The 1,153,433-nt window shown below is 42.4% G+C and overlaps 7 protein-coding genes, 1 long non-coding RNA gene, 3 other non-coding genes and 1 pseudogene across 68 annotated transcripts; 2 read left to right on the forward strand and 10 right to left on the reverse strand.

Moving 5' to 3' along the window:
- The first annotated feature begins 214,285 nt into the window (after positions 1-214,285).
- Positions 214,286-232,460, forward strand: PDHA1 (pyruvate dehydrogenase E1 subunit alpha 1). The gene is given in 11 exon segments (NM_001256839.1): positions 214,286-214,451; positions 219,629-219,688; positions 220,229-220,402; positions 221,533-221,659; positions 223,322-223,413; positions 224,730-224,822; positions 225,891-226,046; positions 226,220-226,291; positions 228,440-228,507; positions 229,677-229,785; positions 230,251-232,460. Coding segments are annotated over 11 exon segments (1,173 nt in total). The 5' UTR covers positions 214,286-214,394; the 3' UTR covers positions 230,416-232,460.
- MAP3K15 (mitogen-activated protein kinase kinase kinase 15) lies at positions 230,830-380,483 on the reverse strand. The gene is made up of 29 exons (XM_015127037.3): positions 379,876-380,483; positions 354,708-354,847; positions 352,418-352,441; positions 332,425-332,618; positions 328,542-328,710; positions 325,166-325,272; positions 297,454-297,624; positions 292,331-292,443; positions 291,621-291,780; positions 286,480-286,630; positions 284,655-284,762; positions 281,231-281,280; positions 278,686-278,781; positions 271,779-271,866; positions 269,441-269,574; positions 266,235-266,362; positions 263,530-263,660; positions 263,191-263,296; positions 251,351-251,508; positions 245,741-245,924; positions 244,802-244,961; positions 243,900-244,074; positions 242,583-242,768; positions 242,213-242,318; positions 239,788-239,953; positions 233,515-233,627; positions 232,246-232,346; positions 232,092-232,168; positions 230,830-231,588 (listed from the first exon to the last, which is right to left on the reverse strand). The coding sequence occupies exons 1-29, from the start codon at positions 380,234-380,236 to the stop codon at positions 231,504-231,506; spliced, it is 3,942 nt and encodes a 1,313-aa protein (XP_014982523.2). The 5' UTR covers positions 380,237-380,483; the 3' UTR covers positions 230,830-231,503.
- A 14,788-nt stretch (positions 380,484-395,271) lies between these two features.
- SH3KBP1 (SH3 domain containing kinase binding protein 1) lies at positions 395,272-756,676 on the reverse strand. 17 transcript variants are annotated; one of them, XM_015127038.3, is made up of 20 exons: positions 756,182-756,594; positions 703,579-703,736; positions 615,208-615,331; positions 575,607-575,710; positions 563,444-563,573; positions 562,813-562,869; positions 554,638-554,712; positions 550,868-551,073; positions 511,831-511,906; positions 498,806-498,900; positions 474,635-474,742; positions 459,738-459,789; positions 456,880-456,960; positions 453,496-453,655; positions 434,045-434,130; positions 410,224-410,333; positions 406,136-406,264; positions 401,812-402,080; positions 397,594-397,657; positions 395,272-396,328 (listed from the first exon to the last, which is right to left on the reverse strand). In XM_015127038.3, the coding sequence occupies exons 1-20, from the start codon at positions 756,183-756,185 to the stop codon at positions 396,287-396,289; spliced, it is 2,130 nt and encodes a 709-aa protein (XP_014982524.2). In that variant the 5' UTR covers positions 756,186-756,594; the 3' UTR covers positions 395,272-396,286. The 17 variants fall into 17 exon arrangements, with proteins under 17 accessions (XP_014982524.2, XP_014982531.2, XP_014982530.2 ...); XM_015127045.3 differs by lacking the exons at positions 554,638-554,712; positions 562,813-562,869 and having other exon boundaries at positions 703,605-703,736; positions 756,182-756,676; XM_015127044.3 differs by lacking the exons at positions 554,638-554,712; positions 562,813-562,869 and having other exon boundaries at positions 756,182-756,645.
- Positions 623,792-624,995, forward strand: LOC694887 (prothymosin alpha pseudogene; annotated as a pseudogene). The gene has a single exon (XR_013413222.1). The product of XR_013413222.1 is annotated as a prothymosin alpha pseudogene (transcript).
- MIR7206 (microRNA mir-7206) lies at positions 738,046-738,109 on the reverse strand. The gene is given in 1 exon segment (NR_128396.1): positions 738,046-738,109. It is a non-coding gene; the product is annotated as a microRNA mir-7206 (primary transcript).
- A 28,423-nt stretch (positions 756,677-785,099) lies between the features above and the next one.
- LOC144338838 (uncharacterized) lies at positions 785,100-786,382 on the reverse strand. Its single transcript, XR_013413223.1, has 2 exons — positions 786,212-786,382; positions 785,100-786,129 (listed from the first exon to the last, which is right to left on the reverse strand). It is a non-coding gene; the product is annotated as an uncharacterized LOC144338838 (long non-coding RNA).
- A 1,721-nt stretch (positions 786,383-788,103) lies between these two features.
- Positions 788,104-860,226, reverse strand: BCLAF3 (BCLAF1 and THRAP3 family member 3). 18 transcript variants are annotated; one of them, XM_028842521.2, is made up of 13 exons: positions 860,111-860,226; positions 857,159-857,342; positions 838,759-838,833; positions 834,727-835,296; positions 833,691-834,353; positions 823,979-824,094; positions 822,362-822,476; positions 821,572-821,635; positions 819,056-819,171; positions 811,469-811,496; positions 809,745-809,834; positions 803,406-803,561; positions 788,104-789,185 (listed from the first exon to the last, which is right to left on the reverse strand). In XM_028842521.2, exons 3-13 carry the CDS (start codon positions 838,797-838,799, stop codon positions 789,156-789,158), a joined length of 1,989 nt encoding a protein of 662 aa, XP_028698354.2. In that variant the 5' UTR covers positions 838,800-838,833; positions 857,159-857,342; positions 860,111-860,226; the 3' UTR covers positions 788,104-789,155. The 18 variants fall into 18 exon arrangements, with proteins under 18 accessions (XP_028698354.2, XP_014982536.2, XP_014982537.2 ...); XM_015127050.3 differs by having other exon boundaries at positions 811,382-811,496; XM_015127051.3 differs by having other exon boundaries at positions 823,979-824,154.
- Positions 860,227-874,627: 14,401 nt separating this feature from the next.
- Positions 874,628-986,314, reverse strand: MAP7D2 (MAP7 domain containing 2). Of its 6 annotated transcripts, none has more exons than XM_015127058.3 (17): positions 986,160-986,314; positions 933,187-933,264; positions 931,889-932,052; positions 925,476-925,587; positions 921,615-921,725; positions 919,592-919,714; positions 913,183-913,343; positions 911,323-911,450; positions 894,106-894,377; positions 893,370-893,502; positions 884,516-884,759; positions 883,663-883,767; positions 881,989-882,045; positions 881,471-881,549; positions 880,768-880,954; positions 878,544-878,819; positions 874,628-876,166 (listed from the first exon to the last, which is right to left on the reverse strand). In XM_015127058.3, exons 1-16 carry the CDS (start codon positions 986,284-986,286, stop codon positions 878,570-878,572), a joined length of 2,331 nt encoding a protein of 776 aa, XP_014982544.1. In that variant the 5' UTR covers positions 986,287-986,314; the 3' UTR covers positions 874,628-876,166; positions 878,544-878,569. The 6 variants fall into 6 exon arrangements, with proteins under 6 accessions (XP_014982544.1, XP_028697833.1, XP_014982545.1 ...); XM_028842000.2 differs by having other exon boundaries at positions 884,516-884,774; XM_015127059.3 differs by lacking the exon at positions 919,592-919,714 and adding an exon at positions 924,530-924,628.
- Positions 986,315-993,600: 7,286 nt separating this feature from the next.
- Positions 993,601-1,009,985, reverse strand: EIF1AX (eukaryotic translation initiation factor 1A X-linked). The gene is given in 7 exon segments (NM_001261777.1): positions 993,601-995,264; positions 997,413-997,504; positions 999,008-999,089; positions 1,000,775-1,000,825; positions 1,002,519-1,002,622; positions 1,005,335-1,005,418; positions 1,009,782-1,009,985. Coding segments are annotated over 7 exon segments (435 nt in total). The 5' UTR covers positions 1,009,798-1,009,985; the 3' UTR covers positions 993,601-995,258.
- LOC114675235 (small nucleolar RNA U2-30) lies at positions 1,002,846-1,002,915 on the reverse strand. Its single transcript, XR_003726324.1, has one exon. It is a non-coding gene; the product is annotated as a small nucleolar RNA U2-30 (small nucleolar RNA).
- On the reverse strand, positions 1,003,069-1,003,148 carry LOC114675236 (small nucleolar RNA U2-19). The gene has a single exon (XR_003726325.1). It is a non-coding gene; the product is annotated as a small nucleolar RNA U2-19 (small nucleolar RNA).
- A 12,797-nt stretch (positions 1,009,986-1,022,782) lies between the features above and the next one.
- Positions 1,022,783-1,134,638, reverse strand: RPS6KA3 (ribosomal protein S6 kinase A3). 19 transcript variants are annotated; one of them, XM_015127075.3, is made up of 24 exons: positions 1,133,745-1,134,216; positions 1,108,732-1,108,825; positions 1,107,395-1,107,431; positions 1,101,615-1,101,671; positions 1,076,447-1,076,563; positions 1,071,174-1,071,255; positions 1,063,485-1,063,565; positions 1,062,603-1,062,682; positions 1,061,897-1,062,003; positions 1,056,920-1,056,957; positions 1,056,253-1,056,395; positions 1,054,572-1,054,642; positions 1,044,959-1,045,047; positions 1,044,405-1,044,469; positions 1,044,225-1,044,327; positions 1,043,136-1,043,260; positions 1,040,772-1,040,894; positions 1,037,431-1,037,520; positions 1,035,636-1,035,794; positions 1,032,958-1,033,119; positions 1,031,034-1,031,110; positions 1,029,807-1,029,924; positions 1,024,149-1,024,289; positions 1,022,783-1,023,575 (listed from the first exon to the last, which is right to left on the reverse strand). In XM_015127075.3, the coding sequence occupies exons 4-24, from the start codon at positions 1,101,654-1,101,656 to the stop codon at positions 1,023,453-1,023,455; spliced, it is 2,136 nt and encodes a 711-aa protein (XP_014982561.1). In that variant the 5' UTR covers positions 1,101,657-1,101,671; positions 1,107,395-1,107,431; positions 1,108,732-1,108,825; positions 1,133,745-1,134,216; the 3' UTR covers positions 1,022,783-1,023,452. The 19 variants fall into 19 exon arrangements, with proteins under 19 accessions (XP_014982561.1, XP_014982556.1, XP_077845772.1 ...); XM_015127070.3 differs by having other exon boundaries at positions 1,040,772-1,040,897; XM_077989646.1 differs by having other exon boundaries at positions 1,107,395-1,107,495.
- Positions 1,134,639-1,153,433: the final 18,795 nt, after the last annotated feature.

Genomic DNA, 1,153,433 nt, shown 5'->3' on the forward strand with positions numbered 1-1,153,433 from the left:
CCACCGCAGCCGGGGGCCCCGCGGCGCTCCTGGGCTCCAGGCACTGCGGGACCCTTGGATGCCCGGCGTCCAGCCCAGCGCGCTCCTCCTTGGAGACCCCAACCTCCAGACTCAGCGGCTCACTTTAAGGCTCGCCCCGGTACCGATATGCCCGTTTCAGTGTCACACGCTGTAATGGGTGGGAGCCCCGAGGGCGCCCTTCTGCCAGCATATTCCTGAATCCGGAGATCAGATGTCAGTCCACTTGAGGGGGATTTGGAGAAAGCAGTAAATGAGAAATGTCCCAGTAAAGGATTCAGCTCGATGGTTTCCTGGCGAAGGTCTGGAAATACACCGGGTTCCCAGAAACCGGGATCTCCGGCGCTCTGCCTGCTGGGGGTCGAGGTGGAGGGAGTATATAAAGTGAGTTGTCCCTGGTCCCCTCTACCTTTCTGTCTCAGCATCTCTCCTTCTGCATGGTCATAGAATAAAAACTAGATCTGGATGGGACTTACAGATCCCCTAAGCAATTTGTCAAAATACCCTATTTTACAGATGGGAAAATGGAGGTTCAGTTCTACAATACAAATTAGCTGTAGAGACCAGGGAAAAAATAAGCGCTCTGAATTCCCTCTCCGGCTCATTTTACTGCCCCTCTCCCCTGCCGCCTTTATAGTCGAATAACACCTGTATTTGCAAAATGCTTTATCGTTTTAAAAGCATCGTTCTCTTTTGTTAAACCTGTAGGAGAATATACCGTTTTTTCTTTACAACTAGAACAAAATTCTGGATTCTGAATTGCATTCACAGCCCTGAAGATGCGATGGTTATCAAGTGCAGATCTTCAGGGAACATCCTGGCTGACTCTGCTATTTTAGACACATGATGGGCGAGATGTATATTCTGCTTTGCAGGAGGGGTTGAATTTGTTTTGCAAACACCAATTTATTAACACTCACAACATTCTAACGGAATAAATGAATGGACAGTGTTTTCAGAAAGACTTTTAACTGGTTGGATTAAGGGAGAGTAGAGTCAGGAAGCTTATCCAGGTTACATACATGAATTAAGTTTTGATTAAGGGGGAAATGGTGTATTTAATAAACACACTCAGTATTACTCCAACCGGTTAAATTTGTTCCTTTTGAATGAACTTAACACTTAACTTATATGTATTTTTACTTATAAGTTACATGTAAAAATATATATGTTATTTTTACATATAAGTTATGTATTTTTAACATATGTATATAAATATGAACTTAACTTATATGTATTTTTAACTTACATATAATTTTTTTCATATTAACTTCTTTATTTTTATTTTACATAGACCACATACCTAAAGAATTTTCATACACCGCTAGTGGGAGTGTAAAGTTCTACAAGCATTTTGGAAAACTCTTTGGCAGAATCTATTAAAGCTGAGAGTACAACTACCCTCTGACCAGCAATTCCCCTTCTGGATGTACACACAACCTCAATCAGTGTGTATGTTTACCAAAGGATATGAACTAGAATATCATACCAGTATATTTGCAATAGCCCAGATTGGAAACGACCCAGATGCCCACCAACAGAATGAATCACAGACATTGTAGTGATATAGTCACAAAGCGGAATCCCAGACAGCAATGAGACTGCATGAACCACTGCTATGCTTAATACAGATGAACCTCTGAAACAATGTTGAGTGAAGAAGTCAGGCACAAAAACACAGACACTATGTGATTCTGTTTCTGTAAAGGATAAAACAGACAAAACTAACCTATGCTGTTAGAAGTTAGGATAGCGGTCACTGGAGAGTAAGAAGGGCTTACGGGTAATGTCTGGCTTCTTGATCTGGGTACAGTTTAAACGGATCTATGGGCACTTTTTTGTGTATGTATGTCTCATGTCAATAACAAGTTAAAATATGTCTATCTCATATTAACAGTTGCTTGAATTTCTAAAGTTAAGATTGATACCAGAGTAAGTATGCTTTTCCTTTAAACAAACTTGCTGTTTAAAAAAGAACTTTAAGGCTCTTTGGGAGGCTGGGGTGAGGGGATTGCTTGAGCCCAGGAGTTCAAGACCAGCCTGAGCAACACAGTGAGACTCCATCTCTATTAAAAAAAAAAAAAAGTAGCCAGGCATGGCGGTGCATGTTGATTATTATGAATAAAGGCAATAAATATTCACATACAGCTTTTTGTGTGAATATAAACTTTTATTTCACTTAGGTAAATACCTAGAAGTAAGAGTGCTATGTTGTATGGTAAGTTTAGCTTTATCAAAACCTGGTAGCCAGACACAGTGGCTTGCCCCTGTAATCCCAGCTACGGAGGAGGCTGAGGTGGGAGGATGGCTTGAGCCCAGCAGTTGGAGGCTACCATGAGCTATGATCATGCCCCTGTACTCCAGCCTGGGTGACAGAGTGAGATCCTGTCTCTAAAAAAAAAAAAAAAAAAAAGAAAAAAGAAAAGAAAAAAAAAGAAAAAAAGAAATATGTCTAAAAAATATAAATAAGACAGTTCTTAAAAATTCATATTTTGCTGTACTTTCAGCCAAAGTTTCATTCTTCTTGACACACGCTCTCAGATTCACATAACTTTGACATCAGTACCTATGGAAGAGAAAAGAGGTTGGGATTAAGGAGGGAACCCCGGCCCTCCAGCCACAGGTTTTTCTGCCCTAATCGCATGCCTTCTACATGGGTACTATCTGGAGATATGAAGGAAGGCTATGGCTGCTCGGGATTTGCAGGTAAATATTTATCCAAAGCCTGTGGGCTGATGTCCCAGCAACTGAAGAGTGGGTGGCTTTGGCTGTAGTCCCACAGGGTCTTTGAGCCAGTGATGGAGCTTGATCAGCAGGCGTCAGCCAGGCAGCAAACATGGCAGAGACAGAATAGAGAAGGCAAAATTCTTGTCACCTTGCCCACTTCCCACTGATAGGTCCCTTAATGTAGGCTCTCGGCAAAGGGAGGTGGCAGAGGAGGACAGCTCATCAGTGCTCAGGGCACGGCTCTCCTTAGAACTTCAAATGAATTGACCTGTGGCCAAATCGTCTACAAATAGAGCACATGATGGTCTCAAACAGATTCATTCTTTCCCAAGGGAAACAGAGCACGAAGAGAACATGGGACTCAGGTGCAAATCAAGACAGTGGGCTGGGCTGGGCACGGTGGCTCATGTCTGCAATCCCAGCACTTTGGGAGGCTGAGGCAAGAGGATTGCTTGGGTCCAGGAGTCTCGACCAGCCTGGCCAACATGGTGAAACCTCGTCTATACCCAGGAAAGTACAAAAATCAGCTGGCATGGTGGCGTTGCATATACTCTCGACTACTCAGGAGACTAAGTGGGAGGATCACTTGAACCCAGGAAGTCAAGGCTGCAGTGAGCCAGGATTGCACCACTGTACTCCAGCCTGGGTGACAGAGTGAGACCCTGTCTCAAAAAAAAAAAAAAAAAAAAAAAAAAAGACAGTGGGATGAGGGTTTAGGATAACAGTAACAATCGACTAATACTGCTAGATCTTTACATACTTTATACTTGATTTCACAAAATCCTCGCGGCAACCCACAGAGGACCATACAGCTGAGGAAACCAAGGCACAGATAGGTTATGTGCTTTTCCTAAGGTCCACAGCTAGTAAGTGGCAGAGCCAGGACTGGAATAAGTCAGAGCATGACTCTCAAGCTCCTGCTCCCTTAACACCTGGGTGTGAAAGGTGGAATGGTGTCATAGCAAAAGCATCAGGTAGACAATCAGGAAATGAGGGGCTTGGTGTTTACCAGTGTTGCCACTGACTAATGGGTATTGTCACTTAGACAGTCTGGGTCTCAGTTTCCCCATGTGTAAAATACATAGGAGGTGGCAAGGTCAATTGAAACTTCAGTGATAATGCCAAGGTTTGGTTTGGGAGACTTTAGGCCCCCCATAATCCCCATCAGCACTCCCATAGCCCAAATAAAAGACATGTAATAAAAATAGTGCACTGTGCAAACCAAACAAGAAGAGTCCCCTCGCCAACATGGTCCTCACTTCCCACACACCTGTAATCAGATCACCATGTCTGAATCTCTTCTTTATGGAAAGAAATCCTAGAGCAACTGCTCAGCAGTCTCTTCTGGCTTAAGTCATTCATTCATTCATTCATTCATTCATTCAACAGACATGTATTTTATGCATATGGTATCAGTGAGGGTAGCCTAGGTTATTCTGCAGTAAGAAACAACCCTCAAAATCTCAGTGGTTAGTGTAAACAAAGGCGTTTTGTTTGTTTTTGTTTTGTTTTGTTTGAGATGGAGTCTCACTCTGTCACCTAGGGTGGAGTGCAGTGATGTACTCTGCAACCTCTGCCTCTGGGTTCAACAATTCTCCTCCCTCAGCCTCCCGAGTAGCTGGGATTACAGGTGTGCACCACCACACCTGGCTAATTTTTGTATCTTTAGTAGAGACCGGTTTTCACCCTGTTGGCCAGGCTGGTCTCAAACTCCTGACCTCAAGTGATCTGCCTACCTCGACCTCCCAAAGTGCAGGGATTACAGGCATAAGCCACCACGCCTGGCCACAAAGATTAATTTTTTTACTCACACTACATGTGCATCGTAGGTTAGAAGGGGGTGTCTACCTATTGCAGTCAATCAGGGATCCAAGATGACTGAGTAGCCACCTTCTCAAACATTGCTGCTTGCTGAGCTAGAGGGAAAAGAGAGCTCTGGACCACAAGTATTTAAATGCTGTAGCCTAGAAGTGGTGTACAACGCTTCTGCACTGAACTCATCAGCTGGAACTGTGCACATAGTTGCACCCAGACCTAGAGGGCCAGGAAATGCAGCCCTACAAGGGCCTGGGAAGTGAAGAGTTGGACATACTTGGTGAACAGCACCGATGACTACCACATCTACTACGTGCCAGGCCCGGGGCAGATGAAGATGGGCAAGATACAGTCCCTGCCCTGTAGACCCCCCTCACAATCAAACCAGAGAAGTCTCTGGTGATGCAATTCTACCCCTATGGTGTAGGCGTTGGTGGATCTAGGTGAGAAACCAATCACTGCCAACTTGAGTGAAGTCACAGCATTTTTTTTCTGGAACATTGTGTTAGTTGCAATGGTGGTGAACCTATTGCACAACGGATGAGATAAATAAATCACACACTCTCTCGCGGGAGGCGAAAAGGCCCTCTCTTGGGAAAACACTGAATGAAGACAGTTGGACATGTTGTCATTCTCTTCAATGAAAGTTACAAATGGCAGTTTAATGAAAAATGAAACCAGACCTTGGCCTCAACCAAGATGAGGGTGGTGGGACCAGCCCTTTTTGAGAATGTGTTCCAACTTGGGAAGAGCTGGTGGCCCTGTGCCAACACAAATAACCCGAAAATCCAGAGGAAACTAAAGGCAGCACAGTCAATCTGCACGCTGGGATTAGTTTGTGAAACTCACCACCACCCTGCCTGGCAGTGAGCAAGCCCAGGGCTTGGGGGTTGGAGTAGGGAGTTGAGGGAGGAGGGCAAGCACATGCCGCTCTTTAGTAGTGTGAAGAGACAACTCTCAGGGCCAGGTCACATCCAGCTCAGTCCAAATTTGAACAACAATGGCCCTTTTTGTTTCTTGGAGGAATCCATGAACTCCTGGCCGTGCCATTTTAAACCAAATCTCTTGCTTTTCCTGTCTCTGAAACCACAGGGCACATTTCAGGAGAAAATTCTGGACAGACACATCCCTATAGCACCCTAGTTTGCCTTCTCTATCCATTTTCCCCTTGAGAAAGATACTTTGAGACTATGCAAATATCCTGTTTCTCCTCCAACCTTCTCCCACTAATTTTAGCATCCATCGGTAGATCATGCATGCAACAATTATTCCTGTGGTGTTTAAAGGTGATTTTCTATTTCCCTCATTCATTCTATGTGAATTCATTGGAATTCTTCTATAGGGAAGAATTATCTCCCATTTATTTATTCATTAACTTATTTATGTCAATATGAATTCATGGATAAGGAGTTTAGTCTTTGGGTTAGAATCCAATGTTGTTATTATTGACTTTATTGTCAGTGTCCCAGCTTCAGTCATTGCAAGCTCTTTCAGGCTGGCTCCCATGTCTCCACTCTTTCGTGAGCACTTTCTTACTTTCTGGCACCATAATATGCTCCAGGCTCATTTGTATATTACCCTATTGATTTTTTCATTTCATCTAAGAATATGCCTCATCTTAAGTCCCCTTCCTTTCTTTTTCTTCTTTTAGCCATTTTTCTTTTTTTCTTTCTTTCTTTCTTTTTTTTTTTTTTTTGATGGAGTCTCGCTCTGTCTCCCGGGCTGGAGTGCAATGGCGTGATCTTGGTTCACTGCAACCTCTGCCTTCTGGGTTCAAGTGATTCTCCTGGCTCAGCCTCCTGAGTAGCTGGGACGACAGGCGCATGCCACTACGCCTGGCTAATTTTTGTATTTTCAGTAGAGATGGGGTTTCAGCCTATTGCCCAGGCTGGTCTCAAACTCCTGACCTCAAGTGATCCGCCTGCCTCGGCCACCCAAAATGTTGGGATTACAGGCGGCAGCCACCGCGCCCAGCCCCCATTTGTGTGTTTTTAACCAGTTCTCCAATCAAGGACCCACTGCATAAAGTAATGCTCCATTTTATTTGTACTAAGTTGCTTTTCTCGAGTTGTAACAGTTATGCTACCTGGATCTAGAGTTTCAGAATTTGGGGGGAAATGCCTGTTAACTTAATTACATCCGTCATCATATTAAAATATTTTTGGTATGCCCATTGGCCTCATACTTCCTTAGTCTCATCTGTTGTTACAACATTTTTGGCTATAAGGATCAGAAACCACAAATCCACTGGCTTAAATCATAAGGAAATATATTGTTCAGGGAACAGGAAGGCCAGAGGCATAGTGCAAAGATTCTGGCTCCTTTTTGCTGCGGTCCTTTCAGCTCTGCCCTCGGCCTGGTTTTCCTCATGGTCATATGCTGGCAGTCAGTGGCAAAGAAGGCAACACACTACCTTGGCTGTGTGCATCAAGAGGGGTAGGGGAAGGGGCAGGAGGGGGAAAAAAGAAAACACCTCTCCAACTGCGGAGTAAATAACTTTCCTTTCAGTCTGATTGGACCAAAGTAGGTCACATGACCACCTCTGGACCAATTACAGATGCCAGGGGAAGGCCAGAAATGGATTGGCTTAAGCCTGGGTTCAGGAACCAATAATTATCAAGGGGAATGTGATTACCATGATCCTTGAAGACTGGTGGTTCTCCAACGTCAGGCTGCATCAGAATCACCAGGAGGACTTGTTAAAATACAGATTGCTGGGCCGGCCCCAGCCTCAGAGTTTCTAATTCAGTAGTCTTGGGTGGTGTTTGGGAATTTACATATCTGATTGTACATTTGTTTTCTTTTTTTTCTTTTTCTTTTTTTTTTTTTTTTGAGGCGGAGTTTCGCCTTTGTCACCCAGGCTGGGGTGCAATTGTGTGATCTTGGCTTACTGTAACCTCTGCCTTCCAGGTTCAAGCAATTCTCCTGCCTCAGCCTCCTGAGTAGCTGGAATTACAGGCATGCGCCACCATGCCCAACTAATTTTGTATTTTTAGTAGAGATGGGGCTTCACCACGTTGGCCAGGTTGGTCTCAAACTCCTGACCTCAGGTGATTCGCCCGCCTCGGCCTCCCAAGGTGCTGGGATTACAGGTGTCAGCCACCTCGCCTGGCCTCATTTCTAACAAATTCCCTAGTGATGCTGATGTTGTTAGTCTGGGAACCACCCTTAGAGACTAATTCTTCAGCTGGGGATGGGATCAGTGGACCCTGAGTCACATGGGCTGCCTGGAGGTTGGGTGCAGGGAGGAATGGGTTCAGGGTAGACCACTACTATGGTCTGAATGTTTGTGTCCCATAAAAAATTTTATGTTGAAACCTAATCATCAATGTGATAGTATTAGGGAGTTGGGCCTTTGGGAAGTGATTAGGTCATGCGGCCAGAGCCCTCATGAATGGGATTAGTGCCCATAGAGAAGAGACCCAAGAAAACTAGCCATGTGGGGACACAGCTAGAAGGTGCCATCTATGAACCAGCAGGCCCTCGCTAGACACGGAATCTGCTGACACCTTGATTTTGAATTTCCCAGTCTCCAGAACTGTGAGCAATGAGTTTTTGTTGTTTATAAGTACCCAGTCTAAGGCATTGTGTTATAGCAGCCCCAGTGGACTGAGACAGCCATCCACGGGTGTCCACTGGATTAGCACACGTCAAATCTCAATGTGCACATGAGCCACCTAGGAGTCTTTTTAAGATGCAGATTCTGTCTCAGTAGCCCTGGGGTGGGGCCTGCAATTCTGCATTTCTATTGAGCAATGCTGATGCTGCTGGTCCATGGACCCCACTCTGATGGGAAAGATACTCCACTGCCCTTTCCCTTCTTCAAATCCTCCTCTGCTCTCTCATCTATTGATTCTACAATGATCTGCCAATCCCGGGATGCCAGACAGCATCCTATGTCCTTCCCTCCACTGAATTTCCAAAGCCCTCACCATCTGCATCATTCATTAAGCACAGATGACTCATGACCTTGAATGCTGGATTTAAGTAATAGTTTTCATCTTCAACTAGAATATAAGGGCCTTGAGAGCAAGCTCTTCTGCCTCATTTTTTTCCCCTAAGTCTTCATGCCTGTATCTGGGTAGACTAGATGTATTTGTCAAATAAAGTTAGGCTATGCTGCAGTAACAAACCTAAAATTCAAAGGCTTGATTCCACAAAGGTCAATTTCTCCTTACATAAAGTCTGAAGCAGAACAGGATACCTCTCTCTACCTTAAAGGTAAGGCATCAGGAACATGTGTCCCCAAGTTGGCTGAGGCAGGGAAGAGACAGGTGGGAGAGGCACTGAACTTTTAAATGCCTTGGTCCAGAAGTGACACATATCACTCCTGCTCATGACTGATTGGGCAGTCCTAATTCTGTGGTCCCAACGTAACTGCAAGGGAGGCTGGGAATGTAGGAAAGCATATGGAATATTTGATACCAACTGTACCATAGTAGGTATCAGTAGTTTCTTTTTCCTTTTTTGTTTGAGACAGAGTCTTGCTCTGTTGCCCAGGCTGGAGTGCAGTGGCATCATGGCTTAATGCAGCCTTGACTTCCCAGGCTCAGACAATTCTCCCACCTCAGCCTCCAGAGTAGCTGAGACTACAGGTACAAGCAATCATGCCCAGCTAACTTTTTGTATGTTTTGTAGAGATGGAGTTTCACCATGTTGCCCAAGCTGGTCTTGAACTCTTTTTTTTTTTTTTTTTTTTTCTTTTTTTTGAGACGGAGTCTCACGCTGTTGCCCAGGCTGGAGTGCAGTGGCACGATCTCGGCTCACTGCAAGCTCCGCCTCCCGGGTTCCCGCCATTCTCCTGCCTCAGCCTCCTGAGTAGCTGGGACTACAGGCGCCCGCCACCGCGCCCGGCTAATTTTTTGTATTTTTAGTAGAGACGGGGTTTCACTGTGGTCTCGATCTCCTGACCTTGTGATCCGCCCGCCTCGGCCTCCCAAAGTGCTGGGATTACAGGCTTGAGCCACCGCGCCCGGCCGCTGGTCTTGAGCTCTTAACCTCAAGTGATCCACCCGCCCTCAGCCTCCCAAAGTGCTGGGATTACAGACATGAGTCACCATGCCTGGCCTAGTAGTTACTTCTTGATTGATAATTTGAGTCTCTTTCTCAGGGTCTTTCCTAGTTTCAGTAGATCTTTCTTGAGAGTTCGTGACCAAAACCACACCAGATTCCAGTAATGTCTTCCCTGCCCAATCTATTTATACTTTAAACTCTTTCCCTCACTACTCCTGGCTGAATCACTGTTTCCCTGCTTGGTTTTCTTCCATAGCACTAATCAACAACTAACACACATTACTTCTTTTGTTCATTGTTTGTCTCCCAAAAAGACAAGTCAGGAGGTAAGTTCCATGAGGCAAAGACTGATTTTTCTTTTTTCTTTCTTTCTTTTCTTTTTTTTTTTTTGAGATGGAGTCTCGCTCTGTAGCCCACACTGGAGTGCAGTGGTGCAATCTCAGCTCACTGCAAACTCTGCCTCCTGGGTTCAAGCGATTCTCCTGCCTCAGCCTCCCTAGTAGCTGGGATTACAGGTGCCTGTCACCACGCCCAGCTAATTTTTGTATTTTTAGTAGGGACGAGGTTTCACCATGTTGGCCAGGCTGGTGTTGAACTCCTGGCCTCAAGTGATCCACCCGCCTCAGTCTCCCAAGGTGCTGGGATTACAGGTGTGAACCACCTCGCCTGGCCTCTTTTTTTTTTTTTTTTTTTTTTTAAACTGTTTTTTGTGGCTATTGTGTCCCCAGTCCCTGGATCTGTGCCTGGCACATAGTTGATATTCAATAATTATTAATTAATGAATGTGTGGATCATGGATTTCTGTGAGAGGAGGTCATGCTTTTGTTTTCCTTTGTTTTTTAACCAGTGCCTTCCTGGATGACATTGGCCGTGCTGGAGTAGATGTAGTATATACTGACTATCAAAAGCTTGCACTATCTAATGTTGGCGGTGCCAGCAACTCCTCTTGGTCTTTTGCTCTGCTCCTTCCTTTGCCCATCTGTACACTCAAGAGTAGGAGAAGAAGAGACTAAAGAGAAAGCATCAGAAATATTGGTGCCAAGCCCTTTCCTCTCTTAGGTTTGCCTCTGGATGGACCACGTCCCTGGGGCAGGCTGGGCAGATCATCGGAAAGCAGCTTACTAAATCGAGTTTCCAGGGCCACTCTGGGACACTGCTGCTCTCTCTGTCCACCTGAAAAAGAAAGTTCAAAACCACAAGTTACTCTCCAAGTCACCAGGTTAGGTGCCCAGTTTCCCTCTGAGGAACCGCTGCCCTGGCAAGAACAATCAAATCCCTTTCTTGCAATTGGAGAGGCAAGGCTCTTAGGAATAACTTCAGCCCCATGCCTTTTGTTTCATCCTCCTATTCCTCCACTCCACAAAGTGAAATATGATAGTAGCAGAGTTTCTGTAGCTTTTCTAAGAAATTCCTCTTTGCTGGCACATAAAAAGGACTCTCTTGGATTTCTGCCATTGGCTGTGGAGCTTTAACACATTGTTGTTGGCTCATCTGGGGAGCCAAGATGAGTAAAATATTCTCCAAACTCCTGTGGAAACACATAGCAAGTGTTTCCAACCATACTGTATTATTTGACCCAAAATATTTTCCCCCCTCCTCTTTGCCAATCTATGTGCTACTTCCCTCAAAACTCCAAGTGGCCCTCCTTCCCCAAACCCAACAGCTCTTGGATTACTAAGAGGGTCTGGGGCCACACTAACTCATTTTGTGACCTTCAGCAAGTTAACCCCCTTTTCTGGGCCTCTAGTTTCACATCTCATGGAAAGGGTGTATTAGTACAGTGTTTCTCAAACTTTAGAGCTGATCAAAATCATCTAGAGGGCTTGTTCAAACTCATTGCTGGCCCCACCTCCAGACTTCCTGATTCAGTAGTTTTGGGGAGGGACCCCAGTAGTTACATCTTTAACAAGTTCCCAGGCGAGGCTGACGCTGATGGTTCAGCGACCACACTTTGAGAGCCATTGTATTAGATGAACTCAGAGGTTCTTGTAGCTTGTTCATTCCATGAGTCTAGGATCAGTCTGAGTCAGGGCTCTTTCGGTCTCAAGTGACAGAAACTTGACTCAAACTAGCTTAAGTAAGAAAGGGAATTTGGCTGGGCACCGTGGCTCACACCTGTAATCCCAACACTTTGGGATATCGAGGCAGGAGGATCACTTGATGCCAAGAGCTTGAGGTCAGCCTGGGCAACATAGCAAGACCCTGTCTCTACAAAAAAAAATTAGCTGGGCATGGTGATGTATGCCTGTGGTCTCAGCTACTCAGGAGGCTGAGGCAGAAGGATCACTTGAGTCCAGGAGTTGGAGGCTGCAGTGAGCTATGATCACACCACTGCACTTCAGCCTGGGCAACAGAATGAGACTCTGTCTCAAGAAACAAAGAAAAGAAAAAGAAAGAAAGAGAAAAAAAAGAAAGAAAGAAAGAAAAGAAGAAGAAAGAAAGAAAGGAAAGAGGAAGGAAGGAAGGAAGGAAGGAAGGAAGGAAGGAAGGAAGGAAGGAAGGAAGGAGGGAAGGAAGGAAGGAAGGAAGGACATTTATCAGCTCACATATCCAGGAAGGACAGAAGTGGAGTGGATTCTGGATACAGGAATTCAAAGATTCTGGATACAGGAATTCAAATGATGTCATTGAATTTTTTTTCTTACTTTCTTTTCCTTTCGTCCTCTTCCTCTCCCTTCCCCCTGCCTCCTACCTCTCAGCAGCTGGTCCCCATCTTTCTCCACAAGGGTTTATATTGGCAGTCCTAGAGAAGAAAGAGAACTCTTGATCCCTGGTTCAGTGTATATTCATCCCAGAGACAGACTCTCCTTGGTCTGGCTTGAACCATCATATGGTGAGGAGAATGGAGCATTATGATTGGCTAAACCTAGGTCAGACACCTCCTCTTGAAGTCAAGGACTAGGATATTATGATGGGCAGCTCTCTTTTTATATTATAACCTCTAGATTTGCCTTGTTCATTGCCATATTTTGAGGATCAAGTGCCTAGAGCACAGCAGGTGCTTAACAAATATTTGTCGAATGAATGACTCTATCACTTCGTGAATAGTGTAAACTATTAGTGAGTCCAGCGATCTTCAAAATTGGTGATCCTATGCACTCTGGGGGTAAATGTCCAGTTTATTGAGATTTTCACAACTTCTTTCCTGCATCCAATGAAAGTACAGTTTGTTGTTCTTTTCTTTTCTTTTCTTTTCTTTTCTTTTCTTTTCTTTTCTTTTCCCTCCCAGTGGGGATGAGAGACGTTATGCTAAAGCCCAGCACATCCACCATCCCTTACATCCTTCTGGGTTTCTGAGGTGAATTCTGATCCTGAAAACACAGTCATGTATCTTTTTGCCTCAGAATAATGTAAATTCATTCTAAATTAGATCCTCTTTAGTCTCTTTTAATGAGTATCCTATAGGCTTTTGTGAGTTTATCGCTTAATAAGGTCTATATTTCTACAAAAAGAAACATCTCCTCCCATCCCCAGCCTGTATTACAGTAGCTGCTTTTTAGGATATTGGCTGAGTCTCAGGACCTGGGTTTTTATCACAAACACTGACCCTTTGGAGGCCTCAATTTCCTTATTTGTAAAAGAACAGGGCTGACTTAGGTCAGTGGTACTCAGATTTGGCTACCCATTGGAACCACCTGGAGAGGTTAAACAAATTATTGATGCTCAAATCCCATCCTCAGATAATCAGGTTTATATGGTGGAGGCATCCGTATTTTTTAAAAACTCTCTAGGTGAGTCTAAGGTGCCACCAGAGTTGAGAACCACTAGCTAGATAATTCTAATTTTAAAATGTAGACAAAGTCATAATGCCAGCCTGACTGCTGGGGCAAATTACTTAATCTCCTTAGTGCTTGGTTTTCTTCTCTATAAAATGGAGATATTAATTGTACATAAGGTTATTGTGAGGTTGAAAAGAGATGATCCAACTAGAACCTTGCCATTCAAAGTGTGGTTCGTAAACACAGTGGTATCTGCATAAACTGGGTGCTTGTTAGATATGCAAAATCTGACTGAGCACAGTGGCTTACAACTGTAATCCCAGCACTTTGGGAGGCCGAGGCAGGAGGATCACTTGAGCTCTGGAGTTTGAGACCAGCCTGGGCAACATAGTGAGACCCGCCCCTCCCCGCCCCCTGGATCTCTATGAAAAGAAAAATTTAAAAATTAGCTGGGTATGGGTGTGCACGTCTGTAGTCCCAGCTACTCGAGAGACTGAAGTGGAAGGATCGCTTGAGCCTGAGAGGTGGAGGCTGCAGGGAGCTGTTGTCACGCCACTGCATTCCAGCCTGGACAACAGAGCAAGACTCTGTCAAAAAAAAAAAAAAAAAAAGGCAGAACCCAAACCCAAGACAAGAACTTGACTGAAAGTAGTTATAACTAATGAGTGGATAAACAAAATGAGGTAGATCTATACAATAAAATATTGTTTGGCCATAAAAAGAAATGAAGGGGATTAAAAATATGATCAAAATTGTAAAGCCCCACACAAGGTGCTTCCTTTTAGGTTATTTCTATAGAATAGCAAAACATCTGTCAGTTACCGACCTTGGTCCAATCTAAGAGTCAATAATGGCTGCTGATATCCATACCTCTGAGGACAGGGGCCTCAATATGTGAATGAATGAAGAAGGTCACCAGCGAAGACCCTCCCCACTTCTTTGCCCACCTCTATGAGGGCAGAAGTCCTTTGGGATTTGCCTATGACAGTTAGGGATAGTCCTTGTCTTTAGTGAAGAGGATGATAATGCCTGGCCTTCTGGCTTCTTGCTAGTTTGAGTGTGGTTTTGGAACCAGGATTGACACCATCACCTGGGAGCTTGTTTGAAGTACGGAATATGAGGCCCCCACTCCAGACCTCCTGCATCAGAATTGGGATTTTGATAAGCTTCCCAAGTGATTCATATGCACATTAACATTTAAGAAACACTGTTCTAGATAGTTTTACACAATAGCTTCCTAGTCTATATTTTAAAAAATTGATTTAGGAGAGGAGAATATTGATACCTTCTGAATTTTTCTCCCCTCAAAATGAATTTTTAGAACCTCAAAGCTTGCTTTTTTTTATTATTATACTTTAAGTTCTAGGGTACATGTGCACAACATGCAGGTTTGTTACATATGTAGACATGTGCCATGTTGGTGTGCTGCACCCATTAACTCGTCATTTACATTAGGTATATCTCCTAATGCTATCCCTCCCCTCTCCCCACACCCACCAACAGGCCCCAGTTTGTGATGTTCCCCACCCTGTGTCCAAGTAGAACCTCAAAGCTTCCATGTTTTTCATTTGCCCTCATTTTTGGGAAATGCTTTTCCCTACATTTTCCCCCTTATTTACTCATTTTTAGTCATACATTTTATTCATCATTCCACAAAGTGATTCTTTGAAATAAGAGGACGACGTAAGACTGTTCCTCAGAATCCCCTGGGACTATGCTAAAAACCATCACACCCCTTATGAGACAACTAGCTTCTCATTGTCAGTGTGAAATTGTGTCCTCAAGGATGGCTTTTGCATGAAAAAATATTATTCAGAGGCTAATGTGGTTCTTGGAAATACTGTAATATTCAATTCAAATGCAACTAACAAACTTTAAAACTGAAATCCTTCTTACGTTTTTAAGTTCAACTTAAAAATACTATTGTTTTCTTTATAAATACAATTTCATTTTATCAATAATTTTATAGGCACTTTCATAATTAAGTTCTCTTAAATCATTTATATCAAATTTGTACTTTTAACATATTTTATTTTCTGTGAAGGTACATTGTTTCTTAACAAGTTCCTTAAGAATGTCACTGGCTGGGTGTGGTGGCTCACGCCTGTAATCCCAGCACTTTGGGAGGCCGAGGCGGGCAGACCACCTGAGGTCAGGAGTTCGAGATCAGCCTGACTAACATGGAGAAACCCTGTCTCTACTAAAAATACAAAAATTAGCCAGGCGTGGTGGCGCATGCCTGTAATCCCAGCTACTCAGGAGGCTGAGGCAGGAGAAACACTTGAACCCAGGAGGTGGAGGTTGCGGTGAGTCGAGATTGCGCCATCATACTCCTGCGTGGGCAACAAGAGTGAAACTCCATCTCCAAAAAAGAAAGTCACTGATTCTAATAAATCTAATACATTAAACTTCTAAATAAGTTTTTCCAAATGTCCTAATACTGTTGACAAGCATAATAAACTGGTCATCACATCACATCAATTAATTACTCACATACATATTTTAACTACAAGCACAAGGCTAACCTGTTAGATAATCAAATAGTCAAAATTATCTTGGACATTGCAAGTAAATATACACAGAGAATTCCCACATGTAACACAAAAATATGAAGAGGTTTGGCATATTTATTGATCTCTATAGTTAACTGTAGTTTTTCTTAGGGTTAAGTCAGGGCTTCTCAAGAGAGGGTGATTTTTGCCTTTCAGGGCACATTTAACAATGTCCAGAGACATTTTCGTTTGTTGTCCTATCTTGGGGGCATGAAACACTCCAGTGCCTCCCATCTCCCATTGGATTTTTTTTTTTTTTTTTGAGATGCCGTCCCACTCTGTCATCCAGGCTGGAGTGCAGTGGCACAATCTTGGCTCACTGCAACCTCTGCCTCCCTGGTTCCAGCAGTTCTCTGGCTTCAGCCTCCTGAGTAGCTGGGATTACAGGCGCCCAGCTAATTTTTTTGTATTTTTAGTGGAAATGGGGTTTCGCCATGTTGGCCAGGCTGGTCTCAAATCCCTGACCTCAAGTGATCCGCCTGCCTTGGTCTCCCAAAGTGCTGGGATTACAGGTGTGAGCCACCACACTCAGCCCTCCCACTGGATTCTGATGTTGGTCAGGTTTTCTCTGGCTAGATGGTCAAATTCTAAAGTCATTCTAATGCCAATTATAGTAAGGAACATATATATTTATATAAATAAATTAGTAAAATTATGCTATAGTAAAGTGTTTAATAAAATTATACATTATATATGATATATAGTATATATATATTACACATTAATATATAAATAGTGCCAAGCACTGATGTTTTATTTTACATTTATTAGTGCTCTAGACATGAGAACTATGGCTTAAACTCCTGATAGGCTCTTGCAAATCCCTCTCATTGATCAAGATTGTCTATTCATTCATTTAGCAAGTATTTATTACTTATTAAGTGTCAGATACTGCAGAGGTTCTGGGGATTAAGAGGTAACCAGGATATACACAATCTCCACTCTCAATGACATTACACTCCCACTCTAGGGCTGTTCTTAGGATTAAATTATATATATATATATATATTTTTTTATTTTTATTTTTTTTAAAGACAGAATCTTATTCTGTCACCCAGGCTGGAGTGCAATGGCGCGATCTCGGCTCACTTTAACCTCCGCCTCCCAGGTTCAAGTGATTCTCCTGCCTCAGCCTCTTGAGGAGCTGGGATTACAGGCGCACGCCACCATGTCTGGCTAATTTTTTGTATTTTTAGTAGAGACGGGGTTTCACCATGTTGTCCAGGCTGGTCTTTAACTCTTGACCTCAGGTGATCTGCCTGCCTCAGCCTCCCAAAGTGCTGGGATTACAGGTGTGAGCCACCACACCTGGCTAGCCCTTTATGCTTTGCAAATCACCATACAAATTCTAAAGACTCAGGCACACATAAGCTATTGTGGCTTCAAGTGGGAAGCCTTTGCCTCTCTGGGATGTAGAGCCATCTCAGGGTTAAATTCTATAAAGTTACAATTCTTTTTTCTTTATGACAAATATCACAAAAGAACTTGGTTCCACTGCTCTTGAGTGTGGCTGAATCGGGTAGACAGGGCCAGTAAGAGAGGCTCTGCCGTCTTCAGCCTGTAGTTCTGCAGGTTGCCCTGGGGTCCAATATCCAGTTGTTAGATGGGGGAAAGGGAGAGAAGAATGTGAATGGGTAGTTGTTACGGGTCACACCTGGGTGGTACATGTCATTTTCGCGTGCATTTCATTGGCTAGGCTAGAGCTCAGTCATATATGGCCATACCTAACTGCAGGGAGGCTAGGAAATGCAGTCCGCCTAGGTGCCCAGGAGGAAGAGGATCTAGTTTTAGTGACCAGTTAGCCACTCTTTAATGCACCTGCTCACACATGATTAATTATGGTGGACAGGATTATATGAAAACCCTGGACTATTTATTTTGAATCTTCATAGTTGATTCATTTTATACTCCAAAGATTAAGACTTATATTTAAAGGGAAAGATAAAATGTTTTATTAGTTAATTTTCTAGGGCAACTCTCTTTACCTCTTAGAGCCAGAGTTTTTTTCATCTATAAAAGAGGGTGTTGAAATAACAAAGATTAGAGCATAAAGTAATAAAACAGAAAATATAAAAACGAGAAAAATAAATGAAATCAAATGTTGTCTCTTCAACAAGATCAACAAAGTTCTTTGACAAAGAAGCTATACTGACCAAGAAAAAACGAGGAAAGACTCAAATTACTAAAATCGGAAATGAAATGAAGGGGTCATTATTACAGACTTAAGAAGAAATAAAAAGTGTGAGTAGACCTGTAACAAGTAAAGAGACTGAATAACCAATCAAAAAAACTCCCCTCAAAGAAAAGCCCAGGCCCAGATAGCTTCACTGCTGAATTCTACCAAATATTTAAGGAAGTAATACCAATTCTTCACAAACTCTTCCAAAAAACAAAAGAGGAGGGTACACTTCCCAACTCATTCCATAAGGCTAGTATTACCCTGATAACAAAACTAAACTAAGACATCATAAGGAAAGAAAACCACAGACCAGTATCTCTCCTAAATATAGATGCAAAAATCCACAACAAAATACTAGCAAAACTAATCCAGCAACATATTAAAAGGATTATACATGATTTATCCCAGAAATGTAAAGTTTGTTTAACATGCAAAATAAATTACTGTGATACACTATATTAATAAAATAAAAAGGTCAGGCACAGTGGCTCACGCCTGTAATGCCAGCACTTTGGGAGACCAAGGTGGGCAGATTACCTGAGGTCAGAAGTTCGAGATCAGCCTGGCCAACATGGTGAAACCCCGTCTCTACTAAAAATACAAAAATTAGCCGGGTGTGGTGGCGCATGTCTATAATTCCAGCTACTCAGTAGGCTGAGGCAGGAGGATTGCTTGAACCCAGGAGGCAGAGGTTGTAGTGAGTCGAGATCATGCCACTGCATTCCAGCCTGGGTGACAAAGCAAGACTCTGCTTCAAAAATAAAAAAAAATAAATAAAAAAAGGACAAAAAACACATGATCATCTCAATAAATGCAGAAAACGCATTTGATTAAACGTTTTCATGATAAAAATACTCAAATCCTTTCATGATAAAAAATATTCAACAAATTAGGACTAGAATGGAACTTTCTCAACCTGATTTTTAGAAAAACTATGAAAAACCAACAGATAACATCATACTTAATGGCGAAAGACTGAATGCTTTCCCCTACAATCAGGAATGAGATAAGAATATCTGCTTTTTTTTTTTTTTTTTTTTTGAGACAGGGTCTCACTCTGTCACTCAAGCTGGAGTACAGTGGTGTCACCTCGGCTCACTGCAACCTCCGCCTCCTGGGTTCAAGCGATTCTCCTGCCTCGGCCTCTTGAGTAGCTGGGATTATAGGTGCCTGCTCCCACGCCTGGCTAAATTTTTTTTTTTTTTTTGGTAGAGATGGGGTTTTCACCATGTTGACCAGGCTGGTGTCTGCTCTTGATACTTCAATTCAACATTGCACTGGAGGTTCTAGCCAAGAACATTTAGGCAAGAAAAAGAAATAAAAGGCAGCCAGGTCAGAAAGAAAGAGGCAAAATTATTTCTAATCACAGATAACATGAGTTTGTATATAGAAAATCCCAAAAAATCCACTAAGAAACCCACTAGAACTAATATGCAAGTTCAGAAAAGTTGAGGCTAAAAGATCAATGTACAAAAATCAATTGTATTTCTATATACTTGCAGTGAACCATCAAAAAATGAAATGAGCAAAATAATTCCACTTACTATACCATCAAACAAAACAAAAACACTCAGGAATAAAATTAAAGAAAGAAATGTAAAACTCATAGTCTGAAAACTATAAAACATTGTTGAAAGATCTAAATAAATAGACAGACAACCATGTTCATGGGTTGGGAAAATTAATATTGTTAAGATGGTAATCATCCCCAAGTTGACCTACGGATTCAATACAATCTCTATCATAGTCTAGACTGGCTTTTTAATAAAAATTGACAAGCTAATCTGAAGATTCATATGGGAATGCAAGGGATCCAGAATAGCCAAAACAATCTTGAAAAAGAAGAACAAATTTAGACTCAACTTATCAATTTCAAAACTTACTACAAAGCTATGTTAATCAAGTGTAGTATTAGTATAAGGACAGACTTATAGATCAATGCAGTAGAAGAAAGAGTCCAAAATAAACTCTCATATTTATGGCCAATTGATTTTCAACAAGGGTGCCAAAACAATTCAATAGGGCAAGAATTGTCTAGTTCAACAAATGGTGCCGGGACAACTGGATATCCACATGCAAGGATTAAATTGGATCCCTACTTTATACCATATACAAAAATTAACTCAAAATGGATCAAGGACCTAAATATTAGAGCTAAAATGATAAAACTCTTGGAAGAAAACTTAGGCCTAAACCTTCCTGGACTTGGATTGGGCAATGGTTTCTTGGATATGATATCAAAAGTACAAACAACATAAAAAAAGATACATTGGACTTTATCAAAACTAAAAACTATTGTGCTTCAAAGAGAAGCATCAAGAAAATGAAAAGGCAGCCCAAAAAATGAGAGAAAATATTTGCAAACCATATATCTGGTAAGGGACGTGTGTCTAGAAAAGACAACAAATTCTTACAACTCAATAATAAAAAGACAACCTAATTTTAAAATGGGGAAAGGATCTAACTAGACATCTATCCAAAGAAGAGAATGGACATTAAGCATGTGAAAAGTTACTCATGATCATTAGCCATCAAGGAAATGTAAATCAAAATCACAATGAGATACCACCTCACACCCACTAGGGTGGCTATAGTTAAAAGGAGAGGTAATAACAAGTGGTGGTGAGAATGTGGAGGAACTAAAACCCTCATACACTGCTGGAGGGAATGTAAAATGATGCAGCTGTTTTGGAAAACACTCTAGCAATTCCTCAAAAGGTTACAGATAGAATTACCATGTGATCCAGCAATTCTACTCTTTGGTATATACCCAAGAGAAATGAAAACGTATGTCCACCCAAAAACTTGCACATAAATGTTCATAGCATCATTATTTATAATAGCCAAAAAGTAGAAATGCCCCAAATTTCTATCAAGTAATGAATCAATAAACAAAATATGATATATCCAAGGCCAGGTGCAGTGGCTCACACCTACAATCCCAGCACTTTGGGAGGCCAAGGTGAGAGGATTGCTTGAGCTCAGGAGTTCGAGACTAGCCTGGGCAACATAGTGAGACCTCATCTTTACCAAAATGCAAAAAAAAAAAAATTACCTGACATGGCGGCACATGCCTATAGTCCCAACTACTTGGGAGGCTGAGGTGGGAGGATTGCTTGAACCTGGGAAGTTGAAGCTTTGGTGAGCCCGATCATGTCACTGCACTCCAGCCTGGTTATGGAGTGAGACCCTGTCTCAAAAGAAAAAAAAAAAGATCTATCCATACAATAAATATTTGGCCATAAAGCAAAATGAAGGTGATAAAAATGTGATCAAAAATATGATCAAAATTGTAAAGCCAGAAATGAAGAAAATAAATAAATTCATTTATGCTTTCATTAAAAAAAAAAAAAAGAAATTGTAAAGCCCCACACAAGGTGCTTCATTTTAGGTTATTTCTACAGGATGGCAAAACATCTGTCAGTTGTGTGGTGTATTTATTTATATACAATCTGCATTTAGTCCATATGTTCAAACAATTACACATCAAAACTCCAAAAATCTTGGGACCTTCTGCTTCAAATAATATCCTATTATTGTGATAAATAACTTTCAGATTTGCTTCAGTATTGCAAAAGACCAATGATTTTTGAAGTTTCCATGCCTTCCTGAGGGAAAAAATAAATACTAAAATAGAAGAGAGAATAGGAAAATAAAGAAATAGATGGGGATAGAAATTTTTCCACATTCCATACTTTGGCCTTTTCTTCTCCATTCTTTTGGTACTTTTATAACTAATATTTCTTTTTTTCTTTTCTTTTCTTTTTTTTTTTTTTTGGTGAGATGGAGTCTCACTCTGTAGCCAGGCTGGAGTACAGCGGCATGATCTTGGCTCCCTGCAACCTCCACCTCCCGGGTTCAAGCTATTCTCCTGCCTCAGCCTTCCTAGTAGCTGGGATTACAGGCACGCACCACTATGCCCAGCTAATTTTTGTATTTTTAGTAGAGACAAGGTTTCACCATGTTGGCCAGGCTGTTCTTGATCTCCTGACCTTGTGATCCGCCCTCCTCGGCCTCCCAAAGTGCTGGGATTACAGGTGTGAATCACCGCTCCCCGCCTATAACTAATATTTCTTTTTCACTCCTTTTCTCCTGCTTAAATGCTGCCTTCATCTTTGTTCTCTCTTTTATCAACTATCTTTCCATCAACCTATGTACCAGGATGAATGAAATGTGTTCATTCAGAGATGGGCAGATGGAGTCCATTTGCTGTCTGGCATAGTTGGTGAGGGGAGGGGTTAGGGCCAGCCCCAAACTGTGATATTAACAAAATATTTCTTTGTCTCTTTGAATACTTCCCTATCAAGCTATCCCTCAGGACTTTTGTGCATTGATTCAACATTCACTTACCTACTGGGTACCAGGTACCATACTAGGTTCTGGGAACAAAAATGAGTGAGATTTCTTTCCAGACCTCAAGGAACTCATAGTTTAGTGCAATGTTTCTCAACCTTTTTTCATTATTGCCCCCCTAAGGAGCCTCTTTAGACCTTTTTGTACCCTAATCAAACCCCATGAGCCCATGAAATTTTAAATCCACAGATACACTGCGTATCTGTTTTTATATTTGTGGCCTTTTGGAGGGCCAGCAACCATTGTCATACCTAAGATTTTTGTACCTCCCCTCCCAGGAACCAAGTTTTGCCCTCTTGGGGGCCATATTGATTCCACAAAGCATGCATGATTTAGTGGGGGAGAATGATGTAAACAAAATGACAAAATGATGTAACATCATCAAGGCAGAGCAAAATGTATCAGATCTCAAAGAAAGACTTTACATCCAAAGGTACTTGGATGGCAAGAGCCTGAGCTGGGAGCTTCTAGAAATAGAAAAATCAGTACAACAAGGTCTCTACCTCCAAAGCATTTTCCAAAGAGCAATTCTTCCTTCTTCCTTTGTTCCTTTCTCTATCTCTTCCTCCTTCCCTCCACAAATTCTTGAGTAACTAGTAAGTATCAAACACTGAATCCCTTCTCAAACTTTCCTTCCCTAGTCCAGTTTTGCTCCCTTTTTTTTCCTACTCTTCTCAGATCCCAGTGCTTTTCTACTCTCTTAAAGTAATTTATTCAGGTCCCTTATGTCCACTAATGCATAAATGACTAATGAAAGTTGAAAATGTTACCTTTCTGTGGTCAAGACAATTCATTATCTTACATTCTTAGGTACAGAATCTTAGTTTTATTCCAGAGTGCAATGGAACCAGCGGCAAGACTACATTACCCAATCTACCTTGCAGCTAGGGTTGACGGATGTGGTGTAAAAAGAAGTGGTTGGATGGGATGTTCAGGAAGCTTCTTTAAAAGGGGATAGGAGCTGGCATGTGCCTTTTGCCTTTTCCTCTTAATCTTTTCTGCTGGCCAGAATACATATATGACAGCTTGAGTTCCAGCAGCCATCTTGGACTCCAAGTGGAACTTGGAGGTAGAATGTACATACTTAGAATGATAAAGCAAAAAGACTAAAAGGGCTTGGGCTCTTGATGACCATGGAACTTCCCTCCTAACATTGGATTGCCTGCTTCTGGATTTACTATACATGAGGGAAAAAATCAACTTTTAAGGGTTTAAGCCACTGCTATTTTGGGTTTTCTGTTTCATGCCACCAAATCCAAGACTAATACCTTCCAGTGGTGTTATCTGCATTTCAACAGGCATTGAAAGTTTAACCTAAAAAATGAAACTCTGTCCCCAATTTTCAGGCAGAAACCAGCAGCAGGATTTTGAGATCTTAGATCTTCTTTGAGATTTTGAGATCCTTGCTGGGATGCATCCCTAATATCTATAAAATAAGAGCTGTATTTTGTAATTACCTTCTACCTGAGTAACTCTGCTATGTTATTCAATCTGTAAAATAACATTAAAATGCTACTTTCTTATGGAATTATTCATTTAAGTGTTAATTATTCATTTAAGTGAGTTAAGTGCAAAAAAAAAAAAAAACACAAAAAACAAAAACAAAAAACAAAAAAAAACCCCTTTAAAATAAGTATATAGAGCCAAGCATGGTAACTCATGCCTGTGATCCCAAGTGTTTTGGGAGGCTGAGGCAGGAGGACCACTTGAGCCCAGGAGTTCGAGACCAGCCTGGGCAACATAGCAAGACCTTGTTTCTATAAAAGAAAAAATTTAACTGGTGTGGTGGCATGCGCCTGTAGTCCTAGCTACTTGAGAGGCTGAGGTGGGAGGATCACTTGAGCCCGGGATTTGGAGGCTATCGTGAGCTATGATAGCGCCACTGCACTCCAGCCTGTGCAACAGAGCAAGACCCTGTCTCAAAAAAAAGAGAAACGTATATAAATGTTTAATTACTAAGTTGATTGTTTTTGATGGAAATCAAATACCTCTTCAAAAGCATAATTCAGACTTATGTTTGGGCACTCTTATAACCTGTGGTTTTTGTTTGTTTGTTTCCTGGGCCTGTGATGAGGAAACAAAAATCTAAAATAGGACTTTGATAAGCCACAATTATCTTAACATATACATGCCCATGGTAGAACGTGACTCAGGTGGTGAGTTGGTACCTAGAGCAATGTAACACTAATAAGAAGCTATCTTTGCTTAGTCACACTACAGTTAAAAAAATTCAATCCTATCTACTTGGAAATGGCATGTAAGAATTCCAGTGGCTAAGAAAACATGAATCATGAGGGTTGGGGAAAGAGAAATTGGATTATGCTAATGTAATATTGAAAATCTACTATGTGTGTGCTTGTCTTACACATTATTTGATACCAAGTTGTGTCTAGGGATTTAGATCCCAGGACGAGTATTTAAATGTATTTTTTTATTTAACCTCTAAGAAATTGGGAGCCAGGGCCGGGCGCGGTGGCTCAAGCCTGTAATCCCAGCACTTTGGGAGGCCGAGACGGGCGGATCACAAGGTCAGGAGATCGAGACCATCCTCGCTAACATGGTGAAACCCCGTCTCTACTAAAAAATGCAAAAAAACTAGCCGGGCGGGTTGGCGGGCGCCTGTAGTCCCAGCTACTCGGGAGGCTGAGGTAGGAGAATGGCGTAAACCTGGGAGGCGGAGCTTGCAGTAAGCTGAGATCCGGCCACTGCACCCCAGCCTGGGCGACAGAGCAAGACTCCGTCTCAAAAAAAAAAAAAAAAAAAAAAAAAAAAAGAAATTGGGAGCCAGTGTGAAGCTGCACTTCAAGCCCCTATTTTCTTTCTTTCTTTCTTTCTTTCTTTCTTTCTTTCTTTCTTTCTTTCTTTCTTTCTTTCTTTCTTTCTTTCCTTTTTTTTGAGATAGAGTCTCGTTCTGTTGCCCAGGATGGAGTGCAGCAGTGCCATCTTGGCTCCCTGCAACCTCTGCCTCCCGGGTTGAAGTAATTCTCATGCCTCAGCTTCCCAAATAGCTGGGGTTACAGGGGTACACCACCACACCCAGCTACTTTTTATATTTTTAGTAGAGATGGGGTTTCGCCATGTTGCCCAGGCTGATCTCCAACTCCTGATCTCAAGTGATTCACCCACCTCGGCCTCCCAAAGTGCTGGGATTACAGGTGAGAGCCACTGCACCCAGCCCAAGCCCCTATTTCTGATCTCTGCCCTCATTGCAAACGTGCATTAATTCACCCAAACAGAAAGACACTTATTCATCTATAAAATTATATTATAACATACTCATGCATAAGAAGGAGTAATCCCGTGGAAAGGATCAAAATTCATGAATAAATATGTTCACGAATATGTATACACAACTATAGAAGACAGTTTCTATAGCCAAAGGTCAAAATAATCTGCACCCACCTGGAAAATCAGTAACTTTATGTGTAAAATAGTGATACAGTTTGACTCTGTGTCCCCACCCAAATCTCATCTTGTAGCTCCCATAATTCCCACGAGTTGTGGGATGGACCCAGTGGGAGATGATTGAATTACGGGGGCAGGTCTTTCCCATACTGTTCTCATGATAGTCAATGGGTCTCATGAAATCTGATAGTTTTAAAAATGGGAGTTTCCCTGCACAAGCTCTCTTCTCTTGTCTGCCGCTGTGTGAGACATGCCTTTCACCTTCTGTCATGATTATGAGGTCTCCCCAGCCAAGTGGAACTGTAAGTTCAAGAAACCTCTTTCTTTTATAAATTGCCCAGTCTCGGGTATGTCTTCATCAGTAGCATGAAAACGAACTAATACAATCAGCTCCCCTCAAATAAAGCCAAACTGAAGTTTCAGAACAAATAAACAAAAATATAGCATTTAGAAGAAGGCAGGAAGTATAGAAGTTGAGTGAAAAGGACCCAAAGCAGATTGTTCTGAGGTCAAATACTACTTAATAGTCAGGGTTCCAGCAGGAAACAGAAGGTACACTTAGCTGGGATCTGTGAAGACAGTTTGATGAAGAGAATATTTATGGAGGTGTGGGCAGAGTTAAAGAAACCAAGAGATGTCAGAGCACCCAGAGACTAGCAGCACCTGGAAGCTCTTGCTCCCCCTGGGTTAGAAAAGGGAAGGAGAAGAAATGATGATACCAGCTTCAAGTAGGAGCCAGAGCTATGTAGAGGAGATGACTGACAGAAGCTACAGTTGTACAGGGAGACAGCTGCTGCCATAGCCAGGCAGATGGAGCAGGAAGAGAGCTGGGAAGAAATAGCCCAAGCTCTCTGTCTCCTTCCTCCCACCCTTCAATAACCTGTGGTAGCTCCCATTGATTGAACTCAAACAGAATCCAAGGATAAGGGAGTCCAGGGCACAGAGCAGAGCCCAGATGGGCCCAGGGTGGGTTAAGAAGAGAGATTGAAGGTCAGGCATGGTGGCTCAAGCCTGTAATCCTAGCACTTTGGGAGACCGAGGCAGGCAGATCACCTGAGGTCAGGAGTTCAAGACCAGCCAGGCCAACATGGCAAAAACCTATCTCTACTAAAAATACAAAAATTAGCTGGCCATGGTGGTGGACGCCTGTAATCCTAGCTACTCAGGAGGCTGAGGCAGGAGAATCACTTGAACCCAGGAGGCGGAGGTTGCGGTGAGCTGAGATTGCACCATTCCACTCCGGCCTGGGCAACAAGAGTAAAACTCCGTCTCAAAAAAAAAAAAAAAAAAAAAGATTGAAAAAGAGAATACCAGCATGCTGGAAATATGCAGATGGGGATAAAAAACAGTACCTACAGCCAGGTGCGATGGCTCATGTCTGTAATCCCAGCACTTTGGGAGGCCAGGGTGGGTGAATCACCTGAGGTTGGGAGTTTGAGACCAGCCTGACCAACATGGAGAAACCCCATTTCTACTTAAAAAAAAAAAAAATACAAAATTAGCTGGGTGTGGTGGCACATGCCTGTAATCCCAGCTACTTTGGAGACTGAGGTGGGAGAATCGCTTGAACCCAGGAGGTGGAGGTTGTGATGAGCTGAGATCACGCCATTGCACTCCAGCCTGGGCAACAAGAGCGAAACTCTGTCTCAAAAAAATAAAAATAAAAATGAAACAGTACCTACCTCCAAAATTTGTCTCAAGCATTAAATGAGACAGTGTATGTAGAATACTGAGCACAATGCCAGGCACAAAAGAAGCAGCTAGTTAATGTTAGCTATTGTTTTTTATTGTATGGGCTATTGAAGATTCAGACATGCTTGTTTCAAGTCATGGTCAGTTTATCAATCAGTATTAAGATGTATGACCTCTTAAAGCTGGCTTACACAGATATCTTTCCAAGCTGCCTTTTTTCCATTAAATTGCATGACTTTACACTCCATAACATAACCAGTGATGTATCAGACAGCAGTTTCATCTCCCTGAAGCCTGCACACTCACACCATCTATTAAAATAATAAAACACACACCAAAGAATGTAGAGGAACTTCTCCTTCCCCCTTTGGAAAAAGAATATATTAGTTTTCTTCTCTTTTGATCTGCAGGTGGACTCATAAAACATTCACATTCTAGACTCCTCAGCTCCCAAAAATTCTTCCCCACCTGCCTTTGATGCCTGAAATTCTTCTATAAAGGAATAAAGCTTTTCCTTCTGCGACTGAAGTCAAGACATGAAATGAAAATGGCCCTTGGGAAAAGAGCATATTGGCTAAGAGTTCGGACGCTTCCTAGGCAGCAAGTTTTGATAGAGGCAGAAAGGGTGAGAACAGGCTTCCTTTAACTACCCAGGCCCTGCTGAGACTGACACAGGCGAGAGAAGTAGGCGTGTTCCCCACTGCTGTGCCAGGGAAGGAAGGTCCTGAGGCCTGTGCTGAATTAAAAGGGGTGTGACTCAAAGCATTGCAGCCAGCTGCAGGGGAGAACTGGAACAGTTCTTGATGAGCGCCAAGGTCAGAGCTGGGAAGTCAATTTCATGTGTGCCATCCAAAAGGTGAGGCCAGGACAGAAAAACTAGTATGGAATGTTAGTTGTGCCTGGGGGCAATGGTCAAAATCCATAACAGGTATAGTAATATAGAGATATGGATATAGAAATATAATATATGTAGATAGAGATAAAGACATATTTGGACATATTGGTACATATTACATAATATAGTAAAATGAAAATACATAAAAATTTTTATTCTCTAAATGCTATATGTTTAAATATCATAAAACTGCTTATTACATCATTCATCAAATAGTTCTAATAATTTGTAAATTTTTGTTGATTTTTATTTTTTTTTGAGACAGAGTCTCACTTTGTCACCCAGGCTGGAGTGCAGTGGCACTGTCTCAGCTCACTGCAACCTCCGCCTCCTGGGTTCAGGTGATTCTCCTGCCTCAGCCTCCTGAATAGCTGAGATTACAGGCGTGCACCACCACACATTGGCTGGGCGCAGTGGCTCATGCCTGTAATCCCAGCACTTTGGGAGGCCAAGGTGGGTGGATCATGCGGGCTTAGGAGTTTGAGACCAGCCTGGCCAATATGGCAAAACCCTGTCTCTACTAAAAATACAAAAATTAGGCCAGGCATGGTGGCTCACGCCTGTAATCCCAGCACTTTGGAAGGCTGAGGCAGGAGGATCACCTGAGGTCAGGAGTTTGAGATCAGCCTGGCCAACATGGTGAAACCTCATCTCTGCTAAAAACAAACAAACAAACAAACAAACAAACAAAACCAAAAATTAGTGGTGCCTGGTGGCAGGTATCTGTAATCCCAGCTACTCTGGAGGCTGAGGCACAAGAATTGCTTGAACCCAGGAGGCGGAGGTTGTAGATCTTGCCACTGCACTCCAGCCTGGGCGACAGAGCGAGACTTCATCTCATAAAAAAAAAAAAAAAGTAATAAAACCAAAAAACAAAAAATGCTTCTGTAGCTTGGGCCCTACAGGCTGCCTCAGGAGATTCAAATGTTCTTCCTATTTTCATTACTTTAATTTACAGATGTTCTATTTAATTATTTCAAATTATTATTTTTGTATGGTAGTGCATTACAAAATTTATTGAATTGAATTTATTTAAATCTTTTATGTCAGGGATCATTAAAATTTTTCTGTAATGAGGTGGCAGGTAAATATTTTAGCATTTGCAGGACACACGGTGTCTGTAGCAACTACTCGATTCTGCTGTGGTAGTGAGAAAGCAGTCACAGACGATATAGAAAAGAATGGGTGTGCTGTGTTCCAATAAAACTCCATTTGTGGACACTGGAATTTGAATTTTAGATAATTTTCACTTGTCAACAAATATTTTTCTTCTTTCGTTCACAGGCTGTACAAAATTAGGGAGCAGACTAGATTTGGCTTATGTGCCCAGGGAACAATCTCTGTTTGACCTGATTTATATGTTTAGTGCACCATCCAAAGATAATTGAATGCACTGGCTTATTTTCAATTTAAAATATCCAGAAAGATTTCTAAAATTTTGACTCAAGTTCTTTTTTTTTTTTTTTTTTTTTTTAAGAGACAAGAAGGTCTCACTCTGTTGCCTAGAATGGAGTGCCAGAGTGCAGTGATGCAATCACAGCTCACTGCAGCCTTGACCTCCTAGGCTCAAACGATTCTCCCACCTCAGCTTCCCTACAGGTGTGTACCACCACGCCAGGCTAATTAAAATTTGGTTTTTGTAGAGATGGGGTCTCGCTATGTTCCCCAGGCTTGTCTCGAACTACTGGCCTCAGGCGACCCTCCTGTTTTGGCCTCCCCAAATGTTGGGATTACAGGCGTGAGCCACTGAACCCAGAAGAAGCTCTATTATTTTTATCAGGCAATAAAGTTTTCCTGTAAATATTTGTCATTTCAGTGACTTTTTTCAAGTACCAACAATAGAGTTTAAAATATTATTCCTTTTGCTTCTCTAATATCAACAAAACTTGCTCAACTATGCTCAGAGTCTTGAATTTCACAACTTAGGTAAGTTATTAAAATACTTTTATGTGGCTGGTCGCAGTGGCTCACGCCTATATTCCCAGCACTTTGGGCGACTGAGGCAGGTGGATAGCTTGAGGTCAGGAGTTGGAGACCAGCCTGGCCAATGTGGTGAAATCCCATCTCTACTAAAAATACAAAAATTAGCCAGGTGTGGTGGCGTGTGCCTGTAGTCCTAGCTACACGGGAGGCTGAGGCACGAGAATCGCTTGAACCTGGGAGGCAGAGGCTGCAGTGAGCCGAGATCACACCACTGCACTCCAGCCTGGGCGACAGAGCGAGATTGTGTCTCAAAAATAAAATAAAATAAGATAAAATAAAAATAAATAAAATTTTTTGTGTGAAACAGTTGGAGCACCTTTGATAACTTTTGACATTTTAATCTCTTTGTTTCAGATGCTTTCCTAAAAATTATTTTCTCATTTCACTAGATAAGTTCTGCAATAAGGAGGACGTTAGGTTTGGATTGTGTTCATATCCTCATATCAATATATTATTTTCTTTGAAGTTCTCATAAAAATTTCCCTTTTGAAAAGTTTGATTATTTTTCACTGCCCAGTTGACATGAAAAAGACTAAGAATGAGAAATCGAAGATTAGGAGAGACCCAAGGAGAGGACGGCATTGGGCAAGTGGGGGGCAGAGAGTCGTGGGGAAGAGGCAGGGCCAGCACTGTGGTGTGAACTGGATTTGGCCCTTACTGCTTGTGTGTGAGCAGTTGTAGGGGCTTGCCAGGGGCTGAAGGAAAAGTGCAGTGGTTTGCATAATGAATGGGAAGGGAGAAGCAAAGATCATAATAAAGTGGATGGAAAGGAAAGGAAAAAATTGGCCCTGGCAAGATGGGAGAGGGAGCAAAAAGAGGGTTTGAGGCTGGGCACGGTGGCTCATTCCTGTAATCCCAGCATTTTGGGAGGCCGAGGCGGGTGGATCACTTGAGGTCAGGAGTTTGAGAGCAACCTGGCCAACATGGTGAAATCCCGTCTCTACTAAAGTACAAAAATTAGCCTGGTGTGGTGGCGGGCACTGTAATCCCAAGTACTCAGGAGGCTGAGACATGAGAATCGTTTGAACCCAGAGGTGGAGGTTGCAGTGAGCCGAGATCACGCCACTGCTCTCCAGCCTGGGCAACAGAGAAAATAGGATAGTGTTTCTATCCTAGATGAATAAAAGGCAGAGGAGGGCTGGGGGCTGAAGACGCAGGGGAATCAGGAAATGAGGGGCTGGGAAGGGAAGGGCTGCAAGGCCCAGGAGGATGGGAGGTGGACAGTCCCATCTGAGAGATCATGAGGATAGGAGGCAGAAAGAACCTGTCTGACTGGGGGGTGGTGGGAGCAGGGGACATGAAGGAGAAGTGTGAGGAAGTCACGCAAACTGAAAGGAGAGGACTTTAAGGCGTGTTGTGAAAGTTTGAGATCGTTGCTGTGGACAGCGGGAGAGAGGATGTGATCAGAGGCTGGGACTGTGGAATTGGTTTGAAGATCTTAGTTCTCTCCAATTGCCCTACCCTGGCTTTATGATATTGCCAAGCTGTGAAGTCATCAAATAGGAAATTAAAACTATGTAGCCTATATTTTGTGTCTGGGATTTTCCAGTTCCATTTCCTGCTGCTTCCTACACGTGAAAGACCATTTCACGCTGAGATCCACCTCTCCACAGTAGCTCACAGAATCCTGCCTAGGAATAGGGAGAGAAACAGCTAAGTGGAGCCCGCATCGTCTGTCCAGCTACCTTACCACGTTATGAATCCAGAAACAATTCCACTTGGGCTGTTTGTCAACGGAGCTCACACAGTCGTTAGCAGCCCCTGGAGTCCATTCAGGGTGGCCTCAGACCCTGACTGGATTCTCCAAAGGCCCCCTGTGAGTGGCTCCCTTTGTTACCAAGATATGAAATGCCCTTGGGGTCAGATTTCCAAAGTTACCCATCCAAGGAAGACCCCGTCAAGTGCTCCTCCAGTCTCAACAGGTGTGACCACTCTCTGGCTTGGACACTGCCTGGGCTTTTTCAATCTGCCCATGCCCTTCTCTGCTGCCGAATATACCCCCACCCCCACCACTATATGGGCTCCACCAGGCACGCCACGCCCCCACCCAGCCAGTTCCCTCCATGAAATGCACTCTGACAGGTGCTTCCCTTCAGTGGCAGCTGCTCGGATCTGGGCAGAGCCAGAAGTGGCCTGTGGGGCCCTTCCCCTGTGCTTACATCCCGCAGACAAGCAGACCTCTGCTTGGGTCACCCAGAGTCCCGGGGCTCCAGGGTGGGACCCAGCCCAGCACAGCCAGGTGGTACAGTGTCACACTCCCTGGCCTCCCAGATGCTCCGTGCTCCATCTGCAGGGCATCTGTCCTCTCACTCTGTCTCCAGAGCCTGTGGAGGCAGTTAGACCCATTGCTTAGGTACTCGGCCATGGAATGCCCATTTCTTCTGAGAAGCAGGCCTGCCAAGTTACAGGCTGCAGGCCTTCCAACTGACCAAAGGTCTGCATCTGCGGCATGGAATTGAAAGATGTCCTTCTACCTCCATGGGCCCTATCTGCCAGTCAAGGCAGAGGCTAAATACCACTTCCTCCAGGCAGCCTTCCCTCATGCCTGTGATTAAATGTCATTTTTTTTCCTTCTCTAAACAGCCATAGAGCCTCAACAGGGCTTTAAGTTCATTCATTCATTTGTTCAATAAATATTTATTAAGAATCTTAATGAGGCCGGGTGCAGTGGCTCACGCCTGTAATCCCAACACTTTGGGATGCCAAGGCGGGTGGATCACTTGAGGTCAGGAGTTCCAGACCAGCCTGGACAACATGGTGAAACTCTGTCTGTACTAAAAATACAAAAGTTAGTTGAGTGTGGTGGTGTACACCTTAATCCCAGCTACTCGAGAGGCTGAGGCAGGAGAATTGCTTGAACATGGAGGCAGAGGTTGCAGTGAACCGAGATCATGTCACTGCACTACAGCCTGGGCAACAGAGCAAGACTCTGTCTCAAAAACAAACAAACAAACAAAAAAAGATCTTAATGAATATCCTGAGACCAGACTCTATGTGCCATGTACTAGAACATAAGGATGAAAGTGCAAGTTCTCTACCTCATGGAATTTTCTAAAGTAACTGAGAAACGGCTGGATACATGAACAATCTAATATTAAAAAATTATTGTGTGGTAGGTAGTATAGTGGTTAAGAACGTGGGCTCCAAAGCCAGATTGCTTGGATTTGGATTTGAATCTCGGCTCTACCACTAACTGGCTGTGTGAACTTGGGTAAGTGCCTTAACCTCTCTGTGCCTTAATTTCCACATCTGTAAAATAAGATAGCAATAATACTTATCTCACAGAACCTAGACCACCGAAAGTGTTCTGTAAGTGAGTTCCTAGTATTGTTATTTTTATTTTCTTCTTTTCTTGAGGCAGGGTCTCACTGTGTTGTCCAGGCTGGAGAGCATGAGCAACCTCCTGGGGTCAAGTGATTCTCCCTTCCAAGTAGCTGGGACTACAGGCACGCGCCACCACACCCAGCTGGTTTTTTACTTTTGCAGAGACAGGGGTTCGCCACATTGCTCAGGCAGGTCTTGAACTCCTAGACTCAAGTGATTCTCCCACCTCGGCCTCCGAAGTGCTGGAATTACAGGCGTGTGTCACTGCACCAGGCCGGCATCCTTTTCACAGTTACAAGTATGACAGGAAGTTATAGCATGGCGACAGCACTGCATCCTTGGAACTTTATGTTAGAGTTCTCTATGTCTCACTTCCCCCATCGAATTCTAAGGCCCTTCAGGGCCGACTTACCTTTACCAACAGCAAAGAGCTTGACTCTGTCCCTTGCACTCAGTAGGTGCTCAATGACTATCTACCGGTTTAATGAAAATGAGTTCACCCAGATTTGGGTCAGCCCACAGGCCACTCCAATTGGGTGTGAAAGTAACAGGAGCCGCCCCCTGCCTCCCAGACCAGATCCTGAGGGGCTACGAGGGACTGTGGTCAAAGGAAAGGGACCAATAAAAATGAAGAAAACGCTACCTTGCTAAGAGATGCCACGTTTTCGTTCTGGGCTTTACGTTTATTCCCTCTCATGAAGGCCAGCTGGGGTTTGGCTTTTCTACTTCCATGATGTAAACGTATTTTCAAGCATTGATTACTTGGCTCGGGAGTTCACTGGGTGGACCTCAGCACTGAAAAATCTGTCCTGGGAGCTGTTAGCACTTTCTCACTCCCTTCCCCCTTAATAAACTAACTGCAAGAGAACCAAAAAGGTCAGTTTTAAGGTCCACAAATGCAAGCAACTTACGGTTTCCCTAAGAGAGTCACTTCTCTTGGGGTTAAATCGTCATTGACCTGTTATGGAATTTTCTAGAAATTCCTCAAATTTCTTCAATTTTGAGTTGTGCAGTCCAGAAGAGAAAATACGTCATGCCGGTTTTCATGTTGAATGGCTTCCAACGTGAAGTCTTGGCAAGTTTCTCTTCTCAGTTGAACCCTAGCAGGACTTTGAATTAATTCTAGTAAATGATGGAGATGGATGGCTTGCTCGTTGCCAACTTCACTGGAGTAAGTTATGGCAAGTTGACTTAATATGTTTTTCTTTCCTACCTTGGGTATCACATGCCTGGCTAATACCTTCATTACTGTAATTTCCAGTCTTCTGCAATCTCATTAGATAAGTGTTTTAAAAATATAATTCCATAAAAGGTATGCAGAAATGCTAATTGCAAGTTCCTCAAGGAAATGTGTATTATGGAGTAGAATTAAAAGGGACATGGATTCAAAACTGGGATTAAATACATGCAAGAATGTAATCTGTGCATATAGGGTGGCGTGTTATTGAAGATGAAGGAATCACAGAATTTAGAGAAGAAAGTCAAATCAGAGATCTTTCTGCCCAACTACTCAGAGAGCTAAGTCCCATTTACAAGATCCAGGACTGCCTGAGTATCTCCAGGGAGAAATAGACGTCTGTGTGAGGCCCTGTTTTTGCTCTACCCGGATTCCCTTGACATTCACCTCTCCATTCCCAAGGTTGTTCATTGCAGACACCTGCAACTCTCTTCCCAAGGGCATTTTTGTTGGAGCACATTTGGCCTACATGCAGGGCGAATCTGGAATGCTGGGGGGTGCTTCTGGAAGCAGCTCTCTACCAATGGTTGGTGGGGAATTGATGAATAAATCCCCACCTTCCTTGTCTCTTGCAGGGAGAACTCTGAGGTGCCTTCTAGGTAGTCTCCCAGGGCTCCCCATCAGGATCGAACTCTAATTGCCCACAGCAGTAGCTGACTTGCTAACACCCACTTGCTTTCTTTCCCTCTCACTTCCTCTCTCCCCAACCAGTGTTGATTGGAATCACCTCCCAAAGAAACTACTTGCATACTTTCACCGGAATCCTTTCTCAGGGCCTGCTTCTGGGGGCACCTGAATTAAGATAATTCCTAGTTCTAAAGCCTAGTTCAGGCATTAGGCCATTTTCACACTGCTGATAAAGACATACCCCAGACTGGGTAAATTATAAAGAAAAAGAGGTTTAATGGACTCATGGTTCCACATGGCTGGGGAGGCCTTACAATCATGGTGGAAGGTGGAAGGCACGTCTTACATGGCAACAGGCAAGAGAGAGAATGAGAGCCAAGCAAAAGGGGTTTCTTCTTCTAAAACCATCAGATCTTGTGAGACTTATTCACTACCACGAGAACAGTATGGGGGAAACTGCCCCCATTATTCAATTACCTCCCACCAGTCCCTCCCACAACACGTGGGAATTATGGGAGCTACAATTCAAGATGAGACTTGTGTGGAGTCATAGCCAAACCTTATCACCCGCCCTCTCCTTGATGATTTTACACATTTCCCACCTGGCCTCGCAGCCTGCAGCGTCTTCTCCTTTCCTGTCTCGCCACACATTGCTTCCAACACATCCTGCCTCCTAAAGCATTATTCAGATGTGTCATTCTCCCTGCTCAAAATCCTTTACTATTACCCCACATGCTAGGTAGGAACAAAAGTCCAAACCCTCTCTCACAAATCTAACCCATACCTAGCTTCTGGCTTGCAACAGCCTTGAATGTTTCACATGCTTCTGCTGACCTCCCTATTCACAGCTGCTAAATATTTGCAGAATAAGAAGGTTTCAGGGAGGATGAAAAAAAGTCATCTGGGCATTATATTATAACTTTATCTTCTTCCTACTTAAGAGAACTTCAAAGTACTTCTTTGCTCTTCTGAATATACTATAGATTAGAAGCAACTTTTTCTTCCCCAGTTCTTTCATTCCAGAGATAGGGCTCTTATTAGTCTGATTAGAACAAAATTCTGCATGTGAGTATCCTCCTGTAGTTTCTTAGACTGGAACTTAACTTTAATTCCAGAAGAGAATTAAGCCACTGATTTCCAACTGCTTTTCCATTTTGTTTAAAGCCCAGCCAATAAACGCTGTAATGCTAAACATCTCACACAAGCAGACAGAGGGAAGGAGGTTGTCTCTAAGATCCATTTTAGAGCTAACATGCTACTAATAAGCTCCTGTGAGTTAAAGGTGCGATTGCTAGGAATGAGTAGATGGGTAGATTCAAAGACTCAGAGCTGAATCTAAATGTGTTCATGCATCCCCTGGTTTTAGTTTAGTCAGTCCAAAAAGCCACTTACTGTTTAAGTCCATAAAAATGATCAATGAGTGTTACTCATCAGGCCATGAACGAAAGTCGGCCACAGTCTTTGCTTCCCCCAGAAGCCCCTGCCTCCCCCGCTCTACCAATACTTCGCTGACCTTCGGACTGGATGACTCTAACATGCTTAATCTAGTCCTGGCTTCCTCTTGAGAAAAATAAATATTAAATGTGAAATGAAAACCACACATGTAATAATATTGGGATTAATGAGGTGCTGAATTGTATTCGTACTTTGCTATGGTTGGCAAGTAGGGTATGCAGCTGAATTCAAAACTGTGGAACCATTCGTAAAACAAAAATGTTAGCCCAAAGTCTTGCGTTCACCATGTGGCTTTTATCTTACCCAATCAGCATGGCAGGTCCTTCCACATCTGGGAGGCAGGGTAGGCAGTGGTGTGGCCTGGGGGTTCTGGGGAAGCCCCCATCTTTAGCCTTCATGCTCACTAGTTGAAAGAAAAGAAAAGATTGTTCTCGCTTACCTAGCACTGGTGCAGTTTGCTGGGGGGAATTGTTGTCAGATTGGTCATTAAAATGTAAACTCTTACTAGATTCCAAGAGTAACTAGCTTCCAAGCAGAGCTGAAAGGGGATGTGAGTTAACCTTCACGTGTGCAATTTCTCACGTATTCATTCCAATACCTCTGCTTTGGGAAGGTGTCATTAGTCCCTTTAAACATGAGAAAAAACCAAGTCTTAGAAAAGTAAGTGACCCACCACAGTGACATAGTTGGCAAGCCAGGGTTTGAACTGAGGCTTTCTGGCTGTAACTCCAGGAGTCAGTGCAGGCGCCACTCATTCGCACCCTTAGAAACACAGGAATGCATTCTCAAATGTGCCTTTTCGACTGTCCTGTGTGGCAGGTGAGTGTGACAGTTGGAACCATCTTTGTGAAAAGCAATTTGTACTATGGATCAAGACCCTTTTAAATGTGTATACTTTTTGGCTGCGTAATTCCACCTTTAGGAATCTTCCTGAAAGAAATGACCAGAGATGTGGATGATTACCGGAGATTTATGCAAACAGATGTTGATTACAGTGATATTTATAATAGCGAAATGCTCTATGATTCCCTGACAAGGGGAAGGACTAAGTCACTGTAGCAGAGGTTCCAGTTAGGCCAGAACAGAGACTCAAATATGTTGGGCGTCCCCAGCCTCTGGGTATAGGTTTGAATTAACTGATGCACATGGGCATCAAAGCAGAAGATGCATTGACTCAAGCCCACAGCTGGAGTTTGGATATAGACAGACATGTCAGGTAGAGTTGGTAGGGAGGAAGAGGAGGCCAACAGAAGCCGGCTTGCAAGGAGGGATGGGGGCAGAGGAGAATCTTGAAAAAAGAATTAATCCCAGAAGAGAAGGGTATTTGGTGTGATCAGGTGGATTTGGCAACACAGTTTGAGATTCCAAAAGGAGCAGCGAATGCAGCTGTGACACTGTAGGGGAGGAGTGGTGCGAAGGCTGCCTATGTGAACCAAGGGGGCCCAACACAGAATGTCTCACATGGGAAAAGGCTGCTGGGTAATTAAAGGGTATGAGGATGGAGATCATGAGTGGTCAGACTGAATCTTCCTGAATGTGTCCCTTTATGGGGTAGAGGCTGGTGAAGCAGAGATCCCTTCCAAGGAGGGCACAGATGGCTGAGACAGAATTCAGAGAAGCAGAAGCCGACTGAGCCCTGTGGCTCAGACTGATGGTTGCAAACACATAAAGTGTCTCTACTTTTCCCCGGACACTCAAGAAAGACTTCACAAGGGACTGGGATTTCTGAGTGAGTAAGTGGGGCTGAGAACACATGAGATGCAGGAATTAACAGAAAAGCTATTTCTCTGCACCCGCGGCCTACAAGCCTAGGATTCGGAGTTGATGTGTTATGGCTCATTTTGCCCACCTATTTCGGGTACATTGAATTTCCTGGAACAAACTCTCCCCTCCCCCGCATTCTACCCCACAGCTCATTAAGCAGCAGTTTAGAATCTTCTCTTGGTCTGCTGTCCTGAGGATCACCTTGGCTGGTTTGTGGACTACCCTCTTGGCTTAAGTTTCACCCTAGACTGCCATCTTCCCACTTGCACTGGACACACTTAAAGAACTATCCAGTAACCATGAAAGAATAATGCTTTGAAAGGGATTTAAGTGGAATGCATATAATCATAAGCAAGTAATGCAGGATAAAAAAAACTATATATATAGTATAATTTTCATTATAAGAATGCATTAAGATATTGGAAGGAAATATGCTAAAGCCTTAAAGTGCGTAGTGGAGTTACAGATGGCCTATATTTCATTTTTATTTAACTTATTTTATTTTCCGTGAGCTGGAAGGTATTATTTTATACTTACAAAGGGGAGTATTAAAAATGTGTTCATTTTCTCTCTCCAGAGTCTAACAAATGAAAAAGGCAGGCAGTGCACAAATCTATTAAATTTGGGTTGAAAAATAGATGGAGTTGGCCTGGAAGTTGCTAAGGCAGCCCATCTGGTTTAGCTGTATTGGATGAGAACCAGTTGATTTCTTAATTTAGCATTAGCTTGGGTCACTGGTGCCTTTATGCAACCTCAGAGAGAGAACTGAGCAGTTCCATATCTGGAAAACTGAGATAGTACCATCCTGATACAGGTGGCCCAAGGGAATAATTTTGTAAGATGTGGCAAGTTAATGTTTGCAAAGAAAATGCTGTCTGTTCTTCAAGTGTTATCAAAAATAGCATGTTGAGACTAGACAGCGTCTCCATCCAATTGCAAAAGAACTTCCAGTTCTCATTTACGATAAGTGAACCTTGAGTTAAATATTGATTGGTAAGCCAAATGTGTGCATGAGGATTTTTATCAGATATTCGTATCAGCAAGCACACACATTTATATTTTAAATTCAGAATTTATGATTTGAACCTAACCAACTTCTCTTTTCACTAAGATAGCAGTAATTTATTTGTAGCATGCTTTATACTCCCATTTTTTTCTGGAGCCTGAGAACCTTCCGCGCTTGTGTATTAAGTTTTGCATTGTTGTTTTGCACAACTGGTGTCCCACCAAAATTCATATGTTGAAGTCTCAACCACGAGTACCTCAGAATGTAACCACCTCTTTAAAGAGGTGTTTACGTTAAAATAAGGCCATTAGAGTGGGCCCTGATCCAATATGACTGGAAGAAGAAATACCAGGAGCACTGTTCATGCACAGAGAGACAGCCACATGAAGAAGCAATGAAAGAGTGGCTATCTGTGAGCCAAGGAGAGAGGTCTCAGAAGAACTCAACCTTGCAGGCACCTTGATCTTGGACTTCCAGCCTCCAGAACCGTGAGAAAATGCATTTCTGTTGTTTCAACCATCCAGCCTGTGGTATTTCGTGACAGCAGCCCTAGCAAACTAATCCAGCCTCCAGCCCTGTTTGTTTCTGAAGCCCAGCACTTGCAAGTCACCCCTCTTCCCTCTGATTCTCAAACCCACATGGCTCCTGTACATTTCCTAATCTGGTGTTTGCAGATTGGAACCCAATAGTGGGTCTGGAAGACAATTTAGTGAATCTTGACCAGTATATGGAAAATGAAATAGACTAAAATACAACACAGTGGCACAGAAGAGGATAGAATAAAATACAGACTATCAAAATGCTACATGTAATAAAGGTGAAGTATAGCTCTTGTGAAGTCTTTATTTCCATTATGTATGTTTATATGTGTATACTAGTCCATGCTGTAAGCTGAATTTCATACTGTGGCCATGGTAAAAATAAATGTGGAAGTCACTGACCTAATTGGACTCTGCATTTTGTCTCTCTCCAACTTCCAAAGCACTTTCATTCTGGTTGATCATCAGCAAAATTCACCAGGAACTTAACTTCCTCCAAATGTTCTGTTTAACTGGCTAAAACCAAACAGGTCTCATCAACACAATACATCTGTAGCAAGGATAGATGCTATTATGCTATTAGACATGCTTTAAGCAGGAAACCTGCTTCGTCTTGACCTTTGTTGGATTTATATAGAATAACTGTATATTCATTTTTGAAGGAAAGAACAAAGCTATTTATGAAAGGCTGCAAATATAAAAAATTAAGTCTAACATTAAATTTCATAATTTCTCACTGAACTTCCTCTTTTCTAACACGCCATTAATTGTAAGATGGATCATTAACTTAATAATGGCGTTCCAAGCAAGAAAGAAACCCTACAGAGTTGTGCTGTCCAATATGGTAGCCACTAGCCACAGGTGGCTACTTACATTCAAATTAATTAACATTCAAAATTCAGTTCCTTAGTCTCACTAGCTACATGGCAAGTGCTTGGAGCTCCATGTTCTATTATAGATCATTTCTACTGTCACACAAAGTTCTGCTGGATAGCACTACTGTGGTTTTGATGAACAAGGAGTGAGCAGAAAGGTTTCAGGGTAGCTGCGGTTTGCAAAAGCAGTGGCGAGCAAATTGCTTCGGAGAAAATAAATTGTAACGGATTGTGCATGGGAGTAGTAGCTGGATGTTTATTTCCTCCAAGAGAAGGAAGTAAAAATTAGAATTGCATAAAGAAGGAGCCCTACAACAATAGACATGTCAATATAAAATAGCAATTATAATAATTTTTATTAAGAGCTTGCTGTTGTCAAGCGCTGTGCTAAGTGCTTTTACAGATTATCTGTGATTACAACCCTATGAAGTAAGAACCATTTTTACCGATGAGAAAATAGACAGTCAAAGATTCAAGTTGTTCAAAAACAGACTGAGGAGGTGGCAGCGAGGATTTGAAGCTAGTTTCCAAGCCTCATTCTCCTTCTCTTATACCAGCAGTTCTCAACTGGAGATTGGGAAGGTGAAGGTGGGGGTCAAGAGGTGCTTTCATCATCATCAGGCCTGATTGGGAAACCAGGAACACTCCCTCTTCCCAGGAAGCCTTTTCCCAAAGCCCTTCTTCATCCCACCTCCAGCCTGTCTCCCACAATGCCCTCTGTAGCCATTCTCAGCCTACAACCACAAGGCTGAGGCCAGAGTGGGTGTCAGGCGAAGACTGTTATAGACCCCTAGGGTTAGAAACTCTAAGTGGAATGTAGAGCCAGACAATGTAAAATTACAAACAACTCTCCAGGTGATTCTCATACACATGCTCCAGTTGAAAAAACCAGGCTGGGCACAGTGGAGCAGGCCTGTAATCCTAGTACCTTGGGAGGCCAAGATAGGAGGGTCACTTGAGCCCAGAAGCTCCAGAACAGCCTGGGCAACATGGCAAAACCCCATCTCTACAAAATATACAAAAATCAGCCAGCACACCTGTGGCCCCAGCTACTTGGGAGGCTGAGGTGGGTGGATTGCTTGAGCCCAGGAGTTCAAGGCTACAGTGAACTGTGGCCATGCCACTGTACTCCAGCCTGGGCTACAGAGTGAGATCCTGTCTCAAAAAAAAAAAAAAGAAAGAAAAGAAAAAGAAAAAGAAAAAGAAAAAATCGTGCCACCTGGAAGGCAGTTAAATATTTAGTTGGATGAAAATAGTTGTTGTAAATATGGTTACTGAATCAAATGCAAAATTCAAAACCAAATCTTGAAAAAAATCACGTGAATACAATATAATAATTATCTGGGCTTTACAGCCCCAGATTATGTTATTAAAGACAGGACTTCATACAGGATTAAAAACAAAACAAAATAAACAAAAAAACCCACTCAATTGTTAAATGGCTGCTATAAAAAAATTATGCTTTTTTCATTGAGACTACTAGAGAAATATAGGTTTAGGGCTACATTTAGTAAACTTCAAGGTAACCACATCTTAATAAAAAGTACAATAACTATTCAAATACATTTTAAAAATTAACAAAAATAGTAACCACTACCAGGGTTAAGAACCACCTTCCAAATCATCAATGAAGAAAACAAAAACATGGTGAAAATGACGTAGGCAAGAAAATAGCAAACCTGGCTGGGCACAGTGGCTCACGCCTGTAATCCCAGCACTTATGGAGGCTGAGGTGGGTGGATCACCTGAGGTCAGGAGTTCAAGACCAGCCTGGTCAACATGGTGAAATTCCGTCTCTACTAAAAATTTAAAAATTAGCTGGGCGTGGTGGGGGCACCTGCCTGTAATCCCAGCTACTCGGGAGGCGGAGGCAGGAGAATCACTTGAACCCAGGAGGTGGAGGTTGTAGTGAGCCAAGATCGCGCCATTGCACTGGGCAACAAGAGTGAAACTCTGTCTCAAAAAAAAAAAAAAAAAAAAAAAAAGGAAAGAAAATAGCAAAGCTAAAAGAGAATACAAAAAAGATGCCAGAAATCAGGACATATGTATCAGTTTTTAGGCTAATAGTCAATGTTTGACATTCTGTAATAAAAAGCAGAGATGGGGCTGGGTGCAGTGGCTAATGCCTGTAATCCCAACACTTTGGGAGTCTGAGGCGGGAGGCTCACTTGAGGCCAGGAGTTCAAGACCAGCCTGGGCAACATGGCAAAACCCTGTCTCTACTAAAAATACAAAAATTAGCTGGGCATGGTGGCATGCACCTGTAGTCCTAGCTACTCGGGAGGCTGAGGCAGGAGAATCACTTGAACCCGAGAGGCGGAAGTTGCAGTGAGCCAAGATCGCACCACTGCACTCCAGCCTGGGCGACAGAGAGAGACTCTATCGGGAAAAAAAAAAAAAAAAAAAAAGCAGAGATGCTCACACTGGGCTAAAAAGAAGCAAAACATGATTGTGTGCTGCTTATAAATGACAACCTAAAACAAAATTACACCAAAAGGTTAAAATTAAAAGGACGAATAAAGACACGCTAATCAAAGGTGGGCAAAGGAAAGCAGCTATGGTAGTATTGCTAAAGAAAGGATTCAAGACAAAAATACTATTCGAAATGAATATTTATCAAACACTGAGATCAAGGAGGTCTTGACAAGTTTAAAACAACAAAGAACTTCTCAAAGATCTCTTCACAAAGACAAATTTTGCTAGATTTAATGATATAAAAATTTTAAGCATTTGAATAGCTAAAAGCAACACAATCAGATGGAAAAAGTAAACGAACTGATACAAATGTTTTCAACAACTGTAACACCGGATTATTAGCTTTAATATATAGAGTTTGTGCAAATCCCCATGAAAAATATTAATGCAAAGATAGACAATTCAGAAAGAAGAAAACTGCATCAATATAAATCAGATAAGTTAGACTAGCAATGAGATAACTTGCCTCTCTCAAATTGACCATTTTGTAAAATCCCATTAAGAGCACTGGTGGAAATATAAATTGGTATATTATTATTTGGAGATGATTCTGGCAGTAGCTTTCCAAAGCTTTTAAATAGTGTTCACTCCTTTTGAAACAATAACTCCACTCTGGGAATCAAGCCTATAGACAGAATCAGAACTGTCAGACCAAGATTTATGAACAAAAATGTTCAGGAAACTATTCTTTATGAAAGAATTTTGAGAGAAGCCAGAATGTTAAATAATGGCAGGAGTTTTCAGAAAAGTATGATATATCCGTAAGAGTACTAAGAATCATCCAAATAATATTTAAGAAGTTGTTGTTCCTATAGTCCCAGCTAGTCAGGAGACTGAGGCATGAGAATCCCTTGAACCCACAAGGCGGAGGTTGCAGTGAGCAGAGATCGAGCCATTGCACTCCAACCTGGGCGACAGAGTAAGATCCTGTCTCAAAAAAAAAAAAAAAAAAAGAAGACGTTGTTAAGTAATTTTAAAAAAGAAACCAAAAAATGGAATGCCAAATTCTATATGCTGGATATTGAATTGCATACACAGTATCATCTCAACTAAATTAACAGTGTCTGCCTTTGAGAAATGGGATTATATGGTCTTTTATCTGCTTCTGACTACTTTCTATACATTCTCAATTTTCTTCATTGAGCACAGGTTATTTTCATAATCAGAAAAAAATTGAAGAGAAAAAAATAACTCTCAGCTATTGTCAGATCTTTAGTTCTAGCCCACTTTTTATTAATTGGGATTCTTGGCTGCAGAAACTACTTCTGGCAATCTTGAGCAAAATTTAATTTGTTGCAGGGATTTGGGAGACAAAAAAGAAGGCTTGCGGGAGCCTGATTAGCACTGGACTGTTGCATAAATGACCTCTAACCAGTCTTCATATTACATCACTCAGGCTTCCAAAACCGGGGAGAAGGCATCCCATGGTACCCTAGCATAGATCACCTGCTTGCATCAAGATGAGGAAGCTGGCTCATTAAAATCCACCAGAGGAGATAGACACCACCTCCCTCCAAGACAAGACAGAGTGGGAGAAAGGTGAGCTCCCTCAAACTATTAGGGTGCTATTAGGAAGCGGGGAATGAGATCCTGTTGAAGTGAAATATGGTGTCACCACTGTTTATCTCTTCTGTGGGTCATTTTGCATCTGAAGTGTCTTCTCCACCGTTTACTTCTTATCCATTTAAGAAATCTCCCTGAAATGCAACATCCTTCCCTCTGCACCATTTCGACTTTCTCCCTCAGATTCACCAATCAAACTGACTGTCAGATTCAGGGGATGTTTCTCAGGCTTGATCTTTCTAAATATTCTAGTTTGGGTTTCCTTAAAAGCAGAACCTGAGACAAGAATTTGACTGTAAGTCGTTTATTTGGGAGGTGACCCCAGAAAACACCGGTAAAGGGGTGAAGAAATAGGAAGGAAGGGAAAGGACGTCAACACAGTGTGTTATTAACAAGTTTTATGATGGACAAGCAAGGCTTAATCCTGCGGGGAACCCTGGGAAATGGTGTAGGACACGCATCTCAGAGTTATGTCACCCAAGGGGCAAGGGGGCTGGAGTAGTTATACACCAGCTTCTGTCAAGCATTGGTTGAGGGCTGCTTGGTGGAAGGGGGCATTCCCTGGCATTTTCAGCTTGTCATGCCCATGGACAGAGCAGGCTCTGGAAGCCAAAGAAAGAGAGTTGAAGCGAGGCAGCTTCTAGCAGTTGAAAGTCTGGCAGCAGACACTGGTAAGGGCCGAGGGAATGTGGGTGGGGCACCGGCAGTATTTGCTTTACTAGACATTTCTGTGTGTGGTTTCACATCATGGATGACTCTTCCTGACTCGCTTCCTTTCCATGGATACTAGAACACCCCACCCCACTTGTTTTCTGCCCTCTTCTCTTGCCACTTCTTCCCACTCTTCTTCACAGATTTCCTTGGTTGTTTCCCGCCCCCCTCCACCAACTTAGATGTTGGTAATTAGCTATTGTCTTCTTATCCCACATACTTTCTTTGGCAACCTCAATCACATCTTTGTCACCAAAGCCCATCTATAGCCCAACTGGTCCACACTGAGATTTCTAGCCCTGCTCTCTCTCATGGAGTCTAGACCCAACAGCCTAATGAATGCCTCCACTTGGGTCTCCCATGAGCCCCAATAGGTCTAAAAGTTACCTCTCCACCACTGAGTGCCTTCTCTCAAAATGGCAGCACTAGCCACGCAGGTTCCTAAGCCAGAGACCCGGAGTCATCCTTCCTTCCCTCTCCCCTCTCCTTGCCCATGATGTCTAATTGGCCACAATCCTAACCTCACGCCTTCTCTTTTCAGCCCCCTTGACCTCTAAGGCAGACTATTGTTATGCACCATGGTTAATAGAGTCAAGGTGTAGAAGGTGCTCCTCGCTTTGTCCCCAACATTCTTTTTGCTCTTTTTTGGCTCAGCCCACTTCCTGAACCTTTGTTGACTTCATTCCTGCCCCCTTGGCTTGCCAAGACCTCAGTCTCCCTGGCTCACCTCAGTCTCCCTGGCTTACCTCAGAGTGTTTGCTACAGCCTCAGAGTTGCATTTATTCTTAGGATCCTTCCACTTTTGCTAGGATTCCAAATCAGTTAGGGTCCAGTTCGCTTGTGAATTACACAAATCCAAAATAACTGGGCCTTAAATAAGATAGAAGTATATTCATTTCTTATGGTTAAAAAAATGTCCAAAGGAAGTCAGTTCAGGGCTGGTGTGGTCCCCCGGAGGGACTGTTTCTGCTTCTAACAGAACCCAAACTTGGACGATGGAGTAAAAATACACTTGGGGTATTTGATTCAAAATAAGAATTCCCCTGAGCACAGTTCTCTGACAACTTGGGTAAATGTCAGGTGTCCATAAATTTGTGGAGGGCAGAAGCCCTAGGAAAGTATTCTTTTCTCTCTTTTATTTATTTAGTTTTTTTGAGACAAAGTCTGACTCGGTCACCCAGGCTGGAGCGCTGTGGCACAAATCTTGGCTCACTGCAACCTCCACCTCCTGGGTTGAATTGATTCTCTTGCCTCAGCCTCCCGAGTAGCTGGGATTACAAGCATGCGCCACCATGCCCAGCTAATTTTTTAAAAATTTATTTTTAGTAGAGACAGCGTTTCACCATGTTGGTCAGGCTGGTCTCGAACCCCTGACCTCAGATAAACCCTAGGAAGGTTTTCAAGAAATTACTTCTCCTCCTCCAGATGGAACTATGACATGATGCTGCTGTGCAGCAGTCTAGAAGAAGCTAGAAGAAGCCTAGAGGAAGCTGGGAATCAGAGAATGTGAGGCTGGAGGCCTTTTTCCTCCTGGGGTTTCCTAGGACACTCCTGCCCACATTACCTCCCACCACCATCTGTCTCCCAACTTCTCAGTATCTTTCTTCCCCTCCTCCCTTCAGGCCTACTCACGGTGGGGCTCAGAGACCAGCTCACAGGCTTCCCCACCGTCTTACCCCACCCTGGCTCCTCAAGGTCCCAAACTCACCTACCACCGGAGGGAGGTGTCACTGGGCAGCCAGAGCCCTAAGAGCTAATCTGGAAACACCTGAGGTGTTAAGAGTTGAAACTAGCTTATTGAGTTAACCCCTCCCAGGAGATATTTGCATCTTAACTGGGAACAATCATGAACCACATGGGAACTGGGAACCATTTTAACCACATGGCTCTCGAAGAAAGTGACAATTATCTGAACCCTAGGACACACAGATGAGACCACTCGTGGTTGTAGGCTACTAGTGCAGGATTCTGGCCATTCAGAGCCCCACCCTCTGCCTTAGGTCCCGCTGGTGGCTCCAGGGGCTGAGGGGGTCATTATCTCAGCCACACTTGTAACACTTCCCCCTGTCCGCCCCCCCCCCCGCCCCGCCCCTCAGCATACTGGCAGGAAAACCACCTTCCATTGTTGAGGGAGGGAATGTGTGAATAAGCAGCCCAGAGGGCCGAGGCAAGATTGAGAATCAGTGCCTTGAAACTGAAAAATGTGCTTTTAAAACTTTTTCTTGGGAAAATTTCCAGAACGACACAAAAGTAGAGAAGGCAAGTAACCCCTTCATACCCACCACTCAGATTCAACAGCAACTCATACAGTCATTCTTGTTTTTCTCTGGTATCCATCCCCCAATACAAATCTCAAAATGTCAGTTGTCATGTCATTTCACTGCAATAGGCATCTGAGGGAGGAAGGGAGAGAGGGAGGAAGGGAGAGAGGGAGGGAGGGAGGGAGGAAGGAAGGAAGGAAGAAAAGAAAAAGAGTTTTCTTTGTAACCACAATGCTAGCTTCACAATTAACAAAACTAACAATTTACAAATGTCATCCATCACTCAGTCCATATTTAACTTTCTAGACAATTGGGAACACAGAGGAATACTTTTTAAATGGTGTGATGCTTTTCATGACATCAGAGCAGACATGTGTAGGAATAAATGAGGACTGGAGGGCTTGTACTCAAATCATCTCAGAACATCCAGTTGACCCCAACTAGGATGGAGTCTTGCTAAGCTGAAAAAGCAAATTATCTCCTTATACTTAATCAGTGCAATAAAAAGGAAAAAATGTGCATTTCAGTTTCACCTTGTGCTTGTAATCTCAGGATTTCAAAGGTACTGGAGGGTCATGTTCACCCCCTCCAAAGGGCACATATTGGTCTCCCTGTGAGACAATGTGAAGAAAAGAGTCCCTGTACATTCGAAGGGGGAACATTACAGTGTCCACTTGTCGTTCCTTACATCAAAGGCTCAGAAAAAAAATGATGAGGACTTGTACATTTGCCCATGAGCCAGGAATTGTCCATTAACTTTCTAAATGATTCAGTCACAGTCTACTGAATTTAGAAGAACTGCCAAGGATGAAATAGCTTTTCCTGCTCAACTGGAACTAAGGGAAAGTGGCTTGAGACAGAGAGTGACAAATGAGAGCAAGATCAAAATCACCGCAACGCCTACAGCTTGCTTAGAAGAGACTCGGCTTTCATCTTATCTGGTAGGGCTCCTCTTTGCTTGAAAATGAGTGCATTCTAGTTACAGCTAGCATTTTTGAGCTTTCACTCCAGCCCGGGCACTATTCTCAAGACCCTATATGCCTTAGCTCATTTAATCCACACAACCCTTTGAAGTAGGTATGATTATCGTGGTCACTTTTACAAATGAGGAAACTGAAATGCAGAGACGTTAAGGTATAATTTGTCCAAGATTACAGAGCCAGTAATTGGAAGAGGCAGGGCTTGAACCAAGGGCATCTAGCTGTGGCCTGCACTCATAACCACTGTGTTATACCATGTTGGGAGGAAAGACTCTGATTTTTATATACATAGTCTCATCTGATATTGCCTCCATTGTTTACCTCTATCTCGATGCTTTTGCCACTGTCCTCATTAATCTCTGCTTACCCACCTGTCTTTCTAAATGAAGCTGTGAGCTCCTTGAAAGCAAGGACTGCTATGTCCTCACAGTGCTTAGCAATAGCAGACGTTCATTAGCTGCACATCCAATGTAACAGGTCCAGGACTCAGGTGACACAGGTGAGGCACTGACCTCTGGTGCAACATTGAAGGGGGCTCAAAAATACTTAGTCATCAATATCAATCATATTTTAATGCTTTTTTTTGAGACAGAGTTTCACTCTTGTTGCCCAGGCTGGAGTAAAATGGTGCAATCTCGGCTCTCTGCAACCTCCGCCTCCCGGGTTCAAGCGATTCTCCTGCCTCAGCCTCCTGAGTAGCTGGGATTACAGGCACCCGCCACCACGCCTGGCTACTTTTTTGTATTTTTAGTAGAGACGGGGTTTCACCATGTTGGCCAGGCTGGTCTTGAACTCCTGACATCAGGTAATCCACTTGCCTCAGCAAAGTGCTGGGATTACAGGTGTGAGCCACCGCACCTGGCCTTAATGCAATTTTTAAAAAGTCAAAATCAGGGCCAGTAATAGTGCCATGCATAGCCACATCAGAACCTGAGGTAAAAGGGAAAATCTGCAATCATGATCCTATCTTTATTTAAAATATTGATACTTTAGTTATCATGGATTTTTCTTATCTTTGTTTTTTGGTTTTTTGTTTGTTTGTTTGTTTTCAAAACAGAATCATGCTCTGTTGCCCAGGTAATGCAGTGGCGCCATCTCATCTCACTGCAACCTCCACCTCCTGGGCTGAAGTAATTCTCCCACCTCAGTCCCCCAAGTATCTGGGACTGCAGGTGTGCACCACCACACCCTGCTAATTTTGTATTTTTTTGGTATAGATGGGGTCCCACCATGTTGCCCAGGCTGGTCTGGAACTCCTGGGCTCAAGCAATCCATCCACCTTGGCTTCTCCAAGTGCTGGGATTACAAGTGAGAGCCACAGTGCCCAGACTTGGTTTTTAAAAAAAGTATTGTGTGAAGATGTTCTTTTTCTTGATGACTGAATTTTGTGGCACCCCCTTCAATTTTGCCCCTGAGGCCAGTGCCTCACTTAGCTCACCCTAGTCCAGGCCCTGTGTATAAATGAATCAACGAATTCACATGCCAACATTCACATTTTACAGATGAGAAAACTGAGACAGAGGTGCACAGAAGTGGAAAGTTTACTCAAGGCCCCACAACTCATCAGTGTCAATTCTTCTGGCATTGCAATATAGACTTCATCACTTCTCATTCCCCAAACTGAATATCTTTTTTTTTTTTTTTTTTTTTTGAGACAGGGTCTCACTCTGTTGCCAAGACTGGACTGCAGTGGCACGATCTCGACACACCACAACCTCCGCCTCCCGGGCTCAAGTGATTCTCCTGCCTCCACCTCCCAAGTAGCTGGGATTACAGGTGCACGCCACCACACCCAGCTAATTTTTGTACTTTTAGTAGAGATGGGGTTTCACCATGTTGGCCAGGTTGGTGTCAAACTCCTGACCTCAAATTATCCACCCACCTTGGCCTCCCAAAGTACTGGAATTACAAGCCTGAGCCACCGTGCCCGGCCCAAACTGGGTATCTTAAAAATGGAATTTATGCTTTAGCTAAGAATGTCAAATGGCACAACTAAATGAAATAGGTGGGTAAAAAAATGGGAGTCAATGGCTTTAGAGGTTTCTAACTCACATTATCAGCTGCTTATATAATATTGAAAACTGTGACTTTACTGCCACCATTTTAAAAGTATTCACAACTTATTCAAAAAACATTTAGTCAGTATGGACCATGGAGCCTTTCCCTTTTTAATTTTTTAATAGAACTGCCAAGGGACCATAAAATGACCCCAAAACACTGGTAATCAAGTAATTTATTAGCCAGCAGATAAACCAACATTAAATGAAATGGCTATGTATTTTATTTAAAAAAATCTGAACAAAGCCTAGTCGCTACTCTCAATGATTAATGAAAAAGACAAATAAACCAACACATTCAGTCAACAAACTTTAAAGTTATACGAGACATCAGTTCTAGGAAACTCTTTACGCTGGCCTGAGTCATTTGAGGTTGGTCCTGTTATTTCAAGCAGACTGGTTTTGAGGTGACAGCCATTTACCAACACTCTTGAAAGGCCCTGCTAAGACGATGTCCTGCTAACAATGACTCATTCATTAAACTAACATTCACTGAGCACCTACCATGTACCCATGCTATGAATGGTCAGTGGCCTGAATGTGTCTCCCCAAATTTCAGATGTTGAAATCCTAACCTCCAAGATAATGGTATTAAAAAGTGGGGCCTTTGAGAGGGGATAAGGTCATGAGGGCAGAGGATTCATGAACTGGGATTCTGTCCTTATAAAAGAGACCCCCAGAGAAAACCCTGCCCCTTATGCCATGTGAGGACATGGTAAGAAGGCACCATCTGTGAAGCAGGAGCAGGCCTTTGCCAGACACTGAATCTGCCAGTGCCTTGATCTTAGACTGCCCAGCCTTCAGCACTGTGAGAATTTCTTTTGTGTATAAGCCACCCAGTTAATGATATTTTGTGATAGTGGCCTGAACAGTCTAAGACAGGCAGGTTGTGTGTTAGATGCTGGACACAGAGATGCAGAGGTTAGGTGCACAGAGATGCAAATAGTTAGGGCTCTACTTTTAAGTGGGGTGGGTGTGGGAGAAGGTCTGCAGGAAACAGTTATAAAACATTCAGAGATCTACCAGGAGGAATCCAGGGATGGCTTCTCAGAGGGGCCAGGAGCATGCCAGGTTGAAGTTGTAGTGTTTGAAGGGGCCCAATAGAAAGCCCTTCCCCACTTGAGACCTGAATCATTAATGGACAAAGACAAAGAAGTTGGCAGTTGGAGAACAAAATGTCATATTTATGACTGATAGGACTGGTATTAGAGAATGTGGCTTCCACCTGCCAATGCTGACCCCCCAAATTAGACTGACCACCCACCCAGCATCCTTGAACCAGGGCAGACCTTGCCCACTGCAGGGACAGAGCCTGCCTCTGGAGCAGTGGAGAATGGTGGCTCCTTGGGGGCAGCTTGTACCCAAAAATGACAAGGTGCACAATACATGCCCACATGTTGTCTGTATGGTATGAATATATCGAGGGAACCTGCCCCCGATAGTTAACATGGGTTCTTTTCTATTTCCCTAAGATCTTGGCTGGTTTGAGAAATAAAGGGAAAGAGCACAAAAGAGAGAAATTTTAAAGCTGGGTGTCTAGGGGAGACATCACATGTCAGCAGGTTCCATGATGCTCCCTGAGTCATAAAACCAGCAAGTTTTTATTAGCGATTTTCAAAAAGGGAGGCAGTGCATGAATAGGGTGTGGGTCACAGAGATCACATGCTTCACAGGGTAATAGAATATCACAAAGCAAGTGGAGGCAGGGCGAGATCACAGGACCACAGGATGGGGTGAAATTAAAATTGCTAATGAAGTTTTGGGCACGCATTGCCATTGATAACATCTTATCAGGAGACAGAGTTCGAGAGCAGACAACCTGTCTGACCAAAATTTATTAGGTGGGAGTTTCCTCGTCCTAATAAGCCTGGGAGCGCTACAGGAGACCGGGGCTTATTTCATCCCTTTGGCTTTGACCGTAAAAGATGGCCGCCTCCAAGGGGGCTGTTCATGGACCTACCCTCAGGGCCTTCTCTTTCTCAGGGATGTTCCTTGCTGAGAAAAAGAATTCAGCGATAGTTCTCCTATTTGCTTTTGAAAGAAGAGAAATATGGCTCTGTTCCGTCTGGCTCACTGGCAGTCAGAGTTTAAAGTCTTATCTCCCTTGTTCCCTGAACATTGCTGTTATCCTGTTCTTTTTTCAAGGTGCCCAGATTTCATATTGCTCAAACACACATGCTCTACAAACAATTTGTGCAGTTAACGCAATCATCACAGGGTCCTGAGGCAACATACATCCTCCTCAGTTTACGAGATTAAGAGATTAAAGTAAAGACAGGCATAGGAAATCCCAAGGGTATTGATTGGGGAAGTGATAAGTGTCCATGAAATCTTCACAATTTATGTTCAGAGACTGCGGTAAAGACAGGCATAAGAAATTATAAAAGTATTAATTTGGGGAACTAATAAATGTCCATGAAATCTTCACAATTTATGTTCTTTTGCCATGGCTTCAGCCGGTCCCTCCATTCAGGGTCCCTGACTTCCCGCAACATGAATAGTGTGATATAAATGTGCATGTGTGTATAAGTAAACTTTAATCTAACTCCTAGAGGTAGTTAGAACTTGAAATACCTACTCAGAAATCCATATTCCAGAGATGTTGAAGTGCTGCAAATATTGTTATCTAAATCTATAACCAGAGAATTTATTAATACATATGTTATAAATAATTTTTATTGGTAAATGACTGGTGTTTGATCTATATCTATTTATGTATATGTGTGTGCATATATATATATATCTCAGATATATCAGGCTAGAAAGATTTTGCTGGCCCAACTGCCTTTGCACAAATGAAGTATAAGGATCTGGCAAGCTGAATCATCTAATATCTTTGGAGCAGTAGCCTGGTTTGAAATTCTTATGGGTCCTGTGTCCGCCATGTCATGGAGGACTTGGCTAGAGACTTAACTGTAGGATTGGCCAGTCCCATCATCAGAATTTTGTTGCATCCATCTTGGAGTGAACCCTTCCTGTAAGGTGCTTGTTAGAATGCACAAGGACAGAGTGTGGGACGCCCACGAGTTTATGAGACCATGTTTTTGTGCCTACTTGCTGACAAACAGACATTTGGTAGGATTTGTTCTGAGACTGGGTTTTATTAGAACAGACCACCTAGTAGCTAGGTGGTTGGGTGGGGATGTATACTCCATCCTACTTTTCTCTGCTAGAGCTTACTCAAATGAAATGCAAGAGACTGACCACTGAAGAATGGCCAAACTGGACTGGGTCAACTTGCTGCAGCCTTTCCAAACTCACCAGTCAGGTGAGTCACTTCTCCCTAACCCCAGGGCTGGAGAGGGCAGGTGTGTTACACTCATCGCTGTCCCTTCATGGGAAAGGGGAAATCAGTAGCAGGGAATAAGAGATTCTCACTAACAGTGGATAAGCTAGTGTTCCAGGCAATAGGAACTGCATGTATGAAACCACAGAGGTCTGACGAGCACGTTCAGGAAATCATAAGTCATTCAAGACTCCTGGAGTATGAAGGGCAACAGGGGGAATGGTGGGTGATGAAAGCAGACATGTAGGCAGGGATCTGCCCCAAATCCATACAGATAATTTAAGAACCATGGAGCAATTCTAAGTAGGATGCAAACAGGATGGGATCTGCATATTAAGAACATCACTTTGCTGGCAGGGTGCAGCAAAGAGGGGCAGCAGCAAGACTAGAGGCAGGGATACCAAGAAAGTAAGCAAAAGACAAAAAGAGATGGGGAAACGACCTGAACTGAAAGAGCAGAAGGGAGATGGTGAAGGAGGGAAGAACATGGATGCTATTTATTTATTTATTTATTTTGAGCTAGGGTTTCACTGTCACCCAAGCTGGAGTGCAGTGGATCAATCTCTGCTCACTGCAACCTCTGCCTCCTGGGCTCAAGTGATCCTTGTGCCTCAGCCTCCTGAGTAGCTGGGACTACAGGCGTGCACCACTGTGCCCAGCTAATTTTTGTATTTTTTGTGGAGACGGGGTTTCGCCATGTTGTCCAGGCAGGTCTCAAACTCCTGACCTCAAATGATCCACCTGCTTTTGCCTCCCAAAGTACTGGGATTACAGGTGTGAACCACCATACCTGGCCCATGAATTTAGAAAGGAAAATTGGGAAGATCTAATGATTGAGTAGATATACAGGGTAAGGGAGAAAGGCATGTAGGGTCATCTTCATTTTTAAAGTCCATAAGTAGGCACAAGTCATAGAGAAGCATTCAATCTACACATATGTATTGAACCACTAATGTCTAAATAATAGCAAATTTATAGCAGTAGCTAGAAATTGTAATTTATAAAAATGGTCAAATATATGGAAATAGTAGATTGTATTTCCAAAGATGACTGCCACAAACACAAATTTCCAAGTGTGAAATCCTTCTCTCTGCTGTCTAGAGAGTGCCTAGAAGCTGTGAATCCCTTAATATGTGTTCCTTATGTTCAATAGATGATTAACCTCTGCTTAGGTAGTGCCTGGCATGCAGTAGTCTCTCAATAAATACCTGCCGAATAAATGAGACAATAAATCTAGAAGAAGCATAATGCCCTTGTATGTTAATTATCCGTTGCTGTGTAGCAGATTACCCCAAAACTTAGCATCTTAAAGAATATTGCACATGTACCCTAGAACTTAAAGTATAATAATAAAAAAAAAGAGCGAAGAAAAAAAAGAATATTGATTATCTCACAGTTTCTGTAGGTGAAGAATCAGGGGACAGCTTGGCTGGGTGGTTCTGGCTCAAGATCTCCCCCAAGGCTACCATCAAGGCATCAGCTGGGACTCCAGCCATCTTAGACAGACTTGACGAGGCTAGAGGCTCCCCTTCTAAGCATGCTCATGCAGCTGTTGGCCGAGGCCTCAGTTTCTTGTCTTGTGGGCCTCTCCAAAGGGCTGCTCACCCATGGCAGCTGGCTTGTCCCTGAGCAGATGATGATGATGATGATGATGATGATGATGATGATGAATATGTGTGTGTGAACAAGAGAGAAAGAGAGAGCCGTGCCACCCTGCCTTTTATAATCAATTTTCAAGTCACATGCCATCACTCGTGTCTTCTTCTATTCATTAGAAATGAGTCACTACCAAGGCCAGCCATCACTCTCAGGATAAAGGATCATACAATATCAGGAGGTGGGGATCATTAGGGACCATCCTGGAGGCCACCTACTGCACCTTGTGAATTGTTAATAGGCTACATAAGCAGTGGCCCCCAAATGCTCAGACACATGTGCTGTTTGCTGGTAAAGTGATCATAAATTATTTGTCAACCTTTCTCTCATAGTTTTGCAAACATGGTAACACTATCACCTCTTTGCTCTTCAAATGCAAAAGGCACTCACTCCAGCAGGTAAATGGACGGTAATAACAACTACCTTTGCACTGCAAATAGTCCAGGTAGGTTTGGATGAATTGCTTGGAGGCTGTTTTCGTTTGTGTGTTTTGAAGCACAAGATTGTTCCTTGACTAAAAGGAAAAGTTCGATTTGTTTTCCTCAACCCCATCTTCACCAACCCGGCACAACAAGATACCAGGTCAAGCATAAAAAAAGACCAATGGACTCTGATAGTCCATTTGATTTAAACCTTTGTTCTAAGATGGCCTGTGATAAGACAAGCAAAGTGTCTCTATAATCAGGAATTTTCCCATGAAAGTGGTCAGTGTTTTCCAAAGATCAAAACGCGAATTTGCTTCAGGGAAGGAAAAAAATCAGTTTATTGGTTAAAATGCTCACACATTCTGTCTCATGAAACATTTAAAGGAAAACTGGATGGTTTGTTTGTTAATGAACTTACTAAAAAGTGATTTGGGCTGTTAGCCAGAAGCAAAAACTGGTCTCCTGGGAGTATTTTCTAGTTGGTATGCCTTTATGGTCATTGGACGAGTTAGAGATTGCTGCCTATTTTTAGCCCATTATTTCTGCCGACTCAGCCAGCGCCTGCACGGCTCTTCATTCCATGGGGTGCGTCTCTTCATGCCTGTTCCAGATAAAAACCTCAGGGCAAGCAATTAAACCTTCCCCAGGAGCAAACAAAGAAAAGTGGAGAAAACAATTTTTCGCTCTTACAGGGCATTTGCATAAAGGAATCCCAATAGAGAAATGAAATTTGTCCACTTGGTATCAAATAAACGAAGAAAATTTCCCGAAATTAAGCTGTGGGTGTGAACATTTTCACACTGCCTTTCTTCCCAAACGGTTTTGCATGGTGCTGCCAAAGCTGACCCAGATGTTCGGCATCGGTCTTCCATGATGACGTCTTCGCCTTTCCTGGCAGGAGCTCAGTGTTTGCTCTAGCTGATTTTTCCTAAACTCCGTACCCCCAAGACCAAATGCATCTTAGACCTTTACAGTTTTGTATCACCTTGGCAAACTCTGTGTGACTGGTAACCTTAGCCATAAAAAAGGCTTTTAAAACATTTGTTCCATAAAGCTTTTCCTTTGAAGTGTGCCTCTAGTTGGCATTTTGAATATCACGTAACAAACTCAGACTCAGCTTTTGTGCTCACGTTGGCCACGTGGCCATAGGGCCTATTAAGTTTAGACTCTGAGGCTGATTAATAGCTAGGAGCAAGTTTATCACCACCGATAGATCTTTGAAGAAAGGTAGCATTTCTCCTCTCCTTAAACAGCTACCTTTTCTAGCAAATGTTTAAATAACAATTTCCGTTGGCGTCGACTAGTGCTTCTCCAATAGTAATGTGCAATGAATCCCAGACATCTTTTTAAAATGCAGATTCTGATTTAGTTAGGCCTGAGGTGGACACTGAAATTCTACCTTTCTGATGAGTTCCCAGATTATGCTGATGTTGCTAGTCCCAGACCAGTTTTGAGTTTCAAGGCCCTAGAGCTCACCCAATAGTGATTAGAGGCAAAAATGGATTTGCTTTCACAGAAATTTAGTCCTTGCTCTTAGATGAGCCGTCCTGTGGTTGAGAAACAACAGCTTCTCACCTAAAGAGATTCTGTCTGTCTCAGGGCAAACTCTTGAATATCCCTCTGGCTAATCAGCTCGAGTAAAGAAAATAGCGTTTCAGCCACCGTTAATCTAATAGTTTAGCGTTTAGATCGATAAACACATTGCTTGCTTCTAATAACTTGTAGTAAGTAATGGAAATTGGGTGGACATTCTTAGTGGTTTGTCTTTTCTCTACAAAACGTCAGCACATTAGCTGTGGCTTATTTACTTCGTTTGAAGTGACCTCAAATGCTGCTCAGGAAACACTCTACAAGCTACTTTAAGATAATTAATTACATTGAACTAGTGATTGGTTTTTAAAAGCCTTTCTAATGCCAGTACATTCTCAAGGACTTTTGGTGTCATTCCATCAACCTCCCCCCCTCTCCTTTCTCTCTCAACTGGTTTATGGCCTGCAGACTACAGAAAGCTTCCCAAGCTCATTGACTAATACTAGTAATTGCGAGTAGCAAGATGGAGGAGCCCATTTCTTTAAGGATGCTTCATCTAGCTTCAAGAAGCAAACTGGCTAAAAGAGACTGCCAGTGGGGCAACAGCTGACAGAGAATTAGCAGCAGACTACAGAAAAATCTCCTCTGTTGGTTACTGGACAGCTGTTAGCAAACCTAGAATACTGGCCACATTTAGTTCAACACACACGACTGAATTTAGCAGAACATGTTTGCTTTGGGGTCTTTTTTGTCACTTGGAGAATATGGGGTCTACATGTGATTCACGCTTGGCCTCTCTCTTGGATTGGATTGATTTGCCAAGGTCTTGTCAGAGCAGATACCCAGGACAGAAATAATGCAATTTCACAATTTCTAAGTTACTCCAATGTCTTGGGGGCCCTAGAACCTGTTTGTTTTCTAATAAGGTAGGGAGATTTACCTTAATTTTACGGAAAAAAAGAAGAAGCTACTTTTTGCTACATTACCCTAGATAGAGAAGCCTCAGGAACCACACGGTCTGGGTCCAAATCCTGGCACTGCTTCATTACTAGCCATATGGCCTTCACATAAGGTGACTTAAGTCACGTAACCTCAGTTTCTATATCTGAAAAATGGGGATAATAAAAGTACCTCCTCTATAGAGAGTTTGAAGGAATACCCCCTGGCCCAGAGGAGGTGTCCAATAAAAGCTACCTATTATTTGAATACCATTCAACACAATTAACTGCAAAAGATCCAACATGGAGTATTGCAATATAACCTACTATCAGTTTCTGTCTGGGTAATTCCAAAACAACAGATCCATTGTCTGCACCAAGTCAAGCCAACGGTTTGGTGATGTGATAAGGTAGCTGTACCTGCCCATCATCAGAGGATAGCAGATGTAATTGTTTCTACCCACTCTCCCAACCCATGAGGGCTTGAGTGAGAACATAAGGGATGAAAAATGCTTTGAGAAGTTGAATGTCCCACACCAAAAAACCCCACATACACAGTAGTAATTACTATAAATACACTAACATACTAATAATTACACTAACATACTACAACCCTGAATTTTAGTTTTAGTTTTGATTTTCTAAAAACCCCATGTGGCATAGGTCTACCAATATCCAAGTGTGTATTAGACCTATTGCCCTGAGGCCGGGCGCGGTGGCTCACACCTGTAATCCCAGCACTTTGGGAGGCTGAGGCAAGTGGATTGCCTGAATATAGGAGTTAGAGACCAGCCTGGGCAGCACAGTGAAACCCCGTCTCTACTAAAATACAAAAAAAATTAGCCGAGTGTGGCAGTATGTGCCTATAGTCCCAGCTACTTGGGAGGCTGAGGCAGGAGACTTGCTTGAACCCAGGAGGTGGAGGTTGCAGTGACTGGAGATCACGCCACTGCACTCCAGCCTGGGTGACAGAGTGAGACTCTGAAAAAAAAAAAAAAAAAAAAAAAAGGAAAAAAGAAAAAGATCTACTGCCCTGAATTAGGTGCTATGGGAACTTTAAAGATGATGTAAGACAAAATTTCTGCTCTTGAAGGTTTGGCAATCTATGTTGGAGAGACTAAGTGACTGCAGTTCACTAGGAGGATGGGAGCAGTACAGATTCAGAGAGTCATGGGAGATTTTCTAAATGCCATCATAAGAATAAAATATCAATTGGTTTGTCTCTACCTGAAACTTGGCTTTATATCTTAATGAATTCCAATTCACTCCTACAGTGGCCAAAAATTGTGTGTGTGTGTGTGTGTGTGTGCACAAATTTGCTGCCCTAGTTTAAAGCCACTATTTTTTCATTTGTCATTCATTCAGCAAATATTGATTGAGAGTACATTATGTGTGCCAGGAATTGTGCCCTATTTATTCTAGTTATAATTGTATACACAAGCCTGGAGTCCTTCGGGCAGTCGTCTTTGTTAAAATGAACAAATTAGGGTAAAACCTTTCCACCCTTCAACTAGTGCAAAATATCTATGTAGGCTAATTTTAAGGCGCAGGATTAGTTTTAGAAGCAGTCATTGAGACACTAGTGGAGAAATCCAAAATTTAATTATTCATAGATGTGTACCAAAACCAGAAATGGTTCTCAGTATCTTTACAGTAAAAGCAGAGAGTCTGTCACCTGTCCGAATGTTCCAAAACTGTATTATTATAATGTTAATGGTAACCTGATTGGTTAAAATCAGACCCTTCCTTCAGGAGCCCTGTAATAATATCCCAAGTTGCAGGATGCTGAGGGTAAACAAATTATTGTGCAACTGCACAGATGGAGCCATTTTATGTTCAGCTACAGCACACAACCTTTGACACTAGAATCTTGTCATGGGTAGGGACTATCTGGGGCCGGTAGCCTAGGTGGTAAAGGAATTTACCAAGACAGTAGTAAAGAAAGGCAGATTTATTAGAGAAGATGTGAAAATATGTTGCAAGGTTGCAATGGGCAGCACAGCAGAGAAGGGGCTATCTGAAAAGAGGCAGGGGCTGGAGGGAAGATTTTTTGTTTTGTTTTTTTCGAAACGGAGTCTTCTCTGTAGCCCAGGCTGGAGTGCGGTGGCACGATCGCGGCTCACTGCAAGCTCCGCCTCCCCGGTTCACGCCATTCTCCCGCCTCATCCTCCCAGGTAGCTGGTACTACAGGCGCCCACCACCACGCCCAGCTAATTTTTGTATTTTTTTAGTAGAGACGGGGTTTCACCATGTTAGCCAGGATGGTCTCGATCTCCTGACCTTGTGATCTGCCCGCCTCGGCCTCCCAAAGTTCCGGGATTACAGGTGTGAGCCACCGCGCCCGGCCAGGAAGTTTTATAGGGTCGTGCTGGAGGGGGCTACATGTGGAACAAGGTTGTGCCCACAGGTTGTTTGTGATTAGCCATCTCTCAGAAAAATTATTCATTGTTCTTCCTCACCCGGGGCCCCCTCCACCTGGGGCCTCTTCCTCATTGTTGCTTACTTATCAGGACTCCACAAATCTGTTTATGACTCAAGAAATGTTGTAGCTTAAATCCCAGGGCTCCCCGCCGCCAACAACTCTCTGAAAAATGCTGGAGAATATGTTGAAGCAAACAGGTTAGAAAAGCTCAAAATAGAAACAAATGCTTGATGAGCATATCACAACTGTTGACACTTCAGCCCTGTGATAAGGTAGCTGTACCTGCCCATCATCAGAGGATAGCAGATGTAATTGTTTCTACCCCTCCTCCCAACCCATGAGGGCTTGAGTGAGAATATAAATGATGAAAAATCCTTTGAAAACTTGAATGTCCCACACCAAAAAATCCCACGTATACAGGGAAGATCAGTATCAGGGAAGGGAAGTCAGGGAAGATCTTGCTATTTTTACAGGGAAATCTTTTCTCTTGAAATCACTTCGGAGATAACATGATTTTTTTTTTTTTTGCCATTCGAAAAAAAATCTTTACTTATAAAATAGAGTGAAAAAACTGAGCCCAAACACACAAAAGCCTTAAATTCATGCTTCTTATAATTACTTTTCCTACTGTAGTTCTGCTAGTTCTTAAATTTCATGATGCTCAAATTCCCCTTTTTGCATTTCTTTTCAGGGTTTTCTCCCTCTCTGAGCAACGGTTGCCAGAGTCTTTTAGAATGACTTGTATTTGCTAATTGGATTAAAGGCCCGATAACAGCATAGATTTTTTTTTTTTTTGCAACATCCTGGTTAACATTCCTAACCTGGGAAACAGATGTTCCCACACCTTTTTGCATCTTGTGTTCAGTGATTAAGGTAAGGAGCTATCATAATCTTCTAAATGATTCAAATTCATTTTCCACACAGTTGAAAGTGGCAAGTCATTAAGATAAAGGCTTTGAACCTCAAATGTTATAAAGAGGAGGTGAAAGAAGGTGGAAAAGGGAGGGGAGTCTGTTCTCTTGTTCTTATTGTTTTCTATATTTCTCTCAATTCTCAGAACCATCCTTCCATTTAAATTTATTTATTGAAGCAGTTAATGCCTTTTATTATTCCATGCACATGGATAAAAAATATTAAAATGCACTTACTAAGTGGAAAAGGAGAGATAATTCTAACTTAGGTGGCTACACCACTTTCATTATTGCGAGTTCATGCACCTAAAATACCTTAAAAGGGCAGGAAAAATTTTGTCCCGTCAGAAAAAGAATGTACTAAATTAAATACATAAATAAAACCCCCATTCCTCACAATAATTGTCTCAAATTGCTTTTTTTTCCATTCAGTGTTTATATATGTTTTGTAGGCCATTGGTATTTGAGAAAATGGGAGGAAAATGTTTGCTTATTTATTTATTTATTTAGAGATGGAGTCTTATTCTGTCACCCAGGCTAGAGTGCAGTGGCGCGATCTTGGCTCACTGCAACCTCTGCCTCCCAGGTTCAAGCAATTCTCCTGCTTCAGCTTCCCAAATAGCTGGGACTCCAGCCTCCTGGGTTCAAGTGATTCTCCTGCCTCAGCCTCCCAAGTAACTAGGATTACAGGCACGTGCCACCACGCCCAGCTAATTTTTTGTATTTTTAATAGAGACAGGTTTTGCTATGTTGGCCGGCCTGGTCTTGAACTCCTGACCTCAAGTGATCTACCTGCCTCAGCCTCCCAAAGTGCTGGGATTATAGGTGTGAGCCACCATGCCCAGCCAAAATGATTATTTTAATATCAAAGTAGAGGTCTGAATGAAAAAATATGATTTCTAATGTTCAAGTAGTTTTTTTTTTTTTTTTTTTAAAGCACAAAAGTCTTGTTACAGCAGCACCCCAGTTGGACATGTTAACAAAATTAAGTTTTTCAAAAAAAGTTAAATACTACTAATAATGGGAAAAGTCCTTTGGCTGTGTTTATCAGTGAGACTGATTAATCTGGTATTACAAAAACCTCACCTTTTCCACAACCAATGCTTGGAATCAAAGATGTGTGGGGCTTCTGTCTATGTTGATTTGATACAAAAGCCTTGGTGTGCATAAAGAAATGGAGATTCTTGGGTCCTGCACACAGAGATTCCAATTTAATGCATCTGAAGTTTGCCTGGGAATCTGCGTTTTTAACCAACAGCCCTAGATGATTCCGATGTTGGTAGTTCAGAGACCATTCCTGGAGAAGCCTGATGCTGTAGCTCTACTTAAGATCTGCAACAATGCAACCCAGCCTGACATCCTGCAACAAAGATCCTCAGGGGGGTGACTTGAAAATGGTTTGATATCTTGAAATACATTCAGAATTATCCTCAATTATGACAGTTGTATTTTGCTAAACACCTTTGATCTTGTCACCAAACTCCTCTCGCAATTAGCGTATATGCAGGGACATGTCCGGTAATGCACGTTATGCATTTGGCTAGAACTCTCTGGCTAGATAGTAGAGATGGGTCACCTAACTCACCCAGTTTTGAAATTCAAATAAAGTGTTAGGATTCAAATAAAGGGTTCTTAGCCTACCACCATTACATATCAGAGTACTAATTGTCATTTAGAATAAATATTTAGAATAAATGACGTCTACATATATATTTTTTGAGACAGAGTCTCGCTCTGTTGCCAGGCTGGAATGCAGTGGAGTGATCTCGGCTCACTTCAACCTCCGCCTCCCAGGTTGAAGCAATTCTCCTGCCTCAGCTTCCCGAGTAGCTGGGACTACAGGCGCGTGCCAACATGCCCAGCTAATTTTTGTATTTTTAGTAGAGACGAAGTTTCACCATGCTGGCCAGGATGGTCTTGATCTCTTGACGTCGTGATCTGCCCACCTCAGCCTCCAAAAGTCCTGGGATTACAGGCGTGAGCCACCGTGCCCGGCCAACATCTACATATTAAAAACATGTCAAAAGGCCAAAGGGAGGGGTTGAAGACCCAGTTATTTTGACAATCAGTATATAGTATAGTCTGTTTTGCCTGACTTCACCAGCTATTGCTTCTGTTTCTCTTTCAAAATCAGTTTCGATGTATTCATGCAAGCGAGATTGGAGGCTTCTGGTGAATTCTAGAGTTCTGGATGGCCTCTGAGTCATTTGTCCCTCATCACAAACACTTGGAGGTGGCTGCAAGAGAGAATGGCTTTTCTTCCCCTGCATGAGTGCTAGAGCACCTCTACAAATGAGGCCGAACAAGCTCTCACAAATGAGGCAGACAGCGGAGCTCCTGTGGGAGCCGGCTATTTCCTTCCTCCATACTTACCCCTCTTTTCTGCTCTGTTGCCACCCTGGAGAAAGGAAGGGCAATGTGGCAGGAGACATTATATGCTCACAGTTCTTCCATTTATTCCCTTCACTGTGCCAGGGCTTCACTGGGAGAGCATGCTTCTCTGTCCCATTGACTTTAAGGTTGGCCATATGACTTGCTCTGAAAGTGGGAGGAAATGATAATGAATAAGTTCTGGGTTAAATTGCGTTTGTTTGTTTGTTTGCTTGTTTAGAGGCAAGGTCTTGCTCTGTTACCCGGGCTGGAATGCAGTGGCACGATCATAGCTCTCTGCAGCTTCAAACTCCTGGGCTCAAGCCATCCTCCTGTCTTAGCCTTCTGAGTAGCTGGGACTATAGGCATGTACCACCATGTCTGAATTATTTAAAGAAAAAATTGTTTTTGTAGAGATGGGGTATCACTATGTTGCCCAGGCTGGTCTTGGATTCCTGGCCTCAAGTGGTCCTTCCACCTCGGCCTCCCAAAGTGCTAGGATTACAGGCCTGAGCCACCACACCTGGCCCTGGGCTGAATTGTTAAAAGGCATTAGACATTTCTGCCAGGCCCTTCTTGTAGCCCTGTCATCTACCATGAGTAGAGTATGCCCCAGAGATCTGCTGGCTCCAGAACGAGACACATATACTCAGTCTGACTTGCAGGCAGCATTAAGTAGAGCAGCTATAGCCAATCCACAGACACATGAGTGAGAAAAATAAACATCATTTTGGTAAGCCACTAAGATTTAGGGGATTGTTTGTTATGCAGAAGCAACAAAACATTAGCTGACTGATACAGAAGGGTAATCGCTATTTACCAAGGGGTCATTCCTTGCCAAGCACCATTTACATTAGCTCCTGTAATCTACAAAATTTCCTTCTGAAGTGTGCTGATCCTCCCACCTTTCATAAAGCATAAGCCCAGTTAAGGCAAGGCCCCAAAGATAACTACTCAGTGGCTGAACCAGCAATTCCAACTCACATGTGCTCATGTACAAACATGGTGATTATTCCACAGCCCTCTCCTACCTTCCTGCAGTTTACATCACACACAGTAGCAGCAACAACAACATAAAAAACAATCTCACTCTTTTATAAAGGGCTTTACAGTTCAATGCACTTTCATGTATCTTCTTTCATCAATAAGAAAATGTCCAATTACTAATTTGGGCAATACCTTGTCCTGTTTAGTTCTGTTCTAGATGGAATCATAGTCCATGCAATTTGAAATGGTAAGTCTTTGGCTCAGAAAGTATCGTGTTTTAAAAACCATAGGAAGGCTTAAAATAGACTGGAATATTCGGAGGTGCCAGGTATGAAAGAAAATCCACCAGATAAAAACCAGTTGAGCCAGTGTTTGGAGCTTTAGTTGACCAAAGCAGACAGATGCCATAGAAAGTACTCAGGACCTCACTCTGCTGCCCCACTGGAAGAGATAACCACCCAGAAGACACCAGCAGCATTGTCACTATTGCCACTCAGAAGAAGCAGTCTTTTTTTTTTTTTGTGATGGAGTCTTGCTCTGTTGCCCAGGCTGGAGTACAGTGGCATGATCTTGGCTCACTGCAACATGTCCACATCCTGGGTTCAAGCGATTCTCCTGCCTCAGCCTCCTGAGTAGCTGGGATTACAGGTGTGCACCACCATGCCCTGCTAATTTTTGTACTTTTAGTAGAGATGGGGTTTCACCATGTTGGTCAGGCTGGCCTCGAACTCCTGACCTTGTGATCCACCCGCCTCAGCCTCCCAAAGTGCTGGGATTACAGGTGTGAGCCACCGCACCCAGCCAGGAGCAGCATTTTTCAACTCTGACTGCACACGCAAATCACCTGGAGAACTTAAGAAACAGAAACAGCTGGGCCCTCCTTCCAAGCAAACTGAATCAGAATTTCTGGATTTGAGGCCAGGCACCTGCAGTTGCAAAAGCTCCCCAGGTGATTCTACTATGCAGTCAGGGTTGAGTCCCACTAACCTGAAAGAGACAGGCAATGTATTTGCTGACGTTTACCATTAAAAACCAGTTCCATTCAATGACCTACACCTGGTAATGGTGTGCAGCTCAGCTTTGCGTGCCTTTGAACTTCCTCCCCAATGACTCTCCTATCATCATTTCTTCTCTTCCACTCCCCTTTCTTGCATTGACTGTTGATGAAATTCACATTTATTTATTGAAATCCATATGTATGCCAATTCCTAAAACAGTGTTTGCCAAGGGATAAACTATACAAGTCTATAGGATTTGTAAGGAATTCACTATCACTGAGGTCCTATATATAGTAAGTTAACTTAATATTTGTCACTGGCCTCACTAGCAAATAAATAAAATCGAAGACTGTCGTTTATATTGCTTCTATACAAGGTTCATACTTCGCCATAAATATTGCAAAGCGCTGACATTCTGGTTTAATTTGCACATTCAAATTCCCAAGAATTCGCTTTGATTTGCATAGTCAGAGACTGCATACTGACATGTCCCTCACATAGAGAACCCTTGTGGTGTTCACCTGATTGCCTCCTTGGTTTGTGTGGGAAGCGTTTCATTTCTTTTACAGTAGGATGTGTGGCTCCTTTACTGCACTTGTGGTAGTTAATTTCAATACATTTGGATAAAAATAACATCTAACATTTATGGAGTAGTTTCTATGTGTCAAGTACGGTTTTTGTTGTTGTTGTTGTTGTTGTTTGAGACAGGATCACTCTGTTGCCCAGGCTGCAGTGCAGTGGCATGATCACGGCTCAGTGCAGCGTTTATCTCCAGGGCTCAAGCAATCCTCCCACCTCAGCCTCCTTAGTAGATGGGACTACAGGTGCCCACCACCACGCCTGGCTAATTTTTTAATATTTTGTAGACACAGGGTTTTGCCATGTTGCCCAGGCTGGTCTTGAACTCCTGGGCTCAAATGATCTGCTTGCCCTCAGCCTCTCAAAGTGCTAGGATTACAGGTGTGAGCCACTGTGCCCTGCTAGGCACCATTCTTAATGATCTATATGCATTCGTTCATTTAATTCTTAACCCTATGAAGAAGAAGAAGATGAGTCCCATTTTATAGGTGAAAAAACTGCAGCACAGGGAAGTTAAGTAAGGTCCCCAGGGTCATACATTTATTAAATAATAAAGCTAGAAATGGAACCCAGATCATCTAGTTCTAGAGTCTTGGCTTTTGGCCACTAGCATATACCACATCCCCCAGTAGGTAGGGCACCTGTTTAGGTACATTTTAGGAGAAGGTGTGGAGCCACTGGTACTCTCATCACTGCTGGTGGAAGTGTAAATTGATACAACTACAAACAAATTTTTTGGCAGTAGCTCCTAGAGCTGAACGTGTAATTCCTGACCATATACCCATCAAAAATGTACACTCATGTTGGTGAAAAGACATGAACTTGAACATTTATAGCAGCACTACTCATAACAAGACTGAACTGGAAACTACCTGAATGTCCATAAACAGGAAGATGAGTAAATAAACTCTGGTGTATTTATACCACTATGCAACAATGAGAATGAACAGTCTCCAACTACGTGGGACAAGATGGGTGAAATTCATGAACGTAATGCAGACGGAAAGAAAACAGGAAAAAAGTACATGCTGGATGGGTCTATTTATATGTAGTCCAAAGACAGACAAGAAAGAACCTCTGCCTTTAGGGACCAAGCTATTGGCTACCCTTGGGGGTCAGAGTTGTGACTGGAAGGAGCAATTGGGATAGGGGCTTCTGGGGTGTGGGTAAAGCCCCATTTCATCATCTGGCTACTAGCAGCAGGCGTGTTTCGGTTTTGAAAATTCAGCAAGCTGTAGATTGAGGTCAGATACACTTTTCTGAGTGTATGGTGTATAACACCAAGAAGTTTGAAAGGGTACTATGCTATCTGTGATCAGATGTTATCTTGGTTAGAAGAGTTAGGTAAATATCTTCAAATAAATGTCTATATTTAAGGAAAATTGTCACTGCAGGCAGTTTGCGACATCTGTAGTGTCTTCCCTACTTTTCCACTTCTTATCAAAACGCCTACCTGATAAGTTAATAATTCTAAGAGAAGATGATGGGCTCGCTCAGGCGTTTGGGACAATATAGTGTGTGCTCATGCTCGCCCCCAGACAGGGGCTCAGAGTGACTCATGAGAGTTGTGTGAAGGTGCCGTTGCTAGGAGCCATCAGAACAAAGCGTCCTGGCTTGCTGGCCTCCGCGTCTTCTGGAGCACCCACTTACAGGGGTGTGGAGAGCAAGCAAAAGCAGGGCATAGGTTTCTTTTGTAGAAATCTTCAAGAATGAGGAAATTGAGATCTGGGGTGAGAAGCAACTCTATGTGACATTCTGCTGAAGGGCAGCCCTTCTTAAGAAAGATTCAATGCAAGCAGGTGGGAGCTGCTTCAACTAAGAATTCTCACTACTCTTGCACCTGTGCAATCAACCAATAACCCAGCCTCCTACAGCCCACTCCACAATGCTCCATTTACCCCACTTCTGCCTTTGAGAGAAAGAGAGAAAAATTTCATCAATAAGTCACAAAGGCTAAGCTTTGTCAGGGAAACTGCTAACTTTTATTTGCTTGAGAAACACACCTACAAAAAAAAAAAAACTTTTATTAACCCAGATGCCTTCAGCCAAGTTCTTTCAAGTAAATTATATAGGTAGGGAAGAGCTTTCAAATCCAGATCAGAAATTATAATCAAACAGCCACAAAATTTACCTCTGTATTAGGCAAAACAATGGCTCCCCACCTCGCTCCAGCCCAGGAACCAGACAATGTTACCCGATACACAGAAACCAGGACGTCAAACCTCTGTCTTCCATCTCTTTCTCTGTATGTGACACAGAATTATAGTAATTAAATGAGATAACTTTGACAAAGAGTTTTCTTAGAGTTCTGCTGATTATTCTCAGGGGGAAAATCATATTAAAAGGAACTAGTTGAATTTAATTACTGTGTTCATTCATCATTCATTTTCTGAATTTGCTCCCAGGTATGATTTCCAGTTGAATTTTCAATCTCAAGCTATTTCCAGAATGGGATTTATTCTCACCTCGTTCACTCCATCACCTCTCTTGTCTGTCTTCCCCTCTCTCACCACTACACACCTGAAGTCCCCACAAAAGCTTAGTGGGACTGAAGCTGAGAAGCCCAACATGACTTCAGTGGCAGGAATATTTTCAAAGATTTCCCTGTAGATGGGTCTGGATACTCAACTATTGCAAAAAGGCCTCGGCTTCCTTCTGGGCTACTGCCTGGGGACATTGGTCACCACCTCAGCCCAGCGGCTCAGCGCCCTTGAGTTGGACATGGGAACAATCACCAACTTTCAGACCCTTTTCAATGTCCTTATGACGGCAGAATTGAGGTTCCCAACTTCCACCGCTACTGCAGACTGGAGTCACCGAGGAGCTTTAGAGGGGTCATGAAGGATCCTCATGAAGGAAGGTGTCCCAGCTGAGTTCCGAACCAGGAGGCAGTCTGTCAGCAGAATCACCCAGTTGGGCATTCCTGCAGCCTTGGTCTTGCCTGAGTTGATTTCAGGTGCTTTTCTCTTGAAGGTGAAAAGAGGAGGAAAAATACCTGGAGAGAAGGGAGAGGGGAGATTGATTCTAGGCCTGGTGTCTACCCCATGTCTGATCTGATGAAGGTTCTGAGACTCTAGAAAGAAGTCAGGACCTAACGCTGAGGAACTCCACTCATCAAAGACTCTCTGACATGCTGGGCCCAAGAGGGGTCATGCCCCCCATCCCTACTCTGCCACAGACCACCACATAGCACTGGCACCCTGGGCCTTGGGGTGGCCACTAATAGAGAATGGCAAGAAACAGGTACCTATCCAGCAACTGTCAGGAGCTAGGGAGCCTGACAGCAAAATAGCTCAGAAGAATGTGAGCAAGTCCTTTCTCGAATACCTATAAGACACTTGCCCTGAGAAGTCCCAGGGACATTAGAGGAGGGTTTTTTTGTGTGTGTGTCGGGGGGTGAGGTGCAATGGGCTAGGGGTCCTCATAATTTCGGCATAAATGTGAATGTGCTATCATTATCCCAGACTGCTAACGTTTGGGAATATTTTAATTATTCTAAAAAAGGATGTGCTCCCCAATCTCCTTAAACATTAAACAGATTGTGTTTCATGAAGCTACTTTCAGAATATATTAAAGGTGCGCTATATAAAGAATAGATTGTCAAAATAGTTTGAGAAATACCAGATATATATATATATATAATGTCAAGCAGGTTTCTTTTTTCTTTTTCTTTCAAGACAGAGTCTCGCTTTGTTGTCAAGGCTGGAGTGCAGTGGCACAATCTCGGCTCACTGCAACCTCCACCTCCCGGGTTCAAGTGATTCTCCTGCCTCAGCCTCCCAAATAGCTGGTACTATAGGCGCACGCCACCATGCCCGGCTAAGTTTTGTATTTTTTAGTAGAGACAGGGTTTCACCATGTTGGCCAGGCTGGTCTCGAACTCCTGACCTCAAGTGATTCGTCTGCCTCAGCCTCCTAAAGTGCTGGGATTACAGGCGTGAGCCACTGCGCCCAGCCCAAGCAGGATTCTTTACTGAAAAACTTCTCAGATCCTTGAATGTGCCAGTGGGACGAGTCCCTGTATCAATCAGGATGGGCTGGGTTATGCTGCAATCACAAATGACCCCACAATCTCAGTGGCTTACGTGGACAAAGATTTACTCCTCACTGGTTTTGCTGTACATCACTTTCACTTTGGGACCCAGACTGGAGGAAGAGACTCTAGTGTTGGTTTTTGTTTATTTCTTGTTTTTACATATAATATAATAACAGATCTTATGAATCTGGACAACTGTATGCACCAGTGTAACCACCACCCCAATCAAGATATAAAGTATTTCCATCATCACACAAAGTTCCTGAGTCCCCCTTTCCAGTCAGTTCCTCTCCCGGCCTGGGGCCACCATTGATCTGATTTCTATCACTATAGATCAGTTTTACCTGTTCTAGAACTTTGTGGAAATGAAATGATGTAGTATATATTCTAGTATCTGGTTTTTTAGACTCGAGGTTTTTTTGACAATGATTTATGCTATTGTATGTACTAGTTGTCTATTTCTTTTTCTTGCTGAAGGGTACTCCACAGTACAAATATATCGCAGTTTCTTTATTCACTTGTTGATGGACATTTGAGTTGTTTTCAGTTTGGGTTACTATGAAAAACTGTTACAAACATTCCTCCACCAGTCTTGTAGACATAAATTTACATTCATTTTGGGTAGATACCTAAGAGTGGAATGGCTGGTCACGTGGTTGGTGTATGTTTATTTTTATAAGACAAAGAAATTGACCAACTGTTCTCCAAAGTGGTTGTACCATTTTACATCCCCACCAGCAGCATATCAAAGTTTCCACTGCTTCACATCCTTGCTAACTAGTCAGTCTTTTTACAGTTTAGCCATTCTAGTGGGTGTGAAGTGGTATCTCACTATGGTTTGAATTTGCATTTTCCTGCTGACTGATGTTCAGCATATTTTCATGCACATCCCTTTTCCTTCTTTTGTGAAGCCTCTGAAACAGCCTCTGTCTAGGAAGTTATTGGTCTCCAGGCAAAGGAAAATAAGAGACATCGTGAACCCAGAGCAGATCCTGAAGCTTCTGCTCTGAAATGATATACATTATTTCTGTCTACATGTATTGACTAAAGCAAGATACACAGCCACTCCTGAGTTCCACAGGGCAGGGAAGTCCAACCCTCCCATGAGGAGGGTCACTGGAATGTTTGGCAAAAAGAAATATAATCTACTCCAGTCTGCAAGAAGGATATCCTAGTGGAATTTATTTTCTCAACAGGACCACATAGTGCCTTTTACTCTCCTTCTTCCTAGGTGTACCCAACGTATAATAAATGCCAATCAAGCTTGTCCAGTCTGCTCACACATGTATGAGCAGCCTTGCGCCACCCTCGTCTTTGGGTTTGCTATGTGCCATTGTACTCATTTCAAGAAAAGATGAGGGGCAAGTTGACTGATGCCGGGCAGGCAGGCATCCAGGAATGAGACAAATGAGATCCCAGGTGTTCCTTTTTATAGTTCTATAAAACTGTAAAAAGCATCCCCCATCACCATGAGAAAGACAAGACCACAGTTAGGACCTTGCTTACTTCTTGGAAAGGTCTGTTTGTGCAATGCGGTGGGTCAAGCTAGCCCGAGGAAGTTGGCTTTTATATCTACTGGTCTTATCAGTTGTCTTTATCCCCCTTTTCCCTCTCTAAGGAGCTTGACATGAGTTTTTTTAAAGTTTATCAATCTGTTATTTATTGCAGCTTTATTTGCAATTGCAAAATATTGGAAACAGTATTAATACCCAACCATAGGAGAGTGGCACGTACGCAATGGAATACCATGCAGCTCTGATAAAGGATGCAAAAGATCTCTATGAACTGATACAGAGTGATTTCTGGGAGCTAGTATTGAAAAAAAGAACATGAAAAAGCATATATAGGTTGCTAGTTTTGTGTAAGAAAGAAAACATACATATTTCTGCTTATCTTTACAGAAAGAAACACAAGAGGGATAAATTAGAAAACTTTGCAGTTGGTATCCTGCAAGCAGGAAGTGAGTGGAAGGGATACAGGAGGGAGTGACACTTCTCTGAATGTAGCTTTTGGTGTAGTTTTAGCTTTTGAAAGCAAGCTAATACTCTACATGTTTGACAAATTAAATTAAACCCATAAGAATGGGAAAGGAAAAAAACTAAAATGAAAGCAAATGGAAACAAACTACTGTGTATCAATGAACATCAAATGAACATCATAATCACACTGTATATCAAATGAACATCATAATTGTACAGGAGGGAAATAAAGAAAGCAAAGAGAGCACTAACCCAAGTAATTTAAGAATACAACATTTGACTATAAACTCTCGGTGTCAGACAGGGTAGAGTGAGAGGTGAGGGGAGAATTACAACAAATTCCAAAGTCATTTTGTAGAGCTGTCTGTTGTAGGATGAGTGAAATAATGCTGAAACTATTTTAGAGCTATTACAGGACTGAACAAATGCGTAAATGTGTTGATGTCATTGAGAGCCAGCATTCTCACTGTGGATGAAGGGACATAAAAATATGAAATGGGGGAGGCAAGAAATAATCCTGTGGAGATAAGCTGAAATTGGAGGTATCAGTGCAAACTCATGATTTCTGAAATGTGCACATATATGTCTACATGCATGTTTACATACACACTATATATGTGTACATGTGTAGGCATGTGTGTGTATATATACGTGCATATATCTTTTAACTCTTTCCAATGAAAGGGCCAAGAAGCACCGATAGAATGAATACAAGTAGCATTGAGATCTTGGTATCTAATACCATTCACCATTAAAATGGTGCTCCTAGGAAAAATAGTCGAGCCCAGGGCTGGGATAGGGTAGGTACAAGATAATCCTGGAGTATTCTGTTATGTCAGAAAGTAAGGAAGTGCTCAAAAACATGACGGTGGTCTGTCACAAAGATTCAGGAACCAGCTTGAAGAGGCTACTGCTGGCTAAATCTGGGACAATTCGCGAGTTCATACTAGTCAGATAGACAGACACGTATAGGTGCAGAAATAGGACAGAGGGGAAAAGCTTCTTCTACTTATAGTTGAATGTCAAGAGCCAGAAGGTCAAGGTGTACAGGGTGTTAGAATCAGAAAAATCATCTTTTTTGTTTTTTCTTTGTTTGAGGCAGGGTGTTTCACTCTGTCACCCAAGCTGGAGTGCAGTGGCATGATCACGGCTCACTGCAGCCTTGACCTCCTGAGCTCAGGTGATCCCTCCCACCCTCTCAGCCTCCCAAGTCACTGGGATTATAGGCGTGCACCACCACAAAGTGTTGGGATTACAGGCATGAGCCACCATGCTCGGCCAAAAAAATCATCATTTTGTAAACTTCATGGTAAAAATTGGCTTGAGCAAGAATCATCAATGAACTATAAAGTTAGGACATTTTTATGAAAAGCAGGATATTTGCATGAATTCAAAGTGTCTCCTCACAGAGTGTAAATTAGATGCAAGGAAGAGGGATCCAGTGACATTATAATGGAGAAATTGGACAACACTTTGGGTGATCTCAATTAATCTCCCCCATGAGGAGCAGATGGACATCACATACCTCCAGATATGATACCTTAGAAAAGGCACGCCAGCAGCACAGTTTTCCAGCAAAGAATACACAACCTGAATCTAACCAGGAGGAAGCAAGACAAACTCCAAAGTTCTAGAAAGGAACATGTACCCAACCTGTCCAACCACAAAGCTCGTTTTAATGGATGAGCCATTAAATATGGACTACAGTGTTCTGAGGACTTGATAAAGGAAGTTACGTCCCAGAAAAGAGGACCTAATGTGATCAGAAAGGATTTTTACTGGGGGAGAGGGGCTTGCAGAAGAAAACATCAGTTCCAGGACCAGCTCCTTTCCAGGCTGCAGCAAGGGTGGTTGTGCCTCCTCCTTCTAGGATTTAGACCCTGAAGAAATGTCAGCCAACATCTTCACCTTCTTGCCTGTGCATCTAGGATGGACAGATGGACACATGGATGGGCAGATGAATGAAGCGGTGGATGATAAGGAGCTGCCCGACTCCATGGCTCACCTCTGTAATGTGACAAAGAGCTCCGGACTGGGAGTCAGGTTTTCCAGGTGGCTGCATCTGGGTCACACACACAATGACAGAAAAACATCATATGTGCACATAACCTCCAGAGGCTTTATGACCCCTTCCCATCTGAACCATGATATAAACGAAGGAGGACACCCTGTATACAAGGGAAGTGTTTTAGGGAAACAACTTCTGCGGTAATTTTGCAAAATAGTATCAGGCATCTCATTACCACATTGATGTTAATTAAACAAATAGGAAAATAAGTATAATATTGCTAAACTCAATGACTTACTAGGCAGGAAATGAATTTATTCTGTCCTAACAGTGTATCAAATGCACTTTATGCAATGTGATGTTGGATTTCACAAATGATACAGGTTCTCTTTCTGTCAAGTTCATTGTCTTTGAAAGCTGGGGCAGTGGACCGCCAAGTGCAGACAGAAGAGTCAGCCAGTTGGTAAACAATGTTGGGCTTATTTATTTAATAATTTACTTATCACAGAATTCTATCAGTGCTTTGAAAATGTCTTTAATTGATGACAAAGAGGTGGTGTTAGAGAACTTGTCAGGGGCTCTGGCTGAGACCCAGTTGGTTAAGAGGGAATTTAGTGGATATGGACAGAAGTCAAAGCAGCAGCCTCCAGGGTTCTGGTGCCACCCCTGCCTCACAATACTGGACTGAGAAACCGACAGATGAACTGGAAGCTTTGTGTTGTCAAAACTTTCTATGAACAAATGCAATCAAAGCCCAAAGCTCCCCATTTGAAAGGCCTGTGAAAATGGGTTAATTAGGGTCTAGAAAATCCTGTGTGAAGAGTACTCAAAACATCTAAGAGTTTGTTAGTGGATGATTTCTTCCCTTAAATCTTGCCAGGTTAATAGGGGTTGAGTTTGGGGCTGAAAGTAAGAATTTGGAGCGTGCAGACTTTTAAAATTCTGCTGGTTAGTGTCACCCCTGGAAAGCTTTCTTTGGGAACATTTTTGGAGACTACAGCATGGGCGGCTTCACAGGTGTCTAACCAGTGTAGTGACACAGGGCCCTGTGCTCAGAAAAGCCCTGTCTACAGTTTAATGCTCAATTGTTATTGTATTGAAATTCTTTATTATTTTTTCTTCGCATTTGTGTTTTGTAAGTGAAGCCGCATGGGATGGGACAATGGAGCAAGAGCTGGGGGGAGCTTGGAGCCTGACCCACCTTGGGGTCACCTTCTGCTGCTGCAACCTCTCCCAGTGGGTTCTTGGCCACCCCTTCTCCCCTACCCATTGAAGCCCCAGCCCTACCTGGCTGTCTCCTCTCTGCCCTGTGACTGACCTCTGCCACCATCTACCTGGGGCAGTGTCCAGGTAGCATTGTGGGGAGGGGGTTGAGTGCTGTGGGTAGGGTGGGGTAGGGAGCTGGGGGAAAGAGTTGGAGACCCATGCTGTACCAGGCATAAGTGTCAGGAATGTCAGGGTGCCACCTGGAGCCTCTGGTCAGGCATAGCCACAGCTGTCCCTGCTCTGGGCTGGCAGCACTATGGTGGGCTCTGTGGGCCACTTGGTAGGTGCGAGCCTCTAACCCACCCCAGTTCAGGTACTGAGGTTGCAATTTATTGAGGGTTGGCCACCTGCCATGGGTGGGGGCAGTGGGCCGTAGGAAGGGGGTATTGACTTCCCCTGGGGCCAGGGCACCACATACACACTGGTCCAGTGGCTGGTGGGAGGAGAAACTTGACAGGCAGTGGACCATGTGGACCACATCACAGGATGGGACCCCAAGTGCCTGTGAGGATTTAGTATGACACTAAGTCAGAACTAAATACACCATGACAGAGAGAGAGGGAGAGAGAGAGTGAGCATAGAGGAAAGGAAACATTTGATATTTGAGTACATATTGAGTACATTTAGCAGCATTAAGAGACAGAGTCTTATTATGTTGCCCCGGCTGGAGTGGAGTGGCATGATCATAGCCCACTGCAACCTCTAAGTCCTGGCCTCCAGCAATCCTCCCACCTCAGCCTCACATCTAATCCTGCTTTGTGGACAAGGGGTCCTCCATTTTCATTTTGCACCAGGCCCTGAAAACTATGTAGCCAGCCCAGGTTACAGAATGTATTTTCAATAGTTACAATGAAGGGAAAGGAAGCCATATCCACTGTCTTCCCACGGGCTGATCTGGAGAGTGAGGCCACGCCCTCTAGATAACAGTGAGCATAAAGCGGCCGCTCTCACTCTGCCCTTCTTATATATTTTGGTCCTGTATCCTGTTGGCTATGGCCATATAATGCTGCCTGCTACAAGATCTGGGAGCAAGAGTTTCAAGTTGTATTTGCTGCTGGTCCTGATCTTAAAACTTGACATTCTAAACCTCTTCATTTTGCATTTAAACCATTTTGGGCTCTCTCCAGCTCCCTCTCACCTTCCTGCCTTCAGTGGGTATGTGCCTTGCTTGTCTACCTTGCAGACCAGCTGGAACGTGCTGCTAACACCCAGGCACAGGCAAAACCTTTGCATTTCAAATGGTTTTGCCCCACAAGTGGGTGACAGCAGGACAGACATGTTCCTGAGACTCTCCCGAATAGCCATGCTTGGAGTAGTGTTTGCAGGAGGAGGAAGGGAAGGGCAACCCGTTTGTAAGAAATATACAGTTACTTACCTTTTTTTTCCCTCAGATTTGAAAATGGAAGCCTAGTAATTCGTCTAATAATGAATCAAAACACACACTTCAATGGACAAGCCTAATGAAACCTGATGAAGTCAGGCAGTGGGAGAAAAACTTCCTGCATTGAGAGAATCAGAAGCATTTCCCATTTTGATTTAAAAAAAACAAAACAAAACAACAAACCAATAAACTCCAAGTGAACTCCAGTTTCAGGATTCATAAGTAGTTCAGGAAAGAACTGTTGAGCTATCTCAGCTGTGCTGAATATTTTCTTCGGTTACTCCCATCAGCGGTTGAGATCATCAATATTGGAAGGTATCCTAGTATGTCTCATCAGGCTGTTTGAAACTGTTGATGTCAGAACACATCACTCTTCCGCTTTACTTTTTCATCGATAATTAATGGATGAGAAGTCCACTATCATAGTGTTAGAATCTACGGCCCAGGAAGAAGTTGGTCCTGGACTGCTGCCTGGTTGCATCTGACACCATTGATGCTGCCAATGCCTCGCCACCAGCATGCATTATGAGACAAAGGACAAAAACCCACCGAGGATACATCGGGAGTGCTTGCTAAGTTTAGAGGCATCCATTAGCGGACTCTTGTTGTTAGCAAAATGGAAGTTTGTTATTTAGACATTTTGTCTTGAATTATTAATTTACGTAGAAATAAGAAATGCTCAGGATTTTAAGCCAGATCAGCTTTGATCCACAAAGTCATTCTGACTATTTTAAGATTAGGAAAGGCTGTCTGTCCAGAAGAAAACTGACTAGTTCTTGAGCACCTTATAAAGTAGCAAATGATGGGCCATTTTAAGTGGCTTACATTTAGTGACATCTACAGCCTAGTCAATATTTTAACTCTCTACTTAGAGACTTTGCCTATGATATTGTGAAAAGATCGCCCTAGTGCTGGGTGGCATCTGGCTGCTCCTGGCCTCGACTTAGGACTTTGACCAGTCATAGCTTCCATTTATTCAGTGCTTTCTACAAGCCAGGAATCACATTAAATGCTCTCTATATGTTGTTTTATCTTCACAATCATTTTAAGAGTTAAATAAATCATCTGAAGAGTTATCCCCATTTTACAGATCAGGAAACTACCATTTGACAGGGTTAAGTCACCTACCCCGAGCCTCATAGCCATGAAGGAACAGAGACCTGCTCCTTACCACATCTGCACACTCCTAAATCCAGGGTCTGGGGTTTGAAGAAAAAGGGAAAAGGCCATATAAAAATTACTGAGCTCTAAATTCTCTCCCAAGTGGGAAAACTTAGACAATTGCCATAGAACCAATTACTCTGCAGTATTTCCAAACCTTACAGAATCTACCCTGTTCAGGAGGATGCACACACGCACACACACACACAGACACACACAGACACACACAAAACAGTCCTTGGCCATTCACACCAGGGCCCTCAGCAGACACCCTCATTTTGGGATCTTTTATGCTCAGAGCCAGGTTAAAAGGTAGGCTAAGTGGGTAAGTGCTCTGAGCACCAATCTATAAGGACAACAACATCCCCAGTGGAAATTGGTGTTACCATTTAACTCAGACTCACATGTGACTATTTACATAACCATCAAGACTTAAACTGGTCCCACTCCAGCCAAGTACACAGTAGAATGAAAAAAATGATCTGGGTGCCAGCTCGGGTCCCCAACTAAACAACTGTTGCATCGATGTTGAAAGACTATCATCTGAAGCTCACCAAATGATTAGTTGCCTTGAGCTCCAACATGTTCAGACCCGTTTGTGCCCTGGGTTCCTGCCTGGGCGGTAGATCCCACTTCCAGGCTCCAAGTTCCAGATTATCAAACACTAAGCCTAGTCTTCCATTTCAACTACACGGTCCACTTGCTCTCTCATGTGTGATCCAACGCATGAAGTCCAGTGCTTACCTCTGTACTTGGACTTTCTCTCTGATTCACTATGGAATTTGGGGAGAAGATCTTGATTGCCCTGCTGGCCCTCAAGTCTGTCCTGAGTTTGATTTTATATACTAGATTTTGATTTTGGCTCGGGGCAAACTACTCTGTTTGTTACATGGCCAGCAGGCATGCCCCTGAGTCCATCCAGGCTGGGACTGGCTTGGCCTATTTTTTGGCCACCTGGGACTAGCAGCCTTCTCTTGCTTCCCAGCCATCCTGAGAATGCTCCCAGGATGCCCCTGCTTGCTGCTTGTTCAACATCTGTCCTCTCCTCTGGATGTGAGCTCTTTCTTCACCACTATCCCCAGCACCTAGTATGGTGCCTGTCATGTAAAAGGTGATCAACAAATATTTGTTGAATAAATAAATGGATGGATATTTATTTACTTAGGTGTTACATGGGCACTTTTTTTTTTTTAAAAAAGATGCAGAATCTTGCTCTGTCGGCCAGGTTTGAGTGCAGTGGCACCATCATGACTCACTGCAGCCTCAAACTCCTGGACTCAAGTGGTCCTCCTGTCTCAGCCTCCCAAGTAGCTAGGACTACAGACATGCACCATTATGCCTGGCTATTTTTAAAAAATATTTTGTGGAGATGGGGTCTCGCTATGTTGCCCAGGCTGCTCTCAAATTCCTGGCTTCAAGGGATCCTCCCACCTCAGCCTCCTAAAGGGCTGAGATTATAGGTGTGAGTTACTGCGCCCAGCAAGACTTCTTAATAGGGCATTAGAATTACAATATTTTGATAAATTGGACTTAATCAAATGAAAAACTGTTATTTAAAAGGCAGCTACAAATAGGAAAAGGCAAGCCACAGACTGTGAGAAGATATTTGCAAAACATATACCTGACAATAGACTTACATATAAAACATTTGAAGAACTCTCATAACTTGATAAGAAGACAAGCAATCTAATTTAAAAACTGTCAAAACATTTGAACAGGTACTTTACTCAAGTCGTTGGGATTATAGGTGTGAGCCACCTCACCTGGTAGTTACATGGCACTCAATATGTACCTGACAATGCTGTAAGGATTTTATACATATTAAACTCATTTAAATTATTTTTTGAAACCTGCTCCCCCGGCCCATTGTATTATATGGTTTTGAGGACAGAGATTGTGCTTGCCTCTTGCACGACGTCTGACAATAAATGTAGAGTGACTACATGAAGATACCTATAGTTTTAATGGTTTAAGTCAGATTTCTGAATCTACATCTTTGTATTAGAAGTGACGTGAGAAATCACATCTCTTAGTTAGGGCAGAGTATGGGACCCATGTTAGGAAATTCTCACATTTAAATGGGCTGCATTTTGGGCAAATTATTTCAATACTTGTTTCTCTAGCATAACAATTTCTGCTACTGCTACATTTTCATTCTTTTCTTTCCTTTTCTTGAACTCTCTCTATTTTGACAATATCTTTTGCCTTGGGCCAACAAATGTAAAATAAAGAACATTTTCAGAAGGCACTTCAGCAGCCAATTGTAAATAACGTGGACCATGAGACTTCAAAAGATGCTATATTTTCTCCTGTTTTGCTTCCATGATTGTTATATACAACTTCTAGGCCCCATTGATCTGGAAAATTCTTATTCTTACAGAAAGTTCTCTGCTGGCAACACATAATCTGCTTCATCACAGGTCAGGTATGTTCAAAATGTGTCAAAAATGTAACACTTCAGGTGGGTGGCTCAGTAAAAAGCTAATTTACTTCTCTTGCAACATGTTTTGCTAAGATATTCAAACAACATTTCATTTAGTTGATGTTAGGTGTTCCCTTCTTTCCCCCAAAATATGATTTCGAGTTGTGTATTAGAGAATATGAGGGTGAGTTATTTCATAGTCATTGCTTTGAGACATTGGAAAGAAGGTAAAAATTTGAAATCAAGGACTACGTTTTTGGAAGATCCACTGAAACCTGCCTCTTCTCTTTCTCTTGAGAAAGAAAATTTTGAGAGTATTAAGGGCATTTTATCAGGTGAGGAACCTTTTAGCTTTTGCTAAAAACAAACCTTCTGAGCTTTTTTAAAAGGCCAGAATATTTTTTAAAAACATGATACATACTCTAGTTATCGATTACTGCAAAACAAATTACCCCCAGACTTAGGGGCTTAACATAATCATTTGCTCACCATTTTGTGGGTCAGGAATTCAGGGAAGGCTCAGCTGAACACTCACTGAGGTCTAGTACATGATCGCAGTCAGACGTCTTCCGTACCTACAGTCAGCAGAATCTCAGCTAGGCTGGACATCCACGATGGCTGGCTTGCAAATTGATATGGTTTGTCTGTGTCCCCTCCCAGATCTCATCTTGAATTGTAGCTCCCATAATTCCCATGTGTTGTGGGAGGCACCTGGTGGGAAATAACTGAATCATGGAGGTGATTTCCCCCATACTGTTCTCGTGGTAGTGTATAAGTCTCACGAGATCTGATGGTTTTATAAGGGGAAGCCCCTTTTGCTTAGTTCTTAATTCTCTCTTGTCTGCCACCACATAAGATCATAAGGTGTGCCTTTTGCCTTCTGCCATGATTGTGAGGCCTCCCCAGCCACGTGGAACTGTGAGTCCCTTAAACGTCTTTTTCTTTGTAAATTACCCAGTCTCAGGTATGTCTTTATCAGCTCCATGAAAACAGACTAATACACAAGTCGAGTTGTTGATCCTGGCTGTTGGCTGGGAGTTCAGCTAGGGCTGTCCACTGGGACACCTACACCTGCCTCTCCTTGTGGCCTGGGCTTTTCACAGCCTGGTTGCTAAGTCCCAAGAGGGAGGCAGCTGGAGAGCAATATTCAAAGAGACTTAGGCAGAAGCTTTGAGGGTTTCTTCCCATAAGGTTGTGGAAGTCACATAGCATCACTTCTGCCACATTCTATTGCTTTCAGGTAAGGCTAGCCCAGATTAAAGATGGTGGAAGGGGAGAATTGGATGCTACCACTTTATGAGAGGAATGTCAAGAATTTGTGATTGTCTCTGCAAACTGCCACAAGATTAGCAATGGACACATGAATGAATTAATGATTGAATGAATGATACCTACCTAAGTATACCTGGAAGACATGCCCTCAAAATTCTCTGCTCCTTTAAAAAATTGCATTTCTTCTGTAGCATTCTTAGGTTCAAAACCAAGTGATTTTACCATGAGAAAGAGTTAATTACACTACCTTTTTGGCATACAGGGAAGGAGAGGCAGAGCTGGCATCTACCCACCTTGCAGATATCCCCTTTCAAAAAAAAAAAACAAAACTCCTCTTTTCACCCATTCTCATGCCTGAAATCCTCCCAATAAAGACTTTTCCTTCTATTAGGTCTTGAGAAATTTCTGTCTTTAGAAATCACCCAGTGATACAGATCCTACTTGTGGAAGAATAACATCTTAGTCTTCTCACATCTCAGCTCATGGGGGAGTTAGAGTCAGAGTGAGGGGAAATTGGAAATATTGGATGGTAGGAGTTAGTGAAGGGATCAGAGCTTTTCCCACTTCAGTGGTTGAGAACAAGGACCTCCTTGCCCTGGGAGTGTGATATAGGGTAGGCTAGAAGTAGGAGAATAAAACTTAATGGGGTGATAAAAAGAAACTGAAGGTTAACTTCATGTAACAAAATGACCAGAGCAAGCTTGGTATGGTGCATAGACAGGTTAGCAATAAAGTTTACCCTGATCTATCAGAGAAACTCCTAACAAAGAGCAGGGAGAAAGAAATATACACTACCACCTCCTATGCATCGAGCAACGTGCTGAGTCCTTGACCTACCTTCACAGATGGAATCATTATGGCGACCCTTCACAAGAATATTATCACTGAACCATTTTGCAGATGAGGAGAGCAGAACCTGAATGTGGAAGGCCTCTGGGTCCCTGAAAAACCTTCTAGGAGCCTGTACAACATTAGGCTATGATGTCAGTGATAAACAAATCTACTGAGTATTCAAGGTTTATTTGGTACAGAACCAATGCTACCTTTAGTGAATACAGCCTTGGTTAACTCTGCCTCTCCATCAGTCATATAGACAACATATCCCCGTTGGTAATACTCTCGTTAGATGCAACAATTCTCTAGGTGGAGGGGAGAGAGAGATGGAGAGGAGGTGATGTGCAGAAGGATCTCTCAGGAAAGGTGTATGTATAAAGTCCCCTCAACTCCAATCTGCACCCTGTCTTGTCAACCCCCCTCCCCCTGCCCTGACACCATGTCTTCTACCTACCCTGGGATTCCAGGTCACTGCATTTAAGGTTTTAGAGCAGGAGCACCACACCACTTAGGAAAGGGAATCTGGTGGTGGAATGTTGGATGTATTGGGGTGGTGGGGTGCTGAGTAGAAGCAGAGCAGCAAGAAAGGAGCATTGGGTAACAGTTTGGGTGAAAGGGTTGCAGGCGGATTTGGAGCACCAGGTTGGGGAAAGCTATTGAAGGGCACAGATGCAGTAAAGATCGGGCAGGTGGAAACACACAAGAGGACTGACTGGACAGGGGGTCCAAGGAGAGAAGAGCTTGCGTGCCCTGGGGACTGGGAAAAGTAGTGTAATAAACATTCCAACTGCAGTCAGTCTTGCTCAATAGATTGGTTATATCATATATATGAATGACTTGGGACAAAGATTTTACAAATCATTTGGTTAAAAGGAGGGCAACAGCCAGTCTCTACAACAGCTGAAGGAATCTGTTTAATTCTTTCCACCAGAAACCTGAAAAAGCTGCTCTCTTCCCTCTAGGGGATCCCCCGATGGACAGACCCCAAGATGAGCTACAAGACCCTCACCTGATCCCCGAGGGGCACTCCTATATCCTTTGACTTGACAAAGTCTGGATTTCGAGCCCATTTGACACAGTAGCCCTTTCCTTACCCAGCCCCCAGAGCAATTGATCAACCCTTCCACAGTGTTCTAGATGCCCGGAGCCCCCGCCCTCCACCTCAGCTTCCTTAGGTGTGAGTTAGGCACTGCTTCTCCGCATCTCTGCAGGAAACACTTTCCAGAACTCCCAAGCAGCCTTCCAGAAATCTCCCTCACAGCGCTGAAAGTGAAGGAGGCTGTGGTCCTTCCATCCTTGAAGCACAGCAATAGTTCTTTCCAAAGAAACTCTTCACAGTCCCCTCCCTTCTCCATGCCCTGACCTCTTTTGATGCTTTGATGCCCGGTTGAGAGGCCCAGAGTTGAACGTTTCTCCTGTAATTTCTACCCATTGAAGTTTGTTTGCTTCCTGTTCACTTTGGTGTCTGGTATCTGTGGTATTAACACTTCAGCTGAAACTGAGGCAGAGGAACTTCTGTTCTAACCATCTGTTACATAGATTACACTATTGTATTAAAACTGGCAAAAATTGATTTTTTAAAATCATATTTCCTGCATTTAAAAAAATATCTCAGCCACCATTTTACCAAGTCCAATGTTATTTAAAATTTCTGCTTCTTCAGCTCAGTCCTATCAATATGCTGATGGCCAGTGTAATTTTTCTCCAATCCTTGGCAATTTTTAAGCTAGAGATCACTTTTCACGGTGTAACTGACACAGTCATTTCCAAGCCATCCTTGAGCTTTGCAGAACTAAGTACAGTGACTTACATTTTTGCATTTCTTAATCTAAATGGAAAATAAATCTATTAGGAAACAAGTTTCTGAGGAACAAAAGCAATTTTCAAGTGAACTGTCTCCATTACCTCCGATGCCCAAAACTATTTTGTATAGATTCATTTACCAGGGGAATGTTTAATATAAATTGTGGTATGTTCATAAAAGTCATGCTTAAAGAGATGTTTTAATTCTAGAGAAAAGAATGTGCATATCTGGGTATTTTTCTTTCCTGGTGGTTTTTACATAATCTACTTTTAAAAAGAGAACATATATTATTTTGATAATCAGATTATCTACATGTGTGTATGTTTTCATTTGAAGAAAGAAAGTGGGCTAGAAAACTCAAATGGCCTTTACAATGCTATCCATTAGAAATATGATGCTAACACATTTGTAATTTTAAGTTTTCTAGTAGCCACATTAAAAAAGTAAAAAGAGGCAGGACGTGGTGGCTCACGCCTGTAATCCCAGCACTTTGGGAGGCCAAGGTGGGTGGATCACTTGAGGTCAGGAGTTCGAGACCAGCCTGACCAACATGGTGAAACCCCGTCTCTACTAAAAATCCAAAATTAGAGCTGGGCATGGTGGCACACGCCTGTAGTCCCAGCTACTTGGGAGGCTGAGACAGGAGAATCACTTGAATCCAGGAGGCAGAGGTTGCAGTGAGCCGAGATCGTACTACTGCACTCTAGCCTGGGGGCTGGGTGACAGAGTGAGACTCCATCAAAAGAAAAAAAAAAAGTAAAAAGAAACAAACTTAATTTCAATAATATATTTTATTGAATCTGATGATCCAAAGTATTACCATTTTAACATATGATCAATATTAAAATTACTAATGAAATATTTTACATTTTTCATACTAAATTTTGAAATCTAGCCACATTTCAAGTGCTCAAGAGCCTCAATGATGATTTTCTTGTAAGAGATGAATATTAGAGTTCTTCTTATTAGCCTTTGTTGGTTGAACATGGATTTCTTCTTATGTGCTTGATCAAACTTCTGGGAAAACGCAACATTGCACGAAAAAAAGACCTCAGTTTTTTGAGTAGAGCATTCTTGTATTTGTCACCCTACAAAAGCTATATTTATAAACGGAAACTCCCATTCCCTTTAATGATTTGTTAAATCCCAAAGCAGTGTTGAGACAAGCAATAAATTGCATCTCAAAAGCATGAGTCAACCCTAACGGAGAATAGATTAGTTCACATTATGGAGACCACTGCACTCCAATATTTCTTGGTACTTATCTCTTGAGGTAACACCTTCAAATCAATAGTTCTTTTCTATTTTTAATGTCCTTCTGCCACTAATCTGTTCTTATGTTCATTTTTCTTGCCCAGCTAAGATTTATGCAGGGCTCTGACTGTTTTTCTAGGGGTTTTTCCCCCTTTGTAGGAGCAGATTGTATTTCATCAGGAGTGTATTAAGTCACACCGAGATTTAAAGGTTGGCAATGTACCTCATTTTTAGACTAAAGGAAGATAATTCTCAGGTTTGCTGCATTAAGAATAAAACTTGAGCCTAATGTCTTTTTTAATGTGGTAAGAAAAACACATAACATTAAATTTACCATCTTAACCATTTTTAAGTGTTTGGTTCAGTAGTTTTAATTACATTCAAATTGCTGTGCAGTGTTACATGTTGTTGTATACTTTTTAAAATGCATGTTAAAGAAACAAGTAATCTCTCGCCCTGTGTAGACAGGTTCATTTGTTGTCTCAAGCCTCAGAGATTGTTGGATGAGGAATTTACAACTAGGTGATGGGCCCATAAAGAACCAAGGAGGCTCTGTCTGACAGTGAACTCTGTCTGACACCTTGTGTGATGGAAGCAGACAAGCTGTCCTGTCTTCGTCATTATGAGGTTCCAGGATGTGGTGTTATCTTTACACATCTGCTGGAGTTGCAGCACACTCTATGCAAGGGTCAGGATGGTCACCTGGGCTCCTAATGTTTCTCTTGTGACATGGGCAGCTCATCCCTGCTTGCTTTTAGTCATTAGCAGATATAAGATTCATTCGATGGTGACAAAGACCGTAAAAAGCTCGGATCTTTCAGTTAAATCAAAAGTTCATACCACCTGTTCAGAGTGACCCAATGTACTTTTCTTAGACACTGTTGTTCAGGAATTTGCATCTTAATAGACTCCGATGTTAAACAATGTTTGATTGCAACTCTCCTAAAAAGTGATTTTCACTGCTAGATAATTTACTGGCCAGCAAAGTCATAGCTGTTCTATATTTGACATGCCAGTGATCAAATGACACATATTGAACTGTATGAATTTTAGACTGCAGGTGTTGACGTCAATTTAGCAATCTTGTGAAATTATTTCCTTGCTTTCTAGAGATACTTTACATTTTGTCAACTTTTTATTTTGAAAAATGTTCAACCTAACAGAAAAGTTGCTAGGCTAGCGCCATGAACTCCTGAATGGCCCATACCTTGATCTACCAAATTGCTAACAGTTTGCCACATTTGCTTTCTCTCTCTCACTAGAGATACATTTTTTTAAATTGAAGTGAAATTTACATGATATAAAATGAACCATTTTAAAGTGAACAATTTAGTGTATTTAATACATTTCATAATGTTGTGTAATCACCAACTCTATCTAGTTCCAAAACATTTTCAGGACCCCAAAATGAAGCCTGTATCGATTGAAGCAGTCACTCCACATTTGCCCTCTCCCAGCGCCCGGAAACCACCAATCTGCTTTCTGTGTCTATGAATTTAGTTATTCTGGACATTTCATATAAATAAAATCATCCAATATGTGGCCTTTTGCACCTGACTTCTTAGCATACTGTTCTCAAGGTTCATTCACAATTCAGCATGTTTCAGTAGTTTCATTAAAGACCCTTTTAATTGAGGTTGTAAACTGAGGATGGGGGAGCATTCTGTTACTTATGTTCCCCTGCTCCCACTTCACCCCACAAACAAGCTGGAGAGGGCTGTAATCTCTTAAATTTCACAGTTCCTTTTTAATCTAGCATTTCTTTGGGCAAAGGGTAGTTGTTTATCCAAGTTCACATCCTATAAGCTTATTTAATAGTTTAAAATGGGCAGAAAGAAGAAAATACCCAAAGATAACCACACTAAATAGCTGTATCACCCTGGATACATCACTTAATCTCTCTTGACTCAGTTTCTTTATCTACAGAACGACCAGACTGGCTTCAAGCCCTAAGAGTCATTGTAATGAAAATGGTATGATTTGATTCCCCAGACAATTCATCTTACACTTTTCTGAAATCTGTTACTCCAAAGAGCTACTTTCTTCCTGTGGTTAATGAAAGCAAAATTGATATTGACGAACCAGTGAGTGTGTGACCCTGGAGGTTACAAACTGTAGCTTGGATGAATTTACAATTCAGTTGGCTAAGAGATAGATGAGCATGTGACAACAGGGATATTCATAGCCAGAAGACAAATCTTGTTAGGAGAGATTAAATATTCAACGTTGAACCACACACATGCCCTGTAGGGAAACTGGTATAAATGCCAACAAGAAATATCAGGCCGTCCTCACCTCTTCACGTATCACTGCCCTCTTTGATTTGACCAGTCATCTGTGGGTCAAATGGCTATAGAATGCTCTGGAAAGCAGGGGGCAGTTCAAGATGAAAGGGTATCTAGCTGGTACACCAGACAGGACGTTCTTTGTTGAATTTCTTTTGAGCATTGCATATGTTTTTAATTGTTCCAACATTTGATTATGAAACATTTTAAACATAGCAAATTGAAAGAATTTTACAGTGAACACCTGTATACCGCCTTTTAGATTCTACCATCAACGTGTTACTATACTTGCTTTATCACGTATCTCTCCATCCTTCTATTCATCCATTGGTCCATCTTGTTTTTTAAAGAATTTGAAAGTAAATTACAGACATTGCATACGTATTATTAACTAGAGTTCAACATTTGCTTACTGATTTTTCTTTGGTAAAATTTATGTACAATGCAATACACAAATCTTAAAGTGCACATTCATTGAGTTTTGACAAATGCATACACCTGGGTAATATAAGCTCCTAACAAGGTAGTGAGTATTGCATTTATTTCTTAATTTTTTATATAAATATGTTATTTTAAAAAATAAAAGACTGCAGCTGCCTAACCCTTCCTCCCAATCCTGTTGTTTGCTTCCCCAAAGCCACGTCTTACAAATCTTTTACATGTTTCTCTTGGTAGTCTTTTTTTATATTTCTGTCTAGTATGTTATTCTCGCCATTTCTTAAGTTTTCAATTTTAGAATTAGCTATTGGTTAGCTACCATGGACGAACAGGACTAAGCTATCTCAAATAATTCCCGAAGCATGTCCTTTTTCTTTTTCTACACCCAATATTTATAACACATCTCTTGTTAAATCAAGATCCAATGTTTATATTAATTATATAAATATTGTTCATAGTAGACAGTAAATACTGTTCCATTTTGTATTCTAACTTTGAGTTTTCTGAGAGTTACTAATCACCTGCTTTTTATTTGCTTTTAAAATATATCTCACCAATTCTTTTCTAAATTCTCTAAGAAAATTTTAAAATTCCTTTCAAGGTGGTTTAACCCATTAGATAGTGCATCAGTGCCATTTTCTCTTGGAGGCATCACTCCAATCTGTGTTATTTGCTCACTGGGCCTGCAGCAGGGCTGCCTCCAGGGCTCTACTCTATCTTGATCCTGTTTTGGATTCCCCATTTCTGGATCCTACATTTTCCTGATGAGTTCTCCCCTCCCTTTGCTGGGATACATCTTGCAGTGGTTTCTTGAGCTGGTAAACTTTATGAGATATTGCCTATCTAGAAGTGTGTTTATTCTAACATCACATTCAATTTATCATTTGTCTGGCTGTAGCTTGGATATCACTTTCCCTCAGAAATTGGAACATGATGTCCCACTGTCTTCTGGCTTTCATTTTTGCTATCTGAGGTCATACTGTTTTCTGATAGTTTATATGTACCTTTGGAACATTCTCCGTGTCCTAGTGTTCTGAAATTTTATGTTTGTATGCCTCAGCATGCCCATTCAATCTATTGACATTCTTTATTCCTAAGAGATGTTCTTCTATTATTTCTTTGATGATTCCCTCTGAGAGAATATTTTCTCAGTTCTCTTTTTCTGTAACTCTTATTACTTGAGTGTTTGACTTCTGATTTGAACCTACAAGCTTATCTTTTCTGTCCTATAAAACAAATTTTATTAAATATTGAATAAATTAAAAATTATCTTTATAAAATATGTGTAAATTAAAGGAATAACGATGCAAACAGTGCCACCATCAACTTTAACAAGAGTGACACCAATGAACTTCAAGCTTGCATGTGACCTTCCCAGATCCAATTGCCTTCTTTCCCACCTTAGAGGTAACCACTACCCTGAATTGTGTTTACAGTGCACTTTTCTTTGTAGTTTTATCACATACTTCTGTATCTCTAAAGAACATACTGCTTCGTTTTTAAGGTGTTTCAATTTTATACTAATGGAATCAGACTGTATGATTTCTGAGATTTGCTTTGTCACTTTACGTGAATGCCTGACACTCACCCATGTTGTCATATGAAGCAGCAGTTTGTTAATTTTCACTGTATGCATAAGCCATAATTTATTTATGCATTCTTATGTTAACGGGTATTTGGACGTTTTCCAATTTCTTACTATTAAAAACATTGCTCCTATGATTATTCACCAGCAAATCTCCTAGTTCTAGAATATTTACCTAGGAATGGGATTGCTAGGTAATGGAATGAGTGCATCTTCAACTTTACTGGAAAATACCAAATTGTTTCTCAAACTGGTTATACCAACTTATACTTCTACTGCCATTGTAGAAGAGTTCCAATTGTTTCCCATCTTTGCCAACACTTAATTTCATTATCACTTGAGTTATTGTTAATTAGAGGTATGTGAAGTGATACCATACTGTGGTTTCAAAATGCATTTCTCTGATTAGTTATAAGGTCAAGCAATCTTTTTATGTTTACTGAAAATTTATAAAATTCATATTTCTTTTTCTGTTCAAGTTTTTTTTTTTGTCCACTTAAAAAAAATTATGTTGCTCGTCTTTTTTTTTTTTTTTTTTTTTTTTTTATCTACAGCCAGGAGTTCTTTGTGTATTTTGAATACTAATCTCCTTTCTGTTACTTATGTTGCAAATATCTTCTACCAGTTTGAGGCTTTTTTGTGTTATTTTAAGGTATCTTGTATTGATCTTAATTTTTTTTCTTTTCTTTTTTTTTTTTGAGACAGACTCTCGCTCTGTTGCCCAGGCTGGAGTATAGTGGTATGATCTCGGCTCACTGCAACCTCCAACTCCCAGGTTCAAGCGATTCTCCTGCCTCGGCCTCCTGAGTAGCTGGGATTACAGGGGTCTGCCACCACGCCTGGTTAATTTTTGTATTTTTAGTAGAGACAGGGTTTTACCACTTTGGCCAGGTTGGTCTCGAACTCCTGACCCATGATCCTCCCGCCTCAGCCCCCAAAGTGCTGGGATTACAGGTGTGAGCCACCATGCCTGGCTGAAGAGGATCTTAATATTAATGTAGTTTGGATCTTGTTTAAGGAATCACCACTGTAGGCTGGGCGTGGTGGCTCGCACCTGTAATCCCAGCACTTTGGGAAGCCAAGGTGGGAGGATCGCTTGAGGCTAGGAGTTCAAAATCAGCCTGGGTAACATAGTGAGATCCCGCCTGTAAAAAAATAAAAATAAATAAATAATAAAAAATTAGCTGGGCATGGTAGGTATGCACCTGTAGTCCCAGCTACTATGGAGGCTGAGGCAGGAGGATCACTTGAGCCCAGGAGTTTGAGGTTGCAGTGAGCCATGATCACCCCACTGCATTTTAGCCTGGGTGATAGGGTTAGATCCTGTCTCAAAACAAAAACAAAAACAAAACAAACAAAAACAGAGAAATCTCATCTATTCTGAAGTCATACAGATATTTAGATATCTTCCATATTATCTCCTAAATGTTTTTGGGTATTGCCATTTGCATTCCAGTTCTTTAATCTATCCAGAATTTATTCAAATTTTCCCATATAGAAAACTATCTAGACCTGGTGTGGTTTTTTTGTGGGAAAATTTATCGAATTTAAATTGATCTAATTAAACTGATTTAATAGTTAGAAGGCTATCAGCTTTTCCATATCTTCTTGAATCAGGTTTGGTAAATTACATATTTCTAGGATTTTGTTCTTTTCATCTGTATTTCAAAATATACTACCTTGAAGTAATATATAATATCCTTATATTACTTTTTTTTTTTTTTTGAGATGGAGTCTTGCTCCATCACCCAGGCTGGAGTGCAGTGACGCAATCTTGGCTCACTGCAACCCCCACCTCCTGAGTTCAAGTGATTCTCCTGCCTCAGTCTCCTGAGCAGCTGGGATTACAGGTGCCTGCCACAACGCCTGGCTCATTTTTGTATTTTTAGTAGAGACGGGGTTTCATCATGTTGGCCAGGCTGGTCCTTGTGTTACCTTTTAAAACCCCATAGCATCTATGGTTACATTCTTTTTTTAAAATTTTATATATATATTTTTAATTTTAACATAAGTTATTGGGGTACAGGTGGTATTTGGTTACATAAGTTCTTTAGTGGTGATTTGTAAGATTTGGTGCACCCATCACCCATGTATACACTGCACCATATTTGTAGTCTTTTATCCCCTGCCTGCCTCCCCTTCTTCCCCTCAAGTCCCCAAAGTCCATTGCATCATTCTTATGCCTTTGTGTTCTCATAGCTTAGCTCCCACATATCAGTGAGAACATAAGATGTTTGGTTTTCCATTCCTGAGTTACATCATTTAGAATAATAGTCTCCAATGTCATCCAGGTCACTGCAAATGCTGCTAATTCATTCCTTTTTATGGCTGCATAGTATTCCATTGTATATATATATATATACCACAGTTTCTTTATCCACTCATTGATGGGCATTTGGGTTGGTTCCATGATTTTGCAATTGTGAATTGTGCTGCTATAAATATGCGTGTGCAAGTATCTTTTTTTGAATAATAACTTCTTTTCCTCTGGGTAGATACTCAGTAGTGGGATTGCTGGATCAAATGGTAGTTCTACTTTTAGCTCTTTAAGGAAACTTCATACTGTTTTCCATAGTGGCTATACTAGTTTACATTTCCACCAGCAGTGTAGAAGTGTTCCCTGATCACTGCATCCACGCCAACATCTACTGTTTTTTGATTTTTTGATTATGGCCATTCTTGCAGGAGTAAGGTGGTATTGCATTGTGGTTTTGATTTGCATTTCCCTGATCATTAGTGATGTTGAGCATTTTTTCATATGTCTGTGGCCCATTTGTATATCTTCTTTTGAGAATTGTCTATTCATGTCCTTAGTCCACTTTCTGATGGGATTGTTTGTTTTTTTGTTACTGATTTGTTTGAGTTCATTGTAGATTCTGGATATTAGTCCTTTGTCAGATGTATAGACTGTAAAGATTTTCTCCCACTCTGTGGATTGTCTGTTTACTCTGCTGACTGTTCCTTTTGCCACGCAAAGGCTCTTTAGTTTAATTAGGTCCCAGCTATTTATCTTTGTTTTTATTGCATTTGCTTTTGGATTCTTGGTCATGAAATCCTTGCCTAAGCCAATGTCTAGAAGGGTTTTTCCAATGTTATCTTCTAGAATTTTTATGGTTTCAGGTCTTAAGTTTAAGTCCTTAATCCATCTTGAGTTGATTTTTGTATGAGAGATGAGGATCCAGTTTCATTCTCCTACGTGTGGCTAGCCAATTATCCCAGCACTATTTGTTGAAAAGGGTGTCCTTTCTTCATTTTTTGTTTGTGTTTCCCCCACTTTATGTTTTGTTTGCTTTGTCAAAGATCAGTTGGCTGTAAGTACTTGGGTTTATTTCTGGGTTCTCTATTCTGTTTCATTGGTCTATGTATCTATTTCTATACCAGCACCATGCTGTTTTGGTGACAACGGCCTTATAGTATAGTTTGATATCAGGTAGTGTGATGCCTCCAGATTTGTTCTTTTTGCTTAGTCGTGCTTTGGCTATGCGGACTCTTTTTTGGTTCCATATGAATTATAGAATTGTTTTTTCTAATTCTGTGAAGAATGATGGTGGTATTCTGATGGGAATTGTGTTGAATTTGTAGACTGCTTTTGGCGGTATGGTCATTTTCACAATATTGATTCTACCCATCCATAAGCATGGGAGGGCCAGACAAGCCGGCCTTGAAAATTTGCCCAAGGCTATCTGCCTCCCAGCTTTGAGAGAAAAGGGCCTTAGTTCTTCCCCCACCTGTGAAGTCTGCACTCCGGGTTTGTGTCCTTCCCCAGTTCTGGCCAGGAGGCTTCTCACCCCATTTAAATTGTTACAAAGTTCAGCTAGATAATTCCTTCTCCCTGTGGAGTTTAACCACCTGCTCCTCTGGCCACCCTCCCGATGGATTCCTGTGGTGCCAGGCAGGAATGGGCTGCTTGGGGACCCAGCGAGCTCCCAGGGCTTTTCTGCTGCTTCCTCTACCCCTGTATTTTGCTCCGCTCTCTAACTTGACTCAGCCCCAGGTAAAGTAGGAAACTTCTCCCACAAACAGACCTTCAGCTTCTCCAGTGCGGGGCTGTGTTCGGCAGAGGACAGTCTCCCTTTCCCACTTCCGCCGTTGGGGCACTAACAGTTTTGGGGGGTCTCCCGGGTCCTGCAGGAGCAGTTCGCTTCCTTCAAAGGGTCTGTGGGTCCTCTTGGGATTGCTGGTTCGTTCTTGCAGTCAATCTGGAGCTAAAATTCACAATGCAAGCCTCCACACACTGCTCTGTCTGGAGCTGCAATCTAGTCCTGCCTCCCATCCACCATGATCTGCTGAATCAGTTGTTTATATTTTTAACTACTGATCTATGTCTACATTCTTAATATGGTTCATTCTTGTCACTTTTCTTTCTTTGAATTAATCTTGGTATATGTTTACCTATTTTGGATTTTTTAAGAACTAAATTTTGGCTTTGTCAACATTCCTTATTTTCTGTTTTACATTTCATTATTTTTGTTATGATATTTATAATTTCTTCCTTTTACCTTCTTTGGGTTATCCTGTTCTCTTCTCACTACTGAAGTTGGATACTTAGCTCCTTATTTTATAAATGAATTCTACTAAATAATAAAGGAACTAACAATTCTAATCACATGCAAACTATTCTAGGTTATAGAAATAGAGGGAACACTTGCCAACTCATTTTATGAGGTTAGCATAACCTTGATATTAAAACTTGACAGAGAGGATATGAGAGAACATGGCAAAGGAAAATTACAAGCCTAGTTTTCTCACAGATATGTAGAAGCAAAAATCCTAGACAAAATCTAGCAATATATAAAAATGACAAAAATGGCCACAATGACTTTTCCTCAGCAATTCAGGTTTAATTGATTAGAAAATAAATTAATACGATTCTTCATAGTACCAAAATTAATAAGAAAGGGCATATGGTAATTTCTATAGATGGAGAAAAACATTTTTTGAGGACATTAACCATTAATTATAAAAATTCTTAGCAAGTTAAGAAAGAACTTTCCTTTGCTGGATATAGAATATCTACAAAACTATACAGTCAATATCATAATTAATATTGAAACATTAAAAATATTCCACCCTTAAAATCAGGAACAACAAAAAGTGGCAGCTATAACCACTTCTTTTCTTTTTTGTTTTGAGACTGGGTCTCACTCTGTGGCCCAGGCTCTAGTGCAGTGGTGCAATCACAGCTCACTGCAGCCATGGCCTCCTGGCTCAAGTGATCCTCTCACCTCAGCCTCCTGAGTAGCTGGGACTACCGGTGTGCACCGCCACGCTTGACTAATTTTTAAATTTCGTGTAGAGATGGGGTCTTGCTATATTGTCCAGGCTGAGCCACTTCTTTTCAACATAGGACTGCATATTCTAACCAGTGCAGTAAGAAAAGAGAGAGAAACAAAAGGTATAAGGATTAAAAACAAACAAAAATGTATTGTTCACAGACGACATTATGGTATGCATAGAAAACTAAAAAAAGAAAAACTAGAATTAGTAAGATAATTTAGTAGTTTTGCTGTAGAAAAGAAAAATCAACCTACAAAAAGTAATTGCATTTATTTATTTATTCATTGATTTATTGAGGTGGAGTCTCACTCTGTCACCCAGGCTGGAGTGCAGTGGCGTGATCTCGGCCCACTGAAACCTTCGCCTCCTGTTCAGACAATTCTCCTGCCTCAGCCTCCCAAGTAGCTGGGACTACAGGCATGTGCCATCATGCCCCACTAATTTTTTTTTGTTTTGTTTTGTTTTTTTTTTTTTTTTTGAGACTGAGTCTGGCTCTGTCGCCCAGGCTGGAGTGCAGTGGCCAGATCTCAGCTCACTGCAAGCTCCGCCTCCCGGATTTACGCCATTCTCCTGCCTCAGCCTCCTGAGTAGCTGGGACCACAGGCGCCCGCCACTTCGCCCGGCTAGTTTTTTGTATTTTTTAGTAGAGATGGGGTTTCACTGTGTTAGCCAGGATGGTCTCGATCTCCTGACCTCGTGATCCGCCCATCTCGGCCTCCCAAAGTGCTGGGATTACAGGCTTGAGCCACCGCGCCCGGCCTATTTTTTTTTGTATTTTTAGTAGAGATGGGGTTTCACCATGTTGGCCAGGTTTTGAACTCCTGACCTCAAGTGATCTGCCTGAGTCTGCCTCCCAAAATGCTGGGATTACAGGTGTGAGCCACCGTGCCTGGCCAGCAATTGCATTTATATACAATAACAATCAACAGAGACCGTAAAACAATTATAGCTTCTAAAAGTATAGCATACCATAAAATAAACGTGACAAAAGATGTCAGAATTTTGATGAGAAAGTCACAAATTCTGCATTGTAAATAAGCACAGAAAGTCTAAATAATTTAGAAGAAATAGCATGTTTATGTAAAAGTAAATTCAATATTATGGACATGTTGATATATAGTTTGATACAGTTCCAATGAAAACCTCAAAAGGAATTTTTTGTAAAATTTGAAAAGCTGACTAAAATATTTGTTGATGATTAGAGAAGCAGGAATAGTCAAGATACATCTAATAAAAGAAAACTAAGAGGAGGAACTCATTTTCCCATTATCAATAACTATTTGAAACCTATAGTAATGAAGACAGTGTGATATACAGCAATGGATAAAGAAATCTCTGTGGAGAAACAAATCTCCCAGAAAACAAATTTCTGTGGAGGACCACTCCAAAGACCTTTTCACCTGCCCAGTACTGTCACAGGAGTAAGAGATACATTTCCATTGTGTTTCAGCCATTTTATATTTTTGAATCTCTTTTTTAAAGCATTAACCTCTTCTAGTACAACTTCTGTTGCTTTAGTGGTCATCCTGTAAATTTTGATATGCAAATAGTAACATCAATATTTAAATTAAGATCTTTACCTGTTAAAAAACACGAAAACTTTAGAGAATTTCAACTTTAATCACCATCTGCCTGACTTACTTACTACTGCTATTGGATGTTATGGTTCTATTTTTTTTTAACCCTAAGATCTTTTTGCTTTTGAATTCAGTGATGTTTTAGATTACCCACATATTTACTACTTTATTTGCTCATTTTCTCTTTTTACATCTTGAACCTTCAATCTGAGATCACATCTTTTCTGTCCACAGTACATTCTGTACAAGTTTTTTATGGGGAAGTCTGTTGGTGCCAAATTCTCAGTATAGTAAGTCCTCACTTAATGTCATTGGGAGGTTCTTGGAAACTGTGACTTTAATCAAAATGATGTACAGCAGGTCCTTGAATAATGTCGTTTCTTTCGATGTCATTTTGTTATAACATTGATGATTGATGAGAAAAGAAAATTGGTTTCATTATATGTCATTTCGCTTAAAGTTGCAGTTTTTTGTTGTTGTTGTTTTGTTTTTGTTTTTGTTTTTTGAGACAGAGTCTCACTCTGTCACCCAGGCTGGAGTGCAGTGGGGTGATCTTGGCTCACTGCAACCTGCACCTTCCAGGTTCAAGCGATTCTTCTGCCTCAGCTTCCCAAGTAGCTAGGACTACAGGTGTGCGTCACCACACCTGGCTAATTTTTGTATTTTTAGTAGAGATGGGGTTTCATCATATTGACCAGGCTGGTCTCAAACTCCTGACCTCATGATCCACCCATCTCGGCCTCCCAAAGTGCTGGGATTACAGGTGTGAGCCACTGTGCCCAGCCTAAAGTTGCAGTTTCTAAGAACCTATTGAGAGTGTGAAGTGAGGACTTGCTGTATTTGAAAATATCTTTATTTTGCCTGCAGTCCTGTTTTGGGGGGTGAGGGAGAGTTCAAGTGGCCACAGTTTTAAAAATTCACAGGAAATCAAATGCAACAAAATCAGGATAAAGTGAGAGCTTGATGAATACATCATCCTGGAACAAAGTTCCTACAAGCAAAGAGTGAAGTGGAGGCTTGTCAGAGAGTTATTTTCCTTCACCTCTGCACAAGACAGCCATCAGGTGGGAAGGGGACATGACATTACCCCTCAGATCCCTCCACAACAAGCCAGGGGCCTAATGTAGCTGAGAGCGAGATTGCACTGCGCTGAGTCAGGGGACCAGCTCATCCGGGAGTGGCCAAAACCTGTGGATACCGTGGGTGTGGGCAGACCCCACCGTGCTTCACCTGGAAGGGAAGTGGAGTCTCCTACCAAGCCCTCCATGTAAGGTTCCGGCATTGCATGACTTCTGTGTCTCGAATTCACCTGCTCAGGGGCCCGACTTCCAGGCGCTTACTCAGTGCAGACAAGAGCAAAGTGGGTGAAGTCTGGGGATGTGAGGCATTCTTTTCTATCTCCTGAAACTGGCTTCTTGCCTTGTCATCTTATGCTGTTGCTGCCACCTAGCTTTAACCAGATATCACCCAAAGACAATGTCCTGTTGGCTTGAAGAAAGCTGTTGCAGTGGCGAGAGGTGGCAGGACCACCGAGACCACAGACGACGGTACAAAGCCTCCTTTCTCAGACCCTTTCAGCCTGACTCCCTCCATTTTAAAGAAATATGTATAATCATTCCCATGCCAGGACCAAGTCACTGGCAGGGTTCTTAACAGCAAAGTGGAGAAAAGGGAGGTCTAAGCAGATTGAACCTATTCCAAAAGAATGTCTTCATCCATCTGAGGCCTATGAGTTCTCAATGAAGGCTGTGAGGTTTGCCAAAAGCTATGAGATCTGTTTTGCTTCATTAAAAGATTGTTTTCCAAGTGGAGGTGAGCTCAACTATCACCTGGGACAAGTGTCAAATTATAGATTCTGTCAACTTTAGCATAAATACTGAACTCTTACGTCTGGGGCAGTGTTAGCCAATAGAAATAACATACAAGCCACATATGTGATTTTAAATGTTCTAGTCATCATGCTTATAAAAAAGAGAAATAGGTGATATTCATTTTAATATTTGATATTGTTTAAATAACATATTTATTTAATTTTAATTATATATGTATATATGTATATTTTATATATTTATATATAATATATATATTTATATATATAAATATATATTTATATATAAATAAATGAATATATATTTTTTGAGACAGGGGCTTGCTCTGTCACCAAAGCTGGAGGGCAGTAGCGTGATCACGGCTCACTGCAGCCTTGACCTCCTGGGCTCAAGTGATCCTCCCAGCTCAGCCTCCCAAGTAGCTGGGACTACAGGCGAGCGCCACCACATCAGGCTAATTTTTTTTATTTCTTGTAAAGACGAGGTCTCACTGTGTTGCCCAGGCTGGTCTCAAACTCCTGAGCTCAAGCAGTTTTCCTGCCCTGGCCTCCAAAGTGCCAAGACTACAGGTATGAGCCACTGTGCCCAGCCTTAATAATAGATTTTATTTAAATAGATTTCAATAGATTTGATTTTAATTGATTGTGTTAATCTTAATGATATATTGAATATTTACAATTAAAATGATCTTTTTTTTGTATATCCAAAACATTATCATTCCAACACGTGAGCAATACAAAACTTGTATTAATGAGATGTCTTTAAATTATTTGTGTATTTATACTTACGGCACATCTCAGTTTGAACTAGCCACACTTGCAGTACTTACCGGGCACGTATGGCTGTGGTTGCTTTTTGGATCGTACCACTCTAGGGAAAGACCCTAGAAACCTGTAAGTGTAAAAGGTGATTCTTATCAAGTAAGTCTGGCAAGTGCTTTAAGGAATGGACTCTAAACAATGAGCTTTTGTGCCATTTTGATGGCCTCACGGATACGTATGTAACATTGGAGTGAAAGGGGCCTGACAGGTCACAGTTCCTCCCTTTTACAGATGAGAAAACGGAACTGATTTGCCAAGGTTACATGTCTGCTGGAACTAGAATCCAAGTCGACAGATGTTCCATTTTTTCTTCTTTCCACTGCATTTGTATGTGTTCTTCAGACTCTCTGAATCATGGGAAAAAGCTCTCAGAGTGACATTTTCCCAATCTGGTGAACCTACCCCCGTCTCAATCTGCACTTGATTTTGAGGCAATAAAACACTGAAAACTAAAAACTGCTGCTGACTGGGTGCCTGCTGTGTTCCAGGCACTGTACTGTGTGCTACTTACATACTATATGCGAACTTTCACAATGAACCTGTAAATATTATGCACATTTTGAGGATAAGAAGAGTAAGAACAATTATATAATAAGACGGCTGAATAGGAACAGCTCCAGTCTCCAACTCCCAGCGCGAGCGACACAGAAGACCGGTGATTTCTGCATTTTCAACTGAGGTACTGGGTTCATCTCACTGGGGAGTGCCGGACGATCAGCTGCTGCAGCCCGACCAGCGAGAGCTGAAGCAGGGCGAGGCATTGCCTCACCTGGGAAGCGCAAGGGGGAAGGGAATCCCTTTTCCTAGCCAGGGGAACTGAGACACACAACATCTGGAAAATCGGGTAACTCCCACCCCAATACTGCACTTTAAGCAAACAGGCACACCAGGAGATCATATCCCACACCTGGCCGGGAGGGTCCCACACCCACGGAGCCTCCCTCATTGCTAGCACAGCAGTCTGTGATCTACCGGCAAGGCAGCAGCGAGGCTGGGGGAGGGGCGCCCACCATTGCTGAGGCTTAAGTAGGTAAACAAAGCTGCTGGGAAGCTCGAACTGGGTGGAGCTCACAGCAGCTCAAGGAAACCTGCCTGTCTCTGTAGACTCCACCTCTGGGGACAGGGCAATAACAAACGCAGCCGAAACCTCTGCAGACGCAAATGACTCTGTCTGACAGCTTTGAAGAGAGCAGTGGATCTCCCAACACGGAGGTTGAGATCTGAGAAGGTACAGACTCCCTGCTCAAGTGGGTCCCTGACCCCTGAGTAGCCTAACTGGGAGACATCCCCCACTAGGGGCAGTCTGACACCCCACACCTCACAGGGTGGAGTACACCCCTGAGAGGAAGCTTCCAAAGCAAGAATCAGACAGGTACACTCGCTGTTCAGAAATATTCTATCTTCTGCAGCCTCTGCTGCTGATACCCAGGCAAACAGGGTCTGGAGTGGACCTCAAGCAATCTTCAACAGACCTACAGCTGAGGGTCCTGACTGTTAGAAGGAAAACTATCAAACAGGAAGGACACCTACACCAAAACCCTATCAGTACATCACCATCATCAAAGACCAGAGGCAGATAAAACCACAAAGATGGGGAAAAAGCAGGGCAGAAAAGCTGGAAATTCAAAAAATAAGAGCGCATCTCCCCCGGCAAAGGAGCGCAGCTCATCGCCAGCAACGGATCAAAGCTGGACGGAGAATGACTTTGACGACATGAGAGAAGAAGGCTTCAGTCCATCAAATTTCTCAGAGCTAAAGGAGGAATTACGTACCCAGCGCAAAGAAACTAAAAATCTTGAAAAAAAAAGTGGAAGAATTGATGGCTAGAGTAATTAATGCAGAGAAGGTCATAAACGAAATGAAAGAGATGAAAACCATGACACGAGAAATACGTGACAAATGCACAAGCTTCAGTAACCGACTCGATCAACTGGAAGAAAGAGTATCTGCGATTGAGGATCAAATGAATGAAATGAAGCGAGAAGAGAAACCAAAAGAAAAAAGAAGAAAAAGAAATGAACAAAGCCTGCAAGAAGTATGGGATTATGTAAAAAGACGAAATCTACGTCTGATTGGGGTGCCTGAAAGTGAGGGGGAAAATGGAACCAAGTTGGAAAACACTCTTCAGGATATCATCCAGGAGAACTTCCCCAACCTAGTAGGGCAGGCCAACATTCAAATCCAGGAAATACAGAGAACGCCACAAAGATACTCCTCGAGAAGAGCAACTCCAAGACACATAATTGCCAGATTCACCAAAGTTGAAATGAAGGAAAAAATCTTAAGGGCAGCCAGAGAGAAAGGTCAGGTTACCCACAAAGGGAAGCCCATCAGACTCACAGCAGATCTCTCGGCAGAAACTCTACAAGCCAGAAGAGAGTGGGGGCCAATATTCAACATTCTTAAAGAAAAGAATTTTAAACCCAGAATTTCATATCCAGCCAAACTAAGTTTTATAAGTGAAGGAGAAATAAAATCCTTTACAGATAAGCAAATGCTTAGAGATTTTGTCACCACTAGGCCTGCCTTACAAGAGACCCTGAAGGAAGCACTAAACATGGAAAGGAACAACCGGTACCAGCCATTGCAAAAACATGCCAAAATGTAAAGACCATCAAGGCTAGGAAGAAACTGCATCAACTAACGAGCAAAATAACCAGTTAATATCATAATGGCAGGATCAAGTTCACACATAACAATCTTAACCTTAAATGTAAATGGACTAAATGCTCCAATTAAAAGACACAGACTGGCAAACTGGATAAAGAGTCAAGACCCATCAGTCTGCTGTATTCAGGAGACCCATCTCACACGCAGAGACATACATAGGCTCAAAATAAAGGGATGGAGGAAGATTTACCAAGCAAATGGAGAACAAAAAAAAGCGGGGGTTGCAATACTAGTCTCTGATAAAACAGACTTTAAACCATCAAAGATCAAAAGAGACAAAGAAGGCCATTACATAATGGTAAAGGGATCAATTCAACAGGAAGAGCTAACTATCCTAAATATATATGCACCCAATACAGGAGCACCCAGATTCATAAAGCAAGTCCTTAGAGACTTACAAAGAGACTTAGACTCCCTTACAATAATAATGGGAGACTTCAACACTCCACTGTCAACATTAGACAGATCAACGAGACAGAAAGTTAACAAGGATATCCAGGAATTGAACTCATCTCTGCAGCAAGCAGACCTAATAGACATCTATAGAACTCTCCACCCCAAATCAACAGAATATACATTCTTCTCAGCACCACATCGTACTTACTCCAAAATCGACCACGTAATTGGAAGTAAAGCACTCCTCAGCAAATGTACAAGAACAGAAATTATAACAAACTGTCTCTCAGACCACAGTGCAATCAAACTACAACTCAGGACTAAGAAACTCAATCAAAACCGCTCAACTACATGGAAACTGAACAACCTGCTCCTGAATGACTACTGAGTACATAACGAAATGAAGGCAGAAATAAAGATGTTCCTTGAAACCAATGAGAACAAAGATACAACATACCAGAATCTCTGGGACACATTTAAAGCAGTGTGTAGAGGGAAATTTATAGCACTAAATGCCCACAAGAGAAAGCAGGAAAGATCTAAAATTGACACTCTAACATCGCAATTAAAAGAACTAGAGAAGCAAGAGCAAACACATTCGAAAGCTAGCAGAAGGCAAGAAATAACTAAGATCAGAGCAGAACTGAAGGAGATAGAGACACAAAAAACTCTCCAAAAAATCAATGAATCCAGGAGTTGGTTTTTTGAAAAGATCAACAAAATTGACAGACCACTAGCAAGACTAATAAAGAAGAAAAGAGAGAAGAATCAAATCGACGCAATTAAAAATGATAAAGGGGATATCACCACCGACCCCACAGAAATACAAACTACCATCAGAGAATACTATAAACACCTCTACGCAAATAAACTGGAAAATCTAGAAGAAATGGATAATTTCCTGGACACTTACACTCTTCCAAGACTAAACCAGGAAGAAGTTGAATCCCTGAATAGACCAATAGCAGGCTCTGAAATTGAGGCAATAATTAATAGCCTACCAACCAAAAAAAGTCCAGGACCAGATGGATTCACAGCTGAATTCTACCAGAGGTACAAGGAGGAGTTGGTACCATTCCTTCTGAAACTATTCCAATCAATAGAAAAAGAGGGAATCCTCCCTAACTCATTTTATGAGGCCAACATCATCCTGATACCAAAGCCTGGCAGAGACACAACAAAAAAAGAGAATTTTAGACCAATATCCCTGATGAACATCGATGTAAAAATCCTCAATAAAATACTGGCAAACCGGATTCAGCAACACATCAAAAAGCTTATCCACCATGATCAAGTGGGCTTCATCCCTGGGATGCAAGGCTGGTTCAACATTCGCAAATCAATAAACATAATCCAGCATATAAACAGAACCAAAGACAAGAACCACATGATTATCTCAATAGATGCAGAAAAGGCTTTTGATAAAATTCAACAGCCCTTCATGCTAAAAACGCTCAATAAATTCGGTATTAATGGAACGTACCTCAAAATAATAAGAGCTATTTATGACAAACCCACAGCCAATATCATACTGAATGGGCAAAAACTGGAAAAATTCCCTTTGAAAACTGGCACAAGACAGGGATGCCCTCTCTCACCACTCCTATTCAACATAGTGTTGGAAGTTCTGGCTAGGGCAATTAGGCAAGAGAAAGAAATCAAGGGTATTCAGTTAGGAAAAGAAGAAGTCAAATTGTCCGTTTGCAGATGACATGATTGTATATTTAGAAAACCCCATTGTCTCAGCCCCAAATCTCCTTAAGCTGATAAGCAAATTCAGCAAAGTCTCAGGATACAAAATTAATGTGCAAAAATCACAAGCATTCTTATACACCAGTAACAGACAGAGAGCCAAATCAGGAATGAACTTCCATTCACAATTGCTTCAAAGAGAATAAAATACCTAGGAATCCAACTTACAAGGGATGTAAAGGACCTCTTCAAGGAGAACTACAAACCACTGCTCAGTGAAATCAAAGAGGACACAAACAAATGGAAGAACATACCATGCTCATGGATAGGAAGAATCAATATCGTGAAAATGGCCATACTGCCCAAGGTAATTTATAGATTCAATGCCATCCCCATCAAGCTACCAATGAGTTTCTTCACAGAATTGGAAAAAACTGCTTTAAAGTTCATATGGAACCAAAAAAGAGCCCGCATCTCCAAGACAATCCTAAGTCAAAAGAACAAAGCTGGAGGCATCACGCTACCTGACTTCAAACTATACTACAAGGCTACAGTAACCAAAACAGCATGGTACTGGTACCAAAACAGAGATATAGACCAATGGAACAGAACAGAGTCCTCAGAAATAATACCACACATCTACAGCCATCTGATCTTTGACAAACCTGAGAGAAACAAGAAATGGGGAAAGGATTCCCTATTTAATAAATGGTGCTGGGAAAATTGGCTAGCCATAAGTAGAAAGCTGAAACTGGATCCTTTCCTTACTCCTTATCCGAAAATTAATTCAAGATGGATTAGAGACTTAAATGTTAGACCTAATACCATAAAAATCCTAGAGGAAAACCTAGGTAGTACCATTCAGGACATAGGCATGGGCAAAGACTTCATGTCTAAAACACCAAAAGCAACAGCAGCAAAAGCCAAAATTGACAAATGGGATCTCATTAAACTAAAGAGCTTCTGCACAGCAAAAGAAACTACCATCAGAGTGAACAGGCAACCTACAGAATGGGAGAAAATTTTTGCAATCTACTCATCTGACAAAGGGCTAATATCCAGAACCTACAAAGAACTCAAACAAATTTACAAGAAAAAAACAAACAACCCCATCAAAAAGTGGGCAAAGGATATGAACAGACATTTCTCAAAAGAAGACATTCATACAGCCAAAAGACACATGAAAAAATGCTCATCATCACTGGCCATCAGAGAAATGCAAATCAAAACCACAATGAGATACCATCTCACACCAGTTAGAATGGCGATCATTAAAAAGTCAGGAAACAACAGGTGCTGGAGAAGATGTGGAGATATAGGAACATTTTTACACTGTTGGTGGGATTGTAAACTAGTTCAACCATTATGGAAAACAGTATGGCGATTCCTCAAGGATCTAGAACTAGATGTACCATATGACCCAGCCATCCCATTACTGGGTATATACCCAAAGGATTATAAATCATGCTGCTATAAAGACACATGCACACGTATATTTATTGCAGCACTATTCACAATAGCAAAGACTTGGAATCAACCCAAATGTCCATCAGTGACAGACTGGATTAAGAAAATGTGGCACATATACACCATGGAATACTATGCAGCCATAAAAAACGATGAGTTTGTGTCCTTTGTAGGGACATGGATGCAGCTGGAAACCATCATTCTCAGCAAACTATCACAAGAACAGAAAACCAAACACCGCATGTTCTCACTCATAGGTGGGAACTGAACAATGAGATCACTTGGACTCAGCAAGGGGAACATCACACACCGGGGCCTATCATGGGGAGGGGGGAGGGGGGAGGGATTGCATTGGGAGTTATACCTGATGTAAATGACGAGTTGATGGGTGCAGCACACCAACATGGCACAAGTATACATATGTAACAAACCTGCACGTTATGCACATGTACCCTACAACTTAAAGTATAATAATAATAAATTAATTAAAAAAAAAAAGAGTAAGAACATGTTCAAGTTTGCAAATGGGTCAGTGGCAGGGAGAGTTTGAAGCAGGGTCTGGTGTCTAGGCCACATCCTTCTGCCTATGCATGCTGCTAAGGCACGGGCTGGAGATTCTGAGATGGCACCAAAGGTGGTATAAAGCTCATCCCCTGGCATGTGGCCTAGTCACCACTGCCATGGCCCTTCCCAAGGCTTGGGAGCATTTCTCCAGCACAGCTCACCTCTTTGGAAGGGTTGCTGGTCCCCTTCAACTCTCTGCTATGGGTATGCCCTTTCAGTTCCCCGAGCCATCATAGCAAGGATGGAAAAATTCCTCTACCCTAACCACATCTCCATCCTTAGCTCTGGGACCTGAAGCTCTGGCAGTGGAATTCCCAGGCCCTCAGTTCAAATCGCAGTGGCAGAATCTTCCTCACACACAAATCTGCCATTAATTGGATCTGGAAAGCGCCACAGCTGGGGAAAAATGGTGAGGTAGCCACGCCTTTGTATTTGGTTTGGCAAACAGCTAGGAGACCAAGTGCTTGGGATTGGTATATTTTAGAACCTAGTCCATCAGTTTGGAATCAAGCTTGCACCATCTACACAGAACATAAAGAAATGTGTGTGTGTTGGGGTGGGGTGGTTGGTGAAAGTCTTAAAATTGACACACTGTGTTCAGAATAAGCAAAGTTCTTCTTTCACTCCAAAGAAGGACGGGGAGCTTAGAGCAAAGGCAAGTTTTCTCTGGTCTACTCAGACCCCAGTGTTTTCTAATTGAATCAAGCCAGGTGAAAATCTGCAACAAGCGATCATTGAAGTTAGCCTTACAGGAGAAAGGAAGTAAGAACAGCCAGCAGAGAGGTGGGTACCAAAAGTGGGAGCAACCAAAGGCCTTTGCCTTTGGGACCCTGTGAAGGGGCCACAGGGATAGCTTCAAGGACAGACCAGTGGGAGCAGCATCACTCCACTTGTTAGACATGCAGATTCTTGAACTGCACCCCAGACCTAGCAATTCAGAAACTTAGGTTGCGGTCTCGCAATATGTGGTTTAAACAGAACTTCCAGGTGATTGTGATGCGTGCTTAGGTGCGAGACCCGTTGCTTTTGGACGATACAGTAGTTCTCACTGAGTGGTATATTAGGCTCACATTGTCGCACTGTGGGGGCTTCTTTAGGGGAAAAAAAAAAAAAGTCTGCAAGGGCCCATCTTGGAGACATTCTGATTTAACTGGTCTAGAGCAGGGCCTGGACACATGTACATTTGAAAAGCTCCCCAGGTGTTCTAATGTGCAGCCAAAGTTGAGAACCACTGCTTTAGGGAATGGGGTCCCGGATCCTGGGCCCAGCCCTACCCTCACCGGAGGAGTGACCTCAGAGCCTTCACAGGTCTGCCTCCAGCTCTTTTCTCTCTCAAAAGGCACTGGGAAGTCAGTTGTTGTCAACGACCTCCAGGGCATCTTCCAGCTTTAGCAGGCTTGGGAGCACCAGCTGGTGGTGACTCTAAAGCTTCCTCCTAAGCCCCTGGCTAGTGCTTGTAACTAGGGACTAGTGCCTGTAACGGGTGGAGTGCGAGACAACCCCCTACTCAGCATCCGGGAATAAAAGGGCTGACTGCTGAAAACTGACATCCCCAAGGAGTTGATGTGATCCATTGAGCTTGCAGAGATGACCTTCTGGAAAGCCCTTGGTATGTTATCATCCCAAATGATGAATTACTAGGAGAGATTTCTCCTTATTCTCGTAAAGCTGTTGACAGGCCACTTAGGAAAGGTTTCCAAAAAGAAAAGAAAAAAAAAAAAGTCTTACTATTGCAGGGGAAGGCTTTGCCTTGCTGCTCAGACTGTGGTCTGTGAATGGGCAGCGTCAGCATTACCCGGCTTCCTAGAAATGCAGAATCTCAGGCTCCATCCTTGATCTATGAATCAACATCTGCATTTTTTTAAAATTATACTTTAAGTTCTGGGATACATGTGCAGAATGTGCAGGTTTGTTACATAGGTATACACGTGCCATGGTGGTTTGCTGCACCCATCAACCCGTCATCTACATTAGGTATTTCTCCTAATGCTATCCTTCCCCTAGCCCCCCAGCACCCCTCCCCACCCGACAGGCCCCAGTGTGTGATGTTTCCCACCCTGTGTCCATGTGTTCTCATTATTTGACTCCCACTTATGCGTGAGAACATGGGGTGTTTGGTTTTCTGTTCCTGTGTTAGTTTGCTGAGAATGATGGTTTCCAGCTTCATCCATGTCCCTGCAAAGGACATGAACTCATCCTTTTTTATGGCTGCATAGTATTCCATGGTGTGTATGTGCCACATTTTCTTTATCCAGTCTATCATTGATGGGCATTTGGGTTGGTTCCAAGGTTTGCTATTGTGAATAGTGCTGCAATAAACACACATGTGCATGTGTCTTTATAGTAGCATGATTAATAATCCTTTGGGTATATACCCAGTAATGGGATTGCTGGGTCAAATGGTATTTCTAGTTCTAGATCCGTGAGGAATTGCCGCACTGTCTTCCACAATGGTTGAACTAATTCACACTCCCACCAACAGTGTAAAAGCGTTTCTGTTTCTCCACAGCCTCGCCAGCATCAGTTGTTTCCTGACTTTTTAATGATCGCCATTCTAACTGGCGTGAGAAGGTATCTCATTGTGGTTTTCATTTGCGTTTCTCTAATGACCAGTGATGATGAGCTTTTTTTCATATGTTTATTGGCTGCATAAATGTCCTCTTGAGAAGTGTCTGTTCATATCCTTTGCTCACTTTTTGATGGGGTTGTTTTTTTATGTAAATTTAAGTTCCTTGTAGATTCTGGATATTAGCCCTTTGTCAGATGGATACATTGGAAACTTTTTCTCCCATTCTGTAGGTTGCCTGTTCACTCTGATGATAGTTTCTTTTGCTATGCAGAAGCTCTTTAGTTTAATTAGATCCCATTTGTCTATTTTAGCTTTTGTTGCCATTGCTTTTGGTGTGTTAGTCATGAAGTCTTTGTCCATGCCTATGTGCTGAATGGTATTGCCTAGGTTTTCTCCTAGGGTTTTTATGGTTTTAGGTCTTACGTTTAAGTCTTTAATCCATCTTAATTTTTGTGTAAGGTGTAAGGAAGGGGCCCAGTTTCAGTTTTCTGCATGTGGCTAGCCAGTTTTCCCAACACCACTTATTAAGTAGGGAATCCTTTCCTCATTGCTTGCTTTTGTCAAGTTTGTCAAAGATCAGATGGTTGTACATGTGTGGCGTTATTTCTGAGGCCTCTGTTCTGTTCCATTGGTCTATATATGTTTTGGTACCAATACCATGCTGTTTTGGTTACTGTAGCCTTCTAGTATAAAGTCAGGTAGCATGAGGCCTCCAGCTTTGTTCTCTCAATAAACTAGGTATTGATGGAACATATCTCAAAATAATAAGAACTATTTATGACAAACCCACAGTCAATATCGTACTGAATGGGCAAAAGCTGGAAGCATTTCCTTTGAAAACCATCAAAAGACAAGGATGCCCCCTCTCACCACTCCTATTCAACACGGTATCGGAAATTCTGGCTAGGGCAATCAGGCAAGAGAAAAAAATAAAGGGTATTCAAATAGGAAAAGAGGAAGTCAAATTGTCTCTGTTTGCAGATGACATGATTGTATATTTAGAAAACCACATAGTCTCAGCCCAAAATCTCCTTAAGCTTATAAGCAACTTCAGCAAAGTCTCAGGATACAAAATCAATGTGCAAAAATCACAAGCATTCCTATACACCAATAATAGACAAACAGAGAGTCAAATCATGAGTGAACTCCCATTCACAATTGCTAAAAGAAAATAAAATACCTAAGAATACAACTTACAAGAGATGTGAAGGACCTCTTCAAGGAGAACTACAAACCACTGCTCAAGGAAATAAAAGAGGACACAAACAAATGGAAAAACAATCCATGCTCATGGATAGGAATAATGAGTATCATGAAAATGGCCACACTGCCCAAAGTAATTTGTAGATTCAATGCTATCCCCATCAAGCTACCATTGACTTTCTTTACAGAATTAGAAAAGACTACTTTAAATTTCATATGGAACCAAAAAAGAGCCCATATAGCCAAGACAATCCTAAGCAAAAACATCTGCATTTTATCAGGCCCACCAGGCGATCATATGTACGTTACAGTTTGAGAAGCACCACTTTGAGCATGTAGCTATGAGACTTTTTAGATGGGGGTCTGTTATCGACTGAATTATGTCCCACGCTAAAATTCATATGTTGAAGCCTTAGCCTCCAATACCTCAGAATGTGATTGTATTTGCAGACCGAGCCTTTAGAGAGGTGATTAAGTTTAAATGAGGTCTTTACGGTGGGCCCTAATCCAATTTGACTGGGATCCTAATAAGAAGAGGCAATGGGCATATACCTCGTGAGGGCACGGTGAGAAGACGGGCCTCTGCAAGCCCAGGAGAGAGGCCTCAGGAGAAACCAGCCCTGTGACATCTTGATCTTGGATGTCCAGTCTCCAGAACTGTGAGAAAATAAGTTTCTGCTGTTTAAGCCACACAGTCTGTGGTATTTTGCTATGGCGGCCCTACCAGACTAATATAGGGCCTCTGCTAGGATCTAAGCTCCATGAGACTTCATTCACTGATGTATATCCCCAGTATCTGGTACATAGTAGGCAAGTGATGAATATTTGTTGAGCAAAAAAAAAAAATGTTGGGCCAGGCGCGGTGGCTCACGCCTGTAATCTCAGCACTTTGGGAGGCCGAGGCGGGTGGATCACGAGGTTAGGAGATCGAGACCATCCTGGCAAACACGGTGAAACTCCGTCTCTACTAAAAATACAAAAAAATTAGCTGGGTGTGGTGACGGGCGCCTGTAGTCCCAGCTTCTAGGGAGGCTGAGGCAGGAGAATGGCGTGAACCCCGGAGGCGGAGCTTGCAGTGAGTGGAGATCATGCCACTGCACTCCAGCCTGGGGCAACAGAGCGAGACTCCGTCTCAAAAAAAAAAAAAAAATGTTGATCCCCACTTATTTGGTATCATTAATCCAGGGGCACGTTCATAGTCTACGTCTTTGAGAGGGGGCAGTTATAGGGTGTTCTGCTCATCCTTTTTTAAAAATGCTGTGAAATGCCAAGGCATATTCCTTTTCCAAGTAAGGCCTCTAAGAATTCTGGAAAAACTACATAACATTTCCAGTACTTTTTCTTTTTCCTAACCTCTGTAGCACATTTTGCCATGTGACTGGTGTTCCCTTTAATCTCAGAGAAGACGCTGCATTCCCAGAAAATTTTTCTTATAGGTGGGGTTAATGCCTCCCAGAGAGAAAGGGAGGAATTAGAATTACATGCTCACCAGATGCCAGATTATCTGGAAATACACGGAAAACATCACAGTACATGGAAGCAAATTAAGAGTATTTATGTGCAGCTGAAGCCCACCCAGCTTAAATGTTCTCTTGGTGAAAGGCTGTAAAAGGAAGGGAACCCCACCCCCAACCCAAGTGTAACACTTGTTAAAGAAATTACTTCCCATTCAAAGAACGGAATACTACACAGCTGTGAAAAAGAATGAGGCCACACTATTTCTTAGATGCAACAACTTACTAGACATAGGAGGGGTAAAAGCAAGGTGTTTCTTTTGTTTTTGTTTTTGTTTTGAGACAGGGGCTTGCTCTGTCACCCAAGCTGGAGTGCACTGGTGCAATCTCAGCTCACTGCAACCTCAACCTCCTAGACCCAAGCGATCCTCCCACCTCAGCTTCCTAAGTAGCTGGGACTACAGGAGTGTGCCATCATGCCCAGCTAAGTGGTTTTTTTTTTTGTTTGTTTGTTTGTTTTTTGTTGTTTTTTGTTTTTTGGGTTTTTTTGTAGAGATGGGGTCTCACTGTATTGCTAGGGCTGGCAAGGTGATTTTTGTGTATAAAGGGGGCTATGTGAATTTACATATGCTTGTATATGTATAGAATATTTCTGGAAAGATAAGAGTGGTAACCTCTCAGGAGAGTTTTAGGGATCTAAGAAGGAAGACTTACTTTTCATCATACACTCCTGTGATCTGCTTGCACATGTTACTATGTATATGTATTACATTTTTAATCTAAAATTTGCTTATGTGAAAATAAACAAAAACTTGTTAATCCAGAGCTTGAAGCAAAACACAGTGCCCACCTCTCTAGCTCTCACTGGAACAAAACCATTTTTTTTTCTTATCTCCCAGCTTATTCTCTGTGGCACCTATGTCACTCAAACCCCACAGTCATAATTGGTGCTACAATGGCACCTGGCCACTGCAGCAGCAATTTTCTCCTTTCCATTCAATCGACCTTTGGCCAATATATTTTTTAATGTCCATAGAAATTGGGGCCCCATGATTGGAATCATTAAAAAGAAATCTAAAACTAATCCTTCACCCAATAGTCCTTTCATCCCCACTCTGAGAAACTATTTTATTTTGTTTTCCCTCTCCATGAAATCAGCATGTTTAAGCATTTCCTTTTCCAAAGAGATGTCAAAAGTCCCCATGAGGCTTCAGAGGGCAGACCCTCAGCAGCCACAACCCTCTATAACACAGAGCCCTAAACTTGGAAATAAGCAACTAAAAAAACCCTTTAAATCCCTAAAATAGTGGTTGTCACTGAGTCGGGAGAACAGGGTCTAGAGGCAGGGAACCTAAGGCCGATTCACACTGACTTCCTAGAACTAAATTAAAAGGAAAACCCCAAATTCACATGGCCAAGTAACAAAAGGACCAGAGGCTACTCCCTTTGCAACTCCCCCAACTCCCCTCTTTTCTGTGTGGCAGATGAAAAATTGAAAGTACTCCTGATTGATCCCCTCCGGAAACCAATCAGGCTGGTCGTGGGCCAAGTATAGGAGCATAACATTGTAACTTCAGTCTCTGATTGGTCACTTTCTGCAACCAATCAGACGCTTGCATAGAGGGTAACTAACTTCACTTCAGCCTCAGACTGATCACAAGCCACTACTTCATTTAGATAGGGTGTACACCAAGTAACCAATGGGAAACCTCTAGAGGGTATTTAAACCCCAGAAAATTCTGTAACCCAACCTTTGAGCCATTTGATTGGCGTGCTGCCACCCTGTAGAGTGTGATTTTGTTTTCAGTAAATCTCCGCTTTTGTTGCTTCTTCCCTCGTTTTGTTTGTGCATTTTGTCCAATTATTCGTTCAAAGCAACAAGAACCTGGACACCCTCCACCGGTATATCACCAAGCCCTGTGTTAATGCTCTGGACTTTGTTTCCTAAACCAGTGGTCCTCAAACGAGCATGCATCAGAATCCCTGGGAGGACTTAAGTCACAGATTACTGGGTCCCACCCCCAGAGTTTCTGATTCAGTAGGTCTGGAGCAGGGCCCAAGAATTTTTATTTCTACCAGGTTCTCAAGCGAGGCTGGTGGTCCTGGTCCGGGGACCACACTTAGAATCCAGGACTTCTAAAGAATTACACTAAGGCAGTGACTGTCACTAAAAGCTTGACTAACTCTTTTAAAAGTATACATTCTTAACATTTTTATCACAAAAACTGTGCATATTCATTGAAGGAAATTTTGTTTAAAAATGAAAAGTAGAAAAATGCATCAGCCATAGTGCCAATATCTAGACCCAATCATGCTTTAAAAATTTGTTTTTAAATTTTTTATTTCAGTAGTTTTTGGGGTACAGGTGTTTTTTTGTTCCATGGATAAGTTCTTTAGTGGTGATTTCTGGGATTGGTGCACCCATCACCTGAGCAGTGTACACTCTACCCAATATATAGTCTTTTATCCCTTACCCCTCTCCCACAAGTCCCCAAAGTCCATGATATCATTCTTATGCCTTTGCATACCCATAGCTTAGCTCCCACTTCTAAGAACATACAATATTTGGTTTTCCATTTCTGAGTTACTTTGAATAATGGCCTCCAGCTCCATCCAAGTTGCTGCAAAAGACATTTCGTTCCTTTTTATGGCTGAGTAGTATTCCATGGGGCACATATACCACGTTTTCTTTATCCACTCGTTGGTTGATGGGCACTTAGGTTGGTTCCATATCTTTGCAATTGCAAATTGTGCTGCTATAAATATGCATGATCATGTATCTTTTTCATATAATGACTTCTTTTCCTTTGGGTAGATACCCAGTAGTGGGATTGCTGGATTGAATGGTAGTTCTACTTTTAGTTCTTTAAGTGGAAAAACCACTGTTTTCCATAGTGATTCTACTAGTTTGCATTCTCACCAGCCATGTAAAAGTGTTCCCTTTTCACCACATCCATGCCAACAGTTATGATTTTTTTTACGTTTTAATTTTGGTCATTCTTGCAGAAGTAAGGTGGTATCTCATTGTGGTTTTAATTTGCATTTTCCTGATTAGTGATGTTGAGCATTTTTTTCATATGTTTGATGGCTGTTTGTATATACTCTTTTGAGAATTGCCTGTTCATGTCATTTGCCCAGTTTTCAATGGGATTTTTTTTTTCTTGCCAATCTGTTTGAGTTCCTTGTAGATTCTAGATATTAGTCCTTTGTTGTATGCATAGTTTGCAAATATTTTCTCCCACTCTGTGGGTTGAGACAGGATATCACTCTGTTGCTCAGGCTGGAGTGCAGAGGTGTGATCACAGCTCACTGCAGCCTTGACCTCCCAGGCTCAAGTAATCCTCCTATCCTCCTACCTCAGCCTACTGAGTAGCTGGGACCATAGACTCGCACCAACCACTTCTGGCAATTTTTTTTTTTTTACTTCTTATAGAGATGGGGTTACACTATGTTGCCCAGGCTGGTCTCAAACTTTTAGACTCAAGGGACCTGTCCACATTGGCCTCCCAAAGTGCTGGTATTACAGATGTGAGCCCCATGCCCAGTCTGGACCCAACCACACTTGACATTTTACTGGCTCTATACTTCTGAATAAGCCTGTTTATCCAAGTCCCCAGGCCGCTGCAGATTAAAAGCTGATATCTAGGGTCGGGCATGGTGGCTCACAAGGTCAGGAGATCAGGATCATCCTGGCCAACATGGTGAAACTCCATCTCTACTAAAACAACAAAAAAATTAGCCAGGCATGAAGGCACACACCTGCAGTCCCAGCTACTCAGGAGGTTGAGTCAGGAGAATTGCTTGAACCCAGGAGGCGGAGGCTGCAGTGAGCCAAGATTGTGCCACTGCACTCCAGCCTGGGCGATACCTGGGCAACAGAACGAGACTCTGTCTCAAAAAAAAAAAAAAAAAAAAAAAAAAAAAAAAAAGCTGCTATCCAGAATGTCATGGGAGTTAGGAGGGCAACTAAAAATGTCCCCAAAGATGGCCTTGCTAAGTGGCAGCTGAGAGCGAAAGCAAGGAGAGGAAAATGTGAGTGGATGCCGAACTACTTCACCACATGACAGAATTGAGCCTGTCCTTCACCTTGACCCCGTCATATACACAGGGCATGATGGCACCTCTAAGGAGAGGCATCTGTCTCAGCAAATGAGAATGGCAGAGAAAAACGAGGACCTGAGCCTTAGCTGCTTCCCAAAGGGAAACTTGGAGTTGAGCAGGCAAAGAGTAGGGGAGAAGGCATTCCAGGTCCAGGGGACAGCATTAGCAGAGGCCCAGGGCCTTCCTGCACAGGCACCTAAGTAGAGCCATACTTCCATCAGAGCACCACCAGAGGGGTAGAGAAGACTAGAGGGAAAGCCAGAGAGTTGGAGGCTGTGTCACAGAAGGTGCCCTATTCTCTTTTCCCAAGATTGGACTTTATCCTACAAATAATGGGAAGCCGTTGAACCATTTTCAAACCCCAGTATGATGTAAGCGGGTGTAAACAGCCCATTGGTGAGTGTGAAGAGGGAGATGTGGCTTTTCCAGTAGTCCAGGCAGAGGTGGTGGTGAGCTCCGTGCATGGGGCAGTGGGGCACAGGAGAGGATTTAGGAAATACTCAGAAGGCAAAATCAGCAGGACTTGGGGACTGACTGGGGTGGGCATGACAGAGGCGGAGCCCTGGAGACTGGCTCGTCAAAGGGCTGTGTCACTGGTCTCACCTCCACTCGAGGCAGATGGAGTTTGTTCCTCAGGGAGGAAGATGTGCTCAAGCTGGGCCATGGTGGGTTGGAGGTTTGAGATATTATCCTATTGGATAAGATCATCTTCCATATGCTCTATTAAAGAAAACAGATTGTATACATCACACTTCAAAATGATTTCACCTTTTAAAATATAAGGGTTAAAATGAAAGATTTGGGTACCCAAAGGAACTAGTTTCAATGTTCCAGAAAATTATGAATGCAAATTTCCTCATTCCTAAGTCAGGAATTGCTGTGATGCAAATATGCCTTCGCGTGAAGTGAACTACATTCATCAGGCAGCTTGTCCATCAAGTTTCTAAGAGTCTTTGGGACTCAGGAGTTGCCTATTTCATGCATCTGAATCTCTACAAAACTGTTTGGGAAAAGCTTTGGCCTTAGCTCAGCTTTCCAATGACTTGTCAGGGCAGAGGTGAATGTAATCATCTTCTTAGAACACAAGTAGATTTCCTAGAAAAAGAGCAGCAAGGAACACCATGAACAGAATTGCCTCATGCTCTTGAGACATCTGTTCACCACCCAGGCCACTTGAGAAAAGAAAAGAAATGAAAATCCACATCCAGAAAGCGAAGACTGAAGAAAAGGCACAATTACCAGCGCCTGAAAGTGCTGTCATTGGTGGGGGCCACTTTAAAGTTCACCACAAACCGCGGTCAAAAAGAAAGGGGGCTTGCCTCATTATCATTGCAGTGTTATGGGATGTAGGAAGTCTACATCAACTTCTTTGCATCCTTATCAGTGCTTTCTACATTTGATAACTTTCAGTGAGGTGTCTGAAGAGCCAATCTGCCTGGGAACGGATTCTTTTAAAGTGGGCCTCACCCTGGATACACGTTGGAATCACTTTGGCACACTCTAAAAAGGTCTGATGCCTGGGTGTCATCCCCAGAAAGTCTGCTGTTATTGGTCTGGGGTATAACCTGGGCATCAGGATTTTTAAAAAGTCTCCTCAGGTGATTTTAACATGCAGCCAGGGGTGAGAAGCCATGCATTCAAGCCATATGGCTGACACTGAAAAAAACTTTTCCATAGTAGAAAGTTTTCATGTCTATATAGAAAGTCCGTAACTGAATATGCAAGATCTGAAAATATTTGAGTTAAGGCAAAAGCAAGAAAAATTGGAGGTTTCCCCCAATTTGCTCAGATATTCACAGCTATGCCCAGCCCACTAGCCAATCAGACAGCTGGGCCACTAATGGCCATCATGAACCCTGAAGTCCACGTTAAAAAATGTTCACGGCTGGGCACAGTGTCTCACGCCTGTAATCCCAGCACTTTGGGAGGCCGAGGCGGGCGGATCACGAGGTCAGGAGATCGAGACCATCCTGGCAATAAGGTGAAACCCCATCTCTACTAAAAATACAAAAAATTAGCCTGGCGTGGTGGCGGGTGCCTGTAGTCCCAGCTACTTGGGAGGCTGAGGCATGAGAATGGTGTGAACCCAGGAGGCGGAGCTTGCAGTGAGCCAAGATGATACCACTGCACTCCAACCTGGGCGACAGAGCGAGAGTCTGTCTCAAAAATAAAAAATAAAAAAAGTTCACCAAGTGCATGTAAGCTTAGCTGTTTGTCCATTTCTCTTGGTAGAGCTGAAATTGAACTCAATTTCAAAAAGTAAGATTCCATATAGTTGTCACTAGCAGATAGGGAGAAATGTTTGGCACTATTCTAAATGCTTAACGTTTGCTAATTCATTTAATCTCCCCACTATACACACACAACCCCACGTCACAGATAGGGCATGGAGGCACAGAGAGGGTCAATAAGTTGCCCCAGGTCACAGCCAAGAAGTAGAAGAGTTGAGATTTGAACCCAGGACCCAGGAGCTTACACTTTTAACCCCCACACCATATAGCCGCCACCTTCACAGGAGAACCCCAAATGAGAATGGGGATGGGGGAGAGAATGCCTAACGTTGATCTTGGGGTTCCAGCAGGCACCGTATGGGCATGGTAGGCGATGCAGGGAGGAGCCAGGAGCTCTTACAGAGCTCACCAGCTTGTAAGAAAGGCCAGGGCAAAGACATAAGACGCCACCAAAAAGTAGAGCAAGAGAAGTGTACAAATGAATGTGAATGAGGGCTCAAAGGAAGACAGGTTGCTTTGCTTTTTTTTTTTTTTTCTTTGAGATGGAGTTTCACTCTTGTTGCCCAGGCTGGAGTGCAATGGCGTGATCTTGGCTCACTACAACCTCTTCCTCCCGGGTTCAAGTGATCCTCCTGCCTCAGCCTCCCCAATAGCTGGGATTATAGGCGCCCGCCACCACACCCAGCTAATTTTTTGTATTTTTAGTAGAGACAGTGTTTCACCATGTTGGTCAGGCTGGCCTCGAACTTCTGACCTCAGGTGATCTGCCTGCCTTGGCCTTCCAAAGTGCTGGGATTATAGGCGTGAGCCACCGCACCGGGCGAGAGATTGCTTTTTTAATCAGTAAAAACTCCCCGGAGGAGGCGGTGTTCGAGAATAATGCCTTCTGGCTATAGCACAGGTGAGAGTTATGAAAGTAACGGGAAGAGCAGTGGAAGGAGGCTGGGGCTTTGTTTTAGGGGCAGTTGAGTCACCAGGTGGGGCCCCCCTCCCTTCACTATAGTAGAACCCAGCGTGATCTCGCACACATGGCGAGCCGAGTTGAGCTCTCTGAAGAGAATTTCCAGGTGAAAGTCAGTGAACCCAGTCTCCCAGCCCTGAATTTTGCCTCTCCTTTGCAGTTTTGTCCCATTGATACCTGTTGCTTCCCCATCTGTGCCCCTACCTTCCTCATCCTCCAAAACTCCAGCCAAACATGCAGAAATGCCTCTTTCTTGGCTGCTTTTGGCAAGTTGGGGCATGCTGTTACTTCGAAGAACTTTGATAAATCTTAAGGCAGACTCAAAGGAAAGTGGTGTATTTAAATAATATTATGTGAGGATGGCGATAGTCAAATTTCCAAATACTGGGTTTCTGACTCTATAGCCCAATACAAAGAGCTATATGGCCCACAAAGTCTCTTTATGGTTGGATAATAGCCCACTCTAGACCAAAGGGCTAGTACAATCTTGTCTGTACCATCTCTAGCTTCTTTCTCTTGTGGTTCCCCTACTTGAGTTGCAACAGCAAGGGTTAATTGGCTATGAACCCTTCCTTCCTTCCTTCCCTTACCTACCCACCCATCCTTCCAACATAAATTTATTGAACATCTATGGTGCTAAAAGTTAAATGGTCAATATTTTTCTGTGCCCCTCACCACCAGGAACAATTCTGATTCTACCCCAATGTGTTAGAGTGGATGATTGTTAGCAACTCTTCACTCTTTTTTTCTGCCAGTGACCTTACAGTGCCTCCCAGTAGAACAGAAAAAGTATACTTTCCTGTCACCATTGACTTTGGCTTGGCCATGTGACTTGCTTTGGCCAATGAAATGTTAGCATATGTGACATAAGCAAAGTCTTTCAATGTTCTAGATATTTGGCTTGTGCCCTTGTACTTCTGTTGCCCTTCATGAGAACATACCCCTGGTAGCTGCTGCTCCCAGAATGAGAAGATGTGGGAGTAGGGGTGACTCAGTCTACAATCCAAAGGCAGGTTCTGCTGATTCAAACCAAGCCCAACAAAACCATAGCCAACCAGTAGACCTCTGACCAAGAAAAATCGATGTTTTCATAGTAAAATATTGAGAATCAGGAATTGCTTGTTATGTAGCATTTTTTTTGGCAATAGCTGACTGATACGCCCAGATAAGGACTAGACTGACAAAACAAAACCCTTTCATATACCCCCATGCTGGTTTTTTTTTTCCTTTTTAGCTACAAAAATTCTAAACTTTTTGGGGTGGGTGTCCCAAACCCAGGGTCCTCCTCCCTGTTCCACTTTTAAGTTAGAGAGTTACAGCTGACTGGAAGAGCTCTGGCAGTCAATACCACCAATAGATGGCCAATTCTTTCAAGCCTCAGTGTTTGCTGACCACCAGGAGCATCTCTCTCTATCCTGTGGAGGGGAAATCACCTTACCAAAGTTCATTCAACACTAAGGCTAAAATACACATGAAATCAGTAGAAGTCATGCTGAATGCAACCAGTAAGGCCTTTTGCTTGTGCAAAATAAAAATTTTATACTTAATTTGTCATAAGATTGGGAAAACTTTGAAGGAGTTTGAATAGAACAGGGGGATATGATGGAGTGGTGACATGTGGCTGAGGTACTTGGCAGAAGAATTCAGAAAATGGGCTTTGGAGTCAGAGGGACCTGGATACCTGCCTGACATCTGTCATTTACCAGTTGGGTGACTTGGGGAAGGCTACTAATTGCCCCTGAGTTTGTTTCAGGTGTAAACTAGGGATAACATGCAAGGATTGAATGAGTATTGTGTATAAAGTACCTAGTACAATAGTGTCTGGCTTATGGGAGATTCTTAATACATAGTAGTGGTTATGCAGATGATTTAGGAAGATAATTCTATAGTACCATAGGGGAAAGGCCAAAATTACACATTTATGGAGAGCTTACTGTGTGCTAGGCACTATTTGGAGGACTTTACATTTATTGATTAAGATGAAGTTTCACTCTTGTTGCCAAGGCTGGAGTGCAGTGGTGTGATCTCAGCTCACTGCAATCTCCACCTCCCGGGTTCAAGTGAGCTTCCTGAGTAGCTGGGATTACAGGCACCCACCACCACGCCCGGCTAATTTTTTGTATTTTTAGTAGAGACAGGGTTTCACCATGTTGGCCAGGCTGGTTTTGAACTCCTGACTTTAGGTGATCCACCCTCCTCAGCCTCCCAAAGTGGTGGGATGACAGGTGTGAGCCACCATGCCCAGCCTGATTTTACATTTATTAACAAATCTCACAACAACCATGCAAGGTAGGTACTAATATCCTCATTATATAGGTGAGGAAACTAAGGCACAGAAAGATTCAGCAACTTGTTTGAGGTCACACAGCTAGTAAGCTGTAAATCAAGAATTTGAACACAGGCAGTCTGGCTCCAGAGCCCTTGCTCTTAATCTCCATGTGTACTGCCTCTAAGCAGGCAGGCCTTTTAGAAGGTGGATGGGGAGTTCATATGAGCCAAGAGGCAGACCTAGATTAATCTAGTGGCCAAGAGCATGCAAAAGAGGAAACTAATGAAAGCATCAATGCAGAGGTATAATTGAACAAGCTAACTTAGTAACCAATTGCAAGTAGTGGGTATTGGAGGAAGAGGCAGAGCTCACCCTGCTGCTGTGTGTGAGTTTTGCAAATCATGAAAAGATAAAGATTCTCAATCAGTTGTATGTTCTAAGAAATTACATCATGTCCCAGTAAGTTATGAGATATTTGAGAAACTTGAAGCATCTTTATGGTGGGTGGAGAATCAACCCAATCTTGGACTACCATTATTGAACTATGAGAGGACAAGTGAACTTCCACTTGGCCTTTTTTCCAACCCAGAGATTCCACTTCTTCTATGTTATGCCAAAGCCATCCACATCAGAAGGGCTCTTGTGTCCAAGTCTCAAGTAAATGAAAATTATCAATATGCACATCCAATTCTGATATTGAATGTCTGCCCGAAAGTCAATCATAACTCTCCTTACCTTCCAAAGAATGACTCCCTTGTATGTACCGCCACGCCCCTCCAACACCCACCACTAACTCTATTCCTTCGGCGAGTTCAGTAAACCTCCCTTATATTAAGGATTCAAGCATATTTACTTTAAGATTGTCTATTACATAGAGAAACATGTTTTCACTGTTCAATTGATATATTTTTCTAGATGCAAAAATTGTTTCCATATTGGGTTGGGATGGGATACATCATGATTCTCTCCATTGAAATTAATGGAAACATTTTTTAAAAAATTACTTTTCACTTAGCAGGGCTTTTAGAACAAAAGAAAGTATGGGATATTTTGGCCATGTAGTAGGAATTCAGTACATGTTTGAATGAATAGGATTGCCTGCATTGATGAAAGTCACAGGAGGAGGGAGTTTCAGGATGGAGAAAGAGGGCTGGCGTAAATCCCTATGGCGAGAATACATAAATTATACATTCTTTTCTTTCTACTCACACATTTCAGTCTCAGTAGCTGCTTGGGATGCATTTTCTCATTTGGTTCTTTTAAATCTGAGATTGAGAGAGAGAGAGAGATCAATAGTTTCTTTATTTGGTAGTTTCCTTTTGAAATATTAAAGCAACCAATCTCTTGCAAGTTCTACGAGGTTACCCTCTCCCATAAACCAGGCCAGTCCCCAAGACTGGATTATGTGGTGAAAGGCCTGTATTAAAATGTGGACTTTGCTTTGGAAAGGTAGAAAATAAATCCATTGGAAGCTATTATCAGGTTGGCACAACTTAGTGTCCTAAGGGGTTGGCACTCCTCTGTCACACTGTCCAGAGGTTGAAGCTCAGCCTGGAGAAGTGTACATGGTTGAAAAGAGACACGTGGCAAGATAGGCCATATGTAGGTACTAGATACCTGGGCCTGGGGAATGGGTTGATGGGAGGCCACCCAAACAGACAAATGTACTAAACATAAACAATTGACTTCATTAGTTTTGCTAGAATTGGCCCTTACTGTTGCATCGAATGTTGTTTAGAATGTTTTATCTGTTGGCTATAAATTAGACACGAAGTTATAGAGAATTTTTCATTGCAGTGACATGTAATGAAATTTGAATCCTTTTTTAAAAACCAAGCACTGCCCATATAAATTAGAAGTCCAGTGCTGGACATTGCCTGTGGCAGACACTGTTGGCTACCTATCTAACAGCCCTGTCATGCCCTTTCTCCCTAACAAATAGAACCTTGGTTTTTATTCAAGTGTCAGATAGCTACGTGTTTCAAAGAAGTCCAGGACACTCCCCAGCCCCACAGATTAATTCTTGAGTAGTCAAAGGCAATCGGAGTAATTCTTCTTGGTGGTGATTGGTTTGAGAAAGAACTTGTGACATGCAATTCTGGCCAATGGAGCATGAGGGGGACATCTTCTGGGAAAGGGTTTTCTTTACTCAAAGAGAGACATAGGGGAAAGCTGGCCCTTATGCCTCTATGGCTAAGAGAAGAAGTGATAGTAGGACCTGCTGCAGTCATTTGCAGCCATGAGGGAACAAGCATGAGGACCAATGCCTACATGCTGAGGATGGCAGAGCAGAAAGAAAGATAAACTGGGTTCTTGATATCATTAAACTGTTGAAGGAATTAACTCTAGGTCTTGCTTCCTTTGGACTTGTTACATGAGGTGATAAAGGGTCTGATATGGTTTGGCTCTTTCCCCACCCAAATCTCATCTTGAATTGTAGTCCCACAATTCCCACATGTCATGGGAGGGACCCAGTGGGAGGTAATTGAATCATGGGAGTGTGTCTTTCCCATGCCCTTCCCATGATAGTGAATAAGTCTCATGAGATCCGGTGGTTTTATAAAGGGAAACTTCCCTGCACAAGCTCGCTCTTCTCTTGTCTGCCACCATGTGAGACGTGCCGTTCACCTTCTGCCATGATTATGATGCCTCCCCAGCCACGTAGAACCATGAGTCCATTAAACCTCTTTCTTTTGTAAATTGCCCAGTCTTGGTTATGTCTTTATCAGCAGCATGAAAACGGACTAATAAAGGGTCTTACTGTTTAAGCTGCTGCTACTCAAGGTGCAGCATGATTACCTGTATTGCCAGCATGCTTGGGAGCTTGTTAAAAATGCAGACTCTCAGCCTGCATGAATCAGAATCTGCAGAGCCCCAGGTGATTCCTAACCACATTAAAGTTTGAGAAGTGCTGGTTGAAGCTGTTTTAATTAGGTTTTCTGGTTTTGGGAGCTAGAAAGCAAATTGATACCCTGCCTTAGAAACTGATGGCAAAGATCTTGTTTTTATATCACCACCAAAAAGAGCTTGCAAGGAAAAGACAATAGTGTTGCTACTCATGCAATTATTCAGGACCTATTAGAGAAGTTCCCTGGCTCTTTAAAACTGCTTTATTTCTGAAATCGAGGGGAAGCAACTCGCGATCATATAGTGAATGTACTTTTTTGGCTTCAAAGGTAAAAACAGCTCTTAACAGTTCTTAAGCTCACTAAAAATTCAGGATGAACATATACCTCTTGAGTCATCTCCTCAAAGACTAAAAGGGGCAAGAAATGGAAAGAGACCAAGGCACCAATAGGAAAAAAGCTCTAAACTGTTTACTTGGTTGAGATCAGATTTCCTTATCTCAGATTTACTCATAAATTTAGTTACTCAAAAGTAATTGTGGTTCTTCATCCAGATTGCAAACATGTGAATAACACAAAAGCAGCAACAATTCAGCCTTGTAAGAAAAAAAACAAGATATGGCATTGTTATTCCTAAAAAGACTACTCGAGTTTCTTGAGGTTGCCCAAATGAGACCATTTCATAAGTCATTCTGTGTTTACACTGAGTTTAGGCAACGGTTACAATAGAAGAGGCCACTATGATTACTTAATGGTCTATTGGTGGACTTCTAACCAAACCCAATTTCAACAAACAAAAATTTCTGCAGCTTTTTTTTTTCTTTGAGGAATCATCACTGTTCTGTTTTGATTGTCTTTGACAAGCTATTGAGAAATCATTTAGATTGGTGCTTATTATAAAAACACAGTTATTAAAATTACTTTCTAGCCAGCCTGTATTTCTGAAATCCCATTCATTATACTTGAGAAGTAAATAGTTGAGAAGTAAATAGCTGAGGAAAAATGCTGGGAATTTAAACCAATATATTGTTTAATGATTATCCTTTTTTATTAAAAATGAGGCCTCAGGCTCCCAAATTTCACTGGCATCTTATTCTATAGCAATCTTACAATCTAATTGGGTAATGAAAACTAAGTCACACTGAAGTTCTTGCTTCTTTTCCTTTTACTCTCAAATTTTATAGCTTGGAGAAAGCTTTTGGATTGTTAAGTTTACTTGTCCCCTTCTACAGATAAACTCTTCGGGACTCAATTTTATTGAAAGGCTTACTCAAGGTCTCGCAGATGATAAATGATGGAAATAGCATCTTGGGCTTTTTGGGTTTTAGAGCAGCACCCCCTTTTTGTTCCTCGGTTTCTCTCGGTGAATAATCTTAAAATTCTGTTCTCATGAAGCTTCCAGGATGCCAAAGTCACTTGGCTTTCATCCTCCCTGAGCCAGCTCTTTCTCCACCATCCCTGCTGGTTATTTTTCAATTTGTCAAACAGTAAATGCTGGCGGGCCCCAGGTCTCCATCATCAGACCACCTCTCCATTTAGTCTCCCTCCACTGGTGATCTCATCTCATCCAATTCATAGCTTGAACTCTCATCCATCTCCCTCCCTCTTCATTCCAGGGCTACAGATCCATCTGCCTACTCAACATCTCTTTTGGATGGCACCAGAAATTTAACATGCCCCCAGACTAACTTTTGTTTTTCCCTATCAAACCTGCTCTGCCCAGAATCTTCTCCAGTTCAATAAATGGCAACTCCATTATTCTAATTTTTCTTTTTCTTTTTTTTTTTTTTTTTTTCTGAGACAGAGTCTCGCTCTGTCGCCCAGGCTGGAGTGCAGTGGCCGGATCTCAGCTCACTGCAAGCTCCACCTCCTGGGTTTACGCCATTCTCCTGCCTCAGCCTCCTGAGTAGCTGGGACTACAGGCGCCCGCCACCTCGCCCAGCTAAGTTTTCGTATTTTTTAGTAGAGATGGGGTTTCACCGTGTCAGCCAGGATGGTCTCGATCTCCTGACCTCGTGATCCGCCCGTCTCGGCCTCCCAAAGTGCTGGGATTACAGGCTTGAGCCACCGCGCCCGGCCTATTCTAATTTTTCAAGCTCGGAAGCTTGACTCATTCTATTCTCTTACACCCCACATCCATTGCATCAGCAACTTCTAATGGCTCTACCCTCAAAATACAGCCACAAAATACAGACCACTTCTCACCACTGCTACTGTTATTATCCTGGACCAAGCTACCATCAATTCTTAACTAGATCATTGCAACAGCTTTGAAAGTGGTCTCCCACTTCTACCCTTGATCCCCTAGAGCATATCCTTAACACAGAAGATGGAACAGTCCTATTCAAACAGAAGCCACATTATATCCTTCCTCTAGGTCAGGTACAGTGGCTCATGCCTGTAATCCCAACACTTTGGGAGGCTGAGCTGCGTGGGTCACTCGAGCCCAGGAATTCAAGACCAACCTGGGCAGCATAGCAAGACCCCATCTCTACAAAAAATGCAAAAATTAGCCGAGTGTGGTGGCACATGCCTGTGTTCCTAGCTACTCGGGAGGCTGAGGTGGGAGGATCACCTGAGCCTGGGGAGGTGGGGGCTGCAGTGAGCCGTGTGCCACTGCACTCCAGCCTGGGCAACAGAGCAAGACCCTGTCTCAAGAAATAAACATCCCACCTCTGGCTCAGAGCCCTCCAGTGGCTTTTCTTCCCACTTAGATTAAAAGCCCACAAGGGCCCACCAAAGGCCATATACCATCTACTTGCTTGCCTTCACCCTCCTCCCGTCACCACCTCTGACTTCATCTCCTGCTAGTCTCTCTTTGCTCACTCTACTCCAACACATTGCCCTCCTTGCTGTTCCTGAAATATGCCAGGCATTCTTCTACCTCAGGGCCTTTGTACTTGTCATTCCTTCTGCTGGGCACACCCTCCCCCCCAGATAGCTGTTCTGCTGCATTCCCTTATCTCCTTCACACCTTTTCTCAAAAGGTGTCATCTCAATGAGACCTTCTTTGACTTCCATATTTAAAACTGTAAACACTCCTCCACCATCTTGGCACTCTCTATTCTCTTACACTTTTATTTTTCTCAATCATTTATCCCATCTGACGTGTTTTGCACACTTGCTTATCATATTATGCGGGGTATTGCCAAATGACTATTAAAAACCCTGGAATACCGTGACTTGAAGAAATTACACACTAATAGTCTAGGCCAGTGTGGTGTGTCTGCTCCAGTCATTCAGAGATCTGGGGTTTCCCCATGGTGTTCCTCTGCCGCATCCTAGGACATTGTTCCCATCTGCACAGTTGAAGCTGGGGGACCACCATCTCCGGATTCCTGCTGGCAGAAAAGGGGATATGAATATGGAAGAAGCACAACCAGTGTCTGAAAGCCCAGTCTAGGAAGTAATGCAGGTCACTTCTCGCATTTCAGTAACAAGAGCTTAATCACATGATCACACCTAACTAAGGGTGATGGGAAATATAGTTTAGCCGAACATCTATTTTCTAAGGAAAAGATGGAAAATGAATTTGTAATGGACATCTATCAGCACTTATTATCTACATCCCTTCTCCCCATTAGAATAGGTGCTCCACGAGGGCAGGGATTTTTGTCAGTCATACTCATTTCTGTATTTTGAGCACCCAGGATAGGACCTGGCACATTAAAAGAACTCAATAAATATTTGTTGACTAAAGGAAGGAATTGAGGCTGTGAAGTTAACCCCTCAGGGGGTTGACATTAGCAGACATATCTCTCCCAGGACACCCTGGCATTGACTTTTTTGACCAGATTACCTGAGAGCTCATTAGAATCCCTCATCTGGGGAAATGCAGACTGAGTCTTCTCTTTTACTGCATCTCAGTAATGAAACAGTTGCACATTCTGCCTCTGCTAATGCAACACAAAAACAGCCTCACCAAGGGTCCTCTATATATGGAAAGATCACCTTGTCCACAGGAAGAAGAACATTCTTCTTGGAAGTGGGGAGTACCCTGGTTCAGTAGGGGTCCTAGAACTATGTCCTACAGTGAATCAGGATGGCAGGAGTCAGTAGTAGTTTATTTAATCAATAAAGCACTGTTGGTTGCAATCCTTATCTGTTTCATGTTCCCTAATAAGTTTTTGTTAGGACTTCAGCTCCCTGCCCCTGGTAATTTGCTCTGCTAATTAGCCAAAATTAAAAGCATCCAAAGATCCTGGACAGTGGCCTGAGAAAGACTTGAATGGTCTGTGAACTTGAGTTCCTGTCTCTCTCCCTCCCTTCCCCTGGCAGACAGAACCCTTCACTCTCTTCCCAGATAGAATATACTCACACCACAGTTTTCCTCCAAATGTTCAAAATATAGCTTTTTAAAACTTACTGAGTAATCCAAAACTCCCAGTAACAAGCTTATAGGGCCAGTCGTATTTTACCAAAAGTTTCCTAGTGCAAACAGGCGCCTCTGATGTAAGGGTTGGCTCTGCCGGGCTCCAACAGTGGAAGAAAGGAAATCACCATGAAGCCCAGGAACAGAAAAAAAAAAAAAAAAAAAAAGTTTCCTTCCTTCAGGAGAAAAAAAATATCCCAACACCATTTTCAACTTAAACTAAGCAATGGAACACAACGTTCCATTTTGTGTGAATTTTGTGTCTTAACAGTCTTTATTTATCTAAAGTTTGTATTAACATTCTCAATGGGTGATGGTTTCATGATTAATTCAAAACCCAAAGATTTAAGCTCCAAAGCTGGCTAAGGTCACTTGAAACAAATAATAGTGAGGTGTTTGGGGTTTTTATTTTTGTTTGGCTCTTCACACCTTGAAGTGCAAAGATTGAAACTCTAAACCCTCCAAGTGAGTTTTATAAATGTGGCCACGATGGAGGTATTATCCCATTTCCTTTCCAGAGAATATATTGCTAAGTCACAGTATGTTCATGAGGCTTTGGTGCAGAATCCATTTTAGTTAGAAGACCAATTGTGGCAAAGCCACATTTGTTTTTGGAAATTATGCCGAGATACTTATCTATGCTTCTGAACCTTTTTTTTTTTTTTCTTTTAGGTCTTTTGGAAAATGGTAAATGCCTCAAAACTCTTTAAAGATTTTGACATTTTAATTTGTATGCTTTCCTTGTTGGATATTCTGGGGGTACTGAACAAAAACATTAGGAAAGCAGCAATGGATAAATGGAAAGAGAGTCAAGACGGGGTTTTTAAAAGAAAAGGGAAATTACGCACATCCTCCGCAGCACACCCTTTACCTGTGAGTAATGCTGGCTTCTATCCACTTCCAAAGGATTATCTTTTGGCCTGTTTTTACGTTCAACTTGGTTATCTAATATCATTTTTAATCCATTTCTTAGATTTTTGAGAAGACACATTCATGCATGATAGGATTGTTTCATTAGCCTTCTTATATTCAAATTTCCTTAAATCTCCTGGGTAACACTCCCCAAATTGAAAGAACTGAAGGCAGAGCCTGCTATGTAGACCCAGATCTATGTAAAAGCACTTTACATTGGTTCTTTGTTTAATTAATAGGTTTAATAAGTTAATAAGTTTAAGATTATTCTAAAGAAAAAAAATTTAGCCAATTCTATTGAATTTCTGTTATATTACTCTTCCTTCCTCCAAAACACAATTACCATTTCGGAGTTTCTTTTCACACTGCAGTTTAAATTTTGGGTGGTAAAGGCTGAAGTTAGCCATGAATGGAAAGTTTTAGTCCCTGATTTCCAAAGAGCACCTGAAAGTTGAACCATGGAGGGAAAAATCACCAATCATGAAATGTCTAGAATGGGCAAATCTATAGAAATAAAAGTAGATTCGTGGTTGCCTAGAGCTGGGGGAGAAGGGTGGGGAGTGACTGCTAAAGGGTACGGGGTTTCTTTTGGAGGGATGAAAATGTTATTAGATTGTGGTGATCGTTGCACAACTCTGTGACTATCCTAAAAAACATTGAATTGTGGCTGGGGACAGTGGCTCATGGCTATAATCACAGCACTTTGGGAGGCCGAGGCAGGGTGATCGCTTGAGCCTAGGAGTTTGAGACCAGCCTGGGCAACAACGTGAGACCCTGTCTCTACAACAAATACAAAAATTAGCCAGGTGCGGTGGCATGTACCTGTGGTCCCAGACACTCAGGAGGCTGACATGGGAGGATCAATTGAACCCAGGAGGTTGAGGCTACAATGAGCCATGATTGTTTCGCTGCACTCCAGCCTACGTGACAGAGCGAGACCCTGTCTCAAAACAAACAAAAACACCATTGAATCATATATATTTTAAATGGGTGAATTTTAAGTGAATTGTATGTCAAAGCTGTTTTTTAAAAAAAGGATGAATGTGACTAGCCTAAAGCAAAGCTTCAAACAAGTGTCAGAAACACTCTCCTGTGCTAGCTCTCTCTCTCATACACACACACACTCACACTCACACTCACACACACACACACACACACACACACACACACACACGCCTTTCCTGCTCCCACCCCCCACCATATCAACTCCATCCCCAGCCCCGTAAAAGCAGGACAGACATAGGCTGGCCTGAATGGAAAGAACAGGCTCTCTTCAGCAAGGAGACTGAACACACCAGAAAAGGAAAATTGAGTCATTATTGCTTCCATTTGTGAGAAAATCATTGTTTTCCAGAGTCACCACACACATTTTTCAAACACTGAAAGCAAGTCTGTTACTCCCCTCAGAAACCCAGCGATAGACCAAGTCTCACCTCATACACCCTTGTTCACACCTTTGCTTGAGCAAGTGACAGTGTGTCATTGATCTTTAGGAAGGAACTACCCAAAATGTTGGAAATATGTTTTTAAGTTTTATGAGAAGCGAATGTGTGAGTGGGAGCAATTCTACCAAGACGCCATAAAACCCAGGAGGATATGAGATGAGGAAAGTCAAGAAGGAAGCAAAAGGGATCCTCAATATTTGACCTGCATACAAGAAGGTACAATTGCCACGCCCCCCGACTCCCACCTTCTTTACCCCCGTGAGGCTCCTAATTCAGATGGGTAGTGAGGAAGGTGAGCTGGGTGTTTGGGATACAGGAGGATTTGCAAGAAGCAAAGGAAGGTGTGTGAAGGGGAGACTGGCGTGGAGGATGGTGGGAATGTGTGTGACTTCGATATTTACCACTTTCCTTGTGGGACGCCTTGGGGAGAGAATGAACATCACAAATGACTCAAAATATTTGAGGGCAAGTTAACTTAAAAAATGATGGTGAGGCGCGGTGACTCATGCCTGTAATCCCAGCACTTTGGGAGGCTGAGGCGGGTGGATCACTTGAGGTCAGGAGTTCAAGACCAGCCTGGCCAACATGGTAAAACCCCATCTCTACTAAAAATACAAAAAATTAGCCGGGTATGGTGGCGTACGCCTCTAATCCCAGATACTTGGGAGGCTGAGGCAGGAGAATTGCTTGAACCCAGGAGGTGGAGGTTGCAGTGAGCTGAGATCACGCCACTGTGCTCCAGCCTGGGTGACAGTGAGACCCTGTCTGAAAAAAACAAACAAAACAAAACAAAAGACCAAACAAACCGATTCCCTTGCACACTGACTGACATTTGATAAGGAATTAGTGTTAAGCATTTTAAAGAAGTAATACTGATACTATGATTATCTACTTAGAAAAGAGTCCTTATCTTTTTGAGATACACATTGGAATAACTATGGATGAAACCATGTTACAGTTGAGATTTGCTTCAAAAAAATATAGGCAAAGACAAAGTAGGTGGGTGTAGAGGGTGAAACAAGATTGGCTGTGAGTCGTTAATTGTTGAATTGTATGAAAGATCCAAGGGGGTTTGTTATACTATTCTGTCTACTTTGATAAACGTTTGACTTTTTTTATAATTAAAAGCTTAAACATTTTAAGAAAACAGTTTTAAAAGCATTTAGAACAAAAGTTGGGGCCCATGGCCAAAGATGCTAAAAAGAGGCTTAGTAGAAATGAAACACTCCGAAGTAATATTCTACAATATTAGTAAGGACTAAAGAACTGCCAAGTGTGGATGGAAATGCCACTCTATAATCACGTTGAAGTGGATGACACTATTCCAGCAGTGTCTACTCCTGTCGCCCATTTCAGAAGGGAGTTGACCCAAATAGGAAGTGGCCCAGCTGAGCCTAATTGGGAGTAGCTGGCTGATGCAGGGCCTCTTGGTCTGCACACACTGCCAATCTGAGGAGTTCCCCAGCTGAGAGCAGGAAGGAGGGACTTGAGAGAAGAACGCAAAAACAACCTTTTTTTTTTTTTAAGTTGGAAATTAAAAAATTTAATTGGTTATTTGGTTATTTGTCATTGGTTGGTTATTTTTTTTGAGGGGAGAGATAAGAATTATAACTAACTTGTTACCTACCCCAACAACATAAATATCCTCCATCACATAATTTCTTATTCCTTCACACTCATGCAGTTTGGCCTATCTATAGTATGATACACACTGGAATTTCAAATAACTGGCATGAAACTGATCAGAACCTTTTATTAACCAGGATTTTGCTACACTCTCTGTTCAAGAGAAAATTTAGGCTAACAACAACAACAACAAAAATTAGGAGGATTTGTTTTTCTCAAATTCTGTACATTTTTACATTGAATCTGCATCTGCATCTGTAGAACTGTATTTGTAGCTGAACTCTAGATCATGGTCAGCAAACTGTTTCTGTAAAAACTAGACCAAAATATTTCAGGCTTTGCAGACCCAATGGTCTCAGCTATTGCTATTCAACTCTGCCATTGTAGCAGCCATGCACAATATATATGAACAAATGGGCACGACTGTGTTCCAATAAAACTTTATTTACAAAAACAGGTGGCAGGCCAGATTTGCAGACTATTGTTTGCTGACCCCTGATAGTAAACTATCAATTAAATGCATTGTATTAGTTTCCTATCACTTTTGTTAACAGATTACAACAAATTACCATTTTAGTGGCTTAAAACACACAAATTTAATTATCTTACAGTTCTGAAGGTCAGAGATTTGAACTGGGTCTCTCTGGGTTAAAATTAAGGTGTTGGGAAGGCTGTGTTTCTTCTGGAGGATCCAGGGAAAAATCCCTTTCCTTGATTTTCCAACTGGTATGGGCTGCCAGCATTCCTTGGCTCATGGCTCCTCCCTCCATCCTCAAAGCTGGCTACAGCCATCTGCGTCCTTCTCACATTGCATCACTCTGACCTCCTCTACTGACTCTCTCCACATTTTAGGACCCTTGTGATACCATTGGACCCACCTGGATAATCCAGAATAATCTTCCCATTTTAAAGTCAGCCAATTAGCAACCTTAATTCCCCTTGGCCGTGTAACATAACATATTCACAGATTCCAGGGATGGGAACATGGGCATCTTTGGAGGGGTATTATTCTGTCGATCACAGGGCCTACTAGGAAATAACCCACTCACTAATTACACTGGTAGGTTTTGCTCACTCTCAGGAGTTGGCTCATGTCATTGGCAATGATGAGTGTACATCGACAGCGGAAGAATAACACTTCCAGCTTTAAAAGCAGAACAGTTAGTTCACTGTGATACAGAAGACTGTGTATGCATCAGCATATATCATAACACACTGGGGAGGCAACATGGGACACAAGAGCATGTACTTAGGGGACTTTGAATCAATTACTTTCTTTGTGGCATCAGTTTCTTCATGTATCAAATGGGAATAACAGCACCTACCTTGCAGGGTATTGTACATATTAAATGAGATAATGGGAAGCAACTAACCCAATGCCTAGCTATCATTAATGCTGTTTCTGCAGAACTGTTGGATTCTACTTAGAGTCAAATCATGTCCCTTTTTACACAATAACCACATGGAGAAAGCATGCTATGGCTTCATTTCCCTGTGAGGCAAATTTTGGTTCTACCTCTACTGTAGCGTTATAATTGGGTCCCAATTATCAAGTCTAAAGCAACATTTAGATGGCCTTAAAATAGCACTGTATATGAGCACCTAGTTAATAAAACCCTTCTGGCGATGATAATATCTCAAAATATTTACTCTCAAATTACTCTGGCAGATCATTCACCGAGGACACTGCTGAGGGCTTGCCAAGAACAGTACTTGTCATATGTTAAAAATAGATGTCAGAAAACCATTCAATAAATGCAGTAGCTTTTATAGTCTTAAGAAATTGTATTAGACTGCTTTATCCAGGGTATGGAATAAAGCTTGTTCAAATATAAAAGCAGAATTATGTTTCTCATTTTGAGAGTCAATCATCTGATGTTTTCAATACATGAATTTTCAACTATTTGGGGGCATTGTACATGTTCTTCTGCCAGTAAAGTATTCTTTTTTTTTTTTTTTTTTTTGAGATGGGGTCTCACTCTGTTGCCCAGGCTGGAGTGCAGTGGTGTGATATTGGCTCACTGCAACCTCCACCTCCCGAGTTCAAGCTATCCTTCTGCCTCAGCCTCCCAAGTAGCTGGGACTGCAGGTGCATGCCACCACGCCTGGCTAATTTTTGTATTTTTGGTAGAGATGGGGTTTCACCATATTGGCCAGGCTGGTCTTGAACTCCTGACCTTGTAATTCACCCACCTCGGCCTCCCAAAGTGCTGGGATTATAGGCGTCAACCACCACACCCTGCCAAAGTATTCTTGAATATCTTCTTGGCATTCTTAATTATTTTTATGTTAGCATTTTATAGAAGTTGGGGAAAAGCAAAAATTAGCTGCCCAAGGCCACCAGAGAAGCTAATGACAAACTAGAAAAAGAAATCCTGATTCCTATCTTAATGCCCCAACCACTAACATACCCATATTTAGTGTTAAATGAAAACAAAGCATTCCCTCCTAGAGAACTTCCATAATCTCAGGAGAAATATTGACATATTGCATCTGAGTCATTTTTCTGTGGTCTGTCTGAATATCAAATTCTGAAGCTCTCCAAGCTGTTCCAAATGCACACCTATTTTGTATCTATCTAGCCAGAGCATCTGGGGTGAAAAGAGCATTCTCAAATACATGCTAATTTCAACATTCAGATGGTTTTTCAGGGCAGTTCACGTAGAAAGGAATTATTTTCTTTGAAGAAAATTATTCCAACGACTAATAGCTTTCGCCTTCCTCATCCCTAGGGCTTCCCATGTTTTTTGAATTCTCTACTTCAGAGTAAATCCTTAAAGTGAAGCTGACTCATGTGCCCCATGATTAACCGTAACTTCTTTTCCTTTCCTCTTCCAGATCCTTTCCACAATGTGAATATTTCCTGCGGTGGCTAGCCAAGATTCTTCCGCCAGTCAAAATGGAGCGCAAGATGACCACATTTTTTAGTAAGTGAGAGGTCTTTGAGAGTGGATTCCAGGTCTCCATTGAACTTGGAGACAGGCTACCATCTAATTGTGTTTTTAAAAATCAAATTCTGAGAGCCATAAGATCAGGAAAAGGCACAAAAATGCGTGAAGTCATTGTCAACGACTTTCCCAACCGATTTAGGTTTGTATGGATGGAATTTGATGATTTGTTTATCAAAATAGACCTATAAATATAATCACAAGTTATTTTGCATCTGAGAAACGTATCTAATTTAACCACGAGAAACGTATCTAATTTAACCAGATTCCCAATTTAAGTCCTCGAAAGAACTGGCCACAGGCATAAAAGAATGCAATTGCAATGCCGTGAATACTCAAGAATTTGTTGGGTTTTTTTTTTCATATTTATCACTGTTGTTTCATAACAATATGTTTCTTTTAGCTGACACATGTGTTTAGAAGTATACATCTCAGAAAGGAACTCATATTTTAAAAATAATAATATCCGGTGGTAGTAAGAAGACAAAATGAGCCCCAGATACTTCTGGTGAGAACTGGAATGGCCTTTCTGCTATTTGGCAATAATGTATCAAAAGCCTTGAAAATATGCATCACCTTTAACCCAGAAATCCCACTTCTTGAAATGTATTCTGGTAAAATCATCAGCAAGGCACAGGAAGATATACACTTTTGTGCAGCGTTCTCTATGATATCATCATAGCATTCTCTATGATATCAAAAACTAAAAACCCATCTAAAAATAGAGAATCACTTAAACAAATTCTAAAAGATGTCCATAATATTGGATACATCTAGCTGTTAAAATTATGTTTTAAAAGAATTTGGTGAAAAGATTTAAGATATAGTATTGAGTTAAAAATAAATTATATGCATTTTGTACAGTGTGATTCCAGTATATATGTAACTTTATGTGTAACATGTGGGTGTATAAAAGAGAAAAAAGAATTCAAGGGTGTGTCCCTGATATGCCAAATACAGTGATAGTGATTATCTCTGGTGTTTGTGTACTTTCTGTCCTCTCTACAATGAAGATGTTTTACTTCTTAAGATCATAATATATGTTGGTGTTTTTTATTTCAGAAATGGGCTTTTGCAAGAAACAATCTGTTTCCAGTCTTGTTTCTTTTGTTAGCCATTTATCACCTTAAGTATTTACAGAGTGTCTGGTCCTAAGTGGTTGGACTGGCCAGATGCCAGGTCCCTAATGGTGTTTGAGTATACTGTTGTATCAAGAGACGGGGTCAGCAGCAGCCAAGGGAGGGAATAAAGGGGCAGGGGAGACAGGAGTGAGGAGTAAAAGAGAAGCAGCAGTTTTGATGCAAAGATGGATGGTGTCTTTACTCTGGGCACGGTCACGCATGGCTCAGGGGATGCCTGAAGGCAGGATATGGGAGCTGGTCCAGGGTATCGGGCCAGGCCTGGCTACTGTGTTGTGTCGGGCATTGCCAGGTCAGCCCCAGCTTCAGGGATGGCCTTCTGGTAATGTGGTCAGGAGGCTTAGCCTAGAGTGACAGAGGAACCTAAGTGACAGGCATCTAGCTGGGAGGGGACCCACTCCCTGGGCTGGAGTCAGCCATGGGCCCGAAGGTAGGCTCGCATCTTAGAATGATTGAGATATTATACAAGATGAGGATGTGGAGGCTGAGGATCCAGCCCCCACAACTACCGGGAATGCGCGGGGCCGAGGCACGTTTGGATGCAGGCAAAAGCCCAATTACCAGAACCAGAACCAGGACACAAAGTTGAGGCTAAACTAGCAGCAAGGGTTACTTACGTTAAGTCTCAGAGAGCGGGGCTACATTTGCTGGAATCTCTCCTGCCGGTATGAGAATTGGCAGGGACAAGAAGCTGGTCTATTAAAGAAGGGTCTGTTGGATGCAGTGGCACACAGCTGTAATCCCAGCACTTATAAGACCAGCCTGCGCAACATGGCAAAACCCCGTCTCTACTAAAAATACAAAAATTAGGCCAGACACGGTGGCTCACACCTATAATCCCAGCACTTTGGGAGGCCGAGGCAGGCAGATCACTTGAGGTCAGGAGTTTGAGACCAGCCTGGCCAACATGGTGAAACCCCGTCTCTACTAAACATACAAAAATTAGCTGGAGGTGGTGTTGGGCACCTATAATCCCAGCTACTTGGAAGGCTGAGGCAGGAGAATTGCTTGAACACGGGAGTTGGAGGTTGCAGTGAGCCGAAATCATGCCACTGCACTCCAGCCTGGGTGACAGAGCGAAACACTGTCTTAAAAAAAATAAAAAAAAAATACAATCACAAAAATTAGCCAGATGTGGTGGCATGTGCCTGTAGTCACAGCCACTCGGTAGGCTGAGGTGGGAGGATTGCTTGAGCCCAGGAGGTCAAGGCTGCATTGAGCTGTGATTGTGCCACTGTGCTCCAGCCTGGGTGACAGAGTAAGATCTCTTATGGAAAAAAAAAAAAAAAAAAAAAGGAAGGAAGAAAGGAGGGGCAATTAATTGACCCTACTTGTGGGAAAAATAGGCAGGACATAGCATGTGAGCATTGAAGTGGAGTCAGAGAATTCTGTCAGAATCTCCCTGATGCAGTTTAGTTTATAATCAACAAGACAAGTGAATAGACATCCTCTATGTAGCAAAAACAGGAGGCCCTTGACAATGTGAACCTTAGCCATTCTTGCTCAAACCCCTTTATGATGTCCCTAATAAAGATACAGGCACACATCAATTCAGATTGGTAATGTCAAGAATGTGTCAAAAATAAAAGATTGGTCTACATGCATCGTAGCTTTGTTTTGCCAAATAAAGGAGAAATTTGTATAGGATGGACATTTTAGAATTGCTACACCAATGCCTCCACTAAAAACTCAAGCAGAATTTCTAACTCCGTAGTTGCAATGAAAATGCCATACTATACAAAATATTCTAGCTCATCTGTTGTTTTTATAAAGAGTATTTGGTATTTAAATATTTGGCTGGAATATAAGGTTGAATTTTACAGTATTTCTTTCCTTCAGATCCAAAAGTTGAAGATGTTACTATAACCTTTACTGGAAACAAATGTCTCTTGATGATAGCCCACATTTGATTGGCTTTCCCGAAAGTACAGTTTCTACTCTATAGACCCTTATTTCTGTGGCTTATAGCTAAAGCAGCAATTCTCAATTTTGGCGTTCTATTAGAGTTGCTTGGGAGCTTTTATGATTCCCAGAGCCCACGCAGCAGACAAATGAATCAGAATCTCTGGAGGTAAAACCTAGGCATCAGGATTTTGTAAAGGTCCCCAGATAATTTAAATATGTAGTCAAAGTAGAGATCACTGGATGAGAGTGATCATATTAATTTATTATCCAAACCAGGACACCTTTAAGAGTGAAAGGTGACACTATTACTGATTACTTTGGGGCAGTAGAGTAAGTCAGTTAAGTCCTAGCTATGCCGGGGTATATGGTCACTCTAGTTTTGGCCATCAGCTAATGTCACTCTTGTCCCTTAAAATTTACAAAAGCTCATATGAAAGCTCTGCACCCCTTGGGAAATCCCAGTGTTTCTGGAATCTCTTGAAAATCCTTTTAATTTCCTTTAATTCTAATTTCCACCTTTGGCTGAATTCTCTGCTTAGTCTCTTAGAGCTTTTTTTCCCTCATCTTTACTTTGAGAATGGCCTAAACAGGGGACTCAGGCCCTTCTCCTGGTTCTCCATCCCACGCCCCAGAACAAATATCCTGAGGCACCTGGCTAGATCTAGCTAGAGGTGTTCATATTGAATCACTATATAGGAGATCATTTTAAATGTAATAAATTTCCTTGTGCCTAAAAAGTTCCCTCAGCCATTTCTACTGCCCAGGACTCCAGTCTCTATCATATTTCCTGACTCTTTCTCTTTTATTCTTTTCCATGTCCTCATTACATTCCTGCTTGTCCCTTTCTTATGCAAGGTGATTTACCACCTCTTTTTTATTTTCCCCCCCTGAGGCGGAGTCTTGCTCTGTCGCCAGGCTGGAGTGCAGTGGCGTGATCTCAGTTCATTGCAACTTCCACCTCCCGGGTTCAAGCAATTCTCCTGCCTCAGCCTCCCAAATAGCTGGGACTACAGGCGTGTGCCACCACACTCGGCTAATTTTTTGTATTTTAGTAGAAACAGGGTTTCACCACGTTGGCCAGGATGGTTTCTCTCTGCCCACCATGTGATCCACCCACCTCAACCTCCCAAAGTGCTGGGATTACAGGCGTGAGCCACCACCCCTGGCCTGCTTTACCATCTCTTTAGTGCTTCATTCCAACCTATGGCATAAGGGCTTCCCTGTCTATTCAGGGAATATAGACAGGCTTCCAGGCGTCCCTGTCTATATTTGCATATTAGTTGAAGGGCTTAAATTGGGATTGAAATTCTAAATTTACTTGTGACAATAGGTGTTCCACCAAACAAAGCAGCATAAAGCAGCTTATCAAAGGCCTTTCTCAAAGACAGTTCCCTCTTTTAGAGAAACTCAAGTGCCAGCTGGAAAACATATTTTTGCTTACTCTACTGCACTTTGACTTAGATATCCTTGGTGTCAAGGATATCTAGGAACCCACTAGGAACCCATTCTAGGAACCCACTAGAATGGCTAAAATCAAAACAAGTGACAATGTTGAGTGTTGGCAAGCCCATACAGAAAGTGGAATTCTCATAGCCGCTAGTGGGGGTGTAGAAAGATACAACCACTTTGGAAAACTGTTTTGCACTTTCAATAAAGTTTAAAACGTATCTGTCTTCTGACCCATCAATTCTACTACAAGGTGTTGACTCAAGAGAAACAAAAATATGTCCCCAGAAAGATTTGTGCAAGCATGATCATAGAAGCTTTATTCATACTAGCCCAAAACTGGAAACATCAACTGTCAACAGGAGAATGGATAAACAAATTGACAATCCATACAATTAAATACTACTCTCATCCATAGCATGGATGAATCTTACATTATGCTGAGTAAAAACAAAAAACAAAAAACCTGGACACAAGAATACATATTGTACAATACTATTTATGTGAAATCCTAGAACAGACAAAACCATTCTATGCTGATAGAAGTAAGAAAGATGAGAGAAATTTTCTATATCTTTTTTTTTTTTTGAGATGGAGTTTCACTCTTGTTGCCCAGACTGGAGTGCAGTAGTGCGATCTTGGCTCACTGCAACCTCCACCTCCTGGGTTCGAGTGATTCTCCTGTCTCAGCCTCCTGAGTAGCTGGGATTACAGGTGCCCGCCACCACGCCCAGCTAATTTTTGTATTTTTAGTAGAGATGGGGTTTCGCCATGTTGGCCAGGCTGGTCTAGAACTCCTGACCTCAGGTGATTCACTCGCCTCGGCCTCCCAAAGGGCTGAGATTATAGGCGTGAGCCACCTCACCTGGCCAAAATTTTCTGTATCTTGTGCTGAGTGGTGAATACAATTGTAAAAAAAAAAAAAATCATCTAACTGCATACTTACAAACTATGCATTTTATTATATGTAAGTTATATCTCATTTTTTCAATCAGAAAACAATTACCCCAAATATGACCTGCTATGACACATTTGCACCTTAAAGTGAGTATTTTACACCTGTAGGGGAAAAGGTGGGAATTAATATTTCGGTCCTGCTGTATAACAGGCTCTGTGTGAGACTTAACATGGAAGAATTAGACTTTTCCATAAAATACTAGGTAATCCTAGGAACCAAATGTAATTCTGTGACATTTCTTATCAGGCTCTTTCAAGAGCAACCACTTTGGGTATTTTAATGGCAGATGGAACTTTTAAGGAATTTTCATTTCTAGGTGGACTAATAGTTCACCTTGAAAATGACAGTAATGTGCATCCAGTTTAACATGATAAAGAATTTCTAGATAAATACTTGATGAATTTCATGTCAACAAGATTATATTTGCCAGTGGAAGGGCTTAAATCAGGATTGAAATCCTAAATTTACATGTGACAATGATAAGTGTCCCACCAACTTGAAAGCACACCAAACAAAATCATAAATTCTCCTTGGCGCCACAATGAATCTCTTTAATACATTTTTATTTCAAGAATAAAACAATCCAGGAAAATCCCAGATGTTCATTTTATAAAGCCAAAATGAAGAATAGAACAAGAATAATCTATAAAACAGAACTTGCTCTTTGGAGGAGAAAAATGAAGTGTGCAGGAAAAGAAAAAAAATAAATGTAGGTTTTCTATTATTGTTTTGTACTCTACTTCTCCAGATCTATTTGCTTTATATATTTAGGTGCTCTGATGTTCCATGCATGTATATTTACAACTGTTATATCCTGTTGCTGAATTAACCCCTTCATCATTATATAATGACTTCCTTTGTCTCTTTTTAGTTTTTTACTTAAGATCTATTTTATCTAAGTATAGCTACTCCCATTCTTTTTTGGTTTCCATTTGCATGAAGTATCTTTTTTGTCTATGTGTATCCTTAGAGGTGAAATGAGTTTCTAAAAGAAATTTTTATTTTTTTAATCCATTCAGCTATTTAACCCATTTACATTCAAGGTTATTAGCGCTAGGTAAGGACTTACTATTGCCATTTTGTTTATTTTTTTTTCTAGTTCTTTTGTGGATTCTTTGTTCCTTTCTTCCTTTCTTGCTGTCTTCCTTTGTGATTGTGATTTTTCTCTAGTGGTATGTTTTGATTCCTTGCTTTCTGTTTTTCGTGTATCTACTATAGGTTTTTGGTTTGTGGTTGCCATAAGACTTACAAAAAATGTAGTTATAACAGGTTATTTTAAGCTGATAACAACTTAACTTTGATTGCAAAAGCAAACACCAACTTTATACTTTTATTCCACTCCCACTCCCCTCACCCACATTTTGAATTTTTGATACCACTATTTACAGCTTTCTATATTGCATATCACTTAACAAATTATTATAGTTACTATTTTTAATAGTTTTCCCCTTTAACACTGATACTTAAGCTGTAAGTAATTTATGCACCACTATTACATGATTAAAGTATTCTGAATTTGACTGTGTGCTTACATTTACCAGTGAGTTTTATCTCTTTAAATGTGTTTTGTTTTTTTTTTTGTTTTTTTGTTTTTTTGTTTTTTTGAGATGGAATCTCACTGTCACCCAGGCTGGAGTGCAGTAGCGCGATCTCACCATTCTCCTGCCTCAGCCTCCTGAGTAGCTGGGACCACAGGTGCCCGCCACCACGCCTGGCTAATTTTTTGTATTTTTAGTAGAGATGGGGTTTCACCATGTTAGCCAGGATGGTCTCGATCTCCTGACCTCGTGATCTGCCCACCTTGGCCTCCCAAAGTGCTGGGATTACAGGCGTGAGCCACCGCGCCCGGCCTCTTTTTAAATGTTTTTATGTTACTCACTAACATTCTTATCTTTCAGCTTAATGAACTCCATTTAGCATTTTTTCTTTCTTAAATAAAAAGCATAATTTAATAAGGCAATAAAAATATTTAAAAGCAATGTGATAACAACACTGAATATTTTCTAATTGTTTAAAGACCAATTATTACCAATAAATTATTATAGTGTCACCTGTAGCCATGAGAAACCACCCAGGAATACTTCTATTCTAGAATGGAAAGATATCTTATCACACTCTCATGACTGATTCTGATCAATTTTATTAATATTAAGATCCTGAGCAGGGTACCTATTTAACCAATAACATTTGAGGGGAAACTACCCTTACATGCACTCGTGCCCATTTTGACCTCTTCAAATGACAAAAGCTCAGTATAACTGGTTTCCCTAACCAAGAGAATCCTCTCCAATAAAATTAATGCCCAGGAGACCACATGAGCCACCTTCTTCACAAGTGCCCTTTTAGAGGGCCCAGTCTGAAATTGACCTCTCCAAAGTCCTTTGCTTTTAAAAAAAAAAAAAAAAAGATATATTTTTGTTTCTGGCTGGGCACAGTGGCTCACACCTGCAATCCCAGCACTTTGGGAGGCCAAGGTAGACAGATCACTGGAGGTCAGGAGTTTGAGAGCAGATTGGCCAGAATGGTGAAACCCCATCTCTACTAAAAATACAAAAATTAGCCAGGCATGGTGGTGGGTGCCTGTAATTCCAGCTACTCGGGAGGCTGAGGCACGAGAATCATTTGAACCTGGGAAGCAGAGGTTGCAGTGAGCCAAGATGGTACCACTGCACTCCAGTCTGGGTGATAGAGCTAGACTCTGTCTCAAAGAAAAAAAAAAAAAAAAAAGAAAAAGAAAAAAGATATCTTTTTATTTCAATAGCTTTTGGGAGTACAAGTGGTTTTTGGTTACATGGATAACTTGTATAGGGTGAAGTCTGAGATTTTGTATCCATCATCTGAATAGTGTACATTGTATCCAATATGCAGTTTTTTATCCCTCACCCCCATCCTCCCCATCTGAGTCTCTAAAGTCCATTATATCACTCTATATGCCTTTACAAGTCCATTATATCACTTGACATGCCTTATCCATAAAAGAAAGTCTAAACTTTAAGCCTATTATTTGAAGCTTTGTATAATCTGATTCAAAGTCTTATAACCTTTATCTTCTATGACTTTTCTACATTTGCTCTTTGGTCCAGCTAATCCTGTCTACTTAATGACTTCAGAATGACTTTCCAAATCTCACCTCCAAACTTTGTTCATGTTATGATTCCTAGTAGAGTGGCAAAGTGGAAAAAGCATAAATTAAGTTCATTCTCACTCCCTGTTTGGCCACTTATTAGCTATGTGATCCATTTATTAACCATGTGAGCTTGAGCAGGTCTCTCAATCTTTCTTAATATTGATTTTCCTATCTTTAAAATGAGAATATTAGTACCTGCCTCTATTTTGATAGTTTAGTACTCTATTTTAAGTACTAAATGAGATGGCTGATATGTCTGACACATCATCCAGGATAAATATTACTTTCCTATGAGGTTTTATCTTCAGTTCTGCCTTGAATTTCCCACCATCTCAAAGCCTTCCTAAATCCTATTCTTTCTTCAGAGTCCCACTCAAGTCCTACATCTTGAAACCTTGTTAAACCACCCACTTCACCACTGAATTGGCCATTAATATCATACTGCCTGATGTTGTGATTTAACTTTTACTAGAATATCTTGTCTCCTCAGTGGTCTTGTAAATTCCTCAAGGGGAGGAACTATTTTTGTGTTTATTATACATCAACCACAGTGCAAGTTCATAGTAGATTTTAATACTGTGCTTCTTCATTAGGATGGGGGAACCCAACAAAACTCAATGGCAAGGTCAGCTGCATAGGTATGTGATATGGTTTGGCTCTGTGTCCCCACCCAAATCTCACCTGGAATTGTAATCCCCATAATTCCCATATGTCAAGGGTGGGACCAGGTAGAGGTACTTTGATCATGGGGGCAGTTTCCCCCATGCTGTTCTCGTGATAGTGAGTGAGTTCTCACGAGATTTGATGGTTTTATAAGCATCTGGCATTTCCTCTGCTTGCACTCACTCCATCTGCCACCTCGTGAAAAAAGTGCCTGCTTCTCCTTTGCCTTCCACCGTGATTATAAGTTTTCTGAGGCTTCCTTAGCAACGTGGAACTGTGAATCAAACCTCTTTCCATTATAAATTACCCAGTCTCAGGTATTTCTTCATAGCAGTGTGAGAATGGACTAATACAGTATGCAACCTGTGCAGACACACAGGTTCCTGTGTTCAGAAGGGCCCCAAGCTTGGTTTAATGCTTGGCTGTTACTGTCTTGGAATTCTTAGTAATTTATGAACAAAGGCCTTACATTTTATTTCGCATTAGGCTTTGTAATTATGTAGCCAGTCCTGCGTGACAGTCTCCCTAATTTGAGGAGACAGAATTCAGAATGCAGAGTAGCCAAGGTAGATAGAATAGAAGTAGCATAAAAGAGAAAGCTACATGGAGAGAGGGCTCCAGAGATTTGCAGAGAGTTCCTCTCAAATCTTCAGCTAAGTACTCAGGTGTGCATATGTATAAAGGGACTACCCAAGTCTAGAGAAAGAATCACTGGGCCGGGTGCGGTGGCTGATGCCTATAATCCCAACACTTTGGGAGGCCAAGGCGGGCAGATCACGAGGTCAAGAGATCAAGACCATCCTGGCCAACATGGTGAAACCCCGTCTCTACTAAAAATACAAAAATTAGCTGGATGTGGTGGTGCATGCCTGTAGTCCCAGCTACTCGGGAGGCTGAGGCGGGAGAATGGTGTGAACTGGGGAGGCGGAGGTTGCAGTGAGCCGAGATGGCACCACTGCACTCCAGCCTGGCGACAGAGCGAGACTCCATCTCAAAAAAACAAAACAAAACAAAAAAAGAATCACTGGAAGGGAAAAGGTAGAATAATCACCAAAGTTTCTTTATTAATATCAAAGTTGATTTCAAAGTAACGACCATTCCCAGAGATAGCTTTTTCATAATGATTGAAGATGACATAATCCTAAATATTTATTTAGCGTTATCATGAGGACATAAAAATCCTAGATGTTTATATACCTAATAACAGAATTGCAAAATACTTGAGGTAAAACTTAAAGAACTGGAAAAATAGGAACTTCTACAATTATGATCAGAGATTTCAACATGCCTATCTCAGTAGTTGATAGAACTAGTAGACATATAAAATCAATAAGGATATAGAATTGAACAACACTATCAACCCACTTGACCTAATTGACATTATAAAACATTCTACCCAACAACAGCAGAATACACATTATTTTCAAGTACACATGGAACCTTTTAGCAAGAGGGACCCTATTCTGGGCCTGTTTTAAAATGTAGGTTTAATTATTATTCAAATATGGTGAAGCCAACAGAACAGGAGACAATTACCATTGAAAACAGTTTATTCTACTCACAGATCCCAAGAGGAGGGGGCAATTCATGCCACAGGGGACTACACAGGGAAGTACCAGGGTCAGTCAGAAGGCCCAGGGAGAGGTAGGAACTGTGTACAAGAGCCTTTATTGTGGGTTTCCTTGAGCAGGAATGGTGAGACAGGGCAATCAGGCTTAAAACTGGCTAATTTAAATAGTTTCAGCCTGCTCTGGCCATAGGAGTTGTCTGTCCCTAGTGGTCTGGTACCTGGCCCTGGGATGGTTAGGGCAGATGGGCAGAGTGGCCTGGATTGTAAGAGCTCCATAACGGAGGTGGTTGGGTATGGGCTCTGGATTGGTTGGTTTGCATATGAAAAGTACAGTCCCAGGTGAGTTGTTTGTTATCTCTAGGAACTACCTGGCCCTGGGATTGGCAGCTCCTCTAGGGTCAACAAGGCCCTAAAATGTCAATGCATTGGAAAATACAGAATAGGCTGGGCATGGTGGCTCATGCCTGTAATCCCAGCACTTTGGGAGGCTGCGGCAAGCAGATTGCTTGAGCTCAGGAGTTCGAGACCAGCCTGGTGGGCAACATGGTGAAACCCTGTCTCTACCAAAAAATACAAAAAAAAAAAAAAAAAAAAAAATTACCCGGATGTGGTGGCCTGTGCCTGTAGTACCAGCTACTCATAGGCTGAGGTGGGAGGAGTGGTTGAACCAGGGAGGTCAAGGCTGTAGTGAGCTAGGATCCTGCTACTGTACTCCAGCTTGGGTAACGGAGTGAGATCCTGTCTCAGGAAAAAATATTTATATATATATTTTATATATATATATATATACACACACACACACACAGAATAAAGATACATGATTAATACAGGGCCATAAAACAAGTCTCAATAAAGGGCCATAAAACAAGTCTCAATAAAATTAAAATTATTCTTATCATTCAAAGTATATTCTCTGACTACAATGGAATTAGAAATCTATAGCAGATATGCAGAAAATCTCCAAATATTTAGAAATTAAACAATACACTTTTGTATGGATAATGGCTGAGGGGAAAAAACAAAGGACATTAAAAAGTATTTTGAACTGAATGAAAATGTAAATATATCAAAGTTTATGGCATAAGAGTGAAGCAGTTCTTGGAGGAAAATTTATGAGTTAGCATTGAAGGCTTATATTGGAAAAGAAAGATTTTCCCATAAATGGCTTACGTTTCTACCTTAAGAAATAATAAAGAGCAGAAACTAATGAGACGGAAAACATAAAACAGAAAGATCAATGAAACTAAAAGCTGTTATTTGAAAACAATAAAAAAAAATTGATAAGTCCATCGTTAGGTTGCTCAGGAAGACGGAAAGAAAACAAACTATCAGAACCAGTAATAATAGAGGGAACATCACTATAGAACCAACAGACATTAAATAGTTAGTAATGGAATATCAAAAACAACTTTTTACCAATAAATTAGACAACTAAGATGTAATGGGCAAATTTCTTTACTGAGCCTTGATAGTTTGGTCATTAAAGAAGTAGATAGCCCAAGTTTCCCTATATCTACTAAATAAATTAAATTTGTGGTTAAAACCCTTCCCACAAAGAAAACTCCAGGCCCAGATGCCCTCAATGGGGAATTCTACAACATAATATTCCAGAAAATAAGAAGAAACACCTTTCTTTTTGACGGAGTCTCACTCTCGCTCTGTCACCCAGGCTGGAGTGCAGTGGCACAATCTTGTCTCACTGAAACCTCCGCCTCCCAGGTTGAAGCAATTCTCCTGCCTCAGCCTCCCGAGTGGCTGGGATTAGAGGCGTGTGCCACCATGCCTGGCTAATTTTTTGTATTTTTAGTAGAGACAGGGTTTCACCATATTAGCCAGGATAGTCTCGATCTCCTGACCTAGTGATCCACCCTCCCTGGCCTCCCAAAGTGCTTGAGTTATAGGTGTGAGTTACTGTGCCCAGCCGGAAGAAACACTTTCTAACTCATTCTATGAGGCCAGCATTACCCTGATACCCAAAGCAGACAAAATCATTACGAAAACAAAAACAAAAAAAAACTATAAGCCAATATCTCATATGAATATAGACACAAAACTTAAAATTTGAACAAACTGAATCCAGCAATATGTAAAAAGAATAATACAGCATGACTAAGTGGGATTTATCCCAGGAAAGCACATGTTGGTTTAACATTTGAAAACCAATCAATTGTAATTTACTGTATTAACAGATTGAGAAGAACCATATTATCTCAATAGATGCAAAAAAAAATTTGACAAAATTCAGCATGCATTCATAAAAGCTCTAAGAAAACTAGGAATAGTGTGCAAAATACTAAGCCCAATAAAGGACATCTACAAAAACCTACAATCTTTAACTTTATGGTGAAAGACTGAATGCATTCCCCATAAGATTATAAATAAGGCAAAAATGTCCACTCTTAATACTCCTATTCTACATTGTACTGAATGTCTTAACCCATACTTTAAAGCAATTAAAAGAAATTAAAGGCATACAGATTGGAAACGAAGAAGTAGCATTGTCTTTATCAACGGACAATATAATCGTCTAAATAGGAAATCCTAGGGAATCTACAAAAAAAAAAATCAAACTAGAAATGATTGTCAACTAATTTTATTTCTATGTACTGGCCACAAACCATCAAAAACAAATTTAAAAGATGCCACTTGTAATAGCATCAAAAATATGAAGTACTTAGGGATAAATTTAACAAAATACATGATTTATACAGTAAAAATTATAAAACATTTTTGAGAGAAGTAAGACTTGAATGAATCGAGGAGATATATACTGTGTTTGTGGATTAGAAGGCTCAATATTGTTAAGATGTCACCTGTTCCCAATTTCATTTAGAGATTCAGGACAATCTCAATCAAAATCTCAGCAGGCTTTTTTGAAGAATTTGACAAGCTGATTCTAAAATGCATATGGAAACACAAATGACCTAGAATACCCAAAACAATTTTGAAACAAGAACAAAGCTGGAAGACTTACATTACCTGATTTCAAGACTTATTATAAAGCTAAAGTAAGGAAGACAATGTGGTAAGGTAAATATATACTTTTAGATCAATGGAACCAGAATAGAATCCAGAATAAAGTCACATATAAAACATCAATTGAATTTTTTTTAAAAAAGGTGCCAAGTTAGCTAATAATAATAATATTTTCAACAAATAGTGCTGAAACAATTAGCCATATGTAACAACAACAACAACAAAAACGAACTTGCAACTTTTACCTCATACCATATGTAGAATTTAAGTAAAAAATATAAGGGCTAAAATTGTAATGCTTCTAGAAGAAAATATGGGACAATTGTAGGCAAAGACTTTTTGTTTAAAAAGATTTTTTTTCTCTTTTAAAATTTAAGAGAAGGGACCTTACTATGTTTTGCAGGCTGGACTCAAACTTCTGGGCTCAAGTAATCCTACCACCTCAGCCTCTAAAGTAGCAGAGACTATAGGTACATGCCACCATGCCTGGCTCCAAAGACGTCTTAATGGGATATTAAAAGCACAAAATATTTTGATAAATTGGACTTAATAAAAATGAAAAACTATTCTTTAAAAGTCAGCTGCCGGGCGCAGTGGCTCACGCCTGTGATCCCAGCACTTTGGGAGGCTGAGGGAGGTGGATCACCTGAGGTCAGGAGTTCGAGACCAGCCTGATCAACATGGAGAAACCCCGTCTCTACTAAAAATACAAAATTAGCCGGGCGTGGTGGCACATGTCTGTAATCCCAGCTACTCGGGAGGCTGAGGCAGGAGAATCGCTTGAACCTGGGAGCCGGAGGTTGCGGTGAGACGAGATGGCGCCATTGCCCTCCAGCCTGGGCAACGAGAGTGAAACTCAATCTCAAAAAAAAAAAAAAAAAAAGAAGTCAGCTATGGCCGGGCGCGGTGGCTCACACCTGTAGTCCCAGCACTCTGGGAGGCTGAGGCGAGAGGATCACCTGTGGTTAGGAGTTCGAGACCAGCCTGGCTAACATGGTAAAACCCTGCCACTACTAAAAATGCAAAATATTAGCCAGGCATGGTGGCACATGCCTGTAATCCCAGCTACTCGAGAGGCTGAGGCAGGAGAATCGCTTGAACCCAGGAGGCAGAGGTTGGAGTGGGCCAGGATTGCACCACTGCACTCCAGCCTGGGTGACAGACTGAGACTCTGTCTTAAAAAAAAAAAAAAAAGTCAGCTACAAAGATAAAAAGGCAAGCCAAAGTCTGGGAGAAGATATTTGCAACACATATATCTGACAAAGAACTTGAAGAAACTCTCCTACCTCAATAAGAAGACAAGCAATATAATTTAAAAACTGGCAAAAAATTTGAACAGGTACTTTACCAGAGAAAACATAAAGGTAGCAAATAAGCAATGAAAATATCCTCGGCCGGGTGCGATGACTCAAGCCTGTAATCCCAGCACTTTGGGAGGCTGAGACGGGCAGATCACGAGGTCAGGAGATCGAGACCATCCTGGCTAACCCGGTGAAACCCCGTCTCTACTAAAAAATACAAAAAACTAGCCAGGCGAGGTGGCGGGCGCCTGTAGTCCCAGCTACTCGGGAGGCTGAGGCAGGAGAATGGTGTGAACCGGGGAGGCGGAGCTTGCAGTGAGCTGAGATCCGGCCACTGCACTCCAGCCTGGGCGACAGAGCAAGACTCCGTCTCAAAAAAAAAAAAAGAAAAGAAAAAAAAAAGAAAATATCCTCAATATCAATTATTATGGAAATGTAAATTAAAACTCAATGAGATACTGTATTAATTTGCTAAGGCTGCCATAACAAAATACCACAGACTGGGTGGCTTAAACAACAGAAATTTATTTTCTCATAGTTCTGGAGGCTGGAAGTCCAAGATCAAGGTGTCTGCTGGTTGGTTCCTTCTAAGGGCTGTGAAGAAAGGGTCTGTTCGATGCCTCTCTCCTTGGCTTGTAGATGACCATCTTCTACTTACATCTCTTCAGATCATCTTCCCTCTATGCGTATTTATTTCTGCATCCACATTCCCCACACTTTTTTTTTTTTAAGACAGGGTCTTACTCTGTCACCCATGCTGGAGTGCAGTAGCACAATCAGGGCTCACTGCAGCCTTGACCTCCCAGGCTCAAGCGATCCTCCTGCCTCAGGCCCCAAGTAGCTGGGATTACAGGTATGCACCACCATTTCCCTCCCTTTTTTAAGGACACCAGTCATGTTGGATCAGGGCACACCCTAGTGATCTCATTTTAACTTGATTACATTTGACCTTATCTCCAAGTAAGGTCAAATTCTAATATGCTAGAGGTTAGGCCTTCAACATATGGATTTGTGGGGAGGGGGACACAATTCAGCCTATAACATCACTGCATACATATTAGAATAGTTAAATTTTAAAAGATGTGTTGGCAAGGATGCGGCACACTAGAAACTCTCACACTGCTGCTGGTGGGAATGGAAAATGGTGCAATGACTTTGGAAAAGTTTGGTGGTTTCTTATAAAGTTAAACACATACCAAGAAAGCCACACAGAAATTCCACTCCTAGGTATTTGCCCAAGAGAAATGAAAGCATATGTCTATACAAAGACTTGTACAGTAATATTCATAATAGCTTTATCTGTAATAGCCCTGAACTAGAAACCACTCAAATATCCTACAACAAGTCAATGGATAGGCAAGTTACAGAATATTATTCAGGAACAAAAAAGAATAAACTATTGATACACAGAGTAACTTGGATAAATCCCAAAATAATTGGTCAGTGCAATGACAGAATCCAGACACAAAAGATTTCATTTATATAAAACTCTAGAAAACATAAACTATTAAGTAGTAAAAAGAAACAGATCAGTTATTGGGAATAGACAAAGGGATAGGGGAAGGGAGAAATTACAAAGGATCATGAGGACATACTTGTTATTTCAACTGTGCTGATGGGTTCACATATATATTTATAACATATATATAATATACGTATGAAACCATCAGCATGTGTGTATATATAAATATATATACCTACACAATATGTTAAAATGCATCAAATTATACTTTTGAAATATGTGTAATTTATGTTTATATCAATTATACTTCAATTAAGCTGAAAATAAAGGGACATGATTATACCAACTCTTTTTAAAAAAAAATCTGATAATTCTAATGCTATTCAAATTGCTGTAGACTATAGAAAAATTTTTTAAATGTTTATATATAAAGTTGGACTAAAATCTGATAAATATTGCAAATACACACATACAGTATCACAGTCTAATCTCAATTATGTATTTTGAGGCAAAAATTCTGAATAAAATATGAGCAAAGAATGTAATAGTATATTGATCAAATTAATGACTAAGTACAGTTTACTCAGGATTAAGAAAAATTCAATATTAGTAAATTTTTAAAATATTATTTGTCATAGTAATAGATCTGGTGGGAGATGAAGTGATCCTCTCTCTAGACACTGAAAAGGTATTTGGTAGAAATTAGCCAGTATTTTTTTTGCCACTATTTTTGATAGAAAAAAAAGACACATAAAAAATAGGAAGATATAGACTCTTTAAGATATGCACACACACATAGCTATCTTTGGCCAAAAGCCAGCATATTACTTAAATGGAAAAACGCTAGAGCCTTTCTCATTAAAGTCAAAATCAAGACAAAGAAAACCATTATTTGTCACTGTATTTGAGGTACTACTGAGCACAATTAGATGGGGAAAGAAAACAGAAGTATGAAAATTGGGAAGAGGCAAACTATCAAAAGAATCAACGGAAAAATGATTACAAATACAGAATTTAGTAAAGCAGCAGGGTAAAAATTTCATAAACAGCCATATGTCCAAAGAAAAATGAAAAGACCACGCTTTCAAAAGTAACAAAAATTCTCCATTACCTAGGAATTAAATTCTCAAGAAATATTAATATACAATAGCTATGAAAGCAAAACTTTGAAGGACTATGTATATATATATGTGTATATCCATATATGTGTGTGTCTATATATATGTGTGTGTGTATATATATATCATGTTCTTCATGAAGAATTGCCTTCATAAAGATTTTTTAATAAGAAAAAGACAATTCTTCAAAAATGGGTGAAAGACCCATAGCATTGCACAATATAAAATACAAACACCCAATAAAAGTATGAAAAGATCCTCAATTTCATGACTTATCACAGAAATACAAATTAAAGCCAAAATGAAATACTATGCACCTGCAAGATTGGCAAAAATGACCATCTGACAATATCATGTTCACAAAGATAAAGAATAAGGAGACTCCTCATAACCAAGGGTAGGAGTCTAAATTGCCACAACTGTGGCACTTAGAAAAGTACAGTTTGTCATTGTCTTCTAAAGCTGAAAATTTATATTTTCTCCAGATTATAAACAAACCATTCAGAAACTTGCCCACTTATGTACCAGGACACAAGTAAAAGAATAGCAGCATTGTTTCTGGTAGCCCCAGATTGGAAACAACCCAAATTTCCATCAACAATAAAATGATACATTAAAATGGTATATTCTTACAGTAGAGTACTGCACAGCAATAGAAATGAATGAACTAGAGCTACATGAACAACCTGATGAATAGCACAAAGCAATATTTTGCATTCTCACAAAAGAATATGTACAATATGTTTCCTTTTAGAGAATGTTCTAAAACAGGTCAAACTAAATTACCACATAGATGATGAAATTATATGAAAGTGAGAAAGTGATTATAATAAAAGCCAGGTTCCTTTTAGGGCAAAGGAAAGGAAATAGTAAGGAGGATTTGGATGCTTAAAATGTCCTTTTGTCCTTTTTTTAACCCAAATGATATTTAGACAGGTGTCCACTTTATAATGTTTCATTATGCTTCCTATTTTGTGTGTACTTTTTGCCAAGTTATTTCAGAATTTCAAAGGAAAAAACCCCACTACAATAGTAAGATGTGCTAAGTATATAAAAAGATACCAAGAAAAAAGGAATGGCAGATGGTTCTTAAATATGAGACAAGATGCTCAGCCTCACTTGTGGAGAAAAAACAGATGCAAATTAAAATTATATTCAGATACCACTTTTTGCTTATTAGATTGGCAAAAATCCATAGCATGCCTTGTTAGTGAGGCTGTAGGAAACAGACATCCTCATATATTAAATCTGCATGATCCCTGTGGAGGGTAATTTGGCAATATCTATAAAATTACAGATGTATATTACCATTTCATCCAGTAATCCAATTTTTGGGAATTTCACGTAAAATATACCTCCTTATGTCTAAAATGATTTATGTACAGTATTATTCAAACATTATTTGTAACAGCAAGTAAATGAAAACCACTCAAATGCCCATCAATTGGGAACTGGTTACATAAATTATGGTACAGCTGTACAAGGGAACCCATGCAGCTAGACCAAGGCAATGAGGAGGATCTGTATGTACTGACATGTAAAACTCTCCAGGATGCATTATCAAACAAAGGAAAAGATTCAGAACCTTATATATAGAGGTTACCTTTGTTCGCACGCGTGTAACAACTCTGGAAGGATATACATGATACTGAAAGATGATACCTATAGGAGGGTGGGGAGTGGAAAATAAGTGAGAGATGGAAGTGGGAAGGAGACTTCAGCTATATAACCTTTCTATATAATACATATATATATAATATATACATACAAAATATATAAATTATATAATTTTATATATAAATGTAAAACTATATATAATTATGTATATTCTATATAAAATTATATGATAGATTATATATTTATAATATATTAAATTACATATTTTATATAATATATTTAAATGTTTGAAACACGGGTCCTATTGTGGGGAGGGGGTAGGGGGGAGGGATAGCATTAGGAGATATACCTAATGTAAATGACGAGTTAATGGGTGCAGCACACCAACATGGCACATGTATACATATGTAACAAACCTGCACGTTGTGCACATGTACCCTAGAACTTAAAGTATAATTAAAAAAAAAGTTTGAAACAAGTAGATATAATATCAATTCAAAAAGTTAAATTTTTTGTTTTGAGACAGAGTCTCACTCTGTCTCCCAGGCTAGAGTGCAGTGACACTATCTCAGCTCACTGCAACCTCTGCCTCCTGGGTTCAACTGATTCTTGTGCTTCAGCCTCCTGAGTAGCTGGGATTACAGGCATGTGCTACTACGCCCAGCTAATAAAAAACTTAAATTCTCAAAGGAAAAAATATATATACACAAAAAATGTTTACCAGTGGAACCATAAGTCTGTTGGTGTTTGGGGATGGAGAAGAGACAGATGGCTTCACACTCAGATGAACAGGACCAAATCTGTGAAAATAAAATGACACAACTCTAATAACCAAAAAGTCACTGGAAGGTTCTTGGATAACACTGAAATACCATTAAGAGCCCTTGATACCTTGTGACAAATGGGGAATCAACAGTCATTGGTTGATGAAAGTTACTAGGAAAATTATTTCCTTTTTATACCCCATTAAAGTTGAGACTGTTCACCAACCTTTGCAATTGTGAAGGATATCAAAGGGTACAGAGTTGTGTCTGTATTTCCTGTTTAGTTAAACTTGAAGTTTCATTATTCTTTAATTGAATGATACATCACTAGAGGTTAAGTAATTTCTCTTAGATATCAGTAGAAAGCTTATTTACTGATAGATATTAGCACCTTAGTAACATTTATGATTCATGAGTCAATTCCACTAACATTTTCGTGCTTGGAAAAATTCTATGATTTGGTCCAAGAAATTTCTCAATTTCTACCTCTTTTAATTCTATTATATGTAACATGTCAGGCAATTTTCTTGTGTAGACATTTTTCATTTTAAAACTGCATCATGTCATCTTTTAAAAATTTTCAGTGACAATCATGAAACCAAATTTAAGTTAAAATTCAACCATGTCTGATATTACAAATGCAAACACCACCAACATAACGTTTAAATGGTCAGATCATTTCTGTACATGGCACAGACAATCACAACCACATCACAACTTGCTGCTTTGCCTAAAGGCTGACAAATTTTCTTAAACATGTATTGCCATTTGGGAATTGTTAAAATATTTTATTGCCTCATATTATTGACGAGATATGTTCAAGACTTGTTAAAGTGAATTTACATAATTTTCATCAGTACCTTTAGGATACAGTTTAGGGAATAGGTAGTAAATTTCAAAGCTTGCAGGTGAATTGACTGAATAACATCTTTTAAGATTGTGTTTAGCTGCATATGGCCTAACTGTGGTGACATATCCAAATAGGGGTTTATATTTCTCACATCGGTGGAATTCAGAGGTTAGCAATCTGATCTGCAAGCAATGTCCCAGGATCCTTCCACTTTGAACTCCACCATCCTTAGAGTATGGTTTTCCATACTGTGCTTGTTACCCAATGGATATGTGATGGCGACTCCATCACCAGCCTTATGTCTGCATTCCAGCCAGAAAACATCAACAATACAGGGAGGTGGGGGTAGCATCCATATCAGAATATCAAACGCATTCCCAGAAACCCTTTGTTGACATCTGTTCAGGTCCCATCAGCTACAATGTGTCACCTGGCCTTACTTCGCTGCAAGGGAATCTGAAAGGGTATTTTTAGCTAGGCACTCTGCCTTCCAGAACAGAAGTCTGTGTCATCAAAGAGAAAATGGGCATTGAGTATAGGTGTCTAATAGTATCTTCCCCGTCACCAAGAGGTTAAGACAAGTTAAGGACTTGTCTCCTTACTGTCAGTGAAATGCCCCACGATTCAGACGTGGGGGTGCTGAGGAGAAAAATGAAAAAGAGCATATTCACACAACAATATATTTCATCCAAAAACCCCACTGTTTTTAGAAACAAAATTAGCTCCTGTGTGGTTATTAAAGAAGATTCAGGTTATGTAATCCAGATCCTGTTGTAACCCTGGACCACATGTGATTGTTCGGGATCACCACGAACTAGACCTCACTCCACATGGCTATTCTTGTTTCCAGTCACATTGTCTTCTCATGTTCACCACAGAAATGGATGGCAAGACAGAGCTGGTCATTCACTGCCCCGCAAGAATATTTCTATAAAGGTCTCTAGTGGAGCCCATGAACAATCGTCCTTGGAAGAGAGTCTTGACTGGAAATAGCTGTCATTGGGTCTACCTTGTAAAGAATCAAGGACGCAGAATGGGTCTTTTGGTCCTGTAACTAAACAACACAGACTTTAGCATGGCCTGTATCAGATCAACTGAGTTCAGTTTTCTGGACTCCTCAAAATTATTATTCAAAAAAAATGATTTTATATGTGATTTACAATGATTAGATGAAGAAAGCAGACTGAACCCACATGCCAGCCTTCCCTTCTGCCCTCAAAGCTGTTGAAATGACAGAAAAGATATACACACACAGTTTTGAAAATAATTAATGCATGTCAGTGCTAGAAAATAGGAATCTCTGAAAGAGGGAAAATGTGATCGAATAGAAAGCAAGAATAAATTAGGGATTTTAGAAATTAAAATTTTGATTGTTGACATTTTCTGCCCTGCAACTCCTAGTTATTTATAAGAAGTTTTAAGAGAGGGGCCGGGCACGGTGGCTTACACCTGTAATCCCAGCACTTTGGGAGGCCAAGGTGGGTGGATCACCTGAGTTCAGGAGTTCAAGACCCCAGCCTGGCCAACATGGTGAAAGCCCGTCTCTACTAGAAATACAAAAATTAGCCGGACGTGGTGATGCATGCCTGTAATTCCAGCTACTTGAATGGCTGAGGCAGGAGAATTACTTGAACCGGGGAGGCAGAGGTTGCAGTGAGCCAAGATTATGCCACTGCACTCCAGCCTGGGTGACAGAATAAGACTCTGTCTCAAAAAAATAAAACCCCAAAACAAAACAAAAACAAGTTTTAAGCGAGGAAATAAAGTGTCTTAAGCCCTGTTTTCTAAGCAATTAGCACCTTCCAAATTAGTAGTTTAAAAATCTTAGAGTACAGCTCTTTAAAGATGAAGATAAATCATATTAGGGTAGAATCACTACCAAAGATTTGGATTTGGAAAGGACTTTGGCCATTCTGAAAAAAATGAGGCAAGTCTAACCAATTTGCTAGCCCAGCGTGAAAGACGATGTTGCTTCTGTAGTGTGATATGGTTTGGTTCTGTGTCCCCACCCAAATCTCATCTCGAATTGTAATTCCCATGTGTCAAGGGAGGGACCTGGTGGGAGGTGATTGGATCATGGGGCAGATTCCCCCATGATGTTCTTGGGATAGTGAGGGAATTGATCTCATGGTTTTAAAAGTGGCAGTTTTTTCCTGCACCCTCTTGCTCTTCTGCTGCCCTGTAAGATGTGCCTTGCTTCCTCTTTGCCTTCTGCCATGATTATAAGTTTCCTGAGGCCTCCTCAGTCATTAGGAACTGTGAGTCAATTAAAGACTCACAGTTTTTCTTTATAAATTACCCAGTCTCGGGTATTCTTTATAGCAGCATGACAATGGACTAATACATAGTGCCTGAGTGATTTGCTAGCAATAAAAAAAAATCCATGATATTCCATGTGGTCCAAACAAGGCTTAAGCTGTGACAGGTGCCAAAACTACACTGGAAGCCTTGACAGAACCAGCTGACTCTTCTATACAGTTTCCAGCCTCTAAGCTTTTCAGGTCTTAGCTGGAAATACTAGAAACAGAATTTTTCCCAGTCTTTTGAAGTTTGTCTAGCAAAATCACTTTGTGATTTTGTGCTTAAAAAAAAAAAAGAACACGAATATGATTCTGTAAAACAAATTAGTGTGTAATGAAATGATTTAAAATTTACTACATTCATTATCTGCTCACAGTATCTGGCATGATTACAATAAAACTCCATTAGAGAAATATGGAACGGTCCAGATTCAGAATTGTCTGATTTCTTAATGAAGAACAATAGGGCATTTAGTTGGTTGAGAAACAACGGTTCCTTTGAATTACAAATTAACTCAATATTAGTGCTGTGGTTTTAATGCATTTAATATTTCATCACAGTGGGAAGTCTACTAGGCTTGAGACAGGACATCTGAATTCTAATTCTAGGTCTGTTACTACATGCCTCATGACTTTGAACAAAGCAGTTAACCTCTCTGAGCTTTGGTTTCCTCATCTGGAATATGAAAGGATTGGACTAAAATATTCTCCAAGGTTTTCTTCCTACCTCTGAAATATGGTGGCTCCATTTCTTTTTTCCCCCCAGGGCTCTTTGATTCCCACACCTCCTTCCTCTATTCCAGGCTTCTAGGTTACTCTTGCCTCTGCTTCCCCCACTGCCCAAGGTTATTCTTTGTGACATCTGCCATCCTAGGCAGTAGCACCTATCCCGGGCTTCTTCCTCCTGGACGCCAATGAAAACTTCCTCTCACGTGTCCCATTTCCTCAGAGCCATTCTACACATGGATTTCCTTCTCTGAATAACAGTTCCTTCACCTAAGAGAGTGAAGTGATGCTGAGGATAGGAGCTACTGTGGCTAGGTCAGGGTTGGGGAAAGGTCAAGTTCTGCTGTCTGTTCCATGCTGCTGGGGCCTGTTCTGTGATAATCAAGCCTTGCATGCTTGCCTCTAATGTGGGTCTGTAAGGAGGGTCCTGGGGGGTTGAGAGACTGAGGGAGGGAGATGCTCGCCTGGTTTTGAATAAAAGTAAAGCGGAAAGCCTTTGCCCAACATGCATAAACATCAGCCTATTCAGGTTGGGCATAGTGGCTCATGCCTGTAATCCCAGCACTTTGAGGGGCTGAAGCAGGCAGATCACTTGAGGTCAGGAGTTTGAGAACAGCCTGGACAACATGGTGAAACCCTGTCTCTACCAAAAATACGAAAATTAGCCAGGCAGGTTGGCGCGCACCTGTAATCCTAGCCACTGGGGAGGCTGAGGCACGAGAATCACTTGAACCTGGGAGGCGGAGATTGCAGAGGTTGCACTGAGCCAACATGGCGCCACTGCACTCCAGTCTAGGTAACAGTGCGAGACCCTGTCTCAAAAAAAACAGTCTATTCAGTCATTTAAATTTTAATTTAAACTTATGCAAATGAGGTAGAGTACATGTAATTGCATCTGTGTACATAATAACCATTATGTACAGTATTGTAATAATTTATATCTATACTTAAATATAAGTGGTTTAGTTTTGATTTTTGCCTATGGGAATCTCACCCCAAACCCTTAGATGTTTGTCTAATTCTCTCTCGGGTTTTTTTCTCCCCATCGTGGGTTTTGAAGGAAGTTTTCTGGGCAGTGGAGACACCAAGGCACTAAGCAGCTGGGCGCGGTGGCTCACGCCTGTAATCCCAGCACTTTGGGAGGCCGAGGCGGGCAGATCATGAGGTCATGAGATCAAGACCAACCTGGCCAACATAGTGAAACCCCATCTCTACTAAAAAATACCAAAATTGGCTAGGTGTGGTGGCACGTGCCTGTAGTCCCAGTTACTTGGGAGGCTGAGGTAGGAGAATCGCTTGAACCTGGGAGGCGGAGGTTGCAGTGAGCCCAGATTGTGCCACTGCATTCCAGCCTGGCAACAGAGCAAGACTCTGTCTTTTAAAAAAAAATTACTTCACAATCCCCTATATTGCCTGTCCTCCCAATTCTATGAGTCAGTTTGCATATTTATCTTATAAGCCTGCATGTCACAATACCCAGCCTGCCTGTAACACAAACACAAGGTCACAAAGTGCATGCCCGACATTTACAAGCTCTCCTGAACCCCAAATCTTCTCTCCAAAAACCAAGTTCCCCGGAGCGTCTCCCTTCTGGCTGGATTGGCACGGTTGTAGTGTATATTTATGCATGTGTGTGTTTACCCTACAGGCTAAATGATTGCATCTTTTCTTTTAACGCACTTACATGAGAAATGTCTCCTGTGTGTAGCCTGAAACTTTATTTTTCACTTTAACCAAAACATTATCTCTCACTTATCAATATCTTGGCCCACGTGTTGTTGTGCCACGGCAGAAATACTCAGTATAAGAAAACCGAAAGGCAAGGAAATTCTGTGTCGTCTCCCTTGGTATTCCACCTCCCCACCCCCACCCTCGTGTCTAGACATTGCAGCAGGCTTAACAGTTACCACCCTTTTTTTTTTTTTTTTTCCACATTTCATTAATTGGACAAGTCAAACAATAGCTAATCTGGCAATTCTGTGCAAGTTAAAACACTGGAACATGTTACCCCACATTGCCTGCCAAATCACACTAAAATTTGGATCCACGAAGGTGCTGAAAGACTTTTTCAAAAGTTTGTCCTGCCTGGCTTCCTGCTTTTTCGGCCGACTTTTAAAAGGGATCAGAGGAAGTTGTTCAAGAAGCAAATCAACTACAACAGCATAAATAGCAAAACAGCATAAAAATAACACTTCCTTGTTATTTTTCACAATTAACTGAAATCCAGAGTTTGGTGGCAGGGGAGAAAAAAAGGGAGTGAGACAGAGCGTCCCCACACCCTGAGATAATTGCATCAGGGTGGAAAAAATGAACACCACACCCAGGCAGTCAGATTTCTGGGGTCACTTAATCACGCTCTGCACACCTGTGCTCAGAAGGCAGTGCAGCTGCAGAGACAAATGCTATTAGACGAAGAAGCCAATGATCCTGTTCCTTGCTAGATTTAGCTGCTTCCAAATGTCCAAGATGAGCTCAAACAATCTTTGAAAAGTGAAGTGAAGCAAAAGCACAAAAATGGTCTCCACAGTGTGCTCTGCCAGAGTCAGTCTCGGGGCCAAAAATTCTCTTCCACACTGCTTCAACCTATGCTTGGTCTTCCAACAGGACCTCAGTTTCCCATGGCCATGACGTTCTTCAGATGCTCTGTGCATGGAGTGAGCTGTATAAATGAGGGTCTCCAGCAGACCCCAGAAGCACCTTCAGATTCAGTCCCTCTAAATATCGTCAGCTCTGTCTGTACCTCTTCTTCTTGGGTTTCCTTGCTTATAGTATTCCCAGTAAATATTACTAAGAGGTGAGAATGTGAACACTTGCAGGAAGTAGAACAGCGATTATTCATTCTTTTGTCACAGATTTCCATGGAAATCCAGGAAATGAAACAGAAAGGAAGTTGATCAAAGAACTGCTTTAGGTTTGTAGTCTGATTTTCATGAAAGTTCGGTCAGGAGACCATACTAGACAACCTCAAAGGCCAATTCAGGCCTGAAATGCTGCTTTTTTTTTTTTTTTTTTTTTTTTTTTTTTTTTTTTTTTTTTTTGCCTGCACATTAGGATTTGGGTCTGGATTGGGAACAGGATTTAATATACCAAAGCAGGCCATGAGCCTGGCTGCTGAACTTCCCAAGTTCAAGATATGGTTGGTTGCCACATCCTTCCATGGATTTGGTCTATTTTACAGCTAGAGGCAAGGATCCAGTGTTTGAGAAGAAATCCTGGGATGATTCTGAGATTGCTGTTGATGATCCCCATCCTACCCTGGAAGTCTTCAGAAGGACAAATCTATCCATCTCTCTAGGGCACTTAGAAGAGGACCTGGAGTTGGCCTGGAGCCTCTGAAAGCGATTACCAGCAAAGCCCATTCCCTCGTGGGAATCCACTTCAGTTTTTACACTCATCTAGAGCTAGCAGGATGATAAAGCAGGTTTGCCATCAGTGCCCTGTATCCCCTGTTAGAGCGCACAGGCCCCATATTGTTCTTTCCCTTTCTTCTTCCTGGGTACTTAATGCACTCATGTGGTCCCTGCATGGTCCAGCGTATTCCACCAGCTAGACGAACCCTGGTGCCTCCCAGCCACTGTCACACCTCACTTGGATCTTGCAGCAGTGTCTGGTCTTGAACCTCCTACAATCTGTTTTCTATCCTAGAGCACAAATCTTGTCAGGTTATAGTCTTTCCTAAAACCCTTCCTTGGCTTTCCATTAGCGTTAGGTTGGACAGCACGCTTCTTTCCATGGTGGGCTTGTCATTTAACATCTGGCCTGTGCTGCTCTCTCCAGCCTCATCCCTTGCTACTTTCCTACACACATGCAATGCTCTCTGCAGAATTTTCTTCAGTTCCTTTACTGCACCATGCCTTCCAGCCTTCATACCTGCTATTCCCTTTCCCTCTCCCGGAATACTCTTTCCTTCCTTCTTTTTTTTTTTTTTTTTTTTTTTTTTGAGACGGAGTCTCCCTTTGTCACCCAGGCTGGAGTGCAGTGGCGCGATCTCGGCTCACTGCAAGCTCCGCCTCCCGGGTTCACGCCATTCCCCTGCCTCAGCCTCCGAGTAGCTGGGACTACAGGCACGCACCACCACGCCCGGCTAATTTTTTGTATTTTTAGTAGAGATGGGGTTTCACCGTGTTAGCCAGGATGGTCTCGATCTCCTGACCTCGTGATCCGCCCGCCTCAGCCTCCCAAAGTGCTGGATTACAGGCATGAGCCACTGCGCCCGGCTTTCCTTCCTTCTTTGCACAGGTCATCTTTGACATGAGTTCACTCCTCATCTTTCTCCACCATGAAGCCCCCTAATTTCCCTAGGCTGGTTTCTATTCTCCTATAGCCACCTGTACGTCTCCAGTCACACCTCCTTGTCACTGCTTCGTTGGTTGCCTGTCACCCCTGACTAGACAGAAAGCTCCACGGATGCAGGAACTTTACCTGTTTTGTTTGCCATCAATCCGTCCAGGCACCTGGATGTATTCTTACTGCCATGCTTAGCAGATTTAGCAGAAACTCACCATCACCCTTGGCCTGATGGATCTCAAAAAATAACAATACTACCTAATATTTCCACTTCGGGGTCTACAACATTACTTCCTTTGACACGTCATCTTGAGAGGTAGGCAGATGAGCTCCACCTTGATATACCAGTGTCCTGGGGCTCAGGGCAAAAGCCTCAATCATCATTGTCTATTCACTCAGTGGCTACTTCTGTCTACAATATGAAAGGCCTCATGTTAGTTTCTAAGGATACAAACATGAAAAAAGAATGATCTTTGTACCTGAGAATCTCAAGGTCTAGACAGAAACAAAGTGTGAGAAGTTGTAATGGAGGTATGAACAAAATGTGGTGGAAACAGAAAAGCTACTGACTCGACTTGGGGAAGGTAGAAAGGTCACAGCCAGTTCCTTTTGTCTTCCTGCAAGCTTCTACTGATCCTTTGAGACTAACTTAACCTGTTACCCGATCCTTGCCTTTTCTCCTCTCTATCCCTTTTTGAGGCTCCCTCAGTTCTACATAGAACAAACTGAACCGTGGTCCCATAGCACACTTATTTTATAACACCTATCAAGTTCCTCAAGTCTAGGAAATTTCTGTAAGTCAGGAAAAGTGGAAGTCAGGCCCACCAGATGGCTGCTACATGTGGGCTGAGGAGCCTCCAGAGAGAGAACTTGATCCCAGACACACTGAGCCCAATGGGAAACCTTAGTCATCAGGCAGGAGAGGCAATCTACAAGCTAAAGGATGAGAAGCGATTCTGAGGACAGCAGGATGTCTGCCACTGAGATTTTCATACCTCTAAACCTCCAGTGCAAACTCACAGCTGGAGTGTGAGCTGGAGGGCTGTGAATGAAAGCCGAAAGAGCTGTTTCACTAAAAACCTTTAAGAAATTCAGATATTGGCTGTATGCTTTGGGAGCCCTCTAACAGACTGAGACATAAAGGAGAGATGGGCATCCTCCCCCTTTATCCACTGCAGACCACATCTCTGGTACTACAGGGACCCCAGTGAGCCTGGAATTGCCCCTGGCCAAGCAGCAGTGACACCCAGCCAAGACTTCAATGCCGTAAGTAGAAAGACAAGCACCCAGTGGGACAAGATAGATCCCTAGGGTAGTACTTACCAAATTGTGGGGCTTGATGCATTAGTTAGTGGGTCATGAAAATAAATTGGCGGCTCATGACCAGCAGTTTTTAATAGACTAGAATTGGATTAAAAAATCAGAGAGCCTCAGAAGTAGTGTTTTATGGAAGTAGGCATATATGTATATGCAAGTATGTGTGCATGTGTGAGTATACATGTATAAATGTACTGGGTCATTATGTAAAATATATCCCTTCCTGTGGACCATGGTCAAAATCACAAAGGGATTGCCTGTGGAACAGTAGCATCTGATAGAAATGGTAGTTAACTTAAATCCTGTATTTAAGTTCATAAATATTCCCAGATGTAACCAAGTACGGTTTGCAAGAGCTAGCTGCACGATCCACTATAATAGCCGTTAGCACATGTGGCTATTTAAACTAATTAACTAAAAATAACAATTCCATTCTTTAGTAGTACTGGCCACGTTTCAAATGCTCAAAAGAGACTTCTGGCACAAAAGAGGCTATGCTCAAAAGGGGCTAGTACATTTTTCGCATATACCTTATTGGATAGCACAGATATAGAACATTTCTAACATCCAGAAAGTTCTATTGGACAGCTCTAGGCTACAGGTTCCATATCAGCAGGAGCGGGGAAGAGTCAGTGAACTATAGGCACTGACTGTTCCGGCTTCTGCCTATACCCACAGACAGATGAGCCCTGGGAATCCTAGAGAAATGATGTACTATCTACTTCCCCACAACCTATTCCCAGCCTGTCCAACTGGATTGTGAGGCCCTTGAAGATGGACACTATGTCTTACTCATTTTTGTCTACAAGAAGAAGAGCAAGTTTAGGGAACTGAGAGAACTGAAGCTGAAAAGATTATGAGATATCCAGGAAGAGAGATTTCCAGGATATGGTTCTTAACCCTGCTTCTGTGTCAGAAATTACCTGTGGAGTTTTAAAAACATGCAAATGCTTAGGCCTTGCTCTACATAAATTGGACCAGAAATCCCAGGGATGGGGCATGTACACCTATATATTTTTAAAGTTCTACAGGTGATTGTAAAGTATACTCTGACTCCATCATTGACCCCTATAATTATAGAACTTGAAAAAGAGGTTAAGCTGGACATTAGGTTTAGAAATCATCAACATGTAAACTGTACTTATGCAAGAGGAATGGATGAGTTCACTCATGGAGATTGAAGAACAAGAAGAGAGGATAAAGCACAAAACCTAAGATGGAAAGAGGCAAGACTAACATAGGATCCTGAGAAGTGAAGGTCAAAGAACTAAAAAGGAACATCAGTAAGTGTGCATTTTAGATGCAAGTAACAGAACGTCCTAGCTCACATCAGCTTAAACAATAAGGAAACTTCACACACAAGAAGTTCACTAGCATGGGCTCCAGGCATAGTATATGAGGGCTTCAACTTCACTTCTGTGCAACTTGTCCAGAATAGTGTCGGCTTCCTCCCCAGGCTGGAGGGGAAATGACTGCAAAAGTTCTTAAAGCAATTGTTCATTGTCATGTGGGATAGAACCATCACGATTGACTTAGACTAATCATATTTGGGTTTGAATGAATGTTGAGGTGTCAATCACAGTAAACACGACAGAAGGGAAGCAGAAGAGATGGGTGTCAGAGAAGTCAAAGGAGAAAGTAGATTACCTGCAGAGTCAAATGCTGCATTGAGGTTACGGTGCATACTTTGCACATAGTAGAATTGAATTATTTTTAATAAAACATATTTTCTGGTGGTTGATCATGATAAATTAGCCTTACCTAGCTGGAACCATGATATATAACAGCTCAGAATTCTAGCAGGTCACTCAAAGGCAGAGATCAAGAAACAAAGAGGGTCATAGTAAAACAAAAAGAAAAAAGAATGGAAGGTCAAGAGTAGGGAGAAAAAAAAGAAGTTTTTAAGTTGTCATTAACAGCACAGAAGACATCTTACCATCATATCCAGCCAAGAAAAAAGTGTTAAATCAACCAGAGAACACATATTCCAAAGGTCCAGATTTAAGAGCAGCTGTAACTTGTGACTTATGGTAAATTTAAAGAACTTCAGTGTCTTGTTTTACTTAGTGTTGTCAAGGCAGCCCCATGGCCTCAAAAACTTTGGCAAAGCAATTATTTGGCCAACAGAGAAGCCATCTCTCAGAGGCCTCCGTTGGCCATTACCCACTATGTAGATCAGTTCCTTGATGCTATTTTCAGAACAAATTTTCCAACAGATGATAAGTCCATGAAAACACACTGAGAATTGTAGGATAATTTATTTTCCATCTGTTTTCACCTGTACTCAATTGAGGATACCAGACCATAGCCCAGGCAATATATGACAGAGGCCAAGGGCTACTCCACCCGTATTTTATAAAGTACCCATCGTGCCAATTTTAGCATTGCAGCTGTAAATAACAAGACCCCAGAGTCCCGGGGAGTGATCTCATTCTCAGACGTATATCTGAGCTTAAAGACAACCAGTGTGTTGTTAGGGATCATTGTGTTACTGGGGGTGCTGAGCTCACTAAAGCTTACGTGGCCCAGCTTCATTTCCTAAGGGTTCTTATGTGCATTCTCCCCTCCCTTTTCCATCTGGGAATTGCATAAACCGTTTCCCAGGGACCAAAATATAAGAACCATGCACTGGGAGATTTGGTAAGAAGTAGGGGAGGCACATCATCTCTACTGGCATAGTCTGATAGTTTCATTTTTGTATTACTCAGTGGGGAATTTAACAGCAAAGCACACTGGAGATGTCAATTGAAAACTCGCCTTAAAATCTGTCAGCAGTTTCCCATGGCTTTTGCAATAAAGATCAAATTCCTAATATGGCTTACAAGACCTTGCAGGGTCTGCCAGCCCCTCCAGTATCCACCATGCTGCCCCCTACTTCTCACTGTCCTCTGGTTCCCTGGCAGAGGAGGTCCAGTTCCCTCTATCTGGAACCCACTCTACCTCACACACAGTCTTCGCCTACTTTGTTCTTAATAATCCTAAAAAGTTCAACTCAAAAGTTACTTCCTCAAAGAAGCTTTCCTAGATTATATTAGGATCATCCATTATACCTTTTCCTAACTATCTGAATTTTTTTTCTTCTAGGACATTTATTCAATTGTGTAATTAGTTCTTTAATTTCTGTCTTTCGTGAACACTCTTAAGTATAATATGAGTTTGGTGATCATGTGTATCTTGTTCACTCTCCTCAGCACCCAGCCCAGTGCCTGGCACATTGTAACTCAGTAAGTATCTTGCCTACCAAATGACTGCATGCATGAGTTGCCATTCCTCATCTCCATTTGAGCTAAAGTGGGTGATTCTAAATTCCAGTCTGTTCAATATTGAAATAGCTCAAAAGGTTTTTTCTTATGCTGGTTAGTTAAATTCCATCTGCTTTCTTCTCCCTTTGTTCAAACACTTTTTTTTTTTTTTTTTTTTTTTTTTTTTTGAGACAGTGTCTTTCTCTGTTGCCAGACTGGAGTGCAGTGGCATGATCTCAGCTCACTGCAACCTCCACCTCCCGGGTTCAAGCGATTCTCCTGCCTCAGCCTCCCGAGTAGCTGGGACTATAGGCATGTGCCACCACGCCCAGCTAATTTTTGTATTTTTAGTAGAGATGGAGTTTCACCATGTTGGCCATGATGGTCTTGATTTCCAGACCTCATGATCTGCCCGCCTTGGCCTCCCAAAGTACTGGGATTACAGGTGTGAGCCATCGCGCCTGACCCCTGTTCAAACACTTTTTAAATAACAGTTTCATTGGTATATAATTCACATGCCATATAATTCACCCACTTAAAGTGGATAGTTCAATGATTTTTGGCATATTCACAGTTATGCAGCCATCACCACCAGTAATTTTTGGTATGGTTTGACTTTTTGTCCCCACCCAAATCTCATTTTGAATTGTAATCCCATAATCCCCATGTGTCGTGGAAGGGACCCAGTGGGAAGCAACTGAATCATGGGGGCAGTTTCTCCCCATGCTGTTCTCATGATAGTGAGTGAGTTCTCACGAGATTTGATGGTTTCATAAGCGACTGGCATTTCCCTTGCTAGCACTCATACTTCTCCTTCCTGCTGCCATTTGAAAAAGGACATGTTTGCTTTCCCTTCTGCCATGATTATAAGTTTCCTGAGGCCTCCCCAGCCTGGCGGAACTGTGAGTCAAGTAAACTTTGTTTCTTTATAAATTACCCACTCTCGGGCAGTTCTTTATAGCAGCATGAGAACAGACTAATACAATCTTAGAATCTTCTCATCACCCCAAAAGGAAATCCTGTACCCATTAGACAGGCACTCCTCCATTTTCTCCCAGTCCTAGGCAATCAGTCTACTTTCTGTCTCTGTAGATATGCCTATTTGGGACATTTTATATAAATGGAATCATATAGTATGTGGTATTTTGTGACTGGTTTCTTCACTTAGCGTAATGTATCAAGATTGTAGCATATATCAGCACTTCATTTCATTTTATTGCCAAATAATACTCCATTCCATAAACACTTTATCAGTTGATGGTCACTTGAATTGTTTCTATCTTTTAGGTATTATGAATAATGCTGCTGCTATTTATACATTGATGTGCAAATTTTTGTATGGACATGTATTTTCATTTTTCATGACATATACATAAGAGTAGAATTTCTGAGTCATATGGTAATTCTATGTATAACCTTTTGAGGAACTGCCAAACTGATTTCCAAAGCAGCTGCACCGTTTTACATTCCTACCAGAAGGATATAAGGGTTCTAATTTCTCCACATCTTCACCAACACTTGTTATGGTCCGACATTGTAATTATAGCTATCCTAGTGGGGTATGAAGTAGTTTTTTGTGGGGTTGTTATTGTTGTTGTTGTTGTTGAAATGGAGTCTTGTCCTGTCACCCAGGCTGGACTGCAGAGCCACGATCTCAGCTCACTGCAACTTTTGCCTTTCAGATTCAAACAATTCTCCTGCCTCAGCCTCCTGAGTAGCTGGGACTACAGGCGTGCACCACCACACCCAGCTAATTTTTGTATTTTTACTAGAGATGGAGTTTCACCATGTTGGCCAGGCTGGTTTCAAACTCCTGACCTCAGGAAATCCACCCACCTCGGCCTCCCAAAGTGCTGGGATTACAGGAGTGAGCTACGGTACCCAGCCCACATTGTGGTTTTGATTTGCATTTCCTTGGTAATAAAGGATGTTGAGTATCTTTTCATGTGCTTATTGGTCATTTGTATACCTTCTTTGCAGAGCTGTCTATTCAGAGCCCTTGCCTATTTTATAATTTAGTTGTTTTCATTGTTGAGTTCTTTATATATTCTAGATATGAATTCCTTATCAGACATCTGATTTACAAGAATTTTCTGTCCCTCTGTGGGTTGTCTTTTCACTGTTTTAATAGTGTCCTTTCAGGCACAAAAGTCTTTGATTTTGATGGAATCAAATTTATCTACTTTCTCTTTTGTTGCCTACACCTTGGGTGTCATATCTATGAAACCATTGCCTCATCTGAAGTCATAAAGACTTAGGCCTATTTTTCTTCTGTGAGTTTTTATTTTTGATCTATTTGAGTGAATTTTTGTATGTGATGTGAAGAAGAGTTCCAACTTCATTCTTTTGCATGTGAGTATCCAGTTGTCCAGTACTATTTACTGAAAAAACTCTTCCCCCAATTGAATTATTTTGTTACCTTTGTCAAAAATCAATTAACTGTAAATGTGATTTATTTCTGGACTCACAATTTTATTCCATTGAGCTATAAGTCCAGCCTTATACAAGTACCACACTGTCTTGATTGTTGTAGCTTTGTAGTAAGTTTTGAAATTGGAATATATAAGTCCTCCAGCTTTGTTCTTCTTTTTCAAGATTGTTTGAGCTACTCTGGGTCTCTTGCATTTCCATGTCAATTTTAGGGTCAGTTTGTCTATTTCTGCAAAGAAGCTAGCTGGGGTTTGGATAGGGATTACATGAAACCTGTAGATCAATTTGAAAACTCATCTTAACAATATTAATTCTTCTGGCTTATGAACATGAGATATCTTTCCATTTATTTAGTCCTTCTTTAATTTCTTTCAGTGTTTAGTAGTTTTCAGAGTACATGTTTCATACTCCTTTTGTTAAATTTATTCCTAAGTATTTTATTATTTTTTATACTATTTATAAATGAAATTATTTTCTTAATTTTATCCTTGGATTGTTCATTCCAAGTAGATAGGAATAAAATTGATTTTTGTATATTGATCTTGTGCCCTACAACCTTGTTGTTAAAGGTATCACAACCTGGAATCTGAACTATCAGTTCTCTTTTTTTTTTTGAGATGGAGTCTCACTCTGTCACCCAGGCTGGAGTGCAGTCACATGACCTCAGCTCACTGCAACCTCCACCTCCCAGGTTCAAGCGATTCTTGTGCCTCAGCCTCCTGAGTAGCTGGGACTATAGGTGTGTACCACCCCACCCAGCTAATTTTTGTATTTTTAGTAGAGATGGCGTTTTGTCATGTTGGTCAGGCTGGTCTTGAACTCCTGACGTCAGGTGATCCACTAACCTCGGCTGCCCAAAGTGCTGGGATTACGGGTGTGAGCCACCTTGCCCAATCTATTGCTTCTATTTCATCTAATTAATCACATCTGGGTTGAAATCTTACTGTTCAATGTTACTCTTTATGTGGAGGTCTTATTTTAAATGAATCAATTAAATTGTCATATTTAAAGGATAACCTGGCTGAGTATAAAATGCACAGGCCACACTTTCTTTTGCTAAGAACTCTAAAGCTACTGCCCCATTCCCTTTTGGGCTAGACATGGCTATGGAGAAGAATTAAACCAGTCTGCCTGTATCCCTCTTTTGTGGTTGCCTTCTTTCTGCTTGGATGCTTGATTGAAACTCATTTATTTAATAGTTCTGTATCTTTTTCCTAGAATGGAGGGGTATCCTTTAGATCCACAGCAGAGGTATCAATTTCAGTAAATGTGATATTGGCAATACTTTATCATGCACATTCCAATTTTGTCAATTGACTCAGCAATGTTCTTTATAGCATATTCCCTTGTAATGCAGGATCTTCTGTAAGTTTATGTATTGCATTAAGTTGTCATGTTCTTTAAGCCCCTTTCATATGAATCCATTCATCGATGTTTGTTTCTGATGACATTGACATATTTAAAAAAATACAGATCATTGGCTTTTTTTAAAAATAGAATGTTCCTTAGATTCCAGTTTTATATTCCCAGCCAGAACACCCAGAATACTATATACATGTTGTGTCTTTCTCGGGATCTCACAGCCATCTGATGTCTATCTGACCCTCATTTGTGATGTTAATTCTAATCCCCTCATTGAGTTGTTACCCAATTCTATTTCATTACTAATATTCTAAAATATTAACATTTGTCTTTTTCCTCTGTTCCAGCTGCATAATCTCAAACTTTTTCTCTGTCAATAATTTGATATTATACTTTGTATCCATTCTCCTTGCTGTTTCTAATTAATTCTTTCAACCTCTAGTAGTATTGTTCTGGTCCTCAGTATGTTTCCTTATCTCTGACATCTCCCTTTTTAGCCACACCTGTTGTTTCAGCATTTCATCTTGTTTCTTTGTCTTACTTTTATTTTCTCATTCTCAGTGTTGGCAGCTGTCCAGATCGGTTTTTCCTGACCCCCTTCCAATTTAACTAAAATTTATTTATTTTTATCTTATAGCTCCAACATGAGGTCTAAATCAGGTGGTCTGTACACTGTTCTCTGCCCTGACAGTATGATCATGGGGGTGGAGGCAGAGAGTTCAACTGGAATTGTGTGTCCCCAGTGGACATGGACTGTCTACAGAATTTCTTCCGTGTCCTATGCTAGGAATTCAGACCTCATACTTGGGTACATATCCTATTCCTAGTATGTTGCATCTTTAGGCTTGAAATTTATGCTTCAAATTTTAAATGAATCTATAGTAAATGGCACAATCAGGGGATTTTATTTTTCTGTCTCTAATAAAATACTCAGGGCTTTTCCTTGTTTTTTTCCTAGAGATTGTTACTTTATTTATTTGTTTATTTATTTATTTATTTATTGAGACAGAGTCTTACTATATTGCCAAGGCTGGAGTGCAGTGGTGCAATCTGGGCTCACTGCAACCTCTGCTTCCCGGGTTCAAGCGATTCTCCTGCCTCAGCCTCCCAAGTAGCTGGGACTACAGGCATGCATTACCACACCTGGCTAATTTATATATTTTTAGTAGAGGCGGAGTTTTACCATGTTGGCCAGGCTGATGTTGAACTCCTGACCTCAGGTGATCCTCCCGCATCGGCCTCCCAAAGTGCTGGGATTACAGGCATGAGCCACTGTGCCCAGCAAGAGTTTGTTACTTTTCTTATCAATTCTCTTTTCTCTAAATTGAGAGTTACTGGTAAGAATTTGAATTTTTGTTGACTCACCTTTTTCTCCTCCAGTATGACTTCAGGTGACTGTAGGTAGAGGTAAGGGTGAGTTTAAGAGCAATGGTGTGGGGATAAATGTTTAACAACTGGCTCTCAAAAATACAAATCCATAATGTACAAGGTATGCCAATTTTCATAGTTTAAATACTCCCACCATAGCCAGGTTCAAGCTGCCAACATGACACTACTAAATGCGGAACTGGCACACACATCATCATTATATAGTATTCCTACCACACAGGCAGACTACATGTAAACAGCCTCAGGAGCATAGATAAAACTAGGATGAAATATAACAAATAGGAAGTGATGATTTTTGAGAATTTACTACCTTTGCTTTAAATATAACTTATTAATTATAAATTTATATACTTTAATTCATAATAATTGCTGTGTTTATGAACTGGCTCGAAAGATCTCTGAAAATCGGACTTTGGGCTCTGACAAACCCCAGTATGAAACTGCTCCAACACAGCATTGAGCCCAGAGTAAGAGCCTGAATTATCCATTTCTTCCCCCGGCCACCATTTCTTTATTTTTATTTTTTATTTTTTGGCAGGCACAAGGTTGTACCCCTTTTCTTCTATGGTTGCTGTTATTAAACTTTTGCTATTTTTTTTAAACATTCCTTTTTATTTGTATTAAGGGAAAGAAATTCTATGATTGGCTTCATCCTGCCATCTTTATTTCAAGATCTTACTCTTTTTCTCACTCTACAAGTTTCTCTTGGTCTTTTTAGGTTTTATGTACTGTTTGGAACGGAGAAGAAAGTAATAGCATCTAAAATAGAAATAATAAGTCTTAGCTAAGTATAAACACTAACCAGAGTTGGAAAAATAGTAAGTTAACCACTCAAGTTGGGGAAAGTTAACAAAGAAACAATTGTAGAGCTATGTAAAGATTTCAAACAGACAATATTCAATAATAATAGAGATAATTTACCTTGAAGAAAGAAAGAATCATTTTCCAACACATGGCAGATGACCAGCCCCTTACATGTTACTTTGAAGGGTGAGGTTTAGTGATAGGTGCCTCAGTGTACCCAAGAGCATGTGAGCTGGTCAAATACAGGTAATTTGTTTTATATATATGTTGGCCAAATTTTATATATATGTGTGCATATATATATATATATACACACACACACACACGTACACGCATACATGCAACATATATATAATTTTTTGAAAAAAATTCTATACTGAGAAGAGTGTTTTTAAAGGATTACTTATTAAATGATTCCTCACTGAATCAAATCATAGATTCTAGTCAGTGTTTCCAAAAATACAAGTTATTCCCAGCCCTGGCTGAACATTAAAATCACCTGGGGAGCTTTTAAAAAGCACCAATGCCAGGACCCCACTCCAAAAAATTGTGATTGAATTGGGCTAGGGTGGAGCTGTGCTATTAGTATTTTTGAAAAGCTCCCCAGGTGATTTTCATCAGCAGCCAGGGTTGAGAATCCCTGTCATAATGTAACATTTAGCATTTTATTAATACTCCAGAGAATCTACTAAAGTAAATATATTAGCCCCATAAGACAGTAATGAATAGGAAAAATGGTAAATTTCCTGGAGATATATAAAGAAAAACAAGATAATCACAATGTCATGAAGGTCTGTTTTGGCTGGGCCTCCAAAAATTTTATAATTTTTAAAAAACCTATGCAATGACTTATTGGAGCAAAAGTTTAACCATTATAATAATAGCTTGAAGCTGCATACTAAAAAATAGCATGCTTTCAGTTTTTCTTTTGGAGTTCAGGATTGTCAAGATGGGGACATCAGCATGTACAGTTATTCATTAGGCAGGGAGAGACCCCATGAGCCTTCTACAATAAAATCCTATTGATGTGTTTTAGTTAAAGATGGAGCCAACATTTATCCTTTCTGAGCAAACTGTTCCTCAAGAAGACAAATTAAAATAAGATTTTAAGGGGAGATCTCTAAAATATTTAACCGAATCAGCTTCCCCCAAGGACTTGATTACAAGGGAATTAAGAGACTTCATAGATGCGGTAATTATCTACTCACCAAAACAGGATCCTTGAAGATCTCTTCTACTTTTCAAATTAGATTTAATTATTGAGTGTGTTTAAAATAATGTAGATACATTTCTCTATTAATCAGGACTCTTTCGGTTGCACATAAATCTAATTCATTTAAAGTTAAGAAGAAAAGGAATTTATTGGTCAAATGACTAAAAATTCTAGAGACATATTTCAGGCAAGGCTAGGTCTAGGGTCTCAAACAATGTCATCAGATATCGGTCTTGTCCTTTCCATCTCTCTTCTGTTTTCCCTGCGAGTAGACTCCATTCTTAGGCAGATTGTCTCCTCATGGTAGCAAGATGGCTGCCAGTGGCTCTAGGCTTTTCTACAGCTGTTCAGCAGCCGCAGCAGAACCACTCCATTTCAACGGTGCCAACAAAAATCATAAAATTGAGTCTTACTGGCTCGGATTGGACTGGTTTGGGCCCCTCCTTTAACCAATCTCTGTATGCACTGGGGTGCCATATTCTGATTGCCCAGGATTTTGTCACATGCTTACCCCTGGAACTGGAGTGGGGTCAATTGTACCTGATTTACATGATTGAGGGTGGGGTAGAGGGTGGTTACCCAAAGGGAGATTGCCATCAGAAGACTTGGGGAATAGATGTTGAGTCAAGAAAAACAGGTTCACCGTGATTTAGACAAATTATTTCAAATTAAACTTCCCCAACTCTCTTTACTCCAACTTCCCATACAGCTACAACCACCGAGGCTTTATGGTATCTTAGAAGTTATTTTGTTTCTCAAAATTCAAGTATATTATCCTATATCCCTTTGGTATCATGAATAAATATCTTTGGATAAGATTTAGGTACTTAAACAATAAATGCTGAAGGGGGGTTGTGCTATATCAGGCTACTACTAAAGTTTGATATATTACCTTTTTATTTGCCTCAAGAGAGCTAAAAATTTATTTCGTATGAGAAATGCAACTTTTTGAAGAATAGATTAACATGGCTGAAGACACCGCTCTCTAAACACTCTTTAGTCACAGAGACAAAAAGCCTTATGTCCAAGTTTCCCTCGAACCCAAAGCAGATGTCTTGAGGTTATTTTCAAACTAGAAGGAAGCACACCCTGAATGGGTGAGAATATCAGTATAAACGACCTCAGAAACACCATCAGTTTCCACAGTTCTGAGGTGTACTGTTAGAAGCGAGTTAGGGACCAGTATTGAAAGAGTTTATGGTTTCTGTTTTGTTAGTCCCAGTCGTCATGGCAACCCACGGGTTCTACATAAAGCCTGAAGCCAGCAGACATGTAATGGAATACATTCCTCCGTGTGAGTCAAGCCTTGTTGAAAAGGAAGCAATCACCCTGTTATGGAAATAAATCATAAACTCCTATGAACTGCCCAGCGTTGAAATAAGCAACTTTTTTGGAATCACATTTCCCCCTCCTCCCACATATTTTTGATGATAAGTAAGTTGGCAGCACTTCATTTCTGATGAGACTGTCCGTTCCATCTTTGAGAAGGGGCGTAGTAATCTGTGGCCTGCTGTCTACCTCCCGAGGTTTCAGCGAGGATCAGATGAGAAAGTACGTGAGAGAACTGTGAACAATGCTTTGGGCTACACTAACGTAGCTAGTGCTATTGGTTAGGAGTCCTTAACATTCACAAATGGAAGTTCCAGATACTATTTTCACCCACCCCTGAGCCATTAGAGACGACTTCCTATGACATACATATTAATATTTTGTTCAGTCTAAAAACCCAAGTGACAAAACTTCCGCTGTTCCCCTGGGGCATCCTGTTCCACCACAGAGCCAGCAAGTTCATGCCAGTAGAATATAGTATTTAATAGCTTGGACTTTGGAATCAGACAGACATGGATTCAAATCCCAGCTCTGCTGCTTTGTAGCAATGGGAACTCAGGCGTGTTACTTAACATTTTCGCATTTCAGATTCTTGTTTATAAAATGGAGGTAATGGCACCTACTTCACAGAGCTGTGAGGAAAATTCAATACAATAATGTTAATACAGTAATGTTAATAAAAGCACCTAGCAGTCTCTGGCACATAGGAGCAAATACATGTTAGATATAATTGTTATTAGCTTTATTCTCTTGGGACATGACCATCTTTATTTTCTTGCTAATTCTTATTGGAAGTGTTTCTTACCATATTAAATCCTTTTTTCTTCTTGATTTTCTTTCTTGCTTTCAAGTACCATTTTAGGCCAGATGTGGTGGCTCACGCCTGTAATCCCAACACTTTGGGAGGTAGAGGTGGGAGGATGGCTTGACCCCAGGAGTTCAAGACCAGTCTGGGCAACAGAGGGAGACCCCTATCTCTACAAAAAATGGAAAAAATAGCTGGGCATGGTGGTGGATGCTTATAGTCCCAGCTACTTGGGAGGCTGAGGTGGGAGGATCCCTTGAGCCCAGGAGTTTGAGGTTGCAGTGAGCTGTAATCGCACCACTGCACTCCAGCCTGGGCAACAGAGCAAGATTCCATCTCAAAAAAAAAAAAAGCAAAAACCCAAATCACCAAATGCTATTTTAATACTTTCTGCTATTTTAATCATCACCTTTTGTTATCTCATTGATTAGAATAAACACAAACCATTGATTGGTTTATCCTTGAAAAGTAGATTTCATGACAAAGATTCTTAGCATCTTTAGTTACTTATTGTCCAGTATTATTATTATTGGCTTTACTGCTCTATGCTGACCCCAACTCACCACCATGTTTTCACGGGACCTCCTTGGCTCAGATATGAGGACATTGTTAAAGTGTCAGTGGGCAAACCCACTTCTGACAGGCGGGATAATGGGGGTCAGCAGTGACAGCCATACACTCCCTGATGCCTTCACCAGGCAGGGAGCTGGGCTTGGATGATCCACAAAAGCCACGTTGCACAATTTTGGCAGCAAGTTTCATCCATTATTTATCCATTACATGGACAACCTGGTTAGATGCCTGCAGCTTGGGCCTGAGCTCTTCATCATTCCAGCATTGTCAGCCTGAGTCGACCGATTTCTGCTTCTAGGAAAGTTCCTTTAGAGAGGGGTGGAAATTCCACCAAACTCCAGAATTCTTTCAAACTCCTGAACTGGTGAACCCTTGAGCAGATTCTTCTAATGGACTCAGAAGAACAGGATTTGGAGCTGCACATTTGCATAGGATCAGTTTTTCCAAGAAATATAGCCCTCCCTTTGGATAATTAATTTGGAAACATTGGCGAGTCCTTCTACCTGGCCACATTTGTTTTCCCCATCTTCTTGGAGACTGACCTTAAAATAGTTTCTCTATCTTCATTCTTCCAGCGATTTCATGTATTCTTTTCCAGCATCTTCATTAATTTTCATACTAGGCTGATTTTTCTCTGCTATAAAAGGTTTTTAGGTTCTTTAATGATAGCTCCTTGATTCCTTCTGAACCTGCTTCTCCAGCACAGAGTACAGTTCAACAAAAGGGATTTTTACAGGCACGCCACATCCCTTAGTGACCAACATGTTAAGTAATATATTCTTGGCCTCTCCTTCACCAGCAAGCCTCGATAGTTGGGTTGTGTGGGGAGGGAGGGGGTACAGTAGTCAATTCCCAAAACAGATTTTTTCCTCTTTACTCAAAGACACCTTGAGGACCTCATGTTCAAGTCAGAACTATTTTGGGCGAAAAGGAGACAGGACATTTGAAACCTTTGTGTCTGGTAAAGTCCTCCCCAAATAGCATTAGACTCTCATCTCTTCTTTGCAGTTGCTAATGGGTCGGTCAAATGCTGATTACACCACCCTTGCCTTGGTCTGTACTCTGACCCTAAGACCTCTTCTTTTAGGCTGGTCATTTCTTTAGTTAGAACCACAATCTGAAGGGAAAAATGTGTTTGATTAGAGTCTGAGTCAATTTTTTAAAAAGACTTCATATGCTCCAAAATTATTTTATTCCATCTGACCAAATAGCCTGGTGTCTATTTTTAAAAATATCGATTATGCCCTGCAATGAACTTGCCATTTTCAAAACAACACAAACTCTAAGGCAATAATAGTGATTTGTAGTGATATTGGTAAACCAGGGGTACCTAACTTAATTGGAGTTCAGTTTTTTAAATTGCAAAGTTGTAAATATTATTTACAATTTCTTCACTAATGGAGCTGTAATTTTATGCAGAGAAGGGCTTCTCACCCTCAGCACCATTGACATTTGGGCCGGAGAATTCGTTGTTAGGGAGTAGAGTTTGGGGTCCTATGCATTATGGGATGTTTAGCAGCACCCCTGATCCGTACCCACTAGATGCCAGCAGAATTCTCATTCCAGTTGTGACAACCAAAAATGTCTTCAGACATTGCCAAGCATCCCCTTGGGGACACAGCAGCCCCCTGGTTGAGACACACTGATGTATAGGACCCGGCAACACTGTCTTTGCCTTGCTTGCTTTTCTGGACTATGAAAATCTTAGAGTCTGATGAAAAATAAGAACACTAAGTCCCAGAATGTCCCATTTTGACTCTATTATTATAAAATCCTTTACTTTTCTCATTCAGCATTTTTAGGAAAACAATAACACTTCCAAATATAGTTATGATATATAAACATTGGTCCCTGGCACATCTCACCTCTCTGCTAATGGGTCAACAAGAACAGGACTTTTCATGAAGTTTTCCAAGAGCTTGCAGGCCCCCTCTCTGGCCTAGTTCACTGAGGGCCAGGGTAAAACTACTCATTAGCAAAGTGACTAACCTACAGGCCCATTAGTTGAAATAGTGAGGGGAAAAGGAGCGTAATGTTTCCTGTGTACTGTTTTCTTTTTAAAGTTTAATATGCAGTCGTCTAATGAGTGGCCACATCCAAGTTGATTTTACAAATTGGCAAGTTTGGTCTTTTGCTGTCCAAGTACTTCCAGGCTCATCGGGATTTCCATAGGCCCTGAAGTAAAAGGAAAATGGTGGCATCCCATGCATTCTCTGCTCTAATAACTGCTCCTCTACCCCATCTCCCATTTCCTTCGCCATCCAGCTTCTTCCTGACTTAGACTTTCTTGCTCTTCTGAAGACCGGCTGACGATCCCACCCACTCCCCTAAGCTTGGAAAGAGGCAAAGAAAAGAGCAGTAACCAGAACCTGAAAGAATAGCTGTTGGGGCAACCATCTTGTGGGAGCTGGTTGGTATACCACAAAACCCAGCAAGCCGTGTTGACCCAGCAAGGAGGGGACCTGGAGAATAAATAGCCCAACCTCACTCTCCCTTGCCCTCCAGTTCCTGCCACAACCTTCTATTGGCCAAACCCAACCAGAAAAGGGAGAGCAAGGGAGCCTGATGATGCCATCCATATGGGGTGGCCTTCCTAGGCATACAGCAGAGTGGAGGAGGACAAAGAATGGATCTGGGGAACAAACGGAAGATATCTAGCCCACACTGCAATCCCAAGGAACATCAGAAGCCCTCGGAGTAGGGAAAGATGTCACTTGAAAATTATCCCCTGGTAATTCCCCTGTGTCCTCTGGGTTGAGACAAGCTGCCTTAAAGCATGACGGAATGTTTCAAAGCTCTCTAACCCCCTGCAGAGGGTTCCATTGCTGAACTACCCAGAAATAGACTCAGCTTCTACAATCACCATTCCATTCTATGCCTTTTCCACTTACCCGTTGTTTTTCTGATTTCTGCATGAATCTATCTGCAGGAAGATCATTTGCTAATCTGTTTTCTCCTCACTTTGGTGTTCACAATCACTTCAACTCCATGTAATATTTAATATTAAAAGCAAACTTTTAAAGTCAACTTTATTAAGGTATATTTGACAAATAACAAGCATTTCACCTCACACGGGAGGTCATGAATATTCCTTCATAGAAGAGTGTGGGCATCCCTCGCACGTGGACAAACTGTGTAGGCTTCTGGGGTTTTTGGTTTGTTGGTTTGGGTGGGGAGGGGAGTGTTATTGGGGTTTTTTTCTGAGAAGCACACAAAATCACACTGCTTTCTGAAAAAGGTACCATCCCAAATTAATAGCACTATGAAAAATGTGAAATCCTGATGAACAGCAGAATGACACTGCATATACCCACCTAAATTTGAAGTGTCTCTCAAAGCATCCCCACTACTTAGAAATATCAGTGACAATGTAGTTTCTGATTGACTACTAAGAGAGTTTTACAAGGTATGATTTATAAGCTAATTTAAATATAGCAATCATCATCATCATCATCTTCTTTTTTTTTTTTTCTTTTTTTGAGACAGGATCTCGCTCTGTCACCCAGGCTGGAGTGCAATGGCACCATCATGGCTCACTGCAGCCTCACACTCCTGGCCTAGAGCACTCCTCCCACCTCAGTCTCCTGAATGGCTGGGACTACAGGCACATGCCACCATGCCTGGCTAATTTCTTAAATTTATTATAGAGATGGGGTCTCGGCCGGGCACGGTGGCTCAAGCCTGTAATCCCAGCACTTTGGGAGGCCGAGACGGGTGGATCACGAGGTCAGGAGATCGAGACCATCCTGGCTAACACGGTGAAACCCCGTCTCTACTAAAAAAAAAAATACAAAAAACTAGCCGGGCTAGGTGGCGGGCGCCTGTAGTCCCAGCTACTCGGGAGGCTGAGGCAGGAGAATGGCGTAAACCCGGGAGGCAGAGCTTGCAGTGAGCTGAGATCCGGCTACTGCACTCCAGCCTGGGCGATAGAGCGAGACTCCGTCTCAACAAAAAAAAAAAAAAAAAAGAGATGGGGTCTCGCTCTGTTGCCAAGGTTTGTCCTGAACTCCTGAGCTCAAGTGATCCTCTTGCCTCTGCCTCCCAAAGTGCTGAGATTACAGGCGTGAGACACCACACCCAGTAGCAATCTCCTTGCATAGCAAAATAAGTAAATCTCACAAAGAAAATGAATATGGGAAACTAATGTTAGTATCATCAAAACACAATAGACAAGAATAATGGGGGAAGTTGTAGGAGTTACCCTTCAGTTTACATTTAAATCTACAAACATCATTTTGGGATGGTTACACTTAGATAAGTTATTAGTGTCCATTAATAAGTAAAGCTTTTATTTCAAAAGTATATTTGAATATGTAATATATGTAAAGCAAGAAACCAAGTTTAACCAACTTCAGTGATTTTAATTTTAAAAATTCAGATTAACAAATAATTAGCTTTTACAATTGAAATGTAAGCAGAGATAATCCCTGAATATTGTCATTCTTTCTATCCTTACTGTTAACTTTTTAACTATTACATTTACACTTATGTGTATGTTTGATACACAGAGATACATATATACTGCCGTAGCTTGTGTTTTTGTTTGAGAAACTTAAAATTATGCTCTGACATTATGTCAAAAAAAAAAAAAAAAACCAAAAAACTTGAATTCGCTACCACACCTGAAGTTGACACAAAATCTGCTAATCTACATACTCTTCAGAATCTGCTGTGAATTTCTAATGTCTAGTAGGGTTGAGGAACAAAAGCCATCCATATCCAAGACCAGTTTTACATGTAGGTGAAGTCAGTGGTTTATTATTTCAACAAAAATTAATTGAGCTCCTCCTATATGTGGGGCCCTATGCTAGATTCTAAAAATGTAGTGTAAATGTGACAGGAAATGTTCTGATTATGTTTCAACAGAGGAGACAGACAACAAGTCAACAAATAAGTAGGCAGTATCATCCCACGGGGTGATAAGTCCTCTGATGGTGTGAAAGGATAGGAAGTGGCTACGTGGGTGGCTGTCTTAATAGGATGGTCAGGGAAGCCCTCTCTGAGGAGATGTTTAAGCAAATATCAAAATTGGTGGCTCATGCCTGTAATTCCAACACTTTGGGAGGCCGAGGCAGGAGGATCCCTTGAGTGCAGGAATTCAAAACCAGCCTGACTGATGTGGTGAAACTCCGTCTCTACAAAAAATACAAAAATTAGCTGAACATGGGGGCGTGCACCTCTAGCCCCAGCTACTCACGGGAGGATTGCTTGAGCCTAGGAGGCTGAGGTTGCTGTGAGCCATGATCATACCACCGCACGTCAGCCCAGGTGACAGAGCGAGACCTTGTCTCAAAACAAACAAACAAACAAACAAACAAACAGACAAACCCACGAGTGGAAGAGTGAGCCATGAGAGTATCTGGAGAGTGTTCTCAGCAGAGGGAATGGCAAGCGCAAAGGCCCTGAGGTGAGAATAACCTTGATATATCCCCAAAACAACAAGAAGGTCAATGTGGGAGGTCTGGAATGAGCAAAACATGGGATCAGAGGCAGAATCCATATTGTGCCAGGCTTTCTACACATAGGAAGGCATTGGAGTTTCATTCTAAGCGGGATAAGAAAAACTATGAGAGTATTTTAAGGTGAGGAATGATCTGATTGAACTGGAATGAATCTTTCTGGCAGCTGTGTGGAGAATGGATGAGGAGGGAAGAGAGACTGTGGGATAGTCTAAGCAGGAGATGATGACGGCTTTCTACAAGGTGAAATTGGAAGCATATCAAGATCTTCTTTAGCCAGGCATGGTGGCACATGCCTGTAAGTCCCAGTTACTTGTGAGGCTGAGGTGGGAGGATCACTTGATCCTAGGAGGTCGAGGCTGCAGTGAGCCGAGATCATGCTACTGCACTCCAGCCTGGGCAATAGGGCAAGACCCTGCCTCAAAAATTAAAAAACAAAACAAAACTCAAAAAGACCTTGTCCTAAAATATCTTCCCCACTACCCACCACCCATTCTAGAAATTCCATCGCACATATACTAAAATCGGAAGGATACAAACATGAATAGCGTGGCACCTGTGCGAGGTAGTAGTTCATTTGTTTAAACATGACATTTTTCTGGGTATTCCTTGAAGTTGCAGGCATATAACATCAGTTCACCAGCTGCATGGTGCCAATGAGTTTGTCAGGGCATTTTCCCCTAGGGCAGGCTGAAATGGGCAGCGTGGTGGGGAACCCTAGCCTCAGCAGAAAGAAAGCAGAAAAATGGAAAAAACTTCTTCAGTGGAGGAAGAAGTCTGTAGTAGGCACTGAATAAGTATCTGTTGAAGAAAAGAACCTTTCCCGTCATCACTGTCTTACCCAGAGCTGACCCAGCACGTTGAGTAGGCCACCAAATGGCCCACCGTCATCAACACCGAGGACCAGGAGCCAAACATAGAAGACATGTAGGTGTGGACTCAGCCCCACTAGACCAGACAGGTGGGTGATCAGCTGGCAGAACTCCCCATAGCTGCTCCAGTCCTGCAGCTTGGAAGACAGGCGGGCCTCTGTGAGGAAGCTGCTTGACCTGCCTTCCAAAAGGACTCTGAGGACACAGTCCATGACTGTACACAGCTAGGGATACCCAGTAGCCTCTGAGCCTGTGGCCATGACCCTCTCGAGGTTGTGCAACTGTATACCCCCTGAACTCTGGAAGACAGGCCCGCAGGGCGAGCCAGGGGCCTTGTGGGCATGGACTCTGAGCTAGGACACATCATTGCTTTGCAGAGCAAAGCCCTGCAATCAATAGTATTCACTCCACATGCAAAAGGACTCCCTGCCTGTCTCATGGTTTGTACCCATTTTGTTCTGCTTATGCAAGAGTAGGGTTTAGGGCCGGGTCTTCCCCACCAATGGATCCTGGTGATCATAATCATCAGAGGTAAATATGTGTACCGTCCTGACCTGAATGTTTATATTGGTTCACTCACCAGGTCCCAGCACAGTGGCAAAGAAGGTACTGCTATCTTCATTCTCCAAGGGAGTCTCAGAGAAGTTAAGTCATTCGCCCAAGATCCCAAACCTAGAACCCAAATCTGGGCTTCCTCATGCTAAATTCAAGGCTTTTCTCACAATCCCAGCTCGCAGTATAACAGGTGGATCATAGCAAATCTTAAATTCATGTGTGTTGGAAAGAAGGGAGGGAGACATCAAGTGGGGAGGGGGTGATTATGTCATATCTTTAGAGAACTGATCAAACAATGAATTGAAGCACTTGGATACCAACCAGTTCTCTAAATTCAGTTTCTGAAAATTTTGGCCTCTGATAAAATTATTTCCTGGGTGGAAGATCGTTAGATGTCAGATCAATCATGTTGGCAAGATGGACTTTAGGGAGTTTTAACTCCCTATCCACCCTTTCCCCATCCCTACCTCCCACCCTTTTCAGGGCAGGTTTACATTTAATTCTATATTGATCAGGGAGCCAAAATAAATTTATATTTAACTTTCTTAAAAAAAAAAAAGCTAGATGTTTATCAAACCTCTATTGTGTGTAAAGCAGAAGGCCAAGGGCCGTGGGGAAGCTATGTTCCCTGGAACCTCAGAGTTTAGAATGTAGTGTAGAACTGAGTCTAATTTATTTAACCTCATGAGACCTTAACCTTCTTATCTGTGAATGGAGATGATAGTGCCTACCTCATAGGATTGTTGTGGGAATTAAAGGAGACTGTGCCGTATACACTAGTGCATAATAGATGCTCAAAAACATATAGTAATGACTCCATTCCTGGAAGGGTCAGTATGTTCTTAAGTAACCAAATTGCATTAGTCTGTCCTCACATTGCTAATAAAGACATACCTGAGACTGCGTAATTTATAAAGGAACAGGGTTTAATGGACTCACAGTTCCACATGACTGGAGAGGCCTCACAATCATGGCAGAAGGCAAGGAGCAGCAAGTCATATCTTACATGGATGGTGGCAGGCAAAGAGAGAGAACTTGTGTAGGGGAACACCTCTTTATAAAACCATCAGATTGGCCGGGCGCGGTGGCTCAAGCCTGTAATCCCAGCACTTTGGGAGGCCGAGACGGGCGAATCACGAGTTCAGGAGATCGAGACCATCCTGGCTAACACGGTGAAACCCCGTCTCTACTAAAAATACAAAAAAAAATTAGCCGGGCGAGGTGGCGGGCGCCTGTACTCCCAGCTACTCGGGAGGCTGAGGCAGGAGAATGGCGTGAACCCGGGAGGCGGGGCTTGCAGTGAGCTGAGATCCGGCCACTGCACTCCAGCCTGGGCAACAGAGCCAGACTCCGTCTCAAAAAAAAAATATAATAAAAATAAATAAAACCATCAGATCTCGTGAGACTTATTTATTATCATGAGAATAGCTCAGGAAAGACCCATCCCCATGATTCAATTACCTCCCACTGGGTCCCTCCCAAGTGGGAGGTAATTGTGGGAGCTACAATTTAAGATGGTATTTGGGTGGGAACACAGCCAAACCGTATCACACATCCAGCAAATGGTATTAGAGGTGTGCCAAGAGTTGGCTGATTTAACTTCTCACTAAGATGTAAAGGGCTGGCATTGGACCCCTTCCCTAGTAGGTTTTGATAGGAAGAATGGAAGGGTAGGCTTCTGAGGCAGGGAGTACTGACAAGAAGAGGAAGAACACACAATGGGAAACAAAGTGCCCAAAGGGCTCAAATAAGATGTTTGATTTGAAGGCAGAGGCAGGCAATAAGACACCAAACCATAAACAAAGCTGGTCTGAGTATTTTGTTTTATTTGTTCTGCACCTCCTGGAAGCAAGTGCAGCAGGGAAAGGCCAGGAATTCCGAAAAATAAAAGCTCATGTTAGCATCAGTCCCAACTCACCAAGCCAAGCTGTCCTGGAGATTTTAACTATGCAGCATTCATCCTCATTGCCCTATGGGTTCTGGTCAATGGAAACTGGTTTGCTCTTAGAAGGATTTTGCAAGCTGACTTCAGTCCCTGACAACATCTGTACTCTCTTGCTCCTCTTAGAACTTGAAATAATATTTAGGGACTGTCTTGAAACACTGAGTGCTGTCTGGTTCTTTAGTTAGGTACTTCCTCCATCATCTCATCCTGTCCACTGAAGGCCCCAGCTTCTATGAGACAAGCAGGCTGCAGGCTGCCGTGGTCACCTAGTGCCTGGTTGTGCTACCACTGATCCAGTTCATGCTATCACATTACCACCTAGGCTTCTTGGGATCAGAGCTTGAGGCCCCCATCCAAGATGACAGTACATTAACTTGTGCTGCCCCAGAGAAGGCCCTGCGTAACCTAAGACCCCCATTACTGTGACTGGAATGAATGAAACCAAAACACACACTTCACTGGAAAAACCTTGGTGGAGCTATTTCAAAAGGACTTCAAAATCACACAAATCATGGGAATGTCAATTAGTGCAGCCACTGTGGAAAACAATTTGGTGGTGTCTCAGTCTGTTCTGTGCTGCTATAACAGAATACCTGAGAGTGAGTAATTCGTGATGAATAGATATTTACTGGCTTACAGTTCTGGAGGCTGTGAAGTCCAATATCAAGAAACTGGCATCTGACAAGAGCCTTCTTGCTGTGTCTTCACATGGCAGAAGGTGAGAAGGAGAGATAGAGGACAAGAGGGGGACCAAACTCACCCTTTTATAATGGCACCAGCAACACCCATGAGGGTGGAGCCCTCATGGCATATTACCTCTCAAAGTTCCCATCTCTTGATACTGTTTCAATGGCAATTAAATTTTAACATGCATTTTGGAGGGGACAAACATTTAAACCATAGAAGGTGGTAACTAAACAAGTTAAACATAGACTTGCTATGTTTATACAGTTCCACTCCTGGGTATATACCCAAAAGATTTGAAAACAGGTGTTCGAACCAAAACTTGTACACAAATGTCCATAGCAGCATTATTCGTAAATAGCCAAAAGGTGGAAACAACACAAATGTCTATCAGCTGAGGAATGGATAAACAAAAGTTGGTATATCCATAGAGTGCAATATTATTTAACCATTAAAAGGAATGAAGTACTGATAACGTGCTACAGCATGGATGAACATTGAAAACATTATGCTAAGTGAAAAAAGTCACAAAGAGCCACATATTATATGATTCAATTTATATAAAATGTCCAGAATAGGCAAATCCATGGAGACAAAGTAGTTAGTGGTTGCCAGGGGCTGGGAGGACGGAGGAATGGGAAATGACTGCTTAATGGAAAAGGGGCGATGAAAATGTTTTGGACCTAGATAGCGGTAATGGTTGCATGATGTTGTGAATGTACTAAATGTCACTAAATTATACACTTTAAAATGGTTAAAATGGTAAATGTATGAGTATTTTAGTATAATTTTTAAATTAAATCAAAATTTCAAAAAAAAAAAAACAGTTTTAGGTACTTCTTTCCTCCCCATATTTTTCCTTATTTGAACAACCTTGCAGAAAATGCAGTCAAGAAGTAGTATTTGAATTTTGAAGTCTTAGAAGTTTTTAAAAAACAGCTAATATCAGTTGAATTTTACCTTTTCAACATGTTATTCATTATAAAATATATGGAATTATTTAAATTTATTTTGTTTTTATTTTTCCTGGCTTTATTGCAACATAATTGACAAAAATTGTATATATTTAATGTCTACAACTTGATGTTTTGATCTATGTACACATTGTAAAATGATAACCATAATCAAGCTATTTAACACATTTATGACCTCACAGTTACTTTGTGTGTGTGTGTGTGATGAGAACACTGAAGATCTACTCTCTTAGCAAATTTCAAGTATATGACACAATATTGTTACCTATAGCCATCATGCTATACGTTAGATATCCAGAACTTATTCATTCTGCATAACTGAAACTTTGTACCCCTTGACCAACATTTCCTCATTTCCCTCACTCCCAGTCCCTGGCAACCACCATTCTACTCTATTTTTTCATGAGTTTGATTTTTTTAGATTCCACAAATAAGTGAGATGAGCAGTATTTGTCTTGCTATGTCTGGCTTATTTCATTTAGCATAATGTCCTCCAGCTTCATCCATGGTGTTGCAAATGGCAGAATTTCCTTCTCTTGTGGGCTGAATAATATTCCATCATATATCTATACACCACATTTTCTTTGTCCATTCATCCATTAATGGACGCTTAGGTTGTTTCCATATCTTGGCTATTGTGAATATGCAATGAACATAGGAGTGCAGATATTTCTTCAACATACTGATTTCATTTCTTTCAGGTATATACACTCAGAAGTGGGATTGCTGAATAATATGGCAGTTCGATTTTTAATTTTTTGAGGAACTTCCATACTGCTGGGAATTTTACGAGGTTCCTCTTTTCTCCACATGTTCGCCAACAATTTTCTGTCTTTTTGATAATACTCATCCTAATGGATGTGAGGTGATATCTCATTGTTTTTTTGATTTGCATTTTCCTGATGATTAGTGATGATAAGCACCTTTTCGTGTGGCTAAGGTCTATTTATATGTCTTAATTGAAGAAATGTCTATTCAAGTCCTTTGCTCATTTTTTAGTCACGTTATTCAGGTTTTTTTGCTCTTGAGTTGTTTGAGTTTGCTATTATATAGCAAACTATATAATAGTTTGCTTAGCAACCCCTTATCAAATGTGTGGTTAACAAATATTTTCTTTCATTCTGTAGGTGTCTCTTCACTCTGCTAATTATTTTCTTTGCTGTATGGGAACTTTTTAGTCTCATGAAATCCCATTTGGATTTTTTTGCTTTTGTTACCTGTGTTTCTGGGGTCATATCCAAAAAATTATTGCACAGACCAACATCAAAAATTGTTTTCCCTATGTATTCTAGTAGTTTTACAGTTTGGGTTTTACATGTAAGTCTTTAAGCCATTTTTAGTTGATTTTTGTATATGGTATGAGATAAGGGTACAATTTCATTCTTTGGCATGTGGATATCCAGTTTTCCCAAAACCATTCACTGAAGAGACTATCCTTTCCCCATTGTGTAGTCTTGTTATCCTTGTCAAAGATTAGTTGATCATATTTGCATAAGTTTATTTCTGGACTCTCTATTCTGTTCCATTGGTATATATGTCTTTATGCCAGCACCATACTGTTTTGATTACTGTAGCTTTGTAAAGTATTTTAAAATCAGTGTGTGATGTCTCTAGTTTTGTTCTTCTTTCACAGATTGCTTTGACTATTTGGGGTCTTTTGTGGTTTCATACGAATTTTAGGATTGATTTTTATACTTCTATGAGAAATGCCATTGGAATTTTTACAAGGATTGCATTGAATACATAGATTGCTTTGGGCAATAAGAACATTTTAACAAAATTAATTCTTCCAGTCTGTGAACACAAAATATCTTTCCATTTATTTGAGCCTTCTTTAACTTCTTTCAGTAATGCTTTATAGTTTTGAGCATATAGATCTTTCACCTCCTTGGTTAAATTTATTCCTAAGTATTTTATGTTTTCTGATGTTGTTGTAAATGGAATTTTTTAGAAATTCCTTTTTCATCTAGTTTGCTGTTATTGTATTAAAATGCAACTGATCTTTGTTGATTTTGTATCCAGCAACTTTATTGAATTTGTTTATTAGTTATAACAGTTTTAGTGTCTTTAGGGTTTTTTACATGTAAGATCATGTCATCAGCAAATAAACAATTTTACTTCTTCTTTTCTGATCTGGATTCCTTTTATTTATGTGTTGTTGTTATTTTACCTAATTGCTCTGGCTAGGACTTCCAGTAACATGTTGAATAAAAGTGGTGAGAGTTTGCATCTTTGTGTTGTTCCTGATCTTAGAGTAAAAGCTTTCAACTTTTCACCTTTGAGTTATGATGTTAGTTGTGGGCTTGTCATATATGACCTTTATTATATTGAAGTACATTCTTTCTATACCTAATTTATTGAGAGTCTTTATCGTGAAAGGGTGTTGAATTTTGTCAAATGCTTTTTTCTGCATCTATTTAAATGATCATATATTTATCCTTCATTCTGTTAATTGTGGTGTTTTACATTTATTTATTTGCATATGTTGAAACATTTTTGTATCCCAGGCATAAATCCCACTTGATCATACTGTATGATCCTTTTAATGTGCTGTTAAATTCAGTTTGCTAATATTTTGTTATAGAGTTTTGCACCGATGTTTGTCAGGGATATTGGCCTATTATTTTTTCCTATAATGTCCTTTTCAGCTTTGGTATCAGGGTAATGCCTCATAAAGTGAGTTTGGAAGTGTTCTCTTCTCTTCAGTTTTCTGGAATAATTAGAACAAATTTGTATGAATTCTTCCTTAAATGTTTAGCAGATTTCACCAGTCAAGCCATCTGGTCTTGGGCTTTTCTTTGTTGAGAAGTTTTAGATTACTAATTCAATCTCCTTACCAGTTATTGGTATGTCAGATTTTCTATTTCTTTATGATTCAGTCTGGGTAGATTGTATGTTTCTAGAAATTTATCCATTTCTTTCAGAATATCAAAATTATTGGTGTAGAATTGTATCAGTTATAATGTCTCCTCTCATTTATAATTTTATTTATTTGAGTCTTCTCTTTTTTCTCAGTTAGTCTAGCTAAAGGTTTGTCAATTTTGTTTATCTTTTTAAAAAAACAATCCTTTATTTTTTTTTTAGAGACAGAGTCTGGCTGTGTTGCCCAGGCTGGAGTGCAGTGGCATGATCTCAGCCCACTGCAACCTCCGCCTCCCAGGTTCAAGCAATCCTCCTGCCTCAGCCTCCCAAGTAGCTGGGACTGTAGGCATGCACCACCACACCTGGCTAATACCAATTCTTAATTTTGTTCATCTTTTCTATTGTTTTTCTAATCTGTATTTCATTTATTTCTGCTCTGGTCTTTGTTATTTCCTTCCTTATGCTAACTTTGGGCATAGTCTGTTCTGTTTCTGGTTCCTTGAGATGTAAAATTTGAACAGAGACTCTACGTAGAGAATAATATTGTGTCTACCACTGTTAAATGTCTTGACCTTGATAATTATATTGTTTTTTCGTAAGAGTTTCCTTGTTCATAAGAGACACATGCTGAAGTATTCAGGGTGGGGTGAAAGGTTATCATGTCTACAACTTGTGCTCACATGGTTAATTTAAAGTTATGGAGAGAGAGGGAAAGAGGGAGAGAAAGCAAATGTGGTAAAATGTTAACAATACATAAATCCAGGTGAATGGTATACAAGTATTTGTTGTACTGTTCTTATTGTTACTTTTGTGTAGGTATTAATTTTTCTAAATAAGTTTTAGTTGTCATAGAATATGATGAAATGTTCTATGATAAGGCCCTGAGGGAAGGGGGGACAGCAGCCTCATGATCCCTGCTGCCTTGTCAGTGCCCCAGGAAGGTGGCAAGACCTTGGAGGGTATAGCCATGTGATATGTTAAGGGACACTGAATCCCAGGGATGGGGGCTCAGCAAGTAACTGGTAGAGCAAGGATTTGAACTCAGGCAGCCTGACTTTAGAGTCTAGGCTCTTATCCCCTCTGCCATGCTTTTGGGTGGCTGCCCATCTACCCATAAGGCCAGTTCTCCCTGTACAATTCCCACTTCTAGCTCCCAGCTTGCAAAATAGAACCTGTGATTTATTAGAGGAAGATGCTACTCTGTGGTGTAAGAGAAATGTCAGAAGCCTATTCCAGCTCAACAGAGCACAGGAAAATTATTCATTCCATCCCTCTCAATAGGCAGCCAAACTTTCCATACTGCAGATGACTAAAAGATAGAGCGATTGTGCCCAGGAGGGCAGGACTCTACTGCGAAATGTCCTGGCTGGTGATGCTTTCCCCTCCTGCAAAGAGTGAGGTTCTTCCAAGCAACACTGGTGTTCTCCATCCCCCCACGGGTGTGTGACTTAGGTAAGCCTGCCAAAGTTGCACACTGCACCTTATCTGGGGACTTAAAAGAACTGGTCTTGCACTGACGGCAACTTGTGAAGCATAATGAATTGCAGATTCCTTCTGGAGATGCTTCAGCTCCTTGATGTCTCAGATGTGTGGCCAGCATGGAGCACTCCTTGGCAGTGAGGATCCTTCCGCCTCCAGCTGGAGAGGAGGTCCAGATGACAGAAACCAAGGACATCACTCAGATAGAGCATGGCTTTCCCAAGACTCTGTGGAGCAGGCTCACATGTATGAATGGGGCTTTGGGGAGCCTACCCTTTCAGCAGATCCAAACCACACAGATCACAGAGATCTATGGAAAATAATGTCTTCCTCATGAGTTGACTCAATGTTAGCAATAGTCTTTGGCTTGGCTCAGTGGCACTCTGGGTGGAGAAATGATGCAAAGAGCTTTTTCTCTAAGAAAAGGGGGCAACAAAGTCGGCAAAGGACATGCTCTGCAACCTGAAGAAAGGCCTTCCCAAGATAGCATTTGCTTTCTGCTCAGAGAAGCACCATGGGCTGTGGTTCTGTAACTAGTGCTTCCAGTTATATTTCTTACCTATTATTATCAAACCGTAAAACTAATATGGATATAGCTGCCTGTAAATTTGATTATTCCCCAAACTCTGAGAAGTAACTTTCACATATCCCATTTTACAAATAAGTAACCAAGTTAATATAAACCAAAATGATTTTAATTTTAATCAAGATCAAGTTAGAAGCAGAGTACATTCAACAACATGGACAAATCTCATAGATATTAAGTTAAATGAAAGAAGCCAGGCAAGAAAGAACACATACTATATGATTCCACTTATATGAAGTTCAAAAACAGGCAAAACTAAGCCATGGTAAAAGAAATAAGAACAGTGGTTACTTCTGGGAGGGTGGTGTTGACTGGCGAAAGGCATGAGGGGGCCTTCAGGGATGCTAGAAAGTTCCATATCTTAATTTCGGTGGTAGTTCCACAGGTGTAGACATATACAAAAGTTCATCAAGCTGTACTCTTTAAGATTTATGTACTTTATTTAAATTATCTCTCATAAAAGAGTTCACAATTTTTACAGAAATCTTAAAGAAAATATAAGAAACTGTTTTGAAGATGCAAAGCCCCAAATTAACAATCAGCCTTTATTTAGATGGGTGTGAGCAAATCAGTTTATATCAGTTACCATAAAAATTCAGTTAAGCTTTAGTTGTTCTGTATGTTGACATCATAAAGTTGCCCTTAAAAAGAAAAGAAAACAACAAAAATCCAAACTTGGAGCTATGAACGCTTCTTATAGGAACTTACATTTCTTAGAATGTTTACTTAAAGTTGTGGCCTGTGATTGCTATGAATGGTTGATTTTACTCAACTACCTTTGATTACCTGGATGGCCATGACTGTGATCTAATTCTAAATACAGTCATGTGTGACCTAACAATGGAGAATGTTCTCAGAAATGCCTTGTTAGACAATTTCATCATTGTGCAAACATCACAGAGTATACTTACACAAACCTAGATGGTATAGCCTACCACATACGTAGGCTACGTGGTATAGCCTATTGCTCCTAGGCTATAAACCTGTCCAGCATATGTTACTGTACTGATCGTAGGCAACTGTAACACAGTGTAAGTATTTGTGAGATAGTAATTTTTCAGCTCCATTATAATCTTATGGGACCACTGTACTACATACATTTTCTCATTGACTGAATTGTTATGTGGTGTGTGACTGTAATTCAACCATGTACTTCTGGGAATTAAGAGCATAGTTAAAGGCATTTCTCCTTGAAAGACATTTAGAAGATAAACACCATGACAAAACAGATCAACTTAAAACACAAAAGAGAATCCTGGAGCTGAGGGGTGTGATAACTAGTCGAGTTGCAAGGCTATCAAATGTGAGAAACAGGCTTGGAGTTTAGAGATTTAAGATGTATTAATGTGATTATGGAGGCTGGCAAGTCCAAAACCTGAAGGGTAGACCAATAGGCTGGAGACCCAGGGAAAAGTCAATGTTGAAGTTCAAGTTTGAAGGCAGTATGCTGGCAGAATTCCTTCTTGCTTGAGGAAGGTCAGTCTTTTGTTCTATTCAGGCCTTCAACTGATTGGATGAGCCCCACCCACTTTATGAAGGGCAATGTGCTTTACTCAATCTACCAATCCCAGTGTTAATCTCACTCAAAAACACCCTTATAAAAACACTCAGCATACTGTTTGACCAAATATCTGGGCAAAATGGCTCAGGCAAGTTCACACATAAAATTAAACATCACAAGTCCATCCCTTGTGAACCTGGCATTTATATGCATCTCCTTAAGCCAACTTAATCTCTAAATAGAGATAATAACAAGGTCATAATTCCACCTAACATGATAGAACCATCCTTCATACAACTGAAAAGCCACTAACCCCTTCCCCAGAAGAGAAGGTAAAGTCTTTAATGTTTACCCTTCTCTTTGACGTCCCATAACTTAAATACTATGATGTAAAGTGAATAATACCTAAATACTATGATATAAAATCAACACATCTTATGTTACATAATAAGGGGATAAGAAAGGGAAGAAACCAAAGATATTTCATGCACACAAACATAGTCACAACAAAATAAGAAATACTCATGACAATTACAGTTCTGGTTTCTACACTAGTCACATAGTCATAGCTGATGTTTATAACTACCTTCCTTCACTACTCAATCGATATTTCCTTTGCTCTAAGAATCCTATCATCATACAACAGCGTCCAAAGGCTAGACTTGGGAAGGAAAATACCTCCTTACCTCCAATATTTTATTAAAAGTCAGGAAAACTTTCCCAGAAGTCCCCAGACAGTTCCATCATGTCTCATTAATCACAACTGCCTTCCAGGCCCATTCATAAACCAGTCAATAGCAAGCAGAACAGAATTGCCATGATTGGCTTAAATTAAGATTCTTCCCAAGAATTGGGGCAGGGGGAGGGTGGGGGGAATGAGGGGGATGATGTCTGACACCTGAACAAAATCAAGGCTCTCTTCAAAAGAAGAAACGCAAAATGGCCGAACCAAGAGTCAACCAACAGTATCTGTCATACAAAGTCAGGAACAAGACAAATACAATATTACTACCGTTCAACAATGTCCTAGAATCCTAGACAAGGCATTAGGACAAGAAAAAGAAATGAAATACAAATAAAAGAGGAGAACATTGTCAGACTATATGCTGACAGTATGATTTTCTGGCAAATCAACTGAAAATGAACAGACATGTTAGTGATGAAAATTATAAGTTGTAATAGAAAAAAATCTCATTTTCAATAGCTACAAAAATAATAAAATGCCTTTGAATGTGTCTAAGAAGAAATGCAAAAAATAATAAAAAGCTAAGTAATTGACATGTATTTGCAGTAACAAAGTAAGTACTTAATCCTCTCAAGATTAAATATAATCCTCTCAAGAATCCAAAGAGCTAGCACTCTTATTATCTCCTCTTGCCCTGTGAAGAAGCTAGAACACAGATTAGCTACCTTATTTAAGGTTGCACAGCTAATAAGCATCAGAGCTGGGAACAGAACCCAAGAAGTTGGCTCAGGAGCTGGTGTTTGAACTACTGCATTGTATCAGCTCCTGAAGAGAAATTGATGAAACCTGACTGAACCATTTATTGCAAGAGAATTTTTTTTTTTAGACAGGGTCTCACTCTGATGCCCAGGCTAGAGTACAGTGATGCAGTCATGGCTCACTACAGGATCAACCTCCTGGGCTCAAGCAATCCTCCTGCCTCAGCCTCCCAAGTAGCTGAGACCACATGCATGTGCCATCATGCCCTGCTAATTTTTGTACTTTTTGTAGAGATGGGGTTTCGCCATGTTACCCAGGCTGGTCTCAAAATTCCCAGCTCAAGCGATCCTCCCACCTCCGCCTCCCAAAGTGCTGGGATTACAGGCATGAACCACCGAGCCCAGCACAAGAGGATTTTTCAGACCTTCATAGGATGATTCTAAAATTCACATGGAAATAAGAATGCATTGGAATAGGCATGACATTGTTTAAAAAAACAGCAATAAGGGAATGTCTTCTTCTACCAGATAGAAGAGCATGCTATATAGCTATGATAATTAAAAATAGTACAGTATTTGCACAAAAAATAATAGAGCAATAGAAAGGAATTCAGATCCCCTAACAAAGAGACTCATGTATATTTGGAGATTAAGTACAAGCCTTTCAGTGACTGTATATTTTCATCCCTCTCGAGTAGATACCTAGAAGTCAGACTTGGGGCAGGAACTCTGTTCTGGTCTATGGTTGCAAACATCCTTGGTTCAAATCCTGGGTCAATCACTTGCTAGATGGGCCCACATGTGCCTGTTTCTTCATAAGTAAAGAGGAAATGCTCGGCGTACCCACCTCATAGGATTTCTATGTGAGGATTAAATGAGTTAATATTGATGATGTGCTTTGACTGGTACCCAGCACATAGCAAGTGCAATTGAAGTGTTTGTTAATTAAATAAATAAAAGAAATACAGTTAACCCTTGAACAACGTGAGTTTGAACTATGAGAGTCTACTTGTACACAATTTTTTTTTCAACCAAAGGAAGATCGAAAATACAGTATTCTTGGGGCTGGGTGTGGTGGCTCACACCTATAATCCCAGTACTTTGGGAGGCCAAGGTGGGCGGATCACCTGAGGTCAGGAGTTCAAGACCAGCCTGGCCAACGTGGCAAAACTCTGTCTCTACCAAAAATACAAAAATTAGCCGGGTGTGTTGGTGGGTGCCTGTAATCCCAGCTACTCATGAGGCTGAGGCGGGAGAATTGCTTGAACCCGGAAGGCGGAGGTTGCAGTGAGCCCAGATCGCACCATTGCACTCCAGCCTGGGTGAGAGAGCGAGACTCTGTCTCAAAAAAAAAAAAGTATTTTTGGGATGCAACACCTGCAAATGCGGAAGGCCGACTTAGTCTACGAGGGCTGACTGTGGAACTTAAGTATTTGAGGATTTTGTTATACACAGTTGGGAGGAGGGTGTCCTGGAACCAATCCCTAGCCTATACCAAGGGATGACAGTAGATAACAGCAATGGTAGTTCAAATCAGTGGGGAAAGGATAGTCTATGCAATAAATGGGCTGGCATAATTAGCTATCCATTTGAGGAGAGAAATTGGGATTTCCATATCATGCCATTCAAGCCAACACATATGCACTCACACATTTGCAGACATACATACATTTCAGGTGAGTAAAAGACACAAAAATATAGGAATATTAGAAGAAAATATGGAATCTGTTTATAACCTCAGAGTTAGGAAAGACCTTCTTAAGACCAAGAAAACCCCCCACAAAATCATTAATTATTGACATGATTTGAGATGAAATGATTAATAAGTGTAACTGCATCAAAACTAAAAATAAGGCCCGGCACAGTGGCTCACTCCTATAATCCCAGCACGTTGGGAGGCCGAGGTGGAAGGATTGCTTGAGCCCAAGAGTTCAAGACCAGCTTGGGCTACATAGTGGGATGGCATCTTTACAAAAAAAAAAAATTAATTAGCTGGGCATATGATGCATGCCTGTAGCCCCAGCTACTCAGGAGGCTGAGGCAGGTGGATTTCTTGAACCCAGGAGTGCAAGGCGGCAGTGAGCCATGATCGCACCAATGCACTCCAGCCTGAGCGACAGAGCGAGACCCTGTCTCAGAGAAGACAGAGATTTAAAAAAAATATATCTGTAAAACAAAAAACAACATAGACAAGGCTTAGAGATACAATTGGAATAAAATATATGCAACATATGTGACAGGTAAAAAATATACTGCATATATAAAGAACTCTTAAAAATTCATAAGAAAAAAACAGACACCCAAAAGAAAAATGAGCAAAGGATTTAAGTAGACAATACACAAAAGTTGAAACATAAATGATCAATTACTTAGGAAAAGATGCACAAAATCATTAGGAACGGGGAAATGCAAAGTAAATAACTGTGAGATTACTACTCTTCACCCATCAGACTGACAAAACTTAAGAAGTATGACATCAGGGGCTGTGAAAGGTGCTTTCAGGTACCACGGTTGGGAGTGTAAACTGGGAGGCAGTCCACAGACCCTTATTTGAAATCTGTAGGACCAGCTGTGTTTCAGAGTTCACAACACTTCTAATTCTAGAAAGGCAGTGCAATGTACCCACCATATGTTGCATAACACCCACAACAGGGTCTGTATAGCACCTTTAAAACTCCAATCCAATGAATACTTTCTATAGCAACTCTAAGACTATTAAACACTTTCAATAGGCTCATGTCAGTTCAGGTAAGGTTTTAGAACCAGATGGATTCAGAATAAATTGGATTCTACCACCAAATGAATCAGCAAAATTCTTTAAACTTTCAGAACTTTTTGGATATCAGGATTGGAGTGATTAGATTGTGAGCCTGCACTGCTATTTTGAAGGTAATACAGCAATAGCAATAAAATCCAAAATATGCAAACCCATTGACCCAGCAATTCCACTTGCTGATATAGACCCTAAAGAAACACTCCCAGCCTGGGCAACATAGTGAGACCCCTCTCTACAAAAAAATACAAAAATTAGCCAGGTATGGTAGCTCACACCTGTGGTCCCAGCTATTCGGGAGGCTGAGGTGGGAGGATTGCTTGAGCCTGGGAAGTCGAGGCTCCTATGACCCATAATGGTGCCACTGCACTCCAGCCTGGGTGACAAAGCAAGACCCTGTCTCAAAAAAGAAAAACACTCACATGCATTCTCAAAGAAACATGTGGGAGGATGTTTATTACAGCATTATTTGTAAGGATGAAAATCTAGAAGACAAGGAAATGCTCATTAGTATTAGAATGCTTATCTAAATGAAGATGGCCCCATACTCTGGTATACAATGTAGCATTTAAAAGAATGAGGAAGATGTGTATGTGCTGGCATAGAATGATCTCTAAGAAATATTTGTAAGTGGGAAAAAAAAGTTTGCCAAATAAGAATTGCCATTATCACTTAAGTAGAGAGAAAAAAATAAGATGATGTATTTCCTTACATTCATGGGTGCATTAGAATCAACTGTGGACTTTTTAAAACTCCCAATGTCTGGGCAGGGCCCTGGATAATCTTTCATCAAAGCACTGAGAATAATAGGTAAAACCAGAAAAATGTAAATATCCGATGGTAGGGAGATGATTAAATAATAGCTCATCCATACAACAAAATATGATACAGTCATTCAAAATTATGTAGTAGAATGTTCCTTAATGATATGTACATGGTTCTGCAGCAGAATTTAAAAAGAGTTATAGTGGGTGGGCACAGTGGCTCATGCCTGTAATCCCAGCACTTTGGGAGGCTAAGGCGGGTGGATCACTTGAGGTCAGGCATTTGAGATCAGCCTGGTCAACATGGTGAAACCCCATACCTACTAAAAATACAAAAATTAGCCGGGCGTGGTGGTGGGTGCCTGTAATCCCAGCTACTCAGGAGGCTGAGCCAGGAGAATCGCTTGCACCCTGGAGGCCGAGGTTGCAGTGAGCCGAGATTGTGCCACTGCACTCCAGCCTAGGTGACAGAGTGAGACTCCGTCTCAAAAAAAAAAAAAAGTTACAGACTATTTCTGGCATATATCGTTTTTGTTAATAATATATTTGTATTTAGAAAAAAATACTAGAAAGCTAAAACACCAAAAGTTTGACAGTTGCTTGCAGTTTCTCTTCTCTGGGTTTATCTGTATTTTTCACTTTCTAAAAAGAACGTGCATTTTCTTTTCAGGCAATGCATGATTTATTTTCAGTCTAAGACCATGTTCCTCAACTCCAGCACTGTTGACATTTGGTAACACGTTGTTCTTTGTTGCGGGCTTTCCTGTGCACTGTGAGATGTTTAGCAGTGTCCCTGTCCCACCAGATGCCAGTAGCACCCTCCCCGCAAGCAGTGACAACCAAAAATGTCTCTAGACACTGCCAAATGGCTCCTAGGGACAAAATCAGTCCTGAGATTTTGAGAACCACAGGTCTAAGAGAACCTAAAACCATTAAACGTCTCAATGAATGACCATGAAATGAAATAAGATTATTCAAACTTTGTTTCAGATTTGCATGATTTTTTTTCATTTTGAAGAAACCAGCGTTCTGCCAATATTTAACCTAAAACCATACTTATTCCAGAAGACGAAGCCATGTCCTCAAATGTGTAAAACAGCAGCAAACAAGAAGTGCCAAAATTCAGAAGTCACATTTCCCCTTTTAAACTCATTTGTCCACTTGCTGCAAGGTTGAGACCTCTAGAAGCTGAAGTTGGGCCAGCCTCACGGGGCATCCATTTCCCATGTGTCCTCACACTGGACCAAGAACAGGAGAGAAACAGAACCCTCTGACATGTTCTCTATCCAAGACTTCCTAAGGACCCTCCTTCTTACTGATGGACTGTAGTTTCTTGTACATACACAGATGCAGCTGATGCAAGAGAATTCCCCAAGGGTTTTGTGATACAACATTAGTCTGAGTGGAGAAGATTCCATGAACATGTCGTCTAGTACCATTCTAGGCTCTGAGAGGAGCACCATGTTCAAGATACCTACCCTTGAAGGGTCCTCCCATTCTAGTGAGGAACACCCACGATAAACGCATCAACAAAATCATTCCACGGAATGGAGCAGATGGGTCTAGTCACGTGGAAAAGTCACTTGGCGGCAGCAGGGAGGGGCAGCCTTTATCTGGTGATGCCAGCTGAGCCCTCAAGGCAGAGAAGGGGGCATGTATGCAGAGATCTGGGCGTGAGCTGGTGAAAGCAGACCTCTGAGCCTGGAACAAGTGGGAGTATTGGAGGAACAGAAGGGAGAGACGATGTGGCCAGGCTGCAGCAAACAGAAGGCCAGTGAGGAGGGGAGAAGTCGGGGTCCGATCAGGTCATGCCTTAATAGGTCTCGGTAAGAACTCTGACTCTTACTCTAATTGCAGTGGGAAAGCACCCGTGCGCGTTAAGCGGGGGAGGGACAAGATCTGGCTTATGCTTTTGGAAGACACCCTTGACTGCCACATAGAGAGTGGACAGGAGCAGGACAAGGCTGCTATTTAGCCTCCACAAGAAGCCCAGATGAGAGAGATGGACAAGCGTGGCCCAACTAGGTGCAGAGGTGGAGGCAGCGACAGACGCAGTCCTGTTTAGAAGAAGGCTCTAGATCTGTGTGGGAACGCTCAGGTGCCATGGAGCACAGCTGAGGGGTGGCAGTAGTGTGGCACTCGGGGCTTTGCAAAGCTCTAGGGTGTGAAGCAGTGACTGATGACAGAGACCATGAATGCCAGGGCCTTGGACACCCATTTTGATTTTTAAATAGGCTAATAGGGCATCTTGTAACATCCCTGCGAGTCAAAGCCCGGGACCCCAGGAGCTCCCAGCTGTGTGAGCAATGCAGACCGGGGGCCAAAGCACAGCCCAGTGCCATGAAGAGCCCCAGATTCGTCTTTGACCAATTCCTAATCAGTGGCTGATGCCTAAAACACCACCATTTGAGATTTCTTTGGAGTTTAGGTCTTTAGCTCGGAAGAAAACGCAAATTCCCTTCCCAAAGGCAAAACAGAAGGTGGTGAGGGAGACTGGACCTGAAGTTAGCAGTGTGACCGTGAACTTGAGGGCAGCTGGACGGAGAGGCCGGTCAGGACAGAAGATTCGGATTTCCGATTTAGAAACAGCTTTTGGGCTGTGGAACTGGAAATAATCAGGGGTACATTAGCTGGTGAGCACTGGGAAAGCAGGTTTTGATGGAATGAGGGGACCGGACTCTGTGGCTTCGGGAGATCTCAAAAAGGAGGAGGCAGCAATTAGCACCAGAAAGAGCCGCCAGCTAGCAGGAAGAGAGCTTGGCTGCTTCCCAGGTTTCCTAAGTGAGCTCCGGCCTGGCCTCGAGTGTGTCTGGTCTGCAAATCACCAGGCCCTTGCCTTGTCCTTCTGCAGCTGCTGGTGCAGCCCAGCCTTGGACAGAGTGAGACACTCCCTTCTGGGATGAATCCTGCGGGGACCCTAAAGGCAGCTTTTCCAGGCTCCTCTGGGCCATCAACCCAGTTAATTGGAAAACCATGTTCCTGAATAACTAAGTTACTGAAAAAGCTTCAATAGCTTCTGAAAGCACAATCAAACCTAATTTTCTTACTGAGTTTCTTTTTTTTGAGACAGGGTCTCACTCTGTCGCCTAGGCTGGATGGAGTGCAGTGGTGCAATCTCAGATCACTGCAGCCTGGGTTCAAGTGATCCTCCCACCTCAGCCTCCCAAATAGCTAGGACTACAGGTCTCACTTTTTAAAAATAAACTTAATTTTGCTTATGTTTTAGTTCACTAACTTTTTTAAAAATCTCAACTTGAAGGCATTGAAAAGAACATCGTTATTCTAGTCTTGGAATATAGAAGTCTTGGGAATAGAGCTCAAATGCTCTAGATTTTATTCTATTCATATTTCCTTTCCTCCATTCATTTGATCCTCACTGACCTCTCACTGTTTGTTTGTTTGTTTGTTTGTTTGTTTGTTTGTTTGTTTCAGATGGAGTCTCACTCTGTTACCCAGGCTGGAGTGCAGTGGTGCAATCTTGGTTCACTGCAACCTCCACCTCCCGAGTTCAAGCTATTCTTCTGCCACAGCCTCCCAAGTAGCTGGGACTACAGGCTCGCACCACCACGCCCAACTAGTTTTTGTATTTTTAGTAGAGACGGGGTTTCACCATGTTGGCCAGGCTGGTCTCGAACTCCTGACCTCAGGTGATCCACCACCTCGGCCTCTCAAAGTGCTAAGATTACAGGCATGAGTCACCGTGCCCAGCCTCACGTTTTTCATTCATTCTTCTTTTAACTTGTTTAATAAATACTGAATTCCTATTATGTATCAACTACTGTAGTAGAGGTTGAGGAGACTGAAAAATTCGATTTGATTTCTGCCTCAGAGGATCTACTACTGGTAGGAAGAATGTGCAAACGAGTCATTAAAATGCAAAGATTAAGTCCTATATTAAGATATATTCAAATCATATGTACTAAATTTTAACTTACACTTTAATTTACCAAGTAAATACATTCTGTAAGTTTATCACCGTGTATTAATATGGTTTTTGACTAAATTCCAAGAGAATTCCAGACACATGACAAATTTTCTCATTATGTTAGAACACCACCTGTGGAATTCTTATGTAACTGCAGAGCTGACTTTTTATTTCTTATGTTAGATACGGACTTTTTTACATAATCGCATAACAGTTTTTAATTTGTTGTGTTAGAGTGTCATCATGTGGAATTTTTATGTAATTGCAGAATATATTTTTGTATCTCTTATGTTAGAATGCCCGCTGTGGGGTTGTCATGTAAATTGCGGGATCGTAAGGCAGATTTTTTTTTTTTTTTTTTTTTTTTTTTTTTTTTTGAGTCAGGGTCTCACTCTGTCGCCTGGGCTGGAGTGCAGTGGCGCCATGCACTCGGCTCACTGCAGCCTCCACCTCCCAGGCTCAGGTGATCCTCCCATCAGTCTCCAGAGTAGCTGGGACTACGGGTGCACACCACCACGCCTGGCTAATTTTTTGTACTTTTTTTTTTTTTTTTTTGAGATGGAGTGCAGTGGCGTGATCTCAGCTCACTGCAATCTCCGACTCCCTGATTCAAGTGATTCTCCTGCCTCAGCCTCCCGAGTAGCTGGGATTACAGGCATGCGCCACCATGCCCAGCCAATTTGTGTATTTTTACTAGAGATGGGATTTCGGACGCCTGACCTCGTGATCCGCCCACCTTGGCCTCCCAAAGTGCTGGGATTACAGGTGTGAGCCACTGCGCCGGGACATATTTCGTACTTTTTTTTAATAGAGATGGGGTTTCACCATGTTGGCCAGACTGGTCTCCAACTCCTGGCCTCAAGTGATCCGTGTACCTTGGCCCCCCAAAGTGCTGCGATTACAAGTGTGAGCCACCGTACCCGGTGAGACTTTTTTCTTTTTTCTTTCTTTTTGAAACAGTCCGGCTCTGTTGTCCAGGCTGAAGTGTAGCGGTGTTTTTCTTATTAATGAGGTTCGAGTGCCACCTAGGAAAATTTTCTTGTAATTGCATACAGATATGTTTTTCTTATTACTCTGATTACATCGCCCCCTGATGGAATTTGCCTGCAATTGCATATGAGGGTCTTCCCTATTACTCAGGTTAGAGTGCCACCAGGTAGAATTGTCGCGTAATTGCAGGACAAATATGTTTTTCCCACTATAGTGGTCCCTGCCAACTCTTATCTTCAGGGGATATGTTCCAGGTCCCCCAGTGAATGCCTGAAACTTTGAATAGTACTAAGCTCTCTGTATACTGGCTTTTTCCATCTAATTACCAAGATGGCTAAGTGACGAATGATGGGTAGCATATTCAGTGTGGATACCCTGGACAAAGTGGCGATTCACAGCCTGGGCAGGACAGAGCGGGACGGTGCGAGATTTCATCACACTACTCAGAACAGTATGTAATTTTAAATATGAATCGTTTATTTCTAGAATTTTCTGTTTAATATTTTTGGCGGAGGTTGACCATGGCTAACGAAAACTGCAGAAAGCGAAACCTTGGATAGAGGGGATGGCTGTACGCAGGTTAGTGCGCCACCTGGTGGAATTTTTCTGAAACTGCAGAACAGATGTGTTTGTTATTTCTCTTGTTGGAATGCCACCTGGCGGAATTGTCCTTTGTTAAAAAATACACCTATGGTCCTCAAACTTGGCATCCAAAACACCTGGAGAGCTTGTTATTTTATTTTATTTCTGAGACAGGGTCTTGCTCTAGCACCTAGCTGGAGTGCCGTGGTGTGATCACAGTTCACTGCAGCCTCAACCTCCTGGGCTCAGGCGATTCTCTTGCCTCAGCCTCCCAAGTAGCTGGGACCACAGGTGTGCCACTACGCCCAGCTAATTTTTGTGTTTTTAGTAGCAGTGGTCAGGCTGGTCTCAAACTCCTGACCTCAAGCAGTCCTCCCACCTCAGCCTCCCAAAATGCTGGGGTTAGAGGCGTGAGCCAACATGTCCAGCCTGGAGAGCTTTTTAAATAGAAGATTGCAGGTCTCCACTCCCAGAGTTTCTTATTCGGGAGGTTTGGGATGCAGTCTGGGAACTTGCATTTCTAACAGATTTCCCAGTTTGTGTTGATGCTGCTTGTCTGAGGCTGCACTTTGAGAATTACTAAGTCCTCACTCCTTAAATTTTAGTTGCACACATAAGTGGGTTCTTTCCTATATGATTTTCACAAGTCTTTCATCTTTGAAGAACTGTAGAGATTTGAAATCTTGGCTTTCTGGAGTCTTTCCAAAGAACTCAGGATACTTTTTTTTTTTTTTTTTTTTTGAGTTGGGGTCTCACTATGTTGCCTAGGCTGGTCTCAAACTCTTGGGCTCAAGTGATCCTCCTGACTCCTGAGTAGCCGGGACCACAGGCACGTGCCACTCTGTGCAGCTCGGGATACCTTTTGATTAAATCTACCAGTTGCTTTTGAAACCAGTTTTTACAACCTGATCTAAATCACTTTACAATGTAGGGTTTTGTCTGGTTTTTATAGCCCTACATCCTAAAATAGGCACTCTTGAAATAATCTGTTGGAAGAATGAATGAATGTGGCCCTTTGACACTACGTCACTTGGATAAATAGGGTCGTGTCCCACAATTAAAGCAGGTGAAGCTCTTTGTCTTTTTCCTTCTCTACAACCTCACTATTATGCTACAATAAAAGAAGTCATAGAATTTTATCCAGATCATTTATTTATGCAGGCACAAAATGTGCCATACATCCTGTTCCCTTAAGCTTGGCAAGGGCCTGTTCTCTCCTTCTGGGAACCATGACAAGCTTCTTCATGAAGTGTTGATCCCAGGCAGACCCAAACAGGTGGCTTGTCAGACAGTTAGACTCTATTCACACGAGAGCTGGCGTCCCTGAGAGTCTTTTGAGCCAACTGCATATCTATTTTCTTTTCTTTTTTCTTTTTTTTTTTTTTTTTTTTGAGACGGAGTCTCACTCTGTCACCCAGGCTGGAGTGCAGTGGCGTGATCTCAGCTCACTGCAACCTCTGCCTCCCGGGTTCAAGTGATTCTCCTGACTCAGTGTAACCTGCATGGACCTAGGAGGACTGAACAAAGGGGGCCGAACGTGGGAATAAAAGACAAGAGGCAAAATAGTATATTTGGAATAGTATATTTATGACAACCAGCCCTATGAGATGAATGTTGTCATTATGCTCCATTTAAAGATGAGGAAACCGAAGCACAGAGAGTTTAGGCAAATTGCCCGAGGTCACACAGCTGGTAAGCGGTTGAGCCAGGATTTGAGACCAGGCAGACTGGTGCCAGAGTCCAGATGGTAGGCCGCCTCTCCGTAGGACAGTTCTTAGGTTTCCAAAGGCTGCTTCCATTTGGGGATCAGCCACAGAAAATGATTGATAGTAACTTCAGGCCAGACTCATCAGCGTGTGCCTGAAATCTTCCCTATTAAAATACGTATTTTTCCACATATCTCCATTGGATAATAAAAAGACATGATGGGCCGAGTGCAGTGGCTCCCTGTGATTCCAGCACTTTGTGAGGTTGAGGTGGGAGGATCGCTTGAGCCCAGGAGTTTGAGACTTGCCTGGGCAACATAGCGAGACCCTGTCTCTATTTTAAAAATCATATAGAAAGATATGCTCATACTCACTGTGGTTCACCTATCTTAGATTCAGGAACCCCGTGCTCTCCTGAACGCACTATGGCACCTCCTTCCATTAATTTCCTTTAAGGTCCTGTCATGAGAGGGCACAGCTCATCTTCCATATTTACAAAATGCAAAGCTGATATGAACATCCTTCTTTGGCTTCCCATTATTCTTAGGAAAAGTGTCTAAATCTTTAATGAGGTCTAACAGGACCAGGAAAATCTATTGCCAACCTCGTGCTCAGTGCACAGACCACAGCTAGAAGTTCTTCTCAGTGCTGAGGTCTGAATGTGCCCCCTAAAATTCATCTGCTGAAACTTAACCTCCAATGTGAGGGTACTAGGAAGCAGGGCCTTTGGGAGGTGATTAGATGATGAGGATGGAGCCCTGCCCACCCCTCCTGGGCCCCCTTGAATGGAATTAGCACCCTGATGGAAGAGGTTGAAGGGAGCACCCCAGGCCTTTTTTTGCCCTTCCACTCTTCTGCCATGTGCGGACTCAGCCAGAGGGCCCTCACCAGACACTGAATGCCCTGACCGTGGAGTTCCCAACAGCCAGAACCGTAAGCAATCAATGTCTGGGTTTGTTTGGTTGGTTGGTTTTTATTGTTGTTGTTGTTGTTGTTTTTCGAGACAGGGTCTTGCTTTGCCACACAGGCTGGAGTGCAGTGGCACAACTGTGGCTTACTGCAGCTTCGACCTCCCGGGTTCAAGCCATCCTCCCATCTCAGCCTCCCAAGTAGCTGGGACTACAGGCACCTGCCACTATGCCCGGATAATTTTTGTATTTTTTGTAGAGATGGGGTTTCACCACATTGGCTAGGTTGATCTCAAATTCCTGGGCTCAAGCGATCCACCTGCCTCAGCCTTGGAAAGTGCTAAGATTACAGGTATGAGACATCACGCCCAATCAGTGTTTGTTGTTTATAAGTTACCCAGTCTCAGGTATTTTGTTAAAGCCACTCAAACATTACAAAGTCCCCCAACAGCTTGATCTAGTAATTCCTCAGGGGTTACAACACAAGGATATTAAAATTATATGGTTCCTTTTTTATTTACCGCTGGAAATTGTTCTATAAAGAACTATTCCTCATCAACTATTTGTTGACATTGAAATTCAGTCTATGTAAGAAAGGCAGAATAAGTCCTCGGTTCTTTCCCTTTACCAGATTTCAGAATAATTACTATTGGGCTGGTCTTTGCTTCTAGGTCTTTCCAGTCGACAGAGTTAAGATACACACACACACACACACACACGCACGCACGCACGCACATCATTTCTGCTTTGAGACACAGTCTCATTCTGTTGCTCAGGCTAGAGTGCACTGGCACGATGATGGCTCACTGCAGCCTCCACTTCCCAGGCACAGGTGATTCTCCTACCTTGGCCTCCCTAGTAGCTGGGACTGCTGGTACGCACCACCATGGCCGGCTAATTTTTTATATTGTGTAGAGACAGGGCCTTACCATGTTGCCCAGGCTGGTCTTGAACTCCTGAGCTCAAGTGATCAGCCCACCTTGGCCTCCTAAAGTACTGGGATTACAAGTGTGAGCCACCGTGCCTGGCCAAGATATATATCTTGAAAGGGGGAAATAATCATGAGTTTATACTGGTATTTCCAATTCAAATTCAGGACCACTAGGCTTTGACTTGTTGAATTTTACATTTGTGTCTCTGTCTTTTATACTGAAAATCTTGGTTCCCAGTGGCATTAACATAATTATATATTTACTTTATCAGTGTGGGTATGTGCAGTCAAATAATAATAACACCTGACAAATGAGAACAATTTAAGATTTTTTTCTGTAGAGATGGGGTCTCCCTGTGTTGCCTAGGCTGGTCTAGAACTCCTGGGTTCAAATGATCCTCCCACCTCAGTCTCCCAACGTGCTGGGATTACAGGTGTGAACCTTGCCTTAAGATTTTTTTTCCAGTTCCTTTTGTCTTTAGGCTATACCCCACCAAGTATATGCAGTCACATTGCTGTGGTGTTAAATAACTTAAGATCATTCTCTGCGGGGTTATGCCAACCACTTGATATGTCATTAAATTGATTTGTTGTATTTCATTTCAATATTTATTTCATTGTGTTTTATGGTTGTGTAAAAACATTTATACGGTTCCAAAGTTAAAATCACCCCTAGCCATAATCCCTTCACCAGCTGGTGCTTAGTACATCAAAGACATTCGAAAATATTTGTTGACTTTTATGACATATATATGAGATTGTCCTATTCTAATTCATCTGCTGGGGGATGGGCGTTTCCTACTAGAAAACCAGAGACATGTTAAGGAGCATGATTTGCCTTAAAGCTCAGCTTGATCGAATACTTTTAGGGTGATTTGCTAACGAAAGGTCAAAAGGCATATTACAGGGTCTCTAATCAAAATTGCCCTGCTTCACCCAGATAAGTTTTTTTTGTTTTGTTTTTTAGAGAGATGTGGTCTTGCCCTGTCACCCAGGCTGCAGTGCAGCGGTGCAGCCATAGCTTACTGCTGCCTCAAACTCCTAGGCTCAAGTAATCCTCCCTCCCCAGCATCCCTAGTAGCTGGGACTACAGGCATGCAACACCATACCAGACTAATTATTTTATTTTTTGTAGAGACGGGTATCACTTTGTGGCCCAGGCTGGCCTCAAACTCCTGGCCTCAAGCGATCCTCCTGCCTTGGTCTCCCAAAGTGCTGGGATTACAATTTCCCCCAAGATTAATGAGCCCTCCTTTCTTAAGACTTTCTCTTCCTGCCTTTTGCAACTCTTTCTTTCTCTCCGACCTCCTCTCCTGATACAAGAGTCTTTTGTGAATGTTCTAGCACGTTACTATAGCCTATAGTTACTATAGCCTAGAGTTAATGACTATAACGTTACTATAGCCTATAGTTAATGACTATTAACCACAATCATCACCTGTCACCACTTGACACAGCATCTCAAAGTGTCCCTCACCTTCAAAGTTGCTTCCAACTCCGCTTTGAAATATCTGAAAACAGCTGGGCGTGGTGGCTCACACCTGTAATCCCAGCACTTTGGGAGGCCGAGGTGGGCAGATCACCTGAGGTCAGGAGTTTGAGACCATCCTGGCCAACATGGTGAAACCCCGTCTCTACTAAAAAAAATACAAAATTAGTCGGGCATAGTGGTACTCACCTGTTTTCCCAGCTACTCGGGAGGTTGAGTGAGGAGTATCGCTTGAACCCGGGACTCAGGTGTTGCAGTGAGCCAAGATGTCACCACTGTACTCCATCCTGGGCAACAGAATGAGAATCTGTCAAAAAAAAAAAAAAAAAAAAAAAAGAGGCCAGGCGCGGTGGCTCATACCTGTAATCCCAGCACTTTCAGAGGCCAAGACGGGCAGATCACGAGGTCAGGAGATCAAGACCATACTGTCTAACACGGTGAAACCCCATCTCTACTAAAAATACAAAAAGCCCGGTGTGGTGGCATGCGCCTGTAGTCCCAGCTACTCAGGAGGCTGAGGCAGGAGAATGGTGTGAACCCGGGAGGCAGAGCTTGTAGTGAGCCGAGATTGCGCCACTGCACTCCAGCCTGGGCGACAGAGCGAGACTCTGTCTCAAAATAATAATAATAATAATAAATATATATATATATGGAAAACAAGAAATGCAGAGAAAATATCCTAGTCATTGAAAAATGGGTTGCTTTGTTTCTGCACTGCAAAGTTACTACTTTAAACTTTGTAATGAATCTAATCGAGATCATTTGAGATGATGCAAATGTCCTGTTTCTCATCATACATTTACCCACTAACTTTAGCCTCTATTGATGATAATTCTCACCTGCAACAGTTACTGTGGTCTTTGCCAAATGGTGATTTTCTTTTTCTATTTTCATCATTCCTTCTGTATTAATTAATTGGAATTCTACTGTAAGGAAAAGTTGTTCCTTCAAACCCATTGATTTGTTCAATCATGTATTTCAGTAGGACCTATATTTTATTTGTTCCTTGCTATATCTTCAGTGTGTAGTACAGTGTCTGACACATAATCGGTGCTCAATAATAGGTGTTGGATGAATGAGCGAATGAATGAATGAATTTGTATCCGTATGTGACCTACAGAGTTCCCGGACATGCACAACCAATATCACCACCCCATGGAGATGACTCCCAAATTAATATTTTTAGCATATGTTCCAGACTTACAACTCCAACCTCCCGGGAGACATCTTCAGATAGCTGTGCCACCGCCACCACAAGGTCAACATGTCCCAAACCATTCAGACCAGCTTTTTCTCCTGAGCTGGACATCTGGCCTCCAACCTTTTCATTCTCTTTTACCTTTCATATTCTATCAGCAGCAGCAGCTGCTGAAATCATACCATGCAAGTTTCTCACGTCCATCTCTGCCTTTTAATGGCACCCTCTGACTCTTTTAAGAAGTTTTCTTCCACTACAACATGGTCATCAAGTTGGAAGGACTCAACACGATCTCTCAGTCCAGGGTCTGACCCAGTGCCCAAATTCTTTCTCTAGCTATGCCGAGAGCTGGTCATGCTTTGAACTTCTGCTTTGAATACTTTCAGTGACACTGGGGGAGAATTATCTCATTGGACCATTGTCATTGTTAGAAAATTCATTGTTATGCTGAAATGAAAGGATTTTATTCACACACACACACACACACACACACACACACACAATAGCTCTTCCTCCTGTAACATGACTGGCCTGAAAATGTGTGAAGACATATCCAATCCTCTCTGGTTTTATTGTTCATTCAGTTTTCTGTTCTCCTCCTGGCAGGATTATATTTCACCTTGTGGAACCCAGACATGGTCGGGTAACTAGCTCTGGTCTGTGAAAATTGAGAGGAAGTGACATGTGTCACTTCTGGACAGAAGCTTTGAGAGCCGGTTTAAATGATCCCTTTTGCCTTCATCCATGAGACAAGCTAAGTTCCACAGAGAGGGTGCCACGCTGCGAAGGACCTGTGTTATGAGCACGATGGCTCGTGCCACTTCAAATTCCTCAAGTGACTGAAATTTGGAGGTCAGTTGTTACCACATCATAACCTAGCCAATTCTAGTTAGCCTGTTTTCTTCCTAACTTCTTTAATCGTTCTTCATAAGTCACAATCTCAGCCCCTCACCATTCTGACCACTGTCCCCTGGATTCCACTCAGCTTAGTCATTATCCCCCTTAAAATGTGGAGCCCAAATGTGAACCCCAGGTGCAATCCCACTAGGGCACAACAGAATGGGTTCCTGTGCCCTTTGATCCTCTGAATAGAGCCTCTTGTTGCTTTGGTGTTTGTCTCTGTGTGTGCTTTCATCATTGGCCGAGCCACGCTGTTAACTCGCAGTGAACCAATAACTAGAGAAAAAAGATTTTTCCCATTGACCTCTCGACATATATTGGGAAACAAATTTTTTGATCCGCGTTCAAGTAGACAGGGCAGAATTTTCCAACTGCTACGTGATCTTTTAAAGACAAGTTAGTGGCAGACCATTTACAGAAACCAGGTGTTCTGTCTTTTGGCTCTGAGCATGCTGCTAATCTTCATCATCTCGTGTACTGAGCGAGGGCTGCAGAGCTGCAGCACCGGCAGGACTAGGCGCTCGATAGTACCGGGCGCTGCAGTGCGAAATCTAGGAAGGCGCCTTTCCCGCGGCGCCCTGGAGGCGGGACCCCAGCTTCCCACGCAGGCGCTCTCAGGTCCCGCCTCCTCACCCGCCCGCCGCGTGGCGTCGGAAAGAGCGCTCAGCCCCTCCCTCTCTGGCGCTGATACCCAATGGGCAGCCGCAGGCCTTTAGCGGGGGCGGAGCACCCCCTGGACGCCGTTCTGGTTGGCCTGTGGCCCGGCGCAGTGCATGACGTTATTATGACTCTGTCACGTCGCGCTGCGACTGAGGCGTGGCGTCTGCTGGGGCACCTGAAGGAGACTTTGGGACACCCTCGTCGTGCCTCTTGGGTTGTGAGGAGTCTTCGCTGCCGCCAGTGCCTGTGCTTCATGAGGAAGATGCTCGCCGCCGTCTCCCGCGTGTTGTCTGGCGCTTCTCAGAAGCCGGTGAGACCTCCTGGGCGGCCGGGGTGGGGCGCGAGCGGGGCTGGAGGGCGGGCCGGGCCGGGCCACCCAGAGCTGGGTAGAAGGAGCTAGGGGAGCCGGGGAGCCTTTACTTCGCCCCCACGCCCTGCTTTCCGTTCCTGGCCTCAGCAGAAGCGACGCGGACCGGGATCCTGCCAAGGTCCCTGTGGACTTCCCCCTTCTCTACACCCCGCTGCCGCCGCCGGGCCCAGCTGTGCGCCGGGCGAAGTCAGTGTGCTCAAGAGGTGCCTGTTGGTTTACAGGACTCGGAAAGGGTGGCCTCGGCCTCCTTCGAGTCTCCGATTGACCCTACTCATTTCAGATCTTCCTAACTTAATTTCTCTTGACCGAGAGGCTTTGTAATAGCGTAGAATCTGGAGACGGAGTGGCTCCGTTCAAACAGCACCCTCACCATTGACTAACCCTGTGACCTTGAGCAAGTTTTTAAACTTCCCGGGGACCCGGTTTCCTGAAATGTTTGCGCTAAGTGGAGTTAATCTCTGAATGGAGATAAGAGTTATCTCTGAAATGTTATCGGTTATTAAAATGTTATCAGTTAACTCTAAAATGGAGTTTTAGAGTTGTTTTGGGGTTGTCTTGAGGATTCAACGAGTGACACGTGTGGATACGATTCCAAATAGCACCCGGCACATAATCGATAGCATGTGTGTTGAATAGTGTTATTTATTGAGTGTCCCGTTCGGTATACATTTCTTGAACACCTGTGCTCAGTTCTGAGGCGGGTTCACAGAGGGTCAGCCTCTTCAGAAACAAACTTCCTCCCCTTCCCTCTCCTTCAACATCTGAGCTTTTCTTGGCAGTGAGTTCAGGAGTGCGGAAGCAGAACTCAGAGGACGCTGCCCTCCCCTCCCCTTACCTACACATTCTTGGGGTACAAGTAGCTAAAGCAAACAGCAACGATGCTTGAGGGGCGGGGGGTAGAGTCCAGCACTATTTCATGGCCTCAGCATTTAGAGGTGCCTAACACCTAAGCTTCTAGCATTCTGACCCCTAGGCACAGTGAGGTCGTGTTCATTGGTGTAACTGCAGGCCTCGGGATTCTGGTAATTCCCCCAGGACTTGATACGGCTCTAAGTACAGGCAGAGATTGTCAAAAGGTAAGAGGTATGCCCCTCTAGGAATCCTGTTGCCTAAAATAATGACAGAACTGCCGGGTGCGGTGGCTCAAGCCTGTAATCCCAGCACTTTGGGAGGCTGAGGCGGGTGGATCACCTGAGGTCAGAAGTTGGAGATCAGCCTGGCCAATGTGGTGAAACCCCATCTCTACTAAAAATACACAATTAGCTGGGCATGGTGGCGGGTTCCTGTAATCCCAGCTCCTCTGGAGGCTGAGGCAGGAGAATAGCCTGAGCTCGGGAGGTGGAGTTTGCAGTGAGTGCCATTACGCTACAGCCTGGGCGACAAGAGCAAGACTCCGTGTTTAAAAAAAAAAAAAAGTCATTCCCTTTGGGGATATCTGTGGGTAGAGGGCTGTACCGGTAGTTATGGGCTTAGAAACATCCTTCCTTTAGGCACCCCGATGTAGGTTTATTATTTCTTCTGCAAGTCAGGTTTATCGTTTCCTCTATCAGTTTGCAGGGTCTCCCCCCGCCCCCACCTTACAGTAGGAAGAAAATTGAATTCCAGATATGAAGTCACCTTAGAAAGTGCCCAGGTATCTTTCCACTTAGTGGTGTAAACTCTTCAGATAATTAGGAAGTTTTCTGTGTCACTCAACTTGTCGTGGACTAATTAGGAACAATTCCTGAAGCTTTTAAGGGTAGAACTAAAAGTTTCACCTTTATCTTTTTAAAGGGTGGAATAATTAACGTGTTGACTGTTTTTTGTAATTCTTCATACTTATGGATGTCTTTTTACTTAACTATAAGAAGATAGATCAAGGTTTTAATTTTTTATATTATACATGTAAAAAGACATTTTGTATATAAGCCTTTCACAAAAATCCTGACAGTAAACAATAAGCAGTGGCTCACCCAAATTAGGCAGACTTACTGAACTAGATTCCTACCATCTGTGTGATACTCCATGAAGGGAGGGATAAGTTTAGGCAGCTGGTCTGATGGCTGTGACACAAGTTAATCCCCTTAACCTCCCAAGATGCTGTGCGTTTTTTCCTTTTTCATTTTTTATTCTCCCTGGTATTTTTGTTTTGTTTGAGATAGAGTCTCTTTGTCACCCAGGCTGGAGTGCAGTAGCATGATGACAGCTCACTGTAGCCTCAGCCTGCCGGGCTCGAGCGATCCTCCTACCTTAGCCTCCTGAGTAGCTGGGAACATAGGCGTGCGCCACCATCACACCCAGCCAATTTAAAAAAAATAAATTTTTTTAGTAGAGGCATGGTTTCGCTATGTTGCCCAGTCTGGTCTCCATCTCCAGGCTCAAGCAGTCCTCCCACCTGGGCCTCCCAAAGTGCTGGGATTGCTCTCACTCTCTTAAAACCAGGCAGGTGGGGAGATTCATCTCAGGTTTAAAGATTGCCATTGTCTTATCAAAGAGTGTGTGTTGTGAAACTTTGAAATGAATTTCAAGATTGTGTTTTCATTTTTGAATAAGGTCTATAGTTTTCATAGTTCTTATTTCATGGAAGAAGACAGAATTGCATTTAAAATGTTATTCTTTGTTTTATTGTTTGCATTTCTGTATGACTTTTTGAGATCTTTACTGTGTTTTGGCTTTATAAGTGGTAGGTAAGAGTTTTAATTTACACTGTTAGAATATGGAATTTTTGAAACATTTTTCCTCTTCCACATGAATGATTCCTATGTATTTAGGAAGTTAAAGTTTTACTTTTTTTAAATTAATTTTTTTTTTAGGCTGGACTGCAGTGGCACAATCATAGCTCACTGTAGCCTCAGATGTGCGCCACCACACGTGACTAATTTTTTAATAATTATTTTTGTAGAGATGAGAGTCTCATTATGTTTCCCAGGCTGGCTTTGAACTCGTGGCCTCAAGTGATCCTCCCACCTTGGCCTCCCAAAGTGCTGGGGATTATAGGCATGAGCCACCATGCCCAGCCTAATTATTATTTTTTAAAATTTGAATGGGTTGTTCGTGGTCTCTGTCAGAGAGGAATCCCATTTAACAGAGAATCTTTTTATGACTCTCCAGAGAAAATGAATAGTAAACTTATCTTTTCAACAAGCTCTCAGAAATTATGATACACTCACACTTCTGATAGGACTTTTAGCTTCTTTAACTTTGCTCCTTTCACTCGTATCAGTGGTTCTTATTTTTGAGATACACAATAATGAAGCCAGGGGAGAATGTATCTAAGTAGCTTTCTGGCAGTCCTAATCTTTGCAGGCACAAGATTACGGGTGCGTGCCACAGCACTGGGCCCCTTCTTGCTCTTTATTGTATAGCATTATCCTGCCTCATCGTTTCAACTCTAGGATTGAGAAAGAAGTTACCTTTCCTCTGTTACTGTTTCCTGGCTGATTTGGACTCCTGCCTTCCAAAAACTGCAGTTTCTCTAGTTGTATTTGGAAATTTATTTCGCAATACAGTACATTTCTGGCCCCACAAAATAATTTATTAGTTGCCAAGAATAACACATCTGTTTGATGATTGCCAAATATAACCATTGATTTGCTGTTTCACCCTCTCTCAGCTTTACTTCTTCCTAAATTCCCTTCAGTTTTTCTGAGATACATTAGTGGACTGTCTCTGTCTGTAAGTTAACTGAAACACTGATTCTTAGTATTTCAGTTGTTTTCCTCCAGCACTGTCATTGTCTGTGTTTGTTGGCTTTGTCCTATAATGGTCTATTGAGGGATGAAGAGATATGTAATTAGCTTTCTGCCTATTGGCTTGTACACTCCAGCATATACTTGGCAGATCAGTCTTAACTCTTCTCACCAAGATCCAGTCCACTGCTGGATTACGTAAAGTATGAACACATCAAATGTGCTTTTTATGGAGAAATTATGTTGGTTTACATGTCAGTGTGTGAGAATATGGCAGAAGGGAGTTAAAATAGTACGATAATACTAACTGGATAAATACTGTCATCTAACCAAAACCTTAGCCATTACATAGAATACTTTTGCTGTGAGCAGGTTTGCTCAATTGTAAAACTGGAAAGGAATCATTTCTTGCCTCCTCCCAAGCTTTTTACCTCCAAACAGTGACAGCCACCCAAACGTCAAGAGAACAGTGTTTTAGAGAACGTTTCTTTCTACTGGGGCTTCAGGAGGAGCCTACCCAAGATTTAGGCTGTTCGAATTATAAATTATAAAACAGCTGGCTCAAGCACATTGTGTTTAAGTCAGAGAGTGCTAAGTATCTTTTCTTTTGTCTTGTCTCCCTAATGTATTTATCTCATACTTCAATCAATTTAAAATATTTTTTCTTACAGATACAATTTGATAGAAGAGTCAACTTCCCCTGGAGTGGGGATTAAATCATAGTTTTATTTGAAGTATAATTTTGGCTTGCTCAAAATGAACAGTATCTGGTTATGACTAGAATGGCATGAACAGGTCGGACGCAGTGGCTCACGCCTGCAATTCCAGCACTTTGGGAGGCCAAGGCAGGTGGATCACCAGAGGTCAGGAGTTGGAGACCAGCCTGGCCAACATGGTGAAACCCTGTCTCTACTAAAAATACAAAAATTGGCCGGGCGTGGTTGTGGGTGCCTGTAATCCCAGCTACTCGGGTGACTGAGACAGAAGAATCACTTGAACCCGGGAGGTGGAGGTTGCAGTGAGCCGAGATTGCGCCACTGCACTCCAGCCTGGGTGATAAAAGCAAAACTCTGTCTCAAAACAAACAAACAAAAGAATGGCATAAACAAACACAGCTCACAGATGATCTAGTCTCTTTAGCCACTAATTTCATTATATTCTCAACTATAATTTCTTTGAAAACAAAGGATGGGTTTGGTTTTTGCCCCTCTTTGCACTGCTTGCCTTCAGATGGCGGGATGATCATGTTTCATTGGCCAAAGCATGAATTCATTTTGGAGGCTAAGAAAGATGCAAACACAGTGCACAGGGTGGAAGAGAAGCCTATGAGTACGTTGGGGCTTATTAAATTTCCATAACTTCATCCTGATAACTGATTAATAGTTATACTTTCCAAAATAGCTGACAATTAAAAAGGACTGATTTGTTTGTATATTTTTGTCTTTTAAGGCAAGCAGAGTGCTGGTAGCATCTCGTAATTTTGCAAATGATGCTACATTTGAAATTAAGGTAAGAGGTGTTTTACTTTGTTAATAATTTTTTCACAGGTACACTCTGATATACAGTTTTACTTTTAGAATAGAACATGTTCAGTCATTTTCTTCTAAACGTTCAGGATCAGAGGTTCAGAGAAGCTTCACGAAAACTAGAATTTATTAGCAGCAGCTTGCTGTTGTTCTGTGGGGGGTAGGGGGAGGAGCTAGAAAATAAAAATAAAAGCTTATTCTAAAGTTTAGAAAGTAATTCAGTGAAATATTTGAATAAGAAGAGTCTTAGTTGTTTCTTTGAAGGTTCTTTCAACCTATATCTCAGTTGGCTTCTAGGGGCTTTCAGTGAAAATCATAGAAAGATTTCCTTTCCCCAAACCCCATCTCATTGCACAGTGAGGTTTATGGATTTAAGGAACAGAGGCGATATGAAGCATTACTAATGTGCTCCTTAGCAGTTTTTCAAGTTCAATATTATTTGCAATGGAATTAGATCTTAGAGTGGTCAACAGTGTTTGCAGTGTAGTATGTGGAGGATAATAACTACCTTATTCCATTTCAGAAATGTGACCTTCACCGACTGGAAGAAGGCCCTCCTGTCACAACAGTGCTCACCAGGGAGGATGGGCTCAAATACTACAGGATGATGCAGACTGTGCGCCGAATGGAGTTGAAAGCAGATCAGCTGTATAAACAGAAAATTATTCGTGGTTTCTGTCACTTGTGTGATGGTCAGGTGAGTGGTAGGTTTGTGATAGAACTGTGTTTTTAGGTACTGAAGTATGGCTTGTACTTATTGGGCTTTACCCTGCCTTATGTATCAGAAGAGTTTGAGGCTGGTAATGTAATTTTCTTTTATTTATTTATTTTTTTGAGACAATCTCTCTGTCGCCCAGGTTAGAGTATAGTGGTGTGATCATGGCTCACTGCAGCCTCTGCCCCCTGGGCTCAAGCAGTCCTCCCACCTCAGCCTCCCAAGTAGCTGGGACCACAGGTGCACACCACCAGACCCAGCCAATTTTTGTATTTTTTGGAGAGACGGGGTCTCACTGTGTTGCCCAGGCTGGTCTCAAACTTCTGGGCTCAAGTGGTCTGCCCACCTTAGCCTCCCAAGGTGCTAGGATTATAGGCGTGAGCCACTGTGCCTGGCTGAAGCCAGTATTTTAGAATTAAAAAGTAGAATGCCAAAACCTGCTATGAAGCTTAGGCTAAAGAATTCATTCACACATAACATTGCCAGTTTTCTGTACCTGTTCTCAGAGTTTTACTATTTTAAAACTTTCTGGCACTGTGATCACCTGTACTGTATATAATTTGGAGAGAAAGGATTAGTTTGTTTTTTGTTTTGTGGGCTTATGTCAAGGGTTATAGAATCAAATACCTATAAGGGCCAGCCAGGTAGAATAAATGAGTGAAGAAGGCTAGGTATACAAAACAGAATGGTGACAGGGACTCGTGCTGAACTGGGACCAGCATGCCCTACCCAGAGGAATGCCATGACTTGGTTCCAGCCAGTTGGTGCCATGTGGAAATCAGGGGTAATGCTTCCTGTTTTCCATGTCTCCAAGAGAAGGCGGAAGTCTGGATTTTCATGTGAAATTCCCCAGTGTTTTAATGTTGACATCTGATGTAGGATTTGCTTTTAGGTCATCATACAGGAGAAAGGAAGGAAGTGGCCCATGTGTGGGTTGCCAGTTTATTGCTTCTGGCTTGGGCCGTCCGCTCTGTATTTTGGTGGAAAATAGCTACTTTCTCTGGTTATTAATGACAGGTTCTACTAGCCCAAATATTTCACTACGGTCTAGGAAACGTTTTTATTTAGAAACATGTATCGTATTGCTTCATAGTTTCTCCTTCCTCTAACAGGAAGCTTGCTGTGTGGGCCTGGAAGCCGGCATCAACCCCACAGACCATCTCATAACAGCCTACCGGGCTCATGGCTTTACCTTCACCCGGGGCCTTTCCGTCCGAGAAATTCTCGCAGAGCTTACAGGTTTGCTGTTGATTTACAGAAAGGGGAAATGAGTGGATTAAGTTTTTAAATATCTCTCATTAAGATGCTATTTTATGAGTTAATATTTAAAGTTTTAAGTTTCTTTTTTTAACCCTCTCTCCTTTGGTGCTCTGGTACTTCTGTTGTGCTCTTGAGTTAACTGACCATTTGTGAAGTTCTCTGGCCCCTCAGGTAAAAGTTTAAAACAGGTTAGTGCTATAAAATCACAATAGGTTTGGTTATCATTCAAGCATGCCAGCAGAAGTCTAGCAGTCATAAAAAAGTAAGTTGGGTTGAAGCTTGGTATGCGATGTAAATTCTAGAAATCTTCTTAATATTCCCCTTTTCTTTGTCCCCCTTGACTATTTTTTTGTTTTGGTTTTTTGTTTTGTTTTGTTTTGTTTTTTTTGAGACTATGTCTCACTCTGTTGTCCAGGCTGGAATGCAGTGGTGTGATATCAGCTCACTGCAACTGCCACCTCCCAGGTTCAAGCAATTCTCATGCCTTAGCCTCCCAGGTAGCTGGGACTACAGGCATGCACCACCACACCCGGCTAATTTTTGTATTTTTAGTAGAGATGGGGTTTCACCATGTTGGCCAGGCTGGTCTCCAACTCCTGACCTCAGGTGATCTATCTGCCTCGGCCTCCCAAAGTGTGCTGGGATTACAAGCATGAGCCACCACGCCTGGCCTGTTTTGTGTTTTTGAGACAGTCTTGCTTTGTTGCCCAGGCTAGAGTGCAGTGGCCTGCCTCAGCCTCCCAAAATACTAGGATTACAGGTGTGGGCCACTGTGCCCAGCCCTTCTTCTTCTTTTTTTTTTTTTGTTTTGAAGACAGAGTTTCGTTCTTTTGCCCAGGCTGGAGTGGCTGGAGTGAAGTGGTGTGATTTTGGCTCACTGCAACCTCCATCCCCCAGGTTCAAGCAATTCTCCTGTCTCAGCCTCCCGAGTAGCTAGGATTATAGGTGCCAAACCACCACAGCTGGCTAATTTTTGTATTTTTAGTAGAGACCAGGTTTCAGCATGTTGGCCAGGCTGGTCTCGAACTCTTGACCTCAGGTGATCTACCCACTTCGACCTCCCAAAGTGTTAGGATTACAGGCGTGAGCCACTGCACCCGGCCCTCCTGGACTCTTGAACTATGGTTGTCCCTCCATATATCCAGGGGATTGGTTCTAGGACCCTTGAATATACCAAAATCCTCAAATACTCAAGTCCTGAAGTCAGCCTTCCATATCTTCGGGTTTGCATCCTGAGAATATTGTATTTTCAATCCATGTGTGGCTGAAAAAAAAAAATCTGTATAAGTTTACCCGTGCAGTTCAAACCCTGTTCAAGGATTGAATATATTTAGTGTACTAGTAGAGGAGAGGTCCTAAGATGTTGGTAACTGGTCAAAAAACCAAAAAAGTCTAGGGTACCATCTGGACTTTTGCTAACATCTGAAGGAAACTAAGTGACTGGAGAGTAGGAAAAGCTGGAAAGGTTGAAGCACATGGAACTAGTAAAAGGACAAGCAGAAACGTGTTTGCCTGGAGAGACAGGTACTTAGATGACTGAATTGGCCTCTGCGTTCTAATGGTTGAGCCACTTGGGGTGTGGTTTGGTTTGCTTTGTAGAGTTGGTTTGTGCTGCACATGTGTATGTTCTGCCATTTCCAGGACGAAAAGGAGGTTGTGCTAAAGGGAAAGGAGGATCGATGCACATGTATGCCAAGAACTTCTACGGGGGCAATGGCATCGTGGGAGCGCAGGTAGTCAAGGACGAGGACTGTGTGCTGCTTTAGATTTGGCCCTGGCCTTTGTCTTCAAAAACTTTCCCAGCCCCAGACAACTTTTCGTGAAGTAGTATAGCCATGTGCTGCACAGTGACACTTTGGTCAATGTCGCATATATGATGGTGGACCCATAAACTTATAATAGAGCTGAAAAATTGCTGTCACCTAGTGATGTTGTAGTGGCACAACACATTACCTTTTCTATGTTTAGGTACGCAAATATTTTGCCTACAGGATTCAGTACAGTCACATGCTGTGCAGCGTTGTAGCCTAGGAGCAGTAGGCTCTACCATACAGCCTAGGTGTGCAGTAGGCTGTACCTTCTAGGTTTGTGCATTACAGTATGGTGTTCACACGACAAAATAGCTTAGTGATGCAATTCTGAGAATATATCCCTGTTGTTAAGCGATGCGTGACTGTATTTTGGGGGCTTGGTTTGCTTTTAAAGACCTAGTGCTTCATATCCTACCATTTGAGCGATGAGTTGAGTAGATTTGGATGGTGATTTATAATGTTTCCTTTTAGGTGTCTGCTATTTTATAAGTAAGCAAGAGCCTCTAGCAGTGGAGCCTACCTTCCCCTTCCTATTTGTATTTCAGTACATTGCCTTATCTTGTCAACTTCATTATGGAGTCCTTGTTCTCATCAGTTAGTGGATGATGAAGAATTAACAGCACAAAATTATATCCCAACTGTTTCTCTTCCTAATATATTAAGATTCTATTATGTGTTTTTTTAAAAAACCTACTTTTTTTTTCCCCCTTTTTTCTTTTGAAATGGAGTCTTGCTAAGCCGCCCAGGCTGGAGCAGTGGTGTGATCTCAGCTCACCGCACCTCCACCCCCGGGTTCAAGCAATTCTCCTGCCTCAGCCTCCTAAGTAGCTGGGACTACAGTTAAGCGCCACCGTGCCCAGCCATTTTTTGTATTTTTAGTAGAGGCAGGGTTTCACCATCTTGTCCAGGATGGTCTCGATCTCTTGACCTCGTGATCTGCCCAAAGTGCTGGGATTACAGGCGTGAGCCACCATGCCCGGCCACGTTTTATTTTTTAACTCTTGAATGCAGAAATGTTATTGCTTACTGGTTAAAATAGAACATAGTATTTATATATTCCTTTACTGCTTCATTGAAAGTATCGGGGGTGGGATAAACAGAGAGATGGGGTTGGAAGGAGAGTTTGTAGCAGCAGTGTAATTTCTGTGCCAGATTCTGACCAGGAGTTAAAATGCAGGGCATTGATATCTCCCCTCATGGATTTCTATGGTTCCTTTCTCGGTTGTCCTTAATGTTAGGTGCCCCTGGGCGCTGGGATTGCTCTAGCCTGTAAGTATAATGGAAAAGATGAGGTCTGCCTGACTTTATATGGCGATGGTGCTGCTAACCAGGTAATTATGTCTCTTAACTTTCCAATAACGGTCTTATTTTCAAAGTGTTTAATATTCACAGTTGAATTTCCAAAGAAGCAGCTTATTGCTTATTAGGTGAAATAGTAATTCCTATGGCTAGCTCAAATTTGGTTGACTTATGGCCAGATTAGAGAGTGACCTTTTAGCATTGTTTCACAAAAGACTTAGGGGGGCGCATTCCTGTGAAGGAGCTCACCTTTGCTCTATATCAGTGCTTGATAAAGGACCTCCCCTAACCTATTGCAAAATGATACAGACCCATTCTCTTGGATGTCCGCGCTGGCAGTGTCAAATTCGGGTAATAGCGTCTCAGTCCTAATTCAGTTTTTGTGCTTCTCTTGGTACCGAGTAATACCCAGTCTGTGGCCGGTACTCTGTGAAGCCCTGTTCTAGAGGCTGATTCTTAGGTGCTGGTTCACTCTGACTATCCAGTGGGCCCGATAGATTTCATACTGATCTTTTTTCCAGTGTGTTCCTTACTGCTAGCATGGCCCCAAAGAAACAAGTAGTAGTTGGTTTGTCATCTTTCTTAGTTGCAAGAGTATGATGCCTGCTGCTTCTCATCTGTCACCCACCCCGCTTTCCCTCACCATCCAAAGCTCGGTTTTTTGGTTGTTTTTTTTGTTTTGTTTTTGAGAGAGAGTCTTGCTCTGTTGCCCAGGCTGGAGCGCAGTGGCACGATCTCCGCTCACTGCAAGCTCTGCCTCCCGGGTTCACGCCATTCTCCTGCCTCAGCCTCCCAAGTAGCTGGGACTACAGGCGCCTGCCACCATGCCCGGCTACTTTGTATTTTTAGTAGAGACGGGGTTTCACCGTGTTAGCCAGGACGGTCTTGATCTGCTGACCTCGTGATCCACCCTCCTCGGCCTCCCAAAGTGCTGGGATTACATGCCTGAGCCACCGTGCCCAGCCCAAAGCTCGGTTTTAGAAGAGGAGGCTTTCTGTGCTTTATGAAAGCTTTCTGTGCCAGGCAGAGCAGCAGCTGTTACAGATGATGGATCCTAGAGAAAGAAGCCAAATGAAACCCCTTTTCATAACTACTTCCAGGGCCAGATATTTGAAGCTTACAACATGGCAGCTTTGTGGAAATTACCTTGTATTTTCATCTGTGAGAATAATCGCTATGGAATGGGAACATCTGTTGAGAGAGCAGCAGCCAGCACTGATTACTACAAGAGAGGCGATTTCATTCCTGGGCTGAGAGTAAGGACACCTGTGGTGGGGCCGGGGCCAAGGCCAGGGGTATGTCCTTGTGCAGACCCTTGACAATCTTAGAAACATTGAAGAGTTTCGTTCTCAAACATAAGCAGGTGATGTGAAAGTAAAATGGTTTGGGGCAGCTGGATTCATGCTTCGCCCCTCCCGTTTATTAACAGGTGGATGGAATGGATATCTTGTGCGTCCGAGAGGCGACAAGGTTTGCTGCCGCCTATTGTAGATCTGGGAAGGTAAGACTCTAAAGGCCTCTGGGCTAATGACATTTATCTCTGGAAGTTCAAAGACTGCCTCCCGTGTGCCTGCTGAAGCTGTTAGTGGGTAGCTGCTAATTGAGGTGCACAAGATGGAAGCAGAGTGAAGCAAGCAGGGCTCCTTTGGGTAGCTTGGTCTTGGTAGCTCACCTGCTGGGAAGCCCACATTTCTCTCATTTGGGGGAAGTCTGTCCTGGTGCTTCCTCTGCTTTCGCCTGTCTTCATCATGACAACTACACTGCCTTTTTGTTAGGTTAATTCTGTCCCTCCTCCCCACCCCCCATTAATCATGAGTCCCTTGAAGGAACAGATTGGGGATCCCCGTAGTGTCCAGCATAGAATGTCATGTATACAATAGGCATTTAATATGTGTGTCTTACACAAACAGTATGGTTGAAGCTTGTAATCTTAGTCTTGCTCAGTCCTAAGGATCTTTCCCTTCAGTGTATGGCAGTGAGGGAGATGGTAACAGGGAGACTGGCCTAAAGAGGTTTCAGTTCCTTCAGCACTAGTATAGGCTTAGGAGGTTTAGGTGTTCTCCCTAAATTAGTGTTCCACAGCCCAGACACAAGGTTTCTGAAGTTGTCACTTCAGTGCCATACCATGTATGTTTGGGCAGTGATGCAAATGTCAGAAAGTGGGGAGACAGGGAAGTAAGGGTGGGATGTAGTAACATTAAATAAGAGCTAATGAGTAGAATGAACTAGAGCAGGACCAAGATGACAGCTTGGATACAATGGGCTGAGCAGTCTGTCAGGACCCTAAGGCTGGGAGTGCCAGGCCCTGAGTGATGGATATTGACCCCACCTCTCCCAATTCCTGAAAAGAATACATGGGGGCCAGCCCTGGCTGGAGACATGGTGATTTGTAGAATGTATGACTTCCCAAACACATAACCTTCACAATTCTGAGTTAGGTGTTACTGTTTTGCCCATTTTGCAGACAAGGAAACTGAGCCACAGAGCAGTTAAAGGTACATAGCTACTCTTATCATGGAGCCAGCTCCCCACTCACCCATTTTAACTACTGCACCAAACCAATCAAGGATCCTCAATGTTTCCCCATCCCTCAGTGTTCAGAGCCATCTCCTGGAAGTGGGCTAGTGTAGAATGAGCAAGCCACTTGGTGATAGACCCCAAGTGGTCATACTCCCAGCAGAGCCTCAGGGTTTGGGTAGCAGAGGTTGTTGGTGCCTGTCAACTTTGTTACACACTAGCAGGATCTGTGAAGTAGAAGTGGCTGCCAGCCCCACAACACACTACGAGAAAGGAGCATGAGATGGAAATCTGCCTAGCCAATAGCAGGAGGCTCTAGAACATGCTCAAAGCCTTTTTTTTTTCTTTTTTTGAGACAGAGTCTCGCTCTGTCCCCCAGGCTGGAGTGCAGTGGTGCGATCTCGGCTCACTGCAAGCTCCGCCTCCCGGGTTCATGCCATTCTCCTGCCTCAGCCTCTCGAGTAGCTGGGACTACAGGCGCCCGCCACCGTGCCCGGCTAATTTTTTTTTGTATTTTAAGTAGAGACGGGGTTTCACCGTGTTAGTCAGGATGGTCTTGATCTCCTGACCTTGTGATCCGCCCGCTGCTGGGATTACAGGCGTGAGCCACCGCACCCAGCTGCCTTTTTTTTTTTCACAGGGTCTTGCATGGTGGCACACTCACAGCTCACTGCAGCCTTGACCTTCCAGACTCAGGTGATCCAAGTAGCTGGGACTACAGGTACATGCCACCATGCCTGGCTAATTTTTGTGTTTTTTGTAGAAATGGGGTTTTGCCATGTTGTCCAGGCTGGTCTCGATCTCGAACTCCTGGGCTCAAGTGATCCAACCACCTCAGCCTCCCAAAGTGCTGGGATTACAGGCATGAGCCAACACACCTGGCCTTCAAAGCCTTTTTGATTCAAAACAAGCTGTTGGTAGATTGCCTTATTATAAATGAGAAGACTGAAATATGCAATCAATACATGCTAGAAATGAGAACAGATCAGTCAACCAATAAGAAATCCATGATACCTCAAAAGATCTGGTAAGAATACACTGGATGCTTAATAAAGGGCCTGCGTTTGAGGCCGTGGAGTGTCAGCCTGCTCTTCACGTCATCGTTCCTAACTGCCTACCACTTCTGTTTTAGGGGCCCATCCTGATGGAGCTGCAGACTTATCGTTACCACGGACACAGTATGAGTGATCCTGGAGTCAGGTGTGCTCATGGGCACTGTGGTTTCCAGAGGGGGTGGGCTTTGAATGGTGTTACATGGCAAAAGAAACACATTTCAATATTTGCTTTTGGAGCTAGATACCAGTTCACTTCATGCATGCAGTTGTGTTGGCATCAAGTTACCTGAAAGCAGTGCCTCCTAATAAGAAAGCTTTACTGAAAATGCCTACAATGTATAGTGTGTGTGAGCACGAGCAGTGATTTTTAGAGTGTTATATACCTTAATTGTGCAGGAAAATTGTTACATAAAACAAGACCGATGGTAGTGTAGTATCTTGGGGGCATTTAGCTTTTGTAGGCATTACCCCAAGTCCATGCATGGCATACTCCACCTGAGGAGGATCAGAATTTGGAGATGTTCTTCTGTCTGGTATAGAGCTAAGGGTAACTAGGTGTTCAATCCGTTCAAATACATCAATCAAAAAAGCTAGGTTTCACTAGAAAGGCATGAATTTTACTTTTTTGCTTAGCTCTGGCCTGTAATTCTGGAATCCCAGGGTTGACACAGTTGAATAAATAAGCCTTTGTAGAGTGGATTTCTAAGGGAAAATCATGTAGAGAGCACAGTATATGGAATAGATCCACTTTGTGTAAATCTGTTGTGGAAAATGGTAGAATCCTTTTAGTGTTACTTCAAATGATGTAAGCGTAAGATACATTGGTTTTGCTGGCTATGCTTCTTTAGGGGGGCTTAAGGGAGAAAGGCAAGGCACGTGGATTTCCTGCTTGGTGCTCTTAAAATCTATCACCACACACACCATCTCTGCTGTCCCCTCCCATGTAGTATACAGGAGCCCAAATGGGTGGGATGAGTGACACTTCTTTAGACCCTTATGTCTAAGTCAAAGAAGCAAGCAAAAACTTGGCCCCTGTTGTCAGAATGCCAGGGAAGCCACGTGACTTACCAGCGTACCGTTTTCTAGAAGACAGCAGTAGTTCTTACAGAATGTTAGGCTGTGCTCTGGTATTTTGAAAGTATAACTCTGCCACTCCTATAGTGACATAGCATTGATGTGCCCCTTTGTTTCAGAAACACACTTCTGTATTTCACCTAATTGGGACAATCCAACCCCATGTCATATTTCATCATGCTGTCCTTGCTCTACTGGAACTGTTCTTACTGATCGATTACTACTTTTCCCTCCCCATAGTTACCGTACACGAGAAGAAATTCAGGAAGTAAGAAGTAAGAGTGACCCTATTATGCTTCTCAAGGACAGGATGGTGAACAGCAATCTTGCCAGTGTGGAAGAACTAAAGGTACAGTCACTTGTTTGGTGGTTTGAAGGTTGGCTTTTTTTGCCTCCCACAGAAAAAGTTGCCACCCCCTGGGTGGCCACAGCGTTTGGGTGGGTTCCTCCAAGCCCAGAAAGTGATGTGCCGGGGCATAAATAATTCCGAAGTCCCTCGGGGTGGGGGCTTTTCCTTTAGTTTCCTCTATTCAAAATTGTATTACTCTTTAGATTTTGGTGGACTGTAAACCACCATCACAGTGGCAAAGCCCCCACAGTAGCATAGTAGCATAATTCTTTTTTTCCTAAAAGTATACTGTGGATTTTTAATTCATAAAAAATATACACCCTAGAAATCTGTATTCCAAAATCTTCTGAATTAGCAACTGTTCATACTTAGAGTTACACCAGCAACAGGTCCTCCGTAGAACTCTGGTTGGTACCTAAACTGCTGTTCATTCAAAAACCTTTTACACTGTTACCTAATTTTTAGGAAATTGATGTGGAAGTGAGGAAGGAGATTGAGGATGCTGCCCAGTTTGCCACAGCCGATCCTGAGCCACCTTTGGAGGAGCTGGGCTACCACATCTACTCCAGCGACCCACCTTTCGAAGTTCGTGGTGCCAATCAGTGGATCAAGTTTAAGTCAGTCAGTTAAGGGGACTAGAAGGGGGAGGTTATACCTTCAGGGGGCTACCAGTGTTCTCAACTTGGTTAAGGAGGAAGAAAACGCAGTCAATGAAATTCTTGTAAACTTCCATTAAGACTAAGTGTGTAGATTGAGCAGGTAGTAATTGCATGCACTTTGTACATTGTTGCATTAAAAGATTAATTATTGAGTGCTTAAAGATTATTTTTGACTTAAAATAGTTGAACAAATACTCTAATTATGAAAAGGAAGAACAATACCTTGTGTGCCTGTTTCCCCCACCCCCAGCCACCTTTTTGGGAGGAGACCATTATCAATCACAGGGCCCCTCACAGGCATGCTTGTGGTAACAGCCCACAGTGTTCTGCCATAGCACCCGCTCCGAGCAGTGTTGGTGCTACAGCCTGTTTGCGCTGACCATCATTTCTCTGTAAGACACAATATTTATTATCAGGCAGGAGGACAGTTCCATTTTAAAATAAGACTTTCATAATCATTTCAAAGGCCACATAACTTAGTTTTCTCTACTTACACATTCAGTATAAATATGTAGCTATTTTCTGTTCATATCAAACATTAACTACAAGGCACATTCGTATCAATTTTGTGTTTCTCAAATTTAAGTACCATACCAGTTCTGAAGCAGTGTCCCAGCTTCCATGTTAAACACCCCTTGTTTCACCATTCCAGCAAGTGCTAAAGGGTGTACTTTTTTTTTTTTGAGACAGGGTCTGGCTCTGTTGCCCAGGCTGGAGTGCAGTGGCGTGATCACAGCTCACTGCAGCCTCCATCTCCTGGGCTCAAGCAATCCTCCCACCTCAGCCTCCCTAGTAGCTGGGACTACAGGTGAATTTCCTAATATTCCGGGAGGTCAAAACTAAGGCTCACTGTTTTCACAATACACACAGTTCTATGTTTATAAATAATAGGTTTCAAAAGAAACTCAGGACAGTGTTTAAAACTTAAGTTCTTAAACTATTAATTGAACAATGGCATTTTTAAATACGTAAACAGCAGAATTCGTGTGTACACTAACAGAAGCTTTAACAAAACATGTAGCATGGTGGCACACTCTGCTCCAGCTTAGCTGATTGGTATCAAGCCTCATCTTTGGTTTCTGAGGCCTCCTGAGCCCTTCTGTACTGGGAGACTGCACTCCAGAGCCTGCAGAGGAGACCACCCCTAGGAAACAAACAGAGCTGTCTTCAGAGTCAGAGCTTCAAGCCAACAGAGCTTAAAAATGCAGTCCCCAACTTAAAAACCTAATGAAAATCAAAACATTCTCTTCACATATGGAGGTGACGCTCGTGTCCCAGCAGTGGTAGGACATGGCCTTAGAGGTACGTACCTGCAGAGAGCTGGCTATTTCAAATGACTCAGGAACAAGAAGGCAGGTTGCAGTTTAAAGAAGGGGGTGGGTCCAGCATGTGGGCACGCTTGCTGTGTGCCTTCCCCCACTCCCAGCCAGGCATTAATGGCAGGAAATTGGCCAGCTCTTCTCTGTCACCTTCCTACTTCTGACTTCTGCCTGGCTTTCAGTTTCTGCCATGCCTTGGCTTTTTCCCAGCTTGAACCTAGCAGAACTCCAGAGTTTGGGGGGAGACCCAGCCCTTTGTTTTCTGCTTTAAGCATATTCACACATAAAAAGTCGTGTTCTCTTTTACAAACTGTTGTGAGGCTCTTACCGTAGTCGAAGGTATCTTAGATCTTCCTTAGTGATCTCATTAAGAATATCAGAAAGTGTATAACCCTCTTCAACAATCTGAAACAAAGATCAAATCCTTAAGAGCTGAGCAGCTGTGTAATAACAGCATAAGAATTTCTTTGTTGTAAAGTTACCTTTTCAATTGTCTTTGCATCGGCTCCTTGCAGCCGCAACCAGTCTATAAGCTCTTTATCTGTTCTCTGCCCATAGGGCCCTGCTGGGTTCTCTGTAATACCTGTAACGATTAGCAATTTGTTATCTATTAGTCTAACCATAAAATTCTTCAAAAGTAACCAGGTGGATTAATAAATGATTCCAGAATGTAAATATAATGTGAAAAAGAGATGAATTAGCCCTGTATCACTCAGTCACTATAGTACGTATTACACAATTCATAATTCTGAGATTTCACTTTCTAAAGAGAAGCCTCCTCATCTAGGATACCTTCAGTTAGTTTGGAATTTGACATGTTAGGTCTACCGCTTTAAATGCTTACCCTCACATCTTTCAAATGCCTTTCCTTAGGAATCACATCCCTAACTGCGTTGGAAATCCTACAAAGAAATAGGTTTTAGTGTTGAGGTTTTACATCGGAGCTTATCTAGTCCACATTCCAAGAGGTAGCTCTGGAGCTCATTTCTAAGTGGCCCAAAACGAATGTTGGGTTGACAGAGACATACTTATTTACTTATGCAGTAAACTACCCTTTTTAGGTGTCCAATATGCTATGAAGGTGGCAGCATAGATACAGAAATGATTGTCACTCCCAAAAGTCCTCATGTGCCCTTTTACAATCAGTCCCCTCACCTCCCCATTCTGATTCTGTCCCTGTAGTTCTGCCTTTTCTGGAGGAAAAGGAATCATGGTATGTGAATCTTTTTTTTTTTTTTTTTGAGACAGGGTCTCACTGTCACCCAGGCCAGAGTGCAGTGGCATGACCTCGGCTCATTGCAGCCTCGACCTCCTGGGCTCAGGTGATCCTCCCACCTCAGCCTCCTGAGTAGCTAGGACTACAGGCACCCATCCACCAAGCCCAGCTGGTTTTTTTCTATTTTTTTGTAGGAATGAGGTTTTGCCATGTTGACCAGGCTGGTCTTGAACTCCTGGGCTCCAGTGATCTGCTAGCCTCAGCCTCCCAGAGTGCTGGGATTACAGGCACGAGCCACCATGCTTGGCTGTGAATCTAGCTCTTTCACTTAGCATACTGCATTTATAATGCAGCCATGTTGTTGAATGTATCAGTAGTCCCTTTTTATGATTGAGAAGTAGTCTAGAATCTACTGGAGTCCTGGATTAATAGAAGATAACCTCATTGTTTCTTCAAAGCTAACTAGAATATTAGCTAGATTTTAAAGTTTGTCTCTCCCACAAACACACCTAAGAGCAAGTGGAAAATGACTCACAATTTGATTTTAATTTTAACTGAAGGTGATACAATTCTTGAGTTTTCTGTTCTAGAGTTTGCCGCAGAAGATTCTGGTACTCTCTCTCTTTTTCAACTAGGTGTTCCAAAAGTCTGGTTTTAAAAAAAAAAAAAAAAAAAGCCATTATCCAGAGAGCATTCAACACCATTCAATTTAACTCAAGCATCTGTTGTGCATACATTAGAGATTTAAAAAAATGGAAAATGGGACAAGTCTAAGAGTCAGCCTAGAGAGGGAAGCGCATGTGTTTCTTCAGGTTCTGTGACTCAGACTTCAGTCTGCGGAGGGGAACCTTCCTTGTGTTTTCCTCCCCTTGACAACAAAGGCCAGTGCTCACAGCTTGGGTATATTTTTGCAATGGACTCAATGTGTGCCCCTCACCCGCCCCAAGTTCATACGTTGATATCCTAACCCACAAGGTGATGATGTTAGGAGATGGAGCTTTGAGAGGTGAGGTGAGAGGAGTGTCCTTGTGAAAGGAGACCCCAGAGGCTCCCTCATCCCTTCCACTACGTGAGGACACACAGTGAGAAGATGGCCATCTGTGAATGGGGAAGCAGGCCCTCACTGGCCATGGAATCAGCTGGCACCTCGATCTTGGACTTCCAGTCTCCAGAACTGTGAGAAACACATTTCTGTTGTTGATAAGCTGCCTGGTCTCTGGTGTTTTGTTACAGTAGCCTGAACGCACTCAGGCAGTTTTGTCTCAAAAACATATCATGAACCAAAAGATCCCGATGTTGATCAGAACTCAGCCAGAAGGACGATGTGATTATTTAAACCTGGGATAAGGCCGCTGAAACTAGAACAGAATGGAAAGGTTCTTTCCTCCTCACACGGGACTAAACCATGAGGACAGAAGCCCCTGCTTTTTTTTTTTTTTTTTTTTTTTTTGAGACAGAGTCTCACTCTGTCGCCCAGGCTGGAGTGCAGTGGCACAATCTCGGCTCACTGCAAGCTCCGCCTCCCGGGTTCAGGCGGTTCTTCTGCCTCAGCCTCCTGAGTAGCTGGGACTACAGGCACGTGCCACCATGCCTGGTTAATTTTTGTATTTCTAGTAGAGATGGGGTTTCACCATATTGGCCAGGCTGGTCTCGAACTCCTGACCTCAGATAATCCACCTGCCTCGGCCTCCCAACGTGTTGGGATTACAGGCGTGAGCCACCACACCCAGCCAGAAGCCCCTGCTTTGAATGGGGCAGAGCAGGGACAGTGAGAGATGCTGCTCTGCCGGTGGGGAGGATGGCTCCCGCCAACATCCAGCAAGCACTTCCTACCCAGAATCCAGGACTGTGCCAAACACTGCATGAATTCAGTCACTGAAGCCTTGTGGCACTTCTAGGAAGCACTGGTTGTTCTAAACCCCCGTTTTGAAGCTGAGGTAACTGAGGCAGAGGAGTTAAGTAATGCCCAGAGTCCACAGGCTGGGCTCTTCCCATAGGACCGCCTCCTGAAACCCAGTCTTGCTCATGGGCTCTCTGGGATCAGATAGGACTTGGCACAACTGTGCCTCAAACTTCCGAGTCCCCACATGCCAGCTCAGGCATAGCATGTCTTGGGAGAAAGGGCTGACAGACTGGAACTGTGTCTAGCTTTTGTTGGGGCTCAGTAAACAGTGCCCCCAAATGGCCTCAGCAGCAGCCTCAGATGCAAAAGTTTTCCTCTGACCTTCTCCTGCCTCCCTCTCTCGGTCCATTGTCCTGGAGGCACCATAGAATCCCTCTTCCCCAAAACGGGGCATAGAAACCAGAACTCCTCCCCAAAGCCAGCCACAAAACCTAAAAATATGACTCTAACTTTCCCTCCGCCTTTCTGTGTAAAAATTGGTTATAAAGAAATTCTTGGCTGGAAGTGGTGGCTCACACCTGTAATCCCAGCACTTTGGGAGGCTTGGGCGGGCGGATCACCTGAGGTCGGGAGTTCAAGACCAGCCTAACATGGAGAAACCGTCTCTACTAAAAATACAAAATTAGCCGGGCATAGTGGCGCCCGCTACTCGGGAGGCTGAGGCAGGAGAATCGCTTGAACCTGGGAGGCGGAGGTTCAAGTGAGCCAAGATTGTGCCACTGCATTCCAGCCTGGGCAACAAGAGTGAAACTCCGTCTCAAAAAAAACATATTCTTCAGGCTGGGCGCAGGCTGAGGTGGGAGGATCACCTGAGGTCAGGAGTTTGAGACCAGCCTGGCCAACATGGTAAAATCCCGTCTCTACTAAAAATACAAAAATTAGCCGGGCGTGGTAGTGGGCGCCTGTAATCTCAGCTACTCGGGAGGCTGAGGCAGGAGAATCATTTGAACTCGGGAGGCGGAGGTTGCAGTGATTGTGCCACTGCACTCCAGCCTGGGCAACAGAGCCAGACTCCATCTCAAAAAAAAAAAAAAAAAAGGTTATTCGATCTATTTTGTTTGACTGTAGGTGATAAGACCCCCATTCCAGAGGGTCCTGCTCCACATCCAGGAGAAAGGAATGCTGCTCAGAGAGACCAGGAAGGATCTAGACAGACAGGCCTTGCTGCGTTTCCCCAGTCTATCAGCATTCAATCAGGCCCTTTTTATCCCTGTTTCTCCACAGCTCTCCATACTTTGTTAAGCCCAAGCACGAAATAAAAATGGACAATTTCCCCTGGATCTTTGGGTCTTCATGCTGAAGGCTCCCGTGTATACATGTTAAATACATTTACATGCCTTCTCTCTAATTAATCAGCCTCATGCAGGTGATTTTCAGCAAACCTCCAGGGGCCAAGGGCCTTGCCCCCCACACTTTTGTTGTTTGCTCACATACCTAGTACATGGAATTTGTTTCTTAACTGTGTGTTCCTTTAATTCATTTATATGATCCATGCTGGTGAACTTGGGAATACAGAACTAAGCTTTATTGAAATTACTGAAGGTGGCTGGGTGTGGTGGCTCACACCTGTCATCCCAGAACTTTGGGAGGCCGAGGCAGGCGGATCACCTGAGGTCAGGAGTTTGAGACCAGCCTGGCCAATATGGTGAAATCCCATCTCTACTAAAAATACAAAAATTAGCCGGGTGTGATGGTATGTGCCTGTGGTCCCAGGTACTCAGGAGGCTGAGGCAGGAGAATTGCCTGAACCTAGGAGGCGGAGGTTGCAGTGAGCCAAGATTGCGCCACTGTACTCCAGGCTGGACGACAGAGCAAGACTCCATCTCAATCAATCAATCAATCAATAAAAAGACTTCAGGTAATTATTGAAGTTGCCATGAGAAATCACTGCAACAGTAGAGAGGTTAGAACACAGGAACTCCCGGATTATTTGGTGGCAAAGTGAGGTGGGGAGAGGAGAACACTTCTGCCCCAGCACAACAGCAAAGAGGAAATATTGATGCTCAGCAAATTAGAAGTCCTCTCCAAGCCCTCCCCTGCCTGCTTTCATCCTGGTCTCTCTAGTAGTCCTCCTTTTACGTTAGTGAAGGAAACAACACAAGCTCATGCCTGTATCCACTGAGAAGGGCTCTCAGGACTCATTCATCAGGACACACACATCATCCTTTCCAAGAGGTGTCATCTTCCTTCAGCTCTGCCCAACTGCCACACAGCCAAGGCACTTCATACTACAGTGATATGGTTTGCCTGTGTCCCCACCCAAATCTCATCTTGAATTGTAGCTCCCATAATTCCCTTGTGTTGTGGGAGGGACCCAGTGGGAGATAACTGAATCACGGGGATGGTTTCCCCTATACTGTTCTCATGGTATTGAATAAGTCTCATGAGATCTGATGCTTTTATAAGGGAAAACCCCTTCCACCTGGCTCTCTCATCCTCTCCTGTCTGCTGCCATGTAAGACGTGCCTTTTACCTTCTGCCATGATTATGAGGCCTCCCCTCATTAAACCTCTTTTTCTTATAAATTGCCCAGTTTCGGGTATGTATCAGCAGCTTGAAAACAGACTAACACACACAAGGACAGGCACCTTAGGCAGGAATGTGCAGTTCATGTCAATGCCATTCACAGACTGGCTGCTGTCTAACCAATTCCTCATTCCACTGAGACTGGAAAATAATACAATGACTATCGACAGTGGAGAGGAATAACCTTCAAACCCATATATAATCATTTTATGAATTTGGTGATTATAAATCTTATTGGGTGACCCAGCAACTCCATTACTGGATATATACCCAAAGGAATATAAATAGTTCTATTATAAAGATACATGCACATGTATGTTCGTTGCAGCACTATTCACAATAGCAAAGACATGGAATCATCCTAAATTTCCATCAATAACAAAGAAAATGTGGTACATACACACCATGGAATACTACGCAGCCATAAAAAAGGAACGAGATCATGTCCTTTGCAGGGACATGAATGGAGCTGGAGGCCACTATCCTTAGCAAACAAATGCAGGAACAAAAAACCAAATACCATATGCCGTGGGAGCTAAATGATGAGAACATGTGGACACATAGAGGGGAACAACACACACTGGGGCCTGTCGGAGGGTGGAGGGTAGGAGGAGGGAGAGGATCAGGAAAAGCAACTAATGAGTACTAGGCTTAATACCTGGGTGATGAAACAATCTGTACAACAAACCCCCATGACGCAAGTTTACCTATGTAACAAACCTGCACTTATACTCCTGAACTTAAAAAAAAAAAAAAAATCTTATTGGGAAAAAATATTAAAGAAATGCTAAGTATTATTGCCAACTTTAATATTTGTGATATTTTTAAAACTTTCAAAATGTTGCCACCACTACCATTTAACTAAAACTCTGGGTCTTTTTAAAAAAGAAATGATTAGATGATCTGAGATTGAATTTGAGAGATCCCTGACAGCATATACAACTTTTCATCCAAAATACGTAGCTGCCCCCTTATCTCCCAGTTAAATAGTCATTAGCATTACTCGCCAGTGATCACACAGCAACAAAGCGTCATTTGGAACGAATACCAACTCATTTGCTGTAACTACGGATTACTTTTTTTTTTTTTTTTTTTGAGACGGAGTCTCACTCTGTCACCCAGGCTGGAGTGCAGTGGCATGATCTCGGCTCACTGCAACCTCTGCCACCTGGGTTCAAGTGATTCTCCTGCCTCAGCCTCCTAAGTAGCTGGGATTACAGGCACACGCCACCACGCCTGGCAAATTCTTATATTTTTAGTAGAGACAGGGTTTCACCATACTGGCCAGGCTGGTCTCTAACTCCTGACCTTGTGATCCGCCCGCCTTGGCCTCCCAAAGTGCTGGGATTACAGGCGTGAGCCACCATACCGGGCCAACTATGGATTACTTTTAAAAACCAAATCACGCAGCTGATAATGTGACTTCCCAGAGCAAACAGGAATATTTTTATTCATTTCACAAATATTTCTTCCTTTCTTTTTTTTTTTTTGAGACGGAGTTCCTCTCTTGTTGACCAGCCTGGAGTGCAATGGCACAATCTCAGCTCACTGCAACCCTGCCTCCCAGGTTCAATCGATTCTCCTGCCTCAGCTTCCCAAGCAGCTGAGATTACAGGCGTGCCCCACCATGCCTGCCTAATTTTGTAGTTTTATAGAGACGGGGTTTCACCATGTTGGCCAGGCTGGTCTCAAACTCCTGACCTTAAGTGATCCACTCACGTCGGCCCCTCAAAGTGTTGGGATTACAGGCGTGAGCCACCATGCCCGTCCATTTCACAAATATTTATTAAGCACCTACTATGTGCCAGGAAGTGAACAAAACAGACCAGTGCATTGGAGGAATATGATGCTGATGCCAGGGTTGCCTGGTTGGGAAGGCAGTCCACTAATGCCCGTCTAGGGATCATGACAAATCACATGGAAGAAATGACAACAGGGCAAACTTCCTCAGGGTTGGGATTATGGGATGTGCATCCACTGACGAAGTGCTAACCAACCCCCAAACCCTGCGACTTCTGCAGGGGCAGGCTGCTGAGCCTGCGAGACCCACACACCATGCCAGGCGCCCCGTCTTGGTGAAAAGACACAGAGAAAGAATTCAGAGATGCTGCTGCCTTCAGTATGAGTAATTTCTGTGTGGCCTGGGGCAAGGTACTATACCACTGATTCTGACTTTTTTTTTTTTTTTTTTAAAGGAAGGCATTCCTCTAGTCCCTCAATTAAGGCTGAGAATACACCCTTGCCCAGTTCGTGGATGATGAAGCTGCTTTTTCCTAAGACCTGGGTGAGACACTCAACAACCAAACCAATTCATCAGCATCTTGGTGGCTCAGGCCATTGTCCCAGCCTCTGCTCCCAGAGGGCCCAGAAGCTTCTCACCTGTTGGTCTCCTGCCTGAGCTCACCCAGCTGGAGGCTCAGGTGCTGCTGGTGGGGCTGGGCCTCCTGGCCAGGTCTGGCCGCTGGGGGATAGCCCTCTTCTGCTTCATCCATGTCCTTATCTACCCCTTCAGTCTCACAGGTAGGCTCAAAGTGGGCTTGGAGCTCTGCAAATCACACAAGACATGACCATGGTGAGCAAATCAGGCCAGTAGGGCCTGGGGTCACAGACACCCGGGTCAGCAAACCGGGCTGTTTGGAAGCTGGCCTGGCCCGTGCCATGCTCCATTAGGGGACCGCTGACTTTACAAATGGAGAGGAGACCATTCTATTTGGTTCTCTGCAGCGTAAAGCTGATCACGCCAGTTTCCAGAGGAAGAAATTGAGGCTTAAGGATATAAAGCGAGCCAAGGCCAGCATTTGAAGGGTACAACCAGGCCAGGCGCGGTGGCTTACACCTGCAATCCCAGCACTTTGGGAGGCTGAGGCAGGCAGATCACTTGAGGTCAGGAGTTCGAGACCAGCCTGGTCAACATGGTGAAACCCCATCTCAACTAAAAAATATATACAAAAATTAGCCGGGGCCAGGTGCGGTGGCTCACACCTGTAATCCCAGCACTTTAGGAGGCTGAGGTGGGCAGATCACAAGGTCAAGAGATCAAGACCATCCTGGCCAACATGGTGAAACCCCATCTCTACTAGAAAAATTAGCTGGGTGTGGTGGCGCACACCTGTAGCCCCAGCTACTCGGGAAGCTGAGGCAGGAGAATTGCTTGAACCCGGGAGATCGAGATTGCAGTGAGGCGAGATCACATCACTGCACTCCAGCCTGGTGACAGAGCAAGACTCCGTGTAAAGTAATAATAATAAATAAATTAATAAATTAGCTGGGCGTGGTGGTGCGTACCCCTGTAATCCCAGCTACTCGGAAGGCTGAGGCACGAGAATCACTTGAACCCAGGAGGTGGAGGCTGCAGTGAGCTGAGATTGTGCCACTGCACTCCAGCCTGAGTGATAGAGCAAGACTGTCCCAGAAAAAAAAAAAAAAGAAAAGAAAAAAAGAACTAGGTACAGCCAGACTGCCACCCAAGCCTGTGCCGTTTTTACTACAGAAGATGTCTGCTTGGAGTGGGAGAGGAATTAAGCACTGGGGTTTCCCAGGCCTCTCCTGCAGCCGAGCCTGGGCTACACAGTGCATTCAGGAGGGTGAGCCGGAGCCGATCAGCAGGGGGCTGAAGGAAAGGGGGAAACCGTGATGGCAACAGAATGGGCTGTAAAGCCTCCCTTAGCAGGAAGAAGTTGCCAGAGAAGGAGAATCAACTTTGGTAACGTTTCAAAAAGGAAATTGGGCTGGGCGCGGTGGCTCAAGCCTGTAATCCCAGCACTTTGGGAGGCCGAGACGGGCGGATCACGAGGTCAGGAAATCGAGACCATCCTGGCTAACCCAATGAAACCCCGTCTCTACTAAAAAATACAAAAAAAAAAAAAAAAAAAAAAACTAGCTGGGCGAGGTGGCGGCGCCTGTAGTCCTAGCTACTGGGGAGGCTGAGGCAGGAGAACGGCGTGAACCCAGGAGGCGGAGCTTGCAGTGAGTGGAGATCACGCCACTGGACTCCAGCCTGGGCGAAAGAGCGAGACTCCGTCTCAAAAAACAAAAAAACAAAAAAAAAAAAAACAAAAAGGAAATCGACAAAACCCAAAGATTTCTGTAACTACTATGTGATGATTCGGAGAGAGGAATCTGAGCCACTGTATTGTCAATTACCCAGGAGGCATTCCTCAGTGCACAATGAGGGGGATCCCAGGGGACTGGAGGATCCTTCCTCTCTGGCCCCATGCTCCCTTTTTATTTTATTTTTATTTTATTTTATTTATTTTTATTGAGATGGAATCTCACTCTGTTGCCCAGGCTGGAGTACAGTGGCGTGATCTCGGCTTACTGCAACCTCCACCACCTAGGTTCAAGCGATTTTCCTGTCTCAGCCTCCGAGTAGCTGAGATTACAGGCATGTGCCACCAAGCCTGGCTAATTTTTTGGTATTTTTAGTAGAGACGGGGTTTCACCATGTTGGCCAGGCTGGTCTCGAACTCCTGACCTCAGTTGATCTGCCCACCTCGTCCTCCCAAAGTGCTGGGATTACAGGCGTGAGCCACCGTGCCCAGCCCCATGCTCCCTTTTGAGATCGTGAGTTTAGTCTATGTGCAGTCACCTTCATTATGCTTCAGGGACATGTAAATACAGCACCATGAGATGCTCTCAGAACTGCAGCATCAGCCCTGCAAGAGGTCTATGACAACAGGCATTTAATTGCAAGGAAGTAGATAACCAAGATGGAAAAGAGAAAAGCAACAACTGTTGAATGAAGAGGATACTTCTTATCTTTTCACGGCCTAAAGCTGACCTTGACCACAAAGGGGGCGCTCACCTGGGATGAGAATGGTGACCGCGGCCTGCACCGCTCGGCGGATGATGTTGTCCATTGCGAACATCCAGTGGGGCCTAATTAAGTGGTTCCTCAAAATTTTATTTACCTAAAAAAACAAAGAAAAATCACAAAAATCCAGATTTCTAGTGCATTGCACGGAGAATCATGGCAATCTATACTCATCCTCTTGGGGACCGCATGCAATTGGCCAGTTCACCCAGATGCCACTTCCTGGACTTCACTGTTTAGGAGGAGCTGCTGAAGCTCAGGGTTCGGGTGCACACAGTTAAGAAGAGATGGGGGCTATGGAGGAAATGGTCACTGAATTCCACGATCTGGTGTGTTCCCTAGGGCCAGATGGAGCACTTACGGCATCCTGAAATCCGAACAGCACCAGGTGAATCTGACTGATGGACGAGCTGTCAAAGTCCAGGTCCACCTTGAGCTTTGAGATTGTGGTCGCCATCACCCGGTGCTCTGGGGAGCGGATGAAGTCCCTCAGGATCCCAATGATTTGCTTGATGTGGCCAACTGAGAGATGCAACTCTTCGGAACTCTGACAACACACACGAATAATTTTCACTGAGTGAGTCGGATTGAGAAAGCGAGAATTCAGAACATACTGGGGGAAGCAAGATGGTTCATTTGCTGAGAAACTTGTGGAACTCCCAGGTGAGAAGGGGTCTCTGTTGGTTCCTGGAATTCCCTCCATAACCATCCTGTCAGGGTTCTGGCCTCTTCTCCCTGGTGGGTGCACGGCTAAGCCCCTCTGTGAATGGCCTCCTGTTTAACCCCTTGTAAGAGCCCCCATCAAGGCCATAGACATAGTTCAGAGCGGAGCAGTGGCCTTTTCCTAAAAGGCCCTTTTCCATCCAAAATAAGGGAGGGGGGCCGGGCGTGGTAGCTCACACCTGTAATCCCAGCACTTTGGGAAGTCTAGGCAGGCGGATCTCCTGAGGTCAGGAGTTCGAGACCAGCCTGGCCAATAAGGCGAAACCCCATCTCTACTAAAAATACAGAAATTAGCTGGGTGTGGTGGCAGGCACCGTGTAATCCCAGCTACTCGGAAGGCTGAGGCGGGAGATTCACTTGAACCTAGGAGGTGGAGCTTGCAGTGAGCCAAGACCACACCGCTGCACTCCAGCCTGGGCGACAGTGAGACTGTCTAAAAAAAATAATAAAGATTAAAAAACAATAATAATAAACTGAAATAAGGGAGGGGGATCGGTTTACCAGTCCTGCGCCCTAGTTCAAAGTCAGATATTTTCACCCATAACCACCCTCCCCAAGGTGGCTGTTCTCCCAGCTTCTGAGGGCAGCTCTAGCATGTCCTACAGTTGGGGATTCACTCCAGGACTCAAAAGCGGATCATGCGAGAGGCCAGAGAAAGTGCTTCGGGCTTTCTGCTACAATCTGGCTGGTTTTCACCAGGTGGCAGCACCGCCCCACCAATGCCTAGAATCACTGCGGTATCTGCAAATCCATGTTTCCGCAGAGCTTTTTTCTTTGTATTTTCTTTTGTTTTGTTGGGGAAGGGAAGGACATTAGGGAAACATTTACAGTGATCACTGTTACTATGCAGATGTTCCAGGGCGGCAGGAACCGAGGTCCCTGACTGGACCTGTCTGGGGACTGGGACTTGGGCAGAGGGAGCGGGAAGAGTCGGTGCCCTCCCTCGGGCAAGCACCTGGGCCACGCACTCCTGCAGGTTGGAAACCACCTGGTTCTGCTCCTCCCAGAGGATTTTGTACAGGATGGCGCGGCGCTCACTGTCCTTGCGCAGCAGGAAGAGGCCTGGGTCCCTGTCCTCCGGGGATGAGGCCAAGCCGCGGTCTTCCAAGGCTGAGCTTTCGTCTGGAACACTGTGGACAAACACGTGTGACAATCTCTGTGCGTGCCGGGGCACTGTCCCCGGGAGTGTGTCACATTAGGACGCCCTGGAGGAGGGCTGAGAGGTAACTGCGACGCAGTCCCTGTGCTCAAGAAGATGAAATTGTCAGAGGAACGACAGACATGCAGTGTTCTGTCAACCCCCACAGCAGCGGGGAGAGCAGAAGGAGGGGGAGGCGGGATAAAGGAGCCTCCCAGGAGAGGGGGAGGAGGGAGGGAGGGAAGGGGGCAAGCGCAGAAGGAGAGATGAGGGAGGAAAGGTGAGGGGGACAGGGGGAGGAGGGAGAGAGAGGAAGGAAAAGAAGGACGGGAGGAGGAGGGGCATAGGAGGAGGAAGGAGCCAGAAGATGAAGGGACAGAGGGGGCGAGGGGAGGTGATGGGGCGAGGGGAGGTGATGGGGAGAGAGAAGAGGAAGAGGAAAGAGGGGAAGTATCGAAGGAGAGGGGAGAAAGAAGGGAAGAGGAGAGATGGGTGAGGGCACATGTGGGGAATGAAAGGACAGGGAGGGAGGGGCAGGGACAGCGAGTGAATGAAGCGCCCTCCTTGCCAGGATGGGACCGCCCAGCCGCCGTACTGCCCTGCAGAAGGGAAGCAAAACCCCTCAGCGGCCATCTGCTTGGGCCCAGGGAGGTGCCTTGTGGCAGAGGACTGCCAGCACCTTTTCAGGCCTGCAGCGGAGGGACAGGACGCGGGTGTACCTGAGAAGGTGGCCAAGGTGATGCCTGGGCGCCCGGGTCCTCTCAAAGAGTGCGTCAGGCTGGGCGTCGGAGTCCGGGGAGACGGAGCTGTGCTCACTGCTGCTGGTGGCCATGGGCTCCCCCTGTGTGGGCAGGGCCAGGACGACACCCCGGGGACCTTCTGTAGGGGGACAGCCAGACACCGAATGGGGAGCCTCAGAGAGGGACGGGGTAGGGCTGAGTCCCTGGCAGCCCCTCAGGCCCAGGTGAATTGCCCAGGCACCCAGGATCCTGGAGAAATGTGGGTCGGGCGGGGTATGGGCCCCAGGTGCTGTATTTCTACTCCGATGCATGCAGTCGGGGGTCCCTCATGCAGCAAGTTGCTGAGTCACTCTCTGGTGGCTTCTGACCCTGATCGGTACCAGGGAAAAGAGGATAAACTGCTTCCTTTTCAGGGTCCACTCTTACATCATTGCCAGTTAGGACTTACTGCCCCAGAAGGTGTCACTGGACTTCGGTGGCCTGCAGGACAGCCACCTCAGGCAAACCTCCCTGACACATCCTTTCATCAAGGTCAGGGTTGGCACATGATGACAAGCCAGGCTCCAAAACGGAAGCCCCAGGCTCTGCACGTGGGGAAGACAAAGAACCCCAGCTGGGGTACCTCTAGCCCCCCCACTCTCTTCCCAATCCTGAAGGAACAACTTCCAGCAGAGGGCAGTCCAGCCACCCAGAGACGCCCCGGGCCTCTGTCAGAAGATCCAGGTGCATTTATTAGTTAAATTTTGACAACCTCCAAACCTACTGCATAGGTCCCGTCACTCTTTACAAAAATGGGCATGACGTGAGCAGCCCAGTACTCTGGCCAGCCAGAACTCGCCCTCCTGAGCAGCAGAGAAGCCCAGGGGCCCAGCATTCAGGTGGCCAGGGTGCTGCCCCAGCTGGCCAGGGAGGTCTCACCTGAGGGCTTGAAGGCAATTCGGTTCTTCTTGGCCTTGTTCACCTGCCTTAAGAAACGCTCTCTCAGTAGCTCAGCGGCGGTGGCGCGTTTGTGGGGGTCAGGCTCGAAACAGGATAAAATGAAGGCTCGGGCTTCAGCTGAAAGAGCTTCTGGAATCTCAGGGTGGATCTTAAACATGCCCACCTGTGTTTAAGGGAGAGACAACCGATGTGTCAGTGAGGCCTTGGGTGAATTCGGGTATCCACGTCTCAGTCCAAAGCTCCTGTACACCTGGCACAGGGCGGGCATAACCCATGCCTCCACCCCGAGGTGGAGTCCATTTCCCGCCCTGCCCCCGGCATCTTGTGACTTGACTTTGACCAACAGATGGTGACAGAAGTGACATGGTGAGAGTTTCAGGGCCTGGGCCTTAAGAGGTCTTGTGGCTCCGCTAGTCCCCCTTAAAGCCCCGAGAATACCATGCAGAGAGGAGGCCCAGGAGGCACAACCCCGTGGAGAGGACGCCCCAGCCATCCCAGCTGGAACTGCCACGAGGGAGGGGCCCCTCAGGCCACTCTGCTCCAGCCAAACCACCTTAGCTGCAACCACGTGAGTGAGCCCAGGCGAGACCCACAGAAGAGCCAACAGCTCACGGAGGCATGAGAAAAAGCCATCGCTTTGAGCTTCTGAAATTTTGGGGTGGTTTGGTACATAGCAGTAGAGAACTGAGATGGGACTTGGAACACAGCCTAGGGCGGCATGTCCTCTAAGGATACTGAAAGGCATCTGTTACCTGTTCCCTGACGCACAGGGTCCCCAAGAGATGCCTTTAACACCTCTCAATCCCTCTGCATCCACAGCCCAGATTCCCAGCCTCCAGCTCAAAACCACAAGCAGACAAAACCTTGAGGCTGCCCACGTACAGACAGGTAAGTAATGGCTCTCTGTCCCTGTGACCTGTAGGGAAGCAAGAGTTGGTTCTGAGCTGTCACATCTTGCTGTGACATGGGCATGCTTCCATGACATGTTACATAGCCCCTCATTCATAACTGTTCCCAGTAGGGTGGCCCTCTCATCTTTTTAGGAGTTGTCACCTTCAGTTTCGCAGTCCACCCTGTGTCTTTTCCAAGCCCACCCAACAATCCAGGCGTGGAAGCTGTTTTGTCCTCCAGACCCACACCCATTCCCAGCTCCTCAGAGCTCCTGGGGGCTGGCTTGGCCTCCACGAGCCCCGCCGAGAGAGCTCAGAGTGCTGCAGTGTAGAGGGTAGAGCCTCCCGACTTCATGTCCCCTTGACTTGGCAGCCATGGCCATGTGCTGTTTCCAACGCACCGCTCCTCCTGGCCAGGCTGCCCAGCTCAGGAGTTACGGATTCGAAGAACACTAAATGCTGGGTGAAATCCCCCCACCAGGTCTGCAATGCAGGGCGCCTCACAGGTGGCTCCTCTCACCTGAGCGGTAGGGAGGTTAAGTCGGCAGTGCTCACAGGCGCTAGGATACAAAGACCAACATTCAGGCAAGAACATGAAGAGGAAAGGGTGGCCTCTCCCCTGGCTCTCAGAAGACAGCAAAAGTGGGCAGCACGCTGACACCTGGCTGGGATGTCCTCTTTAAGGGTGCTTTGCTGTGACCCAAAAGGTCCTCATATAGGTCTCCTGGGGCCACTGTAACAAAATACCACAAACTGGGTGGCTGAAACAACAGAAGCTTATTATCTCACAGTCCTGGAGGCCGGAAGTTCAAGATCCAAGTGTTGGCAGGGCCAGGGACTCCTGAAACATGTAGGGAATCCCCCTTTGCCTCTTCTAGCTTCTCGTGGTCTTCAGGTGGTCTCTGGCACTCCTTGGCTCCTAGATGCACCCCCCTCACCCGTCTGCCTCCCCGAGGCATTCCCCTGGGAATCGCACTTTGTCTTCTGAGCATGTGTGTTCAAGTCTCCACCCCCACCCCCCAACTTTTTGAGACAGGGTCTCACTTGTTCGCCCAGGCTGGAATACAGTAGCATGATTATAGCTCACTGCAGCCTCCAACTCCTGGGCCCAAGGGATCCTCCCACCTTAGGTTCCTGAGTAGCTGGGACCACAGGTGTGTGCCACCAAATGGGCTAATTTTTTAATCTTTTGTAGACACAGGGTCTTGCTATGTTGCCCCAGGGGATCTTGAACTCCTGGCCTCAAGTGATCCTCCTGCATCAGCCTCCCAAAGTGCTGGGATTATAGGGGTGAGCCACTGCACCTGGCTCAAATATCCCCCCCTTTTTAAAAGACACCAGGCTGGTCCAAGTGCAGTGGTGTTTGCAGCTAGTTGATGACAAACAGTTACAGATTTCTTTGTTCCTTCTCCACTCCCACTGTTTCATTTGACTAGTTAAAAAAATAAAAAGATTAAAAAAAGAAAAAAAAAGTATAAAGACACCAGTCATACTGGATTAGGGCCCACGTTCCAGACCCCATTTTCATTTGATTTTCTTTGTAAAGACCCTATTTCCAAAGAAGGTCACATTCTGAGGTACTGGGGGTTAGGACTTCATAGATCATTTTTGGGTGACACAGTTAAATCTGCAACACTCCCTTCGGGGGAAAGAGAGTTTCCTTTGTTTCAGATACTGCCCAGAAGTTTCTTGAAATTTTTCTAAAGGATTGAAGGGTACCAGAAATAAGTAACACAGGGGCCATTATTTATTTAATAATAACTTTCTCATTGGCAATGAAAAGTGACTTCATATGCCATCCAAAGAAGTCAATACATTTTCAAACCCTTTGTACAGGCTGGGCACGGTGGCCCTCGCCTGCACTTGGGCGAGGAGCACTTTGGGATGCGGAGGCAGGTGGATCACTGGAGTTGCCAGACCAGCCTGGCCAACATGGTGAAACCTCATCTCTACTAAAAATACAAAATAGCCAGGCATTGTGGCCCACGCCTATAATCCCAGCTACTCGGGAGGCTAAGGCAGGAGAATCCCTTGAACCCGGGAGGCAGAGGCTGCAGTGAGCCAAGATCGCACCACTGCACTCCAGCCTGGGCGACAGAGTAAGATTCTGTCCAAAAAAAAAAAAAAAAAAGGCCTTTGTACAGTGAATTAGCTAAACAAAAACAAGTGGAGGTGGGGAGCCACTCACGCCCTATTGAGCAATCGAGCCAGTCACAGCCTTCAGCCCTCTCCCAGGTTTCCCGGAAGTCAGCTGGTCAGAAAGCAGCCAGTCATGGCTCTCAGGTGGGCCTCATGTTTTTCTCATCACCCGCTGCTGTTTATTCCAACGCTGCTACGGAAGCTGCAGGTTAGATCTACAATGGCCCCAACAGGGTCCACCGCAGATGGTCAAAGTGCTGAGGAAGGTCGTCGCCGTCTTCCAGCTCAGGCACTCAGGGTCCTGTTGGGATTGCAGGTGTCAGAAGACTCTTGTCGACTCGAGGTCTTGGCCTTGGCTCTGAACCCCAGCAGCTGACAGGAGGGCGAGAAGCCCTGAGAACCTTCTTCAGGGGCCTGGCCAGGCTTAAGAGAGCAGCCAAGGCACCCAAACAGGCAGCACTCGGGACCCATTGGACGTGCTGCCCTCACCTCAACCGGCAGAAACCCATACTCACACCTCCAAGTTCCTTCTGCCCAAGAGGCAAGCAGGGAGCCCGGCACGGACGCACGCCATGAAGACACCATGTTTGGCAGAGAAGCCAGGAAGAGGCCTCTGGAATCGCATTCTATCAGGCCCATGTCCACACACTGTGGCCCCATCATCCATAAGCAATGGCCATTCGTCCTTTTGTGAGCCTGCTCTCTCAAGCCAATGCTCCATGGAAGGTCAGTGCTGGAAACGGCATCCGAGGGCCAGAGCCCTGCATTAGTCCGTTCTCATGCTGCTATGAAGAAATACCTGAGACTGGGTAATTTATAAAGAGGTTTCATTGATTCACAGTTCCACATGGCTGGGGAGGCCTCAGGACATTGACATTCACGGCAGAAGGCACCTCTTCACAGGGCGGGAGGAGAGAGAATGAGAACCAGCAAAGGGGGAAGCCCTTATAAAACCATCAGATCTCGTGAGAACTCACTATCACAAGAACTGGATGGGGGAAATCGCCCCCATGATTCAATTATCCTCACTAGGTCCCTCCCACAACACGTGGGGATTATGGGAAGTACAGTTCAAGATGAGATTTGGGTAGGGACACGGCCAAACCATATCAAGCCCCTTCCATGTTTCTAAGTATACACGAGGCCAGAAGCTGCACACCTGACCTTGGGTACACAGGGGTGTCCTGGCATCAGCTTCCCGTGAGGCCACAAGGAAGGACATCCCTTTCCACAATTTTGGCTGCTCAGCCGTAAAAACCCCCACCCACAATGCTCAATCTACACTATGCTGGCCCCAGCACACGGACTGCCCTTCCTGTTAGCTCCGGGAGGGTTGTTGGAATGATAAGGGCTATATTTACCTGATAGCCCAACTCCCACCTCTCCAGAAGCCAGTCAGAAACCTGTCCCCCAAAGGCACAGACCCCACATGGCCTTGGAGTCTTACCCACTGTAAGAGCAAACATGAAGGGAAACTAAGGGCCTGGATTCTCCCTGTTGAAAATAAGGAGAAAGGGCCTTCCCCCACCCCCACCCCACCCAGCTTTCTTAGAGCCTTGACTTTAGAGAACTTATAATTGTAAGGTTCTTTCTGTCTCCAAATTACATGTGAATCTTTTAAACAGCTAAATAAGCCTCTTGCCAGAAATGTCTTTTCCAAGGACCTGGAAGCCATCTCTTTGAAATGTAATCATCAAAGAAGAGAGGGTCTCTATCTCCTAGTTTCCTTTTCTTTTTTTTAAACTTGTCATCTTTTATTAATTTTTTCATAACTCTGCTCTCCCCAGAAATAGGAAGGTAGATTTTTCACTTTGGTGGTGGCTTCACTCCAAAACTACCTACCTACTGTCTTAAAGATACGAGTTTAGTGTTTTCCTTTTTTTTTTTTTTTTTGAGGCGGTGTCTCGCTCTGTCACCCAGGCTGGACTGCAGTGGTACAATCTCGCAATCGGCTCACTGCAACCTCTGCCTCCCGGGTTCAAGCGATTCTCCTATTTCAGCCTCCCAAGTAGCTGGGATTACAGGCGTGTACCACCACGTCCAGCTGATTTTTGTGTTTTGTATTAGAGATTGGGTTTTGCCATGATGCCCAGGCTGGTCTCTAACTCCTGACCTCAGGTGATCTACCCGTCTCGGCCTCCCAAATTGCTGGTATTAACAGGTGTGAGCCACCAGGCCCGGCCTATATTTTCCTTTGGATGAAGCCAAACAGTGAACACAAACGGTTCCCCCAATCACCAGGTGAGTCTGAGATGAGCTCTGTGTGACAAATGGCGCCACCAAGTTGTCTTACTTGAGGGCCGGTTCTGGTTTCTCTTGAGATCCCAGACGTCACGGGTTGTGTCTGCTCGGCTCCATGAAGCGGTGAGATTGCTTTCCGTCCCTGCAGTCTCAGCGGATCGCCTGTGACGCATCTCACACTCTGGTTTAATGCTTATTCAATAAAAAACTGTTTCCTTCTCTCCTACCTTTGTGGAGAGGTTTTCTGCATTGGGAGGAGACTTTGTTTTGAATTCTACTTCCCAACCACGCCCAACCTCAATCACAAAGCATGACTTACTTTGAACATCGCTGCCTGCGGCTCACCGAGCTCATGGAACGGAGGCTTGCTGGTGGCCATCTCGATGATGGTGCAGCCCAGGGACCAGATATCGGCTGGGGCACCATACCCACGAGGCCCTTGGTCAATTATCTCAGGTGCCATGTACTGCAGGGTGCCTATTTGGAAAAAAACAAACAGACTGTGGGTACCATATTGCTCAGAAACTAAGTGGCCTGTAGTCCCAGCTACTCGGGAGGCTGAGGCAGGAGGATCACCTGAGCCCAGGTGTTGGAGACCAGCCTGGGCAATATAGCAAGACCTTGTCTCTAAAACAAAACAAAAAAAACCCACCACTAACTGTGAAATGAATGGCTTCATGAATGGCAGATGGAGTCTTGTCCCATGCATAAATTTTTTTCTTTTTTTTTGAGACACAGTCTCATTCTGTCGCCCAGGCTGGAGTGCAGTGGCGTGATCTCGGCTCACTGCAAACTCTACCTCCCGGGTTCAAGCAATTCTCATGCCACAGCCACCCAAGTAGTTGGGAATAGAGGCACAAACCACCATGCCCGGCTAATTTTTGTATTTTTAGTAGAGACGACGTTTTACCACGTTGGCCAGGCTGGTCTCGAACTCCTGACCTCAGGTGATGTGCCTGCCTCGGCCTCCCAAAGTGCTGGGATTACAGGCGTGAGCCACTGCACCTGGCCTGGTTGCATCTTTCTTTGACCAGAGACATGCAACATGCCTTCCTTTAATACTAACCACGTGGAGAGAGGACTGCCTGGCCCCTCAAAGGACAAATGGCGCAATTCAGTCAGCACATATTAGTACATGCCAAATACGGGGAAGCCAGAACGTGAGAAACATAGCCTGATGGTAGGGAGCTGCCTAGTGGAGGAGATAGACAAAATGCTGGCAGCGGTGGCAGTAATGGCAAAATGTGGTAGGTACTAGGACAGAGAAATACACAGAAGGCTACAAGAACATTAATAAAATAGGGTTTGACTCTCTGCCTGGTTTGGGTCAGGGAAATCTATGGCTGTGTCCATTTGGGTCTCTGAGGAGTAAATGCCAAGATGAGATGAAACATATGAGAGATTTATTGGGGAGGTCGTCTCTGAAGGACAAAGCGGGAGGGACCGGGGCGGGCAGGGCCGGCTACGGACCACACAGCAGGTTCAACACCTGGGAGCGGAGGAGAAGGCAGAATCGGGGACAATCTGGGATGGCAGAGCAGCCCAGAGAGGGCTTCAGCCAGGCCGCTGGGGAGTCTGCAGCCCAAAGTCATCCGCTGGAAGAGTCCCACCTGGGTTCTAGCACCCCTGCCAGGCTCAGGCCTTGGTGGGCAGCAGCCTGGGTAAAGTGTGACTTTGCTGGGTTGGTAGCCAGGGTTGTCAGGGAAGCAGGGTCCTGCTGTGAAGGCCGGAGAGCTGGACAAAGGGGATCATGGGTGTGAGACAGACAGCGGGTCTGGGGAACAAGCCATGTCTGACACAGGGCAGGGTGTGGGAAGAGTTAAGGAGGCAATGGCAAGGGCACAGGCCCAGGGGCAAGCTGGGTGGGCCCAGGGCTCTGGCTTTGGACGTGCTCTTGTGGGTCACAAGCTACCAGAGGTGTGCCACAGGGAAGGTGGTGATCAGCTGTGGCGGTGGGAAGCTGAAGGGTTGTTGAGGGGAGACAGCGCAAGGGGAGGTCAGTAAAGGGCTCTGCGAATAACATCCTTTGTTTTCCTTAAAACTCAGCCTGTGCAAAGGGGACGCGTGTGGAAGTGACAGCAGCTACTGGGGGCTGGCAAAGAAGACAGCAAAGTCAGAGATGACCTTGGCCACGCATGAATAGAACACTGAAACCCAGAGAAATTCAAAGAACTATCTCAGGATTACACAACCAAAGGTTTCCCGAGTTTTAATCAATGAAAGCAGGGACGGGCACGGTGGCTCACACCTGTAATCCCAGCACTTTGGGAGGCCAAGGTGGGCGGATCACCTGAGGTCAGAAGTTCGAGACCAGCCTGGCCAACATGGCGAAACCCCGTCTCTACTAAAAATACAAAAATTAGCCAGGCGTGGTGGTGGGTGCCTGTGATCACAGCTACTCAGGAGGCTGAGACAGGAAAATCCCTTGAACCTGGTTTGCAGTGAGCTGAGAACGCACCACTGCACTCTAGCCTTGGTGACAGAATGAGACTCAGTCTCAAAAAAAAAAAAAAAAAAAAAAAAGAGAAAGAAAGCAAAGGGCGCACTGGCTAAAAAGAAAGTTTGGAGAAGCCACCTACTACGCGCCCCTCTGGAAGATCCCATGTCTTATTAGCATTCTTTCCGTGCCCATTTTAAATACTCTAGGGGCGGCTGTGATGGACAGAATGTCCTGCGATGATGGCAACGTTCTATTCTGTGTGGTTAAATATGGTAGTCACTAGCCTCATATATTTGACTGTTGGGCCCTTGAAATGTAGCTAGTGAGACTGAAGAAACGCATTCTTAAGTTTTAATTTTATTCAATTCCAAGTGACTTAAATATAAATTTAAATATGAATTGGGTTGTATCAGTGAGCACAACAGATCAGTGAGGCACAAATGATGGCTTTGGTCTCCAGAGCTGATGCCCTGGCGGGGAAGTGTTCAGTGAGCTGCAGAGTTGGGCAACATGGTGGCACATTACACTTGATGCCCTGTTGGGAAATCCCAGAGCCCCAAGAAGGGAACGTCCGGTGACATAATATCCCCTATGGGCTCTTGCTGCTGTAACAGATGGAGAGGTCTTGGCAGGGAATGTGCCTTCTAACGAATCTCTAATTGAGGAAGGATCCGACACTGTGCTTCTTATGAAGTTATCCTCTCTCAGCTCTGCTCTGTGAGGCTGAGTCTGGGATTCTGCTTCGCTTACAGCTCCCCATTAGGCTCTGTAAGCAGGTGGCGCTAAAGAGAGACCCTGGAAGGAGGTGGGAGGGAGCGGAGACCTGCTGTGTGCTTGCTGTGGCCCTAAGCTTGACATTGGACCCTCAGTTGGCCCCAGTCTCCAGCTGTGTGTCACCCCATACTTCCAGAACCAGCCTCATCTTGCCCCTCAGAGGTACCTGCTCCAGCCTGGTGACACTCCCTCCCAACAAGTTCTAATCTCACCCTCCCATTTGACCCCCAAGCCCTAGGGGGATAGGCTTCCTGATACCTCAGGGCTTCCCTTTCTGCCTTTTTGGTTTTTGGTACCCAGCAAACAGTTATTTCTATTAAATTCTCTCCGTGGAAATAACTGGGGTTATTTTTGTTTTTCTGCCTGGACCCTAATATAATCACTAAATTTATTTCTTCAAAGAGCAAGAGAATACATTTATAGATGTATCCAGCAGTAGAAAAAAATGCTAAACCAAACATAAACGGCTAATGCTAATTGGCTCTGGTCAAATAACTGTCCATCCTGGTACAATTATTTCATAATTGAAGCCTATTTAGTCTGCTTAATTCTAAATGTGGAGATTTTGCACAGCAAAGGAAACAGTCAGCAAAGTGAAGAGACAACCCACAGAATGGAAGAAAATATTTGCAAACTACCCCTCTGCCAAGGGATTAATCACCAGAACACATAAGGAGCTCACACAACTCTATCGGAAAAAAAATCTAATAATTTGATTTTTTAAAATGGGCAAAAGATCTGAATAGACATTTCTCAAAAGAAGACATACAAATGTCAAACAGGCATATGAAAGGGTGCTCAACATCCCTAATCATCAGAGAAATGCAAATCAAAACCACAGTGAGACAGTATCTCACTGCAGTTAAAATGGCTGATATCCAAAAGACAGGCAAAAACAAATGTGGGCAAGGATGTAGAGAAAAGAGAACCCTCACACACTGTTGGTGGGAATATAAATTAGTACAACCACCATGGAGAACAGTTTGGAGATTCCTCAAAAAACTAAAAAGAAAGTTATCATAGGATCCGGCAATCCCACTCCTAGGTATATACACAAAAGAAAGGAAATCAGTATATCAAAGAGGTATCTGCACTCCCGTGTTTGTTGCAGCACTCTTCACCATAGCTAAGATTTGGAGGCAACCTAAGTGTCCATCACCAGATGAATGGATAAAGAAAATGTGGTACTTATATACAATGGAGTACTATTTAGCCATTAAAAGAATGAGATCCTGTCATCTGCAACAACATGGATGGAACTGGAGGTCATTATATTAAGCGAAATAAGTCAGGCACAGAAAGAGAAACATTACATGCTCTCACTTATTTGTGGGAGCTAAAAATCAAAACAATAGAACTCAGGGACATAGAGAGTAGAAGGATGGTTACCAAAGGCTGGGAAGGGCAGTGGGGGCTGGGGGAAGGTGGGGATGGTTAGTGGGTACAAAAAAAATAGAAAGAATGAATAAGATCTAGTATTTGATAGCACAACAGGGTGACTATAGTCAATACATTTTGGCCGGGCATGGTGGCTCATGCCTACAATCCCAGCACTTTGGGAGGCCGAGGTGGGTGGATCATTTGAGCCCAGGAGTTTGAGACCAGCCTGGGCAACAGAGCGAGACCCCATCTCTACTAAAAATGTACAAAAAATTAGTCAGGGGTGGTGGTGTACACCTGTAGTCCCAGCTACTTGGGAGGCTGAGGTGGGAGGATCACCTGAGCTCAGGAAGTTGGGGCTGCAGTGAACCAAGATCATGCCACTGCACTCCAGCCTGGGCAGATGGGAGTGAGACCTTGTCTCAAAACAAACAAAACAAAAAAACTGTACATTTAAAAAAAATGAAAAGAGCATAATTGGATTGTTTGTAACACAAAGGATAAATGCCTGAGGTAATAAATACCTTATTTACCCTGATGTGATTATTACACATTAGATGCCCGCATCAAAATAGTCTATATACCCCATAAATATATATACCTACTATATACCCACAAAAGTTAAAATTTGCAGATTTTAAAAAATATGGAGCCATGGTGAACAGCACTCTTTCTAAAGGCAAGGACTTAATAATGGCATTCATAGTAGTTATTTACTGCTGTTTAAGAAATGATCCCCCAAATCTATCAACTCAAACAACAGTTAGGTCTTACAGAGTTTCTAAGGGTTGAAATCCAGGAGCAACTAGCTAGCTAGGTGGACCTGGCTCAGGGTCTCCCAGGAAGTTGCAGTCCAGACAGCAGTTGGGGCTACAGTCATCTGAAGGCTGGACTGGGGCTGGAAGATCAGTTTCCAAGCCCACTCACTAAGGATAGAGCTAGTGGAGGGTTTCGGTTTTTCACTACATGGGATCCTCCATAGGACTGGCTTGAGACATGGCTTCCCTCAGAGAGAGTGATCCGAGAGAAAGAGGAATGGCACACTGCCTTTTATGACCTAGTCTCCAGGTCACACACCATCACTCCCACTCCTTCCTATTCATTAGAAGCAAGTCATTAAGTCCAGTCCACATTCATGGTTCAAAGGGAACCATGCAAGGGTGGGACTGTCAGGAGGCAGGGATCATTGGGGGTCATTTTGGAGGCTGCCTGCCACAAATCTGACTTCTGGTGAGCTCTTGATGGCTTACCAATTGTCTCCACGTAGCTTTGTCCATCTGACTCAAACGACTCTGGAAGGTGGGGCAGAGGAAGCACTGTCTACCATTATTCCTGCTTTACACAGGAGGCAACTGAGGTTCAGAGAGGCTAAAGGATTCGCTTAGGCTAGAACCCATGTCTTCTACCTCCAAGTTCAGAACTACACACCATGACATCACTCATCCACATGCTACATCAAGAAGAAGCACTGCTGGAAAAAAAAGCTGCCTGAGTAAGAGCATGTAAGGATTTCCAAAACCATATTGGAGCATCTTTCCATGTCACTGGAAGGTACAGGGCAATAATGGAAAACTGGGTGCTCCATTTTATGCACTACTGTATTCACGGGGTAACCATTCACTCTCAGTACTGCCAACAGAGAGACGGACACACACAACTATTTCAAATACTCAAGGGAACACTCCCTGGTGGGACGCACGCTGGGTGTGTACATCAGCTATCCCAAAGGCTGGATTCTGTCGAGAAAACCAAGTGAAGATGGCATTGTGGGGCATCTGAATCATGCACAACTCCTGGAAAATTGGGTTGCCTTAAATCTGGCTCTCACAGGCCAGGCACAGTGGCTCACACCTGTGATCCCAGCACTTTGGGAGGCCGAAGCAGGCGGATGGCTTGAGGTCAGGAGTTCGAGACCAGCCTGGCCAACATGGTGAAACCCCGTCTCTACTAAAAGAACAAAAATTAGCCGGGCACGGTGGCACGCGCCGGTGGTCCCAGCTACTCGGGAGGCTGAGGCAGGAGAATCGTTTGAACCTGGGTGGCGGAGGTTGTACTGAGCTGAGAACATGCCACTGCACTCCAGCCTGGGCGACACAGTAAGGCTCCATTTCTAAAGAAATAATAATAATAAATAAAAATCTGGTTCTCTTGGGGCCCCATATGCTCCCTAAACTATATTTCCTTCAAGGTATGCCCTAACACACTGGTCACTGGTCACAGCCCACTATGGCTCTTAGGTACCCACACCAGTGCAGTGGTGCAGAGTTCAGAAGAAGGTGACCAAGAGACCCACAGGCACTGACTCAGACCCCCTAGGGCACAAAATCCATTGGAGACTCCTGGAGAATTGTCCAACAGGATTTTAAGATTACCAGCAAAGAAGACACACGACAGAAGACACGAGTTTATAACTGAGGCCCAGGAACCTTCTATTCTGATCAAGGGGCTGAGAGAGTTGACAGAGTAGTGTAGGGGGTGGTGCTGAGGCAGCTTCTTCAGAGAGAGAGATGCTGGGCTGCCTACCCTCTCCCAAGTTACAGGATTTGGGGCAGGACTGTCCCCAAAAGCGTGTGGGCCCAGGGCAATTCAAGCCACTCAATACCAAGTCACGATCAGTACATCTTCCACAGGCCCTTAGAGATACCATTAGAGCCCAAATTTCGAAATTTCATGTTAATCAAGTACAGAAAAGAAAAGTACGGTACAATCTTCCCATGGTCCAGGGGACTACCCTAGTTGACCTGCCCAAGGGATGAGTCTGGTGGGAAGGGGGCGCCACTTGTTCCTAACCCAAAGCCTTTGAAGGGGGCTTCACTGAGCCGACTCAGCTCCGTGTGTATGTGTTCCTGTAGGTAAATTACACAGTGGACTGGCTCCCAAGGGAGCAAAGGTAACTTCCAGCAGCAGACAGGGGGCTGTACGGTCTGGGGATACTGCCACACCCTCTCAACAGTGGGCTGAAGCTTCATGAACCCCGGACACCAGATGGGGGACCTATTACAGAAATACTGGCTTAGGGTTTATCTTTTATTTTTATTATTTATTTGATTGATTGACTGATTGACAGGGTCTCGTTCTGTCGCCCAGGATGGAGTGCAGTGGCACAATCATGGCTCACTGCAGCCTCATTCTTCTGGGCTCAAGTGATCCTCTCACCTCAGCCTCCTGAGTAGCTGGGACTACAAGTGCACACCACACACCCAGTTAATTTTTATATTTTTGGTAGAGACGGGATCTCACTATGTTGGCCAGGCTGGTCTCAAACTCCTGGGCTCAAGCGATCCTCCCACCTCAGCCTCCCAGAGAGCTGGGATTACAGGCATGAGCCACCGTGCCCGGCCTATGGTCTTCCTAAAAGGAATCCTGGGAGTCTCTCTCAGAACCTATTCTGGTTCCAGGAGCTGCCCAATAAAATATTAAAAAGAAAAAAAGAAAAGGAATTCCTGCTCAAACACAGTCCTCCAGGAGCTGAATCCCTCAACAGAAAGAGATGGAGGGAGGATGTGATGTAAGCGGTAAATGACTGGGAGGAGGGGCAGTCAGACAAAGGACAGGCCCCTGCCCACGACACAGGCGTTACATCCAGAGAGAGCCGGCGAGGGAAAATCACTAAACATCAGCCAGGCCCACAGCATGCAAAGCCAGCTTCCAACGGTGCTAGTCAAGTGACAACTTTCCCTGTTCCTGTCCTCTCCTTTCTGCAACTGGTGATTAGAGAGAAGAAGCCAACACCCTGCTCCTGACCACAGCTCGCTGCCTGCAGGGAGAGGGGAGAGCGGTCTGACTTCTGAATGAGGACCAGAGTGTTGATCAGTGTATTAGCCTGAATCCTTCTTTTTTTTTTTTTTTTCTGAGACAGGGTCTAGCTCTGTCGCCCAGGCTGGAGTGCAGTGGTGCAATCTCCGCTCATGCAACCTCCGCCTCCAGGGTTCAAGCAATAAGTCCTTTTTAATTACTGAATTCAGACTGTGTGCGCTCCTTCAAGTGTCGGTATGACTTTCTCTGTTATGTAAGGGTGGCTGGAAAAGTCAAAGGAAAGAAATCCCGCCCCGGGCAGGATGAAAAGTGGGAGAGAAAAATCCAGTGGCTTTTGTGATTATACCCTTTGAGTCCAATGGGTTCAACACATAAGTTACACACCTAAACTCAGTTCTCTTAAAGGCTCCTTCCAGCTCTAATAACCCATGACTTCTAAGTACAAGTGAGTATTTAATTAGCAAACACTTCAATTGCACTTGCTATGTGCCAGGGACCAGTCAAAGCACTTCATCAGTAACTCACTTTACTCTCATAAAAACCCTATGAGTAGGTACGACGAGCATTTCTATTTTACTTATGAAGAAACTGAGGCACATGGAGGTTATGCCCAAGGTCACAGAGCTAGCAAGTGGTTGGGCCAGAATTTGAACCGACGATGTTTGCAGCCAGACAGGAACAGAGCTCCTGTCCTGAGTTCTCCTCCTAGGTATCTACCCCAGAGGGCTGAGAACACATGTTCACACACGCTTTGTATGCGAATGTTCACAGTATCATTATCCACAGTGGCCAAAAAGTAGAAACAATCCCAAATGACTGTTAACTGGTGAATGGATGAACAAAATGTGGTTCTCCACACAATGGAATGCCATTCAGCCATGAAGAACAAGGAAGTACCCATACACACCACTGCATGGAGGAACTGCAAAAACAGGACTCAACGTGAAAGAAGCTACATGCAAAACCCCATATATTGTATTCATTCCATGCATGTGAATATCCACAATGGGCAAAGTCACACAAACACAACAAAGCAGATGAGTGATAAGCTGGGGCTGGAGTGGGAATGGGGACTGAGTACCAAGGGGCATGAGGGCTGCTAGGTTCAGACACTGGATCGTGGTGATGGCTGAGTAACTCAGTAAATTTACTGAAAACCAATGAATTGTGCACTTCTAAGGGGTGCTCTGATGATATGTCAGCTATACCTCGATAACGCTGTTAAAAAAAAGACAAGTGGGGGCTGACCTTGGCTATAACTTCCTCCCGTTCTCACAGGTCCCTATGTGTGGGGCAAACCCTTCAGAGGAACACACTGAGGGAGGGCTCCAGGCCAGGAAGTTGCCTGAAACCCTCTGGCTCTCCTGCCAGGCTGAGCAACCACGGACCCAGAGTTCTGCACCAACCAGCTGAGATTTCCTTACAGAACTGCTCTGTTTTGCAAAGAGCAATTATATGCAGGGGAATTTCCTAACCAAAATGAGACCCCTTCTTTATTATCCCCCAAACACCCCTGCATTCTTTTGCAATGCAAAATCCGTGCCTCCCCAAGCCAATTACTTGGGAAATGTGATATGCAAGGATGAATTATACATGTGTTTTCTTTGTGAGTTTGTTTCCTCCTCAGGGATGCTAATTAGGAGATAAATTGTTGGGGGTTTTATGTCTTGAAATAACTCCTTGTCATATCAGAGCCCCTCTTGCTACGTACTGCCAAGCTAATTGTTGGCTTCCAAAGAGGAAGATACAAGTTATTTTCAATTAGGGTAGTAAAATGCTAAAAGAAAATAAAGTGCTAGTCATACATACATATTCATATACACATATTGATAGATGTATATGTATATTTATACCAGAAACAATGAATGAAAATTCAATGCACTCATTCTTTGGGAGATTCTGATAGTGTCCCTGGTATAATATTTTCCCATTTTCAGGCACACTATCTCCCTTGTGTTACAAGTGAGAAGTCATTTTGTGATGTATTAAACTTCTCTTTAGATGGTGAATGTGTCTCCACTGTGGGTGTCCAGTGGCTGACACACAACAACTCTCTCGTTGACAAAAAGGCTTTCAAAGCTGAGACATTATTCACCAAAAATAAGACCCAAGCTGTCCACTCTACAGCTTTAGTGACTGCAGAGATAGAGAACAGTCACCTGTCTTTTATACCTTATTTCAGAGCTATATTATTTTAAGAGCTGATTTTTTTTTTTTTTTTTTTGAGACACAGTATCGCTCTGCCACCCAAGCTGGAGTGCAGTGGCACCATCACAGCTCACTGCAGCCTCAACCTCCTGGGCTCAAGAGATCCTCCCACCTCAGCCTCACTAGTAGCTGGGACCACAGGTGCACACCACCACACCCAGCCAATAATTGCTATAATTATTATATAATATATAAATATAACATGTAATAATGATTATTTATTTTTTGTAGAGATGAGATTCTCCCTATGCTCCCCAGGCTGGTCTTGAACTCCTGAGCTCAAGTGAGATCCTCCTGCCTCAATCTCCCAAAGTGCCCAGCCTATGAAAGCTGTTTCTTTTTTTTTTTTAAAGAAATGGGGTCTCACTATGTTGACCAGGCTGGTCTTGCACTGCTGGCCTCAAGTGATCCTCCCATCTCGGCCTCTTAAAGTGCTGGGATTACAGGTGTCAGCCACTATGCCAGGCCTCAGCTGCTTCATAATTCTATCAAGCAAGATCTTTGTGATCTTTACATTACTCCTTGGGGGACTACAAACCTTTACTTATTCAAAAATCAGTACTTCTTTCCAACGATCAAAGTTCTTGTTATTAGTCAGGTTTAAGCAGGAATTTCCAATAGCCACAGGTAGCTTTTGACCATCATTCTACTTATTGATCTTGCAACTGTGAAACTAGCTGGTAATTGTATACCACCCTTTGAACCCAGTCCCTCTCAATGCTCGTTATTCCATCACTGACACACGGACAAGAAAATCCAGTTCCTCAAAATCACTTAGAATACCACATTCCCCAGGAAGAATTAGCCTCTCTTGGAAACACAATCATGTCAAAACACAAGGTACCAGAATTCACTACGGTAACAGGTTATTTTTATGACAGACCAATAAAATGTCTTAATCAGTTGTCTGAGGAATATTGTTATTCAGCATTACCTACAATTTCAAATAACGTGCTATTAACTTTAAAGAGATGTGCTGCCATCCTGCTGATTGGTTGAGGGACCTTCAGAAAGCCTGAGCAGAGGCCGGGCACAGTGGCTCACACCTGTAATCTATCCTAGCACTTTGGGAGTCTGAGGTGGGCGAATCACTTGAGGTCAGGAGTTCGAGACCAGCTTGGCCAACATGGTGAAACCTTGTCTCTACTGAAAATACAAAACTTAGTCAGGCGTGGTAGGGGGCGCGCCTATAATCCCAGCTACTTGGGAGGCTGAGACACGAGAATCACTTGAACCCAGGAGGTGGAAGTTGCAGTAAGCCGAGATCGTGCCACTGTACTCCAGCCTGGGCGACAGAGTGAGATCCCGTCTTAAAAAGAAAAAGAAAAACCTCAGCACCTCAGCAGAGCACTCCATCTACCCAACTTCTGGATGACAAAGAAGAAAGTAGGGCAAGCTTGTTGCCACAAGTAGCTGGCTAAGTGCATCACTATGACAAAGTTAAAACAATTTGAAGTTGGGGACAATACACCGTCCACTTCAAGTAAATTGCTCACTCTGCTCCGAGAAGGTGCTCACTGAATAACGGTTGAACAACCACAGCTTGTGCAGAAAGCGTAACTGCGGGATGGGCACCCCACGCCAAGCTCTGGTCCGCTTACCAGTAAAAGTCTCTGTGCAGGGGTTCACACCCGCAAGACGTTTTGAGGTCCCAAAATCGGAGATTTTCACCACTCCACTGTAGGTGTTCACCAGAACATTATCGCCCTTTGGAAAAGAACAACATAAAGTGCTTAAAAGACTGGCTGAAACGAACTCATAGGAAACAGATCTGGACCTTGGGAAACCGTCACAAGTCTCTAGGGAAACTAGACTTTGCATTTTGGGGATGGTTGTGCTAAATCATACCCCTGTCAGCCAGTCACTCAGCAGATACCACCGACAGCTCTCGTGATCTGATACGAGCAAAGGCAACCTCATCAGCTTTAAAAAGCAAGTACCTTTATGTCTCTGTGCACGATCTGGTTTTCATGGAGATACTTAAGGCCCTCCAGGATCTGTTTGGTGTAAAACTTGATCGTCGGTTCCTTCATCGGCCCCCATTTGGATCGCAGAAGAGCCGAAAGGCTTCCTAGAGACAGTCACGGCAAAAAACGTAGCAGGAAGAGAAAGTTTCAATGGTGAGAGTTCAGGGAAATAAAGTGAGGTGAGGTTTCTAACCTAACATAAGCGCTTACACCAACACCATTGGATCTGGGCGAAATGCAACATGTTTCCTCCCCACTATAGCTACAGCCAGAGAACGGACTAGAAGCGAAGCAGCATATGAACCTGACCAGAGGCGGAGGGTGAACACAAACCCCTTGTGCCCCCTGAAATTCAGTGGGGCCAATTGTGGGTTTAGCTCTGTTCAGCTGCATGAAGTTAGGAGGAGAGCGAAATAATTCTCTCTCAACTTGAGGGACATGGCCTGCTGGCCTAGATAACTCAGGTCCCATGACACTTGTTTACAGCAGGTCTGCCTCAGCCATTCTGCTTGGGTCAAAGCCATGTTTTATACCTTTCCTGTAATCAGAAGTGGACAGGTCCAGAGTGAGGGGCCCTTTAGGGTGACAAGGACTAGGACTGGAAGAAGTTGGGTCTCTCTGTCCTCAGTGCGAGAAAGCCACAGTGGCAGGTCACAGGGTAGGACTGTCTTGATCAAGAACCACTTCCCCCAATTACACTATTAAACACTGAACATTTGGGCCAAAAGAAAAGCTCCCTTCAGGACGCTGTGACCACGTCTCAAAGGACATCATGTGAGCTGCAGGATGTCCTGTTCACTGGCAGGAACGGGCCCTCAGACATCAGCTGGTCTCAGCTTCCCACTTACACAGTGTTATGGGACCTTGATCTACCTTGGTCTCCCCATCTGTAAAAGGGGATGAAACATCTGTCTCTGATTCTGTTGATGCCCTTAAACCTAAGACCTGGGATGGGGTTATCAACTAATGTGAAGAGTAATGGGCTGGGCGCAGTGCCTCACGCCTGTAATCCCAGCACTTTGGGAGGCCAAGGTGGGCAGATCACCTGAGGTCAGTTCAAGACCGGCCTCGTTAACATGGCAAAACCCCATTTCTACTAAAAATACAAAAATTAGCCAGGCATGTTGGCGCGCACTTGTAATCCCAGCTACTTGAGAGGCTGAGGCAGGGAGAATTGCTTGAACCCGGGAGGCAGAGGTTGCAGTCAGTGAGCCAAGATCGTACCGCTGCATTCCAGCCTGGGCGACAGACAGAGAGACTACTCTCAAAAAAGAAAAAAGAAAAAAGCAGCAATGGACGAGTTTTCTGACAGACTATGACCAACTTAAGGGGAAAAGAAACTACTTCATTTATCCTAACATAACCCTGAAAATCTAGCCCACTGCCTGGCTCTTTCTTTTCTTTTTGGAGACAGAGTCTCACTGTGTCACCCAGGCTGGAGTGCAGTGGTGTGATCTCGGCTCACTGCAACCTCCGCCTCCCGGGTTCAAGCGATTCTTGTGCCTCAGCCTCCAGAGTAGCTGGGACTACAGGCACACGCCACCACACCTGGCTAATTTTTTGTATTTTTAGTAGAGAGGGGGTTTCTCCATGTTGGCCAGGCTGGTCTTGAACTCCTGGCCCCAAGTGATCCACCCGCCTCGGCCTCCCAAAGTGCTGGAATTACAGGCGTGAGCCACTGTGCCTGGCTGACTGCCTGGCTCTTAATAAATATACTTAAGACTCTTCCTGTAATAGTAGACTCTTAATAACTGTCGGTTGAGTGAATGAATGAAGATTTCTAACTGAGGTTTCAACATCTGTATTCAGATAACTATTATTTTATTGAAGGGTTTGATTTATTATTTCAATGAGCACTTACTGAGCTCTTGTTCTCTGCCAGACAGAATCCACCCAACAGCTCACTGAGACAGTGTTATTGTTATTCCAATAATTATTACTCCAATTATAAGAGTCATTATTACTCCAATTTTACAGTTCATTTATTCAATCAGAAAACTGAGGGCACAGAGAGGGAAAACAATTTGCCTGAAGTCACGCAGCTTGTGGATGGAGGAACTGATTCAAACTAGATGGTCTGGCTCCAGATCCCAGGAACTCCCCACCTGTGCCCTACCTCTTGAATTCAGGGATTTTTGTGGATAAAACACTGGTGCTTGATTTCATCATCAAAATGCTATTTTGCATTGTCACTTTAACACCTATGTTCCCTCTTCTGCACCCTTGTCCAAATCCATCTTTTAACTCCTAGACTGTGAAGGCCTCAAGGCCAAAGACTGTTTTCTCCGTAGACAGTCAATGAATATTTGTGGGTTGAACAAACTGCATCAACAAACCAGAAATAGACTGCTTATATGACATTTGGAAAGTATCCAACTTTCCAACATCTAAAAGGTCTGTTGCTTTTTTTTTTTTTTTTTTTTTTTTTTTTTTTTAAAGAGCGATGGGCTTTGGTTCTGTCGTCAGGCTGGAGTGCAGTGCTGTGATTGTGGCTCACTGCAGCCTTGACCTCATGGGCTCAAGTGATCTTCCCACCTCAGCCTCCCAAGTAACTGGGACTACAGGCGCCCTACAGGCCTGGCTTAGGGGTCTGTCATTTTGTAAATGGCAGGACAACAAATGACATCAATGTTGTAGTGATTTTCAGAATGTGAGACCAGAAGACAGCGACTACTCACCTCCAGGCACCTGCTCCATAAATATCTTAATGTAGCCATTCTCTGAAACAGAGCCCAGGTACTGAACGATATTGCGGTGCTTCAGGTACTTGTGCAGGGCTATCTCCTCATGCAGTGGCTGGGAATACCTATTGGGAAAACAGAGCCAGGGTCACCTGCCAAATCCCAGGGACTCAAGACCCACATCTCACCTCAACAGGACCTGCCCCACTGCTGCCCATCCCTTCTTTCTGGAAACTTGCTCTTCTCTGGCTTCCATGAGACTACTCAACTTCCCATCTGTACAACAGAGGATAAGCCTACAGCCACGCAGGGCTGCCAGGGGCCAAGGCATGTCCATTTCCTTAAGCACTTAGTGGAATAGCTGGTATGTGGTGAGTATTTAGTGAATGACTGCTATTGTTACTACTGTTATTGTTAGGGCCTGAACCCACCAACCCTTCCTTACCTCTCTCAACAGCCCCTCTTCCTCTGCCTCCTCCCATGAAGAGTGGTCATCCTCTGCCTCCCATGAAGGGTGGTGTTCTGGAAGGTTCTGTCCTCAGCTGCCCTCTTGTCTTATTCTACAGAGTCACCCCAGACCACAACAGCAGCCACCTAATGGGCCACCCAGCCCTGGTCTCTGGCCTTTTTAATCCATTCCCCACCCTTGGCCATTATACTACCTCTTCTTAAAACATACACTTTACCGCATCCCTTCCCCACATAAATTCCACATAAAGACCAGGCTATTTAATGTCATATACAAGGACTTTCAAATATCAGTTCAGGCTAAGGCTTTAAAAAATTTTTTTTGGCCTCATTTCAAGAGCATTTCACTGCCCTGTATCCTACATTCAAGTCATATCAGACAATCTGTTGTTCTCTGAATATACTTTGTGTTTTAAGAGCTCTGTTTTTCCATCAGCATAGGCCTCCTTTTCCGCTAAACAAATTCTTACTCATCCCTCAAAGTCCAGCTCAAAGTTTATCTATTTTTTCAAACTTGCCACAACTCACTAAGGAGAGTAATTCATTCCTCTTCTGTGTTCTAAAAACACTCTGTGTACTCCTCTATCATGGCACTTGACACTTTCACTCACAGGCAAAGCATATGCATTTCCCACCAAACCAGCACCATCCTGGGAAAAGGACACTATCCTAGTCACCTTTCAGTCCCCAGTGCCAGCCCAGAGTCTGACACAGAGAAGGTACCGATCATCGTAAGTTCAGCCTATATATTTAGGGTGCTGAACAAAACAGTCTCTAAAAGGTCTCTTCTGGCTCTCATAATCCCAGGAACTACTGATCAGCAACAAAAAGCTAGAACAGCTATTGCTACCAAATGAAGGAGATGGGACATGCCAGCATTTTCCCCGAATATATACAACTGCAACACCTTATCCATCATGAGAAAAGAGACTGGATGCTGGATGAGGAACTCAAGAGACTCGGATCCTAGTCTTGTTTCTAAACATCCTTGGGAAAGTCATTTAATCTTCCTCGGTCTTGATTTTCTTATTGGTGAAATGAAGAAATGGAAATAGTTCATTTCAGGTCCTGTCTCATAATTCACGTATCATAACATGCTATCCCACTGAAAATCAACAAATAGATGAATGGATGAATGAAGGGTCTTAGAGCTGGCAGAAATCCCTTGCAACTCATCCCCAGTATATCAGCAATCACCCGGATAAAAGGGTATTTACACATATTCGTCAGCACTCGGCACTGAAGGCAACCCTACAGCTGTGGTCTGGCACCCCTGTGGACCCTGGGATGATTAATTCCAACTGTGTGTGTAGCTTCTCTACAGAAACACTTGGCAGTCAACACTGCAATGCTCATTTCGCATTCTGTGGCGGTATACATTTAAAAAGAAACCTTTTTTTTTTTTTTTTTTTTTTTTTGAGACAGGGTCTCACTCTGTCACCCAGGCTGGAGTGCAGTGGCACAATCTCGGCTCACTGCAACCTCTGCCTCCCGGGTTCAAGCGATTCTTGTGCCTCAGCCTCCCAAGTAGCTGGGACTACAGGCATGCTCCACCATGCCCACCCATGTAAGTTTTGTATTTTTAATAGAGATGGGGTTTCACCATGTTGCCCAGGCTGGTCTCGAACTCTTGACCTAAAGTGATCTACCCGCCTCAGCCTCCCAAAGTGCTGGGATTACGGGCTTGAGCCACAATGCCCAGCTAGAAACAAACATTTCTTCAAACTAAAAAAAGTCAAAGAAATGAATAAGCAGTACTAATGGTAGAAAAACAGTCCAAAATCCATGGGTGAGGGTGAAGGGTAGGATGTTAAAAAAAATTCTGTACTGCAAAAATCTATATTTTTTTTAACTACATGTAATTTTCCACAATGATGCATCTGAACAAATCATAGCCATTTTCAACTGCTACAATGTGAATTTAAAATAACCCAGTCACATTTAAAAATTATATTTGCACTCAAAAATTAGACAGGCATGGTGACGTGTGTCTGTAGTCCCAGCTCCTCAGGCAGCTGAGGTGGGAAGATCGCTTGAGCCCAGGAGGCAGAGACTGCAGTGAGCCGAGATCTGCCACCGCACTCCTGCCTGAGTGACAGAGTGAGACTTCATCTCAAAAATGTATATATACTTGCAAACAACTACGCAAAAAATGTAAAACTTTAGACCTAGCTGATGTGGAAAAACAACAAACATTTTCTTTTAAAATATGATCCTCTGCAATCCACATGCCTCTGAAGTGAAGTTCTTCCATTTTCTCAATCTATAATACACAAAACAAAAGCAGATCACGCCAGGTGCGGTGGCTTACGTCTGTAATCCCAGCACTTTGACAGGCCAAGGCGGGCAGATCACTTGAGGTCAGGAGTTTGAGACCAACCTGACCAACATGATGAAATCCCGTCTCTACTAAAAATACAAAAAAAAAAAAATCAGCTGGGTGTGGTGTAATCCCAGCTACAGGTTGAGCCACAAGAATCGCTTGAACCTGGGAGGCGGAGGTTGCAGTGAGCCGAGATCATGCCCCTGTACTCCAGCCTGGGCAAGAGAGTGAGACTCCGTTTCCAAAAAAAAAAAAAAAAAAAAAAAGGCAGATCATCCCTATTACAAGAGAATGACAGGTTTTGTGATAACATAATGCTTTCGTCCTTAACTCCTCCACACCATCAGCAGTGGGTATGGGATCTGGGGTGTGGAGATGGCACCCAAAATGTGGAAGGCCCGCCTGGACTTGCCTGCTATCTCTCTCCGGAATTTCTTTGATGGCTATTCGCACTTGATTGCTCAGATCTCGGCCAGCATACACAATCCCATACGTGCCTTTCCCCAAGACAACTCTCTCACCATTTGCATCATGGTCATACTCATACTGAAGAAGGAAAAACACAAGGACAAAAAAGCATACAACTTGTAGCGGACAAGCCCTCTAAGGCCCCAGAGTTGTCTAGCAACTAAAAAAATATAAATAACATTATTTGAGTGCCAGGCAAGTCACAATCTTAGCTTAGGCCCTTTTCATTAAATGACTTGAAAGGGGTAGAATTCCCCATTGTTCACGTGTTGATAGTACGACCTTATGAAATGGAATCCAAGAAAATTAAAAATATGGTTCGCACATAACTGGCTCACCTTTTGGAAATTCCTCCCCATTTTAATGCTGCAATTTAAAACTGCTTCTAAGCATGTTGAATACCCCGACTAGGTGTCTTCCTGCATAATCCCTTATCAACTTGTCAGGAAACAAATATCTTTCAGTAGCCCAGAAAGGAAGTGAAGGTCAATATAATTAACATTATCTTAATAAAAAAGGAAATATGCTGGGGCTTCCCCACTCTTTCAGGCATATGGATCTAGTAGTAAACACCTCGTACAAAAATTTGATTTACAATTAGCATTACTATTTTGTTCCCCCATCTTCCCATTAAAAGCTGTCACATACAGATGCATTTGATTCTTCTCGATGAATAAAACAAATGTGACTGTAGGCTGAGCAACAATTATTTAAAGCAGAGAGGCAGCAATCAATTCTTTCTGTTATTAGGCATGATCCACTGCGTCTACTTACAGAAGTGCAACTTACACACGGAATAGCTGGGGGTATGTGGGTGTCCTTTCCCATCTACTTCTAGGGATGCTCATGACAATTAAGATTACTAAAGGGTTGGCCAGACACGGTGGCTCACGCCTGTAATCCTAACACTTTGGGAGGCCAAGGCAGGAGGATCACCTGAGGTCAGGAGTTCGAGACCAGCCTGGCCACCATGGCGAAACCCCATCTCTACTAAAAATACAAAAATTAGGCCAGGCGTGGTTGTTCATGCCTGTAATCCCAGCACTTTGGGAGGCGGAGGCGAGTAGATCATCTGAAGTCAGGAGTTCGAGGCCAGCCCAGCCAACATGGTGAAACCCCATTTCTACTAAAAATACAAAAAGTTAGCCAGGCGTGTTGGCACATGCCTGTGGTCCCAGCTACTCAGGAGGTTGAGGCAGGAAAATTGCTTGAACCTGGGAGGTGGAGATTGCAGTGAGCCAAGATCACACCACTGTACTCCAGCCTGGGCAATAGAGCAAGACTCTATCTCTAAACAAATAAATAAAATACAAAAATTAGCCAGGCATGGTAGCACATGCCTGTAGTCCCAGCTACATGGGAGGCCGAGGTAGGAGAATCGCTTGAACCCAGGAGGCGGAGGTTGCAGTGAGGCGAGATTGCGCCACTACACTCCACTCCAGCCTGGGCGACAGAATGAGACTCTGTCTCCAAAAAAAAAGATTACTAAAGGATCTCCATCAGTGTCTGATGTAACTAGCAATCAGCCTGCTCCATAGAAGACTTTTACCTCACACCTCCCTCTGTTTCCCATACCTGCTGCCCTCAAAGCACCATTGCTTAGTTCATTTCTACAACAAACTCTGGTCCTGACCTAAGAATTCTAGAAGTTAACTCAATTATTAAAATGAATCCTTTTGATATTTTCTGAAAGAAACCTTAAGGAATTCCTTTCAGTCTAACCTGAGAGTACAGAAAATCTCATTAAATTGTAATCACTGGAAGAACCTGAGTGGCACATCTGAATACCTGTGCAAGATTTAAACACATGTACAATGATTTAGTAACTGTGGACTGTATCGGTGCTGTCCAAAAGAGCTTATGATGAGCCTACTTTTTAAAATGATTTTAAAGTTGTATTTAATATACTACATGCACATAGCTATAACTGAAGTCATTTTAAGCATAAATAAAAAAATCTGCTTCCAGGGGCCAACTAATTCTCTTGTAGTCTCATAAGCATGACTAATTAGCTTAGAGAAAACTTTCATAGGTTGTACACAAAAGGAAATTCTAGTCTAGTCCATGGCCATATTTTTCTTAAGCATTCTGAAAGAATCCCAAAGTAATGAGATTCTTCTACAGAGACACATTAAACATGATCTCTGGGAGCCATGCAGTGATGACTGGCAGGTTCATAAAACATACTCAACAGAGGACTTTTACAGAAAGATGGGACATTTTCTTGAAGCATCAAACACAATCAATAATGTTTTCCATATTCTAGGTCGTCCATGACTCACCTCCAAGGTGTCTCCATCAGTCTCTCCCTCCAGCTCCACTGTACTGCCTGCTGTATTGGTTATCATCTCTTTGACCAAAGAGAAAAATCTAGAACAGCAAATGTCACAAATATGTTGCCAATTCAGAATTGCTCTCATTCCTTGTTTTTAACTTAGCTTTATTAAACTGTACTTAAATATAAACCAAACTTTTACAAGTCATGGAACAATCGATCCCCTCCTTGATTTGACATGGTACTTTAGTGGTTATCAAATGTAGGGCAACTACCAATGTGATACCTGAATCCCCTCTATACAGTATCTCCACCAACTGGTTGGCCAACTGATGCTTGAGTAGCTCCAGCAACAGAAAACTCATTACCTCCCAAAGACAGCTCATTCTTGGAAGATCTTAATGAGAAATGTTTCCCTTTTATTGAACCAAAGACTTCTTTTATGTGGGTTCCATCCGTAGTTTGCTTACAATTAACCACTTTTCTACATGACACCCCATTAGAAATGCACATAATTTTACCATGTCCCTGTAAGTCTTTCCTTTCTGTCCCATCACTGTTTTCCCCAGGACTTGCAAGTTACTCCACTAGCAGGTAATTCTTCAGATGATGTCCCTGTGTTATTATTTATTTATTTATTTTAAAGACAGGGTCTCACTCTGTCACCCAGGCTGGAGTACAGTGATGTGATCATGGCTCACTGCAGCCTCAGCCTCCTGAGCTCAAGCAATCCTCCCACCTCAGCCTCTCAAGCAGCTGAGACTACAGGCACCCATCACCAAGCCTGGCTAATTTTTGTACTTTTTGTACACAGGGTCTCATTATGTTGCCTAGGTTGGTCTCGAACTCCTGGACTCAAATGGTCCTCCCACCTCACGTTGGGAGGCATGAGCCACCATACCCAGCCTCCTGTATTATTCTTGAAGTCTAGCCTCAAGACCAGTGTTCAGAGGGGATCTAATCAATGCTAAGGATAGTGGGACCATAACCTCTCAAAGTATAGACAATCTAGTTCTCAGTAAGATACAGGGTGTTACATAAGGGGAATGGCGAGAAGGAAACGCATAAGGTGGCCACATCATTCTGTTGACATAGAATAAGCTTAATGTTGACCCATAAATCCTTCTCACAAATTCTGCTGGGCCGCATGGGCCACTTCCTAGACTTGTGCAGTTATTTATTTGGATACAAGTCACCTTGACTCATTAGAACATTTTTACTTACAATTCTATCTTAAGATGTCAAGGAGGAATACTGTACATTTCAGGATAATTTCCATAAACCATTAAAATAAAATGCTCTTTTTTCTAACTAACCCATCTCACCTTTTCTTCTTCTAATCTTCGAAAGCTGGGAAACCCAACAGTCAGGCTTCTTAAGAGATATATGGTATGCACTCACAGAAGAACTAAGATTTAAAAGACGGTATCAGCTGGGTGTGGTGGCTCATGCCTGTAATCTCAGCACCTTGGGAGACTAAAGCAGGAAGATCTCTTGAGCCCAGGAGTTCGAGACCAACTTGGGCAATGTGGCTGAAACCTCGTTTCTACAATTTTTTTTTTTTTTTTTAATTAGCCAGGCATGGTGGCACACACCTGTAGTCCCAGCTACTCGGGAGGCTGAGATAGGAAGATTGCTTGAGCCCAGGAGGCAGAGGTTGCAGTGAGCCAAGACTGCACCACTGCACTCCAGCTGGGCAACAGAGCAAGACTCTGTCTCAACAGAATAAAATAAAAGATATCAACTGTTTTTTTTTTTTTTTTTTTTGAGACAGAGTCTCACCCTGTCACCCAGGCTGGAGTGCAGTGGCCGGATCTCAGCTCACTGCAAGCTCCGCCTCCCGGGTTTATGCCATTCTCCTGCTTCAGCCTCCCAAGTAGCTGGGACTACAGGCGCCCACCACCTCGCCTGGCTAGTTTTTTGTATTTTTCAGTAGAGACGGGGTTTCACCGTGTTAGCCAGAATGGTCTCGATCTCCTGACCTCGTGATCCGCCCGTCTCGGCCTCCCAAAGTGCTGGGATTACAGGCTTGAGCCACCGCGCCCGGCCGATAACAACTGTTCTTAAGAATACGGAACAACTGGGACTCTCATACATTGCTAGTGGGAGTGTAAATTGACACGACCACTTTGGAAAACTCTTGGCAGTATCAACAACCGAAGCTGAAGATAAACCTACCCTATAATCCAATAATCCACTCCTAGGCATATACTCCATAGAAATCAACATATATGTTCACCAAAAGGCATATATAAGAATGTTCATAGTCATTTTCTTCATAATAGCCCCCAAACAGAAACAATCCAAGTCTTCATTAATAGAAGAACAGATAAATTGGAACACAATGGAATGCTACACAGAGAAATAACTGATACACACTTCACAGTTGGATCTCATTTTGTTTTTTGTTTTTGAGATGGGGTATCACTCCGTCACCCAGCCTGGAGTGTGGTGACATGATCACGGTTCACTGCAGTCTCGACCTCACAGGCTCAAGCAATCCTCCCACCTCATCCTCCTAAGTAGCTGGGACTAGAGGGCACACCACCACGCCCAGCTAATTTTTTTATTTTTTGTAGAGACGAGGGTCTCTCTATGTTGCCCAGGCTGGTCTTGAACTCCTGGGATCAAGCGATCCTCCCACCTTGGCCTCCCAAAGTGCTGGGATTACAGGTGTGGGCCACCGTGCCCAGCTATGAATATTATTTTAAGGGAAAGAGGTGAGAAACAAGGGTACAAACTACATGATTCTGTTTATTTGTAGGTCAAGAACAGGTGAAACTAACCGTTGGCGGTAAAAATCAAAATAGTTAACACTGGGGGGAGTTTAATGACTGTGAAGGGGCACAAAGCAACTTCTGGGGTGCTGATCTGGGAGGCGGGTACAAGAATGCAGACACATACAAAAATTTATCAAGTGTACATATTAAGCTGTACACTTAAGTGTACATTACAAACTTTACCTGTTTGTATGTTATACATCAATAAAAAAATTAAAATGTATTGCAAAAAAGGCACTGAGTACTGAATGAGGGTCAAAAGGGCACATTCTGTAGTAGCAAAAGGATGTTCTGCTTAATATTAGGTTTTTAATGGCAAAAACTGCAATTATTTTTACACCAATTTATATCTGGCAGCATTTTTTCTACTGTAAATTGAAGGTTATGACCCAATGATTCCCTAGTCTGCTATTTATTCTATTGTTTTTTTGTTTTTGTTTTTGTTTTGACAGAGTCTTGCTCTGTCGCCCATGCTGGAGTGCAGTGGCTTGATCACTGCTCACCGCAGCCTCAACCTCCCAGGCTCAGGTGATCCTCCCACTTCTGCCTCCTGAGTAGCTGGGATTACAGGTGTATGTCACCATGCTGAGCTAATTTTTTTTTTTTCGTACTTTTTGCAGAGATGGGGTTTCACCATGTTGCCCAGGCTGGTCTCGAACTGCCCACTCAAGCAATCCTCCTTCCTCAGCCTCCCAAAGTACTAGGATTACAGGCATCAGCCACCACACCCAGCCTAGCCTAATCTTTAAATATGTTGTGACAATGATTGTCTGAGACACAATGAATTAAGATTTTCTCAAATTACATGATACAAATAAACTATGAATAAAGGGAACTTCCTCAATCTGATAAAGGTTATCTACGAAAAATCTGCTGCTAACATCATACTTAACGATGAAAGACTAACTTCTTTCTTCTTAAAAACAGGAACAAAATAAAGATGTCCACTCTCACCACTTCTATTCCACATTGTGCTGGAGAGTCTAGCTAGGATAATTAGGCAAGGAAAATAAAGGCATGTAGGTTGGAAAGGAAAAACTAAAACTGTATCTGCAGATGACATGATATTATATACAGAAAACCCTAAGGAGTTCACTAAAGCCCATTAGAACTAATACATGAGTTCAGCAAGGTTGTAAGTTATAAAATCAACATTTACAAATCAAGTGTATTTCTATACATTATCAGTGAACAATCCAAAAGTGAAATTAAAAAAACAACTCCAGTATCAAAATAATAAAATCCTTAGGTACGTATTTAATGAAAGTAATACAAAATTTATACACTGAAACTACAAAAATATTGTTGAAAGAAATTCAAGAAAACCTAAGTAAATACAAATCCATCCTGTGTTCATGGATCGGAAGCCAGGATGGTTAATATGGCAACGCTTTCCAAATTGATCTAGATATCCAATGTATTTCCTGTCAAAGTCCTAGCTACCATTTTTTCTACAGAAATTGATAAGCTGATCCTAATATTCACATGGAAATGCAAGCATCCCCAATAACCAAAACAATCTTGAAAAACAAGAAGGAAGTTGGAGGGCTCACATTTTCTGATTTTACAACTTACTACAAAGCTACAGTAATAGAGAAAGCATGGTACTTGCATTAAGAATAGACATACAAAACAATGGAATGGAATTTAGAGTCCAGAAATAAACTACATCTGTGGTCAACTGATTTCCTAAAAGAGTACCAAGACCATTAAATCAGGGAAAGAATAGTCCATTCAACAAATGGTGCTGGGACAACCACATATCCACACGTTAAAGAATAAAGTTGGAACCCCTACCTTACACCATGTCCAAAAATGAATTCAAAATGAGTCAAAAACCTGAACATGAAAGCTAAAACTATAAAACTCTTGGAAGAAAACATAAAAACCATAGGACACCTCAGGTTAGACAAAGCTTCTAAGACAGGAGCCAAAAGCACAAATGACAAAAGAAATAAATAGGTAAGTAGTACTTCGTCCAAATTAAAAACTTTTGTGCTGCAAGTAATACCATCAAGAGAGTGAAAAGACGACTTACAGGATGGGAAAAGCATTTGCAAATCACATCTGATAAGGAACTTGCATGGAGAAAAAAATACATTTTATATACATGTATATATCACTCTTAAAATCAATAATAAAAGGATAAATAACCCAATTACAAGTGGGCAAAGTTTGGAGATAGCTGGCAAACACCACTTTCACCAGATGATCCAAGTTAACATCACCAATAATGACAGACAGATATTGCGTCCCTTGTTATGAGGCACTGAGAAGGACACATCATTTCTGTGATATTCCTGCCAAATACATAACATCAGTGTACTCGTGAGGAAACGATAAACAAATCCAAGTCAAAGGACTACCCAAAATAAACTGTCTGTACTCTTGGAAAGTATTAAGTCAAAAAAGACAAAGAAAGACAGATGATGAACTCTTCCAGGTGAAAGGAGACTATGTGGACATGACAACTAAACGCAACATATGATCCTGGATTGGAACGTGGACCAAAGAAAAACCTTTTGTTTTGCTATAAAAGACATAATTGGGACACTAAGTAATATTTGGATAAATGTTGTAGATTATAGTACTATATATCTTAATTTCCTCATTAGATAACTGTCCTGTAATTACGTGAGTATCCTTGCTTTTACAAAATACACTCAAGTATTCACAGGTAATGGAGCATTATGTCTACAACTTACTTTTAAACAGTTCAGAAAGAATAACCATATGCACAGAGAGAGAATGTAAAACCAATGTGGTAAAGGGTTAATCCTGAGAAATTCTGTGTAAAACATATATGGAAATTCTTTGTATTGTTTTTTGAAACTTTCCTATGGCTCTGAATATTTTCAAAAATAAAAAGTTTAATTTTTTTTAATTGGGCAAAGAATTTGAATAGACATTTCTCCAGAGGTATATAAATGGTCAATAAGCACATGAAATGATGCTCAGTATCATTAGTCATCAGGAAAATGCAAATCAAAACCACAATGAGATTCCACCTCACATCCACTAGGATTATGATACTCAAAAGACAGATAATAACGAGTGTTGGTAAGGACATGGAGAAATTGGAAGCTGCATACATTGCTAATGGGAATATAAAATGGGGAAATGGTCTGGGAGTTCCTCAAAAGGTTAAATGTAGAGTTACCATAAGACTCAGCAATTTGACTCCAAGAGAAATAAAAACATGCCCTCACAAATACTTGCACATGATGCTCAGGGAAGTATAATTCATAATTGTCAAAAAGTACAAACAACCCAAATGCCTACTGGCTGACAGATAAACTGTGGTATAGCCATACAAAAGAATATCATTCAGCCACAAAAAGAAATGAAGTACTGATATGTGTCACACATGGATAAACCTTAAAGAAAATTACGCTAAGTGAAGGAAGCCAGTCACAAGACACCACATACTGTATGATTCCATTTATATGAAATGGCCAGAATAGACAGAGCCATAGAGACACAGAGATTAATGGTTGCCTAGGGCTGGGGCCAGGATAGGGTGAGGTTGAGGAAATGAGGAGTGACTCTATGGATACTGGGTTTCTTGTGGGGTTGATGAAAATATTCTAAAACTGGATTATGGTGTTGATTGGAAAACTATGACTATACTAAAAAACGCTGAATGTTATGTTATTTAGTTTTTTAAATGGAGTTTCACTCTTGTTCCCCAGGCTGGGGTGCAATGGCACAATCTCGGCTCACTGCAACCTCTGCTTCCTGGGTTCAAGTGATTCTCCTGCCTCAGCCTCTCAAGTAGCTGGGATTACCGGCATGAGCCACCACATCCGGCTAATTTTGTATTTTTAGTAGAGACAGGGTTTCACCATGTTGGTCAGGCTGGTCTCCAACTCCTAACCTCAGGTGATCCACCCTCCTCAGCCTCCCAAAGTGCTGAGATTACAGGCGTGAGCCACTGCGCCTGTCCAAGTTGTATATTTTAAATGGCTGAATTGCCTGCTATGTGAATTATAGAAAATTTTAGAGCTTTTTTGAGATGTAAGTTAACATTTCAAGAAAGACAGTAATAGCAAGTAAATATCTTTCAGAACAAAGGCCCTTTAAAAATGATTCGCCATAATCAGATTGCAAATACCTGAATCGGCTATAACTCACCTACTGCACTGCTCTTCGGTGGAAAAGTAGATTTGAAAGTCATCAGAATTATCATGGACATAAAGAAAACAACACCGTTCATCAAACTTTGATAGACTGTAAAATTTCAAAGCATAATGTTTATACATAAGTTATGATACCCATTCTAAATCTGTGACACAATCTTTTCTATTTTATCAATTTCTGAAAGATTCATTAATGTTTTAACAAACACCCCCTAAGTGTGCCTTTTATTTCTCTATGAAATTTAAATACCAGAGACATTTATCTTGCTTATATTTGAGTTGGTATTTATCAATTGACCTTAGTATAAACTTACTCTTAATATAATTCAGTGCTAAGCAAAGCATACGGGCAACAGAAAAGGGAGCAAAATATGGTTCTCTGTCCTCAAGGGGCTTATAATCTCATGAAAAAGAAAGCCAAGGTATTTGTGAAATAATTTATTGCGGTATTAAGGGAATTTCTAGATTCAGAAAATATCAGGATACAGTATTTGTGACCACACAAGGAAAATGGAAATAAATATGGCATTGTAGCTCAAGAAAGGCCTTTAAATGTTTGTTATCTGGTCCATCTCCACCCAGTGTCTGTACCTGACTCTACAGCTCATCCAACAAGCAATATTCAGCTTGCCTGGACATAGCCAATGACAGGAAATCTGCTAGTAGATTGTATGTTAGAGAGTTCTTCACCCACCCTGGGCCAAAGCCTCTGCAGTGGCCTTCATGCCAGGAGGTATTATGGAGAGGAAGACTATATTCTCTTCTATAATTGTCCCTTCAAAAACTGAAGCCACTTTATCTCATCCTTTCTAAGTTATCTCTTCCTGAGATCCAAACTGTCCTAGACCATTCTTTATGTTATAGATTGCATGACAAATACTGGGTTGGAACACCAAGAGTACAGGGGAGATTCAAGAAGAATTAGAACTAGATTATAAGTGAGCAGGTTTTGAAAATCAATCTGTAAAGCAACTACCACAGTTAGTTGGAGAGCCTCTGGAATGCTCAAAGTATACTCTTCAGGTCACATCAGTCCCGGGGAGGGGTGGGACGAGGCTGATACGCCCTCAGGCCCTTTGTAAATTCCCACTGATGGCTGAAATGGCACCTAGAGGTATCTCTATGAGGAGGCACAAACAGAAGGTCCTTGACTACTTCCTCTAACACAGTTACTAAGTAATACACTTTGGAAAATCTTTGCCAGGCACAGTGGCTCACGCCTGTAATCCTAGCATTTTGGGACGCTGAGGCGGGTGGATCACTTGAGGTCAGGAGTTCGAGACCAGCCTGACTAACATGGCAAAACCCTGACTCTACAAAAAATACAAAAATCAGCCAGGCATTGTGCCACACGCCTGTAGTCCCAGCTACTCTGGAAGCTGAGGCAGGAGAATCGCTTGAACCCGGGAGGCAGAGGTTGCAGTGAGCCGAGATCATGCCACTGTACTCCAGCCTAGGTGACAGAGCAAGACTCTATCTGAAAAAAAAAAAAAAAATCATCTACTAGCAGATTTTCTGTCACTAGCTATGTCCAGGCAAGCTGAATATTGCTTGTTGGATGAGCTGTAGAGTCAGGTACAGACGAGGACAGAGACCATATTTTATTCCCTTTTCTGCTGCTTTGTGTATGCTTTGCTTAGTGTATTTCAAATTGCCTTGCATTTCCTGGGCAGTATCACCCCAACGCACTACTTTGTACTTAAATTATTTCCCTCCTTTTAAGTGATACTGACGGTATTCTAATTTCAATACTGATGTTTCCAGGACAGGATCACACTGTGTCTGGAAATAACTGGGGATTCATTCAGTGGCTGAGGTAGCCTCAGAATCAGAGAAAGGAATGTTCTAGTCCAAGCCCTTTATTTGAAGAAAATAGTGAAGAAACTGAGACTTAGAGCAGCTGAGTGACTTTCCTAACATCACACAGCAAAGAGAGATTAGAACTCACATCTACTTCAGAGCCAGTCTCACCCTCGAATGAACTGCCAGGGTGACAAGTGCAGCTGAGATGTTTAGCCCTGCTCGGGTGAGGCCACACAGCTCAGGCCCAAATGGTTACCACTCCTGATCCAAAATGCCAAGAGCTACGCCTCTCCCCAGAATACACCACCTCATGCCCTCCCTGAAAAAAATCTCCCGGCTCCATTAGTCTGTCCACAAGATCCCAACCCAAGTGTCGCTACTAGTCATCTCCTGGCTTCAGTTCTCAGAGTCACTGAGCACTTGAACATCTTTGGCTCAAAAAAGATACATCTTCTCTTCCTACAGATCACTTCTTTTAAAAAAAAAATGACACAAGTGAGTTTAGTCTGCTGAGTATGAGCAAAGCTACTCTATTATAACAATCCAAGAAGTTCTTACCAGGAGTACACTAGTATTAATAACTAGCTCAGGCAGGACAACAAAACAGAAGAGGACATTTTGGATTCCATTAAAAATAACAACATTCCATATTATGAATAAGTGGAAACATTAAAGTGCATAAAACATTATCATCATTTGCATTAAAACAGTAACTCCATTTTCTCCTATGTTCTTACCTTATTCCCTTTATGGAAGAGGCTGTAAAATTCCATTCGTGCATTTGTTTCTGCAAGTTATCAAAGACAGAAGTCAATAGTTTGAGTTTTTTTAAGCAAAAGATTTTTTTTTTGTTTCATTCTATGGTCAATCATTTCTGCTATTTTACCTGCCAGTAGTGATTTTTTTTTACGGGTTAGAGCAATAAACCTTGTATAACTTGGAACACCAGAAACATTTTCTTATGTATTATAAAAATTCGCTTGTATCTCTAATCCAGTTTACATGATGTAAATTTGAAATAATCTAAGTTTCAGATAGAAATAATAAGCATAGAATAAACACACAGTGAGAGGCTTTTCCTCTTCTGTCAACATAGTAGGCAAACTCTAAAACAAGCATGAGAACAGCCCACCTACGTTGAATGACTTGCAAAAATACTGGGAGAGGCAAGACTGTGGCAGATACCTTTCAGCACTCATCAGTCTTCCTCTTCTCCCTGAACAGAAAGCTGAACTACATTTCCCAGCCTCCCTTGCAGCTAGAGAGATATACAGTGGAGTTTTGACCAATGGGATGAGAGCAGGAATGCCGTGCATCGCCTGCAGGCGTGACTCATAAACTCCACAGCAACCCTCTATTTCCTCTTTCCCCATACAGTGCAAGATGGAATGCCCCCCAAATGCCACCCTCTGCAACCTGGATATGATATGAGGCATAGATAAACTTTTATCATGTTAAGATATTGAGATTTGGAGGCTGTTTGTTTTAGAAGCTAGCCTACCATGACTAATAGAAAAACTAACTGGGATTTCAAGCAGCACCAAGTTGCACTTACAAACAAAAACTAACTTGGTCCCCTCCCTTCACTACCATTACACTTTGCACAAAGCTAAGCCTGAGAAGGAACATCTGAAACTCCAGTTTTGGAAAATCCATAGGCAACAACATCAATACATCGCCAACTGCAGAAAATAATTTTAAGTAGGAAAATCCATTTGGGCCAGGTGTGGTGGCTTACACCTGTAATTCCAGTACTCCGGGAGGCCAAGGTGCCGAGTGGGGGGGAGTGGTCACTTGAGGTCAGGAGTTTGAGACCAGCCTGGCTAACATGGTGAAACACCGTCTCTACTAAAAATACAAAAATGAGCTGGGCATGGTGGCACACACCTATAGTCCCAGATACTCAGGAGGCTGAGGTGGGAGAATCAGTTGAACCCAGGAAGTGGAGGTTGCAGTGAGCCAAAATCACTCCACTGCACTCCAGCCTAGGCTGGAGTGGACAGAGTGAGATCCTGTCTCAAAAAAAAAAAAAAAAAAAAAAAAAATCCATTTGGTTGGCCTGAGGAATGTCACAAGTGACCAACTAAGCCACCCAGAGAAGAAAAGTATGAGAACCACGTGACTGAGCACAGCAATGGCAACAGGAACAGACGGGGAAGATGGTTCCCGAAGGGAGAAGTTTTAGTTATATGTGTTGATCAAGCACCTACCATGTATGTGCTAGGCAAAGTACTAATACTGAAGACACAGCAGAGAACCACAAAATTCCTGCCCTCATGGGCCCTACATATGAGTGAAGAGAGATGGACAATAGATTAAATAGTAAAATCATAGCATGGGGGGGCGGTGAAAAGTGTTATGAAGACAAACAAAGCAGGGAAGGGCATTCAGATAGGGCAGGGGGTCACGTTATTCAACAGGATGTTCAGGGAAGGCGTCGCTGATGACTTCTGAACAGAAAGCTAAAGCAGGGGAAGGAGGAAGCCACACGGATGCCTGGGGGAAGACTTCCAGGCAGAGGGAACAGCAAGTGCAAAGGCCCTGAGGCAGGGGTGCGCCTGGCACATTCAGGGACCAACAAACAGGCAAATATGGCTACAGTGGAGTGACTGGGGTGGGAGTGGAAGAAGAGGGTGGAGAGCTCATGGGAAGATCATGCAGGGCCTCTAGGCCACCCTCGGGACATCAGCTTTGACTCTGCATGAGACAGGAAGCCACTGGAGGCTTCTCATAAGAGGGTATGAGACTATGAAAGTCAGCAAATCACATCCAACTGCATAGAAAGGCTAAGTGTATTTCAGAGGAGACATGAGTCCAAAGTCATGCAGAGAGGATAGTGGCAGACAGCAGGAGTCTGCCTTTGCATTCAGACACAGAAATGGGAGCCAGGGCAGACTCGAGAGAGTCTTGTCTGACCCACAGCCACCTGCAGGAGACTGCACATATACAGAAAGCTTAGCCACATGAGTTTCCAAAGTCTTTCCCGATGGCAGGTCTATTCCAGGATGGCTTTAGAGAACTTGATTTGGGAGGAACATTTACTAGTTAAGTAAACAACACATTTTATGTCATAATCAACAGGCATTTGTTCAGGAGTGGGTAACTATTCCGTAGCTCCTACAGCCACAAACATATAGAAGTCATGTATGGGCATTCTTAGGATGGTCTTCTGTGCATGATACAGGCAGTTGGTAGCCTAGAGACACTCTGTGCAAGGAACGAAGGGGCGGTTAAAGATGGCTTTGCAAAAGCTAGGACTTGGATAATCGGAAGAAGGAAATCCCAAAAGGAACAAGGATGGAAATAAAAGGGTAGACAGGAGCTCCAGCAGGAACAGTTCAGGGGCTGGTAAGAAGACAGCCTGACTGGCACTGAGGGCTGGAGAGAAAGAGGAAGGGAGGGGGCAGGATTGTATACAGAGGGACTTGAACACTCAGTAAAAGAGTCTTGAGTTTTATCTAGAAAGCCACAGGATCCAGTAATGGTTGAGATTCATCAAGAAAGCCAGTCTAAGTGCTTCTAAAAATATATTACTATTTTATTTTTCTAGAGACAGGGTCTCACTGTTGCCCAGGCTTGAGTGCAGTGGTGCAATCATAGCTCATTGTGGCCTCGGCCTCCCAGGTTCAAGCGATCCTCCCACTTCAGCCTCCCAAGCAGTTGGGAGATGTGCACCACTATGACCGGCTAGTTTTTTAAATTTATTTTTTGTAGAGATGGGGTTTTGCTGTGTCGCCCAGGCTGGTCTTGAACTCCTGGGCTCAAGCAATCCACCTGCCTTGGCCTCCCAAAGTGTTGGGACTATAGGTGTGAACCAACACACCAGCCTGTATCCTCTACTCACTTCCCTATGGTTTAACTATATAAAAAAAACTAACCAACTTGTATTTAATGTTTTTATACACACACACACACACACACACACACACACACACACATTCCTCCCCCCCACACCTCACCACATGCCCACACACACACATATGCATACACACACACATAATGGAAAAACCTGCTTTCTCTCATCTGTGATCATACTCTCTCATATATTCTCAAAATTCAGGAGTTAAACACGGGTGCCTATTCCTTCAAATACTACCATTTAGACTTCCCTATTTGAAAATTTAATCTTTGATTCAATTGCTTGTGAGTTTTCCTCCTTACCATTTCTGTGGGTGAGACATGCCATAAAGAAACCATTCTCTCCTCGGCTTCATTGTTTATGGAAACGTAAGAAGGCTGGTACACTTTGGTTGGCTCTATCACCAGAACCTGAAACAAGAAGAGATGCCTGTTAACGTACACGGGTAGGAAACACAGCGCACCACAGCGCACCCTGCCCAGCGAGGAGGTGGGGAGGTCCGTACTCAATAAATCCTCACTGAGGGCCAGGCACAGTGGCTCAAGCCTGTAATCCCAGCACTTTGGGAGGTTGAGGTCGGAGGATCACTTGAGCCCAGGAGTTCAAGGGCAACATATTGAGATGCCATCTCTTTGGAGGTGGGGGGAAAGATGCAAGGAGATAAAAAAGGTGATGGCCCATCAGTAAGGTGTTATTTTGTTAAGAGAGAGGAGGAGCAGGGAGAGAGGGAGAAGAGGGTGAGGAGGAGGAGAGTGGGGAGAAAGGGTGGGGAGAAAGGGTGGGGAGAAAGGGTGGGGAGAAAGGGAGCTAGGAGGAGAGGGGAGAAAGGAGAGAGGGGGAAGAAAGAGAAAAGGGGGAAAAGGAGGGAAGAAGGCAGCGAAAGGAAGAAAGTGGGGAGAGAAAGAGGAGGGCACTTTGGGAGGCCAAGGTGGGCAGATCACCTGAGGTGAGGAGTTCGAGACCAGCCTGGCCAACATGGTGAAGCCCGTCTCTACTAAAAATACAACCATTAGATGAGTGTGGTGGTGTGCACCGGTAATCCCAGCTGCTCATGGGGCTGAGGCAGGAGAATCGCTTGAACCCAGGAGGTGGAGGTTGCAGTGAGCCGACATCACACCACTGCATGAGACTCCATCTCAAAAAACAAAAAACAACAACAACAAACAAAAAAAAAAAAAAAAAAAAAAAAAAGGAGGGGAAGAGAAAGAGGAGGGGCGAGATGGGGAGGGAGAGAGGGAATAAATCTCCAAAACAAAGCAACATGTTTAAGATCACTAAACCTGGTTAGAGATTATGCTGTTGTCTGCTCCGTTTTTTTTTTTGTACCTTTCAGTAGGTTTGAAATATTTCGTAACTAAAAAAAGATTTTAAAATGTATTATTAACCAGCAACAAAATAATTATCAATCATTTCAAACAATCTCTTATTAGATGCTTAATGAAATTCTTGGAAATGGGCTGTTCACAAACTCTCAAAGCATAAATATGGAACACAATTATCTGAAGTTCAATTTCCAAGACATTCACATATTTCACTCATGACTCTAAGATGGTCATAACATTAAAACAAAAATTCCATGAAAAGCTAAAAGCAATTTTGCCTTTTTGATACGTTTTAAATATTAATTAGTGGCCTTACAGGCAATCCAAAGCTTAACAGGAAACCATGCTGAATTCCAAGTTTCCACTCGTGGTGCTACATTATTTTAGAGGAAAGTGTGTCCACTTTGGCACTAGTGACATTTTGGGCTGGATAATTCTTTATTGGAGACGGCTGTCCTTTGCATTATGGGATGTTCAACAGCATCCCTGGTCTCTATCCACCAGATGCCAGTAGCGCCACCTTCTCCCCAAGTCATGACCACCAAAAATGTCTCTGGACATTGCCAGAGGTACCTTAGGGGGACAAAGTTGCTTCCAATTGAGAATGACTACTACAGAGGATACGGCCAACGATCTATCAGTGAGCTGATCTATCACTTACTGATTTCACATAAGATTGATGTTTATCCCAACATTTAAAATTACTCTACGGCTTTCTTTAGTTCAGAGTATTCAATAGTTAAATAGGACCATTCCCTAGTTTTTTTCCTAATCTTAAAAAAAAAATGGATTTAGCATATCTTACCGGAAATCTGAGTCCATTAGTGACTTCATTTGTTGCCTCAAAAATTATATCTAACCAGAAGTTCAGCCGCTCTTGCCTGGGTGAGTGTTCAATAATGGGTTTCTTGAAGCGCCGAATTAGTAACAAGTTCTGAACTAATGATCGCAGGTACCTGGAAAAATCACAAACAGCAACATATTGGATTCCTAAAGAAATTGAATTCAAGTCCCTAAAAGAAGCTTTCCAAAAGCTTTTATTCACTTAAGTTCATATTATATCATGAGTGCTTCATAAATGACTGCTCAGCAGCCACAAAACTAATTAAGAAAACCCAAGCAGTAGGCAAAGTAAGTCCATCCAACAAAATAACACAACGTGGCTTTTTACCAACATTGGGCTAAACCTCAATTTTAGTACCTATTGTCTAAAATGGGAGATTGGAAAGCATGTGATAACTGTTTTAAATAACAAAGGCAGGCACAGCTGACTCTTGAACAACACAAGTATGAACTGTGGAGGTCCACTTACACACATATTTTTTTTCCCAATAAATACATTGGAAAATGTTCTGGAGATGTGCGACAATTTGGAAAACTTTGCAGATGAAGTGTGCAGCCTAGAAATATCAAAAAAAAAAAATAGAAAAAGCTAGGTATGCCATGAATGCATAAAATATACGTAGACACTAGTCTATTTTATCATTTACTACCCAAAATATATACAAATCTCTTATAAAAAGTTAAAATGTACCAAAACTTACACACACAAACACTTACAGACTGTATATGGCACCATTCCCAGTCAAGAAAAATATAAACAAACGTAAAGATGCAGTATTAAATCAAGACTGCATAAAATTAACTGTAGTGCATACTGCACCACTGTAAGAATTTTGTAGCCACCTCCTGTTGCTATTGTGGTGAGCTCATGTTATAAGTATCTGCTTAAAACTCCACCATGTGGCCAGGCGCGGTGGCTCACACCTGTAATCCCAGCACTCTGGGAGGCCTAGGCGAGCAGATCACCTGAGGTCAGGAGTTCAAGACCAGCCAGGCCAACATGGCGAAATCCCGTCTCTACTAAAAATACAAAAATTAGCTGGATGCGGTGGCAGGCGTCTATAGTCCCAGCTACTCGGGAGGCTAAGGCAGGAGGATTGCTTGAAGCTGAAAGACAGAGGTTACAGTGAGCCGAGATCACGCCACTGCACTCCAGCATGGGTGAGAGAGCGAGACTCTGTCTCAGACACAAACAACAACAACAAAAAACTCCACCATGTGAGACTGATCATTTTTGCACGAGCAGTTCATCTCTCCAGTAAATTGCAGATCATAGTAAAAAGTGATCACTCACGGTTCTCGTGCATTCTTCATTGTATTTAGTGCAATACCATAAACCTTGAGTAACACCATGGGACCCATACAGAGTGCCACTAGTGATACTGGAAACGCTCCCAAGAAGCAGAGAAAAGTCATGACATTACCAGAAAAAGTTGAATTGCTTGATATGTACTGCAGATTGAGTTCTGCAGTTACAGCTGCGGCCATTTCAAGACAAATGAATCCAGCCTAAAAATCGTTGCAAAAATAGAAAAGGAAATTCATGAAGCCGTCACTGCAGCTATGTCAGCGGTTGCAAAAATCCTGCACTTTTTGCAAAATATAAAATACAAAATATTGTTTATGTTATTGGTAAGGCTTTCAGTCAACAGCAGGCTATTAGTAGTTAAGTTTTTGGTCAATTTTCAACTGAGCCCCTAACCCCCACATTGTTCAATGGTCAGCTGTAGTTCAAAGTTCAAAGCAATTACAAAATGACAAAATTTCAAACTCATTTTCTTTTTAATTAAACATGTTACTTTGAGGTAATTTTACATTTACATGAAGTGCTAAGAAACAATACAGAGAGAACCCATATATCTTTGACCAGGTTTACTCCAATGGTAAGCATCCTACAAAAACTATAGTACAATACCACAACTAGGATGTTGTCACTGATACAAGGCAAGACAGAGAAATTTCCATCCCCACAGGGACCCTTCGTGTTGCCTTCCCACCATCATGCCTACTTCCCTCCCATCCCACCCACTCCCTTACTCCTGGCAATCACTAGTCAAACTCACTGTCTTTTATTTTTTTAAAAATTAGAATCTGACTAGGTAGATTTTGATGTTATGACATCTTGACTCTGACCACACCTTTGTGCTCTTTTCAGGCATATTGAACTTTTTGGAACATAGGTGCCAGGCAGTATTATTATATATCATAGTATTATTTATATCATAGTATTTATATCATATTATTTATATCATATTATTTATATCATAGTATTATTATATATCATAGTATTATTTATATCATAGTATTATATATCATAGTATTATTTTGCTCTTTGAGGATAAAAGCTGGAGCTATCCTGGGAAGATAGGCCAGCTAGACTCCAACTGACTTGCTTGGGTACTCAGCAGGCCTGTGCTGTCCAAACTCTACACATTCAAAAGAAAGATCTGGCCCTGGACTGGCTATTGGGAGATCACCTCTAAGCCCTTGGGATATACTGCCAGCTAAAAGCATCTCTGTTTATCTGGGACCTTGGGCCATCCTAGACAGTTTATGCTAACGATATGATTCACAGTCCGTGTCCTGGGCCACATTGTATCAGTTTGACCTCTGGAGAGGTTGGAGCTGAGGTATTAATATCAGCCACATGAGGACTCCATGCCCACGTGACCCATCCCCAATAAAAACCCTGGACATTAAGGCTCAATGAGCTTTACTGGTTGGCAAGACTTCATGCATGTTGTCACACATTTTTGCTGGGAGAATTAAGCACTGTCCACATGACTCCACCGGGAGAGGACAACTGGAAGCTTGCACCTGGTCTCTCCTGGACTCTACCCTATGTACCTTTCTGCCTTTGCTGATTTTAATCTGTATCCTTTCATTGTAATAAACCATAACTAAGAGTATAACAGCGTTTCTGAGTTCTGTGAGTCCTTCCAGCAAATCATGAACCTAAGAAGGGTCTTGGGGACTCCTAACAACAGGTAATAACAGTGTAAGTCCTATAAGTGAGCCCAGGTGCTGACGTAATGGGATTGTATCCAATCCTGGGGTCTCCACTCCCTGAAGTCGGCTCCATCTTGCCCAGATAACAGCAATGCACTTTAAGATTCGTACTTTTCAAATAGCAGCCACTCCAGGAGGGCTAGAGGCCCAGCCTGGCTCTGTGTCCTCTCAGCCTCAGAGAACTTTCAAGGGGTTCGAGGGCCAAATTTAAGTTCCTTCAGATTGGGAAGAAATAGGATCAAACTAATTATGACTGAAGAGATTCCTACCCCCGGTAATCCGGACTGACCCGCTGAACTAGGATGTAAGGGATGGTCAATGAACACAAATGGTTAAAAGTATGTGGGGTTTTTTTGGGTTTTTTTTTTTTTTTTTTTTTTTTTTTTTTGAGACAGAGTCTTGCTCTGTCGCCCAGGCTGGAGTGCAGTGGCCGGATCTCAGCTCACTGCAAGCTCCGCCTCCCGGGTTCATGCCATTCTCCTGCCTCAGCCTCCCGAGTAGCTGGGACTACAGGCGCCTGCCACCGCGCCCGGCTAGTTTTTTGTATTTTTTTAGTAGAGACGGGATTTCAACGTGTTAGCCAGGATGGTCTCGATCTCCTGACCTCGTGATCCGCCCGTCTCAGCCTCCCAAAGTGCTGGGATTACAGGCTTGAGCCACCGTGCCCGGCCTAAAAGTATGTTTTTTAAAGTTATAAAAATAATCCATATGCATTTAGGAAAAATCAGAAGACAAAGGTAAGAAAAACCAGAAAACAAAGGTAAGAAAAAAAAAAAAAAAAACAGAATAAAAATCCTTATAAGGCTATCTCCCTGACACAACCACTGTCAATATTCTGAAGAAAATCATTCACCATTTATTGATTATACAAGTATCTATTGAGCATTTATTATGAGACTATAGCAATCAATAAGATAACCACGATTCTAACGGAGCTTCATGTCTACGGGGAAATCTGATACCGCCCACCCTACCTGGGCCTTTCCCTACAAGTCACATGCCAAACACATATTTTTAATTAAAACAAGATCATATAGAACAACGGTTCTCAAGGTGTGGTCACCAGAGCAGCAGCAGCAGCTTAGAATTTGTAAGTGCAAATTCTCAGGCTCTACCCCAGACCTACCGAGCCAGAAATCCTGAGAGTGGGCCCAGCAATCTGTGTTTTATTTCTTTATTTTACCTATTTACTTTTGAGAGAGGGTCTCACTCTGTCACCCAGGCTGGACTGCAGTCATGTAATCACAGCTCGCTGCAGCCTTGACCTCCCGGGCTCAAGCGATCCTCCTACCGCAGCCTTCCCGAGTAGCTGGGACCACAGGCGTGTGTCACCATGCCTGGCTATTTTTTTTCTTTGGTAGAGACTGGATCTCACTCTATTAGCCAGACTGGTCTCAAGCTACTGGGCTCAAGCAATCCTCCCACCTCGGCCTCCCAGAGTGCCGGGATTACAGGTATAAGCCACTATGCCCAGTCTGTGTTTCAATCAACATAGGTTGATTCTGACGCACAATACAATTTGAGAACCACTGATACAGGAAAATCTACCCAGGAGCTGGCTTTTCTTATTCTACAACAAACCACGAACACACTTCCACGTCTCCAAACATTATTTCCCGCACATTTAAATGGCTGTGTAAGGCTGTTGCTGTGCCACCATTTTATTTACCACACCCTATTATTGTTCTTTTAGTTCCAGTTTTCATTTGTGATAAACATTTTCTTGGTGTGCTTTTTTCACTTTATTATATGCTTTCTCACAAATGCATAATACATACTAGTAGCCAAGAGTATTTTGCTCTTAAGGACCTAGACAACCTGCAGAAATTATAATAGGATAGAAGGCCTAATCTCAGGGATGGAGCAGGCAGGGATATATTCTGTGTGGATCTGTCTTTCCCTCCCTTCACATAAAAGCAAGGGAATTCTCAGAGCAGTTGTGTCTGTGCTAACTTTGCTTTAATGAAAAGTCAGAAGGAGAAACATAGTGATTATTACTGTTTTTGCACTTCCACGTTTTTTTCCCTGAGGAAGACATTTCAGAACAAGGTCATGTGTTGAGATGGCTGATGACAACACACAGACACAACTCACCAGACTGGAGGTTTCAGTTTGAACAACCTCTCTGCTGCCTGGACGGCTTTCCCGACATCACTGGCCAGCATGCTGACGCTGAAGAACTGACCCACATCCCAGTAATTGTTCATTTTCTCCAAACTCCCTTTTCTTCCCAACAAACTGTTCAGCCGGACACCTTAAGGATTTGAATTTTAGATAGTCAGAAAACTCTTTCTTAGTTTCTGTCATATTGAGGATAAGCAGGTATTTTATTTTGGCTGCTGTCTCAAGTACGCTGTAGGAAAAGTAACTGATTGTTACTTTTGAAATATAATGCTAGTAGGATGGGCACGGTGGCTCACGCCTGTAATCCCAGCACTTTGGGATGCTGAGGCAGGCGGATCACTTGAGGTCCAGAGTTCGAGACCAGCCTGGCCAACATGGTGAAATCCCATCTCTACTAAAAATACAAAAAAAAAAAAAATTAGCTGAGTATGGTGGTGGGCACGCACCTGCAATCCCAGTTACTCGGGAGGCTGAGGCAGGAGAATTGCTTGAACCCAGGAGGTGGAGGTTGCAGTGAGCCAAGACCGCACCACTACACTCCAGCCTGGGCAACTGAGCAAGACTCTGTCTCAAAAAAAGAACAGAAATATAATGACATAATGCTAGTTATTTCAACATAATTTTTAATGCCAAACTTGTATAATCAAAGCATCAACATCTGCAGTAATAAACAGCTTTACCTATTTTCCTTAGTTCCAAGGAAGTTTCAAATTGTTGTCCAGCAACTATCAGCAAAACTGCAAGATTAATTCCCGAATAGAGAGATGACTGGAGTTCAAACCCTTTGCGATACCTATAATTACAGAACCACCAAAGTCTGATTATATTACAACAAAAAATGTTTAAATAATGGTATAAACCAACTTTCTCATGAAAAGTTTTCTTTCTTTAAGTTTGTTGTTGCCTATTCCCCTTGCCTCCCACCACCACCTTCACAAACAGCCACATGCAGCTCTCTAGTAACTTCAAAAATGTCATAATAGGCCAGGCGCCATGGCTCATGCCTGTAATCCCAGCACTCTGGGAGGCCGAGGCACGTGGATCGCTTGAGGCCAGGAGTTTAAGGCCAGCCTGGCCAACATGGTGAAACCCCATCTCTACAAAAAAAAATACAAAAATCAGCTGTGGTGGTGCATGCCTGTAATCCCAGCTACTCGGGAGGCTGAGGCAGGAGAATTCGCTTGAACCTGGGAGGTGGAAGCTGCAGCAAGCCTAGTTCGCACCACTGCACTCCAGCCTGGGTGACAGAGCGAGACTCGGCCTCAAAACAAAAAAAAAAGTCATAATAGCAACACAGTAACTTACACCAGGGAGGTTTTTTTTTTGTTAATAAGATTATTATAAAAGCCTCACTGATTGTATAAAATAGGGAAATCATCACGAAGTACACAAAAGAAATTTAAACTCAATTCTAATCCTACTCCCAGAAGATCACCATGATTTGATGTCCGGAGTGCAGAGGTGTAATCATAGTTCACTGCAGCCTGGAACTCCTGGACCCAAGCAATCCCTCCACCTCAGCCTCCCAAGCAGCTAGGACCACAGGTTTGTGCCATCATGCCCAGTTAATTTTTTTTTTCATTTTTTTTAAACACAGGGTCTCACTCTGTCACCCAGGCTGGAGTGCAGTGGCACGATTATAGCTGCAGCCTTGAACCCCTGGGCTCAAGCGATCCTCCCACCTCAGCATCCCAAGTAGCTGGGATTACAGGCATGAGCCACGCTGCCCACCTAAACCTTGTTTCTAAAGTTGGATTCTAATTATGCATTGAGTATTTTTTTATTACATCGAAATGGCATCAATGGTAGGCCATTTCTCTGCAAGCTGTTTGCTTTTAACAATATGGAGTTGTTTTCTCCTGCAGGAAGCAGTATTGCCAAAATCCAGGATCCCAAATAACTACAGGAGCAGTGGCAAAGTAAGGCCAGTGACAGCGATCTACTCTATCAGGATAAGGAACAGGATACAAAATTGGGAATCGTATTTTTATACCAAAAGGTTAACAGTGACAAGTTCACTCTCTTCTTTACCCTTTTCTATACATAATAAGTTCATTTCTGTTCTATGAACAAGTATGAAAATTATAGGCAGGAAAAAAGAACTCAATTAATGAAGTAACAACACAAGTGTCTTTAAGTGGCACAGTTTATACCAAAGACTTGCTAGTAGTAATTTTGTCACTCATGTGACAGCAAGAGATTTCAACAACAAAATATTAATTCTTCAAAGGAGAAGTTATCATTGAAATCAGTTAAAATATGGCTTTATCAATTCTGAGGCATAATACAAATAGCCTCAGACAGATCAGAGGACACCAAGAAAGTCCTTCCTAGCTTAGTCAACAAAATTCAACCTTTTTTTTTCCTGTGTGTTTTGGGAATTTTAAATTCTACCTCCTTCTAGATGTGACTGTTTTATTTTCTTCTACTATGAAAAGTTATACTGAGAAGAGGGCCGAGAGGGTTGCTTCTCCAGAAGTCAAGCAGGCCCAACTTTGGGGCAGAGAAGAGCTGAACTCCAGGCAGGATTGTAGTCCCAGATTCACCACTAACCAGCCCTGTGATCTTGGACCAGCTCCCCACCTCCCTGAGCCATATGCTCCATGTCCGCACTGGAGAGGGTGGGTTAGATGATATCCAGGATAGATCTTATCCACAGCCACCACGCCCTGAGCAGAAGACGAAGCTTCATTTGCTTCTGCACCTACCGCCACTACCTTCTGAAGCCACTGGAGAAAAACTCCTAGGACTTTCTTGAAGGAGCCAAAGGCAGTGATTTTCTGACCTGGGGACTGAATTCCCAACCACCATAGTGGGAATACAGCTTTCTGTTTTGGCTTTACCAAACATTAACTTCCCTTCGATACCCTGAGTGACTCCTCTCCACCACACGGTGCATTAGGAACTACAGGACATTTTAAAAAAGAAGATGAGGTCATTATGTTCCAAGACACTAGGGTGGAAGGGAATAAGATCTACACATAATTAGTAACAACAGAAGCAAGAATGTGGTATCTTAAAATCACACAAATTCAAGTGTAGAGGAACTCACAAAAGACATATAGGGCCATCTCACCTAGATACTTGAGACATGGCATAAAAATAAAGAGAAATAATAACAGCAGTTTGAGAAGCCAAGGCAGGCGGATTGCCTGAGGTCAGGAGTTCAAGACCAGTCTGGCCAACATGGTGAAACCCGTCTCTATTAAAAATACAAAAAAATTTGCCAGGCGTGGTGGCAATGTGCCTATAATCCCAGCTACTCAGGAGGCTGAGGCAAGGGAATTGCTTGAACCAGGGAGGTGGAGGTTGCAGTGAGCTGAGATCACACCATGGCACTCCAGCCTGGGGGACAGAGCGAGACTCAGTCTCAAAAAAAAAAAAAAAAAAAAAAGGCAAGAGAAATGAAACAGCAGTGATTTGGAAAGGGAACCCTCAGCACAGAAAACAGCAGCAACAGAGACAGTAGTCTGGAAAACTCCTTAGGAACTACAGTTTAGTTGGACACACACCAGGTAGTGGGAAACAGGGCTAGAGGTAGGTTGGAGAAAGTGTTCAAGACACCTAGAATGGTGATCTGAGAGTCTGAATTTTTACATAGTAGGGAGCAGGGAGCCATGGTGGGTTCTTGAGCTTTAGGAAGAATAAGTTACAAATCTGTGAAGGATAGACTGAACAGACAGCAAGCAGGGAGTCTACTTGGGTACTGTTAGAACATTCCTGGCAAGAAAGTTAAAAAAAAATGGCAGTGACTGGGGGCAGTGGTGATGGGAAAGGATTGGCAAGCCGTGAAAGAAGGCTCGCAGAAGCGCTGCAAATGGGGCCTGACTGGATGGGGAGGTAAGTGAGTAAAATGTATCGAACACTGACCAAAAGTTTACACCTAGGAGGGTAGAGAATAGTAGTAAGAAAGCAAGACATTGAAAGCCATACCTTGTGGAGAAGAGTAAATGACTTCAGCCTTCAAAATGTTGAGTCTGAAATACCAGCATCATCTTGAGGTAGAACAGGTGGGCAAAGGGGGGAAGTGTAAGGCCATCACTTAGGATGTTGGGCTGGAGAGTTCCAGCTAAGGGTCCCTAGGTGTGAGAGTGGCTGGGATTGCCAGAGAAGTAAGTGCAGATGGAGAGAAGGTGGGGAGGACAGAGCCTCCTGTGTGTATGAAAGGAAGAGAGAGAGAGAAAGAGAGAGGAAGCAGTTAGAAATGAATGAAAGCAGAACAGCAATGCCAAGAGCTCTTATGATGGAAATGAATGATGTGGGCCTGTTGGTTCCACCTTCAGAATATATCCTGCATCCAACTTCTCAACATTTTTATCCCCACCACCCTGGCTCAAGCCACCACCAGCTCTCCCCTGAATTACTGCTATATTCTCCTGTTCCCTGCTTCTGTCCTTGTCCCTGTGATAGACTGTTTAATGGCCACAAATTCCTCCCATTGCAATATGCATGTACCTCTGCAATGCAACTTTGCTATTCCTCCTAGCCAGAGGTGGAGCATATTCCTCCATCCTTTTGAATGTGGGCGGGCCATGTGATTTGCTTTGACCAATAGCATGTGGCAGAAGTTAACCACGTGTGAGTTCCCAAACCTAAGCCTCTAGAGGCTTTGCTGCTCCCTTGTTCACTCTCTTAGAGTTCTGCATACCAGGTAAGAAAGCTGGTCTACCAGGATTAGAACCACATAGTGGAGAGCTGAGGCACACCATCAGTAGCCAACACCAGTGGCCAAATGTGTACAGGGTCATTTGGATCTTCCAGCCACACCTGACCCTACAGCTGACTTCAGTTTTAGAAGTGAGCCCAGGTGAAGCCAGCAGAAGAAGTGCCTGGCGAAGCCACAGAATCATGAAAAATCATAATCATTGCTGTTCAAAGCTGCTAAGTTTTGGGTTATGCAGCAAGTGACAGCTGATACACCCCCTAAAATATATTCTTTGCATAACAGTGAGTACTCCTGTTAAAATGCATGTCCGATCTTGTCACTCCTCTGCTCAAACCCTCCATTTGATGTTCCTTCTCACTCAGAGCAAGAAGGTCTTGCGCCCTTCCTGTTTCATGTTGCTCTCCACCCATCCCTTGCTTACTGCTGACCATCCTGGAGTGTGCCTGGCATGCTTCATCCTCAGAGTCTCTGCCCTTGCTGTTCCCTCCGCCAAGAACATTTTCTCCAGTTATCTGTGAAGTTCACTCCCTTATCACTTTCCTACCTTTAGGCACCTTCACTGACCACCCTATTTAAAATTGCAGCCCACCCTTCAGAGCCCTCCTTTATCCCCTTCCCTGCTTAACTTTTCCCCATAGCCCTCACATGACATCCTACATGTGTCGCTTTCTTTAACTTCCCTCACCAGCAAGGCAAGGCCCCCAAGGGCAGGATTCATGTCTGTTGTGTCTGTATCCCTACCACCTAGAAAAGTTTCTGGCACACAGTAAGCCATCACTGAACATTGTTAAATAAATGAACAAATAAGTGAATGAATGAACAGATCACTGGGGAAGATGATGCCCTGGTGGTGGGGGACAAGGTTCTGGAAGTGGGAGCTCGGAAGGAGTGTGCGGGGCCTCCTTCTTGGCCCTTAAACAAGTGTACCTGTGGGAAGAGTGTGACCAGTAGAAAACCCTGTTTCTCATGGTTTTCTCTCAAAAAGGGAATCTGGAAATTCCCAGACCACATTTACTACAAATAGTTGCTCACTGCCAGCAGACAGACATATACATAAGGAAGAGATAACATCCTCAGCCTATGTGATTCTGTTCCTTGAAGAGATGCATGTGCTGATAACTCAGGCTGAGGGTTTACCACTCAATGGCGCTGTCTCGGCTGGTGTCATCTTTGCAGTCTGAATCCAAGAAGATGTCCTTGTAGATCCTCCCACACAGGCAGAACATGTCGGGGCCCGGGTGATCACAGCTCTGCAGAACCTGGAGCATGATCTGCAGAGCCTTCTCACGGTCACCTGTGCTGTTTCTCCTGAAAGACAGATGTTATAAGGTCACAAATGAATGAATTAAGACAATGGAATAGAGGCCAGGTGCAGTGGCTCACACCTGTAATCCCAGAACTTTGGGAGACCAAAGTGGGTGGATCATTTGAGGTCAGGAGTTCGACACCAGCCTGGCCAACATGGTGAAAACCTGTCTCTACTAAAAATACAAAAAGTACCCAGGTGGTAGTGGCCCATGCCTGTAATCCCAGCTACTTGGGAGGCTGAGACAGGAGTATCACTTGAACCCAGAAGGCAGAGGTTGCAGTGAACCAAGATCGCGCCACTGTACTCCAGTCTGGGTGACACAGTGAGACCTATTAAAAAAAAAAAAAAGACAGTGGAATATATATGCATTCATCGTGCTGAAAGACAGGTGCAAGGATGCTGTACTTCAGCAGAAAAATCATTTTTTTTCATTTTCCAATGTAGTCACTGCTTAAGATCCACACCGATAAACCTTATACAATTATACTCAGTCTCTACTTGATTCTATCTCAACAACTAAATCATAAGGAAATGAAAAAATAAGCAAAGGGGAAACCTATATAATAAAAAAGACTTAAGAGTCATATCAACTAAATGCAACATGCAGACTTTGTTTGGATTGTGATTCAAACAAATCCACTAAAAAACATATGAGGCTGGGTACAGTGGCTCACACCTGTAATCCCAGCACTTTGGGAGGCTGAGGCGGGTGGATCACTTAAGGTCAGGAGTTCGAGACCAGCCTGGCCAACATGGTGAAACCCTGTCTCTACAAAAATACAAAAATTAGCCAGTTGTGGTGGCAGGTGCCTGTAGTCCCAGGTACTTGGGAGGCTGAGGCAGGAGAATCACTTGAACCTGGGAGGCAGAGGTTGTGCCAGTAAACTCCAGCCTAGGCACCAGAGTGAGACTCTGTCAAAAAAAAAAAAAAAAAAAGAAAGACAATTGGGAAAATTTGGGCACTGACACTGAGAAATTGTTAATTTTTAGGTATGATAATGTAAAACCTAAAAACTGTTCATTTTTAGGTATGATAATGTAACCATGCCTATGTTTTATAAGTGTCTTTAACCTTTTTCTTTTTCTTTTTTTGAGACGGTCTCGCTGTTGCCCAGGCTGGAGTGCAGTGGCATGATCTCAACTCATTGCAACCTCCACCTCCTGGGTTCAAGCAATTCTCGTGCCTCCCTCAGCCTTCCAACATAGCTGGGATTACAGGCATGTGCCACCACACCCAATTAATTTTTGTAATTTTAGTAGAGACAGGGTTTCACCATGTTGGCCAGGCTGGTCTTGAACTCCTAGCCTCAAACGATCCACCTGCCTTGGCCTCCCAAAGTTCTGGGATTACAGGCGTGAGATACCGTGCCCAGCCAAGTGTCCTTAACTTTTAAAGATACACACTGAAATATCTGTGGATAAAATGGTACGTCTTTGCTTTTTAATAAACCCAGCATTGTGGTGTAAAGGAGTGGGTGGGGGCAAAGGAGAACAAAATTGGCCATGCAATGATAATTACCAAAGTGGATATGGGGTAGATGGGGGTTTATTATTCTGATGGTTAATTTTATGTGTCAGCTTGACTGGGCTAAGGAAGGCCAGAAAGATAATAAAACGTTATTTCTGGGTATGTCTGTGAGGGTGTTTCTGGATGAGATTAGCATCTGAATCAACAGTCTGAGTAAAGAAGAACACCCTCACCAATGCAGGTGGCATCATGCAATCCATTGAGGGTACCAAGAGAACAAAAAGGCCAAGGAAGAGTGAATTTTCTTTTTTTGAACTGGGAAATTCATCATCTCCTTGGACATCAGAGTTCCTGGGTCTTGGACCTTCAGGCTTCAGGACTTACCCCAACAGCATCCCTGGTTCTCAGGCCTTTGGACTCAGACCAAATCACACCACAAGCATTCCTGGTTCTCCAGCTTGCATGGGACTTGCCAGTCTCTAGAATCACCTGGGGCAATTCTCATAATCCATCTCTTCCTCTAGATCTCTATACATCCTATTGGTTTGTTTCTTCAGAGAACCCTGCCTAAGACAATTATGCTATTCCCTACTTTTAAATATATTTGTGATTTTACATAAAAACAAAAACAAAAAAGGTACCCATCCTGACCCAATGATTCCACTTCTAGAATCTGTAATATGTACATCTTTTTTTTCAATAATTTTTTGAACAAAGATGTTTGTTATGGCACTGCTTGTAATAGTAAGGAACTGGAGATGACTCAGACATCCATTAACGGAAGAACAGCAAAATATATTTTGCAACAACCAGACTACAGAATAAAGTAATCATTATAAAGGGGCAGATCCATGTGTAATTACCCAGAGGAACATCCGTAACAGTAACATTTCATGGAAAAAACCTGAACTAAATGAAAAGCATGACCCAATTCTTTGAAATAAACACTATTCACATGTTTATGTACATAGACAAAAGTCTGTAAGGATACATATTAATATGTTCAGAAAATCATTGCTGGGATTTATACAAAACTGGGTATGTTTTATTAATAACCATCCTAATAAATGAATAAATTATTCTTTTTAATTTCTTGGTAATAGGTTTTTTTGTTTGTTTGTTTGTTTGTTTTGAGATGGAGTCTCGCTCTGTCACCCAGCCTGGAGTGTGGTGGCACAATCTCAGCTCACTGCAACCTCCGCCTCTCAGGTTCAAGCGATTCCCCCACCTCAGCCTCCGGAGTAGCTGGGATTACAGATGTATACCACCACACCCAGCTAATTTTTGAATTTTTTTTTTTTTTTTTTTTTTTTTAAGGAGAATTGGGGTTTAACTATGTTGGCCAGGATAGTCTCGAACTCATGACCTCAGGTGATCCGCCAGCCTCGGCCTCCCAAAGTGCTGGGATTACAGGTGTGAGCCACTGCGCCCGGCCACAATAGGCTCTTTTATGTTTTCTTTCCTGAGGACATGCACCTCAAAAACTACCGCATCATCCCAGATGTCAAATTAGTACCTAAAACAGCCAGACTTTCTCAACTGGGGTTCCATGACAGAATTAATCCCTGGAAAAAATTATTTGATTATTTGAGTAACTATTTTTTCAGGGCTCCCAAGGATGGTACGTAGCCAGCCTCATTCTGGATGCAGAAGAGAAATTCAATCATTTCATACAATAGATGCCAGCGGGCATTAGGACTTAATTGTCTTGTGGAACCCAACCTGGGTGGAAAAGGGCTAATCTAGACACTTGGCCACCTTCTGGAAACCTGCAATAATTAAGCCTGTATTTTGACTCGGACTTTTTCCATTTTCTACCTTGATCCTGTTCTAACATATTTTATCTTTCCTCTTTTTGTCATATAGAATCTAACTGAACTAACCTGCAAACCGGATCTCTTGTTGCACAGCCATTGTATAATATTCTTTAATTTTTAAGAACCAACACAAACCAACTCAAATTTACTAGAGCATTTAAATAATTTCTAACGTCTGTGGCAAGAATATGAAAGATTGAAACTTTAATGAGGCACAACATTTCCACATCTGTAATTAGCCAACTTTTGAAGTGTGAAATATTCATGATTCTGAAAAGAATGTACTAAACTCAATAAACTCACTTAAATGCCTTTTTTTTTTTTTAAAGACAGGGCTTTGTCGCCCAGGCTGGAGTACAGTGGTACAATCTCAGTTCACTACAGCCTCAACCTCCCAGGTTCAAGCGATCCACCCACCTCAGCCTCCCAAGTAGCTGTGACTACAGGCACGTACTACTACACCTGGCTAATTTGTGTACTTTTTGTAGAGACAGGGTTTCACCATGTTGCCCAAGCTAATGCTTAATTATTGATATGAGCTCAGGTTTGTTTGGATTTTAGCTTTTTGGACCAGTTACATCAAGATTTCCCTTGAATTTTCTCATTAACTTGAAATTTACCCTTGTTACTCGAAACAAAAGGTCTTTTGAGTAAAAACAAAACAAAAATCAAACATTTGAAAAAATTAAAAGCAAAGAGATTTTCAGCTTAAAAGCCACTTTAAGACAGGTGTTAAATAACTAATCCTTTTAGTGGTTAATAATCAGCTTTTGGATCTGCTTATCATTTTCAGATCCCAAGGTATCCAAGAACAAGCCTACAGATAAAAACTCCTATGTTGAATCAGTCAGCAACATCTGTTTCTGGCAATTAAGGCCATTTCACAATTAAGAGAAGGAAACTTTGACAGTGGGTCTGAATCTTGGCTGCATATTAGAATCACCTGGGAGGCTGGGCATGGTGGCTCACACCTGTAATCCCAGCACTTTGGGAGGCCAAGGTGGGCAGATCACCTGAGGTCAGGAGTTCGAGACCAGCCTGGCCAACGTGGTGAAACCCTGTCTCCACTAAAAATACAAACATTGGCTAGGCATGGTGGCAGGCGCCTGTAGTCCCAGCTACTGAGGAGGTTGAGACAGGAGAATCACTTGAACCCCTGAGGCAGAGGTTGCAGTGAGCCGAGATCGCACCATTGTACTCCAGTCTGGGCAACAAGAAGGAAACGCCATCTCAAAAAAAAATAAAAATAATTAAAAAAAAAAAAGTATCACAGGGGAGCTTAAATCTGAAGACCCAGACATCAGTGCTTCTCATGCTTGACTTTCTGAGTCAGTAGGTTGGCATCATTGCTAAATCCACCACTCCCTTCTCACTCCTTGTCCTATCTCACATACATATGCATTTGACAACCGTGTACTCCTTCCTCCTTGGACTACTTTTATCATTTGATTTGCAGGACACCACACTCGCCTACTTTATTTTTTCCTACTTTAGTCCATCTCTCTGATCTTTTCACACTGGAGTGTACCTTGGCAGTACCCTTGGACATTTCAACTTTCTTGGTTACTACCCTAGATCCCTTGATCATCCATTGCTGTGACTTTTCAAACCATCCATATTCTGATGACTTCCAAATTTCTATATCCAGCCCAGGCCTCTCCCCTAAAATCCAGACTCATATATCCAACTGCCTTCTCAGCATCTTGTTTGCATGTTGATACCTCAAACTTAATGTGTCCCAAATCAAACTTTTTTTTTCCCCCTCCCTGAGACAGAGTCTCACTGTCACCCAGGCTGGAATGCAGTAGTGCATTCTCAGCTCACTGCAACCTCTAAGTCACAGGGTGAAGAGACTCTCATGCCTCAGCCTCCCAAGTAGCTGGGATTACAGGCGTGCACCACCATGCCCAGCTAATTTTTGCATTTTTAGTAGAGACAGGGTTTAGCCGTGATGACCAGGGTGGTCTTGAACTCCTGGCCTCAAGTGATCTGCCCACCTTGGCCTCCTAAAGTGCTGGGATTACAGGTGTGTGCCACCACGCCCGGCCCCAAATCAAACCCTTCATTATCCCATCAAACCTGTTCTACAGTCTTCCCCTTCTTGTCAAATGGCCAATCCATTCTTCCTCTTATTCAGGCCAAAAACTTTGCAGTCATGTTTGGTTCCTCTAACACCATTTATTGGACCAGGAGATTCCGCTGGCTTTTATTTCAAACTATATCTGAAATTGACCCACTCCTCATTAAGCCCACCCTTACCACTCTGGTCCAAGCCACGTCATTTCCTGCTTCCACACCTTCTAGTCTCAGCACAAGTCATAGTGATCCTCTACGCTGTAAGGCAGGTCATGTCATCCTTCTACTCAAAACTCACCAGTGGCTCCCATCTTAGAGCAAACACCAATTTTCTTTCAATGGCCTGTAAGGATCTACAAGATGTGTTCCTAGTTATTTCTCCAACCTCATCTCTTACCACTCCTGCGCCCCAATCACCTCCTATGCTCCAGCTACACAAGCTTCCTTGCTATTCCGCAAGTTGATCCCTCTACCTGAAATGATCTTCCCCCACATATCACATGATATGTTCCCTTGCCTCTTTCTGATCTTTTCTCCATGCCACTTTCTAGTAGGTGTGGTCTTCTCTGAGCACTCAACTTAAAACTGCAATCTTCCCATCCTACTTACTGGCCACCCTATCACCCTGAACTGTTTTAATACATTTAGTTTGGTTTTTTTTTTTTTTCATTCTATCTCCCCATTTTAGAATGCATGCTCCAAGAGGGTAGAGATTTTTGGGTCTGATTTGTTAACTACTGTGCTTAGAACTGGATCTGGCACAAAGTAGGTGATCAATAAGCGTCTGTTAAATGAATGACTGAGCAGTTATTGTAGTGACATGGAGAGATCTCTAAGCATTGATTACTAAGTGAAAAAAACAACAGAATACCTCCTGTGTGGTCCTATAGTTTAAAAACTCTACAGTATGACATATTTTCACAGTATGGAAATGCATAGAAAATTGTCTCCAAGAATATACACCAAACTGACAAGAGAGGTTACTTCTGGAATATGGACGGGACAAGAGATTAGAGTTCAGAGGGATAACTGCTTTAAATGGATTGTTTTTCAGTTTTTCACAGTAATATACAAACATATTCATCTACTATTACTTTTGTTTTTTTGAGGCAGGGTCTTGCTCTGTTGCCCAAGTGGAATGTAGTGAGTGGTGTGTTCATGGCTCACTGTAGCCTCAAGCTCCTGTGCTCAAGTGAAACTCCTGCCTCAGAGTGCTGGGAATACAGGCACGCACCACCACACCCAGCTTTTATTTTTTTTTATTTATTTATTTTTGGTAGACACGGGGTCTTTCTATGTGGCCCAGGCTGGTCTCAAACTCCTAGGCTAAAGTGATCCTCTTGCCTCGGCCTCCCAAAGTGCTGAGACTGCAGGCATGAGCCAACACACATGGCTTCACCTATTACTTATGCAATAAAATGCACAGAATAAAAACACAACACTGGATTGGGAATCATATAGAGCTAGATTCTGGTTATTTTCACACCATTGATTACCCAACCCATTTGAATTTTGAGCACGGCACTTAGCCCTTCTGTGCCTCCGTCCTTCACCTGAAGTGTCTGACTTTGCTTACCTCAAAGCATTGCCATGAGCTACGGGTCTGCCAGAGCATCGACTTGCCACCAACCATCCTGTCTCCCTGGCCCTCTTTTCTACACTGTGTGTCTACAAGAGGAAATTCATAGGGCAAGAGACAGAATCCCAGTAAATCCTCCTTCTAAGCCAGCCCTGAGCTTTCACACACAAAAGGTCTTGTTAGATCAGCGTCCTTCCTAGGATATAGTTTGTGTCGGGCCACCTGTCAAAAACCTTACAACAGACTTCTGCTTCCAATCAAGATGTAGAAGAATGTGAAAGGTCTTCACTCCCGTAGTGACAATAAAAACCCAAACAAATATAAAAATCACACCGAGTTCGGGCACAATGGCCCATGCCTGTAATCCTAGCACTTTGGGAGGCCAAGGCAGGTGGATCACTTGAGCTCAGGAGTTTGAGACCAGCCTGGCCAACATGGTGAAACCCTGTCTCTACAAAAATACAAAAATTAGCCAGGTGTGGTGATGGGTGCCTGTAATCCTAGCTAGTCGGGAGGCTGAGGCAGGAGAATTGCTCAAACCCAGAAGGTGAAGGTTGCAGGGAGCAGAGGTCGTGCCACCAGCCCTCACTCTCCCTCTTGCTCCCTCTCACCACATGAGCTGCCTGCTCCGCCTTCACCTCCTGCCATGAATAAGACCTGCCTGAGGCCTCCCTGGAAGCTGGGCAGACACCAATGCCATGCTTGTACAGTCCGCAGAACTCTGAGCCAATTAAACCTGTTTTCTTCATAAATCACCCAGTCTCTGGTATTTCTTTATAGCAATACAAGAACGGCCTAACACAGGGATATAATATTCTATATCTTGATTGTGGTGGTAGTTTCATGGGTGCGTTTATTTGGCCAAAATCATCAAATCGTGCACTTAAAATTTTAGTTTATCGTATGGTGGTGTTTTGAGACAGGATCTCACTCTGTCACCCAGGCTGGAGTACTATGGCATGATCATAGCTCACCGCAGCCTTGAACTCCCAGCCTCAAGCAGTCCTCCCATCTCAGCCTCCTCAACAGCTGGGACTACAGGCATAAACCACCAAGGCAAGCTAATTTTTTCTTTTTTCTTTCTTTTTTTTTTTTATAGACAGGGTCTTACTGTGTTGCCTAGGCTGGTCTCAAACTCCTGGCCTCAAGTGATCCTCCCGCCTTGGCCTCTCAAAGTACTAGGATTAAAGGCATGAGCCACAGTGCCTGGCCTATGGTATGGAAGTTATACCTTATTAAAGCTGACTTTAAAAATACTAGAAAACTAGGCAGTAGTTCTGATAGTGTCCTACTGGGGCAATCACTGGTGTCTGCCCTCAGATGCACTCTTGGCCTTTCTGCACCCCTGCTTTGTGTTACAGGGGAGCTGACTCCTCTAGGTTGCTATGCTCAGCTGACAGCAACCGGTGGGAGGCACTGGGGGCAGAGGGTGAGGCCCTGCAGGATGGGAAGGAAGAAGAAGCCAGCGCAGTTTCTCCCTTTTTCTTGCCACTCCAGCAATAGCCGCATCTCTGTTAGACCCAGCTCCCACCAGGCTGGCTCACAATTGTTCCAGGTGATCCTGGCACCTGGGCTCTGGTAACATCACCTCTTCCCTGGGTCCCTCCAGCCAAGGGGTGATAGCAGCTTCCTGCTGATGCTAACTTCAGGGCTGCCTCATCATTTCCGGTCTGGTTTGTCAGCTCTTCTATCACCTGTGTAACCAATTTCCTACATTGTTTCCTCTATTTTAGTATATATGCTGCCGAAGCAAGCACATAAGTTTCCTCTATTTTAAATACCTAGAGTGGTCTTTGTTTCCTGACTGGACCCTGACAGATACACACCTACCACAAGAAAGCAGGTGCCCTGCTCTGGCCAGATGCCTTGTATTTACGTACACGGAAGGGAACAACTAGAGGCGACCTGTGTCTTAGTGTGAACAATGTTCAGAGCCAAATAAATGCACAAACCCGAATGGTTGTTTTTCTACTCTACAAATAGGACCCAGTTATGTATCAGGCACAACCACCATGAAATCATCCACCCTAGCTGCCATCATCCCAACCTTTCCCAGTCTCCTGGGATCGCAAAGCACCACCTGTGAAGGCCGGGCTCTACAGTGGGCTGACAGGCCCTCTGATGGGGCTGGGCATTGCCCAGGTTGGCTTTCCCATTCACACGAAGGCAGTAGGAGCTGAAGAGTGGCCTTGCCTGAACTCTCTGTTCTGCTCTGTGACATGTCACCAGGAATCTCCACGCTGACAGATCCAGTTAAACTCTACTCCTTATTTGAAATTGTAACAGGGTCACCAAGCCCCATTTCTTTTTGTTTTCCTGGGCACACAGCCAGACCACATTTCCCAACTTCCCTTGAAGTGAGATTAGGACACGAGACTGACTTGTGGCCAATGAAACATGCAAAGAAGTAATAAACATCACTTCCTGAGCAGGCTCCTACAACCCTCTCTAGTATAGTCAAAAGTGCAAACAACTCAAATGCCCATCAACTGATGAATTAATGAAGTGTGGCCCATCTGTACAATGGAATATTAAGCCATAAAAAGGAATGAAGTCCTGACACATGCTACCACATGGATGAACCTTGAAGACAGTATGCTAAGTAAAGGAAGCCAGACACACACAAAATACATACTGTATGATTCCATTTACATGAAATGGCCAGAATAGGCAAAGCCAGAGAGACAGAAAAGAGACCAGTGGTTTCCTCAGGCTAGAGAGTGAGGCAGGAGAAGGGGGGTAACTATTAACAGGTTGCCAAAATGGATCAGTGATTGCTTAGGAATGGGGGAGAAGAATTGAGGGAAGCCAGGAAGTGGGGGTAACTGGTAATGGGTATGGGTTTTTGGTGGCGGGGGGAGGATGATGAAAATATTCTAAAATTGATCGTAGTGATGGTTGTACAACTCTGAATATGGTAAAAAAAAAAAATAAATAAAAGCCACTGACTTGGACACTTTAAATGGGTTGTTCTTTGGGTCTCTGAGACAGGATCTGGGTCCGTCGTCCAGCCTGGAGTGCAGTGGCGCAATCTCACTGCAATCTCCAACTTCAGGGCTCAAGTCCCGAGTAGCTGGGACTACAGGCATGTGCCACCACGCCTGGTTAATTTTTGTATTTTTTGTAGAGACAGGGTTTTGCCATGTTGCTCAAGCTAGTCTCAAACTCCTGAGCTCAAGTGATCCGCCTGCCTTGGCCCCACAAAGTGCTGGGATTACAGGTATGAGCCACTGCATCCGGCCAAAATGGGTTAATTGTATGGTATGTGAATTGTATCTCAGCAAAGCTGTTCCAAACACAGACACAAAACTTCTCTAACAAGTCACCATGCTCTTTTCCTATCATCTGGCTGAAAGGAGATCTGAGGACCCAGGAGAGGGCAGAACTTCAGGATGCAAGGAGACTGAGTTCATCAAGAAATACCTGAAGAAGAGACTGCCCAGCTAGGATACATCCACATTGGAATAGTGCGTGAGTGACAAGAAACTTTGATCATGTTTAGTCACTGAAACTGTGGGGCTGTTTGTTACAACAGTTACACTAGCCTGACTAATACCCAAGTCAACACTACCGAGGCGGCAGGGGTTCCCTCGGTCAGGAAGATCTGTTCCCCTCTGACTTTTCACCACATCCCTTTTTTAGCAGACACCCGGGATCTCACGCTAGGAAGACTTACATCACCACTGACCCTGACCTAGCCCATGCAGACCCCTCTACTTTTCTGCATTCCCTGCTTTGAGCCACACCCTACTTCAGTGGTTATCTTTGGGTAGTGGTATCACCGGTAATTATGTTTTTATATTTTTCTGTATACAATGAGTATGTCTGACTTGGATGTTTTTAAGCACAGACTCACATATAAATAAAGAAAATGCAATATATTTACTTTCTACTACCAAACTTTAAATTAACTGTAGCACCCAGACACTCATTATGTGGCTCTCTTCTAATACTATACCATGGTTGATCATTAGTCACTTCTTCATTCACTTACCCATTAGTCACTTCTTCATTCACTTACCCATTCAACAATTTTTTTTTTTTTTTTTGAGGCAGAGTCTCACTCTGTCACCCAGGCTGGAGTGCAGTGGTGCGATCTCAACTCACTGCAACCTCTACCTCCTGGGTTCAAGTGATTCTCCTGCCTCAGCCTCCCAAGTAGCTGGGACTACAGGTGTGTACTACCACACCTGGCTTTTTTCTGAGACGGAGTCTCACTCTGTTGCCCAGGCTGGAGTGCAGTGACACAATCTCGACTCACTACAACCTCCACTTCCCGGGTTCAGGTGATTCTCCTGCCTCAGCCTCCCGAGGAGCTGGGATTACAGGCATGTACCACCACATGTGGGTTGGGGTTTCACCATGTTGGCCAGGCTGGTTTCAAACTCCTGACCTCAAATGATCCACCTGTCGCAACCTCCTGAAGTGCTGGGATTACGGGCATGAGCCACTGTGCCCAGCCTTTTTTTTTTTTGAGATAGAGTCTCGCTGTGTCGCCCAGGCTATAGTGCAGTGGCACAGTCTCAGCTCATTGCAACCTCCGCCTCCTGGGTTCAAGTGATTCTCGTGCCTCAGCCTTCTGAGAAGCTGGGATTACAGGCATGTGCCACCATGCCTGGCTAATTTTTGTATTTTTAGTAGAAACGGGGTTTTACCCCATTGTCTCAGCCCAAAATCTCCTTAAGCTGATAAGCAACTTCAGCAAAGTCTCAGGATACAAAATTAATGTGCAAAAATCACAAGCATTCGTATACACCAGTAACAGACAAACAGAGAGCCAAATCAGGAATGAACTTCCATTCACAATTGCTTCAAAGAGAATAAAATACCTAGGAATCCAACTTACAGGGGATGTAAAGGACCTCTTCAAGGAGAACTACAAACCAGTGCTCAGTGAAATAAAAGAGGACACAAACAAATGGAAGAACATACCATGCTCATGGATAGGAAGAATCAATATCGTGAAAATGGCCATACTACCCAAGGTTATTTATAGATTCAATGCCATCCCCATCAAGCTACCAATGAGTTTCTTCACAGAATTGGAAAAAACTGCTTTAAAGTTCATATGGAACCAAAAAAGAGCCCGCACTGCCAAGAGAATCCTAAATGAAAAGAACAAAGCTGGAGGCATCACGCTACCTGACTTCAAACTATACTACAAGGCTACAGTAACCAAAACAGCATGGTACTGGTACCAAAACAGAGATATAGACCAATGGAACAGAACAGAGTCCTCAGAAATAATACCACACATCTACAGCCATCTGATCTTTGACAAACCTGAGAGAAACAAGAAATGGGGAAAGGATTCCCTATTTAATAAATGGTGCTGGGAAAATTGGCTAGCCATAAGTAGAAAGCTGAAACTGGATCCTTTCCTTACTCCTTATACGAAAATTAATTCAAGATGGATTAGAGACTTAAATGTTAGACCTAATACCATAAAAACCCTAGAAGAAAACCTAGGTAGTACCATTCAGGACATAGGCATGGGCAAAGACTTCATGTCTAAAACACCAAAAGCAACGGCAACAAAAGCCAAAATTGACAAATGGGATCTAATTAAACTAAAGAGCTTCTGCACAGCAAAAGAAACTACCATCAGAGTGAACAGGCAACCTACAGAATGGGAGACAATTTTTGCAATCTACTCATCTGACAAAGGGCTAATATCCAGAACCTACAAAGAACTCAAACAAATTTATAAGAAAAAAACAAATAACCCCATCAAAAAGTGGGCAAAGGATATAAACAGACATTTCTCAAAAGAAGACATTCATACAGCCAATAGACACATGAAAAAATGCTCATCATCACTGGCCATCAGAGAAATGCAAATCAAAACCACAATGAGATACCATCTCACACCAGTTAGAATGGCAATCATTAAAAAGTCAGGAAACAACAGGTGCTGGAGAGGATGTGGAGAAATAGGAACACTTCTACACTGTTGGTGGGATTGTAAACTAGTTCAACCATTATGGAAAACAGTATGGCGATTCCTCAAGGATCTAGAACTAGAAGTACCATATGACCCAGCCATCCCATTACCAGGTATATACCCAAAGGATTATAAATCATGCTGCTATAAAGACACATGGACACGTATGTTTATTGCAGCACTATTCACAATAGCAAAGACTTGGAATCAACCCAAATGTCCATCAGTGACAGATTGGATTAAGAAAATGTGGCACATATACACCATGGAATACTATGCAGCCATAAAAAAGGATGAGTTTGTGTCCTTTGTAGGGACATGGATGCAGCTGGAAACCATCATTCTTAGCAAACTATCACAAGAACAGAAAACCAAACACCGCATGTTCTCACTCATAGGTGGGAACTGAACAATGAGATCACTTGGACTCGGGAAGGGGAACATCACACACTGGGGCCTATCATGGGGAGGGGGGAGGGGGAAGGGATTGCATTGGGAGTTACACCTGATGTAAATGATGAGTTGATGGGTGCTGACGAGTTGATGGGTGCAGCACACCAACATGGCACAAGTATACATATGTAACAAACCTGCACGTTATGCACATGTACCCTAGAACTTAAAGTATAATAATAATATAAAAAAAACCCCCCCAAAAAAAAAAAGAAACAGAGTTTTACCATGTAGACCAGGCTGGTCTCAAACTCCTGACCTCAAGTAATCCACCTGCCTCGACCTCCTAAAGTGCTGGGATGACAGGCATGAGCCACCGCGCCAGACCCCATTCAACAAATCTGTATTGAGTGCCTACTCTGTGGGTGTCACAATGTTACTAGGCACTGGCTATATCATGGCCTAGTATACACCATGGCCCCTGCCCCCTCAGGCTTATAGTACAGCAGGAGGGATGATAGGTATTAAACAAGTAATACAGAAATTGAGTGCTATGAAGGGAAATAACAAGCACTATAAGAATGAGTAACAATAGGAACATCCTTTCCAGACTTGGTATTCTTTGCAACATCAGCTTTTCTCAGAAAGAGACACTGAAACTGAAGGATGATCAGCTTCAGTCTGGTAAGCAATGAGGGAAAGGGTATTCTGGGCGGGGGAACAGCATATGCTACCATCCACAGCTGAGAACAGCCTGCTGCCCTAAGACTGAAGGCGGATGAGGGCAGCTAGAGAGGAGCAAACCAGGAGGCACAGGCCAGGCCACATGAAGTCATTTCTATTCCTCTTATGCCAAGTTTCTCAAAGGCTCTGCCTAATCAAGGAACTTCCTACCCCAAAGGACTCAGGAGCTATTCCCCAGGTTTCACATGTCACTCCAAATGGCTTTCCAGATTCTAGCTCCTCCCAAGAAGCCTTCCCCGAAATACCCAAGGAATAGCTATTTTTCCATAAATGTGCTCCACTTACCGGGCCGTCCTCACACCCCCAACTGCACAGGAAAACTAGCACATGGGTAGTTCCTTCGTGTCTCCTGAATCCTTTTCTGCGCATTCCTGCCATCCATGAATAATCTCCCAAGGGCTGGCTGCTGGTCAGAACTTCCTTTCATCTGACTTGCTGAGCAACTATTCTTTAAAACGTCAAGAAAAGTGGCATTGTTGTTAAAATAATATTTAGTGCATGTCACCTAAGATCACCACGAGACCTATTCTGATGTGCTGCTAAGTGTCTAGGTCATTTTTCACAGGAATTTTCTCATCTCATACAGGTCCTCTGATGGTTATCACTGATGTTTCCTTTGGCTTGATGGCAGAGCCAAGATCGCCATCTGTTCTTAAAGGGAGGCATCACAGGAGACTTTTCTCTCTGCAGTGATTCTCCTGAGCTGCTGTGAGGAGAAGCCAAATCTATGTGTGCAAATTCCAGAGATACGCCACTAAAACTTTTCTGCCTGCTCAGAATGATATTTGTTGGCCGCTCAATCATGCATTAAAAAAACAGAACCACTTTTGAATAAAGAAACATCTCAAGGAAAAATCTTCAATACAGTAGCCAGGCAACTATGGCATCAACACCTCTGGTAACAGATCTCAAAGTATACATATTTTAGATCATTCCTGGCGTCTTCTGCAGAGCAAAACAAACTACAAGAAACTAAAATTAAATTCTCCCCAGAATTCTGTACAAAATAGAACACAGAAAGACTCAAGAGCTCCCCAGAAATTGATATTTCAAGAAAAACAATTGATCAGAGAAAGAAGGCATTAGAGATTTAAAACAACATCAACTCCCACAAGGGCAGTAGGTGCGAAAGACACACAATGGCCTGATTGTGTCCCACTGGCACTCACCTGTGCATACAGGCTTGATGGCTCCTAGTGCCACTGCCATTCTCCCTCTCCCCACCACCCCTGGGAGTGTCTCACCCCGAGGGCAGCCCTCAACCAGTGATGGCTGAGAGTTAGTGGATAGGACCCCAGCTTCCTCGTCCATTGGGTGAGACAACTCTATATGTTGTTCTATAGAGAATGTTCTATAGAGCCTCCCCAAACTCCTCAACACTAGAGAGCCTCAGTTTCCCATACACTGATCATCTGCTCATTAATATACCCTCCACTGCCTTTCTTTCTTTCCCTGTCTCATTTCCCTGTCTCCCTTCTGAAACTTCCTAGGCTCACCTCCCAAATAAACTATCTGCCCCCAGATTCTTATCTCAGGGGCTGTTTTGGGGTTGGGGGAGACCTAGATTACGACTCTAGACATACATTAAAAGTTCTTAAGAAAAATTAGGGGCCAGGCATGGTGGCTCGTGCCTGTAATCCCAGCACTTTAGGAGGCTGAGGTGGGTGGATCACTTGAGGCCAGGAGTTTGGGACCAGCCTGGCCAACATGGTAAAATGCCATCTTTACTAAAAATAGAAAAATTAGCCAGTTTGGTGGCAAACGTCTGTAATCCCAGCTACTCGGGGGGCTGAGGCAGAATTGCTTGAACGGAGGAGGCAGAGGTTGCAGTGAGCTGAGATCGCACCACTGCACTCCAATCTGGGTGACAGAGTGAGACTCTGTCTCAAAAATAATAATAATAATGTGATGGAAATATTAAACTAAAATTGCTTTTAAAATTAATCAGCCAAAGGCCAGGTGTAGTGGCTCACACCTGTAATCCCAGCACTTTGGGAGGCTGAGGTGGGTGGATCACCTGAGGTCAGGAGTTTGAGACCGGCCTGGCCAACATGGTGAAAGCCCATCTCTACCAAAAATACAAAAATTAGCCAGGCGTGGGGTCAGGTGCCTGTAGTCCCAGTTACTCAGGAGGCTGAAGCAGGGGAATCACTTGAACCCAGGAGGCGGAGGTTGCAGTGAGCTGAGATCATGCCATTGTACTCCAGCCTGGACAACAAGAGCAAAACTCCATCTCAAAAAAAAAAAAAAAAAATTAATCAGCTAGCAACAGCAACAAAACTAGACAGAGACTACCTGAGGCAGCGGACAAATAGTTTGAGGAAAATTTGGCATTTGGCAGTGAAATAAATTGTACGTATGCCTTTTAGTTCTCTTAACCTGTGTTCTAACAAAATCTTTTATTGTTTAAGCAAAAACTCCTTTACTATAACGTGTTACTACGAAGCAAAGTGAGAAAGCATACAGAGTAGGTTTTCCTCTCCCCGGAACGGTGACATAATTGAGTCTACAACAACAAACAGGACTGACATAGATGGCTGATAGGATAAAGAATCCATCATAAAGCAAGGTCTTAAAGGATCTGTCTCCAATCGTTCAACTAATAAAATGATGCTTCAAGTTACAGACTCAGAACTTTTGAAAGGAGAGCAATATTCAAAATCATCTGGCTCAAATCACTCTTTCTCTTTTTAAAGAAGATGACTATACAGTCTAGAAAAGTTTGGTGACCTGCCTAAGGCCATGCAGATAGTGGTGGAGTCGGAACCTGGCTCATGTCAGTCTCCTGTTTACAAAACCTTCAGTAACTACTCCCTAGGGACTACAGAACAAAATCCAAATTCCTTAGCTTATCAGTCAAGGTCCTCAACCCCTGGGGCCAACCTCCCTCCTCAGTCATCTATTTCTCCCTATCACCTAAACAAACCCTTCAGTCAGGCTAAACTGGACTGTTCACTGTAGTTAGAGCCCATCTTAACCTCTGGTCTCATCAAACATCAACCACTGAAATACAAGGGGTGGCATCGGGTGAACTTGTAATCTGGCACCTGGAGTACAACTAAAGAGACACCCTGAACTGGAACTGGTACCCAGCCTACAGCCTTCCCTTACTTTTTTAAAACAATTATTTATTTATATGCTTTAAAAATTAATTAGGTAATTTATTTTTTAAACTTAATGATTTATTGATTGAGACAGCCTGGCTCTGTCACCCAGGCTGGAACGCACTGGTACAATCATAGCTCACTGCAACCTCGACCTCCTGGGCTCATGTGCTACTCCTGCCTCAGTCTCCTGAGCAGCTGGTACTGTAGTTGTACACCACCACACCGGTTAATTTTTAAATTTTGTTTTGTAGAGACAGGGTCTTGCTATGTTGCCCAGGCTGGTCTCAGACTCCTGGCCTCAGGAGTTGCTGGGGTTACAGGTGCAAGCCACTGTGCTTGGCCCTTTTTTTTCTTACCTTTTGTATGTCCACTTCTACTAATTCCTGGGAAGTAAAGTGACTTGCCCACACATACCCAGCTAGTTGGTAGCAGAACTGGGATAGAATACAGGCTGCCTAACTCTCAAACCAACACTTTCCCTACAAAGTCCTTTCTTTACAAACCTTTCAACACAGGCATAAATGCACCCTCTCTGTATTGCTGAAATAAGAGCTGTGATATACCACAAAGTGTTCACACACACTGAAACACAACTCTTCTGAATCTTAAGTGAAGCATTATCCAGACTCACTTACTGATAATATTTCATCTAAAGTAAAATGTAAATTGCCATCCTGAATTTACAAGGGGGTTATATAGGGTTGATTTAGTGGCCCTTCTGTCTCTTTAAAAACTCATCCATGAAAATCTGAAAGGCTGTCTCCCAGTTTCTCTTTACCAATGTCCTTATCTCAAGGACAATAGCAACGGGGATGAACGTATGTGAAGTCTCTCAACGTCCACTCTAAGGTGGAGGAGGCTGAATCTACAGGAAAGTCAATGTTTCCCAAGCGGAACGGTGGCTTTTGTCATTTGTTTGAAATCCTCAGGCAGAGGGCAAGAAGGCAGCTTTTCCAGGGTTAGTGTCTCCTGAATTTCCAGTTTGGTCTTCCTGATTCAACGTGGCAACAAGGAATTCAGAATGCAGCTAACAGGGAATGTTCACATGCAATTGATTCAGAGTGCCAAGCGGAGGCCCTGGCAGCAACTTACACGCGTCAGGATTTTCCTAAGGAATGGTTAATAATTAATGGTTTACCCTGCATGTCAAAATGTATTACAAATGAATTCCCAGTCCTTATGTCCTCAACTGATATCTGAGGCTGGTAACTGCAATACAGGCTACCACGAGCCTCAAAACAATCAAGTGAGCAACTGGCAGGGCTGTTAACACTGTTAACCAATTTTCTGGATGCCCAGTCACAAAAGATACGTTAAAACAAAGTCTCCTGTATTTGACTTTACTATTACGGGTGAAAAAAATACCTTAAGCCACTGGAGGAAGTCTCCCCTCTCGCCGCCAAAAAAAATTATGCATGAGAAAAACATAAGGAACTGTGCTCTTAAATCTCATTGATGGCAAATTTGATGTCAGTTAGGGAAAAATTTTATTTGAAAGTCCTTTACGCATTGTATTCATTAGTCTTAGCTCTCTCAGGGTTGCATTTTCTTAGGCTGATAGAAAACTTGGTCATAACATTGTTTTTGGTTCAGACTATCATTGGAGATGACCTAACAGTGGTGGTTGGAATTCTCCGGTGGGAAATAGAAGGGCAATTAACATTCATCCAGCATTATTTAGGCACTGGGCACTATGCTAAATATTTTACTTATGATATTCTTATTTAATTTTTAAAGTCTCAAATTAATTCCCATCATTCCACTTTTTTTCACAGCAATCCAGTCCACAGTTCTGTGGGTTGCAAATAGCAGAACGGTTTTGGCATATTTCTCAAACCATTCCCCAAGTTGAATGCTCTCTGGGTAACCAACAGCCGGTTAAGAGCTCTGGGCCACTTTCTGGCCACATTACAAGCAGTTTTTCTTGCCTACTTTTAAGCAACCATAATTCCTACAGACTAAGCCACTTGGCACTTGCCCTGTTGACTCTGTAATCTTTTTATGTAACACTAGGCTATCTCCCGATTAGAATTAAGAAGTGTAAATGAGGGATAAACGGAGGAGATATCAAACTTTTATTAATTGCCTTCTAGCTGCCAGGGGCTGTGCAGTCATTTGCATATGGCATATCTTATTTAGGCATCACCATCCTGGTTTACAGATGAACAAATTCAGGCTGAAGGAGTTTAATTAGCTTGACATCATATTGCTGGTGATGCAAATGTCAAAGTGTGTGCTTTTTCTATACCTCAAATGTCTCCCTGTAAATCAGTGGTCTCAACCAGGAGGGATTTTTGTACCCTACAGGACATTTGCCAATGTCTAGAGATATTTTTGGTTGTTACAGTGGGCGAGGTGCAGGGGGAGTGTTATTGGCATCTAGTGGGTAAAGTTGAAGGATGTTGCTAAACATCTTACTATACATAGGACAGCCCCCATGACAGAGTTATCCAGCTCCAAGTATCAATAGTGCCAACATGAAGAAACCCACTCTAAATCAATAAACTTTGAATTTACCAAATGATCCCTTTTTTCTACAAATACCTATATTCATATAAACCCTGTCCCGTGCAAAATAGTCACCTCAGAGGGCCAGATACTTATTCTAACAATGTTCTTGTGCTAACAGCACTTCTATAAATTTCTCTTAAGAACTTTTTCAGAGCCAAAGGTAGGTTATTTTAAATATTGTCTGTGGTGGCGATCTCTGTATTTTGCTAGTAGTTTTGGTATTTGGAAATGGTCAAAAGCTATCCCTCAAATCTGGTAGAAAAAAATATGGGTGATCAAGCTACACAGTAACAGTAACAGTAACAGCTCTAGCCAAGCACCTGCTTCGTGCCAGGAGTACTCCAAGTGATACTAGATGGTAGATGTCAGTATCCCATTTTAAAAATGGGGACACTAATGTTCCAGGAGGTTAAGTGACTTGACCACAGTCATAACACTGAAGTACAGAAGCAGGAACTGGAACCCAAATCTGTCTTCAGAACACACTAGAATGATACTGACTTCCTATATGCCTTGAAAGCTAGCAATTCAAAATTAGCTGGGCATGGTGGCATGTGCCTGTGGTCCCAGCTACTTAGGAGGCTGAGGCGGGAGGATCACTTGAGCCCAGAAAGTCAAGGCTGCAATGAGCCATCATCACACCACTGTACTCTAGCCTGGGCAACAGAGGAGAGGAGGAAAGGAGGACAGGAGAAGAGGGAGAGGAGAGAAAAAAAAAAAAAAGAAAGCTGGCAACTCCAAAGAAAAAAAAATCCTCTCTGACTGATGCCATCATATTCTGAATAATGGCAGCATTGCCAAAATCAATGCAGAACACTGCAGTGAAATTCATTTGAATCAAACAAATTCACTTGTTTGTGTAAGTTCAGGTGTGTGTGTGAGAGAAATATATACATGTGTAATTTTTTATTTTTATTTTATTTTTATTTTTTTTATTTTTTATTTTTTTATTTTATTTTATTTTTTTTTGAGACGGAGTCTCCCTCTGTTGCCCAGGCTGGAGTGCAGTGACCGGATCTTAGCTCACTGCAAGCTCCACCTCCCGGGTTCACGCCATTCTCCTGCCTCAGCCTCCCGAGTAGCTGGGACTACAGGCGCCCGCCACCTCACCCGGCTAGTTTTTTTTTTGTATTTTTTAGTAGAGACAGGGTTTCACCGTGTTAGCCAGGATGGTCTCGATCTCCTGACCTCGTGATCCGCCCGTCTCGGCCTCCCAAAGTGCTGGGATTACAGGCTTGAGCCACCGCGCCCGGCCTTTTATTTTTATTTTACCTTTAAGCTCTGTTAGACTTGAAAATGTAATTTTTAAAAAAATCACCTGTTAACTTCAGGCACCCCTCAGGAATCCTCTTCCTTTACACACAGCCCTTCTACTGACACATAAATAAGTTAGTAAATAAAGGAGGAAGACAAAAAGGAGGGAACTGAAGAAGGAAACAGAAAAGGAAGATATCATGGGCTCAAGGAGGTCAGTGAGGAGGAGTAAAGACAAAGCCCTTTGAGTAAATACTTTTTTTTAAAAGATAACATATTGGCAAGGCCACTGCTCAGAAGATAAGATTGTTCATTTATCAAGAAAAAAAATACAACTGGCTTTTTGTTACAAAAAGTATACATATGGCAAGGATTTCATGGGTATGACACTGCAAGCACAGGCAACAAAGCAGGATTAGATAAATGGAACATCCAGCCGGGTGCGGTGGCTCACACCTGTAACCCTGGCACTTTGGGGAGGCCGAGGCAGGTGGATTACTTGAGGTCAGGAGTTCGAGACCAGCCTTGCCAACAGGGCAAAACCCTGACTCTACTAAAAATACAAAAATTAGCCAGGCGTGATGGCGGGTGCCTGCAATCCCAGCTACTCGGGAGGCTGAGGCAGGAAAATTGCTTGAACCCGGGATGTGGAGGTTGCAGTGAGCAGAAATCATGCCACTGCATTCCTGCTTGGGCAACAGAGTCAGATTCTGTTTCAAAAAAAAAAAAAGATTAGATAAATGAGACATCAAACTTAAAATCTTTTGGGCATCAAAGGATACAATCAACAGAGTGAAAAGTCAACCTATAGAATATAAGACAATAGTTACGAATTGTATATCTGATCATGAGTTTATTGAATATATACATAAAAACAAAACAAAACAAAACCCTCCAACAACAAAAAAATCAAATAACCTTTTAAAAAATGGGCAAAGTACTTGAATAGACATTTCTCCAAAGATAATATACAAATGGCCAATAAGCAGACGAAAAGATGCTCAATGTCACTCATCAGAGACATGTCCACTGAAACTACAATAGGCTATCATCTTATACCCATTAGGGCGGCTAATAAAAAAAAAAAAAAAAGAAAACAGAAAGTAAGTGTTGGCAAGGATTGGAGAAACCGTACACTGCTGGTGGGATGTAAATGGGGCAAGCACTACGGAAAACAATTTGCAGATCCTCAAAAAATTAAAAATATGCCAGGCATGGTGGTTGGTTCATGCCTGTCATCTCAGCACTTTAGGAGGCTGAGATAGGTGGATCACTTGAGGCCAGGGGTTAAAGACCAGCCTAGGAAACAAAATCCCATCTCTACCAAAAAAAATTAGCTAGGTGTGGTGGTGCGCACCTGTAGTCCAAGCTACACAGGTGGCTGAAGCAGGAGAATCACTTGAACCTGGGAGGCAGAGGTTGCAGTGAACCCAGATCATGCCACTGCACTCCAGCCTGGGCGACAGAGCGGGATTCTGTCTCAAAAGGAAAAAAAAAAAGAAAAAGAAAAAAGTAAAAATAGGACTACCGTATGATCCAACAATTTTACTTCTGGGCATATATCCAAAAGACTTGAAAGCAGGGTCTAGAAGAAATATTTGCATACTATGTTCATAGTGGCACTATCCACAATACTCAAGAGGTAACCTAAATGCCTGACAGATGAATGAATAAACCAAATGTGGTCTGTAGATACAATGGATTATTCAGCCTTGAAAAGGAAGTTCTGACACATACTACAACCATGAATGAACCTTGAGGACATTATACCAAGTGAAATAAGGCAGTGAGAGAGAGACAAACCCTGTACAAGGTTGTTCAACCCGTGGCCCATGTGGCCCAGAATGGCTTTGAATGTGGCCCAACACAAATGCGTAAACTTTCTTAAAGCATTATGAGGTTTTTTTGCAATTTTTTTTTTTTTTTTTTTTTTTTTTTAGCTCATCAGCGATGGTTAGTGTATTTTATGTGTGGTCCAAGACAATTCTTCTTCCAATGTGGCCCAGGGAAGCCAAAAGATTGGACAATAGTGCTGTACAATTTCACTTATATGAGGTACCTGGGATAGTCACAGCCACAAAAACAGAAGAATGGTGGTTGCTAGGGACTGGGCAAGGGAGCAATGGGCAGCTGTTTAATGAATACGTGCAGAGTTTCAGATTTACAAAATGAAAAGTTCTAGAGCCCTATTTCACCATATGTTTACATATTTAACAGTAGTGAACTATATGATTAAAAATGGTTAAGATGGTACATTTTTATATGTATTTTTTTGCTACAATAAACACCAAACCAAGGCCGGGTGCATTGACTCATGCCTGTAATCCCAGCACTTCGGGAGGCCGAGGTGGGTGGATTACTTGAGGTCAGGAGTTTGAGACCAGCCTGGCCAACATGGTGAAACCCCGTCTCTACTGAAATACAAATATTAGCCAGGCGTGGTGGTACGTGCCTGTAATCCCAGCTACTCAGGAGGCTGAGGTAGGACAGTCACTTGAACCAGGGAGGCGGAGGTTGCAGTGAGCAAGATCACGTCACTGTACTCCAGCCTGGGAAACAGAGCAAGACTCCATCCCAAGAAAAAAAAAAAAAAAAAAACCTAAACCAAACCAAAAGTTTATATTATGAATGGCAGCTTCAATACTCAGCTATCATCTAATGCTCTCATCGTCTATAAAACACCCAGGACACATAAAGGTACAGCCCAACAATTTCAAGTGGAGGGCCCTGCCTTATTTTGGTTGTCCTTCAGACATACATACTAAAACATACAAAAATTAGCAGGCGTGGTGGCACACGCCTGTAATCCCAGCTACTCAGGGGGCTGAGGCAGCGGAATCGCTTGAACCCGGGAGGCGAAGGTTGCAGTGAGCTGAGATTAAGTCATTGCACTCCAACCTGGGCGACAGAGCGAGACTGTGTCTCAGGAAAAAGAGAAAAAAAAGCAGTACATGCAGCGTGCTATGGGGAGGGAGTTCTGGTTCCAGATCTGTTATTGACCAGGTGTTATATTTTGGACCCTTGCCTTTTTCTTTGTTTCTTTCTTTCTCCTTTTCAAAACAAAGGATTTGGACTAAATGATTCCTTTTAAGTTGGCAGATTTTGTGGTTCTCTTCATTAGAAAAGCAACAAGTATATATCCTTCTTTCACAAGATGCTTTTAGGCACGTGGAGACAATGCATTAGAAAAGTGGGAAGATGTCATCATTTTTCTACATTTGACAAACATGTCATAAAGAATGCTACTTATAACCACATGGAAATAAAGACAGCAAGATCAAACAGTGAATATCAACAGAAGAGACCAAAGGAGGCTCGTGGCTACTGTAGTGATGACAAGCTCACTCTGCCCTCTCGGCTAGGAAGCTCAGAGACTAAGGCTCAGGTGAATACAGTAGGTTCTGGAATAAGCATGCAGCCCCTCTGGTGTGGGCTGGATTCAGTCACGTTCATCTAATGTCCCCTGCACACATTTCTAGGGTCTGCAGAGTATCCTCATCTAGCACTCCCTTATTTACAGAATGATACATCAGACATTCCAATCAGTGTGTCACACATCCAACTGCCCTGCCACTTAGTGAGTAATTCAAAGAGGTAAATTTTGCCAGAGTTGGTAGTCTCAATCCAAAGATGCTGGAAGTAGAATATGAGTACATGCCTTCTATTTTGCGACTGGCAGGTTCTGTTTTGTTTTTAACCTGCGACTTTGCTTCTGATTTTCTTCTTCTAGACCGTCCAGCTCACTGGCTGGATCCCTGATCAGAATATTCTGACTACATTCATATATCTAATAAAGTCCCATTTGTAAAAGCAACAGCAAATAAAAATCACTCATAAAGGACTCCACGCCATCAAGCAGCAAGCAGTTTAACTGCTCAGTGGAAACTTGAAGTAGCTTAGAATGGGCTTCTGAATGCAATGGAGTGGAAGGCATCAGGGAAAGCTGACCGGCTCGAGCCAGCTTTCCCACTAACAGGGAGCCCTTGACATCTGAGGGTCGGAAGTCATCCATTACTGCCAACCTTTAGTAACTAATTTCTGGCCATGATTTGCTCCACTTCCTGAGAGCTAAAGGTCAACTTTAATGCAGGAAAACTCATTTCTTGTCCATCACAATTTTCCCCTTTACAGATACAAAGTAATGCCATAAACTCCCTCAAAGCTATATATACCAGTTGGGTATCTCTTATATGAACTGCTTGGGACTAGAAGTGCTTTGAATTTGCGGTATTTCAGATTTTGGAATATTTACATTATACTTACGAGTTGAGCATCCTTAATTTGAAATACAAAATGCTCCAATGAGCATTTCCTTTGAGCATCACGTTGGCACTCAAAAAGTTTTGGATTTAGGAGCACTTTGGAATTCAGATTTTCAGATTAGAGATGCTCAATATATAATGCAAACTCCTACTATGCTGGTGGCTGGCCAAGTTAAGCCTAAAGCAAAAATGTGAAATTCAAGATCAGGTTACATGTGTAAATGAAGCAAGTACTGCAATCCTATAGAAAATCCTTAGTTTGGGCCGGGCACAGTGGCTCACGCTTGTAATCCCAGCACTTTGGGAGGCCGAGGTGGGTGGATCACAAGGTCAGGAGATCGAGACCATCCTGGCTAACACAGTGAAACCCTGTCTCTACTAAAAATACAAAAAAATTAGCCAGGCGTGGTGGCGGGCGCCTGTAGTCCCAGCTACCTGGGAGGCTGAGGCAGGAGAATGATGTGAACCCGGGAGGCGGAGCTTGCAGTGAGCCGAGATTGTGCCACTGCACTCCAGTCTGGGCGACAGAGTGAGACTCCGTGTCAAAAAAAAAAAAAAAAAAGAAAGAAAGAAAAGAAAACCCTTAGTTTGTTGGAGAAAATGAGGTTCTCAGCGTTGAGGATCCCGTCTGGCCCTATTAAACAGAGCCACTGTCTAATAGGAGATAATCCGACTAAAAGGAAAAGACCCATCAAGGAGAAAGGTGGATCTCTGGTGTGCAATCCCAGCCACTCTGCTTCCAAACTGGAAACGTATTCATCTCAGGATCACCTCATCCTGCTATACCCGTTTCTTCTAAATACCAATTTTCTATGTCTTTTTTTTTTTTTTTTTTTGGAAACAGGGTCTCCATTCTGTCACCCAGGCTGGAGTGCAATGGTGCAATCATGGCTCACTACAGCGTCAACTTGCCAGGACCAAGCAAGCCTCCTACCTTAGCCTCCTGAGTAGCTGAGACTACAAGCATCATGCCTGGCTAATTTTTTTTTTTTTTTTTTTTTTTGTAGAGGCAGGGTTTTGCCATGTTGCCCAGGCTGGTCTTGAACTCCTGAGCTCAAGTGATCTGTCCGCCTCGGCCTCCCAAAGTACTGGGATTACAAGCGTGAGCCACTGCAGCCGGCCCCAATTTTCCATTTCAAATCTTGTTTTAACTCTTTTGTTATTTTCAGAAAATGGCAATCTATTATTTCATTCTCTGTCTGACAACAGTTACCTCTACCGTGTCTGGGAAAAAGACTTAGTGATGAGTAACTTAAAACGCCCTTATAGTTTTTATTTAATGAACCAATTTTTTACAGCACTTACAGTGTGCCAGGCACTCTCCTCCCAAGAACCTCAGAAGTGATGACTCATTTAATGGTTATTAATCAAGCACAGGTAAATATAAATAAGAATGGAGTTTACTATGTTGGGGGAACAGTTACAAGACTGCTTTATCAGGCTTAATGAAGACTGGCCTTCATTCACAACAATGCATCCTTGGGATGCTGGGTTTAAAGACTGCTGGGGAGAGTGTAGGCACATTTCCACAGAGACCATGAAGCTTCCTCCCAAAAAGGAATCAGAATCCTACCATTGTTTGCCAATGTCTACTACAAGCACACGCTATATACCCGAGAAACGTATCCATATGTGTAGAAAAAAGCATGTACAACAATGTCCATAGCAGCGCAATTCTCAGTATCCCCAAACTGCAAACAACCTAGAGGCCCATCAGCAGTAAAACAGATGATCGTGGCATATCTATACAAAGGACTACGCGACGGCAATGAGAATGAACAAACTGCTAATACACACAACAGCATAGATGAATCTCATGAACACGACGCTGAATGACACAAAAGAGTACACACTGTGTGATTCCGTTTATGTGATGTTCAAGGACAAGCCAAACTCATCTATGGAGACAGAGGCTGCAACAGTGGTCACCTATGGAGGGGGTAAGGATTGCCTGCAAAGAAGCACAAGAGAACTTCTGGGGTGATGGAAACATTTTCTTTTTTGATGGGAGTGTTTTTTCCATGTGTATAGCCAATTATCAAACACAAATGATATACTTAAGATGTGTGCATTTTGCTGACTGCAAATTTTAGCCTGATTTAAAAAAGAGATGTGACCTCGTATGTGTTACAAGATACATGAAGCCGGGGGTGCCTGTTTTGCTGCCATCATAAGCTATTAGGGTGGATCGATGTGTTCAATCTCACAGCTAGAATGTGTATTCCAAATACAAAGTCCCTGACGACAAAGACTGGGCCTTGCCCATCTTCATAACCTTGGCATTTAGTATGTGACCTGGCTCATACTCGATGTTGAATGAAAGAAGGAAGCAGAATTCAACAGGCGGCATGTTTCAAAACCCTGTACATACACTATCGTTCTTACCTATTCAGTGCAAACGCATAGTGGAATTTAATGTTATGCTGATCGGCCAAATCACATGTAGGCAGCATCTCCAGTGTTTCTACCAGCTTCACCATCGCATCATAGTCCTGTTGGCAAGAGGTCCCAAAGTGAGCAAGAGAGGAAACACAGCTCTTCACTGATTTTTCTGAATTGTTATAAACATGAGACAGCCTCAGCACTTAAAGACAGGCCCTTCCTTACAAAGGGCATTTAGTGAAGTTACCTGTAACCTTTAATAGGAGGGAAAAAGACCAGAAAATAAAATAGATAAGAGAGAGAAGAACAGAGAAGGAATCCCTGCTATCAAAGGGCATGAAGCATCCAAAGGCAACAAAAGTAAAGGAGCCCAGCAGGCAGGAAACAGCTGAGTGTAGGAGAGTTAACAGTATCAGCAGAGGCCAGGCCTGGTGGCTCACACCTGTAATCCTAGTATTTTTGGAGGCCGAGGTGGGTGGATCGCTTGAAGTCAGGAGTTCGACACCAGCCTGGCCAACATGGTGAAACCCCATCTCTACTAAAAATACAAAAATTAGCTGGGCATGGTGGCGGGCACCTGGAATCCCAGCTACCCAAGAGGCTGAAGCAGGAGAATTGCCTGAACCTGAGAGGTGGAGGTTGCAGTGAGCCGAGATCATGCCATTGCATTCCAGCCTGGGCAACAGAGCAAGACTCCGTCTGTCTCAAAAACTAAAGCAAAATAAAAACAGTATCAGCAGAGATGTGTGTTAAAGTGAGCTGGACAAATACACACAAGCAAACTTCCAGTCAAAGCAGATAGATTCCAGTCCTTCCTATTTTGCCAGAATCAAATACATTAATCTAAACTAGTGTTTCTCAACCTTGGCACTAGTGACATTTCTGGACCATAATTCTCTGTTGTGGGAGCTGTCCTGGGCACTGTAGGATGCTGGCCTTGACCCACTGGAAGCCAACAGCACACCACCCTCCTCATGCCCTGCACATATACGCTTCGTTTTTATAACTGAAAATGTCTCCAGACACTGCCAAAAAAGTTCTTGGGTTGAGAACCACTGCTCTAAACTCTGCATAATTACCTGGGGAAAAACTGCGACCATGCTTGTCTCAGCCAAGTCCCCTCTTAGCAGTGCCACCTGTTACTCTTTCAGCCAGGCTTAGAATCGTTGGAACTGGCCAACTTGCCGACAGCCAGCCATAGTCAGCAGAACAGGGCTTCCCACTGAAATGCCATGCCTGTCCTGTGGCTCTGCGCCTTGCTGCTGCTGCCCCAGGAGGGAGAAGGCAGTGTATTCCAAGAACTTCTTGGCCCACCTTTGAGCATGAATGGAAGGTTATGAAAAGAAGGGATGCATGGAGAGAAGGGCAAAAAGAAGCAGCTTGAGGGAAGAAAGGCTTCAAGAAAAGCCATTCCCATTTTCTCATCCTGGAAGACATGACCTAATCATTACCATCATCCTTAGTAGCACCTGCTATTAAAATCAGCCAGCTGGCCGGGCGCGGTGGCTCACGCCTGTAATCCCAGCACTTTGGGAGGCCGAGGCGGGCGGATCACAAGGTCAGGAGATCGAGACCACGGTGAAACCCCGTCTCTACTAAAAATACAAAAAATTAGCCGGGCGCAGTGGCGGGCGCCTGTAGTCCCAGCTACTCAGGAGGCTGAGGCAGGAGAATGGCGGGAACCCGGGAGGCGGAGCTTGCAGTGAGCCGAGATCGCGCCACTGCACTCCAGCCTGGGCGACAGAGCGAGACTCCGTCTCAAAAAAAAAAAAAAAAAAAAAAAAATCAGCCAGCTGGGCAAGCACGGTGGCTCACACCTGTAATCCCAGCACTCTGGGAGGCTGAGGCGGGTGGATCACCTGAGGCCAGGAGTTCGAGATTAGCCTGGCCAACATGGTGAAACCCCGTACCTACTAAAAATAAAAAAAAGTTAGCCAGGCGTGGTGGCAGGCACCTGTAATCCCAGCTACTTAGGAGGCTGAGGGAGGAGAATTGCTTGAACCCGGGAGTCAGAGGTTGCAGTGAGCTGAGATCACACTACTGCACTCCAGCCTGGGCAACAGAGCAAGACCCTGTCTCAAAAAGTAAATAAATAAAAATTCGAAAAACAGAAATAAAAATAAAATCAGCTAGCTGCATCTGTTTATCACTAGGGGCAGGAATTCCTTATTGGGTGACTCTGTTTTGGTCCAGGTCATAAATGGATGCCTCCATCACTTCAATTTAAAGACTTCTAGCCAACAACCCTCAACATGGCTTTGTGGAACTCTAAGAGTAAGGAACATGACCCTGTGTTCCTCCAAAGGGAAGGAAGGCAAGACATCCTTAGAGATGGCTCAATGGCATTCAACTTGGAGGGAGGAAACGCTCAATTTCCTTCACGGAACCACAGACCAGAAGCCCAGTCTCAGAACTCTCCAGGAGCTTCTGATGCTTGTCTTAGAATAAACAGCTACATTCCCTGGGTCCTGAATGTGTTTCTGCTACTCCTGTTCTCCCTGTCACTGATGTATGGTGGTAAACAAAGGAGGAAGTGAGAAAAGCCTAAAGGAAGTCGCACAGCAGAGGGGTTAGGAACAAGGACAACAGAGCCAGTCAGTCTCAGTCTGAATCCTGACCTAACCAACTGCTGTGTGACCTTGGGCAAGTTACTTAACTGCTCTGTGCCTCAGTTTCCTCACGTATAAAATCAGGATAATCAGAGTATACATATCCTATATAGAGTTGTTAAGAGGATTAAATGAATTTGGGTTTGTCAAAGGGATTGCAACAATGCCTAGCATAAAGTTCATATAAACTTCAATTCTTGGCTCCTGCCAAACAGTCCTGTTTATGACATCTCTTCTTGTCGGAGTGGTCACACCACCCTCGATGTGACAAAACCTCCAAAATTTCCACCACAACAGATAAGCTGGATGACCTATGACCTAGCCACATACCTATTTGTCTAGAAAACAGCCACCTCTGGCCGGGCACAGTGGGTCATGCCTGTAATCCCAGCACTTTGGGAGGCCGAGGCAGGTGGATCACCTGAGGTCAGGAGTTTGAGACCAGCCTGGCCAACATGGTGAAACCCTGTCTCTCCTAAAAATACAAAATTAGCCGGGCATGGTGGTGCATGCCTGTAATCCCAGGCATGAGATTAGGAGAACAGCTTGAACCCGGGAGGCTGAGGTCGCAGTGAGCCAAGATCGCGCCACTGCACTCCAGCCTGGGCAACAAGAACAAAACTCCGTCTCAAAAAAGAAAACAGAAACAAACAAATAAAAAAAACCCCAGCCACCTCACCACATACTGAGCATACGAGTACTTCACAAGAAGTTCCTCAAGCCAAGGAAGAACGCAGCATACGTGAGCCTCGGCTAGGTGGATTTCATACCTGGATATCACGGTAGGACAGGAGTAAGTTAATGATGATGTCTGAGGTCAGAACCTCAGTATTATCCATGTGGAGCTTGATCCGAGCCAGCTCCTTCGCCAGTTCCTCACCTTGGTACTTCTCTCTGGCTTTCCGGATGTCATTTAACAAGGTTTCTTTGTAATAAACACTAGAGAAAGAAAACCACAAAAACCTCCAGTCACATCTACACACACCCAGGACTGTCTTGCGCCCAAAATGGTTCTCATTGACGTGACTTAGGCTAACACATGGGGACCTCGGCCCAAACCTGAGCCTCCCTGCGCCAGCAAACAGGAGATACTTTCTACTTATTCACATTTTATAGACCGATAAATGACAAATAAAAATCAGTTCACTCAACCTTGAAGATATTTCCAAAGGTGACTCCCATCTGTACTCAGATAACACACAGAACATGCTGCCAACCAAGCCCACTGTCTCTGGCATTTTCAAACATATAGAGGGCGAGAAGCTACCTTCCTTATGTATGTATTTTGCCCACTAGTAACAAAGCCAAACGGAGCTCCAAAACCCAGGACACATACATGAGAATGCTTTTCAAATGAATTTCTCTATCAGGTGTCTCTCGTTAGTAGTCATGAAGCCTTCCCCAATTGAGGTGAGGGCTGGAAACTGGTGTTATGTCCCTGAGCAATACAAGATGGGACACACAGAGGTCATGCCCGGAAACTTATGGACAGCCTTGCTCTCCTCATCATATTGAATGGCCAGAATGTTTTCCTTTTTTTTTTTTTTTTTTTTTTTGAGACAGAGTCTCCCTCTGTTGCCCAGGCTGGAGTGCAGTGGCGCAATTTCAGCTCACTGTAACCTCCTCCTCCCTGGTTCAAGCAATTCTCCTGCCTCAGCCTCCCAAGTAGCTGGGATTAAAGGCATGTGCCACCATGCCCGGCTAATTTTTGTATTTTTAGTAGAGACAGGGTTTCACCATGTTGGCCAGGCTGTTCTCAAACTCCTGGACTCAAGTGATCCACCTGCCTCGGCCTCCCAAAGTGCTGGGATTACAGGCGTGAGCCACCGTGACTGGCCCGGAGAATGGCTTTCTAATGGAAAACACAAAACTTCCTTCAGGTGAGCACCTAGATAAGCACGAGGAAGCTTAAAAACACTTAAAGCAGTTAAATTCACACTGGAATATCACCATACTCTCTTGAAGGGCCAATGCTATTATCTTGTATTTGGTTTAAAACCTTGAAAAATGACCTAATTTGGTATACACAGGATGAGTTACAACAACCATAGATTGATTTAAAATATCTTGTCTATTTTTTATAGGAATTTTTAAGTGGAGGTGGGACACTGCCAAACAGTAATACTGTCGCCCCATTAAGAAGTTGAAATGGGGCCAGGCATAGTGGCTCACGCCTATAACCTCAGCACTTTTGGAGGCCAAGGCAGGAGGATCACCTGAGCTTAGGAGTTCAAGACCAGCCTGGCCAATGTGGCGAAACCCCGTCTCAACTAAAAACACAAAAACTAGCTGGGCATGATGGTGGTGGGCACCTGTAATCCCAGCTGCTTGGGAGGCCGAGGCAGGAGAATCGCTTGAACCCGGGAGGCGGAGGTTGCAGTGAACCGAGATCGCACGGCTGCACTCCAGCCTAGGCAACAGAGTGAGACTCGGTCTAAAAAAAAAAAACAAAACAAAAACCACACACACACACACACAAAACGAAGCTGAAATCGTCTAACTGCAGAGTGTAAAATTAGGCTGTCCATTAAAAAGAGAGTAAGCTAAATTTAATAATAGTCTTCAGAGAGAGAAACACAACATGAGATAGGATAAGAACAAATGCCTACTTTCAATAATTACAAAACAATGCCAAATATGTATATGTACAGTACATAACCTGGTCCAACGCTCACAAGAGGACTCCGTTAACATTTAAAGAATGAAGTGACGCACACAGCAGGGGTTCTGATAGAAAAATATCAATGCACTGCTTTAGTTTTCTATTTCCTTATTTGTCAATTGCCATCATCCCAATGATGCACAAAATTAGCAGATTCTGCCAGTGTTTAAAATTCTGTCACTAATTGAATGAGTCATTAAGTTGGATGCCAGCCATTGCCCATTTGGTGGACTATAAAGGCATTGAAACTATTAAAGTGTTATCAGGTTAGCCTGATAAGTAAAAAGTTATACTTCAGCCTTATTTTTCAAGGGTAATTCTGAAAAATAATTTTAATAAACTAAGAAACCTAAGAAGAACAGTACCTTGTAGGTAAATTAAACACTGGTTTGAGGATGGCTTGAGGATATCAGATATGTAATAAGCATGCAGCCATTTCTGCCTCTGTAATCAAGGAAGATATTGCTGATCAATGAGAACTTGGAAATGGCTTCCAAGCCATTCTAGCACAGGTCTCAAAATAGATTTTATAAATCTATCAGAGCTGGCACTTGAGCTAAAAACTTCCTTTCCATCTGTGTTATAGATGTTTTAAACTATAAGCACCACTTCCCCTCTTACTAACTGTTGCCAGACACTGCCAGTTCATAGGGTAGAATCCACCAATAGGTATTTCAAGCCCTTTGAAATTAAATGAAATCACAAGAGTTGTTTGCCTACTGATACATACACACACTGAATGAGAATCAAACTTGAATCCATGTCTTGCAAAGACCTAAATCATCTGGCAGATCTAGCCAGTCTACCTCCTTGTCAGACCTGAAAATATGGTATTGGGAGAGCTTTCCATAAAACTTCACTAAAGTGTTTATTTTGCAATCAGACACTAGTTAGCAAGGAACAACTGCATGAGGTTTTCCAGGAATGTGCCACAAAATGTCCCCCATTTGCTCTCTATGTTGGCATGCGGTCACACATATTTAGGTTTCCAATCTCCCTTTCCATTAAAGTCTGTAGAAGAAGGTCTGCATCCAGAGAAGAGGTGATGGGATAGAAAAGGACACCATTAAGAAGTGTCCTTGTCTACATACCAATACTACAATAGAACACTCCGCAGTTCAGGGTGCCACTATTTGAGCCACAGTGTGACAGGAGGTCCTCTACATTTCATTTCAGGTCAGCTCTGCCAGTGTTTGGGATTTTCATTTGTTTTGGAAGGACAAATCCTTCTCCTTGTGACACAACTTACGGGAATAAATCCTTTAAATTGGCCGCAAGCAAAATAACTGGATCCTTTGGTTAAGAAGAAGAATTTTTCTGTCTTTTACTTTCACAATAAGAACATCTGAAGGTATGGTTTCTTGAGCATTGAGGCTCCAATAGGTGAGCTGACTATTTCAGTGCTACACAGGTAGGAATCACCTAAGCCAAGATTCCAATCTAAACCTATTCACTTCTGCATATTTCACCTCACCCAACCTAAATCTAAAGACAACACAGCACAGTACACCCTGAGGATAGCTGCTGCTCCACTCAACGCACAAAGGCTTATTAAAGCACGAGAGCATAAGGTCAGAATGACCTTGCTGAGATATTTGAAGAGCCTCAACAGCCATGGGAGTGTAAAACCATGCTCAGAAATCATCTTGAAACACAGGATCTCAGAGCTGAAAGAGATCATTTAAAAAAACATCACTGACAACTTCCTATAAGTTGTCTTATCTAGAAGAGCGAGAACAGTCAGAGAGAAGAAAAGTTACATGTCAAGATCAAACAGGAAGTCAGGGCCAGACACAGGCTCAATCCTGACCTCTTAATTCCAGTTCTATTCTCTTTTGGCTTCATTTCAGTGGCCCAGCTAAGTGAGCCAGTAAGGTACAATAGTGGGTTCTCCAGCAACTCTGGTCTCCGTGAAGGTGTACCACTTCCCTGAAAGTGAGGGGGAAATCTTGATGAGTCTCCAGGGGTTACTGGTGGCAGATGGGAATTACCATGAGGTCACGTGGATGTCCTTAAGGAGGCTAATGAACCTGTCCACCAAAGGCACGCACAGCGGGCCCAGGATGTTGTCCCAGTTGGGCTGCATGTACTCGGAGGCTCGTCTCTGGGCATCACTCTCGCAGCAAAAATAATCAGCACACGGTGTCACGATGTATGGGATGAAATAATAATTTCCACTGGATGCCTGGAAAAAAGAAACAAAGATGTTCCAGAAAGTAACTGATGTGGAAGTGTAGGCTCTGGGCAGGTGGGGCCTGGTGGGACAGGCACGGAGAAAATACCTGAGGACGAAAACAATTCGTGCAATACGACTATGGATCTATTAGGCACAAAACAGGAAACCACTTGATTTCAAAAGCTCTACCGCATAGATGTATGACAAAATTTGGTTTCAAATACTGATCTGTATGTATCTCTGAACTTCATTGGCAGAAATTTTAGGGTTTTAAATCTCAGAAATCACATTGTTTCATTATACATACCCAAAACCAGAGGGAACTTGAACCTCCTGATAAGCAAGGATTACAATGTGGCATATTGTTTTTCTTTCAGCATAGATGAAAAAGGCATATCATTTGATCATTTAACTATAGGTGAACTATTATAAACTTTGTGGAATAAAAATTTCTCTGTAGGAAGCATATATTCATTAATATAATGAGTCTCAGATCTTTTCTGCTTTTTGAGACAGGGTCTTACACTGTCACCCAGACTGGAGTGCAGTGACGCAAACATGGCTCACTGCAGCCTCAACCTCCCAGGCTCAAGCAATCCTCCCACCTCAGCCTCCATAGTAGCTGGGACTACAAGTGTGTGCCACCATGCTCAGCTAATATTTCCATTATTTTGTAGAGATTGGGGTTTTGCCATGTTGCCCAGGCTGGTCTCAAACTCCTGGGCTCAAACAATCTGCCCACCTCAGCCTCCCAAAGTGCTGGGATTATAGGCTTGAGCCACCATATCTGGCCTAAATTTCATATTTTTACATGTCCTGAAATCATCATCTTATTTTGATATTTTCCAACCATTAAAACATGTAAAAAACCATTCTTAGCTCCCAGGACATACAAAAACAGGTGACGAGTCAACGTTGTCTTAGACAAAGCTTCTGATATTCTATTATCCCTGAAAATAGGGTTGGTTTTCTGAGAATACTTACATTCTGCTGCAATGCAGCAACTGGAGACCATCCTTGTGGGTACCAGCTATTGGCATTAAGCCTGTCAAAACACAAATACTGGCCAGGCATGGTGGCTCACGCCTGTAATCCCAGCACTTTGGAAGGCAGAGGCGGGTGGATCATTTGAGGTCAGGAGTTTGAGACCAGCCTGGCCAACATGGTGAAACCCCATCTCTACTTAAAAAAAAAAAAAAAAAAAATTAGCCAGGTGTGGTAGTACATGCCTGTAATCCCAGCTACTCAGGAGGCTGAGGCAGGAGAATCACTTGAACCCAGGAGGCAGAGGCTGCACTGAGCCGAGATTGCACCACTGCCCTCCAGCCTGGGTGACATAGCGAGACTACATCTTAAAACAAACAAACAAACAAACAAACAAAAATACCAGTGTTGTAAGTAGAAAGGGTAAAAATTCAGGGGGGTATGTGTGTGTGATAAGTGGGGTAGCAGGCTCCTATCTACTTCTTCACAACCACTAGGAATTGCCTACCCCACAGGAACAAAGACCCTTTGCTCCCTATGGTACTTTTTTTTTTTCTGAGACAAGGTCTTGCTCTGTCACCCAGGCTGCAGTGCAGTGGTGCAATCACAGCTCATTGCAGTCTCAAACTCCTGGGCTCAAGCTATCCTCCTGCCTCAGCCTCCCAAAGGGTTGGAATTACAGGTGTGAGCCACTGCACCTGGCCTTCTAATACTTTCAAGTTCTTAAAGAGACTCAAATCACTCAGCATTAAGGTTTTGGTAAATTAGAGATAAATTTCTCCCTCATCCATGCCAAGAAAGCCACGTTCCTAGACTAAATTAAATGATATTTATATATTCAAAAGTTAAACTTTCTTTCTTTCACCTTGATATGGTTAGGCTTTGTGTACCTACCCAAATCTCATCTTGAATTGTAATCCCCGTAATCCCCATGTGTCAAGATAGAAACCAGGTGGAGGCAACTGGATCATCATGGGCGGTTTCCCCCATGCTGTTCTAGTGATAGTGAGTGAGTTCTCAGGAGATCGGATGGTTTTATAAGGGGCTCTTCCCCCTTTGCTAGGCACTTCTCCTACCTGCCGCCTTGTGAAGAAGGTATCTTGCTCCCGCTCCCACTTCTGCCATGATTGTAAGTTTCCTGAGGCCTCCCCAGCCATGCTGAACTGTGAGTCAATTTAACCTGTTTCCTTTACAAATTACCCAGTCTTGGACAGTTCTTTATAGCAATATGAAAACAGACTAATACACACTTGAAATTGCTTGAGTTTATGGTCAAAGACTTCCTAGTTCAGAGGGAGAAAAGGGCTGTGTGGATCAATGAGGTCTAGAAGGAAAAATACCTTTGAAGAAACGCAGTTTGTTATTTTCAAAAAGTTAAAGCTGGACTGGAAGTGTAAGGAGCTTCCCAGGTCCCATCCCCAGAAAGACAACCATAACTGATGAAAATTCTTTTCAAACAGCCATTTAAAGCAAGCTTGTCCAACCGTGGCCCACGGACCACATATGGCCCAGGATAACTTTGAATGTGGCCCAACACAAATTTGTAAACTTTCTTAAAACATTTTGAGATTTACACACAAACTTTTTTTTTTTAATAGCTCATCAGCTATTGTTAGTGTATTTTACATGTGGCCCAAACAATTCTTCTTCCTCCAATGTGGCCCAGCAAAGCCAAAAGATTGAACACCCCTGATTTAAAGTCTCTACAAGTTGTCCTGAGGGCATGTAGCAAATGGAAAAACGTTTTATTCAAGAAAATCTAAATCTTGGTAGTAACAGTAAGATTCTGCAGCATTCGGGCCATAAACTGCTCCCCCATCCCCATACCCAGCCCAGAGTGACTGAAGTTCTATTCTAAGTAGGTGTGGCCAAGACAAAAGGGCTCCCTCTTGTCCCTGGTCCAGAGTCACTGTTTCTCCTTAGGAAGACCAGGCCACCAGCATTCTTATCCCTCACAGCCTGATATTGTAGAAGTTCTATTCCAGGCAAGTGTGGTCAAGATGACCAGGGCTCCCTTGCTTTACCCAGCCTACACCTGCAGGGTGGAAGCTCTACCCTAGGCAAAACAGGCCAAGAGACTGGGTGCAGTGGCTCACGCCTGTAATCCCAGCACTTGGGAGGCCGAGGTGGGTGGATCACGAGGTCAGAAGTTCGAGACCAGCCTGGTCAACATGGTGAAACCCCCTCTCTACTAAAAATACAAAAATTAGCCAGGCATGGTGGCGGGCACCTGTAATCCCAGCTACTTGGGAGGTTGAGGCAGGAAAATTGCTTAAAACTGGGAGGCAGAGGTTGCAGTGAGCCGAGATCACACCACTGCACTCCAGCCTGGGCAACAGAGCAAGACTCCATCTCAAAACAAAACAAAACAAAAACAAAGAAACAAACTAAAAACAGGCCAAGAATGCTGAAACTTGATTGTCCCTGCCCCAGCTCTCTCACAGAATGAAGGTTCCATGACAAGAGAGGCAAGCTGAGAAGACCAGAGGCTCTTGCCCCTACCCAGCACCCCACTCAGAGCAGGGTGTCACCCCAAGAGAAGCAGACTACTGTTTCCACTGCCATCTCCACAGCAGTGGTGCAGAGCTCTGCCCAGGGAAAAGGCAGGCTGTAAGAACTGCAGCTCTTCACAAGGAGAGCGACTTCATGCGGAATATGCCATGGGGAAGTTCAAGCTCATGAGTGCTGTACAAAACATCATGGAGATTTTGGCGGCTGACAATCAAGAGAAGGCTGGTAGCTCTATGACAGGAAAAAGTAAAGGGTAGACCACCTAGAAGTTTAACAGAGAACTGGGAAAGAGACAGCTAAGAGGAACCTTCCTGACATCAGAGCAAGCCTCAGGGATTAGATTTAAGGACTATTCCTGCAAAACTTTAATTGTATCAAACTGTGGAACAATTATGCCTCAAGGTATTGTCAAAAACAACAGAACAATCAGCTAAGGAGGGAGACTAACAACTGAGTGTAATACCAGTTGTATAAGACCAATACAGAAGATTAGTCAGAAACTTAACAGGGAGATCAGGGAAACAGAAAAAGAGAGTCTAGCTGCAACTACTGTCATTCCTGGTGAGGATACAAGAGTCAGAGTAACTGTGCACACACACACAAGAGTGTGCCCTTTAAGAAGTGACATTAGAGGCTGCACATTGCAGAAAAATAGACTTCACTGATCTAGTCAAGTCATGAAACAAATAAACAAGTAAACAACAAAAAGAACATGCCCCAGAGGCAGAAGGCAGAAAGATCAGTATCTGAAGTTTCTACAATATCTCATCTGAAATGTCCAGTTTTCAACAAAAAACACAAAACATGCAGAGACAGGACAGTGTGATCCACATATGGGAAAAACAGTAGGCAATGCTAACTGCCTTTGAAAGGACCCAGATATTAAATGTAGCAGACAATGACTTGAAAGCAGATATTACAAATATGTTCGAACAACTAAGGTAAACCATACTTAAATAATTAAAGGAAGGTATTATGACAGTATCTCAAATACAGAAGATAAAGAAAAATTACAAAAAATGGGGGAGGGGGGGGTAAGAATTCTGAAGTTGAAAAGTACAACAGCCAAAATGAAAAATTCACTCAAGAGGCTCAACAGGCAATTTGAGTGGTAGAAGAAATTATCAGCAAACTTGAAGACAGATCAATAGAGATATGCAATCTGAAGAACAGAGAGAAAAAGAAAAAAATGAACAAAGTCCTAAAGGAACACAGGACAGCATTAAGTACACCAACATATGTGACACCTAATAGGAGTCCCAGAAGAAGAGGAGAGAAAGGAGCAGAAAAATACTCGAAGAAATAATTGCTGAAAAGTTCCCAAATATGATTTTTTTTTTGAGACAGAGTTTCATTCTTGTTGCCCAGGTTGGAGTGCAATGGCATGATCTTGGCTCACCACAACCTCCGTCTACCAGGTTCAAGTGATTCTCCTGCCTCAGCCTCCTGCATAGCTGGGATTACAGGCATGCACCACCACACCAGCTAATTTTGTATTTTTAGTAGAGACAGGTTTTCTCCATGTTGGTGAGGCTGGTCTTGAACTCCCGACCTCAGGTGATCCACCCACCTCGGTCTCCCAAATGCTGGAATTACAGGCATGAGCCACCGTGCCCGGCCCCAAATATGATTTTTTTAAAAAATTAAATCTACATATTCAAGAAGTCAAATGAACTCCAAGTGGGATAAAGGCAAAGAGGTCCACACCCAGACATGTCACAGTTAAAATTTTGAAAGATAAAGAGCGAAAATCCCGAAAGCAGCAAGGGGAAAATGTTTTGTCATATACGAGAAAATTCCAATCAGATTAATGTGACTTTTCATCAGAAACAATGAAGGCCATGGGATGACATATTCAAAGTGCTGAAAGAAAAAAAAAAGTCAACCAAGAATTTTATATCCACTAAAACTATCTTTCAAAAATGAAGATTAAATATGAACATTTTCAGATAAACAAAAACTGAGATAATGCTAGCAGACCCATCTTATAAAAATACTAAAGGAATTTCTTCAGGCTGAAAGCAAATGACACCAGACAGTAATTCAAATTCACATGATAAAAAACAAAGAATACCAGTAAAGGTAGTTATGTATACAATCATAAAAGATAGGATAATTGCAAATTTCCTCTCCTTAACTGGTTTAAAAAGCAGCTGCAGAAAATTATGTATATAATCATGTGTTGTGGTTTATACAGATGTAATATATTTGAAAATAACAACAAAAGGATACTGGTAGGAACGGAACAAGGCTATATTGGAATAAAGAAATGACACCAAACGGTAGCTTGAATCCACAGGAACAAATGAAAAGTACCAGAAATGGTAAATAAAAAGGTTAATATAACTCTCTCTCTCCCCTACCTACATTCTCTTTTCTGTTTCGTTAAAAGACATAATACAAAAATACTTATAAACATTACAATTAAATAACCCTGAGCTTCTGTAACAGGTCGGTAAATTGAAGGTACAAGAATCTAATCTATTTGTAAAGAATTGTTATATGTCTTATAACTGTCTCCAAAACAAACATTTCTGCTGAAATCTTGACGTTATTCCCTTAGCAAACCTAGTCTTCCCAAATACTACAAAAGTAAACTTTGCCCCAGAGTTCTGATCAAATCCTAAATAATGAGGTGTGAAAAACTGGATTTTGACAAACGTGATATGTGCCATCACAAGTTCTTTGGTGAAAAAGAAATACTGTTCAAGAAGGCAGAGCAGTAGCAGCAGAGACTGATGAAGTCTACCCCCCAGTTAGCAGAGAATCTGATTCACAGAGCAAATGTTTAGTCCTAGTTAGAGAAAAATAAGGAGAAAGAAAAGAAATGCATGAACTCTGAAACCAGTTGAATGAGTTTAATGAACAGGACTGAGGAGACAGCAGGAATCTGGAGACTTGGGAAGGTAAAAATACTTCCCTTGAGAAAGTCTTCCAGAAAGTTTAAGAAATCTGACAGAAATTGGGATTAACGACTACATTTTAAAAAGGAATTAATAGACTTCCAAATGAAAGCATAAGATCTTAAGTACAGTACTTTTGTTCTAGACCTAAACATCTTCAAGTGATAGAACACATTCAGACTCTTGTTGGTCAAGAGACCAGAAATTAAAAATAAAAACAACGATTAACATAACACATGCTCAATAGCAAACTAGGATCAGCTATTTGTAGCTGTTACATTTATAAGTGGAAACATCTCAAGAATCCAGCTCATTAAAACATTTAACAAAGGCAGTTTAGTTCCCTACATAAAGAGGTATTTGAACCAGTATGCTAACCACATTAATATGTAAACTCTTATTCTAAACACTCTCCAAATATTTCCAAAAGGGTGGTTCTGATATAGTAAGTGAGGTCAGAGGCCCAAGGAAAAGTCACTCGTCTCTGACAGTGTGGGGATAGGAAGCAGAAGAATTTTTCCTCTAAAGGTTTTGGTTCCTGACCTAGCAATTGGCATTTCCAGAACTACTACCATCTACAAATATCACCACCATGAAAAGACTGTCCTATGTCATCACTCAGATTAAATAATAGGTGCTTTTAATAAGCACTCATTACAAAAGCTTAATTATATAGTCTTAAGTGTCATAATTTTAAATGCCTGCCTAATACCTGTATTTACCATCTGGTAACTATATATAGGATACTTAACCATTCTTCTATTGCCTAACTTTCAGTTTGTTTTGAAATTTCCTTACTGTAAGCGTCACTGAGATGAACATCTTTGCATATGGCATCTTTGTACTGTGGTCTTTTCCCAAGGATATCTTCCCAGGAGTAAAATTACTAGAACAAATTTAAGGTTATTAATATATGTTGACCAAACTGTTGTCAGAAAGGATGGAGCAATGTACACTCCCACCCACAGTGCATAAGGACATGGTAATTTATTCATCCTTTCAGCAGAACTGGATAGTGTTGTTTTTCACATTTGTGAAGTGTGGTGAACAAGAAATACTTTATCAATATAGAAACAAAGTATCATCTCAACTCAAGCGTAGCAATGTAGTGAAGAATTCAGAGGGCCAAGGATTGAATTCCAGCTCCATCCTATCCCTAAATGGATGACCCTGAAAAATGTACTCACCTATCTAAACCTCAGTTTTCTCATCTTTAAGAGGGAGATAATAATAGTGTCAGCCTCATTAGACAATAGAGGCTTAATCACGGCCATTTTTTTTTTTTTTTTTTTTGCACAAATATTCTCTATGTGCAATAGTTCTAGAAGGGACTAGGAGTTCTAAACCTGAGATCCAGTCATTCTTGCGGGGGCTGGCGGAGGGTGGTCTGTGAACTTGAAAGAGAAAAAAAAAGTTGTGGTCTGTGAACTTTGTCATCATTTGCCCTCAACTGAAACATAACATTTCCCTCACTTAGGAATGTAGGTAACACACCCCAGTAGTAGTAGACTTGAGACTTAAGACTTTGTTGGTAACAGGAGTCACAGACTTTTTCATATCACATTACAGTTCCTGCAGAGATTTCAAAATAACTTTTATACCCATCACTACTCCAAGTATTATGACAGTTTTTAAGATCTGCTGTTTGATCTCAAAGACGTTAGTAAAGAAGCACGTAATTATAATTTTAGAATATTTTGATAACTGTATTTTGATATGAAGGGTCTCCTTTGTAATTCCTTGTATTTAAACACTTTAAAACAGTGATCCCCAACGTTTTTGGTACCAGGGGCTGGTTTCATGGAAGACAATTTTTCCACGGACCAGGTGGGCAGGGGTTGGGGATGGTTTCAGGATGATTCAAATGCATTACATTTATTGTGCACTTTATTTCTATTATTATTACATTGTAATATATAATGAAATAATTATACAACTCACTGTAAAGTAGAATCAATGGGAGCCCTGAGATTGTTTTCCTACAACTAGACGGTCCCATCTGGGAGTGATGGGACACAATGAGAGATCATCAGGCATGAGTTTCTCATAAGGAGCACACAAACGAGATCCCTCACATGTGTAGTTCACAATAGGGTTTGTGCTCCTATGAGAATCTAATGGCGCTGCTCATCAGACAGGAGGTAGCGTTCAGGTGGTAATGCGAGCAATCGGGGAGCAGCTATAAATACAGATGGAGCTTTGCTCGCTCGCTGCTCACCTCCTGCTGTGTGACCCGGTTGGTGGCCCAGGGGTTGAGGACCTCTGTTTAAAACATATTCTGAGAAGGGCCCATAGGCTCCTCCAGACTGGCAAAGGGGTCCTGTGACCCCTAGAAGGCTAAAAACCCCCAATCGTGACTCTTAGATGCTTCACGTAGAACATCCTAACTGCAGGCCTAAAATGTCGGAGTTCCTTCAGTGGGCTGCACATATAAAGCTCTCCATGAATAAACAGTGCAAGGCCCATCTGCAAACAGCTTCCTAGATTCTTCAGGACAGCCCAGGAGGACAGCATGTCAGAGCCTCCACTCAACTGTCCATTGGTTTCAATCACGGCCACTAACTAAGGACACCTAGGATTTGCTCCTCACCTGGCTCCTCTGCAGCTGGAATATTAAAACAAATGAAGCTACGCAATACCTGTGGACTATGTATGCTAATGGCAAACTACTAAAAAATTCCAAGGTTTAATAGATAAAGTAGCCTTGGGGTTGGCTATACTTTCCCTCTTTTCCGCAGGCGCCCCATGCAAGGCATCCAAAGGTCCAAGAAGGCCAAGAAAGATATCCAAGCCAAGGTCCCTCATTACACCAGCACTTATTTTTATTTATGGCTCACAGCAGGTGGCAAAGCTGGTCAACAGCAGCACAGGGTTTATAAATTAATTCTTTGGAGCAAATATGATATGTCTGAATTTGTACCAGCCAACTTCATAATGAGACTTGTGGCTTGACCTTCCAGAAAACATTTCTTATAATGATACAAACATTTAATCAGTCAACAAATAGCCAAGTGAGAAGAGGGAAATAAAGTATCTAAGGCAGATGGAAGGCCACTTAATGCTACACAAGATGAACTGATTCCTGAGCACTTTCAGAAGAATGTGCATCTCAATTGCTGGCACAATGTGGTACTTCGGACCTTATATCTTGTAACACAAGTAGGTCACAAATACTTAGTGAAAACCACAACTGAAAAACCACAGAAGACTGTTCCCAAGAAAATTTAGGGAGCAAATGAACAAATATGGGGCAATAGATTTTTTATATTATTTCATGTGACCAGGTATGACAAAGTTAATTTATTACAGAAGAAAATCCAAGTTGACACAACTCCAAAAAACACAAGCTTTAGGCTCAACAGATATAATTATTTGTCTAGCCAGTTAGATACATACATATATCCATTGTCCAGAAAAATGCAGTGGTTTTCTTTTTAGATCAATGCAAACAGCATTCTACATTAGTCCTTTTCTGGTCATAAGAGGAAAAAAATATTCAAAAACTGTATAACAATTTCAACGGGATAATCAGGATACGGTGCTGCTTAAAAGTAAATGAAGATATCCCTGCTGGAAACGTGCCATGGAGTGCTAACTAAGCTGTTGCGACAGTTGATTTACTTTGTTTACACAACTGAATGGCCATCACAAAGTCACAGGATTATTTCAGAGCTGGCACAAATCTCAAAAGTCACCTCATTAAAATCATCTCATTTAACAGAAGAAGAAACCAAGACCCAGCAGGTTAACCAACCGGCCTACAGATGACCAAGGAGCCAGATAATCTCAGGCCCTACTCCTGTCCTCCCAGGATTCTAGTCATTAACTGTAACTTCTGCTTAATTCTGAAATATCCTGAAATAAAGCTGCACAAACAGCTCAACATAAGTGAGTGAATGGCGAATTCTATGGTCTGTGAATTATGTCTTGATTTAAAGAAAATAGATGGGTGCCATGGATATGAAACACATATCCAGTTGGTAGGTAGAATTAAATATGAATAATTTGGTTCTGACATTGGCCCTGTGAAATCTGACATTACCCCTATGATATTCAAGAGGTGCAGAGAAAAGTTACCCAGCGTACTCCAATTGAAGAGAACACACAGGAGCAAGACCACAGGCAGGAACAACAACATAAAGACAAAAGACTAACAACCCAGGATGAGGGAGAAACAAGAGAACATACACAAATAAAGTAAATATGCAAAGGGGCTGGGCATGGTGGCTCATGCCTGGCACTTTGGGAGGCCAAGGTGGGCAGATCATCTGAGCTCAGGAGTTCGAGACCAGCCTAGCCAACATGGTGAAACCTCGTCTCTACTAAAAATACAAAAATTAGCCGGGCGTGGTGGCACATGCCTATAGTCCCAGCTACTCGGGAGGCTGAGGCAGGAGAATTGCTTGAACCTGGGAGGTGGAGGTTGCAGTGAGCCAAGATCATGCCACTGCACTCCAGCCTGGGCAACAGAGCAAGACTGTTAGAACGAAAAAAAGAAGAAAAGAAGGAGAAAAGAAAAGAAAAGAAAAAGGAATGAAGGAAGAAAAGAAGGAGACGGAGAGAGAAAGAGGGAGGGAGGGATGGGGGGAGGAAGAGAGGGAAGGAAGAGGGGAGGGGGAGGGGGGAGAGAGGGAGGGAGGAGGGGAGGGGGGGAGGGGGAGGGGGGAGAGGGGGAGGGGGAGAGAAGTGGGGGAGAGAGGGAGGGGGAGAGAGGGAGGGGGAGAGAGGGAGGGGGAGAGAGGGAGGGGGAGAGAGGGAGGGGGAGAGAGGGAGGGGGAGAGAGGGAGGGGGAGAGAGGGGGAGAGAGGGGGAGAGAGAGAGGGAGGGAGAGAGAGAGGGAGAAAGGGGGGGGGAGAGAGGGGGAGGGGGAGAGGGAGAGACGGAGAGAGGGAGGGGGAGAGGGGGAGAGAGGGAGAGACGGAGAGAGGGAGGGGGAGAAGGAGAGGGAGAGAGGGAGAGAGGGAGGGGAGAGGGAGGGAGGGGAGAGGGAGGGGGATAAGGAGGGGGAGAAGGAGAGGGAGAGAGAGAGGGAGGGAGGAAGAGGGAGAGAGAGAGGGAGGGAGGAAGAGGGAGAGAGAGAGGGAGGGAGGGAGAGGGAGAGAGAGGGAGGGAGGGAGGGGGAGAAGGAGATGGAGGGAGGGAGGGGGAGAAGGAGATGGAGGGAGGGAGGGGGAGAAGGAGAGGGAGAGAGGGAGGGAAGGAGGGGGAGAAGGAGGGGGAGACAGGGAGAGAGGGAGGGGGAGGAGAGGGAGAGAGGGAGGGAAGGAGGGGGAGAAGGAGAGGGAGAGAGGGAGGGAAGGAGGGGGAGAAGGAGAGGGAGAGGGAGGGAAGGAGGGGGAAGGAGGGGGGAAGGAGGGGGAGACAGGGAGAGAGGGAGGGAGGGGGAGAAGGAGAGGGAGAGAGGGAGGGAGGGGGAGAACGAGAGGGAGAGAGGGGGAGAACGAGAGGGAGAGAGGGGGAGAATGAGAGGGAGAGAGGGGGAGGGAGAGAGAGGGAGGGAGGGGGAAAGGGAGGGAGGGGGAAAGAGAGGGAGGGAGGGGGAAGGGAGGGAGAGAGAAAGAGAGGGAGGGAGGGGAGAGAGAGGGGGAGAGAGAGGGGGAGAGAGAGGGGGAGAGAGAGGGGGAGAGAGAGGGGGAGAGAGAGGGGGAGTGAGAGGAAGAGAGGGAGGGGGAGAGGAAGGGGGAGAGGGGGGAGAGGAAGGGGGAGAGGGGGGAGAGGGGGGAGAGGGAGGGGAGAGAGGGGGGAGAGGGAGGGGGAGAGAGAGGGGGAGAGGGAGGGGGGAGAGGGGAGGGAGAGGGGGAGGGAGAGGGGAGAGAGAGGGAGGGGGGAGAGAGGGGGAGGGGGAGAGAGAGAGAGGGTGGGAAGGAGGAGGAGAGAGGAGGAGAGAGGAGGAGGGAGGGAGGGACAGAGAAAGAACAAACGGAGATTTTTACATAATTCATGTTCTGTGTGTAAAATAAAATTCTCCCTATTATGAGATGTAGCTTTCTTGTTTGAAATTGAGTCTTTGCTAATAAAAGCACTAGAAATCTTGATTTGGAACTCAGAAAATCCAAAGGATACAGAAAAGAGAAAAGAAACTTAATCGTCTTCCTACCAAAGTGTCCCTAAGCAATCCATATCATTTTTGATCATTTTGAGTCCTAAGCCACAGGAAACTGAAGACCTGAGAAAGTCAAGAGGAAAAAACAGGAGAAATTGTTACCCTGACCTCAAGACCTACACATGTTCCTAAGCCAGAGGAAAGACTTCCAGTATTGAAGACAATGTCCCCAATATTGCCAGTGTCTGTTTCTCAAAGAATTTCTAATTTATTTGGATTATAAAGACAACCATTTTAATGGGAACAATGAGTTTCTCTTAAATCTCACTGGCTTTCCAGAAAAAAAAAAAAAATCACCTAAACCAGAGGTCAAGAACCAGATTAATTTTTTAATAACGTGTTTTTTAATAAGGTGTTTTGTTTTGTTTTTTTTAAATAACGTGATCCTAGCTTGGAAATTTAACTCTGCTTTTTAAAAAAACAACTGTGAACTCTGGCTTTAGGACATGACAAATGAAAATAAGGTCCAATGTACTTTTCACAATTCCTTCTGCAAGAGTTGGGTAGAACACCTTGTTTTCTCCCAGTAATTCTCCTGGGGGACAGAGAAGGTGCATATCTCCATGGTGCCTCTCTAGCAAGGCTATGCACAGCTTTCAGGTAATTTACCCACCAATTCAGTGGAAAAAATTATTGCAGTGCCTCTAAGCCTTGGAAATGTATTTCTTAGTCTTGGGGTATACGTGACACACATACGTACACACATTTCTCAAATGAAATAATAATAACGTGGTGGATACTCAGGTATACCACCCAGAACCCCCCCACCCAACTTCAAGGAAGGATGTGTTGTCCCAGTTGTTGGGAGTTCTCTAGGAAGCAGCCCCTTACTGTTAGTCCCTTCTGAACTGCCTCGGTTCCAGAGAGCATCTCATCCAAGCTACCTTCCTAGTGATGAAGGACAAATGGAGGAACATAGAGGCCTGGCCATTTCATCCCAACCCAAGACAACTCAGAAAGGCCATTTCAGCTCCAGACCTTCCTCCCAAGGTGGTCAGCCAAAGCTGTCATTGAGCCTGCATCTCAGCTGCATGTCTCCCTCTGGCCAGTCCCGCTTCATTTACTCCCCTTCTCCAGCAGCCATCCCAAAGGCATCCCTTAATAAACCTCCTGTACCCTAAACTCAGCCTCAGAGTCTGGGAAATCAAGCTGCAAAATAAGATGTAAGTATAAAGGTATGATTATGTACACTAGTGGCAAAGTACTAGGAAGTTCCAAGGTTAAACAGATAAAGTAGCCTTGGGGTTGGCTGTATTTTCTTCACTCTTTTACTTTCATAAAGACTCAGCCTTGATCTGTCACCATATAAACATGTTTTCTAAAGTGATAAACTGCAGAAAGTGGCTAGCTCTGTCATCTCCAAAGCAGCATAAAATAGTATAAGAATTAAAATGGATGAAAATACAGGAAAAACCAGAAGTCATTTGCATAGAACTCTGACCAAAAAGTCGATTACCATTTTCAACTCAATCAAATACTGAAATATGAAGTGAAATGTAGTGTTCTAGATTTTTGTGACAGGAATTTTTTTAAAGTCAATCCTGAAAAGGAAATTAAGAAAACAATTCCATTCACAAGAGTAACCAAAAGAATAAAATGCACAGGAGTAAGTGTAACCAAGAAAGTGAAAGACTTGTACACAGAAAACTACAAAATATTGCTGAAATAAGAGAAAACCTAAATAAATGGAAAGACATCCCACATTCATGGATTAGTAGACTTAAAACTGTTAAGATGTCGGCCGGGCGCGGTGGCTCAAGCCTGTAATCCCAGTACTTTGGGAGGCCGAGGCGGGTGGATCACGAAGTCAGGAGATCGAGACCATCCTGGCTAACATGGTGAAACCCCGTCTCTACTAAAAATACAAAAAACTAGCCGGGCGTGGTGGCGGGCGCCTGTAGTCCCAGCTACTCGGAGGCTGAGGCAGGAGAATGGCGTGAACCCGGGAGGCGGAGCTTGCAGTGAGCCGAGATCGCGCCACTGCACTCCAGCCTGGGTGACACAGCGAGACTCCGTCTCAAAAAAAAAAAAAAAAACAAAACAACAACAACAACAAAAAACTGTTAAGATGTCAATACCAGCCAAGCAATCTACAGATACAATGCAATCCTTATCAATATTGGCTTATAGCTTTTTTTTTTTTGCCCCAGAAACGGAAAAGCTGATCCTCAAATTCATATGGAACTTCAAGGGGCCCCAAATGGCCAAAATAATGTTGAAAAAGAACAAAGTTAGAGGATTCACACTTCCCAATTTCAAAAATTACTATAAAGCTATAGTAATCAAAATAGTGCAGACTGCAGTGAGGTGTGGTTGCACTACCGCACCCCAGCTGGGGTGACAGAGTAAGACCCTGTCTCAAAACAAAACAAAAAACAAAGAAAAATAAATTTTTAAAAAAGGGCTGGGTGCAGGTCAGGCGCGGTGGCTTGTGCCTGTAATTCCAGCACTTCGGGAGGCCAACGCAGGTGGATCACCCGAGGTCAGGAGTTCAAGACCAGCCTGGCCAACACTGCGAAACCCTGTCTCTACTAAAAAAAAAAAAAAATTAGCCGTGCGTGGTAGCGGGCACCTATGATCCCAGCTACTCGTGAGGCTGAGGCAGGAGAACTGCTTGAACCTGGGAGGCAGAGGTTGCAGTGAGCGGAGATCACGCCATTGCGCTCCAGCCTGGGTGACAGAGTGAGACCCTGCCTCAAAAAAAAAAAAAAAAAGTTTTAAACCAGTGTGGTATTAGCATAAGAGTAGATGCATATCAATGGACTATAATTAAGAGTCCAAAAATAAACCCTTACGTATACAGTCAATTGATTTTGATGAGGGTGGCAAGACGATTCAAAGATGACAAGATAGTTTTGTGTGTGTGTGTGTGTGTCTGTGTGTGTGTGTGTGTGTGTGTGTGTGTGTGTTTTAAAGAAACAGTGCGGGGACAACTAGGGATCCAAATGTGAAAGAATGAAGTTGGACATCTACCTCACACCAGACACAAAAATTAACTCAAAATGGATCAGAGACCTAAATGTAAGAGCTAAAACTATAAAACTTTTAAAAGAAAACATAGGAGTCATACTTCATGACCTTGGTTTGGGCTAAGAGTTCACAGATACACCAAAAGCACGATCCATAAAAGAAATAATTGATAAAACCTCTAATAAGGGTCTTGCTTCCAGAATGTATACTCTTACACAGCTTCGTAGTAAGAACACAGCCCAATTTTAAATGGGCAAAAGATCTGAATAGACATTTCACCAAAGTAGACTATGAATGACTAATCAGCACATGAAAAGATGCTCAACGTTATTAGCCACTAGGGAAATGCAAACTAAAAGCACACTCAGGTATCAGTTCATACTAGAACGCCTACAATAAAAAGACAGATGATACCAAGTATTGGCAAGGATGTGAAGATACTGGACCTCTCAGTGCTAGTGGAAATGTAAAATGGTGCAGCCACTTTGGAATTATTTTGACAGTTTCTTAAGAAATTAAAGGTGTATTTACCAGCCAGGCATGGTGGCTCACACCTATAATCCCAGCACTTTGGGAGGCTGAGGCAGGCGGACCACTTGAGCTCAGGAGTTTGAGATCAGCCTGGCCAACATGGTGAAACCCTGTCCCTACTAAAGGAAAAAAAAAAAAAAAAAAAATTAGCTGGTCGTGGTGGCACATGCCTATAGTCCCAGGTACTCGGGAGGCTGAGGCAGGAGAATCACTCAAACCTGGGAGGTGGAGGTTGCAGTGAGCCAAGATCATGCCACTGTACTCCAGCCTGGGCTACAGGGCGAGACTCTGTCAGAAAAGAGAAGAGAAGAGAGAGAGAGAAGAGAGAAAAGAGAAGAAAAGAAAAAAGAGAAAAGAAAAGAAAGGAGACAAATGTGCCCACTTCACTGCTAAATGAAGCTGAATTCAATACATCATCAAGCACAATTTTATCTTTGTTATTATTTTTAATTTTTCCATCTTTCTGGGTAAAAGTACAATTTTAGAAATATCAAATAACTCCTTGAAAAGAGATCTCAAAGCATCTTTGTATTCACATATTCATAAATCATTTCAAACATCTGGCTACATGTTCAGGGTGTGGCATCTAATTCATATCCCTTATTTACAAGACTTCACTGTTCACTAACTGTGACTATGTATGTATGTATTGTATGTATGTGTGTGTGTGTGTGTGTGTGTGCACGCACGCTAAAATCTTTCCAAAATGATCACAAACCCACAATTCCATCAGATTCTCTCTCGGAATCTCTGGGGTCATATGATCCAGGTGTCTGATTCCAGGGTTACCCCAATCCACATGGAGGGGACAATTGAGCAAATTCTCCTTAGAAGCTACCCAAGTTACTTTGACATTGTTTTAATGTTTAATCACCATTAGTTGCAAGATGTCCATTCTGCTGATCCAAATCATTTTTCTGTTTACCCTACTTCCATCCCATCTGGAGTGGAAACAGTAAATGTCTCTTTACTTTCAGAAAGAGGATAGCATTTGAAGATGACTACTAATGGTACCTCTCAAGGCTTAGTTCCCTTTAGCTTTTCCTCTTAGGGGCGATTTTCCACTCATCACGTCACCTAGGATCCTTTTATTCTTCTGAGTGCTCTAAATTTTCACATCTTGCCAAGCATAATGACCAATACTGGGCACCAAATTCTAACATAATGCCAAATATAGCAAAGAGATTAGCTGCCAAATCCTTTACAGGGGTCCCCAACCCCCGGGGCCATGGACCAGTACCAGTCAGTGGCCTGTTAGGAACCAGGCCACATAGCAGAGGTGAGCGGTGGGTGAGCGTGCATTATTGCCTGAACTCCATCTCCTGTCAGATCATTGGTGGCATTAGATTCTTACAGGAGTGCAAACCCTATTGCGAACTGCGCATGCAAGGGATCTAGGCTGCGTGCTCCTTACAGGAATCTAATGCCTGATGATCTGAGGTCAAACAGTTTCATCCTGAAACCATCCCCCACCTCTGGTCTGTGGAAAAATTGTCTTCCATGAAACCAGTCCCTGGTAATGAAAAGGTTGAGGACCACTGCTTTAGAGTAAGTTTATTCCTAAAAAACAAACAAATACCTAGGAAGAATAGTGCTGAGGTATGCTTGGAATTACTAAGAATGTTAAGGAATTCCTGGGTGTTTTGGAAGAGGGAGAATGCACCAGAAGGGAGGTATGTAGTGGAATTGTAACAGCATGACACCAAGTCTCCTGGAGGAGAGAATATTTCTGAGTGCTGATGCATCCAACAGTGAGGAATGGAGAAAGAAAACGAGTTGTCTTCCTTGCTCCTTGCCTCAACGTAACTCTTGCTGTTTTAAGGAATCAGCATTTCATAGCCATTTCTTGCATTAAATCCAGGATACATCTTTTTGCTTGTATAACAAATATGGAACCACAGATGTTGAGGGCTGGAACGTATCAATGAGCAAAACAGCATAGTTCAACATTTCTCATTTTATTGCTGAGGATCCTGAGGCCTAGGCAGGGGTGGAACAACTGACTGCCCAGTGTTACTTAGAGACAGGGCTGCAGCTATAACTGTACCTCCTGGGCCTCAGGCCCAATCTCCTTCAACTTCTTCCTCATTTCTCCACAAAGTAGGTAATTTTAAAAATCAAGGCCTAGTGTGGTGGCTCACACCTGTAATCCCAGCACTTTAGGAGGCCAAGGCGGGCAGATCACTTGAGGTAGGAGTTCGAGACCAGCCTGGCCAACATGGGGAAACCCTGTCGCTACTAAAAATACAAAAATTAGCCGGGCGCGGTGGCTCAAGCCTGTAATCCCAGCACTTTGGGAGGCCGAGACGGGCGGATCACAAGGTCAGGAGATCGAGACCATCCTGGTGAACCCAGTGAAACCCCGTCTCTACTAAAAAATACAAAAAAAAAAACTAGCCGGGCGAGGTGGCGGGCGCCTGTAGTCCCAGCTACTCGGGAGGCTGAGGCAGGAGAATGGCGTGAACCCGGGAGGCGGAGCTTGCAGTGAGCTGAGATCCGGCCACTGCACTCCAGCCTGGGTGACAGAGTGAGACCCCGTCTCAAAAAAAAAAAAAAAAAAAAAAAAAAAATTAGCCAGGCGTGGTGGTAGGTGTCTGTAATCCCAGCTACTCAGGAGGCTGAGACAGGAGAAGTGCTTGAACCCGGGAGGCAGAGGTTGCAGTGAGCCAAGATCATGACACTGCACTCCAGCCTGGCCGACAGAGCAAGACCCTGTCTCAGTCTCAAAAAAAAAAAAAAAAAAGTCACGCCTGGTCCCATTTCTTTTCCAAAAGGAATCTAAAACCACCCGATGCCTTATCTTACAGGCCTGCTTGTAAAATTCATGCTCCAATAGTAATTATGTGCACTACACCACTTGCTATGTTTCTAAAACTTCTATCACAGGTGGGGTGCTCTGTCAGTGTCCTGGGGAAGCCTGGGCCCCCAAGCTGCAGGCTGGGGACTTCTGCAGAGGGTGCCCAGGGGACAGCTTTGCCTCCTGGGCCCTTTTTTCCCTCTCCTAGGAACTCCAACTGGAATAGGAAGAGAGTCTGCAGGCCTGTTCCTTCTAGAAGGGCTAGCAGGAAGGAGACTAAGGCTCTAAGGAGAGGGACCAAGGGCCTGTCCTGAGTCTAGGTCATGGTTTCTCAAACCACAATGCCATAGGTCTGGAGGGATGGGCAGCTTGGGGTGCATTCGAGGGTACAGGATAACCTTGGCAACATTTCCAAGGCCAAGATCCTTTTAAAACATTTTTAGGGTGGTGATTTTATTATACTATTCAAACCAACGTGGCAATAAAACTATGTAATTTCAGAACTTTTAAGCCAAATCAGGAGACTTCAGTACATAAATGGGACAGAAGGAAGTAGAATTCCATCCCACTTCTTTTCCATTTGTGGCAAGAAACTTGTGCCCCATATTAACTGGCATACAAGTTCACGTTCCTGCATCGTTAGGGAAACTCTGCTTGGGAAGTATGGGAGGTACTGACTCCAGCAAAAAGATTATTGGTGGTCCATGGAACATCGACCCAGCTCAGAAGGAGTCACCCAGAAGGTTCCAGCTCAAAGTCCCAGCAGGTAATGAAGAACATACACTTTCTTGCCTGGCCTTGCCTTCTGGCCCACACCCTCAATGGCTGAGTGGGGCCTGGGGCTGGCAGGCTGAGGCACAGGGAGATTTCTAGCTGTCCTCCTTAGAAACACAACCCACAGGCATGATTAGAAGTCATCTTGCTACCTGGATGATTTTCAGGCAAGCATTTTACAAACTGACATTTACATTTAATTTCAGAATTAAAATTCTGAAAATGTAATACTTACTGTGTTTTTTTGAGTTACCATGTCCTGAGAAGAAAAAGAAAAAATGAATATAGCTTTTTTTCAAAACAGCTAATTTCCATAAGCATTAGCCAGTACTCCCCTCTATAAAAGAAATTAACCATGTAAGAATTAATCACATAAAAGCACCCACCTTAGAGTAAGAATTAATCATGTAAAACCTCCCTCTCCAAAAGCTTCAAACACAATGAACCTCTGAATTGCAACATTCATATTCCAGAGAAAATTGATCACCACTGGTTAGCCTTTGGAACTATTAGAGGGCATGTATGCTTATAAGGATTTCCCCAGAACAGTGCCAATGCTTTTGCCCAAAAGATATTTTGAGCTTCAGGTTTGGGGTGCTGAGTGCCCTCATCCTGCCTTCCCAGAAAAGAATGTCAATGATAGCAAGGAAGGGCCTAGAAGGCACTGTGCTATCCCCAGATCTGGAACCATTTCTTGAATCAATCAGTGTGAAGGCCACACCACGGTCAGCTTTCCTACAGAAAGGGTGTTGGCAGAAGAATTCCTGACACCTCGCTACAACAATCTAGGAATGTTCAAATTCAGTGACAACAATTTTAGTCAGTAAATGTAGTATGATAATTAGGCAGCTCTTGACTGTCTCATTTACGCACCAACACTTCCAGAGGGGGAGAAAACACCATAATCAAACAGCTGCCCTGTAAAACATGTTTTATATATTCTGAGATTTTTATTTCCTGATAACAAGTGCAAACTGCTGCTTCTGGTGTTAGATATAACTGACTACCCATTTCCATTTTAGGAAATAATTTTCTGTATCATTAAAAATTAAAACATCTAGTCCATAAAACTTTCCAGAGGGCTTTGCTAAGGCACAGTTGAAGAAACTGTCCTAAATTGGAAAAAAAAAATTCTAATTTCACGTTTTTCATCAAAATATAGGTTAATAATCTATATCTTTCATACTTGCTAAGTTCTAAATATTCCTAAGCCTAACTACCTTCGTGAAAATCAGTAAAAGAAAAGGTCAGTATCTAAATATCTAATGTAATTTGCATTGGTTTATCGCCCTGGGGAAACTATTCTACAATGTGAAGTACACTAATAAAAGTCTCTTCTTTCACTGTCATACAAATGACTTATTAAAATAACAGTATTTTGCCATAATTACTGAGTACATATCTATGTAAAGTATATATGATGTTTAGCACATACAAGTTACACATCTCAAGCAGGTGGTATTTCTACCAGGAAATAATCTCAAATCCTTACACAACCCTGAAAACCTAGTTAATATTAAATCTCAAGAAACACAATGAAAATGTCCAACTTTGGCATAAAATTTTACTACTCTCTACCAGTGATTTTTAACACTGAGGGAACTGAACCTTTAGAAATGATGTCTGCGAAGGCTGACTCTCCAAACCATTGGTTCTCACCCATGGTTGCACATTTGGGAGGTTAAAAAAATCTCCATGCCTGGGTCCCACCCCCATCCCTGAGATTATGTGAAGTAACTGGTCTGGGGTGAGGCCTAGGCATGGGGATATTTACAAGCTCTCCCAGTAATTCTGAAGTGCACTCAAGGCCAAGAAGCACTGCTATAAACAAACTAATCCATTATTTCTAAAATGATTTAACATAGGCCAGGATTTTCTGACTAAAATATTCAACAATATCAATATCCACTGAATTTCGGAATAACTCATGTTAAACATTTCCACTATACAAATATAAGCATTTTAAAAAAATACTATAGTATCCAAAAAAGCTTGTATCAAACTTGCAAAAATACATTTTAGAAATTCTTAACCATGAATGAGTCGTGCAGGAACACACATGTTTACAGTTTTGCTTTGCTTTCAGACTAGGGGAAAATAACATCAAAGACTAATTGAGTCTATGCTAAAATATTCTGTCCATTTCAGTAACTGTTCAATGTCTTCATATTATTATCCAAGTTGAGAACTGATTTTTATGTGTAGGTTTGGATCCAACAGCTCACGAAGGAATTCGGAACAGTGTGTTTGCTTCAATTGAAACTAACAGGAGTGTTTGCCTCCACTTCCCTAACGAGCCTGGAAATGCCCAAGTTGCCTGCACACGTATGACTGTAGCACAGATGCTCACAAAGTGGCCAGGAAGTCGTCTGTGTGAACTAGAACCTGTGGTGGGAAGGAAAGAATTGCACAAACAAGCCTTTGTTTTTCTCCAACTTCCTGTACTACTGTGGCATTTCAGCTAGACATATAATTCTGCTTTCCCAAAACGAAGTACTCAGGAGAATGTGAACAATACCCTGTACCTTCAAAGAGAGAGCAGTGTCGGCATCGGTGTCATGGTACAAGATCACATTATTGGCCATGTCAAAGCTTTCTCGGACTCCAAGATGGTAGAAGAGGGAAGGCTGTCTGGAGACATCACTCATGTCTACCACAGCAACATCTGCAATGAACAAGGAGAGGACAGGATTAGGGGAGATGATCTGTCTACTTCATCTACTCACTGGTGATCACCAGTGGGGAGCTATAGCAATGTGTATTTCTGTCATCAGCCTGTTAGGTAAAATAAGGAATGATTTGATTAAAATTACCCTATGAACTGTGGAAGAAACGCAGTAAGAATCTTTTTGAATCCTCTTTCTTCTTCAAAGTGCTGGGAATGTAACCTCACTTAGAACTTGCTGATGGATTTTTAATGTTATTTTTGTTATGACTTATCATACATCCGAAGAATATATTTAGCTTATATATCAGGCATAAAGTATAATGCAATGAAAAACCATGTACCTTCTGTGTAGCCTAAGTCAGAGGGTTACCTGCACTCAGGGTCCCATGTGCCCCTCTCTAATCACATCTCCTCCCTCCTGCCCAGAGAACACTTCTGTCTGGATCTATGTATTTATCAGTTCCACGCACGTGCTATAGAATGAACGTTTGTTTCCCCTCAAGGTTCATATATTGAAACCTAATCCCCAATATGATGGTACCTAAAGATGAGGCCTTTGGGAGGTGATTAGGTTATGAGGATGGAGCCCTCGTAAATTGGATTAGAGCCCTTATAAAAGAGACTCTGGAGAGCTGGTTTCCCCTTCATCATTCCAGGACACAGGGAGAAGGTCCCGTCTATGAACTAGAAAGCAGGTCCTCGCCAATGAGTCCGCCACCACCTTGATGTTGGACTCCCTAGTCTTCACAATTATGAGAAATACATTTCTGGCTGGGTGCAGTGGCTCATGGCTGTAATCCCAGCACCTTGGGAGGCCAAGGCAGGTGGACCACCTGAGGTCAGGAGTTCAAGACCAGCCTGTCCAATATGGTGAAACTGTCTCTACTAAAAATACAAAAATGAGTTGGGCATGGTGCCAGGTGCCTGTAATCCCAGCTACTCAAGAGGCTAAGGCAGGAGAATTGCTTGTACCCAGGAGGCAGAGGTTGCAGTGAGCTGAGATCGTGCTACTGCACTCCAGCCTGGGCAATAGAGTGAGACTCTGTCTCCAAATAAATAAATTTATGTTGTTTAGAAGCCATGCGCAGGCATTATGTTATAGCAAACAGACTAAGACAATATGTACAGGCATGTATAGGCATTACACGCACACACACACAAATTCCTTAACAGTGTATTGCTCTGTTTTGTATGTCTTTGAACTTCATGTAAACGGTATTGCACTGTACATATATTCTTCGGCTTGCAATTTTTTGGTGGCATTCAACCAATTTGTGCACTTAGCTCCAGTTCATGCATTTTCACTTCTGTATAGAATTCTGTTGTGTGACAGATTTTTATTCATTTCGTATTTCACACTGCTGCAAAAAACAGTCCTGTCATAGCTCCTGGCTCACATGTCTACCATGAGCTTGACATATAATGTGCCCTGGCCGGGCGCGGTAGCTCATGCCTGTAATCCCAACACTTACAGGCATGGCCGAGATGGGCAGATTGCTTGAGGTCAGGAGTTCGAGACCAGCCTGGACAACATGGTGAAACCCCATCTCTATAAAAAATACAAAAAATTAGCCGGGTGTGGTGGTGCGTGCCTATAGTCCCAGCTACTCAGGAGGCTAAGGTGGGTGGATGACTTGAGACTGGGAGGTCGAGGTTGCAGTGAGCTGTGATCACGTCACTGCTCTCCAGCCTAAGTAACAGAGTAAGACTCTGTCTCATAAACTAAAAAAAATAAAATAAAATGCACCCTAGAGTTGCACCCTGTAATAGAGACCTATTCTAAACAGAGGAGCAACTTCTTCCATAAATAATGAGCATGTTTACATTATGCCTAGCAGTATGGGGCACCATTTCAAAACTCCAAACATTCTAGAGGATGTAAGAGTTCCAAGTTTGACGGGAGCTTCCTCACCATGTGCAGTGGAGATATAGGAATGCAGTGTCCAAACTCATGCTTGCACTGCTGTGACTCCTAGAAAGTCACTGAAAATCCCAATGGGACAGAACAGAGGCCAGTTGAACAAGGGCATGAAGAAACATGAAGGCACGCAGCAGTGCATCAGCACCAGACACTGCTGGCTCTGTACGGAGGCGCTGGGAACCTGAGGCCAAGTGCCGCTAAGCCCCAGAGTGGGCCTTTCATTCTCTTATTTATGGATTGCCTGCTGTATGGCAGGATTGTGCTCGGTGCCAGGGACAGAAGTATCAACAGGGCATAATCACCTCCCTCAAAAGAAAAACCCAACTACAATACAATGTGGGTAACCAGAAGAAAGGGGATGGTTAGGATCACCGTGAGGGCAGCCAAAATGAGGGAAACAGTGAACAGAGTACCCCCAGGAGGGTACATAATCCACACCTGAGTGGAGGGCAATCACAGAAGTCCGGGGAAAGGGATATTGTCCATGACCTGAGGCTCTGTAAGAGTTAGGCAGGCAAATGGGATGAGGATGCAGGGGATCAAAGGGAAGGAAAGAGCGGTGCAGGAACAGAAGCCAGCTAGTGCAAGGGGTCAGCAGCAAGTCAGGGTGTAAGTGTGAAGGCCACCCATGGATCACTTCCTCAGGCCAGAACACCCCAGAAAACAAGCCTGGAGACGGAGGGCTGGACCTTCCTTGAGGCAATGGGAAACCTATGGTTGGGTTTTTTAACTTTTTATTTTTACTTACTTATTTATTTTTGAGACAGAGCCTCCCTCTGTTGCCCAAGCTGGAGTGCCCCGGTACGATCTCGGTTCACTGCAACCTCCACCTCCCAGGCTCAAGTGATTCTTGTGCCTTGGCTTCCAGAGTAGCTGGGACTACAGGCATGTGCCACCATGCCCGGTTAATTTTGTTGTATATTTTTAGTAGAGATGGAGTTTCACCATGTTGGCCAGGTTGGTCTCGAACTCCTGACCTCAAGTGATCCACCCACCTCAGCTTCCCAAAGTGCTGGGATTACAGGCGTGAGCCACTGCACCTGGTTACCCTTTTTTTTTTTTTTTTTTTTTTAAACAGAGATGGGGTCTCACTCTGTTGCCCAGGGTGGTCTTGAACTCCTGGCCTCAAGCAATCCTCTCACCTCGGCCTCTTCAAGTCCTAAAATTACAGCTGTGAGCCACTGCTCCTGGCCTCTTTAAAACTTTTTATTATGCAGAACTACAAATATACATAAAAAGTAGACAGAATAGTATAATGAAATCTCCATACCTCCCACCTCAACAACAACCAACTCAAGGCCGGCTTTGTTTCATCTTTACTACTAACCACAACGTCCACCCCTTCCTCCCTGTGTTATTTTAAAATAAATCCCACCAGACACCATACTGTTTTATTCCCCAATATTTCAGGATATATCACTAAAAGATGAGAACTCAAAGAAAAAAATAAAGTATCAATGTCTCACCTAAAAATATTTTTAAATAATCATGAGAGTTTTTAGCAGAAGACTCTGAGTCAAATGTACCCGTTAGAGGTCGTCTCCTAACGAAAGGATGCACGTCTGTGCTGAGGAATCACTCTGCAACCCAGCCTGATCAACTTCTCTCAAATGGATAATTCCACTCCCCAAAGACATTTGCTTAGTCAAGATAACCGGCCAGCGCTGCTGAGTAAATCACACATTCTGCCTATAGGATTGCTTCCTGGACTCTTACTTATCTACATTAAAAATTATATGTTTCAGGCCAGGCGCGGTGGCTCACGCCTGTAATCCCAGCACTTTGGGAGGTGGAGGCGGAGGCAGGTGGATCACCTCAGGTCAGTAGTTCGAGACCAGCCTACACACCATGGTGAAACCCCGTCTCTACAAAAAGTACACAAAATTAGCTGGGTGTGGGGTGGGCACCTGTAATCCCAGCTACTTGGGAGGCTGAGGCAGGAGAATCGCTTGAACCTGGGAGGCGGTGGTTGCAGTGAGCCAAGGTTGTGCCACTGTACTCCAGCCTGGGTGACAAGAGTGAAACTCGGTCTCAAAAGAAAAAAAAAGTTGTATGTGTCATAGTGATGCTATGAAAAAGTAGCAACATAGACATTAATTCCAAGGCCATGGTGACTGTTAATAATGAGTTAATAAAGGCAAGGAAGCAAATAGAAACAGACAAAGGGGAGTAGCGGAAAGGGGCAGAAGGGAGGATAGGGACAGTAGTCCTGAAGTCACGCAGCCCATTTTCACAGGCAACCTTGAACATGGCAGAGGAACTTGTGGCCAAGAAGATTCCATTTTGATCAAGCGACATGAGTTCCTTCCTTCCTTTACCTTCTCAACATTCTGTGCTGGGACGCACTGGCCTACCGATGATTGGGAGAGACTTTTCACTGTCAATGAAAAGAGGACATATTAATACTGCTACTCAAAACAAACCAAATTCTGAGCAATTCATGTTCAACAGGAAAATTGCCTCGAATCTAAAGTTGAAATTTTTGCCTGACATTTGTCACTCAGGCCAGTAGACTAAGTTCACTTTGAGGATTTATACCAAAACCGTAGGCAACTGGCTTATTTTCAGAATTTCTAAAACATGAATTTAGCATCTGATTTATAAATGTGAATTGTAATAAAACACCAGATTGGAACTTTTATTCCATACAAAGAGAAAAGGGCTTTATCCCTAAAGAGAGCACCAGTTACCTAAAACCTTTCATCACCACCGTGGTCACATGCTTTGCCATTTACAAAACACTTCCACAGACGTCTCAGTTGAATTTCAGAACCCCAGCAGGCAGGGCAAGTACTGGCTTCACTTCCCAGGTAGAAAAATGAAGTGCAAAGAGGTTAACAGACTCGTCCAAGGTCGCTCAAGTACAGCATGAAGAAGTCAGGACTCAAAATCAGCTTTCCCAACCCCAAGTTCTGTGTTCCCCGATGCCCTGATGAGGCTTAGTACATTCCTGACACACTGTAAAACTCAGCTACCTGGGGGCAAAACAAATTTATCTATCAGGCTAAATCTTAAGCAAAAAGATCACAGATAAAAAGGAAGAGATAAAATTCAGATTTTCATTCCCAAATACACCCTGTGCTCCTAGCAACCATTACCTTCCAGTTCCTACTGACGCAGGCCAGCTTCAGGGAAAAAGCACGTATCGTACAAACCATCTTTTCTGACCCTGAGGCAGGCACACACACCCATCCTACCTATCTTGGTTTAGCAAACTTTAAGAAGTGATACCAGGCATGGTGGCGTGTGCCTAAAGTCCCAGATACTCTGGAGGCTGAGGCAGGAGGAGCACTTGAACCTAGGAGTAGTCCAGTCCAGTCTGGGCAACAGAATGAGACTCTGTCTTTTTAAGAGAGAGAGAGAGAGGAGGAAGAGAGATATACTACATCAAAGATTGCAAAAAGCCAAGGTTCCAGTTGAAATCTATGCTTAGCAGTAAAGTGTAATTTAAAAACCAGTCACAATGACCTCAAGCATGAGGTTAATTACAAGGACCCTGAAACACACTAGTATGAAATAAGAAAGATGATGCATAGGACTTTAGTTCGTTGAAAACTTTTGAATACTATCTTGAATACTATTTTTGCTAAATGTTTTATGGGTAATACATAAAACTAATTTTCTAGTGTGGTTTAAAAGTATCTGATTTCCGAAGCAAAGCATTACTCAACAAAGTGATATGACGGCAAATGATTTACCATATAGTACTTCTGTGACTGTACTGGCTCATGCCAGTCTTTAAATATACACCACGTTATCCTTAAGCCTATCTAACTCCCTGCAGAAAAAAAGAAATTATGAAAGTAAGTAAGACTGGCTTTGTCTAAACGAAAAGTGCTAGACTTTAGAATAAGTTTTTGACCAAAGACTTCAAAACAAAAATTGGATTGGACATATGACAGCGCTAGCTACCTAAAAGCTACCTTAAAAAAAAAAAAAAAAAAGCCCAGATATGCTGGACAGAATGCACTTCTCCTAACTCCTACCATAATTTAAATCTTATTTATTCACTGCTGCCTATTTCTGACATAGTCAGGTCAAGTCAATGAAGAAAGTTGTGAAGTGTTTTGTTTGTTTGTGTGTTTGTTTTGAGATGGACTCTTGCTCTGTTGCCCAGGCTGGAATGCAGTGGTACGATCTTGGCTCACTGCAACCTCCGCCTCCTGGATTCAAGTGATTCTCCTGCCTCAGCTTCACAAATAGCTGGGATTACAGGCAAGGACCACCATTCCCGGTTAATTTTTGTATTTTTAGTAGACATGGGGTTTCCCCATGTTGGCCAGGCTGGTCTCGAACTCCTGACCTCAAGTGATCTGCCCACCTCGGCCTCCCAAAGTGGTGGGATTACAGGATTGAGCCACCACACCCAGCCTGAAGTGTCACTTAAATCTTATTTTCCAATATCTTAAGAAGGAGCCAACATACCAATTCAGTGTTAGGACATCAGCAAGTCCTTACCAACTGTCATAGTGGGTGGGTACTCGTTGCCCGGGGCATCGAGTTTTAACTAGGAAGAAGGAGGGGAGGCACGAGGACATCAGGAAACTACCTGGCCTCCTATCTTTTGCTTCCCAGTATCAGATTTTTTTTGGTAAGAAGGACTGAAAGTAAGTCTTTTTTTTTTTTTTGAACTATGTAAGTGTGATTGTGTCCACTACCAGTTTTTCCAAAAGAAATGCAGCACATATAAGCCAAATACGTTTTACTCACTGAGGTGAATGGGCTCATTGGGCTTAATTTCAGACCACTCACAGTGAAATATTTGCAATATACATTACAGCGTGAGTTAAGCCACTTTACCTTTTGCACATACACATTGCTCTTCCAGCTGACAATGCAGAAAAAATACGCAGCATGACACTGCAAGATAGACTGCATTCATCACTTTAAATGCTATCAATAGTTTTACTTGGGAGGCTGAGGCAAGAGGATCACTTGAGCCCAGAACTTTGAAACTACAGTGAGCTATGATCGTGCCACTGCACTCCAGCTTAGGGGACAGAGTGAGATCCCATCCCTAAAAAAATAAAAATACATGGGTATTGATATCATTGTCATCATCCTTGCTGTAACATACTTCACAGTTTCAACTCCGGGTTCCCTGGCAGCCTGTGAACACACCACCCATTTTTTTTTTTTTTTTTTTTTTTGAGATGGAGTCTCACTCTGTTGCCCAGGCTGGAGTGCAGCGGCATGATCTCAGCTCACCGCAACCTCCATCTCCCAGTTTCAAGTGATTCTTGTGCCTTAGCTTCCTGAGTAGCTGGGACAATAGGTGTGCACTGCATGCCAGGCTAATTTTTTTGTATTTTTAGTAGAGACAGGGTTTCTCCATGTTGGCCAGGCTGGTCTTGAACTCCTGATGTCAAGTGATCCACCGGCCTCGGCCTCCCAAAGTGTTGGGATTACAGGCTTGAGTCACCGCGCCTGGCCACCATCCCAGTATTTTCATCTTCGTCATCTGAAGATTCCTCTTCAGCTTTCCTCAACCCTTTTCTAAAGGGAAAGCTTTGACATGACTCTGTAGCAAAATTTTTGGAGACATATTCTGAGAAGCCTTTTCTGACCAGTAGATAACCTCTTCTTTCGAAAGGTCCATGTCACGCATCACCTTCAAACTGTGCGCAATTCTAGAGTGGTGCAGAGTTTGATGTACTGCAGCCACACGCTGCAGACCCTGACAGGGGTACCGCTGAGCCTTCCTGTTACTGTGACAAAATCACAGTAAGTAGCCCCTGCATTTCTTAATTTGTTCTCCAATTATCTCGTTAAAATGAATGTCAGTTGGCTTGAGAGAACCATCGCTTTTACGTATACTCCTCCCACAATAATACACTCTCCTTAACAAAATCAACAGCTCCTTAAAGATCATCACTAAGCATTCGGACTTCCGCCTGGCTGCTGATTCCACCCATTCCGTGCTATACATTTCCTCAGCAGTATCTGTCCCCATAGCCTGTGGGAGTGGTGACTCATTGCTTGATACAGGGGCCATGTTGCTTGGAACTTGCCCCTTCTCATTTCCTTTTTTGTAGGTGGTCCTTTGAGAAGGGATGTGTAGAGTTTATGATCTGCATCAAGCACTCCATAGCCAGAGAGTGCTTTATAAAACTTATCTATTTGCTTCTTAGGAATGATAAGCACATTGGATGCAGGATTCTCATTCTCAGGATAGATAACACTTTTTTTTTTTTTTTTGAGATGGAATCTCACTCTGTTGCCCAGGCTGGAGTGCAGTGGCATGATCTCAGCTCACTGCAACCTCTGACTCCCAGGTTCAGGCGATTCTCCTGCCTCAGCCTCCCGAGCAGCTGGGATTATAGGCATGCGCCACCACGCCTGGCTAATTTTTGTATTTTTAGTAGAGATGGGGTTTCATCATGTTGGCATGTTAGTCAGGCTGGTCTCGAACTCGTGACCTCAAGTGATCCGCCCGCCTCAGCCTCCCAAAGGGCCGGGATTACAGGCATGAGCCATCACACCCAGCCCAGATAACACATTTTTTAAATAAACCCATCTAACAAGTCTTAAAACTTTAGCCTTGTGAGAGCCAATGATAATCACTGTGAACATCAAAATGGTCTTTGCTTCCAGCTCAACCAAAATATTTGGTGGGATTCACTGGAGGCCAATGAAGGTGGCAAAATATTTGGTGGGATTTACTGGAGGCCAATGAAGCACCTTTACGATATCAACAATTTTCATTTCCTTTTTGTCCCATTTATTCTACATTTCTTTTACTCTCAACATTAATGGCCGCACAAGGCATCTTGTATGGCTAGAACTGGGCTGATGCGACGTGGCTGGCATTAGGACATTCTGGTGCTATAGTAAGCATTGTCGATAAGATGCAGAGATATTTTATTATATTCTGATTCCTACTACTACATGACAAAACACCTCAAAATCAAACAGCACAAGTTTGAGTTCCTCTGCACAGGACAAGGAATGGGGTTAGGATGCAATCTCCAATCTCAAAATTTTGAAAACTTTCCTTACAAACTGCAGGCGTATAAGGCAACCCCACTACATGATAACTGCCCAAGGGATCTGAGCCCTGCATTTTTTATTTTACTATATAACTTTGCTGATTTTAAATAATGTATAAAAATATACACTAACAAGTGAAATGTGATAAATGGAAATATATAGCTACTGATCGATACCATTAATTTCAACCTAAACGCAAGCTTTGGCATGTATCATATATTTCCTAATGTAGTTATTCCAATAAAGTAGTTTAAATTATGGAAACATTAATACTTTGTGAAAAAGTTCACACACTGGGTTTCAGCAATTTATTATTTCACAAAGCACATTTCATTCTACACTGGGGTTCTGGTATGTTTACTGATGGGGGTTGAGGGGAGTGGTGCAGGTCGGGGAGGGTGCTGACATTTACTGAGCACTTACTAAGTTCAAGGCACAGAAGTTGAATCTCTATGCAGGGATCTTTTTAAATGAGGCTCAGAGATATTAAGTAAGTTATCCAGGTTCACACAGCCAACGAACAAGACGGTAGAAATCCAAACTCTGGCCTATAAAGCAAATGTTCTTTCTCCGTCACCACCTGTATCACCAGGGCCAGTGTGACACAATAATAGAAGACATGTTTAGAAGGTTTCATTACAGGTCTCTGGTGAAAGTTTTTGCTCTGGAAGGCAGAAAGGCCACTACATCAAGGATAACCTGCACTTCCTGTACTTATCTGGATAATGAGATGAGGAGAAGGCAGTAGTGGTCCTGTCTTCTGGACTCAAAGTACCTGGGGGCACTTATCGTGAGGCAAGACCGGCATCCCACGTGTTTAAGGCATCAAGCTTGGTTTGTCAAGACGCACACATGTCATACTTCACTTGAGATGAATCACATATCTAAATGTAAAAGCTGAAACAAAGTTTTTGGAAGAACACATAAAAGAGTATCTGCACAACTGCAACCTGGAACGTTCCTTAGGGAAGATACAGCAGGCAATCATAAAAGAATAATATTCTAGATTAGACTTCATCAAAACGAAGAGCTTCTGCTCATCAAAAGCCACAAATATGTACATGAAGAAGCTAGCCACAGTCTGGGAGCAAATATTCACAAAATTTATTTCTGACAAAACACTTAAATCCAAAATATATAAAACCCTCTCATAATTCAATAATAAGATGACAGATGACCCAATTAAATGTGTCAGTGGCTAGAATGGACACCTCACAAAGGAAGATATCTACATGTCCAAAAAGCACATGGAGAGGTACTCAACATCATTAATCATGAGGGAAAGACAAATTAAAACTGTAAGGAGAAACCACCACAACCCCTATAAGAAGAGCCACAATTGACAAGATTGGTAATACAGTGTTGGTGACGACGTGAAGCCACTGAAACTGTCACACACTGGTGTGACACAATATAAAATGGTACAACCACTTCAGAAAAAAAGTTGGAAGTTTCTGATATATTTCGACACACACTTAACCCTTTGATCCAGCCATTCGACTCATAGGTATTTACTCAAGAGGAATAAAAACATTGGTCCACAAAAAGTCACAAACACTTGCAAATTGCAAATGTTCATAGCTTCTTTGGTTGTAACAACTCCAAACTAGAAGCAACCCAAACATTCATCAATAGGAGAATGCCTAAACTAAGCAGTATATTCTTACAATAAAATTGTATACTATTAGAAAGGAGCAAACTACAGATACACACAACTGTATGGACAAATCTCCAAAACATCACGCTGCATGAACGAAGCCAGACACCAAAGAATACATATTGTATGAGGCCATTTAGATGAAGCTCTAGGAAAGGCAGATCTAATCTACAGAGATGACAGCAGATCAGTCATAGCCCTTATAGGGGCAAAGGGAGGATTGAGGGAGAGGGGACATGGTGGAACTTTCTGGAAAAACAAATTTCTCTATATTGTGATGGGGGTCGCATTAGACAGTTTTAGTCATTTTTTAAGGTTGTACAGCTGAGATTTGTATATTGCAATGCCTATACATTTCACATTCAAAATGTTTAAAAAGAATAATTGGCTGGGTGCGGTGGCTCACACCTGAAATCCAAGCACTTTGGGAGGCCAAGCGGGTGGATCACCTGAGGTCAGAGTTCAAGATCATCCTGGCCAACATGGCAAAACCCAATCTCTACTAAAAATACAAAAATTAGCTGGGTATGGTGGCATACGCCTGTAATCCCAGCTACTCAGGAAGCTGAGGGAGGAGAATCGCTTGAACTTGGGAGATGGAGGTTTCAGGGAGCCAAGATTGCACCACTGCACTCCAGCCTGGGCGACAGAGCAAGACTCCATCTCAAAATAAATAAATAAAATAAAATAAAAATAAAAAATAAAAAGAATAATCAAGTATGAGGTAGGGAATGGATAGAGGTAAAGAAGAAATGAGAACAGCAGGATAATAATTGTCAGAGCTGGGTAATGTACATGTTTGAAATTTTCCATGATAAAATAACTTAAGAGGGAAAGTTATCTACATCAAACGCTCCTGGCTCTCTCTACCTTCTCTTTCCCCTCCCTATCTGTGTCCAGTTCTGCCTGGCCCCTGGGATGGCCTGCCACAGACCCCAGTTCCTGAATGAGCTCTACTTCCTGCCAAGACTCACCCACCACTCAACTCCCTTCTGCTTCGCAACCACTCTCCCTCCCCAAACCAAGCCCCAACAACAGCCAGGCAATTCTGCCAGTACCATCACACACAATTGCCAAAACCTGTGCAAGTTACTGGGCAACAGGAATTTTTCCAGCCTACTTCATAGAAAGTTCAGTCCTATCCCAACCATGCTATTTGGCCGCGATCGAAACAGCACCTATTTCAAAGCCAGATACATAGAAGACTTTTAAAAAACAGTTTATGGCCTGTATTCCAAAACTATGTTTGGAAGTTCACTGCAGGGAACTGAAAATACATTTTGCCCTAATAACAGATAATACACAGCCAGTAAGGTAGCAGACCAGCCCACAGATATCTACTCTAAAATGCACTCAAGGCTCAAACAGCAATGTCTCTCCATTAAATGCTGCAGGTGCAATGCTTCTTTCAAAGTTGGCCCACATGACTAAGGTGAGGAAAGTTCCAGGCTCAATTCTGAGGCAGTAGCACTAAGCAGCATGGAAAGGAAGGAGGCTCAGGATGGGGCCCCTGTAGGCAAGCCAACAGCCAGGTCCAACAGAAGACAGCTGAGGTCCTGCCATGGACTTCTGCAGCCGGGCCCCTTGGAGCAGTCATTGCTGTCTAGCCTGAGCACACCCGGCCACTCTCTCCAGCAGGGAGGGAGAGAGGGAGAAGGTTTCTGAGTTACAACCCCATCTTTAATCTCCTACTGTACTTAAAGTAAAAATTATACTTATATTCTAGAAAATAACATACAGTATGGAAAATACGGACAAACAAAAAGAAAAAGAACCGGCATTCTCAGCATATAATTGAAACCACTACTTCCATCCCAGTATGTCCAGTGTGAGTTCTTCTAGTCTCTTCTGTCAGATACGCACCACTGAAGAGAAAGGTTCAGACCTAGAAATGTGTCATTAGGATGGATGTTATTTCTTAACAAAATCGTAAGTGCACTCTATCTATGGCCTGGCTACCATTTTCAACATGCCACTGGAAACTGCATTCTAAATTTCTTTTGAGGGCACCACATAAGTTCTGCTTTAGCCCAACAGGAGAAGCCAGCTGTCATCCGTGCCCACTGATGATTATTTTTAACAGGAGCTGGGTAGATATTCCTAGCAATCACTCAAATGGTGGCAAAGAAAACTGTACCTGGCTCCTGGCCATTGAACAGTTCACTGTCTGGCAGAAGATCAATCATTAAATCAATAATTATTTAAGGGCTGGGGTGCGGTGCCTCATGCCTGTAATCCTAGCACTTTGGGAGGCCGAGGCAAGTGGATCACCTGAGGTCAGGAGTTCGAGACCAGCCTGGCCAACATGGTGAAACCCCATCTCTACCAAAAATACAAAAATTAGCCAGGCAAGATGGCACATGCCTGTAATCCCAGCTACTCAGGAGGCTGAGACAGGTGAATCATTTGAACCTGGGAGGTGGAGGTTTCAGTGAGCCGAGACCACGCCACTGCACTCTAGCCTGGGTGACAGAGAATCAGTCTCAAAAAGTAATAATTATTATTTAATCACAATTGTTTTGCCTGTGAGGAAAGAAAACCTCAGCATACAAAAGCCAACAGGGAGGAGGATGGGAGTCCACGCAGGCTCCCTTGAAGAACTTGGATATGAAAGCTGAACAGATATTGATCAGAGGAAGACTACCGGTGGGGGTGGGGACTGATATGGTTTGGCTGTGTCCCCCAAACCTCATCTCGAATTGTAATCCCCACGTGTGGAGGGAGGGACCTGGTGGGAGGTGACTGGATTATGGGGGCAGTTCCCCCATGCTGTTCTCGTGACAGCGAGGAAGTTCTCACGAGATCTGATGGTTTAAAAGTGACAGTTTCCCCTGTGCTCTGTTTCCTGCCACCATGTAAGACGTGCCTTGCCTCCTCTTCTGCCATGATTTTAAGTTTCCTAAGCCCTCCCCAGTCATGCCAAACTGTGAGTCAATTAAACCTCTTTTGGGGCCAGGCACAGTGGCTCACGCCTGTAATCCCAACACTTTGGGGGGCCAAGGCAGGTGGATCACTTGAGCTCAGGAGCTTTGAGACCAGCCTGGGCAATATAGTGAGATCCCCATATCTACAAAAAAAAAGTAAAAATAGCTGGCCATAGTGGCGTGCACCTTTAGTCCCAGCTACACACACAGGAAGCTGAGGTAGGAAGATTGCTTGAGCCCAGGAAGGTGAGGTTACAGTGAGCCCTGTTTGTGCCACTGCACTCCAGCCTGGGTGACAGAGCAAGAGCCTGTGGGAGGGGAGGGGAGCGGAGGGGGAAAGAAAAAGAAAAGAAGGAGAAAAGAGATGCATTTAGGTATTTTTAGCAGAATGCATGACAAGCTCTATTAGTCAGGATAAGGTAGGCTATGCTGCCACAACAGACAAATCCCCAAGGCTTCAGTGGCTTAATTGCTATTTTTAATCCCTGATCTTCAAATCTGCCACAACAGAGGCAGAGAGATGGAGGAGCACATCATCTAACTGCTTTAAGCCCAAAGTGATGCTTGCTGCTGCTGCTCACATCGCACTGGCCAACACTAGTCACGAGGGCCCAAGGGATATGAGGAAATGTGGAAGAACATACGGATGTTTGGCTAACATTGCCTTTGCCATGCAATGCATCAAGCTAATAAAGAATCCAGAGACACCACCACAGAGGGAGAAGCCAGACATAACTCACATGAAAAGTGGCAAGGAAAACCACAGCTAGTCTTATTTTAAACCATTTCATATCTTTTGTTTAAAAAAAAAAAAAAGCCCAATATCACTGTCAGATAAAAACTAACAATCACTACAGTATCATTTTATACCAAAGGAAAAAGTTACCTAAGGCTGGGCATGGTGGCTCACGCCTGTAATCCCATCACTTTGGGAGGCCAAGGCAGGTGGATTGCTTGAGCCCAGGAGTTCAAGACCAGCCCGGGCAACAAGGCAAAACCTCATCTGTACAAAAAACTAGCCGGATGTGGAGGCGTGTGCCTGTAGTCCCAGGTACCTGGGAAGCTGAGGTGGGAGGCTCACCTGAGCCAGGGAGGTAGAGTCTGTAGTGAGCTGTGATCGTGCCACTGCACTCCAGCCTGGGCAACAGAGCGAGACCACCTCTCAAAAAACAAAACAAACAAACAAACAAAAAAACAGAAACAAAAATAGGTATAGGGTTCCTACAGCACCAAACCATTTCTTTTTTGAAAGATTTCATGTAAAAAATAATAACAAAAATAAAACATTTGAAAAAGTTACCTAGCCTCCAAAACTGATGAAACCATAAAGGAAGATAAAATGTCTCCACCCACCCCCACTCCCTCCACCACCCAAAGCCAGTATTAACCTGATGGCTGATGGTCTAAGCATCTCACTTCTATTTTCTTAGCCCACAGCAGCATAGTGAGGGGCCCCATGATTGGCACGTACTATGAACAGTAATGATCCCTGACATGAGATGACCCACTGCCTGACTTTCTCTTGGTAACGCATGCCCTAGGAGACAATTTTCTAGCAGTTGGACTAGATTTTCAAAACCGAAGTTGCACTCTCTTATCACTATAACAAACGATGCCAAAATCTCAGTAACTGGACCAAATAAAAGCTTCTGTCTTGCATATGCAAAATCCAAAGTAGATATTCCTCCTCTGCCAGCTGTCCTCCAAAGAGTAACTCAGGGAGTCAGGTGCCTTCCATCAAGTGCCACCACCATCATCTACATGGGGCCTCCAAGGTCCCCATGGGGACCATGGAAAGGGATGAAGAGATATGGGAAGGCCTAGTGGATTCACCAAAAACTTGACCCAAAAGTGGCAGACATCACTCTCACCTTTATGGTAGTAGGGATGAGTCTACGTAGACTCAAAGGACACTGGGAGATGTAGTCCTTGGTTCTCAACAATAACTATGAGCATATATCTTTTCTTTTTCTTTTTTTTAAGATGGAGTCTCGCTCTTGTCACCCAGGCTTGAGAACAGTGGCATGATTTTGGCTCACTGCAATCTCTGCCTCCTGGGTTCAAGCAATTCTCCTGCCTCAGTCTCCCAGGTAGCTGGGATTACAGGTGTGCACCACCACGCCAGGCTAATTTTTGGGGTTGTTTTGTTTTTAATTTTGAGACGGAGTTTCACTCTTGTTGCCCAGGCTGGAGTGCAACGGCACAATCTCGGCTCACGGCAACTTCCGCCACCCGAGTTCAAGCGATTCTCCTGCCTCAGCCTCCCGAGTAGCTGGGATTACAGGTGCCTGCCACAACACCCAGCTAATTTTTTGTATTTTTAGTAGAGACGGGTTTTCACCATGTTGGCCAGGCTGGTCTGCAACTCCTGACCTCAGGTGATCCACCCGCCTCAGCCTCCCAAAGTGCTGGGGTTACAGGCATGAGCCACTGCGTCTGGCCTGATTTTTGTATTATTAGTAGAGATGGGGTTTTGCTATGTTGACCAGGCTGGCCTCGAACTCCTGACCTCAGGTGATCCACCCACCTCAGCCTCCCGAAGAGCTGGGGTTAGAGGCATGAGCCACCACACCTGGCAACAGCACAAATCTTTAGCGGCCACCCCTCTATCTCCACCACACTTTATACCCCACAATGACTCTTGTACAAGCCAGCCAGAAAAGGAGTTATCATCAGACTAGAGCAAAACCAAATAATGAATCTGGAGACTGAAGCCCTAGTCTTAGTTTTTATTTATTTATTTATTTATTTATTTATTTATTTATTTATTTTGAGATGGAGTCTTGCTCTATCACCCAGGCTGGAGTGCAGTAGCGCAATCTTGGCTCACTGCAACCTCCACCTCACGGGTTCAAGCGATTGTCCTGCCTCAGTCTCCCAAGTAGCTGGGATTACAGCTGTGTGCCACCATGACCAGCTAATTTTTTGTATTTTTAGTAGAGACAGGTTTCACTATGTTGGCCAGGCTGGTCTCTAACTCCTGACCTCAAATGATCCGCCCGCCTTGGCCTCCCAAAGCGCTGGGACTACAGGCGTGAGCCACCACGCCCAGCCTAGTCTTAATTTTTCTATCAATGTTCAGGAAATATGAAAACATTCTAGTGTGGGTTGCAATAGTTCACAACTTTTAAGATCACTGTGCACACAACAGAAGGAAAAAACAAAAATCAGAAGCAGGACCCCTGGGTCAGGAAAGTAACATTTAAAGGAGGTTCAGAGAAGAATGAAGTTAAGCAAAGCCAGACACAACAGGTATGGGAAGATCACTTGTGCCTCAAAAGCTGTTCTTGTCATTTAAGCAGTTAATAGCTAACTCAAGAAGGCTGCTAATTAGCATCTAGGTAGAGGCTCTCACTTACACTGGTCATTAACTAACCACCTAACTGGTAAAAAGCATTGTATTCTACCAGTCCCAATGTCATTTTAAGACTTCCTACTACAATAAGTGTGTTCAATTACAGCATCCTGGGAGAATAGCTTCTACCCGTCAAAATGTTTGGGAAAGTATGAGACAAAGTCACACAGGTCTTCTTTGCTTCCTGCAACTTGCCTCGAGTCTTTAAGATGTTCACAAACACTGAGAACCTCTAGGAGGGAGACACAGGATGCAGTTGAAAAAAGTCTACGAAAATTAACCAGGCACGGTGGCGCATGCCTATAAGTCCCAGCTACTCGGGAGGCTGAGGTGGGAGGATCACTTGAGCCCAGGAAGGCCGAGGCTGCAGTGAGCCGTGATCACGCCACTGCACTCCAGCCTGGGTGACAGAATGACACCTTGTCTCAAAAAACAAACAAACAAACGAAAACAAAAAAACTAACAAACTCAACCCTAATGTAAACTAGATTTCAAGTGAGTATGATGTGTCAACATATGTGTAAGTTCATCAATTGCCACAAGTGCCATAGTCTGATGGAAGATGTTCATGATAGGGGAGTTTGTGGGAGAGGGTAGGAGGGTTGATGGGAACACTCTGTACTTTTCCTCTCAAGTTTGCTGTGAACCTACAACTGCTCTAAAAAAGAGTATTTTTAAAAAAGTTCTGGAGATGCATATTGGTTTCTAGGGTTTTGTTGGAGACGGGGTCTCGCTGTTGTCGGCTCGGGCTGGAGTGCAATGGCACCATCTCAGCTCACTGCAACCTCTGCCTTCCAGATTCCAGTAATTCTCCTGGCTCAGTCTCCCAAGTAGCTGTATTTTTAGTAGAGACAGGGTTTCACCATGTTGGCCAGGCTGGTCTCAAACTCCCGACCTCAGGTGATCCACCCACCTCGGCCTCCCAAAGTGCTGGGATCACAGGCGTGAGCCGCCGCGTCCGGCCAATGTATTGGTTTTCGTTTTTTGAAATGGCGTCCTGCTCTGTTGTGCAGCCTGGAGTGCAGTGGTGCGATCTTGGCTCACTGCAACCTCTGCCTCCTGGGCTCAAGCAATTCTCCTGCCTCAGTCTCCTGAGTAGCTGGGACTACAGGTGCACGCCACCATGCCCGGCTAATTTATATATATATATATATATATTTTTTTTTTTTTTTTTTTTTTTTTTTTTTTTGAGACGGAGTCTCACTCTGCCGCCCAGGCTGGAGCGCAGTGGCCGGATCTCAGCTCACTGCAAGCTCCGCCTCCCGGGTTCACGCCATTCTCCTGCCTCAGCCTCCCGAGTAGCTGGGACTACAGGCGCCCGCCACCGCGCCCGGCTAGTTTTTTGTATTTTTTAGTAGAGACGGGGTTTCACCGTGTTAGCCAGGATGGTCTCGATCTCCTGGCCTCGTGATCCGCCCGTCTCGGCCTCCCAAAGTGCTGGGATTACAGGCTTGAGCCACCGCGCCCAGCCAATTTTTATATTTTTAGTAGAAACGGGGTTTCACCATGTTGGCCAGGTTGGTCTTGAACTCTTCAGCTCAGGCGATTCGCCCACCTCAGCCTCCGGAAGTGCTGGGATTACAGGCTTGAGCCACCATGCCCGGCCTGGAGATGGATATTGTTGATGGTCGTGTAACAGTGTGAATATATGTAATCCCACTGAAATGAACACTTAAAATGGTCAAAATAGTAAATTTTGTTATACATATTTTGTCACAATTTTAAAAACCACAAGGACCGGGGGTGGTGGCTCACACCTGTAATCCTAGTGCTTTGGGAGGCTGAGATGGGAGGATCACTTGAGCCCAAGAGTTCAAGTCCATAAGATCTCATAGAGTGAGATTTCATCTCTACAAAAAATAAACAAAATGTACCAGGGGTGGTGGCTCACTCCTGTAATCCCAGCATTTTGGGAGGCTGAGGTAGGAGGATCACTTGAGCCCGGGAGGTTGAGGCTGCAGTGTGCCAAGATCGTGCCACTGCACTCTAGTCTGGGCAACAGAGTAAGACCCTGTCTCAAAAAAAAATCTACATATATATACGTACAAAAATTTAAAAATAAATATTTTAAAATAATTTAGAAAACACAAATGGGACATGCCCTGCCCCTCTCAGCCCTTGGTACTTTCCTTTTCCAACAGCACCCACTTGTTCTTGCTTATGTCCAAGGCCTGCCTGCCACTTTCCTGCAGCTCATCCAATCCACTATACGTGCTAGTGACACAGCCACAAGATTTAGACCCACACAGGACCCCACGAAACAGGACAAGGAGATGGAAAACCACAGTCAAACCTGACTTTGACTTGCTGTGAGAACAGTAGACAGGAAGTACTTAAATTTCCCGTAGATGATGGCCCTAAAACATACTTGGGCCGAAGCAGACCTGATAGATATCTACAGAACTCTCCACTCCAAATCAACAGAATATACATTCTTCTCAGCGTCACAGAGCACTTATTCTAAAATCGACCACATAACTGGAAGTAACACACTCCTCAGCAAATGCAAAAGAAGGGAAATCATAACAAACAGCCTCTCAGACTCAGTGCAATTAAATTAGAACTCAGGATTAAGAAACTCACTCAAAACCACACAATTACGTGGAAACTGAACAACCTGCTCCTGAATGACTAATGGGTAAACAACGAAATTAAGGCAGAAATAATGAAGTTCTTTGAAACCAGTGAGAACAAAGACACAATGTACAAGAATCTCTGGGACAAAGCTAAAGCAGTGTTTAGAGGGAAATTTATAGCACTAAATGCCCACAAGAGAAAGCAGGAAAGATCTAAAATCGACACCCTAACATCACAATTAAAAGAACTAGAGAAGCAAGAGCAAACACACGCAAAAGCTAGCAGAAGACAAGAAACAGAACTAAGATGGGAGCAAAACTGAAGGAAATAGAGACGTGAAAAAACCTTCAAAAAAAAAATCAATGAATCCAGGGGCTGTTTTTTTGAAAAGATTAACAAAATAGACTACTAGCAAGACTAATAAAGAGAGAAGAATCAAATAGACACAATAAAAAATGATAAAGGGGCAATCACCACTGATCCCATAGAAATAAAAACTACCATCAAAGAACACAATAAACACCTCTACACAAAAAAGCTAGAAAATCTAGAAGAAATGGATAAATTCCTGGACTCCCTCCCAAGACTAAACCAGGAAGAAGTCGAATCCCTGAAAAGACCAGTAACAAGTTCTGAAATTGAGGCAGTAATAGCCTACCAACTAAAAAAAGCCCAGGACCAAACGGATTCACAGCTGAATTCTACCAGAGGTACAAAGAGGAGCTGGTACCATTCCTTCTGAAACTATTCCAAACCATAGAAAAAGAGGGACTCCTCCTAACTCATTTTATGAGGCCAGCATTATCCTGATTCCAAAACCTGAGATACAATAAAAAAAGAAAATTTCAGGTCAATATCCCTGATGAACATCGATGTGAAAATCCTCAATAAAATACTGGCAAACCGAATCTAGCAGCTCATCAAAAAGCTTATTCACCACCATCAATCGGCTTCATCCCTGGATGCAAGGCTGGTTCAACATACGCAAATCAACAAACACAATCGATCACATAAACAGAACCAATGACAAAAAACATGATTATCTCAATAGATGCAGAAAAGGCCTTCAATAAAATTCAACACCCCTTCATGCTAAAAACTCTCAATAAACTAGGTATTGATGGAACATATCTCAAAATAGTAAGAGTTATTTAAAATAAACCCATAGCCAATATCATACTGAATGGGCAAAAGCTGGAAGCATTCCCTTTGAAAACTTGCACAAGACAGGGATGCCCTCTCTCACCACTCCTATTCAACATAGTGTTGGAAGTTACAGCCAGAGCAATCAGGCAAGATAAAGAAATAAAGGGTATTCAAATAAGAAAAGAGAAAGTCAAATTGCCTGTTTGCAGACAACATGATTGTATATTTAGAAAACCCCATGGTCTCAGCCCAAAAACTCCTTAAGCTGATAAGCAACTTCAGCAAAGTCTCAGGATACAAAATCAAAGTGCAAAAATCACAAGCATTCCTATACACCAATAATAGACAAACACAGAGCCAAATCATGAGTGAACTCCCATTCACAATTGCCACTAAGAGAATAAAATACCTAGCAATATAGACCAATGGAACAGAACAGAGGCCTCAGAAATAACGCCACACATCTACAACCATCTCATCTTTGACAAACCTGACAAAAACAAGCAATGGGGAAAGGATTCCTTATTTAATAATTGGTGTTAGGAAAACTGGTTAGCCGTATGCAGAAAACTGAAACTGGACCCCTTTCTTGCACCTTATACAAAAATAAACTCAAGATGGATTAAAGACTTAAATGTTAGACCTAAAACCATAAAAACCCTAGAAGAAAACCTAGGCAATATCAGTCAGGACACAGGCATGGGCAAAGACTTTATGACTAAAACACCAAAAGCAATGGCAACAAAAGCTAAAATTGACAAATGGGATCTAATTAAACTAAAGAGCTTCTGCGCAGCAGAATAAACTATCCTCAGAGTGAACAGGCAGCCTACAGAATGTGAGAAAAAATTTTGTAATTTATCAATCTGACAAAGGGCTAATATCCAGAATCTACAAAGAACTTAAAGAAATTTACAAGAAAAAAACAAACAACCCCATCAAAAAGTGGGCAAAGGATATGAACAGACACTTCTCAAAACAAGACATTTATGTGGCCAACAAACATATGAAAAAAAAGCCCCATCAACACTGGTCATTAGAGAAATGCAAATCAAAACCACAATGAGACACCATCTCACACCAGTGAGAATGGCGATCATTTAAAAGTCAGGAAACAACAGGTGCTGGAGAGGATGTGGAGAAATAGTAACACTTTTACACTGTTGGTGGGAGGGTGAATTAGTTCAACCATTGTGGAAGACTGTGTGACGATTCCTCAAGGATCTAGAACCAGAAATACCATTTGACCCAGCAATCCCATTACTGGGTATATACCCAAAGGATTGTAAATCATTCTACTATAAAGACACATGCACATGTATGTTTATTGCAGCACTATTTACAATAGCAAAGACTTGGAACCACCCAAATTCCCATCAATGCTAGACTGGATAAAGAAAATGTGGCACATATACACCACAGAATACTATGCAGCCATAAAAAAGAATGAGTTCATGTCCTTTGCAGGGACATGAAGCTGGAAAACCATCATCCTCAGCAAACACAGGAACAGAAAACTAAACTCTGCATGTTCTCACTCATAAGTGGGAGTTGAATAATGACAACACATGGACACAGGGAGGGGAACATCACACACACACCCCGCAGCCTGTGGGGGGCGGGGGAAGGGGAGGGAGAGCATCAGGACAAATACTTAATGCATGCAGGGCTTAAAACCTAGATGACAGGTTGATGGGTGCAGCAAACCACCATGGCACATGTATACCTATGTAACAAACCTGCACGTTCAGCACATGTATCCCAGGACTTAAAAAACAAACAAACAAACAAACAACAAAAAAAAACTTGGGCCGTTCAACAGCTCCCCTACCCCACAAGGTTTTTTCCAGAACAGCATTGTTGAATAGGACTTTCCGAGATGAGGAACGGGTTCTATAACTTCACTGTCCTACCTGGGAGTTATTGTGCCTACAGAGCACGCATTTATTTATTTAGAGACAGGCTCTCAATCTGTCACCCAGGCTGGAGTGCAGAGGCATAAACACAGGTCACCGCAGCATCAACCTGGGCTTAAGTGATCCTCCTGCCTCCGTCTCCCGGGTAGCTGGGACCACAGGCACATGGGTGCCACCACGTCCCGCTAATTTTTACTTTTTTTTTTTTTTGCTCAGGTTGGTCTCGAACTCCTGTACTCAAGCAATCTTCCCGCCTTGGCCTTCTAAAGTGCTGGGATTACAGGCGTGAGCCACTGCACCTGGCCTATCGAGCACCTTAAATGCCACTAGTGCAACCAAGGAACTTACCATTTTTACCGTATTCTAACCAGTTTAACTGTCAAGAGCCACCTGGGGCTAGTGGCTACCAAACTGGACAGAGTGGTTTTAGAATTTTGGCGGAAATGCCAAAAAGCTGAGTGATAGAGGAGGAATCCAGGAGACCGTGAAGGTCATGTTTAGCCCAGGAACCCACTTCTACTGTGTATGTACTTTTTCAAACCTCTGAAAGTAATTCTAATGCACTGAGAAATGATTTACTCAAGACCAGGACAAGGTTAACCAAAGGGAACTCATGGTACAGCCCAACGTTCTAGGCCATCCAGGCCGGAGTGAGCCAAGGTGACGCGTCTGTTGTGTGGTTCCAGAATTGAAAGCATGAGATTTGACGTCTGCATCTTCACAGTCGACCTGTTTGTTAGAAGAGGCCCCATACACACACACACACTCCGCCCCAGAAAAAGCAAAAGCCACTGCACACGAATCTTTCAGAGGTGGCACCAGCAGGAAGGAGAGTGTTGTGCCTCATGGCAAAAGGAACATTTAACCGTTCAGAGAAGAGTCTGTTCGAACTCCAATTTTGGAGCAGAATGAATAGAAGTTGAGAAGATGGAGTGGTTCTAGGTGAAGTGGGCTCCCGAATGACTTTTCTAAAAAGATGTTAAGAGCATACTCAGTGTGGTCAGAAATGTCAGGAGAGTGCTTTCAATGGGTCCAGCTGCCACTTGTTTAAACAAGCCTGGCACCCACCCCCCCCCCGCCCTCCCCGCCCCCTTCCAGTTGGGGAGAATTTGCTCTGCAGGAAACACAGATCCGTGCTGCCTGCAGCAGAGGCTGAATCCTAATAATCCTAGCTTACTATTACAGCAAAGCAACTTCCCATCCTAGCTCATCAGTTTTTAGGTTTAGGATAGGCACTGTTACTCCCTTTGACCAGTGGAGAAACTGAGGCACAAGGACTCCCAGGTAAACTGTCTCACATATAATGCTTCTGAACGTCACCCAGGTGCCAGAGGTTTGTCACCAAAGGCGCTGTAAGGGAAAAAACGTTAAGCAACAATTCATTCCACACCAAGAGAAACTCTTGCCAATCCAAAGTACGGTTCTTAAGGCTGGATTCTCACGGCACATTTATTATAGTGAGTTTAGAGACCCAGAGTCCCACTCCAGCAAAGGTGCCCTCGAACCCGTGAATGCTGTGCATTATGGGATAAAATATACATCACAGGGTGGTGGATCACACTCCACCGTCAGTGTTTTGGGGACGAGAACTGAAGTGTGCAAAAGAACACTGGGTATTTCTAAGTAGAGCAAACACACACACACACGCGACACCGATTTCCACTCCTGGCTGCAAAACGGAATCGCCTGAGAAGCATGACACTTCTGAGGCCTCGGGTGCTTATGTCATTGGTCTGGGGTCCCATCTGGACATCCAGAGTTTTAAAAGCTTCCCAGGTGATTCTAATATGTAGCCTACGTTGGGCCCCACGGCCGTAAGAGACCTGCCAGGAGTGAGAAAGCAAAAGTTGGATAACTCGGAGAAGGAGGGCTTGGTAGGGTTTGGGTTACAGGTTGTTTCTTGGGTTATCTGATGTTTAAGATGCCTGAAGAATCAGTCTAAATGCCCGGTGGCCTCTATTTTCTTATCTGTAAAAGGGCACAACGTTAACGACTCTACCCTCCCCCAAAGGCAGGACGGTCCTGTTGGAGGAATCAGGGGGTGAGAGGATAGGAAGGGGGCTAGTGGGAGGGGGACTGGGCAGAGGGGACTGGGCAGAGAGGACTGGGCAGAGGGGGAGAGGAGGAGGATTAGGGGGAGGAGAGGGGGACTAAGGGGAGGGGGGACTAGGGAGAGGGGGGACTAGGGAGGGGGGACTGGGGGGGGACTGGGGGGACTGCGGAGGGGGGAGTAGGGGGAGAGGGAACTAGGGGGAGAGGAGACTGGGGGAGAGACTAGGAGGAGAGGAGACTAGTGGGAGGAGGGACTGGGGGAAGGGCGGGGGGACTAGAGAGGAGGGAGACTAGGGGGAGGGGACGGAGAAGGAAGGGGAACGATGGGGAGAAGGGAGGGGAACGAGGGGGAGAAGGAAGAGGGGGAAATGGAGAAGGACGGGTGGACGGGGGACGAAGGGAAGGGGGACGAGGGGGCGGGCCGGGTGCCCTGGCTCGTGTGAGGGTAGGTAAAGTGGGACTGAGGTGGGGACGAAGCCGCTCTCACCTGCGTCGTAAAAGGCGTCGAGCACGGCCGTCTCCCCGAAGTCCAGCTCTCCGAAGGGCAGGGAGGTGAGGTGAGCGCCCTCGGCCTCGCAGGCCCGCAGCAGGCACTGCCGCGCCCCCGCCTCCGGGCAGCCTGCCGCGCCGCCCTTGGAGCTCTCACTGCGCACATATACTGCCCGCAGAGCTCGCCGCGGCCCGCCCCCGCTCTCGCCCTGGCCACTGCTGCCTGCCGCGCCCTCCGCCGCCCCGTCGGGCTCCGCCGGCCCGGCCGCGCCCTCCACCCCCGGCGGCGGCGGGCACTGAAGGGACTCGCTCGCCGCCCCGAGGGCCCCGGCCGGGGCATTCCCACCGCCACTCTCCATGTGCCCGCCTGCGCGCCCTTCCTCTGCGCGAGTGGCCCGCGACTGCGATCCGCTAGGAGGCACAAGTTACGGCAGCCGCGCAGGCGGTCCCGGCACCTGCTCCTGAAGCGCGGGACGCTAAGTGAATCGAGGGAACTGAGCGCACCGGGGGCCCCGCGGCGGGTCGAAGACTGCAGTGCCCCTAGGCTGCAGCCTGAAGCTCAGGCCTCGCGGCCCCCAGCGCCCTTTGAAGGCTGGAGAGAGAGAGGCGGGGGCTGGGGACGTCAGGGCGAGCGAGGGGCGGGGAGGGGGCCGGGGAGGGCGGCAGGGCAGGATTGGGGAGGGTGCCCCCTGCTGCCCCCTCCAGGCAGCGCCCGCCCGCAGCCGGGAGACGCCGAACACGGGAACAGGAATTGGGGGACTTTTTTTTTTTTTTTTTTCTGCCATCCCTCTAGCCTGATCACCATTAGGAGCTCCAATTTCTTTTTTCTCAAAACAACTTGAAGCATTCGAGCAGGGTAAAAACTCTTTCAAGGCATCGGTTGGATGGAAATGTTCTATTCCCAACTCAATACAGACGTATTAATAGTTTTCACCCGGCATTGGGATGAACGGATGCTTCATCCCGGGTTGCCAAGCGCACGGCCCTCCTTGAGCCCTGTCCCAGAGGCCGGCTCGTCCTGGCTTTCGCCGTGACCTTGACAAGGCATGGGGAGGCACCAGCAACAAACTTTGTCTGGAAGATAGACTCCGAGTACGCTGCCTGCCTGACCTTTGAAAATGCCGTGAACCCAAAGGGGCCCTCACTCGGCTCTTAAGCACTTCACGAATTTGGACACAAATATTAAAAAAATAGTGTTGCCACTGAGGGTAATACCATTATTCCTATTTTTCATCTTTTTTGAGACAAGGTCTGTCGCTATCGCCCAGGCTGGAGTGTAGTGGCGCGATCTCTGCTCTTGGCTCACTACAACCTCTGCTTACTGGGGCTCAGGCGATTCTCCCACCTCAGCCTTCAGAGTAGCTGGGATTGCAAGCAGGCACCTCACCATGTCCGCCTAATTTTTTTGTTTTTATTTTTTATTTATTTATTTATTTTTATTTTTAGTAGAGACGGGGTTTCACCACGTTGGCCAGGCTGGTGGTGAATTCCTGAGTTCAAGCGACGTGCCCGCCTCATCCTCTCGAAGTGCTGGGATTACAGGCGTGAGCCACCGCACCTAGGCCATTGTTTTGTAAAGGATAGAATGCACCGGACGCTGTCACAGACTTGGAGGTTTTTCTTTTTTCAATTGCAATATTATTTTAAACTTTATTTCTAATTGACAAAGAATAATTGTATATATTTAGGGAATACAATCTGTTGTTTTTCATTTAAGTTCAGGGGTATATATGTGCAGATTTGTTACATAGGTAAACTTGTGTCATGGGGGTTTGTTATATAGATTATTTCATCACCCAGGCATTAAGCCTAGTACCCATTAGTTATTTTTCCTGATACTCTCCCTCCTCCCACCCTCTACCCTCTGATAGGCCCCAGTGTGTGTTGTTCCCCTCCATGTGTCCATGTGTTCTCATCATTTAGCTCCCACTTACCAGTAAGAACATGCAGTATTTGGTTTTCTGTTTCTGCATTTGTTTGCTAAGAACAATGGCCTCCAGCTCCATCCATGTTCCTGCAAAGGACATGATCTCATTATTTTTTATGGCTGCATACTACTCCATGGTGTATATGTACTACATTTTCTTTATTCAATCTACCATTGATGAGCATTTAGATTGATTTCGTGTCTTGGCTATTGTCAATAATGCTGCAATGAACATACACATGTATGTGTCAACAGAGTGAACAAACCTACAGAATGGGAGAAAATGTTTGCAAACTATGCATCTGACAAAGGTCTAATATCCAGCATCTATAATAACTTAAATTTACAAGAAAAAAACAAACAGCCCCATTAAAAAGTGGGCAAAGGACATGAACACTCTTCAAAAGAAGACATACATGCAGCCAACAATCATATGAAAAAAAAGCCTCAACATCACTGATCATTAGAGAAATGCAAATCAAAACCACAACAAGATACCATCTCACGCCAGTCAGAATGGCTATTATTAAAAAGTCAAAAAATAACAGATGGTGGCGAGGCTATGGAGAAAAAGAAACATTTATACACTGTTAGTGGGAGTGGAAATTAGTTCAACCATTGTGGAAGACAGTGTGGCAATTCCTCAAAGACCTTATAACAGAAATAACAGTCCACCCAGCAATCCCATTACTGGGTTTATGCCCAAAGGTTTTCTCTTTTTTAATAACAGCTTTATTGAGCTATAATTCACATACCACACAATTCACCCATTTAGAGTGTACGATTCAATGAATGTTTTTAGTATATTCATAGAGTTGTGCAGCTATGGCCATAATCAGTTATATAAAATTTTCATCACCCCACTCCCCAGTGCAAAAAAAAAATCAGTACCCATTAGAAACCACTCTTGCTTCTTCCCAACATCCCCAGCTCTAGGTAACCATCAGTCTACCATCTCTGTAGATTTGCCTGTTCTGGACATTTCATACAAATGGAATCATGCAATGTGTGGACGTAGGTTTTTATTTATCTTGGGTATATACCTAGGAGCAGGATTTCTGGGTCACATGTTAACTCTACAGTTTTTTAAAAAAACTTTTTTATAGAGATGGGGTCTCACTATGTCATTGAAGCTGGTCTCGAACTCCTGGCTCCTACCTCAGCCTCCCAAAGCACTGGGATTACAAGTGTGAGCCACCACGCCAGGATTAACTTTATGTTTAAACTTCGGAGAAATTTCCACGGTTTTCCAAAGTGGCTGCACCATTTTCCATTCTCACCAACCAGCAGTGTTCCAATTTCCCCACATCTTCACCAACACTCCTTATTGTTTTTTTGATTATGACCATCCTAGCAGGTGTGAAATTGTACTTCATGATGGTTTTGATTTGTATTTCCCTGATGGCTAATGATATTGGGCATCTTGTTGTGTGCTAATGATTGGCCGTTTATATAACAACTTCTGAGTGATGTCTATTCTAATCCTTTGCCCATTTTTTAATTGGGTATTTGTCTTTTTATTATTGAGTTGTAAGAATCCTCTATATATTGTGGATAGAAGTTCCTTATCAGATACGTGATTTGCAAGTATCTTCTTCCATTCTGTGAGCTGTCTTTTCACTTTCTTGAGGGTGTCCTTGGCAGCACATCACAAGCCATTTTGACACGTGCAGGATAGGACTTATAAAGCATTTCAGCTTCTTTTCACGCTTCAGTACTAATACAATCCACCTCCCACCCCCAAAGAAAGCAGAAACTATCTGTATAAATCCATGAAGAAATCCTGCCCTCATTCCAGCCCTGGCAGAAATCACAAGCAGCTTCCATATGTATCCTTGTCTGTGGTCAATGAATGGAAACTGGGTTCTGAGGAAATCTGTGAGAACACACAGACCAGGCTGGGAAGCAGGAAAGTCCAGAAAAACTCTCCACACCTTTGTTCTAAGACATTTTTTGTATGATGCTATAAAAGGACACATGTGTTCTTTGTAACCTTGTAATGCATAATAATAGTAATTTTCCTAATATATCTGTTCATCTGGAATTATTCCAGGGACTGCCACAGCCTTCAGAAGGGCAAAGATGCCCACTTAAAATCCCTTGCCAGCATCTTGCTGTTGTCCCCATCACAATCTTCCCAAATTCCTCTCAGCTCTCACTGGGGCCCTGCTGATCGAGTGAGACCCACAGGAGCTGTGAATTCTGGCTTGAATAAGATCTTCCTCTAAATACAAACCCTGCTGAGTAAATGCTGAGAACGCAGCATTTACCCAGCTAAAGAGCACCTTCCCCGAAGTTAGGACACACAGCCCACCTTCTCATTGTGTGTAGCAATTTGCACACCTGAAGCATGCCCTGGCCCCTTCCCCCAATGCCCTTCCTACCTCCCCTAGCCCCACTGAGAAGAAAATTGCAAAATGCTGGATTGGTTTCTTCTGTTTAATTGAACAATTGTCTTGTTCTTACCTTTGCCTTGCCGCTTACTAAGTACATGTCCTGGAAACAACTTTGTCCTAATGTAGAGGTATCATGGAAAGTTCTTCCATATATTTATTTATTTATTTATTTTTGAGGCAGGGTCTTGCTTTGTCACCCAGGCAGGAGTGCAGTGGTGCGATCACAGCTCATTGCAGCCTCAACGTCCTGTGCTCAAACAATCCTCCCACCTCATTTTTTGATGTTTTTGTAGAGATGATGTCTCAGTATGTTGCACAGACTGGTCTCCAACTCCTGGGCTCAAGCAATCCTCCCGCCTTGGCTCTCAAAGTGTTGGGATTACAGACATGAGCCACCATGCCTGACCTCTTCCATATATTTAGAGGAAATCCCTTTGTGACTGCTACCCGCTATTTTTTTTTTTTCACACAGGGCCTTGCTCTGTTGCCCAGGCTGGAGTGCAGTGGTGTGATCATGGCTTACTGCAGCCTTGACCTTCTGGGCTCAAGCAATCCTCCTGCCTCAGTCTCCCAAGTACCTGGGACTACAGGTGTATGCCACCATACCTGGCTAATTGCTTTTGTAGAGATGGGGTCTTGCTATGTTGGCCAGGTTGGTCTCTAAGTCTTGGGCTCAAGCAGTCCTCCCACCTCCGCCTCCCATAGTGCTGGGATTACAGGTGTGAGCTACTGTACCTGGCCACACCCACTGACTCCAATTTAATTCTTCTTCCACATGGCAACTATCCAAGAATTCCCCTTAAGTCTTCTCTTTTGCAGGTGATACCCCATGTCCCAGGCCCTTCAGTCATTTCTCCATGGCATCATTTCCAGACTACTCTCCACCCTCATGGTCCTCTTCTAGGGGATTCCATATTTGTCTCTATTGTTGTTTTGTGTATGTAAAAGACTTTTAAAATTAAAATGTTTTCTTCTGAGATAATTGTAGATTCACATGCAATAAGAAATCAGAGACATCTAGTGTACCCTTGACCCAGTTTGCCCCAATGTTAACATCTTGTTGTACACTATCATAACCAAGACATTGACCTTGATACAATCAAAATACAAAATGGCAGGGTACAGTGGCTCACAGCTGTAATCCTAGCACTTTGGAAGGCTGAGATGGGCAGATCATCTGATCAAGACTCCATCTCAAACAAACAAACAAAAAGTTATGTCAATGGAATCATACAATATGTAACATTTTGAAATTCTTCTCTCATTCAGCCTCATTCCTTGGAATTCATCCAAGTTGTTGCATGTATCCATAGTCCATTCCATTTATTGCCGAGTACTATTCCATGGCATGGATATACCACAGTTTCTTTAACCATTCACCATTTGAAGGACATCTGGGTTGTTTCCAGTTTTTGCCTATTATAAATAAAGCTGCTATAAACTTTCATGTACTAGTTTTTGTTGTTGTTGTTTCTTTGAGATGGAGTCTCGCTCTGTCACCCAGGCTGGAGTGCAGTGGTGCGATCTCGGCTCACTGCAACCTCCACCTCCCAGGTTCAAGCAATTCTCCTGCCTCAGCCTCCCGAGTAGCTGGGACTACAGATGCGTGCCACCGCGCCTGGCTAATTTTTGTATTTTTGTACAGACGGAGTTTTACCATGTTGGCCAGGCTGGTCTCAAACTCCTGGTCTCAAGTGACCTGCCCGCCTCGGCCTCCCAAAGTGCTGGGATTACAGGCATGAGCCACCATGCCTGCACCCACTCTTTTTTTTTTTTTTTTTTTTTTGAGACAGAGTCTCACTCTGTCACCCAGGCTGGAGTGCAATCTCAGTTCACTTCAACCTCCACCTCCCAGGTTCAAGTGATTCTCGTGCCTCAGCCACTGTTTAGCTGGGACTACAGACACCCATCACCACACCCTGCTAATTTTTGTATTTTTAGTAGAGATGGGGTTTTGCCATGTTGCCCAGACTGGTCTTGAACTCCTGGCCTCAAGTCATCTGCCAGCCTCAGCCTCCTAAAGTGTTGAGATTGCAGGCTTGAGCCACCATGCCCAGCCATCTTGTGCCCATTTTCTAGTTGGATTTTTTTTTAAACTCTTTAGTTTTGTGTGTTCTTTGTATACTCTAGATCCTTTGGTGGATATGTGGTTTGCAAATATTTTCTCCCAGTCTGTAGCTTGTCTTCTCATCCTCTTAACAAGAACTGTCACAGACAGAGCAAAAGTTTTTAATCTTGATGAGGTCCAATTTATCAATTTTTTCCATTTATGGATTGTGCTTTTGGTTCCACATTTTAAAATTTTTTGTGTAGCACTAGGGCCTGAAGATTTTTGCCTATGTTTCATTCTAAAAAATTTTATAGTTTCACTTTTACATGTAAGTCCATGATCCATTTTGGGGTAATTTTTGTATAAGATGTGAGATTTAGGTTGAGGTTTACTTTTTTGCCTGTGGATGTTCAAGTGCTTCAGCACCATTTGATGGAAAGCTTGTCCTTCCTTCACTGAATTGCTCCTTTGTCAAAACTCAGTTGTGCATGTGTATGAGTCTCTTTCTGGGTTCTCTATTGCATTGACCTATCAGTCTGTCCCACCACCATTACCACACTGTCTTCATTAGTGAAGCTGTATAGTAGCTCTTAATACTGGGTAGAAGGATTCCTCCTTTACTTTTCTTTTCCAGGATTGTTTTAGCTATACTTGCATCTAGGTTCATGAGAAATATCGATCTGTAATTTTATTTTCATTTTTTTGGTACTGCCTCTGCCTTGTTTGGATATCAGGGTAATACTAGCCTCATAAAATAGCTTGGAAACTATTCTGTTATCTTCTATCTTCTGGAAGAGATTGTGTAAAATTGGTGTCACTTCTTCAAATGTTTGGTAGAATTCTCCAGTGAGGTCATTGAGACTTGGAGATTTCCTTTTCAGGGTGTTTTAGTTTTTTCTAATAGTTATATAACTATTCAGATTGTCTATTCTATCTTGGTTGAGTTTTGGCCTATGTTTTTCCATATACATTTCAGAATAGGCTTGCCTATGTCTACAAAAAACGTTTCTAGGATTTTGATAGGAATTATATTAAATCTAATAGATCAATTCAGAGAGAAGGAACATCTTTATTATGTTGAATCTTCCAAATTATGAGCATTGTATGACTCTCCATTTATTTAGATGTTATTTGATTTCTTTCATTAGAATTTTAATTTTCAGCATACAGATCCTGTACATGTTTTGTCAAATTTATACCCAAGAATTAAATTTTCTTTAGCATGATTGTAAATGGTATGATGCTTAATTTCAGGCTTCACATGTTCATTGTTAGTATGTGGAAATGCAACTTTTTGTATGAATTTGTATTACACAACCTTGCTGAGCTTACTTATTAGTTCAAGAGATTTTTGTTTCCTTGAAATTTTCTATGTAGACAATCATGTAATCTTCAAGGGAGAGTTTTTTTTCTCTCTCTCTTTTTTTTTTTTTTTTTTTTGTTGTTGTTGCCTTATTACTGTGGCTAGAACTTGCAGTACTATGTTGAAAAAGAGCAGTGAGAGTGGGCATCCTTGCCTAGTCCCTGATCTTAGGGGAAAAACATTCAGGTCTTTTACTCTAAGGATGATGTTAGCTGTAAGTTTTTTGTAGGTGTTGTTCCCTCTGTTCCTAATTCGCTGAGAGCTTTTATTGTGCATGGGTATTTCATTTTTTTGCAAATGCTTTTTATGTATCAATTGATATGACCATATGATTTTTCTTCTTTAGCCTGTTGATACGGTGGATTACACTGATTTTCAAATGTTGAGCCAACCTTGCATTCTTGGAATAAATCCCACTTAGTTGTGGTGTGTCCTTTTTTTTTACATATTGCTGAATGTGATATGCTAATATTTTATTGACAATATTTGCATCTAGGTTCATGAGAAATATCAATCTGTAGTTTTGTTTTCATTTTTTTTTTGGTATTGCCTTTGCCTTGTTTGTATATTGGGGTAATACTAGCCTCATAAAATAGCTTGGGAACTATTCTGTTGTCTTCCCTCTTCTGGAAGAGATTGGGTAAAATTGGTGTCACTTCTTCAAATGTTTGGTATAATTCTCCAGTGAGGTCATTGAGACTTCGAGATTTTTCGGAGTGTTTTAATTACAAATTCAATGTTTTCTAATGGTTGTATAACTATTCAGATTGTCTATTCTATCTTGGTGAAGTTTTGGTAGTTTGTGGTTTTCAAGGAATTGATCCATTTGTTCCAAGATGTTGATGTCATAAAGATGTCCAAGATGTCATAAAGTTGTTCTTGTTTACTATACTTTTAATGGCTCTAGGGTCTGTAGTGATATCTGTTTCATTCTTGATTTGGTGATTTGTGCCTTCTCTCTTTTTATCTTTTTCAGTTTTGCTATCTATCCAACTAAATGTAAATATTCAAGTCTACCGATGAGCCCATCAATGATAGCCTTCATTTCAGTTACTGTTTTTTATTTCTAGCCATTTGATTCTTATAGTTCCCATCTCTGCTGAAATTACCTATCTGATTTTGCATGATGTCTACTTAGGTTGTGAGAGACTTTAACATAGTAATCAGGCTGGTCATGGTGACTCACACCTGTAATCACAGCACTTTGGGAGGCTGAGGCAGGCAGATTGCTTGAGCTCAGGAGCTCGAGACCAGCCTGGGCAACATGGCAAAACCCCATCTCTACAAAAAATATAAAGAATTAGCTGGCTGTAGTGATGCATTCCTGTAGTCCCAGCTACTTGGGAGGCTGAGGCAGGCACATCACCTGAGGTCAGGAGTTTGAGACTAGCCTGGCCAACATGGTGAAACCCTGTCTCTACTAAAAATAAAAAAATAAAAATAAAAATAAAAAATTAGCCAGGCATGATGGCACATGCCTTTAGTCCCAGCTACTCGGGAGGCTGAGGCAGGAGAATTGCTTGAACCTAGGAGGCAGAGATTGCAGTGAGCTGAGATCAGGTAATTGCACTCCAGCCTGGGTGACAGAGCAAGACTTCGTCTAAAAATAAATAAAACACAATAAAATTATCTCTGATACTTTAATAGCAGTGCCATATCTAAGTCTGAATCTGATCACTTCTTTGCCTCTTCAGAATGCTTTTTCTTTCCTTTTGGCATGTCTTGTAATTTTTTGTTGAAAGTTGGACATTGTATATAGGGCAGTAGATACTAAGATAATAAACCTTTAGTGTGAGACTTTATATTGATCTGGCCAGGAGTTGGGCTGTGTTGAGATTTGCTTTCCTATGAACATTACAAACTTCAGATTCCTCTAGTGATCTTTTTTTGTCCCCCACCCCTCTTGGCTTTGGGACTTCCCTTTGTGCTGCTCCCCAAAGTCTGTCTCTTGTAGTCCTCCCTGCTGTTGTTATTCCCGGAGGCTTGTTAGCATGCTGGTAGGGGGATGGATTCTGTAATATTCTAAGCTTCAGTCTTTGGAGTACACAGTGGGCTTGTGCCTCGGGTGTAACCTTCACATGGTTTCTGTTTCTCCTCCAGGGATAGAGCTCTCTCCCATTCCCTTCTCCCAGCTGCAGTGGGTATCTATGAGTGTTTTCAGTCTATAGACTTGAAGCCCTTTTCTCTGAAGATTGAATTGTTTTTAGTTGAGATGAAGAGCTAGAGTTGAGTGCAGTTTCCTCCCCTAGCTGCAACGGTAATTCACCAGGGCCCTCGGACCATGTCTTTCCCCATGCAGAATAGCCTTTTGTTCCTTAAGGGAGAAGGATCTGAGTAGATTTCTCAGTAGTTCCTGAGCCAGTACCATGAGTTTTTTTTCTGGCCAGATGGGGTTTCACCATGTTGGCTGGTCTCAAACTCCTGACCTCAGGCAATCCTCCTGCCTCGGCCTCCCAAAATGCCGGGATTACAGGCGTGAGCCACCGTGCCTGGCCTGGCCTAAACATTTTTAGGACATGGAAGATTCATTGGTGGGACTTTCATCGACAGGCCCATCCTCAGCATGTGAAGTGTCCTCAATTACCCCGAAAGTTGTCACCCTCAGCTGTACTGTTTTGTCTTCCTCATCACTCCACCCAGATTCTCAGCACCACATGCATCCCTATTAAAGCAGATATCAGTTCTACCTTCAGGCCTAAAGCTTCCTCTGAGAATTCCTCTCTCAATTCATGTCCTTCTCCTCCTTCCAGATGTACTTCCTCCAAGAAAACTGCCGTGATTGATTGAGAACAAAGAGCATTTTCTGAGAGCTACCTTGGGACGACAGCAGGGAGTTGAGCAGGCATTTCATACAGGCGTCCGTTTACTCCCTATTCATCTATTTCCCTTTGGCATTCAAGGGCAGAGCTTCAGCCCCAGCCAAATTCTTGATTTTCTCAGATTGAGTCTAGGAAATATTCATGATGCTTGAAAAGAATCTGCTGTATGTCTCCTAAGACATCTCTGTTTTCTTCTTCTTCTTCTTCTTCCTTTTTTTTTTGTTTTTGTTTTGAGACAGGGTTTCACTCCAGTCACCCAGGCTTGGGTGCAGTGGCACACTCACAGCTCACTGCAACCTCCACCTCCCAGATTCAAGCAATTCTTGTGCCTCAGCCTCCCACATAGCTGGGATTAAAGGCGTGCACCACCACACCCAACTAATTTTTTGTATTTTAGTAGAGACAGAGTTTTACCATGTTGGCCAGGCTGGTCTCGAACTCCTGAGCTCAGGCAATCTGCCCACCTTGGCCTTCCAAAGTGTTGAGATTATAGGCATGAGTCACCTCGCCTGGCCAGACATCTCTGTTTTTCTCTGGGGGAAATAACCTTGGAAATGTTATTGATTTCTTCATATTTTTTCGTTTGGTTTCAGGATGGCTTTCATCAGCTGGGTTAGTTTAAAAATTGGTTTGTAAATCCCTTAAAACTTTGATTTTTATTTATTTTTTTGAGAGAGAGTGTCACTCTGTTACCAGGCTGGAGTGCAGTGGCGTGATCTTGGCTCGCTGCAACCTCCCCTTCCCAGGTTCAAGCGATTCTCCTGCCTCAGCCTCCCGAGTAGCTGGGACAACAGGCGTGCGCCACCACGCCCAGCTAATTTTTTTTTTTTTTTTTTGTATTTGTAGTAGAGACAGGATTTCACCATGTTGGCCAGGATGGTCTCCATCTCTTTGACCTCGTGATCCGCCCACCTCGGCCTTCCAAAGTGCTGGGATTACAGGCATGAGCCATTGCGCCCGGCACTTTTTTTTTTTTTTTGAGATGGAGTTTTGCTCTTGTTGCCCAGGCTGGAGTGCAATGGCATGATCTTGGCTCACTGCAACCTCCGCCTCCCGGGTTCAAGCGATTCTCCTGTCTCAGCCTCCTGAGTAGCTGGCATTACAGGCGACTGCTGCCACGTCCAGCTAATTTTTGGTATTTTTAGTAGAGATGGGGTTTCACCATGTTGGCCAGGCTGGTCTCGAACTCCTGGCCTCTGGTGATCTGCCCGCCTCGGCCTCCCAAAGTGCTGGAATTACAGGTGTGAGCCACCACGCCTGGCCTTTTTTTTTTTTTTTTTCTTTTTTAAATTAATAGAAGCTATAATGAAAATTTGCATTTCCAGGGCACCTTCCCATCAAAGAGCTCAAAGCTTGCTAACAAATCTTAGCTTTCTGGAGAACTGGTAATATTCTATGGGGTGGGTGGGAACAGGGAGCATTCAAGAGTAAAATGACATTGTTACATAATTATCTGCATAATTTAATTAAACTTGTTGCCACTTAAAGAGAACGGCTCCATGAAGCTGGTTTGCCAGGAATTCAGTTTATTTATTTTTGTTTCTTTTCTTTGTCCTCAGAAAATTCTAGCTACAACCTACTACATCACCTTGTTCTGTTGTTTGGTTGAAATAAGTTATCACCTATTGCTCCAACAAGAAAAAAGGAGAGCCCATTTTATTGGGAATTCCAAATTCACAAACACGATGAGCACGCTGTCATTTGTGGAAAGGGCCTGCCCCCACAGCGGCTTCAATTTGGGATCAATTCAAAAGACATGAAATAGGCCGGGCACGGTGGCTCACGCCTGTAATCCCAGCACTTTGGGAGGTCGAGGTGGGTGGATCACCTGAGGTCAGGAGTTTGAGACCAGCCTGGCCAACATGGTGAAACCCCATCTCTACTAAAAATACAAAAATTAGCTGGGCATGGTGGCGGGCGCCTGTAGCCCCAGCTACTTGAGAGGCTGAGGTGGGAGAATCACTTGAACCCGGGAGGCGGAGATTGCAGTGAGCTGAGATCGCACCACTGCGCTCCAGCCTGGGCGACAGAGTGAGACTCCACCTCAAAAAAAAAAAAAAAAGAAAAAGAAAAAAAAGGTGGTGGGGGGGGGCATAAAGTAAAACCATCACGTGGAAACCTGTACCAACTTCATGGATTCTTCTCAGTTGCATGGGCTGCCTCTGCTCCACATGTTGGGAACCAAGCCTTGGTGACCCTAGGAACAAGACTAGGAGTGACAGGAAAAGTTCATCCTCTTAAGAGACCTGATCCTTGCCTGTCCTTACACCACTGATATTTATTTCTGGCTTGGCCATTGTGCTCCTTCACTCATGCTAATTTTGGGCACAGCATCTTCTTCCCTGGGCTTAGGTCCTAAGTGCCAAGGCTTCCCTCTGTCGGATGCCACAATCAGTCATGCTGAATGCCGGTCACCCACGCATGCGTGCTTTGTTACAGTTCTCATTTGTACAAAACCAAAGAGGGAAGCTTTCATCAAGCCCCCTTGGTGCCAAAACATCTCGATATTAATTTGTGCTAAAATAACTAGAGGACTAAAACCTAATCTCATACCACAAAAAGGGGACCATGATGACCTCGCATTACAATACCAAGGCCTTTGTGGGACCTGGGAATTATTTTTATACACCGTGGCGACTTTGAGCAATAAATTACACATCCTGCAGTTTTCCCATCAAGGAACGGGTTATGAAAGAAAATCCTGCCACTAATAAGCAAAGACACGTGTGAGGACACATACAGGATGTCCTTATGGAAGAAAGCAAATCATGTACTTGAGCATGGCACCTAGAGGACTGTGTGTGAATAAAAGTGGCTTGGCTGGGTGCAGTGGCTCATGCCTGTAATCCCAGCACTTTGGGAGGCCGAGACGGGCAGATCACCTGAGTCAGGAGTTTGAGACCAGCCTGGCCAACAGGGCAAAACCCCGTCTCTCCTAAAAATACAAAAATTAGCTAGGCGCGGTGGCAGGCGCCTGTAATCCCAGCTACTGGGGAGGCTGAGGCAAGAGAATCACTTGAGCCCGGGAGGTGGAGGTTGCAGTGAGCAGAGATCACACCATCACACTCCAGCCTGGGTGACAGAGACCCCGTCTCAAAAAAGAAAAAAGGCCTTACACAGTTATTTGAATAATGATGACTTCAAAATTTTTACACTAAAAAAGAATTTATACCTAACTGGCATTTTCTGATTAGATATGAGTATAAAACTGAACAATTTAAAAAATAGAATTCACAGGCACAGATTTCACAGATTATTTCTGTTCACTTGGGAAGGATGGGGGGAGGCACTATATTCCATGTCTTCTAAGGATATTTCTACCAGAGAAATCAAATTGTATAAAGTGGAGAAAAATGGTATTCCAAAAAAAAAAAAAAATCATTCCTCTTGGACCATGACAACTTTGAACAAAACTATTCTCACAAAATTTCATTTTAATCATCTTCTTTACAAAGCACAATACTTAAGACTTTTCTAAATACAACTTTATAAAATGAAGCAAAAAAATAATCTCCATAGATGCCTGGTCGAGTCCATGCTGAATGCAAAATAATTTTTTTTTTCCAAAAGTGATACTTCCAAGCTTTTCAACATTCTCGATGGGTCCATTTTGTAAAGAGTAAAGATGGTGGCTGTTTGGGTAGCGGCTCGTCCAGTTCCTTGACGCAGAATCCTCTTGCTGGGTAGCCCGAGGGGCAGCAGTGACGCTGTACATACCAACTTCTCCTTCCCGAATCACTTCTCCCTCTCCTCATACAAAGGAAGCCAATGGCCTCTATGAGGGGGAAGACATCAGCTCTCTACATTCCATGTTGCCAGTGCCCCATGAGGGTGTTCCAACCGCTCAATTTAATCAACAATCCTACTCTGTATACACGTTATATAAAACTATATAATTAGGGATTTTCATAAGTAGATGAGAAATTTGAACATCGAAGAATCCAATCTGCATTCTTAGATCATTAGGTGGTGGGGAATCTCTGGAATCTTCAAGTTTAATGCAGAAATGCTTAAAACTGTCAAGGGGTACAGGGATATTTTACGCTGCTCTTGGGAACTTGGCACTCCTGACTCCAAGCACACTGAACCCAAGGCTGCTGAAAAGGCAATATATCCAGGGATGGGAATGGAGGGTGTGAGGTTTCCTTCCTTATACACTCCCTTCCCTTAACTGTGCCCCCACCCAGGAAGACCGAGGTGTTTGGGCTCAAGTAAATACTTGGAGGGAAATAACAGCCTCAGGTAGCAAGGATGAGCACATAGGCAAGAGGAAGGCAGGGGGAGGGAGGGAAGAAGAGAAAGGAAGAGACATTTATTTGTAATACTATCAATGACCAATAATGTGATTTTTTTGCATCACTTCTTCAGTATCATTAACTCTCATTCTTTGTGGCTGTGCAAATATATTAATGTTTAGTAGTTTCACTATTAAACTCAGGAAATAGACAAAGCAGCTTTCGAGAAACACATCCAATATCTTCAGGGGCCATTAAGGGACCACCCCCTCCACCCCTACCCCTGAACAGTCTCGCAATACAGTAGGCTCCTCATTTTCAGCTAAGGATGAGAAAACAGTTACATAGTCTAAGGCTGAACTGTTCATGTACTACAAAGATAAAGCGGACAGGCAAACATCAGTTTCCTTGGAAAATAAAAAGCAACTCCATAAATGCAAGAAAGTTCCAATGGCTACACTTCAACATGACCCTCCTCCCATTCTCTTGGATCTGAGGAAGGGGTTACAAGTGAGCAAGGCAAATGACATTATGTGAATACAGTTTAAACGATAACACACACGGGTTACCCAGTGCAGGAAATAATACAACTTTCCCCCCCTTGTTTTCATTTGCATTTTACTTTTATTTATTTTTGCTTTAATAATGCATATTCTGTTCACGCAAAAGGTGCAAAGGACAGAAAGCAGGGGTTTAACTTGGCTGATGAAAAATCAAGCAGGGATGACATTTCTAGTTTCATGAACAACCTAAGACTAGGAGAAATATAAAAGTCACAGCTGGTACCACAGAGCACGCCCAACTTCACAGCTGTCTCCTCTTAGGACCTTTGGCTAGGGTGAGAGAAGCTTTGAAGACAGTGGCCTCTAGTGGACTTGGATAAGTGGCAGATTTTTTTTTTAATTTTAATTTTTTAATTTTTTTGAATCATGGTAGCTGCATCACAAAAGCTCCAATCAAGAGGGTGGTAAAAAGAAGGCACAGATCATTGCAAATACCAGATTTTCTCTCTCTCTTTTTGTAAATATACCATCATATATAAGCTAAAATTTCTCTTAGGGTGGTGGGGTTTGCTGGCAGGGGAAGGGGCAGGTTGAACCTACAATTGCATATGTAATAGAATCCTAATGGGGGACAAAGAGCGAGGCAGCCCTCAGCCTGAAGCAAAAGAAAAGGACACTCGCTTCTGACTACGTGTAGCACAAACACTAGGGAAGTCTGTGACAAAACACGATTAAAAAATCATAAAATTATAAAGCTTGTAAACGAATAATCTGAAATTACATTTTATTAATGGAAAATATCATCAAAATAGTACCACTATGGACTAAACTGCCTGAGTTTTCATTTCGCATTGAGATCTCAGAGTAGAAAAGCCTTTAGCACAATTTTGCTCTGTGTAAGTCACAACGAGTGCCAGCCCCAGGACTAAACCCTGGGGAAGATTCTCCTCTTGGATGGAATTTGTGTTGTGCTATCAAGACTTTTGTGCTAATCTTTCAAACAGGGACATTTTGAGGCAAACCTTTAATCTTTTGGCACAAGATTATTTTGGCTGGGGCAGAAAATTTGAGTCTCGGACTCAGGATGAATAATGTGACATTTCATTGATCAAGTATTCATTTTGATTGTAGAGCTTTCTTTATGTCATTCACTTCCATCTAGAAAGAGAAAAATAAGAATGGAACAAAGTAATAATGAATCGGCTGGTTTTATAGAAGCTGGAAGATTATAAACCTGGTCGACTGAAAGAAAACTATCTACCTGACAATTTTAAAGGTGACATGACATCAGAATGGACAATCAATAGCAATGCCAGAAGTGACATCAACACAGAACAGGCACACAGACACAAGGCACTAGGAAATGGTGAACATTTTGACTCTCAGGCTGCCAGGCTGCAAAGTTTGTCAAAAGCAGCAGTAATTCCAGTTTCCTAGCCAGAGGGTAGAGCAGGCGGTCCTATCAGGCCGGGCCATCTGGCAGTGTTGGAAGGCAGCTGTGGTTGGCTCAAGGGGGTGTCTGTCAGTACCCCCAAAATGATGGCAAGCAGCTACCTATCCTTTGTTAAGCAACATGGGCCCCCATCACCACAAGGGCACCAACTGGATGAAAGCTGAAAGTCTACCTTCGGTCAATCAGAACTCCCACGCATTCTCTGCCATTTGGTAATGGCAGTGTTGAATCAGAAGCTACAGGGGACAGAGCTCTAATGCCCTGGCAGGACAGAAATGGCCATTAGTGAGAAATCAAGAGCAAATGCCCCTGAACGTGGACAGCTGTGGCCCCTGGAGCCCTAGTGACCACATATAATGAGGCCTCTTGGAAATGGAGGTGGGGGAGGGGCTTTTCGCAGAGGAGATGTTTAAGATAAATTCCAGGCCAGTTGCCGTGGCTCACACCTGTAATCCCAGCACTTTGGGAGGCTGAGGCAGGCAGATCACCTGAGGTCAGGAGCTCGAGACCACCCTGGCTAACACGGTGAAACCCCATCTCTACTAAAAATACAAAAAATTAGCCGGGTGTAGTGGCATGTGCCTGTAGTCCCAGCTAATTGGGAGTCCGAGGCAGGAGAATCACTTGAACCCGGGAGGCGGAGGTTGCAGTGAGCCAAGATCGCACCAGTGCACTCCAGCCTGGGTGACAGAGCGATACTCTGTCTCAAAAAGAAAAGAAAAAAAAAAAAAAAAGATAAATTCCAAATGAGAAACCCAATTTGGGGCACATTTCCTAATGTTTCCCTTCCCCAAGACTTCCTGGGGAAATGATATGTAGTAAGCCTATGCGAGTCTAAGAAAATGGTCACAGGAAATGTATCCAGATGTGCAGAGAGGTGACAATCATTTATTTTTGAAATAAAAGCCCTGACTCTGTCCTGCCCCACTGAGCCTAGGACTCACAGGCAACAGAACCCAAAGGGACTCACCTGCAACCGAAGCCGGATTTTCTTCTCTTCATCCAACTCAGACAATAACTGTTTAATCTCTCGTCTGAAAAGCAAATGGCAATGAAATTAACCAAAATCCCAGACTTCCCTCATCAGAGATCAGAAACCTATTATCACTACAAAATCCGTCTGATCCTTTTTCACAAAGAAACTGTGGACAAAACATCATTATTTTTTTTGCATTGTTACTGCTTAAAATTTGTTTCAGGCAGAAAGGCTTGCCATTATTCTGGGGCCCCTAAAATATGTAGCCAGCAGCTGGTGGTTGTGGAAGTGACCTTTGAAATCCCTTAGTCCAAACTTCTCCCAAAAGGAGAAGATGGGGGAACTGAGGCTCAGCGTGGTGGCCTGACTTGCCCAATGACTAGATTTCACGTAACCTGTCAGAATATGACAGGTTCATATTCTGTCATCTTCCCCATAACCACTCCTTCATTACACAATCACTGGGCTTTAAATGTACTTATTATAATTTTTTTTTTTTTTTTGAGACAAGGTCTTGCTCTATTGTTCAGGCTGAAGTGCAGTGGCACGATCACAGCTCACTGCAGCCTCAACCTCCCAAACTCAAGCGATCCTCCCACCTCAGCCTCCTGAGTAGTTAGGACTACAAGCGCACACCACTGTGCCAGGCCAAGTTTTAAAATTATTTTTGTAGAGATGGGGGGTCTCACTATGTTGCCCAGGCTGGTCTTGAACTCCTGAGCTCTAGCAATCCTCCTGCCTTGGTCTCCCAAAGTGCTAGGATTACAGACATGAACCACTAAGCCTGGCTCTTCATTTTTATTGCAGATGTTTTTACCACTCCATATATATATTTCCTTTATTTTATTTATTTATTTATTTTTATTATTATTAATTTTTGAGATGGAGTCTCACTCTGTCACCCAGGCTGGAGTTCAGTGGGGTGATCTTGGCTCACTGCAAGCTCCGCCTCCTGGGTTCAAGCGATTCTCCTGCCTCAGCTTCCCAAGTAGCTGTGATTACAGGCATGCATCACCATGCCTGGCTAATTTTTGTATTTTTAGTAGAGATGGGGTTTCACCATGTTGGCCAGGCTGGTCTCGAACCCCTGACCTCAGGTGATCTGCCCGCCTCAGCCTCCCAAAGTGCTAGGATTACAGGTGTGAGCCACCACGCCTGGCCTATTTCCTTTATTTTCAACAGGGTTTTTAATTGCTAAAAGGTTACTGGTATGTTTTCATGGATTCTCACAAAATCCTACACAGTAAGTCCCAAAAACTTGGGGGTAAAATAATTGGAGTAATGGTATGGCAATCATGTCTTAGAGAAACTGGCATGACTTAGGATCCATGGCCTAATGCCCTTTCTAACATTAAAAATAATGAAGTGTACAACACTAACCATCCCACAAAGTCAGGGCTCTATACTTAGGACACTGCAAGCATCCAAACACTGGGCAGAGAGCTGTCCTCCATTTTAAGGTATCGAATACTCCATTTTACATGCATATTTTCACAGACTGGATGGAAAATCAAGAAACAAAGATGGCTGACACACCACAGTAAAATAAGGTGGAAGTTATATTGCATTTTCTCACTTCGGATGAGCACCATGATAGTCCCTATCTCTGGGGCAGTGTCCCAGCTCTGCTGTCAACATACTGGGTTTATATCACAACTGATGTGAACCAGTTGTGATTCATTACTGTATTTATTTAAGCACACATTATGCACCCATATCTCAGTGGGTACTACTTAGGGATTAGGAAGGAAGAAGGTGAGACTCCAGGCAAATGTTCCAACCCCAGGAGACTGGCAGGCAAAGCCTCAAGCAGTCCAGCTGTGGGCAGTTAACTGGGGAAAGCAGTCCAAAGAAAGTCACTAAGTCTTGAACTAGTGAAATGAAAATTAGTGTTAAGTCTATGAGGAGGAAGAAAGACAGGGGAATTGACAGAGAAAAGCCAGGGAAAAGCAGGGAGGTGAGAACCAGCTTATTTGGGGATAAGGAGAGCTGGCGTGGACTTGAGTTGAAGACTAACAGGAAAGTGGCATGAAAGCTAACATGAGAGACTAGTAGGGATCCACTGACCCTGGGCACAAAGGCCAGACTGATGTAGGCAGCAAAAGGCAGGACTTGGAAGAGAGGCCACTGTGGGGTGTTGATTCAAGAGATTTTGGCCGGGGAAAGACAATTCCCACCAACCATTTGCAGGCTTCACAGTGGGGGAGAAACACGGTGTGGCAGCCCCGAAGCACAGGCCATTTCAGACGTTGCAGGCACCTCTCAGACGGTCCAAAGGGCTAAAGCCCTGAATTCAAGCCAGTCTGATACCATGATGGTTCTGTTCAGAAGGCAAGAACCAATGCTCTGGGGTGTCCTGGGGCCTCTGAGATGTCCTGTCTGGGCAAGGGAAACAGGTAACCTGGACATGGATGGGGCCTTTGGGTACCCAAATGAGTAACCTCCAGAGCCAGATAGGAGCTAGGGACTTTAAGGGGTTAGAGGTAGCCTGGCTGGCCCCAGGATTCCCTCTCAAGTAGCATCCTGCCAGTCCTGTATATTAATCTGATGGATCTCTTCCAGGCTGGGGTAAGTCCAAGAGGCTTCAATTCCATATGGCACCTCCCAGCCTGAGTGGAACAGAACCTGCTTAGAGCCACATTGCTCAAAGCGAATTCCATGGAACCCTCATCCTAGGATGCTCTAGAAAAAAAGGTTCTATGATTAAACAGGTGTGGGACACCTTGCATATGCTATCCTCTCCATCCTCCCAATGCAAAGGGAAGGCTCTGAAGAGCCCTTCAGAAAAGAAATTAACTTTGCTTAACCCAGTTATTCCCGCAAAGTAACCATAAAACACATTAGGGCCCTCTAGCCACGTAGAAGGAGGCAGGTGACAGGGCTTCTGCTGGCCCCAGACTGGCAGAGGGCTTCGTCACTGTAAGTCTCTGGTTGCATCTCCTGTCACCACCCCAGGCACCTCCAATCCAAGAAGACCAGCCGCCTGGGGATGTGCTGACCTCACCAGGCTGCCCCGTGTGACCAGGAATCTACATGATGTTCTCGCTGCTGCAGTAGTGTGCTCTTAGCAATCATAAATCATTGTTCAAAATCCTACCCGGGAAATAACTCTTTGAGATGCCTCCCCTGATCCTCTCAAGAAACAGCCAACTGATCCCTAAAATCCTCGAACCTCAGTTTACTCAGAGCAGTGCCTCCCTTTTTTTTTTTTTTTTTTTTTTGAGATGGAGTCTCGCTCTGTCACCCAGGCTGGAGTGCCGTGGCGCAATCTTGGCTCACTGCAACCTCCGCCTCCTGGGTTAAAGCAATTCTTCTGCCTCAGTCTCCCAAGTGGCTGGGATTACAGGCGCACGCCAGCATGCCCAAGTAATTTTTTTGTATTTTTAGTAGAGATAGGGTTTTGCCATGTTGGCCAGGCTAGTCTCAAACTCCTGACCTCAGGTGGTTCACCTGACTTGGCCTCCCAAAGTGCTGGGATTACAGACATGAGCCACTGTGCCCATTCTCTACTTCTAATCCTCCTATGGGCTTTGTCATTGCAACCACATCCTGGATGATACTGATGTATGATACTTATTTTTGTGTCCAGGTCTTTCTCCTCGTCTAAGTGCTCTTTGAGGATTAGAGATGTGGTGAGAGTGTGTGTGCAGCCATGCGTGGAGAAAGACCCGCCCCGCCCCGCCCTGCCCACTGCAGTCTCATGGTGAGAACATCTTACTCAATGTAAAATCTTGGGCTTCAAGATTCCCTACATCTTCTTCATACATTACCGGTACCTCAATGCAGGCCAACTGCTTCATCTGGCAGCTAAGTGAAGAAACTGCCATTTTTCTGTTGCAAGAGGAAAAGCTAGCTGTTGAGCTTATTTAAGAAGTGGTTCATGTACATACTGTGTTTTATGGGGGATTTAAATGCTTTTCTTCTTAGCAGTCTGCTGAGAGCATCAGTCCCTGCAATGGACTCATCCTTCTATGCCCCGTGGCCAGCCTGTGCCCTTCCTGCACACAGTAAGTCCAGCAAAAACATGCAGCGTAATTTAAGTATAAATTGAGACTCTCGGGGTCTACACGCACTCCCACCACTGCTGCCACCATCACCGGGGAGACCAGGCCCGCTGTCCAAGGCAGGCTGGGATCCATGGTTTCAGAACTAGGTGCTGGCCTGGCGGAGAGCAACCTGGGTGACAGCCGCCAAGAGTCCCCGGACACTCACTTCTGCTGGTCCTTCATGGTGTCGATGATGCTCCTCAGCTCGCGGACCTGTGTCCTTAGCTCCTCCACGGCCGCCTGGCTGCTGGCCGCAGGCTCCATCTTTGGTTTTCCTTCCGTGCCGAACAGAGAAGGGGAGTTGGCTCTGTGTCCAGCTGTTCCCAAAGAGGATGACAGCGGGGAGGGCACTGCCGAGGACAGAGGGGCTGGCCCACCGCCACCTGCTGCCATGGTCCCCGGCTTGGGCAGCAGGGATGCTTTGTTGTCAGACACCTGTGACGAGGGAAGGCAGGGAGGGTTCAGGGCTGGGGATTTGTGTGTTGTGTCTTTGTCCTGGTTAGTCAAACTCTCTGTTAACACCACTGTCCCTGCCTCTCTCCACACACTCCATTCACTTGTTCCTTCATCCACAAGCCACCAAGGGCCTGCTTGGTACAGGCATTTCCCCCTTACTCACATGCCGCCTTCTATGTATTTTAAATGTGACCTTCTTTCTGGACAGAGAGTTTCTGACTGGTTCAATATACACATCGAGATGCCCAGCGACTTGCCAGGCACCACAAACTCTGAAGTGAACAAGACATTGAAGCATTCTCCTGGTCTCCAGGGAGCTCCGAACCCAGTGGGGCGCAGACAGACAGACAGACCAACGCACTGCGATGGGGGGATGACTGCACAGAGGGAGGTGAGCATACAGAGCCCCAGAAACACAGAGAAGGGGCCAGCCATCCAGATGGGCAGGCATCGCAAGCAGGTGCTGACAGTCTTGTCTTGGAGGAGGACCAAGAAGTAGCCAGAGGAAAGGAGAGGCACTTAGAGAAACAAGCTGCAGTGGGAGGGAACACGCCAGGCAAAGGTCTAGAGACCGCAGAGCAAAATGCATTGGTGGGAAGTACTGCTAGAGCATCAGAGGGGGCAAGAGAGGGCCTTGGGGGCAGAGCTAAGGCTGGGAGGTATAAGCAGCTGGGCGAAAGGGTGAGAGGAGGGCACACCATGCTGAGGACCATGCTGGCTGCAGAAGGGCCTAAGGGTTGGCAGATCTGGAGCTGGAGAGAACTGCTGGGAGAGTCTTACACAACGTAAGCTAGAAGTGGTCAGGGTTTGACCCAGGCAGTGGTTAGGAGGATAGACACAAGACAACTTTGAGTGATGTAGTGAAGGCAGGCACAGCCGACATAGAGCGCCAGGCATTGTTCCCAGTGCTGGGGGCAGGAGTGGGCCAGAAGGATGGAGTCCCTGCCCTCATAGAACAGATGCCTTGTGAGCAGGGAGATGTGGTCCTGGACAGGATGCAGAGGGTGGAGGAGGAAGGACAGATCAGGGACCACGGGTGCAGTGGACACACCAGGCATCAAGGTTGTACCTTTCATGGGAGAAACAGCAGGTTGAAGAGTCAGATAATGAATTCTGTTTTTGACACATTGGATTTTAGGAGCCCTTAGTGACTGGGAAAGAGGAGGAGGAGAGGGGATGAAGCAGAAGAGAGGCCTAGAGGAGAGTCCAGAAGGATCGAAGTGGTTGCATGCGTGGGTGAAGGGTGCTGAGAGGAAAACTGGGTGGAGTCCACTTGGTGGAGCCAGGGAGACAGAAACCTGCTCGTGGCGGATGAGCACCTGGATGGGAGGCGAAGGTGTGGCCTGCAAGTTTAGGACTCTCTTTCCAGAAACTTGTTTGAGGCAGGAAGACAGGAGAGAGGGAGCATGCTCATGCGGAAGCCTCAGGGAGAGGGGGGATCAGGGAAGGGTTCCGTTCACTTTCCAGGACTGGGAGACCCTAAGCTGCACAATACGCTGAGAGAAAGAGCCAGCGAAGGCCAGGCTGAAGATGGAGGAGACTGGCAGGAGAGGCCTGACGGAGAAAGAGTGTCCTGAGGAGGCCAGGAGGGCCCAGGAAGAAGGACAGTCATGGGTGAGAGAGAAGAGGGGTGCCCAGTAGGCCCCTGGGGGAGAAGGCACCAACAAGGGAGCTGGGAGGCAGGTGGCAAGGAGGGAAAAGAGTGGGACAGGATGTTGGGAGGCGGGGAGGATAAGCAGCAGGGCAGAAGTAGAGGCTGGTGGTGAAGCTTGGCAACACGGCCGCGAGACTCCCTCCAGCAGCAGGTACCCAGCAGGCCACCCCAGCACAGGAGCCAAAAGGGGCTTGGCTGGCATGGTGAGGAGGCAGAGTCTGGATTCAGGCTGTGCTAGAGGGAGAGACTGGGCAGAGAAAGCCAAAAGCAGATGGGCCATCATTCCCAGCCTCTCTGCTCGCCTTCTTTCTGCCAAGTTACCATTGAGGAAAAGCGCTCTCTCCTGCCAGGGATAGTGCTCCGCCAGCCCGTGCTTTATCATTAGTAGGAGTTAGAGTAAGAGGGAAGAGGAACTGACATTTCTGGAGCAATGATCACATGCCGGACGCCGGCTAGACAATTTGAACAACGATCGGTTGGCACAAGCATTTTACCAAGCAGAAAACGGAGGCTTAGAGAGGTAGCCGAGTAGTTCCCCAAGACTCATAGGTAACAACCGGCGGAAACGGGGGGGCAATTCCCTATCAACCAGATCCCTCAAGTCCAGCACTGCAACTGTGGCTACCTGAGTCTGAAGATTTGCGCACTCCTGTCCTTCTCTCCTTTGCTTGTCACCTATTCCTGGGCTTATGCCTTTTCCTGTTTCCCATCCTGCATCCCTGCGGACCTCCCATACTCCTGTGACCCACCAATGCCTTTGCACTGACTGACTTCCAGACACTTCTTGAATCAAGGCTTCTCTTGGCATTTCCTACATGACTCGCTCTCCCGGCCCATTTCGGCTACTGAGCAATTTTAAAGCCCTCACAGAGTATAGGCCACCACCCTCCCTAGATCAAATTAGTTCAAGTGGAATTTCTAGAAGCAGTGAAGAGCATGACATGACAACTCCAGGGAAGTGAAATAGGCTAATGCGATAGAACTGTGCAAATCAGAACCGTGAAAACCCACTGTCCACCAGTAGATGTCACTGTAGAGACACCCCAGGGATGTCAGAATGAACCTATACCTACAGTCACCAGAAAAAACGGGTCTAAATCCAATTTCTGCAAATGGAATCCTTTTATAAAGAAAGAATGCTTCGGTTTTGTGAATAATTACAGTTGATCTGTTGTATAGGATCACATTTTGCATACTGTATCAGATTTGTAAGAAAATCTATACATGTAAATTCTTAAATCTACGGAGAAGGAAAATTCCATGGTAAACTAATTTCTTTGTGCTATTCCTGCTTCAAGTGACTACAGTTTTCTGCTTTTAGACAGAAAGAAGTTGCTAATATTCAGAGAAAATAATTCCAGTTGACTTGGTTTGCTTAGTGGGAGAAAATGGAATTTTAAAATCTTGATTCATATTCATACGAAGAAGAGAATTTATACAAGATGCTCCTCAAGGCCAGGCGCGGTGGCTCAAGCCTGTAATCCCAGCACTTTGGGAGGCCGAGGCGGGTGGATCACGAGGTCAGGAGATCGAGACTATCCTGGCTAACATGGTGAAACCCCGTCTCTACTAAAAATACAAAAAACTAGCCGGGCGAGGTGGCGGGCGCCTGTAGTCCCAGCTACTCAGGAGGCTGAGGCAGGAGAATGGCAGGAACCCGGGAGGCGGAGCTTGCAGTAAGCTGAGATCACGCCACTGCACTCCAGCCTGGGAGACACAGTGAGACTCCGTCTCAAAAAAAAAAAAAAAAAAAAAAAAAAAGATGCTCCTCAAAAGTTAAATGCAGTAGCCAAGAGCTAAATGTCTTCCTTGTTTCTCATAAACTAATAACTTAAAGTATCTATACTATTCTCTGGGCATGGAATAAAATTAAAGTGTTTTTAGACTATAAATTTATCATAGAATGTGAATCCAAATCAATTTTCTTTAAGAGACCACATTAGTTATCTATATTTGTGATCTTCCAACTATAATTTGTGACCAGCTTTGAACATAAAAGACAAGATCTGTGGGCAGAGGGCACAGCATTTAATATATTTAATGTCTTCTCTCTAGACATCTCAAGGCTTTTTAAATTGTTCTGGTTGTGGTGATGGTGGTAGTGTGTGAAGGCATTTGTGAATGTGTGTGTGATGGTATGAAGAGGAGATCAAACCACAAGAGAGAAACATGGGAAATAAACAACTGAACTTGTATCTCAGGGATTGTGCCTAGTTTTGGAGACTGCAACATGCCTCAAGGATTTTGATGAGTAATAGAATCGCTGTCATTGAAGAATGACAAACACCTGCACTGTCTGTGTATCTTTGTTTGGTTTATAACCCATCATTAGCACATGCATGAAATGACAGGGACACCCTCGCCATGGCTAGTCACTCACTTGGGATATGGTAACAGTCTTGGAAGTTTTCTTTGACGCGTCCACTCCTCTGTGCGCAAGTGAAATGTGTTCCTCCTTATCCTCTTCGGGACTTGGGGAGTCGAAGATATCAGGGCTTGAAAGGGATGACTGATAAAGCCAAAAGAAAATGCTTTTGTCAGAATTACACCTTAGCTGACACCGCTTTCGTGAATATAATGCTATGTGCTTTCCAAAGCCCTCGACACTGCTATTTTGTCTTCTCACAATAACCCTGTGAGGCAAAAAAGTGTGCTGTTATCCACGCGCTCAAGTCACAGAGCTGATTAGTGGCAGAACTGCGACTAAGAAGCAAGGTTTCCTAAACCAGGGATCTTGCCACTGATGTCCATCAATCACTTCAGCCTTGCAAGCATCCATCGTCCATCCTTTCCTGCTCCTTCCTCTAAACATTTGCTACCATGTGCCAAGCACTGGGCTTGTACTGCAGACTTAGTGACATGCCACACAGAATGCCTGCCCTCACAGGGCTGACAGTCCACCAGGGAAGAACCCCACACAGGTCAACAAGAGGCTGCTCTAATCTGCCTCTCCTCCATTCCCTCCTCTTCCTTTTCCTTGACCTTTTCCAGGATTGCTAAATCTGCTGCATACGGAAGTGCCCTAAAGGATGTGTCTGAGAGAAAACCATTTCCAGGGATAAGGGCTCACCAGGCTGTGGTCCAGTGACCGGTGTTTCCTCAGCTTGAGAGCACAGCCCTGCTCGCTAGTGCAACAAGCTCATATCTCCTTTGGTACCTGCTGCTAAATCTCTGCGCTCATTATTGCTGACAGTCAACATTCATTTTGGAGTCTGTATTGCTACAGTATATTTACAGAATGGCAGCACCTTTTGGTAAAATATAGGACGACACCCCTGTTCTTTCTGCCTCACTGTGAAGATCACTGTAAAGATAAAAAAGCCAGATGAGGCCAGGCGTGGTGGCTCATGACTGTAATCCCAACACTTTGGGAGGCTGAGGTGGGAGGATCTCTTGAGCCCAGGAATTTGGGACCAGCCTGGGCAACATGGCAAAACTCCATCTCTACGAAAAATACAAAAATTAGCCAGGCACGGTGGTGTGCACCTGGAGTCCCAGCTACTCGGGAGGCTGAGGTGGAAGGATCACTTGAGCCCCAGAGGTCGAGGCTGCAGTGAGCCATTGACACTGCACTATTGCACTCCAGCCTGGACAAAAGAGCAGGACCCTGTCTGAAAAAAAAAAATTCTGGACCAATTCACTGGAATTCACTTGGTCATAGATGATCACTGGGCTAGAATTTCCCTATTTTAGAACAAAGCAAATTAAAATAAGAGTTCCTATAGCAAGGAATCCTTTAGAATGAAGAATCTTCCAGAGATCTCTTTGGACAAGCTCATCTTCAGCTTCATCTCTATGCTTTCTACCCTGGTGGTAGAAAAACAGTCCCATTTAAAGTCACCACTTGGCATCATTATAGAAAAATTACACCCAAAAATATTGTTATGTTTTCTTCTGTTTACTTAAGGCAGAAATCTAATGCATTTTAGGGAATTTTTAAGCAAAGTTTTCAATTTAACAGGTTTTATTTGTTAATCTTCATTTAATCTGAAAATCCAATTACCTAGAATAACGTTTCCCCCACCACCAAGCCTTCTTATTAATCTAGGCTTAACTGCTTAGCCACCATACCATGCCTGGATCCTTTCATTTTGAGATTTTATTCAAAAAGCCAGTTCCCTTCAATACAACCTAGGGTTCATGAGCTGCCAATCAAAGCTTGCTCTTTGAATCCTATAAGCATAAAGAGCTTCAGCTAGGGTCAGAGGCCCCAGGCTGGGGAATCATGACTGGTATATTTCCTCCATCATTCCCCCCAGTGGCCTTTGAGGAATATGCCCATATCCACTAAGCCTCCACTTGCCTATGAAAAATCCACAGGTGCTAACTGGAAGAAGACTAAATAGGAATTCAAAGTACACATCCAAGTGGGGATGAATGGGAATGAGGGGAAGAGAATACAATATTTATACTTTAAAGCACAAATATATCCTTTTGTTCTAAGTCTGCAAATGAAATCACTTCATATAAAATGTCAAACTTCGAGTCACTGTGTCATAAGCTTCTTGCAGACAGTGACCATGTGCTTTTCATTCCAGTTGTATCTTTGGTACCTGGCACAGTGCCGAGCCCATAGGGGATAGATTTCTATAAAGATTTATTGAATGAATGAACAACTGTGTAGTCTGAAGGCAGTGAAGATGATATGTCCTTACCACATCCCCCAAATACATACGAACTCTCAGGCATGGGATGTATGGACCAAAGATGAGACAAGAGATGGTAATTTAAACCTGTCTGTAATTCTGGAAGTCACAAGGCTCTCTAGACCTTGAAAAGTTGGGACGGATTTGGAAGGAAGACAAAAATGATGAAGGATTTATAGAGAAGATGGAGGAGGTAGGATTGAAAAACAAAATATAGAGATACTAAGAAGCAACTAAACAGGTCGTGGGTATAAGAGGGGTGTTGGGGTGGGGTGTGAAAAGGTGAGAGGGAGAGGGGAAAGAAGGTGGTGTTGACAGAGAAGTCTGTATAACAGTAAAAAAAAGTCAGCTACTTTTAAAAGTCTTTCACCCAAAAATGTGTCAATGCAAAGTTAGGTTTGTTTCATACTAAGAGGAAAAATAGGATGACTCAAACCATACTTCCAGACTCTAGACATGAGAGAAGAGGTTCCAAGGAAGTGACATTCTTTTTCTTCTAAATGATGACACCTTAGGTGGGATCAGTGATGACATGAAAATAGGATGTGTCCTGGGAAACCTGCAAAAGGTTAATTCCTTGGTTTATCTGGGTAGAGGTTATAAGGACTTAGACTCACTGGAACAAGGCAATGTGCTACACAGAAATAAACAGATACAGAGAGAGAGAGAGGGAGAGAGAGAAAGAGAGAGAGAGAGAGAGAGATCTTATACACAGACACAACTTGTGGAAGGTGAGCTTGGAGGGGACGGAACAACCTGTGGCAAAAGCAAAGCATACATTTCCCTTTGACCCGCTTCCAGAAAATTTTTACCCAAGTCAATAATTTTAGAACAGCATCAAGATTTTTCTGCAGTGACATTCATTTGAGTGTTGTTTATAATGAGGAACTGGAAAAAACATAAATGCCCAATAATGGTATATTGGCTAAACACTCACATACTCATAGGTTAGAAAAATGGGCAGCCATGAAATGTGATGTCAGGGAAGAATGTGTCATGACTGGGGAGAAAGGAACACAACAGAAGAGGAGAAAAGCAAGTTTCAAAATGATGCATATTACATAATCCTATTTGTGAAGAAATAATTTTATAGATACAATTTGTTTTTTTAAAAAAGCTAAGGCTGTATAGCAAAAAGTTAACAGTTCTTTGCACTGGGGAGCAGGATGACAGGTAACTTTCTTCTTCATGCATTTTTTAGTTCAAATTTGGTACAATAAGTGTGTACTAGGTTCGCAATAAAAAGTCATTCAAAACGACCCAAACAAAAATCTTCTATGGGTTATCCTGAGTGTTCCAATCGGTCTCTCCTTCATCATCAGGTGCCTCATATGTTTGAAAACAATCTCCTGAAGGTCTGCGTGGTATTCTGTGGAGGGGTACAGGCAACGGGGATTTGAGAGAAAGGTTCGGCTGCTGCCTGATGCTATATAGGAGCAGATCTTTATTTAGTAAAGTTTTGTTTTGTTTACAGACCAAACCAGCCTCATTCTCCTTTCCCCACCATAAAACGTGATTTTTTTTCTTACCCTTTTCATTTCAGGTTCAAATAAGAATCAGTCTGGAAGGAAAGAAAAGGAAGGTGGGAATAGGGAGCGCCTACCTTGCTGGCAGAAACACAAAGAACAAATAGAAAGAAATGCTGCTTGACTCAAGAAGACTCTGAAATCACTTTTGGTTGGCAGTGTATCTCATGGCCTCCCTCTCCTGGGGTGTCCTCAAATCGGCTGCTTGCAGAAGAGTCCTTAGCTAGAGTCTCTAATCTGTCCTGCTTTTCAGCTGTAGAGAAGTAAGGGGACATACAGTATGAGGAGACACTTACAGATGTGAGGGACTGGGACGGAGGCCGCCTCCCCGTAGCTTTTGGTCTGCTTGTGGTCGGATGACTGAGTTTCTCAGTAGATGATACCACGGAGTCAAAACCTTCTAAGTCTAAAACAAAAGTAAAACAGAGTTTTAAGAGCCAAAATAGGAGCAAAGGCTCTTATGATATGTCATAAGCACCTCTTTTTCTCAATAATAATCATTTCTGTATGGATTACACTTCATCTTTTATAAAGGCTGTTTACATCCTTTGGTCATTCAATAAACAGGATTCAAACTGAATGGGATAATCATTTCCTTCTTAGTTTAACAAGCTATTGCATGGAAGAGAGAGAAACAGGATTTTTCTTTTTCTCTTCTACAGCTATATCCATAAATCTTTAAAAAGCTACAGAAAGAGGATTAGAGGAAGAATCCTCTTTTTTCCACAAATCCAAGTCCATTTTAGTAGACAGAACACTCTGGCAGTCTCGACACAAAAGGCAGTTATTACAAGGTACAACAGCCACAGGCAAGTGGATGCCAGTCATTGATTCCAAAAGACAAGAAGAGATGGCAGTCCTGCTCCTCTGCACTTGTGACTGGTCTAGAGGCAGCTATGTAGTCCAATTTGAGTTACTGAGCAATACAGGGCAGTACACTGAGAGCCTGTGGGAAACAGATTTTTCTCTCAGTCCAGAGAGAGGCAAGTGAGAAGGCCTTTTGTGTTGCTGTTCTTCTTCTTTCCTGCCTGGGATGCTACTGTAAGGATGGGATGTCTGGAGCTGTGGCAGCCATCTTGTGACCATGTGGCTATCTAGTCACAGGACGGCGAGGCAGAAAAATGGAAAATGTTAACTGACAACCCCGATGGGTTGCACCCCTGGGATGATCTAGTGCCCAGACTTCTTGCCATGTGAAATTAACAAACCCCTGTTATTTCAGCCAGTTTTAATAAGATATTCTTTATTTGCAGCTAAAAACATCCTAACTGCCATAACTGCAGCTATACTGGTCCAGGACAGAGAAGTTAAAAAAGATTATGTGCATTTCCCCTCACTTTATTTTGGGGAGAATTCTTTTGCTGATGGTTATAATAAGTGGTCTGGCTGTGTGACAGCTTTATTCTATTAATGAACAGGCAGGTGTTATCTGCAAACTATTTTCTTTAGTACGATATGCAAAATCAAGCACTGGTCAGAAGAAGCCATTAAATTACACCTGAGATTATATTAAGTGACATTATCCTAGCACCTGATGAATGAATAATTACTCAATTAACTCCTCTTATCAGGGCAAGGCAGGTATAACAAAAGGTTAGCCATCTGCAGAGATGGCACAAAGAAAAACATCAGTGGTGCTCTGAAGCCAAGAGGGAGCCCATCAGCACCCAGTACCTGAGTGAGGCTCATAAAGGCACCCACCTCTCTAGCTGGATCAGCAGGGTGCCAGGGGAGGGCAAAGAATCCCCCTGCTAGAATGTGCTTCTCCAGTGCTGTCTCACTGGGCTGACCCCTCTAAGGGGCCTTCCTTTAAGAGAACCTTATTATTATTTTTTCTTTCTTTCTTTTCTTTCCCTCCCTCCCTCTTTTTTTTTTTTTTTTTTTTTTTTTTTTTTTTTTTGAGACAGGGTCTTGCTCTGTCTCCCAGGCTGGAGTGCAGTGGCACGATCTCAGCTCACTGCAGCCTCAACCTCCTGGACTCAGGTGACTCTTCCATCTCGGCCTCCCTACAGGCACGCAACACCACACCTGGCTAATTTGTGTAGTTTTTGTAGAAATGGGGTTTCGACATGTTGCCCAGGCTGGAGAAACTTATTTTCTTAAAAGGTTCTCCTCCAGACTCTACCCTGGGACTCTCCTCTAGTAAGTCCACGTTGTCTAAAATGAAAACTCCCCATTACACACTTGGATGGACGCAAAAAGCCACCATCTGACATGAACCTCCCCAATTCATCTTTTCAAATCACTTTTCCCCTGATGACAAATGTAATACATGATCAGTGTATAATTTTTAAAAAACAAAACATGAAATTGTAACAACAAAAAATGTCAACTACAATCTTACCACATCGAGACAAGCACTGTTAGTATTTTCATATATTTTCCTCCAGGCTTTTTTTCCTATAAATAGATAGTATAGCTCATACTATATGTAATACTGCATTCTGCTTATTTCACTTAACCTAATATGCCATGTCTCTAAAAATTCTTTGTAAATATTTTAATTGTTGTTGCACTGCAATTAATCAATCCCATTTGTTGGATAGCTAGTTTCCAAATCATTTCCCCCTCCTAAGTTTTACTGTTATGGAAGAACACCGCACAAATACCCTTGCATGTACTCTACATACAGTGAGTTTAGCAGCTTATCCATGCAGATCTCCAACTGTTCTGGTAGAAGGAAATAAGGCCCAGGACAGTGAAATTTGTTGGGGGTCAGAGGGGCTGGTTGGGGAGGACAGAGGCATAACGAGGGGCAGAGGAAGGCTTGGGGAGAGGAGAGAGGACGAAAAACCAAGGAGCAGATGCTGACTGACAGCCAGGGAAGGAGATGGAAGAGAGGGTCGTTAAAGGTTCCAGCAAACAGGCAGCTGCCAAGGGCCTTGGCTGGGAGCTATCAGGGGCAGAGTTGGACAAACCTATATCATGGCTCTGTCCAGGAAACTAAAACAAGCTCAGGAGCAAAAGCTGAGCAGGATGAAGTGATTAAAGAACAACAAAAGGCTAATTAACTCTGCTTCTCCACCTCAGCTGCATGGAGGAATCACCTGCACAATTTAAAAAAACAAAACACCACTGCATCCTAGGGATTGACTCACCCCATCTGGGGTGCATCCTGGGCACAAACAGGTGTCAGTCTCCCCAGGGGATGTGAACATGCAGCAAATGCTGAGAAGCACTGCCCTAGAGGAGGCCGGGGGCTGAGGGGAGGGAAGGGAGTGAGGATTTGGCCAAGCGGAGGAGTGGAGAGGCCACCAAGTGACTGACAGGGTGTTCCAGGGCCCAGTGAATAGAGCCTGCCTGGGCTCTCTAACAGTGGGCCTCCCATGCTGGGCTGAGGAGCGCTGGCCCGATTTGGAAGGCCACAGAGGTGCTGGAGCACTCGACGAAAATGGTGGCCAAAGGCTCAGATGATTGGTGGCAGGTCAGACACACTGCAGCTGGAGCCAGGAAGAGGCCCGAGATGTGACCCAGCATAACAGTGGGGTGGGAGAGGAATGCAGGGAGCCAGGGGAGGGGATGGGACAGCTTTGGGCCCCTCTTAGGATGGACTTGGTAAGTCCACTTGTGTGCAGGGGTGGACAAGTTCACACCAGGAAACTTCTGCCAGGACTCCTGGGAGGAGTCCATCTTTGCCAACCCCCGACCTTCCTGGGTTCACTGAATTAAGTCCACCTGGCAGTTTAGGATTTCGGAATGTGTGAGGTGGCAGTCTGTAATGAATTATACTTTTAAAACAACCCAGAAGTGTGATGTCTGTCTCCCGCACTTAGGCTGTAAGCCCCAGGAAGGCAGGAACTCATCCTTGTGTTCTCAAAGTCTAGAATGTCCCTAGGGAAAATATGCTGGTTCCTCTGTCAATAAAGGAATAAGCAAATGAATGAACTATCTCAAGAAAAAACCCAGGAATGTAGCTTATAGAAATGGCTCCTAGCAGGACGTGAGCAGCTTCAAGGCTGAAGAAGCATTCTTTGCTATGGATGCAGAGAGGGCGGATTGGCCCATTCTGTTTTACTGGTTGAAGTTTGCACTAAGAAGACCTATGCACAGTGAAGCCTGGCCACGCTTAGCAAGTGTCTCCAGGACAGATGGCAGAGAAGACTGCTCTATTTCTGTCACTCATGAGTAAGAGGAAGGTCCAAGTCCCTCAGGGGAAGCCACTCTTAACCCCTTAATGCATTTTTTTTTTTTTTTGAGACAGAGTCTTGCTCTGTCCCTCAGTCTGCAGTGCAGTGGTACAATTGCAGCTCACTGCAACCTCTGCCTCCCGGGTTCAAGCAATTTTCCTGCCTCAGCCTCCCGAGTAGCTGGGATTACAGGTGTGCGCCACCATGCCTGGCTAATTTTTGTATTTTTAGTAGAGATGGGGTTTCACCATGTTGGCCAGGCTGGTGTCGAACTCCTGACCTCAGGTGATCCACCCACCTTGGCCTCCCAAAGTGCTGGGATTACAGGCATGAGCCACCACACCCAGCTTAATGCACATTTCTGCTAAGTTTAACTTTCTACAGTTTTAGTTGGGAAAGAGTACTTTTTGGAAACAGCTACCAAACCAAACTGCCATACAGAAAAAAAAGATACCAAATATGAGATTGCTTGCTGAAAAGGGAACCTCAGGTTACCCTGGCATGTTTCATAGATCATGAACTGTAATGCAGTTCTGCTTTCTGACAGTAAAGGGGAGAAACTCTCCAATACTGTCACATCACTTTTCAGAGGCACAGAGCACATGCTTCATGACTGTGGCCATGGTAGCTGCGATTAAGGCAGAATTTCCATGACTAACCCATCGTGGTGTGGAGAAAATGTCCCAATTTTCATGGCGGTTTTGAAATGAATCAAGCTGAAACTTGATATGAGCTTTCTCAGCCTGGCTAGGAATTTTTCCTCTTAAGAGAAAAAGGTTTTAATGCCCATAAGTCAGTTCAAAACTATTGAACTGGCAAATGCTGGGGTATTTTTAAGAGGTTAGTTTCCTAAGGACGAGAGGCCCTTTGCTTTTGTGATACTTGGACAACAAACTCTCTGCAGACATATGGGGATAATTCATGTTGGGCACGATGGAGTTGGCTTGGAAAGGGCCTTTGACTCTTCATGGCACATGAAGTTGCTCATTTTCCATGAACTTCAGTCACACCCTATTTGGTTCAATTAGAAAATGTAGCCTCTTTTTCCATGGATAGGAGCAATGGTACCAGTGACCACAGGTGACGTAAAGCACATCCACTGAAAGCACAGAGGAGAAACAGTCAAAAGGCTAAGTCAGGCTAGCTGTCACCAGCAGAGTTCTTTGGGAGCTCCTAAATCATTCTCTGCATTCATTATAGCATGTTGCTGTGCACTTTAAACGGAGCTTTAGGATGTAAGTTTGCTTACAGCTAAAACCTGGCAACATCGCTACCTCCCAATATCTCTGGAAGCCATCCCTTCTCCTCCACACCCTGTCTCAGATTATTAAGGCCACTGAATTTCTTGCCTGGAACCACTGTTAATAGATTTTTCACTTCAAGCCCCTTACCACTCACATGCTGCCACCAGTCCTGATCTGAGTATGCCCCTTCAGGGCTTCCTCTCCCGACTAATTTCCTTCGGTGCCACAACTGAGTCCTCTTCCAAGAAGCCAGACTGCACCCTAAGACCTGGGTTGGGTGCATCCCTACTCACCCATCACCCTGATCTCGGCATTTAGTGCCCTGTACTGACATTTCTTATTGACTTCTCTGCCTCTCCCACCAGCCAGGGAAGAAGCTGTGGCTTTTCTCTCTGTGACTTTTCTCTCTGTTTCCCTGGACTTAAGACCACTTATGGCTTGCAGTGAGTGTTCAAAAAATGATTATGAAACACATTAACAAACAACCTTTCTAGGCTTCAGATTTTCCAGCAGAAAAAAAAAATGAGAGAATTATCTGAGCCATCAGCTTCATAAGGTTATTCTTTCGTAAATGAGAGACCATGTGAAAACCCTTTCAAATCATGCAGATAGAATTCTGTTTTCATGCACCATTAACGGAGCTGTGGGATTTGGAAACAAGGATCTAAGAGCAAGGCTAGAAATTCCCCCTTCCCTACCTTTTTTTTTTTCCAAGGTCTAAGATGAGAAAACTTTAAGCCCACAGGGCCGCAGGTACTTTCTCTGCATTGCAGAAACACCATGAGGTAGTCTGAATGGGAGGAGGAAGTCTCGCTCCATGCCTCAGTCATTTGACTAGTGTGGAAAATCTGTGCAGACTATCAAGATGGGCCCAGTATTGTGGGGGGGGGGTCAAATGAACACCTGTGTTAGCTGAATCACTAGCTGAAATGATTAGCAATGATTAGATTCTTCAGGAAAATAAGCCCTCCAAAATGTGTAAGGATATAGGAGATCAGCTGTTGTGTTTCATTTGTAATCCAGGTATGAAGTTTGTAGGACACAAGCTGCTGAGAGTAAATAAGTTTTCGAGGGTTTTTTTTTTTTTTTTTTTTTTTTTTTTTTTTTTTTTTAGAGACAGGGTCTCGCTCTGTCACCCAGGTTGGAGTGCACGCAGTGGTGTGATCATAGCTCATGGTATTATAGCTTCAAACTCCTGGGCTCAAGCAACCCTCCTGCCTCAGCCTCCCAGGTAGTTATAGCTACCATACCCAGCTATTTTTTGTTTTGTCTTATTTTTTGGTAGAGATGGGATCTTGCTATATTGCCCAGGCTGATCTCATACTCCTGGCCTCAAGCAATCCTCCTGCCTCAGCCTCCCAAAGCACTAGGATTATAGACATGAGCCACCATGCCTGGCCATAAATAAGTTTTGAGCTACTGTTTTGAACTCCATGTGCCAGCCATGCCACTATTAGATGCTTCACATGCACACACCCTCATTTCATCTGCACAAAACCCCATGCTGTGTGGGCATTACTATAATCCACAAAGAAAGAGACAGAGGGCCAGAGGTTAGAAAACATGCCCAAGGTCACTACCAACAAGTAACAGGGCCCACACACAGATTCACATCCAAGGGATTCTCTCCACTACAGAACATTGCTTGTTTTTTTTCTATTTTATTCAAATGTGTTTTCAAATGAGCAGGAAAAGGGGCTGGCTTCTTCAAGGCACTCTGTGGCAAGAAATGTAATGTGCTAGGCAAGTTCAGAGAATGTTTGGCAATTTGGTACAAGCAGATTCTACATCAAAACATGTAGCTCAAGAATAAGAGAGGGAGATACAGTGTTTATTTGCTCATTAATTCAATCAAACATTTCTTAAGTATTTACTCTGTGCCAAGCATAGGGATAGTTTTGAGAATGAACGTACTATCATCCTGTATCATCACTGTCCAGTAGAACTTGCTGTGATGATTGAAGTCTTCTATAATCTATATACTATTCAAATGGTAGCCACTAGCCCCACGTGGTTACAGAGTGCATGGATTATGGGTAAGTATAGCTATTTAATTAAATTTAAATAGTCACACGTGGCTAGTGGCAATGAAGATTGTGTATTATGATCCTGAATCTTGGAATTTCCCCTCACTTATGCTCAGCCCATTCATTCAGTGGCTATTTTTCTGAGCATACACTATGAGCTAGGCAAAGGGGGATACAGGGGTGGAAAACAGCCATATTCCCTGCCCACATGGAGCTAAGAACCCACTGAGGGAGACAGGCTTTTGTATGTATAATTACAAATTCTCCTAGTTTCTACGAAAGAATGATAAAAGGTGAAATTAGCAATGATAGCATGGGGACCTAATTTAGATCAGGGAAAGGGGGGACACGGCTTACTGCAGTCTTGCTTCGAGGAGAGGTAGTAGTGATTCACTCGGATTGTTGACAAGCAATGCTAAGTGGGGAAAAGTAGCTCTCCACATTTGCATTCCTTTAAAAATTGCTCACTACAGGCCCAAATTTGCTATGCAAAGTGATCTGGTAAATAATGTAATTATCTATTGGAAACAGTAGTTACACTATTATCCACAGGAACATAAATCGGCACTACCTTTCTGTATGCTATTTGGCAATACCTACTACAAAATGTAAATGTGTACACCTTCAGATATATCAATGTCACTTCTATAAATTAATCCATAGAAATGTTTGTGTAAGTATAAAATGATATATTTATGAAGCCAGTGTACTTGCTAAAATAATTTTGGAAACCCTTGTATATACTCCTCACACATATCAAGTTGAAATCTAAGCTTTTATGTAAGTTTTACTCACAAAGGATGTAATTTCTGTTATATTCTAAATATTGAGATTTAAAAATATAACTTACATAGATTTCTTAAATATATCCAATATATATTTGAATACTGCAGTAATTTAACCACCACCATCATCCATTTAAAAATATCATAAGATTTTAACAGTTGGAAAATTTTTTTTTTTTTTTTTTTTTTTTTTGAGACGGAGTCTTGCTCTGTCGCCCAGGTTGGAGTGCAGTGATGGGATCTCAGCTCACTGCAAGCTCCGCCTCCCAGGTTCACGCCATTCTCCTGCCTCAGCCTCCTGAGTAGCTGGGACTACAGGCGCCAGCTACCTCGCCCGGCTAGCTTTTTGTATTTTTTAGTAGAGACAGGGTTTCACCGTGTAGGCCAGGATGGTCTTGATCTCCTGACCTCGTGATCCGCCCGTCTCTGCCTCCCAAAGTGCTGGGATTACAGGCTTGAGCCACCGCGCCCGGCCAACAGTTGGAAATTTTACATCATTCCTTTTCCTCCTTAAATTCGTATTTCCAACCCCTACTGCTGAATTTTATCCTAATCTATTTTCAAGTCTGTTGTTAACTATTTTATCATCTTTCCATTGTAAAAACATGTATAGAAATTAAAGTTTAAGATTTTTTCTTTCCTGAAATTGTAAGACTCTAAGTGTAAAAATTATTTTTCTTCTGGATTGAGTCCTCATTACATTATTATTAGTATACAAATGATCAGAACATAAATATATACACATACCACACATTTTGATAAATAATTTTTAAGCATGACAAAACAGAATGTTATTGGGCTTTTCCCCCAAACACTTCATGTGTGTATGATTATTACTTAATACAAGGAAGAGATGGTTTGGTATCAACTCTCTAGTTTTCATTTTAGAGACATAAGTGCCAAGAAAATTTGTTTACTTAAATAGAAGTAGATGGAATGGAGGCTGGGTATGGTGGCTCACACCTGTAATCCCAGCATATTGGGAGGTCAAGGCTGGTGGATCACTTGAGGTCAGGAGCTCAAGATCAGCCTGGCCAACATGGTGAAACCCCGTCTCTACTAAAAATACAAAAAAAATTTAGCTGGGTATGGTGGCCCATGCCTGTAATCCTAGCTACTCTGGAGGCTCAGATAGGAGAATCACTTGAACCCAGGAGGTGGAGGTTGCAGTGAGCTGAGATCGCGTCACTACACTCCAGTCCAGTAGATGAAATGGAAACGTTTTTTTTTCTTTTTGAGACGGAGTCTCACTCTGTTGCCCAGGCTGGAGTGCAGTGGCACGATCTCGGCTCACTGCAACCTCCGCCTCCTGGGTTCAAGTGATTCTCCTGCCTCAGCCTCCCGAGTATCTGGGACTACAGGTACCTGCCACCACACTGGGCCAATTTTTGTATTTTTAGTAGAGACGGGGTTTCAGCATATTGGCCAGGCTAGTCTCAAACTCCTGACCTTGTGATCCACCCTCCTCGGCCTCCCAAAATGCTGGGATTACAGGTGTGAGCCACCACGCCCGGTCAGAATGGAAATAATTTTGTTATCAATGTCGCTCAGTTCTCTGAACTCCTTGCAAATTATATATCAAAAACCGGACTGTCGTCTAGCATCACCAGGAATTATTATTTTTAATGGTCTACCACCAAACAACTTAGTGGGTACCTCCTTCAATGTCATTGGAAGCAAAGAATTACTAACCAACTGATTTGAAAACAGAACTTGCAACCTGGAACTTGTATCCATGTCAGGGTTTTCTCTAGGATCTCAAACTTACTTAGGATGGCAAGCATCCTACTCTTTTATATTTCCCTGTAATAACTTGGGTTAAAAAAATCAAAATAATTCTTTTAAAAGATGAATAAGTACTTTTTAAAACTTTACGAAAAGGTATGCTCATGAGCCAGGTGCAGTAGCATGCCTATAGTCGCAGCTACTGTAGCATGCCTATAGTCGCAGCTACTCAGGAAGCTAAGGTAGGAGAATCACTTGAGCCCAGGAGTTCAAGTCTAGTCTGGGCAACATAGCAAGACCCCATCACTAAAAATAAAAAAATAATAAAGTTATGCTCATAACCCCTTAACAATTTCTTAAATCTCCATACAGCCAGTAAATCACTTAAAAGCAAAAAATCATTAAGCCAAAAAAACCCTAGATTAAACCTTAGAAAGGGCCAAATTATCAATTCTAGATTAAAAGAACTGGCAGAACTAAAGAAACTGAAGTAGAGACAAAGGAAACAATAAGCTACTTAATTTCAAAGAGGATTCAGAGGCTACCAAGACAGCAGTTTTCTCAATGTCTAGAAAACTCAGCTAAAAAAAATGGACAGGGTTAGAGAAACATAGACTGTGAGGCTGCACTGGGTTCTTTCTTTTTAATATTTTTTTGTAGAGACAGAGTATTTCCCTACATTGCCCAGGCTCGTCTCGAACTGCTGGCCTCAAGTGATCCCTCCTGCCTCCCAAAGTGCTGGGATTACAGGAATGAGACCGCATGCCCTGCCTGAACTGGGTTCTTTATGATCATTTCATCCAAGCCCCTGGATTAATGATGAAAAACCAAGATCCAAGGAGGTACAATGGTGTGCTCGATGGTCAGCTTCAGTGGGACGAGCAGCCAGAGCAGAGTGCACATTTCTTTTTGGAGAGCAAGATGTATGGGTCATTTCATCTTCTTTAACAGCACTTTACTAAGATATAAGAGAAGCAGGGCCAGGTGCAATGACTCACGCCTGTAATCCCAGCGCTTTGGGAAGCCAAGGTGGGAGGATCGCTTGAGTCCAGGAGTTTGAGACCAGCCTGCGCAACATAGTGAGATGCATTTTTACAAAAAATAAAAAATTAGCTGGGCATGATGGTGTACACCTGTGGTCCCTGCTACTCGGGAGGCTGAGGTAGGAGGATTGCTTGAGCCTGGGAGGTTGAGCCTGCAGTGAGCTATGACTGCGCCACTGCACTCCAGCCTGGGCAACAGAGCAAGACCCTGTCTCAAAAAAATAAAAATAAAAAAAAGGGGGAGCAGTCTGATACTCATAATATAGAATGTTAATGCATATGTGAAACAATAATATTCTAACGTCCAGAATTACATGGAAGCCAAAATTACACTTACTACAAAATTTGAGGAGGAAAAACCTTCTGTCTCAAAGCCTAGTATGCTTTTTACTACCCCGGGAGAGACAAGAGTCCCCCAAAACTGCTAGAAGGGGCTGGCAGGCTCTCATTCACCAGCCTGGGTAACTTGCTGAGCTATTTCTCATTTGTAAACATCAGGAGAAGGGAGAAGACTGAGGTAAAAAGGATTTAAAATGCTCTTAAAAATCTGACACTCCATGACTTTTTCTTAGGAAAAAAATTACAAGTTATCCTATCTCTATATATATTAAAAAAAAAAGTTAATCTGCTAATTGTACATTTCTGGACACTAGTTTTTACCTGAGCTACCGCTTCAATGCCTGACTCTCTCTAGGGCCTTTTCCTTGCCCCCAACATTTCTCTTTCCCACCACCTTCTATCTCTGCAGATGTGAGCTGGACCTGTGGTTTTCAAAAGTTGCCAAGAACTGGCATGTGTCTGTGCCAAGGTTATCATCAGTCATAATGCACTGAGAAAAAGGTCAACATTGTGAGTTTCCCATTAAGCTAAATTTGTTCAATTTTACACTTGGAGATTATACCCTTTCCAATAGGAGATGGCATTTGTTTATTTTGAATGTGCCTCATTAATAAAAGAAAAATCAAGCAGTCTCCCAAATTAGAAGCCTCCACCTCCTTTTTTTTTTTTTTTTGGTAAATGAGTCTGTGAAATTCCAAACAGTATGAACCTCAGGAAGACATGACTAAGGCCTGGGGAGATGAAGAGAGTGTCACTACAGGTTATGCAAAGGTAAGCTTGGTTCTAAATCAGGGCATCCTGCTGACCTCCAACTCCAACCTTCGCTTGCCACTACCATATCCAATGACCTTTTAATGGGGCCCATGAATGTCACTCTCTAACTGCTAATCACTTTTCTCTTGCAATGAATCAAACTTCACAGGCTCCTAAACTTGGCCAAGGTTTCCAGAACATGCTTTAATGAGACACCATGGCTAAATAAGGATTTTGATAATTTACTTAATAAAGTGATACTAAAACAAAATACTTAATAAAATGTCGTGTGTCCATAATGCTTTTAATGTGACAAAGGGATGCCTGAGCACGATTTTCTGGTAGGTTGTACATTCCTCTGGATATTTGCAAGTAAAATGGAAGCCATAACCGGGCTCTGCCAATCCTGAGCCCACAGCCAGGGGATGGGGGGAGGGTGGCACCTTAAGCCAAATAAATGCCATGTGAGATCTGAGAGCTGAACATCACCTGTTCCCATGAGAGACCTCTGTGGTGTATACTGTGGATGCAGCAGAGGTCACTATATAAGTCTCTTTGTTCTATGAGACTACTTTGAATCCACTAGGTGTACCTCCAGATTTGCATTCTTAAATCTGTAGGTACAGCCAGTACATCCAGAATACGGCATTAGAATATAGTCTCAGCATGCAGCAAAGGTAGAGGCACTCAAGCCATCAGACTGAATGATGAACGAGAGCCCTGGCTAGAGATGCAGGCGACCACAATACCAGGGGAGGGAGGACATGCTGACTCTGCACATAGGTAAGTGTTTGGGGCTGCCTGCAAGTCCACACAGCTGTGACCCTCTCCAAGCCAAGAGCCATCTGAATTGATGCTCCCTAAATGTCCCTCCACCTCTCTCACGTCAACTATTTTGCAGGCTGGTGGGTATAGAGCATTTGGGTGGGATATCACTAATTTGCTCTCTGTATTCTGGAATAATTCATACCACCAAATGCACTGCTCCAGTGAGGTTCTGCAACATTTGCCATCATGTCCCCACTTTGACGTAACCTCTCCCTGTTTCTATAGCATTTGTGAGGCTTGTCCTACAGGCACTCTCAATGTTTACTGAGTTTGCGCTTATAGGATGTTATGGGGTAAAAGATGTTCACGAAACCCCTCATAACTAAGCACAAACCCAGCCATCGCGATGGACCACCAAAGGCCAGCAGGACCACCCTGTGCAGGGCGCATAGGCAGAGGTGAGCACCTCTGTTCTGGTGAGGACCAACATCTTTCACTGAGAAAGTCTAAGTGGAGATGCTCAGTTTATACCCAGGATCAGGCCCTTCAAAGGACCCTGAAGGACCATCTCTTGTAGGACTGGAGGATGCCTTTCAAAATGAGTGCTGGTTGCCAGCTTGACCTTGTTTCCTCAGCAGCACACCTCCACTGCGAGCCTGAGAGGCTGGGAACCAGGGGAGGGCTCGAGGGCGATGCAGGGAGAGGGCCAGCCACAGAAGCTGTTCTGCATTAACTACGCCTCTAAGTTTGAGGAAGGAACCAAAAATGCTCAGAGGACTGCCTGGGTTAAAAACCCATCAATCAGAAACGCAACCTGTTTTACTTCCTTTGTATAAAGCGTTTGACCCTCAGCACAATCTCTTTTGCCTTTTGTCATCACACTTGAGAAATATATCGTGCTTTTCAGCTACTCCTGATAAAAATTTAAGTTTGATCACGATTTGTGTCCCTAGATAGGGACCGGAGCTGCACACGTCCACACATGGGCACCCCAGCCCATCATACGCAGACTTGACTGTAGACCAATAGCAACCGTATCTCCTGTTCTTCAGCACGGGTAACATCAACAATGTCCTTGGTCCCAAAGGCCATGTCTGAAGGTTGCCAGTAAGGAGACAGTGTCTGTAGGAGCCAGCCACGGCTCTTCAATGAAAGCTCTCATGTCTGAGCAACTACTCCCGAGACAGCTGGAAGGTGTGGCTGTTGTTCACACACACGCTCAGCCAGTAGTCAATCTGGAACACTCCAAATGTCATTCATGTTTTTTTTTTTTTTTTAAATGGCAGGCAGGACACAGTTTATCTTGTCTTGTTGAACCTGAGAAATTGCTCAATGATCTGACATGCTGCAAGGACCAATAACTGGCTCTCTGGCTCCAAAAGGGGAAGTTTAAGATATGTATTTTAAAAAGAGGACAGAAAAACCAATAGCCCCAAGTCAGGAGATCTGAATTTTTCCTAAAAATTTGTATGAGAAACCCTTAGAAGTGATTTCTTATCATAAAAGGTAGAAATTGCAAAATAAGGTAAGAATGTAATCACTTGTTTATAGAGATTTGGTGTCACATTCACAAAAATTTTGTGTTAATGGTCACTATTACAATTGCTCTCTCTTGCTCTCCTGTATAACTTTACCATACAGAGTACAGATTTAGAACTTAGTATTGATCAAATTTGCTATTGTCCTTTTATGTAATACCCGTTTAAACACTGGGTAGTTGATCTTTGGCAAATATCTAATCCCAAATCCAACACTCTTTCTATTTGAAATCAGACTCAAATGGTATCATTTCACTTGCTGCAAACCTTAAGATCTCTCTCTCTCTCTCTCCCCCTACCTCTCTCCCTCCCTCTTTCTCTCTCTCTCTCTCACAAAGGTCACAGTCATGTCCTTGGTTGATGCTTAAGTACTTCAAATATAATTACTTTTTTGTATATGAAACACTTTCAAACTAGGTTTTATAGAGATTCTCAGGAAATGAGACAGGCCACTCCAGGGAACACAAGTTGCACTTGTGGGGGAGGCCTATCCTCTTCCTGTTCCTAACACAGACTGGGCTCTCTGGGCCTCGGTGCTATTGACATTTGGGGCTGCGTCATTCTTTGTTGTCTGTGGGGGCTATCCTACACACTGGAGGATGGTTAGCAGCATCCTTGGCCTCTACCCACTAGATGTCAGCAGCATCTCCACCCCCACCCCTATGATGTGACAGTCAAAAATGTCTCCAGACATTGCCAAATGTCCCCTTGGGGAGAGCAGTTGAGAAATGCTGATGTGGATCTAGAAAGTTTGGGCTCATGGGTCAGGGAGACCTGGCTTCAACTCCAATTTTTTTTTTTTTTTTTTTTGAGACGAAGTCTCGCTCTTGTCCCCCAGGCTAGAGTGCAATGGCGCGATCTCAGCTCACTGCAACCTCCGCCTCCCGGGTTCAAGAGATTCTCCTGCCTCAGCCTCCCGAGTAGCTGGGATTACAGGCACACACCACCATACCCAGCTAATTTTTGTATTTTTAGTAGAGATGGGGTTTCATCATGTTGGCCTGGCTGGTCTCGAACTCCTGACCTCAGGTGATCCACCTGCCTCGGCCTCCCAAAGTGCTGGGATTACAGGTATAAGCCACCGTGCCCGGACTTCAACTCCAATTTCTTACTAGCCAGATAATCTTGCTCAGTTTACCCAGCTTGCTTTCTTCCCTGTTCCTTCACTGCAAAACCATGAGTCATTACACATCCCTCATAGGGCTATGGACTGTGAGAAAAAAATAGACAAAGCATTTAGTGGGCACCCAGTGAATATTAGTTCTTTCTTTCCTTACTCTTGCTTGCTCTCACTGCTCTTATTTCAACACTAGAACCTCAGAATGATGGAAGAGGGGAGATGAAGGGGGAGGGTTTGTTCTCCACTATATTAGTGGAATTATTCTAACACGAGGATATTCCACACACAGCTCCAGTACTCACACTGTACCTCAAAGAGGATTAAAAGTTATAAAGACATGTTCTACCCAAAACATGCTTACGAAACGCTCCTAAGCCTTTCAAACACTTTGGGATTATTGTTTCACCAGGGTTGTAATCAGCTACAGATCAATGTCCAGGTGGACCTTGATTTTTAAAAATGGTGTAAAACAATACACACATTTAACACCCTAAGGGGACAGTTTACATTACAAAATGATTACTAGGTTTTGGAGACCCTTTTTTTTAAGATGGAGTTTTGCTCTTGCTCCCCAGGCTAGAGTACAGTGGCATGATCTTGGCTCACTGCAACATTTGTCTCCCGGGTTCAAGCGATTCTCCTGCCTCATCCTCCTGAGTAGCTGGGATTACAGGCACCTGCCACCATGCCAGGCTAATTTATTTATTTATTTATTTTGTATTTTTAGTAGAGACGGGGTTTCACCATGTTGGCCAGGCTGGTCTCGAACTCCTGACCTCAGGTGATCCACCCCCTTCGGCCTCCCAAAGTGCTGGGATTATAGGCATGAACCACTGCGCCCAGCCTGGAGAGCTTTCTTAACACATCTAAAATGTAATTATATATATAAAGAATTAGTTTACAGATGATGCAGAAACATCAGTGTAGTAGTTGTTACTCTAAATAACCGCGACTATTTTATAAAGTGGGGCAAAGGAGGCCCGGTGCGGTGGCTCATGACTGTAATTCCAGCACTTTGGGAGGCTGAGGCGGGTGGATCACTTGAGCTCAGGAGTTTGAGACCAGCCTGGCCAACATAGTGAAACCCCGTCTCTACCAAAAATACAAAAATTAGCCGGGCGTGGTGGCACGCACCTGTAGTCCCAGCTACTCAGGAAGCTGAGGTGGGAGAATCGCTTGAATGCAGGAGACGGAAGTTGCAGTGAGCCGAGATCACACCACTGCATTCCAGCCTGGGCGACAGAGTGAGACCTGGTCTCAAACAACAACAACAACAACGACAACAAAAAGTGGGGCAAAGGGGCACTTTGAATCCCATACTTGATCAGTGGTGTGCATATCTATTTTAACATTGGGCCTCAATGTGAGTGTTAGGAAAATTTCAATTAGCTCTTATTTTTTTCTTTTTAACAGCTTTACTGAGGTACAATCTATATATACTATAAAATTCACCCACGTTATCTGTACGACTCAATAATTTTAGTAAATTTACAGAGTTGTGCAACCATCACTATAATCCCCTTTGAGAACCTTTCCGGAACCTCAAATTGATTGGCTCTTACTTAGTACTCTTCCTAGGGCACAGGGAAGTACTTTCACGTTTCCCGGTTCAAAGGAACCATAGGCCCCAGGCATCTGTGAGAGATCTGAGCATGAGATGAAGTTAGCCTTGATACCTTCCAAATCACTTCTATGTCCCAAGTCTGTTGACTTTAAAGCAAGCAACACTTGGCCCCCAAAACTGACTACAGTGCAAAGTGTGTTTTGTGGGTCAAGTTGAAAAGACAGAGAGGAAATCTTCACAGTCCTCAAGTGAAGACGGGGAGGGGTCTACATAAAGAGACGGAAGTGTGAATAGTTTGAGATTTGGATCAGATGGAAAAAACCAACAGTTCCAACAAAGATGCTAGGCAACTGAGGAGGAGGAATGACAAGGGCATTCTCTAAGTCAATTAGTTGAAAACAGGTGGCTTACTTCACAGTAGGCTTCCTATCTGAAGGCCTGTTGCTATGTGCTTTAGTGGGAAAGGAACTGAAAATCCCGAGAGCATTGAAGTGTAACAATAAATCCTGCCATGCAGTGGGAACTACAATATACGGCATAACAAAAGGAAACATTATAGCACTTGACTTCAGGGCCTGTAATCTCCCATTCAATCGGAACAGAGATTCTTCCATCGGCAAGAGAAAACTGGACAATTTTCATTTCTATTCATGCACAGGCCTGTGTTGGAGTTTGTCCATGTCTTCTATTATGTTACTTGAAATATGGCTGCATAGTTTGATATAAACAATATCTCAAACTGACATCAACAAGTTAGTTTTGGACCAACTGATTTAATTCTAATTGATCGCTGGCTGACAGACGCTGGGAGCTGCCCACACAAGATTTGAAAAAGCCATGTTCTCTAATTTAATATTATAATAATTTTAAATTATAGCTTTATTAAGCGGAAACCCAGATTTATTTATAGCTAACACTGATGGTTTCCAATGGTTTTCAGGGTTGTATTATGTTGTTCACTGTGGCCCACATTTAGACAGCTTCAATTGTCTGAATCACTAACAAAACATTCTGGTACAAATAATTTCCTCCTTGATCCAATGCAATGAACAAATGCTACAGAAGCAGCCCCGAGGAGAGCCACCCGCTTCTGCAATGTCTTTTTCTCCTTGACCCATCCAACTACAAAGAACATTCCTGCCTCTGGGCCTAAAGACATTCTGTTTACAATTCTCTCCTCCCTTGGCCTCTGTGATGTTGCAAGATCCTGATTTTTCCCTTAAATGCGGACTTGGTGGGGGTTTGGTCTTCAGCCCTAGGTTCTTTGCCTTTTCTCATAGCGAGGACTTTATCTTCCTGACCCAACCATCACTTCCAAGCAAATAACATTAATCATAAGCATTTCTATCTTTTTTTACAGGCCACCAAGTGATTTGACATAATTCTGGAAGACAAGGTGAGGAAGTTGATAGACATGTTTTTTTTTTTTTTTTTTTTTTTGAGACGGAGTCTCGCTCTGTTGCCCAGCCTGGAGTGCAGTGGCCGGATCTCAGCTCACTGCTGCAAGTTCTGCCTCCCAGGTTTACGCCATTCTCCTGCCTCAGCCTCCCGAGTAGCTGGGATTACAGGCGCCTGCCACCACGCCCAGCTAGTTTTTTGTATTTTTTCACCGTGTTTTTGTATTTTTTCACCTGGCTAACACCGTTTCACCGTGTTAGCCAGGATGGTCTCAATCTCCTGACCTTGTGATCCACCTGTCTCGGCCTCCCCAAGTGCTGGGATTACAGGCTTGGGTCACCGCGCCCGGCCGTTTTTTTTTTTGAGACAGGGTCTGACTGTCACCCAGGTTGGAGTGCAGTGGCATGATCATTGCTCACTGCAGCACTGACCTCCTGGGCTCAGGTGATCCTCCCACCTCAGCCTCCTGAGTAGCTGGGACCACAGGTATGTGCCATCACATCTGGCCATTTTTTTTTTTTTTTGTAGAGATGGAGTCTTATTATATTGCCCAGGTTGGTCTCAAACTCCTAAACTCAAACAATCCTCCTGCCTCAGCCTCCCAAAGTGCTGGGATTACAGGTGTGAGTCACTGCTGCACGTTATTATTTATTATTTATTTATTTTGAAATGGGATCTCACTCTGTCACCCAGGTTGGACTGCAGTGGCATGATCTCAGGTCACTGCAACCTCCACTTCCTGGGCTCAAGTGATTCTCGCACCTCAGCCTCCCAAGTAGCTAGGAACACAGGCATACGCCACCACATCTGGTTATTTAAAAAAAAAATTTCGTTGAGATAGGGTCTCACTATATTGCCTAGACTGGTCTCACATTCCTCAGCTCAAACAATCCTCCTGCCTCAGCCTCCCAAAGTGCTGAGATTACAGGTATGAGCCACCTGACCAGTAGAGATGTTAGTATTCTTTATAGATACGGAAGCTGAAGCTCAGAGAGTCTGTGGAAATTGGAGAAGGCCACTCAGCTAGGAAGCAGCTGATTCAGCACTCAAACCCAGGTCTGCAGAGGCCACTCCTGCCCTCTTCTCTCCGGCCACTGGGAAGCTCCTAACCCCTACCTGCAATTCCTGCCAACCTCTCGAGCCTCAGCCCTTTACCCCCTGCCTCCACTTGGCACTGACACGGGCATGTCTGGCCCACTCTCAGAGCCAACATGCTTGACTAAACTAATCACGTTTTCCTCCAAACCAGCTCCACCTCCTGACATGCTCATTTCTACCCATGTTGCTGGATTCTCCAGTCACCCGACCCTAAAACGTCAAGACTAACAAACCATTCTCTCCTCCTCCCCATTCCCAAACCCAACCTACTGTCTGACAATATTGCCTGGCAGTAATTCTCCTGTATTGCTGTTTCCACATCTATCTCTTCTTTCCTGATCCTTTCATAAGCAGCTTCATTCTGGCGCTCTCTGCCTCTCACCCCAAGTATCAAATAACCCGACTCCTTGACACCCATCTTTCCTTCACCTGATTCGTCTCACAAAGCTCCAGCAGTTACTATCTGAATTTTTAGACCTGATCCTGTCACTTTGGTGTACCATCAATGATCACCACTGCTTACAGAATAAATTACGAATCCATCTCCTTCAAACTCAATACAGTCCGTACTTACAATTCCAGGGTGATATAGTTTGGATCTGTGTCACTACCCAAATCTCATGTTCAGTTGTAATCTCCAATGGAGGCGGGGCCTGGTGGGAGGTGACTGGATCATGGGGGTGGATTTCTCATGAACGGTTTCGTACCATCCCCTTAGTACTGTACTCATGATGGTGAGTGAGTTCTTGAGATCTGGGTGTAAGTGTCTGCTCCTCCTTTGCCTTCTGCCATGACTGGAAGCATTCTGAGGCCTCAGAAGCAGATGCTGCCACGCTTCCTGAACAGCCTGCAGAATCCTCTTTTCTTATAAATTACCCAGTCTCAGATATGTCTTTATAGCAATACAAGAATGGACTAATACACAGGATAGCCCTCCCTCCTTCCCAGCACAAACCCTCAAACACAGCCAGGCTGGTCAACACTCCCCACATGGTTTTCCTGACCACCTCCAGTACCCCCACATAAGCAAATCCAACTTCAAGATACAGACAAATCTGTCCCCCTTTATAAAGCCTGTTCCAACAACCTGGGCCCCAGGGAACACTCTCTCCTCCGACCAGCATTACTTTCTACCACTCAGTCATTATACAGACCTACAGTGCTATTTAACTTTTCATTTGCCATCTTAGGGACCCAAAAGGATCCAAAGCCCCTGGAAGGCAGAGCCCATGTGTGAAGGCCTCAGTCTCCAGCCAGCCTTGCATTTGAGTAGTAGGTACTCAAGTATTTATTGATCATGTGACTGTCAATCATTATTTCTTACAATGCAAATAAAATATACATTAAATTGTTAACTTGAGGCTGGGCATGGTGGCTCACACCTGTAATCCCAGCACTTTGGGAGGCCGAGGTGGGAGGATCACTTGAAACCAGGAGTTCAAGGCCAACCTGGGTAACATAGGAATACACTGTCTCTACAAAAATAATTTTTTTAATTAGCCAGGTGTGGTAGTGCGCACCTGTAATCCCAGCTACTTGGGAGGCTGAGGTGGGAGGACTGCATGAGCCCAGGAGTTGGAGGCTGCAGTGAGCAATGATCGCACTGTTGCACTCCAGCCTGGGTGACAGAGCAAGACTATCTCAAGACAAAAGAAAAATCATTAACTTGAGAAGTTATAGTCTTCTAGGATTAATGTCTTTGCGGCAAAGAGAGAGAGAGAACCAAACCTCAGTGCTCTATTTCTGGGCTCCCAAATATATGCAACTGTGCTTAGTTCCACAGCAAGAAAAGCTTCTATAGACGAACCTCCCCCATCAATACCCCCAATATTATCACACTAGCTCGTCAGACTGAAAAACATGTGATGCATATTTTCATGATAGTGATCATAGACATCTCCAGACCCAAAGAATGTAAGGGTCAAAGGTGAATGCTCTTAACAAGCAAGACAGATTATCCTGTATATTCTGGAGGAGGGAGAATACCTCCCTTCCTATTGACATGAGGGAGGTGACAAGACAGCCTCCTGAGTTCGCACATGACCTTCACCAACCAGCCACCCTGGCTTAAAACAGGGCCCAAATATGAAACTGTAGTGGTAGAACCGGAACTTAGTCAGGCTCATTCTGACAATCCCCTTTCATTCACAGCCGATTACTGCTCTGCTGTACTCCACCTGCACTTTAAGCAGATCAAAAGCTACAGCAGGCCAGAGTTTCTGTTATTGCGTCAGCCCAAGCTATCAGGTTATGCTTCCTGACTGGGCTTCTCAAGGGCTGAGGATGTAAACGAGCTTGTGGAAACAGGGGAAGTACTTTTGGCATTTACAGTCACAGTCACACATCCTACCTGCAAGCCTCCATGAGACCAGACCAGAGACTGCAGGTCAGCAGTTGCAAAGATGCAACTCTATCAGCAGGTTCAGAGAAAAACAGCACCCAAACAGAGGGACAGCAGCAGGAGAGCAGAATGCTCATGCTGGGAGCTCTAGTGCTCTTATAAGGGCTGCCAACCATTGCACATCTGTTTCTAAAGTGAGTGGCCTAAGCAGATGATGCTGGAAAGCTGTCTTCCATGTTAAATCAATCCCTGATAGTGCTTGCCAGAGGTTAGGGAAGTGGGTGGGTGGGAGAAAGGTGGGTGTGGCTTAAAAAGAGCAACACAAGGGATCTAGTGGTGATGGAAACATTCTATGTCTTGACTGTGGTGGTAGATACACAAACCTACATGTATGATAAAATTGCAGGCTGGGTGTGGTGGCTCACACCTGTAATCCCGGAACTTTGGGAGGCTAAGGTGGGAGGATTGCTTGAGCCTAGGAGTTCGAGACTAGCCTGGGCAACATAGTACAACCCCATCTCTACAAAAAAATACAAAAATTAGTCAGGCATGGTGGCATGCACCTGTGGTCCCAGCTACTCGGGGCACTGGGGTGGGAGGATCGCTTGAACCTGGGAGGCAGAGGTTGCAGTGAGCCGAGATCGCACCACTGCACTCTAGCCTGGGCCACTGAGAGAGACTCTGTCTCAAAAAAAAAAAAAAACAAACAAAAAAGTACATAGAGCGAAATACACACACAAGTACTAGTAAAACTGGGAAAATCTGAGTAAGATTGGTAGGTCATATCAATGTCAATATCCTGGTTGTGACAGTGTACTATAGTTCTGTAAGATGTTACCATTGGGGAAAAACTGAGTAAAGGGTACATAGATTTCTATTACTTCTTACAACTGCATGTGAACCTACAATGACCTCAAAATAAAAAGTTCACTTAAAACAAAGTAAATTCTAAAATGTAGCCTTCTATATTATGTAGAATATGAGAGAATGTTAACTTATGACCTTGATAGGTACAAATAGAAGATGTAAAGTTAAAAAAAATTATACTATTTAGCCATAAAAAAGAATGAGATCCTATCATTTGCAACAACATGGATGGAACTGAAGATCATTATGTTAAGTGAAATAAACCAAATGCAGAAAGAGAAACATTGCATGTTCTCACTTATTTGTGGGATCTAAAAATCAAAACAATTGAACTCGTGGAGGTAGAGAGCAGAAGGATGATTACCAGAGGCTGGGAAGGGTAGTACGGGGCTGGGGTGGGGAGGCGGTGGGGATGGTTAATGGGTAGAAAAAATATAGTTAGAAAGAATGAATAAGACCTACTATTTGATAGCACAATAGCATGCCTATAGTCAATAATTTAATTGTACATTTTAAAATAAAGTGTGTAATTGGATTGTTTGTAACTCAAAGGATAAATGCTTAAGCAGATGGGGAAAATGTGTTGAAATGAAATATTGCACATGGTTGCAAGTTTTTCTTAAAGCAGGTCATTTTCCTCTTCCCAAGAAATGTGATAGCCTGTTGCTAAACACTATGATTATTTTTATACATTTCTATCATTAAATGGCCTTTATGTCAAAAAATAAAATAAAATAATAAGAAAAAATTAGTCCCTGAATCTGGACTTCTTAAAAGGGTTGTCACCCAGGTCAGACCACCAGTGGCCTTAACAGCACAACCGGTGGCCTCACACCCACCCATGTACACCTCCAAAAGGACCTCTGACTTTTATTTACCCAGACATACTGCAGCTCCCTCCCATTTATCACATGGTGGTATCCTGACCTTGGTAAAACTCACTCATGTTCTGAACTAAATGGCAATTACCACACCAAAGCTCATTTGAAACTCAGTCAAAAGTGCGGTATCAACAACGAATCCTGCCATCTCACATTTGCATCCATTCACCTTTTTACACAAAATACACAAATCACTGGAAACTGTGAACTTAAGGGCTAATGCTCACTTTCACAGAAAGGCTTATTCATCATTTCTTTTCATGAGATTTTGCAAGGAATTTCTCCTAGGGAGGGGAAAGGTCCCAGACATCGTGTTTTAATGTGGAAAGCACCATCATTTCCTTTCTTTACAAAATTGTAACACCTAAAGCCAAGCGAGGGTGCCAGCCTGGCATTTCAATGGCTTTATTACTTCTCATCATGGTGGCTGAAGGCAAGCCAGGCCCTGAAGTTCTTTACTAACTCTGCAAACAGAAGCAAGAACACTGTCCTTACTCACCAATGTCATTGCTGCGGTCCGAGAGATCTTTGTCCAGGATGCCAGATAGCGAACTGCCCGCCAAGTCAATCTTTGGACCGTCACCCCTACATTAAAAACACAAGCCCAGACATTTAATCATTGGTGTGTGTCCTTGTCATTCTGTCAGTTTTCTTGCTGCACACATGTTAATGAGTGTGCTGTGTGTGGAGTGGGTGGCACTGTTGCCTGTGAGGGAGCCAGAGAACCAATGAGCTGTCTAGCCACATGGGATGGGGTGCGGACCAGCTGACAGGCTGGATGCGCCCCTCTCCAGCACGCGTTTTCAAAGATGGCTATTTTAATAATGACTGTTCGCCAATGTACCTCCAGTCACAAATCCTCCTGCTGGGTACACAGGGTGCAGTGTAGGGCCTGCTCCTGCCCAGTGGCCAAATAAACACTGGCTAATGATAACTGGGAGCTTTCCTTTTAAGGAACAAGGAATTTAGCCAATGCTGCTTGTCAAAGGTCAGCTACTTTTAACCTTGAGAAAAAGGTTTTCTGGCCTGGGGCTGTGGTATCAGCCAGGCTGTTGACAGGCACAAGGTGTCGAGTTGAGATCTGGCGGCCTGAATGCTGGCGCTGGGGCTCAGGCCTGTAACATTAGACGGCTCCTGGATGGGTGCCCCATGCTCATCAGGACACGAGTGACTTCCCTCTGTATCTGGGCTAGCAGCAGCTCTATGGGATGGGAACAGGCCTCCAAGATGATGAGAGAAACCCAGCCTTCTCATGCACAAACAGAAGGTTCCTCCAAATTACTCCACAAGACAGCTTTTTGTGCCCTTTTGGGGGGATGAGTCACAAACGAGTTTATCCAAGGGCTCTGAGAGCAGTAGGGAAAAGATTCTTGCCCATAAAATGAGAGAAGCTGAGCAGTTGTTCCCAGCAAAGTAACAGAAATAGTCCATCTCACAGCCCCGAAGGCCACCATGGCCTGAAGTTACACCTCACAATGAGTAGTACCAGATTTAGTCAACAAGCACTTGTCATGTGCCACTTGTGCTGGGGGTATTCAGAGGTAGTGCCTACTCGGGAAGAGCTCATGGTCTAAATGGGAGAGACAACCAGCCAGCCACAGGTCCACATGGCCTACGCTATAAGACGCAGATGTCACACTCCTATGAGAAGAAAGGAGTGGGTCATTGCAGAATATCTGTGAGGCAGAGGGTAGGGGTCACACAGAGGAGGTGTCGTTACACTTGAGCCTTGGAGGAAAAGGGAGAGGGGACATAATCCTAAGAGGTGTGATTGAGCGATGACCCCAGTGTGGGTGAGTGTGCCAGTGTGGCCAAGGTCCCCGGAACCAAAGCCTGAAGTCCTCAGAGAGAAGTGACAGGACAAAGGCTGGCAAGGTGGGTGACTGCTGGGCCCGATACTATGGGGCTTGTTTTGTCTGGGAGGCAATGAGGGGCCGAGGGACGGTTGTAGTAGGAGACCTGTATACCTGGAGGTCAGGGCAGGGCAGGGCAGGTGCTGTGGGTGAACTCCAAACCAGGGAGCTGACAAGACAGACTGCTGTGTTTTTCACTCAAAGAATGCGTGGTGAGCAGGGCACAGTGGCTCACATCTATAATCCCGACACTTTGGGAGGCAGAGATGGGAGCATCACTTGGGCCCAGGAGTTTGGGATCAGCCTGGGCAACATGGTGAAACCCCATCTCTACAAAAAACACAAAAATTAGCCGGGTGTGGTGGTGTGTGCCTGTGGTCTCAGCTACTTGGGAGGCTGAGGTGGGGAAGTTGAGGCTTCACTGAGCCGTGATTGTGCCACTGCACTCCAGCCTGGGTGACAGAGTGAGATCCTGTCTCAAAAAAGGGGGTGTTTGTGGGCGCATTTGGCACAACATGCATATTCTTGTGATGGTAGGAAAAGACCAATGGAAGGAGGTGAGTCCTCCTCAACTCCCAAGCAAACAACACTGCCTCTTAACTTCAAGCATCCTCCACCACAGGAGGGGCAGGTGTGTAAATACTAGGGACCAGGCCTGGACCTAATGGCTTGGCCTCCACTAAGAGAAAATACAGCTCCAAGACTGTCCTGGGAGTGTGCATTATGATGCTGGCTGGGCCCTTCCAAGCTAGGCTGAAATAGAAGTTCAGGTAGAGCATGAACTCCTGTACTTGGAAAGGAGAAGCAGCCTAGGCTTCAGAGAAGGACCTTTATTTCCTGCCTCACCCTAACTTCCTAAGGCTGTGGGCTCCCCTAGGTCAGGTTTCCATAGCAGACTCCCTCTCCATCCCCTGGCTACCCAAGCTTGGGTCCCACTAGGGCCATTGCCTCAGACTGATTCCGAGCCAACAGGAAGGGCAGGATGGAGGACATTTATTTCAAAACATTTCACAGTCAGGGCCCCAGCATCCACTAATTTGAAGGTAACCTGAATGAAATGTTTCAGAAATGCAGAATTACTAGCAGAAATGCATTTTCATTTTTAAGAGTCTTCCCGAGATATAAAGAAATACATTCCTGGGGACCCTTAAATATCATGATTTGGGATCCACAGAGCCCAGAAGGATTGGGCGCTGCCATCCTTCAAAATAACAGACTAAACACAAATTACACTCACAGCCAAACAGCGCTGTCCTTTTTGAAACACACCAAAGACCAAAACTTATAAGACCACATGTCTTACCCAGGAGAGAGACAGCACTTTGGCAGTGAGTCTAGTGAACTCTACTCGGCTTTTTTTTTTTTTTTTTTTTTTTTCCAGTCAAGAGGGAAAGATGGTTTGAGGTGATACCCTGTGAGCAGCTGGCATTAAGTCAGAGGGGCTGCTGGCAGAGAGATCAAGTTTTGCTCATGAGTTAATCACATGTATCTTGGAACAACTCAGCAGTTTCTGAACATGTGGCTTATTTGTGTATTATGGTAACTGTCAATCTGCGAGCTGCTGTTTCCCTCTGTGATTTGACAGCTGGAAGCTTCCAATCAAATGTGAGCCTGTCTCCAGAAACTTTAGAGGACCCTATTGTGCATTACTGTGCTTTATTACTTTACTGCCCTTATTTTCCTTTTATTGTCATTCTCAACTATTTTATTCTTTTATATATATATAGTACATATATATGTTATATATATAGTACATATATGTGTTATATATAGTATCTATATATGTTATATATATATGTTTTCTCTCTCTCTCTCTCTCTCTCTCTCTCTATATATATATATATATATATGTATAAAAGAATAAAATAGTTTTTTCTTTTTTTTAAGACATGGTCTCATTCTGTCGCCCAGGCTGGAATGCAGTGGCGTGATCTCGGCTCACAGCAACCTCCGCCTCCCAAATGGGTTTTATGCATCAGTGTGTTTTTCACAGTGTTATTTGTAATGAAGAAAAACTGAAAAGAACTGGAATCTTTCATAAATAGGAAAACACTTGAATAAACTATGATATTTGATGGACTTTTATATAGCCATCTGAACGATGTTTATAAATGGCTTATACTAACAAGAATGAGTGCCTATGTTGCAATGTTAAGGGACAAAGGCAGGTTAAAAACAACACACACAGCAGCACACATATACCCATGTGCCCTCCTGACATATTAGGAAGAATGATTTTAAGACTGGAAGAAAATTTACAGTGGTTATTCCTGGGTAGTCTGATGGGTGATTTCCACCACCCAGTTCAGCAGCTGGAACATGGCAGGGACTCAAAAAACATCTGTGGAACATTTGCCAGATTTTCTGAAATGAGAATGCATTATGTATTTGTATAATAAATGCACTTTTCCCTCAATACCTAAAGTTGTATGCTATTCAGTATGATCACATCTACGGAAAACTGGTGAAAAACAAACCAAATCATACATAGGAAAAAGATAAGAAAGAAATAGTCCAAAATGTTAATAGTAGTAATCTCTGGGATAAGATTATAGGCGAATTTTTCCTTCCTTTTAAAGTTTACTTTTATTTTATTTTCTTGAGATGGAGTCTCACTCTGTCACCCAGGCTGGAGTGCAGTGGCATAATCTCGGCTCACTGCAACCTCTGCCTCCTGGGTTTCGGCGATTCTCCTGTCTCAGTCTCCTAAGTAACTGGGATTACAGGCATGCGCCACCACATCAGGCTAATTTTTGTATTTTTAGTAGAGACGGGGTTTCACCATGTTGGCCAGGCTGGTCTTGAACCCCTGACCTCAAGTGATCCGGCCACCTTGGCCTCCCAAAGTGCTAGGATTACAGGCATGAGCCACCATGCCTGGCCTAAAGTTTACTTTTAATAGTAGCGACTAGAGGCTCATCTGATTCAGGCAGCTCATGTTCTCTCTCCTTTCTCTCCAATTGTATCATCAAGGTAAAAGCTGAGATTGCCTGGATCCTGCCTCACAAACTCTCCTTTAAGAATCACCCAGGCAGTAGTTACCCCATGAGGTCATCTCTCCTGGGAACTGGTTTGCGGGCCAGGGGTAGAGTTATGAACCCTAGACTTAAAAATTCAGGCCAGGTGTGCTACAATTAAATCTGCTCTTCATCACCTGTGTGACCTTGGCCGGGTTACTGAATCTCTCTGGAACTTGGGTGCTTCATCAACAAAATGACTGGTGGGCTAGCTTCAACAGGATCACCTCCGAGAGGCGTTCTATCTAGAGCTCTCGTTCCATAATTTCAACATAAGAGAAATGTTGGAGTCTGGGATGGGGGATTGGAGTGGATATGGTCCTGTGAGTTGTGGGCAAATTCTGGGACATTTCATCATCTCCTTTGCCTCCAAATCTTCATGTCTCTGGTCAATGTTGTGAATTCCTTTCCTTCCCACTTGACTTGAGCAAATGTAACTCACCCTTTTAGCACTCAGAGATCCACCTTTCTTCCTTGTGTTTCCTGCAACACACCTCTGTATTCCAACCCTTATCACAGCACTTCGTATTTATATATGTACCTAGTAATCTTCCCCACTTATTCTTCAGAATGGGATTTTGTCACTTTTTTTCCTCCTAGTACAATGCTTTATACATTTATGTATAACAAAAAGTTTTTGTTTAACTAAATGAATAAGCAAACATTGTGATTTTTCTGGGCCTTGTACACCTTAGGAAATAACCTGTGGATAAGTTATATTCTTGATATAGTATGGGTGGTTTATAAACAACATAAATTTATTTCTCACAGTTCTGGAGGCTGGGAAGTCCAAGGTCAAGGTGCCAGCAGATTTTGCCTGATGAGGACCCAGCTTCCTGATTCACAGAGGACACCGTCTCACTGTGCCCTCATGTGGTGGAAGGCAGAGGGGTTTCTTTTATAAAGGCATTAATCCCATTCATGAGAGCTTTGCCCCAATGACCTAATCACCTCTCAAAGGCCCCACCTCTTATTCTGTCACCTTGGGAGTGAGGATTTCCACAGGTGAATTTGTGGGAGGGTGAGGTATAAACATTCAGACCATAGACTTGAGTAATGTGTCAACACTTTTCAAACAAAAAACAAATTCTTGCAGATCCCCATGTATATGTCTGTTATGGACTAAATTGTGTCCTCTCAAAATTTATATGTTGAAGTTGGAACCCCTCAATATCTCAAGATGTGACTGTGTTTGGAGATGGGCCTTTAAAAGAGGTGACTAAGTTAAAATGAGGCTGTTAGAAGAGGCCTCAGAAGAAACGAACCCTGCCCATACCTTGATCTTACACTTCTAACCTCTACAACTGTGAGGAAATAAATTCTGTTGTTTAAGCCACTCAGACTAATACAACATCCCTGTTTGAGAAATCATAAGAAACAAAAAATAGCCGACGACAATGGCTATCAGTGGAAAACCGTTGCCACAAGGGCATTTTGTCTTTGCAACTGTTAAAATTATAAAGAATACCACACGAATGAAAAGCAAAGGTGCACATTACTTGTAGCTACTAGATGCTGTATCCCCAATTTTAGGAGCATTGTTCTAATGGCACTGGATCAAAGGAAAAAACTATTATGCTCTAAGTTGGCCAAGGTGGCTGCCCCTCAAGTGGCATTTAGTGTGACCTGGGGTGAATCCTTGTCAGGGAGGGGCTTCTGACTCAGGAGAGTGTTTTACATCTCTGGGATTTGCCTGCAGGCCCCACACAGATGGTCCGATAGCCTGAACCGCAAGGGACTATCCTGAAGAAATAGGAACGAATCATCCATGACCAACTCCTCCCCAGATTCTAAAGCACCGGCCACATGTTGATAGGAAGGGGAGTGGGATCCCTCCAGTCTCTCCAACTGAGCCCCGATCCCTCATGCCGAGCACCAGACACAGGCTTAAGTTGAAATGATCTTCGACACAGGGCCAGAAGCAAGCCTATTTTGAAAACACAATAGGTGAAGTTTAAAAAAGGTTCTGATCCTTCCAAGTATGGAAGCTGCAGCTGGTGTTTTGACAGTGTTCAGACTGTGGGTGTGCAAGCATTTTACAATGTCTATTTGTAAATGCCTTTCACTGTATTTATAGACTCTTAGAACAATGCTAATGAATTTCAGTTCTGAAAAATACCAAAATTTCTGAAATTCTGTGAAGCATGTGTCTGGAGCGGCTGACACCCAATGAGGATGCAGCCCCTCAACGGTCCTCGTTCTCCTCAGTCTGCCCAGCATGTGGGTACCATTTGGCAAAAGGGATGTTATTAAATTCAGAGAAAAAGGAAAAAACCCATCCTTTTGTAATTTGCAAGCTCCTGCAAGTGTTTCTGTCTACAGCTGTTGTGGGTTTCTATGCCTACAGCTGTTAACTAAAAGGAGAACATAAGAGAAGTCAGGAGATACCACCATATATCCAAAGGCATCAGAAGAAAGTTGCCCTTACTTGTTTCTGGTTTTTAAATCAAAGTAATGCAATATTCTTATATTTTACCTAGCAGTTTTCGTTATGGACACTTAGGACACATGACTTGGATAGGCAAGTACGGCTAAAAGTCTCCTTGTTTTACTCAAACAGGAACCTAAATCACAGAGAAGAGACCGACGAGCCCAAGCACCCCACCAGGTATAAGTAGAACCTATGATCCTATAGAAATAACAGCAGCTCACTTCCTTTGAGAATGAAAAAATAAAAAGAAAAAAGAAATAACAGCAGCAGCTACTGTTTACTGAATGCCTACCATGTGCCAGGCACTAGAATAAGCACTTAAAAAAAAAGAAAAGAAAGAAAGTCTCACTCTGTTGCCCAGGCTGGAGTGCAGTGGCATGATCACAGCTCACTGTAGCCTCGAATTCCTGGACTCGAGTGATCCTCCTGCCTCAGTCTCCTGTGTAGCTGGGACTACAGGTACATGCTACCATGTGTGGCTACTTTTTCTTTTTTTTTAATTTGGTAGAGATGGTGCTCTCACTATGTTGCCCAGACTGGTTTTAAACTCCTAGCCTCCAGCAGTCCTCCAGCCTCAGCCTCTCAAGTCACTGGGATTACAGGCATGCTTTAAGTACTCAATCCTCACAACCACCCCTTGAGGTACCTACTATGTGCAACCCCTTGAGTGAAGGGCTCATTGCCCCTACTGCCTGCTGGGAGTGCTATCAGCAGGCAGCTGCCAGTTGTCAGCTCTTCCAGGGACCATCTCAGCTGCAGAGAGGCTCCTCAGCCAAGGCACTCCCTCCCCTCCAGGGCAGCCCACACTCCATGGTATCAAAGTCTCAGCCATTTCAGCCCAACATGGGATGACTCAGATGGGCTGTTTTAGCTCTAAAAGTTCCCGTGGATTTGGCCAAGGCTTTTTGAGCCAGTATTGTATCATGACTTCTCCCTCCGCTCAATCCTGCTTCTTTTTTGCTTCACAGGTATTGAACCCCATATTGAACAGGTATATGAACATATCTTCATGCCAAAAGCTGGCTCAGGGTATGCCTTCTAGAGAACCCCACCTGTGACACCCTTGTTTTCATTATATAGATAAGGAAACTGGGGCTCAGTGAAATTAAGTCACTTGCTGATTAAGGGTCATAAAAGCAGTAAAGTGGCAGGGTCTAGAATTGGGCCTATTAAGTCCAACTCCAGAGCTCAAGCTTTTGACTCCTTCTCAAAGCTGCTTTAGTCAGCCTTCTGGTCTTCCAGACTGGGGATCTGGCCTTGGGGACAGTGAGTCATCAAGGATGCCAGGCAGCCTGTGTCACCCCGGCTCACTCACTGCCAGCTAAGTAAGTTAACTTTTGCCTCTCTCAGTTTAAAAGTACTAATAATAAACAAAAATCATGCACTCGACCTATCCAGAGGGGCCTGTTCTTCCCACTCAGACCCAAGATATAAGATGGGGCTCATGCACAGACGGGAATGTGGAAGATGCACCATGTGCATCTCTCGAGACCATGAACTCAGCCAGTGGCACAGCCCAATTTAGCCTGCATTGGGACAGTTAAGCCAAGACATGTGGTACGGACAAGGTGTTGAAGTGCACAGGAAGCCAAGGCAAGCAAACAAACAAACAAATAAATTAGCAGTAGCACTAACAGCAGCCACACACACACAAAAATACCAAAAAGAACCCATAAACCTTTTGGAGGTGAGCAAGGGTGAAGGGAGAAAGAGCAAATCTACCGATTCCTACTGAACCAAAGATTCCAAGTCCATATGGTGACTCTTTGACAGTCCCCACCCCACACCCCAGAAAGGAGGTGCAAGTGTTTGGGCTTCAACTGCCTACAAAATTTGACAAGGGGGAAAGAAAGCTGGGAAGAAAAGGAAAGGAAGAGAAACAGAAACACCCCATTGCCTGTGCTTAGGAAACCACTGAGGCACACCCCACACATCCTCTATTTGTCATCACTTTTCATTGCATTGGGAACGGATGATAACGGACGTCAAATGTGCAGATGCTAGAGAAACCACTCGAATTATCCTATCTTCTTTTTTTTTATGACAACTTTTTACTTTATTTTATTTCAATAGCTTTTGGGGTACACGTGATTTTTGGTTACATGGATGTACAGCAGTGAAGTCTGAGATTTTAGAGCACCTGTCACCTGAGAACCTATCTTCTTTCTTTCTCCAACTCTGCAACCTTGCTTAGTACTCCCTCCTAGTGTAAAACTACTGTGTCTCATTGTTTATCTCTGTGGCCCTGTCCAGTCAGGTAAGCCTGAGGATGCAAGGCCAATGCAATTGAGCACTCCCTTCCTGCTCTCCTGGCTGCCTACTCATAACATCTCAGACTTCAGCTCTGATTGTTAAAGGTGGGTAGAGAGTACCCAGCTGAAGCACCCATTTTATTACAGACAAAGGTCCTGTGCTCTGAGAGTGGGCAGTGATATACCCAAGGCCACCTAGTTGATTGGTGGCAGAGCTGGAACCAGATGGAAAGTTCCTCATGCCAAGCCAGTCCAATCTTTACCTACCACATTTGGGATGGCAATAATGTAAGTAAGCATCCGTGTGCATAGGTTTTATGCTCCAAGAGATGTTTTTCTCTCAAATCAACAATGACAAGAGGGCCCCACCCATCTGTGAAGACGGCGGATGCAAAGCCAGTCCTTCAGAAGCATTCTGCCCCAGGAGGGATGTTACTGCCCATGGAACTTGGATCCTTCCATCAGGAAAGGACAAAATGGGAGTATCAGTAACCCCAGTTTTCCTTTGCTCCTCAGATGGAGGGCAGGAGGAGCCTCCCTCCCTTTCCCAGAAATCCAGATCCAAAGGTCCTGCTGTTACCTGCTATGAGTCCCCACATACGCACCTGGTAGCCACAAATGTCCCAGGAATCACAGGAACTTTTGGACTGAAAAAGTGGTACCATTTAAATGTGGGACAAGCAGAGGGAGGCCAGGGGCACAAGAAGCAGAAACCAGAGTGGTTTTCCTGGCAGCTATCCCTTTGCGTTGTGCGTCCTTGTCTGGATGAGAACAAACAAGCTTGGCTATTTATAGATGGTGAAGACACGCTGGGAGGTGATGGGAAAGTGCTCACTCAATTCCCCTCCAAATTTCTGTTCCTTGTGCAGACTCTGCAAATATATTTGGAAGCGGGCCTCTCTCCAGAGCCCATCCAGGGCCCGACAAGCCCTGCAATCCACTATGGCACAAGGATGATGACATCCACAGACGTCACCTGCAAACCCACAGCTTGACATCTCAAAGGGGCGCAAGGGGCTTTAAAGATGCTGAGCCCCCATCTTCAGCAGTGTCTGGAGGAGGAAGAATTCATCACGGTGTGATTGTGAGAAAAGTCTGCAGGGTGCCATGTGGAAGAACAGTACTACTCAAAGACATAGCCCATGAAAAACACATTATAGAAACCAATTAGTACAATGCATGCATGAGGTGTTAACATTTCCTACTGTTTCACTGCCTGATTCTGGTCATCAGTGGCAGGAAAATCAATGTGACTCAGTCTGGGTCGAGGCTAAATCCCGTCACTATGGTTGGTTCACTTTATGTGTGGGTGGAAGGAAAGAGAGTGAGAGAAGATAATATGTACAAATGGAATGAGGTCAGCAAATCATGCAGATGTCCCTAAAGTATGACAAGGTGCTTTCCCCCACGCCTGTGACCTGCGGGACTACCTTCTATCAGTTGCTAGCCTTCCCTGGGTCCTGGCTCTTGCTGCAGCTGGGGGAGGCCACTCATCCTTTCACCCTGAGGATGTCCACTTTTCCACCCCCTTGGGGCTCCAGAGTCTGACGCAGGAACCCCTCTCCCATGGAGGTCACAGATTTGCTGAGTGCCTCTCAAGTTGCCAGGCAACGAGCTAGGCCCCTGAGGTGGAGCAGTTTGTTTAAACTCTCCACATCTGAGCAAAGTAGGCCTTGTGGTATCATTTTGCAGGGGAGGGAACTGAGTGAGACTCAAGGAGGTGAGCACCTTGCCCAAAGTCACAGGGTATCTAAGAAGAGGGGTGGGGTTTCAACCCCAGTGTGCCTGGCCCCAAAGCCCAAGCAAGCAGTGGGTGGGCCTGGTTACCATAGTTAACTACTACCTAGAAGAGGACCTGGGCAAAGGTAGGCACTTAACGAGTATTTGAAACAAATGAATCACACACACACACACACACACAAATTTTCTTTCCTTCCTGAATCTATATCTAGCACCCATTCTCCCCCTTTTTTCCATAGCCAATTTCTCACAAGACAAATGTACCCACTCTTGGCCGCCTGCCCATTCTCTCTTCAACTCACCCCAAATCTGTCTCCTGCCCACAACTGTTCCACGGAAATTGCTCGACTGGGATCACCAAGGGCCAACTAATGAGCAAAGCCTAGCTGTCCCTGGCTCTCGAGATGGCAGCAGTTCTCACAATGTGGTCCCCTGACCAGTAGCAGCAGCAGCAGCACTGGGAACTTGGGAGAAATGCAAATTCTCAGGCCTTAATTCAGACCTACTGAATTACAAACCTGGGGTGCCAGCAATCTGTGTTTCAACAAGTACCCCAAACACCCGTGATTCGGATACACGCCCAGGTGTGAGCACCGCTGATCAGTAGTTGCTCCACACTTCCTCCTTCTAGCTTCCATGACATCACACTCCTCCTACCCTTTTGGATGGCTCCTAGACCTTTCTCCACCCTATACACAGTGATTTTCCCTCTTGCTGTCTCTACTCTTTCCTTCTCCTCTTCTCCATAATCTCCTGAAGTGGTCATATCTATTCCATGCTTGTAACTACCATCTATAAGTCAATGACATCCACCTCTGAATTGCTTTTTTTTTTCTTTTTAATTATTTAGAGACGGGGTTTCGCTCTGTCACCCAGGATGGATGGTGTGTAGTGGTGCGATCATTGCTCACTACAGCCTTGAACTCCTAGGCTCAAGTGATCCTCCCACCTCAACCTCTCAAGTAGCTGGGACTACAGACATGCACCACCATGCATGGCTAAGTTTTAAAACTTTGTAGATATCTCTGTGTTGCCTAGGCTAGTCTAGAACTCCTGGCCTTAAGTGATCCTCCTGCCTCTGCCTCTCATAGCACCACGATTACACATGTGAGCCACTGCACCAAGCCGACCTCTGTAATTTCTAGCCAGGACCTCCCTCCTGAATTCTCCAAAGATACATCTTCATCCTGATTTGTATTAAAGGAGGGAAACACACAAAAATCACACAAGGAATCACTAGAAATCTTTAGAAAGAAATTCACAACAACTGAGTAATCCCAATTCAAAATGATCCAAGTATACAGTTTATCTGCTGACTTAGGGAACATTGCATGCACTCACTAGCTTTCTCTTCCTCTTTTTTGATTAATGGATTGATTAGTTTATGCCTAATAAAAGCAAAGAGGTCTTTTCTAATGCTTTCTTTTGGTGGGCATGGGAGTTGGACACCTCACTGAGTGATCAGTACCTGGAAGCTTATTTCCTGGTACATCATAACCCCAAGGTCTTAAGCCAACATGCCTTGGTAAATTTAAAGAAAAAGTTAACTTCCATGCTCTTAAGTTGGTCCCAAGAGAGACATCTGCCCTACCCTATGCACTTAGTTGATGTTTGGCATATAAATGTTTACTTAATCTTTGCCTCAAGCTAAAATGCCTCAGAACTCATAAGTCATTTAACTCCCAGTGTTTCTCTGAAATCCAGTGCTCCAGCATCACTGCAGGTTAAAAAAAAAAGAGCTTCCACTGCATGCTGCCCCTCCCCTTATCCTATGTTCCAATTCTCTCGGTATAGCCTCCAGCCCTTCACAAGAAGGCTACATGGTATGTTTAACATTTAAAGCAATAGGTCATCTCCAAGTGGCACAGGTCTGGAAAGTCACTGGTCCTCCTACCCACATCCTGGGGTCCACCACCCAACTGCCTATCTTTGAGAGCAGTTCCTGGGCACATGTTTCCACATGTAAAGTCAATGGACAGTGAGCTCTGGGATGTCTGATTCATAGTAACCAACTCCCCCATATCTGGAACCTTCTCATTGAATGGTCTGCTTCCACCCTGACATTCTCAGCCACCAGCCAAAGCAAAATCTGTTAACTCTGCTCTGCCCGACAGAGGATGGAGCCAGCAGGCTCACACCACCTGCTACCACACTGTCAAACCCTTCTTGTCACTATCATCAACTCCCAGAACACACCGGCACCCATGGGAGGACACTGGCTTGTAGAACATTGGCCTCCCTGATTCCAGCTCTTGCCATCTTCCTGAGCCTATGGTGACCACGTGGGTGATCCATCCCCAACTCCGGCCCCTCCTTCCTTGGTATCTTCAGTTCTATGACCTTCATTCATTCATCTTCAGTCACCCACATTTGTGGCCACAACCATTGCAAATATTTTCATCTTCCAAACAAACCCACCTCCAAGGTTGTAAGCACTGACCTCCCCTTTCTGATTACCATCTCCTGTGCTTCCTTCCAGCCATCGACTTTACCTTGCTCCCACTCCATCCTTGCCGGCCTCACTTCCTTTCCTTCATCCCAGACCTTCTCCCCACATCTCTAACTCAAGGCTCCCTGACACCTGCCCCTGGCCACTCAGAGAGCATATGCTACAGCGGAAGAAAGGCAAAGCTCCCCAACTCAGAGTGAAGGTCCTGCTCTAGCCTCTCTATTCTTTGAGAAGAAAATTACCAATCCTTATGCCTTGGGATGTCTGAGTTCGGGAGGATTAACAAGCCCGCTTTGGACTAGTCAGGCTGCTTCTATCTCTTTCCCTATCAGATTTATTTCCTTTTGAGGGTACACACCTGCCCTGCCCCTCACGTTTCTTGCTTACTGCCTTCCACTGCTTGCAATTACTAGAGCTAAGGGCAGCCTGCCTCTCTCCAGCATTTCCTTGGGTTTTTTTCTTCTTTTGGATTCTTCTCCCAAGTTTCAGGAACTCTTCTCACAGAGGAACTCATTTTTATTCAATTGCTAATACACCTTATTATTACTATTATTATTATTGAGACACAGTTTCACTCTTGTTGCCCACGCTGGAGAGCAATGGTGCAATCTTGGCTCACTGCAACCTCTGCCTCCCAGGTTCAAGCAATTCTCCCGCCTCAGCCTCCTTGGTAGCTGGGACTACAGGCACCCACCACCACGCCTGGCTAATTTTTTGTATTTTTAGTAGAGACAGGGTTTCACCATGTTGGCCAGGCTGGTCTTGAACTCCTGACCTCAGGTGACCCACTTGCCTCGGCCTGCCAAAGTGCTGGGATTACAGGCATGAGCCAGCGTGCCCAGCCCACCATTGAATTTTTAAATCAATGCTGGTATTACATTTTTGAAAGTCTTTTCTTCCTGTTGAAATTCCATATGAACTTACTTTCTAGAAGTGGGGAGAACATTCTTACTAAAGGTCAAGTATGTTACTATCTGAGGAAGAGAGCGATCACTGTAAGAGCCTTCATGTGCATTTCCACTTGCTCAGACTGGACACAGACTGCTTACTGATGTCATTCTGGTTTTCCTAGATATAATTCCTAAAAACTGTGAACTGGAACACCTGGGTCTGACCAGGACTTATATAATTAATTAATTATAATATTAATAACATAATTATTAATATTGTGCTAATAGTAATAATATATGAATATATCATTTATGTATACTTATAAATATATAAATATACTATTTATTAACACATATTTATATATTTGTTAACATATATTTATATATTAATGGTATATATTCGTATATTTCTAAATATATATTGCTAATATATAAATATATATTTATAAATATATAGTTAATATATATTAATGATATATTTCTAAATATATACATTTATATTAACAATATATAAAAATATATTTATAACATATATAATATATAACAATATATAATATATGAATATATGAATATATATTTGTAATATGTAGCTTTTATATATTTAGAAATGTATAAATATATATTAATGTCCAACATTAATATATATCAATTGCATATATAATATACAATGTCCAACTGATTTTGTTACTATACTAATATACATTTATAAATTACATTATATATTATATATAAATATTTATATTTATTTATATATTGACATATATATTTATAAATATATGTATATAAATATACAAAATATATACATATACAAATATATGTATATACATATGTACATATATACAAATATATGTACATATGTATATACATATATTAAATATATATTTATATTTATAAATATGTATTTGTAAATATATACATTTATATTTATAAATATAAATATGTATTTGTAAATATATACATTTATATTTATAAATATAAATATGTATTTGTAAATATAAATACATATATATATATATATGGAGGAAAGGTCTCACTCTGTTGCCCAGGCTGGAGTGCAGTGGCACCATCACAGCTCACTGTAGACTCAACCTCCTGGGTTCAAGCAATCCTCCCACTTTAGCATCCTGAGTAGCTGGGACTATAGATGTGTACTACCATGCCTACATAATTTTTAAAAATTTTTTTGTAGAGATGTGGTCTTATTATATTGCCCAGGTTGGTCTCGAGCTCCTGGCCTCAAGTCATCCTTCCACCTTGGTCTTCTAAAGTGCTGGGATTACAGACAGGAGACACTGCGCCCGGCTCTGTAATACATTTTTTGTTAAGTGAATATATCTAAAAGTGATGATGCTTTTCCTAAACTTATACACAGTATTCCTTTTTTCTGAAAGATGCTAGCTCCTGTTTAAAGAGAAAGAAATTACTCTCCTCTGAAAGCTGCACTTGGCAGCAAGATTTCTGGCTGGTTAGAAGCAGCGTGAGCCCGGACGCTGCAGCTGCAGTGGCAATGCCTAGCTCCCAACGAGTGCTGCTTACAGTGACTACATGTCCATGCATTCAATCGTCCATCTAGCCATCCATTCACCTGGTCAGGTAAATGTTGGTGAAGATCTGGGTTCACACAGAACACAATACCCTTTCTCCAGAGGACCACTGACACAAAACTATTTGAATTAACATTCATACCTCCACTAATTTGGCAGAACAAAACAAGTTCATAAACCAATATACAGGTTGGTTGTTCAATGTAATTGCTTAGCAAAAAAACATAAAGTGCATTAAGTATCAAGGAACAATAAGCCTTTCTCTGATTTTTAAAAGTGTTTTTGTGTGGCAATCCACGGCATAATAGGTTACTTAGAATGTAAGATACACATACTAAAGAGCTTGTACAGAGGCTGGGAAGGACGACAGGAGAGGCAAAATTGAACAAAATATAAGTACTGGCACCTCCCCCTCTTTTAAGGAACCATGGCATTCAACAAGTGTTTGTTAAATGAGCCACTACCATATGCTCGACACCGTAAGGCATGTGGAGATGACAAAACACACTCTTGATCTGCTTTAAATCTGGTGAAGAAGTCCGGGGGTGTTTGCATCCCAAGTAGCACAGCATGGGGCCCAGCACTAGGCTAAACACGGGTGGCAGGCATTTGGAGGAGAGAGCAATCATGAGATCTAAGGGAAGGCTTCCAGAGGAGGGCATGCTAACAGGGGCTCTCAAATCTGAAGCATGAGCAGGCGCTTGAGAGGCAGCCAGGCAAGGAGGGGCGAGCACCGTCAACAACTTGGAAGAATCTAGAGCAATGGCTGTCACGGTGTGGATTCCATCACCACCACCACCACCACCAGCAGCAGCTTTTAAAAATGTAAATTCTCAGACCCACCCGAGACCTACTGAGTCAGCAACTGTGGGAATAGCACCCAGTGATCTGTTTTGAACAAGTTCTCCAGGTGATTCGGAGGCATGCTTGAGTTTGAGAACCACTGAGTAAGAGCAGGCACTGCCCTCCCTTAAACTGGCTAAGCAGGAATCTCAGGGCTTTCCTCCCCTACACCCTCCTGCAAACCAGTGTGTAGGGAGCTAGGCAGTCATAGGGTATATGGAGGGCTGGGGGCTGACCACCCTCTCCCAGGCTGCTCAGATGGTACGCACTGTTAAGAACAACTACCTCTTCCACTGGCTTCACAAACCTCTCTCATGCATCTCCCTTCATGTCCTGGACTTCTAACTAACCACTGGATACTGGGAGACCCAGAGGCAGAAAAGAGATAAGCAGAGGAAGGAGGCAAATGGGATCTCTGTGAGCCCAGAAGTTTGGTGGTGATGACACGTTTCCCCCCAGGCTTGCAAAGCCTGTACCTATCCTATAACCAGAGAGTTGCAAGAAGCTCTAGAAGGCAAAGCAGCAGTTGGAATTCCACTTCTCTTCAATCAGATTGTTAGAAAGAGCAGCAGGAATATCTTGGAAATTGTTATTGAGCTAACGGAAATGTTTGTAGCCCCTGGGAGACTAATAGGATTTGCCAGGGCATGGCTTCAGGCTCTCCTTTGCGATGTGCAACCTTTGCTGCTCCACATCTTCCCCATTTGTATAGCTCATATTCTTTTTGGAAGCACTTTGGTTTACATAAGCTTTTTCTTCTGATATACTAGTTTCTGGGCTGAGCACACCACTGAAATGGTCCTTGCTAAGGTCATCAAGACTGTCAAGTGGCCCCAATATGCGCGTGTGCAAAGAACCTTCTATTGTCAGTTCATAGGAGAGGGTGGAGCATGGAGAGTCCTCACCAACTCAACAGGGGGTGTCACACGGAGGCAGTTGTTGGATTGGACCTTGGGAGATGCCTGTAGAATGACACAGGTGAACCAGCTGCTACTCAAATAGGCTCACACGCACCTGAGATGACCACAGCTCTGTATCGACTGGGCAGCCAGCCTCCCACACACCCACGTTGTGACCTGCCTCTATATTTGAGCCTGGGAGTTGTGTTTTTGTTGTTGTCATTGTTATGAAAAGCAAATGAGCCATACTACAATACAGATGAATGTTGAAGACATCATGCTAAGTGAAATAAGCCAGTCATAAAAGGATGAATCCGCCGGGCACAGTGGCTCACACCTGTAATCCCAGCACTTTGGGAGGCCCAAGGTGGGCGAATCACCTGAGGTCGGGAGTTTGAGACTAGCCTGACCAACATGGAGAAACCTGGTCTCTACTAAAAATACAAAATTAGCCAGGCACGGTGGTGCATGCCTGTAGTCCCAGCTACTTGGGAGGCTGGGGCAGGTGAATCCCTTGAACCCGGGAGGCGGAGGTTGCGGTGAGCTGAGATCGCGCTATTGCACTCCAGCCTGGGCAACGAGAGTGAAACTCTGCGTCAAAAAAAATAAAAAATAAAAAAAGAAGATGAATCCTGTATGATTCCACTTACTGAGGTACCTGGAGTAGTCAAATCCATAGAGACAGAAAGTAGAATGGTGGCTGCCAGGGGCTGGGAGAGGAGGTAAATGAGGAGTCACTGTTTAAAGGGTACAGAATTTCAGATTTACAAGATGAAAAGAGTTCTGGAAATGGTTGTACAACAATGTGAACATACTTAATGCCACTGAACAGTGCACTTAAAATGGTTAGGATGATAATTTTTACAATGCGTGTATTTTACCACTAATTAAAATTTGTCTTTAAAAAAAGTAAATGAGCTATTTTTGTCTTACTGCAGTGTGCCTAATTCAATAGGCAATAATCAAAATAACAATGAAAATAATGTTGATTTCCATACTTGGGAATTATTTAGGTGCATTCCATTATCATCCTCTATTTACAGATGAAAAAAGTGAGGTGAGAGGATAGTATAGCCAAGCTCCTACTTCTCCCATGAATGAGGTGGGCTGAGATTCCAGCCCAGAGGCCTGTCTGACTCCAATGCAAGAGCTGTGAAGCCCATGCGACTTTCACCATGCCAACTTAGCTCATAAGAACAAAAATTCAGTGACTGTGTTGACATGCACACCTAAAGACCTCTGGGTCACTGGCCTGCCCTGGTGTGTTACACCAACACATGTAATACACATATATTTTAATATTATGGTAGAAAGTTCTGGCAATGAACTTATGGAGAGAATTCAACAGTTCCTTGCTCTGTGGTAGGTATCTCAGGTCTGGAACACACAATGTCCAACTCTGATTTCACGGAACACATGCATCCAGCCCGCTGGCGAATGAATTTTCATTCTGTCAAGCACATCTCGGAACACATGCCTGCATAAAGCACGTCCCCAGCCTTTGAGGGTCTTAGAGCTAGAGACATTCCCGGATCTGGGTTCCACAATAGGCTGTACAGTGAAGAGCACAGGGAGCCTGGGCTATGGAAAGAAGCCCTGCAGACCAGTGAGGGTCAGGGGTCGTAGCCACACATGAGATGTACATACTTGAGGCCAGCACAACATCCAGGGAGAAAAAGAGGGACACGCCACCTGCATTTCCAGGCTGAAGGGCAGTTGGCCTTGCTTCTAATGAGGCCCAGGAAAAACCCCTATGTGTCAGCAGGGCCTAAATGCTGGGTACCCAGTTCTCATCTGCTAATCCTGAAACCCACACGGCACCCCTCAACCTCACACTCACTTTTGCCCGAGTGCAGCAGCAAGGACAGAAGTGGCCGGTGTCTTCAGATAATTTTGCTGGAGGATGTAAGAGGGAAGCTTGAGCCCCACTTCTCTTCTCCTTTCCTCCCAAGGTCTGTGGCAGTCAGTTCCCCTCCTGTGTTCCTTCCAGAGCCGCCCCACACCCACCCCAGAGGTGAAAGCGCAGGAGTACCTGGTGTGTGTCAGCGGACCCACCGGTCGCTCTGGCCTTCTCGGGGGCAGTGCGCCAGGTCTGCTGAGAGAATTGGTCTTAGGCGGCCGAGGCTTTTTTGGTGGTATGGCAGGAACGGAGGGCTTCTGTAAATCCAGTTTTGGCTCTCTCTCTGGTCTTTCTTTAAATCATTGTTTAAAGAAAACAGACAGATCTAGTGTAAGTGACAGTACTTAGATGCAGATCACTCATTTCCTGCTTAAAAAAAAAATCACCGATGCTATTTCTGAAGGTGAATGTGGAAGGCCAAGAGCACCACTTATTCTTTGTCAGGTTAGAAGAAGTCCCACAGAGCTCACTGTTCCCTCCCTTGCACACCTTCACTCATGCTGGTCCTTCTGCCTGAAGCGCCCTTCTGGCCACTGCCCACCTTCAGCATACTCCAGTTCTTCCTTTGAAGCCTGGCTGAAACATGACACTGTCATGTTCTCTTCCCAACAGCTCAAAGGCAGACTTCCTTCCTTCCTTACCTGAGCATTACAGGGCAGCACTTTACAAACACGCTCAGACACTTTCTGGGTGTTTGCATGTTTGGCACGGCCTGTAGGCTGACAGCCCCTGAGGGGAGGGCCTAGGTCTGGTCACCTCCTCAGAGCCGTATGTGGTGCTGGCATGGAGTCAGGGCTCAGCAGAGGGCTGAGGGGTTTGGTCAGTGGCCCACAGGACCTGCTGGCTATGGCAAGGAAAGAGGCCTGACATGTCTCAGGGTGGCCTCTGAAAAGGGCCATGAGTCAATAAAAGGGAGAGCATTTCAGGGAACAATGAGTTCTGGATTCTTCTTGTGCACAGTTTGAACTTGGAAGGCAAACTAGGACTTCACAGGTATATGGTTTCTAAGGCTTTCTGGAGTCAGAGCTATTAGAATGAAGTTGAAGCCAGATCTGTTGGACGAACGGGGCAGTGGTCAGTGACAGCCTCATATTTTCTGTTCCCAACTAGCCTTGCTCCATGCATGGTATAAAAAGCATACATCCACATTCTTCTTGATAAAGATGGAACTTTAGAGAGTTGCCCATTAGACTATAGGCAGGTTCCCTATGCTTACTTGTAAGATGGTACTCAGGACAACTTTTACTTGCAAACACAGACTCATGTTGTTTGGGTCCCCAGATGGTTGGCAAAAGGTTAAAAAAAACCCATCAGGGCTGGGTGCGGTGGCTTATATCTGTAATCCCAGAGCTTTGGGAGGGCAAGGTGGAAGGATCACTTGAGGCCAGGAGTTCGAGACCAGCCTGGGCAACAGTAAAACACCATCTCTACAAAAACTAGCCGGGCATGGTGGCACACACCTGTAGTCCCAGCTACTCAGGAGGCTGAGGCAGGAGGATTGCTTGAGCCCACAAGTTCGAGGCTGCAGTGAGCTACAATCGTACCACTGCACTCCAGGCTGGGTGACAGAGCAAGACCCTGTCTCTAAAAAAATAAAATAAAAATAAACCCATCAGGTATTATTGTGCTCATCCCCACAATGTGGGGAAATATGCTCCAATCAGGAATGCTGGGAACTCATATTATGGCACACAGGGGCCAGAGGAGGAAGGGCTCTGTTGAAATGCAAAGCAGGGGACATTTCTCCTATTGCAGCAGGACAGGAACTCCAGCAGCCTGCAGGATGAATGGAAAAGGCAGTTTGTGCTTACCCAACGGGGAGAACAAGTCTCCGGGTAGGGCTGATTCCCTGGCTTCCCTATTGCATGTGACCAGGGATTCTGCCTCCCTGACCCACTGTGGCATAGAACAAGGGATCATGAGAGGGGAAGGAACTAGCAATGTGGGGCCGCTTGGTCAGCCAACTAGGGTGGTTGTTCACATGTAGGCCTAGTCCATAGGTCAGCATGGACTAGTGCAGGAAGTGTCCCTATCACGGAGACTGGCTATTACCCAGAAACTAGCCATGTATCCTCCATGAAGACAGAGGGTGGTGTCTGGTTAATTCACACCACACACTTTTTTTTTTTTTTTTTTTTTTTTTTTTGAGACAGGGTCTCACTCTGTTGCTCAGGCTGGGGTACAGTGGCGTGATCACAGCTCAAAGCAGTCTTGATCTCCAGACTCAAGCGATCCTTCCACCTCAGCCTCCCAAAGTAGTTGGGACTATGGACACAGGCCACCAGGCCTGGCTAATTTTTTTTTTTTTTTTTTGGTAGAGATAGGGTCTTGCTATGTTGCCCAGGCTGGTCTTGAACTCCTGGGCTCAAGCAGTCCTCCCGCCTCAGCCTCCCAAAGTGCTGGGATTACAGGTGTGAGCCACTGTGCCCGGCTATACCAACGCTTTTATACAAAGAGTTATTCATATGGTATATATTCAATGGCTGTTTTTTTCATCAATCTGTGACACAGACCTGGCCTTCACAATGAGGTTCCACAAGTCAAGTTCTAACTGCTCACTGCGAAAGAAAGAGGTATAGCTTCTTAAGAGCTTGTAATGTTGGTACAATTTTTGGCAGGCTGACATGAAATATTAAATTTCACAATAAAATTTCACGAGACCACCAAGGAGCACCTCCAAATAATTACATTCATTAATTCAGCATTTCTCTTGTGACTTAAGAATTTGCTCAGCCTCCTGTTCATAATAACTTAGCACTTTTCCCATAAAAATGTGTGATCAATCAATCCTAGACACCTAATAAAATGAGTCCTTCTACAGTATGCAGATTTCTTTGGGAGAGACTCTCAAAATGGTAGGAGTCAAACACGTTCATAAACCTGACTGCAGGACACACATTAAGCTACTTCCCGGCCAGTGACACTCCTGACCACCTTCAGGAGACTCCAGGGACCAAGCTGCTTTTCCCAGTATTACCATGCCACCCTCCCCTCCTCCAGTATCCTTGACCAAGGACATTTGTCTGTAATAACGTTAACCAGAGTCAAGGGTCCATGAGTGACCAAAGAAAAGAGCTTTCATTTGTTTATTTCTCTGGATGTGAATTTCACTAAGCCAAATCCATCCATCAACAGTGAATGAGCACCTTGGGACACTAGGCATGAAGGACAGGCTAAGTGGAAACTGACAGATATATACCAGGCTCTAAAGGAACTTACACCTGACTTCAGGGTGCGGAGAGGGTGGCCGTGGTAGAGACATCAGGAAACAGCAGCGATGTGTTAATTGACTAGACTGGTAATCTTTCATATGATGAGAAATTCTGGTCCCACGAAGTACCACATAACCCTCTCCTACTTCCTTAGCAATAGGATTTGTAAAAGCAATCAAAACAAAACCATGATCACCACATTCCAAAGGAAAAGCAAATCCTGTGGGTATTCTGGACTAGCTGTGTAACAGACAGCTTCAGCTCTTGCTGTTCTAGAAGTGCCAATGAAGAATTGATTTCATACCTTTTTCTTCTGTTCTGTTGGGAAGCATTTCTGGTCTTTCAGGAGGTATCTTTTTAATTTCATGTTTTCTCTCAGTGGTGCCTAGGAAGGAAAGGGTAATAGTGATCAGAAAATATTTTCTCTATTCAATTATTAGACACACCAGCATTTAAATCTTTATCAGGTAGAGCAAAGTCAATAAGTTTTTTTCCCCTGAGTTGGGTGTTAGCATTACCTGGCAAACACGAGCTGTTTAGAAACAGAGAAGTCATTTCTGGCCTATGTCGTTAAGCTCACCTGCCTATGTATCCTTAATTTATAAGAACACCACTAATAATACTTTCTGATATTTAAGCCTGATTTCCTTAGGCATCAATATAGTCACAGGAAATCACTGGGTGGGGGTGGAGCATGTGTATAAATAAATGTCAATTATCAAACTTTACAAATAAGGGGCCACTGAATGTTGTGTTCTACCAATAAAAGGGGGTTTCATAGGAATCTGGATCCCATTTTGTAGCCATTTTAAAATAGGGCCTGGAATTATCTGATACTCCTCCCAGTAAGAGGTGAAGTCTACAGTCCCTTGCCAGGAATGTGGGTGGGCTTGTGACTGCTTCGACCAGTGGCAGGAATGATACCATGTAACTTCCAAAGCTGAGTCATAAAAGTCCCTGTAGTTTATGCTTTATTTGCTGGAATACTGAACCTCCATGTAAGAAGTCAACTACCCTGGAGAGGCCACATATAGATGCTCTAGCCTATAGCCCCAGCTGAGCCCAGCCTTTCAGGCACCCTTGCCAAGGGGAGCCAGACATGTGAGGGAAACATTCATCCTCGAAGTGGATCCTCCAGCTTCAGCTAGTTCAGTATTCCCAGCTGAGGTCCCAGATATGATGGAGCAGAGACAAGCCATCCCAGCCATGGCCTGTTCTTGACCCACAGAATCCATGAACATAAGAAGGTTGTTGTTTTATGCCACCAAATTTGGGGTCCTTCAAGTATTACATTTTTTCAAATGTACCACTTAGCATTTAGTCTTTACCCACATAGACTGCAGCTGCTCCCTTTCCTGGGGTTTTCTCATTGGCGCCAGTGGCCTCAGACATGTAAAAGCACTTGAGAAATAGCGAAAGCACAAACCAGTCAAAAGTACTCCTCTTATGTACGGACTGGGTTGAGTTCTTAACAAACTCTTTACACGACCAGTTCCAAAGGTGGGTGCTTGGTACTAGAAATCTCAATTACACAACCTCAGAGGACAAAAGAAGTTAAAAAAATATCCACCAAACACACCCTTTACTTAATTCCTCTTAATGGCTCACTACAAATTAATCACTGCATCTCATTTCTGTCAATTTGATATCTGATTTTCTTTTTGGTAAAATAATCAAACACGAGGAAAGCTGATGATGGAGAAAATATGAATATCTATCTCCCCATTACAAAGGAGTTCCCAATATCATTCAGGCAGGATAAATGAGCAGTAATCTATGAAGATTAAATGCCATCTTGCTTTGCCCCACAGAGACCCATCATAAACTTTGGTAAAATTGTTTTAAAAGGGTAAGAATTTGCCTACCATGCTACAATCTACTCACCTAACAATAATGAAGTCAGTGTCATTCCTAGAGACACAGAAAGAACTGACAATCCTACTATACTGAAGAATCCAATCTTAGCTACATTCTAGACTGCCTGAGCCTTGGACTCCTCAACTAATCTCCATGGTCTCTGATCAATTACCAAGGCCTACAGGGAAAGCGGTCTTCAGAGAAAAGCAAATAAATAGCTTGCTTCAATTTCAGCACAATAAAATATATGGCCAGAACCACTAGGTGGCAAAATGAAACTGCTCAATGCAAACAAGGATGGGGGCGGAGCAAAAGATGTAATTAACATCCCATTTCAGGACTTAATCTCTATAATTCTCAACTATGCCAAAGGGAATGGGAAAGGAATTTGGGGTCAAGCTTTTCCTCCTAACTTGGTGGGCCAAAGAACTTAAAAATCACTTCTTACTAAGTTTATAAATAAACCAATCTGGAAATTTATTGATAATTTAACTGTTATAGAAATATCATAATTGTGAATGTGTAGAACTAAAAATACCCCTTCTCTTCTATTTTAGTTGTTAATTTTTTAAAATGCTACTTAACTAATTATTCATGGAGGAATTTTTCCCTATAATTAATTTTAACTATTATAAAGAGGAGTTCTACTGGGAAATATGAAATATCTTTTTATATATGAGAATCCAGTGTGAAACGAGTTACCAAATGTTCGACATCAATTCTTCCTCTATTATTCAACCTGAATATCTGAACTACACAGAAAAAAAAGTGAATCAGACTCTTCAAAATTAAAAAAGAATCATGAGGAAAAGTATTGCTAGAAAAACATCTTTTTGTTGAAGCGTAAGTGAAGTCAGTACAGATTTTCGTTAACCACACGGGACAGACATTGAAAATTCAGCAACACTGTACATGCACAACAATGCTATGACCCGTGGGAAACAATCTTCCCTAAGCTGACCTTCAACTGGACACAGGTGAAACAGGGCAATTAAGTTCTTTTCTCCTCAAAAGCTGTTTACTTAAAAAACCCAAACTTGTTTTTTCTTTAAATTATTTCTGATCATTCTCTTTGGGAGCCTAGATTTTTACACTATATCAGGGTCACATTTTAATGGTATGTTTATCTTTTAGGAAAAACAGAAGTATCTTTAAAACCTGCCTGCTGAGATCAAATCGTAACTTCCCAAGTTGTCAATCTATGGCACTTGAACCAGGAATCCTGAACTCTACACTGAGGATGATTTGAATATATGCAAAAAGAAAGATGCACATTTTATTTGATGGAACCGAAAGGTACATTACCTGCCCCTTGTTTGATGACAGGAGCGGATGGAGGTGGTGGCTTCTTGGGTCTCTGAAAAATTAATAAAAATTATACCACATGAGACTGTTGGCAAGCCTGTCCTCTCACAGAAGGACCACAGACATTGTTTTCTAAGTGCAGTTTGGACAATTTAGAGAACTTCTCCAAAAAAATTGAGCAATTCTCTCTCCAGGGACGTCAGTTTTTGGCACCTCTAAATAAACACTACAATAAATCCAGTCGGCAAAACAAAACTCCAATCGACAAATGAAACGCCATTTCCCCCTTTCTAAATTTGTAACAGCCTTCTGGAAAAGCACGGCTCAGCAAAAATGGCCTGAAACCAGCAAGCACAATGGTACTCCTACGCTGAAGCTGCATTTGCAATTAAGATTTAATCTGCTGAATAACCATGCAATTCAAAAAGAGTCACTGTAAAGATTCAAAATCGAATCTGCTCTGGATGTAGGACTTTCAACAAAATGCAGGCTGAGGGCCCACTGCAGCCACATCAGGTTGCAAGCCTTTTGCCCCTTTCTATGCTGAGGCTGGCAGGCCATTTGTTAGACATCCCACAGACTCATTGTACACGTGATAAACTGGAACAGAGAGGGATTTTTTTGTTGTTGTTTTTGTTTGTTTGTTTTTGCTTCTTTTTTGTTTTTTGTTTTTTGCATATCAGCCGTGATTTGTTTTTCTCACACGCTGTCACTCTGTAGGTGATGGAGGCAGCAGTGCAATCAATGGCATTCATCCCTGAACTGGTTCCAGAGTAGCCAGCATTTTCTTGCCACCCAGGATTGACTGTGGGAGAGAGATGATCAGACTGGACTTGGCAAATTATTACATGGCCAAAGAATCCAGCCAGGGCACTGTTCTCAGACAGCTGTGTTAGGGGGAAGAGGGACCGAGGGCAAGGGGAGAACTATCTCAACATCAAAATCATTAAGGAAGGAAGGAAGGATGAGAACGGGGGAGGGTTTGAGCAGAACATCCACATCCCTGCTGACACTTCTCATCCTCTCTGGGCATCATATACTTGTGATTTTTAAAAAGCTCCACGAAGTCTCTTCTGCTCTCTGAAAATGTACTACTGTGACATTACCATTACCAAGGGGACCAGCCAAAGCACCCACCCGTCACCAGCCCTGACCCATCAGTGCCTGATGCAGCACTGCAACATGGAAAGAAATGGTTTTAAATAAAACCCAGAGAATCTTACATCCACAGGGAACTTTCTCAGGGGGCATCATAGCATGTAGGCTCTGGATTCAATCACATATCAGCTTTGTTTTTTACCAGCTAGGTGATTCAAGCCAAGTTATTCCATTAGGTGCAGGCTGGGGGTGGGGGAGTTCAGAACTTTACTGGCATTATAAATCCTGGCTCTTTCCACTGTTACCCACAGATGCGGGGCAAGTGACCTCACCAAACTGAACCTTCTCATCTATAAATGATATGACCTCCCTCTTAGGAGAAGTTAAATTCATAAGCAGAAGTAAGTACTGACTTGTTTAACCTGCGTGACAGTGATATGATACCCATTTTGCAGATGAAATAATTGAGGCTTTGAGAGATGAAGTCATTTCTTGAGGTAACCAGGCTACTAAAAGGGGTTGGGGGCATGGCTAGGCATCAGGCCCAGGGCTGCCTGACCCACAGGCGTGCTGTTGGCCACCGTGAGATCCGTCCTGCCAGAAAATGTCCACAAGACAAACCATCACACAGTCATGAAACCACACACAAGGAGTTTATAAAAACACAGGGAACTGTATTGTGTTAAAGCTGAAAAAAAGGATATCAAATTGCAGCTATAGTATGAGCTCAACTAGGCTGCAACATACACAGAAAGAAAAAGAGGAAAGAAATTTAAAGCAGTGATCTCTGATTCTGGGTGCATATGTGTGTGCATGTATGTGTGTGTGTGTGTGTGTGTGTGTGTCATTCTTAATGTTTTTCTGTATTGTCTCTACGAGTGCAGAGAAATATACTTTATTAAAATAAAGAAAGCTGCTCTAAGAGCCACCTGCCCTTACACACAGGTGCTCTGTGGGATGGATGTGTTTCTGCCTCATGGTCTCACATTATTCTTTCCCCTTTTGCCTGCCCCTTCTAGCTCCCCACTAACTCTTTTTCTTCCTTCCTTCTCTGTCACTGTGTTAATTAGACTGGGGACAGATGTGTGTTTACCTAACAAAAGTATCAGTGAAGTTCTGCCAGTTAACCTTCCTTTACCTCAGAATCAGAGTACAGGCATACCTCAGAGATACTGCAAACTCAATTTTAGACCACTGCAATAAAGCGAGTCACAAGAATTTTTTGGTTTCCTGGTGCATATAAAAGTTATGTTTATGCTTTACTGTAGTTTATTCAGTGTGCGATAACATTTCTAAAAAAGCAATGTACGTACCTTAATTTAAAAATACTGCACTGCTACAAAAAACTAACGATCATCTGAGCCTTCAGCGAGTTGTAAACTTTTTGCTGGGGGAGAGTCTTGCCTCAATGTTGACAGCAGCTGACTGATCAGGGTGGTGGTGGCTGAAGGTTGGGGTGACTGTAGCAATTCCTTAAAGTAAGACAACAACGAAGTTTGCCGTATCATTGACTTCCTTTCGTGAAAAATTTTTCTGTATCATGTGATGCTATTTGATAGCATTTTACCCAGAGTAGAACATCTCTCAATACTGGAGTCAATCCTCTCAAATTCTGCCACTGCTTTATCAACTAAGCATATGTAAGATTCTAAATCCTTTGTTGTCATTTCAACAATGTTCACAGCATCTTCACCAGGAGTAGATTCCATCTGAAGAAATCACTTTCTTTGCTCATCCATAAGAAGTAACTCTTCATTTATTCAAGGTTGATCATGAGATTGCAGCAATTCAGTCACATCTTTAGGCTCCACTTCCAATTCTAGTTCTCTTGCTATTTCTGCCATATCTGCAGTTATTTCATCCACTGAAGTCTTGAACCCCTGAAAGTCATCCCTGAGGGTTGGAATCAACTTCTTCCAACCCCTGTTACTGTTGATATTTTGACCTCCTCCCATGAATCAAAAATATTCTTACTGGCATCTAGAATGGTGAGCCCTTTTCAGAATTATTTCAATTGACTTTCCCCAGATCCATCAGAGGAATCACTATCCACGGCAGCTATAGCCTTATTTCTTAAATAACAAGACTTGAAAGTTAAAACGACTCTGATCCATGGGCTGCAGAATGGATGTTGTAGTAGCAGGCATGAAAACAGCAATCATCTTCTTATACATCTCCATCAGAGCTCTTGAGTGACCAGGTGCATTGTCAATAAGCAGTAATATTTTAAAAGGAATTTTTTTTTCTAAGCAGTAGGTCTCAACAGTGGGCTTAAAATATTTAGTAAACCATGCTGTAAACAGATGTGCTATCATCTAGGCTTTGTTTTTCCATCTATAGAACAGAGGCAGAGTAGATTTAGCATAATTCTTTTTTTGTTGTTTTTATTTTTGAGATAGGGTCTCACTCTGTCACCCAGGATGGAGTGCAATGGTGCGATCACAGCTCACTGCAGCCTTGACCTCCCAGGCTCAAGAGATCCTCTCACTTCAGCCTCCCAAGTAGCTGAGGCCACAGGTGTACATCACTGTTGCAGGAAGTCAGAGACCCCGAACCGAGGGACTGGCTGAAGCCGCGGCAGAAGAACATAAATTGTGAAGATTTCATGGGCATTTATTAGTTCCCCAAATTAAGACTTTTATAATTTCTTACACCTGTCTTTACTGTAATCTCTGAACATAAATTGTGAAGATTTCATGGACACTTATCACTTCCCCAATCAATACCCTTATGTTTTCCTATGCCTGTCTTTACTTTAATCTCTTAATCCCGTCATCTTCTTCGTAAGCTGAGGAGGATGAATGTCACCTCAGGACCCTGTGATTGTACCAACTGCACAAATTGTTTGTAGAGCACGTGTGTTTGAACGATATGAAATCTGGGCATCTTAAAAAAAAAAAAGAACAGGATAACAGCGATGTTCAGGGAACCAGAGAGGTAACTTTGAACTGGCCGCCAGTGAGGTGGACGGAACAGAGCTATATTTCTCCTCTTTCATAAGCAAATAGAAATATCGCTGAATTCTTTTTCTCAGCAAGGAACATCCCTGAGAAAGAGAATGCGCCCTGAAGGTAGGCTTATCGACAGCCCCTTTTAAGGTGTCCCGTCTTTTGTGGTCGAAGGCCCCTTTTAAGGTGTCCCGTCTTTTGTGGTCGAAGGCCCCTTTTAAGGTGTCTCGTCTTTTATGCTCGAAGCCGAAGGGATGAAATAAGCCCCAGTATCCTGTAGTGCTCCCAGGCTTATTAGGAGGAGGAAAATTCCCACCTAATAAATTTTGGTCAGACAGGTTATCTGCTCTCAAACCCTGTCTCCTGATAAGATGTTATCAATGACAATGCGACAATGTGTGCTGGAAACTTCATTAGCAATTTTAATTTCGCCTCATCCGGTGGTCCTGTGATCTCGCCCTGCCTCCATTTGCTTTGTGATATTTTATTACCTTGTGAAGTATATGATCTCTGTGACCCACACCCTATTCGTGCACTCCCTCCCCTTTTGAAAATCACTAATAAAAACTTGCTGGTTTTACGGCTCGGGGAACATCACGGATCCTGCTGACATGTGATGTCTCCCCCCAACACCCAGCTTTAAATTTCTCTCTCTTGTGCTCTTTCCCTTTATTTCTCAACCCAGCCGAGACACTTAGGAAATAGAAAAGAACCCACGTTAAACACCGGGAGCGGGTTCTCCCGATACACCACCACAACTGGCTAGTTTTGTTTATTTGTAGAGATGGAGTCTTGCTATGTTGCCCAGGCAGGTCTCAAACTCCTAGGTTCAAGTGATCCTCCTGCCTTGGCCTCCCAAAGTGCTGGGATTATAGGCGTGAGCTGCCGTGTCTGGCAGCATAATTCTTAAGTGCCCCAGGATTTTCAGAATGGTAAATGAGCACCGGTTTCAACTTAAAGTCACCAGATGCATTAGCCCCTACCAAGAGAGTCAGCCTGCCCTTTGAAGCTTTGAGGCCAGATATCAACTTCTCCAGCTATGAAAGTCCTAGATGATATCTTCTTTCAATCAAAGGCTGTTTCATCAACGGAAAATCTGTTTAGAGTAGCCACCTTCATCAAAGCTAGATCTTCTGGATAACTTGCTGCAGCTTCTCCATCAGCACTTGCTGCTTCACCTTGTATTTTTATGTTATGGAGATGGTGTCTTTCCTTAAACCTCAATAACGAACCTCTGCTGGCTTCTAACTTTTCTTCTGCAGCTTCCTCACCTCTCTCAGCCTTCACAGACTTGAATAGAATTAGGGCCTTGCTCTGAATTAGACCTTGGCTTAAGGAAGTGTTGTGGCTGGTTCGATCTTCTATTCAGACCACTCAAACTTTCTCCATATAATCAGTAAGGCTGTTACTGATTGATTGATTGATTGATTGATTGATTGATTGATTGAGACGGAGTCTCACTATGTTGCCCAGGTTGGTCTCGAACTGCTGGGCTCAAGTGATCCTCCCATCTTGGCCTCCCAAAGTGCCAAGATTACAGATGTGAGCCACCATGCCTGGCAATAAGGTTGTTTTACTTTCTTATCATTCATGTGTTTACTGGAGTAGCACTTTTAATTTCCTTCACGAATTTTTCCTTTGCATTCACAGCTTGTCTAACTGTTTAGTGCAAGAGGCCTAGCTTTTGGCCTGTCTCAGCTTTCAACATACCTTCTTCACTAAGCTCGATCATTTCTAGCTTTTGATTTAAAGTGAGAGATGTGTGGCTTTTCCTTTCACTTGAACACTTAGAGGCTATCATAGGGCTATTAGTTTGCCTCATTTCAACACTGTTGTGTCCCAGGAAATAGTGAAGCCCAATAAGAGGAAGAGAGATGGGGAATCGTAGGTCAATGGAGTAGTCAGAACACACACAAGATCGATCAATTAAGTCTGCCGTCTTATATGGGCACAGTTTATGGTGCCTCAAAACAATTACAATAGTAATGCCAAAGATCACTGATCACAGATTACCCATAACAGACATAATAATAATGAAAAAGTTTGAAATGTTGTGAGAATTACCAAAATGTAATACAGAGACATGAAGTGAGCACATGCTGTGGGGAAAATGGCGCCAGTAGGTTTGCTCCACATAGGGTTACCACAACCATTGAATTTGTAAAAAACGCAATATCTGAAACACAATAAAGGAATGCACGGAAGAATGAAGTATGCCTGTCATCCCTTATTTACAAAACTGCCAACACCCCATGGCCTTATTCTTCCTAGCCAAGTCCCAACGACGCCTACCCCTGGACATCTTCCTCACTCCTTGCAGGTCTGAACACTTCTATAACCAATTTCACATGAGCCTCCTTTCGCTGAGGCCGTTACCCCAGCGACCTTGCCTCAAACCACAGGGCCCCAAATTTTAAAACGACAATTACAAGTCATCATATTTTCCAAGATTACTGGTCAAAGAAAAAAAATCCCTTTAATGTTGTGTCACATTTGATATGTAGCAGACACATGAAATGTGACAGAGCAGAGCAGAGGGGCACTGGGGGAGGGAGAGAGGAAAATGTTGCACTAACAGACAGTGTATGAAAAGTGTGGTCACAGCAAGCATGTGTGTGAACGTGGCAAAGGACAGAGACAGAAGTGTGAAGTTTTGTTCGGAAACCCGGCAGTTGCAGAGGCAGTTGGGGGCACAGTTTCGAAAGGAAGGAACAGTTTGTGAGCTGTCTGTCTTGCATCTACCACTCTTGATCAGTGCTGGCCAGGTGCCTGCTTTGCTTACTAGCAGAGGGGGTTTACAAGTTTTCCTCTTTTTTAATCCTTTACTGACTTCACTTTCTCTGGTTCCATCAAACTTAGCCTTTATGCTTTTTCAAAGGAGAAAAGATGCCACATTTTCAAACAGGATGTCTTTCAGGTAATTCTAAATAAAAATCAGGGCCAGGGTTCTATGCAGCTCTAGGCTGTACCCCTCCCGCAAATGATTCATGAAGTATTGCACATGGGCCTACAATGATTTTTAAAAATGCAACAGGCCCAGCACTTTGGGAGATGGAGGCAGGGAGATTGCCTGCACTCAGGAGTTGGAGACCAGCCTGGGCAACATGGTGAAACCCCATCTCTACAAAAAATACAAAAATTTAGTTGGGCATGGTGGCACATGCCTGTGGTCCCATCTACTCGGGAGGCTGAGGCAGGAGGGTTGCTTGGGCCCAGGAGGCGGAGGCTGCAGTGAGCTGAGATCGTGCCACTGTACTCCAGCCTGGGCAGCAGAGGGAAACCCTGTCTCAATGAAAAAAAAGAAAAATTAAATTAAAAATTTCATTTTAAACGCAACAGGAAGACAAGGCAGTGTGAACTGAGAAGGCAAAACAGGTGATTCTCTAGCAAAATGTGACAGTAGAAAATTCATCACGGGAGTTCACTATTCTCAAATAAAAAGACATGAGGAGATCATTTAGTTGATTTCCCTCCAAACATCCAATTGTGACTGGATAAAGAAAATGGGGCTGGGGTCCTCCGGGCTAAGTAGTGGGTCAAGGTTTCCTGTGTACGGTTTAACAGTAATATTAACCAGCTCCTATAGGTGTACACACGAAAACATCCTTTCAACTCAGGCAAGTATTTAAGTCCTGAGTTTTTAGAGGCACTTGTTCTATTTATTCTCTTTATCCCTCCCTCCATGGTGAAGGTAAAATGCTCTAGCTCCAAACTCAGGTGGCTTCAGCCTGCTCAGTTTGCAGGTAAGTGCTAAAAAAACAGTGGATATTAAGAGCTGCAAGTCATCATAGGAGTCCCCCACCACCCGCCACCCCCGCCGCTGAGATCACTGAGGCCCAGAAAGGCTGTTTAAACAGCTAGTTGGTAGCCAGAGGGCCCAGAACTCTACGTTTCTCAATGTCCAGACTACGGGAATTCATTTCACAAGAGCCAACATGAATATAATGGTAACAAAATCAATGAATCCACATTTTCTGATTTCTGGGAGAGCCGAATGCCTTCCACAGTCTTCATATATGGAGGGAGCATAGGCCTAAGTGCACACATGTCCATGTCTGCCTGTGTGTGGGGTTGTTGGCTTGGACCAAGACATGCAGATACCGTCCTTCAAAGGATATATTAGCTAGATTTGATTTTTACCTTTACGTTACCAGGAAGGAAACAGATATGAATGTTCTGGAATGAGAATGGGAAGACAAGCTGTTTCCTGTGAAGGATTTCAGAACTGACTCTGCCCTTTGTTTGGCAAGACTGGCCCTTCCCAAGCAAAAGGCTCATTGGCTGACTCAACTGTTCCCCTGGCAGGAATCTGGTTTGCTACTTTGCCTCTTGAGCTGGTTTACCTTCAGAACTCTGGCCCCAGAGATGTGATTTGTTAAAAACAAACAAACACAAACAGAAGTGTACCCTGATGGCTGGGTACCCTTTAGAGGGGCTTTGTTAGAGGAATATGGTGAGGTTCTGGAAGTAAGTCTTAGCTTGATTTTGAGCAATTCTGGACTTTGGGAGACCTCCTCCACACATCTCACTAAGTTCTCTGGTGGTGTCTGTGGGTGAGGCTGGAGAGGGGACACAAATGGACAGCTCCTGAATAAGGCACCCCTTTGCAGCTCTAGAAACACATGGGGACCTCCACTCTGCCCTCTTCTCCCCTGCCCCTGGAGGACCAGTCACACCTTTGAAATGTGCAGCTGAAGCCATCCTCTAGGTGATGACAGTGTCTTTAACTGCACCTCTGTACCCTATAGAGTCCCCAGCAACTGCCTGCCCTGTCACCCGCACTGGAGATCCCCAGGGACCTACGGAACCTGCTCTTGGAAGAGTCCTTCTCTAGTTTCCTCCCTCAGCCTCTGGCCTAGTGGCCTACATCCATCATCTCCCATTCAGACTGATGGCCTGTTGGGAAGTCAGCTAGGCCTTGGCATTTGGCTTCTCCCTAAGATGCTCTCGCAGTTCACCCCTTGGCTCACCCCTTCATTCCATCTGCCCCACCCTGAAAGTGATGCCTTGATTCCATGCCCAGACACCATGATCAGATGGAAGGATCTGGGCCTCCCTTGGTCTGGGAAGGACAATCTGACAGGAGGTCAGCCTCCCCCTGCCCCTCCCTTCTACTCTTCCTCCTCTTTTGTACAAGAGAAAGCAGAAAACAGGAAAGGAGGGGCAGGAGGAAGAGAAGGTATACTCTGGCACCAATCAACTAAAGGACCAGGGGTTCTTCACCAGCAACCATGTACCATGCATGCTGTAAGGCCCCATGAAGGAGAAGCCTGGGACATGGGCTCTGCCTTCAAAGACTATAGGCTGTAAGTACAGCTGGAGAAGGGAGAGGGAATACCATCTGGGTGGCTTTGAGAAAGCCCACTGGGGTTGAGTCACTAGGCCATACTCGGATGACATTAACTCCTTGACAAACCCCATTTCTTTGCATGTGAAACCACCCATGAAACTAAATGTTCAAGACAGATAATGTTTAGGTAAATTTTTTTCATAAGACTGCTTATTAGAAGCACATATTTCTTTCTTTTGGAAGGCTAAAAAATAGGGAAATTATCGGGCATCCTCAGAAACTAGAAAAACAACAGTTCTTCTTATAGATGCACGTTTTCAAATAAGATGTCTTTTAAGATGATTCTAAATAAAAATCGGGGCCAGGGCTAAAGGCTAAAGGCCATGATGAATAATAAAGAAAATGTTGACTAAGAACAGATTTTATGGACTGGGTTGTCAGAAGATGGAGGATAAGTAAGGTGAGTGGCCTCCTAAGAACTTGGTATAGGGAAGGCAGAGTTAAACAAGCAAAATTCAGCCATTGTGAGAATCGAGCAACAGACTTCCTTCCTTGCAAAAGTTTGGAACCTGCAAAACTTGTGCTAAAAAAATAAATCATAAAAGGCTGGGTTGGCACATGATTATAATGGAGAAAGTGGGAAATCTAACTGATTGCATCACAATGTGTCTGGAGATTGATGTGAACAGGAAGGGTCCAGTCAGTCATGAAAACAAAGACAAATGGAGACCAAAGGCAGTGGTACAGTGCTCTTGGAAGCATTATCGAGGCTTAGTTGACTTCAACACATGGTTCCCTTGGCAGATCTTTCCCTTTGGTGCATGAAGGGGCCTCAAGTGATACCTGCCAGACCCTTGGTAAGAACAACAAACTCCTCTTGTTGATTCCTTGCCCTCCCGGCAACCACTGGATAAACCTGGCTTCCGGTGGAATCCGGCTTCTAAGGAATCAGGCCCATAGCGGACAAAATGACCGGGGCAGGCAGACCTCTGTGTTCCAGACTGGCTGACATCTGAGTTCTTGTTGCGATGAGTAAGCTGGCTGCCTGCTACCTGATTAAGCCTCTGTGACTCAGCAAAGGCGAGCCTGCATCATAGTCACAGGGACATCTTCGAGGACAGGTTTCTGAGTCCCTGAGACTGAGCTCCCACTGAGGAGCATTCACTAGGGAAATGCCTATGGGAATCTTAGCAATGCCATCATTCCTCACTTGTACAAACACTGAAGAGCCCTCCAGATAAATGCATGGTAGATCAGTAATATCTTCTGGTGATTTGAACAATTTCTCTTAAAAGAACTGGAGCCTGAGATTTACATTTTTTTTGAGACAGGGTCTCACTCTGTTGCCCAGGCTGAAGTGCACTGGCATGATCACAGCTCACTGCAGCCTCAAACTCCTGGGCCCAAGTGATCCCCCGAACTCAGCCTCCTGAATAACTGGGACCCCAGGCATGTACCACCATGTCCAGCTAATTTTTCTTATTTTTGTAGAGATGGGGTCTTGCTATGTTGCCCAGGTTGGTCTCAAACTCCTGGGCTCAAGCGATCCTCCCACCTTGGCCTCCTAAAGCGCTGGGATTACAGGCACGAACCACCACACCCGGCCACTTTCTTAAATAACACTATCTTTCGAAGTACCTATTCTAATTTTGTTCTTTTGTTAATGACAGTGAGCAGTTGTTTCTGCTGTTTTTGAGAGTCTAAGTTCCCCGTTAGCCTTCTGTAACAATGACACAGCACACACATTGCTTCATTAGAGCTCTCAGAATATTTAATCTTTCTGTTCTGGTATTCAATTTTACTGTCAAGGCCCAAAATAAACAGACAGCCATTGAATCTAGGTTCTCTTATAAATAGCTTACATAATTGCTCTAAAATATGCACCAAGAGATCAACAGATGCTCTTCTGGAATATCTTGAGGAAAAACCCCAAAGCATTTGTTACCCTGGTGAGGGAGAATCCACTAAGCACTCTCCGAAAGAAAGATGGCCAGGAATTCCAAAAGGCCTTGTAGTAACTACCTGAATTCACACCCTAGCAGAAAATATGTCAGCCTCATCAGAATGCTCTGGTGATGCCTACGGAGTCAAGAGGCCTGCTGTTGAATAAATGCCATTTGCTTCTGTCTACCCTAATCATCACAGATCGTCCTCTTTTCTGGGTGAATGACTGTAACCCCAGTCACTGGCAAGACAAGATGACATCTACTGAAACCAGTGGCAGAATGTTTCAGACTCTGTCATTCACATAGTGCCTTCATGTTAATGATTCTAATCATCTTTACACTCTCAACTCAGCAAATGACAGCCCTAGCTCCAGTCACATTGTCACCAACTCACCAATACTCTGGGTGCAGCAATAAAGGCTGGTATAACAACCAACGTGAAGATGGTTGGCTGGTTTTTATAGACCAGAGGAGATGGAAAAGGATGTTATACTTTGAATTTTCTAGAAGTTAAATGCTACGTCATACAATCACTTTTCAGCTATAGGTATTACTTTGTCTAACAGGTATGACTATTGGGTTTTCTGCTTCATAGGGACAAGGTTAAAAGACCTATCAAAGAAATGGTGGCTGCTTGTCGGGGATTGGAGAGATGCCCATGGGGCCCCAGAGAGCATGCATGTCCCAAAGAGCATGCCATGCCCAGTCCACTCATCACTGACAACTTCACTCTCCCGGTGGAAGTGCTTCCCTTAATAGCTTATGTAACACAGAGCTTCTAGAAAAGTACACTATGGAGTAGCTCTCACTTGAGTGAATGTACTGCCCCCCCACCGCAAAACATGACTGGGAATTAGAAGGCATGCTTTACCCATTTGTTAAAAGAATGATCTAGATTTTACCCTAGTCTTCAAAACCCTACAGCCCATCACCACAAAAATGATAACGATGTGAGGTAATGCATATGGTAATTAGCTAGATTCAGTCATTCCACAATGTATATATACTTCAAAGCATCATGTTGTACACATTAAACACAATTTTATCTGTCAATTAAAAAAATATACTGCTTCAATCAGAACCAATAAGGTGGCAAATGTCTAGTAGGATGGTATGCTTGCTAAGATTCCTTGGTCGAAGGGAGAGGAGTCACCATGAAGGTCTTGGCGCCCAAGTGCTTCAGGATGTGCCTAGCTTTTACCAGCCTCACAAAGATAGGGGAGAAGCGGGGTACAGGCAGACTGGACAGCCCCCTGGCCTCCACTCACTTGGAGAGGCCTATATCAGGTGTCCTTTCAGAAGGGTCTGGCAGGTCTCCATGGCCCTAAACGCCAGACCTAACTGCTTAACTCTAAGCTCACAAGGACAGTACCCATGAGCATGCTTCACTTTCAATCAACCAGCACAGTGGCCAGACCAGAGAAAGGACTCAATAAATACTGAATGAGTGAATGAAAATAAAACATTTGCCAGGCAGTAGATCCAGAAAAAAAAAAAAAAAAGACAAATAAATAACAAAGATTATGCCATTCTGTGCTCACATGTCTCTACCAATACATTTTCTAAGTTGTTAGATTTATTTTTAATGGCTATTTATCAAGGTTTTTAGATGCATTTGGATTCCCAGGGAAGCTCGCCAAGATACCAAGATAACTGTGTTGATTTGATCAGCTGGAGCAAAAAGAACCAGAGTCAGCCTTCTATCATTACTTCACAGTTTTAGCTAGAGCCTTCCTACCCTCGTGGTAAACAGCAATTATAAAGACTGGAACAGTTAATCTGTGTGAGGCATTTACCAACTACTAGGCACCATGTTTAAGAATTTATGTGCATCATCCCAGTAAATCTTCTCTCAACACGTTGACAAGGTAGGTACAATTATTCTCATGATTTTATGGATGAGAATGCAGAGGCTTGGAAACATTCAGTGACTCGGGTTTGGCTACAGAACAAGTAAGTGACAGAGCCAGGATTCAAACCCAGATCTATCTGATGCCACAGCCTAGGGTCACAACCACTGTACTCTTTGTAATGTTTGCCATCTTCATTCCTGCGTCCTACTATTTCAAAACATTTCCTATGCAGTCACTACTAAGTGTTTAGTATCTTTTCTTCTCAGTGACTGATTTTGTCAAATGAAAATCCTCTATTGCTACAGTCATCAATAAAAACATTTCAAGTGATTTTGCTTGGTGAAAATTTTCCTTATTGAATGATGAGCTCTTCTCTGTTGTGTGAATTTATTTCCCTCCTAAAATATGGGGGATGGGGGAGGAAACCAGAAGGTGGGTTGTCATCACTTAGAGAGATACCTGCTTCTATACCAGTGATTCCTATACTGTAATATGCAAACAAATCATCAGAGAACACTGTTAAAATGCATATTCTGATGCACCAGGTCTGGGGTGGGGTCTGCGCATTTCTAACAAGCTCTCAGGTGATGCTGCTGTTGCTGGCCCATGGATCTCACTTTAAGTATCAAGAATCTAGGAAACATTAGGCAACAGAATCTAGATTCTCTAGAACCCGAACTCAGACTCCAAGAGAGAATAACAGGTGTGGAAAAGAACATCCTTCACCTAAACAATACAGGAAAGAAAGCAATCAAAAAGCTTACAAAGTGTGGCTAACTTAGCCTTTAAACCAACCTAATGGTCTATGGGCCATAATCTTGGCAGGTGCCAACACCATCTAGCTTCTTAAACAATTACATCCATTCATCAAAGCAGCACAAATTCCATTAAATGCTACTTTAGTATCCTTGGCAATGAAGCCACAAGCACTGTAGCTATCCTTCCCACACCTCAGCCCTACTGGAATGGTGCCATGGCAAGATCAGGCTCAGCACCGTCCAGTAACAGAGTCCCCATGGGCATGAAGTGGGTGGAGGCTGGGAAAGGTGGGCAGAGGCCATGCAAAAGCCTGGGCAAAGAACCCTGAATATGGGATTGCTGCCCCCTTATACTGGAAAGTGCTTCTAACTTCCCAACATTTCTTATTACATCGTCAGCAGGGAAACAATACACCTGGAGTGAGGCAAACAGAGATGGAGTGGCTGATTTAAACAGTGGCATGGTCAAATGGGCTCCCACAACAAAAGAGAAACGGTGGATGAGAGCTGCGTATATACTCATATACGGATATGTGTGGGTGTACTCACACATGTACACATATAGTGTAGAAAGATTAACAGGCCTCACCCTGCATCCTCAGCCTTACAATGTGCTTTTCAGCCACTTCCACAACACCGGCTACTTTCCCACCCCCAAGGACCATGGTATGTGGGATGCTGCTGGCAGTCCACTTATCAAAAAGAGCACCTAAGGTTCTCACAGTTTATTTGGGTGCTGAATGTGCCAGTGCTGCAACGAGTGCTTTACACGCACTATCTTGTTTATGTATGCAACAACCCCAGAGTAGAGATCGCTGTTGCCAGCTAACAGATGCATCCTATGATGAAACTTGTTACAGAGTATACGGCAGCCGAGGGCTCAGAATCTGGGCCTGTTGAATGTTCAAATGTCAGTGCTCTTCAACATTACACCAAACTTCCCCCATCCCAAGTCCCAACATGGGAGCCACAACTCCGCTGAAATCAAAGCCAGGGATACTTACATTCCCTTCCTTTTCAAAGTCCGATGGAAGTAACTTCACGAAGTTATCTGGGAACACGCCTCGTCTGCCATTCAGCTCTCCTTCCCACCAGCCTACGTCGATGCAGTCCTAGAGAACAGGAGAACACAGAGTGAGAGATGGGGGAAAGCAGCCTCCAGAGGGGTCTAACACCCCTTTTCAAGAGAACAGAGGCCCTTTCCTGGAGGTCCGTGTTAATGAGACAATGGTTACCAAGTCAGCATAAACCCCAAAGTCAGAGGGGAAAACAAAAGCTTAAGTCCTCTTAGCATTGCCGGCCGGAACTCAAAACCCAGTGCTGCTTTTAGATGCAATGAATCAATAAGGTCTTCTTTTTTCTTTCTTTCTTTTTTTTTGAGACAGGGTCTCACTCTGTCGCCCAGGCTGGAGTGCAGTGGTGCAGTCTCAGCTCCCTGCAACCTCCGCCTCCCAGGTTCAAGCGATTCCTCCATCTCAGCCTCTCAGCAGCTGGGATTACAGGCGCGTGTCACAATGCCTGGCTAATTTTTGTATTTTTTGGTAGAGACAGGGTTTAACCATGTTGGCCAGGCTGGTCCTGAACTCCTGACCTCAGGTGATCCGCCCACCTCGGCCTCCCAAAGTGCTGAGATTATAGGCATGGGCCACTGCACCCAGCCTTTCTTTTTTAAGGATGGGAGAATACGTGTTTTCTTCATTTTAATTTTACTGAAATAAAAGTATTTCATTAACTGCAAATATGGCTTAGAAAATATCACATGCACAAATGTCCTCTGTGATTAGTCTGCCACAAAGCTTGTCAAAATTTAAAAAAGGCTTTGTGACAGTCAGCCAACCAGAAGAAAAATCATACTTTACACAAGCTCATTAATGCACTGCTCTCCTTCACCTTCTCCTTTGGATGTTGATGGCGCACAGTTGCCATCGTGAAAATCACTTCCTCCACCTTATAGGACACAATGTTGGCATCTTAAATGAATGAATAATGCTCTTCATTCTTCCAGAGTGAACTTGCTTCCCTTTGGATAATCTCTATTTTGTTCATTCATTCATCAAACAGTTATCAAGCATCTACTTTGTGCTGGACACTGAGCTAGGTGCTAGAGAAAGGACAATGGGCAAAAATGGCAAGAGCCTGGCCTTTTTCATGAGCCTAATGGCCTCGTGGTTCTCCTGGGCACACAACCTCATGCCACAAAACCACTTCTAGTCTTTCCCATTTTCAACTAGTTGGAAGTCCCATTTGCTGGAGTTTTATCATATGTCTCACATTTGTCCTCTGAGTCCAATTCTACTTCTACCACCGGATCCAGGACTCACCCAGCCTACTGTAAACCTCCTCACTTGGGCAATGCTTCCTGCCTAGTATATGTATAATATACACACCACTGTCAAATATGAAATTCCTTGAATAAAATCCCTATAATCAGTAAATCTCCATCCCACTTCAGGCATCCTGACCCTGCACCTGCTTTTTGTCCTATAGCAGACTTCCAAGTTGTGATCAACAACTTCCAGCTAAAGCCCAAAATGAGCAAAGGCTTTCCAAAATACAAACAAAAAACCCCGCTGGTAACACAGAAGGAAAGCAAGAAGGTGATAGAGAAAGGGAGGAGATCATGTTCAGGGCCCATGGAGAGCCCATGGTCTCCATGACACCAGTGGGATTAGAAAAGGGCTCAAGCACCAGATGTGCGGCTGGTTCAAGGCCTTGCTGCAGGGCCCTGGGAGAGCCATGGCTTGTATGGCTCATTTGTACCTTGTTAGATCATACATTCCAGCAAGGTGAGGGAACACATCTGATTTTTCACCATTATACCCCTAGCCATGTACACAATGCCGCATATAATAAGTATTTGTAGAATCAATGCAGACTCTTTCTAGCCCTGAGAGTTCTGCAATCTCCTGCAGTCCAATACTTGAATTACTGTAGAACAGGATGGCCTCTATCTGCCTAAACTCATAGGGATTCTCTATAAGTTAGCATAAGGCCCACCTCAGATGGGAAGTAACTCATCATCACCTTCCACTGTCCCAGTGGTATGTTACAAAGATAAGCTGACCCCTTAGAAGAGAGTGCAGATTTCGGAAACCAGTCCTTAGTTACAGACCATAAATTCTAGCCCCAACCAACAACAAAAAAACAAAGACCCTTGAAGCATCAAGTTCAGATTTACCCAGAACAAAACAAGAGTCCAAAAGTCTTTCAACATGAAAAGATGCTTATCTTTCTGGAAAAATGACAGTGAGAAGTCTAAGTAGATAGTCTGGTCCTGCCCATGTCACATCACCCCCTGAAAACTAGCATCAGTCTCCAAAGAAGGGACTTGTGAACAGGAGTAGTGGCAGGATTTGGTGGCTCCTGAGGTTCTTCTGACCCTAGGATGTTACAAACATCATCAATGATACCAGAAAAACTTACGAAGGGAGCTGGGAGTAGAATTTCTTTGACCCTAATTCTTGGAATTAGGTTTCTTCAAAACTCAACTTGAAACTCACCTTTAAGAAACTGACTATGATGAATGCCTTTTCTCTAATGCTCAGTACAGTGTTAATTTGCACTTAATGATACTCAACTCAACAAACATCTATTAAATGCAAAATATATTTAAGCTCTGTGAGCATCAAACCTTAAACATACAGATATAGAGAACATGATCTCTAACCCCAGGGAGCTTAGAGATGTATGGGAAAGACAGACATACAATATTATGCAAGGTCCTTTGGGTAACAGGTATCAAATAAGTGCTCTAGTACCAAAAGAGGAGAGAACCATTAACAGTTTTTGCAATAATCTGAAATCTTTTCATGTGTGAATGGTTTGCTTAGGTGAGGACTGGTCTTCCTTTCACATTCATTTCAGGTCATCTGATACAGAACTATGCCCACAAAAAGCATTCAAAAAAACTATCTTTTTTTTTTTTTTTTTTTTTTGTGGGGAGACAGAGTCACACTCTCATTATCTAGGCTGCAATGCAGTGGCATGATCTCGGCTCACTGCTTGACTTCTTGGGGTTCAAGCAATCCTCCCACCTCAGCCTCCTGAGTAGCTGAGACTACAGGCACATGCCACCACGCCTGGCTAATTTTCCATATTTTTAGTAGAGATGGGGTTTCATCATGTTGCCCAGGCTGGTCTTGAACTCCTGGGCTCAAGGGATCCATTTGCCTCAGCCTCCCAAAGTGCTGGTATTACAGATGTGAGCTACCACACCTGGCCTCAAACTTTCTAAACAGTGTAAATCCATGCTTCATCTTAGTCTTACGCAAATAATAACCCAAGAACCTTTTTTGCTTCACATGTGAGAAAAACAATACAGAAAATGTTAATAAGCAAAAGCCCATCCAGAATAACTTTTTTGTTGTTGTTGCTGTTGGGTTTTTTTTGGTTTGTTTGTTTGTTTGTTTGTTTGTTTGTTTTGAGATGGAGTCTCACTCTGTCGCCCAGGCTGGAGCGCAGTGGCGTGATCTCGGCTCACCGCAACCTCCGCTTCCCTGGTTCAAGCAATTCTCCTGCCTCAGCCTCCCAAGTAGCTAGGATTACAGGCATATACTGCCACACCCAGCTAATTTTTATATTTTTAGTAGAGACAGGGTTTCACCATGTTGGCCAGGCTGGTCTCGAACTCCTGGCCTCAGGTGATTCGCCACCTCGGCCTCCCAAAGTGCTGGGATTATAGGCGTGAGCCACCGAGCCCCGCCCAGAATAAATTTGGAACCCATACACTTCTGCGGGAGAAAACGGTATATAATGACATTGTATGTCTCATATTTCCCCTTGGTGATGACTGGCTTGGATGACCCATCTACATTCTGCTTCTTAAGGAAAACACTAACAATGCTACTCATTGCATAATTCAAAGAAGAGAAGGAAAGCATGAAGGGAGAACACAATATGTCTAATTGTTCTGATTGGTACAAGAATAAACACAAAGCCCATGGATGAGATAAGCACAGTCAAAAGAGAAAACTGCCAGTGTAATTTAGTGCTACCAGCAGAAGCAAAAAAAAAAAAAAAAAAAAAAAAAAAAAAAAAAAAAAAAAAAAAACAACAAACAACAAAAACAAACAAACAAAAAAAACCAAGAAAAAATGCCAAAAAAAGGAGTCTGCTATAGGACAGAAAGTAGGCACAGGGTCAGGATGCCTGGAGTGGGATAGAGATTTACAGAGAAGCAAGGCATTTTTTTTTCCCCCAGCAATACAAGCTAATTTAAGGGAAATAGGAATAATTTTGACAGCAAAATGAGAAGTGAAAATAAGTTCCTCTTCAACAAACCAGACAAAAGAACTAACCTTTTGATGGCAGAGATGGAGAGACTTGTATGAGGGCTATGTTTTCAGAAGTATAAAATAGCAGCAAATTCTATTTATTTATTTGTTTGAGACAGAGTCTGCCTCTGTTGCCCAGGCTGGAGTGCAATGACATGATCTCAGCTCACTGCAACCTCTGTCTCCCAGATTCAAGCGATTCTCCTGCATCAGGCTCCCCAAGTAGCTGGGATTACAGGCGCCTGCCACCACGCCTGGCTAATTTTTTTGTATTTTTAGTAGAGACGAGGTTTTTTGTTTTGTTTTGTTTTGTTTTGTTTTGTTTTGTTTTGAGGCGGAGTCTCGCTCTGTCGCCCAGGCTGGAGCGCAGTGGCCGGATCTCAGCTCACTGCAAGCTCCGCCTCCCGGGTTCCCGCCATTCTCCTGCCTCAGCCTCCCGAGTAGCTGGGACTACAGGCGCCCGCCACCTCGCCCGGCTAGTTTTTTTTGGTATTTTTTTAGTAGAGACGGGGTTTCACCGTGTTAGGATGGTCTCGATCTCCTGGCCTCGTGATCCGCCCGTCTCGGCCTCCCAAAGTGCTGGGATTACAGGCTTGAGCCACCGCGCCCGGCCCGAGACGAGGTTTCATCAACAGGGTTTCACCATGTTGGCCAGGCTGGTCTTGAACTCCAGAACTCAGGTGATCGGCCCACCTCCGCCTCCCGAAGTGCTGGAATTACAGGCGTGAGCCACAGCACCTGGCTTCAATTTATTTATTGAGAATCTAAAATGGCTCTCAAACCTGGCTGCACATTTAGAATCACCTGGGAATTAAAAAAAGTGCCAATGGCTGGGCTAGACTCCTAAAATGTGCAGGATAGGAGAGGAATCCAGGGGAGAAAAGAAAACCATCATGTCCTTGTGGGGCTCCCAAGCTCAGTCTAGTGGGAGAGGCAGACACAGTGAATCAGAATGGCACAGAAACACTGGCAGAAGTGCTAGGCTGAATTTATAAACAAGTGGGACCAAGACAAGCTGGGCAGCCAGGAAGCAGAGAACAAGGGCAAGAACTGAGGTAATGAGAAAGGTCAAGGGCAGACTTGCTGAGCGTAAAGGAAGAGAAGAGGGAGAGAGGCAAGTTGTGCTCACGGAAGAGAATATACAGGAATTAGAGCTTGGAACAAAGTCCGCCCCTCCAACATCTACTGAACAGTGATATGAGGCGTGAGGCAAGACAGCACCCACTGAGTGACAGGGGCAGAAAGGAGGGGCAGGTGATCAACCACTTGTGAGACCTGACTGCCATCAGGGTGGAAGTGGATGTCCCCAAGGAAGACGGTAGGAGTTGAGTGAAGGCAGGATAGTGAGGCAATAGCTGACCACTGAGGAGAGAGGTAATGTGGCCCAAGTACTATAATTTGTTTCCAAATCCGGGGTGCCCTTAATAAATTACACCAGGACCCCAGGCATAACTCAGACGACAGTCACCTTCATGGAGTTTTAGACTCTAATACGAATGAGAAAGGGCATTGTAGGCAGGTGAGGGGATGAACTCTGAATGAGGTGGGAGGTAGAAATGAGAAAAGGAGCAGCATGTAGATGAAGCTTCCAGAAAGCTGCTGTTTAAACATAAGCTCTATTAGCATGAACTCAGGGGAAAGTCGACCTAAACCCTTAGCAAGAATATGGAAAGAAATCATATTGCTGGCCGGGCGCGGTGGCTCAAGCCTGTAATCCCAGCACTTTGGGAGGCCGAGACGGGCGGATCACGAGGTCAGGAGATCGAGACCATCCTGGCTGACACGGTGAAACCCCATCTCTACTAAAAATACAAAAACTTAGCCGGGCGAGGTGGCAGGCGCCTGTAGTCCCAGCTACTAGGGAGGCTGAGGCAGGAGAATGGCGTGAACCCGGGAGGCGGAGCTTGCAGTGAGCTGAGATCCGGCCACTGCACTCCAGCCTGGGTGACAGAGCGAGACTCCGTCTCAAAAAAAAAAAAAAAAGAAATCATATTGCTGACATGTCATTTTTACTCTTTCAAACTCAAGTCCTTAAAATGGCCAAAATGGTTTCTCTCTGCCTCAACAGCAGGGAGATATTAGGGTAACATATACTTTTCCCTATAAAATGCAAATGATGTTTTTCCTTCTAAGGAACGAATGAATAGAGCATTAGGTGTTCTGTAGTCCAGCCTCTATGTTCTGCTCCATCTCAAGTTATCTACTCTCTCCTAGCACACTGCTTATAACAGGGAACTCACTTTGTCACAAGGGAGCCACTCCTTATTTTGCCTGACATGTTCAAGTGGAACTCAGAGAGAGGTGGAACAAAGCAAGCATGGGCCATGTGACATTTAAGCTGTTCACTAGTGACGAAAGCTCCCTGGATCTCGGTTTCTTGACACATGTGAAAATCTTTGCAAAGTATAAAGAGTGACACAAGAGCTGGTTGTTGTTATTGTCATCATTGTGATTATATGGCCTGGTCTGAATCCCTGAGGGATAATGTGACCAGGAGAGCTGCTTAATTACACTAATGTGCATTTGTCACGTGACCCAGCACCATCCTCGAGTGCCAAGGAGCCACTCCTAGTCCTTGCTGCCTCGGGTGAAACCCCCTGGCAGCAGCTCACACACTTGGAGGGGGGCCAAGGGGAGGGATGCCAAGGCCCCGGGGTGTGTCTGAGGAAGGAGGCCTTGCCCAGACTTCAGTATCGGGCCTCAGTCTGTTCAATCTTGCCAGCATGGCCCCGTGTAACCTGGCCGAAGCACTCTACACAGCTGACAGCAACTCTCTGACATACAAGCTGTGGGCACAGAGAGGGCCACGTGAGACCTGGTGGGTCTACCTCTAGTCTAGGCACTTTAAATCTGTACAAAAGACAAACTTGCCACCTAGCTTGTACATTGGTTAACAGAATGAGCTACAATCTCATCTTGGGCTGTTTTGTCAAGAGTACAAAGCCATATACTAGATGAGTGGCTCTCACACCTGGCTGCACATTTAGAATCACCTGGGAATTTAAAAGAAAATGGTGATGCCTGGGCCAGACTCCATACCCATTAAATCACAGTTTGGGGGTGGGGAATGGGCACAGGAAATCCGTGCTTTTACGATGGCCCTAGGTTTTTCCAGTGTGTAGACTGAGAATCAGTGATTTAAGATGGGCGCTTCTCACGCTTTAATGTGCATGCTTCTCACTTAGGGATCTTATAAAAATGCCAATTCAGATTCAGTAGGTCTGGGGCAAGTCTGAGATTCTGCATTTCTAAGAGGTTCCCAGGTGATGCCAATGCTGCTACTCCGTGGACCATACTTTGAGTCACAAGGTTCCTGAAAACAAAAAGCTCCTTGAAAAGGAGGATTCTTATCTTCGCACCTTTGTCTCCATCTAATTCCTGCCATAGTGCCCAGAACATATCAATTCTGAATAAATGTTGACTGAATAGATGAACAGCCCAATCTTCCTCCAGACTGTTGTTCCACTTCTCTCCATTTTCAAACATCAGAAGTGAGGTCAAACTGAACAAGGGGGAAGCAGGTATAGAATTACTACACAAAGGAAGTTTCATCTATATGATCAGGCTTTACCTGCTGATCTGTTCTGAATTTATTATTTATTCAAAATTGTGGCAAAAACTTTAAAATTACCCCAAAAAGGTAGGCCACATTTTCTCAGGCACTGTAAGTGTCTTCTTTGAGTTCAAACGGGAACATGCAGCTTAGAAACAGACATTTCAAACCAAAAACTGAAAACATGAAAATGGGTTCACCACTTGATGCAAACGAAAAAGAAATGTATTCTGCTCAGTCACTTCTGGTGGTCAGCTGCCCCCAGGCTCCCCAGTCCCAATTTCCCAGAAGTTATCCAGCATGGCTGTTCTTCATGACCTTCTCTGATGACTGATATATCATTTGAGGAGAAACTGAGTGTTGGACGATTTGGATGAGGCTGTTAAGTGAGCCTCAGCATGCCCCCAGGGGGCCTCACACCCTCAGCATCCACCAGCAGTATGGAAACAGACATTTAATATGTGCTAATGAACGCCTTCTGCATGGAGCTTGGGGGTGGGGGCTATTGAGCGAAAGTTCCATGGAAGCCGGAGCCCAGCAGCACTCATCTCTGCCTCTGCTTGTTAACACCTCCCCAAGAGATGCAATTATTCTGCATGGCTGGGATTTCTGCTCAGAATTTTCTACATCCCCATAAATCAGTTACTAAAGGAGGCTCAGTCACATATCATGGTTTATAAGGTAACAGGAAAAATCGAGGACTACACTGACTACTATTCAGTGTCAGAAGCAATGCCTGGCAGAACACAATTAAAGAGAGAAGCCTGAGGAGACAGTTGTAAGGACAAGCTCACTCAAGAAAACACTACATTCCAAATGCCAACATCACAGGATAGTCATTCACTCTTTTTTTTTTTTTTTTTTTTTTTTTTTTTTTTTTTTGAGACAGGGCCTCACTGTGTTGCCCAGGCTAGAGTGCAGTGGCACGATCATGGCTCACTGCAGCCTTAACCTCTCAGGCTCAAGCAATCCTTCCACTCAGTCTCTCAAGTAGCCAAGACTACAGGCACACGCCACCATGCATGGCTGATTTTTAAATTTTTTGTAGAGATGGGGTCTTACCATGTTGCCCAGGCTAGTCGCAAATTCCTAAACTCAAGTGATCTGCCCAACTCAGCCCTCCAAAGTGCTGAGATTACAGGTGTGAGCCACAACGCCTGACTGGCAGTCACTCACTCTTTTGTAATACAATGAAGTCATGACCCAGAGTTGAACTACTTACAAAAAATTAGCAGGCAACAACCTACAGGCTTTGCTATACCAACTTTTGCTTTTTTTGTTTTACATAATGTATAACTAGTAACAAAAAATTGGGTGGATAACACACAAAAAAACAGTAAACACATTTCTTCTTGGGCATGCCAATATTAACTGAAGCAGGTATCAATGCCTGAAAACAGTACTCAGAAACACCCCAATGTCTTCTCCAAGCCACCTCATATTTTCCTGCTTCTTCATAGATCTAGTCATTTGTGATTATATTATCTCAATGACTGTGCATGCTATGTTGTTGAAAGACTGGATTTTGTTGTCTTCCCTGCAAGAGTGTTGAGTTCTGCTATGGTAGGCAAGTTACTTGCAGGTCAGCTTGACCGGTCAAGGCTTGATTTTTAGGCTTTGTTACAATGGGTCTAGGGTAGTGCTGTTCCTGTGGCCAGCTTTTCTGGGTTCTCAACTGGATGCCAGAAGTGTTTAGCACCTCGTGTTTTTCTACTCTGCTTAGCTAGAACTCTAACATCTCCCATTACTGGTGGGATATCCACTCAGCTCACAGCCCCTCCAAGTTCTTATTTTCTGCCAGGCCTAGTGGAGTCTTGCCCTACTGATGCCTGGCTTAGTATTTGGCCAAAGCATCTAGATCTATACATTTCTGACACTCTTTCCTTGTGTAGCTCATTCTTTTGCAGTTCCCTGCCCTGAAAATTTGAGCCACCCCAGCAGTCCTGAATTACAACTTGTTTCCTCTATCCAATAAATGAGTTTGCTGCTCTTTGTTTGGGCTCCACTGCCCTGTGCTGCAATTTAGAAAGTGCCTCTAGGTAAAAAGCCAGGGTTGATGTAAAACTCACTTTTATGCTTCCCTTGTCTCCAGGATCACATCCTTGTGATATGCATTGTCCAATGCCTAAAAACAGCCACTTCGTATGTTTTGGCCAATGTTAGAGTTGTCTATGGCAGGAAGAAAAGTCTAATTACCCTTTACTCCATCGTAGCTGCAACCCCAAGTTGTATACTCCCTCAAAAAGATTGTTTCTTTAATTAGACTGGACTTTTTCATTCTAGATATAATAGAACTTTCAGCTCTATCTTTAAAAGTCTGAGCTATTTCAAGGTCTAATTCCCAAAAGAAGTCCTAGAGAAAGAATGTGTGAAATGAAGATACATACAAGGGTTTTTAATTATCCTGGAGTTTCCTTTGCCAGTCATATGTTCCTTTCTCTAACAAGGAAGGTGAAGTATTCCCTAAGGTAAAGTAGAGCCACTGTTGAACATCTTTATATAGAAGGATAAATACATGCAGTAAGTTAGTGCCACCTAGCTTTTTTCGGATAATGGCACACACATAAAATAGTAGTATTTTTATGACATACTGCTGGAGGCCAAAGGTTGTTGAAGACCATCAGCCCAGAGGGGTGATTCCAGCCACCTAAGGCCCTTCCCATCCACCCAGGAGAGCTGAAGAAATCACTCCCCTACCCTCATAGCACATAGATTAGGAAATGCTACAGAAGTAACCTTTGAGTTCAGATGTCATTAAGAAATGAAAAAAAAAAAAAAAAAAAAAAACAAAAAACCTTAAATCAAATCTCAGTCCCCAGTAAGAGAACAGGACTTCCACAGGCATTCAATATCACAAAGGCAGGGATCAGGAAGGCCCGTGGGGATTTTCATAGAAGATAACCAAGGGCAGAGGCCCTAAAGGCCTCTGTGTGCACAGTCTGTTTTCCTCTTAGAAAAAGATGTTTCTAGGGCCGGGCGCGGTGGCTCATGTCTGAAATTCAAGCGCTTTGGGAGGCCAAGGCGGGTGGATCACGAGGTCAGGAGTTCAGGACCAGCCTGACCAACATGGTGAAACCCCGCCTCTACTAAAAATACAAAAATTAGCTGGGCGTGGTGGCACACATATGCAATCCCAGCTACTCAGGAGCCTGAGGTAGGAGAATCGCTTGAACCCAGGAGATGGAGGTTGCAGTGAGCCGAGATCGTGCCACTGTACTCCAGCCTGGGTGACAGAGCAAGACTCCGTTTCAAAAAAAAAAAAAGAAAAAGAAAAAAATGTGTCTATCTGGAGCCTCTTCAGAGAACAGCACCCAACAGATGCTGCCATGTTGGCCCAACTCCAGGGTGACCATTCATATTTGGTACTTCCTAGAGTTGTGGAACATGGGTATATAGTTTGTACACAAAAAATATATCAGAATTATTTATTGATTTCATAATTTCCTTTGCAACATATGCAAGCTTAAGTCTTCTAAAAAATGTTTATGCTTTAGCCTTTTTTCTAATTGTGGAATGAAGGAACTTCTATTCCCATAAGTCCACTTCAAGGGTCAGTAATTGGCTGGGCACAGTGGTTCACGCCTGTAATCCCAGCACTTTGGGAGGCTGAGGTGGGCGGATCACTTGAGTCTAGGAGTTTGAGACCAACCTGGACAACATAGCAAAACCCCATTTCTACAAAAAATTAGCCAGATGTGGTGGTATGCCTGTAGTCCCACATACTTGGGAGGCTGAGGTGGGAGAATCACCTGAGCCCAGAAGGTCAAGGCTGCAGTGAGCTGTGATCACACCACCACACTCCAGCCTGGGTGACAAGAGTGAGACCCTGTCTTAAAAAAAAAAAAAAAAAAAAAAATCGGGCAGGAGCAGTGGCTCATGCCTGTAATCCCAGCACTTTGGGAGGCCAAGGAGGGCAGATCACCTGAGGTCAGGAGTTTGAGACCAGCCTGGCCAACATGGCAAAACCCCATCTCTACTAAAAATACAAAAATTAGCTGGATGTGGTGGCAGGTACCTGTAATCCCAGCTACTCGGGAGGCTGAGGCAGGAGAATTGCTTGAACCCAGGAGGCAGAGGTTGCAGTGAGCTGAGATCGTGCTACTGCACTCCAGCCTGGGCAACAGAGCCAGACTCTGTCTCAAAACAACAACAACAACAAAACAAAACAAAACAAATCCAAAAAACAAAAAAACACAGTAATCATGTGAAAAGGAGATCCTTATATAGACAGGACCTTCCCAATGTCCTCGTAAGATGGCTTTAAGTTATTCCAAGAGATGTTAACTATATATAAGGGCAGGTGAACAAGTCATACACAAAATACAAATTATTAAGGTAGTACTTTCACATTTTTTTCCTGTTCATTTAAATATAATCAAGTATGTGGTTGGGTGCAGTGGCTCATACCTGAAATCCCAACACTTTGGGAGGCCAAGGCAGGCGGATCACTTGAGCTCAGGAGTTTGAGACTAGCCTGGCCAACAGAGTGAAACCCCATCTCCACTAAAAATATAAAAATTAGCCGGGTGTAGTGGCACATGCCTGTAATCCCAGCTACTTGAAAAGCTGAGGCACAAGAATCACATGAACCCAGGAGGCAGAAGTTGCAGTGAACCGAGATGGTGCCACTGTACTCTAGCCTGGGCGACAGAGTGAGACTTCATCTCAAGGAAAAATAATAATAATAATAAATAAAATTAAAAATAAATAAATAAATAAAATCAAGAATGTAAACTTATATAACAACATTTTCACAGAAACTTCTCATTTTGTGGGAAAGTTGCTAGGGACCTTGCTAGGTCATTTACATTGAGATGACCACTTAATCTGAAATCTTAAAAGCTATTTCTAATAGCACCTTCAGCTCATCCATAGCACATTGCTGAATGTACAGTCTACTCCTCCAGGATGTGCATCCTATAGCTGAGTTTTTACCTTCATTTATGGTTTAGAGAACTGCACTGACTCTGCATCTAAATACATGCTTTTCTTTCATTAAAAGGATGGTAGATACGAGAGAAAATCATTTTGCTTCACTGGTAGATAGTGACGTTCATAAATCATTTTTTATTATTATGTTTTAAGAGATTTTCTTAGCTCCTGCACCACTTCTAAGAGATACAAAGAAAGTTTTAAAAAAAGAGAAGGTGGTATTCTTCACTCCACAGATAAGGACTGGGAAGGAACAGGAGGTGAAGGGCATAGCCATGATTATTTTGAAGGTCAAGAACATTGAAGCCAGCTGCAGCAACTATTAGTAAATTTCTAAATTCCTATCTTCTACTTCCATTCTTCACCAGACAAATCCACACTTCTTTTAAGAAATTCTTCTACTAGGAAAACATATTTCTTAGCCTGAAAACTTGTTTGGTGCCTTTTAATCTATACTTAGCTGATTTAGCTTCTAGGCCTGTGCAGTGAGTAAAAAATACAATTCCCAAGTCAAATCCAGGCCCTCGGGCTGCTCAGCTGAGTCCAGAACAGACCAGTGGAGTATGGCTCTGTCTGTCTGCCACCACGGGGGAGAAAGGGCACGGGGCAGGAAAAGGCTCCAATGTGAAAGATCCACGTATTACAAGAGGTATTCCCAGGAAGACTCAGAATGAAACCAAGGTCCTTCAAATCCACGCAATTACGTAGTAGGCAATTACTTACTGAACAGTGGGGCTTAGATGGCCTTGTAGGAAAAATAGACTAGCCAATAACATTCTCTCAAGAGTGTCTTTGCAGAGCAAGTTTTTAATTTTGCTGAAGTTCTATTTGGCAACTTTTTTCTTTTATGGACTGTGTTTTTGGTATCATGTCTAACAACTCTTTTTCTCCTGTCTTTAATAAATAACTTTTGATGTTTTATCTTTTACGTGTAGATCTATGGTCCATTTTGAGTTGATTTTCAGGTTGGGTTGGGTTTTTTTTTTTTTTTTTTTTTTGCCTATGGGTGCCCAATTTGCCAATACCATTTCTTGAAAAGATTATCCTCTCTTAAATTGTCTTTGTATCTTTGTTGAAAATTAATTGGCTGGATTTTTTTATGAGTCTATTTCCAGATATTCTATTTCAAGGGCCAACAAACTACAGCCCACGGGCCAAATCTAACCTGGCACCTATTTCTCTGTGGTCCACAAACTAAGAATAGTTTTTACATTTTTGAATGTTTTTTAAAAATCAAAAGAAGAAGAATATTTCAAGAAATATGAAAATTATATGACATTCAAATGTAAGTGTCCATAAATAAAGTTTCATTGGAACTCTGCTATACCCATTCATTTACCTCTATGGCTGCTTTTGCTCTTAAATGGCCGAATTGAGTAATTGTGACAAAGAATGCACAACCCACAAAGCTTGAAATATTTATTCCCTGGCCCTTTACAGAAATTTGCCAAACCCTGGTCTAGGATATGAGGATCCTTATACGTATCCATGCAGAACCTCAGGGAATCTCTCAATGCCACTATAAAAAAAATACTGTAAAGATAGAAGCTTTAAATAGAAACACTGAAAGCCCTGTGGAAGGCAGAAAAAGAATGCATTTAATAGCTGGCTACCATTTCCAACTAGAAATAAAATATAAAAGCCTTAATCAAAACTATTCTTAAAAGGACAAATTTTACTGCACTATACAATTAACTATAAAATGAGACAATTTTAAGTCTAAGATCTCCATGAGTCATAAACTAAGAAAAAATATTTGTAATATGAAGATGACAGGTTAATGTCATGAATATAAGGTATTTTTATAAAAATCAATTGGAAAGGATGCATAAAATGTTCAAGCTTGGTAATCATTTTTTAAAATGCAGAATTAGAGCCCAAATCACATTAGCAGAGATTAAAAAGAATGATAATATCCAGGGATGACAAGAATAGGGAAATATATTTGCACGCACTCCTGTGAGGAGACTAAATTGGCACAATCTTTCAGGATGTATCCTCAATATGCCCTCAAAATGCACCAATACAGTGTTACATTGAGCAATTTATCATCAGGAAATAGTAACTGCTAACATTTATGTAGCAGCTATTAGGACCCAGGCTTTCTAAGTACTTTACCTACTTTATCTCATTTAATCTTCACAACACCAGGATGTAGGTACTATTATTACTCTCATTTCACAGATGTGAAAACTGATGCACACAGAGATGAGTAACCTGCCAAGGTATCACAGCTAGGAGGAAGTGGCAGAAATGTGCACAAAGACTGTTAAACAGGGTGATGACTATGTGCAACATGGTCTAACACAAATTAAAACTGGAAACAAACTAAGCATAAAAGAGGATTGTCAAGGGCCAGGCCCAGTGGCTCACGCCTGTAATCCCAGCACTTTGAGAGGCCAAGGCGGATGGATCACTTGAGGTCAGGAGTCTGAGATCAGCCTGGCCAACATGGCGAAACCCCACCTCTACTAAAAATACAAAAATTAGCTGGGTGTGGTGGTGCAGGCCTGTAGTCCAGCTAATCAGGAGGCTGAGGCACAAGAATCACTTGAACCCAGGAGGCGGAGGTGGCAGGGAGCCGAGATCATGCCACTGCACTCAAGCTTGGGCAACAGAGTGAGACTCTGTCTCAAAAAAAAAAAAAAAAAAAGAGGATTTTGGTACTCTCTCCATACATTAGGATTCAGGATGCTAAGAAATCATTTACCCATGCTGCCAAGGATAATCATGATGTATTTTGGACAAAGAGGGTTATTACAAAATAGTGTATATAATATGATCCTATTTTTATTTTAAACTATAATTATGTGCACATATGGAAAAAGTCTGAAAGAAAAATTGCTAAAATATTAAGAGGCATGTGAAGGTGGTAAGGTCACCAGTAATTTTGATTTTTCTTTGTTTTTATTTGTCTGTTTTTCTCATTTTTTTTTCCAAGAGTAGGTGTTATTTATACAGTTCTAAAGTACTACTTAAAAGTGTATCCCGCCAGGCGTGGTGGCTTATGCCTGTAATCCCAGCACTTTTGGAGGCCCAGGTGGGCAGATCACCCAAGGTCAGGAGTTCAAAACCAGCCTGGCCAACATGGTGAAACCCCATCTCTACAAAAATACAAAAATTAGTCAGGCATGATGGCAGTTGCCTGTAATCCCAGCTACTCGGGAGGCTGAGGCGGGAGAATCACTTGAACCCGGGAGGCGGAGGTTGCAGTGAGCCAAGAACACGCCATTGCACTCCAGCCTAGGCGACAGAGTGAGACTCCATCTCAAAAAACAAACAAACAAAAAAGTGTATCCCATGCCACTTTCATCTCAGAAGCCTTGTATTTTAATAAAATGCAAATATGAATGCAAAGAGCTTTGAGATACTGAACAAGACAGGAGTTACACAACTATAATATATTACTTTCATCCTAAGAAAAGCTAAAATAAATAATGAAAAGGAATTTCAGGGGAAGTACTGACCTTAATTTCAGGACAGTTCAATATACCAAGAAAGAACATTCAGTTACCAGACATTTGTCTTTTCATCTTCTTCTAATAACTTATCATAGCAATAACTATGATTTAACCTTTAAAAAAAATATTGTGCGTGTAAAGACAGAGTCTCTCGCTATGTTGCCCAAGCTGGTTTCAAACTCCTTGGCTCAAGCGATCCTCCTACCTCAGCCTCCCCAAAGTGTTGGGATTACAGGTGTGAGCCACTACACCCAGCCCTATGATTTAACCTTTATGTTTCCAAAGCACTTTTAGACACAACATGTCATTTAAGTCTCAGAACACTGCTATCAGAGTAAATACAAATAGAAAGGGTGGAGACAGAAACAGAAAAAAGGGGGGAATTTCTCTAATTCCTTAAGATACCTACAGATTTTTTTTCTGTGTGTTGCAGAGGGGAAAAAAAACTGTCCCAAGATGGGGGATTACTGATGTCCTGCCATTTAAGCACAGCATTCTGCAGAGATATGACAATTATGTTGAACAAACACAGGATCTCTTTAGACAGTTTTATATAATTTGTGTAGGCATATGAACCTGGGAATTTACATCAGCTGCAAACTTATCTGTCCATGATACAAAGGAAAAATCTATAATAATGGTCATCAAAATGTTGGGGTGGCATTTCATCGACTGTCTACTAGTAAACTAAAAAGATATTTTCTCCCACCCCAAGCCCTATGTTTACCATCCTCAACTAATTTAAAACTATGTCTGTGTGATGGTAATGATTCTTCTCACTGGTCCCAGTGTCCTGGCTACTTATAAAAGAAAGATGAAACAGCAACAAATTGTATTCCTTTGGATTTCAAATGCTCTGAGGAGGGGATACATTGTGACTTCTGTCTAGAATAAGGACATAAGCAGTCTAACAAGATAGGCCCTGCTGCAAGAAATACATTCTATGACATAAATGACTCATTTGCTCAACACTGATATTTTCCATATGTCTATAAACCCAGATGATCCCAGACCTATGCTTAACTTCTTCATTCACTCATAAAACATGTCCATCTAATGGGTCTGTCAGCATGTCATCATCTTCAGGGTGACACCTGCTAATTTACTCCTCACCCTTGGAACCACATTTAATCCTACCACTTGAGCTCCACTAAAAGCTTCAGCAGTTCAGAGAGAAAGGGTCAGGGCCAGCAATCGATTTAGCTGATCGGCTTTCTTCCTACCAAGCTAAGGATCTTGCTTGAGATTCCTAAGGCCACTTCTCTTTGTGAAGGCAACCTTATTTCCCTGTGGGGTGGGAAGCAAGGAATTCTGAAAACATTTTTCTCATGAATACATGTTTCATTTCATTAATGAATTAATGGGAGGGAGGCAGGAAGGGGAAATAAACATTAGAACAAACAAAATAACAGAGTTGATCACAGAATGTCTTAGGAAGGACCTCAGGACTCCCGCCTGCCTTTTTTTTTTTTTTTTTTTTCCCCCACGACAGCAAGTGGAAAGCTAAGTGGCAGCCAGGCTGGGAAGAAAAGAGGAAGGAAAAATACTCTGGGCATAGGAAGAAACTGGAAGAAAGCAGTTAGGGAGGTGGGCCTCAGGCATAAAAAGAACCAATGTCAACCCTGAGCTGAACTCATCATTCCCTCTGCATGGACCATCATTTCACTCCTTTAGAGGTGACAGTGGACTCATACAGTCATGGATGATCCAGAAACCACCACAGTGATGTCCTGACCCTAACAGATTGGAAACATAGATTTCAAAATGCAAGCATCAGCAACAAAGGATGGGGTGATGGCATGGTAATATTGTTTTTCTGGTAAGTAACAATGATAATGTCATTACCTTAGAAAGGAAACTCCACAGACACTTGCCCTGGATATCCAGTAACAATGAGGACTCTCAATGAGTAGACAAGAGTCACCTCTGGGAGTGACTCAGCCGCACAGGAAACACGAACTCCACCCACAGTTACCACCTTGTCCAGCCCCCAAGTTCCAAGAGCACTTGGCCCAGGGTCAGCAGACGCCTCTGACCTGGCTCAGACACTGACTTGCTGGGAGTCCTCGGGAAAGCTGCTTCAGCACTCTGGGCCTCTGCTCCTCCTCTGTAATCTGGAGAGAACACACATGGTCCCACCTAATTCCCAGGGTTGCTATGAAGATGAGGGGAGAGGCTGAGCTCCGGGCAGACTCCTGAGGAAAGGGGAATGGTGATGATGGTCCTGGGCTCTTGCTGCCAGTGGTCCAGAATCCTGTGCTGGGAAGCTGTGGTCCTGGAGAAAGATCTAGCTATTATTAAGTTAATTAAATGTTCAACTGTTGTCTGGGACAGGAGGGAGGAAAACATGTTGAGGTAGAGATGAAAGGAGCGGTTCTAACTGTGCCCTCACAGCATGTCTAGCTCCAAATACTTGGGGTCCCTACAAAGAAGCAAAATTCCTGGTTTGAATTTTTGGTTCACCATTGTATCCCAGCATTTTGCACAGCTCCTGGCACACCACAAATATTCTTCAATGTATGAATGAATGAATGAATGAATGAGCGAATGAACATTGTGAGGGGAAGAGGACAGGGTGCAAATTAAAATCGCTGTCAATAATCTTCAGTGGATAATCCTCATGGTCCAAGGAAAGATGACTGTACTACTGTGTTGGGGATGCCACTAACAGTCCTTAGCTAATATTCTGGGTCTCCCCTTTATTGTGGTTGGGGGCACAGGGTCTCACTCTGTCCCCCAGGCCTGAGTGCAGTGGCACAATTATGGTTCACTGCAGTCTCAACTTCCTGGGCTCAGGCAACCCTCCCGCCTCAGCCTCCCGAGTAGCTGGGACTACAGGAACACAGCGCCACACCTGGCTAATTTTTGTATTTTTTTGTGAAGATGGGGTTTCACCATGTTGTCCAGGCTGGTCTTCAACTCCCAGGCTCAAGTGATCCTCCCGTCTCAGCCACTCAAAGTGCTAGGATCACAGGCATGAGCCACTGAGCCCAGCCTGGGTCCCCTCTTTCTCTAGGGTGTGTCTATCAGTTTCCTTCCATGAACATTAATGCTCGCTAATATTGCCTCTGTCCCCTTCCCTCCATCTCTACGACTCCATGATTTTGACCAATAATGTTAGCTTTCTAAGCGTTGATCTTGATGTCATCAAATAGGCTTAAAACAATGAAGACATGGGGGTTGGGTATGCTTTAAGGGTAAAGACACAACTATCCAAGGAAGACTGTTTGATAAGAAACACCTAAAGGTCCTTATTTACAAAGGGATCACGGAGGAAGCCTTCCCTCCTAGGTTAGCAGGAGCTGTGAGGAACAGCTGTAGCTCTGAGGCCAGAAGGCTTTGGCCAAGAGTGCAAACATGGCCCCTCTCCATAGCTGGGCTCATTCTGCCCCAAGCAGCAGCAGCCACAGCATGGGACATCTTCCAATGGCCATCTCACCCTTGCAGCTGAGCCCTGGCATAGCTCCTGCCAAGCTGCCCTCAGCCCTTCTCCAGGAAGCTTCTCCAGTTGGGAATGAGACCCAGAAGCTTCGGAACCTTTTCAAACACACTCTGAGCACAAATCAGGCAGGCAGGGATGGGGGCGGTAGGAACACAGACGCGGGAGTTATTTTTGAGTGACTGGAAATAAAAGCTAAACACAGGTGTGTTCTTCACGAGTGGAAATGTTCCCAAATTCACAAAAATTCTTTATAAATAAACTAGAAAACAAACCATTCAGGTTGCACATTTCCTCCTGGTTTCCAGGGACACACAGAAATAGTTTGGGTCTTTGCATATTATTTCAGGAACTGCAGAGGGCTTATACACACCCACTAAAGGTGTCTGACTCATTTTCTAGAAAGCCACATGAACTGACAATCTAGGGCTAAAAATGAGGGCAAAGCCTGCTCTGTGACTCCCGCAACAGCATAGAAAAGCAGGGCAAAGGGAAACCACCTTCACTGACACCAAAGTAAATGTCAGAGGAACTCGGGGTCTATCAGGAACCTCTACAGCGAACACAGAATTTAGAGAACGGCAATTCAGGTCTTTCACCTCAACTCCTACCTCCAATAAATATGCGTATCAGAATGCATATTAAACAGATCATGGTGAAACCATTCATTTTGTAATAGCAATAGTATACAATCATCTCAATGAACTTCTGGGCGATTCCTAACTTAGAGGAAGAGTAACAATTTTCTATAATGTCAGCAGGGTTTTACAGGCTCCGACTCCATTCTTCCCACTTTCAGCAAGCAAAATATTTATGGCATGTTTTCTTTCCAAATTCTTGCTAAAATCTCCTCCACTGTGAATACTAAACGATTTTAGGTGGATTTTTCACCATTTTAACCTACTTAACGTCATGGCATTCCAGCCTCAGCAGCAAAGTGGGCTCAGACACAAGAGCCCTTCCATTCCCATTTCCAAGGCCCAAGAAAGAGCAGCCAGGGTTGAGTGACAATTCCTAGAATTATGGGTGCCACTGACAGACCGCTCCCTGCCAGAGTAAATCCTCGCAGCAGCCCTGTGAGGTCAGCTTTATGGACCTTGCTTTATGGCTGAGGAAACTCAGGCTCAGAGGGGGTAAGCAACATGCCCAAAGAGACACAGCCAAGAACAGTGGAGTTGGGATTCAAACCCTGGTTATGGGAGCTGGTGGCCTACATGGCACTTGTCATCTGAACACATCGCTTCCAGCAAAATGGAATGCTAGGTTAAGGCTGGCAGGCATTTTATGGAAATAAAAGTAAAAATCCGCATAAGCACGGGATAGCAAGAGATCTGATTTCCCAGCAGGTTGTATAAAAAAATAATAGAAGCAAAATGATAGAGCCCAACGGATTTTCTTAAGCAGCAAGCTCTAAATGGGCCCAAGCAGCATGAGTTAAGACTGGCTGTGTGATTAGCTATCAAAAAACCCCCAGCAAACTGGAAGCCGGGTGCAGTGGCTAGGCCGGCTGCAGTGGCTCATGCCTGTAATCCCAGCACTTTGGGAGGCTGAGGCGGGTGGATCACTTGAGGTCAGGAGTTCGAGACCAGCCTGAGCAACATGGTAAAACCCCGTCTCTACTAGAAATACAAAAAGTAGCCAGGCGTGGAGGCATACAACTGTAATCCCAGCTACTCGGGAGGCTGAGGTGGGAGAATCGCATGAACCCGGGAGGTAGAAGTTGCAGTGAGCCGAGATCACACTGTTGCACTCCAGCCTGGGCAACAGAGTAAGACGCTGTCTCAAAAACAAAATAAAACAAAACAAACAAAAAATAGCGATGTGGGTAGGTGGAGGTCATCTCGGGCATCAGGAACATGGTCTGAGTCAAGTTAGTCAGGACACATGAGCCGGAGGGGCATATACGGGGGGTACCTGCAGAACAGTCACATGGACCAAGGCCACCAAGACAGACTGAGGCCAGGCCAGGTGAAGGAGTGCTAGGATCATCTATCTGGATTTTACAACAAAGAAAAAGAAAGTTACTAAAGATTTTGATTGGTGCAGAAGGGTAAGTGAGCACAGCATTGTTAGAGAATGACAAAAAGAAGGGGCTGAGGTGCTAGGGATGAAGTGGGTAGGGGACACTGGAGCAGGGGGAAACATCCCTCCATCCTTCACCACCCCAGGGCTCTCCTCCTGACCAGGTGCTATGGTTGGTGCTAGAGAAAGGAAGATGGAGGAAGCCTGGTCCTTGCTCACCTGGCCTGGACAGATGCAGAACGACTCAAGCCTGTGCTCAGCTCTGCAGGGCAGGAAGTGGCAGGGATGGAGAAAGGCTTGGGGGTGGGAGCAGGGTGGGACTAGGAGGACCACGTGTCAAAATGGTGATATGAGAACTGTAGGCCTGAGGAGTCGGATCACTGTGAAAGTCAGGTCAAGAGACCAAGTGTACAGCGGAGATGACAATGTCACGTTTTGTAAATATAATATTAATAGCAGTGTACTGCTTCAGTTTCTAAACTGCTTCCAGATACATTAATCTATGAAACTAGAGAAATGGGACATAACCTTCAGGACACTCTTGAAAGCAGCCTGCCACATCTACTTGTTCATTTATCTGTACCATGTGGATGGGACTGATAGATACTCCCTTTCTGACTAAGGTCGTTAGAAAAATCACATTAATTTTTATCAGACTGGATCTCAGGCTGGGAGGTTAGGAGCAAAATCATCAAGATGAATGTGTGCTAATTATGATATGTATTCAATTGGAAGGACTGGAGTATAATATGTTAAAACAGAAATAGATGTGTTTCTTTTCTCAAACCTCATTAAATATTACTGACATACCAGGTTTTCAACTAAAAAGAGGCTTCCTCTCTTCCAAAGACAAAACAAAAACAGGCTAGTGAGTCCCCCGCCAACCAACTGCAAAGAATAGCAGTTATTTAATTCTCTGGTCACTTTATCATCACGGGGGAAAAAATTGCTCTAGTCCTTTCCCAGCATTTCTAAAACCAAATTATCTGTGCTAATTATTATAGCATTCGTATTGTGCTTCACACCCATTTAACAACTTCCTTATTCCGCTTGTTTGGTTACAGGTCTGATTAAAAATAGGAAATGCACTGTGTATCAGAAAGCAATCTGAAAGACACAGAAAAGAACCACTTCTGCCTCATTTGCAGAAAACAACAAGGGAAGCATTCTTCCCCTCATTTCCTCCTGCCATGTTCAACAGAGACATACCGAAATAACTTCAGGGGAGAATACAGGTAAAAAGATGGACGAGTTCTTGGATGATCTGCAAAACAGGGAATGATTTGCTATTCCGGAAAGCATTATATACTCCATACCACTGACATATGGAGTCCATGAGAGGACCAGCTTTCTCCCTAAAACTCCTGACCTTTGGCAAGCTACTTAACTTCTGGGGTCATTAGTTCCCTGGTATCTTTGGATTAGGCTCTTAAAACACACAATCTCTAAAGCCATGTCTTAGAGGTAACCTCTTGATAACAAAGGTAAATCTTACTGATCACCTTATGGACAAGCCTTGAGGGAGGGGTAGGGCCAGGCGACACCACAGTCCCCACCCTCTCAGTAATGGTCAGAGTTGGCAGGACCCTGGGCCTACCCCAACTCTGCGTACCTACAATCTCTTCCCCTTCCCTGCATCCTCCACCCTGCCAAGGCTTCCCAGCCCTGGGAGAGCGCAGGCAGCCACAATGGTCTCCCAAGTCACACTTGTGCTAAGGTAACTGTGCTAAGTTCCCTGTCACTCCCCTGAATAAATAAAACCACCATACACATCTTCAAGACCATTCAGCTTCTCACCATATTTGACCATCACAAAAATGCTGTTCTTCAGAGAAAAAGTCATATATTCTAGGTATTGCTTAAATAATGTATCTTTCAACCACCTACTTGGTGAGTACCATAGAATGAAAGCACACACAGTACACAGCCAAGGCCCTTGTTCAACTGCATCACTTCACACAGATCTTATAGCTCTCTGTTTATTTACAGGGCTCTGGCTCTAATAATAATAAAATCATTCAACCTTCTTAGCCCAAAGGAGACAGGAAAAATTCTCTCAGGCACTCTACCTGTCTTTGATCTGAACAGCAAACATTCTTTAAGCGTTTTCTGCCTGTGAGGCATGACCAGCCTTTTTTAAAAACTCCTCCTCCAATACCTCAGGACACAGAGCTCTGCAACCTGGCTGCTGTGGAGGGCAGGATCTCCAGCCAAGCAGGCTGCCTTTTGGGTTATTCCTTCTGGAACAGACTTTTCTGAAGGACCATGCAAATCTGCAGCTGGCCCTAAGGCAAACAAATCTATTCTCGTCTCAAGGAATGCATTCACCTGGATGCTGGGCTTAGCTTGATCAAAAGGAAAGATGCAAGATTCTTCCTCACAAGTTCAGGACCGAGAAAACCAAGCTTTCAAGCGCTGAAGCAAAAGCTTGTACTGTCCAGTCAACACCCCAAAGCAGTTTGCGGTTTAGAAGGTAGGAGACAACCTTTGTTTACCTTATTGATGAGAGTGACTATATCTCCTTCTTTGATTGTCAATTCATCATCATTCTGTGCCTCATATGGAAATATTACTTTGCAGTAATCCTTGCCTATAAGAAAAACAGAAAACATCACCTTTAAAATGCTTTATCTAATGAGCTGGCCCAGGAGAAAATGTTCTCTATCACATTAAGTTCAGAGAAAGGCACACTTAACAGGTAGCATAGGCCGGGCGCGGTGGCTCAAGCCTGTAATCCCAGCACTTTGGGAGGCCGAGGCGGGCGGATCACAAGGTCAGGAGATCGAGACCACAGTGAAACCCCGTCTCTACTAAAAATACAAAAAATTAGCCGGGCGCGGTGGCGGGCGCCTGTAGTCCCAGCTACTCAGGAGGCTGAGGCAGGAGAATGGCGGGAACCCGGGAGGCGGAGCTTGCAGTGAGCCGAGATCGCGCCACTGCACTCCAGCCTGGGCAACAGCGTGAGACTCCGTCTCAAAAAAAAAAAAAAAAAAAAAAAAAAAAACAGGTAGCATATTACTGCTGCATGAAGAAAGGGTGACCCTCAGGAAATGACCCGAGAGTGCTCATTTTTGGCTCATGTATATTTATTGGCTTCCATTTTTTCCCCTTACAAATCATGTGACATCATGAGATGCCACTGACTGCTTTACTTTTCTCTGGCAGAAAAGTAAAAAGGTTTCCTTACTCAGGAAAACAGACATATACCATTTTATATACTCTTCAAGTGCAAGCATAAACATATATAGTCTACAGAGGGCAGAAAAAACCTTAAGTTTTGCCTCACTGCCTTTTTCCACACATTACTCAATTAGAAACAAGGTATTTATATATGTTACAAAGCTACCAGGGTACATAAAACAATAAAAAATTACCCCATTATGGTATGTCTTAAGAGACAAACGTCAATGTATTTCTGTGTAAGCACATGCCAACCATAAACAGCCAACAAGTATTGACTGAACATTCTTTACACACATATGTGTGGGGGTGAGCTTGTTCAAATATGTCCCATGGCCTTTCTGTGGGAACCTCCCTATGCATAGATGGCTGTTCCTCAGCAAAGAGATACAATAGCCCTCACCAAAGAGGGAAAACTACTAAGGCCACTAAAAATCAATTTAAGTATGTTCTGAATTACATGCCTTTGAAAGTCTATGTGCCGTTAAATCATCTCTATTTATCTGAAAGCACAAATTATGAAGATAGTGAAAACATTTGTAAAGTATTTCAGAAATGGAGACTTGGAAAACTAGGCTTTGATGATTCAGGACAGAAGGTGGAAAGAAAAATTCATGAGAATTAGTATCTACTGGGAGAGGCATCGATTATTCTGCATCAAAGTCAACAAACCTAATGGCTTTGAATGGCCTTAGATATTTCCCAAGCATCAGGCCCATTTCTGCAGACAGATCACAACCTAGAGCTATGTCTTAGAGGTAACCTCTTGATGACAATTATATTGTCCCTAGTGTAATTTATATTACTGAAATGTGTTTCTTTATTTTGGTTAACATCCCAACAACCAGAGATTGTGACATGTAAAATAAAAGCAATTAAGAAATTCATAATACAGATACACTGTGGTCTAGGGTTGGGATAGGACAGAGAACAGAGGGAGGAAGGGGAAAGAGCGAAGGGAGGAGAGGCAGTATTCACTTTGCTTTTGTGCAGTTGTTTTCATATTCTGTACAATGGCTTGAACAACACAAACTTACAACAACACAAACACAGTATTACTGAAGAACTGCATTACAGAGTCCTGGCTTTAAGAATAATTATTTGGATGGAAATCATGGAGCCATTTTTACAAAGAATACAGAAACCCACAGCCAACAAAGAAAGAAGGAACAGGTCATGTTTCTGTTCCCTTCAGTCAAAAAAAAGTTAATGAAGTGTAACAGAGACTGTTGGTTAACATCCCAGGAGACATTCCCCACCCTCTTCCTAGTTCACAGAATCCTAATTTGTTCAAGCATTATATTCAGGAACATGGAACCCTCTCACAGCCCTGGGGATAAAGCAAAATATGTCCAGGCAAATAATGTTAATCTCACTCTCTTTTGTGGGTGATTGGTTTAGGGATGGGCATGTGCTCTATTTCCAGCCAATGAGATGTGAGAGGAAAACTGTTGGGAGTGGGAGAGGCTGTTAGATTTTTTTTCCTGGTGTGTGTGTGTGTGTGTGAGAGAGAGAGAGACACGGAGAGACAGACAGGCAGACTTGAGGAAGAGAGTTGCCCCTGCCATCCTCCTTTTAACAATTTTATTTTTGTTGGACGTCAGTACAGTGTTTGGTGCTATTGAAATAATATTTCAACTGCAAGAGGAATGCCAAGAAAAATCAGTGGTAATTTGATGAGTTTTAATAAATTTATACAGTTGTGTAACCATCACCATAATCCAGCTTTAGAACACTTCGACTGTGCAGCTATGCTGTTTTATGTGTAAGGCATTAGACACAGAATTATCTGGAAAGCACCACTGTTAGAGAAAAAGAGGAGATACTGGTGCCAGGGGTTGCTGTAGCATGTCTCAGCTCTCTTTGCATCCCCAGAACCTGATACAGAGCTCCCACTCAATGTTTCTTGATGATCTCCAAGTGACCCCTATAAAGTGGAGGAACACTTGGAGGCGCCACAAGGAGGAGGAGGAGAGAATTGTGGGCCAGAAGGCAGGATACTTGGGACTAGGTTGGGTTCCCAGCTGGGCTTTCACAAGCACATGACCTGAGACAATCACACTACAACTCTGGATGACTTCAGTGTCCTCAGGTGTAAAATCAGGGACCAGCGAAGGAGGGGAGAGAGGAGAGTCTGGTTAACTTCAGCAGGACACTTAGCAAATTTCAATGTATTCCAGAGCTCAAATACAAAGCAACTAAAACAGAGCTGTTTTGGTTGGGGGAGTAGGGCTGTCCCATCTCCCACCCAGGTCCCCAAAGACATGTCAGTGAAGCTGTGAGGGCTCCAAGGGGCACACTCGGCTAGACCTGAGTTCCTGGCAGCTCTGACTTTGAGCTATGATTTTTCATGACTCTAGTCACAGGCACTATCACCCAGAACTCCTGACCAAACCCAGCAACCATTAGCTTCACACGCTTTAATTTATTAAGATATATTTTAAAATAGGAATTTATTTTTACTGATGAGGCATTTGAGCCTGAATTCAATAGTATTAGAAAATAAAAATATTTCTGGATAAAGAAAATGTGTTACATATACACCATGGAATACTATGTAGCCATAAACAGGAATGAGATCGTGCCCTTTGCAGGGACATGGATGAAGCTGGAAGCCATCATCCTCAGCAGACTGACACAGGGACAGAAAACCAAGCACCACATGTTCTCACTCGTAAGTGGGAGTTGAACATTGAGAACACATGGACACAGCGAGGGGAACAACAGAAGCCAGGGCCTGTTGGGGGTGGGGGATGAGGGGAGAAAACTTAGAGGATGGGTCAATAGGTGCAGCAAACCACCATGGCACACATATACCTGTGTAGCAAACCTACATGTTCTGCACATGTATCCCGTTTTTTTTTTTTTTTAGAAGAAAGAAAAAAATATTATGTTGCATTGGATGTATCAGTGACTTTAAGACACTCAAAACTGTTATCTGCAAAAAAATTATTAACTCTGAGTCTGTGGTTTTAATGTTAAAGTATATGGAACAAAGATGTTCCTGACTTCCACTTAAATATTTATTGAACCACCACCATGAAAATGATATTGTCAATTTGGGGGACTGTAATATACAAGTAAGCCCAACCACCCCCTCCTGTCCCAGCATGGAAGTGACAGTCTAATTCTTGGAGAAAAGCAAGGGGAGGAGAATGGCAGAAAGAAAAGACAAACCCATGCATACACATAAACTCACTATGATGGAATATTGTTGTGTTTCAGAGAAAGGCAAGATTACATTCAGGAGAAAGTTCTCAAAAGAGGAGGCATTTGATATGTCTTAAGAAGGGTATAATTCCAGATCCTTTGGACGTGGGAAGATTATACATTTTAAATGAGTATTGGACAGAGTTGGAGAAGAAGGGAATGAAATTAATTTTGGAAGGCAGGCATTTTCCATCTATTCATCAATTGGATGGATTTAATTAGAGATCAAATAGGAATGAATAGACACACACACACACACAGAGAAATAAAGCACAATTTATCCAGCAATTTGAGATGATTTTGTCTTTTTTCTTTAGAAAGGTTAAAAATGACTAATGAATTAGCATAAGACTGAAATCCTAAATCAGTTCTTAAACCTTTTTTGGTCTTAGAGTCCTTTAAGAGTCTGATAAAAAGCAATGACTCTTTCCAGAAAAAAAACCCCACAACACAACAAACCGTACACACACACACTCAAATGTGCAGAGAAAATGTATATAATATCAGAAGATTTGAGGACCCCAAAGCTGTTAGTTACCTAGTTCCCACATCAAGAGCCACTGTACTAATTATTGGCTTTCAAATTTTAAGAAGCTTGCTCTACTAAAATCACCAAAAAGTCCAGTCATGATTTACACACTCCCCCAAAAACATCATTTCAATCTCTAAACTTTTAGAAATTTACATAATATTAAAAACAGGCTGTTAAAGGAATTGAACTCACATGCCCACATCACATGACTGCCTGCAGCTAGTTTTATAATCTATTCAATAAAAACAAACCAACTTCAAACAAACAAGCAAAAACCCTCTCAGCTTAAAAAAAAATAAAAGCAGAACCAACAGAATAAATATATCAGCAAGCTGAACATATACACGGAAGGAAATAACATTAAATCCAGGACAACTTTGGGCTCAGTTTTAGGGTATAAAGATCAAAACCCCATGTGTCATGGGCAGATTCTGGTAGGAAGCCTTCCAGAGCTTTAAGCAGCGTTTGGAAAGTACTAGGTCACATCTAGAACTGGAGTTTTCCTTTCCCTTGGGACAGTACAACAAAAGTATCAAGCTCAGGGATAGTCTAGTTTCACCAACATCATAATCAGAAATTCTCTCGTTCAACTGACAAATATTATCTCAGACACTACTGGTTGGTAATCCCTCATTCAGAACCCCTGCGGACAGGATTATTCAGATTTTAGAAAGGAAATATACTGCATATACCATATAATATGTAACATCCTCAGCTGGGGGCTGGGGCTGCACCCAACCATTAAAATTCTGCAGTAAATGGATGACTGGTCACTCCAAGTGGGAAAAATAAAGACCATGAATAGACATATGTCAGTCCAGAACAAGTTTTATCACCCAATGAGTAATAAAACATTTTAGTTTTCAGAGCTTTTTATATTTTGGAATTGCACATAAGGGTGTGAACTTCTATTATGTTCTAGGAAAGAGAAATGAAGGTAAATAAGACACTATCTGCTCGAGGAGCTCAAGTAGCAGAAAAGGGTATGTATATATACAATGTTGACCAGACAACAGTGAAGACAGGATGAGAGTCATGCATTTGGCTTAAAGTATCAGAGTATCTGAAATGCGACAATCACTTCCCAAACAAGAGACTCAGGATCTTGTCAGAGAGGAAGAAAATGACAGTGAGCTTTGTACAATGTTCTAGGACACTGACCAGAGGAGTAGGATTGGGGCGTGTTTCCCAATCAGTCATCCCTGATAAGAATTTTGTGGGGTACCTGTTCATTCTATTATCTTCCCAGACCTCTTCCCTGCAGATCTGAATCTTCAGATCTGAGGTGGGACCACGAATCCATTTACTAAACACACACTCTGGTGATTCTCATCATCAGGGAAGCTTTAAAAATCTTAGTCTGGCCGGGCACAGTGGCTCACGCCTGTAATCCCAGCACTTTGGGAGGCCGAGGTGGGCGGATCACGAGGTCAGGAGCTCGAGACTAGCCTGACCAACATTGTGAAACCCTGTCTCTACTAAAAATACAAAAATTAGTCGGGCTTGTTGGTGGGTGCCTGTAGTCCCAGCTACTCGGGAGGCTGAGGCAGGACAATCGCTTAAACCCGGGAGGCAGAGGTTGCAATGAGCCGAGATTGCACCACTGCACTCTAGCCTAGGCAACACAGTGAGACTCCGTCTCCAAAAAAAAAAAAAAAAAAAAAAAGCCTTAGTCTAGGTCAGTGGTTCTTAGGCTTGAGTGGGCATTGGCATCAGGTGGAGAGCCCCACCCCCAGGGGTTCTGATTCTATAGGGCTGGTATTTGCATTTCTAACAAGTTCCTAGGTGATGCTCCTGCTGCTGCTAGTTCTGGGACCACGCTGTGAGAACCACTGGTCCAGTAATGGGTATTAGCAAATGTTTAATTCCAGGAAGGTGCAAAACAGTTGTGGGGACCTGGAGGGTAGACCAGCATGGTGGTAGCACTGGGGATGGGTGTGCCATATGCTAGATTTAGACAGGAACTCCAGTTCTGGGTCAGATTCTGAGGATCTGGGGCTAGTGAGGAGTAGTGAAATACATACTAGGCTTGTCATCTATTCAGTAAATAACAACTGAGTGTCCACTGCATGCCAGGCAGCAGGGATGCCACAATGCCCTCTTGGGGCTTACTACAGTCTATATCAGCAGTTTGAAACTAGGGTTTCCCAGGAAATATTGACAATATCTGGAGACAATTTTACTTATCAGAACTTGGCAGGGAATGGGGGTTGATTGCTACTGGCATCTAGTGGGTAGAGGCCAGGGATGCTGCTAAATACTCTACAATGCACACAGGACAACGCCCACCAACAGACAATGATCCAGCCCAAATGTCAATACTGCCGAGGTGAAGAAGCTGTGGTCTACATTTAAATTCAGATGGGAAATGAAACACGATGTGTCTGTCAGTATGTCTGTCAACGCCAACCCAGTGTCTTCCTTTATGGAGAAGCTGACCATAACTCTAAACAACCACCTTCGGTCTCGGACGCTGTTGGGAATTTGACTTTCAAATTATTTCACAAGTATGAATTATGACACCATTTAACCTCCTCTAAAAAGAGAAGTATATTTTAAAAAGAAGAAATGAAAATCTGACAAGCAAAGCCCTTCTTGACTCTACAATGGAGCAGAGGCTGGATCACTGCTCCTCTCGATGGTACTTTCTTCTGCTCAGATGAGAAGCTCCTTGGAGAGTCTTTGGGAGAAAGAAAACCTACCAGGAAAACACACAGGGAGTTAACCTTTTTCTCAAGAGGACTGTATTTGAAATGCAGATCTTAAGCCACACAGGTAGGCTGGGCACCCTCCTGGGAAGGCTCCCACTCTGAATCCAGACAGCAATGTCTGTACTGGGGAGCAAGTGATGAAAGGTGCTTCTTAGGAAGAGGTGGGTACCCTTGGGACATCAAGCATGAGGGGCTTCAGTACATGACAGGCATCGGGGGCACTAAAGGGGTGAATACGAAACATGCTGCAGCAAATTGGACGTGCCCAAATACCCAGGCCCAAGAATGAGTGAGTCTGGGGGAGGATATGTGGGCAAAAACACTCAGTCTGAAAAAATAGGATCAGAGTTCCTGGGTATATATTATGAAGCTGAGGAAAACCCAACACAAGAAAGTTGACCCTTCTTTTTTCCCCCCCCCCCCATTTAAACATGTGGTGAGAAAGCAAAAATGAGCTGCACTGAGTAAATAGCAATCTGCCCAGCCATTCTTGAGGCTGGGGCAACAGACACAGATAAGGCCACCTGCAAAGTGATCAGGAAACAGTGTTTCTCCCAAGCATATGCGGTAGTTGCAAAGTGTCCTTAACAACCCCCTTCTTGGAGTGCTCCTACTTTCTCACTCCCTGACATAATCAGGGAGAGACAAACTACCAGAAACTTGGTTTTTAAAAAAATTATATCAGGAAGAATGAAACATTCCACTCTTGCCTGAAGGCACTAAGACACTTGACCCAGAGAAGCAGTCTTCATTTCCAGCCCAAGTGCAGCGCCTCACGTAAAGGGTTTCTGGACACACTACTACACCACTACATATCTATCTTCACTTGGTAGCTGCCAAAGAAACGGGACCTGAGTCCACCTCACAGTCACGACCTGATGCTGACCCCTTGCCATGCAGCCCTGCTCTGCCTTGAGTCTATCAAAACATCATTTCATTTACATTTCACTAAATTCCGCCCCTTCTCAAAATCTGTAATAACTTTTTTTTTTTTTTAATTTTGCTTTTGCTTGATGTAACATCCACAGGTCCCCTAGTGTGCAGTCTCCCTGGTCAAAATGAGCCAATAAACCCGGTGGTCTTGAGGCAGAATAGGGTCTAGAGGCAGGGAACCTAAGGCCGATTCACTCTGACTTCCTAGAACTAAATCAAAAGGAAAATCCAAACTTTCCACACCTAAGTAACAAAAGGACCAGGGGCTACTCCCTTTGCAAATCCCCCTCTTTTTCTGCATGGCAGATGGAAAATTGAAAGTATCTCTGATTAGTTGCTTTGTGCAACCAATCAGATGTTTGCATAGGAATGTAACTTTGTAACTTCTCTTCAGCCTCTGATTGGCTGCTTTCCACAACCAATCAGACTGACTGTGGGCCACCATTTCATTTACATAGGGTGTGTATCACGTAACCAATGGGAAACCTCTAGAGGGTATTTAAACCCCAGAAAATTCCGTAACGGGGCTCTTGAGCCCCTATGCTGGTGCTTGCTCTGACCCTGTGGAGTGTACTTTCATTTTCAATAATCTCTGCTTTTGTTGCTTTACTCTTTCCTTGCTTTGTTTGTGCGTTTTGTCCAATTCTTTGTTCAAGACGCCAAGAACCTGGACACCCTCCACTGGTAACAGTCTTAGGCTGATTGGGAGAGCAATGGCTGGTAAGAAGAGAGGGTCTGGCAAACCCCAAGGAACACTGGCAAGCCAAGGAACACCAGCAACCACTGCTAACCACTCAGACCCCAGAACATGCTCAAGTGTCTTACAGGAACAAATGTGTCTCTTTTTTTCCCCCTAGCAGAGAGTTCTGTAAGCTGATGTTCTGAATGTGCTTTTGAAAGATGTTCCTTACCATTGTATTTCAAGTTTCATTATATGTGGTTTCCATATATACCTTTAAAAGCTAAATCTACCTGCTTCTGTAGAGATGCATTATGTGCTGTTTTCATACAGCGAATGGGACTGTTTTCCAAGCAGAAAATTTCGTAAGCAAGTGTTTCAAACATATTTTTGAGAGATGTTTCTAGCATTGCATCTCATCGTGCGTGACAGGTTTACATATAGATGTTTTAGAGCTAAATCTAAGCATACTTTTTAAGAGATACATTATGTGCTGTTTTCTTACAGTGAATGGAACTGTTTTCCATGCAGAGGGCTCTTAAAGCAGGTGTTTGGAACACACTTTCAAAAGATGTTTCTTATCATTGTGTTTAAGGTCTCATTGTGAGGGGCTTACATATACATGTATATGTACACTTGGCGAAGGGGACCAGTGGCTAATAGCTTTTTTATTTTTATATATATTTTTGACATAAGGTCTCACTCTGTCACTCAGACTGAGTGCAGTGGCACGATCGTGGCTCACCACAGCCTTGACCTCCTGGGCTCAAGTGATCCTCCTGCCTCAGCCTCCCAAGGAGCTGGGACCACAGGCATGTGCCACCATGCGCAACTAATTTTTTCTATTTTTTGTAGAGACAGGGTCTCACTGTGTTGCCCAGGCTGGCCTCAAGCTGCTGGGCTCAAGAGATCCTCCTGCCTTGGCCCCCACGAAGTGCTAGGATTACAGGCATGAGCCACCATGAATGGTGCTAATAGCTTTTAAAAGACTGTGCAATCTAGAGCCTGATAAATCATAAATCATTTATACTTCTCCATTTGCTCAACCACCATTTTTTATGTGCCCACTGAATCCATGGCACTTTTCTAGGCTGCATGGTGGGGATATCAAGTAGAAGACACAGCCTCAACCTAGAGGGACCAATGATCTAATGATAGCAACAAGGTTCCATTTGTTGCCATCACAGATGACAGCTCTAAGAAGCAAGTCAATGAACAAAGGGATTGCAAAGGTGGTATGGTATGAGTGTCCAGTTAGGAAGTGAGATGAGGTTCAGCAGGGAAAACAGCCTTTGTCCTGCAGTCATAACTTGTGCAGAAGCCTGATCTGCCCTGGTACAAATGCTGTCAAGGATTTTTACCCCCAACCCACCTGTTCAACTGGTCTTCTGAATCTGTAAGACTAAACTATTTGTTCAGAAAAATATTCAATAGCCCTTTCTTTGGGCTATTTTTCTATCCCACAGAGGCCACAAATCTGCATCAATTATAATAAGAAAGAGGGAAACTCCAGATGTGGTGAGCTGGAGGAACCTCAGGGCACTTCATTATGAATATTTAGACAGTTTTCCTCTTGTTATGAAAATTATGCCAATCTGTTCCCCAGCATGAGTTTCTGATGAATTTCAATATCATAAAAGCTATTTTTTTTGAGAGGGTGGGGAAGATAATGTTAATTGTTTAAATAAATCCTGATCAGCTGAGTTTCACTTTCACTCAGAAAATACCAACTCATATGAACATTTTTAAAATCATCCCAACTCTTAACCCTGATGTGAGCTAGTATTTTAGCATGCTAAGGAGACAGACGTCTGTGTAGGAAGGAACTGCCCTCTTCTGCACTGCTGGGCAATTTTTGTCATAAGTTTGTCTTCTGGTCAGAAGGAAGAGGGAAGGAGGTTGCTCAGATCCCAAGCTCAGGGTCATTTCTAATATGTAGTTGCTCAGTTACTCTGTGGCCTGTTACCTAAACATAGGTGTCATATCAAAATCCTGAAGCAGGGAAACGGTCCAGATGAAAGAGGCTTTTTAGGGGGCTTCTTAGGGGCCTGGGGTGGCACTAAATGGAAATCATGGAGGAACAATTACCCCAGAATGTGTTCTTGACAACCAGAGACAGTGTGTGTGGGGTGAAACTGCAGAATTTTTTTTTTTTTTTTTTTTTTTTTTGAGACAGGGTCTCACTCTGCCACCCTGCTGGAGTGCAGTGGTGTGACCTTGGCTCAATCACTGCAGCTTCAACCCCCCAGGCTTGAGTAATCCTCCCATCTCAGCCTTCCGAGAAGCTGGAACTACAGGTACACACCACTGTGCCCAGCTAGGGGTTTTGCTATGTTGCCCAGGCTGGTCTCAAACTCCTGGGCTCAAGTGATCCACTTGCCTCACTCAGCCTCCTAAAGCGCTGGGACTACAGTTGTGAACCACTGCGCCCAGCCCAACTGCAGAAATTCTTATCCTGGTGTCTATGAAAAATGTCTGTCAATAAACATCCCTCAAGCCTTTGCTGACAGTAATAATTCCCTTTCCTGACCTGTTACCATTTACAGGCATATTAACATCTATACCCAAAGACATCTTTCTCATATTCCTACTGAATTGTTCACATCTTCCTTTTTTTCCATCAGTTGCTTAATTTTCTGAATGCAGAAACCTTCCCCTCTGAGTTGTAAAGCTTTTAGAACTGAATGAGAGGATGAAGATGCTGGGATAAACCCTGGGGTTTATCTCTAGTATAACCCTCTGACTTCATAGACAATGCAGATGATGAAGAGGAAGTCCAAAGGAATAAAATTGTTTGCCCAAGTTCACGTGGCTAGCTAATAACAGAGCTGGTCCTAGAATATGGGCTTTCTGTAAACCCACTCTTATGAGTAACCCATTCCCCACCATGCTGCTCCTAGAGGGCCAGGTATGTGGATGTAGTTAATAGACGCTTTCAGGACTGAACAAGGCTTGGGCTGGAGCCAGGTTTCTTCCACATGCTTAGGAAAGCTGAACATTTGGAACTGTGTTCATTTTCAAGCCTGGGAAGCCCCTCTCGGACCCCAGAATTACTCTAAAACTACACTGTCCATAGAGAGTAGGCAGATAGTTACCAGAGGCTGGGAAGGGTAGTTGGGGGCTGGGGGGTAGGGGGAATGGTTAATGGGTATTAAAAATAGTAAGAATGAATAAGACCTACTATTTGATAGCACAAGAAAGTGACTATGGTCAATAATAACTTAATTGTACATTTTAAAATAAAGAGTGTAATTGGTTTGTAACTCAATGGATAAATGCTTGAGGGATGGATACCCCATTCTCCATGATGTACTTATTTCACATTGCATGCCTGTATCAAAACATGTATCCCATAAATATATGCACTTACTATGTACCCACAAAATTGTTTAAAAAAGAAAATATTACAAAAATAAAACTACACTTTCCAATATGGTTGCCACTAGGCACACATGACTATTGAGTACTCAAAATGTAGCTACTCCAAACTGAGGTATACTATGCCTATGAAATACATATGGGATTGTGAAGACTTCACATGAAGAGAGCAATGAAAGTATCTCATTTAATAATTTTATGTAGATAACATGTAGACATAATATTTGGATATATTGAGTTAAATAAAAATACATTAAAATTAAGTCCAATTGTTTTTCCCTTTTTTTTTTTTAACATGGCTACTAGAAAATTTAGAATTACATATGTGGCTCACACATGATATTTCTATTGGCTAGCACTGTTCTAAAACACAGTTAACCCCTCCCATTCATTAGCCCAATCCTTCCAAAAAGACTTGAGCCTCCTGCCTGCAGACATGCAGTGGTATCTAGAGATATTCAAGCAGAGATGTGTTGAAGATGCCAGTGGGAAGTCAAGGGTAAGTAATATTGGTCAAGTGGTTAGGCCTCTCTGACCTGAAGGCTCGTGAATCCCTAAATTTGCCACTCTCTAAAACCTTTCAGCCACCTTAATGGTGCAAAATGCTTTCGGTATATATGGATAAACCCGAGCTCTGCACACGAATGAGATACATATAGCAGGAGAGAACCACATTCTGTAATAAGGGAAAAGAAAAAAAAAAAAAAACACAAGAGTTCTGAATCTAACTTGTGCCCACCCTAATGGTGGGGAATTGAATGAAATACAATTGTGTACATTTTTCTGATACATTTGCAAAAGCTATCAAGGTTATATAGGGATTTCTAAAAAACATTTCTGTTATTGTGAAATCCTTAAATGCTTTTAAATGTGAAATAGATAACTAAGGAAACTCACTCTTTGTCCTGCTGTCCATTTCTGTTTTTGACGAGTCTGGAGTTGCTGTAGTTGCAGGTAACTTCTTCCCAATAGTCTGAGGGGAAAAACAGATGATTTTACTTATCAAGATGATTGTCTCCATTAAGCAAAGGAATAAGATCCAGATCATAATGACAAAATGCTCGAAATTGGTTTAAAAAGCCACATTCTTTGGTTTATGCCCCGCTCTGTGTACTGGCTGCCACCCTTTAATAGGTTTCATCCCCAATGACAAACAAGGGAGAAAAATAGGTAAAAAGGGTTTTATCCTTGTAGGCACTTAGTAGCTTTTATTCTCTTCCTTCCTTGATACTCTTATAAAGGTTGACTATTTTTAGCAAAGAAAACAGGCATAGTTCCCCTCATTTTATGAGAAGCTGACTCAGTCTATGGAGGTACAATAGCTGGCCCAACGGAGATGCTGAAAAGTCACAGCAGGCTGGAAAAGTGGAAGTAAGAGAGAAGAAATCAAAAGGAAGGGATACAGGAATGGAGGCCCAGGAGGGCAGGATGGGCGGGCAGGTGGGTGGGCAGGCAGAAGTCAGGATGTCCAGGACAGTGTAACCTATTGTATCCCTGACTAGCCATCGAGAATTCCACCTGCCTCCCAGAGAAAGGGGAGATACTCTCATGTCCTCTAGACAGATCTACCTGCCTGCCACAAAGGCAAAAATGAGTCCAGCAAGCAGCTCTTTTCCCTTTGGTCTTTTAAGCCTCCAAGGGCTTGGAAAAAATCCAGTGCCTCAGACCCTATGCTTCCACTGACTAGTTTAAAAAAAGAAAGATTATGAGTTTGTTTTGAGTTCATTTCCTTTCCTTCATTTGCAGCTAATTCTATTAACATTATTTATGAACCGTCCATAGAGAAGACTGGATCTTATCTCCGCCTAAAGATGTTCCTGAAAACGCAGGCAACTCAGCAGCTCAAAAACAGAAAGAAATATACAGACCCAGTGGTTCCCAAGGCGAGGTCTGTTCCCGCTCTTCCCCTTTGCTACCACACGTGTGTGATCATGATAAATGCCTGAGGGAAAATATCTATTGATACCAGGGCAACAGCTGCCACGACCACGTAGCTGGGAAAATCAACCTCCCCCGCAACAATGAAGGGTTTCGCCAGTAAGAATTCCAGCCACTGGGAAAACCAAACATCTCTGGCTCTTGAACACATGAAGAGGAATGAGCTGCATAATTCAAAAACTGGCATGGTAGAATTTTTCTTCAAATAAAACTGATTCACCACAGTTTTTAATTTGAAAAGTTCTTCATGCTTCAAAAGTTGAACCTAACATTAAATATGAATAAATCACAGAAAGAGGATAAGATAAATCAAATCCTCAGCCCTTCATGAATTTTTAAAAACATTTGTGACAGAAAGCCTTTACATTCTACACGGTGACATTTTTATTTAGTGCCGCAGGGCCTTCTATATTGGATAAAAAATGAAAACCTACATAATATGCCACCTCTAAACTGCTGCTAAGTACTCAAACTAATAACATTTTATGATTCCAGGGGAACATTAGGGATGAAAAAAGCTTGATGTTATTCTGGCATCAGGTCAAATTTGATGAAAAACTGTTCTTAGAATTATTTTGAAAAATCAGGTATGATAGTAAAAATAGCAGCTCTCAAAGTGTTCATTTCATTCACATTCCTGTTCACACTTCCAGCAGCATCCCTGCCAATATATTTGTTTTTCCCTTTCTGGGGCTGGAATAAAGCATCACCATTGTTAACACATACAAAAACAACCAGTGCTTCTGGTATCACTGAACAAATAATTCAGGAAAGGCAATAGTAAACACTGTCCCTACTCCTGACTTTGTTTGTTTCCCTGAAAAAAAAAAAAAAAGCACACATGTAACGGGGTTTGGGCATTAAACCAGATGCCTTCCTTTAGAGAGACCTTCAACAGGTTGCACATTTTTACAACTTCCCCTTCTTTAGTAACAAAAGAAAGTATTGCCCATTATCTTTGATATCCTGGTTTACCAAAACGTCCAAGCTACCAGACATCAAGCAAAGGCCACCAGTTCAATGCACTTATTTGGTACAGAAGGACACAAAAAAGCAAAGCTCACTGTGGTTTGTTTCCTTCCTATTTCAGAAAACACAGCACACTGGCCTCTGCATGGATCCCAGCAACAGGTGTGATGGTGAAGCTGGTATTATCCTCATCTTCTGGGAAGTGCTGGCCCTTAAATCTTCCCTTCTCCTTCATGGGCCATAATTAAAAGTCTAGAATATGGCAAAGTTTCTCCCCATCTCAGCCTGTTCCTGCCAGTGCTCTGGAGATGGGAATTGGCCTAGTGTCTCTCTTGTTTCTAGGACCCAGACCTAGAAAAGTGTGGTCCCTGCACCAGCAGCACCTGAGAACTTGTTAGTAAAGCAAATTCCCAGGCCCCACCCCAGACTTTCTCAATCAGAAACTCTGGGGATGGTTCCCAGCAGTCTCTAGGAACACACCCTCCATGGGATTCTGATGCACACTCACATTTGAGAACCACTGACTGATGTGGGAGGGAGTCCATTAGTATTAATCAAATGCCTTTTCTTGGATTAAAAACTCAGAGGCCTATTGTCATACCTTGATAAATTATAAAACATCTTTTTAACTCTTCTCCCTCTCTTCTCTCTCTCCTTTCCCACCAAACGCATCTACCTTCTCTATTCCCACTTGGCCTAAGAACTTGTCATTGCTACTAAATGACTTAGTTCAGAGAGGAACTTGAGTACAGTAGATCAGACGATGTGACAATATTGCTGAGGGAAACATGGGGGAGGATAGTTGGCCACTGAAGTGGTGGGTACGTGGAAGAAAGGAGGACAGAAGGAAAGAGAAAGAGGGAAGGAAAGAAGCAAAAGGAGGGAAGGAAGGAGAAGGAGAGAAGGAAGGAAAAGGAAGGGGAGAAGAAAAGAGAAGGAGGGAAGGAAGGAAGGAGGGTGGGAGGGAGGAGGGAAGGAGGGAAGGAAGAAAGTTAGATGAAGGAAGGAAGGAGGGAGGGAAGGAAAGAGGGAGGGAAGGAAGGAGGGAGGGAAGGAAGGAGGGAGGGAAGGAGGGAGGGAAGGAGGGAGAAAAGGAGGGAGGGAAGGAGGGAGGGAAGGGGGGATAGAAGGGGGGAGGGAGGGAGAGAAGGGAGGGAGGGAGGGAGGGAGGGAAGGAAGGAAGGAAGGAAGGAAGGAAGGAAGGAAGGAAGGGAGGGAGGGAGGGAGGGAGGGAGGGAGGGAGGGAGGGAAGGAAGGAAGGAAGGAAGGGAGGAAGGAAGGGAGGGAGGGAGGGAGGGAGGGAGGGAGGGAGGAAGGAAGGAAGCAAGCTAGCTAGCTATGAACCAAAACTGGAAGGCTGTATCTAGCATCTCTGGGCTCAGACTGCCCAGAAGGCTAAGCAGGCAGACTCCCATGACTGTATGAGCCTTCATAGAGGCCCAAACCCTGTTTCTCCTTCTCAGTGTTACCCTTTACTGGCATTTTAGGTGAGGTGTTTCTTCATTGTAGAAGACTGGCTCACACATTAAAGGACCTTTAGCAACCCTTGCCACTACCCACTCAAAGTCTATAGTGCCCCCCAGTCATTGCATGTACCCTGAACACTACACACCTTTCCAAACATCCCTAGTTGAGAACCTCTAGCCCCTGCCCTTCCTTATATACAAGAGCATACAAAAAAGGTGGTGAATTATTGCTTTCCTATCAGCCTTCCAGCTCCCTCTACCTCTGAAAACATCTTTGGTCAATGGGGCTTAAAATGAATAGAATCCTAAATTTCAAAGGGCATGCCTCATGAACGCAACGTCTAGCTCCAGTACACAGATATCTCAAGGATAACTGAATGCCAGCTACACTGCAGGGCTAAGTGGACAGAACAATCAGGAATCGCATCCATACATCTCTCCTCCACCTAGAAGGCAACAAAGAGGAATGTTAGGCTTGCAGTGGCTGGGGAAGAGGATACAGGATCTCCTCTTTGGCTTCCTCCACAGTATTCTTGCTCCCCTGAGTGCCTTAAGGAAGGTGGCTTATCCACAACAAACACCAGCCATGCACTTAGGGGCTGTGTTGACATGCTCAGAACACAGCCCATTCACCTCCCAAGGGATCTGGAAACAGACCCATTTTGCCATATGACGTTATAGAATAGACTCTCAGGTTCTTCTCCCTAACTTGGCCCATTATTTCCTCTTCCTTCTGTGAGGCAGCTGAAGACTTCCCAGTACACACACCCACATTAGTCAGATCTGCTTTGTCTGGGAAAGGATGTGCATATGGTTGGATGGATAGAGCTGTATCTGTATCGCTATGGATCTACTTCTACACATGGTAATTACCAGACTGCTGTCAACTTTTGTCTTTCTTGCCATATACCTATCTCCATTTAAAACTTGACTTTTAAAAATCAATAATTCAGAAAGTTCATTCCTTTGAACATTTAATAATGTAACTATCTCTCCCATTCGCTCGCTTGCCAAAAACACTAAATAAACGTTTCAGGATTTTTGTGTACAGTGGGAGTATCATATGTACTCCTAGCTCTACAAGATCCAGTGGTGCAGCATCAAGACAGATAACCACCATATGATTTCAGTTAGTGGAGCAACTAATTTTTTGTCTTTTCTCTGCCAAAATGAAGAAACTAATGCTTACAGGAAAGGCAATCGCTGGATTGGAGTCCAGGGGAATCTAGTTCCCAAATGACTAATGTATTTGTTTCTTTGTGACTGCAGAACGTGAGACCAAGATCCTGCTCAAATCAAGAGTATAAAATTCCTTCTCCTACTTTATTCCAATTCACATGCAAACTCCAAGCTTCCAATTATAGCACAATGCTAAGGAGAAGAAAATCTCTGAAAATCTCCTCTCCAAGAATACCACATACAACTCTCGCATCACAAAGGCAGCCAGGTTCAATGGGTAGTGGGAGGAGAGAGCGAGCTCCCTGCATTATAGCAGCTGATGAACCTCCCCTGTCCAGAGGTCTGACTTTCTGGCAGCTATTATAAGAAGAAGATGGTGGTCTGAGAAGCTACCCGTAGACAGTACTCAAATATTCACCTTATTAGTCCTTTCTCATGCTGCTAGTAAAGTTATACCTGAGACTGGGTAATTAATAAAGGAAAGAGGTTTAATTGACTCACAGTTCAGCATGGCTGGGGAGGCCTCAGCAAACTTACAATCATGGCAGAAAGGGAAGCAAATATGTCCTTCACATGGTCACAGGAAGGACAAGAATGAGTGGGGAAAAGCCCCTAATAAAACCATCAGATCTCGTGAGAACTCACTCACTATCATGAGAACATCATGGGGTGACCGCCCCCATAATCTAATCACCTCCCACGAGGTCCCTCCCCCAACACATGGGGATTATAATTCAGATTACAATTCAAGATGAGATTTGGGTGGGGACACAGAGCCATATCACTCACACATATCACTCACAGAAAGCCAAAGACAAGAGATGACTTTTCAAACAGCTGGTAAGACACAAGATAAACATGACTCTTTGATGGCATTCCTATTACAACACTGGTATCTGAGAGTATTCCTTCCCTTTCTGTTCAGTACAGATTTATTCAGTGCCCATTTAGTGTGAGGCAGGAAAGTGGGAAAAAAGGCAGGAGGATGGTGAACATCAAAGCAAACACTGAAACTGCAGTTGTGGGGCTGGTTCTCCAGAACGGTGTGCTGAGGGGTACCCAACCATTCCACACAGTTATCCTGAATCCTGCTCATATATGGGATACAGAGAGCTACAGGACACGTGACAGAGGGAGGGTCAAAACAGTTATCTATATATGACCATATCTGTAACTTTTCAGTTTTTGCGTACCATAATTCAGAAAAATCCCTAAACTGCTATTAAAACTCACTGTAAACTTTTTATATTTATTTTTACATGCCCCCTTCATGAACACCTATGACAGATGGCATTATGAAAAGTCTTCTTGGCTCTCAGCGAGGAGTGGTAGGCGCAGAGCAGAAGCCCTGTGAGCCAGCTCAAGTCAGAGCCAGAAAAGAGCTAGCACAAAGGAGTGTCCTTACAATGGGGCGCCTTGTGTGTTTCCCCGGAAGCCTTTTCTGCTCCCTGAGAAATTTACATTAGAAACTGTCATCTCATCCACATTTGGTGGGCCCAGCTTAAACTATTTGATATCAATAGAAGATACGCCAGAGTGAAACACAACTCAAAATTCTAAAAATAAAGCGTATGGTCCAGTAAAAGAAAAAAAACTACACTTGTAGTTCCATTCCAGGGTCAGGGTTTACCTTTGTAACACCTCACATACTGTTATGCCAATTCCAACTTCTCCAAAGGGGTGTGCTTCGCAGTCTATTTTTAAACTTGGTTATAAGGAAAACTAAAATTTTAAAAGTAATTTTCTGATTATGAAATTGGGCTTCAGACTTAGAGCTATTCATATGATGTTTATTTCCTTGGTTGCCTCAAAAAGTTAGAGAATTCAAATATATTAAACCTCTTTGCCCAATCACAGTTAAAGACCTTGTCAGATTCATAACTGCTGTAGAAGCAGGCGTCAAGTATATCACACTTGCTGGGGGCAGTGGCTCACACCTGTAATCCCAACACTTTGGGAAGCTGAGGTGAGAGAATCACTTGAGCCAGGGAGTTTGAGACCAGGGTGGGCAACATAGCAAGAACTCGTCTCTACGGTCAATCAGTCAATCAATCAATCTATCAAGCATATCACAGGTAGCAGTTTAACTACCTTTCTTGCCCTTTTTCTTCAGAAATAGTGCCCATCTTGAGAGTAGGACCTAAATGCTCATTATTCTCTTATCCTTACAAAGTGAGAGGTCGATGAAGTGTTTGTTGAGTGCAGCAGGGAGTACTGGGATACCATTCACTCACCCTTTGCCCTAGCATTAGCACCTACCACAACAGGTAGAAAGAGAGGAGATGTCCTCCTTGACAAACCAGAGAGCCTCTATGCCTCTTAGATTAGAGCCCTCCTGTTTCAATCACTGCCATGTACCAGCTTTTTCCGACCTGGTTACTGGTGACAGCACATTTGTCTGGGATGTCTTCCTGGGCCTCGGTTGCCCTTGCCTTGCTTCCCCTTGTCCACCCCACCTCAACTCCCAACACACATCACCTGTCCTCCTATTAATTATTGGTTGCTATAAAGAAGAATCTAATCTCAGCTATGTTTCCGGTGAACACCTCTCTGCCTGACTTCCACATACTCCTCAAACTAGCCTGTTGTCTCACATTCTCTCAGGTGCTATATCTAATATGATCAAAAGACTCTCACTTTGATGGGTGATTATTGCCCAGGTATGCGTACACACACACACACATCCCATTCTCTTGTTCTGAAATCATTTTCCGAAGTGCACCCTCCCTCCCCGACACAATCTCCAAAACACCTACCCCCATAACCTGATAAATTTGGCAAAGACAGAATACTCCGTCTAATCAATTCATCATAGCATATTAAAGGCTATGAAAAGTCATTCAGTTACTGTTTAACTTTATCCTTAACTTTATCTCAGTATATTCCAAACTTATCTGACTATAGAATTCCTACTTATTGTGGCACCCATGAACACATCACAAGAATGAGTAGTCTAGGGAATAGGTGAGTGAACATCATCACCTCCTCTTCCTAAATTCTCTTGCCTATCCTGTCTCCTAGGCTTATGACTTGAAATTCACCTCTTATTGTGCCTTCTCACATCTAACCCATCACCAAGGCTGTGCTTTCAGATTTATCTCCTTATTCTTTGATGCCAGTCTAGAGCCTTGTTACCATCATGGGGACTATTTCAATAATTTTCTTTCTTTTTGTTTGTTTGTTTTTATTTTTGAGACAGGGTCTTGCTCTGTCATTCAGGCTGGAGTGCAGCGGCACAATCACTGCTCACTGTAGTAGCCTTGGACTCTTGGGCTCAAGCGATCCTCCCACCTCAGCCTCCCAAGTAGCTGGGACCACAGGTGTGTACCACCATGCCTGGCTACTTTTACTTTTCAGTAGAGACAAAGTCACTATGTTGCCCAGGCTGGTCTCAAATTCCTGAGCTCCAGCGATCCTCCTGCCTTGGCCTCCCAAAGTGCCGGGATACAGGCATGAGCCACCGCACCAGCCTTTTCAATAATTTTCTAGACAAAGATCCTATCCCCAGATTCCATCTGCTTCATTTGATCTCCCATAAGACTCAATTTTTAATCATCTTCTCCCATCACCCCTTACACACCCCTACACCAATGCACTCAGAATATATACTGCTTCTTGGCCAGGCACAGTGGCTCACGCCTATAATCCCAGCACTTTGGGAGGCTGAGGCAGGCAGATCACAAGGTCAGGAGGTCGAGACCGGCCTGACCAACATGGTGAAACCCCATCTCTACTAAAAATACAAAAAATAGCTGGGCATGGTGGTGTGTGCCTGTAATCTGAACTACTTGGGAGGCTGAGGCAGGAGAATCACTTCAACCTGGGAGGCGGAGGTTGCAGTGAGCCGAGATCGTGCCACTGCACTCCAGCCTGGGCAACAGAGTGAGACTACATCTAAAATAAATATATATATATATATATATATGTGTGTGTGTGTATAGTGCTTCTTAATAGCTGTTCATATACATTCCCAAAGTTCAGAAGAAACTCCAGGGTTTACTTCTAATTGCTGCTGCAACTTGCCATGTCTCCTAACAGCTATCTTTCTCTTCAGCTCTCAAGACTAATGGGAAACTTTCTCTGAATACAAAACACCTGGTCCTATCTTAGATTCTTCAATATTTGTTTGTCTTTCAGGATTTACTCTTTCAATCTGTCCAATAAAAACTTTAGTATCTATCATTCTACTGAACATATACAGATGAAGTCTGTTTTATATTTGTATATTAGACATACACACACACAGAGGAACCTCTGTGTATGTGTGTATACCAGTAGAATTTGAGCCAAATTCTATCATTTATCATGTAGTTTAACTTCTGCCAAAGTCTGATCATTTGCTTCATTTGCTTGGTTTTTGAACACCTCTAGAGGCCATGTTCTAAAAAACTGGAAAGAACCATATGACAGTAACAGGAGGGGTGAGACTGTCTCTTCGTTGAAGCAAAACGACTTTCTGAAGATTTAGTAGGGGCTTCTCATGATGGGGAAATGCAGTGTCGAAGATGGGATCAAAACCTACTTATGTGCTAAATGAAGTGGAGAAGGTACAGCCAGACAATATTAAAATCATGGAAGGCGGTCCTCTAAACGTCTGACAGTATATGAAAATACTGTTTATATTTTACCCTCACTGTTCCCGAGAGAGGAGCCTGCATGCTATTTTGTTGTAGGATCATCTTATTCACAGAGGATGAACGAGCCAGAGTAAATTTCCATTTCATATACCACATTGGCAAAACATAATTCACCATCATGCTTTAAAATGTTTAAAATGCTATTTTCTGTTGTTATGACAGATAAAAGGAAATCATAAACACTCTTCCTACTAGAGGATTAGTTTTTTATCTTTTGATTAACAATGCCTTCCTTTTAGATATATTTTGAAAGTTTAAGATGGTGGGTAAGGGAGAGAGAAAGATGATATGGCTGGAATAAGTATCATGGGGCCAGTTGGGGTTTTATTTGTCCAGTGCTTTATCATGAAACATGCTGTACACATGTGGACTAAATCTTAATTTTCCCAAAAAGTAGCTGTATGAATTCAACTAGCATACAAAGATCTTTTCAGATCCAAAATATTTTACGTATTCAATCATGACATAATCCAGGCCTTTACCTGGAGATGGCACCTCCTCCCCCAGTATATTTGAATCCCATCTCACCTTTAAGAGTCAACTAAGGTCCAATTGGCTAAAAGTAGCAGCTTTCAGGAATGTGTGGGACACACAGACTGACATGTATCCCACGCTTGCTCATGACATTTCTATGTGTAAGAGATACCTGAGGTCAAAGCCACATTTTCTTCAGTTTTTCTTTATACCTCTAAAATGAAGGCTGGATTCAATTACCTTCATTCATTCATTCCTCATTCATTCATTCATTCGTTCATTCATTCAGCATTCTTTTCTAGAACTGCCATGAGCCTCAATCTAAGCCGGATGCTGTATCTACAAAGGAGAGATGGGCAGAGTCCTAGATCTTTAAAGGGTTCAAAATTTAGCAGCAGAAGCACTATTCATGATAGCAAAGTAATGGAATCAACCTAAGTGCTTATCAACAGTGGATTGGATAAAGAAAATGAGGTGCATATAGATCATGGAATACTATACAGCCATAAAAAAGAATGAAATCATGTCCTTTGCAGCAACATGGATGCAGCTGGAGGCCATGATCCTAAGCAAATTAACATAGAAACAGAAAACCAAATACTACATGTTCTTATTTATTAGAGGGAGCTAAACAGTGGGTGCAGATGGACATAAAAATGGAAACAATAGACACTTGGGACTCCAAAAGTGGGGAGGAAGAGAGGGGGGCAAGTATTGAAAAACTATCTATTGGGTACTATGTTCACTATTTGGGCGATGGGTTCAATAGAAGCCCAAACTCCAACATTATGCAATATACCCATGTAACAAACCTGCACATGTACCCCCAACCCTAAAATTAAAAAGACAATATAGCAGTGGAGACAGAGTCATTAATAGAGCATCACAATACAAAGGGATAAGCACTATGATAAAGGCACCTATAGAACAAGAAAACAAAGAGCTATAAACAAACGTTCATGGGAAAATATGCCTCACAGCAATGATGCAGCTTGCATTAAATTCTAAAGGATGGGTAAAATTTTGCCAAGTAGAGACTGGTGGAAAGGGTATTCTAGATGAAGAAAAGCAGGAGGCAAGGCAGGTATGTGTGCAGGGAATGGGGACTTCCCAGCACAGGATCAGGGGTGGCAGGGGTTCGCAGTGGGAGTTGAAGGGAGGTGACTGGAGAGCTGCTTGGGCTCAAAAGGCCAGCAAAGTAAGTTAGGGCCAATGTTACAGTTTTTGCTTTGTCTTAAAGGCAACCAGTAGTCATGAAAAATAAGTAGAGGCATGGCACAATCAAATTTGTGAATTTAAGACAATTGATCTGGTGGTATTGGGAGGAATGAAGAAGAAAAGCAAGGACATGCAAAAGCCAAGAAGACAATGGGGAGGTTGACACAATAATCCACCTAAGGCAGTGAAAATAAAGATGAAATTAAGGTTTGAGAGATACTTAGACTGCCTATCTAAAGGCAGTTCATAGTTTACAGTCACTACAGGGATAAATCAGTGATTGTGAATTGGTTTCACTATGATGGAAAAATTTCTAATTCTATTATGCCCTTAAGTCCACATAGATGCATGCCACATAGTTACTGGGTGTCAGTCAAGTGCAAACAACAATACTAAGTTCAGACTCCAATTTAGAGAGTCAGAGAGACAGATATGGTGGCTCAGGGAGGCATCGCGGAGAATTTACCCTAATGGGAAGCATTACAGTACAGGTGTCTCTCAGTGCTCTGATGCTAGCGTCGAAAAGTTTAGTGGAAAAATAATGGGCCTGTAATCATTTTGAACAGTCAGCTTCCTGTTAAAACACCAATCAATCTACCATTTGAAAATTAAAACATTGTAAAAACATAGACACGTGAGAAACTCCTGACACATATGAAAAAACACCTTTATAATCTGACAAATTTAAACAGTTTAGTCAAATGTCTCCAAAAATGTCTTGAGCTGAAGACAATAATGGGAAATTTCTTTCCCCAGCAGAACTTTCCAGAGCTTTTCTGTCTTTCAGAGTAGAAAAGGGAAATAAAATAGTTTCAATCAGAAAAGAGGTAAATGCTTGCAATAGTGTTTTGTTGTTTTGTTTTCAACCAAAAAACTGTTACTTAAAAGGCTTATTATGCCTGTAATTCTAGCACTTTGGGAGGCCGAGGCAGTAGGATTGCTTAAGCTAAGGGGTTGGAGGTCAGCCTGGGCAACACAGTAAGACCTTGTCTCTACTAAAAAATTCCAAAAAATTTAGCTGGATGTGGTGGTGCACACCTGTAGTCCCAGCTACTTGGAAGGCTGAGGCAGGAAGATAGCTTGAGTCAGTAAGTTGAGGATGCAGTGAGCCCCGATTGTGCCACTGCACTCCAGCCTGGGTGACAGAGCAAGATCTTGCTTTGGAAAAAAAAAAAAAAAAAGACTTAGGGAATACATTGGAATATTATTCAGCCTTAAAAAGGAAGGAAATTGTCCAGGCGTGGTGGCTCACGCCTGTAATCCCAGCACTTCGGGAGGCCGAGGCAGGTGGATCATGAGATCGAGACCATCCTGGCCAACATGGTGAAACCCCGTCTCTACTAAAAATACAAAAATTAGCTGGGCGTGCTAGCATGCGCCTGTAATCTCGTCTACTGGGAGGCTGAGGCAGGAGAATCACATGAAACCAGGAGGCGGAGGTTGCAGTGAGTTGAGATCGTGCCACTGCACTCCAGCCTGGCGACAGAGCCAGAGTCCATCTAAAATAATAATAATAATAATAATAACAACAATAATAATAATGATGGAAATTCTGACACTTGCTGCAACATGGATGAATCTAAAAGACATTAAAGTAAAAATAAGCCACTTACAAAAAAGACAAATACTGCATGATTTCACTTATATAAGGTACCTAGAGTAGTCAAAATTAGAGGCAGAAAGTAGACTGGTGGTTGCCAGGGTCTAGGGATGGGGGCGGGTAGCTCAATGGGTATAGAGTTTCAATTTTGCAAGATAAAAAAAGTTCTGGAGATGGATGGTGGTGATTGTTGCACAGCAGTGTGAATGTCCTTAATGCCACTGAACTGCACACTTAAAAACGGCTAAGTTGCTTATGTTATGTATATTTTACCACCTATTCTTCTTTTCCTGTAAGCCTCTCTCTGGCTACAAATGTCTATTAGAAAAGGGAAAAAACAAAAAACAAACAAACAAAAAAGCAAAACTTGCTCATGAGGCTGTGATATCCTGATACTTAATATTCAACCACAAAATAATCAGGGGTGTAGTCAGTATCTAATGAGGTGAGTCAGAGAACAAACCCATCTTTTTCCAGAAGCTTTCCATCTCAGGGATGCCTGCTGTGTTCATTCACCTCTGTCTTACTTGAAACACTCTTTCTACGGCTCTGAAAGATAACCTACTGCTTCCATAAAGACTACCTCTAAATCTCGCTAACACTAAATAGCTCTGACTTTAATATCTTAGGACTCATTCTTTACTTTCATAATCTGCTCCACAGATTCCCAAAGAATAACATTTATTCCTTTTTTCCCCATTATCTGGGCTCCTCTATTTTACAGAAAAAAGGCAGAGAATATTACGTCAAGTTACTTAAGAAGGCTCAATGATATCTTTTTCTTTCTTTTTTTTTTTTTTTTTTTTTTTGAGATAGAGTCTTGCACTGTCACCCAGGCTGGAGTGCAGTGGCGCGATCTTGGCTCACTGCAACCCCTGCCTCCCGGGTTCAAGTGATTCCCCCGCCTCAGCCTCCTGAGTAGCTGGAATTACAGGCATCTGCCACCACGCCCAGCTAATTTTTGTATTTTTAGGAGAGATGGGGTTTCACCATGTTGGCCAGGCTGGTCTCGAACTCCTGACCTTGTGATCCATCCACCTCGGCCTCCTAAAGTGCTGGGATTACAGGCGTGAGCCACCATGCCCCGCCAATGATATCATTTTTATATTTTGTTTTTATTAGAAAGAATGAGTTCAAGCCACATACTTAGTCAAAACAGGAGCTTCCTAAATACAGCCAGAGGTAAGGTACATTTTTTTTTTTTTTTTTTTGGTAAGAGACAAGGTCTTGCTCTGTCACCCAGGCTGGAGTGCAGTGGTTCCATCATAGCTCACCGCAGCCTCAACCTCCTGGGCTCAAGCGAGCCTCTCAAGTAGCTGAGACTACAGATACACACCATCATGCCCAGCTTTTTTTTTTTTTTTTTTGAGACGGAGTTTCACTCTCATCGCCCAGGCTAGAGTGCAATGGCACGATCTCAGTTCACTGCAACCTCCACCTCCTGGGTTCAGATGATTCTCCTGTCACAGCCTCCTGAGTAGCTGGGAATACAGGTGCCTGCCACCATGCCTGGCTAATTTTTGTATTTTTAGTAGAGACGGGGTTTCACCATGTTGGTCAGGCTAGTCTTGAACTCCTGACCTCAGGTGATCCGCCCGCCTCGGTCTCCCAAAGTGCTGGGATTACAGGCGTGAGCCACTGCACCCGGCCGCATGCCCAGCTGATTTTTAATTTTTTTTTTCTAGAGACGGGGTCTCACTATGTTGCCCAGGCTGGTCTCCAACTCCTGGGCTTAAGAGATCCTCCCACCTCGGCCTCCCAAAGTGCTGGGATTACAGGCATGAGCTGCTGCACCCAGCCAAGGTCCACATTTGATACATCTTCTAGATGTATAGCAAAACATTTAGAAAGATGATTCTAAGGTGCTTCAAGAATGGAGATCCCAAAAGAGATCAAATTAAGCTCAGGACACTCCAGTTACTACTTAGTAAGACATATTCAACAATGAGGGGTAAATCCATATTGTATGCCTTCCATGAAAATATCCTAGATGTCAACTATTGGAATTCTCTCTCACCTCCCCCATGTTCCTACTGAACTCACTTTGAATCTCTAAACCAGCATTCACTGTCCTCTGTCTTGTATTTATGGCTACTTTTCTATGTGTCTGTTGAATCAACTGGACTATAAACGCTGGAGGAGGAGGACTGGGTTCTGGTAATCTTTGTATCTGCCCATGTGCCTTGCACAGGATATGCTAAATATTCTTAATTTACTTCAGTCAACAGGAAACTCAACATCCATCACAAAATATTTAGATTTATAGAGAGAGGCCTGAATGCAATGAATTAACTAGGCACTAGGGATCTAACAATGGAATGAATAAACCCGTGCCACTTTCAGCACCTAGTGGTAAGATTGAATTAGTATTAAGAAGACTTACAGTTATGTAATCTTGTGGAAGCTACTTAACCTCTCTATGCCTCAGTTTTCACTTACGAAATGGGCATAACAATATACATCTCATAGGTTTTCTAGGTAGGTAAAGTGCTTAGCTATTATTACTGTTATTGAATTTTACTGAATTAAAAACTCTATCATCATAATGCTTCTTTATGAATTCTAGTTACAGAGAATGACGGTTTCAATTACAACTTTTTGAAACAGCAGGTTAACTGCTCCATTCCTCTGCTTGGGGACTTATGAGCAAGAAGCAACTTTTATAAGAGAATTACACATCATAGACATGCTGGGAGGAAAGTGGTAACTGAAACATGGAAAGAGAAGGAAAGCATCAGCCATCACCATAGAAGTCATTGCCCAGGAGGAAAAAGCTAATGGAACAAAGAACTTTCAGGTCAAGAAGGCATCAGGTAAGACGGTGCCTACAGTGAGTGGCTGGAAGACCATCCCACGAGTCCCTCAAGTGCGGGTCCATGCCAACTGCTTCTGGCTGCATCCAAACTTATCTACTGTTAATGATGGAAAAACAACAAGGCATGTATCTGGGGAAAATGGGCTGTTGTCTGAGAATAGAAAGCCTTTTATTGAAACTTTTGATACTCAGGAGCAAACACACCACCATAGAAAATTACCCCAAGCCATCTTTTGCAAAGCTTGGCATCCATTCAATAAGGGATGAAGAAATCCTAAATTGTCAGGCCAGATACTCCTCCCGACGCAGTTAAGAAACGGGCCAGATGAGACCATCAACTCAGGTAGTACAGATTTCTAAAGCCACTAGTGGAAATAGCTGCCAGATACTTAGACATGAAAAGCTGAATTCATAGTCCTTTACCTGGAATTGGCCAGGCCTCCTGCCAAAGGCTTCTCTTAAAGGCTTCTTTCAAGATAAGTAAGGAAGGGAGAACTGGAATCCTGTTCAGATCCTATAGGGAGTACATTAATTCAACAAGTCTTTGCAGAATGCCTACTTCTATGCAGTCCACAAGCCCAAACTGCTTTCCCACGGTATTTTTATGTTTATGTTGTAAAGAAAATGTTGCGTTCTCAGCTATAACATGGTAGATTTAAACATAATGTTGATGGGAATTCACGCAACCACCAAATTCCAGTTCTCCCAGATCTGGTCCTCTATGTATCTAGAGCCTTAAAACCGAGCATTACACACAGCCTTTCAAAGGGATGTTTACAAAAAGTTTGTAATGACATGGGAAATTTTATATAATGCTAAGTGGAAAAGATACAAAGTTATGTGTGTGGAAAAAATTATGTGTGTGATATGATCTCAACCAGTTAAAAATGTATGGTAAAAGGACTGAAAGTAAATATTTTAAAAAGTTAACAGTGATTGCCCCAGCGTGATTAAATTATCAGTGCTTTTTAGCTCTTTACTTTTTTTTTTTTTTTTTTTTTTTTTTACTTTTAGTGTTTCTACAAAATAGTTACTACTTTTATAATCAGAAAAAATAAAGTTGTTTTTTTTTTTTTCTGTTTGTTTGTTTTTGAGATGGAGTTTCACTCTGTTGCCCAGGCTGGAGTGCAGTGGTGCGATCTCGGCTCACTGCAACCTCCGCCTCCCGAGTTCAAACGATTCTCATGCCTCAGCCTCCTGAGTAGCTGGGATTACAGGCGTGTGCCACCATGCCCAGCTAATTTTTGTATTTTTAGTAGAGACAGGGTTTCACCATGTTGACCAGTCTGGTCTTGAACTCCTGACCTCAGGTGATCGACCTGCCTTGGCCTCCCAAAGTGCTGGGATTACAGACGTGAGCAACTGCGCCCGGCCAGAAAAAGTAAAGTTCTAAGAAAATAGCATACACTGAGGTAGTGAAAAATGATGTTCTACCCCTCCACATTATTGATGTCTTTCCATAAGGTCTGATTTGGTTTGCAACATCTCCCAACTAGAAATCACATGCAGCTTTCATTCGTGTGTCATTATATTTTCTTTTCCAAGTTATTAGTAAGGACGTTAAGAACATCAGATGTAAAATGAGTCATGACAGTAATTCGAAAGACACCACCCATATAGAATATTCCCTGCCATTTATCATCACCCTTTACTTATAGTTTTTTACAGTTAATATCTTTGTGACTAAGTAGACGATGTAAAGTAATTTCCAATTCATGTTGATCCAAATAAAGTATTGAGACATTGTATCAAATGTTTTCAAACTCAAAAACATATTTCCTGGTCTTCTAATTAAACCCATGAATTCCTTATTCATACATCTGTAAGGGACTGAAAAAAAGAGTTAACTTCACTTTGTAACGTTTTTCATATATGCTCAAGGATAATGCTTATAGATTCCTCATTTCCCAGTATTTGAAGAAGTATTGATTTAAAGGTTGTCATCTATTTGCATAGGATCCATAGCTTAATTGCTCAGTTTTCTAGCAGTTCTCTAGTTCTTCATAAGTAAAAATTCTTTTGAAACACAAATCAAAGTAATTACAGTTTCTCAAGTGGGAGAAAAAACAAGTGTGATGAAAACCAGGCTCCCCAAATTTTGAGGTTCCATTTTTTTTTGTTACTCTTAGAACTATTTACTTTAAGTATATCATAATTTTAAAATTATACAGATTTCACAGATACTTTCATTTCTCAGCTATTTGACAAGCATCTCCACTTAACATGAACATACTTTGATTTTGCTGACTTCAAAAACCATGACTGACTTTTTTTTAAAAATGGGATTCAAGTTTGGGGTGGGGACAGATTCAGTAAATGCAGTTAAGATGAAACTTTTTGTAGAGTAAATTCCGGTCTGGTGAAGCAAAAGGTCAATATAGTCTGTACTTGGCAGTCATTCATATTCATTCATTCTTTCATTCATTTTAACTTCAGTTTAATAGCAAGTCTTGGGAGGAACAGGAGTCTTAGGGTTGTAAGTTCTCTTTTAAGATGCCTGAGTTTTAGGCAAATTAAATCCTCATTATCTGAATAAATGGTAAGTCTTTCATCATTCATTTTGCATGTTCTCATCTTCCTGTACTAAAATATTTCTCCATTATTTTCTGCTTTCTCTGTAATACACACAAAGGCACCAAGCCACAAAAAATGCAAAAGAAAATCCTCATTTGAAAAACAAAACAAAACATGAAATCACCTATTTTAATCATGTGCTTCTTAAATGGTGCTTTTTGTGGTTATGTTATTTTTTAAGAGGGATATTTTGGGTTTTTTTAAGAAGAGTAGGGAAGACAATGTGCACAGTAAAATATCCCAATTGATACATTTTTCTGGTCTTGAGAAATTCCTTGTCCTTTTCTATTACAATGGAGAATGTTCATTTCAATGTTCTCCACTTATAAGTTCCGGAGAGCAGCAATTCTTCTTTGTGCCTTCCACAAAGACCTGCTATAGGCTCTGCACAGAGAAAACACAATACAGATTCATGGAACATGGTGACAAAGGAAGACAAAGATCAGGAACGGTACTGTTGGAATTGACAACACATTCCCTACTCCTGAGATATTACATTTTATCTAGTTCAAACATAAAGGTTTCAGTTGGTTATCTACCCAAATTTATAGGGACTTTCAGTAAAAGATTTCCAAATACTCACCCCCATAGGACAATGAATAGTTTATCGACCCTTATTACTGGCTACTTCTCCATTATTTCCAACCTGATCACCATGCTTCAAGTTAAATGGGGCTCCCTGCTGGGCACAGTGGCTCACGCCTGTAGTCCTAGCATTTTGGGAAGCCAAGGCAAGAGGATCACTTGACGCCAGGAGTTCAAGACCAGCCTGAAAAATGTGGTAAAAACTCACCTCTGCAAAAAATTTAAAAATTAGCTGGGCATGGTGGTGCACACCTGTAGTCCTAGCTACACGGGAGGCTGAGGCAGGAGGATTGCTTAAGCCTGGGAGGTCGAGGAGGCTGCAATGAGCCATGATCATGTCACTGCACTCTAACCTGGGTAACAGAGCAAGACCCTCTCTCAATCAATCAATCAATGGGGCCCCTCTCTCTCAGTCACCAGAGAGACCAGAGAACAGTCAACTGTCAAATCCTACATAATATATTTCCTCATGGACTCCGTTTACTCGTCTCTCTCTACTGCAATGACCACCGTTTCTCTACCACTCCTGATTTCTAATTTCTTAACCATCGTCACTGCCTTATGTCATCACCCCCTAGGATACTACCCCTACTTCTTTCTAGCCACTCAATTTCATGCCAAGATGATCAACTCCCAATCTTCAACTGATACAGAAAAGTCAGGGTTGGGCTACGCACAAACACACTGCTGCTCTACGGCCCCACAGAACAAATTTTATTACTTGGAAACAGTGATCACTCCCTGACCCAGCTGTATCTCTTTCAGCGTCTCATTAATTTTCTCAAGACCCCTTTTCATCTCTTATCCAGACCACTTTTCTCCTCTCCTGCCAAATGACCTATGACTAAAGATCATAGAAACCTAGAGTTGCTTGAAATCTTGGGCACTGCATACAAAAATCATACCAAAATGTCAGAGATCCTATAACCCTTCACTGGAAAGTACAGCAAGGTTGTCCATGAATTACATTCTGCTCACCTCTATTGCAAATTGATATTGTGACAGGAATTGCTCAGGCAGATTATTTCCATGTGTGGGCATAGAGTTACCAGCTTCATAATGTTTTAGCCTCTTCTGAATTGAAAAAAACAACAGTATTGTACGTCTACTTTCTCTGCTTCTAACAATGCCTGAATGTAAAGGGAGTAACAGGGTTTGAGGCAAAATAAATACATGATTAGACACTTAAAATATACAAGGCATCTTGTTCTTCCAATGTAGTAACTAGACAATGCTAAGCACTACATCAAGAGGACAGTTTTGGACCACTCTAGGATCTAAAAATATTGACACTTTTTACATAATTACTCCTCTTGTTATCGACTTTGTGAATAGTCTAGAAAAGGTACCCAAGAAGTTCCAGAAAAGCTGCTTCTAATAGAGAAAATGAGAACCCAACTAAGAATTCAAAATAAAAAGAACAGATTGAGCAGATGTTACCAAAACAAATGGAGCAAAATATATTAAAGTCACTGGTGGGTGAAAAATCTTAGCAAGTAAAAGAAGAAAAAGAAAATGAGGCAGTAAATCCATCTTTATCATTTCTACTTTCCTCATTTTAAATGACAAAACAGAAATACAACTTCTGAGTGATACAGACCTCAACTTTCTGCCTTCACTTTACCAAACCATGCCTATTTGATTCCTAAGAGTTCAAGGATAACTTTAATTGAGGTGACACTTCTGAGTCACAGGGCATTCGTAAAATGGCTTGAGGGTGGCCTTTTGATAAAGAAGTGTCTTTTAGAGGCAATTCCAGCACACTTTTATTTTGTGAATTGCTCATTTTATAGGTCGGGTTTAGAGAGAGAAAAAAATATCTATTAGAGGTGTAATATCTATTAGAGGTTTATTATGATGTTTCAATTTGTTTCTAGAGCATTTATGGCTATACATTTATTTGGGATCTAGCCTCCAACATTAAGAGCCTGAGCTGGGAATAAGGCTGTCATCCTGTAGCTTTTAAATGGCCTCCAATGCCACAGAGAAGTACAAAACAGGCTGCTGACTGACTGATCTCTGTGATCTAAATTCTTTAAATGTAAGAAAAGACACACCACCATGCAGTCAAAGTAAGCTGGATAGCTTCTTTTAAAGTTGCCAGTTTTTATATAGCATTAAACTCATTCCATCCCACTGAAACCCAGTTGGCTAGAATATCATTTTACAACTAGTGAGAATATCAGAGAGAAAAAGACAGCTATGTACAAAGACACGATATTTTTAATGGCCACTCAAATTTTTAAAACCTTGGATTTCAGGAACCAAATGCATCTGCATACTTCAGGATATAAATATTATGAAAACAATTATTAATACAAGTAAAGAACAAAAGAGGGTCACAATTAAATACTTAGACTTTAGTACACTCCACTAAAGGCTACCAATTGAATTATTACATAAACGATTCAGCAAATAATTTGTAAAAAATGGACTTTCATTTTCTACCCCTAAGGAATTCCAGAGTACAAGGTGAAGAGGAAAAAACAAATCAATCACAAAGCTAGCTTTATCCACCACATAAGATGAATCACATACCATCACTTAGAATTATTAATAACAGTTGCACAAAAGATAAATTCATCTTTTTTCAAGATAACTGTTTTAAATTTACTCTCCAGTAAACCTTTGACTATAGATTCAGGTACGTGGATTGGGCAACATGAAAAGCAGCAGTCTTGGTCACCATTAAACCTCTGAAACCAAGTAACTACCTGGGCACTCCACTCATTTTTTTCTTTGGGGCTGGGTGAACAGTGGGGCTGTGTTCTTCCTTTAAGCAATTTGTAGTCTCTTCAGATTACATGACTGATCAGCTAGTTAATGGTGATTCTAAGACTGTTTCCCAACTCATCATTTCAAGATGAGAATAATAATAATTTCCTTCCCCCTCAGTGACAGGCAACACGAACACCAACTCTAATTGCAGTGAGATACCACTTCACATCCATTAGGATGGCTACAAGAAGAAAAAAAAACCAGAAAATAACAAGTGTTGGTGAGGACATGGAGAAATTGGAACTCTCATGCATTGCTGGTGGGAATGTAAAACAATGCAGCCACTGTAGAAAACAGTACAGCAGTTCCCCAAAAAAATATAAATCAGAGTTCCCATATGATTCAGCAATTCTACTTCTGGAGATATATCTAAAATAATTGAAAGCAAGAACTCAAACAAATATTGGTATGGCAATGAAGATTGTAGCATTATTCACAATAGCCAAAAGATAGAAAAAACCCAAATGTCCATCAACAGATGAATGGATAAACAAAATGAATTATATCCATAGAATGAAATAACACTCAGCCTTAAAAAGAAAAGAAATTCTGATATGTGCCACAACATGGATGAACTCTGAAGACATCATGCTAAGTGAAATAAGTCAGTCATAAAAGGACAAATATCCCATGATTCCACATATGTGAAGTACCTAGTCAAATTCATAGAGACAGAAAGAAGAAAGGTGGCTGCCAGAAGTCAGGGATAGGAGGCATGGGAGGCTATTGTTTAAAGGGTACAGAGTTTCATTTTGGCAAGATGAAAAAGTTCTGGAGATGGATAGTGATGATGGTTACACAAATATATGAATGTACTTAATATCACTGAACTACACACTTAAAAATGGTTAAGGTGGCTAGGCACAGTGGCTCATGCCTGTAATCCCAGCACTTTGGAAGGCTGAGGTGAGAGAAACCTTCGAGGCTAGGAGTTCAACATCAGTCTGGGGGCAACACGGTAAGACCCTGTCTCTACAAAAGGAATAAAAAGGCCAGGCACAGTGGCTCACGCCTGTAATCCCAGCACTTTGGGAGGCCGAGGCAGGCGGATTACGAGGTCAGGAGATCAAAACCATCCTGGCTAACACGGTGAAATCCCGTCTCTACTAAAAATACAAAAAATTAGCCGGGCATGGTGGTGGGCGCCTGTAGTCCCAGCTACTCGGGAGGCTGAGGCAGGAGAATGGCGTGAACCCGGGGGGCGGAGCTTGCAGCAAGCCAAGAACACGCCACTATACTCCAGCCTGGGCGACAGAGAGAGACTCCATCTCAAAGAAAAAAGGAATAAAAAAGTCAGTTAGGCATGGTGGCTCATGTCTGTACTCCCAGCTACTCGGGAGGCTGAGGCAGGAGGATCACTGGAGCCCAGGAGGTCAAGACTGAAGTGAGCTGTGATCACACCACTGCACTCCAGACTGGGTGACAGAGTGAGACTCTGTCTCAAAAAACAAAACAAAGCATAAAATGGTAAAGGTAGTAAAATTTATGATGTTATATATATTTTACAACAATAAAAAACCAATTCCACATATCTACAAGAGTGCATATAACTTTTACCATGATTTCCACCAGGAAGTAAAGTTAAGTGTATAGGATTCAGAAAGTCTTACTTTTGTTCTGTTGGGATTTCTTTCTTTCTTTCTATTTTTTACCATATACTTGAATTATTTTCATTAAAAACAAAACTAGCCAGAATTAAGTTGACCTTTAACCTAGAAATTCCTCTTTTAAAAATTCAGCCTAAGGAAATAATCAGGGAAGAAACAACGATGGATATACAAGAACGTTGTCTTTAATGTTAAAAATGGGGGAGCAACTTAAATAGTTATCCTTGGGAGATTGCTTCAACAAATGGTGCTGCATCTCTACAAGGGACAGAGACCCTAGGGAAATCATGAGGCTATCTGACAGCAAAAGGGTTCCCACAGTATATTAAGTTTTTAAAAACAGGCAACATTTGATATGACTTCATTATTGAATGAAGAGTGATGTGTGTACTGCATCATATTCAGGCTCAAAAAAAGGTCTGGAAGAGGCCGGGTGTGGTGGCTCATACCTGTAATCCGAGCACTTTGGGAGGCCAAGGCGGATGGATCATCTGAGGTCAGGAGTTCGAGACCAGCCTGGCCAACATGGTGAAACTCTGTCTCTACTAAAAATACAAAAATTAGCCGGGCATGGTGGCAGGCACCTGTAGTCCCAGCTACTCAGGAGGCTGAGGCAGCAGAATCGCTTGAACCTGGGAGGTGGAAGTTGCAGTGAGCCGAGATTACACCACTGCACTCCAGCCTGGGCGACAGGGTGAGACTCTTTCAAAAAAAAAGTCTGGAAGGATACATATAAAATGTTAACTATGGTTGCTCCTGAATGATAGGATTGTGGGTAATTTTTTTTTTTTTTTTTTTTTTGACACAGGGTCTCACTCTGTCACCCAGGCTGGAGTGCAGTGACACAATCTCAGATCACTGCAGCTTCAACCTCCCAGGGTCAGGTGATTCCCCCACCTCAGCCTCCCGAGTAGCTGGGACTACAGGTGTGCATGCCACCACACCCAGCTAATTCTTGTATTTTTCGTAGAGACAGGGTTTTGCCATGTTGCCAAGGCTAGTCTCAAACTCCTGACCTCAAGTGATCCAACTGCCTCAGCCTCCCAAAGTGCTGGGATTACAAGCATGAGCCACTGCACCTGGCTGAGGGTGATTTCTATTTTATTTCTTTGTAGTCTTCAACTTTGAAGAATTATTATTATTATTATTATTATTATTATTATCATTACAAAGAGCTCTTGTAATGAGAAAAGTAACACAGCTATTTCCATTTTGAGAAACAAACAAGCAAAGGGTTTAGGGAGCAGTCACCAGTGCAACAAGTAGCTCAGACATCATGTGGCCAAGGCAAAACCTGTCAGGCCCCCCAGGGGCTACCATTCCTCTTCCATCTCCAGGCCCTAGCTGCTGAGAGTTTTCCATGTTTTTCACACCTTACAATCAATCATGCTTTCACTCATTTCCCCAAGGAAGATTCACCATCTTAATTTTGCATATAAATACCTCATTCAGATTTCTACTCATCAGAACTCAGAACAAAGACATCCAGCATAAGATCAGCAAACATAAGCTATCTTTCCCTAGGAAAATCTTCTCGAGTCATTTCCTACGAATATATTTTTATTCTAGCCAACCCCTAAACAGCACTCTCCTCATATATCTGCCTCTGTCCTCCTTTCTAGGCAAGCAACAGATGCCATTTAAAAACCTTTCAAGAAGTTCCCCTACTCTTAAAATGATAAGTTAAAACAATGTGTTTCCTTTTCGCCACGCTTTTTTTTTTTTTTTTTTTTTGTAATTTTGAAAATAGTCAAAACAGATTTTGAGAAAAAGACATAAAGGGACATATTTTATAGACCTCATCAATTCCCCCCTTAAAAATTTTTTTCAATGAGAGACAGGGATATGCAAGACATATGACACACAGTAAGCCTTACTTATCCTGTGGTTTATTTAGGGAATTTTGTGTTTGGAAAATGACAGACTTCTGCTTTTAGGTAGACAAGTATGAACAACTCACAGAGAAAAAAAAGACCACTTATTTCTAGCAAACTTTTAGAAAATCAAAATAATTTAGTGTCTTAATTTTTCTCTATACATGAGTACATATCTATAAATGCCCAGCACTACAAACTAGCCAAATATCTTTACCTCTATCATAAAAAAGCAGTTCAACAGCACCCAGAAGTCAGTACTCACAGCTGCTCCACTCACAAAGAAAACTCCAAATGTCGGTGCCCCTCAAGAGTGAAACGCCCCACAGCTGGCTTGCTCTGCATGGACATACCCTTCTCTCCTAAGCTAACCTGAAAAGCAAGCTGGATTTGTTTACTGCACAAACATCTGTAATTGCTAAACATCTCTGTGATATGGTGTAACAGTTACTGCTTGTGCAAACTGCCCATCTAAATTTCTCTCTGCAATATGAGCACATGAAAACCCAAGACACAGAGAGATTGGAAACATCTGTAAAAATTAATGGCCAAATTGACCAAAGCAGGAGGAATTAAAGCAGCTAAATAGCTCCAGAGTAACATTCAGCTTTAGCAAATAATCCCTATACTCGATAGGTTCCTCCTCAGCTTATCCATAGCTCCCCTCTGTGGGATCCTAGCTGGCACACACATTGTTTCAACCCACTAATGCAAACCCATTACCCAGTCTTGCTACAAAATGTTATATACAGATAAGATACAGGTTAAGTGGATTTATTACAACTCTAAAAGCAAAAAATAAAATAAAATAAAATAAAATAAAGGAATACCTCTTCTCCCATGATGCAGTCAGCCTCCTCTCTTCAGTTTGAAAAGGTCCCAGAACTCCCCTGGAATCCTCCCACTTCCTTCCAACAGCACTGAGCCTCAGGACCCAGCCTAACCCTGAGTCATACTTGGGACCAAACGAGGAATGGGGAGAACAAAGCTCGCATTTGTTTATGGTTCAGGAAGCCAGGGCCGATTCATGGCTTGGGTGGCTTCGCGAGAAGTCCTCCTCCCTCGCCTATGTTGCTGCTACAATCTGGGCTCCCTTCTGGGGCCCCCAGGTGTGACCATTTGGACAAGGAACACACTGAGGGAGTGTTTATTTGGCAAGACCTAGTGATCACTTCTGTTTAAAAATGCCAGAGAAGAAATAAAAAGCCCACTATCTTTCAACAGATCATATGGCTAGAGAGTGAGGGATATCTAGAATATAGTCTGTATATGACATATCAATCATGAACATGCCTGTATTTTAAGCAAATATAATTAGTTGCATTACACAAAGATTGAACACACACACACACACACACACACAAACTGAAGAAGGAAAAACAGCCGTGGCTTTATGGAAATACTTCCCCTAGGAAAAATACAGCAAGATTGCTGCCATGTCATCAGGAGTATCCTAACAGGCTGGAATGAAATATTTAAATCACAATCTTGTTCTTTCCCCCAAAAGAGATACCATTTTAATCGCCACTTCAATGAATCTAGAGCGCAGTGGTTAAGTGTTCAAAACTCTGGAGCCAGAGTGTTTGAGATCAAAATTCCAGTTGAGCTACTTCCTGGCTTTGTGATCCTGAACAACTTATTCAACCTTTGTTCATCTCAGTTTCCTTATCTATAAAATGGGGATAATGGCACCAACCTATAGGGCTGTCTGGAAGATTAAATAATATATGTAAAGTACTTACAAAAGTGCTTGGCACACAGTAAATATCATATTAGCCATAATTACAAGTTCAGGATAATTTCACAAATCAGGATGCCAAGTAAATAGTATCCTTATCTTACCACATTTCTCATATACTTAGACTTTGATGACCTGTTTCAGTTAATTATGGTCAATATTTAAATTTTTAATTAAACTAATTTAAAAACTATTTGCTTAATATTTATTAACTGCCTACACTGTATCCAACTCTGTAAGGGGCTTTACATAAGATGCTGTCCCAGTCCTCAAGAAATTTACAATCTCCTTGGGTAAATAAGACATAAATCTGTTTACTTATCACATACACACACAAATGTAGGTGATGTCACTAGGTGGTAAATGACAAATACAATTGCTACAGAATGAGCATTTGGAATTCAGAGAACAGATAAAAAATTACCTTATCAAAACCCAATTAGGATGGAGGAGAATAAACAAATCTCCTGTGAAGGATTCCAAATCATTTCTTTAGATACTCCTCCCTCAAGGAGGTAGAGTGAAACTCCCCACTCTTTAAGTGGGAGGGGCACAGAGTACCCTTTTGCCAAAGAGTCAAGTATGGAAAGAGGGAAAAAAACAGAACTTTCTAGTGGAGAAACCTGACTAACACCTACGTCAGCCAAGGTGACTAAGGTTAACATCTATAGCGATAAGTATGGAATTAATATGACGTAATGAGAGCACTTCACCTCTGTGGCCTTCCTCCCAAAAACCCACAACTCCAATCTACTCATGAGAAAAACTTCGGACAAATGCTTATTTAAGGACATTCTACAAAACTGAAAATTGCCAAGGTCATCAAAAATAAAGAAAGTCTGGGAAATTGTTGAAGCCTAACAAGATGAGAAATCTGAATGTGGTATTTTAGATGGGATCCTGGAACAGAAAAAGGACACTGGATAAAAGCTAAGGACATCTGAATAAAGCATGGACGTTAGTCAATAATGATAATATGGGCCAGGTATGGTGGCTCACGCCTGTAATCCTAGCACTTTGGGAGGCCAAGGTGGGTGGATTACTTGAGGTGAGGAGTTCAAGACCAGTCTGGTCAACATGGTGAAAATCCGTCTCTACTAAAAATACAAAAATTATCCAGGCGTGGTGGCGGGTGCCTGTAATCCCAGCTACTCAGGAGGCTGAGGCAGGAGAATTGCTTGAATCGGGGGCGGGGAGCGGAGGTTGCAGTGAGCCGAGATTGTGCCACTGCACTCCAGCCTGGGCGACAGAGCAAGACTCTGTCTCAAAAAAAAAAAAAAAAAAAAAAAGATAATATGAAATGTACCATGTTAATGCAAGATGTTAACAAAAGAGGAAGCTGGGTGTAAGGTATGTGGGAACTCTATTATCTTCACAACTTTTCCATAAATCTAAAACTACTCTAAAATTAAAAGTTGATTAAAAAACTAATTAGAAAGGTAAACCTGCTGAATGTAAAGGTATATATAAATAAACAATCACAATAAATATCTGTGACTTATAGTCATACATGTTTATGCCCATGTGTATATCATGTAAATCTATTTAACAAGGCCCTCTCAACTTAAAATTTAAAAATTGTCTCTATCTTCTTAGCCTATCTATTAATGAAGATAGTAGAATGCTGACTTCTGGCTTTTTCATTCCCAAAATACACAAAAGAATTTTCTTTGAAAGGAAACTTGGCTCTTCTGTCAGTGTTGCTGCCAACCCAGGCAACGGCGATCCAGCTTAAAGAGTGTGCATGAGGTGGGCCCATCTGCCCCTTTCCAAGAGCTACTAGAAGTTCCTGGTGCCTGGCCAATTAGTCATCAACCACGGAGCCCCGGGGCTGGCAAGTCTCCCAGCTACTTCCTCTCCCATCTCCAGTCCACATTCCTCGGCACCTCCCCAGTTATCTCTCTAAAGTATAAATCTGATCACGCTGCTGCCCAACTGAACTCCTTCACCAACTTGCCCGCCCACCCAGAAGAAGGGCAGCTTGTGAGTGGGCTGGCAGAGCCCTGCAGGAAGAGGTACTGCCTCCCCTTCAGCTGCCCACTTCCTCCACTACCACCACCACGGCCCCTGCACCCCAGCCTAACCCACCTCTTCCTTCAATATACTCATGCTCTCTCCTTGTTCACACACACACTGCTAGTACCACGAATTCCCAACATCTTTTAACACCTTGCTCAAATACCACTTTCCTTAAAAAGAGACCCAGGATACCCCATCCCTTCCTTCTTGACCTGGAGGAAAGTTAGTAGTTTCTTCCTTTCTATTCTCATTGATGCTTTGGACATGCCTCTGCTAGTCTTTCCCCTTACATTATAATGACTTTTATACATACCCCCTTCTCTCCAATGTAGGGACAATCCAAAGCATTAAATGAGAAGCCTGTATATGACAGCTGATCCAAGGTGTGACTTAGGGCAGGAGGTGTTAACTCCATTCAGATGAACCACACCAGACCTACTCCACCCCAAATAAATAACCTGTCAGGTAAAAAAAAACTGCACTTACTATGCAAATAAAACATCTAGACATGCCATTTAGCCAATCCCTTTCCAAATGGATTGCCACCCCTTTGTTCATTTACATAGAAATCCCAGAGCTACCACTGCTAATCCATAAAAGGCATTCAATAAAGCTTCACACTGCTGATTCATAAAAGGCATTCAATAAAGCTTCAGTGAATGAATGAATGAGTGAATTAATGAACAAATGGAAGAGTGAATCTTAGCTAGACCGCAAGCAGATCCCAACCAGAATTGGATTAGCACAAAACACTATCTTCATCCATCCAGTCCACAAATATTTACTGAGGGCCAACTATCATTTAACAACTATTTTCATAAACAGTAAATGGTGACTCACACAGACAAGGTCCCAAATTATGGCACTTACTTTCTAGCAGCTGACATTTAAGACTTGGTGATGTGAAACAAACAGCTAACACAGATATAGCAAAATTCCATTGTACTTCTTGGAGTTTGAAATTTGCCATAATAAAAAATTAAAGAGGCCAGGCACAGTGGCTCATGCCTGTAATCCCAGCACTTTGGAAGGCTGAGGCAGGTGGATCACCAGAGGTCAGGAGTTCAAGACCAGCCTGGCCAACATGGTGAAACCCCGTCTCTACTAAAAATACAAAAATTAGCCGGGCATGGTGGCCCACACCCATAATCCCAGCTACTCGGGAGGCTGAGGCAAGAGAATTGCTTGAACCTAGGAGGCAGAGGTTGCCACTGCACTCCAGCCTGGATGACAGAGCAAGACCCTGCCTCGAAACTAAAATAAAATAAAATAAAAAATAAATAAACAATAAAGAAATAACCCTGGAAAATGTAGTCATTTATAGGTACTCTTTCGACTTTAATAACAATAAGGACAACAATAACAACTAACGTTAATCAAGTGATTACTATGTGCCAGGCACTTCTCTAACCATTACATGTTACTTAATCCTCACAACAAGCCTCTGGGGTAGATTCTCTTGTTACTCTAACTTTACAGATGAGGAATCAAAAGCACTGAGTGGTTAAGTAACTTGTCCCAGGAAGAGGCAGAGTTGAGATTTGAACCTGGGCTATCTGTCTTCCATGTTTAATAACCACTATACTTTTTTTTTTCTTTTTTTTTTTTAAGGAGTCTTGCTCTGTCGCCCAGGCTGGAGTGCAGTGGCACAATCTCGGCTCATTGCAACCTCTTTCTCCTGGGTTCAAGCGATTCTCCTGCCTCAGCCTCCTGAGTAGCTGGGGCTACAGGCACGTGACACCACGCCTAGCTAATTTTTTTGTATTTTTAGTAGAGACGGGGTTTCACCGTGTTAGCCAGGATGGTCTCCATCTTCTGAACTCATGATCCACCCGCCTCGGCCTTCCAAAGTGCTGAGATTACAGGCGTGAGCCACTGCACCCGGCCAACCACTATACTTTTAAAAACGCAATTTGAAAACCTTCTGGGAACATGATTCTTGGTGACAATCGGGCCGCAACTAAATATTTCTTAGACAATACGCTAGGCTGAGTGTTTTAGAAAGTTCACATCAAACATATACAAAACAGAAAGCAGCACCCAACATGACAAAGAATAATCCTGTAATACTGGTTCACTGTTTCTGTTTCCCTTTCCTGACCAACTCCCCTCCTCCTTTCTTACTTTTTCCAGATCAGGAAACAAAACAGAGATACTCTGAGGAGAAAGAAGCCAAAGTCTGAAAATGTATCTCAGGTAGTCTTCTTTATTTTTTTTTTATTTAATTTTTGTGGGTATATAATAGGTGTATTTATGGGGTACATGAGATGTTTTGATGCAGGCACGCACTGTGAAATAAGCACATCATGGAGAATGTCTGAAAATCCCAAACACTTCATTCAACCCAGGCAACCAGTGGGCATCTTAACACCATCTGCTCATTCAAAACCACAGGTTTTCCAACAACTCAAGAGACACCGTCTTATTTTTCAACCAAAATGAGTGACAGTCAATACTCTAGGTCTCAGATAATCACAACAAGGTTTTGACCTTGGTGTTTAATCAGTCAAAGAGTATATCTCATTAGCTCCTGGAGGTCTCTAGAGCTTATTTCTAGTCTTCAAAGGATTAGAACATAGATCTCTCATTTTTAAGGAACAAAGATCATCACTTTATTGACATGTTTTAACTTTATATGATTATACAGCTTAATACATTTTTACTAGAATGGATAAAAAGACTACCTGGGTGGGGGCTGGGTGGAAGGTGGGGATGGTTAATGAATACATAAAAAATAGAAAGAATGAATAAGACCCACTATTTGGTAGCACAACAGGATTACTATAGTCAATAATAACTTAATTGTACTTTTTAAAATAACTTAGAGTATAATTTTATTGTTTATAACTCAAAGGATAAATGCTTGAGGGATGGATACCCCATTCTCCATGATGTGCTTATTTCACAGTGCATGCCTGTATCAAAACATCTCATGTACCCCATACATACACCTATTATGTACCCAGAAAAATTAAATACAAAAAAGACTACCTGGGATACATATGAAAATATTTAAATTCTCTTACTGTAATTTGGCTAATTAAAAACTTGATTAGTGGCCAGGCGCGGTGGCTCACGCCTGTAATCCCAGCACTTTGGGAGGCCGAGGCGGGCGGATCACGAGATCAGGAGATTGAGACCATCCTAGCTAACACGGTGAAACCCCATCTCTACTAAAAATACAAAAAATTAGCCGGGTGTGGTGGTGCGCGCCTGTAGTCCCAGCTACTCGGGAGGCTGAGGCAGGAGAATGGCGTGAACCCGGGAGGCGGAGCTTGCAGTGAGCCGAGATCGCGCCACTGCACTCCAGCCTGGGCGACAAAGCGAGACTCCGTCTCAAAAAAAAAAAAAAAAAACTTGATTAGTGACTCTCATTTATACACAATTTTAATTCTAATTATCTGTCACAAGTGAAAGCTACAATGTGGATACCATAAAGGCATTAACTTGGGTGACTATAATTCTATAAATGAGATTCAAGATGACAAGAGTTGAAAAAGAGACTGTTACAAACACAACACCTTTTAGAAACTGTAGACAGAATTCAAGAGAGAGATGTCAGAAGTCACTAATGGAAATCAGCTAAGACAGGAAGACCATGGGAAAGAAGCTTCTTGAAAGTTTTATCTGTAGGGAATCCAGTAAACAACCAACCTGGTAAACCAAGAAGTTTAGAAATCTCTTTTCCAGCAAGGCAAAAAAGACTGCTTTTTCAAATAATTAAGTCGGCCAAGACTGGTAGTGCCTAAAGGGCTAGGACATGGAATCTGCTGGCACCAAAGAGCCAGCATTATTCTATATAAAGCCATGTCAGGTTAGGTCCTGAGACTCACTCAAGTATCTGTAACTTACCTATCCATGTGTAATACCTGACACTCCTTTCCTTAAGTGGTTGGTCAGAAGTGATCATCTAAGTGACTCATAACAAGGGAAGGAGTTTGGAAAAAGAGAGTAGGGCCAGGCTGGGGTCACAGGAAAATAGCCTGATGAGGAAATTCCCTCTCAGGTCCACAGGTGGGAGACAGAGGTACCAGCTGCACTCATGAGAAAACAATCCTGTCTGGGCTGCCTTCTTGCTCAGAGTCTTTCAACCCAATCTCTAGGCTGATGACTCTGAAACCTACATTTACAGTTCTCTCCCAGTCACCAGACTTATTTATCCATCTGCCTGCTGGATGCCTCTACTTGATACAGTGCCACAAGAAACTTCCAAATCCAGCTAGTCTAACCCATGTCCTTCCTCCCCAAATGTCTTCTTTCTCCAGTGTCTTCTAATCCGAAAATAGTACTCAGCTGCTTAAGCCAGTTGCCCTAGGCACCATCTTCAAGTCCTCCCTCTTCTTTATCCCCCACATACTATCAAACTTGATTCTATCTTCAAAATATTTCGCCAAACCATCCATTTCCCTCCATGACAATAGTTCAAGCTGTTAAAACATCCCTTACCTTGATGTCCCCTTCTATGTAAAGAAATTCAAATGGATGCTCTCTGGACACAATTAGACACTCCTGCCATTCTCTTCCCCTTTATGTATCCTTCCCTGGGAGAATGAAATTACTTATCTGATAGGTGAATTTAAGAAAAATATACTGGGCATGCTCAGCTTAGCTCTTCTCTTTCCTCCTCTTGGAAGTCAGCCTTCTCTGCTGTTCCTCAAGGGGTAGGTTCTTCTATCTCACATTGGCCTGAGTTAGTCCAATGTTGCTGAGATTGTGTGGGCAAATCTGTCTAATTCTGGGAATCAGCTGGCAGGCCCATTTGTCTCTCACACTAATCTATATCTTCCAACTTTGCCTTCATCAGTAATGACATGCAGTAAAACATATGCATAGCGAGATCACAAATCATAAGTGTTCAGCTTGAGAACATTTCACAAAATAAAATAAGGTCTATACAAATAGAGGGATATACCATGTTCATGAATTAGAAAGGTACCAATTGTCATCAAAAGTATCTACAGATTCAATGTGCTCTCAATCAAAATTCCAGGAGGGTTTTTTTTTTTTTTTTTTTTTTTTGATGATGATGATGGGGGATTGACAAACTGATTCTAAAATTTAAATTAAAATACAAAGGGCCAAGAATAACTTAGGTAATCTTGAAGAGGAATAAATACCTAGACAGCATAGAATGGGCACAAGGAAAAACAGACCCACAGAACAGAGTCCAGAAATAGGCCCACTTATATATAGCCACTTAGGTTATGACTAAGGTGATAGGGCTGTGCAGTGTAGAAAGGATAATCTTTTCAATAAAGAGTGCTGGGTCAACTGGATATCTATAATGAAAAAAAAATCAGCAAAATACTTTGATTATCCATTCACTCACTCATCTAATTAACTGGTTTAGAACCTAGATTTGGAGTGGGGGGCTATTTATTAGGAAAGCCAGTATGTTTCTGTTACCTCTCTTTTGAATTTTACTCACCCTGTCTTCTGTAATCCACTCCCCACACTGCAGTTGGAATACTTTCTCTAAACCACCTATCTGATCAGGTCACTCTCTTGCTTAAAACACTTTGATAGTTTCCCATTGCTCTCAAGATCAAGTCCAACTTCTTAACAAGTCTCACAAGACTCTTCATGATCTGGGACCTGCTTCTTTCCCCACATCCTGCTGGAGCCTCTACACATCATCTGTGCTATCTCTTTCACCCTTCAAGGCATTTATAGATGTTGCTCTCCCTACCTTAATAACTCTATGCCTACTGGACCCATGGTTTTCAGCCTCAACATCACTTCCTGTAAGAAGCTGGTAAACACACACATGAACGAACACACACCTTTGAGCCTCCCTAATAACTCACCACTTCCTGCAATGCCTGAGGGCTCCTACAGCACAACACTGTGTTCTCAGCCTGATTATGGCATTTCCTATACTCTATTATTATTGTTTATTTACTTTTCTGTAGCTCCCTGAGGGCAGTGACGTGGTCTCCCTCACCACTGTATCGTCAGTACTGAGCATAATTAGTGAGCACTCAATACATGCTAGCTGAAATGAGTCACATTTAGAAAGTATTTTCAGGTATGTATTTTTTAAGTACTGTGAGGTAGGATAGGTAAAAAAAAAAAAAAAGTATTCCCATTTTACAGATGGCCCAGCTGAGGCCAACTTTGCCGAGGTCAATCAGCTAGGACGATAGCCCTATAATTTTCTAAGGTTAAACTTGGTTCATCTTTAGCCACATAGCATTTTCCATTATTTTGATACAGCACATACTTACATCCGAGCTTGGTTTAAATGGTACATGTTTCTCCAAGGTTCTTTTTTTTCCCCCATTTAACCTATTTCAAGGGAAATTTCCAACATACACAAAAATAGAGTGTAATGAACCCCCATGTATACACCATCCAGTTTCAACAAATAACAACTCATGATCAACGTCTCCTCTATGCTCCCCTCTTTCATCTTCTGGACTATAGGAAGCAAGTCCCAGACATTAAATCATCTCAGCTATAAATATTTCAGTTAAATGGTACATTCAACAAATCATTCAGAGACATACCCACTTGGTGGTATTTAAAAGATTCATAAATGGAATCCTTCCTTATAGCTTGATAAGAGAAGCAAGAATACCTACATGAACTATTTATTCACAGTTGGTGGAGGGATGTTATGCAATATCTTTCCTGGTATATAATCTAATCATTAACTCTGGGTAGGGTAATATAGATTAAAATATAAGATAAGCACAAGATTATCTACTGACTCAGAAAAGTGGATCTTAATACTTCACAAACTTAGCCAGGTATGGTGGCTCAAACCTGTAATCCCAACACTTTGGAAGGCCGAGGTGGGTGGATCATTTGAGGTCAGGAGTTCAAGACCAGCCTGGTCAACATGGTGAAACCCTGTCTCTACTAAAAATACAAAAAAAAATTAAGCTGGGTGTGGTGGTGTGCGCCTGTAATCCCAGCTACTTAGGAGACTGAGGCACGAGAATCGCTTGAACCTGGGAGGCAGACGTTGCCGTGAGCCGAGCTTGTGCCACTGCACTCCAGCCTAGGTGACAGAGCAAGACTCTGTTTCAAAAATAAATAAATAAACTTCACAAATGAAAAGTATAATATGATGCTCACATCTGTTAATAATTGTCAGATTCCCTTTTTCCCTCATCCAAGTTATCAAGCCAGACATTTCAGAAGGCCAACTGTCCCAGCCTGAGCAGGAGACCTACTTGAGCCTCACCTACTGAATGCTATCACACAAGATCCAATAACAACGAGCTCCATTCTCAAAGGAAGCTTTCTTCCTTAGACATAAATCTTAGACACAAAACCATCTCAAAAGTGATGAAAGCCAGGTTGTATGCTAATAAAACAGTATCACACTTATTGGCTCTTGTGCCAGGTTGTACAATAACATGATGGATCCATAAATCTATGCAACTATCCGTGGCGCCAACAACACGGGGTGGAGATAGTTTCAAATGTCTTAGATGTTGTAAAAATTGTCCACACCCAGAAAGCAGGCTGGGAAGTTTATGTTTTCCCCAGAGGCTCCACATGAGAAATGGGTTTAGGGAGCTTCCAGCACATGGTTTCATTCTGCAGACAAATCAGGAATCAAGATGCATACACGAATGCATACACACACACACACACACACACACACACACACACACACACGTCAAATATCCCTATCTGAAATGCTTGAGACCAGAAGTGTTTTGGATTTCAGAATAATTTTTCTTTTTGCATTCTGGAATATCAGCAGAATACATCCAGGTTGAGCATCCCTAATCCAAAAATCCGAAATCCAAAATGCTCTGATGAACATTTACTTTAAGAATCATATTGGTCCTCAATAAGTTTCGATTTTGCAGCGTTTCAGATTTTGGATTAGGGATGTTCAACACCCATGCGCACACACATATGTGTGTCTGATGAAGTTAACACTTCATGGCACCAATATCAATGCAGTAAGTCAACTCTCTGCTTCACAGAGGTGCAGTGAACTATACAATTGATATATTTTCAACTATACAAGTGCTATATTATCTCACCCAATACTCTCATTCTAGAGATGTCTGTAATCTCTAAAGTGCAGCATTAACATAGATTTTAATATTATTCATTCAACAATATTTATTGAGCACCTACAATGTGCCATGCACTGTTCTAAGCACATAGATTAGTAAACAAATAAGTGATAGATACAACAAAAATAAATCTGTTAGAAGATGGTATGTGCCACAGAGAACAAAGTATTTAGTGCCAGGAAGGGGGACGGCGTGAGGTTTCTGCTAAGATGGCATGGAGGAAAGGGAGGCAGCTGAGTGGGCAGGTAGATGCAGAGTGGCCCAGGCCGAGGAGACCACTGCAGCAAATGCTCCCCGTAGGAGTGTGCATGGCATGTCTGAGGAAGAGCAAGGACCCAGAATGAAGAAAGTGAAGGGAGAGCAGTGGGGGAGGAAGTCCCAGCAGTAATGAGGATCGGGTCCCACTTTTTTTCTCAGGAAAGCCTTGGCAGGGGTGTGAGCAGATGAGTAGCATGATGTGACTTGGGTTTTCAAAGGTTCTCCCTGGCTTCGCTCTTAAGACTAAACTGTAGGGGGATGGGGAGAGGCAGAAATCACTATGAAGGAGCAGTGGAAGCGATGAGACCTAGGTGGATGATGGACACACTTAGGAGGCAGAGCTGAGAGAAACAGTCAGAGACAACCTAAGGGTTTCTGTCTTGAGCAATAGGAGTGGGAGATGGCACTGCCTTCAACTGAGATGGGGAAAGCTGTGGGTAGAGCAGTTGGAGGAGGATGATGAGTTCAGGTTTAGGCAAATGGATATGAATTTAAGATCTTCAAGTGGAGATATTGAAGTAAGCAGGCAGTTGGACATACAGCTCTGAGGTTCAGGAAAGAAATGTGCTGGGATAAAAACTTTCAAGTATTATATTTGACATTGACACTGCTATCAACAGTAATTCAATTTATTATTGGTAGCTAAAACTAATATTAATAGCGATAATTAGAGTCATACACACACGTGCGTGCGCACGTGCACACACACGCACACACACACACACACTGTCCTCCTACATGAAGAAGATAAAGGCCAGGAATCATAAAACAAACAAAAGGAATAAACTGTTTGCTGACTGAGTCAATGGTCATTTTCACTTCAACCACTTGAATAAAATGAAGAAAAACCGCATCCATTGTTCCTTTCCAACATGGGGACTTGCTCTTTTGTAAATGTTTACGGGAATCTGAATGTGACCATATGAAACAGAAGTGAGCTCAAGAGCTGGGACACTAGTTTTCAGATCTTGAAAAATGTATATTGATTGCTAAAAGGAACAATGCTGGCTGAAAGAAACTTCAACATTGAAAAAAAAAGAGTTTAAATGAAACAGTTTTTAATTTCTAGGTATCTGCCCTTTCTGCCTGACTCATCTCTAGAGGGATTTAGTGTTCGAAAAGTTTCCTTTTCAGATTCTGTTTCTAATGCATGATGACACTGGGCAAGGTTGCTGAGGGTGGGTAGAGGGGTGGATGTCCTACAGCTGCAGAAGATGATGCAACCTTTAAAATATTATCCCACCAAAAACAAACAAACAAACAAAAACACTTAAAAGTCACCCATAAACCTGAATTAGAGAGGTTGCCAATACCCCATTCCCCAAATCTGCTGGCACAGACGTCAAAGCAAACATTTCAGCAGTAGATCGAATTAACAAACATTCCTTAAGCACAGCACGAGTGTAGCTTATTATAATCTGGAAAATTCCACGGTATTTATCAACTCCTAAGCAAGGCTACAATGCTTAGAAGTATACCACAGTAGACGTCATCGGCAGCCACAAGCGCGAGGGCTCTGGGTGTGTTGCTGTGGTAACCACGTACTCAGCAGCAACATGCTGCCTGCCTCTTGCTAGCCCAGAACCAGAGGCAGAAGCAAACAGCCAGCTTCCTGAAGGGAACAACGCAGGGAGTCACAGCACAGGCCATCTCCATCATTCACACCCGCAGGAGACTTCCTTTAAACAGTCTGACATTATCTCCAACTAACTCTTAGAGAAAAGGTGCACAATTCCTTCACTCTAGTGCAGAACCACAGTCAGCACACCCAAGCACAAAGCACTAGAGAAATGTATAAGGAGAGGAGAGAAACCGGACAGTGTCTGAAAAGTGTCAGGGTCATGCACTTAGGTGGGTCCAGGAATAAGGGGTTTTTCTGGGAAGCAGATAGAGAAGTGCTGGTCCATTTGAAAAGTCATCCTGAGAAACATTCCCTAGAGAGATCAGCAAGAAAGAAAGCAGCAAACTAGAGCATGAGCCTTTCGAGGGAAGTCGTTCCCACATAGAGGGAGAGCTAAAAAAGGAGACAGGACAAACAGCTAGTACATGAGGACACGGAAATCCTAAAAGAGGAATTGGAAGCTTCCGGCACCAAACCCCACGACGTACTTCTGGATATTCCACATTATGTTGAAATCAAATAGAAACTGTCGAACATACCTTTTCCACCGGAAGAAAGTCATTTTCTACTTCAATTGACCTTGGTCTTAGTTTGATTGGCTTGTCTTTGAAAATGTCTCCAAAGCCCACTCCCTTAACTTTCTTGGGCTGGATTGCTGCAGTTGCCACTGTCCCGTTGGCACCTTCAGACTTGGTGCTGCTTGAGTCACCCCCATCACTCTCAGAGCCTGTGGTTTCCCTTAAACCTGTCAAGAGGGGGAATGGGGAGAGAAAGAGCTCAGAAATCAGCCAGAGCCCTGAAGAAGAACTTCACAACCGGCCAGGAACCACCTCTAAAAGTGTGACTGGACACAGGATAACTTGCACTAGGCTTTTGTATTCAGTATGTTGAGTAGTTTGACTGGCTCTGAGTTTTGTTTGATCTCCCCATTCCTTACTTTTAATTTTAAGATGTGAACCAAAACAACTTTTCGGCAAATCTAATTCCAAAGCAGATATCTTCGTACATGTGAAATTCACCCCTCTTTAGCCGGGAGCCTAGTTTTGATCCAAATTTGTTTTGCCATAGCCTGTGCAATAGTAACCCTTCCCACCCACTTTGTCGCCTCCCCACCCAGTCAGTACCACATACTGTACCTCCAATCTCTATGACTCATGTCAATTAGCAATTAGCAATGAAAGTAACATTTCCTAAAGGGAAACTGTAAAGCTAAAAGCCATTTAAACAAATTAGCAATTAAAGAAACCACACAAAATTATAACTGCCAAAGAATTAAATCTTTTTGGATGGCTTCACAAGGAATAAATGCATGCAGACATATTTCTCTAGGAAAGCATTAAACCAAACTTGACATTAAGACGGTTTCACTAGCAAGATGATCAGGTTTGTTAAAGAGGGAAAGGAAGCCGTCCTCCCAGAGGCCAGAATCCCCCAAACCTACAGCCCTTCTTCTCTCCTTTAAACACCCTTGTTTTCCCAAAGCTGAATACCTTTCCAAAGAAGAACATGGGGGACATGATACTCTTTCTTTGGCCTTCTGTGGCATGTGTTTGGAAGTCATAAAATAGTTATCAGCAAGACAACATGGACACTTACCTCCCCAGATTCTTTTTTTCCCAGGCTCTGCCCATAATCATGTTCCTAAAAGGAAGAGCCTATTTGTGTCTAGTTAATTTCTGGGTGTACATTCTTCCTTTGGTGGTCAGTATATCAATTATGCCATAAAAGGGCAGGATTCAAAGAATATTTTATGGAATACTAAACTCTATCATTAACCTGTCTCTGAAAGCCTCTAGAGGTGTAGAATAGCTCCTGAACATTTACTACATAACTCCTGATCATAACCATGCCCTTGAAATGAAAGTACGCCATCAAATGTTGTTCTCTATTAGCCAATTGTGCATTATCTTCCTACAGGTAAGGTGGCCTCCTAGTCCATAAGAATGATACACCAAATACTTGCTCACATAAAATCTCATAAAATGTTGAAGTCATTCAAATAAGGAAGTCTCAGTGCAGGAAGAAACTGTTAAATGAAAACAGACAAAATATAGAAAGGTCATTATAAACTGCTAACATGTTTCAGAATCAAATCCTTAAAACAATGGTTTTGTTTGTTGTTGCTGCTGTTTTCCATAAAATGGTATTTTTAAGCCAAAAGGTGGGGGAGGAGGAAGATCCCCGGTGTACATTTTAATTAACTGAAAACCAGCATTTGTGAGCAAGAACACAGGACCAAATGAGGTACAGCCCACAAGGGGGTCGGCTGCAATTCACAGGACAGGATTAGAGTGTGTAAACATCAAGAAACTTCCCCCCATTAGCTATCCATTTGTGTGCTTATCTGTTCATTGTTTTTGCAAATATCCCTGCTGGAGATACAATTTTGGAGTCTAAATATTGTATTACTTCCCCCTCAACATGTTCTCATTTTGCCGTATGGATTCTTTCTATGTGATAAATGACTTGTATATTCCTTTCTGGCTTGGAAAGAGCCATTCGAGGGTGAAATAACGAAACCATTAGTGGAAAGAAACCATCACCACCCCCGTCCCTCAGCACGCTCCTCCCATCACCACCAGAAGGCAGCAGGGCAAACAGATTAGGGCAAGTCTATTTTAGTTTTTCAAAGAGAAGGGTTCTTCTATCATTCACCATTAGCTAGAACCATAATATTTTCAGCCACTGCCATCCTCATTTCACTGAGCTTCTGGTTTTTGGGATTTACTGTCTTCTGGGCTCATCTTAATATGTTTATATGAATCACCGTGAGAAATACTCTACGTTACACAGGGAGAGGTTGCACAGTCATTCAACCACACAAGCACGGCCCGGGAAGGAAACACACGGCAGATTTTTCTTCCAGAACTTCTGGAAGGCTGGTTCTATCACTTTTAAGTGTATAAATTAAACATCTAACTATCTGTGTTGGTAAAAAAAATAATTCAAAATCTAGTTCCTTACCTTTAGAGGGAAAGAAAGATGACTTTTCATTTTCATGTTCATTTGGTGATATATCTTTTAATGACTCATGCCCATCATGCACGTTATCCCATAAAATGTCCCCATGTCAGGCCCAGAATGCCAGGTGACACTCTTGGGTTGTGCAACCCAGAGTGTGGACTGTGGATAGGGGTTGGTTCATGAAGGGCTCATTACAGGTAGGCAGTGGTGAGAGAACTACAGAAAGTATGGTGACTGGGGCGATGCTTTAGTGTTTTAACAGTGTACACTGGTGTAACTTCCAGACATGTGGCTGGTGGTGGAGTCATCTAAATGAACAGGGCACAGAGCAATCTAGGTGCTGTCAAACTCCCACGGTGAGGCACTGCATGTGTAGTGAGGTCATGTGCAGTAGGGCCAGGCACCTTCCCATGGTGGAGTGGTAAGGAGAATAAACTTGACCCCAGTTTGTGAAGCATGGCTCTGGTGTTCATGTCTGAACTTTCTCTCTCATCATATCCATGCATATATGTATGTATGCATACATGTATATGCACACTAAGCTGGATGCTTTTCCTTCAAGGTGAAAAAAAAGAAGAAAGCCTCCTCAATTTTGTTTCTGAAAGTCCTTTAACTGTCCAATTTTGTGGAATGTACCCAGTCTTCCAGCATTGATCAGTTGAGATCCATGAGACATTTTTATCTATTTTCAATTTAACACTCACATGGATAGAGCTTACTGTGTGGCAAGAACTGTTCTAAGGGCATCTCATTCATCTCCTTCCCCTCAACTTTTGGCAGCCTTATTTCACAACACAAAAGGCTACACATTGGTCTTGCCAAAAAAAGTCTGCCATGTGGTGATTGGCTGAGTGAGCAAAGCAAAATGCCATTTCTGGCATGAACTTTCATGCCAAATTCTTACTTCTTTGAACCACACAATGACAAAATGGTTTATTGGTTTCCAATGACCCACTCATAAAAAGCAATAACCATGAGAGGTTGACATCTCTGCAGGAAGCCATCTTACACCACCTCAGAAGCCCAGAGATACTGGTACAAATACATATGCCATGACAAATGCTACTGCTCCTTTGTTTGCACGTACAGTTCATGCACGCATATCACATACATGATAGACGCAGAAAGCAAACAAAAGCGCTAGGGGCTGGTGCTGGGAATGCTTCTTAGCACACACCAAGGAGATGGCACTTATCTCAGACAAATAAGTCCATGTCCTTGGGTCAGAAATTCGCACAGACACTTGGCATAAGCATGAGCAGCTCAGGAAAGGGCAGCTGCATCAAAAAACACAAGTACCCAGATCTTATCTTTACAATTGCCTTCTGCTGTTAAGGTCACTCACTGTAATAGCGTCTGTGGCCCTCCGTCTTTCCCGGTGCAGCTCGGTACAGAATTGTCCCTTCAAAGGTAGTCTTTCCTGACAGTGAATGAGAGAAGAGAAGGGGAGAGAAAAACAAGAGAGCGGGGAGGAGGGAGCAAATGATGGCAAAAGAAGGAAGAGGAAGAGTCTTTAACTGAACTTGCCTTCAATGAATCTGCTGCAAGAGCTTCATCCACAAAATTAAGTAGAGACCATTAAGCAGGATTTTAAGAATTTTACAGAATGAGCCCAAAGTCCCCATGCAACCAGTATGGCATGAGCACCCAGAAATTGGGGCTTGCCTCTGCAAATGACTGGCATGTACATTATGCCCAGTTTAAACCTGTAAGCCATTTCAACATTGTAACTTAAAGAATAGGAAAACTTCAATTAACGAGAGGGAATCCAATCAAATGGACTCCTTAATTAACTCAATTGTAGAGCACAAGCTCCTCTTTGGAGACTACGACCTATGCATAATACAGATTTAGACACATTATCCTTTATCTTCTACCCCTAGAGACCTACATGATAAAAACAAATATTCATGTCCCCAAGATTCTAAACAAGACACAGAATTCTCTTTAAAAGATCTGTCACCCTCAGTACCTTTAAGCAAGAAAATGTATTAATATACTGGAGAGCGGGGGTTCACCACTAAGGATTGAGACCAACAGTAGCATCCATATAAACATATGGGGTTTTCTGCTTAGCACCAAGGACACCAGAAAACCCTATTTCTCAAAACATCTGAATTGGGATTCTGTTGTGTCAGTCATGAAACTGTACTTAAGCATGAGGACATAGGACTCACCCAGTGTCAAATGTCAAATTATCTTTTTTTGCTGTTACAAGTAGAGATTATCAATTGCATAAGGCTGAACCCTTGGCTAGAGCCCAAATACCTCTGGAACCATGAGCAACTATACAGAATACACACATACTGCCCTGGTTTGAGTGTACTTCAACCCACCCTCCCCCCCTCCCACACCCACCCCCACACACACCCACATACATGCACACACACAAAGGCCCTACAGAGAGTACCACCAACAGGCAAAATGATTTGCTAAAGGCAAACTCAATTAATAAACATATTACTTTAAATTATCTGAGAAATAAATTATATTATGGCTTGTTAATTAAATATTCAAACTGGAGGCCAGTCATACAGCTTCCTAATAAGTCTGGAGGATGAAAAAGCTAGGCTACATTTACAGAGAAGCAGGGAGTAGAACTAAGTGAAGGGAGAGAGCAACTTGTCTCACTTCTTAGAAACATTCCATGTTAAAATGGAAAACCCAAGAGAAACCACACTGTCAGCTTCTGGGCCTTGGCCCTCCCCATATAGGAAAGGAATTGTGAATGATCAGACCAACAACTTAAATGGGATCAAGTATTTCCAATTTCCGTGTCCTACAGCCATGGTGGTATACCCTTGTTTTGAAATGCGTCCTTTTTGACAGATGCATTCTATCCAATTAAAGCAAAAACTTAGGCATTCAAATCACTGGCTGTGTAAGAATAATCTGAAGACTAAGAAAGTTTCAAATGTTCTTTCTAGACGTGAAGCTCTTGAGGACTTTGATGACAAAAGTGGAGCAAGTAACAGTGGCTAGTTTTTATTCGAGCAATTTTTTATTCTGCTTAACTTCAATCATTAAGTTACCAGTAGTCGTCAGAACACAGCTGTTTTGTGAGCTAGGCCCTCTAAAAGTTAACAGCAGCAGTCCTCTCAAGTGTCAGAAAAAAAGGAAGTGTAAGAATTTTTAAAAGGCAGTATTTCGATAATGTTCCTCCAAGTACACTAGAACTTCCATGTGTTCTTCCCCAAGACCAAGTCTGAGAGTCACTGAGGTAGACCATGGCTGTGATGTCTCTGAATGGTCAAGCCTTTCTGCAAAGGCTCTCTGTGCACTGGCAGCAAGGCAATTTGAGATGTAGTCTGGGCTGGGGCTGGGTGAGGACACATAGGTGTCCTATGTGAAAAGCAAAAGACGCAGCCAACCGGAAAGGTTATGAATATGAGTAATGTTGATCTTATTGGGGGAAACAGTATACTGTCACTGTTAAATATTAGTACTTGAAGGCAGTAAACACTATAAAAGGGAAGAGTTTTAAAATTTACACACAAAACCATACACTTACGCTAGCATCTAATTTTGCCTGAAACTATGACATCAATTTGCTCATCATTCTTCATTGCTAATAGAACATCATACTCCAAACAAATACCATCTAATATTAAAATGAAAAAAAGTCTAATGATGCCACAGAGTGGGATTTGTCAGACTGGCTTTCATTTTTATACGCAAGGGATGTTGAGCAATCCATTTCTTACAGCTAATGAAACACAATTATTTCTGCATCATGGCAGTGGTTTGCTATACATTTTTTAAAACCATCTTTGCTTTCTCTCTTTTTTTTGAGACAGGGTCTTGCTCTGTCACCCAGGCTCGAGTGCAATGGCACAATCATAGTTCACTGCAGCCTTGACCTCTTGGGTTCAAGCGATCCTCCTGCCTCAGCCTCCTGAGTAATGGGACCACAGGCAGATGCCACCATACCTAGCTAATTTCTATTTTTTGTAGAGATGGGGTTTCACTATGTTGCCTAGGCCGGTCGCAAACTCCTGGGTTCAAGTGATCCTCCCACCTCAGCCTCCCAAAGTGCTGGGATTACAGGTGTGAGCCACCACACCTGGCCTCCATCTTCATCTTTGTCTTAGCCTGACAAGCCACTAAAGTATCAGAACCTCAACTTTTTAAATAAGGAATTAGGAAAATGAGAAATTCAATACCAACAGAAAACTCATGGTTATTAATGGTTACAGAAAGAAAATGCAAACTTTCTCCCTCTGAAGATTGTGGGAAATAACTGAAAATGTTTCTGTAGCTATAGAACTAAAAAACAGGGACACTTTTAGTTTTACAACCATTATTTGAAAGCAAATAATATCAAAGGATGTGAAAAACAGAAAAGACACATTTATGTCTTAAATGTAAGGCAAAATACATATGAAATTGAAATTGGACAGCAGTCATATCTGGATTTCTTTGCCACTGCACATTATTTAGTCAACAGTAGAATGTGCAAAATTGTAACTGAAAAGGCAATTAACTAATCATGATCTGTGACAATAAGAGGAAGAAATAAGCTAAACTGTACTCAGGCTTGAAATCTGTCAGATGACCTGTGAAAAGGTAAACTATTTGTGTAATGGTGGCAGCACCAGAATGTGTATGGAAGGCTTGCATGTCATTTTCTCCCCATCACTCAGAAGCCTGGGAGTTAATTTCACTGGGCTTCAGTGTTCTCATCTGACACTGAGTTAAATAATATCTAAATTCCTTTCCACCTTAACATCATAAGATTCTGCTACACTATTAGCACAACCACTTGACTGTTTTGATTTTTAAAAACCTAATTTACTAAACACTTTTTTGGACTACTGATCTGTTACATGGGAGCCCATTTTATTATTTTTTTTAAATTTCTGGTTGAAACCTCTTTGCAAGCCCTAATGAGTAACTAGGTTTGGGGGACAATTATCAATGGCTGCTAACACTCAAAAAGTAGGATGGCCAGACATTATGAGCCTCCAAGTGGATTATCCATTACCACCTAGGTGGCAGGTCTGCGATATATTTTATATATTTTATATATATATATATATATATATATATATATATCTCCTGAATCTAATCAAGTCCCTAGATCTAATGATTAATTTATAGGAATACAGATTTAATGGCACAACAGAGATGAAATCGGCAAAAGCCACACTGTGAGAAACTAATGGAAAAAGGGGCTCAGTTGCTTTAGCAAAAAAATTACAAGAAAAAAAGGAGATATGAAGGAGAAATCTATAGATTCAAACAGATTTGAGACATACTAACGGCAATGTATGTACTTTATTTGGATACAGACTCAAATGAATGGTAATAAAGAAGACTTTAGGGGAAAGTGAACAGTGACCATGTGTTTAATTATTCTAAGGAATTGCCGTAATTGTATGTGTGTGAGATAAATGGTATTTTAAGACACTCTTTTATTGATGCATGTTAAAATATTTATGAATGAAGTTATATAATATTTGGGGTTTGCCTTCAAGATAATATGGACAAAGCCTGTGGAGGGCTATAATTTTAACAAATTGGCCAAAGGTTGATAATTGCTGAAGCTGAGTGATAGGTACACAGAGGTTCATTAGACTATTCTTATTTTTGTATATGTTAGACATTTTCAATAATAAAAAAGTTTATAAGAATTTTTTTTTGAAAAACTACCTTTAAGGTTTCATAAGTTCTGAAAATGGTAAAGATGTTTTCAAATTTAAATATGCAGCAAAAAGTTTCTGCTACTACATAACTATAAATTTTCCTCTCTGAGATAAAATGGATAAAATATCCACCAACACAATCATTGCAATTCTTTCTTTGATAGACTAGATTACCCTAAACAAAGATCTAAGAAAGTTTAGAGACTTTCATAACCAACTACCATATGTAAAAATACATCAGAATAAGAGAGAGAAAAGCAAGTTCAAAAGACTTTCACCTGTCATTCAAAAATAAAAATGCCTCCTTATAGTAAAAGGGGATTCAATAAGCATTTATTAAACACCTACCATGTGTCAAGCAGTCTTGGCACACTCCCTTATAAATATAATGCCAATGTTTCTTCTATCACATTCATCCATTGGTACACAAAATTCAACTCAATAACTACTTCAAAGACTTTCTGGAAGTAGAAATGTGAAGAATGCAAATACCAAATAAACATGTGCACATACAGAAGTAGGAGTGTATGTGTGTGTGTCAGAAACAAAGAGATATATGTGCATTCACTGTATACATGGCTCATATTCAGATACAGATTTTGTCATTCTTAGAAAAACCTTACCCTAATGTGTGGTAGCATTTAAATTAAGAGGATTTGCATACAATGTCACTATGATCTCTAAAAATTACCAGTATAGCACAAACATTAGAAATTTAACTTACTCCCATATCTGTGTATTAATTAAGCAATCTCTGTGAAAAATGAACTGTAATTTGTGACGAGTATTAGTGGGTTGGCCTAACAAAGACCTAGATTAAGTACATTTTATCTCATACCAGAGTAAAAAGCTAGATGTCTTTTGTGTATGAACCACATTTTGTCTTTTACGGTTTCATACAAAAGTAATATGCATGTACTATAATTATAAAAAGATGTTATCACTGGGGGAAACTGGGTGAAGGGTACAAGGATCTCTCTGTACAGTTTTGTATTTATTGTTGTAACTTTCTGTTAATCTATATTTCAAAACAAAAAGGTTTTTGTTTTTGTTTTTGTTTTAAGTAAAGCACATCAAAACTACTAACACCATTATCTGGGAATGGAGAATAAGCAGATCCCTTTTAAAACCAAAGGCTCTACTTACAGAAATCCTACCAGTACATATAATTTCTGTATGTGATCTGATCCAATTACAGAAATCTTAACATAGTCACACACTGAAGCAAATTCAGGGTGTAAGTGGCCACTGGATATATATATTTTTTAAATAGTCTCTCTCTGTAGCCCAGGCTGGAATACAGTCGTGTGATCATGGCTCACTGCAACCTCTGCCTCCCGGGTTCAAGCACTTCTCATGCCTCAGCCTCCTGAGTAGCTGGGATTACAGGTATGTGCCAGCATGTCTGGCTAATTTTTGTTTTTTTGTTTTTGTTTTTAGTAGAGACAGGGTTTCACCGTGATGGCCAAGCTGGTCTCAAACTCCTGGGCTCAAGTTATCCACCTGTCTTGGCCTCCCAAAGTGCTGGGATTATAGGCATGAACCACCATGCCTGGCCTGCTACTGGAAATTCTGTCAGAACACTGAGAGATACTATTTCTCTCTTTCAGGGAATTACTTCAAGTTAGCAAGCTATTCATTATCCTCACATCTGCTCCTCTATGAAGCCCCACATCCCCATGGGACTGGCCTCTTTGTGCCCCATTCTTCTTCAGATGCTTACTTTGCAGAGCACCTGGACACTTTGCTGAACTTGGGTTTGCATGTCCGCTTTCTGCAGTGTGAGCTTACTGAAAGCAGGGACCCTGTCTGATTTGTCTCTGTATATCATCAGTGCCTTGGACAGTGTTTTAGTAACAACACGGTGTCAATAAAGATTGAATGAATGAAGAATAGAAGGAAGGAAGGAGAGAAAGAAACATGGATAGATCGATGGATATGGACCAACGGATGGAGAGATGGGCCCTCTTTTCCTTAACTGCTTATACAGGAAGATTACAAAAGCCATGTACCCTTTATCAGAAGCAGCCATCCTTGTTAGGAGACCATGCCTCTCCGGGGATTCAAAATCCCCTCAACAATGGCAACTAAACATGGCTGCTGAAACTATTGGGCTCTCCTGGTCTTGAAATGGAAGGCTTTTAATTGAGTAACTGTGTGTGGGGAACAGTCTCTAGAAGAGAGAATGCCCCTTCTGAATAGGTGATGACAAAATGCTAAATGGGAAGACCATTCCACCCAACCTCCTAATCTTCTGTACCAGGAATTCCAGCACCATATACCTTTAACTGATGGGTCAGCCAAGGTGAGCTGTCCATATTACTGACTTGGAATGAGAGAAGTCAATTTGTTTCAATAGTTCTAAAGATACAAGAGGCATTACTCCCCTGATCTTCCAGCTCTGAGAGCATAGCTAAGATGGCAGGACACCAAGATGTCAAGACTTTTCCTAAGAGGTTGTCTAATACTTCCCCAGATCTCCTCCTCTGCATCAGTAGAGGAACTCCGAAGTAATTTCCAAATGCAGTCACAATGCTTCAGCCAACACACTATCAATCAGTATGCCAGCAGCCTCCAAGCAACTGATACTAACTGGTTATGTCTCAACAGTTATCTTGACTAACAATGAGAGCAACCATTTAGTATGGGTCTGCTATGGAGCAAGGTGGTTTATGCACATTATTGCTATTGGAACTTGTAATGAATTTATTCATGGAAATAATGTTATAATGACCCAATTTGGTCCTCCCTCCAAAAAATCCCATTTAATCCACAATGTCCCTAACATAGAGTACTGTTATTATGGGACCTAATTACCAGGTACAATAGTTATTCCAGAGTACAAAAGAAGACACCAGGGCAGCTAGAATTCTTTTTTTTTTTTTTTTTTTTTTTGAGACGGAGTCTCGCTCTGTCACCCAGGCTGGAGTGCAGTGGCCGGATCTCAGCTCACTGCAAGCTCCGCCTCCCGGGTTCACGCCATTCTCCTGCCTCAGCCTCCCTAGTAGCTGGGACTACAGGCGCCTGCCACCTCGCCCGGCTAAGTTTTTGTATTTTTAGTAGAGACGGGGTTTCACTGTGTTACCCAGGATGGTCTCGATCTCCTGACCTCGTGATCCGCCCGTCTCGGCCTCCCAAAGTGCTGGGATTACAGGCTTGAGCCACCGCGCCCGGCCGAGGTGTAGAATTCTAATATGGATTTTGAAAGCAATAGTACCTTCCACTAATGTGGGATCAAGGACACCTTCTCCCCTCCCAGTAGTACTCATCAGCTGGGCCATGTTAATAGAGAATCCTCCTGCCCTGAGCCAGAGAAGGCAACAGGAGCTCCAAGACACCTTGTTTGCCCCTCAACCCCTTCCAAACCTTCCTACCATAGACTCTAGGATGGAATGGGGTTCAGGGGTAGGAGGGTCCCGGGCTTTGGCAGTGGAGGGAAGGAGCACTGCTGAAGCCACTGGGTAACCAGCAAGTACTGCTGTTTCTGGGTATGTCAGGCTACATCATCCAGAGCTGCTGCTGAGACACCAAGTGAAGGAAGTCGCCTGAGCACTTCTCTGGAAATGGCGTTACCTCCAAATCAGACATTTATGTAATCATACTACTGGTTAAATAAAAGAGACACAAACTAACACGAGAACACCACTCAAGTCAGGTTTTTCCAAATGAAAAAGGAAGACATTTAAGAATGATTTGGGCAGGACTAAGCTGCCCTCCTCTTGTCAGAAAGGAAATTCTGCAACCCCAGGTAGTGCTGCACAGTTGAGCCTCCTACAACATTCATGCCCATGACCTTGGCTCAAGACGGCACAAGAGATACACAGACGCCCACAGTTGGGTTAGTGACTGGGAGAACAAAGTTTCCCGGTCCTGACCTTTTGCTCCGTGAGCTGGAAAGGGCAGCAGAGAAGCTGGAGGGAGACCTTCAGGCCCTGGAGAAAGAAAGACCTGAAGTTCGTTGTCACCATCGCAGAAGGACACACATGCTCACCACCCAAGGTGGGACCTGGACTCTCAGTTGTCTTGACCTACTTTTAAGGGGATTGGCATGCACTCATCTTGTCATAGCACTTTACTTCTCACCATCACTGATTTTTTTTTTTTTTTTTTTTTTTTTTTTCAATTTCTCCAAGTCCCTCAAGGGATGCTGAGAAACACTGACAATCCCATTTGGTTCATTTTTTAAATAATTATGAACTTACAGTAAGCAACACTCTAGAAGTATATGGAGGCACAGCAACATGGGCCACCCATGAGACAGTATTACCAAGGCATGAAGGCTGGCAGTTACCTATCCAGAGACATACAGAATGTGTGGCTATAGGTCACACCTTTATAGTGATCAGCTTCCTAAACCACAGTGGGTTAAGGTAGTATAACCAAAAAACTACTCGTGAGCGTTTACCACAGCCTCTCGGCATAGGATACAGAACAGAAGGGAGGCTGGAGCACAGCCTGCCAGTCCCCCCCTCCCCCGCTCCTGCTTGGTAGGGTGGACTTCCTTACTTGACTTTGATAGCTGCTCATCCTGGGAAATGCCAAGCTCATCCGACTCCCCTGACAGCTCCTTGATGAAGTTGGAAGGAAACATTCCAGTCTTCCCGTTGAGAACACCTTCCCACCATCCTTCCTCTACCTGCAGAGATACAAACAAAAGAGCAGAGATGCAAGGGTCAGGTTAGACATGGTGGTTTCCAATTTTGCTCCCGTCTGTATGGTATAGCATGTAGAGCCCACGCAGGGAGACTAGATGGCTTTAAAGTTAACAGGGAACAAGAAAACAGACCACATAGAGCCTTGAGATTCAGGCTAAAGAAGGGGGTGTTTACCTGGGGTCCATAAATGCAAACAGACAAAATTAATACTTCATTTTCATTGGCCTCTAACTGAAATTTGGCATCTGCTTTGGTTATGAATGTAGGGTAGGTAACACATCAATATTAGAAGGACCTGTGACTCATCAACAAACCAACCACAGATATTTTCATATCACATCATAGATGCTATGGGTATCTCAAAATATCTTTTGTGCTCATTGCTGCTTTGAAATGGTGATAGTTATTACACCTACTGGGAGACCTTTGCTATTTAGTCTATTAATAAGGATACCTATAGATTACTATATCAAAATTTGGTTTTAAAATAATTTGACAACTATTTCAATATAAATTGTTCCCTTTATAATCCTATGTGTTTTATTTTATGCATTTAAAACCATTATCTAAAAACTGAGAATGGCTTCCCCAGACTACCAAACTAACTAAACAGCTTTAAAAATATAGTTAAAAATTTACCTGTAGGCTAAGAACTCAATCAGAAAGTATAAGAGCTTCCTGTACATTTCTGAAGGGTTCTAGCTTACCCTAAGATGAACCGAAAGCAGGTAGGGAGGTAGGAAGGGTAGCGAGACTATGATATCTGAGTAAGGAGTGAAAGCTGAATCGGGGGAGCAGTGAGAATGGATGAGGCAGATTTGGATTAGAGGCCCTTTGAGGTCTGAGCTGGCCTTGAGTGATCAACTAGCAGGGATGGGTGACAGAAGGGTAAAAAAATTGTCCCTGCATTTTGTAATAGAGCCACTAGAAGAATAGCAGAAGTCACAATAGCAAACTGGCTTCTTAGAGGAAAATAAGGGCAGTTTGAAAACAAGCAAGTATTAAGTTATAAGCAGTATGGTGGGGTACAATACAACCTTTGGAATTGTTTTACCATGTACACGTACAGACAGTCTCCAATTTACAATAGGTCGACTTAGGATTTTTGACTTTATGATGGTGCAAAAGTGATATGCATTCAGCAGGAACCATACTTCAAATTTTGAATTTTGATCTTTTCCTAGACTAGCAATAGGTAGTACAATACTTCTATAATGCTGGGCAGCGGCAGCAAACCTCAGCTCCCAGTAAGCCATGTGATCACGAAGGTAAACAACCGACACTCTTCAGTATGCTGTGTTGCCAAATGATTTTGCCCAACTATAGGCTAATGGAAGTGTTGTGAACACATTTAAGGTAGGCTAGGCTAAGCTACGCTGTTTGGTAGGTCAGGTGTATTAAATACATTTTCAACTTATGATATTTTCAACTTATGATGGTTTATTGGGACATAATCCCATTGTAAGTTGAGGAACGTCTGTATTACCAATCCAAATTAATAAATACAACTTAAAAGTTAAAATAATTTAAACAAAAAAGAAAAAGAAACTTTGAGTCAAAAGTCCAGCTCAAATTTTGTCTGTCCTGAAACTTAGCAGTTGTGTGACTTTATTCAAATTTGTCCTACCAAAATGAACCCCGTTTTATTCCCATCTGCATGATGGGAATAATTAACACACTTCACAGTTGTCATCTTTAGGACAGCATCTCAATCTGCGTTAGAGGTATATATGCATTACTAATCTTCACTAGGGGCTGCAGGACATAGAACTGTATAGGACATGTCCTTAGTTTTCCTCAAGAGGTGAATACTCTACCAAGATAGAAAGGTGTGACTAAACATTAGCAATGCAAGGTAAATAGATGAGAAAAGACCATGACTTAGCACACATCAAACTTGTTACACAAAGTTGAGCTCACTGAGATCTGTGGTGCTAAAGGAAGGCTTTGAGAAAAAAGAAATCAAAATTAAGGTAGGCTTTTAGAAGAAGAAATGGCAGCCATACTTAGGGGACAGGTGTGTATGAGAAAGGGGGCTGCTGATGGAGCCTGTGGAATGGAGATAACCTGAACGATATGTTTAGAGCATTTATAAGGAAACTTGTGTGATACAGACTCGCAGAGTGGCAATTACATTTGCACGATCACAAAATCTTCAGGAGAGAATCCAGATGACGGCATCCATGCACAACTGTCCCAACGACTATTTGATACCAAATCGTGGCATTTCACAGCATTTCCACTGAAATCATTCCATGTTTCTATGCCAATTCAACTGACACATATTATTTTTTCAAGGAGCTTTTTATAGGCTTAGATGGTTAGGAAGATTCACCATGAGTCTCAGTATCAATCATCACAGGATTTGTTGAGCAGAGTCCTTTGTGCTGGTACTGAATAAGAAACCAGAAAATGACCCTCTCTCTCCCAGGAGTCACAGGGCAGGAGGGGAAAATCAAGGGCACAAACCACAAATGAGCAGTCCCTGGCATAATCCCCAACAGCACGGGGTAGCTGGGCCAATTCCAACCCACTTAGTTCGAAGATGTCTGGAACATTCCTATTCCTAGTAATAAGTGGCTCCTGCCCAAGATCCCTGAGGGAAGCCATCCTGATGTGTAGGAAAAGCAGGCTGTCTGCTGGGAAAAGAGATGTATCTTCACCTCACCACACCCCCAGATGCCTGTATCACTGTCAAAAGCACAGTCTGAGAGGAGTGGCCTATGGGAAAATGGCAGAGGTCTATCATTAGCCACACAGTAAGTGGAGGGGCAGACAATAAAACCACTGCTCATCGCCTGGGCACACACTTCCCATCACAGGCGCATCATGGGCAAGATGCTCATTTCTCTGTGAGCTGGAGCCCTTCATGAGGATGGTGTGGGTGGCCCCAGTACCAGTGAGAGTCGTTCAGTACTATTTCCTTCTATAACCAGGCCAGCTATTTTGGTCTCGAGACTGAGGTTGGAGACAGGAGAAAAATGATACCTCACACTATCCCTCTTCAGAGATATTCTAGTTCAACTTCCTGCATAAAGATGAGGACATGGACACTGCCATGTGATTTCATTCATTCATTCATTCATTCATTCACTCATTCTAAGAGTAAAGCACAGTGCCTCACACATTGAATGAATGAATGAACGAATGAATGGCAGGGACATTATTGGGAAAAATCCTCCATGGGACCTATAGAGCTCTGATTTCCCCCACAGAAAAAGGTTTCCTTCCTGTGAGGAGCAAAAGGAACTGAGAGATCCTAACTATATTCGCCACTGTTCTTAACTAGGTACTGCCACACCCAGGTCTGTGTGGTCCTCCCAATTCCACCAATTCTACCAATATTTAGTGAGCACCTATCTTGCACTGCCCCAGTACCTGGAGACAGATTCATTGCTGAACAAAACAGATAAAGACTCCATCCTTGAGAAGTTTCCAACAAGAGAGAGGAAGTTACAGAGCCTGAACACCCCATGCCCCTTCTTAGAAATCAAGCTTACTTATGTTTGCATTTCTATAGTTAAGAAAAGAAAGAAATGCATCTCTTTGTAAGAAAGTAGGGATCATGAATACCACACCAAGGGCTTATAACTTCCACCCCAAAGAAAGGACAATAATAAAAGGGGGCAGATGCCCATCTTCTCCCTTCCCCACTCATAAACAGTCCTCTGCAGGCCTTGGCTCTAGGCTGAGAACAAATCCCACCTGTGTCCCTCTATGACCAACCCAGCCAGCTCTGGAGCCCTCTGATCAGTTTTGCCTCTTCTAGAACTTCATATAAATGCACTAAGATACAATTTCACTGTGCCCCAAGAGTGAATCTCACCTTTGGCCCAGAGCTGGAAGCAGAGCAGCTTACACCTGGTAGTGTTTGAGAACGACAGAATAAAACCACTTCAACAGTGTCTATCTGAGGGCCTTGAAATTTTCATGTCTTTACAATCAACAGCATCTAAGTGGGTTCAGAGTCCAAGGAAGTAGTTTTTAAATCTTAGCCCTGTCAGAGATTGGGCAAACACCTGGGTGAACTTCAATACTCCCATCCCCACCCCTTCTTGCGCCCCATTTGTAAGGCATTAAAGAAGTCTGTGACTGAAAAGATAGCGTGCTACCTGTGAGTACTTGGCTATTCAGACCAGTTCCTATTTATCACCCCTGAAGTTTTACCTGTCAACTGGACTAAGAAGGGGAACAGAGGCTTTACCAGGTCTACAGTCTACCGAAGGGCACAAGTAGCAAGACAGAAAAAAATTCATCTAAGGACGACTATAGCTTTTTTTAATCCAATGAATACTTTGATACCCAAACCCCAGTCAGAAGCACACTGGAGGGGTGGGTTTGAGGGAAGCCTGGGGTTAGGGGGATGCACACAGGCAAATGAAGTCAGCTTCATTGTTTCAAGAGCTGTTTTACCATTCTTCCCATAAAAGAAAAGTGACACATCAAAGTCTAAGGAAAGGCCCACACCTTAATGTTGCTAAAATTTTCCTCAAATTTTTTTCAGAAGTAACTGAATGAAAATTGTAATACTGTTCTTTCTCTTAGTTGTGAAAGGCAGGGAAAGGTGTTTTGAGAATTTTTAAAACACTAGAAAAATGTTAAGATAGCTTTTAAAGCTTTTTTAAAATTGAAGTATAATTTACATAAATGCACAGAACTTAACAATACAAGCTGATTAGTTTTGATAAATGCCCATTGTAGCCAACGCCTCTATTAACATACAGAGCATTTTCATCACTCCAGAAAGTTCCCTGTGCCCCTTCCTAGTCAATCCACCTCCAAGCAATCATTAATCTGATTTCTATCACCTTTGATTCATTTTACTTCTTCTAGAACTTCATATAAATGTGCTGAGACATAATTTTAACTTTTTAAATATTATTGAAAATACAAACTGTTTCTGGTAAATATGTTTTTCTATCAGTAGAATTGGTGAAAAAAACATATGTTTAAGGGGGGCATTTCCTGAAGGCATAAACACCTACATTATTTTCAATTTCAGAGGATGTGAGAAAGCTGGCTATGTCAAATATAAACAACCATTATCTAGGTCCTAAATGGCTGGACCAATGTTTTCCCCCAGTTCCTGTGTAGTTCATTGTATGATTACCTCTTTCTGGCTGGGCCAGAACATTCCATTCACATAGAGAAGTTGATTTTCATTCCCTCCCCTCACTTTTCTGAGAACAAGGCTATTCTACATGAGAGGGGGCCCTCAAAGAGAAATCTGTAGAGTAACTGGAAGGGAAGTCATTTAAGAAAACATATACAATTTCTATTTAAGACTTAGGCCAACTGCCCAACAAGACAGAGCAACATCCATGATTTTTCATCAGAGTGGAAAGGGTTTCTGGTAGAGCTTTTGGAAACTTCCTTCAGCAGTGCTTGATAATCTTGTCCTTCAAAAACAGCCACAGGTCCCCAAATTCCTAAGTGAGTCCAATGCTAAGGTCTTTCTATCATTCCAATTAAAAAATATGAATAAATGGTAACACAAGCCAGCAAGATAACCTTTCTGATGAATCAAGATCCTCAAGTTTTCTCCCATCACTATTTCCAGGTGAGAAAATGGTTATGGGGATATATTCACCTGGGAAATCCCTAGATTAGGAATCTTTAAACAGGTGCTCCTTTGAAAGTTCAGTGTGGCCAGCGCTATAACTTTGATCTCAACCCCATTTCATTGCATCCACCAGCACCTGCTTTCTATAACCTATACCTGTCCCAAAGGTTCACAGGTCCTCCCCTACTGCAGAGCAAGGCTCTACTAACACCATGTCCTCCTTCCTCCAGCACCTAACAAAAATACCACTCACCATTTGCATATTCAGTTGAAATCTCATCTATTCTACAAAGCATCTTCTTCACCTTCTGTGACTACTCCTATTTTTATATTCCTCTCTCATTCATCAATGCCATCATTTGCCACTTCGGTAACATCTTGGGTGGACAGTTACCTTAACTGTGTATATCTTGCCCTCCCTCACTAGACTTAACATGTTTCAAGAGACAGGTTCTATTCAATCAATCTCTGAATCTCAGTAAACACAGTTTCTCTCAGAGTGTAAGCACTGAAATATTTGATAAATCCCACAGCTATGCAAATCTATTATAAATACCTTTAAACTTGCAAATATGTTACTTTTATATGATTGTGGCCTGTTTTTTTTTTTTTTATTATTATTATACTTTGAGTTCTAGGGTACATGTGCATAACGTGCAGGTTTGTTACATATGTATACTTGTGCCATGTTGGTGTGCTGCAACCATCAACTCGTCAGCACCCATCAACTCGTCATTTACATCAGGTATAACTCCCAATGCAATCCCTCCCCACTCCCCCCTCCCCATGATAGGCCCCAGTGTGTGAGGTTCCCCTTCCCGAGTACAAGTGATCTCATTGTTCAGTTCCCACCTATGAGTGAGAACATGCGGTGTTTGGTTTTCTGTTCTTGTGATAGTTTGCTAAGAATGATGGTTTCCAGCTGCATCCATGTCCCTACAAAGGACACAAACTCATCCTTTTTGATGGCTGCATAGTATTCCATGGTGTATATGTGCCACATTTTCTTAATCCAGTCTGTCACTGATGGACATTTGGGTTGATTCCAAGTCTTTGCTATTGTGAATAGTGCTGCAATAAACATACGTGTGCATGTGTCTTTATAGCAGCATGATTTATAATCCTTTGGGTATATACCCGGTAATGGGATGGCTGGGTCATATGACCTGTTTTGTATGCTGATGATTCAAATCTAATCAACTTTCTCTTCTAAACACGGCTTCCTTCTCCTTAATATGAATGTTTTACCATCTCTGCACATTAGGAAATCAGAGGTGTTCATGTAAACATGTAAAAGTTATTTGGAGAAGTAATTGTAGAACAGCCCAAGCTCTATGGATTATCAAATTCCAATAAGCAGATATTTTATATTTATTTATTTTTATTTTTTTGCAAAGAGATACAAACCCTTCTAAAGCAAGGCGATATCTTAACAGGTAAGAACTTCGGTATGCTTCGATCACCTATTAACTGATCAGCGTTTGAATAAACTTGACTTCCCATGGGCAAAAATGACATGAGGATGGACTGCCTATCCACACCCACAAAAGTTGTCTGACTGATTTAAAGTTCTGATGAAGTTCAAGGGCCTATTTAACTCTAGCTAAGTGTACCAAATCTTCTATGGGCACAAGAAGGAAGATGCAGAAGTACTTCGAAAATGGAAGTTATCATCTTTGCAAGCCACAAAACCAGGTTAGGCTTTAAGCCAGCCTGACTGGGGGCCACTGGGAAAAGTAACCATAAAGAACACATAAAAACAAGAATCTTTGAACATCCCTTGAGCCATGACTGAGAGACTGGCTAAGACCAAGCTAATCCAACACAAGAGGAAAAGTGGCTCCTTTCCCAGGCTCTAGATAACATAGAAAAACAAAGTGGCTTCGGCCAGGTGCAGTGGTTCACACCTGTAATACCAGCACTTTGGGAGGCCGAGGCGGGTGGATCACAAGGTCAGGAGATCAAGACCACCCTGGCTAATATGGTGAAACCCCGTCTCTATTAAAAAAGATACAAAAAAAAAAATCAGCCAGGTGTGGCGGCAGGCACCTGTAGTCCCAGCTACTCAGGAGGCTAAGGCAGGAGAATGGCGTGAACCTGGGAGGCGGAGCTTGCAGTGAGCCGAGATCATGCCACAGAACTCCAGCCTGGGTGACAGAGCAGGACTCCATCTCAAAAAAAAAAAAAAAAAAAAAAAAAAAAAAAACAAAGTGGCTTATACACTTTTCAAAAACAACAACAACAACAACAAAATAACAACAACAAAAAAACACATCATAGGCCAAAAAGCCCACATAAAAATTCCAGGGGCCTTCAAATGCTATTTCTCCTATAAATCTCATTCACATGCCATCTCTGTTCTTCCTATAATTAGAACTTTGCCTGTATTTATTTGTCTTCTCCATTCAGGATAAAAATGACCCAGTGTGTATTCACAATGATTTCTTTAAAAATATCAATCCAGGAATTCACAGCCTGCTACTTTCCTTTTGAATTGGCAGTCTGGTTCCTTTGGGTTCACAACGATGATTTCTTTTCACAGCACAACCATCACTCTCCAGCCAGGAGCTAGAAGCATGGCAGGTGCTTTCTTGGCAGGCACCTTGCTTTGCCAACTCCACTACCCCACACTGCCCTGAGCACTCCCTTCCTTCCCTAAACCATGCTTTGGAGGCTGGCTCAGGCTGAGCAGTCAGGGCTGGTAGACTCGCTCCTGCCAGATGAGCAAGCTGTTCACCCGACCAAGGGTCAAAGTTGTTTCTACCTAAACCTGCTTAAGTCTCTTGCTCATTATTGGTAGCACACATTTGGTTAAATTGCACAAAAATATTCAGGTGTGAAGAGAAAGAGTTGGTGGTGAGGAAGGATAAAGGTAATGATCTGAAGGTTTTAAAAAAAACCGTTGCCACATTTGGTGTGAAGGAGACAACTAAAGAAGGTAAGGGGTGAGTGGTGGGGGGTGCGGCTCTAGAACTTGAGACAGAACCCAGTGGGAATCATCGAGGATGCACCATGGATGCAGAGATAGATGGAACTCAAACCAGCAAACCCATATTTAGGGAAGTGGCCTTGGCCCTATGTCATAAGATTGTATTGATAAATTATGAACGAATATTCATTTTGATATTTTAAGCTAAAATTAGATATTAAGGCAGATGTTTTAGGACTTTAGGATTCCCTACTTGATCCAACTCTTTCAAAAAAACTAGTCCGTAAATTCAAAATCCTCCTAAGGCTTATCTGTCGGGGCAAAAAGAGAAAAAAAGTGTGTGTGTGTGTGTGTGTGTGTGTGTGTGTGTGTGTGTGTGTGTGTACAGCTTTGCAAAATTAGAGAAATCCATCTATTAATCAATAAAAATATTATACACATACAATACATGTTATATTTTATTAATAGATTAATCCTACAGTATTGCAAAACTATTATGTTCTTGCCTTGATCTGTCTCTGTGATTTAGGGGTTTTTGTTTATTGCCTTTTTCTGTTTATTTTTAATCATCAGTGGAATTAGAGAAGAGCTATCATTAGCATTTATATAACATTCACTACAAGAGAAAAGGACAGATTTTATATTATACAGTGACAAGGGCCCAGTCTCTGCAATATAACAAGTAAACTGGAACAATGGGGAATTTTTGATGATATTTTAAAACTTTGGATTAAAAGGCCAGCCTTTACACATTTTGTTTTATGTAAATATCATAGACTATATGGTTATTTTTTCCTTTTTCCTACTTGAAGCAAGTCCAGAATGACGAGCAGGATTTAGCTGGCAGTGAATAATAGAAAGGAGGCTGGTATTGTAGATGATGGCAAAGGCCTATCAGCCTCTAGGCAAATCCAGTAACAGCTCTGCCAGCGCTCCTCTCTCTCCTTTATGCAATCAACATTCAGTTTCTCTGCAGCCAATAGGCAGGCAAAAGTGGGCAATATTTCTGAGAAATGTATTAATCATTTTCCTGGTCTTGACTTGTGGTTTTTCTTAATGCATTATTACAACATTAAAAGAAAAGTCATCTTCTATGACAGAAGCATTTTCAATTCTTGTTCCCTTTCAGTATTTGATCACAAGCATATAGATATATTTTACATGGTTTTATCCTAGTGTATGCAGTTTTGTGTTCTGATTTGTTCAATTTGCAAAAAAACTATTTTTGTATTTCCATTGATTCATTTACTTATTCAGCAAGCATTTATTAAAGTGCGTATTAGGTTTCAGGCACTATTCCAGGTACCACAAATATAAAAATAGACAAAAATCAGGTCCCTGCCATTGAAAAGCTCTCAGCTTAGTAGAATATAACAGATAATTACAATGCAAAGTATCATAACAAATACATATTTAAAAACCTGTGTTTACCATCTTAATGGCTTCACAATGTTCTACCTGGAAAATACACCTTAATTTTCCTTCTTGATTATTTTTCATTATCACAAATACTGCTGTAATTAACACGTTTCACATGTTTCTTCTATCATCAATCAGTTTCTGTGGATAAATTCTCAGGAATGAGATCACTGAGTCAAAAAGTGTTATTCAGATATCTATAGCTCTTGACATACCTTGCCAAATAGCTTCATATAAGGATAACACAGACATACAAATTCACCAGTTCTTCTACGCCTTGCCAACAGCCTTACCACTAAATATTTTCTTCGGATTTTCATAAGTAAAAACCCATTATTGTCTTAATTTGTATTTATTTAATTAACAGCCAAGCAGAACATTTTCTTGTGGTTAAGATATTTTTCTCCGTCTGGGTTCTGTGTTTATGGCAAATTTATCTATAATTTATCATTGTTATAAGAGCTTCCTAATATTTTCACATACTACATATATACTAACTTTTGTCATAATTTGTTGCAAATGTTTTCCTATTTATTGTCTTTCTTTAGCTGGACTACCTTCAATTCATACCAAAATCTTAACCATTTTTCTTATTAGTCACATCTGTTTATTTTTTCTTCTGGAATTTCTTTCCATGGTTACAGCCTTAAGAAATTTGTCATTCTACCACTGAAATAAATGTCCTCTGTTGTCCATTCATTTTTTTCACTCATTTAACTTTCAATAAATGTCTCCTATGTGCCCTGCTTGCCACCAGGGGTAAAAAAGGATGAATGACATGTTAATTATCCAAAATTTGGAAGTAGGTAAAAGGGGTTCCTGCATGCCCTCCCAGTGCCACACTGGGGACCCCATTAATTGCTTCTGGAGGGACATGTATCTCTGCTTGGCACACTATTTACTATTTATGAGGCTAGTTTACAACTCTGTTACTGTGGATGTTAACTGGTGAAAACTGAGAGCACTGCAAATGATTCCTGCCAGGTAGTAACAAAAATAAATTTTGACGAGCAGAAATGCAAAGGATTTGTACCCTAAAAAAGATAACCTCAAAGGTCACAGTTTTATTGCACTGTAGAGCACTATGTAGTTATGCATGTAACTTAGCAATCTTAAATATTTTTTTTCAGTCATTATCTTTGTTCTTTCACAATTCTCTTCAGGCCAGCCTTACCATCTTACAGATCCCTTCATTAATGAGTTAAATAAAACTCTGACACAGGCTCACATTAGGTTATGTACGAGTTAGGAAATCTGGCTTCTAGCATCACCCCTGCCACTTCCACCCCCATGACAGTTCCCTTAAGGTCCTCCTCAACTTCTAGCTTCCTTTTCTATGAATTGTGGGTTTCTGTGAGGTCAGAGGGCATCAGCAAACAATAAGCAATTAGAAAACTGTGTTTCTACATATAGATACAACTGTTGAATCAGAATGAATGATAAGGTTCTAAGCCTAAAACCCAGGATCCCTTGGGCCTAAGGGAATCTGGAGGGACATTTCACTAGCAAGAACAAGAGAATGTGGTACAGCAGGAAGAGTGAGGGTCTCCAATCACAGGGACCAGGCTTGGCCGTCAACCCTGCCTCTTCTAGGGTCTCTTGATCCTCCTTCCTCATCACACACAATAAACTGTGTGGGCTGAGGAAATGGGCTAACGCTTAAAGAACTTTGTCACATCTGCTACATACTACAGTCTTCTAAGAAATTTCACTCCTTTTTTTTGGCCTCTAAATCCACAATGTCCCCCACAATAAATACTAAATCCATGCTCTAAAGATGGATCTGGGTCACTCTGGATACCCAGAGTCTATGATCAATTCAAGTAGAAGAGAAAACTTGGTGGCACCGGGTTGGAAATTCAGAGGTATTTAGTAAGCTGTGTCAGAGACAATGCTTTCCAATGGCCCCAGGTTTGAACTCAGCTGGCTTGGGGGCATTCCTCTGGGGAAAGCCATTTTCTCAGACAGGAGACTCAACTAGAGGATCCCTAATTTCAAGACCAAACAGCCTGTGAGCCTGCAGCAAGGCGTTTTCATGGGTGGGTAAGCAGTGACTATGACAGCCCATTCGAGGCCACTGCACTGCCCGGCCGGGTTGCTTACCTCTCCTACCACCTCTATGATGTCACCAACTTTCAGCTCAAGTTCATCATCATTCTGGGGCAGGTAGCTGAAAGCCACCTGGCACCGGCGCCTCCGTCGCTCGCCTGGATGGGAAAAGCAAAATATTTAGAGACAGCTCTTCTCCCCAAATTAGATTTTTAAAGAGAGGCTTCCTAGGCATGCAGGCAAATTAAGCTGACTTGTCTCAAATAGCTCTCTGGGACATGGCTAGAGGCACGGCAGCCCTGGTCTCTTAGAGAGAGGCAGTAGAAAGCAGAGCAATGCTTCTTGGTCTTTTAAAAGCTGCTGGGTCAGAAAGGCATGGATATGAGAAACCGATCCATTGGTGCAGAAGGCAAATACCCCACCCCTGAAGCACTGGAGCACAGTGTTGCCTTAAACGGTTTTCCATGGATGGGGCTTTATATTTGCTGCTATTGATTTTTAATGGAAGCTGATGTGATGTGGTAGAGAAAAAAGAATGGTCTGCTTCTAATGCTAGCAAGGCAGAGGGCATTTTTCTAAATGTGCAAAGGAAAGATAAAGCATCCTGGCCTTTTTCTTACTAATCATCACCCTTTCAACATACGGGAACTCAAGCCTGATAAGTGAAGGCTGATTAGATTTCAGCCTGCTCTTGGTACCATTTCAAATGCCCCACAGGATTCAACAAATCCACTTCTGTCCTATTCCCTCTATCCCAGGGGATCCATTAACAGGATCCCTGGCTGCTTACACAGAACCAAGCCAGACAAATCAAGATAAGAGTCAGGGCCACACTTCACTTGACCAGAGGACACTCAAGGTTACAACATCTCACTCACCCAGCGTGGCCCATCTGGGAGACCCTGGCTTAGAGCTGGTTCAAGTACAGACACAACTTTCCACAGCACATCCACACCACAGATGTGCACTATGTGGAGAAAGAACATGTATAGGGGTAAGGGTGAGACAGACAGACAGACAGACAGACAGTGGAGGCCCAAGCCAGGGAGGCGGATGGGAGATAGGAAGTGAGACCAACATTGCTCAGAAGTTTGTCGTTCATGGCTGACCGCCTCACACCATTCCTTCATGCCACTGCATGGCCTAGAAAACCAAAGGGATCAATGACTTCAAAGAAACACATTTAGAAATGCTTAAATTATTTTTGGGCACTGCCTACAGGGATTCTTTTTCTTTTCTAATCTTTTCTCTGAGAAAGGAAGTCCATGCAGAGGTGATCAGAGGGCACATTAAGGCCCCGATGCAGGATGACATCATACAAAGGGGAAGGTCTCTGTGCTACATCGGATGTGTGCCCTGATCAATATATTTCAAAAGCCGGCGGCCTAGTTCCCTCTGTTCCATTTTTCTCACCTGTACCTCACTAAGCAAGAACAGAGTTGAATAGAGAGAAGAGGGCAGAAGTTCAGAATCGGTATGTTGTCTAATCACATCTTTGGTGACTCCACAAATATTCTCCACCCTTTTGTGCAAAATTACAAGCCTCTGGGTCTTAAGAACAAACACAGCGCTTCCAGGCCAATTCCTAGGTGCTGATGGCTCTGTCAACAGGCTAAGTAGTGCAACCCCAAGGAGGGCTTGGGTCTCCCTAGGACAGAGGGCCCACTCCAACTTGCTTTTCCAAGGAGGAAAGTCAGGAGGAATGGGTATTCCGATGCAAAGAACACCACCACTATTCCATGGCTTCCCACACAATGGAAGGCAAATCAAGTACTCTGTACCAAAAAAGATACGGATTTCTCATTCTAGCAAAGAAGGTCTAGATTACAAAGCAATCTTGGTACCCCATTCCTGACCCCTGCAACTCCCCTGGCCCCATAGACACTTCTTAAGATGAAGTTCTACTATCAATCTTTAAAGGGCTTTCATTTGCTAGATGTTATGTTAAAAGCAAACTCTGCAGACACAAATCTGAACATGAAACAAGTGAAATGACAAACGTCTGAAAACCAACACTCACAACCACAGAAGTCAAAGTCCTGACCAAAGTGACTTCAAATAACACCATCTGAAGATCTAGTGTTAGCTGATGCCATAAAACTTACAGTTGTATGTAAGTTCATATCTTCAAAAAACCCTCTGTAAAAAGCAGCATCTGATCCAACACTGCACAAATGGCAAAGGAGAGTGATCTACTCTTAGAGAAAAGACTAACCCAATGGATGCAGGACCTGAAACAGAATAATCAGACCGCTCTTAAACCAAATCTCTGCATCGGACTTCCATAAAGGCCTGCCTGGTGTCAGAAGAATGATGTCTTCGCTAGTTTCTCTCTGCCAGGCTAGTCCATCCTTCTTAAGAGCCTCATGACTGTTACTCTTTTGGTGGCATAAAGTCCTATAAAGCTCACTGCCAACAGTAAGCCCTACAGAGGGCACAGGGGAGGGACTCAGAGATGGCTGATGGTAAAGATCACCTGACCTGACGCCAAGCACAGTCATTCGCCCTCGCATTGGGATAGCTCACAATCACTTCCGATATCCATCATCCTCTCCTCCTGCCAACCACATGAGTTAAAAAATAAAAGCCAGAATGGGCAATCATTTTGCAAATGAGGAATCCAGGACTCAATGACTTACCCCAGGTCACCAAGCTAGTAAGTGGCAGCATTTCCTTAGCCTAAGTTCATAGTTCTCTCTCTAGTGCTGGATAAACTAATTCAATTCACATTTTGTGCCAAATTCTCTGCAATCTGTACTCAACTGCTTCCTACAACACTGTACCACGTCACTTAGGTCTCTGCCATGGATCTCTCATTACAGAGAGCCCCAAACTCCTGGAATGCTGCTTTTCGAGGCCTCAACTATAGCTTGTCACGGATTTGAATTTGTTTGTCAGTACCACCTGACCTACAACCCAGTTCAAGGGGGATGCTTGAAGTTGGGAGAAACTGTATTTCTGTTGCATTCATCCATCTTAAACTTAAGGAAGTCTGAGAAAGTCATTTGTCATTTTTTCCCTCTTCCTGGAATTTCACTGATGTTTACTAGTGAGTCTTGACCTTCCTTAAAGAGGTAAGGAGAGGACAATGCCACCTCATTTCAGTAGCTCACATAAACTAAAGGAAAAAAACTTACGACTTGCCTATGCCTGAGGTTTGGAATCCCTTAGTTTGAGCCACCACCTTCATGTCCAAATGAACTAGGCGTGGAATTTTTACAGTAGTCCCCCCTTATCAACAGTTCCACGTTCTGCAATTTAGTTACCTGTGGTCACCTGAGGTCCAAAAATATTAAGTGGAATATTCCAGAAATAAACAATTCATAACTTTTCAATTGCATGTCATTCTGAGTAGTGTGATGAAACCTCATGCCATCCTGCTGCATCCTGTCTGTGAATGTGAGTCATCCATTTGTCCAGTGTCTCCACGCTGTAGATGTTCCCTGCCCCTGAGTCACTGATACTGTTTGCTCCTTACATCCAACCACAGACAGCATTGTGACTCCACGATCCAGGATCACTCAAAGCAGATGATCCTCATTCTGACAGATCATCAGAAGGTCAATAGTAGCCGAACACTACGTCACAATACCTACATCATTCACCTCGCTTGATTACATCATGTAGGCATTTTATCATCTCACACCATCATAAGAAGGCTAAGTACAGTACAATAAGATATTTTGAGAGAAAGAGAACACATTCCCATAACTTTTATTATAGTATATTGTTAGTGTTGTACATTATTATTAGTGTTTTTTTATTGGTGTTAATCTCTTCCTGCGCTTAATTTATAAATTAATCTTTCTCATAGATATGTATGTATAGGTAAATACAAAGTATATATAGGGCTTGGCACTATCCACAGTTTCAGGCATCCACTAGGGGTCTTGAAATGTAGCCCCCACGGATAAGGGGGGAACAACTGCATTAAGTGAAATAAGGGTTAGTTGATCACAAGCACTGTGATATCACAATAGCCGATCTAACGATAACTGAGACAGCACACCCTCAACTCTCTCACTAGACCCCATGGTCACCTTTCATTTGTGACCACTTACTGTTTAATAAAATAGTAACATTTATTGAGCACCTGCTATGTGCCATAGACTGCTAAGCACTTTACATATGCTACCCCATTTAATCCTCACACTGAACCTCCGGGATAGATTGCTAACCCCCTTTTTACAGACAAGAAGACCTTGGAGGCACATAGAGATCACATATTTTACCAGAGGATTTCAAACCAGGCAATGCAGCTCCAGAAGCACTATCTCCCTCCCACATCTGACTGTTCTTAAGCATTCTCAGTCCTGGGTGTTGAGATCACAGAAGGAACTAGCTACACTAACATGGTATTTGTTTGAAAGGTGGAACCAGGAAGCGAAAAACCACAAATCAGGAGCTTTTGCTTATAGCTGCTGGGCACTTGGTCCCTACAGGCCCCAGATTTAATAAAATAAAGCTGGTTAGATGGGGAGGCAATGCAACTGCCTTCTCAGAAAAGGAAATAGCAGAAACTGACTATGGTGTCATGACCCAGTCCCCAAAACAGCACATACATCTATATTTTAGAGGCTACATCCTAGGATCTTACAGCATGTGAAATTTACTAGGCCCATTCATTCAGTGTCTGTGAAAATATACTAATAACAAATAATGTATTGGATGAAAAAAGTCTTTGGGTCAACTGAAAACTTCAACACTTATAGAGCTTCCCACCCTCCACCCCCACCCCCCCACACCCCCACCCCCCCACCTCTTTTTTTTACATCCCCAATTCCCCATGATGGAACAAGAGTAAAGCTACAAGGGTTTAAATCATCTGATATTTTCAAATAATCCATCAAATTAATCAACTAGATCCTTACCACATACCTGGGGAATGTGGCAGTATTCTGAAATCATATTGAAAGGGAGAAACCACTGATAAAAAGCAAAAGAGGAAAATCAAAAGAAACCCCTAATTCCCAGTTTCCAGGGTTACTTCTGGGATTTTCTACACATATGGCCTGGGGACCACCTGCACCAGACTGTTAAAATGCAGGGCAGAACTACTGAACTCATTCTTTGGGGTTGGGGCCAGGGACCTGCATTTAAAGCTATCTCTTGAATAATATCTATGAAAATCTAAATCTCAGCAACAAATCAGTACCACAAATAACAGATGATTTAAAAAAAAAAAAAAAAAACACCTTGTGGGAACAGGTGGTCTCCCCTTGGAAGACTCTAATCTATGTCTCTTATTCTTTGCTGCATATTGAAATCGCCTAGGGAGTTTTCACTAACTACTGATGCCTTCCTAAATAGCAGCCCCAGAGGAACTAGGTCTCCATAGAAAAATGGCTTCTTCTAAGCCTAGAGCAAAGAAAATACAAAGTGAGACTAAAATATCTGGTTGTGCTAAAATTCATGAAGTACTCAAACATCTAAGGGATAATTTCAAAAGGACACAGGAGTCAGCTAGACAGGGCTTCCACTGGCCAAAGTTGGGACAATACAGTAGGTACTGAGGGAATTTGTTATAATTTATTCATTAAAAAAATTCATGAGTCCATATTGATATGTTCAATGGGTAGCTAGATAGCTAGCTAAAGAAGATCAGGTAGATAGTTATGGGGTGAGAAGTGAAAGCTCCTTTTTTCTCTTTTTTTAACAAAAGAACGTTGACAAATAGAGAAATGATAGAAATAGACAAAGTCATTTTATAACCATCATAGTAATAATTGATTCTGGGAAGAATCAATGGTTGCTAAAACCACTGGGCGAAAGCTTGTTGGGGGTTAAGATATTTACAAAATCTCAAAGTATCTCCCCACAGATTATTATCTCCCCACAGTTACAAAAGGAAAATGGTCCCCTTAGAATGAAGAGAGCTGGCAGATATAGCCTTACCCAAGTGATCCAAGTTAACATTGCTAATCACAGGACAAATTGACATCATGTGCCTCCTAATAGGCTGCACTGAGAAGGACCTATAGAACATCATCACCTATAGAATACTTCTATAACATCACCTATAGAATACTTCTGCCACAACATTTACCTAAATCCAACCACGAGGAAACAATCATGCAAATTTAAAATGAGGAGCAGTTTACAAAAACTGATCTGGCCAGGTGTGGTCACTCATGCCTGTAATCCCAGCACTTCGGGAGGCTGAGGTGGGAGGATCACCTGAGGCCAGGAGTTTGAGACCAGCTGGCCAACATAGTGAAACCCGATCTCTACTAAAAATACAAAAATTAGCCGGGCATGGTGGCCCACTCCTGTAGTCTCAGCTACTCAGGAGGCTGAGGCAGGAGAATCGCTTGAACCTGGGAGACTGCAGTGAGCCATGATATTGGCTCACTGCAGTCTCGACCTCCCAAGCTCAAGCAATCCTCCCACCTCAGCCTCCTGGGTAGCTGGGACTACCGATGCAAGCTACCACACTGGCTAATTTTTGTATTTTTTGTAAAGATGGGGTCTCGCTATGTTGCCTAGGCTGGTCTCAAACTCCTGGGCTCAAATGATCCTCCTGCCTCAGCCTCCCAAAGTACTGGGATTATAAGAGTGAGCCATCACACCTAGCCAAAAAAAAAAAAAAATTCTTATTGATACATAATATTTGTACATTTTTATAGGGTACGTGTGATATTTTATTCCATGCATAGAATGTGTAGTGATCAAGTCAGGGTATTTGAGTGTCCATCACCTTGAGCACTTATCATTTCTATGTATTGGGAACATTTCAAGTCCTCTTTTCTAGCTATTTTGAAATATACAAAACATTGTTGTCAACTATAGTCACCCTACTCTGCTATTGAATACTAGAACTTATTCTTTCAATCTAACTGTATGTTTGTATCCAGTAACCAACCTCTCTACTCTCTACCTCCATGAGATCAACTTTTTTAGCTCTTCATGGTTACCTCAGCACTATTCACAGTAGCAAAGATATGCAATCAACGTAAGTGTCCATCAACAGAAAAGTGGATAAGCAAACTGTGGTACATATACCCAATGGAATGCTACTCAGCCATAAAAAGAATGAGATCTGCAACAACATGGATGGAACTGGAGGTCATTATGTTAAGTGAAATAAGCCAGGCACCAAAAGACAAACATCGTATGTTCTCACTTTGTAAGATCTAAAACTCCAAACAATTGAACCCATGGACATAGAGAATAGAAGGATGGTTATCAGAGGCTGGGAAGCGTAGTGGGAGCGGGTCGGGGGTGAGATGGGGATGGTTAATGGGTATAAAAAACATAGTTAGAAAGAATGAATAAGACCTACTATTTGATAGCACAACAGGATGATACAGTCAGTAACAACTTAATCATGTATTTTCAAATTACTAAAAGACTGTAATTGGGTTGTTAGTAACACAAAGGATAAATGCTTGAGGGGATAAATACCCCATTCTCCATGATGTGATTATTACACACTGCATGCCCGTATCAAAATATCTCATGTATCCTGTAAATATATACACCTATGTACCTACAAAAATTAAAACCAAAAGTTATTTTAAAAAGAAAATAAAATGTGGTATAATAGACTACTACTGAGCCGTAAAAAAGAACGAGATCCTGTCTTTTGCAGCCACATGGATGGAACTGGAGGTCATTATGTTAAGTGAAATAAGCCAGGCACAGAAATATTTTTTTCTTAAGTCAGTATCATAAAAGATATTTAAAAGGCTAGAGAATTATTTTAGATTTAAAAAGAGTAAAGACATATGACAACTAAATATAATGTATGATCTCTAATTGAATTATGCATTTTTAAAAGGCTATAAAAACATTGAGAAAACTGGGGAAATTTGAATATGAACTAATTCTAGACAATAGCATGTTAATGTTACATTTCCAGAGTATGTCAATTCTATTGCAGTTACCTAGAAGAATGTCCTCATACTTAGGAGATACATTCTGAAGTATTTAGGGATGAAGTGTCCTGATGCTTATAATTTATTTTCAAACCATTTAAGGAAAAAAATCAGGCCAGGCTCAGTGAGTCACAACTGTAATCCCAGCACTTTGGGAGGCCAAGGCAGGAAGATCAGTTGAGCCCAGGAGTTCAAGACCAGCTTGGGCAACATGGCAAAACCTCGTATCTATAAAAAAATGAAAAATTAGCTTGGCATGGTGGCATGTGCTTATGGTCCCAGCTACTCCAGAGGCTGAGGTGGGAGAATTGTCTGGGCCCGGGGAGGTCAAGGCTGCAGTGAGCTGTGATCACACCACTGCAGCCTGGGAGACAGAGTGAGACCTTGTCTCAAAAAAAAAAAAAAAAAAAAAAAAACACTAAAAATCCAAATGATTAAAAGAAGAAATCAAAAAGAGTATGTGTGGAGACTGGATAAAGGATAGAGATAGAAAGCAAATGTGACAAAATGCTAATAATTGGTAAATCTAGGTGGGTGTTCATTATACTATTGTTTCAAGTTTTCTGTGCATTAAAATTTTTTCTGATTAAAAATTCTAAGGGGAAAAGGGAACCAGTGTCTGGGCCCCACTTCTAGAGATTCAAATGTCATTACTGATCTGGGGTGCAGCCTGGGCATCTGGATTTTAAAAGATCCCCATGTGCTTCTAATGTGCAGCCAAGGTCCAGAGACATCTAGACAGATCTGTTGCCCAAAGAAGAGCATCAGGCCAAAAACAAATGGGACTTTTCCAGGATCAGGTTATTTTAGGTCCTACATTCAGTGTCTTTTCCCACAAGGGAGAGAACCCAGACTTCTAAATATCTGACAATAGTATTTAATACATAGCACAGGTGAATGCTGCTGTGCTGTGATGTTTATTTCACAGACCTTTGGAACAGTTGCACTAAGTAGTTTCTAGCTCTGGAAATGTGTTCCTGGGTTGGGGCAGGGGAGTGGAGAAGATGGAGGTCTCTGCTATGATTCACTAACAAACACTACTGGGTGCCAGGGGCTCAGGGGGTGGCAGGGGTCAGCAACTCCTCAGTTACTGAGCGGCATGCCAGCTTCTTTAAAAGGCTGTTCTTGAGTTGGAAACTTCGATTTATGCAAGAAGCCATGTTTCCTATCTCAGGATGGAGAAAACAATACAAACTTAACTAAATGTATAGATTCACACATTTTTACTTGGGATGTCCAGTAGATTCCGGGTACAAGAGAAGAGAAGGTGGATTTACTGATCTTGCAGAACCCCTGCATCATACTCTTTACTGGAAACATTTCCATTCGTCATCCTGTTTCAACATAATGCAACTTACAGGAAGAGGAGGACACTTCAGAAGCCAATGGCACTCCAAATAAAAGGACCTTGTGGGTGTTTCTTTACAAACCCCTCTTGGCTGTACCTGGACTGTTGCAGTAGAAATGTATAATATTTAACTAACCAGCATTGTGTGGTCCCTGGAGATGAGCCTGCTTGATTCTCATAGGGACGTGTATAATCAACATCTCTGCACAGCAGAACACAGGAAATCCATTTGCCTGCTACTTCAAAGGCAGAGGGCATCTGACAAGTGGGTATAGCTATGCCAGTGCTCATTCTCTCCCAAGTCTTGGCAGGATATAAGAGAAAATGTAGAACTAGTAGGGAACCATTTATTAGAGCCTTTGAGCCATGGAGGGTAGGGAGGGAGGCAGATAACATCAAAAGTCACAGAAGAAAAATCACCTTAATCTTGGAAATGAAAGAAATGAACACTGAGTGACTGCTACATGCCAGGAACCACGCTTGGCACATAACAGGCCTTCCCTCATGTCCTCAGGCCAACTCTAGGAGGTTCAGCATGCTGGACCCATCTTTATGATGAGCACAGCAAGCCTGGATAACTTGTCCAGAGTACACGGGTTAAATAAGTTGTGGTCTTCAGCTCTCTTCTTCCACCAACCCAAGATGATACCAGGAAGGCAGATTAGGAGTGAGCTTCTAGTGGACTCTGGATGCCAAGCAAAGGATGAGGACTTTATTTTGTGGGCAATGAGAAACCAGAGGAGGTTTCTGGACGGAGAAGCATAGAACAAGATGTGATGAGGACAGTGATCCAGGGAGAAGGGCTCAGTGTCAGAAACATGCAGAATGGCAATGGGGAGGGGTCCCAGAAGCAGGAGATGGCCCAGCAGAAGAATGAAAGACACAGCTGGAAAAACACAGTGGAAAGAATTACACACCTTGAGAAGGAGAGGCTAACAAGCAGACGTGGACACAGACATACTCTGAACAATTGTCAGTTGACATGTCTGTTGCCTCCTTTGAGGGCCAATGACCTTCTCTTACTTGTCCTTGATACCTGCACTTAGCTCAGTTTCTGTTTGAGTAGACACTCAATCCATTCTTGACAAATGAATGAACTAATGAATTCCACATCCTGAAAGATGGAGGGAGAGTTAAAGCTTCAACATGGTATTAAACAGGGCAGCAAGACCCAGTCTCTACACAAAATTAAAAAATTAGCCAGGCATGGTGGCACACACCTGCAGTGCCAGTTACTTGGAATGTTGAGGCAGGAGGATTGCTTGAGCCCAGGAAGTCAAGGCTGCAGTGAGCCATGATTGTGCCACTGCACTCCAGCCTGGACAACAGAGACCATGCCTCAAAACAAAACAAAACAAAACTCTCTCTCTCTCTATATATATATATATAAAATATATAAAATAAGCCGAACAAACAAAAGTCAATGCCATCTGGAATTGTTGATGCTATAGAGATGGAAATATGGTAGACCCTACAGTCTTGTTGGTGTGTCAAAGTTGGTCAATTAATTGACCAACTCATTCTCCATCAACCTTGTAGTCTGAAGCATCTGTAATACTAAACAATGCTATTCTATTCCTCTAGCTGCTTTCCTCTTACAAACTTATGCCCCCCTGTGAATTAACCTTACTAAATGGTAGAGCAGGGCTATATATGAACAAGAAATGATGTATATTTGATTTTATGTTCTGTCCTCTTAAAAGACAGAAAACATTTGTTTTAAGTAGGCAAAGATATATGTATAAGAAGGTTCAGGACAGCATTGTTTCTAATAGCAAATGCATATATGCACAGAGATCTACATGTGAAATGTGGATGTCTAGTGGGAGGGGAAGGTATATCCAGGCAGCCATTAAATATAACAAGTAGCTCGATGTGTACCAGTATGAAAAGGTGTCCATAGTACACTAAAACACTAAATCATGTAATATGTATACTATGATCCCAATTTTATAAACACACACACACACACACACACTCATAACTCTAAGCAGCATGTAGTATTTTAGATACTTCTGATAACTCGGAACCTAGCACAGAGTATACATTCAACAAATGTTCATAAATAAATAAATGAATCCATTCAACATTCAACTAATATATGAAGGTCTAATACAATTAAATGAATGAGGGCAACAAAGTAAGAGACTGTCTCAAAAAAAGATACAAATGAATGAGAGAAAGGGGGTATATGTACACGGACACACTTGCGTAAGCACAGAAAATGGTATGGAAAGCTATGCCCTAAGGTAGCAGTGGCAGGGGAGGCAGGTTGGGGGAAGGGTAGAAACTCATTTAAATGCTTCTACAATATCAATTTGTTTTCACAAAGAGCGCGTAATACACTGTAATCACTTTTTTAAAACATCACAGTCACCTATTAAAATAATTACCTTGTATTATGAAACTTATCCTTCCAATCACACTTTAATTACATTAATAGTAAAGTGAGTTGGTGTTTTGAAAGAAATAAATATCAATTCAATCAGCAAGAAAGGTGCTTTTCATGGGGCTGAATGACAAGGGGCCTCGGACCTCCCAATGACAACTGGTTGTGGCTGGTCTATGAACACAGCAGGAGGTGTGAGCTCAGAGACAGGGCTCCATATCTGTAGCCCACATTAGTCATTATTCTGATCAGATACTGTTACAGAACCGTGAGGAAGCCCATACTATTCCATCAGTGACCAAATCAAGGTCATCTTCCCTGGCCAGACACCACCAGCCTACACAGCCCAGACAGCCAACTCTCTCTAGGTGGAGGGGCCCTGTGGTGTCCATCTTCTGAGCTCGCCCTCACTCATGGGAACACACACATACACACACATACATGATCATTCATTCAGCCATGGGGGCCCCTTCTCTGGGTTCCCCTAACAACCATTGCCTTTCTCTAGCACTGTCCTCCTTCCATTGTATTTTTGTTATCTGTGAGTGCCAATTGCTGTCTGTCTCCATCTTTTCAACCCTGACACCTCTCAGCTCTTTCATGCACATCTGTGTCAACTAATTCAACTCACTCACCAACACCCACATCTGCCTTATGATGGTTAGGATGATACCACTGCGCCTCTAGATCCCTATGTAGACCCAGGTGCCATATATCTAGAAAATTCCTGACTCAGGCCCTCCTCAGCCCTAGGAACTTCAGAGTCTAATGCCTGATTTAAAGAAGCCACTGAAAACCATCTTAAATTTGGTCAATTAACATATGACCCCCAAAATCAAGTTTCTACTTCCAATGTAATAGTCAAAGGTGCCATCCATTGAATAAACTGAGTTTCCGCAAAGAGGAGCTGCATGTGGATGTTTTAACATTAACACTGTCATCTGATATTTCTTTAAAAGACACATCTGTAATTTTGGTGCCACAAGCATAAAGAACTCAATATCCTCTACCTCAATCATATCTTATAAAAATGGTATGTGAATCAGCCATCTGAAAGGATGCAGGGGCTCTGATTTCACTGCTCATGGATATGTGGTCTTCATTTAATGCATTAAAGCACATAAAGAGAACCCTGGGGCTAGGCGCAGTGGCTCACACCTGTAATCCTAGCACTTTGGGAGGCTGAGGCAGGAGGATCACTTGAGCCCAGGAGTTCGAGACCAGCTTGGGCAACACAGTGAGACCCCGCCTCTAAATAATAGCAATAATAATAATAATAACAACAACAATAAAGAGAACTCTGAGCTAACAATACAGAACAGACAAAGGGCCCAACTCACCCAGCATTGCAACCCCTGCGCGGCTCTCTGCCTCGGTTCTCTCACATACAAAATTGGGATGATGGAGACAGACCTATTTTCCAAGGGGCTTACTTCAACCTGACTCTCTCCCTTTTTTCCATTTGGCTTTACATTCAGGAATCTGTTAAAAGGCAGCTTCGTTAATTTTCTTTTCACCAGCCTTCCCTTCCCATCAGAGTGAGATAAAGGAAACACGTCAAAACACAAAATCAGTGACGTCTCTAAACATCCCTCTGCTTTTCATCTTTCTTCAGGCTGGTCCCAGGCATTGGTTTTGTCCTTTCAGCACAACCCTCAACCCAAATAACCCAACCTCTGCAGGCCATACCAGGGACACTTCCCTAATGTGTCCCTGGCTTGACTTTCCCCAACTCTGGCAGGTAGCTCTCCAGAGGGGAGGGAGTCTGGATTTTCAGAGGAGAAAATCCAATACATAAAGCACACTGCTTTTCCCTGCAAGGCTAATTTTGGCAAAATGTCCAAAAGAACTCAACATATTTATAGGGTTTTGTTTGATCTACTTTTAAATGCTCCATGCAGAGTCATTCAAGTGAAATGAGAATACAGAATTTCAAAGGAAAAATTGAAGGAAGATTCTAAATATAAGTTATTTATTGAGCATAAACAAGATTTCTCCTTTCTATCCGACACACTCCCTCTAACATATCTATTTTTAAAGGCATTCTCAAACTTTGCTGCTGACAAATGAATATATCAGACACCTAACTTTTACAGTTAAAGGTGGAGTGGGCAGGGAGGGGGAAAAGATGAGGGAATGAGGGGTAGGAGAGAAGAAAAAAAGACACAAACGTTTGAAGAACTGTAACAAAGGTCTAGAAAATCCTAAAGACCCTCATCTGGGAGACTTCTGTTTTGCCTAATCTTAGAGAATTACTGGGAGGTGGGGGGGAGGGCGGTGGGAGATACACACCATAAACAAATCTAGGGTTTCTCAGTTTTTAGAATCAGTACCAAAAATGACCACTGTACTAGGAGATTTAGAAAGTGTCAAAGAATTCCACATATACCCTCTCTTTTGGGGGTAGGGAGAAATCTTCATTGCAGGTAGTCATAATATTTTTAAATTTTGACTCATTTTTAACATAGTTTCCCTTCTCATCCCCATCAAAAAAAAGAGGGAGGAAGCCTAGGTATTTATGAATTTTCTTGATGCAAATGGGAGTTTATATCCCTGTAATTCATTCTTCATAATCTAAAAGGCTAAACCCCTTAAGCAGAGGTCCTTAACTGGGGTGTGTAGATAGAATTCAAGGGGTCTAAATTTAGATGGAAAGAAAAATACATCTTTTACTATCTTCTGAAATTTGGCCTTTATTCCCACCGTGAATCTAAGCAACAAACCACATTGGTACTAGCAGCATCTATGAAATTTATTTATATCCCACTACATGAATAGATATTTTCATTTCACAGTTGCAGTTATCTTGAACTATCTTTTTTTTTTTTTTTTTTTGAGACGGAGTCTCACTCTGTCGCCCAGGCTGGAGTGCAGTGACGCGATCTCAGCTCACTGCAAGCTCCGCCTCCAGGGTTCACGCCGTTCTCCTGCCTCAGCCTCTCGAGTAGCTGGGACTACAGGCGCCCGCCACCTCGCCCGGCTAGTTTTTCTGTATTTTTTAGTAGAGACGGGGTTTCACCGTGTTAGCCAGGATGGTCTCGATCTCCTGACCTCGTGATCCGCCCGTCTCGGCCTCCCAAAGTGCTGGGATTACAGGCTTGAGCCACCACACCCGGCCTTGAACTATCATTTACACTCACCCCTACTTCAAAATTATGATCACTTCCTGACCCACTGCTGGATGTTGCTATAATAAAAAATATGTCTTACTTGTATTTTTGCACCATTTTGACAACTATTTTAACATAATCGGTTTCCTTTGTAATTATTTGGTTCCCTTTTTATTCATTTATCAACATTATTCTGAAAAGGGGTCCACAGGCTTCACCAGACTAGCAAACAGGTTCCATGGAAATTTTTTAAATAAAAAGAACCCCAAATCCCTGCTTTCAAGATTGTAGTTTCCAGGCTGGGTGCAGCGGCTCACACCTATAATTCCAGAACTATGGGAGATCAAGGTGGAAGGATCCCTTGAGGGCAGAATTTCAAGGCCTGAGCAACATGGCGAGAACCTGTCTCTAGAAAAAATAAAAATAAAAAAATTAACAGAGCGTGGTGATGTGTGCCTGTAGTCCCAGCTACCCGGGAAGCTGAGATGGGAGGACCACTTGAGCCCATGAGTTCTAGGCTGCAGTGAGCCATGACTGCACCACTGCACTCCAGCCTGGGCAACAGCACAAGAACCTGTCTTTAAAAAAATTAGTTTCCAAGGAAACTCAAAGGTACAAAGGTAAACTATTTATATTTAACAAAGCAGTAAACATAACATTTGGACTCTGTTCATTGGAATGCTTCATAAGCTTTGGAGTAACACATTATAACAAAAGAGCCACTTTGGGCAACTTCGCAAGTCCTGAACCACAAATGGCCACGTGGCACAGTGCTCATGAAGCTGCTTGCCAAGTGCCCTCTTATTACTTGGGTCAGTGGCTGGCGAGAGCTCCACTCTGTCATCTGGTGCCCTGGCTTGGCTGAGCTCAATGCCCATGATTTCTTCCAGGGAGGCCAGCACAGCTAATTTGCAGGCTGACACCTGCCACAGCCTCATCACCCTCCCCCAACTCAGCCCTACTTTTCTCTCCCTTGTCTGACTATTTAAATTCTGGAAAGCACTACAAGTTTCCCCCCTATCCTTCAAGTATAAAGAGGTCACTAGGGCTTCCATGTACCCACACGGCTTCATACACACCCCTTGCTCCCAGCCCTACTCAGCTGCACTGGTGTGTGTGCGTGTGTCCCCAGTGCCTGCTGGGCTGCAAGCACAGAAATATTCCATAGAAGGAGAGAGGTTGATGCTAATGTTTATAATTGCACAGTATCTGCCTGGAGGGGTTGCCTGACTTCCACTGAGGTCCATTTCTGTGGTATCACTAGAGGATGAAGGACCCTATGGTCAGCATGGCCAACTGGGACCAGAGGCATCTGACCAGCTCTTCAAAAAAAAAAAAAAGTCTAAAAAAACCGTCTTAAACCAGGCATGCTGGCTCATGCCTGTAATCCCAGCACTTTGGGAGGCCAAGGTAGGCAGATTTTTTGAGCTCAGGAGTTTGAGACTAGCCTGGGAAACATGGAAAAACCCCACCTCTACAAAAAAAAAAAAAAAAGTTAGGCATGGCGACACACGCCTGTAATCCCAGTTACTTGGGAGGCTGAGGTGGGATGATTATCTGAGCTTGGGAAGTTGAGGCTGCAGTGAGTCAAGATCACGCCACTGCACTTTAGCCTGAGTGACAGAATGAGACTCCGTCTCAAAAAAAAAGATGTTAAAAGAATCAAGAAAACACCAATTTCACTTTCAGGAAGTTATACTCCAGATAACTCATATGAAATGTACAAAGATATATGCATAATGTTCACTGCTACATTAGTCAGAATAGTGAAAAACCAGAATCATCCTAAATGTCCTTCAATTAGGGAACTGGTTAATTAAGCCATAGGTATATCTTCATACAGACTAGCAAAGAGAAGCATAGCTCTAAATGAACTGATAAGGCAAGATTTCCAAGATTCTCATCAACCTAATACAAAAATTACAATACAGCATGAACAGTATGATCCCATCTGTGTTTTTAAAAAATGCCAAGATGATATACCGCTATGTGTTTGAAATTCACATCTTTATGATCAAATGACTAACTGTATCTGCTTATGGTTCCTCCTAATATCTACATAGAGATCTGTAGGGATAACCAGGAACCAAGTTTCTTCCAGGAAGTATGACTCAGGGAAGGGATTTGATGTGACTCTTTACACCATGACTTGACTTTGTTAATTTTTCACACTAAACATGTATTATTTTTATAGTAAGTCTAAGAAAAGTTAGGATGAGTCTACAAGAAAAGGTCAAACTAGAAAATGTTTTAATAGAGCAGAGAGGTGAAAACAACCCAATAGCACAAAAGCTGCCTTACGGAGCAGATGATTGTGTGGGGATCGGAAAAACAACAAATCAGTCCCTTCTTGGTGGGGTGGGGAATAAGCATCATCCGGAAAAGGGCAGATTATTAAGCAGACATCCCCCGCTGACCCCACCAAACAAACAGGTTAGTAATGCATATCCTATCTATTTGTTCGAAGCAAATAAAGACTTTTCTCTTTATTTAAACAAATCCCACTTTCCTTGTAAATACAGGAAAGGTGCAAAGGTGTATTTTTTTAAAAGAGGGGGTTATGTCTCACCCAGACTTCATTTTCCAAACTGATCCATACCTTTCCTCTCCCTCTCAGAGGGCGGAAAGTGAGTGTCATGAAAAGTGTAAACTTAGAAGTTATAAATCTAGAAAGCGTCAGTCTAAAAATCCTGAGGCAAAAAAAAAAAAAATTAATGTAGATTCATTTGCAGAATAGAGAGCAGAGAAAAATAGAGAAAGTAGGGAAAAATAAATCCACATTAATATTCCCAACAATAATTTTTGTCAGCACTTAAATATTGTATTCAGCACTTAAATGTCTTTACCTCAACAGGCTTTATTATAAAATTTTTTATATGTTACATATATCTCTTTTTGCAAGATGAAACTTCCCGGGAGGCAGGAATTCAGTTTTTCTAATGGTCTGCAGCAGAGTTCAGCAAACTATTACTGTAAAGGGCCAGAGAGTCAATATTTCAGGCTTTGTGAGCCATATGGCCTCTGTAGCAACTATTCTGCCGTTGTAGTGGCGAAAACAATTATACACCATATATAACTGAATGGGTGTGCCTATGTGCCAATAAAACTTGACTTACAAAAACAGGCAGTGCCAGATTTGGCTCATGGGCCATCATTTGCTGACCGCTAGTTTATAGGAAGAAGTATTAAGAGTCCAAATCAGAAACCCGGGAATATTTTTTTTTTAAGGAAGAACAAGAGACATGGCTAAGGTTGAATCATCAGCTTACATGTGACCCCCTCCCAGACACCTTCCCTGACTGCCTTTGAGGCAGGGTTATGGTCCCCCGCAAGCACCACCACCAATAACAACCATGAGAAAGCACAGCACCCAGTGCATAATGCTCTCTTTACCTTGCCCACACTGCTGAGGGATTGTTTGATTCTCAGATCCTAGACTCTGTGAACACAAACTCAGCTGGCCTCCTTGTGGATTACTACAGGCTAGCCCAGAAAAGGCCTTTAACAATCATCTCATAAACAAAGGAAGAACAAAACATGTGGCCAGGTGCGGCGGCTCATGCCTGTAATCCCAGCACTTTGGGAGGCCGAGGCGGGCGGATCACAAGGTCAGGAGATCGAGACCGTCGTGGCTAACACGGTGAAACCCCGTCTCTACTAAAAATACAAAAAATTAGCCGGGCATGGTGGTGCATGCCTGTAGTCCCAGCTACTCGGAGGCTGAGGCAGGAGAATGGCGTGAACCCGGGAGGCGGAGCTTGCAGTGAGCCAAGATCGCACCACTGCACTCCAGCCTGGGTGACAAAGCGAGACTCCGTCTCAAAAAAAAAAAAATGTAAGTAAGTAAGGGGATGAAGAAAAAGGAAGAATTAAAAATGACCCCGAAGTGTCGATGGGAGGAAGTGAAGGTTGGTAATGCCACCAACTAAAATGCAGAACACGGCTGAGTACAGTGGCTTACACCTGTAATCCCAGCACTTTGGGAGGTCGAGGCAGGCAGATTGCTTGAGCCCAGGAGTTTGAACCCAGCCTGGGCAACATAGCAAGACTCTGTCTCTACAAAAAAAAAAATAGATAAATTAGCCAGGCATGGTGGCACACACCTGTAGTCCCAGCTACTCGGGTGGGCTGAGGTAGGAGGATCGCTTGAGCCCTGGAGGTGGAGGCTGCAGTGAGCCATGATTCCGCCACTGCACTCCAACCTCAGTGACAGAGTGAGACCCTGTCTCAAAAAAATAAATAAAAACAAATAGTTTGTTGAGTTCTTAAAAAAAAAAAAACAAATAAAATGCAGAATACAGAAGCAACAGGAGTCTGACAGGAGAGAATCTTCTGCTCAACCACATAGGGACAGTTGGGGACACAGTGACTGTGTCCCATCTGTCACTCCACCACAGACCACCAGACCTGGGTCAGCTCCCACCAGAAATTGGTTCAGGGATGGGCAGGCAGTCTTAGGTCAGGGTGGTATAGTGAGAGACAAAGGTGGGTCTGCCCAGAGCATCTAAATGAAGAGAGGTCCCCTGCACTTCCCCAACTGGATGTAAACTGGGAAGTCCACTGTTGCTCCACTTGCTGGTCACAGCACAAAGCCAACTCCAGGAGACGCAGGGCACAGAAAAGAAACCTGGGCCCTGACAAGCCTGTCCTGCCTGTGTACAACTTCCTGTTACACAAGACAGGTATTTCCTCATGACCTATGCCAGGTGGAACCACACTGCTTGTGACTTGCAGTCCAGAAACCAGTAACCAGCACAGAGTGTCTGAGAATGGACATGAAGGCAGCAAGGAGGGAGGGCCAGCCGAGAGGTTGGGCTTAGGGAATGGTATGCTTCATGGCATTGACTGAACCCAGGAAGATGCCAAAGACAGGATTATAGAAACAGCTTACACTTCAGATGTTGGAGAACAGGAGTCAATCAAATATAAGAGAGAAAGGAGTAGAGCGGGAGTGGGAGGGGCAAATAGAGGCACAAAAGGCAAAGCAGAATGTTTCCAGAGGTGGTAATCCAAGGTGCTGCATGGAGTTTGGCAGAGGTGGCATGGAGGAAGGGGTCTGACAGACCCAGGTTCAAACCCAAACTACACCACTCACTAACAGTGTGGCCTTAGATAGGTCATATAACCTCTTTGAGTCTTGCTTTTTCCAACTGCAAAATGAGGCCAATGCCACCTACTTTTCAGGGTTGTTTGAAGGACTGCATAGATGTCTCCACTACAACACTTTGCATAGGTAACTAGGGCGTACTGATTGCATTAAGGTCCTAATTCTTTTTTTTTTTAACTTTTATTTTAGGTTCAGGGGTACAGTGTGCAGGTTATATAGGTAAACTCATGTCATAGAGGTTTGTTGTACACATTATTTCACCACTCAGGTACTAAGCATAGTACCCAATGGGTATTTTTTTCTGATCCTCTCCCTCCTCCCACCTTCTACCCTCAAGGAGGCCCCGATATCTGTTGTTCCCCTCTATGTGTTTGTGTGTTCTCACTGTTTAGCTCCCACTTATAAGTGAGAATATTCAGTATTTGGTTTTCTATTCCTATGTTAGTTTGCTAAAGATAATGGCCCCCAGTTCCATCCATATTGCTGCAAGGAGCATGATCTTGTTCTTTCTTATGGCTGCATAGTATTCCATGGCGTATAAGTACCACATTTTCTTTATCCAGTCTATTGTTGATGGATATTTAGGCTGATTCCACATCTTTGCTATTGTGAATAGTGCTACAATGAACATAGGCATGGATTTGTCTTTATGGTAGAATGATTTACATTTCTTCTGGTATATACCCAATAATGGGATTGCTAAGTCAAATGGCAATTCTGTTTTTAGTTCTTTGAGCAATCACTACACTGCTTTCCACAACGAAGGCCCTTAATTCTTTACCTTTCCCAGTCTCCATGCCCTTTGTTACATGACTCCAGAGTGCCTCACTTAAAGACAGAATAGATTTCCCCAGTCCATGTGATTTGCTTCAGAAAACAAAGTGAAATGAAAGTGGCAGTATGTGGTTCTTTGCTTAGGCCTCAAGAGAACTCATAGGTTTCTACTTGCTCTGTTGCACCTCTGCCATCACCATTCAAACATGCCCCAGCTGGCCTGCTGGAGCAAGCAAGATACACAGAGCAGCTTAATGTTGTATGCTGCTGGGTTTTTGTGGTAATTTGTTATGCATCAATATTGTGGCAATAGATAACTAATACAACAACACTTGACACAGCGCAAGTCCTCAAAAAAACATTTAACACCAACATTCAGGGAGGAAGGAGGTTGCAAATATTTTATCTTATTCTTCCTCCTGGTGAGTTAAATGTTCTCTCCCTTTCTCTTTTCTCCATATTCATCAGAGCACAAAGGGTAAACAGAAGTTTCTAGAAAGATTTCTTTTTAGATTTAGGAACACTAATTTTAAAGGACAGGGAAAGGTTATTAATTTCCTACTTATTGTACTATGTTTATCTTTAGCTAACAAATAAAAATGGAAAAGAAAACAGGAGAAGGAATGCTCTCTTGACCCAGAATTCTCTTACCCAAGTCATCCATCATGCTTCTCAAGAAACACACACAATGCAATTGAGACAAGGTAACACACATGACAGATCAACTGTAATTGATAATTGATAGAATTTCTTAGCTGGTAGTGGGAAGAAGGGTGTTGGGTATTTGTCATATTATTCTTGATCCTTTTTCATTGTGGTAAAGCATTCATAACATAAAATTCACCGTCTTAACCATTTTAAGTGTACAGTTCAGTGGCATTAAGTACACTCACATTATTGTGCAACTATCACCAACATCCATCTCCAGAAGTCTTTTCATTTTGCAAAACTGAAATTATATACCCATGAAACAATAACTGCCCATTATCCCTCCCTCAACCCCTGCAAACCACCGTCCTACTTTCTGTCTCTATACATTTGACTACTCTAGGTACCTCATGTAAGTGGAATCATATAGTATTTGTCTTTTTGTGTCTGGTTTATTTCACTTAGCATAATGTCCTCAAAGTTCATCCATGTTATAGCATGTGTCACAGTTTCTTTCCTTTTCAAGGCTGGATAATATTTGTTTCTCAGTTCATCCTCAATGAACACTCAGGTTGCTTCTACCTTTTGTCTATTGTGAATAATGCTGCTCTGAATGTGGGCGTGCAAATATTTGTTCAAGTCCCTTGTTGATCCCTTTCTATGTGTCTTTTTAAAACTTCATTTTGAAATATTAAACATGCTTTAAAAAGTATCACTTAGGCCAGGCATAGTGGCTCACGCCTGTAATCCCAGCACTTTGGGAGGCCAAGGCAGGCAGACCACGAGGTCAAGAGATCGAGACCATCCTGGCCAACATGGTGAAACCCAGTATCTACTAAAAATCCAAAAATGTGCTGGGCGTGGTGGCATGCGCCTGTAGTCCCAGGTACTCAGGAGGCTGAAGCAGGAGAATGACTTGAACCTGGGAGGCAGAGGTTGCAGTGAGCCGATATCGCACCACTGCACTCCAGCCTGGAAACACAGTAAGACTCCGTCTCTCAAAAAAAAAAAAAAAAGGATCACTTAGCTAGCAATCTTTAGCCATCATCTAAGAGGTTGAGGGGAAGGGACTGGCAGCTAGAATTTGTGATTCTATTCCACACCCATTGAAACAAACATGGAGATGATATGCAAAAGCCTCTGGAAGAGGCAGTTCAGGTTGAATATCCCTCATCAGAAAAGTTTGGGACCAGAAGTGTCTTGGATTTCATATTTTGGGGGGGGGGGCGGATTTTGGAATATTTGCATTATACTTGCCAGTTGAGTATCTGTAATCTGATATCTGAAATGCTCCAATGAGCATTTTCTTTAAACGTCACGCCAGCACATAAAAAGTTTCAGATTTTGGAGCATTTCAGATTTTGGATTTTCAGATTTGGGATGCTAACCTGTATTCCGAAGCATGCTGAGCTGAGGGCAGAGTGAATACACATCTCACCACCTGCCCAACCTTGTGCAATCAAGCTGAGTAAAGACTGGCAGAAACCCATGCTGCCATGCAGTGGGCGAGCATGGGTGGTTTACCAAAGACAGAAACATTAAACTTCATTACTCAACAAAATCACCATGGGGCACTCTCAGCAAAGAATCTTCTGAAGCTCTCCAGAGGCTTCTGGCTGGTCATGTGGGAACCTGATTTGTTCAACAAATGTTTGTCAGCTGTAGGAGCTAGAATGGGCTGATGGTACACAGAGCGGACCCCAATATTTCTTCCTGGGAACCCTGGGGAGGGTTTGCAAAGAGAGAAGTGGGATGCTTAAGCTTTTCAACATTTCCAAAGGCTTAATAGCCAAATGAGTGCTCACAGGTTAAAATACTTTGAGGACTCTATATAAACAGTACCATGACCCTGAACCGGAGAACCAGTTATGTTCTGATGAAGATAGGAACAAAAGCTTTTAGAAACTAGGCCCAGCTTAAGAGATACTAGAAACTTCTCAACCTTTCAACTTGCAGATGAGGAAATCGATGCTTAAAAAGGTGAAATAACCTTCCCAACATCGATAATGGCTGATAGAGCTGAGAATTATCCAGATGAAGATAATTCAAATGAGGGTGTCTGAATCATCCTGGGCAGAAGTAGTGAGGAGATAAAGGCATAGAAATGGTTTTCCAGCCTCAAGGAGCTAACAGTCTGATTCTAAGCCACTGAAAACAGAGAGGATATTTGTAAACTGTTACTAAGTCTTGCTGGTTACCCCCAGGCCCACTTGCCTCTGGCCACAGAATCTTAGGGTTGAAGGGGAGGCCATCCAGGCCTGTGTGGTTTTGTTTTCTTTGTTTCAGTATAAAGCTGACACTCATCAGCTCTAATAAATGATAGCTTTCCATTTTCCACTTCAACTTGGGCTTTTGGCAGAATGAGTTCGTACATCAATGTGAATAGATCGATACGGTTCATAATTTATGAACATGTGGAAGGAGAGAGACTGATACCATAAACCCCCCAGCTGATGCTTGCCTCTCTTCCTTCTTGCTGCCTAGGTTTGGTCATTTTTAAATTTATGATCACCTCCACCTGAGAGGATCAGCAGGGAGTGAGAAAAGTGAAATCACATCCTATATAAGCCTTTCTAATAAAAAGGTTTAGAGTTAAACTGCAAAAGCATTTCTGTGGGTCATCCCTGGATTTCAATGGTCCATTTTACTCCCATCAACTTTGTACAAAGGTAACTAAGAGCTAATGACACACACTTAAATATACCCACACCCTAAGGGCCCACTCCAAAATGGGATGGAGCTTAGAAAGCATGCAAGAGAAGGATGGAGAGAGAGCCAGAGGAAGAAAGGAACAGAGGAAAGAAGGAAGAAGGGAGAGAGGGAGAGAGGGAGGGAGGGAGGAAAGGAGTCTCTTCAACATTAATGTGAATTGCACACGAGTTCTGTGCAAGGCCAAGAGCTACAGGGCCAAAGCTTAGGAGAGAGCATGTGAAGTTTTTAAAGTATATGTATATGTATGAAATAGAAACAGGATTTTCATTTCTAGCTTATGCTGGTTTTCCCATCCCTAACCACACAGTGTCAGACACATCAGTAACTGAGAGATTTTTTTTTCCTTTTTCTACATAGCTTCAAGTGCCTTACCTTTTATCTCAATGATTTAGTCAAAAGTAAATTACATAGGAAGCTAATTTCTTCAAAAAGAAATAAACTACTTCTAGTGATATTATCAAAGTTTTTTAAAGGTCAAATATAAAACAACCGGTATCATTTTTTCCCTAAACAATATTTTTAAAAAATAACTATTAAGCACTTTGAGCAGCCAAGTTGGGAGGATCACTAGAGGACAGGAGTTTAAGACCAGCCTGGGCAACATAGCAGAACTCCATCTCCATAAGAGAAATAATAATAACTATTAAGCAGCATGCTGTGTTCATTTGTTTGCTTTAATCTCTCAAATAATGTGGCCTAGCAAAGGGGTAAAATAATTAAAGGGAAAACTCAGTGGCAAACTATCCAGGAATTTTGATTTTCCTTTGTAAGGAATGACAATACCAAAGAATCCCTCCAAGTGGGCCCTAGGGGGAAAAGAAGGGGGCAGAGAGGAAAAAGAAGCAAGAAAAGACTAAGGGTGGGAGGGTAGAAAAGAGCTTTTCAGGCCACCCCACAGGCGTTGTCACCTCCCTGCTCTAGTGTTACAGAATCTTCAACAAGAAAGCTGCAGGTGGTTAGAGAGAGATATTTTACCTAAATTGAAATATTAGAACAATACTAATCATTAATCATTCATAATACTAGGTTCCTGACAGGCAAAACTGACACATAATCACATAGTCCAAAATTAACTTTCCCTCCCTGGTCCTGATGAAGGTGATGAGGAATCAAATATCAGAGAAGGAAAAGCCCAGAAATGAAGGAAAAGCTAAGTCTGGTCCATGTACTCCAACAAAAAGGGAAAGTACACATTTACACAGAAAATAAACTGAACTCTATATACTTTCATTTATAAAACCTTGGGCAAAAGTATAAAATCAAATACAGATAAAATGTTCACATGAAATTGAAACCTTCCCTTGTCTTGTATACATTCTCGCACTCGCATCGCATGTTACACAAGTGAATGTGAAAATTTTAGGACCCTGGAAGCAGCACAGCGTTCCCCTTCTAACTTAGCTCCACCTTCAATCTCATTACTCAAGATCTAGTTGAAATTTCCTCCTCTGAAACTATTTCACCTCACTCTCTACTAAACCGCCTGTGTTCAGGCCAAGAGCTAGGTTTAGTACTTATTCTATGATCCACTCTCAAAACAGATGTTTAATAAGTCTCCTCTCTCCCTCGGCACTCAGAAACCAAAGACAATTTCTCTGAATCACAGAATTTCAACAGCTTCTCCTTAAACATGTAACTTAATAAGTTTGTTCTCCCTCTGGTAGTTTGCCTTGCAGTAACTTGTTTTTCAAAAGGATTAGGGTATATGAGCACAAGCATATACTTCATTCAACAATTAAAGTGAGCTCCAAGATGGATAAGATGTGGCTTCTTCCTTCAAGGGCCTTATAATCTAGTAAAGAAAATAAAAACCTAAACATGCACAAAACTTGCATTAGAACAAAAATGCATTAATAGAATGAAATGCAGCCCCAAGTATACAAAAAATTCATTTAAGAACAGATCACTAAGATCAGATTACAAACCATTAAGATTAGATGACTAAGGTTTTCCTTTTTTTCATTTAATATACTGTCATATTTGAAAAACAAAACAAAAACAGTTTTTTTCATAGTATAAACTAGTGAGAGTGAGCTTTTGATTTTTTTTGGTTTGTACATGTCCACTTTTTAAAGTTTTTTTAATTGATGCATAATAACGTACATATTTATGGGGTAGAGTGTGATGTTACGATCCATGCATACACTGTATAACGATCATGTAAGGGTATTGAGCTTATCCATCGCCTCAAATATTTTTCATTTCTTTGTGGTGAAAACTTCAAAATCTTCTGTTTATTTTGAAATATACAATATAACATTGTTAACTGCTGTATATATATACATATATAACCGTCCCTCAGTATTCCCGGCAGATTGGTTCCAGGACCCTTAGTGCATCCCAAAATCCACACATCCTTAAGTTTCGTGATTGGCTGTGTGGAACTCAAGTACGGGAAAAATCGGCACTCTGTATACACAGGTTTGTCATCCCACAAATGCTGTATTTTCTATCTGCATTTGGCTGAAAAAATCTACATATAAGTGGACCTGTGCAATTCAAAGCTGTGTTGTTCAAGGGTCAACTGTATATATAAAATTCCTCAACTTGGAATATATAAAATTAATATATAAAATCCCCACATACACACACACACACACACACACGCACACACACACACACAGTTCTATTCAAGTCAAGGAATTTTTGTTTCTAAAATATCATTTGTTCAAATACAGCATTTTATAATTTCCACTTATCCGCCTTCTGAAAACTAGTGACTAATAAGTACTAACAATTTTCTAAATATAAAAGGGGAACATTTTTAAATTAACAAGAGTGTTCCACAAGGGCTATTGTAAAGAAATCTTCGAAAGTTAAATTCTTCTATGTATCAGCAATAGAAAAAATATGAGGGGGAAAAGATCCTATTTACAAAAGCCAACAATAACCACTATCTATCTGGGAATAACGTCATCAATAAGCAAGACTGCACAAATAAAACTATAGCATTTGACTCAACAGAGTGACATCCCATGTTACTGGCTGACTAGAATTAGCTGTTTAGAATTCAGAAGCGGATAGATGTTTTAATTTACAAGAATTAGCTTACTGTGATGTTTGGGGAGGAGAGGTGAGGAAGAAAAGGTTTTCACTTATATACTTGTATATAAAGTTGGTTTATGAAGCAATGCAAAGCTTTAAACAAAAATGTTAGAAAAATGTTAATTCTTCTAAAAGTGACTTATAATTTTAATGAAATTAAAATTTTAACTTGATGACATGATTTTAAAATAAATGAGAGTAACTAAATCATTTTTGAAAATGAAGGGTGATAGGAAGGCTAAAAGCTTGCCATACAATATATTAAAATATATTATAAAGCCATAATAGTTAACCATATTAAGAATGGTAAGACAAATTAATGGTATAGAAAGCTCAAAGATTTTCATATATATATTAATATTACATGATAAATAAGGTATCATTAAATCACTGGGAAGGGCTATTCAATAAATGGTCCTGGAAAAGTGGCTATTTCAAAATAAAAAACAATTTGTATACTAACCTCATACTACACATCAAAATTCAATACAGATTAAAATTTTGAAGTAAAAAATGAAGCCAGTATAAAAAAAGGAGATAAGCTAGGTGATAATTTATTCAGAGAAATCACAAAAGAAAGCATCAATATACTAATCTACGTAAAAATTTACTACTTCTGTGCATCAAAATCAATCGTAAACAAAACTTAAAGCAAACAAATTGGGAAGCAAAATTTGCCATGAATGACAAAGGAATAGTAAGTACACTAACCAGTAAAAAAAAAAAAAAGGATCTCAATATAAAGGGCAAAGATTATTAACAAATGATGGAAGAAAAAATGTTCAAGCACTCGATTAATCTGAGCAATTCAAGCTTAGAACACTAAGCAGCACTCTCCCCACTTCAGTAGTGAGACAGATCAGTGCAAGCTTTCAGGAAATCAATTTGATAATGAATCCAAGTCCCACAAAATATACACACGCTTTTGTCCAGTAATTTCACATCTAAGAAATTTTTCCTAAAGAAATCATCAGAGCTGTGAATAAGATTTATGAGCAAAAATAGCCAATGCAGAGTTACTGACAACGGCAAGACAAATTGGAAACATAAATGGATTCTTTCCTTTCTAGCAGAGGCTCTTTCTACAAAGCACAGAATTTAGAATATAAGAGGTTTGGCTTTTGATTTACAGAGAATCTCTTTTTTTTTTTTTCAAGAAATGAACAATAGGATGCCACAGCCAGTTCTCTACCCTTCTCAAATCGATTATCTAATATTTAGGTCACCCTTAGCAAAACAGTGTCTTTTTGATCCCTCAGACCCACTATCTCCTAGGCAACTGATTGAATAAAGAAAAATATAAAGCTTCGCTGAGAAATATATAATTTTAAGCACTTGAATAAATGGAATGACACATCTTGTTCCTCAGCTGTGGGAAGGGGGTTAGTAGTAGGGGACATAAGAGAGAAAGAGGCAGACAGACAAACATAGCATTTTAACCCCCATTTGTGTTGTATTTTTTAATAGCTTTATTTAGATATAATTTACATACCACAAAATTCACCCATTTCAAGTGTACAATTAAATGGTTTTATGTATCTGCAAGATTGTACAGCCATGACAGCAGTGCAATTTTAGAACATTTCTATCACCCCAAAAAGAAACTTCACGCCCATCAAAAATCACTTTCCATTCCCACCTTCAGTTTAGGCAAACACGAATCTGCTTTCTATCTCTAGGGATTTGCTTATTCTGCACGGTCATATCAATGGAATCATCCAATATGTGGTCTTTTGTGACTGGCTTCTTTCACTTAGCATAATGTTTTCAAGGTTCATCCATGAATGAGGACTTCATTCCTTCTTAATGATATTCCATTTTGTGAATAGACCACATTTTGTTCAGCCATTCATCCACTGGTGGACATATGGGTTGTTGCCACTGTTTGGTTATTATGAATAATGCTGCTATGAACATTCATGTACAGTTATGTGTGGACATATATGTTTTCATTTTTCTAGGGTCTGGAATACTGGGTCATAATGGGTGACTGTTTTTCAAAATGGCTATACCATTTCACATTTCCACCAGCAGTGGGTGAGTTGTTCATACTATTCCCTTACAATCCTTTTAATTTCTCTTAAGATTGGTAGTGATGTTTGCTCTTTAATTCCTCATATAGTAACTTAAATCTTCTCTCCTTTTTTCTTGATCAGTGTAGATAAGGTTTATCAATTTTGTTGATCATTTCTAAGGATCAACTACTTGTTACATTGATTTTCTATAGTTTTTCGATTCTCTATTTCATTTATTTCCACTGTAACCTTTATCGTTTCCTTCTTTGTGCTTGCTTTTAGTTTGCTCTTCTTTTCTAGTTTCTTAAAGTAGAAAGGCTATTAATTTGAGATCTGTTTTCTTTTTGTATATAGGCATTTGCAGCTGTCAGTTTCACTTGAAACACTGCTTTAGCCACATGCAGTACATTTTTGTATGTCATGTTTTCATTTTCGTTAATTTCAAAGTATTTTAAAATTTCCCTTGTGAATTCTTCTTTGGCCCATTGGTTATTTAGGAGCATACTGCTTAATTTCTATGTATTTGTGAATTTCCCCAATTTCCTTCTATTGTTGATTTCTAATTTAATTCCATTGTGATTGGAGAACATACTTTGTATGATTTTAATCCTTTTAAATTTACTGAGACTTCTTTTACAGCCTAGCATATGGTCCATCCTGGAGAAGGTTCCAAACGCATGTGATCACAGGTTGCTTCATGAAAACACTTTTTATTATTTTCCATAAATCCCTAATTTCTTCCCAATGCTCTGGGGTTTTACTAGTAGTTTACTACTTTTAATAGCAATTACTACTGTATTCAGTGAATGACACCCTACCCCACTTCACTCTATTGCCTCCCTATCCCAAAACCTATTTTCTTTACTCATTTTTAATCTTCACAATTGCCCTGAGGGAATTAACAAGAGCATTTCCTTGTTTTACAGATGGGAAACTTGGAAACACAGCGGGAATCTGCACTTGTCTAAAGTGCTGCAGAAGCTGTGGAGGTGCAGCAGCAGTGGTCTGGGGCCTCCCAACAGCCATCCTCCCTGCGACAAGGTCCTGCTGCCACTGAGCCTATTCAGGTCTCCAGAGAAACACAAATGCGACAAGCAGGCAAGTCCTCCTCCTCAAATGCTCTTTTTCATGCACAGGCACATGCAGGGGAAGCTTCTGGCTGGCCTCTCTTTCCCTTCCTGGTTGCAACAATGAAGGCAGCCCACCTGGCACTGCAGCTGGGCCCGCTGTTGGCCTAACCAGGGGTTAGGGAGGTGGGCCATGAAATGTCCTCATTGTTTGGGTACAACAGTCTTAAGACTTCAGAAGCACAAAAAGTCAAGAGTCCAAAGACTAAGCTGAGGCTGCACACGGCATCAGAGAGAGCAGGCTGTGATGACAGATCAACAGATATAATTAGAAGAAAATGCCCCTTTTCCAGAGCTTACTGCAAGTGAATATAGCTGCTGTCCCCATATAATGCAACAAATGCAACCAGTACCTAAATATCATCTACCTCTAATTAATTTTTTTTTTTTTTTTTTTTTTTTTGAGACAGGGTCTCACTCTGTCACCCAGGCTGGAGTGCAGTTGTGCGATTTCAGGTCACTGCAACCTTCACTTTCGAGGCTCAGACAATCCTCCCACCTCAGCCTCCCAAGTGGCTGGGACTACATGCACACACTGCCACGCCCAGCTAATTTTTGTATTTTTTATAGAGACTATATCTCGCTGGTCTTGAACTCCCGGCTTAAGAGATCCTCCAGCTTTGCCCTCCCAAAGTGTTGGGATTACAGGCGTGAGTCATCACACCTGGTCTAATTACCTTTCATTAATCTAGCAGCTCCCTACCCAGAAAAACTTCCCTTTGGAAAGGTGGCTCCCATGTGGGGCTTAGCCAAGGCCAGAGCCGAGGAGTGTCCTTTCCAATTCCCTGGACAGAGGCTCCATGTCCATTCGCCTGGGATGTCAATAAGTGGGGCCCTGTGTAACCTCTGTAACTCTGTGATTCCAGAATTCTAAAAAGGCAGGCTATGTGGTTTTTCCTCACAACCCCACATGTGGATTTATTACTTGAACTCAAATGCCAGCCTGTTTCACTAATAGGGAGAAAAGAACAAGGCTCTTCTTTATAAATGTTCAGTGTTTTAATGGCATCAAGAAAACCTAAGACTTCTGTCTTTCAATCAAGGCAAGTAGAGAAGGCAATGAGACTATGCTGACTATGTAGAGACTGTTGTCATAATAAAAATCACCTCTGGAATCGCAGGTTCCATCGTGATCCAAGTCCCAGGTAGACCTGAACATCCTGGCCTCACCAGTTGCTAGGTTGGGTGTCCTCAGCCTGCTTTTCATGCCAAAGCCCAGACTAGGACTTCCTCTCATGTGTCTAAGCCTCCTTCTTAGATACAAGGACCCAAGAAATGAGGATGCTTACAGAGCTCCTTGTCCTGTATCTTAAAGCCCGACATATCCCAAAGTGGAGTCTTAACTAGTATTCAGTAACATGCAGTTCCATGATCAAAGATTAGCAGGTCTCCTTACCATAGGCCATCTGAGAGCCTGTACTATGCTAATGTGCTTGTCAGTCTCTAAGATAGTGTTAGTGCTGCAGCTGTAGCTGAAATTTGACCAGAGAGGCAATTTTCTCTCCCCGCACCCTTCCTTTGTGGAATACTCAGAAGGGCTATAATTCGATACAACACACACTGGGAAATGCTGGGCTGGTTTCTATCTGAGCATGTCACGCTTGGTGCAAGGTCTCCTCACTAGTAGATGGAAATATACAATAGGACCCACTTTCACGACATGCCTCAAACTTGGGCACACTAAGATCCAACTCAGGCCTTGTGAAAATAAGCACTATATACAATGGTGCAAAGTGATTGAACCCAAAGTTATCCTCAGAGCCCAGTGTACTGTGTGGAGCTTGCACAATTCCAGCATTCTATACTGTGTGAATTATAAACTCCTCTGCAACATGAGCAAACTTCAGTGGGCACCGATTATATGAAGTCTGACTTTTACAAAGGTACTTAAGGATTCATGTCAGCAATGCAAAAAAAAGAAAAAGAAGTCAGACTTGGCCAGGCGCAGTGACTCACGCCTGTAATCCCAGCACTTTGGGAGGCCAAGGGTGGGCAGATGAATTGAGGCCAGGAGTTCGAGACCAGCCTGACTAACATGGCAAAACCCCCTCTCTACTAAAAATACAAAAATTAGCTGGGTATGGTGGCAGGTGCCTGTAATCCCAGCTACTCAGGAGGCTGAGGCAGAAGAATGGCTTGAACCCGGGAGGCGAAGGTTGCAGTGAGCCAAGACACGCCACTGCACTCCAGCCTAGGGGATAGAGCAAGACTCTGCCTCCAAAAAAAAAAAAAAAAAAAAATACTTCTATGTGCCTTATGCAGAGAGTTTGGAACTCTGAATGCATTATTCCCATAGAAGCAAAGTTATAAATGGTGATTAAGTTCCTAGACTGACCCATAATGCAGCTAAAATAAGTCACATCTGCAATATTATCAACTAAAAACTGAAAAATAATGAGATTAAATAAAAGACATTTTTATTTATCAAAAAATACTTATGCTCAGTGACATACCAAGCGGGGGGCAGTCTGTGCCCTGGCAAGAAGGGGCTGCCTGTAGAGAATTCACAAACAATAATGAAACAATAACGAAGCCAACAAAGTAAGTTGGCTTTTTACTTTCACCATCTGCTGACAATTGAAACCAACATTGGTAATTAAATATTGCTCCTTTGAGGAAATATGGGTTCAACAAGAAGTGAAGAAGTAGTTAAGGGTACTTGGAGCTATTAAGGAGGAGACTTTGGCATAGATATCTACAGGGATTTCAGTGTGATTCTTTATTTTGTCCAAATTAATATCTATACCTAGAGTCATGCCTATGGGAGTCCTTTTTTTTAAATCCTCATTAACAATAATCCAGGTCTGTAGGGGTATCACAGATAGAACAAGGATCAGGAAACAGAAGATTCTATGAGTTCAATGAGAAATTCTTAGATGAAAAAGCAAAGGGGCTAAAAAAAATCCATAAGTAATGTGAGAAGCCATGGGTCTGGGATGGAATTGCACAAATAATGAACACTGAGTCAGAGGAATCAAAGGCATCCTCCATCAAGATTCTCCCAAGGAGAAAGAAAAGGTGGGCAGAAAGAGGAGCTTCCTAGGAGAGCCACCAGGTGGAGCCACCACCACAAACCCACTTCATGGCTTGTCCTCTAGGTGGATTTGGGTGGACACCAGCAGGAGTATGGTGGGAGTCTTAAACCCACGACTAATCCATGGGAGACTCATTAGTGTTAATGTCTTGAAATCAGAAGACACAGAGATAGAAAAGGAGATTAAATATAACAGAAAAAAAATCTAAAAACCAATTTTATCAGTGACCCATACATAATCGCAACATGATCGCTATACCCTTCTATGTAGTTCTTACCATGCATTTAACCACCCCTCACTCTAGGCTCAGTAGGCTCAGAAAATAACATGAACAAGGGCAACACACACTCTAACATTAATTGCTGGTGCTAACAACGCAGTGTCCCAATAAAACTTAACAGAAACGCAGCCAGGGATCAGTTACTTTAAAAGACTTCTTTAAAGGCTCTTGACTCTCGAGCTTTTGAGAATGAAGGCCCACTGGAAAATAAGACTACAGATGCATATACAGATACATTCACACAGAGTTATATATTACTGAATGACTATATACCATACCCATCCCCATTTACTGCCAGGTTGCCAGATTTTCATTTCCCCTGGGAAAGACCAGCTCGGGTGACAGCCAAGAGCTTCTATACAACAGTAATGTCTTCTGTTAACTTTTATTCTATCTGTCCATAAACACCAGCTTCTTAAGTAAAATCAACAGGCAATCTTGAAACTCAAAGAAAAGTCTAACCCCAAATGCCACATTTTCAGATTCCCAGTTAACTGGCGAGAATTCACATTTCTTTCTCCAATAGAAAATTGGAAAGAAACAAAGTCTCATCTCTACAAACCAACCCCCAGATCTCACATTTACCTTAACAAACCACTGGCAAACCAAAGAGGTTGACATTTTCTTTATTAAGGACATACTTTTTCCCATCCTTTGTTTACAGTTTCATTTCTGCCAAAGAGCTCACAGCCTATCAAGATCCATGCCACCGCCTTGGCATCATGAGGAGCATTCCAGGCCCACACACTAAAAGCTAGAAAAAACGTTTCCCCTTCAGGGGAAGGGGGAAAAGGATGGCCGGTCACTTAGATCTGTTTAGGGATTGGAATGACCAGCGCTGAAACTATGAGGAGAAGAAAGGTAAACATTAAGCAAAATTCTTCTGACAGCTACAGGCAGCAGACCAAAATGAAGAGCCCTTCCGTGTGGCAAACACGAGGCCCATGTTAATGTGGAAGAACTTCTGTACTAACTTTTAAAGCAACAGTGTGTCACCAGAGGAAGAGCAGCCGTTGATCCCTCTGTTAAGGAAAACTTTTGAATGGAACCTGTCTGAAGGATTAAACACACCAGAAATGAACCCACAGAGCAATGTTCTACAATCAGTCATACCCACATATCAATTCAGAGAGCAACCCTCCCCCATCTTAACTTGAATCTCATGAGACAGACGATCTCACCTCGTAGCATCAGAGCTAGACCTGTTACAAATAACATCTTTTAAACCGTCAGATCTTTCTGCATTAATCTCTGGAAGGGGCAGTAAAATGCAAATGCATAACAAACCTTAAATAAAGATGGTAAAAGCAGTTTATCTTTGGGAAGGCAGATGCCAAAGTAGCAGAGCGACTTAAAAAGATGACTATAAAATACATTTTATATCAGGAGAGCATAATAATAATAGCAAAAAATAATAAATGTGCAAAATACAATAGAGACTTACCAAACACTGAATTCATGATAAACTGGAAATAGAAACAAGGACATATAAAGCCAACCAGAAACCCACGGAGTGGCTTCACATTCAGAATGACAGAAGTAAATATAAGACACATTCCCACCTTGCCATCACAACGATATAAGAAACGTGCAGCACTTTCTCAACGTTTCCCAAGGGATGCAACAGACTGAGGTTACTTGCAGGCAGGACTGGCTGATGTTTTTCCAGTCTTTATCTGCCCCAGTACCAAGCACAAGGCCAGGTGCATAGTAGGCATACACTAAAACATGTGCTATTGAATGTTCATGAATGTCTACCAAAAAGTGAGGAAGGAACAACGTCCAAAATTCCAGGCAACAGGAGATGTTCAGAGGGAGGCTGAGATACACTTCTCCACATGCACTGTTGACAATGTAAACGAGAACCCTGAGATGGAACCTGGTACTCACACGGGCCAGCAGGGTATTGATGGCAGCCTGGATACTTAACTGATCACATGAATAAAGTTAGCCAGGAAATCCTTCTAAGGATCAAATAATTTTTTCTTTTTTTTTTTTTTTTTTTCGTTTTTGTGTTTTTTGTTTTGAGACAGGGTCTCACTCTGGCACCTAGGCTGGAGTGCAGGGGCGCTATCACAGCTCACTGCAGCCTTGACCTTCCCTTCTGGGCTTAAGAGATTCTCCCACCTCAGCCTCTTGAGTAGCTAGGACTACAAGTGCATGCCACCACACCCAGCTAATTGTTTTATTTTTCGAGAGATGGGGTCTTGCTATGTTGCCCAGGCTGGTCTTGAGCTCCTGGGCTCAAGCAATCCTCCCACCTCAGCCTCCCAGAGTGCTGGGATTACAGGCATGACCACTGTGTCCAGCTTGATTTTTTATTTCATTTTTAATTCAAGTAGATAAAAATCTATATTCAAATGGACAAAAATCCACTGTTCATTTTCAAGAACCTATTTAGGATATTTGCTATTAACTGTTCAAACTTCCATTTTATTCCATTTTTCTTCTAAATTCAACATTTGAACGTTGCTGATTTTGTTTTTGTTTTTGTTTTTGAGACAGAGTTTCACTCTTGTTGTCCAGGCTGGAGTACAATGGCACAATCGCGGCATTTGAATGCTTTTTTTAAAAAGTCTCTATATATCAGTGCTCCAATTTAGGAGGGCCCATCATTCTCTTTTATGGGTTTAATGATAGAAGAAACAAAAGAATAAATCATTCTTAGAAGAAAACAGACAACTCTCTTCTGTCTGGTTCATCAAGAGAATGACATTTGTCTCCAAGTAAAGTTTTCACATTTTCTGGCTGTAACTTATTAATACACTGGAGTCTGGGATAAGTTCAGAACATACAACATCCATGCTGCAAGTTTAAATGAAAAATGACTTCTTATTCCTCAGGAAAGGCTTGTTTTAAACAGGAAGCTCTTTCACTGTGACTCAGGTAAGGACCACAGAAATGGCCAGAGGTGGGCACAGACACAAGTACCCCTAAGGTTCTAATGTGAGAATGTATAGTCAGTGGCTGCCAAGTCAGCTGGGAGGACCTACTTTCTCTCTCTCAATTCCAGTCACATCATCTTCTCAAATGAAAAGCCAGCCAGTCACGGTGGCTTATACCTGTAATCCCAGCGCTCTGGGAGACTGAGGTAGGAGGCTTGCTTGAGCCCAGGCGTTCAAGACTAGCCAGGCAACATGGCAAAACCCCAGCTCTACAAAAAATCAGTAAATTAGCCAGGTGTGGTAGCTCATGCCTTGTAGTCCCAGCTACTCAGGAGGCTGAGGTAGGAGGATCACCTGAGCCTGGGGAGGTCGAGGCTGCAGTGAGCCATGATCACGCCACTGCACTCCAGCCTGGGTGTCAGAGTGAGACCCTGTTTCAAAAAAAAAAAGAAAGAAAGAAAAGCCCATGGAGTCATTCCAGTACCTCCCTAAATCAATTCTGCAAACATTTACAAATGTTAAAGCTGAAAACTGAAACTAATCAGTCCCCAAACTAAGGTTTCCATAGCCCTGGCTTTTTCTCAAGGTTATGAATCGCTTCCTTCAAACCCAAGATGTCTTCTGACCTTATGCAGGTGTCTGAGGAGGGTGAGCTCATCCCACAATGTGAGGGACTACTACCTGTTTGCAGTTGCTGCCAAGTGAGGCGTGTCACAAGATGCAAAAACAGCTGGACGCAATTGGGCAAACTTCTTCAGCTAGGAGTATCTCAAGTTCAGGACCCAATGAAGTGGTTCAGTTTCAGACTCATGATAGAAACAGACATCAATCTTCCATTATTAAACCAACTTCAAGCATGTATCAAATGATAAGGTCCATATAAAGAAAACAGTCATCTCATCTTTGATCAAGTTGAAGGAAGAGAACTTGTGTTCATTCTGTTAAATTCTTACAAGGGTCCAAGGCTGAATCACAAGGTGGGCTCAACTCATCCTCTAAGATCCCACATTAGCTAATCAAAGCAGGCTGTTAATAAATCCTGAAAGCAACATCCTTCCCTAATAGCCACAACAACAGTAATAGACCAAAACATCCGAAAGGCTGCTGCAGACAAAGCTTGATGATGGAAGTAAAGGGGGAGGAGGGCCCTTCAGTCATTTACGATAACTCATAAAACTTTAAAAATTAGTTGGACAGAAGTGTTTACAAGTAACTAGAATCATCCCACAGATTTAGCCTCTGATCCTTGTTTTAAGGGGGGGGGAAAGTGTTTTTTTCATTGATTTTGGGTGGGAAAAAAATGTAGCTTTTGAGCTCAGTACAATGAACTATTTATCTGGCCTGACAAGGCCAATCAATCTACCCCCGCTGTTTATTATAAGGGGGAGCAGAATACTGGTAGTCTTGATGGGTGGGGGAGGGCCAGAGGCAGCCCTGGGCCTGGTACACAATGCTTCCCTTCAGCTGGAAATTTATGTGAGGCCCAGGTGACCCAGGAGGTCAGGGTGAAGCCTCGGACAGAATGAAGATGATTTGTTATGGACTTCATATTTAGAGAATGCCTCCGTGTACTCGGGTCCCACAATCACCGGCAGATTCCATATATAAAATGCCTCAGAGTGAAAGGTTGGCCATAACCAGGCTGCAGGTCCAAGGCAGAAGGCTTTCAAAATGGAATGTAAGGCAGTTAAGCCTCCCTCTGCATTCCAATTTCTCGTGAATGAAAAATTCCATAGGGGAACTGAGAGGCCAGATTTTCAGTGGTGAAGAGATAATCATCTGAAAAATTCTATTCCTTCGTTGATTTAAAGTTCTCAGGTAATTTTACTAAACTCATCCAAATAATTACCTCAATTCCTTACCTTAATTAATTCCTTCTCTTGTTAAATTAATTAATTACTTTAAATCTCTTATTGACTTGACAAACACCAGAGCTGGCCAAAGAGGCCTTGCCGCTGGTCAACGTGTGTACAATTGCCGTGCCTGCAGACCCAAGAGGCAGGCAGAGGAATGGGAGGGCTCCTTCTCATTGGTTTGGAAATACAGAAAGACTGAACTCTAGCTCACCAAATCCAATGAATGCAGGTCTCAGGAGTTTGAGAGCTTATTTGCAAGAATGCAGGAGGCACTTTTGGGCAAGACTGTAGTTTTACAGCAAAGGGCACTTAATTCTTAAAATGGGAAATCCCCTGCTTTGGTAGGATGAATTTAACAAAATAAGAAAAGAAAGAAAATCCTATAGCTGCTAACCAATGTGGGCCTCCAGCCAATATCTGATCTGAATAATTCAAAAAGGGAAATGTAACCCAGGGCAGCTGGAGGCAGTAGAGGAAGAGACAGGAAGGAAGAGAGGCACAAAGCTATGATCAATGTGCAGTTTACTAGACAAATTCTTATCCTGTCTAAATTTTATGAAAGATTAGCTGTTCTTTTTCCCCATGGTTATGTAAACCTGCCTTCTTTTTTTCTGGTTAATGGAACCCTTTGCTAATCTAGTTCCTGTGCCTCCTTTTGAACAGCTCTCTATTTCTCTTTAAGGAAGTAATAAGCCCACTAAAAGCTGGCAGCCGAGCACTAACCTACAGGCATGCTCAGCATGTGCCCTGGCTGGTCCGAGGTCGGGGAAAACTGAGGGACCCTAGGGTGCCCACAGTATAAAATTGAGTGAGGTTGTCTCCGCAGTCTTCTATTCTCTCTCACATTATTTCAAACCATTATCACCAAGAGGGGATGGGAGAAAAAACAAAACTCCAACAAGCTGATAGCTGAAAATCTGCCTTGAGATCTCAAAAGAGAGAAAACAAGATTGTTAAAGGTCTTCTGGTCAGACAGATGTGTTAGCTATATCTTTGCATATTCTGCCTCATAAACTCAGACAGGCAGGGTCTGCGCTACGGAGCCTAGCAGTTGGAGAAAGAACTTGATAAGGTTTGCCTTAAATTAAAAGGAGAGTATGGTCAGACACACTGCTCAGGCCTGCACCACAGCATTCTCTAAATTCACCTTTCATCCATAAGAATAGATATGAAAGTGAAATCTAAAGCCCCAGAAAAGTCATCATTTACAAATGTAGTCCACTTTCCCACTGTCAAAAAATATTTTTATTAGTTCCCTTTATTACAGTTACTATACATACAGTCACTTGCCAAGTGTGTGTGTGTATGTGTGTCTCTCCAAAACATATACCAAAAACCAAAAGGACAAACTCTATTCAATTTTTCAGCAATATAAAGTTTGACACAGTTCACCAGAAGTTTCCAGTTTTTGTGTGCAGGGAGGGGACCTCTTTTTCCTTTTCCATACCTCTCTTATTGGTTCTTAAAATCGTTTCAGAAGACAGCAAAGAGTTTCCACTGGGCACTTCGTGCAGGGGCTTTTCTGGAGCTTTGTTGGCGAGAGGGTCTTTCTTCATCTCTTTCTTTATTTCCTGTGAGGACAGATAAAAGGAAAACAAGATTATAGTTTGAAACTTTAGAATGCCTCTTGGACTATCTTAAGCTTCATCTTTCTGGAAATGAACTATAGCAATGCCAACTTAGCATAACATGATGTTTTAAAAACACCATTTTCTGTATTTTTGTAGTTTTCTTACATTTATTAGAGAAGCACCTGGTCCTATAAAATGGAATAAGCCCCAGTATGGTGAGGCGACCTTATGTAACTATGGCCATTCCATGTGATTATAAAGAGAATGAGTGAAACATAAAAGCCACCATACAGCTCTAAGTGACAGCCTGTTCTTGTTAAACAATGACAAGCTTTGGCAAAGCAGACTCACCCCCTTAAAAAGGCTTCTGATTTCTCTTCTTCTCAACAGAGATTCAAAGAAGCATATTCCCAAATTACCATTGTGCTCACAAGGATACTAAACCCAAAAGAAGATGATTCTAATGCATTTATAGTCATCAAGTTCCTCTGCCTTTTCAACTCTCAACAAAGAAAAAAAATAAGGACGGCTTATCACTCTAGATCAGGGGTCAGCAAATGAAAGCTCACCACTCACTTTTGTAAATAAAGTTTCATTAGAACACAACTATACTCAGGCATTTAAGTATTTTGTACGGCTGCTTTCATGCTACACCAGCGGAATTGAGTAGTTGTAACAGAGATCAAAGTCTAAAATATCTGGCCCTTTACAGAAAAAGTTCGCTGACCCCTGCTCTAGGTGGACTTTTAATCAAAGCTCCATTAAGATCTAGATGTCTAAAATCTGATGGCTAATATAATTATTTCAAATTGCTTTAATAATTTACATAATTGTTTTCAAAAGCATTAATAGACCAAGGTAATAGTGACTCACAAAGTGTAAGTCTGTATACAGGAATTCCCCCCAAAGGAGCAAGGAGTTTCTAGGCTTGTCTGAATCCATAATCACAGTAACTTGGGGAAAAGTGAAAGCTTAGGGGCTGATCCAAAGCATGGCTGAATGTCAGGAAGAGCTCAAAGATGAGGAATGTGTTCCTTAAAAAGAGCCCATGAGGTAAGAAATGGGGATTGGCTCCCCTCTGGAAGGAACAGAGATGCTAAATAAGGTAGAGGGCCATGATTAGGCCAGAGCAGAGGGCAGAGGCAGAAAGAAAGCAACAAAAGTTTGTCAAAACAATGCCACTCCCCGCAGCTTCCTGCACACGCAAGAGTGTGTTAGTTACCATATCCAATTCCCCAGTTGCTGGCTCTGTTCACAGCAGCCTCACCCCTCTCTTCCTCCCTTACCAGGGCCCCACCGGAAACCAACAACTGGGGCTGGCGCTTTGCTACGTTGAGCGTTTCAACTGGCGTCCCAGAAGCCTAACTAGGCGAAGCTCAGCCCGAGGCCAACACCGGTACCTCTGCACACCACACAAAGCTGTGTGTGCTCGCATGTATGTACAGGGACACCTACCTCAGCAGCCCCAGCACCTGCTAGAGCAGCAGTTGCTGGGGGTTCCTGTAGCCTCACAGGCAGATGGCATCAGGGGACAATCTGCAAACATTGCCCGCCTGAGCCACATGACAGGATGCTAACTTGGTGATGGCTGCCAGCCTGCTATGGCTCTGAAAGTAAAGACAACAAGTCACCAAGTGGGCTCATTTCCTCACCGGTTGCTTCTTTGGGGGAAAAACAGTTGCTCAAACCTCACTTTCCATCGCAGTGTGGGTATGACTGTGCACGCGCAAATTCCCCACCTAGACACAACGTGATGCAGTAACACAACAGAGCATAACACCCAACTTTGCCAAGGAGTAATTCAGAGAAAGTCAGTGGGTTGAGGACGACATAGCAAGTGCCTACTTAGCACTAACTGCTAATGGCATGCAGCCGGGGAAGGGTGAGAGAAGCAGTGCCAGCATTGTGAGGCTGGGGTGGTCCCTGGAGAAAGCCTCAGAAGCCATGGTTCTCAAGAAGGCTCACCCTTACTCCCCAATGCTTCGGAGCAGCACATGGGGAGCAGTTGGCTGGGAAGGACTGGTCTGATCAAGAGCAGGTGCTGAAGGGCTGAGAAACTGGCACCAAGAGAGAGGCTGGCCCATAAATTCCAGACTCCATTGTTCCCCCAGTGATTGTTTACATTTGCCAAATAGAGAAGCTGAATGATAACTGAATTGCTTAAGTTGCTTCTTTAGGTGGAAGCAGGAAGGAGACAAAACCTAAAATATGTCTTGCATTTTTTTCACAGAAACCAATCGGACACATGGCCGTGGCAGTTAATTCTATAGGCTCCCCACCTGGATAACACCCAGGCTCAGTGCAGCCCCATCCAAAGCCAATACCTTCTCTCCAACCTGCCCCTTCTCCCAGGAAAGGGCAGCCTGTCTTGTTTGGTACCCCATCATCCACCCACTTACCCAGAGTAGAAAACTCAGTATTATCCCCCTATCTAAGCAGTCACCCAGTCTGGCTGCATCTACTTTCTCAGTCTCTCTGTTTCTTTCTCATCCTCCTGTAATATCTTAAAAACATAAAGGGGAAAAAACATAAATGCCAAGCAAAGGACTTGAATAGACATTTCTCCAAAGAAAACATACAAGTGGCTAATGAGCACGTGACAAGACGTTCAACATCATTAGTCATTAGGGAAATGCAAATGAAAACCACAATGAAATACCCTTTTGTACCTACTAGGATGGCTAGAATTTTAAAAGAAAACAAGTGTTGATGATGTGGAGAAACTGGAATCTTTGTATATTGCTAATGGCAATGTAAAATAGTGCAGCTCCTGTGGAAAACAGTATGGCAGCTCCTTAGAAAGTTAAATATAGAATTACCAGGTGATCCAGCAATTCCACTTCTAGGTATATACTCAAAAGAATTGAAAGCAGGAACTCCAGCAGAATTTAAAGCTTTGCCCCCAAGGCAAACTTGTATGCCAGTGTTTACTGCAGCTTTATACATAATAGCCAAAAGAAGGAAATAACCCAAGTGTCCATTAAGAGATGAATGGATAAACACAATGTGGTTATAGCCACAAAATGGAATATTATACAGCCTCGAAAAGAAATAAAGTTCTGATACATGCTACAACATGGATGAACCTAGAAAACATTATGCTAAGTGAAATAAACCAGACACAAAGGGACAAACACTGTATGATTCCACTTACGTGAAATATCTAGAATAGGCAAATTCATAGAGATAGAAAGTAGATTAGAGGTTACCTGAAAGGTTGGGAGAGGCAGAATGGGGAGTTATTGTTTGATAGTTAAAGGGTTCACTTTGGAGTAGTGAAAATGTTTTGGACATAGATAGTACGGATGGTTGCACAATATTCTAATGTAATTAATGCTACTGACTGTACACTTAAAATAACTAAAATGGTAAATTTTATGTTACATTACCACAATAAAAGGAACAGAAAACCCCCACAGGAATAGCAGCTAACATTTGAGTGCTTACCATGTGCCAAACCCTGCTCTAAGAGCTTCACCTAGACTGCAACATTTAATCTACACTATAGCCCTACTCAGACACACACACACACACCAAGACCCAGGGGGCTAAGCAAACTTGCTCAAGGTCAAACAAGTAGGAGCCAGAATTGGAACTCAACCTGTCTAGCTTCAGAGCTCATCTCTCTCATTTTTTTTTTTTCTTTTGAGACAGTCTCACTCTGTTGCCCAGGCTGGAGTACAGCAACGTGATCAAAGTTCACTACAACCTCCACTTCCCGGGTTCAGGCAATTGTCATGTCTCAGCTTCCCAAACAGCTAGGATTACGGGCACGTGCCACCTTGCCCAGCTAATTTTCGTATTTTTTAGTAGACACAGAGTTTCGTCACGTTGGCCAGACTGGTCTCAAGCTCCTGACCTCAAGTGATCTACTCAACCTTGGCCTCCCAAAATGCTGGGATTACAGGCGAGAGCTCATCTCTTAACCATTCTTTCCCAGAGTCCTGCCTGGATTATAATCATGTCTTCTTGCCTCCAATCTCTCCCCTCCCAGTTCAGCCTCTACATAATGGACACTCAAATGTCTGCTGTTCTTGTCAGTCCCTACAGAAATCTCCAGTTACTTCCAAAAGACCGCAGGACAAGCTTTCATTCAAACACTTTTCAAATTGAACAGCAAACCACAAGTCCCTGTGTACTTGCTTCTGGCTAAAAATATCTGACATGCATGCTGACCCCACAGAATCAATTACCATGCAAATATAAGTTGGGGGGTGGTGCACTGCTTGGACAACACCTTATGTTCACAGAATCCTGGCGTCATGGACTCCTATCCACAGGCTCTAAAAATAGGTGATGATGCTAGCAATAATACAACTGTACACTGGCAAAGGCTTATAAATTAAAGTGCTTTAGCAGCTATTTTTTCACTTGTTCCTAACAACAACACTGTCAGGGAAAAAAAAAAAAAAATCAACCTGATTTTGCCAAACATACATTTTTATACAAGAATAGTGAGACCCAGTCAGAGAAGATGCAAGACCAGATGAAGGCCACAAAGCTAGCAAGGGGCAGAGCTGGCCACGAGACCAAACTCTGAGCCTTCTAGGCAGAGCTCTCCTGCTACATCTCACTTCCTAAGAAGAATCAGTGGCATGACTATAGGAGGGAGACTGAAAACCACTCAGCCTATGGCTCCAGTGGAAACCTTAGCTTCCCTCCACAATTAAATGATGTAACAGATCACCTTACCTATAAAGCCCAATACTATTAGGCCCAAATCTTTGAAGTCCCTTATTATCCATCCACATAGAAGAGCTCCTTCCTGCAGGGGAGGGTTGGCTTGGAACTAGAGCAACTCCTGCCTCTGCATAGCTGCCAACAGCCATGTACCTGGAGCTCTCCGAGGTTCTGATCCAGGTCATGGGACTCTGGATTTCCTGGGACTGGGGGTTCCTAGACCCCCAGACTTTAATCGCAACTTTCCGACCATCAGGCCCGTGTTTTTTACCATTTGTTAAGAACCTGGGTCCTATAATCTCAGTAGTAGAGGCCACACCCTGAACCAGAATTACAGACCAGGAGGGTTTATGGAAATGCATACATAACTGCCCACATATATAAATCAGCAACGATTTTGCTTGCTTGAAGACAATATAGAATAGACAGGGTATCAGCAAACCTCTTCAGAAGGCAAAGGAAACCCAGCTTCTCTTTATCTCAAATCTGATCTCTTAACAATGGAAACTCAGCATGTACAATAAAACCGAGGTCATTAATAAGATATCAATGCTGCAAGGACACTTCAGCTATGTCACAAGGACCACTTAAGAAAAGGAAGAGAACTCACACCATTCCCTTCCCAAAAGCATTGTACCAAACAGAGCCTGGGATGGCTCACCCACATTCAGAGACCAAAAAGCCCCAATAATGCCACTCTGGCAAAAATTTTCCACGACGCATTCAGCGGCCTGCAAACAGCAGCCTCGCCGGGCAAACACATGATGTGCATGCAACTGCAAGCTATGCTAGGATGGTCTGCTTTCTGATAAGCTGCGTTGCCTGGATCTGGCTGGCTGCTGAGCCAAGTTGGCTACCTTTTTTTCTATTCTCCGTCCCCCATCCATTTCATGCTTTACAGGTACTGGCGAGTTGGCTGGGTTCAATGTTAACTCCTTTAAATTAACTGGTCAGTCTGTAACCAAAATACTACACAGTAAAATACCAAAATATGATCAGTTTGGGGGCCCCTCCCTCCCCTCATCCTTTACTTCTTTCACCATTCATAACACAGGTTAAGGCACAGGCTTCACGATGAATTGAGAATGATGCTGTGCATCAGAAAACCAGAACTAGTACTACGTCATCATTTATCAGAGGTGTGACCTTGGGGGCAATACTTAAAGTCTCCATGCAGCCCTTTTGACATCTGTAAAAGAGGTCTAACAATAAACACACGATCCAAGAGGTGTCTTCAGGATCAAAGAGTGAATTAGAGAGTAGTATACAAATTGATTATCTACTCTCATTATTAAATAGCAAATACTATTTTAAAAAGAACTATACATAACAACACAGATGAAATTCACAGTCATAATGTTGAATGACAGAAGCCAGACACAAAAGATTATATACTGTATGATTCCAATTATGTGAAACCCAACAATAGGCAAAATTAATCATTGGTGAGAGATCTCAGAACAGCAGTTACCCTTGGGGAGGCGTGCAAGGGAGCCTCCTGGGAGGATGAAAATGTCCTATAACGAAGGCTGGGTGATGGTTACACAGGTGTACACAGACCAAAATATTCATTGAACTGTACTTCTAAGACCTCTGCACTTCACTGTATGCAATTTCAACTTAAAAGAACACCACAGATGCTTAAACTGAAAGAAGATAGATTCTTTTAAATTGAAATGTACTGATATTTCGTCCTAGGAGGTCAGAAATACACAAAGCTAGTGCTTGGGTATTTTAATGTTCATCTCAGGTGGTGAGATGTTTTCTGGGATCAACATCAATGGGGCAGGTGGTTGGAATGTGCTAGATGCACTCTATGGAGTGGGTAAGCCACGCGTGTCTCATCTCACCTATCCAATCAGATGAATGGATCTGGTCCCAAGAGGGCATCCTTGTTCTCCACCTCAGCTGTTTTCCCCCTATCTTGCCAGATTTCCCTCTCTCCTATCACCAACAGTATTGGCACACAGAGCTGGCTGGGGCCACGGACACCAGGGAAAGCTGGGCACCACCCTGACCTGCCCAGAATGCTGGTCCTGGTACTTCTCTCTGCATTCGAAGAGCTGAGTGAGGTTAGGCAGAGCCCCCTTGGCTTAGGGTGGAAGCAGGGCAGGGAAAACAGACATCATTCATCAGCCTGCCCTCAATCCTGCTCTATTTCTTTCTGGAGGAAAGGCTTCCTTTAGACCCAGACGTAGCTGTGGGATCACAGCTGTGCCCCCTGCACTAGTTCATAGAAAACCATTTTGCAAAATTACCACTGGCAGGCGATTTTTAAAAATCACTAAAAACAAACACTTATACCAAATCTACTGATCAAGAGAGCTTTGAATAGACACAGAATCCTAGAATAGCACATTGCTCCCCCACATGCAAGTCTCTCCCCTGACCCCACCCCGCCCCAAGCAAAAGGCAAGTTTGAGGAACAGCTGCCCCGTGAGTATGTTCCCTTTGTGCAGAGACTGTGCCTTCCCAGTATTTAGCTGTCTTCACAAAAGGCTGGTCTGTCTCAGAACACCTGGGAAGACACAGCAAGTATTCTGAGAGTATGGCAGACTACCAAGGGGAGCTTCAGCTGTAGCTATAAGATTCTGTTTCTTTAAAAAATATATCTGATTACCACGATAAAAGAAAATACCCATGCTATCAAACCACCAAGTGCACCAACTTCATTAGAGAGAACTGTAAAGAAGAAAAAAATATATAAAGTAAATATAGCAAAATATGAGGATTTAATAAAGCAAGGGTGGTGGGCACATAGGTATTTGTTATATGCTTTAAATATTTCATAATTTGCCCTAAAATTACATAGCGAAACCATGTTGATGTTCTCACACCACAATGGCTTTCTCATACTTACAAAATATGCTGATGCTCAGAAAAGTGCTTTGATATATACTGATAAATATTCCAATGGTATTTTCAGCTCAAAGCTAACAAGGAAATTTCAAGAAATGTAACAGGTCTATTGCTGTGTTCTATGTCAATCTTTAACTGCACATTTGCAATATCATATACTTGCAGTATTATCTCCCAAGAATCACTGATAACACGAATAGGAAAATAACAAGAACATGAGAACAAGGGCAAGAAGCTCTTGACCTGCAGTAAAGGGATGAACACTATAAAGACCACAACAAGTGACAGACACTGGACAAAAATGAATGGCTACCTTTGTGTCCCACAGAGATAATGTTGCTTCCTGATGTACAGTGTAATTACTTGCATGATTGTTGGTGCCTTTATGTTTGCCCATACCCCACTAAACATCTAGATTATTACCACTGGATCAAAGGGTGTCAATATCAACCAGTTGTTTGGACACTTAAAAATATCTATCAGATGAATGACCAATTTAGTAGACTGTTATGGGCAAGACGGCTATCTATAGATGAAATAGAGTATTTTCCTTTTTTTGGTGGGGGGGAGGGAAGAGTCTTGCTCTATCATAACCTCTGCCTCTTGGGTTCAAGTGATTCTCCTGTCTCAGTCAGCCTAGTAGCTGGGATTACAGGCACTCACCATCACATCCAGCCAATTTTTGTATTTTTAGTAAAGACCAAGTTTCACCATGTTGGCCAGGCTGGTCTCGAACTCCCGACCTCAAGTGATCAGAGGCAGAATATTCTCAATTGAGCCCAAAGCTGCAACAACATGGAGATCTGTATCATCCCTATAAAGATACGACTGGATCACCATCAACTTCTCACCTTACAAGATGCAGATCAGGCTTAGGAGCAGAGGGAAGAAGATAATACAGTAAGAAAATTCATGTGTCCCACTGGCTGCTCTGAAAAGCCATCTTTGCATTGTTCCTCGTCCGCCTCCGCCGCGCGCTTCCTCCGCCGCCGCGGACTCCGGCAGCTTTATCGCCAGAGTCCCTGAACTCTCGCTTTCTTTTTAAATCCCCTGCATCGGATCACCGGCGTGCCCCACCATGTCAGACGCAGCCGTAGACACCAGCTCCGAAATCACCACCAAGGACTTAAAGGAGAAGAAGGAAGTTGTGGAAGAGGCAGAAAATGGAAGAGACGCCCCTGCTAACGGGAATGCTAATGAGGAAAATGGGGAGCAAGAGGCTGACAATGAGGTAGATGAAGAAGAGGAAGAAGGTGGGGAGGAAGAGGAGGAGGAAGAAGAAGGTGATGGTGAGGAAGAGGATGGAGATGAAGATGAGGAAGCTGAGTCAGCTACGGGCAAGCGGGCAGCTGAAGATGATAAGGATGACGATGTTGATACCAAGAAGCAGAAGACTGACGAGGATGACTAGACAGCAAAAAAGGAAAAGTTAAACCAAAAAAAAAAGGCCGCCGTGACCTATTCACCCTCCACTTCCCGTCTCAGAATCTAAACGTGGTCACCTTCGAGTAGAGAGGCCCGCCCGCCCGCCCACCGTGGGCAGTGCCACCCGCAGATGACACGCGCTCTCCACCACCCCACCCAAACCACGAGAATTTGCAACAGGGGAGGAAAAAAGAACCAAAACTTCCAAGGCCCTGCTTTTTTTCTTAAAAGTACTTTAAAAAGGAAATTTGTTTGTATTTTTTATTTACATTTTATATTTTTGTACATATTGTTAGGGTCAGCCATTTTTAATGATCTCGGATGACCAAACCAGCCTTCGGAGCGTTCTCTGTCCTACTTCTGACTTTACTTGTGGTGTGACCATGTTCATTATAATCTCAAAGGAGAAAAAAAACCTTGTAAAAAAAGCAAAAACGACAACAGAAAAACAATCTTATTCCGAGCATTCCAGTAACTTTTTTGTGTATGTACATGGCTGTACTATAAGTAGTTGGTTTGTATGAGATGGTTAAAAAGGCCAAAGATAAAAGGTTTCTTTTTTTTCCTTTTTTGTCTATGAAGTTGCTGTTTATTTTTTTTTTTGGCCTGTTTGATGTATGTGTGAAACAATGTTGTCCAACAATAAACAGGAATTTTATTTTGCTGAGTTGTTCTAAAAAAAAAAAAAAAAAAAAGAAAATTCATGTAGTCCCTAACTTTTTTTAAAAAAAAAACAAGCAATACTTATTTCTTTAACTGGGAATCTTAGACATTCAAAATGAATTTACTCATTTAAAAATTAAACCTTTAAAGCATTAGAAGAAAATAAAGAATGTTTCTACAATCTCAGAAAGGCAAAAAAAAATTAACACTTTGACACAGAATTTAGAAGGCGGAAAAGAAAGGGTCAATACATTACAGAATGGCAGGCGCGGTGGCTCACGTCTGTAATCCCAGCACTTTGGGAGGCCAAGGCAGGCGGATCACAAGGTCAGGAGTTCGAGACCAGCCTGGCCAACATGGTGAAACCCTGTCTCTGCTAAAGATACAAAAACTTATCAGGGTGTGGTGGCGTGTGCCTCTAATCCCAGTTGCTTGGGAGGCAGAGGCAGGAGAATCGCTTGAACCCAGGATGCGGAGGTTGCAGTGAGCCAAGATTGCACCATCGGACTCCAGTCTGGGTGACAGGTCGAGACTCTGTCTCAAAATAAATAAATAAATAAATAAAAATAAATTACAGAAAGCTAAGAATATAACATAGCAAACAGCAACAACGACAAAATTCATCAACGAAGACAAAAGACAAACTAGGGGAACGTTGCCTCTTCTATAGAGAGAGCTCCTTCTACAAAGTATCAACAAAAAGATCAATAACCTAACAAAAAAATAGCAAAGGACAGGTCACAACAAGAAAGAAAAACGTGACTCAAACATACAAAAAGATGCTTAACTGCATTCACAATGAGAGAAGAGAGACAGACCCCCTCATATTGTTTTACGCTCAGAAAAAGAAAGAGAAGCAAAACTAAAGGCAGGTAGCCCAGCGCCTAGGAACCAGACCTGAAACCAGGCCTGGGCCTGCCTGACCTAAGCCTGGTAGTTAAAAATCGACCCCTGACCTAACCGGTTTTGTTATCTACAGATTCCAGACATTGTATGAAAAGGCATTGTAAAAATCCCTGTCCTGTTCTGTTTCATTCTGATCACCAGTGCATGCAGCCCTCAGTCACATACCCCCTGCTTGCTCAATCGATCACAACCCTCTCACGCGCACCCCCTTAGAGTTGTGAACCCTTAAAAGGGACAGGAATTGCTCAGTCAGGGAGCTTGGCTCTTGAGACAGCAGTCTTGCCAATGCTCCCGGCTGAATAAACCACTTCCTTCTTTAACTCCGTGTCTGAGGAGTTTTGTATGCGGCTCGTCCTGCTACAACGAGAGAAATGAAAGTTACAGTGGTATTCCTGTACAATGATGCCCGACAGTGCTCAGTACACAGAAGGACCCTGTATCATTCTGGCTATTTTCTCATACCTAGAATTGTAGCATTTACATACTGTATTATAATAATGTTTACAAGTGTCCTTGCACTAGAATCTGGCTCTCTCAGAATACTGTCTGTTTTCACAGCACGTGGCATAGTGCCTGGCACACAGCTGGTCCTCTCAAAGAATGGGGGCTATGAGGACCCCAAGAACAAACCTCTCCAGAATTTGACAGTTTAGGGAAGGACATACCTAATTTTTAAATTACAATGAGATATTTTTATTTGTCAGATTGTCAACAGTAAAAAAAAATTGATAACGTCAGCAAGGGTGTAGGGAAAGAAAGCCTCATATACTTTCTAAGGAGAGTATAAATTGATAAATTTGTACAACCTCTGTGGGAGGCAACTTGACAACTGACTATCAAAAATTTAAATGTCTGTGCCTTTTGACTCAGTATTTCTACTCCTAGGAATTTAAACTACATATATACTTGTACACGTGCAAAACAGCATATGTACAAGATTAATCGTTACAGTATTGCTTAAATTAGCAAAAGACTGAAAGAACATAAATGTGTATCAGTAGAGAGCAGCTGATGAATGGCCATAAATCAATCCCATGCAACACTCTCCAAGACTGAAGCCAGTCTGTATGTACCAAGAAAGACAATCACCAAGACATGTTGCTAGGTTTAAAGAAAAAAAAAAAAAAAAAAAGCCTAACGTATGCTAGCATTTGTATACATTTGTATGTAAAGAAGCCACACACAATAAACTGATAACTGAGGCTGCCTCCAGGGAGGGGAACCAGGTGGCCGAGGGACAGGGAAAGCATATATTTTGTCCCTTTTAGCTGGCACCATATGCCTCTGTTAGCTATTCAAAATTTTAATTAACTTAAACATTGAGTAACTGAAATATGTTTACTATTTCCTGATCATTAAACTATTAACTGCTACCTTTTTTTTTTTTTTTTTTTTTTTTTTGCAAACAAGTGTGAACGGAAAATAAATCCTAGGGTCTCAAAATCACTAAGCTAAAGGAAAAAGTCAAACTGGGAACTGAGTCACGCAAACCTGCCTCCCCTTTTGGTTCCTAAATACAATGGCTACAAGATGAAAAGCTACATGCCTACCCCACATTTTACCCACAAAGAAATTCCTAGTGAGCTCCAAGGTCTTTACCCTAAGGTGTTTCTGTTAAGATTTCACCATGGCGGCCGGGCGCGGTGGCTCAAGCCTGTAATCCCAGCACTTTGGGAGGCCGAGACGGGCGGATCACGAGGTCAGGAGATCGAGACCATCCTGGGTAACACAGTGAAACCCCGTCTCTACTAAAAATACAAAAACTTAGCCGGGCGAGGTGGCAGGCGCCTGTAGTCCCAGCTACTCGGGAGGCTGAGGCAGGAGAATGGCATGAACCCAGGAGGCGGAGCTTGCAGTGAGCTGAGATCCGGCCACTGCACTCCAGCCTGGGTGACAGAGCGAGACTCCGTCTCAAAAAAAAAAAAAAAAAATTTCACCATGGCAATGTAAATTGATAGCTTATCTTTATGGGTCGCCCCGCTCACCAGACACAAATGCATATCTGATTGCTCTCCTGCCCCATTTTGTCTATGTTATCTTATGTAAAAACGCAGATTCCCTGCATTTTTCCTCTGCCCCATTTGTCTATATTATGTTATGTTTAAAAAAAAATGCAGATTTACCAAGCCAAAGGCATGAATAACTATTTTTCCCTACCCTCCTCTTACATGAAAATTGTATACTTCTGAATATCCCACACTTTCCCCTTTAAGTTTGGGAGCCCTCAAAATCATCTTCAGAGGAAGGCATAGGACCTGTCTCTCAGGTGCATGTCCTTAACTTTGGCAAATAAACTTCCTAAAATGATTGAGACTTGTCTCGTCATTTTTCTCGACTGACACAAGGAAGAAGTTGACACTGCCCCAATAAGAGTTTAGCTATATAATTTCCACTACCGGTTTTAAAGATCCAACAGTGTATGCTAACATACACAAAAGATTTATACAAAGCTCTCCAGTCTATACATTTCATTAGAGCAGAGGAGATAGGAAAGTTAAGATGTGGAGAAAATCAGGCAAAACCCAATAATCAATGTTTCTTTTCAATTATATGATATAAAGTTCAAGATTCAAGGCCGGGGCAATTGCTGACACCTGTAATCCCAGCACTCTGAGAGGCCAAGGTGGGCAGATTACCTAAGGGCAGGAGTTCCAGACCAGCCTGGCCAACATGGTGAAACTCCGTCTCTACTAAAAACACAAAAAAAGTAGCCAGGTGTGGTGGCACGTGTCCGTAAACCCAGCTACTCGGGAGGCTGAGGCAGGATAATTGCTTGAACCCTGGAAGTGGAGGTTGCAGTGAACTGAGATCGCACCACTGCACTCCGGCCTGGGTCACAGAGTGAGACCTCGTTTCAAGAAAAAAAAAAAAAAGATTCTTGAAATGCAAGAATAACTAAGGGCATGACAATCAAGAAAAATAAAATGCATATAAAGAGGCAACATTAAATCTTATTGATGATAGGTTTATCATGGGTAGGATCCAGCTTTCTTTGGGGTCCAGAGTACAAGTAAAAAGAGCTAAACAGTTTGGTTAATTATGTTCTAAAAGGTTAATTACACGATCGCAAATTGAGTCCCCTAAGGGATGGGCATTTTTCCCATCAAAGTCTCCTCTGGAAAAATTTTTAAATGTTTCTTGCTACATCATACCTAGTCCGTGAAACAGTACACCCAACACAGGAACTGTTAAATCACGTGCTAGATAAAAAGCTTGCTCTTGGAGGAGAAAAAAGAGGAAGCAATATCCAAGGTCCAACGGCCATTTCTGCTCTTTTTAACAGCTTTGATGATGAATAAGAGCCTGTCACAGTGCCCTCACCCACTGGGCTGTAAGCATGGGTCCTTACGTCTAGCCCCAAGAGTCAGGAATAGGCCTCATTCAGTGTTTCACTCCCAGGCATTCAATGAATGTTAGCCATTATCATTAGTTCTATCATTCTTTTAACAGTGTGCCACTATAAATGAAAGCATTTATAGTCACAATTGCCTGCAAGACTAATAGTCTAACAGAAAAAAATTTAAGTGCACTAGGATCTTTTAAATACAAAAAGAAACGGAATCGCATCTTCATTTCCCTATGTCTTATGGTATTAGCTCGCCATTATGAAAAGTATTCCACGAACAAGGTACTTTTCTAAGGCTTTACTTGGCATAACACATTTAATGCTCACAACCACATTAAGGGATGGGGCCATTATTATTTGTATTTGACAGATAGGGGAAAGTAGGTCCCAAGAGGGGGTGAGAACACAGGCAAGAAGGGGCTGGGTGAGGAATGACCCCGGGTGGTCCTATGGCCATGTCCCCATTCCTTCACTCCCTAAGACCGTTCTTGCTCTGAAAGGCCAGTCTCCAGAAACTGCCATTTAAAAGAGGAGAGACAAGGAAAATGACTTTAGTATAAACTTTTGGCAGCAACCAGCATGAGGGCCAACGATTTGAAAGCCAAGCCCAAGTCAAGAAAATCTTGAATTTTTAACAAACAAAAAAGCACCTGTTTACTGGTTGTTGAAAGAATGTTTATACACATTTATATCCAGGATAACTCGATTGTCAAGAATAAATTATTCCAAGCCCGTGACAAAACAATGCCATTTCATGCTCATTTCCTGATTAAAGCTTTTAGACAGCTGGGCATTTTCATTTCTTAGAGCTGTAGGGAGCTATGCAAATTTCCACGCAGCAACTCCAAGATCATTAATCTACGGAAGGCATGTGCTAATAGAATACTGGATTTTACATTGTTTCAGTGGAGAAGAGGAGGGGTGGGTTAATCTAATTACCCTATGTGTGGTCACCTGACTGTGGCTAACAAAAAGATCAAATGCTAAACTGTACAATCAGCAGCAAATTCCTAAGTAATGAAGCATTTCACATCACAAAAGGAATGGGAGGAGGAGGATGACATTCTTACAGTGCTTGAAACCAAATACTGTAGCAATAAAAATAATCACAGCAAGTTTAGACAAATGATAGGCAGGGCATTTTAATTACCATAAGGAGCTATAAATCAGTGTTGGTCTGTCTGTCTCTCTCTCTCTCTCTCTCTCTCTCTCTCTCTCTCTCTCTCTCGACACATACACACACACACACACACACACACACACACACACACACACACACACAAAAAAATTTGGCTGGGGGCGGAGGCTCACACCAGTAATCCCAGCACTTTGGGAGGCCAAGGTGGGTGGATCACAAGGTCAGGAGATTGAGACCATCCTGGCTAACACGGTGAAACCCCGTCTCTACTAAAAATATAAAAAATAAGCTGGGCATGGTGGTAGGCGCCTATAGTTCCAGCTACTCAGGAGGCTGAGGCAGGAGAATGGCATGAACCCGGGAGACAGAGCTTGCAATGAGCTGAGATCACACCACTGCACTCCAGCCTGGGCAACAGAGTGAGACTCTGTCTCTAAATAAATAAATAAATAAATAAATAATAAAACTGTAAGGTATTTCTAGAGAGAAGGATGGCTACCTAGAGCTCAAGTTGTCAGGAACCAGACACAAGTGGGAATCGAGAATTGGACTCACCCTATAACCATGAGCATGCATCTGGCATGTGTCACTCATGGCATGGTACTGTTATTCCTTCTTCCAGTAAGGAGCAGCTAGATTAGAAAAGGCAGCAGCCTGGCCCAAGCAGCTGACACTTCAATTCCTGGTTCTGATACCGCTGAGGGCGTAACCTCGGTGCCTCAGTTTTGTTAGTTTGTCAAACCATTCTGAAGATTAAATAAGGTCTTGTGAATAATGGCACAGCCTCTGGGTCCCAGGATTCTCTGGCTCCATCAGTAGGAGGGAGAACCCCACCTGCCAACAGACACGGGCCAGGGGCTAAGAAGGGATAGTTGAATGCTAAAAGGAAAAACTTTTTAGTATGCAACTCCTAATGTGGTTGGTTTTGAAGAAATTTCAAAAAATTTACTTCCGTGCACTGGCTCCCTCAGAAGGCTACTGGAGGGTGCATTCCACCAAGTCAAGTGAGTAAAACAAGAAAGAGAAGGATGCAGGATCCAGGACAGTCAATGAGAGAGAGGAGGCGGGGGAGGTGTGATGGGAATTTCCTGGCTGACAGCTGGGCAGCAGAGTGGAATGAGAGGTTGGAAGGTTCTAGTGTTTTTCCAGAAGAGGGAGAAGAAGAGAGGTAGAGAGGGGGAAGGTGAGGGGCAAGAAGAAAAGGGGGAGGAGGGAGAGGGGAAGAGAGAGGGGAGGGGAAGAGAGAGGGGAAGAGAGAGAGGGAGAGAGAGGGAGAGGGAGGTGGGGGTGAGAGAGGGAGGGAGAGAGAGAAGAGAGGAAGTAGGGGAGAGAGAGAGGGAGGGACGAAGAAGAAGGAAGGATGGGGGTGGGGAGGGAGGGGGGAGAGAGAGAGGGAGGAAAGGAGGGAGAGAGAGGAAGACAGAGAGAAAACAAAAAGCTATATATGGAAATTAGTTATAGTATATTCTTGCTTCAATATTCAATATCAACATTGCTACATTAATGAAAACATTAAGTACAGATTAAAGCAAAACCTGAGATATGTGCATACAGAAAAAAGCTGAAGTCCTCAACTACCATGAGAGTTAAGAGATCATATCTAGAATTGACAAACCAAGAGAGCAGCAATGAATATTATTCAGAAGCACAGCAGCAAATAGAAGAAGCAACAGCTAGAACTGAAGAACGACTGCCTCCTAGAATATAAGGACACAAAGAGAAGGGACAAGAGGCTGCGGGGTACTCACACATCTTTTAGCACCATATGACTTTCAAAACTGTGTGCGGGTAACCACTCAAAAATTAATAATTAAAGATATACATGTTCATTCCAAAAAATAAATAACAAAAGGGGTAGGGAGCAAAGGATAAAGGTGGCCCATCCCCCAGTGAAATCCCATTCCTCCTCCTCTGGGAACCATTAATGAGGGGGGTGTGTGTGTGTCCATCCCTACTTGTTTTTAAACACAAATGGACTCTTTGTGTTATACTGTAACTTGCTTTCTTCAACTTAACAATGCATCTTAGACATCTTCTCTATCAGTTAGAGCTTTGTCCCTCTTCCTCATAGCTGCACAGAATCCAACTGTAGGATAGACCAGTATCAAAAGGGACAGTCTGGTTGTGTCTGGAAGTAGATTTTGGAACATGGATGTGAAACTGCCTTTGCGAAACTTGTAACTGAGGAAATTATGACAATGAAAGAGATCAGACTTAACCGACTCCATCTTTCTTCTAACCTTTAAGCTGTCCTTGTTCGTTCCTGGGCGTAGGCTGAACTAACCTTGGAAAGGAATTTAGTTTATGGTTTGCCTCCAAAACAAAATTGATAATAGCCCTTTCCAGAAAAGACCCTCTTCTTGCCTGGGGACCAGTATGCCTTTGGAGGGCTAAGAAATTAGCTGCAAGATTAGAAATTACAGTTTAGGGGTCATGCAGCTCCTGGCAAGAGTCTGACCCTCCCCAAATTGCTCCTGGGGATAACATCACTACTGTAAAACCTAAGATCAACGCTTGAGATATTTTGCAGACCCTGTACTAGATCAGCTGACACCATCCAGACTGGTAAACTGCCTCAACCAGTTCTGCGATCCCACCCAGGAACATAAGATAGCAAGAAAACCTAACTTTGACCCCCCACTATAATTCCATCTCCAACCTGATCTGAATCAGCACTACTCACTTCCCAAGCCCTACCTGCCAAATTATCTTTTAAAATTCCAATTCCTTGAGTAATAATAAAACTCTGGTCTCCCACACAGCCAGCTCTGCAGGAATTACTCTTTCTCCACTGCAATTCCCGTCTTGATAAATCAGCTCTGTCTAGGCAGCAGGCAAGGTGAACCAAGTGAGCTGCGTGTTTGTCACCATACCATAGATGAAGGGACAACAGTTGTCCTCACTGGCTCTTCTGAAATGCTGATGGAAAAAAGATTTGTGGCACAGCAAACTATGGCTGTTTCTGAGATCTGGCAAAATCTCCCTTGCCATTTAGACCACTGGAAACCTGGGAGTGGAGATTGCTGTCTGGGATATACCTTTTATATATACCTCATCTGCTCCTGCCTGAGGCAATCTCCTTTCTAAATTTCTGTATCCTTGGCTGATTAAATGGGTAACTTATTTGAATTTTGCTGGGTGGGAGACAGTTCTCTTCTCACAGAACTATAACCCACATGAAACCATCCAGTTGTCTCAAGTCCTCTGCAAGTACAAACAACACTACATTGAGCATCACTGTGCCTATAACTCTGCACATATACCACAAAGGTAACTGAGGGACAAATTCCCTAGAGTGAAATTCCAGGTCAACAACTTGGTGCATCCTTACTTTTAGCAGATAAAAAAAAAATAGGCAAAATATTTATCAATTACATTCCCACCAATAGCATGGAAGAGAGCTGATTTCCCCATACTACTTTTAAATGTCTTCATTTTTGCCAATCTGATAACAGAAGATGATATTTAATTTGCATTTCTTTAATTAGTAGAAAATAAGGTTGAACAGCTTTCCATATGCTTACCATTATCCATTTGTCTTTTTCTGTGATGAGCTTACTCATGTCTTTTGTCAATTCTCCTACACAGCATCCTGCCTTTTTTCCCTCTCATTTCTAATAGCTCTCCGTATATAAAAGAAGTACCCCTGGGGCTGTCATACGTGTTGCAGAATTTACCTGTTTGTCATTTGTCTATTTATTCTATTAATTCTATCTCTGTCCATACAGAAGTCTCTAATTTCTATGTAGTAAAATCAATCAATCTTTTCCCTTAGGTCTTTCAGATTTGTGACATGATTGCGAAGGCCTTCCCACTCAAAGATTATTTTAAAAGTACAAAATAGGCGGGGCGCGGTGGCTCATGCCTGTAATCCCAGCACTTTGGGAGGCCAAGGTGGGCAGATCTCTTGATGTAAGAAGTTCGAGACCAGCCTGGGTAACATGGTGAAACCCCGTCTCCACAAAAAATACAAAAATTAGCTGGGCACGGTGGCATGCACCTGTAGTCCCAGCTACTCAGGAGGCAGGAGGACCACCTGAGCCCAGGAGGTGGAGGGTGCAGTGAGCTGAGATTGCACCGCTGCATTCCAGCCTGGGTGACAGAGCAAGACTCTGTCTCAAAAAAAAAAGAAGTACAAAATACCCATTTTTCCTAATAATTTTAATGCACATTATTAGAAGGCCTCTCATTCTCCATCTGCTCCTGCTTCAAAAAAAGAAACACCCAGAAGCCCAATTTAGAATAACTCATATGGGGAATTACAAGGCCCTGATTTTAGGAGCCTGGTTTCCAAAGCTTAGGTTTGAGGGTGAGGAAGCATTTCAGAGTGGGAAATGCCCACTGATCACAGCTAACACAGGAATTTCTTCATTTGTGCTTAGAAATATCTGCCTTTATTTAGCTTAAAGAGAAATAATGTTAACAAACAGGTTAACAGGTCATGACTAAATTTGGTCATTTCTTCTCAAAACAGACTGCCCATCTACCAACAACAGGATCCATATTTCCCCTGGCTCTGACCCCTGTCTGGGTTCTATAAGCACTCCTGACTCTACTCCATCATGGGACCTGGCAACAAATACCCAGAGGCCCCCAGAAGTGACACTAAAACCTTGAGGACACTATTCCTTAGCAGCCCCACAATGACAGAGAAGGGAAATGTTTTCTAAAAAACCTTTTCCTAGGTTTAATCCTTATGACTTCTAGGACACAGCATCAGGGGAACAGAAGAAAAGGTGATGGTGCATTATCATTAAATCTTTTAGCCAAAATTACTAAGTGTCTTAATTATATATCAGGTTCTATGTCAGTGGTAGTGTTAAAGATGGCCACTGCTACCTAGGGTCTCACCATCTAGCAATGCCGGAACTCTGAGTGGAGTGGACATGAGCTCCAACTCTTTTTTTTTCTAGACTGAGTCTCGCTCCGTTGCCAGGCTGGAGTGCAGTGGTGTGATCTCGGCTCACTACAACCTCCGCCTCCCAGATTCAAGCGATTCTTCTGCCTCAGCCTCCCGAGTAACTGGAACTACAGGCTGCGCCACCATGCCCAGCTAAATTTTGCATTTCTTTTTTCTTTTTTTTAAGTAGAGACAGGGTTAAGTAGAGAAACCAGGCTGATCTCAAACTCCTGACCTCAAGTGATCCACCCAGCTTGGCCTCCCAAAGTGCTGGGATTACAGGTGTGAGCCACCCTGCCTGGCCAGCTCCAGCTCTTAATCAGAGTTCCAGTCACTTCGTGACCATGCACAAGGTCATAACCTCTCTGAACTGAATAGTCCTTAGTAATAGTTTCTTACCACTGCTCTAACAAATTACCAAAAACTTGGTGGCTTAACCCAAAGTTAGTATCTCACAGTTCTGGAGGTTAGAAATCCAGAAACTGTCTTACTGGGCTAAAATGGAGGTGTTGGCAGGGCTGCATTCATTCGGGGGCTGTAGGAGAGGAGAGGAGGTTCTCTTGCCCTTTCCAGCTTCTAGGGGTTACCTGCATTCCTTAGCTTGTGTTCCCTTCCTCCATCTTCGAGGCCAGCAGTATGGCATCTTTAATGCTCACTCTCTCTCTGACCTCTGCTTCTATCATCACTAACTCTGATCTTACTGTCTCCCTTTCAAAAAAAAAATTTTTTTTTAATTGTGGTAAATACATGTTACATAAAATTTAACATCTTAACCAGTTTAAAGTATACAGTTCAGTAGTGTTAAGTACAGTCACATTGTGCAAAAGATCATCAGATTTCTTTTCCTCTTGCAAAACTGAAAAAAAAAAACTCTGTACCCATTAAACAACTCCCTTCTCCCCTCCCAGGAGCTCCTGGCAACCACCACTCCATTTTCTGTCTCTGTAAAGTTGACTTTAGATACCTCATATAGGTTAAGTCATATAGTATTTGTCCTTTTGTGACTGACTGGCTTCTGTCACTTAGCATAATGTATCAAGGTTCATCCACATTGTAGCATGTGTCAGAATTTCCTTCTTTTGAGGCAGAATGATATTCTGTTGCATAGACACCTGGGTTGCTTCCATCTTTTGCCTTCTGTGAATACTGCTATGCACATGGGTATACAATATCTCTGAGACCCTGCTTTCAATTCTTTTGGATATACACCCAGAAGTAAAATTGCTAGATCATATGGTAATTCTATTTTTAATTTTTCAAGGAACTGCCACACTGTTTTTTATGGTAGCTACACCATTTTACATCCCCACCGACAGTATATCAAGGTTTCAATAGTTCCACATCCTTACCAACACTTGTTTTTTCTTTTTTTATAGCAGCCATCCTAATGGGTGTGAGGTGCAATCTCACTGTGATTTTGATTTGCATTTACCTGACAGTCAGTGATGTTGAGCATCTTTTCATCTGCTTGTTGGTCTTTTTTGGAAAACTGTCTATTCAAGTCCCTTGCCCATTTTGAATCGGGTTATTTGTTTTGTTGTTCAGTTGTAGGAGTCTTTATAGATTCTGGATATTAACCCCTTATCAGATATATGATTTGAAAATATTTTCTCCATTGTTCAGGTTGCACTTTCAGTCTGTTGATTGTATAGTTTGATGTATAGAAGTTTTACATTTTGATGTTGTCTAATTTATGTATTTTTGCTTTTGTTGCCCATGTGCTTCCTTCTTATAAGGACCCTTGTGATTCTAATCCAAAATTCTTAACCATATCTGCATCATAAGGTAAACATTCACAGGTTCTGAAGATTAGAATGTGGACACCTTTGAGGGGCCATTATTCTGCCTACCATAGTCCTTATCCTTAAAATGAGAATAGTAGTATCTAATTCAAAGAGTTATGACAACAAAATAAAATAGCACATGAACTGAGCTTAGAACAGTGCCTGGCATACAGTAAATATTAGCAATTGTCATTAACATAAAGTGTTACAGGAAAGAGACAAGTGTTGCTAAGGGTACTGGTAAGAACAGAAACTAAGGCCATTCATTCTGCCTGGGAAAACTCTTTCCAAAAGGGACAACATACCAACTTGATCATAAGAAATGAGAAGAATTTAGAAGGTCTGAAAAGAGCAAGCCAGAAGGGAAAATTCTGAATTTTCTCTCACATTCTGACATTGGCATTAACATCCCAGAAATCTTGTTTCTTTCCTAAGAAGCCACATCTGCTTTTTGACAGTAGCTGTGAGGTGATTTTTTTGTTTATTTATAAGGAAACATGCTCAGCTGAATTTCTGAGTCTTAAACAATTCACAAACTTTTTCCCAGCAAACTATTTTTAGAGTAGAAAGGGAATTTTTTTTAAAGAAGCAGCTCATATTTATAAAATTTGTCCTCAAAGCTTAAAAACAGATCTAAAAGTTTAGCACCAGCCCTGTCCCACCCTCATCACTCAGTACCAGAAAGGCAGACACAGCATGCCTTTGTGAGTCCTCTGGGACTCTGATTTTTTAAAGTTAACCCCTGCTAATCTCTCTTCCCCTGGAACGTGCACAGTAAATGGCAGGTGAACAGAATACTAAGGAAAATAATCACTTATTGATGTTCTTCTCATTTCTCCTTGCAGACATGCTGGGAAGCTGTGATAATTAACTGACTGAAATATAGAACAATTTCTCAACTTGCCCTTGTCCTCTAATGATCAACCTCCTCCCTTTCCCTACACCAGTAGAGTAGCTTAGCTTTAGTTCAAGCAGAGCTTCGGTGGTTTCTTTGACTTGGAAGTTAATTTGCTCTGAACCTGGAGCACACAGGGAAACCTGACAAATGGAAATGCAGAATGGTTTTAGGTCACACACAGGAGACCTGCCGATACCAATGCACCACATGGGTATCAGTTTTCTGATTGACTGCAAACACAATGCAGAGACACAAAAAACACACACACTGGCTGCAACTTACGAGAATTTCACCCAGATACAAACAAAATGAACAGAGTGGCAGGATCTATTACCCTCCTTAGCTATCTTGTTGCTGTCTGTCCATTTAAGCCAATCGGCTATAACCACCCTGGCTCAGCAATAAAACAGCACCTCCAAAAGGTTAAATATGGAAAGGACATGTGGGTGACTGTTTTAACACTCCATGACATGTTGAAGGGGGAAAAAAGTACACAGTAATATCTGGGGTTCAGCCCAAGTTAATAGCATCATTCTACAATTCACACCTCGCCTTATAAATGAGAGATTTGAATTCAATACATTCCATCCACAACCCTAATAACCACTCAGGGGGAGGCTAAAGTCCACCTAATGCCATTGACTCAGCCACACAACCAAATGGCACATACCATGGGCATCCCAGATGCACCAAACAATTTCAGCTGGCATTTCATTGATCTTGCAGTTAGATAATATGGGCAAAAAACTATGTTCTCCTTGAAGGAAAAGAAATAGATACAAACTATTTATTGTGGTATCTATGTTTAGGAGAAATAGGAAATGCTGAGTTTTCAACATGAAATAGATGTTCACAATAGGAAGATTAAAATTCAGTCAAAAATTTCCAAGACTGACCCCCAAGTTTGCATCCTTTCATCAGTAATCCCATGGTCTGATTTATGAGTGAACATATAAGTACACATTAATTATCTCAGAAATTTCTAAAATGTAGCTATTGGAGGTATTCAGGTTGAAAAGACAGAACTGACATTTTAATCTTGTTTTCCTGTCCGGTCAAATTCAGTGTGTGTACACACACACACACACACACACACACACATATATATATATATATATATATATATTTGGGTTTTTTTAAATTAGTAAGATCTTTGTTCTTATTCCATGTAAATTTTCCTGTCCTGAAATAAAGACACCTCCCTGTTAAGCAGAAGGAGGTTTTCACTTCACAAGAGGATATTGAATAATATTATTATACAGCTGCATTTTTTTTTTTTTTTTTTTTTTTTTTGGAGACAGGGTCTAGCTCTGTCACTCAGGCTAGAGTGCAGAGCAGTGGCTCGATCTCAGCCCATTGCAACCTCCACCTCCTGGGCTCAAGCAATCCTCCCATCTCAGCCTCCTGAGCGGCTGGGACTACAGGTATGCACCACCACACCCGGCTAATTTTTGTCTTTTTTTTTTCTTTTTCTTTTTCTCCATAGAGACAGGGTCTTGCCATGTTGCCCAGGCTGATCTTGAACTCCTGGACTCAAGTGATCCACCCAGTTCGGCTCCCAAAGTGCTGGGATTACAGGTGTGAGTCACCACACCAGGCCTTATAATTTATTTTCATTGCAAAGAGTCATGGCATAATTTTGCTCCTTTTCAAAGCAATATTATTGTTGATTTAGCATCACTTGGCAAACAAATAAAAAGAAATTCTGTCTTAACTACCTTCCAGCCACGACTTTACTTATGATATAACGTACTCAAAATGCACATGGGGCACTTCATGTTTTTCTCAAGTAGAAGATGTTTAATACAATGTGTGGTTGAATAAGCCACAAGATTGAACTCTCACATTGCAGTTTGGATACTGGAGCAGTAAAGATTAATCAAACCGCTAGAAAAAATCTCCTAACTTAATGCAGCCATTGGTTTTAACTCCGGATTTTCTCTCTAGTCAATATGACAGAGCATTCCTAAATGGCAGATAAGTTATCTAGTATCACAGAATCATAAAATCAGAGATCAAAGTCCAGAAGTTTATTCTTTCCAAGTTCTCATGCTAAACTCTATAAGACTTTTGGCGCACAATCCCCCACTCCTTTTGTGTCACAGCTGATTCTTGAAAATATCATTTAAAATGTCTACACGCAGTATAACCAAGGGTTCTCACGCTCGGATTCATGGACAAACATCTGAATCTAAAAATGGACAAAGGTTATGAATAAATAGTTCAAAGAAGAATCATATGTGGCCAAGAGACATACGAAAATAATGTCACTAAGTGCAGGTTTGTTAGATAAACTAGTGTCATAGGGGTTTGTTGTACAGATTATTTCGTCACCCAGGTACCAAGCCTAGTACTCAATAGTTATTTTTTCTGCTCCTCTCCCTCCTCCTACCCTCTACCCTCAAGTAGGCCCCCATGTCTGTTCCTTTTGTGTCCATGTGTTCTCATCCTTTAGCTCCCACTTATAAGTGAGAACATGTGGTATTTGGTTTTCTGTTCCTGTGTTAGTCTGCTAAGGATGATGGCCTCCAGCTCCATCCATGTTCCCACAAAAGACATGATCTCATTCTTTTTTATGGCTGCATAGTATTCCATGGTGTATATGTACCATATTTTCTTTATCCAATCTATCTATGATGGACATTTAGGCTGATTTCATGTCTTTGCTATTGTGAATAGTGTGGCAATAAACATACTTGTGCGTGTATCTTTATGGTAGAATGACTTACATTCCTTTGGGTATATACCCGGTAATGGGATTGCTGGGTCGAATGGTAGTTCTGTTTTTAGCTCTTTGAGGAATCACCACACTGCTTTCCACAGTGGTTGAACTAATTTACATTCCCACCAACAGTGTATAAGGGTTCCCTTTTCTCTGTAACCTTGCCAGCATGTTATTTTTTGACTTTTTAGTAGCCATTCTGACTGGTGTGAGATGGTACCTCACTGTGGTTTTGATATGCATTTCCCTAATGATCAATGATATTGAGCTTTTTTTCATATGCTTGTTGGTCACATGTATGTCTTCTTTTAAAAAGTGTCTGTTCATGTCATTTGCCCACTTTTTCATGTTTTTTTTTTTCTTGTAAATTTAAGTTCCTTATAGATGCTGAATATTAGAATTTTGTCAGGTGAACAGTTTGCAAATATTTTCTCTCATTCTCTAGGTTGTCTGCTTACCCTGTTGATAGTTTCTTTTGCTAACAGACTGAATTTTTAAGGTTTATTTTACCCAGGGAATGGGAAGTTGAGCCTTCTCCTACATTACTGTGAGAGTCTGAGTTGGCACACTTTGGCGAAGACCAGTTGGCAATATGGATTATAGGCCAAAAAAAAAAACAACAACAACAACACTCATATTCTAAACCCAGTAACTCTACTTATAAGGACTTACCTAGGGAAGTAATCACAGATGTGCTTCAAAGAGGATTTAAAGTGTGTCCAAAATTTTTTCTTTATAAGAAAATTAGAGCAATCTAAGATATTAACAATTGGGGCACTAGAAGGTAGGTCTGTGTGCTTTCAAAGTCGGCTACTGAGTGTGACTGGGATCCCTAGGAGGCCTCAAAGCTATGGGGAGGGTAACTATAAACTGCAACATTGACAAGATGTAGCCTGGGCTCCCCACTCCTGCCTCAATGGTGGTGCAGCTCTGCTTGAAGCTCTCTGGTCTTTGAGGAAAGGGTTCTGCAACTTTAAAAAACTTGAAAAACATTACTGATGCTGTAGAAAATTAAGTAACATAATATTACACTTAAAAATTGGTTACAGCTGGGCACAGTGGCTCATGTCTGTAATCCCAGCACTTTGGGAGGCTGAGGCAGGCAGATCACCTGAGGTCAGGAGTTCAAGATCAGCCTGGCCAATAAGGTGAAATCCCATCTCTACTAAAAATACAAAAATTAGCCGGGCGTGGCAGTGGGCACCAGTAATCCCAGTTACTCAGGAGGCTGAGGCAGGAAAATTGCTTGAACCTAGGAGGCAAAGGTTGCAGTGAGCTGAGATTGTGCCATGGCACTCCTGCCTGGGTGACAAAAGCGAAACTCCGTCTCAAAAAAAAAAAAAAAATTGGTTACAATTTTCTGTGTATTTCGCCACAATTAAAACAAACAAAAAAAATCGCTTATAAAACACCACCTATAGGCCGGGCGCAGTGGCTCAAGCCTGTAATCCCAGCACTTTGGGAGGCCGAGACGGGTGGATCACGAGGTCAGGAGATCGAGACCATCCTGGCTAACACCGTGAAACCCCGTCTCTACTAAAAATACAAAAAACTAGCCGGGCGAGGTGGCGGGCGCCTGTAGTCCCAGCTACTCCGGAGGCTGAGGCAGGAGAATGGCATAAACCCGGGAGGCGGAGCTTGCAGTGAGCTGAGATCCCGCCACTGTACTCCAGCCCGGGCTACAGAGCAAGACTCCGTCTCAAAAAAAAAAAAAAAAAAAAAAAAAAAAAAAACACCACCTATAATATGATTCCATTTTTGTAGAAAAATAACAAACACATATCATCATCATGCTTATAACAAATGACTGGCTAGAAAGTGAATTATCTTTCTGGTTCCTGCCTGCATTTTACAGATTTTAAGTATACACTTTATTTAAGAAAAAAATACTTGGCTGGGCGCGGTGGCTCACGCCTGTAATCTCAGCACTCTGGGAGGCCGAGGTGGGCAGACCACGAGGTCAGGACATCGAGACCATTCTGGCTAACACGGTGAAACCCCGTCTCTACTAAAAAATACAAAAAAATTAGCCGGGCGTGGTGGCGGGCACCTGTAGTCCCAGCTACTTGGGAGGCTGAGGCAGGAGAATGGCGTGAACCCGGGAGGCGGAGCTTGTAGTGAGCCGAGATCGCACCACTGCACTCCAGCCTGGGCGACAGAGCAAGACTCCGTCTCAAAAAACAAAAAAGAAAAAAGAAAAAAATACTTGTGTTGGTGGTTTTAAAAAAAGGAAATTCATGACATTTGCTAAAGTGGAAGAGGAAAAAGAGAAAAACAGTTGGGAAAATACCTTAGAAAAGTCATTTAAATTATTGCCAATGAAAGTGTCCTCTTTAAAAACTCAAAGTTATTACCAACAATAAGAGAGTCCGTTTATCTTCTGGGAGTGCTGTTAGGGGAAATCCACTGGTACAGCTGAAGAGTAACCTTTCAATAAAGCGAGTTAGCACCACCTCTAACAGCTTTGGGAAGCTTTGTGACCTTCAAAGCAGAACCAAGGAGAGAAAGAAATGGAAGGAGGGAGGTCAAAGGAAAGCTAGCAATCAGAAAAAATAAGGCCCAAAGAGCCTGGGGCCAGTTTTTTTTTTTTTTTTTTAAGAATAAAATTTGAGGCCTAATAAGGGCGATTTCCTCAGCTTCCTGAGTCACCACCCATGCTCCCCCCATTTCCTCTCCTTTCCAACATTGAACATGAACATGAAAATTAACGGGAGCTGTAATAATCATTCCCAGGGAGAATAGTCTCTGCAGTAGAGAAAGTCAAAGGAAGCACTCAGAATTCTGGGAATATCCCATGGAGATGGGCGAGGACAAATGTAATGCAAAGTGAAAAGTGTATGGGTGGTTTGTCAGGGAAAAGGGTCGGGAGGAGGATGTAAACCACAAATTAAACACAATTGTAAAACTTCCAGCTGGCTCTTCCTCCTCATCTTCCCCCACTCTTGTGACAGATGTGACAAGATCATGAGAAAACCCGTTCACTGTGTGGGGCTTTGGGGCACACCCATTTTTGCCAAGCATAACCTTTCTGCAACTTGTAAGAAACCATATGTGGCATTGACCCAGGCCAGTGTGCTCCACCTGGCAAGTGTTTCTGGGGTAGCCCGTTTACAGAGAGTGGGAGAGGCAGACCCATAGACACAGAAAAAACAGAACCCCCATACACAGAGACACTGATGCACAAGCATAGGGACTCACATAGAGAATACAGATAGGCACACAGACACAAATAGGAGAAAAACCCATAAGAGGAGATCTCCCAGCCTCCAGGGTGGCCCATGACACAGGTTTCGTTCCTCCTTCCACCTCTGGCTCTCCGAGCTGTCACTCATTCCAGAGGTTCCTTTGTCCTAGATCACAACTTGCTCTTTGGAATTGTACCTCACTTCAAATTATTCAAATTCAGCACGAAGTATATTTGTATTTTCTATAACTATAAAGCCACAGGTTTGTGCACATATCTGAGTCATCTGCATTCACTAGTCTTTTACCTACTGCTTTCACAGATGTGGGCTCATACTTCTGAACTCAAATGCAAATTTTCTCAAGCAATTCAGTCTCTCTCTCACACACACAAGCACGTGCACACACACCCCCCCACACACACCCATAAGAATCATCATTTTCGGCCGGGCACGGTGGCTCACGCCTGTAATCCCAGCACTTTGGGAGGCCAAGGCAGGCAGATCACGAGGTCAGGAGATCAAGACCATCCTGGCTAACACAGTGAAACCCTGTCTCTACTAAAAATACAAAGAATTAGCCAGGCGTGGTGGCCGGCGCCCGGCGCCCGTAGTCCCAGCTACTCGGGAGGCTGAGGCAGGAGAATGGCGTGAACCTGGGAGGCGGAGCTTGCAGCGAGCCGAGATTACACCACTGTACTCTACCCTGGGCGACAGAGCGAGACTCCGGCTCAAAAAGAAAAGAAAAAAAAATCATCATCATTTTCTGGACTGGTGTCTCCTCCCCAGGTCCCCGCTGATGGTGCCACTGTGTGAAAGGCATGTGGATCTGGGGAGAAGCAGCTCATGTCCTGAGAACACCCTGTCACCCTTTCATAGAAAACAGAATTAGCAGCTGTTTGTCAGCATTTGCAAATGTTACATGACTTGAAAAGGCAGAATTCTGGGAACTCAGTAGCTGCACTGTCACCAAGGTCAAATGGTCCTCATGGCTAAAAAACTCTCCCAACCCTTCTACCTGCAGGATCTTTTTTGATTGTCTTTTTTTTTTTTAGGGGTTCACCCTGATTTTATCCTTTTCCTCCTATTTCTGGTATAAAATAAAAGTACTTGATTTCCTACTCTGTAACGTGTGCTTTGGTTTTTCATCTTACCTTTTATAAACAACCGCCTGAGCAAAGTAAAAATAAATCTTTGCGTAGATCCTTTTGTTAATCTTCAGTGATGCTCACTTGGTGAACTTTTAAGAAACCTAAGGAAATTCTAGTTTATACTGCCTTCCCCAATAAATATGGGGTGTGTATTAACTTTATTAACACACAGAAAAATGAATCTTCAGCTTTACATTTTAAAACCTATATTCTTTAAATTGCAGAGAAATCCAAAAAGTTTTAACTAGACAAAAAAAGTAATTATCAAAGGGGTCTTCCTATTTTACAAAGCTAGACCCCCACACCTGGCCAGACCTTCTATGAGAGCATCAAGGCTTCTGAGGGGAGCACGTTGGTCCCCTCATTCTCCTCCCCAAAGCCGTCTCTGTTTAGTAGTGTCACACAGACTTTTCACAAAGGATTTGTCACCAGTCCACAGAGCACAGTCTCTGGAAATTCCATCTGTGGTTTGACATCAGGGGATTTTATCAGACTGGAGGGCAGAAGCCATCCAAACTGACTTGAGGCAAAATCTCTCCACAGGTCTTCATGAGTACACGACAAGAATTCTGAAACTGAGGCCCTGCAACATCCGCTCTGTTCCATCAGCCTCACTGAGGTAAAGTACCACACCAATGTCAAAAGCTCCAAACACACCAGGAAAGCCGATGACATCACGGAACTACAGAAATGTTTCTCTTCTCAAATGTTCACTTGGCTTCTAAACAAATCTAAACATTGGGTGGGCTTGGTTTGCTTTCAATTAACTGCTCTTATTTATCCTCTAAGCCTTTTCTGGAAAGTTTTCCCTTCACACTTTCAACTATTGATTTAAACATCAAGCCTTGTTCGATGTTTCTCACAAAATATTAGCACTGTATCTTAAACTCACGTGCCTGCTTACTCTAACTCATTCATTACCGGGGAAAATTGAGTGCCAACATTAACTCTAAACGGAAGAATTAGTTGTATTAGTCCAGGACTGACTCCAGTCCATTAATAAACCACACAACAAATTAGTCCTTGGGCTATTTGGAGTACCTGGGCCCTGGACACCATCATCCTGCATCATGGACACCATCGCTCCTCTGCTCTGTGTCTAATTTATCTTTTTCAGAGACTTACCCCTATTCATGCTTCTTAATGAGCCAAAGGCACTAAAGATCTGCTTTAAATGGCCTTTCAGGAAAATTACCTTCTCGATTACAGCTAGGAAAGTATCTTAGCAGCTGTGTTTTCACTGAAACAGACATAATATCAGAAGATTTGCAAGCTACTTCACATTTATTATCCCCCATTGATATTTAATAATTCTACTTGTAAGCGCCACAGCCTAATTTGCCCCTTGCAAATTGCCAAGAATAAGATGTTGTCCTCTTCCCATGGTGTCTGCAGGGAGCTCGCCTGATATTTAGCACAAATGTGACTAGCCCAAAGGACAATAGAGTGTGCCAAGAATTCATTCCCCCACCCCCTTAAAAGGAATTGACTGCTACAGCTAACTTACAGGAAAGAAAGACCTCAGAAGATACTTTCCTCAAAATGCTCTAAAGTCAGAACTCTCAGAATAACATGTCAATGTCCACGCTTCCATGTGTGAGCCATAAGTGCTCTGTGCTGTTGGAGGAAATCTGATGTGGAAATGTTTTATGGCCTGAGATTCTTGCTCAAGTGGCCTAGCAGGGCCTAAGAGAAGATGCTAGGGGAGGAATGAAAGCAGGAGGGAAAGACTGCCTCACAGATGCAACTCCCTGGAGAAAACCCTCAAAAAGAGTGGGAGTGGATGAGGTATCCACTGGGCAGTGATGTCCCTGGGCCAACAGACAACAGAATTAAGTCCATATCAAGCAGAGTCCCATAGAAAAAATAAAAGAATTTTTAAAAAAAGAATTAATTCTAAATCTAGCTTGACAACCTGGTTCTTTTTTTTTTAGAGAGAGACAGGATCTCGCTCTGTCACCCAAGCTGGAATTCAGTGGCATAATCATAACTCATTGTAATCTCAAACTCCTGGGCTCAAGTGATCCTCCCACCTCAGCCTACTGAGTAACTGGGACCACAAGCACACACCACCATGTCTGGCAAATTTTTTCTTTTTAATTTTTTGTAGAGACAAGGCCTTGCTACATTGCCCAGGATGGTCTCAAACTCCTGGCCTCAAGTGATCCTCCTGCCTCAGTCTCCCAAAGGGCAAGGATGACAGGTGGGAGCCATTGTGCCCGGCTGACAGCCTAGCTCTTTAAGCCACTTCCTCTCTTAGTTTCACAGACACCCTCACCATCCTGAATATTTTAACATACCTCTGATTTAAACCAAACCACCAACCACCTGCCACCTGAATCTGTACTGAAAGAGCACACAACCACCCCAAGACTAGAAAGACTCATTAAAAGATCACTGAGCAAGACAAACTTGAATGAAGATTCCCTCCATCTCTCTTAACCCTCTCCAGCTACCATCAGTTGTCTTTAAGCCTCTGAGGATAAAAAAGATAGGCCCTTGAGCCTCCAGATGACAATGCAATTTGAGGAACCACAGTCCACTCCCCATTTCACTAAGGACTGCAGCTTCCACCAGCAACTGGCCAGGGCTTTGTGCTACAGAGTCAGGTAGGAGGGTCAGACACAGAGCCTGGAGCCACAGGGATCCTTCCAGAAGAAACTGCCCTGCCCTAAATACAGGGGAAAAATCCCACCAAGAGGAGAGGAGAGGAAGTCAACAGAAAGGGCCAGGGCTGAAAGGTTATAATATTCAGTACAGCCTTGGGCCAGCTGAAACACAAGGGCATGTGGCAGGCTGAGGCCCTAGTCTCCCCATACCTGCTGGCTTACTGGATGAGTTCCCATGAAGCCCTAAGGACCTAGGGCTCTGTTTTTAACCCCCTAATTCTCACCCCCACTACCTGAAGGAATTTGAATTAGGCACTGCTTCTTATACTCTGAAGGGCCTGTCTAAAGCTGCATTCATTGGTGGAACAGGCACACACCACTGCTAGGCGCTGCCCCTAGAGGTCTGGATGGGCTCCCTGGATGCAAGGGCCTCAAACACACCAGTCCTCCAGCGCCTTACTTTGCCTACTTGGAAGCAATTGCAGGGGAACAGGGGCAATGAGGGGTGAACTAGAGCAGTAGTTCTCAAAGTGGGGCTCCACACGAGCAGCATCACCAGAGAACCTGTTAGAAATGCAGATTCTCTGGCCCCAGCCCAGACTACTGAACTAGAAGGCATGGGGTGGGGTCCAGCAGTCTGTGTTTGAGCAAGTCCTCCAGGAGGTTCTGACATGTGCTCTGGTGTGAGAGTCACCATCCAGAGGAACAAAAAAGGTTGAGGCTACAGGAGAGGCCGAGATCCTCTGGAGCAGCTGGTTGGATCCCACCCCGTGGGGATGAGCACTTAAGTGGGGGGCAGGGATTCCTTCATATCCTACTCCTCTAGGATGAAAGAAAAGCTGGTCTTATCAGGAAACACTAAAGCAGTGGAAAGCTCAGAGAACACGGCAGTGCAGAAAATGAAAGGGGAAAATTTGGCCGGGTGCAGTGGCTCACGCCTGTAATCCCAGCACTCTGGGAGACCGAGGCGGGTGGATCACAAGGTCAGGAGTTGGAGACCAGCCTGGCCAAGATGGTGAAACCCCATCTCTACTAAAAATACAAAAATTAGCTGGACACAATGGCAGGCGCCTGTAATCCCAGCTACATGGGAGGCTGAGGCAGGAGAATTGCTTGAACCCGAGAGGAGGAGGTTACAGTGAGCCGAGATTGCACAACTGCACTCTAGCCTGGGAGACAGAGCAAGACTCTGTCTCGGAAAAAAAAAAGAAAGAAAGAAAGAAAGAAAGAAAGGGGAAAATTCAGACTCACCCTCTCCTTGGAACTCACTCAATTCCTCCTTGACCTAACGAGCCTGGCAATCGGGCAAACACGAAGTGAAAACACAAGTCCTGACCTTTTCACATACTTCCCAAGGATCTGAGAATTAGGGAGGCCAGTAAATATTCTAGAGACTACAATCCTTGTGCAAAGTGGGAAAACGAAATCAAAAGCCCAGTCGGTGTGATCTGAGGGAGGTACCGTCACTCCCATGACTGACTTTTCCACCTACGAGTAGTGAGCTACAGACAGTTGAAGCAGCAGGGGCTTCCAGGAGTGACACGCTGGGCTGCTTACAAGGGCAGAACCGACTAGTGGAGGTTGGAAATTGAGTAAGGATAAAATTACAATAAGATAAAATTAAAAGGATAAAATTACAAAAGGATAAAATTATAATTACGATAAGGAAGTGATTACATGTGGGTCCAGCATTTTGTTCCTTTCTATTTCACTGCTGCTCAGTACCAACCTATACCTCACTTTTTGATGCCATTGTCATTCACTCATTCATTCATTATTTGCTTATTCATTTTGTTCAACAATGAAACCAATGCTCAAGCAGATGGAGGTGGCTGGGTACAATGGCTCACACCAGTAATCCCAACATTTTAGGAGGGCGAGGTGGGCAGATCACTTGAGCCCAGGAGTTTGAGACCAGCCTGGACAATATGATGAAACCCTGTCTCTATAAAGAAAAGAAATTAAGTTAGCCAGGTGTGGTAGTGCTCACCTGTAGTCCCAGCTACTTGGGAGGCTGAGGTGGGAGGACTGCTTGACCCCAGAAGGTCAAGGCTGCAGTGAGCCATGATTATACCTCTGCACTCCAGCCTGGGTGAGAGAGCAAGACCCTGTCTCAATAAAAAAAAAAAGGAGGAGGAGGAGAAGGAGGTGAGAGTTAGCAAGATGTGCTAACATCATGTATTGAGGGTTCATATTTCCTATTATCTGCTTGGTTTTAGGTCTAGTTTCCAGGAAAACAGCATTTTAAATGACTGACTCCACTGATCAGTATTTACATATGCACTTCCTAATTTTTAGCAGTCTGTCTATAATTATTGTCTTATAATCAATTCCTAGAAAATGAATTACTGATATAGCAGATATAAAATGATACACAAATATTTCTATACAAAGATAATTATTGCAGTTTTATTTTCAAGGGCAAAAAAGATGGGAAACAATGCCTGCCATGAAGCAGCTTGTTAAATAGATTATGGTATATTCTTACAATGAGATTTAAAATGTTCTCAGAAGAGATATAATACTTTTGGGGAAGTGCTCATAATATATTAAGTGGACAAAGGATCAATATAGCAGATACAACGTACCAGTGTGTCTAAGTCTAATATATAGAATGCCTTGGGGATCTTGCTAAAATGCAGATTCTGCATTTCTCACAGGCTCCAGGTGATGGGATTGTCCTTCTCCATATTTTACAATCAGAAATGTTTTCTTAAGTTTTAAATAAAATTTTAGGCCAAGCATGGTGGCTCATGCCTGTACTCTCAGCACTTTGGGAGGCCAAGGTGGGAGGACTGCTTGAGTACAAGAGTTCTAGACCAGCCTAGGCAACATAGTGAAACCCTGTCTAAATAACAACAACAAAAAATTAGCTAAGCATAGCGGCATGCACCTGTGGTCCCAGCTATCAGAAGGCTGAGATTCTGTATCCCTTAAGGATACAGAGGATCACTTGAGCCTGGGAGGTCGAGACTGCAGTGAGCCATGATTGTACCACTGTACTCTAGCCTGGTGAGACTCTGTCACCAAAAAAAAAAAAACCCTTTATATGAAACATCCAGAAAAGGCAGATCTAGAGAGAAAGCAGACAGCAGGCAGTGAAGCTGGGAGTGGGAATGGGAATTAACAATAAATGGGCATGAAGGATGTGGATATTATTGGGCTGATGAAAATGTTCTAAAGCATTTTATGATGATGGTTGCATAACTGAGTATGTTTACTAAAAACCATTGAGCTATATTCTTGAAATGAGTGAATTACATGATATTTAAAATGTGCCTCAATAAAGTTACTTTCTGAAGGCTTTTTTTAAAATGACCAGGCAGATTTTTTAAACTATCACATTATGAAGGCTTTTGTTTCTTCTGCTTCCTTTTCAAGGCCCCATCCTGAATTGGTACTCCTACTGTGGTAAGTTGAATGGCAACCCCCTGAAAAGATATGTCAACATTCTAATTCCCAGAATCAAGACCTTATTTGGGGAAAGGGTCTTTGCTGATGTAGTTAAGGATCCTGAGATGAAGAGATCATTCTGGATTATCCTGGGGGTCCCTAAATCCAATGACAAGTGTTGTCCTCATATGAAACACACAGAGGAGAAGATGGACAGAGGAGAAGGCAATGTGAAGAGGAAGGCAGAGATAGGCGTGATGTGGCTGGAAGCAAAGGAAAGCCAGGAGCCACCAGAAACTGGGAGAGGCAAGAAATGGCTACTCCCCTACAATACCATCGGAGGGCACATTGATTCTGGACTTCTGGCCTCCAGAAATCAGAGATAATAAATTTCTGCTGTTTTAAGCCACCCAGTTTGTGGTCATTTGTTGTGGCAGCCAAGGAAAACTAATCTGTCCATCAATGAGGCCTCTGGGGCTGGTCCCACCAGGAGCTCCACTCAGATCCCAAGACAGCCAAAGACTGGCTAGCCATGGTGGCGTAAGCGGAGGAGAGGAAAGGAAGGCTTTGTACATACACAACAAAACAGAGCCCAGGACAGACATGTTTTGCAAGATGGGATTCTGCTGGAAACACCTAGTGACATTCTGAGAATACGAACTACTTAAAAGAGCACTTGAAAGCAGTACCTCCCCATAGCACAGCCGCTCTGTCACCACTCTGACAGTTCATGAGGCTCTTTCAGACAGATCTCAGCTTCCTCGTTAACTGTTTCCAGCAACACAACCTGCGGCTCACTAGCACCCCCAAAACAGTTGTTGATGCCTTTCTCCAGTTCAAATAACAGGTCAGGCACGGTGACTCATGCCTGTAATCCCAGCACTTCGAGAGGACAAGGTGGGAGGATCTCTTGAGCCCAGAGTGCGTGAGACCAGCCTGGGCAACATGGCGAAACCCTGTCTACCAAGAGAAAAAAAAAAAAAAAAGCTACAAAAATCAGCCAGCGTGGTGTCATGTGCCTGTAGTCCCAGCTACTCGGGTGGTTGGGGTGGGAGAATCACTTGAGCCCAAGAGGTCAAGGTTGCAGTAAGCTGTGATCGTGCCACTGCACTCTCCAGCCTAGGTGACAGAGCGAGGCCCTGTCTCAAAAACAACAACAACAAAATGACCACTGAGGCTCACTGACTCTGGAGGCAACTCACAACCCTTTTTCTCGTTGCAAACCACACTTTAAGGAGTTTCTTTTTCTTTGAAAAGCATTTAGTAAGACTGTAGAGTAGCAAACCCCAGTGTTTTGGTTAATTGACACATAATAATTGTACATATTTATGGGGTACATGGGCTATTTCAATACATATATACAATGCATAATAATCAAATCTGAATTAGCATATCCATCACCTCAAACATTGAGCATTTGTTTGTGCTGAAAACATTTGAAATCCTCTCCTCTAGCTGTTTGAAAATATACAATAAATTGTTATTTTTAGTCAGCCTACGATGCCACAGAATACTAGAACTTATTCTTCCCATCTAGCTGTAATTCTGTATCCCTTAATCAACCTCTCCCTATCCTCCTCTCTCCCTACCCTTCCCAAGCTCTAATAACCATAATTCTACTGTTTCTATGATCTCAGACTTTTTAGCTCCCAGATATAAGTAAAAACATGCACAGACCCTAGAGTTTTGAACAGCTGTCTGAAAATGGGAAATATCAGTGTATTTGAAATGTCTATTCATATTCATTAACTCAAGCCTCAGAAAAAAAACAACACACACATACATCCTCACCTAATTTTACAAATTTAACCACTTCTAAGGGTGGATGTTTTAGCCAAAATAAACCATATCCATATCCTTAACTTTTTATTCCAAGTACATCATGCAATCAATTCACTGGTTCTTATTTTCCAAGAGTTACTTCCAAGACATTAGGGAACTCAATTTCCAAAAAATCCTGTTGGCATTCAAAGATCAGCAGAATTACTAAATCCTTCTACTGGAAAATTCAGGCCATTATGTTCCCCAAATGGGCTTAAAATGAACCCGTATCAATTATTTAACGACCATCTGGTTGCTAACAAGAGACTTGGAAACCAGGCTTAAAATAAAAATGTACAAACTAGCATAAAGTTCAGAAAATCAACAAGATTCAATACTCAGACCACATCTGTCCTTTCTTATCAGCATTTTTTTCTCTAATTCCAGAATTTTCATTTTCCTCAGTTGCTCATTGCTTTGACTTCTTCTGATGGTAAGATTACCATTAAGACTTCCTATGAGATTCATTATAAAGATGATTATGTCAAGAGGAGGTTTGTTTTCTATCCGTGTATATTTAGGAAATGTGGTACACAATTAAGCTTAACTTAAAATCACTTTTTAGATGGTAGCTTGTTATTCAAAGAATGGTACCCACTGCACAAAGAGGAAGTCCCAAATCCAGAATGTTATTTTAAGAAACACTATATCCTGAGATGGTTTTACTTGTAGGTGACCACCTCGGAGTATCATTTGAGGGGCAATGAAAATATGTCTATCCAAAAATCTCACTACCTCCCCCCACTCTCCAGTATTCCAGAGAGTCTGAAATTTTCATCATCAGATTTATTATTTTATTTTAAGTTTTTAGACACAGTCTCACTCTGTCGCCCAGGCTGGAGTGCAGTGGCGCGATCTCAGCTCACTGCAACCTCCACCTCCTGGGTTCAAGCAATTCTCCTGCCTGAGCCTCCCAAGTAACTGGGATTACAGTCCTGCACCACCACACCCAACTGATTTTTATGTTTTTAGCAGAGATGGATGGGGTTTCACCATGTGGGCCAGGCTCGTCTCAAACTCCTGACCTCAAGCGATCTGCCCACCTTGACCTCCCAAAGTGCTGTGATTACAGGCGTGAGCCACTGCGCCCAGCCTGGAATTTTCAGGTTTAATGATAGACCCAAACAATGTTAGAACCAAAAGGGGTCTTAGAATTCATCTGGTTCAACTTCCTAATTATACAGGTGTAGGTACGTGCCTTGCCCAAAGTAACACTCCTCCTCCAACAAATACATACTCAGTACCCACCCAGCACCAAGCACAGTGCCAGGTACTGGGCAAATGAAGATACCACCCCACCCCCTGCCCCAGTCTCTCTAAATTCATAATCTAGTCCAATAAGAGACAAAATTCAATTTAAGAACTTTGAGGGAAAAAGCTGTCCTTGGTCACAAAAGCAGAAAGGAAAATGTGCTAGTTTTTCAAGTCAAAGTATTTGGTATAAGAATTCTCAAGCACCTTCAGAGGATGAGGTGGGCAAACTGCTTGAGCCCAGGAGTTGGAGACCAACCTGGTCTGGGCGACATGGTGAAACCTGGTCTCTACAAATAATACCAAAAAAAAAAAAAAAAATTAGCTAGGCATGGTGGTACATACCTGTGGTCCCAGCTACTTGGGAGGCTGAGGTGAGAGCATCACTTGAGCCAGAGAGGCAGAGATTGCAGTGAGCCAAGACTGCGCCACTGCACTCCAACCTGGGCGACAGAGTGAGACCCTGTCTCAAAAATATATATATATATTCTCAAACTGCTCAGAATTATTCTCTTAACTGGAGGGTTATAGTGTACTGAGGCATTCTGATGAGCTACAGCATGAAATTATTATAAGCCATAAAACCTTATATTCCAAGCAGGGGCAAAAAGTAAACTTAGCCCAAGTATCTATCAATGAATGAATGGATAAACAAAATGTAGTATATCCATACAAGAGGATATGATTCAGCCTTAGAAGGGAAGGAAATCCTGTCACATGCTACTACATGGATGAACCTTGAGGACATTATGCTAAGTAGAATAAGAAAGTCACAAAAAGACAAATCATATATGATTCCACTTACATGAAGTACTTGGAGCAGTCAAATTCAGACACAGAACACAGAATGGTGGTTGCCAGGGGCTGGGGGGAGGGAGAAATGGAGAGCTGGTGTTTCTTGGGTGCAGAGTTTCAGTTTTGCAAGATAAAAAAGTTCTGAAGATTAGTGGCATAACAATGTGAATGTACTTAATGCTATTTGAACCATAAACTTCAAATGATTAAGATGATAAATTTTATGTTATGTGTATTGCGCAATAATTTTTAAAAAATTTTTTAAGTAAAATCAAATGAGTTTAATGAGATGAGCCAAATTCCATTAAAGACAGCTTTTCCCACCTAAGCTCTAATTTACTCTGCATGTCTGGGGCCATGGTAGGACTCAGGAGGTCAGAGTAATATTTCTAAATTATTCCATCAGAATGGCATTGCCTTCAAAATAATCGAGGACAGGGAAGAAGGGAAAGAATGAGGAGGAGAGAGAACCAACAAAACAGCATTGGCCAGCAGATGATAACTGCTGAAGACAGACGATGGGTAAAAAGGGGTTCCTTAGACCAGCCCCTCTACTGAGTGTTATGTTTGAAACCTTTCTAGTGGCAGCCAACAAAAGTGAAAAGCTGGTGAAGGGAATTTCATTCTCTGGGCAAATGCAAAAGTTTATCTCTAGGATATCTGGTGTAGCTGGTTATCTTCGTTTATTATGTCCCAGCAAGGCAAAACACTAAGTCAATTTAAGAGTAGCAACAGTGTGACCAAATACTATTGTCGTCATACCTGTCTAACTTTTTGAATAGGATATATTTACATCATTCAAATCACACACATACACACAAACATCCCCATACACAATCGAGCTCCCATTCTCCCAGTTTGCCATGACCACACATAGGTTATTAGTTAAGCAACTTCTAGTTTCTTTAAGAAAATATCATACATTAGCATATCATACTCACTGTCCTGCACCGTGCTTTTCTCACTGAACAATAATATATTTGGAAGGTCCACAGTGGTAAAAAGCATCCTCATTCTTTTTTCTGACTGTAGAGTATTCTACTGTATGGATGTACTATAACTTATATATCCCAAGTGGATGGACATTTAGGATGTATACAATATTTTTCTGTTACAAATCGTCTCACATCTATCTTGTGAAGAAAATTTTTATTAAAACCTGGTAGTACAAAATATACTGTGACTATTATACAGCTTAATGATATTATGTTAATATTGTCTTGAGCTGGTATTCTCTCTCCTCTCCTGGGATCTCCAACTCTTTAAGGCACAGCCCAAGCCTAGCTAAGTTCCTCAACAAAGCCTGCCTTGATCATTCTGGTCCACAACAAGCACTTCTTCTTAATTTCTGTACTACACATTCTCACACAACTTTGCATGTATTATATATTTTTTGGCTGTTTGATGTGAATTGTGTGTTCATGGAGGCCACAGCTATTGCCTATTCTATTTCTGTATTCTGCACAGCCCCTAGCAGTTTCAGCAAGGAGAACATATTTAACAAACACTGATAATTAACTAGCATTAGTAAATGTTTCCCTTATTCATGATTCACAGGTTTTCTGGACCTGAGATGTCCTTCAGAGAAGGGGTCTAGCCAGTTTGATTCTGTGAATTGTTGTAAAATCATAATCAAATAGTGATTCATTGCAAAAAAAAAAAATCTAAATCCAACAAATTGAATCCTCTTGGCACACTCTGCACACAGAATAGGAAACATCATGACATTCAGAAGGTGCCCGACATCTCAATTCACAAGCACAAAATGATATTTAAATAGCATCTGTGGTGGGGACACAGCCAACATATACAAAAAGTTACAAGTAACATTGATGTGGGGTGGAGAGTTCTCTCACACTTTTAAGGGTAAATTATGCTCAGCATAATTCTCAATCACATTTTAATTTTACTCTGCAATCTATTTCATTCATTCAATCACTCTATATTGAGGGTGGCCAGGGAAGGCCTCTCTAGCAGGTGACTTCTTAGCTGAAATCTGCATGGCAAACAGGAACAGCAGACCAGGTAGGGGGACTTCTCCTGGGAAGCTGCCGGCCACAGGCAGAGGTGTACAGATGGTAAATAGGGTTCCAATATAATCTGTGTTATGAGTTGAATTGTATCTCCCCAAAAGATATGGAAGTCCTTATCCCCAGTATCCACGAATATGACATTATTTAGAAATAGGGTCTTTGCAGATGATCAAGTTAAAATTAGGTCATTGGGTGGGCGCTAATCCAATATGACTGGTATCCTTATAAAAGGAGAACTTTGGGCGGGCAACGTAGCTCATGCCTGTAATCCCAGCACTTTGGGAGGTCAAGGTGGGAGGATCACTTGAGCCCAGAAGATGGAGGCTGCAGTGAGCCATGATCATGCCAGGGTACTCCAGCCTGAGCAACAAAGCAAGATCCTATCTCCAAAAAAAAAAAACAAAAAAAACAAAAAAACAAAAATGAAGAACTTTGAATCAGAGATTTGCACACAGGGAGAAGAGAATGCCATGTGAAGATGAAGACAGAGACTGGGGTGATGTGTCTACAACCCAAAGATTGTCAGCAAACCACCAGAAGCAAGGGGAGAGGCACGGAGCACATTCTCCGTCATGACCCTCAGAAGGAACCAATCCTGCTCACACCTTGATCTCTGAATTCCAGCCTCCAGAACTGCCAGACAATAAATTTCCATTGATTAAGCCACTCACAGCATGTGTTACTTTGTCACAGCAGCACAAGCAAACTAATACAATGGGTGTCAGGTACAGTAAATATGCACACCACACCAAAAGTCACTTTGAATCTGTTTTAGCAGCAGAATCCTTGTTCTAAATACAATTTTACCTGGACCTCCCATATGTTAACAGATGAAAAGGATGAAAAGTTACTCAAAAGAAAATACTTCACTCAACCTATAAAGTACCCATCTCTGATCATATGAGTTCTTTGCAAGCCTCTTTGAAAAGGACTTAAAAGGAAAGTTAAAAAACTAAAGAGGCCAGGCACGGTGGCTCACACCTGTAATCCTAGCACTTTGGGAGGCCGAGGTGGGCGGATTACAAGGTCAGGAGTTTGAGACCATCCTGGACAACATGGCGAAACCAGGTCTCTACTAAAAATACAAAAATTAGCCAGGCATGGTGGCGCATGCCTGTAATCCCAGCTACTTGGGAGGCTGAGGCAGAAGAATTGCTTGAACCCAGGAGGTAGAGGTTGCAGTGAGCCGAGACTGTGCCACTGCACTTTAGCCGGGGTGATAGAGCAAGGCTCCATCTCAAAAATATATATACAAATAAAGAAAGAAAGAAAAAGAAAAACCTCAAACCAGACGGAGTCAGAAAACTTGGGTGAGAGAAGGGGGTGGTGATTTCTATTATCATATTATTAAATGATTATGGTCACCACCACCACTGCCATTTGAGAGTACCTCCTAGAAGCCAGGCACTGTGTCCACTCTTCAGTGTTGTGGTCTCTCTTTAGGAAAGCAAAATCAGGGGACTTGACTTGCTAAAAGCCCCCACCTTAGTCAGCTTGGGTTGCCATAACAAATTACCACAGACTAGGGGGGGCTTAAGTAATAGAAATTCATTACCTCACAGCTCTGGAGGCTGGAATCAAGGTACACTGTTTCTCCTGGGGCCCCTCTCCTTGGCTTGCAGATGGCCACCTGCTCACTGTGTCCTCACATGGTCTTTCCTCTGTGCATCCGCGCCCCTGGTATCTTTCTGTGTGCCCTAATCTCCTCTTCTTATGAGGAAGCCAGTCAGATTGGATTAAGGCCCACCCTAATGGCCTCATTTTAACTTAATCACCTCTTTAAGGGACCTATCTCTAAACACAGTCACATTATGAGGTACAGGGGGGTTAGGGACAAAATTTGGCCCATAACAGCCCTTTAGGGAAAAGGCCACAGAGCCCACATTCCAACCCAGAACTATTTGATCCCAGAGGTCATTTTCCTCAGATCACACTGCCTGCCCCCCAAAAGCCCTCTTCATTTGCTATAAAAGAAAATATATTATCTGAACCATAAGAAAAATAAATAACAGCTTTTTGGTTTGTTTTTTTTTAAGACTTTTTAAGACTCTCTCCAGGTCATCCCCTGGGAAAGGCCAGGGAGAGTCCCCAAGGCACAGTGTCAGCCCTCGGGGCGCAAGGAGAAGGGAGAGGAAAGCTGCCCCACCTCCTCTAAGGGGCCCAGCCTGAGGCCAAACCTACATGGACTTTAGCTTCCACCCTTCAGGACACTTCAGGGTGACTCAAAAAAAATTGTGGCCAAGAATACCCTAAAAAGTGCCCATCAGAAAGCCCTGACATTTCAGAAAGCATGAGCCCTTAACATGGTTACCTGGGCTCTGGCAGCTGCTGTACCCACCAGGGTTCACAGAAGCATCTTCAAATATCTGCCATCCTCTGCTGCTTCAGATACCAAATCATATAAAAGTTGACACCCTGCTGTGCCCTTCCCTAGGCAGGAAAGCAGCGCTCTGAAGACTGAGATGACAGAGTCCTTTATGAGTACTGTTCTGTGGACCTACAAGGGAGAGATGTCCAGGAGAGAGCCCTCCTTTACTAAGCACAGGGACCCCACAAAATCAGAAGAATTCTAGAGTGGGCAACCAATCAAAATATTTATGTTCCAAACACCCAGCCAGAGTGAAGAGGATTAGAAACCAAGTGTTGGTTAAAATTTGATTAGGGATACATATCTGATCCAAGATAATAAAACAATTAAAAGCCCAAAATGCAGAACCAGCTATATTTTTTAAAGGACAGTGTGAAAAAAATGTCATCATGGAGTGGGAGAAGATGGGGAATGAAGAAATATCAGAAAAGACTTCATTGAAGAGATAAGAGGGGTAGTAACGATTGTAACATGATTATAACATGTTCCATTTACATTTATTATATTATGTTCCATTTGATACACTGTACCAAATGCCAAATGACCTATGCTTCTATTTCAGAGACCCACTGATATTTACATGTCACAACCTCTTTAGTAATGAGGGTCCATTTCTAACCACCTCAATTCTAATTGAGGCATGTCATCAAATATTCCCAGATATTCGATGGGTATTGTCTCCCAACTTTATATGCATATTCGATGGGTATTGTCTCCCAACTTTATATGCATATTCTTACTCCATGGTTGAAAAAAGTAAAAGCCAGTTTCAGGCCAAGCCCAGGAGAAAACCAGTAAATACACATCCCTCTGAGTATTCTCAAGGCTGAAAACCAATCCTCATAATGGTCATTAGGGAAGACGTGGTCTCCTAACCAACTATGCCCCTTCCTATAGATGAGGTTCTACCTTTGTGTTCCCAGTTTATTATTCAATAATTTATGCCAGGCACGAAAAAAATGCCTGATAGAAACAAGTCAAGCTATATACCGCTGGTAGAAGGGCAATTTAGCAATATCTATCAAAACCATAAGGGCATAAACTCTTAACCCAACAACTCCACTGCTAAGCATGTATCCCATGGATAGACTCATAATAAAAGGTGACTTGTTGCAGGAGAAGCTGAAAACAACCCCAAATAGGGCACCAATTAAACACAATAAGGTGCTGATACAGAAAGATGCATTAAGTGGAAAAAAGCTGCTTGGCTCATACATTGCATTCTGTTGCCCAATTTGTGGCTTTTAATTTTTTTTGTATTTCAATATTTGTATAATTATTGAAAAATACAATATTTTTGTATATACAAAAATCCTAGAGAATGAAGAAAAAAACAAAAACCCAAGGGGGAGGGGAGTGAAATAGGAAACTTTACGCTCGTCTCTACCATCCGAATGTCTTTTCCGTGAGTTTATAATTTAAAACACATAGAAGAAAAATCCATGAGCAATGAGAATTCATGAGCATATAGCCTTGAATTTCTTTCAGCAGTGAACAGAATCTTAAGGGAGGGTTAAGCAACCTTCACTGGGCTGATTCCTACTCAGGAAGTAGTCTGACACAGTTAAGAGTGGGCTTCATGAACAAGGCACAAAACCTAAATGGTTTCTTATTAGTCATCGTTCAATCAGAAAACCAAAGAACTTTCCACACCCCATTCTGCAAGCCTAGCACATAAACACATTTTTAATCAATACATTTCCAAAATTTTGAGGGGTAAAGGTATGTGACATAATTAAAATACAATCCAGAACATTATGAATTCGATATCTTGCTCAATGGATACTAAAAATTACAGTGATGGTAACTTCTGGAAGGAAAAAATAAAAACAAGCTGGGAAGGGCGTAAGTATGCACATGGATACTCACCATGGTTTTGCATGTTAATAGCAAAAACCAAATTAGAAACAAACCAAATGTACACAACAGGAGACTAAGTGAATAAATTATATGCTAGCCATACAACAAAATACTACAAAACTTAGTAACTCTGTATCAGAGATGTGGAAAGATACTTGTGGCACATTTAAATTAAAAAGCTGTTTATAACAGCTTTTGGCATGGCTCTATTTGGAAAATTATTTTTTTAATATATACTTGTATATGCATGCTGGAAAAGGTTAGAAGGAAATAGACCAAAATATGAACCACAGTTTTCTCGGCAGTAAGATTACAGGAGATTCTGTATGTGTATATTTTGGCTGATCTCTATTCTAACTTTTCTATCAAAACATTTTTAACTGTGTGATTTTTAACTTAAAAAATGTTGGCTATCTTATCCTTTGGCAGACACAATGCTCTTCCATGGAAGAGAATTCCACATGAAACATGTTGCTTGTTCTCTCTCTCTTTTGCCCCTTTGCAAGTCTGTCAACTGTTTTTCTGATGCTCTAGAAACTAGAGAAAGGGGAAGAAGACAGGTCTAACATTTTCAAGGTCATCCTTCCCTCTTTTAAATGTGACTATTATGTTAGGCCAGTGGTTCCTAACCAAAGGCAATCGTGCCCCCACAAGGGACATTTGGTAATGTCTGGAGACACTTTTCTTTGTTGTCTTGGAGGGATCTGGTGGGGGGGGTGGGGCAACTGTGCTATTGGCATCTAGTGAGTAGACCCCAGAGATATTCCTAAACATCCTACAACACACAGGACAGCCCCCACAACAGGCTTAACTGGCTCAAAATGTCAACAGTGCCAAAGCTGAGAAACTCTGGGTAAATGAGTCTTCAAGTGACTCCCTAACCCTTCATAAACAGCACCCTCAAATGGCTGTATAAGAACGTCTGGGCCAGGCATGGGTGGCTCACGCCTGTAATCCCAGCACTTTGGGAGGCCGAGGCAGGAGGATTACTTTAGCCCAGGAATTCTAGACCAGCCTGAGCAATATAGTGGGACCCCATCTCTTAAAAATAAATAAATAAATAAATAGCCAGGCATAGTGGTTGCACACCTGTAATCCCAGCTATTTGGGAGGCTGAGGTGGGAGGACTGTTTGAGCCTGGGAGGTCGAGGCTACAGTGAGTTGTGATCACGCCACTGCATTCCGGCCTAGGTGACAGAGCAAGACATTGTCTCGAGAAAAAAAAAAAAAAATATATATATATATATATATATATATACAAAAAAAGACTAAAAGGCACCTGTGATAGAGTGGAATGCACTGATCACCAAGGCAGAATACCTGGGTTGAATCCTGGATCTGCCTCTTTTCTAGCCGTGAAGCCTCAGGCAGGCAACTGTATCAACCTGCTCATTACCCCATCCTCCTCTGTAAACTGAGAATCCCACCACTGGCCATCCATCTCCCACCTCTGAGTGCACAAGAAGCTTCAACATAATAATATGGGAGAAGAGGTTTTGTAAACGATAAAGCACCATGCACATGTGAATGCTATTATCATTCTAGGGTACTAGTTGTCCAGGTTTACTAATGAACACACACTTAGGTAATGAGTCTTTACCTAGCACATTCCCACTGCCCTGAGTCACATTAACCTACTTCAGATGCTAACTTGGCAGTGATTTTTACTAAATAGTGAAGCTGAAAAACATAAAGAGTGGTTTTTCTATATTATATCTCCCTTGGCTTAAATTGTGAAGCACCAGAACTTAGTGATCAGACATGACCTGGAATCAGACTCTCAGGAAAGAATTCCACCTTTACATCTTACTAGATTGGTGAGCATGGAAAGTGATGTGGCTTCTCTGTGTCTCAGTTTCCTCATCTGTCTATCCAAACCAGAACATTTCAGACTGAAATGGTTTATCATCTGACCAGGACATCTGAGAATGAAAGCAGGTGATGTCAATGTTAATGTGAGGCCAACAGGCATACACCAGAACCGTCCCCAGGCAAGCAGAGGATATAAGGTGGCTCTAAAAGAAGGGATAATGCTGGGCATGGTGGCTCACACCTATAATCCCAACACTCTGGGAGGCCCAGGCAGGCAGATCACTGAGTCCAGGAGTTCAAGACCAGCCTGGGCAACACGGTGAAACCCTGTCTCCACAAAAAAAAAAAAAAAAAAAAAAAAAATCAGCCAGGATTTTTGGTGTGCACCTATAGTCCCAGCTACTCAGGAGGCTGAGAGGTGGGAAAATCACTTGAGCCCAGGAGGTCAAGGCTGCAGTGAGCTGTGATTGTACCACTGCACTCCAGCCTGGGTGACAGAGTAAGATCCTGTCTCAATAAATAGAAAAATAAATAAAGAGGAAAATGATAACAGCGCCTGCCTCACAGGCTTGAAGTGATGACTTAATCAGATAAAAGAGGCAAAACACACAGTATACACTCATTAAACGCTAGCTATGATTTTTTTTTGTCCTTACTCTTTCCATTCATTCAGCAAGTTCTCAGTGCTCAGGCATGACTCTGGGTGCCAAGAAAGTAATAGGAAGTCAGTGAATAAGAGCTTATCTGATCAACAAAGACAAAAGGATTTATTATTATCCCAAAGTCCCTGATTCAGGAAAGCTATTTCAGTTTGACTAAAAGTGAGCTATAAATGAATCCCATAAAGTTGTATTAATTAATGCCCTTTGTAACCTAGCACTCAATGCTTCAAGGCATGTTACGATATTCGCTCCCTTTCATTTCTATGCACACCCCATTATGATGAATTACACTGTAAAGTGTCCACCAAGACAGCTTTACAGAACCCATACATTATGAAAGCAAAGTTGCTTTAGCTTGCTTTTGCAAGGAGATGCATCTATATCTTTTGCCAAGAATTAAGCATTTTAGTTCAGTATACTAAAACAATTTTCTCTAATAAGTCAACACTCGCCGTGAGAAGTAGATATTCCTTATTTTATAGAGACATTCATTAACCTCTAGGGGCTTGCTGCTGTAATCACAAATTCCTTTTCCTTCCTCCTTTCGCCGCCCTCCATTTCAGTAAAATTGGTCTCAATTACTATGACCACAAATTCTCACACCCTAACGTTTCTGTACTCAACTACGGGGCCTTGCCCTTTCTTCTTCCTCTATGTTCACATTTTACCAGGCACATTCTCAGTCAGCCCTCCTTTTGTGCTAATTTCTGAGGCCATTACAGAAGCCACATTCGACTCCTTCGGTGATTGTTAGATCCTCAAACAAACGCCAGCCAGGCCCCATCACTGGAAAGGCAAGCTATGGACCTCCAAAAAGAGTCTGCCTATGGAGTAAGCTGTATGTGCGTAATTCACAACAAACTCAGGGGCTATCAGTTTCTGTTGTACTCCGTGCCTCTGTCTTCATTCAAAGAAGCTTAAATCAATGGCGTGTTTTGGTCTGGTGCTAGTTATGCAGACATGCTTAGTTTGTGAAAATTCAACAGCTGTACCCTACCCTCACGTGCATTTTATATATGTATATTATATTGCCATAAAAATTCTCTTTAATAGCTTACACCATGTAAACCTCTATATAAACTAAGCATAGTTTACACCTCACCTACACTATGTCCCTCAAACTGTTTTCAAATGGATTGCCACCAATCGGTGGGCCACGTAATCAGTTTAGAAGGTCCTGACAAGCATCTGTTGAATGGAATGGAGAATACAAGAGGGCATCGCACACAGTGAAGGCAGCTACTGTTTCAGGAAACTTACTGCAGTTACATGGATGTGTACCGTGGACCAGGTTGCCAGATTTTTTTTTTTAACTGCAGAACTTGGTCGATCAAGTCCTGGGAGACCCTGAGTACATCAACAAATAAAAGATGAATTTGGGAGTCAGACAAGCCTGGTTTCTGATCTTGGCTGGTTGCAACCTATGTGCTTAAAAACAAGTCACCTAACCTCAGTGAGCCTCCATTTTGCTACCTAACCTCAGTAAGCCTCCATTTTGCTATCTCTAAAATGGGGGTAAAAAACTGTCAACTCCCTGGAATTGGTGTAAGGTGTCAGTGAGCTGGCAAACAGTCTGCCACAGAGTGCTACTTAGACAAGGGCCCTACCCTCACTGCCATTTAGGTGGTACCTTGGGCTAGCTTCTTTACCTGTAGGAAGGAAGTTTCAAGGAAATATACAAAGAAGGGAAGTGCCAAGGCCAAGACCTCACTAACAACTTAGAGCAGCAGGGCAAGGGAAAGCTATTACCCCAGCACATTTGGTGGTAAGTCATCTGGCTTTGGATTCTAACCAGAGGGAAAACCACTTTCCAAGATAATGGGGTTTTTCATGTTATTCTTGGCAGGAGGTGGAGAAAGGCAGAAAGGGAAGAAGGTCTCGGTAAAGAAATAAAGCATTTATTTTAAGCAAATCACTTTGAAGACAGGTGGTTTTCATTTTGAGAACAAAAATGATGCTTAAAACAGAGGGTTATCCCAGACACCAGCCAGGGGCTGGCCAAGAGAGGGAAACAGTGCCCTGGGGTCTGAAATGCTCCCAAAGTGCCAGAGCAGTGATGGATGCAGATGGAGAGGGGTCCAGCCACATAAAAGATGGGACTGGCTCTATCAGCTTGCAGTCACAAACTACTTAAAAGTCATTCACCGTGTTAATTATCCAAAGCAACTATTCATTCAACAAATATCTGTTGAGCATTTTCTATGCATCTAGAATCAAGTTAAGAGCTGGGGATATGGTAGGGATAAGACAGACAAGGCCCCTGCCCTCATGGAGCTAAAATTCTGGTGGGAGAGACATCAAATACCAAGTATATCAACGAGTTAACAAAATATTTACAGGCTGTGATATAAGGACTGTAAAGGAAATAAATGTGGTGATGTGATGGGAATGGAGAAAGGAAACTCAAGATGGAGGCTGGCCCTTGAGACAAGATGGCCTTGGAGGGCTACGTAGAGTGGTACCTGAAAGAAGAGAAAGGGCCAGCCAAGCAAGGAGCCAAAAAAGAAAAAAAGGGGCATTCCCAGCAGTGAGAATTGCAAGTGCCCGGACCCAGAGACAGTGCTCAGACAGGCAAGAACTCGATACAGTAGAAGGCAGTGGCTGAGTGGGAAGATGACCCCGATGAGGCTGAAAAGGTAGGCAAAGCCAGACCATACAAGGCCCAGTAGACCACAGAAAAGAAAGTGGATTTCAACGAAAAGCAACAGAAAAGTACTGAAGGTTGGCACTCTGATACATTACTTTGATGTTGATTAAGAGGTGCTCTTAAATCATCATACGCAAAACAAACTGTCCTGATGATTTATACAATGTCTCTCTGTAATCAGTGATAAAAGTTAGCACTGTGTCAGAGATCACTGATACACAATTATTGAGGAGTCTTGCCAGTCAAAGACAAACAACTTGAGCCTATGGATGAGATGAAATGCAAGGAATTAAATGGGGGAAAGGGGTGGGAGAACTTGTGACTGGCAAGGGAACACTATCATCAGCAATTAACTCACAGCAAATATAAAGCACATAGTACAGTTAATTAACAGAGCAGGCTCTAGAAAGTGCCCTAAACACACACACACACACACACACACACTCACACGAAAGGCAACTGGGGCTTGACCGACGTCCATGGTGGCTGCCTAAATTCATAAACACATTAAATGAAACAACACAATGGAAAAGTACCATGACGGTCTCCTACACGTACTTCTGAATCAGAATTCAGATGACTGCTCAGCAGTTTTCAGTCAAGGTTAATTTTTATTTTCATTTTTTTTTGACACAGGGTCTCACTCCTGTCACCCAGGCTGGAGTGCAGTAGCCTAATCATGGTTCACTGCTGCCTCGACCTCCCAGGCTCAGTTAATCCTTCAGCCTCAGCCTTCTGAGTAGCGGGGACTACAGGCGTGTGTCACCATTCCTGGCTAATTTTTTTTTTTTTTTTTAAGTAGAGACAGGGTCTCACCATGTTGCCCAGGCTGGTCTCGAACTCCTGGGCTCAAGCAATCCTCCTGCCTCGGCCTCCCAAAGTGCCAGAATTACAGGCATAAATCATTGTGCCTGGCCAAGGTTTACCTTTTGTTTTCCTTCTCCCTTGCTCTGGCTGAATATAGGTTTTAATAAGTTGGAAACTCAAAGCTGGATGGGAAAGGGGTCTTTTGAATTACCACTCTCCCCAAAGACCTATAACACAGCCTCCTAACTTGGGTCCCCAGTTCCCATCATCTTTAAACTTAAACGTTATCTATGAGACATAACCATGACTCACTCATACCCTTTCCTCAGGACCTTGTTTTGGGAGGTGGGTACTTGGCCATGACTAAAAGGGCAACCTGGGGCTATGTACTTAAGCAAGGCCAATTGGTCGACCCCAAGATCAAACCTATGACACTGACCATGAGAACTTGGTGGCCACAAAAGCTGCCCTGAAACAAGCCAGGACAGCAACACTGGTGGCATCTCATAGAGCCCAGCACACTGTTTGCATTTATGGCATAGAGTGCCACGGAAAAGGAGAAGGATGGCAACCAAGCACCAGGTGCCTCCACATTCATTACTTCAAACAATCCAGTAATCCTGTGAGGTGGTAGGAGGGAGATTTTCAGATGAGAAAAGTAAGACTCGGAGAGATCTTGGTTAGCAGCCCATGGCTGCACAGTTAGCTGAGCGGGGAACTGAACCTGTCCCGACCCCTCAATTGGCATCTGGCAACAGGACAGTGCTCTTGACTGACCCCAAGCTGACTTTCCCTCCTGTCTCCCATCTCATTCTTACCCCCACTCCCTTTATTTCTTCACACTACAGGAAAGCTAAATTCCACACCTGGCTTCCTCCCAGATTCCCAAAACCGCCAGCTGCATTGGAAATGTTACCTGCTCCCGACCCCTGAGAGGGGTACCTCACTGCAGAAATGGATGCCTGCAGGGGGTTTGGCTGCATGCAGCTGCCTGTGTGCAGCATCCCCTGGAGAAAACTCACCTGGCTGTCTATAGTGATCAGAGAAGGAAAGAGCCACCAAACCAGATGACAGAGCTGTTCAAAATCTTTATAAATGCCACTACAAAAGGAATTCAGCCAAAAGAATCCACTTCTCTCACAGACAAGGGCTTAGTGAAAGAAATACCCTTCGGCTACAAACCAGAAAACTGAGACCTGGGGCGAAGTAGAAAACAATGTTGGTCACCATCTTGGAAGGACTGACCTGAGACCAAATTCCCCATCATGCCTCCCTCCTGGCCTACAAAGTAGTCGGGCAACAGGCTACAAAAGATGCAGACGTCGTAACAATCAAAACAGATGTATGGCCTACTTACAATCTCAGACAAGTCTGCGGCACTTGGGGCTTTGGCTGCTGAAACCTCCATTCTGTGAAGTATGAAATGGTAATTTCTGGCTGTGTCTGAACTCTGGGCAGGAGTAAGTTCTGTGCTCTCCGAGAACTGCAAGTCTCTCTGATTCACTTGGCAGCAAAATTATTCTAAGCATCCTGTCCCGTACCCAACTCGCCTGCCCCTCCCACTACACACTCACACTGGTGGGTTTTTTTTGTAATTCTTTGCACTTATTTCTGTCACAAATCAAGTGAAAAGTAATCCAACCTCTGGCACTTGAGAGTGTGGAACCTGTATGACTGAGGAGGAGGAAGAGCCACCTAATTAGGAAGAAGTTATAATTAACATCAGAGAGGAGAGAGCTGGAGAACCGCAGAGTCTGCAGTAACAGCAAAATGGAGATTACTTGAGACAGCTGAAACACTCCACCCAGGCCTCCAGAAGAGGACATGCACGGGAAACAAAGGGCATATGGTGTTTGCTTTCTTCAACATCCGTTCTCACCATTAAGAGCTGCACCAGCAAACGCTCATTACTTACATGTGGACAAACCTCGCCCTGAAAATGCACTCTAAAATACAGCTCCTAATCAAATAAATGACTTTGCAAAGCAGAGGCTTACCTTGATTTTTTATTACATATAAGTACTAAAGTAAAATTTAATAAAGTCCAAATAACTGGCAGAATGTCTATTTGGCTCAGTGAAGCATGAACTGTACTAGAAAAAAAGTTCATTTTTGTTAATTTCAAGTTCATACAGTAATTCAAATACTGACATATTCAGAGCAGGATTTTATTTTTTCCCCAAGGAGAGATTCCAAGGGACTAACTTAACAACTAGATAGAAATGATTTCTACTATTTACTACTAGTCGTATATTTAGATATTTCTATCCTAAAGCAAACAGGTTTTCCAATGTTACTCAAGTCATTTACTTCTCACATATGTTAGTATTACCACCATCACCAATATTACCCTCACTATAAAACTGTTCAAAGGTAAACTTCAGTGAACTCCTTGACCAAATTATGAGAACCTCCTGAATTGGTGAGATCTGAACTGATACTTTTCAGAGATGTAAAGCTAGGGTCAGCTTCAAAAATACTCACGTATTATTACTCTCAAGCCTGTAGAGATCAACGATCAAATCTGCTGTCACTCAGCAGATTGGTCTACCTTCCCCCAGATAACAAGTTCAAAATCAGAGGATCACCTTGCTTGTGTTTAACATAAAAAAAGGCCCCCAAGTGAAAGGAAACAAACAATCCAATGTGGTTGGTCAGTAACCCTCAGCGAGCACTGCTGGTTGCCTACCCAGTAGAGCTGGCTCCCTTCCTTCTTCCCCAGCAGAGCCCACTCCTGGTCACAGGTGCCCATCCATTCCCCCATGGAGCCCATTTCCAGCTCTAGGAAGGACAACCTAATTAATTCTAAACCAAACATTGCTTCAGGGTGGGCAGTGGAAACAAAGCTCACCCAATCAGACTGCAGGAAATAACTCCTCCTACATACAGGCTGTGAGCAAGGAAGCAAAGGGCCCCACTGCAGATGGATGCCATTCTACAACCGTCTGACCACCACAGGGAAGCCAGCCCTTGGGTGAAGCTACTGCCAGAACAACACAGTGGGGGAAGAGACAGCAAGAACACGGGTTTCTGATGTCACACTGAGCAGCTGATCACACTGCCCCTGGGGTCCACCCTACCTCTAGCCTCCCAATTATGCGAAATAACAAATGTCTGTGTTTAAGGCAGTCCCAGACAGCTTTCTGTTCCATGCAATCTCAAGTGTGCTGGGAGGAACAGGCTGAGCAGTAACTGGGTAGCCAAGAGTAAGAATAAAAATAAAAACCTTGCCTGGGAGCAGGTGCTCACTCAGGAGAGGTCACAGATTGAAGGAACTTTCCACCATCCACATGTGACGGTGTGGCACACCCCTGCTTAGAATCCTGCCTCAGTGGTTCCCAATTACCCCAAAAGTCCAAGTTCCTTACAATGGTATGCAAGATCCCTCTCACCTTCTGGCCTCGCTTCCCATTTTACTCTGGCAAGGCTTATTTCTAGGTACTCATCCAGCTGTAGGCCTCTGTTCACACTCACACTACACCCTCTTTCTCACTCACTCTGGGCTCTGGTCCGTCCTCTTCACCTGATCAAATTCCTTCCTCTGCTGTCCCAGGCTCTTAGGTCCCCCTCCCTTTGTGCTCCCTTAGCATACTGGGCACGCACCACAGTGGCTTGGAAAAGTGTGTTTCCAGGTCAGTCTCTCCCCTCACGCTCTCCCCCGGGGCCCAGAACAGCTCTCAAGACACAGCAGACACTCAACAGATGCCCACTAGACTGAGCTAATCTTTCTCTTTCGGGAAGGGCACCAATCTCTCCCACAGGGCACTGTGTCATTGAGGTTTGAGGCGTGAGAGCCAGAGGCAGGTTCCAGGAGTCCTTGCTCTCATCCACACCCACCTTCCTCCAGCGGCTTCAGGCTCAGCACAGGACACAGGAGGCAGCTTGCACTGGCAACATCCACAACGGGCAGGAAATCACCTCATCCAGATCATGCTTAGCGCTCTGCTTCTCCGCTCCAACCCTCCCTGACACAGAAGTTCATGGTGACAATGCACAACATCCCTCACTGTAGAAGCTTCAGAAAAGGAAGACAGGGAATGTCCAACTTTTTTTATTTTTCTGATTGTGAGGTTTCCCTTATTTATTTTAGAGACATTGTCTCACTATGTTGTCCAGGCTGGTCTCTAACTCCTGGGCTCAGGCAATCCTCCCCAACCTCAGCCTCCCAAGTAGCGGTGACTATAGGCACACACCACCATGCCTGGCTAATTTTTAAATTTATTGTAGAGACAAGGTCTCGTTATGTTGGCCAGGTTGTTCTCTAACCCCTGGCCTCAAGTGATCCTCCCACCTTCACCTCCCAAAGCACTGGAATTACAGGCATAGGCTACCGCACCCAGCCCCTTACATAAGGAGCTAAGAAAAGTCACACATGCAACATTAGGAAACGCTTGGTTTTGAAGAAAGACTCCAAGTTAAAAAGAGAGACACAATAGCTTGAGGAGAGCAGAAGCTAAGTCTCCACCTGGTGTCTTATCTTCCTGCTTGACCTCAGGGGAAAAGATTAATAGTAGGATTTACGAAATGTTAAGAAGACACTTGCTGAGGTGTCTCAGTTATTAAAATAAAATAAAATAAAATAAAATAAAATAAAATAAAATAAAATCATACTGTGAAAGCGGCAAAACTCCATGGTGGAATCTGCTTCATCACAACAAAGACATCCCCTGGCCCTTCTTTCTAGCTGGTCCTGGCTCCCCACACACTGCTAGAAATGAAACCCCAGGCTGGGCACGGTGGCTCACGCCTGTAATCCCAGCACTTTGGGAGGCTGAGGCGGGCGGATCACGAGGTCAGGAGATCGAGACCATCCTGGCTAACGTGGTGAAACCCCATCTCTACTAAAAATACAAAAAATTAGCTGGGCATGGTGGCGGGTGCCTGTAATCCCAGCTACTCGGGAGGCTGAGGCAGGAGAATCAGTTGAACCTGGGAGGCAGAGGTTGCAGTAAGCTGAGATCGCGCCACTGCACTCCAGCCTGGGTGACAGAGTAAGACTCCATCTCAAAAGAAAAGAAAAGAAAAGAAATGAAACCGCAAACACAGGAGCGTAGGAAAGAGCTGAAATAACACTTCAAATATTCACGATGGTAATTGCAAGTCCTACCTCATAATCATGACTTCTCTTTTCCATATTTGGGCCCCGGCTTCCCTGGACGCACTCCAGGGGCCTTCACAGACATTATCTAATGCTAGGCAGGTCAGCAAGCTAACCATTAAGTACTCTTTTTTTTTTTTTTTTTGTCCACGCTCTCTGATTTAAGTCAGTTTGGACACACTCATAAAGAACTAGTGAGTTCCCTTCCAAGATGGGTGGCTGCTAAGATAGCTCATGTAGTTTTGGTCAAAGTGGAAGCCCTTAGGATGTCAAAAAGCTTATTTTTAAACATCTCAATCTGATTCCAACAGTGAAGTTTTCAAAGCTGTCATTACTCCCCCATCCCAATAAACAAAGCTGGCAGATTTATTATCAAATGATTTCTCTAGCTTTTTTTTCCCCCCCCCAAATACCTGCTGGTTTCACCCCTGCAGAGATCTAATTCAATAGGTCTGGTGTGGCCCTGAGAAACTGCTGTTTAAACTCCCCCAGGTGATTCACACAGCCAGAAGACAGACATCTAGGTCTAAAGTGTCAGAAATGCTTGCTACTAAAAGGAGGATCAACTGGGAGCTTCTTAGAACTGCAGAATCTCAGCTTCCCCAAACCTACCCGCCCCCAGCCCAAACCCTGCCCCCAACCCCCCAGCCCCCCGCTGCCATCACAATCTGCCTTTTAACAAGATCCTAGGAAGAAGGGCACATCTGAGTTTAGGCAGCCTAAGGCTATACTGTCGTCTGGCCTCAGAATCTTCTAGGGTTTTTGTTTTTTGTTTGTTTCCCCTTTACAAATGGGAGACGGAAAAGTGGGAGGGCACAATCAAAATTCACATTCCAGTTTTTTCCAGGATCTTTATTGATGAACAACAGGGTCAAATCCTGCTCTCACCCTCACCATCTTCCTAGAAAATATGACTAGTCAGATTAAATGTAAAGGGAGTAAAAAATGAGACACAGCCTGTTTTTTAAATTAAAGCAATACATTGTTCCATTTGTGCTGGCAGCATCCGCACTTGCATTACTGCGCATGTTTAAAGCTGCCAGTTGAAATCAACTCTAGTCAAAGCAGCAGAACCTGCAAAATCTTTTAGCGTTAAAGGGCTTTATGTGGAACCAAAGCATTCCAAGATAAATAATTCCTGGAGCTAATGAGAACTACTAATTGCATCCATTCTTAAAAATCAATACACTTGAAACTTTTTAAAGATTCATGTGCTTATTTCCCTTGTTCACATAACATCATAAGGCATTCACAGGAAGTTGTGGTTTCAATTGAGACGTGGCTGCATATTTAAAAAAAAAAAAAAAAAAACTCGCAGTATCCTATCACAGAGCTCAGCCAAGACTCCCAGCAGGTTCTCCGAACCTGACAGATTTGGGTGCCCCTCATGCTAATTACCGTCTGGTTTGAGGTTTGTGAACATAGCCAAGGCCACCCAGACAATGCTGTACTGTAGTACAATTAGGGGTGAGAGAACTCAGACTCCGGAGTTAAGCCACCCACCGGCCCAAGTCCAGACCTGCCATTTACAATCTGTGCTCCCTTGGGCAACTTACTTAACGTCTCTGGTCTGTGGGAAGTGCTATATAAAGATTTGCTGTTTTCCTCATCTAATATGCAGTCCCATGAATGGTACAGATAAAGGAACTATCCACACAGTGGGTGCTCAGTTATTGCTGGCTAATGGTTGAAGAACTCTCCATTCACCTGGTATTTCCCTCAATGAATATATCATTACCAAATACCAGCAAACTTTTGGTGTATCAAGAAAGGTACTCGGGAAAGTGTTTTTCTTCCCCTAATGGTGAAAAACAAAAACCAATGGATATAAGCACCTTCTTAATCCAACGTAACAGTCTCCCTCTTCAGTCATGTACTTAATATGGTTCATTTATATTATGTCTCATATCTTCTCAAAAAATAATTACTATAGAAAAAGTATGAAAAGCATTTGAGCAGGTGAAAAATGCAGTCTACAAAACAGTAGACTGGGCCAGGCCCAGTGGTTCATGCCCGTAATCCCAGCACTTTGAGAGGCCGAGGCGGGTGGATCACTTGAGGTCAGGAGTTCGAGACCAGCCTGGTCAACATGGTGAAACCCTGTCTCTACTAAAATTTTTAACAAAAATTAGCTGGGCATGGTGGTGCGCACCTGTAATTCCAGCTACTTGGGAGGCTGAGGCAGGAGAATCACTTGAACCAGGGAAGCGGAGGTTTCATTGAGCCGAGTTCACACCACTGCACTCCAGCCTGGGCAACAGAGCGAGACTCCATCTCAAAATCAAAACAAAACAACCCAGTAGACTGGTACCAATTACTTAATAGTTATTGAGAGCATAAAAAGTGATTTCCAGAATGTTCCAGGTAGGGAAGTGTCAGACAACATTGCCCTCACGGTATTAATACTATACAATAGCATTCATAGTGGTAAGACACAGCGAAAATTGGGATGTTTCAACTATTTACCCATTTTCATCTATTTTAAGCACTCCTGAAAAACGAACAAGTGATAGGTCGTTCAACATGCATTTACTAAATCCATTTTCTTAGGCACTTTCAGCAGCCAATGTTTTCACACAAACTGAGTTACTATGTGAATTTAACAACTATGTTTGGTTTTTGGTTTTCTTTTTCATCAGAGGCTCCACTTTTAAGAATACCCGTCCTTCTAATTAGTTCTTACAACACAATCCTGGGAAGTCAGGCTGCCAGAGCTCAAATAACTGGGTTGACCCTAATAGATCTGCAATCTTCATCAAGTCAGGCAACCTCTCTGAGCTTCAGTTTTCCCATCTGTAACATAGGAATAATCACTACTTGGGGCAAAAGGATGGAGGGTAAGGAGTAGCTGAGTTAGTACAAAGAAGAACAAAACAGTTGTACTGGATGAATGATGAAGTATCTACTCACAATTGCAAATTCACATTCCTTTTCACCCTGTACCAGGTCCTGAAGTGGTTACAAAGAAGGTCTAATAGATTCTCCTTGTCCCTCAAAATGGAGGAAGACAGGTAATTCTTACACATGTTTAAAGAAAACCCACCCACCCCTTTATCCCTAGAGGTTGGCCATGACAGCAACACAATTGTAAAGCTTGCTGTAATCAGCACCATGCCCATAGCACTTTTACCTTATAAGGCAACAGTATAGACCGAGGGAGGATCCAACCTTGTTCACACTTCCAGGCAATTACACTTCTTGTTCTCTGCTTGGATGGCTCTTAGTAATGGCAGGGGCTGCTTCCTCATCATTCACATGTAGGCTCCAACTTCTCCTCACCTGAAACAGCCCACACACGCCACTAGCCACTCTAGCCTTTTCCTCTCCTGTTGTTTCTTCATGGCATGTTTCACTATCTATAATTATCTCTTCACTTGTCTGTGGTTAAGCCCTCTGTCCTCCGTTGGAGTGTAAGCTCTCTAAAAGCTCAGACCTTGTTAAGCTCATTCTGAAATGGCTCCTAAAATGGCACCTGTCACAGAAAGGGCACTCAGTGGACAGAGCTAGGTAAGATACATGTGAGTTTTGATCGTTGCAGCAGCTATATCGCATTTGCATTTGGTTCTACCGAGTGCTTTGTCTCTTCAGACTGCTTTTACCTGCCTTTTGGCATGCCTTGTAATTTTTGGTTGAAAGCCAGACATTTCGTAGAGGGTAGCAGATACTGAGGTAAATGAGCCCTTAGTGTGGAATTGATATTAATCCAGTCAGGAGTTGAGCTGCCTTGAGGTTTGTTGTTCCTATGAACATGAGAAACTTCAAATTCCTCTAGTGACCCTCTCTTGGCTTTGGGGCTTTCCTTTATGCTGTTCCCAGTGTAAGCCTGTCTCTTGCAGCTCTCCCCGCTGTAACCCACTGTTGTTATTCCTGGGGGCTTGCTAGCCTGCGGATGGGGTGAGGGAAGAAGGGAAGTTCTCTGATATTCCAAGCCTCAGTCTCTAAAGTACACATGGTGGGCCTGTGTCTTGAAGGTGTAAGCTTCACAATGTATTTGCCCTAGAGATAGAGCTCCTTCCACCCCATACCCCCAGCTGTAGCAGGTATCACCAATGTTCTCAGTCTACCTCCTGCTTAAAGACCTTTTTTTTTAGGTGAGATGGGATGGGGAAGGGGCTGGAGGGGCGCTCCATCCCCCAGCTGCAATGGTTAATTCACCAGGGCCCTCAGACCATAGCCTTCCTCTGCAGAATAAGCCTCTTGCTCCTTAAAGGAGAAGGGTCTAAGTAGATTGCTCAGTGGTTCCTGAGCCAGCACCATGAGTTTTCTCTGAATTTTCCCTCACCCTCCCAGTTAGAGCCAAATGGGGTTCCTAGAAGAAAAGCCTGCAAAGGGATAGGACCCCCTCCCCCACAACTGCTGCCCTCAAGACTTCACACTCTCAAGTTAGCCCACACTCAGCCTCCAGCAATTTGTCAAATTTTCTAGCTTAATCTTCCTACCTACTTCTATGGGGTCTGGTGGCTTCTGCTCCTGTAAACAAATGCTCAGGTCCTGTCCTGTGTCTCAGAAGGCACCTCTTTCCAGATTTTGAAATGGTCGTTTGCTCTGCAAACTCAGTTCTCTGTTAATTTCCAATCTGTCCAGATTTTTTCTTGGAAGCGTGGGAGGGACATCTTTGCAGCTCTCTACATCTCTGAGTTGAAACCAGAAGTCTACTTATTTATTTTTTTTAAGGATCAGAAGTAAGTATGACAAAATGGCAACATTTGATAGAACTAGGTAGTGGGTACCTAGATGTTGGTTATACGCTCTTTTATATTTTCATAGTTTAGTAACATTTCAAATTCTAAAATTAAGTTGTAGGTGGCCATGGTAGAAAATAGTGCTATAATATAAATAGACTTACGTATGTGTATAGCACTTGGTTCTTGTTCAATAATTTACAGAAATCACCTGAATTTTAAAATACAACCAGCATTTTTGGCAACACTTCAGAAACTGTCCTGAAAAAATATAAATCACTCCAACACACCATTAAATGTCAGTATCAGCCAGGCACGGTGGCTCACGCCTGTAATCCCCACACTTTGGGAGGCCGAGGCAGGTGGATCACGAGGTCAGGAGATCGACACCATCCTGGCCAACATGGTAAAATCCTGCCTCTACTAAAATACAAAAAAATAGCTGGGTGTGGTGGCGTGCGCCTGTAATCCCAGCTACTTGGGAGGCTGAGGCAGGAGAATCACTTGAACCCGGGAGGTGGAGGTTGCAGTGAGCCAAGATCGCACCACTGCACTCCAGCCTGGCAACAGAACAAGACTCTGTCTCAAAAAAAAAAAAAAAAAAAAAAAGTCAGTATCAAAGAAGGGAAAGGAGAAACTGAAATGGAAAAATTAGTGTTCTCAAAGAGAACAAATGTATCTTAAAATGTGCATGTTTATAAATCAAAGTATATGAAAATTACATGTTAATTGATTCACTATTCTTTAAACTGATACCCAACCATCATTAATATTCATGGAAAATGAAAATTAATAAAGGATGTGCCAGCAGACCATAGGTCAACCAGCAAGTGCCAGATCCCAGATTGTGGTATATTATGCAACACCTAGTAATCAAACATCTTAAACCTTCAGACTGCCACGCTTCCTTTTACCCACATTCCTAATTTAATATAATTGGTAATTGCCTGTAAATGAAAGCAGCAGCAGCTTGGTAAGATCTACCTCATGGAAAGAACATTCCCTTTTTACTTAAATAATTCACTATCTTAGATAATAGCAAATAAATGATATGCTACTAAAAAGTGAGCCATTTAATAACTCCAGAACTGCAGATTAATCTTAAGGATTGTGTATTAAGTTCAATTAAACCAGATGAATATTTAACATGTCCTTCTATGTCCGTAAGACCATTCTAGCCACCCTGGGAAGAGGTGGGCCAACATAAATCATCTGCCAATCCCTGCCATCAGGACAGACACAGGGATAGGTCACAGGGCTGAGTCCAAGAAAAGCACACATGCACCACATTTGCATGTATTCTCATTAGCAAAGCAAGTGACTTGCAAGTACTTTTATGCTTTAACATTAACTTGTAAGTTCCATTTAAAAGGGAAAAAGAATATAGTTTATAGTAAAGTGAATCTTCGTGTGACTTTCATTATAATGAATGAAGTCAGGACTAAATTTGTCTGTAATGAGACTAAAATGGGCTGAATCTACCAATGATGAATCTGTGGCTTTAATGATCATGTGTGGCTCTGTGAGATGCACCCCATGTGGAACTGCAATCAGGGTGATCACTCAGACAGCTAGATAACACACTTCACCCTGCCTGAGGACCATCACTTGTCAACTGTGTTACGTTGTCACAAGGGCTGTTTACAAATCAGCTACATCTCTGCATTGCAACATGCCCGAAATTAGATCTCACATCCAGCTTGAGGGCTAGGGACTGTGTTCAGCTTCAAGCTGGCAGCGCCCTAGACTTGATTGTCACCTTAAAATATCTGTTAATGGAACTCATTCAAATTCAAGTTTTAAAATAAAAGGATGAGTTAAATTGAGTAAAAAAAAAAAAAAAAATCAGAGGCTAAAAAAGGCGCGAGGTATATGGATTTTTAACCACCACTGACAGCAGAAGCTCACACTATAATTGCATGGATTATATGCACCGAAGAGATCAGCTGTCATGTGACATTTTAAACCAAATAACAGAGCAGTCCTTGGAAAAATGTCAATAAGCACAAAGAAGTGATTTCTCAACATCTGAAACCACACGAACCTCCATATTCAAGTGTTTCAGCATTAGTATTACGTGCCACCAGAGCCTAATGTTGTAATCACTCATTTAACACAGAGTAGCTGAAACTACTTTCATAGGGCAGATGTATTTTTTTAATAGGCAGATTGGCAATTATTCCAGTTTCAAGACTGGGGGAGAAAAAAACTTGTGCGCACACTCACGATTTTGCAGCTGAGAGAAATAAGGATTGAATTGTGGAAGCAAGAATTAAAAACAAAGATTGAATCATCAATATAAGCCAGGCTGTTAAACAGCAATTACAGAACGACAGCTACCATCCTGTTCCTTTCCTATCTGTGGCCATAAGGGTCCCAATATTACAGTATGACTACAGGCTTAGCAGTTAGAACCTGATAGCGTTTATGGTTTTAAACAGCTGCAACGTATCTTTTGCCAATAATCTGTCAGCCTATTGATTTTGGATGTTGTCTCTAAGACAAAATCTTATCTGGTCAGAAAGCAGATCCCACTGGACCAAAGCCTTCGGCAGCAGGCATCACACTCTTGACAAGGTACTCTCCAAACATGTCCAGCTTTGCTAAGAATATGTTCACATGTTAATACTTCATCAATTCCAATTATGTTGTAGTATAATCACAACTAAAATGTACATCTAATAAATATTTTAAATATGGTTTTAATGTTAATTTACTTTTTCTTCCATGATATGCAAAACAGTTCCTCTTTGGTTTTGACTTGGCCCCCACTGCGCCGATACTAGCTACCTGCACTAGCTATCTCAGATCTTGACCATGGTTTCATTTGACAGCCAGGAAAAGTACAACCCCAAGAACTTCAGCATGGCCACCAGTGGCACAGCTGGTTCACAGCACAGCCACAACTGGAACTGGAACCAACTTTACAACCTTTACTGGCAACCAGTGAGTTGTGGCCTCCCTAGAAGAAAACTTCAGTGTAAAGAGGACATAGTCACCAGGGCCTCCGCCACACCTCCTGGGAACTGAGCACGTCTCTTAGGAAAGCGTTGGCACGGTTCCTCCAGCTCTGGGTCTCCATCTGGGACCACCTGCCTCTAGAAACCCAGGGCAGGATGTGGTTTGACTCGAACAACTTCTCAGCTTACAAACTCAGGCAAACCCACTTTGCTTTTCACCCTGACTCCCAGACACATGATATCATCTTTGTTAGTCTTCATGAGAAAATCTTGGTGGTCCCAGAGGAAGTACGACAATAATGAAAAGCTTGTTCCTTCATGACGAGCAAAACAGGCAGCTAAGAGCAAAAATGGGCTGACTTCATACACCTCATCCCACAAAAAACTGGGTGTTTGTGTGACTTTTGTGCTAGTACATGTTGTGACTACACATTAAAGAGACTTTCACATCTTCACCTTCACTCTCCCTGAACTCTCCTCAAGAATTTATCTCATCTTCCTCAGTGTCATAAAGCTGATGAAATTTACCCCTTAGCCTGGGAGTGGGGCAATATACTATTTCAAATCCCCTTGTGAGTTAAGAAGCTAAGGTGAAACAAAATGTCTTCTGGGTAGCCCTAGAGATGTACTGCCCATATGTTCCTTCAAGAAAGAACTTGGCCGACATAGTGGCTCACACCTGTAATCCCAGCACATTGAGAGGCCAAGGCAGGAGGATTGCTTGAGCCCAGGAGTTTGAGACCAGCCTGGGCAACATAGTGAGACCGTGTCTCTACAAAAAAAAAAAAAAAAAAAATAGCTGGCGCTGGGCACTGTGGCTCACACCTGTGATCCCAGCACATTGGGAAGACAAGGTGGGCGGATCACCTGAGCTCAGGAATTCAAGACTAGCTTGGGCAACATGGTGAAACCTTGTCTCTACAAACAATACAAAAATTAGCCAGGTGTGTTAGTGCACACCTGTAGTCCCAGCTACTCAGGAGGCTGAGGCAGGAGAATCGCTTGAGCCTGGGAGGCAGAGGTTGCTGTGAGCCAAAATCACACCACTGCACTCCAGCCTGGGTGAAAGAGCAAGACCCTGTCTCAAAAAACAACAACAAAAAATTAGCTAGATGTGGTGGTACGCGCCTGTAGTCCCAACTACTTGGGAGGCTGAGGTGGGAGGATCACTTGAGCCTTGGAGGTTGAGGCTGCAGGGAGCCATGATTGTGCCACTGCGCTCCAGCCTGGGCAACAGAGTGAGACGCTGTCTCCAAAAACAGACAAAAAAAAAAAAAAAAAAAAAAAAAAACAAGAAGGAAAGAACAAACCTCCACCTTCGGGATCTCCCTCAGCTTTCTTTCTAGCAGAGGCCATGCTCTCACTGAGGAGCCCACAGCTGGTCACTAATCTGGGGAGTGCAGTCCTAGAGCCTGGCCATTTCTGCCTATTTATTTTTTTTTCCGGCTTTACTGAGGTATGATTGACAAAGAAAAACTGTATTAATATAAGGTGTACAACGTGCTGATCTATGTATACACTGTGAAATGATCACAATCAAGCTAATTAAGAGATTCATCACCTCACAGAGTTCCCTTTTTGTAGTAAGAACACGCAAGAGTTACTCTCAAATTGCAAGTATGTAATGCATGATTATTAACTTCAGTTACCATGCCACACAGCAGGTCTCCAGAAGTTATCTTGTCATTGAAAGTTTGTGCCCTTTGGCTAGCATCTCTCCTTTGCTTCCATGGAGCAATTTTCTTCCAGGAGCCCCCTGCTAGGCTAGCTGGGACAGACTGGCATCACCACCTGAGGCTCTCCCTGCCCTGCTCCCCTGCCCTCTCATCATTCAAGGGTGTTATCCCCCGCAGCCCCCAAACAAACCTCCTGTACTCCTAACTCCATCTCAGCATCCGAATCCTCCAGTACCAAACTGCTAAACACCATCTAAGTATTTCTCCAGTGTCTTGGAGTGGCTTAATACTGATATTAATAGCTAATATTTGTTGACAAATTAATATTTACCAAGTTGCTCTGCATGCATCTCACATCACAGGGTGACAGGTAAGAAAAGCAGTCATCCTTGCATCAAACAGGAATTGCAGTGCCAGAGGTGGCTCTGTGGTGGGGCTGGGCTGACAGCCAGGCAGCTGTGCAAATTCCTATCTATAGCCTGGACCTGGCCCCCATACTCCAGACCCACATCCCTACCATGCTTCCCAATGCACAGGACAAAAATCTTAGAGTCATCTCTCCCTCCTCCCTCTCCTGCCACACCCCCAGTCTTACCAGCAAATCCCGTTGGCTATACTTACAGAAATATCCAGAATCTGACCACTTCTCACCCTCCCACTGCCACTCCCTGGTCTCCCCTGTATTCCTGCAAAGGGCCTCCAAACTGCTCTCCCCGCTTCCACCCTTCCCCTTGCAGTCTGTTCTCAACACGGCAGACAGAGGGAACCTGTTAAAACGTCTCTGGTCACATCAACCTCCTCAGTTACTTCCCATCTCACCTAGACTCACAAGTCACAAAGCCCTCTCTGATCTGGAGCCCTATGACCTCTAACCCTTTCTCCTGTTGCTCTCCCCTGTCCTCTTCCCTCAGGCAGTGGTGGTGCACTGGTCTGTCTGTTGTTCCTCCAACAAGCCAGGGACACTGCCCTCTGCAGGGCCTTTGCACATGCCGTTCCCACTGCCCGAAGGGCTCTTTCCCCCATATTCCCACAAAGCTCTTCCTCACATCCTCAAGTCTTGACTTAAATCACTTTTTTCATAAGGCCTTTCCTGACCTCCCTATCATAAATTGCAATCCCACACCCAACATTCATCTCCCCCTCCCCTGCTTTCTCCTCCTCAAACATGCTTGCCCCAAGAGACTAGGCCCAGTGTGAGGCTCAACAGGGTCTCTGAGACCCACATCTCCCCTCACACTCCACCCCCACTTTTCTCTTCCTCTATCCTTCTTTTCTCCTCCCAACTCTACTTCTGTCATTGGCCCTCCAGTTTCCAGGCCAACCACAGACAGGCCAAGTGGTAATGCCTCCTTGGACCTGCTCAAAGCTGGGGGTGGGGCTTCCCCAAATCCAAGCCTCAGCCATGACAACAGGATGACAGAGTCTGACCTCCTGAGAAAGAACTGAAACACCTGTCATCGATTACCCATCACCCACAAAGGGCTGGAGAACTGCAGTGTATGGGAAAATGGTATGGTTCTGGTGATGGTTATTATTATTTTTGTTTTGTTTTGTTTTGTTTTGTTTTTTTGAGACGGAGTCTCGCTCTGTCGCCCAGGCTGGAGTGCAGTGGCGCGATCTCGGCTCACTGCAAGCTCCGCCTCCTGGGTTTTACGCCATTCTCCTGCCTCAGCCTCCTGAGTAGCTGGGACTACAGGCGCCCGCCACCGCGCCCGGCTAATTTTTTGTATTTTTAGTGAGACGGGGTTTCACCGTGGTCTCGATCTCCTGACCTTGTGATCCGCCCGCCTCGGCCTCCCAAAGTGCTGGGATTACAGGCGTGAGCCACCGCGCCCGGCTATTATTTTTTTTAATTTAATGGAAAACAAAAAGGACAAGAGTTAGAAATCCTAAAAAATACTAATGCTGAGACTCACAACCAGAGATAAAGATGAGACTAAGATGCAGCCTGGGCATCGGGATTTTTAAAGCTCCTTGGATGATACTCATGTGCTGCCAAGGTTGAGATCCATTGGAGATTTCTTTTTTAATTTTTTTGAAGTAATTATCTACTCACAAGAACTTACAAAAATGGTGCAGAGTCCCATGAACGCTTCACTTAGCTTCCCTCAGTGATGATATATGATTAGAGTACAATATCAAAACCAAAAATTGACATTGGTACAATACCATTCACTACAGACCTTATTCTGTTTTCACCAGTCATTTCATACACTGATTTGTGTGTAACTCTTTGCAACTTGATCCAATGTGTAGATTTGCACAAAATTTATTGTGGTACCAGTCTTCCCCACACCCTGTCATTGTCCCTTGGCATCCAGTAACCTGCCCTCCAAGTCTGTAACTTTGTCATTTTGAGAATGTAATATAAACGCAATCATACAGTGTGTAACATCTTAGGTTGGCTTTGTTCACAAAGCATGATGCCCCTGAGATCTATCTAAGTTGTTGTGTGTATCCGCAGTTCATTCTGTTTTATTGCTGAGTAGTATTCCATGGTATGGATGGACCAGAGCTTGTTTAACCATTCATCCACTCAAAGGCATTCAAGATGTTTCCAATTTGCAATTATTACAAATAAAGCTGCTATGAACATCTGTGTACAGGTTTTTCTGTGAACTTAAGTTTTTATTTCTCTGGGATGAGCGTCCAAAAGTATAACTGCTGTTTCCTATGGCAAGCACATAGTTATATAAGAAACTGCCAAACTATTTTCCAGACTGACTGAACTACTTTACATTCCCACCACCAATATATGAGAGAACCAGTTTCTCTGCAACCTCGCCAGCATTTGGTGTTATCACCATTTTTAATTTAGCCATCCTAATGGCCATTCTAATAGATACATAGTAATTTCTCGTTGTGGTTTTAATTTGCACTCCTCTAATGACTAATGATGTTGGACATCTTTTCATGTGCTTATTTTACATCTGCATATTCTCTTCAGTGAATGTCTGTTCATGTATTTCACCCATTTTTATTCGATTGTTTTGGTTTCTTACTGTTGCATTTTGAGAGCGCTACACATTCTAGATACAAGTCCTTTGTCAGACATGTGGTTTGCAAATATTTACTCCCAGTTTGTAACCTATCTTTCCATCCTCTTCACATTTTGATGAAGTCTAATTGATCTTTTTTTATTTAATAGATTGTGTTGGCCAGGCTTGGTGCCTCATACTTGTAATCTCAGCACTTTGGGAGGCCAAGGCAGTGGACTGCTTGAGTCTAGGAGTTTGAGACCAGCCTGGGCAACATAGGGAGACTCCATCTCTACAAAAAATACAAAAAATTAGCCAGGCATGGTGGCTCGCACCTGTAGTTCCAGCTACTTGGGAGGCTGAGGCACAAGGAGCACTTGAGCCTGGGAGGTCGAGGCTGCAGTGAGCTGAGAATGTGCCACTGCACTCTAGCCTGGGCGACAGAGCAAGACTCTTGCCCCCCCCCCCCAAAAAAAAAAAAGATTGTGTTTTTGGTATGATATCTAAGAACTCTTCATCTAGGCCTAGGTCCCCAAAACTTTTGCCTATGTTTAATTCTAACACTTTTATAGTTTTATGTTTTACATTTAAATCCATGATCCATTTTGAGTTAATTTTTTAATAAGATGTTAGATTTAGGCCGAGGTCCACTTTTTTGTCTATGGATGTCCAAATACTGCAGGGTCATTTGTTGAAAAGGCTATCCTTCCCCCATTGAATTGCTTTTGCCCTTTTGTCAAAAAGTCACTTGGGCATATTTGTGTAGGTTTATTTCTGGGTTCTCTAGTTTGTTCCTTTATCTATGTGTCTATTCCTGTGTCACTACTACACTGTCTTGATTACTATAGCTATTAAAGTAAGTCATAAAATTGGGTAGATTCCTTCTATTTTGCTCTTTTTCAAAATTGTTTTCAAAATGTTTTGACTATTCTAGTTATAATTATAGTTATAAATTCCCTTTATAAATCTTAAAATAAACTAGTCTATAGCTACAAAAACAATCTTGTTGGAATTTTGATAGAAATTACATTAGATCTATAGGTTAATTTGGGGGAATCAACATCTTTACCACATTGACTCCAATCCATAAATATGGTATGTCTCTCCATTTATTTAGATCTTCTTTGAATACTGTCAACAACATTTTGCTGTTTTCAGCATACACATCTTGTATATGTTAAGTTTATACGTAAGTATGCTGCATAACATTGTTTTGTCATATGCTGCATAACATTGTTTTGGTCAATAATAGACAATATATACATCAATGGTCCCCATAAGATTATAATACCATACTTCTACTGTATTAAGTGCCTTTTTTATATTTATATATGGTTTTGTTTTTGTTTGTTTGAGACAGAGTATTGCTCTGTTGCCCAGGCTGGAGTACAGTGGTGAGATCTTAGCTCACTGCAACCTCCACCTCCCAGGTTCAAGCGATTCTCGTGCCTCAGCCTCCTGAGTTGCTGAGATTACAGGCGCAGGCCACCATGCCCAGCTCATTTTTGTATTTTTAGTAGAGACGGGGTTTCATCATGTTGGCCAGGCTGGTCTCAAACTCCTCACCTCAAGTGATCCACCCACCTTGGCCTCCCAAAATGCTGTGATTACAGGTGTGAGCCACAGTGCCCAGCCAATATTTAGATATGTTTAGATATGCAAATACTTACCATTGTGTCATAACTGCCTACAGTAACACACTGTGCCAGTTTGTAGCCTAGGTGTGATAGGCCATACAATATAGCTAGGTGTGTAGTAGGCTACACCACCTAGGTTTGTGTAAGTACACTTCTCTATGATGTTCACACAACAACAAAATCACCTCATAATGCATTTCTGAGAACATATCCCTGTTGTTCAGCAATGCATAACTGTACTTCAACAGTTAGTTACAGGACTATTGACATTATTTCACTTTGGGTAAGTTTTGGTAGTTTGTGGTTTTCAGGGAATTGGTTCATTTCATCTAAGTTGTCAAATGTATGTACATATAATTGTTTTTAGTAGTCTCTTATTGTCCCTTTTATAGCTGCAGAATCTGTAGTGATATCACCTGTTTTATTCCTAATATGCTAATTTGTGTCTTCTTTTTCATCTTTGCCTGTCTTTTTAGAGGTTTATCCATTTTATTGATATTTTTATTTATTTATTTTGAAATAGGATCATATTCTGTCACCAAGGCTGGAGTGCAGTGGCACAATCACAGCTCACTGCAGCCTCAACCTCCCAGGCTTAGGTAATCCTCCCACCTCAGCCTTTCGAGTAGCTGGGACCACAGGCACGCACCACCACATCCAGCTAGTTTTTGATTATTATTATTATTTTCTTTTTTTTGGAGAAATAGTGTCTTGCTACGCTGCCCAGGCTGGTCTCAAAGTCCTGGGCTCAAGTGATCCTCCCACTCCCGCTTCTCAAAATGCTGGGATTTCAAACATGAGCCACTGCACCCAGCCTATTGGTCTTTAAAGAACTGGCTTTTTCATTGATTTTCTCTGTTGTTTTTCTGTTTTCACCTTCAATGATTACTGCTCTTATCTTCATTATTTCCTTCTTCTGCTTGCTTTGGGCTTATTTCACTATTTCTAGTTTCTTGAGGTAGGGCCTTAGATTATTGATTTGAGAACATTCCTCCATTCTAATGTAAACTTTAGTGCCATAAATTTTCCTCTCAGTACTGCTTTAGCTGTGTCCCACACATTTTAATATGCTGTATGTTCATTTTCATTCAGTTTTATGTAATTTTTACATCTTTTTGAGACTTCTTATTTGACCTGTGAATTATTCAGAAGTGTATGATTTGATTTCCAAGTGTTTGGAGATTTTCTGATCTTTCCGTTATTGATTTCCAGTTTGATTACTTATGGTCAAATAACACATTTTATATTATTTCAATTCCTTTAAATATATTGAGGTTAGTTTTATGACACAGGATATGGTTTAACTTGGCAGATATTTCATGGATACTTGAAAAAAATGTGTTTTTGTCTGATATTATATGTAGCCACTTCTGCTTTTCTAAAATTAATATTTACATAGTATACATTTTCCACCTTTTACTTCCAACATGCCTATATCAATATATTTGAAGTGAGTTTCTTACAAACAGCATATAGTTGAGTCAAGTGTTTTTTTAATCTATTATCTCTATTTTTTAATTGGTATATTTAAAACACATATTGACGACTGGGTGCAGTGGCTCATGCCTGTAATCCCAGCACTTTGGGAGGCTGAGGCGGGCAGATCACAAGGTCAAGAGATCGAGGCTCAGCCTGGACAATATGGTGAAACCCCGTCTCTACTAAAAATACAAAAATTAGCTGGGCGTGGTGGCACACTCCTGTAGTACCAGCTACTCGGGATGCTGAGGCAGGAGAATCACTTGAACGCAGGAGGCAGAGGTTGCAGTGACATGTTAGGACTTACGCCTGCCATTGTATTATTTGTTTTCTGTTTGTTCACTCTGTTTTTCATTGTTTCCTTTTTCTTGTCTTCCTGTGGGTTACTCGTACATTCTTTAGAATTTCCTTTTATTTATAGTCAGTTTTAGTATATCTCTTTGTGTAGTTATACTTTTAGTGATTTTTAGAGTTTTTTAGTTATTACAATATACATATGTAACTTATCACAGACTACTTGGATCAACATTTTCCTATTTCAGTGAAGTGTAAAAACCTTACTTCCAGTTAGGTTCTTTTACATCCTCCCCACCTCTTAAATATATTTTTCTTGCATATTACCTCTATATATATTGGATTCCACACCAGATGATATACTTTTTGCTTTGACCATCAAACATGTTTTTAAAAATTAATGATACAGGCCGGGCACAGTGGCTCACATCTGTAATCCCAGCACTTTGGGAGGCCAAGGCGGGTGGATTACCTGATGCCAGGAGTTTGACACCAGCCTGGCCATCACGGTGAAACCCCGTCTTTACTAAAAATACAAAATTTAGCCAGGCATGGTGGTGCACACCTGTAATCCCAGCTACTCAGGAGATTGAGGCAGGATAGTCACTTGAACCTGAGAGGCAGAGATTGCAGTGAGCCGAGAATGTAACACTACACTCCAGCCCGGGCAACAGAGCAAGATTCCGTCTCAACAAAAAGAAACAAAAGTGAATGACACATACTGTATACTTGGCCTATTATACATACTCCCTATTTTTATCCATTTGCTGTTTTCTCCTTTATGAAATTCCAAGCTTTCTTCTGTTGCCATTTCTTTTATGTTTAAAAAACTTTCTTTAGGCATTAAGGATAAGTCTGCTATTGATAAATTCTCTTAGTCTTCCTTTATCTGAGAATGTTTTCATTTTCTCTTCATTCCCTAAGGATATTTTCACCAAAGAAATCAGAGTTCATCTTTCTTTTCTTTCAGCCCTTGAAAATGTTGTGCACTTCCTTCTGGACTCCATTATTTTACAGGAGAAATTCACTGTCATTCAAATCACTCTTCCCTGTAAGTATATGTCATGTCTCTCTTGCTGCATTTTCTTTGCCTTTCATTTTTAGAAGCTGGATTATTATGCATCTTGGCATAGATTTCTCTAGGTTTATCCTGTTTAGGTTTTGCTCAGCTTCTCGATTCTGAAGATTTATGCTTTTTGCCAAATGTGGTGAGTTTTCAGTCATCATTTCACTCAATATTGTTTATTATCATAACCTTCTCTTCTCCTTCTGGAATTCTGATGACACAAATGTTAGATCTGATGTTATTGTCCCATAGGCCTCTGAGGCACTGTTCATTTTTTACAGACTATTTTCTATCTGTTGTTCAGGCTGAGTAAATTTCATTGATCCATTTTCAAGTTCACTGATTCTTTCCTCTGCATCTATTATTGAGCTCATCTGGTGAGCTTTATAACTTGTTTATTTTTTGGTTCAATAACTTCCATTTTTAAAAAACCTATTTATTTGCTGAGATTGAGATTTTCTAATTTTTCATTTGTTTCAAGAGTGTTTGAAATTGCTTATTAAGGCACTTTTATGATAGATGCTTTAAAAGTTTTGTCAGGTAATTCCAACATCTGAGTCTTCTCCGTATTAGTATCTGTTGACTAGTTTTTCTCATTCAAGTTGTGATTTTCCTGGTTCTTGGTATGACAAGTGATTGTTTAAATTGTATCTTGGGCATTTGGGTTATTATCTTACAAGACTCTAGATACTATTTAAATTTTAGCAGGCATTAACCCTATTGAGGCTAAGTATGCACATCCTGGGCTATTTTTGTTGGCTACAGTTTTAATGGTAGTTTAATTTCAGAGCCCTTGCAGTACTATTCTGGTCTGCTTCATCTCTGTTACTTAGAGGTCATTCTGAAAACCTGGGTGATATTCCATGTTAAAGTTTCTATTGCTAAACTTTTTGACATGTTTGTTCTAGTCAGATTCACATGTAGGTGGGTTAGGAGTTGTTTGCCCAGGACTTCTAATGCAGGCAGGGAATATTCCTTTAATTAATTCCTTTCTTCAGCTCCCTCCTCTCCAAGATTTTCCCCATTCTCTAGTGGGGAGGAGGAGCTGCCTACCACTGCTGAGTGGGAGGATAGGGATGGAAGTCCTGAATCCCCAGTCAGTCTCCACTGACGACATGCCAGCAGATGAGGGAATGCTGCCATGGGTTACCTAAAACAACACCCATTTTTTATCTCACAGTTCTGTAGGTCAAAAGTCCTGATAGGCTCAGCTGGGTTCTTTGTTCACTCAAGGTCTCACATATCAAGATGTGAATAGGCTAGACTTTTATCTGGCAGCTTGGAAGAATAACCCACTTCCAAATTCACTCAGGTTGTTGGCAGAATCCACTACCTTGCGGCCGTAGGACTGAGGTCGCCATTTCTTTCCTGGCTGCCAGCCAAGGTCTACTCTCTGCTCCTATAGGCTGCCCATTTCCTTCTCACATGACCCCTCCCTCTTCAAAGCAGCAAGTCCTCCTCTGACTTTCTCTTCTGCCACTAGACAGGAGAAAGTTCTCTTCTCTTAAGGACTCAATGTTAGGCCCACCTGGATCACCTCCCTGCTTAAAGATCAATTGTGCCATATAACATAACAAAATCACTGGAGTGATAGCTCATCACATGTACAAGTTGTGGGGACTTAGGAGTAGAATCTTGAGGACCATTCCTAGAAATTGTGCCTACCTTGCCACCACCAGGTAGAGAGTGGGATGGAGTTAATTATTGAGTCCAGAAGTTCTGCAATTAGAATGTATTAATTCTCTTTTGTTTTTGTTTTTGTTTTCTGAGATAGTCTCACTCTGTTGCCCAGGCTGGAGTGCAGTGCAACAATCTCGGCTCACTGCAACTTCTGCCTCTCGGGTTCAAGCGATTTTTGTGCCTCAGCCTCTGAATAGCTGGGACTACAGGCATGGACCACCACACCTGGCTAATTTTTGTATTTTTAGTAGAGACAGGTTTCACCACGTTGGCCAGTCTGGTCTTGAACTTCTGGCCTCAAGTGATTCGCCCACCTTGGCCTCCCAAAGTCCTGGGATTACAGGCGTTAGCCACCACACCCAGCCAGAATGTATTAATTCTAATGGACTTAAATCGAGCACTGTTTACGTATCACTATGTTCTTTGTGTATTTGTGGTAAACTTTTAAAATAATTTCCAGCATGATTGTGTTTACTTATATATTCACTAATATAGCTAGTAATACTTTATTCATAAAGCTACTTTAGAAATAAGATGAAAATATTTTCAAATTGAAGTCACCAGCTACCAATTCATGTTCTTGAGAAAAGAAACTAGAATTAAAAACATGGTACTGCCCTATCAGTACCATTGTGCAAAATGAATGCCCAAGCTTTATCAAGCAGCAGAATCACCTGAACTTTTTAAACGCTTCTAAGAGTTCTATCCCTACTCCTGCCCCCATCACAAAATTTTGATGCTGTAGTGCACCTGGAGCAGGACCAGGTTAGAAACACACTGACATGGAGTCGCTGTGGGAGCCCCAAGCTTAACAAGTTTAAATATCCAATAATGATCACGGCGATATCTCAGATGGTTTAGATTTTGATCTGGTAGAAAGCTAAGGGTTAAAACACATGATCTTAAAGTCCCTTTCCAAGCTAAGATTCAATAATCTTGCCATTAAGAAAATAAGATTCTATTATGCATAATCACCACGATCAACTCAGTCAGGGGATTAAAACTCACTGAGGTCACAGCCCTCCCTGAGTCACAAGACTGCCCCCCTCTACCACATTTTCTGCACTACAACAGTTACAAAGCCTGAAGAAACCGCCAAATGACGTGGGTTCTTATTGGTAACACACTTGTACTTAATTATTCCAGACCCTACTTGGAATAACATTTCTCACAACAGAATCTAACAGGTTCCAGTTGTTAGTTTTAGAAATTGTTTTTCTGAAAGAAAACTGTATGTTTAAAGTTTCAAGAATAATTTGAGCTGGAATCGATTGGTTTTGAGGGCCCCGTGGATGGGGAACAACTGCATAGTCATACATCTTGATTATTTACCACTGATAGAAAAGACAGTCAAGCTCCTTCTAGAAAGCATAGCCTGCTGAACACTGCAAAACGACAAGTTTGCTTACAAATTAATAATAACTAAATATTTTCCCTAATTGACTTAATTTCAGAATTTGTAGGAAAAAACAGTGCAAGCCCATAAATCCAGGCAAAGGTTGTTCTTTTGAGTTGAAATAGCCAACTTTTGAAGAGAATTCTTTAAAATGCAGACAGAAATAAGTTAAATACCATGATTCCAACTGATTGGACACTTGGGGAAGGCATAATACAGCAGACAATAATGGTGAGGAGCACAGTTCTATCAGGACAATTCAGACACCCAGATAATGCTGCCCGCTTGAGCTCAGGTTGCACAGCCAGTTGGCCCGGATTCCAATGCTCTCTTTGCTCCTCACTAGCTTGTGTGACTGTGAGTATGGCTTTTAACACTGATATGCCTCAGTTACCTGTCATAGAGTGGTAGAAGAATTTAATTAGATTAAAAAAACATGGAAAGGGGCTGGGCATGGTGGCTCATGCCTGTAATCCTGGCACTTCGGGAGGCCGAGGCAGGTGGATTGTTTGAGACCAGGAATTTGAGACCAGCCTGGCCAATATGGCAAAACCCCATCTCTACTAAAAATACAAATATCAGCCAGGCATGGTGGTGGACGCCTGTAATCCCAGCTACTCGGGAGGCTGAGGCACGAGAGCTGTTTGAACCTGGGAGTAAGAGGTTGCAGTGAGCCCAGATTGCACCACTGCACTCCAGCCTGGGTGACAGAGTGAGACTCAATCTCAAAAAACAAACAAACAAACAAAAAAACATGGAAAGGGCTTGGCCTCATTCCTGCCTGGCATACAGTAAGTGCTTAACAAATTTTTGTCATTGTACACAGACAGACATGGGTAGATTATACATACAATGCCAGGCAGCCAGTAAGTCTTGAATAGAATGCAGCCACTATTACTCCATAAAGTAACACAGCCATCAGGGCCAAAAAGCTAACTGTAGGTTCATTTAGCACATTCTAACAGTTGCCGGATGAATTCAGCCAGAAATTTCTCAAGTGGCATTTTAATCTGGACCATCTTTACAGAGTATCTTTGTAGAACAATGTTTAAAGCACTGAATTCCCAAAGGCAGGTCATAGGAGCTAAAACTATCATCCTCTAGGAGAAGTTACATTTGTGACAATATTCCATTCAGTCTGTCTCATTTGAATTTACATCCTCTGGTGCCTAACACACAGCAGATGCCCACATGCCCAAGGACACCAGGACTAAATGTGAGCAAGATGAGGCTCTGCACATTATAATACATACCTGGGCTGGGCACAGTGGCTCCCGCCTATAACCCTGGCATTTTGGGAGGCCAAGGTGAAAGGATCACTTGAGCCCAGGAGTTCAAGACCAGCCTGGGCAACGTAGTGATACCCCCATCTCTACGAAAAATTTTTTTAAAAAACCAAAAAACAGGTGATGTGGTGCATGCCTATAGTCCCAGTTACTTGGGAGTCTGAGGTGGTAGAATCATCTGAGCCTGGGAGGTTGAGGCTGCAGTGAGCCATGATCATACCACTACACTCCAGCCTAGGTGATGGAATGACACACTGTCTCTAAATAAATAAATTAATTAATTAACACACCCAGAAAAATTACTGCTACCTTGTGAAGGGAGACAAACATCTTGAAAATAATCATCCATATAATTCACAAAATTAATGGCCCTTGAGTTTAAAGTTTAAAGAAAAGTAAAATGTGATTAAAGAGATCCATGTCAGGGTCTTTGAATGTAGAACAGTAACCTGAAAATCTACTTTATGACACTTGTTGAAGAAGTAGATTTGTGATCCCTTCCTAAATCAAGAAGAACAAAGCAACTGTGAGCTTTATCTCGGAGTGGTACAATTTTGCAAAATACTGGCCTTTCGCCTCATGGATCAAAAAAGAACAGCCACATTCACCAACCACTTTAAACAAATATCAAAATGGGCTCTAAATGTGTCAAAGAGAGATCTAAAACACCTAGCAAATGAAAGCTGAGGCCACGGCAAGCGAGCTGCAAATGGTCATGCTCAGCACACATAGGACATGCAAGTTGCAAGTTTACACACTTCACCCGTCAACAACTGGGCAGGCCGAGGGGAAAATGTACTTTTGCCGAACACATACAAAAACAGGCAGAGAAAACAGTTCACTTCCTCACAGACAGAGTCAGATAAATTTAAAGATCAACAAGCATATTCTTTTAACCCCTATCATAGCTTCCTGCCTTCCACATGTCTATCTGTGAGCTACAAAATGTTGAGGGCCTGTGTCCTGTTGAACTTTATCAAATGTCCCCTAACAGACAAATGTCCCCTAAAAGAGGAGGCAGACACATGCACATCAGCCCGAGCTATAGTTTCAAGGCTTAAGCCTTGAAACTATAGCTCGGGCTGATGTGCATGTGTCTGCCTCCTCTGGAATCAACCCAAATGTCCATCAGTGACAGACTGGATTAAGAAAATGTGGCACATATACACCATGGAATACTATGCAGCCATCAAAAAGGATGAGTTTGTGTCCTTTGTAGGGACATGGATGCAGCTGGAAACCATCATTCTTAGCAAACTATCACAAGAACAGAAAACCAAACACCGCATGTTCTCACTCATAGGTGGGAACTGAACAATGAGATCACTTGGACTCAGGAAGGGGAACATCACACACCGGGGCCTATCATGGGGAGGGGGGAGGGATTGCATTGGGAGTTATACCTGATGTAAGTGACGAGTTGATGGGTGCAGCACACCAACATGGCACAAGTATACATATGTAACAAACCTGCACGTTATGCACATGTACCCTACAACTTAAAGTATAATAATAATAAATAAATTTAAAAAAAGAAAAAAAGAAAATGTATAGCTGTGAGTCCCTTCCAGGAGAACTCAAAAAAGGCTGCTTACATATGCTTTGCTCGACTAAAGAACAATGTTGTCTGGATCTGAGGGTAAGGTTTTAAAAGGAAGATACTGGTAATTAAATCCAACATGGGACAATTAACCCCTGTGAAAGAGTCCACATCTACCTGAAATAGGTGCCTGGCTTTCTGTTTTAGGTAGCAGTCTGAGGTCCCAAAAGCACAGTCTCTTTTTTTTTTTTTTCTTCATTAAATTACTTTAAGAATTCATCCTAGTTTTTCCTATTATTGTACCCCATATTATGGTGTGTCATGGTCTTTTAAAAAAAAAAAAAAAAAAACCAAAACTTAGAAACTAGGCAAAAAAGATGATCATGTGACCTTTTAATGTCCTGCTATTGCATTTTTAATATGCACTCCCCCCATCCCCCGCCAGGAGGGTCATCTGACTCTGAAAATGTAATTTGATTTAACTAACACTACTAGGATATTTTACAATCCTACAAAAGTCAGAAGATAATGTAGAAAAATGATAAGGCATGCTGTTTTCTCTTTCTTCTTTTCTGGTAGAGATGATAACCCCAAAGGTAAAGATTTTATTGTTCTGTAAGACATGAACCAGTTTTGAACCTAACTTAGCAATCTTATTTGAACATTCCTTTTTCCACTGAGTTTTTTTTTTTTCCACTGAGTTCCTCCTATCCTCACTGAGTTGGTTTTGCTATCCTGCTAGTTCCCTCATTAAATAAGTTCAATGAAACTTTGACACATGCTCTTTGTATGTTTTTAACAATGTAAGAATAGGCCTGACATAGTGGCTCATATTTGCAGTTCCAACACTTCGGCAGGCCAAGGCGGGAGGATCACTTGAGCCCAGGAGTTCAAGACCAGCCTGAACAACATAGCAAGACCCGCCCAGGCACGGTGGCCCATGCCTGTAATCCCAGCACTTTGGGAGCCGAGGCGGGAGGATCACTTGAGCACAGGAGTTGCAGACCAGCCTGGGCAACATGGCGAAACCCCGTCTATGCAAAAAATACAAAAAAATTACCTGGGTGAGGTGGCATGTACCTGTGGTCCTAGCTACTTGGGAGGCTGTGGCATGAGGATCACTTGAGCCCAGGAGTTTGAAGCTACAGTGAGCTATGATCCCACCCCTGCACTCCAGCCAGGGTGACAGAGCAAGACTGTCTAAAAAGAAAAAAAAAAATTAAGAATCAGTCTTTGTCAGTTCCTGGGGCCCAATAATCAAATCAGCACTGGGAGATTGGGTTCTGTGCATCAGAATGCCTCAGCAGTCATATTCATAGGTGGCTACATTATGAAAAGATTCAGGCTGATTAGCTAAATTGACTAGTGTGGTACAAATGAGGCTCCAGGCACAGGTATGGTACCTCCTCCCCTCACCCAATGGAAGCCACAGCTTTACACAGAGAAAAATCAACAGGTTGAAAGTCAGTGACAGCAGCAATTCCACTCTTACATGTGTGTATATGTAAGAGCAATTAGTGCTAATGTCCATAAGACAACATGCAAGAATGTTCAGAGCCTCTATCAATAAAATCCTCAAACTGGAAACAACCCAAATATCCATCAACAAAATACTGGATAAACAAATTATGGGATATTCATCATAATGGGATACTATACAGCAAGAACAAAGTACCGATGTACGCAAAAACATTTTGTTGTGCACTAGTCATATATAAAAGAACACATATTGTATGACTCCATTTATATAAAATTCTAGTACAGGCAAAACTAATGGATGATGATCAATTCCCTTGGGGGAGGGGAATCACTGGGAAAAGGCCTGATGGAACTTTCTTTTCTTTTCTTTATTTTCTTTAATGAAAGCAAGTTTATTAAGAAAGCAAAGTGGCTGGGCGCAGTGGCTCATGCCTGTAATCCCAGCAATTTGGGAGGCTGAGGCAGGCGGATCACAAGATCAAGAGATCGAGAACATCCTGACCAACATGGTGAAACCCTGTCTCCACTAAAAATACAAAATTAGCTGGGCATGGTGGCACACACATGTAGTCCCAGCTACTCAGGAGGCTGAAGCAAGAGAATCGCTTGAACCGGGGAGGCAGAGGTTGTAATGAGCTGAGATCTCCCCACTGCACTCCAGCCTGGTGACAGAGCGAGATTCCCTCTCCAAAAAAAAAGAAGAAGGAAGTAAAGGAATAAAAGAATGGCTACTCCATAGGCAGAGCAGCCCTGAGAGCTGCTGGTTGCCCATTTTTATGGTTATTTCTGGATTATATGCTAAACAAGGGGTGGATTATTCATGAGGTTTCCAAGAAAGGGGTGGGCAATTCCCGGAACTGCGAGTTCCCCACCTTTTTAGACCATATAGGGTAACTTCCTGTCATTGCCATGGCATTTGTAAACTGTCATGGCACCATTGGGAGTGTAGCAGTGAGGATGACCAGAGGTCACTCTCGTCGCCATCTTGTTTTGGGTGTGTTTTAACCAGCTTCTTTACTGCAACCTGTTCTATCAGCAAGGTCTTTATGATCTGTATCTCGTGCTGACCTCCTATCTCATCCTGTGACTTAGAATGCCTAACCATCTAGGAATGCAGCCCAGTAGGTCTCAGCCTTGTTTTACCTAACCCCTATTCAAGATGCAGTTGCTCTGGTTCCAACGCCTCTGACATTTCCCCCTTCCCTTTTATAGGCATGGTGGAACTTTCTAGAGGGATAGAAATAGTATTGATCTGGGTGGTGGTTATAGAGGTACGCACTTACATAGAAACAAGAAAAAATCATCAAGCCATAGACATATGATATGTGCATTTTACTCTACATAAATTTCACCTTAAAAATGAATACTTTTGTAAAGGGGAGGGATAAAGAAAAACATATTCCAAAATAAGTGGGTGGGGGCCAGGCACAGTGGCTCATGCCTATAATCCCAACACTTTAAGAGGCCAAAGTGAGAGGACTGCTTGAGCCCAGGAGTTCAACACCAGCCTAGGCAACATAGTGAGACCCCGTCTCTACACACTTATTTTTTAATTAGCCAGGTGTGGTGGCTCACACCTGTGGTCTCAGCTACTCAGGAGGCCGAGGTGGGAGAATTGCTTGAGCCCAGGAGTTTGAGGCTGCAGTGAGCCCTGATCACGCCATTGCACTCCAGCTTGGGTGACAGAATGAGACCCTGTCTCAAAAAAAGATGTGGGTGGGGAGAGAGAGAGAGAAAAGAAAGATAAGGGAGATTTTAAAAGATTCTTCTTCCATATTTACAATAAATAAAATAAGAACAAATTAAATAAAAGAGAGATAAACCTAAAAAGGCATGTGGCCTAGCTGGGTACATTTCTGCATGATAAAAAAAAGCACACGTATCTTCTTAACAATGGGATGGCCTGGTGCTCAGTATACCTGCGGAATGGCTGGTATTTTTCTCTTGAGAGACTGAGACTGCACTGAGATGAAGGTGGATAGGAATCCCAACACTCTGGAGGACCATGCTCAAATGGGACACTGAATAAGGATCTGCTAAATGAATCAAGAAAATGCTTGGCTGGGCATGGTGGCTCATGTCTGTAATCCCAGTATTCTGGGAGGCCGAGGAGGGAGGATCACTTGAGGCCAGAAGTTCAAGACCAGCCTGGGCAATATGACAAAACCCCATCTCTACTAAAAACACAAAAATTAGCCAGGTGTGGTGGTGTGCGCCTATAGTCCCAGCTAGTGAGGAGGCTGCGGTGGGAGTATCACTGGAGTCTAGATCGACACTGCACTAAGACGTGAACATGCCACTACACTCCAGCCTGGGCAACAGAGTACAACCCATCTCAAAAAAAAAAAAAAAGAAAATGCTTAAGGTAGGCTCTCTGACAGTGGTAACATGGACAGAAAGGCATGTGGGTATAAAAACGGGATTCCTGACCGGGCGTGGTGGCTCACGCCTGTAATCCCAGCACTTTGGGAGGCTGAGGCGGGCAGATCACCTGAGGCAGGGAGTTTGAGACCAGCCTGACCAACAAGGAGAAACCCTGTCTCTACTAAAAATACAAAATTAGCCAGGCATGGTGGTGCATGCCTGTAATCCCAGCTACTCAGGAGGCTGAGGCAGGAAAATCGCTTGAACCTGGGAGGCGGAGGCTGCGGTGAGCTGAGATTGCACCATTGTACTCCAGCCTAGACAACAAGAGTGAAACTCCATCTCAAATAAATAAATAAATAAATGAGATTCCACAAGATTACCCAATTCAATCTGGGGACACATTATTCTTACATCAAATAGGACATGCATAAAGCTACTTTCAAAAGTGCACACCTATGCCAATATGATAATTATTACCTAAAGATGCTTTTTCAGCTTTTAGAATTCTCTACAGAGTCCTGGTTATTGTTAAACTCCACTGCATCCACCTACTGAATTTTCAATAATAGGCCTAAAACATTTCCAGTGGGTGAAGACTTGAAAATAGACTCAGCCATCTGAAAGAATAGAAGTTTCTTTTTCTGCCAAATGTGACAGCTACAAGTAGCGCAGCCCCAGCCACTCCTGCTACATCCTTTCTGCCCTAGGTAGAACAAGCATCTCTCAAGAGCATGACTTCCCCTCCCTTGAAGTGCTCCAGCTGAAACTAGAGGACACCTGAGCAGGTGAGTACAGGGCAATTCAGGCCCAGAGGAGAGGACCCATTCCCTCACCCAGTGACCAGCACTGCGGCACACTCACTGGGGGGCTGGCCACTGTGCTAAACAATTTCCAGCATTCTCTGGTTTAATCCTCTGAACAGGCCGATGAGGTAGTCGGGTTCTCAAAAGGAAACAGATGGCCCACTCGAATTAGGGTAATCTCGGGTAGGATTAATAGACTTTCACAGGGTGGGTGAGGTATAAAGAAAGCCCAAGGTGGTAGCCCGGGACTTGAAACAAGGGAGCCCCCAGACCTGAAGGAAAGAGGAGAGATGGGTAAGGAGGAAGGTGAGCTTGATTGGAGCAGCCACCCATCCCGTGAGGGACAGGGCCAGCCCAAAATCCACATAAGCAGGGAGCTGGCGGGATAACCGCCTTCCCCCGCCTCCCAATCTCACTCGCCTCCCTCCCTCCCTGCCATCTCCCACCAGGGCTTCCCTTGAGCCAAAGCCCATGGGAAGCCACAGGACAGGAGCCTGCTGCCATGCCCACACTGGCCTAGCCCAAAGCAGAGCAGATGGGGCAATGGCGAGACCTTCTGGTCAAGACATCACCTCCATTTCACAGCAAGGAGTCCTCTGCGAGCAGGGGGAGGGTCAGGTTCCAGCTCTCGCGTGGGCAGTTCCTGCACTGCATTTCCCTGCCCTGGTTCCCTCCACAGTCACTGACAGCATGCCAGCCCTATGCTATGAGCAAATTCCATAGGCTTTCTCAGTGCCTTCCAACTCAGTTTTCTGAATCTGTAGATTCATGGTTTAAAATGAGGTGACACTAGGCCAATAAGACACATAAAGGTGTTCAAAATACTACCTACCCTCAAAACTGGAGCTGATGCTGCAGTCCCTTCTCCTTCCCAGGCTCCTCCTCTCTCTTTCCCATGGTCCTCCTCTCCTTCCCACGGTCCTCCTCTCCTTCCCACAGTCCTCCATCCTTCCCAGGGCCCTTCTCCCTCTTTCCCACAGTCCTCCTTGCCTTCACACATTCTTCCTTCCTTCCCAGGGTCCTCCTATCTCTTTCCCATGGTCTTTCTCCCCTTCCCACAGTCCTCCTTCCTTCCCAGGGTCCTCCTCTGTCTTTCCCACAGTCTTCCACCCCTTCCCACAGTCCTCCTTCCTTCCCAGGGTCCTACACCCTCTTTCCCACAGTCCTCCTCGCCTTCCCAAAGTACTCCTTCCTTCCCAGGGTCCTCCTCTCTCTTTCCCATGATCCTTCTCCCCTTCCCACAGTCCTCCTTCCTTCCTAGGGTCCTCCTCCCTCTTTCCCACCGTCCGCCTCACCTTCCCACAGTCCTCCTTCCTTCCCAGGGCCCTCCTCTCTCTTCCCCACAGTCCTGCTCACTTTCTCACAATCTTGCTATCCTTCCCACAGTCTTCCCTCCTTCCCAGGGTCTTCTCTCTTTCCCAAAGTCCCCCTCTGTCATTCCTTCCTCCTTCATCTTCACTCTAACAACTGCCCCTTTTATCTGGAAAAACCCTCTTTCCACACTAGAATGCAGCTCAACTTCAGGGATGCTCCTTTCCTAAAACTGGGGTCTTTGTTTGGATATGCAAAAGAACTCCCATTCACACCTCCACAGAGTCGATCTGTGGTGGCCCAGATGCAGCACTTTCCCACTCTTAAAATGGGAGAGAGAGGCTGGATTCAAGTGTAGTCCAGTGCAGGGAAAGCCTATATTCCTACAACTCCAGAAAGCAATGTTTAGTAGCATGTTCCCTACAAAACTCTCCCCAGCCTTTTCACACCAAAGAGAAAAGAAAACAGAAATGCTAGCGGGATCACCCTGAGACAAGATCCTAAAGAAAGATTTAAACAGGTTTCTATTCATTTTAGACTCTGAAAGGATAGTGATTGGAAGTCCAGTGTACATCACACATTTTTCATCAACAACCCCTTGTCATTAAAAAAACCCCTTCCACCCAGCCCTCAGGGCTCCTTTGGTGGGGGTCACCTGCTTCTGTGGGCCCAAGGTTCCCCATACTACCTGCCTCCCTGTATCCAAGGCACAATCCTCTTAAGTATTATCTGGTAACACGGAGACTACAGCAGGGGACCTGGGGACTTCTGCATGCAGATCTTCCTACTGAGGACAATCCATTCTTCTGAGAACAATCCATTCTTCTCCAGTATGAGATAGAAAGTTTATGGCATGGGGACTTTTAGACCTAGTTAATACTCCCCATGAGGAACAGCCTCCAGGTGATTCTTTTCTACCCAACAATTCAAAGTATTACTTACAACTGTGTGGTAATTTATTAATATGAATGATTTACATTTTTATAATTAACCTGTAAATGACTTCTCCAAAAGGCATAATTTTCAAAACATTACTGAAGAAGTAAGTTTTGTTCAATGCTTCATGGACATAAAAGGGTAAGGTAAAATGATATTGCTCCTATCAAAAAGGCAATATGAGCCGGGCGTGGTGGCTCACACCTGTAATCCCAGCACTTTGAGAGGCTGCAGTGGGCGGATCACTTGAGGTCAGGAGTTTGAGACTAGCCTGGCCAATATGGTGAAACCCCATCTCTACTAAAAAAAAATACAAAAATTAGTCAGGCATGGTGGCACGTGCCTGTAATCCCAGCTACTCGGGAGGCTGAGGCACGAGAATCATTTGAACCTGGGAGGTGGAGGTTGCAGTGAGCTGAGATCAAGATCATGCCACTGCACTCCAACCTGGGCAACAGAGCAAGACTCTGTCTCAAAAAAAAAAAAAAAGAAAAAAGGCAATATGAATACAAAGGTGGAAAACATTGCATAATTTGAATTCTATATTCATTCATTCACTTAAAGCATTTCATAGGCCGGGCGCTGTGGCTCACGCCTGTAATCCCAGCACTTTGGGAGGCTGAGACTGGCGGATCACGAGGTCAGGAGATTGAGACCACCCTGTCTCTACTAAAAATACAAAAAATTAGCCGGGTGTGGTGGCGGGTGCCTGTAGTCCCAGCTACACGGGAGGCTGAGGCAGGAGAATGGCGTGAACCCGAGAGGCGGAGCTTGCAGTGAGTGGAGATCATGCCACTGCACTCCAGCCTGGGCGACAGAGCGAGACTCCATCTCAAAAAAAAAAAAAAAAAAGCATTCCATAATTTAGATTCTACATTTATTTATTTGTTTATTTATTTAGAGACAGGGAGTGCTCTGGCATGATCATGGCTCACAGGAGTCTCAACCTCCCGGGCTCAAGTGATCCTCCCACCACAGCCTCCCAAGTAGCTGAGACTACAGGTGCAAACCACCATGCCTGACTAATTTTTTTATTTTATCTTTGTAGAGACAGGGGTCTCCCTATATTGCCCAGGTTGGTCTCAAACTCCTGGGCTCAAGTGACCCTCCTGTCTCAACCCCCCAAAGTGCTGGGATTATAGGCATGAGCCACCATGTCTGGCTGAATTCTACATTTAATTGTTATTTCATTTAAGTGGTCAAAACTGAGTTTTACCTCCATTTTGCAAGGAATAGAAAAAAGTAAAATTATTTTAAACTCCCAAAGCAAATAAACAAGTACATACAACAATTTAACAAGCTTTACTTTTTTTTTTTTTTTTTTTTTTTTTTTTTTTTTTTTTGAGACAGTCTCACTCTCTTGCCCAGGGTGGAGTGCAGTGGCACAATGTGGGCTCACTGAAACCTCCACCTCCCGAGATCAAACGATTCTTCTGCCTCAGTCTCCCAAGTAGCTGGGACTACAGGCACATGCCACCACACCTGGCTAATTTTTGTATTTTTTTTTAGTAGAGATGGGGTTTCACCATATTGGCCAGGCTGGTCTCAAACTCCTGATCTCAAGTGATCTGCCCACCTCAGCCTCCCTGAGTACTGGGATTACAGGCGTGAGCCACTGTGCCCAGCATTAGCATATTCTAGGAAGTGATACACAGTGGAAAGAGATCATCCTGAGCCTTAAAAAAGCAATTTCAAAACAAGTATCCCAGACACCAAGGGCAAAACTATACATGCTTCTCTTGATATCACAAAGGAGTTCAAGCCATCCCCTAAGAGAGTTCATACAATTCATCCTCAAGCGCCCCCAGAGCCTTTGGTCAGCAGAGCCCACACAGGAGACAGGAAAAGGGTTTTGCTTTGTACTCACTCTTACAAAGTTGTCAGGGAACAAACCTCTCCTGCCGTTGATCTGTCCCTCCCACCAGCCTCCATCCTCCTTCCTGATGTTGGTGATGATTTCACCCACGCTGATCGTCAGCTCATCGTCGTGCTGGGCCTGGTAGTCAAACTCCACTATGGCCTCCACTGGAAGGAACAGGGAAAACAAAGTAATTTAGGTCAGATGTTGGAGAAGGCTGAGGCCCAGTATCCCTTGAAGGCCAGTAAAGTCACATTAAAGGGACTTCCCCTCTACAAATATTCAAAATAACAGGGCCACACACAGTAACCCAATGTTGGTTAACCTGAAGCCTACAGCACAGAAACCACAAAGTGCTGGTCCGTGGTCAGGCACAGGCAGGGTGGCCTACAGGTCTTGGGGCCAGCAGGCGCTTGAGAGGGGAAGCTGCATGATGACAGCCAGCTAACAACATTTGCCCTACCCAGAGGGTGTCCAGCATTGTCTCCCTGAGCTCAGTGTACAGACAACAGATGTCAGTTTAACTTCTGGCTCTCCCATCCCCCGCCAATACCATGTGATGCTAACCTCTCTGGGTCTCAGTTGTACAAAATGTCAAAGCTAATAATCCCCATCTGATATGGTTTGGCTGTGTCCCCACCCAAATCTCACCTTGAATTGTAGTTCCCATAATGCCCAAGTGTTGTGGGAGGGACCCAGTGGGAGGTAATTGAACTATGAGGGCAGTTACCCTCATGCTGTTCTTGTGATAGTGAGTTCTCACAAGATCTGATGGTTTTATAAGGGGCTTTTCCCCCTTTTGTTTGGCATTTCTCCTTCCTGCCACCATGTGAAGAAGGATGTGTTTGCTTTCCCTTCTGTCATGATTGTAAGTTTCCTGAGGCCTCCCCAGTCATACTGAACTGAGTCAATTAAACCTCTTTCCTTTATAAATTACCCAATCTTGAGTATGTCTTTATTAGCAGCATGAGAACAGACTAATAACACCATCCTACGGAGGTAACACTCATCTTGCAGTGACAACACGTGTAAAGACAGCTGGTATAGAGGGCCCGGCTGGCCAAGCCAATGTCTCAGACTGCCTACATCAAAACCACAACTGCCCTCTCAACAGATGAGCTCTTACGCATCAATTCCATGTTACATTGTTTTCCTGATCTACGGCAACCTCTCATACTTGGTAACGAGCAAAGGCAACAGGTAAGAAAGGTGGGTCTTCTCATTGACAAAGTGCCAATGCAAATTAGCAGCATAACCAATCCAAAAATTAGTTAACTTATCCATATATCAATTATGCAATTCATTTAAACTGGGCTTCTCCTCATGACCACCTCAATATGAACCAATTTCATAACCTTTTCCTTTTTTTTTCAGATGGAGTCTCACTCTGTCACCCAGACTGGAGTGTAGTGGTGCAATCTCAGATCACCGCAACTTCCGCCTCCCACGTTCGAGTGATTCTCCTTGAATGCATGCCACCCCACCCAGCTAATTTTTGTATTTTTAGTAGGGACGGGGTTTCACCATGTTGGCTAGGCTGGTCTCAAACTCCTGACCTCAGATGATCCGCCCGCCTCGGCCTCCCAAAGTGCTGGGATTACAGGCGTGAGCCACCGTGCCCGGCCACCTTTTCCTTTTTTATTTGCAGATCCATATCAATGAATGAATGAATGAATGAATGAATGGCAAATGAATGAATACAAGGATAGCAAAAATTAGATAAAACCCCAAGTGGTGAATTAGCAATTCAGAAATTATGATAAAATAATGGAAGAGGGAAAGTTAAATGAGCTCTGTAAAGCATGCATATACTAAAATTAACTCAAAATAGATCACAGACCTAAGTGTAAGAGGTAAAATTGTAAAACCATTTATAAGAATGGATAGGAGAAAATCTTAATGACCTTAGGTTTGGCAAAGATTTCTTAAATAGGAGACAAAAAGTATAAATGAGTTAAAAACAACAACAACAAACTTCAATAAACTGAGATAGGTTTTCAAGGAAAAACACTGGTAGGTGAGTGGGTGCCCATCACATGGGCTTTGCATATCCATTTGGGATACATTCCCAAAGCACTTCCGGTTCCAAACATCCTATCCACCCAAGTTGGTGTGCTCTGTCTGTCCACTCATAACATCTGCTAAACCAGACAGTTCATAAGCAACTCGAAGTGGAAATTCCTTTCCTATATCATTTTTGTATTCCAAAGTTAGCTGGCTGACTTTACTGCATAAATCTGCCCAGGATGAAGTTGCGTTGTGAACCATTCTTATCACTTATTAACAGAAAGGAGGAGTGGAAGAACATGAACAAGGCAACCTTTGCAGATTTCTCTGTGTTCCTGACAATACGCAGGCATGAACACTCTAACTTTATGGTATCATGCTACGCCCCTAACCCCAGCAGTTAAAATGAGCCATCATAACAATTGAAACAGGTCAATTAAAACACAGCTTTCCTCAGATCGCCTAGATAGTGATCTATTAAACCTTTGCCAGCTCACATCTGTAATCCCAACACTTTGGGAGGCCAAGGTGGGAGGATCACTTGAGGCCAGCAGTTCGAGCCCAGTCTGGGCAACATAGCAAGACCCCATCTCTACAAAAGAAATTTTAAAATTAGCCAGGCGTGGTGACACGCACCTGTAGTCCCAGCAACTGGGGAGGGTAAGGCAGAAGGATGGCTTGAGCCCAGGAGTTTGAGGCTGCAGTGAGCCATGACTGCACCACTGCACTCCAGCCTGGGTGACAGAGTGAGACCCTGACTCAAAAACAAACAAAAAAGCTTTGCTATAGAAACTGAGATTACAGTAACCACTGTTCATGTGCCAGATACTTTTTCCTACACTATCTCACTTAACCCTCCCAACATTCTGATGCCTATCTTCCCAGTTAAAGAGCCTAAAGCTCAGCAAAGAAGCTAAGCTTATTTTCTGACCTAGTGCTCTCCAGTGGGATGTGTTTGCTTCAAGCATCCATTGAGATGATGGGAGAAAAAAATTACAATTCTATTCATTTTGTTTTAACTTTTAAAAAGTAATAATTCAACTTATCTATTGTTCCATTGACAGAATGGCACAGGCTCCTTCACCTAGCCTCCAGGACACACAGTCAGGGATCCTTCAAGGGGCAGGAAGCAGCCAGAGGGACAGTGGAACCAAGGAGTACCACCAGAGCAAGCACCAGCATTCTGTATGATGCTAACTTCTCTAGGTCTCAGTTGTATGTCAAAGCTAATAATTCTCATCTGATATGGTTTGACTGTGCCCCACCATGGGGTGCCCTGCAGTTCTCTGGTGCCTCCTGGGAAAGCCTCCTTATGGCTATGACCCCTTCTTGCTGAAATCACCCTCACAAAGTGGGTCAGCTGCTTGAAAAGATTTGTGTAAAGAAAGTAGGAGCTGTAGACAACACGAGGCCAAGTGCCAAGAAAATGGTAGAGCTGGCCAGGCGCAATGGCTCATGCCTGTAATCCCAGCACTTTGGGAGGCCAAGGTCAGGAGTTTGAGACCAGCCTAGCCAACATGGTGAAGCCCTATCTCTACTTAACATACAAAAATTAGCCGGACTTGGTGGCGGGTGCTTGTAATCCTAGCTACCCCGGAAGCTGAGGCAGGAGAATCGCTTGAAACCAGAAGGTGGAGGTTACGGTGAGCCAAGATTGTGCCACTGTACTCCAGCCTGGGTGAAAGAGCAAAACTCTATCAAAAAAAAAAAAAAAAAAAGGAAGGAAGGAAGGAAAGAAGGAAGGAAGAAAAAATGATAGAGGTGTCACTTCAGCTTCTGCTGGGAGCTCTTTGCCCGCCACATGGGGAAGACACATCAGATCTTATGGGGAGATGGCCCCCAAACTTTCAGTTATCAAGATCATTTGTAATATGGGTTTCCTTCCACCCTTGACATTGGTGTGGAACCATCAGGATTAGCAAGATATTTTAAAACTATATACCTGAATCATGAAGAAAATGTCTTCATTTTTCCACCAATGTCTAAAGGCATATAATACTCAATTGTATGTATTTCAAAAGTTTGTTAAGCCTAATAATAACAGTGTAAGAGCTTCTCTGGGGTTTTCTTGATCTTTAATTAGTACAGTAATATATGTATACAATCTATACATAATTAAGAAGATACTAAAAAAAGGTGTTTTGTTTTGAGACAGGGTCTGGCTCTGTTGCCCAGGCTAGAGTACAGTGGCACCATCTCAGCTCACTGCAACCTCCGTCTCCCAGGCTCAAGTGTTCCTCCCACCTTAGCCTTCCAAGTAGCTGGGACTACAGGTGCATACCACCACACCCAGCTAATTTTTGTATTTTTTGTAAAGACAGGATTTCACTGTGTTGGTCAGGCTGACTTCAAATGTTCCTGCCTGTCTTGGCCTCCCAAAGTGCTGGGATTACAGGCGTGAGCGACCACCCTGGCCATTGCCCTTTCTTTAAACTTAAGTAATCATGTACAGCCTCCTGGCCTTCTGGCCACAGCTGGGCCCTGACTGCCTCCACATCACCTTCTAAGCTCTTCTAGACCCAAGACCTCCCTGGCCCCTGCCACTGAAGCAATCCCAAGCTGTGTCTTGTCTTCCCCGTGAGCCCCTGAATGCCTTCTGGGTATGGATCACCCTTAGTTCTGCTGGGGCCCCTATAAGGATCCATGACATGCAGTAGGTGCTCAATAAAGACTTGATCAACTGGCCGCTCAGGTTGCATTTTATGATGATAGACCGTTCCCAGCCCAACAAAGGTGCTACTAAAATGTCAAGTGTCAATCACATTTTGCAAATTGAGTCATATTCTTCCGTGCACTAAGGGAGCTTGCTATTTAAAAGATCCTGTGGTTAATTCTTTTGTAACATGAATAATTACTTCCTGCTTTACCTTTCCTGTCAAGATGAATTTTTTTTTTACATATCAGGTTTCTCTAAGAAGAGGAAACCTGTGGCTTTGTTAAGAGCTTATAAATCATGAGGATATGTCTCTCCTACCCACTCTAAGGGCTCTTTCCAGGGCCCTCTGCAAGCCTCTGAGAGGTTCAGAACTTTGCTGTCCAATACAGTGTCACTGCAAATGTGGCTAATGACAACTTGGAATGTGGCTAGTCTGAACTGACGTGTGCTATAAGATACATCCCAAGTTCCAAAGACTTGTTTAGAAAAAAATAATGTGAAATAGCTCATTATTTTCATATCAACTGCATGTTGAAGTGATGTTTTAGATCTGCTGGGTTAAATAAATATATTATTCAAATTAATTTTACCTTTTAAAAATTTTATTAATGTGACTACTAGAATATTTAAAATGACATGTGGTTTGTATCATGTCCCTATAGAACAAAATGGTTTAGGATGATACTTGGCAAACAGGTGGTGAAGATCTTGGATGATACAAACACAACCAAAATTATATCACAAGAGCCCAGAAGAAAGTCTGTGCCCTCAAAATCCATTTCCTTGCCTTCAAGAGGCTGCAGGTAACTGCAGGATGAAACATTACCTAAGATTTTTTTTTAAGTGGTACCCTTTGAGAAATTACCTCTGGGCATGAGCAGAAAATTAAAGCATTAAGCTAAATAAAATACATCAGAGGTGTAATTAGGGTAACAGTAAACGAAATCCCATATTTAAAGACACCATAAATTACAAAACTTAAGAACATCTCCCCATCAGAAAAATACCACCCTCCAGCTGTCTGCTGTGCCAAAAGCCAGCCTCCACAAGTTTGCTGTACCTACAGTCACTGCAAAAACCAATGCTACAGTTAACCCCATGTTACAAAAAGACAGAGCCAGGGGAGATAAGAGATCTGCTTAGAAACGCAAAACACTTCACCCTCCCCTATCTCTACCTTCAAACTTGCTGGAATGTCTCCTCCCTCAAAGATGAAATGGGTGGTTTTTAACTGTGGGTTGGCTAAGCCAGCTGCCTAGCAGCTTCTCAGGGCCAGTTTCTCACAGTGGCGGAGGTGGTGGTAGTGGTATATCCGTGGCCCTGTTCTGTGACCCAGTCCCTCCCTACGTCCCTCTGCTCACTGTCCTTCCTCTCTCCTAGGACCAGTTCACCTTGCTATAATTTCACACTGACTTACCCCAACCAGACTGCAACCTTCATCCGGGAAAAGCCCTTATCTTTGCCAGGATTCTAAATCCCTCACCTGGCATCCTGTCTGCTTCAATAAATATTTGAATAAACCAGAAAGCATGAAGGAGAATGAAAGTTTCCAATTAATTTCCTCTGCTGTACACACATATACACAATGTCGCAGAGGTCTCGGTGCCATAAGCTTTAATCATTTCAAAAGTAGAAATGTTACACACTTACTGCTTTTGCACTTATTCTGTTCTGTGAGTTCTGAAGAATAAATTTTTAATTTTAGTGTTTTGTTTTAGTCTTCTGAAGAGCATAGAAAATCAAGAAGTAATTTTTTGCCAAAAAAGACTTCACCAAAAAAGATCATGAGTGCTGAGCATTAGAGATGGAAAGAACATCAGATATCATCGTGTCAATTTTTTTTTTCTGAATTTTACAGATGAGGAACTGAGTCCTAGAAGGTTCCATGACTTAGGCCTAGAGAGATTGAGAGGTAAATAATGGCAGCATCAAGCCCGGGGCTACGCTCTCCTAAATTACCGTCCACTGGAGAGAAGGAAGGATCTAAAAGAGAAAGCAGAGAAACCTAAGACCAGTGAGATACAGACTTTCACACCATTGATGCGGGCAGAGGGGGTCTCTTTTTTTCTTTCATGTATAACATAGTTTCCAAAATGCCCAGAAAAAGTTACACCAGTCAGGAACATATTTAAAAACCTATGTTCAACTCTAAAAAGACAGAAAACCGATCAGTGGCTGCCTAGGGCTGGGGATGGGAATGGGGATGGACTGCAGATGGGTATGAAGAATCTTTTTGGGGTGACAGAAATATTCTCAAATTAAACTGTGGTGAGAGTTACAGGATGCTGTAAATTTACTTGAAAAGCATTAAACTGTACACTTAAAATGGGTGAAATTTTATACCTCAATACAGCTCTTACAAATAAAAATTGGCCAAGCTCACTGGCTCACGCATGTAATCCCAACACTTCGAGAGGTCAAGGCAGGCAGATCACAAGGTCAGGAGTTCAAGACCAGTCTGACCAACATGGTGAAACCCTGTCTCTACTAAAAATACAAACATTAGCTGGGTGTGGTGGCACGTGCCTGTAATCCCAGCTATTCAGGAGGCTGAGGCAGGAGAATAGCTTGAACCCGGGAGGCGGAGGTTGCAGTGAGTTGAGATCATGCCACTGCACTCCAGCCTAGGCAACAGAGCAAGAATCTGTCTCTAATAATAATAATAATAATAATAATAATACAATTAAAATTAAAAGTCTACACAATATATATTTAAGAATTTATTATTGTAGATTTTCAGTCATTGGGGTGGTAGACTGTGTTTGTGCCCTAGCGGGAGAACACTCCCCATGTAGGGAGGGGAACTATTTGGGGGAACTTCCCCTCCACCATGAGATAGTTTGATGGGACTGTCCATCAACATGCCCTGCCCTCTGCCAGCCAATGTATGGCATAGGACCCAACTGTGATCAAAGCAATGTGACAAACACTGGAGATTGCTGGAGCAGATTCCCCCACCAGGGCTCTCAGAAGTGAGATCCCTGAAGCTGCCCAGTTGCCATCTTTCTGAGACCTGATCCTCTAGCTTCTCCTTCCACCCTATAAACCACCCCAATGCCTTCTGATAAATCCTTTTTGCTACCTTAGTTAAGGAAGAGTTGGTTTCTTTTACTTAAAACCAGAGAACCATGACAGATATTCATGCATCAACTTTTTTTTTTTTTTTTTTTTTTTTTTTTGAGACAGAGTCTCGCTCTGTCGCCCAGGCTGGAGAGCAGTGGCGCGATCTCGGCTCACTGCAAGCTCCGCCTCCCGGGTTCACGCCATTCTCCTGCCTCAGCCTCCCGAGTAGCTGGGACTACAGGCGCCCACAACCGCGCCCGGCTAATTTTTTGTATTTTTAGTAGAGACGGGGTTTCACCGTGGTCTCGATCTCCTGACCTTGTGATCCGCCCGCCTCGGCCTCCCAAAGCGCTGGGATTACAGGCGTGAGCCACCGCGCCCGGATTTTTTTTTTTTTTTTTTTTTTTTTTGAGACGGAGTCTTGCTCTTGTCCCCCAGGCTGAAGTGCAAGGGCGTGATCTCAGCTCACTGCAACCTCCGCCTGCTGGGTTCAAGCAATTCTCTTGCCTCAGCCTCCCGAGTAGCTGGGATTACAGGCGCCTGCCACCACGCCTGGCTAATTTTTATATTTTTTAGTAGAGACGGGGTTTCACCATGTTGGTCAGGTTGGTCTCAAACTCCTGACCTCAGGTGATCTACCCACTTTGGCCTCCCAAAGTGCTGGGATGACAGGCATGAGCCATCATGCCCAGCCATGCATCAACTTTACATACACACAGACTCTTCTCTACGCAAGTCCGCACAAGACCAAGTTTTCACCATTCAGTGCCTTCCCATTAGTGTCAAGGCTAAAGGGTTTGGGGGCCTGAATTTCCCAGGTGAAGGCCACAGGTACTGTGGGGATCTCTGTGTACAATAAAGCTGACCTAACATACCAGCCACGTTTTCCTTTTGGTGTCTTCACAAACACACCACTAAGGGACACCAACTCAACAAGCAGGAAATTTCCAAGACCTGCATCTTAAAAACTGAACATCAGCTTCCCCAACAAAGACAGGCTCAGAACACGGACCCCAGTAACAGACAGTCCCTGGACCCAAACTCTCCCTGGGCAGCAGCACACCTGTGGCTGGATGGCCTCTGGCAAGGTTCAACGATGTCTGTAGCAGGCACAGTAGCAGCTCAAAGAATTGGGCAGCAGCAGGGAAAGCGGAAAAGAGATGAATCAAGAAAGAAGAGAAAAAACAACCCGACTGTGTGAGAGGAAAGAAAGGCCCACCATTGCCTGCCTCAGACACTATTAAGGATACTCTTGTCACTTGCTGCTTTCCACGACGGCCCAAGGAACCTGAGTCTCCCAGAGCATCTCTCCTCTCTTGTCACCTCTAAGCATGAGGTGTAGGAGAAAGCCCCAGCAGGCTTGGGAGCAAATTTCAGCTTAGACATTCACTGGTTATGTGACGTGGAGTGAGACTCCTAGCTCAAACCCACTTTCTTTGTGTTTAAAATCGGAAGATGATCTGTGGCAAGGGTGAGAGGTGATATCTGTAAACTGTATACAGAAGCTGCTCCATTAATGCCAGATGCTAGTCTTGCAGGCCATTATCACGGTATGCTGTGAGGGTTTCCCCCACATGCCCTCCCTACACACACCCTGGAACGGGAGCCCTTAAAGGGCAGATCTGAGCATCCTCTCCTCCTCAACTGGTGTCTGGCACATAGTAGGTGCTCAATAAATGTTGGTGACTGAGTGCACCATACGACACCAGGAGTGTCCTGAGAAAGTACTGACCTCAAACTATACCTTACCATTCAACGCAAAGAAATGCAGTCACAAATGTGAGCCTTGTTATTTAATTTGAAGGCTAGAGAAAGCTGATGATTAACATGACCAGTTGGCCACAAAACAAGTATATGCCACTGGTCCAGGCCTCTCAAGTTACTGTGATCAGCCTTGATTTCACTCTTACCTCCACCACAACCAATGCCTCTGATAGCAAAGGGGCATTCAATCAAAGATCAGAATGAGATGCAGGGCCTGGATGGGAAAGCATTCACAAAACCTGAGGGCCTTGAGTCCTCCACCACTTGCCTTCTGAAGCCTCTGCCTCACTAGGGGCTGTCCCTGGAACAAAAGCTCAAGGAGCAAAAACAAAGAGTTATCAAACACTTCCTGACTGAAATTAGCCTTTGCAAACCTAACACACAGCCCTTTTAAGAATATGCATTAGAGGCCGGGCGCAGTGGCTCACGCCTGTAATCCCAGCACTTTGGGATGCCGAGGCGGGCAAATCACAAGGTCAGGAGTTCTAGACCAGCCTGGCCAAGATGGTGAAACCCTGTCTCTGTTATAAATACAAAAAAATTAGCCAGGCGTGGTGGCGGGAGCCTGTAATCCCAGCTACTCAGGAAGCTGAGGCAGAGAATTGCTTGAACCCAGGAGGCGGAGGTTGCAGTGAGTCAAGATGGCACCACTGCACTCCAGCCTGGGCGAAAGAGTAAGACTCTATCTCAAAAAAAAAAAAAAAAAAAAAAAAAAAAAGAATATGCTTTACATAGACTGGACAAAAATAACTTGACCAGAAGAAGACTTTTTAAGTGAAAAAGAAAGAACAGAGAAAGTGGGCAGGTGACTTTGCAGGTTAAAAAACAGGCCGGGCGCGGTGGCTCAAGCCTGTAAATCCAGCACTTTGGGAGGCTGAGACGGGCGGATCACGAGGTCAGGAGATCGAGACCAACCTGGCTAACACGGTGAAACCCTGTCTCTACTAAAAATACAAAAAATTAGCTGGGCATGGTGGCGGGCGCCTGTAGTCCTAGCTACTAGGGAGGCTGAGGCAGGAGAATGGCGTGAACCTGGGAGGCAGAGCTTGCAGTGAGCCGAGATCTCGCCACTGCACTCCAGCCTGGATGACAGAGCAAGACTCCGTCTTCAAACAAACAAACAAACAACAACAGAAAAAAAAGCTGGTAAAAAATAAAGACAACAGGTTAAAGCTGGATAAGCCTGTGTAGAGAATGGTTCTATACAACAATCATGGAGGGGAAAAAATCAGTGGAATCTTAGAAAACCATTTTTTTTTTTCTTGAGATAGAGTCTTGCTCTGTTGCCCAGGCTGGAGTGCAGTGGCGCCATCTCAGCTAACTGCAACCTCCGCCTCCCAGGTTCAAGTGATTCTCCTACCTTGGCCTCCTGCGTAGCTGGGATTACAGGCGTGTGCCACCATGCCCAGCTAATTTTTGTACTTTTAGTAGAGATGGGGTTTTGCCATGTTGGCCAGGCTGGTCTAGAACTCCTGGTATCAAGTAATCCACCCACCTCAGCTTCCCAAAGTGTTGGGATTACAGGGGTGAGCCACTGTGCCCAGCCCGATATTCTTATTTAATTTCTAGAGCCTCCAATTAATTTCTATCATTCTACTTTTTTTTCAGGTAGTGTTACATGAAATCTCAGAAAACCACATTTTTTAAATGGACTTAATTGTAGTCTCCTGAGCTACTAGGCACAACTGTTTATGAAGTAATATTCTTTTCTTGTTTTGAGTCGGAGTCTCGCTCTGTCGCCCAGGCTGGAGTGCAGTGGCATGATCTAGGCTCCCTGCAACCTCCGGGTTCAAGCAATTCTCCTGCCTCGGCCTCCCGAGTAGCTAGAATTACAGTCACGCACCACCACACCCAGCTAAATTTTTTTTTTTAAAGTAGAAATGGGGTTTTATCATGTTGGCCAGGCTGGTCTCAAACTCCTGACCTCAAGTGATCAGCCAGCCTCAGCTTCCCAAAGTGCTGAGATTACAGGCATGAGCCACCACATCTGGCCAGAAAAAATTTAATAAAAAGTCTGTTTAGTCAAAATAGTTTAGCCACTTAAAGAAGATATAACCTTTTTTTGTGCATGGAGAAGAAAGTATGCTGCTTTATATAAATATTTGACAGTGTTACATAATAAAATGGCTTGAGGATGAGTAGAGATTTTCCTGACTTTATAATGATAGCCTAGTTCTCAGATTCAAAAAACACCCAGACAAGTGTCTGATTAGAAAAGAGATCCCCTATTTTTCTCAGTGAGAAGATTCAAAAGGTTGTGGGCTAACCTGAATATGTAAACCTCAAAACAGAAGAAGAAACAGTCAAGTGTCTGCTTATTCTATGTATTAATGTAATTACAGATTATGTGAAACAAAATAATTAGAAAACATCGCTCCCCACCCCCTAACACTCTCTCGTTTCATGAAACAATTTTATTATGGATAAGGTATCTGAAGGATTTGCTTGAACTATTTTATTCAAAATAAATTCATAGAGTCCTTATGGTACAGGATACTTTGTAAGGACTGTAATGGAAAGCAACTCTTGCTTGTCTTGAGGATAGGATAGTAAGGCGGGGCAGGCCGGCTTTATACTTGGACATGTTGTATGAAAGAAGAAAAGCAAAAGCCTTCCTGTTGATTTCAGTGTGGCTAAGCTGAATCAGCCGTAAGAGGCAGGGACCAAGTCAAAAGGAGGGAAGAACGATTCCACAGAAAAATGTGGTTGGTCAGCATGGCTGGAAGTGGGCAAGGGCTGAGTCACTCACTGCATGGCCTTCTGTTAAGAAACATACTTTCTCATAAGAGAGATAGCAGACAGTGAGGTACGTGAGAGGAAACCACAGTGAATCTTCACTGCTTCCCCACTCCCCCACCCCCAGCAGATTTAATGTCCCATTTCAGGCTTCATTTATACTCCCAGGTGTAGTAATCCTGCTACCGCGAGCCCCTAGAAGGCAAAAGGGATGTGTAAAATGGAAGCTGATGGGCCTCCTGAAAGAAAAGTCATATGCCCAATGCATCTTCCCTCAAGTGCTTGACTGAATGCTTGGCCCATCCGGCACTCAAGAAATGCTTGTTGTCGAGTGGCGAGAAACTTGCAAGGATGATTTCGACAAGAAGCTGAGAATCTGAGAAGATGAGATCTCAGACAAATGCACAGGGATAAAAGCAGAAGATAACAGCAAAATAACAGTTCTTCAAAGCAGTCTAGAATTTCAAACTGTCATAAGTATAACTACTTTAAGCTCCCAGACATCTAATCTGGAGATACCATCTAGCATATTTGCAACACCATAATGTGCAGGTTATTAGGGAGGGTGCATTTAATGGTTTCATCCTAAGTTTCACCAATGATGTCACATAGTAACTGTGAGTCTATCAAGACAGTAACTACCAACGTTTGTAAGTCATTTGGATTGGCACTTTTTAATATTGAACAATAATTTGAACTAAAAGTTGCTAGTCAAGTATCTACTCCAAAAATGTTTTCTTAATCAACTACATTATAAATACTTTGTTGCAGTATCAGGAAGCCACTTAGTAAGTAAGTGTCTATATAGAGTAACACAAAAAAGAAGTAAAGTTAAAACCCAACATTCGCTTTCCTTTGAAGGTTATAGCTTAAAGTTGGAAAAAGAGAATAAGACCTAAATAAACTGGATTGGGTTTAAAATTTTTGAAACCTTTCCCAAAACTGAAATATTAGTTAATGAAAATAAGTAAATAAAATTAAAAAGATAAACAGCCTCACACCAAAAGACTCCTAAGAATAATGATCTATGAAGAGCAATGTATACTTTTTTTCTGAAATAATCACATTCAGTCTCCAAATACCGTTTTTCACAAAAAGGAAGCCAGCTACCCTTAGAGAAATGGCCGATTCCATTTCTGGGGCAGGAAAGGTGATAAGCCTGGACCATCTTGTCACACCAAGAAAGCAAAGAGGCCAGCAAACACTACTAGGGTCATGTCAAAACAACTCAGAAGTGAACCTGAAGAGGCTTCCACTGGCCACAAATAGGGCAACATGAGCATGATTAACAATAACTGCCTTGAAACAGCATTGAAAGTGCACTGAAACAATAACTGCATTAGTAACAATACCTGGATTGAAAGACATCAAATTAATTCGATGTCTCATATGTTATGTGATATATCTTTCACAGTGATACTTTTAAAAAATCATTGGCCACCTTTGGAAGATGCTAGGGAGCCGACTCATTGTTTTGAAAACTGGTAAATTTTAAAAAAGAATCAAACATTTGTCCTACCTTTCCTATATGAATTCAAGATAACTAAATGGTTGATGAGAAATTTCTCTGTATATGAATATTCTGGCTAACAAAATGAAGAAGGAATGAGAGAATTGGACAATCAACATTTTGCAACCTCTAATGCAATCAAGAACCTGAGCAATGGTCACCAGCAGCTGTGGATATTTATTTATTTATTTATTTATTTATTTATTTATTTATTGAGACAGGGTGTCACTCTGTCACGTGGGCTGGAGTGCAGTGGCATGGTCATGGCTCACTAGAGCCTGGATCTCCTGGGCTCAAGTGATCCTCCTGCCTCATCCTCTCAAGTAGATGGGACTACAGGCATGAGCCACTGTATCCAGCTTTTTTTTTTTTTAATTTCTTTTAAATTTCATGGCTAATTTTTAAAAGTTTTTGTTCAGAGATTAGAGTCTCACTATGTTGCTCAGGCTGGTCTCGAACTCCTGGGCTCAAATGATCCTTTGGCATCAGTGTCCCAAAGTGGTGGGATTACAGGCATGAGCCACTGTGCCTGGCCAGCTGTGGACATTACAAAAAAAGACAACCAGGCATCTGGAGCCTCATGATGGAAGTGTGTGTCACCACTGGTAAAATATTCTTGCCAACAAACTGAACCTGAATCAGATCAAGCCTCTGGATTTACCACCAGTCTACAGGGGACAAAGAATGTCCAAAAATATGTTAAATGGCACTCTAAGGAGGCAATCCGCAAAATCCAGGCTGTAGGACGGTAGGCAAATGACTTAGTTTCTTCAACAACACCAACAAAAGCAAGGAAAAAGAGATGACAGAACCTAGATTAAAACAGACTCAGAGGCCAGGTGTGGTAGCTCATGCCTGTAATCCCAGCACTTCGGGAGGCTGAGGTGGGTGGATCACTTGAGGTCAGGAGTTCGAGACCAGCCTGGCCAACATGGGAAAACCCTGTCTTCGCAAAATATACAAAAATTAGCTAGGCATGGTGTCACCTGCCTGTAATCCCAGCTACTTAGGAGGCTGAGGCAGGAGAATCACTTGAACCCAGGAAGTGGAGGTTGCAGTCGCAGTGAGCTGAGATCGCCACTGCACTCCAGCCTGGGTGGCAGAGTGGAAAAAAAAAAAAAAAAAAAAAAAGCAGACTCAGAGACAACCAACCAATTAGAAAGTACAGACTTTACAAATCCTGATTCAAACACCTTTTAAAATATTTTAACTACATGTAAAAATCGGATATTTGAACTAAATTTCTGATGATAAGGAAACATTGTTAGTTGTTGTATGTGTAAAAATGATTGTGATTATGGTTTTCAAAAGAGTCCTTATCTTTACAAAATATATGCTGAAACACTTCCTGATTGTTAAAATGCTCTACATGTGCAAGTAGAATAATGTCCCACACTGAACTGAAAACATGCAAATCTTTATGCTGGCGTAACTCTAGCTGGTGTAATCACTATTTCACAAATGATTCAGCTGACCAGGCTGGGCACAGCAATGCACCTGGAAAGGAAGATGGGGGTTTTAAAGGCAACAAAATATTAAAAAGTACGTGTGTATTGTATATGCATGTATGTTTCAATATTTGAATTTTTTATAAAGGGTACTGGGCATCTATAATTTTTCTTTTTTCTTTTAGAGACAGAGTCTTGCTCTGTCTCCCAGGTTGGAGTGCAGAGGTGCGATCTCAGCTCACTGCAACCTCCACCCCTGGGTTCAAGTGATTCTCATGTCTCAGCCTACTGCATAGTTGGGATTATAGGCATGTGCCACCATGCCTGGCTAATTTTTGTTATTTTTAGTAGAGAAGGGGTTTTACCATATTGGCCAGACTGGTCCCGAACTCCTGAACTCAAGTGATCTGCCTGCCTCGACCTCCCAAAGTACTGGGATATATAAGCTACTTTAAAAAGATATATAAGCTACTTTTAAAATGAGCAAGTAGCACAATCAAAAGTGTGTTCTACACATCTATGAGTGTGGACCTTGGACAAGGCCACCTCTGCCAACATTCTGAATTTGAATTTCTTGAGATGTGTTTTACATAAGGAAGACTGTTGTTTGGGTTGTTTAGGTGTAAAAGTGATATCGTGATTATGGTTTTTAGCAGAGTAATTATCTGTAAGAAATGCGTGCTGAGGCCAGGTGCGGTGGCTCAAGCTTGTAATCCCAGCACTTTGGGAGGCTGAGGCGGGCAGATCACGAGGTCAGAAGATCAAGACCATCCTGGCTAACATGGTGAAACCCCGTCTCTACTAAAAATACAAAAAATTAGCTGGGCGTGTTGGCGGGCACCTGTAGTCCCAGCTACTTGGGAGGCTGAGGCAGGAGAATGGTGTGAACCCGGGAGGCAGAGCTTGCAGTGAGCTGAGATCGCACCCCTGCACTCCAGCCTGGGCGACAGAGCGAGACTCTGTCTCAAAAAAAAAAAAAAGAAAGAAAGAAAGAAATGCATGCCAAAACATGACAGAAATCTGGTAGCTCACCTGGCTAGCCCTCAGCACCCTACTCTCTGAGAATTGGCCCTTTTGTCAGGGTGCAGCAAACTTCCACAGGCATCTCTATCTGTACCTGCCTGGTACTCCATATACCCTCACTACTCAGAGGCATCCCCCAGCCTCCCCGAGACCTACTGAACCTGAGACTGCATCATAAGATCCCCAGGGCACTCACATGCACAGTATGGTTTGGGAAGTGCTGGCCCATCTCACACTGGGTTCCTCACCCAGAGGTGTCAGAATCCCCTGTGAAACTTTCTCATTCCTGTCTCCTCCACGCCCTGGTTCCCATCAGAATGGGGCAGGGGGTAAGGCGGGTCATGTCTAGGCTGAAGATGATCTCCCAGGTGAGTCTATGTACCCCTACCACTCTTCTAAATCTCTTTTGCAGAAAGAGAAACATAAGTCTGAAGCTGAACAAAAGGGTCAGGGGATCCTTGCAGACTTCAAGCCTGACACGGCACCTTTCAGGGCTATGAGCCTCCAGGTCTGCAGAAGCATCAAAACAAAACAAACAGCAGCAAGAGGTTCCACATTAACAATGGGCAGATCCCCTTCCTCATCATTCATTGGAGGGGGAAAAACACTTAAAATGCAATACACAAATCCAGATGTTTCACCAGTCCCTCTCCAGAAAAGGAGGAGGAATTTCCAGATCTAATTACATGTTAATTTACTGCCTGTGTCCACCACTAGACTGAAAGCCACAGGAGGACAGAGAGCATGTCTGCTTTGTTTGCCTCTGTAGACCCAGGACCAGCCTGATACCTAGCATATAGTAGGAACTTCATAAATATTTACCGAATGAAAATATACTCTTTTGAGACAGGGTCTCACTCTGTCACCCGGGATGGAGTGCGGTGGCACGATCATGGCTCACTACAGCCTCAACCTCCTGGCCTCAAGAGATCCTCCCACCTCAGCCTCCCGTGTAGCTGGGACTACTGGCACCTGCCACCATGCCCAGCTAATTATTTTATTTTTTGTAGAGAAGGGGTCTCACTATGTTGCCCAGGCTAGTCTAGATCTCCTGGCCTCAAGTGATCCTCCTGCCTCAGCACCCCGAGTAGTTGGGATTACAGGCATGAGTCACCATGCCCAGCAGAAAATATACTCTTAAAATCTTGTGTCAGTTGCCTTTATCCTCACTGTATCATTTAACTGTAACGATCACTCTGTAGCCGATTGTGTTTTCCAAGATGGCTACAGCAACATCTCCTGTCCCTTGAGCTCTTCTAGAATGTGATCCAGCTGTCAACAGGAGAAATCTAACCTTCCTCCCCAGGCTTTGGAACCCGGGCAGGCTGGTGACCACTTTGACCAACAGAGTGGAGGAAAGTGATGCTGTGTGACTTCTGGGCTGTATTATGCAGTTTCCAACTCACTTGCTGGAATACCCCAAGACAGCCATGCCGTGAGGAAGCCAATTTGCACTGAGACACACCAGCTGGCATGCCTAGTTACTGAGTCATCCCAGCCTGGCCTGACATGTGAGGGACCCAGCCTTCAGATGGTTCCAACCCCCAGCTGTCGCGTCCACTCCAACCTCAGGCCTTTCCAGCCGAGGCCCCAGACATTGTAGAGCTGAGACAAGCCCTCCCTACCGTGCCCTGTCCAAATGCTTGACCCACAAAACTGGTGAGCATAATAAAATAGCTTTTTGAAGGTGCTAAATTTTGGAGTAATCTGTCACACAGCAACAGGAACTGGAATATGCTCTACAAGGTGCCTATTATTGTTCCTGGTTTAGGAAAGAATCCAATTCCCAGAGAGATCAGATAATATTCCAGCCGCCAACCAGTCTGGACTCAAAGCCCATCTTCTTGCCTCTGTTCCTGCTCATATTTTTTGCAATCAATAAAGATTTTCTGAGACATATGTTCCAGATACTGTGGCTGCACGGAAAAAAAAAAACCCACATACCACACATACATACACACACATGAACATACCCAAGTGTACACACGAATATAGGCAGTAGGTTCAAATATGAAACCAGGCCAAATTAGGCCTGCTGCCCTTCTACATTCTTAACTGACATTTTCTCAGACAGAATGGCTCTTTGATCCAGTAAGTATTTACTGACGGTATGCGGGGACAGGGTCACAGTGCTGGACAACAGGCAGATGAGTCAGGAGTGCATGATCAGAGAGAAGTCAGAGAACAATAAAAAAAGAAGGAAGGGTATCTTTCTCTGGTGTTGGATAAAAGTGGATCAACATTACAATAGTGATATAAAGACATGAAGATGAGAGTACACAAGCGAGTTGACACCTTCTCTTAAACAGGAATCAAGGTCATCTCTTGGTTAGGGTCAAGTGAGAAGAGAATTTGAAGAACTTGAGAAGAGAAAGTCTGGAATAAACTCAGTGCAAAATGCACTACAGAATTTTCTTTTCTCTCTCTCGCTCTGTCTGTGTGTGTGTGTGTATGTGCGTGCACACATGTGTGAGCGTGTGTGTGTTTTAACTTACAAAAGAAAAAAGAGTGAGAGAGAAGTAAATGGAAGCATTAATGGGTGACAATGAGGACCACTGCAGGGCCACACAGACAAGCAGGGCCCAGGTGCCCCAGGACTGTGTCCAGGTAGGAGAGAAAGGATTTTGAAGTGAGCTCAGTGGCCTGTGGCAGGACTGATCTAGGGAAAGTGGGAAAGCTCAGTGCCTAACAGATGCCAAGACAGCAGGATACAGGCTTGGAGGGGGTGGTCAGGGAGTAGAGGAGATAGTGGCGGGCAGAAACATTATGATGTCTCATCAACTGCATAGGGCTGGGTACCTAAAGGGTGGAAGGTACACCCTGCGAGGATATGTGCAGGGAGCTTTGCAGACCCAGGAAAAAAAAAAAAAAAAGGTAGACAGCACAGAAGCCCTAAAAGGAAGGAAGGACAATACAGTGTCTAAAGATGGGTGGGGGTTCTCCTCCTCCCTTCCCCCTGGCACATCTCTCATCTATACAACATTCCTTTTCAGAAGCCCCTTCTCGGCCAGGTACGGTGCCTCATGCCTATAATCCCAGCACTTTGGGAGGCCAAGGCGGGCGGATCACCTGAGGTCAAGAGTTCAAGACCAGCCTGGCCAACACAGTGAAACCCCATCTTTACTAAAAATACAAAATTAGCTGGGCGTGGTGGTAAAGCATCTCTAGTCCCAGCTACCTGGGAGGCTGAGGCAGGAGAATCGCTTGAATCTGGGAGGCAGACGTTGCAGTGAGCCAAGATCACACCACTGCACTCCAGCCTGGGCGAGAGAGAGCGAAACTCCGCCTAAAAAAAAAACAACCAGAAGTCCCTTCTCAAAGACTCTCTAGAACATTGTCCTCACAGAATAGGAGACTACCTGTCCATACAAGTCTCCTGGCATTAGCAGCCTTTGGAGGGTCTTGAAGTTAAACCTCTCTTGGAAACGACAGCTATTTCTTTTTCTTTCTTTCTTTCTTTCTTTGAGATGGAGTCTTGATCTAGTGCCCAGGTTGCAGTGCAGTGGTATGATCTCGGCTCACTGAAACCTCTGCCTCCCAGGTTCAAGCAATTCTTCTGCCTCAGCCTCCTGAGTAGCTGGGACTACAGGCGCGTGCCACCATGCCCGGCTAATTTTTGGTAATTTTAGTAGAGACGGGGTTTCACTGTGTTAGCCAATCTGGTCTCAAATTCCTGACCTCCAGCAATCTGCCCACCTCAGCCTCCCAAAGTGCTGGGATTACTGGCAGCCGACAGCTATTTCTTTCTTTTTTTTTCTTTTTTTTTTTTTTTTTTTTTTTTTTGAGATGGAGTCTCGCTCTGTCGCCCAGGCTGGGGTGCAGTGGCACCATCTCAGCTCACTGCAAGCTCCGCCTCCCGTGTTCACACCATTCTCCTGCCTCAGCCTCCTGAGTAGCTGGGAATACAGGCGCCTGCCACCACGCCCGGCTAATATTTTGTATTTTTTAGTAGAGACAGGGTTTCACCATGTTAACCAGAATGGTCTCGATCTCCTGACCTTGTGATCCACCCGCCTCGGCCTCCCAAAGTGCTGGGATTACAGGCGCCGACAGTTATTTCTTTAAACACACCTAGAACTAGCACCAAATCAAACAAGCTGGACTCACCAGTCTACAAGAGCAATGTGTCTTCGTGTATGTTAACTTCCCCTTGGGGCCAACCACATAATAGGTCTGGAATGAATATTGATTGGGTAAATGAGTGCTGCCTTTGAAAGATATCATGGGTTTGAGGAAGTTCCCAGTCTTGATCCTGGAACTCAAAGGCCACTTCAATCTGATACAGGTTTGACATTGACAACGTCACTTGCATTTATACCTGACCCTAAGTCCAGCTGGATAGTCCCGGTCCCCATCTCCCCACACACTCTTCCCCCAAGAGCTCCATGTATGCTGCCATCCATGAAATCTCCTTCCCAAGTCTTTATATCACAAAATGCCCTCCAATCTCTTGGTCTGAGGCCACCTTCAAAACCCTTTTTCAGGCCACCTGTCATTCCATCATTCTCAGACTTACTAACTATAGTGTTCACTAAATCACTTATACTCCTCATACACTGCTTTGTAACATCTTTTGAATTATTATCCTAGACAAGGAGTTGGTAAGCTTTTTCTTTTTCTTTTTTTTTTTTTTTTTCAGATGAAGTGTCACTCTGCTGCCCAGGCTGGAGTGCAGTGGTGCAATCTTGGCTCACTGCAACCTCTGCCTCCTGGGTTCAAGTCATTCTTCTGCCTCAGCCTCCTGAGTAGCTGGAATTACAGCCGTGTACCACCATGCCCAGCTAATTTTTTGTATTTTTAGTAGAGAGGGGGTTTCACCATGTTGGCCAGGCTGGTCTCTTAACTCCTGACCTCAGGTGATCCGCCCGCCTCAGCCTCCCAAAGTGCTGGGATTACAGGCATAAGCTACCATGCCCCACCAGTAAGCTTTTTCTTAAAGAGTCAGATAGTAAGTATTTTAGCTTTGGTGGGACCAATGTTCCATTCCAACACCTCAAATCTACCTTTACAGCACTAAAGCAGCCACAGACAATAAACACAAATGAGTGAGGCTGTGTTCCATAAAGCTTTATTTACAAAAATAATCAGAAGGCCAGATTTTAGCTGTAGGCTGTAGTTTGCTGATCCCTGTCTCAGACTGCTATTTTAACCCTTTCATTATCTTTTACATTCTATGTCTTGCTACCTCCAAACAGATTTATGCTCCTTAAAAGAAAGTACCAGGTATTATATATTTTCATTTACTCTTTGCCTCTACCTGGCTCAGTGCTACACATACAAGAAATACAGATCTATACTTTTTAAATAAACATCTGAATATATGTTTAATGATGTGCCACATACTGCAATTGAGCTTCTTTTTTGTCGTATAAGTGTGCTCATTGACACTGCAAACATTAATTTCTAACAACTCATACTAATCTAATTGAACTGCGTGGCAGAAAAGATTTTTTTTTAAAACTTTCCTGGTCTGCTCCTTTGCCAGATTTTTTTCTTCTAATTGTTTCCACAGATGACCTAATACATTTATTCCACTGGCTACTTAACAGACTAACACATTCCACAAGCTATTTAACATCAGTGGAAGGAACTGAGGCTTTCTGCAGATATAAATGCCCATTTGAGTATTCAGTGTCTCCCCCATCACATCCTGGGAGCATGGGAAGACTGAGAGGTTTGCACAGGTAAGAGGAAAGCTTTTGAAAAAAAAGGAGAGGAAATCTATCACTGCTGTACCCCACAGAAGTAGACATGAAACTATTACCTGTAACCAAAACAAAATTAACTTCAGAGTGGGTTACTGACAGTTTCTGTCATATGCTCCCAGCTTGCTTCTAAATCAATAACTGCAACAGAGAGAAGAAAGTAGATATCTTCTGAAGAATTTCAAAAATGCAATAAACTACACCACCCTCCCCCAAAAAGCCCTGCTTTGGAATATGTTAAAGTAGATCTCATATAAGGAACTAAAAAGTAACTATTGGGTTCTTTTAGAATGAAACGATAAATGGGCCTCAGAAAGCCCAAGACTTCGCTTCTTGTCAGTAGTGACCTTTAAGGCTGATAAAATCCCCACTTCCTTTTTTCACCTCGAATGAAGGCAAGAGCAGCTCAGTGCAGGCGGCACAGGCTATGCTGACCCAGGTCACCCAAGTCACCCTCACACTCAGTTAAAGATTCAAATAGCTGTAAAGGTCTCATGGAAAAAGCATTCTTCCACGCTCCCCAACTTTCCCTCCCCAGAGGCAACTACGGCCTTCAAAAGGAACCTCATGGCCCTCAAAAGGAACCAACCCCACCAACACCTTAATCGCAGACTTCCAGCCTCCGGGACTGTGAGACAACACATTTCTATTGTTGAAGCAGCCCAATCCATAGTACTTTGTTCTGGCAGCCTTACAAAACTAACACAAGTATTTACATCACTTATGACTACACAAACATTACTAAAAGCCTAGCCACATGGTACACCAAGATTATGTTTCTTTCCTAGTTTCTTTTCCCCTAGAGCTAATACTAGTCTTTTTTTATTCCTTTGCTTAGTGGAGAGTTCACTTAAAAATGGATTCAACTCCAAACTCATCCTCCCTGGTCTAAATCATCACTCAAGAGGTCCATGTGCATCAGATGGTCTGTCCATTTCAGCCTCTCTCGGAGCTTTCCAACCTAAGGACTGGAGGTGGGGAGGGCAAGGTGAAAGCTGGGGTGTTCTAATCAATGGGCAAAATGGGCTCTGTCCTTGATGCAAGCTCAAAAGACTGCATTATCTGCAAGTCTGGGGAGTAACTGGAGGTTTGGGAGCAGAGAGGAAGTATAACCATAAATGCGTGTTCTCTGATGACACCTGCGGCAGAAGGACTCATGGGCAGAGGCTGCAGGTGGCAGGGATACCAGTTAGACAGCAAACATGGTAGACCAAGTAGGGGAATGGGAACTTGAGATGAGGCAGGGGAACAGAGACAAGGAGCTTGATTAAGAGACATTCCGGTGGCTGGGCCCAGTGGCTCACACCTGTAATCTCAGCACTTGGAGGCCAAGATGGGTGGATCAGAGGTCAGGAGTTTGAGACCAGCATGGCCAAGATGGTGAAACCCCGTCTCTACTAAAACTACACAAATTAGCCAGGTATGGTGGCATGTGCCTGTAATCCCAGATACTCGGGAGGCTGAAGCAGGAGAATCGCTTGAACCTGGGAGGTGGAGGTTGCAGTGAGCCAAGACTGTGTCACTGCATTCCAACCTGGATGACAGAGCGAGATTCTGTCAAAAAAGAAAACAAAACAAAACAAACAAACAAAAACACCTGCATAAACACATGGAATTCTACCCAATGTGAGTACAAGTAAAAATGGCCTTAATTAAAGATGAAATGACACCTTCCCTCCACACTAATTCTAAACTTCCTTGAATTCTACCTTCGCCACTATGTTAAATTCCTTTTTTAAAAAAGGAAAGGGGCTGGGCACAGAGGCTCACACCTGTAATCCCAGCACTTCAGGGGGCCGAGGCAGGTGGATCACTTGACGTCAGGAGTTCGAGACCAGCCTGGTCAACATGGCGAAACGCTGTCTCTGCTAAAAACACAAAAATTAGCTGGGTGTGGTGGTGCACGCCTGTAATCCCAGCTACTCGGGAAGCTGAGATAGAAGAATCACCTGAACCCAGGAGGCAGAGGTTGCAGTGAGCCAAGATTGTACCACTACACTCCAGAAGGGGTGACAGAGCAAGACTCTGTCTTAAAAAATAAAATAAAAATAAAATAAATAAAATAAAACAAAAAAGGAAGAGGCTGCTTTCTAGGTAATCTGAAACAAAAGCCAGAAAAGTAAACCAGAGAATCATAGAGCTAAAAGACAATCATATCGTCCACACTGTGCTTCAAAAAAAAAAAAAAAAAAATCTGACCAGGCACAGTGACTCACACCTGTAATACCAACACTTTGGGAGGACAAGCCAGGAGGATCACTTGAGGTCAGGAGTTCAAGGCCAGCCTGGCCAACATACTGAGATCCCATCTCTATAAAAAGAAAAATTCTTTTTAATTAGCTAGGTGAGGTGGTACATATCTGTAGTCCCAACTACTCCAAAGGCTGAGGCAGGAGGATCGCTTGAACCCAGGAGTTCGAGGCTGCAGTGAGCCATGATCATGCCACTATACTCCAGCCTGGGCAACACAGGAAAGCCCTGTCTCAAAAAAATAAAAATAAAAAAATCTCTAAAGATGCAGACTTTACTCCACAATTTATCTCAGTCAAGATCAAAAGTTTTCAATGATTTGTTATATATTCCATCATCACACTCCACATAGATTTGTGGCACCTCCCAAGAATTCAACAAAACAAAAATATATGAACAATTAGAATCAGGAAAAATACAGCTAGAAGGTCAAGAGCTAGGAAAAGTTAAGGCATCAGCATGTACAGTATATAACCGCCATATAGAAACCCATCGCTTGGTCAAGCCAAGGTTTGTGTTGCTTCACAGCCAAAACAAAAAGATAAACGTGATCAATTATGTGGTTTACATTTTCCAACTGGAAGGGACAAAAACTTGATAGAGAAAGAAAAGTAACTGGCAGAAAGAACTTCGCATATGAGGCTTTGCGTAGTACAGTGTTTTCAAGATGAAGGCAACCCAGGAACCCAGGTCACAAGAAGCATTTTTTTAATGAAACAGAACTGAATAGAAAACATCAGAGCACATCAAATGTTTGCTGTGAAATTACTATTTCTTTCTTTCTTTCTTTCTTTTTTTTTTTTTTTTTTTGAGACAGAGTCTTGCTCTGTTGCCCAGTGCAATGGTGCAATCTCGGCTCACTGCAACCTCCGCCTCCTGGGTTCAAGCTATTCTCCCTCCTCAGCCTCCCGAGTAGCTGGGATTACAGGCACCCGCCATCATGCCCAGCTAATTTTTGTATTTTTGTAGAGACGGGGTTTCACCATGTTGGCCAGGCTGGTCTTGAACTCCTGACCTCAGGTGATCCACCAGCCTCGGCCTCCCAAAGTTCTGGGACTACAGGCATGAGCCACCATGCCCAGCCTGAAATTACTATTTCAATCATAACTAAAGACAGGTGTGTGTACAAGGTTGCAATGTAAGATATATTTCTTACTGGAAGATAGTCCCCCAAATTTGAAAAACATCAGGAAGAAATACTAAGTGGACTTAATTTTCAACCCAGCCTGTGCCTATACCATCCTGCCTGGCTCTGGGTGGTGTGGAGCAAACTGTGCTTTCTGCAGCAAATCATGGTCTTAACCCATTCTCCTACTGGTTCCTAGGCCTTTGACCCTGTCCAGTGGGCTTGTTTGCACCTTCTAGGCATTCCCCTAGTGGCAGCACCTTTGGACAAGTATAATAGGTCCCTGTCCCCTCCTGGGCTCTCAACCATCCGGCACCTGTCTCTGAGTCCACTTGCCATCTCCCTGCCCCACTGCATCTCAATCTCCCTTATTTCTGTGAAAGCCTTAGTCAGGGATGGGAAACACAAAATAGTACCTTTTCCTGTGTGCTCCAAACTGTTCCTTCTCCAGTTTCTCCAAGTTCCTTTTAAAATGTGAACCAAATATTCATACACCCATTTTCATAGCAGCATAATTGACACTAGCCAAAAGGCAGAAACAACCCAAGTGTCCAAGAGATGAATGGCTAAACAAAATGTACTCTATCCATACTATGGAATATTATTCCCAGCCTTAAAAAGGAACAGGCCAGGCACGGTGGCACACACCTGTAGTCCCAGCAACTCATGAAGCTGGGGCAGGAGGATCACTTGAGCCCAGGAGTTCAAGACTGTAATGGACTATGATCCTACCTGTGAATAGTGACTGCACTTCAGCCTAGGCAACACAATGAGATCCCATCTCTTAAAAAAAAAAAAAAAAAAAAAAAAAGGAATGAAGTACTGATACATGCTACAACATGGATGAGCCTCAAAAGCTAAGTCAAAGAAGCCAGACACAAAAGGATAAATATTGTATAATTCTACTTATATGAGGTACCCATAACAGGCAAAATCAGAGACAGAAAGTGTAAGTGTGGTAACCAGGGACTGGGGGAAGGAGGAATGAAGAGTAACTGCTTCATGGGTACACAGTTTCTGTTTAAGATGATGAAAAAGCTCTGGAAACAGATAGTGGTTACACAACCTTGTGAATGTACGTGATGCCACTGAATTGTACACTTAAAATGGTTAAAATAGTAAATTTTACGATATGTATATTTTGCCATGATTTTTAAAAGGCATAACCCCAGTCCAACCCAATTTGAGGGATAATCAACAAAATAACTCTTCAAAAGCATCAAGGTCATGAAAAACAAGAAAGACTGGGGAACTGTTACAGACTGCAGGAGACTAGGAGAAATAACTAAATGCAACATGGATTCTGAAGAGGATCCCAGAACAAAAAGAAAAGAAAAAAAAGGACCTTAGCAGAAATCCTGATGAAATTAAACAAGATCTTTAGTGCAGTATTAGATATAGTATAGCATAGTACAGTATTTAGCATATAGCATTTAGATATATAGTATGATAGCAATGTTGTTTTCCTGATTCTAATAATAGTACTATGATTATATAATAACATTATGGGAAGCTGGGAAAGGGATATATGGAAACTATACCATTTTTGCATCTTTTCCATAAGTCTAAAGTTTGTTCAAAATAAAAAGTTAAAATTAAAAATAGCAGGCTGGGCACGGTGGCTCACACCTGTAATCCCAGCACTTTGGGAGGCCGAGGCGGGTGGATCACGAGGTCAGGAGATGGAGACCATCCTGGCTAACATGGTGAAATCCCGTCTGTACTAAAAAATACAAAACATTAGCCGGGTGTGGTGGCAGGCGCCTGTAGTCCCAGCTACTTGGGAGGCTGAGGCAGGAGAATGGCGTGAAACCAGGAGGCAGAGCTTGCAGTGAGCCAAGATCATGCCACTGCACTCCAGCCTGGGCGACAGAGCGAAACTCCATCTCAAAATAAAATAAAAATAAAAAATAAATAAATAAAAATAGCAATCCACACTAAAAAAGAAACAGTGTACTATATGAGGACTTCAGAAAGTTCATGGAAAATAGAATTAAGAGATAAAATTATAAATATAAATTTTATTTATCAATATAATCTCCATCAAGGTTAAGACACTTTTGTAAGTGATAACATCAGCCACTTAGTTCATCCCTAAAGAACTGAGGGTCTTAGGAATTTAACCATGTCAGTGCAGTCTTTTTCACATTATTAACTGAAGAAAATAGGTGATCTTTACAGATTTTTTTAAAGATTAGGACAAAAAAGGAGTCAGAGCCAAATAAGGACTGTGAAGTGGATGCCTAATGATTTCGCCTCAAAATTCTCACAAAATTGCCCTTGTTTGGTAAGAGGAATGAGAATGAGCAGGAGCACTCTCATGTGAAGAACTCTCGGGTAAACTGTTCCTGGATGTTTTTCTGCTCATGCTCTAACTTTCTCAAAACACTGTCATAATAAACAGAAGTTACTGTTCTTTGGCCCTCCAAGAAGTCAACAAGCAACATGCCTGGAGCATCCCCAAAAACTGTTGCCCTGACCTTTGCTCTTGACTGCTTTTGCTTTGACTGGACCACTTCTGCCTCTTGGTAGCCATTGCTCTGATTGTGCTTTGTCTTCAGGATGGCACTGGGAAAGTCGTGTTTCATCTCCCATTACAGTTCTTCCAATAAATGCTTCATGATCTTGATCTCACCTGTTTAGAATTTCCACTGGAAGCTCTGCTCTTGTTTGTACCTGATCTGGGAGCAATGGTTTTGGCGCCCATTGAATTTGCTCAGTTTTAATTTTTCAGTCAGAATTGTGTGAGCTGAACCAATTGAGATGTCTGTGGTGTTGGCTATTGTTTCTGTTGTTAACTGTCAGTCCTCTTCTATTAGGGCATAAACAAGATAAATTTTTTCCTCAAAAATTGATGTGGATGGTCTGCCACTGCAGACCTTATCTTCAACATTGCTTTGTCCTTTCTTAAAATGAGTTATCTATTTGTAAACTGCTAATTTCTTTGGAATATTGTCCCCATAAATTTTGTGTAAAGCATCAGTGATTTCACCATTCTTCCACTCAAGCTTCACTATAAGTTTGATGTTTGTTCTTGCTTCAATTTTAGCAGAATTCATGTTGCTCTGATAGCGGCTCTTTCCAAACTGGTGTCTTATCTTTCTTAGTGCCTCAAACTAGATACTATTTAGACATGTTACAGCCAAGTTAGTGTGAGTTTATTTTGGTGCAAAAAAAATGTAAATCCATGCATAGTTTTTTCATAATACCCATTTTCCATGAACTTGTTGAAGTCTCCTCATATAGCTCTGTATTACTTGGCTTTGATCCTTACCCTAAAAGAGGTCAGCTCACAACTGAAGTAACCAAATGAAAAACAAGCACTCCAGGGATGGTGGATCAGCATTTGAAAGACTAATCAGAGTCCATTTGCACCAGAGTTGGTTAATTAGCATGATGAAAACAAGCAGTGGCTCTCTGCTCTAGGAATTGGGTGAAAATATTGTGCCACCATCTCCATCCTCAGAAGAACTGCACAGAAGAATCTAGAAATAACAGCCGTCTGCCCCCTTCAGAGAAGAGGCCCAGGACTGTCAGGGGCCATTGTCAACCACTAGAGGAGGACCCTGTCCCCTCCCTGGGGGTTAGCTGAATCCTGGCACTGGAATACAGTGGCATCTGCCTTGAATATCTCTTTCCCAAAAGGGGCCTGGCCAGAGGGCTCAAGCTTTGCTGAGCTTACAAAACAGCCTGCAGGGCGCTCTCTCTTTTTTTTTTTTTAAAGAGACAGGGTCTTGCTCTGTTGCCCAAGCTGGAGTACAGTGTAGGATCACAGCTCACTACAGCCTTGAACTCCTGGGCTCAAGTAATCCTCCCACCTCAGCCTCCCAAGTAATGGGGACTATAGGCATGTGCCACCATGCCCAGCTAAAGCAAGGCTCTCTTCATGCCTGCGTACTAACAAGTGTCTGAATGAGTGGCCAAAACGTGTCTGAGACTTGCTTTCACTGTAACATACCTCTCAGTCATGGGACCGTGGGAAAGGATGCACAAAGCTCCCACGTACTATTTCTTAAAAGAACTTGTCAATTCTTCAAAGTCCAAACCAGTTTAAGTTCACAACAGATTACTTGTTAGAATTCTTGAGAACACATTTAAGCCTCTGTAAGTCTGTGCCAGAAGGGTTTACATTTCCCAGAGCAGAGCCCTCCTGGGATGAGGTCCCCAGCTGGGCTGCTGCTCTCTCCAGAGAGAGTTGTTTGGGCAGTGACACCCAACACCCCCCAACCCGCAAGTGGCCACACTGAACCCCTGAGGCTTTTAGTGTCAAGAGTGCACTGGATGTCCAAAAAGTGAGCAAATAAATTTGTTTAGCCCAGCGTCTAAGTTGACTCAACAGTAGAATCAATCACAAAGCCTACAAACAAAAAGGCCCATGCTTTTATTTTCTTTGGGGCCAGATGTAATCAACCCCATCTTCTATTTTCTTTCTCCCAAGGGGCAGACTTGTCTATCATTTCCTGTCCTCATCCCCCTGCTTCCTCATTCCTCGCTCGCTGGCCAGCCCAGCTGCTACCAGTCATCCTAACTCCCCGCTCCCCCTCACGGCCGTCCATCCCCAGGCTCTAGCAGCCCCAGTAAGAGTCTCAGCTGGGATCATCAAAACTCCAGGACAACCCTACAGAGAAACAACGTATCTGACAAACTTCACCGTCCAGTGGTCTAAGAGAAACCCTCTCGACTTCCTGAAACTCTGCAAATATAGAAGCCATCTTCCACGTAGGCTGCCACCAAAATGATTGCCCCTTTGGCCCTACTTGACATGGAGATTTAGGAAAACAAAGTCCCTGTTGTGGGTTGGCAGAACAACACCCCCCACCCCCTGCAAAGATGCCCACATCCCAATCCCAAGCAAAAGGGAATGAAAGTTGCAGATGGAATTAAGGTTGCTCATCAGCTGGCCCTACAAAAGGAAGAGTTGCCTGGATTATCCAGATGGACCCAATGTACCCACAAGGGTTCTTAAAAGCAGAGCAGGGCACAGGAGAGAAGATCAAGTGACACAACCTGAAAAAGACCTGGGTCACTGTTGGTGACTTTGAAGATGGAGGAAGGGGCCATGAGTCAAGGAATACGGGCTGCCTCTAGAAGATGGGAAATGGAAGGGAATGGGATTTTCCTTAAGAGTTTCCAAAAAGGAATGCAGCCCAGTCGGCACTTTGATTTTAGCCCAGGGAGACCCACATCAAACTTCTGACCTACAGAACTGTAAGACAGTAAAATCTGTGTTGTTTTAAGCCACTCATTTTATGGTAATTTGTTAGGGCAACAACAGGAAACGAATATACCCGGTTACCAGTACCACCGTTGCGTCTTCTGGACCTGACGGATAAGCGACTGTTAATGAAGTAAAACTCTCTATGCGGAGCCCACAGCACTTTCAAGTCACTTCCCCCGGAAGGCCAGCGCCATGCCCCTAGCACTTACGTCCAAAGAAACCAGTGCCCAAGGACAGAAAACACACTGTGGTTTTGTGTCACAGGGCAACTTCTAAATAGAACACTTTGCCTGTGCCATTTTTGTGAGGTATCTGCTTGACACAGATCTTTAAAAAGCAAACCCACTCAGAGTTATTTCTGTAACTGAAGGTGGGCAAGAATGGGGATAGTAAAATGAGACTATTACTTATGAAATGAGCAATGGAAGTTAGGCCTATTCTTATTTATCATTTAATGCATTAATCTGCATCTAAGTATGGTGATGACAATTTCCATTTCAGACCACCCAAAATCCACAGTGCGTGGGTCTCGGCCTTGGTGGTGTTCTTTAATGGCCTCAAAGCTGTTTTATGCCAATCTGTTCTGGTTGTTTGGCTGGTGCCATAAACTCACAGCCAGAATTCATTCTTTGCAACGTATTTTTTTTGTGGTAAGTACCCTAAACCCACAGTGAAACAGAATCCTGCTTAATAGAGGGTGGAGGTGGAGGAGGGGAGCCATGTGGAGGTCAGCACTCCCTATTTCAATAGATTTGGATTCTCCTTCCAACTAGCTGGGAGTGGAGGTTCAAACCTTAACAGTGTTCAACTGACAAAGGTCTTGCTCAGTGATTCTTATTGCTCAGGCTTGAAAGTAGTTACGGATCACACAAGCTGGCCTAAAAATAAAAAGCAACGATTTCCAATGCCAGAACAGTGGGGCCATTTAAGCTCTATTTTTAGCAAGTCTCGGTTACCTGGGAAGCGGCATATGGCTCCTATAATTCTTCAAAGCGTGAGAGCATTAAAAGATTGAAGTGCCTGCGATAAATGGGCTGGTCCCCAAATGACTGTACACACACTGACCAAAGGAGACAGCCAACACCCCAGTTGACCCAACAGGCTTCCAAAGGGACCCACCATCATGCTGCAGTCTCTTAGCCATTAGCAATGGTTCAAATATTAAGCCAGATGATGGAGGAGTTTCCACTACCAATTTATGATATTGAAGACTTTATGGTTTTGACAGGAGGGCATTTTCTAAGCAATTACTCCCTAGGGAGGAAGAAAAGCATCCTGAAGCAAAACACCAGGGACTGGTTCAAGCTAACATAAAGCAAGAGGAAAAAAGAAGAAAAACATCTTGCACTGCAGGGGGCCAGAGACACTTCCCTAAAATGCAGGATGAGAGCCCTGCTGCAGAAATGAGCACTCTGGCTCCCTTATCTCAAATCTACTGCGCCCAACCCAGGGCGCCCAGATGTGCCTCTTTACTCACCCAGGAGGAAGTGTGGCAAGCCTGAAAGCTGACCACAACTAAGGAAGATAAAGAAGATTTCTTCTATGGTAGAACCATGGCAGGGAAACTTTGGAGGGGACAGTATAACAAGCTAGCCCCTCAGCTACCCTGAAGACAGGGCACGCGCTTTACAAGGGGCTGATCATAAATGGGTCTTTTCTTGGCAAGTTCAATGCAAAAGAAACTTCTGAGGGCTGGGTGTGGTGGCTCATTCCTGTAATTGCAGCACTTTGGGAGGTCAAGATGCCGGGAGTTAGAGACCAGCCTGGGCAACATAACGAGACCTCCATCCCTACAAAAAACATAAAAATATTAGGCAGGTATGGTGGTGCGCACCTGTGGTCCCAGCTACTTGGGAGGCTGAGGCAGGAAGATCACTTGAGCCCAGGAGTTTGAGGGTACAATGAGCCATGATGGTACCACTGCACTCTAGCCTGGGCAACAGAGTGAGATCCCGTTGAAAGAAAGAAAAGAAAGGAAAGGAAGAAAGGAAGAAAGGAAGAAAGAAAGAAAGAAAGGAAGGAAGAAAGGAAGAAAGGAAGAAAGAAAGAAAGAAACAAACAAACAAACAAACAAACAAACAAAAAGAAATTTCTGTTAATGGCTAATCAAAGGCCACAGAAAGATTCTCATACATACAGCAGAAGTGGTCTAGGCACAAATGCTGTTGTGTTGCCAAAATTCTCCCATGGATGGCGTCACTGATGATTTTATCTATTTTTTAGGCCTCTTGAGAGAAATGCTATCTAAACGTAAACAAACCTTACAACACGATAAGGCCAAGAGTAGGGAAGACTGAGTAGTGCTGGCTTTCTCGGTCGCCCCAACCATAGGCAACATGCATTTGAGCAGAAATCAATATGCAAAATTAAATATCAATTTTTGAACTGGTTGGGGAAAATGAGGCTGGCATTAAAGTCATATGTTGTTTTCACTCTTTCAACAAATATTTTTCTTTTGCTGCCTGTTGGTGAGACACTGTGCCAGGCATAGTGATACCAGCATAGACAAGAAGACCTGAGAAGGCTGTGGTCTTGGCCTGGGCACCGGGGAAACTAGTGCTCACAGAGCATAATTTTTGGAGTCCTTGCAGTCCCTGCTGGGGCTTCCTGAACCAGCATGCGCCTTCTCCTCAAGTGGTGACCCTTCTCCTGTGCTTCAGGAAGCAGCCAAGTTACGGGTGGGGAGGGAGGAAAGGGAAGAGGGAATTATGTCTGGCTACAACAAATCGGATTTCCTTGCATTTTCCAGCAGACCAAGTAAAACAAAGATAAATAAGATGTCTCACGATCCCCCCTCAAAAATAAATAACTCATCCCCAATTGGTGGCGTCTTCCTGTTTATAAACCCCAGGAAAGTGAAATTGCAACTGCAGTGTGTATGAATTATTTTAGTCAGACATGCGATTCTCTTCCACCTCCTAAGCAAGAATTTGTCAGCTCCAGGCTGAGAGCCAAGATTTCTCAAGACAGGGCCTAGGACAACATGGAGGGAAGGAAGGGTCCAAGCACAGTCTTAGCGAAGCCCAGGGAGGCAATGAAAAGGGGCCGAGGATGGTGCTGCTGGATCCAGCAAAGGACAAATGAGTCTTGCTGGCCCCTGCAGACTCCTAAGTTATCACCACAGAAAGTTTGTCCTATCTTATATACAAAAATGAGTGCACATAAATTTGACAAATTAATGACTTACTCTCCCCCATTATCAGAGGAAAGCAATTGATGAAAGAAAAAAGAATAAAGACTTCTAAATCGAGCTGCCTAAAGGAATAGGGACCTGTAATGACTTCCCAAAGACCTCATCTCCAAATAACACAACATGAGGGATTAGGGCTGCAACACAGGAATGAATAAGAGGGGGATACGAACGTCCAGTCCACAGCAAGCTGGAGGGCAAGAGGGTATTAGGAAAGGAGGGTTTGATTTGTCTACCTACTATGTGCATGTAATGTATGATGAGGTGATTATCACACACAAGAGGGCTCTGGGCACGATGTGCTAGTGTGGGCTTTTGTTATTGTTTATTTGTAACACATCTGGGCCCCTACTGTGCACCGGGATCTTTGTCATTTAATCCTAGGGATGCTAGCTGCTCTGTCAGCTTCGCTGAGGAAGCTACAAGTACAACAGTGGATGGGAATGCCCTCTGCAAAAGGACTGTGGCAAACAGAAGACTGATGGATGAAATTGTCACTCATGAGAAAGACCCCAAAAATATGCTTTGTTTTTTAGGATTACTTCAACATTTGAATCCTGACAATCACAAAGTATCAGAAAACAAAGTCCTCCCTTCAGCAAATTCACCAGTTCTGACAACTTAACACTTAAAATATATCCACAGCCATGTGATTGGCAAAAATGTGATGGTATGATATGGCAGAAACTGATCATTCTCTCTAGTACCCATTATCCCCTTCCTCTTTTAAAAAATACAGATGCTTCTCAACTAACCACGGGGCTACACCTGCATAAACCCATCATGAGTTGAAAATATCCTAAGTTGTAAATGCACTTTTGACTTAGGATATTTTCAACTCACGATGGGTTTATGAGGACATGATCAGGAATGTGCTGGATGCATGTCATTTTTCCACCATTGTAAAATCAGAAAACCATTTAATCAACCCATTATAAGTCAGGGACTGTCTGTAGAACCCATCCCTCCCCCCATGGTAAACAGAATAATGCTCCCCAATGCCTGCAAAGTATGTCCATGTCCTAATTCCCCAAACCTGTGAATATGTTACATAACGTGGCTAAAGGGACTTCACAGATTTGATTAAGGATCTTGAGATGAGGACAGTATCCTGAATTAACTGGCAGATCCCAGTGTAATCACACGGATCTTTAAAAGATGGAAAAGCTGGAAAAGGAAATGAGATGAAGGGAGGAGGGGTCAGGGTGATGTGAGGAAGAGGCCAGAAGCCAAGTCATGCAGATGACCTTCAGAAGCTGCAAAAGGTAAGGAAAGGGATCCTCCCCTCCAGAAGGTACTCAGCCCTGCCCACCCATTCTGGACTTCTGATTTCACAAACTAGAATATAATAAATGTATGTTGTTTGCAGCCATTACATTTGTGGTAATTTATTACAGCAGAAATAGGAAACTAATACTCCTCTGCCTTCAGCTTTTGCTGGGCACATGGTTACACAGCTGGAGCCTGTTTCCTCAGACTCACCTGCAGCTGGGTGTGAGTCTGTAGCTAAGTTCTTTGCAATGGGGTGTGGGTGGAAGTGATGTGAGCAGTTTCCAGGTCATGTCCTTAACAAAGAGAAGCTACTCCCCGTCTACTTCCCTCTGCCATGGGCTGGAAGGTGGACACAGTGCTGGTGAGCCAGCTCCAACCATGTCCACAAGAGAGAAGGAACCTGAGCAAAGCAATTCACTCACTCTGACCAGTCCAATGGTCATAGCCTGAGAGGGAAACAGCTATGCTGTTTTGGGGTCTCTGTGATGGCAGTTTAGTCTATGTCCCAGTATATCTGTGATACCAAATATTGGTGAGAATAGGGAGCAGCAGAGATGTTTACACTCTGGGAACACATATTTTGAAAATCAATTAGGCATTCTCGTCTAAAGCTGAATATTCATATACTCTCTCCTTCCATGAATATGTTATCTTCTTCATTCATTAGTTTGTTCATTCACTCAATTCTTGAGAACATATACTGGCACAACACTTTGGAAATCCAGCAACTTAAAATCCAGCAAAACCACTCCTTGTTATGAACCTTTAAAAAAATACACCTCACACATACACCAGAGACATTTATTCAAATGGTGATGGGAAGTCTGTACATAGCAGCAAAAAACTGGAAGCAAAGCAAAAGTCCATCGGGGGAGAAAGGGTAAGTACACAGTGGCATGTTCAAACAATGGAATACCAGACAGGAAAAACACATGAACTGCAAAATCAGAGACAACAAGCAAGTCACAAGTCTCTGCAGTTTCGGTCCCAGTTTTATAAAACCAAAAACAAGCAAAACCAGACAGTATGTTTGTTTTTAAGAGATACATATGGAAACGATAAAATTATTTCTTAAAAAAGAAGAAAGATGATTCTAAAAAGACTTAGGGTGGTTGCTTCCACTAGGGAAAGGGGAGGGAGGGGACAGAGCTGGAGCACAGTGTTTTAGTTCTTACATCAAAAGATGAGTCCACTACTACACATTTCTTTCTTTCTTTCTTTCTTTTTTTTTCTGAGCTGGGGGTCTCACTCTGTCGCCCAGGCTGGAGTGCAGCGGCATGATCATGGCTCACTGCAGCCTCGACCTGTCGGGCTCAGGTGATCCTCCCACCTCAGTCTCCTGGGTGGCTAGGACTACAGGCACGTGCCACCATGCCTGACTAATTTTCTGTATTTTTAAAATAGAGACAGGGTATCGCCATGTTGCCCAGGCTGGTCTCGAACTCCTGGGCTCAAATGATCCTCTGGCCTTGTCCTCCCAAAGTGGTGGGATTAGAAGCATGAGCCACCATGCCCAGCCCACTACTATACATTTTATAATGATGTTTGATGGCATAGACAGACATGACATCAACTATCATATCAGCTTCCAGAACTGATTTTAACATGTAGCACCACATGAGAAGGCCTCAGAAAGAACTGTATGAAGGGATTCTCACAGTGGTTTGAAGAGAGAAAAGAGACGGGAGAACCAAGTGAACACAAAAGACTGCACCAGAGCAAGCAGTATGTGCCTGTCACATCACCAAGCAACAACCTCACGGCCGAAGCACACCACCGTGTCTCCTGTTAGTGCTGATCTTCGTGATAGTGAGTTTAAGGCAAAGCAGGAATTCTTGGGAAATGTTTTCCTTGTAAGGGGAACTTCAGCACTCATTTGAGAAACCCCATTCTGTTTTGTTCCTCTCTAAACTACCAGTGAGGAGGGAGTTTCAGAGACTGACTAGACATTTTTCTATCTCAGAAAGTTGTCTTCTAATTTGATGTGTGTTGCTAAAATTTATATCTTTCCTTCTTTCTGGATAAACAGAACTTTCTCAAACACCCTTTGGTTTAACTGCTTATTCCGTTGGGCGGTTCATAAAATGACCACATCACAATCTTCTCCCAATTAGGGAAATGAAAGTTAAGAAAAATGAATAATTGAGTGAAACTCGAGATGTCTTTGAGGAGTTCCCCCGGTTATCAGATCTTATACTTAACAGGCACTCAATAAACACTTAGAGAATTTAATTGAATTCCAACATACAGCAGTATTGAGTCAACTGTTTTGTTTGTCCTACAAATTCAAGTCAGGTTATATTCACAATTTGAAAAGATACCAAAGGGAGAAAGTATATGGTACATATTTAGCTACCAATGCTTTCTAACATTTATTATCATGAACTTTAGAACTTTCACCGAAACTTGCCCCGAGACGGCATCATAAATATTCAACTAATTTTTTTCCCAGGTACATGAGCTGACATTTGATGTACACTTGGTGGCTGAAGAATGAATACTTTCCACAATCCTGTCCATTACTGAAAGTGATGAATTAAAAAGGCCAAGGCATTGAGATGGTTCATCCAGCCTGGCTCCTGGGGGTTCTAGCCACCCTTACTTGGTGCCCTTTAAAGCTAAAAACACAATTTTTTCAGAGGAGTGCATGATGACACAAAGCTAAGCTAGAAACCACAAGGGGATTATTATAGTCATGACCTTTCCCTTGCCAGCATGGGAGCTGGACCCTATCTCAGCCAAACATGAAGTCACATGGATGGCTCACCGCCTTCAGGACACAGTTTTCCCTACAGTTCTGGGAAATAAAATTCCTTTAAATGCCAGTCAGGTAAAAGAATGGTGACCGGGCACGGTGGCTCACACCTTTAATCCCAGCACTTTGGGAGGCAGGGGCGGGCAGATCACGAGGTGAGGAGATCGAGACCATCCTGGCTAACATAGTGAAACCTCATCTCTACTTAAAAAAATACAAAAAATTAGCTGGGCGTGTGGCAGGCGCCTGTAGTCCCAGCTACTTGGGAGGCTGAGGTAGTAGAATGGCGTGAACCTGGGAGACAGAGCTTGCAGTGAGCCGAGATCGCTCCACTGCACTCCAGCCTGGGCGACAGAGTGAGACTCTGTCTCAAAAAAAAAAAAAGAAGTATCAGTTGATCTGTCTCCATCTCTCCTCTCTCTCTCTCTCACACACACACACACACACACACATCCTCTCTCTCTCTCTCTCACACACACACACACACACACACACCTCTCTCTCTCTCTCTCACACACACACACACACACACAGCGCACATATAAAAGGGATGATAAGCCATATGAGTAGAGTTTCTAGAACTAAAACTAAAAGCAAACACATGGAGGACAAGTACCCTGCCAATTCCCATGTGCCAATCCCCCTGGACTGAACTCCTCTTGCTTCTCATCATCAGGGGCCAGTCCAGTCATATGGGAATCTACGGAGATTAAAGAATGGATATAAAATGCCACCCTGTCTACAACGTGATTTCCTTACAGGATAGAAAGGGGACATATGTCCATCACATCCTCATCTATATAATATCAAGATCATAGAAACTACCTAAATGCTCAAATGACAGGGAAATAGTTACATACATTAAGATGTATGAACTCAAATACTCAGCAACTAAAAACACTGGCTTCAAAGATGACTATGAAGTGAGAAAAAAACAAAGACATATATATACACATAAATATGCATATGTATATATAAAATACATGTACATATAGCAACAAGTATATATTAATAGTAAAAACCCTGGCTGGGCATGGTGGCTCACACCTGTAATCCCAGCACTTTGGGAGGCCGAGGCAGATGGATCACCTGAGGTCAGGAGTTCGAGACCAGGCTGGCCAACATGGTGAGCCCCTGTCTCTACTAAAAATACAAAAAATTAGCTGGATGTTATGGTGGGCACCTGTAATCCCAACTACTCGAGAGGTTAAGGCAGGAGAATTGTTTGAACCCAGGAGGCGGAGGTTGCAGTGAGCCGAGATCATGCTACTGCACTCCAGCCTAGGGGATAGAGCAAGACTCTATCAAAAAAAAAAAAAAAAAACCTAAAAAGAAATACACCAAAATATTTCGGAATGATAGTAAGATGATAATAAGAGGAGTTCATAAGAAAAAAGAAATAGTGCCAGGCACAGTGGCTCACACATGTAATCCCAGCACTTTGGGAGGCTAAGGTGGGTGGATCACTTGAGGCCAGGAGTTCGAGACCAGCCTGGACAACACAATGAAACCCTGTCCCTGCTAAAAATACAAAAATTATCCAGGCATAGTGGTGCGTGCCTATAATTCCGCTTCTTGGGAGGCTGAGGCGGGAAAATCTATTGAGCTGGGGAGGTGGAGGTTGCAGTGAGCCAAAGTCATGCCATTGCACTTCAGCCTGGGCAACATAGTGAGATTCCATCTCAAAAAGATATATATATATATATAATATATATACACAACTCTAAAAGAAGTACATTAAAATAAAAATCGTGGTTGTTCTAGAGTAGGGACCCATGGCTGGCTGTGGGCTGGAGAAGGCCAGTAACCCTGTCCCTGGCTCTTCCTGCCCTCTGGGATTGAAAATCTGAGGCACGCAGCAATACTGGGTTTGAAGGAAGAAATGGGAGAATGTGGGAAGGAGGAGGAAGTGCAAGAGAGAAGAAGAGTTGAAGGACAGTGGGCGCTGGGGCCAGAGTGAGGTTCCAGGGAGAGAGCTGGGGTTGGGGGAGAAAGAAGTGGGCAGAGAGACAGAAAAGGGGGGTTGGGGACAGATGAGAGGATGGGAGAGAGGGGAGGAAGAGTTAGAGGGAGAGAGAGTGGGGTGAAGTGGGGGGCTGGGGGTGTTGAGGGGTAAGAAAAGAGAGGGAGATGGGGTAGGAAGAAAGGAAGAAGGGCTTAGTAAGAACAGGAGAGGAAGTGTGGAGAAGGGGGCAGTGGAGAAGGGATGTGGGCAATGAGAAGCGTTAAGACACAGGGGCCAGGAGAGGAGGGGTGAGGAGGAGAGAAAATAAGAGAAACGGGCTGGGAGGAATGGGGCCAAACACAGAGGGGCTGAGAGGAAGGCAGAGCAGGAGTGGGGAGGGTCAGGAGGCTGGGGGTGGACAGTGAGGGTGAGGAGAGAGAGACTGGGAGGGAAAGAGAAGGTGTGGGGAGAAGGGGTGGGGAAAAGAGGGTGGAAGGGGAGAGGGGGTGCAGGGGAATGGGAGAGAGATGAGGGGACAAAGAGAGGGTAGGGGAGATGGATCTGGATGAGAGAAAGTGAGGGAGACAGGGTGAAGGGGAGTGAGGGATGGGAGAAAGGGTGAGGGGACGAAGAGAGAGCAGAGAGAGAAAAGGTAGGGGGAGAGAGAGGAGAAAAAGAGAGGGAGAAGGCAGAAGGGAGGAGATAGGCATTAGCGCAAGAGCCCCCGGCCACTTTCTGGAGCGCATCTCTACCTCAGGGGTTAACTCGTCAGGCGGTGGTTGTTTTTTACAATGTCTACATCTCTTCCTCCATTTAAAAACCCACAGGTTCCCTAAAAGAGCCAGACGATGTCACAACTGTACCCTTCCCCCACGGCATGCTATCACCAACCTATCCAAGGGCCCCCGAGGCACAGACACACTTTTTAAGGGCCGCCAACTCAATAGGTGACACGGAGCTTAGTCACACAGTTCAGCAGCTTAAAGGATGAAAATAGCCCCATTACTCTGAAGCACAACTGTTCTCAGCTCCGACAAGGGCCCTTCCTCAGGGAGCCTCATGGAAGGGACTCTGTGAGGATGGAATGAACATCCTGGATGGCTAGAGCACAGGAGAGGCCACGCGGCCTCACATCAGTCACCCCTTTGTCAAGAGGAGGACAGGGAAAATGAGCACCGACACTGGCAGGCGGTCTAGCATCCTCACTGACAGTGCCTGGCCCGAGGCCGGCCCGTAGCACCCCCTCCTCCATGGGGCAGGGCTTCATTTGGGTCCTCCATGCGCCTTCCTTCAACATTTACGCCAAGACTGGAACTGAGCACCTCCCACCCACCATTGATGTGGGCACGGAGCAGCCACCTGTGTATATGGAGGGTGGGCTGGGGGGAGACATTGGCTCCAGTGGGCTCATTCTCACAAGCAAAAATGTGGAACTGGGACCAAATCAAGTGACACTTAACAGGCATTTGGAACTGTGGCATGTGCCCCATGAACAAGTCACACAGAAGAAAGGGGACAGGGAGGAAGCGTGGCCAGAGGGCACGCTGGGCAGCCAGCCCACACCTAGCTCCAGCTGCTGTTTCTTGGGGTTCGGCTCCTCCAGCAGGCACCCTTGGGTTGCACGAGAGGTCCCTGCGGCCCCAGAATAAGCATCCTTTTTGCTCAGGTTAGTGGGCCCTGCTTGGCTTCTATCATTTGAAGAAAGTCCTTACTATACACACGACATGAGAGTGGGAAGACTGTTCCTGAGTTCAAAACCCAGCTGGGTTAAGGCCAGGTGTGGTAGCTCACGCCTGTAACCCTAGCACTTTGGGGGGCTGAGGCAGGTGGATCACCTGAGGCAGGAGTTCCAGACCAGTCTGGCCAACATGGTGAAACCCCATCTCTGCTAAAAATACAAAAAAATCAGCTGGCCATGGTGGCCGGGTGCCTATAATCCCAGCTACTCAGAAGGCCAAGGCAGGAGAATCACTTGAACCTGGGAGACACAGGTTGCAGTGAGCAGAGATCACACCACTGCACTCCAGCCTGGGCAACAGAGTGAGACTCTGTCAAAAAACAAAACAAAACACCTAGATGGGTTAAGATAAAGGACAAAGTTTCTGTCAATTAATAACCCAGATCAGCTGAGCCTCAGGACAATAGAGCAGTCTCCTGGAGAACTTTTCCGAAGTCCACCCATCCCTCCATCAAAACCAGATGGAAGGACTAGGCATAGCGCTCCAATGCACATCTCCAGGGGGGAAACTCCCCAGCTAGATAGAGGTTCGCCCATCATCAATTAATCAGGACATTAAAGGAGGGGAAAATTACAGAAATGCCTGTGTGTTGGTATATGTATGAAAGTTCCCTGGAAGAAAACTTGAGAAACAAAATAGCAGCAGCCTATGGGGAGGGTCACTGCACAGCTGAAGGACAGAGTTGGGAGGGAGACTTTTTCCTGTAAACACTTTTTCACCTTTTGAATTTCGAATCCTGAGGATATATAACCTATTCCAAACACTAACTTTAAAAATGTCTCAGGCAAGCAGCTGTAGTCATTATGCCCTCAAAAAAACAGATGAACACAGTGTGAACTGCTTCCCCCTTTCCAATTTTTTCTGCACTTGGTGAAATCTTCCACCTCACTTTTCCCCCCACAATCCACCCTCCGCAAGCCAATTACTTTCATTTGTTTTCTGACAGTCAAAAGCAGCAATTAAGCTTTAAAAAAAATCAGCATCAATTAACAAACGCTTGCTCTGCCCATCCTGCTTCATGGATCACAGATGAGCTCATTGACCTACTGTATTTGAGTTGACACCTCTCTTTGCCATCTAATAGTTTGTTGAGAACAAAGGGGCAATTAGAAATCACTGGCTAAGTGGTTTAAAACTGTCCCATTTCGGTCAAGTTGTGAAGAGATGTTTTTGCCTGTTTTGTTTTGATGATCAAAACAGGAGAAAGGCAAAGCTCATTTACGAAGTCATTCGTGTCAAATGAATTTGAGAAGCTAGCATGTAAAATGCTCATCAGAAGACAGCACCCAGAACACCCTGGTGAAGAAAATTGAGGTCCATGAAGATGCTAGCTAAGAGGAGGGGGGAGCAGAGCAAGAATGGTCTTTCCCAGTCTTCATCCAAAATGAGGGCCAAGCATCTCCAATGAGGGCCAAGCGTCTCCGTCTAGCTCCAGGCACAAACCTAAGAACTAGCTGGAATAATTAGACAGGACACTAAGCTAATTAAAGACTTTTCACACGGGGAGGTGGCATGTGATGGATAAAACTGGTGCAGCCCCAGAGGACCAGACCTAGAACACGGCCCCAAGTCTTCCAAGTCTAGAACAGTCCAGAAAAATCTGGCAAAAACACAAGGGCTGGTGTTTGCATACTGGCTGGTAAGAAGCTCAAGTGTAAGGAGCTGGTTGTTTAAACTGTCTATACATGCTGTACTTGGGTGCTCAAGGACTTAAATTTGTTATGCCAAATGAGTCATTAATAAGCATTGAAATGTTTATAGTATTTAATCCAAGATAGAAATAACAGTATGAACTGAACTGCACTTCATCTTGCCACTCTGTCACCCACACCTAGAGACAGACCAGCCTCCAGCAGTGCCCCCACCACTTCCGTGGCCAAAGAAAGGAAATAAGCAAAGGCCTTTTCTGGTCTTTTCTTGTCAACTGGATAGTGCTCCATTAGGACAAATATCACAGGATTTTTGTTACTAGTATTTTTTCTTTGTATGGCTAAATATAAGGACAGTTGATCACAGAGTTCAGACCCATGAGCCAACTTTTGCCTTAAGTGTCCCCTAATGAAAACTATAGAACTGCCTGCAAGATATTTATCCATAAGATAATGATCAAGTTGAAAACCAAGTGCTCATGATCAACCAGATTGCTGGTGGACCTTTGCCAGCTGAAGGAATTTAAGTGAAGAAACGTGGAATGATATCAACCGTGTCTGTGAATTCAAGGGATCTGTTTGGCACTGCAGTGTTTTCTCCCATGATGTAGACTTTTTTTTTCTTCTTGAGACAGGGTCTCACTCTGTTGCCCAGGCTAGAGTGCAGTGGTACAATGTCGGCTCACTGTAGCCTCCTGCTCCCAGGTTCAAGTGATTCTCCTGCCCCAGCCTCCTGAGTAGCTGGGACTACAGGTATGTGCCACCATGCCTGGCTAATTTGTGTGTGTGTGTGTGTGTGTGTGTGTGTGAGAGAGAGAGAGAGAGAGAGAGAGAAAATAAAGGGCCTCCCAAAGGAAATATCAACCAAAAACATTTACAAAAAAAAAAAAAGCCACGCTTTCCCTTTTCCTATCTTCCTTTGGAATTTCAACTGGGATCCTTGGGCTTCCAAGTGTTCTCCAAATTGGCTGGCTGGTCCAGGAACCCCTAGGGGACATGGATTCTGACCTTCAAGTTAGAAACTTACTAGGGAGGGGTGATTTAAAAAAGAAGTTTTGGAACTAGATAGTGGTGATGGTTGCAAAGCATTGTGAATATACCCAGTATAACTGAACTGTACACTTAAAAGTGCTGAAAATTGCAAATTGTTACATGTTTTAGCATAAAATTAATAATGTACCAAAACCCATTGAATTGCACACCTTAAATGGATAAATTGTATGGTATGTAAATTATATATCAATAAATCTGTTTTAAAAAACCTTACACCCTGGTGTGATGGCTCACGCCTAATTCCAATGCTTTGAGAGGCCAAGGCAGGTGGATCACTTGAGCCCAGGAGTTCGAGACCAGCCTGGGCAACATGGCGAAGCCCCATCTCTACAAAAAATACAAAAATTAGCAGGGCGTAGTGGCACGCACATGTAGTCCCAGCTACTTGGGTGGCTGAGGTGGGAGGATTGCTTGAGCCTAGGAGGTCGAGGCTGCAGTGAGCCTTGATTGCACCACTGCACTCCAGCCTGAGCGACAGAGTGAGACCCTGTCTCAAAAAATAAAAAAACAAAAAACTTACAAGGGAAAGAGACTGTAGCAAGAGCCTCATGAGGGGAAGCAAGAGCCTGACATTTTCTGAGCCCCTACAGAAATTGGGCGGGGCTGGTTCTTCCATATTGGAAGGCAGCTGGGTTCTGCCACTAGGGGACCATTGTCACTCTGCCTCTCTGAGGCTCAGTCTCATCATCTGATGTCATGGGCCATGACTGCCAAGGCTCCTTCCAGCACTTCAATGCCAGGAACCAATATGTGAGCAGCAGAGGACCCATCGCCTGTCCCCCCACATAAAAGCACATCCCAATACAAAGATAAAACATTACAGGGCCCAAACACTATCAAAGCAAGTTTAACAACTTCGTGCCCCAAAGCCCTTGCCTCTCCCCAGCTTAACGACCCACGTATCAACAGAAGAGAGGCAACAGTTGTGTTAAAACACTCTCCATTCAAAGAACAAAATGGTGAAAGTCCCAAAGAGTCCTGTTCTCTAGTGACTTGTAGGTTCGTGCATAAAACAAAGACTGTGGTTACATACAAAATCTTATGTTCCAGAAGGACTGATAATGAAGTAAGGAAATGGTACTCCAGCCATCTGTGTTAATAAGCCCCTGGGGTTCCCCCAGCGCAGGCTTCCTTAACCTCAGCATGACTGACATTTGGGGTCAGATAACTCTTTGTTGTGGTAGTGCGGGGTGCGGCTGGCCTGTGCATCGTAGGATGTTTAGCAGCACCCCTGACCTCCACCTAGTAGATGCCAGTAGAATGACTCTCCACTCCCCTGCCCCCCACCACCAGCTGTGACAACCAAAAGTGTCTCCAGATAGTGCTGTGTCCCCCTGGTGGGGAGAATTGCCCCAAGTTAAGAACCATTGCCAGAGAGAATTTTCTGTCTTAAAATGTGCAGTTCTTTGTTGAAGCCATGTAATACATGCAGCATCACCCTTCTCACCCATTACAGTGTGGGCCACCAGGAACTGTCAGCAAACAGACCTTGTCAACATGCTCTGCCCAGGGGACTTAAGAATTGCACACGCACTCCTGGTGGTCCATAGTTGTGGAGAATTGCAAGTTGTAACCGTACTTGGGTGAAAGGGTTATATATTCATTCATTAACATATGGCACTTACTGTATGCCAGGCAACGTGCCAGGGCAATGGAGTTGAGCAGATCCAGTTGGAGATGGAGACTTAATACAAGAAGAAATGTTGTATCACTTTGCATTGCATGCCTGTATCAAAACATCTCATGTACAACACAAATATATACACCTGCTATGGACCCACAAAAATTAAAAATAAAAAAAGTTTTAAACAAAGTATGGTACAGCACACCTTTGCAGCAGGCTCCCACAGATGCACAAGGGGTGTGGGAGACTGAACAATGACTTCCCAAAGATTGCCACATCCTAATCCCCAGAACCTGTGACTATGTCCCCTTCCATGGCAACAGGAACTTTGCAGGTGTGATTCACTAGGCATCTTGAGAAGGGGAGGGGGATCCTGGATTATCCAGGTGGGCCCAGTGTCAAACAATGGTCCTCATAAAAGGCAGGCTGGTGGCTCGGTGAAAGACAGGAGATGCGAGGACAGCAGCAGAGGTTGGAGGGCTGGGGTCACGAGTGAAGGAAGTACAGGCACTGCAGGCAGCCTCTAGAAGCCGGGCAAGGCAGGGAAATGAATTCCTCCAAAAAGAACACAACCCTGCTGACACCTTGATATCGACCCGGTAAAATCCATTTTGAACTTCCGACCTCCAGACCTATAAGATAACACATTTGTGCTGTTTCAAGCCACTAGGTTCACAGTGATTTGTTACTGCAGCAATAGGAAACGGATACAGGGAGTCTACAAGGCAGAGAAGAGAGTGATATCTGTTCCCCACGAAGGGAACTACGTGGGCAAAGTCTCAGAGATCTGAATGAGCTTAGAACGAGCGAAAGCATCGGGTGCCTGCCAAGCTTTACGAACGCTTCACTAAGGCATTCAGGATCTAAAGCATTTGCAGAAGGGTAGACACATGGGGTCAATTCCAGAGTCATTTGGGGCTTGACTGTAGATCAGAAGGGGCAGGGAAAGGGGAAGGAACAACAGCATCGTCCCTATGGAAGTGACAGGAAAAATGGTGATACCCTCAACGAAATGGGAAGTAAAAGAGGCAGGACAGGTATTAGCAAGGAGAAATGCTGAGCTTAGTTTGCAACATGCTCAGTCTGAGGCGTCTAAGACACACCTGGGTGAAGTTAGCTAGGAGAGGATACCAATGATAATCAGCTCAACCAATGTTAATCTTAGGCTTACCGTGTGCCATGCACAGGAACACGATGACCAAACTGACAAGGTTCCTGCCCTTGTGGTGCTTATAGTGGGTGGGTCCTGAGCTCAGAACAGAGACCAAGACTTGGGACAGATGTGGGCATCGTCAATAGGTGCCACCTGAATTGGCAAAGTGGCTGCAATCACTCAAGGACACACTAAACATAAGGGGACCAGGGATGACAGCATTCCACAGGTGGACAGGGGTGGAAGAAAAGGAGGGAAGAGTGTAGGAGAAATCAGGAAAAAACAGGGTGTTCTAGAAAACAAAGAGTTCCAGTCTTCAGTCTCAAGCTTCAGTGAAGTCAAACATGGTGAGGCCTGAGACCATGTACTTCGTGATTGGAGAAGGATCATTCAGGATAACCTCAGCATGATCAGTTTCTAGAACACAATCAAGGCAGTGCCAGAGTCCTGGTAGGTGTGGGGCAGGCTATGTGAGGAAAGGGGAAGAGCGGGACAAGCTATCTCAAAAAAACAGCAGTGAAGAGGAGAGAAAGGTGAATGCAAGATGTAACTTTAAGACGGCTTTATTAATAAACTGTAGAAATCTAAATAGAACCAAAGATGGAATCTTCTTAAGGAGGGACAGGGCAGTTGACTATGAACACACGGTTATCCAAGAGAAACCAGGAAAAGTCAGGTCCACCACAGGGCAGTGTAGTGGTCAGAATAACTTTCCCTCCCCGCCCCCAGATGCCCACATCCTAAAGCACAGGATGTGTAAATGTTGGGTTACAAGGCAAAGGTGAGTTAAATTTACTGATCAGCTGACCTGGAGATGAGGCGATGAGCCTGGAATATCCAGGTGGACCCAATGTCATCACAGGAGTCCATACACGTGGAAGAGAGGGGCAGAAGAGTCAGTAACAATGATGTGATGGGAGAGAGAGCTGCCCAGCCATTGCTGGCTTTGGAGACAGGAAGAGGCCACAAGCCAAGGAATGCCAATTCTCGAAGCTGGAAAAGACGAGGAAAGGGATTCCCTCCTACAGCCTCCAGAAGGAATGCAGCTCTGCTGACTTCGTGATTGTCGCCCAGTGACGAATGATAAACTTGTGATGTCTCCAGGTACTAAGTTTGTGGTAGTTACAGCAGCAATCAAACGAATACAGGTACCAGGTATCGAAAATCATGAACAAATATTACACACTGGAATAATGCAAACAGTGTATCTTAAAGTCCCCTTTAAAGAGAATGGAGGGTAAAGGATTCTGGAAAGTGCCTGTGTGATACTCTGGTAAAAGTCCCAGAGACTAACACTGAGATCAGCTGGCTAGTGTCACTAATGCCTAGGTGTTGGAGGTCTGGGTTGGACCGGATTCATGGAAGAATCCACACTGTACTGTCTTAACACAAGAAGTTTGTTTTGAAGTAGAAGTATGTCATTCTCCTTCTCTAAGGTAATGTGTCACTTATAACAGTACTTCGTCTTATGATCAATGTGCCATGTGTACCCTAGTGAACCACAAGCTCTGGACGTCAGCTTTCTCAACTGTAAGGCAAGGAGGGGTTCTACACTGGACCATGATCAGAACCACCTGGAGGGCTCATGAAAATACAGATTGCTGGGCCACGCCCCCAGCATTCCTGATTCAGGAGGTCTGCTGGAATGAAGCCAGAGAATCTGTATCTCTATCGGGCTGCAGGGGAGGCTGTGCTACTGGCCTGGGGGCCACCCTCTGAGAAGCGCTGCATTAGAGGCTCTCCTTCTCTAACACTAAGGATTTGGGGTATTTTCCTGTTCTGCATCTTTCCCATTAGCACTGACTTCTTGGTTCTCAGCAGCTTGCTCTTGCTCTGTCACTCTCCATCCCTTAGTATAGCATTTCAGATGTCCACCGTGCTTAACATTGAACAACAGTCCAGGCTAGACCTGGTTGATATGAAGTAGCGACAGATATACCTAGAAAGCCATTTTCCTCCCCCACTGCCTCCTATTCCCTGCCCCTCCCCATCACATAGTTAACTCAGAGAAAGAGCAGTTCTTCTGACTGGGAGCTGGCCGGGCACTCACAGCTGGGCCAGGGTGTCCTGTTGAACAGAAACAATTCCCTAGAAAACCAACATCAGACAAGGCCACTCTGTGAGCAGGATGGAATAAGATGAAAACAAGACCACACATTAATCATGTCTGAACACGGACAAAACATGCACCTTGTCCAAACCACAGATATGACCAAACATCCCCCAATCCTGGCTAATGCAAATGACTGCTGCTGCTTTACCAGCCATAGATGTGGCCTGCCTCCAATGTTCCCTGCTTCTAGAGAACATTTGTTAAAATACCCAATCACAAATTCCCCCGGTAGCGTCCAATCCAAAGTAATGCCCAGCTTCCTTAAACACTCCCACAAGCCACCTGACACAGGTGCAAGTCCTCTAAGTCATCCTTACTTGTACCGTCTTACTGAGATGCCCCGCAGTTCCCACGGTGTTCGTTCTCAGTCTCTGCCACAACAACCAGGTGTGGCTGGAGGGCAGCGATGATTCATACTCAACCAGATTTCTGCTCAAACATGATCTCCTCTAAGACACTGTCCTTAGCATTCTCCAGGTTAAGTCAGATTGGCCTCCTTCACGCATCTTTCATGCGCTCTACTGTGGCTTTTGGCTACATATTGCCATGAGAATTGCATTTAAGTCAGCCTCCATTAGACTGAGAAGCCCAAAGTGTCACGTCTCTGTTCTGCACCTGTTCTTAGCACAGTGCGTATGCAAAACAGATCAATAAACATTGGATGGATGGATGGATGAACAACTACTACTGTATGCAAAATACATTGAAAATAACTACAAACTCAAGAGTTGATGAGAGAATGTCAGTAACACCAAAAGAACTGAAGTAGTAAGAGAAGAAACCACCAAGGTCTGTGCAACCAGGTCCACAGCAAGTTTTGCTCATGCCAAGATGGACAGAAGTAGGTAAAGGTTATGTACAATTAAGGTGGGAGCCTTTTCTTCCATTTCTAACTCAAGACATTTGTAGAGACCAACACATTATGTTCATTTTAGCTTTAGTTTAGCATACAGCAGTCTACCGCCAATGCAATAAATACATTGCCAAAGGCTATCCAAACTTTGTTGTTACTCTGGAATTAAACAGAAATTTGCTGGACTTGCAAACCCTTCACTACTCACAGATTTGGGTCACCATAATATTTGTGTAATTGTAATTATAAGAGGCTTTCTCTGTGTCTGGCACTGTAGGCATGCATCTCCTAGCAAGTTCAGAGGGCACATTCTCGTGGGCTTTTATAAGAGGCCATGTTGCAACTAACCAGCTTCACTTCAGGGTTAGGGATTTGGTTCTTTTCTGTTATTTTTCAGAAAACAAACTATAAGATACAGTTTTACTATGTTATCCATTAACAGAAAACTCATTATCAGGCCAGGTAAGAATATAAGTATATCAGAATCAGGCACAGTGATGTGAGTCTCAGCTACTTGGGAAGATCTTGAGTCCAGGAGTTCGAATCCACCCTGGGCAACACAGCGAGGCCCTCCCTCTTAAAAAAGAACAAAATTGCATCAAATTGATAAACTGAATAAATCTGAAAACCAGAGACTTGGGGGGAAGAGCTGTGCCTCTGTGTGCACACACACAACCTCAGCCCATTAGATCACTCCATTGGAAGACATACAGAATGAACGGTTAAATAACTGCACTTCATTACAAATATACTGCTGGAGATGCTTTCAAAAGAGCAGGTGATCTTTAGCCACAAACTACTACAAGCACCTTAAATCCCATTATAAATATGAATTAAATTACATTTGTTTTGATATTATCACCTCTAAGTATTAACTCCTGAAATAAATGAAAATCGGTGCCCCCTCCCCCTGCAATAATGGTTACAGCAAAGATTAAAAGGACTAAAAGCTACAGGAGCACTCTATTTTTCGTAGGAAGTTCTGAAGAACGAAAACAGTTCAAATCTGAAAAATAGGTCTGATTCTTCTTAAATGAGACTCAGTCCCCTTCTCATTGAGATACAGAAAGTACAGTCTAGCCATGGCAGAAGACATTTGAATCTAACTTCTTTTTGTGCATAACCCTGTCGGTGACCCACCCAAAATGAAAGGTGATCAAAACAGAATTGTTGGTTACCTCGGAAGAAATTAATCCATTACTAAAGTGGCCTGTAAGGTTTAAAGTATATACTTCTGCCAATGAACTAAATCATCTTATGGGCCAGAGCAAAACAAGAGTGAGTTAAGTGTTCTGTCCCCAGCAGAGTAGGAGGATTTCATGCCCCTCATTCATTCATTCAACAAATATTCAGGTCCGGCTCTGTGCCAGACACCAAAAGTGCTGAGCAAACTATGCAACATTGTGCTGTCCCTATGGTCACAGAGCTTACAGTAGAGGAGATAGCTGTTACGCACAAATATGGAATATTGTTACGAAAAAAAGGTGCTGTATGAGAAAATGGAACAGGAACCAATTTAGACTGGAGGTGGGAGAGAAGGGCACTGTGAAAAAAGTGACATTTAAGCCAAGAGGACAATAGATCACCACTACTTTAGAAAAGGAAAACCTTTTTTGGCAAATGACCACAAATGGGATTTTAACTTTGCCTGTCACCAACGGACTGGTTTAAACCTTCTCTTTTCCAATCCTTCAGGCTTTCTGAACATCCTGACTAGTGTACTGGAATCCTATTACCTGAACACAGAAAGGTCTCACTTTACTATGATTTATTATTATCTGCAGCCTTCCTATGCCTGGCCTAGGAACATCCAAAAATAATCTGCCAGAGGCTGAAAAACAGAGGCTGGCTGTCAGCAAGAACATTACCTGGGTAGACCAAACATTTAATAGCCCAAGTAATCATAAGTCCCTTGCCAATAAAGTGGCAGCTTCTCTGGGCAGCAAGGTGGTTCCAATGCCCCGGGGTCTATATCAAATGGGACCCAGGGGGTCAAGAGGTTAGTTGGCTACTTCGAACTGATGTTTACTCAGTAAATCAAAGACCAGATCACCATTTCCAGGTCCCAGACCCTGAAGACTTAAAGGATGGTATGGGAAGTGGCCTTTTAGCATCACGGAGCAGACAGCTCGCCAGGCTGGAGGAAGGCAGCAGCGAAAGGGTCGGGGCCCGGAGGAAGGGGGCGCAAAAAGAGGAGCGTCAGGTGCTCTGGACCCCGGGACTGCAAGCCAGGCCAGGCACTGGGGCGTTTCCCGCCCCACCCCCCAACCCCTGTCAGCCCCCAGCAAAGGCAACCCAGCCCCATCCAAGACCCCGAGGTTCTAGCTTTCCCCAAGGCAGGACCAGAAAGGCAACAGCAGCCCCGCGCAGGGCCGGAGCCCACCAAGTCCGGCTGCCTGTGTCCGCAGCGCAGAGGAGGGCGCGCTCGGGTGCAAAAATGGCCAAGACAAAACTCTCCCCGCCCACCCGAAAAGCCAACCACACCCCCTGCATCCCTCAGCCCGAGCCGTCCGGGGCCAGCCCCCGTTATCGTCTGCCCAGGCCCCCGCGGGTTCCCGTCGGCGCCGCGCGCGGGCTCGGCGGGCACACCGGCGCAAGTGGGAGTGAATGGGGGCGCGCGAAGCAGGCGAGGGCGCCCACTGCTGTGTCCCCCGTCCGGACCCTGCCCCCGGGGCGCCCTCCCGGGCTCCGCGGTTCTGGGACTGGCGCGCCGCCCTCAAGGCTGAAGTGGACGCCCGGACGCGGGCGGCCCTCACTCACCCATTGGCGTCGAGCCGGGCCGGGCCGCCGAGGCAGCGTGAAAGTTGGCGGAGGCGGGCGTGGGGTTCGGGGCGCCGGGATCGGGGCGCTAGGATCCAGGCGCGGGGGTCCGGACGCGGCGGCTGCTGGGCCGGCTTCTTCCTCAGTGACTGCGGTGGCGGCTCAGCGCCGCCCGCTGCTGCCTCTGCTGCTGCTGCCCCGGGGCGACTCCTGCTGCTGCTGTTGCATCGCGGCCCAATGCGCCCGGCTGCGCCGGGTTTCCTGCTCCCCGCGAGTGGAAATTGCGAAAAAAAAAAAAAAAAAAAAAAAAAAGCGCCGCCCAGCCCAGCGCCCGGCAGCCGCGGCCGCGCCGCCCGCTCTCCCCTCCTCCTCAGCGCTGCCGCGAGGCTCCTACAGCTCCGCCTGCCGGGGACGCGCGGCCGCCGGGCGGGGGCGGGGCCGGAGAGGGGCGGGGCCCGGGCCGCGTCGGGGCAGGCGCCGGGGGCGTCCCTGCGGCTGAGGCGCTTGGGCGCCCTCCTCACCGCCCTAGCCAGAGGGACCCCGCTCCGCGCGGCTGCCGCCCACCCGCGGCGGCTGGGCTGACGCCCCGGGAAGTGCCGCGAGACTCCTCGAGACCGGAGGAGAGGGGCTCCGTGGGGGAGGGGCGTGGGAGTGCAGGGGCACGTGGAGAAGGAGGAGAAGGGGGCTGAGCGGGAGGGGGCGACAAGAGGTGGAAGACGGGCTGGGGATGGAGACCAGGGCAGGCCCGGGGCCAAACGCCTGCCCAGGGTGATGGCAGGTGACCCTGGGGCATCGAGGCAATCCGGAATGAGACTTCCCGGGGGGGGGGGGGTGTTGTGGGGGGAAGGAAAAGGGTCCCTTGGAAGGGAGAGAAACGCGGCGTCCCTTCGGTGGGGCGTGGGAACGCAGGCAGGCCAGGTGCGAGTTCCGCACAGAGGAGGCGGTGGCACCGACGTGGGGAAAAACGAGCGAAGGACGCAGCGGGGCGGAGGGGACGCATCGCCTCGCAGGGACCCGCCTAAGCCCCGCCCCAGTGCCTGGGCCAGGTGGGGTTCGGGTGTTCAGGAATGTTCCCGAGGTCTGATGTTCCCAGGAATCCGCTGAGATGAGGTCTGGCTCCCTCCCCAGCAGGCATCATTGTGCCTTACTGACTCCCAGACCTGAATGGCCGACCCTTGAGTGGGCGCTAAAATGGAAACAGGGAATCCGTGGGCATTCGTGGGCAATTCAGAAGCTCCGTTTTGGGTCCATTCACCACCACACCTTTCGCCATAGATACTCTGCCTGCCACCACATTCCTCTACCGGCCCGTTATTTCCTTTTCCCTTTCCACCATCTGGTGGTAGGAAACGATAGTGAACTACATGGGAGACATTCAGGCAAAGAGCAAGTAAGACAATAGAGAAATTAGATCAGTGGCCCTGGAAATGGAGGGGGCTGAAGGCTAGTGGACTCAAAAGGGACAAATGAAAGCCGACCCCCTACCCAAGAGAGGGGCTATCTCCATACCTCACCTATGTTGGTGGGGCAACTCTTGTAAATTGGTTACCATCCTGGGATTTCTGTAGAAAATTGTTCTTGTAACTGTTTCATGAGTTTTTCAAAAAACCTCAAAGTCAGGGTCTTACAAACAAGAAATCAGTAGCATCATCTTTCTAAACACCGTTCATGTGTGCCAAACCGATCGAAATAGGAGGCTAATCAAGGGACAAGAGGCCCATCCACACAGAGGCTGCAGTTGAAGTCCTAGTGTCGTCAACATCAGACTCCTAAAGAAGGGATCAGAGAACACGGAGATTAAGAATGCGAAGTCCGGGCGCGGTGGCTCACGCCTGTAATCCCAGCATTCTGAGAGGCTGAGGCGGGCGGATCACGAGGTCAGGAGATCGAGACTATACTGGCTAACATGGTGAAACCCCATCTCTACTTAAAAATACAAAAAATTAGCCAGGTGTGGTGGCGGGCACCTGTAGTCCCAGCTACTCGGGAGGCTGAGGCAGGAGAATGGCGTAAACCCGGGAGGTGGAGCTTGCAGTGAGCCGAGATCACCCCACTGCACTCCAGCCTGGGCAACAGAGCGAGACTCCGTCTCAAGAAAAGAAAAGAATGTGAAGTGGGCCAGGCAAGGTGGCTCACGCCTGTAATCTCAGCTCTTTGAGAGGCCGAGGCGAGCGGATCACCTGAGGTCAGGAGTTCGAGACCAAGCTGACCAACATGGTGAGCCCCTCTCTCTATGAAAAATACAAAAATTAGCCAGGCGTGGTGGCACACACCTCAGTCCCAACTCCTTGGGAGGCTGAGGCACAAGAATTCGTTTGAACCTGGGAGGTGGAGGTGGCAGTGAGCCTAGATGGCGCCACTACACTCCAGCCTGGACACAGAGCGAAACTCCGTCTCAAAAAAAAAAAAAAAAAAAAAGAATGTGAAATCTTGAAGGCAGGGATGATGAATACTCAAATATTCCTGCTCCAGGCACCCTGGTGCCTCACTCATTACATGTCTTGTTATAATCAGGGCAATCAGGCCTTCTGATACCATCTTAGAGTTGACAAACACTGAAACTCACAGAGTCTGGATAAACCCTCTGCTACTGGGGCTTTTTTTTCCCCAACGGCAGAAGAACTAGTATGAGTGTCTGCTCAATTCCAGAGGTGGTTCTCTTTGCTAAGGCCAGTATCAGTGGGTCATCCTAGCCCTCTCTCAAAGAACCTCAGACCCCTGAAAGTGATGGAGTACATTTCGACATGGAAACAGTTGTGCCGGCCCTGTAGTGGTTCTTGGCTGGCTGCCCAGTGCATTCTCACAGTGATGAGTCAAAAGTCTTTGAACATTGTTAATGATACCTTCCCATAGCTAAACTTACCCAGGCATCACAGAGGCCTAAGCCAGCAGATGGGGTGCTGAACTCTGTCGGCTCAAAGAAAAAGAAAAAATCAGCAGTTTGTCTTATGTCCTGCTTGGTCTCTCTGTCCTATGTGGAGAAGACAGTCTTCTCATTGAATTTTATTTCCAACTTCACACAGGTGAAGACAGATCACTTGAAATTTGGGAAGTTTGTTTTGTTTTGTTGTCTCTCTCTCTCTCTCTCTCTCTCTCTCTCTCTCTCTTTTTTCTGAGACAGGGTCTCACTGTCACCCAGGCTGGAGGATAGTGGTGTGATCATGGCTCACTGCAGCCTCAACCTCCTGGGCTCAAGTGATCCTCCCACCTCAGCCTCCCAAATAGCTGGGACTACAGGCATGTGCCATCTCATCTAGCTAATTTTTGTAGTTTTTGTAGAGATGAGGTCTCACTATGTTGCCCAAGCTGGTCTCGAACTCCTGGGCTCAACTGATCCTCCCCCGCCTCAGCCTCCCAAAGTGCTAGGATTACAGGCTGAGCCACTGCACCTGACTCGCTTGAAGTTTTGAGTCTTGTTTATTCTCTGGTCTGTTTCAAGGCATACCTTTTCCTTCTTGGACAGGAATGCGGTGTCGCTCCTCCTTGATCTGCTTCCTGCGTGGTCAAATTTGCGTTACCACAAAAGAAAGACTGATGGCAACACATTTTAGAAAATCCCTGAACTGTACCCTAATTTTATTTTTTCGTTTGTTTGTTTGTTTTTGAGATGGACTTTCACTCTTGTTGCCCAGGCTGGAGTGCAATGGCGGGATCTTGGCTCACTGCAACCTCTACCTCCTGGGTTTAAGGGTTTAAGCGATTCTCCCGCCTCAGCCTCCTGAGTTTCTGGGATTACAGGCATGCGCTATCACGCCCGGCTAATTTTGTATTTTTAGTAGAGATGGGGTTTCAACTTTGTTGGCCAGGCTGGTCTTGAACTCCTGACCTCAGGTGATCCACCCGCCTTGGCCTCCCAAAGTGCTAGGATTACAGACTTGAGCCATCGCACCGGGCCATGTGCCCTAATTTTAATGCCTTAACTAAACAAAGTTGTGGTGATTCTATCTGAAACACTATAGTTTATTTTTCATTTTAAGTTTCTCTGACTTATGAAAATGAACATTCCATTTTTTCACTTATTGCTTAGTTCTTCTGAATTGTTCCTATTGTCCTTTCATTTTTCCTTGGAGAAACTTTTGCTGACCAGCACAAGGGAAGTTAATATCAAGATTCAGATCCAGCTGCTGACATGAATAGATGCATAATTTCTCATCCTGCCTCCCTCTTACAAGAATATCTTTTAACACAATGGTTAATGCAATATTTCAAATGATGTAAATTCATCTCATGAATATTTCTAGAGAAATAAGATTTTATTTAATACCACATCTTTGTCCCACTGAACTCCCATTTCCACCAGAGGAGATTATGCATTTTGGAAATAGAAAGTATTGGAGCTGTTACACTTAAAATGATATCATATGACTTAAAAGGCACTGCTATGTTGCTCAGTAGTAGTAACAAATTTTTGGATAAAAACTGAAGGTGTGGCCAGGCATGGTGGCTCATGCCTGTAATCTCAGCACTTTGGGAGGCTGAGGTGGGTAGATCGCTTGAGCCCAGGAGTTTCAGACCAGCCTGGACAACATAGTGAGATCCTATCTCTACAAAAAATACAAAAATTAGTCGGATGAGGTGGCACATACCTGTAGTCCCAGCTACTCAGAAGGTTGAAATGGGAGGATCACTTGAGCCCAGGAGGTTGAGGCTGCAGTGAGCCGTGACTACACTACTGCATTCCAGCCTGGGTGACAGAGCAAGACCCTGTCTCAAAAAAAATAAAAATAAAAATAAAAAATTGAAGGTGGGTGAGCTTCTGCCTTTCATACTTCCTATCTCTGAGTACTGGGACTTAACATCTGTAATTTTCATATAATGAACAATGCTTTGATAACCTTTAATATCATCTTTATATTAATATAAATTACATGCTGAGTGCTATACAAAAGACAGTCATTGTATAGTGCTTCTAATGAGCTTTATGGGGAAATGTAAAAATCTCACAGTGCCAGAAAGTAAAGATGTGCTGAACAAAGGTGACAGGGCACAGCAGAAGGGCACAGGAGCCAGCCCCAAAGGGTTCCCAAAGGCCAAAGCTGGAGCAATTCAAGCGACAAAATAATTAATAATTGTATTTGAAGAAAATTAATATCTTTGAGTCTATAGAAATACAACTAAATAACTGACTAGGGGAAAATATCAAGGAGAAGGGACAAGTCTTCCTTACAGAGGAATTCCAATTAAAGTGTAAGAGAAATGAGAGAAAGGGAAAAGCATCATTAGAACATCACAGTGACTGCTAATATAGGCATGATCCAACTACCATTCACAAATGAGTGGGTGAAAATTTAAGGAGAAACAGGATATTTGCATAGCCTCAAAGTATTTTCCCTGAAATAAATGTCTTAATTTTTTTTTTTTTTTTTTTTTTTTGAGACGGAGTCTCGCTCTGTCGCCCAGCCCAGGCTGGAGTGCAGTGGCGCGATCTCGGCTCACTGCAAGCTCCGCCTCCCGGGTTCACGCCATTCTCCTGCCTCAGCCTCCCGAGTAGCTGGGACTACAGGCGCCCACAACCGCGCCCGGCTAATTTTTTGTATTTTTAGTAGAGACGGGGTTTCACCGTGGTCTCGATCTCCTGACCTTGTGATCCGCCCGCCTCGGCCTCCCAAAGTGCTGGGATTACAGGCGTGAGCCACCGCGCCCGGCCTGTCTTAATATTTAAAATGGGGGAAATAGTAACTTTACTTGGAGAACTCTGGCAAATAGCACTTTTTTTTTTCTTTCTATTATACTTTAAATTTTGGGATATATGTGCAGAATGTGCAGGTTTGTTACATAGGTATACATGTGCCATGGTGGTTTGCTGCACCCATCAACCTGTCATCTATATTAGGTATTTCTCCTAATGCTATCCTTCCCCTAGCCCCCCACTACCCAACAGGCCCTGGTGTGTGATGTTCCCCTCCCTGTGTCCATGTGTTCTCATTGTTCAGCTCCCACTTATGAGTGAGAACATGCGATGTTTGGTTTTCTGTTTCTGTGTTAGTTTGCTGAGAATGATGTTTTCCAGCTTCATCCATGTCCCTGCAAAGGACATGAACTCATCCTTTTTTATGGATGCATAGTATTCCATGGTATATATGTGCCGCATTTTCTTTATCCAGTCTATCTTTGATGGACATGTGGGTTGGTTCCAAGTCTTTGCTATTGTGAATAGTGCTTCTTTTGAGAAGTGTCTGTTCACTTTAAGCAGGCAGTCATGGCTCTATCCTGATGGCTTTTTTTTTCTTTTTTTAGACAGAGTCTCACTCTGTCACCCAAGCTGGAACAAAATGATGCGATCTCTGCTCACTGTGACCTCTGCCTCCTGAGCTCAAGCTCAAGAGATTCATGTACCTCAGGTGTGCACCACCATGCCTAGCTAATTTTTGTATTTTTAATAGAGATGGGGTTTTGCCATGTTGACTAGGCTGGTCTCGAACCCCTAGCTGAAGTGATCTGCTTGCCTCAGCCTCCCAAAGTGCTGGGATTACAGGTGTGAGCCACCTCGCTGGGCCTGATGGTTTTGAGGCAGACTTTTCCATTCCTCCTTTGCTTCGTGTACACCGGGTTAAAGGTAACTGATGTCTAGATCAAAAGTCACAAAAATATTAATAACAAATGTCTTGCTCTATTATGTTTACCTGACTTGATAGCCTCTCTTAGAATGACCCACTCCCTTCCCTCTTTTTCTTTTTCAGTAAATCTTTTTCAACAAATCTAACAGGACTGGGTTTAGATCACTTATGAAACAGCTAAACCATGACCCTCTTTACAAGGTTTGTGGGAAAGCCTTGCTTTGTAAACAAAGGAAAACACAAAGGAAGCAACTAGAAGGTGAGACGTGCATGTCCACAATGCTACAAAAATAGGGTGTCCTCGTTTAAAAATCCAAAGAATGCCTGAGTAATCAACTCCCAAGCTGACCAGTCACACGAGCTTGTATCTAAAGTGCGCAAAAAGAGCCCTGGTACACAGGCAAACTTGCCAAGAACATTTTTCCATCCTTTTCCACAGCACTGCTTTGTCTAAGAAAATAGTAAATTGGGAGAACGGTCCTAAGAGATTAACAAAAAAACATGGTTTCTGCTGTTTTCTACACAGCCTGCTGGTTTCCTCCCCCACCAAAATCACAAGGGGTCATGTGTAAGGAATTGCATTTTCACAATTAAAAGACAAATCAAATGATAATCAAAAAAGTTCCCAAAGCGCCAGACATTAAGATCATATGTGTGAAATATGTATTGTAATAAATGTTAACATTAAGCCAGGCATGGTGGCTCACGCCTAGAATCTCAGCACTTTGGGAGGCCTAGCCGGGCAGATCACTTGAGGTCAGTAGTTCACAACCCACCTGGCCAACATGTGAAACCCTGTCTCTACTAAAAATACAAAAATTAGCCAGGTGTGGTGGTGCGCACATGTAATTCCAGCTGCTCAGGAGGCTGAGGCAGAAGAATCGTTTGAATCCAGGAGGTGGAGGTTGCAGTGAGCCGAGATTGTGCCACTGCACTCTAGCCTGGGCAACAGAGCAAGACTCCGTCTAAATAAATAAATAAATAAACGTTAACACTAAATAGAACCATGGCGTTTAACATAGGAATAAACTGTAGCAACAGGCCAATTTTTAAAAATGAAAATTCATAAATTACCATGGGAGGCTTTTGATCTCATTGGTAATGAAAATTTAAAAGTAGGAATTGACTTGCAGACATAGTTTCTCTTTTTGTCCCTGAACCTTCAGGAGAAGCTACGCTGAGGGGCTCCTTCACAGGCTGGGTTCCTTTGGAGCTCAGTCTCCAGGCTGCACAGACATTGGCCTGCGTTCCTGACAGAGGGAAGAACAAGTGAGGATGTGCAGAGTCTGCGGAACAGATGGCATTTTCAAGGGGTCTCCTGTGGAAGGGGCAGGAGTGTAGTGAAATGTGTGATTCTAAATGGTTTCTATGCCAGGGCCAGATCAAACAAGACCCTGCAGGCAATGGGTAGGAGCACAGGTTTCCTTTTTCTTTTCTTTTTTTTTCTTTTTTCTTTTTTTTGAGACAGTCTCGCTCTGTTGCCCAGGCTGGAGTGAAGTGGCACAATCTCAGTTCCCTGCAACCTCTGCCTCCTGGGTTGAAGCAATTATCCTCCCTCAACCTCCCGAGTAGCTGGGATTACAGGTGTGCACTACCACACGTGGCTAATTTTTGTATTTTTAGTAGAGACGGGGTTTCACCATGTTGGCCAGGTTGGTCTCAAACTCCTGGCCTCAAGTGATTCACACACCTCAGCCTCCCAAATGCTGGGATTACCAGTATGAGCCACCGTGCCTGGCCTGGAGCACAGATTTCTAAGCAGGCTGTTTTTAGGGAGGTAACTGGTGAGCTCTGTGGAAAAAGGACTAGAGGAAGAGCTTGCAGGTGGGAGGCCAGGAACAGGCCAGAGGTGGTAAAGGCAAGAAATATGATAGCATTGACACTGACAAAGAGGAGAGGTTACATTCTAGAGCCATTTTTGAAATACATTTGACAGGCTCTGATGAGGCAGTGGATTTGGGAAGAGGATAGGGAGCAAAGATGGAGGATTCAATGGAAATATTTTGTTAGTTGGCTTGGAAGCTGGATAGTGGAGTTTCAACTAAGTGGAGAAATCAACTAAGTGGAGAAGGAAGTTTTTGTTGGGGAAGGGATGTGGAGGAGATAATGAATTCACATTTGAATGTTATTAAGAGCAAATACAGTCAGGCTCCGTAGCTCACGCCTATAATCGCAACACTTTGGGAGGGCAAGGTGGGTGGATCACTTGAGTCCAGGAGTTCAAGATCAGCCTGGCAACACAGCGAAACCCTGTCTCTACAAAAACAAAAACAAAAAAATGCAAAAATTAGCCAGGCATGGTGGCACGTGCCTATAGTCCCAGCTTACATGGGAGGCTGAGGTGGGAGGATCACTTGAGCCTGGGAGGTTGAGGCTGCAGTGAGCCAAGATTGCACCACTGCACTCCAGCCTGGGTGACCGATCAAGACTCTGTCTCAAAAAAAAAAAAAAAAAAAAGTGAATACGAAAGGGAATGAAGTACTGATTTATGCCACAACATGGTTGACCCTTGAAAATATGATGCTAGGTGACAGAAGCCAGTTGTCGAAAGCCACCTATTATATGGTTCCATGTATATGAGATGTCCGGAACAGGCAAATCCATAGAGACAAGGTAGGCTAGTGGTTGTCAGGGGCTGGGGGAATTGAGGAGTGACAGCTAATGGGTACAGGGTTTCATTTTGGGGTGACAAAACATTCTAAAATTGATTGTGTTGATGGTTGCACAACTCTGTGAATATACTAAAAACTGTTGAATTATACATTTTAAAATGGGTGAATTGCCAGGCACAGTGGCTCACGCCTATAATTCTAGCACTTTGGAAGGCCGAGACGGGTGGACTGCCTGAGGTCAGGAGTTTGAGACCAGTCTGGCCAACATGGTGAAACCCTGTCTCTACTAAAAATACAAAAATTAGCTGGGAATGGTGGTGTGTGCCTGTAGTCCCAGCTACTTGGGAGGCTGAAGCAGAAGAATCGCTTGAATCCAGGAGGCAGAGGTTGCAGTGAGCCGAGATCGCACCACTGCACTCCAGCCTGGCGACAGAGCAAGACCGTCTCAAAAAAAAAAAAAAAAAAAAAAAAAAGAAAAGTGAATTGTATGATATGCAAATTATATCTCAATAAAAGCTGTTAAAGATTTTAAAAGAGGCCGGGCACGGTGGCTCAAGCCTGTAATCCCAGCACTTTGGGAGGGAGGCCGAGACGGGCGGATCACGAGGTCAGGAGATCGAGACCATCTGGCTAACACGGTGAAACCCCATCTCTACTAAAAAATACAAAAAACTAGCCGGGTGAGGTGGCGGGCACCTGTAGTCCCAGCTACTCGGGAGGCTGAGGCAGGAGAATGGTCTAAACCCAGGAGGCGGAGCTTGCAGTGAGCTGAGATCCGGCCACTGCACCCCAGCCTGGGCGACAGAGCAAGACTCTGTCTCAAAAAAAAAAAAAAAAAAAAAAGAAAAGAAAAGTGAATTGTATGATATGCAAATTATATCTCAATAAAAGCTGTTAAAGATTTTAAAAGAGGCCGGGCACGGTGGCTCAAGCCTGTAATCCCAGCACTTTGGGAGGGAGGCCGAGACGGGCGGATCACGAGGTCAGGAGATCGAGACCATCTGGCTAACACGGTGAAACCCCATCTCTACTAAAAAATACAAAAAACTAGCCGGGTGAGGTGGCGGGCACCTGTAGTCCCAGCTACTCGGGAGGCTGAGGCAGGAGAATGGTCTAAACCCAGGAGGCGGAGCTTGCAGTGAGCTGAGATCCGGCCACTGCACCCCAGCCTGGGCGACAGAGCAAGACTCTGTCTCAAAAAAAAAAAAAAAAAAAAGATTTTAAAAGAGTGATCATGATTACAGCATTTCAGTATGGGAAGATGCAGAGGTTCTGGAGATGGATGGTGGTGATGGTCGCACAACAATGTGAATGTATTTAATGCCACTGAACTGTACATTAATACATGGTTAAAATGGGAGATGTTGTTATGTATATTTTAGCACCAAAAGAGAATGAATACATATGTGATTGGTGGGTTATATGGGGCTGGGTGGGGACGATATTCCCTGTGTTTTAACTCCTCCAATAATACCCCCACACTGCTTCCCAAACAGGAAATCAGAATTACAATAACCACCACCCCATCACCTCGGGGTTCAGAGAAACCAGGACCAGTGGCCTGAGTTGACGGTGAAACGCCACAGCCATCCCCTAGACTGTGAAGGCCTCAAAGCAGACAGCCAACCTCAGATGCATCCTCAAGCCCCAGAGGCCATGGGACTTAATTGAGAAGTCTCTGAACCAGGCGGTCACTTAATAAGAGATGGTACAACCCTTTTCTAGCACGACTTCTTATTAAATAGAGTCAGTCAAATCAAGTTCCTTTTCTCAAAAATAATTACAGACCAGCCAGAGGCAAAAGTGGGAAGTAAGTCAAGTTCATCTTCTTTGTTTTGCTTGCCAGCCCTGGGTTAAGGATTCTATTCCCCAGCTGAAGTTTTCTTTTCTGGACCACAGAAGTTCTCAAAGTGTGGTTCCCAGCCCAGTGGCAGCAGCATGTGGGAACTTGTTAGAGATGCACGCTGGGGACCCCACCCGGGGTCAGGATCTCTGGGGCTGGGACCCAGTAACCTGTGTTTTGATCAGCAGCTCAGGTGTGAGAATCCCCACTGTACCTCAGCTCCTCAGAGCCAAGGCAAAAGCTCTGCCATCTGATGAACTGCTCGGTCCTTGGCAATGAAAATGGGCTCAAGGGAGCTACCAGTGACGCACAGCCCTGAGCTAGTAAAACTGACTTGATGTTTTGCGAAATATATTCGTATCATTATCATTACAAAAGTAATCTCTTCTCAGTATTTTTAAAAATAAAACAGGCCAGGCACAGTGGCTCATGCCTATAATCCCAGCACTTTGGTAGGCTGAGGCAGGAGGATTGCTTAAGCCTAGGAGTTTAAGACCAGCCAGGACAACATAGTGAGATCCTATCTCTACAAAAATAAAATAATAAAAAATCAGCCAAGCATGGTGGCACACACCTGCAGTCCCAGCTACTCGGGAGGCTGAGGTGGGAGGATTGCTTGCGCCTAGGAGGTCGAGGCTGCAGTGAACCATGATCACATCACTGTCCTCCAGCTTGAGTGACAGAACAAGACCCTGTCCCAAAAATAAAATAAAATAAAACATTAAAGATACAGTGTATAAGGTGAAAATCTTCCATCATCTCACAATTACCAATTGCTGCAGAGATAATTGATAACCACTGTTACCTCTTGAAGGAATATTCTTCCAGACATTTTTTAAAGTGTGTAGTGATACTAAGATATATGATGATTTCCACCTATTATCACTGTAATTTTTTGGAGCTAGTAACTCCTCTTTAGTGCTCTAATGATGGAAATTGAGAACCTTGAAGATGGGGTACTATTTTCCCTGGAGGACTCTCAAATCACCTTTTTCTTTTTTCCTAAATTTGAATGCATTTCATAACCTTCTTCTGGGAAGAAATTAGAATTCCTGACAAAAATGCTAAAGCAATTCTCTGATACTCTTTAATGAGATTAAGCCCTTGTCAGGGAGACTGCTCCCTCTACCCCCCGCCCCCCTCTCAGCTGACCTAAGGTCAGAAATCTAGTGATGTTTAGCCAGACATTCTTTCACCTTGTGTCCAGTCTGACAATGATCATCTGACCATTCATTTCCCAGAAAATGTCCCAACCAAGAGGGAATAAGAGGGAATCTTGGGGCTGGGTGCGGTGGCTCATGCCTGTAACCTCAGCACTTTGGGAGGCCAAGGCAGGTGGATCCCCTGAGGTCAGGGGTTCAAGACCAACCTGGCCAACACGGCGAATCCCTGTCTCTACTAAAAATACAAAAAAAAAAAAACTAGCCAGGCATGGTGGTGGGCACCTGTAATCCCAGCTATTTGGGAGGCTGAGGCAGGAGAATTGCTTGAACCTGGGAGGCAGTCTCAGTTGCAGTGAGCTGAGACTGTGCCACTGCACTCCAGCCTGGGCGATAAAGACTCTGTCTCAAGAAAAGAAAAAAAAAAAAGAAGAGGGAATCTTGAAACAAAACTTTGACTTTGATGTGTTCATAATTAAATTTTCTGAAAAGTTTTATGTATGCCTCAGTCTTTCATAACTGTAAACAACACACACACAAACTATCAGATATGGACTAGACCTTTTCTCAGTGCCTGAATAAAGGAATAAAAAGGTTTGACCTGCCATAAAATACTGTTATGGGTCTTTTGAAAGTCTCTCTGGGCAAAAAGGATGATCTTAAGATAATAATCGGCCGGGCGCGGTGGCTCAAGCCTGTAATCCCAGCACTTTGGGAGGCCGAGACGGGCGGATCACGAGGTCAGGAGATCGAGACCATCCTGGGTAACACGGTGAAACCCCGTCTCTACTAAAAAATACAAAAAACTAGCCGGCCGAGGTGGCGGACGCCTGTAGTCCCAGCTACTCGGGAGGCGGAGGCAGGAGAATGGCGTGAACCCGGGAGGCGGAGCTTGCAGTGAGCTGAGATCCGGCCACTGCACTCCAGCCTGGGTGACAGCGCGAGACTCCGTCTCAAAAAAAAAAAAAAGAAAAAAGATAATAATCGCTACCATTTATGGAGGAGGGGGCTGCGATACTCTGATCTGCTTTTAAATTCTCACAACAGTGTCAGTTATATGTTAGTATTAACACTGTACAAGGGAGGGAACTCAAGTTCAGAGAGGCTAAATGTCATGCCCAATCAATGTTCTTTAGCAGGAAAGAGTAGTCCTGGGAATGTAAGTGTCTGATTCCATTAGAAATGATGACATCGTCTGAAATTGGACAAAACAGCTCATTTGTTTTCATGGTTTAGAACTCCTATTCAATGGTTTTTTTTTTTTTTTTTTTTTTTTTGAGACGGAGTCTTGCTCTGTCGCCCAGGCTGGAGTGCAGTGGTGCGATCTCGGCTCACTGCAAGCTCCGCCTCCCGGGTTCACACCTCCTGAGTAGCTGGCACTACAGGCGCCCGCCACCACACCCGGCTAATTTTTTTTTTGTACTTTTAGTAGAGATGGGGTTTCACGGTGTGAGCCAGGATGGTCTCGATCTCCTGACCTCGTGATCCGCCCGCCTCGGCCTCCCAAAGTGCTGGGATTACAGGCATGAGCCACCGCGCCCGGCCAGTCAATGGTCTTAATAAAAAATGTCAGTGGATCTTCGTGTTTTGCTTGGTATGAAATCTGGATACATATAAAACGCTCATGGTATAACACTAAGTGATAAAACGGACTACACGCTTATACATCTCCAATTGCCTTTTTTTTTTTTTTTTTTTTTTGAGACAGGGTCTCACTCTGTTACCTGGACTGGAGTACAGTGGTGCGATCTCGGCTCACTGCAAGCTCCGCCTCCCGGGTTCACACCTCCTGAGTAGCTGGCACTACAGGCGCCCGCCACCACACCCGGCTAATTTTTTTTTTGTACTTTTAGTAGAGATGGGGTTTCACGGTGTGAGCCAGGATGGTCTCGATCTCCTGACCTCGTGATCCGCCCGCCTCGGCCTCCCAAAGTGCTGGGATTACAGGCATGAGCCACCGCGCCCGGCCAGTCAATGGTCTTAATAAAAAATGTCAGTGGATCTTCGTGTTTTGCTTGGTATGAAATCTGGATACATATAAAACGCTCATGGTATAACACTAAGTGATAAAACGGACTACACGCTTATACATCTCCAATTGCCTTTTTTTTTTTTTTTTTTTTTGAGACAGGGTCTCACTCTGTTACCTGGACTGGAGTACAGTGGTGCGATCTCGGCTCACTGCAACCGCCGCCTCCCGGGTTTAAGCGATTCTACCGCCTCAGCTTGCCGAGTAGCTGGGATTACATGCGCCCGCCACTACCGCCTGACTGATTTTTGTGTTTTTAGTGGAGACGGGGTTTCAGCATGTTGGCCAGGTTGTCTTGAACTCCTGACCTCAAATGATCCACCTGCCTTAGCCTCCCAAAGTGCTGGGATTACAGGCATGAGCCACTGTGCCTGCCTCCCAGTTGCCTTTTTTTTTTTTTTTTTTTTGAGACGAAGTCTCACTGTCTCCCAGGCTGGACTGCAGTGGCACAATCTCGGCTCACTGCAACCTCCTCCTCCCAGGTTCACACCATTCTCCTGCCTCAGCTCCCCCAGTAGCTGGGACTACAGGTGCCTGCCACCAGGCCTGGCTATTTTTTTTTTTTTTCGTATTTTTAGTAGAGACGGGGTTTTATAGTGTTACCCAGGATGGTCTCGATCTCCTGACCTCATAATCCACCCCCCTCGGCCTCCCAAAGTGCTGGGATTACAGGTGTGAGCCACCGCGCCTGGCTCCCAGTTGCCTTTTAACTTAAAAAATACATTAAAAGCTTTGCAAGCAGATATTCCAAAAGGTTAAAAGGTCATCCTAAAGCCATGCGACTGTTGTTGATCCATTTTCCTTCTATTTTCTGAGCCAGCAGAGCATGGCTATGAGGTGTCTATGCCACCAGCCTGGGCATGATGAGTTTAGGCTTCACCTAGTACTAGCTGCTGTGTAACCTTGGGAGGTTTCTTTGTTATTGTCGTTGCTGTTATTGAGATAGGGCCTCACTCTGTCACCCAGGCTGGAGTGCAGTGGTGCAATCATGGCTCACTGCAGCCTCCACCTCCCGGGCTTAAGCAATCTTCCCACTTCAGCCTCCCAAGTAGCTGGGACTACAGGCACCCGCTGCCATGCCTGGCTAATTTTCATATTTCTTTGTAGAGACGGAGATCTTACCATGTTGCCCAGGCTGGTCTTGAACTCCTAGGCTCAAGCTATCCTCCTACCTGGGCCTCCCAAAGTGTTGGGATTACAGGTGTGAGCCACTGCATCTGGCCAGGAGGTTTCTTAACCTGTGACTCAGTTTCCCCATCTGTAAAATGGGGGAGAATAGTGCCTACTTCATAGGGTTGTCATGAGGCAATAATGTGCTAATACTTGCAAAGTGCCCAGGATAGTGACCGGCACTGTTCCAGGTTTTCTTCAAAGAGCATAATTTTAATAATGGAAAAGGTTGCTTTCAAAGATTATTATACCTTTACTAATTTATGACTTTCTTTTCTTGAACACCTTAGAATAAGTAATGAATATAGTTGAACAAATAAACACTTAAAAATTATCACAGGACTTTGAAGTGAGCATCTAATTTGACAATTCATAGCAAAGTCTTAAAAAATACACACTTCTGCTCAATACTAGCACATTGACCACTTGTGTTTATCATCTCTTCCTCTCAAATCCTGGTAAAGTGATAGTAAAGAAATAAAAGGGAGGCCAGGCATGGTGGTTCACGCTTGTAATCCCAGCACTTTTTGGAGGCTGAGGTGGGCAGATCACTTGAGGTCAGGAGTTTGAGACCAGCCTGGATAACATGGTGAAACCCCATCTCTACTAAAAAAAAAACTACAGAAGTTAGCCAGGCGTGGTGGTGGGCGCCTGTAATTCCAGCTACTGGGGAGGCTGAGGCGGTAGAATCTCTTGAACCTGGGAGGTGGAGGTTGCAGCAAGCCAAGATTGCACCACTGCACTCCAGCTTGGCGACAGAGCAAGACTCCATCTCCAAAACTAATAATAATAAATTAATTAATTAATTAAAGGGAAATCCTCCAACAAGGACAAGGAGAACAGGAGAGGAAGCATCAAAGGGCTCGGCATCTCAAGGTACTGTTGGGGTTCAAACAGCAGCCGGGGAGGGTAACAGGCTTAGCAGGACACCACCAAAGTGGGCTCTTCAACCTAGAAGTCTATACTCAACCAAACCATCAATCAAATATAAACGTGGAATAATGACATTTTCAGACATGTAAGGACTCCAAATACATACCTCCCATGTCCTCTTTTTACAGAATGTCAGAAGGATGTGCTCCAGCCAAAAAAAAAAGGAGTATGTTAAGACAGCAGAAACATGAGACTCACGAAACGAGGGATCCCATACACAAAAGCAGTGAGAGAGAAATCCCTGGATGGCACTGTCTGGCAGGTCAGTTCAGCTGGAACTGAATGGAGACTCTAGGAGGGAAGTCTGATTTAACTGAGTGTTTGGAACACGCTATTGATAAGCCTCGGCAGATTTAATGGAGGATCTAGATGTGGGCGGAATAATGGGCCCCCCAAACATGTTCACACCCTAATCTGTGGAGCCTATGAATATGTTGTTATATGAAAAAAACTAAGGTTGCAATTGAAATTAAGGTTGCCAATTAGCTGCTCTCGGGATGGGAAATTTATCATGCATTGCACGGGTAGACTCAATGTAATCACAAGGACCCTTTAATATGGAACAGGGAAGAAGAGTGTGTGGGAGTCATGACGCTGCAAGAGGAAGACTCGACTGGCCATGGCCGGCTTTGAAGATGGAAGGCAGCCACCAGCCAAGGAATGTGGAAGCCTCTCGAAGCTGGAAAAAGCAAGGAATGAATTCTCCTCTAGAGCTTCCAGAAGGAATGCAGCCCTATCAGCACCTTGATTTTAGCTCAGTCATACCCACTTTGAACTTCTGGCTTAGCTATAGCAGCCATAGGGAAGTAACACAGAGGATTTGAATAAGTGTCCAAAACTAAGCAAGTAAGAAAATGCAAGGCAGTTATTGACATTGGGGAAAACTAAGTTGTAAAAAAGGAAACAATCCATGTATAATCTACCTGGGTCAACAAAAGTAAAAAAAAAAAAAAAGAAAAAAGAAAAAATAGCAAAAAAAAAAAAAAAGACAAAAACTAATATTTATGTGGTTGTATAATGTCAAGCAATTAATATTGATTAACCAAAAAATATGATAATAATAAATTGGGAGACTTTGGGGTTGGAAGGCAAGGGAGTAAGACAGCAAAATCCTTATCTATTACTGGAGAAACTCAATAGATAGTGCCTAAAATTCATAAATCAAGACAGCAGGCCAGGCGTGGTGGCTCATGCCTGTAATCCCAGCACTTTGGGAGGCAAAGGTGGGCAGATCACTTGAGGTCAGGAGTTTGAGACCAGCCTGGCCAACATGGCAAAACCCCATCTCTACTAAAAATACAAAAATTAGCCGGGCATGGTGGCGCACACCTGTAATTCCAGCTACTTGGAAGGCTGAGGGAGAAGAATCACTTGAACCTGGGAGGCAGAGGTTGCAGTAAGCTGAGATCGCACCACTGCACTCCAGCCTGGGTGACAGAATGAGACTCCATCTCAAAATAAATAAATAAATAAAATAAAATAAATAAAATAAAATAAAATAAAAGACTACTATGTAACAAACGTTTGCTATAGAGTTTTTTTTTTTGAGACAGGGTCCGGCTCTGTCGCCCAGGCTGAAGTACAGTGGTGTGATCTCGGCTCACTGCAGCCTCAGCCTCCCAGGTTCAAGCAATTCTCATGCTTCAGCCTCCCGAGTAGCTGGAATTACAGGTGTGTGCCACTACACCTGGATAGTTTTTAAATTTTTATTAGAGATGGGGTTTTGCCATGTTGGCCAGGTTGGTTTCCAACTCCTGGCCTCAAGTGATCCTCCCTACTTGGCCTCCCAAAGTGATGGGATTACAGGCATGAGCTACTGTGCCCAGTCATAGAGCTTTTTAATGAATGGAAAAAGTGACAACAGCAAATTACAAAATGGTATGTTAACAACCATTTAATTTTTTTTTTCTTTTTTTTCAGACAGGGTCTGGCTCTGTCACCAGGCTGGAGTGCAGTGGCACAATCTCGGCTCATTGCAACCTCCACCTCCCAGGCTCAAGCGATTCTCCCACCTCAGCCTCCCGCGTAGCTGGGACTACAGGCGCACACCACCACACCCAACTAATTTTTTTGTATTTTTGGTAGATATGGGGTTTTGCCATGTTGCCCAGGCTGGTCTCAAACTCCTGGGCTCAAGTGAGTCACCTGCCTCAGCCTCCCAAAAGTGCTGGGATTACAGGCACGGGCCACTGCACCTGGCCAACAACTCTTCAATTTTTGTTTACAAAGTGTGCATGTATAATGCGTAGGAAAATGAGTTTTTTTTTTTTTTTTTTTTGAGACAGGGTCTTGCTCTGTCACCCAGGCTGGAGTGCAGTGGCATGATCATGGTTCACTGCAGCCTAAACCTTCTTACCAGTCTCAAGCAATCCTCCCATCTCAGCCTCCAGAGTAGGTGGGACTACAGGTGCGCCACCACACCCGGATGAAAAATGAGCATTTTTGTATATGTAGGTATGTACACCTATATATTATGTGTATATATGCATATGTAGAGACAGAGAGAAACAGAGTAGAAAAGTGTGTGTGTGAATGCAAAGTGGGTATATATGTGACAAAAGTACACAAGGATTTTTTTCCCCAGAGATAGGGTTTCACTGTGTCGCCCAAGCTGGAGTGCAGTGGTATGATCACGGTTCACTGCAGCCTTGACCTCCTGGGTTCAAGTGATCCTCCCACCTCAGCCTTCTGAGTAGCTGGGACCACAGGTGCACACCACCATGCCCAGCTAATTTTTTTTTCCTAATGTTTTGTAGAGACAGGGTCTCACTATGTTGCCCAGGCTGGTCTCAAACTCCTGGACTCAAATGATCCTCCCCCTCCTTAGCCTCCCAAAGTGCTGGGATTATAGGCGTAAGCCACTGTGCCTGCACACAAGGACCAAGACCAAACTGTTAACTGTGCTTACCACTGAGTAGTAGGCATACAGGTCATTTTAATGTTCTTCTTTATACTTCCCCATATTTTCTAGGATTTCCCGTATCAAACATGCATTACTCATAACCAGAAAATAATTACTTCCATTTCATGTAAACAAGTAACTTTTTAAAATGAGCATCTGAGACCTTAGGGACTAACTGCAGCAAGCAGCTGTCACCAAAAATTACACATGTAGGAGTCAGAACAGCTAAGAAAAAATATGTCAACTATCTTTATTAACTAACGCTCTCCAGAATGTGGTTTAGCTATACATGTTCTAGAAGTATGTTAGAGCCATTGCTATAACTCTACATATCTTGTTCTCTTTAGATTCTTGTTTTGAACTAAGGTCTGTGAGGCCAGAACATCTTGGCAGGCGCTGCATGTCATCTGGTTTCTAGGCAATATTTTAGAAAGGCAGCTCAATTCCCCTTCTTGCCCATTAGGTGGGGCAAGAAAGCTTTGGAAGAGTCCCTACCCGCTAAAACATGAACAGGAAGATACCAAATTGCAGAAAAAGCAGTTAGAGTGGTTCAGAAGTCATCCCCATCCAGTTGGATGGGATGTATGCTAAAATTTTCCTAGGGTGAAAACTGTTTCCAGAGAGTTTTCTAGAGAATACCAAGTTGAGAGTCTGTAAAATGTGTTTCAATACCTGACAATCACACCGTAACCAGGACTTTTTTCTAGCATTTGAAATTAAAATAGCTCAGGTTGAAATGCTGACATATCATTTTTCATGGGTCAGATTGGCAAAATTCAAAAGCTTGTCAATACACTCTGCTGGCCAGACTGTTGGGTAAGTGGCACTCTCATCCACTGCTGGGGGAAATGCACCCTGGTCCAACTGCCATGGAGAAGGGCTGGTGATATCTAACAACATCCCATATACATTTTACCCTTCAGCCCAGCAATCTCATTTTTTTGTTTTGAATTTACTCTGAAGATTCACCTCCAACAATATGAAAATAAATATGCACAAGGTTATTGATTACAGCATGATTTGTAATTGCAAAATGTCTACCTAAATGTCCAAATATAAGAGTGTGGTTGAATAAGTTATGGTACAGCTACACAGTGGAGTACTATGCAGCTATAAAGAAGAATGAGGCCAGGTGCAGTGGCTCACACCTATAATCCCAGCACTTTGGGAGGCCGAGGCAGGCAGATCACCTGAGGTCAAGAGTCTGAGACCAGCCTGGCTAACATGGTGAAACCCTGTCTTTACTAAAAATACAAAATTAGCTGGGTGTGGTGGTAGGCGGATCACAATGTCAGAAGATCGAGACCATCCTGGCTAACACGGTGAAACCCCTTCTCTACTAAAAATACAAAAAAAACAAAAAAAAAAAAAAAAAAAAATTAGTCAGGCTTGGTGGCAGGTGCCTGTAGTCCCAGCTACTCAGGAGGCTGAGGCAGCAGAATGGTGGGAACCTGGGAGGCGGAGTTTGCAGTGAGCCGAGATCGTGCTACTGCACTCCAGCCTGGGTGACAGAGCGAGACTGTCTCAAAAAAGAGAAAAAAAGAAAAGAAAAAAGAAAACATACACATATTTGCTTGTCTATACCAAAAAATACACAGGAATGAGAAACCCGAAGTTGGTCACCTACAAGGAGTGGGACGGAATAGTATTGAAGGAATGCAGAAGGAAGTGACACTTCCCTGAGTACACCTTTTGGTATAGTTTGATTTGTGGAAGTATGTTAATGTTCTACATATTGGAAAAAAAAAATCAAATCAAATAAACATGGATGGCGGGGAGAGCTAACCTTGAAAACAAGTTGAAAAATAAAAACTGTATTTCTAATGAAGAACATGACCATATCACAGGGGTAGAAGCGGAGGAGACTAATGCAAGTCATTTATGTACACAGTATTTGTCCATATACCTTCTGTCTTTGGGGCACGGCACTGAAGAACCGCAAACAAATCCTGAACTATTTTTAGTAGGTTTGTTTCCTGCTGTGGTATAAGTGAAGCAATTCTGAAACTACTTTAGATATATTACAGGATTGAGCAAATTATTAAATAGTTTGATGTTGGGAGCCAGGGTTCTCACTGTGGAGGAAGGGACATACAAATATCAAATAGGAGAAGGCAAGGAAGAATCCTATGGAGACGGATGGTAGGTGCCAGTGTGACCTCATCATTTCTAAAATGTGTATATATATGCATGTATGTGTGTATATTTCCTAGATATGACTGCTGAAAAGGCTTATAAGCAAGGACACTCCAGTAGCAATGGCACTAGGGCCCAAGTCTTGGACTCTAATACCATTCTCCACTTAAAGGAACCAGGACTCCTTAGAAAAATGACTGATTTCAAGCCTGGGGCAGGAATGTACAAGATAAAGACCAAAACATTTTGTTATGCCTCAGAATAAAGAAGTGCTAAAAAGAAATGATAGGTGCATACCACAATTTGCAATTGCAAAAATATGTTACCAGCTCAAATGCCCATCAGTCAATGAGCGGATGAAGAAAATGTGGTATACAGACACATACACACACACCATGGAATACTACTGAGTCATAAAAAGGAATGAAATAATGAAAAAGGAATGAAATAATGGCATTCATAGCAACCTGGATGTAATTGGAGACTTTTTTTTTTTTTTTTTTTTTTTGAGACAGAGACTCACTCTGTCACCCAGGCTGGAATGCAGTGGTGTGATCTCGCCTCACTGCAACCTCCGCCTTCTGGGTTCAAGTGATTCTCCTGCCTCAGCTTCCCAAGTAGCTGGGATTACAGGCATGAGCCACAGCGCCCAGCTAATTTTTTTTTTTTTTTTTTTAGTAGAGACGGTGTTTCTCCATGTTGGCCAGGTTGGTCTCAAACTCCTGACCTCAGGTGATCCACCCACCTCAGCCTCCCAAAGTGCTGGGATTACAGGCATGAGCCACTGCATCTGGCTGGAGACTATTATTCTGAGTGAAGTAACTCAGGAATGGAAAACCAATATTGTATGTTATTACTCATGCGTGGGAGCTAAGCTATGAGGATGCAAAGGCATAAGAGTGATACAATGGACTTTGGGGACTTGACAGAAAGGGTGGGGGGTGGCAAGGGATACTGTAGATTGGTTACAGTGTACACTGCTCGGGGATGGGTGCACCAAAATCTCAGAAATCACCACTCAAGAACTTATTCACATAACAAAACACCACCTGTTTCCCAAAAACCTATTGAAATAAAAAAGATAAAGTCAAAAAAGGAATGATAGGTCTATATCAAGAGGACACAGCAATCAGCTTAAAGGGGCTCCCACTGGCCAAAGCTAGGATCATTTGAGCTCCCAAATAATCAAGGACAATAATGAATTATAAGCCATTGAAGAAGTAGAAATGAATCCATATCAATAATAAATAGACAAATAAACAAACAGGGAAGAAGGGAGGGTTCTCGTTTACAGAATGCCAATGCCAGCTGGTAAGTGTAGAGGGAGCACTGAAATTAGAAAATCATCATTTTGCCATCATAGCCATGAAGATCGGTTTGGACCAGAATCATCAATGTGCCTAGGCGTGGTGGCTCGCACCTGTAATCTCAGCACTTTGGGAGGCCAAGGTAGGAGGATTGCTTGAGGCCAGGAGTTCAAGACCAACCTGAACAACATAGGGAGACCCACATCTCTAAAAAAACAATAGCCAGGTGCAGTGGCATGCACCTGTGGTCCCAACTACTCGGGAGGCTGATGCGGGAAGATCGTTTGAGCCCAGGAGGTTGAGACAGCAGTCAGCCAAGATTGTGCCATTGCACTCCAGTCTGGGCAACAGAGGAAGACTCTGTCTCAACAAAAAGAAAGAAAGAAAAGAAAAGAAAAGAAAAGAAAAGAAAAGAAAGAAAGAAAGACAGAAAGAAAGAAAGAAAGAAAGAAAGAAAGAAAGAAAGAAAGAAAGAAAGAAAGAAAGAGAAAGAAAGAAAGAAAGAAAGAAAGAAAGAAAGAAAGAAAGAAAATCATTCTTAGCAAACTATCACAAGAACAGAAAACCAAACACCGCATGTTCTCACTCATAGGTGGGAACTGAACAATGAGATCACTCGGACTCAGGAAGGGGAACATCACACACCGGGGCCTATCATGGGGAGGGGGGAGGGGGGAGGGATTGCATTGGGAGTTATACCTGATGTAAATGACGAGTTGATGGGTGCAGCACAGCAACATGGCACAAGTATACATATGTAACAAACCTGCACGTTATGCACATGTACCCTACAACTTAAAGTATAATAATAATAAATAAATTAAAAAAAAAAAAAAAAAAAAAAAAAAAGAAAAGAAGGAAAGAAGGAAAGAAAGAAAGAAAGACAGAAAGAAAGACAGAAAGAAAGACAGAAAGAAAGAAAGAAAGAAAGAAGGAAAGAAAGAAGGAAAGAAAGAAAGAAAGAAAGAAAGAAAGAAAGAAAGAAAGAAAGAAAGACAGAAAGACAGAAAGACAGAAAGACAGAAAGGAGGCCCTCTTTAAAAACCAGAATGGTCTTCATTTTGGGTTTGTCTGATGATTCTTTATGATTATATTCAAGTGCTGCATTCCCAGCCAACATACCATATTAGTGATGCTGTGTTCTCTATTGTTAGCGGTGGAGAATCCATATCCATGTCACACGGCACCAAAATATCTTCTGGCAGTGAACCTGTATGGGTCTGCAGCAACCTCAATTATTGCCTCCTCAGAAGAAAGAATTGGACTGAGAGGCATAAGGCAGAAGGAGAGATGGAGGCAAGTTTTAGAGCAGAAGTGAAAGTTTATTAAAAAGCTTTAGAGCAGGAATGAAAGGAAGGAAAGTATACTTGGAAGAGAGCCAAGCAGACGACCTGAAAGGCAAGTGCACGGTTTGACCTTTTGACTTGGGGTTTTATAGGTTGGCATACTTCTGGGGTCTTGTGTTACTTCTCCCAACTCCCGAGATCTTATCGGGAAGCTGATCATCACCAATATTTTAGAGAGACAGTTAACCACCGCCTGACTATCACCTGATGGTTGCCTGACACTCCTGGTATGTGGGTCGGGGGAGTCCTCTCCTGCTCTGCTCATACAGCTACCTACTGTAACAGTATCACACTGATGTCCATCTGCCCCTCCTCGGTGATGTTTTCATCCCCTCATCAAGTTGTCCATTCTCTCCACTGTATAATTGCTGTTTTTCTCTCCTGCCTCGCAATAAATAAGCAATCTGTAAGAAAACACTTTTACACATTGAAATGTCCGGCTCATCAAAATTGTCTCATATGTTTAGTATCTATTGATGATTCTACTTTTTTTTTTTTTTTTTTTTTCCTCAAGTGATCCTCCCGCCTCAGCTTTCCTAAGTACTGAGATTACAGGCATGAGCCACCACGCCTGGCCAAAATATATATATATATATATATATATATATACACACACACACATATATATATTTAATTATCATGGATACATAATAGTTGTACATATTTGTGGGGAACAACTGGTATTTTGATATAAGCATACAATGTGTAATGATCACATCAGGGTAACCGGGATATGCATCACTTTAAGCATTGATTATTTCTTTGTGTTAGAAACATTACAGTTCCAGCTGGGCACGGTGGCTCACGCCTATAATCCCAGCACCTTGGGAGGCAGAGGCGGGTGGATCACTTGAGGTCAGGAGTTCGAGACCAGTCTGGCTAATATGGTGAAACTCCATCTCTACTAAAAATACAAAAATTAGCTGGGCATGGTGGTACGTGCCTGTAATCCCAGCTACTTGGACGGCTGAGGCAGGAGAATTGCTGGAACCTAGAAGGCAGAGGTTGCAGTGAGCCAAGATTGCCACTGCACTCCAGCCTGGGCGACAGGGTGAGACTCCATATCAAACAAAAAAAAAGAAAGAAAAAGAAAAAAAGAAACATTCCAGTTCCACTCTTTCCTTTTGATTGGATAAAGGAAACGTGGTGCATATACACAATGGACTATATTCAGCCATAAAAATAATGAAATCCTGTCATTTGCAACAACATAGATAGAAATGGAGGACTTATGTGAAGTCAAATAAGCCATGCACAGAAAGACAAATATCACATGGTCTCACTTAAATGTGAGAGCTTAAACAAAACACAAAACTTGAATTCATGGCGCTAGAGTAGCATGATGGTTACGAGGCTGGGAAGGGTGGTGGGGAGGGGCAGGTAAGGAGGAGATGATTAATGGGTACAAAAATAGTTTGATACATGGAGTAAGACCTAGTGTTCCATAGCATAATAGGGTGACTATAATTAACCTCCAAGTCTGTTAGTGAAAAGGAAAATTACAAGACCTCTGTTCTAGAAATGTTAAGAATTTGAAGTGGAAAGAGGTGAATTAAAATATTGGTAGAAATGCTCATATGGAAAAATAGGTAGAATGTGGATCAGTGGCAGGGAGGGAAGAGACTGGGGAGGTGAATGAATAAGCCAAGGCTTGGGTCAGAAGGAAGCCCACTGAGGGGTGGCCAATGACACTTCTTCTCACATAGTACCTGGCCCAGAGCAGATGCACAGAGCCTGATGGTTCATCCCTGCATCTTCAGGAAACCATGAGACAAAGGTCTCCTGGGAGAGCTGTTGGGAGACAAGGTTGGGTAATAGCAAACCTGAAGGGCAGCCCACCTCCCCACCTTTCTCTTCAAGTAGTTCATAAGCCAGGTGCTAGAATTTGAAGTTTTTTTCTTTTTTCTGTAGGTACCAGGAAGCCACTATAAGATTTTGCTTAAGAAGGTGGCTCTTCGTAGCCACGGTGGCTCAGGCTGGATGTCCCGGCGCAGAGGGAGACGAGGCTACACATTCGAGGTCAACCTGGTCAACGTTGACAAAAAAAAAAAAAAAAAAAGCTGGTCCTTTAGTCATTCAGCAAGTATCTTTCTCTCTTAGTTCTGAGTCAGGCACTGATCTAGATAGAGGGGAGAGATAAACAGGTCCTTATTTGACATGCTTGATCTTAAGCAGGGGTGTGTTTGGTATTCTGGGAACCCAGAGGAGGGGCAGCTAACTCAGCGAGGCTAGGTTGGGAAGGCCACCAATCTGAGTCTTGTTTATCCAGAATGTTCACCTGAGTTGTTGACACCTTTTGGCTCTTGTGAATAGTGCTGCAATTAAAGTTGCCCTACAAGTGTCTGAGTCCCTGTTTTCGATTCTTTGGGGGAACGCACCCATGAGAGGAATCGCTGGGCCATAATGGTAATCCTATGTTTAGCTTTTTGAACATTATTTTGGGAACATTTTTTCACCATAGTTGTTAAGAGACCATTAAGTTAGTAGCATTGTGTTCCCTGCAATCACTTGCAGAAATTGTCATCAGGGAGAACTCAACATTAAAGTCAATTTCTTGTTTACTAAATATTATAATGAGTATCATTAGAAGGGATTAGAATCTGGGATGAGAATTTACATTAGAAAAATATTTGTAAAGTTTAATCTACTTTTTAACATCTTAAATGATGAGTACATCAAAACAAACAAAACCCCTAAATTTTATTTATTTATTTGAGACGGAGTCTCACTCTGTCATCTAGGCTGGAGTGCAGTGGTGCGATCTGGGCTCACTGCAACCTCCACCTCTCTGGTTGAAGCAATTCTCCTGCCTCAGCCTCCTGAGTAGCTGAGATTACAGGCACGCACCACCACACCCAGCTAATTTTTGTATTTTTAGTAGAGATGGGGTTTCACCATGTTGGCCAGGCTGGTCTCGAACTCCTGAGCTCAGGTGATCTGCCCGCCTCAGCCTCCCAAAGTGCTGGGATTACAGGCGTTAGCCACTGTGCCCAGCCAAAACCCCTCAATTTTAATATAATTCAGGATTTTATAAAACATTTTTAAGGCCAGACAAGGTGGCTCACGCCTGTAATCCCAGCACTTTGGGAGGCTGAGGCGGGCGGATCACAAGGTCAAGAGATTGAGACCATCCTGGCCAACATGGTGAAACCCCGTCTCTACTAAAAATGCAAAAATTAGCCGGGTGTGGTGGTGCGCACCTGTAATCCCAGCTACTCGAGAGGCTGAGGCAGGAGAATTGCTTGAACCCGGGAGGTGGAGGGTGCAGTGAGCTGAGATTGCGCCACTACACTCCAGCCTGGTGACAGAGTGAGACTCTGTTTCAAAACAAACAAACAAACAAACATTTTTAGTTTCCTGGGAATGAGATTCTATTCCTTGTCCTTTACAATAGGTATGTTTGAATATCATATAAACTTTAAACATGATTTAAACATGTGACTACCCACAAAGACTGAATATATGTAATAAAGTATAATCTCAACTACCAAAACAATAAAGCCTAGAAAAAAGACTAATGAGAAAATACCAAAATGTTAGTCTATACTAAATAGTTATGAGCAGTGGGATTATAGACAAATTTTTCTCTCTTTTACATACTAGTCTATCTACTTTGTCAAGGACAAAAATCCAACAAACTGAGTTTCAAAGATCTGACTGGCTTTCATTAGTGATGCATGAACCAGGCAGCATCCAATCTACAAATTAGAAAGGAGCTCCAAAGAGTTAAACAGAGTGGGTGAGTTTTACGGGCAAAAAAAGTGGAGGAAAGCAGAAACAAGGAACAAACAGAGAAGTGGCCATTTCAAGGTTACTTTCCTTACAGGGATGTGAAATCTTGCTGGCTTCATGGAATTTGGCTACTGTCTCTTCTGATTTGTTGGAAGGTCACATCTTCCAAGCAAACAACTTAGGTTTCTGTTTGGTGATATGGAACCTCAGCATGAGTGACACTATTTTGGGCCTGTTGTCTTTTCTTTAACAACTTTTGATCAGGAAAAAAAAGTTGTTTTTCTTTTTAAAAAGAAAAGCAGTAAGATTATTATTTTTTTTTTTGAGATAGGGTCTCACTCTGTCACCCAGGCTGTCACAGCTCACTGCAGCCTCGATCTCCCAGGCTCAAGTGATCCTCCCACCTCAGCCTCCCAAATAGGTGGGACTACAGGTGCACGCCCCCACACCCAGCTAATTTTTGTATTTTTTGTAGAGATGGAGTTTCACCATGTTGCCCAGGCTGGTCTCAAACTCCTAAGCTCAAACAATCCACCTGCCTCAGCCTCCTTAAGTGTTGGCATTACGTCATGCCCAGCCAAATTTAATTTTTTATGTATTATTGTTAAATATTATAAATCAATAATTTGTATTTAAAATTCAACACAATACATACTTAAAATAAGCCTACCTACTTTTTATGATGTGGGAGGAATGGCCAGCCGTAAAACCCCAGTGGACTATAGTGAAGTAGCCAGCCTATAGAGGTAAAAGCTTGTTTATCTGGATTTTGGTAGCAGATATATAATGGATGGATGAAATGTTCTTACCACTGTTTTAAAAAAGAAAGACTTTATTTTATAAAAATGATACAACATTCATTATATTTGATAGATACAGAAGAGTACAGTCACTCATAATCCCACCATTTAAAAAAATCAACAGTGTTAACAGTGGGTGGGTATGTTTCCAGACCTCTCAATTCACTCATATGTACAGACAAGATTGATGGTGGGAATCCCTAAACTTTTTATACTAACAAGTTTTATTTATTTTCTTTTTTGAGATGGAGTCTCGCTCTGTCGCCCAGGCTGGAGTGCAAAGGCGTGGTCTCGGCTCACTGCAACCTTTGCCTCCCGGGTTTAAGCGATTCTCCTGCCTCAGCCTCCCAAGTAGCTGGGATTACAGGCGCATGCTACTGCGCCCGGCTAATTTTTGTATTTTTAGTAGAGACGGGGTTTCACCATATTGGCCAGGCTGGTCTCCAACTCCTGACCTCAAGTGATCCATTCGCCTCGGCCTCCCAAAGTGCTGGGATTACAGGCATGAGCCACCGTGCCCGGCCATCTAACAAGTTTTAGATTTAACTTTATTTGAATGCAATAGAAAAAAAATTAGGAATGAAATTGAAGGGGCTGCTGAACTTCAGATAAATGTTTCTTCATTGGTTCCTAAAAGGAGTAAGTAAGCCAGTGCTTCTCAAACTCAAGTATGTGCCAGAATCCCCTGGAGGACTTGTTAAATCACAGATTGCTTGGCCCCACCCCCAGGGTTTCTGATTCAGGAGGTCTGGGGTGGGGCCAAGAATCTGCATTTTTAACAAGTTCTCAGGTGATGCTGATGTTGCTGGTCTGGGACCACACTTTGAGAACCACTGTATTAAGGTCAAGAAAAAAAAAAAGATTGTGGAAAAACTTAAGGTTGGTCACTAGAGTTTTTCCCCATATTATAATCTTAAGACATGACTTGACATGACACCTGGCCATGAATGATGAGACGGTTAGTTCTTAGTCTTTATCCCACTTTACCTCCTCCATGTCTGAATTTGTCAATGTACATTAATTCTTCTTTGTCAAGATTTATAACATTTACATCCTATTCTACATCTATGATTCCTCAGTTCTTAAATATTCATTCTGTATTTTAATGGACTCAGAGCTCATAATCATCATATTTGATGGAACTTTGTTGGGGAACCTGGGTATCCCCTCTCTTCTAGGTTCCCATTAAATGTCCAGAACCAGAACTCACTAGACCCAGTCAAAGGTGTCTCTGACTTCTGCAGGATTTGGCTTTCCCAGGCTGCTCTGAGACCTGGGAAATGCCTAGTCCTGGTGAATCTTACCCCGTCTGCTGAGGTCCTGAGATGGTAGCAAAGACTTTGTTGTCCCAAGAGTTTTCCTTGACTCTCCTCCACGTGGCCTGGTCGCCTCGTCAGAGCCTTCGTCCATACTGGGGCCCACTGTTACCAAGATTTTTGTCATCTCCATTGTTTTACTCAGTGCTACTTATGGGGATGGGTGAGGGATGAAGTCATACCACACCTTGTTGCATCAGCTTCTTCTCCTTCCTTCCTTGCTTGGTTGTTCTTGGTGAATTTGTGCCTGGTGGTTATTGAATTTGCTGGGTAATAAAGATGATAAGAGTTTCTCATCCAGCTTTACTTTTCTTGCTTCTGCCTGGAAGTATCCCCATCGTTTTTTTTTTTTAAAAAACTATTCAAAAATGTAGGATTTATTAGGTAAAGTGTGGTACATAGTATACATCTACATAAACTGTTATACGTAAATGTAGCGAGTTTTTTTCCAATAGAAAAAAATGAAAATGTATCATCCAAAATATTTATAATAGTGTTCTCTGTGATAAGACTATGGGCAATTCTTCAAATTGAAATTTATACTGAAATAACTCTAGATTCACATGCAGCTATAAAAGAAATTAATACAGAGAGATCCCGTGTACAATTTACCCAGTTTCCCCCAATGCATCAATTTTTAAAACCAGCAAAACCACCAAAAGAATAGTGCCTTCTGAGGTTGGTGAAACCAATAGGAAAAAACATGAAGAGGGGATGCTGAACCAGAAATGCCAACTTTTCTCTCAACTTTTTGTATATATGTCCACTAAAGTACTTACTCTACATTGTGATTCTTTGTTTTTGTGATTCTCTTCTTTAGTAGTGCATGAGCTTCCTCACAGCAGGGACTGTGTCTTATTATCTTTGTCTTCCCAGTACCAGCGAAGGGCCTAGCACGTAGGGGAGGAAGGGGAGGAGGCAATGGTATGGGACTTATTAAAAAAAAAAAAAAAAAAAAACTTGTTTTCTCAAGTCTTATGCATTCAATAATTCAAATTCTTTCAAGTCAATAAAAAATGCTATGGATAACCTTTTGTTCAACCTCCATATGAAAATTACACATGTAGTTCCTAATAAACATATTCTATTATTCCCTATTCATTCATTATTCAACTAATATTTAATGAACTCTTACCACATGTCAAATAGGAAGCTGGGTGCTGGGGATACTATGGTGGACAAGACAGACATGGTCCCTGTCCTTATTTTATACTCTAAATTATCAAGTTGGTTTTTCCTTTTAGGCTTTAGATCTTACACACACAATGTTTTCTGCATAGGTATTTTGCAGATAACATGCTTTGCATTTTGAGACAGTGCCAAAAGAATATCCAAATAGGGAATCAGTTGTGGAATGAATAATAGTAAATCGGCCATCTTACCTTTATATGTTACAATAAATAAAAATTGAGCTATAAAGGCCATTTACCAAGTTATATTTCTGTTTAATGTCCATTTTTCCTATTAGACTCTTTGTACCATAAAGGTAGGGTCCATGTGTCTTGTCTTCTTGTTCATTGCTGTAATTTTAGTACAGTATTTGTGCAATACATAGTTGTCAATCAAATGATTAAATATTCAAGGCTCATAACTGTCCCCTAGAATATGGGAGTAAATGAAATCAATTATTTTAAAATTTAAGACAGATTTTATAAGTACCTAACACAATATAAAGTTGCCATACTACCTGTGTGCATGCATTTCTTTCTTACCATAAATGGAATGCTAAATATGTTTGGAAAACCTGACCTACAGAGATTGTACACAGTACAAGACAGGCCATCTACCTAAATTTATTACCTGCTTAGCAATGAATCAAGTGCACCTGCCCCGCTTATCATGAACTCACTTAAGGAAAAGGCTGCCCTATCTTTTAAAGATATGGAAAAGAAAACTGAATGTACTAAGATTCTTCACATCCAGTCATGAAAAACCAAGTTCTTATCAACCTTCACATTTTAATTTTGAAAGCTCTGTCTTTGTAAGCACAGAACAGGGCTTTAAACATCAACAGGTGCTATCCAAGGCTATAAGTCTCATACAACATTAAAATAATGTTCTCACAAACTGGCAAGTAACTTCTTCAAGCAGAAAGAGCAACAACATTTTATTTTATTACAAATAAACATTTCACAAAAATGTAATTGGGAATGTATATGTACTGTTAAGCAGAACACAGAAACCAGAAAGAAATAAGGTATTGGGATCTAAAAATTTCATTTAAAATCCCATCCATTTGCTCTTACACATAGTAGGTACGCACTACATATCAACTGAACTAAAAGTAAACACTCTATAAGATGTGCTTGCAAAATGTGTAATGCTGTAGTAGTAAAGTACAATTTTCAAATATGAGATTTTGTGTGTCAGATTTTTAAAAAGCCTTTAAAAATATGATATGCACAAGCTTGCCCTGAGGGAAAAATAAGATGGACTATAGATTACAAAATCTTTACATATTTTCCACAATAGCATTTTGAAATTGGAAAAGAGCAAATAGTTGTGGGAAAAAACTGAATGAACATATTACTAAAAATTCAGTGCACTCATAACTACCTGATGGAATATTTGAAGCACCTTGTCTCTTGCCTTCTTATAATATGAAATGTATGAATTATATAGGCCTTGATCTTCAGAAACTTAAGAAAACTTTGAGTTATAAGCCAAAATGTCATCAGAAAAAGAAAAATCCGGTATAAAATTTTCTACCATAAGGCCACTGTTTAAAGTTCTTTCATGTACAGACACTATACAATTCAGATGCTTGTTTTTGTTTTTATTACGTAAGCAAAACTTTCAACATATAAACGTCTGAATATGACTTGGTGAAGTTCTCTCTATGAAACCATGCTCAGAGAAAAATGCATCAACAAATAATGCCCGTCAAGTGATTCTTTTGAGACTTTTTGCAAAGGAAACTGTAGTTAATACAACTTTTAAATTGAATACCGTAATTTAAAAGCAATTGTTAGGTGTAAAAAAGTTGCAGCATTCCACTACTAAAAAATAAAGTTATTTTATCAAGAAGTTACAGTATTAGTGCCTTAGTGTCACTTCTAACTCCTGACAAAAAGAGAGAGATGCTCCCAAACATTCTCCTGTAGTGTCATTTCCATTTGTACGATTTCAGATTAGATTCCTGTGGCAACATCTGTATATTCCTATTGAGAGAAAACAAGAGAAACAAAGACTTCAAACAAAGTGTCAAACATCTGAGCTAGTTTACACTGCAATTTTCAAAGTATTTTCATTTATACAGTGTTACTTGCACCCTGAGATTCCCACAAAGGTATGTGGAACCCCAAAGGTGCAAAGTAACAACAGAACACATCAAAGCAATATCACATGATAAATCAATAGGACAAAGAAAACATATGGCGCTAGATAACACCTGTATTAGTAAATTGATGAAAACAGTATTCTGCTATTTGGGTGAGTTTCAGTGAAGGCATCCCTGGCATAAAATCAAGACTCTTAAACCTTTGGCTCTCAAGTATGGAGCCTGATATTGCACACGCACATCTCAAATCAGTATTTTATCTTTTCCATCCTACATCTCTAATTCTAAAACTACATGGGCTCTTCTAACTGACTGATAACTGCAGAGAAAGTTATTAGAGGGAGAAACACCTTCTTGCTTTTGGATGGTTAACTACAGTATAAAAAGGTATAAGGCTTCAATAAATACAGGAAGAAGAATTTACATGAATAATAAGACTATGATTAGAGGATAATGAACGTGGATTCTATATTGTGATACTATACACAATATTCAATTACCAACCACAAACTGGACGTAAGACCATGCAAGTAATAACGGAGCAAACATGGTAGAATGGCACATTTTTCAGGGACATTAAAAAATAAAAATTTATTAATATACATATCCTTACCTTTCACTAGGATCTTACACTATTAAAACTGAAAGAAATGTAAAAGTTGATTTATTTTTTGGCATTTATATTAGTATGGAAATGTTTAATTCCAAACAAAAAACAGTGCTGATAGAAAATTCTTATTCTTCTATTTTGGTTAATGAAATGTTCAAAATACATGCACATATATATTTGTCAACATCATTCCTTTAAATAGAGGTAGACTTCATTGCATCCTAGTTCTTTACTCATTATACAATATAAAAATCATATAAATTTATCTTCAAATAAAATATGTTACCTACTTACAACTTTAAAAGGAAATTCTAACTACAATAATTCTAAAATAAAATTTAGTTGAAATATCTTGTTAAATGTGAGATTATTTTGAGTTACATTCACCCTTGACATAGCTTCTTTCATAACCTATCTCCACTTGATCCCTCCACCCTTCCAATGATTTAGAAGCGTCCCCCACCTCTGTTTTTTTTTTTTTTTTTTTTTTTTTTTTTTGCGATGGAGTCTCCATCTGTTGCCCAGGCTGGAGTGCAGTGGTGCGATCTTGGCTCACTGCAACCTCCGCCTCCTGGGTTCAAGTGATTCTCCTGCGTCAGCCTCCTGAGTAGCTGGGACTACAGGCACATGCTACCACACCCAGCTAATTTTTGTATTTTTTGTAGGGACAGGGTTTTACCATGTTGCCCAGGCTGGTCTTGAATCCTGGCCTCAAGTGATCCACCCACCACAACCTCCCAAAATGCTGGGATTACAGGTGTGAGCCACTGCACCTGGCCATAAAAGCCCATTTTTAAGCAGAATGCTGAACTAGATATATGAGCACTTCTTATCTAGGTTTTCATCTGGGTCACTGCACATGTTCCCTTGTTGGTCTTCCTGCACCTCATCTCTTCTCCCCAGAACTTCCCCACCCACTGCTAACTATGTAGCCATCCTAAAGTACCAGTTTCTCCCCAGTCTAGGAAGATGTCCTAGTGCCACTACATCAAACGGTAAATATCCTGCCCAGCTTTAGGGGCCCCCTATAATTTGCACACCTCCATTTCTCCCCAACCTCACAACCTACTGCCAAACATGGGTCTTTGGCTTTAGCCCTTTCTATGTCTTGCTCTTCTCCAGGCCTCAGCTTATAATCCATCTCCTCTGAGAAGAGTGTATCAATGAAAGTACTTAGCATGTATCTCCTGATCATTCCTACCATACTGATTTTCTCTTCCCTTTAGGCATTAACCATCTGTGAAATTAAGTTCTTCAAAAATATGATTGTTTGCGACCAGCCTGGCCAACATGGTGAAACCCTGTCTCTACTAAAAATACAAAAAAATTAGCTGAGCATGGTAGTGGATGTCTATAATCCCAGCTACTCGGGAGGCCGAGGCAGGAGAATCGCTTGAACCTGGGAGGTGGAGGTTGCAGTGAGCCGAGATCGTGCCATTGCACTCCAGCCTGGGCAATAAGAGTGAAACTCCATCTCAAAAACAAAAACAAAAATATGGTTGTGTTGGCCAGGCGTGGTGGCTCACACCTGTAATCTCCGCACTTTGGGAGGCTGAGGTGGGCGGATCACTTGAGGCCAGGAGTTTGAGACCAGCCTGGACAACATGATGAAACCATGTACTTCTACTAAAAATACAAAAATTAGCTGGCTGTAGTGGCGCACACCTGTAATTCCAGCTACTCAGGAGGCTGAGACAGGAGAAGAGAATCGCTTGAGCCTGGGAGGCGGAGGTTGCAGTGAGCTGAGATGGCACCACTGCACTGCAGCCTGGGTGACAGAGTGAGACTCCGACCCTCCCCACCAAAAAAAAAAGGTTGTGCAGAAAACGGTTAACAGAGCAGATCTGACTGCTATCTTTGGAAAGGCCTGCTTACAGAATGGCCCTTGGCCAGCATCTGGTAATTTAGATTTCAAAAGGGTTCCCACCATTAACTGATGGGTGCTGAAACTGTTTGTGTAAATAATATGGTTTATGCTGAGCACTTGCTTTCCTCCTGGCAGTCTGGAATTTGGGTATGTGCTTGGCAGGTGATGCCTACGTGATCAGCCCCCAGAAGAAACTCTCGGTACTGAGTCTCTAGCAAACTTCCCAGGCTGATAATGTATCACATGTGTTGTCACAACTCGTTGATGAGGAAATTAAGTATGTTCTGTGTAACTCCACTGGGAGAGAATCCTTGGAAACTTGCGCCTAGTTTCCTCTGGACTTCGCCCTATATGCCTTTTTCTTTTGCTGACTTTGCTCTGTATTCTTTCATGAGAATGACTATATGCTAAGTTGTCTGAGTCCTAGCAAAACCTGGGGGTGGTCTTAGGGACCCCTGACACAATGGCTTTTGTTCACTAACAGTTTAGAGCATATGGATGGATGTGTATGTGTGTGTATGAATAAATTCAACTCTATTCAATAAGCATTATCTGAAGATTGACTATATGAAAGGTAATAAGGTAAGATAAAAGACTAATGAGGCCAGGTGCAGTGGCTCACACCTGTAATCCCAGCACTTTGGGAGGCCGAGGCAGGTGGATCGCTTGCGCCCAGGAGTTCGAGACCAGCCTGGCCAACATGGCAAGACCGCGTATCTACAAGAAAATACAAAAATTAGCCGGGTGTGGCGGCACACATCTGCAGTCACAGCTACTTGGGAGGCTGATGTGGGAGGATCACTTAAGCCCGGGAGGTGGAGGCTGCAGTGAGCTGTGATCACACCATTGCACTCCAGCCTGGGCGACAGAGTGAGACCCTGCCTAAAAATAAATACATAAATAAAATTTAAAAAATAAAAAGCTTAACGAGACACCCTCAAGAATTTGATAATCTATTTGGGGAAATAGGAAGGCAAATGACACTAATTAGAGACTAAATGAAACACAAGTTAAAGTGGGGGCTTTGATATGCTTTACAGTGGGTCTTAAAAGGAAAGTAGGGTTTAATAAGAAAAGAATGGGACTCAGGAGGCTATTTCTAGCTAAGAGAACAGTAGGAAAAAAAACAGTATTTCAGTACAAATACATGAAAATACAGTATGCTCCAAAAAGCAGAGAGTCCATGGGGAAATGCAGCTAGTAAGACAGCTTAGAGTTAGACCTGGCTAACAAGTTTGGTCTCTTTTCTTGCAGGCAATAAAATACTTGGAAGGTGTTTGTGCAAGAGGGGTATGATACGATCTGTGTTTCAGGACAATGACTGTGATTGAAGAGACTAAATAAGAATATCACAAGAAGCAAGGAAATAAGCTAAAAGACTCCAAAGCTTCCAAAAACAGATCGGGGATACGTAAGAATGAAGAATATAGTAAAAGCAGCATTTTCAATTAGCAGGGAAAGGACAAATTTTCAATAAACAGTTTTAAAAAACTATTTATTGGGGAAAAAAGTTAGATCCTGATTTTACAGTATATCATAAAAATAAAATAAATTCCAGAGGCCAAGACAGGCAGATCACTTGACGTCAGGAGTTCAAGACCAGCCTGGTCAACATGGTGAAACCCTGTCTCCACCAAAAATACAAAAATTAGCCAGGAGGGTGGCACATACCTGTAGTCCCAGCTACTCGGGAGGCTGAAATAGGAGGATCGCATGAACCCGGGAGGCAGAGGCTGCAGTGAGCTGAGATCATGCCACTGCACTCCAGCCTGGACGCCAGAGTGAGACACCGTCTCAAAAAAATAAAAAATAGGCCAGGCATGGTAGCTCATGCCTAATAAATCCCAGCACTTTGGGAGGTCAAGACAGGCAGATCACCTGAGGTCAGGAGTTCGAGATCAGCCTGGCCAATATGGTGAAACCCCATCTCTACTAAAAATAAAAAAATTAGCTGGGCATGGTAGTGGGTGTCTGTAATCCCAGCTACTCGGGAGGCTGAGGCAGGAGAATCACTTGAACCCGGGAGGTGGAGGTTGCAGTGAGCCGAGATCACACCATTGCACTCCAGCCTGGGCAACAGAGCGAAACTCCATCTTGAAATAAAAAATAAAAAATAAAAATAATAAAATGAATAATAAATTCTAAATGGATTAAATATTAATTTGTTTAAAAGTTAACTATAGGCCGGGCATGGTGGCTCACACCTGTAATCCTAGCACTTTGCGAGGCCGAGGCGGGCGGATCACCTGAGGTCAGGAGTTTGAGACCAGCCTGGCCAACACGGTGAAACCCCGTCTCTGCTAAAAATACAAAAATTAGCCGGGCATGGTGGCGCACACCTGTAATCCAGCTACTCTGGAGGCTGAGGCAGGAGAATCGCTTGAACCCGGGAGGTAGAGGTTGCAGTGAGCCAAGATCACACCATTGCACTCCAGCCTGGGGACAAAAGCGAGACTCAGTCTCCAAAAAAAAAAAAAAAAAAAAAAAAAAAAAAAAAAAAAAAAAAGTTAACCATAAACCACTTAAAGGAAAGAATTTTTATAAATTTTATAAATCAGTAAAGAATTTTTATAAGCATAAGCATGAGATGAAATCTAGAAGCCATATGGGACAAACTGGACAGATTCATGAACATCTAAAAGTTCTGTAATATAAAATCCAGTATAAACAGCTGACAAACACCAGCAAAATGTATGACAGGTTAATACCCTCAGTAGATCAAGAGCTCTTACAAATCAATAAGAAAAAGTACCACCCCCAAAGTACTGACAAAGTATAGAAATCAGGAAACGGAGGAAAGAAATACAAGTGGCCAATGGACACATAAAAAAGATGCTTGCGCCAGTAATAATCAAAGAAAGGCAAATGAGAACTACTTTCTGTTATTAGCCTGACAACTGAAAACAAAGACTGATCATGTATAGTGCCAACTAGGGTGTAGGTAAACAGGCCTTTCACGTACTGCTGGTGAAACCATAAATCAGTAAAAGGGGCAATATGGAAAGGTACCAAAATGTCCATGTGACCAGGTGGTATTACTGAAAATAACAGAAACCTGGAAGCTATCCCAAAGTCATCACTAGAGGCTTGGTTAAGTAAGTCGGCAAAGGTTCAACTGGGGTATGTGTACCCTTAGGAGTATATGAAGACTTTTCAAGGAGTATGTGAGTACAGATAGTTTTAGAGAATTAATTTCTAGATCATTAAATTCCCAATGTTCACATTCTAAAATTATCCTGCCTGCGCAATTGGTTAAGGCTAGTTCCTCACCTCCCACCTTACATGAGAAAGATACACCTTCTTCTCACTTTGAATCTTAGTATTGTGTATCACCTGCAGACCTCCAGGAAAGGGGTAATTTGAAACACTGGTTTGGTGTCAAGAAAGGGAACCAACATTAACAACTAGCAATAAATAGCATACTTCTGCAAGTCAGATGGTTCTCAATTCTTTGCCCTTTGTTTAATAAAATTGAAGGATGACAAAATCAAGCTATCAGTGATAGAACATTCAAAATACTTTTTGATGATAGATCAGTACGTGATTTGTTTGGCCTAAAATTCAGAGTGAGTCCAAAGAACTGAGTGGCATTCCTACAAATAGAAGTTCCTTAATTCCCATCTATATAATCATATAAATAGGGCTTCTCAGCACTTATATCTATTAAAAAAATAGAATACTTGAATACTCTATTATTCTACTAGCAACAGTATCTATGAATACATAAACTAATTGAAAAAATGCATTTGCAATAAAATTTCTTTTGTTTCATCAATACTGAACAAAACTTATAATATATTTATGGCATTTTGATCAACTGTAATATTAATTCAATCCAGAGGAAATATTTAACACTTAATAGTCACAGAAATCTAATAACATTACGCACGAAATAGATTTGGTGATCAACAAAATACTTTTAAAGATAAAATTCTATGGAGGGGCCAGGCGCAGCAGCTCATGCCTGTAATCCCAGCACTTTGGGAGGCCGAGGCGGGCAGATCACTAGAGGTCAGGGGTTCGAGACCAGCCTGGCCAACATGGTGAAACCCCATCTCTACCAAAAGATATAAAAACTTAGCCAGGCATTGTGGCACGTGCCTGTAGTCCTAGCTACTTGGGAGGCTGAAGCAGGAGAATCACTTGAAACCAGGAGGTGGAGGTTGCAGTGAGCCGAGATTGTGCCACTGCATTCCAGCCTGGGTGACAGGGTGAGACCCTATCTCAAAAAAAAAAAAAAAAAATTATATGGAGGAAGTGGAATGAAGTCCAAATTCAAGGCAAAAAAGGAACAATGTAAGATTTCTCACTGTTAAAAGAATTTGTGTATTTAAAAAAAAAATTGATAGTATTAGTTATCGAATTCCTGTGGTATGTAGGTTCCTCCAAAGAAATTTAAAAATATAATGTAACAGTTTTAAGACTGTCAGTGTTTATAACATGCCATAAATTGTATCCTATACAATAATTTATGATCAAAATATTAGATAACCTACAAACGTGCAAGAAGGTAGATAACTTTTCAAAACTTTAGAGTATGGAGCAAAAAGGTTGAAGAGCACCGAAATAAATAATTAATACATCCATAGAGTGGAATAATATGCAGCCATTAAAATGGATGAATCAAATGGAGTAATGAATGAGTGATGGAAATGAGAAGACTTGAAACCATTAAAGTTGGAAGGAGAACTGGGAGAATTAGTAGGACATGTTCCTAGCTTGGCTTGGCTAGCTTCGAGCGCTAGGGGACCTGAGGGAAAATGAGTGGTTGGGGGAGGACAGCAAGTCTGATACAATTTTTAACAGCTTTACTGAGATGTAATCCATAGACTATACAGTTCACCCATTTCAAGTGTATAATTCAGTAGCCTTTTAGTATATTCACAGAGTTGTGCAACCATCAATCACCACAATCAGCTTTAGAGTATTTTTCTTACCCTAAAAAGAAATCCCATACCCATTAGCAATAACCCATACCTGCTCTCAATTTTCCCCTCACCCCTGAGTCGCTGGCAACCACTAATTTACTTTCTGTCCCTATAGATTTGCCCATTTTGGACATTTCATATAAATTGAATCATACAATATATGGTCTTTTGTGTCTGGCTTCTGTCACTTAGCATCATATTTTTAAGAGTCTTTCATGCTGCAGCATGTTTCAGTGCAAGTTTGATTTTTTTTTTTTTTTTTTGAGACAGAGTCTCACTCTGTCACCCAGGCTGGAGTCCTGTGATGTGATCTTGTCTCACTGCTACCTTCACCTCCTGGGTTCAAGTAAATCTCATGCCTCAGCCTCCTGAGCAGCTGGGATTACAAGTGTGCACCACCACGCCCGGCTAAGTTTTTGTATTTTTTTAGTAGAGATGGGGTTTCACCATGTTGGCCAGGCTGGCCTCGAACTCCTGAGCTCAGGTGATCCGCCTACCTCAGCCTCCCAAAGTGCTGGGATTACAGGTGTGAGCCACCACGCCCAGCTGCAAGTTTGGTTTTAAACATGCTAAATTTGAGGTGCTTTTAGGACATCCATGTGAGGGTGTCTGGGAGGCAGCTGACAATCTGGAGGTCTGTATAGTAGTCAGGGTTGAAGACATCAACAGATGTCTGATGGCTGAAATCTTGGGAGGAGGTAAGGGCAATCAAGACAAGAAGGAGGATTAAGAAAAGAGAATAATATCACATCACACTAGGAAATGCTTATATTTTAAAGGAATGCACGGAGGAAGACGAAACCAAATAAGACAGAGAAGGCAGAGAGGTAGGTAGTGAAACTGAAGACTCCAGATCCTAAGCGCTTGAAAGCGATGATGCCCTTATACAACACTTCCTTTGCACCCTGGCACACTTCAGCTCAAGGACCTGGTAAGTGTATACTAGATTTCTGTTGATTCAGCTGATCTTGGTTCCTGTTCTATCTTCATACTCCGTGACTTTCAAGGTTTCTTTCAACCCCCAAAACCACGAATTCCAGTCTCTAACTTCCTTCCTGCACTGTCATTATGCCTTCTTCTCTCTTCCTTTCCTATCCATGGGCAGAGCTCTGGTAAGCACCGCAGCACCTGAGGGCTGCTGGAGAATGCTCCTTGGATCTCCACTGCCTTGGAACTCCTTGCCTTCCTGACCAAATGCACTATTACTTACAGTTTTTCAGAGGCAATGTTCCCAGAGGTGACTTCATTAATTCTTACTAGCTTCTTTGTTCCAATCTAGTATATAATCAGACTCTCAAGAGTTTCTGAAAACTTCCTACGATGAGCAGAGGATGCTTCCTGGGTGTACTTCTGAATGCTAGTGGATTAAAGACAAGCCTTATTCCAGGTAGTAATAGACATTCCTCCCACCCCTTCATCTTCCAGCCCAAGCACAGAATCCAAGAGAAAGTAAACACAGTAAAAGGGACTTAGGGTGCCACAATGGAATATGACAAGTACATGATGAATGAGGAAGAATTTCCGTTCTGTACTTATCTACTACTGCTTGGGAATCTGACTACTTTGTAGGCAGCTGGAGAGCAATGCAGTTTAGGGAAGCCACCATCATTCTGGTAAGTGGAAGCAGAAGATGTATTAGGAGCACATCTATGATCCCCACCACCACCACCACTCCCCAAAGCTGCTTTTTGTTGGAGATAGGAAGTGCATGGCATAGGATGGCACAATCACCAGACTTTACTACAGATGAGGAAATGCAAGACCTCCCAGCCATGAGTGATCACCCAAGCATTTCAATATGGCAGGGGAGTGAGGAGTCCAGGCAAGATCTGTCTAAATCTTCCTGGTGGACTTTAAGGTATATGGGAATAAGTAGGTTCACATCCAATTTCAGACTCAAGAAGGTTCCAGGGCACTTAGATTAATTAATGATGCATCCTTAATGAGTCTAGGTGGTGGTCTAATAACTGCCAAAAGAATGAACTTTCTAGCGGGGCAAAAAGCCAAGGCAGTGCAGAGATGCTGCTCAGACTAAGATTTCCCTCTAAGGAAGAACCTTCAAAGTTCCCTCTGATGCTAAAGCTTGGGATGAAGAGTCATATAAATGGTACCTCACACCCAGGAACCCTACTTGAGCAAAAATGTCCCTAATTTAAGGAAAGGGAAAGCAACACTGGAAGAAACCAGAGTCTCCAGGCCTTCATTCTTTTTTTGAGGGCACAAAGGCCTCAGATAAAATGGACTAATAGGTCTAAGCCATCAGTTTATACACATGGAATGGGATTTCAGAGTACACAATACTACTCGGACAGCTGAAAGGCCAAGTTAGTCTCACATATCTTACTTCAGACCCTGGCACAAACAGAACAGCTTCAATGCCTCATTCCTTTCTCTAAAGGTTAGGAGATGGAGCCCAGCTGTTGAGTAGGGTGTTAATAGTAAGGTAACTGAGTTGATGCTGTACTCGTAGAGCCGGGCTTTATTCAAACACAAATCTATAAAAATTCTGGCTCTGGCTTGCTTGCAGGCACTGACAGTAGCCAGATTGGAAAACTCCATGTCAAAGTGGCTGCAATAGAAAGATATATGAAGCAGTATCCAGAAGGGTGGGCTTAAGAAAAACAGGTAGTAGACACTGAAAGAATAGTAGATACTAATTTAAAAAAAAATTCAGTGTGTTGAGACACTGCTAATGCAGCCAGACGGCAGTGAAGGGCAACAGGAAGGTTAGGCTGTGACCAGCGCTGAACCCTAACTATAACTGCTACATTTTAGATGATACAAACAGCCTAGGCCTAAAGATTGGAAACCTGTAGGAGCCTGTAGCTTCTTCTAGGATATACTTCTTATGTCCTGTGATGAAGGCCTGATTTCTGATTTCTATTTGCTGTGAAGCGGGGCTGGTGAGCAATGTAGCCTGGAAGAATGGGGTGGTCAGCAGGAATTGGGCAAACTGAGGCAAAGAAAAGCATAACAAAATGGAGCAAGATTCATGATATATAGAAACGATAAGCTGAAGCCAGGAGTCAGGTAAGCACTCAGCAGCCCCAAGTCACTGAAAAAGATGGAGCAAAACTAGAATCAAGCTAAAACTCCAAGTTTAGCACAGAGCTAAAAGAAAACAAACAGTCACCATGTACCAGACACCCAACCTTGAAACTGAAGAGAAGGCCTGCCGCAGTCATTTTCCTTGAGTGAGAATCAATGACTAGCTCCCCTGAAAACAGTCAGGCTGCCATCTGTGACTGGGGACAAATATCTGAAAGGTCTGCTGCAAAGAAACTTGCCACACAAGGCAGGAAGAGAAGCAGCATCTCTACCTAAGCCCTGGCACAGCGTGACGGTGGGGAGATATACGAGATAGGAAAATGATTCCATCGACACTTTAAAAAAAGAGATGGGGGCTGGGCGCGGTGGCTCAAGCCTGTAATCCTAGCACTTTGGGAGGCCGAGACAGGTGGATCACGAGGTCAGGAGATTGAGACCATCCTGGCTAACACAGCGAAACCCCATCTCTACTAAAAAATACAAAAAACTAGCCGGGCGTGGTGGCGGGCACCTGTAGTCCCAGCTACTGGGGAGGCTGAGGCAGGAGAATGGCATAAACCCGGGAGGCGGAGCTTGCAGTGAGCTGAGATTCGGCCACTGCACTCCAGCCTGGGCGACAGAGCAAGACTCCGTCTCAAAAAAAAAAAAAAAAAAAAAAAAAAAAAAGAGATGGGGCTGGGCGCAGTGGCTCATGTCTGTAATGCCAGCACTTTGGGAGGTCGAGGCAGGTGGATCACATGAGGTCAGGGGTTCGAGACCAGCCTGGCCAATATGGTGAAACCCTGTCTCTACTAAAAATACAAAAATTAGCTGGGCGTGGTGGCAGGCGCCTGTAATCCCAGCTATTCAAGAGGCTGAGGCAGGAGAATCACTGGAACCCAGGAGGCAGAGGTTGCAGTGAACTGAGATGGTGCCATTGTACTCCAGCCTGGGCAACAAGAGTGAAACTCCATCTCAAAAATAAATAAATAAAGAGATGGCTTTCCTAAAACCATGAGTGACATACATGGTGAAATTAGAAATCTTCTAAGGTACTCAGTTAAAACTGGGGGTGTATGTGTGTAACATAAGATATTCTATTTAACTCTAAAACATAAAAAAATAAGTTGCCAACTTCATTCTACTCATTCATCTTTTGAAAAGTGTTAAGATATACTAAAATCATTAAGCAAGCTCAGTGTAAAGGCTTCATAAGTGTAAGTATTTAAGAACACATTTATGATTATAAGTTATAAAACCACAGTTGGGCTATTCAATAGCAATACCAGAGATACATACATTTCTCAGAAGAAAATATTAGCCTCAAATCATGAGCAAAAATGAGCCTATGAATTGACAAACATGCCTCACTTACTGATATAATGCTACTGTTCTCATCTCCTTTTTTCTCTTCCTGTTCTTTTTTTTTAAAGTTGGGGGTCTTGCTATGTTGCCCAGGCTGGCATTGAACTCCTGGGCTCGAGGTATCCTTCCGTCTCAGCCTCCCAAGTCGCTGGGACTACAGGCATGTACCAGTATGCCCAGCAATTCTCATTTAAAATATAATTATTTTGTAGAAGTTAATTTTATGGCATATTTATGCTGCATTCTCTCTCTCTCTCTCCTCTCTCCTCTCTCTCTCTCTCTCTCTCTCGCCCCCCTGCTTTTTTTTTCTTTTACACCCAGGCTGGAGTACAATGGTGTGATCACAGCTCACTGCAGCCCTGACCTCCTAGGCTCAAGTGGTCCTTCCACCTCGGCCTTCCAAGTAGCTGGGACTACAGGCACATACCACCATGCCCAGTTTATTTATCTTTTTTTTTTTTCTAGAGGTAGGGTCTTGCTATATTGCCCAGGCTGGTCTCCAACTCCTGGGCTCAAGCGATCCTCTCTCCTCGGCCCCCCAAAGTGCTGGGACTACAGGTGTGAACCACCACTCCTGGCCTTATGCTGATTTTTCAAATATTAACATGGTTCATTCAAAGAAAATCAATCCACAACTAAAAGAGTATGCAATTCCAATTACCAAGTAAAGAAACTTTTTATTGATGGGTGCTGACGAGTTGATGGGTGCAGCACAGCAACATGGCACAAGTATACATATGTAACAAACCTGCACGTTATGCACATGTACCCTAGAACTTAAAGTATAATAATAATAAAAAATAAAATAAATTAAAAAAAAAAAAAAAAGAGTTATCGGCCTATCCCAGCACTTTGGGAGGCCGAGGAGGGTGGATCACCTGAGGTCAGCAGCTCGAGACCAGCCTGGCCAACATGGACAAACCCTGTCTCTAATAAAAATACAAAAATTAGCCAGGCATAGTGGCAGGCGCCTGTAATTGCAGCTACTTGGGAGGCTGAGGCAGGAGAATCACTTGAACCCAGGAGGCGGAGGTTGCACTGAGCTGAGATCGTGCCATTGCACTCCAGCCTGGGAGTAAGAGCAAAACTCTGTCCCAAAAAGTAAAAACTTAAAAAATTTAAAGAAGAGTTATTAACAAGTTTGGGGAGTTAGGAATAAACACATGAAGCATTAGCATAATGGAATCAACCTCAGTATCTATCAATGGCTGAATGGATAAAGAAAATGTATATATATACAATGGAATACCAGTCAGCCTTAAAAAGAAGGAAATCCTGTCATTTATGACAACATGGATTAATCTGAAGGATACTATGTTAAGTGAAATAAGCCAGGTACATAAATACCATATAATCTCACCTATATGTGGAATCAAAAAAAAAAAAAAGTCAAACTCATAGAAACAGAGCAAAATTGTGGTTACCAGAGGCTGGAGGGATTGGGAAGAAGTTGGTCAAAGCATCAACACAAAATTTCAGTTACGCAGAAGGAATACATTCAAAAGATGTATTATACAACATGGTGACTACAGTTAATTACAATATATTGTACACTTGAAAATTGCTAAGAGAGTATATTTTAAGTGTTCTCAACACAAAAAAATAAGTATGTGAAGTAATGGGTATTTGCTTGATTTAGCCATTCCATAATGTATACATGTATCAAAACATCATGTTGAACACCATAAATAGATGTAATTTTTACTTGTCGATTAAAAACATATATTGAAAAAGAGCATATAATGGTGATGATTGCATAGCACTCTGAATGAAATTAGAGTCACTGAACTGTATGTATTTAATGCTACTTAAAAATGGTTAAAATGGCAAATTCTGTATTATACATATTTTACCACAACAAAAAAATACATGAATGGGGAAAAGAAAGAGTTAGTGTATTTTGCAATTAAGCACCCTTTGTATATATTCAAAATTTTTTTGGCACTCAGATAATTCACTCAGATAATTGTGTAAGACTAAAATACATCAATTAAAAGCCTTTACCTAAGTTTCCATTTCAAAGATTAACCATACAACAGAAATTCTAAAGTCAAAAGTTCAAACAGCTAACATATGCAAAATATTTGAGGCATAATGCCTAAAAGCATTTTAAGGTTACGCAGTCTCACAACTGTATTACCATTACCTCCCTGAGGTTCTTATTCAACTATCATGCGACAAGAACATTTAAAAACCCAGGTTGTTTCTTAAAATTAAATGAAAAACCAATTTATCTAATGAACATAGATAATTTAGGAGTTTAAATATCACTAAACATTTTTAAATCATTATAATTCAACTAACCTTCTTTTTTCTCATTAATCTTTCTCTGAATTTATGAGTGATAAATCCCCTTGGGCCAGTGAACCGTAAACGCTGATACTTAGCCTGAATGTACAAGCTCTTCTGTACCAGGCCTGATTTATAATTAGGCTGGCATCTGCCACCTCTAAAGTTGCTCTGTGAAGGAAAAAAAGGAATTAAATGTTAAAACTACACCTTCCAAGTCTACTTTATTAGTAAACAGATGAGTGGGTGGCTGGGTGTGGTAGCTCACGCCTGTAATGCCAGCACTTTGGGAGACCGAGGCGGAACTCCTCAAGCTGATTGCTTGAGGTCAGGAGTTCGAGACCAGCCTGGCATGGTGAAACCCCGTCCCTACTAAAAATACAAAAATTAGCCAGGTGTGGTGGCAGGCGCCTGTAATCCTAGCTACTCAGGAGGGTAAGGCAGGAGAATTGCTTGAACCTGGGAGGCGGAGGTTGTAGCGAGTCACTGCTCTCTATGCTTGAAAAGCACGAAAGAGCGCCACTGCACTCCAGCCTGGGTGGCAGAGTAAGACCCTGTCTTAAAGAAAACAAAACAAAAAACAGATGAAAAACTGTCTGATACTTGGAGCTGTCTGGATTCTAGGCCTTATAGATATTAAAACAGAAAGAGTTAATGATGGTGACAAAGTATGTTTCTCTCAAGCTGGCTTCCTAGCTCATTTTATATATTAATATATATTTTTAATTTTTATTCTTAGCTGGGCATGGTGGCTCATGCCTGTAGTCCCAGCTTCTCAGGAGGCTGAGGTGGGAGATAGCTTGAGTCTTGGAGGTAGAGGCTGCAGTAAGCTGTGATTGTGCCACACACTCCAGCCTGGGTGACAGAGCGAGACCCTGTCTCAAAAAAACAAAACGACAACAACAAAACCTATATCAAACCAAATTTTGAAAACTGTTAAGTTAAAAGATTTTGAGGGCAGGCACAGTGGCTCACACCTACAATCCCAGCACTTTGGGAGACAGGTAGGAGGACTGCTTGAGGCCAGGAGTTCAAGACCAGCCTGGGCAACAGAGCGAGACCCTGTCTCTACAAAAAAATAAAAAAAGAAAAGAATTTGAAATTAATTATTGAAATGCATCAAGCTAACAAAATAAAATGTTCAGAACCTCTAATGAACTAAAATTATTCTTCTGATTCATAGTGAAATATATCAAATCCCAATGAGAGGGAAAGATATTAAGTATCAATATCTATTTAAGAATCAAAAAATATTTTAACTTTATTCCTGTTAATACCTTCAAACAAATCTTTCTTTACTACAAAAGACCGATTACTTAAAAAGAACATTTCCTAACCTGCATATATTGTGCAGCACTACATTAGACATAAGAGACAATGGATATTCGTGTGTTTCTCATGTGGTTGATAAGAGAAATGGTCTCTTGTTAATTTACTGCTGGGGGTGGAAGAGGAAAACAGTCCTCAGTTTTGTCAGTCGTGAACCAATCCTCTCCAAACCTTCCCAAACAATTCTCCAAATCTCCCTCCCTCACTTTCCCATATCACACACTGCTTGTGTCTCCCCGCATTTCCAAGCATCCTCCGAGAATAATCTAAAACAGATGGGAGCAGTGGCGCAAAGGTTCATAGATGGAGTCTATCTCTGCCCTGCTAAATCTTAAAAACTTAGCTACTTGCCAACTTACTGGAAGAAGCTGCATTAAGTTCTTGACTATGAAAGGGATTTCTTCCCCAAAATCATTCAATTAAATTCTCCTATAGAAAATAAACTTGAAGCCATACGAAGAAAAACCCTGAGCTGAATGAAACTTTTAACAAGATCAGTTCAGCATAACTTGAATATTGGAAGATCTAATTCCAAGAAGTAGAGAGAAATATGGTAGAGAAAGAAAGACTTTGGTGACCCAGCGTCCTCTCTCAGGCATAGTAAACTATAAAACTGTTCTGAGCTTATTTAACAAAATTCATACCTAATATCATATGCAAGGTACAAAGACTAAACAGATCCACCTCTTTTCCTTCAGGGGCTGAAAATGAGTAGAGATGCTGGGTCTAAGCACTAGAGACGCAGCTACTCCTTCTGATTTTGCCAATAGGAGTCTACCAAGATCCAGGAAAAGGGCTCTCCATGCTTGAAATGCACAAAAGAGCATTTAATTTGAATGGCACAAGCAGGAAGTCTTATTCTTTCATTTGCCTTACCACTCAAGAGCTAAGAACTCAACCAGTGCTCATTTATTAGGCAGGTACAAGGGTCAGAATAAAAGCTATACATTCTATATCTTTAAAATAGCAGCCGTTGCATACTAAATTTATTCCCAAATGTGTTTTTTTAAATAAAATCAGAATTTTACTCAGAAGATTGATACATAAACTTTATTATCTGCTAATTTGTTCTTATCTTCTCAATTTTCTCAAGTAAAAAGGAAAAGACAACCTAGTTACATGTAAATGTTTCATCACAAAGGTGCATGGGAAGAGTTTTGTCTTTAAATCAAATTCTTTCTTTGTTTTTAATAAAAAACATCCCTGAGTCACATTCCAACTACTACATGACCAGGGTCCAATCAAATGGGATGAAACTAATAGTGGCCCCTTTTAGAATGTTTCAGGGAAAGAGTTTACTATTTGTAAATGATTAAGGCTGAAAACAGAAGCCAAAATTACAAAAGCAAACAAAAGCACATTTCGTTTATAGAAAGTTAGGGTCTGAATAAATATTTATACACCTTTACAGATATGAGTCCAGATTTTTTTTTTTCTTTTTTTTTGAGATAGAGTTTCCCGCTGTCACCCAGGCTGAAGTACAGTAGTGCAATCTGGGCTCACTGCAACCTCTGCCTCCTGGGTTCAAGCGATTCTCCTGCCTCAGGCTCCAGAGTACTTGGGACTATAGGTACATGCCATTGCGCCCAGCTCATTTTTGTATTTTTAGTAGAGACAGGGTTTCACTAAGTTGGCCAGGCTGATCTCGAACTCCTGACCTCAAGTGATTTGCCCGCCTCGGCCTCCCAAAGTGCTGGGATTACAGGCGTGAGCCACCATGCCCGGCCAGATATGAGTCAAGATTTCCTCAACATGAAGAGCTAAACAATAATAACTCCTAAATAAACTATTATAAGGTTGAATACACTATTAACCTCTAAAGAAGTCAATAAAATTGTTTACAAACACTACAATGGCTGCATTAAATAACAACCCTCTTTAAACACTATTTGTTTCCTTTTGATAATAAAGTTTAGATTAACCAGCAACTAAAGCAATGCCAGGAGGAAAAGAGATTAGGTCTTAGGTGAGTTGTTGTTACTCGAGCTGCTGTTGCTTTTTAACAAGAAGACAGTTATAAAGTTGTGAAAGGGGAGAACTGGCTGCAGCAAGACCCATAACATCAAAAATATTAAGCTACTAATTTAGTGAAAGCCAAAATGTATGCTAGACTGAACCATGGCTTTAAAATTATGGCCTAATATATAGACATCTAAATAGAATAAGTACAATGGCTCTGTAATAATTTTCAAAGACTTGGCCAAAGAAATAGATTTTATTCTTTTTGAAATTTAGTGTTTGGTTGATTTTATTTAACTTCCATCCTCAGAGTACTTAGTAAGAGGAAACAGATTATGAGCCATATTGGGAAAACAAATGCACAAATGATGTATTACAGTGGAACAGTTAACAAAACCAAGCAGATTCCTCTTTTCACAATTATTTCAGAAATGGGTATGTCAGACATAATGAAGCACATAATTTTACAAAAAAAAATGTATGCCAGGCCTATTTTTCAATTATTTTCTTAAGGCTACAGAAAATTTCAGGTAAAACAGAATTATAATGAGACACTAATGTTAAGACTATCTGCACAAACCTGACACATCAGAGCTAATCTTGAGACTGATGCAATCCATTTCTACATGTCCTCTAAGGTGATTACTACGTTGCTTTGAACTAGTCCAATTCATGTAAAAAGTAAATTATAGCAAAATATTTCCTTTTTTTTTTTTTTCCTTTTGGAACAGGGTCTCTTCGCTGTGTCACCCAGGCCTGAGGGCAGTGGCACAATCTCGGCTCACTGCAACCTCTGCCTCCCAGGCTGAAGCGATCTTCCCACCCCAGCCTCCTGAGTAGCTGGGATTACAGGTGCACACCACTATGCCCGGCTAATTTTTGTATTTTTTGTAGAGACGGGGTTTTGCCACGTTGCCCAGGCTCTTTTCGAACTCCTGAGCTCAAGTGATCCACCCAAAGTGTTGGGATTACAGGTGTGAGCTACAGTACCCAAGCAAAATATTTCCTTTTCTTTTTTTTTTTTTTTGAGACGGAGTCTCGCTCTGTCGCCCAGGCTGGAGTGCAGTGGCCGGATCTCAGCTCACTGCAAGCTCCGCCTCCCAGGTTTACACCATTCTCCTGCCTCAGCCTCCCGAGTAGCTGGGACTACAGGCGCCCGCCACCTCGCCCGGCTAATTTTTTTGTATTTTTTTTTTAGTAGAGACGGGGTTTCACCGTGCTAGCCAGGATGGTCTCGATCTCCTGACCTCGTGATCCGCCCGTCTCGGCCTCCCAAAGTGCTGGGATTATAGGCTTGAGCCACCGCGCCTGGCCAATATTTCCTTTTCTTAGGAAGGATTATTTCTTCCCACTATTTTACTACAAAGAATTGTACACTTCTAAGCATTCATATAACATTATATAACTTTAAATGATTGCTCAAGAGGTAAAGTTATATATATCTTGAAAACATTTTTCTATGAATTTATGTTAAAGTATCTTCCCTTAAAGAAAAAAGGTAACAGAAAATAAATCTTATGATGCTCTTAGAAAAATACTATAATCAATTATATCTGACCAATCAGAACATGTAGGAAGCACTTAGATCTGAAAGCCCATCTATATTGTCTATAAGTTATGCAGACATCACATTTTCAGTTGATGTGATGCCCCATTACTCAAGAGATCAAAAGATGGCATAAAACACGTATATATTCTATGACCGTAATTATTTTTAAAAACTTCATGTCACACATGTTCTTAGATATACAAACCACTGGCTAAAAATGTAATCTATTCAATGCCTACAAATTATGTTACTCTCGTTGAATAAAATCTTTCAACATCTATAAATTTTGACTCTCAAGAAGCCAATATTAATAGACCTCACTCAACTAACCTTCTAGTCCATAATTTTAGATAGTTTCTACTACTTTTCTGTTCATACTAACTTCCTCCTAATGAGCTAACTACTCTATCAAGCCTGCCTGCCACTTTTACACAAAAAGCTCAAATTCTTTCCTTTATTTAGGGGAGGGAGACAATATGAGTGAAAAATATGAATAAAGTACCTATTACAGGCAAGAAACTGTCAAAATTGATTTTAAAAGCACCTCAACTTTTGTGAGCAAGGAGACAGAAATATAATACCTTGGGCCGGGTGCAGAAATATAATACCTTGGGCCGGGTGCAGTGGTTCAAGCCTGTAATCCCAGCACTTTGGGAGGCCAAGGTGATCACTTGAGGTCAGGTGCTTGAGATCAGTCTGGCCAACATGATGAAACCCTGTCTCTACTAAAAATACAAAAATTAGCTGGGCATGGTGGCACGTGCCTGTAATCCCAGCTACTTGGGAGGCTGAGGCAGGAGAATAGCTTGAATCTGGGAGGCAGAGGTTGCAGTGAGCCGAGATCACGCCACTGCACTCCAGCCTGGATGACAGAGGGAGACTCCGCCTCAAAAAAAAAAAAGAAATATAATACCTTGTATTATAATTCTAACTCCATATTTTTGGGGGAGGAGGTGTTCTGGATAATCAAACATATTGGTTGATTAAAAATTATCATTCATATCAGATACAGATGTACCAATAATTAGAGTGTGATAAAATATGCTTTAACAAAGCTACCTGGACCAGAATCTTCCTGTGATGACCCAGAACACCTCTAAGGGTTGTGTGTCCATGGCAGGGTTTTTCAATCTGTGATTCTTCGAGAAAGCTCTACAGCTCTGCACGTGTATCTTAGAGGTAAAGGTTCTGGCTTAAAGGGAGGGTCTGCAGTCTTGCCTGTCTCCCCACCTAGAGCCACTCCACCTGCATCTGTTTTATGTATTTGTGTTTCCATGTAATATTTGGAAAAGGATTCTACTGGTAAAAAAAAAAAAAAAAAAAAATTGAAAATCAAGTCGTAAGGAAAGGGGTCATCAATAAATTGATTACAGTTAACTACAAATGTCGAGAAATACTAGTTTATAGCTACCATTTGAAATCATATTACAAAACAGCTCTTGATTTACTAACACTAAAACATTATGTCCAAAGCATAAAACCAAAGCTGGAATTAAATGGAAAACAACACTCAATACCTTGAAAGGTCTTACTCTCGTGTTTCGGCGATTTCCCTCAACCTGAAATGGTTTGTGAGTAATTATGTCTTTTCTCTGCGTAGTATAATTCTGCATGAAAAAAAAGTAGTGGTGTGGGTTAATAGACTTTAAAGTTTATTTTAAAAGCTTGTTTACCATTAGAAAACACATTTTAAATGTACAGGATTAAGAACACAAAGCAGGGAGCAGGGAGCTTAGCCGTAGAGCACATACACATCTCCTCCTTGACCCATGCTAACTTGACCCTCGACAATGACTACCATGATCCATGCCAGTTTGTGAGGAGCCAGGATCATTTATGCCTGTAACAAATATAAAACATACTCGTGTATAACATAATGAGTGAGTTTGAGAAAATCGAGGATATATCTAGCATTTATTCAGGCACCTAGGAGAGAAATGAACCCATTACTATCAGGAGTTGCTAAAGGGTTCCTACTGCCTAAGAAGAATACAAATCCTCAACATTGCAGGAGGCAGGTATTCCTGACTCAGGTAACTGATTTGAGGTGATGCTCTTGCCATGGCTAGAAAAGTATCAGAAATAAGAGAAAGAACTACATTAGTAAGTCTGTAACTATGAGGAACCAAAATCCTCTGGTGGAAACAGAATAGATTACATTTTTAGCCGGTGGAAACAGAAAAGATGGGGCCAATTCTCAAGATGGTTTCCTTTTTCTAAAATCAACAGTCTTATCACCTTCTATTATTTCCACTTTCTGTGGAGTCTGGCCAGAGGAAGGACTGTACTAGGCAACTGCTGACATGGCTCCCAGTGATCCAACCAATTATTCCTCCCTTTGAATGTGGGCAGGACCTAGGAAGCTGCTTCTTGCAAAAAGAATATGGTAAAGGATGAGATTTTACTTGTGAAATTAGGTTACCAACTCTGGCTTCCATCTTTCTCACCATTACTTGCCTGTTCTTATGGAAGCTAGCTGCCATTTTGTGAGCTGCTCTATATAAAGGCAAATCTTTAAGACAGAAAGTAGATTAGTGTTGGCTGGGGGTGGCAAAGGGGAGTAACGAAACAGGCATGAGGGCTCATACTGGGTAATGAAAACATTCTAAAAGTGGACTACGGTAATGGTTGCACGCTTTGGTTAATTTACTAAAAATCATTAAATTGTACACCTAAAATGGGTGAATTTTATGGTATGTAAATTATGCCTTAATAAATATGTTCCAAGAGAGCTTAAGAGTTGTTCCCAAAAAATCTTTTTTGAAATTTTATTATTATTATTATTATTTTTTGTAGAGATGAGGTCTAGCCATGTTGCCCAGGCTGGTCTTGAACTCCTGGGCCCAAGAAATCCTCCTGCCTTGGCCTCCCAAAGTGCTAGGATTACAAGCATGAGCCACTGCACCTGGCCCCCCAGAAAATCTTAAGAAAGCTAGATTTATTAGCTTTATTTAATGAATCCAATAAAATGCTACTAAATCAAGTAAGAAATGACCATTTCTTCTGTCATAATAACTTTATGTATCAATGGAATCTTATAACATATACTTAATGAACAGTTACAAACGTGAAAAATATTGGTGATCCCTGTACATTCCGATGTATTGGAGAAGAAGAAATTATAAAAATGAAAATTTTAGAACTGTGATCTTACCATGTAAGGTTTTTCAATACATTTTTTTAAATTTGATTTTATAAAATGCATGGGTTTTTGGAATCCATCAGTATGAACATTCTTTACCTTTGAAAAACTGGAACTCTGATCTTCCCTAATAAGGAAAGAGAGAAAATAAGAATATTTTATTAGTATAACATTTTTTCCAACAAATAAACAAGAATAATTTTAAAAAGCCCCTTCAGAAACAATTAAAGTAGCACACAAATTAAATCTCAATGATCTATCACTACTAAAATTACAAATGATAGTCATTAGGCCTAAACCCGTCATTTTGCCTCATTTTCCAACAAATGTTATTTACCTAAGTTGGAGGTTAGCAATGGGGAAAAACATTCCTTGAACCAGGGTTCTCAATCTGGGGTCTAAGGATAGGCTTCCTGGGGGCTGTAACCCCCGAAACCATATGTGAAATGTGTGTTTTGTGTAAAGATAATTACTGCTCTAGAACCTTTGGCAGCACTGCCCCCCTCCCCTTCTTGCTAACAGGCTCTTACTGGTGGAAGCACCAAGGGCTCATGACCCAGCCCATTCATCAGAGGCAAGGTGTATGACTGGCTCAGGGTCCCCTCACTGGCAGAGCTGAGGCCTCTGATACTGCAGGGCCACAGCAGGGAACGACAGCCGCCTCTCTCCCGTCATCATGAGGTCCTGAGGCCACAAAGGGCTCTTCTCAGGCAGCCCTATCTGGGAGGGAGGTCCTTCCCTGGATCTTCCTCTGATCTCCAAAGCCTCATTTCCACAGCCCTTGGGGGTTCCTCTCCGTGTCACACCCTGCATCTCTCCACAATGCTTCTCAGCCCCTTCCTGTGTCTTCCACAGGCCCACCTTCAGTCTTTCCCATGGATTCCCCACTGGCAACAAGATAACTTCCACACTCTTCATTGTGACCCCATGGCCCTTTCTGCTCTGGCCCTTGCTACCTTGCTCCAATCTCCCCAACAAGCACACTGAACCTTAGGATTTTTGTTTGTTTGTTTTTGAGACAGAGTCTTGCTCTGTCGCCTAGGCTGGAGTGCAGTGGCGCAATCTTGGCTTACTGCAAACTCCACCTCCTAAGTTCAAGCAATTCTCCTGCCTCAGCCTCCCGAGTAGCTAGGATTACAGGCACGTGCCATCATGCCCCGCTAATTTTTTTTATTTTTAGTAGAGACGGGGTTTCACCATGTTGGCCAGGCTGGTCTTGAACTCCTGACCTCAAGTGATCCATCCACCTTGGCCTCCCAAAGTGCTGGGATTACAGGCGTGAGCCACCGCGCCCAGCCGGGAATATTGAAGCTCATGTGGTTCCCGGCACCCAGCAATCTCTCCTGCTTCTACACCTTTGCATGTGCAGTTCCTTCTGTGACCATTTCCTTCTACTTTGATTAACTTAAAGATTTAGATCCATTTATACCTCTTCAAGGAAGTTTCCTAAACCCTTCTGAGGTGAACTAGGTGCTCCCTGGTATGTGCGCATGTAGCATTTCTGGGTCTTAACACCTATCACTCCGTATTTGTAACTACTGGTGTACCTGTCTGTTTAACAGAACAACTTGCTATTCCTTCAGAGGAAGCACTGCGGATGATTCATTTTGTGGTCCCAGTTCTGATCCCAGAATCTGACATGAAATAGACACTCAGGGTTTTTTTAAATGTTAAAAAGGCCTATGTTTTGTCAAAACGCTGACGACAATAGGTCAAAAGAGTAAAGTGCAAAGCTGTATATTGCGGATAATTTCAACTATTTATTTATTTATTTTTTTTATTTTTTTTTTTTGGAGACGGAGTCTCGCTCTGCCGCCCAGGCTGGAGTGCAGTGGCCGGATCTCAGCTCACTGCAAGCTCCGCCTCCCGGGTTCACGCCATTCTCCTGCCTCAGCCTCCCGAGTAGTTGGGACTACAGGCGCCCGCCACCGCGCCCGGCTAGTTTTTTGTATTTTTTAGTAGAGACGGGGTTTCACCATGTTAGCCAGGATGGTCTCGATCTCCTGACCTCGTGATCCGCCCGTCTCGGCCTCCCAAAGTGCTGGGATTACAGGCTTGTGCCACCGCGCCCGGCCAATTTCAACTATTTAAAATATACACATATGTGCCCAGAAAAAAATAAATGACAAGAAATGTACTAAATATTAACAGTGGTCATCTCTGACTGGTAAAATCAGGAATGCCTTATATTTTTGATTTTATACTTTATTATATTTTTCCAAATGATTACCATTAGTGTATATGACTACTTCTACAAACAAAGCAATGGATTTTTTAAAATTCTCTTTGCAAAGCATATATCTGAAAAGGGAGCTATATCCAGAATATACAAAGAACTCCTACACCTCAACAATAAAAAGACTTTGATTTTAAAATAGGCAAAGGATTTGAATAGAAATTTCTCCAAAAACATACCAATGGCCAATAAGCACATGGAAAGATGCTCAACATCATTAGTCATCAGAGAAATGCAAATTAAAACTACAATGAGATACCACTTTACACTAACTAGGATGGCTATAACCAAAAAGATGACAATACCAACGTTCATAACAGCACTATTTACAATAGCCAAAGGGTGAAAGCAATACAAATGTCCACAAACAGAAAAACAGATAAACAAAATGTAGTACAGCCATACAATGGAGTATTATTCAGCCTTAAAAGAGAATAAATTTTTTTTAAAAAGGAATGAAATTCTGACACATGATACAACATGGATTGACCCTGAAAACACTATGCTAAGTGAAAGAAGCCAGAGAGAAAAGGACAAATATTGTCTGATTCTACTTAGATACCCACAATAGGCAAATTCATATAGACAGAAAGAATAGAGGTTACCAGGGGCTGCAGCGAGGAGAGCATGAGGAGTTATTATTCAACGGAAACAGAGTTACTGTTTGTGAAGATGAAAAAGTTCTGGAAGTGGATACAAACATCTGGTGATGATTGTACAAGTGAATATACTCAATGTCAATGAATTTTACACTTAAAAATGGTTAAAATGGTAAATTTAGGATATGTATTATTTTGTCACAATACAAAAATTAAATCCTTTGATATCTGATTTTTGACCAGGCAAATGAATGCTCAGATTAGAGAATCTATTTCCCAGCTGCCCTGCAGCTAGGCATAGCCATGGGACTAAATTTTGGACAAGTTATCATGTGTAAATTTCAAGAAGTCTTTAAAGGAAAGGCTAGAATGAGGACATGATGGCTAAAGCACAGATACCCATATTGGATCGTGAGGCAGATGCTACACACAGAGGATATGAGAGGAAGAAGATCTAAGCAGCCTGGTTCCCTGATGCGTCCACTCTACCATGTCGACCCTATCATGTAGATTTCCTACCGCTAATCTTTTTTTATTACTTAAGAAGGAAATACTTTTTTTCTCTAGCTCTTACAGTCCATTCTCCACCCAGCAACCAGAGTGATCCTTTTAAAATTTAAGTGAGATTATGTCTCTTCTCTGGTTACAACCCAAAATGTTTTCTAACTTCATCCAGAATAAAATACAAAGTCTTCATGTCCTTCAGTTCTTCAAAGTCATTCGTGACTGGCCTCATCTACTAACTCTCTCCCTTTACTACCCTGTCACAACCCCACTGTCCCCCTTTCTATTCCTTAAACAAAAGCAGGCATGCACCTGTCTTAAGGTCTTTGCTTTTGCTGTTCCCTCTCTTGAAATACTATCCTCTCAAATAACCCTATGGCTAACTCCCTCACTTAATTCACAACCCAGCTACATTTTCTAAAAAGTCATAAATGTACTCCATGACCACCCTAAATAAAACCGTATCACACATGTCACTCTTTGCTATTAAATTTCCTCTTCTGCCTTATTTTCACCTATCACTCCACTGACATGTATTTATTTTCTTTCTTCTACCATTAAATTATAAGTAACATGAAGACAAAGGTTTGTATATAGTTTTTCATTATATCCCCAGTCCTTAGAACAGTAACTAGAACAAAGAAATCAATATATAAATACCCGTTGACTATATGAATATAATATCTTTATAAAGTGTACTCTACTTCAGTATAGATTATGACTGTTGCAATAGCAAGAATAAAAACTGATGTTTTCCCGTAACCTGCCCAGCTTAAACGACAGACTGTCCTTCCAACTCCTTGTTAAAAAATAAAAAATAAAAGAAATTCTTGGCAGTTTGATGTCCTCTTCAAGTCCGCTGATACTATTTTTAAGCTACTTTATCAAACACACTCCATACTTCTATAATAAAACAACTCATTTACATTGTAGGAAACTTAGTAACTACAGTTAGAAAAGGCAGAAATAGTATGTCAGGAGAAAACATGGAGACATTAGAGTAAGAAACGGGTAAGAAATGGAAGCAAATCCAGACCATCCTCAACTTACAATGGTTTGACTTACAATTATTTTACTTTACAGTGGGTTATCGGGATGTTGCCCTATCAAAAGTTAAGGAACACCTGTAGAGAACCGATGGGTCCTAGAGGTTAGACAGAATCCCCAAGTGTTAGACTTGCTTGTGAAAGATCCTAAGGTATCAGGGAATAGTAACCTAAATCTAAATGCATTACAATTTAGGTATCCTCTGTCTTGTCTACTCCTTTGGAAACTCTTCATCCATTCATTCAACAAACATGAACTGAGCTCAGGGCAGTGGGGATACACCAGTGAGCAAACACAGACAAAGAGGCTGCATACAATTTTTTGAGGGAAAACTGCACAGGTGAGAAATCACTACATCCTTTGACTTATGATCGCATCATGTTTCATTTCTTTCACATTTCTGTGGAAACTACCCTGACTTGATATTAAAAGTTTATATAAAAACATAATATATAATGAGGTCAATTTTTATAAATTGAATTTCTAAGATAAAATGATAAAATATTTTTCTTATTTAAATAAGGAAATTGAATCAGGATAAAGTGAGAGATTAATAATAAGAGTTGGCGACGATATGGAGCAACTGGGCCCGTCACATGCTGCTGGTGGAAGTGTAAAGTAGTTCAGCCACTTTGGAAGACAGTCTGGCAGTTCCTCAAAAAGTTAATCATAGAGTAACCATCAAACTCATCAATTCCACTCCTAGCCATATATTGAAGAGAAATGAAAACAGGTATCTGCACAAAAACTTGCACACAAATGTTCACAGCACAGTTATTCACAATAGACAAAAAGTGGAAACAACCCAAATGTCCATCAACTGGTGAATGGATCAACATAATACGACACAGCCATACAATGGAATATTATTCAGCCATACATAAGAATTCTCACGCTACAACATGGATGAGCATTAAAAACATTATGCTATAGGAAAGAAGTCAGTTCTGAGAGGCCACATATTCTATTATCGTATTTATATGAAATGTCAGGCCAGGTGTGGTGGCTCATGCCTGTACTCTCAGCACTTTGGGAGACTGAGGCGGGTGGATCCCTTGAGCGCAGGAGTTTGAGACCAGCCTGGGCAACATGGTGAAACCCCATCTCTACAAAAAAAAAAAAAAAAAAAAAAATGAAAAATCAGCCGGGCATGCTGGCAGGAGCCTGTGGTCCCAGATGCTCGGGAGGCCGAGGTGGGAGAATCACCTGAGCCTCACGGAAGGTCGAGGCTGCAGTGAGCTGTGATCATGCCTCTGTACTCCATCCTGGGTGACAGAGACCCTGTCTCAAAACAACAACAACAACAAAATGATTATATGAAATGTCAGGATTAGACAAAGCCATAGATACAGAAAATAGAACAGTGGTTGCCAGGGACTAAGGGGGAAGGAGAAATGGGGCAGGGAGTGGCAGCTAATGGGTAGAGGGTTTACTTTTGGGGTGATGAAATGTTTTGGAATTAGATAGTAATGACGGTTGCATAAGTTCGTGAATACACTAAAAACTACTGAATTGTTTACTTTTGCAGGATGAATGTTAAGTAATGTCTCACTTTTAAAAACTCCTCATGGCTCCACTCTGCCTCACCACCTATCCGATACAAATAAAATAATCCAACAGATCCAGCAAAAGACAGCTTGTAGGAACACATCCTTGCACACTATCACACTGTCCTCAAAGCTAGCATTCATAGTACTTAATGCTGACCAGCTACTTTACCTTATACTCATCACTTTACTTAATTTTAATCACCACTGTGAGGCAAGTACAACTCTTATCCCTATTTTACAGACGAGGAAACAGAGACAAAATAATCTGCCCAAAGTCGGTCATATAGCTAGGAATCTAAGAGCCAGGCACTGAACTCAGGTCCAACTCCAGTGCTCAAGTTCTTAATCACGTCAAGGGGTAAATATACATCCTAAAGCATCTTACAATCTTTAAAATATGTTGATTGTCTTAAATCTGTTTTTAAAACCTGTTTCTTGGTACTCAGGGTTTCTTACACTTGTTGAGTCAAGGAAAGCATGACAGAGAGCTTGTGTCATTAAGGAGCACAGTCATGTCAGGCATTAACCATTAGGAGACTGGAGACTTTCACACAGCAAGGGACAACATTTTAACTCTTTCATTTTCAATTGTTTTATATGCCTCAACACATCGTTTCACCATGTTTTAATTAGTCCTGAACTTATTATCAGAATCAAGTCCACGTATTCTGACCTAGTTAGCTACAGACTTGACTTAAAGGTCTTGTCAAATACAGTATCTTACCAATTTGATACAAAAGATTACGGAAAAACAATTAGCACTGTCTCTTTGTATTCATACAGTCTCACTTTTTGGGAGATCCAAGTAGTGTAAGAACTCAAGTGAACTGGAAATGCTGTCCTGTTCAATTATACCTCATAATCATATGGGGCCCCAGAGTTGCCATGAGTTCCATCCATGTGGTATTCAGAACTAGAGATAAACTGGGGTTGATCTAGACTACTGAGGCCCCCTAAACAGAAGTATGAGGTTAAGAAAGAAAAATCTACTGAGGACCTATTTGCCATATATGACATAAGTACTTCACATGTGCCAGCTCATTTAATATTCATAACTGCCCCATAGCATAAATTGATTTTAACATCATTTTACAGATGAAGAGGCTCCAGAGACTAAGCAAATTTGTCCAAGATTGGTCAGCTTGTAAAGTGAGAGAGATGAGATTCAAACTTAGGTCTCCTCTGCATTTTCTACTACACCTGCCTCAATTTCATGGACGATATCCACAAAATGTGGACTTTTTTCACTTTTTGTCAGTACAGTTATCCACAATTATCCAGTACAGACATCCACAGAGAGTCCCAAAAGATAACTGTACTGACTTCAGGAAATTTTCTACTATTCAAAGACTAACCCAGAATCTAAAGCACAGAATGTATCAGAGTTTCAATCAGCTCAAGCTAAATAGTCCGCAATGTATCAGAGTTTCAATCAGCTCAAGCTAAATAGTCCCCAAACTTGCCAGTCCTGCCTCCTGCTAATATTCTAAAAGCAGTAACACTCCTCTTCAGAATTATAAAGACCTCAAATACCCACCTACCCCATAGTTTTTGTTGTTTAAATCAAACCACATATGATAATCACTGAATAACCTGGAAACATTTTAATAGATTTCACTTAAACATATAAGACGGATTTGAAGGAGCAAATCCCTATATTAAAATGAAAATTACCATCACACAAAAAATGTAAAAATATGGTAAAACCCAAAGCTCCCTGATAACAGGATGTTTGTCATCTACTGATTACCTCTCTGCAGCACTAGCTATGTGAAAAATGTGCTCATCTTCATTCTGTAACCGTTCTTTTCGCCTTCTTTCAATGTCATGTCGTAGGTCATTCGGATCTATTATTTTGATCAGAGTCTGAGGAATTTTGACAGAAGACAAACCATTCACAATACTGTTAGTTGCACAAAGACCATATCTAACAAGAACCTTAATTACAAGTCCTAGATAAGTTATCTTGTATTCATCCTGCTAATGGTATTGTAAACTAATACAGATATTTTGAGACCCAATTGACAATAAACAGTCAGAAAAGCTCCTAACATTGAACCAGGATTCCCACCTATGAGACTCTAACCCAAAGAAAAGATTATCTACCTAAACAGATTCAAAATAGTATATTTAAAATAACAAAAAATAGAAGCTACTCAAATGTAAAAAAAAAATTAAGAGGAAGGGAAGAATGAGTAAATAAATCATGGTAAACTTAAGTCAAAAGAATAATATACAATCATTTAACTTATGGTAATAAAGACTATGTGGAAGTCAACATAGAAAAGTACTTTTTTTTTTTTTTTTTTTTGAGACAGTCTCGCTCTGTTGCCCAGGCAGGAGTACAGTGGCACGATCTTGGCTCGCTGCAAGCTCTGCCTCCCGGGATCACGCCATTGTCCTGCCTCAGTCTCCCGAGTGGCTGGGACTACAGGCACCTGGCTAATTTTTTTGTATTTTTAGTAGAGACGGGGTTTCACCCTATTAGCGAGGATGGTCTTGATCTCCTGACCTCATGATCCACCCGCCTCAGCCTTCCAAAGTGCTGGGATTACAGGTGTGAGCCACCGCACCCGGCCGAAAAGTGCTTATTGAAAAAAGTTAATTAGGCCAGGTGCAGTGGCTCATGCCAGTAATCCCAGCACTTTGGGAGGCTGAAGTGGGTGGATCATTTGAATAGGAGTTCAAGACCAGCCTGGCCAACATGGTGAAACCCCATCTCTACCAAAATACAAAAATTAGCCGGGTGTGATGATGGGTGCCTGTAATCCCAGCTACTTGGGAGGCTGAGGCAAGAGAATGGCTTGAAACTGGGAGGTGGAGGTTGCAGTGAGCTGAGATCACGCCACTGCACTCCAGCCTGGGTGACAGAGTGAGACTCTGTCTCAAAAAAAAAAAAGAAAAAAGTTAATTAAAACTTAACAAGGACCAGGTGCAGTGGCTCACGCCTGTAATCCCAGGACTTTGGGAGGCCGAGGTGGGTGGATCCCTTGAGTCCAGGAGTTCAAGACCAGCCTGGGCAACATGGAAAAACCCTGTATCTACAAAAAATAAAAAAATTAGCCGGGCGTGGTAGTACATGTCTGTAGTCCTAGCTACTCAGGAGGCTGAGGTGGGAGGATCACTTGAGCCCAGGAGGTCAAGGCTGCAGTGAGCCATGATTGTACCACTGTACTCCAGCCTGGGTGAGACCAGGACTCTGTCTCAAAACAAAATTTGAAAAGCCTCAATCATAAAAGGTCATGGCGAATTCAGAGATTTTACATAAAAGGAATGTTATTATGGATCAAGATAAAAGCATATAAAACTACATATACTATGACAGTGACTACGTTAAAATGCAAGCAGTAAGACTGCCAGAAAAGATGATCAAATAATATTTTGTGTTAAATGACTAAATTATAGGTGATTTTTTTAAAAAGCACAGATTTCCTGTAAGTTGATTATAGGACTTTGATGATTAGAAATTGTCTGAAAATATCATTTGTTCAACAAATTAACCTATCTCCATAAATTCAGCAAAAATTATAATCATTTCACAAGTGAAAAAATTATTTATATATTCTATCAGAAATGTATTAAAATATCTCCTCTACAAAAACTCTTTATTCTCAATGAATAAATTAGCAGTTCTTTTAGAACTTGATATAATTCTTCTAAAACAAGAGCCAGTTTTCTTCCCTCCTGGCTAGTCAAGACAGTCTTTTTAATTAGCAAAGAAATGGGAGGTGGGAGGGGAGGTGTTGGATGGGAACCACACACAACACATGAATAAAGAAATTTAGTCCCTTATTTCCCTTATTTTGCTAGTTCATATTCCACAGAATGTTTCGTACATTCTGCAGTAAACAGAAGGGCAATATCAAATGAAATTTTGTTCCTGTGCATTCATTCCATGTACAATTTAAAAATATATTCCACAAGATTGCTTTGAAAAAAAAATAGGTATCTAATATACTTTCCATAAGCTTTACAGTGTGGAGTTTGGGGATGAATATCAAATGCTGTAATTGCGTGTCAATTTTACAAAGCTGTTATCCTTAGGGACTGTCCCTCTTAGGGAATATTTTTGTCTTTTGTCAGTATTCTCACTCCAACCTGACTGATAGTCAGAATCACCTGAAGAGCTTTTTAATTTCAGATTCCTGGGTTTCAATCCTCCTTCTTCATGTACTGTAACTCCCTTTTCTCTCCCAACCACCAATCTCCTTGCCATTAGTATACCAACAATAAGATAATTTCTCATCAAAAATTGTATTCACTAACCTGTTCCGATTCATAGATCACAGCTTGTTTACTCTGAAGCTCGGCCAAAGACATATCTATTCTCCTAAAATAATAAAGGCATAGTACAATTAAATAATTATGTTATACACTGATACCTTGGTTCTACTATTACAGAATAGAATTTGAAATAAAGCTAGTATGTTTTGGAGAAAGCAAAAGAAACTTGCTACCAGATAGTTTTTCACCTATATGGCAGTCTCCCAGGATATTCATATCCTATGAATCATATTACAGGGAAGCTTTAGTGGTTCTCAAATCAGTAGTCTGTGTAATCTCAACCTTTGCTCTGGTGATATACCGCATTCTCACATGTATTCAAATCAGCTCACAAGACAGGGTACACCACCTGCTCCAACAAGTGCCAGCAGAAGACACATGGTTTCATCTGGCTGCCCTCAGAACACCTATTTGTGATCACATGAAGCAACCTATGATTTCAATGGCTTAACAACTGTCTTTCATTCTTCTACTGAGGACCTCAGGCAGCAATTACTATTGACAGCAGAAGTGAAGTTAGATATGTAAATATTTTCAAAGTCCTACACATTTAAACAATGCTAGTCAATGTTTTCAGTGCATCCTATTCATTCCATCAAAGTGCAGTGGCCAGATAATGCTTGGATTATCCTATTATTTTTGTGAAGGAAATGGAATCCTAGAGTCTACAGCAAGCCCAGGGGAGCAGGTTCAGAAAGCAGCACCTTCCCAAATCTTTTCTGAGGTTTATCCCCATTAGTTAAATGGGTATAATATGGTAATCAATCATTACCTGTGTATTTCTGGATCTGAATTCAATGTAATTTCATTTACATCTGCCTTGTGTGTATCCTGCATTGTTGAGAAACGCTCATGTAAAGTAATACCAGGTGATGGAAAATAATTTGCTGAAAAGGGAAACAAACAGTTTTATCTCAGTGTTAAGCTGATTTCACTTAAAAGATTACATATAAGCACAGAAAGAAGGGATTATTTTTTAAAATTCAACCTGTTTTCTCTTAAAAATATGTGCGACCCAAATTTATTTCACGGACTAATTTGTAGCTCTCACGTGCCTTCCCAAGCCCAAACAAGAGTAAAAATGCCTGATTTATTAATCAAAGAATTTTCTTTCTATCTGACATGCCTGCTTACTTGTCCAGGGGAAAAGACAATGGCTCTTTCAAAGCAAGGACCTTTCTTCTCCAAGGTAAGACTTACTATATCTGGAAAGTAAAGATGGCACAGAGCTTCACAGTTGAATGAAAATAAAAAGTAACTTCAAAAACAAGCCTGAAACATCAAAACAATTTCAAACAAATACTAACTGTTATGTCTGCATATCACAGAAGGCCTTCTAATGCCACTTTACTTTAATTCACATTAAAGTGCATGAAAACATTTAGAAATCAGCTACGCTACACACTTTTAATAGGATACAGAGAAAGAGAATACACTTGGCCCATCAGAATGCTACTTAAGCAATCCTCTTCCCTAATTTACTGTTCCTGTTCTGGGACAATCTCCTGGATTTTTCTGCAAATCAGCTCCATTTCTGCCAAGAATCACATTTCCTTTGGGTGAGAGGGACTGGAGCTGAGAGGATGAACTGTTTCAGACAAACTATGTGCTTTAAAGTAAATACATGCCTCAGTTTGAGGGACGCAGAGAAAAAAAAACCTCATTTTCAAAATATATTTTATGAAGGTAAGAAAGATTAATGCAATTGTCTAGTAGAAGTACAAAATAAAAAATTTTAAATTCTTGAAGGCCTCCAGCTTGTAATACCTACAATTGCCTTATTTGTGTAGCATCACTGGGGAAAGTTGTTCTATATCACTGAATTTTCCAATTAATGGAAACTCGCCAGGAGCAAAAACAAAACAATTTAATGCAAACCATTAAAAGTATTTATTTATTACGCAACTCCCAGACATAAAGAATGCCAAAGCAAACTAGAAGTTTCATTGATCACTCAGCATCATCCTTAAGATACAAAGTCCTAGGAATGCCCTCAGGGGGGTTTAAGAATCATAAAATGACCTAGGCTTCCTGATTTCTTGAGTTTCCTATCTGTTTTTGTTGCTTTTTCCTCCCTGTTAGGTTCCCAGTTATTGTTTCTTACTGCTCTCAGTATGCCTTGTCTTTTGCAGCAGCCAGCCTCTCCCTTTCTAACTTGCAATTTCCAATCTACTAACACTTGAAGCACAAGGTTATTGGAACTACATATAAAGAACTAGGCTCAAATGAATGCCTGATACTCTCTTCAAAAGATTTCCTAATTCACAGTCTAGCTTACAATGAAGTATTAATTACTATTAAACTATACTGCAGGTGTTTACCTGTATCTCGTGAAACGTTACTACATTACTTTTGTGTTATCCCTAATGTGTGTGCAAAATATACCAACCTTTAACTTGATGGATTATTGTTATGATTTCCTGAGCAAATTCTCCTGTAGGTTTGTTTTCAGTATTCTGAGTTGAGTCAAGATGTTCAAACACTGGATGAAAGTTCTCACTTTTCCTGCCAACAGCAACCAAATCATGTGACATCTGTCTCTCTGTGGAATAGCTAGAAGCAACCCTAGAATAATTCGCAAATGTTTAACTAAATTTGAAACTAGTTTGTGGAGAAAAGAATTTATCAAAAATTAAGATAGCTACAAAACTAAAAAGATGTATATCTTTTCTTATAATTAAGGCACTAAATTCCATGCCATAAAACATGTACAATAACAAGTAGGAGAAATTAACTACAGATACATGGCTCTGAGTTCTTTCAAATCAGAGGTCATTAAATATTTGCCACTTGAATAATAAAATCCTTCAAATTCTAAGTGAAACAATTTTTACTTCAAAAACACAAGGTATTAAAGACACTTACTATGCAAAATGTAATTGATTAGATTATTTTCTACTTCCAAATGGCCAAAATATTGTTAGTCCAGCAAAATTATTTTATCTTGAAATACTACCACACTTTAAAAAGCCGATATCAAACATAAGAACCTCTCTAACTTAATAAAAATCCTTATATCTTTATATCAGTAATAAGAAGCTTAGAATTGTATTTTGAAATAAAATTCTGTTAAGAGGTTAACTTAAGTACAAAGTCTCACTAAATTCTCAGAAAATAGTCTTAGCTGTTAGGCAAAGTTATGGTCATTAACACCAGTTACAGTGTTCACCCTCAATGTACCCATAAAGAAATACTACCATTTATTATATAACCCCGGCTATCTTACCACTTTAATGCCTTCTGAATCTTATAACTTTTGTTAAGAGCTCTCCTGACCTCTAAGTACTTTTACAAACTAATGGTTATGATACAGAGCTAACTATTATTGAGGGCTTATCACGTGCCAAACATGGGGGCTTAGAGCTTACCAACATTATCTCATTTCATCTTTACAATAGCCCTATGGGGAAGGTGCCACGACCCTGAGACAATGGACGTCTTGGTTGCTTTGTCTCACATCCTAGAGATTAAGCATTCAAATGAACACGTCTTCCAACTGTTGTAATGAAAAACTATACCTTATTCCAAGAATGCTGTGCTTGCTTAAAACTACTCAGAAATTCTTTGTCTGGAGGTACTTTATGCATCAATGAAGAAATTTTCTCATTATTTTATAATTATATCTCATTTTGGACCCAAAATGGCACTAATCAGCTTGTACCTATCTTATTTCCCTGTACTTAACTCTAAATTGCTTTTGGCTCCTCTCAAAAATCAAGTTCATTGTCCAAAGAACTGACATTTGCAACTGCTGGGGTTCTTAATGGCTACATTACAGGCTCAGAAGATAAATCCGAAAGAGAGCCCTGAAGTATGTTTTAAATAACAGAGCACCACTGGAATAGCTCATCATATAGCAGAAAGCAGACCGACAGATGTGTCTGGGGGTACGAGTGCATGCATGCACATATGTATTTATTTATTTAAGTCCTGTAACAGCCATATATCTAAACTGCTGCAGGGTTATAAGGGGCTTACAGATATTCTTTAACTAAAAATTGTAGCTCCTCTAATAAAAATGGTGTTGAGTGTCTATTTATAACTTATCAGAGGAAATGCTTCCATCTGACTTTCCGTGCTCCCTGCTCTCAGACCAGCATTGCCAGGGACAACTCCGTGCCAAGGCAGAAACACAGAAATGGAACCATGCAGCAGGTTGACCGCACTGCTGTGGTTTCGTTGATTCATTAGAAGGACTTTCATTAGAAAGAAGGCGCATTTCCCTTCTTTCCTCCTAATTTGCTCCAAGCTTCCCACTGTGTATGTGATAACTAGCTAAGAGACATTTGCTGGCAAATGTTAGAACACCCCGTAACGACCTCCACTAACAAAGAATTACAAATGCTCTCTGTTTAAGGGGGTTTAAAGTTACAAAATTCCTGTGCCATACCAAAAAAAAAAATAGCCTTTAAAAACATTTTATAGGAGGAAACTAGTATATTTAAATAGAACTATACAAATGGTCCATACACCAGAGGAAATCAGTTGATAAGGTTTTTTTCTGGCAGCCTCAGTTTATACCAAAAGGAAATAAGCTAATAAAGATGTTCAGTTTTCCAATGGGTAATTATTAACATTTACTTAAAATTGCTTACAAATTACTGCTGAAACTCTTGTCCCCACTCCATGCTCAATCCTCAATACGCAGGAGTTATATACTTTTAACTATGAAGCTATTATATATTTAATTCCTGAAATCTTAGTGTTTAAACTTGTTATCCATTAAAATTTATCCTAGAGTTCCTCTACTACAAGATATTTAAGAAAAAATTAAAATTATCATTTTCTAGAAAATATACATTAACACAGTAAAACCTCCAAATTTTAGTCTTTTAAAAATAATTATGATACTTTTGGTACAAGAAAAACCCTCTTTAGATATGAGAATGCAAAATGTTCTAAATATTTATATTTGTAAATGTAATCATCTTTTGGTTCACATTTTACTTTTTACTATTTCCTATGGTATGGATTGATTAACAAGTTAATAATTTCAGGAAATATCCGCAAAGCAAGTAGTTAAGCTAAAAAGATCAAATGTTCTCATTTGAGATGCATTTTAGACAATTTAAAAAATTAAAATACAGCCAAAAATCTCTATTCTAATACTATTTCTGGTACTAGTTTCATTAAATCTTCCAAGATCCTTTGCTCCCTCGACTGCGCTTTCCCTGTTTATTTTTCTGTTTAAGGATATTTCCACTGATGTTCTCTGAGCGTTGTGGGTAATAACCAAGAAAACATAAAAAGCTACATTAAACCTTAATTTCCTGTTGTACACACTTAGGACTCATCAAAGAAACAAACTGCATGGCCAAACGGCAACAAAAAACCCAACAGCAGCCAAAACCAACAGATTCCCCTGCCCTCTGGAAGCTTCTCATATATATCAAAATCCATATGACACATATAAAGTTTTCCTTTCTGTCTTCTTCCAACTAATAACTAACACTTCATACAGCATCCTACAGTTCATATAAAGCACTTTCCCAATTACAGTCACATGCAGCATAACGACGTTTCCATTAATGACCACTTAAATGATGGTGGTACTGTATTTCTAGTCTACCTTTTCTAGGTTTAGATGTTTAGATACACGAATAGTTACTGATGTGTTACAGTTGCCTACAGTATTCAGTACAGTAACATGCTGTGCAGGTTTGTAGCCTAGAAGCAATAGGCTCTACCATACAGCCTAGGTGTGTAGTAGGTTACATCATCTAGGTTTGTGTAAATATACTCTATGATTTTCAGAAAGTGGCAAAACCGCCTAACAAGACATTTCTCAGAACGTATCCCCATCGTTGAGCAATGCATGACTGTATATAATTTGCTCCTGTCTTCCTAAGAACAAATTTAGAAATTGTGGAGTTGAGGGAAAAGGTTCAGGGAGATTACTCCTCCCCTCATTCCGCATCTCAATACTTTTTGCACAAAAGTCCTCTAGTGGGCCTCCCCAGCCCCAGCATGCATTCAGTCTACCTCATAGACGACAACCCTCTGGCAGCCAGAACTGGGCTGCCGGCCCTCTCCTATCAGCTGATAATGTCAAATCCGGCTGGCAGTTGCAGCATTCTTACCTTTCAGTCTCCTTTCCCTCTATTCCTTTTCACTGCTCAAAACCACACAGGTCAAAGTTCCTGTGTATGTTTTACTGCCATTGTTAACCTGTAAATATAAAATTTCTTTTGCCTCATCTCCATGTGTCTGAAATACACCAGCCTTTGAAGCCTAGCTCACATGTCAACTACATGATGCCTCTCTTCAATTTCCCAGCTTGGTACCACCCATCTTCTGCTGAGTCACACATGCACTCCAATAAACCAAAGGAGAAACCTAATCGTATGCAGCTCTCTAGTCCCAGGGCACCCTAACAGACTGTCTCACACAGGGTAGGTCCTCAAAAAATACCCACTGAATGAATAAATAATGAATCAAAAATGACTTGGTCAATTTGAAATGAGTGTTTCAGCTAAAGAGATGATAAGGTCAAGTGCAGTGGCTCACGCCTGTAATCCCAGCTACTCGAGAGGCTACAGTTTCGGAGGCCAAGGCAGGAGGATTGCTTGAGCTCAGGAGTTCAAGACCAGCCTGGGTAACATAGCAAGACCTCATCTCGACTAAAAATTAAAAAAAAAAAAATTAGCCAGGCATGTTGATGTGTGCCTATAGTCCCAGCTACTCGAGAGGCTGAGGTGGGAGGATTGCTAGAGCCTAGGACATCAAGGCTGTAGTGAGCCGTGATCACAGCACTGCACTCCAGCTTGGGTGACAGAGCAAGACTGAGTGAGTGAGAGAGAGAGAGAGAGAGAGAGAGAGAGAGAGAGGACTTCAACATTTTATTTTTATTTTTGAGACAGGGTCTGGCTCTGTCACCCAGGCTGGAGGGCAGTGGCACAATCTCGGCTCACTGCAACCTCTGCCTCCTCAAGCCAATCTCCCACTTGGGCCTCCTGATTAGTTGGGACTATAAGTGTGCACCACTACACCTGGCTAATTTTTGTATTTTTTGTAGAGACGGAGTTTTACTATGTTGCCAGGCTAGTCTCAAACTCCTGAGCTCAAGGGATCTGCCTGCCTCGGCCTCCCAAAGTGCTGGGATTACAGGCATGGGCCACCATGCCCAGCCAGACTTCAACATTTTAATTGAGGCCAATTTAATTTTGTTTTTTTAACTTTCTTGGCTTTTTTTATTTTTATTTTTTGCTTAACTTAGACCAATTTAAATTTAATATTTTTAATATAAAATCTCAAATATAAAGTTCAGAGATGAACATGATGATCCTCCATGTGTCTGTCGACTCAGCTTCAATGGTCACCAACACATGGCCAATCCAAGCAGACTCACAGAGCCAGGAGGAACTGCAGGCTAATTTGGGCCCAAAAGGTTATAGCCAAGTGACCTGCCCAATGTCACAAAGCTGATCAGTGGTCCACAGGAAGACAAAAACCTATGCACTCTAACTGCCAACAGAATCCCTATACAAGGCCTCCTAAGAGACACCAAGAGAAGCTAGGGTCAAAAATAGGAACAAAAGGGAACGTTATCTCAATTAATTTTTGATTTTAAAATGCGCATGAGAAATTAAAGTAGGGGAGAACTTTAGTTTTTTATGCTACATAACAGCAAGGTGGCAGGTCTGGGTATAAAATATATCCCCACCTGCAGCTTATTTTACCTCCAGCGGAACAGTGTCCATCATAGGTAAACTTATGTGAGTAGGTTCCCTTCCTTCAATCTCAGTTATGACTTTTCACATTGTTCCCTGCCTGCATGACACCCGTTTCCTCAGTGTCAGGGTTCCAATGTCCTCTGGGGCCCATCACCCACCTCCTCCCCTTTCAAAGCGGGAAAAGAGCTGATAGGGGTAGAGAGGCTCTGTGTCTCTTCAGTGGGAAATAAAGGATTAGACGCAAATGTGGCCAATGTACTTAGTCCACCATCAACTCTGATAGCCATAAATGCTGATGGACAACCGCCCCCATGTCCCAGGTGTCTCGTATCAGCTTCCCAGGCGATCAAAGAAGCCTCTGATCCATCAGCAGCAGTTTATTCTGCTCCAGATATTAGTACCATCTCCTCCCTCCTCCCTCTCCCTCCTCCTCTTCCTTCCTGGCCTAGCCAAGGGTCAATCCCTCACCCACTCAGCCCAACATTAAACTAACACCTGCATTTGTCTGCCCCAAAACTTTCAGATGCATATATACAACAGTTAATGTTTTGCATATGTAACAACCTTAGTAGAAATTTTCATACTGATTCCCTAACTTACATTCTGAAACATATAATTATGACTCAGATGTAATTTCTGATAATGAAGTTTCTGACAGAGTGGATAATTAGAATACAGTCTTTCTTAACGGAAGTATTAACTATGCGGTGAACATTCAAGCAAGTGTTTACCTACTGCTGTTCTAGATACAAACTAGAATCTAAAAAACTCACAGAGTGATAACCTTTTGTTTTCAACCATACTGATAACTGGAATAACAAATATCAATTCTCAACCAAAGCTAAGTAAACAAATGCACAAAACTAGCCATTTTAGCATTTCCAAAAAAAAGCAGATGAACTCTCTAGATGTTAACCAATAAATAAAGTTCTCTCTGCACTCTGATTATTTTACTCTTTTCTAGAAAAGAAAAATCTAATTTATATTAATAGATGAAAACATAATTCTACTGAGGGCATTATCTTTGTTTTATGGATCAGTCCACATACAATTAAATCCAAACCACAAAATTCACCCATAACCCATTCACCAGGAAATAAAGATTTTGTTGACTATGACGCTTTATCATACTGAAAAGATGCATATATTTGCTCAGTTATTTATTTTTCAGGTCTTTGAACAGAGAGGATGTGCAGTGGAGGTTATTACACAAGCCATCCTGCAGGCCCTGGGCAGGTATTCAAATGGCCCTGGTATGCTGCCAGACCCCAGTGACAGATTATGAGATTTCACAAAATCATAGTTTATAAATGCAAAATAAAAGATGCAGCAGCCTCCATTTTAAGCTCATTTTTGTGACACATGATAAACATCAAGCTTCCATTTCTCATATCAAATTATAAAATTAACTGTTCAGTATCTCTAATGAGGTCTACTAAAATAAAACTCTTCAAAACTGGTATTTCTAGCATTCTTTAAAAGTGTTACAATTTTTAAATTATCTTTTCACTACAACACACTTCATTATTAAACATGGGGGTATCATTACTTTTATTTTTTTAGTTTTAATTTTTGAGACGGGTCTCGCTTTGTCACCCAGGCTGGAGTGCAGTGGCACAAACATGGCTCACTGCAGTCTCGATCTCCCAGGCTCAAGCCAATCCTCCCATCCCAGCCTCCCAAGAAGCTGGGACTACAGGCACATGTCACCACACCCAGCTAATTTTTGTATTTTTTTGTAGAAGTGGGGTTTCATCATGTTGCCTAGGCTGGTCTCGAACTGCTGAGCTCAAGCAATCAGCCTGCCCTAGCCTCCCACAAATGCTGGGATTACAGGTGTGAGCCATTGCACCTGGCCACATCATTACTTTTATTAAAAAGTTAAAAATTTTTATGCATTTCATTGTATATAATTTTACCTCAAAAGAAAAAAGAGGAACTGTAAACAAAAATTTATAAGGTATCTAAATGGGAGTGTCCCGACATTTGCAACTTACTTTGAAAAATATCCAAAAAATAAGGTGGAACAATGGATGAATAGATACATTTGTAATTATGAAAGTAAACTGTTAATTGTAGACTTTAGGTGGTGAGTATATGGGCGTTCACTGTAGAATTCTTTCAGCTTTTCTGTATGTTTGAACATTTTCAAAATAGAACGTTGGATAGAAAAAAAGCTTAAGGCTGGGTACGGTGGCTCATGCCTGTAATCCCAGTGTTTTGGGAGGCCAAGGAGGGATGATTGCATGAGGCCATGAGATTGAGACCAGCCTGGGCAACGTAGCAAGATTTCTATCTCTACAAAATATTTTTTATTAGCTGGGTGTGGTGGTGCATGCCTGTAGTCCCAGCTACTCAGAAGGCTGATGCAGGAGAATTACTTGAGCCCAGGAGTTCAAGGCTGCAGTGAGCCATGATCACACCACTGCACTCCAGCCTGGGTAACAGAGCATGACCCTGTCTCGAAAAGAAAAAAAGAAAGAAAGAAAAGTGTGTATGCTATATGTTATATATGTATATCTCATAGCCATCAGAATGTAATCCAATAATCCAAGCTCCCCTCCCTTTTTTTTTCTTTTTTTTTTTGAGACAGAGTCTCACTCTATTGCCCAGGCTGGGGTGCAATGGCACGATGATGGCTCACTGCAGCCTCAAACTCCTAAGCTCAAGCGATCCTCCGACCTCAGCTTCCCAAAGTGCTCTGATTACAGGCATGAGCTACTGTGCCCAGCCGTTAAGGTAACATTATTAAACTTGGTACTTACAGAAGCTTTTGTGCTTTTAAGATGAAGAACTAGTAGGAGATATAATAGCACAAAATTATTTAAGACATATGTAAAAAGATACAAAATTATTAATATACCACAGCAGTCATGTATAAATATACATAGAAAAATAACTAGACTAAAATGCAAATAAAATTGTTGTAGAGTAGTAGAATTATGGATGATTCTCCCCCTTTATTTCTTGAACTTTCTGTAATATAATCATACTTATAAATGCTTTCTGAGCACATATATAAATGCACATACGTATATTTAAAAATATTTTCTACAAGTGCAATGAATGCAAAAGAACTATGAGGTGGGGTGTTGCCATGTCTAAATTTAAGAAAAGGAACAGAGGCCAGGTACAGTGGCTCAGGCTGGTAATGCCAGTGCTCTGGGAGGCCGAGGTGAGAGGATCGTTTGAGGCCAGGAGTTTGAGACCAGCCTGGGCAACATAGCAAGATTCCGTCTCTACAAAAAAAGAAAAAAATTAGCTGGGCATGATGGCATGCACCTATAGTCCTAGATACTCAGGAGGCCAACACAGGAGAGGCAGGAGGATCATCTGAGCCCAGGAGTTTGAGGTTGCAGTGAGCTGTGATCGTGCCACTGCACTCCAGCCTGGGCAACACAGCAAGACCCTGTCTCAAAAGAAAAGGAGAGAAAAGAAAAAGGAACAAAAAATATTTTGTTTTACAAAAAAGGACTTGTGGGTTTATCTCCCCCAAACCCTTTGGATTTTGTTTTCTCTCATTTTTGGTTCAAAAACAAATGAGTCAAGCATGAATATAAACATACCAAATCAACATGGCCCACCCCTTTTCATTCACATACTCGTAGCGTATTAAGGTCATGAACAGTTTTAGCCGTTTAGTTTTAGGCCAACTGCAGTGCCTTATTATATACATTAAATGGAAGTAATATTTTTCGAGGAACAAAGCACGTGAGTCTGCTTTAAGAGAATGTAACCTATAACAACAATAGTCTATTTTTTTAAAGAATCATTAAGGGCTAAAGTAAATGTCTTATAAATAGGCATCTTCTCAGATTATGGTGTAATTTCCTCTACCTGGGAGAATCTAGTTGGTTGAGCCCCAGTCATTTTGAGATGGCAGCAAAAACCACATTAAGTCACCTGCCTCATTGAGTCATAAGGGAACACGTGGATTTGAGCCCAAGCCACTCTGACTTAGACAAGTCACTTCATCTCTCAGGGCCGCGCTTTCCTCCTGTATAAAACTAGGTCCTGCTAAGGTCCCTTTCAGCTCAAAAAATTCTCTGAATCTCAGGCAACAGAAAGCACAGGCTCTGAGAAACTGAGCAAGGACTAGGTTTTCTTGAACTCTACCCAGCTAATCCTTGAATAAGGAAAACCTGGCAGCATAAAAACAAGTGAATTTGTAAAGAGGAACAACTCCACAGAATGCCCCACATCCAAGAAGCATCTGGAGATAGGACGTGGAAACAAGGAGACACGAAATCGCTCCCATGTAACTAATCACAGGAAACAGCCTCACTACAGGGCTTTTTTGGGGGAAAATTCTTGGCAATCCCTCCCACTCGATGGACTCTAAACACACTATTAATTCCATTTTGGAAGCTGCAAATAAAGATTGTAGAAACATTATCAAATATCATAAAGAAAAAACAAAGATAATACCTGAATGTATTTACTGTTTTCTTCACATCTACTTTAACTGTAAGTGATTTCTTCCTAAGATTGATAGGCGAGGGTTTCACATCAGAAAGTTTTTGACTTTTATCAAGTTGGTTACTGGAAGAATTGCTCTCTTTTCTGCAATCCCCTTCTTTCTTTATTTTTTCCTTCCGTTTGTCATTACTAGACCTCAAATCAACATCATTTTTATTTGGATAAGTACAGGCAATGCTGTCTTTCTTAGACGGTTTAAAAGGTTCTTTGACTTGTCCATCTTGAGTCTCTCTCCCTCTTCCAGTATTAAAACAATCTAACTCTCTATTTACAGGGCCTTTTTGAAAACTGTATTTTCTATCTTCTTCCTTACAGTACTTCTGAGTTCTCCCATCAGAAAAGTCCTGGTCCCCATCCGAGAGCTTAGGACGTTTGTGACGATAGTCATAGGATACTTTGGTTGCTGAACTGGTCTCTGGGTGTTCCCTCTCAGCATGTCGATAAGTCTGGGGCCCAAGGTTCCACTGGTCTGTGTCCTCTTGGTAAGGTGGGAGGGAATGCTCGGGCTTCCACTTTGGATTCCTGGCAGGCTCTCTGCTTTCATACCTCTCCACGTCTTTAGGTCTTTTTGATGTGTGTCCATATTTTCTGAAATCACGATCCTCAGGATACCTGTGTTGACATAAAGCAGTTTACACTTGCAATAGAGAGAAGAAAGGGAGAATTTATATGTGTAGAATGTTGGGCAGCATGGCTTTAAATGCAGAATGCAGTGGCAAGCTAATCTATAATCCCTTAAGCCAATTCTAGAGGCATAAGGCAGTTAAAGAGGAAAATACCATCTTTTAAAAGTATTCTAGCCATCAACATGATTTACTGTAAAAAGAAATACTTCACTACTACCAGTACACCATAACTAAATTACAATGCTTTTTGTCTTTTTAGACAAAAGCTTTTCAAGGTGGTTATCTTCAACCATAAAGTAAACAGACCTTTTCACTTGAGGCATTATACCAAATTACCCAGGTTTAATGTTTTCCTATACCTCTTCTGAAATGAGCTCCTTGTCTCAAAGTCTTCAGAGCCTCTTCTAGTTGACTGGGAGTATTTTTCTTCTTGTATCCTCTGGTGCCTCAACTCATCTTCATGCCACTTTCCTTCAAATCTAAAAGAATCTGCTATTGACCTCTGAGGTGGTTTCCCTCCTTTTCCACTTCCTCTAACTCTGTGGTCATCAGGACTATACCCTCCTTGCACTTTCTGGGGATAAGAATTCCTCTCATGCTCTTTGTAGGGTATACCCTCTGAGTATTTGGGCATATACTGAGCTCTCCTGTTACTGTCCCCTCTTCCAGGCGAATATCCTCGGTGAGGCTTATACATATAAACATTTTCTAAAGAGTTTCTTATGTTAGGGGAAGGTGATCTATGTTCATAAGACTGGTAATATATATTTCCACGAGAGGGAATCCTTGGTTTACTCTGTCCATGTTTCTCACTGTCCATTCTCCAAGCGACGGGTCTTTTTGGATCCTTCCTATATTCACAGCCATAATGCCCGTGAGAATGTCTTTGCTTGTAGTGTTCAGCATTTCTAGGTACTGGCGATAAAGACCTATGTAAACAAACACAGAAAAGTGTAATCCATTTAAAGAAAATCAACTAAGTGTGTCTTAATATGACCTACCGAAAACAGTTGCTTTTCCTAGGATCCTTCAGCTTCTTCCACTCAAACTAAATTCATCAATTTGCTACATCTGCATTCTAAATTGTACATTTAGGGGTCTGACTATAGTACTGCCCAATCAACAAGCATACTCTTTCCATCTGAACTAAGGTATTCCATGTGCTGATCCAAATGAGCTGAGCACACCTTTCCCATTGGAGGAGGGCCAGCTTAGGTACACAGCAGGATCCATTTTAGAAGACTGCTGACAGCAAAGTTCTGGCAAAAGAAGATGCAGTGACTTCAAAGGGCCAGTCAGCAAAAGCTTACATCCTGCTCAAAGGCCAGGTAAGAAACAAGCAGGAAGGCAAGACTCACACAAATCAATGTGTAGGAGGGCCTCCAGCAAACTGAACATCACCTCTGACAATAAATTAGAGTCTAAGATTTAATGATGCTACAATTCAAACTCAGAACCAAGCCAGGCCCAGAGCTTCTCCAGTTGATTGTCTACTTTCTCCACTAAGGCTGTATCAAGGAGCAAAACATATGTACTCAACCGGGGGAGAAGGGGGAACAAGAGGCTCTTAAGACTTGAATCTCAGGCTTAATTCCTCCAGAAATACCTCTAACATAGGTAGGTTGCTTTTTGTTCCCAGATCTGTTCCTTTGCATATCTACGGAAAGATGTGCTGTTCGAACAGAGCTTGTAACTTTGGTGAAGTTATACTTTAAAGTAGCTATAATGCTCTCCAGGGACAGCACATTCTTTCTGGAACTACCTTCTCCATACCTCAGCATTGCCAACATTGAGGCTTCTGTATTCAGGGAAACCAATTTGGGTTGCCTAGACGTAAAGAGAGGTGTGCCACTATCTGGGACACAATACAGTTCCATTTTGTACCTGGGGACCTTTCCCCCCATCTGACCTGCCCAATTTCTCCATCTCCTCCCTGAGGGTTTAATGTCTTCTAATCAATGAGGAAGCGATCCTTGCAGCTTCTGTTATGGCTCTCTCTTAGAAGCGGCCATGGAGTTGGTGCAACCATGAGTGAATCCCTTTCCTTTCGATGATAAGTCTGTGCCCTCCCTACAATAAAGGAGGTAGATCTACCTTCCTCATGTATATACTGAACTTGGCAATATTGCCCTCTGGAGTCACCAAGCTAGACATACCGGCAAGTGCTATGTAGCTAAAGCAGAAACTCTGCCATCCAGCTGGCTATACCTCATCACAGGAGGAAGCAACTGGAGCCTCTGAGGACTTCTGGAAGATTTCATCTCTTTCATAGCCAAGGAGAAAAGATGGCAGCCAGAGTCAAAGGTCTTCCAGTCTGGATGGAATTCCCAATAACTTACTTTTAATCCTTACTTCACATTCAATATTGGTTTGATATGATATTTTATATGTTTTATTGCATAGTGTCCCTTTCTTCTGAAGAAGGTTGCTGGAATAGTTGCTATTGCTTTTGGTTTTCCTAAAGGAACAAAAAAGACTCAAGGAGTCTATTGGGAGACAATTCTCCACAGTCTCTTGAGTTCTGCACACCTTGTGAGCGCCTTTTGAGCAGAGGCACTGGCAGCCTTTGTTCTAAGGCAGTGTTGCAAGACAGAGATAGGGTCTCCCTCAGGGAAAAGGGTTGATGTGTTTGCTGTCCATTATTTGCAGCCCCTGATAAGGGACTCATGTTCCTCAGTTGTACTGTAACCGCACCACCTGTATGGAAAGCTCGCTGCCTCATAGCATGCACCCAGTCAGTGGCTCTGCGGTGCCAGCCCTCATGGGACCCAGAGGGTGAGGGGAATGACAGGAACATGAAGCTCAAGCTGCTTGCTGTACTCTGAGTAATAAAGGCCTTTATCTCTGACCCAAGAGTGCCCTGTGGCAGGCTAATAATGTGTTAGTTCGCAAGTAGGGTAAAATATCAGATCCTTTATAGTTCTTAACAAAGAAACCTGAGATGGAACCTGGAAATCAGGCACTGAGCTTGGCAGGGTCTCTTGTGCCCCTCACCAGCGGCTTTTGTCTTATCAAGAAAAGACCTCTGTGGGCCAGGAGCGGTGGCTCACACCTGTAATCCCAGCACTTTGGGAGGCCGAAGCAGGTGGATCACTAGGACAGGAGATCGAGACCATCCTGGCTAACACAGTGAAACCCCGTCTCTACTAAAAATACAAAAAATTAGCTGGGTGCAGTGGCGGGTGCCTGTAGTTCCAGCTACTCAGGAGGCTGAGGCAGGAGAATGGTGTGAACCTCGGAGGCGGAGCTTGCAGTGAGCCGAGATCGCGCCACTGCACTCCAGCCTGGGTGACTGAGCGAGACTCCATCTCAAAAAACAAAACAAAACAAAACAAAAAGACCTCTGTGATACCCTTTTAAAATCATTCACTTCTTTACATTCCCTTTTCTTTCTCAAATTCCTTGCCATTACAAGTTGCTCCTGTGAATTACAAAATGAAAACTGTTGACAAAATGATTGATTAGTTACTGCATAACCGAAACGCATAAGCAAAATGGGCAAGTTATCGTAACATGAAAAATCTTGGTCTGTCTTTTTTGTGTGAAATGATGGTCCTTTTTAAGTCTCAGAAAATACTAGTCACATTTACAGCTCGGTGCCTTTGCTCCTGCTCTCCCCCTTAACTAGAATACTTCTCTTCACTCTTTCTGCCTTTAGAAGTTCTACACATCCTGAAATGCCCAGATAAAATTGTTTTCATCTCTTCTTTGAAGACTTTCTTAGTACCATTTCCCTCCACAAAAACACAATTATTTCCTCCCTGAAAATCCAGAATCCTTTGTCCCAATAAGTAGCACAGCACCTTCCCCACTGTATCATAATTGGCCATGGTGTCAATCTCAAAGCCCAACCACGTGCTTGCTGAAGCCACAGAAGATGGCATATTTGCTTTTGTAGACCAAGAACCTGCCTGTAGCAGGTGTACAATAAAGACTGGTTAAATTGCTCCAATCTAATGATACATACTTTTGATACTACCAAGCTGGAAAGAGGAGAAATGGACTATAATCAAACTATTCAAAAGGAAACTCCCAATTTTCTACCTCGAAATTTCTTTAAACATATTAATTATGAAAAAATAAAATGAAATCCATACTGAGGAGTTCTAAACTACTCACTAATTCAAAAAATGTAATACTCTCAAAGATGTTTCTCACTCTCTCCTGCTGTGGCCACTGCTTTGCTTTTCATTATGGATTAACTCTAGCTACCTTCTATGATTAAACAAAGCTGTCAGCTACTAGAATGTAGAAATACAATCTCTACTATGATAAAGTACCTACTGTGAATAACCAGGTCTCATGAGCTTATTAAGTGTTTACTAGTACTGGTGAAATTGAAAGTCACAGCACATCCCAAATCCAAGCTTACTCTGCTAAGAACTGCTCACCTGTGTTTCCACCTGGGGGATCTAGATCGTGACCGTGCCATCCTTTGACACGTGAGCCACTATCCACTTTTTACACTGCAAAGAAACACAGGATTAGCAAGTTTGTAGAAAGAGCCTACAATTTGATCTAAAACACAGCGAATGCTGCCAATTTACTTAAACCCTTTGTGCCTCAGTTTCCTCATCTATAACATGGAAATAATAATAGCACCCCTTCTTATTGGAATGTTGTCAGGATAAAATGAATTAAATCAGGGATCAGTAAACCTTGTCTGCAAAGTGCTGAATAGTAACTATTTCAGGCTTTGCAGGCCATATAAGGTCTCTGTCACATCTGTTTCTTCTTTTTTTTAAAGCAACTCTTTAAAAATGTAAAAATGTGACTAGACAACATTGAGATGTGCCGTAAGTATAAAATCCACATCAAATTTCAAAGATTTCATATAAAAAACGTAAAATGTTTTATTAATGTATTTCTAATATTAACTACATGTTGAAATATTTTAAATATACTAGGTTAAAGGCACTATATTGGTCAAAATTAATTAAAAAAATAAAAGTACAAAAACTATTTAGCTCAAGTGGGTCATACAAAAATAGGCCCAGCAAGTCAAATGCATTGTAGTTTAATGACCCCTAAATTAAATCATAAAAAGAGCTTATTGGTATCTGGCACACAGCAACTGCTAAATAAGTATTCCAAAAAGAGGAAAAATTACCCAGAATTCCTCTATCTGAATACAAGCACTACTACTTTCCTGTCTTTCACCATGTACAGAAACACTTCATATAATCACAGTTAAAATGTTTAGGAATACATGGTGGTATACACTGCTTTTTAAATTGTTGGATTCTAAGAATTACAATTTCTTTTTTTAATTTTTTTTTTTTTTTTTTGAGACAGGGTTTTGCTCTTTCACCCAGGCTAGAGTGCAGTGGTGCAATCACAGTTCACTGCAGCCTCGACTTCCCAGGCTCCAGCGATGCTTGACCTCCCAAGTAGCTGGGACGACAAGTATGCACAACCACACCTGGCTAATTTTTGTATTTTTGGTAGACACAGGGTTTTGCCATGTTGCCCAGCTTGGTCTGGATCTCCTGAGCTCAAGCAATCCTCCGACCTTGGCCTCCCAAAGTGCTGGGATTACAGGCGTGAGCTACCACAGCCGGTCAGAATTACAATTTCGAATATTCAACTGCTGCCTAACTTTCCACCAGACAAATATACCCAAAATGTAACTGAACATTATTAGACACTTAGTTTGCTTCTGGTTTTTTGCTAAAACAAATAATGTTAAATAAGTAAATTTTAAAAGGCACTTCTAAACTTGGTTTTTCAAATATTCTCCAGTCTTTAAAAGAAACTGATAGCTTCAGAAACTGATTTTTAAAAATACATAAGTAGGTATAATCTCCTATACTAGCTATTATTTATAACTCAGTAGTCCTCAGTTCTGATACCAATATTAAGTAGTTCCTAACTTAGTGGTCCCAATCCCCTGGTGGCTTCTAAAACGACTGCCATGGGCTCATGAATGATCATATAGCTACCATGTACAGACTACCGAATAAACAAGTATATGTCTCATGTATTATGCACCTCGATTTTGCAAATTTCTGAAGATACTATGGTGAAACTAAAATATAAAGACTTCTTGTCACTATGCAGTTTTTCCACCCACAGATACAAAAAGTACAATTATTACGTAGACATCAGTTTAGAAGGCGGTCCTCATACTCAATGGTTTGCAAACTACTGTTATCCTGAATTTCAGAAGAAAGTAAAAGCATATGAAGTCAGAGAACTTGAACTAGATCACTCATCAGAGGAAGTACAATCAATTCAATTCATTTAGTTATACACAGCCTCTTTCGAAAAAGATTTTGAGGCTAACAATTAGCTCACAAAGTATTACGAAATTAAAACACTAAAGGAAAAAAATGTTTACTTAGTAACTAAAAGTATCAAAATGTATTTACTTGGCCTGGCCTGGTGGCTCACGCCTGTAATCTCAGCACTTTGGGAGGCTGATGTGGGTGGATCACCAGGTCAGGAGATCGAGACCATCCTGGCTAACACAGTGAAACCCCGTTTCTACTAAAAATACAAAAAATTAGCCGGGCGTGGTGGTGGGCACCTGTAGTCCCAGCTACTCGGGAGGCTGAGGCAGGAGGATGGCGTGAACCTGGGAGGCAGTGCTTGCAGTGAGCCGAGATCATACCACTGCACTCCAGCCTGGGAGACAGAGCAAGATTCTGTCTCAAAAAAAAAAAAAAAAAAGTAATCATTTAACAAATTTTGCTGTGTACCAATTATTTGCCAGACACTGTTCTAGGGCTACAGCAGTGAACAAAAACAGGCAAAACTTCCTGCTCTGATAGAGATTACATTCAATAGGGAAGTTATAATTTAAATAAACTCTGGGTATCAGTTCATACCTATTAAATTTAACGAAAATAATAAACCCAAAGGTGGTAATTTTTTTTTGGGGGGGTAACAAAAATATTGCTGATGATAATGAGAAAGGAAAATTTTTCTGGAGCATAATCTTTTTTTCTTTTTTAAAAACAAAACATATTTATTGATGTTGAATTCACACGCCATACAGTTTACCCATTTAAAGTGTACAATTCAATGTTTTTTAGTATATTCACAGTGATATACAACCATTATCACTGTCTAGTTGTAGAACATTTTCACCCTCCCAAAAGAGACCCTGTTAGCTGTGACTCCCCACTTTTCCCCTCCCCTGCTTAGCCCGTTTCTATGGATCTGCTTATTCGAATCATTTCATATAAATGGAATCAAACAGTATGTGGTTTTTTTGTGACTGGCTTCTTTCACTTAGCATGTTTTCAAGATTCACCTGTGTTGTAGCATGTATCAGTACGTCATCCCTTTTTATGGTAGAATAATAGACATTTCACTGTATGGGTACATCACATTTTGTTCATTCATTCACCTCTCCATGCATATTTGGGTTGTTTCTACCTTTCAGCTATTATAAATAATGCTCTTACGAACATTTGTGTACAAGTTGTTGTGTGGACATATGTTTTCATTTCCTTGGGTATATACCTAGGAGTGGAATTACTGGGTCACTTGGTAACTCTATGTTTAACTTTTTGAGGATCTGCCAAACTTTTCCAAAGTAGCTGCACCATTTTACATTCCCACCAGCAGTGTATGAGGGTTCTAATTTTTCTATATCCTCACCAACACTTACTATATTTTTGACTATAGCCAACCTAGTGGGTATGAAGTGGTATCTCATTGTGGTTTTGATTTGCATTTCCCTAATGACTAATGGAGAGTAATCTTGAAACATGTAAGAAACTATGAAACTAATCATACCTCCTTTCCTTTAATATAGTAATTTCAGTTTAAACTTGTTTTAAAAAATAATTCAAAAGAAAAAAATCAGCTGTGTATACTAAGATGTTTGTATCAGTTTTATTTATAATAGTAAAGAAAAAAAGCCCACAAAAACTAATAACCCAAATGCTCAACAAAAAAGATTAAATGAATGTAAGATAAATACATCTAGTTGCTTCCTACCTTTTTCCCAGCCTTACGTATGTCTTTTCCTCCACACACCCTACTAGTCCCCTACACCACACTACTCGCTTTCCCTGATCAGGCCGTGCTGGTCCAGCACATGTATGGCCTTCCCTCAGTCAGCTTGACAAACCCCTATTTCTCCTGACTGTGTAACTATCACATCCCCTAGGACTCTTTCCTGGACTTTCTTTTTTTTCCCTCTGGGCTTCTTTCTCCTTGGGAATTCTGGGTTTATTTTGCAATTATTTCAACACACTGTATTTATTTACATAATTGTATTTATTTCAATAGGCAAAAGACTCCATTATCACAGAACACAAAACTCAAATGACCTATGAACATATGAGATGTTCAACTTAATTAGCAACTGGGAAAACACAAATTAAGATCATAGCCATTTGATATGCCAAAGGGCTATGATCACTCATCAGATAGGCCAAAAATGTTTTTTAAGTTGCATATTCGAAAATGTTGGCAAAGATGTGTGAAAATGGGAACTCTCAGTTACTGCTAGGTGAACTGTACATGGTACAGTATAACCAGTTTGAAAATACCGTTGCCCCTTGGTATACTCAGGGGATTGCTTCCAGAATCCCCACATATGCCAAAATCCGTGCATATCCAAGTCCCTCTGCACAGGCAGCTTTCGCATATCTCAAATGCCGTATTTTCTATACACGTTTCTTTGGGAAAAACTCCACATATGAGTGGACCCACACAGTTCAAGCCCGTGTTGTTCAAGTGTCACCTGTAGTTTGGAAATACCCAATAAAGTCGAACATGCCCATATCCCACAGCCCAGCAATTCCATGCAGGAATATACATTGGAGTAGTTCTCAAACTTTAGTGTGCATTAGAATCACCTGGAAGGCTGGTTAAAATACAGATTGCTGGGCCCTGCCCCTGGGGTGGGCCCCACTCTAGCAGGTTCCCATGTGATGTCGGTGCTGCTGGTCCAGGAGCTACAGAACCACTGGTTTTAAAGTTAAAGTGGAGATCACTTAGGAGAAAATATTTACAAGTGAGATTTATTGCATGTGATAAAAGAAGTATTACTAAGAACATTTTCCTTTGCCCAATATTAAAATTAGCTTTATTAAAATTCAAATGGGCCAGGCACAGTGGCTCATTCATGCCTGTAATCCCAGCACTTTGGGAGGCTGAGACAGGCGGATCACGAAGTCAGGAGATGGAGATCATCCTGGCTAAAATGGTGAAAACCCGTCTCTACTAAAAATACAAAAAGTAGCGGGGCATGGTGGCACGCGCCTGTAGTCCCAGCTACTCAGGAGGTTGAGGCAGGAGAATCGCTTGAACCTGGGGGGCGGAGGTTGCAGTGAGCTGAGATCGCACCACTGGACTCCAGCCTGAGTGACAGAGCGAGACTCCGCCTCAAAAAAAAAAAAAAAAAATCAAACTATTCATTCAAAGATGGTGAATTTTATTGCATATAAATTATACCTCAAAGCTGTAAAAACATTAGCTTTGGGGTGAGGAAAATATTCTAAAATTAGATCAGATATTATGGAGATGGTTGCATGACTCTGCAAGCATACTAAAAACCACTGAAATGCACACTTTAAACCAGTAAATTATAAAGCTATTTTTAAAAGTTAACTTTGTTTGCAATTGCTTAGTGGGCATCAGCTGGTAATGACAAGTACTAGTTCAGCTGCTTGATAGATTAGAGAGGAGGTTTAAACATACAGCCTGAGCTGAGAATGCTTTTTACATTTTAAAGGGGAGGAGGAGGAGGAGGGGGAGGAGGAGGGGGGACAGAGACTGTATGTGACCCACAAAGTCTAAAATATTTACAATATGGTTCTTTTTTCTTTTTTTTTTCTTTTCTTTTTTTGAGATGGAGTCTCACTCTGTCACCCAGGCTGGAGAGTAGTGCTGCGATCTCAGCTCACTGCAACCTCCACCTCCTGGGTTCAAGCGATTCTTGTGCCTCAGCCTCCCAAGTAAATGGGACTACAGGTGTGCGCCACCACGCCTGGCTAATCTTTGTACTTTTAGTAGAGACAGGGTTTCACCATGTTGGCCAGGCTGGTCTTGAACTTCTGGCCTTAAATGATCTGCCCGCCTCAGACTCCCAAAGTGCTGGGATTACAGACCTGAGCCACTGCGCCCAGCCCATGCCCAGCTAATTTTTAAAATTTTTTGTAGCGATGGGTCTCAATATGTTGCCAGGGTGGTCTCAAACTCTTAGGCTCAAGAGATCCTCCTGCCTTGACCTTTCAAAGCGTTGGGATTACAGGTGTGAACCACCACACATGGCTGCCAGGGGCATTTCACACACCTTCCTCCTGGAAACATTTTCTTCACTTGGATTCCAGAATACTACACTTTTTTGGTTTTCCTCCTACCTCTATAACAATTCCTTTTGTCTCTTTTGCCAATTTTTCCCCATCTTCCCCATCATCACCCTGACCCTTAAGAGTGAACCCTGTCTTCCTCTAAATAGTGACTTTGGTCTTTGGACTTGTGTCTGTACTCTCATTCAGTCTCATGCCTTTAAATACCCTCTATAAACTAACAACCTCAAATTTATATCTCCAGCTCACACCCATCCCATGCACTCCAGTCTTGCATATCCAACAGCCCACTGGATTCTGTAAACATGTCCTTGAGCAAACTCCTGATCTCCCTCCAACATTTTCTCCTCTTACAGTCTGTCCCATCTCAGTAAATGGCAGCTCCATCCTTCCAGTTTTCAACAAAGAGGAAATACAAATGTCCAATAAACACATGAAAAGATACTCCACACCACTAAGAATCCAGGAAATAACATGAAAATAATGAGATATTATTTCATACTCATGAGATTTGCAAAAATTTAAAAGTCTGATGGCACCCATGTGTTGACAAGAGTGGGAAAACAGAATTCCTTCCTCTCTCTCTCTCTTTCTTTCTGATGGAGTCTTGCTCTGTGACCCAGGCTAGAGTACAGTGGCGCGATCTCGGCTCACTGCAACCTCTGCCTCTTGGGTTCCAGCGATTCTCCTGCCTCAGCCTCCCAAGTAGCTGGGATTACAGGCACGTGCCACCATTCCTGACTAATTTTTGTATTTTTAGTAGAGATAAGGTTTCACCATGTTGGCCAGGCTGGTCTCCAACTCCTGAACTCAGGTGATCCACCTGCCTCAGCCTCCCAAAGTGCTGGGATTACCGGCAAAAGCCACTGTGCCCGGCCAGAAAACAGAATTTCCCACCTGAGAACATTTTCTCCCCAAAAAACCATGAAGCAAAAGGAAACAGTAAGTCTGTAGAGGTACACCTCATTTTGTTGTGCTCTGCCTTACTGCGCTTCACAGATACTGCATTTTTACAAATGCAGGGTTTTTTACAATGCAGGGTTTGTGGCAACCCTGCATTGAGCAAGTCTATCAGTGCCATTTTTCCAACCTCACATGTTTACTTCTTGTCTCTATGTCATGTCACATTTTGGGAATTATCAAAATATTTTAAACTTCTTCCTTACTATTATATCTGTTACGGTGATCTGTGATCTTTGATATTACTATTATAATTGGGGGCACCATGAACCATGCCCTTATAAGATGGTGAATATAATCAATAAATGTAGTGTGTGTTCTGATGGGACATTCTTCCTTCTCTCTCCCTTTCCTCAGGCCTCCCTACTTCCTGAGACACACTAATATTGAAATGAGGTCAATTAATAATCCTACAATGGCCTCTAAATGTTCAAGTGAAAGGAAGAGTCACACATCTCAAGTTAAATCAAAAGCTACAAATGATTAAGCTTAGTGAGGAAGGCTCATCAAAAACTGGGAGAGGCCAAAAACTAGGCTTCTTGGGCCAAACAGCCAAGTTGTGGATGCAAAGCAAAAGTTCTTGAAGGAAATTAAATGTGTTACTTAAGTGAATACATGTATAAGAAAGTGAAACAGCCTTATTGCTGATACGGAGAAAGTTTGAGTGGTACGGATAGAAGCTCAAACCAGCCACAACGTTCCCTTAAGCCAAAGCCCAATCCAGAGCAAGACTCTAACTCCATTCAATTCTGTGAAGGCTGAGAGAGGTAAGGAAGCTGCAGAAGCAAAGTTGGAAATCAGCAGAGGTTAGCTTGTGAGGTTTAAGGAAAGAAGCTATCGCCATAACATAAAAGGGCAAAGTGAGGCAGCAAGTGCTGATGGAGAAGCTGCAGCAAGTTATCCAGAAGATCATTGACAAAGGTGGTTACGTTAAACAATAGGTTTTCAGTGTAGATAAAACAGCCTTCTCTTGAAAGAAGATGGGACTTTCACAGTTAGAGAGGTAAATGCCTGGCCTCAAAGCTTTAAAGGACAGGCTGACTCTCTTGTTATGGGCTAATGCAGCTGTGACTTCCAGTTGAAGCCAATGTTCACTAACCATTCTAAAAATCCTGGGGCCCTTAAGAATTACACTAACTCTGCCTGTGCTCCATAAATGGGACAACAAAGCCTGAGTGACAGAACCTCTGTTTAGAGCATGGTTTACTGAATATTTTAAGTCCACTGTTGAGACCTACTGCTCAGGAAAAAAAAAAAAAAAAAAAGATTCCTTTCAAAATATTACTGCTCATTAACAATGCACCTGGTCACCAAGAGCTCTGATGGAGATATACAAGGAGATTAATGCTGTTTTTGTGCCTGCTAACACAGCATTCATTCTGTAGCCCATAGATCAAGGAGTAATTTTGACTTTCAAGTCTTGTTATTTAAGAAATATGTTTTGTAAGACTATAGCTGCCATCGATAGTGATTCCTCTGATGGATCTGGGGAAAGTCAATTTAAAACCTTCTGGAAAGGATTCACCATTCTAGATGCCATTAAGAACATTCATGACTCATGGGAGGAAGTCAAAATATCAATATTAACAGGGGTTTGGAAGAAGTTGATTCCAGCTCTCATGGATGATTTTGAGGGGTTCAAGACTTCAGTGGAGGAAGTCAATGCAGATGTGGTAGAAACACCAAGAGAGCTAGAATAGAAAGTAAAGCCTGAAGATGTGACTAAATTGCTGCAGTCTCATGATCAAACTTGGATGTATGCAGAGTTGCTTCTTATAGATAAGCAAAGAAAGTGGTTTCTTGATTGGAATCTCCTCCTGGTGAAGATGCTATGAACACTGTTGAAATTACAAAAAAGGATTTAGAATATTACATATGTTTAGTTGATAAAGCAGTAGCAGGATTTGACCGGTTTACTTTAATTTTGATGGAAGTTCTACTGTGAGTAAAATGCTATCAAACAGCATCTATGCTACAGAGAAATCTCTTATTTAATTTTTTTGTCTTATTTTTTTCAGAGATGCGGTTTCACTTTGTTGCCCAGGCTGGTCTTGATCTCCTGGCCTCAAGAGATACTCCTGCCTTAGCCTCCCAAAGTGCTGGGATTATAGGGGTGAGCCAAAGCATCCAGCCAGAGAAATCTTTTGTAAAAGGAAGAGTTGATTGATGCAACAAACCTTATTGTTGTCTTATTTTAAGAAATTGCCCTAGGCTGGGCGTGGTAGCTCATGCCTGTAATCCCAGCCCTTTGGGAGGCCAACGCGGGCAATTCAGTTGTGGCCAGGAGTTTGAGACCAGCCTGGCTAACATGGTGAAAACCCATCTCTACTAAAAATATAAAAATTAGCTGAGCGTGGTGGCACACACCCGTAGTCCCAGCTACTTGGAAGGCTGAGGCAGGAGAATCACTTGAACCTCCAGGAGATGGAGGTTCCAGTGAGCCACAATTGTGCCACTGCACTCCAGCTTGGGTGACACAGCAAGACTCTGCTCCCCCTCCAAAAATTGCCCTAGCTACCCCAACCTTCAACAACCAACCCCTGATCGGTCATGAGCCCATAACACTAAGGCAAGACCCTTCATCAGCAGAAAGATGATGCACCACTGAAGGCTTAGAGGACCATCAGCAATTTTATTTTTAGCAATAATGTATTTTTAAATTAAGGTGCGTATTGTTTTAGACATAATGCTATTGCACATTTAACAAACTACAGTATAGCATAAACATAACTTTTATGTGCACCAGGAAACAAAAAATTGTGTGACTCACTTTATTACAATATTCGCTTTATTGTGGTGGTCTGGAACCAAACCCGCAGTATCTCTGAGGTATGCCTGTATTACAAATAGAATTAAATATATTCAAAAGCATTGGAGGATATTAAAAAACCTACCTTGAATCAGAAATTCACAAACTAAGAAAAAAATAAATGAAAAACAAACAAAAAATGGAAAAATGAAAGAATAAAAGCTGGGACTCAAGAAAAAAAATGGGAGAAAAAGACTCAACTATCCCAAAAAATGAGGAATAAATTACAATATGCCCAAGGGAGAATAAACTCAAATTAAAACTTAATAAGGGGCCGGGCGCGGTGGCTCAAGCCTGTAATCCCAGCACTTTGGGAGGCCGAGACAGGCGGATCACAAGGTCAGGAGATCGAGACCATCCTGGCTAACATGGTGAAACCCCGTCTCTACTAAAAATACAAAAAAACTAGCCGGGCGAGGTGGCGGGCGCCTGTAGTCCCAGCTACTCGGGAGGCTGAGGCAGGAGAATGGCGTAAACCCGGGAGGCGGAGCTTGCAGTGAGCTGAGATCCGGCCACTGCACTCCAGCCTGGGCGACAGAGCAAGACTCCGTCTCAAAAAAAAAAAAAAAAAAAAAAAACTTAATAAGGAACATTGAAGACAGGCATGAAAACAACCGAGAAAATAAAAAATGACATTGAGGGAGAGGAAGAGAGGGCGAGAGAGAGAGAGAGAGAGAGAGAGAGAGAAAGAGGAGTGGGGAGAAGGAAAGAAAGGGTCAGAGAGAAAGTAGTAAAAATAGCAAATACGTATAGAAAAAAACTAATATTTATTCATGTAATTGCAGTCCCTGAAGAAGAAAAACCAAACAATAGAACTGAACTAGTATTTAAAACTATAATTCGCTCAGAATGCAAGAAAACATTCCAGAAATTTAAAAATACCTAAAATACCTGAATCTACACATTTAAGGGCTCACCAGGTACCTAGGAAAATTAATCTAGAACAAATAAGTCTGAAATACAGCCTAGTCAAAACTATTTGATTTCAAACATAAAGATAAAATTCTCAAGACTTCCAGGCAAAAGGAATAAATAACTTACAAGTTCAAAAGAACTGGATCAGTATCAGATTATGAGATTTTTCAAAAACAAAATACAAGGCAAGGTGAGAAACAGAGCAGCACTAAAAAATAAAACTCAATGAAAGTAATGTGAGCCAAGGATTTTACATCAGTTAAGATGTTCCTTAAACATTAAGGCAACAAGAAAAACAGTTTTCAACTTACAAGGGTATAGGGAATTCTGCACTCACTAACCCTTCCTGAGGAATATACTGGAGGATAAGCTTTATTCAATTAAATGGGGGAAATGTCAGCAAAAGGACTGATGGTGAGCATTTAAAAATGTGTAAATGTACATATAAGACACTAAAAGAAAGATAAGGATGAAGGTGGAAGATGAGTGTAAAATTGCTACACAATGGCCAGGCACAGTGGCTCACACTTGTAATCCCAGCACTTTGGGAGGCTGAGGTGGGCAGATCACCTGAGATCAGGAGTTGGAGACCAGCCTGGCCAACATGGTGAAACCCCATCTCTACTAAAAATACAAAAAATTAGAAGGCGTGGTGTTGCACACCTGTAGTCCCAGCTACTCGGGAGGCTGAGGCAGAAGAATCACTTGAACCTGGGAGGCAGAAGTTGCAGTGAGCCAAGACTGCACCACTGCACTCCAGCCTGGGTGACAGTAAGACTCCATCTCAAAAAAAAAAAAAAAAAAAAATTGCTACACATTGTGACAGAGTTAAAAAAAGAAACTACAACTAGAAAATGGGAGAAGAAGAGAAAGCAAGAGAGAATGGTAGAAGCAGTTCCACTGCTATGTACACTATAGGTGAGTTTAAGGGATACTGGCAGGAAAAAAAACAGATACACCAGATATTAAGAGGTTAAACAAATCAACACAGGGTGCTAAGACAACTGGATATCCACAAGCAAAAGGTTAAAGCTTGGCCCTACCTCACACCATATACAAAAATTAACTCAAAATGGATTAAGGACCTAAATGTAAGTGCTAAATCTACAAAACTTAGAAAAAAACATAAAAATAATCTGTGTGGTCTTGGATCAGGAAATGATTTTTAAGTTAGGACATCAAAAACAAAGCAACATTATTTCCAATTGCTGCTACAAAAAAAATCAAAACAAAACAAAAAACAAAGCAACAAAAGAAAAAATAGATAAAACTGGGCACCATCAAAATAACAAGTGTTTCAGGGATGTAGAAATATTGGAACCCTCATACATTCCTGGTAGAAATGTAAAATAGAGAAGCCACTTGGAAAAGTTTGGCAGTTCCCCCACAAGTTAAACATAGAGTTACTATATGACTCAACTATTCCACTCCTAGATAGGTACCCAGGAGAAATGAAAACATGTCTACACAAAACTTGTACACAAATATCCATAGGAACATTTTTCATAATAGCCAAAAGGTGGAAACAACCCAAATGTGCAAGATGAATGAATGAATATAATGTAGTATTAATATACCCATACAATGGAATATGTATCATTTGACCATAAAAGGGAATTAAGTACCAATACATGCTACAACATAGACAAACCTGGAAAACATTATGCTAAGTGAAAGAAGCCAGTCACAAAAGACCACTATTATATGATTCCCTTTATATGAAATGTCCAGAATAAGCAAATCCATAGAAACAAAAAGTAGACTAGTGGTTGCCTGGGTGGAAGAAGGGGTTGGGGGGATGAGAAATGATGGCTAATGGGCACAGAGTTTCTTTTTGGGATGAAGACAATGTTCTAAAATTAGACTGTGGTGATGGTTGCACACTCTACGAATATACTGAAAAACACTGAATTGTACACTTTAAATGGGTAAATTGTGTTATGTTAATTCTATCTCAACAAAGCTGTTACAGAAAAAAAAAATCAACTGACAGAGATTCCACACTAAATGTGAATTCAGCATTTACAAATGCAAAGAATAAAAATTCCCCAGGAAAGCCTTTGCAACAAAGAAGCCTCAGGCTGGGCGTGGTGGCTCATGCCTGTAATCCTAACACTTTGGCAGGCAGATCGCTTGAGCCCAGAAGTTAGAGACCAGCCTGGGCAACACAGTGAAACCTCCTCTCTCCAACAACAACAAACAAACAGACAAACAAACAAAAAGCCACACTCCCATCACAGAAACGCACCAAGTCAGAGCCCACAGAAAAAGAGCACAATCAGTAGAATAGTGAGAAGGGGAAGGTAGACCTGAAGAGACCATCATGGATTATTATTCTGGCCACGGTGGGTAGCTGTTATCTGTTATTGCCAGTTCTTCAGTAAGGAGGAGCACGAAGTAGATACAGAATTCCACAGTTGCCTATCATTATCTTACTTTGATCACATAGATGCAATTTCACACACACACGCACGCATGCACACATACACGCATGCACACATGCACAGATAAATAAGCAAACAAAGGAGTGAGGGCATTTTAAAAGGTGTAAGTACAAAGGTAAATGATTAGAACAAAAATGCAAACCTTCCTAAATAACCCCCCCACACACACCCTAAGTTTTGTAATAAAAGAGCAAAATATCTACTTCTCATAGAGAAATGGCAAAGATAACAAATACACATAATTATAAAATATTATGATGGATTTGAGGTCAAATTTTTCAGTCCTAACAATAAATGTGGGCGGGTTTAATCCACCTATTACAATAAAAATTTTCAATTTGACTAACAAAAGAAACCTCAACGACTTTTACAACACAAAAGACACATCTAAACCAAGGTGATTCCCTTTTTTTTTTCTTTTTTGAGACAGAGGCTCTCTCTGTTGCCCTGCAGCAGCACGATCTCTGCTCACTGCAACCTCCACCTCCGAGTTCAAGCAATTCCCGTGCTTGAACTGGTTCTACAGGTGTGCACCACCATGCCCAGCTAAATTTTTTTGTATTTTTGGTGGAGACAGGGTTTCGCCATGTTGGCCAAGCTGATCTCGAACTCCTGACCTCAGGTGATCCGCCTGCCTTGGCCTCCTGAAGTGTTGGGATTACAGGCGTGAGCCACAACACCCAGCCTCAAAGTGATTCTGAACGGTTAAAAATAAAAGGTTAGGCCAGGCATGGTGGCTCACGCCTATAGCCCCAGCACTTTGGGAGGCCAAGGCAGGCGGGCGGATCACCGGAAGTCAGGAGTTCAAGACCAGCTTGGCCAACAAGGCAAAACCCCGTCTCTACTAAAAATACAAAAAAATTAGCTGGGCATGGTGGCTCATGCCTGTAATCCCAGCACTTTGGGAGGTCAAGGTGGGTGGATCACTTGAGGTCAGAAGACCAGCCTGGCAAACATGGCAAAACCCTGTCTCCACTAAAAATATTAAAAAATGTAGCTGGACACGGCGGCACGCACCTACAGTCCCAGCTACTCGGGAGGCTGAGGCAGGAGAATCACTTGAATCCAGGAGGCGGAGCTTAAGTAAGCCAAGATCACGCCACTGCACTCCAGCCTGGGCGACAGAGTGAGACCCGGTCTCTAAATAAATAAGTAAATAAATAAATGGCTGGAAAAAGTACATGAGGCAAATGGAAATAAAAAGAGAGTAGGTCGCCAGGCAAGGTGGCTCATGCTTGTAATCCCAGCACTTTGGGAGGCCGAGGCGGGTGTATAGCGGAGTCAGGAAATCGAGACCATCCTGGCTAGCACGGTGAGACCCAGTCTCTACTAAAAATACGAAAAAAAAAAAAAAAAGCAAAATTAGCCAGGCATAGTAGTGGGTGTCTGTAGTCCCAGCTACTCGATAGGCTGAGGCAGGAGAATCACTTGAACCCGGGAGGCAGAAGTTGCAGTGAGCCAAGATCGCCCCACTGTACTCCAGCCTGGGCAACGGTGTGAGACTCCATCACAAAAAAAAAAAAAAAAAAGACTGGGGATGGCAATCCTGGTCTCAGGCAAAGCAGAATCCATGTCCTAAAGCATTAGCTGTGACACAAAAAGATATTTTTTAATCCTAAAAGCCTTACCCCACAATGAAGATATAACATATAAATATATGTATTTATATAAACATAATACAGCAATCACCTTCATGAGACAAAAACTATAAGAGATGCGAGAAGACACTGGAAACACACTAATAATAGGAGACTATAATACACCATTCTTTGTACAAGACAGATTAGGTGAACCAAAAATAAGGAGACCTAAGATCTAAACAACATACTCAATAGAGTAACTCTTAGGGTTGTTTATCAAACTCTACACTCTGATACTAATGAATACAGTTTCTTCTCAACTGCTCACACCACATTCATCAAAATAATCATATATTAGGTCACGAAGAAAAAATATTTCCCCTTCAATAAAGTGGAAATATCACAAACAATATGTCTGATTATAATGCAATAAAACTAGAATTTATGAACAAAAATTTAAAAAACAGAAAGGCTTGTCCATCTAGAAATTTAATAGCCTACTATTAAGCAACTCCTGGGTATTCTAGAACTAAAATTATACTTTTTTTTTTTTTTTTTGAGACAGAGTTTCACTCTTGTTGCCCAGGCTGGAGTACAATGGCACAATCCCAGCTCACTGCAACCTCCGCCTCCCAGGTTCAAGTGATTCTCCTGCCTCAGCCTCCTAAGTAGCTGGGATTATAGGCATGAGCCAACATGCCCAGCTAATTTTGTATTTTTTTAGTAGAGACAGGGTTTCTCCATGTTGGTCAGGCTGGTCTTAAACTCCCGACCTCAGGTGATCTGCCCACATTGGCCTCCCAAGGTGCTGGGATTACAGGCGTGAGCCCAGCCAAAATTATACATTTTTAAAGAAATAATGACACTGAAAACACTACATATCAGAATCTTTTTTATTTTATTTACTTCTTTATTTTTTTTAAGGCTAGTCAAGTGAAGTAGCGGGAATGAAGAAGGAACAAAGAAATCTGTAACTGGTTGTCATCAATTAGTTGTAAATACCACTGCACTCGAACCAGCCTACAAATCCAATTTTATAGCATGCATTTAAAGCAGTAATCAGAGGAAAATTCATTGCACTAAACACACTTATCAGTAAAAATGAAAGAATAAAAATAAATTTTATTCCAAGGTCAAAAAACACTTAAAAATAGGCTTGGCACAGTGGGCTTACACCTGTAATCCCACCGCTTTGGGAGGCTAAGGTGGGAGGATCTCTTGATGCCAAGAGTTTGAGACTAGCCTGGGAAACATAATAAGACCCTGTCTCTACAAAAAAATAATTAAAAAAAAATAGTTAGGCATGGTAGCACATGCCTGTAGTCCTAGCTTCTCGGGAGGCTGAGGCAGGGGGATTGCTAAAGCCCAGGAATCCAAGACTACAGTGAGCTATGATCGACCACTGCACCCCAGCCAGGGTGACAGAGTGAGACCCTGCCTCAAAAAATATATAAATAAATAAACTTAAAAAATAACAAAATAAACCAAAAGAAAGGACATGGAAGGAAATAATAAAGATGAAAGTAGCCCACGCACAGTGGCTCATGCCTGTAATGCCAGCACTTTGGGAGACCGAGGCAGGAGGATTATTTGAGGCCAGGAGTTCAAGGCCAGCCTGGGCAACAGAGGGAGACCTTGTCTCTACAAAAAAAAAAAAAAAATCAAAATTAGCCAAGCGTGGTGGTGTACCACTGTAGTCCCAGCTACTTGGGAGGCTGAGGTGGGAGGATTGCTTTAGCCCAGGAGGTAGAGGCTACAGTGAGCTGAGACAATGCCACTAACTGCACGTCAGCCTGAGTGACAGAGTGAGACCCTGTGTCAGGAAAAAACAAACAAAAAAAGATGAAAGTAGAAGAAAAGAATGAGGGAAAAAATAGAAAAATAGATGTAATTACTAATTCAAAATTCTGTATTTTTGAAAAAAATAACAAAATAAAATAGATAAACCATTAGATAACTTAAGGAAAAAAGGGAAAAAGCACAAAAACACAAAATGAGAAAGGGCATGGAGGAAATAAGACGAAAAAATTTAAAAATAATAAAGGATGTCTTTGTAGACCTCTACCAAATAAATTTGAAAACCCAGATGAAAGGGATAATTTGCTAGAAAAGCACAGATCACTAAAATTTTATCCATTAGAGTTAGAAAGTTTAAATAGACCAATTTCCACAGAAAAAAAAATTGAAAAAGTTATAAAGGAAATATCACATGAAAAAGCGTCAGGCCCAGATGGTTTCACAGGGAATTCTACCAAATCTTCAAACACGAGATAGCCTCAATGCTCTATAAATTATTCCAGAGACAGCACAGAAGGATCAAGCCTGCAGGAAAATCAACCTTTGGAGGAAGATGAACCAGCAAAGGAGAAGCTGAGAAGGAACTTCCCGGGAAGAAGAAGGGAACCTTGGAATACAGAATCTCAGAAACAAAAGAAGGACGTTTCCAAAAGGGGGACTTTCATGGTAAATACTGCAGAGAGATCAAATAAAATAATGAAAATTGTTGACATATGTCTTGAGGGCTGAGTGGAAGGTCAGGAAACTGAGAAAGCCAATTATTAACAACTCTTTCAAACAGTCCAGCTGGGAAGGGAAGGGGAGGAGAGAAACTAGGTAGCAGCAGGGTGATTAGAGGTCTAGGAATGAGGTTTTAAAATGGGAGAAACTTGAGTCAGTTTCTTTTTTTTTCTTTTTCTTGAGTCCAGGTCTCGCTCCGTAACCCAGGCTGGTGTGCAGTAGTGCAATCATAGCTCACTGCAGCCTTGAACTCCTGGGCTCAAGTGATCCTCTCACTTATGCATACCCCATACCCAGCTAATTTTTAAAACATTTTTTTGTAGAGACAGGGTCTTGCTATGTTGCCAGGGCTGGTCTCAAACTCCCGGCCTCAGGTGATCCTCCCAGTTCAGCCTCCCAAAATGCTGGAAGTATAAGTATGAACCACCATGCCCAGCCAGTACATTTATTCTTAGTAAGGAGAGACTATTTGCCTGGCATTAGGGATGTAAAGTAGAATGACAGTCATAGCAGAGACGAGTCCAAGTCCAATTAGTTCAATGTTTCCTTTGATTCCTTAATATTAACTCCAAATAATGTGGTAAATTTTTCCCAATATTCCATATTTACATATTACCTTCTTCATTGGTCCAAACTGAATTTATTTCTTTATTTAGAGACAAAGTCTTGCTCTGTAACCCAGGCTGGAGTGCAGGGGCAAGATCTCAACTCACTGCAACCTCCGCCTCCTGGGTTCAAGTAATTCTCATGCCTCAGCCTCCCGAGTAGCTGGGATTACAGGCATGTGCCACCACGTCCGGCTACTTTTTGTATTTTTAGCAGAGACAGGGTTTCACCATGTTGGCCAGGCTGGTTTCAAACTCCTGACCTCAGGTGATCCGCCCGCCTTGGCATCCCAAAGTGCTGGGATTACAGGCATGAGTCACTGCACCCCGCACTCAAACTGAATTTTTATCAGTGGTCACATTCTATGTTACTTTATCAAACACGACTAAGTACCAGTGACTGCTAGGGGGTAGAAATACAAAGTTAGAAGAGACCTAGTTCTTTTCCTGGGGAAGTGAAGTCTCTAGTGAGTAAGAATGATGACATGAGTGCCAGCAGTTCCTGGTTTACTAAGTGTTGCACACGTACTATGTCATGTAATCCTCACAACAAACACATGAGGAAGCTGGAATTACCTGCATTTCATGAGTGAATAAAGCCAGCCTCAAAAAAGTTAACTGATCTGCTCCAGGTGGAGGACCTGAAAGTGGAACGCAGGTTCTTGCACTATAATACTAACACTTCCTCACCTTGCAACTCCTACCGTCAGAAAGATGACCCTGTGGAGACTGGCCGGTCACTTGCTCAGGTGCTTGGTCAGCAGAATTGGGCTTTAGCATACTTGAGAATAGTTGACATCAGGCATCACATCTAAAATTGCCATCTAAATTTGGAAAGCAGCTTTTATGCCCTCTGCTGCCCGGATAATGTAGCCTGCAGGGCACAAAGACCATGTTTTATTTATCATGAGCCCAAGTACTGTGTTTTATTTAGCATTATACCTGTCCCTCTCCGCTTTATATAGTGCTTTTAAATATTTGCTCCTTCAACATTTGTGCAGATTCATTCACTCACCTAATTTCAGAACCCTGATAAAGTTTTGAATATAATCTAGGGCAGCAGTTAAAAGAAAAACAACAACAAAAAAAACCTTCAAATTTAAGGAGTGTAAGAGTATAGGGGCAAAGGGTATTACAGAATAGCCTTTTGAATTAAGGTATTTACTTTAAAAAATGTATGAACCTCAAGATGCTTCTGTGCTCTGAAATTCTTACCAGATGGTAATAACATGGCTGGGTGCAGTGGCTCATGCCTGTAACCACAGCACTTTGCAAGGCCAAGGCAGGAGAATGGCTTGAGCTCAGGAGTTTGAGACCAGCCTAGGCAACATAGTGAGACACTGTCTCTATTTAAAAATTAAAAATTAAAAATAATTTTTTAAAATACCAACAAGACAAAGTTTGTCTAAATGTACTTTCCAGAAATGTCTCATTTGACCCTTAAAACTAGCCTTAAGAAAGGTAAGGCAAATGTATTATAACCCCTAGTGCATCGTTGCGGGAAGAGTACCTTAGAAAAGTTCAGTGACTTGTTCAAGATAATCAGATATACTGGATTTCAAGGGCATCCTAACTTTAAATCTCTTGTTTGCTCTATTAAGCCTTTGCTTCACCTAGATAACCTTTCTTTACCAAAATAGTAAAGGTGCAATAAAAGATGAGAAGCTGAAGTGCTATCAACAAATAAGAAAAAAGTGATGACTAGAGAGGGGTACTTGTACTTGGTTGAAGAGTACAAGTATGGCTCAAAAGTATTCCTACAGAAATCCCTTTAAATGTTGCCTTTTGCTAGGGTGTGGGTAAGGACACTCACAGATTGTTGGTAGGAGTGTAAAACAGCATATCCTTTCCAGAGGGAACTTGAGCAATTCACATTGGAAAAAAAAAAAAACCCTTATGTGCATACTCTGCCCAACAATTCTATCATCTAGGAATGTACACTTAGAAAGTAATCATGGGCCAGGTGCGGTGGCTCACACCTGTAATCCCAGCACTTTGGGAGGCCGAGGCAGGCAGATCGCCGGAGGTCAGGAGTTCGAGACCAGCCTGGCAAATATGGTGAAACCCCGTCTCTACTAAACATACAAAAATTAGCCGGGCATGGTGGCACATGCCTGTAGTCCCAGCTACTCAGGAGGCTGAGACAGGGGAATCGCTTGAACCTGGGAGGTGGAGGTTGCAGTGAGCTGAGATCGCGCCACTGCACTCCAGCCTAGGCGACAGAGTGAGACTCAAAAGTAATCATAGATATGCAGACTTTACATTTACCCAACAATGTATTTTAATAGAGAAGAACTGAGAATGACCAATGAAATAAATTACAATATTACAGCCATGTAATGCCATGCTATCTTAGTCAGAAAAAGATAATTACAAAAGAGAATTCACTTTAGAAAAACCCATGTCTTAAGCTCTGCATAGAAAAAGACTGGAGGTGTATAACCACACTCACAATGGTTACTTGGAACGGTGAAACCATATTCACCACGGTTATTTGGAATTTGGAATAGTGAAACAATGTACCTTCATTGTGATTCCTATCTTAGAAATGTGTATAAATGGCTAAAGGTTCCTATATATTAAAATGTTTTTAATAAGACGTTTTAAAGGTTTCTTGGGGGTGACTGAAACAGCTGTGATTTCAAAATAAAATTTTAGTAGCCATTTAAAACAACATTAAAAATAAAACATTGCTATACCATTACCATTAAAATACCAACGAAAAATAAAGCCCTCGTTATGAATCCACAGCAAAACCTTTTCTTTTCAAATTCTTGTCTGTCGTTCCGACCTGTTCACATTCAGAAAAATGCTAAAAAGACTGCTTGGCCAGGAGCCTAAAGCGGCCTTCCTGATTTCTACCTACAGTTTGTAATTTGTTCCAGGAAAAAAAAAAAAGGCAATCACCTAACAGGCAGTTCGAAAAGCACCCGGGTAGGAAAATATTTACGGGGTAGGTTTCTCTCCCATTTCTTTCCCTCGAGACCTACCAACAGGACAGTCCTGACAGTGACTGGCCCAGTTTCCCAATACAACCTAGAGAAGCACAGGAGATGCGCCAATTTTCAGTAGACGTTTCAAAAACGACAAGTTTTACTTTACAATGCAGGATAATGAGCAGCCTTCACTACTCATTCTCGACGTTGACAGAGGAAGATGCCGCTGCGCTGCAGGAGCGCCTCACCAGGACAAAGCGGGGTGCGGGGGGGTCCTCGGCTCAGGCCCCGCAGGCGACGCGTCCAGGGCCGCCTCGAGAACAAGGGCACCGTCCCCGGACACCGCCTCCCCGGCCCCCGCCCTTTTGACAGATGCAGGGAACCGCGGGGACCGCAACCTGCCCGACGACGGCAGAGGATCAGGGTCGCGGCAGCAGGTGCCCGGGTCGCCGCGCCTGTCGAGGGACCTCAGGGGCGCCGGGCAGCTGTCCCCTGGAAACCGGAGACGGGTCGCCTCGCCCGAGGGAAGGCGCTGACCGAGGGACCTACGGGGCGCAGAGGAGTTGTCCCCAGGGAACCCGAGTCGGACCGCCGCATCCTCCCCGCTGCCCCATCCGCCACCCCGAGAACCGCCCCTCCTGGGTGGCGGACACGCCCTCCCTGCGGGCCCAGGCCTCGTCGCCCCGCCCCCCCCAGAGCCGCTCACCCGGCCGGGAAGTCCCCGCCGCTGCCGCCGCCGCCGCCGCCGCCGCCGCCGGCCCCTCGGGCCTCGCCCCTCACTCTGCCGCCGCCTCCCACAGCAGCGGCACCCCAACCGCCTCTGCCGGGTCGTGGGACCCGGAACCACTTCCTTCCGGAACCGCCTCGCCCCGCCCCCGCCCTGGCCCCGCCCACTATTCGCGGCCTCGCGCTGAGCCCGTTCTCCAGCCGACCCCTATCCTCTACTCTCCCGGCGAGGGTGCCCCGCCCGGGCTTCTCGGGCCAGAGCGCTGCGCCCCCTGCCGGCCGTTCCCACCGCTGCCGCTCTGTCCAGGGCGCCTGCGCCCTCTGCCACCCGCCTGCCGGGTCCGGCTAGAGCGCCTGCGCCCTCTGCCGCCCTCCTGCCGGAAAGGAGGGGACTTAATGGGCGTTCCAGGTCCAGGGATCCTGGGGGTTAAGGCCCAGGGATTGGAGGTCACCCCTCAGTCACGGACAGAACTTGATCCCGTGAGCCTTCTAGCTTTGTGCAGATCTCTAACCATTCACCTACCCTCTATCCATTTCCCACGCCTCAAATTAAGCATATTCCCGGAAAACAAAGCCTCCCCGCTGAACTTCCCAAATGGTCGGATGGTACCAGCATCTATCCATCATCCAACTCAAAGGATTGCCTCATCTCTGTCTACTCGCTTGGTTTCTCCCCTCCCGCAGTCCATGCACCAGCCTCAAAGATAGTGTGACTTCTTCACTCTTGAAGCTTTCTGCTTGACACTGATATTCTTTCTTCCCCTTGTGAAATAGCTCTTTCAGGCTCTATGCCATCTGGTAGTAACACCTTTTGCCCTCCCTTGTCACTGTCACCTACTGACTGCCTGGCATTAGTTTTCCTCTCCATCTGATTTACTGCCATCTTCCCAATGAATCCAACATCCACAACCCAGCCTGGTTTCCTTCAGTTCCTCAACGCGGATGACCATTACTTCTACTTTGTTCACCCACAGTCTAGAAAATCTAGACATTCATCACTTGATACTGCTCCATCTCTAAAACCTTACATGTTGAAATCCCACTACCCAACTTAAACCCGTGGCCTTTGACTACAACCACTTTTTAATTTTTACTTATTTATTTATTTATTTTGAGACAGAATCTCTGTCGCCTAGGCTGGAGTGCAGTGGTGTGATCTCGGCTCACTGCAACCTCTGCCTCCCGGGTTCAAGTGATTCTCCTGCCTCAGCCTCCTGAGTAGCTGGGATTACAGGCTGTGCCACCATGTCCAGCTAATTTGTGTGTGTGTGTGTGTGTGTGTGTGTGTGTGTGTGTGTGTATTTTTAGTAGAGACAGGGTTTCCCCATGTTGGCCAGGCTAGTCTTGAACTCCTGACCTCAGGTGATCATCCTGCCTCAGTCTCCCAGGGTGCTGAGATTACAGGCATGAGCCACCGCGCATGGCCTATTTATTTATTTAGAGATGGAGTCTGACTCTTGTCGCCCAGGCTAGAGTGCAGTGGTGCGATCTCGGCTCACTGCAACCTCTGCCTCCCGGGTTCAAGTGATCCTCCTGCCTCAGCCTCCCGAGTAGCTGGGATTAGAGGTGTGCACCACCATGCCCGGCTAATTTTTGTATTTTTAGTAGAGATGGGATTTCGCCATGTTGGCCAGGCTGGTCTCGAACTCCTGACCTCAAGTGATCCGCCTGTCTCAGCCTTCCAAAGTGCTGGGATGACAGGCATGAGGCATGAGCCACTGCGCCCGGCCTTTTTTTTTCTTTTTTAAGAGTCAGGGTCTCACTTGGTCGCGGGCCTGGCTGGAGTGCAGTGGCATAATCATAGCTCACTGTAACCTCAAACTCCTGAGCTCAAGTGATACTCCTGCCTCAGCCTCCCGAGTAGCTTGTGCAACAGACGTGCACAACCATGCCCAGCTAATTAAAAAAAAAAAAAATTTTTTTTTTGTAAAGATGGTTTCGCTATGTTGCCCAGGCTGTTCTGGAACTTCTAGGCTCAAGCGATCCTGCTGCCTCGGCCTCCCTAAGTGTTGGGATTACAGGCATGAGCCACTGTGCCCAGCCTTCAACCACTCTTGTAAGCAGAGCCCCCTGCCTTGCCCTTTGACTTGTCCTAACATTAAACTACCACTTAAAACTCCAGTCTGCATTTTCCATTCCTACATCTGCATTTCCAAACACTGCTTGGGTGGGGAGAAAGCCACACAACTATCAAAGAATGATGTCACTACAAATGTATGGATGCCCACCACAGTGGAGAGCCTGGTCCTCTTAGTAATCATTTTATATGACCATTTTATGTGATCTCTCTTTTTTCCAATAATTGCTGTTACAAATCCTTTTACCACTCTTTTTAAGCCTTTTATCAATGATCATTTTCCTTTCTTCATATATGACTTTGCTTTCTGTTTGGCAGAGAACATTCTTTCGAACAGCATACAAACTTTTTCATTATCTATTCCCTAGCCTCTCTTCCCCTTGTGCACAATGCTCTGGTCATACTGAAGTTTTTGCAATTTAAGAATAAATAATGCTTTTTCTTTCTGGTTAAGAGGTGTGAGTCCTTTTTTACCTGCATATATATGGCTTCAATTCAGAAACGTTTTCTTCCATTCTATCTTCAAGAATTGTTTCTGCTCCATTAGCTCTAATCTCTCTTTTAGGAAGAGCAATCAGCTGTATTAGTTCTCTGTTTTTATTATTATTATTATTATTATTGGTTGAGATGGAATCTCTCTCTTGTCGCCCAGGCTGGAGTGCAGTGGTGCGATCGTGGCTCACTGCAACCTCCGCCTCCCGGGTTCAAGCAATTCTCCTGCCTCAGCCACCTGAGTAGCTGGGATTACAGGCCCCCGCCACCATGCCCGGCTACTTTTTGTATTTTTAGTGGAAACGAGCTTTCACCATTTGGGCCAGGCTGGTATCGAACTCGTGACCTCAAGTGATCTACCTGCCTCGACCTCCCAAAGTGTTGGGATTACAAGCATGAGCCACCACACTGGCCTGTTTTATCATTTTCGTCTTTCATCCATTTCCAGCATTTCCAGTAGACCTCAAGTTTGCTTTATTGATACTGATACAGCTTTCTAAAGCATTATTTCTGTCTCTATTTTGACTCAAACTTTATTATTGAGATTTTTGTTTCTTTGTATTCTCCCCCGCCCGGTTCTCTGTTGTTACTCTAGTAATCTCTGTCTCACCCTTTCATTTCCTTACGAATTTCTGTTCTGATTTTATAGAAAGCCTATCATATTTCAAAAGGATGCTAAACTGGTTGTGAAATTTTTCTTTCAGATTCTGCAGATAATCCTTTTCAAAAGTATGCTCCTTTGGGACAGGTGCGGTGGCTCATGCCTGTAATCCCAGCACTTTGGGAGGTCAAGGCGGGCGGATCACTTGAAGTCAGGAGTTCGAGACCAGCCTGGCCAACATGGGGAAACCCCCATCTCTACTAAAAGTACAAAAATTAGCCGGGCGTGGTGGCACATGTCTGTAGTCCCAGCTACTCAGGAGGCTGAGGCAGGAGAATCGCTTGAACCTGGGAGGTGGAGGTTGCAGTCAGCCAAGATTGCACCACTGCACTCCAGCCTAAGTGACAGAGCCACGCTACGTCTGAAAAAAAAATTAAAAAAGAAATGTGCTAGAAATGTGCTCTTTTTTCTCTTCCATTCCCATGGTTTCTGTGTCTTCATTATATATAAATATAAATATACATACACACAAACTTATTTTTATAAATAAAAAACATACGCACATATATACATACATATACATATATGCACACAGATATATATGTATGTGTGTATATATATTTGTGTATGTGTATATATGTGTGTGTATATGTGTGTGTGTGTGTGTGTGTATATATATATATTTCTTTTGACTCCTCTTTGAACAAGGTGGTCTTTTTCCAGACTCACCATTGTCAACAGACAGCACAAGTAGATGGTCCTCGGCCTTATATGCTGTCTACTCGTGTGGAAAGAGAGGTTAAACAGTTTGCACATAGTCCTTGGTGTCTATATGAATAGCATACATGCACATGTGCGCAGAGCAAGCCTAAGAGAAATGGAGTATCATCTCCCTTCCCTTCCCTCCCCTTCCCTCTCCTCCCCTCCCCACCTCTCCCCTCCCCTCCCCTCCCCACCTCTCCCCTCCCCTCCCCTCCCCTCCCCTTTCCTTCCCTTCGGGTTTCACGCGAAGCCAAATCTGCTGCAGAATGCCAACTCTGCTTCAAACAAGTAGTCTGTATTGGTAAGAATAAGCTGTGTTACAATAACAATCCCCAAACCTCAGTGGCTTAGAACAGCACATGTTTATTTCTCATTTACATTTCACATCCATCGTGGGGCAACTTTGAGTCTTCTGTCTGGGATCCAGACTGAAGGAATAGCCCCTGCCGGAGACCTTACCACTGTCATATCAGAAGAAAACAAGCAAGGGTGGGACCATACACTACACAGTGAAGCTCCTGCTTCAAGCCACCAAATCAAACTCTAGGGCCGGGCGCGGTGGCTCACTGTAATCCAAGCACTTTGGAAGGCTGAGGTGGGTGGATCTTCTAAGGTCAGGAGTTCAAGACCAGCCTGGCCAACATGGGGAAACCCTGTCTCTATTACAAACACAAAAATTAGCTGGGCATGGTGGTGCGCACCTGTAATCCTGGCTACTTGGGAGGCTGAGGCAGGAGAATTGCTTGAACCTGGTGGGGCAGAGGTTGCAGTGAGCCGAGATCGCACCACTACACTCCAGCCTGGGCAACAGAGTGAGACTCCAAAAAAAAAAAGAAAGAAAGAAAGAAATAAGGAAGGAAGGAAGGAAGGAAGGAAGGAAGGAAGGAAAAGAAAGAAAGAAAGAAAGAAAGAAGAAACTCTAGAGTGGGGCACAGCAAACTACATTTCAGCAAGTCTCCAGGTGACTCTGACGCACCCTCAAACTTGAGAACCACTGCTGCATCGCTTGTACTCCCTGCAAACCAGAACATGGGCATAGAGGTTTGCTGTAATTCAGGGTAGTTTTAAAATCCTTAAACCTGAGAAAAATATAAACAGTTTTTAAAGGAGTAATTCAGGCTGCAATGCAGACTTAGACAAAGTACATAGTGCCATCGTCATTTTTTGGAGAGCATCAGCTTCTGGGGAGACCTATGAGCTGCCTTGGCACGTTCTCGTGCCACCCTTCTGTGTGGCTTTCTTTTTCAAATGCTGATGTGAGAAAAAGAAAATTGTGAAGTAGTAGGACAAATAGCTTTCTCAACCCTTGAAAACACTGTTGTCCAGATTGCCCCTAGTTTGTATGGTGATGGTGTCACTTCAGTATCTCCATTAGTGGTTAGAACCCAGGACTGGCAGAACCAGGTGCTTTTTCCCTTGCCCTAACGATCTGACTTTGGTTGTGTGGCTTAATGCTATTAATGAAATTTAACGTATAATGCTTAGCTGGCCCTGTTCCCTCCTCCTTGTCTTCCATCCCATGATATAGGCATTTTTTGTGGACGCTGTCCTTTCTTTACCTTTGCTTTTTAAATGGCTTTGTCAACAGCAGAATGCAGACAGAAATGATTTATATTGTTTGGATGAAAATGTTTTTAGACAGGCTTATGCTGCAGGTTTCTTTTTGCTCATTCTAGTCACTGCCTGTATGACTGTTTTCCTACTGAGATGGAGGACAAATTCCTAAACGAAATTTGGTAATTGCTACCAGTCAGTCCTCTGGTCCTATAAATTATTTCTGATGAACTCTTTTGTAATGTAATATGTATAGTGGCTTGGCCCTGGTTCTGAAAGTCATATAATATTTGTGGTTTTAAAACAATGTCTTATAACTCAGCAGTTATTTTGAACCATTTTGAGATAGTCTACCTACATTAATGCAAGGCAAAAAGGAGGAGTTTGAGACCAGCCCGCACAACATGGCAAAACACCGTCTCTACAAAAAAAAAAAAAAAAAAAAAAAAAAAAAATTAGCCAGGCATGGTGTAGGAACCTGTTGTCCCAGCTACTTGGGAGGCTGAGATGGGAGAATCACCTGAGCCTAGGAGGCAGAACTTGTAGTGATCTGAGATTGCACCACTGCACTCTAGCCTGGGCAACAGAGCAAGACCCTGTCTCAAAGAAATAAACAAATAAGAGCAGCTTGGCCAACACGGTGAAACCCTGTCTGTACTAAAAACACAAAAATTAGCCGAGTGTGGTGGCGCACATCTGTAATCCTAGCTACTCTGGAGGCTGAGGCAGGAGAATAGCTTGAACCCGGGAGGGTGAGGTTACAGTGAGCTGAGATTATGCCACTGCACTCCAGCATGGGCGACAGAGTGAGGCTCTGTCTCCAAAAAAAGAAAAGAAAATAAAAGGAAGAGAGGAGAGGAGAGGAGAGGAGGAAGGAAGGAAGGAAGGAAGGAAGGAAGGAAGGAAGGAAGGAAGGAAGGAAGGAAAGAAGGAAGGAAAGGAAGGAGAAAGAAAAGAAAAGAAAAGAAAAAGTCCAGCGCCTTCCCACTGTAGAAACTCTATCCCCAAATCCCTTCCTACCATAAATTGTCTCTTTTGTGTCCACGCACAACCCAAAACCAATTCAAAAGTCATTCATCTCTCCAAAACTTCATTGCCTGATGAATTTATTTTGTTCAACCCCATATTTATTAGGTACCCCACAGTCTCGTCTTAACTTTTCACTCCAGTTCCCACTCTCCCTTGGACTGGTAGGGAAAGAGAACATAATGGACCCTGTGGTAGATTTTACAATAAAATATTCAAAACATTTACCACCCTTCCCTCCCCAGGCCCCTTACTAGAAAATTTTATTATATTATATTTTTATTAATTTATTAGAGATAAGGCCTCTGTTACCCAGGCTGGAGTACATTGGCACCATCACAGCTCACTGCAGCCTTCAACTAACTTCCTGCCTTAGCCTACCAAGTATCTTGGGCTCAAGCTATCTTCCTACCTTAGCTTCCCAAGTATCTGGGACTGTAGGCACCATCATGCCTGGCTGTTATTTTAATTTTTGTAGAGAGAAGGTCCAACTATGCTGCCCAGGCTGGTCTTGAACTCCTGGGGTTTAAGTGATCCACCTGCCTTGGCTTCCCAAAGTCCTGGGATTACAGGTGTGAGCCACTGTGCCTGGCAGAGGCCATAATTTTAATTCATAGAGTTTCTCAGTAACAACTGTGTTTATTCACTCACAAATATTTACTGAATATCTGTGTTGGGTGGTAGGAATGTGGCAGTCTTGCTGTCGTAACACTTACAGTGAGGGAGATAGACCTTAATCAAAGAATCTCACAAATCAATGTGTCATCACAAACTGTAATGATATGAAAATGTGGGCTGGGCATGGTGACTCACGCCTGTAATCCCAGCACTTTGGGAGGCCAAGGCAGGTGGATCACCTGAGATCAGGAGTTCGAGACCAGCCTGGCCAACATGGTGAAACCTGTCTCTACTAAAAATACAAAAATTAGCTGGATGTGGTGGCACACGCCTGTAGTCCCAGCTACTCGGGAGGCTGAGGCTGGCGAATTGCTTGAACCTCGGGGGCAGAGGGGCAGACGGGCAGAGGGTGCAGTGAGCTGAGATTGTGCCACTGCACTCCAGCCTGGGCAACAGAGCAAGACTCCATCTCAAAAAAAAAAAGAAAAAAGAAATAAAAGAAAAAGAAAATGTGTAACAGCCGACTTGACCTTCACACCCATCACAATTACAAATAATGACTTTTAAAATTGTCTACTGTCTCTCTTCACTGCTAGACTATAAGCTCCAGGAGGATGGGGACACTTTCTAGTCTTGTTCTCTGCTCCATCCCCATCCCTAGCAAAATGCTTAGCATGGAGTAGATATTCATTTGTACTTGCTTCATAAATGAGCAGTTATGAAATGGGTTCCCTTCTGGATGAGGGGGAGAAAAGTCTCACAGCAACTGTGCTCCCAGGTGGAAGGTGCACATATTCTGCTTGCATGAGCGATACAAAGATGGATGAAATGCCCTCAGCAGAAGATTCTCAAGGATTTTCAAAGTCAGCAACAATTTCTGGTGAGGGAAGCTGGTTGAGAAGATTGATTGGAAAACTTGCAACTATAGCTAGAAGGTGTGTAGACTAGCAAGAGCCTCTAGGGGCTGGGTCTGTCTGATTTGTCTGGGCAGGCACTTTGGGCTGTGGTGAGCTAGGCCAAGTGCAGGCTCCAAAGCACACCTTGGGGTTAGAAGCCCAGCTCTGTACTTCCTGGTTGCATGTGACCTCGGACCAGTGGCTTGGCCTGAGTCTCGGGTCCCTCATGGTGAAAAGAGCATGGTAACAACCATGCCTATCTCGGAATGTTGTCTGGAAGGTTAGGAGATACAGCACATGAAAAGCCTTAGCACAACGCCCAGCTGGCTCAGGATGGGTTCTTTGGGAAACTTTCAGACCAACTGGCATGCGGGGCATGTGTGCAGAGTGACTGGCGTGGGGAGGTGTGAAGGAAGCAGGAGGGAGAATTTAGACTGCAATGCAGTCTCTGCAGAGCCCTCAGGTGACCCCACGGGGAGCTCTGAAGCTGGGATGGCTCAGAGTTGTCCTACTTCCAGGCAAGGGGCTTTGTACACTGAACTGATCCAGTCATCAGATACAGGCTGCCCCAGGAGGAGGTTTAACCTTGGCGAGGCAACCTCCTTCAGCCAAGGGCAATTCCCAGACAGGAAGTCCACCGACAGGCTTCAGGGGCTGTAACTCCAGCATCCGGAAGGAGACACCTGGAAGGATGAACACCTCAGTCCTAAAAGGGAGGTCCATCTGGGTGGCGCACCATGATATCCACTCCACTAGCATTTAATATGAACCTTTGAAGCCATTAGTATAACTATTTTGGATTTCCCAAATCCTGCCGAGGATATAAGGACCCTCACTTGTCAAAGTGTAACCCTCCAAAAGTTAAAAACATAATTCTGATGTTAATATAAAGCAAGCATGTGTCAAAAAATGTATTGAACTCATTAAGGAGTAGGATGAGAAAGCAAGTTAAAGGCGGAGATGAGGACTATTATGCACACATGTGTGTACGTAACATACACACACGTGTATTTAGTAGGAAAAAAAAGCTGGGCGCTGTGGCTCAAGCCTGTAATCCCAGCACTTCGGGAGGCCGAGACGGGCGGATCACGAGGTCAGGAGATCGAGACCATCCTGGCTAACACGGTGAAACCCCGTCTCTACTAAAAAATACAAAAAAAAACTAGCCGGGCGAGGTGGCGGGCGCCTGTAGTCCCGGCTACTCGGGAGGCTGAGGCAGGAGAATGGCGGGAACCCGGGAGGCGGAGCTTGCAGTGAGCTGAGATCCGGCCACAGCACTCCAGCCTGGGCGACAGAGCGAGACTCCGTCTCAAAAAAAAAAAAAAAAAAAAAGAATGCTGGAATAAGATGGCATAGTTAGAGATGAAGTTTTTTAGTGTCCTATAGGAACAAATAGACATAACCTCTAACTCCAGAGGCTGAATCCTAACCCACAGCACATGGTGAGCTGCTCGGACTAACATCTTCCGAGACCCAGCTGGCCCAGAGGCTGCCTTGTGAAGACAATCCTCTATCAGGGCTTGGAAAGGGTGCACAGTTATCTTGTTGCCTTTCACATTCTGAATAATTTCTTACCATTGTGAACCTTGTACCAGCCACCAGGGCTGTCACCCACAGAGTAGGTCCCTGAGAATCCTTTAGAAGGCCAGGTCCACTGAAAAAATGGAATTTATTCTGTCCTCCCAGTGGACCTACGAAGATTCGGTTTGTCCTAGAACAACCTACAGGTCCCACAGTGATGACTGAATTCAATCCAACAAGCTTTACGCACGTCTACTGTGTGACACAGCCCTGTTCTAGCTGTTAGCTCTGCGTGGATGACTTTCCTGTTGTTTCAAGATGACCCTACACACACTATTAGGAAAATATGACTAAAATATAAGTACAGCCAACAAATTGCTGCTAGCTCTAATGCTGAAAAGAAGTTACTTTCCGCAAAGGTTCAATTGCTTGGAACTCTTCCTTGCATTTCCTGAGATAAGGTGAGATGGGAAAAGCCTGCCTTCATCATTTCTTGGAAGTCCAGAAAGCTGGCAGCTTTAGACACTCCCCCGGCCCCAGTCCCTTGGTGCCAGTTGAATGGTCGCATTATTTAACTGCAGCATAGAAGCCTCGGCAGGAGGTTCTTGTTGATTTACTGCAGAGCATGGAGGGAGGAGAAGGGGGTGAACTCTCCAGGGGCAACACCTGCAGCTTTTTAGCTCCCTCTGCCTTTTGCAAGGGGACCCTCAGGCTCTGGGCAATAAGTGATTTCTTTCCACAGTGCCATGAGTGCCCATTGCCATGGACCCTGGCTTGGACTTTAGAGGGGAAAAAGAGGACACTGAAACACTCCCTCCCTAGTGGTTAATGTGGGGGATCTGTCCCAGAAACACAAGGGCAAGTAGAGTCACAGTGTAAGTCACCCTATGCCCGAATCCATGGTCATTGCTAAAGGCATGTCTCCAAAGGTTCAGAATTTTCAAAGCGTCTTAAATTACAGCTTCACCCAATCCATGTCTCTCATCAACCTAGGAGCCCATGCTGGGCATCTGAGAGGTGAGCCTGTGTTTGGCATTTGATCCTATGTTTATGAAGTGAATGCGAAACAACACAAAACAGCCCACACTCATTGTGACATAAACATTGTCCTAATTTGGCCTATTGAAGGGGGAAGATAGGGAAGTGACTGCTTCAAAGAAGAATGCTATCTTCGAACCCCATGTCCTTGCTTTCAGGTACAATGAGAACTTGAACTAATGGCTGATAAAGCCAAGCTTTGCTGCTTTGAGTAGATGAATGGATGACAAACCCTTGAAAAAGCACTCAGGTAAAAATGTTCTAGAATTAGTAGTGATGGTTGCACAACTCTGTGACTAAAGACCACTGTATTCTATACTTAAGAAAGATAAATTTTAATAATGTCAATATATTTAATAGTATATATATATCTATTTATCTAATCTATATCTAATTTTGAGATGGAGTCTCATCCAGCCTGGAGTGCTGGAGTGCAGTGGCGCCATCTTGGCTCACTGCAACCTCCACCTCCCAGGTTCAAGCGATTCTCCTGTCTTAGCCTTCCGAGTAGCTGGGACTACAGGCGTGTGCCACCATGCCCGGTTAATTTTTGTATTTTTAGTAGAGATGGGCCTTCACCATATTCGTCAGGCTGGTCTTGAACTCCTGACCTCGGGAGATCCACCCACCTCGGCCTCCCAAAGTGCTGGCATTACAGGCGTGAGCCACTGCTTCCGGCCTCAATATGTATTTTAAAGCACCTTCAGAACTAGGAGTTCCCATGAGGGTCCTGGCCCTTTGCTACTCATTTTGTAAGTGCTTGCTCTAGCAAGACTTTTTTTTTTTTTTTTTTTTTTTTTGCCCTGCCTACCCCCTAGCAAATCAGTGTTGCTGCTCTGGGGGGCAGAAAAGCCTGTCAACTTCCCCTGGGGGTACTAAAGCTGGGGTCCTGGAAGTCGGGTGCAGTGGTTCGTGCCTGTAACCCCAGCACTTTGGAAGGCCAATGCGGAAGAATCGCCTGAGCTCAAGAGTTCAAGATTAGTCTGGGCAACATAGGGAGAATGTGTCTCTATTAAAAAATATGTCTCTTTGGCCGGGCGCGGTGGCTCACGCCTGTAATCCCAGCACTTTGGGAGGCCGAGGCGGGTGGATCACGAGGTCAGGAGATGGAGACCACGGTGAAACCCCGTCTCTACTAAAAATACAAAAAAATTAGCTGGGCGTGGTGGCGGGTGCCTGTAGTCCCAGCTACTCGGGAGGCTGAGGCAGGAAAATGGCGTGAACCCAGGCCGCGGAGCTTGCAGTGAGCCGAGATTGCACCACTGCACTCCAGCCTGGGCAACAGAGCGAGACTCCGTCTCAAAAAAAAAAAAAAATGTATCTTTAAATATATATAAAAAATAAACCTGGGGCCCTGGAGTCACAGCCAGCTCTGCCAAGTTCCAGCTGTGTGTGTCCTTGGGGAAGTTACCATCCCATACCTACCTCAAAGCATGATTTTTTTTTTTTGAGACAATAGAGTCTCGCTCTGTCGCCCAGGTTGGGGTGCAGTGGCGCGATCTCGGCTCACTGCAAGCTCCGCCTCCCGGGTTCACGCCATTCTCCTGCCTCAGCCTCCCGAGTAGTTGGGACTACAGGCGCCCGCCAACACGCCTGGCTAATTTTTTTGTATTTTTAGTAGAGACGGGGTTTCACCATGTTAGCCAGAATGGTCTCCATCTCCTGACCTCATGATCCACCCGCCTCGGCCTCCCAAAGTGCTAGGATTACAGGCGTCAGCCACTGCACCCGGCCCCTACAATTCTATTTTCAAGTTGCTGAAATGAAATCTCATTGACTGGAACCAATGTGAGTGCTGCCTATAGGATGAGCCTTCTTCATATGCACAAGATTTCCCATTCATTCACTTAAATTTTAACATTCCTCTCATTTTAGCTAGTTTTTATTTCTATGAATTTTATGGGTTTTGTTGGAACCTATTTCCAGTTTATTGCTGGTATGTAAGAAAAAGACTCATCTGGCCAGGCATAGTGGTGCATACCTGTAATCTCAGCACTTCAGGAGGCCAAGGCGGGAGGATCGCTTGAGCCCAGTTCAAGACCAGCCTGGGCAACACAGACCTCATCTCTACATAAATATTTAAAAGAAATTAACTGGGCATGGTGGTGCACACCTGTATTCCTAGCTACTTAGGAGACTGGTGCAGGAGAATCACTTGGGCCCAGGAGTTCGAGGCTGCAGTGAGCTATAATCATGCCACTGTACTCCAGCCTGGCCCTGTGCCCCCACGCCCCCAAAAAGAAAACTATTAATTTTTCTTTGATAGTTGGCCTCCTTGTGAAATCATTCTAAGTTTTTCATGGGTTTCCAGAAAAAAGAACATTTGTGATCATAGGTCACTGCAGCCTTGAGCTCCTGGGCTCAAGTGATCCTCCTGCCTTAGACTCTCAAGTAGCTGGGATTATAGGTGTGTGCCACCACACCCAGCTAAGTTTTTAAAATTTTTTTTGTACAGAACAGAGGTCTTGCTTTGTTGCCCAGGCTGGTCTTGAACTCCTGGCCTCAAGTGATCCTCCTGCCTCGGCCTTGCAAAGTGCTGGTATTACAGGTGTGAGCCACTGCACCCGGTCTAATTGTGCTTTCTGAACAGTGCTGAGGAATGAGTATGGAGGTCACCCTGTACTGTGCCCCAATGTAATGGGTATACCTCTTGAGACAAATTAGTTCTTTACATTTGCTTTCTAAATTAACAAAAGCATCTAATAGGAAACCTGTACACACTAAGAAAAAATTCGCAATGTTCACAAACAAGAAACTGTTCTTAGGAATGACTGGCCACCAATGTAGGCCCTATGGCCAGAGCTCATGATGACATAAGTTACTTCTAATGCCCCTCCCAGAGGCCTGCATATGGAAATAGTGTCTGCTTCTGTGCCCTGACCAGAGGCTTTGTTAGCAGAACTGGGGAAGGCAGCAATGACTGGGCCCTCAGCTTAAGAGATGGCAGCCCAGAAGTTACCACAGGGGTCTCTTAATTCCAGTCCTTTCCACCTGGCTTCTGGTCTGGGCTGGTACTGTCTCCAGGCAGTGGAAAGCCTGTGAGTTAGATACAAAAAAACTGGTCTGGGTTTCAGCTTACCTGAAAATAAGGGTCAACATTCCCATTATAGTTTTATTTAAATGCCAAATTGCTATGTGCAATGTCCTCATAGATTATGGTAAGGTTAACTGTATCTTAGCTAGAAAGCCCTCGCACCAGTGGTATGAAAGTACAGGAACTTGGCTGGGCATGGTGGCTTATGCCTATAATTCCAGAACTTTGGGAGGCCAAGGCAGGAGGATTGATCACTTGAGCCTACGAGAGCAGCTTCAGCAACATGGTAAGACCTTGTCTCTCCCAAAAAAAAAAAAAAAAAAAAAAAAAACAACTTTTTACTATATTCAGAAGTCCATTGTGTTCTAGTGATAGTTATCACTTAATAAGCTTTATGCAGTTGACTCCACTTGGCACTGGCAACAAAGGAATTTTTAATGAGTTTGACAGGGAAAGGACACCCACACAGGATTTTTTGGTTTTCTTCTACACAAGTTTTTTTTTTTTTTTTTTTTTTTTTGAGACGGAGTCTGGCTCTGTTGCCCGGGCTGGAGTGCAGTGGCCGGATCTTAGCTCACTGCAAGCTCCGCCTCCCGGGTTTACGCCATTCTCCTGTCTCAGCCTCCCGAGTACCTGGGACTACAGGCGCCGCCACCTCGCCCGGCTAGTTTTTTGTATTTTTAGTAGAGACAGGGTTTCACTGTGTTAGCCAGGATGGTCTCGATCTCCTGACCTCGTGATCCGCCCGTCTCGGCCTCCCGAAGTGCTGGGATTACAGGCTTGAGCCACCGCGCCCGGCCCTACACAAGTTTTTAAAAGCCTGGTTTGGTTTCAGCACGTTGAGCTTACAGAAAAAATAAAACGCTAGCAAGTCATCAGACTCTTCAATGAAAATGTATTTCACATTAAACACAATGTACATATCATGCAAATGAGGCATCACCACGGTCATAGTGGTGCTGTGAGGTACAACAAATCACAAGAAAACAGACATTTAGCAAAATAAGGCTCTAGGAAAGATGAGAGGCATTTTTTGAAAGCCAGACCATGCTATGGTTTCTGTGTGCCTGTCATAAAGTGACTTGGCCAGTATTTGCCGAGATGGACAGCACCGCATTATGTGGAAGCATGTACTTTATTGAGTATAGACAAATACACATACAGTTTCCGTAACTAATACATTCTTAAATGTAGCTGGCTGTAAAAGCACATGAACAAGATGACTACTGAGACTTCTTTGTATCTCCTGGTTGCAAACCTCTCTCAGAATTATGAATCTTTCCAAACCCTTAATTATCCAAGTCAAAACAAAAAGTTTCAAAGAAGAAAAGGTCATTTTAATCAGAAAGCCACATTTCGCCACAAAAAACAAAATTAAGAAAACACACCATTATATGGCATAAAATGTGTGGAGTATACATTCTAATGTCATTTTTCCCATTCAGATTTTTTTCTTAATGTTAAAGTCCACTAAAGTGACATACTGGGTCCAATGTGGGCCCCCTATTGTTTCAGAACGCTATGATTTTTGTTTGCACCTGGTTTTATTAAAGCTGGGCAAACACAGGAGCAGACAAAGAAAACTCCCAAGATCCAACAGAAAAAAAAAAAAATAGCAAGAACATTGAAAACCAACTACCTGCACGTGAGACATAGGATTCATTCAGCTGGAAAGTCACTCCATGGTCTGGAGTGACTACAGCGTGAAGATTTTAAGGTGTGACATGAAAGAGTCCTTGCTAGATTCAGTTGCCCATGTATACACGAATATGCATAAGAGAACAGAAATCATTACTGACTGTTTTGACTTCCTTCCTCAACCAAACTTACTACTTTACCCCCAAAAGAATAACGTGGGGCAATGCATTTTTGCGGGTGGCAAAGCTTAACAATAACTTTTTAAAGGCTTCTTGATACTGCCTTCAAACAGAGAAACTCTGGAGATGGGGAACCTCCTGAATTTCTTCTCTGTCTCAAAAAAGACAGGGAGATATACAGTGCAAGTTGAGTATATGTTTAACTAGAGTTTGGGTAAATGTCTAGAATATTTTACAGGAAAAGACATCTAAATGTTTATGTGCTCCCACTTTGGGAATAAGAACGGTTATAAAGCGAATTGCCGAGCCAGTCACTCAGGTCATTTAGAGGGTCACTATGATAATAGAGAAGTTCAGGAAGTGCTTTATCAGCAGCTGAAGCTCATAAACAGAACTGTAAAAGGAAACTTTGCTAAAGCCCAACAAGGTGAAAGTCTCAAGGTTTCTACCAAGAGTGGCCAGTGTTTGACATACTACCTAGGAATACAGTTACATTCCAAGCTAATAATTTGGGATCCAGCGGTAAGGGTGACAGAAGCTTCTTCAGGCGGCTGGCAGCTCGGATTTGACTATCAGCAGCTTTACGGGTTCTCCAAACACCTGTGTCAATTCAGAAACAAAACCAGATGAGATCAAAGGGAAAACCAAGTACTCTGCAGTTTGTAGCACTATTCTCTCACTAAAACGATCACAACACGCTGTGGCACTTTCTACCTTCTTGCTAATTATATTTTCCTCCTGGGCTTATACAGTATTTCTCAACAGAAGTGATACAGTATTTTACACAGGACTATTCTTTTAGATGGGTCAAAGTTTCCTTGTACGGAACTTTCCTAAAACCTGCAGATGTTTAATGTCTCAAGCTTTATCTTTCAAATGCCCCCAGCCACTCTGGCAACAAAAACCATCAACACATGTCCAAACGTCCCCTGGTGGGGGTGGTACCACTTTTGGTAGAGAAGAATTTGACAAATAGACCCAATCATAATTAAAAATATAAAAGCAGTGTGAATAAAATGATTTAGTCGAGATTTTCATTTTTGGATAGGGGTTTTGCATTTCTTTTAGAGATGTAAGAAATAAATTTGAGGATCTATGAATACTCTAATAAATTTTGTGGATTCTCTGTTCCCTACTGTATAGTGAGGTAAGTGAACTGAAGGGAAACTAATTTTAAAGTCAAAGTATGTTAAAAACACAAAAAAACTCTTAATAAATATTAAGCCACTTAACTGTCAGGGAACTAGAATGCTCAGGTGAATTAGTATTTTAAGTGTCCAAGAAGGCAGCTGCTTTTCCAAACCAGTGATATAGTTTACTCTAAAAGTGACCCATCACACACCAAGAACCAAGAGAAATGGTCTCTCAAACTTGTCTTATAGGCAAGAGCTGAGGTCAGGTAGAAACAAGTATACAAAAAACACAGTGACCTCAGCTCTGTAGCCTCTCCAACTTGTTTCCTCATCTGAAAAATAAAAACATTGGACTAAGTTATTTTGGCCACTGAATTTGTTATGGGAGTGAAATATAAAAAATAAAGTGACTGAGAAAATGCCGAGAATACAAAAATGCTTTTAAGAATCTAAAATGGCCAGGCGTGGTGGCTCACGCCTGTAATCCTAGCACTTTGGGAAGCCAAGGCGGGCGGATTGCCTGAGCTCAGGAGTTCAAGACCAGCCTGGGCAACATGGTGAAACCCCGTCTCTACCAAAATACAAAAAAATTAGCCAGGTCTGGTGGCATGTGCCTGTAATCCCAGCTACTCAGGAGGCTGAGGCAGGAGAACGGCTTGAACCTGGGAGGTAGAAGTTGCTGTGAGTGGAGATCATGCCACTGCACTCCAGCCTGGGCATCAGAGCGAGACTCCACCTCCAAAAAAAAAAAAAAAAAATCTAAAATAGACGCCAGGCATGGTGGCTCAAGGCTGTAATCCCAGTGTTTGGGAGGCCAAGGAGAGAGGATCACTTGAGGCCGGGGGTTTAAGATCAGCCGGGCAACATAACAAGACCCAACCTCTACAAAAACTAAAAAAAATTAGCTGGCTCTGGTGGTATGTGCCTATGAGCCAATTACTCAGGAGGCTGAGGCAAGGGGATCTCCTGAGCCCACGAGTTTGAAGTTCCAGTGAGCTGTGATTGTACCACTGCACACCAGCCTGGGGAACAGAGTGAGATCCCTTCTCTTGAAACAAAAACAGAATCTAAAGTAGGAGGAGCAATTGGAATTATTAAATTATTAAAGGATTTGGTGACAGACTCTAATGATGTTTTCCTTATTCAAAAACAAGCTCCAAACTCAAGTAAATCAAATGTGATGCATATATAATGAAGTATACCTTACTACAGAGTGTATATAACTCATAGATACTCTTACTCAAATGAGAATAGCTTCTGGAAGCACTTTGGCAAAAAAAAAAAAAAAAAAAAAAAAAAAAAAAAGGCCAAAGGTGGGGAAAAAACCTTCGAGACACAAAAACTGCAGTTCTCTCTCCCTCAGGTATGATCCAAGAATAGATGTCTGCTTTGGAAGAATCCAGAATGGGTCAAGAGAATAGCAAATCATGTGGCCCAACACTCGCAATGTATATGCATGATTCTAGATAGAATGTGGGATGTCACTGAGCAAAACTAGAGGTGGGGAAATTCATCTTATTCATATCACCTTGCAACACTACTACAGTATTCTTTCCTCGCCCATAAAAATGCTACTCAGGCTGGATTGGTAGTCAAACCTTTAGCCAGTGTTCTCAACCTTCCCATCTACACACCCTAAACAGCAGGGTTAGGACAAGGCGGCTCGGCGCTGAAGGCTCGCAGATGAATCACTTGAAATCTGTCTCAATTCTTGTGTGTGCTGTAGTATACCATAATGTATTCATGTTTGCATTTTTCAAATAAAATTTGACCATCCAAGAGGCCTATCTTCACAAACTCCAGTTAAAAGGTTATGAAGTCAGAATATGATCAAAAGACTGTACCTTTTATTAAAGAGATGCTGTATTTGTCAACAGAAGGTGTTGAGAGGAGTTTCTTGGCCAGGACTGTTAAATCCTTCGATAAGGTTTTTGTTACAGTCGTCCAGGCTGAGATTTTCACTGGATCTCTTGGGGAATGTGGGGGGACCAGTGAAATCTAAGAGATCTTGAAGTGCTCGGGCATTACCAGTTCCATTTTGGTCCAGAGACACCCCAGGAATCATTTCACTCACTGGTGAAAATTCTGGGATAGAGATAAGCTCTTCTTTTGAAACAGGACTAGAAGAGATGAACGAGAGAGAGAGGCAGAAAGAGAGAGAGAGACAGACAACACAGCACAACATATTAATTCTATTTGCAATATTTTGTTATACTACTCTTCTAAAGAAAAAGGACTTAGAGTCGGAGTTTTTGTGTAACACATTGTAAAAAATACAAGTGGGTTCAAATTTGAGAAGGACAGATGGTGGACACAAGGCCCCTTGTATGAGAACACGGAAGCAGACTGAGCAGGCATTGTGATGGCCAAGCTCACAATGCCCAAAGGGTGAAAGGACAAAAACCCACAGGCACCAGCATTCTACTACAAAGAAGCAAGGAACTTCCAGAACTTTCTAAATAGGACATTCAGACAGAAAGTCAATGCCAAAAGTTCAAGCAAGTTGAGGAAGAGCCCTAATTAACACTGCTCCCAGTGCTACCTTTCCAGTAGTGCCACCTTGGGAGAATTGCTTTTCCTTCCTGCAGCCTCAGTTTCTTCGCCAGTAAAATGGGAACAATCATTTCTCTCTGCCAGGGCTCCTGTGAGTGTGAATCTGATCGTGCTGAGAAGAGTTCATGTGAAACTGCCTGAAGTGCTCAGTTAAGGTTGGGGGACCCATCATGAAAGGATCCCACCACAGACCACGTCATCACTGGCAAAGCCAACCTCACCCTCTGCTTCCTCTCTAAAGTGAGGCTTCCAATCCACCGTGACTTATCCAGCTCCAGCACAGCCAAGCCTGACTTTCTTTCTCTCTCTCTCTTCCTCTCCCTAGAGATGGAAGGAGGCATTTCATAATTGTGCCAGCTGTAAGGCCTAGCAAAGGAGCAAGTCCAGCCTCTGAAGAGTGGTGGGCTGTGGGCTGAGGGCCTATCATCAGGAATCTTTTTTTTTTTTTTTTTTTGAGACGGAGTCTCGCTCTGTCGCCCAGGCTGGAGTGCAGTGGCCGGATCTCCGCTCACTGCAAGCTCCGCCTCCCAGGTTTACGCCATTCTCCCGCCTCAGCCTCCCGAGTAGCTGGGACTACAGGCGCCCGCCACCTCGCCCGGCTAGTTTTTTGTACTTCTTTTTAGTAGAGACGGGGTTTCACCGTGTTAGCCAGGATGGTCTCGATCTCCTGACCTCGTGATCCGCCCGTCTTGGCCTCCCAAAGTGCTGGGATTACAGGCGTGAGCCACCGCGCCCGGCCCATCAGGAATCTCTTAACAGCCAGAGTAAGGCTGCTGCCAGGTTCTTCTTTTTCTTTCTTGTGAGATCTTAGAGAAGAATCTAGGCCGGGCGCGGTGGCTCAAGCCTGTAATCCCAGCACTTTGGGAGGCCGAGACGGGCGGATCACGAGGTCAGGAGATCGAGACCATCCTGGCTAACACGGTGAAACCCCGTCTCTACTAAAAAAAAAAAAAAATACAAAAAACTAGCCGGGTGAGGTGGCGGGCGTCTGTAGTCCCAGCTACTCGGGAGGCTAAGGCAGGAGAATGGCGTGAACCCGGGAGGCGCAGCTTGCTGTGAGCCGAGATCCGGCCACTGCACTCCAGCCTGGGTGACAGAGCAAGACTCCGTCTCAAAAAAAAGAATTAAAAAAAAAAAAAGAAGAAGAATCTAGAAAAACCAGAACTGCAGAAGCGCAGGGGAACTGTCTCTGGTGGAAATTCATCCTCCAGAGCCCCCATGGGGTCAGCTGAGAAGGCATCCTTGCTTAGCGACTTCCCTCCTTCCCCTTTCTCCTGAAAAACTCCCAAGAGCTTTCCTCTAACAAATCACATGCCCTAGAAACTCTGTTTCAGGCTCTGCTTCTAGGGAACCTGACGCAAGACAATAGAATGTTATACCACTGAGAGCTTTCCCATAATGTCAATCAAACCTGCTTTAGGTGATTTGGTTGTATAAAAGATGAAGAAACCAACTAAAAGAAAGGGTAGTATTTGGAGAAGTGATGAGGCTTAAATGCAAAAGAAATGAATATACCTCACATCCATAGACTGAACTTCTTCAGTTGAATCATCCAGACTATTTGATTTCCCATCAAGGCCATCCAGATGAATGAGTCCCCCAGCTGGCTTAAGCCCATTAGAGAAAATGTCTTGGGGATAAGTTTCTGGGGCAGCGTGACCCAGACCATTAACTTCCTGGCAGGTGTTCAATCCATTGATTTCTGATCGAGAACACAAAGTCCCTTGTATTAATCATAAAATGTCTAAATAAAGTAACGGAAATATAGATCAAGGCAATTAATTTAATGCTCTGCTTCACTGATACTGCAGCATGTTTTGTGGAAGGAGCCACAAATAACCCCACATAATCACCTTCACACAGGGGATGAGAAGACAAATCACATTATCAGTGTCTGTGCAGAACCTCTGGAGAAGAGCAGAGTCAGGTCCTAATAGTCATAAAACCTGACTAGCAGTTAAGCTCCCTGGAAAGCACTGTGAGCCAGCAGCCAGAGTGCTTCCTATGCTGGGATTATGGGAGTAACCAAGGAACCCAGTGGATTCCCAAGTGGAGCTGATAGTCCCTGTGCTGGAGACAAATCCCCAGGGAAGGGAAACTGCACAGGCCCCTGCCAGCAGTCACCCTCTTGGGATCCATGGGTCTGTTTACCCTGCAAGAAGTCTTATGAGCTTTTGCTACTAAAAGGAAGAACCCAAGAACCAGATGTCACACTCACCCATTTTGTTGGGGACAACTGGTTTTGTCTTATTTTCCATACACACAGCAGGCTGGACCCCCACTTTGGGGTCTTCTTTCTGAAAACAAATGGAAGGTGAATGAAGTGAGGGAAGGCTGACATCACACAGAAAAAAAAGTGCTTTTTAAAAGCATCCGATGATATTTTGAGCCTGGACCATCTGCCTGTTCTGTGGTAATTCTTTAAATCTTCAGCTGTGTTTCCCTTATTCTTATGTATTTTTATGTCAGCATTCTGTTTTTTATTCATGGACTACTATGCCTCTCTCTTCATCCCACCCCCCATTACTCTAAGGAAATCTTTAACCCATCCCATCTCTGAAGCCCCTCTTTCTTTTCAGGTACCTAACCCTCCTTAACCTAGCCAGGAACAAAGCAGGAAAACTGCATTTTTTTTTCTGGCTAATCCTCTCCAAGACCTACGATTTCACTGAGTGTATTCTGCTGTTCTTTTCTACTTAGTACATAAACTATTAAAATGGTCATTTGAATTCCTACCTTCACTTGTGGAGACACATCACTTTTCCTTGTTCTCTTCATGATTTCATCTATTCTCTAAAAACAAAAAACAAAAAACAAAATCAAGTAAGAGGACTATAAAACCGAAAACATAAAGTAGCTTGGTTTACATGCAACATCACATTTCTCAGAAAACTTGTAAAGACAAATGTCAGAAGAGGATAACAAGTATAGAAAGGTTTTCCACTAGTTTTGGAGATGTACACCTCTGGCCCCATGGACAAGGTCAAATGCTTGAGAAGTTAACTAGTACGTATCTAGAATCAATATTCAATTTATATCCCATATTTCTCCTTCTTCTCCTTAGCCTCCCTATAAATCAACAAATTACCCCCTGCCATTAAAGAGGACCTCCCCACAGAAAGTGAGGCTGAGGTGCATCACAGGGGAGAAGACCACAGGTTGGTCTCCTGGGTCCCAGGCCAATAGCAATACAAAGCCCAGGTTGGGCCTAGGATACCATGAGAATACGCCTTTATAATCAATCTCCTTAAACCCAACTTTACCCATAAGTACAGTGAGTGTAAATGGACTAAACACTCCAACTAAAAGACAAAGAGAAAGACTGTCAAACAGAATTAAAATAACAATTCCTGGCTATATGCTCTTTACTTATAAAAGCACACAGAAGAAGTTTTAAGTAGAAGGGTGAAAAAGATTTGACATACAGACACTAATCATAAAAGGGCTGTCAGGCCAAGCACAGTGGCTCACATCTATATTCCCAGCACTTCGCGAGGTTAAGGGAGGAGGATCCCTTGAGTCCAGGAGTTCGAGACCAGCCTGGCCAACATGGTGAAATCCCACCTCTACTAAAAATACAAAAATTAGCCAGGTGTAAGTGGTGTGCACCTGTAATCCCAGTTAGTTGGGAGGCTGAGGCAGGAAAATCGCTTGAACCTGGGAGGGGGAGGTTGTGGTGAGCCAAGATCGCACCACTGCACGCCAGCATGGGCAATAGAGTGAGACTCTGTCTCAAAAAAAAAAAAAAAAAAAAAGCGTGGGGGGAGGGGTGCTGTCAAAGTAGACTTTAAGACAAGAAATATCACTAGAGCCAAAGGCATATCACGATAAATATATATAAAACAAAACCTGACAGAACTGAAAGGAAAAAATGGGCAAATCCATAATCACAGATGGAATTTTTTTTTTTTCTATTATTTGAGACAGGGTCTCACTCCTGTTCCCCAGGCTGGAGTGCAGTGGCACGATCTTGGCTCACTGCAGGCTTGACTTCCTGAGTGCAGGTCATGTTCCCACCTCAGCCTCCTACGTAGCTGGGACTACAGACATATGCCATCATACCCAGTTATTTTCTGTATTTTTAGTAGAGACAGGGTTTCACTGTATTACTCAGGCTGGTCTGGAACTTCTGGGCTCAAGTGATCCTCCCGCCTCTGCCTCCCTAAGTGCTGGGATTACAGGTGTGAGCAACCATGCCTGGCCGCAGATGGAGTTTTTAACAATCTTTCTCAATAACTGATAGAACGATATGGCAAAAAACTAATAAAGACATAGAAGATTTGAACAGTAGTATCAATGAACTTGACCTAACTGACAATCCTAGGATCATTATATCCAATCACTGCAGAAGAGAACTGGATTTACTTCCTATTCACTTACCCTAAGTTTTCCTGATCCCTCAGCCCTTACCTTCTTTCTCTCCAGTCTCTCCTGCTCAATCTGCAGCATGATCTGTTCTCTCTCGAGACGCATCTGTTCAGCTACCTCCCGGGCCTTTGCTTCTGCTGCTTCTTTCTAACAGAAACAGGTAAATCAAGGCAAAGCTTTAATAAGCTAAGAAAACAGTGTGGTAATTCCTTGGCTTTGCACATATTCCTTCATCTCATCATCTGCCCTAAAGTGGATGCTGCTCCAATATTCAACGTGGATTTACACAAACCACTAGATGACACAGCAAACACGGCTGGACCTCATTCATATACCCCTGGCTCACCATGCAAATCACCTGCAGACAGTTCTCATACATGGCCAAGGCTTTTCTGTGTCTGCAGGCAGGCTTGGACCATGAAGTGTGCATGTGGCCAGATCAGAGAGTTAATTCCCCTTCTACAGTGAGGGGCAGGATGTGGTAGATAAGTAGTTCAGTTTCCTCATCCCTCAGCTGGACAATTCTAAAGCATGATCCACAGTCTCTCAGAGGTTCCCAATGGGACTGTGTTCCAGTCACCCACAGTAACACATGCATCAATGCACTTCCACTGGCTTTTCTCCTATTCCTCTACTGGCTTCCTGGGATTCGCTTGCAAAAAAAACTGCTGGCACCCAAATTCTTATCCCAGGGTTTGCCTTTGGGAAACCCAAACTGACAGATGGCAAACATTACCAACTTCACTGCAACTGCCCCCAACTTATACTTAATAACCAGTCCAGTTTAAGAAAAAACTTCAAGTAAATATTTTGAGTCATTGAAATTTAACTAATTGTACCTACTATCAAGGCCCTTAAAAAACAAGTAAAGTCCATCTGAGGACTCATACAGTACCTGCTTTTCAATCATGGCTTTCTCTTGCTTTTCTTGTTCTTGCTTTTCTTGTTCTTGCTTTTCTTTCAATAGCTCTTCCTCAGCCTTCCGCTTAGCCTCCTCGCCTGCCTTTCTTTTCTCTTCCTCTTCCTGTTTCTTCTTTTCCTCTTCCTGCTGTTTCCTTTCTTCTTCCTGCTTTCGGGCTTCCTCTTCTAGGCGATGCCTTTCCTCCTCTGCCTTTCTTTTCAATTCCTCTCTCTCCAGCCTTTTGAGAATACAACTGTTGTTAGAAGATGACATGCTCAAAAAGCAAATTGCCAGAGAACTGTGTGCTGACAGCCAAGAATAATGCTCCACATGGTAACGCGCACATACCTTTCAACAAGCATTCATTTAATAATATGATTCATCCTTCCTGGAAATCCACTCTGGTCCATATATTTACCAAAAAATATTAACCAGGCTTGACTTTAAATTCTGTAATACAGCAATGAATGATGTGTTGATGTGTGATGCATTCTGTATTGAAAACAGATGCTCCTCAGTCAATGAACAAATGATCACGATGAGAAAGTCAAGCCATCATTCTTATTGAATGACAATTCTTTTAAAAACCTAAGCAGAATAAATACTTAAAACCAATGAAAGCTAGGAAAAATGGGAAGTGTCTCAATGGCCACGAATGTGCCAGTCAGCAATTTAAGAGCAGTGACGATGAACTCAAAAAGTCATACCAATTGGGTTCTAATTGGTATGTGACTTATGAAGCAGCAAATGGAAGAAAATGCTCAACAGAAACTTGACATTTAATAAATTAAAACATTTATTTCCATTTATTTTGGCAATCTTTAGAAATCTATTTAAGCTTTCTTTGATATATGAAAATTAAGTGGCATTTAGACGTTTTTATCCACAGACAGATGAACGGTTCATGTTGTAGTGATAAAGAGCTCGAAGCAGTACGGGAAAATTCTGTAAAGTCCAAGAGCTTGTTTTAACCTTTCTAACGTTCCTCCTCCTCACATGTACGCCACTTTCCTTGGGTAATCACTGGCAATGTGATGTATGGGCATGACCCAAATTGTACTCTGATTATGCCACTCACTGTGTGACACTTGGAAAGTCACCTATGTCCTTAATGCCCATTTAAAAAATGGGAAAAGCTATACTATTGTTCTATGGCATTACCGTGATAATGAAAACGCCTGGCCCTAGAAGGTTCTCAAATGTTAGTTGGTTTTACAATCTAAAATGAATTCTCTCTCCAAGCCCCAATGTCCTTTAAAGTGCACCTATAAATCTGTATGTCTTTTAGAAATTACCTTCATTTGGAAGCATGTGCCAATGACTTACTGGGGTGCTGTTATTTGTTATAAAAAGGTCAAGACTTAAAAAGAGCATCCATCCATCCTAATGGTCAGCTTCAGAACTCATGCACGCTAATAGCCTATGTAGGACCAAAGGAAATATTTTGTTTATTCATTCAAAGAAATATTTTAAAAGAAAGATAAATACTGAAATATGTTAGCCCGAGGCTGTAACAATACGTGATAACACTAAATTAGGTCACAACGCCTATGAAGCATTGTGCGACAACTCAAATTATTAACAGATATTCTGCAGAGGAGCATTATAGAACCTATCAGAAAGAAGCTCCCATTTTATTAGATTCCTCAATGAAATACTAAGTATGTCCAACACAGGATTATCCAAAATGGATGTGTTAATAACAAGATATATCTAAAGGTTAACTGAAATACCATTTCATTTCTTACCCTTTATTAATGAGCCAATTATGATTGTCCCAGAGAAGTTAACACACAAAGGATATATTGTGTATTAATTAATGTATAAGCTACTTCATAAACGACCTGCCATTTTCATCTCCAGGACCTGAAAATCCATTATGTTTCTTTTTTTTCTTCTGATGGCATCTTGCTGTTGTTGCCCAGGCTGGAGTGCAATGGTGCAATCTCGGCTCACCGCAACCTCTGCCTCCCAGGTTCAAGCAATTTGCCTGCCTCAGCCTCCTGAGTAGCTGGGATTATAGACATGCACCACCAAGCCTGGCTAATTTTGCATTTTTAGTAGAGACGGGGTTTCACCATGTTGGTCAGGCTGGTCTCAAACTCCTGACCTCAGATGATCTGCCCGCCTCGGCCTCCCAAAGTGCTGGGATTATAGGCATGAGCCACCGCGCTTGGCCTCTGTTTCTTTTTACCATCAGGACTTCAGAAGTGCCCAGATGCACACATATAAGAACATCCTTATGGCCCCTGAACCTCAATAATCCTCATTATCACCCAAAATATAAATCCCCACAAGCCCATGAGACCCTGCTTGTCCTTTATGGAAATCTTGTACTTTTTTTTTTTTTTTGAAATGGAGTCTCACTCTGTTGCCCAGGCTGGATTACAGTGGCATCATCTTGGCTCACTACAACCTCTACCTCCTGGGTTCAAGTGATTCTCGTGCCTCAGCCTCCCGAGTAGCTGGAACTACAGGCATGCACCGCTATACCCAGCTAACTTTTGTATTTTTAGTAGAGACAGGGTTTCACCATGTTGGCCAGGCTGGTCTCGAACTCCTGACCTCAACTGATCCGCCTGCCTTGGCATCCCAAAGTGCTGGGATTATAGTTTTAAGCCACTGCGCCCAGCCCCTTCATCCTCTTATATACCAAGTTATCTACCTCAACCACACTTTGCTTCCCCAAAGTAGGTAAAAAACCAAACAAACAAAAAAACCCTGGCTTCCCCTGTGTGAAACCATGTTCCTCACAATCCTCTCCAAGGAAGAGCATTCCTTCTCCCTCTGCTCAAAGAACCAGACAGCACATTAGATTTCATCATTTTCCCCACCGCCCTCTGCTGTGGGCTACCCCGAGCTTACTGCCCTTGCTGTCATTACTAAACCTCCAAAGTTCATCAGCTCTGTGTGTAGTCCTTTTTTTTGCTTTGTAGAGGCAGGGTTTCGCTCTGTTGCCCAGGTTGGAGTGCAGTGCTGCCATCACAGCTCACTGCAGCCCCAACCTCTCAGGCTCAAGCGATCCTCCCACCTCAGTTCCCAAGTAGCCAGGACCACAGGTGGGTGCCACCATGCCTGGATCATTTTTGAATTTTTTTTTTTTTTCCCCAAATAGAGACAGGTCTCATTTTGTTGCCCAGGCTGGTCTCAAACTCCTGGGCTCAAGTGATCCGTCCACCCCATTCTCCCAAAGCACTGGGATTATAGGCGTGAGCCACTGTGCCTGGCCCTGTGTGTAGTCCTGTCATCCTCTTCATCCTTGTTCTTGTCATTCACCCAAGTCCATCGCCCTTTCCTTATTACATACAAAGTACCAGAAAATTGTGCATTACTGTTATCATTTGGCATTAAGTGGATGCATCGTCCCTTGTCCCTGTCACTGGCCATTTGAGAAAGATCTTCATATATTGGCTCCTGTCTGAAACTCCAGCACCTCACCCCCTTTTCTGTCACTCCCTATTAACCTTCATCGCGTCACTGACACAGGCTTAAACTTGAGTTATTCAATCTGGGGGATGAGTGTGTAGGTTTCACTGGTCTCTATTCTTACGTGCTTAGAAGTTTTCATTTTAAAACAAGCCTAACCTTCAACATTAACCTTCTCTGATCTGATCTCACCCCATCCTTTTGCCTGTTTCTCTCCTGACCTGCCCTGGTTAGTGCTGTGCAATCTACTTGTATCTGCTTCTCTCTCTCTCTGTGTCCCCCAGGCCTTGGGTACCCTTGTGAGCATTTCAGAGATGGCATGGAGGTCACTCTGTTGCCCAACTCTAGGCTTGGGTGGTCTCCAGGACCACTCCTGGGCTGCCAAGCACTGGTTAGACAGAGGCTAAACAAGGCTGGCTGGTTATCTGCCTGCTGGCAATTGCATTCCAGCCTTTTAATCCTCATCCCCTGGATCCCTTATGGACACAGTCCCAATTGCCACTTTTCTCAATCTTTGTCATCTTCCTTAGTTGATGGTTATCACCAACTGCTCTACAGAGAAGACCGAGGTCACCTGATCTGAGCTACTTAAACTCTCCTTTATGACATTACTGCTCAGAAATGTCCCCATTTGTTCCTCTGCTTAGATGGAAATGCCACCACTTGTGCTGTGAATTCCACATCCTCCACAGCTATGTGTCCCTCCCACTAGCCCCTCTTCCCTTCATTTGTCAGTTTCATCCTTCTGCATGCACTTTTTCCATGCCCTGGAAAAATGCTCAGGTCTCAGGCATCACAAGCAACCCTCCTCAGTCCTCTCTCAGCTGTCTCCCATTCATGACTGCTTAACAGCCAGCTTATATTCTGGGCCTGTATCCACTCACCTCTTCAGGCTGCTTTGTCTCTATCCCACTTATCAACAATTTCCCTCCAAAATCTCTGTTCACCTCCTAAATCCCAAGACCAACAGCCTTAGTCTTTGATAACCCTATGTCTTACCAAAAGTCCTGCCCACGTGGCTCTCCCTACAGCCCTGTGCTGCATGAGGCTGAATGACCCTGGCTCTCTCCTACCTCTCTTGGCTTTCCCTTCTTGCCTCAGCTGCTGCCACATCCTGCTGCCCCACATCACATGTGCCCCCGCCTGCCCTAGCTCTCACCAAAACCACCTGCCACCTGTAGGCTCAGCAGCAAAAAGCCAGGTCTGAGCAGCCTCGAAGACCTCTGCCTGTGGTTCCTGGCCTGGGCTAACTCTTGCTTTGACAAGAAACTTTAGCCTGGCTACATGACCTTGCTCGTGGGGAGATTCTAACTGGAATAATCTCTTTTCTTCGATTTTTTAAAAAGATGGGGCCTCATATGTTGCCCAGGCTCATCTCGAACTCCTGGCCTCTAGTGATCCTCCCACCTCAGTCTTTCAAGTAGCTGGGACTACAGGTACAAGCCACTGTGCCTGGCTGGAATATTATTTCATGTGAACCCCTAGTAGCTATTTTAGCTTCTTAACATGACTTAAAGTGATATGTCTAGGAATCCCATTATGATCTCCTGCTTACTAGTTCCTGCCAGTGCCTTCCCCAGGGTGGATCCGGGGTTTAAGGTTTCTTGCACCACCTCTAAGAATCTCACTTTATATCTTGGGCCATCCACAGCCCGGGGGCTGGGCCCTGTTGTGTTTGGGAATGGACCAACTTTTGTTCTTCTGCTTAGGGCCTGCTTGTCTGGACTCCTGGTTGACCCTTCTGTTCTGGTTCCCTCATCCTTGACTTGGATGGTGTTTCCCTTACCAGTTTGTGACAATAATAGGGCTTTCCACAGTTTGACTCAAGTAACTTTATTTTTCTCTAAATTATTTTATCTGGCAACATTTCTGTGGCTTTAACTATTAACTGTAAACATAAAACAGATGTGAGGATGATCTTATTCCAAGAGGTGGCCGCTGTGTTCTAGCCCCAGGTTGTCTGGTACTTTCCTTCCTCACTCCTCACCTCCCACGTGGCACTATGCAAAGCTTCATATTCTGGCAAGAGAGAGGAAAACTCATTTGGGGTCAAGTGTATTGCTCTAATGTTTACCTACACCCCCAAGCTTCAATTCCATCTCCAATCACCTGGATGTACTGTAGACACCATAAGCTTACCTAAAATCAAATGAATTATTTTTATATTTTAAAACCAATTCCTTATGTCCTTTCTTTACCTGTTATTGAGTGTACCATTCTCCTAAGACCTTAGAATCAAACCTCAGCATCAACTTCAAATCTGCCTATTTCTTTGGCGTTGTTTAAGTCCACAGAGACTGGCTTTTCCAGTTCTACCTTCACCATACTACTTCAGCCCTTCTGTTCTCTTGACCTACTACTACGATGGTTTCTTAGGATTCTTCCTCCTTCTGTTCCTTTCTTGTACATTTACCGAGCGCCAGGCACCAGTGATCCAAAGACTGTGTCCCAGCCTTTTAAGGTGCTAACTGGGGGAAAGAGGCCTGTAAACAAATGAAACTATGTTAGTCAACTGAACAGCTGGGCTCAGTATGGGTGAAAAGTTGGGGGTGGTCAGTTCTGTCCCAGGCACAGGGCCAGAAAAGGTACAGGGAGGGAGCAAGACTTGACCTGCATTTTGAAAAACGAAGACACGTCTGGCAGGAAGGAGCACAAGTCCACGTGGGGGCAAAGTAAAAGCACAGCTTTGGAGGTGTGGAGCCATGTGATGGGTGAATGTTAGGGAGTTTTGCACACTGGTGTCTGGAGGAAAGTAAGGGGTAAGAGGCAGGTAGTGGCCAGTTCATGGCAGGCCTTGAAGGCCTGTTGACAGGTTTGGGTGGATCCAGTGGGCAGAGGAGTCACTGGCTTGTGAAAGGACAGGAGAACGATCACATTTATTTGAGAAAGGTCAGTGTGGACCCAGCGTGGACAGGGGACAAACTCTAGGATACCTACAGCAGGGAGCTCAGTTGGGATATGACAGATGCAGTCCAGATCAGAAGCAATGGGGGCTGGAGCTGAGGAAGGAGAGGAGGGACTGGAAAGGAAGGGAGAGAACAGAGGTGCCAATGTGACAGCTGATGAAGACTGGACCTGACAACCACTGGGAGGAAGAAGGAAAGGAAAGAGCCAAGAGTGGCACTGAGACTTCTCACTTGGGTGCCTGAGGAGAGGGGAATGCAGAGCTCATGAAAGAGAAAGGAAGTTTGGGGAAAAAATACTAAGTTCTGCTTTGGAAATGCTGGATTTGAGATGTATATGGCACACACTCAAATGAAAACTTATTGCAAATGGAAATATAATCTCTAGGTTCTAGACCAGTGCTATCCAACAGAACCTTCTGTTGAGTAGGAAAACAATCTATAGATTTGTGCTGCCCAATGTGGCGTGGATCCACATCTACTCAGATGCAGCTCTTGAGCACAGAAATGTGGTGGGTGTGGCTGGGGAAATGAATTTTACTGAATGTATATTTTGGTGGCCACATGTGCCTAGAGGCTCTGATAGTGGACAATGCAGCCCTAGACAGAGCTTGGGCCACAGGCATAGTTTTTAGGAGTCATCAGTACACATGTGTTATTAGTGCCTCCCTTGTTCCAGAAAGTATGGAAGGTTTAGAAAGCAAGCTGCAGTTAACTTCAGAAACACGCAATAATACAAGACAAAGGGAAAATGAAGGTGGGAAGTGAGATAAGAATAGAGTTGGTTTAGCACAACAAAGGCTCAACAGAAAGCTGTTGTGTAAAATGTGGGCCCTAAATCTTTTGATGCCAGAGGAAACTGGCAGGATGGCAGGGACACTGGCAGTACAGGCGGGAGCAGTGCTGCTTGGGAGGGCTTGTTGGGAGAGAAGCTGGTCCAGGACTAAGGGCTGAGAGCCCAGGCAACATTTAAGGGGATGAAGGGCAGACAGAGAAGGCTATGAAGGAGAGGCCAGAGAAGCAAGGACAAGTTTGACAAGGCCAAAGACAACCAAGAAACTGATTAGTAGTTAGGCAATGAGGAGGAGTGGTAGGTGTGAGGTTTGAAGACCGAATGTGAGTTGAGAAAATAAAGACAGAAAGTTCAATCAAGTCTTTCAGGAGCTGGGCTGAGAAGAAAATGGGAGAGACAGAGGTTGGCAGCTGGAAAGTAAAGAACATCACCTTCTTCAGCACACGGTTACAATCATGTAACTCACCAGCTCAGAGCCTACATGGCATCTCCACGGCCTGCAACTATCAAGGCTTGTCACCTGAGGTCCTGTGATTCACCTTTATCTCTTGCGACCTCCCTTCACACACCTTAAGGCCCACCCAAACCAGCCCGAGCATGCCACTTGACAAAACAAACAAACAAACAAACAAAACATGTCTGTATTGACCAAAAGGTTGGAAACAGGAAAACAATCAAAGAAGTCCCAAATTTCAAGAAGGGACTGTCCAGACCTACCCCACTGCCCCTTTAAAAAAACAGATTAGCAAACCTGTAATCAGAGACCACAAAGACTTACCAAGGTCACTAAAGGATCAATAATATTCTATTATTTATTACTCTAAATTCGGTGCTGGCCTTGAAGTGCTACAGCATTGCCTGCTTCCTGTCATGTTAATCCTCTAAACAGTATTGGATTTTACTCTGTGATGAGCCTAACAGCTTCCTATATCAATTTAATGATAAAATTGACCTTGTCCTTCAACATGCTTTCCTCTCTAAACAAAAAGATCAGAAAAGGAAGGGCTGTCTGTATTGTGACAAAGTACCCTTGTACTAATATCACAGGGTTCTCAAACCCTGGCAAGCTACTAAAACAGAACAGGGCTGAGTCCATGTATTTTTACTGCATTTCCCAGATGATTCTGATGCTCTTCAAGGTGTAAGGACCACAACAATGATGTCTTTTGTCTTGCTCCCAGATGGGATTCCCCATACCTCACTGTTCTTAAGACTATGAGGTTGCCCCTCCACGCAACCCTATGCCTAGGGGACACTGCTCAACCCTCTGTCTCTCACTTTGGGGTGTGAGTTAGGATAATCTGATGGAGGAAACAATTTGGAAATCAGAATCAAGACCAAAACCAGAATCTTGAACCTCTTGTCTTCCCAGGGAGAATCTCATTTTATAAACAAAGTTCAGACTTCCCTGATAGCTCTAGGAGGCCTGCATGGCCCCAGAGTCCAAGAGGAGAATGGGAAGATGCCTGTGCCACTTAGATCCAAGAGCTATGAGTTTCTAGGTCCTCCAAAAAGAACAAAGTTCCATTGTTATTAATAATTTTATCTAACATAAGACTCAGTCTCCTGAACACGTTCCATGTAGTTCAGACATTCTAGGTTCCCATACTTCTGCATACTTCTCTTCAAGTTTTATCAATACCAACGCTGTAAAAAGAAAGGCAAGCTGCTCTTTCCAACACAACACTTACATGAGATCATGCCGAAACTCTGAGCACTAGCATACCTATCTTGTTCTTCCTTCTCCAGTCGTTCTTGCTCCTCCTGTTCCTTCTGCAGCCGGGCCTGTCTTCTCTTTTCAGCCAAGATCTTCGCAGCCTCTCCTGCATCAGTGGTGCCTGCTGTGGGCTTCCCCAAGGCTGCACCAGAGGAGGGGCATCAAGAGGAAAAGATCAAGGGAAATGAACATAATGACTCCACTTACACAGCAGCTGCCAGTTGGAAGTGAAAAAAAATCCAACCCAGTGTGGTGACGGGAAATGCTGTCCAGACTAGCACAATCAACCACCAAGCAAGAGAAGTTGTCACGGGCTGGCTGTAACCCTGGACGCATTTTACAGTGGAAGACAATGGAAACGTGAGGAGGAAAGACAAGGTCACTAGCAAGTGCCACAGCAGCCACCATCTGGGTGAACTCACTGCATCATAGAAGCCTGAAAGACTAAAGGAAGATCTTCTCTTGTGTGAGGTGCAGATGCAGCCTGGATGCAGCCTGTCTTACTCAGCATCCCCGTGAGCTTCCACAGCCATGAGTGGAGTCAGCCCCTAGGTCTCCTCCAGGGGACCCTCAGAAGACTGAAGGAAAGAACTCAGGAGCAACGTGCAAACCTGAGAAAGCTGAGGGGATGAACTTGTTCCCAGGGAAAAATCCCTCTCCCTCCCCAAAACAGGAGAGAATGGCATGTAGATTGGGTCTGAGGAGAACCGTCTTGGGAAAGCCAAGGCACAGTGGCAGCATCTACCTGCGCTGTTTTCGGCTTTCCCTCCTGTGGCAGCAGCGTGCTTCTCACTGGCATGCTTGTCCACTACATGCTTCTCTAGGGCTTCCTCTCCTTGCGGGCCAGCAGCCTGCTGAGCCAAGGTACTTTCTCTTTCCTTATTGCTCTTCTCTTTCTCTGCTTTCTTCTTGGGCATCTCTTGAACAGAAAGGGCAGGTAAGCGGTACTTCACAGGAGACCCTGGGTAGGGAGGTTTCGTTGTCTTTGGAGACTGTGGATAAGCTTTAGTAGCTGTCCTGGAAAACCAAAAATATGCCAAAGGACGATTACTGGGTCTGAACACAGAGCTCTCTGTTCCTAAGACACCTAGTTCCGAAAAGCTGAACAATTTCATCCTTTCAGAGGAAGAAAAGTAAGGCTTAGCACACACTCAAAAGTCACTAAAGTGCTCTCAGCCCAACAGGAATATATGGTCTCTCTAAGATGGCCCTGGTGGAAAGGGAATTATTTTAAGAAGCCCAACTGATGAGGCCACGTCCTAATCTCACTTAGGTTTCATGACAATGTAAAGAAGGAGTATCAGGCACTTTCCTACTCCCTCTTTTTAGGTGAACATCAGGGTTGAATCTGGTTTCAGCACATGGCAATGAAAATGCGGGCTCCTTTTAAAACAATTGTGACAAAACATATAATATCAAATTTACCATTTTAACCATTTTTAAGTGTACAGTTCAGTGGCGTTCAAGTCTCCATTCCCCCTCCCCTCAGCCCCTGGCAATCACCCTTCCACTACCTGTCTCTGTGAATGTGCCTCTTCCAAATAACTCGTATAAATGGAATGATACAGTATTTGTCCTTTTATGTCTGGCTTATTTCACTTAGCAAGTCTTCGAGGTTCTCCATTCCTTTTTAAATGCTGAGGAACACAGCCAACATATGGGCATGGGAGCTGTTTTTTGGAGGGTCTCAGGTTTGAAAGAATCTCTCTTCTCCCAACTGGACAGATGCAAAAGGTGAGGATGAGCCACTTGATTAAAACACAGGAGCTTGTCTTGTGTCTGCTGGGAAAGTGTCCATTACAGGTATGCCAGCCTAGGCTTGGCTCCTGGTGAGTGCTGCTTGTTCAGGACACAGGTAACAGCTTAGCTTGAGATGCCCAGTTTCCCTAGAGGTTTGAACAGGGATGTGGGCATTTGTACAGAGTTCCTCTAGGAAGGATATAAAGTAATGTATACAGAAATTACAAGTCATCACCCTCAATACTCAGCAGGTTGAACCATGAATTGCTAATATCTGACTTTTTTATCTATAAAAACAGCAATAAAAATGGCAAATCACCCTAATATTCAAAGACAATTTTTCACCAGAGGCTTAGAGTTACCTAATCAGTCCTGGTAGTAAGGGGAAATATGATCAGATCAATATTAAACTTGGTCTTGAAGGGGAAAAGAATCCTCAAGTGGCATGTGGACTGGACTGGGTGAGGTGCAGAACAATTTTTCAATATGTTTTCATGTTAAAGGGCCAGCTCCTGGTGTCCACGAGAACACCTTCCTCCTTTTTGTCAATGCCAGGCAGAGGGCCAAATAAAGGTGGGAAACAAACAGGTGATCATTTGATACAATGAATACATCTTAAACATGATGTGAATTTCTAAAATCCAGTTGTTTCAGTATCAACCATTTCACTGATGTAAAAGCAGCCTACATCACATATCCACCACGGGCTATCCACCCCTCCCATGGCTGTCTGTCTTCTCAGCTGAACAACTCTAACCCCAAACACAATCCTTTCACATTGGCCAAAGTGGCTTCCCTGTGTCCTCATGCCATTAGGCCTGGAGCAACTCAGAACTCCCAAGACACCTTGTTTTTGTGGATGGTGCTTTGACTCTCTGCAGACTATTCTCCCCTCTGGCCTTGGGCTCAGGCCCCATATTTGGGTTCTCCTAAGGGATGCAGTTTTTCAGAGTGCTTAGCAATCAGGTGGTTTTTTCCAGGTATACTACATAATGCTGGTCTTCTATTTTTTCCTAGACTCTTACCAAGTAAAAGCCATGCACAGAATCCCCCTGACCCGCCATACACATAGGCACGCATAGCAGGCTTCCTTAACCTGGCATCACTGACATTTAGGGCTGGATAGTGCTTTGTTGTGGGGTTGTCCTGGGCACTGTGGGATGTTTAGCAGCATCCCTGGCCTCCATTCACTAGATGCCAGCAGCAGTCTGCTTCCCACCCAGGTTGTGACAACCAAAAATGCATTCAGACATTGCTAAATGTCCCCTTAGGGACAAGATCTCCCTCAACTGAGAATCCCTGAGACACGGGGTAGGGCGGGGAGGGAGAGAAAGAGAAAGAAAGAGAGGGAAAGAGAGAGAGAGAGAGACAGATAGACAGACAGAGACAGAGACAGACGCACACACACTCTGTCTGTACCCAGTAGGTAAGAGTGGAGCTGTTCTGCTTGGAGGGGTAGTGTCCAATCCCCATGGTGACCTTGAGGCTCCTGAGAGCCTTGGCTCAAGAGGTAATGTGTGAGTGCCTCTACAATTCAGCTTGTGAGTCTTCATGTGTTCTGATACAGTCAGACCAGGTCCTTCCCCTGACCATTTGGAGCTCAGACCTCCATTCACACTCTCTGCTGTTGTGTTCATGTTTACTGAGTGCTGTCTAGACGCCAGCCACTAGGCTGCTAAATTTGTGTACATATGTGTGTAAATGGTATGACACAGGTACTATTATCATGGCCACTTTACAGATGAGAAAACTAGGCTTAGAGAGGTGAAATGGCTTCCCACAGTGAACTAAGCCAGATAGCGTTCTTACAACTCTGCTCCACTTCCTGTGTTGCCATGGCAGCTAAGTCTGAGTTTGGGGTCACCAAGACCCCAAGATGTTCTTTCTAGAGCTGGCACAGAGTAAGCACTCAATAGCTGTTAGGTATTGGTGTTGATCAATTAGATGATAAACTAAAAATCCAAATAATCCTCACAGATAAGAATGAACTAAAATCAGGAAGATGAACTATAATAAAAGGGGAGCCCATATCCTGCTTGCTTACACTGACAGTGCTCCACTGAGCATGGTTTTCCAATGAGTTACACAATGTGTACTAACTATATACATTAGTTGAGCCTGAATTTAGGCTCAACTAATCTGTATAAAGATACAGCAGGTGGTCTTTTGCTTGGTCACGCCTTCCTTTCATGCTGTTATCTAAGGTGAGTGGCGCCCAGAGTACAGCTGTATACCCGCCACCCAACCACCAAGAGGGTGTCTCAAGAGATTTGGTCTAGTGCCTTACCAAGATCAAAGCACATTACCTCCCCACTGGATTGTCATGTGAATGATATGTGTCCTTTGATCCAACAACAGTACAGGGGCAGGGAGTGGATCTGAAACTTGGCAATAGAAGCTGTAGGAAAGAATACTATCTCATGGTAGATGATAACAGATGGAAACACTTTCTCATCCCATAAGCATTCCTACCTTGACCTGTTGAGGAGGACTTTCCGGCATTGGAAGGCCTGGCAAATCCCACCTGATCTTCTTGCTTGCCCTCACCCTCCTCCCCATGGAATGAGGTATGATTTCTCTGATTGGTGAGAATAAGCAAAGGTGCTGGGTGTGCACAATCCTGCCTGTTCTTGTTCTCTCCCTGGAACTTGCCTGCGAGCCCACACTCTGGGCTTCTCTAAGCAGTATAGAAAGAGGTGGGTTCTGCTTCAGGGGTCCCTGAAGTGGCACTTCTGCCCATGAATGGGTAGGTAGACAAGGAGCCTTCCTGCAGACATGACTCCGACCATGAGGGTCTCCAGGGCTGGACTGGGGGAAGTGGGTGGGAGGCCTAAACTGGCTGCAGCCTCAGCAGCCATAGCCAGCATCTGAGTTCCAATACGACCTCTGTGTGTGCTTAAATGGCTCACACACTCAGTCAGTGTGGTAGGAGCCTGTCGCCTATGTCAGACCCATCTAAGTAAATGGAAATGCAGGCCAAGATCCTAATCCTAGGGAGAAAAGGCCAGGCATAGCCCTGAACAGCCTTTCTTGTTTTCAAAGAATGGTCACATGTAGGTTCAGTTCATGCCACAGACTGCAAGGTTCCATTCTAAATAAAACTGGACCAATTACCCATGAGCACACATTTAAAAATAACTTCTACCTGAGAAGTAAGGGTGGATTATTTGGGATAAAACTCATTAAGAAGTCTGTTTACAGTCCCCTACCCTAGCCACTGCCCTATAAACAGAGTAAGTTAGAAAACATACACACACACTCACATGCACACACAAACATGACCTTCAAATCAGAGAAGTGTGGGCAAGTCAGATTTTACTTTTTTACAGTGAGTGACCAAAATACAGAATTAAAAAAAAAGAAGTTCCCAATGTTATCTACAATCTGTCAAGTTTCCTGCTCATCCTGCCTTGCCACTTGCTTACATGGACTTTGTACCCTGCCAGCTGCCCTGCAAAAGTGCTAAGCACAGGTATCTGGAAGAAACTAAACCACAAGGCTGGTATGTCAGACTCCTCGGCTCTCTGGTCAGCCCTGCTCACAGTGCTGCAAGCCAGAGAAAGTCTGGCAAGCTATTTTTCAATTTCCTGGAAATAGGTATCTTGGCTGATGAAAGAAACATGAATTAATTAGGGGAACTCACTGTGCTTGTATGGAGGTTTATTTTGAAGTACCTTCTCATCTATTTAACAAGGGTCTATTTGATTGCCACAGTAATCCAGTGAGGTAGGTAGGAAATTACTATTAACCATATTTTAGAGAAGAAAACCGAAGTCCTAAGAGTTTAAACAACCTTTCCCAAAGAAATGCAAACAGACAAGAGTGCCAGGGCTGGCACTCAAGGCGTTTGTTCTTTGTCTCACTTTTTTAGCTCTTCCACTTTAATTTTTTAAGGTCCAATAAAAATATAACAAAGAGGATTCACAAGGTGTGTTTAGGATGGTAAACTAGGCCTTCCAGGAACATAAGGCAGGATGATATAACTTTTTAGGTTCCATGACTGGTAGAAAATACGAACAAACACCTCTGTAAACAGAGTGGCAAGAATAACTCTCTGGAGAGGGTTGTCATGCCTCTGAATGTGAGTTGACTGCAAAGTGGAACTACCAAAGGACTTTTTTCCTCCAATCTTGGAACCTAGTTCCATGTTCTCCAAAACCACTTGACTCCATGCAGTGAGTGAACACAGCCCACTCACTGCATAGGAGGGGTCTCGGCTTCATCAGCACAGCTCAGCTAACATTCAGAAAAGTTTGTTACTTCCCAGATAAGAAAGAGCAGCAGTTTTACACCGGAGAAACCTGGGAACACCACCTTAATCCAGTAATCAAACTTAACATCACCAGTAATTAAACAAACTGACATCATAGCCTCCTGATATGAGGTACTGAGAAGGACCCAACACCTGTGCCACAAGATTCCTGCCCAAAGAACACAACCCGAATGTGATGAGAGGAAACGTCAGGCCTATCCAAACTGAAGGACACTCCTCAAGACGACTAGCCTATATTCTTTAAAAATGTCAAGGCTGGCCTGGCACAGTGGCTCACGCTTGTAATCCCAGCACTTTGGGAGGCTGATGTGGGTGGGTCACGAGGTCAGGAGATCGAGACCACCCTGGCTAACACAGTGAAATCCCGCACCTACTAAAAATACAAAAAATTAGCCAGATGTGGTGGCACGCGCCTGTAGTCCCAGCCACTCGGGAGGCTGAGGCAGGAGAATCACTTGAACCCGGGAGGTGGAGTGAGCCGAGATTGCACCACTGCACTCTAGCCTCGGTGACAGAGGGAGACACTGTCTCAAAAAATAAAATAAAATAATGTCAAGGTCAGGAAAAAGAATGGCTAAGGAACTGTTTCAGTTGAAAGGAGACTAAGAAGATGAGACAATTAAATGCAATGTGGGATCCTGGGTTGGACCCTGGACCAGGAAAAAAAAAGTGATATAAAAAATTCTATTAGGCCAGACCTGGTGACTCATGCCTGTAATCCCAGGACTTTGGGAGGTCGAGGCAGGCAGATCACCTGAGGTCAGGAGTTTGAGACCAGCCTGGCCAACACGGTAAAACCCCATCTCTACTAAAAATATAAAAATTAGCCAGGCGTGGTGGTGTGCCCCTGTAATCCCAGCTACTCGAGAGGCTGAGGCAGGAGAATCACTTGAACCTGGGAGGCAGAGGTTGCAGTGAGCCGAGATCACATCACAGCACTCCAGCATGGGCTACACAGCGAGAGTCTGTCTCAAAAAAACCCAGAATCTTATTGGGACACCTGGCAAAAGTTGCACATACATTAGAAATTAAGTAACAGTACCAAGTTAAACTTTCTGATTTCCATAACAATGGAAAATAATGTCTTCGTTCTTAGGGGCAAAGGGGTATGATGTCTGCAGGTTACTCTCAAACGGTTCTGGGAGAAATCTGTGTATGTGTGCCTGTGTGTGCATCTATGGAGGATGAATGTGAGAGACTGTGCAAGACTGAGTGAGGGTGATAGGGGATGGGAAGGATGACAGAAATGTAAAAGGTGTGGAAGAAAGTTCTTTGTTCTAGTCTTGTGATTCTTTGGCAAGGTTGAAATCATTTCGAAATTTAAAAGTTGAAAAAATTGGTCTAAACTCAAATGATCCTCTGATAAGACTCAAAAATACAGGACTGAGTGAGTATACAGGTATGGTTGCAAGGAGGGGATATCACCTGACATTTTCAATTACCCTCTTCAGGAAGAATTTCAGATAAGAATGTAAAAGCCTACTGGAGAATGATGTGCTGGCAAAAACAGCAGTTAAATCGCCCTTGTGGGAGCCTAGCCTGCTGTAGATGCTTATCTGTGGGAGAGGATAACCAACCCATACATCTCCCAGAGCAGCTTATGGGAAGGGCACCCAGCCAGGATCCATTAAATGTCCTCAGCCACCAAATGGATAGCCTGGGTCTGGGAGGGAGCCTTCCATGGGTCTGTGATTTGGAGTAAAGTGGGAGGTACTTGTTTTGGCCCATCCAGACACCTTTATCTAATGTTTTCCCTCATATGGAATATGTTTTGTTTTCAATACATGATAAAGTGAAATTAAACCAGGTCCCTGAAACAAAACTGATCTCAGCTATGATCTACCTCTGGAAATGATTATCTTTGGCACACTGAATTTTCCAAAGATGGCCACAATAATATCTCCCATCTCACATGATCTTATCTTTTGAGTTTATCTCTTCATCCCATTGAATCTAGGTTGGCCCGACTGCTTTGACCTATCAAATACAGCAGACAAGTAAGACTGTGCCAATTCAGGGCATAGTCCTTCACTGGCCCGACAGCTTCTGCTTCCTGCCCCAAAAGATGCTCAATCTTGGGGCCATTTCTTGTTGGAACCCAGTCACTGTGAGAAGCCTAAGCCATACAGAGAAGCCATAGTAGGCACTCTGGTTTGACAGCCTCAGCTGAGCTCCCAGCCAACAGCCATCATCAACTGACAATCGGGAAAATGGTCCATCTTGAACCTTCAGCTCAGCTGAGCTCTAGGTAACTGCAGCTCCAGTCAACACTGGACTGCAATGGCATGGAAGACCCTGGGTAACCCAAGTCAACCCACAGAGCAACTGCACAAAAGATCCAAAGAGAGAACCTCCCAGTAAGCCCAAGTCACAGAACTGTGAAAATGAATAACAAATTACTGTTTAAGCAACTCAATTTTTGGGGGCTTTGTAACAGCAGCAATAGATGGCTGAAATATTACCTATCATAATGACCAAACTGACTTAGAATATATTTCTAAGAATATAAAACCATTAGAGAATATTTCACGCTGAAGACCTGGAAGTACAGGCAGCATCAACACTCAGAGGCAGAGACAGGCTGGACAAATCCACTTGGCCACACTGGATTTCTTTTCTTGAGGTTACGGGAACAAAGCTATGCTCCATCTATGTCTTTCAGAGTGTTGTTGAATCTAGTTTCCTAAAACCCATGCAAGTACCCAATGATGAAAACAATAAAAATAAACTTGAACGTTTAAAAGAGCAATGCTATTAACATGCACAGCCACCCAACAGTGGCTTAATTTATCTGAGATCAGGCAGGAGAATAATGCACTGTCAGAGCTTAGGTGGTCACAGGAAAAGAGATCATTAATCACACGACCTGCTTGGGATTCTGGATGGGGGAGTTCAAAGGGCTAATTGAGCCCCTTTTCAAAGCCACATCATTTCCAGTGTGTTTTTAAAATCACACACTTGGTCTGCACAGAAGGAATGTCAAAAATACCAGTTTTGGTGGGGGTTTGTTTTGTGTGTGGCACCATTCTAAAAATCAAGTAAGTCTTTTTTATTATGTTTTTCCAACATTGAGTATGCAAGAGAATATTTACAAAACATGTAAAGTATAAAGAATGATATAAATGGCCGGGCACGGTGGCTCACGCCTGTAATCACAGCACTTTGGAAGGTCAAGGCAGGTGGATCACTTGAGGTCAGGAGTTCAAAACCAGCCTGGCCAATATAGTGAAACCCCGTCTCTACTAAATATACAAAAATTAGCCAGACGTGGTGGTGCATGCCTATAATCCCGGCTACTTGGGAGGCTGAGGCAGGAAAATTGCTTGAACCTGCGAGGCAAAGGTTGCTGTAAGCAGAGACTGTGCCACTGCACTCCAGCCTGGGCGACAGAGTGAGACCCTGTCTCCAAAAATAAAAATAAAAAATAAAAAGAATGATACAACTGGCCATGCGCAGTGGCTCGCGCCTGTAACCCCAGCACTTCGGGAGGCAGAGGCAGGCGGGTCGTTTGAGCTCAGAAGTGAGCAAAGGACAAAGTCCTCGAGCAGGTCTGGTCTCAGCATTTTCCCTATCTGCCAGGCAACCCTACCCTGGCCCTCCAGCTTCTCCTTCCCTTCTTACTTGCATCCCATACCACTGCTATGTCTGAATGTTTGTGTCTCCTCAAAATATGTAAGTTGAAACCCTAACCCCATGGTGGTGGCATTAGGAGGTAGGGCCTTTGGGAGGTGATTAGGTCATGAAGGTGGAACCCTCCTGAATGGCATTAGTGTCCTTATAAAAGAGACCCCAGAGAGCTCCCTTGCTCCCCTTCCATTATGTGAGGACACATTGAGAAGATGGTTGTTCATGAATCAAGAAATGGGCCCACACGAGACACTGAATCTGGCCATACCTTGATCATGGACTTTCCAGCCTCCAGAACTGTGAGGAATACATTTCTGTTGTTTATAAGCCACTCAGTTTAGCAGCCAAACAGACTAACACACACACATACTGAGCACCTACTGTGCAACAATAAATCAAGACAGTTTCCAACCTCATAGCAGTCTAGCAGGAGATTGCTAAGTAGAAAACATTAACACCAAGCAATGAGGCATAGACCAACCACGCCTATGCCCTAGTTTCATGCACGGCTCTGTCATAATGTCACCTTCTCAGAGAATCCTTTCCTGACCACCTTATCCAGGTACTCCCTTCCACCACTCTGTCATCTGAACCGATTTAATTTTTTTTCACAGTGCTTATCGCCACCTGATCTTATCCATGCTGTTCACCGTCACATAAGCTCCAGGAGGGCAGGGACTTTTGCATCATCAGCCCTTAGAAGAGGGCTGGATGTTAAGTGAGTGAGTGAGACAGCACTGCACACGATGCTCTGTCAACACAGAGAAGGGGGTGAATTCAGCTTTGGCTGGCTCTGGAGAGGACGATGACTGACCGGAGTCCTGAGCAGATGGGTAGCTCTTTGGATTAGGGCCTGTACTGTGCTCAACTGTGTACAAGGCTCCCCCCACCTTGCTGGAGGTTCCTTGAAATAGGGACTCTTCTCACTCATTTGGAGATTCTCTGAGACACTGGGCATAGTGACCTGCATTCATTCATTCCACAAATATTTAATGTACCTACTATGTGCCTACTAGTGTTCTAGACAGAGTGGAAATTAAATTTTTTTCTCAAAATTAAACTGCATAAAAAAGTCTGGAATTTTAACCAAGTCTCTTTGATCAGGGACAGCTTTTACAAAACTCAGATGATGTGTCCTTTAAAATAGTTGGCCAGGCGTGGTGGCTCACATCTGTAATCTCAGCACTTTGGGAGGCTGAGGCAGGGGGATCACAAGGTCAGGAGATCGAGATCATCCTGGTTAACATGGTGAAAACCCATCTCTACTAAAAAAAAAAACACACACACACACAAAAAAAATTAGGTGGGTGTGGTGGCACACACTTGTAGTCCCAGCTACTCGGGAGGCTGAGGCAGGAGAATCGCTTGAACCCGGGAGGCAGAGGTTGCAGTGAGCCGAGATCATGCCATTGCCCTCCAGCCTGGGCAACAGAGTGAGACTCCGTCTCAAAAAAAAAAAAATATATATATATATATATGTGTGTGTGTGTGTGTGTGTATAAAATAGTTCTAGAAACACAATCTTTTTCAACATTTTCGACTTCACATTATTCTAAGTGAACAAATGCAGAAACAGAAAACCAGACACTGTATATTCTCACTTATTAATGGGAGCTAAACAATGAGTACACTTGCACATGAAGAAGGGAACAACAGATATTGGGGCCTACTTGAGGGTGGAGTGTGGGAGGAGGGTGAGAATAAAAAAACTACCCATTGGGTACTATGCTTATTACCTGGGTGGCAAAATAATATGTACACTAAAACCCTGTGACATGCAATTTACTTTATTTTTTATTTTTTGAGACAGAGTCTTGCACTATTGTCTGGGCTGGAGTGCAGTGGCGCGATCTCAGCTCACTGCAACCTCCACCTCCTGGGTTCAAGCGATTCTCCTGCCTCAGCCTCCCGAGTAGCTGGGATTACAGGCGCGGGCCACCACGCCTGGCTAATGTTTTGCATTTTTCAAAGACATGGGGTTTCACTATGTTGGTCAGGCTGGTCTCGAACACCTGACCTTGTGATCCACCCGCTTTGGCCTCCCAAAGTGCTGGGATTATAGGTGTTAGCCACCACGCCTGGCCTATGACACGCAATTCATCTATAGAACAAACCTGCACACGTGCCCCTGAAACTAAAACAAAAGTTTTTTAAAAAAAGATTTTTGGCCAGGCGCAGTGGCTCATGCCTGTAATCCCAGCACTTTGGGAGGCCAAGGGCAGGTGGATCACGAGGTCAGGAATTCGAGACCAGCCTGGCCAACATGGTGAAACCCCATCTCTACGAAAAATACAAAAATTAGCCGGGCATGGTGGCCCATGCCTGTAATCCCAGCTACTCGGGAGGCTGAGGCAGGAGAATCACTTGAACCTGGGAGGTGGAGGCTGCAGTGAGCTGAGATTGCACCACTGCACTCCAGCCCAGGAGACAGTGCGAGACTCCATCTCAAAAAAAAAAAAAAAAAAAAGGATTTTCAACTTCAAAGAAACAGCACAAAGTCAGTTGTGATCTTGCTTCTGAGAAGCCAACTCCAGAAACCCCAAAACCAACGAAAGAACTCCATCCTTAATATTCTGTTCCTCTAGAACTACTCCTGGTACCAAAATAGTTCTAGAGGGACAGAAGTAATAGGATAGATGTATATATAAAGGGGAGCTTATTAAGGAGTGCTGACTCGCAATCACAAGGTGAAGTCCCACAATGGGACATCTGTAAGCTGAGGAGCAAGGAAGCCAGTCCTTGCCATCTGAACTGCCTATCATGAACTGGGTGCTTTCTGACCTATCTAGCCATAAAGTGGGGTGTGCACAGCAGTATTCCATCATCAAATGGAAGTGGTATATACATGATCGGGTTCAAGCAGGTCCTGAGGGCACAAGTAAATTACATGAGGAAGTGGCTCAAATGCCCTGCCACCCTGCCTTCTCTCCCCCAGCCTGCACCAATGGCCTCATGGCAGAGGTGGGGGGTTCCCTATGATCAGTTGACAGAGGAAGAGAAGACTAGGGCCTGATTTACAGATGGCTGTGGATGATATGCAGGCACCACCTGAAAGTGGACAGCTACGGCACTACAGCCCCTTTCTGGGACATTCCTGAAGGACAGTGGCGAAGGGAAATCTTCCCAGTGGGCACAACTCCGAGCACTGCACCTTGTTATGCACTTTACTTGGAAGGAGAAATGGCCAGATATGTGATTATATACTGATTCATGGGCTGTAGCCAATGGTTTGGCTGGTTAGGGACTTGGAAGAAGTATGATTGGAAAATTGGTGACAAAGAAATCTGGTGAAGAGGTATGTGGGTTGACCTTTCTGAGGGGTCAAAAACTGAGGATATTTGTATCCCATGTGAATGCTCACCAGTGGGTGACCTCAGTAAAGGAGGATTTTAATAATCAAGTGGATAGGATGACTCGTTCTATGGACACCACTCAGCCTCTTTCCCCTGTCATTGCACAATGGGTCCATGAACAAAGTGGCCATGGTGGCAGGGATGGAGGTTACACACGGGCTCAGCAACACAGACTTCCGCTCACCAAGGCTGACCTAGCTACGGCCACTGCTGAGTGCCCAATTTGCCAGCAGCAGAGACCAATTCTGAGCCCTCGATATGCACCATTCCTCAAGGTGATCAGTCAACTACTTGGTGGCAGGTTGATTATACTGGACCTCTTCCATCATGGAAAGGGCAGCAGTTTGTACTCACTGGAATAGATACTTACTCTGGATATAGGTTTGTCTATCCTGCACACAATGCTTCTGCCAAGACTACCATCTGTGGACCCATGGAATGCCTTATCCACCATCATGGTATTCCACATAGGATTGCCTCTGAACAGGGCACTCACTTTACGGCTACAGAAGTACAGCAGTGGGCTCATGCTCATGGAATTCACTGGTCTTAACATATTCCCCATTATCCTGAAGCAGCTGGATTGATAGAATAGTGGAATGGCCTTTTGAAGTCACAATTACAATGCCAACTAGGTGACAATAGTTCGCAGGGCTGGGGCAAAATTCTTCAGAAGGCTGTGTATGTTCTGAATCAACATCCTATATATGGTACTGTTTCTCCCATAGCCAGGATTCATGGGTCCAGGAATCAAGGGGTGAAAATGGAAGTGACACCACTCACCATCACCCCTAGAGATCCATTAGCAAAATTTTTGCTTCCTGTTCCCACAACATTATGTTCTGCTGGCCTAGAGGTCTTAGTTGCAGCAGGAGGAATGTTGCCACCACACAACAAAGATTGCCACCTGGACACTTTAGACTCCTCCTACCTCTAAGTCAACAGGCTAAGAAGACAGTTAGTGTTGACTGGGGTGATTGACCCAGACTATCAAGACGAAATCAGTCTACTACCCCACAATGGAGGTAAGGAAGAATATGGTGGAATACAGGAGATCCCTTAGGGCATCTCTTAGTATTACCATGCCCTGTGATTAAGATCAATGGAACACTACAACAGCCCAATCTAGGCAGGACTACAAATGGCCCAGACCCTTCACTAATGAAACTTTGGGTCACTCCACCAGGTAAAAGTCAACGACCTGCTGAGGTGCTTGCTGAAGGCAAAGAGAATACAGAATGGATAGTAGAAGAAGGGAGTCATCAATACCAGCTACGATCACAGGACCAGTTGCAGAAACGAGGACTGTAATTGCATGAGTATTTCTTTCTTATTTTGTTAAGAACATGTTTGTGCATGTAGACACTTACTCTGGATATAGGTTTGTCTATCCTGCATGCAATGCTTTTGCCAAGACTACCATCTGTGGACCCATGGAATGCCTTATCCACTGTCATGGTGGATGAAGAAACTACCTTCATTTCCTTTCTTTTTCCTTTATCATGTGACATAAGATTTATTGACATCATATTAGCATTTAAGTGTTAACTTTATGTAACAGCATTTGGGTTGGGGATTGGTGTGCTTCCAGTTGTAGGAAGGATAGGTGTAATTATGACCTTATTATTTGTCTTTATTTGAAGATTATGTATGATCTCAGGAGATGTGTATGGGTTCAAGTTGACAAGAGGTGGACTTGTGATGGTTAATATTGAGTTTCAACCAGATTGGATTGAAGGATGCAAAGTATTGTTCCTGGGTGTGTCTGTGAGGGTATTGCCAAGGAGATTAACATTTGAGTCAGTGGACTGGAAAAAGCAGACCTAGCCTCAACGTGGGTGGGCACCATCTAATCAGCTGTCAGCATGGTTAGGATAAAAGCAGGTAATCCCAGCACTTTGGGAGGCCGAGGTGGGTGGATCACAAGGTCAGGAGATGGAGACCATCCTGGCCAATATGGTGAAACCCCGTTTCTACTAAAATATAAAAAAATCAGCTGGGCACGGTGGTGCATGCCTGTAATCTCAGCTACTTGGGAGGCTGAGGCAGGGGAATTGCTCGAACCTGGGAGGCGGAGGCGGAGGTTGCAGTGAGCTGAGATCGTGCCACTCCACTCCGGCCTGGCAACAGAGCAACACTCAATCTCAAACAAACAAACAAACAAACAAACAAAAAAAAAACGCAGGTGGAAGAGCATGGAAGGACGATTAGACTGGCTTAGTCTTCTGGCCTACTTCTCCCATGCTGGATGCTTCCTGCCCTCAAACATCGAACTCCAAGTTCTTCAGCTTTTGGACTCTTGGACCTTCAACCACAGAATTAAGGCTGCACTGTCAGCTTCCCTACTTTTGAGGTTTTGGGACTCGGACTGGCTTCCTTGCTCCTCAGCTTGCAGATGGCCTATTGTGGGACTTTACCTTGTGATTGTGTGAGTCAATATTCCTTAATAAACTCCCCTTTATATATACATCTATCCTATTAGTTCTGTCCCTCTGGAGAACCCTTACTAATACAGGCTGTTTCGCTTTCTTATGGTTTGTGTGTTCACTGGAGTAGCACTTTTAATTTCCTTCAATAACTTTTCCTTTGCATTCACGACTTGGCTAACTGGTGCTAGAGGCCTACCCTTCAGTCCATGTCAGCTTTTGATGTGCCTTCCTCACTAAGCTCAATCATTTCTAGCTTTTGATTTAAAGTGAGAGATCTGTGGCTCTTCCTTTCACTTGGACACTAAGAGGCCATTGTTGGGTTATTAATTGGCCTCATTTCAATATTACTGTGTCTCAGGGTGTAGAGAGATCCGAGGAGAGGGAGATGGGGGAATGGCCTGTCAGTGGAGCTGTCAGAACACACACATTAAGTTTGCCATCTTACATGGGTGCAATTCATGGCACCCCAAAACAATTACAACAGTAACATCAAAGATCATTGATCACAGATCACCATGATGGCTTTAATAACAAAGTTTGGATATTTTGAGAATTACCAGAATGTGACACAGAGACAAGAAGTGAGCACACACTATTGGAAAAATGGCATCGATAGACATGTTCAATGCAGGGTTGCCACAAACCTTCAATTTGTAAAACAACAAACAACAACAACAACAACAACAAAAACAGTATTTGCGAAGTGCAAAGTACGACAAAATTAGGTATACCTATAATTCTCATTTCTATAGAAGATACTACCATTTATAATAACGATGACGAAACTTGCAAGCTAGTATCCCTGCAGGGACCATGAGTCCAAATTCCAGCAAGAGAGAGGGTGGAATCTGTAAAAGTCTCAGTATAAACTAGGCTTTTCTGTTAATGTAAATGTCCAAAATTAACACCAGAGTAATGATGCATGGGTGGAAGCTGAAAAAGGCTCAGAAATAAGACAGAGGGAAATGGATTGTAGAGCCCACACAATAAATTTAAAGAGGTGGTAAGATAACAATACCATAACCAAAGATGGACAATACTAGCACAGAGAGGTTGCATGAACTAAAAATAAAGAAAGAAAGAAAAGTGGGCTTTTAATTCAGTGATGTGCTATGGAAAGATTTTCCTTATGGAGGACAAACACATCAATGGCAGGTATTAGTAGTGTATCAAAACCATAGTGATCTCTAAAAAAAATATTAATAGTAGTGAAAAAGTCTCTGTTAGAAAGCAACACGTTGGAAATTTAAGAGCTGATGTCATCTTTAAATATTTTTGACAAATTTGCAAGTGTTCATTAAATTTGTGTTTTATCCAACATTCTCTGAACTAAACTGATACACTGAATAAGGTTCATATGATTCCCTCTATATAAAAACTTTCCTATTTTCCCAAATGAAATCATATTTCTCTTTCTTTCTCTGTCCTACTAAAGATGGTTTCCACTGTCCTACTGGACTGAGTTATTTACTGAGTCTTGTCAGTTACTGCCAGTAAAATATTTTAATGACTTAAGACGTTGGTGGTCACATAGTTATCGTAAATTTTTCAGTCACATGGTTTCATTGGTGAGTTTACCTAGTTCCTAACAAAAATTAGGCATGGTGGCATAGGGTGCATGGGTACAGAGGTCCCAGCTACTTGGGAGACTGAGGCGGGGGGATCACCTGAGCCCAGGAGTTGGAGGCTATAGCGTGGTGTGATTATGCCTGTGAACAGTCAGTGCACTCCAGGCCTGGGCAATACAACAAGACCCCATTTCTTTTTTCTTTCTTTCTTTTTTTTTTTTTTTGAGATGGAGTCTCGCTCTGTCACCCAGGCTGGAGTGCAGTGGCATGATGTCGGCTCACTGCAAGCTCTGCCTCCCCGGTTCATGCCATTCTCTTGCCTCAGCCTCCTGAGTAGCTGGGACTACAGGCGCCCGCCACCACACCTGGCTAATTTTTTGTATTTTTAGTAGAGACAGGGTTTCACCGTGTTAGCCAGGATGGTCTTGATCTCCTGACCTCGTGATCCGCCCGCCTTGGCCTTCCAAAGTGCTGGGATTACAGGTGTGAGCCACCGCGCCTGGTCAGACCCCATTTCTTAAAAACACACACATATATATTTGCTTCATTAAAATACTGCTGATCATGGCTGACAAGTTATTATTGTCTCTCTATTAAAGAGAGAGACAACAAGGTGGGGGAGAATGTGAGGAGGAGCCCAAGTCCCAATGCAATCACTGAAATCCAAATGCAACTGGAAAAAGAAGAATACCAGAAAATGGAATTCATGGACCTAAAGAGAAAATGCTGAATGCATCATCTTGGTAAATAAAAGCCCTGTTATGCACTGGGGTCCCTTAGCAAAGGATCTTTCACTCAGAAGATACACAGAGAGTCAAGCCAGGTAACTCCAAGGCCAACATGTCTCTCACTTACCTCTTCTGGCTGGCCATGCCTCACGGGGGAGCAGGAGCTGTAACACTGGATGGCACAAAGCCCGAGCAAACAGACTCATGACAGTCAGACTGTCTGGCAAAGGGGAGACATGCTTACTTGGATATCACAGGAGAAGATGGTCTCTTAGGAATGCCTCCAGAAAACTCGCATCTTCTCAGAGGGGACCCGAAGTTCACAACGGGAAGAGAAGTTGCTGTTCGCTGCCCCCGCTTCACCTTCTCCACCTGTAGGGGACACAGGATAGCTACAGTCCGTGACTGGCCCTACTTCCACAGTTTATGAGACTAATATTCCAGATGGAACAATGCACAGCTTTCTTTCAGAGGGATCGATATGAAGCTATAATGCTTCACATGACAGGCATCTTTGCAGGGAGGCAGGATGAGGTCATCACATTTACATTATCCAGTTAAAAAAAAATCAGCCTCAAAATGCAAAGATTTCCTTCTCCTTGTTATCTTTCAAAGAGTTAACAACACAATCATATTATGGTCCTAGATATATAGGAACTGAAAAGAGTACAAAGATGTAAAATCACTACAAAAAATTACAAGTGGGTGAAAATGTGGTTATAACATCCAACACAGTGAGCTGTGGCCCCTGATGGTATACATGGTATAATGGGGTCTGCAACCCCATCTAGTCCTGTAGGTCTTCCCATTACCTCCCCTGGCAAAAGGGAACAGACATCAGTGCCTAGCCGGCAGAAAGTGATCCACAAAGGTTAGCTCCCTTCTCTCCCTATCACACTTTTCTGTAGCAAGTCCTCATTTGGCCCCCACACTCACATCCATCAATCCCTTTCAATAGTAATCCACTGTATAGTAAAATCCAAGAGTCTAAAACATGCACTTCTAAGAGCCACAACAGATTTGAAAAGAAAATATGGCATTATAAAATGCAGTAGTTTTAAAATAAGTCCTGACATTATTTGATATTCCTCCCTTCAACAGGTGAGGCTTAATTCCTCTCCCCTTGAGCGTGGGTTGATCTTAGTGACTTAAAGGACACTGCAGCTTCCCGATTGCTTGCCTGGAGGGAAGCCAGCTGTGGCATCATTTGGATACTCAAGCAGCTTTATGGACAGGCCCATGCAGTGAGGAACTGAGGCCTCCTGCCAACAGCCATGAATGAGCCATCTCAGACGAGGCCCAGCTGTGCTTTCAGATGATGCAGCCCTGGCCAACATCTTGACCACACCTCATGAAAGACCTTGTACCCAGAACCACTAAGTCACTCTGAATTTCTGACCCAAAGAACCCATGAGTTAATAGATATTTGTTATTTTAAGCTGCCAAGGTTTGAGGTGATTTGTTAAGTAGCAATTGATAACTAACAAAAGTAGTATGGCATTGTGTAATTTCTAAATAAACAGACACAATTGGGGGTGCCTGCTCAACATTTAATTTACTGATAGTACCCGTATGCCATCAAAAATGTTTAAGCTTGGCATAGTAACACGTGCCTGTAGTCCCAGCTACTCAGGAGGTTGAGGCAGGAGGATTACTTGAGCCTAGGAATTCAAGGTCAGCCTGGGCAACATAAAAAGACCTCATCTCAAAAGAATATTTAATGATTACTTTTGTAGGTAAAAGTTGATGTAGATTCTCAGTTCTAGTTAGGTGCACAGGCAAGACTGACCCAGAATCAGATATCCATAAAGAGGAAGACAGAGGATATTTAGAACATTCCTTCTGATTCCTGTCCTCTGGAGGGCAGGCTGTGACAAGGACATCATTAAGAATTTGCTCCAAGGTACTAAGACTTAAGATGATGCAAAAACTTAAGTGATTTTCAAAGGTTGGTTAAAATTTTGAACTAAATCTACCCTTTCCTGCTTTGAGCAGTCCCAGGAGATTGAGGGAAACAGAGAGCCCAGGTCAAGCACAGAAGTAATAACACCATCAGACAGAACACGGTTTGTAGGAGTGAGTGGGTGGGTGATTTTAAACCTACCAGAGAGGCCTCTCCTCCTGCAAGGGCTTCTTTCCCAACATCTCCTGCGCCAGATATAGATGTAGATGTAGCTTTCTTCTTCTCAATGTTTCGAGTGGGTGAAGACTTGTAAGAAGGGTTAAGAGGGCCAAGAGGAGCTAAACGAGGACAGACAGGGAATACTAGAAAGTTACAGTATAACAGCCAGAAGGACAGAGAGTACAGATGGAAAAAGTAGAGCAGAGGTGGGAAGAACACATTTCTGTTAAAATATGACCTGGGCAATCAATATCATACTTTTCTATTGTACACAGGATGGATCTTACCCTAAAAAGGCTCCCATACTCAGGAGTCAAGTTTATTCAAGTTTATTTCAGGGGTTAAAAGTCTATACTTTGGAGCCACAGAGACCTAGCACTGCCACCTAATAGCTGGATCACCTTGGGCAGGTTATTTAACCTCTCTAAACATTGATTTCCTTGTGCACAAAAGGGTTAACATAGCAGATCTGACTGCTGTGCTTGGAAAGGCCTGCTTACATGGGTAGCCCTTGGGTGGCATCTGGGAACTTAGATTTCAGGAAGGGTTCCCACCATTAACTGATGGATGTCTAAACTGTTTATACAAACAGTATGGTTTATGCTAAGCATCTGCTTTTCTTGTGGGAGTCTGGAATCTGGGTATGTGCCTGGGAGGGGATACCTACATATCTAGCCCCCAGTAAAAACCCTAGGCAATGAGTTTCTAGCCAACTTCCCAGCCTGGCAACATTTCATACATGTTGTCACAACGTGTTGGTAGAGGAATTAAGCTCATCCCGTGTGACTCCACTGGGAGAAGACTCTTGGAAATCTGCACCTGGTTACCTCTGGACTTAATCCCATGCACCTCCTCCATTTGCTAGTTTTTTCATGTTTCCTCCTACTATAATAAATCACAGCCATGGGTTGGGCATGGTGGCTCACCTGAGCTCAGGAGGTTGAGACTAGTCTGGGCAACATGGTGAAACCCCAGCTCTACAAAAAACACAAAATTAGCATGGCATGGGGGCACACTCCTGTAGTCCCAGCTACTCTGCAGGCTGAGGCAGGAGGATCGCTTAAGCCTGGAAAGTTGAGGCTGCAGTGAGTCAAGATCACACCACTACATTCCAACCTGGGTGACAGAGAAAGACCCCATCTCAAAAAAAAAAAAAAAAAAAAAAAAAAAAAAAAAAGCTAAGAAAGAAAAAATAAGTCAGTCATGAATGCAACTATGTTGATTCTTCCAAGTTCTCCTAGTCAATCATCAAACCTGGGGTGGTCTTGGGGAACTCTGGCACAACTAGTGTCAGAAATGGGAATTGCTGGAATGACCCTAATTCGCTGAAACACGGTAAAATCACATTTTGGGAAAAGGACAAAAGGGAGGAGAACAAACTTGTGATGCCTGGGTGGCTATGAAGTTATCCATGGTATAAAACAGCAGCTGAGCTGTTGCTAGAGGTAAAAGTGACCTATGGAATTTAAAGATGACCAATGCAGCTCCAAGAGAGTTGGCTCAATGGATCCCCCTGGCTGCTTTTGGCTGTAGCACGCTAGCTAAAGTGAAGGAAAAAGCGCAGCCCAAGAGATGCCTTTGGTTTTTGTTTTCTCCTCCAAGTGAGAGTGAGACACAGCTTCCTTGCTTTTTGCCAGCAGTGGGTAGGTTGGAATTTAAACTCCAAATATTAGAATCAGAACAAGTCTCTGTAGTAGATTTTTCTGCTAGGACTTTTGTAATGGAGCCTCTGGAAAAAGGGAGCTATGAAAAGACAGGCAATTTCTAGAAAAAGACACGCTTTCTGAGTTTTAAAAATTGACTAGGGACCACTATAAATATAGAATGCCCTTCATGGGGCCCAAAACTATAAAAAGATCCTGGATGCTGCTAGACTGGGTCACATACAAGTGCCCACAAGACAGGGCTTGTTCTCTGATGGGACCATCCAGTCAAGCTGCTCATTGGCTCTATATTTCTGATGCGGAGTCTGATTATATTCCCAACACATGACTCCTACAAAAGCTCCAAGTCACATCACAGGCGATGTGACTCTTTCAGCAATCCCTGACAGATTGAACTCCATCCCCTCTGGAGAAAGTGTCACTGCTGTTGATGTTTTGTGTTTAATTTTCTGGAGTAGCTGCAGTTTGTAATAGACTGAGATCCTGACTATATTTCCTCTACCTTTCTCTCACTACACGTGTCAGTAAAGCAATTTGCTAAATGCAGCTGTCACTGGAAAGGGATTGATCCTTTCTAGGCTGCTCACTGGATAAATGATCAAGATGAAAGGGCTCAGAGGTGATACAAACCTACTTTAAAATGTTTTGAAAATTTAGGATTTTAGCCTAATACCTGAACACAATATATCTTTCTGGTTAAGTTGGATTAAAAATGGGTTTTAACAAATGCTTTTGTCCTTTCTTTGAAAGGTCTGGGTGAGAGTAGGGGATGATTAAGAAAATGTAAAGTTTTGATTATTGAATAGGACCTGGAGAAAAACAACATAATCCAACACCTGGGGTGATACAGGGATAGGGAAGGACATTTGTGCTCTGTTTTTCATAACTGCTCCTGGAAGCGCTCTCCTTCCTGAAGGAAAACTCCCTGTGCTGAAAGCACCTTGGGCTCAGACCCATGGCTGAGCCTAGATGGCACGTGACAGCATGACTATGAGTTGGCAGGGGTGGGGCCAGCTCCTGTATGTCCCACAGAACACCTCCAGATGCCGTCTGCACTTGCCAAGAAGATGAAGTAGGGTCACTGGTAGAACTGTTTGGGACTGATGGCCTCAGGCAGCCCCCATAAAACCTGGGACGGAGCTGAATTACCTGCACTGGACTGAGCACCCTGAGGTACCAGTCACCACAGTGGGAGGCCACGTTGGTGACTGCCTGACCAATGATAACCCTGCTAGTGTGCCCTAACATCTTCAACTCTTTGTTTCCAGGGAACCACATGAGCCCTTGGGGATCACAGTTCCTATGTGCGTGCCATGATTATCATGACACTGCGTCAGGCCTGGAAGGCATTCAGATCAGTTTCAACTTACTGGCCAGAGCTGTTCTGGGCCTGAGTTGATGCCACGGGCCAGGTAAAAAGATTCATATAGCAACTGATGGAGGAGGTCACCTGGCTGTCCCAAACAGACCTTTCTAAGGCCAGGTGCAGTGGCTTAAGCCTGTAATCCCAGCACTTTGGGAGGCCGAGGCGGGAGGATCGCTTGAGTCCCAGAGTTTGAGACCAACCTGGGCAACACAGGGAGACCCTATCTCTACAAAAAAAAAAAAATTATCTAGGTGTGGTAGCACACACCTATAGTCCCAGCTACTCAGGAGACTTAGGTGGGATGATCACTTAAGCCCAGGAGGTTGAGGACGCGTTGAGCCATGATCATGCCACTGCACTCCAGCGTGGCTAAGAGCAACAGAGCAAGACCTTGTCTCCAAAATAAATAAATAAATAAATAGGAAAGAAAAGAAAGAAAGAGAAGAAAAAAGACAGACTTTCTGGTTAATGAGATTTGCTTTAACTGCTAAGTCCCAGAACCCCTAAAGGACATAACTGAGATCAATATTGCAGGATGGTCTCACCCCCTGCTGTATGGTGCCCCACTGAAAAATTTTCTGTAAAGACACCTTGGCCAAGGGTCAAGTGGGTGGACTGTGCAAAAATGAGCTAACATAGCAGGCCTGACTGCCGTCCCTATAAAAGCCTGCTTACAAGGTTAGCCTTTGACCGGCACCTGGGAACTTAGATTTTGGGACGACCCCCGCCTTTAACTGATGAGTGGCTCACTGGGCATAAACAAACAACAAGTTGAATACCTGTTTTCCTTCTGGGAACCTGGAATTTGGGTATGTGCTGGGCAAGGGGTGCATGTGACCAGCCCCCTGTAAAAACCGGGGGCACCGAGTCTCTAAACAGCTTCCCTGGTTGGCAACATTTCACACATGTTGTCATAACTCATTGCTGGGGTGAAAGGCATCCTGAGTGGCTCCACTGGAGAGGACTCTGGAAGCTTGTGCCTGGTCTTCCCAAGACTTTGTCCCATGTGCCTTTCCCCTTTGCTGACTTTGCTTGCATCCTTTCACTGGGGATCCTGTGAGTCTTCCTAGCAAATCACTGATCCTGGAGTTGCTATTAGGGAACCGCAACATATTCCTTATTCTCAAAATGGGGTACTTCCTACTTGCTAGGGTTTTTTGATATATAATTCATATACCATAAAATTCACCCTTTAAAAAGTGTACAGGACAAGCATGGTGGCTCATACCTGTAATCCTAGCACTTTGGGAGGCCGACGCAGATGGGTCACGCTTGAGCCCAAGAGTTTGAGACCAGCCTGAGCAACATAGTGAGACCCTGTCCCTACAAAGAATCCAAAAAATTAGCCAGGCATGGTGGTGTGTGCCTGTAGTCCCAGCTACTTGGGAAGCTGTGGTGAGAGGAGGGCTTGGAGTTCGAGGCTGCAGTGAGCTATGATCACATCACTGCATTCCACCCAGGGTAAAAGAGCAAGACCCTGTCTTTAAATACATATACATATACATATACACATACACATATACACACAATTTGGAGGTTTTAGTACATTCACAAGGTTGTGGAACCATAACCACAGTCTACTTCTAAAACATTTTCAAGATTCCCCAAATAAACTCTTTGTCCGTTAAGCAGTCACTCCCCTTCCTTCCCTCCTCCGATCTCTGATAACCACCATCTATTGTCCATCTTCACGGATTTTCCTATTTCAGACATTTCACGTAAATAGAAGCGTACAATTTGTGGCCTTTTGCAACTGGTTTCTTTCACTTAGTATAATATTTTCAAGGTTCATCTATCTTGCGGTATGTATCTGTATTTTTTTTTTTTTTTTTTTTTTTTTTTGAGATGGAGTCTCACTCTATCACCCAAGCTGGAGTACAATGGTGCAATCTGGGCTCACTACAGTCTCCACTTCCTGGGCTCAAGTGATTCTCCTGTCTTAGCCTCCCAAGTAGCTGGGATTACAGGTGTGCACCACCACACCCACCTAATTTTTGTATTTTTAGTATTTTTAGTAGAGATGGGGTTTCACTATGTTGGCCATACTGGTCTCGAACTCCCCACCTCAAGTGAACCGCCCGCATCAGCCTCCCAAAGTGCTGGGATTACAGGCATGAGCCACCATGTCTGGCCTGTATTTCTTTTTATAGCTGAATAATATTCTACTTTATGGGTATATCACATTTTGTTTCCACTTTGTGGCTATTGTAAGTTTTTGTGCAAACATATGTTTTTAATTTCCTTGGCTGTATACCTAGAAGTGGAATTGCTGGGTCGTAAGGCAACTCCATGCTTAAGTTTTTGAGGAACTGTCAGACCATGTTCTACAGCAGCTGCACATTCCCACCAGCAGTGTGTGAGGGAAGAGTGTCTCCACACCTCCACCAACATGTGGTTATTTCCCCTTTTAAAAAAATTGTAGTCATCCTAGTGGGTGTAAAGTAGCAACCCACTATGGTTTTGATTTGCATTTCCCTAATGATTAATGATGTTGAGCATCTTATGAACTTATTAGCTATCTGTACAACTTCTTTGCAGAAACAGTATAACTGTTTGGAAGCAGCTACAACTAGGCAGAAGTTTTATGTCATTTATGTATCATCACACTGAGTACACTATCTTGAGAACAGAGAGTAGACCTGACCTTAGGTGGACACAGTGCTGCTCATCTGGAAACAAAGAGAATCCCAGCCCCCACGAATCCTGACATGATGACTTGATCTGCTTTGATAAAGGCAGAGCTTTGATGGTCTGGTCCAGTGTTTCTCAGACTTCAATGTGCAGGTTGGGTGGGGCCTTCCAACCAAGCTCCTAGATGCTGCTGCCGTTGCTGGTCGATGGATCACTTTTTCAGTAGTGAAGCTCTAAACTTCTGTTGAGCTTTTACTCTGTGCTAATCATTGTGCTATCTCATTTGCGTGCACTCTCTCATTTAATCCTCACAATAATTTTAAATAGCTCCATCTTATAGATGAGAAAACTGAGGCTTAAAGAAGTTAATTAACTTACCCCCAATGGTGACAGCTAGTGAATGGCAGAGCTGGCTATGGGACTCCCCAGACTGGTCTACAGGCTATTTTGCCACATCATCTCTGAAGTCTACTAACCTGCAGAGTTCATCAAGTGGGTTTCTCTTCCCCTAAAGTATATGCTCTCACTCATAAAATAATTTACTCACCTCTGTGACACTCAAAAGAAACATAAAACAGTAAAACACTGGTAGAAGACGTTATTAACCAATGAAGACATTTCACAAAGCCAGCAAATAGGAAGCAAAATCCAAAAATTCAGGAGTAAATCCTAGGCTGACCAAAACCTCTTTGGGCATTTTCCCTGGTGTTACCAGCTTAGCCTCTTTTACCTGAATCACTGGCCTGCCCAGAGAGCATGACTGAAGCTCTGCTTCTGGCTAAAGAAGACTGTGTGGGTGTCAACAGTCGCGAAACAAGAATGGCTTCCATTGGACTAAGGTGCATGCGATGAGCTGAGGGATGGAATCAAATGAAAATTTTAAAAAGCAAAATTAAAACAAAACAAAATAAAACGTTTAAATAACACAATGCATGGTGCAAATTAACTTTTGGGTGGCAGAACATGGAAAATAAAAATATTTGAACAAAGGATGGATTTGGAATTTGTCATAGTAAAATAAAACAAATAATGTGTCCTTTAGAGTTTGGGAAAGTGCATTAATTGTCACGAGGTACCAGAATCCATTCAATATGCTATTGCAGTACAGTGACCTGTATCACTCAGAGAATTAGCCCACCTCCCAGATGTAATATGGACTCAGGAAATCATTTATGGCCAGGCATGGTGGCTCATGCTTGTTATCCCAACACTTTGGGAGGTCAAGGCAGTCGGGTCACTTGAACTCAAGAATTTGAGACCAGCCCGGGCAACATGGCGAAACCTCGTCTCTACAAAAAATACAAAAAAATTAGCTGGGCATGGTGATGTGCACCTGTAGTCCCAGCTACTTGAGGCTGAAGTGAGAGGATGGCTTGAGCCCAGGAGGCAGAGTTTGCAGTGAGCCAAGATTGTATCACTGCACTCCAGCCTGTGCAACAGAGAGCCTGTTTCAAAAAAAAAAAAAAAAAAAATCCCTTTACTCCAAGTAGAAAAAAATTATGCCTATAAAACACTTGTTTTAGGTCCTGTGCTAAGAAACATTTCATAACACACTGATTTTTAAATAAAATGTCATCCTGTAATAGTATAAAAATATATATTTTCATACTTTTTACATGTCAATAAGGGTAAAAATTAAGTGAGAGGCACAAAAATACAAACAGCCAACTGATTATCAGCTGTAATGAAAGATAGTAGTATTCATAATCTAGAAGTCAATGACCAAAATATTTATATCAGTTTAGAATGTATTATATATGGCAATGAATTAACTTTTCCCTCACTCTGTATTCGGCTCTTCATCACTTCCAGGTTCCTGGTGCTTACCATGAACTGCATCACAGATCAGTAGCGTTATAAACCTTATAGGGTCTCTGACACACATAACATGCCTCTGGGATAGAGGTACAAGGTCAGTGTCAGTGGAAACAACCAGGAAGGCACACCAGCCTCTGCCAAGTCGCAACCAGCCTCTTGCTCTGCCCTTGGTGATAACTTGTGCTAAACACTCCACTGGCACCTGATACTTCTTCAGTGTTGCTTTAGAATAAACATTTAGTGCATGGAGAGCTTCCCTTATTTCCTTAACCTATATACTCTGAAAGGTATAAACAGACTTTCAGTGACTTATCTGAGCCTTTGTGAGAATGCAGACCGTGTTAAATCTCCTCAGGTTCTGGAACTGGCACACGTCCCATACACATCATCTCCCAACTCAAAACAGAGTGCCACCCATTCTTTTCCTCTTTTAGAGGCCTCATTAGTTCTGTGCTTCTCTTTTCATCTACAAAATGGGCAGGCCTATAAACCACAGATGATGGCAGAACCCCATTTTTTCACATATCTAAGCCTCCTATGTAACTATAACTTATCAATTCTGCTCTTTCTGGTTAATCAACTGTATTCCATCATTGACCAGGCAGTTACTTTAATGGTCACATCTGCCCACTGGTTAATTAATTCCTGGGCGGGCTAACTCCTACATGCAATGTGGAAAACAGAACAGTCTCTTTCAGACTGGGAGGCTGCATTAATTCTTGCCTCTATTCAACAACGACCTGGCTCTAAAGAGCCATGCCACGTTCCAAAGTCCCATCGACAAGGCCCTAGGGCTCCCACATTCAGACCACAAGACTAGGACAATGATGGTATCTGCAGAAGGCTCAAGAGGAGGCTCTCACAAAGACCAAAGTTAAGATGCTCACACCAGAAAAGAAACAAACTGGAGAGACCAAGTCTACACATTCACTTGCCTCGGTCTGGGGAATAGGATATTGCCACGGTGGATGAAGACAGGCGTTTACTCATGGGAGGCTCCGTCGGCTTTGGCAAATTCATAGTTGATGTTGAAAGTTTGTCACATGCTGCAGAGAAATGCATTAAAGACATTGGTATTCATCACACTACTGTAGAACCGAGAAACACATATCCCGTAGTGTCCTTCCTGTCCTCATCCACACACCTCCTAAATGCTGTGGCACAGCATGCTCTGCTTTCATCATCCTGGCATCTCATTATCCTAATCTGGAAATGCCCAGGCTACAGCAGCCCTTGGTCTGCAGCAAGATCTCTGCAATTTCTTCACTGTGTTGTCATCTTCAATTTCAAATGTTCAACCTTACTCAACTGTTCAACTAAAGCCATGTTAATCCCACCAACAAATCATTTTCTTTTGTCTAGGAATTTTTGAGCATGCTCACATCACACAAAAACAAAACCAACTTGGACCCAGAGACAAATCACCAACCACTGGAAAACGCCTTATGGTCTGACTGTCACTGCTTGCTGAAACTGATTCTTTTATGAAGGTTATCTATAGCTCAGGTTGGAGAGAGAGGAAATCCGTCCTCTCGGAGTTGTATTTAAAGCAGAACAGCCTCTTTAGCAGTTGGTTTTCCTTTTCTTACTTAGTAAGAGACAGATCAAAATGGCCCTTTCGCAAATGCTTTAACTATTTGAGGTTAGGATTTTAACAGGCGACCTTGAGTTTGGTGTTCTCAAGGTCGTTATTTCAGTCATTATTTCAGACTGGTCTCTAAATTAAACCATTATAGCAAACAAAGAGATGCTGACAGTGCCCTGTCGAGCTATGTTAAAGCCTGAGGCCAAAAGAAAAATGTGTGTTCTTGGTTGTAGAAAAAGCAAAGTCATCAATAATATTTTCAAAATCTACTCCTCTGCTCATCTTGTTTTCACATGAGAACTGCTATGAGAACTGCCATGTTCTATAATTTCTGCTGACCAAATGACAATCTTAAATAATTTTTTCTTCTTCTTTTTTTTTTTTTTTTTTTGAGATGGAGTCTCACTCTGTCTCCCAGGCTACAGTGCAGTGGCACGATCTCAGCTCACTGCAACCTCCGCCTCCCGGGTTCAAGTGATTCTCCTGCCTCAGCCTCCTGAGTAGCTGGGACTACAGGCACTCGCCACCATGCCCAGCTAATTTTTGTATTGTTAGTAGAGACGGTATTTCACCATGTTGGCCAGGATGGTCTTGATCTCTTGACCTTGTGATCGGCCTCAGCCTCCCAAAGTGCTGGGATTACAGGCGTGAGCCACTGCACCTGGCCCCAAAATTTTTAATTAACTAAAGCTGAAGTAAAAGTACAATAAATTTGATTTGCATAGAAATAAAGTATTTAAAGTTGAAATGTGAGTTTTAATACTCCTACTTTTCCATTTTTCCATATTTTAAACTACTTTAGCGTTTTGAAAAAATTAAACATTAGAAATTACATAAAATCATGTATATAGAGGTGCACATTTTCCCTTTTGCTTCAGGCTCTGATATGCTCAGCATGGCACTGGCCTTTAGAAATGTGTTGTTTATTATGGATTGTTTTGCATTAATTTTGATTTTAAAAATATCACATTAAGATATTATTTTATCTTTATTACTGAGATTTTTGGCACTCCCTTAAACTGTGTGCTCTAGTCAAGTACTATACTCATTTCACCCTGGCCCGGGCCTTGGGTGGTGATTCCCAGTGGGTGATTACTCCATCTCTCTGCAACTTTCTTTTCTTTTTAAGACGGAGTCTTGCTCCATCACCCAGGCTGGAGTGCACTGGCACGATCTCACTGCAACCTCTGCCTCCCGGGTTCAAGCAATTCTCTTGCCTCAGCCTCCTGAGTAGCTGGGGCTACAGGCAATCGCCACCACACTTGACTAATTTTTGTATTTTTAGTAGAGGCGGGGTTTCACCATGTTGGCCAGGTGAACTCCTGATCTCAACTGATCTGCCTGCCTCGGCCTCCCAAAGTGCTGGGATTACAGGCACGACCCACCATGCCTGGCCCTCCTGCACCTTTCTTAGGGGGAATGCCAGTGCCCATGCTAGAGGTAACTCTGCTTGTGCAGCAAAATTGCTGTTACGAAGCACCCCCAGTAAGGATTATTAATTGTCAAAGGAATGTCAGAAACCAAGGATATTGATTCCTGCTGCTAATATGACCTTCTGCATTGCTGGTAAATACTGCATCCCTTTTACATCTTTTTTTTTTTTTTTTTTTTTTTTTTGCCAGTTACAGATGGATTGAATTTCTAAAGTCATTATTAAATGGGAACAAAGTTTGGCTAGTTCTGTCCTTGATCTAGACCACAGGAGTTTCCCAGGCCTGTATATAAAACAGCCTATTAGACAGAGAGATAAAATCAAGCACAAAGCCAAATTATCTAATTATTTGGATTCCCAGTATTAGCACTGATAAACTCCCTACCACTCCCTCTCAAACACCTCTCCAGGAATCTATCACTTTAACACTAAGCCCAAGTTTTCCATTCAGAACTCTGGGTGAATACAGGTTTTGGTAACCAGAAGTAATCAGAATGCCCTACTACTTAATGTCTACAACAGATGATGAAGAGATTGTTAAAAGATCTGAATGTGCAAAAATCCAACACTGACAAGATTTTCAAGGCAGACATTAGTGAGTTGAGGATAAAATGTCTCCAGGGCACTAAGATGTAAGGCATGCACCACTCTATAATGACAGAGGAACAAAAAAATATGGGTATGTCATTCACGTTGCTAGAAAAAAAAAAAAAATTGTAACAGGCCAGACTAAGAAATCAGTTGTAAAAGTGCTTGACACAGACGTGGTGATGGAGGAGGGTGATCAGAACAGTTATCACAAAATGCTATGGCACAGTGATGCTCGGATATACCGTTGGTGGACTCGGCAGCTGCGGCAGTGGTCCCTGCATCCGGAGGGAGGGTGCTGGCTGCTAAACCTAGAGGAGGGGGTGGGGTATTTTCTGATTCACCTACACAGCAAAAAATCAGAGCAAAGAGAGGTAAAAGAAAAAAGTCCCAATTTCTTGTTGCTTCTTAGTTTCTAATTAGGAAATTAGAAAAAGTAACTGAAATGCGTTGTTGGCTTTTCAAAAAAGAAAAAATAAAGTATATTTACTGCCCAAAGGTTAAAAGCACAATACAGCAAAGTCAAGAACTGTCCTGTAAACTCAAATGCATTTGCTCTCAGATAGAGCTAGTACACACCTCCCGCATAATAGAATGCTAAGATCGCTGAAATGTAGTGAGACACTGAAAAGAAGGAAAAGCCATCCAGAGACTAGTAACAATCCATACATTAAATTATAGATTTGAAAATTTAAAGATGAGTATGAACTGGTAATGAAATAAGTCACCTTCAAACAAAGTCGAAAAAGCAACAAAAATTTAAAATGAAGCAGGAAATAGTCCAGCCCTTTTTGGAGGGTAACTGCCACTCTGCTTTTCCTGATCACATCTGGAACAGTAACAGAGTCTCCTGTTGTTTCCCTCCCCTGAAGTCAGACCAGCCCTGGGCTTGTCAGCTGGGCCCAGCTCACTGGGCTCTGCGTTCAAAGTCTTTTCTTTTGCTCTCCCTCAAAGCCCAGTTTTTGTGTCAACTGCTGTTTGCTATCAAGAAGAATGCATAGATCCCCTTCGTAACAAACGCATGCATAGGAATCTTGGCAGTTTTAAACATCACATCTGAACGTGGTGCCTCTGAAAAGCTGTACAAAGCATCCCCCAGATCCTGGAGACACCCAGCGGTGCCCATGATCCCCTGCCTGCTCCATTATTTCCCACCCGGGACCTGAAATACAGGGGCAACTCTACACTCACCATCATGTCCTCCAGGTCCAATGGCCAGTGGTGCTCCCCACGAATACTTCTTTTTCAGCTCCAGCTGCTGTGTGCGCTCCAGGGACCGGCGCATCATCGCCTCCAGCCGTTCCTACACAGTTCATGTAACGCGAGTGTTAACAAGATTAACTAGCTGGCCCCACCACACTGCCTGCTGCCTCAGTGCATGGTGTGAGTCACCAAATGGGGCTTTCTGTGCTCAGCATCCAAAATCCAGGCATACGTGCTCTCTCTGCCACACCAGCGTGTTCTGGGTAGGTGAAGAGTAAACAATGCGGCTAGGCTAGCACTGGTTCTCAACCCAAACACTGCACGTCCTGTCCCCTCCCCTCTCCGGGGAGAAGCTGCCCTAGGAATAATGCCCAATAAGCATTAACTCCTTGAGGCCTATCTCAAGCCACTTTGCCCTATCCAGGAGGGCTGGAATTCTGCTCCAGAACCAAGATCATCCTTTCTAGTTAAAAGTATAAAACATTTTGCTTTGAGAAAATTTTAATGGAAATATAATTTGAGTTTTTGGGGCGATACATGACACTGAGATCTATTTTGCAAAGCTGCATTTTCATCTTAGAACTTCTTAAAGGGGAACCAACTGTTTTACATAGTGTGACAATTTTCTGCTATATAGTAATCTGGGATAATATTGCATATTTCATAATTTTCAAGAGGCAAGAGTAAAGAACCTTCTGGCCACAAAATAAAGCATCCATGCATTCACAGTTACGTATGTACAGGAGGCAGGGAGGCAGAACCCAATAATTTTTAACCGGAAGAGAAAAACAACCATTAGGCTTTGGCTTCTCTTGTAACAGTATTTATCAAAAACACTCTCCTGTATTACCCAAATTGTTACTTTCATAAAGTTGTCCTTGGTGCTGCAGTGAAGGTGCTCCAATTCTGCACTCCCCACCACCTCCATGATACTGCAAATACCAACTCCTCTCCCTATCTCCACTGGAGAAGGCCTGAGCTAGCAGTTATAATGACACCCTTTTGCCCTCATAAAGCCCAACCCTGAGATGCTCCAGGAATTAGGTTAATTGTAGCCTGACTCCAAAACAAAAAGATACAATTGTCTCATGGCTTAAAGAAACACACCCAGAAGCAAAATTAAGTTAGGACAGCATCAACTGAGTAACCATGACTTAAAGATGAGGAAAAGGCTCCTTTATGTCACACTTACTAGAAACATATAAAGGCCATTTAATAGGTATCTGGATTTATCCCTTCTCTCTATACCAGAGGGATGAGATCAGGATCTGGCTTCTTCACATCTCAGCCTCCTCTGCATAATTTTTCTCTGAATAGCACTTTGCTAAGGGACTGCCTCTCCAGGGACCTGTGAGCAGAAAGGGGGATTTTTACCTCCTGTAAGTCTTAGATTTATATTAGCTATTAACTGTGCTCTTGTTTTTGGCCTGAGACTCTACAATCATGAGTATGCATGCCTTGGCAGAGTCCAGTCCTCACGACCCTGGCCCATTAAATGATGATGGCCAACTCTGACAGTCTGCCTGATAAAAGCTGGGGCTTGGAGGGAAGAGAACTCTGCCATGTGATGCCTGAAGTACAGCCACTCGAGAATGGGGCTGAATAGTATTTCATTATATGGTTTTAACATAAAGTGTTTAACCAATGACCTAACTGAAGTGTTGAAACCTTTCATCCTAGAGTGAATTAAGTACTGGGTGGGTTACGGTAGATTTCCTACATGCCAGAAGGACCTCAAAATGTGGTCCCTTCTATACTAGAGGACCGATGAGAACAAAGAACAGTGAGCTTCACTGAACCAGCCTGACCACTGATCAGCTATCTGGGAGGCATCGTTGTAAGGGAATGAGTGCTCACTGAAAGCCAGACCTGCCCCTGGACTTTTCAGTGGCCTCTAGAAAAACTACCCCTGCCATCCATCCCCAGCCGACTGAGCTGCTCCAAATCCCACCACTGGAGATTCATTCCTTCAGACCTTGAGGTAGCTGATGAAAACACAGCTGTCCCTGAGAGAAAAACACACTCACTTTGTATCACCCACTTTTGGAGAGCTGATGAGAAATAGATGATAACCAAGTTCTTAGAGAAGAGGATTTATGGAACCCCAAAAAGTCAGAATGGGGTGATTCACACATACAGAAAACGAAAGTTGTCCAGTGCACAAGTCTTATTTAATGTTAGTCCTGTATAGGTCAGTATTGCCTCATGTCTGTGTGTATCTTTTTGTTCCTTCATATGGGACTCCATATCCCAGATATGGAGTCAGGAGGTAAGGATTCAAATCCCACCTCTGCCTGCCGCTTTTTATCCCTGTGAACTTGAGCTAATCATTTCAGTCCTGGGCTTCAGTTTCCTTGCCTGTAAAATGGGGATGAGCTTACCTACATCACCAGGTCACTCTAAGTCTATGGGATAATGACTAGTATGCAGTAAATCGTTAAAAAAGCTAAGTGAATCTGAATTTAAGAGGAAGATTCTTATCAGGACCATTTACAGCAATAGTTCTCAAATCTGAGAGATCAGGTAGAAGAATCCCCTGGAGAAATTGTTAAAACCCTGGGGTTTATCCCCAGAGTTTCTGAGTCAATAGGTCTGGGGTGGAGTCTGCTGAGAATCTGCATTTCTAACAAGTTCCCAGGTGCTGCTGGTCATGGGACGCCCAAGCAAGAGCCACTGGTTAGAGGAAAGGCTGAGCATGAGAAAGTGAGCATGAGAAAGTTCCATCACATTAGAAAAACAGTATAAATAAATATCAGAACTGCATACTGCAATTCCTGCCAAGTTCTGGTTCTCCTGAGTATCATCTGATGATCAGCAGAGGATGGGGAAAGGGCAAGGCAAATCCTTGTCCCTAGAATCTCCTCTATTAGGTAGGGCTTAGTGGAAGGAAAGACGGAAAGAAGGAAGGGAGGGAAGGAAGGGAAGGGAAGGGGAAGGGAAGGGAAGGGAAGGGAAGGGAAGGGAAGGGAAGGGAAGGGGAAGGGAAGGGGAAGGGGAAGGGAAGGGGAAGGGGAAGGGAAGGGGAAGGAGAAGGGGAAGGGAAAGGGAAAGGGGAAGGGGAAGGGGAAGGGGAAGGGAAAGGGGAGAGGAGATAGGAAGGAAGGAAGGAAGCCAGCCAGCCTCACACTTGATGTCTTGAGCTCTGGCTTTAGATCTGTCTGGATGAATTTGGAGAATCACCACCAAGGTGACCCCCTGAACTGGCTGAACAGTATTAAAGGTCGCCAGCAGGGCACATTCCAGACACTGTTACTCAGACAGCAGTCTCTGGCAGGAATGGGTGGTAGGGGTGGCTGGGCCTCTTCAACTGCCATTATATGCTTTTTTGTTTGTTTGAGATGGAGTCTTGCTTTGTCATCCAGGCTGGAGTGCAGTGGTGCGATCTCTGCTAACTGCAAGCTCCACCTCCTGGGTTCAAGTGATTCTCTCACCGCAGCCTCCTAAGTAGCTAGGATTACAGGCGAGCACCACCATGCCTGTGTAATTTTTTTATTTTTAGCAGAGATGGGGTTTCACCATGTTGGCCAGGCTGGTCTTGAACTCCTGACCTCAGGTGATCCACCTGCCTCGGCTTCCCAAAGTGCTGGGATTACAGGCATAAGCCACCGTGCCCGGCCCATTACATGTGTTCTGGGGATGACACTGCAGGGACACACCCCAAGTGGTCCTCAGCAGGGATGTGTGAAGACAGACAGACGAGAGAGAGAGATACAGAGAGAGACAGACAGAGACAAAGAAAGAAAGAAAAGAAAAGAAAAGAAAAGACATAAAGAAAGAAAGAGAGAGAGAAAGAAAGAAAGAGGCCTTTCTCTTTTCTGTTTAGCATAAGGAACATGAAGATGGCTTTTCCAAATCAAATTTTCCAGGGCCACTGGTCAGGAAGATATACTGCCCTGGGAATGGGTGGGCATACTGTGTTGTCAGCCCAAACACAGGTGACAGGAACTTGTTCTGGTAGCTCGGTTCCTGGGAGTTGTGTGGCACGTGAAGGTTCTAAGAACTCACCTTACGGGTAGGTGGCCTCCAGCAAGATAATGAGTTTAAGGTCAGGGTGTCAAGTGGACAGTAGAACCACCCCATCCCCTCCCTGGGACAGGCCTGACTAGTTTCTACCTCTGCCAACTCTGGAGACCTCTGAGAGTCAGGCCATTGGTGGTACCCACTTCTGCCCTGGCATAGACATGAGGGGTTATCAAGAGTGACATCACAGCAACCACAGAGATACAGAGCCAGGACAGGGCTGGGATGGGGTCAACAGGCCTCTCATGAGCTTCTAAGTATCAGACCCAGAGAGGCAGGATTTGGTGGGCAACACAAACACTTTCCAACCAGCTAGAGACCCAATGTAACTAACGAGCCAGCTTGTGTATGGCAAGTCCCTAAGCTACACCTGGGTCCCCTGGGAACCTGAGGGCAGGAGCAGGTGGCAGAGGGAGGCTGCTGTTTCCTTGGGTTGCTACACAACCACAGGGGGCCCAGCCCTCAGCCCTGCCCTGTTGTGCCTAGGGAGAAGAGGGAACCAAGCTCAGCTTGGGCTGACAAGGGTCAATCGGGCAGCCTCCTGCCTCCCTCCACCACATTCGGGGTGCAAGGAAGCACACAAATAGAAAATTACCCAGAAGGGAAACCACAAAAGATTCAGCTGCATCATATGGCATAAAACTCTCTCACCTCCAAGAAGGGGGAGCTGGACTACTTAATTTAACATGCCTCTAGTACTAATGTTCTGTAGAGAAAAATTATAAACAGAAATTGCCTCAAAAGCAGCCCCAGTGACATTGCATACGTCAGAGCACGGGAAGTATCTTATGTGACTTCACAGTACCCCTTCCTTGAAGCAGCAGTGACAAGCTTTCAAAATGGAGACATCATGGAGGAAGAGGACAAGCTCTAAGTCATCAAGGAATGGAGGATAGGAAGAAAATGGGTGAGTCCAGCAACTCTTGACAAACACACAAGGGAGGAAAGGAGAAATCTGTCCCAAGTTACCAAAACAGCCTATTATATACACTGTGGCTTTTTCCCATCTACTGACTCTGTTTCATAAGCTTTTGTGAGTAGCTCCCTCTTGACCTTGCTTTAGCTAGGCTCAGCTGAAGTAACTAAACAGAATGTAACATTCCTGAGTGATTACTCTGTGCTAGGTGCTTTGCTGGCACTTTTACAAAAGTCACCTCTTTTAATTCCTGTAACTACCTCTGTTTTGGGCTAAGGAGACAGAGTTAGAGGGGCATGTGACTTGCCCCTGGCCACCAGTTGCTCAGTGGTAGAGCTGGCATTTGAGCTGACATTTGAACTGGGAGTAGATGAAGGCACAGCAATCAGACTGCAGCCAGTAACGGTGAACCATAGCTAAGACACTGGCTTAGACCTCATTTCCTAAGAGGAGGAAAGAAATCACCACGAAAGGGTGCTTCTTGGGCAAGACGGATCTGATTCTGTGTGTTTTCGTATGTGTTCTTTTTTAAAAAAAAAAAAAAAAGGAAGGGGTAAATATATATAGTGATAAACAACCGTTCAGAGATTTTAAAAAATACTAAATTTGTACAAACATCTTTATATACTATAGTGTTGGAGATTACCAAACCTCTATATTGTTCATACTAAAAGATGAATCATTATACCTTATGAATAAAAAATTATCATCAACTGACATAAGGTTTTTATTACATCCTAAAAATATAATCGTGAAGAAAATCTATAATCCAAATATGCTTTCTAAATATATTTTCAAAATTTAGTAATAAAGAACTCTGTAGGGGTAATTATGTGCCATCTCTTTTTTAAAAGGTAACTGGAAAGAGCAATTAAAGTAAAGAACTACATTGAAATTTAAATATACTAGCATCTTGGTATTTGAGGGTAGACTAATTTGCCAGTAGCAACTGACAGGATCACAATGTTCTCAACCTCACAGCTCTTGTTCTGGCCTTGTGTCTGCCCTGGAGGCATGAACTCCCATCTGTAACCCTCAGATTCACACCACCCAGCTGCTATCCACAATCTCCTCTGAGTCTTTTTTTATTCCCCCATCTACTAGACCACCAGGGACCCTTTGAGTCTTAGAATCAGAAAAGGTTATGACTAGAAGAGGCATTGGAGACTGCCAAATCCAACCCTCTCACTTCACAGACACACAAATCAAGGCCCAGAGAAGCCAACCAGTTTGCCCAAGATCACATAGCAAATTAACACCTGAGTTGAATGGGTAAGTCTCTGTGGTTCTATGTTGGTGCTGCTTCCAGTTTCATGTCATGCTGCTGAAAGAAGGCATGGGAGCCACCAAGGAGAAGGTGCACGGCAGGTCTCTTTCCTACCCCAGAGCTGGGCAGGATGCCCAGGCACTCTGAGCACCCTGCTGAGGGGGCTGGGAGGTGGCGGAGGGTGCACCTGGGCCTTACCTCCTCCTCCCGGAGCTTCTGTTTCCTTTTCTCTTCCACAGCAGCCCTCTTCTGGTCCTCCCGCTGCCGCTGCTCTTCCAGTTTTCGCCATCGCTCCTCCATTTGCTTTTCGTACTGGAGCTTGGCTCTTTTCTGTTTCTCCAGGATCTGTTGCTCCCGAGCAGCTGGGGAAGGAAAGCAGAAGAGAGATGTCATTACCAGAGCACCCCATGCAGTTTGGATTAAGACCAAAAACATGGAAGCAAGAGCAGAGCCCTAAAAAGAGCCTGGTAGGATCCTAGGATGCACTGATTGAGATAAAGGGTTCTGGTACCTCCGCCACTAGCTGGGTAACCCTAAGCATGTTAGCTAGATCATACCTCTGCCTCGGTTTCCTCCTCTACAATGTGGGGACAGTCATGTTTGCCACATCACAGTGTTGTGAAGATCGAACAAGATGATGACCGTGAAGTACACAGTAAGTGCCTCCCGACGTGGGAGCTATGACTATGATGGCTATCATTAAGTCAAACTTGTGCACAATGGCTAAACTATATGCTAGGTTGAGCAATGATGCTTATAAGGGTATGCTCATTCAAAAGCAGGTTAACTGTGTGTGCACCAAGCACCAGACATTGAGCTAGGTCGGGGGTAAAACACATGAATAAAATTTGCCTTACCCTGAAGGCATTTACTAAGGGGCCCTTAATTCCACCTAGCCAAGACAGGGAAGGGTTCCCTGGAGGAGGCAATGCTTGTACCGACCAGCAGCGGGCAGTGAAGAAGAGAAGAACCTGAAAGCTCCTCATTTGTCTCAATGCAGTGGGGAAACGCTATCTCCCTCAGCATCCTGTGAAGAACACTCTGCACTAATCTGTCTACAACCTGCAAGAGGCAAGACAGCCTTTCTCAACCAGGGCCTTCTGTCCTAAAATACAGAATGACTCAAGTGCTGATTTTCTCAGTTCTGCTGAGGATGGCCCTTTTAGATTCCCAAGAGAGAACCTGAGGGAGTGTACACAGTTGACACTTGAAGGTGTTAGGACTTCCTTAGGTCAGGGACAGCGACTGTTTCTCTTTCTTCAATATCATATCTGCAGACCCTAACACAGTGGCTAGAACACAGCAGAGGTTCAATGTTTGCCGAGTGAACTGTTCTGAGAATTACCTATTTGTGAACATGCCAGTTGCAGAGTAGGTTCACCCAGCAATTGTCCTAGTTCTCTTCCCATTCGTTCACAAATTTCTAAGACTCTACAGAAGAGACACCGCCATATCTCCACTCCCTTGGACCGAAATAGCTAAAGTACATAACTTACCCAGACATTTTTCTCTTTCTTCTCGTCTTTCTTTGGCCAATCTCTGCCTCTCATCTGATTTCAAAAATCCCTCCATGCCTACAAAGGAGAAAACTAGATGATGTTTCAGTTCTTCACTCTTTCCCTATCTGCTAAGTACTATAAGCAACTGGGCACAGCACCTGAGTCTGACTGCATGCACATATCATCCATCCCCATTATTTCAACCAAAGGAGGTCCAATCTGTCACTCTCCATGACACACACAGCCAAGGGGCAGCAGCTACCACTTTCGCATGCACCTGCCAAGCTGTCCTGTAGTTGGGCCAACATCAGCCCCAGAGGACAAAGCCCCTTTCCTAATCCTTTGCCCCTAGGCAGACAAGGGGTCAGAAAGTACAGTAAGTGACAGAGAGGCCTGGCAGTGTGCAGAGAAGCCCACTAGGCCTCGTCTAGTCAGGCTCCCAGGCCTGAAGCAGGACCACCTGGGAGAGAGGAGAAGCACAAAAATGGACAAAATTTTGAATACTGTTCATTACACAGACACTGAACATTTTACTATATATATATATATATATATATTTTTTTTTTTTTTTGAGACAAAGTCTCACTCTGTCGCCCAGGTTAGAATGCAGTGGAGCAACCTCAGCTCACTGCAGCCTCTGCCTCCCAGGTTCAAGCGATTCTTCTGCCTCAGCCTCTCGAGTAGCTGGGATTACAGGTGCGTGCAACCACGCATGGCTTTTGTATTTTTAGTAGAGACAGGGTTTCATCATGTTGGCCGGGCTGGTCTCAAACTCCTGACCTCAGGTGATCCGCCCACCTTGGCCTCCCAAAGTGCTGGGATTACAGGCGTGAGCCACCGTGCCCGGCCTACTTTCTGAAAGGAGCCAACATATGAGCTCCTTGGGTGAGCACCATGAAAGACAACACTCAAGTTCAATTTTGGTTCTGCCAAGTTTGTGCCAATGTCAATCTTAGTATCTTAGAATCATCCAAATATCTACAACAAATAAGATGGAACAAATGACAACTTCCCCCAAAATGTCTGAGAAATATCCCGGAAGCTTTTCATCTCCAACCAACAACCCCTGCAGAACCCTAAAGGGCTTTCTAAAGATTAAATGGATCTTCATGGTCATTTTAGGATTAGAAATAACTGTACTCTGTTACAACTGGACCCAGTGTATTATCTATATAATATTTAAGCACACCATTCTGTATAAGTCAGTTTTCATGTTAATATAACCAGGTTCACTTCACCAGCATCTGTGCCTTCCTCTCTGGGAGTATCACAAGCTGGCATCATAATGTGCCTTGCTGCCACAGCAACCTGTGCTTCTTCTAAGGAGGTTCCTGCTGCTGTTCAGGAGGGAGGCCTGAAGGCCTCGCCCACAGTGTAGGCAGTGGGAATGAGGAAGGGGGATGGCGTGACAAACACTGGATTGTCATGATTCCCCACTTACATCTGGTTTTGCAGCCTAGATTACATATCAGGGATATTAAAATGAGATAAGTACTAGAAAAATCCAAGTGCCATTCTCCATTTTGGTTTTAGTCATCTCTTAATCATTATGACACTATCAACAATATAAATGTCATCAAAAATTTAAAGGCCAACTCCTCAGCTCATTCCAGCCACCCCCCAATCTGACCCCAAACTCTTTTCCCAACTTCACCTCAGCACTGCCCTTTCTCCCATGCACCTTCTAGCTCATGCCATCCCTTATTCTACCTTGCTCCACCTGTTTAAACCCTGCCCATCTTCAAGACCCCCACAGTCCCCCAGCCCTGTGATGCTCTGTGCTCCCACATGGTTTGAGGACTCTTATTCTGCTCTCTCTGTAACTCAGTCTCCCCTGGTGTGTTCCAGAGCCATGTGTGGCTGATGCAACTCTGGGTCTATACAGCTCCGGCCACTGTCCCCTTACATGGTGGCCCCAACACATGCACACAATGCTCAGAGGCAGGTGTGAAGTTGTGGAAGGGGAACAACATAGAAAGTCAGGTTTCTTTTTTCTCTAAACACAGTCAGGTTCTAGTGTCTACCTCAAGAGTCTGATTAATAAGAATTAGTTCTGTGTGAAAAGTTATAAAGAAAAGCCTAGACAGATGCTCTCATCGGCACCTACACAAACTCATCCACCCACGCAGGGCTTGAACCTAGCTCTGTACCACCCATGCTGCCCTCTAGGTGTTCATGGGCCTGCTCCATATCTAAAGTAAGCCTGAAAACGGCTGAAAGCGCTCTTCAAACAGAGGGAAAAAAGAAAAACAGAGAAGAAAAAGGGCCAAACACACCTGAAACTGCCCACATTACCTTGAGGCTTTACAGAGGCTGCTTGTTCCACAGACATCCATGATTTTAGGCTGCCCTCTCATGGACACACATGAGAGTCACACCTTCAAATCACCTTTCCAGAAAATCTTTATTACCATGTTCACAGTCATCATCACCAGCATCATCATAATAAGAGGTAATAATTGAGCAGCTACCAAGGACAAAGTACACTGCTCAGACTTTCTCAGCCCAACCACCCTATGACGACAGAGGCGCTGTAATGATCCTTGTCTTACAGGTGTAGAAACAGAGGCACTTGAAGCCAGATTCCAATGCAAGAAACTGACTTCAGGACCCACTTTAAAAAACATTAATTTTTTTTCTAATCTCTCACATCTGGCTGAAAGGACCCACATTCTTAGTTACCGCTTTTCTGTGCTGCTTCCCTGGCACAGGAAGAAATGTAACACCTTGGTCTTAGTGCTGTAACCCAGTGATGCATGCAGAGAACAAATCCTAACCTGGCCCCAAGAATGAGCCTGCAAATCTAAAGAGAAGTCGAGTGTGACTCATTAGAGAAGTATGAAGTAAGCAGTACTGTGAGCCAAGTGCTGGCCCAGCTGGACACAGATGTGGCCACTGTCCAGGCAGGCTAATTAGCAGCTTCCTCCTCACACTAGTGGTTTGAAAATGTTTGCTCAGCAATGTTTTAGGGCTGATGCTGGGTGGGGAAGGGGTTACAGAGCACCTTGGGGGAAGCTGTAAGGTCTCTCCTTGCTCGTGCCACAATGCATGGCCATCTCTTTCTTTTTTAAATTCAGCTTTGTCCCACTGAAAGGGGTGGAGTGACTCAAACAGCCCAACATGGGCAATGTGGAATCTCTGTATTGTCCATTCGGTAGCCATGAGCTATACATGGCTATTTAAATTTCATATCAAAATTAAGTAGTTACAGTTCAGTTCTTTAGTCACACTGGGCACACTTCAGGCACTTAATAGCCACATGTGGCTGGCGGTTACTACCCTGCAGAAGCCTGGCAGCTCCCTCCTGTGATTCTCTCTCTGCACATCTAACTGCTCTGGGGCACATGTGGATAAGGAGGTCTAAGTTCAGTCGGAATTGAGATTTACTGGATGAGTAAGGTTTCTTCCACACAGCATTTGCTTCTTCTGCTTAATTGCTGAGCAAACATTTTGAGAATATCCATTCCAAGAGAAGCCAAATAACTCATCTCCAGCTTCCACCTTCCGACTCTATGTTTTTCCCAAAGGCTGTCAAAAAGCCCTTGAGCTCATTCCGAGGTAAGGAGGGCTGGAGCACAAACCACAGCCTCTAACAAATAAACCAGTTATTACCAAAACACAGCCAGATTTAAATCAGAGGAACTGAGGTAGATTACTGTGAACACTAACACCAGGAGACGCCCTCTAAAGGCACAGTGTATCCAAGAAGTAATGCTTGATATGGTTTGGCTCTGTGTCCCCACCCAAATCTCATCTTGAATTGTATTCCCATAATTCCCAGGTGTTGTGGGAGGGACCTGGTGGGAGATAATCTGAATCATGCGGGCAGTTTCCCCCATACTGTTCTCATGGTAGTGAATAAGTCTCATGAGATCTGATGGTTTTATTTCCGCTTTTGCATCTTCCTCATTTTCTCTTGCCGCCGCCATGTAAGAAATGCCTTTCGCCTCCCTCCATGATTCTGAGGCCTCCCCAGCCATTTGCAACTGTAAGTCCAATTAAACCTCCTTTTCTTCCTAGTCTTGGATATGTCTTTATCAGCAGCATGAAAACAGACTAATACAGCGCTGAATTCAGTTCCAAAAGGAAGTCTTTCTGTATGGCCTGAAATCCTAAAATGTCTAACTTTCCCACCCAATCATCCTTTGTCCATGTGCCCTATTTGTGTGCATTTATCATAATTTTTAAAAATATTTTTGAGACAGGGTATCACTCTGTTGGTTGCCCAAACTGGAGTACAGTGGCACGATCATGGCTCACTACAGCCTCCAACTCCTGGGCTTCAGTGATCCTCCCACCTCAGCCTCCCATGTAGCTGGAACCACAGGTATGTACCACCATGCCTGGCTAATTTTTTTTATTTTTCAGTAGAGACAAGGTTTCCCTATGTTGCCCAGGCTGATGTTGGAACTCCTAGGCTAAAGCAATCCTCCTGCCTCAGCCTCTTAAAGTGCTGAGATTACAGGCATAAGCCACAGTCTATAGCCATCTCTTTCTTTTTTTAAACCAGGGACCCAATTTTACCTTTGACCTCCATAAGAACTGATGGAGAACAGATCCATGCCTGCATGCTTGCCAGGGGTTGAGAGGGTAGGGGTGGGAGGGAAGTGGATGTCTGTAAAAGGTATCATGAAATGCACTCTATCTTGATTGTATCAGTGGTAACATCTTAGTTGTGATACTGTTCTATAGTTTTGTAAGATATTACCATTGGGGGAAACCAGATAAAGGGGACATGGGCTCTCTCCGAAATTTTTTTTTTTTTTTTTTGAGACAGGGTTTCACTCTGTCACCCAGACTGGAGTGTAGTGGCACAATCAGCTCACTGCAGCCTCAAACTCCTGGGCCCAAGCAATCCTCTCACCTCAGCCTCCCATGTAGCTGGGACTACAGGCGTGTGTCACCATGCTCGGCTTTTTCTTTTCCTTTTTTTTTTTTTGAGACGGAGTCTCGCTCTGTCATCCAGGCTGGAGTGCAGTGGTGTGATCTCGACTCACTGCAACCTCTGCCTCCCAGGTTCAAGCAATTCTCCTGCCTCAGCCTCCTGAGGAGCTGGGATTACAGGCATGCGCCACCACTTCTGGTTAACTTTTGTATTTTTAGTAGAGACGGGGTTTCACCATGTTGGTCATGCTGGTCTCAAACTCCTGACCTCGTAATCTGCCCGTCTCGGCCTCCCAAACTGCTGGGATTAAAGGCGTGAGCCACTGTGCCTGGCCTCGGCTATTTTTTTCTTATTTATTTATTTATTTATTTATAGAGCTGCAGTCTCACTATGTTCCCCAGGCTGATCTTGAACTCCTGGCCTCAAGCGGTCCTCCTGCCTCAGCCTCCCAAAATGTTGGGATTACAGGCATGAGCCACTGCACCCAGCCTGTAATATTTCTTATAACTGCATGTGGATTGACAATGACCTCAAAATAGAAAAGTTTAATTATTTTTTTAAAAAATCTGGCCCAAATGTGAAGCCCTGGGAAGGCCCTAAAGGGGATACTCTCTCAGAGATACCCTACCCAGGAGAAGGACAAAGAGCACCTATGTCAGAGCCACCCGTTCCCCACTGTTGATGCAGTAATGCTTCCCAGGGCAAAAGAATTCAGGCAAACTTGCAACTCTGAAACAGGTCTTTTCCTGGGCAATTAAGTCCTACAAAAAAATTGGAATAAAACAGGGATATTGAGCAGCCAAACAACTATTTTATGTTAAAAGAAAAGCATAAAATCTCATACTTGACTGAGATCCTATTATCCCTGGGCTGCAGGAACACATTTTTAAAAACGAATTTTAAAATGAATTTTATTAGTTTGACTCTCCTATAGAATATTAATGACCTGATATTAGTCAATTATTCATGGTACCGTTAAGAACCATTATCAAAATACAAAGTTTTAAAGGAAAGCCAGCTGTGTTCAACTCTGAAAAATTAATCACATTAAACGAATTTTAAAATAACCTTTCCAATCACACTCAGATTTGTGCAACTGCAATGTCCAGAAAAAAAAGGGAAGGAGGAATGAAGAGCTCATCCAATAGGAAATACAACGAAGGATCGTCACCTCCTCTGGGGAGCCATCCTGATCCCTTCAAGGGGTTGCCAGGCATCCTCTGCTCTGTGGACTCACAGGCACTGTTTCCCACCTTAGTGGTCACTCTTGATTGCACTGTGATGATCTGTTTAAGCACGTGGAGACCACTGCTTCTCAACTTTGGCTATACAATGGAATCACCTGGAGAGCTTTCAAAACTACAGATACCTGGGTCTCCTTTCAGATTCTGATCTAGTCAGTCTTAGGTGTGGTTAGGCACTGTTGCTTTAAAAGCTCCGCATGTGATTCTAATGTGCATCCAGGCCTGACAACTGTCCTAGCCCACTGCTTGCCACACTTGAGCATGCATCAGAACTACCTGGAGGGCTTGTGAAAATGGACTGCTGGACATCACCTCCAGAGCTTCTGATGGAGTAAGTCTGGGGTGAGCCAGAGAATCTGCCTTTCTAACAAGCTTTCAGGTGAGGCTGACACTCCTGGTCCAGGGCCCACACCTTGAGAACCGGTGTTCTAGATTATGGTGATTCTACAGGGCAGGGCCCTCCCTGTGGCTACTCTCTGTATGACAGAGCTCAGCAGAGTGGGCCCCAAAACAGTCTGCATAAGGAATGACTGATCACCTGCCACATTCCTCCACAGTGTTTACCTTTACCAAGGTTGTTACTGCCCTACATGCTATTGTCTAGGTTTTTTTTTTTTTTTTTCCCCATGGGGGTGGAAGGCAGGGGCAGGGAGACTGGGTCTTGCTATGCTGCCCCTGGTTGATCTTTAACTCCTGGCCTCAAGCAATCCTCCTGCCTTAGCCTCTCTAGTCGCTGTGATTACAGGTGTGCACCACCTGGCCAGGCTTTGGGTCTTTTCATTTGACCCTTGTCCTCTAAGCTCTTGTCTTATCTCTGAATCTCTGGCACCCTAAAGATTGGGAGGGACTCAAAAAGTTGCTGAATCAAAGGGCCACGAATATTATGTCCCATTGATGGAAACCTCCCCATTTGCAGAATATTTTAACCTCACACCGGAAGTGTCTATAAAAACAACCAACATTTTAAGGCATCTTTGTACCCATTATTCTGCTAGAGTTGTGGAAGGAATACAAGGGTAAAGAAAGGAAGGCGCTGCATGAGCTGCTCCCCATAACCCCACCCCCAACACACACACAGATTAATCTTTCCATTGAATTCCATCAGTGCTCTGATTCTCACAGACCTTTTTCCTCTTTACTTCACATTCGGGTCCTTCCCTCTCTCATTCGCCACCCTCAGGCACAGGAAACTCTATCCTCCCAAAGCCCTCTCTCACCAACCCTCCCTTTCCAATCCATCCATCAGGATACAAGCTTCTTAAGGGCAGAGCTATGTCCCATGTCTTCTTGTAGCCCCCAAAGGGCCTAGCACAGTGTTTTGTGCACAGTAAGCACTCAAGAAATGTCAAGTTCATGAAGGGAAGCAGTAACATATACTCAGCACCTCAGTTTTTGTTCTGTCTTGGCCTCCAGGAGATTGGAGGATCCCACCCACGTTGAGGGTAGATCTTCCCCCACCTAGTCCACTCAGACTCACACACCAATTTCCTCTGGAAACACCCTCACAGACACACTCAAAAATAACGCTTTACCAGTTCTCTAGGTATTCCCCAATCCAGTCAAGTTGACACTAAAAAATTAACCATCACACTGGATAAATATAATATGGCATTATACATCCATACAATGAAATACTGTTCAGCCATAAAAAAGGAACAAAGGGGATGGGAGACATTGTGAAAGACTACCAACGGGTTCAAGATTTCTTTTGGGAGTGATGAAAATGTGATGGTATTTTAGGCAGTGGTGACAGTTTCACAACATTGTGAATGTACAAAATGCCACCAGATTACACTTCAAAATGATTAATGTTATTGTTAGTAAATTATATTGCAATAAAAAAAAGTGTGTCCCCCACCACCACGAAAAAAAGCAAAATACCAAAAGCCACATCAGGGAGTGTTCCACAACAAGGCTTAAAATCCAGAGCCTAGTTGATCCTATATGTGGCCTTCTCCCAAATCTCCTAGGTTAACTGATTTTCCTTTCCATCCCAAATATCCAGATGATCTATCCGGTTCCAAAGGCAAACGTATGTGGCACATTTGAGTATGTAAAAATCAGATATATTTCTATAAAGTGTCTTTGTCACACAATCCCAACAGTTTTGTTATTAATTATAGTTTGTAAAACTGGGAAGCAAAAATAAATGTTGGCAAGTTGGAAGAAAAATGAGTGTTTATTTTTAAAAGTGGATGAAAAAAACCGCCAATAAATGATAAATGTGTTGTGATAAACAGTTGCGTGATAGTTACATGAAATGTGTGGGAAGAACTTCCCATATAATAAATGCTCATTAAATGGTGCTGGCCATTATTTTTAGGGGGGTTCTTTTCTTTTCTTTTGAGACGGAGTCTCGCTCTGTCGCCCAGGCTGGAGTGCACTGATACGATCTCGGCTCACTGCAAGCTCTGCCTCCCGGGTTCAGGCCATTCTCCTGCCTCAGCCTCCCAAGTAGCTGGGACTACAGGCGCCTGCCACCAAGCCCGGCTAATTTTTTGTATTTTTAGTAGAGATGGGGTTCTTTTCTAGATTAAAGAAATGGGCCGGGTGCAGTGGCTCAGACCTGTAATCCCAGCACTTTGAGAGGCCGGGGCAGGCAGATCACCTGAGGTTGGGAGTTTGAGACCAATCTGACCAACATGGAGAAACCCCATCTCTACTAAAAATAGAAAAATTAGCTGGGGCCAGGTGCAGTGGCTCAAGCCTGTAATTCCAGCACTTCGGGAGGCCAAGACAGGCAGATCACGAGGTCAGGAGATCGAGACCATCCTGGCTAACACGGTGAAACCCCGTCTCTACTAAAAAAAATACAAAAACTAGCCGGGCGAAGTGGCGGGCGCCTGTAGTCCCAGCTACTCGGGAGGCTGAGGCAGGAGAATGGCGTAAACCTGGGAGGCGGAGCTTGCAGTGAGCTGAGATCTGGCCACTGCACTCCAGTCTGGGCAACAGAGCGAGACTCCGTCTCAAAAAAAAAAAAAGAATAATTAGCTGGGCGTGGTGGTGCATGCCTGTAATCCCAGCTACTCAGGAGACTGAGGCAGGAGAATCACTTGAATCTGCGAGGCAGAGGTTGTGGTGAGCCGAGACTGCGCCATTGCACTCCAGCCTGGGCAACAAGAGTGAAACTCTGTCTCACAAAAAAAAAAAAAAAAAAAAAATGGAGACTTCAAAACATCAAGAGACCCACCCATCCAATGTCCTATTAAGTAGGAGGAGTCTAATTATCTCTCTGACTTTTAATCCAGTGTGATTTCTTCTGGACTCTGCTGCTCTCCTGGGAGAGGGGAGGTGGGGTCAGATTCAGATCAGTGAAACGGCAGGAGTTGGAAATTTTAGGCAAGGGTAATGATTTATGCAAAAATATGCTAGAAAATAATAAAGCCTGAAATCCAATTGAACTTTTCAATCTTCCAAGTGGGAACTGAAAATCAACTGACAGAATCTAGAACCTTTTTCATCATTGCAGGAGGGTATATTGTTTTTGTTCAGAAAGCATCACATACTTCCGCCTCATATTTTTCATTTAAAACCTCAAAACCAATTACAATCCCATAAGGTCACTAAACTTTCCATTTACATTTGTTTCAGTGTAGGGCTAAATCTCAATTCTCTCCATAACTCAGGATGACTACTTTAATGCAACAGACTTTTTGATGAAAACCAACAGCAAAATTGTGTAGTAACCTAATTTTTCTTCAAAATGAAATTCATAACCATTAAAAAAGACACTCTAAGAACATCAACAAAACAACCCTTAACAGGGTTAAAATGAGGCCGGGCGTGGTGGCTTACTTCTGTAATCCCAGCACTTTGGGAGGCTGAGACAGGCAGATCACCTGAGGTCAGGAGTTCGAGACCAGCCTGGCCAACATGGTGAAACCCCGTCTCCACAAAAAATACAAAAAATTAGCTGGGCATGATGGCATGTGCTTGTAGTCCCTGCTACTCAGGAGGCTGAGGCAGAAGAATCACTTGAACCTGGGAGATGGAGGTTGCAGTGAGCCAAGATCGTGCCACTGTACTCCAGCCTGGGTGACAGAGTGAGACTCCATCTCAAAACAAACAAACAAACAAAAACAGTGTTAAAATGAAGGCTTAATCATACCAGCACACAATGTGCAAAAAAAAGAAAACCCTAAAACGTCAATTTAATGTATGATTGGCACTTTCAAATTCCCAAATCATGAAATTTCAGGTGGAACAGCTCTGAGGCCCCATTCAACTAGAGATGAGACTGCTCCATCTCTCTCTCCACCAGAAAGAGAACTCTGTCTTTATGTTCTTGGCTTTCTCCATTCTACCCATCCAATATGAATCAGTTATTGGGCTTTCATTATACAGACGGAGAATGTATGTGTATATTTTTATAAAATATGCCCACTAAATTCCCACAGGTTTCCTTTTAAAACAGCTAACTGAATTACATTTTCCAGAAAAACGCAGACATGTAAGATTATTACTAAACAATTCAAATGATTCCTAAATGATTTTCTTAAATCACAATTGCACAGCTAAGAGAAGAGACATTTTCCCCACCAAATGTAGAACTGGGTGAAGCCCAAACAATACAAAGTGCATAGCACTTTGATGTCAAGGTCAAATAATAATAATTTGAAATGAATAATAATGAGAATGAATGCCCCCTACCCCCTACTCCAAAACCTGGCATGTAACCATCACCTGGCATGTAACCTGGCATGTAACTTGGTTACCCTCTACCCCCCACTCCAAAACCTGGCATGTAACCAAAACCTGGCATGTAACCTGGCATGTAACCATCACCATTCTGCCACAAAATCCTCTACACAAGGTTATTGGAAGAAGGCACAACAGGAGTACTAGCTGAGCTCAGTGGCTCACACCTGTAATCCCAGAACTTTGGGAGGCTGAGGTGGGCGGATCACCTGAGGTCAGGAGTTTTGAGACCAGCCTGGCCAACATGGCAAAACCCCGTCTCTACTAAAAATATAAAAATTAGCCAGGTGTGGTGGCACACACCTGTAGTTCCAGCTACTCGAGAGAGGCTGAGGCATGAGAATTGCTTGAACCCGGGAGGTGGAGGTTGCCGTGAGCCAAAGTTGCGCCACTGCACTCCACCCTGGGCATCAGAATAACACTCTGTCAAAAAACAAACAAACAAAAAAAAAACAACAAAATAAAACAGGAAAGTTCTGCACTAACTGCTCTAAGCTTCCTCTTCTATAAAATGGAGATAAGAGTAGAACCTATCTTAGAGTGACGATTAAATGAGATATAGGCACTGCTTAACTGTATCCAGCACACAACAGGAGCTCAACAAATCCAGCTATTCTGCGTTGGCTATTCTAATGCACATGTTCCTATTTATTGCTCTCCACCTTCCACTATGGAGGTCCTCTGCACACACACCTGGAAACCTCAACCAGGCTACCTTTCCTAATGGGGGTGATAAGATAGAGTGCATTACAACACTGCCAGCGTAAAACTAGGGCGAGCATTCTTTTCCAACAAAAATTATACTAGAAACATGTATATGTCCTCTTGACTTCTCATCTTCTGCAAACAGTATAACAGTTATCAATCACTGTTTGTTTGCTTGTTTTTGTCTATACATGTAGACACATGCTCTTTATAGTAGAAATGAGAGATCCTGTCTTCAGCAAGGTAAGTAATTTTTTATTTAAAAAGTGCACAGAGATGACATCTCACAAACACTAATTATGAAGGTGGTATATGATGATGCTATTCTTCTATATTCATACACATGTACTCAGCCGCCCCAGGAACTCCTGTGCCAGTAACTCAATCTAGTAAATAAGCTCCCCAGAACCAAAAGACAACATGCCAAGTTATAAATTTCAACTGTACCTGGTTTTGAGGACTGTACACATATTTGTGGACTAGACTGTCTTTTTCTTTTTTTTTCTTTTTTTTTTTTGAGACGGAGTCTCACGCTGTTGCCCAGGCTGGAGTGCAGTGGCGCGATCTCGGCTCACTGCAAGCTCCGCCTCCCGGGTTCCCGCCATTCTCCTGCCTCAGCCTCCTGAGTAGCTGGGACTACAGGTGCCCGCCACCGCGCCCGGCTAATTTTTTGTATTTTTAGTAGAGACGGGGTTTCACTGTGGTCTCGATCTCCTGACCTTGTGATCCGCCCGCCTCGGCCTCCCAAAGTGCTGGGATTACAGGCTTGAGCCACCGCGCCCGGCCTAGCCTGTCTTTTTCTAAAAACACGAGTTCCTAAGCACCTACTTCTGGCCAGGCATTATGCTCTACAAATATTATTTAATGCTCACAATAATCCTAGGAGGTGGGAAGCACCCCCATTTTATAGATGAGGAAATTGAGACTCAAGAGAGGTTAAGAAATTTGTCCAAAGTCACACAGCTATTAAGTAGCAAAGCATGAATTTGAGGCCAATCTGGTTGACTCTCAATAATGAGAGGGCCTAAAGGGAAGGAGCACTGACCTAGGGATCTAGATATCTAGAAAATGGTAGCTATTCCTACTGGGAAGCTCGAAGGATGATGCTAAGACAGAGGAGTGGGCTCTGCCCAGCTCAGTCAAATCCCTGCTCAGCACACACTAAGTGTGACTTCTGGGGAAGTTTCTTAGCCTCACTTTTCTCATCTGTTAAACAGTGCCTGTGTCAAAGAGTAATATGGAGCTTAAAGAACAATATATGCAAAGCTCTTAGCACATATTAAATGCCTAATAAATATTAGCTAACAGTATTATCATCATTATTACTGGTTTAGATATGGCCCTTAAATGAGATATGTCCTGAGTATCCAGAAAGCATGAGTGTTCCTTCATCTCATTACCTGACCACCACCATGTCTACTACCACGGTCTAGAACCAGCCCCTGACCCTCCCTGATCTTTAATCCTTGCTTTCATATCAGCAATGTCTTCAGCTTGCCCCAAGCCTCCAGTGGGGGACCCATCGGATAGGCTGGGCCCCAAAAGTGTACATATTTGCCAAAACTCATCAAACAGTAGACTTAAAATTTGTGTATTGTAGTGTATGTAATTTATACCTATTTTAAAAGCTGTAACAACTACAGCAACAAACAGAAAAGGCAAAATTCAGTGCTGACCACCTGCCATATGTTATTAGTGCCCAAAGCTATGAAGAAAAACCCACAAACTCCCAGGTAACCACATCCTCACTGTGGCCCTGTGAAGAAGTTGGGTGTACTTGGACTCCAAGGGCAGCATGGGAAATAGGAGGTATGCCCCATGCCAGGGCCAGCATGGGAACCGAAGTCACCTGCAAAGGCCCAGGGAGTGGCTGAAGTCAGGGCTCTGAAAGAGCATGGCAAAAAGCCCTAACCCTGCTGGCTACCAGAAGATAAGGAAATCTAAGAAGCTGGTTCCTTGGTCCTGAACTCTTCCTTGACAGCTGTTATCTTCCAGGGTACCTGTTAACCTGACTTTCTCATGCCTTTAACTGTCTCCAGTCTACATCAGATCCCAGTTACAAATGTCCCAAAGTCCTGGTTCTTTCTACAGCTACCAGTAAAACTGCCTCCATTGGATCGTCTCCCCATTCATAGATAAAGCTCAGCCCCCTCGGCCCTGAGAGCTTCTTCTTGGCTCCATCCATGTGGCCTGCCCAACTGTATCCCAGTCAAGAGACTGGGTAAATTCCTTAACATCTCAGAGGCTTAAGTTCCTCTTCTGTAAAACAGGAACATTACTGCCTACATCCCAAGGTTATGGGGTAGAGACAAGACCCTGTGAAAATGCTTGGCATGCAGTATTCACAATTGGCTCCTTTCCACTGATGACAGAAGAGAACACAGACAAAACAAGTTGGGGCAGATGATCACTGGGCCCCAAATCCTGGAATCATTTCAGTCTTCCCAAGAACCCCATAAAACTCCTCCAGGAAACCCCCCACAACTTCCTAAGAGGTCGCAGTTTTCATTGTAAGGCTTTCTCTGCCAAGCTGATAGTTTGCTTAGAAGCTAAGATGAGCAAACTCAAAAGGTAGTGAAGGAAAACATAGGCTAGAAAAATTAAACTCAACTGATTATCTACTGAGCACCATGACACAAAGGTTAGCTCCCACCCTGGATCCTCATCTGGGAGGCAGGAATTACCTAGCTTCCTATGTTTCTACAATTATGTGTAATTTCAAAATAAGCCAATATGCACAGCATACTCTATTCACAGCATGATTTGCTAGTTAAAAGAAACCTATACAGCTAAGCTCAGGGCTCCCTAAGGTAATACGGGTGTCTCTATGCTGAGGTCTGTCCTCCCAGCCTTCTTCCCTGTGTGGTGGTTGCAAGATCATGTCTCCTCTACCTTCATGCTCTCCTTTCTGTGTAATTCTGGTCATCACAGTTTTTTGTGCATGCCTGTTCTTCAACAACAAGAATGTGGATTCTGCCCATCCTATACAAGGTGATCCCAAAAAACCAACAAGCAAATGGGGCTAGAATGAGATAAGGGAGTAAACATGGACAGGGCAGCAAGGGCAGAGTTTTCTACCATAGACAGGGTGAGTAGGTCTGGACATCTGAACTTGGCCTCAGGTCCTTTAGAGATGGAGAGGCTCTGACACACAGGGCTTTTGCGTGAGCTTCTGGAGTCTCACCTGATACAGGGCTCCAATCACACAGACAAAATAACCCTTGAAGAGCAGCCCCACATCCCCCAGCAAGTACAGAGAGGGCAGCTGAGTACAGTGCCTGGGAGCAGGGGCTCCAGAGCCAGGTAGCCTAGGTTCTAATCCCATGGAGATCACGCCCACTCACTGGATCACTAGGAGCATTAATTGAGAGGGAAAGGATGCAAACAGGGGGAAGGAAAGAGGGAACTGCTCAGTACACTATGTGCTACACAAGCACTGCTCAATAAATGTCAGGCATCATTATTCCTCAGCCTAACCCAGCCAGTATTTTCCTGTAATGGTGGGGCAGAGGCTGGCTGTCAGGTTACACATAAGGAGAAGTGGTTGCTCAATGAGGGTTGTGTCATGTGAAAATACAAGCTCCCAACTCACCAATCCAAGACAAGACTCAGAAAGGCCTTGAGCTTCTGGAAAGAGGGCCAAGACACGGGGATAAATTACTTATTTGCTTTTTCTCAGCAACAAAGCACAAGAAACATACAAATATCTCTTTTAAACTGTGGACAGAACCCAGCAGGTAACGACTGATAAAGAGAAATTACCTGTGGAGTTTCCAGTATTAGCAATGTCATTTGATTTCTATTCATGGTGATGTGTATGTGTGTTTAATAACATGAAAGTAAAAAGTGTAAAAGAGTCTCATCCTTCCTATAGGAGATAGCTATAAAGAACAAAAGAAGGGATGGATGGAAGGAAGGAAGAAAGGAAGGGAGGAAGGAAGGAAGGAAGGAAGGAAGGAAGGAAGGAAGGAAGGAAGGAAGGAGAAGGAAAAGGAAGGAAAAGGAAGAAGAAAGAAAGAAAGAAAGAGAGAGAGAGAGAGAGAAAGAGAGAGAGAGAAAGAGAGAGAGAAAGAGAGAGAGAGAGAAAGAAAGAAAGATAGATCCCAAAGGCTCACCAGAGACCTTTCCAGTCAATCTCCATGGCACTCCTCGCCCAGATGCCCATAAGGTCCCAAGTCCCTACCACAGGACAGGCTGCACTCTTGAGTATGAGTAAGCCAACTGCAAGCTCTTTGTCTCAAGCTGATTATTTTGTCCTCATTCCTTGTTTCTGCTTCTGCACAATGACATGTATGTGGTTGTTTGGGGTCCCTCCATCCTCAATGTTACAGGGTTAACAGGATCCTTCAGAACCCTTCCCTGAAGACAGCCCCTTCTTCCTAGGATGACAACTCTTCCTTGGCCATCTCACTGGGCATCAGATCTGATTTTTTTTTTTTTTTTTTTGAGACAGTCTCACTCAGTTGCCTAGGCTGGAATGCAGTGGCACAATCCTAGCTCACTGTAACCTCTGCCTCCTGGGATCAAGGGATTCTTGCGCCTCAGCCTCCTGAGTAGCTGGGATTACAGGTGTGCGCCACCACGCTCAGTTTTTTTGTATTTTTAGTAGAGACGAAGTTTCACCACGTTATCCAGGCTGGTCTCGAACTTCTGACCTTAGGTGATCGGCCCGCCTCAAAGTCCCAAAGTACCGGGATTACAGGCATAACCCACCGTGCCCGGCCCAGATCTGAACTTTAATCACTGCTGAGTACAAACCATCCAATGTGAACTCCTTGCTCTCCTAGCCCTGCTATTCCAATTCAGCTCATGGCAATTCCAGCCCATAGAAGAGATGGTCCCAGTTATGCCACTGAGTCCAGAGGCCACTGACAAGGCTACTGAAGGGCAATGCAAGTCATTAGGGCAGTGCTTAGGCCTGCTCCTACCACCAGTTGGCTTCTGTTTCAAGAGGATTCCTTAGTTGTAAAACAAAATACAAAGGAGAAATAAAGGGGCTAGGAAAAAAAAAATCACTATTTTGGCCTGGGAGCGGTGGCTCATGCCTGTATTCCCAGTGCTTAGGAAGAAAGTGGGAGGATTGTTTGAGGCCAGGAGTTCAAGACCAGACTGGGCAACATACCAAGACCCTGTCTCTACAAAAAAATTTTAAAAATTAGAGAGAAAAACTATTGGTATTACAACAATTGGGAGACATGTTAAGAATGACTTTGAAAGTTAGAACCCCTGTTCCATTTCCATTTGTCTCTGAAAAACATGCCCAGCAGAGTTACCCCCATCCTAAGCTTACAGATCTGTGCATCTGGCATCCTCAGCCCAGCCACAACATAATTCTTAAACAAGGACAATCTTCAAGGGCACTTTGAGGCCTTGAGGAAACAGCTTCTGGGCACAAATAGATTATTATTTTTTTACTTTTTTTGAGACAGAATCTCGCACTGTTGTCTGGGCTGGAGTGCAATGGCGCGATCTTGGCTCACTGCAACCTCCGCCTCCCGGGTTCACGCCATTATCCTGCCTCAGCCTCCCAAGTAGCTGGGATTACAGGTGCAGACCACCACACTCAGCTAATTTTTTGTATTTTTAGTAGAGACGGGGTTTCACTATATTGACCAGACTGGTCTCGAACTCCTGACCTTGTGATCTGCCCGCCTCAGCCTCCCAAAGTGCTGGGATTACAGGCATGAGCCACTGCGCCCGGCCACAAATAGATTATTTTTAAACCACAAAAGCAGAGTACAATGTGTACCACCATTCAACATTGTTCAAGGCAGTCTGGTTGGCCTTTTAAAACAGCCTCACAGTTATCTCTAGCTTGTCAATTAAATTTACCTCTATCTCACCCACCTCCAGCCTCTAACTGCATCCCTGCTAAAACCCTCTTTGGAAAACAAAAGAACCATGAATCTTCAAGTTCAATTTATTACTGCCAGTAGTTAAAAGTTTATTTTGAAAATAATAAAACTACAGATTATGATACAAAAGAAAAGGTAAATCATGGAACTGAGTATTTGGTTCTGGGAAAGATCTGTGAAAAGTAAAACAACGAAGCCTTCAGGGGAGAATTCCCAAGATTTATGGACACGTACAAGCTTTTCTTTTGGCTGCTCCACAGAAAAGTCCACTGCCATTCCAAAATAACACATAGGAAAAGTGCTTTTCCCATATGCACTACAGGTATGCCTGAGTATGGATGGTACCTAGGCTGTTGTGGCTGTCACTATTTCTTCCCCTTTCATTTTAGGAAGATAAAAATAAATGACGTATGCATTTTCAAATCCTGTGTGTTGCCATTCACCCACAAAAACGATCATCAAAGAACAGCGATATGCTGTTTCTATTTAAGCATGCTAGCACAGCACAGCAATCGGGTTTTGGATTTACATTATTTTAAGTTAGCCAAACTGTCATACTTAAAGGTCAATACATACATTTCTATTATAGCTGACTGAAAACTAATGCTTCAGATGACCACTGCCTTTAAAAATAGCAAGCTACACAATCCTTACACTCTAATACTATGGTTCTCAACCAGGGGAGATTGTGTACCCCGGTACTTGGCAAAGTCTGGAGATATTTTGAGATTCCAAAATATCTCCAGGGGAGGTGCTACTGGCATCTAGTGGGTATAGGTCAGGGATGCTGCTAAACATTATACAGTGCACAGGACAACCCTCAGCCTCAAACAAGAATCATCCAGCCCTTGGCTCACGCCTGTAATCCCAGCACTTTGGGAGGCCGAGACAGGCAGATCACGAGGTCAGGAGATCGAGACTATCCTGGCTAACACGGTGAAACCCCGTCTCTACTAAAAAATACAAAAAACTAGCCGGGCGAGGTGGCGGGCGCCTGTAGTCCCAGCTACTCCGGAGGCTGAGGTAGGAAAATGGTGTAAACCCGGGAGGCAGAGTTTGCAGTGAGCTGAGATCCGGCCACTGCACTACTCCAGCCTGGGCGACAGAGCGAGACTCCGTCTCAAAAAAAAAAAAAAAAAAAAAAAAAGAATCATCCAGCCCCAAAAGTCAGTAGTGCCAAGGGTAAGGAAGCCTGCTGTAGTAAGCTACACTGCATGTGACAAATAGAAAAACCTTCTTCACAGTGTATACACCTTGGTTCATGCCACATCAATATACAGTAGTAATATAAAACGTCAGAAAATGGTAAAGAAAATAAACACAATTCCTATTTGGGTGGCTTTGTTAAAAATGATAGAAATTTGGAGCAATAATAAAATAATTCTTCAAACAAAGAGAATTAGTAAACTTCTGATAGGTGTTCAACAGCATCAATGGGCATAATTTGTTCCCCTAGGTAGGACTGTACCCTCCCTCCCTTCCGCCCTTCCTTCCTTCCCGTTCTCTCTCTCTCTCTCTCTCTCTCTCTCTCTCTCTCTCTCTTTCTTTTTGAGACAAAGTCTCACTCTATCGCCCAGGCTGGAGTTCAGTGGCACAATCTCGGCTCACTGCAACCTCTGCCTCCCTGGTTCAAGCAATTCTCCTGCCTCAGCCTCTCAAGTAGCTGGGATTACAGGTGCGCACCACCACGCCCGGCTAATTTTTATATTTTTAGTAGAGATGGGGTTTTGACATGTTGGCCAGGTTGGTCTCGAACTCCTGGCCTCAAATGATCTACCTGTCTCAGCCTCTCAAAGTGCTGGGATTACAGGTGTGAGTTACCACACCCTGCCGGTAAGGCTGTATCTAAACACCCTATTAGTAGTGGCAAGGCTTTTAATTATTATGGAATAAACTGCACCAACCTTCCTTTCCCAGATGGCAGTGCAGTGAAACCATAGTAGGAACCTGCAAGCGAGGCAAATACATTGAGCTGCCTCACAATCTGGAGTGGGAAGGCTTACTTGGCCAGGCAACCCTGCTCAATAGGCCACCCTGAGGAGGTCAAACACACACCATCTGCCTTCGTATGACCTATACAGGCCCCACCAGGCAAATAAGTCCCCTCCTAAGGACGTTAGTATAAATTATACTCTTAGTCATAATCCATGTTGGTGAAAACAATTCATACTGAGTCTTACAACAAATATCCTGCCTATTTACTGTGGGCACAGGAAAGAGGAGAAGAGGAATGGATGGAAACAGCTTTGATACCTGTAAAAACCCTTAAGTACTGAAAACTGGGTTTACCTGATTTGATCAGCACTAAAAGGATGTCTGATGCATCTGATCAAAGTTCTTAAAAAATACAGCATTTCCCTACAGGCACGTCGTTTTTACCATAAAGAATCAGTAAAATGTAGGTTGCCTTACAACCACAGCCACTGTGTCCCTTTTTATAGTAACAAGGAAGTACGTCTGTGTTCCCAAGGTAACCCAACATTCTGCTCATCAGTATGGCACTGAGTACTTTCATCGAGCACAATATCCACCTTCTGAGGTTTCAAAATTGGAGTTCTCTGCTAAGGACAGGACGTGATGGTTGTATGCATACAATACATAGCCAATATGGTCACCAAATGTAAGAAACAAAGATAAAGAGCAGGAACGGGGTAAAATGCTTTCTCAAGTTTTTTTCTTTTTTTCTTTTTTTTTTTTTTTTTTTTTGTGATGAAGTCTCACTCTGTTGCCCAGGCTGGAGTGCAGTGGCACAATCTTGGCTCACTGCAACCTCCACCTCCCGGGTTCAAGCGATTCTCCTGCCTCAGCCTCCCAAGTAGCTGGGATTACAGGCATCTGCCACCACGCCCAGCTAATTTTTGTATTTTTAGTAGAGATGGGGTTTCACCATGTTGGCCAGGCTGGTCTCAAACTCCTGACCTCAAGTGATCCACCCGCCTCAGCCTCCCAAAGTGCTGGGATTACAGATGTGAGCCACCGCACAGGCCTGCACAGTTTTTTTCTAAGTGATCATTCAAGCTGGTAACAAGCCATTTCGTCCAATTTACCCTAAGACCTTCATTGTATGCAGAGATGTCCGTGAGGAATACGCAAAAGCTAATAAAGGCATTTCAAATACAGGCAGGCTCTAAGGTGTGGCCGGTCCTTCTCAGAGCCTTCTTCTCACTGTCCTTTCCTTATCCTGTCCCTCACACTGCTGATGTACATGTCCCGCACCCAATCCTGTCTTCCCAGTTGTTCCTGTCCCCTAGCCCCCACAGGTGGATCCAGGGCTGGGCCCACGGGAACCTTGTTCTCCCATTTCAGCTACACGATAATGAATAATCCAGATGAGAGGTGATTAGAATCTGAACGGAAAGGAAAGGATAATTCTAGTATGAAAAGGTAGACGCTACACATATAGGCAACTGAATGGAGGTGGGGAGGAGAGAGTCAAAGGAGATCTGAAGTTTTGGGCCTGGGAAGCCAGGAGAACAGTGGTTAGCATCGTATGCAGAAATGTGCAGAAATAGGAAGTAGCCTTGGGAGACTTGGGGGAAAAGTGATAAGTTTAGTTGTTAAATAATTTGGGAGGCATGGAAAATAGCTTAATGAGAGATTTCAACAATAGCCAGTTTAGAGAAATAATGATAATGAGGATAACAATAACAATGATGACGATAATAACCAACATTGATCATGTCAGGCACAGTCCTAAATACTTTTTTTTTTTTTTTTTTTTTTTTGAGACAGTCTCACTCTGTTGCCCAGATTGGAGTGCAGAGGTGTGATCTCGGCTCACTGCAACCTCCACCTCTTGGGTTCAAGCAATTCTCCTGCCTCAGCCTCCCTAAATGCTTTACATGTCTATACTTATTTGATTACCCTAACAAATCTATACAGTAAGTACTATTATTGTCCCCATTTTCCAGGTGGGGAAACTGAGACTTAAGACACTTTCCTGAGGTCACAGAACCGGTAAGTGGCAGAGATGTGTTGCAAACTCAGGCAGTCTGACTCCAGAATAACACATTGGTGGGGAGGGTGACAGTTGCCTAGAGGTGAAAGGCAAGGCCTTGCCTTAAAGGCATGGTTTGCAAAGGAAAATATATTTCACTTCACAACAGAAACCTGTAACACATATGTTATAGTCTGGATAACTGATGTTGACATTTCATCCCCAATATTGGTGGTAAAGCCAGGCGGGAGGAGTTTGGGTCATGAGGGTTTGGTGCTATCCTCGTGGTAACGAGAGTTCTTGCTCTGTTAGTTCCCATGAGAGTCCCTCCAGAGCTGGATGTAAAAAAGAGCCCAGCACATGCCTTTCCTCCCTCTCTCTTCCTCTATCTCTGCATGTGGTCTGTGCACATGCTGACTCCCCTTCCCCTTCCGCCATGAGTGGAAGCAGCCTGAGGCCCTCACTAGAAGCAGATGCTTCTTGCACAGTCTGCAGAATCATGAGCCAAATAAACCTCTTCTCTTTAAAAATTACCCAGCTTCAGGCATTATTTTATAGCAACACAAACAGACTAAGACAACATATTCAACTCTGGGCTTCTAATTCATTTAAGGAAAAGACTTTCAGAGCCTGTCTCAGGCAATAAAACTTCACAAATCTAGCCCTATTTTCAGAAATTACAGTATTTCAGACACATGTGACTATTACTTAGTAAAATATTTAAAATCATTTTACCTCTCTGCTAACCATCATGGTCTAACTCACAAGCAAATAGCAAGTCCAGGCTCAAAAATATGTCACAAGTCAACGGGAGAGTTTAAGAAGGTCAAAATTATTTTAACTTATGGATCCAGCAACTAATTTCATTTATTTATTTATTTATTTATTTATTTATTTAATTTTTTGAGACAGAGTCTCACACTGCCACTGGGCTGGAGTGCAATGGCGCTATCTCGGGTCACTGCAACCTCTGCCTCCCAGGTTCATGTGATTCTCCTGCCTCAGCTTCCTGAGTAGCTGGGATTGCAGGTGCACACCACCATGCCTGGCTAATTTTTATTTTATTTTATTTTTTATTTTTAGTAGAGACAGGGTTTCCACCATGTTGGCCAGACTGGCCTCGAACTCCTGACCTTAAGTGATCTGCCTGCCTCGGCCTCCCAAAGTGCTGGGATTACAGGTGTGAGCTGTGCCCAGCCTCTGTTCACATCTGCACATTTTTTGGGTTACTTATTGAGCTGCAAGATGTTTTTGTTTGCTTATATTTTATTCACAAGAAGGTTGGTCAATAGTTTTTTTTTTTGTTTTTTTTTGTTTTTTTTTTTGAGATGGAGTCTCGCTCTGTGTCCCAGGCTAGAGTGTGCCATGACATCATCATAGCTCACTGTCACCTCAAATTCCTGGGCTCAAGGGATCCTACTGGCTCAGCCTCCCTGGTGACTGGGACTACAGGTGCATCCTACCACACCCAGCTAATTTTTTTTTTTTTTTTTTTTTTTTTTGCAGAGACAGGGTCCCATCATCTTGCTCTGGCTGGTCTCGAACTCCTGGGCTCAAGAAATCCTCCCACCTCAGCCTCCCAAAGTGTTGGGATTACAGGCATGAGTCACCACACCCAGCCTGGACATAATTCTTTGTCTGACATTTTTATTGTGGATATTTTCTCCTCATCTTATTTGCCTTTTAATTTTAATGGTGACTTTTGAAGAAAAGATTTAATTTTTGATGAAGTTTGATTTATCAATTTTTTTCTTTTATAATTTGAGCTTCTTGTGTTCTAAGAAGTCCTTGCCTACCCCAAGGTCATGAAGGTTTTCTCCTGTGTTTTTTTTTTTTTTTTTTTTTTTCTTTTTGAGACAGAGTCTCGCTCTGTTGCCCAGGCTGGAGTGCAGTGGCATGATCTCAGCTCATTGCAACCTCCACCTCCTGGGTTCAAGCAATTTCTGGCTAATTTTTGTATTTTTAGTAGAGACAGGGTTTCACCATGTTGGCCAGGCTGGTCTCAAACTCCTGACCTCAAGTGATCTGCCCGCCTTGGTCTCCCAGTGCTAGGATTACAGGTGTGAGCCACCGTACCCGGCCTCTCCTGTATTTTCTTCTAGAAGTTTTATGGCTTTAGGTTTAGGTCTATTTTGGAGTTAATTTTTATATATGATGCAAGGTATCAGTCACAGGTCATGTTTTGCATATGGATATTCAGTTGTTCCAGCACCATTTGCTGAAAAGACTGTTCTTTTTCCATTAAATTATCTTGATGTCTTTGTCAAATATTCAATTACTCATACATGGATTCTGCATTCTCTTCTACTGACATGTTTGTCTACCCTTATGCCAGTATCATATTATCTTGATAATAGGAATCTATGCTTTAATAAGTACCTGCAGAAGGTTCTCATGATAATGTCCATTTGGGAAATACTGTACTAGATTTTTCTAAAGACCCTTCCAATAATGACAGTCTTAAGTTTGTGTATTCTCAATAGCTCAGCCTCAATTTATGCCTTAGTCCTTGCTACTCAGAAGTGAGGTCCACAGACCAGCAATGTCAGCATGAGCTGAAACTTGTTCAAAATGTGGACTCTTAGTCCCTGCCCACCTATTGAATATGAAATGCATTATAAGAAGATCCCCAGGGGATTCCCATCAAGTTTGCAAAGCACTGCCCTAGATGTCATTCCCCTGGAGCAGGAGCTTTCCAACGTTTTAGATCATTAATAACTCCACAATTAGAAATACATATCTACAATGTACATATTTCTGTAGCTGAAATGGGTTTTTACAAAACAATTCCCTCCTATATTTGTGCTTTTCTATTCCTTTTCCTTTCCTCTCCTCTCTCATTCCCCTCTTCTCCCTTTCTTCCTACTATAGTTTTTTTGAGGTGTAACTTACATACTGTAAAGTTCAACCATTTTAAGTGACCACTGTGAATTTATACAGTCTTGCAGCTACCCCCATAATCAAGTTTTAGAATACTTCCATCATCCCAAAACATTCCCTTTTGCCCCTTTACAGTCAATTCTATGCTATTTACAATGCTGGCTTTTAGCTCCAGCTAAAAGTGGCTCCCTGCTGGGCCAAGAGCCCTGTGACATGACTTCCAGAACTATTTTTGCACAGAAAGTTATTTTTAGTCTATTTCTGTCACATAATAATGTGTCATAAAGTTGTAGGAGCTTTAAGATGTAGAAATTAGTTGCTGAATCCGGCTGGGTGTGGTGGCTCACGCCTGTAATCCCAGAACTTTTGGGAAGATCACGAGGTTAGGAGTTCGAGACCAGCCTGGCCAACACAGTGAAACCCTGTCTGCACTCCAGCCTGGGAGACAGATCAAAAAAAAAAAAAAAAAAAAAAAAGTGAACAAACACTTCACATGGTAATCAACACATGAAAAAACATTCAACATCTTTAATCATTAGGGAAATGCAAGGTAAAACCAATGAGAAACCCATACCATTATACACATATTGGAATGGCAAAAAAAAAAAATTTAAATCCCACAAAAAATTGACTATAGCAAGTACTAGCAAAGGTGCAAAGGAGTCAGAACTTTCATACACTTCAGGTGAGGGTGTAAAAGAATACAACCACTTGGGAAAAGATTTGGCAGTTCTTTCCACAGTTAAAACATACATATGACCCAGCAATCCCGCCCTGAGGGATTTACCCAAGAGAAATAAAGCAAACACAGGACCACAAGGTGGTTTGCACATGCATGTTCACAGCATCTTTATTCATTATTGCCCAAAGCCGGAAATAGGCCAACTATCCATCAGAGAGAAAATGAATAAAACTTAGCCAGGTATGGTGGCACGTGACTGTGGTCCCAGCTCCTCAGAAGGCTGAGGTGGGACTGCTTGAGCCTGGGAGGCGAAGATTACAATGAGCCCAGGTGGCGCCACGGCACTCCAGCATGGGTGACAGAATGAGACCTCATCTCAGACAAAAAAAAAAAGAGAGAATGGATAAAACAGCAACGGAGCAAAAACACTGTAGTATATTCACTGTGAGTGGAACAGTCTTTTTTTTTTTTTTTTTTTGGAAATGGAGTCTCGCTCTTGTTGCCCAGGCTGGAGAGCAGTGGCGTGGTTATAGCTCACTGCAACCTCCACCTCCCAGGTTCAAGCGATTCTCCTGCCTCAGCCTCCAGAGTAGCTGGGATTATAGGCGCCCACCACCATGCCCGGCTGATTTTTGTATTTTTAGTAGAGATGGGGTTTCACCACGTTGGCCAGGCTGGTTTCAAACTCCTGACCTCAGGTGATCTGCCCGTCTCTGCCTCCCAAAGTGCTGGGATTACAGGAGTGAACCACCATGCCCGGCCCAGAACACTCTTTAGCAATAAAAAAAACTAGTACTGGCTGGGTGTGGTGGCTCACACCTGTAATCCCAGCACTTTGGGAGGTTGAGATGAGGGGGACCACCTGAGGTCAGGAGTTCAAGACCAGCCTGGCCAACATGGTGAAACCTCTTCTCTACTAAAAATACAAAAATTAGGCAGGCGTGGTGGTAGCATTTCTTAAACTCCTTCAAAATAAATCAAAAGCCCAAACTTCCTCCCCAAAGAGCAGCTTACTCTATTTCTCCCCAAGTGTACTCCAGAATACAAAAAAAGGCAGGACAGATCTTGTTCTAAGAGTACACTGTGCTTCTCTCTGACCTGGCTCAGAAAATTCCACAGCAAGGGCCTGCTGGTACTTGTTTCATTCCCAGCAATACAGAGATGTAATGAAACAGGAGATACATGTATAGCATGGAACAAACACTGATGTCTTTTCAACCAAAAACAATCTGTAGATAGACTAAATAGGACCCTGGCTACCCTTTTTGGTCAAGGTTATTTGTTTTGAGCAAGATGGTTTGCCTTGATTAAAGCTACCAGTGGCTAATAGCAAATGATAAATTTTTTAAATTATCCACAAGAAATTATAATATCTACAATTCTCAGCAAGAATCTAAGCTTAACCAAACCTTTCCTGTGTTGATATCTACAGTCAACACATTGTTTTATAAAAATTTATTTAATAAAATATATGGTTCTAAAGAAATAAGCAAAACGTGGATGCTACCAAGTCTCTGCTTCCCCAGCATTAACCTGCTAAACTCCTGCACATTATAACATAAATAAGGCTTGAATTCCATTCAAGAAGCTTTGGCTCATTTTCCACAAAACCTAACCTGTGCCTTGTATATAGTAGGCATACAATAAAATATGGCCTCTTAATAACCGTGTTGGGGCTCGGAAGTAGATATCCCAAAATATGGCACTTTGACATACTGAACTGAAGAAGCCTCAAGGTCTCTCTGACCTTCCCCCGCCTTCCCCTACCAATGTCTCTCTCAAAGCAGGATGAAGCTGAAGTTCCTTTATCTGCCTAAGGTCCAGACCCACCAAAAGGAACATTTATTTTTTTCTTCCCCTCCTTGTAAGACCAGGAATGTAACCACACCTGAAAGACCCTTTCACAAGATAGTGTACAAGTTATCTTGTCCCCTGACCCATTTATTCTCCCTAGTGATCCTCTCAACAGAATTCCTCTTCTTCCCCCCTCTCATAACTTATTTTGCCAGGATGGTAAAGCCTCTGAACCCTGTTGGGGATAGGTAGTCATTCATGGTTCTCCCTGTGTAAACGTTAATAAAATGTGTATGCCTTTTCTCTAATTAATCTGCTTTTGTGAGTTCACTTTTCAGCAAACCTTCAGAGGGCAAAAGGGAAGTTTCCCCTGGCCCTTACAACAGCTAACATCATTGAGTTCTTACTCTGTACCAGGTACCAGTAACAGTGCTTCTCAAGTTAAATACTGGTATTTTCAGACTGTAATTTATAAACTGATTTTGAAACTGTAAGTTGACTATTAAATGTTTCTGTTAAGAGGAGAATCCAGTGGCTGAATTTATACATCTGGACACTACATTTGTAAGGCAAGCATTTGATTTCTGTCCCAGCACTCACTCACATGGGCCACACACTGAAATCTCAGTTCATTGCTCCCCAGGCCATGTGACTGATCAATCTGAGAGCAGCTTCCACCCAGTTCTCTCTTGCTGGCCTAGCTCTCAGTCCCTGCAGCCTCCCAGCCAGTGAAAAGAAGGCTGGCCTCATAGTGACAGAATGAAGGCAGATGACTTAGAAGGGTGTTTGAGGGCTCAAACACACTATTTGTCCATCCCTGGTTTGTTGGATGAATTCTTGCAGTTGTGCCACATCCACCAATTCATCCAGTCTGGGAGTTAATTAAGGAGAATTTAGAGCTAACCTGCTAATATCAGAAGAGGGGAGGGAGGAAAGGGGAAAAGACAAAAATGGAAGAGATGGAAAAAAAAGTGGTGGCTTATATTATAATCTAGAGAGGAAGAAAGTCACCATTAGCCTGGGCGCGGTGGCTCACGCCTGTAATCCCAGTACTTTGGGAGGCTGAGGCAGAAGGATTACCTGAGGTCAGGAGTCCAAGACCAGCCTGGTCAACATGGTGAAACCCCATCTCTACGAAAAATACAAAAATTAGTTTGGCATGGTGGCACGCACCTGTAGTCCTAGCTACTTGGGAGGCTGAGGCAGGAGAATCGCTTGAACCCGGGAGGTGGAGGTTGCAGAGAGCTGTGATCGCGCCACTGCACTCCAGCCTGGGCGACACAGCGAGACTCCATCTCAAAAAAAAAAAAAAAAAAAATCACCATTAAACAAGAATGCAAGAACGCTGGTCAAAAATCTACAGAGACTGAGATTAGTGGTTGGGTAGCCTAGGGCAGGGGTTTGGGGGAAAACAAGTGAGGGATTTCTTTCTGGGGTGATGAAAATATTCTGGAATTGATTGTGGTGATGGTTGCATGACTTAATATGCTAAAATCCACTGAACTGAACACTTTAAAGGGGTGAATTGTATGATGTATTAAAAAAAGAAAGAAAAGAAAGCTGGCCATGTATCTGAAAACCACAATAAACCCATGTCCAAAGCATAAAATATTAAAACCACAACTAAAAGATGAGAACAAGTGAAAACAAGACCACCCTGGTATATGTATAAATGGCTTGTAATAACAAAAGCAGAGGAGTTGTATCCTTGCTCTAAAGCAGAGCAATATGAATCTGAAAATCAAATATTTAAGGCATTTATTATAAACAACTTGCTTTATGTTTGGAAATGCAAGTAGCTTTAGAATTTAGGGCCAGAACCAGAGAAAGAACAGAAGCAGTTCCCTGCTAGGGAAGGCCATGTGACAAAGCTTATAGCACATGAACACCTGTCTGCTCCTATATTAGCAGGCTTCCAGAGCATTGCTGGGAATCTGACCCATTTGTGAGGTTCTTCAACATCCCGTTCCATAAAACAAGGCCTCACAAGTAGTCGAAAATATGTCAGGTAGCAGGGGAGCCTTTCTATAACCTTCAGGTTGGAAAGCCTCACAGTGGGCAGACGATTGTTGCTAAAGATTATGAGGCATTTCATGGAATCGGTACAAATATTCTCCACCTCCCGGATTCAAGCAATTCTCCTGCCTCAACCTCCCAAGTAGCTGAGATTACAGGCATGCGCCACCACACCCAGCTAATTTTTCTATTTTTAATAGAGATGGGATTTCACCACATTGGCCAGGCTGGTCTCAAACTCCTGACCTCAACCAATCTGCTCGCCTTGGCCTCGCAAAGTGCTGGGATTAACAAATATCCTGTTTTAAGAGTATCATATATAATCCTGAAAGCTCCCTTCCTTGCACCCAAGCCACTTTCTAGATTCTCTCTCTCCCTTTAGTTCCTAAGAGGCTATAAAAATCAGTGACTAGGCCGGGCGCGGTAGCTCACACCTGTAATCCCAGGCAGTGCAGTAAGCCAAGATCGTACCACTGCATTCTAGCCTGGGCAACAAAGTGAGACTCCGTCTAAAAAAAAAAATAAAAAATCAGTGACTAGTGGAGATGACTGCATGACCTCATGAATATACTAAAAATGACTGAGCTGTACGTACATTTCACAAGGATGAAATTTATGTTACTGTGAATTATATCTCAACAATTTTAAGTTTTTTTGTTTTTTTAAAATCAGGGCCAAGGCCACACACAGTGGCTCACGTCTGTAATTACAGCAGAGGCGTAATTAATTTGGGAGGCGGAGGCGGAGGCGGGAAGATCATTTGAGGCCAGGAATTCGACACCAGCCTTGGCAACATAGTGAGACCATATCTCTACAAAAAATTTAAAAATTAGCTGAGTATGGTGACAAGTGACTGTTTTTCCAGCTACTTTGGAGGCTGAGGTAGGAGGATAACTTAAGCCCAGGAATTTGAGGCTGCAGTGAGCTACGACTGCACCAGTGAACTTCAGCCTGGGGAACAGAGCAAGACCCACCCTCTCTCCCTGCTTCTCCCCCAGCACAAAACAGGGTCAAACAATAGCATTTCCATATGATCCAGTAATTCCACTTTTGGGTATATATCCAAAAGAATTGAAAGCAGGGACTCAAATAGATATGTGCACACCTATGTTCATAGCAGCATTATTCACAGTAGCCAAAAGGGGGAAGCAACCCCAATGTCTCCTAACAAACGAATGGATAAACAAAATGTGGTATATCTATGCAAAGAAAGATTATTTGGCCTTAAAAAGAAAAGAAGGCTGGGCGCAGAGGTTCACGCCTATAATCTGAGCACTTTGGGAGGCTGAGGCAGGTGGATCACCTGAGGTCAGGAGTTTGAGACCAGCCTGGCCAACATGGCAAAGCCCCATCTCTACTAAAAATACAAAAAGTTAGCTGGGCATGGTGGTGGGCACCTGTAATCCCAGCTACTCGGGAAGCTGAGGCAGGAAAATCACTTGATCCCGGGAGACGGAGATTGCAGTAAACTGAGATTGTGCCATTGCACTCCAGCCTGGGCGACAGAGCAAGACTCTTTCCCAAAAAAAGAAAGACAAAAAGAAAAGAAATTCTGGCTGGGTGCAGTGGCTCGTACCTGTAATCCCAACAATTTGGGAGGCTAAGACAAGAGGATTGCTTAAGGTCGGGAGTTAAGATCAGCCTGGGCAACATAGGGAGACCCTGTCTCTACAATTTTTTTTTTTTTTAATTAGTCAGGCACGGTGGTGTACACCAATAGTGCTAGCTACTGGGGAGGCTGAGGTGGGAGGATCACTTGAGCTCAGGAGTTTGAGGTTACAGTGAACTATGATCACATCACTGCACTCCAGTCTCTGCGACAGAGCAAGACTCTGTCTCTTAAAAAAAAAGAAAAGAAAAAAAAAATTCTGACACATACTACTTATACATACAACACGAATGAACCTTGAGGATATTATGCTAAGTGAAATGAGTCAGTACATTGGATAAATTTTTTATGATTCCACTTATATGAGGTACCTAGAATAGGCAAATGCAGGGAGACAGAAAGTAGACTGGGGGGAGGTGGAAGGGGAAGTTATTATTTAGTGGGTATATGTTGTATTTGGGATGACGGAGAAAGTTCTGAAAACAGATAGTGATAATGGTTACACAACACTGTGAATGTATTTAATGCCACTAAATTGTACACTTAAAATGGCTAAAGTGGTGAAGTTTGTTACATACATTCTACCACAATAAAAAACAAATTAAGGTCCTCACCTCTAAGAATCCAACTTGATATCTGCTTCAGGGTAATTAGGCAGCACAAAAAAGACTTCAGAAAATGAGGACCCTTTTTGTATTCAAATTTAAGGAGGTTAAAATATTTTAATTGCATTAGTTGATGAGATTTAAAGCTTAGACATTCAACTTGGGTCATTCGGGAGGAAAATACAAACCACTGAAGCCTGAATGAACATCAGTCTTTCCTATTAGTAGCCTACAACTGTAAGGCAACCCCCTAGACCAGCACTGTCAGATGGAATTTTTTGCAATGACAGGAATGTTCTACATCTGTGCCATCCAATTGGGCTACTGAGCACTTGAAACGTGGCTTAGTGCAATCAAGAAACTCAATTGTTACTTTTATTTAATTTTAATTAAGTAGCCACACATGGAATTAGTTACCATATTGTCCAGTACAGAGTATAAACTCTTAAACTTAAAAACTTAAAGCACACCACGCAATTCTCTTGCCAAAAGCCATGTGCAGTTTCCACAGCTCCAGACAGTCAGAGGACCTTCTCTTAAGCTCTGGGTCAATGCGTGGGGTGAAGCACCTAAGTAATGTGTGCCAAAGAGGGGTGGGGCCAAAAAATAAGAGTGTTCTTTTCTTCTTCTATGTCTGTGGAAAAATACTAACGGCACAAAGTGGGAAGAGAAAGTTCACCTAGGACAGTGAGAACTAGGACCTAGGATAAGAGACTTTGACATAGGAAAAGAAAACTGAATGCTACTGTCAGTGTTGCATTAGGCGAGGAATAAACAGGAATGCTACTGGCTAGACAGCCTCCTGAATAGGGCATCACTGTATACTTCAAGAATTTCAATCATAAATTAAGCTCTAGGTGGGAGAAAAAGAAATGTCATTTCTATGCAGAAACTGAAGAACGTGGTCAAAGATAGAGGCCACTTCCAGGTGGAAAGTGCTGTCCTGCTAACCGTGGGCCACCAAAGTATAAATGACTGTCCCTCCCAAAGAAATCACTTGCCTTGGGGACTCATAAATGCACAAAAACTGACCCCAGCTCTCAGCCAGAATGAACTGTTCATCTATAGCTTTATGGTCCATTTTTCTATTTTCATTTATGGTGCTTACCAATGCTCAACTTGGATTACAATAAGTTAGAGACAACCTATCTCACTAGGTTACTAGCTCTCTGGAAGGCAAAGACCATATATAAATATATTAATATAACTATATTGATATAAGTGTCTACTATAACAAAAAAAATCTTTTTTATGTCCACAGACATCCAGCCTGGGTCCTTGTACTGGCTACATGGATGATAATAAGTACCCCTCCTACTTCACAGAGTACTACCTCTGTGCAAGACACTGCACTACAAACACTTTCCATGCATCACTTCATAATCCTCCTTCAACCCCATGAAGTACTTCAGATATGTTCCCATTTCACAGATAAAGAAGAGGTCAAGAAACTAACCTGTGGCCGGGTCCTATAGCTAGTTAGTGGCCAAGCCAGTAAGTGATCAGATTAAGGTATTAAGTGGTAAATTCTTAACCGAGATGAAAGGGCTACATTATGGACGATTTGTGCAAATAGTTAGAGAAGGGAGACACCAATGTCGCAGGAGTAAACTCCAAATAAAAAGTTACACCAGGAGGGTTTAAAAAACTGGAAGTGGTGTAGGCCACAGAAAGGCTCTTAGTCCCCACATTTAAGGAGACTTAGAGGTTTTGTGAAAAGGATGCCAAGGGGTTGTCTGGTCTCTCCACAGGGTGGGTAGCAAGAGGAGACATATTTGTATCAACATAAAGAGCTTCCTGACCCAGGAGGAGAAGGGTGCCCCTCCAGCCCCAGAGAATGTTGAGCAGAGATCCAGTGCCTGTCCTGGAGAAAGTGAACACCCACCTGATTACAGAGGAGAGCTCACCCCATATTCTTTCTTGAGATCACCTCCAGACCTGGATGGCAGGGAGTAAAGAGGGAGTACAAATCCCAGAGGGACAGTTCTCAGCATGAATGCTGCCACCTGACATTTTCCACATCTCAAACACAGCAGGCAGAGATAAGTGGATGTCCAAGAAGTCAGCAGCACTCCATAAACACACGGCCACAGTTTGGTTCAGGCTATCCCAACCCTCATGGTGCGTGTGCCACCCACACTACTCAAGGCCCAGGTGTGCCCCACTCTGGCACAGACAGCTTGTTTCAGATCAGCCTGTGAACCACACACGTGTACTTACTAAATTACTAAAGCTGTGACACTCACTGTCAGTACATTTTTAAACAGGGACTGATAACTCTGGCATAGGCCTGTCGCAGTACTTCCTATCCTGAGATCATGTTTTTCTTCAAAGACCGACCCCCTTTTGATCCAAATACCAACCAGCCAGGTTTTGGTTGACCTTGTGAGGGCCAAGGAAGTTCTCTGCCACACTGCAAGTTTACACACACACACACACACACACATACACACACACACACACACACACACACTCTCTCTCTCTCTCTCTCTCTCTCTCTCTCTCTTTCTCACTCAGGTCGCAGCAATGCCAAGCTGCAGAAATGCTGCCAACACCTCGGCAGCCTAGAAAGATAAGAACAAGGCCTGGAAACCTTACAGCCCTCATGAAACCAGGTGTGCGCCCAGCAAAGTAAACTAGGGAATGAAACAGAACACAGAAAGTGCTTACTTGGATCAGGATGCTCCCGAAAGAAGCCATGATCCTGTCTGCCTTATGTCTAATACCGATCCCACCTTCTGAGATTCTTTCTCTAGTACGAAGACATCTGTGCCCACCATCTTGTGTCCAGGGGCATTGAAAATTCATCTCTACTCTGGCTTCACTTTCTGCAGACGTTCCAACCTCAAGTTTCCAAGGCAGGTTTAAGTCTACACACATGACATTCCCTGAGATCAAGAAAACATTAATTACCTTGGAGTCTTTCCTTCTGTAAGTAAGAAGCTGCAGTATGTTGCTACATGAGCAGAGTCCAAGGAAAAGGAAAACCTGAGTCCCTGCAAAGGGTCCAAGATCAGACTCCCCAGTAGCCAGCTGGAACTGTATTTTCCTCTCCTTTACATATACAATGAAGTCATTTCCAACCAACACCCATAGGAGTCAAGGCCCAAATTTCCTTCCAGGGCATTACTCACTTATAGATTAACTATCTTGGGAAAGACAAAAGTGTGCAGAAGATGGAAGTCAGGTTCTTTGCTCTACTCCTATTTTTATTTGAGGGAAATCCTACCTCCCTCAGATCCAGGGGGGCTGAGCAGAGTTGAGACTGGAAGTATGGGCCTTTGTTTATATCTTTAGCTCTGCTTCCCCACTCTGCTGAAAACTGCCCTCAGTCAGTTCTTCACATCCAAGGACCATTTATTAAATCAGCTACTATATAGCCTGCTCATGAAGTGGTGCTTAGTTTGGCCAAGACAGAGGAATGTAAACAAATATTCATAATATAATGCTTCTAAGTTGCAATAAAGCTATCACTGGAGCAAAGGAGGATGCACTGTCTGGGGTGGCAGCCTTGGACATGCCCCTACATCTCCACCAGCATAGCTACAATTCAAAAGACTGACCATATCAAGTACTGACAAAGATGGGGAGGAACTAGAACTCTCAGGCACTGTGGTGGGAATGCAAAATGGTACAGCCATGTGGCTGGCAAAAGAATGGCCCCAAGCTGTCGCTGTTCTAGTTCCCAGAACCTGTGAATATGCTATCCCATATAACAAAAAGGCCTTTGTAGATGTGATCAAGTTAAGGCTCTTGAGATGGGGAGATTATCCAGGATTTTCCAAGTAGGCCCAAGGTAATCACAACAGAGGTAGGTGAGTTAGAGAGAAGAGACGTAACAATGGAAGTAGAGCTGGGGGGAGGGAGAGGAAGGGGCAAGAGAGAAAGAGATTGGAAGATGCTATGATGCTGGCTTTGAAGATGGAGGAAGGGGCCATGAGCCAAGGAATGCAGGCAGCCTTCAGAAGCTGGAAAGGACAACCGGGCGCGGTGGCTCAAGTCTGTAATCCCAGCACTTTGGGAGGCTGAGGCGGGCAGATTACCTGAGTTCGGGAGTTCAAAACCAGCCTGACCAACATGGAGAAACCCTGTCTCTACTAAAAATATAAAATTAGCTGGGTGTGGTGGTGAATGCCTACAATTCCAACCACTCAGGAGAGGCTGAGGCAGGAGAATCGCTTGATCCCAGGAGGCGGAGGTTGCAGTGAGCCAAGATCGCGTCATTGCACTCCAGCCTGGGCAACAAGAGCGAAACTCCGTCTCAAAAAAAAAAAAAAAAAGAAGTTGGAAAGGACAAGGAAACAGATTCTCCCTTTAAGCCTCCTGAAAGGCTCTGCTGACACCTTGATTTTAAGACTTCTGACCTTCGGAATTATGAGATAATAAATTTATTTTGCTTTAAGCCACTAAAGTTTGTGATAATCTGTTATAGCAGCAATAAGAAATGAATATAAGCCACTTTGGAAAATGGTTTGGCAATATCCGCTAATGCTGAACACATGCCTATCCTATCACAGAATGGAACCTGTGTTTTGATTTACCATGTTGGAAACACTCTTTTTGTAGAATCTACGAGGTGACATTTCTGAGCCCATTGAGGCCTATAAGAAAAAAATCAAATATCAAGCGATAAAAACTAGAAACAAGCTATCTGTGAAAATGCTTTGTGATGTGTCATTTTATCTCACAGAATGGAACTTATGTTTTGATTCAGGAGGTTACAAACACTCTTTATATAGAATCTATGAAGTGACATTTCAGATCCCATTCCACTTCTAGGTATGTACCCAATAGAAATGTATGGGCATCAAGGTATCTGCATAAGCATAATGTTCACAGCAGTTTTAGTCAAAAGAATAAAAAACTGGAGAAAAAAAAAGAAAAACAATGTCCATCCACAAGAGAATTGATAAAACAAATTGTGGTATAGTCACACAAAGTACTACTACTCAGAAATAAAAAGAAATGAACCACTGGTACCTGTAATAACATAGGTGAATCTTGCAGACAGAATGTCAAGTGGGGAAAAAAAAAAAAAAACAGACACAAAAAAGGATATACTTGATGAAAAAGTTCTGGAGATGGATGGTGGTGGTGGCTGCACAACAGGAATGTACTTAATGCCAAGGAACTGTACACTTAAAAATTGCTAAAATGGTAAATTTTATGTTACATATATTTTATCACAATAAAAAAGTATCTCCGAAATGAATCTATTTTAATACAATTTAAAAACAAGCGAAGCAAATCTATAGTGAAAAGAGGTGAGAATAGTGGTTACCTTTGAGAGAAGTATTGACTAAGAGGAGGCATGAAGGAGCTTTCTGGGTACTGGAAATATTTAACATCTTGATCTGGGTGTGGGTTACATGGTTGTATACATAAAAATTCATCAGACTGTGCACTTAAGATTCGTGTACTTTAGTTTCCAAGTGCCAATCCCAGTTTTATTTGCACATGATTTATCTGCATTTTCATAATCAATTCTGTAATGGAAAATGAATAAGAAGGGAAAAAAATCACCAAAAGTGTGTGTGGTTGGGGAAGGCTTCAGGGAGGAGGTGAGGTGTGAGCCAGGTACTGAAAGATGAACAGGGTAGACAGGAATGAAGATGGCAGATGCAGAGAGGAAAAGAATTCCAGGCAAAGAGAACAGCACGTACACTAGCAGTCAGGTGAAAAGTGTGCTGAACATTCTGAGCAGGAGTGGTCACAGGCCAGAGAGATGGGGGTAGAGGGGTAAATGGGAGCCCCATTCCAACATGCCTGAAAACTCCAACAGCAGTTTAGAATACACTCTTCAAGAAGTGCTAGGCAAGTGTCAGAGGAGATTAAAGCAAGAGAATGACATGATGGATCCATGACAGGGAGGGTGACCTGGACAGAGGGACAGAGATCCCTAAGGTTCTTCTGATACTGGTGAGGCTCTAGATGACAGAGTCTGATCCAAAGCACTGGCCATGAGGATGCGGTCATGAGAGATAAAGGAGGCAAAACCCTCAGGTTTGGCTGTAATAGGGGGGTCATTCTAAGCTATGTGGCTGGTGATCCCACTAACAAGAAGGGTGGATAGCAGCTATACACTTCCCTCTGCTTCCTAGGCCAGCTGTGGAGGATCACAGCATCTCAGAGTTGGAATGCACCAGTAAGATCACCTTGTGTGCAATCTCATTGTACAGACAAGCAACTGAGTTCTAGGGGCCAATGTCTGAGGACACAGTTTGTAAGGAGCAAGCTAGAATGAAAGAGCTTAGACTTACCCATTTTACCGAGTACTTGCTAGAGAATAAGGAACATGATTAACTCAGCAGAGGCATCCAATGCCCCCACCAACCTCACTTCCTGCCATGGGGTTCTCTGGCCTAGGGTGTGGTTGAGGTCCCTGCCAACCTTTTGCCGGAAAAGCTCTGCCCACAGCTCACCCAAATCCTGTATAGCTAGCTACTGGTTTTATCTAATGGTTTGGTAATGGCTTTTAAGTCAATCTGGTTTCTCCAATCAAGTTGTGAAACCAAAGACCCTGGCTCCAGTTTTTACTCTTCAGTTGTGCCAGGTTGAAAAGTTGAGACAGGGACAGAGAGGGTTGGCTGACTGTGGGCACTCCAGGGCCACCACAGAGCCAGGAACAAGTCTTGTCTATGAGTTCAATCATTGTCCTACAGACCTGATACAGTGTCAAGGAGCTAAATGCTGGTTCTGTTCTTGGTGGCCTACCAGCATCTGAGAGTGGTTGAATGACAAGTGCCAAATACCAAAGCCTGTACAGGAGAAACCAAGAATAGATGGCTTTGAAGTAACTTGTTTGAAATCTGAAACTCATTCCTCATTCCTGATCCTAATCTGTCGATGTTAGTCAACATCTAGTTAATTGTACAGTCCAATACAGAAGCTACTACTATATGTGCTGATAGAAATTTAATTTTTTAAAATTTAGAAACAATTAAAAACTCAGTTCCTCAGCGCTCAACAGCCACATGTGGCTAGTGGCCATCATATGGAACAGTTCAGACCTAGAACATTTCCAACATCACAGAAAGTTCTATTGGACAGTGTTGTACCTTACATGTCTTATCTCTGCTTGAATTAAGAGCTGTTTGCTCTAATATAATCTTTACATGCCAAAGTGTAAATAATCCTTTTGATTTTTAAGCGGTAAAGATAAAACCATGTACCACAAAGGACATTCAACACTCCCAAGTAGAAAGGCACTGAGAACCCTTGGGCCCCTCGGTTGAAACAGAGAAACTAAAACACAACTAAGAGAAATTAAAGTTGAACAAGGTATAGTGAAACAGTCCATTTTTCTCACTTAATTGTTCTTCTATAAAAAGGGTTGATCTCATCCCAGAAGATTAGGGATATGTGAAGCTCAATGGACTATTAAGAAGAAGCAGGCGGGGCACGGTGGCTCAAGCCTATAATCCCAGCACTTTGGGAGGAGGCTGAGACAGGCGGATCACGAGGTCAGGAGATCGAGACCATCCTGGCTAACACGGTGAAACCCTGTCTCTACTAAAAAATACAAAACATTAGCCGGGCGTGGTGGTGTGCGCCTATACTCCCAGCTACTCGGGAGGCTGAGGCAGGAGAATGGCGTGAACCCGAGAGGCGAAGCTTGCAGTGAGCTGAGATCCAGCCACTGCACTCCAGCCTGGGCAACAGAGCGAGACTCCGTCTCAAAAAAAAAAAAAAAAAGCAGCAGCAATTATTCTTCAGAAAAAAATTTGTGACTGACAAAAGTAAAATCAAGTGAAGTGGAAATCTAGGTGGGTGAGGAGAGGAAAAAGGGAGAGCAGGAACATGTTTTGCAGTAAGAAAATGGCAATTAAAATTCATAATTTTTAATTTTTTATTTATTATTTTTTTGAGATGGAATCTCACTATGTCACCCAGGCTGAAGTACAGTGGCGCAATCTCAGCTCACTGCAACCTCCGTCTCCCACGTTCAAGTGATTCTCCTGCTTCAGCCTCCCGAGTAGCTGGGATTACAGGCATGCACTACCACACCCGGCTAATTTTTGTATTTTTAGTAGAGAGGGGGTTTCACCATGTTGGCCAGGCTGGTCTCGAACTCCTGACCTCAGGTGATCCACCCGCCTTGGCCTCCCAAAGTGCTGGGATTACCGGCATGAGCCACCATGCCCGGCCTAGAATTAGTGATTTTTTAAAAAGAGCTTTTGGTCTGTAGACATAACTACAACTGCTTAAAAATATTTATTACCCAGCTAATGAAAATGATCAATGCTAAATTTTATTCATAACACATATCTCCACTGAGGGAAAAAATTACCCAGGTACAAGGAGAGCTTCCACTGAAGGCTGTCACAATATTTCACTACCCACTGTCACCCCGACTGGTGATCAAGAAAACTAAACAAATACAATTAATAGAGTAGAAAAGAGCAAAACCTGCTAAGAGGTGATGCTATCCCCATGAGCAATACACTTTCCCTCTGGTAAGTGTAGTGCTGAAAATGTGCTAGGTATTGAAGGAAGAGAACATACAGGAACCCCATGGGGGGCTGTCTTTAAGAATAAGCACAGCAGGAGAATTCGGTCTTGCCCAGTTTCCGATTCAGATGGTTACTTCAAGTTAACAGCACATTTTAAGGTGTTGTTCTGAAACAGGGACATAGAGCACTGCTTAATAAAGGGCTGCAGGTGCCTGGTGAGACTCCAGTTGCAAAGACATTTCCTGTCCTCCCTCCCTCCTTCCAGAAAGGATTAAGACTGCTTACATAAAATACAGTAGAAATAAATACAGAAAGTAGGAGAGAAAGAGAAAAACAAGGGTAGGGATAAAAAATGGAGCTGAAAAGGAAGTTAATCCCATACATCTACCATAGCAACCAGAGTACCACACTGGTTGAGTTGCTAAACCAAGAGTCAACTCTGAAGGTATCAGTGTCCAATGGTGAAGACAGACCAACTGCTTAGGAAGGAGACAGGCTGGTCTGGGAAGGGGCTCATCCTGCAGGCCCTGAAGCAGGTGCTGGGTAATCAGTCCACTAAAGCCATCTGTAACTAATGGTAGCGCTTTCACATCAAATCTAGAAAGATGGAGGTAGAACCAGCCCATATACACTGGAACTTTCCTGTTTAACAGTGTGGGTCCCAGAGTTAGGGCATCTGTCCTACCAGTCAATCAGTACCTGTTGGTCAGAATCAGCAAGTGGTTTCTGTGGACAAGGCACTAGGAAGACATGACACCAGCTAGGGGAGATGACCAGATCCAACCTCACAGAGTCCATAGAATCCCAACTCAGCAGACCCTACCCAGCAGCAGGGATTCCTTACTCCGACCCCAACACCAAACCCAGGAGTTCCTAAGCTGGCTAATACAGCTCTCTCCTCCCACAGTTATGGTTCCATGTCTTTCAATACTATGCTTTCTGTCTTAATCTGTTTTCAGTGGCTATAACAGAATACCACAGACTGGGTAACTTATAACAAACAGAAATTTACTTGGCTTACAATTCTGGATGCTGGTGGTGTCAGCATCTGCTTGGCATCTGGTGAGGGCCTCCTTTCTGCATCAAAACATGGCAGAAGGGCAAGCAAGCCCACGACACAGAGAAGGCAAATGGGGGCCAAACCGAACCCACTTTCAACAATAATCCATTCATGAGGGCAGAGCCCCATAGCCTACTCACTTCTTAAAGGTCCCATCTCTTAATGCCATTACAATGGCGATTTTGACATGAGTTTTGGAATGGACATTCAAACCTTAGCACTTTTCCTCGATAACAGCTTAATAATTCCCATAAAGCCAAGTCCATCCCCTTTCCACAGTCTATCAGGTCCCCAAGACAATGATCTGTGTGAGGACCCACTAGTCACAGCCTCGGTGCACTCCCTTCACCCAGGCTGGGAAAAGCAAAATCAGGTTATCCCTTCGAAAGCCTGGGGGTCCAGGCCTGCTTTGCCTCATATGGGGGAGCCCATTTCATCAAAGTGTGTTTCCATTTCCTCTACATCCATGCAGAAGAGATCCAAGCTGGACTCACTACCACAGCACACATACTGTGCTTCACACCATACTTGACAGCATAGTCATCACACTGAATACTTAGTCACCGTAAGACTCAATGTAGACCACAAAACTCCCTGCGCGATGGAAATGTTCTAGGTCAATGCAGTCCAATACAGTAGCCACCAGCCACAGCTGGCTATTGAGCACGTGAAACGCAAACAGTCCAAATGGAGACACACTAGAAGTGTAAAATACACACGGAATTTCAAAGACTTGATGCAAAGAATGCCAGATATCTCATTAATAATGTTTAATATTAATTATATGCTGAGGCTAGGTGAGATGGCTCATGGCTGTAATCCCAGCATGAGACCTGTCTCTATTAAAAAAAAAAAAAAATTCAAAAATGATCCAGGCATGGTGGCACTCACCTGTGGTCCTGGCTACTTGGGAACTGAGGTGGGAGGATCGCTTGAGCCTGAGAGGTTGGGGCTGCAGTGAGCTGTGATGGCAGCACTGCACTCCAACCTGGGCAACAGAGCGAAACCCTGCCTCTACAAAGCAAAAAAAAGGACTACACACAGAGCTGATGAACTTTGGAGGTTTAGTACTGACAGCAAGGGCGGCAAGCTCGGGGTAGCCCAGAGCAGAGGGCGGTGGGGAAAATGATGAAATCTAATGTGCTGTCTGGTTCTTTGAGCAGAGAGAGAAGGAATGCTCATCCTTAGAGAGGATTGTGAAGGACCTAGTTTCACACAGGGGAAGCCAGGGTTGTTTGTTTGTTTTGCCAAATTTTACCTACTTTGAGGAAGCAAAGTGTGGTTGAGGTAGAGAACTTGGTATATAAGAGGATGAAGGACTGGGCGCGGTGGCTCAAACCTGTAATCCCAGCACTTTGGGAGGCCAAGGCAGGTGGATCACTTGAGGTCAGGAGTTCGAGACCAGCCTGGCCAACATGGTGAAACCCTGTCTCTACCAAAAATACAAAAATTAGCTAGGCATGGTGTCACGTGCCTATAATCCCACCTACTTGGGAGGCTAAGGCATAAGAACCGTTTGAACCGGGGAGGTAGAGGTTGCAGTGAGCCGAGATCATGCCACTGCACTCCAGCCTGGGGGATACAGAGAGACTCTGTTTCCCGCCCCCCCAAATTAATTAATTAATTACATGCTGAAATATTTTGGAATATACTAGGCTAAATAAGCTGCATTATATTAATTTTGCCTGTTTTTCTTTTTTTTAATGTGTCCACTAGAAAAATTAAGATTACATATGTGGCTAGCATCCTATTTGTATTAGCCACCACTGACTTCTATTATTTGCTCTTTTTCTTTTTAAAATTTTTTTCCTAGACACCAGGCCCAGTGGATAGTCTTTTTCTTTAAATTGACTTATTTTTGCTTAGTTTCTGTATTTTTTTGACTTTTTACTCATTCCGAAAATATTCAGAAACTATAGTGTGATGTACTAGTTGTAGTTTTAAAATAAATTGAAGAATCAACAGAACTATTAACCTAAAGTTAAAAAGATAAGTTTGTCCACATGTAATCTAAAACCCTCTTATGTACTATACCCTTTGGGAAATGCTGGTCCAGAGCAGAGCTATTCAAAGTGTGTCCTGTGGACAGGTGCCAGTCTCTCCTTTTTAGGTTTTTGTTTTTTGTTTTTTTTTTTTTCAGGAAACCCTGAGCAGCCTAACCCTGATGGGCTGTGGGGAGGGAGCACAATCTCTTTATTATTCATTATCAGTCTGCAATAAAGAATAAAGGCATACATTGAGAGCATGCTTCTTTTTTTTTTTTTTTTTGAGACAGAGTCTCACTCTGTCACCCAGGCTGGAGTACTGTGGCACCATCTCAGCTCACTGCAACCTCCGCCTCCCTGGTTCAAGCGATTCTCGTGCCTCCACTTCCCAAGTAGCTGGGACTACAGGCACGCGCCACCACACCCGGCTAATTTTTGTATTTTTAGTAGAGACAGGGTTTCGCCATATTGCCCAGGCTGGTCTTGAACTCCTGACCTCAAGTCATCTGCCTGCCTTAGCCTCCCAAAGTGCTGAGATTACAGGTGTGAGCCACCGCACCTCGCTGAGAGCATGCATTTAGAAACATTTACAGCAACTGGACAGAGTATTCTGTTACTTAATGAGCTCTTTAAATCTAATATTTAACCTAACCTGCTATTTAAAAATTGGGACTTGTATTTTCCATGTCTTTCATATAATTTTCTTTACTGTGTTTTACCAAGGTATTGGTCAACAACAGATTGGAAATTTACCAAAAAAAAAAAAAACAAAACAAAACAACAACAACAAAAACAAACAAACAAAAAAACTGCTCCTGTACCAGAGTTAGTTTGAGACACACTAGCCTAGAGTATCAGAGAATCTTCCAGGGTCCTTCTAGAGCAATGACCGGAGTTACAGCAAGAGCCTCAAGCATACCCAACACAGTGTCCTAAGGCAGGAAGCCAATTAAGGATATCTTCAGATCCTTAACAATAATGGTGGGCACAGGGAGGATGGGGGGTTCGTTCCTCGTAAACTAGGAAATTCCATTAAATGGAACTTCTCCTCCTCTAAGCATTTTAATAATATTTTTGCTGTAAATTCTAAGAAATGAGATCCCCATCGCCTTTGGGGAGAAAAACAACTGTGTACTAAGTAAAAGACATACAAGATCTTTGTAATATGTGGCTAGACAGTACTGAGCTAGATCCTGAGAGGGGTATAGCAGATGTGGGAGACACAGCTCACGTGCAAAAGGAGTTTATTATCCATCCGTGGAGGCACAGTGGCACAGGAAGTTAAAAATTCTCAGCTCTGGGCCAGTCATGGTGGCTCACGCCTGTAATCCCAGCACTTTAGGAGGCCAAGGCAGGTGGACCACAAGGCCAGGAGTTCGAGACCAGCCTGGCCAACATGGTAAAACCCCATCTTTACTAAAAACACAAAAATTAGCCAGGCATGGTGGTACACACCTGTAGTCCCAGCTACTCAAGAGGCTGAGGCAGAAGAATTGCTTGAACCCGGGAGGCGGAGGTTGCAGTGAGCCAAGATCATGCCATTGTACTCCAGCCTGGGCAACAGAGCGAGACTCCATCTCAAAAAAAAAAAAAAAAAAAAAAAAATTTCCTCAGCTCTGAAGTCAAACACACTTGGGTGTGAGGCCTGGTTTGCCACTTACTGTGTGCCCTTGGGCAAATATCTTAACGTTTCTTCTTTTTTTAATCTCTCACCTCTGGCTGAATACATAACCTTTCTTAATTAAAACATATAATCAATCCTCTGTATTCAATGGTTCCATATCCAAGGATTCAACCAACCACAGACTAAAAATATTCAGATTAAGGCTGGGCGTGGTGGCTCATGCCTGTAATCCCAGCACTTTGGGAGGTGGATCACCTGAGGTCAGGAGTTTGAGACCAGCCTGGCCAACATGGTGAAACCCCGTCTCTACTAAAATTACAAAAATTAGCCGGTTGTGGTGGCAGGCGCCTGTAATTTCAGCTACTCGGGAGGCAAAGGCAGGAGAATCACTTGAACCCAGGAGGCAGCGGGTTGCGGTGAGCCGAGATTGTGCCACTGCACTCCAGCCTGGGCAACAGAGTGAGACTCCATCTTAAAAAGAAAAAAGAAAGAAAGAAATATTCAGATAAAATAAAATGGATGGTTGCACCTGAACTGAACATGTACAGACTTTTTTTTTTTTTTTGGTCATTATTCCCAAAACAACACAGTATAGCAACTATTTACATAGCATTTACATTTATTAGGTATTATCAGTAACCCAGAGATGATTTAAAGTGTAAGGGAGGGAGGGGCGCGGTGGTTCACGCCTGTAATCCCAGCACTTTGGGAGGCCAAGGTGGGCAGATCACTTGAGGTCAGGAGTTCAAGACCAGCCTGGCCAACATGGCGAAACCCGATCTCTACTAAAAATACAAAAAAATTAGCCAAGTGTGGTAGTCTGTGCCTGTAGTCCCAGCTACTTGGGAGGCTGAAGCAGGAGAATCGCTTGAACCCAGGAAGCAAGAGGTTGCAGAGAGCAGAGATCATGCCACTGCACTCCAGCCTGGGTGACAAGAGCGAGACTCTGTCTCAAAAAAACCAAAACCAAAACAAAAATGAGCCATACATAGTGGTGTATGCCTATAGTCCCAGCTCCTTGGAGGGGCTGAGGTGGGAGGGTTGCTTGAACCTGGGAGGTCAAGGCTGCAGTGAGCTGAGATCGTGCCACGGTACTCCAGCCTGGGTGACAAAGTGAGACTCTGTCTCAAAAAAAAAAAAAAAAAAAAAAAAAAAAAAGTAAAAGGGAGGATGTGCATAGGTTACATGCAAATACTATACCATTTTATATCAGGGACTTGGGTATCCTTGATTTTTGGTGTCCTGGAAAGGTGCTGGAACCAATCCCCAACGGATACCAAGGAACGACTGTACTTACCTATTACAGAAGATATTCTCCAAAAGGGCCACTAACAATTTCTCCTTTCCCAGTAGGTGCATGCTGTCCTCACATCAAGAGGTGGAGTCTATTTCCTCTCCCCTTGAATCTAGGCTGGCCTTGGGACTAGCTTTGACCACTGAACACAGCAAAAATGACATTCTGGGACTTCTAAATGCAGGCCTTAAGAGAACTGGCAACTTCTGCTTCCTCATTCAAAGCACAGCAGCCACACTGTTAGAAAGTCCAGGACAGACTCCCTGTGATTAGGTACCTGGACAATGAGAGACCATCTTGGACATTTCAAGTCCAACTGAGCTCCCAGCAGACCAGTAGACTGTACCAGCATGAGTCACTCCAGGTGACCCCAAATGGAGCAGCAGAACTTCTCCAGTGAGCCAAGGTAACCCCCAGAACTATGAGAAATAAGTTTTTGAGTGGTTTGTTACACAATAATAGATAACTGAAACGTCTCTGAAATGACAAAAAGAATATAAAGTGATCGTGAGGATGAAAGTAAAATAATGTATAAGTGCTTATACTGATACTTGGCACACAAGTGCTCAACAATTAGCGGCCATTACTGTCTGGGAAGCTAAAATGAACATGTGCAGTATATTATAACTGCAGACTGCTATGTATGTTACATTCAGGTTCTGAGTGCTTTGCAGGCCCTGCGGAGTGGGAATGCACAGGAGGTGAAAAGGCAAGGCTTCAGGGTAAAAGCGCGTCTTGGACCTGAAGGACAGAGTATGCAGAACACTGGTTTCTAAACCTCTAATGCATGAAGACCCACCCACAGACTTCTAGGCAATTGCAACGCGTGTCTGCACCAAAGGCTGAAGACTGTCCCGGCAGAAGTCTCGAGGTCTCTATATAGACAGATCGGTGGTTGTGAGGCCAGGGGGAATGAAGAATGTTAATGAATATGGGGATTCTTTGTGGGATGGTGAACATGTTCTAAAATTGATTGTGGTGATGGCTGCACAACTCTGTGAATATACTAAAAACCATTGATTTGTGCATTTTATATGGGTAGAATATATGGCATATGAATTTTATAGAGATGATAAAGCTGTTTATTTTTATTTTTGAGTCAGGCTCTCACTTTGTCACCCAGGCTGGAGTGAAGTGGAAGAATCTCAGCTCACTGCAGCCTCGACCTCATGGGCTCAAGCAATCTTCCCACCTCAGCCCCAAAGCAGTTGAGACTATAGGTATGTGCCACCACGCCCAGCTAATTTTTTGTATTTTTTTATGGAGACAGTGTTTTGCCAAGTTGTCCAGGCTGCTCTTGAACTCCTGAGTGCAAGCTATCTGTGGGCCTCGGCCTCCTGAAGTGCTAGGATTACAGGTGTGAACCACCGCGACCAGCCATAAAGCTGTTATTACAGAAACACAGAGGGTGGGAGGGATGAAGAGGGTGAGATGACAAAGGAGCAAGGAACATTCCAAAGGGTTGCCTGGGGGCTGCAAGGCACCAACCTATTTGGCACTGAGAGGAAAAGCAAGTCTTTTTAGGTGGTGAACGAACCCAGCACCGGTCAGAAGCTAGGAGCCCTGGGGACAGACCCTGTCATTCCAAGGATCTCAGGCATTTGGCATGATTGCTGTTCCCTCAAATGCTTTGCATGCATGTGGCTCACTCATACCTGTTTTCCTTTCGCTTAAATGACAACCCAAACTCTGCTAATCACGAGGCTTTTAAAAACAGAAAAAGTTCCTAGGCAAGAAGAAAACAAATGCTTCCCAACAGAAAAGCAGATCAGGGCTTGCACTCAGACTGACCTCAGAGGCAGATGAGGCGGGATCCCAAGGCCTAGTCAGTCCCAGAGCCTCAGATGCCAAGACAGTAAACTCCACATTTAAATGTGGCCAACTCAGATGTGAGGTGGACAGTGGATACTCCCTCCCTAAGGGCGGCTGCCCTCTACCACCCCCTCATCCTTCTGGTGAAATTCCTTTCAAAAGAGGCCGGAGGGCAGGGCCATGGGAAGTTTTCAAATCCTGGAACTGCTGCCAGAGCCAACTTAGCACATGAACAGCCCCCTAACACCAGGCAGTATCATTGTATCACCAGCCAATATATCTCATTAAATCCTCTCAACAAGACCCACCAGGATATTTACCAACAACCCCCAGAAATCTCCATCTCTCCCCTGCCCAAATCAACCTTGTGAATCCTTCTGTTTTGTAAGTCAATCAATGTAATTACTACAAGAAGACAAAGTGTTCTTTCAAAACACTAGCCACTGCAGAAGATGGGGCACCTGAAAGAGAGGAAAACATCCTTTCACGTTGGAGAAGAAGCAGGGTTAGACATGACAGACTCTGAGCAGCTATGTCACCATGGCTAGGATATCAGAAGGGAAATCACAAAGACTTTCAGCAGTTTGCCCTGAAGGTCCTGCTAAGTCCAAGTCCTATGCTGCTATCAGTAAATAAAGCCAGGAGCCATAAACCCAAATACAACTTTGTAGGAAGTTTGTGGTCCTTCCCACTACCAGAGACTCTAGAGACACAAACTCAACTTGTTCTCTTGTTCTTCCTTATCTGAAAAGCTTTTTGGTTTTTTGTTTTGTTTTGCTTTGTTTTTAGATGGGAGTCTTACTCTGTCTCCTGGGCTGGAGTGCAGTGGCGCAATCTTGGCTCACTGCAACCTCCGCCTCCCGGGTTCAAGCAAGTCCCTGCCTCGGCCTCCCGAGTAGCTGGGATTACAGGCGCCTGCCACCACACCTGGCTAATTTTTGTATTTTTAGTAGAGACGGGGTTTCACCATCTTGGCCAGCCTGGTCTTGAACTCCCGACCTCGTGATCCACCTGCCTCAGCCTCCCAAAGTGCTGGAATTACAGGTGTGAGCCACCGCGCCCGGTGATCTGAACAATTTTAGGATTAAAGCATTCAAAAATGGTTTTAAACACAACTTTGAAAAAGGATGAAGAACTCCGATTTCTTGGGGACCCAACGCCTTTGCTACTCGGGCCCACCCTACTTTTCTTTCTTATTTCACAATTTTTAATTTTTGTGGCTACATAGTAGGTAGCAGGTGCATATATTTCCGGGGTACAAGAGATGTTTTGGTACAGGCATGCAATGTGAAATAATCACATCATGCAAAATGGGTTAGCCATCCCCCTCAAGCATTTATCCTTTGTGTTACAAACAATCCAATCATACTATTAGTTATTTTTAAATGTACAATTAAGTTATTATTGACTATAATTACCCTGTTGTGCTATCAAATACTAGGTCTTATTAATTCATTCTATTTTTTTATACCCATTAACCATCCCTACCTCCCTCCCACCCCCTACTACCCTTCCCAGCCTCCAATAACCATCTACTCTCTGTCTCTGGGCCCCACCCTATTTTGTTTTTCTTTCGAGACAGAGTCCCGCTCTGTCACCCAGGCTGGAGTACAGTGGCACGATGTCAGCTCACTGTACCCTCCGCTTCCTGGGTTCAAGCGATACCATGCCTCAGCCTCCCAAGTAGCTAGGATTATAAGCGTGTGCCACTGGGCCCAGCTAATGTTTGCATTTTTAGTAGAGATAGGGTTTCACCATGTTGGCCAGACTGGTCTCAAACTCCTGACCTCAAGTGATCCACCTGCCTTGGCCTCCCAAAGTGCTGGGATCCTGGGCACGGTGGCGCAGAAGTTGCAGTGAGCCGAGACTGCGCCACTGCACTCCAGCCTGGACAACAGAGTGAGACTTCATTTAAAAAGAAAGAAAGAAAAGAAAGGATTTGAAAGAAAGAAAAAGAAAAATCAAAGTGCTGTGATTACAGGCATGAGCCATCGTGTCCGGCCCCTCACCCTACTGTGAACCCCTGAGGGAGGTTATCCTGAACTTCCAGTTTGTACCTCTACATTCTCATGCTCCAGGGCAGGGGATGAAGATATGCAGATGGAAGGACATGAAGAAATGCCATCTTATGGCAAAGCAATTCCCTCCTTCCTAGGGAACAAGGGGCAAAGGAGTTTAATTCAGTAAATAATGTATACTACTCAGGTGACTGGGACACGATAAACTGAGATTTCACCACTATACAATTCATCCATGTAACCCAAAACCACTTGTACCCCAAAAGCTATTAAAACAAAAAATAAAAAAATTTAAATAACAGTATGTATCTGTAGAATGCACTGGAAAACTCAATGGGCCTCAGGAAACATGCTTTACAGTTCCATTATCTCAAACTTCTCCACCAACACATTTCTTTAATACAACTCATCAGTGATTTATGAGCACTCAACCCAGCGTATCTGCTCCCAGCATGATGCGATTGGGAAACAATGGTCAGAGACCTACTGTACACAAAAACCCTAAGGAGGGGTAGGATGACGATACAGTCACCTCCTGCACCAGGCAGCACTGAGAGAGGTACCCATAACCTGGACCCAGGCCTTGCTCTCAAGCTAATGATCCAATAGAGGAAATGCACCAGCTTGAGCACTTGTGTGTCAGGCCTGCTTTACAGACATTAATTCCTTCATCCTCAAGACAGTACTCTGTCTCCCAGCATTGTTCTTCAGCAACTCCCGCCCCCTTATTTGTATGTGTGTGTGTGTGTGTGAAACAAGAGTCTCACTCTTTTGCCCAGGCTGGTGTGCATTGGCCATCATGGCTCATTGCAGCCTCAACCTCCAGGGCTCACGTGATCCTCCCACCTCAGTCTCCTGAGTAGCTGGGATTACAGGCATGTATACATGTGTACAGGCTACTCATGTAAACACCCAACTGTTTTTTTTTTTTTTTTTTCCTAGAGATAGGGTCTCATTTTGTTGCCCCGGCTGGTCTTGAACTCCTAGGCTCAATTGATCCTTCTGCCTCAGCCTCCCAAAATGCTGGGATTACAGGTGAGCCACTGCATCCAGCAAGTGTGATATACTTCACAACTGCTTCTAAAGCCCATTTTAAATGGGAGAAAACTGAAGCTCACAGATGTCAAATAACTTCCCCAAAATTACACAGTAAGAAGAGAGTGCTGACATTCATACCCAGGCAGTCTGGACCTCAATCTACTCAGCTTTAGTAACAGCAATGGCCAGCAGAGTCCGGCATACAGTAGATACCCAATGAGCATCTGCCTAGAGGAGCATGAAGGTTAATATAATACAGGCAGAGAAAGAGTGCTTGGCTGGAGGTACTGCAGGCACAGACAGGAGGAAGTTCATTAATTCTGACTGAGAGAACCTAGAGGAAGTGAATTCCTGAAGGAAAAATGGGAGAAGGGAGTATTTCAGTCTGAGGGGGACACAGGATCTGTGTGACAGTAATGCTGTCCGACGTTATGGTAGAGATCTGGTGATTCTATCTGCTGGTTAAAGGTTTTTAAGCAGACTGAAACAAGCACTTGCTCATTTGTTATACTATGTGTATCAGACAAGCACTAAAATGAACAGATTTGGTAATTTCTATTCAGAGGTAATTAAAAGGAAAGAAAGAAGGCATCACTGGGGGGTAACGGGAACATGCACAGGATTTCAATATCGGAAGAACCTGTTGCTAGACGAAACCACCAGCGGTATTTCCCTGCTGTCTTTTACAACAGCTCCCAGGAAAACCACTTGCCAACTCATATCCCCCAACTGTGCAACACAAAATTGTTGAACAGCCTAAACATCTCAGGTCCTTCTGTCTTGCAGCCTTCACAGCACCCAGCCCAAGCTTAGGAATAATGGCTGACTCTCTAGAAAAGCAGGTTAAGTCTCATTAGGAATGGGTCCCAAATGCTAAGGGCCTGGGTAACCAAGAATGATCAGTATCCAGGACAGATTATTATAAGACCTCAAAATCATAATTTTTCTAAGGAGACTTTATTTAAGTACCCGGCCTTGCTAAATCCCCCAAAGAACAAATCGTGGTATCACCTGGCACCTAAATTGAACATTCCAATTTTACCATACCAACCTTAATGCACATAGGTGTTTATTTCACATTTTAAACCTTCACACAACATGTTTTTCTACATTTCCAATTTCAAACGAAGGAAGATAGTCTTAAGCTAATCTTAATATCAGAAGAGTGCATTAAATGATTCTACAGTAGTTTCCAAACAGAACTTATTAAGAATCTCCCCCGCAAAAGTACCTCCTCCCCTTCCCCTAATTTTGTTTCCATAAAAAAAAAAAAAATCTCCCCTTTATTCGAATAAAATCCAAGATACAATGAAGGCCCAATCGTACCGCCCCTCCCCACCTCTCATGAGTACAACAAAACATTGAAATAAACTATTATTTAAGCTCTCAACCAAATAAAAATGCAAACTGAAACAACCTCTCCTTTTCAATGTTTTATTATACAAGGTCGCCTCTGCCAGGGAGGGTCGTTCTGGTGGGTAGTTTCCAGGTTCTTCCCTAGCAGATGCAGCTTGAGTGTTTCAAGCAAAAAGGATAAAAACAAAAGCACACATTTCAAAGGTAGTTATAACGTTATCCTGTGACAGTTAATGAATTCTGCCTTTAAAAAAGCATAATGAAAAACACGAACTGGAAATGATTTAAGCTATCTCCTCCTTCTATGAATGATGCAACTGAAGGCCCAATCAGAAAATACCCCTCGCCCCCACAACCCCGTGAAAAAGCATATTTTAAGAACATTTCTTTTGATTTCTTTCCTTTTCTTGGCCTATCATATATAAAATACTCCCATCTTCACTATGTGATAATTCATCGAATCAAAGTTTTGTGCGGTTTTTTTAATGCATGTTAGACTGCAGTAAAAAATGTTTTAAAAATAGCCTGCATTATTAACTAAAAATAAAGAAAAAAGATGTTGTCAGGAAAAACAGCATGAAATCGGTTTCCATGCTGCTTACACCCCCGCACTACCTGCAACCACTTTACAGAACGTTAGCATCAGACCTGCTTATCTAAAATCCTGTCAAATGTCCTCACAGTCTCCCCCACTGCCTCGCTGGCTTCTGGGCAGCCAGGGACCAGCCCTCCATGGCTTCCAACATCTGCAGCCTGGAGGACTGAGAACCTTGTTTGCCCCGCTGCCTCGAGAGGGGGCCGCGGCCGGGTCACCTGAGCAGCATACCCGAGACCACAGGGAGCGCATCCGGGCGGGAGGAGCACCCGGTCCTGGGCAGACGCCTGGCCGCCCAGGCTAATCTGCTTCTGCCAACGGGTGACACGCCGATTTTGCCCCCTGGGAACGCCAAGAGGCGCGAAGCTGGGCCACCTTCCCCGCGGGCTGCAGTGGCGCTCGCGCGCGTTTCCCAGAACGCAGGGCGCGCGCGGAGGCCGGGGCAACCCCAGAAGCCCGCTCGGTTTACCCTAACGACCCCCATGCCGACTGCTCCTCGAGGACGAGGACTGGACCCCCAGCCCCCCCTCAGGCACCTCCATCCCAAATACACCTGCCGCCCACCCTAAGCCACCCCCCATGTGTACCCACTCACCCAGGTCGCCCCAAGAAAGAACCCCGCCACTCGCACAGAGAGGGGTGCGGCCCTTGGATGCACGTCCAGACGATCCCGGGCCGGTGAAAGGGCATTTATCTCAGCTCTGCGCCATGCCCCTTCCCCCCACGCTCGAGGACCGTTGCCCTGGGCCGTCGGGCCCGCCCCCCCCACCCCCCTCCACAGGAACCCGAAGCCCTCGGGCGCCCGCCACACTCTGGGGAGGATACCTTGAGGCCTGTAGTTGGGTTGAGAGGTCCGCACCGCTCCCGGTTCTGCGATCTTCCCTGGGAGAGAGGTTCCCCGCGCAGTCCCCTCAGGCCGGGATCCCGTCCCGAAGCCGCCGCCGCGCTCCATCGGGATGCGCCGGCCGCACAGGCGCACTGCCAAGCCCGCCGCGCCGCACCGAACCCGCGCGCGTCCGCATGCGCACGCGTCCTCACGCAGCGCGCGCGCAGGGCGGGCACGTGCGATAAGCGCACCGGTTCCCACGCAGAGCGCACGCAGGGCGTGCACGTGCGATAGGCGCACCGGTTCCACGCACGGCGCACGCAGGGCGTGCACGTGCGAAAGGCACACCGGTTCTCACGCACGGCGCACGCAGGGCGTGCTTGTGCGACATGCTCACCGGTTCTCACACGTCGAGCGCGCATAGCGTGTGCATGGAATGTGCACAACAGTCCTCAGCGCGTACGGGCGTGCACGCGTCCTTACACACTGCTGTACACAGTGCACACACAGAAGGCGTGCGTACGCACACAATTCTTCATACGATGCTTACATGCAACATGCACACACAACGTGCACACTCAGCATAAATGCACCTTCTCACACAGTGCAGATACACTCAAAGCATGTATAGATGTGGGGTGCAGTTTCTCACCGTGCACACATCCTAACACAATGTGTGAACACAGAGCACACAACGCGCACATACATGCTCAGTACGCACACGTTTACACACACTGGGTGTCTGCATGCAAACTCAGCAATGCAGCCTTGGAAACAATTTCTGGCTAGGCCCACAGGTGGGTGCCAGTTGGGCCAGTGCCACCCGTGCAGACGCCGGAGGACCCGCCCTCCAAGCACAGTTAGGTTCCAGTTTTCGAGGCGCACGGGTAATCAGTGTTTAGTGACGCCCCACCCTCAGCGTGCGGTCACCCAGAGAGGGACAGCAGCAGGTTACTGGAGTCGACCTTCAACGAAAAGGCAGCTGCACGCGCCGTAGGCCGACCTAGGCCTTTCAACCACACCCCACTCCGCAGCCAATTTGTTTCCTCTTCTGAGGCGTAAATAATGCTGACTGAAACCTCCATGAGGCCGGGCGTGGTGGCTCACGCCTGTAATCCCAACACTTTGGGAGGCTGATGCGGGCGGATTGAGCTAAAGAGTTCGAGACCCCTGTCTCTACAAAAAAAATTTAAAAATTAGCTGGGCATGGCGACGCTTCTGTGGTCCCAGCTACTCGGGAGGCTGAGGCGGGAGGATCGCTTGAGCCTGGGAGGTTGAGGCTACAGTGAGCCATGATCACGCCACTGCACTCCAGCCTGGGCAACAGAGACCTTGTCTCAAAAGCAAAACAAAACAAAAAACCTCTGTGGGGAGGCTCTCTCCGAGAAGACACACAAGAAACTGCTAAACGTGTTGCCTCCCAAGTAGGCACTTTTACCACTGCCATGCACATTTACTATCTTTTCAAAAACATTGAAGAAGACATCTTGGCAGGGCCAGCTCAAGCCTCCTGTTTACCCAGGCCTGCCAAGTGATAACCCGTTCCCATGGAGCCCCAGGCTGCACGTTTTTCTTGTTGGAAGGTGACGAGCCTGAACGTTTTATTACCACCCCTGGGGGGACATACACACGATTAAAAATGAAGCTGAATAATGGGTACAGGTTTTCTTTTCTGGATGAAAATGTTCTAGGATTATGGTGAGTGCATAACTAAGTATACTAAAAACTATTGAATCGTACATTTTAAGCGGGTGAATTTTATGGTCTCTTAATTATACCTAATTTTTTTTTTTAATGTGAAGCTGAAACTCTCAGGAATGGGCACCTTTACTCTTGGCCAAAGCTGGCTAACAGTCCCTTTGTGGCACAAAAAAAATTACTGATGAACGTGTTCCTGACACGCCCAAACGTGTGCTGGGAGTAGGGTTTGAGTGTGGTGAGAAAGCCAGCAAAGTTTAAACATAAATGAGTAGGAGAGCGAGCAGGTTGGGGCTGGTACCGAGCTGTCATGAAAACTGAACACAGAGATTAAGCCAAATAAGAGCGTGGGAGCTGTCACTTTCTCCTTCTTTATCTTAGGGACCTTTGGTGAGTTTAATTCATCCAACTCTTGAGCTCATGGACACGTGTGTGTAGCATCCCTCTCTACTTTTATTCTATTTTTGGGGTCTTTTTACTTTCCATTCCTCTCCCTAATTATAAACACCTCCTCTGATATCTTTGCAGCTGCAATGTTGAAATACTGTTGTGAAGATATGCATGTATTTTAAATGTATATAAATGATATGGCATAAAAGCTATCATTCTATTTGTTTTTCCTCGCTTGGCACTGTTCTCAAGATCTGCACAAAACGATTAGCCATTCTATCTGGTTTACCCTTCTGTAAATTGCCTGTTGAATCCTTGCCCACCTTTCCACTGGGCTACTCTGGTTGATTTCGTTTCTTGTATTCTAATTTCCGGTTTAAATGTTGCAAATATTTTATCCTAGCCAACTAAGCTTTTTAAGATTGGTACAATTTTCCTTAATTTTTATGAGAAAATCCTATTAACATGTTTACTCCATTTATAATATTGCCCTATTTTTTAATCAATTGTTTTGAGAGTAAGTTACAAGTACTTCCATGTGTGTTTCCTAAGATTATGTTCTATTACACATACTAAATTACCAATTTAAGTAAGTTTAACATGGATACAATAATTTTCTCTCCATTGGCTGTTCCTCCAACGTAGAGGTAGTTTTCCTCTTGCAATAAGCACTCTGGGGAGGCACTTTAAGGTTATGCAGGTACTTACTCTTCGTCAAAAATTCTCTCTAGGCCGGGCGCGGTGGCTCAAGCCTGTAATCCCAGCACTTTGGGAGGCCGAGACGGGCGGATCACGAGGTCAGGAGATCGAGACCATCCTGGCTAACACGGTGAAACCCCGTCTCTACTAAAAAATACAAAAAACTAGCCAGGCGAGGTGGCGGGCGCCTGTAGTCCCAGCTACTCGGGAGTCTGAGGCAGGAGAATGGCCTAAACCCGGGAGGCGGAGCTTGCAGTGAGCTGAGATCCGGCCACTGCACCCCAGCCTGGGTGACAGAGCGAAATTCTGTCTCAAGAAAAAAAAACAAAAAACAAAAATTCTCTCTAGATTTAGCATCCATTGATGGTTCCTGCTTGATCCGATCTCATGACGGTTACGAAGTGATAAAATCCATAAATTTTTCACCTTATGGTTTGCATTTTAAGAAGTCTTAATACAAACTTCCCTAGTCCCAAGATGCTCCCCATTGCTCTCAGGCTTATAGTAAAAAACAAAACAAAACAAAACAAAAACGTAAAAAATGCTTTACTCTCAAGCAATTTTTCTGTACTAGCGTGAGGTAAAGATCCAAATCCACTTTTCTCTCCAAAGTGTAGTTTGGTCAGCACTACCTGCTTACCTATCCTTTCCCCAGTAATTTTTGAAGCCACTTTAAAAAAAATCAAGTATCTAATTCCCATAGTAGGTGAGCTAGATTCTGAGCTATCTATTCTGATCCTTCTGTTACTCCATCTATTATTTACTACTATGGCTTAGGGTGCAACTTATCTGTTGAATTCCCTCTTGGCAGTGTTTTCAGAATTCTTTGAAATTCAGTATTTCCAAATGAATATACTTTAGGATGTTTTTGCAATCTCCCACCAAGGCCTGCCGTAATACTACATGTAATTATATTGAAGTCAGAGGTTAATTTGGAGAAAATTGACATTTTCATAACATTATGACAGACTGTCCAATAATGTAATTTATATTTAAGCTTTGAAAGAAAATGACTTTCGAGTTTCCCACGCTTTTCCCACTACACTAACTTCCTACAAAAATCTTTAGTATGGCCGGGCGTGGTGGCTCACCCCTGTAGTTCCAGCACTTTGAGAGGCCAAGGAGGGGAGACCACCTGTGGTCGGGAGTTGAGACCAGCCTGACCAACATGGGGAAACCCCGTCTCTACTAAAAATACAGTTAGCTGGGCATGCTAGGGCATGCTAGCGCATGCCTGTAATCATAGCTACTTGGGAGGCTGAGGCAGGAGAATCACTTGAACCCGGGAGACGGAGATTGCAGAGAGCTGAGATCACGCCATTGCACTCCAACCTGGGCAACAAGAGCAAAACTCCATCTCAAAAGAGGTTTTTGGCCGGGCATAGTGTCTTACACCTGTAATATCAGCACTTTGGGAGGCCAAGGTGGGAGAAGCACTTGCATCCAGGTGTTGGAGACCAGCCTCGACAAAATTGTGAGACCCCATCTCTAAAAAATAAAAACAAAACATTCCGGCATGGTGGTGCACACCTGTAGTCCCCATTGCTTGGGAGGCTGAGGTAGGAGGATCACTTGAGCCAGGGAGGTTGATGTTGCAGTGAGCTGTGATATGGTGTCATTGCGTTCACCCTGGGCAACACAGCAAGACCCTGTCTCTAAATGAATGAATGAAAGAATGGCTGAGTGCAGTAGCTTACATCTGTAATCCTAGCACTTTTGGAGGCCGAGGCAGGCAGATCACTTGAGGTCAGGAGTTGGAAACCAGCCTTGCCAACATTGTGAAACCCTGTCTTTACCAAAAATACAAAAATTATCCGGGTGTGGTGGCAGGCGCCTATAATCCCAGCTACTCAGGAGGCTGAAGAGGGAGAATCTCTCGAATCTGGGAGGCAGAGGTTGCAGTGAACTGAGACTGCACCACTGCACTCCAGCCTGGGCGACAGACTCCGTCTCAAGAAAAAAACAACAAAAAAATCCCATTGTTAGATTCCTAAGACAGGTTTAAAATCATAAATATGTATTAAATGTTGTCAAATCTGCCAAGTCCAGTTAATTTTGTATCAGACAGCACAGAAATCAGCAATGGGACTTGACTCAGATTTTGTCCCTACTTTCTGATCTACCAACATCAAGTTGTGAACTGAACAAAACAATGGATTGGAATGGCAGTACAGACTGGGCTTTTAAAAGTGGGTAAGTTGACCAGAAGTGTAAGTATTTACTTCACCTATAGGTCTCTGCATCGTATAAAGTAAGGTCTGTTGAATGTGACTTTGGCAATCTGAAGTCACTCTGCTGAATTGACTTACCGTTAGAAAATGCCTTCTTCAGCACAGATTTGTGACAAATTCACTTGCTGAGGAAATGCAACCCCATATCTGGAATATGGCTAAGTGGATTCATTTAGATCAAACAACCAAAAACAGACAAAAATAAAAACAAGGTATACCTTTTCCTTATATATCACAATTAACTTTTAAAAATAGCAAATTTTTGGAAGAGAATCACATGAATAGTTAAAAATGTTATAAACAGTTCGAAAAGAATCAATTGTATACATTGTTGAAAGTTGTTCATATTTTATTTTCTAATTTCAGTAGTTTGTATCTGATTTCTTTACATCATTCCATATGATGGGAAAGGACACCTCTAAGTCAGTTAGTACTTATTAGCTGTCATGAATCTATAGTAAAAGGGATCACTGAAGATTTAAGAATAAAATATTATCAGAGGTATCAATATTAGTAACTATAATCTTTCTCTAAAGAAATATAGAGCAGTTGGTATTTTGTAAAATATCTTCAAGCAAATGAGAGACTTCATCTGTTAGTCTTATACCGAATTAAATGAGGTTGGTAGCAATGTTAAATACTCTGTTGATATGAATGTACAAATATACATTCCACGTGTTCCTTCTATTGTACGAATCAAAGACTGCACGCAAAAGAAATGGGAAATACAGAATATAGAAGACATGCATCCTCTATCTTACATAGTACTGGATATCAAGTGAAAAGAGGCCGACACTGCTCTAAGTACATTACATGTATAAACATCTAAATTATCAATCCTCCCAATAACTCTGCATGACAGGTACTGTTTTCATCATCCCCATATTAGAGGTGAAGAACCTGAAGCTGAGACAAGCAGGAGAATGTGCCAGTGGTCACCTGCAGGTAGAAGGCCAAGTAAGGGTGGGGGCAAAGTCCCTTTGACCCCAGGATCCATGCTCTCCCCTCTCCAGTACATTGCCTCACAAGTACCTAGCAACTTTCAGGGCTGGGAGGGTGGAATAAGAGAGGACAAAGTCCAATACATCCTCCAAATTGCTCAGTTCACTCTATACCTGAGAGTCTAGCGTCTTTTCACATTTTGCTCTTTTCTGAATAGGAAGAAAAAAAGCAAAGATAAAAAGGATGGTAGTTTAGGGTAAACCAAAAACACAAAGCAGTGTGCAAAAGTTTATGGGAGTCCAAAGAGTATAAATAAAACTTACCCTTACTAAGTAGAATAAAAATAAGCATTTCATACCAGTACAAATCATTTTCATCTTTAGGACACTCAGGTAACATTAAAAAAACCTCGCTTTCATTCTGACACTTTAACTGTCAATCCAGTCAATTCCGGTTGTTGTTAAGTCTTTATACAATACAAGTAAAGTATAAATCTAGCTATTTTACTCAAAACATGCTTTTACCTATTTGATTACTCAGAGTTACTCTGAAATCAATAATGACAGCAGTTTATACCTATGAAAGATGTTACTGAACATCATAATCTAATATTTACATTAGATGAGATTAAGTTAAATTACAAGTCACGAAGAGTTTGTAAGCAAACATTTATAGCCATGATTCCACAGATGTGGTGAGTAAACCAACAGTCATTCCTCAATAAAATACAAGAATTTCCATCATGCAGAGTTTACAGGCTCAGTAAGAAGCGGTCTCTTTAGGGGCTAGATGCTTAAGAAATATTCAACAAACAATGAAATCTTGGCTTTTTTTTTTTTTTTACACAAATGTTTGGTTTGGTTATTCAGCCGCATTAGTGATAAAACATATTCATATTCTAACTGCAAGTGGAATAAACATTGCATCAAAAATGCAACCCCATCAAAATCATTAGTAATAACTATTACTCCCTCTTAGCAGTAAGAACCATTATTCTTGGATTTCAAACGTTTTATTTTCTTTCTGTGCATAGCTTATAGCACTGTATTATAGGAATCAGTGTATAAGCAAAAAAAAATCAAAAATAAAACTGCTTGAAGACCATTTCCATTATTTATGATTAAATCAATGAAACTATACAATTTCCACATTAAATACAAATTAGAAGAATTCCTCCAAGTAGTATTGCATATAAGCTACAACTTTACCCCAACTATTTTAATCACTGATTCGAGATTTACCTCAGCAAGAACAATCACCAGCAAATACATGAACTGGGGTTATAGGTGAATTTTTAGAAACTCTCCAGACAAACCACATGTGTTAGAGGAGGTAAGTAGAAAAACTAATGTTTGAGCTGTGCTATTCCTACGAGGAACTATATCAAATATGCCAAGTTCAAACATTCTTAGTAAAATAATATGAAAGGACCTATACATACTGTAAATTTAGCAAAAACACTTTTATGTACAGAAGCCTAAATATCTTAGGAGGTTTAGAATACCGATGAAGACAATTGTTAATTCTTCAAGGCTGGTTTCTTATGAGGATGAGGATTAAAAACCAGCCCTTAGTCTCAGATGCATTCCACCTAGATGTGTTCAGGAACTCCACAGAATAAGAAATATAAACCATGAATATGTACTCTTAATTTCTATTCCTCAACTTAATGTTCTATAGTACCTCAGATCTTTAAATCCAGAGTTTGGTGTACACTTAGGAAATTATAGTAAGAGCAGATTAGAGAAGATTTGTTTGTTTTCCTTTTGAAGCCATGTGAAGGTTTATTGCCCTGTGTATTTTCATCACTGAAAAGTTCCCCGGTGACTAATAAAATAAAAGTGTCACAAGCTACATGATGGATCTCTTCTTTTAATGTTGCATACAATTTCAGTTTGGCTAGTGAGGGTTAACTAGCTCAGCCCTAGTTTCATTTTGAGTTGACCACTAAAAACTAAATAAGGAAGTTACCAGTAAAGCTAGCTCCCAATACAAGCAAAAAACAAAAACAGAAAACAAAACCAAAACCATTCACATAATAAAATATATCCTTAACACAAAATAAGGGTATAACATATTCTGCAGCACGACATTTTATTTTATTTCTCAGCTGTAGCTTTTCCATTCAGAAACTGGAGACCGTCTTTTCATTGAGTTGTTATTCCCTCCTCTTCCCTTAGTTTAGGGATATGTTGAAAAAGGCTTTTCAACAAGTTTTTTTTTTTTTACAAGTTGCTATGAAATTAATTTATATATATCTTAAGTGTTTATAAAGCACTCAAAATTGTAGCTTACTTACATGTACATGACTTCTGAAAATAAAAATCACACTTCTAACATAATCTTTCTGCTCTGTAAAAATATTCTACATACATGCATATGATCAAAACAATTCTTTTCATGTTTGGCGTATTTCTTACACATAGTAAAAGAAAAGTCAACAATTATATCAGTACTTCCACTGTTACGATAACTGAGTGCCACCTAGTGTTCAATTTCTGCAACTACTAAGCTTACAAATTCAAAATTGCTATTAAAACCCAGGTTCTGAAACTGCATTTTGGAGATACTTTTTTTTTTTTATGTTTATGGTGGCAAAATACGACTATGAAAAGAACACATGATATCAAAATCAGTATAAAAATAGCCACAGGCTACTTAAATATGACAAACAGACTTAATTTTTTTCTTCAAATGCAGATTTCTGCCTCCCTCAAATTTTATCAAAATCTCAAGGGAATATCTAGGTAACTGAAATATACACAATGACTCTATACAATCAAGAGGCCAGGGCGTAATCATATTCTGTGAGGACAAGGCAAATGATTTCTTCAAAACACCCATTTTCTTATTGGAAGTGGTAGGAAAAGCAGCAATGCATTTTTTTTTTGTAATTAGTAGACATGGTCTTCTATCCATAAGCTCCATTACATTAAAAGAACAAAGTGGGCTTAACATCTCACTTAAGATAATTCAGCATTATCAGTTTTTTAAAAAACAAGAAATACCTTAGAAACAAATCAGTCTGCTTTAACAAATTGCATTCATGCTAATGAAATTTTAATCTTCTTTGTCATGGTCAAAATCCAAATTGTAGGACAATCCAGAAAAGATGGAATGTAAAATGTTGAGTTCAATTTAGATCTGGAAGGGAAAAGAACATCAGATGAAAGGAAAAAGAATTCTTATATTCCAACAGTCTACTCCATATATAAGGGAGACTTTCACCTCCTTAGGCTACCTGAGAAACAAATAGTTTGAAGAAGAAATTTCTGTAATTCTGGCCTGCTATAAGTAAATCGTTTTGATCTCCTTTGTAATGTTACATGTTATGCAAAATATTCTTAATAAAGTTTACTGTCTCCTTCCTTTCCTTTAATGCTAGTAATTTGAGATTTTTGTATCTTGTGGATGGGAGGAGACACGAGAAGCATGATACCATCCCTTCAAGAACAGGACCAGTGTGATACTGACCTAATTCTCCTGAGTCAATCTGGCTACAGTTAAAACATCTATAAACCACCTGGAGAAATGTCTCAAAGAAGTAGGGTTCTCAGGTGACAGAGTCAACTTTTACAAAATGTTCAAGAGAACTCTTTAATAATCACTGTCCTGTCTCTTTTCCAGCCAGCCAGCTGGGTCCAGTTCTGAGGAGGTGTTGGCCCAGATCCAGAAATTTTTACTGAGAAAATCTTGACCATGCCTAGATTCTCAACCCATTATCTTGGTGCATGCGGCTTTATATTCATGCATGTTCTCTGGTTAGGTTCCTTAATTTTTTTTTTTTTTTTAAAAGAGGCCTTCTACCCCTGCTCAGATGTCAAAATGTTTGGGTTGGCACTTAATCCACACGTCAGCTGCAAGTTCTTACCAAAAATAGAATTAATTCTATTGTCAAAATATTAGTAACAGTTTAGTCACAAGACTCCTCTTGGCTCAGGGTCTCCAAAATTAAGAAAATAACAGAACAATATGTTTATTTCTCACTTCCTATTTTTGTGTATGTGTTAAAATGTCTGTAACATTAGTAATTTAACTCAGGTGTGAGTATTCTTGGTCAGGAACAACTGCTCTAGGTATTCTGAAATTCCATCTTTGCATCAAATTTAACGTTATTATGTTATTTATTTAGAGACAAGGTCTGGCTATGTTGCCCAGGCTAGTCTTGAGCTCCTGGGCTCAGGTGATCCTCCCATCAGCCTCCTGAGTAGATGGGACTATGGGTGCATACCACCACATCTGACTTATTATTGTTTTTGGGTTGAAATACACAGGTGGTTTCTGAACTACATTTTAGTTAAAGAGGTTTGAAAAGAGCCCAAAACAGATTTAAGAGTAACACCCCAATCACTAAATAAATTTATACTGCCAAAAGAATAAGTTTGAATTTCATTCAAATACAGTAACAGCAGAAGTGTAGTAAAGCATTTACACTTATGGGCATTACTACTTTATTATTAGGATAGACAATCCATTTTCCTCAAAATAAACATACCAACTGCCCAAGAGTTTGCCAACAGTACACATCCAACAGCTAAAAATACCATAATTGGCAATAGGCTTCCATTTTGACAAGGCTTTCAGTGTATGTTGTAATTCCAATCTTCATATCAAGCTGATTCAAACAAGATTCTTTCAACACACTAATATTTCAATTAAAAAGGCATGTTCCTTTGATAAGATCTATTTTTCAACTGTCCACTAAATTTTTTAATAGCTATCTCTTTAGAGACTCATAATTAGACAAATCATGCTTACAGTGGCTGGCGTCAATATTGCCAATGCAAACACTGACCTTTTTAGGAAGAGAAATTGAAGAGGGTTGTAAGAATTCTCAAAATAGGGCCAGGCGTGGTGGCTCACGCCTGTAATCCCAGCACTTTGGGAGGCCAAGGAGGGCAGATCTCCTGAGGTCAGGAGTTCGAGACCAGTCTGGCCAACATGGTGAAACCTCATCTCTACTAAAAGTACAAATATTAGCCAGGTGTGGTGGCACGCGCCTGTAGTCCCAGCTATTCGGGAGGCTGAGGCAGGAGAATGGCTTGAACCCAGAAGGCAGAGGTTGCAGTGAGCTGAGATTGCACCACTGCACTCCAGCCTGGGTGACAGAATGAAACTCCATCTCAAAAAAAAAAAAAGAATTCTCAAAATAAACAGTTTGACTAGGTGTCTTCTACATAATACTATTTAATTCAGACAATTCTCAAAATATACCCTTATTTATGTTAGGGGAAAGTTGGTTTCTCCATGGATAATAACAAAAATTGGAAAACACAAGGTACATCTACTTACGTCATCAATATCTTCATCATCATCTCCGATGTCATCGAACTGAATTTCATCATCATCTCCAGGACCAAATGTATCAGTTTCATTGATTTTAGCTAAGGACACAGTAAGAAATACACTGGTAAGTCAGCACTGTAATTTAATCAAAGTTTCATCATAAGAAAAGCATTCCTAACTTTTATATAACACAATTACTATGAAGAATATTATATGAAGCAAAATTCCCTGTAGTGTCACTGCTATGTCAAGATGGGAGTATCTGTGTTACCATTTTCTTTTGTTTGCAAAGGTATTTTCAGTAAGGAAGGCTCTAATTACACTAATTCTGAAGCTATTATAACTTCCAGGTATACTTCTCAAAAGGTTTGAGCACATGGTAACAACGTATTTCCTTAAGAATAGCTGGTTCACTAATCATCAGATAGACTCATCAATGAGAAAGATCTGGTCAAATCATGATTATCCCTAAAGAAATGAAAATGAACCAGGAAGCGCTAGTCTTATTCCTAGATACATTAACATTTATTAGATCAGAAATGCTAAGTAATTTCAGCAGGACTTTCATGCTTAAGTAAAATACTTTCGTGCTTAAGTAAAACATAATAAAATTAAGTTTTTTCATAATAAGATACAACAGAGCCAAAAACAGTAACTGCCAAGTGAAAATGCAGGCCTACAAAATAGTATGTCAAGTACATTTCTCGTTTGATGAGGTTGTAAGGGACTTATTTTTAGGTTTTCTGCTTTAAGAATTCATTACTTTTGTATTTGGAAGGGTGAAAACCAAGAATGCTGCTTTTAAAAAATCCTACGGGATACTGTTACACAACGATAAAATGAAAATAGAACTTTTTACCCCGTCTCTACTAAAAATACAAAATTAGCTGGGCATGGTGGTGCATGCCTGTAATCCCAGCTGCTTCGGAGGCTGAGAATTGCTTGAACCGGGGAGGCAGAGGTTGCAGTGAGCCAAGATTGCACCACTGCACTAGAGCCTGGGCAACCGAGTGAGACTCCATTTCAAAACAAACAAATAAACAAACAAACAAACAAAATCAGTAATAGTACCTAATTATGTGCCCTTGCTTCATGTTTTTGTTTTTGTTTTTAATTTTTTTTCAGACAAGGTCTTGCTTTGTCACTGAGGCTCGAGTACAGTGGCATGATCACAGGTCACTGCATCCTCGAACTCCTGGACTCAAGCAGTCCTCCCGTCTTGGCCTCCCAAGTAGCTGAGACTTACAGGCACGTGCCACCACGCCTGGCTGACGTGCACTTCATGTTTAACCCATATGAGCACTGACAGTCTCTCAAGAAAGGAATTTTAAAATAGATACTATAACAAAATTATTCCTTTAGTTAGCATTATGTGGAACTCCAAAGCTTACAGAATATAACTCCTCACTATATTTATTGGGAACAGAATTCCAGTAATTTCTTTCTTAAAATATCTAGTATTATGAAGCATAAGCAGGCATACTTAAAACTAAAAATGTAAGCACTAAAGTAAATAAGCAAAATCCACAGTTCCTTCACCTAAACAGCAACAGATAACCTAAATACCATATGACAAGTTAATACAGTAACTCAGACATTACCATGCTCTGGAAGCTCGCCGTATGCCTTCAGACTTCTAGCTTCATCTGCATTGTATTTTAAAATCACATCAGCTTTGTTATCCTTAAATAGAGACAAATAACTTTAAAAACTGATCATGACGAAATATTATCAGTTATTTCATAAATTCTCATATTGAATAAACAATCAAATCTCACCATTTTATTATAAATCTCCTTTTAAATTTTAAAGCTTTCTCATACCCTCTGAAAAAGATCCTTGGGTTTAACCCAGGAGGAAGTTTATGTACATGGCTGAATGATTATTAACAGGCTTGGGAAATATATTTAAAGATCTCACTTAATAAGAGCAGAACTGTGAAGACCCCATATTTTAGATTATTTAATATTACCCTTTGATTAGAAGTCTTTTGAAGTACAAAAGGTCCCTGGGACAATAATTTGCAGGGTGATCAAACACTGCAATTCCAAAACTGAGACTGAACTGAGACTGGTACAATGACCTAAGCAAATTATACCTTTCTGCATTATCTGTGCTTCTTTGGCTATGTATCATCACAATCTCCTGTGGAGTTTTTGTATCTTCTGAAGATAGATTAGCAGATGTGAAGAGAAGCCCAAGATTTAGTATTGTGAGAAGTTCTTTGCTATTTCTGATGCAAAAGTCCCACTGAGAAATACTGTCTTAGAATGTTCTACTTCCCTATTTGAAAATAATTTAACTCAGTTAAGGGAGAAAATTGATTGCTTCAACTTCAAGGACAGTGTGATTCAGATCAGTACTTCTTAAAATGTAAAGTGTATAGAAGCCCATGGAGATCTTATTAAAATGCATGCTCTGACTGAAGAGTCAAAGAATGTGTATTTCTAACAAGCTTCCAGAAGATGCTATTGAGCCAAAGACCACGCCGTAAGTGGGAGGGGCACGGAAGGATCACGAAAAATTTCAAATCAGAAGTTGGTCCTGGCTGTTACTTTACAGTTAAAATGTTACTCATTTCGGACCCTTGGTGTCCTTATCTATCGAACAGGAAATTACTTATTCTTCCTATTCCTGGGGTTATTGTTAGATCATAAGAAAAAAAGGGACATTAAAATGGTATGAATTTAAAGCAAGCTTTCTCACCTCAGCGCTACGGATTATTGTGAGGTGGACTGTTCTCTGTTATGGGATGCTGTCCTGTGCCCACCTCAGCCTCTATTTACTACACGCTAGCAGCACTGCACCCACCCCCCAGTTGTGACAACCAGAAGTCTCCAGACACTGCCAATGTCCCCTGGAGGGCAAAATTGCCCACGGTTGAGAAACAATGGTTTAAAGTGAAGATTTAAATTATTTATTCTGGATTAAAAAAAAAAAATCAAAGCATGCTCAAGGCTATACAAATAGAGACAGTATCACACAGGGATGATTTCCAATAGGTGGATGTCAAATGGATTTCACAGACCCACAATGAGTCTACAGAGTCAAGGGTTACGATCATGAAAGGCAATCACCATTTTTTTTCTTTCCCAAGTGCTCCTCTATATTTATAGCACATACCTATGTAGTGATGTGTATTATAATTACTTGTGTGCTTAATTCTCTCCACTACCAGGCTATGAGCCTTTTGTGGGATGGGCACTTAACTCATTCAGCTGTATCCTCTAGAATAATGGCTCCCAGATTTTGATTTAAACATAATCCCTGGGATACCTAGCACAATGCCTAAAATGAAACTGGCTCTTAAGAAATGGCTCATCAAATTCAAGCCAGTAAAATATGAAAAATTTACATGTAATTTTTACCTGGTAGTCTCGGAGACCGACCAATATAATGTCCGAGGTATTTATCCAAACCTACAAAAGAAAAGTCACTGCCCGTCATATTTCAAATAACGAAGAATCAAGAAATTCCAGAGTAACAATCAATTAGTTTAGAAATTAAAAGATTTTAGGCCGGGAGCGGTGGCTCACGCCTATAATCCCAGGATTCTGGGAGGCCAAGGTGGGCGGATCACCTGAGGTCAGGAGTTCGAGACCAGCCTGGCCAACATGGCAAAAACCCATCTCTATTAAAAACTACAAAAATTAGCTGGGCGTGGTGGCAGGCACCTGTAATCCCAGCTACTCGGGAGGCTGAGGCTGGAGAATCGCTTGAACCCGGGAGACGGAGGTTGCAGTGAGCCAAGACTGCACCACTGCATTCCAGCCTGGGCAACACAGTGAGACTCCGTTTCAAAAAAATAAACTTCTTTAAAAGAAAAAAAAAAAAAAAAGAAATTAAAAGATTTTAGTTTGGGCTGGCTCACACCTATAATCCCAGCACCTTGGGAGGCTGAATCTGGCAGATCACTTGAGGTCAGGAGTTCAAGACCAGCCTGGCCAAAATGGTAAAACCTTGTCTTTACTAAAAATACAAAAATTAGCCAGGCGTGGTGGTGCATGCCTATAATCCCAGCTACTCAGGAGGCTGAGGCCAGAGAAACACTTGAACCTGGGAGGCGGAGGTTGCACTGAGCCAAGATTACGCCACTGTACTTCAGTCTGGATGACAGAGCGAGACTCTGTCTCAAAAAAAAAAAAAAAAAAAAAAAAAAAGAAAGACCCCCATATCAAATTTAAAAAAATACAAAATCAGAGTTGGGACTTTTAGTCAACCTGATTAATAAATCTGCCTGAATAACTACTGTGATGGTGAATTAATCATTACTTTCCAAGGCAGTCCATTCACGATGACATTCAGGAAATGCAACATTAATACAATGCTTATGTAATATAACTCATATTCAAATTTTCTTAATGTACATTTCACAGCTATATGTCCAATTCCTAAACCAGAATCCAAACAAGGGCCACCTACTACATTTAACTGTCAGGTCTCTTTAAGTCTCCTTGAAACTAGAATAGTGCCCCAACTTTTTTTTTTTAAACTTTCATGACAGTAACATTTCATTAAGAGCTGGGCCATCTGGCTAGGTACAGTGGCTCATGCCTATAATCCCAGCATTTTGGGAGGCCAAGGCGGGCTGACTGCTTGAGCTCAGGAGTTCGAAACCAGCCTAAGCAACATGGAGAAACCCCATCTCTACAAAAAATACAGAAATTCGCCAGGCATGGTGGCACAGGCCTGTAGTCCCTGCTACATGGGAGGCTGAAGTGGGAGGATCACTTGAACCAAGGAGGGTGAAGCTACAGTGAGCCCAGATCATGCCACTACACTACAGGCTGGGTGATAAAGTAAGACCCTGTGTCAAAAAAAAAAAAAAGACAAGGAGAAAAAAAGCTAGGCCTTTTGTTTCTGCAGAATGTCTCTCAATTTGGACTTTTTGGGCAGGAATACAACGTAAGTGATACAAATGATTCTTTAACATTAGAATCTGTATAAAATTACCATTACAGACCTTGTTATTTGCCTTATAGGTAAATCACTGTTTACCTAGGTAAGTCTTTTGGGAATTTCCAAAAATGAAGTCCATGGACAGTTAAAAACTGTTAGAGGGATTTTCCCCCTTAACCAATTTTATATTAAAGTAAAACAAATCACACCTACCTTTTTTCTCAATTTTCCTCTGATGTGACATAACCTCTTTACACCATCAAAACACATTGCTTCTAGCCGTCCATTTCCCAACATTTTGATTACCTGAGCATACTCTAGCGGGGAGAAAGGAAAAGGGTATGGAATATTGTTCAACTTTTGATAACAGCAACTTCAAGTCCACATAAAACTGTCAAGAGAATAAAGTTGCACCAGTTGGGAATAAATACATATATTAAAAATATAAACAAACATAAGGGAGTGATAAATATCAAGTTAGTTAATGGCAGAGCTAGAACCAAGACTCTATAATGCCATTTCTTTCTTTCTTCTTTTTCCTGAGCTCAGGTCAAGTGTAGAAACCTTCACAGTTACAAAGGTCAGTAGTAAAACCTTTACATCATTGCCCAGAAATGATTAGGCTTTCATGGACATACATACGCACCCCCTCACCCTCAATCTCATTCATTCCTACAACTGCTACCTTTATAAACACATGTGGGTGCACACACACACACCAGACATATGCCCTTATTGTTTTACATTGTTTTCTAGTTTTGCTTCTCAGAACTGTAGAGATCATGCATCAGGTAGACTAGAAAACCTTCTGAAGTTCAGATTTGGCTAGTTTCATCACTGATCCACTTCAGTAAAAGCAGATCTCAGAGAATGTAATGCATTTCTATAACATACGGTCTCTGCTATTAGACATGTTTTAATTATCAACTCATTCTGAATAAGTAGATTAACTACCCCACTTTTAGCTCTCCTTTACCTCAGTACCTTTAGGAGCAATTCTCATATAATTTTTAGTTCATTTAGCAAACAAAAACAAACTTCAAACAATGTCTTTTTTGAATTAGAATATGACTAACCCCCAGAGAGGATGTCCATTAATTTGTAAATATACTGAGACTTCACTTTGAAAGGCTCAGTAGTGGGGTTGACTTGTGGAAGTGAATTACTCAGACTACAGTGAGCCCAGCACCCACCTACCACCTCAACATGGTTGGTCAACTCAAAGGCAGCCTTTCTTCCGAAGTGAGAGAAGTTGTAGTAATAAAACAGTGTCTGCCCAAGTCAAGTCAGCTGCTATTTTAGAGGCAAGGATGACCAAGGCTAAGAAACAAAAGGATTTTTAGCCAGAAAATGTATCTCGTGTTTACTGGTTTATATGTATGGCATAATAAATCCACCCAAAGTTCTATTAAAAGCTAAAGTACTGGAAATGATTGGAATACCTGACAAAATATGAATTTGGAGTATATACTAGATATTATATCAATGTCAAATTACCTGAGTGTGATAATTCTCTTCTAGTTATATAAGAAAATATATTTGCTCTCAGGAGATACATGATCAAGTAAAGGAAAAGTAACATGATGTCTCTAAATTTCAAAAGGTCCTCAAGAAATCCTACATATGGGGCTGGGTACGGTGGCTCACGCCTGTAATCCCAACACTTTGGGAGACCAAGACAGGTGGATCATGAGGTCAGGAGATCAAGACCATCCTGGCTAACACAGTGAAACTCCGTCTTTACTAAAAATACAAAAAAAATAGCTGGGCATGGCAGCGGGCGCCTGTAGTCTCAGCTACTCGGGAGGCTGAGGCAGGAGAATGGCGTGAACCCGGGAGGCGGAGCTTGTAGTGAGCCAAGATCGCACCACTGCACTCCAGCCTGGGTGACAGAGCGAGACTCCACCTCAAAAAAAAAAAAAAAAAGGAATCCTACATATATATGTACATATATATTTCTTTATACGTGTGTGTACATATGAGGGATTTAAGGGAGTTTGTTGCACTAATACTGCAACTTTCTGTAGGTTTGAAATGACTCGAAATAAAAGTAACAGGAAAGGGCAAACGATCCAGTTAGGGTTTATTTGACTGGTGCTATGTATCCTGGTCTGGCACTTACAAAATTCTTCAGTCTAATAAGGTCAGTTAACTGTTCAGTTTCATTTTATTGTAGTTTATGAAGTTACATGCTAATGGCACCGGAGAATGGAGAGGTCTATAAGGGCCTCAGGCTCATCCTTCAAATGTCCATGGTCTACTCAACATATTATGCACACCATTCACTATCAAAAATGCTAATCATAGAACTGTCAACTAAATCATAGAACTGTCAACCATAGCTTTTGAGGCTCAATTCCCTCTGAACTATACGACACATTCTTAGTTCCCAGTACTTTGGGAGGTCATGGTGGGAGAATCACTTGAGCCCAGGAGTTCGAGAACAGCCTGGGTGACATATGAAGACCTCCTCTCTATTTAAAAAAAAAAAAATTTTTTTTTTTTTTTTTTTTTGTTGAGACGGAGTCTCCCTCTGGCACCCAGGCTGGAGTGCAGTGGTGCGATCTTGGCTCACTGCAACCTCCGCCTCCCAGGTTCAAACAATTCTCCTGCCTCAGAATCCTGAGTAGCTGGGATTATAGGCATGCACCACCACGCCCAGTTAATTTTGTATTTTTAGTAGAGACGGGGTTTCATCATGTTGGTCAGGCTGGTCGCGAACTCCTGACCTCGTGATCTGCCCGCCTCGGCCTCCCAAAGTGCTGGGATTACAGGCATGAACCACCGCGCCCAGCCTAAAAAAATTTTTTAAATTAGCCAGACATGGTGGTATGTGCCTGTAGTTCCGAATACTCGGGAGGCTGAATGAAAGCACTGCTTCGGCTCAGGGTCATGGCTGCAGTGAGCTGTAATCGTGCCACCGCACTTCACCCTGGGCAACGGGCAAGACCCTGTCTCAAAAAAGTAAAGTCCCCAGCTAAAAAAGAAAGGATGTTATTTTAAAAAGCGTAATTTATGAAAACACTTACCCTGACCATCCTCTTTGAACACCAGTTCTCTTTTTTCAGATTCATTCTCATTCTTACCTCTGCGTCTATTTTTACCTCCTTTACCTGATGGTTTAAAAAAAAGGACGTAAATGACATTAATTATCCATAAAACATATGAAATAAAATGAAATTAAGGCTTATAAAACCATTTTTTAAAAGATCACTTAAATTTAAAAATTCACCTATTTCAGCTACTCAATCATATTAAATTTACAATCTCCAATCCCAACATTAACACATTATCACCTCCCTACCCTTCTTGGAATTTCCTTTGGGGATTTTTCTGACATAAAATACACATAAATAGCAGATATTATACTAAAAAATATAGAAAAACATTTCACTTTGGCATCCATCCTTTTGAAATAAAAATGCAATTCTATATATATTCTTCTAAGCGGAAATCTTGGATGCCTTCTAAAGCCAGGCCCTATGCAAGGAACCCAATACTTTGTGGTTTTTTTTTTTTTTTTTTTTTTTTTTTGAGACGGAGTCTCACTCTGTCGCCCAGGCTGGAGTCCAGTGGTGCGATCTGGGCTCACTGCAAGCTCCGCCTCCTGGGTTTACGCCATTTTCCTGCCTCAGCCTCCCGAGTAGCTGGGACTACAGGCGCCCGCCACCTTGCCCGGCTAGTTTTTTGTATTTTTAGTAGAGACGGGGTTTCACCGTGTTAGCCAGGATGGTCTCGATCTCCTGACCTCGTGATCCGCCCGCCTCGGCCTCCCAAAGTGCTGGGATTACAGGCTTGAGCCACCTCGCCCGGCCTGGAACACGATACTTTGAAAATTAAGTGAAGACAGTGTCTGGACAGAGAACTATGGTTTTCAAACTTTTAGTAGCAGAGGACCATAAACATCGAAATCTCACTGGGTGCAGTGGTGTGCGCCTAGGGTCTCAGCTACTCAGGGGGCTCAGGTGGGAGGATCACTTGAGCAAGCCCAGGAGGTTCCAGGCTAGCCTGGGCAACATAGAGAGACACTGTCTCTTAAAAAATATCCGTTCGGTACCCAATTTTTTTTTATAATGCTGGTCCCTACTCAACATCCCTGTTTCTATTATATAACCCCAGTGAGCATGCTCTTAACCACTATGCAATAATTCTGCCCATTTACTTGTCACAATCACCCGATGAGGTCATAACATTCATTTATTCCCAGTTTACCCATGAGTTCCCTGAAGTTCAGAGAAGTTCAGTAACTCGCCTGGCTTCAGTGAGTGAATCAGCTCACTGATGGCAGTCAGTAAGCTGGGGTGACCAGAGTCACAATGTTTTTTTGTCCCTAGCCGCCACATTAGGTTACCTGTCCACAGCATTTTGCTCCCATTCCAGAAAGGAAACCACATTGGCAGCCATTTCCAAAAGGCAGGAAAAAGGCTGTAAGTGGTAATGACACTAAGAGACTCATGGGAAGAGCTTGGAAGCAGCAAAAAGTTCATAACCCAAATGGAATCATTTTTTTTTTTTTTTTTTTTTGAGACGGAGTCTCGCTGTGTCTCCCAGGCTGGAGTGCAGTGGCGTGATCTCGGCTCACTGCAAGCTCCGCCTCCCGGGTTCACGCCATTCTCCCGCCTCAGCCTCCCAAGTAGCTGAGACTACAGGCGCCCGCCACCACGCCCGGCTAGTTTTTTGTATTTTTAGTAGAGACGGGGTTTCACCATGTTAGCCAGGATAGTCTCGATCTCCTGACCTCGTGATCCACCTGCCTCGGCCTCCCAAAGTGCTGGGATTACAGGCTTGAGCCACCGCGCCCGGCCCCAAATGGAATCATTAATGTGCACCTGATCACTGCAAAGACCTCTAACTTCTTGAATCAAGTCCACTTACTCTCTCCTGGGGCAGTCTCACATTGCTCTGTGCTATTTTAGGGGGGCCTCTACAATTTCCTGACCCGCTCAGAGTCCTTAGAATTCAGTATCTGAGGCATTCTTAGGGAACACTGAAACTAATTTCCTAGAAAGAGAAAAGTATGAAGCCATTAATCATGCCAGATCTGCAAAACAGAGTGCAAGCTCCTTTAGGGCAAGATCATACCTGCTCTGTTTCCTGAGTTATATACCTGAGTTCACTAATTCTTCAAATGAATTGGTCAAGAATAGTCCATACATTCCTAACGGAGTGGTGAGTTAAAAATCATAGGCAGTAACTTCTTCAAAGTGTGGGAGCACTATACCCTAAATGCTTATAAGTGGGCCAAATGATACCCCTTTTCCTGATTTGAGGATGGGTTTCTAAGAATTTCTAGAATAAGTTGATATGAATCAATCCAAAGCAAAAGTCACTTAACACATAGTATGTGGCAAATTTTACCCTTACTTGTGTAACCACAGCTTATATTCACAGGGCTTCTGGATTTTCCAATGCAGAAAAACAGAACAATAAATGACTTTATTTCTACATTAGTAAAACCTATCTCAAAAAATTCAGGGGTCATGAAAAGTACCATTCCTCTAAGTAAGATAACTAAGAACTGATTGGTTTCAAGACAGTACAGGAATGATAAACACCAAACTCAGCCTGGTGATAACCTCCAAAAAGAGAGTAAAAGGTGATTAGGGCTTTACCTCAATTTGCGTTGTAATTCTTAAATTCAGAGTTTCCAGGTTCTGAGAAACCCCTGGGTTCCCAGGTCCATTATGTTAGCTGTATTTTTTGTATGCCTCAAATATTATTTAAGAAACCATTCATTACTTGTCAACTTACCAGAATTAACCATACCCTGATCATTCCCCTTTGTATTTTATTGCCATGTAATGGGATGTTCTTTAAATTCTCTGTTGAATGAATGAGACTAGGTCTGAGTGTACAACAATTAAAGTGACATCAACATTCTTTAAACCAGAGTTGTTTTGGAGAAATTCCCAGAGAGGCTCTTTCTTAAGACATGAGGCTAGGGAACTAGATGTGATTTAGTGTAGAAGTCCTATCCCCTTGGAACCAAAGCAGAACCTATTATTCACCTAAGGGTGGAGTTGACAGGAGGAAGGTGACTTAAACCAACAAATATTTATTGAGCATCTACTAAGTGGCAAGTGCTAGCAATCGAATGTGATTAAGACAGATACTATTCCTGCCTTTTAGAGCTTACAGCCTGGTGGAAGAATTGAAAATCTTATTACTAGAAATAAAGGTGAGAATAAGATGGAAGTGATCCCCTTACCATCTCAGAGAGAATAAAGGATTATACAGAAGAAAACCTAAGACTTAAAAAATTTTTTGTTTATAACTCGATCTTTTCCAAAATAATGAGCAGTGAAAATCCTTGCTACAAAAAGTTTGATCTCCGAGGGCAGCAAGGTGGAGAGCCCCCGAGAGGACTGCACCAACTTGTGCACAGAACACCCTGACCAAGTACCCTAAGGGATAAAGTAATAAGTGACAGCTACAAAGAGGAAATGTGGTAGAATTCCTGGAGCCAGCTGTCAAGCAGAAAAGAGAGCAGAAGTAGGCCTGTGTCAGGGAAAGATTTCCTAAGAATGAATAATCAAAGGAGACTACTTATGGACTATGAAGTATGCTCCTCTCCTGTAGGAAAATACAATATTTTCCCTATATTTACTTGCACAATTTTCTTCAACAAGTTATAAGGCTATTAGAAATGACAGGAACACTGTAAATCTATAAAAGTAATTTATTTAGAAGTGTTACGCCTTTTTTTTTTTTTTTTTTTAAGATTAGGCCTTTCGTTTTGGAAATCCCAAATAAAGTTATCCTTAAGTCTGATCATTTGTGAATCCTTAGCCTCAGAATGGAGAAAACTTAAATTAGGTCTTTATTCTCACAACATATGCATGATCTGAAGCAAAAGTAGAAAACTTGGCTAAATATGGAATAAGTCTTCAGCAAACAAACATAAGCTATATCCTGTAAAGGGATGGAGAGAGTAAATCTCTAGAAGTGAGCCTTAGAAATGCATCAAGGTTTCACCCACTGTTCACAAGGGACAACGAGTAGCCTCAACAATACTGAACTGTCCATAAAGAGATCCATGCAGGAGTACCTGGTGCTCACGAACGCGGACAGCACTCTTTTAAAAGTTCAGAACGGCTTCCAGGGATTAACCCCTCATGCCCGGGAAGGCCAGATGGGCCTATCTACTAAGCCTAGGCCGCCCGGTGTAGGGTTCCCGCCACCATCGCCACCGAGCCGCGGTCAGTCTGGCGCGAATCAGGAGCAAAAGCCCATTCTCCCGCAGGAGGCCCTACAAAAATGGCGTCGGCTCCACCCCAATGTGGCCAAACTGGGCAACAGGAGTTTACTTCCCAGCTCCTCTCCCGAGCTCAGAGTCGCGTGTGGGGCGCCCAGCCGCGGGCAGGTAGGGTGGGAAGGAAAAAGGGTCACTGCGACCTGGGTGACCTGCAATCTACGGGCAGGACCTGGGAAACTCGGCCGAGGAGGGCCGTGGTCCGGGGGTCCGGGCGGCATTACCTTTATTCTTGGGCATGGCGGTGGCGGCGACCTCGCGGGGTCTCTGACTTCTTTCCGGGTAACGGCGACCGAGGCGGTTGCTGCTCCGAGGGGCGACACGAGGGAGCGCGCGGGACCAAGGAGGTGCTGGAGGCTAGGCAGCGTGCGCGAGAGAGGATCGCAACCGAGCTCTTCAGAGATCCGCCAGCGTCCACGCTCGGCGGCAGCAAATGGCGTCGCGACTGCTTGCGTCGCTTTTCCCCGCCTCCCGTCGCCGGCTGGGCCCGCCCCCTAGGCTTTATGGCGCAGGCGTGGCCGACTGACCCCCATTGTTAGGGCCGAGGCAGACGCGTTCTGGGGGGGTGCGCAGCAAGCCGGAGAGGACGCGAGGGGCAGGGCCGCAAGCAGGGAAAAGGCGGAGTCAGGGAGGGCGGGGGAGAACCTCTGCGTCATAGAAAAGGGCGGTTTGAGGTGGCGCTCGCTGCTGGTTAAAGCCAGACCTCTGCTGCTTTGTAGCAAACGCGCGTCTCCCAGTTTGACAAATGGTTGACTTGTTAACCTCATGGTTAGCTCAGTTTTAAAAATATATATATTTTTTAATTTTAATTTTATTTTTTGAGACGGAGTCTTGCTCTGGAGTCGCCCAGGCTGGAGTGCAGTGGCGCGATCTTGGCTCACTGCAACCTCTGCCGCCCGGGTTCAAGCGATTTCCTGCCTCAGCCTCCGGAGTAGCTGGGATTACAGGCACGTGCCATCACGCCCGGCTAATTTTTGTGTTTTTAGTAGAGACGGGGTTTCAGCATCTTGGCTAGGCTGGTCTTGAACTGCTGACCTCGTGATCCACCCGTCTCGGCCTCCCAAAGTGGCCTCCCAAAGCCACCGCGCCCGGCCAATGTTTTAATTTTTTTATTAAGACGGAGTCTTGCTCTATCGCCCAGGCTGGAGTGCAGTGGCGTGATCACGGCTCACTGCAACCGCCACCTCCCGGGCTCAAGCGATTCTCCTGCCTCAGCCTGCCGAGTAGCTGGGATTACAGGCATATGCCACCATGCCCAGCTAATTTTAGTACTTTTAGTTGAGACGGGGTTTCGCCGTGTTGGCCAGGCTGGTCTCGAACTAGTGACCTCAACTCGCGCCTGCCTCGGCCTCCCAGAGTGCTGGGATTACAGGCGTGAGCCACCGCGCCCAGCCGGTTGGCTCATAACGCAACCTTTTCACTCGCCCAGCCGGGTTGGGAGCCTGATGGGAAGGGCAAGGCTTTCCTGTCATCCATTACCAAAGCATAATATTTGCATGGCACTTGTTATTACTCTAAAGAGTAATATTATTAATACTCTAAAGCAAATATTATGCTTTGGTAATTACTGTCTTACCTCACTGTAAACCTTACCGGGCAGAGACCATGTCTGTTGCTTACCATTACCCCCACTTAGCTGAATGTCTGGCACATAATAGGTGTTCAATACACACAGAAAGGAAGGGAGGGAGGGGAGAAAAGACTTAAGTTCAATGTTAATGGGCTGAATTGTGTTCCCCCCACCCAAAATTCGTATGTTCACGTTCTAATCCCCAGTAGCTCAATGTGACTGTATTTGGACATGCGGTCTTCAAAGACGTGATTAAATTGAAATGAGGTCATTAGTGTGGACCCTTATCTGACTGGTGTCCTTACAAGAAGATATTATTAGGTCACAGGCATCAAGGGAGAACACCACGTGAACAAGAAGGTAGCCATCTATAAGCCCAGGAGAGAGGCCAACCCTGTTGACGCTTGATTTTAGACTTTCAGTCTCCAGAACAATGAGAAAATAAATTTCTGTTGTTTAAGCCACTCAGTACGTGGTACTTTGTTATGACAGTCCTAGCAAACTAATACAACTGGCTAATGCTGGGCTGTACTCTACAAGCTTTATTTCTAAGTAAACTTAAACTGAGTAAACTTATTTTAAATAAATCACCTTCCCACAAACACCAGGGTTTGGACATACTTAGAAGACAGAAATAAAGTATCATCATCTAATACAGTGGTTCTCTTCTGGGAACATTTGGCAGTGTCAACCAGAAATGTTTCTGGTTGTCACAACTTGAGGAGGGGGGCAAAGCTGATGTTGAGAAACCCAATGACAGATACACTTCTTAGAGGGAAATTGAAAGATAATGGGGGACTCAAAGTTCTGGGTTTCTCTTTCTATTCGCAATATTTTTCAATTTACATAATTGAGGATGAAAGGATTTTTGTGAAATTTATTTAAATTTTGCTTCAAGGTCAAATAATGATGAACTTGAGCTTTGGAGTTAGAGAGATCTGGGTTCAAATTCAGGCTCTGCAGTAACTTATTACTCTATGTGCTTGGGCAAGTTTTAATATCTTTACAAGCCTCTGTTTTCTCATGTGTAAATTGGATGTAGGAATAGTACTAACCAGCCAGGCGCAGCGGCTCACGCCTGTAATACCAGCACTTTGGGAGGCCAAAGTGGGCGAATCACCTGAGGTCAGGAGTTCGAGACCAGCCTGGCCAACATGGTGAAACCCCATCTCTGCTCAAAAATCCAAAAATTAGCCAGGCATGGTGGCAGGCACCTATAGTCCCAGCCACTTGGGAGACCGAGGCAGGAGAATCACTTGAACCCGGGAGGTGGAGGTTGCAGTGAGCCGAGATCGCGCCACTGCATTCCAGCCTGGGCAACAAGAGTGAAACTCCATCTCAAACAAACAAACAAACAAACAAAAAGAACAGTACTCACCACATTAGATTGTTGCAGGAATTACATTGATATAATGCATTCAATTAGCAATTGTGCCTAGTACATGATAGTAGTTAGACTCTAAGAGTCTTGAACTCTAAATGTTTAAAAATCAAAAGTTTCTGTCAATTACCCAGTATAAAACCTCAAAGGAGAAAAAAAAAAAACAGCTCAGGCTTCATTTCTCTACTGTAGGATAGTTCCCCCATCTGACTGATCATCTTAATCACTTGGAAGGAAGTGAGTCGTGTGGACATCTGGGGGAAATGTGTTCTAGGTAGAGAGAACAGCAAGGGCAAAGGCCCTGAGTGGGAGCATGCTTGGCATATTCAGGAAATAGCAAGAAGCCAGGTGCAGTGGCTTCCACCTGTAATCCCAGTGACTCAGGAGGCTGAGGTGGGAGGATTGAGCTTGATGCCAGGAGTTCGAGACCAGCCCGGGCAACATAGCGAGATCCACTCCCCATCTCTAAAAAAATAAACACATGAAAATAAAAAAAGCCAGGCATGGTGGTTCACATCTATAGTCCCAGCTACTTGGGAGGCTGAGGCAGGAGGATCCTTAGAGCCCAGGAGTTTGAGGATGCAATGAGCTGTGATCGTGCCACTGCATTTCAGCCTGGGCAACAAAGGGAGACCCCATGAAAGAAGGAAGGAAAGGAGGAAGAAGGGAAGGACATAAATGAAGGAAAGGAAAGAAGGAAGGAAGGAAGAAAAGAAAGAAAGAAGATCAGTGTGGCTAGAATGCATTGAACCAAGGGAAGAATTTGAAGAGATGAGATTGGAGAAGTAAGGAGGCCAGATCACTTGTAATCTTCAGTAGGTTTTTTTTTTTTTTTTTGGAGACGGAGTCTTGCTCTGTCGCCCAGGGCCCAGGCTGGAGTGCAGTGGCACGATCTTGGCTCACTGCAACCTCTGCCCCCTAGGTTCAAGTGATTCTCCTGCCTCAGCCTTCCTAAGTAACTGGGATTACAGGTGTGCACTACCACGCCTGGCTAATTTTTGTATTTTTATAGAGATGGGATTTTGCCATGTTGGCCAGGCTGTTCTCGAACTCCTGACCTCAAGTGATCCACCTGCCTCGGCCTGACAAAGGGATGGGATTACAGGTGTGAGCCACTGTGCCCGGCCTTTCAGTAGGTTTTTAAATAGATCATTTTGGTTTCTGTGTTAAGAACAGACTGTAGGGGGCAAGGGTGGAAATGGAAACCACACAGGAGGCTACTGTAATAGTCCGAACGAAAGAGAGTTGTGGCTTGGATTACGGTATAAAGTTACTTTTTGGGATGTTGAGAATGTTCTAAAATTACTAATGGTTGTACAACTCTGTAAGTACTATACTAAAAGACATTAAATTGCGGGCACGGTGGCTCACGCCTGTAATCCCAGCATTTTGGAAGGCCCAGGCTGGCGGATCGCAAGGTCAGGAGTTTGAGACCAGCTTTGCCAATATGGTGAAACCCCGTCTCTACTAAAAAATACAAAAATTAGGCGGGTGTGGTGGCGTGCACCTGTATCGCTGGAACCCATGAGCTGAGATCGTGCCACTGCATTCCAGGCTGGGCAAGAGTTCAATGCTGTCTCAAAAAAAAGAAAAACAAAACAACACATTAAATTGTACACTTTTTTTTTGTTTTTTTGAGACAGAGTTTCACTCTTGTCTCCTAGGCAAGAGTGCAATGGCTCAATCTCAGCTCACTGCAACCTCCGCCTCCCAGATTCCAGGGATTCTCCTGCCTCAGTCTCATGAGTAGCTGGGATTATAGGCTCCTGCCACCATGCCCAGCTAATTTTTGTATTTTTAGTAGAGATGGGGTTTCGCCATGTTGGCCAGGCTGGTCTTGAACTCCTGAGCTCAGGTGATCCACCTGCCTCGGCCTCCCAAAGTGCTGAGATTACAGGCGTGAGCCACCGTACCTGGCCTAGATTGTACACTTTAAATGGTAAACTGTATGGCATATAAACTATGTCTCAATAAAACTGTTAAAAAAAAGAAATAGGAGATGGATCAAATGACAAAAGAATTGACAAATGGTACTGAGGGTTTAGCTGAGATTAGAAAATATAAATTTGCAGTGGTATCAGTTTGCATAATTATATGGTTTTCAAAACCGCCATTGCAAAATTGTAACTGAGACAATGAGATCTGACCTAACCAACTCCATCTCCATCTTGTTTCTCTTTTTTTCTTTTTCTTTTTGTTTTTGAGACGGAGTCTCGCTCTGTCGCCCAGGCTGGAGTGCAGTGGCGAGATCTTGGCTCACTGCAACCTCTGCCTCCCGGGTTCACGCCATTCTCCTCCCTCAGCCTCCCGAGTAGCTGGGACTACAGGCGCCCGCCACCACTCCCGGCTACTTTTTTGTAGTTTTATTAGAGACGAGGTTTCACCGCGTTAGCCAGGATAGTCTCGATCTCCTGACCTTGTGATCCACCCGCCTCAGCCTCCCAAAGTGCTGGGATTACAGGCGTGAGCCACCGTGCCCGGCCAACTCCATCTTGTTTCTAACCTCCACGCTGTCCTTGTTCATTCCTGGGTGTAGGCTGGACTAACTTTGGGAGAAACTTAGTTTACAGTTTAAAATGAAAATGATAACAGCCCTTTCCCAAAATGAATCTCCTTCTTGCCTGGGGACTAGACTGCCTTTGTAGGACTAACAAATTACCCAAAAGATTAGAAATTATGGTTTAGGAGTCATGCAGCTGGGGGCTACAAGATTTGGACTCTCCCCAAATTGCTCCTGGGGACAACATCGCTATCATAAAGCCTAAGATCAGTGCTTGATATATTTTGCAGACCCTGCACTTGATGGATCAGTTGGCACCACCCAGATCAATAAACTGGCTAATATGAGCTTGTGGCCCCCATCCAGGAACTGACTCATTGCAAGAGGACAGCTTCAGTCCCCTATGATTTCATCTCTGACCTGGCCAATCTGCACTCTTGACTCACTGCCCCCCACCCCACCCCAACCCACCAAATTATCCTTTAAAACTCTGATTCCTGAATGCACAGGGAAACTGATTGGAGTAATAATAAAACTCTAGTCACCTGTACAGGTGGCTCTGCGTGAATTACTCTTTCTCTATTGCAATTCTCCTGTCTTGATAAATTGGCTCTGTCTAGTCAGAGCAAGGTGAACCCATTGGGTGGTTACATTTCTTCCATACAATAGCTCACTGCATACAATCATTAACCAAAATGATCCAGGATTGGAGGTTTTTTTCTTTTTTTTTGCTCAGTGGGTGCAGAATAAGGGAAAGATATAAGGAAGTTGTGGGTGCTTCTGAAAGAGAAGTTCAGATTATCAACTATGGGGCCATGAGGTTCAGTCTTGATAGAAAAGGAAATAAAGACTGGGGACTGTGGGGGAAAACCCCAAAGGGATAAAATTCAAATTCCTTAATATGATTTATTATGCCTTTGATGATCTGGCTCCTGCTTATCTCTTGAGCCTCACATCTTGCTTCTTCTCTTACATTTTAAGTTCTAGTCATACAGAACCTTTAATTTTGAGTGCTTCTAATTCTGAATTTCTATACATTCTATTCTACCCTTCTCCCTTGCCCTTTTAGGTCTCAGATTAATGCTTGTTTCCTTAGAAGGTCTGCTCTAATCCCTAGGCAACCCTGCTACATATTCCTACAGCATCCTGCACGTCCTTTACCTAGCTTTTTTAGTGTGTCAATTCTATGAATTCAGGGTACATTAATATAAAGCTGCAGAAGCCTGACCATGGCCAAATACTGCTACTCTGTGTCAGTCTGTCTGAGGAGCCAGGTGTTTCTATAATCATGGTAGGCAGACTAATGAACTTCAAAGATGTCCATGTCCAAATCCCTGGAATCTGTGAATATGTTATCTCACGTGGCAACAGGGAACAAAAGTTGCAGATGCAATCAATGTTGCTAATCAGTTGACCTTGAGATGGAGAGATTATCCTAGATTCCCTGCGTAGGTGAAATCTCATCACATGAGTCCTTAAAAGTGGAAGAGGCAGAAGAGGAGAGGCAGAAAGATGCATGTGGAGAGGACTTGACCCACTGTTGCTGGTTTTGAAGATGAAGGAATGGGCCATAAGTCAAGGAATGGAGGCAGCCTTTAGAAACTGGAAGAGGCAAGGAAACAATTCTTCCCTACGGCCTCTGGAAAGGAACGCAGCAGCCCTGCTGACACCTTGATTTTAGCTCAGTGAGACCTGATCTCCAGAACTGTATGATAACAAATTCGTGTTAAGCCACTAAATTGTGGTAATTTGTTACAAAAATGGTAGAAAGCAAATACAGTTAACATTCCTACCTTGCCTCAGCATAATGCCAAGTAGACCTTGAAGGTTGCCATCTTATCTCAAGTACCTAAATCCAGGTGGATAGGCCCGAAACCAGCTGTTACGGGCTGAATTGTTGTATCTTCCCCAAATCCTTATGTCGAAGTCCCAACCCCCAGTACGTGAGAAAGTAACAGTATTTGAAGATAAGGTCTTTAAAGAGGTGATTGAATTAAAATGAGGCTGTTAGAGTGGGGCTCTAATGCAACATGACTGGTGTCCTTATAAAAAAAGGAACACCAAGGCTGCACATGCACAGAGGACCAACCATGTGAAGAGGCAGCAAGAGGGCACCCAACTGTAAGCCAGAGAGAGGTCTCTGAAGAACCCAACCCTATAAGCACCCTGGTCTTGGATTTCCAGCCTCCAGAACTATGAGAAAATAAATTTTGAGTAAGTCACTCAATGTGTGGTATTTCATAATATGGAACTACTAAGAAATGTCAACTGGGCAAGAAAAGGCTAACTTCAGGCCTATATAACCCATTCCCTCTTTAGCAGGAATCAATGAACTCAATCAAATTTCCTCTAAAATATGCTGATATTTATTACCAGAGAGAAAATGTAAAGTCCTTATCTCTAAGATGCTTTTAGCAAGATATACTTGGTCTTTATAGATGGTTTATTGTAAAACTTGGGAATTGTGGATTCATGAGGCATGACTGGCTGGAGAATGAGGGCTCATTTAAACTGCATAATGAAGTATAAAAAGGAGATGTTGCAAAATCAAATGACTCCCTTTGTTTGAACAAGGTCTCCACATACAACGCTCAGAAAACTTGTCCATTTTGAATCCAAAGTGCACCGAGAGAGAAAAGGGCCATTTTTGGAGCTAGACTCTGTAACATTTTGAACTTCTCTAAAAAGAGTATCTCATCTGTGTCTGGTGATCATCCCATATCCTCTGATTCATTAAAGTTTGGTATTGGGTAAGAACTATGATTTATGTGTTTGACTTGACAAACCCTTTGAATGAAACAAGATTATGCATGGAAAAATTGTTTTGCACTTCTTAACTCAAATATTCCTGTTTTAAGTTCTATCAACCTAGTTTCAAAAATATCCTTTGGATAGAATTTCACATTATAAAGAGTTATATGATCAAAATAATCTGATAAAAGGGACAAACACGCATTGATTTGAAACTTTATTATATAAATTTTCATTTCTTTTAAAGATTACAAAACCTGTTCTATGACAGGAATACAAGCAATATTGTTCCAGGATTATTCATGGATACATCTGAAGAGCTTAGATTACACATTAATAGTATGATTTGAAAACTTCCCAGATTAGACTCTTAAGTAAAACAATTTAAAGTATTTAGTGATATTTGATCCTTTACAAGCATTTTATAATTATGGCAGCAATGCCAAGCATCTGATGCGATTTAACCACCAACAAAAGGTACAATACATAAGAATCCATGATATGGTATCTGGGCTTCTGGCATGCCTTACTAGAGAGAAACTAGTATAAAGGAAGATCATATATAATAGTAGAAAAATATTTGTGTTTTTTTCTTTTTTAAAAACTATTTAAGTAGGCACCCACCCCATTCCCACCCATGACCAAAAATGCAAAATAAGTACAACCCTTAGGTGTATACCTTCCCTTTTGCTTAGGGCAATAGTTAAGATAAACTAATATATGTATATGATTTTTAAGAGTTAAAAACTCATCACCCATAATCAGTAAGGATGCTAAGGAAGGCAATACCTTGAAGCTTTTTTTAAAATTAAAAAACAAAGCTTTAGATGGTAAACTACACTTACAGAAACACAAACCAAAATCTTTATGCCCTTGCTTTGTAGGTGAAAGTTCTATTTTAAATACTTCTTTGAAAAACTCAGTATACAGTTCATTCAGTACTATGGTGATAATAGGAGTAAAGATGTTCACTTCCATTGGACAATGAACTAATCTACTTAGAGAGGACTATTATAGCAACTCTCTTCTCATATATGTTTATATATACTCTACTCATGGTATGTGCTCTAAAGAGGTTTTATTGAGGTTTGTACCTCTGAACTTAAATCTCTACATTTTCCTTTCCACTAATCTCTATTCAAAATGTCATATACTTTGCTAGTTGCTCTGGGAGAAGTCATGGACACTTAAACAGCTTATCATGCAGTTCAAGATTATATGGCAAAATAATGAGGAAAGTGCCTTAAGAGGTAGGAAGTAGGCTCTCATCCCAACCCTTGGTATGCCCTGTTATGAAGTTAAAAAACTAGAATCAAAGTGGTAAATGTGAGGCTGATAGTAATACCAAGCTTTAGAAAATTAAGTTGACTTAGTTACTAGAATTCTTTGAGAACACTCAGTCACATTGGAACCAGTTGCAAATCACTTGATCACACAGAATACAGCAGTGTCAAAAACACATAAAGCACACTGTAGATACAAATTCTTCTTGGCCATCCATATTTGGGCATTATCATTCTGGAGATTCTTCATTGGAAAAAGTAGTTAAATGTGGCTCTGTTGAATACCACAGTCCCAAGAAAGTGAATTTCATTCCTTCATTAATTGGTCTCCACCAATGGTCACTTGGGGAGACCAGCAAAATGTAAGCAACCTGGGGTTGAAAAGAGGACTATTTTCATTAATTGAAAAAAAAAATACTGAGTTAAGTCAAGTTATCTGTGAATTAAGTAAGGCTCAAAGTATATATCCAGTTTAAAATTAGTTACACAGCATTGGGCCTTTCAGAGGGACACAACTCTAGGACTAGATTGAAACCTCCTGGTTTAAGCACCAAGGTCAGCCATGGAATCCATCATATTCGTTAATCTGAGAAAACAGACCTTTTCTGAACCTTTACATTCCTGAGCTATCTATCCTAATGCCTTAATAAGTTTCAATGCTCCATCAATCATAAGATAAAATTTTCTTTATAAAATATAGTAAAGCAAACTGAAAAATTATAGGTCATTTTTAAAGGCCAGGAAGTAGAGAATATCAAAGCCATGTTGAGATGTGTATTGCTGGCCTCCATGGTGATTAAGCGCATCCATAGCAAGGGCTGCAAATCTTGAATGCTTTTCTGCTCTCATCCTAGGTTGGGCTTACCTGAGTCCCTTTTCTGCTGAATACATTCTGCCCTCTCTTGAAGCCTTTGCACCCACCTACCCTCTGTTCAAATCCTTCCTGGGCTGAAGGTGCAGGGCACAGTTAACGAGACAGCCCCACCTCCCATGATGTCCCCTGGCCCCAATAGCAGTCACTTCTTGAAAAGAGATGGGAAATGGTTGACCCAAACCTGCTTTTTGGAGTGCACTGCATATGAAATGTGGCAACTCTACAGCATACACACCACACCTTCTCTCCAGACAATCATAACTGACTTTTCACACACACAAGCTTCATAGCATCTCAACTTCGGGCCTTGTCAAAATTATTACATTTTTGGACTTTTGGGGTTGCTTGTGAATCAATGCATCCATATCAGATCTGTTCAAGTTGGGGGTCTGTTGCATTAGAAATAAGACATCTCTATAAACCAGAAAAAGCTGAAATGATTTATAAAAAACAAAAATTAAAAAAGGATGAAAAACTTACCTTCATTTAACATCATCACTTCAAAGGGAAGATACAAAACACATGGTAGTGTAATTCATACTTTCCAGTATGTGCTTGACAAGCTTAAATTCAATCTCTCATTTTGTAAAAGAGGCCTGATAGTTTAGTTTCTTCTTTCACAATGAAATATCTTTAAGACTGGACTGATACCTTCTGGGAGAAGCCTCAGTAATTGGCAGCACTAATTGGTGAAAGGCAGAAGCCTTTAAGGGCCTCAATACCACACCTGTAGGGGCCTGAAGAATTGACGTTGAGAAATTAATGGAAAAGTTAACCCAATACAAGCACTATATTTAGAGCACATTGTTGGCCAAGTTTTTCCACTGTATGTCAAAAGCAATGGAAGGGACTAACAGGACCACAGATGAAACAAATTTAGGTAGAAAGCCTTCCATTTTGTGAACATATAACTTGCTTTTCTCCAATAAAATTGGCTGCTTGACTAGGCAAAGAAGGCAATTATCTTCGAAAGAAATAAAAGTTGGCATCATATACCAGTAGAGGACTGCCCAAGAAATATGTAGTTATTGAACTCAGCTACTGGTTGGTGATCATATGAAGGAAAGGCAGCATGGTGTTATGAGGGGGGAAAAAAATCAAAATGGGGAGAAGTTAAGGATTCTAGACTTTGATATGTGTCTTAGGTTCTCTACATGCAATATGAGAAAGTTGGATCGGGTAATTTGTAAGGATTATGTGTTTACTTCTAATTCTAAAAGACTATGATGGACAATACTCCTAAGCAATTATGGAGTAGCATCAGTGTAAAAAATCTGAAAATATCTCTTTTTCTGCTCAGAATGACATTAACATATTAAAAGTGACAATAATTTGAGATGACCATAGTTTGAAACACTGAATAGAGGAGGGGAAAAAAGCTCCCTTTCCAGGCAATGGAAAGCAGCTTTTAATATTAGCATCCATATATTCAAGAACTTGAAAATACTTTCTCTATGTAGATATTCTGATATCCCTCCTATACATTATTTCATTTAGAAGCTAAACTTACATTTGATTTCTATGCAGTAATCTTTTTTGTGTCACTTGGGCAAAATAAATGTTATAGATTTCCCCTTTCTCTTTAATTGCATAGAGGAGAAATCAAGGAATGACAAGTGGATTTCAGGACATTTAGATAAACCACACTCTCTTGGCTTTGTACTCTTAGGGGAAAATTTAAAGCTTCTGTGGCAGGAAAAAAGGCTTCTGATATAAACGGCTTATTACATGATGACAAGAAAAATCCATGAGTACATTCTTTTCTTTTTTTTTTCTTCTTCTTGAGACAGACTCTCACTCTGTCGCCCAGGCTGGAGTGCAATGGCGTGATCTTAGCTCACTGCAACCACCACTTCCCAGGTTCAAGTGATTCTCCTGCATCAGCCTCCTGAGTAGCTAGGATTACAGGCACATGCCACCATGCCCAGCTAATTTTTGTATTTTTTAGTAGAGATGGGGTTTTGCCATGTTGGCTGGCTGGTCTCGAACTCCTGACCTCAGGTGATCCACCTGCCTCGGCCTCCCAAAGTACTGGGATTACAGGCATGAGTCAATGCACCTGGCCCGTATGGGTACATTCTTGATGAGGTAAGTCAAATCACTTTTTTCTTGCTCATATGTCTTTTACATTACATACTGATGTATGCTAAGCAGCTTGGCAAAGACACAGGTAATAATGGGGACTGAAGTTTCTTTCGTCAAATACAATTGTGGAAACTACCAAATTAGATGCAGATAATGAATACTGCAATCTAAGCAGGCCCAGTGGCCATTATGAAAACTGATCATTCCTGAAGTCAAAGGAAATGGTATGTGGCTATAAATTATCATGAGGGATTCAGAAAATACTTAATGCTGTTCACTTAGCCTGCCCTACCTATAATTTTAGGTTATAACAGATACTGTTTGATCAATAATGTTTTATTCCCTAAAATAAGAAAGTTTAAATCCAATTTCATATAGAGGCCTTTGGCCTTTATTACATTTAAATTAGTGTTTAATATAGAATATCTATTTAAACATGAAATATCCAATAGGACTTCAATTACCTGTTGCTAAATTTTCCTTCACCAATCTCCTTACCATGACTCTTAAAGGGCTTTGACGTATATTGGCAAAATCCCAGATGATATGCCAAATTCTAAGTATGGATGCTATGTAAGATTAGAAGTACAAGGACTACTTCCTTAATTAAGGAAAAAAGAACTCTAAGGAGTTGCAAAGTATATGGACTAACTTCATAGGTGTATTCTTGATTTCATGCCACACACATATAACTTTCTCTACCATAACAGCTCTCTAGGTTAGTCTGACAGAGCACCTGACTTTAAGAAACAAACAAATGAATGAACCAGTGAAACAGACATGGGGAAAGATATGTACATTTTGGAAGTATTACATTCAACAGCTGTTCCACAATCTGGCCATTTTTAGGGCTGTCCAACAATACTGTTAATCCAGGTGAACTATTTAACCAGATTTAATAGTCAATTGATTAATAATAGATTCCAAGTTAAACAAGGCATGTATACATTAAAGAAAGCAGTACAGAAATGTACTGTATATGAACTGTTTACAAAAACATACAAAATGTTGGATGGCACAAGGGATACAGTGCTAATATAAACGGATTGTTTAAGCTAAGTGCTTAACATAAACTGTCCATCCCTATAACTAACAAAGAATATTTAAGGGACATGAAGTATTTCCTATAAAAATAATGCTATATGGTGTACTTTATTCAGTGTATTTTTAGGTGGTATTCATATGTTCATCATTTTTCTCATTGATTCAGTGACTGTATCTTCATCATGTTTCCATTTTCATTTCTTCCGAAGCTCCAGGAAAATCTAACTTGCTAACAATCATTTAAAGCGAGAAGAGACGAAAGCAGGAGCAGCAGCAGGAACAGCAGCATTATGGGTACCAGCTGGGACAGTGTGTGCTTGCAGGTGTCTCTCAGATATGTGCTACCTGTCGCCAGAACTTGTGCTATCAGCTTACACCATGGTACCAAATATCTCACTGAGGTCACTTCACAGGGCTGTTGAGGTGATTTTTTTAATACCTCTCCGCTGAGCAAGAGTAGAGCGGCCTACTGGTTCCAAAACTGGTGACTGATTACGGTTCAAAGCAGAATATGTAGCTGCCATGGCACCCTGAACAAAGGAAATAAAGGTAATAACAAAAATGACAATGGATAGTCACACGTACACAAATACAAAATGAAGTTTTTTCATATGCAAATATATACAGATTTTATTTGGTTCATAATGAAAATAACCACATTGGTCAAATCCACTGATTTAACCAAAACTGTAGAGGCCAACGTGGAGGTTAAAATTATGAGAGAGAACAAAGATAGCCTCATAACAGGTAGTCCTCAAGACTATTCAACATTTTTTCCCTTTGCATTCCTTTAATGCATAAAGGCACTAAAGAGACAGGAAGGCATGCTCTTTAAGTTGGGAAATCCATAAGCTTAATCTGTCCTTACTGATAGTGAATACCTACTTATGTAGACTGAGAGGAACTCAAAAGTCGCTCTTAAACTAGTTTTATTACTAATATATTGACATGCCTTGAGCTTTTCTAAGTCACCCACTGTAAGAGAATCTCACAACAGAACTGGATGCAGGATGAAAGAGAAAGGTGCTGGGGGCATGGACAGGGCTTCTTGAAGTATCTCCTGGAGGACATGTGGAAAACAGTGACTATATGGGGCTGCTCACCTTTACTAGATGTGGTGCATCCTGTCTGTTTAGTTGGTATTGTGGCAGTTGGTCCCAGTGGACGATCCAAGGATGTCTGAGCACAAGAGCAGCAGTCAGTCTCTGATGAGGGTCTACATGAAGCATCTTTGACACCAGGTCCTGTAATGGGAATAATAATAAAACAAGCTTAAACCTTTTGTTTTGCTTCTTTTTCTATGGCTCTTGATACTAATGAACATTCTTCCTTAGCTTCTATGATACTGCTTTTTCTGGTAGCAGCCCTTTGGTCAACATGGTAATTTGGGGAAAAAAAAATCAGTCTCCGTTTTTTCCCTGCTAAATAACAGTAATTTGGTACATCACAAACGGTCAATTTAGCATGTTTTATGTATCTTTAATACTCTGGCTCTTTTTTCCTTCAGATTTTCTGAGTTTCCTACATTTTTGTAGGTTTATTTATTTATTGAAACAGGGTCTCGTTCTGTCACCCAGGCTGGAGTGCAGTGGCATGAAATCGGCTCACTGCAACCTCTGTCTCCTGGGCTCAAGTGATCCTCCCACCTCAGCCTCCCAAGGAGCTGGGACTACAGGTGTGTGCCACCATGCCTGGCTAACTTTTATGTTTTTAGTAGAGACGGGGTTTCACCATGTTGCCCAGGTTGGTCTCCAACTCCTGGATGCAAGTGTTACTCCCGCTTCAGCCTCTCAAGGTGCTAGGATTACAGATGTGAACCACCATGCCTGGCCAGTTTATTTTTAAGTACTATTCAGTTACTTTGATTTTTTTTTTTTTTTTTTTTTTTTGTGCAGCTGGTAATACCGAAAAACAACATGAATGTCCACTAATAGGAATTTAATTGGAGGGCTCTAAATGCCCCCTGAAAAGATTATAGTATTTTTTTTCCTACTTCAAAAGCAACTCATGCGCATTAGAGAATAATCAGAAAATACTGGAAAGTGAAAGCACATGAGGAACAGTTCCACAGTACCACTCTTCCAGACACAGTCACTGTTAGCACTGCATAGCTATCTAAATGCCATTCCTATGCATGGAATGTAGATGCATATAATTGCTACATGGGTTTTACACTTTTCAAAATAACACCACTGTCATTTATAAAAGCCACCATTTCTTAAATTTTTCATTCAAAATACATTTGTTAAGTATCCATTAAAGTCCAGGCATTCTGCTAGGCACTGGGTAGTTAGCAGTGAACAACACGGAAATGAAGTCTAGGCAACATAGTGAGGCCCTGTCTCTACAATTTTTTTTTTTTTTTTTTTTTTAAAGCTGAGTGTGGTGGCATATGCCTGAGGTCCCAGCTATTTGGGAGGCTGAGGCGGGAGGATCATTTGAGCCCAGGAGGTCACGGCTGCAGTGAGCCATGATTGAACCACTGTACTCTAGCCTGGGCAACAACGCGAGACCCTGTCTCAAAAAAAAAAAAAAAAAAAAAAAAAAAGACAAAATGAACTCTGACTTCATGAAGTTTTCAGTTCAGTGAAAGAGAGATAAAGAATCAATAACCACAAAGTAAGTTATTTGACAGGATGAATAGACACCAGGTGCAGCTAGAGGGACCTGTACTGTGCGAGGTGGCTTAAAAGGGACTTTTTAAGAGGAAGATAAGACCTGTAGGATAAGCAGGAGCTAGATTAGAGAAAGGGGGAAACACTGCCTCAGATAGAGTAAAGAATGGAGAGTGAGTTTGGAGGAACACTCTCAGGTGAAAGAGATGTCACAGTTAAGGAACTGGCAGCAGTACAATGTGGCTACAGCATAAATTTACTGTGAAGGAGAATGTGGCAGTGGATAAAGTGGGAGAGGTGAGAAGGGACCAGACCAGGAAAGTCCCTGTAAGCCATATTTGCAAATGTGAACTTACTTGCTGGTAATAAAGTGTTTAAAGTTAGGGAGTGATGTGGTTAAGTAGAAAGATCGCACTCACTGAGTGTGGAGGAAAATGGACTGGTGAAAGATGACAACTTCAGGGAGGTGTATGAAACAGAGAGAATTGGGCTGGGCGTGGTGGCTCATGCCTGTAATCCCAGCACTTTGGGAGGCCAACGTGGGAGGATTACTTGAGCCCAGGAGTTCAAGACCAGCCTGGGCAACGTAGTGGGATTCCATCTCTACAAAAAATTTAAAAATTAGCTGGGAGTGGTGGCGCATGCCTGTAGTCCCAGTTGTTCAGGAGGCTGAGGTGGGAGGATAGCGAGAGTCCAGAAGTTTGAGGTTGCAGTGAGCTGTGATTGTACCACTGCAACTCTAGCCTGGGCAACACAGTGAGACTCTGTCTCAAAAAAAAAAAAAAAAAAAAAAAGAAAAGAAAAGAAAAGAAAAAGTTAAAAAGGAGAGAAAAATGGAGGTATTTAGGATAAAGAACTGACAGAATCTGGTGGTTAACTAGATCTTGGGAATTGGGGTGATGTTGTCCCAGGTACTCCTCTGCTATGAAACATTTATGGTTTCTTACTTTTAGTTACTAACTGCTAAGAACAGGGATACGCAATTGAATAGAACTGGAAATAAAAAAATTAGGAACCTCCCTTTTGCAATTCTGAAAGTAGGCAAAAGTGCTTAAAATTGCATAAAGCTTGCAAAACTGTCCAGGGGTACCAAAAAACTCAAATTATAATTTTAATCAAATCTATAAGTTAATGAACTTTGGCAAACTCACTTCAAACTACTTCTTTTACTACAGCCCCTTTAATGGCTACTCCTCCTACGCTTTCTCTTTAAGCGATGCTCTCCAGAATTCCTTCCTTGGCTCTCTTACCACTCTGCTCAGATAATCTCATTCATATTCATGGCTTTAGCTACTATGGATGATGACAACTCTTAACTTTTAAGTTTCACCCCAGACTTCTCTTTTAAGACCTATAACCATATAGACAGTTGCCTGATGGACATACATCTCTTAATTTATAATGTCCAAATCTGCAACCACCACTCCTCTCAAAACTACTTCTTTTGTATTCTACAAATCAGTGAAGGATACCACCCCTCATCCATCTGCCCAAGGTAGAAATGGGGACTACATACATTACAACTGCTTCTCTCTAATTTCTTATGTATAATAAACCATCAAGTCTATTTTGCCTCCTCAATTTCTCTTCCATTTGGTTCAAATTCCATCACAACAGCTCTAGTATAGGTCCTCATCATTCATGACCTGAAATATTGCAAAACCTTACAAGTACTGTCCCTAATATTAGGTCAGTGAGGACTGAATGAAACAACACAGGTAAAAGTGTTAGCATAGTCCTTGGCACATAAATGCTCAGTAAATGCCAGCTGTGGTCTTCTTGTTCTCAAAGCCACGTTTGACCCACATGACTGACAACATTCACATATGCAACTTGCTCTTGAGGGGATACACCCAGATTGATAGAGCCCTCCCTTCTATCTTGTGGCTAATCATGGAATTATATCATGCTTGTAATCACAAGTCTTAACTGTACATATCAGCAACAGTTACTAGTAATAACATGGAATCTATATGTCAGGTTGTGAGTTGGATACAATTTTTTGTGCTCTGTGTCTCCATTCTCACCTGCCCTTCCTCTCTCACCAAAAAAAGCATACCAGGATATAAGTGAATAAAGAAAATCACAATAACCTCAACTTGCTTTAACTTACACCTCAACTTGCTTTAACTTACTAAAAAATCAATTAATGTGTAAGCTCTGATATTTTATTATTGGTAACATTACTTAATATACCTCACAACCTATCATGACAAAGTTTGTGGTGGACTCCATAGCTAAGAATTACTGCTCCACAGAATGCACTTTAAAAAGGAAAATCTGATCACTGCACTGCTTAATATGTGTTTTAACAGCTCCACAATACCCAGAGTTAAGCCCACAATCCTCAGCATGAGCCACAAAGCCTTTCACAATCGGTTCATCAGCTATCTTTTCCCATGCAACCCTGCACTACTCACATGGAATGACTAGCCTGGAGGCATTCTGCTATTCTCATGCTATCATCACCACCTATCTGCATGTGCTGATCCCTCAGCTTAGGACTACATCTTTCTTTTTTTTTGGAGAGGGAGTCTTGCTCTGTCGCCCAGGCTGGAGTGCAGTGGCCGGATCTCAGCTCACTGCAAGCCCCGCCTCCCAGGTTCACGCCATTCTCCTGCCTCAGCCTCCCGAGTAGCTGGGACTACAGGCGCCCATCACCTCGCCCGGCTAGTTTTTTGTATTTTTTAGTAGAGATGGGGTTTCACCATGTTAGCCAGGATGGTCTCGATCTCCTGACCTTGTGATCCACCCGTCTCGGCCTCCCAAAGTGCTGGGATTACAGGCTTGAGCCACCGCGCCCGGCCAGGACTACATCTTTCTGCTCCCCAAATCTGCCTGGCAAACTCCTTCGCTGCTTTTGGAAAGCTTTCCTTAAAATCCTTCTGACTAAGCATCATCTGTGAACTTCTCTAGCACAGAAACTGTACCACTTTTACAGCACATGTGACACTGTACTGTGTATTTCTGACTGTCTCCCAACTAGACCGTAAGCAACCTGAGATCGGGAATTCCATCTTTGTCACATCTTTTATCTCTAAGGCCTTCATTTATTAAGCACATTGTAGGCACTCAATAAGGGAACTACAAAGGAAACAGGTACCCAGAGAAATGAATTATCTGGTTTAAGACATTTTATTGTTAGAAAAAGATAAAGGCTGACATTTCATTTTATTTATTTATTTTTTATTTATTTTTTTGAGACAGAGTCTTGCTCTGTTGCCCAGGCTGGAGTGCAGTGGTGCACTCTTGGGTCACTGCAACTTCTGCCTCCCCAGTTCAAGCGATTTTCCTGCCTCAGCCTCCCGAGTAGCTGGGATTACAGGCATCTGCTACCACACCTGTCTATTTTTTTTGTATTTTCAGTAGAGATGGGGTTTCACCATGTTGGCCAGGCTGGTTTTGAACTCCTGACCTCAAGTGATCTGCCCATCTTGGCCTCCCAAAGCATTAGAATCACAGGCGTGAGCCACCGTGCCTGGCCAACATTTCATTTTAAATGCAGGTATAAAACCAAATAGTATCTATACAGACATTAAATTGGTCAACTGAGTCTTCAGGCCCTATGCCAATAGAATCTACATACTTTTGATGTGTTCTATTTACTTATACGATCACCTCAACTCAAGCTTTCACCCCTAAGAAAAAAGAATATGCACTTTTACCAATATGTATCCTCTTTATCTACTCTGTTTTTCTTATTTTGAAGTAAAAAACTTCTTTTTAAAGAATTCTCTATGAAAAAAGTGAAAACAGAGCAGAGTTGGAAAGCAAGTCAGTGCTATTCAGGGGATGGCTGATCTTCCAGTGAGAAGGGCTCTTCAAATTATTTCATGCAGATGCTATAAAACCATACCTCTGTTTATTGTGAAAAAACTGAAACCCCTTTCTTCATAATCTGAATTAGTTATTATTTATCATGTTCTTCAGTGAGAAACAGTTTTAAAAGTATAAATAATAAGGCCAAACCAATGTCAGCTGGGAAAGAAACAAAATAATGGGTCCATTTTTGAGTTCAAATTATTTGATAACATCACTTTAACATACTAATTTATAAACAAAGGTTTCTAACTGGTAGTATTTCTTCTCACTATGGATCATAAAAAATTATTTTCTCAAAAGCTTATAATAGGAAGCTATACTTACCTTTGCTGTGTCTGAAACAGAATTCCAGTAACCACCACTGAGTGAGAATTTTCCGCTACCTATTCGTGCCAATATTTCCTCTGGTGTATCATCAGGACCATTTGCAAATGGAGTGTAACTAATTTATAATAAAATTAAAATATTAATGAATAAAATTTCTTACTTGGTTGGTAATCTCAAAAGTATTCTAATTCAGTTAACGTAATATTTTATTAAAATCTACCAAAGTGAAAAAAATCAACAAAATGAAGCTCCATAAGGCACCAGGTAAAGCATGGGTTATAAAATATTAATCATATTTAATATACAATAATATAAATATTTTAAGACATGACACATTATAGAATAAAATATTAAGAAATAGTGTAGGCCAGGCAACGTGGCTCATGCCTGTAATCTCAGCACTTTGGGAGGCCAAGGTGGGTGGATCACGAGGTCAGGAGTTCGAGACCAGCCTGGCCAATATGGTGAAACATTGTCTCTACTAAAAATACAAAAATTAGCTGGGCGTGGTAGTGCCTGCCTGTAGTCCCAGCTACTCGGGAGGCTGAGGCAGGAGAATTGCTTGAACCTGGAAGCAAGACTCCGCCTCAAAAAAAAAACCAAAAAAAAAAAAACAAAAAAAAAACCTCTATGTTTCTGACATGACAAGAGTACAAAAAAGTATGGAAAAAATCAATTTAGGACCTCGAGACATTAATAAATAGTACATTACAAAAAATCAGTAATGATATAGCCATAAATGTGGAATTGTTACAGAATTGTATATATTAGATAACATGAGAAAACATGGAAAGATATGACAACATCTGAATTAAAAAAAAAAAAAAACCTACATAGGACAGGTACAGTGGCTCATGCCTGTAATCCCAGCACTTTGGGAGGCCAGAGCAGGAGGATCACTTGAGCCCAGGAGTTTGAAACCAGCCTGGGCAGCACGGCAAGACCCTGTTTCTACAAAAAAATAAAGAAATTAGGCAGGTGTGGTGGTGCACCCCTGTAGTCCTAGCTACTCCTATTCGGGAGGCTGAGGTGAGAGGATTGCTTGAGCCCAGGAGTTTGGGGCTACAGTGAACTATGACTGTGTCACTGTACTCCAGCCTGGGCCACAGAGTGACACCCTGTCTCTAAAGAAAAAGCAAACAAACAAACAAACAAACCTTAAACAAAACAAAAACCTAGATAACTTAAGCAAAATGGTGCTTAGAACGTATGGTATACACTCACCCGGTAAGCATTGTATAGAGTAGGACACCAAGACTCCATATATCACAAGCAGCATCATAGCCTTGTCGTTTTAAAACCTAGAAAAAGTGCAAAATTAGTATTACTATACCACCATTTTGTATATATATTTGTATAGGCTAGGAACTGAATTATATATCCCAAATCAACAACTATAAGGAAAATTTCAACAGAACATGGTTACCAAATAAGGCAATACATTAGTCCTATTCTAGAACATTCTACTACTAATAATTCATATATAAATTTAATTTTGGTATTCAAATTAATATTGAGTATTGTAGGTACACAGGAATATAAAACAAACTGAAGATAACTTTCTTATTTTAATGAATTTATATTTTGTTTGGGGCTACAGAAATATTTACAAAAAACAATGCTTTTAAGAACACATACACACACAAGCACATAAAGAACACACATAACCTAGCACAAAAATCACCAACTTTTATCAGGCATGAACTATGACAAATACAAAAAATCCCTGATTTCCTTAAAAAAAAAAAAATCTGATGGGAAATAAACATACAAATAGTTAACAACTCAACCTGATAAATATTATAATAAAATCAAGTCTGGGTAGGGTATGGTGGCTCATGCCTGCAGTCCAGCACTTTGGGAGGCCAAGGTGGGAGGATCACTTGAAGCCAGGAGTTTTGAGAACCCGGGCAACACAGCAAGACCTTATTATTATTATTATTGAGACAGGGTCTCACTCTGTCGCCCAGGCTGTAATGCAGCGGCACGATCTTGGCTCACTGCAGCATCCGCCTCACGAGTTCAAGCAATTCTCCTGCCTCAGCCTCCCGAGCAGCTGGGATTACAGGCGTGTGCCACCAAGCTTAGCTTACTTTTGTATTTTTAGTAGAGATGGGGTTTCACCATGTTGCCCAGGCTGATCGCAAACCCCTGAGTTCAAGCAATCCACCCGCCTTGGCCTCCCAAAGTGCTGGGATTACAGGCATGAACCACGGCATCTGGCCAAGATCTCATGTTTAAAAAATAAAAATAAAAAATAAGCCAGGTACGGTGGTGTTCTCCTGTAGTTCCAGCTACCTGGGAGGCTGAGGCAGGAGGACTGCTTGAGCTGAGGAGTTCAAGGCTGCAGTGAGCTATGATTGCACCACTGTATTCTGGCCTAGGCAACAGAGGGAGACCTTGTCCCTAAACAAACAAAACCCCCAAATTATGTCTTAAATGTTATAGGTATGAAGATGAGGAAGCAATTTATTCTTGACATGGGGAGAGAAGGAAGGCTAGAGGGTGGCCTGCTTATATTGGACCTATAAGTAAGAGAGCAGAGCGGGTTTAGTGATAGGCCAGAAGTTCAGTGTGTCTAGAACTTCAGGTAGGGAATACCAGAGAGACTGAAGGGCTTTTTTTTTTTTTTTTTTTTTTTTTTTGTTAATAGAGGGGTTCTTGCTTTGTGACCCAGGCTGGAGTGCAGTGGTGTGATCCTTGGGTCACTGCAACCTCAAACTCTTGGAGTCAAGTGATCCTCCTACCTCAGCCTCCTGAGTAGCTGAGACTACAGGCACGCCACCATGCCCAGCTAATTTTAAATTTTTTTGTAGAGATGGGGTCTCACTATGTTGCCCAGGCTGGTCTCAAACTCCTGGCCTCAAACAGTCCTCCTGCCTTGGCCTCCCAAAGTGCTGGGATTACAGGCATGAGCCACCATGCCCTGCCTCAAGGGCTTTTATAATAGCTTGTTAAGAAATTTAGATTCTTCTGTAGGCAATCAGATGTCATTGAAACATTAAACAGGGAAATGAAAGGCTGGCATTTTATCCTAATTATTTCTTCAGTAAGTCTTCGATTGAATTATTATTAATAATTCTGTACTAAACATAGTGAATGAGTTTTAAAACACACTAATACTGCAAGCAAACTCTCTCACAATTACCTCTGGTGCAACAAAATTTGCAGTATAACAAGGAGTCATGAGAAGACCATTTTCCGCTCTCAGCTGTTTTGCAAAGCCAAAATCACAAATTCGAATAGATTCTGGATTACCAGATTCATCCACATAAAGAATGTTGCTAGGTTTCAAGTCTCTATGAACCACCTAATTGAAATACAAATTAAAGAGTTATGTTAACAATATATTTCCATTACTGAAAGTTCTTTATTCACAAACTGTCAAGCAATACACTTAACAAGATGATGAGTGCTGACCTTTAAATTAGCCCAACATTATAAAATACTGATAATGTAAAGCATAACTCTCTAACATAGACCTGGGGCAAGGAGGAGGAGGAAGAAAGAATAGTACTTACCTCCCTCCTCTTTGTCCAATTGAGTAACTGGGTTAAGGAGAAAGGCAAACAGCAATAATATATCTACCTCCAGGTTGATCACTCATTTAATATTGAGTGTCTATCATGTACCAGGGTATTATATAAGCTTCTGTAGATACTGTGATGAACAAGACCCATAAGATCCTGGCCTTTCCATGCTAGGAGCTTACACAGTTCTGGGGGAAGCAAAGAATAGGTTGAGACATGGGGCATAACTTTAAATAGGGCAGTCAGGAAGGGTCTCTAGATGAGGTAACATCTGATCCAGTATCTGAAGAACAGAATGAATGAGCCATAAGAACAGTAAGGGAGAGTCATTCTAACTAGAAGGAACAGCATGTACAAGGTACATACACAACAAATATATTCTGATAGACTAAATGGAATAGACAGGGCATTCAGGAGTAAAAAGGAAAAAAACAAAACAAATCTGGACTTTATTTTTGGTATTGCCTATTTGATATACAAGGTGTTACACATGCAAGAAGAAATCTCTTCTTTAGAGTTTTGTATTATTTTCCTCTTTTAATGATCTACCTGAGTACAGTAGTCCCCCCTTATCCGTGGGGTATATGTTTCAAGACCCCCAGTGCATTCCTGAAACTGAGGACAATACCAAAGTCTCTGTATTTTTTCCTAGATATATATACCTATGATATAGTTTAATTGATAAATCAGACACAGTAAGAGATTAACAATGACTAATAATAAATTAGAACACTTGTAACAATATACTGTAATAAAAGTTATGTGAATGTGGTCTCTCAAAATACTGTAATATTTTTGACAATGGTTGACTGTGGATAACTGAAACCACAGAAAGCAAACTTGCAGATTAGTGGGGGACTACTGTACTTTTTTTTTTATCATAAGCTTCTCTTACATTCCTTTTTAGACTTAAGTGTGCCTTCTGTCACCAAATTCTGAGTCTATGTTCCAATCAATCAAATTAGATTTAGTTCCTCACATCCGGGACATCACTTCTCCAGACTATTTTAATAACAAATTACTGATCAGGCATTGGGAAAAGAACACAGAAGACTTTCATGACTGCAAGGTCATAAGTTCCTCAGTGACTACTGAGTTCTACCAATTTCAAGTTACAATACTAAGCAAATCTTGATAAGTTAGAAGGCAGGAAGCTCTAGAATTAACACATTCTACTTGGCTTTCAGGGGCAAAGACAAAACAAGAAGAAGGTATTGAAACTGAACTCCTGAAGAGGTAATCTTTTATATATGCATATATCAAAACATCACGTTGTATACCATTAATATATATAATTTGTCAACTAAAAAATTTTTTAAAAATTATTTTCCCCTTGCTTTCTATTCCTCTTCACTCCTCTGCTGTTCTCCTTTCTTCCCTCCCTCCCCTCATTTTCTCCTTTCCTCCCAGACTTCCCTTCTTTTTTTTTTTTTTTTTTTTTTGAGATGGAGTCTCACTCTGTTGCCCAGGCTGGAGTGCAGTGGCGCAATTTCAGCTCACTGCAACCTCCGCCTCCCAGGTTCAAGCAATTCTCCTGCTTCAGCCTCCCGAGTAGCTGGGATTACAGGCATGCACCATGACACCCGGCTAATTTTTGTAATTTTAGTAGAGACGGGGTTTTGCCATGTTGGCCAGGCTGGTCTCGAACTCCTGACTTCAGGTAATCCACCCACCTTGGCCTTCCAAAGCACTGGGATTACAGGTGTGAGCCACTGCGTCCGTCTGTCTTTTTAAAAAAATACGATTTTCTCGAACTCCTGACCTCAAGTGATCTGCCCGCCTCAGCCTCCCAAAGTGCTGGGATTACAGGCATGAGCCACTGTGCCCAGCCTAGAAGTACAATTTTCTTTTGCTATTTACTAAAAATCTGCATACAAGAAGAATGAAGAGCATATCCACCAGCCAGAAGCATGTGACTCTTTTGTCTCATTGTTTTAAGGATTTCCTTTTATACATGAATACAAACCAGGATTCCTTGGTTCTGCTTCTAACCTGAAGTGGGCCTGGTATTCATGAGTACAGAGTGACCTAGCAGAAACAATGCTATGTTTTCCAGGTCGGAAGAGATCACTTACTTTTCCTTGGAAGCACAAGAGTTTAACATAAACAAGCTAGGATATCAAAGGCACACTTCAATCTCAATAATAAAACTTTATATAGAGGAAGATCAGTAGGATAATTCAGCTAATAGCAGTTATTTTCCATTTCATGCATAAAGTAACTTCTATCTAATTTTAGCTCAAACATAAAGAAAAAAAGTGTGTGCATGTATATATAGAGTGTTAAAAAGACTTACCCCTTGTGCGTGAAGATATTCAACGGTTTTGGTTATAGTGAACAGGACAGCACTGGCCTCTCGTTCAGAGAAAAATTTTTGTCTAAGAATTTTATCCAGCAATTCACCTCCTTTCATAAGTTCTGTTACTACATACACATATTTTCCATCATCATATACCTATAAATTTCAACATCAAAATGTAAATATTATTTGAAACTTTATATGTGCTCAAAACAAAGTTTAAAATATAAAAGAAAAATTAAACTCACTTCATATTCAAGAAAAATTTTATTTATTATTTTGAGACAGACATGCGCTCTGTCGCCCAGGAGTGCACTGGCACAATCTTGGCTCACTGTAATATCCACTTCCTGGGCTCCAGCGATCCTCCCACTTCAGCCTCCCAAGCAGCTGAGACTACAGGCACATGCCACCACACCTGGCTAATTTTTGCATTTTTTTGTAGAGACGAGGTTTTGCTGTGTCTCCATGAGCAGGGATAATCTGAGGAAATTTGAGTTTTTACAACCCCCAGAGAAGGCCTTCAGGCCTATGTGAGCATCATTAGCAAGAGAAGACTTAACACTACCTGGGGAGTTCACACTCTTTGCCAACACTTTGTTATAATAACAGTCAAGAGAGACATAGGCAACAGTGTATCATGACAGTCCAAGGAAAGATACTTTACTTGTCCTGGGGGTGGCAATGGGCAGGGCAGGCTTCCTGGAAGAAGCAGTGCCTTAGCAAAATCTTTTATGTGTGGTAGTTAGCCAGGTAAAGAAAAACAGATGGTGTTAGCAACTGAAGGAACTATAAATTCAGGCAGAGCAACATGGGAAATTGAGGCATGTGCAAGAAATTTACATACTAGAACACAGAGCATAAGGTGTATGAGAAAGTGTGTGTGAGAAGTCTGAAAACTACAGAGGAAGGCAGGGTCTTAAGGGGCTAGGGACTTTAGACTGTAGGCAGGGAAGTTAAATGGGTAGTTATGAGTGTTAGATCTCTCTTCTAGTAATGTAGAAGATACTTTGGAGAGTGAGACTAGTCAATATTGAATATGAACTAATAGTAATATTAACATTGAACATTTAGGTAAGTGTTCAAGTGCAGATATTAAAAGCAATAATATTGTGCTTTCCTTCTTAAAGCAAAAGTAGAAAAAAATAACTGTACAAACATATCTTTATTGATAAATGAAATTATGTCATATATACATATACATTGTTTTCAAATCTACTTTTTAAACTTACCATGCTGAATTTTTTTGTTTGTTTTTGTTTTTGAGACAGGGTCTTGCTCTGCTGCGCAGGCTGGAGTGCAGTGGTGTGATAACTGCTCACTGCGGTCTTGACCTGCCAGGCTGAAGCAATCCTCCCACCTCAGCCTCCAGAGTAGCTGCGACTATAGGCATGAGCTACCATGTCAGGCTAATTTTTAAATGTTCTTTAGAGACAGGGTCTCCCTACGTTGCCCAGGCTGGTCTTGAACTCCTGGGCTCAAGCAATCCTCCTGCCTCAGCCTCCCAAAGTGCTGGGATTACAGGTGTGAGCCACTGTGCCCAGCCTGGTTAATTAAAAAAAATTTTGTTGTAGAGATGGAGGTCTCATTATGTTGACCTGGCTGGTCTTGAACTCCTGGCCTCAAGTGATCCTCCTGCCTTGGCCTCCCAAACTGCTGGGATTATAGGCGTGGGCCACTATGCCCAGCCTATGATGAGTTCTCTGTCTACCACATGATTTTTGAAAATACACTACTTTCAATGTGAGTTAGACAACTAATTCAAATGATCCATGTTAAAGAATCTACTTACATCCTTTAGAGTAATAATGTTTGGATGCTGTCCATAACGAAGAAGAATTTCAATTTCTTCTGTAGGGTCTCTCTTGCTTTTATCAATAATCTAAAAGGCAAATATTTATCACAAAACCTCATGAACTATACAGTTATAAACATTAATTGTTTATAGCTACAGACCTTGGGTATTACTTCATGTAAATAGTATATAAATAAGCCATTTATCAATCAGTTTTATTCAACTACCTGGCCAGACTGTTTAATCAGAAAGCCAGTCTTGATATAGATGGCAAGGCTGTAAATTCCAACTCATGAGTCACATTCCCACCATGCCTCTCCAATGTAAGTTTGTAGTAAGTTTAGAACTTACCAAAAACTCAAAAAGCCTCGAGAAAAGGTACCAAGAACACAGTTAACATATCTTTTCTTCTATCCTTGAGGCCTTAAACATTTGGGAACTCAGTCAACTTCTAACCCCCCATCAATACAGATAATTAAGAGCTAGATATATCTATACCACCACCACTAGCATCTGCTTATTGAATTAAGTTTACTTCCTTTATTAAAATGCTTCAATTGAATATCCTGTTAGTTGTAAGCTACTTATAAAAGCTAATTACCTGTTAAGTAGAACAATCTTGTTTTTGAAGTTAGGCAGAAAGCTACATAGAAAATTACACCTAGAATTTTATTTGGTTAGAATTTGGTTTAATTATTATAATAAAGCCCTTTAAAATAGTAATGTAGCTTTCTAACCCTTTTATTTTGGCTGCTCCTTAAAAATATTTCTCTTAATGTTTTAATCTGCTAAACTAATATATAAAAAAGATAAATTTTGCTTTCAATTCATTCAAAGGGTAGTCTGAAACAAATTAGGTGGCCTTTGTATGTTCGATTTTAAACAGCTTAGTAATTAAGTACACACTAAATACCCAGACACACCAGCAACCTAGGAAAGAGGTTACAACTCTCAGCATGAGTCCAGTCTTCTATCTGAAATGGATTTATAGTTGACCCTTGAACAACACAGGTTTGAACTATGAGGGACCAATTACACGTGGATTTTCTTCTGCTTTTGCCACCCCTGAGACACCAAGACTAACTCCTTCTCTTCTTCCTCCCTCCTCAGCCTACTTAAGGTGAAAATGATGAGGAAAAAGACCTTTATTATGATCCACTTCCATTTAATGAACAGTAAATATATTTTCTCTTCCTTATATATATTTTTCTTTTTTTGAGACAGGGTCTTGCTCTGTTGCCCAGGCTGGAGTGTAGTGGCGCAATCATGGCTCACTGCAACCTTGAACTCCTGGGCCCAAGTGATCCTCCCACCTCTACCTCCTGAGTAGCTGGGACCACTGGCACATGCCACTACACTCAGCTAATTTTAAAAATTATTTGTAGAGATGAGGTCTGGCTATGTTGCCAAGGCTAGAATACAGTGGCACATAGCTCACTGTAGCCTGAATCTCCTGAGCTCAAGCAATCTTTCTGTCTCAGCCTCCTGAGTAGCTAGGACTAAAGGCACATGTAGCCATGCCTGGCTAATTTTTAAACAATTTTTCTGTAGAGATAGGGTCTTGCTGTGTTGCCCAGGCTTGTCTCAAACTCCTGGCCTCAAGCAATCCTCCTACCTCGGCCTCCCAAAGTGCTAGGATTACAAATGTGAGACACTATGCCTGGCATGATTTTCTTAATAACACCTTCTTTTCTCTAGCTTGCTTTATTGTAAGAATACAGTATATAATACATACACAAAATACGTGTTAATCGACTGTATATGCTATCAGTAAGGCTTCTGGTCAACAGTAGGCTTTGAGTAGTTAGGTTTTGGGGAGTCAAGTTATACAGATTTTCAACTGCTTGGGGGTCAGCACTCCTAAGTCCTGTGTTATTCAAGGGTGGACTGTACTTGTAAAACAGTTCTGTATTTGGAGAACAGGGAAGATAAACATACAGGTGCCCACTGTAATCAACTGCAAATGACAGTGTGGAATTAGGCAAATGGGTGATTAAGAGGAGAGATATATGGAATAGACATGCTAATTTAAGAGATGATCTGGGACTAGTCTTTTGAAAACCAGAACACACTGGGAGGGGTTGTTTTTGGCATGGATCTGCTAATCTGAGCCCAGTTTGCATTAGACCTATGCTTGTGCTTGTGGACCTCAAACACGTGGTAATTTCAGTAGAATCCGGCTGTATTGGGATTGGTTTTAGGAGTCATTTAAGTCACAAAAATCCACAAATAGCTTGGAGACGTTTTCGAGGTTTTAGGCATAGTCCTCAAAGTTTCTGTAATTCAAAGGGGCCTCAGGACATTTCTGCTTTTTATGATGTATTTATGGAGGCAAGACACATCCTTAAACTGCCTACCAAGTATGTTATTAGTCTTTTCTCCTTTCATGTAAGCAATTTGAAAATTTCTATGTATCTTAGATTTCAATAAGAGCAATGAATAGGAAAATAGAAAATTAAATGTATTTCTTTTAAACATTTCCTTCTTTAAAATTAGCTTTACTGTCCTTCCAATGAAGCAAATTAAATGTATTTCTATGGTTCATCCTTCTGACAGAAAGTCCTATAGACACTGACAACTTTAAAGCAGTTACATCTAAGTTTAGAAAAGTGATAACAACTAATGTCACTCTCTCTCTAAACATGAGCTATGCATATTTATAAACCAGTCCTAAGGTTCAAATAAGTTGAAAGCTTTAGACATTGTTTGAATTGCTTGAGATTGGAGAGCAAAGGTTACTATTCCAAGAAGTGAAAAGAGACTTGAACATAGTGTTTGTTCACTTATGACTAAAGGTTTGAAATTCAAACTTCATCACAGAGCTAGGTTCCTTGGTTTTTGGCTTAGAAAATTCTGTCTTAGGATACTTGATGAAACTACAACAGCCAATGATAATGAATTTTATGATAGTGGTTTTAATTCATTTATTAGTTCCCAGATCCTTTTAGATGTAAAGAAAGGTATGAACATTTTGCCAGAGAAGATGTAAACATACAAAATTTTGCACACAATTTTGAGGAATTTGTTGATACCCTGAGCATAAAATGGGGACTTCTGAGAGTAAAAATATACTTTAAAAATCATTTGAGGTAAAAAAAAAAAAAAAAAAAATCACTTGATGTGTAAACTGGTACTGCTCTGGGCAAACCAGATGTATAACCACCTTACCTTTAGCTCACAGGGTTCTAGATTAAGATCTCTGAAGATCACTAGCCAGATATTTAACTTTTTCATAACAAAAGGCACTTTTAACAACAAGAGGAGTGTAATTTTTAACTGGTACTGACATGCATGAACAAGAACTGTACAAATTGCATTTTAACTAAAAAAATATTTACCTTCACTGCAAACTCCATGTTTGTAGCTTTATGTATACATCTCTTGCAAACAGAGTAGGAGCCAACTCCAATATCTTCTTTTACTTCATATCCATCAGTAAACTGAATACTGTTCCTGTGTAACTGCTACAAAAAATTATAAATTGGTGAAGAGTCCCATAATGCCTTTAGTGCATTTTATAATAGGGAAGTATGTTCCTCAGCATGCATTGTTGAAGCTCTACATATAAATGAATAAGAATAAAAATACATCTTTATAGTACTTATTCTTCTACAAACAAGTGATTTTGGAAGTGTTTACAATGAAATGTACAGCAAGAAATATGACTTTAAAAGCGGAGCTACTTGAAATGGAGCCTGTATCTTTGTCTGTGATTCAGCCTTATTCCACTCCCCAATTGGCTATAGGTTTTCAGGCACCTTTGCAAATGTGAAATTTGAAACCTATGGTATAGAAGGAAAGGATTTAGGAGGATTCAGAATTAGAATATCTGAATTCTTGTCTCAGATGCACCACTTACAGGCTATGTAACTTTGAGCCTATATTTTCTCAGAGGGTAATGGTGAAGATTAAATAAAAATAATGTATTTGCAAGCAATACCTGTTACCGACATTTTGGACTTTCAGTAGCCACACCCTCCTTTCTTCATCCTGAAGTCATAGCCTTACACAACTTCTGCTAAAGAAGCTGGTCATGGGTTAGGGACTAATAACATACAGTAGATGATGAACAGCAACTTATTGATTCCATAAACAGGCTGAGGAAAGTTGTGTTGCCCTTGGCTATACTGATATGAGACATCCATGCCTATGAGCTTTGTGTATGTTAAAATTTGAATTCTGTAGAATATATATGTTTGTGGTTTCTATGTTAGGTACAGAATTTATAATTTAAAAACTTGCCATACATTCACGTGCTTGCATAGTAAATGGCACAGACTATTTCAACACGAGCTCTGCTTAGAAACCAGTGTTTTAATTGTTTTTCTACAAAATGGAAAACAGGATAACTCATGAAAAAACTTTAGAGCAAAAGCAACTTAAACATCAAGCAAATCCAAGTACAAATGATATCCTAAAAACAATCCAGTGCTTCAAAAGATATATCTAGTTCCCTTTGATTAGAAAGATGACTTAAGATTTGAGTTCATTTTTATTTCTTGTATCTTTCTAAGGCAAAGGTTGCCAAACTATGGCCAGTGAGCCAAATCTGATTCATTGCCCGTGTGTGTAAATAAAGTTTTATTGGCACACAGCCATGCCCACTTGTTTATGTATTGTCTGTGGCTGTTTTGAGATACATAGCAGAGTTGAGTAGTTGTGACAGAGCCCATATAGCCCACAAAGCCTCAAGTATTATCTAATACTTCACAGAGAAAGTCTGCCGACTCTTGTTCTAAGACATTGAAGAACCAGAAGACCTTAATTCATCATAGCTGACCTGAAGGAGGCAGAGGGTGAAACAAACTCAGCATGAAAAACATTTTTTAGGCACAGGAGAGGACATAGACAACATCGTCATGTTTATCTCAACTCTTTTAAAATTCTACTTTCTTTTTTTTTTTTTCTGAGACAGAGTCTAGCTCTGTTGCCCAGGCTGGAGTACAGTGGTGGATCTTGGCTCACTGCAACCTCTGCCTCTTAGATTCAAGCGATTCTCCTGCCTCGGCCTCCAGAGTAGCTGGGATTATAGGCATGCATCACCATGTCCAGCTAATTTTTGTATTTTTAGTAGGGACAGGGTTTCACTGTGTTGGACAGGCTGGTCTCGAACTCCTAACCTCGTGATCTGCCTGACTCGGCCTCCCAAAGTGCTGGGATTACAAGCTTGAGCTACCGTGCCTGGCCTAAAACTCTACTTTCAAGTCACATAGGTATCTAGGATTTGGGTTCTTGCAACCTTTTCAATGACATATGAAAAAAATTGCTAAGAGTAAAGTTAATGATATAAAATGTATTTTATTTTATTTTTTGAGACAGTTTCAACTCTGTCACCCAGGCTGGAGTGCAGTGGTGCGACCTCCGCTTACTGCAACCTCTGCCTCCAAATCAAGTGATTCTTGTGCCTCAGCCTCCTGAGTACCTGGAATTACAGGCACGCGCCACCATGCCCAACTCATTTTTGTATTTTTAGTAGAGATAGGGGTTTCACCATGTTGGCCAGGCTGGTCTTGAACTTCTGACCTCAAGTGATCCACCTGCCTCGGCCTCCCAAAGTGCTGGGATTACGGGTGTGAGCCACAGTGCCCGGTCTAAAATGTATTTTAAATTGCTCACTTGAAGTCAGTAGAAAAAAATCTATTCACAGAATGAACTATATCTTACAACATTCCAAATCTAAAATTATTTAGACATCCACTCACCTGAACAATTGAATGTACACCAACTGTCTGCATAGCCTGGCTTTCATCATCTGAGGTAATAGCAACAAAACTAAACCCCCGAAAAAGCTGATGTGCATTAGCACTAGGTGGAATGCCAGGTGAATCTGAAAAGAGTAAGACGTGACAAAGAAGATTCATTTGAAAGGAAATTGAGTGAAAAACTGTTGACACTACGACCTTTTTCACTTATTCTGGAATTCTACTTCTCAGGTACACAGTATATACCTCTTGCTTTCCGGGATACCTCTGAGGCACTGTATCTGATCTGTTCTGATTGTGTATTGCCATTACAACACCAACATCCTAGTCCCTCGGAGCCTAGAAAATAGCTAGTTCATTTGAAGAATATAATAAATCAATGAATTATAGGGTTAATGGTATTCAAAATTAATGCTGTCCCATTGAATTTCCTGAAATGATAGAAATTTTCTTTATCTTTACAGTCTAATATGATAGCCACTAGCTACATGCAGCTTCTCAACATTTGAAATGTGCCTAGTGTGACTGAGAAACTACATTTTAAATTTTAATTAATTTAAATTTAATTAGCCACATGTGGCTACTAGCTACCATATTAGAAACTGCAGCCCTCAATAACAACCTATTTGGGGGACAATGGGGGAGATACAAGGTTGATCTACAGCAAATTTGGGAGATTTGAAGATAGCATAGAGAGTTATCCAGGAAAAGATTTTCTTTTTTTCCTTTTGAGACAGTCTTGCTCTGTCACCCAGGCTGGAGTGCAGTGGCACAATTTTGATGCACTCCAACCTCCACCTCCCAGGTTCAAGTGATTCTCGTGCCTTAGCCACCCAAGTAGCCGGGATTACAGGCACATGCCACCAAACCCAGTTAATTTTGGTATTTTTAGTAGAGACTGGGTTTCACTATGTTGGCCAGACTGGTCTCGAACTCCTGGCTTCAAGCGATCTGCTCGCCTCAGCCTCCCAAAGTGCTGGGATTACAGGTGTGAGCAACTACGCCCAGAGTCTGGAAAAGATTTTCTGACTGAACAAGAAAAAAATATATTTGTTGTCTTATATTTGGGTTTTCACATTTTCTCCTTACCTTTGGGAGTTTTTGCAGTAAACTCAGGATCAAAATAGAATGTATCTTCAGGCCTGCCCGTTGCAGGTTTAAATGGTGGATGAATTTCTCTTCTATACAGTTTCTAGAGGGAAAAAAAGAGACTTAGACATATTTTAATTATAAAGAAATATTTCAAGCAAGTTTTCATTCTATACTTACATTCCAGTCTATTGTTGAGAAAAATGAATGTCTTTTAATTTCTTCAACTCCATCTGGTCCTGCACCTATCAAAAATGGATTCATTGGTAATTTTATTTCAAGGAGAAATATACATATTGCTCAGCCTTTGTTTTCAATACTTGTCTAATTAATTAATTAATTAATTTTGAGACAAGGACTTGCTCTGTCACCCAGGCTGGAGTGCAGTGGTGTGATCTCAGCTCACTGCAGCCTCAACCTCTCAGGCTCAAGTGATCCTCCTACCTCAACTTCCTGAGTAGCTCAGACTACAGGTGCATACCACCATGCCTGGCTAATTTTTGAATTTTTTGTAAAGATGAGGTTTTGCCATTTTGCCTAGGCTGGTCTTGAACTCCTGGACTCAAGTAATTCTCCTGCCTTGGTCTCCTAAAGTGCTGGGATTACAGGCATGAGCCCCCATGCCCAACCTTGTCTAAATAGTTAATAATTCCACCACAAAACAAATATCTACTCCCCCCGAAAAACAAACACCAACAAACACACAACATAAACAAATTAGTTAAAATTTTTACCTAATCTGTTTGCAGGATTTCGCTTGAAAAGCATTCGCAAAAGACTCTGGGCTTCAGGACTCAAAAACTGTGGCATTCCAAGTTTGGCTCTAAATAATAAATCCACATAATATTTTACTTTTTGGAGGCATCTGTATTTTTATTTTTAAAAATTCTTAAACTTTTTGAGATACTTGTAGATTCACACTCAGTTGTAAGAAATAATAGAGAGAGATGCCCTGTGCCCTTTACCCAGTTTCCCCCAATGGTAACATCTTACAAAACTACAGTACAATATCACATCCAGGATATTGACATGGAGACAATCCAATGATCTCATTCACATGGCACTGGTTTTATTTGCACTTATTTGTGTGTGTGTTTAGTTCTATGCCATTTTATTACATGTATGACTTCTGTATGAATATGTCACAGTTTGTTTATCCATTATCTGTTGAAGGACATTTGGGTTGTGCCCAGTTTCGGGCTAATATGAATAAAGCTACAGTGAACATTTATGTACAGGTTTTCATGTGAACACATAACTGAATTTTAGCGCATAAGCTAATGAGCTTTTTCACTTTTCAAAATTTTGCAAAGAGCACTGTGAAAGTAAGATCATTTGAATCCTAGTTCTGGCTGTTACCAAGAACTTTGTGACAGTGGGAAAGTCAATTATTCTGGGCCTGTTATCATTTCTTTATAAGCAAAGGGATTTGACTCTAGACCAATAGCTCCCAACATATAGCCTCGGAACTCCTCCTCAAAGGGAATTTAAGAAACCTAACATTTAAAGCTGCTAAGAGAACATGTGTTTCATATGCCACTTTTTCCTTTCTATTCCCTTTAACAGACCCTGAAGGGAAGGGGAACTGTGGGAAAGAGGATTGTGAAATATTGAAGATACACAGTCTAAAAACTGCTGGCCTAGATGAACCTGAAGGGCTGTTTCAGCTCTAATTTTAATTCTTTTTCCAAACCTACAAATTAAAGAAACCAATAATCCTGTAAGTATGACAATAATAATAGAGCTGGAGAAAATTCCTATTTCAGAAACAGATCCATTTATTATTCAGTGGGTTGTTACTGAGCTATTACGTGCCAGACACTGTTTAGTGCTGACGATACAGAGATAAAGACAGCCCATGAACCTCATGGTCCATGGTGAAGATGGATACAGGCAATGCTAGTACATTAAGAGACAAATGCAGAAGAACATATGCAAAGAGTGACAAGGGAACAGTAGGGAATATTTAATTTAACATGGGAGATTATGAAAGGTCTTGAATGCAATCTAAAGGCTAACAATTTATTCACTTGGCTAGTGTTTCCCCAAATTTTACTGAATAACATTAATCCCTCTAGATAGTTAGCAACTTGACTATCTCATGACCAAATGAGCTTGTAGAATGCTATTATATCCCCCTATTAGAGACACAAAATTAAAATACACTGCATATAAAAAGGCTGAGAAATCTAGAGCAAACAAATCAGTTTTTGTTTTTGTTTTTTTTTAAAGACAGAGTATCCAGGCTGGAGTGTAGTGGCACAATCTCGGCTCGCTGCAACCTCTGCCTGCTGGGATCAAGGGATTCTTGAGTCTCAGCCTCCCAAGTAGTTGGGATTACAGGTGTGTGCTACCACACCTGGCTGATTTTTTTGTTGTTGTTGTTGTAGAGATGGAGTTTTGCCATGTTGGCTAGGATGGTCTCGAACTCCTAGCCTCAAGTGATCCTCACACCTCAGCCTCTCAAAGTGCTGGGATTATGGGCGAAATCAGTATTTTCTAAGTATTTATTTCCAGCACCTCTTTTTCAAAGAATATTTATTAACATCTTGTAGAATTAATACTCTCTTGGACAAATCTGGGGAAACACTATTGTATTAGGTAACAGGGATGCAGCAGAGGTCCTGAAACAGTGAACTAACATGACCAGACTTATTTTCAAGAAGGTAACTCCAAGGGTAGTAGAGAATAATTTGGAGTGGGAAGAGGTCATAACTGGTAGGCAATCAACTTAGGAATGTGGTCAGATAGTGTGGGTAATAGGTCACTGTTTTCTGAATACTTTCAGCAGTGTAATTCAGAGGAAAGGCTGGAACAGTGAAATAATTCTGAGATCGAATATGGAGAATACCTAATTATGCAAAAGAGAGAAGGAATAAAAAATGATTTCCAGGTTTCTGGTTTGGGAAAGAGGGTGCATGAAAATGCTGATAACTGGGAGTATAAGAAAAGAACAGCAAATAAAGATACCTTTAGTTCAAAGATGTGAAGTCATGCATGTAATATATTTTGGGAGGGCCAGGCAGGTGAGTAAATGGAAACACAGGTCTAATGCCTGGTAAATTCATGTAAGAAAGAGTGATTTGAGAGTAATTAAAATGTGGAGGGTAGTTATAGGAAAGACAAGTCAGTCAGGAAAGAGTGCAGAGGGGGAAGAAAAGCATATCATAGATGGATTCTGGGGGACAAGACCATTTACAAGGTAGTCAGAAAAAGAACAATTTGGGCATTAAAAATAACGAATGCAATTGGCTGAATCACACTGATTATTAAATCCAATTAGTTTATTATAGTAAAATAAGAAAAAGCAAAGTCAAAACACAAAAACTCAACTCACTGGATATTACCCCCACTAGGAAGGAACTAGGGCTCTGACATTAGAAACAATTAAGAAAATAATTAAGTATTTATTCTCTTTTTCTTGGATGAGCCTTAATTCAAGTAATTAAATCATCATAGTTGATGAGGGAAAGTTTGTTGAGAAAATACCAGCTAATAAATGAGGAAGGAATAATAATAATAGAAAATCACGGCCGGACATAGTGGCTCATGCCTGTAATCCCAACACTTTGGGAGGCGGAGGTGGGAGGATCACTTGAGCCCAGGAGTTTGAGACCAGCCTGGCAACATAGCAACATATCATCTGTACAAGAGATTAAAGAACTTGGCTGGGCGTGGTGGTGCACCTGTAGTCCTAGCTACTCGAGAGGCTGAGGCAGGAGGATCGTTTTAGCCCACGAGTTTGACGTTGCAGTGAGCTGTGATCATGCCACTGCATTCAAGTCTGGGCAACAGAGCAAGATCTTGTTTCTAAACCACCCCCGCCCTTTTTTTTAAAAAAAAAAAAGCAATTCATCACTTTTGAATTCCTTATAAAATAACTGTTCCAAGTAATCATTATTAATGGATAGAACCATTAGTTAAAAGCATGACAGGGAACTTTACAATGGAGGAATCAGCTGCACCCACTGGAGCCCATCACTTAAAGTGGGGGCAACAAGGTATTGTAAACCTCCTGATGTAATAAGGACCACACAGTATTAGCTGTGAAATAATCTTGCTAAAACAATTTAACCAAAAATAGGACAGAGGATCAAGTTAATAACACTAAGGGAATAAAAAAAGTTTCCATACTCTTAGGAAAAGACTAATTGTTATGTATCCATGGTAACAAGAGAACCACCAGAACTAGTTTTAAATCCTTTCAGTTGGTTTAAAATCCATTGAATTGATCAATGACAACTTGCCTAGTGAACACCTGCAAGGATGAGTAACTGCTTTTTGTCTCTGAAAATTAGCCAAACAGGAATGGACTCACTCCAATAAACACACCTGAGTGCCCACTGATCAACAACAGTCCCACCCAAATAATCACATTCTTACAGATAATGTCAACCCACTTATAGACCTGAAAATCTGCCAGTTCTTGAGCTCCACCCTTCCTCAAAACTCTATATAAGATTAGTGGTCTACTGTGTTTGGGGAGACTTTAGCCTTACCATAGGAAGGAATAAAATAAGTTTTATGCTTTATTTCAGATGTTGAGAGGGGGTCTCATTCTTTGACAAGATAAATCCAGAAAGCAGAGTTCCATAAAACAACTGACTTGGTTTCTACAAATAAACAGCAGGGGAAAAGCAGGGATAGATTGTTCTAGACTAACAGAAGTTTAAGAAGTACAACCAAATGGAAAGTGCAGACTTGATTTGGATCCAACTGTAAAGACACAGTTTTGAAGAAAATCTGAAAAAACTGGTTAAGGACTAATGATAACTAAGCATTATTGCTAGCTTTATGTGGATGTGTAAGAAAACATCCATATTTTTAGCAAGGCAAACTGAATTAAGTAGATATGTCTGGAATACTTATAATACTTCAGTAAAGAAAAGAAAAAAAGAATAGATAAAGCGAAATGGCCAAATCTTGATAAATGTCGAATCTGGGTGACAGGTATATGTGTTCACTGAATTATTCTATTTTTGAGAATTCATTTTTGAAAATTTTTATAATTAAAAAAGGAAAAACAGGAAGAGAAGAAATCATGTAAAAGTGACCAAAAGGGGAATGGTTAGAGAGGTGGGAGAAGCAGATGAAAGTATGAAAAACTATGGAGGGAGGGAGTGGCCAACAGTGTCAAATACTCAGAGATGCCTTTCGTGAGTGTCCCATCTAATATGGCTACTGCTTTCTGCTCCTTCCCTCACACAGTAAAGGGTCACTATTACAAGTACAGATTTCTGATTTATTATCCTTATATCTCCTATTACTACCTGAAATTGTTTAGATATTAATTCCTTGTCTCCCCCACTAAAATATAAGTTCTGAAGTCCACCAAAGACCTTTTCAGTCTTGTTAATACTACGTCTCAAGTATGAGTAGCAAGAACTGAAACCTCTGTTAAATGAATTGTGTGAATGAATGGTACAGAGTCATCCTTTTGACAACTTGCCCCTGGTTTTAGCAACTAGAAGACCACTGATAGCCACAGGGAGAGCAGTTTCAGCAGAGTGGTGGGGATGAATGACAAATAGGCTGTGAAATAAAAAAAGCCAAAAAAGTAGTAACAGAAAGCACAGACTACTTCTTAAAGAGGCTTTGTGTTGAAAGGATGCAGGAAGATGGTACACTAACTTGAAAGGAAGGCCAAGTCAAAGAAGGATTTAGTTCTTCAACACGAGAGTGTTTGTTCGCTGAAAGGGAGGGATCAAAGTAGATGAAGTGATAAAGGTTTAGTGATGAAAGTTCAGTGAACATTCATTTATGTAGCACATCTTTTTAGACCTTTTTAATTGTGTAGAATAATATAAAATACCCCAAAAAACCCCGAACAAAAACATCCAAAGTACATAGCTCAATTATTTGCCACAAACTGAACAGTCACCTGGCCAAGACACATAACACTGCCAGAACCTCTCATCCAATGTAACCACTTTCCTTATTTTGCCTCAGGCTTTTAGCCATCTAAATATGAACCCTAAAAACTATGCTTTAGTTTTGCCTGCTCTGTAAACTTTACAAATATAATCATATAGTACTTTTTCTTTTGTGTCTGAACTTCCTTAGCTCCACATTCTTGTGAGATTTATCTAAGCTGTTGCATGTAACTGTGGTTTGTTCATTTTCTTTGTTGTATGGCATACTACACCCATGGGCCAAGGCTTCAGCCTGTTTTTGAACGGCTCTCAGGAATTGTTTTATATTTTACAGGGTTGGAAAAAAAATACAAAGAATATGTGACAGACGCTGTGTGTGGCCCACAGAACCTAAAATACATATAGTAAATACAACTCCTATTGTATTCGACTGTATGAATATACCATCATTTATTAAGTCACTCTTTTGTTAATAAGGTTTCCACTTTTTGGCTATTACAAATAATGTTGCTATGAACAACTTTGTACTTGTTTTTTGATGTGTAACTAGATTCTTTTAACATGGGTCCATGTCTAGGAGTGGGGCTAATTGGATAAGGATATACATATATTTGTCTTTAGAAGATAAGGACAAAAAATGCTTTCCAAAGTGGTTATATGAGTATTGATATTCCTTCCAGCTATGTATAAAAGTTGCCACTGCTTCACATCCCACCATTTTGAACTGTCAGTCTTTTTATTTTTATTTATTTTTATTTTCAAAATTTTTGAATAGGGCAGCAGTCTGGGCCACAAATGGTTCAGAATGCTCCTTTCAATCTTTTTAATTTTAGCCATTCTGGTGAGTAGGCAGTGATATTTCCTTGTGATTTTAATTTGCATTTTCTGATTAACGAGGTTGAGTATCTTTTCTTTTTTTTTTTTTTTTTTTTGAGACGGAGTCTTGCTCTGTCGCCCAGCCCAGGCTGGAGTGCAGTGGCGCGATCTCGGCTCACTGCAAGCTCCGCCTCCCGGGTTCACGCCATTCTCCTGCTTCAGCCTCCGGAGTAGCTGGGACTACAGGCGCCCACAACCGCGCCCGGCTAATTTTTTTTTTTTATATTTTTAGTAGAGATGGGGTTTCACCGTGGTCTCGATCTCCTGACCTTGTGATCTGCCCGCCTCGGCCTCCCAAAGTGCTGGGATTACAGGCGTGAGCCACCGTGCCCGGCCTGAGTATCTTTTCATAAGTTTTTTGGCCATTGAATATTATCTTCTGTCAGATCCCTAAGTCTCTTGCCCATGTTTTTATTGGGTTGGCTTTTTCTTATTGATTGGGGTTCTAAATAGAATGGCAATGATTTTTATGTACGGTGGAAGGTAGGAATTAAAAAAAATTTTTTTAAAGCAAATTTTTTTTTGAGACACAGTCTTGCTCTATTACCCAGGCTGGAGGGCAGTGGCATGATCATGGCTCACTGCACTCTTGACCTCCTTGGCTTAAGCGAGTCTCCCACCTCAGCCTCCCAAGTAGCTAGGACTACAGGTGTGCACTACCACGCCTGGATAAATTTTATATTCTTGAACTCATGGCCTCAAGTGATCCACCTCAGCCTCCCAAAGTGCTCGGATTACAGGTGTGAGCCACCACTTCCTGCCTATTTTTTATACAAATATTTAACTTTTCCAGCATGATTTATTAAGAAAAGGCTATTCTTTCCCTACTGCTCTGAAATTCCCAATGGTTGCAAATTAAGTGTCCACATATATAGATATGTTTCTGGGCTCTTTATTCTATTGCATAGATCTACTTTCCACACTTGTTTCAATGCCGTATTAATTACTGTTATAATAAGACTTAATACCTGGTAAAGCAAGTCTTCCTATCTTGGTCTTCAAGAGTATTTTAGCTATTCTTGGTCTTTTGTATTATCATATTAGAATCAGTTTATCAAGATCCACATTAAAAATTGTTAGGATTTTAATTTTATTTGCATTGAAACTATAGTTTTGTCATCCATTATAATAGCCACTAGCCACATACGGCTACTGAGAACCTGAAATGTGCCAATCCACATTTTGCAAGTGTAAAATACACTGAATTTCAAATGAGTATGAAAAAAACTGGTTGTAAACAAATATCTCAATCATATTTTAACATTGGTTACATGCTGAAATAACATCTTGGGTACACTGGGTTAAATAAAATATTACAATTAACTTTCTTTTTACTTTTTTATTTTTTGAGACAGAGTTTCACTCATCACCCAGGCTGGAGTGCAGTGGTGGTGATCTTGACTCACTGCAACCTCCGCCTCCCGGGTTCAAGTGATTCTCCTGCCTCAGCCTCCCAAGTAGCTGGGATTACAGGTGTGTGCCACCACGCCCAGCTAATTTTTTTATTTTTAGTAGAGACAGGGTTTTGCCATGTTGGCCAGGCTGGTCTTGAACTCCTGACCTCAGGTGATCCACCCGCCTCGGCCTCCCAAAGTGCTGGGATTACAGGCGTGAGCCACCACAACCTGTCTCTTTTTACTTTTTTAAATGTAGCTACTAGAAAACTTAAAATTATGTATGTGGTTCGCATTATATTTCTTTTCTTTTTTTTTTTTTTTTTTTGAGACAGGGTCTCGCTCTTCACTCTGTTGCTCAGGTTAGAGTGTAGTGGTGTGATCAGGGCTCACTGCAGCCTTGACCTCCCAGGCTCAAGTGATCCTCTCACCTCAGTCTCCCAAGTGGCTGGGACTACTGGCACGTGCCACCACATCTGGCTAATTTTTTAATTTTTATTTTTGTAGCGATAGGGTTTTGCCATGTTGTCCAAGCTGGTGTCAAACTCCTGGGCTCAAGCAATCTGCCCACCTTGGCATCCCAAAGTGCTGGGATTACAGGCATGAGCCACCATGCCTGGCTGGTCCACATTATATTTCTAGTGGGTAACATTGATCTATAGAACTGTTATCTTTGCAACACTGGGTCTGTCATAACATAAACACAGTATATCCTTTCAAGTTATTTTGGTCTTTTAAAATTTCTTTAAATAAAATTTTCTGGTTTTTTCAACAGAGGTCTTACATAACTTCTGCTAGATTTATCATTAGGTATCTGAGAATTTTTACATTGTTGTAAACAGTAACCTCTTTGAAAATTCCATTTTTTTTTTTTTTTTTTTGAGATGGAATTTCACTCTTGTTGCCCAGGCTGGAGTGTAGTGGCACGATCTTGGCTCACTGCAACCTCCGCCTCCCGGGTTCAAGTGATTCTCCTGCTGCAGCCTCCCGACTAGTTGGGATTACAGGCGCCTGCCACCATGCCCAGCTAATTTTTTGTATTTTTAGTAGAGACAGGGTTTCGCCATGTTGGCCACGCTGGTCTCAAACTCCGGACCTCAGGTGATCTGCCCGCCTCGGCCTGCCAAAGTGCTGGGATTACAGGCGTAAGCCACTTTGCCCGGATAAAAATTCCATTTTCTTTTGCTAGTATAGAGACACAGAATAGATTTTTGTTTATTTACCTTGTATCCAGTAACTTTGCTAAACTCTTATTAATTCCAAGAATTTATATGATCACTGGATTTTCCTTTCTTTTTTGAGACAGGGTTTTGCTCTGTCACCCAGGCTGGGGTGCAGTGGAACCATCTCAGTCCACTGCAGCCTCAACCTCCTGGGCTCAAATGATCCTCCTGTCTTAGTCCCCATCCCCCACCCCCCAAAGTAGCTGGGAATACAGGTGCTTACCACCATGCCTGGCTAATTTTTGCATTTTTTTGTAGAGACAGGGTTTTGCTATGTTGTGCAGGTTGATGACTGGATCTTCTATGGATACAGTCATGTTATCTAAATAATGATAATTTTATTTCTTCTTTTAAACCTTATACTTTACTTTTTTGCTTGACTTACCGTATTGGCTAGGACTTCCAGGACAATGTGGACAGAAGTGAAATAATGGGCATCCTTGTCATATTACAAATCTCAAAAGTAAAGCTTTCAGTATTTCACTATTAACATGAAGATAATATGAGTACTCTAAATCTATGCAGTCTGTTCATATTCAAACCATGTAATATTGATGAATTTCTTAGTTATTTCTTATACTACAGCCAACACTCTAAAATCTCATTTTTTTTAGTGTGAAACATTTATTTTATTTTACTTTTTTTGAGATAGAGTCTCGCTCTGTTGCCCAGGATGGAGTGCAGTGGTGTGATATCAGCTCACTGCAACCTCCACCTCCCGGGTTCAAGGGATTCTCCCGCCTCAGTCTCCCGAGTAGCTGAGACTACAGGTGTGCACTACCACGCCCGGCTAAGGTTTGTATTTTTAGTAGAGATGGGATTTCACCATGTTGGCCAGGCTGGTCTCGAACTCCTGATCTCAAGTGATCCATCTGCCTCGCCCTCCCAAAGTGCCGGGATTGCACGCATGAGCCACGGCGCCCAGCCTGAAGCATTTATTTTAAAATCTCATCAAAATATCTATATTACGGGAGTACTTACTTAAGAATCATAGTCATTGTTTCTTTTCGATCTTTTCCTTGGAAAGGTAGTGTACCAGTAAGCATTTCAAACTACAGAAAGGCAAAACAATCAGAAGTATTAGTCAATAAATATAAAATCTCAAGGTCAGAAGGCAAAAAAAGCATCATCTTAATTATATTCAAATATTTTAAAATTGCTATGTAATAAGTGTTTTCTATTTCTACCATATTTGTTACTGAAGTTCTTGATAATTCCTAAAACAACTGAGCTATACGGTTTTTTTTTTTTATGGAAATCAATCACATTTTTATTTTTGAGACAGGGCCTGGCTCTGTAGCCCAGGCTGGAGTGCAGTGGTGCAATCTCAGCTCACTGCAGTTTCTATCTCCTGGGCTCAAGCAATTCTCCCACCTCAGCTTCCCGAATAGCTGGGACTACAAGCCTGTGCCACCATGACTGGCTAATTTTGTACATATTTTTTTGTAGAAACGAGGTCTCAGTATGTTGCCCAGGTTGGTCTTGAACTCTTGGACTCAAGGGATCCTCCCCCTCCAGCCTCTCAAAGTGCTGGGATTACAGGCATGGGCCACCATGCTCAGCTTCAACAATCACATTTCAAATGGCAATTTTAAAGTGTAGATATGTGAACAATTTGATAAATATGCCAATTTCATATGAACTTACATTTTATTTTTTTTTGAGACACAGTCTCACTCTGTCACCCAGGATGGAGTGCAGTGGCACGATCTTGGCTCACTGCAATCTCCGTCTCCTGGGTTCAAGTGATTCTCCTGCCTCAGCCTCCCAAGTAGCTGGGATTACAGGTGTGTGCCATCATGCCTGGCTAATTTTTTGTAGTTGTAGTAGAGATGGGGTTTCACCACGTTGTCCAGGCTGGTTTTACAGGCATGAGTCACCACGCCCAGCCTAATTTTTGTATTTTTAGTAGAAACGGGGTTTTACCATGTTGGCCAGGGTGGTTTCGAACTCCAGAGTTTAAGTGATCTGTCTGCCTTGGCCTCCCAAAGTGCTGGGATTATAGGCGTGAGCCACCGCGCCTGGCAGAACTTATTTTATTTTTTTTGAGACGGTGTCTTGCTCTGTTGCCCAGGCTGGAGTGCAGTGGCATGATCTTGGCTCACTGCAACCTCTGCCTCCCAGGTTCTAGCAATTCTCCAGTCTCAGTCTCCTGTGTGGCTGGGATTACAGGCGTATGCCATCCTGCTTGGCTAATTTTTGTATTTTTAGTGGAGATGGGGTTTTGCCATGTTGGCCAAGCTGGTCTTGAACTCCTGACATCAGGTGATCCACCCGCCTCAGCCTCCCAAAGTGCTAGGATTACAGGTGTGAGCCACTGCACCCGACCAAACGAACTTATTTTAAGGGTCACTTACTAATAGATTTCTGGACCAGTTTCTCCAAAAGAGTAAATACCATTAATGCTTTAGATTGTTACTATTAGCAGGAAATCTATGGTAATATATATATATTTTTTGCCTTTTCAAATTAGGACGAGATAGAAGCAGCTAATAGATTTCACAGTCCTTCTATACTGCATATAATAATTTTTCTTGGTTACTTATTACATATGGTATAAAATAAAGAAAATAAAAACACCAGTTTCTTTAATATTCACTGCTAATCCTCACTTAACAAACAACCTCCTTCCTCCCAAAAAAAACCCAAATTCAAACCTTACCATTAACACACCAAAAGACCACCAGTCAGCACTCTGAGTATGACCTCGACGATTAACTACTTCTGGAGCCATATACTCCACAGTTCCACAAAAAGAATATGCCTTCTTCTCATGGTCAATAGACTCTTTACTTAGGCCAAAATCTGCCAAAACAAATATAAATATCCTACATAAATTTGCACATGTAAATTTTAAACTTTGAGTTCTGACATTAATCATTTAAATTTTCTAATACAAGATTTTTTCTGTTTTTGTTTTTTTGAGATGGAGTCTCACTCTGTCGCCCAGGCTGGAGTACAGTGGTGCCATCTTGGCTCACTGCAACCTCTGCCTCCTGGGTTCAAGTGATGCTCCTGCCTCAGCCTCCCAAGTAACTGGGATTATAGGCGTGCACCACCACGCCCAACTCATTTTTTTGTGTTTTTAATAGAAATGGGGTTTCACCATGTTGGCCAGGCTAGTCTTGAATTCCCGACCTCAAGTGATCCACCTGCCTCAGCCTTCCAGAATGCTGAGATTACAGGGGTGAGCCACCACGCCTGGCTCTAATACAAGTTTTTAATTTTCATACAGTGTATTACTCAATATTTGTACCTCAATCAACCTTAAAGGAAAGTATATATTGTAGGAGAAAATATTTTAATAAAATGAGGATTTTTTTTTTTACCTGTTAACTTGATGTGACCTTCTTCATCAAGAAGTATGCTGAAAAAAACAAAGAAAATCTTTTAGGAACACTAAACAGAGATTTATAGAAGCTAAGACTGAAATTACATCCTTAAGCATCAGATCACCATATTTATTCTAAAATATTGAGTTAGACTGTGAATAAGATGGCAAAGGCAAAGGAGGAACAAATTATTTTTTGGACACACATTTATAACAAATCCCAAAGGCAATGCCATAAACTTGTATTAATATGCCAGGGGTACTTGAAAATTATTAGGAAAAGAATCAAATCACCTGTACTCTTCCCAGCTGCTCTTTCTAATGCCTTTCTGCAGACGTAGTTTGACTAAATCCCCTAGTGCCTGCATTAATAGACAGAGGGTCCACACATTTAATTCAAAAGCATCAGACGTGTCATTCTCTTGGTTATTTTATTTTGCCTTTTTTTCCTTTTTGTGGAGAATAGGGTCTCACTACGTTGCCCAGGCAGGTCCTGAACTGCTGGGCTCAAGCTATCCTCTTGCTTCTGCCTCCCTAAGTCCTGGGATTATTCCCTAAGGTGTGAGCCATTGCGTGCCCAGCTGTCTTGGTCATTTTAAAGGTATCTGACTCAATCATTATTTCCTTATTATTATTTTTTTTCCTGACACGACCTTTACACAATCTTCTTCTCCCTCCCCATACTCCTTGTTTTTCATTGATCCCTCCCTTCACTATACATATTCTACAGGTTTTCTCTCTTCCCCAAAAACTGTGAGCTCCTAGAAGGTTTGACCTTATTCATCTTTATAGCTCAGTGTCTGGCAGTGTACAGTACAAATAAGAAATGCTGAATGAATAAGGCCTGTTTGCAAAGGGCCTACAGGGCATTCCAAATAGTTTGGGCTTCTTCTCAAGGACAAGGGAGACCATAAAAGGTGTACATTCATGGAGGGTAGAGAAATTTACAGAGAAAATAAAGTGCATTTAGTGAACTCACTGGATGATAATAAAGAACAACTAGAGAATGACACTCACATTTCTGGCTTGAGCAGATACTTGAGTGGAGAGTAATGCTATTAATCAAGGAGCTACAGAAAGGAGAGAGTACTAAGCTGTAAGCCAATAATTGTGTTAAGTTGGTGCAGAAGTAATTAAAAGTAATGGCAAAAACCGCAATTGCTTTTGCACCAACCTAATATTTCTGGATAGGTATGGGGTCAAGCAATAAACTGTTTCACTTATATTTAAAGCTATCCCACAATATAGGCATTTCCTTACTTTTAACTAAAAAATGTGCAAGTCAAATTTTGTTACAAAATTTTACTATAACAAAAATATTACCAACCTTTCTATTTCATAAATGCAAACATAATTACAACAAAGTTTACCACTGAAGGTAATTCAGTAGGGACATATTTTTCAAGTTTCTTTCATCACAAGCACTTGTTATGAAAAATATTAGTATTGATTATGCTTAATTATGAAGAGATCAACACATTTAGAGAATATAAAGGGCATTATTAGGTACTATAGAAATCATCCTCCCTTCTAATGAATACACGAAAAACAGTTCTAAAAACAAAACAAACTTCAAGTCATTCTTGGTAATTCTGAAAGAAAAAAGGATAATATGGCTGAAAGGGCATTAGTTGTGCCTTCTATAGCAAATGCATTCTTTTAAGATAACCATGCTTATAGTGTATCTTTGAAAGAAAAAGTCAACTGTATCACTCTCAATAAACAACATTCCTTTTCAATGGTTACTAATTATTTTTAGTCATATTTATTATAACAGAGTTCTAGTTTAAAAGAATCTGAAAAACCCTTAACAGTTCATAAAATATTTGGCCTAAAAATTTAAATTCCTCCCAAGTTCTGTATGATGGTATTTACTTGTATGATTTACCAAGTAAGTGTTATTTCGAATTAACAGCATCATCTAGACATGTATGTTTAAGATCTTAATATAAGCAATCTTCTCTACATCTGATCTTATTAAAGCCTTGAGACAAGGCTCATACTTTAATATAACTTTATGACCAATGCCAATACAATGGTCTATGGTAAATATATTCAATTAAATAGTATAAAACACATTTTTATGAATGTTTAATCTTATGTTTATAGTAATTTTTCTAAGGACTATATGCTTGAATATTCATTCTCACCAATAATTATATTTTGTGTCACAATAGTTATAAGTTGGGAAAATAATCAGGAAAACTCAGCAGTTATTTGGGGAATAAAAACAAAACCATATGAAACTTATCCAAAAACAATAAAAAACAAACATAAAATATAAAAGTATAACAATTTCTAAATGATCACTTAGAAGAGTTCCAGATGAGCATTTCCCCTCTTCCGGTGTTAATATAGAATTTACATTTCATACTAACTTTTTTTTTTTTTTATTATGCTTTAGGTTCTAGGATACATGTGCAGAACGTGCAGGTTTGTTACATAGGTATACACATGCCATGGTGGTTTGCTGTACCCATTAACCCATAATTTACATTAGGTATTTCTCCTAATGCTATCCCTCTCCTAGACCCCAGCTCCTGACAGGCCCCAGTGTGTGATGTTCCCCTCCCTGTGTACATGCGTTCTCATTGTTCAACTCCCACTTATGAGAACATGCAGTATTTGGTTTTCTGTTCCTATGTTAGTTTGCTGAGAATGATGGTTTCCAGCTTCATCCATGTCCCTGCAAAGGACATGAATTCAGCCTTTTTTATGGCTGCATAGTATTCCATGGTGTATATGTGCCACATTTTCTTTATCCAGTCTAGCATTGATGGGCATTTGGGTTGGTTCCAAGTCTTTGCTATTGTGAATAGCGCTGCAATAAACATGCATGTGCATGCGTCTTTATAGTAGAATGATTTATAATCATTGGGGTATATACCCAGTAATGGGACGCCTGGGTCAAATGGTATTTCTGGTTGTAGATCCTTGAGGAATCGCCACACTGTTTTCCACAATGACTGAACTAATTAACACTCCCACTAACAGTGTAAAAGCGTTACTATTTCTCCACATCCTCTCCAGCATCTGTTGTTTCCTGACTTTTTAATGATTGCCATTCTAAGTGGTATGAGATGGTATCTCATTGTGGTTTTGATTTGCATTTCTCTAATGACCAGGGATGATGAGCTTTTTTTTCATATGTTTGTTGGCCACATAAACGTCTTCTTTTGAGAAGTGTCTGTTCATATCCGTAATATTCAAAATTCTTGATAAATATGATGGTTGTACAACTCTGTGAATATACTAAAAATCAGTGAATTATACACTTTTCATTTTTTGAGACTGAGTTTCACTCTTGTCACCCAGGTTGGAGTGCAGTGGCACCATCTCAGCTCACTGCAACCTCCACCCTCCTGGATTCAAGCGATTCTCCTGTCTCAGTCTCTCGAGTAGCTGAGATTACAGGTGTGCACCTCCATGCCCGGCTAATTTTTGTATTTTTAATAGAGATGGGGTTTCACCGTGTTGGCCAGGCTGGTCTCAAACTCCTGACCTCAAGTGATCCACCTACCTCGGCCTCCCGAAGGGCTGGGATTACAGGCATGAGCCACTGCATCCAGGCAATGATTTGTTTAACATATGAATTACAACTCAATAAAGCTGTTTAAAAATATTCCTGGTAGAGCAAGGCTTGTGCTTATATGCTTATAAAAGGCGGGGGGGGGACCCTTTCTTACTCAGTGGTAAACATTAACAAATTAAAACAGAAGTGTGTACAATTTAAATAATATCCGCTTCTTGATGACTGTTACTATCAAACCTGTGGGAAATTTGCTCAATCTCACACTTAAAATTTGAAATTACATGGAGAAGAAAATTTTCGATAAATGGTATTTGGGGGAAAGAAAGGGTTAGCTCTATACCAACCCTCCTACCAAAAAGTTTCTAAAAAATGGAGTTAAAAGAAAAAAAAAAGAAACTATAAAATTAGAAGGAAAATATCTGATCACAGAACTCGGGAAAGCCTAAGAATGAAAGTCAGAATAAATCACAAAAGAAGACTGGTAGATCTGCCTGAAGAAAAAAAATGCATAAATTAAACAACATAAAGTTAAAATGGAAAGACTAGAAAAAATGTAATTTTTTTTTTTTTTGAGACAGGGTCTCACTCTGTTGCCCAGGCTGGAGGTGCAACGGAGCGATCTTGGCTCACTGCAGCCTCAATGCGCCAGGCTCAAGCAATCCGCCTGCCTCAGCCTCCCGAGTAGTCGGGACTACAGGCGTGTGCCACCATGCCCAGCTAGCAGTTTGTAGAGACGGGGTTTTGCCATGTTGCCCACACTGGTCTCCAACTCCTGGGCTTATGCAATTCAGCCTCCCAGAAGTGCTTGGATTACAGGTGTGAGCCACCATGCCAGGCCAAAAATAACATTCCAAAAGAAAAATGAACAAAGGCCATGAGCAGAAAATTCACACAAAAATACAAATTGCCAATGAATGTAGATTTCAACCTCATTAAAAATTAAAAAATGGGCCGGCTGTGGTGGCTCATGCCTGTAATCCCAATACTTTGGGAGGCTGAGGCAGGTGGATCATCTGAGGTTAGGAGTTCGAGACCAGCCTGGCCAACATGGTGAAACCCTGTTTCTACTAAAAATACAAAAATTAGCTGGGTGTGTTGGCAGGCACCTGTAATCCCAGCTACTCGGGAGGTTAACACAGGAGAATTGCTTGAATCTGGGAGGTGGAGATTGCAGTGAGCTGAGATTGCACCACTGCACTTCAGCCTGGGCAACAAGAGCAAAACTTCATCTTAAAAAAAAAAAAAATCAAAGAATGCACACGAAAACAGTATTTTTTAATTAAATGAGATTTTTAAAGTATGAAACTACAGTGTTAGCAGAGATTAGTGAAGCACAGGCACGCTAGGGTAATACTGTGGAGTTTCATGAAGTCACTTGATTTTTTTATAATCTCCTAAACAATTATATTACATTGTATTCAACTTAGTAGCATGATTCCTTACTTTTCTGGTTTTAAGTCTCTATAAATTATTCCCAGGCTATGTAGATGGTCTAAAGCAAGTGCAAGTTCAGCCAAGTAGAATTTGACATCTTCTTCTGTGAACATCACCTAGAATAAAACAATAATTTTTCTAAATTTATTTTCTTTTTGTGTCTGTAATTTTTAAAGTTCCACTCTAGAGTTTAAATATCCTAAAAATTTTATAAATATGATAATTATACATAGCTTTGTTTACAATTTACTCATGAAAGAAATTTGCAAAATTATCTAATCAGTCAACCAATCACTTACTAAATACTAACTATACACTATGGGAGAAATAATTTTACATTTTGTTGTTAAGTAACAAGTATATTCAGGTTGTGCCACTGTTGTCCCATGACAGTAACATTTTAGAAATGAAAAGTGATCTTTAAAATGCACACTTCATTTCCAGTACTAATTGTTTAAGGATAACTTGTTGATACATTATTGCTTCTGGAAAAAACTATAAAAGAAGCAGAGTTAAGACAAAGACTGTTTGTCAATTTAAAGTCCTGCTTTCAGAATAAATTCAAAAGGTAGGAAAAGAACTCTTTTTGGGTCTGATTCTTCAAGAATCTTGTGCCACTAGAGAAAATACAGTAAGCATAATACTGAAATATAACAAAGCTTTAGTTCAAACAGGATGCATATAAATAGATTAAAAATAGAGATTAATTATATACCTCTTTGGATAAGCGTGTAAACAAATCTCCTCCCCTGAGAAAATCCAAAATAAGATACAACTTCCCTTCAGTTTGAAAAGCTGAATGAAGAAATGGAAATTTTCATTTAGTTCACCGTAATGTTTTTAGGCTTACATTAGGTCATTCACAAATGAATATTTTAGCAAATTAATTATATCAAATGTCCAAACTTACTTTTACTTAGAAGAAAACCACTGATTTATCTTAGTTTCCATGTGGAAATGTTAAATACAGTGCTTCTTATTATAGAATCACTAGATTTTCAACAGGCAAGTCACTCAGGAATACACCAGTTCTAAACCCATGATACATAAGAAAAACTCCTAACAAAAAACGACTTACTTAACTACGAAATAACATACAAAAACCATGCCACTAGCTACAGAAAAAAATGTGGGTTGGTTAGGTTTAATCATACATAGTAAGAATCATCACACCTTTACCCACTGAGAAAAAGCATATGGCTTTGGGGAAAAGAACTGCAGTGACAATGGTTTTAGGATGTTCACATTAGGGATCTCTTTGGCCTTTGGGGTTGGCTAACACATATAGGCTATAAAAGGCTAGCATATTATTATTCATTATTATTACAATAAAAAAGCAATAATTATCATTACCTGTTCCTATGGCTACCACTCAGAAACTAACTTTATAATATTTTTTAAAAACATAAGCTAAACACAATAAAAGCTTCTAAAATTTGTCTAAGAAATAATGGTTTAATTTTCATGACTTTTTACTATAAAAGATCTGCTAACCACATACAAATATATATATATATTTATATTAGTTTATCTGAATGTCCTCAGGGATTCTGAGGGATGAGGTGAAGGGATGATGTGGGAGATGGTTCATACTTACCATAATGCAACTTGACAATAAAAGGATGATTAACCTCTACCAAGATATCACGTTCCATTTTTGTCCGAACTCGGTCTCGAACTATAAAAGATTGTATGTATGCTACATTGTAATATCTTTCAAAGATAATCTTCAAAACAAATTCTTTTTGGTGCCCATGTTAAATAAAATTTTGCTTATGTGTACTAAAACGTGAATGTTTTGTCATTCTTGAATTTACAAAATAAATAATGATATCTTTTACTACATTACATAACCAAAGGAAGTAGTGTATATTTATAAAATCCATGCTTTTAAGTTGGAAAAAATACAGAGAAAATATTAGGTATTGGCTTTAACATCAAATGCACAAGTATTTTAATCACAGCTGTGACAAATGACAAAAAAGCATGCGACTTTTAAAAAACAAGGCATCCTAATAGTAAAACATAAAAAACAAATAGGTTTCAACATTCCATCAGTCCTATCAATCAAACTCAACAAACAGTCATTAAGCATACCTAAAATGGGGCAGACATGGGGTAAAGGACAGTTATATCCAAAGAGGTCTATTTTGAGGGAAGAAGAAAGGAAGCAAGAGGGAGAGAGAGAGAACATACTGTGGTACAGCCGAAAGAGCAAACGTTTTTTAGAGTTTAGACAGAAAGATATGAATTCAGATCTGTGCAATCTTTTTTTTTGACAAAAACTTAAGCATCACAAGATCTGTACAATCACAAGCAAGATACTTATTTAAATTATTTGAGACTCAGTTACCTTTCGGCTATACAATGGGGATAACACTACTGTAGCTTTGAGGAGCATGTGACCATTTGAGATAAGGTATGTACCTAGAGCCTGGTATGTATGAGATATTCAATTAAATGGTAGCTATTGTTATTATATCCAAAGTAGCACCATGAATATGATTAAGGGATAAAATAATTTACTACCAGCAATGAGTACTGCAGGATTCAGAGAAGGGCAAGATCCGTCTTACTTGCATAGGAAGGCTAGAAGAAAGATGTAGGGTCAGGGCGCAAGCTTTAAGACTTTTGGAGGGGATATTTAGATGGGCAGGAAGGATAGGCCCTAGAAAACAAGAGTCTAAGCACGGAGTACCCAGTGCAAGCAAAGACATGAAGGCATGAATGATGAACAAGAAGGAATCAAATGAGATTTACTACTGTGCCAAGGTGAAATGGGGAGGATCCAGATTGACAAGTTGGAATGCCAAGATGAATTTACATTTGACCCTGTGAGCAAAGCTTTTATTCAGCAACCAAATATTTCCTGAGCAAAGTGTATGTGCAATGCACTAGGGATATACATACAAATAAGATAATCTTCAAGAAGCTCATGATCCAGTGGGAAGGACAGACAAGTAAATAAATGATTATAATACATTCTAAGTACTCTGAATGGTTATATGAAACATTAAAATAGAATGAATAGGAGACTCTCTGGTGGAGGGAGAAAGTTGAGTTGGTTTTATTTTCAGCTTAGGGTGAATGCAGATATTTAAAATATAGAAATAAGACCTCTGGGGAAAATAAACAAAGCAGCTAAAAAATGCCCTATTTTTTCCATTCTACCAGTTTTCTATCCCCAACTGGGAGATTTTCATGCCACTGACTGAAAATGGGCAAATCAGAAATAGGAATCAATTGCTCTTGATGTCTATGCAGCTCTTTTAACTGACCTGTCCAGTTAGTATATCAAATTCAATAGCAATCTCTGATTTCACTACCTTGCCCTATTGATACAACTCTGGTGTCTTCCTTGTTATATCTGATATGCCCTCTTTTTTTTGAGATAGGGTATCACCGTTGCCCAGGCTGGACTGCAGTGGTGCGACCTCAGCTTACTGCAACCTCCCCCTCCTGGTTCAAGCGATTCTCCTGCCTCAGCCTCCCGAGTAGCTGAGATTACAGGCTTGCGCTACCATACCTGGCTAATTTTTGTATTTGTAATAGAGACGGGGTTTCACCATGTTGGCCAGGCTGGTCTCAAACTCCTGACCTCAGGTGATCCACCTGCCTCGGCCTCCCAAAGTGCTGGGATTATAGGCATGGGCCACCATGCCCAGCCTGATATGCCCTTTGTACTTTGTATGTGAGTGAAGTTTATCACCAATACCTGCTGATATTTCTAGTTCTAGTCTAGCTTAAATCTATCCTTTTCTCATTATTATCACACAATTTTGGATTAGTTCCTATCACCTTAAAGGTGGATTCCAAAGTCCTACATCTTTCAGTAAGTATACAAGGCATATCACTTAAAAATACCTCCTCTGCTCAGTAAGCAGCAAAAATATCCATCGATACATGCACTGTATATCCCTCTTATTTTACCACAATGAAAAGAACAATTATTTGGGAGTCAAGAACTACAGTTTAGTGGCTATACTAATAACTAGATGAACTCATAACTACCTTGATCAAATAATTTCATTTCTCTGGATTTCCTGTTTCCTCCTCTATAAAATGAAGGATTGGAACCAACATGATTTTCTTGTGAGATAGTTTTCTCTTCAACATTTCCTTATATGTAACATTGATGAGACCTTGTTTAACTGAAAATGAGCAGTGAGAGTCCTTCACTAAAGAATTCCTTCATTTTGTCTAAGGTAGGCCTGTGTCATAATTCTAATCTCGTTTCTTTTGTTTATGTAAAGACCTAGTGACAATTCTAAATCATCCTATTACGAGGAATTTTGATTAGTATATACTAATTCAGAAGAAGGCATGTTTTATATTGGCCAGCTTCTAATCCCAACACAGAATTCGTTAATACTAACTCATGCTGGCAAAGCAACTAGATTCCTCTGAAATATTTTTTCTTCTAGAGTAATTATTAGATTTAAGCCCTTCTTGACTGAACATGAGAATGAAGAAGAAGAAATGTTGTTTATGTTTCTAGGACTATGTATTAAGAAACCTTTTTAAGCAGTTTACAAAAGCTTTTAGACAAACAGACCACTTTAATAGGATAGAAGTCCCCACTAACTTTATCTAACGTTATTGACTTCTATTTGGCCCCATTTATCGTATTAATAGGAACTTTAAAATGGGAAGAGACTTCTGGTTAAATATGGATATTCTACTCTCTACATTCTCCCAAAACCCCATGGAAATGACAATAATGGAAAAACTGCATCAACTCACAAGGACAGGAAGCAATAGTAGAAGATGGGTAAGTGGTAAACTAACAAAGCAGACCAGAGAAAGCTAAAAATCTAAGCCTAAGGAAAGGAAGCCAATGAAAAAGAAGCAAATTCTTGCCATTGAACTCTTTCCAATCAGCTTTCTAGCAGTTGACTCTTAAAGAAAAGATAGCAAAAGATCCCCAAGCATTTGGATAAAGGCTCTAAACATGAAAAACATCAAAATAAACAGAAAAAATGGAATAAAGGGAAACAAACAATATGAGGAACAGAAGATAACTTAAACACAACACAACAAAACAAAACTCATTCTTGTAATTTATGTCCATTGTGGGAGCAAAGATAATATGGCACCTCACCCTTTTTAAAGCTTCTTGTTCTTGTTGAAAAAGGGTGGTGGGGTGGAGGAAGGAACAAGTATCCTCAACAAATAAACTACAAGAAAAAGATAAGAAATAGAGAAAGAGCTCATAGATGAAAAGACTTAAAAAGATATCAACCAATTGCAAAGTTGAGACCTTATATGTATGAATCCTAATTTAAACAGACTGCATAAAGAAACACAAATTTTAATAGTAGGGACAACTAGCAATGTGAACAAAGACTGGATATCTTTATGCTCATTTTTAAGGTAGGATAATACAGTTGAATTATTTCTTTTAGGAGTCTTTTTTTTTGAGAGAGAGTCTCTCCCTGTTGCCCAGGCTGGAGTGCATTGGCGTGATCTCAACTCACTGCAACCTCTGCCTCCCGGGTACAAACAATTCTCCTGCCTCAGCCTCCCGAGTAGCTGGGATTACAGGTGCCCGCCACCATGCCCAGCTAATTTTTGTATTTTTAGTACAGAGGGGATTTCACCATATTGGTTGGCCAGGCTGGTCTCAAACTCCTGACCTCGTGATCCACCCGCCTCAGCCTCCCAAAGTGCTGGGATTACAGGCGTGAGCCACCGTACCCAGCCAGGAGTCTATCTTTTAGAGATATATACTAAAATATTTATGAAGAAATTCTATAGTATCTGAGATTTCATTCAAAATATCAAGAGGAGAAGGAGAACACTGATGAAAAAAGGCTGACCATGAGTTGATAAATGTTGAAGCAGGGACAAGGGTATATGGGGGCTCACTATATTCTTCTGTCTTTTTCTTAAATGTTTGATACTTTCCATAATTAAAATATGTTTTAATGAAATAATCAGAGAACAAGAAAATCTAGGAAATGAAAAGCGATGGCAGAAACAAAAAGGTCAATAGAAGGGTTGGAAGATGGTTGAAGAAATTTCACAGAAAATAGAAAAAATGGAAAATAGAATATGGAAAAATAAAGAAAATTAAGGAACAATTCAGGAAGTTTAACCAACATATTCCAAAGAGTAGCACTTACAAATGTAGAATAAATGACAAAAACTTTCCCAAGACTGAAGAAACGAGTTTTTAGGTTGAAAGAGACCACCTCATATATGATATGACATAGTTTTAGAAACCCACACTCAAGAATACCACTATACAAATTTCAGAACACCAGGAATAAAGAGTAGATTCTAAAGACTTCCAAAGAGGAAAAGCAGCTTACACACAAAGGACTGGGAGTGAGACCAGCAATTAACTTCATCACTATAACACAGGAAACTAGAAGACAATGGAAGCAACACCTTCAAATATCTGGTGGAAAACTCTTTCTGACCTAGAATTTTATACTCAGCCAAATTATAAACTAAGTGAGGGGGTAGAATAAAGCCATTTCCAGACATGGAGGGTCACAAAAAATTTAGTATCCATTTACTCATTTTGAGGTAGCTATGAGAAGACGTGTTCCATCAAAACTAAAAAGTAAACTGAGAAAAAAGTAGGTACAGAATTTAGGAAAAGAGACTGAATACAGAAAAGAAGTGAAGGAAATGTGACTCTAGTATACTATTTCGTTTAGCTAGGAACAATTTTTATAAAGCTATAACAATGAAAACATTATTGGGAAGATGTGAAAAAGGAATCTGTGAGTGGGTGGCAGCATGAGAGAACTGAATCTTAGTCTTCCATGTTAGAAAGGCAATAGATTATGTCTCCAAATGAAAACAAAGAATTGCAATATAAAAGTGTTGAATATAAATGTAAATGGCAGCAGCTAAAGAGATGAAAGTCATTGTCTCTGGGGTTCAAGAATTAGGATAGGCAGAAGGGTGGGCAAAGCATAGCTATGTTATATGATAAGACTCTACAGATATTCTTTTGATAAAAATAAAAATTTAAGAACACATTCAGAATTATTCAGCAGTTTAAAGTTCCAGTAAGTCAAATATTTTCATTTTTCTATGATCTCTTTTATAGCTTATATCTATACAATTTTACATACTTGTAGTAGCCCAATTTGTTCTAATTTTCACTATATTCACTTTTGTAATTATATTTAAGATACTTTATTTTAATAATATCCTAAGTGGTAAACCATAATTTTATAACATTCCTCTATTTTTCCTTATTAAAAATTTTTTTTTAGGGACAGGATCTCCCTCTACCCAGGGTGGAATACAGTGGTGCAATCAAAGCTCACTGTAACCTTGAAGACCTGGGCTCAAGTGATCCTCCTGCTTTAGCCCCCCCAGTCAGCTGGGACTACAGGCACACACCACCATGCCTGGCTAATTATTCGATTTTTTGTAGAGATGAGGTCTCACTATGCTGCCCAGGCTGGTCTTGAATTCCTGAGTTCAGGCAATCCTCCCACCTCAGCCTCCCAAAGTGCTGGAATTATAGGAATGAGCCACTATAACTGGTCACAATTCCTCTAGTTTTCCAGTGTGTATGTGAGTTCTAACTTCTTGCTATTGTAAATAATGTTGCAACAAGAATTTTCAAGCCTATGAATCCATTTTTTGAAGCTATTTCCTTAGGTTAATGTAGCAGCAATAATGGCTTTCCAATGTATGCTGCCATCATATGAAATAACATGCATTCATCTCACTCTGTCACCCAGGCTGGAGTACAGTGGTGTGATCACAGCTCACTGCAACCTCAAACTCCTGGGCTCGAGAGATCCTCTTGCCTCAGCCTCCAGAGTAGCTAGAATCACAGGCTTGCACCACTACACCAATCTGATTTTATCTTCATTTTTTGTAGAGACAGGGTCATGCTATATCGCCCTAGCTGGTCTTGACCTCCTGGCCTTAAGCCATCCTCCCGCCTCAGCCTCCCAAAGTGCTAGGATTACAAGTGTGAGCCACTATGCCCAGCAAACTTTATTATTTTAATATGCATCTTTGACTTTCACCAAAACTGAACATTTCCCCAAAGATTATTTATCTCCGTGTGTAAACTTTATTCAAAATCCTCCAGATGGAGGATATAATGGTATTTCTTATCAATTCCTAACTCCTTCATTCTTTTTACATTTATTAGTTGGAATTATATTGCAAGAAAGAGTTTTCCCTTTTCCCCCATTAATTAATTTATGAATTAACCTATGGCTTCTTATTTTATTCAACTGGGTCGTAATCTATCACTATCATTTATTATTGCAATGTTTAAGTTGCCCCAGATTTGGCCAGTAGAAGCCCCTTAGCTAACTCCTTATATTAATATATTTTCCTGTCTTCCTATTTATACTATTTTTCATTGTATGAAATGTCAAAAATTTTTAAATTACTAATTTGTTTGTAATTTGCTCAATATTTCCTCACAAGTTTCCTAGATGTGTTAAGTTGTAAAATTCAGTTAGGGTGGAGTTTGTTACGGTGTTATTTTCCAGGTTGCTCAGGGGTATTTCTTTTTTTTTTTTTCTTTTTTTTCTTTTTTTTGAGACGGAGTTTTGCTCTTGTCGCGTAGGCTGGAGTGCAGTGGTGCGATCTCGGCTCACTGCAACCTCCGCCTCTCGGGTTCAAGCGATTCTCCTGCCTCAGCCTCCCGAGTAGCTGGGATTACAGACACCCACTACCATGCCCGGCTAATTTTTTTTTTTTTTTTTTTTTTTTATATTAGAGACAGGGTTTTGCCATGTTGGGCAGGCTGGTCTCAAACTCCTGACCTCAGGTGATCCGCCTGCCTCGGCCTCCCAAAGTGCTGGGATTACAGGCGTGAGCCACCGTGCCCGGCCTCTTCCTAACTACTTTTTACCTATGAGAACCAAATCTTGCATTAGGGTTTTCAAAATCACAGGCTCAGAATAAAAACTTATTTGGAGACCAGAAGTCATAAAATCCTTTAGAATAAAAGCATTTGGCACCCAGTAAATCAGTACATTTTAAAAAACATTAAAATAATTACATAAATCTGAAGATGAATCAAACCCAGTTTTAATCTTCTAAATGTCTACTTGTATAAAACCCAATATAAATTTATAATACTTCTTTTATACATGGCAACTCTGGTTCTCACTAGTTAAATGATTCCTAGCCCAGTAGGAAAAATTCACTAAAAGTCAATCTAAATTTAAAGCTGGTAACAGGAACCTATCCAGAATGTAAATAACATGCCAAGGAGTCACATGAGCTCTATTGAGACCTTTCAGTTTGTTTAGACTACACGAACATTACAAATAGCAGCAACACTTACCTTTCAGTGTGGCCTTCTTCAATACCTTCATGGCATAAAGCTGCCTAGCATCAGTGCCTGAGATTTTTTTAACTAAGAAAACCTGTATTTAAATAAGAGAAAATAAATATTACAAAGTGGTACAAACTATACCTTTGTTAAAATAAGACCCTGCTATAATAGTTTATTATAATATAGATTCAGATATATTGTAGATTATTTCCCCTAAAATGTATCAATTATAAATACTAGTTATAAACAGTAGTTATAACTTGGGGTGTCAATATAAGTGAATACATTTTTTTCCATTTTGTTGTTTGCCAGTTCCCAAAGAGCATGTAACACATTCAGACAGACAAAAAAAAAAAAAAAAAATCCTTAAACTACATATGTATGAATTAGATGGAAAAAATCCCAAAATGTTTAAAGTATAACAGGTGGTATGATGGCTCTGCTTTTAACAAAACAGAAATTCTATTGAGCTCATCAAAATTGTTTTACAGGGGTTCCTCTTGACCACAATTTCCTGTTGATACAAGTACTCACTGATGAAGGGTCTTTTCTGTATACAAAGGTTGTATATAAATCTCACTGCTCAGCACAACAATTTAAAACACTTACATTGGGCCAGGAGCGGCGGCTCACGCCTGTAATCCCAGCACTTTGGGAGGCCCAGGAGGGTTGATCACCTGAGGTCAGGAGTTTGAGATCAGCCTGGCCAACACGGTGAAACCCCGTCTCTACTAAAAATACAAAATTAGCCAGATATGGTGGCTGGCACCTGCAATCCCAGCTACTTGGGAGGCTGAGGCAGGAGAATCACTTGAACCCGGGAGGCAGAGGTTGCAGTGAGCCGAGATCACACCATTGCACTCCAGCCTGGGCAACAAGAGCCAGACTCCGTCTCAAAACAACAACAACAACAACAAAAATGAAAAACAAAAACAAACAAAAAGAAATTGAAGAATCCTGTGCACAAATATTTAATGTGACGTAAGTCAGAACCCACCTCCCCACCTTTTCATGGTCAAATTATTGCATACACCTAAACATGAAGAACACAATTCTCAGGTATGTTATTGGGCATCCTGACTTTCCAAATATTTGTGCAAAATTAATAAAGCCTGTTCTAAATAATTCATGGTCATTCTATATCATGGCTAATACAAGACTACCAATACATCCTTTCTACTCATTTTGACCATTAGGTTCATGATTATTTCCATTGAACCTTTAAATAGATATGCCAAATAGATTTGAATTTCAACTCCTTTTCCCTATCCATTCTTTTGTAGCAGTGTTCTTATGCTGCCACAGGTGGGAAGAAGAGAAGCAATCACAATCAATAATTAAGTTTAGGATCTGCTTTCATTCATCTGAATTAGCACATCAGGCTATTAGCACAAAATTAAAAAATGATTCATTCGACTGATTCTAGGACAAGGCAGAGTTTCTCACTTTGAGAAATTGTGCCAAGTCAATAGGCAATGACCCCAAATCAAGTGAAGAGCACCACAACTTGCAGAGAAACCCTGATGCAGGGTGTGTTGCTCTCCTATAATCACCACCCCTTTCACCATGCCCCACGCTTTAGCTCCTTTCAGCCAGTTAGTGGGGAGCCAACCTAGGGAGAGAAAAGCATCATTAACCAGGGTGGATCTAAGCTCTGGCATGATGTTTAAGTGTTAAGGGTAATCAGAGATGATTAATATTTTTGATGGAAATAAAATTTGATTAGGTAGAGATAATTAGGATTTATTTGATATTTAATCATCCTTAAGATTCCCTAACCAAGTTTCTTGGTTCCATTCTGTAAGAAAAATTCTCCTGGTGAATTCCAAACTTTCAACTGTTCTTTGAATCCATCTTCTTAACACTCTAGCACTTCTTAGTTTGCAAAGTACTTTCACAACCATTTGTAACAAATCACTGTGTCGATTTTGGGAGGCAGACCTACTAGGCAATGCCTATTTTAGAGCTGTCCAAACTAGGGCTTAGGGGGTTAAGTAATTTGCCCAGTGTCACAGTGGAGGTACTGGGACAAAGTCCGTGTCAGTCACCCAGTATTCTGCTTCTGCTCAGGGTGCTGTTTATCTGTTCCCTTTGGCCAGTAACCAGCCAAGCCCAGCAGGAGCAGCAGCGGTCCCAGCTGCCATCACTTCCTCCACCAGAGCATTTCTGACCTTTTCTCACTCCCCCATGAAGCTATTCTAGTCTCTGACAGGTCATCCCTGTTTCCTTGGCTTACTGTGGCCTTTCAGAATGAGTAAGAAAGGAGACAACCTATTTTGAATGTTTGGTATTTATAGTATGATATTTAAGTTACTTTTAAAGATGTAAAGGGAGAAGCATGCTAATTCCAAGAACTTAAATATTGTGTTCCCTGAAAATCTAATGTATAAAAATTACCCATCTATTTGGTTTTGAGTGGTGTGATAATTTAATTTAATACCAGATATTATGTGCTTGGCCTTTTATCATTTAATTCTCACTACTCTCCTATGGGGTCAGAACTATTACACACTCATTAATTCTTTCCAGAATTATATGCCAGGCACTGTGCTACTGGTTCAATGCTGAGACTTGATACAAGGCATGACCCTTCACTCATGGAACATTTAGTCTAGTGGGGGAGACAGCCACTAAACAAATGAAAAACTGCAATTGTGGCAAGTGCCATGAAGATGAGGTATGTAATGTTCTGAGAGGGTATAACCAGGGAACATAACCTGGGAAGGATGCAGGGAAAGCCGCCTTGAGATCACAGGTGCAAGAGGAGCTAATCAGCTGAGGAAGAGGCAGGGGTAGAGCAGAGTGTTTCAGGCAGAAGGAATAAAACATGGAAAGGCTTTCTAGCAGGATGGAGCTTAAGGACTTGGTCCTGCTTAAGGACCAAAGAAGGCAGCCAATGTGACCTGAACACAGAGAGTGAAATGAAAAGTATGAAAACTGATGCTGGAGAGGTAGCTAGAGACCAGACTGAGGGGCTCCTCAGCCATCTTAAGAATTCATCTTTATTATAAAAGCAAAGAGAGGCCACTGAAAGGTTACGAGGGGTAGAGTAAAAGATTAGTTCACGCTGGCTATCATGTAAATAATGGATCAAGGCAAGAATACATTTGGAAAGACCCAGTTAGGGGACTCCGTCAATAGACCAGGAAGAAAGGTGGCAGCATATTCTGGAGGGGTGGCAGGCAGGCTTTGAGAAATCTTTACTGAATCTACAGCACTTGGTGACAGATAAGATTGGCCAGGTCAGAGTGGGATAGGGGAGGTAGGGACTAGAAATATACACCAAGAATGCTTCCCAAGTTTCTAAATTGCTTAATGAGAGAAAAATGAAATAGAACAGTTTGAGGCTTAGGGAAAGATCATGAGTTTGGTCTTAGACACGTTGACTTTAAAGTGCTTTTAAGACACAGAAAAAGAGTAAGCAGCTGTGCATAAGAATTCAGAGCTTGGAGGAGCAATCTAGATTGGAGATATAAATCTGTTATGTCAGCTGTATGTGAGTTACAATTAAGATAGTGGGCACAGAGAAAATCAATTAGTAGAGTATTAGTAATAGAGAAGAAGGCAGCCTAGAATCAAACCTTAGAGAACTTCAATATTTAATGAGTGGCTAGAGGAAGGAAATGGTGATCCAAGAGGTTAAGTAACTTGCTCAAACACACACAGTGAATAAATAGAAGAAAAAAAACTGAATCGAAGTCTGGCTGACCTAGAGCCCAAACTTACAACCGTTATGCTCTGCTGGCTACTTACTCTATATTTGGATTAAAAGCATCCTTTTGGGTTCAAAAGAGGTTAACAACTGTAACAAATTACCTATGCTAGCCAAGAATTGCTAAATACCCCCACTAAAATACACAAGAGAGCTAAAGTGGTGCTGTTCTGAAACTTGCAAAGCATGATATCTTCAAATATTTCCTTACAGAGAGGTGGTAAGGAATCACTGCATTGTGAAAGTTGAATGCAATCTCCAAATGTTCCTTTTGCCAAGAAACAATCTAGACCAGTGATCCCCAACCTTTTTTAGTACCAGGGACTGGTTTCATGGAAGACAGTTTTTTCATAGACTGGCGCAGTGGGAGGGGGAGATGATTTCAGAATGAAACTGTTCCACCTCAGCTCATCAGGCATTAGATTCTCATAAGGAGTGCACAACCTAGATCCCTCCCATGTGCAGTTCACAACAGGGTTTGTGCTCCTATGAGAATCGAATACTGCCACTGATCTGACAGGAGGTGGTGCTCAAACAGCAATGCTCGCCTGGGGGTTGGGGACCCCTGGTCTAAACAGATCAAGTAGCAGTAATTATAATGCTGTACTTCTCAAAATGGAGTACAGAAGTGCCCCTGAGGTGTGCAGTGTGTATGTATGTGGTGGGAGACAAGCAGGACATGAAAAACATTGATAAAGATGTTGCATTTTCGACTGGGCGTGGTTGCTCACACCCGTAATCCCAGCATTTTGGGAGGCCGAGGCAAGTGGATCGCTTTGAGCTCAGGAGCTCGAGACCAGCCTGGGCAACATGGCGAAACCCCATCTCTATAAAAAAACACAAAAATTAGCTGGGCGTGGTGGTGTGTGCCTGTGGTCCCAGCTACTCAGGAGGCTGAGGCTGGAGAATTGCTTGAACCTGGGAGGCAGAGGTTGCAGTGAGCCGAGATCATGCCACTGTACTCCAGCCTGGGTGACAGAGGCAGATCCTGTCTTCTGCAGGAATTTTACTTGGTGGCTTTGGGAAACATTTTTTGATGTTAAAAACAAACACGATGTTACTGAACAAAATGCAAACTTTGCACTCATTTTAAAGACAAGCCAGGAGTCAAGAAAACTTCAAAATTGTAGCAGTAGCCCCCAACCCTACTTCTTTGGGAGCATCACTCACTTTATGCTGGTATTAGAGTACACTGGAAGGGAGGCTGAGATGTGCTGTTGTACTGTATTGCAAGATCACCATCCAACCCTACCCAAGGACTCAAAAAGAGGCCAGTGTATCAAGGGAACATCTTGTGATTTTTAACCATTCAAGAATCACAACTGGAGAGGTCATGTGGTCTTGAAGACAAAGTATGAAGCAAATACTACCAATTTACTATAAGTTCTCAATGTACTTTTGAACTTTATTCACTTTCCCACACTTACTGATAGTGAGAAATGTAAAAAAACAGAAAACATTGCTGGTAGGAAGACTGGTAGCATTTCATAAAATATTTGTTTCCTCATGTGTATGAAATACATATGAAATTAAAAGACAACTTTTAAAAAAGCACACACTCATGACTTACCTTTCCAAATGATCCCTGCCCTAATACTTTTAAAAGTTCAAACTGGGAAGGATCTGCCTTTTCATGTCCTTCCTTTACATGATGTGTGATGGCAATTTCTTTGATACTGACTTCTTCCTGTTGAGATAAATGTAAGGGGAGCAAACAGGGTTAGCCAGAGCTATTTTCTCCCGCTAAAAATCAAACAATATTAATTTAATCATACTAGAAATTAATTAGAAATCAATCTAATTTCTAAGCAAATTAGAAATCCTCAAATTAACATACAAAATCACCATTTACCAACCCATCAAGTGAATATGCCACACATATATACTTTCAGGTTAAGTGTCAGAGATAGTTATTATACCAGCCTACTACATAGACCAATTTAACCTCTACATGACATTTAGTACTAAATATTTCCAAGTCTTCATTCTCTCTACTGGAGATAATTAGAATAGTTTTATTGGGTGGGGGCAGAGGGTGTAAAGAAGTCTGAAAATAACAGATCGGAATAATCTGCTGTGCTCTGGTGTGTGGTTATACTATGCAGAACTAATGCTATTTAAAAAAAGTGTTTATTGAGGAGAGGGGTTGAAAAATATTCCAGGGTAAAAATGGAGATTTCTAACCTCAATGTGGCTGTTTAAGTACACTGAAGTTTTATCCCTTTGAAATGTCTGTTACTTTCTGTTTCTAGAATAATCTGGGATCTGAAAGGGGAGAAAGGAGTAACTCTAAAACACAAAAGGAGAAAAGATTTAACATTTGGATGGATAATCAGACATGGAAAAAAATGACTATTCAGCATGATAGAACAGTGAGAGGTATCTGGGTTAAGAAAAGGATTTTCAAAGATAGTGAACATTTTAATATATTTGAGGAAAAGTGTCAGAACAAAGAGAAAATATATGAAATATACACAGGATTTCAATTACTTATGTGAGATCAGCAGATTAGGTTATCTTATTTAATCAAGACACATACTGTATGTTATAGTCAAAAATTACAACAAAACAAAACCTGACAAAATCAGAAACATAAGCCTGTCAAATAAAGACTAGCATTTCTATTTTGTTGACTATAATGTTTTTTTCGCAGTGCATAAGTACTGTTAGTAGAATCTCAATGTGTTATGTAAACATAAATAATCTATTGTTTTTGTTATTGTCTTATCCCAAACAAACATTTGCATTCACTTAACCTTTTCTGAGATGTCCTTAGAATGCTGGCAATATAAGGAATTACAAAGATTTCTCAAAAGGACATACCAGAATATCCTAACATGGTAGCTTTTGAAAATGAGTAGTAAAAGGAAAAATGCTCCCAGAAAAGGAGAAAAAGGAATCCAGGCCCCCTACTTTATTTCCAAGACAGAGGCTGTAATTTGTAGGTTATCCTACTACTTAGGCAGTTCAATCATACTGGACTCTCCTGGGACTTCGGGAACAATAATCAAATCATTTCCTAACATCAGTATAGCTCTTTATTTCACAGTTTCCCGTGCATTATCTCCTTTAATTCTCACAACGATCCTGTGCAGTAGGTATTAGCGTAGAACCAAGCATTAGCTGACTCTTAAGACGCTACCTCTTTCCTCCAAATAAGACCAAGGTACAAGGGTTTCAGACACCCTTTTCTCCAGAGACCAAGGGCTTCAGAGTGATAGCTGTTAGTAGTCATTAGTACAATAGGGAAGGCAGGAAGCAAATTATCAAATTTTTTAAAAAAACCTTTCAAAGAACAAAGTATATGTGGGATTAAGATTTAGATAGAAATCCAGCAAATACTATTATTGAGCACCTACCACATATCAACCCTGTGTTAGGTGTTTTTTCATGTTTTATATTCATGCTTCACAACAAATCTTTGACCACACATTAATGTTAGAGAGGACTGATATAATATAAACGAGTAAACCTTAGAACAAGCATAAACACTTCAGAGTTTTCTATGTACTCTCCCATTTACCACTAGAAATTTGACAGATCCTCTAAAAACAAACTGGTTTGAATATTCTACGGTCTGAAATTTAAAGAGATTAACTGAAGGCTAAAGATCACAAGCCAGTAAGTGGTAAATTTAGGGCTCAATTCTAGGTCTCCTGACTTTGAAAACAAGGCCCTTACCATTACACCACACTGAGATCAATGACAGGAAACCTATAGGCTTATGACCCTGGTCTTCGTAACCGGTCTGTTAGCTCAGTTGATTACAGCAGTGTTCTTTGAACTTTTTGGTAGCACATCCTTAACAGGAAAACGAACAAACAAAAAAACCCAAAACAACAAAAAACACAAAACCAAAAATCCCTACATACACAATATTTGTATCCTTAAAATTATATACACGTAAAGAAGTTCTCTTCTTTTTCTATACCCCAAAGTGCTGTCACATCATACTCTGAAGACTAACCAAGTTAATGGGCTGGATTCCAGCATGTGTCAGTCTCGTGTTAAAAACCAAACAAAGAAACAAACAAACAAAAACTATCTCTTCAAGAGCCTAATTGGAAACTAGCAGCCATTTATGCCTTTAAATTGAGGTCATGAAGAACTCTATTTTGTAATGTTATATATTTTTTACATTTTTCTTTTGTAGGTAAATGGGATGTGATTTATCAGGTAACAGTATTTTTTCACCTTATATTTCACAGCAAATCCTACAAAAATTGTTGGTCACAAATCAAGATGCAACACAAGCAGGGAAGAACAATCACCTAATTATAAACACATTCCATTTTGTAGCAGGCATACAGGATCAACCCTTACCCTTAAATAGTGTGAGCTACAATCAGGCCATGAACTTCAAAATAAACAATTACTACTCTCATCTTTGATGACTACCCTTCCTTTCATCTCATGTCAAATAAGTTACTAAAAAATGCAGAGTCTGACTGGGCGCAGTGGCTCACTCCTGTAATCCCAGCACTTTGGGAGGCTGAGGTGGGCGGATCACCTGAGCTCAGGAGTTCGAGACCAGTCTGGCCAACATGGTGAAACCCTGTCTCTAGTAAAAATACAAAAATTAGCTGGGCCTGTAATCCCAGCTACTTGGGAGGCTGAGGCAGGAGAATCGCTTGAACCCAGGAGGCAGAGATTGCAGTGAACCGAGATCGCACCACTGCACTCCAGCCTCCTGGGCAATAAGAGCAAGACATCGTCTCAAAACAACAACAACAACAACAACAAAAAGTAGAGTCTAGCCTGGACAATATAGTGAGACTCTGTCTCTACCAAAACATTTACAAGATTAGCCAGGTGTGGTGGTTGGTGCGAGCCTGTAGTCCCAGCTACTCAGGGAGCTGAGATGTGAGGATCGCTTGAGCCCAGGAGGTCGAGGCTACAGTAAGCCATGATCGTGCCACTGCACTCCAGTCTGGGCAACAGAGCAAGACCCTGTCTCAAAAGAAAAAAAAAGCAGTGTCTCTCTTTGGTCCCTTCAGTATAACAACCACATACCAAAATACTATGTATCAAGCACAGTGTTGAGAACACTTTTTATTCTTTCTTTTTCTATTTCCAGTGGTATCATCAAAGTATAAGCCTTCATTACCTTTCAGCTAGAAAACTGAAACTAGATTGGTTACTCATAATATCCCTTTCTGCCTGCGTCCACTCCAATTCATCTTTTTGACAAATTCACTTTCTGAAATTATACAGCTTCAGTCATATGACCAGGCTGTTCAAAAACTCCTCCAAGTTTTCTCAAATTAAATGCACTGCTTCACCTGGGCATTCGAGGTCCTCTACAATATGGCCTCAACCTACTTTTGTGATATTATCTCCCAACGTTCTCTTACACATAGCCTTTTGTCAACCCAGGTTATTTCTTATTCCCTAAACTTTTTGTTTTTAAAATCAAAGTAATACATGCACGTTAGTAATAAACAGTGGCAGAATAGCTTATGGTGAAAAGCAAGTCTCTTCTCACCCTCATGCCCAGACTTGAAAAAAAATTAGTTCTGCATCTGCTTTGATAATTTCTTAATTTATTAACCTTAAGACAATGTCTACTAACTTAAGGTGAGGGACTTACTTATATTATGCCCCTTCACTTCATCATCTTCCTCTCTATTGTTTGGTAATTATATTACCTTTACATAAACTTCTCATCTTTTCTCTGCTTTGGACAGAATCCTAACTCTTCCCTTTGAAAAAGGAGGCTAATAGTGCCCATATATTCTTCCTCTTAAACTTCTTCCCATTTGCTGCTAGCTGTATATAATTTTATTAATATTAAGGCTATTAATTTTAAGAAAAGTAACATTTCCTCCTGCAACCACAACCAAATCCTTCATGCTCTCTCTATAGCCTAATTCTAAAGTTGAAAGCCTATAGACAACAGCATCCATATTATCATGACAATATATGGTTCAAATGAAGGTTAAGTAATATATTAAATTTCCTCTTATATGGGCCCATAACAACGACTCCCAGGCCAATCTAAGGGGACTTAAAAAAAATTAAAAATAAAAACTTCATTACATGTTAAAATGGTTACTTCACTGTTTTCAGTTTCCTATGTCTCTTTCTTAGATTACCCCCTTGTAACTTCCAAAGAAAGGTGTCCTGGAAGAAAACTTTCTGAACCTCACACATCTGTAAATGTTGTTATTTTGTCTTCCCATTTGTATAGTTTGGCTTAGTACCAAATTCCAGAAGAAAAATAATCTTGCCTCAGAACTTTGACACCATATATCCACTGCCTTCTAGCATCCAGTTCTGCTGATGAGATGGATGATGCTAGTCTAGTCACACTTTTTGGTAGGTCTGGTTTTTCTTTCTGGAAGTTTTAAAGATTTTCTCTGTCCTTGTGTTTCTGAAGTTCCCCAATAGTGAGATAAACAGGGTCTTCTTTCCTTCAGAATGCTAGATGCTTGGTGAACCTTTATAATCTAAAGACCTGAATTCTTTAACTTTGTGGGGAATTCTAACATTTCTTTGATAATTTCCTTCCACTCATTTTGCAGGGCTTCTCTTTTTGTGACTCTTCTACTAATTGAATACTGTATATCTGAAATGGAATCCTTTATGTCATTTTTTTTCTCTTATTTTCTGTTTCCACTTTTTTTTTTGAGACAGGGTCTGGCTCTGTCACCCAGGCTGGAGTGCAATGGTGCAGTCTCAGCTCACTGTAGCCTCAACCTCCTGGGCTCCAGCAATCCTCCCACCTCAGCCTCCCCAGTAGCTGGAACTACAGGCATGTGCCACAACACCTGGCTAATTTTTTCATTTGTTTGCAGAGACAGGGTCTCACCACGTTGCCCAGGCTGGTCTGAAACTCCTGAGTTCAAACAATCCGCCTGACTTGGCCTCCCAAAGTGCTGGGGTTACAGGAATGAGCCATCATGTCCAGTACTGTCTCTATTTTCTAAGAGACTTTCTTGACTTTATCTTCCCACTTTCATACTAAATTTTTTATTCTGGCAAATCTTAAAGTAAATTTTCAAGTGTTTCTTTTCTTTGTGTGTGTGTATGTGTGTGTGTGTGTGTTTTAAAAAGCATCTTCCTCCACTCCCTACTCTCTTCCCCCCAAAACAGATGCGATCATTTCAAACCTCTTTAGGGATACAAACAGGGATTTATAAAATATTTTTCTAAATCAGGGCTCAGAGAGTACGGAAAATACTCTTGAGGATGGAGAGAAAAGATAATTCCTGTGGCAAGTTTGACATTGGTTCAAGTTTCAAAAACCTGCCACTGTTTTATCCTGAACACGCTTTTCTGTTCCAAGTTTAAATTTCATAAGACCTAAATTTTCACTAATCACACCAGCAAACTATTTTCTATCTACTTTACATATATGCAAAATTACAGTAGTATAATAGGCAAAATATCCTGGGTTGAGATCTCGATGCCCAGATTGTACTTAATGTCACCAGGTCATAGGACCATGACTATTTTAGAAATGAATCTAAGGTTCAACCAGGACATAATACTAATGCTTGGGCAATCTTGGACAACAGGTAGGAAAGCAACAATGTACTTTTCTAGCTCATACTTGGAATCTAATGAGATGGATGCAGAAAGGAATATCAGATTTCCAAGGGCAGTGATAAGCCAAGAACAGACTGACATGTGCATGTGACAAACATATCTTATGTCACTAGATCACCTGTTACTGAAATAAATCTGTCACATGAAAACATAAAATTATAATTTGACTTGACATTTTATAAAACTGTGTTTTTGCCTATACATGGTAAAGCAGCTATATTAATAGTTTTATGGAAAAAATTATGTTAATAAACTGGAACAGAGACATAAATTATATACACTCTAATTATTCTGTGAGGCTCACATATTTTTACATTCTCTGGCACAACTGTTTTTTAAATGATAAATGGGTATCTGTCCATTCACTACCACAAAAAACTAACTTTGTGCATTTAAAAACAGTAATAATAAATTCCATGTTATTATTTTTACATAGACTATTTTGATTTGATAAGCAAAAGTCTGACTGTAGGCAAAATTTTGAGGATGGCAGCAGATCTACATCACGCCCTGTTTCATTCTTCCTACATTTCCACCCCTTTCAGACATTTGCCACCTCCCTCAGCCTAGGTGTTCAATACCCTTAAGCTATGTACGGGAATTCACTAATTCATTCTTCCATCCATTTAAATATTTATTTTTGAGCACCCGATACATGCTAGGTACTCTTCTAGGAGCTGGGATATACAGTAAGTCAAACGGACCAAAAACTTTGCCTTTTTGACAACAGACCAAATAATAATAATAATAATAATAATAATAATAATAATAGGTAAATAAAGGTTAGAACATGATAAATACTACGAAGAAAAGATACTGAGTTGAGTAAAGGGATGAGAATAGCAGACATGGAAAGGGGGGATTGTAATTTTCAATAAAGTAGTCAGGGCAGGCTTTATTAAGAAGATGCTATTTGAGAAAGACCTGAGGAAGGTGAGAAAGTCAAGCACCTGGGGGAAAAGCATTCCTAGGAGAGGGATGAGCCAGTACAAAGGCCAGAGTGGGAGCACACCTGGACACTAGAGTTTAAATCAGAGAGTATGAAAGAGACATAGAGAAGAGTGAGGTCAGAGAGAGAACTAAAACTCAGGTGGCTCTCCTGCTTTTGCTTTTTCCTGAACGCCTGGTCCCAGTGAAAATGTTTCTGATCTATGACATATTCTGTTAGGACCATTCCTTTTCATTGGAAGGCCATTCAAATTATGGGCCACGTATTGTACTAGGTGTTAGAGATACTAAGACAATTTACCTGGATCTCAAAGATTTATTATTAAATATTTGTTGAGATATGACCCCGATGGATAAAACGAAGTCAGTTCAGTTGAAACATATAATTTTAGAAATTCTGTAAAGAGTGTCATTTTGGACATCATGGAAAAATGAGGAGAAAATTTATGGGCAGGTAGATCTTTTGGTATCCCTCAGTCATACAGAAAGCCACCCAGTTTGTTTCCCAGGACCAACAAAAGGTCCTTAGGTTGACACCTCAATGGTCTTTAAGGTCCACTCTTTAGTGGGGAAAAAAATAATCTAATGTTTCCTTTTCAAGTTGTAAGAGAAAAATATCATTTTGATCTTAAAATGTAAAAAGGATTAAAGAAACTGAAATTAATGCTATTTGAATTATCGAAAACCTAATATTGTAACATACTAACTAAGAAAACAAACTGAGAGATATTAACTGATTTCAAAGAATGATTCAACGTTTGGCATTATGCCCTGCCTTGTATACATAATTTCCTTTTTCCTCCCCTCCCTTGAGTCAGGAAGTGTGTTCTTGAGGCATTTGTATTTTCTAAATTGTTTTGAATGCCAGAAAATATTATTGAAGCTTGAAGTAAAATATTTAAATGTTTCTTGGTAAAAATCAGTAAGTATTTTCTAACTATGGATGTGTAACCATTTTTTGTTGTACCATAAAAAAGAGCTTACAAATGAAAAATGCATACTTTATTTGTCCCTTAAATGTCATTCTAAATTAAACTATCACCCTTTATATAGATACCTATAGTTCTATAATATGTAGTTTTATTTTAAAAAGATATGTTAACCTCTTTGTAGATGATCAAGATACATAAAAATTATTTTGTTGTGACACAAAATTAGGCTGGTTATTCAAGCCATGGTGTGAAACTACGTATTAAAATATTCTAGATTACAATCTGACTGAATTCGATTCACTTCATTTGCTATGGAATGATAAATAAATTCAACATTTTTCATTTAACCAAATTCTTTAAGAGAGCTTTAAGTTCTTATAAGTCAGCTCCTTTTATCCATGTTTGAGAAAACAGCAAGCTGGTTCTCCAGATTAACATTTCTAATCACTGCCACAAAGAGCAGAGTTTTCTCCCAATCTGGAATCCCGATCAGCAAATTTAATTCTCTTTAAAGAGCTGCTGGATAGTACAATTCTCATGGCAAAATATCAAGTTGATTTTGGCAGGATTATAGATTAAATATATTGCAAATTAACATCCACTAAGCCCATTTTAACAGAATAATTCTTTGAAAATTGTTCCTACTCTAAATCAGATAAAATTACTTGCTTAAAGTTATTTAAATATGGAGTCGCTTAAAAACTTCCATGTTTTTACAGGAACCAATTTCCACCAAAATGTGATTTTAAGTTATTGACTGCTTAAAATAACATACTCTCCTACCCACTAAAGTTGTTTTCATTATAGTAATCTCCTAAATATTAGCAAATTTGCAATTCTGTTTATGCCTGGTTTAATTTTGAGAATTACAGTCATTTGTTTTACTATAAAAAATTACAAACACTAGCAAGATAAAAATTACTCTAGCACTAAACAAACAAACAAACAAACAAAAAAAACCCAATATGAAAGTAAGTTGACAAAATATACAGAGTTGAAATGTATAATATACATAACTGGCTTACTTTTAGTAAACAGAGATATTATCCTTTAAACGTTCTATCAAAACTGGTTTTGAATTTTGAAAAGCTGCTTTAAAGAACATATAAAATAATTACTATAATTATAGTTAGCTCCAACTAAAACATTTTATTCTTTAAAAGAAGGTGAACAGAGCTTACCTGTATAGAGCGAACACGAAAAGACAAAAATTTAAACATGGCTACGAAACCATGATGGTGATAAAAGAATTTCTGACGGTAAAACTTAAGTTAGAAAGGGAAGGCCAAGCCCCTGCAAAGTTTTCTCCTACCAGCTGTTCCGGCAATTAGAAAATTTCCTGTCAGGCGGGTCCTGAAAATGCTAGAAAAAGAGGCCGGACAATTTTCCTGTGGTAAAAGAAAGAAGAAACCTGCCGACAGGGGCACTAATGTAGCTGGATAGGTAGGGAGGCCAGAACAGGAAACCAAAACAGATTTGCTGATAGCCAAATCCTGTTGAAATGTTCTTTTCTCCTAGTTCCCAGCAATCCGGACAATTTTCACAACCAGTGAAACAAACGTTATTTTAGAATCCTGAGAAATGCCAGAATTTCTTAACTATATGACCCTTTAAAACAACTGAAACTAGTTGCCACTACTGAAAGTTGCTAAACTGATGCACAAGTGGAATTTGACCCTTTGCAGTGTGTTTACACACACACTCAAGCCGTGGTCTCAAGACAATTTTAAGGTTATACACAGGCATGTCATGGGTGTTCCCTGTCAATGAGGAAGAGTTTCATAACTACAGGTAGAAAATGAAGACCACAGGCAAGAAACTTTTAAAATTGTGATGTAAGGACAAATGCGACCTGTCTTAAATGAAAGTAAATTACTTTTGAATTTATGTTAGTCATAAGCATTAATTATCAACCAGATTCAAGACTTAAAGGCCCATAGTTAAAACTCATATTCCTAGTTGATAAAATATAAGTTAAAAAAAAAAAAGAAGTCCAATCCTTGGGTTATTAGCAAAATGGAACACTTAAGAAGCCATCTTGGAAAAGAAGGAGGGGTCAAGCTACCATATAATCCCTCACTCCATTTCATTTCATACTGTAATACCTTATAGAAATTTTTCTAAGGTATTTTTGCTTTGGAAAATGACAAGTATGCCAACATTCAGAACATAATCACTGTAATAGTGGCATTTAAAACAACCAAAGAACAGCAGCTTCAAGAGTTGTGGGATAATGCTCTACTTAATGAACATTTAATCTATGTGGAACCAACAAAAACCTCAAGGGTTAATCTACACAGCCTGTAAGAATTTAATAAAATCATGGAATTTTCAAAACCTGAAGACGCTCTAGAAAGTACCAAGAATAATCGGCTCACTTTCTGGATAAAGAAACTGTGGTCAAGATAGGCCCATATTTGATGATAGAGCTATCTATAATGGGAGTTCAGTTTAGTACCCACTTACTGAGCAAACATTAGAGAGCCCATTATGTGCTACAGATCCTACATGAAAAGCCAGGACTCTTCCTCCTCTATCAAATTTTTATGAAAATGTTCTATAAATGACCTAATGGAAGTTGAAGAGTAACTAAAAAAAAAAACCCTTGCTCAATTTAAAAAATTATCTTATATAACCAAATACATTAGCAGCAACAGGGACCCAAATAAATATCTAAGATAGAACTTTGAATTCTGCCTGGAAAATTGTGCACTCTTCTTGTTTAAAAACGCATGCTTCAGTTTTTCAGCAAGGCAGGCACTTAGGAACTCTCCCATCTCCCAAAAGGAATTACTTAAGACTCCTTACAACACTCCAAAAGGGCAGCAAGGCAAGGACAACCACCTAACACAGAATGGCAGTCTGAACATGAGGTGGCTCTTGAGACTATGTCAGGAAAAAGCATCATGTTTACTGCACAACTAATGAAGTAGGATATCTCTGTAAGTAGCAGTCACTGACTTTATTCAAGTAATATTTTTAAACACGAGCAACCAAATACCCTTTTTTAAACGTAAAGGATTAGTGAAAATTGGCTTTAATTACTACTAGTGCTCAGGTTAATAATTCACATTTTGCTGTGTGTTATGCTTTTTAATAATTAGCACTAAGAAATGAAGCAATATTTCAGACACCAAAATCTGAAATAAGTCTCCAAGTTGAAATGATACCTTAATTAAAACAGTGTGGTACTACTATAAAACACAAATAGAGTGACAGAAAAGAATGTGGCACTGTACATCAGAGGGAGATGTTAGGATATATGGCTACCTATTTGGAGAATGCAGATACCATAAGGGAAAGTATTAATACAGATTTGATTATAAAAGTTTAAAAGGTCTTTATATCAAAAGGCACTAAAAACAAAGTTAAAAGACTAGCTGACGTGATTGGAATTCCTTATAATCACATTACAATTCATCAATGAGCAATGCTTTATTCAGGTGTTATCTATCTCCTAACCAGAATGTGAGCTCTTAAAGTCCTTTAGTACATCTCTTATGGTATTTATTACTGTTTAAGCACATCCCATTGCCCAGATTAATCTTGAGATTAATACCAAATATCACACATAAGACCTCAAATAAATGGCTTCCTTAATAAGTATCATATGCTGAAATCTGAAATGGATGCTACTTGTGTGGTTGTGCACATGAAACTAGATACTGTTCTTTTTTTCCATCTCTAACTTTAAAATTTCTTAAAATTTATCTTACTAAATTTTTGTTTTAAACATTTTATTGATTTAATCATTTACCTTATTATTTAAAAAGTAACTATTATAAAAATAATGGATGCCCATTATTGAAAACTTAGATAATAAACAAAAAGGGAAAAAATTTAAAAAATCACTATTTTGGTGATTTTTCTTTCCAGTCTTTTCTATGCACATATATGAACCATACTACACATAGTATCACTTTTTCCGTAAAGGGACAGATAGTAAATATTTTCAGCTTTGCAGGACATACGGTTTCTGTCAACTCTGTCAGTGCAGTGAGAAAACGAATGGGTAAGGCTGTGTTCCAATAAAACATCTTTTACAGAAACAGGTGACAGGCCCATGAGTGTAGTTTGCTGACCCCTGTTCTCTATTCCTCAATGCATTATTAATAACTGTTGAAAATTCGATTATACAAATCTCCTGTTGTTGGGTCTTTGATCTACACCATGGTGCTGTCCCATCATTTGTACACATTCACATTTAGAAATAATTTCTAGAAGTAGAACTGTATATTCAAGAGTATGCGGCATTAAGGTTTTTGATCCTAACTTATTTGGCACGTTGTCCTCCAGGAAGAACCTGAATAATAAGGAGGGAACCACATCAAGACCTTGGGCAGGGGCAAACTATAGCCAGGCCTGGCCAGCCTAAGGGCCAAATCTGCCCATGTCCATCTCTGTTTAAATATTATCTTCAACTGTGTTTGCCCTACAATGGCTACCGCTGAGTTGAGTATTTGCAAGAGAGATCATATGGCCTACAAAGTTTAAGATATTTATTTACTATCTGGCCCGTTATACACAAAGTTTGCTGACTCATAGGGTAGAGTCCTCAAACAGAATGAACAGCAAATGCCAAAGCACAGAGATAGGAATGAGCTTAATGAATTCAAGACACGAAGGAAAGGCCACAGTGGCTAGAATGCGATGAACATCAAGGAAAGGGTAAGGAAATGAAGAGGTAGCTTAGGGCCATATTAAGTGAGGCCTTAGACCCAAGAAATTTGGGTTTGTATTTTATTTCAAGTGTAATGGGAAACGAATCTTCCTCATTTTAGGCAATGACATTATTACCTTTCTCAAAAACCTATGAGTCCTTTTTGGCCTTTTCTTTCTTATCTAATTTCCTTCCTTTCATATTTAATCCCTCAACAAATTCTAATTTTATCTCAAAAATAAACCTCAAATCTGTCTATTTCTATTTCCTCTGCCATTCCCAGTACAAACTATCATCTATTGCCATAAAACTGGTTTCTCTGCTTCTAAATTTTCCCTGTGCAATCCTTTATCTTCACAGCAGCCAGAATCATCTTAAAACAGAAATCAAGGCCGGGCGCGGTGGCTCAAGCCTGTAATCCCAGCACTTTGGGAGGCCGAGGCGGGCGGATCACAAGGTCAGGAGATCGAGACCACAGTGAAACCCCGTCTCTACTAAAAATACAAAAAATTAGCCGGGCGCGGTGGCGGGCGCCTGTAGTCATAGCTACTCAGGAGGCTGAGGCAGGAGAATGGCGTGAATCCAGGAGGCGGAGCTTGCAGTGAGCCGAGATCGCGCCACTGCACTCCAGCCTGGGCAACAGCGTGAGACTCCGTCTCAAAAAAAACAGAAATCAGACTAATTTATGCCCCTACCTCAAATTCTTCAATGGCTTCCCATCACAGAACAAAGTCCAAACTTCCCATAGTCTACAGAGCTTAAAGTAAGCAGTAGTAAATGATGCTACCTTGATCCTGACTTGGAGATATACTCACTAATTCATCCAGACATAATGTGAATATTTGGTCTTAGATATATAAAGTCTTTACTAAAAGAGGAATGAGTGTTAAGTTTTGTGTAATGTCTTTTTATCTATTAACACTGTCACTTAATTTTTCCTCCTTTGATTTACTGATAACTTAGACAAATAAATTTCTTAATATTGACCTATGCTTGTATTTCCAGGAAAAAATCCATTGTTTTAATATAATTCTATACTTAATTTGTAAATATTTAGGATTTTTGCATTTATATTCATGAATTAAATTGGCACATGGTTTCCTTTTCTACGCTATCTCATTTTTGGGGCTATGCTAATTCTATAAAACAAACTAGAAGGCAAGGCAGATTTTTTCCTATGTTTTGGGACAACTTAAAGACCACAGAGTGATCTATTTCTTGAAAGTTTCGAAGATTTTTCTCTTAAGAAATCACTGAGCTTGGCACTATAACCGGGGACAGAAAGTGTGGTAGTGCTAATTTTTTATGATTTCAACTTCTCCCAAGGCTATTGGTATACTGCTTCTCTCTCCCTTCTCAAATTTAGATGTTCCTAAAACACCATACATTTCACCAACTTTCATATTAGTATACTGTTACAGTTAGTATTCTATTAAGTTTTTGAAATTAAACCTAAGGAAAATTTCAACCAGATGCAAAAGCAGACAGAATAGTATAGCCTTCATGTGCTCATCACCTAAGTTTAATAATTTTCAACTCATAGCCAATCTTGTTTCATAGGCTCACTTCCCCAACTCCTGTAGTTAATTATTTTGAAGCAAATCTCAGACATTATATCATTTAATCTGTAAATATTTGGGTTGTTATGATGTTTTAATCTCCTTCCTATCTGTGCTTATATCCTGTTTTGCTTTCCTAATGTTGTGGATTTGCTTTTGTGTGTTTTCCCTTGTTTTCTAATTCGCTGATTTTTGAAATTATATTTAATTCCTTCCTCTTGCTTTTTATAGGTTTACTTTGTAGTTCTTTTTTTCTAGTTTCCTTCACTGAGTCCTTAGTTGTTTTGAGTTCTCTTATTTATTAATAAAGTTTTCTTTCAAGTATAATAACGTTTAAGATACTACTATATTCTAGGCACTGTGCTTTACATGAAATTATCTCAGCTGATGCTCACCAATGAGGTGGGAACTATTATCCACACTGGATGAACAGACTAAGGCTTAAAGAGAAGTTAAATAATCTGCTGCCCAAGTTCTTATAGTTTGGATGTCGAAATGGTCATGATGTTGGTGGAAGCATAACCAGGTAATTTGGTGTGGGGAAGGAGAGTGCACATGAATGGTTGGTGGCTGACTTAGGTTAAAAAACAGGAGGTGCTAAACCTTTTCATCAGACCCTAAAGGAAGAGGGTTGAGTATGGGGACCGTGGCAGAGCTCCTGAAAACTTTTCTACACCATACATAACACCTGTCTGGCAAAACCCCAACCATGATTAAACCCAATTATTAACCATCCTCATGACCCCATGATGAGTGAACCCTGTTGAAAAAAAAAATTGACCCATATGATAAAAACTTAAAATTAACATGCTCTTAATTGATTCCACTGGATACATTTTTGTGTGTGGATCATTCCTTTTCTCAGACACTAAAAGATTTAATTTATAAGGATTTCCATCTAAGTGTAGGACAGTTAATTTTTTTAAGCACACATCCATCAACAGACAGTGTTATAAAGTGGTAAGAGCTTACGGTTTTAAACCAGAGATGGGAAACAAGTTTCATGAAGATGATCAACTTGAAACAAATGGTAGTGACTTCCTAGAGCACTGAGCAGGATTTCCTAGAGCACTTTCAAAGTCCTGTCTAAATGGAAAGCATGCTATGTTTCACTCACAGAATCTCCTGTGGGCATGAAGAGAGGGTGAGAGGCAGCAGCACCATAGCCCCAGGTCTGAATTTTGCAGTTAAGTCACAAAATGCCCTAGGTGGTATTGCTTCTCTCCCTGTCCACACATTTCTTTTTCTTGCTTAGCCTTAAGTTCTTTTTACTTAGTCACGCTTGTCTAAAATAGTTAAATTAAAATACTCATTTAGGTAAAGGGGTTACAACTTTCCATATGCCAGTATTTCAGGTTGACTCAACCAACCAACCATTCATACTTGAACATAATTAAGTCACTTTGCTTTCTTACAAAATATGGATGAGATCACTCAAACTGAAGGAATGGGTATTGTGATGAATACACCAGAACAGAAGAGAAGCAATTTTGGGTCAGAGGCATCATACGAGGCAGGCAAGCCATGATAAAAAAGGGAGGGTTTTTTTTTTTTTTTTTTTTTTTTAAGCTCTTAGGGGTGGAGGAACAGGACACTAGGAAGTGAAAAAATAGCCCTGAAAGAGAGCCAAAAATGTAGCAAAAGGAAACCTTTGCTTGTGCTTGGAAATTTTCCTGGTGTATACACACTCTATTTAATTCCACCATGCAGTGCTAATTATACTGCTATTTATCTCAGAAATATTTTCCTAAGTGGCATATACTTAAATCTACTAGGGTATTTTCCCTCAAGCTCTGAGTGCTCAAATACACTCTCAACCAATGAGAGTTAGAACGGCAGACAATACACAATCAGTCAATAAGTGTTATTAATATACCATGGTACAAATTTTCCCTGCCAATGAGCACTCTATTGTATTTTCCTGTGTTGAGTGAGTAATTCACTGCCTACTGTCTACTCTGCTGGGGCTTCTCTGTGTTTGAACCATGATGACTGTAATAGGTGTGCAATGGTGTGCTGTTAACATGGCTGTTAAGGATCATTTTGGATGCTCAAATGCAAGTTTTAAGGCAGCTTTGTGTGAAGTAAAAGTTTTTACTTCAGTTAAATAAAGACAGGAAAGGGTTGAAACTTTAGAGAGCCAGAAGAAAGGATAACAGCATTAGAATGGCAGAAGATGGAAAAGAAGTAGGGCCAAGTAGAGTGGCTCATGCTTGTAATCCCAGCACTTTGGGAGGCTGAGGCAGGTGGATCACTTGAGGTCAGGAGTTCGAGACCAGCCTGATCAACACAGTAAAACCCCATTCTCTAAAATACAAAAATTAGCTGAGTGTGGTGGCATGTGCCTGTGATCCTAGCTACTTGGGAAGCTGAGGCAGGAGAATTGCTCGAACCTGGGAGGCGGAGGTTGCAGTGAGCCACTGCACTCCAGCCTCAGTGACAGAGTGAGACCCTGTTTCCAAAATAAATAAATAAATAAATAAATAAATACACACACACACATACATACATACATAAGAAGTAGATCTAAGATATGGGAGACAGGCAGACAGCAGGACAAAGAACAAAGGGCAAGAGAAGAGATTAAGTGTGTGAAGAACAGAAAAATCCAGCCAGAACAGAATGGCTCTATCACAAATAGAAACCTAGGGGATATGTTCAAGAGACATCACAGGATTAACTCCATACACTAAGAAGGTCTGAGTGACGGTATTTAACGTTCAGGAGAAATCAGGCTGTCCTTTATGACCATCCTTTTAGTCAAACTGATTTAGCTATCTCCAACACATCTCACTTTTCCTCCCTTTGACTTTTGTTTACACCATTTTCCCATAAAAGTGCATTTACCCAAATGTTGACATTTACTTCTCAAAAATCCTGTACCTATTTTTTAAGACTCAGGTTAAATTTCATGCCTTCTGTGAATTTTTGCCTGATCACACCAGTTACAACTACTTTTTAAATTTCACTTAAATTTTTATCAAAGGCTAAAGTGTCAAAAAGTATTTCAAGGCTTGTAATGAGAAAGCAGCAGTATTCTATGCTCTTGGTACCCTTTCAGTTCTTTTCATTGTTCCCTCTGGTATTTGCCTTTATATGATAAATAATAATTTTATAATACTTTCTCTTGATTCATCAATTTCAGATATTACCTTTAGACATCCTATTACAGATGACTCGGCACTCATATCACAGATTTTGGTTAAACCAATATTTAGTCTTTACAATTATTATGACTATGTAAACACTGCTCACTGCCTAGGTAAAGAATATACTTTAGTTACATCTCTTGTGTGCAATTTTTATTTTTCCTTAAGTTTGCAGTTGCTTTGTTTTTAAATTTGCTTTTATTTTCTTTGTACCTATTTCAAATTCTTCCTACTCTGCAACAGCCTCTCAAGTGAATTTTCAATACTCAAGCCTATTTAGATTCATCACTTCTATTCCCCCACCTCTTCCCCCAATCCTATTCCTGGAGGCAGCATTCTTGAAATTATCTGTCTACTTCAATCTGGACTGAGTACTCTCTAAGCTTCCTGCATGAACTAGTCTTCTGAAGCTTCCTTTAATCATCATAATGGGAAAAAACTTTCATCATGCTTGCAGTACTGGATCTTTTGTTTGCCGAATCCCATGTCTCTCTTACTTAGTTAATAACCCCCTAGTGTTGGCAGAGCCCATTTTCCAGCAACTTCCTAAAATAGGTTCATATCTGAAAATATCTTGGCTGAAAACCATTTTCACTAAGCATTTTAAAGGCATTGCTCCTTGTTTTCTAACTTCCAATGCTGAAAAGTCTAATATTCTTCTATCCAATCTTTTATATAGGATTTAAAAAATCTCTAAAAGCTTAGGGTCTTCCCTTTATCCCCAGTGTTTTGATATTTCATAGAGATGACCCTTCTTGAGAGTAGGGCTTTTTAAAATTTCTCTCATTAATAGGCTTTCAGAGGGATGTTGTAATCTGGAGACTCATGGTCCTCATTTTGGAAAACTGTTTTTTTTTTTTTTTTTAAATTTGGTATTTTAGTATTCCACTTAATCTAAAAGCATGATTATCACTATACCATTATGAAAGAAAAGATGCTGTCAATTAATATATGTCACACTATGAATTATAACAACCATTCTGATTTCAAAGATATTAAAATGTAAAAAACAAAAAATATGTTTCTTACGGTATTTCTTTCCTGCTTTCTTCCCCTTCATTTCCTCTATTGTCGCTTTCTGGAATTCCTATTAGTTAGATATTAGATTGCTCTTCTTTCTTTTTCTTTCCTACTTTCTACCTCTTATTGTTCTACTTTTTGAGAGTTTTCCTCAATTTTAGCTTGTAAATGTTCTACTAAAATGCAAAACATTCCTATTGTATTTTTAACTTCTAAGAGTTTCTTCTTTTATGATTTCTTTTTTATGGCAATTTACTTTTTCTTAGGGAATCAATTTTGTCTCAACACTCAGAGGACACTAATTAAACTTGCTTTTTCCCTGCATTGTTTGTTCCTCCAAGATCTCATTATTTTATACTGGAAGACTTCCTCACATAACTGGTGATATTTGGCTTTCCATAAATATTTGAGAGTGAGGCACTAAGAAGTGGCCTGGCAGTTATGTGGCTTGTCAACTGGGGAGGCTTTCTTATAGGTTAACTGGCCAACTAGGCAGCCTTTACACTAAAGGTCTCCCAAAGGACAGTATCTTACATTTCTTCAGTCACAACGCCCATCCTCCTTCCGGGAGGATATGGTCCTAGTGGTTGGAATGGGACCAGGTCACCATTCAGTAATAGGTTTTCACTTGACCTCCCTGTTTCCAGCCCAGTGCCTTACCCTACTTCTTCCTGTGTCCAAGGTGCCCAAGTATACAGCTTCTCTGGTTTTCTCTGTGAAATACCTTCTGTCTCCAGAGGAGAGAGGATCTAGAAACTCTTTATATCAATATTCAACCAATCTCTGTTTTCAGCCCCATGCCATACATCCACGTTCCACAGTACCTGGTGACCCCATTTTTGAGCTCTTCTGAGGCTCTGGGGGCCTTGAATAAGACTTGCTCACCATTAGGATATTCCTCTAAAATCACTTACGCTCTATTAATTTCATCTTGTTACCACTCTTCTATCTGCTTTTCATATTTATATCTTGTGGTTGAAGTTACAGTTATCTTCTGATTTCAAAGACCAAAATTCTGATTTCTTATTCTCCTTGTTGTTTTGGTTGGTAATTTCCCAGAGGAGAAGAGGACAAAAACAACTTTATTTTGCCATTTGTAAAGCTGCACGTTTCCCTTATATGCTTCTGTAACACCGAATGTAGCAGAGTACTTGGCACCTAATAGACATTCATGAACTACTTTGTTAATGAATGACTAGATGCAGTTAGAATATGGACTAAGCTACTGTAAGAAAAAGATCCCCAAATGCGACAACTCAAACAAAGTAAGTGCCTTTTTTTTTTTTTCCTCTCACAGAGCAGTCCATAGTTTAAGAGCATACTTTTGGGTGAAGAGGTGTCACTAGATCATTACGTATTAAGGGACCCAGATTTCTTCTCATATTATCCATCTTCTCTACTGTCCTGTCCTAGTCAAAAGTGGCTTATCATTACATTCTGCATTCTAGCCCACGGAAAAGGGGCCAATGAACCTGCAAGAAAGCCTACCAGCTGATGACCTCCATACATACATTTATTATCTCACAGTTTTGGTGGACCAGGAATCTGGGCCAGCAACCATGTGAGCTTAGAAGCAGATCCTTCCGTAGTCAAGTTTCAGATGAAACTCTACCCCTGGTCCACACCTTAATTTCAAGTCTGAGAGAGCCTCTGAACCAAAAGATGTGGCTAAGCTCTGCCCAAATTGCTGGTCCACAGAAACTGGGAGATAATGTGTGTAGTTCTAAGCCACTAAGTTTGGAGTAATTTGTAACACATCAAATAGATAATACAACATCTCAACATTCCCTATGTAAATTATTAGTTGACAAAAGGAAAACTTCTAATTATATATAAAAGGCAAATACAATTTTAAATTATAAGGTTAATAAATATTTTGACAATCTTTTGGATTTAATATCATGTAATAAATATTAAATACCAGGCTTTGATCTGACACCTAAGCCTAATTTGTATAATCTGGAATGATCTGCTCAACAGCCTCATATGCATTGCAGGTAGTATCTTAGTCCTCCATCTTTCTGACATGTCTCTAGAATGCAGGTTCTTGCAGATGTAAATGCGACTAAAGCCATGAGTAGGAGAAAGTACAAACCATATAACATCACAATGGAAAATGCTTTTAGACTACAGAGAATAAAAAAATTTGGAGGTTTTCCTTCTGACTGTTTTTACATTCGCTTACATGTAAATATATATACTATAGATAAATGAAGTAAACTGCCTCAAATGGTTTTGGAGAGGGTAGGAATCTGAAGGTAGCTCTGGGCACTAGGCCCCATGCCTGGGTCCCTACGCTAGCTAAAACTTAATCCATTCATCCCTTTAATCTACAAATACTTACTGAACACCAACTGGGTACTAGGCACAGACATAAAACAAGGAATAAGTCAGACTTGGTCACTGCCTCATTCAACTCACAGTTTAGTAGGGAATACAGATCAAGCAAATAAGCAATGGAATCTGGTATGGTGTTGCCATTTAGGGTATGCATAGGCTCCTGTGGCAGCAAAAAGGAAAAACACTTAACTCAAGGTGAAAGTGGAAGTGGTAGTTGTATTGGGAAGACATCTCAATTGAAATGATAACTAAACAAAGATGACCAGAAATTAAGTAGTGGGGATGGCGGTAAGGGAAAAGAATTCTGAGACAAGGAACATTGCCTTTGAAAGCCCGTAAGCAAAAGAGAAGCTGATACATTTGAGTGACTGGACTTTCAGTAGAGAGTAGAGGTGTGCGGCTAGAGAGGATGTGGAGAGAAGTATGCAAAGCCTTATTATGCAGGGCCTGGTAGGTCATGTTATGGAGGTTGGGCTTTTGTTTAAAGGAACCATAAAACTATGGAGGTGTTTTAAGCAGAAGGTTAAACTGATCTTATTCTTCCACAACTGACATAATGTTCATAACAATTTGTTTGATTTCTGAAAAGTTAACACTCCTAAGATGCTAAAAACATACAGAAACACCTAACATTTTAAATATATATATGCAATAACCAGATGGAAAACATACCAGAAAAAAAAATCCCACTTTCTACATAACAAAGACTATAAAACTATAAAATACCCATAACTTACCTTAACAAACTTGTAAAAACAAGTACAAGAACTATATGTAAAAAACTATAACTTTTTTTTTTTTCAGACAGGGTCTCACTCTGTTGCCCAGGCTGGAGTGCAGTGGCATGATCATAGCTCACTGCAGCCTTGGCCTTACACTTCTGGGTTCAAATGATTCTCTGCCTCAGCCTCCCAAGTAGCTGGGACCACAGCACATGCCACCATGCTTGGCTTATTTTTTAATTTGTAGTAGAGACAGGGACTTGCTATGCTGCCCAGGGTGGTCTCGAACTCCTGGGTTCAAGCAAACCTCTTGCCTCAGCCTCCTAAAGTGCTGGGATTACAGGCATAAGCCCCCACGCCCAGCCAAGAAACCATAAAATTTTGATAAAGAATGTAAAAGAAAATCAGAAAAAGTGAATGTTCCTGAATGTGAAGACTCAATATTGTTAAAGTAATTTTTCATGTTAATCTGTACATTTAAGGCAATTCTCATAAAAATCCCAATAAATTTTTCAGAAGTACTTGATGAACTGATTGTAAAGTTTATCTGGAAGATTAAATGTAGGACTATATTTATAAGACTACATATAAGACTTTTTACAAAAGTAAAAAGGTGGGAAGCTTTGCTTTACCACATTAACAAAAACATATAATAAAATGACAGTAATTGAGAAAGTATGTAAAGTCAAAATATTCAGGGGGGTTGTGGGTTGAATTGTGCCCTCCAAATAGGTATGTTCAAGTAATCCCCAGTAACGGTGAATGTGACCTTATTTGAAACCAGAGTCTTTGCAGATGTAATTAAGATGAAGTCATATTGGAGTGGGATGGTCCCAATCCAATGACTAGTGCTCTTATGAGAAGAGGGAAATTTGGACACAGACACGAACAGGGAGATCATCTGATGCCCAAGGCAGAAAGTGGAATGATGTATCTACAAGCCATGGAATGCCAAGGACTGCTGGCAAACACCAGAAGCTGGAATAGGCAAGGAAGGAACCTCCCCGAGAGCCATCTGTTGTTTTAAACCACCCAGTTTGTGGTAATTTGTTATGGCAAAGCAGGAAACTGATACAAGGAGTATAAGGCAATTTTATACATGATAAAAGAGGTATCTCAAATGAGTAGGAAAGAATAGATTTTATTTATTCAATAAATAGAGGTTAGGACAAAAGGCTATTTATCTGGAAAGCAAAGTTAGATTTCTACTTCATACCAGGTACTAAATTCCAAGTGGATCACAGATCTAAATGTAAAACAAAACAAAAAACACCAAAAAACTATAAAAGATCAAAATGTAAGAGGATTATTTTTATAACCTTAGTGGAGGGAAGGATTTTCTAACCAAAGCATGAAACCCAGAAGCCAGATGTGACCATTTAAAAATGAAAACTTCTGGCTGGGTGCAGTGGCTCACACCTGTAATCCCAGCACTTTGGGAGGCTGAGGCAAGCGGATCACAAGGTCAGGAGTTTGAGATCAGCCTGACCAATGTGGTGAAGCCCTGTCTCTACCACAAATACAAAAATTAGCCAGGTGTGGTGGCGCGTGCCTGTAATCCCAGCTACTCAGGAGGCTGAGGCAGGAGAATTGCTTGAACCCGGGAGGCAGAGGTTGCAGTGAGCTGAGGTAATGCCACTGCACTCCAGCCTGGACAACAGAGCAAGACTCCTTCTCAAAAAAACAAAATAAAACAAAACAAAAAACAAAACAAAACAAAAAAAACTTCCGTACATACTACAATGAAAGACACATAATCAATGTTTAAAAAAACATATTACAAGATATATAATAGACATGGAGTTAATATCCAGAATATATACAGAGATTGTACAGACCAATAAGGAGACAACAAGTAACTCCAAATAAAACTGAGCAAAACATAAAATAACAAAGGCCAATAATGTATGGATACTCAATCTCACTAGTAATCAAATGAGATGCAAATTAAAATGGGAAAGTCAGCCAAGCATGGTGGCTCACGCCTGTAATCCCAGCACTTTGGGAGGCCAAGATGGGTGGATCACTTGAGGTCAGGAGTTCGAGGCCAGCTTGGCCAACATTGTGCAACCCATCTCTACTAAAATTGCAAAAATTAGTCAGGCGTGGTGGCGGTTGCCTGTAATCCCAGCTACTCGGGAGGCTGAACCTGGGAGTCGGAAGTTGCAGTGAGCTGAGATCATACCACTGCACTCCAGCCTGAGCAGCAGAGTGAGACTCTGTCTCAAAAAAAGAAAAAGAAAAAAAAGGGAAAGTATTATTTTTCTAGAGTCACTCAAATTAAAAATATTTTCTGATAATACCTAGTGTTGAGTAGGCAATACTCAAACAGTATTCTCATATACTGAAATTCTGAAGGAAAATTTGATAAATGTCTACTGAGATTTAAATGTTTATACCCTTGGTTTAAGAACATCCTTTTCTAAGACTATATCCTACTGAAACACAAATTCACAAAAATAAATAGGGGAATATTACATTAAATATAGGATATTCATAAAATAGAATACTGTAACTGTGTAACCACTTTAAAAAGAGGTAGATCTGGCTGGGCATGGCGGCTAACACCTGTAATCCCAATGCTTTGGGAGGCTGAAGCGGGAGGATTGCCTGAGGCCAGGAGTTCAAGACCAGCCTGGGCAATATAGCAAGACCCCATCTGTAAAAAAAAAAAAAAAACAAACACAAACATTAAAAAAAAAAAAAATTAGCTGGGCGTGGTGGCATGTGCCTCTAGTCCTAGCTACTAAGAAGGCTGAGGTGGGAGGGTTGCTTGAGCCCAGGAGTTTGAGGTTACAGTGAGTCATGACTCTACCACTGCACTCAAGCCTGGGGGACAGGGAGAGAGACCTTGTCTCAAAACCCCCCCCAAAACAAAAAAACAAAGAAGAGGTAGTTCTATATGTATTGTCATACAAAGATGTTCAAGACATGTTAAGTAAAAAGAACAAGTTGCAGAATATGTATTTTGTAAACATAAATAATAATTACCTTATGTACAAAATATCAAGACTATAACTTAGCTGTTGACAATGGTTATTCTGTGTGTGGTAGTAGGGAACAATTTATTAATTCATTTATGTAACATTTAATGAGTGTCCATTATGTGCCAGGCACATTGGTTTAGTTACTGGGGATTCAGGAGTGAACAACAAAAAAAAAAACAGATGAGGAAATGGTGAATGTCCACTTTCTATGTTAAACATATCTGTGAAGTATGACCTTTATATTTTTGTCTTTAACAAATTTACAGTCAATTTGGTTATTTAAAAACATAAGCTTTAGGCCAGGTGCAGTGGCTCACACCTGTAATCACAGCACTTTGGGAGGATTGAGGTGGGCAGATCATCTGAGGTCAGGAGTTCGAGACCAGCCTGGCCAACTTGGTGAAACCCCATCTCTACTAAAATTATAAAAATTCAAAAATTAGCCAGGTGTGGTGGTGAGTGCCTGTAATTCCAGCTACTCAGGAGGCTGAGACAGAAGAATCCCGTGAGCCCGGAAGGCTGAGGTTGCAGTGAGCTGAGATAGCACCACTGCACTCCAGCCTGGGTGACAAGAGCAAAACTCCATCTCAAAAAATCCCCAAGAAACAAAAAAACATAAGCTTTAGGCACTAATGAAAAACTTTCAACAATATAAAGCAATCTGTTTTATCATTCTCTTAAAATCACTCTTATTGTACAGTTTTTAGAAAGGTCTCTGGCATACTCAATAATGTAGTCTGGTAAAGTTAATGTGAAAGGATCGACAAGTTTCTTATACTGTAAAATGATTACTCTGTTCAGTTGAAAAATAAGAATAATTTTACAGTATTTCATTTATCTATACCCTTTGGGACAGAATATTTTACTTACAGTTTGTGGGTTAATCTCCTCCTCTCCCATAGGTTCATCCATAATTTGTTGTCCATTCTGTGAAAAGCACAGCAAGCAGAAAGTTACCAAAACAGACCTCACATCAGTTAAAGTTAAATGAAGGCAGACAACAACAAAAACTGAGGAAGATTTTCACCCCTAAAGGGCTCTAATGAAGTAGAACCACCATATGAGTATGCAGTTGCTAAATTTGCAACAGGATGTGCTTCAAAAGTTAATTATTTGAAACTATAAAAACATTTTTTCATGGAAAAATATAATAAATGATTATTACCTTTCCACGTGAGCCCTTGAGTTTAATAGTTAAATGCATTACAAATGGTCTCATTTAAGCCTCACCAAACATTATTTACAACAGTGTATAGCAAAACACATTCTAAATTCCAACTCCATTCATAATTAATCAAGGGAACTGATTAATTACTTCAGAGAAAATTAAGCCCAATCTCTACATCAAAATAAATTCCAGATGGATTAAACATTTAGATGTGAAAAAATAAAATTATACAACTATTAGAATATAGGTGAACAATACTCATGGGGTAAGGAGGGTTGAAATCATAAAGAAAAAAGTGACATTTGAATCTATAAAAGTTTAAAACTTCTGCCAGACACAAAAAAAGATAAAAGACAAACTGATTACAAAAAAAAGGCAACATATAACAAAGGGATGGTATCCTCAATACATAAAGAGCTTTGTTTTACAAACCTGTAAGAAAAAACGATGAACCTCAACAGAAATGAGCAATAAGGGAAAAAAGAGTTCAGCCTTAGTACTCATCAAAGAAATGCATTTAACCCAAAGACACCTTTTGCCTTTCAAATTGGTAATGATTTACAAAACAAAAACAAAAACAAAAAACCACTCAGTGTTAACGAGGGTATGGGGAGAGAGCACTCTGGACATACTGCTGGAGAAAGTGTGAATCAGCACAACCTTTCAGGAAGGCAATCTGAGTCTGTATTTTAAAAAAACCAAAATACCACACATAAAATTTTGAAATGTCTCATCGATTCTACTTTTTTTAAAAAAAGTAGACAAGTGTACAAAGATGTACATACAAGAATGCTCACCATAACTTTTATTCCAAAAAGAACTTCAAATTGAAAACCTAAATTCCTAACAATAGAGAACTAGTTAAATATATTACGGTACACCCTTATAATGGAATACTATGCAGTCATTAAAATGATGATAAAGATGTAAATTCATTGACATAGAAAGACAGTCACATGTAATAAGTGAAAAAGCAGTTTACAAAACGATATGGATTGTAATGATCCCATTTTAAATAAATATATACATATTTCAATGTATATATTTTTATGGGGAAAAACTCGGGAAGGATATACACCAAAATGTTAACAGTGGTTATCTCTGGGTGGTAGAATTTTAGACAATTTAAATTGTTTATTTTTGCTTATTTGAATATTCTAATGTGTCTACAATGAATATGTATTATTTGTGTAATTTTTAAAAACCACAAAAACAGAAGTCAGGAACACATAGTTTCTTCTCTCATTCCCTCACTGGAAAAAGGAGTAGCCATGACTATTAATTCAACAAGTATACAAGGATCTAAGCTAACCACCTTTGGAGCATTATCACCTGGGAAATAAAAGGCAGCCCACCTATCACCTCATACTTCACATGAGGCAGCTGCTCTAAATATGAACTCCCCTCTTTGTTCTTCTCATCCCTATTACCATCCATCCATTCATTCATCTCATTTCATTCAAGCTATGTTCTAGGCACTGAGCTGAAGATAAAAGTTAATAAAACATAGCCCCTATCCTAGAAGGTCTGTTGACCTTATACAAAGGGCACCTTTCATTTTCACCACTCATAGAAGATGTTCCTAGATTAGGGAATGCCTATGTAATACTATGAAGCACAGAAACAGTGCCAAAATTCAGGAAAAGATAGGGAGGCAAGTATAAAATCTTTATTTTCCTAAGGAATGTTCAAAGACTATAACACTGCCCATTTCTTTGGTATAAAGACACTCGTGTATCTCTACAATATTTATTTTTCCTCAAAGTGACAACCATTTATTCAACTGACTACTGGTTGTTCTTATCCAAATGTACCAAAGAACTAGCTCCTAACAACTGTGGCTCTGTTGTCAGACACAGAGATTCAAATTCATATTCTTACCCTATTAATTATGAAGCCTTGGACAGGTTCTTTAAACAATCTAAGCTTTTCAGTTTCTTCATATGGAAAATGAAGATTGAAAAGTCTTATCTTCAGAGGGTTGTAGTAAAGACTAAATTAGTTAAATGATATAAAACTCTAACCACAGTGTCTGGCACTTAGTAAACAATCACTGTCAGCTAGTTTTCTTACGTCCAAAATTCAATTACCTCACCTCTGGCCCACCAGTCTGTTCCCTCTCCTATATTTGCCATATTAATGAATGGCACCATCATTCATCTAGCAGCCCAAACCAGTTTTTCATTAATTGTAAACAGTTATCTTTCTGTAACACAGACTTGCCCCCATGACTCCCCATTGTGTGGCGTTTAGAACCCTCAGTCTAACTTGAGCTACACGTATGTTTTTCATAGGAATAAAATTTAAGAACCATCTGTTCCTTGCAATTTTTAATGTATGCAAAGCAAGTATCACAACTTATAACTTACTTTTAAAGAAAACTGGTACAGGAGAAACAGCACTAAACTTGGAATTCGCAGACCAAGGATAGAGCCCTAGGCTGCTGCTTATAAGCTTTATGATTTGAGGCAATTCAGACTTTCTCTTAGCCTATTACTTTACCTGTTCAAAATGAGGATACTTGTCCTGTCTACCCAAAGGATTATTACCAGGCTCAAAAACGAGATAATTCAGAAGAAAGAACTTTACAAATGTTAAAGAGCTGTACCAATGCACATCATTACTAAGGTGAGGTAGCCTCATGAGGATAACATACTCTGTAAAGTCCTTCTGATCTTGGAATTTAAAAAATCTTTGAATTGGTAAGGCATCTCAAGTCTTCTGTTCCTACTACACATAATATGTTTCAATTCTTTCTACTCCGTTCTTACTTACGCTTAAATACTACCAGGACGAGAATGTACTACCTCACTAGGCACTATAATATCTCTGAAAAAGTACTGCCTGCTACATGAAATTTTTCATTATATAGCAACTTTCCTCAGCTGTAAATTCTCTTTAAGAGGATTACTAATAAATGATGACTAACTTGCCCGTACTCTATCTGCAAAGTCACAGGAAGTAAATCTATAGCTATGACTCTAATCCACCCTGACTCTTGTCTTTTCCAGATAAGTTCCTTCAAACATTTCTTTAAGACAGATAAGACTCATCACTATCTTCTTCTCTGAGCACACTCCAATTCATCTTAAAGGGTGGTGTATGGAATTGTATGTAATTAACATTTCAACCCTCAAACGACCAATGCAGAGTAAAGGTCATATTACCTCCCTTGTCCTAGAAAATAAACTTATGTTAATGCAATTCACAAATGCATTATTTTTGGAATGCCCTCAACACAATGCTGACATATCAAGTTTTCTGATTAAATCCTTATCTTCTTGCACTGCAACCACACCCTGCATCCTCTATTCATACCTGTTGTTACTCTTAGTTCCATGAATAAAACTTTATTTAAAATTTTTGATTCACCTTTTTCCAGCTCCCATCCATTGCCAGTCTCTATACATTAGATTCCAAATCTGTCGATCAGCCTGTTCACTATTTTCAGCTTCACGTCATCTCAAATTTTACAATAAACTTTCTTTTCTCAACTACTCACCCAGTTAATAGTATAGTATATACTAACAAAGCAACTTAAGAAAAAAATTGAGTGAAACATAATCTGAAGGGTATTTTATGCTCTACATTTTGTAAAAATATCTACCTCCTGAGTTTAGCAAAAATTTAAAATGTTGAACAATTTAATTTTTAAAGCAGCGAGCCCATGTTATCCTACATACCAGTGAAGCTTTACAAAGCTTTTTCTACCAAAAAAAGCACCTTTATTCAAATGAAACTTTTCTATCACTTCATCAAAACAAGGATTCAAATGTTATCTATCAGAAATGAGCAAAGAGTTACTTCTGCAGTTAAGTTTCCCATTTGGAAAATGACCCTTGGTTTTATTAGAGATTAGGTTACATGGATTATCAGTCTTACGCAGTATTTTACTTTCTACTGTTTCCTAAGTTTAAGGAATAGTACTTGTTAAACAAGAAAATATATTTCTCTAATTTTAAAAAACAAGTGGGAAAAAATGTGTTCTAAAGCTGGCCAGTACCACGTTTAAACCCCAACTCTGTCAGTTACTGGTGTAGTTACCTGAACTTGGGTAAGTTATTTAACATTTTGAGCCTCAGTTTCTTCACTCACAAGATGCACATAATATCTACCTCACAGGGATGTTGTAATTAAAAAGATCCACCAAGAGACAGTGTATGCTCAGTAAATGTTATTTCTTTTCCTCTCTTTTGCCTCAATTGACAGTGTAACATTACATTTCTACATATAACTTCTAAAGATGTAATGCAATGAAGAAGTATAGGAGAGTGTTGAAACACCTGTTCCATAATTCAATACAGTCAATTTTCCACTAAGCAGGGTGGAAGAGATCATTTTGTATGTGCTATATTTTTATACAATGTAGCTAGAGAATGAGTATGGACAAAAAATAGTTTAAAAGTGAGGCAAATGTATTTATCCTCTCTCATCCCACCATAATGCCTTCCAGCCAAAAAATTTCAGAGCCTGGCAGATTGTATATATGCAAATGTGATGTGAAATACTGGAAAAGGTTAGGAAATGCTAATCATGCTTTACTTTGTTAGCCTGAAATGTGTATAAAGTCACACATTAGAATAACCTACAATATGGGTCTCATCAGAACAAATCAGATAAAGGAGACTGTTCCCTTGACTTTCAGCAGGAATTGTTTTCAATGTTGTAAAAAATTATCACCTAAGATCATCTTCCAGGCTTAAAGAGGAAGAACAATTCAAATCAGTATTTCTGAATCAAGGTTTCAGGAACTCTAGAGTATTCCTAAATATTTTAAGGAAAATTCTGATGTTAAAAATATTTTATTAATTTAAAAACTTTCATTTTAAGCAACTTTATTAAGCAGACTGCTTTGTTGTAATGGCATGATACAACAATGTACTTTTCCAGGCTGCTGTCTGATACCTCTGAAAATATATCATTAGTTAAAAAAAAATACTTCCATTTCAGCAGGAGATCATCATGTATAAGTATGCTAGGACCAAAAGATGATCTGTGACTGATAACATGCTACCTTGAACTCAGCAGGGTATACCATCTACTGACATTCTCCTATCTAGAAATGAAATGGACGTACGGACATTAAGAGAAGAATCTTCAAAGAGAGTAACAGTCTGAAATAACAGGAAGGGAAGAGGAAAAGAAAAGATCCAGAGTCCTAGTATATTAATATGGAGACCCAGGTTGTAGGAATGAGCAAGGAGCATACTTTTTTTTTTTTTTTCCCACCACCCTCAGGTTTCCACAAGTATATCTACCTTCCAAACTCCCTGATATCAGCAGTGGTTTTCCTGTCCAAAAGCTTATGCAATAGGAATTCCATCATGAAGGTGCTGAGCATGAGGCACTAGGCACCTCTCTCAAAATATGGTTAAGATACCATCAAATTGTTCAGAATCCAAAGAATCTTCTATGCAATCACATTGAAACAATAAGAAACAAGCACTTTATATTCTTAATAAGGAATGTATATAATCCTTACCAATGTGACAGGATTAAGAATCAGCTCCTCATTTATCCTAAGGAAATATCAGAGATGTGCATAAAGACTTATGTACAGTGATATTCATCATACTCATTATACTGAAAAATAGAAAACAATCTAAATGACCAACAAGGGACTGGTTAAATAAATCATAATACATCTATTCATATGTAGGAATACTATGCAATGGTTAAAATCAGGGCCTCAAAGAAAATTTAATGATGCAAAAAATATGCTTGCAATATATTAAATGAAAAAGGATACAAAACTATATAGTATGACCCAATTTTGCATCCATTCCTCCCAACATGTGTGCATGTAACTGGCAAAACATATAAAATCTCATCAGTCGTTACCTGGGTCATAGGATTTTCTTCTTTGTACTGTATTTTCAAAGTTACATGCACTTATTATGTATTAATTTTTTTTTTTTTTTTTTTTTTTGAGGCGGAGTCTCGCTCTGTCGCCCAGGCTGGAGTGCAGTGGCGCGATCTCGGCTCACTGCAAGCTCCGCCTCCCGGGTTCACGCCATTCTCCTGCCTCAGCCTCCCGAGTAGCTGGGACTACAGGCGCCGCCACCACGCCCGGCTAATTTTTTTGTATTTTTAGTGGAGACGGGGTTTCATTGTGTTAGCCAGGATGGTCTCGATCTCCTGACCTCGTGATCCGCCCGTCTCGGCCTCCCAAAGTGCTGGGATTACAGGCTTGAGCCACCACGCCCGGCCTATGTATTAATTTTATAAAGAGAAAACCAATACATGTAATTAGAAAAATCAGTTTATTTCTAGTTAAGGTGCCCTTATGCCTGCTTTACTATTCCTCTAGCTACTTAAGGTCTGTTAGCACCCAACACTGTTCTATTTTCTAGATGAGGGTAAGAATGACCTCTGGTTATATTTACATTTTTATGTTTAAGAGGACCCTTTCAGAAACTTTTTTTTTTTCCTGGTCCTGTGGTTGTGGCCAAGTTTCAGGCCAGGATCCACCTCATGTTTTTTGAAGTGTTACCGTCTAAGGGGGATTCTGCTTATGAAACAAGAGTATGTTGAGATAAGAATAAAGAAATGAAAACATAGTAGCCAAAATTAAATCTGCATTGTGAATAGCAAGTATTAAAATTGACACTGCAGAAAACGGAATCCATGCCACAGAGGACAAACTTGAGTAAACGAAAAAAAAAAAAAAAGAAAGAAAAGATTTAAAAAACTATGGAAGACAGACACAGAAATAATCTATGAATAACAGATGTTCCTAAAGAAAAAAGAAAAAAAACAGGCAGTTTAATCAATCAAAAGTATAAGGAAACTTTCCAGTTCTGAAAAAAAAAAAAATACCTGAGACTGGAGACTGAGAAGGTTCAACAGAGATCATCAACACCAAGACATGTCCTGGCAAATGTTTTTAAATTTCAAGGATAAAGATATAATCCTACAAGCATACAAGCAGAAAAAAATAGGTTATTTCAAGGGAACTGAAATCAGACTGACCTCAGATTTCTCCTCTGCAACAATAAAATGCCAGAAGACAATGAAGTAATCACTTACAGAGAATTGAAAAGGAAAAGTTATGATCTAAGAATTTTATACCTCATCCTAGTTTTTCGTGTTCAAAGGTCACAGGAAATTATTCTTAGATCTGCAAAGTCAAATTTTCACCATCCTGGTAGTTTTTTAAAAAATAAATTGTTCAAAGGTACATCCTAGACCATCAAAAGAGAATAAGAGATAAAGAATATTGAGGTAGGAAAGAACTGATGAAGTATACTGACACCAACCTAACATTTAGAAATAACTGAGTAAAACAGTTAATTCCACTAAAAGAAAAGGGTTCAATAATGAAGAATAATCGACATAAACAATATAAAAGAAAAAACACTTCAGAAAGTTAAAAGTAGGATTTGTAACCTCAGGCTAAATTAATGTGAACTCAAAATAAAAGAGGTAGTGGGAGAAGCCAAGATTCTAAATTCTCTTTCCTAGAAGGATATTTTAAAACCATTATTTTTAGTAATTATCCAGTAAATATAAATTTTGGAATGTTTTGAAAAACCATATAGTAACCAAGAATAGGTATTACAGTTCAAGTCACTAAAGATAATAATTGGCAGAGACTATTAATAATACTTTATGCAGGCATCACATTCAATCCTAACAACATGAGTCAGGTATAATTATTCCTATTTTATAGTCAAGGAAACTAAGGCTCAGCAAAGTTAATTACTGAATGGCAGAAGTAGGATTCAAACCCAGATCTTTTTAGCTCCGTAATTCTTTCTTCTATATTTCATAAGCTCCTCAAACAAAACAATTTATATGGAAGAAGAAAACAACGTCACAAGAATAAAAAATGTAAAATAATATGACAGAAACCATTCCAAAAGTAATAATGTAAGAAATGTAAAAGTATCTAATTATACAAGGAAGTGGCTTGCTGGATATTAGATATTATTAAAGAATTACTGATGTTTTATGAGTGATGATAGTAAGGTGCTTATGAATTTTAAAAGTCTATCTTTTAAGAAGTATAAATGCAAATGTTTATCGGGGGGTGGCTGGGGGAATGAGAAGAGGAAGCAGAAATGGAACAAGATTGGCCATGAGTTTGATAATCCTTGAGGCTGGGTTATGGGAATATGTTGGTTCATTACACTACTCTCTCCAATCGGGTATGTGTTTGAAATGTTTGATAATCATAACTTTAATAATCACGTTATATTGTTTAAAAAGTAAACCAACAACTATTTACTACTTTAAAGAGAAACCCAAACCAAACAGATAAGTATAAAGAAAAATAAAACAAGTGTTTCAACATTAATACCAAAAATAAAATGTAAGGCAAAAACCTTAAGCTGAGTAAAAAAGTCATTTGGATTAAAGATATAATCAAGATTGAATACACACAGTAATAATGATTGCTATCATTTACTGAGCTCTTACCACATACTAGGCAAATGCTAAGGACTATTATCTTTGATGCTTCTTAACAACTTTGTGAGGTATTATCACCAGTTTACAAATGAGGAAATTAAGCCAAGATAGGTATGTCAATCTTTCTAAGCACTGGATCCCCAGTCCCCTAGCAAAATGCCTGGCACACACAGTAGGTGTTCAATAAATATTTGCTGAATACATGAGTAAGTCTAATATACTGCCTAAGGCTAATAAGTAGAGCCTAAATTCTAATATACTGCCTAAGGCTAATAAGTAGAGCCTAAATTCAAACCCAAATCTAATTCTAAAACCCCTACTCTTTTGTTTTTTGTTTTGAGATGGAATCCGGATCTGTCACCCAGGTTGGAGTGTGAGTGGCACAATCTCAGCTCACTGCAACCTCCACCTCCCGGATTCAAGGGATTCTCCTGCCTCAGTCTCTTGAGTAACTGGGACTACTGGTGTGTGCCACCACATCCAGCTAATTTTTGTATTTTTTTTTTTAGTAGAGACTGGGTTTCACCATGTTGGTCAGGTTGGTCTCAAACTCCTGACCTCAAGTGATCCACCCGTCTTGGCCTCCCAAAGTGTTGGGATTACTAGCGTGAGCCACCGCGCCTGGCCCTAAAACCCCTACTCTTAATCACATAAAAATCTTTTAATAGGGCCGGGCGCGGTGGCTCAAGCCTGTAATCCCAGCACTTTGGGAGGCCGAGACGGGTGGATCACGAGGTCAGGAGATCGAGACCATCCTGGCTAACACAGTGAAACCCCGTCTCTACTAAAAATACAAAAAAAACTTAGCCGGGCGAGGTGGCAGGCGCCTGTAGTCCCAGCTACTCGGGAGGCTGAGGCAGGAGAATGGCGTGAACGCGGGAGGCGGAGCTTGCAGTGAGCTGAGATCCGGCCACTGCACTCCAGCGTGGGTGACAGAGCGAGACTCCGTCTCAAAAAAAAAAAAAAAAAAAAAAAAAAAAAAAAAAACTTTTAATAATATTCCATAGTAAGAGTGCAGAGGTTTATTTCCTTCTGTGTATTTTCTACAATTAGCATGTATCACTTTTTAAGCAAAAAAGTCATTAAAAACAGTAAATGCATAATAGTATTGAACATTTAACCATGACTAAACCAACCACAAAACACAAAAGCAGATGCTTTGGAGAATATAACATAAATGGAAAGAAAATGGATGGGAAAATTTTAGTGCACTAATATCAACTAGCATAATAAATAAGGACAAAGCATTTGAAATAATTTATATTAGAACAGGCAGATACTGAATTTTATAATGTAAAAAGAATATGGGTTGTTTTCAACTTTTAAGTTTCTATGAAAAGTTATAAAAACTGACCATGTCACCTAGGATGGAGTGCAGTGGTGCAGCCTTAGCTCACTGCAGCTTCAAACTCCTGACCTCACACAATCCTCCCACCTCAGCCTCCGAAAGTGCTAGGATTATAGGCATGAGCCACTGCACCTGGCCAGTTTAAAATTCTTAGAGGCAGGAATTACACAGATCACATTTTCTGATTATAATAAAATACTGAATAAGGAAATAAAGCATTCACTCAGAAATTAATATTATTCTGAATAACTACTGGGTCAAGGAAATAAGTAACAGCTATCATTTATTCATTGCCTATTTTGTTCAAACTACAGTGCTACCTGTGTTACACATATTCTCTCACTGAATCCCAATTAATAATTAAAAACCATCCATGAGGTAAGTTATTATGTATAACAGGGAAGAAAAAAGTTAGGTTGAGATTTTAATAACTTGTCCAAGATCATAGAGTTATTAAATCTGCAGATAATTAAATTCAAGTTCAAATACAAAGCTACTACTTACATAGAAATGCTGCTATATTGCTTAGAATTCATGTACAAGCATCTAGCTATGCTCATTTTTCTTTGTTCATAAAATAGTTTTGTAATAAAAGTGGAGAAAACTAGAGTTTTTTTAGCACAACATGTTCTGAAAGTATTTATTTGTTAAACACACTATTCCAGGAAGGTTATGGTTCATTTTTCTAACATATCATTGATCAGATAAAATATTTCAAATTACATAATCTCCTAAAAGGGATTCCTTTAAATATATCCATTTTTATTAGGACAAGGAAAAATGAAAGAAAACATAAAAATTAGGTAAACAAAACAGGGAATATAAGGAAAACATGACTTGCCACTACATTTATTTCTAAAACCTGGTGTATCCTTAGAAAAGTTGCTTTTTTCTGGTACTTATCTGTAATCCATAAGAGTTCTATGGAATCTTGGCTAGCATGGATTTGAAAGTCTGCCACTAACTGTGGGCAAGCCCCCAAGCCTCTCTAAGTTGTGGTTGCTTCATCCATAAATATGTGACTATCCAGGAGCTCTCCCAACTTGAAAGTTTTATGATCTTCTATAAAACTTTAAGGATTAAAGTTTTAGATTAAGTTATTTAAAATTTTGGGGGGTTTTCGTACCCAAGGAAGTTACTGATTCTATGTTTAAAGCTGTTTTTAACGTTACTTCTAAGTATAACTTTTTCTTCCACTTCTGCATTCAGAATAGTTTTATCTATACCTGTCAGTGGTGCTTTTGTTCCCCAACGTAAACATAGATAATGCCAAAGAACTGACTATATGAATGTTGTCAACTAAAAGAAAAAAATAAAATATTGGTTTTTGTGCAGATTAAGGGAACTTAAAGCAATTTTATAACTTCCACAATCTGATCTATTATTTTACTAGAGAAAATCAGTAAAGTGTCAATTTAAAAAATTGGGATCTACTCCTAAGCCTATTGCTGCTTCTCCAATACCTTCAAACCCTCTTAGTACACAATGGCATTGGTAATATTTTCCAATCTGCCTGATGATCAAAATTATCTATGGTTTCTGTTAAAGATACATTACCTGGACCTATCTCAGCCTGACACTGAATCAGAATTCCCAGAAGCCCCATGGTTAAGTATATTATTTTTTAAACAGGCACCTTAGAGGATGCCTGTGATTAGACAAGACTGGGAGGCCAGGAGCGGTGGCTCACACTTGTAATCCCAGCACTTTGTGAGGCCAAGGCAGGCGCATCATGAAGTCAGGAGTTTGAGACCAGCCTGGCCAACATGGTGAAACCCCCACCTCTACCAAAAACACGGAAGTTAGCTGGGCATGCTGGTGCGCGCCTGTAATCCCAGCTACCTGGGAGGCTGAGGTAGGAGAATCACTTGAACCTGGGAGGCGGAGGCTGCAGTGAGCTGAGATCACGCCATGGCACTCCAGCCTGGGCAATGGTACGACTCCATCTTGGAAAAGAAGAAGAAGAAGAAGAAAAAAAAAAAAAAAGACTGGGAAATCCCAGTGTAAACATCATGAGCTCTGGAGCCTGATACATAAAGTTTCAAAGCCTGGCTTTGTTCTTTATTACAGTTGTGACTTTGGGTAAGTGACTTAACATGAATCTGTTTTCTAATCCATAAAATTCGTATCCTAATTATGCTGGAGGTTGTGGTACAGTTCAGTATGCCCCGCCACACTGGGTGTTTAGGAGATGTCAGCTTCTCTTTCCTCCTGCTCATCTTGTCAGGGGAAACAACAATTACTATTATTTGAGGGGATTTTGAAGAGCCCCTTGCCCTAATGGGTCCACTTTCATTTCTAGGGCTAAAAATCTGAGTTCTGGATAACCCTTTAATGTATTACTTGGATTGGCTAATTCAGGAGTCCTACAAACAAGTTAAATGATTTATTCTGGTTTCCAGAGGTTTAATGAAGCCCTCCTACCCAAAACAGATACACCATTATGCTGGGCTTCAAAGTCCAAGTTTTTACTTGCTGTGACTGTGGCAAAAATCATTCAAACCTCTGTTTCCCCATCTGTAAGACAAGTGATGCTAAGTGTCTACTGAACTAATAAACATTATTGATAACATAACTATTAACACTTAAACATATATATTCTTACAAACATCTTTATGTACAAAAAGATAGCAGTAATAACTTACAAGTAAAACAAGGGTACTTGCTCAAACACACAACCAGAACCTGTTTAACAGAATTCTTGTTTGTGTAATACCAACTGTATCTCAATACAAAGTGTTTTAGGCATGTTTTTAGGTGAATTGACTTAGTAAGAAACAATCCAAATGATCCACTCTAATTAAAATATGTATGTGTGTGTGTGTACACACACACACATATATATATATATCTCTCACCCTAGGTATAAACATAACCTAGTAACAAAGCCACCAAAACTAATTTCTGAAAAGATAACCACAAATGTAGTTTCTAATTAGAGCTCCATGATTAATTCTATATGCATATTTATTAAGCATAAATAAACAGTATTAATAGGAATGCTTTACTAGGCTGGGCGCAGTGGCTCACGCCTGAAATCCCAGCACTTTGGACAGGTGGATTGCTTGAGGCCAGGAGTTCAAGACCAGCCTGGCCAACATGGTGAAACTCTGCCTCTACCAAAAAATACAAAAATTAGCTGGGCGTGGTGGCACATGCCTATAGTCCCACGTACTCGAAGGCTGAGGCAGGAAAATCACTTGAGTCCGGGAGGCAGAGGTTGTGGTGAGCTGAGATCGCGCCTCTATCTCAAAAACACCAACAACAAAAAAAACCACGTTACTAAAAATTAAGTTTTAACTGCTCACATAAGCTATAACTTAGAGAAACCTAAGGAAATTTTTAAAAACGAAAAATCAGGATATTTATTCAAAACAAAGGAAAAGTTACCCTCAAATCTTAAAAAAGCAAAAAACAAAAAAAAAAAACTTCAAGTCCTATTGAAAGTAATTTAAATTACATTAAAGAACTATAGCTTTTTTTTCTCATTTTTTCAAATCATTCTTTAATGGAATTCAGTAATTTTCTTCATTTAGGTCTTGTCCTTTGCTTGTTATGTTTATTTCTAGGCATTTAATATTTTTGTTGCTATTATGAATCTTTTTTCCATCATAGTTTCTGTTTATGGCCCATAAACAGGAAAGCTGTTTGTTGATTTCTGAATACATTTTGTGTCCTATCACCTTATTAGACTATCATTTGTTTTAATAAATCTTTTTAGGGGATTTCCTTAGATTATCTAAGTGGATAATTATATCATAGATGAATAATCTTTTACCTTTTTGAATACTCTTTGATTTTCTTATTTAATTGCATTAGCAAGCTCTTCTAGAAGGTAAAATAGAAGTGAAAATAGCAGGCATAGTTTTAATGAGAATGCCTGTAATATGTCCTTATCAAGCTGGTTATTGGTCCGAGATTTTTTAAGTATTAAGGACATACCTTTTATTCCTAGTAGTAAAACTACTAGGAATAGGTTTTTAATTGAGAAGAGACACTTAACCTTTTTAATTTTTTTTTTTTTTTTTTGAGACAGAGTCTCGCTCTGTCACCCAGGCTGGAGTGCAGTGGCATGATCTCGGCTCACTGCAAGCTCCGCCTCCCGGGTTCACGCCATTCTCCTACCTCAGCCTCCCCCCGAGTAGCTGGGACTATAGGCACCCTCCACCACGCCCGGCTAATTTTTTGTATAAACTTTTTTTCTTACATTTTATTTAGAAATGATCAAATGATCATAAAGTCACAGAAAGTTGCAAAAGTAATACAGAGAGGTCTCATACACTTTTAACCTACTTTACCCCAGTGGTAACATCTTATATCATCTCCTGTCAAAGCCAGGACATTGCAACTGGTACAATGCACAGATCCTACTCAGATTTCACTGGCTTTACAGGTATGTAGCTGTGTTTTCTAGGCCATTTGATCACATGTGTGGGTCTCTATATCCACCACTACAGTAAAGATAGCAGTTTATTGCCACCACGATCCCTCACGTGGCCCCTTTATGACCACGCTTCCTTCCCCTTTTCCTAATTCCTGGCAATCAGGAATCTATTCTCCATTGCAATAATTCTGTCATTTTAAGAATGTCATATAAATAATACAGCATGTAACCTCTTTTTTTCACTCAGCATAAATCCCTTGAGATTCATCCAAGCTGTTGTGTGTATCGACAATTCATTCCTTTTTAGTTACTGAGTAGTAGTATTCCATGATGTGGATGTGCTAGGTTATTTGACCATTTACCCATTCAAGGACATTTGGTTTCTAATTTTTGGATAGTACAAATAAAGCTGCTATGAACATCTGTGCACAGACTTTTATGTGGACGTAAGTTTTCACTTCTATGTGGTGAATGTCCAGGAGTACAACTGCTGGATCATATAGCAAGCATATGTTTATTAATAAATGGCCAAACTATTTTCCTGGGGGCTGTATCATTTTATACCCTCACCAGCAATATACGAGTGATCTAGTGTGTTTGCATCCTCGCCATTTATTATTGTCACTATTTTTTATTGTGGCCGTTCTAATAGGTGTGTAGTGACATCTCATCATGTTTTTTCACTTCCCTGATACCTCACCATGCTGAACCTCTTTTCACATGCTTATCTGCTATTCATCTTTGGTGAAGTGTCTGTTCACTTCTTTTGTCTATTTTTTTGCCTAGATTGCTTGTCTTTGTTATTGCTGAGTTTTGAGAGTTCTCTGAATATTGTAGATACAAGTCCGGTCTCAGTTACAGGTTCATACCCTCCACAGAGTCTTTTTCATAGATAAAAGGTCTTGAATTTTCAGAAGTTCAATTTATTGTTTTCTTCTTTTATAGAATTTGCTTTTGGTCTCAGGTTTAACTGTTTCATTTAGCCCACAGTCCTGAAGATCTTCTCCTATGTCTAAATTCTAAAAGTTTTCTAGTTTTACATTCAAATCTACAATCCATTTTAAATTAACTTTTACACAGTATGAGATTTGGGTTGAGACTGACTGTTTTACCTACAGATATGCAATAGCTCCATGCACCATTGTTGAAAACGCTCTTTATCCTTCCTCTATCAAACTGCTTTTCTAACTTTGACAAAAATCAGTTGGCTGTACTTAGGTGGGTCTATTTCTTGTTCTCCATTTTATTCCACTGATCTATGTGTGTATCCCCTTGCCAATAGTACAGTATTTTGAGTACTGGAGCTATATAGTAAGTCTTAAAATCATTTGGAATGATTCCTCCCATTTTATTTTTAGAGAAAGGGTCTTGCTCTGTCGCCCAGGCTGGAGTGCAGTGGTGTGATCACAGCCAACTGCAGACTTGAACTCCCGGGCTCAAGTGTTCCTCCTGCCTCAGTCCCCCAAGTACCTAGGACTATAAGTGCGTGCCACTATTCCTTGCTAATTTTTTAAAAAATTATTTTTCTAGAGATAGAGCCTTGCTATATTGCCCAGGCTGGACTTGAACTCCTGGCCTCAAGTGATCCACCCACTTCAGCCTCCCAAGGTGCTAGGACTACATCATTAAGTTTTATGTTAGCTGTGGGTTCATTATCAAGTTGAGCAAGTCCCCCTCTATTAGGTGGCTGAGTTTTTATTATGAATGAATGTTTAACTTAGCTAAATGTTTTTTCTCTTTCCTATAAACCATTTCATGATCAAGAAAAAATATGTTTTCTCCATTAGTATCATGTGACTTGTCTTCTTTAACCTTTTAATATGGTAGGCTACCTTGATTTTTGGATACTGTGTCTGATGTGGAATAAAACCCAGTTGGTCACGGCATACAATTCTTATATGTTGTTGGATTTGTTTTGCTAGTTTTTGTTGAGGATTCTGTGTCTATGTTCTTCAGGGATATTGACCTGTAGTTTTCTATACTATCTTTCGGTTTTGCTATCAGGATAATACTGGCCTCATAAAATGAGTTGTAAAGTGTTCTCTATTTTCTGGAGGAGACTATGTAGAATTTATGTTATTTCTTTATTCCTGACAGTCCAAGTTTCCTTCTTTTATTATTCTCTTTCAGGGTCTGCTACTCACAAATTCTCTTAGTTTTCCTGCATCCGAGACCACTCTGATTTTATCTTCATTCCTGAAGGATATTTTCACTTGGTATAGAAATCTGGGTTGACAGTATTTTCTTTCAGCACTTGAAAAATGGTGTGCCATATCCTTCTGGCATCCACAGATGTTTTGAGATGAGGTTTCACTGTGTCACCCAGGCTGGAGTGCAGTGGAGTGAAGATGGTTCACTGTGGCCTTGACTGTCTGGGCTCAAGTGATCCTCCAGCTTCAGCCTCCCCAGTAGCTGGAATTACAGGCCCATGACCATGCCTGGCTATTTATTTTTAACATTATTATTTGTAGAAATGGGTCTTGCCATGTTGCCCAAGCTGATCTTGAACTCCTGGGCTCAAGCAATCCTCCTGCCTTGGCCTCCCAAAGTGCTGGGATTATAGGCGTAAGCCCCCAAAGTGCTGGGATTACAGACGTAAGCCTCCCTAAGTGCTGGGATTACAGGCGTAAGCCACTGTGCCTGGCAGACGTCCACAGATTCTGATGGAAAATCTGCTGTCACATGAATTGTTCCCTATAGGTAACAGTTCATTTCTCTCTAGCTGCTTTAAAGATTCTTTTTCAAAAGTTTGATATTTAATTTTTCAATTGTCATAAATTTTCAATTGTCATAAAACGTAACATAAAATTCACTATCTCAACTATTTTAAGTGTATGGTTTAGTAGTAGTATTCACATTATGTAACTAATCTTCAGAACTATCTTGCAAAATTGAAACTCTGTATCTATTAGACAGTAACTACTCATTTCCAAAAGTTTGATTCTGATTTTGTCTAGGAGTGGATTACTTTGGGTTTATCTTATTTGGGATTCAGTCAGCTTCCTGAATCTGTAAGATTATGTCTTTTGCAAAATTTGGGGAAATTTCAGCCATTATTTCTTCAGGTCCACTTTCTTTTTTCCCTTTCTGGGATTCTGATGACATAAATGTTAAATCTTTTGTTAATGTTTACCAGGCCTTTGAGGCTCTATTCATTTTCCAGTTTTTCTCTATTTTTCATTTCTACTGCTTTATCTCCAATGTTATTCTTTCCTGTCATCTCCATTCTTCTATCTAGCCCATGTAGTAAGTTTATTACAGTTACTGTATTTTTCAGTTCTAAAATTTCTATTTGGTTCTTCCTTATAGCTTCCATTTCTTTCCTGAGACAAATTTCTCATTTGTTTCAAGTGTGTTTGTGATTGCTCACTGAGGCATTTTTGTGATGGCTGCTTTAAAATTCTGGTCTGATAATTACAACATCTGAATTATCACAGTGCTGATGTCTGTTGACTGTCTTTTCTCATTCATGTTGCAATTTTCCTGGTTTTTGGTGTAGGTGATTTTTTATTGTCTAATGAATATTTGGAGATTATAGGACTCTTTCCTATTTAATCTTTTTTTTTTTTTTCTTCTGAAGCAGGCAGTCCTCCTGTTGAGGTGGAGTGTGAGGAGGGTGAGTGTGTATGTTCAGCTTCCCTCTGGGCCCTACCAACATCACCCAGGCAAAAGTGGAGCAATGACTCACACTGTTTTGTTGCAGATGGGTGGGATGGAAGTTCAGCTCCACTATTAGTCCCAATGAAAGTAGGGCACCAACCTGTATCACCTCATTGCCTCTGAGTAGGGGTGTAAGCTCACCTCCCTGCTGGGCCCTGATGATGACAGGGAGGAGGAAAGCAGAGGGCTGACTCATACTTCTTTGTTGCTGCACTATAAAGCCAAAAGCTCAGCTCCCCAAAGGACCCAGCTAACAACAGGGGAGGGTAGAGGAGGAAGCAGAATGCCAACCAGCCCTGCCACCCATCACTTGCCAGATGGGAGTGAAGGCTCAGTTCTCCACTGGGCCCCACTGACATTAGTGGAGGTAAGATATGTTGAGAATCCTACCTCCAACCTTCTTGTTCTGCCTGTTGATATCAGGTGAGTGTAGAGTATGGATTAGCCCTGGCTCACGTCACTTTGTTAAGTGTCACTGCTTCTGGGTCAGGGTGGAGGCTCAATTTGCTGCTAGACCCCACCCTGGCAAGAGCACAACTTCCTTCTGCTGGAAGAGGAATAAGGGAAAACGCTTCCTGCCTGGTCTGCCAAAACCACCCAGCAGGGGGAACCAAAGTGCTGTCTGCTTTTGCTGGGCAAAGAAATGGGCACTTAGGTCTCTGATATCCCCAGCCCACACCACTGGGTTGGGGAGTGAGAGCACTGTTATTTGCTTCTTTGGGGTGAGGTGGGGTTTTTCTGATGGTATTTGGCCAGGGTAGGGTGAGTACTGTCAAAAAGGTTCAGTCTTATTTGGCTACCTTTCCCCTAGTTGTTTGTCTAAAGGAAACAGTCTTTTTCTCAGAGCTCTTTTTGTCTGTGACTGTTGGCAGTTCTAGTTTGGAGGCTTTCATAGCACCCTGTCTAGGATATATGGGAGGCGACAGGAAGAACACAAATAGTGAATTCCCTGAATTTTCTTGAGTCCCAAGGTCTGCAGGCTGTTTGCCTTCTTTTTCCACCTTTAGAACGTTCCTGTGCTTGTTTGTTGTGTTATATCTAAGGTGTTTTAGCTGTAAGGGAGGATCAAGGAGGAATAGGGGTCCTCTATCTTGGCAGAACCAGAAGTATCCTCCAAGTGATTAATTTTTATGTTGAAAATAACATTTATTTTCTAATTTTCCACATTATGGTTGAAAATGTACTACAGAAAACTGCTGTAACATTATAGATCATAATTTCCTCCCAAAGATCCAATTACATCTGCTTATATTATTCTTTACTAATTTACCTTGTTTCAAGCTATTAAACTTCCTGCCCACCCCAGTACTTTTATTAATGTTCCAAAAGAAAATAATTGCATTGAATTCATTTTCACCTAGTAGTATACTATACATACTCAGAAAAGCTTGCAGGGGAGGCTGGGTGGTAGGCAGGAGATAGCTTTAAAACTCATTTATGAGCTCTTCTTTTTATTAATCCAAGGCAAAACTTATTTTTAATTTGCCTATGACATTTCTCTAAGGATTACTTAATATGAACATCCATTTTGATAATTATTACTCTTGAATTATACCAATAGCCAGCAAGAACTTGAAGGAAAAGAGGCAAATAAGGTTTTGTTTTATTTGCATTTTTACTTCTTCAAATAACATACCTATATGCGTTACTTCACTTGAGATGGACTCCTGAATTCATTTATCTGTTGACTTATATTTAATTTCAGAGATTCTAGGCCTACTGTTTTTCTATTATTAAGATTAGTAATTAATCTTCAATTCACACCTGCACTTTTGCTTTAAATAAGAAACTATAGACTAGTTCAGGCCGAGGAGACTCTAAGGAAAAATATCACTGCCCCAATCTTTTCTTTCCGTAACTTTCTTTTTTAAGTTCTATAATCAATATTTAACTCTTTGTTGTGTTCCTCTAGGAATTCCACTCTGGCTGAGAGAAGGGGTGCCTTGGTGAGAGGTATCCTAAGGCACTTTCATAGAACCTAGAGCTCTATTAACCCAGTTGGAAAACCACTATTTTAGGAAAAGCCTTGTATTTATCAAATCTAAAAAGAAAGAAAATATCTTAAAACCACGTATTGAAACTAAGTTTTCTAAGAAATACATATACAAGAAACTTCCATATCAGCATTAGAGCAAAAGCCAACTGAAGTCTCTAAAACAGTAACAAAATAAGCACATGAATTACGTATACAAATGGACAAGAAGCACATGAAAAGATCCTTAACATCATTAGTCATTAGAGAAATGCAAATCAAAACCACAATGAGATACCACTTCACATCCACTAGGATGGTTATAGTAAAAAAGACAGTAAGTGATGGTAAGGATGTGGAAAAGCTGGAACTCTCATACACTGCTGATGGGAATGTAAAATGGTACAGGCCAGTTGGAAAAGGCTGGCAGTACCTCAAAAAGCTAAACATAGACTTACCATATGACTCAGCAATTCTACTCCTAGGTATATATCCAAGAAAAATGGAAACATATGTTCACATAAAAACTTAATACGAATGTTCACAGCAGCATTATTCATAATAGACAAAAAGTAGAAACAATTTCCAATGTCCATCAACTGATAAATGGACAAACTGTGGTATATCCATACAATAGATTATTCAGCCACATAAAAGAATGAAGTCTTGCTACATGCTATAACATGTATGAATCTTGAAACATGTAGGAACCTTGAAAACAGACACAAAGTCCACATACTGCAGGACTCCATTAATATGAAATGTCCAGAATAGGTGAATCTAGAGACAGAAAATAGATTAGTGATTGCCAGGGACTGGGAGAATGGAGGAAATGGGGAGTGACTGCTAACGTGTATGAAATTTCTTTTTGGGGTGATGAAACTGTTCTAGGAAATAGATAGTGGTGATGGCTGCACAACCTTGGGAATATAGTAAAAGCCACTGAATTATATACAAGGGTGAATTTTATAGTATGTAAATTTCTCAATTAAAAAAGGAATTAGGCTGGGTACAGCGGCTCACGCCTGTAATCCCAGCATTTTGGGAGGCCAAGGCGGGCGGATCACCTGAGGCCAGAAGTTCGAGACCAGCCTGGCCAACATGGCAAAACCCTGTCTCTACTAAAAAAAAAATTAGCCGGGCGTGGTGGTGGGCACCTGTAATCCCAGCTACTTGGGAGGCTGCGGCAGGAGAATCACTTGAACCTGGGAGGCAGAGGCTGCAGTGAGCCGAGATCACAACACCGCACACTCCAGCCTAGGCAGTAAGAGGAAAATTTCGTCTCCAAAAAAAAAAAGGAATTAGGCGGATGCGGTGGCTCATGCCTTTAATCTCATTACTTTGGGAGGCAAAGGCAGATGGATCACCTGAGGTCAGGAGTTCGAGACCAGCCTGGCCAACATGGAGAAACTCCATTTCTACCAAAAATATAAGAATTAGCCAGGAATGGTGGTGGGTGCCTGTAGTCCCAGCTACTTGGGAGGCTGAGGCAAGAGAATAACTTGAACCCAGGAGGCAGAGGTTGCAGTGAGCCGAGATTGCGCCACTGCACTACAGCCTGGGTGACAGAATACATACATATACAAGGAACTTCCGTATCAGCATTACAGCAAAAGCTCTGGGTGATAGAGTGAGAAAAGAATTAATTAGGGCTATTTGACCTGACACTCTAAGAAAAAAACAAAACAAAACAAAACAAAACGATTGCATAACTTTCCTTTTAAATTTCCTTTTCTTATATGATAGTAAGATAATTGTTAACCTTTCTGGGTTGAGCCAAATTCTGTTTTCTAGCACTTTGAGGGAACATCAAGTAGATTTTTCTGAAAAGAGGATGCAAAGATAGAGAGGTAATGATTTAATAAGCTGCAATCAAAGAACAGAGCACATTTACTCAGGCATACACCTAGGGGCTTCTGTAAAGAGAGGTGTTAAGTAATGTCTAGGCGGCATCCCTCCCCCCTTTTTCCAAGTACTGTAATTTTTGTATCAAACGTTAGACATTTTATTTGTAAGACAGCTCATTAGAAATCTCAAATAATCTTCCCATACAATGTCATAAATGCGGTTTTTCAAGCCAACTCACAAAAACCTGTTTAACCCACTGTATTTGGAAACCACCATCAACCTCACATGGTTTTACTAACTTTTCTAACTTTACCTATTGACTACTTAAGCACTGTCTCTATTGTGAATAGCATTCCTAGTTCATGCTAGGATCACATCATCTCTACAGGCCTCCTTGGTGAGAAGAGGGCTTCATGCTACATACATACATGTATTTATATATGTGAGAAGTCACCTATCTCTCTAGGTTATTCTCTACATCTCCATAATAGCTACTCATGTAAACTACCTGGATCCTTTTTCCCCGGTAGCAGATTTCATTTAGACTGAGTTACTCACCTGGATGTTCTCAACTCAAACAGGGCTGTGTAGTGAAAAGTCAATAGAATTTGCAATCTGTGAGACTTGGGTTTGAATTCTGGCTCCTTCAGTTACTAGCTGTGCAACCATGAGCACGTTATTTAACCCTTCTAGGCTTCAGTTTCCTCATCTGTAAGTTGAGGATAATTATGTATACTTCATTCAAGTTGATATACACAAAGTGACTTATCAAGGGGAGCATTCAATAGACGTGAACTTCCTTCCATCTTCACTTGGGAAAGAGCAGTGATCTCAATGTACCCCTCACCCTTCGCTTGTAGGTAGGAACATTCTGAAGTTGTTTTTGTAAACTAAGGACTGTATTTTCCAGACTTATAAATTAAGGCTAAGGCAAGACTGTGTATTATTTTGGATTTGAGTACTCTTGACATAGCAAATGAGTGAAAATTAGCAGAGGGTAGAGAAAAAGTAATATTTGAACTTTTGTCCATTGTGGTTCTTTCAGAATTCGTATTTAAGATAGTTTTGATAAAATTAAAAAGTTGTATTGATATGTTGTGGATGACAAAATGAATTTTAGTGAAATCAATGTGTTGCACACCCCAACTATGACTTTGTTAACATATCACCTGAAGCAGGTCTGCCTGAACAGGTCTCAATTTTCTTATATAAATAGGGTAGAGCTAAATTGTTCTCTGCTCTAAAATTCTATGCTAAAAAAATTTAAATGCTTTCATATTTCAAGATGCACCAATCCACTTTTTCAGTTTTAACTAGCACAGTACAGTGGATGCAACACAATATTTAAACAAATTACCATACAGTAATTTATTCATCCAATAATATAGAAGATAATTGTGTATTTTTCTACCCAGAGACATTAGTCTGTTTATATCTCTGTCTGTAAGCTCTGTGCACAAGAGGAAACTTATAATTACAACATTTTTTGATATTTAAATTTCCCCCAATGCTTTAGTGTTATCACTTGAATGAGATGTCACAGTAAAACTATTAAAGTTGTAGGAAGAAAAGAATGCTGATTTGTGGGGTATGTACCACCCTAGAGGGTTTATCAGAATCTTCAGGATAGAAAAGGGCAAAACAAACCCGATTAAAAATAATCTGAAAAAGCACGTTAAATATTTGTTTTTAGAAAAGCTTTAGCCTATTAATTTCAAGATATAAATCATACAAGGTAGAAATGAAAAAAATAGTGGTGTAAAAAATGCATTCAATTTGTACTAATACTGTAACTGGGAATTGTACTGTTCATCATGGTAGCCAATAGCCACTGGTGACTATTAGTTAAAATTAAAAAATTCACTTCCACACTAACCACATTTCAAGTGTTCAATAGCCACATATGGGTAGCAGTTACTGTACTAAACAGTGCTGATCTAGAATTTTTTTGTGATTTTAAGTAAATCTTTATTATTTTGTATTATTTTCAGATAGATGCCTCTGTTCCTAAATGTGAAGAAATGAAGTAACATTCTAGATAGCTGAGGTTTTTGCTATAGGTTTTACAAGATTTCTGAAGTGAAAATTTATCCCAAACCACTGCACTTGAGATGCATTTCAATCTATTAATGTCAAAATGATCTTTTGCTTCAGGCTATCACTTGACATCTGCTTCTAACACATATCAAATGACTGAACCAAGTTTCCTGTAACAAGCTTTGTGGCCCAAAGAATTAGAGCTAAGCTCACAGAAATCTAAATGACCAGGTCAGATTTGAAGATGAGATCATCACCATATGTAAGATTATAAAAATCAATTTATACGGTGGACAAAACTAGTTTTTAAGGTATGTAAGAGACCATAGATATACTAGTTAAGATGGGAAAATCTGATTTAACTTATGCTATGGTTGTAATTCTATTATGACAAGAAATCTAAAAGTGCTTTTAGATTTATACCTAAGTGTAGAGTAACAAATATTTAGGAAACTAACACTATTTTATGAGAACAACAGAAAAGGACTCACAATGTGGAGAGCTGACTCCAGGCAGGGCAGTAAGCTAGCTTTCAATTTAAAGCTGCCTGTTTTTTAGTTCATTTTTAGTTCTACTTTCCAGCTGACATCTTCAAGAGAGGAACTTAAATATGCAGGGCAGGTAATGCCAGCAATTGAGCCGTTCTGTTATGGTATGTAAAACATAAAATCACTATTCATTATTTGGAAATATGCCCAGCAAACACCCCTGACCCCAGAGGTATTTGTACATGATGAGCAGAGACCAGAAAAAGGGTGAGGATGCTATTTTACATTATTTGGAAGCTGTAACTTTTGTATATTACTAATCCTAGATGTCTATTCTCTAGTAAGTGAAAATGAGAAGCAATTAATTTTAACAGGAAAATGGGAGAGAAAAGCAGATTAACAGTGGCATAAAGTGGCATATAAGAAAATTTTTAAACTACAAATATTAGACATAAGTTACAGAAACAGTCAATGTACAAGCCATTTAGTAGGGGCAATTAGCTTGATATTAAGGTAGAATATGACCATTAATTTTCAGAACACCGAATCAAAAGTGTAAATTATTTTTAACTTTTATCTAAATTATTATTACATTTATATTCACTATTAAGATGGAACATTTTTATACAATTTAGAAAGATTTCAATCCAAAATGAAACAAAACTCTTGACAGTTAATGAAAAAACTTCAATACAGTCAATTAAACATAACAGCTCATTTCCAGGCAATACTGGATCACGTTACTGTAGTTATCAGACTTTCCAAAACTGTGTTCTGCAAAGCACTTTGTGTCCACTGAGACTTCAATAGATGGTTCACAAAAAAAGGGGTTCTGACATCAAGTCTCAAATGCTGTGGGCCATATCCGTTTTGCGGATTCATTGTATACCACATCTTAAAAGTTCTAAATTATACAGTAAAGACAGGTTAAATCTTATTTAATGCCACATTTCCCCAACTTACTTGATTATGCCACACTATCTTGTTTTTTGGAGAGGGGTGATTCTTGAGGCATGGATATACCTTTTAACATCATATCTCCAGAGACTTTTCAGCTTGAAAAATACTATATATACTATTTAGAGTTCTGTAAGAACCAATACCACATTATAGGCAAAATCTAAAGGACTACATATAGACAGGAAAACCCAGTTACCTTATAGCATTTCCAAATAACTATAACAAATGTATGTATAGCAATGGGGAAGGAGGTGTGACATATTAATTTCTTTCCCTAAAAATTAACAGAACGGATTCATCCTAAAACATAAAAAGGTGTGCACATTGTGTGTCGGTATGCTTTACAAAGAAAGTTAAAATTCTACCTATTGATGCTATAAACTGACTTTAACCATTTCTTCAGGGACACGTTACCTTCAAGAGGTAAACATACAGGATACACTATATTTCACTGATTAAAAGATACAATCAAGTGTAAGATATACTATTATTTTATATATTAAGGAAAAACATGCTGCTAATTAAACTATGACATGCCATGGATTGTGAGACATCTTCCAATCTGAGCAATGTTAAAAATGTGAACAAACTTTCCTTTCTTCCTTCTTCCACATATATTCTTCACAATGCTGTTTTTTCCCTTTAAAGACAACATTGAGGAAGGGATCAATGCAAAAAGGACAAGATTCAAGAGATTTCTGTTCCCCTTGCCCTTTCAATTACATTCAGATATTACCATGACTATTTAAACTGATCGATCAAATAAATCACTTTTAATTGTTTTGCTGGATTCTAAAAAATTACCCCAGAGGAAAAACAAACTCAGACAGTTCTTTAAGAGGGACGATTCATTGTAACTGTTGTTTATTAAAAACTTAAACCATGTACTGAACCAAGTACTTTACATATATTATCATTTCATTTAATTCTCATCAAAACTCTATGAGGTAGACATTATTTTCATCCCTATTTTACAAATTAGGATGTTGAAGTATAGAGATATTAAATATAACTTGCATAAGGTTACAAAGTTATTAAGTGACAGAGCCAGGACTCAAACACAGGTCTTTATGGCTCTAGAGCTTATGTTCTTTAACACTTTGCTATTAATCCAAATAACCCCACAAAGTCCCTTCTAAGTTTTAAGAATGAGCAAAAACCAAAATACTTAATTACCAGTAACTAACGTATTTGCTTAAAACAGGCCACATGACAAAAAGACAAATATTGCATGTTCTTACTCACATGTGGGGCTCATGGGTAGGGAGTTTCTACTCAGAATGAGAGTTACTAGAGGATAGGACGAGTGTGGGGGGTTACAGAGGGGGTAGGGGTGAAGAAAGGTTGGTTAATAGGCACAGTACAAACATACAACTGGATAGAAGGAATAAGTTCTAACAATGGATAGCAGAGTGGAGTAGGGTGACCATAGTTAATAACAATGTATTATATATTTCAGAATAGTTAGAAGAGAAGATTTGAAATGTTCCCAACACACAGAAATGATTAATGGATACCCCAAATACCCTGATGTGATCATTACACATTCTATGCATGGAACAAAATATCACATGACCCCATAAAAATGTACAAATATTATTTATCAATTAAAAAGTAAAAATTTTGGTCTACAGTTTGTTTAACCAAAGAGACAACTTCCTCCTATGTTTCTGTACATTAGGGATTAATAAATATTGGCTTTTAAACTGTACAACTTGGTAAACTGTCAAAAAAAATAAGTAGGCCAAATGTATTAAAATAATCATTATGTGCTATATGGATACATTTTATCCTGAACCTGTTTTATAAAACATACACACACACACACATTTGTGTTTGTTTTGCTAAATCATGACAAAACTTAATGATTAAACATGGTAGTTTTTACTGAATGATTAAATAGGGTAGTTTTTCTTTTCTTTAATGCTTTTTGGTGTTAAACTGATAAACCAGAATATGTGAGATCTGATATCTCCAAGTTAATGATACAGGTCACTGTATTAATTCCAAAAGAACACACTGATGGGAGCGGGGTGGAAGGAAGATATCGAATGCTAGGTATTACAATTTAGATACTTGTTTTTTTCTATTTATGTGAATTGGGGAACAGGATGTGTGTATATATATATGTACTTGCACAGCTGCATTCCAATGCTTTAAAATGTGTTATCCACCAAAGCACCTAAACAACTGAGCACTATCACAGGCAGGCATTACCAGTGAGACCACCAACATGTCAGTGTGTCATTCATTACAATCTGAACCATTGAGTCTAAAGCACCCATTCTGCACTGGGTCAACAGGCAACTGTGACCTTACCCATCATTCACAGTCTGGCAGATCACATGTCCCTGAGCATTGAACTGTAGAGCAAATCTTGTTAATTATCACAATGGTATGAGTTTCTTAGTAATAAAAATTTTAAAAAACTTTAGGACAATCGTTCTGCAACTCAGACTTCTAGATAAGTGATCTATATTTTTGGTCATTCCATAATTTAGCAAATGTCAAGTCCTTGGTCAGGAGTACACAGTCCAATTATGCCACCCTTCTTATTAAAAATAAGATATACTTATTGTGGTTTCCAGAAATGTTCACTAAAGAGAAGACAAAGTCTGCCTATATTTGTTCCTGTAATTAGATAAAAGTTTTATTAATAAAATTTAAATGCATTCAGCAAGTTTCACATTTTGAATCTACCCCATTACTACAGGACCAAGCTGCCAAAATAAAGCAAAGTTTTCTACATTTTACAAAACTGACATCCTCTATCATAATCACTGAAAACAATGAAGTGTTCAGTAATGTGTCACAGTTACTTGACAGTTGACATGTAACAATACCTGTCCTCTCCTCAGATCTTCACTTAGGGGAAAGAAAAAAACCTGAAAGGTGGTAAAAATAAAACAGGAAAAGGAAAAGAAACAATAAAACATTTTTTTCAAAATCAGTGATTATACTTTAACAGAACATTTTCCCTATAGATAAAATAAGAAATCTACATAATATTGATATAGTAGAAATACTATAAAATCTATGTACTATACTATAGAATACTATATAATCTTTGAGGTTAAAAATGGCTGCACATTCACTAAACATGATCTCCCACACAAAGGCCTCATTTTCTATAATAAAATACTTATATAATTGATATTTTTTGATATTTTTCAGTGCATCATGGGTACCTGTTATTTAAAGGAAGGCGAGGTAGCTATTTTCATACAACACATTGTGTAATACACATTGTATACAACACATTATATTGTGGCTATTTTATGTAACACATTTCTGTAAAACAAAAATAACCTCCATAGTTTTATTATTTTGAAAACTTCATATTTAGATCTACTATCATTTATACCTACTCTACTGCAGCGGAGAAAAAAGTATCACTCTAGGTCAGGCTTATGATCTAGTAAATGCTGTCTCTGACAGCAGTGGCAAGGGATTTGTAGAACAGAAGAGCCATAATTCCTACCTATCCATTCTCTATACAGTCAAATATTCAAAAGCATATTAGCATCTTTAAGTAACTCACTAAAGAATTCACCTAGACCAGTTAGGAAGCTAGTTTGTTTTTTATCTTGTACCAACCCTTACTTTGCTTACATAGTACTTCCTTTATTATCCTAAATTTGCTTCTTTAAACATTTGGCCTAGTTCTAGCCTATCATGTTCTGACCCACGTTTGAGTTTAACCACAAGGGTTTTTTTGTTTTGAACACCATGAGATTCGTGTGAGGTCTTAAAGCAGGAAGGCCAGTGTAAAGGAACTGAAGAAACTGCCTATGTTTTTACTGAGGCACTGAGGTCTTTTTAAATTGTCCATATTTTAATGAGATTAAAATGATAAAAAACAGAGATAAGATTCATAATCATCCTATTCCTGACTTTCATGATTCATTCAGCAGATATTTATTAAGTCCACAATGTGTAAGTGCCAGGCATTGTGTTGAATGCTGAGGATTTGGGGGGGGGGGGGCGGTAGAAAAGTCTGCTTTCAAGAGTTCACAGTGTACTAGGGATGAGACCACAAATGTAAACTCCTACACAGACCAATCCTGAAATCTTTTAACCTGGAGAGAAATATTTTGATGTATTTACTCAAGTAAATGACGCTTTAAAAAAACGATATTACTCTGGTAAAATACAATTATTATCTGATAGGAACCTACTGGGGAGGAAACGGCATAATAGTGAAAATATCAGACCTCTGAGTGGAACTTTTCAACCTTTCCCTCACTGTCTTCAATATTTCCAAATTGTATCAGAAGTAATTTACTTGAAATAGCTGAACAAGCAAAGGAAATTAAATATCTAAAGGCAATTTGTTAGAATTTAGTTTTAATAAATCTTGGCTACATTGGCTCTGTTTGACATACCTTATGACAGAATAGCAAGAAAATTCTTTGAAAATAGCAAATTGTGGAATCCTATCTGTCAAGTTCTGGAAAACATGACAGTAACTGAAATAACAAGGCTTTACCAAATGAGACCTCTTATAATACTCTATTTGTTTTTGGAAAATAGATGACCTCTAACTACTGGCTTATTTATACCCCGAATTTTTCCACAAAAGATTTGGAACAGCTACCCTGATATAAAACAAAGCACATGAATTGTATCCACCTGGCTTTGAATTATGGCTCTGCCATTTACTATTTATAATCGTTGTACCTTTCAGCTTCTGAGATTTTGTTTCCTAATCTATAACAATGGGGACCATAATCCTACCCTGCTGGGTCATAGGAAGGATAAAATGAAATAGTAATGTAGTACAGTACCTGGCATATAGTTGGTGCTAAATAAATATCAGTTTTGTGCTTCCTTATCCAAATGCATTCTAGATAGAAAAAGGATAAGGTGGAGTTTTAAATGACATTGTTTTCCTATCACATCGATAAATGCCAAGCAGAAATGTGGACTGATCTTGAGTTGCAATTATTAATGTTTGTATGTAAAAGGCTCAAAGCAAATTTAATTTCTTTCCACAAGTTCAGTACTTAGAGAATATTTTATTAACCTTTTAGCTATATTATTTAATGCAAAAAATTTTCCGGGGAAAAATATGAAAAGAGCTCTTGCATGCTGTTTTTCACACTACCCATCCAAAGGATGATTAAACATCATAAATTTGGCATTTTTTATAAAAGATTCATAGTATTAGTCTGGTTAACAATTTTAAATAAAGTTCTTATGATTCTGTCAGTCTTAAAAACATGATTTCCTTTCTTTCTTTCATTTTCTTTCAACATATATCAATGTCTTTTCCATTGAAGAGCAGCATTTAGTTCAGGTTTTACAAGTATGATCCAAGTCGCAAAATACTAAGCACCAATCATAAGCACTATTACAACTCTGCGTGCGTTAAGGAGAACAAGCAAAATTTTTATACAGCAGTGGAGGTGACTGGGGGAAAAAAGTGAAAAGCGATTTGAACTGATCCCCCGCCCTCTCCATTACACTGGAGAATGCAAGTGTCCCGCATCTCAGATCAAACTGAGCCTCGGTTTTACTGACGTAACCAGTAACCCTATCTACCTCTCACACTGCGGAGGCCGGCAGGGCAGCGGCTGCCGCCAAGCACACCACTCATCAGAGCCTGCCCCATTCCACCCCCGCGTTTCAGTCATGCTTTCCAGAAATGGGGTCACTCACTCAGTAACTATTACACACACGCAGCCTATCATCCTGTAATCCCCCAAAGTCCGCTGCGGGGAGAGAAGGCAGCAAAAAGTCAAGAAGGAAGAATCACAGACGCGCCACCATCAGGAATTGATTTTCCACTCCGGAGAGGAGCGGTGATACCTTGGAATGGGTCTTGTCTGGATTATTTTCGCAGACCCCGAGTTGTTCTGGGACAGGGGCGGTTCAGAAAAGCTCGGTGGAGTGATGCGCCCGGGGAAATTCTGTTTTGCCCTGTTTGGGTATACTGTTTGGGTTTTGGGCACTGGGGTGGGTGTCTCAGGGACGGTCACCAGATCCCGGGCGAGGAAAACCAGAAAGCCCTTTACGGCGGCCGCTGATCTCCTTGAGTATCACCCTCTCACCTCCACGGACAGGAAACTCAACTCGCAGGGACGGGGGTCTAGCTCTGCGACCTCAGAAACGGAGGGGGTAGGGGACCTTAGGCTTCCACTTTCTTCGCAGCAACAGCAGCAGCAACAGCTGCGGCAGACGGAGGGATGGCAAAACGCTGCACCCCCTACCCGAAACCCCCCACAGGTCGCCGCCGTCCGTGCCCCGCGCGCTGGTCTCCCCGCAGCAGCCCCTGCCTCAGCCGGACTCGACAGTCCCTGCTCCCCGGTGAACCCGATCCCTACTCCTCCCTCAACTCCCGAAGTCGCCAAGGTCCGGGAAAGCCCCCGACCTGGCTGGGCCAAACTTCCCAACTCCCCGCCGGCCCCCGCTCCGCCTCCCGCTTCCCCCACGCAAAGTTGATTAAAATTGGCTTCTTGCAAAGCCCCAGCGCCCACTCCAAACCCCACGCGCCACACACTGGCAGCCCCCCGAGCGAAGGAAGGAGGTGAAGGTGCGGGTGGGAGGAACAGACAGACGGGCAAACAGACCCAGCCCAACAACCCAAACCAAAACCCTGAACCCGGGGGGAAGACGCGAGCGGGATCAGAACGGGCCGAGTGGCCAGCTCCGGGGAGCGAAGCGAGCCGGCGGGGGCGCGGGGAGGAGATGCGCCGGCCCCGGCCGCCCTGCTGCACTCACCTCAGCGCTGTCGGACGGGCTCTCCACAGCCATCTTCTGCCACGGGTCCGCCAGCTGCGCCAGCGGCATCTTCCCCCCCGGCCCGCCGCCTTCACCGCCTCCTCCCTCCCCGCCCGCCCCACGGCCGGCCCCGCTCCGTCGCCGCCCGAGCCCCACGGCAGCGGCAGTAGCAGTGGTGGCGGCGGCGGCGGCGGCGGCGGCAGCAGCAGCAGCGGCCCCAGAGAGGGCTCGACGCCGACGCCGACCGCCCGAAAGCCGCGCGCCTGGCCAGAGACGCCCGCACGCCGAGCGAGAGCCTCGCGCCTCCGCCGGGTACCGGGTCTCGCCCCTTTCTTCCTCTCCTCCTTCCGCCGCCGGGACTACGGCTCCGCCCCCCCCGCCGGTTCCCGCGCCCGCTCCCAGCAGAACAGCGACCGCCGCGCGCTCCCCCACTTCCGCTCACAACATGGCGCCTAAGCGATACCTGTCTCTCAAAGCGAGGCTCGGCCGCCGCCGCCACCGCCGCGCGCACCCAGGGGCTGGGCTAGTGGAAGACACGCCCCCAGCCACCGCGCTCCGCTCCTCCCTCTTCCCACCCCCCTCCTTCTGCGCCCCAACCTCAGCTTCTGGGCCTCGCCTACTTTCAGGAAGGGCGAGCCCAAGAGAACTGGGGGCGTCGGCGGGAGGCGGGGGAAAGAAATGGGAAAGGCAGGAGGGGCGAAGGCTGGGAGCCTTTCACTGCCAAGGGTCCAAGCAGGTCGGAGGCTCCTTGGGAATGAGGGAGAACAGTGGTCCCCGCCCAGCTGGGGAGGGAGGTGGGCAAAGTACCGGAGGCGCAGTCCCGAGCCAAGGACCTGGGGAGGGGTGCGGAATGTCTTTTCGGCCTGTCTCCTCCGGGGGTGCGTGCGTGCGGGCGCGCCTAGTCTCTGGGCGCATCCCGTAATGGCCCAAGACCCTCCCTCTTCAGGGTCACATGCTGGGAAATCACCTGCCCCCCACCTCCCCCGACGGAGGCACTGGAGGCTTCGTGCCTGGGAGTCTCCTGGGGGCTCGGCTCCCGGTTTGATTCAAATCTCTTCAAGTTGACGCTCTTGTGTTAAATTGTGGCTATTTGGGATTCATTCGTCTTGTATTAGTCGCTTCCCCCGCACCACCCCCAGCCCAAATTCTCCTCCCCAACTGCGCAGAGCTCTTGGCCTTCAGCTGCGACCCTCGAACCCCGGCCCCCTTACGTCTGCTACCTAAATCTTCAAGAGGGGGAAACAGGGAGGTTCCTTAAGGCTGTCCCTCACGGGAGAGGTTGGAGAATTGTTTAAAAATATCTTGTAGGCAGGAGCGCGGGGTTCCTGCTCCTCTGTTGACTTTAAATAAGAGATTAGATTTAAAAATCAGGCTGGCCGTGGGCGGAGGAGGAGGAGGAGAGGGACAGGGGGAGGGGAGGGGTTCTGACTCCTCCTCCTGCCCAAGATGGGGAAGCCCTGGATTAAGGAAACCCAATGCCCCGACGGCGATGGAGCCCCACAGGACTGCGAGAGATTGCGGGGGAAGGCCTGGGCGTCCGGGGTGCGTCCCAAGAGGACTCGACCCTGTGTTCACTGCGCCAGGAGCCGCTGCGCGCTAAGTGCGCCCGGGCAGAAATGTGTAAAAGTCGCAGGGCTGAGTGGAAAGCTACTGCAGCCCTTGGCTAGTCGCCCAGCGAGGGGAAGAGAAAAAGCAAAGGGAAATCTCCGAGCCGGCGTGTCCCTTCAGTCCCTCAGGCCGCGGCCCAGGCATCCCGGTCTTCCCACGCCCAGCGACCAAAGCGCGTCCCCTGCTGCGCTCCCAGCGCACGCCTATTAACAGCTTCCTTTCATCCTTCCAGGACCCAGACACCTGGAGAACTCTCGCCTGCCTCCCTAAGCAGGTGTGAGAATGAGATTAGAGCCCCACACCCAGCCGGCCAGGTCTACGCGGTCGGTGTGAGGTTTCTCGCTGGGCCTTCGAGAAGCAGGTGTTGGGCTCTTTCTGCTGCCTTCGCCAGCGCGCCCCTTGGTACAGGCTCGAGGCCGGGGAACCTCGTGGCCATTTAGGGAGGCTCCAACTGTTTAGGGAGCCTGAGAAGGCGGCAGGAAGTCTTCGTTGCGCGCCTTCTCCCGAAGCTTTGAACTCAGGGGGACCGCTCAGGTTGGGCAACATCTGGGCAGACTCAACGTGGTCTGGGGAAGGCGAATGCGGCTACTCGGCTCATGCTTTTGTCACTTCCCTCCATATGCTATATTCAGGTGTTGCAAATCCAACCTGGGCCCAAACTCAGTTAATTTGGCAGCACATTGTCTGTGTAATTCCCGACGATAAAACGTGATAGCAGAAGTTTGGAGGATAAGGAGTTGTGTGCTATTTTGCATTTATGTACGAAATGCTTAATTTATTCATTTACATTGCAGCATCACATGACCACTCCTTATAGCGAAAAGAGGTTCGTTAATTCGGTTGGCTTAAAGTAAATTAGTTCCCCCTACCCTTTGATCAATTATTTCAGTTAACATTCTTGCATTAGTAAAAACATACATAGTTGAAGAGAGTGGCTAACACTGTTCAGTGCTAATTACCCCCACGCAAAGAATGAACATTTTAAAATAAAGCAAATTGTATGCGATTTTCAGTATCAACTTTTATTCATCTCTGTTAACCTTGAAAACCAGAGGAATAACTTTTAAAACAGAGTTACCTGATCTGTAAAAGTAATGTGAGCACTGGTCACGTTTCAGTGAATTAAGCATTACATGAACTGTTAATAATGGGTTAAAGTGGTCAGGTGCGGTGGCTCACCCCTGTAATCCCAGCACTTTGGGAGGCCGAGGTGGGCGGATCACCTGAGCTCAGGAGTTCCAGACTAGCCTGGCCAACATGGTGAAACCCGATCTCTACTAAAAATACAAAATTAGCCGGGCATGGTGGCGCACACCCGTAATTCCAGCTATGGGTGAGGCTGAGGCAGGAGAATCGCTTGAACCCGGGAGGCGGATGTTGCAGTGAGCCGAGATCGTGCCATTGCACTCCAGCCTTGGCGACAAGACCAACACTCTGTCTAAAAAAAAAAAAAAAAAAAAACAGCAACAAAACAACAACAAAAACCAGTTAAAGTACCACTACCACAAATGTCTTGCACATAGGATCAATTTGATAAGTATTTATGAATTGATTGAATTTATTTAGAAGAACATTATTCTTTCTTTTGCCCCAAAAGCAAAGAAAATGATTTTTTGTTGTTAACAATAAGCTTTTTCTCTTTTATTTCTTCTATTAAATCCAAGAGCAGTGCAACCACTCTCTTTGGTTAGGAGAATTTGGAAAAATCAAATGAGGCTGGAGGATTTTTCTTGCAGGTGGCAGCAAAAAGAGTTATTTGAACATAGAAGCTGATATTGCCCTGGGCAGGATTACTTTTCCCCCTCTGTTTAACAAAGGAGAACTCTAAGTGTGGCTGTTCAAAGAATAACTGCCTCAGATTGCCAGACCTGCATGGGTTAATATGGTGGTTAGTAGCCACCCATGGCTACTAAGCACTTCAAATGAGGTTGGCTGGTCAAAGTTGAGATGTGCTGTAAATGTAAAGTTCATACCAGATTTCAGACTTAGTAAAAAAAAAAAAAAAAGAAGAATATAAAGTATCTCATTAATAATTTTTTATATTCACATGTTGAAATATTTTGAATATATTGGGTTAAAATATTTCATTAAAATTAATTTCACCTTTTAAAAGCTTTTTAATGTGGCTACTATAAATGTATACTTACATATGTGGCTTTTGAGCCTTTTATGTATTCCTACAAGTCATGTAATGTTAAGTGATATCTACAGATTCCAATGTCTTTTTGGCTTCCTTAGTGCAGAATCAGCAGAAAGGGCTGATTCAGTTACCTACTGATCCCCACCCTCCCCAACAAATCTCCCAGTCAGAACCAAAATATTGGAAAGTTATTACTTGAAACTACAGTAGAGGGAAACAGCAAACCTCAGTAGAAAATCTGAAGGAGGTTTCCAAGAAATCATTCCTAATGTATGACGGGACAACTAGATTTAACCTCCTCTGCCCCCAACAATTTCCTGCTATAATTATAACCTTTGTATACAAGTTTAAATGGGCATTTATTTAACAAAATAACATTTGTTCAAAAATGGAGTTACATCAGTCTGGAAAAGTTGCAAGATGACTAACTATGGCTCATGGCGCAATCTCTACCTCATATACATCCAAAGTTCACAGCTCTGTACATATAGATTTGTCACTACTGTAGAAAATCCCAAAAGTGTAATCATCATCACCTCTAGGAAAAAGTTTTTTCCTTTCATCCAGATTATCCAAATTATATTATCCAAAGCATATCTATTTGGATCCATACTTATCCAAAGCCTATTTATTTTTTCACAAAAAAAGGAAAGGTAATAGCCAGAGACTATTTAACTATTTCTTTCCAGAGAGAAAGAAAGATAAGATTTAGACTCAAATCTTATCTCATATAAGACAACAGTTTAACGAAATACATGGTTACATATGTTTCATGTGTGCGAATTTGGTTTTTCCTTGAAATGTCTCAAATAAAAATTATTAAGGCTATTTTCCTGACTGACACAGGTCTTAAAGAAAGGCATTTCTACAACAATTTGAACATTTTATTTGAGAAAATTCAAATTTTGGAAAATGTAAGGTTCTAGGCTCCCTTCCAGATACAAAGTTCAAAGATTTTAGAGTTGCATATGATGCAAGACAGTAAAATCTATAAAGGTGAAGACAATCTATAATACAAATACATGAAATGTTTAACATTCTTTCCAGTTAGGCAGGATGGGATCATGATAAGAGCAGAGACAGGCCTGTGTCCAAACTTCAGGATTCTTTATCTTAGCTTCAACTTTGCTTAGACCGGCATGTAGTTGCTGTTCAACAAATATTTGCAGAATAAACTTTGTTTTTCTCATCTGAAAATAGGAATAATAATACTCGCCTTGTATGATTGGTAGGCAGATTAAATGGAGGTAACGTCTGTAAAGCATTAAGCATGGTGCCTGCCACATAGGAAACATTCAATAAATGAAGGTATTGTTATCAGCTTCAGAAAGGGAGTACTCCTGCATACATAATGTAATTCAGATATCTCACTCTTGAAAGTTACCTCGTTCCATTTGCTATGTGAGCGTTTTATTGTAGTGTGATCTATTTAGGACACTCTTGTATCACAAAAAATGATACTGTAAGTAACCCGTGAAATGCAAATAAAAGAATATAGAGCAACTTACTCTTCTGTTTTTTGAGCTACATATGTTGAAATGCAAATGATTACAGGTCAATTGCCTCATAGGCTATGATCAGAACCTTGTTTATGTAATGCTCAAAATAAACTAACAAATATATGATTCAAAGTTAACATGACCTGACTCATACTTATGTAGGGAGAATGAGAGGAACAGGGAACTATGAAGGAGAGGCCTGTGTCAGACGTGCTTTATATATATTGGTTTCCGACATGTTTAATCCTTAGAGGTGTCATTTTGTTTCAAGAGTCATTTGAAGGGAAAGAATTATGGGGCTTTGATACTTGACAAGGAACTGAGAAGCCATTCTGGAAGCTTTAATAAGCTACTGTTTTACTTTAGTTTTCATTTTACTAGAACTGAAAAGACCCTCTAAATGTTCTTGTTTATAAACACTAATTCATAAGAGGGAGATAATACATTAAAATTTCATTTCAAACTGGTATTAAAAATGGCTGCTTTAACATTAAGCAAAAATCTCAGTATAAAGTATTCCTTCAGAGAATAAACATTCCCGTTTTATAACTATCAATTTACTTTGGTTGGTTAGAACAGTGGTTCTCACTTTTTTTTTTTTCAGTCCACAAACCATTTTGAAGCAAAAACCCAAGGACCACCAGTTCCTACTCATCACCATGAAAAAAAAAATTCAAACTTTATGGAACTCTTGCTTTAAAATATGGCTGTTATTGTGGTTATGTTTTTTAAAACTTTATATTTGTGCTTTTGAATGCAAATTTGAGTCTGCAGCTGGAAAAGATACTTTTTTAAAAAAATTCTTTTTTAATGACTTGTATTTAAGACCAGCCCATAGCCAGACCTCAACTGGAAGTGTCTTTGCAGAACACTATGGAATTAAATGGAACTCTATTCTTTGACCACCAGCTGAATCCCAAATCTCTGTTTGGAAACTCTGCAGCTTTAATCACAAAAATTGTATGAGTGAGGCACTATCAAATCAGGTCCACTGCTGGAAAAACTGCTCATGGATTAATAATGCCATGTTTGTAAGTAAAGTACATTTTGATTAAGCAAAAGATCAATTATATTTCAGTAACTTATTTTCAAGTCATGTTCTAATAAATAAAATAAGAATAAAAACCTGGGAAGGGGTTAAACATTAAGGAATTCCTTTTTAAATAAGAAACCTGAATTGAAATAATTTATAACTGCCTAGTAAATAAGAGATGAATTCTATAGATTAAATGGCTTTGTTAAAATTTTTAAGACTAATAAGACTGTATGCAAATAGTGAGTTCATGTTTAAGCAAGAATAAGCCAATTGAAAGTAGTATTGGCAGTTTTGGACACTTTACCGAAAGTTTTGGACACTTTTTGTAATGATGGTAATGATGATAATAATAGCTAGACACTTACTGAGTACTTACTATGGGTCAGGCATTGATGTAAGTGTTTGACATGTAATTTAATCATCACTGCAATGCTAAGAGTACTAAATATATATTAATAGCAGCTAACAGGGTTGGGCGCAGTGGCTCACTCCTGTAATCCCAGCACTTAGGGAGGCCAAGGCGGGAGGATCACCTGAGATCAGGAGTTCGAGACCAGCCTGGCCAACATGGAGAAACCCTGACTCTACTAAAAATACAAAAATTAGCCGGGTGTGGGGGCATGCACCTGTAGTCTCAGCTACTCGGGAGGCTGAGGCAGGAGAATCAGTTGAACCCAGGAGGTGAAGGTTGCAGTGAACTGAGACTGTGCCACTGCACTCCAGCGTGGGGAGCAAAATGAGACTTTGTCTCGAAAACCAAAACCAAACCAAAACAAAACAAAACAAGAAAACCCCAAAAAACAAAAAAGCAGCTAACAGCTATGGAGTACTTGCAAACTGTTAAATGATTTACATATATCATCTCATTTTATTTAAACAATAGGTACTGTTAGCAAAGGTTAGTGTTTCATTCTGATAAAGAATGAATATTTCTTACTATAATGAGTTCTCCCCAAAATTTCAGGAAAATGCTTAGGAAAATGTACCACAAAATACAATGAAATAAGTATTTAAAAGACTATGTTTATTAAATATATTCATATGCCATATCGCTCTCTTATTCTTTATTTATTTTGCATTGGTGGACACTGTAAGAGTCTATGAAATTTCATTTCGAAAAAAAGAAAATAAGTTTCAGCTTATCCAAAGAGCAATATAAAGCTTTTGAAAGGGTGTTAAAATAGATAATTTTCAAATGAAAATTTTTGTTTTCATAGTTTACCATGTGTCTTTAGAACACTGTTATGGGTTGAATTACGATTCCCCCAAAAAAGATATGTTGAAGGTCTAATCCCCAGTATTTCAGAATGTGACCTTATTTGGAAATAGGAGTGTTGCAGATGTAATTAGTTAAAATGAGGTCATACTTGAGTAGGGTGGGCCCCTAATCCATTAGGACTGGTCTCCTTATAAGAAGATAGCCATGTGAAGACAGAGACACAGGGAGAATGCCAGGTAATGACAGAAGATTGGAATGATGCATCTACAAGCCAGTGAATGCCACAGATTGCTGACAAACCACCAGAAGCTAGGAAGTGGCAAGGAGCTAGGAAGAGGCAAGGAAGGATTCTACACAGAGTCTCTGAGAGAACATGGCCCTGACAACATCTTCATTTTGGACTTCTAGCCTCTAGAACTCTGAGACAATAAATTTCTGTTGTTTTTAGCCACCCAGTTTATGGTACTTTGTTATGGCAGCCCTTGGAAACTAATACAATGACTGGGAATATTTTTGCTTATACACTTGCAAAGCATTTTTCACTTCTGAAAACACTACATCCACTATTAAGGATTTCCTAAAATAGTATTCATATCTCTGTAAGCAATAGGGAACAAAATAACAACAGAGAGGAATTTGGAATGTGTTTACAAATGGATTAGGAATAGAGCCTAGAATTTAATTTCTTCAGGTTAAACATTTAATGCTAACAAAATAATCCCTGATTCTTCTTTATAGATCTCCAGAATCCAGACAACTCTATATATGAGTAATTTTCCCCTAGTATGTACTCACTATTATTTATTAGACTGAAGTGAAAAAAATTATACTGTAGCTTCTTAAATCTTTCCTTCTGTCTGGGAAGTCCATGTTTGGGCAGACTTCGTTTTTCATTTAGAAGCTAACTCCTCTTTATTTCTCTTCCTGTATTTTTTTTTTTTTTGAGATGGAGTCTTGCTCTGTCACCCAGGCTGGGGTGCAGTGGCTGGATCTCAGTTCACTGCAAGCTCCTGCTCCCGGGTTTACGCCATTCTCCTGCCTCAGCCTCCCGAGTAGCTAGAACTACAGGCGCCCGCCACCTCGCCCGGCTAGTTTTTTGTATTTTTTAGTAGAGACAGGGTTTCATCGTGTTAGCCAGGATGGTCTCGATCTCCTGACCTCGTGATCCGCCCGCCTCGGCCTCCCAAAGTGCTGGGATTACAGGCTTGAGCCACCGTGCCCGGCCCTCTTCCTGTATTTTTCAAGAAGTTTTGTGGCATCACCATTTATTTAATTCACCAGATCAGAAATATAGGGTTCATTATGTCATCCTACCCTCCTCCCCTTCTTCTTGCACTTCCCACATTATTTTACTAGATTTTTGGATTCTCCTTTCTAATCTGGATTCTGTCAAACTTTCTCTCGCTCACTCCACTACCCCCACCCCAGTTTGGGCCCTCCCCATCTTTGGTCTGAATTATGACAGCTCCCTTCAGAGCCTTCCTGACTTTCACGCATTCTCTATACAAGGGAAAATGGGTGCATCCTAAAAAGAAAATGTTACCTTGTTCATCCCATGTGCTTAAAACCCACAATGGCTTTCCAAAGCTCAGGATAAAATCCTGGCACCTTTGCCTAGATGCAAGATGCCTGCCTTTCTTTCTTTCTTTCTTTTTTTGTCAGCCATTAATGGCAATATAAAAAAATTAAGAATTTATCTTGCTTTTTCTTGTACAAACTGTATTTCAGGTGAACCATGTAGCATTAGTTGATGAAAGAATGGTCTTTACAGAAGAATTCTGGCTTATAAATGTAGAAGGAATGCTAGACTTAGAAAAGCACCACTTTGAGACCATTGACACTATGAAGAAACTGCATAAACTAATGGGCAAAATAACCAGCTAACATCACAATGACAGGATCAAATTTACACATAACAATATTAACCTTAAATGTAAATGGGCTGAATCCCCCAATTAAAAGTCACAGACCGGCAAATTAGATAACGGGTCAAGACCCATTCGGTGTGCTGCATTCAGGAGACCCATCTCACGTTCAAAGACACTCATAGGCTCAAAATAAAGGGATGAGGGATGGAGGAAGATTTACCAAGCAAATGGAAAACAAAAAAAAGCAATCCTAGTCTCTGATGAAACAGACTTTAAACCAACAAAGATCAAAAAGACAAAGAAGGGCATTACATAATGGTAAAGGGATGAATGCAACAAGAAGAGCTAACTATCCTAAATATATATGCACTCAATATAGGAGAACCCAGATTCATAAAGTAAGTTCTTAGAGACATACCAAGAGACTTATACTCCTACACAATAATAGTGGGAGACTTTATCACCCCACTGTCAATATTAGACAGAGCAATGAGACAGAAAATTAACAAGGATATTCAGGACTTGAACTCAGCTCTGAACCAAGCAGACCTAATAGACATCTGCAGAACTCTCTACCCCAAATCAACAGAATATACATTCTTCTCAGCACCACATCGCACTTATTCTAAAATCGACCACATAATTGGAAGTAAAACAGTCCTCAGCAAATGAAAAATAACAGAAGTCATGACAAACAGCCTCTCAGATCACAATGCAATCAAATTAGAACTCAGGATCAAGAAACTCGCTCAAAACTGCACAACTACATGGAAACTGAACAACCTGCTCCTGAATGACTACTGGGTAAAAAACAAAATTAAGGCAGAAATAAATAAGTTCTTTGAAACCAATGAGAACAAAGACACAATGTACCAGAATCTCTGGCACACAGCTAAAGCAGTATTTAGAGGGAAATTTATAACACTAAATGCCCACAGGAGAAAGCAGGAAAGATCTAAAATGGACACCTTTACATCACAATTAAAAGAACTAGAGAAGCAAGAGCAAACAAATTCAAAAGCTAGCAGAAGACAAGAAATAACTAAGATCAGAGCAGAACTGAAGTAGATAGAGATATGAAAAACCCTTCAAAAAAATCAATGAATCCCAGAGCTGGTTTTTTGAAAGGATTAACAACACTGATAGATTACTAGCCAGATTAATAAAGAAGAAAAGAGAGAAGGTTAAAATAGACACAATAAAAAATGATAAATGGGAGATTACCACTGATCCCACAGAAACACAAACTACCATCAGAGAATACTATAAACACCTCTATGCAAATAAACTAGAAAATCTAAAAGAAATGGATAAATTCCTGGACACATACACCCTCCCAAGGCTAAACCAGGAATAAGTCGAATCCCTGAATAGACCAATAACAAGTTCTGAAACTGAGGCAGTAATTAATAGCCTACCAACCAAAAAAATCCAGGACCAGACGGATTCACAGCTAAATTCTACCAGAGGTACAAAGAGGAGCTGGTATCATTCCTTCTGAAACTATTCCAAACAGCAGAAAAAGAGGGATTCCTCCCTTTTATGAGGCCAGCATCATCCTGATACCAAAACTTGGCAGAGACACAACAAAAAAAGAAAATTTCAGGGTAATATCCCTGATGAACATTGATGTGAAAATCCTCAATAATATACTTGCAAACTGAATCCAGCAGCACATTAAAAAGCTTATCCACCATGATCAAGTCAGCTTCATCCATGGGATGCAAGGCTGGTTCAACATGTGCAAATCAATAAACATAATCCATCACATAAACAGAACCAATGACAAAAAACACATGATTATCTCAATAGATGCAGAAAAGGCCTTTGACAAAATTCAACACCCCTTCATATTGAAAACACTCACTAAACTAGGTATTGACTGAACATATCTCAAAATAATGAAAGCTATTTATGACAAACCCACAGCCAGTATCATACTGAATGGGCAAAAGCTGTAAGCATTCCCTTTGAAAACTGGCACAAGACAAGGATGCCCTCTCTCACCATTCCTATTCAACATAGTATTGGAAGTTCTGGCCAGGGCAATGAGGCAAGAGACAGAAATAAAGCATATTCAAATAGGAAGAGAGGAAGTCAAATTATCTCTATTTGCAGATGACATGATGATTGTATATTTAGAAAACCCCATCGTCTCAGCCCCGAAACTCCTTAAGCTGATAAGCAACTTCAGCAGTCTCAGGATACAAAATCGATGTGCAAAAATCACAAGCATTCCTATACACCAATAATAAACAGAGAGCCAAATCATGAGCAAACTCCCATTCACAATTGCTACAAAGAGAATAAAATACCTAGGAATACAACTTACAATGGATGTGAAGGACCTCTTCAAGGAGAACTACAAGGCACTACTCAAGGAAATAAGAGAAGGCACAAACAAATGAAAAAACATTCCATGCTCATGGATAGGAAGAATCAATATCATGAAAATGGCCATACTGCCCAAAGTAATTTATATATTCAGTGCTATTCCCATCAAGCTACCATTGACTTTCTTCACAGGACTAGAAAAAACTACTTTAAATTTCATATGGAACCACAAAAAAGCCCATATAGCCAAGACAATCCTAAGCAAAAAGAACAAACATGGAGGCATCACGCTACTTGACTTCAGACTATACTACAAGGCTACAGTAACCAAAACAGCATAGTACTGGTGCCAAAACAGATATATAGACCAATGGAACAGAATAAAGGCCTCAGAAATAACACCACACATCTACAACCCTCTAATCTTTGACAAACCTGACAAAAACAAGCAATGGGGAAAGGATTCCCTATTTAATAAATGGTATTGGGAAAACCGGCTAGCCATATGCAGAAAACTGAAACTGGACCCTTTACTTACACCTTATACAAAAATCAACTCAAGATGTTTCAAAGATTTAAATGTAAAAAACCCTAGAAGAAAACCTAGGCAATACCATTCAGAACATAGGCATGGACAAAGACTTCATGGCTAAAACACCAAAAACAATTGCAACAAAAGCCAAAATTGACAAATGGGATCTAATTAAACTAAAGAACTTCTGCACAGCAAAAGAAACTATCATCAGAGTGAACGGGCAACCTACAGAATGGGAGAAAAATTTTGCAATCTATCCATCTGACAAAGGGCTAATATCCAGAATCTACAAGGAACTTAAACAAATTAACAAGAAAAAAACAAACAACACCATCAAAAAGTGGGCAAAGGATATGAACAGACACATTTCAAAAGAAGACATTTATGCGACCAACAAACATGAAAATAGCTCATCATCACTGGTCAATAGAGGAATGCAAATCAAAACCACAATAAGATACCATCTCATGCCAGTTAGAATGGCGATCATTTAAAAAGTCAGGAAACAACACATACTGGAGAGGATGTGGAGGAATAGGAATGCTTTTACACTGTTAGTTGGAGTGTAAATTAGAACCAACCCAAATGCCCATCAATGATAGACTGGATAAAGAAAATATGGCACATATACACCATGGAATACTATGCAGCTATAAAAAAGGATTAGTTCATGTCCTTTGCGGGGACATGGATGAAGCTGGAAACCATCATTCTCCTCAAACTAACATAGGAACAAAAAACTAAACACCACATGTTCTCATTCATAAGTGGGAGTTGAACAATGAGAACATATTGGTACAGGGAGGGGAACATTACACACTGGGGCCCGTCAGGGGGTGGGGGGCAAGGGAAGGGATAGCATTAGGAGAAATCCCTAAGGTAGATTATGGGCTGATGGGTGCAGCAAATCACCATGGCACATGTATACCTATGCAACTAACCTGCACGTTCTGCACATGTATCTCAGAACTTAAAGTATAATAATAAAACAAGAAAAGCACCACTTTGAAAACCATAATGGAATAACTGATTCAGTCAACAATCATAAATGAATAAAGCCATTAGATGAAAGGTGGATGGGGAACTTGAAATGGGAAGGATCAAGCTATCACCACCTGAACCCACTGATTAGTCTTAGCATTAGTAAAGGTGAACAACCAGTCACTATAAGCCTCTTATGTCATGCAGTAAGAAATACTTAGTACTACCTATGAAGTATTGTTTTAAAAAACCTGAAGCTGAATTAAGTTAAGCCTCTATAGCTTCACTGTCCAATATGGTAGCTGTGACATGTGGCTATTTAAATTCAAATTAATTAAAATAAAATAAATTTTAAAAATTCAGTTCCTTATTCACATTAACCACATTTCACATGTCAATCTTCACCTGTGGCTATGGTATCAGCCGGTGCACATTATAGAACATTCCCACTACGGTAGCGAGTTCTATTGGAAGGTACTGCTCTAGAGCTTTCATTTTTGTGGGGGGACAAAAGGACTAGAGAAATAAATTAAATGACACACAAGGAAGCAAATAGACAAATACAGAATGTGATATATTCTGTAGGTTTGGTTAACTTACTTTCTACAACAAGTCAATGGAATGAATGAAAAAGAGGAGAGGTAATTCTTTGCATTGAGAGAAGCATCCAGAAGTAATGTGTGGACCTTGTTTGGATCTTGATTTGAACAAACCAATTGTAAATACATTTTTGAGACCATCATGAAAATATGATTATGGATAGAATTCTGGTTGTTTTTAAATGTTGCTGCAATTTGGTATCCCATTTGGCTCTTGGAGTCTGCCCATTTCCCCAATTTTAACATCTGTGGTAGCTTCAAGTGAGAAGTTTTCCAGGTCTGATCACAAAACATCCTGGATATAATGAATGAGCAAGCAGGGAGCAAGGCTGAACCAGGCAAATGTGGGCATCTGGGATGGCAGAAGGGCTGTCCTTTCCCTGGCAGCAAAAGAACAGCCCATGGTAAACAAATCCCTGAGTGTGGCAGAACTTTAGAACCACTCTAGGCATGTATCACTCTTCTAGAAATGTCTGCTCTCTGGGAGCAAGATGGGGCTGTGGTTCTGTGAAGGCTTGGAGGCAGACCATATTATTAATAGTGGATAGTCATTCTGATATGAAGCCAAGGCTAGAACTGAGGTCCAGGATCAGGAGATGGGACTGGCAAAAATAAGAAAAGAAGGTAGGTCCAGGGCTGGAATTTCCACAAGGATATTACCAGCCTGGAAAATAGGATAAATCATGTGAACTCTAGAATCCTGGAGAGATGAGGACCAGATGAGCGGATGGCTCTCCTCTTCCCTCCAGTGAGGAAAGGCTAAATTCTGGAGCCCCTTATCTGAAAGTGGTAGAGAAAAACAAAGACAAGAGAACCATTTTCAAACTCCACTGGGTAGATTGGTTTCCATTAGTTCCAGATTGGGCAACATTTATTTCCTTTTGTTCCCTTTTTCCTGTTCACCCCTAAATATGGATCATATATAAAGTTCTATTTTTATAATATTTTATTTTTAATTGTGGTAACAAATACATAACATAAAATTTGCCATCTTACCAGTTTTGAAATGTATAGTTCAGTAGTGCTCAGTACATTCATATTATTGTGCAACCAATCTCCAGAACATTTTCATGTTACAAAACTGAAACTCTGCACCCACTAAACAGCAACTCCCATTTTTTCCCCTATCCTCAGTCCCTGGCAACCACCATACTACTTTCCGTCTCTGTTTGAGTTTGACTATTCTATATATATAAGTGAAATCATACAGTATTTGTCTTTTTGCGACTGGCTTATTTCACTTAGCATAATGTCCTCAAACTTCATGTTGTAGCATGTGACAGTATTTCCTTCTTCTTCTTTTTTTTTTGTGACAAAGTCTTGCTCTGTTGCCTGGACTGGAGTGCAGTGGTGCAGTTATAGCTCACTGCAGCCTCAAACTCGTGGGTTCAAGCCATCTTCCCACCTCAACCTCTTGAGTAGCTGGGACTACAGGCGCATGCCACCACTCTTAGCTTATTTTTTATGTTTAGTAGAGGTGGGGGGTCTCACTATGTTGCCTGGGCTGATCTCGAACTCCTGGGCTCAAGCAGTCCTTCTGCCTCAACCTCCCAAAGTGCTGGGCTTATAGGCATGAGCCACTGTGCCCGCACCCTTTTTAAGGCTGAAAAATATTAAATTGCATGTTATGACATAATAAGAAATATGCATTAGGTCTCTTTCCCCAGTTCCTGACACAGAGCATCTAAAGCCATTATAATTTCCTGAGTGATAGAGTGCCATTTGTTCTAATGAGGTGACTCTTCATGGGCTTCTGGATGAGGGCTACTCACTAGAAAGACTGAGCATGATTAGAAACTTGGAACTTGCAAGCCCCCTACTCCACATCCTCCCAGGAAGAGAGAAAGACTGGAGATTGAGTTAATAATTGATCATGCCCAGGTGATGAAGCCTCCATAAAAAATCCCTAAACTATGGGGTTTGGAGAGCTTCCAGGTTGGTGAACACATCCATGTGTTAGGAAAGTGGTGCATCCTAGCTCCATGTGGACAGAAGCACCTTTGCTTAGGACCCTTCTGGACTTCACTCTATACATCTGGTTCTTCATCCATATCCTTTGTAATATCCTTTATAATAAACAGAATGTTTATGCCACATTTTGTTTATCCATTCATGGTCAATGGACACCTGGGTTGTGTCCACCTCTTGGATATTGTCAATAATTCTACTATGAACATGGGTGTGCAAATCCAAAGTTCTATCCTTGGCCGTGTGGTAGATTGCAAAATGACCACAAAGTATTCCCCTTCCTGTATCCATGCTCCTTTGCAATGTGACTTTGCAGTCTCCCATCAAAGTATAAAGTTTTATTTTCCTACTATTTGAATCTAGGACACCCTAATGACTAGCTTTGGCCAATACAATGTAATGGAAGCAATGTGGTACTGGGTCCAAGTCTGAGCCTCAAGAAGTCTTGCACACTTCAGTTTGCTCTCTTGGAATTGGTGTGAACAAACCCAGCTTAGACTATTAAAGGATGAGAGGGCACATAGAGCAGAGATGAGCCATCTTAGATAAGGCTTGAAAGATGGGAGGGTGCCTGACCAAGATCAGCAACGCTGACCTGACAGCTGACTGCAAATGCATGAGTGAATCCACAAGAGACAAGTACAAATGTCCAGCTGAACCCAGCCCAAATTGCCAGCCTGTGGAATTATAAACCAATCAATGGTTTTTGCCTTAAGCATTTGTGATTTGCTACATGGCAATAGGTAACTAATACATATTATTTCTCTCTTAACTATATACATTCTTCTTCGGAAATCTAATATAATTTCATACTTCAATGATCACTTGAAAGACTCGAAATTATTCTCCTCAGCCTTGATCCTGCCTTTCTTACAGCTCCATCTTGAATTTGCAACTCCATGTTGAATACTACAACTGGATATCATGTTAATATTTCAAACTCAATATTTCCAAACTGGAATTTGTCATCCTATAGCCAAGCCTTATGTTCTCCATTGATGTTTCTGTTTCTGCTGGTGGTACTACCATTGTTTCAACCACACTTGAAACCTCAGTGTCATCTGATTCCTTTTTCTTCTTTCCATAATTAAGTGACATCTTTCAAAGTATCTTTTTGTCAACTTTACTTCTTTGTATCTATAGAACTACTGGCCTATCAATAGCTTCCCTACCTTTTTCCCACCTCTGGCCTCTGCATCCTCAAATTAATCTTATTTACCAGTTAAAGATTCTTCTGAGATACAGCATAATAAATTTACTTCTCAACTTTATTCACTACAAGCATATTTTCCTTTTGTCTGCTAATTCTAACATCTGGGTCATTTCCGTTGATTCTCTCCATTGATTATCTTTTCTTCTGAGCATGGTCTTATTTTTCTATTTATTCATATGTCTAACAATTTTGAATTATATCCTGGATATTGTAAATGACACATTTTAGGGATTTGGGATTCTGTTCTGTACCTTCAAAGGTCTTTTTGTTCGTTTTTGCAGGCAGCGAACTTGGTTGAGCTCAAATTCCAAACTCCGTTTCTCTTGTGGTAGGCAGCAGCTGAAATCTTAGTCCACCTTTTTTAGCCTTAGCTAGGCTTCTTGGAGTCTGCCCTATACGTGTGTACTTCCAGGATCAGCCAGAGATTTAGACAAAGTTTAAACTTAAGTATCCCCTTTCAAGCTCTCTCCTTTCAGAAATTTCCACCCCCTTTCCAAACTCTGTTCTCCGGTGCTTCAAGCCAATAAGACTGCTGGTTTTAGCTACCAGGCTTGGTGAAAACTGGGACTTGCTCTTCGGGCAAAAAGCTGTAAAATCAATATAGGAAACTCACAAAGATCTGGTGCTTTTCTTCAAGTATTGACCCCCTCTACTATCTGCCTGCTTTTGTTTTTTCTCTGTGCCTTTTGGTAGGGTTTAAAAAATATTATTGTCCGATGTTTGTAGTTATTATCTAGAGAAGGGTGATCACATATAGGAACTACTCATATATTATCAGAAGCAGAACCACTTCGTTAAGTTAAAAACCTTCCATGATTCTCCACTGAAGCCTGTGGACTAAATCTAGGACTTGGTATCTGTTATGAGCTCTCCCTAAATGGATTGCCCATGCTTCCCCACTTATGCTAAGCACTTTCCTGTCTCTGAGCTTTTCCTTCCTGTTCAATGCCCTTTCCATCTCTGGCTATTAAAATAGTATCCATCTTTCAAGTGCCCCAGGGCTGGGTCCCGGGTCCCTGTCCTACTCTATTAACACTTTATCCCTATTGATCTTGTCCAGTTCCATGGCTGTAAATACTGTCTATTTGCCAATGACTCACAATAGATCTTCAGCCCTTATTCCTCCACTGAGTTCCAATTTTGTATATGTAACTGTCAACTTGATATCCCCACTTGGATGTCCAACAGGCATCTCAACTTAACATGGTCAAATTAGAATTCTTGTTTCTCTCTCTCCTCAAATTCCCTCTCTCTCTAGGCCTTCTCAGTTCTGGTAAATGTCACCACCATTTCCAAGCCAAAAGTCTGAGAGTCATCTACATTCTTGTACTTCCCTTACTCTCCACATGCAGTCCGTCAGGAAGTCCTTTTGGCTCTGACTTCACAATATATCCACTTTTCTCTAGCCCCTTGGCTACCATTAGAATTTAAGTTACCATGATCTTTCACTGGGACTCTTTTAGTAGCCTCCCAAGAGATGTTCCTGCTCCCGCTCTTACCTCCCTATAATGCATTCTTCACCCAGCAGCTACAGTGATCTTTAATGAAAACCAGATCATGTTACCCTCCTGCTCAACCTGTCAGTGGTTTTCCAAAGCATTTAGACTAAAATCCAAATTCCTTTCTATGGCTTACATGGTCTTACATGGTCTGAACCCTTTGACCTCATCTCTGATCACTCTCCCTTTTTCTCGTTACACTCTACCCTATTTCTGTTTCGTGATTTTACCAAGCTCTTTACATTTCCCTACAACACTCCACTCCTAAATCTTTACCTGCCCATTGTCTGTCTTCCCTATCAGGTTGCACTTTCTGTGAGAGCAGGGGCACTTCCAGTAAATTTTTCTTGAAAGAAAATTTCTTGAAAGTGAATTCAACATCAATACACTTTCTCCATAAAGCCTTTCTTGTACCTCTCTGATGGAAATATACTCTATGCTCCTTAAATTTTATGTCCGTGTCTCTTTTAGCATTTACTACCTCTTATATAATGTTATGGTGTTTTTTGTATGTGTTTTATCTTCCTTAACTATGTCATTAACTATGACATCAGAATGGGCAGAGTCCCTGCCTGATTCATCTGAGCATTCCCCATGTGGCAAACTACAGGGCTTTGCACAGAGCAATGCTGATGAATGTTGAGTAAATGAATGAATAACAAAGTCAATATTCATTTCTATTGAAAGGGAGTATTATTAATATTAAAAACAGTGCCAACAACGGTCTTAGGTTATGGCTAAATTTCTTTGGAATTAATGAAACATAATTTTTAGGTTATTGCTAAATTTCTTCGGAATTAATGAAACATAATTTACTCAATCAAGTCTATGTTATGAATTTTTTAAAATTCATTAATGGTTTCATATCATTAATGGTTCTTAATGTTTTAGTGCTTCATTAGAAATAGTAGAGACTACTGAAGTGTTCTGACTGAGGCACATTTGAACAACGCTCCCTGAAATGTTCATGCAACTAATATATCTAAATGTTATAAAAACATGCCAATGAGTCATGACTAATTTGGCCAGCAGAATTCCATGGGTATATTCAATATAATGGATAGCTAGCAATTATAGGGCTTTACTCACAAAGTTTGAATAGTGAGTTTTATCAAAATCCATTTAAACATAATTCCAGTCCCTGAAATGGAAAAGTTTTCACTTTAATTACACAAATATCAGACTTGAAC

The sequence above is a fragment of the Macaca mulatta genome, chromosome X, assembly GCF_049350105.2.
Source record: "Macaca mulatta isolate MMU2019108-1 chromosome X, T2T-MMU8v2.0, whole genome shotgun sequence".
In the NCBI taxonomy this organism is placed as follows: domain Eukaryota; kingdom Metazoa; phylum Chordata; class Mammalia; order Primates; family Cercopithecidae; genus Macaca; species Macaca mulatta.

Bases quoted from the DNA above. Each gene is read 5' to 3' on its own strand.
- MAP3K15 (XM_015127037.3), bottom strand. From the start codon at position 380,236: ATGGAGAGTGGCGGTGGGAATGCCCCGGCCGGGGCCCTCGGGGCGGCG. The intron at 244,075-244,801 runs GTACACCCGCGT...GTTTGTCCACAG, and splicing joins CACCTTGGCCACCTTCTCAG to TGTTCCAGACGAAAGCTCAG. The intron at 242,319-242,582 runs GTAAGTGCTCCA...TTGTTTTTTTAG, and splicing joins TGTTCGGATTTCAGGATGCC to GTAAATAAAATTTTGAGGAA.
- SH3KBP1 (XM_015127038.3), bottom strand. The intron at 615,332-703,578 runs GTGAGTACAAAG...CTGTCCTCACAG, and splicing joins TCCCTGACAACTTTGTAAGA to GAAATAAAGAAAGAGATGAA. The intron at 402,081-406,135 runs GTGAGTGACTAG...CCCTCGTCACAG, and splicing joins AGACTGTTACCATATCCCAA to GTGTCTGACAACAAAGCATC.
- BCLAF3 (XM_077989622.1), bottom strand. From the start codon at position 838,799: ATGGCACGGTCACGATCTAGATCCCCCAGGTGGAAACACAG. The intron at 835,297-838,758 runs GTGAGCAGTTCT...TTGTTTACATAG, and splicing joins TCCCCCAGGTGGAAACACAG to GTCTTTATCGCCAGTACCTA. The intron at 811,497-819,055 runs GTAATCAGTAGA...TTTCCTTATTAG, and splicing joins ATAGCTAGTGCTGCAGAGAG to GGAAGATCAGAGTTCCAGTT.
- MAP7D2 (XM_028842000.2), bottom strand. From the start codon at position 986,286: ATGGAGCGCGGCGGCGGCTTCGGGACGGGATCCCGGCCTGAGGGGACT. The intron at 894,378-911,322 runs GTAAGCATGTCT...TTGGTTTTCCAG, and splicing joins TCTTCTCCTGTGATATCCAA to GACAGCTACTAAAGCTTATC. The intron at 878,820-880,767 runs GTATATTCATTT...CATCTCTTCTAG, and splicing joins GTTCAGTCTATGGATGTGAG to TCCTGTTTCAAAAGAAGAGC.
- RPS6KA3 (XM_015127067.3), bottom strand. From the start codon at position 1,133,813: ATGCCGCTGGCGCAGCTGGCGGACCCGTGGCAGAAGATGGCTGTGGAG. The intron at 1,035,795-1,037,430 runs GTAAGTAGATTC...TGAAATTTATAG, and splicing joins ACATTATTACTCTAAAGGAT to GTATATGATGATGGAAAATA. The intron at 1,024,290-1,029,806 runs GTAAGTATAGCT...TTCCCATTACAG, and splicing joins CTGTTTCAGACACAGCAAAG to GACCTGGTGTCAAAGATGCT.